Below are 1,153,433 nucleotides of genomic sequence, written 5' to 3' on the forward strand. Positions count from 1 at the left end.
TTTCACTTGCTGCCTCCTACCAGTCAGCAAATGCTCGAACCGTGCGTAACTTTCCTGTAGTACCATAGGCTCTTAACTTGGTAAACAGCCTCAAGGGTGGTATCTTGTCAAAGGCCTTCTGAAAGTCTAAATGTACAACATCCACTGCAGCCCCTTTTATCTATTTTACATGAAATCTCCTCAAGTAATTCCAACAGGCTCATTGGGCAACATTTCCCCTTGAGAAAACTATGCTAACTTTGTCCTATATAACCAAGTACTCCATAACTTCATCCTTAAGCAGTGACTCCAACATCTTTCCAAACACCGAGGACAGGCTAACTGGTCTATATATATTTTTTTCCGCTGCCTTCCTCCTTTCTTAAAGGGTGGTGTGATATTTGCAATTTTCCAGTCCTCTGGCACCATGCCAGAGTAAAATAATTTTTGAAAGATCATTACTAGTGCCTCCACAATCTTTATCACTAACTCTTTCAGAACCCTAGGGTGCAGTTCATCTGGTTCGGGTGACTTATGTACCGTTAGGTCTTTCAGCATTTTGAGTACCTTCTCCCTTGTAATAGTAACTGCACTCACTTCCCTTCCCTCATACCCTCAACATCTGGCACACTGCTAGTGTCTTTCACAGTGAAGACTGATGCAAAATACTCAATTAGCTCATCTGCTATCTCCTTGGCCCCTGTTATTATTTCTCTGGCCTCATTTTCAAGTGGTCCTATATCCACTTTCATCTCTTTTATTTTTAATATACTTGAAAAAGTTTTTACTATCCACTTTGATATTGTTTGCTAGCTGGGTTTCATATGCCATGTTTTCCTTCATAATGATTATTTTAATTACTCTCTGTAGGTTTTTAACAACTTCCCAATCCTTTGTCTTCCCACTAATTTTAGCTTTGTTGTGTAAGGGGTTTCTTCTTTTATGTTATTGCGTATGCTAATTAAAATGGCTTCTTTGTTATGTAAAATGTAACTTGTTTGGGTTATATTATTGATAATAGAGCAAAGGAACCAATTGGGATAGATGTTATTCTTTCTAGTGTGTCTGTAAGCTATTGTGATGCGCTGGTTTTTGGGCAGAAGGCGCGATCGAGAGAGAGAAGATGGACAAGGTGCTATGAGCCAGCTAACGGGGTCGGACCCTAAGCAGGAGTCTGAGGTCCAGGGTCTTCGGCAAGGAGAGGAGATGGAGACAGACATGTGTGGAGTGTCTGGTCGACCACCGTGGTTGGTCCCAGGCGGCAGGTCGAGGTGATCAAAGGGGATTGAATGGTGAAGAGAGGATCGTTACTAGAGCTCCAACTGTTTGTGCACGAAGAGATTGAACTTTTATATAGAACTTTTTTCCTTTTATATTTTATCTCTATTAATTATATAGTTCTAGTAATATCTATAAACTGTAATTCATTTAATCATATATGGTGTATTGTCTGTTATTTGGCAGGGTGGGGTACATCACACAGCATCCACACAAACTAATTACCCAGTTTGGGAGGGCCGAGGGCTGTTTCCCTAGACGACAGCGAGTTGAACGACCCTGGGGCTTGCCGGGGGGCTACAGTTGTATGCCCTCTCTTTTGCTTTTACATTGACTTTCACTTCCCTTGTCAGCCATGGTTGTTCTATTTTGCCATTTGAGTAGAGTACATCTATCATGCATCTCCCTCATTTTTGCCAGAAACTCATGCAGTTGCTACTCTGCTGTCATCCCTATCAGCATCTCCTTCCAGTTTATTTATGCTAACTCCTCTGTCATACCACTGCAATTTCCTTTACCCCACTGAAATACTACTACGTCAGACTTTACTTTCTCCCTATCAAATTTCAAGTTGAGCTCAGTTACATTATGATCACTGGCTCTTAAGCGTTTTTGTTTTAACCTTAGGCTCCCTAAACTCCTCCGGTTCATTACATAACACCCAATCCAGTATAGCTGATACCCAGTAGGTTCATTGGCAAACTGCTCAAAAAAGCCATCTCATAGACATTCAGCAAACTCACTCTCTTGAGATCCATTACCAGCCAAATTTTCCCAGTTGGCCTGCATGTTGACATCTCCCAATGACTATCATAACATTGCCCCTTTTGACATGCCTTTTCTATTTCCTGTTGTCATCTGTTGTCCACATTCCAGTTACTGTTAGGAAGCCTGTATATTATTGCCATCAGGGTCCTTCTAACCTTGCAGTTCCTTAACTCAACCCATAAGGATTCAACATCTTCTGATTCTATGTCACATCTTGCTACTAATTTGATGTCATTCTTTACCAGCAGAGCCACGCCACCCCCTCTGCCTACCTTCCTATCCCTCCGATACAACGTGCAACTTTGGACATTGTATCCCAACGATAACCATCCTTCAGCCACGATTCAGTGATGGCCACATCAGCATTCCTGACGATCTGTAATAGTGCAACAAGATCACCCACCTTATTTCTTCTGCCCCATGCATTGAGATATAACACACTGTGTGCTGTATTTTCTACCCTTTCTGATTCTGCATCCCTGTACCCTGCCGGCTGCAATTATGTCCTATCATCTGCCTGTCCTTCCTGACAGTCTGACTGTATGCTGCGTCGCTTTTTTACTATCTGTCCTATCCTGAGTCCCTTCACTCTGGTTCCCACCCCCCTGCCAAATTAGTTTAAACCCTCCCCAACTTCTCTAACAAATCTGCCTGCAAGAATATTGGTTCCCTTTGGGTCCAGGTGCAACCCGTCACTTTTAACAAGTCATACATCCCCTAGAAGAGATCCCAATGATCCAAGAACTGAAGCCCTGCCCCCTGCACCAGCTTCTCAACCGTGCATTTATCTGCCACATCATCCTGCTTCTACCCACACTGGCACGTGGCACAGGTAGCAACCCAGAAATTACTACCTGAGAGGTCCTGCTTTTCAACTTTCTACCTAGCTCTCTAAGTTCTCTTCTTGGGACCTCTTTGCTTTCCCTTCCTGTTATTGGTACCAATATGCACAAAGGCATCTGACTACTCTCCCTCCCTCTCAAAGTGTTGATGCAATCCTAGATGTCCCTGACCCTGGCGCCTGGGAGGCAACACACCACCTGGGTGTTCCATTCATGTCCACAGAATCTCCTGTTTCCCTGACTATTGAGTCCCCTATCACTACCACTCCCCTCTTCTCCCTCTTTCTCTTCTATATCATGGACCTGTGCTCAGTGCCAGTAACCCGGCCTCCATGGCATTTCCCTGGGAAAAGTATCCAAAACTGTCTACTTATTTTTGAGGGGAATGGCCACAGGGGTGCTCTTTGCTAACTGGGTATTCACATTTCCATTTCTCCTGACAGTCACCTAGCTAGTTGCCTCCTGCAACTTCGGGGTAACTACTTCCCTGTAACTCTGATCGATGATCTCCTCACTCTCCCGTTCAACCTGTAAGTCATCCAGCTGCTGCTCCAGATCGCAGTCTTCAAGGTGCGGCAGCTGGATGCACTTCACGCCAATGTAGCTCCCTGGGAGACTCTGGGTCTCCCAGAACTCCAACGTCCAGCATGAAGAGCACACAACAGCCATTTACTACGCGAAGAAGGGAAAAAATGGACCCATAACAGAAGCTTACCCAGAGTCAATGCCTCTTCTGAGTCACAGCCTGATACTCCCACTCTCACCACTGGCCTACTCCCAACAATGGACTCCCTGATTGTTCCCTCTATACTTTTAAAAAAGCATCATTGACCTGCGAGAAATCTTGTGGCTGTGGCCTGCTCCTGCTGCTGATTGGACTGTTGGAATCCAGGGCGAACTAGAAGCAGGGAATGACAGAATGGAACTAAATAGTAGAGAACTAAGTAACAACAGTTATCGGCCACAGGGAGAACAGGATGACAGGAAGTGGACTACAGAAATTGGAGAGTTGCTAGGTGAGGAGCCAGCACACCGGTGGTGTGAAAGATTTGAAGTCTGAGAAGACGGGGTGAAGCAAGAGTGAATTTCAAGAGTGCTAATGTAGCGGCAGTAAGGGAAACTGCAGACACAGTGAGATGATCTGGACTGGAAGTAACAATCTGCATGTAGACCTCGCATGGAGGAGCTAAGCTGGACATGAAGGTGTGAGGTCAGCATTTGGTTCAGGTGGGCCTGGAAGGGAGAGGTGAGGTGTGAGCCAAGGGGACCATGTAGGGTGAATCGGGAGTAGGGCTGTACAGAGTGAAGGGCAACTACATAAGGATTAACGACAGCAATTGGTCAAAGGGTGATTGGAAGAGGACTGAGCAACATGAAAAAAATGCAGGCCTGAATGGGTGAAACACACATCTGTGAGCTGGGAGTGTAAATTGAATTAGTGTAGAGAGGTCAGCATAGATATAAAGCATCCGTTAGTCTTGCGAGACCATGGATCTGTGCCTGGAAAGTCTTCACTCTCCAGGGTGCAGGCCTGGGCAAGATTGTATGGAAGACTGGCAGTTGCCTATGCTGCAAGTCTCCCCTCTCCACGGCACCGATGTTGTCCAAGGGAAGGGCAAGGGCCAATACAGCTTGGCACCAGTGTCGTCTGAGAGCAATGTGTGGTTACGTGTCTTGCTCAAGGACACAACATGCTGCCTCGGCTGGGGCTCAAACTCGTGACCTTCAGGCCACTAGTCGAATGCCTTAACCACTTGGACACGTGCCCACACTTCAGCATAGATATAGTGGGCTCAAGGGCCTAATTCTGTGCTGTACAACACAATATTGAATTTTGCATGTTAATCCAGGTCCAAATCTCATTTGTAGATGCCTGAGAAAATTGATTCCTTAAGTGTCTAAATCAATAGCAATATTGATTAATATTGAGTTCTTAGATCTCACCAGTTGGGAGGACATGTAACTGTGACCTCAGGTTCTTCCTATTTGGCAAGGTGCAGCTAACCGATGTCCTGCTGGCTGCTCAGTTCCAATGATGAAGCAAATAGAATGAAACTTATCTAAGCTTGGTGCTGGCTTTAGTTGGTAACACTGAAGAAAAAGTCATTTCATATTTCTGAACCAATGAATCTCATCTCCAACTAAAATAAAGTTTCTTTGCATGCATCTCTGTTCTAAAGCCTGAGAGAAGACAGCAGCAAAATGAATTGTAGATACACAATTTCTCTGCTGTCTGGTTTGGGAATTTTGGAGCTGAATAGCAGGCTTCTGCATATGCCTTGCATCTTACTGTGTGTACTAATTCTCAATAGTCTTGAAAAGAATCCAAAGAATTTAGTTATTACAGACATTTGTGTGGTATCAACAGCTTTATTTAAATTAAAAACATGCAGCATACTTGTTCCATAATGCAATAAACCTGATCATATCCATACTATGTTTGAAAGCAGAAGCAATTATCCAGGAACAGTGAAACAGGGCACAATTAATTGAAATTCTAAAACAGACGAACACTCCTAACCTCTCTGAGACTGGAGCAATAGCAACAACCCACTAACTTATAGAAAGTAAGCCAGGGTTGCTCTGTGTCTCGCGTTAGGAGTAAGGCAGAAATTCTTTGCTGTACTGTCTTTTGCCAAAAGAGTCTGGACCCACATCTGTTGGTCTGTCATCAGGTCTTGGGAGTTTAGACAAAAGGTGGTTCAGACGTGCCAGATAACAGGTGCTAATCTTGCACGCTGATGGGATCCCAAAGCTGCTGCAAGAATATATTAAGAAAATAAGTGCCCTTGATTAGACTAACTATAGAACATAATACAGGAACAGGCCCCTTGGACCAAAATGGTCTGCCGTATTGAGACATGTTCATAGGTTATATTCGGTTATATCAGAGTGCTTATTCAAGAACTAATCACACACACACCACACACTAATATGAATTTACAGCACTAGAGGAAATTTAGCAAAAGGAAGAGGCCAGAATTGGTTATTAGTATCACTGTCTTATATAATGTGTAGTTTGTTGCTTAGTGCCACAGTACATTGCAAACACATAAAATTAATATATACTATGTAAATAATGCAAAGGAAAAGAGCAAAGTAGTGTTCATAAGTTCATGGGCCATTTAGAAATCTGATGGCTGGGGTTGGGGGAGATGGGGCAAATCTGTTTGGATCACTGAGTGTGGGTCTTCAGGCTCCTGTACCTCTGCTTTTCTGGTAGTAATGAGCACGGGGCTTGCCCCAGCTGGTGAGGATCCTTATTGAGAGATGCCGCAGTCTTCATGCACTACCCCTTGAAGATGCTGTTGATGATGAGGAGGGTTGTCTCTGTAATGGACTGGCTGAGTGTACAATCTTTTGAAAGCTCTTGCAATCCTGTACAATGGAGCCACCATACCAGACTGTGATGCAACCAGTTGGAATTCTCTCCATTTTACATCTATAGAAATTTTCAAGAGGCTTTGCAAAATGATTCTTCTTCCCACACTTACTGCAGGACTTTCCATAAGCAGGACACTTCCTTGGGATGTGCCTACCTCCACCTTTGTTGTTTGAGCCTATCTCTTTGCTATGCTGTTGCTTTGAGAAATGCCTTGTGCATCTTTGAGAGATGCACCGAACTGTCACTTCTGTTCGGTGCATCTCTTTAGCTTGTACTTGTGTGGTCTCTGCACATATTCACAGCCTTTTTTAACATTAAATCTTTTTCCCAGAGCAATCCTTCTCGGAGCCCATCATGTAGGATTCCACAGACTATTTTGTCTCTGACCAGTGAGTCTCTCAAGTCTCCAAATCACAGGATATTCAGTATGTGAAGCTTAGCTAAGTATTGGTCAAAGCTGACACATTCCTTCTGTTCACAGGAAAAGAACTTGCATCTCTCAAATGTGACATTTTTACTTGGAACAAAATGCTCCGCAAATCTTGTCATCAGAGTGTCCAAAGTAAAGGCCGTCTCATCAACTTGAAAGCTGTTGTAGATGTCCAAAGCATCTTTGCCAATTACGTGTAAACATATAGATGCTTTCAATTTTTACTCCAATCCACCAGATCTGGTCACTGCTAAATCATCATCATCATCATCATCAGGTGCCATGTCCAGTTTGAGCTTTGACTGCCATGGCCCACACACTCCTGTTTCGGGTCAAATGGATCAATTCATTGGTATTTGTTTCCAGTTCTCTGGCTGCTGTCTCCATCATCATTTGCCTTTGCCTTCCTCTTGCTTTCTTCCCTTCAATCTTTCCCATAATTACCGTGCATTCTAACTCCTATTTCCTAATCACATGTCCAATGAAGACACGTTGCCTTTTCATGATCTCATACATTATTTCTCTTTTTGTGCTTGCTCTGTTCATGACATCTTCATTATATATTCGTTTTGTCCATGATATTCTTTGCATCCTCCTCAAAAACCACATCTCTGCTGCTTCAATTCGTTTCGTCATGTTACTAGATATTGTCCAGCATTCTGAGCCATATAACATAACTGGATAAACGTAACACTTCAGTACTCTGAGGCGGGTTGTTATGCCTAGATTGGTATTGGTCAATATACTCTTCATTGTCATAAAGGTTTCTTTTGCCATCCCTATTCTTCTTTTGATGTCCATGTCGCACCTGCCATCTGATGTCACCCGGCTTCCTAAGTAGCAAAAGTTCTGTATGTCGTCCCCATTTATTCTCAGCCTGCAGATAGGATTCTCCTTCTTTTTGGATATCACCATACATTGTCTTTTTGCAATTGATAGCTAGACCCATTTTTGCACTTTCTTCAACAACTATATCAATTAGGTTTTGTAGTTCTTCCTCCGTACTTGCAAGTAACGGAGTGTCATCAGCATATCTAAAGTTATTGCTGTTTTCACCGCCAACTTTGATACCCAAGATGTCTCGTATTTTCTGTAATATTGTTTCACTGTACATATTAAACAAATCAGGGGAGAAAACATACCCTTGTCTAAAGCCTCTCTTGATTTTGGTAAACTGACTCACTTCTCCATCTATTCTTACAGCAGCAGTTTGTTCCTAGTATAGATTTCTGATTAGGCGGAGGCCTTTCGAATCTAGATCTAGAGTTTCCTGTAATATTTCGAATAACTTATTGCGTTTCACTTTATCAAATGCTTTTGTGTAGTCGATAAAACAAACAAACAAATCGTTTTGCACTTGAATAGTTCATTCTGATAGTATCCTTAACATCAATATCACGTTTCTTGTTCCTTTGTCTTTCACAAAACCACATTGTTCTTTACCTATTTTAGCTTGTATCTTACTTTTAGCTCTCGTCATCAAAATTCTTAGAAGTATCTTGGTGATATGACTCATTAAACTTAAGGTCCTATGTAATTCACATTCTATTGCTTCAGGTTTCTTAGGAAGAGTGATAAATACTGATTTTTTTCATCTCTTCAGGTATTATTCCAGTCTCATAAATGTCATTGATTAAATCAGTAAGTTTTTCAATTCCATAATCTTCAAGGGTGATAATTTGTTCTATTACTAATTCATCAGGACCTGCTGCCTTTCCTTTCGCCATCTTATTTATTGCATTACGAACTTCAGATTTTAAAATACTTGGACCTTCAATGTTCTTCTTAATTTCTGGTTTTTCGCCTCGATCACCTTCAAACAATTCCTGAATATACTCAGTCCATCTGTTCATAATCTCATCTTTTTCCATGATAATGGTACCCCCTTTTGCTTTCAAACATCCACCTGAAGAACAGAGGAGCTTTTTACCAGTGATATTCTTGATTTGTTGGTGTAGCCATTTTGGATCAGTAATAGGGATTCTTTCTAATAGCTCACATTCCTGGTTTAACCATTCTTCTTTGGCTTTTTGACATAAGCTTTTAACTTTTTTATCTAAGGATTTATATTCTATAGGATTTGCTTTCTTCCGTCTCTTTTATTCCATTAGATTTTTGATTTCATCTGTCATCCATTTATTCTTTGTGCTTTTTTCTTTTTTAGCAATCGCTGACTTTGCTGTTTCTACCAAGGCATCCTTTAGAGAGTTAAACTTCATTTCTACATGATTGCTATCACTTTCAACAGATTCTATTTCTAGACTTTGAAATCTATTCCTTACTTCAATTGTAAATTTTTGTTTTAAATTTTCTTCTTTAATTAATTGCAAGTAGTCAAGGGATTTTTCAGGTTTTTGCTTCTTCAGTTTTTTAAGTTGTACTTTTACATGACATATTACTGGGTTATACTCACTATAACAGTCTGCACCTGGATATGTTTTGCATTGAGTCACTGAGTTTCTAAATCTTTGGTTATAGTAATAAAGTCAATTTGATTTCTAGTGTTATCGCCTGGACTTTTCCAGGTCCATAAGTGTCTTGAATGGCTTTTAACGTAGCTATTCATAATGACCTGATTATTCATCTTGCACCATTCCACCCATTTCTCACCTCTTTCATTTCTTTCCCCTAGTTCAAATTTTCCTATGGTATTTCCATCAGCACCTTGTCCTACTTTAGCATTTAGATCTCCCATGACAATAACAATATCTTGAGATTTGCATCCATTCTTTGCTTGTTCAAGCTCTTCATAGAATTTATCTATATCCTCATTTGTTCCATCTGTTGTTGGTGCATATACCTGTATAATTGCTAAATCAAATGGTTAGATTCAGAGGACAACAAGAGGCACTCTTTCTGATATTGCCCAATATCCTAAAAAAAATTTTGCCTTGTTTTCAACCATAAGAATTCCTACTCCATTAGTATGGGATGTTCCACAAGAATAAATTAGTGTTTCATTTTTATTCTGACATGTTCCAGCACCTGTCCAACGAACTTCACTAATTCCCATGATGTTAATCTTTAGTCTTTCCATTTCATTTATCACATTGTCCAATCTTCCTGCTTGATATAGAGTTCTTACATTCCAAGTGGCAATAATTTTCTTTTGTGTTACTTGAATTTTATGAGCAGTAGCTTGATGACGGTTGGGGATCCCCTGCTGACCAGAATCAACCCTACCGAGTGAAGCATCTTCGGAATTGTTTTGAAGATCCTCTTTGCGCTGTTGTTGTGCAATACATTTTGTGAGTTTGACCATGTTTTTCTTAGTAAATAGATTCTAGGAAACCTAGTATCTAGCAATGGTGGTTTGCTATTGCCTTCCATTGGGAGAACTAAAGAAATCACCATTTCTCTTCCCAAATATTCATCCGCCTGTACTACAGCCTTTGATATTTGAGGTCCTAGCTCATCAGCCTTCTCCATCATGAGTTCAGTTACTGAAACTGCCAGATCCGCTGTTGGCCTTATATATACTGCTGTATACTGTGTCTATTGAATCACTGTTTGAAGCATTTCTAGTTATCAGTTAAATTCTTGGTAAACTGCATAGGAGTGGGAGGACTTAGGTCACCTATTACCTAATTTTCGGGCTTTCACCTGATAGGCTCTCGTTGAATCCTGTGACCTTTGGCAGCTTCAAAGGGAGACCTCTTCCTCAGCATTCGGATCTGCCAAGAGTACCACTCAGGAAGCACAGCAGCTAAGTCACTGGGAACAAGAGTAACTCATATGAAGAGAAACAATATGGAAAATTATTAAAGGTGGCATGGTCATGTCAGGGTTAGCACAACACAAATACAGTGCCAGTAACCTAGATTTAATTCCACCACTGTCTTTCCATGAATGCTTGTGTTTCATCTGGGTGCCACAGTTTCCTCTCATATTTCAAAGACATATGTGTTTGTAGGTTAACTGGTGACATGGATGTAATTGGGCTGTGCAGGCACATTGGGCTGGTAGCACCAGTTACCACACTCTAGGCCTAAGTTGTCACAAGGGGGCGCTGGTAGCAGGCCCAAATGCAAGACACAGACACTGAAGTACAAAGAACAGGACTTGACTAGAGTAGGGACATAACAGGTTACAGACAAGGAGCAGGGACAAGAACGCAGACTTGGGCTAGGACATGGACAACACAGGGAACCTGGATAAGGAACTATGCACTAGGAGCCTGGACTTGAGCTCCGAGCCAGAGACTGGACAAGGACCTAGAACCTGGGTCTTGCCTTGGGCTTGGGCCCCAGAACCAGGCGAGGACATGACATGACTACAGGACAGGACGTGGCTGCAGTCTTGGGTCTTGGGGTTTTAGGGTCTTGAGGCTCCAGGCTGGGGTCTTGGGGTCTTGGAATGCAGAAGCTGATAACTCAGAGGCTGGAGCTCTGAGACAGACTGGGAACTGTACATCAACAGAGCCAGGACTTATCCTTCGAAAAGTTGAGACTCGTCTTTAACACAACACCAACATAAGAAAGGACATTACATAGACATAGAGCCAGGACTTATGCTTAGACAAGCCAGGACTCAGCTTCTTCTCAACACCAAGGTGGGACAGGACCATCCATGGGGTAACAGCAGAACAGCTGGACTTGCCCAACAGAGGCCAAGACAAGACAAGACAGGTCCCCCCTGCAGGGCAACAGCAGAACAACCTGATTTACCCCATGGAGGCAAGGACAAGAAGAAACAAAAACCAAAGAACAACAGACAGTTCCATCTCTGCATTGGGGTTCCTCCAAGTCACAGTTCAGCCAGCAAACTCAGCTGGCTACAGAAACAGGCTGGATCCCTACCTAGCTCAGAGTGGCTGGCAGCCACTCAGCTGGTCCAGGATAGAACTGAATCCATACGCAAAGACAGCTCCAACTATCAACAGCAAGACTCCATGAAGCGATGGTTCTCTAATACAGCCTAAAGATGGCAAGTGACCACTCCAGCCTTCCACCAGCAGGTTGCTCCCAGGGGATCTTGACAAGACAAACCAGCAGCTCACACTCAACCCCAAGGCTACTTATATTCCAAGCCCCAAGATGGGAATCAGGTGCCTATGATTAACTCAACCAAAACAAGGGACAGCTGGAAGACCCGGAGTCCTGAGTCCACGGACTGGACCATGAACCAGAATGCAGACTTCACGGACTGGACCATGACATAATTAAATAATAAAAAGGAAAACGAAAAGCAGGAAAATCTTTGGGGGCTGCTCAGAAGGCAATAATATTTTTTGGCTTCCATTCCTGTCAAGTTGGATCTGGTTTATCATCCACTGCCTCCCCCCATGAAGCTTAACAAATCCAGACTGCCCAGATGAAGGGTCTCAGTCTGAAATGTTGACTCTTCATTCTCCTACATAGATGATGCCTGACCTGATGAGTTCCTCTTGTATTTTGTGTGTGTGGCTATCCTGAGGTAACAAAGAGCTGTGCATATGTTTCTTAACACTCTTATTCAAATCCTTTGATGATCTTCACCTCTCTTGTTGCTGTAATCTGCTTCAACCCCACCGTTCACAGAGAAGTTTTGCTTCCTCCATCTCTTGTGTCTGGTCCTTTCTTTCATCACCATGTCTTGAACCAGTTAGGCTCGAAGCATTGTTAAGCCATCCAGTAAATCTGTCTCCTTATCGTTCTCCCTCCCCTGTCATGGTCCGGATCGGGGTCCCTTTAAATTTAGCTTGTTTATGTTACGATCCGGACCATTGATTCCCTGTTTTCCCGTGTCCCTCGACTTTGGTGATTAGAGGCAATTAACACTAGGCTGAACCGGTAGTTTATAATCTCCGGCTTTCAGCCGTTCAGTGCAGGAGCGTCTGCAAAGTCACGGCGTGCCAATGTCATCTGGCTGGAGCAAGCCTAGTCTCTGCCAAGCGAGTGCCAGTAATTCACCCTTCCTCACCGGAGCAACCCAGTTCAGTCACCTCGCTGAAGCGAGCCTGCAAAGTTTCCTCTTCAAGGTGGGTCTGTCAGTTAACCCGCCGGAGGGAATCAAAAACCACTGTCTTCTGTTCCCGGGCCGAGTCGAGAGCTCGCCACTACCCAGAGGTTCCAGGTCAAGTCCTGGCTCTGGGTGGCGTTCAAGTACCATGTCAAGTCCTGGCCCTGGCGGCTTCCCAGTTCTGAGTCTAGTCCTGGCCCTGGCAGTCAGGGATTCCTGTCCTACCCCCTTGTCTGAATCCCTTCTCTGCCCCTCTTGCCTCTAGCCCTCGTCTGCAGCCCACGCCTGCACTTCGGTCTAGTTCCATCACCAGAGCTAGATAGGTACTGTCTGGTGTTCATTCGTGTTGGTCTTGTCTTGTCTTGTCCTCGCCTCTGTGGGGTAAGTCAGGCCGTCTTGCCGTTGCCCCGCGGAGGGTCATGAGTCTCGCCCCTATGTCCTGTGCCCAAGGAGGGGTCCCGGCTCTCTGATCTGTGTGCGAGACCCGGCCCTATGTCCTGTACCCAAGGAGGGGTCCCAGCTCTCTGATCTGTGTACGTGACCCGACCCTATGTCCTGTACCCAAGGAGGGGTCCCGGCTCTCTGTTCTGTGTGCGAGTCCCGGCCCTATGTCCTGTACCCAAGGAGGGGTCCCAACTCTGTGTTCTGTGTATGTGTCCATGGTTCCATGTACCTGCTCTCCCAAGACCGAGGCTCGGTGTTCCCATGTTCCTCCTCTCCCTAGCCCATGTCATGTCCATGCCTGGTTCTGGGGTCCGAGCCCGAGGCAAGATCCAGGTACTGGGTCCTTGCCCAGTCTTGGGCTCGGAGTCCATATCCTAGCCTCTTAATGTCTCCTCTAGTTCTGGGAGCTGATTCCGAGTCCTAGCTCAGACCTTTGGTCCCAGCCTAGTCGTAGTCCTCAGTCCTTGTCCAGTTCGCTACTCCTGCTCCTGCCTAGCTCTCCTGATATGGTACAATAGACTAAAGCTAAGTAACCTCACAAGATGTGTCTTGCATTTGGGTCCGCCCTTGCTCCCAATGCCCCCGCCACTGTGACATCCCTTTAATATTATGTTTAAATCACACCCATTTGATCACGTATATGGCTCCCAATACTCATAATTCATTTGTTGGCTCAGAACCAGAACCAGGCTTATTTTCAATGTCACACATGATGTGAAATTTGTTGTTCTGCAGCAGCAACACATTGCTAAATTATTATAACTTACAGAATTAATAAATATAAACTTCAGCCTAATTTTAGCCCTGTGGCATAGTGTGGAACAGTTTATCTTGTCAAAGGCACCATATAACTACCGATGTTAAACTAACTGGCCGATAGTTATCTGCCTTTTGCCTAAATCCTTTTTTGAACAGTGGCGTGACGTTCGCCTTCTTCCAGTCTGCTGGGACCCAGTTTTCACCCATTTGTCATGACTTCTGTCAGTGAATTTCTTACCAGTACGATATTCAACATGGGGTACGGCTTAATCATTGTGGCAGAGGCAAGAGATTAGACACAATTGGAATGTTTTCTCTTGAGTTTCGGAGGCTGAGAGGCAAAAGGATAGAAGTGTATAAAATTAAAAGAAACATTGATAAGTTAAGCAGTCAGAGTCTTTTTCCCAGGGTAGGAATGGCAAACACTAGAGGGCAAATACTAGATTTAACTTAGACGGAGGAAAGTTTGCAAGACTTATCTTTTTTTCTGCAGTGATAGGTGCCACAGCAATTGTTGGAAGCTGATAGGACAGCCATGTCATAGACTCGAAGCAACACATTTCTGGTCTTTTGGGGTGCTAACACTGAGAGAAAGCTGGCATAGATCCAAGGAGAAAGCTGGATACAATGGCATTGTAAATGAAGAGGAAATTTCGGAGCAATCACTGTCTAGGTCCCCAACTCAGTACCAGGAAGCATCTCCATGAAAACGTTCATCTTTGCAGTACTTGTAACCCCTCATTTATTTTAAACCAGTAACCAAACTCATTTCCCTGGAAATGTCCATAAAGCTTTTATTCAAATTTAAGTGCAGTAATAATTCCAGTCAACCAAAGCAGAAAGTAAGACAGTTACAGGCAGTTAATGACTTGTAATAGAGGTGGTAAGAAAAAATAAGACATAGGTTCCCCTATATCCCTGCCCGATGTTGGATTAATTGATATTATTAAGATCCTCGCTAACACTTCCACTTCTCTGAAGACCTTTCCACCAAATTAAAAGAAACAAACCCGTAAGAACAATGGAGCTATAATCTCACAATATAATTACTATATTGTGTGTGACGGACATTCCCAGGATTCTGTCCTGGAGTGATCACAGAAAGTACAATTAATTTGCTGCTAAATTCTTGCAATTCTTTGTTGGCTACCAGTACTCACACTGCTAACAAGAAAATGACTTATTGATAATTTGTATCGGCAATGGCCAAGTATTTACATCATTGAAGACATCGATAGCATATATTAATATAGCATCCTAGCTATTCCGCATTTGGCCTCCTGTATCATTTAAAGTTGATTTTAAAGTTCCTTTACTTCTTATGAAAGCTGTCAATGCAACCGGACTGTATCACTGAATCGTTTTTGTTTTATAATGTGCTCCAGTTCTTGAGTCTTCTTCTGCCTGTCTCTTATATTTAAACAATCTCTCTCAAAAGATGATTGACAGGTCAACTTTTTTGAACTACATCCCTTAACTATGGAATTCAATACCTAAGACTATAAGGGGTGCAGTCATAGTTGACACCTATAAATGCCAACTCAAAACTTATTTATATAAACTTGCTTTTAACTAACATCTTTTTGTCTGTTATTTCCGCTTTTATTTTTATTTTCATGTCAGGACTTTATCTCATTGTAAAGTATTTTGAACTACATCACCTGTATGAAAAGCATTCTATAAATAAATCACCATTACTATGTGATTATCAATACCTGCATTGTATTCATGTTAAACATCATTGATTAGTACATAATCCAGACAAAGTGGTAATGATACACAGACCTGCTTGGGACAGCCCGTACTCCGTCCAGCGAGCTGAGGTGGAACACAAAGGCGACAAGGAGGACGGTGAAGAGCTTCAGACAGTTCATTACTTTTAAATGTGGAGTTACAAGCAAGCAGGACGATGTTGGGAGAAACTTTTAGCGACAACCTGTGAACCTCCTTATCTTGCGTTGGAACAGGAACAACTCCTACCGCACTCGGGTTACTGTTAAAGGTGAAGAAGCGGGTTACAATTCAGATTCTAGATTCAAACATTAATTCTTCCAGACCGCTGCATTATACAATATTCAATTAAACATATTTACATTAACATTCACTAATACATGTCCACAAGCAAAATTAATATCGCCAATGTTCTAATTGTAGACACGGTTATGAGCTAGGGTGTGGGACGCAATTCATTCGGGGAAACCTGAGATAGGAGCTGGACGCGAATTAAAATAGACATGGGCATTTTGAGGGAGAGTTCAGTTTGAAGGGCGATGTGTTCGTTGCTTACGGGGAGTAGCGCCAACACCTCAGCTGGAAATCAAACACTCCCGAAGCGCTCCCGCTTTCCCGACAGGATGCCGGTTTCTGATCTCTTGTCTTGTTTCCCATCGCTGGCGATTCCTTCTGGTCTTTTAAAGCCCGGCACCTCTGGTTGTTATTTTGACGTCAGCTGGCTGAAGAGACACTCAGTGAGGGAATTTGATAAATCCCCTGTGGTTCAAAGCAGCAGTCAGTGCCCTGGCTACAGTCCAGGCGTCAGCTTACCCGTCAGTCTAACCCAGAGTGATTTAGCAGTTGTTGCAACGGCAGAGCTCGGTACATCTTTCATTGTCAACACCCACTTTGTAGTCATAGTCATAGTCATAATCATGGTCATACTTTATTGATCCCGGAAGAAATTAGTTTTCGTTACAGTTGCACCATAAATAATAAATAGTAATAGGACCATAAATAGTTAAATAGTCATATGTAAATTACGCCAGTAAATTATGAAATAAGTCCAGGACCAGCCTATTGGCTCAGGGTGTCTGACCCTCCAAGGGAGGAGTTGTAAAGTTTGATGGCCACAAGCAGGAATGACTTCCTATGACGCTCTGTGTTGCATCTTGGAGGAATGAGTCTCTGGCTGAATGTACTCCTGTGCCCACCCAGTACATTATGTAGGGATGGGAGACATTGACCAAGATGGCATGCAACTTGGACAGCATCCTCTTTTCAGACACTGCCATGAGAGAGTCCAGTTCCATCCCCGCAACATCACTGGCCTTACGAATGAGTTTGTTGATTCTGTTGGTGTCTGCTACCCTCAGTCTACTGCCCCAGCACACAACAGCAAACATGATAGCACTGGCCACCACAGACTCATAGAACATCCTCAGCATTGTCCGACAGATGTTAAAGGACCTCAGTCTCCTCAGGAAATAGAGACGGCTCTGACCCTTCTTGTAGACAGCCTCAGTGTTCTTTGACCAATCCAGTTTATTGTCAATTCGTATCCCCAGGTACTTGTAATCCTCCACCATATCCACACTGACCCCCTGGATGGAAACAGGGGTCACCGGTGCCTTAGACCTCCTCAGGTCTACCTCCAGCTCCTTAGTCTTTTTCACATTAAGCTGCAGATAATTCTGCCCACACTATGTGACAAAGTTTCCTACCGTAGCCCTGTACTCAGCCTCATCTCCCCAGCTGATGCATCCAACTATGGCAGAGTCATCAGGAAACTTCTGAAGATGGCAAGACTCTGTGCAGTAGTTGAAGTCCGAGGTGTAAACGGTGAAGAGAAAGGGAGACCAGACAGTCCCCTGTGGAGCCCCAGTGCTGCTGATCACTCTGTCTGACACACAGTGTTGCAAGCACACGTACTGTGGTCTGCCAGTCAGGTAGTCAAGAATCCATGACACCAGGAAAGCATCCACCTGCATCGCTGTCAGCTTTTCCCCCAGCAGAGCAGGGCGGACAGTGTTGAATGCACTGGAGAAGTAAAAAAGCATGACCCTCACAGTGCTCACAGTGCAATGCCAACGCAAGTCAGACTGAAAGAAGCTTACGAGAGCAAAATAAAAGCATGGTTTAAAAGTTTAAAAGTTTCCTACCATAGGACTGTACTCAGCCTCATCTCCCTTGCTGATGCATCCAACTATGGCAGAGATCACAACTGAAGTTAAGAGGATGATACTACGTAAAGCGAACCCTCGAGGGATAATGCGAACAAATGGACAAACTCAGGTCTCCCATCCCTGACCTCATTAAGTTACGGATCCACTGCTGCCATTGTCTGGTTTCGAGACGTCGGACGGAAGACAGATGAATAATTTAAAACGTCATGTTCTGCTTCTCAATTTCATGAAGCCATTGAGTATGCGACATGGAAACAGGACTGTCTCGGCCCATCTTGTCCATGCACACCCGCCTCGCTCAGAACGATAATGCTGGTCAGGGAGGAAACCTCATCGAAACCAAAGATTGATGCATCAGGATAGAGTGGAAATGGAGAGGATTTTTCCTTTTGGTAGGACAGTCTAGGATCAGAAGGCACAGCTTCAGAACAAAGAGGTGTCTCTTTAAAAGTGGCTCAAGGATGGTGGTGTTGGTTGGAATTTCATTGCCATAGGGCTCACAAAACAAAAACCACGCCATCTTCCCACCAGCTGTTAATCCGACACACCATTCTACTAACCGCCCCCAACCCCGAGTATCTACTACCCCAGTCACTGCACTGCAAACATTATAAACCTCTTTTCATAATGTGTTTACATTATAAATACATGCCAGTATTTATGTACATTTTATTCCATATCTTTAATATAATTCTTTATTCTTGATAATTGTTGAATGTTGCTGTTTTACGTTGAATGTGGTGCCAACACACCACAGCAAATACCCAATACATATACAGTAAATGTTTATGGTGAATAAACGTGAAACTTGAGTTGATCCTTGTTCCTTGAGAAGGTGGAAAAATGAGGCTCGGATAAGAAATACTTAACAGAGCAGACGCCATTTTTCCAAATGGCTTAAATTGACTCTAACAGTGTATTTTGTGGTATTATTGTCTTACGTCAACCATAATGCTTAGCTGAGCTAGTCCCATTGGCCTGCATTTGGCACATATCCTGCTAAAACTTAAATATCCCTGTACCTGTCAAAATGTCTTTTAAACATTGTAATTGTTTCCGCCAATACAAATTCCACTGGCACCTCGTTCCACATGCCCACCACACTCTGAGTGAAAGAGTTGCCGTTCAGCTCCTCTATAAATTTTCAAACATTGGGCTTCCCTCCCGAAAGGGCAGCAATGCACAGAAGGTGTCCAGAGTGAGGCCAACCTTATTGTCCCTCACCAAGAAAACCTCCTGCGAGTTGGATGGCAGACGTCCCAGATCTTCAACAATAACCCAAACAAGCTGAGAACAGGACCGACTGCTCTTACAGAACTGCCAAGATGAAATCCATACAGCATAACAGTAAAAATATGAACCAGGGCATTACACGTACTTTGGCTGCAGCATGGATTCTCGACTAGACAAAACGCAATCTGAATATTTGACTCTTTACTCTATTTGAAAATGAATGAACTTCCTTTGACAATGTGTAAATGAATGCAGTCTAAACAATAAGAATAACTGCATTGCTCCCCAGAATGCTTAGCTATGGAATGAAAATAGCCTTATTCCTGTCAGTTTGTCAAAATTATTTGACATCAACAAAGGTCTCTACAAATTGGTCAGTGCCATTTGACAAGGCTTGGACTTGAATTCCTGTCTGAATACACTGGCCTTCTGATGCCGTGAGGTAGGGTCTTTCCCAAAGATTAAAAGTGAGTTTCTTTTCATCCTTTGCCTACTTACTGACACTTAATATTGATAAAACTTTAATATACATTGATAGAGCAAAATTAATACAATGGAAATATTTATTTGAAAATTCCAATCAGTAAAATACTGTAGTGTGTTCAAGTTCTTCTTAGTTATGTAGAAATATCATTCATGATCACTGACAAATATCACAAATAGTTGATAAAAAATACCATGGATACAGCTGAGGTTACCTTGTGTTCCTGGTTGAGTTTTGGAATTACCTTTGATCACCTGCATATATTTCTGATGTTTGAAATAGGAGGATAATCTGGAATTCTATTCATTGCCAGAGTGCTGACAATCGACTGTCTCTGATAGAATTTAAGAAATGTCAAAATGCTTAGCTCAATTTTCCTCTTGCACCATCACAACATCTCCTGCATTTGAAAGAAACACCTCTCTTCTTTATTAGAGAGCAGATAAACAACTTTCTTGGTAAACAATGAAGGGAATTGATGTGATCAAAGAGGACATCTGAAAATTAGTAATTTATTCATTAACTCTAAAAACTGAAACACTTAAATGCTACATTTATTTATCACATATAAATTGAAATGAAACTTTTAGCATCTATGACCAACACAGTCTGAGGATTACGCTGGGAGCAGCCCACAAAAGTCGCCTCACTTCTGATGGCAACATAGCAGGCCCACAACTCACTACCCCTAACCATAAATATTTAGAATGTGGGAGGAAATCAGAGCACAGGGAGGAAATTCGGGGAGTGTGTACAAACTCCTTAAGGACAATGGCAGGAATTGAACCCTGATCAGTGATCACTGGCACTGTAGAGAGTTGCAGTGGCGGTCACACAGTCATGCCACTATAGTTTTCTATCTGAGTAAAAATTTTCAGTGTATGCACATGAATTCAATTAATTAACCTTTTATGATATTCAAAACAAGGTAATTCAAGTGTAATTAGGAAGAATTCTTCACTGACCTCTGATAAAGTTGGTGAGGTTAATGAAAAATGTGGACCTGCAGTACCCTGTATTGCCATAAATTGTAAGAGTGCTACCCTCTTGGAATTAACAGCCTCATCCCCAATTACAAACATCGGTGAAGAGAAGCAATGGAAATTGTGGACACTGTACCTATTGCAACATTGCAAATAGCATGACATTTTTACACAAAGGATAGCTTCCTGACTTTAACAGCCAAATACCCCAATGTTTATCCAATGTCATTAACAAAATGCTCTAAACTTAACCTTGAGATATTCTGGCCTGATGTTCTTAATCGTTTCAGCACCAACCTCCTCTCCCTTTGCAATATTTCATCACACTCTTGAAATAAAGATGAAAAAATGCATTGAAAGTAAATAACATCTGCTTTTATTTTTGTTAAATATGAAAGACACAATTAAAAACAGATCTTGCCTGTTTGGAATGCTACAGCTTGTATTTTAAGAACATTTGTTTAAACTCTAAGATTAATTGGCATTGTACATTTCTTACAATTCAGATACATGTACTGTAAAGAATCACAACTTCAACAATGTCATATGAATGCTGGGAATATGAAACATCTGCATTTATTTAAAACAGAATACATGTTAGAAGACTGAACAGTATAACACAGGAATAATTCCTTTGGCAAATGATGTCTGTACTGGTCATGATGCCAGATTAAACTCAACCTCTCCGCCTGCATATGATTCATATCTATCCATTCCCTCTGTGTTCAGGTGCCTGTCGGAATGCCCCTGAAATATCTGCTTCCACCACTATGCCTCACAGTGAATTCTAGGAAGTGAGTCCTCTCAGTGTGAAAAAGTCTTACCAAGCACGTTTCCCTTCTCACCTTCTCTTCACCCTTTAATGTTACGCCCTCCAGTATTTGAATTTCCATTTTTGGAAATGGACTCTAGCCTTTGCCTCTTAAAATTATCTTTGCCTCTCATAATTCTATGTTCCTCTGTCAGGTTGAAAACAATTTTATCCAATCTCTCATTATTTCTCATACTCTTATCCAGGCAACATTCTGGTGAATCTCTTCTGCATCCTCTCCGAAACCTCCACATCCTTGCCGAAATGAGGTGACCAGAAATGCACGCAATTCTTGTTCATGTCATGACTTTACCTATGTTAATCAAAGCAAATATTGCAAGTAGAATTTAGCTGGTACATTATTTGGACCAGTCGGTTACACAAATAACATTCTCCTGTTTTAATTTCCATTCTCTCTTGATGTGGCTTATGAGGGCACTCAATGCTGGTTAAACCAAATTACATTTTTAAACATATTGTTCTCACTCCTGGTTGCAACCCCTCTTGTTATCCCTTAACAATGGAAATAGATCAGTATCAATAAAATAATGTCAGTGGGGAATACAGTTTAAAAAAAGTGTCAGGAAAAGCAGATCAGGATTACAGTATTTAGTTGCATTAAACACAATATGTATAATCAATGATGTATGCTTTGCCAAAAATATTATATTAATACCCTTAATGTTGGATGGCAAAGCCTTGCTTCTTATATTGATTAGCAGACTCAAGCTACTTATACAAGCTAATGATGAACCGATTGGCATCAAGCTGTTGTGTTAGAGGTGTGAGGGCTAAAGTGTCAAGACAAGGTAGAATTGACTCAGGAACCTCTGGACTCACTTTCAATGACTCATGTTCTCATATTTTTTTTTAATTTGCAGTTTGTCTGCTTCCAAGCTCAAAAAGAACCCTTAAGATCCTTAAGGATGGTTCTGGTCTATCTGCCATTCCAAGGAGTGGAAATTGGTGCTTGCAATGAAATCCTTTGGCTGCTCACCTCCACTGATGAAGCTTTGGGCAGCAGTGGACTTGCAAATTGCAGGATCATATCTTGCACTGTAAGAATCAGAATCAGATTTATTATCACTGACAAATGTCAATGCATTTGTTGCTTGGAGCAGCAGTACAGCATAATACGTAAAATAATTGCTATAGGTTTCAATAAGACATACATAATAAATAAATAAGAAGTGCTAAAAGACAGCAAAATGGTGATATAATGTTCATGTGTTCATGGACCATTAAGACATCTGATAGCCAAGAGGAGGAAGCTGTTACTAAAATGTTGAGTGCATAACTTCGGGTCTTGTACCTCCTCCTTCATGATAGCAATGAGAAGAGGGTATGTTCTGGGTGGTGGTGCTCTATAATGACTGATGCTGCCTTTTTGAGGCATCACCCTTTGAAAATTTCCTTGATGGTGGGAAGGCTAATGCCCACAATGGATCTGGCTGAGTTTACATCTCTCTGCAATTTTATTTGATCCTATCCATTTGCACCTCCACAGCAGGTGATGCTGTAACCTGGCAGAAGGCTCTCCATTGCACATCTGCAGGAATTTGCTCGAGTCTTCAGTCACTTACCAAATCTTCTCAAACTCCTGATGAAATACAACTGCTGGCATGCCTTCTTTGTAATTGCATCAATTTGTTGGACCTAGGATAGATCTTCATAGATGTTGCCCTCTTAATTTTGTCCTCAATGAGTTACTAGACTGGAACAGTGTTCTGTATCTTGGCTTAAAGTGACATCTTTTCTCTAAATTCTTGGCGAGTAGAATGCCAGAAAGGCCGGGTAAAAGGATCATTGTTGATGGGGAAAGATATCCAGTAATGCATCCAATGATGATGTCAATTTTATGAGGAAACCTGGAAATGGTCAGCATATTTATTTACATCTGATAAGGGATTCAGTGTCTTCCCAGCGCTGACCTGAGTTGCAGGGAGCTAGAAGATGACATAGCCCTCCTTGCACTAACTATCTGCCAGGTCAAAATGCACAAGTTTCAAACAACGTGGAAGGTACTGCTCCTTGCTCTCCAATGGAGGTCCTGAGCGAGGAGATGTGATTCTGAATATCATTGACACTTGCAGTCTGTGGCAACCTTCGTACAGTTTACTCCATCTGAGGGAAGCCAACAATCATGTTGACGTTCTCCCATTTGGTGCCGTGTTACCCAATAGAACAGCAGGTAGAGCGATCCCAGACCAATTATAGTTTGCTTCCAGAAGTGAATGCTTCCTTATTTTTGTTTCACCATCAAATTTCTAATAAGACATAAGAGCAGAATTTGACTATTTGATCCATTGGGTCTGCTCCACCATTTGTTGATAGTTAATTTATTTTTCCTGTCAATCCCATTCTCCTGCCTTCTCCCTGTAATCTTTGTCATCACTGCAAATAAAGAACCTGTCAAACACTGATATATAAATATACCCAATAACTTGGCTTCCACAGCTATCTGTGGTAATGAATTCTTCCGATTCACAAACCTCTGGCTAAGGAAAGTCCTCATCTCATTCCAAAGGGATATTCTGGTATTCAGAGGCTGTGCCCTCTGTGTCATGAGCCGGCCAGCCTCTGCAACTTGCCAGAGAGCTTTGGGCTTCTGGATTGCTCAAACATCTGTATTTACTAATTGTTAAAGCCATTAAGACCACGTGCTTTCTGTTTGATTTTGTCAAGTTAATTTCGACTTGCATGTGTTTCCCACATTCTATGATTATTTCAAGGGGCCTCTCATTGTGCTCCGTAAGTGGAAACCTACTGTGTGTTGGTGGAGAATTATTTTTCTCGTGGTGCCTCAAGGCTCTGCCTCCTATGCTCTGTTGGTATTCCTCTGTCTAGCTTTTTGTTTCCATCTCTTCGTGGCAAGTCCACTGTTCCTCCACACCTGGGTGGAGTCATTGTCAGAGCTTATCATGGAGAGCAGTCCTCCACTCCTGAGCAGTCTCATGTTCACCTGCACTTGGGTCCATTCCTTCAAGTGCGCACCGAGACTGAAGAATTCCACTTCCAATGGCCCCAGAAGAGGTTCTACAGCAGCTTGGACATCAGTCAATTCGAGGAGAGAATGCCTTCTTTACTTAGTCCATGTCCCAAAGGGTTCATTTTGAGGGTTCTGAAGGCATCATACTGAGGGTTCCCAAGCTTGGTTCTGAGCTTCTCTTCCAGATGTTCAAGATTTTTTTGTGAAGTTCCGTGGGTCAGCACCATTTGCAAGGACTCTCATGTTGTGCTGTGTTTCTGAGCTGTACGAAACGCAGAGTTTCTGGGTTTTAAACAGACTCTTCCCAGGTTGTTTGCGGATTGTTCTGAAGTTGTATTAGGATTTTTCCTGAGTTCTATGCATACTCTTCCCAGGTTTTCCAGTCCTGTCCAGAGAGCATTAGATCTCTCCTGGGTTTTCCCAGCCCTGTCTTGAGAGGATCAGGTCGGCCCCATGGTTTTCGAGCCCTGACTCAGGAGCATTAGATCTTTCCTGGGTTTTCCCAGCCCTGTCTTGAGAGCATCAAGTCTGCCCCATGGTTTTCGAGCCCTGACTCAGGAGCATTAGATCTTTCCTGGGTTTTCCCAGACCTGTCTTGAGAGCATCAAGTCTGCCACGGGTTTTTCAGATCTAGCTCAAGAGCAACAGGTCTGACCTGAGTTTTTGCAACCCTGTCTCTAGTTCCCCAGGGCTCCCTGTTTTTCAAGGTTTGTGCTGGGTCGGCTTCTTTTTACATTGTATGTCAATGAATTGGATGACAGAATTGATGGCTTTGTTGCAAAGTTGGCATATGATACAAAGATAGGTGAAGGAATAGGTAGTTTTGAGGAAGAAGAGAGACTACAGAAAGACTTATACAGATTAGGAGAATGGAGAAAGAAGTGGCAGATGGAATACAGTGTCAGAAAGTGTATGGTCATGCACTTTGGTAGAAGAAATGAAAGGGTTGACTATTTTCTAAATGTTAGAAAATTCAAAAATCTGAGACACAAAGAGACTTTGGAGTCCTTGTGCAGGATTCCCTAAAGGTTAATTTGTAGGTTGAGTCAGTGGTGAGGAAGGCAAATGCAATGTTAGCATACATTTCAAGGGGACTAGAATATAAAAGCAAGGATGTAATGTTGAAACATTATAAAGCACTGGTGAGACCTCACCTGTAGTATTGTGAGCAGTTTTGTGCTCCTTATCTTAGAAAGGATGTGCTGACACTGGAGAGGGTTCCAAAGAATTTTCACACACAAGTCTCTGGAGTTTGCAGAGAATGTGCAAAAAACAAAGAACATCCAGCAAGTGGCAGTTCTGAGGGCAAAACTGTGTTGTTAATGAGAAAGATCAGAGGAGAATGGCCAGGCTGATTCAGGTGACAGTAACTTTACAACAGTAGCATGCAGAAGAAGACCTCTGAACGCACAAAGTGCTGAAGCTCCAGGTAGATGGACTACGGCAGCAAAAGACCATGGACATACAATCACTGGCCTCATTATTACCATAAGACCAGAAGACCATAAGACAAAGGAGCAGAAGTCGGCCATTTGGCCCATCGAGTCTGCTCCGCCATTTTATCATGAGCTGATCCATTCTCCCATTTAGTCCCACTCCCCCGCCTTCTCACCATAACTTTTGATGCCCTGGCTACTCAGATACCTAGCAATCTCTGCCTTAAATACACCCAATGACTTGGCCTCCACTGCTGCCCGTGGCAACAAATTCCATAGATTCACCACCCTCTGACTAAAAAATTTCTTCGCATTTCTGTTCTGATTGGGCGCCCTTCAATCCTTAAGTCATGCCCTCTCCTATTAGACTCCCCCATCATGGGAAACAACTTTGCCACATCCACTCTGTCCATGCCTTTCAACATTCGAAATGTTTCTATGAGGTCTCCCCTCATTCTTCTAAACGCCAAGGAATACAGTCCAAGAGCCGACAAGCGTTCCTCATATGTTAACCCTCTCGTTCCCGGAATCATTCTAGTGAATCTTCTCTGCACCTTCTCCAACGTTAGCACATCCTTTCTTAAATAAGGAGACCAAAACTGCCCACAGTACTCCAAGTGAGGTCTCACCAGCGCCTTATAGATCCTCAACATCACATCCCTGCTCCTATACTCTATTCCTCTAGAAATGAATGCCAACATTGCATTCGCCTTCTTCACTACTGACTCAACCTGGAGGTTAACCTTAAGAGTATCCTGTACAAGGACTCCCAAGTCCCGTTGCATCTCAGAACTTTGAATTCTTTCCCCATTTAAATAATAGTCTGCCCATTTATTTCTTCTGCCAAAGTGCATAACCATACACTTTCCAGCATTGTACTTCATTTGCCACTTCTCTGCCCATTCTTCCAATATATCCAAGTCTCTCTGCAGACTCTCCGTTTCCTCAGCACTACCGGCCCCTCCACCTATCTTCGTATCGTCAGCAAACTTAGCCACAAAGCCATCTATTCCATAATCCAAATCATTGATGTATAATGTAAAAAGAAGCGGCCCCAACACGGACCCCTGTGGAACACCACTGGTAACCAGCAGCCAACCGGAATAGGATCCCTTTAACCCCGCTCTCTGTTTCCTGCCAATCAGCCAACGCTCTAACCACATATGTAACTTTCCCGTAATTCCATGGGCTCTTATCTTGTTAAGTAGCTTCATGTGTGGCACCTTGTCAAAGGCCTTCTGAAAATCCAAATATACAACATCCACTGCATCTCCCTTGTCTAGCCTACTGGTAATTTCCTCAAAAAATTGTAATAGGTTTGTCAGGCAGGATTTTCCTTTAAAGAATCGGTGCTGAATTCTGCCTATCTTGTCATATGCCTCCAGGTACTCTGTAACCTCATCCTTGATAATTGACTCCAACAACTTTCCAACCACCAATGTCAAGCTAATAGGTCTATAATTTCCTTTTTGCTTCCTTGCCCCATTTTTAAATAGCAGAGTGACATTTGCAATCTTCCATTCCTCCGGAACCATGCCAGAATCTATCGACTTTCGAAAGATCATCGCTAATGCCTCTGCAATCTCCACAGCTACTTCCTTCAGAACACGCGGGTGCATTCCATCTGGTCCGGTAGATTTATCTACCTTTAGACTATTCAGCTTCCTGAGTACTTTCTCTGTCGTAATTGTGACTGTGCACACTTCTCTTCCCTGCCACCCTTGAGTGTCCGGTATACTGCTGATGTCTTCCTCAGTGAAGACTGATGCAAAATACTCGTTCAGTTCCTCCGCCATCTCCTTATCTCCCATTACAATTTCTCCAGTATCATTTTCTATCGGTCCTATATCTACTCTCACCTGTCTTTTACTCTTTATATACTTGAAAAAGCTTTTAGTATCCTCTTCGATATTATTTGCTAGCTTCCTTTCATAGTTAATCTTTTCCCTCTTAATGACCTTCTTGGTTTCCTTTTGTAAGCTTTTAAAACTTCCCAATCCTCTGTCTTCCCACTAATTTTTGCTTCCTTGTATGCCCTCTCCTTTGCTTTAACTTTGGCTTTGACTTCTCTTGTCAACCACGGTTGCATCCTATTTCCATTCGAAAATTTCTTCTTTTTTGGAATATACCTGTCTTGCACCTTCCTCACTTCTCGCAGAAACTCCAGCCACTGCTGCTCTGCCGTCTTTCCCGCCAGTGTCCGTTTCCAGTCAACTTTGGCCAGTTCCTCTCTCATGCCACTGTAATTTCCTTTGCTCCACTGAAATACCAACACATCAGATTTCAGCTTCTCTTTTTCAAATTTCACAGTGAACTCAATCATGTTATGATCACTGCCTCCTAAGAGTTCCTTCACCTCAATCTCTCTAATCACCTCTGTTCATTACACAATACCCAATCCAGTACAGCCGATCCCCTAGTGGGCTCAACAACAAGCTGTTCTAAAAAGCCATCTTGCAGACATTCTACAAATTCCCTCTCTTGAGATCCAGTGCCGACCTGATTTTCCCAATCCACTCGCATGTTAAAATCACCCACAACTATCATAACACTGCCCTTCTGACAAGCCTTATGTACGGGAGGTACATAATAATGCCCCACTGAGTGTATGAGTTGACACTTAATGTTTTCATGTTAACTGAGGCTGGTAAATGTATAGTGGTTCTGATGGTCTTGCTGACATTGAAAGGAATAAATATTCATTATAAATAATTCTCACTGCTCTTCATGTTTGGTTATTTCTCTTTTTCTTCGACTGTCAGATCTTTAGATATTTTGGTAATCTCCCTAATCTCAGTTTAGACCTGAATTTTTGTTCACACTTCATTGTCTACCTTAAACCATGCTTTTATTTTGCTCTCGTAAGCTTCTTTCAGTCTGACTTGCGTTGGCATTGCACTGTGAGCACTGTGAGGGTCATGCTTTTTTACTTCTCCAGTGCATTCAACACTGTCCGCCCTGCTCTGCTGGGGGAAAAGCTGACAGCGATGCAGGTGGATGCTTTCCTGGTGTCATGGATTCTTGACTACCTGACTGGCAGACCACAGTACGTGTGCTTGCAACACTGTGTGTCAGACAGAGTGATCAGCAGCACTTGGGCTCCACAGGGGACTGTCTGGTCTCCCTTTCTCTTCACCGTTTACACCTCGGACTTCAACTACTGCACAGAGTCTTGCCATCTTCAGAAGTTTCCTGATGACTCTGCCATAGTTGGATGCATCAGCTGGGGAGATGAGGCTGAGTACAGGGCTACGGTAGGAAACTTTGTCACATAGTGTGGGCAGAATTATCTGCAGCTTAATGTGAAAAAGACTAAGGAGCTGGAGGTAGACCTGAGGAGGTCTAAGGCACCGGTGACCCCTGTTTCCATCCAGGGGGTCAGTGTGGATATGGTGGAGGATTACAAGTACCTGGGGATACGAATTGACAATAAACTGGATTGGTCAAAGAACACTGAGGCTGTCTACAAGAAGGGTCAGAGCCGTCTCTATTTCCTGAGGAGACTGAGGTCCTTTAACATCTGTCGGACAATGCTGAGGATGTTCTATGAGTCTGTGGTGGCCAGTGCTATCATGTTTGCTGTTGTGTGCTGGGGCAGTAGACTGAGGGTAGCAGACACCAACAGAATCAACAAACTCATTCGTAAGGCCAGTGATGTTGCGGGGATGGAACTGGACTCTCTCATGGCAGTGTCTGAAAAGAGGATGCTGTCCAAGTTGCATGCCATCTTGGACAATGTCTCCCATCCATTACATAATGTACTGGTTGGGCACAGGAGTACATTCAGCCAGAGACTCATTCCACCAAGATGCAGCACTGAGCATCATAGGAAGTCATTCCTGCCTGTGGCCATCAAGCTTTACAACTCCTCCCTTGGAGGGTCAGACACTCTGAGCCAATAGGCTGGTCCTGGACTTATTTCCATCTGGCATAATTTACATATTATTATGCAATGATTTATGGTTTTATATTGCTATATATTTATACTCTATTCTTGGTTGGTGCAAGTGTAACGAAACCCAATTTCCCTCGGGATCAATAAAGTATGTCTGTCTATCTATCTTCTTTCAGTCTGACTTGTGTTGGCATTGCTTGGTTATTTCAGCATCACCAGTTGTTCTATTAAATCTACCACAGCCATTCTGTTCATTTGTGTATGTGTACTTGTCTTCTGTTATCCTGTTCCATTCTCTCACCGATTATTCTGTTCTAACCATAGTAAGGTGTTGTTAATTATTCTCTCCTATTTACTTTGGGTTTATCAAAGGAAAATAGGAAGAGTCCATGAAACAAAAGATAAAGCCTTGCACGTCCATGAGTGAAGCAGAGGAACAGGCCATTTTCACCTGTGATGTCCACACTAACCATGAACCACTTATCAACATTCACCCAACTTTCCAGCTCTTAATTCATGTCTTAGAGAGCGAGTTTGAATGATTGAGGGGCCAAGCAAGAGAGGAAGTTCTAAGGAGGAGAAGATCTGGAGGGAGAATGAGGGAAGTAGGAAGCTGAGGGGGAGGATCTGAGGGAGCAGAGAAAGAGTTTAAGCGAGGTATCTAATAAAGTGGCCACTGAATGTTGTTCCAAGTAATGATGGAGGGAACCTGCGGTTGTTGTTCCCAACGCACCTGCTGCTTTTATCCTTCTTGGTGACAGGGGTTTCAAACTTGGTGTTAGCTTTAGTTGGTAACACTCAAGAAAATGCCATTTTATACTTCTGAAGCAAGGAATCTCATCTAAAGCTCAAAGTTCAAAGTAACATTTATTGTCAGGGTACATAATTATCATCGCACACAACCCTGACATTCTTTTTTCCTGTGGGCATATGTAGCTCTAAGCAGAATCAATAAATGACAAACTGTGCAAATACAAATACAAATACAAATAAATAGCCATAAGTAACGAGTATGAAAATGGGACATAAAGAACATGGGATCTCCTGCTGTCCCCTCCACCAATTGCCCAAAGCACACACCCTCCTGCCCACGAAGCCTTCTCCCTCCACCCCTCCCTCGCCTCTGGTGAGTACTTGTGCTTCAAATCCCCCAACTCTGGAGTACCCTGATTCCATAGGGATGAGTACCCTCCCTCATCTCACTGTGACTGCAGGTGAGGTGAAGAGACAGTGGGAGAGGTTACATCAAGGCAAGGCTGCTGGGCCAGATGGTATCAGCCCCTCAGAGATGGGTAGGAGGCAGAGTGGAGAGTTTGGTGGGCAAGTTTGTGGAATAGTGCAGGAGGAATCACCTGCTCCTGAATGTGGCCAAAACCAGGCAGATGGTGATTGATTTTAGGATAAAGAGGACTGTGACGAGCCCTGTATACATTCTGGGAGAAGAAATTGTGGTGGAGGAGTACAAATACCTGGGTGTTCATCTCGACAACAGACTTGACTGCAAAACCAACACCAAGGCTGTTTACAAGAAGGGGATGAAGAGACTCTATTTTCTAAAGAAGCTGAGATCCTTCCATGTGTGCAGCAGGATGTTGGAGATCTTTTACCAGTCTGTTGTAGCGAGTGCAGTCTTCTTTGTGGCTTCATGTTGGGGGAGCAGCATTGGCGCCGGTGATGCAAAAATAGTAAATAAATTCATCAAAAAGGCTGGATCCTTCTTTGGCTACAACACGGGCTCTTTTGAGTTAGTGGTGGAGAGGAAGTCGCTATGCAAACTGTTATTCATTATGGACAATCAGGCACATCCTCTCCGTGACCGACTGAATAAGCAGTGGAACACCCTTTTGAACAGGTTCATTCAGCTCTGCTGTCACAAGGATTGTTAAGAGAAAATCTGTCCTACTAAATGCAATACGCATATACGACAGTTCATTTCTGTGCAACAGGAGAACACACATCATAGTACAAGAGTCTCTGTTCATTATTTTGTACATTATTATTGCACAGTATTGCACATTGGTAAATTATTATTGTGTATATTATTATTCTGTAGTTTATTAGTTATTATTATCGCTATTATTTTTATTATTTTTACTGTGTTTTTAAGTGTTGCTGCTGTAATGAAATAATAAAGTACTTATTATTATTATTTCTTATTATTTTGAAATCACATGAAATCAAAGAGCATGAAATAACAAAGTAAAGAGTCCTTAAAGTGAGGCCATCAGTTGTGGGAACACCAGAAGTAGAATGGGTGTAGTTATCCCCTTTTGTTCAAGAGCCTGATGGTTGGGGGTAGTAACTGTTCTTGAATCTGGTGGTGTGAGTCCTGAGGCAGCTGGTGAAGATCCTTGATGATGAATGCAGCTTTTCTATGGCAACGTTTCACGTAGATGTGCTCAATGGTTGGGAGGGTTTTACCTGTGATGTACTGGGCTGAATCCATTTCCTTTTGTAGGATTTTCCATTCAAAGGCATTGGTGTTCCCATACCAGACTGGAATGCAGCCACTCAGCACACTTTCCACCACATATCTATAGAAGTTTGCTAAGGTTTTTTGATGACATGCAGAACCTCTGCAGACTCCTGAGGAAGTGGAGGCACTGTTGTGCTACATTTGCAATTATGTTTATATGGTGGGTCCAGGACAGGTCTTCTGTGTGTTATCTGTGTACGTAATATATAATTTCAGTTCCCAGTGAACAGTGAGGGTGGTTGACCAGAAACTGTAGTTGACATTGATGAACTAAAGTGTGGAGCTAGAAGCCATTACTGCCTGCTGTTAATAAATGTGTTAGCGTTTGAAAACCCACACAAAGTTCGTCTTTTATCAAAGCAAACGTAACATTCTGAGACAGTGACACCCAGGAATTTAAAGTTACGGATCTTCTCCATCGTCCTCAGATCCGTCAAACTGTCCGGAGAGCCCATCGGTCTTTGTATTCTTGCTTCCGGGACAATAAGTGAGGATTAAAATGAACCGTGTGAAGAACAGAGCCCATCAGGCTTGACGAGAGTTGAGTCTCTTAGCATCCTGAATACCGAGGAGGTTCTCGTGATCTGTCCAGACCAAGAATGGATGCTCTGCCCCCTCCAACCAGTGTTGCCATTCCTCCAGGGCCTCCTTGATGGCCAGAAGCTCCCAGTTCCCAAAATCGTAATTCCTCTCGTCTAGAGTCAAGCAACGAGAAAGAAAGGCACAAGGGTGCAGCCGGCTATCTGCAGATGAGCGCTGAGAGAGGAGAGTTCCAATGCCTACATTGGATGCATCCACCTCGACAATGACGGGGCAGTGGTGAAACGTTGCTTCAGCTCGGCAAATGCTTGGTCGGCATCGTCCGTCCAGTGGAATCCTGTCGAGGTCTTCTTGGTGAGTGCATGATTGGAGCCGCGATAGAGCTGAAATTCTGGAGGATGAAACAGCGATAAAAACTCGCAAACCCCATGAAGCACTGTACCTGTTTGACTGTAGACGGTTTGGGCCACTCTATGACTGCCTGAACTTTACTAGGGTCCATTTGAACACTGGATGGTGTAAGCATATAGCCCAAAAACGACACCTGGACTTTATGGAATTCACATTTTTCAGGCTTGGCGTACAGATCGTTTTCAAGAAGGTGACTGAGTACTCTCCAGACATGCTGGACGTGCTCCTGATGAGAGTGGGAATAGATGAGGATGTCATCTAAATACACAAATACAAACTGGTTCAACAGGTCCCTGAGCACATCATTAACCAAGGCCTGGAATACAGTTGGCCAGACCAAAAGGCATCACCAGGTATTCATGGTGGCCATTAGAGGTACTGAATGCAGTTTTCCGCTCATCCCCTTCTCTTATGCGAATCAGACTGTAAGCATTGCACAGATCAATTTTGGAAAATATGGTTGCTCCCTGGAGATGTTCAAACGCAGACGCCAGCAAGGGAAGAGGGTATCTGTTCTTCACAGTGATGTTGTTCAGGGACCGATAATCGATGCAGGGACGGAGCTTGCTATCTTTCTTGCTCACAAAAAAGAAGCCCGCTCCTGCCGGCGAGGTTGACGGATGGATAAACCCCATGGCCAATGCCTCCTTGATGTATTCCTCCATGGCCACCGTTTCAGGACGAGAGGGGGAAAAGAGCCGGCCCCGGGGAGGACTAGTGCCAGGTAGGAGGTCTATGGCACAGTCGTATGGCCGGTGTGGGGGCAGGGTGGTGGCCTTTCTTTTCCTGAAAACCTCAAGGATATCCGCATATTCAGCCCGAATCCCAGACAGGTCCACATTCTCAACTGACACAGGAGGGGATTCATGGGACAGAGCTTGAGCTGGACCCAGGCAGGTAGACAGGCACGCTATGTCTACCCCCCATTCTTGGAGTACCTTCAGAGACCAATCGATCCATGGGCTATGTCAGAATAACCAGGGGAGACCAAGTACCAGTGGCAGTTCAGGTGAATTAACCAGGTAGAAAGATATTTCTTCATGATGGTTGCTTTCCAGCACCAGTTGAAGGGGTTGGATGGAAAGGTGGATCTGGCCGGTTCCCAGAGGTCGACCATCCAGCGCCTTGATGTTGATCTTTTCTCTTATTTCCTGAGTTGGAACTCCCCATATTTGAGCGAGAGAGATGTCCATGATGTTCCCAGATGCACCAGTCGATAAACACCTTAAATTCATGGGTCTGAGACCTCCTTGACAAGGAAGCTGCGAGCATTACAGAATCAGGGGAAGCTGACTGAAGAGAGAACCGAGCCGTCAGGATTCCCCTCCCTGCTGACGAGTACTCTCTTTTACTGGACACTTGGAACATGCCGCCCGGAAGTGTCCTGGATCACCATAGTAGAGGCAGGAACCTGTTCTCCGGCGCCGCTCTCATTCCTCCCGAGACAGGAGCAAGCGCTGCATTTGCATAGACTGCTCCGTGGGCTGGGTGCTGGGTGGTGGGGGGGGGGGAGGGCAAGGAAAGACGGTGATCAGGCGGCACGTAGGAAGTTTGAAACATTCTTTCCCTGCGCCACTCAGTTACCCGGTCGTCAACTCGAATAGCCAGATTAATCAGGTCATCCAGACAATCCTGCTCGTCCTGGATGGCGATCTCATGCCGGATTCCTGTGTTCAGTCCATGCTGGAAGGCAGTGATGAGAGATCTCTCATTCCAACCCATCTCTACTGCAAGGGTATGGAATTTAACTGCATAGGCTCTCACCATTCCTCTGCCTTGGCGCAGGTCCAACAGTCAGTGGGCAGCCTCCTGACCCCGTACTGGAAGATCAAAAGCCCTCCTTAACTCCACCACAAAATGTCAAAACGACTGGGCTGCGGGGTATCCTTGCTCCCGTAAAGTGTTGAACAAGTTGAGTGGAGGTCCATCAAGAAGATTGACCATGTACGCCAGTTTTCGTGCATCATCACCAAAATGACTAGCCTGGGCTTGGAATGTCAGCCTGCATTGGGTAATAAAATTCCTGCAGCCATCGGGATCACCAGAATGTCTGCCTGGAGGTGGAATACTCAGTTCCTGTATGGACGCGGGTGTTCTGTGGGGGTCCGAATGCTGGAGCCGGCTCTGGTCTGGGAACGGGAACATTATTAGCAGAGATTGTTGGGGCAGCAGTAAATGAGGACCTGCGAGATGCTGGGAGTGGGACTGAGGCTGCTGAATTGAGCTGGCGAGAACGTTAATGGCTGTCAGCTGATGCTGGCTTTTCACAGTAAGTTCGTGGACGGTGACCTTGAGTGCAGAAATCACAGACTCCTGAGTCCGATTGTCTGTGGTGAGCTGTTGAACAGATGCAACTAGAGACGATACCTGTTCCTCCAAGTGAGACTGAGCTTGTCGGCATGAGATTACCTGCCTCATTGCCTCCGTAACTTGACTGAGAACAGATTCCATTGATTCTAGCTTGCCTCCTACCCGACAAATGAATCTCATGGCCAAGGTCAGCTGCTCTCTCTCTCTCTGCTGGGTCCATCATTGTGTATGGTCGAGACTTGCTGTCACCATGGTTTGGATATGACCCAAGTACAGAGTGAGAGGCACCATAGTTGGTTGATAGTTCACAAAACTTTTATGAGAACTGTGTTCAAATGAAAACAAAACAATAAATGCTAAGCCAAACAGGGCCGTTAACTAAAACTCTCAAACGGAAAACGAAGTCTACACTGCAGCTGAAAGAACATCTAATTATGAAACGAACACTGCGGGTCCTCAGAGTCAGTTGACTCCACAGTCCAAGTTTTCAAGCAAGGCCGATGCAAAACAAAAGCGAAGTGTTGCTGTGCTCTGTCCAGATCTCAACAAGCACTACGATGACAAGTATGGAGTTAAATACCATCATTATTAAATAATATAAACACGAGGAATTCTGCAGATGCTGGAAATTCAAGCAACGCACATCAGAGTTGCTGGTGAATGCAGCAGGCCAGGCAGCATCTCTAGGAAGAGATACAGTCGATGTTTCGGGCCGAGACCCTTCGTCAGGACTAACTGAAGAAAGAGCTAGTAAGAGATTTGAAAGTGGGAGGGGGAGGGGCAGGGGGAGATCCAAAATGATAGGAGAAGACAGGAGAGGGAGGGATGGAGCCAAGAGCTGGACAGGTGATTGGCAAAAGGGATATGAGAGGATCATGGGACAGGAGGCCCAGGGAGAAGGAAAAGGGGGAGGGGGGGAAAACCCAGAGGATGGGCAAGGGGTATAGTCAGAGAGACAGAGGGAGAAAAAGGAGGAAAGGAGAGAACATTGACTTCTCTAACTTCCGCTAATGTTCCACCTCCCCCTCGTACCCCATCCGTTATTTATTTATATACACACATTCTTTCTCTCTCTCTCCTTCTCTGGTGTCCTCCTACATTCTCTTCTACTGTGGTCCACTCTCCTCTGCTATCAGATCCCTTCTTGTTCAGTCATTTATCTTTTCAAATGATCATGTCCTAGCTCCTCACTTCACCCCCTCCCCCTCCAACCTCCTTCTCCCTCACCTGGCTTCACCTATCACCTGCCAGTTTGTACTCCTTCCCCTCGCCCCACCTTCTTATTCTGGCTTCTTCGCCCTTCCTTTCCAGTCCTGATGATGGGTCTCAGCCTGGGCCATCAACTTTTTATTCATCTCCACGGATGCTGCCCGACCTGCTGAGTTCCGCCAGCATTTTCTGATAGCTGATTGAACTATTTGTACCCGGAATCTGAGAGTGAATGCAGATACGTGACGATGAGTGCATCACTATTATAGCTCAGGGCATCGGAGTTCAATTCCAGCACCAGGGTCACGTACATTCACTCCGTGACCGCCTGGCTTTCCTCCGGGTGCTCTGGTTTCCACCCACAGTCCAAAGACATACTGGATGTAAATATGTGAGCTGCTGTGTGGCGTGATTTGTTGGGCATTCCATGCTCTGTCTCTAAATAAAACAAAGCAGCTATGCATATATATTTTTACACAGAAAGTAAAACAGGCTTATGGAATTCACACAATGAGTGCATTTATCACTAAGTGAAAATTCCAATAAAATCTTCCAAGTCCATTCTGCCCATTTTGCTGTTGTTGCTTCTGACCGGGGAATCTCATTAACAATATGTTCTTTTGAAGGCCTGTATATCAACTTTCATGATCAAAGCCTCACCAAACAGCAGTAGATAATTGATGATGCCCTTCAGTAATTTTACAAACAGACCTGATATTATAATAGCTGAATACTGATGAGCCTCATGTCAGGCTTGGAGATTGTCGTCCATTCCTGTTCAGGATCCTGATGTCCAAAGGTCTGTCCAGCCCAAGAAATGGAACTCATTCATTCCACACAGTCCCAACACAAACACCTTCCCTAATGTGTGCTGCATAAACCCGGCTCCATAGTAACATTGTCAGCACAGTTAATAAACTTCAGACATTAATCAGAGAGCCATTATTCTCTCATTTATGACAAGCAGTGTGAAATAATAAAAAACACTGAAGAGTAGTTAACCTAATGCCCCTGTCTAGGAATGTCAGAATTAGATTTGCTGCCCAATTTACATGCTCTTATGTGCGTGGAATTGGTTGTTTTTTTTATGTTTTTGATAAGATATTTGTTGAATTAATGATTTTTATCAATTGCATTTTACTAACATTTCTTCTCATATTTTTCACAATATGTTGTGCTCGTCTCCACATGCTGGTGGCTGTAGTAGTTACATATTAGTTTATCACCTCTTCATTTTCATTGGCTAAGCTAGCACATGATCCACACACTGCGTTGGTGTATGGTTTTAATTGGCCTTCGCTTATCTCAGGAATGTGACCTTAACCTGTATAAAAGTGTTGGTCTCTGCAAAATCGCCATCTTGCCTTTCTCTTTGCCTTAGTTCAAAATACTCTGTATCTATTCTTTTGTTTAAACTTCAAATAAACAATTGTAAAGCAACAAGTTTTCATTCATTCTTGGAATCCTAAAAGAACGCACGGATTGGAAAATCACCAACTCCCACAATTTTGACATCACAAACAAGATGGTTTGTGATGTCAAAATAGAGTTAAAAATATAAAAATAGAGTTAAAAAATTCTTCGGACAAAGAAGGAACTTTTAGTGCACACCTGACAAGAGATAAAAGCATCCTCTGTTCCTGAATTGTCAGAGAAATCGTCTGATTCTGCTTCGGTACACCATCTAAATGAAGTTTCAGAGTGAGAAGAAAACTATCTTTCACTTGGTTATTTATGGTGGATCCTTGCTAAATAAGCTGGGCCGAAATCTATTTTGGGCACAGTTTTATTAAAAAACAAGCTGTAGGCTCTATTTGGGTTAAAACTCTACAGTTACATTTTCTAATAACTGTGATTGATGTCTAAAGTGAAGAGTGCTCCTTAAGATCAAACTTAAAACAATTTCCAAAGTTGAGAAGATATGGACTACGATTCAGAAAATTCTGCTGGAAATTAAAAACCTGGCTGGACACTAGCAGTGTTATCAAAACTAAGCAATAGTAACCATGTCAATCTACATGGTCTAAGAAATAAATCTAAACATGAACATAGTGAGTTGTTTGAACCGAGCACTAAGTTGGTAAACAATTTAATTAATTGACTGGGGGAAAAAGAAGGAATATGTAACGTGCTGAAGAAACAGTTTGATAGAGGCAGTAAAAAGTCTACTGAGCAAATCTCTCTGTTAACTGAGCGAGTGGAAAGATAGCATGATGGCCTTGATGAACATGACTATCATGTTACAGGTCAGTCTGCGATAAAGTTGTGATGCACAGCAATGACCTTCAGTGGGCGGTTCTGTCAGCCTAACGGGCGGTGTTAACAGTGATGCCACTTATGTTGGAATACGGCCAAAACTGAATAGACCCCAGAAAGAGTGGCACCTTGGAAACTCCAAGGAACTGCAAAATAGGTATAAATCTGGCTCAACAGAGACCCAGGTGGCTTGAGTGATGATGACAGTGATTAAGTGATTGGTCTGACAGCCATGTCATGACTTGCCCCAATAAAAATTAAGAAGTGGAAACACACAAGAATTAAATGGAAAATAGGAAAGGAGACAAGAAGTTTAACATCAACCACTAGAACCAGAAAACAATTCCAAAGAAATTCCACATCCTAAAAAAGGAAGATTAACTCCTCAACTTTCAAGATAGCTATGCTAAAGGGTAGGAATGGTCCTTGCTGGAGAGTCTTACATTGGAGTAGGGCAAATTACGAGAGTATTAGGCAGGAACTAAGAAGAGTTAACTAGGAACACCTTCTCTCTGGCAAGTTCACATCAAACACGTGGAGGGTGTTTAAAGATCAATTGCACAGAGTACAGGAAAGGTATGTTCCTGTTAGAAGGAAGGACGGGGATAGAAAAACAAAAGAATCTTGGATGTCCAGAGATGTGATGAATTTAGTCAAAAAGAAAAAGTATGTAAAGCTTCAGAAGTTAGGATCAAGTGAAGCACATGAGGAGTATAAAGAAGCAAGAAGAGAAATAAAGTAGGGAATTAGGAAAGCTAGGGAGGGCCATGAAAAGTCCTTGGCAAGGAGGATCAAGGTAAATCCCAAGGCATTCTATGCATACATCAAGGGCAAGAGGATAACTAGGGAGAGGCTGGGACCACTCAAGGATAAAGGGGGGAAAATTTGCTTGAATGCGCAGAATGTGAATGAGGTACTTAGTGAGTACCTTGCTTCTGTATTTACAAAGAGAAAGGATAAGGATGACCAGGAGATCTGTGCTGAGTGAATAAATACATTAGGGCATTTAGAGGTCATGGAGGAAGAAGTGTTGGGCCTCCTAATGAGTACTAAGGCAAGTAAGTCCCCAGAACCTGATTGGATTTACCCTAGGTTATTGAAGGAGGTTGCTGGAACATTGACCATTATCCTCATGTCCTCTCTAGGCACAGATGAGGTCCTGGAGTTCAGGCAAGTGGCTAATGTTATACCTCTAATTAAGAAAGGAACAGGGGAAAATCCTGATAACTATAGACTAGTGAGTCTCATGTTAGTTGTGGGAAATTGCTGGAGAAATTTTCTTAGCTATTAGATATACGAGCATTTGGAAACCCATGGCCTAATTGGGAAGAGCCAGCATGACTTCATGCGGGATAGGTTGTGTCTTACCAACTTATTTGAGCTTTTCGATAAGGTGATGAGAGAGGTTGATGAGGATGGATGTTGTCTACATGGATTTTAGTAAGGCATTTGACAAAGCCCCTCATGAGAAGTTAATCCAGAAGATTAAGATGCATAGGATCCACAGAAAATTGCTGTTTGGATTCAGAGTTGGCTTGCACATGGAAGACAGCGGGTAGTGGTCCAAGGGACTTGTTTGAGCTGGAGGTTTGTAAATAGTTGTGTTCCGCAAGAATCCGTGCTGGGCCCTCTGCTGCTTACGATGTATATAAATGACCTGGATGAAAATGAAGATGAGTGGGTTAGTAAGATGATATTAACATTGGTAGAGATGTCGATAGTGTAGAAGACTGGCAAAAAAACACAGTGTGATATGGGCAGAGAAATGGCAGATGCAGTTTAACCTAAATAACTGTGAGGGAATAAACAAAATTTACCACATAGTTGGGATGTAACTAAGAAACGGTTGGGAAAACAATCCCCAGTACAGATTGACTGGTGGAAAATGGTTCATTGCAAGCAAAAGGCTTTAGAGGAAGTTTCTGAATATGAAGACAATTATAGGACAGTTTGGCTCAGCTAATTCAAAGTTCAAGGTAAAATTTATTATCAGAGCACGTACATGTCACCACATATAACACTAAGATTCTTTTTCTGCAGGCATACTTAGTAAATTTGTAGAACAGTAACTGTGAGCTACAAACATCAGGAACTGTAAACTAAAAACAAGCCTTGCAAATGTAGATATAAATAACGAGCATGAAATGACAAGATAAAAAAGTCTTTAAATGAGTGTAGCTATCCCCATATCCCCTGATGGTTGAGGGGTAGTAACTGTTCTTGAAGCTGGTGGTGCGAGTCCTGAGGCTCTCGTACCTTCTACCTGATGGAAGAAGCGAGAAAAGGGCATGGCCTGGGTGGTGAGGATCTTTGATGGATGCTGCTTTCCTACACCAGCGTTTCATGTAGATATGCTCAATGATTGGGAGGGTTTTACCTGTGATTTACTGGGCCGAATGCTACCTTTAGTAGGATTTTCTGCTCAAAGGCATTGATTTTCTCATACTAGGCTGTAATGCAGTCAGTCAGTACACTTTCCACCACACATTTATAGAAGGTTTTTGATGACGAGGCGGATCTCTGCCAGCTCCTGAGGAAGTGGAAGAACTTTCGTGTGTTGGAGCTCTACTTAGCCCAGAGTCATTCATAGGTGTAAAGCGAGTAGAGCAGGGGGCTAAGCACACAGCCCTGTGGTGCACTTTGCTGTTGGAGATGGTGGAGGAGATGTTTTTGCCAATCCAAACTGACTGGAGTCTACAAGTGAGGAAATCTAGGAGCCAATTGCACGAGGGGGTATTGAGGCACAGGTCTTGGAGTTTACTGATTAGTTTTGAGAGGATGGTGGTATTAAATGCTGAGTAATTGGTAAAGAGTATTCTGATGTATGTCCAGATTTTCCAGGGTTGCATGAATGGCCAATAAGATATCATCTGTTGTGGACCTGTTGCTTCAGTAGGAAAACTGAAGTAGATCCAAATTGCCCCTCAGACAGGAGCCTCTCAAAACACTTCTTCACTGTGGATGTAACTGCATTTCATGTAGATGTGCTCAATGGTTCAGAGGGCTTTACTGTGATGTATTGGACCAAATCCATTACCTTTCGAAAGGTTTTCCCTTCAAGGGAATTGATGTTCCCATTGACTGTAATTCTTTGGTCTTGCTGATCTTGAGTGCAAGGTTGTCGCTGTGACAGCATTGACTAGCTGGTATATCTCGCTCCTGTACATCCCCTCGTCACCATTTGGATATATCATAAGCAAATTTATAGATGGCATTTGAGCTGTGTCTGGACACACAATCATGAGTGTAGAGAGAGTAGAGTGGTGGGCAAGGCACACATCCCTGAGGTGAGCCAGTGTTCATTGTCTCCAAGGTGGAGATGTTGTTTCCAATCCTCACAGTTTGTGGTCTTCTGGTTAGGAAGTCTAGGATCCAGTTGCAGAAGGAGGTGCAGAGGCCCATGTTCTGGAGCCTTACAATCAAAACTGTAGGAATAATGGTGTGAAATGCTGAGCTCCAGTCATTAAACAGCATCCAGGTGATCCAAGGCTGCGTGGAGAGCCAGTGTGTACTCTAGCCATGACCAACCTGTCAAAGCACTTCATCACTGTAGATGTGAGTGCTACTGGATGATAGTTGTTAAGGCAGTTCACCCTGCTCTTCTTGGACACTGGTATAATTGTTGCCATTTTGAAGCAGGTAGGAACATCTGACTGTAGCAATGAGAGACTGAAAATATCTTTGAACACCTCTTCCAGTTGGTTGGCACAGTTTTTCACTGCCTTACCAGGTACTCCATCAAGGCCTGTTGGCTTGCAAGGGTTCAGCTGTTTGAAAGACAGCCTGACATCGGCCTCCGAAGCAGAGATCACAGGGTCACCGTATACTGCAGGGATCATCATAGCTGTAGTTTTATTCTACCCTTCAAAGTGTGCATAAAAGGTGTCGAAATTGTTTGGGAGAGAAGCATCACTACCATTCATGATGTTGGGTTTTGCTTTCTGGGAAGTAATGTCCTGCAATTCCTGCCAGAGTTGACGTGCATCTGATGTTGCTCCCAACCTCATTCGGAATTGTTTCTTGGCTCTTGAAATAGACCTCCATAAGTCATACATAGTTTTCTTCTACAGACCTTGGTTGCCAGACTTGTGTAAGGGGGTTTCGTCTCTTATGTTACTGTGTAGGCTAATTAAAATGGCTTCTTTGTTATGTTAAATGCTGAGGAAGTCTCTAGTTAGACATTTGCTTGGGTTAATACAGACAGCAGGGTGCTATTAGCCAATGGGTATTCAAGTTATCATTTTTTCGGGTGATAATGCTGTCTCATATGACTGGGAATGGGGGTTTTTGGGGAGAAGGCGGGAGAGAGAGAGACAGAGGATGGACCAGGTGCTGGGAGTCCGCTAACGGGGTCGGACCCACAGCGGGGCGTTCGGTGAGGAGGAGAGACGGAGATGGACTCGTGTGGAGCGTCTGGTCGACCACCATTGTTGGTCCCAGGGGTCGCAGGGTGAAGAAGAAGGGTCCTGAGCTCCAACTGTTTGTGCACAAAGAGATTGAACTTTGATAAGTGTGGCGCCTTTTATTTCCCTTTTATGTTTTATTCTCTATTAATTATATAGTTCCAGTAATATCTGTAAACTGTAAATCATTTAATCGTAACTGGTGTATTATCTGTTATTGGGCGGGGTGGGGTACATCACACAGCATCCACACAAACTAATTACCCAGTTTGCCGGGGCTGAGGGCTGTTTCCCTAGACGACAGCAAGCCGAGAGACCCTGAGGGTGGCCGGGGGGACTACACTTGAATACCACAGTTCTAGCCCTCAGAAGACAATGAACCTTCTGGTTCTTCCATGGTTTTTGATTTGGACATATACAGTAAATTCTCCTATGCACACACTCAACCAGCAGATTTTAATGAAGAAAGTGACAGCTGTGGTGTACTCATTCAGACTCGAAAAATAATCCCTGAATACAGTCCAGTCACCAATTCAAAGCAGTCCCGTAAGCGCTCTTGCACCTCCCTTGTCCATACATTCTTGGTCTTGAGTACTAGTGTTGCAGTCTTCAGTCTCTGCCTGCACTCAGAGTGTAGAAGTACAGCTGGGAGATCAGACTTTCAAAAGTGTGAGGTAGCACAGTGGGCACTCTTGACAGTGTAACAGTGGTCTAGTGTGTTGGTTCCTCTGGTACTACAAGCAATTTGCCAGTAATTATTATTTAGAAAATTTTTCAAGCTGATTTTTTCAAGATGAATCAATTCTCCACACCTGCTAACCAATTAAACAAGTGGAACTGGAATTCACAGCAATATGACAACTTACTAGTTGCAAATGAATGTGATGTACTATATTTGCTTAATTATCTAGCATTCACAGGACACAACATAAATTTGGACAAGGCACAATTGCAACAAGAGAAAGTGGAACAGACAATTTCCTGAGGCAAATATTCAAATCACTGAATATCATGCAAAGGCCATTATATCAGCAAAATCACCTGAACAATCCAGCAATTTCAATCATTTCTGGGATTGGGGAACTACAACTGAGAATGGGTCGATTCACATCTGAAATTATTCAGCTCCTCACTAGACTGCTGAAAGGCAACAGACACTCTGATGACCCTGTGACTTAATGAAAAACAGATGAAACCATTCCAAACATTAAAGTAAATATTAAGTACTACACCTGCATTGGTGACCCCTGATACAGCAAGACCATTTGCCCTGTAGGTCAATGAGAAACAAGGCTACAGGACAGAAGTTTTAACTCAAGAACACAGAAACATAGAAACATAGAAAATAGGTGCAGGAGTAGGCCATTCGGCCCTTCGAGCCTGCACCGCCATTTATTATGATCATGGCTGATCATCCAACTCAGAACCCCGCCCCAGCCTTCCCTCCATACCCCCTGACCCCCGTAGCCACAAGGGCCATATCTAACTCCCTCTTAAAAATAGCCAATGAACTGGCCTCAACTGTTTCCTGTGGCAGAGAATTCCACAGATTCACCACTCTCTGTGTGAAGAAGTTTTTCCTAATCTCGGTCCTAAAAGGCTTCCCTTCTATCCTCAAACTGTGGCCCCTCGTTCTGGACTTCCCTAACATCGGGAACAATCTTCCTGCATCTAGCCTGTCCAATCCCTTTAGGATCTTATACGTTTCAATCAGATCCCCCCTCAATCTTCTAAATTCCAACGAGTACAAGCCCAGTTCATCCAGTCTTTCTTCATATGAAAGTCCTGCCATCCCAGGAATCAATCTGGTGAACCTTCTTTGTACTCCTTCTATGGCAAGGATGTCTTTCCTCAGATTAGGGGACCAAAACTGCACACAATACTCCAGGTGTGGTCTCACCAAGGCCTTGTACAACTGCAGTAGTACCTCCCTGCTCCTATACTCGAATCCTCTCGCTATAAATGCCAGCATACCATTCGCCTTTTTCACCGCCTGCTGTACCTGCATGCCCACTTTCAATGACTGGTGTATAATGACACCCAGGTCTCGTTGCACCTCCCCTTTTCCTAATCGGCCATCATTCAGATAATAATCTGTTTTCCTATTTTTGCCACCAAAGTGGATAACTTCACAATTATCCACATTAAATTGCATCTGCCATGAATTTGCCCACTCACCCGACCTATCCAAATCACCCTGCATCCTCTTAGCATCCTCCTCACAGCTAACACTGCCACCCAGCTTCGTGTCATCCGCAAACTTGGAGATGCTGCATTTAATTCCCTCATCCAAGTCATTAATATATATTGTAAACAACTGGGGTCCAAGCACTGAGCCTTGCGGTACCCCACTAGTTACCGCCTGCCATTCTGAAAAGGTCCCGTTTATTCCCACTCTTTGCTTCCTGTCTGGTAACCAATTCTCCACCCACACCAATACCTTACCCCCAATACAGTGTGCTCTGTCAAATAGGATAATGTAGCATTAGAATGGGTTTCATGTCAACAAGCAATGCAGGCAACCTACCCACCAGTCATAGTTGTTTCTATCATTGTGGTGGCCAGTTTTTAAATGTTCGACGTCCACATTCAGTGATTACCCTATTGACTATGACAGAGTCTCTCAAGTGACAGAGGCTCAATGGTCCAAGTTATCCACTGTTTTTGTAGCACCTCATATTATCAAGAACAGCCAACTAGTATGAGAACTGATGGAATTCATACAACTACCATCAGAAGTCACTGTATTGAAATGTAAATGTCACACTGAAACAACTCCAAACAAGAAAACAAACCTGAGTCCATTTGAAGTGGTAATGGGTGAATTATTTCACTACTGGAAGCTCTCGATCTCAGAGAGGCATATATGTACATTATGGCAGCGAGTTTAGTTAATTATTGAGAGAAACTAACCCAAGTTGTTCAGTCTGTTCCTCAACAGGTTTTTGCTGCTTTGAGTGGTCCATTGGAAGGAGAACACATCCTAATTCCTGGTGAGAGAGTCCTGGTCAAGAAACCACAATCAGGAACCACGGGTACCTCGATGGGAAGGTCCTTACCAGGTACTGTTAAATACCAATTCAGCAGTCAAGATAGAAGGTAAAAGTAAGTGGGTACAAGCTAGTCACTGCAAACGAGCTAAAGTGACACCAGATTAAGATAAATGTGAGAAGACTTCAAGCATTAATATAATTATTGGACATTATAGATTTATTATGATATTTGTTGTTGTTTTATGTTTACCTACTTCCCCTAGTCATGACTTGCCGGTCTAAATGACTCATAATATATACTTCTGGGTATCATGCGAATACGTAGATGTTGCTAATGATTCAAGTTGTAGGGTATGTCAATATATACCACATACTTCAAAGTACTCACCAATGTTAGACATTCCTACATATCCAGGGCAAGTATGTTCCTTTTCATTAAACATTCCACTGATGGTGATGCAGGTACCTTACCTGTAGTTCATTAAGGGACACGAGTACGCAATGGTCATAACCCCACATATCATTTTTAACTGAGTCATTTATGTGAATATGAGCAATATGATCTGAGAAATGACTCATCTGACCTTATCCTTAAAAGCTGCTTTTTTTTACCTGATTTCAGAAGGTACCATTCCAGTAGGCCATAGCTCTTCTCCATAAGTCCATAAGATACTGGAGCAGAATTAAATCATTCAACCCACTGAGTCTCCTTTGCCATTCTATCATGATTAATCCCAGATGCCACTCAACCCTATACACCTGCCTTCTTGCCATATCCTTTGATGCCCTGACCGATCAGGAAATGATCAGCTTCCACCTTAAATATATGCACGGACTTGGCCTCTGCCACAGTCTGTGGCAGAGCATTCCACAGATTTACTACTCTCTGGCTAAAAAATTCCTTCTACTGGCTGTTCCCTCTATGTTTGGATACCCCCACCATAGGAAACATCCTCTCCACATCCACCCTATCAAGTCTTTGCAACATTTGGTAGGTTTCAATGAGATTCCCTTCCCCGCATTCTTCTAAATTCCAGTGACTGCAGGCCCAAAGCTGTTAAATGCTCCTCATATGTTAACCCCTTCAATCCCGGAATCATCCCTTGTGAATCTCCACTGGACTCTCTCTAATGACAACACATCCTTTCTGAGATATGGAGCCCAAAACTGTTGACAGTACTCCAAATGCAGCCTGACTAGTGTCATATAAAGCCTCAACACTATCTCCTTGCTTTTATATTTTATTCCTCTTGAGTTCTCCTAGCAGCTAAGGGGAGAATAGATGCAGTTATAGGTAGGAAAGTTACACCTACAGACTTGACAACTCTGAAGACATATCTAATTTGGCTGACTACATTTGTAAAGAAGTTGCTAAATTACATCCAACTGATAGATGGGGTTTCTTTAACTGGATTCATTTCAGTCTTGGAAGCTTGTCAAAATATTCATATTAATATGGAAAATCATAATCTACATTTTTTGTATGTGTTTAAAGGTGATCATCACTAGAATAATCCAAGCTTGTATAATTGAAGTAGTTATTGATTACACTGTAAAGTAGACACTTTATGTTTTTCTACTTCTGAACTTTCAGATTTAATGATTCTAAATATGTGAATGTGATTTAGAGTCGGGAGGGGGGGCGAGATTGTTGGAATCGGTTGTTTTTTATGCTTCCAATAAGATATTAGTTGAATTACTGTTTTTTTTAGTAATTGCAGTTGACTAACATTTTAAACATTGATATTTTGCACAGGATGTGGTGTTTGTCTCCATCTATTGGTGCAACATGGCATGGCAATAACATAGCAGTTTATCACCTTCTCCTTTTCCATTGGCTAAGTATTACCACATGAGCACATGCTGTGTTGGTGTATCCTTTGACTGGCCCTTCACTTATCTCAGGAATGTGGCCTTAACTCACTATATATGGTCAGTGTCTGCAAATATAGCCATCTTCTTTGTCTTCACTTTCATTCTCAGCTTTAGTTTCACATGTTCTTCTTTTCTCTGTTCCTTTAAAATAAACAATCATAAAGCAACACGTTTTTGCTCATTCTTGTACTCCTAAAAGAAACCGTGGATCATAAAATCACCAGATCCCACAGAGGACATTACTTTGCAGTGATTCAAAGTTTCCAATAGGCAATTATTTGAAAATGAAACACAGAGAGGGAATGCATCACCAGGGAGAGTGTGAGTGTTAGTCAGAAACAGAGTGAACTAACAGCGTCAGCTTATAGATCATTCCTGAGAGTTTCGGGATAATTCATATGTGAGTAAGATGGTAAATAACATGGATTTGATATTGTTTTGCTGGGAATTTCTAGGAAACAGAGGGATTTTGTTGGAGTCGATTCATTCGTATGTTTCATGCAAAATAAATATGACAATTGATGAGAATAATTTGCCAACACATGACAACATAGAACATAGATAGGACTCTTGTGGCCCACAGTGTTATGTCGACCTTTTAACCTTCTCTCGCATCAATCTAACTCTAACCTCCTACATAGTTCTCCATGTTTCTATCATTGATGTGCTTTGCTGAGTGTTTCTTAAATGTGTTTGTTCATTCTACACATCCACCATTCCCTATGTAAAAAATTTACCTCTGAATTCTCCCCTGTGCTTTCCTCCAATCACCTGAAGATTTTGACCCCTGATATTAGCCATTTCTGGCTGGGAAAAGGTCCCTTGATATCCATTCTCTTTATGCCTCTTATCATCTTGTACACCTCTGTTGAGTCACCTCTCATCCTCTTTCACTGCAAAGTAAAAAGCTCCAGCTCACACAACCTATCTTCATAAGACATGCTCTCTAGTCCAGGCAGTATCCTGGTAAATCTCCTCTGCACTGTCTAGAAAGTTTTCACATCCTTTCTACAATGAGATGACCAGAAGTGAACACAGTATTCCAAGTGTGGTCTAACCAGGGTTTTATAGAGCTGCAACATTACCTCACAGCTGTTGAACTCAGTCCCCCGACTAATGAAGGCCAGGATAAATTATGTCTTCTTAACAACCATATCAACTTGTCCGACAACTTTGAGGAATCTATGGGCATGGACCCCAAGATCCCTCTGTTCCTCCACACAGCCCAGAATCCTGCCATTAACCCTGTATCCTGCCTTCAAGTTCGACCTTCCAAAATGAACCATTTCACACTTCACACTTTGGTTGAACTCCATCTGCCACTAATGGATCAATAGTTTCTTATGATATGCAAGAGGTTGGAGTGTTATCTGCGAGTCACACTGTTGCTTATTTAGCATTCGGACAGGAAAGGGAGATCGTGTTTCATAACCAACTGCTGGTCCAATGATCCCGAGGCTGATTAAACACCAGAGAATAATTCCAAATCAAAGTTCAAAGTAAATTTATTATTAAAGTACATATATGAATACGGCACTGAAGCTGTTATATTTGAGTGCGCACAGAATGTGAGTGTGTCTGCCCATTACGCCGCTGGTGTTTAGGGCAGGAAAGAAGGTCCTCCATCTCTGATAGTGTGCAGGGGTTCCATCATCATGTCAATTGTTTCCTCTCAGTTATCACTACTGTCAGTCGTGCAGGTCCCGTATGGAGACTCAGGAATACCATCGCACTCAGATGTAGAAGGATTCTTCATTGCTGTTTCCGTAACAATTTTGTTTTACTACTCAGGGTTGTTAGTCCTGTGCTGAACCCACAAACCTAGAGGACAGGAGGACCACTCTCTGGCCTCTACCCTTTGACCTGTTTGGCATGGGTGACACTACCAAGAGCCAAAGCATAATGACTTGACTCCAGTCAACATAGCTCACCGGTTCATTGAGGAACGCAAACCTCCAAAGCACAACAAGGTTGTGGTCCTCAGGGAGGAGTATATGGAATAAGGTAGAAGAACTGGGAGCACAGTCACAGATTGGCCTGTGTGGTGTTGTGAGCATCAGTGAGTCAATGCTGAAAGATTACAGCTCGCAGCTTAATGTCCAAGATTACAGATTGAATCGAGAGGACAGGCAGGTTGGCAGAGGGGGTGGCATGGCTCTGTTGGTAAAAAATGAAATTGAATCATTAGAAAGAGGTGACATACAATTCCAGCATCAGACCATAAGATGTAAGAGTTGAATTAGAGCAATTGCCCCATCGAGTCTTCTGTGCCATTTCATCATGGATGATCCATTCTCCCTCACAACCCAAATCTCCTGCCTTCTCCCTATATCCCATCGTAGGCTGACTAGTCAAGAATCTATCAACCTCTGCCTTAAATATACCCAATGATTTTGCCTCCATGGCTGTTAGTGGCAATAAATTCCACAGATTCACCACTCTCTGGTGAAAGAGATTGCTCCTCATATTCTTCCTAAAAGGATACCCCTCTGTTCTGAGACTGTGTCCTCTGGTCTTAGACTCTCACACCATAGAAAACATCCTCTTCACATACACTCTACTGAGGCTTTTCAACATTTGATAGGTTTCAATGAGGTCTCTCTTCATTCTTCCAAATTCCAATGAGTAGAGGCTCAGAGTCATCAAATGTCTCTCATACGGCAAGCCTTTCAATCTTGAAATTGTTTTCATGAACCTCCTTTGAACCCACTGTGATGTCAGCACATCCATTCTTAGATAAAGTGTCTAAAACTGCTCATGATACTCCGTGAGGCCTCACCTGTGCTTTATAAGGCCTCAGCATTACTTCTATGTTTTTATATTCTAGTCCTCTTGAAATGAATGTGAACATCACACTTGCCTTTCTCACCACCAACTCAGCCTGCAAATTAACCTCTAGGAAATCCTGCACAAGGACATCCAAGTCCTTTCGCAGCTCAGATCTTTGAATTTTCTCTCCATTTAGAAAATAGTCTACACTTTTATTTTTTCTACCAAAGTGCATGACCATACACTTCCCATTTATAATCTTCTTTTTGCCATGATTCCGTGATGCCCATAAATCATAGATGCCAATCTGAAACTATGCTACAAGTTCTTCTACCTTATTCTGTTTACTGTGCACATTTAAATATAAGACCTTAAGTCCTGTATTCACCATTTTTAATTGTGTCTGCCTTTTGCATTGCAACTCATCCTATTGACTGCAATTTTGTTCGACCATCAGCCTCAGTCTCATAACACACCGCCTCTGTTTGTAAACCAACTACCTTGTCCTTAGCACTATCACCCCAGTTGCCATCCCACCTGCCAACTTAGTTTAAACCTACCAAATAGCTCTAGAAAACCTGCCCTCAAGAATACTGGTTCCCCTTGGGTTAGGGTGTAAACCATCCCTTTTGTACAGGTCATACCTTCTTCAGAAGAGATCCCAATAGTCCATAAATATGAACTCCTGCCCCTTTTCCAGTTCCTCAGCCACACATTTACCTGCCAAATTATCATATTCTTACCATCACTGGCACATGGCATGGATAGCAATCCAGAGATTACTATTCTGGAGGTCCAGTTTTCCAGCTTTCTACCCAACTCCCTAAAATTTCTCCTCAGGACTTCCTCACCTTTCTTACCTGTGCCATTTGTGCCAATATGTACCAAGAATACTAGTTGCTCACCCTCCCCTTTTAGAATACTATCGACCTGATCCGAAACACCCCTGACCCTGGCACCTGGGAGCCACCATGCCATCCAGGTGTCTCTATCACACCCTCAGAATCTCATCTCTGTTCTTCTTACTATGGAACCTCCTATCACCGCTGAAGCCCTCTTCACCTCTCTTCCCTTCTGAGCCAAAGCACCAGACTCAGTGCGAGAGACCCAGTCACTGCGCCTCCCCCGATAGGTCATCCCCCCCAACAGCATCCAAAGTGGTGCACTTATTATTGAGGGGAACAGCCATGGGGGTACTTTGCACTGGCAGTGCATTTCTCTTCCTTCTCCTGACAGTCACTCAGTTACCTGCCTCCTGAAACCTGGGGTGACTACCTGCCTGTAGCTCCTACCTATCACTTCCCTTAAGAGCAGATGGTCATTGAGCTGTTCCTTAATATGTTCTCTGAGGAGCTGCAGCTGGATACACCTGGTGCAGATGTGCTTATTGGGAGACTGGAGGTCTCCCAGAATTCCCACATCCCACAGACAGTACAAAACCCTGCCCTGGAGCCATTCTCTCTGCTGTGCTATGCCCAGACAGATGAATAATGAAGAATTATGAAGAAAAAGAGAAACCTAGCTTGTCCAAGCTTGATTTCCCGGAATCCTGATGATCCAAAGCCACTCCAAACACTAACCCACTCACAATAATGGCTGCTGCAAGAATGATGGCTGTGCTGGCGCTTGTATTATTTGAACTTTCTAATGGATCCCATTCAGTGATCGGTGCAGTTCAACTCCTAAAATCTTCCGTAAAGTTCTCCCTTTTTAACTTTGAGTGCAAACCTGATTGAAAAGGTAGATCTTTACATACTCCGATTCAGTGATTGGTCACAGTCCAACTCCGGAAAACTGCCATGAAGGTCTGGAAACGTTGTGGGTAGAGTTACAAGGTTAAAAAGGCTCTGATGGGAGTTATAGGCAGATCCCCAATCAGTAGTAAAGATGTAGGCTACAAAGTACAAGGGAGATAATGCATTTCAAAAGGGCAACATTACAATAGACATGGGGGATTTCAAATGTAGGTTGAATAGGAAAATCAAGTTGGTGCTGAATCTCAAGAGGAGGAATTACTAGAATGCCTACAAGATGTATTTTTAGAGCAGCTCATGGTTGATCTTACAAGAAGATCAGCTGTTCTGGATTGGGTGCTGTGCAATGAACCGGATTTGATTAGAGAGCTTAAGATAAAGGAATCCATGGCAACAAGTGACCATAATGTGATAGAGTTCACCCTGTTATTTGAGATGTAGAAGCTAAAATCATATGTATCAGTATTGTAGTGGAGTAAAGGGAATTATAGAGGCATGAGAGAGAAGCTGGCCAAAATTGATTTGAAAAGAACACTGGCAGGGATGATGGCAGAGTTGCAATGGCTGGAATTTCTGGGAGCAGTTCCGAAGGTACATAATATATCCATCCCAAAGAGGAAGAAGTAGTCTAAAGTCAGGATAACACAATTGTGACTGATAGGAGAAGTCAAAACCAACATAAAAGTCAGAGGGTGAGGTGTCTAAGAGCAGAGGACACAGCCTCAGAGTAGCAGAGTGTTGTTTTAGACCAGACATGAGGAAGAATTTATTTAGCCAGAGAGTGGTGAATCTGTGGAATTCAATGCCACAGGCATCTGTGGAGGCCATCATTGGGAATATTTCAGAAAAAGTTTGATAAATTCTTGATTAGTCAGGGCATGGAGGGATACTGGAAGAAGGCAGGAGATTGGGGCTGAGAGGGAAAATGGATCCATTATGATGAAATGGTAGAGCAGACTCAATGGGACAAATTGCCTAATACTGTTCCTAGGTCTTATGGTTTTATATATGAGGGGTGATTGATAAGTTCATGGCCTAAGGTAGAAGGAGTCAATTTTAGGAAACCTAGCACATTTATTTTTCAACATAGTCCCCTCCTACATTTGCACACTTAGTCCAGTGGTCATGAAGCATACAGATCCCTTCTCTGTAGAAGTCAGCATCTTGGACCTCCAGAAAGTGGTCCACAGCAGGGGTGATTGATAAGTTTGTGGCCTAAGGTAGAAGGAGATGGGTTATTAACTTTGAACTTTTTGCATAATCACTTAAAGAGTTGAACTGCAGGTGCATGTAACGAGAGCTGTATAACTGAGTGCATAAGCTGTGAGAACATTTTCAATGATGGAGCAAATGAAGTTATCCCTTTGGTTCAAGGGCCTGATGGTTAAAGGGTAATAGCTTCCTGAACCTGGTGATGTGAGTCCTGTGGCTCCTGTAACTTCTTCCTGGTAGGAGCAGTGAGAAGAGAGCTTGGCTTCAACACTTCCTTGTACAATTGATTCTTCGATTTCCTCACTTGCAGACACCCTTTAGTTTGGATTACCATTATCTCCTCCATAACCTCCATCAGTATGGGTGCACCACAAGGTCGTGTGCTTAGCCCCCTGCTCTACTCACTTTACATTATCACTGTGTGTGTAAGCACAGCTCTAATGCAATGTTCAGAGCGGTGGGGGTCCCTGTTGATGGATACTGCTTTCTTGCAACAGAGTTACATGGTGGATGTGCTCAGTATGGAGAAGGATATAACTGGGATGGATTCAGCCACATCCACGACTTTTTGTGCGATTTTCCATTTAAGGGCTTTGGTGTTTCCATATCAAGCTGTGATGCAGCCAGTCAATATACTCTCCACTACACATTTATACCTCCAAGGGGACCATAATCTTGTCATGGTTTGGAGGCTTGCATGCTTACTTTGGCTGGAGTCAGGTCATCTTGCTTTGTCTCTTTGTAAGGTCAACCATGCTAAACAGGTCAAAGGGTAGAGGACAGAGTAAGAGTGGTCCACCAGTCCTCCAGGTTGGGGGTTTGGCTCAGGGCTTACCCCGACTGGTAAAACAAAATTGTTATGGAAACAGCAATGAAGAATTCTTTTACATCTGAATGCAATGGTATTCCTGAGTCTCTAGCTGGGGCTTGCATGCTTGGCATAGTGGAAACCGAGAAGAAGCTACTGACATGATGAAGGAAGCCCTGAAGACCAACAGAGATGGAGGACCTTCATTGCTGCACTGAATGCCAGCAGAGTAACAGGCAGTAAGAAGACACATCTTTACACATTTGTCAAAGTTTCAGATGCTATGCCGAATTATTGCAAAATCCGAAGAAAGGAGGCTGCTACTGTGCTTTCCTTGTAATTATACTTACAAACTGTGTCCAGGACAGGTCCTCCAAAATAGCAGACCAAGGAATTTAAAGTGCTGACCCTCTCCAATTCTGATCCCCGATGAGGACTGGCTCATGGACATCTGGTTTCCTTCTCCTGTAGTCCACAATCAGCTCCTTGGTCTTGCTGATATTGAGTAAACTGTTGTTGTTATGGCACCACTCGCCCGGATTTTTAATCTGTCCCCAAATGCTGATCCATCACCACCTTTGATTTGGCCTATGACAGTGGTGTTGTCGGCAAACGAACACGGCATTGTAGCTGTGCTTACGCACACAGTCATAAGTGTAAAGGGAGTACAGCAGGGGGCTAGACATACAGCCTTATGGTGCACCTGTGCTGATGAAGATTGTGGAGGAGATGTTGTTGTCAATCTGAACTGCAAGTGAGGAAATCAAGGATCCAATCAAGGAGGTATCTAGGCCAAGCTCCTAGAGCTTATTTAGAAGTTTTGAGGGACGTTGGTATTGAATGCTGAGCTGTAGTCGATAAAGAGCATCATGATGCATGCAATCTTTGCTGTCTAGATTAAGTGACAAGCCAGTAAGATGGCATCTGCTTTGGATCTGCTGCTCCAGTAGGCAAATTGGATTTGATCTAAGTCATTTCTCAGGCAGAAGTTGATAGGTTACACCACCAATCTCTCAAACATTTCATCACCATAGATGTAACTGCTACTGGACAGTAAGTATTGAGATAGACCCCATATTCTTCTTAGGCACCGGTATAACTGAAACCTGTGGGAACCTCAGACTGCTGAAGCAAGAGACTAAAGATCTCAGTGCTGTGGTTCCCGACAGATTGTAGCCGTCATGGTTCATCCAAGTCTTCTGACTGGGGAAGATCCTGAATGACTTTGTGGGGACACAGTCGTCTACAACTGTTTTAATCAAGTCCAAGTCATCCAGAATGTTTTCATTCAGATCCACAGATGAGTCCAGGAGCACGGCACAGTCCACTGACTCAAAGTAATCCTTTAGCTGCTCCTCTGCCTCCTGCGACCAGTTCTTTGTTGTGCTAATCTCTGACGTTTCGTTCTTTAGCTTCTGCCCGTATGAAGTTAGGAGAAAGAAAAGGAGAATCAGGACCTGGAGAATCTCCTCCACTCTGGTGCAGGCGGTGGAGAATATACCGAGCCCAATGCTGCTGGTTATGCAGCCGATTTAGACCATAAGACATAGGATCATAGTTAGGCCATTCAGCCCATCAATCTGTCCCGCCATTTTATGACAGAAGGTTTATTATCTCTCTGAACTCCATTCTCTCCTTCTCCTCATGGCCTTTGCTGGCCTAAGCTTTGCATTTGGCCCACATCCCTCTACATTTCATTAAAATGGATCAGGATAAACTCCTGCAGTGGGCTGAATCCATTGTCAGGAAATATGAGCAACTGCAGATCTGGTTTTATAGCTACAGTAAATGTTCCCTATTTCTGTATATTTCTATATTCCTAAATATAGAGAAGGAGAGCATTCAATCCATACTGCTGAAGTTGGCTCACAGGACAATCTCATTCCATTACATTAGCTTCCTTGTAACCTGCTCTCCCCATATTCCCTTTAATAACCCCATCCCCACCATTTCCAGAACCAGATTCATCGCTGAGACATGCCATGATTTTTTTTTGTTTTGAGGCAGCAGTACGGTTCTAGGCTCAAACATTACCGTGTAACAATAAAAAAAAGTAGTGCAAAAAGAGGAATACTGAGTTCGTGGGTTCGTGAGCCATTCAGCAATCTGATGGTGGGGTTGGAAAAGATGTTCCTAAAATCTTGAGTGTGTGTTTTCAAATTCCTGACCCTTTTCCTTGAAAAGTGCATGTCAAGCTGCCATATAATTCTAAGCTGCTTCCACCAATAAAATGCAGGATGAAAGATGTAGGGAGCCAAGTAGGCAGGTCTGTGTCTGCTCTGGTTATGGGTGCCCCCTGCCTTTTTTTGGAACGGGGAGTAGAATTGTTATTGTTCCTGTAGTTTAATTTTCCTATGCTTTTTTGTATTTTATAATATAATTGCACATATATATGTAATTGTTTAGTGAATTTTCCAGTAATTATGGTACAATTCCTTCTGTATTTGTGGAAAAACTTAATAGTTTTCAGTAGCAGGTGTCATATGGCTTGCATATGGCTATTTTATTGGTTAATTGTTACCAGTGAATTTTTGTTATTTCTAGTTTTGTTATCTCTGGCTTCTTTCTTTCCAGTACTGAAGTGGGCCTTGACCTGATCTATTGTCTGCTTATTCCTTTCCATAGATGCTGCCTGCTCTTCTGAGTTCCTCCTGCATTTTGTGTGTGTTACTATGGATTTGCAGCAGAATCTCTGTGTTTATTATCTCTAGTCTGAATATGAGAAGACCATATCTACTTTTTACCCTGGTCTTTTCTTTGTTCTCTCAGCGCTTCTTCTTGTTCTTCTTTGTTCCTGTAACATTTAATAAAACAGCTGTGAACAAGTTTTAGTCAAGTCAGGTTTATTGTCATTTAACTATATACATGTATATAATGTATATAACCATGTAATGTATATAGAAATGAGACGTTTCTCTGAACCAGGGTGCAGTAGTACAAATAACACATGATAACTTATTGTCAGAGAATTTTTAAAATTAAGGTTGATACTAGACTTCAAGTGGCAAATCTTTTATCTTAGCATGATATCATGGAGAAATCACAAGTGGAACTCTAAGATTCAGTGGAGAAGTTTGTGTTTATATGTAGTAGCAGACAAAATTGATTTGTGGTTCATCCCTCTGCCCTTATCCTGTGCAGCTCTGTTATTGTTGTATCAATACCTGGTCCAAATGATCTTAGTTATGTAGACTGGCAACTTAATTAAAAGGAAACTCAGAATGTCCATAAGGTCATTTTAGCAATACACAGAGCTTTTAACCCTATTTTTGAAATTTTCTTTGACATTTCACTCCTTTTTGATCATAAGTTCAACTCTATAAATTGGTGTCTCCAAAAGGGCTTCACACCCTGGGGGTAGTGGTTGCATTTTTAATCATTATTGATTATTATAACTATCCTCTTCCTCACTGTTTCCATATTTGGGGACCTCGCATAAAATAAAGTGACAGTCTCTTTTGTCTTTGACTGGGAAGGGGTACATTTCAGATATATACAAGATGCAGTGAATAACTACTGCCAAGCAAATCATGGCAATAAGTCCTTTAAAGAGGAGCTATAACCAGGCAAACACCTCTTCCCCAAGTGCTGATTTAATCTAGCTGAATAAATCCCAAACCTTAGAAGAAGCCTAAGAATTTAGTCTTTGTATTTCATCTTGTAGTTCAGTCATATGTTCCAATACATGAGTCATGTTTTTTGAAGCATCTGGTATATAAGTGCAATATTCTTTCCCAACTAGTGCACAAACCCCATCTTCTTTTGCTAAGACATATTCCAAGGCCACCCTATTCTGCAAAGTGACTATTTGGAGATTTTGCAATTTCTGATTCATAATAAAGGATTCTTCTATAGTTCCATTATCTAGACTTCCTAATTCTAAACTTACACTATCTATAGTATGGGCATTATTTACAATACCCCCTAAGGGAGTCCAATACTTCCTATTGTTCATGTTCTTAGATTGATTGGGCCACTGTGTCAAGGGTGCAAAAGAAATAACACATGGGGAAAAGGCTAACCAATTTCCCTTAGACTCTGGTCCTGAGCACAAACACATTAGGGCTGGAGCAACATAGGCTTTCACATACACTACCCTTGGCACTGTAGTAGTATTGGAGCTATTAACTAGGCCCCGAGTTTGGAAACAATATGAAGAGCATAGCTTTATAAAATCAGTGGGGGTATTTTCCCAGAACTTAGAGCTACTCAAAGCAAGATAGTTTACAAGATGGGATGTGGAATTAAAATGTGTGGCCACTGGGAGATCCTGCTTTCTCTGGTGGAGAGAGCATAGGTGTTCAGCAAAACGATCTACGCTCTGTCCGCCAGAGAAGATTGTTTTGCTTCTTTCTTGTTTTCTTCTTTATCTTTACAGTGAACTCTCTCCCCGCATTCCTTTTATCAATTTTACTATTACTACTTCAGTCTACTTACCTGATCCTGCAAAGAAAAGGCAGTCCATTGCAAGCGCAAGCACGAATGAAACTTTGTCCCTTGTATTCTTATTTGAATGATTTATTTCGAACGTACGAATCACGAATTGGAGAACATATCATGGATGCAAGTAGGATCGGACCCTTACTTTCTTACTTCCTTACTTCACATAATGCTACTTGGTCTTGCCTGGCCCGTCTTTCTCACCCAATCATGGGCCGGGATTGAGGGGGCTCAAAGCGGATCACAGAGTAGGTGCGCTAACTTGAAGTTGCCGTTGCGACCCTCAGTTACTTCATCGTCCGATGCCGTTTTGTAGCGATCCCGCTCGACCACGCCAATTTTTCCAGGAAATTTTTAAAATAAAGCTCGACACCGGACGTCAAGTAGCGAATCTTTTATTTAAGTATGATATCATGGAGATTTCACAAGTGGAATTCTGCAATTCAAGGAACAAGCTTGTCTTTATATGTTAGTGATACACAAGTGAGAAAAACCAGGACACCCCGAAGCTGTCAAAGACTTGACAGTCCATAGAGTCTTTTCATGGATGGTGACACCTTTGTCTACACTTAACTTGTTTACGCAGCTGTGTTATAGCCCTTAATATTAGGAGCTAGTGATGTAGATTTACAACTTAATTAAAGGAAGATACAGGATGATCGCAGGGCTATTTTAGCAACACAAATCTTTTAAACCTATGTTCAAACTTTTCTTCCACAGTTTCTAAACATTGATTTTGCTGCTGGGATGTGGTACATCGGAAGAAGGACACACCCTGATGCCTGGCAAATGGATCCTGGTCAAGAAATCACATTAGGAATGACTGGGAGTTCGGTGGGAAGGCCCTTGTCAATTACCGTTAATTAGCAATTCAGTAGTCAAGGTAGAAGGTAAAAGTAAGCAGATGCAGGCAAACGAGCTAAACTTACACCAGATTAAGATAAATGCTGTGAGAAGACTCCAAGCAGAAATATAAATATTGATTATTATTGATTTTATTTTCAACTTTGTTGTTGTTATATGTTTACTTCCCTCCCCTACTCATGATGTGCCAGTTAAAATGACTCATACTATATGCTTATGAATATCACACGAATATGCAGATTCTGTTAATAATACAAGTTGTAGGGTATGTCAATACATACCACATACTTCAAAGTACTCACCAGTGTGAAGCATTTCCACAGATCCAGAGCAAGTATGTTCCCTTTTCATTAAACATTCCAGGGATGGCAATGTAGGTACTTTACCTGTGGCTCATCATTCTGACAAGAGGCATGAGTACATAATGGCCATACTCCCATATGTTGCCTTTAACTGAGTCATTTATGTGAATATGACCAACACATTTTGAGAAATGATGTAGTTGACCCTGTTCATGTTATAGCCCCGGACATAACCATTTCTGTTCATGACAAAGCTATCCAACCTTATCATGTATTTCCCATAAAGGCTGCTTTTTGCCTGAGTTCATAAGGAACCATCCAGAAGGGCACAGCTCTTCTCCTCGCAGCTACGGGGGAGTAGATGCAGTTATAGGTAGGGAATGTTGCACCTACATACCTGACAAATCTGAAGACGTACCTGATTTGGCTGACCACATTTGTAAAAAAGTTGCGAAATTACATCAAATTGATAGATGGGAATTGTTTAATTGGATTCATTTCAATCTGGATTACTCAATATTAAAAGTCAAAATATTCAAAACAACAATACATTATGACAATCTGCTTTTTTACGTTGGTGTAAAGGCAATTATCACCAGAATAATCCAAACTCGTATGTGTTCCTGATTCATCCAAACATGAGGTAATCCTATAAATGTTTTGAAGATATGTTAATTGATATCATACAACTTAAGATTTTAATTACTCTATAATATAGATTCTTCAAGATTTTCTGTCACTAAATTTTCAGATGTAATGATTCTAAATGTGTGATTTAGAATCCAAGGTAGGATTATTTTAAATTGTTTGTTTTTTAATGCTTCTAATAAGATTTTGGTTGAGTTAATGTTTTTTTTAGCAATTGCTGTTTCCAAACATTTCTAATTTGTATATATTTCACAATATTTGCTTCTGTCTCCACCAGCTGGTGGCAAAGAGGTATAGCAATTCCGATATGGTTGATCACTTCTTCATTTTTCATTGGCTAAGTATTAGCAATTGACACATGTTGTGTTGGTGGGTCTTTTGATTAGCCCTTCACTTATCTCAGGAATGTGGCCTTAACACAGCATAAAGGTGGCAGTCTCTGCAAAAGAATGCCACCTTGTGGTTATCTTTGCTTCCGTCTTCACTCTAGCTTCATATGCTCTGTGTCTGTTCCTTTGTTTAAGCTTAAAATAAACGATCATAAAGCAACAGGTTCTCACTCATTCTTGGATTCCAAAACGAACTCATGGATTGGAAAATCACCAGATCCTACACATGAGATTACTTAGCAGTGGTTTAAATTTCCTAAAAAGCAATTAAATTAAAAAGAACAGTGAAAGAGAATCCACCGCCAGGGAGAGTGTGAGTGTTAATCAGAAACAAAGTGAACCAATACAGCGTCAGCTTATAGATCATTCCTGAGAATTTATGGATAATTCATTTGCAGATAAGATGGTAAATCGTATGTATTTGATATTGTTTTTCTGGGAATTTCTAGGAAGCAGAGGAATTTTATGGATCAATTCATTCATACGTTTCAAGCAAAATAAATATAACAATAGATGAGAATAATTTGGTAACACATGTGAACATAGAACATAGATCATTACAGCATAGTACAGGAATCTCTGCCCATGAAGTTGTGTCAACCTTTTATGCTACTCTAGGATCAATCAAATCTGAACCTCCAACATAGCCCACCATGTTTCTATCATCTATGTGCTTATCTAAGTGCTTCTTAAATGTGTCTGTTCATTCCACACACCCATCACTCTCTGTGTAATGAATTTATGTCTGACATTTCCCCTACACTTTCCTCCAATCACCTTAAAATTATGTCCCCTGGTTTTAGCCATTTCTGCCCTGAGAAAATGTCCCTGGCTATCCATCACATCAATACCATTTATCATCTTGTACGCATTTACCAAGTTACCTCTCATCTCCTTCACTTCAAAGAGAAAAGCTGATTTATTGTCTTTCTGAACTTCTTCCTCTTGCCTTCTCCCCATGGCCTTTGGTGTCCTAAGTTTTGCATTTGGCCCAAATCCCTCCAAGGTCATTAAAATGGATCAAGATAAACTCCTGCTGTTTTATAGCTTGTTTTATAGCTACAGTATAAATATAAGTATAGAGAAGGAGAGCATCTAATCCATAATGCTGAAGATGGCTCGCAGAACAATCTCATTCCATTACATTAGTTTCATTGCAACCTGTTCTCCCCATATTCCCTTCAATAACCCCATCCCCACCATTTCTAGAATCAGATTCATCTCTGAGACATGTCGTGAAATTTGTTGTTTTGTTCCAGTGTTAAATTGCAAGACGTAAACATTATGGTCCATCTGTGTACATACATCTATTGATGCTTCTGGACACATCTTCAGTGATGTTCCTGGAATCATCGGGTGTTTCGGGTCTTTCAACATCATACAACCTCCTCCAGGTGACCCAGCTGGGACTGATCAGACCCCAGCTTGTGTCCAGATGGCTAGCTACTTATGACTCCATGGCTCCCCTCTTTTGAGCCACAGCCATCTTGAGGCCCTCTCTGCCGCATCGGTGGTACTGCAGATGGCTCTCCTCTTCCTCTCTCCCTCGATGCCCAAAGTGCTGAGGGCTCTAACCAAAGAATGGGCTACGAATCCCCTACAACCAACCTCCACTGGGAGACACCTTGCTCTCCATCCAGCCTGCTGACAGTTGCTGACCAGTCCTGCGTACTTGGAGATCTTATAATAATTGTTGTCATGGCTTGCAGCTTCCTATCGACCCCTCCCTTCGCCGTTGCCTCCAGAATTTGGTTAACATCTTCATCAAACTGCTTCCACAGTGAAGTCATGTTAGCTGCAGGCCATTTGATCCACCTCCTGTTAGACTTCATGTTCGAGGGATTAGTTTGCAACACTTGGAGGTTCCGGGCACTATGGGGTGACTCCGGGCCTGGCCCCTCCTTCGTCTCACCAGGCTGGACACCTGCGCGTTGTGTTGCTCCTGCTCCCGCCAAACACTTCATCCTCGCTTGGTGGATCTTCAAGCCACAATCAGCAATAGATTAATAAAACACTAAATACCTAAATAATGCAAAAAGAGGATAGTGAGATAGTGTTCATTCATTCATATACCGTTCAGAAATCTGGTGGCAGAGGGGGAAATGCTGTTCCTAAAATGTTGAGTGTGTCTTTTCAGGTTCCTATACTTCTCCCTGATGGTAGCAATCAGAAAAAGGGCATGTCAACCTGCCAGGTAATCAACTCCCAAATCTCAGCTCCCTACAAAAAAAAACAAACTAAAATGGAACAGGCACATCAATCCCCAAATCCCATCTGCTGCACAAAAAACAAGCAAAATGGATCAGAGCACATTGACCAGCAAATGCCCCTTCCTGCACAAAAAACTACTCCTGGCAGGAGTAAAAACCTCATAGCAGGCAGGAGGCAGGCACTCCACTGAACTTGTATCTGCATACCTCGACTCTATTTTATCCTCCCTGGTCAGTCCCCTCCTACCTACATCTGCAACACTTCATATGCACTTGATTTTTTCAATTCCCTTAAGTTCCCTGAACCTGATCATCTCATTTTCACTATGCTGTCCAGTCCCTATATGCGTCCATCCCCCATCAGGATGGCCTCAAAGCTCTCCGCTTCTTTCTGAACAGGCCCATCCATTTCCCCTCCACTATCACTCTCCCCCGTCTGGCGGAACTGGTCCTCACCCTCAACAGTTTCTCCTTCAGCTCCTCCCACTTCCTTCAAACCAAAGGTGTAGCCATGGGGTACATAGATGGATCTCAGCTATATCTGCATTTTTGTCAGCTACATGAAACAGTCTATTTTCCAAGCCTACTCTGGCATTGCTTCCCAACCCTTCCTATGCTACATTGATGGCAGCATTGGTGCTGCTTCCTGCTCCCATGCTGAGCTTGTCGATTTCATCAACTTTGCCCCCAACTTTCACTCGGCCCTCAAACTTAGTTGGTCTATTTCCTATACCACTCTTCCCGTTCTCAACCTCTCTGTCTCTGTCTTTGGAGACAGGCTATCTACTGATGTCTTTTATAAATCCACTGACTCTCAGTTAACCAGACTACACCTCTTCCGATCCTGTCACTTGTAAAAATGCCATTCCCTTCTCTCAATTCCTCCGTCTCCACCACATCTGCTTTCAAGATGAGGCTTTTCATTCCAGAACAACTGAAATGTCACTGGGCGGCACGAGAGGTCGTTCCTGCCTGTGGCCATCGAACTTGCAGCTCCTCCCGTGGAGGGTCAGACACCCTGAGCCAATAGACTGGTCCTGAACTTATTTTCCATCTGGCATAATTTACATTTTGTTGTTTGATTGTTTGTGGTTTTTGTATTGCTATATTTACGCTCTATTCTTCGTTGGTGCGGCTGTAATGAAACCCAATTTCCCTCGGGATCAATAAAGTATATCTATCTATCTACCTATCTATGTTCTCCATCTCCTCCTCCCCACTGATATCCTTCCTGGTACTTATCCTTCCAAGCAGAACAAGCCCAACACCTGCCCCTACACCTCTTCCCTCACTACCATTCTGGGCCTCAAACAGTCCATGCAGGTGAAGCAACACTTTACCCAAGAGTCTTTTAGGGTCATCTACTGTATCCAGTGCTCCCGGTGTGGCCTCCTGTATTACGGTGAGTCTCAACATAGATTTGGAGACCACTTCTTTGAGCGCCGTTGCTCCTCTGCCACAAAAATCGGGATCTGCCACAAGCCACCCATTTCAATTCTACTTCCCATTCCCATTCTAACATATGTATCCATGGCCACCTCAACTGCCACTATGAGGTGGAAAGAACAATACCTTATATACCATCTGGGTAGCCTTCACATTGATTTCTTGAACTTCTGGTAATTGCTGCTTCCATCTCTCTTTCACCATTCCCCATTCCTGTTTCCCTCTCTCACCTCATCTCCCTTACCTGCCCATCACCTCCCTCTGGTGTTCCACCCACTTCTCTTTCTTCCATGGTCTTCGACACTCTCCTATTAGATCCCCCCTCCTCCAGCCCTTTACCTCTTTCACTGATCAACTTCCCAGCTTTTTACTTCACACCCTCACCCTCTCCCTCTCCCAGCTTCACCTATCACCTTGTAATACTTCCTCCCCCACTCCCACCTTGTTACGCTGTCTTCTTCCCTTCCCTTCCAGTCCTGATGAAGGGCCTCAGGCCGAAACATTGACTGTTACACTTTTCCATAGATGCTGCCTGGCCTGCTGAGTTCCTCCAGCAATCTGTGTGCGCTGCTAGTGAGGCAGGTTTGTGTCTGCTCCGGCTATGGTTGCCCCCTGTTGGAATGGGGTGTAAAATTGTTATTTTCCTTGGAGTTTAACTTTCCTATGCATGTTTGTATTTTTATAGCATAATTGTCTATACATATGTAATTGTTCAGTGAACTTTACAGTAATTATGGTACAATTGCTTCTATCTTTCAAAAAACCTCTTAATTTGCAGGAGCGGGTGTCACACTACTTGCAAATGGCTATTTTATTGGTTAATTCTTACCAATGAATTTTTGTTATTTCTAGTTTTGTTATCGCTGGCTTCCTCGCTTCTTTCCAGTCCTGAAGCAGGTCTTGGCCTGATGCAGTGACTGTTTATTCCTTTCCATAGATGCTGCCTGACCCGCTGAGTTCCTCCAGCATTTTATGTGTGTTACTCTGGATTTTCAGCATCTACAGAATCTCTGTGTTTATTATCTCTAGCCTGGGTATGAGAAGACCACAGTCACTTTTTAGTTTGTTTCAGTTTTTTTTTCCTTCTTTTTCTCTTAGTGCTTCTTCTTCTTTGTTCCTTCAACATTTAATCAATCATCTGTGAGCAGCAAGTTTTATTCCTCATCTTCACTTCTGGAGAACCTTTGGATCCCGAAAGAATCAGGATCCAACATCTCCAATGGTTCAGGTGCAGCGTCCAACCCTGGTGATGTAAAAGGTACAAATAAACACTGACTGGATCTGGATGTTTGTGGATCAGTAGACCCACAGTGAGGCAGAGAAGTTGGTGGGATGGGATCACGGTTCTGATGTGGAGAGGGAGGAGGGAGAACAGATCAGTGAGGAGGCAGAGAGAGGTGGGTAGGTAAGGCAAGAACATACGTCATGAAGAAATGACTAGGAAGAGTGAAAGATGAATGAAAAAGAGAATGGGAGAGAGATTTCCATCAGTCTCAGACCTCATGTTGTCCTCAGCAGTGTTTAGAGCAGAGAGCAAATTAGAACTGGAATTGGTTTATTATTACCAAATGTACTGAGGTACAGTTAAAAACTTTTCTCAAATTCTGTTCGTATAGATCAAATGATTACTCGATGCATTGAAAGAGTACAAGGTAAAATAATAGCAGAATATAAGACAAAGTTTTCAATGTACCTTGTTACAGAGAAAGCACAGTGCAAAATGGACGTTGCCGTCTGCAGATGTACCCATTATAAATCACACTGAACCTCAGCTGGAGATCAACGGGGTTGAGGCAGGGTGTCTGACCTGGGACAGGTTGTATCTTTGCTTTATTTCCTCTTCTCTAGGCACATCTTTTGTCTATTCTCACGATCTCTCTCTCCCCTAAAAGGAAGTTAGGTTTAAAGGGACGGGCCATTATGGGAGCAGCCAATGGGAGTGGATGGAGTTCCAGTGGAGATCTGAAGCTTTGGCTCAAGAGGCTTCAGCGAGAAGAGGTGGAGGCCAAGATCCCAGAGGCCATTTTGGAGCAGGAACTGTATGAGTGTGCCAGTGTAGGAGTCAGAGGGCTGAAGCTTCAGATCAAGAGGCTTCGAGAGGGAGGCACAGGTGAGTAGCAGGTAAGAACAGGTACAGCTTTTTTTTATAGTTGTTGACTAAAAAGGTATCACATTACAACTAATTCGATTACAACTAACATAATGGAGCTAGTATTCATGTAAACATGAGGAGTCAGGGTTTGGCTGAGGCAGACCTGGAAGAAATACGGCAGGGCAGAGTTCAGGTGGACTGAAAGGGAAGGACAGAGTGCTTGACTCAGGCGGACCTGGAAGGAATGCAGCAGGGCGGAGTTCATGGGTATCAGAAGGGGAGAGGCAATGTGTGACTCAGGTGGACCACGTAGGGTGAATCAGGAGTTGGGCTGTACGGAGTGAAGGAACAATTACACAAAGAATTAAGAACAGGAATCAGGCAAAGGGTGATTGGAAGTGAACTGGGCAACATGAAAAGGGTGCAGACATGACGGGGTGAGGCACAAATCCAAGAGTGTAATTGGAATTAGTGTAGAGAGGTGTAAGGTCTGTATAGATATAGGGCCTCTTTCTATGCTGTATGACACAATGTTGAATTATGCATGTTAATCGAGGTTGGACATGCTGAGAAGTTATTGATTTCTTAAATTTCCAAATCAATAGTAATATTAATCTTAAGGATGCTACCAAGTAAAATGGAGTGAAGACCAAAACGGGAAGAGTGAAATGCCTGAATTCTGAAGAACATGCCTGCTGATAACCTAGCCAGAGCTCAGATCCATGCTCACTAATGGGCTTATAACCTATTCACTGGCCGTCTTCAGGATTAGATGGCTGAAAACTCACACTCCTGGAGAAAGGAATGAAGCAGTCCTTTACAAGTAATTTAATAATTCAATACTTAGATGAGCAATGTAGGTCTGTGAAATTTAAGAGTACTATAGATTAATGGTGAGTTCTCAAATCTCATCAGTGGGGAGACATGTAATTGTGGCCTCAGGTTCCTCTTGTTTGGCAAGGCGCAGCCAACCAGTGTCCTGCTGGTTGGTTAGTTCCTATCATAAAGGAAATAGAATGTAGATTATCTAAACTCAGTTCTGCCGTTAGTTGGCAACGTTCAAGTAAATGTACGTTCATACTTCTGGAACTAAGGAATCACATCTAAAGTTTAAAGTTCAAAGTAAAATTTCAAATCAAATCAAATCAAAAAACTTTATTGTCATTCTAACCGTACATCAGCTCTGCAGGGCAGAATGAGACAGCGTTTCTCAGGAGCAGTGCAATCATAATTATTATCAGAGTACATATATGTCACCACACAACCCTGAGATTCTTTTTCCTGCAGGCATACTTAGCAAATCTATAGAATAGTAATTGTAAGCACAATGAAAGAGCAAGAAGATAAGAGACAACACACTGCAAATGCAAATATAAATAAACAGCAATAAATAACGAGAGCATAAAATAAAAAGATAGAGTCCTTAAAGTGAGATCGTTGGTTGTGGGAACATTTCAATGGATGGGTGTAGTTGTCCTCTTTTGTTCAAGAGCCTGATGGTTGAAAGGTGGTATCTGTTCTTGAACCAGATGGTGCGAGTTCTGCGGCTCTTGTACCTTCCATCTGAGGGCAGCGGTGAGAAAAGAGCATAGCCTGGGCGGTGAGGATCTTTGGTGATGGATGCTGCTTTCCTATGACAGCATTTCATGTATATGTGCTCAATGGTTCGGAAGGCTTTACCTGTGATGTACTGGGCTGAATGCACTAACTTTTGAAGGATTTTCCCTTCAAAGGCATTGGTGTTCCCATACCAGGCTGCAATGCAGCCAGTCAGCACACTTTCCACCATACATCTATTGAAGTTTGTCAAGCTTTTTGATGTCATACTGAATCTCCACAGACTCCTGAGGAAGTAGAGGTGCTGTCGTGCTTTCTTTACAATTACATTTATATGATAGGTCCAGGACAGGTCCTATGAGGTAGTGACACCCAAGAATTTAAAGTTACTGATCCTCGCCACCTCTGATCCACTGATGAGGATTGGCTCAAGGACCTATGGTTTCCCTCTCCTGAAGTCTACAATCAGTTCCCTGGTCTTTTTGAGATCGAGTGAGAGGTTGTTCTTATGACACCACTCAGCCAAATTTTCAATCTCGCTCCTGTATGCTAATTCATCACCACCTTTGATACAGTCCACAGCAGTGTTGTCATCAGCAAACTTGTATATGGTGTTGGAGCTGTAGTTAGCCTACAGTCATAGGTGTAAAGCTAGTAGAGCAGGGGACTAAGCACACAGCCCTGTGGTGCACCCGTGCTGATGTAGATTGTGGAGGAGATGTTTTTGCCAACCCGAACTGACTGGGGTCGACAAGTGAGGAAATCCAGTTGCACAAGGCGGCATTAAGGCCTGGGTCTTGGTGTTTACTGATTAGCTTTGAGGGGATGATGATATTAAATGCTGAGTAATTGATAAAGAGTATCCTGATGTATGTATCTTTGCTGTCCAGATTTTCCTGTTGCTTTGGCAGGCAAACCTGAGCGGATCCAAGTTGCCACTCAGACAGGAGCCTCTCAAAACACTTCATCACTGTGGATGTAAGTGCCGCTGGGTGATGGTTATGAGGCAGGTTGCCGCGTTCTTCTTGGATATTGGTACGATTGAAGCCTGCTTGAAGCAGGTGGGTACCACACACTGCTGAAGTGAGAGGTTGAAGATATCCATGAACACACCAGCCAGTTGGTCAGCACAGGACCTCAGTACTCGGCCACGCACTCCATCCGGACTGGATGCTTTCCTTGGATTCGCCCCCTTGAAAGCAGCCTACACGTCATCTTCAGATACTGAGACCAAAGGATCATCAGGAGATGTAGGGGTGCACAGTGGTTCCCCCAAGTTTTGATGGTCAAAGCGAACATGGAAGGCATTGAGCTTATCTGGAAGAAGTGAAGATCTGCCATCCACCGTGTTGCTTGATTTAATTTTGTAGGAGGTTATGGCATTTGAAGTCTGCCACAACTGTTGAGCGTTCCTTGTTGATTCCAGTCTAGACCAGAATTTCCACTTCGCCTGCGAAATGGCTTTCCTGAAATCATACCTGCACCTCCTGTAGCATTCTTGACCTCCACACTTGAATGCCTCTGATCTAGACCTCAGTAAAGTCTGGATTTCATGGTTCATCCAGGGCTTCTGATTGCGGAAGACCCCAAATGATTCTGTGGGGCCACACTCATCTACAGCTGTTTTAATGAAGTCTATTACAACCCTGGTATAGTCATTCAGATACTCAGATAAGTGCTTGAACACGGCCTTTAATCACTCCCACGACCACCTCGTGGTTGTCTTGATCTCTGGAGACTTGCTCTTTAAGCTCTCTCTGTCTGTAACCAGGTAGCAGGAGTACAGACAAACAGTCTGATTTGCCAAAATGTGGTCTCGGGAAGGAACGATAGGCATTCCTTATCGTAAAGTAGCAGTGGTCTAGTGTGGTGCGACCACTGGTGCTGTAGGTTATATACTGGTAATAATTGGGCAGGGTTTCTTCAAACAGGCCTGGTTAAAGTCATTGACTAAAATTTGACATGCATTGGGATGGGCTGTTTCATCGTGCAGTGTCGCGAGTGCTTTCTTATAGTCAGCCGCTGGTGGTATATGAACTATGGTTAGGATCACAGATGAGAACTCTTGAGGTAAATTTAATTTCTTAAAGTTTCCCTGCATAAATCTCTGTTTTAAAGACTGAGACATTGCATACTACAGCAACACAGGAATAGCAGGTACACAATTTCTCTGCTGTCTGGGTTGGGAAGTTTGGAGCTGAATAGCAGGCTTCTGCACATGCTATGCATCTTACAGTGTGCCAAGTGGGTAGTTTTTCCTTGTGCAACAAGGTTATCCACACAGAAATACAAATATTGTCCAGTCTTTAAAAAAAATTCTCAATATTAGTCTTTAATAGAATTCAATTAAGTTATTACAGATATTTGAGTGGTACCAGCAGCTATATTTAAATTAAAAACATGCAGGGAACTTACATAACACAATATAACTGATCATATCCATGCAATGTTCCAATGCAGAAGAAAATTCAGGAATAGTGAAACAGGGCACAACTGCTTGAAATCCTAAAATAGACAAACACTTTAAACCTCTACCGAGACTGGAGCTATAGTGACAACCAACTACGTTTAGAAAAGATTGCTCTGCATTTTAGCGTTCGAGGTAACTGAAAAATTCTCTGCTGTACAGTCCCATGCTGTCTCTCTTGCCATAAGAGTTTGGACCCACATTTGTTGGTTTGTATTTGGTGGGGGTTCGACTCAAAAATTCTGCGAGACGTGATGTTACACAAGAGGCAGTGTTGCACTTCCCCCTTTTCACAAAGACGCTGCAAGAATAAATTAAATAAATAAATGCCCTGGAATAGACTAATTATAGAACATAGAACATCACAGCACAGAAACTGGCCCCTTCACCCAAAATAGGTTATATTCAGTTATATCAGAGTGCTTTTTCAAGAAATACCCCATAATAATACAAGAAGTTTCATAATATGGACATTGTAAAATGAACCTATCACATAAGAGGAAACTTAGAAAAAGGAAGAGGTGATTTATAAGAACCAGAATCAGGTGTTCGTATCGCTGTCTTACATAACGTGAAGTTTGTGGTTTAGTGCAGCGGTACATTGCAAGCACATAAAATGACTATAAATTACTAAGTAAACAGTGCAAAACAAAAGAGTAACAAAGTAGTGCTCACGGGTTCTTAGGCCATTTAGAAATCTAATGGCCGGTGGGGGTGGGGGGGGTGGATTGAGATTGGGGGAAGCTGTTTGTGAACAATGAGAGTGGGTCTTTAGGCTCCTGCGTCTCTGCCCTGATAGTAGTAACGAGAAGAGGCATGTCCTGAATGGTGAGGATCCCTAATGATAGATGCTGCTGCCTTGTTCATATACCAGCACTTGAAGATGTTTATGATGATGGAGAGGGTAGTGCCTGCAATGGAACTGGCTGAGTCTACAATCTTCTGAAAGCTCTTGCAGCCCTGTATAATAGAGCCACCATACCAGGCTGTGATAACAAGTCAGAATGCTCTCCATTCTACATCTATAGAAATTTGCAAGAGTCTTTGGTGTCAAACCAAATTTCCTCAAACTCCTAATGAAGTATAGCCATGGGCTGTTTTCTTCGTGATTGCATCAATAAGTTGGGCCCAGGATTGACCTTCAGAGATGTTGGTACCCAGGAACTTGAAGCTGCTATCCTTTTCCATCACAGACCTCTCAATGAGGACCAATGTGTTCCTCTCACTTTCTCTTCCTGAAATCGACGATCAATTCTTTGGTCCTGCTAAAGGCGAGGGCAAGGATTTTATTGCTAACAACTTCTGAACCAAATCCCCCAAGTAGGCCAGTGCACCTTACACCTTTTTAACCACCATATCAATTTGCATTGCAAGCTTCAGGGATCTATGAATGTGGTTCCAAGACTCCCTTGTTCCTCCACACTATTACAAATGCTGCCATTAACTTTGTATTCTGCCTTGAAGCTCAAACTTCCAAAGTGAATCACTTCATACTTTTCCAGATTGAACTCCATCTTGCCACTTCTCTGCCCAGTTCTGCATGCTGACTAATACCAACTCTTAATACCAACCGCAAATCTTCTCACTATCCACAACACCACCAACCTTCCTGTCATCTGCAAACTTACTAATCCATCCTTCCACTTTCTCTTCAAAGCTATTTATAAAAATCACAAAGAGCAAGGGTCCCAGAAGAGACTTCTGCATAACATCACAAGTCATGGACCTCCCCACGGAATATGTCCAACTATTACCACCCTCTGCCATCTATGGACAAGCTAATTCTGAATCTACACAGCCAAGTATCTCTGGATCTCATGCCTCCTGACTTTCCGATTGAGCCTATAAGTTTGAGCCTTAACCATGACATATGGTAGATGTGAGTGCTACCGGTTGATTGCTGTTGAGACACCTCACCCTGTTCTTCTTGGTCATCAGTACGGCTGCCACCCTTATGAACAAGAGGGAAGCTCCAACCACAGCAGTGAGATGTCTTGAACCTTGATATGCTGATCAAACTAAAATGTAAATAATTATTTTATTTTAAGAGATACAGCGTGGAACAGGCAATTCTTGCCCACCGAGCCATGCCGCTTAGTAGCCAGCTGGTTTAAGCCTTACCTAATCACAGATTGTGTTGGGCACGTGGCCAAGTGGTTAAGACGTTCGTCTAGTGATCTGAAGGTCACTAGTTCGAGCCTCAGCTGTGGCAGCGTGTTTGTGTCCTGGAACAAGGCACTTAACCACACATTGCTCTAGTGTCTGTGTGAGGAGTGGCGCCCCACACAGACTTCCAATCTGCACCATGTAAGGCATGAAAATGCCTGACGCAGGCCTCTCATGGTCTGAGTCGATGTTCCCTCCCTCCCTCCCTCCTAATCACAGATAATTTACAATGACCAAATATCCTCTTAACTGGTATGTTTTGGACGGTGGGAGGAAATCAGAGCACCTGGAGGAAATTCATGTGACACAAACACTTTGCAGATGGCAGTGGAATTGAACTTCTGAACTCCAGTGCCCCAAGCAGTAATAGCATTGCACTAACCACTATGCTATCTTAAACTAAGGTGTCATATGTTCCAACATCCATAGCCCTTAGGAAGGGTGAGTTGCACATTTTTTACTTTCCCTCCAAGATGCAGGAACATTTCTCTTTCCACAGATGCTGCCTGACCTGCTGAATGTTTCCAATATTTTCTTGTCTCAGTTCCAACTATAGAACTTCTGTATGACTAATTTGGCAACCTACTGTTAACTTGTGCAAACTCATTATTGAACTGTAAATACAACAGAGCAGTTATATCGCAACATTGTCCAAATGTTACCTCAACTACTTCTGGGAGGTGCTGTCAGAAGCAATATTAGATGAAAGATTGTTGACATCAGAACAGCCACTTCAGTTGTTGAAAATAATATTAGATTTTCCTTTCAGCCAGAGATCTGAGATTCAAGGCAACTAGATAAATGACTACCCAGCCTTACTCAATATGGGTTTTTAGCCAACTGCTCTGCTCTCTCTACACTCATGACTGTGCACCCAAGCACAGCTCAAATGCTATCTACAAATTTGCTGACGACACAGTTGTTGTTGGTAGAAGCTCAGGTGATGATATGCAGATGTACAGGAGTGAAAGAGATCCACTGATTGAGTGGTGTTGCAATAACAACCACACACTGAACATCAGCAAGAGCAAAAAATTGATTGTGGACATCAGGAAATGGAAGTCGAGGGAACACGCACCAGTCCTCATTGAGGGATTGGCAGTGGAAAGAGTGAACAATTTCAAGTTTCTGGGTGTCAGCATCTCAGCGGATTTATCCTGGGCTCAGCAATCATGAAGACATCTCATCAGAATCTCTACTTCATCAGGAGTTTGAGGAGACTTGGGATGTTACTAAAGACACTTGCAAATTTCTATAGATAGATATAGAGCGCATTCTGACTGGTTACATCAGAGCCTGGTATGGAGCCTCCATTTCACAGGATTGCAAGAGGCTGCAGAATGATACATCACAGGCACAACACTCCCATCATCAAAGACATCTTAACAAGAGGCAGTATCTCAGGAAGACGTCATCTATCAAGAAGCACCTTCGCCATCGGGGACATACCCTCTTCTCGTTACTATCGCCAGTGAGGGGACACAGAAGCATGAGGACCCACATTAATGATGATGATGATTGCACGTTCTAGTATCAATTGTTTGGCGACATTAAAGTATAAAGTATAAATGATTCAGAAACAGCATCTTCCCTTCTGCTATCTGATTTCTAACGGCCCATGAATCCCTGAACAATACCTTGTTAATCCTCTTTATCGAACTATTTATTTAGTTCTGTAATTGATACATTTTTAAGTCTTTGCAGTGTATTGCTGCCGCACGACAATGCACTTCATGTCATATGTCAGTGACAATAAAGCTGGCTCCGAATCTGATCTGAAGGGGTAGGTACAGTACGTCACTGAGAGCTTCAAACAGCTCTGGAAATTAATGCCCAGTTATCTGTTAAGCTGTTCCTAACTGCTAATCAAGTATCACAATATGAAAGCAATATTAAAATAATACATAAAATAATTTTATATCATTGCAATCATTCTAAATTATAAATATTCTTTATGCCTTATACATAGAAATATTTTTAAATCACTCTTTCTTCCATTCTCTCAGACACCAATTAATATTACTTCAGCTGAGAGAGAGAATCTAAACTGCAGATTTTACGTTAAGCCTATAATTACTAAATATTATTACGTAATATTAAATCGGAGACATCCCAGAATTGATTAATGTAATTAGAAGAATCTCTTCACCATTTCCTGTTGAGACATGTCCACTTTATTTAATAACGCAGTTCATGAATACACTGAGGTATGACAAGCAGGCTCCAACCTGAATAACCCCTTTTTATGAATGCTTAGTTTCCAGCTAGACATATGGAGGTCAAACCCTGAGATAATCAGTGGCCCAAGAACATCCCATTCAAAAAGCTAGACATGCCAGATCAGTGGATTATTATCTGCCCCTTTATACTATTCTAGCTTTGTGTCCCTAAACAGGTCAAATTTCCAGATATCTAAACTTCAGGCATTCCTTTTTGTCCACCTTAAATTTGATATTTAGAAAGGCATCATTGCTTCCAATATTATAATACAATTAGCTTTTAACAACATCTTGGGTTTTTGCCTATTTGGCTAGTATTAGTCATGTTGTCTGACTAGAGCCACTATTCCTTATTCTAGATGGAGTACTTGCCTTCTTGTCCTTGTCTCGAATTAAAATCTTGAATTTCATTTTTTTTAAAGTATTTACCTTTGTATTTCATAATGATGTCAACTAACAAGTTTTCTTGTTTTTTTAGCTTATTAATTGAACTTCCAACAATAGGGATCTAATTTAAAAAGTGTGTCTACTCACTTGAGTAATTATCTCCCTGGCATTTTCTATCTGTGATCTAACCACAGCACCTCACAGTTTAAATGCAACTTTCTCTAGATAATCCATTTTGACTTCCTAGTTCTGCACTCAACTGCTTGTTTGGTTATTAATTTAATTACTTAGTTTCATGCATAGTTCACAATGCGCTGTGAGAAGGCTACATTCACGCTTCTCATTACCACCAACAGGGACGAGGCATAGGAGACTGAAAACCCACTCGATGTTTCAGAAACAGCTTCTTCCCCCCTCCAACCAACAATTTCTGAATAGCCCATGAACCCATAAACACGATCTCACTATTTTAGCTCTCTTTATCACATTACTTATTCTCTCTGTATATATTGGATAGTGTAGAAGACTGGCAAAGTATACAGTGTGATATAGATCAGTTGCAGATATGGACAGAGAAATGGTAGATGAAGTTTAGACCAGAGAAATTTGCTTTTGGCATAATGTCCTTCATAAATCAATCTATTGAATACAGAAGATGGGGTGTTCTGCTGAAGTTGTATAAGACATTGGTGAGGTCCAGTTTGGAGTATTGTGAGCAGATTTGGTCACCTACCTACAAGAATGATGTAAATAAAGTTGAGAATTGGTGGGGATATATTGTGGTGAGATCAGGAGACAACGATGGGACTGGTGAGATCACACCATCGGGAACTGACGTGGACTCTGCAGGCTCCGTAGCCTCTTCCTGTCCTATAGTATATAAATCCTGTATTTGTTTTCTCTGCGGAAATTTGCAAATCAGAACTTGCACAATACAGGCCTACATGTATTCATGATCTCTCCCCTGCCCTATATTGTTAATGTGCAAGCGTATATTTCATCATTTCAGCTATGAAGTAGAGCGTAGAACTGAATTGTTAACCCATCCCTCCTGGTACTGCATGTTTTGGTTGTAATCTCAGTTTCTGATTTTACAGGTCCTTCACATCAGGATGCCGTAGAGCAAAGCGAAACCAACTAATTGAGAAGGTTATTCAGGATCGTGCAGGATGTGGTGAAGGTACCTCTTTGACTTAAAAGGCTCTTGCACGGGGAATGCAGCTGACCCGCCAGTGGGAGATCTCTTCCTCAGCACTGGGATCTGCCAGGAGTACCACTCAGGGAGCATGGTGTCTGACTCACGGGGAACAGCAGAGTACCTGATTTGACGAGAAACAATAAGCAAAGTTATTAAGGATGGCATGGTCATGTAGGGGTTAACATAACACCAATACAGTGCCGGTGACCTGGATTTTGTATGTTCTCCCCATGAATGCCTGTGTTTCCTCTGGGTGCTCTGCTTTCCTCTCATATTCCAAAGGTGTATGAGTTTTAGGTTAATTGCTCACATGGACGTAATTGGCCAGTGCAGACTCGTTGGGCTGGAGGAACCTTTACCACTTTGTATCCCTAAATAAATAAAAAATAGGAAAACAGAAAGCAGTAAACCATTTGGAGAGCAGTAATATTTTTTGGCTTCTGTCCCTGCCAAATTGGATCTGAATTGCCTCTACTGCCCGTCCATATAAAGATTAGCACATACAGACTTCCCGAGGACAGCCCTGACGAAGGGGCTCAGACTGAAATGTCAACTATTCATTTCCCTCCATAGATATTGCCTGACTTACTGAGTTCCTCCTGTAGTTTGTGTGTGACTGTCCTGAGGATAACCAAGATCCGTGCATACGTTGCTTCTGTATAAGCCTCTATTGCCTCAATCTTAACGATTCTTAACACTCTTGTTCAAATCCTTCAATGACCTCACCTCTCTCATTGCTGTAATCGTCTTTAAACCCCCTGTTCACAGTGCGATTATTGTTCTTCCACCTCTTGTGTCTCCTCCTTTCTTTAATCACCAGGCCTTTAACCATATAGGCTCCATTTAAACCATCCAGTAAACCCGTCTCCCTATCGTTCTCTCTTCCCTTAATATGATGTTTAAACCCCACTCACTTGATCACGTACATGATTCCCATTACTCACAATTCATTCATTGGCTCAGTGTTAGCCTCAGAATCAGGTTTACTTTCAATGTCACACATGATGTGAAATTTGTTGTTCTGCAGCAGCAACACATTGCTAAATTACTATAACTTACAGAATTAAAAAATATAAACTTTAGCCCAATTTTAGCCCTGTGGCATAGCTTGGAACTTTTTATCTTGTCAAAGGCACCATATAAATGCAAGATGTTCATTTTTTGGAGTGTGACACACCAACACAGTATCATATTCATAAACAGTCACTGTTTTGTGAAACATTCTACCATGATCTTTTTTGACACTCCCCCGGATTACACAAGTAATCTAAATTGCCCAGTATAGTTCAATAGAAAATTATAAATTCTATTTAAAACTTAATATAAAAGATATATTTTTTCTATATATTTTAATGAACATTTTAAATATCTTTTTTCTCTGATTGAAATATTCACAGCTCTGAAAGTATTCTCTTTAAAACATTCATTATTCTACCTCAAATACAGCAAAGAGAAATCTCCTACAAGATACAGAAAATTCTTCAGTAAGTTTAAGGAAAGTGAGATTTCAGGAGATACTCTGTTTACTCCCACAAGGTGACAGAGACTGACATCACTGTCTTGGTTTACTGTCTTGTTCCTGTTATCGGAGCCCACTTGGGAACATGGCTAGCTCATTTTGTCAGTTTGCCATGAACCTACTCCCTCTCTCAACTCAATATCAGTGCCTCAGAACATAGAACATTACAGCTTAGTACAAGACCTTCAGACTACAATATTATGCCAACCCTTTAACCTTTTCGAAAATCTATGTTATCCTTTCCTCCTACATAACCCTTCATTTTCTATCATCCATGAGCCTATCTAAAAGTTCTTTTTAAGTGGCTCTGCTCAATTTTAAAGCAATCCTTAAGTTTGATTTACTTGGTATGTAAAGTAAAAAAAATGCAGTGGAACACCCTGATATAGAAACATAGAAAACCTACAGCACAATACAGACCCTTTGGCCCACAACGCTGTGCCAAACGTGTACTTACTTTAGAAACTACCGAGGGATACCCATAGCCCTCTATTTTTCTAAGCTCCATATACCTGTCCAGGATTCTCTTAAAAGACTCTATTGTATCTGTTTCCACCACCATTGCTGGCAGCCCATTCCCTGCATAAAAAACTTACCCCTGACGTCTCCTTTGTACCTACTTCCAAGCACCTTAAAGCTGTGCCCACTCTTGTTAGCCATATATCCTAGTGACTATGGCATCACTTGTGTTTCAGAGAATCAGAGGATTGCTGGTTAAAGTCCTACTCTGAAGAATGAAGCCCATAACCCAGGCTGTATTTCTGCCTAGGGAGTACTGTATTGACGGGTCTGGTGTCACATGAGTGAGACTTTAAACCACGGCTGCAACACTTTTGCAACTTCTTCCTATAAAATATAGCTGCTCTGAGCTACTTCACTGCTTAAGGGAGACAATAGATTAGGCAACAGGAAAGAGCAATTTGCAGTTATCATGAAAATCAAAAACTACTGATGTTGGAAGTCTAAAATAACAGCAGAAAGATGCTGGAAACACTCATCAAGTCAAGTGGCATCTATGAAAGGAGAGACAGAAAAATTACTTCCTTTCAATGTTTTCTAAATCTCTGCAGGACTAAAACACAAAAGATTCTGTCGATGCTGGAAATCCAGAACAACACATGCACAATGCTGGTGGTACACAGCAGGTCAGGCAGCATCTATGGAGAGGAATAAGCAGTTGTCCTCTCAGGCTGACCCTTCATCAAGACCGGAAATGAAGGGGGAGGAAGCCACATTTAAGAAAGTGGAGGGAGAGAAAGTCATACAAGGTGATAGGCGACACATACAAAATACCGGAGGATTCTGCAGACCAGGGAGAATATATGGAAAAGAGTAAACAGTCGTCATTTCAGGCTAAGACCATTCATCAGGATTCTTTTCCGTAGATGCCGCTTGGACTGCTGAGTTCCTCTAGCATTTTGCGTGTGTTGCTTTGATCTCCAGCATCTGCAGATTTTTTCGTGTAGGTGATAGATGAAGCTGGGTGAGGTAGTGTGGAGGAGGGATAATGTAAGAAGGGGGGAGGTGATAGGTGGAAAAGGTAAAGGGCTAATGAAAAAGGAATCTGATAGGAGAGGAGAGTGGACTATGGAAAACGGGAAGGAGGAGGGCTACCGGTAGAGAATAGAGTCAGAATGTGGAAGGGAAAATGGAAGAAAGGGGAGGGGGGATATATTTACAAAATTTAGAGAAATCATTGTTCATGCTGGAGGCTACACAGTTGGAATATGAGGCTCCATCCTGAAAGTGGTCTCATCGAGGCAGTAGAAGAGGTATGGACTAATATGTCGGATTGGGAATGTGAAGTAGAATTAAAATGGGTGGCCAATGAATTGCAGGATTGATAAAGAATCTTCCATCTGAAGCATTAAATCTGTTCCTTTCTCCACAGATGCTGTCTGACCTGCTGTGAGTTTCCATTATGCTTTGTTTGCATTTGACATTTATTTTGATCTCAGTGTTTCTCAGCTAATGAAATAGTTTATAAAGAGAACAAACAATTTAAAGTTCCTCCAATGACAATAAGATTTAATAGCCTGATAAAATGGTGCCAGGTTTGATTATGCCTTGGAGTCTTTTACAGACAGCCAAGAGAGCAGCAAGTGTTTAAAGCCTCGCCCAGTTATCATGACTTCTGTCAGTAAAGTACTCACTTAGTGCGATATTGAACATGGGGTACATCGTGAGAGAGACAAGAGATTAGACACAATTGGAATGTTTTCTCTTGAGCTTTGGGGGGTGAGAGGCAAAATGATATAACTGTATAAAATTAAGAGAAACATTAATAAGACGAGCAGTCGGAGTCTTTTTCCCCAGGGTAGAAATGACAAATACTAGATTTAAATTAGAGGGAGGAAGTTTAAAGGAGATTTGCAAGATTTTTTTTTAAACGGATAGGTGCCACAGCAATTGTTGGATAGGGCAGACGTTTCGACATTTAAACCAGCACATCGAAAACGTATATTAATATAGCGTCCTAGCTACTCCGCATTTGGCTTCCTGTATCATTTAGAATTAATTTTAAAGTTCTTTTACTTCTTTTTAAAGCTGTCATTGCGATCAGAGTGCATCACAGAATCGTTTTCGATTTTAAATCCTGCTCCTGTTCTCAAGTCTTTTTCCGCCGGTCTCTTTTTTTTTGAACTACGTTCCTAAACTGTGAAGTCCAATACAGTAGCTAAAACTGAAAGGGACGAAGACACACTTGACACATTTAAATGCCAGCTCAAAACTTATTTATTTAACCTTGCTTTTAACTAACATCTTTTTGTCTTTCATTTTCATCTTTATTTTCAGTCGTTTGCACTTTATCTCATTGTAAAACACTTTGAACTACATCGTCTGTATGAAAAGCACTCTATAAATAAATTACCATTACTATGTGATTATCAATACCTGCATTGTATTCATAAAAAACATCATTGATTAGTACATAATCCAGGGAAAGTGGTAATGATACACAGACCTGCTTGGGACAGCCCGTACTCCTTCCAGCGAGCTGAGGTGGAACACAAAGGCGACAAGGAGGACGGGGAAGAGTTTCAGACAGTCCATGATTAAAATGCGGAGTTACAAACAAGCAGGAAGACGTTGAGAGAAACTTTCAGAGGCAGACTGCAACCTTCCTTAACTTGCGCTGGAACAACTCCTACCGCACCCAGGTTACTGTTAAAGGCGAAGAAGCGGGTTATAATTCGGATTCTAGCCGTATGCATTGAATGTTATAGAGTTTGCGATATTTCCCATCTGCAAAATTAGATTCGACGTTCATTTCAAATACTACATCTTTAGACCGCTGCATTATAAAGTATACAATGAAACGCATTTTCATTGACATTCACTAACACACAACAAACAAAAAAAGCATCGCCAACGGTCTAATTGTAGACATGGTTACGAGCTAGGGTGTGGGACATCAGTCAGGGTACCCGGGGTTTAAAGCAGGGTGATGGGAACTGGAGGCAGATCAGATTCGAGGTGGGAATTGTGAGACGGAGTTCATTTTGGAGTAAGATATGTTCGTTACTTACAGGAAGAAGCGCTAAGACCTCTGCTGGAATTCAGACACCCCCCGAAGCCCCCTTTTCTCGACAGCACGCTGGGGGTTCCCGCTCTCTCGTCTTGTTTCTCATTGCTGGCGAGTGCCTCTGGTCTTTTAAAGCCCGGCACCTCTCGGCTTTATTTTGACGTCAGCCGGTTGAAGAGACACCCAGTGAAGGAACTTGATAAATCGCCCGTGGATAAAAGCAGGAGTCAGTGCCCTAGTTAGTATCCAGGCGTCAGCTCATTAATAGCAGATGGGCTGTACTACATCATTCTAATCCAGAGAGATACAGTATAACAGTTGTTGCAACTGCTGAGTTCGATACTTGATTCACAACCAACACCCACTTTGTGGAGTTTACAACTGAAGTTCGATGACGGCGCGGCCGTAAAACGAACCCTCGAAGGGTAGTGAAAACAAATGGACAAACTCAAGTCTCCCACGTCCGATCTTATTGAGTTACGGACCCACTGTTACCATTGTCTGGTTACGGGAAGATTTGAAACGTCAAGTTCTCCTCAGTTTCATGATGCCATAGAGAATGCGACATGGAAACAGGATCTTCGGCCCGTCTCGTCCATGCACGCCCACCTCGTTCAAACGATGCTGCGGGTCGGAGAGAGAACCTCATTAAAAACTAAGTCTGAAGTACCAGGATAGAGTGGAGATGGAGAGGAATTTTCCGTTTGGTAAACCAGCCTAGGATTAGAAAGCACAATCTCAGAATAAAACGACTCAAGGAGGGTGGTGAGTCCAGTATATTTAAGGCAGAGATTGATAAATTCTGAATTGGTGTAGGGTTAAAGGTTATAGTACATTGGATTGTACAGCACAGGACCAGGCTATCAGGCCCACAATGTTGTGCTAAATCAGCTAAAAAATAAATCAAAAACACCCAAACTCTAATCCCTCCTACCTACGCAATTTCCATATCCCTCCATCTTCCTTACATCCATGTGCCTATCCAAATGTCTTCTAAATGCCTCCAATGTATTTGCCTCTACCACCATACCTGGCAGCACATTCCAGGGATCCACCACTCTGAAAAACGTATCTCTGTCATCCGTTTTGAACCTACCCCCTCTCACCTTCAATGTATGCCCTCTGGTATTAGACATTTCAACCCTGGGAAACAGATGTTCCCTGTCTACTCTGTCCACGTCTCTCATAATCTTATAAATCTCTGTCAGATCTTCCCTCAGCTGCCGCTGCTCCAGAGAAAACAACCCAAGTGCATTCAGACTCTGATGATAGCACATCCCCTCTAAACCAGGTAGCAACCTGTTAACCCCTTCTACACCCTCTCCAAAGCTTTAACCTCCTTCCTATAGTGGGGCAATGAGAACTGTATGCAATATCCAGATGTGGTCTAACCCGAGTTTTATAAAGTTGCAACATACCCTCTTGCCTTCTGAGCTCAATGCTTCGACTAATCGAAGCAAGAATTCCATAAACCACTTAACCACCTTATTGTGTAGTTAATTTCAAGGAGCTATAAACTCGGATCTCAAGATCTCTGCGTTCAGCAACCCTGTTAAGGACCTTGCCCTAGGCAGTGTACTGTCTCCTTGCATTTGCCCTACCAAGGTGCAACACCTCACGTTTATCTGGTTTAAACTCCATCTGCCATTTCTCTGCCAATATCTGCAACTGATCTATAGCGTGCTGTATTCTTTGCCAGTCTTCTACATTTTCCACAACTCCACCAATCCTGGTATCCTTCTCAAACTCACTAACCCACTTATTTACGTTTTCATCCAGATCACTTATTTGTACATTACAAATAGCAGAGGTCCCAGTACAGATGGGCTGTGGTACACCACTAATTACCTCCAGATTGATTAAAACACTTCAACCACTACCCTCTGTTTTCTGTGCACAATTCAGTTCTGAATCCAATCAGCCAATTCACTGTGGACCACATGTATCTTAACCCTCTGGGTTAGCCTCCCATGAGGGACTTTGTCAAATGCCTTACTAAAATCCATGTAGACAACATCCACTGAATCAATCTCTCCCATCACCTTCTCAAAAAACTCAGTTAGGTTGGTAAGACATGACCTGCCCCTCACAAAGCGATGTTGACTCTCCCTAATTAGGCCATGGGTTTCCAAATGCTCATATATCCAATCAATCACTATGAATTTTCTCCAAAAATTTCCCTACAATTGACATGAAACTCACCGGTCTATAGTTCCCAGAATTTCCCCTTGCTCCCTTCTTAGATAGAAGTACATTAGCCACTCAGCAGTCCTCCAGGACCTCGACTGTAGCTAGAGAGAAAAGTATTGGTCAAGGGCCCAGCGATCTGGGCTCTTGCCTCCTTCAATAACCTGGGGCAAATCCCATCAGGCCCTGGGCACATTGACCTTAATTCTAATTAGGAGGCCCAACACCTCCGCTTTCTTGACCAATAAGTGCCTTAATGTATTTATACTCTCAGCAAAAAATTTCCTGGCCCTCCATATCCTTTTCCTAGGTAAACATTGAAGTAAATTGCTCATTAAATACCTCACTCATATTCTCCGCATTCAAGCAAATGCTCCCCCCCCCCTTTGTTCGTGAGTGGTCCCACTTTCGCCCTAGTTATTCCTTTTGTCTTGATACATATATAGAATGCCTTGGGATTCACCTTGATCCTATTTACCAAGGACTTTTCATGGCCCCTGCTGGCTTTCTTAATTCCCTTCTTTAGTTCTTTTCTGGCTTCTTTATTCTCTTCATGTACTTTTCCTTTTCCTTCTTGACTAAATTCATTAGCTCTCTGGATATCCAAGATTCTCTTATTTTTCCATCCCCATCCTTCCTTCTGACAGGAGCACACCTTTTCTGTACTCTGTGCAATTGATCTTTAAACACCGTCCATATGTCTGATGTGGATTTGCCAGAGCAAAAGGTGTTCCCAAATAACTCTACTTACATCCTGCTTAATACCCTCATAATTGGCCCTACCCCAATTTAAAATTCTCCCGCAAGGACCTTACCTATCCTTATCTATAGCTATCCTAAAAGTTAAGGAGCTGTAGTCACTGCTCCCTAACTACTCACTCACTGAATGGTCAGAAACCTGACCAGGCTCATTACACAGCACCAGGTCCAGTACAGCTGCACCTCTCACTGGGCTGTCCACAGGCTGATTTAAGAAACCTTCCTGGATACACTTAATAAATTCTGTCCCATCTAAACCCTTGCACTAGGAGGTCCCAGTTTATTCTGGGGAAGTTGAAATCCCCCATGACAACAACCCTATTATTTTAACACATTTTCTCAATCTGATTACATATTGTTCCTCAATGTCCCAATAGCAATGGGGAAAGTGAGGAAGGTGGTGGGGGGGGGGTGAATGGTGTATCTGTATTATAATCCCATAAATGTGATTGCACCCTTCCTAATCCTGAGTTCCACCCAAATGGACTCAGTGTCTGACCCCTCCATTATGTCTCCTCTTAGCACAGCTGTGATATCTTCCCTGACTAGTAGTATAACTCCCCCCACTCTTTTACCTCCTTCTCTATCTTTTCTAAAACTTCGAAAAACCTGGTACATTAATCACCCATTCCTGCCCCTCTCTCACCGAAGTTTCAGTAATGGCTACGACATTATAGTTCCATGTACTGATCCATGCTCTAAGTTCATCACCCTTACCCATAGTACTCCAAGCATTAAAATATAAACACTTCAAACTGTCCGATCATCATACCTGTTATTTTGATTTTGCCTTTCAATACTTCCCCTCACATCTACCTTCCAGTCTGATCCTTCCCTTATTGACCTGGTGCTGTGGTTCCCAGCCCCCTGCAAATCTCCCGGCCAGGACATTAGTTCTCCTCCAGTTTAGGTGCAACCCTTCCCTCTTGTTCAGGGCACCCCTTCCCCAAAAGTGGTCCCAATTACCTAAGAACTTGAAACCCTGCCCCTTGTATCATCTCCTCAGCCACTCATTCATCCATGCTATCACCCCATTCCTACCTAGCCCGTGGCACCAGAAGTAACCCAGAGATTACTACCTTGGAGATCCTCTTCAGTCTCTTTCCTAACTCTGTATATTGACTGTGTAGGATCTCTTTCCCTTTTCTTCTAAGGTCATTGGAGTCACTATACACCACAGCCTATGGCTATTCACCCTCCCCCTTGAGAATATAATATCCTGCAGCCACTCCCGGATCTTAGCACCTGGGAGGCAACACGCCATCCTGGTGACTCTTTTGTGGTCTCCCTTCTGTTCCCTAACCGTCGAGTCCCTTATAACCACCGCACTGCCTGATTTGACCCTTCCCCGTCGAGCCTCAGAGCCGGCCACAGTACCACCAGCCTGGCAGCTGTTGCCATGCCCCAATGGGTCACACACACCCCACACCCCACTCCCCTGCAGTATCCAAAAAGGTATACTTGTTGCAGTAGGGAATGGCCACAGGGGAACCCTGCACTGACGTCCTAATCCACTTACCTCTCCAGGTGGTCACCCATCTTCTGTCTGAAGCCTGAACTCTGGGTGTGACCACCTCTTCAAAAGTCTCATCTATAATATCTCCAGCCACTTGAATGATCCCAAATACGTCCAACTCCAACTCCTACACCTAGGCATAGTGTGTTGTGGGGAGAAAACTGCCTTTTTTAAAATCTCCCTTCTGGAAAGTGCCAAAGGGCTACCTAAACAAAAACTTCACACTCAAAGTTCCTTCCCCCGACAGTTAATCGGACCAACCAGTCTACTTAGCCTCTTCTCCCCCCACTTGGTATCTATTACCCTGTCACTGCACTGCACACACTTTAAATCATTTTTATAATGGTTACATTGTAAATATGTGCCATTATTTATGCATATTTTATTCCATGTAAATGTATATGACGAATAGAGATGATCCCTGAGTTAATCTTGATCCTTCTGAAGGTAGGAAATGGGGCTTAGAGAAGAAATAATCAGCAGAACTGATTACATTGGGTAAAATGGCTTAAATATACTCTTACATGTTTCTTATTGTCTTATGTCAACTGTGATGCTTACCTGAGTTAGTCCCGTTTGCCTGCATTTGGCACATATCCTTTAATATCCCTATACCTGCTCAAATGTCTTTTGAACATTGTAATTGTACCCACCTATACAAATTCCACTGGCAACTTGTACCACATGCCCACCACACTCAGAGTGAAAGAGCTGCCCTGCGGGACCCCTTTAAACCTTTCCCTCCTGAAGGGGTAGCAATGCAAAGAAGGTTTCCAGAGTGAGGCAGATGTTAGAACTGCTCCTTTGCAGCTCCAGTGACCTGAGTTCATTCCTGGCCTCTGCTGCTCCCTATTTGCAGTTTGCATATTCTTTCCAGTGCTGTGATCTCCTCCAATACCCCAAGGACAGAAGGCTTGGTAGGGTGAAAGGACACTGTAAATTGCCCCAAGAATTGAAGGGAATGGGAGGAGAATAGAAACATGGGATTAATGACGATGACTATTTGATGGTCAGTATGGTCTCAGTGGATTGAAGGGTTTGTTTCCATGCTGCTTGACCCTGTGACAAATGGTCCTAGCTGGAAACTCATTTCAGGTCTCAGGGGATAAGCAATGGAGATGCACACAAAAGAAACAGCATTTTGCAAAACTGTTTGGCCTTTTGCTGCATTCAGCCACACATTAAACACACAGAACAGCCAAATACTTCCCCCACACCGATCTTACTTCCACTAGTCCTGGTCTTAGGCCATATGTGAGCATTCAATTGTAATCCAAATTTTCCCATTTATTCTTGCTATCACAATGCAACTATATGTGCATCTTCAGAACTCCCTCACATCACCCAGTTTTGCTGATGAGAAACATAGAACAGGATTATAAATAGTATTCAATGCCTTCTCCATAGGACTTTCAACCCCTTTATCTCAGCCCCAGGAGGAGGAGAAGATGGCGGCGCGATGCAGCGTGCAGCAGCCACTCTGGTGAATGATATCTGTTATCTGTTAAGTAGGGTGCCATGCACAATCCTGATTTGACGGAGATGGACGTGAGAGTATGGAGGAACATCTGGTGAAACTTCTGAAATGCTTTCTTCGCTGCCGCTGCTACTGTGTGATCCAGAATCTCCTGAGGAGAAGTTCCTGAGTCCTCGGCTTTGCTTGTTACTCGGCGGCCGGGGCGGGGTCGAAGCGCTCAGCAAAGATGGTGCTCGGTGCTCGGTGTCAGAGGGCTGGTCGGAGGCACGAAGTTTTCGGACGGACTCAGAGTCGGCTGTGGTCGGGTGCTTCCAATGCATCGCCAGTTGTTGGCGCCTGTAGGTTTATGACAGGGAGAGTTTCTCCCTTCTGTTGCCTACCTTAGATGATGAGTTGATCAGGTCTTGAGGCTTTTTTTTACCATGCCCATGGTCTGTTCTTTATCAAATTGTGGTATTGCTTTGCACTGCTGTAACTATATGTTATAATTATGTGGTCTTGTCAGTGTTAGTCTTTGGTTTGTCCTGTTTCTTTTGTGATATCACTCTGGAGGAACATTGTATCATTTCTTAATGCATGCATTTCTAAATGACAATAAACGAGGACTGAGTGTCCTGATAATCTAATCTAATCTATTACAGACCATCCCAGATTATGATCCCCTAACAAATGGACAAACATATATTACATACAGCAATGCTCAGGAATGGAAAAACCTATGGAAAGTGGTGGAATTTGCCCAGTTCATCACAGGCAACACCCTCCTCACCACTGAGTACATTTACAAGAAGTGCTGCCACAAGAAAGCAGCATCCATCATTAAGACTCTATAGCTCATGTGCTCTATATCTTGGACCAAAGTGGCATCTTGTCTCTAAATACTTGACCAGTGGAATTCCTGAAAGGGCAGGTAAAGGGTTCACTGCTGCTGGGGAAAGATATCCAGTAATGGTCCCAATGAAGATGTCAATTTCATCCTTTCTCAGATAAGTGACCCAAGTGTGGTCTGACCAATGCTTTATAAAGCCTCAAATATCAAAGGAAGCAATGTTGTTAAACTTTATATGATGGAGCCAAACTGCTATTGATTTTGAGTCATCCCACTGCAAGATTTCAGTCCGTTGTTAAGGCCTGCAGCAATGTTCTGGTCAAGCGATTGATGATAGGACATCTGGTCAGATTCAGTGTGAGAAAGTAGTGTAGTATCAACACAGTTCTGTAAGCTGGCATTGAGGACAGAACCAGGAGGTAAGGACGTTCTGGGGACAAACATCTTGTGCAAAAGAGTAAAGGTGACGAAAGACATCTGATAATCATAGAGCTTCCAGTTAAACTAATTATGGAATGGTGGTAGCTGGAAATTGTAGAAACACTGTGTGTGGAAAAGAATCATATCCATGCAAGTGGCGATAAAGAACCAGGCTCTGTCTTGGAGACAATGTGTGATGAGGTGCTTCATGGATAACTGACAGCACGGACTCTACAGACTGTACAGACTGCCCATTGCGGAAATCCCAGCGTCAGGGACTCACAGAAGAATTTGCTGCATTAAGTGCTGGCTAGGTTCATCAGAGCAGGTAGTGCTTGAACACACACAGTAATTCTTTGAATTGCTTGAAAGTTCAGAGATCTGAATTGTTTGAAACTAATCACAGTTAATAAAAATGCTGTTCTCAAGGAAAATCATCGTCTGGTGTGCTTATTGTGTCACATTGAATTCACAACAGTCTAAATGTGGATCAAAAAGTGCTGACTTGAGATGCTAACACAATTTCTCTCTCTACAGACACTGCCTGATCTGCTGGGTATTTCAGCACTTTCTGTTTTTATTTACATTTCCAACATCTACATTTTTTTCTTTGACTTGTAAATCACCTATATTCATGTGAAGTCAAAACTGGTCAGGAACCTGGAGTTTTTAAGCTGATGGATTAACTGACAGATCTGCACCATTCGTCCCTCTGTTCACTGCCGCTTTTCGATTAGACTGCAAACCTCATACCTACACTGTCAGACACTGTCCTATGTTTTCATATGGCCTGCCGCTACCTACGATAGAAGAGTTCCTCCTGTCAAGAGTCACTTGTCACTTTATCACCTCCTGTCAGAGTCACCTTATGTACAGGTACTCCTGCACTTAATCACTTTATGTACTGTACATATGCATGCAGCCTATGTAGATTAGCTAATCTTCTGTATATAAGGCCATACTCAACAGTTACTTGTACATTGTGTTTTATAGGATTGCTTTTATATTTATATTTATTGTGTTTTTATGTTCATTGGGTTTTTTATGCTGCATTTGATTTGGAGTAACAATCATTTTGATCTTCTTTACTCTTGTGTTCTGAAGAATGACAATAAACATTTTTGAATCTTGAATGGTGATCACTGTTGAGGAGAGTGTTCATAGTTTATTCGGCCTGAAAGGATCAGCACAATAATGCATTGTAATTGGCTTCTACAGTGAGGAAAATGGTTGAGGTTAACCATCCAATCTAGCTGCTTCTTCCTTTTGAACAAGGCTGTGTATTCAGGAGCTGAAAGTCAATGATGAGTTCTAGACATGGAAGGGCTTCAGGAGAAATCCTTCGCCCTTGCCCTTTGGAAAATGTACAGACTAAAGTGGTTCATGATGCATAGTTTCAGCTCAACTGATATTATTGTTATTACAGAAGGAGGCTTCAGCCATGAGTGAATCGAGTACAGTAACACTTTATTGTATGGTACTTACAAATCACTCAGGCAGTATACAGATGTGTATATGTGCATTTTAGTTACATATCTATTTTTATCTAAGGAGAATCATTTGTTTGAAGTGATTAATATAATTGAATTCTATATTTGTTTGCATAAGCTGGGTACTTGACATTAACTACATTATTTATGTGATTGAAGATCAGAATAATACTGGTTCCCATTAGGTTTAATCTACCCTGGTCACTTCTTTCACATACTTCAGTATGCTGAAAGCCATTCATTTAATGATTGACACTTACATGTCCTGAAATTCTGGAGTCTCTTGTAGACATCTTCTCCCTCCAAGCCCCAAGCAGGCAATACTGTAACACCCACAAAATATGCTGGTGAACACAGCAGGCCAGGCAGCATCTATAGGAAGAGGTACAGTTGACGTTTCAGGCCGAGACCCTTCGTCAGGACTAACTGAAAGAAAAGATAGTAAGAGATTTGGAAGTGGGAGGGGGAGGGGTAGATTCAAAATGATAGGAGAAAACAAGAGGGGGAGGGATGGAGTTAAGAGCTGGACAGTTGATTGGCAAAAGGGATACGAGGCTGGGAGAAGGGAGAGGATCATGTGACAGGAGGCCTAGGGAGAAAGAAAGGGGGAGGGGAGCCCAGAGGATGGGCAAGGAGTTACAGTGAGAGGGACAGAGGGAGAAAAGAGAGAGAGAGAGAGAGAGAGAAAAAATGAATAAATAAATAAATAAGGGATGGGGTACAAAGGGGAGGTGGGGCATTAACAGAAGTTAGAGAAGTCAATGTTCACCCCATTAGGTTGGAGGAATATAAGGTGTTGTTCCTCCAACCTAAGTGTGGCTTCATCTTGACGGTAGAGGAAGCCGTAGATAGACATATCAGAATGGGAATGGGACATTGAATTAAAACGTGTGGCCACTGGGAGATCCTGCTTTCTCTGGCGGACAGAGCGTAGGTGTTCAGCGAAATGGTCTCCCAGCCTGCACCAGGTCTTGCCAATATACAGGAGGTTGCATCGGGAGCACCGGACGCACTATATCACCCCAGCCGACTCACAGGTGAAGTGTCGTCTCACCTGGAAGGACTGTCTGTGGCCCTGAATGGTGGTAAGGGAAGAAGTATAAGGACATGTGTAGCACTTGTTCCGCTTACAAGGATAAGAGCCGGGAGGGAGATCAGTGGGAAGGGATGGGGGGGACAAATGGACAAGGGAGTCGCGTAGAGAGCGATCCCTGCGGAAAGCGGGGGGGGGGAGGGTGCGAGGGAAAGATGTGCTTAGTGGTGGGATCCTGTTGGAGGTTGCGGAAGTTACAGAGAATTATATGTTGTCCTGGAGGCTGGTGGGGTGGTAGGTGAGGACAAGGGGAACCCTATTCTTAGTGGAGTGGCGGGGGGATGGGGTGAGAACAGATGTGTGTGAAATAGGAGAGATGTGTTTGAGAGCAGAGTTGATGCTGGAGGAAGGGAAGCCCCTTTCTTTAAAAAAGGACAGCTCCTTCGTCCTGGAATGAAAGGCCTCATCCTGAGAGCAGATGCGATGGAGACGGAGGAATTGCGAGAGGGGGATGGCATTTTTGCAAGTGACAGGGTGGGAAGAGGAATAGTCCAGGTAGCTGTGAGAGTCTGTAGGCTTATAGTAGATATCAGTAAATAAGCTGCCTCCAGAGATAGAGACAGAAAGATCAAGAAAGGGGAGGGAGTTGTCGGAAATCGACCAGGTAAACTTGAGGGCAGGGTGAAAGTTGGAGGCAATGTTAATGAAGTCAACAAGCTCAGCATGCGTGCAGGAAACAGCGCCAATGCAGTTGTCGATGTAGCAAAGGAAAAGTGGGGGACAGATACCAGTATAGGCTTAGAACATGGATTGTTCCACAAAGCCAACAAAAAGGCAGGCAAGCTGGGACCCATACGGGTGCCCATGGCTACACCTTTAGTTTGGAGGAAGTGGAAGGAGCCAAAGGAGAAATTAATAACAGTAAGGACTAATTCCGCTAGATGGAGGAGAGCGGTCGTAGGGGGTAACTGGTTAGGTCTGGAACCCAAAAAGAAGTGGAGAGCTTTGAGACCTTCCTGGTGGGGGATGGAGGTATATAGGGACTGGACATCCATGGTGAAAATAAATTCATATGACAAGCCACTCAATCCTGGAATCATTTTCATGAACCTCCTTTGAAACCTCTCTAGCTTCAACACATCCTATCTAAGACAAGGGGCCCAAAGCTCCTCACAATACTTCAAGTGATGCCTCACCAGTGCTTTGTAAAGTCTCAACATTACATCCTTACTTTTATATTCTAGTCCTCTTGAAATGAATGTTACCATTCACATTGCAGGCTCAATCTGCAAATTAATTTTTAGGAAATCTTGCACAAGGACTCCCAAGTCTCTTTGTGCCTCAGTTTTTTGTATTTTCTCTCTATTTAGAAAATAGTCAATCCTTTCATTTTTTCTATCAAAGTGCATGACCATACACTACCCAACACTGTATTCCATCTGCCATTTCTTCCCCCATTCTCCTAATCTGTCTAAGTCCTTCTGTAGCCCCTCTAATCCTCAAAACAACCTGTCCCTCCACCTATCTTCATATCGTCTGATAAACTTTGCAACAAAGCCTTTGATTCCATCATCCAAATCACTGACAAATTACATAAAAATAATTGGTCCCAACACAGACCCCTGTGGAACACCACTCGTCACTGGCAGTCAACCAGAAAAGGCAACCAACCAGAAAAGCCTCATGTGTGGCACCTTGTCAAAGGCCTTCTTAAAATCTGAGTACACAACAACAAACAATTATCCTTTGTCTATCCTGCTTGTTATTTCTTAAAGAATTCCAACAGATTTGTCAGGCAAGGTTTTCCCTTGAGGCAACCATGCTGACTACAGCCCGTTTTATCACAGGCTTCCACATACCCTGTGACCTGATCCTTCATAGTCGACTCCAACATCTTCCTAATCACTGATGGTCAGACTAACTGGCCAATAGTTTCCTTTCTTCTACCTCTCTCCCTTCTTGAAGAGTGGAGTGACATGCAATTTTCTAATCTTCTGGAGCCATTCCAGAATCTACTGATTCTTGAAAGGTCATTACTTATGCCTCCACAATGTCTTCAGCCACCACTTTCAGAACCCTGGGGTTAACACCATCTGGTCCAGGTGACTTATCTACCTTCAGACCTTTAGGTTTCCCAAGTACCTTCTCTCTAGCTATAGTAACTTCACACACTTCTTGATCCCTGACACCTGGAGCTTCCACCATACTGCTGGTGTTTTCCACAGCGAGGGCTGATTCAAAATACTTATTCAGTTCATCCACCATTTCATTGTTCCCCATTACTACCTCCCCAGCATCATTTTGCAGTAGTCAGATATCCACTGTCACCTCCCTTTTAAACTTTATGTATCTGAAGGAACTTTTGATATCATCTTTAATATTATTGGCTAGCTTTATTTAACATCTTTACCTTCTTAATGACTTTTTAGTTGCCTTCTGTTGGTTTTTAAAAGCTTCCTAATACTCTAACTTCCCACTATTTTTTGCTCTATTATATGCCTTCTCTCTGGCTTTGATATTAGCTTTGATTCCTCTTGTTAGCCAGGATTGTGTCATCTTGCCTTTAGAATACTTCTTCCTCTTTGGGGTGTATATATCATGTGTCTTCCGAATTGCTTCCCAAAATTCCAGTTATTGCTGCCCTGCCAACATCCCAGCCAATGTTCTTTTCCAAGCAATTTTGGCCAACTCCTCTCTCATGCCTCTATAATTCCCTTTACTCCACTGATATACTGATACATCTGACCTTAGCTTCTCATCAAATTTCAGAGTGAATTCGATCATATTATGATCACTTGCCTCTCAGGGCTCTTTTACCTTCAGGGTCTACTATCAATTCTGGTTCATTGCACAACACACAATCCAGAATTGCTGATCTCCTAGTGGTCTCAACCATGAACTGCTCAAAAAAACCACCTCATAGGCTTTCTGGAAATTCCCCCTCCTGGAATCCAGCACCAGCCTGATTTCCCTAATCTACCTGCATATTGAAATCCCCCATGACTATTGTAACACTGCTCTTTAGGCATACATTTTCTATCTCCCATTGCAACTTGTAGACCGCATCCTTACTACCGTTTGGGGGTCTGTATACAACTCCCATTAGGGTCTTTTTACTCTTGCGGTTCCTTAGCTCTATCCACAATGATTCAATACTTTTTGACCCTGTGTTGCTTCTTCCTCATGATTTGATTTCTTTTTTTACCAACAGAGCAGTGCCGCCCCCTCTGCCTTCCTGCCTGTCCTTTCGATACATTGTGTATCCTTGGACATTAAGCTCTCAGCCATAATCTTCTTTCAGCCATAGTTCAGTGATGCCTACAACATCATGCCTGCCAATCTGCAACTATGCTGCAAATTCGTCGACCTTATTCTGTATACTGTGTGCATTTAAACCTATCACCTTCAGTCCTGTATTCACTCTTTTCAGTCTTGTCTGCCTTTCACATTGCAACTGATCCCATGAACTATAATTCTGCCCTGTCAACAGCCTGTCCTCACTACACATTGTGTCTCTTCGTAAACCAGTTATCTCATCTTCAGCACTACCATCCTCCAATACTTCTTGCATTGAAATATACGCAGCTCGGGACATGCCTACCTTTGTCTGAGGTCTTGCTAACATCTGTCTGCAAAACCTCTCCACTAATTATTCTGGCAGTCTGGTTCACATCCCCCTGTAGCTCTAGTTTAAACCCCACCGTGCAGCATCAACAAACTTTCCAGTTAGGATTTTAGTCCCCCTCCAGTTCAGGCGCAAACTGTCCCTTCTGTACAGATCCCACCTTCCCTGGAAGAGAGCAAAATGATCCAAAAATAGAACTCCCTCCCTCCTATGCCATTTCCTTGGCCACATAGTAAACTGTATTATCTTCCTAGTCCTGGCCTGATTAGCACATGGCACATGTAGCAATCCTGAGATCACAACCCCGCGAGAAATGTATCCAGTTGCAGCTTCTAATAATTTGCGTTAAGGAGTCGGAGCTGGGACTGGATGAACTCCAGATCATTTGGGAGGCTGAGAAAGTAATAGATAGGACATATCGAGAGATAATTACACCAAGGTGCAGGATAAAGGAAACTGGATGACAGTCAGGAAGGGGAAAGAGGTTAAGGAGCCAGTTTGGTCCCCACTGGACACTTGGCTCTCACCTCTGGCTCCAAGTAGCTGTTTGCACATGACAGCGGCCACACCCTGGTACACAGATTCAATAGGTGGACTAAACCAGGTGAGGGTAGCTGGTGGTCTCATACCCCGGTGGGATGGGGACCTGCCTGTACTAGTGTGCGAAGTCAGTTCCAGAGGACTGGGAAGATGAGATCTATAGTAAGATTCAATGGCTCGGAAGGTGGTACTGCAACACTCTGTGGAGAGTGAAGTCCATGACACGGCAGAGAAGACGTCATGATCATCCATTATAACCAAGGAAGATCCCAGTCTGTGATGCTTGTTTGTACCACTGGACCCGCACTCCTGACGTCAAGAGACTGGACCTGCCCCAGTGCAACAGCTTTTCCATTTCAAAACTCTCCCACACAGGTTGCCTGTCATCACTGGACACAGTGGACAACCACTATAATTAGCTGATTTGGATCTGAGGTGATGTTTCTGAATTGGCTGCAGATAATCGATTTTTCACATTGTGGGGTCTGTGCTGGTGGAGTAACTCTACTGGAAACCTTGGCTCATTCTGCAGTGTAACTCTTCAGTACTGCAGTGGGAACTTAGCTGAGTGTCACAGCCTACAAGCCACTTGTATCCCTTTTGAGATTTTGTTCCCAAATGTGAACCTTTCTCTGTCACCTTACTATTGTTCCCTGCCCCAAATTCCACACATCGGGCAAATAAAGGCCAACAATCCATTCACCATTTTGGTAGGTACCTTAAACATGTGACAGTCAAAGGTACCATATTTTACTAGTTGAGTCTGAGGTTCATCAGTATGCACTTGCTCTAGTCTACAATGTGCAAATATAACCGGGTAACCCCAGGTCTCTTAGTCTTCAAAGACGGTTATTTTTCATTAAGACATGAATAATAGAAGAGGGCCTTAAATTAATTTACTAATTAACATTCCAGATCACTATGGCAACCTGTTTAATTTTAAATGCCTGCATGTTTGTTGAGAAAATGATGGACTTCCAAGAAGAATTTGTAAACATGAGAAATTCTGCCGATGCTGGAAATCCAAAGCAACACACACATAAAGCAGGATAAACAAAGGAGAATCAGTTGATGTTGGGTACTTGGATTTTCAGGTCTTTGACAAGTTGCCACACATGAGGCTGCTTAACAAGCTATGAGCTCATGGTATTACAGGAAAGATTCGAGCATGGATAAAGCAGTGGCTGATTAGCAGGAGGCAAAGAGTGAGAATAAAGGGAGCCTTTTCTGACTGGCTGCTGGAGACTAGTGGTGTTCCACAGAATTCTGTGTTGGGACTGATTTTTTTACATCATGCGTCAATTATTTAGATGATGGAATTGATGGCTTTGTTGCAAAGTTTGCAGATGATATGAAGATAGGTGGTAGAGCCGGTAATTTTGAGGAAGTAGGGAGGCTATAGAGGGACTTAGACAGATTAGGAGGAAGGGCAAAGAAATGACAGATGGAATACAGTGTCGGGAAGTGTATAGTCATGCAATTTGGTAGAAGAAACGAAAGAGTTGACTATTTTCTAAATGGAGAGAATATACAAAAAACTAAGATGGAAAGGGACTTGTGAGTCCTTGTGCAGGATTCCCTAAAGGTTAATTTGCAGGTTGAGACTGTAATGTTAGCTTTCATTTCAAAGACAAATGAGATGTTGGCTTTCATTTCAAGAGGACTAGAATATAAAAACAAGGATGTAATGTTGAAACTTTATAAAGCACTGGTAAGGCCTCACTTGGAATATTGTGAGCAGGTATGGGCCCCTTATCTTAGAAAGGATGAGCTGAAACTGGAGAGGATTCAAAGGAGGATCACGAAAATTATTCCAGGATTGAACAGCTTTTCATATGAAGAGCGTCTGATAGCTCTGGGCCTGTATTCACTAGAATTCAGAAGAATAAGGGGTGACCTAATTGAAACATATTCAATGGTGTAAGGCCTTGATAGAGTGAATATGGAGAGGATGTTTCCTGTAGTGGGAGAGTCTAAGACCAGATGATACAGCCTCAGAGTAGAGGGGTGTCCTTTTAGAACAGAAATGAGGAGGCATTTCATTAGTCAGAGAGTGGTAAATCTGTGGAATTCTTTGCCAGAGGAAGCTTTGGAGGCCAGGTCTTTTTTATGTATATTTAAGGCAGATGTTGACAGACTCTTGATTGGTCAGGACATGAAGGAAGGCAGGGAGAAGGCAGGAGATTGGGGGTGAGGGGAAAATTGGATCAGCCATCATGAAATCATGGAGCAGACATGATGGGTCAAATGACCTAATCCTGCTCATATATCTTATGGCCTTATGGTCTTAAAATGCTGGAGGAATTCAGCAGGTCACACAGCATCCATGGAAATGAGTAAACAATTGATGTTTTGGGCCAAGATTCTTCTTCTGGACTGGAAAGGAAGAGAGAAAATGCCAGAATAAAAAGGTGGGGGGAGAGGAAGGAGGCTAGTTGAAAGGCGATACTTGAAGCTGGGTGGGTGGGAAAGGTAAAGGACCGGATAAGAAAAGAGTGGACTATTGAAGAAAGAGAAGTGGGGGCGACGCAATGGGAAGTGATACGCTGGTGAGAAGAGGCCAGACTGGGGAAGAGAGAAAGAGAGAAAGCGGGGGGGGGATTTCTTTTCCCTCTGGAAGGAGAAGTCATTGTTCATGCCATCAGGTTGGAGGCTACCCGGACAGAATATAAGGTGTTGCTCCTCCACCCTGAGGGTGTCCTCATCTTGACATAAGCGGAGGCCATGGACCGACATGTTGGAATGGGAATGGGAATCTGAATTAAACCATTTGGCCACTGGAAAGTTCAGCTTTTAGTGGATGGAGCAAAGGTGCTCGATGAAGCAGCCCCCCCCCCCCGCCCAGTTTACCATGGATCTTACATGTAGAGGAGGTTGCATCAGGAGCACTGGACACAAAAGAAATCCCTAGCAGAATTGCAGGTGAAGTGATGCCTCACCTTGAAGAACTGTTTGGGACCCTGAATGGAGGTAAATGAGGAGGTGAATGGGCGGTAAATAACCTTTACTGAGTGCGCAGAAAGCATAGGCTTAAACACAAGGGAATCTGCAGATGCTGGTAATCCAGAGCAAAACACAAAATGCTGGAAGAACTCAACAGGTCAGGCAGCATCTATGGAAATGAATAAACAGTCAACATTGCGGGCTGAGGTCATCAGGATTGGAAAGGAAGAGAGAAGTTTCCAGAATAAAAAGGTGGGGGAAGGGAAGGAGGACAAGATAGAAGGTGATAGGTGAAGCCAGGTAGGTGGGAAAGGTAAAGGGCTGGAGAAGAAGGAACATGATAGGAGAGGAGAGCGGACCATGGAGAAAAGGAAGAAGGTGGGGCACCAGGGTGAAGAGAACAGATAAGAGGCTAGATTGAGGAATAGAAGAAGAAGGAAGAGGGAGAGAAAAGAAAAGGAAGGTAAAATCAATGTTCATGCCATCATACTGGAGGCTACGTAGATGGAATATGAAGTGAGGCTTCTTCACCCTCAGAGTGGCCTCATCGTGGCAGAAGAGGAGGCAATGGACAGACATGTCAGAACGGGAATGGAGGTAGGAGTTGAAATTGTTGCCACTGGGAAATTCTGCTTTTTGCGGATGAAGTGGAGGTGCTTGACAAAGTGATCCCCCAGCTTACATCGGGTCTTATCACTGCATAACAGGCTATATTGGGTGCATCAGATACAATAGACTACCCCAACAAATTCACAGATGAAGTGTTGCCTCACTGGAAGGACTGTTTGGGGCCCTGAATGAAGTGAGGAAGGAGATGAATGGGCAGTTGTAGCATTTTTGTTACTGGCAGGGATGTGTACTCGGTGGGAGATTAGTCGGGAGGGTCAAATCAACAAAGGAGTCATGGAGGGAGTGATGCCTGTGGAAAGTGGAGAGTGGGGGGTGGGGTGTAAAGATGTGTTTGGTGGTAGGATCCTGATAAAGGTGGCAGGAGTTGTGAAGAATGATATGATGGATGCGGAGGCTCATGAGATGGTAGGTGAGAATAAGAGGAAATCTAACCTTGTTAAAGTTGTGGGAAGATGGAGTGAGTGTGGATGTCCGGGAAATGGAGGAGATGTGAGTGAGGACAGCATCAATGGTGGAGGAACACCATTTTTTGAAGAATATTCTCTGACGACCTGGAAAGGAAAGCCTCATCCTGGGAACAGATGCAGTGGAGATAAAGAAACTGAAAAAAGGGAATAGCATTTGTACAGGAGACAGGGTGGGAAGAGACATAGTCAAGTTAACCGTGGGAATTGGTAGGTTTCTAAAGGATGTTAGTTGAGAGTTTGCCTCCAGAGATGGACTCAAGAGAGATCGAGAAAGAGGAAGGAGATGCCAGAAATGGACCAAGTGAATATAAGGGTGTGGTAGAAGCTAAAGGCAAAGTTGATGAAATTGAGGAGCTCAGCATTTGTGCATGAAGTGGCACCAAAGCAGTTGTCGATGTAGCCAAGGAAAAATTGGGGAGCATTACTGGGGACGGCTTGGAACATTGACTGTAGTGTGTAGGCATTGAAGAGACAGACATAGCTAGGGTCCATGCAGGTGACCATGGCTACCCCTCGAGTCTGGAGAAAGTGGCAGGAGCTGAGCAAAAACTGTTGAGGGGGGAGGACTAGTTCTGCTAGAATGGAGGAGGATGGTGGTGGATGGGAATTGGTTGGTTCTTTTGTCAAGAAAAGAAGCGGAGAGCTTTGACGTCTTCGTGATGGGGGATAGAAGTGTATTGGGACTGAACATCCGCAGTGAAAATGAGGTTACTGAGAAGATCAAGTAATTGAAAGTTACTGAGAAGATCAAGAGCATGAGAAATGTTGCGGATGTAGGTGGGAAGGGACTGGACAAAGGGGGACAGAATGGAATTAGGATATGAGGAAGAGTTCAGTGGGGCAGGAGCAGGCAGAGACAATAGACCAACCCAGACAGTTAGGTTTGTGGATCTTGTGTAGGAGGTAGAAGCGAGCAGTGCGGGGTAAGGAGTTTGGTGGCAGTGGATCGGAGTTCTCCAGAGTTGATAAAGTAAACAATAGTGTCAGAAAAAGTTCTCTGATGGACTGAAGTGGTGTCCTCTTCAAGGGGTAGGTATGAGGAGGTGTCTGTGAGTTGCCACCCAGTCAGTCTGCCACACTACAACAGATCCTGCTTTGTCTGCGGGTTTGATGGCAAGGTTGGGATTGGTGTAGAGGGAATGGAGGGCAGTGCGTTCTGAGGGGATATGGTTTGAGGAGGAGAGAGGAATGATGAAGTTGAGGTAATTTATCTCGCCAGCAACTTGAGATGAAAAGATCCAGAGCTCGATGCCATGGCGGACTTGGAACTCACTGAGGTGAGAGCAAAGATAAGGCTCTTACAGGACAGAATGTTCTGCCTCGGAGAGGGGAAGTTTGGATGTAATGGTGAAGACACGGCAAGGATTAGATGTGGAATCAGAGGGGAAGAGATTTGTCGGTGCCAGAAGAGAGGGGGATATTGTGATGTTCAGGGAAGGTGGAGTGGGAGGAAGTTGGAGATTCCAAGGTCCCAATAGTGACAGTGGTGCCTGAGAAACATGGGAATGGAGAATGGTGGTGGGGGCAGGGGAGACTGGGGGCTCACCGGCAGCAAGGAAACTCTCAGTCTGGAGGTGCTTACGCTTAAGGTCCAGACTGGAGCTGGGGCTAGAGGCCATGCTATTTGCAGTCTGAAGATTCGGGGCTGTAGGAACCAGCAATGGAATCCGGGGTCTTTGGAACTGGTGATGCTCTGGACAACTCCCGAGACGTCCAGAGCTGTTGGAGCCGGGGATGAAGTTGGCAAGACCCCTGATCTAGGGGCGTCCAATCGAACTGAGGTCTAAGCAGGAGGCAGCAGGGATCACAATCTGAGGGGTCCAGGGCCAATGGAGCAGGAGACAGTGGGATCTGCAGTCTGGGAGCAGGCGATCTTCCAATCCATGCTGGATGTGAGGAAGGCGAAGAACCGACGGTTGAAGGCATGGATTTGGCAGAGAATGAAATGTCGGAGAGGTCCATGACAGATGAAGGAGAGAGTGTCCCCAATACTGAGACAGAGCCACCAGGTGTCTCTGCATAGAGGAAAGGGTGGCGCATAAAACTCAGGGGGAGAAGCTGCAGAAGAAGCAGTCAGTTGAATGTGGGTCAATCACAAACAAGAGAAAATCTGCAGATGCCGGAAATCCAAGCTACACACATAAAATGCTAGAGGAACTCAGCAGGCCAGGCAGCATCTATGGAAAAGAGCACAGCTGACGTTTCGGGCCCAGACACTTCGAAGGATCTTGGCCTGAGACGTCAACTGTACTCTTTTCCATAGATGCTGCCTTTCCTGCTGAGTTCCTCCAACATTTTGTGTGTGCTGGTTGAACGTGAGTACCTGGAATCTTCCCTGGGTTAACACTGGAGACCCGAAAACGGATCTGGAAGCCATGTGGAACAAGATGGCGGCAAAGATACGCTCCCAGGAAGGTAGTAGTAGCAGGTTTACCCCCAGATAGAGTTAACAAATACAAGAAGGCATAGTTTTAAGATCAGGGGTTGGGGATGTAAAGGGGACCTTAGAGGTGTTTCTTACACCTAAGGAGTGTGTGATATCTGGAACACTTTGTGCTAGAGGAAATGGTGGAATCAGATATAAGCACTACTTTGTAAAGATGTGTAGACAGACACATGAATGGACAAGGCATAGAAGAGTATGGACATAATGCAGACAAATAGGACTAATGCAGACTGGCAAAAAGGCCACCATCAGTCATGGTGGACAAATGTGCTGACAACTCTATGGCTTGAAAGAATCTCAAAGCATGAAACTGAGAAGGGTAAATTTTCATCCATTATTTTATCTATTCGTTCTATTTGCTGAAATTGAGCTCGTTCTGGTGGTGGAAAAAAGCCTCCACACTGGCCTGTGAATCTGTCTACCATGATAGACTATTTTCAGAGGGAGGAATGTGAAGAATTAAAGGTAGCAACCTTGCTGATGATTAAAGACTGAGTGAACTGCATATCAATAATTTCCCTTGCTTTAGTGATTTATTTTTTCTTTCACCATTTTCTTCTTTGTTTTCTTCATCTGTATAGCACAATGGCCCTTCAGATATGCTAAAGAATACAAAATGAGATACAAACTGTTTTACAAAGTTACTAGCTTGTAACTTTGTAAAGCAATTACCATCTGACTTGCAAAAATTTGCAACCTCTACTGTTTTTATTTCAAATTTCTGCTGCTTGCCATTTAAAAAATATTTTATTTTGTCTTTCTCATATACCAACAGATCTGTGTACACAAAGTGTTTTAGCTTTGTTTCTGATGACATTCACTTCAGTGCATGATGATAGTGTCATTAAATGATCCCACCTCTTAATTTTGACATTTTTTTCTTGACACTAATGTGTTTTGGTGTTTGTGCTACAGTAACGTTAGCATTCTGTGGTGAGTTAAGTACTTCAACTGTTATTAGTCACTAGCTTCTCATTTTCAAAGATAATCATCTTACAAGATCTGAAGGGAGTGCAGATATTTATAAAAAATAATCAACAGGATTTTGTTGTATAAAATTGATAGCTATTCTGCACAATGTTTTAATGTGTGTACCCAAAGGCCATGTTTTGTCACTCCCCATATGTTCTCCAAACAGATTTGATTTTCTTAAACAAGTGTAGTTCTTCATAAAGCAGAAACCTTGAGCAGTTTTGTAACATATTCCCCAAACAAGTTATACTTGATCAAAATCTGCCCCATACTCCACTCATTGTGGTCTGTCACATTTTGAAAGAGTTAGTTTCCATAAACATTGAATTGTAGATATGAATTTATAGAGTGGTACAGCATGAAAATGAGCCCTGTGCCCGTACTGACTAACAAGCTCTCATTTTCACCAATTCGACACCAGTCCCATTTTATTCTTCCCAAATTTCCATCAGCATCTCCCAGATCCTGCCACTCTCCTTCGACCAGGGGCACTCTACCACAGCCGATAAACCAATGAACTTCCATGTCTTCGGAATGCGGAATCAAACTGGGCCAGCCAGGACAAGCCCACACAATAATAGAGAGAACATGCAAACTCTACACATGCTGCACTGGACGTCAGGACTGAAACCAGGTTGCTAAAGCTATGAGTTGTGGCCATTCCTTCAACCTTATTCCAAGTCTCATCCCACAACTGACCTTCTTAAACAGGAATTTTCATTTATCAGAAACAGAATCAGAACCACTGGCATGTGAAATTTGTTGTTATGCAGCAATAGTACATTGCAATACATAATAATTAGAATGCAAATTACAGTAAGGTGTATATATATTTCAGAGGAGTGCCTTCATTCTCTCCCTGTGATGCTGAAAAACCCCACAGATCTCAACATAAAATATTGCAAATGCATTGCCACGCTAAAATCAAGCGTCGTCTTCCCTTCAGCACAACTGATGAACGGTCCTGGCCCGAAACGCCGACTGTTTACACTTTTCCTAGATGATCGCAGGCCTGCTGAGTTCCTCCAGCATTTTGTGTGTATTGCTTGGACTTCCAGCATCTGTAGATACTCTCTTGTTTGAAAATCAAGTGTCAAGTCTTCTGTTGTGAGATCCAGATTCAGATTCGTTTATTTACGCTTGTGCACTGACACATTCAGTGGAAAGCATCATTTGCGTTAACAACCAACATGGCCTAACAATGTCTAGGGGGCAGGCCACAAGTAGAACACAGAACAGTACAGCACAAGAAAAGGCCCTTCAGCCCAAAATGTTGCAGCAAACCAGCCATAAAGTACATGAAAAAACCCTCAAAAACTAATTCCTCTTACCTGTACAATGTTCATATTTCTCCATCTTAGACCATAAGACTACAAGACATAGAGGCAGCAGCTATAGGCCATTCAGCCCATCAAGTCTGCTCCGCCATTCCATCATGGCTGATCCCGGATCCCACTCAATCCCATACACCTGCCTTCTCGCCATATCCTTTGATGCCTAGACCCATCATGAAACGATCAAATTCTGCTATAAATATATGCATGGACTTGGCTTCCACCACAGTCTGTGGCACAGCATCCAACAGATTCACTACTCTCTGGCAAAAAAAAATTCCTCCTTACCTCTATTTTAAAAGGTCACCCCTCAATTTTGAGCCTGTATTCTCTAATTTTGGATACCCGAACCACAGGAAACATCCTCCCGCATCCACCTTATCAAGACCTTTCAACATTCGGTAGATCTCAATGAGATCCCCACGCATCCTTCTAATTTCCAGTGAGTACAGGCCCAAAGATGCCAAACCCCTTCATTCATATAATCATCCTCGTGCATCTCCTGTGGACTCTCTCCAATGATTTACATCCTTTCTGAGATATGGGGCACCAAACTGCTGACGATACTCCAAGTGTGGCCTGACTAGTCTCTTTTAAATCCCCAGTATTATCTTCTTGCTTTTATATTCTATTCCCTTTGAAATAAATGCCAACATTACATTTGCCATCTTTACCACTGACTCAACCCATAAACTAACCTTCTGGGAGTCTTGCATATGGACTCCAAATCCCTCTGCATTCCTGACGTTTGATCCTTTTCCCCATTTAGATGATGGTCCGCACTATTTTTCCTTTTACCAAAATGTATTATCATACATTTCACAACACTGTATTCCATCTGCAACAGTTTTTTGCTCATTCTTCCAAATTGTCTAAGTCCTGCTGATCGCATTGCTTCCTCAGCACTACCTACCCCTCCAACAATCTTCGTATCATCTGTAAACTTTGCCACAAAGCCATCAATTCTATTATCCAAATTACTGACAAACAATGTGAAAAGCAGCAGTCTCAATACTGAAGCCTGAGGAAAACCACTAGTCACCGGCAGCCAACCAGAAAAGGCCTCCTTTATTCCCACTCGCCACCTCCTGTCTGTCAGTCATTCCTCTACCCATGCCAGTATCTTTCCTGTAATGCCACAAGATTTTTTCTTGTTAGGCAGCCTCCTGTGTGGCACCTTATCAAATGCCTTCTGAAACTCCAAGTATATACCATCCACTGCTTCTCCTTTGTCCACCCTGCTTGTTACTTCCTCAAAGAACTCTAACAGATTTGTCAGGAAAGACTTTCCTTTAAAGAAACTATGCTGACTTCGACTTATGTTATCATTAGTCTCCAAGTACTCCGAAACCTCATCCTTAATAACAGACCCCAACACTTTCCCAACCATTGAGGTTAGGCTAACTGGCCTATAATTTCCTTTCTTTTGCCTTCCTCCCTTCTTAAAGAGTGGAGTGACACTTGCAGTGTTCTAGTCCTCCCACACCATGCCAGGATCAAGTGATTCTTTAAAGATCATGACCAATGCATCTGTTATCTCATCAGCAACCTCTCTCAGGACTCTGGGATGTAGTCTATCTGGTCCAGGTGACTTATCCACCTTAAGAGCTTTGAGATTGCCTAGGAGTTTTTCCTTTGTAATAGCAATGGGTCTCCCTTCTGCTCCCTGACACTCATGGACCTCTGGCACACTACTAGTGTCTTCCACCATGAAGACTGATGCAAAGTACTCATTAAGTTTATCTGCCATTTCTTTGTCCCCCATTACTACCTCACCAGCATCATTTTCCAGTGGTCCAATATCAACTCTCACCTCCCTTTTACTCTTTATATAACTGAAAAAACTTTTAGTATATTGCTTTATATTATTGGCTAGTTTGCCCTCATATTTCATCTTTTCCTTTCTTATAGCTTTTTTTAGTTGCCTTTTGTTGGATTTTAAAACTTTCCAATCATCCAACTTCCCACTCACTTTTGCTACCTTAGATGTCTTTTCCTTGGCTTTTATGCAATCCTTAACTTCCCTGGCCGCCACGGTTGCCTACCCCTGCCATTTGAGAACTTCTTCTTATGTGGGACAATATCTATTTTGTGACTTGTGAACTATTCCTATAAACTTCAGCCACCTATGCTCAGCTGTCATCCGCACCAGTATCCTCTTCCAATCCACCTGGGCAAGTTCCTCTCTCATGTCTCTGTAATTCCCTTTATTCCATTGCGATAGTAATACATGTGACTTATGATTCTCCCTCTCAAATTGCATTATGAATTCAATCATATTATGATCACTGCCTCCTATGGGTTCCTTTGCATTAAGCTCCCTAATAAGATCTGGGTTATTACACAACACCCAGTCTAAGATGGCCTTTCCCCTGGCAGAATCAAGCACAAGCTGCCCTATAAAGCCATCTTGTAGGCATTCAACTAACTCCCTCTCTTGTGATCTGACACTAACCTGATTTTCCCAATCCCCTTGCATATTGATATCCCCCATTACAATTGTGATATTACCTTTATTACATGCCTTTTCCAGGTCCGTTTCTAATTTCAGCCCCACATCTTGGCTACTACTTGGAGGCCTATATATGATTCCCATAATGGTTTCTTTTACCCTTGCAGTTTCTTAACTCCACGCTCAAAGATTGAACATTCTCTGACCCTATGTCACCTCTTTCTAAAGATTTAGTCCCATCTTTTACCAACAAAGCCATACTACCACCTCGGCCTTCCTGCTTGTCCTTTCAATACAAAGTATATCCTTTGATGTTAACCTCCCCATCTTCCTCACGTCTCTTAAAAACCTCTAATGTATTTGCCTCTACCACCATACCAGAAAGCACATTCTAGGCATACACCACTCTCTGAGTAAAAAACGTATCTCTTACATCCCCTTTGAACTGACACATTCTCACCTTCAATGCATGCCCTCTGGTATTTGACATTCCTATGCAGGGATAAAAGATACTCTTTGCCTACTCTATCTATGCCTTTTATAACCTTATAAACATCTATTAGATCTCCCCTCAGTATCTGCGGCTCCACAGAAAATAACCAAAGTTTGTCCAGCCTGTCAGTATAGCATATGCTCTCTAAACCATGCAGCATCCCGGTAAACCTTTTTATGCATCCGTTCCAAAGTCTCAGCATCCTTCCTATAGAGGAGTGACTGGAACTGTATGCAATACTCCAGATGTGGCTGCACTAAAGTTCTATAAGATTAGATTAGATTATGAGGACACGCAGCCCTCTTTTATTGTCATTTAGAAATGCATGCATTAAGAAATGATACAATGTTCCTCCAGAATGATATCACAGAAACACAAGACAAACCAAGACTGAAAAACTGACAAAAACCACATCATTATAACATATAGTTACAACAGTACAAAGCAATACCGAAATTTGATAAATAACAGACCATGGACACGGTAAAAAAAAGTCTCAAAGTCTCTCGAAAGTCCCATCATCTCATGCAGACGGTAGAAGGAAGAAAAACTCTCTCTGCCATGAACCTCCAGCGCCGCAAACTTGCTGATGCAGCACCTTGGAAGCAACCGACCACAGCCGACTCTTGAGTCCGTCCGAAAACTTCAAGCCTCCGACCAGCCCTCCGACACCGAGCACCGAGAACCACCAAGCGCTTCGACCCCGGCCCCGGCAACAGGCAATAGGCAAAGCCGAGGATTTGGGGCCTTCCCCTCTGGAGTTTCTCGATCGCACAGTAGCAGCGGCAGCGAAGCGGGCAGTTCAGAAGTTTCTCCAGATGTTCCTCCGTGCTTCTTCACGTCTGTCTCCATCAAATCAGGATTGTGCACGGTACCTACTTACAAATACGATATCATTTCGGAGCGGCCGCACGCGCTGCGTCGCACCACCATCTTCTCCCCCCCTCCAAGTTGCAACATAACCTCTTGATTTGAACTCAATGCTTCATCAATAAAAGCAAGCATTTCATGAGCCTTCTCAACTACCCTATTGAGGTGTGTAACCGCTTTCAAGAAGCTATGAACTTGCACCCCAAGATTTCTCTGCTCAGCAACACTGTTAAAGGTCTTGCCCTTAACAGTGTACTATCTTCTTGATTTGCCTTACCAAGGTGCAACACCTCACATTTATCTGTGTTAAACTCTGTCTGTTATTTCTTTGCCCATATCTGTAACTGATCTATATCGTGCTGCATTTTTGCCAATCTTCTACACTATCCACAACTCCACCAATCTTGGTATCATCCACAAATGTACTAAACGCCCCCCCTCCACACCACCCCCACATCTACATATTCATCCAGATCATTTATATACAGCATATCACAAACAGCAGAAATCCCAACACAGATTCCTGTGGAACACTACTAATAACAGACACCCAGCTTGAATAAGTCCCTTTGACCTCTACCCTCAGTAATCTATGCGCAAGCCAGTTCTGTATCCAAACAGCCAATTCAATAGACAATAGACAATAGGTGCAGGAGTAGGCCATTCAGCCCTTCGAAATTCACCATGGACCCTATGCAATCTAATATTCTGGATTAGCCTCCCACAAGGGGCTTTGTTAAATGACTTATTAAGATCTATGTAGACAAAATTCACTGCTCTACCTTCATCAATCTCTCTCATCACCTTGTCAAAAAACTCATTCAAGTTGCTAAGACATGATTTGCCCTGCACAAAGCCAAGCTGGCCCTCCCTAATTGGCCATGGGCTTCCAAATGCTCATATATCTTATCCTTAAGAATTTTCTTCAGCAATCTTCCAGCAACTAATGTGAGACTCACTGGTCTATAGTTCCCATGATTTTCCCTTGTTCCTTTCCTGAATAGAGGTACAACATTAGTCACTTGCTAGAACTCCGGGACCTAACCTGTTCCTAGAGAGGACATGAAGATACTGCTTAAGGCCCCAGCTATTTTGTCTCGTGCCTCCCTCAATAACCTGGGGTAAATCCCATCAGGCCCTGGGGACTTATCCACCTTAATACTCATTCGGAGTCTTCTTCCTCCTTCACCTCCAAATTCCTTAACGTATTTTGTACACAGAACTTAACTCCTGGTTCTCCATGTCCTTCTCTTTGGTAAATACTCAAGCAAATTATTAAATACCTTACGCACATTCTCCGCATCAAAGCAAATGTTTCCCTTGTTATCCTTGAGTGGTCCGACCCTCTCCCTAGTTTTCCTCTTGCTCTTGACGTATGTATAGAATGCCTTGGGATTTACCTTGATCCTGCTTGCCAAGGAGTTTTCATGGCCCCTTCTGGCTTTCCTTATTCCCTTCTTTAGTTCTTTTCTGGCTTCTTTATACTTGTTGTGTGTCTGTTGTTCCTAACTTCAGAAGCTTTACATACTTTTACATAAATTCATCACCTCTTTGGACATTCAAGGTTCTCCTATCTTTCCATCCCCATCTTTTCTTCTTTGCACCCTCCACAAGCCAGAGCAAAGGTGTTCCCAGTTAATTCTTCTTCTAAACTTGCCTTACTCCAATTTAGAGCTCTCCCACAAGGACCATGTTGTTCAGTCATTAAGTCAAGTCTGACTCTTCATGACCTCATGCACCATAGGGTCCATAGGGTTTTCATGGCAAGATACGGAAGTGGATTGCCAGGCTTTTTTTCTGCGCAGATACTGCTGCTGCCCAGGTTGGGACCCGGCTGGGTTTGAACTCAGGACCATCTGCCTTGAAGTCTGGTGCTGATGCCACTACACCACCAGCCAGCCATACCTATCTTTATCTATAGTTATCCTGAAAGTTGAGGAGTTGTAGTCACTGTTCCCTAACTATTCTCACACTGATATACCAGTCACCTAGCTAGGCTCATTACCCAACACAGGTCCAGCACAACCCCCTCCCCTTGCTGGACTATCTACATATTGATTATTAGAAACCCTCTTAGACACACGTAACAAATTATGCCCCATCTAAACCCCTTACAATAAGAGGGTCCCCATTTATATTAAGGAAGCTGAAACCCTCCATTATTATTTTTACACATTTCCTTAATTTGAATACATATCTGTTCCTCAATGTCCCAGTGGCTACTGGGGGGCGGGAATGGGTATCTGTACTATAATCTCATCAGTGTGATTGCATCTTTCCTATTCCTGAGTTCTACCCAAATGGAATCATTGTCTGACCCCTCCACTACGTCTTCCCTGAGTGTAGCTGTGATATTGTCCCTGAATAGTAATGCAACTGCAGCCCTCCACCCCTCACCTACTTCCTCTCTATCTTTTCTAAAACTTAGAAAATCTGGTATATTAATCTAATCCATGCTCTAACTTCATCACCTTTACCCATAAATCTCCAAGCACTAAAATACACACACTTCAAACTATCCATCCCATCATACCTGTTATTTCAATTTGGCCTTTCAATACTTTCCCTGACATCTACCTTCCTGACCAATTCTTCACTTACTGGCCTGGTGCTCTGGTTCCCAGCCCTTTCAAATCTAGCTCAACCCCTCCTGAGTAGAATTAGCAAATCTCCTGGCCAGATCATTGATTCCCCTCCAGTTTAGGTGCAACCCCTCCCTCTTGTTCAGGTCACTCCCTTCCCTAGAAAAGGTCCCAATGATCCAAGAAATTGAGACCCTGTCCCCTGGAGTATCCCCTCAACCACTCATTCATCTGTGCTATCATCCCTTTTCTACCTTCACTAGCCCATAGCACTGGGAGGAATCGAGCTATTACTACCTTGGAAGTCCTTCTCTTCAGCTTCTTTTCTAACTTTACATATTCACTGCATAAGACCTCGTCCCCTTTTTGTCTATGCTATTGGTGCCAATATGAACCATGACCTCTGCCTGTTCACCCTCCCGCTTGGGAATATCCTGCAGCCACTCTGATACATCCTCGGCACTAACACCTGCGAGGCTACACACCATCCTGGAAGTGTTGCTACATATTCTGGTGCCAAAATAGTGTGTCCATGATGCTCGGCAGAACAACAACGAACTCAACAAAACAGGACAGAACAACCAACTAAACAACAACAGCAAAAAAAAAGTTTCATTCCTCCCTGCTGAATGATGCTTTCCCTTTCTTTTTCCTTCATGATGAATGTTCCATAATTGGATAATTGAAGAATCATTACTAGAACTAGATGTTTCATTTTAAAGTCAAAGTCAAACTAAACTTATTAAAGTACATATTCTTCACCATATACTACCTTGACACTCATTTTCTTGCATGCATTTACAGGAAAATAAAGAAGCACAAAAAACTATACAGAGACCAAGACGAACAATGTGCAAAAGAAGGCAAACTATGCAAATAAAAATTATATAATGCTGAAAATATAATGCTTTAAACGTGAGTCTGTAGGTTGTGGAATCAATTCAGAGTAATGGTTAGTTGAAGTTATCCTCGTCATGTTCAGGTTCAGGAGCCTGATGGTTGTAGTTATATATGGAATAAGTAATGGCCCCATAACATGTTGAAGTTTCATGTTTTCACCTAATTATGGTGCAATAAAAAAATCAGTAATGATGTTCACAGATGCCTATATTTTTTCCTATGAAGATCGATAAGTATCCAAAGTACCTGTGAATATTTCTCTCCAGTGAATGGATAAGTTAACAAAAACAAACTCATCCAAAATTGCAAATATTAGTAAAAATATTTTACTTTTTAGTTTTACTTGAAGGTATACTTATAAAGTTGCTTGTGAAATTATTTTGCTTAATTTCGTACATTATTGTCTGATAGATTGGAGTTGGGTATGGATTTTCATTCATTTTAATGGGTCAGTTCATAATTGTGGTCTGTCTGAAGGACTGCTGGTACTGTTAAACAAAATACCATTAATATCATAAGACTCACCAACCATTCTTACAAGACTATGCATGCCAATTGCCAATAGTTTCAGCGTTGGTTTGAAGGACCTGGTAGAAGCAACAAGTTGGTTTTATCAAGGTGTTAAAGTAATGCTCAGCACTGCTGTGGTTTCGTAAACTTAGTATGCTGAGAGAATGGATAAATTAAGGTGTGTTGTGTTCAATATGAACACAAATGCTGTATTGGATTGCATAAGCAGTTTCTGTGCTGTAAAATCTACTGTATATAATTCTCTCTGTACTTCTATGACATCCCCTCTTCCAGCAGAGACATATTTTTATTATAATGGGAAACATGAGTAATTTCACATTTTCAACTTAGTCTCAATACAATAGCAATTTCTCAGACCAGACAAACATTACGTTCTCTAGTGTGGGTTTAGGGTAAGAGGTTAAAAAATATAAAGGGAATCTCAGGAAGAACACCCTAAACATGAATTCCCTTCACCACTGGTGCACAGAGGCTGCTAAATGAGCCATACAAAATGCACCGCAGCTTCTCACTCAGTCTGCTTTGACTCAGGCTACTCACTCAGGCTCCCAAACCTTCAACTTCTACCACCAAGAATTACAAGGGTCTGAGGTGCGGTGAACATTATACCCAAATGTTCCTTCCACAACATACACCTCCTGACTTGGAAATCCATCGACATTCCTTTAGTATCATAGCCTCTAAAGCTGAAACTCCCTACGAAATGGGTCTGAGGATCACCATCATGAGAATACTTGTAGCAATTCAAGATGGAGGTATACCATCACCTTCTGAAGAGCAATTAGCATTCGGAAATGAATGCCTTGTGCTCACGTCCTGCAAATGATGCAAAACCAAAAGCATACTGTTTTCTTACTGGATCTTAAACCAGGCCATGTAGGTGTCTGTGAAGCTTTCATGACATTGAGGTAACTGAAAAAGTTCCTAAACAGAACAAAAGTAAGTTAAATTCTACCTGTTCTGCTGACTTTCCTGGCTATATGGGTGTAGGTTGTTCCCAGGAATTCACAATATCAGCACCTTCAAAGAAAATGTCTGTGATTTGGGGTTGGGTTGATGGGGAGGTCATACTTCAGTGAGTTCGAACCAGTGGGATATTCAGTCAAAAAGTTGGTAACCAGTACTTCATTCAGTTAAGTAACCTTTAGTGAGGAACATCAAGACTGTGAAGTTATTATGCATTTACAAGAATTCCTTTATCAGTAATTGCACAATTTCAAATTTCTACCTGACAAATTATGAAGAGTTGCAATCATTTCTCTTTTTAAATTCTTGTCAAAGAGTAAAACTTAATTTGTGTAAACTACATAGTTAATTTTTATAACAATGTACTGCTCCCATAACCCTTGACGTCTGTTCAAGTACACAGCTTTAAAACATAAATCACCTCTATGTAATTATTGTCAAAGACAAAACAGATAAAAATGTTTCTTCCTTCCACTTCTGTTCTTTAGCAACCCACATCAATGTATGCACACATCATCATATAAACATATTGATATTTATACATTCAACAAATACTCACCATGTATTATTTTGCCATCTCATCAGTCAAGCATTCATATTTCTATAAATATCATACTTCAGAATTCCTATCTTACCCCACACCACCCTCTGAATACAATTACAGAGCAGCAGTTTATATGTAAAATTATATTTTTTTCAAGAGTATCAAATTTGAGTTTTTAATTCAGTTTAGATCAGAAATAATAGTACTACAAACAATAGAATTACAACAGTTTCACAGATAAACACAGTTATATTTAAAGTTAGACGTCATTGGCAGAACAATTATAGTTGTTTCTTTTATAACTACTTCAATGTCAATTTACATAAAAAAGGTACTTCATTATTTTATGCAAGGAATTATATTGCAGCACATGGATATATTTGCATATATTTATCAGTAACGATACCATACTCTGAATTGGAATGAATTAGTCAAATTGGAATATAGATGATGTTAGCTCATTCTGTTCAAGAGTGTTATTGTGCTTATTTAGATAGACGTTTATGTTGTCTCTTAGTGGGCCAGAACAAAGTGTATGTTTCAAATCAAGGCAAAAATAAAACCACTTAATAGAACAGCTTAAGTAACCGTGTATGCATGTTATGAAAATGATTAATAGACCAGTATTAAAGTGTTCAATTTTTTTTATCTATACAAATACCATCAATTTGGTTTATTGTTAAAATGAATTCAAGGAGATTTCAAGACTTTCTGGCATCTTCTCCAAAGCCAACTATTGTTTGAAAAAAAATGCTGTAAATTGAGCAAGCTAATGTGAGACTAGATTGATTAATACATTCAAAACTCAACTAGATGCATTAGACTGATAGAGTTTCTTCAATCTCTGATAAATGAAGAACTAAATAGAACCTTTGTCTATTTCCATTTACAAGCATTATCAACTGGTAGGTCAGTTTATCCTCCGAGTGATGCGTCTGTAGAGAATGGAATGAGTACTGTACTTTACAAGTAAACTCCTCTCGGGTTTCCAGCCAGGTGCAGTAATCGACTTTACAGTTGGAGAAGGCAAGCCAAGCATTGATGGGACCTGAAACCATGGACCTAACTAGGCTCACAGAAAAATCCCATGACTTTGAACACCTCTAGGCAAGTTCACTATGATATCCTGACCAATGATTCTCCCAGAATCATCAGTCAAATACAGATTATTTGTTCATCATTCCCTTGCTGCTCGTGGGAACTTGCTGAGGGCAAAAGTGCTAAGCTTACATTCAATACTGACTACATTTCAAAGCGACTCTGCCAATTACAAAGGGTTTCTGCAAATCCTGTTGTTATGAATACATCGTCGTTTAGTCTATCCAATCAATATCAGAAATTCCATCTGGTTACATACGATAACAAAAAGTTACCTGATAAGTATCTCAACCTCAGACAAAGCCCCAAACTAACAGGAGAAGGATTTAATCACCATCACCAGCAAGAAATCCATGGAACAACTTGTAGCAGACATCATTTTTTGTGCACTGCCCCAGAATTGTGGTTGAGTTGATGGATTTCTGGTGGCAAGTACGACTGCAGTTGTGGAACTCATACAGAAAGAGGCCAAAGTGAGGATATTAAAGAGACAAAAATGAATGAGAAATAAAAATATATAACTTGAGAAATACTCAGCAGGTCAGGCTGCAAGTGTGACAAAAGAAACATAGTTAATGGTTCAGGTTGGAAGAAGGGTATTCAACCTCAAACATTAATTCTGTTTTTCTTCCCACAGATGCAGCTTGATCTGCTGAGTATTTTGAGCATTTTCTGCTTTTATTTTAGATTTCCAGTATCTGTTGTTTTATTGATATTTCAATGGATAAAATTCTTTCATTGGACTGTGATCACTGTTATAAAAGCTATTTCTGCTTCTACAATAGAGGGGCTGATTGATCTGTGGTAGGTAACTTGAAGGAAAAATAATGAACATTGGTCTTTGTAGATCAACTCACATTGGGTTCACTTCTTAAGTGTAATTAATTATTCTGTTGTATATTTCCATTTGTAGGAGAGTTGAGGGTCTGGGGATACAGCCTCAGAATAAAGGGGCAGTCCTATAAAACTGAGATGAGGTGGAAGATCTTCAATCAAATCTGTGGAACTTACTGTCATAGAGGGCTTTGGAGATAAAGTTATTGGGTGTATTTAAGGCAGATATTGATAGGTCCTTGATAGTTAAAGGGGTTAAGAGTTATATGGAAAGTGCTGAAGAATGCCATTGATAAAGTAAACAGCTAAGACGGAATGGAGAAGAAAACTAAACAGGCCGAATGGTATAATTAGACCATAAGAAATAGGGGCAAAATTAAATCAATTGTCCCATCGAGTCTGTTCTGTAATTCAATCCTAGCTGATTTATTAACCCTCACAAGCCCAATCTCCTGTCTTCTCCATGTAACCTTTAGCACCCTTACGAACCAAGAACCTATCATTCTTTAACTTTAAATATACCCAATGACTTGGAGTCCACGACCTTCTGAGACAATAAATTCCACAGATTCACCGCCCTCTGACTAAACAAATCCTTCCTCGTTTCTGTTCTAAAGGGACATTTCTACTCTGAGGCCGTGTGCTCTGGTGCTAGATTCCCTCACTAAAGAAAACATCCTCTCCATGTCCACTTTTTCTAGGCCTTTCAATATTTGATGTTTCAGTAAGATCCCCCTCATTCTTATGAATTCCAGTGTATGAAGTCCCAGAGCCATCAAACATGCCTCATACTTTAACCCTTTCATTCCCAGGATCATTCTCGTGAATCTCCTCTGGATCATCTCTAATGCCAGCACATCCTTTCTTAGGTTAGAGGCCCAAAACTGCCCACAATACTCCAAGTACAGTCTGACCAATGCCTTATAAAGCCTCAGCATTACATCCTTACTTTTTATATTCTAGTTCTCTCAAAATGAATGCTAACATTGCATTTGCCTTTCTTACCACTGACTCCACCTGCAAATGAACCTTTCGAGAATCCTGCACAAGGACTCCCAAGTCCCTTTTCACTTCTGATTTCTGAACTTTCTCCCCATGTTTAAAATAGTCTGCACTTATATTCCTTCCACCAAAATGAATGACCATACACTTCCCTACACTATATTTCAAGTGCCACTTGAATGGAATTACATTAATCAATCAAAGTCCTTCTGTAGAGTCCCTGATTCCTCAACACTATCTGCCCCTCCACTTATCTTGGTATTGTTCACAACTTTGGACACAAAACCATATATTCCAAATCATCGAAATATAATATGAAAAGAATTGGACCCAACACCAATCACTAATCAGTGGCAGGAAACCAGAAAAGGCTCCCTTCATTTCCACTCTTCACCCCTTGTCAGCTAGCCAATCTTCTGTCTATGCTAGTGTCTTTCCTTTTAACACCATGGGCTCTAATCTTGTTAAGCAGCCTCATGTATGGCAGCACATCAAAGGCTTTATGAAAATCCCAACAGAACAACATCCACTGACTCTCTTTTGTGTATCTTGCCTGTTATTTCTTCAATGAATTGCAACAAATTTGTTAGGCAAGATTTCCCATGACGATAACCATGCTGACTTCAGCCTATTTTATCATGTAACTTCAAGTACTGTGAAAGCTCATCCTTAATGCATTCTAACATCTTCCATGCCACTGAAGTCAGGCTAACTGACATATATTTTCCTACTTTTTACATCCCTCCAACTATGACCTTCAACTAGGAATTCTGCTCCTATGGACATGATCTCTCAGCAGCCCTGTATATTCACTTGGTTGTATTAAAGATGGCAATCAGAAGATTGCAAAGAACAAGTGCATAAACTAAAAATGATTATTTAATGTTCGGATCTTGAGAATGAATGCATTAGAATTTAATTAGATGGACTGCTTTCTGAACCCCAAGGAGTACAGTGGTGATATTGGCGTTACCGTATCCGTGAACAAAGCTAAGTTTATTTGTGTTAATTAGTATATAACTTTGTTGTGGTTACCTAACTGGGCTAATAATGCAAAGATGCTGACTGATGATCTGAAATCCCAGAAATAATAAAAATACAACAGTTAGGTCTGTTCAGTTTAGGGATCAAGTTAAGAGATCCTGCCGTACCAGTCAGTAGCGCCGACTCACCAGAGGCTGGGGCACAGTGATAACAACCATGGGAAAGTTTGGCTCTGGGAGCCCTCAATGTTGATTTAAGACCTTGTGGTATCTCAAGTAGACCCCCTGCTGATAAACACCCTTCAGCTGATTACTTTGCACTCCTTCATACCAAACACTACACAGAGGCAACGATGAGGTCATGGACTGTCTGCTGGTAAGATAGACCAACATCCATGAGCTAACATGTGATTGAGCTGGGACCAAGTCCAATTGAAATTGTCCGATTTGGATCAGAATCTGATGTAAGACAACTAACATCTGTGATCCTGATTCAGAGTACATCCTCCTCAATTTATTGGAGGTGGGCTCGTTTGTTATGTGTCGTGTCGTATGACGTGGGCGATCATGGTCTTTCTGAGATCATGACTGTTCTTGGCAAATTTTTCTACAGAAGTGGTTTGCCATTGCCTTCTTCTGGGTGGTGCCTTTACAAGACGGGTGACTCCAGCCATGATCAATACTCTTCTGAGATTGTCTGCCTTGTATCAGTGGTCACATATCCAGGACTTGTGATATGTACCAGCTGCCCATACAACCATTCACCGCCTGCTCCCATGGCTTCCCATGACTCTGATCAGGCACTAACTAGGTGCTACACTTTGCCCAAAGGTGACCTGCAGGCTAGTGGAGGTAAGATGCACCTTACACCTCCTTTGGAAGAGATGTTTCGCCACTCTGCCACCCATTGGAGATGGAGGTCACCTACTCATTGTTGCATGGAAGACTTTCCATTGAGCAGTGTCACACTACCAATGCTGTTAGGAAAAGACTAATAGGGACTTCATCATCTCCTCACTGGCCTTCATGAGTCACAGTGAGCTGTCAACCGCAGAAGCAGAAATGAATTGATTCATTCTCTGAAACAGGCGTCTTTCTCAATTCTCTGTCACTACTGTGTGGGTGGCCAGCTCGTGGTATAAACATCAGAAAGTGGTGTGAGAATGATACAAAAAGGTATCATCCAGCTGAGTGTGACATCAAGAAGCCATGAATGGACTGAATTCATTAAAGTTTTAACATAAGACACTTGCGTTCTTGTAATCATTCCTGACACAAAGAGAGGTGGAAGTGTTCATTGGAGGTCCACCATACCAACCTCAAAGTATCATTGCAGAATTTCCTCATAGTATAGCGAAAGTACTCAGCTTTATTGATCTGAACTACATCATTCTGCCTGCAGTGGGAAAATGTGTGATGATTGTACGGCAGTTACATTCCCTCAGTTTATGAGTTCCATGCCTCTAGGCACCCAATCCAGCATCCAAGCTTGAACCACTAAGTCCCAATTGACGTGTGCTCCAGTTAAGAACAGCAAGAGAGAGGTAAAGCACCGTGTCTTGATGCTTAATACTGTCATCATCATTATTGAAATTTTTGACAATAAACTTCCTGGGAATAACATTGACCAGAAAAGCGATTGCACCAGTCACATGGATCACAGTCATAAAGTACAAAGCACAGAAACCGGCCCTTTGGCCCATGTAGTTTATGCTGAACTATTATTCTCCCTACTCCCATTGATCTGCACCCAGATCATAGACCTCCACACCCCTCCCATATATTTTCTTCCCTAAACTTCTCTTAAATGTTGAAATTGAACCTACATGCACAACTTCTACTGCGAGCATATTTCACACTCTCACCACCCTCTGAGTGAAGAGGTTCCCCCTCATAGAAATATAGAAACATAGAAAATAGGTGCAGGAGTAGGCCATTTGGCCCTTCGAGCCTGCACCGCCATTTATTATGATCATGACCCCGCCCCAGCCTTCCCTCCATACCCCCTGACTCCCGTAGCCACAAGGGCCATATCTAACTCCCTCTTAAATATAGCCAATGAACTGGCCTCAACTGTTTCCTGTGGCAGAGAATTCCACAGATTCACCACTCTCTGTGTGAAGAAGTTTTTCCTAATCTCGGTCCTAAAAGACTTCCCCTCTATCCTCAAACTGTGGCCCCTCCTTTTGGACTTCCCCAACATCGGGAACAATCTTCCTGCATCTAGCCTGTCCAATCCCTTTAGGATCTTATACGTTTCAATCAGATCCCCCCTCAATCTTCTAAATTCCAACGAGTCCAAGCCCAGTTCATCCAGTCTTTCTTCATATGAAAGTCCTGCCATCCCAGGAATCAATCTGGTGAACCTTCTTTGTACTCCCTCTATGGCAAGGATGTCTTTCCTCAGATTAGGGGACCAAAACTGCACACAATACTCCAGGTGTGGTCTCACCAAGGCCTTGTACAACTGCAGTAGTACCTCCCTGCTCCTGTACTCGAATCCTCTCGCTATAAATGCCAGCATACCATTCGCCTTTTTCACCACCTGCTGTACCTGCATGCCCACTTTCAATGACTGGTGTATAATGACACCCAGGTCTCGTTGCACCTCCCCTCTTCCTAATCGGCCACGAGTCAGATAATAATCTGTTTTCCTATTTTTGCCACCAAAGTGGATAACTTCACATTTATCCACATTAAATTGCATCTGCCATGAATTTTCCCACTCACCCAACCTATCCAAGTCACTCTGCATCCTCTCAGCATCCTCCTCACAGCTAACACTGCCACCCAGCTTCGTGTCATCCGCAAACTTGGAGATGCTGCATTTAATTCCCTCATCCAAGTCATTAATATATATTGTAAACAACTGGGGTCCCAGCACTGAGCCTTGCGGTACCCCACTAGTCACCGCCTGCCATTCTGAAAAGGTCCCATTTATTCCCACTCTTTGCTTCCTGTCTGCTAACCAATTCTCCACCCACACCAATATCTTACCCCCAATACCGTGTGCTTTAAATTTGCACACTAATCTCCAGTGTAGGACCTTGTCAAAAGCCTTTTGAAAATCCAAATATACCACATCCACTGGTTCTCCCCTATCCACTCTACTAGTTACATCCTTCAAAAATTCTATGAGATTTGTCAGACATGATTTTCCTTTCACAAATCCATGCTGACTTTGTCCGATCATTTCACCGCTTTCCAAATGTGCTGTTATCACATCTTTGATAACTGACTCCAGCAGTTTCCCCACCACCGAGGTTAGGCTAACCGGTCTATAATTCCCTGGTTTCTCTCTCACTCCTTTTTTAAAAAGTGGAGTTACATTAGCCACCCTCCAATCCTCAGGAACTAGTCCAGAATCTAACGAGTTTTGAAAAATTATCACTAATGCATCCACTATTTCTTGGGCTACTTCCTTAAGCACTCTAGGATGCAGACCATCTGGCCCTGGGGATTTATCTGCCTTCAATCCCTTCAATTTACCTAACACCACTTCCCTACTAACATGTATTTCGCTCAGTTCATCCATCTCACTGGACCCTCTGTCCCCTACTATTTCTGGAAGATTATTTATGTCCTCCTTAGTGAAGACAGAACCAAAGTAATTATTCAATTGGTCTGCCATGTCCTTGCTCCCCATAATCAATTCACCTGCTTCTGTCTGCAGGGGACCTACATTTGTCTTTACCAGTCTTTTCCTTTTTACATATCTATAAAAGCTTTTACAGTCCGTTTTTATGTTCCCTGCCAGTTTTCTCTCATAATCTTTTTTCCCCTTCCTAATTAAGCCCTTTGTCCTCCTCTGCTGAACTCTGAATTTCTCCCAGTCCTCAGGTGAGCCACTTTCTCTGGCTAATTTGTATGCTTCTTCTTTGGAATTGATACTATCCCTAATTTCCCTTGTCAGCCGCGGGTGCACTACCTTCCTTGATTTATTCTTTTGCCAAACTGGGATGAACAATTGTTGTAGTTCATCCATGCAACCTTTAAATGCTTGCCATTGCATATCCACCGTCAATCCTTTAAGTGTCAATTGCCAGTCTATCTTAGCTAATTCATGTCTCATACCTTCAAAGTTACCCCTCTTTAAGTTCAGAACCTTTGTTTCTGAATTAACTATGTCACTCTCCATCTTAATGAAGAATTGCACCATATTATGGTCACTCTTACCCAAGGGGCCTCTCACGACAAGATCGCTAATTAACCCTTCCTCATTGCTCAAAACCCAGTCCAGAATAGCCTGCTCTCTAGTTGGTTCCTCGACATGTTGGTTCAAAAAACCATCCCGCATACATTCCAAGAAATCCTTTTCCTCAGCACCTTTACCAATTTGGTTCACCCAATCTACATTTAGATTGAAGTCACCTATTATAACTGCTGTTCCTTTATTGCACACATTTCTAATTTCCTGTTTAATACCATCTCCGACCTCACTACTACTGTTAGGTGGCCTGTACACAACTCCCACCAGCGTCTTCTGCCCCTTAGTGTTACGCAGCTCTACCCATATCGATTCCACATCTTCCCGGCTTATGTCCTTCCTTTCTATTGCGTGATCCCCTTAAACATTTCAACTTTCATCCTTAACCTGAGATTCATTTTCTTGAGGGCATACTCAATACGTCCAATAACCATAATAGAATCAATGAAAGACCACACCAACTGGGCATACAACTATTGTGCAAAAGACAACAAACTGAAAATACAAGAAGAAATAATAATAAAAATAAATATATAAGCAATAAATATCAAGGACATGACCTGAAGGGTCCTTGAGAGTGAGTTCATAGATGTGGGAACATTCATTGATGGGGCAAGTGAAGTTGAGTGAAGTTATCCCCTTTGGTTCAAGAGCCCAAAGGCTGAGAGGTAATAACTGTTCTTGAACCTGACAGTGTGAGTCTTGAGGCTCTTGTATCTTCTTCCTACTGGCAGCAGCACAAAGAGCACATGACCTGGGCGATGGGGTCCCTGATGATGGATGCTGCTTTCTTGCGACAACTCTCCGTGTAGATGTGCTCAATGATGGGGAGGGATTTACTTGTAATTGACCGGACTGTATCCACTAACTCTTTGTAAGATTTTCCATTCAAGACAAGCCAATGGCTTTGAAGGACAATGCAAGCGGATGATAGAAACAACATTGATGACCGTAATCCAGGAAATATTTTTCAAATATTCATCTGTTCTAATCCATTCTATTCCTTGTAAGATAATTTAATTGTTTCTAATGATGATCCTTTACCATTATTTTCCTGGATAAATTAAGATGGAAAATGGCAACACAAAACAACCTAAACTAATATGTATGAAAGAAATCTAACACTTTCCTCACATACCAACATTGTAGCAGCATAACATTATTGACAGTAATTTACGGTGTGGTGTGGCATTTCTCTTCATTTCAGAGGGACTTTTAGAATCATATGTCTACATACAGTGCTTGTTAACACTATGCTTCATCCTAGAGAGTCACCACACCATCCTGACCATGACTCCCCACAGCTACAGAAGCCTTGTCCAACAACATCATGTTCAAGAACAGCTACTTCCTTTCAACCATTTGGGTCCGGAACCAACTGGCACAACTTTAATCACTATTGCACAAAAGCAACACTGAACACTTTGCCCACTATGTGCTACAGAAGACTTCGTGGGTTTTTTTTGGTTATCATTTTGTTTTCTTGTGAAATTTATATTTTTCTTGTACACAGTGTGTGTGATGCAGATGAAGTAAGATTTTCACTCGCACCTGGGCATACATCGACTTGTGCATACGACAATAAACTCAACTTTACTGTCGAAGGCAGAGTGGCACACATCCATGCTACTGTCGGTGCTGTCACCAAGTGTTCACTCGGCAGAAGACAAGCCGTATTATGTTCACAAATTGCAGGCTGTTTTGCACCTTTGCCTCTGGAGTAATGCTGTTTTGTTTGGCTTTTTTCATCGGTATTCATGTATGGTTGAATGACAATTAAACTTTGATCCTGACTTTTACTCCAGGCCTGCTGACCCTTATTGTTTATCTTCTGCTCTTCCTATTCCTTCACCATAATCCCAAAGGACTTGCCTGTAAGTTTCTCACGAGCTTCAGTATGCATCTTCCCCTAAATATTCCTTATGTTGATTATTCACATGTTTAGGTTGCCACTATTACTAAAAGGAACAGCAATCTGCTGATGATAAAACACTTACAGCATTCAGTTGCAAGTGTGAGGAAGTTTGTGAAAGTAAAAAAAATAGTTGCAAATGCTGAATATTTGAAATAAAAACAGAAAATGCTGGAAAAACTCAGCAGGTCAGGCAGTATCTGTGGAAAGAGGCTGAAGATTTTTTATCATTACATTTCAGAATCAGAATCAGGTTTATTATCACCAGCATGTGACGTGAAATTTGTTAACTTAGCAGCAGCCGTTCAATGCAATACATAATCTAGCAGAGAGAGAGAGAGAAAATAATAAATAAAATAAAACATAATAATAAATAAACAAGTAAATAAATGATGTATATTGAATAGATTTTTAAAAATGTGCAAAAACAGAAATACTGTATACTAATAAACGTGAGGTAGTGTCCAAAGCTTCAATGTCTATTTAGGAATCGGATGGCAGAGAGAAAGCGTAGCTAAATTATACAGAAATTTAGCTATAGTATATAGTAAGTCTATGTTTACCAAATGTTAATCACTGCTTTTACCTGATACACATTATCTAAAAGATAAGGACCTGAAATGATAATGTTTTACTTTGTTTTGACAATTGACAAGTTCTCATATCAACCTTTTAGAATCCAGTCACAAACACTTTCCAACACTTCATAAGCTATTTTTCTGGAATAACTGCACAGTTATCTTCTCAAGTAGCCAGCCGGTGGTGTAGTGTGCATCTCAGGGGTGGTGCTAAGGTGGTGCTAGCTGGGGCTATAGCCCCAGCAGAAGTTGCAATAGCACCACCATTAATTAACTGCAGCTGCTTTGCTTTCTCTGTATAGTTTTGAATACAGCTTATTTCTCCAGTTGATGTAGTGAAACAGCGCCTCCATTACCATAGCACCCACGCAGCAAAATAGTTATAAACTCTGTAAGATCCACTCTACACTTCTGCTTATTCGTTCGTTGTCAATGTCTTGGCGTTGCTGTCCTCAGATCAGTTAAGCTGATCTAAGATCACTTAAGGTGGTGATGTCACTCACCCTCACTCACGCGAGAGATTGATAGTGTACATCCAGGCGCAGATCCGTGGTCTCGCGAGACTAACGGATGCCACACACACACATTGTGCTTTTACAAGCTAGCGTCGACCTGGCACGTGCATTATTTTGGCGGGCGTGAAAAATGGATCGATTTATAGTCAGAAAATGACCTCATTCTAGAGGAATCAGTGGTGTCTCAGCCTGAGCCTGTCTTAGTTGAAAGTGACATGCAGAAAGAAGTAAGTGGGGATGAGGACGACAGCAGTTCATCGAAGGAGTGTGAGGGCGAAATAGAGGAACAAGAAATGGAGCGGGATTCGGAAGAGAATGTGGATGAAGCTGCTCTTAGTGCTAGTTGAAATACTGTTAGCGATGTTAGCCAGCAGCCTGAGGAAGGACCCCATCAGCCAGCATTGAAAAAGTACCCTTCGCAACGGTTTGGCAATCAGCAAAAGAGTATTCGTGGCTAGTTTGACCTGTACTCCTGGCTGGAATATTCAATCACAAAAGATGCTACATTCTGCTTCGCATGCAGGCATTTCCTGTGTGGAGGACATGGGTTCCATTCTGCGTCTACCTTCACTGTCACCGGTTACCGCAACTGGTGGAAAGCTACAACAGCTTTCAAAACCCACCATGTAAGTGCAGCTCATAAGTTTGCGATGGAGGCACGGGCCGAATTCAGATTGAGAAAACAAGACGGTTCAAGATTGGGAAATATGCTTGATAAAGGACATGCAAAGATTGTCCAAGAAAATCGTGAGTATATGAGAGCAGTGGTCGAGTCTCTACGTTATACTATGTGCCAAGGCATTGCCCAGTGAGGACACCGGGAGAATGATGGATCTGGCAATAGGGGAAACTTCGTTGAGTTGCTCAGTGTAATTGGAAAGTTTGATAAGACTGTAGCTAAAAAAATAGAGGACAATCCTGGAAATACAAAAAACACCCATCACGATATCCAAAAGGAAGTTATGGGTATTATGGCAGATATGGTCAGACATCAAATAAGTGCAGAAATCAAGGAGGCTGGATATTTTGCCATCATGGTGGATGAAAGTAAAGACTTGAGTAAAAAGGAGAAAATACCAGTGGTGGTGCGGTATTTGAATAACGAAACAGTGCTTGAAGAATTCTTGCACTTCACTCCAGCAAAGGGTTGGATGCAGAGTCGCGTCTTAAAAACATTGATCAGACACTCGCCCAGTGTGTTACTGATAAGAACGTGTGTACAGTATAGGTCAATGTTATGACGGGGCGGCAGTGATGTCCGGGTGCAATAACAGGGTACAAGAGAGGTTCAGGAAAGAGGTCCCGCAGGCATTATATATACACTGCCATGCTCACAGACTTAACCTTGTTTTAGTGGATGTTGTGAGCAATGTACCACAAGCGGGTGAGTTTTTTGAAACTGTGCAGCTACTTTACAACTTCTTTTCAAACTCTGTTGCCCACGATCTTTTCATGAAGAAACAGAGAGAACTGGAATCAACTGCATAGTCTGTGGAGTTGAAGAAATTGTCAGATGCACACTGGGCATGGCAGTATACAGCTTTGTGGGCTATAAGGAAATCACTCCCTGCCATTCTAGCTACACTACAGGATATTATGGGTCAACCAAATGCACGGAGGAAAACGGAGGTCAGAGCTGTAAATGGACTGATTGATGAGCAGTTTGCTTTACTTCTCACTCTGAGGATTTATACCGAGTCACCAAGTTCATGTCAGACTAGCTACAATCTCCCAGTTTGGAGCTTTCATCCGCTGTAGACCTGGCTCAGTCTGTTATCGATGCACTCTCAGCAAAACGGGGAGAGGAATCATGGAGTGAAATTCAGACAAGAGCTAGGGACCTGTCCGTCAAGGCCGGTATACTGAGCAGACCACATGAAAGGAGACAGGCCCAGCCACCCCGCCGCCTACATGATTTTGTTGCTGAGGCCCAAAATGAACGCACACCTGTCACATCCTCTGATGACCTTCGAAACCACTGTTTCTATCCAGTTATAGACAGACTTCTGACTGAAATGAAAAGACTGTTCTCAATTGAGACTGGGAATGTTCTGACTGGAGTCTCAGCATTGAGTCCCAAACACAAGTTCTTCGTAGACAAGAATTGTCTTTGGCCAATGGCCCAATACTATGGAGTGACTGAAGTGAACCTGACTGCAGAGCTACATCAGGTTCGGCGTCTGCTGGAAATAAAACAAAAGTAAGGACAGACAGTGAATGACACAGTGGAATTTCTAGCTCTAATGAGACCCTACCGCGATGCATTTATAGATTTATACAAACTAATCTGCATATCATTGACTCTGCCTTTTACATCTGCCTCATGCGAACGGAGTTTCTCTTGCCTCAGACGCATCAAAAACTACCTAAGGAATAGCAGCGGCGATGCTCGGAACAGCAACTTGGCCCTGTTGGCCATAAACAGCCGGAGGACCAAAGCACTTGACATCCAGAAAATCATTGATGCTTTCGCCACCAATCACAACAACAGATGGATTGTGCTTCTCTGAAAACATTAATGGTAAGTGCAGTTGATTTTTTAAAAACTTGGGCCAAGACTAATGCTGATTATTATTATTACTTTGTGGTGGATACCCCATAGTCCTTATGTTTCCTGCAAATCCCAAAATATTACATTTACTGCTATTAAGCCTACTGGTTTTGCTTAGACTTCCAGGCGGTGATTCTGTTGTTTTTTGTTTTAAATTCAATAGCCGAATTAATTGTGGTATTGCATGGTCAGAGTACAATTTGTCCAACTCCTGGTAAAGCCTTGGATCTGTTGTTTGCCTTATTTGACTATAATAACGGTGTATATTTTGGCATTGCTGTCTATGTAATGCGAATAGCAGTGGGTTCGTTTTGTGTTTTTCCGTTGAAAAGCACGCATTTGACGCTGATTGCGGGATTGCTGCGTGATTCACGTTGTCCGTTGTTGCTCGGATGCTCTGTTTGTTTTTCTGTTTATGCTCCGTGTAGCCCAGGTTGTCTCCGATGCCGTTGACACTGTAACAGTTCACTTCTATATTAGACCTATCAATTGCTGTTGCTTGTGAATCAACAGAGGCATTTATAGTAGGCACATAATGCTTGAAACTGACTTTTTAACGCCATGCATCTGGCCTTGCGAATACATATCACCATACAGTGCATCCTTCAGCACCATCACTGAATCATTCAGCCCCACTGTAGCACCAGCAAGAAAAAATCTCTGGCGCCACCACTGGTGCATCTGCAGTAGACTTGGAGGCGCGTGGTCCTGGGTTAGAATGCGGCTGACTCCTTGCACACTTTCCAATTGTGCTGGTTTGAGTGCCGAGCTAACATCTTGGCCTTGTAAAAAACAAACAAAAATACTAAAGAAACACACTCAAAATGCTGGAAGAACTCAGTAGACCAGGGAAACAGTAAACAGTCGACATTTCAGGCCAAGGCCTTTCATCAGGACTGGAGAAAAAAAGATGAGAGGTCAGAGTAAGAAAGTGGGGGAGAGGAAGAAGTCGGACAAGGTAGTAGGTGCTAAGGGAAACCGAGTGAGGGGGAGGGGTGAAGTAAAGAGTTGGGAAGTGAATTGGTGGAAGAGATAAAGGGCTGGAGAAGGGAGAATCTGATAGGAAAGGACAGAAGGCCATGGAAGAAAGGGAAGGGGGATGAGCACCAGAAGGAGGTGATGGGTAAGTAATCACATAAGGTGAGAGAGGGAAATGGGAATGGGGAATGGTGAAGGAGAGAAGAAGGGGGCAGCATTTACCAGAAGTTTGAGAAATCCATGTTCATGCCATTAGGTTGGAGGCTACCCAGGCGGAATTTAGTGTGTTGCTCCTTCAACTTGAGTGTGGTCTCATCACAGCAGTAGAGGAGGCCATATACTGACATGTCGGAATGGGAATAGGAAGTAGAACTAAAATGGGTGGCCGCCAGGAAACTCCACTTTTTCTGGAGGACAGAGAGTAGGTGCTCAGCAAAGTGGTCTCCCAGTCTACATCAGGTCTCACCAATGTACAGCAGGCCACACCAGGAGCACCGGATGCAGTAGATGACCCCAACAGACTCACAGGGGAAGTGCTGCATCACCTGGAAGGACTGTTTGGGGCCCTGAATGGTCGTGAGGGAGTAAGTGTAGGGGCAAGTGTAGCACTTGTTCTGCTTGCAAGGATAAGTACCAGGAGAGAGATCAGTGGGAAGGGACGAATGGACAAGGGAGAGATGTAGGGAACAATCCCTGCGGAAAGTGGAAAGTAGGAGAGAGGGAAAGATATGCTTGGTAGTGGGATCCTGTTGGAGATGGCGGAAGTTGTGGAGAATTATATGCTGGAGTCTAGTGGGGTGGTAGGAGATGCTGGACACGAAAACACCAAGGTTGCTGCCCGATGCACCACAAAGCATGGAAAGGAACAACATATCTTCTCAAATAACAAATGAAGTTCGAGACACCTAGAGAAAATCTGCGGATGCTGGAAATCTGAGGACCCTGACGAAGGGTCTTGGCCCGAAACTTTGACAATTTACTCTTTTCCTTAAATGCTGCCTGATCTTCTGACTTCCTCCAGCATTTTGTAAGAAAAAATTTAAAAGGGAACTGAGGTCAAGTTTTTCAGACAGAGTGTGATTGGCATGTGGAATGAGCCGCCAGAGAAAGGTATATAGCATATTTGGACACAGATAGGAAAGGTTTAGAGAGATTTGGATTTTGACCAAACATAGGTAAATTGTATTAACTCAGCAAGGCAACTTGATTAGATCAGATGACTTGGTTCAAAGTAACTGTGCTATGACTCTATTGCCCAAAAGTCTGAAGATGTTTCACAGGAATATTATCAAACAAATGAAAAAGTAAAATTTCATCCTTTCAACTTAACTCCTGTTCCATTTAATGGTTTACAGCCAGCAAGACACAGTGTAACATACATTATCCCATTTTTACCACAGATAGGTTTCCACTTTGTCCTCGAACACACGTAGGCAGCATTACAGCTGGAGAATAACTGCTCTTTATATGAACTCTGCTGATCTGAAATATAGTTGCAAAGCACTATGCTATTATGTGATTAAATAATAATGGTTGTTCTAAACTGTATGAGGAAAGAAATTGATAGTCTTACTGATCATAACATTAAACACAAAATCTCTCGTGGGATTTCAGCACGAATGGGCAGATTTAATATTCAAACCACTCATGAGGGCTGCTTATGGGTAACTTGCTTTAATCAAACACAGCCAGGGATTCAGTCAAACCACAAAAGCAAACCTTCTCAATGTTTTCTCGCCAGGACTAATTGTGTACCATTGGGATGCAGAAACAAGGATTGTCATTCAGTCATTTCCTTAATTGGTCGCCATAATTCATTCCTTAATGGCCCCAAGTCTGTGAGTCTCAGCAAGTCCACTGGGGAAGTCAAAAGCCCAGTGTCTGCGATTCTGAGCCCTCTGGAGGCAGGTGGTTGAAGATGGCCTGTCCTGGGGTTGGAAGACTGTGTGTGTGTGTGTGTGTGTGTGTGTGTGTGTGAATGGGTGGATGGGGATGGGAGGAACTGTTGTTATTTTGTCACCTTTTGTGTTCTGTTTTGTTGTGTTGTGTGTTGTTCTGCCGAGCATCGGGGACATGCTGTGTTAGTGCCAGAATGTGTGTTAACACATGCGAGCTTCCCTCAGGACATCCTTGGGTGTGTTGTTTGCCAATACAAATGACACATTTCACTGTATGTTCTGATGTACATGTGAAAAATAAAATCTGAATCGGATATATCCTCATTTGGTGTTTGAATTTAGAGAATATTGGTTTAGAATGAAGGGCAAGAGGTTTAGAGGGAATATGAGGAACATCTATTTCTCCCAAAGAGTGGTGGAGTCAATTGCTCTCACAACATTTGAAAAATAACAAGCAAATGAACTGACAAAATTGAGAAGGCTATGGAAGTGTTAGTAAATGAGATTCATGTAGACATGTTCTTGATGCTCAGCATGGCATGGTGGGCTGAAAGGCTTGCTTTTGTGATGCATGATTTGATGAGTCTATGATTATATATCATGAATAATATACTTATCTCTATTTACTCCACTTGATTCTATAATCCTGAGTTTTCTTGTCCAGAAAACTGTATTAAGCTCGGTTCCGATTCCTGTTGAAGAGTCTCAGTCCAAATCATTAACTGTTTATTCCTCTCCATAGATTTTTGCTGAGTTCCTCCAAAAGTTTATGTATATTACTCTGGATTTCCAGCATCTGCTGAATCTCTTGTGTTTATATTAAGCTCAGTTCTCTTGTGTTTATACTAACCTCAGCGAGTCTCAGATTTCAGTGACAATCTGCTCCAGATTTCTGTTCTTTCCTGTGAAGGAGTACTGCCTTACATTCTTGCTGAATGTATCAGTCCTTAATTTAGGATGTAACCTTTTGTCATGGACTCCCCGAATGGAAAAATTAATGGGACTGAAGGAAAATATTTAAAGTTTTGAACGAGGCAGCTATGGAGAAAATAGATATGCAGCTTATCATCCTAAAGGATTCCCAAAGTTCTGCAATGGTTTCACAGACTGGAAACTAGCAAATGTGATGATATTATTTTAAGGATTAGTGAGAGGAAAATTGGGAATGATAGACTAATAGTAGGGAAAATGATGAAATCAATTATTAAGAAAGTAGCTGTAGAACATTTGGAGAGTTATATCAGATCAGGCAGAGTCAATATGGATGGATGGAATGGAAATCCTAATTGACAAATCTATTCAAGTTCCTTTGATGGTTGTAAGTGGCAGGATAGACAGCAGAACTATCAATGTGGTGTGCATGGATATTCAAAAACATGAAGAGTTCATTGCATTAGAGGTTAAATAGTGAGGGCCTCTATTGGTCACAGTTGACCATAGATATTGCATCCTGGCAGTCTAAATATGCAAGCCTGGGCAGTACGATATGGAGAGCAAGCTGTTGCCCATATAGCAAGCTCCTACTCTCCATGCATCTGATGAACCCAAAGGAACAGAAGAGACCGACACAGTTTGGTACCAGCAGCGTCACAGAAATTGCCAGTCACCATTGAAGCCAATGTAGGACTGTCTTAGAGAACCCAACTCTGGATTTTTCCCTTGGAGTTTACTCCCAAAGTCTTCTGCATGAGTGAGTATAGCCACAAAGCAGCTAATGAGCCCCATCTGCTGAAGCGACTGGTTTTAACGCGCCTGTGTGCCTTTGTCCCTTCTCCTGTCAGTAGAAACAGTTCCGGCGGATTTAGTAGCTAAGCCATACGTGAAGGCCAGGAGCTGGACTTGGTTGTCAGAGGCTGTTTGGGGTACACACCATTGGGAGCATTTAATAGGGAGTGGGAGCTTAAACCCATGACCACTTCTGGCTATAACAACCTTAAGGAACCAGAGATAATATATTAAATTGAAAAATCATCAGAATTCAAGAAGTAGGAACAAATGGGTCATTTTCAGGATGGGAGTATCACAACTACGAACTCTGCCATGAAGTCTGGGTACCCTCGCAGGCAGGCAGCAGAACAGGGTCAGCAATTACGCTTCTGAGTATGTATATTCCAGCCAATGTTTCATTGTGGTTGAAGTTAACTCCCTTCCTCTTGATTCAGTATTGACCAAAGCACAGAGACATCAATCCTCCTTGCCTACCTTGATCCTTGTTCCAGGAGAGAAAATGACAGTTTAGATTGGCGCTGCAAAGAGCCAGAATTATTTAGTATTAAGTTACTGCTTCCAAGCCACAGTGTCAGCATTAGTTTTCAGATTGAGAGTTTTAGTTAGTTAATGGTCCTGTTGGCCTAGCATTTATTATTTTCCTTTTGTTCTGCACAATTCTTACTAATATTCAGTGAGCTGTTCAATCTGCTTCAGTGTCTTTCCCCCTGCACTTGGGCTGGAACCACACATCCTATTAGCAAGATTTGACCACCAAAATGGACCCAGTGGATAGAGAGCAGCTGACCATAGCTGTGACATTCATTGGTGTGGTAGGGGAGAAGTTAAAGTGGGTGGAGGCTGCATCAGCAATGGTGGCTCACGCAGTGCGACAGTTACTTGCAGAACGACAGCTCAGCCCAAACCAAGGTTGATGGAGGAGAAGCAGTTCTCAGTTGGGACAGAGTTGGCAGAAGAGCCTCATGCAGTGGAACAACTATTCTCAGAGCAGCAAGCTGAATCCAAGCGGAAAAAACAAATGTTAGACCTTGCAGCGTCAGTTCAGTAACTCATCACAGACAACCAGAATCAAGTGGCGGCCATTACTCTCATTGCTGCAATTTAGAAGCTGTCAGCTAGGTCAGTCTCAAACCCAGCATCTCCCACACCCTCCTCAATAACATTCTCATTAACCCCAGCACTAATGACCCGACTCCTGTGACAGAGTCCAGACTAGAATTGCATATTCCTCCATCAGCCAGATACTCCAGTGACTCTGATGGCTGTAGAAATTCTATTACATCATGTGAGTTGACTTTCCCAACCCAGCCAGGTTGGGTCAGTGATGATGTGCATAAACTGACTTACGTGCCAAATCTATTAGACAGACCCCACTCAGTCTGTTCAACACTCTACCTGCAGCCCAATCTTTCCAGCAATTTGTAGTCAAGTTCAAGAGAGCTTTTGATCTTCCAGTACAGGCTCAGGAGGATGCCCACATACACCTGTATTGCACATAGGAACGGTACGGTAGGGGACTATGCAGAAAAATTCTGCATGCTTGCAGTTGAGGCCGGGTGGAACAAGAGATCCCTCATCACCGTATTCCAGTGGGGACTCAGCACAAGGACTTGGCATGAGATTGCTGTGTGTGACTAACAGGGCAGCCTGGATGACCTGGTAAATCTAGCCCTTTGAATTGACAACCGAGTAACTGAGCGGTGCAGAAAAAGGATATCCCAAGCTTCCTACACTTCAGATCATCGTCTGCCTTCACTCTCTCCCTCACCACCTGGTACACAGTCTGTGGAGGAGCCTATGCAGGCAGGGTGCATGTGCCCATCTCAAGAGGAACAAGATTAGTGCAGGAGAAAAGAACTACCGAACACCGTGTCTCTAGCATCCAGTAAAAGAGAAAACCCGTCATCAACCAGGGAAATTCTGAAGAGTCAATTCTGAAGCATCTTGCCCTCATTGTGTAAGGCTTGCAGTTCCCTTGTCGTGAGGTCCCAGACCTATGAACTTCAGGCATTTATTGACTCCGGGGCAGTTGAGAACATCATGGATGACTCTCTGGCTCAAAGATGGAGAGTTCTGACTCAGCAATTGTGAGAGAATATCGCTGTCGATACTCACGATGGTTGGCCTCTTTCTATCTTTCCCCAGATCCCATCCAGCTTATGCTCAATGGCAACCAGAGGGAAAAGATCTCTTTCTATCTTGCTGATTCACCTGAACTGCTGTTCGTACTTGGCCTTCCCCAGCTATCTCGACTCAACCCATGGATCAACTGGTCCTGAGTGGAGACTGGCTTGCCTGTCTACCTTGTCTGGGTCCAAACAAGCCCCTGTCAGTGTACCCCCTCCTGGGCAAACTGTTAGTGTGAAGCTGTCTGGTGTCCACACTAAGGGACGAATGAAAGACAGCATTCAAAACCTCCAATGACAACTGTGAGTACCTTGTGATGCCATTTGGTCTGGCCAATGACACCTGCTGTCTGCTGTTTTTCATGCCTTGCTCAATGATGTGCTCTGGGACATGTTGAATCAGTTTGTTTTTGTGTATTTGCATGTCATTCTCACCTATTCCCGGTCTCACCAGAACACAGTCAGCATATCTGGAGGATTCTCAGATGACTCCTCAAGAACAAGCTTTATGCTAAGCCACAGAAGTGTGAATCCCACAAAGAGCAAGTATCATTCTTGGGCTATATCCCAATGTTCAAATGGACCCATGTAAAGTTCAGGCAGTCACAGAGTGGCTTAAAACATCTGCAGTCAAACAGGTGATGTGCTTCATGCGGTTTGCAAACTTCTATCTTCGCTTCATCACAACGTCAGTTCCATCGTGGCTCCCATAAATACACTCATAAGAGGACCTTTGCCAGATCCCTATGGACAAATAATGCAGATGGAGCATTCTCGGAGCTAAAGTGATGCTTCACCACTGCCCCGGTGCTGCAAAATCCAGACCCATCCCATCCATTCTTCATCGAGGTTGATGCATCAGGTGTTGGCATCAGAGCTGTACTTATCCAACACTCTTCTGTGGATAACCAGCCATACCCTTGAGCTTTTCTTTCTCATCACCTGACTCCTGCAGATAATAATTATGATGTTGCGAACCAAGAACTTCTAGGTGTTAAGGAGGCCCTGGAAGCATGGTGACACTGGCTGGAGGGGGCAGAGCATCCCTTTCTGAGATGAACAGATGACAAAAATTTCTCCTATATTTGGAACACCAAGAGACTCAACTCTCATCAAGCCTGTTGGGCTCTTTTCTTCATCTGCCTGAATTTTACCCGCAGCTACCACCCTAGCAGCAGGAATACTAAGACCAATGTTGTCTGCCATCATCATGACACCTCTGAGGACAACACCAATCCAGGGCCCATCCAGTGCTCCGGTGATTTGGAGAATAGAGACTGAGGCAAGGGCTGCCCAACAGTTGGATCCAGGCCCAGGTAGGGGAGCCAACAACTGGCTGCTCGTCACTTCAGCTGTGCACCCCAGAGTGTTTCTGTCTGGTTGGTCATTTGGGAATTCAATTAACCCTGGAATTTATAAAGAGATGATGCTGGAGGTCGTCTATGTCCCAAGATGTCCATGACTTCAACTTTGTCTGTTCCATTTGGGTCCAGAACAAGATATGGCATCAGTGCCCTGCAGGCCTGCTCTACCTGCTGCCTTTGCCTCACCACCCTGGTCCCACGTTTTGGTGGATTTCAACATTGGTCTGCCTCCATTAGATGGGAACACTACCATTCTGGTGGTTGAGGACAGGTTCTCTAAAGCAGCCCACTTTATTGCTCTCCACAAGCTCCTGTCAACTTGTAAGGTTGCCACCTTCGTCATTCAGTATGTGCTCAAACTGCATGGCTTCCCACAGGTCATAACATCTGATCAAGGACCACATTTCATATCCCATTTTTGAAAGGCCTTCTGTTCTCCTTTGGGAGCCACAGGCATCCTCTCATCTGGTTTCTACCCCCAATCTAACAGCCAGACTGAGAGTATGAATCAGGAGCTGAAGACCACCCTGCACTGCCTTGTCTCTTCTAACCCCATAACCTGGAGCTCCCAACTGGCTTGGACAGGGATTGTCCACAATAATCTCTAGTCATCCTCCACCAGCACATGTCCCTTTGAATGCCAGAAGGGATTCCAGCCTCCCTTCCCTGACTAAGAGTTTGATGTGGGAATTCCTGCTGCTTAGTAGTTGGTCCAGTGCTGCAAGTGCACGTGAGGACAGGCCAGGCATCTCTGCTGCACGCTGAGAAACAATATGACTGGCAGGTTGATAGGTTTGATTGAAAGCCAGGGTGAAGAGAGTTTGGTTGGCATTTACAGATTTTTCTTTTCTTGTTTTGTAATTTATTTTTTATTGAGTTTCATCATCAAACAAACATTTCCATAAGATGTATTTCAGATACTGTACATATATATCATATAATCATATTTGTCACAAATCTCCACATAATATTTATCTGAAGTATACACTTATAGAAAGAAGAGGAAAGTACAATCGAAAGAAGAAAACTCTGTACAGAGTGGGGAGTGATTTTTATTTACAACATAATCATTGATTGTGAGAATAAAATCAGGCCTATGAGGTGTTATGTAGTTAAACCATTTTTCCAGTATGAATAAAATTGTTCCAACTTATGATCAACAGATGTTGTTGCCTTCTCCATTTTGTAAATGTCCATTGTAATTTCCATCCATACATTTAAAGTTGGGGGTTGTCCTGAGATAACCATTTCCTGGTCAGGGTCTTTTTACCAGCCACCAGCAGTACATTCATTAAATAATTATATTTGAGGTATATACTCAAAATATATGGTCTTACTCTCTGTGTATTTATCTGTTAGTATATCATTGAAATTTGCAGAATATAACTTAATCGATCTACTCCCTGAACAAATAAGAACCAAGAAAAGTGAATAATTAAAAAAAAGGTAAGGAAGGTGTGGTTCCAAGGCTGGGGTCTCTAGATGACCCTGGGTTGGGATAGAAGAAAAGTCTAGCCGTGGGGGATAGCCACTCCTACCCGTGGGTTGAGGGCCCCTGCTGCAGTACCTGTAAAAGTAAGAAAAAAAACTGTCCTTTACACAGAAATGATTTCCTTGTGTATTTTTCCCATGTATATATTCTTATTTAGGTGGGGAAAAAGGAATGAATAAATGATTTTTAAAAAATTAATATAAAATCCACATTATAACATTTATTTCTCGAGATAGGTACATCACCGTCTATTTTTGCTTCTGTTTAGTTTATCAGCACTTTTAAAGTTGGCTAAACCTTATGGCTCTTCTGGAGGAGGTGAGGGCTGCCCTCAGAGAACTGACAGTCTCTTCCTAAAATCCTTCTCTCGTCCTGTTCCTGTTCCCTGCTTTCTAGGTTCTTTCACTATTTCCCAAGCAGATCGGGATAACTGCTCAGCCAGACTTTCCCTTGGTTTGACCACGCTAATGGGCATTCTTCTGTTGTTCATGTCTGTAGTCGCCTCCTCCACCATCTGGTACGGTCGCATCCCCTGTTGGTAAAATACCCTCAGTTTAGCAGGGTATGGGGCTTGGAATTTAATCTTTTCTTGCTTTAATATTCGTTTCACTTCGGAATATTCCTTCCGTTTCTGTAGGACCGCCGGGGGATAATCATGATTGAAGTATATTAACTTCCCGTTCCAAAAAACCCTCTTCTTACCCCAAGCCCTTTGTAGAATCTCTGCCTTGCTCTTGAATCGAAGGAATTTAAGTGCTATTGAGCGCGGTTTACCTTCTCTGTCTCCGGGAGGCTGCTGGACGAGCGAACGATGTGCCCTCTCAATTTCAATCTCCGTAGTCTGAGGAATCTCCAGCGCTTCCCGCAGCAGCTTGTCTACAAAGTCCATCATCGACAATCCCTCTGCTCCTTCGGGAACATTATAAATCCTGATGTTTTTCCGTCGCGATCTTCCCTCCTGGTCAAGCAATTTACTTTCCTGTTGGTTTAATATTTTTATCATCTTACTTAGTATCTGTTCCATGTTTTGCACGCGATCTTCCATCTTCTCAATTCGAGTCTCTGCCACCGCTATTTTCTGATTGACGTTGGCGAGCTCTGACTTTATATCACTGAGTTGCAGCTTTATATCTTTTTGGACTTCCCTAATCTCTTCCAGAATCTTCATCTTATTTGCCGCTTTGTCTGCACGAGGCCCCGCGTCAGCCTCGCTGCCATGCGCACGTGCAGGAGAGCCGCCGGCACGAGGCCCCGCGTCAGCCTCGCCGCCACGCGCACGTGCAGGAGAGCCGCCGGCACGAGGCCCCGCGTCAGCCTCGCTGCCATGCGGACATGCAGGAGAGCCACGCGTTGTACCTCTCTCTTCCATAGGCTCCGCAGTGGTGCTTTTTTATCTCCATTCTTTCTACCCATTCTTGCCCCCTTATCAATTCAGATTTTTTCAAAAGATCTTATATTTGATGGATTAATGGGGCAAGATATCCGTTTTTCCGGAGGAGCTGTTGATTTAAGCTGCCATTCTGAACCCTAGAGATTTTTCTTTGAAAGTTGAGAACCACATGCTGGCTCCACACTTATGTGGGACCATTTGTAGTGGAGAAGGCTATCAACAGAGCCACCTACCATAATTTATGAAGATTCACCCAGTGTCCTATGTTTCCCAGCTTAAGCCGGTGACTTCCTCCCCCTCATCCCCCCACCACATCCTCACCACTTGATGGATGGATCCCTGGTCTTTTCTGTGAAGTACCTCCTGCCATCTTGCCAGGTGTGGGGCAGGGTCCAATGTCTCATGGACTGGGAAGGGTTTGGCGCTGAGGAAATTCCTTGGGTTCCAGCATGTGACAGCCTGGACAAGACTCTCATCTTGGACTTTCAGTGGGCTCAGGTCCTTGGTGCTTCTGGAGCTGCACCGGGTGGGGGCCTGTCACAACCATGGGCTCTACTGCCAAGTCTGGGCACCCTTGCAGGCAGGCAACTCAGTTTAAGAGCTGTAGTCGTTTAATGACACTGTTGTCTTAGCATTTATTATTCTCCCTTTGTTCTGCACAGTTCCTATTAAAATTCAGTTAAATGCTCATTCTGCGTTAGTGTCTGTCCCTCTGCACTTGGGCCATAACTGTGCATCCCATCAGGGAGATTACATTCAACAAGCTGCTGCTCACAGTGACATCAATGATTTGGATCATTGTCCAAATGTTCAAAGAGGCTTCAAGGTGACAATCCAGGTTCAGAGAAAGGGCATGGATGTGACAAAAGGAACATGATATGGAAGAGTATGAGATCTTCAACACTGCTAGAGGAAAAAGTAAAACCGGAACTATTTTTAAATGACGGGAGATTGAATAGTCTTGCTGATAAGAGACATCTTATGTCCTTGTGTATATATACTGAAAGCTGACCTACAGCTATAGAGAAACGGCAGAGTGGCCAGTACAGGTACCCTGTAGTCAAAGGAAAGTGAACCATGGAGATCGGCTCACCATGGGTAAGAGACTATTTTAAATAGAAACATAGAAAATAGGTGCAGGAGTAGGCCATTCGGCCCTTCGAGCCTGCACCGCCATTTATTATGATCATGGCTGATCATCCAACTCAGAACCCCGCCCCAGTCTTCCCTCCATACCCCCTGATTCCCGTAGCCACAAGGGCCATATCTAACTCCCTCTTAAATATAGCCAATGAACTGGCCTCAACTGTTTCCTGTGGCAGAGAATTCCACAGATTCACCACTCTCTGTGTGAAGAAGTTTTTCCTAATCTCGGTCCTAAAAGGCTTCCCCTTTATCCTCAAACTGTGACCCCTTGTTCTGGACTTCCCCAACATCGGGAACAATCTTCCTGCATCTGGCCTGTCCAATCCCTTTAGGATTTTATACGTTTCAATCAGATCCCCCCTCAATCTTCTAAATTCCAACGAGTACAAGCCCAGTTCATCCAGTCTTTCTTCATATGAAAGTCCTGCCATCCCAGGAATTAATCTGGTGAACCTTCTTTGTACTCCCTCTATGGCAAGGATGTCTTTCCTCAGATTAGGGGACCAAAACTGCACACAATACTCCAGGTGTGGTCTCACCAAGGCCTTGTACAACTGCAGTAGTACCTCCCTGCTCCTGTACTCGAATCCTCTCGCTATAAATGCCAGCATACCATTCGCCTTTTTCACCGCCTGCTGTACCTGCATGCCCACTTTCAATGACTGGTGTATAATGACACCCAGGTCTCGTTGCACCTCCCCTTTTCCTAATCGGCCACCATTCAGATAATAATCTGTTTTCCTATTTTTGCCACCAAAGTGGATAACTTCACATTTATCCACATTAAATTGCATCTGCCATGAATTTGCCCACTCACCCAACCTATCCAAGTCACTCTGCATCCTCTTAGCATCCTCCTCACAGCTAACACTGCCACCCAGCTTCGTGTCATCCGCAAACTTGGAGATGCTGCATTTAATTCCCTCATCCAAGTCATTAATATATATTGTAAACAACTGGGGTCCCAGCACTGAGCCTTGCGGTACCCCACTAGTCACCGCCTGCCATTCTGAAAAGGTCCTGTTTATTCCCACTCTTTGCTTCCTGTCTGCCAACCAATTCTCCATCCACATCAATACCATACCCCCAATACTGTGTGCTTTAAGTTTGCACACTAATCTCCTGTGTGGGACCTTGTCAAAAGCCTTTTGAAAATCCAAATATACCACATCCACTGGTTCTCCCCTATCCACTCTACTAGTTACATCCTCAAAAAATTCTGAGATTCGTCAGACATGATTTTCCTTTCACAAATCCATGCTGAACTAGAAAGACAAATGATACGATGGCCTTTGTAACAACTTTCAGTTTATACTTTTCTTTTGAATGCTACTTACATGATACACTGTGCTGCTGCAAGTAAGTTCTTTTTACTGCACCTGCAGGTGCATGGGTTTGTACCTTCTCCACGTGACCGTGTGAGTTTTATCCCGGTGCTCGGGTCTCCACCCACATCCCAAAGATGCACGGATCAGTAGGTTTATTGGTTTATTGGTCACATGGTGACGCAGGCCTGTTTGGCCGGAAGTCCTGTTACTGTGCTGTATCTCTAAGAATAGAAAAAATTAAAAACTCAATTTCAACTTTGCAGAGGGATTTGAGTAAGTGATTAGAAATACATTAATGAAATTATATAGGGTCGTGGCAATACCTTACTGTAATTCTGCGAGTGGGTCCTCCTGCATAAGGAACAATAAGACAGAGTGCAATAAAGGTTCTTGAGATTCATTCCAAAAATGAGTTAGACAATAATGTCATAGAATCATAGAAAAGTACAGCTGAGAAACAGGCCTTTTGGCCCATTTAATCCATGCCAAACCATTTAAACTGCTGACTCCCATCGACCTGCACCTGGACCATAACCCTCCATATTCCTGCCATTCATGTATCTATCCAAACTTCTCTTAAATGTTGAGATCAAGCTCACGTGCACCACTTGCACTGGGACTTTGTTTTGCACTCTCACTCTCTGAGTGGAGATGTTTCCCCTCATGTGGTCCCCTTAAACTTCGTACCTTTCACCCTTAACCTATAACCTCTAGTTGTAGTCCCACCCTACTTCAGTAGAAAAAGCCAGCTTGCATTTACCCAAATTATACTTCTCATAATTTTGTATACCTCTATCCAATCTCCCCTCTATCTTTTATCTTTCCAAGGAATAAAGTCCTAGCCTATTCAATCTTTCCTTATACCTCAGGTCCTCCAGTCCTGACAACATCCTTGTAATTTTCTCTGTACTTTTTCAACCTCATTTATATTTTTCCTGTAGGTAGGTGACCAAAAAAGCATACAATACTTCAAATTAGGACTCACCAAAGTCTTATATAACTTCAACTTCAACATATAACTTCCCACCTCCTGTACCCAATACTTTGATTTATGAAGGCCAATGTGCGAAAAGCTTTCTTTACAACTCTATCTAACACTGCCACCACTTTCAATGAATTATGGACCTATATTGCCAGAGTCATTTGTTCTACTGTACTCCTTAGTACCCACCCATTCACTGTGCAAGACCTACCCTGGTTGGTCCTACTGAAGTGCAGCACCTCGCACTTGTCTGCATTAAGTTTGATCTGCTGTTTATCAGCCCATTTTTTTCCCAGTTTGTATAGATCCTGCTGCAAGCTCTGATAGCCTTCCTTACTGTCCACTACACCCCCATCCTTGGTGTCATTTGCAAAATGGTGATCCAGTTAACCACATTATCATCCAGATCATTGATATAGATAACGAACAACAAGGGACCCAGCATTGATCTCTGCAACACTCCACTGGTCACAGGCCTCCAGTCAGAGAGGCAACCTTCTACCACCACTCTCTGGCTTCTCCCACAAAGCCAATGTCTAGTCTAGTTTACTATCTCATCTTGAATGCCAAGCAACTGAACCCTCTTGACCAACCTCCCACGTGGGACCTTGTCAAGTACCTTCCCAAAGTCCATGTACGAGGTAGGTAACATCCACTGCCTTGCCTTCATCAATTTTCCTGGTAACTTCCGCAAAGCACTCTATAGTTTGGGTAGACATGCATGAAGTCATGATGACTATCCCTAATCAGTCCCTGTCTCCCAAATACTCATATATCCACTCCCTTAGAATACCTTCCAATAACTTTCCCACAACTGATGTCCGGCTCACCAGCCTGTAATTTCCTGGTTTACTTTTAGTGCCTTTCTTAAACAGCAGAAAATGAACTATCCTCCAATATCTCACCTACTGCCAAGCATAACTTAAAGATCTCTACTAGGACCTCTGCAATTTTTGCACTTGCCTCCCACAGGGTCTGAGAGAACACCTTGTCAGTCCCTGGAGATTAATCCACCCTAATTTGCCTCAAGGTAGCAAGCACCTCCTCCTCGGTAATCTGTATAGGGTCCACAACCTCACTGCTGCTTTCCCTCGTTTCTATAGATGCTACATCCATCACCTGAGTATATAGTTGAAGAGACATTAGATGAATGAAAGGTAAAGCAAATGTAGCTGGGCAGAATAGATGCAGGGATAATTTTCCCCTTGACAGAGATTACAGCCTTAAAGTAAATATTAAGAGAAAGCTCTTCACGCAGAAGGCATAGAATGTTTGGATTTCTTGACCTGGAAGGGCTGTGGGTGCTTTGTTACTTAGTAAAGGCAGATCAATAGCCATGATCTTATCAAATGGCAGAGCAGGCATAATGAGCTGAAGAGCCTGTTCCTACTTCTCTTTCTAATGTTCCCATTTTCAGTAATATTTACTATGGATTTTACCAGACCTTGGCAAATTTGGCTGTGCAGCTCTCCATTCCTTTGTCTAAGCCATTTATAAACGTAATGGAAAACCGCTGTTCAATTACTCAATATGTTACTAAAGAATGCAATGGGAACACACGTTTAAATGTCACAGTGGGTGGACCATTAATCAGTAGACAATTTGCTGATGATGCAGACAATGTTGCTTTACTGCATGACATGACTGCAATGATACTGAAGAACATTAGTCATGCCGTGAAGTGTGACCATAAAAAAGGGAACTAAATTAAATATCTACATTTATACAGTTCTTCAAAGCTTTCCAGGGCTGAAATGCTAACTTGACTGTCTCTCTCGTTGACTCAAAGTTTCAGTCGTTTCTTGGTCAGAATTCAACCTTCTACCCTCTGGTCAAGCTCAGTCAAACCCTACCAACCCTAACCTGCATCAGGTGTCCTAAATTCTGGTACACATTTTCCACCTCCATCCAGTACTAGAGGCTGTATAGTTAAAGACCACCCCACCCACTATTATACACCACTCTACCCTGTGTTAAAGAGTAGATGGCTACTGCTCACTCACCCCACTGTTAGAGAGTGTGTGGCTATATACCACTCCACATAGAGTTAGAGAGTGTGAAATAAAAAACCTTTTGTTCTACTCTGATAATGTTTCTTTCTTTGTTTCATCAGTATTTGACTGGTTATTATTACGCAAAGCGCCTTGAGTCGTTTTCTTACATTCAAGCCGTTCCATTAAGTACAAAGTGAGCAATAAAGATGGAAAAAAAATGTAAGACTGTATCTTGCAATTGGATACATTAACCAGTGATTCTGAGAAAATATATTTCTCATCATAGAATTTCAATATAAATTCTTCATTGCAAAGTGAATGGTTGCAGCAATTTCTACCTTTGCTTGAACAAATCATAACTTGAATTATTGGCATAACTAGTGTGGAACTATGTATTGAACTTTGTTGCAATATATATACGTGACTACAAGAAATGTGCTTACTAAAGGAATGCGTGACTGCAGGCATGCAATATACTAAACATTGTGCAAAAGATATGGATTAGCAGAGGCAAGTCAACTGCATGTGGCATACTATAACAAATGTATCGGAAGGACTGAGCTCACTGGAAAATGTAACCTCCTTTCGTTTTCATCTATAAAAAGAATGCTTTATAAACAGGGATGTCTACTGCCATCCCTGACCCTGGTGGGAGTGGAGGTGAACTTTCCCCATGCAAGCAATAAGAGCATGTGATAAAGATCCACTCAGTGTTGGTACTGTGTTTTTGTGAGACTTGGTGGAGAAACCCGTGACAGATTTTGGAGGTTCCACCAAGATCGCTTGGTTAGGTGTGGTAGTGACGCTGGGAATTCCCTATGACTCAGCTGCTGCAAGGAAATTCTTCAGGAGTTGCAATCACCTAAAAGACAGTTTCCTTTTGCTCCTTAAGACATTCCCTCCTGGAGTTGGACTTCGTGTTTACATTTCACTGCAATTAATGCTAAGTCCTTGAGTGGATCAGATGGTTTCTTCAACGTTCTGACGCTTTTGGAATGCTGACTGGAACCACGTACCAAGAGAAGGATAGAGTCAGGGACACTTATAGGTGAAAAGGGTTGACGCAACATCTGGACGCTGGGTTCTGAGAGAAGTGTCGGGAAAACTTGTGACTTGGTCCTGCATCTGAGATGTATAAAGTGCTGATAGTTAAAATAGGAGAAATTAGACTAAAGAAACAGGCAAGTAAGGTAGTATGTGTGGCCAGTTACCCTATAGGACACTGTAGTGATTCAGGAACAGACTGCATTGATTGTTTAATACATAAAGTGAAGCCTCTCTAATTACTATCATCAAGCAGGGCAGAGTCAGCATAAGAAATCAAAAACAGAATATAACATACGCTACCCTGTTCAGGCCGAAGGATATTGCTAAGGATATCAGGACATATGTGCCTGGGAATGAGTCTACAGAGTTGTTGCAAGTAATTAGTTACCAGAGAGCAATACATGGTCTAGATGATGCCAAACAAAGGAAATTGATTATAATGTGCTTGCATCTGAACATACACTCTGCTTTGCGAGAAGCATATTGACATGCTAGGGGATTAAATGAGGAATTAAAGAATGCAACATTGATTATTGTGGGTGGTAACAGACTGGAGACTGGATAGATGTACTAGCCAACAGTTACCAGAGGAAAAGAGAACACACTGCTGCATTTGCATCCCATCGGTGGATGGTGTACCAAGAGGTGTATGGATCAACATTAGATCATGATCATTTAGAGCCAGAATCCACAAATAGGTGGTTAAGAACTGTAAAAATGGGAACTGCACAGCAAACAGTTCATATGATCTGAATCATAAAAAAGATCAGAAATTGGAGTTATAGAAGGGTAAGAATGTGATAGAATTTTGGTTAATGTGAGCATGTCATACTTTAAACTTACTAAATGTTTACTTGTGCATAATTACCAACTTCCAACATTTCTTTGTTGAAAGGATTTAAATAAATTGTTTCCTCAATTTTGTCTGATTGTAAGTGGATAATTTGGTAACAGTTTAACCCTCAGGAACAAGAGATTTTCTGAAATGGTTTACAGTGTGAGTGGTTTGCATTTTTAGGGGGAGGAGGGGGAAGGGGAGGGAGAGAGGGGAAAATGTTGTTTCGTGTTGGCTGAATTGATATTGGAAAGTATGAATGAATCTTATGTTTTAGACAAAAGTGAAAATTTACTCTGGAGTAAATTCACTTTTATGTTTTAAAATGTGTGCATGTGTCAGGGTCCCACATAGCAGTCTTTCCCCCCTTCCTTGGTACTTTATAAAATGTTTGAAAGTTTTCATGCTGAGAATAAACTGTTTATTGTAAGTTTTGCATTTACTTGCAAGGAAGAACAGTACAAACGTGTATTTTTGTTTTGTCTTGTCTGTGTTTTTTGATTTATGTTACTTTATTTTTTTCCATGGAAATTATTTTAGAAACTCTGGTTCCACGCTGGCCAAGTGAAATCCAGGTTAAGTACACTGGAAGCTTGGGCATCTGTATTCCAGGTATGAGATGCCCACATTTCTGCGGGAAATGGGCATTTAGGGGAATTATTCATTGGTAGATAATTAAATTGGGAATTTGAAATTAACAATTTTGGAAAGAATGGAGTATTTTGGGAGGAATTCTAAAACATGCTTTACTATTAAAACTGCTTTCTTTTATAGAACATAAAAAATCTTGCTCAAAAACTTTGACATATTGATTTAGAATTTGAGATTCCTTGGAAAATAGTTTTGATGCAATCAGTGTTCAATTTGCAAATAGAAAAAGATAAAGTATGCCGCTGGGGGGGAGTGGGGTGTCTACTTTAATATAGTACGTGGATGACTGCCTGTTGACCTTCCCAAGCAAGGAAACCTATGAACAGGACTCCCTTTATCAACTGCACAAATTAGCTGCAAAAGGACCTGAGGTCTCAAAACAGAAGCTGTAAGTTATGCAGTCAGAGCATGTGCAAACGTAGCATTGGATGAGAAAAGAAAAAGGGAAAAGATGGGTTGTCAGCAACATAAAGACTTGTAGGCAATATATGATTATCAGCCTTGTAAAATCCTGGAACATTGGTGAAGGTTACTGGAGCCCATACCCCACCGGCTGATGGGCGATTTGTGCATTTACAAATGGACTTTATTGAAGTACTGCCATGTGAAAGATATATAGATATATATTGATTATTATTGATGTAGTTTCACGGTAGGTTGAAGCATTTCCTTGTTAAAAAAATAATGCAGTTACAGTGACAAAGTGCTTATTAAAGGAAATAATCCCACAATTTGGGATTCCTTGGGAACTATCCAGTGACAAGGGTAGCCATTCTACTGGTAAGATAACTAAAGAAATATATGAAGCTTCGTAGAAAGAGTGAAAAGAACAATTGCGAATAAACTTGAGAAAATTATGTAAGGAAACAGAGTTAAGATGGAAGCAAGTATTACCTCCAGTTCTAATAACTATTCAAGCTGCTGCCAGTAGAGCCACGGGACTGTCCCCACATGAAACTATAATGGTCAGAACTTTGCACTTGCCATCTAATGCATTCTTAGGGATTAAGCTGTAGGATGTACATAATCTGGTCGACAATACGCTGAATTATTGTATAGCCATAACAATGAGTCTTACTAGACATCATCAGCAGGTGAAAGAAGCCCGGCAACCTATGGCAGACATTAAATGCCACGGTACTGAGCCTGGAGACCACATAGTGGTGTGGACATTTAAAAGAAAGGACTGTCTGGAACCCCACATTGAGGGGCCATTTGAGGTGTTGTTGGTCACCAATGCTGCCATCAAGGTAAGAGAGAGGCTGACCTAGATCCATGCCTCTCATCGTAGGATGGTGTCTGATGACAAAACACCACGATGAAGCAGTTAACTATATTGGTGATGGTGGACACCCTCTTCCTGACAGAGGGAAATACCCAAAGGACTCCTTGCATCCTCCCCCTTCACCTGAATATACAAAAGAGCCAGAGATGGATCTGCTCGCGGTAAGCCAGCTATGTTTGTGGGGACCTGCCATCGATCTGTGGTGAGGTTTGTGGTGTTAGGTGGGTGGTCAGATGTACCCAATGTCTTCTCCAGGCGGAGCTTCTGATTTGATTTACGTGGGCCTTTCTTTCCCCCCTCGAATAGGTTATCAGACACTTCTGTCAGTGGCTGCACCCCAGCTTTGGTTTGAGACCATGTCAACACAGAGCATGAGAAGATGGCAGTGGAGCCAACATTACCCAATAAATCTACTAGAACCAGTAAATCTCTACCAATTACCACACCGTTGGCAAATCATTAAGCACACTCACCTGCAGCAGGTATATACTTTCCACCACCAAGAGTTACATCAGCAGTAGGATACCCTTTAACATCCCCAAGTACACATTGAAGCTTAGAATGTTTGCATGAATCAACAAGATTAGATGGTACAGATTTCTCTTTTGACCAAGGCAACCGTGCTTCCTGTATCCGAGAGAGCGTGCACCTCTGCCCATTCACTAAGATTAGTATTTCGTCAGAACATTTTACCTGGTTCTCCCCTCCCCATCCCATCTGCAAGGTTAACAGTCACCCCTGACTCTAAAATGAGACATTCCCTCCCTTGGGACATAACAATAGCTGGACAGTTTAGGTTGTTTTTAAAAAAAGCTTTGTGACCAACTTGTTGACAGTAATAGCAAGTCAGGAGAGTTTTAAGTTTTGCATTATCTCTAGTGAGTTTGATTTGTGGACCAGGGTTACCCCCAAGTGGTCGTCGCTCCCGTGACTGCACAGGAGATGATAGGGGTGCTCCTATCATCCGGGTGTTGATGTACCGCTGGGCCAGCTGCGCCACGACCAGTCCATTGGAGGGCTCCTGTTCTTGGACCCAGGTACAAACACATTCCCCGGCAAGACTTGCAGCAGCTGCTCGAGGATTATGAATTCCCCGACCTCTTCCTTGCTATTGACCTCTGGCCTCATCCAGCGCCGGTAGAGCCCTGCCAGGTGGTGGTAGGTCTCCAACTGGCACAGACCTCCCCCAGAATCTCTCCAGCGCTCTGTTGAATTTTGCCAGGAGCGCCCCCTTCAGGTTGGGGTAACAGTTGGACCTTGCCTCATTCATGGCTGATTAGACTTCCAACGCTCTACCAGTCAGGAGAGCGATGAGTCGACACGCTCACGCTTCATGGGCCGCCCTAACGTCTTGGCCAGCTGTTTGAGCCGCAGGAGATAATTCTCGCTTTCCTCTCCCTCTTGGAAGACTGGTGTCCTGAGTTCTGACCGCTGGGCAAAGTCTCCGCTTTTTGGCTTGTGTGCAGGCCCTGGTGGCTGGGAGGGCTGGTTCGGCACACCTGGAGGCCCAGATAACCGAGAGTGCCGGGGTGCTGGTGGTGGAAGCAGCACTCTTGGGCTTCTGCTCTCCGAGAGGACAGGAGACGCTATGAACCTTAGAGTCCCTGATGCGGTGGGTGCTCCCAGGTCAACACTTATCTCTGGTGTTGCTCACCATAGCTCACCATAACATAGTGTTCATAGCTCTCGGAACTCCTGCAGAAGTATTTCTTCCTGGGCCTGCTGCATGGAGATGAACTGACCCAGAAGAGCTTGACAGCTCCGACATCCCCACACACATCCCCCAGCTCCTCAGAAGGTCACCAGTTGAAAAAAAGATGGTAAGACAAAAGAGCTCGTTAGTGCAAAGGGGGTTTATTTAGTGCCAGGTGTATATAAAAAAAAGCAAAAGCTGCCCAAAAATTGTGAAGAAAAATGTACTTACAAATAGACAAATTAAAACAAATGTACATAAAAAATTACAAATATACAGAGGCTTTCTCCATGACACACGCTGCTGTTAAATTTCCAATATTATTATTCGCCAACTATCAAATTCAACCTCCACACCCCTCAGTAAAGCCAGACTGAGTCTTTATATTTGTCTCTGTATGGTGCAGTGTGCCTGCTCCCACTAACCCAGGCATTATTTTAGGACAACCTAAACTGTCCCCCGGGTCTTTTGGGGCCGTTCTGCTGTCTACAAAATGATGTAACGGCATAAGTGAAAATAAATGGAACTGTTTGGAATGCCCGTGTCTAGAATCCTTGTTTTTATGGGTTATAAACCTGCTGAGCACATTAACTGAAGGGATTGTTTTGATTAGTCAAGCTGGTGATTGTTTTACTGCTGGGGTGTGTAAATGGTGAGCTCCCAAGAACTGTAGAAGGGGAGGGCGAAGTGTGTGAACTACCGGGGAAACTAGACCATGAAGCGGAGTGACTAACCGGGCAAAGGGGCAAGGTTAGTGGGAGGATTAGCGTTGCCAACCTGTTCTGTTATATCATCCCCCACCTTTCTCTGGATTGCTCAGTCGGGAGAGATGGTCTGCCATGACGCCGAGCTGTCCTGCCTTGTAACGGATGTTGAAGTGGAACGGTTGTAGAACCAGGTACCATCTCATGATGCGTGCATTGTGCTCTTTCATGGACTGGATCCAGCCGACTGCTTTGTGGTCGGTCTCCAGAACGAATTCTCTGCCTAGCAGGTAATACCGGAGGCTCTCCAAGGCCCATTTTATGGGAAGAGCTTCCTTCTCAATAGTGGAATACCTTGTCTCCCGTGGTAGCAGCTTCTGACAAAGGTACAATACTGGCTGTTCTTCTCCCTCTTTCCCCTAGTGAAATCCCAAGAACTGCAGAACGGAGGGTAAAGTGTGTGAACTACTGGGGAAATTAGACCAGGGAGAGAACGAGGAGGAGTGACTAACCGAAGCAAGGTTGCCGGGAGAGTTTACATTGCCAACCTGTTCGATCACATGCCATTAGATTTTATAAAAACAAACATATTTCCTTTATTCTAAAGGGGAATGGGGCAGAAGGTAGGAATTAACAGCGCCATTTTGCTGACATCTGTAATGGTGGAAAACGTAGAAGCTATTTTAAAAGATGTTACAACAGGACACAGAAAAAAATATCAAGATAGTCATGTAGAATCAGCCAGATTTTATGAAACTGAAAACATCTTGGACCAATTTGTTGGAGTACTTTGATTAAACCAGTATCTTGCATCAGTCTTTGCTATAGAGGATTCAAATAATATCCCTGAAGTTAATGCAAATCAGGAATTACATAGCGTGGAACCAGTGAATGCACTACAACAGACTTCAGGGAAGCTTTGAGAATATACAGGATCAAAATAAATGCTCACGCTACTGGAGATAACATCACTGTAGTTAGAAGGTTGGCTGACTAACAGGAAAGTGAGATCAGGCAAAAATGGATTTTTTTTCTGTTTGGCAAGATGTGTGGTCTGGTACGGGATCAGTCCTAGGATGTCAGCATTTAACATTTGTGCAAATGATTTGCATGAATGTATGATCGCCAGAATTGGAGATAGCATAAACCTTTGAAGGGGAATAAGTTATGGAGAGGTCACGGGTCTATATAAGAGGACATAAGGGTAAGTGAGTGGACAAAGACCTGACTAATAAAAAAAAACATGTGTGCTATCTGAGACTGCAGAGATGCAGAAAGATTTGGGTGTTACAGTCCATTAATTCACAAAAAGACTCTCATGCAGACATCAGAATCAGAATCAGGTTTATTATCACCGGCATGTGCGGTGAAATTTGTTAACTTAGCAGCAGCAGTTCAATGCAATATATAAAATCGACGAAGAAGAAAAAATAATTGATAAATAAGTAAATCAATTTACAGTTACATATATTAAATAGATTAAAAATCATGCAAAAACAGAAATAATATATATTCAAAAAGTGAGATTGTGTTCATGGGTTCAATGCCCATTTAGGAATTGGATGGCAGAGGGGAAGAAGCTGTTCCTGAATCGCTGAGTGTGTGCCTTCAGGCTTCTGTACCTCCTACCTGATGGTAACAGTGAGACAAGGGCATGTGCTGGGTGCTGGGGATCATTAATGGACACTGCCTTTCTGAGACACCGCTCCTTGAAGATGCCCTGGGTACTTTGTAAGCAAGTACCCAAGATGGGGCCGACTGAATTTACTACCGTCTGCAGCTTCTTTTGGTCCTGTGCAGTAGCCCCACCATACCGGACGGTGATGCAACCTGTCAGAATGCTCTCCATGGTACATCTATAGTAGGTTTTGAGTGTTTTTGTTGACATACCAAATCTCTTCAAACTCCTAATGAAATATAGATGCTGTCTTGCATTCTTTATAACTGCATCGATATGTTGGGACCAGGTTAGGCCCTCAGAGATCCTGATACCCAGGAACTTGAAACTGCTCACTCTCTCCACTTTTGATCCCTCTGTGAAGATCGTTATGTGTTCCTTCGTCTTACCCTTCCTGAAGTCCACAATCAGCTCTTTCATCTTATTAACGTTGAGTGCTGGGTTTTTGCTGTGACACATTCCACTAGTTGGTATATCTCAGTCCTGTAAGCCCTCTCATCACCACCTGAGATTCTATCAACAATGGTTGTATCATCAGCAAATTTATAGATGGTATTTCAGCTACACCTAGCCACACAGTCATGCATATATAGAGAGTAAAGCAGTGGGCTAAGCACACACTCCTGAGGTGTACCAGTGTTGATCATCAGCGAGGAGGAGATATTATCACCAATCTGCACAGATTGTGGTCTTCCGGTTAGGAAGTAGTGGATCCAGTTGCAGTGGGAGGTACAGAGCCCCAAGTTCTGTAACATTTCAATCAAGATTGTGGGAATGCTGAGCTATAGTCGATGAACAACATCCTGACATAGTACAATATTAATTTAAGAGAGTCCATGACGTGCCTATTCTGTGAATATTAAGTACCACAGATAAATGAAAAGATGTGCAGATAGGTTGGATGAGTAGGAGGAGACCTAAATGAAATATAGTTGCCATTATAGACCAGTAAGTCAGAATGGCTGGATGATCAGTACTTGAGGTTATAGTATATTATTTCTAAGCACATGTAGAGTGCATGATTTGAGATTCAGATTTCAATGATGTTGAGATAAATCCAGGTGGGTCGGCGGTGGAGCGTGGAGTCCAAGCTTGCTTTGGAGCTGGCTTCTCCCATTGGTGCTGCCCTCCAGTGTTCAACCAGTGGAATGACAGGCTGGATTGCTGGGAGCTGTACCATCAATTTGCATGTCACTTAGGGACTTAGACTATACATGTTTTTTTACATAACGATGTGTGTGTTGTTTCTTCTCTTACTATTTTGAATGTATGTTGACCCCAGAGGAAGGCTGTCTCATTTGACTGTATCGATGTATGGTTTAAATGATGATTAAACTTGATTTGAATTGATTCTCTGCTTTCCTCACCATAAATGCATACCAGGCTACAATGTTAATCAAATCCCCAATTGTGCAGAACCAAATATCATATTTTACCCTTGATCTATTAAGAAATATTAACCTCCAAATTTATAAGGGAATGACTCCCACCAAGGGAGTGTTTTACCTTCTGTGACCATTGACTTCTCCAAAGAAGTTCTCCAACGATGTTGAGATACTAGGATGCACCCCAGGACGCATCATTAGTGATGTATCCTAAGGTCATTGGGTGCTTCAACATCAGATACCCTCACTCTGGTTACCCTGTCAGGGTTGATCAGTCCCTGGCTTGTGTCTCAGCAGTATTGGTCCATGGGTCACACCTCTTGATCTCTTGATCTGTAGCCATCTGAACACTCAGCAGTCCCAGTGACGGTCCTGATGGCTCTTTTCTTTGCGGCCCCCATAATGCCAGAGCGAGCAGCCAGCAAAACCTCTACAACCTATCTCTATAGGCTCACATCAAGCCCTCCATCTCTGTCTCTGGCACTGATTTGCCAGATCATAGTATTCGGCTTTCTTACGCTTGAATGTTATCTGAATCCGGTCTTCCCAATGCATTGTTACATCTACCATGACAAAATCATAACGCTGGATTTCTGGCTGTGATTCTCATGCAATGGAACAGTGGAGTAGTAGACATGAGAGTCAGTATTGGTTTAGCTATTGTACACCAAGTGAAGTCATTGGTTCTAGTATTGCCAAAGGAATATAACCAGACTGAAGTTTCAGTGAGGGAGGGTTACAGTTTTGTCAAAATAATGTCCTTTGGACAGTACATTAAGCTTTTCTTGTGTTTTCAGGTTTCAAAACATAACAGAAAGAAATGTTGTGTTGGCCATTATTAATTCCTGCATTGACTGATTGTCCTTAAGACTATGCTTGGTGTAAATAGGCTCCAAGACAAGACACTGAAGATGCTGGTTATTTGGACTTGTAGATAAGTTCAGTAAGTGGGCAAAGGTCTAGCATTTCAAGTACAACATTTATAAATGTGAAATTATCCACTTTAGAAGGAAAAATGGAAATTCAGCTTATTATTTAAATGGTGAAAGTTGGTGCAGAGGGACTTGGGAATTCTGCAAGAATTGCAAAAGGTTGTTTTTTTGGTGCATCAGGATATCTAGAAAGCAAATGGAACTAGAGGGGTTGAATTTAAGAGCAGGGAGGTTATGCTGCAAATTTAGAGAGCTACGGTTGAGGCTGCATCTTGCATACTGTGTGCAGTTCTGGTCTCTTTACTTGAGGAAAGATGTACTGGCTTTGGAGGCGGTGCAGAGGGGGTTCAGCAGATTGATTTTGGAGATGAGAAGTTAGCCTATGAGGAGAGACTGAGTTGCCTGGGGCCTATACCTCTGGAATTCAGAAGAAGGAGAGGAAAACATATAAAATTATCAAAGGGATAGATAAGATAGAGGCAACAAAGTTGTTTCCACTGGCAAATGAGACTAGAACTAGGGGACATAGCCTCAAGATTCAGGGGAATAGATTTAGAATGGAGATGAGGAGAACTGCTTTCCCCAGAGAATAAGTGAATCTTTGGGGAACTTTCTGCAGAGGGAACTTCACTCTATGTTTGGACACACATGTGAAAAGTAAATCTGAATCTGAGTCTGAATTGATGTGTGTCTTGAGTCACATATAGGCTTAGCCAGGGAAGAATGGAAGAATTCCTTTCCTGAAGGACAACAATGAACTAGATGGAGTTTTAATGGCAGAGTTTTGCTATTTTCCTTTTATTCCAGATTATGAAACAAATTTAAATTCTGTGGCTGCTCTGTGGGATTTGAATGCTGGCCTCTCCAGTTATAAATTCAGTGACTCAGTCACTACACCTCCAGTGTACCCATATCATGTGTAAGTGGGAAAGGAGAAGAGGCTGATGAAGTAGATTTTCAGAAATTAGTCCAAAGTAGGACAGCAGATGCCGGAGAGGCAAGGTCTGTTTTCCCCAAATGAAGAAGGTTGTTGGTGTTGATGGGGGAGGGGTGAGCATGCAAAATAATGAAGGATATAGAGAGAGTGGCGAATGAGAAGCTTTTCCCCATGATGGAGATGTCTAAGACATGTCTTTAAGGTGAGGGTTAGAGGTAATCTGAGAAAAAGATATGTTTATATACACCATGGTTGCAACCTGGGACACAGTGAGACATAATCTCAACAGCTGCAAATTATCTGGCTGAGCATTTGAGTTGCTAAGGCATGAAAGGCTGTAATAAAATGCTGGTGAAACTGATTGGTATTTTTTGCCTGCTTGATGGTCGTCATGGATATAAAGGATCAAAGGCCTGTTTCTGTGCGGTGTTATAAAGTAAACGAAGCCCAGGTGTTTTGGAGAGGAGGTGGGGGTGGAGACATGAGCTGAAACAAAGGTTGCTCAGAAACCTGGCACACAGAACCAGAACCAGGTGCCGCGTGTTAAAAAGGCACACTTAAAAACATTTTTTTGTAAACTTTTCCAATCCAGGAGATGTGGTAAAATGTGTATAATCACAGCAAAGTAACTTAACCCTAACTTATTATCATAAAAATAGAAAGCACAAATAAACCACACAACATACTGCATGGTAAGTCACAAAGATTTCAGGGCTCACAATTCTTTGTCACCACTCTTCTGTCGCTGTTGTCAGGAAAACTCTGCATTCCAACTTAGTGGTGAAATCACACTGGGTCCTATGCACCTATTGTGATTCCCCAGTTTAGGCAAAGTCGAGAGAACCCAGAGAAAGGTACCCAAAAATATTTTCCACAAGTTCAGAGGGACAGACTTTGACCTTTTGTTCTCATGCCATTAACTCAGCCTAGTTTCTTTCATTCAACAACTCATGTGTTCATTAACACAGTGTTCAGCATGCCCTTATAAATTAATTAGACACTTTAATGGTCCACCTATGTTTTGAACTTAACATTCCTTTACGTACAAAAGAACATTAATATTACATGCAAGTGATAAGCTTGGATCCAAAAAAGAATCTGTCAAGCCAATTTGACAGACTGTAAGATATAATCCATCAATCTCAAAGTGACCAACAGACATTTACTCCTTCCAGAAATCCTCATAGTAATGGTGCCTGAGACTAAGAAAGGATCCAGCTGATATCAGCAAACTTTAGAAATTAACACACTTACAGTGTTTACCTTGTATAGTCATGCTACACGCTGCGAGCCCTCAATGAGTTAAGTAGATTTATAGTTAACTATATTCATATACTAAATTATATTTAATTACAATAAATCCTATATTTTACATAAACAGTATTTATTTTAATATATCTACTATATATTAGATATATAACCATAAGAATATAAATTTATGTACATATATAATATACAGTACTTTGCAAAAGACTTAGACACCATAGATGTTTTATATGGTTTCAGACGGTATGGCTGCTACATAGCCCTGATCTCAACATCATCAAGGCTGTCTGGGACTATCTGGAAAGACATAAACAAGTGAGACAGCCGAAGTCTGCAGAAGAACTACGGCAAATTTTCCAAGATGCTTGAAATAATCTACCAACCAATTTTCTTTCAAAATTGCACAACAGTGTACCTAAGAGAATTGATGGCAAAGGGTTGCAAATCAAATATTAATTTTGATTTAGTTTTTGACTACTCAAACGTTTCATTTCTTTATTTTTGAAAGCATTGTTGCTTTATAGGACTTTTACATGTGCCAAAGACTTTTGCACAGTACTGCATGTTAATATATTATTTAAATACACAATTATAATAAATCGTATAACTGCTGCAGGCTTGAGGCATAAGAAAATGGCCTGATGTGGTGGGGGGGGGGTCGGGTAAATGAATGTGTATGTATGTGGGTGGAAGAGAGGAGTGGGGCTTGCTTTGCTGTTGTTGTTTTGTCCGTGGTTGTGTTCTGTGTTGTTCTGCCTAACATTATGGGAAACTATGCTGGTGCAGAAATGCATGGTCACACTTGTGGGCAGCCCCTAGCGTATGCTCGGGTGTGCTGGCTGTTAACTCAAATAACACATTTCACTGTATCTTTTGATGTGCTCATGACAAATAAGCTTGAATCTTGAATTTTACCGACTTTTCTTATCAAACATGAGGTCCAGAATGTTATGATCAGAGCAAGTTACTAAACCTGCTGCTGTCAGCCATGAGTGAGGGCCACTTGATGTTTCTCGTTGCTGCAAAGGTAGACGACTCAAAAGATGCTTGGCCACCTTTACTGTGGTTCTAGTCCATTTGCCCTTCTTCCTCTTCTTCCTTCACCCTCTCTTGGCACGGAAAGATGCAAATTGGCATACAGCAAGAATTGATGTCACTCTGGTTAGTAAAAAAGCCAAGTTAGCAGGTACCAACGCATCAACTACCATTGGGAGACTTGTCACACTGTGTGGAAAGGCAGCTGCACATCTGCAGTGAAATTCTATACAGAATGATCGAAAGTAGTTAATTTCCTTCCATGCTGAAGAAGAATAAAATGATTAAATAAGCTACTCAATCCAACTTCAAAAATGCATTTCTACTCTTCATCAACTTGAAGTGTTTTTAATTATAAATCAAAATATTTCATTCTGAAGACTTTATAATTTAATCCAGAAGGTTTTTGAAGTAAATAATTTGAACTGTCTGACAGCATTCCTGGAGCGATGTCAAATTCCATTTACGATTTTGGTTCCGTTTTCTTTGAGTTTTACATCAATGATTGGCATTTGAATGAACAGCACATACACATGAATAGAATAGTTATGCTGCCTCTCTTCACTAAATTGTCTGACATCAGCAGCATCTGTTCTGACGTTGACAAGTACTTCAAACTCCCCACGTTGCCATTTGCAAAGATTGAGCGGTGTGGAGTTCTTATTTTGGACAGAAAGGAGGTGCAGGTTGTATTTTCAATTTTTTTTCTAAATGTTAAACTTTGCTCTGAAAACAATAATTCACTTGATACTTTTAGTACAATGTACTGTTTGTTATTTCTGCTCGGTAACAGAGCAAGCTCAATTAATTCCAAATGGCTTCTATAGTGCTGGTACTATATCCAACCAGCATTAAAGTGATTGGTTACTTCTCCTGTCAGTCAGGCTTGGACTTCTGTTCATGGCTGAGATTACTTTCAAATTATGTAGATAAAATTAATTATCCCCCATTCTACTGGAGAACAAATTGGAGAAATTACCCTGTTTCAATTAGGAGAAAATGTTGTCTTTTCTGCTTCCACCCAATTTCTTCCATTGCTTAAATAAACACTCTTTTCTAAGTAAATCAACTTTAATTGCTATAATGTACTGTAGTTGTCTGTTTTTATCTCCACCCAATACTACCAATAATTACAGTGATTCCATATAGAACATACGCTTCAACAAATAGTAGGACATATATTCTCAATGGCCACTTCATTAGGTACCGAAGTGGAGCCCCGTGCGGTCTTCTACCCTGTGTGCCTATCCACTTCAAGGTTCCATGCGTTATCTATTCAGAGATGCCCTTAAGCACACTGCTATTGTAACAGGGGGCTTTTGAGTTACTGTCACCTTCCTGTCAGCTTGAGCCATCTGGCTATTCTCTGAACACTCTTATTAATAAGATCCATTCACCCACTGAACAGCTGCTCCCTGGCTGTTGAGTGTGAAATCCCAGGAGGTCAGCGGTTTCTGAGATCACCCCATCTGACACCGACATTCACTCCACAGCCAAAGTCACTTTGATTACATTTCTTCTCCAGTCTGATGTTTGGTCCGAACAACAACTGAACCTGTTGACGATGCATGCTTTTAGGCTTTGAGTTGCGGCCACATGATTGGCTGATTAAAATGTTTGTATTGATGAGCAAGTGTTCAGATGTACCTAATAAAATGGCTACTGAGCGTATATTTCTGGCTCCTGTGAAGAAGTCGCTCAGTCAGGTGGGCTGCATCCAGCTTTGTGACTTTGGTAGCTCCATTTTGATTCAAGAAGTATTGTATTGTTAGGTGTTGATTGACAATCCCATGATGTGCCGTATAGAGTGATTGGGAGCTGCCTTTTTGAGCTGTCTCATGGCCAGTGGTGAATGGCTCCAGCGGTCGTGTTAGAATACGAGTTCCAAGGTTTGAAAAATCCTTTGCTGCTATTCTTATCACATGGACAAATGAAGAGATGAAAAGATACTGGTTTTTAAGAAAGATTAGCTTCATTTGTCACATGTATATTGTAACATCGAAACATACAGTGAAATGCATCATTTGATGTCAAATCAAATCAGTAGGGATTTTGCTGGTCAGACCACAAGTGTTACCATGCTTCTGGTGGCAAAATCGCCAGAACTCACTAACCCTAACTCGTAGGTCCTTGGAATGTGGGAGGAAGCTGCAGCACCCAGAGGAAACTCACAGGATCACAGACAGGCAGTGGTAGGAATTTGAACCCCAATCAGTGATAGCTGGCTGACAATGTAAAACGATTGTGTTAAGCGCTATGCCACCCATGCCTGTGTTTAGTTCAATGTAACAAATGATAATGATGTGGAATATGCTGCTGTGCAAAATTCCGAGGCTCATATATAAAGCTAGAGAGCCTTAAACTTTTGCACAGTACTGTAGTAATTTTATGTATTGTAATGTACTGCTGCCACAAGAAAAAGCAGATTTCATGACATATGTGAGTGATGATAAACCTGTAGATGTGCGGGTCTCTGCTGTGGACTGAGACTGGGAAGGGAGCAGGGAGAAGGGAATCATTGCTGGGAAAAGGGAAAGGAAGAGGGGAGGGATCAGGAAGCACGAGGAAGTCATTCTGCAATGATCAATAAACTAATTGTCTGGAATCAAATTACCTTACCTTATGCCTCAAGAATGGACGTGTTTGCTCCTGTGCCACCCCGCTCCCCCCCCCCCACCCCCGGCCCTTGGCAGTCCTCTTCTACCACCCGTCCCACACCACTCCCACGGCACCATTCCCTCAGCTTTCTCAACATCCTTTTCTCCTGCCAGATTTACAACCTCAATTTGTGCTCCACGTTGACCAATACAGTACTGTGCAAAAGTCTTAGGCACCTCTCCCCTGCAGACAGAAACAGGTGAATTGATTATGGGGAGCAAGGACATGGCAGACCAATTGAATAATTACTTTGGTTCTGTCTTCACTAAGGAGGACGTAAATAATCTTCCAGAAATAGTAAGGGACAGAGGGTCCAGTGAGATGGAGGAACTGAGTGAAATACATGTTAGTAGGGAAGTGGTGTTAGGTAAATTGAAGGGATTGAAGGCAGATAAATCCCCAGGGCCAGATGGTCTGCATCCTAGAGTGCTTAAGGAAGTAGCCCAAGAAATAGTGGATGCATTAGTGATAATTTTTCAAAACTCATTAGATTCTGGACTAGTTCCTGAGGATTGGAGGGTGGCTAATGTAACCCCACTTTTTAAAAAAGGAAGGAGAGAGAAACCGGGGAATTATAGACCGGTTAGCCTAACGTCGGTGGTGGGGAAACTGCTGGAGTCAGTTATCAAGGATGTGATAACAGCACATTTGGAAAGCGGTGAAATGATCGGACAAAGTCAGCATGGATTTGTGAAAGGAAAATCATGTCTGACGAATCTCATAGAATTTTTTGAGGATGTAACTAGTAGAGTGGATAGGGGAGAACCAGTGGATGTGGTATATTTGGATTTTCAAAAGGCTTTTGACAAGGTCCCACACAGGAGATTAGTGTGCAAACTTAAAGCACACGGTATTGGGGGTAAGGTATTGGTGTGGGTGGAGAATTGGTTAGCAGACAGGAAGCAAAGAGTGGGAATAAATGGGACCTTTTCAGAATGGCAGGCAGTGACTAGTGGGGTACCGCAAGGCTCAGTGCTGTGATCCCAGTTGTTTACAATATATATTAATGACTTGGATGAGGGAATTAAATGCAGCATCTCCAAGTTTGCGGATGACACGAAGCTGGGTGGCAGTGTTAGCAGTGAGGAGGATGCTAAGAGGATGCAGGGTGACTTGGATAGGTTGGGTGAGTGGGCAAACTCATGGCAGATGCAATTTAATGTGGATAAATGTGAAGTTATCCACTTTGGTGGCAAAAATAGGAAAACAGATTATTATCTGAATGGTGGCCGATTAGGAAAAGGGGAGGTGCAACGAGACCTGGGTGTCATTATACACCAGTCATTGAAAGTGGGCATGCAGGTACAGCAGGCGGTGAAAAAGGCGAATGGTATGCTGACATTTATAGCGAGAGGATTCGAGTACAGGAGCAGGGAGGTACTACTGCAGTTGTACAAGGCCTTGGTGAGACCACACCTGGAGTATTGTGTGCAGTTTTGGTCCCCTAATCTGAGGAAAGACATCTTTGCCATAGAGGGAGTACAAAGAAGGTTCACCAGATTGATTCCTGGGATGGCAGGACTTTCATATGAAGAAAGACTGGATGAACTGGGCTTGTACTCGTTGGAATTTAGAAGATTGAGGGGGGATCTTATTGAAACGTATAAGATCCTAAAGGGATTGGACAGGCTCGATGCAGGAAGATTGTTCCTGATGTTGGGGAAGTCCAGAACGAGGGGTCACAGTTTGCGGATAGAGGGGAAGCCTTTTAGGACCGAGATTAGGAAAAACTTCTTCACACAGAGAGTGGTGAATCTGTGGAATTCTCTGCCACAGCAAACAGTTGAGGCCCGTTCATTGGCTATGTTTAAGAGGGAGTTAGATATGGCCCTTGTGGCTACGGGGGTCAGGGGGTATGGAGGGAAGGCTGGGGCGGGGTTCTGAGTTGGATGATCAGCCATGATCATAATAAATGGCGGTGCAGGCTCGAAGGGCCGAATGGCCTACTCCTGCACCTATTTTCTATGTTTCTATGTTTCTTATCTATATATAAGGCTTGCGAGACCATGGATCTGGCCTAGAAAGTCTTCACTCTCCAGGGCACAGGCCTGGGCAAGGTTGTATGGAAGACCAGCAGTTGCCCATGCTGCAAGTCTCCTCTCTCCACGACACTGATGTTGTCCAAGGGAAGAGCATTAGGACCCATACAGCTTGGCACCAGTGTCGTCGCAGAGCACTGTGTTAATAAGTGCCTTGCTCAAGGACACAACACGTTGCCTCAGCTGGGGCTCGAACTCTCGACCTTCAGATCGTTAGTTGAATTTCTTAACCATTTGGCCACGTGCCCACACTACCTATATATATGTGCCTAAAAAAGCAAATCTAATAATAACATTCTCCGTTGGCATTGCTTGGATACTCAAGCAGAAAAATAATCTCAAGGGAAATGAAAGAGCAAAGGAGTAGAGCTAATAACTTTATTCGACTGTCTTTTTCCTTGTAATATGATTCTACAATTCCAGGACAGGAAAACTAATTTTCCAAAGCAGGAAAAAAGAATTATTGAAGATGTGTAGCTGTGTGACTCATTCCCTCCGCCATTCTAACTAGTTTCAGGAGAAATCAGAGGATTTATGTTGACAGATTTAGAGGCTTCCCACATGATGGCCACCTTTAAATGGCTTCCCTGGGCCTTTCAAGGACAGAAGTTTGCAGAATGTTTGAATTTTGGTGAAAAATGGTAAATAGCCACAGGAAAACTGGAAAAACTGCAGCTTGTTCTTTCTAACTTGCACAACTCATTCGTGTATGCACACAGAGCACTAATGTGTCAACTGCACTTCAGATTCAGATTTATCTCTCACAGGGACATGGAAACATACAATGAAATGTGTCATTTGCATTAACAACCAATACATCTAAAGATGTGCTGGGGGCCACCGCGCATTCCAGCATCAGCATAGCTCATCACAATGTTCATCAGGACCACATAGAACACAAGAGGTAACCAACAACAGCAAAACAAGTCCATTTTCTCCTTCCCTTTCACCCATACGGATGGCCCTAAAAAGTTCAAAGTAAAGTATATTATCAGAGTACATACATGTCACCACATACAACCCTGAGGTTCTTTATCTGCGGGCATACTTAGCAAATCTATAGAACAGTCACTGTAAACAGGATCAATGGACAACAGACTGAGCAGATGCAGATATAAAGCAACAAACAACAAGCATGAAATAACAAGATAACAAGAGACCTTAAATGAGGGTAGCTATCCCCTTTTGCTCAGGAGCTTGATGGTTGAGGGGTAGTAACTGTTCTTGAACCTGGTGGTGTGAGTCCTGAGGCTCCTGTACCTTCTACCTGATGGCAGCAGCAAAAAAAGAACATGGCCTGGTGGTGAGGATCTTTGATGATGGATGCTGCTTTTCTCTGGCAAGTTTCATGTAGACGTGCTCAGTGTTTGGGAGGGTTTTATCCATGATGTACTGAGCCAAATCCACTACCTTTTGTAGGGTTTTCCCCTCAAAGGCATTGGTGTTCCCAAACCAGACCATAATACAGCCCATCAGCACACTTTCCGCCACACATCTATAGAAGTTTGCCAAGGTTCTTGATGACATGCGAATCTCCAACCTGATGGCATGAACATCGATTTCTCGAACTCCTTCCCCGCACCCTCACTCTCCTTCACCGTTCGCCAATCCCATTTCCATTTCCCTCACTCACCTTATCTCCTTACCTGCCCATCACCTCCCTCTGGTGCTTCTTCCCAATTTTCTTTCTTTCATTGCCTTCTGTCCTCCCCTGCCGGATACCCCTACTTCAGCTCTTTGTCTCTTTCACCAATTGAGTTCCCAGCTCTTCACATCGCCCCTCCCCGCCCCCCCTCCCAGTTTCACCTATCACCTTGTGTTTCTTCCTCCTCCCCCTCCCCCTTACACTGACTCCTCATCTCTTATTCTCCAGTCCGGATGAAGGGTCTGGGCCTGAAACGTCGACTGTACTCTTTTCCATAGATGCTGCCTGACCTGCTGAGTTCCTCCAGCATTTTGTGTATAATTTGCTTAGATTTCCAGCATGTGCAGATGTTCTCTTGATTATGAGATGAACTTGTAACAGATTGTCATGTACAATGTTGTAGGCTACACGTTGTATCAAAAGGACAGGCAGGTGGGCAGAGCGGACGGTATGTCTCTGTTGGTAAACATTGAAAGTGGTGACATAGGTTGGAAGGTGTTCAATCACTGTGGATAGAGCTAAAGAACTGCAAGGGTAAAAAGACCCTGATGGGAATTGTTTATGGACTCCCAAACAACAGCAAGAACATGGTCTACAAATTAAAAAAGCAGGTAATAGAAAATGAATACCAAAAGGGCAATATTACAATAGTCATGGGGGATTTCAATATGCAGGTAGATTGGCAAAATCAGGTTGGTGATGGATCCCAAGAGGGGGAATTTCTTGAGATGGCTTTTTAGAGCAGCTCACAATCTAGCCCACTAGAGGTTATACTGGATTGGGCGTTGTGCAATGAACTGGAATAGTTTTGAGAGCTTAGGGTAAAAGAACCCTTAGGAGAAGTGATTATAATATGATCGAATTCACCCTGAAATTTGTGAAGGAGAAGCTAAAGTCTGATGTATCAGTATTACAATGGAGTAAAGGGATTACAGAGGCATGAGAAACAGAGGAGTTGGCCAAAGTTGATTAGAAAAAAGCACTGGCAGTGGCTGGAATTTCTGGAAGCAATTTGGAAGGCACAGGATATATACACTCCAAAGAGGAAGAAGTATTCTACAGGTAAGATGATGCAACTGTGGCTAACGAGAGAAGTCAAAGCTTATATAAAAGCCAAAGAGAGGGCATATAATAGAGCAAAAATTAGTGGGAAATTAGAGAATTGGGAAGCTTTTAAGAACCAATGGAAGGCAACTAAAATAGTCATTAAGAAGGTAAAGATGAGTTTGAAAGTAAGCTAGTCAATAATATTTACGAGGATACCAAAAGTTTCTTCAGATACATGAAGTGTAAAAGAGAAGTGAGAGTGGACATTGAACGACTGGAAAATGATGCTGGGGAGATAGAAATGGGGGAGAAGGAAATGGCAGATGAACTGAATGAGTATTTTGCATCAGTCTTCACTGTGGAAGACAGTGGAAGAATGCTGGAAGTTCCAGGTGTCATGGGTCATGAAGTGTGTGAAGTTACCATTGCTAGGGAGAAGGTTCTTGGGAAACTGAAAGGTCTGAAGGCAGTTAAGTCATCTGTTCCAGATGGTGTACACCCCATGATTCTGAAACAGGTGGCTGAAGAGATTGTGGAGGCATTAGTAATGATCTTCCAAGAATCACTAGATACTGGAATGGGTCCAGAAGATAGGAAGACTGCAAATGTCACTCCACTGTTCAAAAATGGAGAGAGGCAGAAGGAAGGAAATTATAGGTCAGTTAGTCTGACCTCAGCAGATGGGAGAATGTTGGAGTTGATTGTTAAGGATGTAGTTTCCTGGTACCTGGAGGCACATGATAAAATAGGCTGAACTCAGCATAATTTCCTCAAGGGAAAATATTGCCTGACAAATCTGTTGGAATTGTTTGAAGAAATAACAAGCAGGATAGACAAAGGAGAATTGGTTGATATTGTGTACCTGGATTTTCAGAAGGCCTTTGACAAGGTGCCACACATAAGGCTGCTTAACAAGTTACAAGCCCATGGTATTACAGGAAGGATTCTTGCATGGATAAAGCAGTGGCTGATTGACATGAGGCAAAGAGCGGGAATAAAGGGAGCCTTTTCTGGTTGGCGACCAGTGATCACTAGTGTTCCACAGGGATCTGTGTTGGGATCCCTTCGTTTAATGTTATTTATCAATGACTTGGATGACGGAATTGATGGATTTGTGGCAAAGTTTGCAGATGGTACGAAGATAGGTGGAGGAGCAGGTAGTTTTGAGGAAGTAGAGAGGCTACAGAAGAATTTAGATAGATTAGGAGAATGGGCAATTAAGTGGAAAATGGAATACAGTCTCGGGAAGTGTATGGTCATGCACTTTGATAAAAGAAATTAAAGTTTAGACCATTTTCTGAATGGAGAGAAAATTCCAAAATCAGAGGTGTAAAGGAACTTGGGAGTCTTTGTGCAGGATTCCCTAAAAGTTAATTTGCAGGTTGAGTCTCTGGTGAGGAAGGCAAATGTGATGTTAGCATTAATTTTAAAAGCAAGGATATAATGCTGAGGCTTTATAAAACATTGATGAGTCCTCACTTGGAGTATTGTGAGGAGTTTTGGGCTTTTTATTTTAGAAAGGATGTGTTGAAACTGAGGAGTGTTCAAGGGAGTTTCATGAAAATGATTCCAGGATTGAATGGCTTCTCATATGAAGTGTGTTTGATGGCTCTGGACCTGTATTCACTAGAGATCAGATGAATGAGGAGTGACCTCATTGAAACCTATTGAGTGGTGAAAGGCCTTAATAGAGTGGATGTGGAAAAGATGTTTTCAATGGTGAGAATGTCTACGAGCAGAGGACACAGCCTCAGAATAGAGTGACGTCCTTTTAGAATGATGAGGAGGAATTTCTTTAGCCAGATGGTGGTGAATCTGTGGAACTTGTTGCCACTAGCAGCTGTGGATGCCAAGTCTTTAAGCGTATCTAAGGTTGATAGGTTCTTCATTGGTCAGGGCATGAAGGGATATGGGGAGAAGGCAGGAGATTGGGGTGGAGAGGAAAAATGGATCAGCCATGATGAAATGGCGAAGCAGACTTGATTGGCTAAATAGTCTAATTCTGTTCCTATATCTTATGGTCTTATGGTCCTTGCTTGTTCAAATTGTTGGATAAGTTATTTGGCCCTTCAATTTCCATCTTTCCTCCAATATCCCTTTGTTGTCTTCTTGTTGGTAAGCATATCCAGCCTCCTCTTAAATGTAGAAGAAATTATTCTTCTCATAGTTTGAGCAGCTAGGGATGTTTGGAATTGGAAACCAATTCAACTGTCAAACATCAGACAACCTTCATAGCACTTATCTGAGCTAATAAATCCAACATCCACAGTCTGACACAAAAGGATGACAGCACAAAGTGAAGTATTGGTCCCCAAAACCCAATTATGTACAAACGTTTGTATATACATCCTAAAATAGCATGTTTTTGTTTAGTTGTAAGCTGATCTATGCAACATTAAAATCAAATTGTGAAATACTGTACTTGTCAATTCATTCTGAAAACCTGCAGATATCCAGATAGAGGGCAAAGTTCTCCTCTTTGGTATGGCCATCAAAATAAGAGACACTCCAAAAGTATGATTGGTGCTTCATCAATTCCATGCAAAAGATTTCCAAATCATACATATATCCACAGTGAGGATTCATCTTTGTTTTCACAGCCTGAGACAATAATATACATTTTTGTTGAGATAAAATACATGTGAAAAAATATAGAATTAAAAAAATAAACTCTTCAAAATCTGACAATGCTACTTTCTCAACTTTGGTATCAATGAGGATTCATCTATGAATTTTGATTTCAGCTTGATATAAGGATCCATTGAGCACAAAAACATAGTTGATGTCAAACTGTGTAAAGGTCTAAATGCTAATTTACACTCATCCTTGTGCAAAAGTCAACATTGTTATTAATGTGTTAGGCTTAACATTTTGTAACAGCAATTTGGAATATTTGTTTTGGGAACTTACATTCCCATGGTGAACTAGAGGGAAGCTACTTAAAAATGTCCCAACAACTGGAAGTATCATACCGCTGATTTTGGTCTGTGGAATTTTGCTCTGAAGTAGCTCACAAAGGCAATAACCAACAGATTCCCTTTAATCATAAACAATAGAGACTAAAGCCATGGATTTATACAGTTTGGAAATAAGACCTTTCATCCACTGAGTTTGAACCATATACAGTACTAAGTTCTCTTATTAAGTGTATACTAATCCCATTTTATTCTCCCTATGTTCCGATTATCTCCCCACAGATTCTGTCACTCACCAAGGACTGCTTAACCTACCTACTTACCTCCCTGTCTTGGGGTTGTGGGAGGAGACTGGAGTGAATCAGTGGGGGCGCAGGATGAATGGGCAAGCTCAATACAGATAGCTCTGGAAGTCAGGATTGAATCTGGACAACTGAGGCTGTGAGGCAGCAGTTCTACAACCCGTGCCGCTGTGCCACACCAAAGTTAATTCTCACCGAATTCCTGGATTGTTCAGAATGCAACACTTACCAATCTTGAAGCTTTCATCAGTTCCACCAATAAGTGAACCAGGTGTCTCAAATTGCCTCTCCACCTGCGTGTCTGCATAAAGCTCACAAATAATGCTATTTGCAAAGATAGCAATGGAAAGGGCTGCTGGAAGTAGCTTTGAAAATAAAACATATTTAAAAATGGATGTTGCCAACTGTATCAGAAGTTGTCATTGGTTCATTAATGGCTCTGGATCGTTCTGGACTGCGTGGGGTCCCCTCTGTCAGTGACCTACTGGACAATGTGAGATCTTCTTTGTCACTCGAGGTCCAATGTGTTGTGACCGGTTACTCACGTTGTTCCTTTTCCATCCTTGTCATTGTGATATCTGTCAACTACTTCAGTAACACATCAAAATTACAGGAAGCATGTTCTGCAGTGAGGAAACTGTTATATAGGAGAGATTGGAGTCTACCACCTCAGTGCTGCTGTTTTACAATAGAGCAGAAAACTGAATAGGACTTACTGTGAGGCCTTACAGTTCTGTTGGTGATTAACAAATACAGAATGGGTGTATTATTCACTTCCCTAGACGCTATGTGCATTTGGCCTGGATCACAAACATACAATAGCGACAGAATTCAGCAAAAAAGGAAAAGACAAGCTTCAAAATGCTGGAAGCCATGAGCATCAAAGATAAACACTTGTAACCTGTAAAGATGTAACTGAAGGAAATTATTTTGACCTGAGAATGGAGGAGATCCAGAAGAACTTGCCTAATGCTCATCTCTATTTCTCATGCCCTTGCATTCTTAGGAAATGCCTCGTTGATTTGGAATGGTGCATATTATACATCTAAACCACTAAATACTTTATTAATAGCACTTTTTCTGGTAAATGATCTCTGCAAACAATACCCTGTACTTACCTTTTGGAGTTGAGCTTTTGAACTGCCTGTGTGACCTGGTATTTTTGCAGTGTGAAATGAAGTCTCAAAGGCGCAGTACAGTTGTGGTGTGATGGGCTAAATCGAGGTGGTGGGATCTGAGCCACAGAGCAGGGAGTGAGCCAGTGTATGACTGTTGATGGAGCAGGCGATTTGAAGTGTCTGAACTGAGGTGAGGCAGTTGAGACGGAGCCCAAGCCTAGCCCCGAGAGCGAGGAAAGACCCGAGGTTTGATTGATTTAAGTGCGGGTCGAATTGGAAAGGTCATCTACGGGCCGGATCAAGGAGCAGTAGCCAAGCCCAAGAGCACATCGAAGTAGCAGAGCCCACATCCAAGAGTGAGGAACGACCTGGTGTTTGGGTGACTTAAGCGCTGGTCCAGATTGAAAAGGTCATGGTGACGGGATCAGAGGCAAGGGACAGGCCAGTTCAGTTCACTGCTCCATGCCGTTTACTTGGCTCTGTGCTAAACTGTGGCCTGCTCCTGAACGATAAGTGATGACTAGCTTTGTGTCTGTGCACATATTTCACTTCAGTAAACTACAGTTCCGAATGCTATTTGCTTCGTTTTATTGTTTGCACGGTATTTTTTTCTTTCTGCACAGTGGGTGTTTGATGGTTTTCTTGCTTTAATGGGTTCTGTCGGGTTTCTTCGCTTTGTGACTGCCTGTAAGGAGACGAATCTCGAGGTTGTATAAGGTATACATATTTTGATAATAAATGAACTTTGTACTTTGGAGTCTGTACTTGGTACACTCTGTGACGTTTGGTGAAGGAGATGGATGGTTAATGTAGCAGTGGCACAGATTTTGCGGACCACTTTATCTTGACATCAGTAAACCTTGAAATTTCTGCAGCCTCACTCATCCTGGTAATTCTTTCATTTGTATGTTATGAATGCTGAAGCATCTCTGAGGTCGCAGGATGGAAATTACTCATTGCCCAATTACTGACATGTTCTGTTGGCCAGCATAGCAGAGTTTACCAAAACAGCCCTTGATATATTTGACAATATATACCCTACAACCATCAGGCTCCTAAACCAGTGTGGATAACTTCACTCACCTCAACTCTGAACAGATTCCACGAACTACGGACTCACTTTCAAGAACTCTACAACTCATGTTCTCAGTTACTTAGTTATGTATTTACTGTTGTTGTTGTTCGTCCATCGTTGACGTCGAAGAGGACCTCGACACCATAATGATGGTGTCGAGACTAGCGCGTGATTTGGATTTAAGTGAGGGAGAGTTGCGCAGCGTCAGCCTCACTCTGTCTTCCCAATTCCCATCTGGATCCAGTGGCAAGACAGAGTCGAGACGGCTGGAGATGGGACTAGGCGCAGTGGATGACCAGGACGTCTTCTGTGTCCTGCCCTGCTCTACACGTTCCACGACGCTTGCAGAGACCGCCTTCTTGACCGTTGGACCTTCCGCTGGTCTCGTCCGCTCAATCCGCCGGAGTCTGACTTCACATGGTCTCAAACCCTCGGTGAGATAGGGATAGGGAGTTATGTATTTATTGATTGATTGATAGCACAGTTTGTCTTCTTTCACATATTGGTTGTTTATTGGTGTTTGTTTATATATTATTTTTCATTAATTCTATTGAATTTCTATCTTTTCCTGTGAATGCCTGCAAGAAAGTGAATCTCAAGGTAGTATATAATGATGTATACTCTATATCCTTTGATAATAAATTTACTTGAACTTATAAAAATCTGAAGAACAAAGGTGAGAGCAAGTCTGTTGATCACTCTACAAATTTGAAGTAATTTCTAACGTTATTAACCTCTGCTAAATGTTGATAAAAGCCTCCCGACAAGAATAAGTCTTCTTAAGAGCATGCAAACAATACTCTATGAGAAGCGGTCCTGTCCATTCGTCATCCATACTTTGGTGACTAATGCTGCCTCCATACAACATGCCAACCCCACGCAGACAGAATTGAACCCACATCTCCAGAGCTGTGAGTCAGTAGCCGTGCTACACTGCACCACCATGACCTTCTGGAGATGTTGATTTTGGAAGTTCAGCATAGCCACAGCCAAATGAGATGCGAGGCCAGGGCTAGGGGCAAGAATGGTCAACTCGCTTTGCTCGCATTTCTGAATAAAAAGCCCTGAATGACTGACATGATCACATTATCCTAGGAGTCACAATCCTGTACCAGAAACTCATCGAAGAATGGAATGCAGCCAGAAATCTGACCACACCTGGTTATAGATTGGACGGATTTCCTTAACTTGCCAATATGGAACAGAGTGTTTCCTGCTTTCCACGTTGCTAATCAGTATATTTACTTTTCATTTCCTTCATTCCTTGTTATCATCATGGAGTACCACCTTGTAGGTTTTCATAAATAACACGACAGAGGCTTTTAAAGTTTATGGGAAACTGTAACAATTCCTTTATTGTCAAGCAAACACAGAACATCAAGTACGGTAAAAAAAAACCACATCATTACATCATCACGTCAGACCAGCCTCTTAATACTCATGAAGGGGATCACCTTGTGTTTATAAACACGCACACGTGCACACACATGCTTCTGCCTCGCAATGATGCTACTGAACCTGCTGGGTTTCTCCAGTAGTATCTATTTTGCTCAGCATTCCAGTCTCCACCATACATAAACACAAGAGGTTATGCAGATGCCAGAAATTCAGAGCAACACACACAAGAGGAGAGTTGGGAGGGGAGCCAGAGTTGGGGATGGAAGAAGAGGGAAAAAATTACCTGAAGTTAGAGAAATTGATGTTCATGCTACCAGGTTGGGGGATACTCAAATGGAATATAAGGTTTTTCTCCTCCAGTCTGAGCGTGGCCGTAGAGAAGGCCATGGATCGACATGTCAGAATGGGAGTGGGGATTGGAATTAAAATGGTTGACCACTGAGAAATCTTGCTTTTTGCATATGTAGTGAAAGTGCTCGATAAAGTGCTTGCACAGTCTATGTCGGGTCTCACCAACGTAGAGGACGCCATACTGGGAGCACCAGGTACAATAGATGATCCCAATAGATTCACAGGCAAAGTGTTGCTTCACTTGGAAGGGCTGGTTGGGGCCCTGAATGAAGGTGAGAGAGGAGGTGAATGGGAAGGTGTAGCACTGGATAAATGCCAGGAGGGAGATTAGTGGAGGAGGGATGAATGGAAAGGGACTCACAGAGAGATCGAACACTGTGGAAAGTGGAGAGTGGGTGAGAGGTGAAGATGTGTTTGGTGGTAGGATCCAATTGAAGACGACAGAAGTTGTGGAGAGTGTTGGGCTGGATGCAGAGGCTCTTGGGGCTCTTGGGGGGGCGGGTTGGTGAGGAAAAGAGGATTTTGGTCATATGGCAGGAAACATTGTTGAATCTGAATCCTAGGACAGTGGTCACAAATACAAGACTGTAATGCAAGCAATTTGAACCTTAGTCTAAACAAGGGAGTAGGGTACAATATTTTCCAATAAATAGTTCAGAATTGTTTTTGTTGCTGTTGAGCCAAGGCAACAGATTCAATCTATTTTCAATTGATTTAGTTGGGTAAGAATCTGTCATTTGTGTATTTGAGGTCCATCTCTTGTTCTGCTCACCTGTTATCATCCGTAGAGTGATGTCACTATTATAAGAATTAATTTTCTAAGCCAAGTAATGAAGTAGCATTCAAAGGACACACTGAGTGTGTCAAAGCCTTTTCATTAATATGTGCCCTTGGATGCAAAGACTCAGAGAAATGTCTCACCATGAACCCATTTTCATCAGACATTAGAAACACAACATACACTTGAGAGATTGAAATTAATAGTCATGGGCAAAAGACTCAACATGAATTTGCTGAAAAAAACCTCTTGGCAAGGGATGCAACTAGTGTATCAGTCACCTTAAAACTGTTGGAGACGACCTGAGCCAAAATTAATGCATATTTGGAAACATATGGGTTAATCAAGGGGCATACTGAATGAAGCTACATCACATCTCACCGGCTTAATTGAGCTTTTTGATGAGGTAATTTAAAGTATTGACGAGAGGAGTGCAGATGATGTTATTTTTAAGGTACTTGATGAAGTATCAGGTAATAGACGTATTAACAGAATTAGAACCCTTGGGATTAAAGGGAACTTATCTGCATAGGAGAGACATAGAGAGCCAAGTGTTGTGATGAATGGTTGGTTTTCAAGCCAGAGAGAAATATACAGTAATATTTCTCAGAGAACATATCACAACAAGCTCTTTTGCACTAACTCTGGTGAGAAGGGCATAAATAATATAGTAACCAGTGAAGTAGAAGGTAACAAATAATCAGAATCGGATTTAATATCACCGACACATGTTGTGAAATTTGTTAACTTTACGGCAGCAGTACAATAAAATACATGATAAATAAATATAGAGAAAAAAACTGAGTTACATTATATATATATTAAATAGTTAACTTAAAGTAAGTAATGCAATAACACAGAAAGAAAAAAAAGTAGGGGTAGTGTTCATGGGTTCAATGTCCATTTAGAAATCGGATGGCAGAGGAGAAGAAGCTGTTCCTGAATTGCTGGGTGAGTTCCTTCAGCCTTCTGTACCTCCTACCTGATGGTAACAGTGTGAAGAGGGCATATCTTGGGTGGTGGTGATCCTTAATGATGGATGCTGAAGTCACTGATCCTTGAAGATGCCTTGGATACTAAAAAAGGCTGGTACCCATGATGGAACACTCTAATTTTACAAGTTTCTGCAAATTATTTTGATCTTGTGCAGTACCTGCCTGCCCATCCCCCCCCCCGCCCCACCACCACCCAGCCAGTCAGAATGCTCTCCACGGTACATTTGTAGAAGTTTTTGAGTGTTTCAGTTGACAAACCAAATCTTCTCACACTCCTAATGAAATATAGTCACTGCCTTGCCTTCTTTACAACTGCATCAATATGTTGCTTCTCTTTACAGAATAGTAACTGGCCCTTCAGGCCCAAGTACACTCATGTAATCCATTAATCTACTAACCCTTACGTCTTTGGAATGTAGGAGGAGATCCATGCAGTCACAGGGAAAACATACAAACTCCTTACAGAGAGTGACAGGAATGAACACCAGCCATCTGGGTTCAAGAGTTTGTGTGTTCTCCCTGTAACCACATAAGCTTCCTCAGTTTCCTCTCACATCCCAGTGACTTCTGGGTTGGTAGGTTACTGAGCCATTAAAAGCTGCTGCAAGTGTGTAGGTAAGTGTTGGAATCCGAGGAAAGTTGATAGGAATGTGGGGAGAATTAGGTAAATAAGAGGTTGACAGTCAGTGCAGACTCAGTAGACTATTCCCATGCTAGCTGACTCTATAATTGTACAAGGTTCACGAGAGCAGTTAAATATCTTGACAGATTTTGACAAACATGAGGGTTGATAAGGAGAATGCAGATGGAAGAAAATTAGCTGAAAATGTTAACGCCTAAAGAGAATGCTAATTAGTTGTTAAACTACCTTTGATACATAAAATTGTACGGGGTATGTACCATCTTTGCAGAAAAGAATTTACAGAGAGTTGAGGAAGGGATCAAATCAAAAATAATCAATCCCTGCCAGCATTAAGGCTAAAGGCAGAAACACCAGTAACTGGGGGAGAAATTATTCCCTACTCTTTGAGTTTTGAAATTGTGAGCAGCATTTCATATCCATTAAGATGTAGTAAGATGGTGGTGCGTTCAAACACTGTGGCTTCTCGGGGACCATCCAAAGGGGCACTTTGCTTTTTAAGATGTGTTTTTTGTGAGTGTAAGACTATACTGGACTCCAAGCAAATTGCGATTTGCTTGTTGTTGGGAGCAGCTGACCTGGGTGTTGAAGGAGCCAGTGGATGGGTCGGAGAAGGAGAAGCCAGTGGTCAGGTTAGAGAAGGAGAAGCTAGAGGTTGAGCTGGAGAAGGAGAAGCCAGCAGATGGGCTGGAGAGTACTCTAAGGAGAAGACCTTGGTGCAGAGTGTGGTGATGCCTGCTAACCAAAGGCATCAGAGTTGATGTGTGAAAGCAGCGTTCAGTGTAACCATGAGTGACTGTCTCGGATGTTTCTCTTGTGATTGTTGGACATTGATAATGTAAGGTGCCACCAGTCTGTTTCCCTTGTATGCTGGATAGACAGGTGACGAGGGAGCAGTGTGGCCTCAGCTGTAGCAAGGACTAGGACTCAAGTTGTGGGCTTGCCTGCTGTTGCAGTCCAGGTGAGGAGACGCCAGAGGTGGTGTAGTGTGGTGTCCATTCTTGGTTGGGGGTCTTGTCAGTGCTGCCCTCCAGTGCTTAACTAGTGGAAAGACAGGCTGGATTGCTGGGAGTTGCACCATCAATTTGCATGTTGCTCAGAGATTTGGACTATATATGTTTTCTTGCATAACGATGTGTGTGTTCTTTCTCTTGCTATTTTAAATTTATGCTGTGCACCTTGGCTCCTTAGCAATGCTGTCTCATTCAACTGTATGGTTTGAATAATAATTAAACTTGATTTGATTTCATTAGCCTGGTATCACTTTTCACCAGTAATTATATTTTTAAAAAAACACAGAAACTTCTACCAGAAATATCCAGTACAGAGCTTGTTAAGTACTCAATGACAGATCAGCGTTGCTCATCACTCCGGACGGACCACTGTGGGTGTTGGAAAAATAAGTTATCCATTTCATCATTTAGACTCATTTGGGAAGACATAATCTGACTCGTATATACCAGCCCTTGTCCACTGGCTCATGACAGCACACTGAGCTGTCTTCCACTGAAGATGCAATTTTCCAGTGCGGCTTCATTCACATTGATTGCTAACGTCATCAATTCACTGTGTGCCACCATATTGATACTGGTGGAGAAAGGAGCAGAAGATAATGATGTTAATATGCATTTATATCATGTTCTTTAAATATGGTGGGAATGTATTTACATCCTTCTCTGAAGGGATGTTATATAGAGTAACAGCAGTTTTTATCCGTTACCAGTTTTTGCAACATATTAGTTCAGTTTTACTCTTTATAGTAGCACTGGCAGAGCAGCTGGGCATTTCCTACAGCTTTGCATTTCACTGCTTCTACATCCCTTTGTTCATGTCCTCCCTCTAACTTCCTTCATTAATCTATCCACTGACTTCATCTCATCCACATGCTAACCTTGGCCTCACATAATCAGAAAAATTCCCCTTTGTACTGCTCTTTGTACTTCAATGTCATTTTTGTTTTGTTATCTTTCCTGGTTTTGATAATGCATGTATACCCAAAATATTAACTGATTTGTTGCTGCAAATACTGCACAAATTGCTGAGTGTTTCCAGCATATTTGTTTTTATCATACTCATTTTCAACACTGGGCCAGAATGGGCTTCACTGTGAAATCAGTGTACATGGACACATATCCAATCTCATGTCTCATTTGTAATTGACTTTTAACATGAACAGTTCCCTTAGTTTTCTTTAGTTAGGCAAACTGCTCCAAAAACCACAAACATGTGAAAGTCTGCCGATGCTGGGAATCCAAAGCAAGACACACAAAACATTGCAGGAACTCAGCAGGTCAGGCAGCAACTATGGAAAAGTCTTGAAACATCAACTGTTTATTCTTTTCCGTAGATGCTGCCTGGCCTGCTGAGTGAAGGGTCTCGACCTGAAACGTCAACCGTTTACTGTTTTTCATAGATGCTGCCTCACCTGCTGAGTTCCTCCAGCATTTTGCATTGTGTTGCTCCAAATACCATTTCCCCACCATTTCCCCATAAATTCTCTCATATATTCCCAGATTCTCTTTTTTTTTGATTCGACTACTGTAAATTTAAACATTGACATGGTGGCACAGTAGCATAGTGGTTAGCACAACATCTTACAGTGCCAGCTGTAAGATCGACATTTGATTACTGCCACTATCTGCAAGGAGTTTGTACATTCTCCCTATGATTGCATGAGATTCCACTGGGTGCTCTGCTTTCCTCCATAACTCCAAAGTCTTATGGTTGGGATTAGTAAGTTGTAAGCGTGTTACATTGGCACCAGAAGTATGGTGACACTTGTGGGCTGCCCAGCACAGTCCTCGTTGAGATTATAGAAACATAGAAACATAGAAAATAGGTGCAGGAGTAGGCCATTCAGCCCTTCGAGCCTGCACCGCCATTTATTATGATCATGGCTGATCATCCAACTCAGAACCCCGCCCCAGCCTTCCCTCCATACCCCCTGATCCCCGTAGCCACAAGGGCCATATCTAACTCCTTCTTAAATATAGCCAATGAACTGGCCTCAACTGTTTCCTGTGGCAGAAAATTCCACAGATTCACCACTCTCTGTGTGAAGAAGTTTTTCCTAATCTCGGTCCTAAAAGGCTTCCCCTTTATCCTCAAACTGTGACCCCTTGTTCTGGACTTCCCCAACATCGGGAAAAATCTTCCTGCATCTAGCCTGTCCAATCCCTTTAGGATTTTATACGTTTCAATCAGATCCCCCCTCAATCTTCTAAATTCCAACGAGTACAAGCCCAGTTCATCCAGTCTTTCTTCATATGAAAGTCCTGCCATCCCAGGAATCAATCTGGTGAACCTTCTTTGTACTCCCTCTATGGCAAGGATGTCTTTCCTCAGATTAGGGGACCAAAACTGCACACAATACTCCAAGTGTGGTCTCACCAAGGCCTTGTACAACTGCAGTAGTACCTCCCTGCTCCTGTACTCGAATCCTCTCGCTATAAATGCCAGCATACCATTCGCATTTTTCACTGCCTGCTGTACCTGCATGCCCACTTTCAATGACTGGTGTATAATGACACCCAGGTCTCGTTGCACCTCCCCTTTTCCTAATCGGCCACCATTCAGATAATAATCTGTTTTCCTATTTTTGCCACCAAAGTGGATAACTTCACATTTATCCACATTAAATTGCATCTGCCATGAATTTGCCCACTCACCCAACCTATCCAAGTCACTCTGCATCCTCTTAGCATCCTCCTCACAGCTAACACTGCCACCCAGCTTCGTGTCATCCGCAAACTTGGAGATGCTGCATTTAATTCCCTCATCCAAGTCATTAATATATATTGTAAACAACTGGGGTCCCAGCACTGAGCCTTGCGGTACCCCACTAGTCACCGCCTGCCATTCTGAAAAGGTCCCGTTTATTCCCACTCTTTGCTTCCTGTCTGCTAACCAATTCTCCATCCACATCAATACCTTACCCCCAATACCGTGTGCTTTAAGTTTGCACACTAATCTCCTGTGTGGGACCTTGTCAAAAGCCTTTTGAAAATCCAAATATACCACATCCACTGGTTCTCCCCTATCCACTCGACTAGTTACATCCTCAAAAAATTCTATGAGATTCGTCAGACATGATTTTCCTTTCACAAATCCATACTGACTTTGTCCGATCATTTCACCGCTTTCCAAATGTGCTGTTATCACATCTTTGATAACTGACTCCAGCAGTTTCCCCACCACCGACGTTATGCTAACCGGTCTATAATTCCCCGGTTTCTCTCTCCCTCCTTTTTTAAAAAGTGGGGTTACATTAGCCACCCTCCAATCCTCAGGAACTAGTCCAGAATCTAACGAGTTTTGAAAAATTATCACTAATGCATCCACTATTTCTTGGGCTACTTCCTTAAGCACTCTAGGATGCAGACCATCTGGCCCTGGGGATTTATCTGCCTTCAATCCCATCAATTTACCTAACACCACTTCCCTACTAACAAGTATTTCGCTCAGTTCCTCCATCTCACTGGACCCTCTGTCCCCTACTATTTCTGGAAGATTATTTATGTCCTCCTTAGTGAAGACAGAACTAAAGTAATTATTCAATTGGTCTGCCATGTCCTTGCTCCCCATAATCAATTTACCTGTGTCTGTCTGTAGGGGACCTACATTTGTCTTTACCAGTCTTTTCCTTTTTACATATCTATAAAAGCTTTTACAGTCAGTTTTTATGTTCCCTGCCAGTTTTCTCTCATAATCTTTTTTCCCCTTCCTAATTAAGCCCTTTGTCCTCCTCTGCTGAATTCTGAATACCTCCCAGTCCTCAGGTGAGCCACTTTCTCTGGCTAATTTATATGCTTCTTCTTTGGAATTGATACTATCCCTAATTTCTCTTGTCAGCCACGGGTGCACTACCTTCCTTGATTTATTCTTTTGCCAAACTGGGATGAACAATTGTTGTAGTTCATCCATGCAACCTTTAAATGCTTGCCATTGCATATTTGATGTAAACAATGCATTCCACTGTATGTATCGACGTACATGTGACAAATAAACTAATCTTTATCTTTAAGAGTCAACAATTGCTATGTAACATGTCCTTTCAATAAGAAAAAGGTTTGCTTCGACATTTAAGAGAAACAACTGAAAAACCCTGCAAACACTTGGCATCAGGCATCGTGCTGCAGCAAGACAAATAGCTCAAAGGGATATTATTTTATCAGAATCATCCAGCATGGAGACAGGTTCTTTGGCCCCACAAATTCACACCAACCATCAAGCACTCCTTTACACTAATGCACAGAAGTCTAATTCGTTCTTCTCCCATACATTCTCCCCAGATCTGACCATTCACTCACACATTAGACCAGTAACCTCCAGGCCTGCACATCCTTGAAATGTGGAAGGGAAACCATCGTGCCCAGAGGAACCCAAGTAGTCATGAGATAGGACACAGAACATAACAGCACAGCAGTAGTGTGGTCACTCTAGTTGAGGGTGATGTCCTCCTAAAGGGTTGTCTATTGGTGGGTCCACAGGTGGCTGTAGATGCCAATCTGGGATCCCCATATTCTGTGCAATCTGGGCAAGGGTACCTGCGGTTAGATGTTCAGTCTTTCTGATTGTTCAATCTCTCCTTTTGCAGCTGCCACTTGTTCTCTGTGGCATGGTGGAGGTCGTTCTCATGTAGTGCAGCTCCCTCTAGAACAGATTTCCTCCAGGAGTATCTATTGAGTGCAATGTCTTCCCAGTTTTATCCTTACTCTCTAAGGATATTTCACATTTAAAGATATCTTGTAGGGCATTATGTATCCCACTCCAATAGTCTTTGATAACAGGGCATTCCCAGAAAATATAATAATGGTTTGCATTTTGATTTCTACAATTTCTCCAGCAAGCAGGGGGGTTACTATCATAATGGGATATCTGAGAGGGTGTAATAAAATATCTTATCAAGTTTTTCCACCCGAACTCCCTCCATTTCTGTGAACTGGTACACTTCCATTGATACCTCCATATTATTGTCCAGTCTTCCTCAGATATTATCCCTCCTTCCTTCTCCCATTTTTTTTAATGTATGAAGTCGAATGTGTTTTAAGATTTGACAAACCCTTGTACACGCTTGAAATTATTCTACTACCATTGCCTGAATTATATGCTTTTTTAAATAGCTCTATCAGACATGTACTTGCCTTGGTTACATTTTTAACCGTCCTGTTAACATGCTGTCGCATCTGTAAATACCAGTAAAAGTCTTGTTTTTCTAATACGTGTTTCTCTTTGAGCATTTCAAAACTGAAAATTGTTCCTTTCATTATACTGCAAATAGCTGTTATTCCTTTAGCTGTCCAGTTCTTAAATCTAGCATCCAGTTTATTCGGTGTAAAATCCGAGTCATATGCACACCACTTAAGAAATGTAATGTCTCGCTCTAGTTTATATTCTTTTATAATAGTTTTCCATATTTTAAGAGTTCATTTCACCCACGGGTTGTCAGTATTATTTATCTAACTTTGTAGGTTGTTATCAGCAAAAATTGCCTGTATGGGGATGGAACGTATTCTCTCGTCAGTGTTTTTCCATTGAGCGCCATATAATGGGTTGCACCAGCATATCACAGCTCTCATCTGTGCTGCAAAATAATAATCTCTAAGAGAAGGTAGATCCCATACCCTCTTTTCCTTGGCTAATTGCAAAGTTTTGAGATGAACCCTAGGCCTTTTACCTTGCCGTATATATCTTGATAGCATCTTGTTCCATTCATTGAATTGATTTTGGTTAATCTCTATTGGTAGGGTCTGAAAGAGATATAGTAGTCTGGGCAGTATATTCATTTTAATAGATTCAATCCTTGAACTGAGACCAAGAAAAGGAATTAGGTTCCATCTTGTTACATCTTCCTTAATTTTTTTATATATAGGCTGATAATTGCATTCTGATAATTTTGCCAAATCTTTTGGCATAATGATGCCCAAATATTTGATGGATTCTGTTTGCCATGCCCAAGGATATCTACTTTCAATTTCTCTTGGTGGGCTATAGTTATATGAAAGTAGTTGGGTTTTATCTATGTTGACCTTGTATCCTGATAATTGGCCATATTGTTCAAAGGATTGCATCAATTTAGGTAAAGAGTATGTTGGTTGCCCCAGATAGATCAAAATGTCATCTGCGTTAAGGGCCAATTTATGCTCTGCCCCTTTAATAGTAATTCCCCTGATATCTTCATTTTGTCTGATTTTGTATTGAGCTAATGGTTCTAGATATGATGTGAAGAGTAGTGGTGACCATGCACAACCCCATCTCATGCCCCTTCTAGGGTAAAACTATTAGATAAATATCCATTGATTTTAATCCTGGCAGTAGGATTGTCGTAAAGCGCCTGTATAGTTTTAATAATTGTGTCATGTAGACCAAATCTATGTAAAATTCTGTAAAGAAAATTCCAATTAACCGAATCAAGTGCCTTTTCAGTGTCCACACTTATCACTATTGCTTCAATTTCTTTTTTATATATGAGGAGGAGAAGATGGTGGCACGATGCAGCACACGTGGCCTCTCCGGTGAATGATATCAGTAACCTGTCAAGTAGGGTACCGTGCACAATTCTGATTTGATGGAGACAGACGTGAGAGCATGGAAGAACATCTGGAGAAACTTCTGAAATGCCTGCTTCGCTGCCACTGCTACTGTGTGATCCAGAATCTCCGGAGCAGAAGGCCCCGAATCCTCGGCTTTGCTTGTTTCGGTGGCCGGGGCGAGGTTGAAGGTGCTTAGCAGAGGATGACGCTCGGGAGGCTGTATCGGAGGGGCTGGACGGAGGCTGGAAGTTTTCGGATGGACGGACTCGGTATCGGCTGTGGTCGGCTGCTTCCAATGTATCGGCAGTTGTCGGTGCCTGAAGGTTTATGTAGGGAGTTTCTCCCTTTTGCTACCTGCTACCAGGGACTCGGGAGTCAATCGGGACTTGAGACTTTTTTTTAACCGTGCCCATGGTCTGTTCTTCATCAAATTATGGTATTGCTTTGCACTGCTGTAACTATATGTTATAATTATGTGGTTCTGTCAGTGTTAGTCTTTGGTTTGTCCTGTTTATCTGTGATATCACACTGGAGGAACATTGTATCATTTCTTAATGCATGTATGCATTTCTAAATGGCAATAAAGGAGGACTGAGTGTTCTCATAATCTAATCTAATCTAATTCATAATGTGAAGTGTCCTTCGTATATTGTCTTGTGTTTGGCGTTGTTGTATAAAACCTGTCTGATCATTATGTATCAGTATGGGTAGAAACTCTTCTAATCGCTTGGCCATGATAGAGGTAAGTATTTACCTCCATCACTGCCTGGGCAGGGTGAAAAGCATTATCAGGGATGCATCTCACCCTAGCCATGGACGTTTTACTCTCCTCCCATCCGGTAGGCGCTACAGGAGCTTCCACTCCCGTACTAGCAGGCACAGGAAGAGCTTCTTCCCTGAGGCTGTGACACTGCTGAACCTCTCATCACGGCGTTAAGCAGTATTGCACCCATATTGTACTGTCTCAGTACTTTTATATTTGTGTGCTGCAGCACTTTTTTTATTTGCAATTATTTTGTAAATCAGTGGTCCCCAACCACCGGGCCGCGGACTGGTACCGGGACGCAAAGCATGTGCTACCGGGCCGCAAGGAAACGATATGATTTGGTGATATGAGTCAGCTGCACCCTTCCTCATTCCCTGTCACGGGCAGCACCTTTCCTCATTCCCTACCGGTCCATGAGGAAACGATATGATTTGGCAATATGAGTCAGCTGCACCTTTCCTCATTCCCCGTCACGTCCACTGTTGAGTCATTACGCACGCGAGGTCATTACCCGCACGTCATCCATGTCAGCGCGGGAAGGAGATCAACTCCTCGAGCTTGCAAATGACGGCGGGCTGAAAAGTATGTTTGAGATAACATCTGTACTGGCATTCCGGATCAAAGTCAAGGCTAAATATCCTGAGGTAGTCACGAAAGCACTGAAAATGTTGCTTCCATTTCCAACATTTTTCTGTGAAGTGGAGTTTTCTGCAATGAATGCAATGAAAACTAAATTGCGGAATAGACTGGACATAAGGAACCCCCTTCGAGTATCGCTGTCTCCCATCACCCTTCGATGGGATCGTCTTGTTGCAGGAAAACAAGCCCAGGGCTCCCACTGATTCAGCGATATTGGTGTGTTGCAATGATTTTATATGTTCATACAGGGAAAATATAGTCATAGTCATAGTCATACTTTATTGATCCCGAGGGAAATTAGTTTTCGTTACAGTTGCACCATAAATAATTAAATAGTAATATGTAAATTATGCCAGGAAATAAATCCAGGACCAGCCTATTGGCTCAGGGTGTCTGACCCTCCAGCGGAGGAGTTGTAAAGTTCGATGGCCACAGGCAGGAATGACTTCCAATGACGCTCAGTATTGCATCTCGGTGGAATGAGTCTGTGTGTTTAATATCCAAATGTTACTTAAAATGTTATGATGCTATTGACTTACTTATATAACCATATAACAATTACAGCACGGAAACAGGCCATATTGGCGCTTCTAATCCGTGCCGAACGCTTACTCTCACCGAGTCCTACCAACCTGCACTCAGACCATAACCCTCCATTCCTTTCCTGTCCATATACCTATCCAATTTTTCTTTAAATGATAATATTGAATCTGCTTCTGCCACTTCTACTGGAAGTTCGTTCAACACTTACTTCAAGTTCCCCTGTCCTCCCCTGAAAATTGACTTATCACTATATTCATGCGAGGAAAATATGCGCTGTGTGTTTAATATTAAATTCGTTAGATAAACCCTTTTAGAAACGAAATTGAGTGTATAGCCACTTATCACCTATATTCCGGTCGTGATAAACAACTCCCCCCCACCCCCCAACAGAATTGCCAAAAACGATTTGCAGGGAAAAAAATCGGCAGGTACGTGCATAGGCAGGTCACGCATGCGCACTGGTGCCCACGCAAGGCTTCATGGTCATTGTAGTCTTTTTCTCTGGGTAAACACAACATATTTGACTGCTACTCTAACACGAGGAATTCTGCAGATGCTGGAAATTCAAGCATCACATATCAAAGTTGCTGGTGAATGCAGCAGGCCGGGCAGCATCTCTAGGAAGAGGTACAGTCGACGTTTCGGGCAGAGACCCTTCGTCAGGACTAACAGAAGGAAGCGGTAGTAAGAGATCAGAGTAAGAGATCTCTTACTAGCTCTTCCTTTGGCAACCCTACACCCCCCCACCCCGGGTCGGCCGGTCCGCAAGAATATTGTCAATATTAAACCGGTCCGCAGTGCAAAAAAGGTTGGGGACCCCTGTTGTAAATAACACTGTTCTTTGCATTTCTGGTCAGATGCTAAATGCATTTCATTGGCTTTGTACCTGTACTTGACACAATGACAACAAAGTTGAATCTAATCTAATCTAATAATCCACATTAAGAACAGATATTGGTCTAAATGACCCACATTCCATTTTATCCTTGCCTTCTTTCGGTGTAGCTGAGATTATCGCCTCCTTCCAGCTGGGTGGCATTTGCCCCTTTCTTAGGGCCCGGTTCAGTGTGGGGAGTAAAACAGGAATTGACTCACTTCTAAACTCTTTATACCACTCTGCCGTATATCCATCTGATCCTGGCGACTTGTTTAATTTAAACCTACTAATTGCAGTTTTTAGTTCAGCTTCAGTTATGTCAGCAGTCATCGTTCTATTTTGTTCTTTGCTTAAAGTGGGTAACTAAAGGATTCAGGAAGGTGTCAATTTGGGTTTTGCTTCCCCCTGGAACTTTGGAATATAGAGTTTTGTAAAACATTTCAAAAGCTTCTTGAATTTCACTTAGCTTATTTTTTTTTTATCACTTTTGTTCTCGGATCCCTAATTCCATGAATTGTATTTTCTGCTATCTTTTTTTAGTTTCCACGCCAGTATTTTCATAGATTTAGATCCACTTTCATAGTGTCTCTGTTTCAGAAACATTACATTTTTTCTATTTTCTTGTGTAGCCAAACTATTAATTTCATTCCTAATTTTTAAAATTTTCTCTAGTGTATCCTGTGCCAAACTTAATTTGTGTTTTTTCTAGTTCCTTCAGCTTATTTTGTAATTCCCCTAATGTCTTATTCCTTATTTTTTTCTTATATAAATATATCAATATAATTTTCCCTCTTAAGTCAGCCTTCAGAGTATCCCATAGAATGGGAGGAGAAACCTCTCCATTATCATTGAATTCTAAGTAAAGACCAATTTCTTTTTTAATTTGTTCCTTAAAATAGGGATCATTGAGTAGACTTGAATTTAGTTTCCAAATAGTATTCTTTGGTTGTAGGTCAAAATCAACAGATAAATATATAGGTGCATGATCACTTACATCTATTGTCCCAATTCCACAGGTGATTATTTTGTCTCTGTCTTTTCCAAATGTTATGAAATAGTCTATTCTTGTATATACGGAATCGGGGGGGGGGGTGCAGAATAATGAGTATAATCCCTTCTGTTGGGGAAAAGGTCCCTCCATATATCAGTTCGACCAACATCCTCAAAAAGAGTGTTAACTTTCTTATGTAAGGACTTAGTTTGATAAGTTTTTTGATTGGAAGAGTCTAACTTTGGTTGTAATTGTAAATTTAAATCTTCCCCACATATCAAGAGACCTTCTGTTTCCGTTACCATAATATTAGTAATTTTCTGGAAGAAACTAATATCACTTCTTCGGGGTGCATATATATTCAATAAAGTAACTGGATTTCCATCTATATTCCCCCTTACAAGAATGTATCTATCCTCCTTATCTCCCATTTCGAATACTTTTTCAAAATTTAACTTGCTTGAGATGAGCATAGCAACTCCTCTTCTATGTCCTGATTTATATGAGGAGAAAAACCCATTCTCTTTAATATTTCATGCTCATTATCAGTTAAATGAGTTTCCTGTAAATATACTACATGGGCTTGTTCTTTTTTCATTTTTGATAGAATTTTACTACGCTTGACTGGATTCAACAGCAATGGACATTAAAAGAAATTAATTTTACTTTGTCCTTAGACATATGTATTTATTTGTTAGTATATCATTGAAATTTGCAGAATATAACTTTATCGATCTACTCCCTGAACAAATAAGAGCCAAGAAATGCGAATAATTGAAAAAAAAGGAAGGTGTGTTTCCAAGGCTGAGGTCTCTAGATGACCCTGGGTTGAACTAGAAGAAAAGTCTAGCCATGGGGGATAGCCACTCCTACCTGTGAGTTGAGGGCCCCCATTGCAGTACCTGTAAAAGTAAGTGAAAAAAGCTATGTCCATTACACAGAAATGATTTCCCTGTGTATTCCTCCCATGTATATATTCTCATTTTGGTGGGGAAAAAGGAATGAATAAATGAATTTTTAAAAATTGAGTAATATAAAATCCACATTATAATATGTATTTCTTGAGGTAGGTACAGTATATCATCATCTATTTTTGCTTCCATTTAGTTTATCAGCACTTTTAAAGTTAGCCAAACCTTGTGGCTCTTCTGGAGGAGGTGAGGGCTGCCCTCAGAGAACTGACAGTCTCTTCCTAATATCCTCTCTCGTCCTGCTCCCGTTCCCTGCTTTCTAGGTTCTCTTACTATTTCCCAAGCAGCCCGGGATAACTGCTCAGCCAGACTTTCCCTTGGTTTGACCACGCTAATGGGCAGTCCTCTGTTCTTCATGTCTGTAGTCGCCTCTTCCACCGTCTGATATAGTCGTATCCCTTCTTGGTAAAGTACACTCAGTTTAGCAGGGTACGGGGTTTGGAATTTAATCTCTTCTTCCTTTAATATTTGTTTCGCTTCGGAATATTCCTTCCGTTTCTGTAGGATCACCGGGGGGTAATCATGATCGAAGTATATTAACTTCCCGTTCCAAAAAACCCTCTTCTTACCACAGACCCTTCATAGAATCTCCGCCTCGCTTTTGAATTGGAGAAATTTAAGTACAATGGATCGCGGTTTACTTTGCCTGTCTCCAGCAGGCCGCTGGGCGAGAGAACGGTGCACCCTTTCTATTTCCATCTCCATATTCGGGGGAATCTCCAGCACTTCCCGCAGCAGCTTGTCTACAAAGTCCATCATCGACAATCCCTTCACTCCTTCGGGAACATTATAAATCCTGATGTTTTTCCGTCGTGATCTTCCCTCCTGGTCAAGCAATTTACTTTCCTCTTGATTTAATATTTTTATCTTCTTACTTAGTATCTGTTCCACGTTTTGCACGCGATCTTCCATCTTCGCAACTCGAGTCTCTGCCACCGCTATTTTCTGATTGATGTTGGCGAGCTCTGACTTTATATCATTGAGTTGCTGTTTTATATCTTTTTGGACTTCCCGTATCTCTTCCAAAATCTTTATCATATTTGCCGCTTCATCTGCACGAGGCCCCGCGTCAGCCTCACCGCCGCGTGCACGAGGCCCCGCGTCAGCCTCGCCGCCACGCGCACGTGTAGGAGAGCTGCCTGCACAAGGCCCCGCGTCAGCCTCGCCACCACGCGCACGTGTAGGAGAGCCGCGTGCACAAGGCCCCGCGTCAGCCTCACCGCCGTGTGCACGAGGCCCCGCGTCAGCCTCGCTGCCACGCGCACGTGTAGGAGAGCCGCCTGCACAAGGCCCCGCGTCAGCCTCGCCGCCCCGCGCAATTGTAGCAGAGCCGCGCGTTGTACCTCTCTCTTCCATAGGCTCCACAATGACGCTTTTTTATTTCCATTCTTTTTCCCCATTCTTGCTCCCCTTATCAATTCAGATATTTTCAAAAGATCTTATATTTGATGGATTAATGCGGCAAAATATCCGTTTTTCCAGAGGAGCTATTGATTTAAGCTGCCATTCTGAACGATGACGTCACTGGAACCCAAATAAATGCAAATTTAAAGGTGAAACTTGCAGAAAATGCAACAAAATAGGACACATACAAAGAGTATGTTGGGCAGACAAAAATAAAAATAAATGGACTGCACAGAGAAGAGAAAATGTTAAAAAGTCAAGTTACAGTTTAAAAAGGAGCACTAATTTTCATGCTCTTGATGAAGAATCTAGGAATTATGAGATTGTGTAGCCTTAAGATTTACAGTGTGAAAATTACAATAGAATAGCAATATAGCTTACACCAGAAGTGAATGGCAAATTAATTAAAATGGAATTAGACACTGGTTCAGCTGTTTCAGTCATTCCACAAAACGGAATTACAATAATCACCAACCCATGTGGCTTGGTTTTAAGGGGGAAGAGAGTTCGAGAAGCTTCCGGAAACTTGCAAGCATTCAGCTTTTGTGACTATAAAGACCAGAATCTACTGTGCATGCATTCAGGTTATTGCATGAACTTCAAATGGGAGACAAAAATCTGCTTGTAAAAGCAGATGAAAAGCCAGAGTCCAGCTGGATGAATGGAAGCCCAAAAAGAAAAGTGTCATGGAGATTCAAAAACAGACGATTCATCAGATGATGTAGTGGATGAGGAAACCAAGAGGAGAGATCAGATCATAAAGGGAGCAGTAGAAGGATTAATAAGAGAATACTCCAGTGAACTAAATGGATTTTCTCAAGACCAAGATACACAAACTATAAGAAGAAAAAGGAGGGAAGAGACGGAAAGAACGTGGTTGTGAAAGAGAGAAGGAATGTAAGAAAAAAAAAAGGATCAAAGTAGATACAGAGAGAGAAAAGGAGAAGAAAGATGTCCAGAAGGGTCAGAACCACTTCCCGCATTCTCAGAGTCAAATCCAACAACCCCAAGGAGAAGGTCTCAGAACCTGCGATTGTTTTCACAGCCACAAGTCTCACCTGCTAAGCAGAGTGATCTGCTTGTCAGCAAAGACATTATCAAATAAGAATAAGAAAGCTCCTGCGGTAATGTAATCTTTAGGCTTGAATGGGGCAATTATGAAATTTACTATGCTGTGGATGTTTGTTTATAATAGCTGTATTATATGGTATGTTGTATATGCAGTTGAGATGCATTCTATATTGAGTAGCAGTTTATAGCTTAGCTACAAGAGTGCTGTGTATTTAATATTTGTTATATTTGAGTTATCTTATATACATGTTGGTTGATTAAGCTTTATTCATTTAAATAATTAATTACAGGTTATATGTAAAAATACGTTAACTTCGTATGTCATTATGCCACCACATGATATGCATGTGTCTCACTAGAGGTAAAGATGAAGTTACACCCCCATTTCAAACTCTCATGTCTTCTTCGAATTACGAATGAATTCTTCTCAGGCTTCCAGCCAGGTACAGGTATTGATTTTTAACCGACATTTTGATGACAAACTCCGCCATCTTCATCAAGGATGATGCCTGTGCACATCTAATCCAATGGTATTTATAGCCCTGTCTTCCATCCCTCATGCTTGGTTAGTCCTCACCCAATCAGGTTTCCACAGTCCCACTTTGTTTACAATTGAATTCCAGTTTTTACTTAGAATGAACGAGATCTTCATCTTTGTTAAAATTATTTTCCTCTAGTTTGATTTCAATGGCTTCCTTCACTGTTGTGTGCCATGAAAGTCAATGCTATGGCCACTGCGAATGCAATGTTCTGCTTCCGCCGATTTCTTTGGGTAACCCAAACGGATACACTTTCTGTGCTCCTTGTTGCGGGTTTCCACCGTATATCCTGTTTGGTTGGTCAGATGAAGGTCTCGGTATGAAATTATTGTTGTGGGAGGGATTAAAGGTGGATGTGTAGCAGTACTGGTCAGGGAAAATATCATGACTGATTCAAGAACTCGTCTTCTGTGGCTATATGGGTGGAATTGAGCAATAAGAAAGGGATGATCACATTAATGGGATTATATTATAGACCACCCAATGGTCAGTGGGATTTAGAGGAGCAAATTTGTAGAGAGATTGCAGACTGTTGCAAGAAACATAATGTTGTAATAGTATTGACTGGGACTTCCATCCTCTGAAAGGGCTGGATGGAATAATGTTTGTCACGTGTTCAGGAAAGTTTCCTTAATCAGTGCATAGAGGTCCCAATTAGAGAGAGTGTGATATTGGATCTCCAATTGGGAAACATAACAGGGCAGGTGATTGAAGTGCTTGTACGGGAACACTTTGCATTTCGTGATCATAATTCCATTAGCTCCAATAATATTATGGAGAAGGATTGCCCTGGTTGATATTCTGAAATGGAAAACGGTTGACTTTGATAGTAATAGAAAAGAGCTGACAAGTGTGGATTGGGACAAGTTGTTTTCTGGCAAAACCATTCTTGGTAAGTGGGAGGCCTTCAAAAGTGAATTTTTAAGAGTAAAGTAAAAATAATAATAAATAAATAAGCAATAGATAGTGAACATGGGATGAAGAGTCCTCGAAGGTGAGTCAATAGATTGTGGGAATAGCTCAGAGATGGAGCAAGTGAAGTTGAGTGAGCTTATCCCCTCTGGTTCAAGAACTTTATGGAGGGGTAATAACTGTTTCTGAGTCTGCTTGTGCAAACTCAAAGGTCTTGAGGCTGATTTATACTTCTGCGTAGACTCTACGTCGTAGCCTGCACAAGTGGCCTATGTCGTTGTGAGCATTTATACATGCGTTGGTGTGTCTGCGTCACTCTGCAATTCACTGCCAAAACGCTAGTTGGCGGTGGGGTTTCTATGCCACTGTGTTGAGTTTCTTTGTGTACTTCAAACAATGGCGACTGAAACTGAGCGCATCATGTTGGAGTTGGAACTAATAATGTTGAACAAGAGTTACTTTTATTGAAATTATTGCAATGCAGAAAAGAGAGAAGACGTCGGAGGAGATGGTGTGTACGACCATTGAACGGATTGAGGCAGATGGAAGGTGAATTTTCTGTGCTTGTCCAACCACTGAGAGACATGGACAACGAAATGCATTTCAAATATTTTCGGATGTCAGCAGGTAGATTTGACTATTTGATGAGAAGAAGCAACTGGAAATGTGTAGCAGGAAATGCGATACTACCAAGTGGACCAATCACAGTTGTTGCGGTCTGCATCGCCGCGACACGTAGTTACATTTTTGGGGAGGTGCGCATCAGGCTATGGCATAGGGTACAGTGTAGGGTACGCGGCTACGCCGGGCCTACGGCATAGGTTTGATGCAGAAGTATAAATTGGCCTTTAAGGTAGATATTTCACCTAGGCCAGATGAATTACATCCCAGAGTCCTGAGAGAAGTTGCTGAAGAGATAACGGATGTAATGGTCATGATCTTTCAAGAATCACTTGATTCTGGCATAGTCCCAGAGGACTGGAAGATTGCAAATTTCACTCTACTCTTTGAGAAAGGAGGAAGGCAAAAGAAAGGAAATTATAGGTCGTTTAGCCTAACCTCAGTGGTTGGGAAAGAGTTAGAGTCTATTATTAAGGGTGAGATTTTGGGGTACAGGGAAAGTAATGATAAAATAAGTCAAAGTCAACATGGTTTCTATAAAGGGAAATCTTGCCTGAAAAATCTGTTAGAGTTCTTCGAGGAAGTAACAAGGAGGATAGACAAAGGAAAGGCAGTGGATGTTATTTACTTGGATTTTCAGAGGTTTTTGATGAGATGCCACACATGAGGCTGCTTAATAAGACAAAATCCTATGGTGTTACAGGAAAGATACTGGCATGGATAGCTCAATGGACTGCAGTAAGGCCTTTGACAAGGTCCTCATGGTCAAGAAATTTCAGTCACTTGCCACTTAAGATGAAGTGGTATATTGGATTTGACATTGACTTTGTGGGAGAAGCTAGAGAATGGTAGAGAATTGCTTCTTCATGATAAAATGGCAGAGCAGACTCGATGGGCTGAATGGCCGACTTCTACTCCTTTGTCTTATGGTCTTCCCTGACAGGAGGCCCGTGATTAGTGGTGTGCTTGCAGGTATCAGTGCAGGGTCTGTCGTTGTTTGTAATCTGTATCAATGATCTGGATGTTAATGTGGTAAACTGGATCAGCAAATTTGCAGATGATGCCAAGACTGGAGGGGGGGGGGGGTGGGAGTGGCGTAGTGGACAGTGAGGAAACCTATCAAAGCTTGCAGCACACCAGCTAGAAAAATGGGCTGAAAAATAACGATGGAATTAAAAGCAGGCAAGTGTGATGTATTGCACACTGGGAGGACTAACTAGTGTAGGACTTACACAGTGGATGGTAGGGTACTGACGAGTATGGTAAAATAGAGGGATCTGACGATAGAGATCCATCATTCCTCAAAAGTAGGGTCTTACAGAGAGATTTTGGCACATTGTCCAAATGAGTACAGGAGATGGGATGTCGTGTTGAAATTGTTTAAAACGCTGGTGAGGCCTAGTTTGGAGCATTTCATGTACTTCTGGTCACCTACTTACAGGAATGATGTCAGTAAGATCAGAGTACAGAGAAAATTTGCAAGAATGTTGCCAGAACTAGAGGATCTCAGTTAAAGGAAAAAGCTGATACGTTTTGACTTTATTCCCTGTAGTGTAGGGGGGATTTGAAAGAGGTAGATAAAATTATGAGTGATATAGATAGGTTAACTGCAAGCAGGAATTTCCACTAAGTTCAGGCAAGACTACAACCAGAGGTCACAGTTAATGATGAAAGGTGTAATGTTTAAAAGGGAACATAAAAGGGAACATGAAGGGGAACCTCCTCACTTAGAGAGTGGTGAGAATATGAAAGGAGTTACCAATGGAAGTGATATGTATAGGTTCAATCCTAAACAGTTCAGATTCCAGTTGCACATTCCAAGGAATGACACCCTTTCCAATGGTTGTGCTGACCTATTACAAGTCATTAATGGGATATTTGCACAAGAAACCAGTTTCACTAGTGGGGAAACCAAAACAAAGTGTTGGTCTCAGATTCAGGATCAAACTCAAGAAGCGATTTTTCTGTAAAGGTACTGGAACACAGGAAGAACCATAGCTTTGCAGGCAGTGAGCACGCACCATCTCAAGACCTCTGAAACCAGGTTGCCCAGCAGGTCCACTTGACTCACAGCACAGAACAAGTTCATGCAATTTAACAGTTGGTAAGTCAAGCTCACCCTCTCAACTTTCTCCACAGATCTACGGAAAACAGGTCGCGCAACGATACAGCGCTGGCCAGAACCAAATGGTGAAATAGAGCCAATCAGTGAACCTGCCAACCCTGAGGATTCCTCTTGAAGTGTTCAAAGCAACTTCTGCTTGATATGTGCAGTCAAGAACTGTCTTTGGGGATTATGAGATTTTGTGTTAGCGCTAACTGAAATAATATAAGGGTACCTTGCTGAACACTTGCTCTAACCCAACTAACATTCAGATTACAATCTAAATCCTTGTCAACGTAATTGCAGCCGTTGCGATCGCCTTCATCTTCACCTCGCCGTTCCTTTGCGTGCTGCTACCATCGTTCCGTGTCAACTTGCTGCTGTTCTCAACATGCGATAGGCATTTCCAGTTTGTGTGGTTTTTTTAAAATTTTAATTTATCCCCGTTAATGATGGATAAATATGTATGGCATGATCTCTGAGTCTGAAGGTGGTGAGGCCTTGAATTCTAATCCTGCTACGAAACAGAAGCTACAAAATGTGCATCAACACAATGTTACATACCTGGAGTGTGGTTTTATTCCATTTCCGTCAGATCAGCGACACCCCATGTGTCTTATTTGTAATTCTGTACTGTCTAATGAAGCCATGAAACCATCAAGATGGCAGGAACACATCCGTAAAAGACACCCTCGAAAGGATGCTTATGGTATTACTCAGGTCCAGAAGATGAAAGAAGCATTTGAAAAGTATTGCGCACGAGCAAGCTACAAATGACCTTGATAGCGGTCATTATCACATAATAAGTGCTTCTCAAAATGATAGAAAAGTATGGAAAATCTCATACAATTGGTGAAGGATTAATAATGCCTGCTGTATTGGAAGTGCTCACCACTGTTCTCAAAATGGAACCCAGTATTTCAAAATCAATTCCTCTGAATGATAATTCTACTCTATAGCTTGTCACATTGATGAAATGAGTGAAGACATTGCGTACCACCTATGCACAGAGCTACAAAAACAGAATTTGGGATACAACTGGATGAGTCAACTGTATGAAACAATGAGGCATTGCTAATGGCATATGTATGGTTTATTAAAAATGGAAAAGTTTATGAAGAGGGTCTTTTATAAAAAGTTAAAAAACAAATATCAATTTACAATGAGCTCAAACTGTATATTGAGGATAAAAGCATTCCAATTAAGAACATGATTTCTTGTGTAACAGATGGAACAGCATATATGACAGGTTGCCATGCTGGTTTAGTGGCATTTATGATAAAAGAAGTTCCAAGTCTGTTTACAATCCATTGTGTAGTTCATCATCAACATCTCGCAGTCAAAAATGTCAGCCAGTGACTTTTTCAAGCATGACTCTTGTAATATCTGCTATCAACAAATTTAAAGCTCATCCATTAAATAGCACATTTCACCAGTTATGCCAAGATAAAGATGAAGAATTTGAATGCTTGCTTCTTCACACTAAAGTGCATTGGCTTCAAAAGGCCATTGGCTTAAAACAGTTCTTTGATCTTTCTGACACTGTGGTTAAATTTTTGCCGAAAGTTGACAAGAGTTTGGGAAACAAGATTAAACTTCTACATGGAGATGTGGTATACCTAGCCGATCTGTATGACAAAATGAACATTCTTAAATATGAACCTGCGGGGTGAGAATATCAATTTAATCCAGGTAAAAAGTGCAGTATTCACTTTTATCTGAAAATTAGAAATTTGATGATTGCGTTCTCCAAATCTTCATTTTCATCATACATTCAAGATGATTGTCAATACCTTCAAATTTGTCATAGTTCCTAACTTGTTAAACTAGTGGATTTGTTTAATTTTCATTCCCAGCTGTTTCTGGAATCTCCAACCTTGAATGCACAAAACCACGGTGAGCAAAAATTGTCGTGCTGCTTATTTGTCACCAACTATCAGTAATAAAAGTCTCTGCTTTTACAGCACGAATACTCACAACTGATGCTATTTAAAAACTGTTGCCGCTAAGCACGGTGTAGTGTTTAATGGCCACACAAGTGCACTCAACTGATGCTATTTAGAAGCTGCTTGGCAACAGTCTCTAGCCCTAATTAAGCAGTATAATATTCCAAATAAACAAAAGGAATCCTGGCTATTTTCTCAATTAGTTTTTTGTTTTTTTAAAAGAGTTGCTCCAAATAAGCAGCTGCTCCAACTAACTAATTGTCCAATTAACTGGAATCTACTGTAAATACTCAGAACACGAGTTGCAGAGTCCAAAAAAGTGAGTCTGTAGTTTGTGGAATCAGCTCAGGGTGGTGATGAGCAAAGTTATCCACACTTGTTTGGGAGTCTGATAATTATAGGGTAATAACTGTGCCTGAACCTGGTGGCGTGGGACCTAATGTTCCCGTACCCCCGCTATACGATCCACTACCTATATGCACTAGGGGAAATTTACAATAATCCACAAATCAGCCTTTTGGATTTGGGAGGAAACCAGCTAACCTGGGGGCTGTCCATGCAGCCACAGGGAGAATGGGCAAACTTCTGGTCAGCACCAGAGGTCCGATTCAAATCCCATCTCTTGAGCTGTGAGGATTTAACCACTGCTCCATTCTGTCATTACTGTGTTTCTAAACTACAAGGATTGAAGATTTTGTACTGAAAATAATGATAAAGAAGCAGCACTTTAAAGATTTTTATTTTTGGAATTAAGAACAATGCAAAGATAAATACTTAAAACAACCGGTTGAAAACGATGCTACCATTTTTTCCTTCTTATTCTATCCAGAAAAAGACAGAATGTATCACAAACCTGGCAATAAATGTTGTCGAGGATAGAGTTAGATGCAGAGAAGTCAAAGACTAAAAGCACCTAAGCAATCCAATAAACTGGATTTAGTGCACAATAAACTGCCATTATTGAATCGATGGAAAACAGATGAACAAGCACTCAAGGTGTGAACAACACAACCTCATAGCGAAGGCTCACGGTCATAAGGAAAGGCATTAAATATTCTTATTTTTGATCTACCCAGCAGCCTGTGGCCAACAACTGAAATATTAGAACAAAATAAGATAGTGTTGAATACGTGTACAGAAACAGGCTGTGCCAAAATAAGAACAAAATTGCTGAGATTTCTCAGGCAGTATCTGAGCAAAGAGTAATTCAGTTAAGGTTTCAGGGAATACCCTTCAGTTGAAAGTTGCCACAAAACAGGCTTGTCGCGAATCCTTGTCCTATTTTCTACCAAGTTCATTGCAGTACAAGGGGTGGCAAGAGTCACCTTAATGTGGCTGAAGAGGGGATAGACTCCGTTTTCAATCAATGCTCAGGCTAAAAGAATATTTAAAATTCACTTAATAGTTATTGTTCCATAGATACAATAAATCTTCTTTGAAAATAAATTTCGTCCAAATATCTTACTTGATATGGACAACTTTCTGACTACCACATATTTAAAGCTGAGTTAATGTATTATTTCATGTAATTCTTCAAATCTTAAAACATAATATACTTCAATTCTATAATTAACAAAGATGAAAACAAAACATTTTGCTTCTAAAATGTTTAACTTGAAAACTTATCATTTCATTTTGCACCAAGGAATGAAGTTCATTTTAGAAATGCGATTCCTTTTCTGTGTCACTGATGTCTACTCTAGCTGGAAGATCTCCATTACCAGGCCCACTACTCTTGTCCTGAAAAGGCATGACTTCTGTATTACATTTTGGTGCTGTATGTTGGTCCTTGGCTTGAAATCGTTTCTTTACTAGCACCAGAATGCCAAAAAACAGAATTATACCGAATCCACGCAAAGCTACCTGCAATCCCAAGTAGACGTTCCTGTATGGAATGAGATGAGAATCAATGCATTAAAAATCTGGCTGTTCCTCTCATTTAGGACAACAGCTAACACACAAAGAAATAACACTTGCTGCTTCTGTCTATGATCTGGCCTCAATAACTAGTTTTAGCTAGTGTCCTAGAATCAGAGATATAGGACCTTCAACCCATTGAGTCTGCACTAATCAACCAACCATTTTACTCTAATCCTACATCTGTCCCACATTTAATTTTCCTCAGATTCTCATCAAATCCACCAGTTTTCACAACTAAACAGGAGCAATTTAGTGGCACATAGGACAGAGGATTTCCACTTCCTACAAAACCAGTATCAAACCTGGGACAAGGAGAGCTTAATCATTACTGCAGTAGCCATTACAACACTTGCATACAAGTGGTTACTTTTGTGCCAAAATACTCTTGTCATACAATGCATTCATACAAAATACAGTCTGAATGAATCACAGACAGAAGTTCAGCTGGGACAGGAGGAGCACAGACTGGAAGCCATACTATAAGATCATTGGTATTAAACACCTAAGTGTATCAGGTTGCAAGATCTACAGGAAAGATATGGGAAAAGATAGAGTGCATTGCAATTTTTGGATTTGGTTTATTATTAGCACATGTACAGAGGTGGCGTGTAAGTGCTTAAGGCGTTCGTCTAGTGATCTGGCAGGTCGCTAGTTCGAACCTTGGCTGAGGCAGTGTGTTGTGTCCTTGAGCGAGGCATTTAACCACACATTGCTCTGCGATGACACCGGTACCAAGCTGTTTGGGTCCTAATGCCCTTCCCTTGGGCAACATTGGAGGCATGGAGAGGGGAGACTTGCAGCATGGGCAACCGCCGGTCTTCCATACAACCTTGCCAGGCTTGTGCCTGGAAACCTTCCAAGGTGCAAATCCACGGTCTCACGAGACTAACGGATGGCTATTATATTCTAACAGAGGCACAGTGAAAAGCATATCTTGTATACTGTTCATACATAAATTTATTACAGTGCTTTGGGGTAGAACAAGATAAAACAATAGCAATTTGGATAGCAGTGGTAGGATAGGACGGAGTCAGCATGGATTTACGAAGGGGAAATCATGCTTGACTAATCTTCTAGAATTTTTTGAGAATGTGACTATGAAAGTGGACATGGGAAAGCCAGTGGATGTAGTGTACCTGGACTTTCAGAAGGCCCTTGACAAGGCCCCACATAAGAGGTTAGTGTGCAAAATTAGAACAAATGGTATTGGGGGTAGGGTACTGACATGGATAGAAAATTAGTTGGCAGACAGGAAACAAAGAGTAGGGATTAATGGGTCCTTTTCTGAATGGCAGGTAGTGACTAGTGGGGTACCGCAAGGCTCGGTGCTGGGACCACAGCTATTTACAATATACATTAATGATTTAGATGAAGGGATTAAAAGTAACATTAGCAAATTTGCAGATGACACAAAGCTGGGTGGCAGTGTGAAATGTGAGGAGGATGTTATAAGAATGCAGGGTGACTTGGACAGGTTGGGTGAGTGGGCAGATGCATGGCAGATGCAGTTTAATGTGGATAAATGTGAGGTTACCCACTTTGGTGGCAAGAACAGGAAGGCAGATTACTATCTGAATGGTTTCAAGTTAGGAAAAGGGGAAGTACAATGAGATCTAGGTGTCTTTGTTCATCAGTCACTGAAAGTAAGCAAGCAGGTACAGCAGGCGGTGAAGAAAACTAATGGCCTGTTGGCCTTCATAACAATCGGAGTTGAGTATAGGAGCAAAGAGGTCCTTCTGCAGTTGTACAGGGCCCTGGTGAGACCACACCTGGAGTATTGTGTACAGTTTTGGTCTCCAAATTTGAGGAAGGACATCCTAGCTATTGAGGGAGTGCAGCGTAGTGGTAATTCCCCGGATGGCAGGACTATCATATGTTGAAGGATTGGAGCGACTGGGGTTGTATACATTGGAACTTGGAAGGATGAGAAGGGATCTGATTGAAACATATAAGATTATTAAGTGATTGGACAGGCTAGAAGCAGGAAACATGTTCCCGACATTGGGAGAGTCCAGAACCAGAGGCCACAGTTTAAGAATAAGGGGTAGACAATTTAGAACGGAGTTGAGGAAAAACTTTTTCACACAGAGGATTGTGGTTCTGTGGAATGCTCTGCCTCGGAAAGCAGTGGAGGCCAATCCTCTGGATTCTTTCAGAAAAGAGTTAGATAGAGCTCTTAAAGATAGCAGCGTGAAGGGATATGGGGAGAAGGCAGGAAAAGGATGATCAGCCATGATCACAGTGAATGGTGGTACTGGCTCGAAGGGCTGAATGGCCTACTCCTGCACCTATTGTCTAAGCATGTAACAGATACAGAGAAAGTGCAGGTGGACAATAAAGTGCACGTTCATAATGAGGTAGATTGTGAGATCAGGAGTCCATTATTGTTGTACTAGGGAACCATTCAATACTCCTATAATGATGGAGTAGAAGTTGTCCTTGAGCCTGGTGGTACATGCTTTCAGGCTTTTCTATCTGCCCAATGAGAGAAGGCAGAAGAGGGAACATCCAGGTGAGTGAAGTGTTTGATTATGCTGGCTGCTTTACTGAGGCGGTGAGGGGTATAGACAGAGTCCATGGAGAGGAGGCTGGTTTTTGCGATGTGCTGAACTGAGTTGACAAGTTTCTATAGTTTCTTGCCATCTTGGGCAGAGCAGTTGCCATACCAAGCCATGATAGAATGTTTTATATGGTCATTATCATCATCATGTGTCGTAGGCAATCATGGTCTATGACCACGACTGTTCGTGGCAAACTTTTCTACAGAAGAGGTTCGCTACTTCCTGGGCTTTGATAGGGGTAAGCAGGTAATGGGTATGTCTATTAAATTAATTCCAAGCCTATAGTGGGAGTTATGTAAAAGGATTCTAGATAAAAGCATAAAGGGGCAAAATATATACAAGTGGAAATTAAAATGTAAAGATAGGGTGACTTTACTAGGGTTTTTAACCTGCTATTCAGATTGAGATAAACGGACTGACCTGTACAACACTGCAAATGCATTACTTGTGAACACTTTTCTGCACCAAAAGGCTCCAGAGTAATAAACTCCATTAGGTTCAACACAGAATGAACATTATTTGGTGGGCTGTGTTCAGGTTCAATTAGAACAAAAAAAAAATGAAATAACCAAAGCTCTAAATTTTGGGCAGGCTGATCCTAACTAATGACACAGACTAGGCAACTCTATTGATAGTCACAGTCGAGTTTATTTCAAATGCACACGTACGTACTCTATAAGCACAGATGCAAAGAAAAACTGGCAGCAGCATCCATAAGGAAAAGATATTAAACAAACTATATGCAATATTTACAAGAAAGAGCACATTGAAACAAAGCCCATTTTAGTGCTAAGTGTTCATACCGTTGCTAATCTGTAGTTAAGAGTTTGGCTGGTTGGTTCAAGAACTGAACAGTTGAAGGGAAATAGGATTTTTTGAGCTCATCATATCAAATCAAAAGAAGAATTTCAAAGCTTGTCAACAATTTACTAAAACTTAAGAACCTAAATTGTGAAGCTGATAAAGTATTCATCCCCTTTGTAATTACAACACTAACTTCCATCAGGTGCAATATTGTATATTACCTTACCAACTCACCCAATTTGTTGCTGTGAAAAATTGGAGGATCACCCAATATTCCCTCTCTCTGTATGGTCCAACAGTCTGGTAGAATTTCAACAAACTAAACCATAATGAAGACACAGAGCATTCAAGACAAGTCTGGGAAATAATAATAGATAAGTATAAAGCTGGGAAAGGGTACAAGACTATCCTGAGGCACTGAACATGCTTCAGAGCTCAGTGCAGACCATTGTGAAAAAGTGGGAAAAATATGAAACCACAGGCACACTGCCTAGATTAGGTCACCCCCCCCCCCGCCCCAAACTTAGTTGCTGGAGAGGAATGGCACTTGCAAGAGAGGTTACTGTGACACCAACAATCACTCTGAATGAGCTGTAGAAGTCAGTGACTGCAATTGGACATAAAGTTCATGGCTCCCACAATCGCTAAGGCCTTGTATAAAAAGTGTATTTATGGAAGAGTGGCAAGGAAGCAGCCCTCGCACTAAAAAAAAAACATATCCTTGCCCATAAAGATTTGCAAAACATCACAAAAGATCCTGTTAAGATGGGAAAGACTGCCTTGTGGTCAGATGAGATTAAAGTGGAGCTTTTTGGCCTCAACAATTAAGCGGTACGTGTAGCGTAAATCTAATGCTGTGCATCAGCCAGGCAACACCATCCTTACTGTAAAGCACGGTGGAGGTAGCATCATGAAATGGAGATGCTTTTCAGGTCGGGATTGTTGGGAAGATGAATGCTGTTGAATGCAGAGATCCTGGATAAAAACCAGCTCGCCTCTGTCAGTAAGCTTACACTGGAAAGGAAGTCTGTCTTTCAGCAGGACAATGACTCAAGACACACTGGCAGGGAAACCATGGAGTGGCTTCAAATGAAGAAAGTTGACATCCTTGAGCAGCCCAGTCAGAGTCCTGACCTTAACCCAGTTGACAATCTCTGGCAAGACCTCAAGACTGCTGTCCACTGGCACTCCTCAACTAACCTGGCAGAGCTTGAGCAATTTTGCAAGGAGAAATGAATAAATCTTGCTCTATTACGTTGCGCAACGCCTTATCCAAAAAGACTTCTCTGCGAGAGTTGGTTCAACTAAATGCTGAGCAAAGTGGAAAGAATACTTTTGAATTCTAAAGCCATGTTGGCCCTTTATGTGATAGAGCAACAAAAGAATCAAAAAGGCAGTTGATGAGCAAGTGACAGATATTAAATTACAAAGATTTAGGAAAATAAGGAAGGGAGGATGGATCTAATAGAATTTTTCTTCTTGTAGAAGCTTCCAGAAGAAGTTTCAGAGATTAGTGGATGCAGCCCAATACATCACAAGAAAATCCCTTCCCATCATCAGTGGTAACTACACAAGGCACCACCTCAAGGAGGAATTATCCGAAGATCAGCACCATCCAGACCATGCCAACTTCTGACAGTTACCATTAGGCAGGAGATATAGAAGCAGGAAGTCCTACAACACCAGATTCAAGAACAGCTCTTTCCCTTCAACCATTCAGTTCTCAGACTGGTACAAGCCAAATCACTACAGTGTAGCAACACTATGACCATTTTTCAGTACAATGGACTTTTTCTAACTCTTTCTTATAAGAATTAAATTTATAATATTCTCTTGTGAATTATACCTTTCTGACGTTATGTTCCAGTGATGCTACTGCAAGTAAGTCCTTATTGCATCTGTGCATATGATCATAAACTCAACTTTGACTTAGGTACGGATCAGATCTGATGGGCTCCCTGCATTTTACAATAAATAACCCAGTTGAAGGCCAGTTTATCTTACCTGATTGAAATTCCTTTCCCTTAATATTGATTCCTTTATAAAGACTTGTGTCAACTCAGAGCAGGCAAAAATAAACTTACCTGAAAGCAACAGAGTCATAAATTCTGCAGGCCCCTCGCCCCCCGCATTTCTTTGCCCCCCACTTCAGACATGTTCTGTCCATCAAAGCTCCAAAGTAAACTGGAGCTGGGATTCCAGCTGGAAGAGGGGAGAAGTAGTTGCTCATCAATAGTTAATCTTGCAACCACTTACACAATTATGTTAAATTGCTTCAATTTCACGACCACAGATCCACATTATCCCTACACACATCTTGTTCTGTTGGGTTCGCGTTATTTTTAAAAGCATATTTAAATGCATTATGCACAAGATGCCAGAGACTTGAAATCTTTTTTACATGGCTTGTTTGTGTTTACCTAATGGAATATAGTGCGGTTGAACACAAATTGTTTCACACATCACGGGAAATGGGAACATTCAGCCGTGCAACTTTTAGTCAGCACCTCTTTATCCTCCCACTCTAATGATCTTGTGAGAGCATAGCCTCAGATTTAATCATTCCCTTTACTACCCGTGGGTTACTTTGTTGAGAAATAATGTTAGCTATGCTCTGGGGCTACCTGGAGTCTTAATCAATATGTGGATAAAAGGAAGGGAACATGGCCTATGAGGAGCAAACACCAGTCAAGGCCAACTGAGCTTACTCATCTCTTGCACTTCTATGGAGTGGCTATGGTTATACTGTTGACTCTGCAACTTTAAACAAAGGAAATCTATACTCTGGAAATGACTTCAATTTGGCATCATTTTAAGGTGAGAAGGGGGAAGTTTAAAGTGTATTTTGAAAGAGTTTAGAAGAATGAGAGGTGATCTCATGGAAACCTATTGAATATTGGAAGGAATAGATGGAGTGGACATGCAGAGGATGTTTCCAATAGTGGGGCAATCTAGTACCTGGAGGGCACAGCCTCAGAATAGTTGAATGTCCCATAGCAGAGAGATAAGGAGGAATTTCTTTAACCTGGTAACAAATTCAGAGCAAGAAGGCTGCAAGTAAATGGCTGATTTTCGGAGCCAAGGCAGTTATTACCACTTGGGTTAAAAGAGGGGCAAAACTGTGCAGGCGCTTGACATCAGCCAGTAGAGTGCGAAAGGTTTAAAAAGAAGACCGCTATATCCAGCGGGCAGTGGAGTGAGAGGCAGCAGAGTGAAAGGGCTTTGGGTCAATGGGCTTAGGCGGTAACGGGATGAGGCGAGGTAGGTTTACCGGTGTTAATTGCGGAAAGGAAGAAGTATGTGTGTGAGGCTGGTTTTCTGTGCTCGGTGTCAGATGTGGGAGGTCCTGGAGTCTCCCAGCCTCCTGGACGGCCATATCTGCACCAGGTGTATCGAGCTACAGCTCCTAAGGGACTGAGTTAGGGAACTGGAGATGCAGCTCAATGACGTTCGCCTGATCAGTGAGAGCGAGGAGGTGATAGAAGGGAGTTATAGGCAGGTGGTCACACAGGGGCCACCGGAGACAGACAAATTGGTCACAGTCAGGAGGGGGAAGGGGAAGAGTCGGGCACTAGAGAGTACCCCTTTGGCTGTACCCCTTGACAATAAGTACTCCTGTTTGAGTACTGTTGAGGGGGACAGCCTACCTGGGGGAAGCGACAATGGCCGTGCCTCTGGCACAGAGTCTGGCCCTGTGGCTCAGAAGGGTAGGGAAAGGAAGAGGATGGCAGTAGTGATAGGGGACTCTATAGTTAGGGGGTCAGACAGGCAATTCTGCAGACGCAGGAAAGAAACTCGGATGGTAGTTTGCCTCCCAGGTGCCAGGGTCCGGGATGTTTCAGGTCACGTCCAAGATATCCTGCAGTGGGAGGGAGAACAGCCAGAGGTCGTGGTACATGTTGATTCTAGTGACATAGGCAGGAAAAGGGAAGAGGTCCTGAAAAAAGAGTACAGAGAGTTAGGAAGGAAGTTGAGGAGCAGGACCGCAAAGGTAGTAATCTTGGGATTACTGCCTGTGCCACGCGACAGTGAGAATACGAATAGAAGGAGGTGGAGGATAAATGCGTGGCTGAGGATTGGAGCAGGGGGCAGGGATTCAGATTTCTGGATCATTGGGACCTCTTTTGGGGCAGGAGTGACCTGTACAAAAAGGACGAGTTGCGCTTGAATCCCAAGGGTCCAATATTCTGGCAGGGAGGTTTGCTAAGGCTACTGGGGAGAGTTTAAACTAGAATTATTGGGGGGTGGGAACTGAACTGAAGAGACTGGGGAAGAAGAGGTTGGCTCACAAATAGAGAAAGCTTGTAGACAGTGCGAGATGGAGGATAGGCAAGTGATAGGGAAGGGATGTGCTCAGACCGAAGGTTTGAGATGCGTCTATTTTAACGCAAGGAGTGTTGTGAACAAAGTGGATGAGCTTAGAGCGTGGATCAGTACTTGGAGATATGATGTTGTGGCCATTACAGAGACTTGGATGGCTCAGGGACAGGATTGGTTACTTCAAGTGCCGGGTTTTAGATGTTTCAGAAAGGACAGGGAGGGAGGCAAAAGAGGTGGCACTGTTGATCAGATATAGTGTCATGGCTGCAGAAAGGGTGGATGCCATGGAGGGTTTGTCTATGGAGTCTCTGTGGGTGGAGGTTAGGAACAGGGAGGGGTCAATAATTTTACTGGGTGTTTTTTATAGGCCACCCAATAGTAACGAGGATATAGAGGAGCAGATAGGGAAATAGATCCTGGAAAGGTGTAATAATAACAGAGTTGTCGTGATGGGAGATTTTAATTTCCAAAATATCGATTGGCATCTCCCTAGAGCAAGGGGTTTAGATGGGATAGAATTTGTTAGGTGTGTTCAGGAAGGTTTCTTGACACAATATGTAGATAAGCCTACAAGAGGAGAGGCTGTATTTGATTTGGTATTGAGAAATGAACCTGGTCAGGTGTCAGATCTCTCAGTGGGAGAGCATTTTGGAGATAGTGATCATAATTCTATCTCCTTTACAATAGCAATGGAGAGAGATAGGAACAGACAAGTTAGAAAAGCGTTTAATTGGAGTAAGGGGAATTATGAGGCTATCAAGCAGGAAATTGGAAGCTTAAACTGAAAACAGATGTTCTCAGGGAAAAGTATGGAAGAAATGTGGCAAATATTCAGGGGATATTTGTGTGGAGTTCTGCATAGGTACAGTCCCACGAGACAGGGAAGTTATGGTAGGGTACAGGAACCGTGGTGTACAAAGGCTATAATAAATCTAGTCAAGAAGAAAAGAAAAGCTTACAAAACGTTCAGAGAGCTTGGTAATATTAGAGAATGTTAGGAAGGAGTTTAAGGAGGAAATTAGGAGAGCCAGAAGGGTCCATGAGATGGCCTTGGTGGGCAGGATTAAGGAAAACCCTAAGGCATTCTACAAGTATGTGAAGAGCAAGAGGATAAGATGTGAAAGAATAGAACCTATCAAGTGTGACAGTGGGAAAGTATGTATGGAACCAGAAGAAAGAGCAGAGGTACTTAATGAATATTTTACTTCAGTATTCACTATGGAAAAGGATCTTGGTGATTGTAGTGATGACTTGTAGCAGACTGAAAAGCTTGAGCATGTAGATATTAAGAAAGAGGATGTGTTGGAGCTTTTGGAAAGCATCAAGTTGGATAAGTTGCCGGGACCGGATGAGACGTACCCCAGGCTACTGTGGGAGGCGAGGGATGAGATCGCTGAGCCTCTGGCGTTGATCTTTAATCATCAATGGGGACGGAAGAGGTTCCGGAGGATTGGAGGGTTGCGGATGTTGTTCCCTTATTCAAGAAAGGGAGTAGAGATAGCCCAGGAAATTATAGACCAGTGAGTCTTACCTCAAGTGGTTGGTAAGTTGATGGAGAAGATCTTGAGAGGCAGGATTTATGAACATTTGGAGAGGTATAATATGATTAGGAATAGTCAGCATGGCTTTGTCAAGGGCGGTCATGCCTTACAAGCCTGATTGAATTTTTTGAGGATGTGACTAAACACATTGATGAAGGAAGAGCAGTAGATGTAGTGTATATGGATTTCAGCAAGGCATCTGGTAAGGTATCCCATGCAAGGCTTATTGAGAAAGTCAGGAGGCATGGGATCCAAGGGGACATTGCTTTATGGATACAGAACTGGCTTGCCCACAGAAGGCAAAGTGGATACAGTGGCATGCAGTGGAGTGCCTCAGGGATCTGTTCTGGGATCCTTACTCTTCATGATTTTTATAAATGACCTGGATGAGGAAGTGGAGGGATGGGTTAGTAAGTTTGCTGATGACACACAGGTTGGAGGTGTTGTGGATAGTGTGGAGGGCTGTCAGAGGTTACAGCGGAACTGGGCTGAGAAGTGGCAGATGGAATTCAACCCAGATAAGTGTGAAGTGGTTCATTTTGGTAGGTCAAATATGATGGTGGAATATAGTATTAATGGTAAGACTCTCAAAGGACACTCCATAGGACACTCAAAGCTGCTATGCAGGTTGATTCTGTGGTTAAGAAGGCATACGGTGCATTGGCCTTCATCAATCATGGAACTGAATTTAGGAGCTGAGAGGTAATGGTGCAGCTATAGAGGACCCTGGTCAGACCCCACTTGGAGTACTGTGCTCAGTTCTGGTCGCCTCACTACAGGAAGGATGTGGAAGCCATAGAAAGGGTGCAGAGGAGATTTACAAGGATGTTGCCTGGATTGGGGAGCATGCCTTATGAGAATAGGTTGTACGAACTCGGCCTTTTCTCCTTAGAGCGACGGAGGATGAGAGGTGACCTGATAGAGGTGTATAAGATGATGAGAGGCATTGATCGTGTGGATAGTCAGAGGCTTTTTCCCAGGGCTGAGATGGTTGCCACAAGAGGACACAGGTTTAAGGTGCTGGGGAGTAGGTACAGAGGAGATGCCAGGAGTAAGTTTTTTACTCAGAGAGTGGTGAGTGTGTGGAATGGGCTGCCGGCAACGGTGGTGGAGGCGGATACGATAGGGTCTTTTAAGCGACTTTTAGATAGGTACATGGAGCTTAACAAAATAGAGGGCTATAGGTAAGCCTAGTAATTTCTAAGGTAGGGACATGTTCGGCACAACTTTGTGGGCCGAAGGGCCTGTATTGTGCTGTAGGTTTTCTATGTTTCCAGATCTGTGGAATTCAATGTTACAGATGGCTGTGAAGGCAAAGTGAGTGGGTATATTTAAAGCACAAGTTGTTAGCTATTTAATTAATAAAGGCATCAAAAGTGATCGGGAGAAAGCAAGAGAATCGAGTTGAGAAGGAAAATAAAACAGCCATGATGGAATGCCAGAGCAGAGTTGATGGGTTGAATGGCATAAATCTGCTCCTATGTCTTATGGTATATGTAAGCCACACACTAACGCAGAGCAGTATATGGCTGGAACTTGCTGCAGGTGTGCTAGTGGCAGCAGGGATACAGTGGTATGCAAAAGTTTGGGCACCCCTGGTCAAAATTTCTGTTACTGTGAATAGCGAAGCAAGTAAAAGATGAACTGATTTCCAAAAGGCATAAAGTTAAAGATGACACATTTCCTTAATATCTTAAGCAAGAAAACTTTTTTATTTCCGTCTTTTACAGTTTCAAAATAACAAAAAAGGAAAAGGGCCTGAAGTAAAAGTTTGGGCACCCTGCATGGCAGTACTTAGTAACACCCCCTTTGGCAAGTATCACAGCTTGTAAACGCTTTTTGTAGCCAGCTAAGAGTGTTTCAATTCTTGTTTGGGGGATTTTGGGGGAAATCAGTTCATCTTTTATTCGCTTGGCTATTCACTGTAACAGAAATTTTAACCGGGGTGCCCAAACTTTTGCATGCCACTGTATGTAGAGCAGATATGGACAGGCAGAAGGGATGAGCCTAATTTGGCATCATGCCCGGCACAATATTGCAGGCCAAAAGGCCTGTTCTTGTGCTGTCAGGTGTGATGCAACATGGATAGATCTCTGTTCACCCTGCACTCAAATTCTGTGCTATATTTTTGCTAAGGAGAGAGAAAAAAAAGATAATAAAGTTGCCTGGACACTATTGGATGATGAGGCCTAGCACAGGTCGGCCATGATCAAACTGGATGAGAGGGCAGACCTGAGGGTCCTGTTGACTTACCCATGCTCCTGTTTCCTTATAGTATGTCACTGCACCTCTGCAATGGTTTGCACACCATCCCTCAAATTATATCAGGTATTTCATCAAACCTTTTTTTGTCTTTGTGGAAGTGGAGAGTGAGGTTCTAAATCTGGCAGGAGCAAGGGATGTTGGAAATGGAGAGGGTGGAGCACTGTGGGGAGGGATGTGGGACAGATAGCAGAGTGATGGTGGGGGTGGGGGTGACATTGCTGTAGACACAGACAGCCTGAAGTACCAGACAAGGTCATTTCATTCCAAACAATTGGTTTATTTTTCATTACAACATGTCTCTCTGGTACTTCCCTCTCCCTTCCCTCTGCCTTTTCCTTTTCCCAACTACGTGACACCTCTCTCCATGCTCCCTTCCAACTCTCAGTCCACAGTAGTGACGCACATCAGTATCAAGTTTGAATCACTCACATATGTCATAAAATTTGTTTTTTTTGTATCAGCAGTACAGTGCAATACATAAAATTACTACAGTTCTGTGCAAAGGTCTTTGGCACCCTAGCTAGATATAAATACCCTCAATGATCTAACAACCCCCTCCACCAGACTTCTGGGATAGAGAGTGCCAGAGATTCACCATTCTGTGAGAAGTTGTTCCCGTGCAGTACAGTTTTAATCTTTTAACTATGTCTCCTTGTTCCAATATTCTCCCATTGAAATTGACATTTCATTTCAAGCTGCATCTTTTGTAGACAGTAAAGAATTTTATGGAGGGAGGAAATTACTGCATTATAGTTCCATTCCGCACATGCCCCATTCTTGAAAAATTAATAATCTTAAGAAAGGAAAATAAAGTGACTCACCAAGTAATCTAACTATCAAGGTTTGTATACCTATTGCCAATGGTTTTAGCTCTGGTTCAGTGCATCTAGTGACAAAAGTAAACATTGTTGTCAACATAAAAAAAATGCAGAGAAACAAAACAACTGCATATTATCTTAACTAACCAAGCCTCCTCACCTTGTGGGCAGAAGTGCAGGCTTGGATACAGGAATATTATCCACACTCAAATAACAAAAATGTTAGACTCTATTCAATTGAGAGGAAATGCAATCTACGAAAGACATAATTGAAGGGGAACACGAATGATAGTAAGATCTGTCAGCTGTGCGAAAAGATCTTACAGTCAGCAAGATAGACTTTACTGATAGAAAATAGAACAATAAAATACAGGCTTAGGCTTTTTGGCCTACAATGTGGTGCTAAACTAATTAAGTTAATAATGCCTGATTATACTAATCTCCTGCCTATCTAAGAGCAATTTAAATACCTCTATTATATCTGCTCTACCACCACCCCAACAGTGCATTCCAGGCACCGGACCACTCTGCGCTGTCTCACACATCCCTTTTGAACATTCAGCTCTCACCTTAAATAGTACTAAGCATTTCTACCACTCAACTATCTATACCTCTCAGAATTTTCTATACTTCCAACAGGTCTCCCTTCAGTCTCTGCTGCTCCAGAGGAGAAAACCCTAGTTTGTCCAACCTCTCCTTAGAGACCATGTCCTCTAATCCAGGCAGTATCCTGATAAACTTTTTCTGAAAGACAGGCAAGATTTTCCAATATATCCCATACGCTATGTACCTCCAGGGAGACAAGGAGCTATTTTATCAAGCAAACTTTCTGTAATGTAGGCAGTTTACACAGAAGCATGGATCACAAAAATGGCTCTCCACACTTATAGCAAATGTATGATGTCCTCATCTACACAGACTCCTAAATTTTCCTCAGAATGTTAATTGTGACCAAAGACCGCAAGAGATGAATTTACAGCAGTAAGGATCAAATTACGCGAAGGACAGTTTAATCATAAATGTTCATAATTATTGTTATTAACAGAAGCTGTTGCCTGAATCTTTGTTGGGTTTGTTGCATGGGGTTTGTACACCTTAAGAACATAATTAGAGTTTATTCCACGATTCAATAAGATCACTGCTAATCTGATCATTGGCCCAATTCCCTTTTTCAAAAATCTAGTAATCTTAGCATTGGGTATGGTTAGTGACCTCATTTTTAAACTTGTAACAACGCACCCTTGCTTCAGATTTTCCACTAGTAGAATCTATATTTCAAGGACCTCTTTATGCACAGTTACAAGGTTAAAATTGAGGTCATTAGCTATACTCAGGGCCGAGATTTCTAGATATTTTAATGATAAAAGAATTAGGCCAATGACCAGTTTGGCCATTTCAAGATCATCTTCAGATCTCTGGTGTATAGAATTCTAAAAACTTGCAACTCTCATCATCTCTGACTTAAATACAAACCCCTTTATTACAAAACCACACCCTTGTATTGTAGGTTCTGCTGTTGGAAGAAACATCCTCAAGACTTCTGCTTTGTGAAGCTCCCTCAGCAAGGTGGGCCTAAGGACCTGTTTTTACACTATATGTCTCCATAACACTCACTAAGTTGAAATTCAGTGGTCTTTTTTCACTTCTTCCATTTGTGCTTTCCCTCTCCCCAGCCAGCCATCATGTCAGGGAGCTGCAGAGAACAATTGACTTACTGAGTCAAAGTGAACAATAAAATGTCAAACTCTTTCTTCTATAATTTGTCACCAAGCACTGTATGATTTCCACAGGAGGCTTGCGCTGAGCCGTCGCTGTAGATTGCCTGATTAAATTAGGTTTAAAGCTATTTGTTACAGCGATGGCTCATATCAATTGTCCTCTACGATGGCCGTGTTATTCTGAGTAATGATAACATTTTAAAAAATTAACAAGTCATTTAAGCTGTTCAATTCATCTGGCCTCGTTGCATGCTGAAATCATTATGCCTCCACTGTAGTCACATTACTCAGCTCAGATCTCTACATTTTGCTATCTTCTCTCTCTTCCCTATTCCAATATAGATCTTCATTAAAATTATAACATTTAAAAGACACAGTAGGAAAGGTTTAGAATATGCACCAAATGGGACAAAGTTAAATGGGAATCTTGGATCATTTGGGCAGAAAGGCCTGTTTTCAGCTGGTATGATTCTAATCAAATATTGGAGCATTCTTCCAATACCTGGGAAGAATTGTATCTAATTACCGCAGCATCTACCAACCGCGTATATCAAGGAATGAGATGGATTGGCAATAGCTCAGAGCATGGGACCATTGAAGATTATTGTTAGAAGCATAAAAGTGAGTGATCTAGACAAAATAAATGGGAAGAACTTGCTTTTTTCAGCCATGGTCTCAGAAACCAAGAGGTACAGATTTCGACCAGAAGGAATAACAAGGGGGGAAGCCTGAAAGGGGAAATGAGGGGTAGAAAGCTACTCAGTCTGAAGTTCACTGCCTGTAAGGATGATAGATGCAAAACCTGTCTCCACAAGATTCAGAGGAGGGCACATCTGAAAGGATAATTAACATTTCAGCAAGATGGCCTTGTCTAAAGAACACTTTCAACAGGTGCTTCTTGACCCATTGAATTCCTCCAGCAGCTTGTTTTTGTTTCCGTAAACTGGAGAAAACAGTCTGCCTTCTTCAGCTTACACAGTAGCTTATAAAGCTGAAGTTAATATTCACTGCCTGTAACCAGTGATTTTACTTTGCAATCATTGCTTGGACCAAATAAGTATTATGTATCCGATAACAGGAGTCAGCATGCAGTATGGAGAATATTTGCACAGGAGTTGGTGCTGATACCTTCCAGCTTTTGTGTAATGCTAGGCTCCTTTGTGTAAATCCAATTAGTCCTGCAACATTGCTCCACTTTCTAAACTTTGCAAACATTGATATTAAACTCCTGAATTACTGACCCAAAAAAATCTAATGAATTTAGTGTTCTTGAAATTAGTGAAGGTACCAAGGCATGAGGATAATATATTGCCATTTGGAAATGGGAGGAAAAAATAAAATCTTTTTAAAGTCGAGGTTGAAGTTTTCTTTATTAGCAAGGGGCTCAAAGGCTATGGGGAGAAGGCAATAGAATGGGGTTGAGAGGGATAATATATCAACCACAATCAAGTGGCAGAGGAGACCTGATGGGCCAAATATCCTAATGCTACTGCTATGTCTTATGGATTTATTATATGATGAACTGCTATCGACACAAAAGGTTAACAGTGTTTACCTCCAAAAACTTAGTGAGCATTTCCAGTTCCCCAGCACCCAAAGTATTTTGCTTAGGGATTCAAAGTTACTACAGCAAGGTACAACAAGCTCTCGTGTGGGGGTGAGGCTTATCTGCTGGTCCAAAGCCACTTCTGCCATTTGATTGTGATTGGTGCGTTAGAAATCTGTAGCGGCTCTTCCCATTGGTTACCTTGTGTGCCACGTGTCTGGTTTCAAACATCCCGGGTACAAAGAGTAGCCCGGGTGGGAGGTTTGCTCTTTTTTTTGCCCCTTTGTGTCTTTGGGGCACACTGTCCTTGGGAAGGCATGCTCAATGTGGACTTATAACTTAAAGTATCTGTTTGTTGAATATTTAGTTTTGTAGTTTGTGTTACTTGGGGGAAATTAAATGCTTGGTCAAATTTTTTATTGTTTGTAAATAAATGACTAATATATTTATTTGCAGTCAGTGTTTTCTGTCTCACTTGCCAGACGTGTGAACCTGCTTCAACATTACACAATCTTAATGAATTTCCCAAAAATAACTGGGACATATAATAGACTGTTAGTGGAATTTTAACACTGACATCAACAGTTTCATAGGTTGGCAAGCCTGGATCCATTACAAACACAAAAGATTCTGCAGATGCTGAGAATCTACAGCAGCACACAAAATAGCAGAGTACCTCAGCAGGTCAGGTAGCACCTATGCAGAGGAATAAACAGTAGGTGTTTTTGGGACAAGACCCTTCATCAGGTGTCAGCCCGAAACGCCAACTCTTTATTCCCTTCCATAGATGCTGCCTGACCTGCTGAGCTCCTCCAGCCTTTTGCGTGCAGCCTTTATCTATTATATTCATGGGTGTAGATGTAAACTGTCAAGTATAAATAAAGTCTTCACCTGAGTAAGATCATGTATCCGGGAACAGAGCCAAAGGAGGAACTAAAAGCACTCAGAACACTAAATGCCACGTAGTAGAAGAAATATTTTTCACAATCGGCTGATTTAGGACATTGTCCTAGACGGGCTGAAGAATTTGTGGCCATCAGAGCAGAAATACAGCTGCAGTTGTGGAACTCCTAAATAAAAAGACAAACCACAATATTTCAACTCCAGCCAGACATGAGGGACTGTAACATTTCCAGCCACGCTATGGAATTAAAGAGCAAAGGAGACATACATGAATATTTTTGTTCTGTGCTGAGTTCAGGGTGGGGTGGGGGGGGGGTCACAAGAATGCTATAAAATGGTAACAGCAATATAATGGCCCTGTTTATTTCTTCAGATTTTATTTCCAGTGAGTTAAATGATGTGAGCAAAGGTGTTAATTAAATATTACTTCATTACACTCGGAGCAGAGTTAACCCATTATTGAGAATTGCCAGATTCGTTACAAAGAGCAAGACGAAGAACTATTGCAACAAAGAAGTTGGGAAAAAATTGTTCTAGAAGACAAAGAACATAATATACAGTGGTTTCAGTACAAGCTTATCCCTATTACAATGCAATCAGTGCCAACGTACACTCAGTGACCACTTTGCTAGGTACACCTGTACACCTACTAATGCAAATATCTAACCAGCCAATCATGTGGCAGCAACTCAATGCGTAAAAGCAGGCAGACATGGTCAAGAGGTTCAGTTGTTGATCAGACCAAGCACTAGTAATGGAAAGAAATGTGATCTAAATGATCTTGACTGTGGAATGATTGTTTGTGCCAGATGGAGTGGTTTGGGTATTTCGAAAATGATCTTCATGGACATAGTCTCTTGAATTTATAGAGAATGGAGTAAAAAAAACAAAACTACATCCAATGAGTGGCAGTTCTGAGGGTGAAGATGCCTTGTTGATGACAGAGGTCAGAGGAATACGGCCAGACTGGTACAAGCTGACAGGAAGGCGACAGTAATTCAAATATCCACACGTTTATCTGAATGCACAGCTTCAAGTGAATGGGTTGCTGCAGCAGAAGATCACAAATATACATTCTGTGGCCTTTATTTTAGGTGGAAAGGGTACCTAATAAAGTGGCCTCTGAGTGTATTTTCCTTTTTGTACTCCTCTCCTCTCTGTGATCCACCCTCAGCCTTCTCCACTCCAAAGTAAACAAACCCAATCTATTTCCTCTCCCTTTTTCACAAACAGTCCATTCGATACAGCATCCTGGTGAATCTCCTCCGCATCCTCTCCAGAGCAATCATGTCCATATCAGTTCTTTGAGAGTGAATCTGAATGTGTTCTGTGCACACTATCACTGAGCAATCACATCTGTACTTAATATAGATGTGACATAGAATATGCTCCTCCTCTTCACTTTCCAAGCTGCTGACTTTATAAGAACTCCATTTTATGTCCAATATATTCTTGCAATCAACCAAACCTGTAGCCACTTGAATCTGAGCTTTTAGTGATGCGTTTCTCAAAATTATTTGTTTTCTCTGCTGGATATCATGTTGCATGACCTTTTTAGAATAGCTGAACTCATTTGTAGTTTTCAATTATCTTTAACATGCACGTGTCCTGCATCAGGTGCATATTTTGCTTTATATTTTGATATACCTGTTGCACTTGTTTGACTTGCATACGTTAAATTCTAACTGAGGTTGAAATGAATGTTCTGTTCTGTCAGCTGGCACAATTTGTGATGTGCAAATTAAATTCCAGGTGTAGACATTGTGATGGCTACTACCAGCTGTGACAATGTTGAAGTCCAGCCCCATAACCCTTGATGCCCTGACTAATCAAGTGCTCATCAACCTCTACTTTAAATATACCCAAGTACTTGGCCTCCACTGCTGTCTGTGACAATGAATTCCACAGATTCACCACGCTCTAGCTAAAGAAATTCCTTCTCATCTCTGTTCTAAAGGGTGACCTTCTATTCTGAGACTGTACCAATCGGTCCTAGAATTCCCTCCTATAGGAAACATCCACTCCACGTCCACTCAATCTCCTCATGTAAACATTTGATAGGTTTCACTGAAGGACCCACTCATTCTTCAAAACTCCAACAAGTAGAAGCCCAAAGTCATCAAATATTCCTCATACATTAACCCTTTCATTCCCGGGATCATTCTCATGAACCTCCTCTGGCCCCTCTCCAATGCCAGCAGATCCTTTCTTAGATAAGGGGCCCAAATATTCCAAGTGCAATATGACCAATGCCTTATAAAACCTCAGCTGTATTGCTAGCAGCAATAGCCTCCCCCATAGGAAGAGGCAAGCCATTTGGTCTCTCAAGCCTGTTATGTCATTCAACAAGTTCACAGTTAGGTAAGAATGAACTTCTCCATCCTCTACCTCACTGACTCATGTGACATGTTCACTTTCTGATGGGAACATGACCAAATTGCTTTAAATAGCCACCAGTCTCCTCATCCTGATTAGTCTTGGATTACATTTCTATTGATTAATACAAAGCATCAATTTTCATATTCAAAGATAGCTTATCAATCAACAATTGGCATTTCATTGCATACCTTACTGCAGACTATTTTCATTCAATGAGTAATATTTACAAAGATGAAAATACTAGCACAACTATCTCTGCACTTTGAGGCATTTTCAATAAAACTAGTGCAAATTATTGAATGGTTTCTCAGAATTGTTTAATAAAGGTGAGTATAGAACACCAAAGCTGCAAGAAGATAGTTTCGGAGTAATCAAGATGACAATAATAAGAAGCCATGGTTAAAAGAATAAAGATATAAAAATAAAGAGTCGAAAAGTCAGGAGAATGGCTTTGAGGTGGATAATAAATCAGCCATGACAGAATGGCAGAGTAGACATGATGGCTGAATGGCCTAATTCTGCTCCCATGTCTTATAGTCTCAATGTCATCCATCTGCAGTATTGATATGATATAAAACTCACTCGCAGAAAGAAAAAAAGCTAATATTGAAGATTTAACTGGACATTTAGATGTAAAATAGGAGTTGGAGGAATTTGGGACAAAGGCAATTGAGTGGAATTAGGACAAGTTACCTCGCAAAGGGTGAACATCAACAAACCTATTCAACCTAATGCTCTGATTTGGATTTCTGAAGATGAGTTGTTAGTCACAACAATACAATCAAAAGCTCTTACTGTATTCTTCCCCACTCCAGAAGATGTCTTGCACCCAGCGAGACATGGTGTTACATATGTCATCTCATTTCCAGCACAAATGGGCTCCCACTGTGTTTGTGAGCAAGAGCATCCAATGTTACAGTCCTGGTACAGGCCATCTCCCTCAAAGGAGATATGGGGCTTGCTAGGAAACAATGCAAAGGTTCAATAAATCAATCAAGAAGAGGTGACTTGGCACTGTTAAAGAGTAAACAAGAAACATTTTATTCTTGGAGCCTATGGCAGACATCGACCCCCTCCACACTGATTTGCTCTGTCACTGGCTCTCCTGTAGGATCCTAGGTACACAGTGCCTTGGCGGCAGATGAGGCAGTGATGTTACCTTGCTCACTCATAAAGGTTTGATGACGTCAGGAACATGAAAAGAAAATACACAACAAGAGTTTTACATCTTTTCTTCCCCCGCTTGATACTACTTTGAAACTGAGCATTTGGGCATTTTTGGATCATTGTCCAAATTGGAAAAATTACCTTAGAGAAGGAATGGTGCAAGAGGGATCTCACGCATTGTTACAAGTGCCTGACAGCAGAAAGGATTCTAAACAATTGGATCAACACACAGGACTGAACTGGAGTGGACTAAATTTTCAGCAAAACATATTGTGTAAAATTAGACAATAAAATTGCAAGTACAGGTCGACCTTCACTAATCCAGCACCATTGAGACCGGAGGAATGCTGGATTAGTGAAAATGCCGAACTACAGAAGGATCTCATTAAGCAATAGCTAACCTTCACTAATCAGGCACCATTGGGACCTGAGGAGTGCCGGATTAGTGAAAATGCCGAATTATAGAAGGATCATATTAAGCATAATCAGTGCCGTATTATCGAAGGAACTGGATTACAGGTAGTCGGATTAGTGAAGGTCGACCTGTAGTCCAGTAAATTAGGACTCACCCTTCATAGGAGACGGTTAAACCAGCCACGTGAGAATTCTCACAGCCCATTCCAAAGTAGGTGAGTGACAGTAACCAACCCAAGGTACCGCAGCAAATGCACATCTTTACAGCTTGAATAATATTCATTTTGAATCTTTTCATCACCAAACCACCAAAGAAAATTCCAAGGCACACTGCAGGGATGTTTATGAGTCCTGAAAGAATAAAAATAGTGAAATGTACAAAATTTCTCAGACTACTTGACTCAACTTACACCATAGGAAGTTGTCTCTTGGCTCATTGTGAAAGAGTTCTCACTATCATTCTTGCATTCCTTTCTATAGTGGGAGAATTTTTTAATGTCAATAAACCTTAATAAGAATTATTTTGTGAAATCACCACTGAATCTCCTACTACTTGTTCATTGCGTACAAGATCTGTGTGTAATAAAAAAATTCTAATCAAATTCCTCCTGCAACACAACACACCTCTTGCCCACTTTCAAGGAGAAATTTCACATCACATGGTCCCTAGTGACTGGAGTATGACCCGATCCAATCCAAGATCTGCTTTAAAAGGTACTGTGCATATCAAATGGGTGTATGATCCTTAAGTTAGCAATCAAAGGTTGCCAGAGAATTAATTTATCAACATGCTTGTAATGTTAGGAGGAGAATTATCAAACCAAATCTGAATATATTCTTGTTATCTGGAAGCTGCTAATGTGAGACAATACTACATCAAATCGCAGGACCCCTAGGGCATTAGGACGTGAGGAACCAAAGCAATCCAGCTCCTTGCACTTGCTCTACTATTTGACAAGATTCCAAGCACTTTCATCGCACCCCTTTGCCACAGCAACTCCACATCCTTCAATACCTTCAATGTTTGTTGATTCCTACTTTGAACATATTCAGTGACTGGGTCACATATATCAGACATTCTACCTCTCCCGGAAGTTCTGGGAGTCTCCCGCAGATGAATAGTGGCTCCCTGATGCCCGCAAATTATATACAATATCACGGAAATCAATTTTTTTGAGAGCGAACGAGTGAAAGAAAGCAAGAGAGAGCGCGGGAGCGACCACAAGAGAGCACACGCACGCGAGAGAAAGCAAGCGAGAGCGCAAGAGAGCAAGCAAGCGAGAGCGCGCGAGCGGGAGAGAGAGAGCGCGAGAGAGCAAGCAAGTGAGAGCACGCAAGCGGGAGAGAGAGAGAGCGCGAGAGAAAGCAAGCGAGAGCGCGCCATGGCGGAGTGTTCCAAAAAAATATAAAACGTACGTCACCCCAGACTACACTAAAGTGTACTCCTGCCTAATATGGGTCAAAATAATGACAGTGTTGCTCACTGCACTGTTTGCAACAGTGACTATTCTATTGCCCATGGTGGGTTAAGACTGTAAAAGACGTGTTGTGGTGAGTTTAACAGGTGTCATTCGTTCATTAGCATAGCTAACATTATTTAAACTAGCTGGTTAGCTGCTAAGTTGCTACTCTGTTGCAGACATCCCACCTCTCCCGGAAGTCTCCCGCAAATTGATGGTGCTGCCTCCCTGAAATGAGATTTTGCAGGGTGGGATGTCTGCATGTATTATCTCTTTTGCAGTATACAAGACAATATGCACACTCCACCTATGGTTCATGCCTCACATTCTGGCCTGCACTCACTTCCAGTGTCAATGAGTGGAAGGAAGGGCAGGGAGAAGAGGCGTAAATGGGAGATCAAGAAGATGCATGTGGATTGATACATCTTCTGTTTGCTTCCTTAAAGCCACATGGAAAAATCATTTTAATGAATTCTTACAAGATTATGTCAAGAAAAATTAAAACTTGCAAGTATAAAAGTCTTTGCTGGCGAATACTGAACAAGCCCTATATTAAAGCTCTATCTTTTGGTTGAGATATTAAATATTAAGGCCATGTGTGAGGTCTGGGTGGATGCAAAAAAGATCCTATAGCACTTCAAAACTTCCATTATCTTGGGAAATGTTATTTATACACATACACACAAATTACATATTATAGCCTCAGATACACAACATTCACAAGAGGAACAAGTTACACAAAATTTTACAAGAGGAAAAAAAAACAATTAGAACAAAAAAAATGTCCATTGTGGAGCAAACTGGGAACAGTGTTGCTATACTGTGTGCGGCATGGTGGGACAGTGTTCGGTGCAGTGCTTTACTGTGGCAGCTGTAAGATCAGGGCTCGGTTCCCGCCGCAGTCTGTAAGGAATTTGTCCATTTTCCCGTGTGACTGTGTGAGCCCTCCAGGTACTCTGGATTTTTCCCCACATTCCAAAAAAAAAACAACACATGGTTAAGGTTAGTGAGTTGTGCACATGCACACCAGAAGTATGGTGACATGTGTGGGTTCAAAACAAATACTTGCTGATTTGATTGACGCAGACAACACATTCCACTGTACGTTTTGATGAATATATGGCAAATAAAGCTAATCATTTGCTCTGTAGATGGCTGAAGGGACGTAGCTATGTTTGACCTTGGTGGTGTAGGGTTTTGGCTGCGTACCTCCTCCCTGATGGCGGCTGTGAGAAGGTGGCATGGAATGAATTTGCGGCAATCTTTGATGATACTTGTTGCCTTCTGGAGGCAGCACCTCATGTAGATGCTGTGGATGGTCTGAAGGAATGTGTCTGTGATGTACTGGGCTGAGTGTTCGTCACTTGGTAAGCTCCTAGATTGCTGAACTGGACCATGACTCTTTCATTTGCCTCTTACCTCATTTACGTGGATTGCTTAGTGATGATCTCAGGAGGTATTTTTTCCCCTCATTCACAGCTGCACCCCTTCTTTTTCACTGCTCTAGTGCAGGGATGGAAAGATATTAACCCTGATTCTATGCACCATTCAGTTCCCAGGCCTACATCCTCAGACAGCTGTTATAAATCTTCACTCCTCTCTAATTCTAGCCAACCTCATACTGCTCGCTACGCTGTCCCTCCTGCATGGGAGCACTTGGCCAGATCATCCTGAATTCAGCCCACTGACTGGACTATCCAACCCAGTCCTGGTCTAGGTCGCTCCAAAAGACTGAATGAGTTGAGCAGTCCTCACCCTCCCTCCCCACTTTCATCCTCACCAACCAAGGAGCATCACCTAGAGCAAAGCAGGCTCCAAATACCGCAGAGAGAGGTATTTAAAAACTACATGAATATATTGAAGCAAGCAAGCAAAAATGCTTTGTATTCAGTACTGAGCTCTGAAGTAATCAGCAAGGAGTGCATTTATTGTCTGTCACCAACTGCCCTTGGGAAGGCAGCGATGAGCTGTTTTCTTGCTCAGTTACAATATCCCAACACTGTTAGACAAAGATCCCCAGGATTTCGATTCAGTGATGGAGCACCAGTGATACATTCCCAAGCCAGAATGACACACTACCTGGAGGTGAACCTGCAGGCTGTGATGCCTGACTGTTTATTCTTTCCCATACAAGGTGCCTGAGCTGCTGAGTTCCTCCAGCATTTTGTGTGTTATTTTGGATTTCCAGCAAGTGCGGACTTTCTTGTGTTTGTGATCATCTCTAAACCTCTTTATCTTTATCTCCGGTTATAGGGACTTCTGTTATGAGGAAAAGTTTACAACTGTATACTTTATTAGATGGAGAGGAGAATAGGGAACATCAGAATAGGGAAAAAATGCAATCTAAGTAAATTTGTCTGTGAAATGATTGTTGGTGCTAGACAGCATAGTTTGAGTACCTCAGAAACTACTGATCTCATGGGATCTTCACACAGAATGATGAACGGGTCTGTGGGTGAAAATGCCTTGTTAATGAGAGGAGAATGGTCAGACTGGTTCAAGCCGACGGGAAGGCGACCACACCTTACAGCAGTAGTGTGCGGAAGAGCATCTCCAAATACACAACACATTGAGCATTGATGTGGATGGGCTGCAGCAGCAGAAGTCCATGAACAAACACTCAGGGACCACTTTATCAGGGGGAAGGAGGTACCGAATGAAGTGGCCACTGGGTATATTTGCACTTATTCCACTTCTGTAAGGTACATCCTCAGCCTTCTCCACTCCCACTCCAAGGAAAACACACCTAAATCGATCGATACTCTTTATAACACAATCCATTCAAGACAACATCCTGGTGAATCTACTCTGCACCCTCTCCGTAGCAATCATGTCCTCACTATACAGAGGCAACCAAAACTGCATCCAATACTCTAACTGGAAGCAATTAATGAAGGCAAATTTTAAAAAAACTTCCTTGGGCGACACAGATAGCACTGGTCCCTCCATGCATCACTCCCACAGCTCTGGCTGGTACAACACGCACTTATTTCAGCTGTATGCTTTCCGCTTTATTTGTCTTTATAACAGCCCCAGATTTTATTGCTCACGTCCAAAGCACAAAACCCAGCCAGTCACATTTATGTTACTGCACTGTCATCTACTGTTCAACACTGGTACCTATCTGTACAGATGGCCTTCTGTCTTTCTTGTTCGAGTACCGTATTACAGAAATTAATGTGTAGGAATTGAAAAGTCAAAATTGATTTACAACCATAGATTTAAAACTCCAAAATCCAATTAAAAATACATTTCACTTAACAGTAATTTATTATTAAGCATTCCGACAGGCTGCATCACTGTATGGGGGTGGGGGGGGGGAAAGGGGCTATTGCACAGGACTGAAAGAAGCTGCAGGAGGTTGTAAATCTAGTCAGCGCCATCTTGGGCACTAGCCTACAAATTATCCAGGACATCATCAGGGAGCGGGGTCTCAGAAAGCCAGCGTCCATTATTAAGGACCTCCAGCACCCAGGGCATGCCCTTTTCTCACTGTTAGCATCAGGTAGGAGGTACAGAAGCCTGAAGGTACACACTCAGCGATTCAGGAACAGCTTCTTCCCCTCTCTCATCCGATTCCTGAATGGAAATTGAACCCATGAACACTACCTCACTTTTTAAGTATATATTATTTCTGTTTTTGCACCATTTTAATCTATTCAATACACATATACTGTAAATGATTTTCTTTTTCTTTTTTTTCTTCATGGAACTGCTACTGCTAAGTTAACAAATTTCACGACACGTGCTGGTGATAATAAGTCTGATACTGACAATAGCTGCAGCACATTAGTCCTTGGGAAATTCAAGCTACACCACTATATTTAACTGTTAAGGATATGGATTTGATTAAATATTCTTACTTTCCCAAAATTGTTTATTCAAGTTTATTGTCATTCAACCGTATACATCCATACCACCAAATGACTAAGGTAAACAACAGTTCATACAACTCACAAACAACACAAAGTAATGTTACCACAAAAACTTAACAAATAAAAAAATATATTCCATAAGATTAACATTTGGCATAAGGTGCATTTACAATACAAGTCAGAAAGTAAACCGTATAACAGCTACTGATGCTTCATATGTGATGAGACCCGGGTGGTGGCCCGGCACTCAGTAGTCTCACAGCCTGGAGGAAGAAGCTGGTTCCCATCCTAGCAGACCTTGTCCTAGTGGTATGTTATATCTTGCCTGATGGTAGGGGGTCAAAGAGATTGTGGGACAGATGGGAGAGAGCCTCGAGATCCTCCTGATACATCTCGGATGTGTGGAGGAGAGACCCCAATTATCCTCTCAGCAGTCCGCACAATGCTTTGTAGGGTCTTGCATTCAGACTAGGATTAGTTGGGCTCATCTCTAATAATGATGTGATCTGCTGTCAAAGTAGACCGTCTTGCAGCATGGAGTGCTCGTAACAACTTGGAGCATAATGCTATTAAGATGGTGGAAATGAGGATTGGCTTCTGCTGACAACCCCTACCTGCCTCCCCTTGGAAATTAATGGTGAGGCTGTCTGTGGTCAAGTAATTTAAATTCTTGGGGACTACCATTGCCAATACATTGAAGTGGGACAAGCACATTATGCTCATTACTAGGAAGGCCCAGCAGAGGTCGTCCTTCCTATACCAACTTAGAAAACTTAACATCTCAGGGTGTACCCTGATGAATTATTACACAGCCACCAGTGGGAGTGTTGTGAACACCTTTATCACCGTTTGGTTTCCCACCACCTCCTCCCTCCAAAAGTTAGGTTGCAGAAAGTGGTTCACTCAGCGGAGAGGATCATTGGCTGTCAGCAACCAGAATTAAAAGACCTGCTCTTCACCAAAGCGAGAAAGAGAGTTGGAAAAATGGCTGCTAGCTCCACCCACCCTAGCAGTCACCTATTCGTCAAACTGTGATCAGGGAGCCACTACAATTCCATCATCACCAGAGCTACACGTCCTCTTCGCAGTGTCTTTCCCGTAGCTATCCAGCTTCTCAACAAAACTCAGGGGTAATACCCTAACTATCCCTGTACAATATCTGTTAAATGGCCTTTCCTGCTCTCCTTATTCTGTTGGTAATCATGTGGTCTGTTCATATATGTTAACATTGATTTTAAGTTTTATTTATTGGTATTTGTGCTAATTGATGTTTACTCATGGCTGTCTGCATTACTGTCCTGTAAATTATTGGTTGCCATTGTGTTGTCTGCTATGGTATTGTCCTTGTGTTTTTATGCTCAGCACTGAACCACAATCAATTCTGGTACGTTTTACATAAAGGCAATAAGGGATTCTAATTCCGAATTCCCATACCAGTCAGTGATGCATCTGGTTCAGGACACTCTCACTAGTGCTGCTATAAAAATTGTCGGGGGGCTTGCGTGCTTCAATCGCTCTGTCACTTTGCTTTCTTTCAAGCCACAGCTCCTCATGTTATTTTGTGAAATAAAGCAAATACTTGTGTCAGGTACCATTTTTGATGGTGTGGAAGCAAGGAAGTGGAGTATCTGGAAAACAGTATTACTTTAAAATTAGTAGCTGTGTCTCATTTTACCGGCCACTGAGAATGCGTAAAGCATTCATCAGCATCTTGATATTGTGAAATTACAGCAGTATTGTTTAATTTACAATTTTCTAGCAGTAGAGCAACATATACTATGTGATAAAATTACTGCAAGTATTCATAGGAGGTAGCACAGAGCTGGTTCAGAGATGTTTATTGAGAGCACAGAATAACCGTGTACTGACAAGCTTGAAGCACTGTTATGAGGCCATAAGATATAGGAGCAGAATTAGGCCATTTGGTTCATTGAGTATGTTCTGCTATTTCATCAAGGTTGATCCAATTTTCCTCTTAGCCTGTGGTAAACCATGTATATATGTTGTGACTGGGTTACCTGTCTGGACACACCCCTCTGCTGACTGCCCCCGTGGTTCCTCCCACAGAGTCCTTTATAAAGGTGTTCGCCTTGCCCCTCCACCTCAGTCTGGGGGCAGACACTCACTGTGGAGGTCGTATTGTACAGCGAATGAAAGCCTTTCAGTATTTTACCAAACCTCAGTCTTTTGGAGTAATTGAAGGTGCTTCAATTTTATTCGCTGTACGTTTTAAACCATGGAACAGGCTCTGAGACCAGAAAAATTAGACCTCCATCCGCAAATGCCTGGCGCTGGAAAAGCTTTCGAACTCTGGCTGACCTGCTTCGAAGCGTATCTAGAGGAGATTAAAGCGACCGACCCCGTAGCGAAGCGCAGAGTTCTACTCTCCAGGGTCAGTCCACGGGTTTATTCGCTGATCAGAGACCAGCCGAACTACGATGGCGCGATGAACGCACTCAAAAGACAATACCTGCGGCCGATAAACAGCGTCTATGCTCGGCATCGCTTAGCGACACGGTAACAACGGTCCGGGGAATCGAGTGCTGAGTTTGTCCGGGCTCTACAGACACTCGTGCGGGTCTGCAATTTCCAGGAGCTGACGGCGGCGCAGCATGCAGAACTCCTAGTGAGAGACGCCTTCGTCACGGGGACCAGGTCAGTGTACGTGCGCCAGCGGCTGCTGGAAAAAGCTGATCTTACCCTAAGTTCGGCGATGGAGCTGGCTGATACGTTGGAGGCCGCTCTGCATAACTCCGAGGCTCTCCAGGCATGCGATCCCCCGATGGCCTTGTGGGCGCCGCAGACCCCGCAACCCGCCGGCGAATCGACCTCGGCTGCAGCCAGTCATGAGTCCGCGAAGTGCTACTTCTACGGACTGGAGAAGCACCCCCGGAAACGCTGCGCAGCCCGACAAGCTACCTGTTCCAGCTGCGGAAAGAAGGGCCACTTCGCCAAGGTCTGTAAGTCAAAACGGCGAGCGGGATCAAGCAGCGCCGCGTGCGAGACGTGGGGGTCGCCATCTTCCCTGCACACTGCCACCACGTGCGAGACATGGGGGCCGCCATCTTCCCTGCACGCCGCCACCACGTGCGAGACGTGGGGGTCGCCATCTTGCCTGCCGCCATCTTCCCTGCACGCCACCACCATGTGCGAGGCATTGGGGCCGCCATCTTCCCTGCATGCCGCCACCACGTGCGAGACATGGGGGTGGCCATCTTGTTCGGCGCCACCTCCCACCGCCTACGACCAATGGGTGCTCACGGGCCATCCCACCGCGTCGGACCAAGACAGCGACCCCACCCTGGCTTCCGTGACCCTCGACCGAAGCGCTCCCCACCAGCTCGCAAGGTCAATGATGGACATCCTGGTGGAGGGGCACAGGACAAGCTGCCTGTTTGACACAGGCAGCACGGAGAGTTTTATTCACCCGGCCACGGTGCAGCATTGTGGACTCGTGATACGGCCGGTAAGTCGGAGGGTCACCATGGCCTCCGGGTCGCATACAACAGACATCCGGGGGGGTTGTACAGCGACGCTAGTGGTGCAGGGCACAGAATATCGGGACTTTACGTTACTGGTCTTGCCTCAACAGTGTGCCCCTGTGCTTTTGGGGTTGGACTTCCAGAGCCACCTGAAAAGCGTGACAATGAAGTATGATGGGCCCCTCCCGACAATTACTGACATAAATCCCGTTTTGTAGAGATATGTCACGTACCCTGCTACTGATCACACACACACACACACCGACCCGCGCATCCCACCCAACACCATGCCAACTGCCACACTACCGACACTTGTGGCCTCTCCACCCTCAGGATCCCTCCCCCACCGCTGTTCACCAACCTGACCCCCGACTGTAAACCCGTGACAACTAAAAGCAGGAGGTACAGCGCGGGGGACAGAGCTTTCATTAAGTCGGAGGTGCAGCGGTTGCTCAGGGAGGGGGTCATTGAGGCAAGCACAAGTCCTTGGAGGGCGCAGGTGGTGGTTGTTCGGAACGGGGAGAAGAATAGGATGGTCGTGGACTATAGCCAGACCATCAATAGGTTCACGCAGCTCGACGCGTACCCTCTACCCCGCATCGCGGATATGGTCAATCAGATAGCACGGTACAAGGTGTACTCGACCATAGACCTAAAATCCGCTTACCATCAGCTCCCCATCCGCCGGGAGGACCGCCCTTACACTGCCTTCGAGGCAGACGGCAGGCTTTATCAATTCCTGCGCGTCCCCTTTGGTGTCACGAATGGTGTATCTGTCTTCCAGAGGGCAATGGACCGGGTGGTGGACCAATGCCAACTGAGGGCCATGTTCCCATATCTGGATAACATCACCATCTGCGGTCATGACCAGCAGGATCACGACAACAACCTCCAAAAATTTCTCCAAGCAGTCAAATCTTTCAACCTCACCTATAACAAGGACAAGTGTGTATTTGGGACCACCCGACTTGCTCTCCTTCGGTGTGTCGTGGAGAATGGAGTCATTGGCCCTGACCCCGACCGTATGCGCCCCTTGTTGGAACTCCCTCTTCCCAATACCCTCAGGGCCCTCAAAAGGTGCCTGGGCTTCTTTTCATATTACGCCCAATGGGTCTCTAACTATGTAGACAAGGCCTGCCCCCTGGTCAAGTCCACCACATTCCCCCTCTCTGCCCAGGCCCACGCGGCCTTCAACCGCATAAAAGGGGACATTGCCAAAGCAGCAATGCATGCGGTGGATGAGGCCATTCCCTTCCAAGTAGAGAGTGACGCCGCCGACTTTGCGCTGGCTGCTACCCTCAACCAGGCAGGAAGACCAGTGGCGTTCTTCTCCCGTACCCTTCAAGGCCCTGAAATTCGGCACTCTGCGGTAGAGAAAGAGGCCCAGGCCATAGTGGAAGCTATAAGGCACTGGAGGCAGTATCTCGCCTGCAAAAGGTTCACCCTGCTAACTGACCAGCGCTCAGTCGCGTTCATGTTTAATAATCAGCAGCGGAGCAAAATCAAAAATGATGAAATTCTGAGGTGGAGAATCGAACTCTCCACCTACAACTATGACATCATGTACAGGCCTGGGAAGCTCAACGAGCCCTCCGATGCCCTATCCCGGGGAACATGCGCCAGCGCGCAGATCGACCGGCTATACGCCCTACATGTAGACCTTTGCCACCCGGGAGTCATCCGGCTTTTCCACCGTGAAAGCCCAGAACCTGCCTTACTCCCTTGAGGAGATCAGGATGATGACCAGGGACTGCCAAGTCTGCGCAGAGTGCAAACCGCACTTCTACCGACCCGAAAAGGCACCACTCATCAAGTCCACCCGCCCCTTTGAGCGACTGAGTGTTGACTTTAAGGGCTCCCTTCCCTCCACCGACCGCAATGTGTACTTTCTTAACGTAATTGACGAGTACTCGCGGTTCCCCTTCGCCATCCCCTGCCCCGACACCACTACCACGTCAGTTATAAAAGCCCTGCGCAAGCTCTTCACTCTGTTCGGATACCCATGCTATATCCACAGTGACAGAGGGTCCTCATTTATGAGTGACGAGCTGTGCCAATATCTACTGGCTAGGGGAATTGCAACCAGTAGGACCACGAGCTATAATCCCCGGGGGAATGGACAGGTAGAGAAGGAGAATGGCACAGTGTGGAAAGCCACACTCTTAGCCCTCAGGTCAAAGGGACTGCCGGTCTCCCGCTGGCAGGAGGTCCTTCCCGAGGCACTCCACTCCATCCGCTCCCTGTTATGCACAGCCACCAATGCCACCCCTCATGAGCGGCTCTTTCCTTTTCCCAGAAAATCGACCACTGGAACCACCCTACCAACTTGGCTGACGTCCCCGGGGCCAGTGCTGCTCCGGAAACATGCGAGGAGCAATAAATACTCCCCGATGGTCGAGAGGGTTCACTTACTTCATGCGAACCCCCAGTATGCCCAAGTGGTTTTACCTGATGGGCGGGAGGACACGGTCTCCATCCGCGACCTGGCACCCGCAGGAGCACCGGGCCCCTACCCTGAACACTCCGTGGTGACTATTAACCCCGTACCCACCAATGTATGTACCTACAAGACACCGTGCACCCCAAACCCTATACAGACACCACACGACACTCCCATACCGGGCGCGACGCACACGCACGAGGGATTACCGACGTCTAACGTGCTGACACGTCAAGTCAGGCCGGAGCCAGCACAACCGCCATCGCCGGTGCAATCACCGCCGGTGCTACGTCGATCACAGCGACGGACTCGACCGCCTGATAGACTTAACCTGTAAATATACTTCTTGTAAATATTGTCGGTCACTTCACCCCGCGGGACTCTTTTTGGAAAAAAAGGAGGGGTGAATGTGGTAAACCATGTATATATGTTGTAACTTGGTTACCTGTCTGGACACACCCCTCTGCTGGCTGCGCCTGTGGCTCCTCCCACAGGGTCCCGTATAAAGGTGTTCGCCTTGCCCCTCTCCCTCAGTCCGGGGGCAGACACTCACTGTGGAGGTCGCATTGTACAGCGAATAAAAGCCTTTCAGTATTTTACCAAACCTCAGTCTTTTGGAGTAATTGAAGGTGCTTCATAGCCCCAATCTCTTGCCTTCTCATGCCTGGACCAATCAAGAATCCATCAACCTCTGCCTTAAATATACATAAATACTTGGCCTCCACAACAGCCTGTAGCAAAGAATTCCACAGATTTACCACTCTGGCTAAAGACATTCCTCCTCATTTCCGTTCTAAAAGGACACCACTATTCTGTCCTCTGGTTGCAGACTTTCCCATCAGAAGAAACATCCCCTCCACATCCACTCTATCAAGGCCTTTCACCATCTTTAAAAAATTTATTCATTTACAGGATGGGGGCATCACCAGCTAAGCCAGCAATTATTGCCCATCCCTAGTTGCCCTTGAGAAGGTGGTGACGAGCTGCCTTCTTGAACCACTGCAGTCCCAGAGGTGTAGGTACACCCACAGCGCTGTCGGGGAGGGAATTCCATGATTTTGACCCAGCGACAATGAAAGAATGGCAATATGTTTCCAAGTTAGGATGGTGAGTGACTTGGAGGGGCATTTCCAAGTGGTGGTGTTCCCAGGTATCTGCTGTTCTCGTCCTTCTAGATGGTAGTAGTCATGGGTCTGGAAGGTGCTGCCTTAAGAACTTGCAGTGCATCTTGTAGATAGTACACACTGCTGCAACTGTTCATAGATGGTGGAGGGATTGGATGCTTGTGGAAGGGGCTTCCTTGTACTGGATGGTGCCAGGCTTCTTAAGTGTTGATAGAGCTACACTCATCCAGACGAGTATTCCATTACACTCCTGACCTGAGCTTTGTAGACGGTGGACAGGCTTGGGGAGTCAGGAGGCGAGTTACACGCCACAGGATTCCTAGCCTTTGACCTGTTCTGGTAGCCACAGCGTTTATAGGTCTAGACCAGTTCAGTTTCCTGTCAATGTTAACCCCCAGGATGTTGATAGTAGGGAATTCGGTGATGGTGATGCCACTGAATATCAAGAGACGATGGTCAGAGCCTCTCTTGTCAGAGATGGTCATTGCCTAGCATTTGCATGGCTTGAATATTGCTTTCCACTTGTCAGCCCAAGCCGGGATATTGTCCAGGTCCTGCTGCAGTTGGGTATGAACTGCTTCACTATCTGAGGAGGCATGAATGGAGCAGAACAGTGTGCAGTCATCTGTGAACACCACACTTCTGACCTGATGATGGAAGAAAGGTCATTGCAATAGCAGCTGAAGATGGTTGGTCCTAGGACACTTCCCTGAGGAACTCCTGCAGTGATGCCCTGAGAAGGAGATGATTGACCTCCAACCACCACAACCATCGTCGTTTGTGTCAGGTAAGACTCCAACCAGAGGAGGGTTTTCCCCCTAATTCCCATTGACTCCATTTTAGCTAGGGCACCTTGAGGCCATATTCAGTCAAATGCTGCCTTGATGTCGAGGATCATCACTCTCACCTCACCTCTGGTATTTAGCTCTTTGGTCCATGTTTGGGCCAAGGAGGTGATGAGGTCAGGAGCCGAAAGGCCTTGACAGAACCCAAACTGGGCATTTGTAAGCAATTTATTGCCGAGTAGGTGCTGCATAATAGCACTGTGATGACCCTTTCCATTATCTTGCTGATGATTGAGAGTAGGCTGATAGGGAAGTAATTAGCTGGGTTGGACTTGTCCTGTTTCCTGTGTACAGGACATACCTGGGCAATTTTCCACATTGCCGGGTAGATGCCGGTGCTGTAGCTGTACTGGAGCAGCTTAGCTAGTGGCATAGCAAGTTCTAAATCTTCAGGACTATTGTCGAGATTTGGTCTGGGCCCATAGCCTTCGCAGTATCCAGTGCTTTTGGCCATTTCCTGATATCATGCGGAGTGAATTGGATTGGCTGCATACTGACATCTGGGATGCTGGGGACTTCTGCAGGAGGCTGAGCTGGATCATCTACTCCGAATTTCTGACTGAAAGTTGTTGTAAATGTCTCAGCCTTATCTTTTGCACAGGTGTGCTGGGCTCCTCTATCACCGAGGATGGGGATATTTGTGGAGTCTCCTCCTCCAGTGAGTTGTTTGATTGTCCACCACCACTCATGACGGAATGTGGCAGGACCACAGAGCTTAGATCTGATCTGCTGGTTATGGGACTCCTTAGCTCTGTCTATTACTTGCTGCTTATGGAGTTTGGCATGCAAGCAGTCCTGTATTGTGGCTTCACCAGGGTGACGCCTCATATTGAGGTATGCCTGGCGTTGTTCTCGGCATGACTTCCTGCACTCTTCATTAAACCAGGGTTGATCCCCTGCCTGGTGGTAACGTTAGAGTGGGGGATATGCCGGGCCATGAGGTTACAGATTATAGTGGAGTACAAGTCTGCTGCTGCTGATGGCCCACAGCACCTCATAGATGCCCAGACTTGGGCTGCTAGATCTGTTCGATATCTATCCCATTTATCATGGTGGTGGTGCCACACAACGCAGTGGAGGGCTTCTTCAATGTGGAGACAGGATTTAGTCTCCACAAGTACTGTGTGGGGGTCACTTCTACCAATGCTGTCGTGGACAGCTGCTTCCATGGCAGGCAGGTTGGTGAGAATGAGGTCAAGTGTGGTTTTCCCTTTTGTTGGCTCCCTCACCATCTGCTGTAGTCCCAGACTAGTAGCTCTGTCCAGTAGGGCCTGACCAGCTCAGTCTGTGGTGGTACTATCAAGCCATTCTTGGTGATGGACATTGAAGTCCCCCACCCAGAGTACATTCTGTACTCTTGCCACCCTCAACGCCTCCTCCAAGTGCTGCTCAACATGGAGAAGTTCTACACAGTGAAAAGCAAACTAATTTTTCATTAGCCATGAAAAAAAGATACAAACCGATTACGAAGTTGGACTTTGATGCCGACTGTCCATAGTGTTGCTCAATAAACTTGGCTTTATAGGTTATCAAGCCAACTATGGAGTTGCTTTGCAGGACCATCGACAACAAATACAGGGCAAAGATATGGTTGGTAATCAGTGATTTTATTGATGAAATAAAACCTGGCAAAAAGACAAAATATAAATGTCAGTATAATGATGCTTAGTTTTAACATATTCTATGCATTTCAGAAACAAATGCTCTAAATATTATTTGCCTATGCCCATTTTTAAACTTGCTGACAAACATGTCAGTTCAGACAAGAAGGGAAGTTATCCTGTGCCTAAATCCCATTTCCTGAGTTGCATCTGTTCTGGAGCAGTACTTTCCTTAAACATTCATTATTATTGGGAAACACTGAGGAAACTAGGTTGGAAATCTTTTGAGCTTAGAAAAATGAGAAGCAAAGAAACAAACATAGGGAATTTTCGATGGGCTCAATGGGGTTAATGCAGAGTTGATGACTGGGCTGTTTAGAATCAGTGATCACAAAATAAAGGGGTCAGCCACTCAAGATGGGGATGTGAACAAACTTCTTCATGTAATGGAGGCAATTCTCCTTCCACAATGAACATGAAGGCTCAGTCACTGAGAATATTTAAGACAGATTAATAGGTTAGTATTTTGTGAAAGGTTATTAATCTGTGAACCCTGGAGACTGAAGACAGCTGTCCTGGGATTGGAAGCCTGTGTACGAGCACAGGTGGGTGGGAGGAAGGGGCTTGGTTTGCTGCTGTGGCTTTGTTAATAGTTCTGTTTTGGTTTGTTTTACTGAGCAATGGGGGTATGCTACATTGGTGTCTGCACACTTGCTGGCTGTCCCCATTAGGTTGTGTTGGGTGTTAATGCAAACAATGCATTTCACTATATGTGTCGATGGTACATGTGATAAGCAAATGAATCTGTATTTAAAAAGGCTTTGGTCAGAAATGGGGTCAATAGGTATGGAGTTATTGGAGAAACGTGGTATTGAGGTAAAAGATCAGCTATGACAGCATAGAAAGGCAGTGGGAGGCATGAGAAATCCTTTACTCTTTGAACCTTTCGGCAGGAAACAAAGGCATTTTGTTTTCTTTTGTAGAACACCCATTTAGGAATTTTTCTTTGAAGTAAAAGAACCTTACCTTAAATGGGTTGGACCTCCACACTAAACTTGAAAGTTCAGATGTGGAGAGGATGTTCCCTTCCGCAGGATAATCTGGAATTAGGGGCCACTATTTAAATACAAGGGTTCATCTGGTTAAGGGTGAAATTAGTAGGTCATTGGAAGTCTTAAAAGGCAGTGGAAACAGGACCATCATTTTTACAGCAAAATTGGAGAGATTATTGATATGTAAAATTTACAGTGGGTTAGCAACAATATGGAGTTAAGATTATCATCATATTGGTGACGATTCTATTAAATGTTGGAGCAGGATTGATGAGCCAAGTGGTAGGTGTGTGAGTATATATTTTTAATATATAATTATATATATATTTATACACACACACACATATATATACATACACATATATACATATATACATACACATACACACAAATTTTCCTTTAAGGGACAGTGTGATGGAGGAACGGTTGCAGCAGGAGGAGGAGCGAGAGCCTCTGGAGAGCGCCGAGTGCTGGGAAGCAGCTCAGGTGACTGTGCTTTAAAAAAAGAGCATGTGGAGGGCAACTGAAGGGTTAAACAGAGTGTTGATTAGTTGATTAGAGGGAATGAGTACTTGAGATAATTGGCAGGGACAAATAAAAGGAGGGGTAACTAAAACAGAGTGGCCAGGCTGCATGGGAGGGGGAAGAGGGAGGGGGAAGAGGGAGGGGGGGAGGGGGAAGAGGGAGGGAGGGGGGGAGGGGGAAGAGGGAGGGGGGAGGGGGAAGAGGGAGGGGGAGGGGGAAGAGGGAGGGGGAGTGGGATGGACGGACGGACTTGGGTTGGAGTGGAGTGGTTTGGTGTGGGGTGGGAGTGGAGTGGTTTGGTGTGGAGTGGGAGTGGAGAGGATTGGGAGTGGAGTTGGTTGGAGGGGGTTGGAGTGGGAGTGGGTTGGGGTGAAGTTGGGGCGGGGTGGAGTTGGGGCGGGGTGGGTCAGGAGTGGAGTGGGTCGGGATTGCCTCTTATGAGGTGGAGTGGGTCGGGTCAGAGTGGGGCGGAGTTGGAGTATGATGGAGTGTGATGGAGTGGGAGGGGGTCGGGGTGGGTTTGGGTCGGAGTGGGGTTGGGGGTGGGTCGGAGTGGGAGTGGGTCGGAGTGGGAGGGAGAGGGGTTGGCTTGGGGTGGGGATGACTTGGAGTGGAGTGGGGTGGGGTTGGATTGGATTGGAGAGGGAGAGGAGTGGGGTGGGATGGAGAGGAGTGGGAGTGGGTTGGAGCGGAGTGGGAGTGGGTTGGAGCGGGAGTGGGAGTGGGTTGGAGCGGGAGTGGGAGTGGGATGGAGCGGGAGTGGGAGAGGGTCGGAGCGGGAGTGGGAGAGGGTCGGGATGGAGCGGGAGTGGGAGAGGGTCGGGATGGAGCGGGAGTGGGAGAGGGTTGGAGTGGGAGTGGGAGTGAGAGTGAGAGTGGGTTGGCGTGGGAGTGAGAGTGGGTTGGCGTGGGAGTGAGAGTGGGTTGGCGTGGGAGTGAGAGTGGGTTGGAGTGGGGAGGACTGGGAGTGGGGAGGAGTGGTGGTGAGAGTGGGACAGAGCGGAGTGGGAGAGGGTCGGAGCGGAGTGGGAGAGGGTCGGGATGGAGCGGAGTGGGAGAGGGTCGGAGCGGAGTGGGAGAGGGTCGGAGCGGAGTGGGAGAGGGTCGGGATGGAGCGGGTCGGAGCGGAGTGGGAGAGGGTCGGGATGGAGCGGGTCGGAGCGGAGTGGGAGAGGGTCGGGATGGAGCGGGTCGGAGCGGAGTGGGAGAGGGTCGGGATGGAGCGGGTCGGAGCGGAGTGGGAGAGGGTCGGGATGGAGCGGGTCGGAGCGGAGTGGGAGAGGGTCGGGATGGAGCGGGTCGGAGCGGAGAGGAGTGGGGTGGGAGATGTGGGAGTGGCGTGGAGTGGAGAGGAGTGAGTTGGCCTGGGGTGGGGGAGGGGTGGGGGAGGGGTTGGAGCGGGGCTGGAGCGGGGCTGGAGCGGCGTGGAGTGGGGGAGGGGTCGGAGCTGGTCGGGATTGTCTTGGAGTGGTGTGGGTCGGGGTCAGAGAGGGGCGGAGTGGGGCGGGGTTGGAGTGTGATGGAGTGGGAGTGGGTTGGGGTTTAGTGGGTCGGAGTGGGGATGGGGGTGGGTTGGAGTGGGAGTGGGTCGGAGTGGGAGGGAGTGGGGTTGGCTTGGGGTGGGGTTGACTTGGAGAGGAGTGTGTTGGAGAGGAGTAGGTTGGCGTGGTTTGGACTGGGAGTGGGGTGGTTTGGAGTGGGAGTGGGTTGGAGAAGTGTGGTGGTGAGAGCGGGATGGAGCGGAGTGGGAGAGGGTTGGGATGGAGCAGGTCGGGATCGCGTGGGTCAGAGCGGCGTGGGGTGGCAGCGGGTTGGAGTGGGAGCGGGTCGGAGTGGAGTGGTGGTGAGAGTGGGATGGAGTGGAATGGGTTGGAGTGGGTTGGAGCGGAGTGGGAGAGGGTTGGGGTGGAGCGGGTTGGAGTGGGTTGCAGTGGCGTGGCGTGGGTTGGAGTGGTGTGGAGTGGGTTGGGTTGGCGTGGAGAGGAGTGGGTTGGCGTGGTGTCAGAGTTGGGTGGGAGGTGTGAGAGTGGCGTGGAGTGGGTTGGAGTGGAGTGGGGTGGGTGGGAGCGGGAGGGAGCGGGTCAGGAGTGGAGTGGGTCGGGAGTGGAGTTGGTGCGGTGTGGGTCGGGGTGGGGTGGAGTGGGGCGGGGTTGGAGTGTGATGGAGTGGGAGTGGGTTGCGGTTTAGTGGGTCGGAGTGGGGGTGGGGGTGGGTCAGAGTGTGAGTGGGAGGGAGTGGAGAGGGGTGGAGAGGAGTGGGGTGGGTTGGAGCGGGGTGGGTTGGAGCGGAGTGGGAGAGAGTCGGGATGGAGCGGGTCAGGATGGCGTGGGTCAGAGCGGCGTGGGGTGGCAGTGGGTCGGAGTGGAGTGGTGGTGAGAGTGGGATGGAGCGGGAGCGGGTCGGAGCGGGAGAGGGTTGGGATGGAGCGGGTTGGAGCGTAGAGGAGTGGGGTGGGAGGTGTGGGAGTGGAGTGGAGTGGGCTGGAGTGGAGAGAAGTGAGTTGGCGTGGGGTGGGAGTTGGGGGAGGGGTGGGAGTGGAGTGGGGGAGGGGTGGGAGTGGAGTTGGAGCGGGGTTGGAGCGGCGTGGAGTGGGTTGCACTGGAGAGGAGCGGGAGTGGGCTGGAGTGGCGTGGGGGAGGGGTCGGAGCGGGGTCGGAAGTGGAGTGGGTCGGGATTGTCTTGGAGTGGTGTGGGTCGGGGTGGGTTGGGGTGGAGTGGGTCGGGTCAGAGAGGGGCGGAGTGGGGCGGGGTTGGAGTGTGATGGAGTGGGAGTGGGTGGGGTTTAGTGGGTCGGAGTGGGGTTGGGTCGGAGTGGGAGGGAGTAGGGTTGGCTTGGGGTGGGGTTGGGTTGGGTTGGAGAGGAGTAGGTTGGCATGGTTTGGAGTGGGAGTGGGAGTGGGTTGGAGAAGTGTGGTGGTGAGAGTGGGATGGAGTGGAGTCGGATGGAGCGGGATGGAGCGGAGAGGGAGAGGGTCGGGATGGAGCAGGTCGGGATGGAGCTGGTCGGGATGGCGTGGGTCGGAGCGGTGTGGGGTGGCAGCGGGTCAGAGTGGAGTGGTGGTGAGAGTGGGATGGAGCGGCGTGGAGCGGAGAGGAGCGGCGAGGAGCTGAGAGGAGCAGGTTGGCGTGGTGTGGGAGTTGGGTGGGAGGTGTGAGAGTGGTGTGGAGTGGGTTGGAGTGGCGTGGAGAGAGTTGGGGTGGAGTTGGTTGGGGTGGGAGCGGAGCGGGAGTGGAGTGTAGTTTGTCGAGATTGTCTTGGTGCGGTGTGGGTTGGGGTGGGGTGGAGTGCGTCGGGTCAGAGAGGGGTGGAGTGGGGCGGGGTTGGAGTGTGATGGAGTGGGTTGCGGTTTAGTGGGTCGGAGCGGGAGTCGGATGGAGCGGAGTCGGATGGAGCGGATCAGAACGGCGTGGGGTGGCAGCGGGTCGGAGTGGAGTGGTGGTGAGAGTGGGATGGAGCGGGTTGGGATGGAGCAGAAAGGAGTGGGTTGCAGTGGCGTGGCGTGGAGTGGAGAGGAGTGGCGTGGCGTGAAGAGAGGAGTGGGTTGGCGTGGCGTAGGTTGACTTGGCATGGGGTGGGAGTGGAGTGGGTTGGGGTTGGAGCTGGAGTGTGTTGGAGCTGGAGTGTGTTGGTGTGGTTGGCTTGGAGAGGAGTTGGTCGAAGTGGGAGTGGGTGGGAGCGGAGTGGGAATGGTTCAGAGCGGAGTGGAGTCGGTTGGGGTTGGGGTTGGAGCTGGAGCTGGAGCTGGAGCGGGGTGGGTCGGAGTGGAGCGGAGTGGGTGTGGGTCGGAGCAGAGTAGAGTTGGTCGGGGTGGGAGGGAGTGAGGTTGGCTCGGGGTGGGGTTGACTTGGAGAGGCGTGGAGTGGGTTGGAGAGGCGTAGGAGTTGGGTGGGAGGTGTGAGAGTGGCATGGAGTGGCATTGGTTGAAGTGGCGTGGCGTAGAGAGGAGTGGGTTGGCGTAGTGTGGGAGTGGGGTGGGAGTGGCATGGGTTGGAGTGGGAGTGGGAGTGGGAGTGGGAGTGGAGCAGGTTGGAGCGGGAGTGGGTTGGAGTTGGAGCTGGAGTGGGGTGCAGCTGGAGTGGGGTTGGCTTGGAGAGGAGTGGGGTTGGAGTGGGGTGGGTCGAAGTGGGAGTGGGTGGGAGCCGAGTGGGAGTCGGTCGGAGCGGAGTGGGAGTCGGTCGGAGCGGAGTGGGAGTGGGGGTGGAGTCGGAGCGGAGTGGGCGTGGGTCAGGGTGGGAGGGAGTGGGGTTGGCTTGAAGTGGAGTAGGTTGGAGAGGGGTGGGTTGGAGAGGGGTTGCAGTGGGGTTGGAGCGGCGTGGCGTGGGAGTTGGGTGGAGTGTGGTGGAGTGGGTCGGGAGTGGAGTTTGTCGGGATTGTCTTGGAGTGGTGTGGGTCGGGGTGGGGTGTGGTGGAGTGGGTCGGGTCAGAGAGGGGTGGGGTTGGAGTGTGATGGAGTGGGAGTGGGGGTAGGGGTGGGTTGGAGTGTGAGTGGGTCGGAGTGGGAGGGGGTGAGATTGACTTGGAGAGGAGTGGGTTGGCGCGGAGAGGGTTGGCGCGGAGAGGAGTGGGTCGGTGCGGGAGTTGGGTGGGAGGTGTGAGAGTGGCGTGGAGTGGGTTGGAGTGGAGTTGGAGTGGCGTGGAGTGGGTTGGAGTAGAATTGGAAAGGAGTGGGTTGGTGAGGGGTGGGAGTGGGGTGGCTAGGAGTGGTGTGGAGTGGGTTGGTGAGGGGTAGGAGTGGGGTGGCGTGGAGCGGCATGGAGTGGAGGGGTTGGAGCGGGTCGGGAGTGGAGTGTCGGGATTGTCTTGGAGTGGTGTGGGTCGGGTCAGAGAGCTGTGGAATGGGGTGGGGTTGGATTGTGATGGAGTGTGATGGAGTGGGAGTGGGTTGCGGTTTAGTGGGTCGGAGTGGGGGTGGGGGTGGGTCGGAGTGGAGTGGGTCGGAGCGGAGTGGAGTCGGTCGGGGTGGGGTGGCTAGGTGTGGTTTGGAGTGGGGTGGGGTGCGGTGGAGTGGAGTGGGATGCAGTGGCGTGGCGTGGAGTGGGTTGGAGTGGAGAGGAGCGGAGTTGGAGCGGGTTGGTGGGAGCGGGTTGGTGGGAGCGGGTTGGTGGGAGCGGGTTGGTGGGAGCGGGTTTGGCTTGGAGAGGAGTGGGGTCGGAGTGGGAGTGGCTGGGAGCGGAGTGGGAGGGAGCCGAGTGGGAGGGAGCCAAGTGGGAGTGGTTCAGAGCGGAGCGGAGTGGGTCGGAGCGGAGTGGGAGAGGGTTGGGATGGAGCGGGTTGCAGTGGCGTGGTGTGGAGTGGGTTGGAGTGGAGAGGAGCGGAGTTGGAGCGGGTTGGTGGGAGTGGGTTTGGCTTGGAGAGGAGTGGGGTCGGAGTGGGAGTGGCTGGGAGCAGAGTGGGAGGGAGCCGAGTGGGAGTGGTTCAGAGCGGAGTGGAGTCGGTCGGAAGTGGAGCGGGTCGGGATTGTCTTGGAGTGGTGTGGGTCGGGGTCAGAGAGGGGCAGAGTGGGGCGGGGTTGGAGTGTGATGGAGTGTGATGGAGTGGGAGTGGGTTGGGGTTTAGTGGGTCGGAGTGGGGATGGGGGTGGGTTGGAGTGGGAGTGGGTCGGAGTGGGAGGGAGTGGGGTTGGCTTGGGGTGGGGTTGACTTAGAGAGGAGTGTGTTGGAGAGGAGTAGGTTGGCGTGGTTTGGACTGGGAGTGGGGTGGTTTGGAGTGGGAGTGGGTTGGAGAAGTGTGGTGGTGAGAGCGGGATGGAGCGGAGTGGGAGAGGGTTGGGATGGAGCAGGTCGGGATCGCGTGGGTCAGAGCGGCGTCGGGTGGCAGCGGGTTGGAGTGGGAGCGGGTCGGAGTGGAGTGGTGGTGAGAGTGGGATGGAGTGGAATGGGTTGGAGTGGGTTGCAGTGGCGTGGCGTGGAGTGGGTTGGGTTGGCGTGGAGAGGAGTGGGTTGGCGTGGTGTCAGAGTTGGGTGGGAGGTGTGAGAGTGGCGTGGAGTGGGTTGGAGTGGAGTGGGTGGGAGCGGGAGCGGGTGGGAGCGGGAGGGAGCGGGAGCGGGATGGAGCGGGTCAGAGCGGCGTGGGGTGGCAGCGGGTCGGAGTGGAGTGGTGGTGAGAGTGGGATGGAGCGGGAGCGGGTCGGAGTGGGAGAGGGTTGGGATGGAGCGGGTTGGAGCGTAGAGGAGTGGGGTGGGAGGTGTGGGAGTGGAGAGGAGTGGCGTGGCATGGGTTGGAGTGGGCTGGAGTGGAGAGAAGTGAGTTGGCGTGGGGTGGGAGTGGAGTGGGGGAGGGGAGGGAGTGGATTTGGGGGAGGGGTGGGAGTGGATTTGGGGGAGGGGTGGGAGTGGATTTGGGGGAGGGGTGGGAGTGGAGTGGGCTGGAGCGGCGTGGAGTGGAGTGGCGTAGAGTGAGTTGGCGTGGGGTGGGAGTTGGGGGAGGGGTGGGAGTGGAGTGGGGGAGGGGTGGGAGTGGAGTGGGGGAGGGGTGGGAGTGGAGTGGGGGAGCGGGCTGGGAGTGGAGTTGGAGCGGGGTTGCAGCGGCGTGGAGTGGGTTGCACTGGAGAGGAGCGGGAGTGGGCTGGAGTGGCGTGGGGGAGGGGTCGGAGCGGGGTCGGAAGTGGAGTGGGTCGGGATCGTCTTGGAGTGGTGTGGGTCGGGGTGGGTTGGGGTGGAGTGGGTCAGGTCAGAGAGGGGCGGAGTGAGGCGGGGTTGGAGTGTGATGGAGTGGGAGTGGGTGGGGTTTAGTGGGTCGGAGTGGGGTTGGGTCAGAGTGGGAGGGAGTAGGGTTGGCTTGGGGTGGGGTTGGGTTGGGTTGGAGAGGAGTAGGTTGGCGTGGTTTGGAGTGGGAGTGGGAGTGGGTTGGAGAAGTGTGGTGGTGAGAGTGGGATGGTTGGAGTCGGATGGAGCGGGATGGAGCGGAGAGGGAGAGGGTCGGGATGGAGCAGGTCGGGATGGAGCTGGTCGGAGCGGTGTGGGGTGGCAGCGGGTCGGAGTGGAGTGGTGGTGAGAGTGGGATGGAGCGGCGTCGAGCGGAGAGGAGCGGGTTGGCGTGGTGTGGGAGTTGGGTGGGAGGTGTGAGAGTGGTGTGGAGTGGGTTGGAGTGGCGTGGAGAGAGTTGGGGTGGAGTTGGTTGGGGTGGGAGCGGAGCGGGAGTGGAGCGGAGCGGGAATGGAGTGTAGTTTGTCGAGATTGTCTTGGTGCGGTGTGGGTTGGGGTGGGGTGGAGTGGGTCGGGTCAGAGAGGGGTGGAGTGGGGCGGGGTTGGAGTGTGATGGAGTGGGAGTGGGTTGCGGTTTAGTGGGTCGGAGTGGGGTGGTGGGGAGCGGGAGTCGGATGGAGCGGAGTCGGATGGGGTGGGAGCGGGTCGGAGTGGAGTGGCAGTGGGTCGGAGTGGAGTGGTGGTGAGAGTGGGATGGAGCGGGTTGGGATGGAGCAGAAAGGAGTGGGTTGCAGTGGCGTGGCGTGGAGTGGAGAGGAGTGGCGTGGCGTGAAGAGAGGAGTGGGTTGGCGTGGCGTAGGTTGACTTGGCGTGGGGTGGGAGTGGAGTGGGTTGGGGTTGGAGCTGGAGTGTGTTGGAGCTGGAGTGTGTTGGTGTGGTTGGCTTGGAGAGGAGTTGGTCGAAGTGGGAGTGGGTGGGAGCGGAGTGGGAATGGTTCAGAGCGGAGTGGAGTCGGTTGGGGTTGGGGTTGGAGCTGGAGCTGGAGCTGGAGCTGGAGCTGGAGCGGGGTGGGTCAGAGCGGGGTGGGTCGGAGTGGAGCGGAGTGGGTGTGGGTCGGAGCAGAGTAGAGTTGGTCGGGGTGGGAGGGAGTGAGGTTGGCTAGGGGTGGGGTTGACTTGGAGAGGCGTGGAGTGGGTTGGAGAGGCGTGGGAGTTGGGTGGGAGGTGTGAGAGTGGCATGGAGTGGCATTGGTTGAAGTGGCGTGGCGTGGAGTTGGTTGGAGTGGCGTGGAGTGGAGAGGAGTGGGTTGGCGTAGTGTGGGAGTGGAGCAGGTTGGAGCGGGAGTGGGTTGGAGCGGAGTTGGTTGGAGTTGGAGCTGGAGTGGGGTGCAGCTGGAGTGGGGTTGGCTTGGAGAGGAGTGGGGTCGGAGTGGGGTGGGTCGAAGTGGGAGTGGGTGGGAGCCGAGTGGGAGTCGGTCGGGGTGGGAGGAAGTGGGGGTGGAGTCGGAGCGGAGTGGGCGTGGGTCGGGGTGGGGGGGAGTGGGTCGGGGTGGGAGGGAGTGGGGTTGGCTTGAAGTGGAGTAGGTTGGAGAGGGGTGGGTTGGAGAGGGGTTGCAGTGGGGTGGCGTGGGAGTTGGGTGGAGTGTGGTGGGGTGGGTCGGGAGTGGAGTTTGTCGGGATTGTCTTGGAGTGGTGTGGGTCGGGGTGGGGTGTGGTGGAGTGGGTCGGGTCAGAGAGGGGTGGGGTTGGAGTGTGATGGAGTGGGAGTGGGTCGGGGTTTAGTTGGTCGGAGTGGGGGTAGGGATGGGTTGGAGTGGGAGGGGGTGAGATTGACTTGGAGAGGAGTGGGTTGGCGCGGAGAGGAGTGGGTCGGTGCGGGAGTTGGGTGGGAGGTGTGAGAGTGGCGTGGAGTGGGTTGGAGTGGAGTTGGAGTGGCGTGGAGTGGGTTGGAGTAGAGTTGGAAAGGAGTGGGTTGGTGAGGGGTGGGAGTGGGGTGGCTAGGAGTGGTGTGGAGTGGGTTGGTGAGGGGTAGGAGTGGGGTGGCGTGGAGCGGGGTGGGCTGGAGCGGCGTGGAGTGGAGGGGTTGGAGCGGTTCGGGAGTGGAGTGTCGGGATTGTCTTGGAGTGGTGTGGGGTGGGGTGGGGTGGAGTGGGTCGGGGTGGGGTGGGGTGGAGTGGGTCGGGTCAGAGAGCGGTGGAATGGGGTGGGGTTGGATTGTGATGGAGTCTGATGGAGTGGGAGTGGGTTGCGGTTTAGTGGGTCGGAGTGGGGGTGGGGGTGGGTCGGAGCGGAGTGGAGTGGGTCGGAGCGGAGTGGAGTCGGTCGCAGTGGAGTGGGTTGGGTTGGAGCGGGTTGGAGTGGGTTGCAGTGGCGTGGAGAGGAGTGGGTTGGCGTGGAGAGGAGTGGGTTGGCGTGGTGTGGGAGTTGGGTGGGAGGCGTGAGAGTGGTGTGGAGTGGGCTGGAGCTGGAGTGGGCTTGGCTCGGAGAGGAGTGGGGTCGGAGCGGGAGTGGGGTCGGAGCGGGAGTGGGGTCGGAGCGGGAGTGGGGTCGGAGCGGAGTGGAGTCGGTTGGGGTGGGAGGAAGTTGGGTTGGCTTGGGGTGGGGTTGACTTGGAGTTGGGTGGAGTGGGAGTGGGGTTGGGTGGAGTGGGAGTGGGGTTTACTTCGAGTGGGAGTGGGGTTGACTTGGAGTGGGGCTGGGTCGGAGTGGAGTGGGAGCGGAGTGGGTTGGTGGGAGTGGGGTTGGCTTGGAGAGCAGTGGGGTCAGAGTGGGGTGGGTCGGAGTGGGAGTGGGTGGGAGTGGAGTGGAGTTGGTCGGAGCGGAGTGGAGTCGGTTGGGGTGGGAGGAAGTGGGGTTGACTTGGAGTTGGGTGGAGTGGGAGTGGGGTTGGGTGGAGTGGGAGTGGGGTTGACTTGGGGTGGGGTGGGGTTGGAGTGGGGTGGGGTGGGGTTGGAGTGGGGTGGGGTGGGGTTGGAGTGGGTCGGAGCGGGAGGGAGTGGGTCGGAGCGGGAGGGAGTGGGGTTGGGTTGGAGTAGGTTGGAGTGGGGTGGGTCGGAGCGGAGTGGGAGCGGGTCGGAGCGGAGTGGGAGCGGGTTGGTGGGAGTGGGGTTGGCTTGGAGAGCAGTGGGGTCAGAGTGGGGTGGGTCGGAGTGGGAGTGGGTGGGAGTGGAGTGGAGTTGGTCGGAGCGGAGTGGAGTCGGTTGGGGTGGGAGGAAGTGGGGTTGACGTGGAGTGGGGTTGGAGTTGGGTGGAGTGGGGTTGGAGTTGGGTGGAGTGGGAGTGGGGTTGACTTGGAGTGGAGTGGGGCTGGGTCGGAGTGGAGTGAGAGTGGAGTGGGAGTGGGTCGGAGCGGAGTGGGAGTGGGTCGGAGCGGGAGGGAGTGGGTCGGAGCGGGAGGGAGTGGGTCGGAGCGGGAGGGAGTGGGTCGGAGCGGGAGGGAGTGGGTTTGGGTTGGAGTGGAGTGGGAGTGGAGTGGGAGCGGGTCGGAGCGGAGTGGGTTGGTGGGAGTGGGGTTGGCTTGGAGAGCAGTGGGGTCAGAGTGGGGTGGGTCGGAGTGGGAGTGGGTGGGAGTGGAGTGGAGTTGGTCGGAGCGGAGTGGAGTCGGTTGGGGTGGGAGGAAGTGGGGTTGACTTGGAGAGGGGTTGTCTTGGAGTGGAGTGGGGTTGGAGTTGGAGTGAAGGTGGGTCAGAGTGGCGTGGGAGTGGGTCGGAGCGGAGTGGAGTCGGTTGGGGTGGGAGGAAGTGGGGTTGACTTGGAGAGGGGTTGTCTTGGAGTGGAGTGGGGTTGGAGTTGGAGTGGGGGTGGGTCGGAGTGGAGTGGGAGTGGGTCAGAGCAGAGTGGAGTCGGTCGGGGTGGGAGGGAGTGGGGTTGGCTTGGGTTGGAGTAGGTTGGAGAGGGGTGGGTTGGAGAGGGATGGGGTGGGAGTGGGGTGGAAGAGGGATGGGGTTGGAGTGGAGAGGGAGAGGGATGGGGTCGGAGTGGAGAGGGTTGGAGTGGGTCGGTGGGAGTGGGGTTGGCTTGGAGAGCAGTGGGGTCAGAGTGGGGTGGGTCGGAGTGGGAGTGGGTGGGAGTGGAGTGGAGTTGGTCGGAGCGGAGTGGAGTCAGTTGGGGTGGGAGGAAGTGGGGTTGACTTGGAGAGGGGTTGTCTTGGAGTGGAGTGGGGTTGGAGTTGGAGTGGGGGTGGGTCGGAGTGGAGTGGGAGTGGGTCAGAGCAGAGTGGAGTCGGTCGGGGTGGGAGGGAGTGGGGTTGGCTTGGGTTGGAGTAGGTTGGAGAGGGGTGGGTTGGAGAGGGATGGGGTGGGAGTGGGGTGGAAGAGGGATGGGGTTGGAGTGGAGAGGGAGAGGGATGGGGTCGGAGTGGAGAGGGTTGGAGTGGGTCGGTGGGAGTGGGGTTGGCTTGGAGAGCAGTGGGGTCAGAGTGGGGTGGGTCGGAGTGGGAGTGGGTGGGAGCGGAGTGGAGTTGGTCGGAGCGGAGCGCAGTCGGTTGGGGTGGGAGGAAGTGGGGTTGACTTGGAGTGGAGTGGGGTTGGAGTTGGAGTGGGGGTGGGTCGGAGCGGAGTGGAGTCGGTCGGTGTGGGAGGGAGTGGGGTTGGCGTGGGCTGGCGTGGCGTGGAGCGGGCTGGAGTGGAGCGGGAGTGGAGCGGGTCGGGAGCGCAGTTTGTCGGGATTGTCTTGGTGCGGTGTGGGTCGGGTTGGGGTGGAGTGGGTCGGAGTGGGAGTGGGAGTGGGTCGGAGTGGGAGTGGGTCGGAGTGGGAGTGGGTCGGAGTGGGAGTGGGTTGGGGTTTAGTGGGTCGGAGTGGGAGTGGGAGTGGGTTGGCGTTTAGTGGGTCGGAGTGGGAGTGGGTCGGAGTGGGAGTGGGAGTGGGTTGGGGTTTAGTGGGTCGGAGCAGGAGTGGGTCGGAGTGGGAGTGGGTTGGGGTTTAGTGGGTCGGAGTGGGAGTGGGAGTGGGTTGGGGTTTAGTGGGTCGCAGTGGGAGTGGGTCGGAGTGGGAGTGGGTTGGAGAAGTGTGGTGGTGAGACTGGGATGGAGTGGAGTCGGATGGAGCGGCGTGGGAGAGGGTCGGGATGGCGTGGGTCAGAGCGGTGTGGGGTGGCAGCGGGTCGGAGTGGGAGCGTGTCGGAGTGGAGGGGTGGTGAGAGTGGAGGGGTGGTGAGAGTGGGATGGAGCGGAGTGGGGTGGGGTAGGGTGAAGTGGGGTAGGGTGAAGTGGGGTAGGGTGGGAGCGGAGTGGAGTGGGGTTGGAGCAGATTGGAGCGGGAGCGAAGCGGAGTGGGTCGGGAGTGGAGTGGGTCGGGATTGTCTTGGTGCGGTGTGGGTCGGGTCAGGGAGGGGTGGAGTGGGGCGGGGTTGCAGTGTGATGGAGTGGGAGTGGGTTGCGGTTTAGTGGAGAGGGGTGGGTTGGCGTGGAGAGGGAGTTGGGTGGGAGGTGTGAGTGGCGTGGAGTTGGAGTGGAGTTGGTTGGAGTGGCGTGGCGAGAGGATGGAGTGGAGTTGGCGTGGAGAGGAGTGGAGTTGGAGAGGGGTTGGAGCAGGGTGGAGTTGGAGTGTGGTGGCTCAGAGTGGGAGTGGGTCGGAGCAGAGTGGGAGTGGGTCGGAGCGGAGTGGAGACGGTTGGGGTGGGAGGAAGTGGGGTTGACTTGGAGAGGGGTTGACTTGGAGAGGGGTTGACTTGGAGAGGGGTTGACTTGGAGAGGGGTGGGTTTGGAGAGGGGTCGGGTGGGGTTGGAGTGGGAGCGGGTCGGAGCGGAGTGGGAGCGGGTCGGAGCAGAATGGGTCGGTGGGAGTGGGGTTGGCTTGGAGAGCAGTGGGGTCAGAGTGGGGTGGGTCGGAGTGGGAGTGGGTCGGAGCGGAGTGGAGTCGGTCGGGGTGGGTGGGAGTGGGGTTGGCTTGGAGTGGAGTGGGTTGGAGTAGGTTGGAGAGGTGGAGTGGGAACGGACTGGGAGCGGGTCGGAGCGGAGTGGAGTCGGTCGGGGTGGGTGGGAGTGGGGTTTGCTTGGAGTGGAGTGGGTTGGAGTAGGCTGGAGTAGGTTGGAGAGGGGTGGGTTGGAGAGAGTCGGAGCGGGTCGGTGGGAGTGGGGTTGGCTTGGAGATCAGTGGGGTCAGAGTGGGGTGGGTCGGAGTGGGAGTGGGTGGGAGCGGAGTGGAGTTGTTCGGAGCAGAGTGGAGTCAGTTGGGGTGGGAGGAGGTGGGGTTGACTTGGAGTGGAGTGGGGTTGGGTCGGAGCGGAGTGGAGTTGGTCGGAGTGGGAGGGAGTGGAGTGGAAAGGAGTGGGACGGAGCAGGTCGGGACGGAGCGGGTCAGAGCGGCGTGGGGTGGTAGCGGGTCAGATTGGGAGTGGGTCGGAGTGGAGTGGGATGGAGTGGAGTGGGTTGGAGCAGGATGGAGCGGAGTGGGAGAGGGTTGGGATGGAGTGGGTTGGTGTGGGAGTTTGGTGGGAGGTGTGAGAGTGGCGCGGAGTGGGTGGAGGTGTGAGAGTGGCTTGGTGTGAGAGTGACTTGGTGTGGGAGGTCGGAGAGGGGCGCGGAGAGGGGTGCGGAGTGGGTGGGAGTGGCGCGGAGTGGGAGAGGGTTGGGATGGAGCGGGTTGGTGTGGGAGTTGGGTGGGAGGTGAGAGAGTGGCGCGGAGTGGGTGGGAGTTGGGTGGGAGTTGGGTGGGAGTGGCTTGGTGTGGGAGGTCGGAGAGGGGCGCGGAGAGGGTTGGAGTGGCGCGGAGTGGGAGAGGGTTGGGATGAAGCGGGTTGGTGTGGGAGTTGGGTGGGAGGTGTGGAGTGGGAGGTGTGGAGTGGGAGGTGTGGAGTGGGAGGTGTGGAGTGGGAGGTGTGGAGTGGGGAGAGGGGTCGGAGAGGGGTGGGTCGGCGTGGAGAGGGGTGGGTCGGCGTGGTGTGGGAGTTGGTTGGGAGGTGTGAGTGGCGTGGAGTTGGTTGGAGTGGCGTGGCGAGAGGATGGAGTGGAGTTGGCGTGGAGAGGAGTGGAGTTGGAGCGGGATTGGAGCTGGAGTGTGGTGGCTCAGAGTGGGAGTGGGTCGGAGCGGGGTGGGAGTGGGAAGGAGCGGGGTGGAGTCGGTTGGGGTGGGAGGAAGTGGGGTTGACTTGGAGTGGAGTGGGTTTGGAGTGGAGTCGAGTAGGGTTGGAGTCGGAGCTGGTCGGAGCGGAGTCGGAGCGGGTCGGGAGCGGGAACGGGTCGGAGCGGAGTGGGAGCGGGTCGGAGCGGAGTGGGTTGGTGGGAGTGGGGTTGGGTTGGAGAGCAGTGGGGTCAGAGTGGGGTGGGTCGGAGTGGGAGTGGGTGGGAGCGGAGTGGAGTCGGTCGGAGCGGAGTGGAGTTGGTTGGGGTGAGAGGAAGTTTGGTTGACTTGGAGTGGAGTGGGGTCGGAGCGGAGTGGGAGCGGGTCGGAGCGGAGTGGGTTGGTGGGAGTGGGGTTGGGTTGGAGAGCAGTGGGGTCGGAGTGGGAGTGGGTGGGAGCGGAGTGGAGTTGGTTGGGGTGAGAGGAAGTGGGGTTGACTTGGAGTGGAGTGGGGTCGAGTGGGGTCGGATCGGAGTGGGAGCGGGTCGGAGCAGAGTGGAGTCGGTCAGGGTGGGAGGGAGTGGGGTTGGAGTCGGGTGGGTTGGAGTGGGAGCGGGTCGGAGCGGGGTTGGCTTGGAGAGCAGTGGGGTCAGAGTGGGGTGGGTCGGAGTGGGAGTGGGTGGGAGCGGAGTGGAGTCGGTCGGAGCGGAGTGGAGTCGGTTGGGGTGGGAGGAAGTGGGGTTGACTTGGAGTGGAGTGGGGTTGGATCGGAGCGGAGTGCGGGTGGATCGGAGCGGAGTGCGGGTGGGTCGGAGCGGAGTGGAGTGGGTTGGAGAGGGGTGGGTCGGAGTGGGAGCGGGTCAGAGCGGGAGCGGGTCGGTGGGAGTGGGGTTGGCTTGGAGAGGAGTGGGGTCAGAGTGGGGTGGGTCGGAGTGGGAGTGGGTAGGAGCGGAGTGGAGTTGGTCGGAGCGGAGTGGAGTCGGTTGGGGTGGGAGGAAGTGGGGTTGACTTGGAGTGGACTGGGGTTGGAGTTGGAGTGGGGGTGGGTCGGAGCGGAGTGGGGGTGGGTCGGAGCGGAGTGGAGCGGGGTGGGAGCGGGGTTGACGTGGGGTGGGAGTGGTGGTGAGAGTGGGACGGAGCGGGTCGGGACGGAGCGGTGTGGGGTGGTAGCGGGTCGGATTGGGAGTGGGATGGAGTGGAGTGGGTTGTAGTGGAGTGGGGTGGAGTGGGTTGTAGTGGAGTGGGTTGGAGCGGGATGGAGTGGAGCGGGATGGAGTGGAGCGGGATGGAGTGGAGCGGGATGGAGTGGAGCGGGAGAGGGTTGGGTTGGAGTGGGTTGGGTTGGAGTGGGTTGGGTTGGCGTGGGTTGGGTTGGAGTGGGTTGGGTTGGAGTGGGTTGGTGAGGGAGTTGGGTAGGAGGTGTGAGAGTGGCGTGGAGTTGGGTGGGAGTGGCATGGGAGTGGGTTGGCGAGGGGTGGGGGTGGCGCGGAGTGGGAGATGGTTGGGATGGAACGGGTTGGAGTGGGAGTTGGGTGGGAGGTGTGAGAGTGGCGTCGAGTGGGAGTGGGAGTGGGAGTGGGAGTGGGAGTGGTTGGTGTGGGGGGCGGAGAGGGGGGCGGAGAGGGGGGGCGGAGAGGAGTTGGAGAGGCGCGGAGTGGGAGTGGGTTGGCGTTGGAGCGGGGCGGGCGAGCGGGGCTGGAGAGCGGGGCTGGAGTGGGGGGGCGAGTGTGGGAGCGGAGCAGCGTTGGAGTGGGTTGGAGAGGGCTGGAGAGGGAGTGGGTTGGAGTGGGAGTGGGTTGGAGAAGTGTGGTGGTGAGAGTGGAATGGAGTGGAGTCGGATGAAGCGGGATGGAGCGGAGTGGGAGAGGGTCGGGATGGCGTGGGTGGCAGCAGGTCGGAGTGGGAGTGGGTCGGAGTGGAGTGGTGGTGAGAGTGGGATGGAGTGGAGTGGGTCGGAGTGGAGTGGTGGTGAGAGTGGGATGGAGTGGAGTGGTGGTGAGAGTGGGATGGAGTGGAGTGGTGGTGAGAGTGGGATGGAGTGGAGTGGGTCGGAGCAGAGTGGGAAAGGGTTGGGATGGAGCGGGTTGGAGTGGGAGTTGGGTGGGAGGTGTGAGAGTGGCGCAGAGTGGGAGCGGGTTGGTGTGGGACCGGGAGAGGGAGAGGGAGAGGGAGAGGATTGGTGTGGGAGATGGAGAGGGGGGATGGAGAGGGGGGATGGAGAGGGGGGATGGAGAGGGGGGATGGAGAGGGGGGATGGAGAGGGGGGATGGAGAGGGGGGATGGAGAGGGGGGATGGAGAGGGGGGATGGAGAGGCGCGGAGTGGGAGTGGTTTGGTGTTGGAGCGGGGCAGGAGGGGGGGAGAGGGGGGGAGGGGGGGAGGGGGAGAGAGGGAGTGGGTTGGAGTGGGAGTGCGTTGGAGTGGGAGTGGGTTGGAGAAGTGTGGTGGTGAGAGTGGAATGGAGTGGAGTCGGATGAAGCGGGATGGAGCGGAGTGGGAGAGGGTCGGGATGGCGTGGGGTGGCAGCAGGTCGGAGTGGAAGCGGGTCGGAGTGGAGTGGTGGTGAGAGTGGGATGGAGTGGAGTGGGTCGGAGCGGAGTGGGAGAGGGTTGGGATGGAGCGGGTTGCAGTGGAGTGGCGTGGCGTGGAGAGGCGGGGCGGAGTTGAGGCGGGGCGGAGTTGGTTGGAGTTAGTTGGAGTTGAGTTTGAAAGCGGCTGAATTTGACTCAGGTGGGACAAAGTTGAGTGTGTTAGTTGGTAAATGAGAGGTGAATTGAACGAATAGAGCTGAATTGTGGAGTACTGAGCCTGCATGTTGTGGGCAGTGAGGAACGGAGGGCAATAATGTTGCTTGTTTTCATCACCGATTTGAGCCCAACCGGAGTACCGATTGTGGCTGGAACTGCTGAAGAGGAGACGAGTAGAGAGGCCACATCTGCTGAGTTGATAAACAGAATATCCCGCAGGATGAGCTGCTGGTTGACGGATAGTGGAAGTGAGTTAGAGATGGACGTGGGTGTGAAAAAGGATTGGGTGGAAATAGTAAGAAAAGAAAACAGGTATGAAATGTCAAACTCAGGAGTCAGGAGACAAACAAAATAGGATAGCAAAACAACAAAGAAGATGAGATTAAAGCAATTATAAAACTGAGCAAAGACAGAGTGTCTTTTGGTGAATGGAACCTGATTCATTTGATGAAGATAATCAACAAATTTATAGGTGAAGTCAAAAGAGCAAAGATTTTATGATATGGATCGCTATTATTGATTTTTTTGGGATAGTGCTCAACAAGGCAAAGTGATAAGATTAAATGAAATAAATGGCAAAAATGTATAATGCTCAATACCCAACAATAGCAAGTGGACTGGAGGTGTTATTTCGGGAATACTAACAAAAGTTACCATGGATGAGATTAAATAGAACATAAAAGGAGAAAAAATTGAGGCCAAACATTTGAAAGCTACAAGAAACAGGAAAAAGTGTGATAGGTTATTGGTTATGATTAACTTTGAGGAAGAGAGATTGCTGACTAAAGTTTATTTAGGGTATATGTGTTATGAGGTCAAAATATATATACCACTGCCTTTAAGACGCTTTAAATGTCAGAAATTTGGACATATTGTGACGGTCTGCAGAGGCAAACAAAGATGTGGAAAATGTGCTGAAGAACAGGAATACAGGAAATGTGAGGCGGGAGCTAGGCGGAAATACTGCAATTGTGGCGAGGAACAGTGCAGCTTATAAAGGGTGCGTTATTAGCAAGAAAGAAACTGAGATACAATATGTAAAAGTAACTCAAGGGATCAGTTACGTAGAGGCAGTGAAAACACTTGCTGGAAAAAAGGCCATCAAGCAAACAAATACAGGGAATAATAAACTGATGAACTGTGAGGGCTGTAATATGATAAATAAGGATACATTAATTATGAGTAAGGAGGATTTCATACTGTTTATGGTAGATGCAATTAACTGTTCAGCACAAACAGACAAAAGAACCAAAAAAATTATAATTATAGTCAAGTCTGCAGAAAAATATCTTGGTATTACAGGGCTTAGGTGGGAAGCAGTCAAAGATACGCTGAATGGGGAACTTATTCCAAAGTTACAAAAGGAAAAAGGAATTTGTTGCAAAGTAAATTATCTACATTTGGATTATAAAATGGAAACAACTGAGGAAGAACTTCAAGACCTCAATAAATAACTACAGGCTTTGATTCAAGAAAAGGAAAACTTGGAAATAGCAAATAGACTTGGAAAACAGCAATTTTAAATGTTAAGATGCGATAACGAATATGCTCAAACAAGAAGCTTTTAGTTTTACAAATGATTCAAATGAAATTAATGTGATTTGAGGCAATGCAATTATTTGGAAACCATGTGACAGTTTATACGTGAGACTAGGTCATATTTGAGAATTTGAGTTCCTTGAATTTCTATAATTATACGTCCTGGAGAGGGCAGTAATACACCTAGATGCGTCTAAACTGCCGCAAATAGAGGAAGGGGAGTGGCCAGTGAGGAGCAGTCAGTGTAAGAGTGGTTCAGGGTAGAAGTGGAGCTTTGAGGCTTCGGTGAACAGAGGCCAAGGATGAGCCTGCTCCCAGTGAGGTAAGGCTGGGTAAGTTCCTTTAATTAATTTAATTAACTTAGGAGTAGGTAATGGAGGCAGCAGTTAGGGCAGTTGAGTGCTCTGTATGCAGTATGTGGGAAGTCAGGGACAGCACAATTGTCCCTGATGACTACACCTGTGAAAGGTGCATCCAGCTGCAGCTCCTGACAAACCGAGGTAGGGAACTGGAGCTGGAGCTGGATGAACTTTGGATCATTTGTGAGGCAGAGGCAGAAATAGACAGGAGATTCAGGGAGATAGTCACCCCTAAAAGTCAGGAGGCAGGAAGCTGGGTGACTTGTCAGGAGAGGGAAGGGGAGTAGACAGAATGAGCAGAGCACCTCTGTGGCCATTCCCATCAATGTATACTGTTTTGGATACTGTTGGTGGGGATGACCTACCAGGGACAAGTTGTAGTGGTCATGTCTCTGGCACTGAGACTAAACCCTCAGCTCAGAAAGGAAGGAGGGAAAAGAGGAGAGCTGTAGTGATAGGGGATTTGATATTTACGGGGACAGATAAGAGGTTCTGGGGGAGAGATCGAGAATCCTGGATGGTCTGTTGCCTCCTTAGTGCCAGGGTCCACGATATCTCGGATCAAGTTCTCAGTTTCTCAGGAGGGAGGGTGAGCAGCCAGATGTCGTGGTCCATGTAGGGACCAATGACGTGGATAGGAAGGAGGAGGAGGTCGTCCTGCAAAAAGAGTATAGGGAGTTAGGTGCAAAGTTGAAGGACAGGACCTCCAGGGATGCAGTCTCAGGACTGCTACCTGTGCCACGTGCTAGTGAGGCTGGAAATAGGATGATAATGCAGCTAAATATGTGGCTAAGGAGATGGTGCAGGAGGGAGGGCTTCATGTTTCTAGACAATTGGGCTTTGTTCCAGGGAAGGTGGGACCTGTTCCAACAGGACAGTTTGCACCTGAACTGGAGGGGGACTAACATCCTTGCGGGTAGGTTTGCTAGTTCTGCTCGGGGGGCGGGTTTAAACTAGATTTGCAGGGGGAGGGGAATCAGAGTGTTGGAGCAGATAGTGAGGTGGAGGAGGATTAAGGTTATGCGAGGACTGCATGTATGGACAGTAATCAAAGGTGTGTACATGATAGAAATGTTCTCAGGTGCATCTATTTCAATGCAAGGAGTATTGTAGGTAAGGCAGATGAGTTTAGGGCGTGGATTGACACATGGGATTACGACATTGTTGCTATTAGTGAGACTTGGTTACAGGAGGGGCAGGACTGGCAGTTTAATATTCCCGGGGTCCGTTGTTTCAGACGTGACAGAGGGGGAGGGATGAAAGGGGGAGGAGTGGCATTACTAGTCGGAGAATATTACAGCTGTGCGTAGACAGGACAGCCTGGAGGGCTTGTCTACAGAGGCCATATGGGTGGAGCTGAGGAACGGGAAAGTTGTGACCATACTAATAGGGTTGTATTATAGACCACTAATACTCAGAGAGAATGGGAGGAGCAAATCTGTGGAGAGGTAGCAGACCGATGTAAGAAACAGAAAGTTGTAATAGTAGGGGATTTTAACTTTCCACATATTGACTGGGACACCCACACTGTGAAAGGGTTAGATGGCGTGGAGTTTGTCAAATGTGTTCAGGAAACTTTTCTAAATCAATATATAGAGGTACCATTGAGAGAGGAGGCAATACTTGATCTCCTATTAGGGAACCAGACAGGTCAGGTGACAGAAGTATGTGTAAGCGAACATTTTAGGTCCAGCGACCATAATGTCATTAGTTTTAAGTTAATTATGGATAAGCATATGTCTGGTCCTCGAGTTAAAGTTCCAAATTGGAGAAGGGCCAATTTTGAGGAAATGAGAAAGGATCTAGGAAGGGTGGATTGGGATAAGTTGTTTCCTGGCAAGGATGTGTTCAGTATGTGGAAGGCATTCAAAGGCGAAATTTTGAGAGTGCAGAGTTTGCATGTTCCTGCCAGGATTAAAGGCAAAGTTAACAGGCATAGGGAACCTTGGTTTTCAAGGGATATTGGCAATCTAGTTAAGAAAAAGAGAGAGGTGCATAGCAGGTATAGGCAACAAGGAACAAATGAGGTACTTGAAGAGTATAGAAAATGTAAGAAAGTACTAAATACTTGCACGTGGCCAAGTGGTTAAGGCATTCGACTAGTGACCTGAAGGTCATGAGTTTGGGCCCCAGCCAAGGCAGCGTGTTGTGTCCTTGAGCAAGGCACTTTAACACACAGTGCTCTGCAATGACACTGGTGCCAAGCTGTATCGGCCCTTGCCCTTCCCTTAGACAACATCAGTGTCGTGGAGAGGGGAGACTTGCAGCATGGGCAACTGCCGGTCTTCCATACAACCTTGCCCAGGCCTGCGCCCTGGAGAGTGAAGACTTTCCAGGCGCAGATCCATGGTCTCGCAAGACTAACAGATGCCTTACTTACTAAAGAAGGAAATCAAGAATGCAAAAAGACATGAGGTTGCTTTGGCAGATAATGTGAAGGTAAACCCGAAGGGTTTCTACAAGTATATTAAGAGTAAAAGGATAATAAGGGACAAAATTGGTCCCCTAGAAGATCAAAGTGGTCGTCTATGTGTGGAGCCTCATGAGATGGGGGAGATCTTAAACAATTTTTTGCATCAGTGTTTACTCAGGAAACTGCATAGCGTATATGGAAGGAAGGGAAACAAGCAGTAGTGTCATGGAACATATAGAGATTAAAGAGGAGGAGGTGCTTTCTGCCTTACAGCGAATAAAGGTAGACAGACTAATGTAGAAATTGCAGGGGCCCTGGCAGAAATATTTAAAATGTCCTTAGCCACGGGTATGGTGCCGGAGGATTGGAGGGTAGCTCATGTTGTTCTGTTGTTTAAAGGCTCCAAAAGTAAACCAGGTAATTACAGGCCGGTGAGCCTGACATCAGTAGTAGGTAAATTATTGGAAGGTGTTCTGAGAGATCGGATATACAAATATTTGGACAGCCAAGGGCTGATTAAGGATAGTTAGCATAGCTTTGCGCATGGTAAATCGTATTTAACGGATCTTGTAGAGTTTTTCAAGGAGTTTACCAAGAAAGTAGATGAAGGAAAGGCTGTGAATGTTATCTACATGGACTTTAGTAAAGCCTTTGACAAGGTCCCACATGGGAGGTTAGTTCAGAAGGTTCAGACACTAGGTATCCATAGAGAGGTTGTAAACTGGATTTGAAATTGGCTGTGTGGGAGAAGACAGAGAGTGGTAGTGGATGATTGCTTATCAGACTGGAGGCCTGTGACTAGTGGTGTGCCTCAAGGATCTGTGCTGGGACCATTGTTGTTTGTTGTCTATATCAATGATCTAGATGATAATGTGATAAATTGGATCAGCAAGTTTGCTGATGACACTAAGATTGGAGGCGTTGTGGACAGCGAGGAAGGCTTTCAAAGCTTGCAGAGGGATCTGGACCAACTGGAGGGGTGGGCCAAAAAATGGCAGATGGAATTTAATGCAGACAACTATGAAGTGTTGCATTTTGGAAGGACAAATCAAGGTAGGACATGCACAGTAAATGGTAGGGCACTGAGGAGTGGGGAGGAAAAAAGATCTGGGAGTTCAGATGCATAATTCCCTGAAAGTGACGGCACAGGTAGACGGGGTTGTACAGAAGGCTTTTGGCATCCTGGCATTCATAAATCAAAGTATTGGTTACCCTGTATAGGAGTTGGGATGTTATGGGGAGGTTGTGTAAGCCATTGGTGAGGCCAAATTTGGAGTATTGTGTACGGTTCTGGTCACCTAACTTTAGGAAGGATATCAGTAAGATTGAAAGACTGCAGAGAAGATTTACTAGGATGTTGCTGGGTCTTCAGGAGTTGAGTTACAGGGAAAGATTGAACAGGTTAGGACTTTATTCCTTGGAGCATAGAAGAATGAGGGGAGATTTGATAAGTTTACAAAATTGAGGGATATAAACAGTAAATGTGAATCAGCTCTTTCCACTTAGGTTAGGAGAGATAAATATGAGAGGACATGGCTTTAGGGCGAAAGGGGAAAGGTTTAGGGGGAACATTAGGGGGAACTTCACTCAGAGTGGTGGGAGTGTGGAACGAGCTGCTATCTGATGTAGTAAATGCGGGCTCACTCTTAAGTTTTAAGAATAAATTGGATAGGTACATGGATGGGAGAGGTCTGGAGGGTTATGGACTGGATGCAGGTCAAAGGGACTAGCGGAATAATGTTTTGGCACAGACTAGGATGGCTGAATGGCCTGTTTTCTGTGCTGTAGTGTTCTATGGTTCTACATCTAAAAGATAACTTACTGATTTCACCCATAACAGGCTTTTCTCTAAGAGGGCAGGTACCAAATCCTTTTGCAATTCACATTCCTCACTGGATCAATTCTTAATCTTCTAAACTCAGAATGCATGTGGTCAATGTGCCCTTGTCTTTTAACCTTATTTAGTCATTGTCAGAGCCTTGGTGCCCAGAATCCACCAGATGGGGTCTGACCCAAGCTAGGCAGAAACAAAGCAAAATTTGTTTCTACTATCTCCAATCCCACTGCATCCTTGGTAATAAGGGTCTATGCATATTTTGTACACCAATTTCTAGAGCTGGATCTGAAGATCTTAACAGATCAATATTTCTTCTATCTACAAAGAGATGATTTGCTGACTTCTATGACTGCTGTTTGCACTACAACTTAAAATACAAGGTGTCTGCTGAATTCCTCTGCTTATAATAGTGATTGCACTGCACAAGACCACAAGCCATAGGAGCAGATTTCAGTCAGTTCTGCATTCCATCATGGCTGATTCATTTTCCCTCTCCAACCTATTCTCCTGCCTTTGCCCCATATCCTTTGGCACACTCACTAATTAAGAACCTCCACTTTAAATATACCAAATGACTTGGCCTTCACAGCCATCTGAGGAAATGAACTCCACACCCTCAGGTTTAAGAAATTCCTCCATCTGTTCTGAAGAGGCATCTTTGTTCTGAGGTTGTGCCCTCTTCAAAACAACTTCATTAGCTGTAGGAATCTACTGAGTGTCCCAAACTGATGGAAAACTTTGCCTAAGTGGAAGTGCATTCATTTGAAAAACTAAACATCTCAAAGATCCTATGTGTAGATTCACTAGTTAATGGATTTTGTCATAGCAACATAAAACGATACCTCGTTTGCACTTGTTGTTACTTGTTGTAGTAACCGTTGGGTTAGTATCACTTCCTGCAACTTCGCTCTGATCCTCTTTGATAAATTCCATCTTTTCACAGGTATTGCTCGGTTCATTCTTTCTCAACTCCTTGGTTAGAGATCTTGGAAAGAACAAGAGGGGGGTGGCAGCAAGAATGGCAACTCCTCCAGAAATTAAAAATCCAAGCCACCAAGCACCAACCCATCTTGCATCCTTTGGGGTAATTGTAACCCTCCCTGTAAAAGAGATGCCCAAGAACACGTCACGTTTGAGGTCAATTCATATGAAACTAATATATAACTACTAGGCAGAATAATAGTTTGGCATGGACTAGATGGGCCAAAGAGCCTGTTTCTGTGATGTTGTGTCCTATGATGCTATTTAATCAGTGAATAATTAGAACAGAAGGTTGATGTCATTGGACAAGTCCTCACATTCTCACGCTGTGGCCAGAATTAGTTAAGATCAGGTGCCACGGTAGCGTAGTGGTTACCGTAACGCTATTACAGCTCGGGCATCCCGGAGTTTGGAGCTCAGTTCTGGCACTGTTCTATACGGAGTCCCTGTACATCCATCCCGTGGAATGTGTGGGCTTTCCACGGGTGCACCAGTTGCCTCTCACAGTCCAAAAACGTACGGGGTAGGTAAATTGGTTATTGTAAAGTGTCCCATGAGTAGGTTAGGGTTAATTGGGATCATGGGGTCGCTGGGACAGTGTGGCTCGAAGGGCTGGAAGGAAATACTCCACGCTGCAACTTGAAACAAAAAAAAACAATTGGATAACGGTGGTGATCCCTCTTCACCTGCTTGGCTCCTTGTAAATTGGCATACTGGAGACAAAACTCAATTGCTAATTATGATCAAAGGTAATAATTATATCTTTAAATTGCCATCCACATCACTGGGAAAGATTCTACATTTCCTGTGTACAATTAAACTATACCAACTAAAATGGACTAGTTTCGGACTTGGAACCATTGAGCTAGACTTGCAAGGGTTCCAATCTGGGGTCTATAGACACTTTGGTTAATGGTAAGGCTCCATGGCATTAAAAAAAAAAGTAGGGAACTCCTGACACCTGAAGTCAATAGAACTGGCCAAAGACTTGTTTCAAATATTAGATTCAATCATACACAATATGCAATTACCATTAGAACACAGGCACCATAGAGAACTTGATCTTCATCTTTGTACGGGGACTGGCCAGATTTGACTGTCATTATTCCTTTTGCTCTTACATTTGTGTACTCTTGTCTGCTAAGCATGTCACAGTGGGCAAGAGCACAGGACATTACCTTGACTTAAACACAAGAAATTCTGCAAAGGCTTGTAATCCAAAGCAACACCCTCAAAATGCTCAATGAACTCTGCTAGCCAAGCAACATCTAAGGAAGTGAATAAGGCCCTTAATCAGGACTGAAAAGTAAGGGGAAAGAAGCCAGAATAAGGTGGTAGGAGTGGGGAAGGAATAACATTTATAGGTGAAACCAGGTGAAGGGGAAGGAGAATGCAGTGAGAAGCTGGGAGGTGATGGGTGTTAAAGATAAAGGGCTGAAGAAGCAGTAATCTGATTGAGGAGAGTGGATAATGGGAGAAAGTGATGGAGGATGGGCACCGGGGGGGGAGGGGGTGTATTTATTATTTACTTTATTGTTTTTTCCCCCTTTGTGTATTTGCAGAGTTTGTAGCCTTTTGCACATTATTTGTCCATTCTTGTTTTGTTAATTTCTTTGTTAAATGTCTTTTTTACAATCACAATACAATGCTGGGCTCCAAGAACTTTGGATACTGTAGGTTTACCCGATCAGACAGCCACTCATTGCTAGAGGTGCTGGACAAGGTGCAGACTGCGTTGCTGCCTGCTACAAGAAGGCATCAGAGCTGGTGCGCTATGGTAGTATGCAGTGTAACCATGGGTGATTGTCTTGGACCTTTCTCCTGCTATCACAAGACCCTGTTGAACATTGATAAATTAGGCTACCACAGGCCCATTTCCCTTGTTTGGGAGCATGACAGATGGAGGAGCTGTGTGGCTTCAGTAGTAGTGAGGAGTAGGCCTTGGGCCACAGGCTTGCCTGCTGCTGCAATCCTGATGAGGAGACACCAGAGGCAGTGTAGCGTGGCATCTGTGCTCAGTTGGGGACTGGCCTCTCCTGTCGGTACTGCCGTCCACTGTTCGATCAGTGGAATACCAGGCTGGATTACTTGCATGTTTGTCTGCGCACTGCCAAGAGCTGTGCCATCAATTTGCAGGACATGTTGCTCAGGTACTTGAAATGCTGTTTTGTTCCACTGTATTCATGTATGGTTGAAGGATAATTACACTTGAATTTGATTGGAAATTGAACTTTATTTTCTGTATGGTCTTCCATTGATTCCATTGCGTTTCTTGTATCTACTGTGAATACCCACAAGAAATTGAATCTCAGGGTTGTATAAGCTGACATATGTACTTTAATAATAAGTTTATTTTGAACTTTGATGGCACGAGAGGAGACTTTACCTTGACATTACAACATTAGCAGCACATTACACAGACAAAAGGAGCTTAACAGCTACCGTACACTGTTCCATCCCGTCACAGAAATTCCATTCTTTCCACCTACTGCCCTCCCCGCTACCTAAACTGACCAGTTATCTCTTTCCCATTTCGGGAGAGCTTGAAGCATTAACTGTTTCTCTTGCAGCTGAGCTATCTGACTTGCTGAGTGATTCCCGCATTTTGCAGGCAGGCTCCCCTTTTTCAACATGGTAACAGTTCCTCTGAACTGTTCATAACCCATACTATCTGCAAGTCATATAGTGCACATACAGGCCCTGCCTTCCAATGGGTCCATGTCAATTAAGTTGTCCACCTAGCAGCCTCACCAATGACTTAAATAACTACAACAATGTCCCAATTGCTGTGCTCAGTGCCCTTACTGAAGGTAGTGTGCCAAAAATGCCTTTTTGAACACCATCAACCTGTGACACCACTTTTCTCTCTGTTGTATTACACACCTTAGTGCCCTACCATCCATAATACAAGCCCCACTCTGGCCTGAAGGCACAAAGGGAAAGAAGCAACTCTGATTGGAGAGCAGCCATGGGTAGAGTTGTGGAGAGCCAGCCTCACTGAATCAGTGAGCGAGTCTGCTCAGCTCGACTCAGAACCTGGTGTGGGGAGAGAGGGCAGGTGAAAATGTTCTGTTCCCTGCCTCCTCGCAGCAGTCAGTATATCCACCCAGCCGTTCTCCCCCAGTCCTTGTGTGTACGTGCACGCGGTCCATGGGTCATTCAGAGGATGTGTAAAATAAATAGCACTGGGCAAGATTAAAAGTAACATGGAATCATCAGAAACAATTGTAGTTTAATGCAGCTGTGAGAGAACTGAGCTCTGACTGGTTCAAACTGAACACTAATTCTGTTTTTCCCATCCATGAAGTAGCCAATGATAAAGAATATATTGAAGGCTCTAGCCAGAAAGTAAGTGCCTTCATACAGGCAGCATGACAGTGCCTTTACTTAGAAGTTTGTGTAGATTTGGTAGGTCAGCTAAAACTTTGATAAATTTCTACAGATGCACAGTGAAGACTATACTAACTGGTTGCATCATGCCCTGGTATGGAAACTCCAATGGACAGGAATAGAAAATTTACAGAAAGAGTGGGATACAGTCCAGTCCATTACAAGCAAAGTCCTTCCCAACACTGAGCACCTTTACAAGCAGTGCTGCCACCAGCAGGCAACACCAAGGACCCCAGCCATCCAGTCCATGCTCATTCTTCACTATCACCATCAGTTACAAGCTACAGGAGCGTCAGGTCCCACACCACCTGATTCAGGATCATCAGGCTCCTGAAACTACATGGGGAACTTCACTCACCTCATCTCTGAGCCAATTCTACAAGCTACAGCCTGAATTTCAAAGACGATACAACTCGTGTTCTCAATTTTTTTTGATCTGCATAATTTGTCATCTTTTGTGCACTGGTTGTTTATTAGTCTTTAATGTATAGTTTATCATAAATTCTACTGTACACTTTATTTTCCTATAGGTGCCTACAGGAAAATGAAATCTCAACATAGTATATAGTAACACATACTGTACACTCTTTGACAATACACTGCCCTCCTGTACCTAATAAACTGGTCAACGAATACTTTATACTTCATTGTCACCAAACAATTGGTACTAGAATGTATAATCATCAGTGTTATTTGATTCTGCACTTCACTCTCCCTGGATTACAAATATTAAATATTGAAAATACTAAAAATAGTTAAAATTAGTAAATATTAAAAATTTAAATTATAAATCATAGAAAGAAAAATGGGAAGTAAGGTAGTGCAAAAAAACCGAGAGGCAGGTCTGGATATTTGGAGGGTACAGCCCAGATCCGGGTCAGGATCCATTCAGCAGTCTTATCACAGTTGGAAAGCAGCTGTTCCTAAATCTGGCCGTACGAGTCTTCAAGCTCCTGAACCTTCTCCCGGAGGGAAGAGGGACAAAGAGTCAGTTGGCTGGGTGGGTTGTGTCCTTGATTATCCTGGCAGCACTGCTCCAACAGTGTGTGGTGTAAAGTGAGTCCACAGACAGAAGATTGGTTTGTGTGATGTGCTGCGCCATGCCGTGTTCACGATCTTCTGCAGCTTCTTTCGGTCTTGGACAGAATGTATGTTTGTCATCTTTTCCTACTGTAGCCCATCCACTTTGGGGTTCAAATTGGTGTGCATTCAGAGATGCTCTTCTGCACATAACTCTTTTAACACTTGGCTATTTGAGTTGCTGTCACCTTCCTGTCATTCTCCACTGACCTTTTATTAAGAAGGCATTTTTGCCTACAGAACTGCTGCCTATTAGATGCTTTTTTTTGGAAATTCACCATTGCCTGTAAACTCTAGAGACTGCGTGCGAAAACCCCAGGAGATCAGCAGTTTCTGAGATACTCAAACTACCCCATCTGGCACCAACAATCATTTCACAGTCATAGTCACTTAGATCACATTTCTTTCCCAGTCTGATGTTTGGTCCAAACAACAACTAATCTGCATGCTTTTATGCAGTTTGTTGCTGCTACATGAATGGCTGATTAGATGTTTGCATTAACAAACAGGTTTACCTAATAAAGTGGCCATTGGGTGGAAATTTACTTTGATATTGAAGATCAAGCAACATTCTGGGATAGATCTGCTTTATGTTCCAGATTGAAACAGATCACATCTTGCACCCTAGCAAAGTAATTTGGTTTTAACCACAATGCTTGCAGAATTAGCACAAATGTGAATTTGGATTTTTAAGTTTAAATGGCTGATATTCATTGCTCTGCCCTCTAGATACAACTTCAAATATAACATGTAAGCAATCACTTCTATGCTCTGTTAGAAGCTATATCTTGAGGACAGGACAATACCTTCATAGATAGACAATCATAGTGATTCCCAGGGGGCTCTTCACAAAATCATTTTTACATCTATAGACTTTATTCACTGATGTCCATACATTCAAAGGAAGGAGACCCTCTGATCTTTTACATAACTGTAATTATTCTACAAGTGGGCTTCATCCTTAGAAATCAGTGTCTTCACTTCCTAGTTGGGTGGTCATGTGGGACCCAATTACAAATGTTCTAATTAAAATTAAATGAGTTTTTTTTTTTACAGTGTCCAAGTTTTGCACAGTATTGTAGTCAGTTTATGTATTGTACTGTACTGCTGCAAAAAAAAAAATCATGACATGTGCGCGGTGATAAACCCAATTCTGACATGGGTCTCCTTTGTGGACTGAGAATGGGGAAGAGGGGAACCATGGATGGGAAAAGGGGAAGAGAGAGGGGAGGGAGTGGGAAGCGCCAGAGGGACATTCTGTGATGATCAATACTCCAATTGTTTGGAACCAAATGACCTTTCCTGGTGTCTCAGGGTTGGTCACGTCTGTACCTGCACCATCCCCCTCCGCTCAGTCTCACACCATTCGCAACACCTTTGCTCCTGCCAGATTTACAATCTCACTCTTTGCTCCATGGTGACAGATACAGTACTGTGCAAAAGTCTTAGACACTAGCTATAAATGTGCCTAAGTTTTGCATAGTACTGTATTTTTTACAAACTTAATTATGGTAATATTTTGGTTTAGGTGCTGTATGTGATACATATTTTGTGAGTGCCCTGTGGTCTGGTGAAACGTTGTTTTGTTTGGTTTTTACACACGTACAGTCAGATGACAATAAATGAACTTGAAGACTTGGCAAGATAATGACCTGAGAACATGCACTGGCATTACTCCAATCCACCAGACCCTCTGTATAAAGAGTGGACTAAAATCCTTTGACATTAATTCCTTTCTGGAATGCCCATGCAACTGGCATGCTGCGTTGCACAAACCTTAACTTGAGTGGTCAGAATTTCTTTATAAAGATGCCTACTGCTGTGTTGAAAGGACATAGCACTTACTAATCAGAATCTTCACCAGCCATTAATTATTCAGAGGCATGGACCAAATATTTTAGCTCTTTCTTTCACTTCCATTCAGAAATACCAATAGTAATGAGCAGCATAGAGCCATCATTCAGAACCATCCTTCACTCATACTTGAATGAGGAATAGTGCCTCATTCCTTTACACTACCAGAAATAAACGCTCCAAGACATTTCCCTGCATTTGCTGCTAACAACTAAGGACACTGGCATCCAGGGTTGGTACACTCAGATTCATCAAATTTACATTGAAACAAAGCGACATTTGTCGGCTGCCAACAACCAACACAACCTTGGGATGTGCTGGGGGCAATCCACAAGTGTTGCCTCGCATTCTGTGCCAAGACAACCGTGCCCACAATGCTTAGCAGAACAACGCAGAACACAACAAGCAACGTCAACAAACCAAGGCCCTTTCCTTCCTCCCATCCATCTACATAGACAGACCTGCAGCTCTAGCACGGGCATTTGAGCTCCAGGCTTCTGATCCATTTAAACCTTGTTGTACTATGCCTGTTGGTGTACAAGGAGGGAGTCATGATGAGACACACCCACGCTCACCAGCATTTCCTGTCACTGGGTAAGACAACAGCAAAATAACCATGGAGTTTGTAGGCTGGTTGAGGTGCCATATGGTGTGTTGGCCTTCATTAATCAGGGGGCTGAGTTCGATAGTCACAAGTAATGCCGCAGCTCTCTAAAACTCTTGTTAGAACACACCTGGAATATTGTGCAACATATGCAAAATGCTGGAGGAACTCAGCAGGCTAGGCAGCATCTATGGAAAAGAGTAACAGTCAATGTTTTAGCCAGAGACCCTTCAACAGAATTGGATAAGAACGGTCTGTTCTCAATATAGGAAGAACGTGAAAGCTTTAGATAAGGTGCGGAGGAGATTTCTCAGGATGCTGTCTGAATAAGAGAATGTCTTGTGAAGAAAGGATGAGTGAGCTAGAACTTTTCTCTTTGGAACAAATGGGAATGAGAGATAACATAGATAAATTTAAGAGGCACAGATGGAGTGTATAGTCTGCACCTTTTCAGCAGGGCACCAATGGCTAATGCCATAGGATATCCTTTCAATGTGAGTGGAGGAAAGTTAGAGGTACACATTTTACATGAAGTTCTAAGTGCATAGAATGTACTGCTGGGTATGATGGTAGGGGCTGATGCAAAAATGACAAAGACTCTTGGGTAGGCAATGTGGAGGGAGGGAAGGAGTCACAGAGTAAATTAAAAGTTGCGCACAATATTGTGTGCCAACGAGCCCACATTGTGCAGTACTGTTCTATGTTCTAAATTTTAGAGAACTGACAAGACCTAAAATTAGCTTTGTCACATGTACATGGAAACCTACAGTGAAATGCGTCATATCAAATCAGTGAGTATTACGTTGGGCAGCCCACTTCTGGTGCCAACATTGCATACCTACAACTCACTAACACTAACCGTACAGCTTTGGGATGTGGGAGGAAACCAGAGCATCTGGAGGAAACCCAAGCAATCACTGGGAGAAAGTACAACCCCTTATAGACAGTTTCAGGAATAAAACATGAACTTACTGCTGGTGCTGTAATAGTGTTACATCAGATTTTGGTATCACATGTAGCCTTTGTTAACACTGAATGGCCAATTCCTTGCAAGCTGCCTAGTTGAGCTCTGTTGAAGTTCTTTGAACAAGGGCAGGTGTGTGTTATGCACATAAGCATACTTCATAGAAATCATGCCATCATACATTAGCAACCAAGGAAATTCTTCAAACATATCAACTGTACACCTAGTTGCAAAAGTTAGAAAGACATAGAAAAAAAAATTGCTCCTTACCCAAATCAACAAATCCAATGTCAACAAAAAGCTTGGCACAATATGATCCTAGTAAAAATCCAAACACTGGGCCCACGAGGGTAATCGTGTGTAAAATTCCTAAAACACAAGGAAATATTTCTGAAGATCTAATCAACGCATTACAGATCAATCAAGTAAATTGTTCTCATGTTATACCAATTAAGTTACCAATGTAAAAAGATGCATTTTCCTCTATGGCATGATCATCAAGATAAGATATCCCCAGTGGTCCAGTTGGAGCTTCACCTATTCCTCGCAAAGTATTACCAAGGAATAGAAATATCCACATTGGCGAGCCTCCCTCTTTCTCACAACCTAAACAAAATATTTTGTTAGAAATTGGATATTTCTGATTTTACATTTATTGAGGTAGAAGACAGTCACCATTATTGGTGCACTTACCGGGAAGGGGCACAGATGAAGTCTCCACAGATTCTGTGCTTCTGGAGTCATTTGAACATTGGGAGGCTCCTGTGGTTGAATTGCCCGAAAATTTAAGTGCTGTTTCATAGTTGTAGCTGAAGAAAACAATTACCAACAGCTTATTCCAAGATATAAGAAAATACACACACAAAATTGAGGTAAATGATCACTGCATCAATGAAGAGATGAGTGAAGGGGAGGTTGATTTGAGGGTTGGGGCATGTGGATAAAATACAAAGTTGGAGCGAGGCATATTCAAGGAGAAGTGGTCAAAGCAAGATTGGAATTTTCAGTAAAATTTCAGAAAATTTAAGTTTTCAGTTGCAGGTGTTACACCACTTCAATCTAGCCATTTTATTAGTTCTAACGGAAATTTTTGTATCTCATCTGAGTATGATATGACCACAACTGCATTGTCTTTTTTTGTGCTCGTTCTCTTTACTCCTTTTTCTTTTTTACTTTACAACTCTTGACTCTTAATAAAACAATCATGAGCAATAACTTTCATGCCACATTCCTGACTTTCGAAGAACTTTCGGATCACAAAAGCCTCCAGACCTATCAAGTCTATGTTGCATCTTAGATCACTTCCACCAATCACATTCCCCCACGCATTTCCCTATAACATAGCATTCCTTACATGCCAACCATTTTGGATTCAATATTGCTGCCACCCACCTTTATTTTCTTGGGAGGTTAAGGAGGTTTAACCTGTCACCAGGCACTAACAAACTTCCACAGATATACCATTGAAAACACCCTGGTTGATTTCAATGTGATCCGGTACTGCCATTCAAATGCACAGCAAGGAAAGAAGCTGCAAGCAAGCGTCAACTTGGCCCAACACATCATGGGCATGTCTCTCCGGGGATGATACATCTACAGGAGGCACTGCTTCAAGGCAGCAACATTGATCAAAGATCACCACCATCCAGACCACCTCACCTGTCTGCATCTGCCATCGGAAAGGAGGAACAGAACCTGAAGTTCCAAACAAGATTCAAGAGTCCTTTCAGCCATCTCATTTTGGAACCACGCAGCACAAACATAATCTCTACCTCACTACAGCAACACTATGACCACTTTGCACTGCAATATGCTGAGTTTTGTTGTAGTTGCGTCCTTTCTTTTAAAAATTGTGCTCGTGTTCTTCTTGTGAATGCTGCTTTGCTGACACTATGCATGTCCCTGTGATGGGGCTGCAAGTACCTTTTCTTTGCAAATATTCATGCATGTACATGTACTACAACTCCACAATTTACAGTGACCAATTAACCCACCAAAAGTTCATGTTTGTGATAGAAACAGAACGTAGAAAACCTACAGCACAATACAGGCCCTTGGGCCCACAAAGCTGTGCCAAATATGTCCTTACTTTAGAACTACTTAGGCTTACCCATAGCCCTTTGTTTTTCTAATCTCCATGTATCCATCCAGGAGTCTCTTAAAAGACAGGTAGTTTCTGCCTCCACCACCACCGGCAGCCCATTCCACGCACTCACCACTCTGAGTAAAAAAACTTACCCCTGACATCTCCACTATACCCACTTCCAAGCACCTTAAAACTGTGCCATCTCATTCTAGCCATTTCAGCCCTGGGAAAAAGCCTCTGACTATCCACATGATCAATGCCTCTCATTATCTTGTACACCTCTATCAGGTCACCTCTCATCCTCTGTCGCTCCAAGGAGAAAAGGCCGAGTTCACTCAACCTATTCTCATAAGGCATACTCCCCAATCCGGGCAACATCCTTGTAAATCTCCTCTGCACCCTTTCTATGGTTTCTACATCCTTCCTGTAGTGAGGTGACCAGAACTGAGCACAATACTCCAAGTGGGGTCTGACCAGGGTCCTATGTAGCTGCAACGTTACCTCTCAGCTCCTAAACTCAATCCCATGGTAAATGAAGGCCAATGCACAGAGTCAACCCGTGCAGTAGCTTTGAGTGTCCTATGGACTTGGACCCCAAGATCCCTCTGATCCTCCGCACTGCCAAGAGTCTTGACATTAATGCTATATTCTGCCATCATATTTGACCTACCAAAATGAACCACCTCACACTTATCTGGGTTGAACTGCATCTGCCACTTCTCAGCCCAGTTTTGCATCCTATCAATGTCTCGTTGTCTCTGACAGCCCTCCACACTATCCACAACACCCTCAACCTTTGTGTCATCAGCAAATTTACTAACCTATCCCTCCACTTCCTCATCCAGGTCATTTATAAAAATCACAAAGAGTAGGGGTCCCAGAACAGATCCCTGAGGCACACCGCTGGTTTCCTGCCTCCATGAAGAATACGACCCGTCTACAATCACTCTTTGCCTTCTGTGGGCAAGCCGTTCTGGATCCACAAAGCAATGTCCCCTTGGATCCCATGCTTCCTTACTTTCTCAATAAGCGTTGCATGGGCTACCTTGTCAAATGTTGGAGGAAACCCAAGCATTTGCAGGTAGAAAGAACAAACTCCACATATCCAGCACTGAAGGTCAGGATTTATACTAAAGGCAAGAGATTCTGCAGATGCCGGAAATACAGAGCAATGCACACAAAACTCAGCATGCCAAGAAGCATCTTATGGTGAGGAAAAGGCTTAAAAAGTGTTGGGCCATAACCCTGCATCAGGACTGGTAAGGAAAGAGGAAGAAGCCAAAATAAGAAGGGTGGGGAAGATGGGAACAAGTACAAATTGGTAAGTTAAAGGTGAGGGGAAAGGCCAGTCGTGGAGGAGGTGGAGGGATGAAGAGAGAAGCTGAATTGTGATACATGGAAGAGGTAAAGGGCTGAAGAAGGAGCCTGACAGAGGAGAGAGGGCCACGGATGAAAAGGAAGGATGAGGGGCACCAGAGGAAGGTGATGAGAGGCAAGGGGTAGAGGAGAGCCAGAAATGGGGAAATGGAAAGGGAGAGAAGAAAAAAAAATACCAGAAGTTAGAGAAATCAATGTTCATTCCATTGGGTTGGAGGCTATCCAGCCAGAAATTGGGCTGTTGCTCCTCTAACCCGAGAATGGCCTCATTGTGCCAGTACAGGAGGCCTTGGATTGACATGTCGGAATGGAAATTATCCTGCTCAGTGGTCCCATGTAAACATGGGAATTCTGATCTTGCTGGCTGCTCTTCAATGAGGACTGCAAGATCACACACATGGATGGTGATTTGCAATGCACAGTATCTACAGCACCAAGTTTGGCAACTAGCCAGATCTGGAGCGCAAACAGCATCTCCATTCATATGAATATAGAGAACACCTAGGATGTAGTATTGAGAAAATTCAAATACCTGAATTTAGGTAAATGTTTAAATAATTGTTTTGTTTCTATTTGCTTTTAAAATAGTTCTCAATTCAAACCATTTGAAAAGTTTACACAGTGTGACCAAAGCAGTATAGCCTCATCATTATGGAACAAGTAACAGTATAAAGAGGGAGAGTGGTGAGACAGGGGCCAGAGGTGACCAGCGGACTGAGGAGGTTTGTGAAGGACAACCAGCAGATTGAGCCAGGTATGGGAGCATATGTGGAGTTGGGAGCCAGAGGCAGGTGGAGGCCGAAAAATAAATGGAGCACCAAGGCAAGAGGATGAAGTAAAAGGCAACTTCTAGAGCATGTCAAACAGGAACACAAAAACTATCATTGCTGGAATCTGATAAGGAAAGTGATCATGGCAATTATTAGGGGAGAGATGAAAGGCAATGGAACTCGGACTAGATTTTGGTTGGGGGAGGGGTGGAAATAGAAAGTGCCAATGGTCAAAATGTGTAAAATAGTAGATGGATGAAACCAGGAGACCATATTGACTGTGGTATCCTGATGAAGTTGAGGATGCAGAAAGAGGTCTGGAGACCGGGTTGAGAAGATTCTTGTTGATGACATTAGGAGATGATGGTATCGTACGGTAAGCTGAAATCAATAAACAGTAGTCAGATGCATGTTTTGATGTTGTCCAGGTGCCCTAGAGCCGAGTGGGGAGCTTGAGAGATTGCATCCACTGTAGACAAGTTGCAGTGGTAGGCGAACTCCAGTGGATCCAGATCCTTGCTCAGGCAGGAGTTAATTTTAGCCATACTTGAAGCATTTCATCACAGTAGATGTGAGAGTTACAAGTCAGTAGACATTGAGTCAGCTCACCCTACTCTTCTTTGGCACTCGTATGATTGATGCCCTTTTGAAGCAGGTGGGAACTTCAGACCACAGCAGTGAGAAGCTGAAGATACCCTTGAACACCTCAGACAGTTGGTTGGCAGAGGTTTTCAGTACCCAGCCAGGTTCACTGGCAGGCCTGATGCTTTGCGAGGGTTCCCCTCAAAGAATGCTCTGACATTGACTCCTGAGATAGATCACAGGGTTACCATAGGCTGTGGGGACTCACATAGGTATAGTGTCGTTTTCTCTTTCAAAGCATGTATAACAGACATTAAGCTCATTGGAAGGTGAAGCATCACCGCTATTTATGCCATTAAGTTTTGCCTTACAAGAAGTAAAGGCATGTAAATCCTGCCACAGCTGTTGGGTATCCAACTGTGTCTCTAATTTCACATGGAATAGTCTTTTCAAATGATGACTTCCATTGGTTGTACCTGGTCTTCTTGTCAGCATCTGGATCGCCAATCTCAAGTGACACATATCCAGCCCTCAGCAGACTGGGAACTTCTGAGTTCATCCAGGGCTTTTCATTTGGGAAGACTCAGTTATGTTCTCAAAGGTACATACTGATTCACACAGGTCTTCATGAAGCTGATAACAAGCATATTTATTCAGAGAAGCTGAATCAGTGAATATGGTCCAGACACCGGTTCAAAGCAGTCTTGCACAGGCTTCTTTCCTCCTTTGACTAAACGATTGTGGTTCACACCACTGATGTTGTGATCCTCAGTCTGTCTCTATGCAGTACACCCAGATGATCAGAATTGTCCATGTGAGAGTGCAGGATAATGGCATAAGATAGAGGAGCAGAATTTGGCCATTTGGCCCATTGCGTCTGCTCTGTCATTTCATCAATTTTCTTCTCAGCCCCGATCTTCTGCCTTCTCCTTATATCCCTTCATGCCTTGACTAATCAAGGACCTATCAAGCTTTTCCTAAAATATGCATAAAGATTTGGCTTGCACAGCTGCCTGTGGTAAAACATTCCACAGATTCACCACTCTGTGGCTAAAGAAATTCCTCATTTCCATTCTAACAAGATGCCCCTCTGCTCTGAGGCCGTTTCCTCTTGTAATCTCTCCCAGCATAGGAAACGTCCTCTCCATATCCACTCTATCAAAGCCTTACACCATTTGATAGGTTTCAATGAGGTCACCCCTCATTCTTCTGAATTCTAATGAAGACAGGCCCAGAGCTATCAAACACTCTTTGTATGATAAACCTTTCAATACTGGAATCACTTTCATGAACCTCCTTTGAACCCTTGTCAACCCTTTCATTTCTGCTACCAAAGTGCAAGACTATAACCTTCTGATACTGTATTCCATCTGCCATTTCTTTGCTCATTCTCCCAATATATCCAAGTCCTTCTGTAGCCTCTCTAATCTCTCAAAACTGCCTACCCCACAATCTTCATATCGTCTGCAAACTTTGCAACAAAGCCATCAAGTCCATCATCCAAATCACTGACATCTAACGTGAAAAGAATCGGTCCCAACACAGAACCCCATGGAACACCACAAGTCACCGGCAGCCAGCCAGAAAAGGTTCCCTTCTTTCCCACTCTTTGCTTCTTCCAGTCAGCTACTGCTTTATCCATGCTCGAATCTTTCCTGTAATACCATGGGCTTGTAGATTGTTAAGCAGCCTCATGTGTGCCATCTTGTCAAAGGCCTTCTGAAAATCCAAATGCACAACATTACCCAGTTCTCCTTTGTCTATCCTGCTTGTTATTTCTTCAAAGAATTCCAACAAATTTGTCAGGCAATATTTCCCCTTGAAGAAACCATGCTAACTATGGCCTATTTCATCATATGCCTCCTTCAAGGATCCCAAGACCTCATCCTTAATAATTAACTCGAAAATCTTCCTAACCACTGAGGTCAGACTAACTGGCCTATAGTTTCCTCTCTTCTGTCTCTTTCCCTTCTTGAAGAGTGGAGTGACATTTACAATTTTCTCGTCTTCCAGAACCATTCCAGAATCTAGTGATTCTTGGAAGATCATTACTAATGCCTCCATAATCTCTTCAGCCACCTCTTTCAGAACTATGGTCCAGGCAACTTATCTAACTTCAGACCTTTTAGTTTCCCAAGAACCTTCTGTCTAGTTATACTAAGTTCACACACTTCATGCCTCCTGACAGTTGGAACTTCCACCTATACTGCTAGTGCCTTCCACAGTGAAGACTGATGCTAAATACTTATTCAGTTCGTCCATCATTTTGTTGTCCCCCATTACTACCCGTCCAGCAGCGTTTTCCAGTTGTCCGAAATCCATGCTCACCTCTCTTTTACACTTTAGGTATCTGAAGAAACTTTTGTATCCTCTTTAATATCATTGGCTAGCTTACTTTTGCATTCCATCTTTACCTTAATTACTTTTTTTAGTGGCCTTCTGCTGGTTTTTAAAAGCTTCCTAATTCTCTAACACGCCAGCAATTTTTGCTCTTTCTTTGACTTTTATGTTGGCTTTGACTTCTCTTGCTAACCACAAATGGCATAGTTAAGCATTCTTGATAGTGGTGTAATAGTGATCGACTGTGCTGCTCCTCTGGTTCTGCAGGTGACATGTTGGTGGAAGTTAGTCAGAGACTTCAGCTGGCCTGGTTGAAGTCACCTACAATGATCAGGGAGGCACTATTTCTTGATGGTTATCAGTGTGCTTTGCTCCTCCAATGACAGCTCGACGTTTGCTTGGGGGAGGGGGGGGAAAAAAAGAGGGAAATATACTTCAGGATGACGGAGAAGAATTCCCCTGGCAGATAGAACAAACAACACTTGACTGCCAGATGTTCCTGGTTGGGGGGGGGGGGGGCGCAAAGGAAGGGTGTTGAGGAGACCAGAACTGAAACAGAACTGCTGTATCTGTGCACAATAAGTTAATCATGAAGCGAATGGTTGGCCCATACAGTGGAAGGTGAAGCATTCAGGCTTGAGCGCTGTGTCCAGAGTGTTGTGAGGTGAGCCATGTCTCTATGAAGCAAAGTACACAGCAGTCTCTGATGACCCTCCAGTACTGCAGCCTTGCTCTGAGGTCTTCAATGTTATTTTCCAGGGCATCTATGGCCGCAGATTTCAACTGTAGTAGTTTGTGAATAGGAATACTCGATTTCCTTGGGAGCTGCACATGAAAAGTCACCCCCCTCTCCAGTGCCATTTTCTTCTTGAGCACCATAGGCAAGTGTGGTCCAACCAACAATTCGTATAGTTGTAACATGATGTCCCAACTCCTATACCCAGTGCCAATGAAGGAAAGCATGCCAGATGTCTTTTTTGCCACACCTTGTCTACCTGTGTCACCACTTTCAGGTAACTATGTACCCTAACCCATACTTCTCTGTTCTACAGCACTCTCTAGGGCCCAGCCATTTACTGTGCAATTTGAATCTCCTCTGAGATCCCTCAAATAATTGATGTGTGGAAGGTCCTGGGTTATGTTACTTAGGTACTGCAGCAGAGACCCAAAAAGGAGAGATTGAAGTCGGGATGTGGGGCCCCAAATATATAATATTGACCCTTCCACTATAAGCACTGCAGTTATTAATAGGGAAAAGGGTACCATCGACGAAAGGGTAGCCCTGGGATCGAGTTCAACAGCAAGCTACAGCCTGTGTAAACATTGTATCATAGAGAACTGAGATAAGAGGAACAGAAGCACAGTCAAGGCAGTTGGATCTCCATGGAAACTCTTCATTCACTGGAAGCATATCTAGACTTATTCTGAAAGAGTGTACAAAATACAAAGCATTTACAAACATGCTTACTAGTACGATTAATATTTAGCAAACTTGAATTTCATTGCCTAATTTTTAAGTCCAGTGAAAACAAAAAAGGGAGGCACTTCTAAATTCAGTTTATTCAGATTTAATCCAGATTATGATAAAACTTCCATTCACTAGTTAAAGGGTTCTGAAATCTGGTGGATTAATTATTACGAAAATGTTCCTAAAAAGTAAAGCCTCGTAGAAAGTCTTACAATGATTAAAATAAAAATGTAGAGACTCACCGCCCCATGAAGAAATGAGGCATAGCTATTAATAAGGTTCCAAGGCCCATGGTGAGGCTTCCAAATGCGATTAACTTAGGACGATGAAATTTTGCTCCAAAGTAGCTCACAAATGAAATCACTAGCAAATTCCCTTAACCAAAAATAGAGGAGAGGAAGAAGATACAAGTTAAGGGCTCTTAATTTAGGCTTCTATTTGATTTAGCAATTCAGAGATCAGTTCTTACCAATTTCAAAGCTTCCATCAACGATACCAACCAGGGAGCTAGGCAAGTCAAAACGTCTCTCCAGTTGTGTGATAGTACTTTTCATATAGCTCCCAGCCAATGCTTTTGCAAGATACAAGAAGGACAAGGCTGCAAGAAATAGCTTTGAAAATACAAAATATTTGTCAACAAATGTTCACTGGTGGGATTAATATTTTTGAAAAAAAAGTTTAAGCCTGGCAATGAAATTCACACTGAGAAAGGAAATGAGACCTTTCCCAATTCAGTCTTGCTTACTTCAATAGAGGTACGATAAGCCTTGCACTTCACTCAACAGCTTACAGCACAGAAAGTGCACAAAATCCCATTTAAATCACCATTAGCACAACATCTAATTTAAAAATAAATTCCTATTAATAGTAAGCAATGAGCTGTTTTAACATTACGCAAGTTTGCTCTGAAAGAGCAAAGTCATTTCCCCATCAAAACAAAAGAAAATAATGCTGGCTCCCACATTTGGTGTAAATTGTACATTCATATGAAAGTGCATGGACACTTGGAGGCCCTGACTCACAGTCTTTCCCCCTCGTCATTTATCCAGCTACTTTCTGGTAGAGATCTTGATGCCCAAGTGTCCTGGCATGACTATCAGTTTCAGGGGATTTGCAATGAAAGGCCTTTAAGAAATGCCAACATAATTGTGAAGTTTTGTTTGCTGTTGAACAATATCAGATCATGCTGCGTCAAACGATGCCACCTTGCTAAAGCCATTGTGTTTAAGTCAGGTACTTAGAGAGAAGAGACATAGACAGATATGGGCCTAATTGAGGCAAATGGATGAGGTGGGTTAAAAGGCACAATTTCTCTTCTGTATGTTTCTATTCATGGTACAGCACTGAAATGGCCTTTTGACCCAATTCACCCATGCCATCTATTACGCCCATCTATGCTAATCCCATTGGTTCATTAGGTCTTTCTGTCTCTCTCTTAGTCAAGTACCTGAACAAAAGCCATTTAAACATTGTATTACTGTAGTATATTTCTCAAGCTTTTGAAATGTAAAGCCAGTTAAACATTGTATTAGTACATTCCTCCACCATCTCCTCTGGCTTCCCGTGCCAATTCATATGGAGGAATTTAAGGTAGGGGGGTTATATGTGAGGCAGGGTTTGAAGGTCGGCACAACAATGTGGGCTGAAGGGCCTGTACTGTGCTGTACTATTCTATGTTCTAATTAATTGCTATCTTCTGTATGGAAAAAATATACCCCTCAGATGTCCTTCAAAATTTCTCTCCTCTCAACTTGAAGCTATGCCTTCTAATTCTATACTCCCCCGTCCTGCAAAAAACAGACAGCTATCCATCATGATATTTAGATTGCCTTAACTGAAGAGAACTAGTTAACACAATGTGAAACGTACAGTTCATATGGAGTCCAGGAGCAGCTGATGAGTGGAGGATCTCACGACCATCACACTTGGTTCTGGAGGTGCCCCAACAGAAATCAGTAAGAAAGGAAAAGGGGCTGGACCCTCATTTTAAGATTTAATAATACTAACTATATCAGGGGTTCTCTACCTTTTTTATGCGATGGACCCCAGATTGGGAAACCCTGAACTTCATAAAGATGAGCATGATGGTTGAGACTCAGTCTAATAGGAGACTTGAGCAGGTGTGCTGAGAAGATTTATCTTAACAAGATTTAAGACCTGGTATTTAACTCTCACATACTCAGTCCCCTTTGTCCTTCCTAGATAAAGTGTGGCCAAAAGAAATCAAGAGACCACTAACAACAGGCTCTCCTAAAATCTGTGCCTGGACAGCTGAGGTTTAAAACAAACCCAGGTTCAATGTGGGTGGTAGATAAAAGGGCAGAAATTGGATAGCAATCCCACAATATGCAGACACCCACGTACACAAGCTTCTATAGTGTTCATTTGGAATGAGTGCTGACAGACAGACAGCATAGGGGAAGAAATTAATTCAATAGCAACTTCATCTTTCATCAGGAATTCAATTCTTGTATAAGTAACAGCATACATTAGCAGTGATTGTACACTGATACTCTGCTGATCCCAGCTCAGGAGAATTAACTATCTACTGCACTGAGATCTTCATGCTCAAAAACATGGTGTTAGTTGATGGTTAATTAATACCAGCTGGGAAACTCCAAGTAAAACCTTTCACTCTGGGCAGAGTGAGACTGGGAGTTGAGGTAGTGTGTATATATGATGGTAGAGATATATATATCTAGATGAGAGATTAGAGTCAAATGAGGCTAGACAACTAAAAAGTTGCAGCCATGGTGGTGAGTCATAGCCAGAACCACATCTCATGAGTAAATATCTTACCAGTATTGGGCATGAAAAAAAAGAGGGCCAATTAACTAATATTCAAAACTTCTTGATGAATCAAACTTCTCAAGATGAACTAACTATTCCAAAGCAAGCATGATAAAATGATAGATAAGAAATGCCTTCAACCTTGGGGTACTTAAGTTTGAGACACAAAGCTAAATGCTTATAAAGGCTAAAGGTTAATTTCATTAGATGGTAGCACCAGATCAACTCTGTCTCACTCTGTCCACAAGTTATTGAACACAGACATAGATACAGACACAATAGAATGGTGGATGGCCAGAAATTTCCTCCAGCAAAGCTGGGAGAAAGCTATCACCTCTGATCAGAGCCCTGTATTCTATTCCATCACTACCAACCCCAACTATCAGCCCTAGATGCAAAACTGAACTAAACTGCTGGTGATACCCAACCACAGGTCATCACTGTGACTGTACCACCACCATAGCCCAATATGACACTGATACCAACTTGCACTCATCTATTCCTGCAACCTTCTTCTGTCTGTGTTCAACTAACATTCCTGATTCCATTCCCAGCCAAACTCCCTCATTCTACCCACTTCAAACTCAAGATGATCGAAGTTTCTTGCCTTCTCTGAACTCTGGTCGAGATTGTTCAGCCATCCCATTGACCACCATCTCATTAAAAAAATCTCTATCCCCATTGGTTTATATCTCCAAGCATCCCAATCTGGAACATTTTCTTGCCTCCACATACCCCAGAAAGTGATCGGAGTGGGGCTAGGTCTTCTTCCACCCACACCCAACCCCCCCCCCACAGAGCAAAGGGGGGCAATAGGTGATTTAATAGAAACATACTAATGAGATGCATAGAAACTGCAAATGGTTTGTTAGCTTCCCATGGGAGGGGTATTTAAGCTAGAAGCACACATGGAAAGTGAAAAGGAGATGGTTTAACAAAGACAGGAGGGATAAATTTTTCAACACAAAGTGTAATAGTATTTGAGATGAGTGGCCAGAAATAGTATATTTAAGAGGCGTTGTGACTGATACTTAAGCAAGGTATATAGGAAAATGGAATTAATGCAGACAAGTGGGATTAGTATAGGCAGACACAATAGTTGGCATAGAAACAGGCTTTTCTGCTCATTATATATATGCTGTGCAACTCCAAGACCTTACGACATTCATGTTACAACAGCCATATTCATTGTTCCACATCTCAGAATCACAAAGGACACTCTGTCCGTTCTGTCCAAGAACAGACCAGATGATCTATTTCCCTGCCGTCCTCATCAAACCTTAGTACTAAACGGGCTTTTGAACATGGTGGTTAAAACATTACCACCTCTGGCATTGAATTCTACGCCACAACCGCTCGCTGCGTAAACCAGTTCTTTCAGGTCAGTTTTGGTTCTTTTGCATTCTGTGCTCGCTCCATCAACTGCAAGATACAATTGCAATGTCCATAACTCTCATGGAGTGGACGTGTTTTTGTGGGTGTGTGGTCATCGGGGAACCATCATGACAGGTTTTTTTTATGCTCATCGTCTTGGGCATCTGAAACCTGGCAGAGCCCATCCCTCTCCAGGTCTTTCTTTCTTTTTATATATAAATACACGAGGTTGAGTTGTTAGCTGGACACTCAACCCAGGCACAGATGGAGAGCACGCAAGGGAGCCGGCCGGATTCGAACTCAGGACCTCTTGCCCCGAAGTCCAGCGCTGATGCCACTATGCCACCAGCCTACCATAGACAAGACTAAGGGGCAAAATTGAGTAGGCTTTAAGACCATAAGCTACAAGAGCAGAACTAGGCCATCAGCTCATTGAGCCTGCTCTGCCACTTGATCATGAATGACTTATTTTTCCTCCCAACTCTATTCTGCTGTCTTCTCCCTGTAACCTTTGATGCCCTTACTAATCAAGAACCTAACATAAATGGGGTTCTCGTCTGCGATTTTGAACGCTAAATTTGGGACGGAGTAAATTGATTGGGTTAAAATTCCCGAAAGAAAGAAAAGACAAACAGCAGAAATGGAGGCTGAGGAATTTATAAAGGCGCCGACCTTGGAGGCATTAGAGGATGCCAGGAAATCAGAATTGATAGCTGTGGCCAAACGGTTGAATCTTGCTAAGGTGAAGTCGACAATGAGGAGAGAGGAGATACACAGAGCTATTGTAGAGCACTATGTATCTAAAGGTGTGTTTCCCCAAGGTGAGCTGGGGGTGGTGTCTATTGAAAAACCTGCTGGAGACGCGGTACAGGTACAGCTTGAAAAACTGAGACTCGAGCACGAGTTCCGGGTACGGCAGTTAGAACACGAAGAGAAGGAGAGAGAGTTAAAAAGGCAAGAGAGAGAAAGACAGTTGGAGAGAGAAGAGAAAGAGAGGGACAGACAGTTGGAGAGAGAGGAGAAACAGAGGGAAAGGGAATTTGAGCTGGAGAAGTTAAAGATACGGGCCGAGCAGGGGCTCGTGCCGAACCAAGGTGGAGGGTTCCGGGCGACCCAGGAGGTTAGGCTGGTTCCCCCATTTGACGATACCGACATGGATCGGTACTTTCTCCACTTCGAAAAAGTGGCTATAAGTCAGGACTGGCCGAGGGATAAGTGGGTTGTTTTACTTCAGAGTGTACTGAAAGGGAAGGCCCAAGAAGCTTACTCAGCTTTGTCTGTGGAAGATGCCCAGAGGTATGAAGTGGTGAAAGAGGCCATCCTCAGGATTTATGAGTTGGTCCCGGAGGCATACCGGCAGAGGTTCCGGAATGTGAGGAAACAGTGGGACCGCACGTATTTGGAGTTTGCCCGTGAGATGCAGATATATTGTGAGCGTTGGTGCGCCTCGAAGGGGGTAGAGGGGGAAGTGTGACGAGAATACACATAAAATTAAGATGTTTGCTGGCCTGGGTTAGCATCAGTGACATCAGCAAGTGGTCTGCCACCTGCCCTCAGGGGAAGGAGAGATAAGGAACAATGGAGCAGCGTCTGGAGATGTGTAATGAAGGGACGGGGGAAGAGAGAGCTGTCTGGAGCGGCTCCCCCCTTTGAACCTTGAACTGTTTGAAGTGATGGACAGGCGATACCCCAGCAGGGGGATAAAAAGGGACCGGTTCGCTAAGGCAGGACACACACGCCACCCGAGGTAACAAGACCCTGGAAGCAGTACGCCTCTCACGAGTCGGTGGGAAGTATCAGACAACGGCCAGGGTGGAAAGGTACGATCAGCGGGAACCCGGTGTGTGTCCGCCCTTGCCTAGGTGCCGGGTTCACTGCAGAGGATCGACCGCATCTGGAGGAGGGGTCACAGTCGGTGACCTCAGGTGACATCACCAAGGACCTGCCCAAAAGCTGCTTGTGAGCCATATCGCCGGTCTGTGAGTGAAGCCATGTCTGAATGATCAGTTGTTCCTGTTCCCTCTCTCTCTCCCCCCACGTTGTCCATCGCCATGGCAACGATTACTGCGAACTGAACTACTAAACTGGACTGAACTTTGAGTCACTTTGAAATTTGGTCATTTGCCCCGAGACAACGATAGAGCTTGATTGATGCTGTTGTCTTGGTTCTGTGCACGTGTGTTTATAATCGCTGAACTGTTGCATTTATTATCCTTTCGATTACTGTGTTGCTTGTTTCTTTAATAAAACTTTCTTAGTTCTAGTACTCCAGACTCCAACTGAGTGATCCATTTCTGCTCGTTTGGCAACCCAGTTACGGGGTACGTATCAACCTCCACATGACATATACCTAATGACATGGCCTCCATAGCTGTCTTTGGCAAGGAATTCCACAGATTCACCACCTGCTTAGGAAGGCTAACTATAATGCGAAAGACTGGAAACCAAAACTTCTGTGGAACAAATGGAGCCCTCTGAGTAGGAAGTATGTTGAGTGTAGGCTAGGCATAGTCTTATCAGGCAAAAGAATGCTAGCAGATCTCTGTGGATGGCAATATGAACTAAGATTATGATGGAAGGAAGAGAGGCTGTTGCAGGATGCTTGTTATGTAACTAATTGTTATAGGCCAAATATAATTTTTTGAAAAATGTGGAAGAAAATGTAAAATTTTATTTAATATTAAAAATAACACCAAAAGTTTTCTACGGGTAGGTGAGCAGCAAGCAAGGATGGCAAGGGATTAATGTGGAATCATGAGGCAGATCTATGCATGGAGTGATAAGGGCAGGGTTAGAATATTTAGAAGAAGGTAATTAGCCTTTACTAAACAGGCAGCAGTGCCTAAATTTCAGTGGAAGAGAGAATAGAGGATGGATGAGGTGAAAACTGATGAGACTTAGAAAGCGAATACATCACCTGGTCCAGGTGGGGAGCACACGAGGTAAATACATCAACTGCTACTTTACCATTTCAAGGTGGTGAAGGCACAGGCTGCAGCAAGGGCTGGCCATGATTTTTCAAACTTCCCTAAATATAGAGAGGTGCCAGAAAACTAGAGAATAGCAAGTGAAAGAAGATTTGCAATGACATGCAAGGTCAAACCAATTCAGCCAGTTTATTATTAGCTGTTGAGAGGATTTTGGAAACAAGTATTATTTCCAATTATTAATATTAAAGTCAACAAATATGAACTAGTATGGATTTGTTCATGTTAAATCATATTTGCCTTGTACTTCTATGAATTAAATGAACCCATATACTTCACTACCACACTTCAACACATCATTCGATTTGCAAAGATATATGTACTTTTATACATGTAGCATCCTTTGTTCCTGCATGTGCTTCAGAATAGTGAAACTCAGCACACATCATAGAAACATAGAAAATAGGTGCAGGAGTAGGCCATTCGGCCCTTCGAGCCTGCACCTCCATTTATTATGATCATGGCTGATCATCCAACTCAGAACCCCGCCCCAGCCTTCCCTCCATACCCCCTGACCCCCGTAGCCACAAGGGCCATATCTAACTCCCTCTTAAACATAGCCAATGAACTGGCCTCAACAGTTTCCTGTGGCAGAGAATTCCACAGATTCACCACTCTCTGTGTGAAGAAGTTTTTCCTAATCTCGGTCCTAAAAGACTTCCCCTCTATCCTCAAACTGTGGTCCCTCGTTCTGGACTTCCCCAACATCGGGAACAATCTTCCTGCATCTAGCCTGTCCAATCCCTTTAGGATTTTATACGTTTCAATCAGATCCCCCCTCAATCTTCTAAATTCCAACGAGTACAAGCCCAGTTCATCCAGTCTTTCTTCATATGAAAGTCCTGCCATCCCAGGAATCAATCTGGTGAACCTTCTTTGTACTCCCTCTATGGCAAGGATGTCTTTCCTCAGATTAGGGGACCAAAACTGCACACAATACTCCAGGTGTGGTCTCACCAAGGCCTTGTACAACTGCAGTAGTACCTCCCTGCTCCTGTACTCGAATCCTCTCGCTATAAGTGCCAGCATACCATTCGCCTTTTTCACCGCCTGCTGTACCTGCATGCCCACTTTCAATGACTGGTGTATAATGACACCCAGGTCTCGTTGCACCTTCCCTTTTCCTAATCGGCCACCATTCAGATAATAATCTGTTTTCCTATTTTTGCCACCAAAGTGGATAACTTCACATTTATCCACATTAAATTGCATCTGCCATGAATTAGCCCACTCACCCAACCTATCCAAGTCACTCTGCATCCTCTTACCATCCTCCTCACAGCTAACACTGCCACCCAGCTTCGTGTCATCCGCAAACTTGGAGATGCTGCATTTAATTCCCTCATCCAAGTCATTAATATATATTGTAAACAACTGGGGTCCCAGCACTGAGCATTGCGGTACCCCACTAGTCACTGCCTGCCATTCTGAAAAGGTCCCGTTTATTCCCACTCTTTGCTTCCTGTCTGCTAACCAATTCTCCACCCACATCAATACCTTACCCCCAATACCGTGTGCTTTAAGTTTGCACACTAATCTCCTGTGTGGGACCTTGTCAAAAGCCTTTTGAAAATCCAAATATACCACATCCACTGGTTCTCCCCATCCACTCTACTAGTTACATCCTCAAAAAATTCTATGAGATTCGTCAGACATGATTTTCCTTTCACAAATCCATGCTGACTTTGTCCGATGATTTCACCGCTTTCCAAATGCGCTGTTATCACATCCTTGATAACTGACTCCAGTAGTTTCCCCACAACCGACGTTAGGCTAACCGGTCTATAATTCCCCGGTTTCTCTCTCCCTCCTTTTTTAAAAAGTGGGGTTAGATTAGCCACCCTCCAATCCTCAGGAACTAGTCCAGAATCTAACGAGTTTTGAAAAATTATCACTAATGCATCCACTATTTCTTGGGCTACTTCCTTAAGCACTCTAGGATGCAGATCATCTGGCCCTGGGGATTTATCTGCCTTCAATTCCTTCAATTTACCTAACACCACTTCCCTACTAACATCTATTTCCCTCAGTTCCTCCATCTCACTGGACCCTCTGTCCCCTACTATTTCTGGAAGATTATTTATGTCCTCCTTAGTGAAGACAGAACCAAAGTAATTATTCAATTGGTCTGCCATGTCCTTGCTCCCCATAATCAAGCATCTATTAACAAGCAACACACATAAAAATTGCCGGTGAACACAGCAGGCCAAGTAGCATCTATAGGATGGGGTACAGTCGACGTTTCGGGCCGAGACCATTCTCGGCCTGAAACATCGACTGTACCTCTTCTTATAGATGCTGCCTGGCCTGCTGTGTTCACCAGCAATTTTTATGTGTGCTGCTTGAAATTCCAGCATCTGCAGATTTCCTCATGTTTGCGTTTTTAAACACATCATCTATTTGTCATTCCTTCTGCTAAAATTGATTTACCTTATTAAATAACTTTTCCTGTGAGGTACCAGAAAAAAAACTGATGAAAGAAATGCAATGATGCTTTCTATATTGACTAAAAAAAATCCTGTAGTTATTCAGTTACAAAATGGAAAGTTGATGCCTTCTTGAATTAAAAATTAACTCAAGCACTGAAGGCAGAGAATTATGGTAAATAATTTTCTGATGGAAGGATAGCACACAGTGCTACTCCGCAGGGTTGCTTCTCAAATCACTGCACCTTCTTACTCAGGCAACACCAAGTTTAAAATGAAGGCAAACTGTGGAGAAAGTGGTAATTTACTGCAGGACATAGATAGCTGGCAGAATGAGACAAGTGGAAGATAACATGTAATAAAAATGGAGCATTTTGATGAGATGAATGAGATGAGACAAGGTTGCTAAATTAAATTTCCCGAAAGGGAACCTGAAGGGGCTCTTCTTCACTCAGATGGCAGTGCAAACGTGGAGTGAGCTGCCAGCAGAAGTTTGGATGAGTGTGGTATGGAGGGCTATGGTCAAGCTACTGGTTGAGTGGACTAGGCAGAATAACAGATGGGCAAAGGACCTATTTCTATGCATAGTGCCTTAGGACTCCAAATTGAACATTACTAAATCATGTATAGGAATTTATAGACCTAAGAGATGAAAGTGAAAAATCTGAAAACAGAAAAACATGTTGATGGAGGAAGCATATGGAATCCTGAATTTTATAGATGCATCAAATATAATAACATACATATCATAGTAACTTAAAAATAAGTTGAGTACAACCTACACTTGAGAACTTTCCACTATAGAAAGGATGTGAAGTCCCAAACATGGGCAAGAATGGATCCAAGGATAAGGAATTTGAGCTCCAAGTTTAGACTAAAGAAGCCAGGATTTTCTTACAGCAAGAACAATTTTGATGTTCAAGATCATGACTTGTTTGGACAAGATATAGCTCAATGACTAGGGGACGCTGATTTAAAATTATGGGTGTAAGGTGCAGTAAGATGGGAGGGAAAGCAATGTCTCTCAAAACTGAATGGTTATTGCTAGGGCATACTCTGAAGTTAGGGTATTCAGAAAATATTAACTTCAGCAGCAAATCTTTAAACCTGACTGTGGATTGTAGATTAAATTTAAGATGCAGCCAAGGACAATAGTTTCCTGGTATAATGGACACCAGACAACGCTGATTAACATTCACTTTGGGTGTCTGGAGTGTGGGTGCAAAGAAGGAGGTGTGAAAATTATATGTAATTCAAAGGAACCACTGTAGATACATTGCAACTATAGATGTGTCCTATAGCTATCTTTGATCTTTAGCAAACAAAATGCCATATAATATTGGGTCAAACAGGCCTTTTCCTCTGAGAGTGTCTCATTTTGTTGAATAAAAGCACTTCTGTATCCACCAGCTTCAGTGTCCTTCCAGTGACTTTGTTCACATTACAATTGGGTGCTCATCCAGGATGCCTTCATGACCCATTGTTTGCCCAGCAATCTCAGCAGTCTAAGTGGTGAGTAGTTTTAAAAGTAGCTCACACACTTAGATTTGTTCACGTCGGTGACTACGGGATCACAAACACAGCAGAGAGCCGGCCTGGTGGATATAGGGCACATTTAATAGAGCTGTTAGGGAGGGTTTAAACTAATCTGGCAGGGAGATGGGAACCGGAGTGATAGGGCTGAGGAAGGGGGAAACAGAAATAAATCAAAGATGGCATGCAACAAAAATGATAGAAAGAACAGGCAGGAGATGAGGTATAATCAAAGTCAATGGCATGAGTTACAGGGCAATAGAGGCGTGGTGCAATTAAAACAGAAAGCAACAAATACTGGATTGAGGAGTGTTGTATTTGAATGCATGCATCATAAGGAATAAAATAGATGATCTTGAAATTCAGATACAGGTTGGCAAATATGACGCTGTGACCATCTCTGAAACTTGGCTAAAGGATGGCTGCCATTGGGAGCTGAATGCCCAAGGATATACGGTGTATCAGAAAGATAGATTAGTAGGCAGAGGGGATGGTGTAGCTGTGTGTGTAAGAAATAATATTAAATCATTGGAAAGAGATGACATAGGATTGGAAGGTGTACAGTCTCTATGGGTTGAGTTAAGAAATGGCAAGGGTAAAAGAACCCTGATGGCAGTCGTATACAGGCCTCCAAACAGCAGCTGGGATATGGATTACAAATTACAACAGGCGATAGAAAAGGCATCTCAGAAAGGCAATGACATGATAATCGTTGGGGATTTTAACATGAAAGTGGATTGGGAAAACTAGGTCAGTACTGGACACCTCAAGAAAGAGAATTTGTAGAATGTCTAAAGGGATAGCTTTTTAAGAACAGCTGGTTGTTGAGCCCACTAGGGGATCAGCTGTTCTGGATTTGGTATTGTGCAATGATCCAGAGGTGATGAGAGAGTTTAAGATTAACGAACCCTTAGGGAACAGTGATCACAATATGATCGAGTTCACATTGAAATTTGAGGAGGGAAAAATAAAATCCAATATGTTGGTATTTCAGTGGAATCAAGGAAATTACAATGGCATGAGAGGGGAACTGGCTGAAGTTAACTGGAAAGGGACATTTGCAGGAAAGACAGCACGGCAGAAATGGCTGGAGTTTCTGCAAAAAATGAGGGGTGTGCAAGACAGGTAAATTCCAAATAAGAAGAAATTTTCAAAGGGAAAAAGGATACTACCATGGCTGACAAGTGAAATCAGAGCCAAAGTAAAGGCTAAAGAGAGGGCATACAAGGAAACCAGAGCAAGTGGGAAGGTAGAGAATTGGGGAGCTTTGAAAAACTTGCAGAAGGAAACTAAGAAGGTCATTCGGAAGGAAAAGATGAATAATGAGAGGAAGCTGGTGACTAATATTAAAGAAGATACTAGGTTTTTTTTTAAAAAGGTATATAAAGGATAAAAGAGAGTTGAGGGTAGATATAGGACAAGCACATGACGCTAGGGACATTATAAATGAGAGATGCAGAGATGGCAGAGGAACTGAATGCATATTTTGCATCAGTCTTCACAGTGGAAGATGTCTGCAGTATACCGGACATTCAAGAGTGTCGGGGAAGTAAAGTTTATGCATAGAAAATTACGACTGAGAAGGTGCTCAGGAAGCTTAATGGCCTGAGGGTGGATAACTCTCCTGGACCTGATGGAATGCTCCCTCGGGTTCTAAAGGAAGTGGCTGGAGAGATTGCAGAGGCATTAACAATGATCTTTCAAGAATCAATAGATTCTGGCATTGTACCGGATGACTGGAAAACGACAAATATTACTCCGCTATTTAAGAAGGGTGGGAGGCAGCAGACAAGAAACTATAGACCTATTAGCTTGACATCAGTCATTGGGAATCAATTGTTAGGGATGAGATTATGGAGTACCTGGAGATACATGACAGAATAGGCCAAAGTCAGCACGGTTTCCTAAAGGAAAATCCTGCCTGACAAACCTACTGCAATTCTTTGAGGAAATTACAAGCAGGGTAGGCAAAGGAAATGCAGTAGACATGGTGTTCTTGGATTTTCAGAAGGCTTTTGACAAAGTGCCGCACATGAGGCTGCTTAGCAAGATAAGAGTCCATGGAATTACAGGGAAGTTACTCGCATGGGGGGAGCTTTGGCTGGTCAGCAGGAAACAGAGTGGGAATAAAGGGATCCTATTCTGGCTGGCTGCTAGTTACCAGTGGAGTTCCACAGGGGTCAATGTTGGGACTGCTGCTTTTTATGACATATGAGCGGTGATTGATAAGTTTGTGGCCTAAGGTAGGAGGAGTCAATTTTAGAAAACCTAGCACATTTATTTTTCAACATAGTCCTCTCCTATGTTTACACACTTAGTCTAGCGGTCGTGGAGCATATGGATCTTGGACCTCCAGAAAGTGTCCACAGCACGGGTGATTGATAAGTTCGTGGCCTACGGTGAAAGGTGATGAGTTATACAGCTCTCGTTGCGTGCATATGCAGTTCAACTCTGGGTGATTATGCAGAAAGTTTGAAGTTAATAACTCATCGGGGTGATTGATAAGTTCATGGACAAAGATAGAATGAGATCAGTTATTAACTTCAAACTTTCTGCATAATCACTCAGAGTTGAACTGCATGTGCACGTAACGAGAGCTGTATAACTCATCACCTTTCAGCTTAGGCCACGAACTTATCAATCACCCCTGCGGTGGACACTTTCTGGAGGTCTAAGATCCGTATGCTCCACGACCACTGGACTAAGTGTGTAAATGTAGGAGGGGACTATGTTGAAAAATAAATGTGTTTTCTAAAATTGATTCCTTCTACCTTAGGCCTCAACTTATCAATCACCCCTCATATGTCAATGATTTGGAGTTGGACTACGGTATTAGTGGATTTGTGGCTAAACTTGCCAATGATACAAAGATAGGTGGAGGAGCAGGTAGTGTTGAAGAAACAGAGAGCCTGCAGAGAGACTTAGATAGTTTGGGGAATGGGCAAAGAAATGCAAATGAAATACAATGTTGGAAAGTCTATGGTCATGCACTTTGGTGGAAGAAATAAATGGGCAGACTATTAATTAGATGGGGAGAGAATTCAAAATGCAGAGATACAAAGGGAATTTGGAGTCCTTGTGCAAGAAACCCTAAAGGTTAACCTCCAGATTGGGTCGGTGGTGCAGAAGGCGAATGCAATGTTGGCATTCATTTCTAGAGGTATAGATTATAAGAGAAGGGATGTGATGTAGCTCTGTGAGACCAGAGATAAATAAGGCAGAGATAGACAGGTTCTTGATTAGCCAGGGCATCAAAGGGTATGGAGTGAAAGCAGGGGAGTGGGGATGACTAGAAGAATTGGATCAGCCCATGATTGAATGGTGGAGCAGACTTGATGGGCTGAATGGCCTACTTCTGCTCCTATATCTTATGATCTTATAAAAGTCATGACGCATGTGTGCGTATACAAGAGAATAAACATTTGTATGGTAATTTGCTGAAACCAAGCCACCAAATGGTTGGTTACCAACGGTTTGGGATGCCAGTGGAGCGCATGCATTCTCATTCCCAGAACTGTATTTTGGCAGATACATTTGCACGCTCAGTTTAAATACAAAGGAATACAGTGGGCATCATGAGTTCAGTTGCACACAAGTGGCAGATTGCGGAGTACATAGTCTGTGGTTTTAAGTCTGTGCTGTTTATCCATCATTTATAGTTTGTGCAATATGAAAACTAGTGTGAAGATATTTGAAGGAGAGATTATGCCTGGATATACCTGTTGGGATGGCACTGATGGAGGTCAGGCAAAATGAGGTCGAAAACCAGATGCACCCCAAAAATATACACGCGTTGGTAAAAGTGCAGTGCCCGAAGAATATGTAGGACAGTATGGCCCAGGGGTGCCTGATAGTACATGGGCAGCTGCCGGGAATGCCAGCAATGAAGAGAGATATCACGGGGGAGGGGTGGGAGAAGTCCCAGTAACTGGGGAATGATAAATTCATTAGTTCAGAGAACCGGTGAGCCTGCCATGAATTATACAGAATGGAAATATCGAACATTGAGAGAGAAGACCCAGACTTCCTGAAAATGGTGAAGGAAGGCCTGAGCTCAGCCTGTCAAGTTTTAGACTTGGGGATGGAGGGGGGAAATTGATCTACTCCATGATAGTATCATGGGCTGTTGAGATAGACCAGACTGGAGAAGGGGAAGATGCTGTACAGTGGCTGTAGTGGAGGTAGCTGCTGTGATGTCACAGGGGACTGTTTTGTGTGCCAGCAACCAGGGCACATAGCAAGAAACTGTTGGAACATACATGGGAGGGTAAAAGAGATGATTTGTCAGAGCTGTAACCCCTCAGGCCATGCTTGGAGGCAGTGTCCTGAAAAGAGAGGAAGTGGGAGAGTCAGTCACCAAGCAGGCAGAATCTACAGCATCACCCTCTCTTTTTGATTTTACTGCTGACCAGATTATAGAGCTGGTCAGGTCAGACAAATAGCTGACGGCAGCCTCTATCGCCAGTGGTGGCGGTCATCCTCGGATATACACAAGACGTTTATTCAGGGGCCGGCAACGTGCAGTGTTAGTGGACACGGAGTCTTCAGTATCAATTACTGATCTACCCTTGCCTATGACTACAGAGGCGATCTACATTACCAGTGCAGGAGGTAAAACCATGAGAGCAGGGAAAAGTCAGCCCCAGGTACTTGAGATTGAGGAAAATAGAGAAACTACATGGACAAGACAGGAAGAGCAAACATTTGTGACCCACAGAGCAGTTAACGTGGCCCACAGAGAGACAACAGCTCCAAGCAGGGAGGAGAGACAGGGAATCATGTCAGGAGATCCGAAGGGAAGGTGCCAAGCACAGTAAGGAGCTTTTATATGTAGAGCAGCTGCCTGGGAAGATAGCGGTGATTACAGTCAAGGCTCAGCAGAAAGGGGATTGTAAGGAGCAGAAAGGGAACAAGTGAGCAGACATCAGTGTGACGAGGGTAGCAGAGGCACAAGCGGCAACAGAAATTACAAGAGTGCAGAAAGAAACTACAGCTGCCAATTTAGAAAAAAAAATTGCATGGAGATGTGAAAGAGAACTATAACCAGGGAAACATGTTGAACAATCGAGCAAAGCAGCAGTGACAGAGACAGACAGAGAGAATGGTCCTCTCACAACCAGGCACCCAGTCATGGTAAGGGAGCTGGTTGAAAAGAGATGTTTCACTCCCAAGTGGATAGAACCACAGGTGATACTCTGGACGAGTAACTCCTGTGTTGGTGTAGTCTCACTGAGGCAGCCAGTGGAAACACTAACTCAGGCTAAACTTTATGAGCCACCCTTCTTGGTGCCCTCACAGACAGAGCAGGAGATTCATTGTAACAGTGTCACTGCAGAGGACCCAACTGATGAACACCAGCGGGCCACATCAGACCCGATCACAGCTGATGGAAACAGACCCACGGCCAACGTGAAGGCAGAGGACACTGAACGCAAAGCGTGAAGGCAAGCACGAACAGCATGTTAAAGTATACCAGTAATGGTACTCTGTAATGAAGGCAGATGATTAGTTGTATAGCTCAGTTAAGAAAAAACATTTGGCTAAAAGAGATGGAAAGGAATCCGAGTTACAGAAGAGATGTCAAATTCCACAACATTGATGGTGGGGCTGACTGAGAAAGAAAATACATGCAGCATCTGAAGGCAGTCAGCCCTGCCTGAGTGGGGATTGAGTACAAATGAGCTGGGCCCTTTCAGTGGTTGGGCCAGCAATCAATTGGACAGTCCAGAAGGAGGTGCCACTGGGGTGAAGTCATTCAGATAGAGAGTACCCCAACCCCTCCTGTGCACTGATGAGTGTGCCTGTGAGCCTAATACATTTAACTAGCTGATGCCACTGACCAGATAGTAGCTCTGATAGCCACTGCAGAGTGTTAGCCATCAGAAAATGACAGGGTGTAGATAAAGAATGTGATTAAACTGCAATTGGCCAGCAGGGAAGGAGGCAGCAGGCATACGAATGGCAAAGCTGCATTTGAGAGATTGCTGGCCATATTTGTGGACCAATCTCTGTTTTTGAGTGTTGCAGGTAGACATTAGTAACAATAGTTGAGATGTAAATGTACACAGGTTATTGGGGAAGGGGTTCCAACGTACAAGGCATTTTTGCTGCCCTATTTGATAGGATTCTCCTTAAGGTTTGGCCTTTGCTGAAATAAACTTATTTTTGTCCAGAAGGGCCAAGAGGAGGGACTGTCAGGACATATTCTGGAGTTACAGAGTATGTAGCAAATATTAACTTCAGCAAACAATCTTTAGACCTGAACGTGGATTGTAAATCAAATTTAAAATTCAGTGCTGGACAATAGTTTCCTACAGCTGCAGACTACAATGAATTGAGAACCAGACAATACTGATTAACAAACTGTGTGTGTCTGGACTGTGGCGCAAAGGAGGTGTGAAAGTTCTGTACAATTCAAAGGAAGCATTGTAGATAATTGTAACTATTTAATTGTCATGCTGCTATCTTTGTCCTTTAGCATATAAAAATGTCATGTGATATTGGGTCAAACAGGCCTCTTCCTCCAAGAGGGTCTCATTTTGTTGAATAAAAGATTTCTGCATCCAGTAGCTTCATCGCCTCTCTGGTGACTGTTGAAATTACAACAGTTATCACCCAGAACACATTGCTTGAAAGAGTAATAGAAACTTCAATCAGTACTTTTAGATGTGAGTTAGTTAATTATTACAACAGGAACCCATTCACCACATATCTATGCTAGCTCCCAGAAGACCAAGCCAAACAGTCCCATCACCTCTCTTATTTTCCCCCAGCACTTTCTGTCCCATATGCCCTTCACTTCCCCTTTGGATGAGTGTTCAGTTAGCTGCCTCAAGGGGAATGTACAGAGGCCGACTAACCACTATCTTCAGGTGGTGGGAGGAAACCGCAGCACCTGGAGGAAACCTATGCAGTCACTGGTGAGAACCTGCAAACTCCACACGGATAGCAATCAAGGTCAGAATTGTACCCTGGTCCCTGGAGCACTGAGACAGCAGTATTATGCCAACCATTTGGAAGTGCGCATTAGATAAAATCAGAAAAGTGGGCAATTGGGACTGAAGAGACTGCAAGGGCTGGCTGGCATGGAGTGGATGCATTGAATGTTTTCTGACGTTACAATAATTCCATGTAATTTTGCTAATCCGCTCTGATTTGGCAAATGAATTAAGACATCACATTTGAACTAAACTTGGACAACCATAGAGGTCATGACAAAAGGTCATTTTGAAAACTTTGCCACAGATATATTGGCTTACCCTCACTGTCAACGTTATTTTGGCAAATAGCTCTCAATGCAAACATGGTGTTGCAAGAACTGAACTTCGACACTAAGCAAATCAAAAAAGATATAAATTACCCATCCAGAAAGAAACAAAACATTTCAAGTCTTTGCTACCAACCACAATTTTAAAAGGTATATTGCTGTAGTGTTTTATTGATACACCTGTTTAAATGTTTTCATCTGGCATTGAACCTTATGAACCCTTAAAACAGGCAAGGTTTGTACCCCCAAAACACATCTTAATATTTCCATACCTTCAAGTTGTTAAAACAGGAGCGTTTCTCTTTTGCAGGTGGGGAATAAATCGTTTTATCTAACTTCTCTTTGAGCGGATTTTCCATCGCGGCGCTTATTACGGTGGATAGGTTATGTGAAAGTTTGTGCGAAAATCCGGGACTACAAGATTAATAAGAGAACATCTAAAAGAGATTTCTACATAAATACAAAACATGAACAAGTTTCTGTTTCACTGACGGGTAAAAAAAATTGGCATAAGATTGAGAGCAATTATTCAGTCACGCGTAAAGCAAATCAAAACTCACCTTTCCCGTAACGTGTGGATGAATCTTTTGAGCATCCGACTTTGTAGTGAACCCTAGCCAGCTCCGTTAATGATCAACACAGTGAAATGCCTCTTAGATTTAACCCTCGAAATCCAGCCTTTGCTGCTTCCCTTAATCAAGGGAAATCCAGCCTTCCTCGCCTTTAATTGGGAACCATTCTCAAGATCGGCCACACCCGTGTTCTCTGATCGTTGGGATAAATGCATTCCGGTAGCTCTCCGGTAAGACTAAAATACCTCTAGATGTGTTAAAACCTCACGAGATCTCTTAGAGAACAACGTTGAGCAGTCTCCAGCAGTACTTAGAAATGTGGACACGTCTTAAGGATTTATAGACGGTGATCTCCTTGTACAAACGTGCCTCGGTTCAAATTATTTGGGATGAATTAAGACAATTTAACTATGTAAGTAATTAGATGGATTATCTCAAGATACTTATTCAACTTTGAAGCTCTAAAATGTTTTAACTACTTTTCCTACAGAATTGTTGCATTTGATTATCTCAAAAAAAGAATTATCTTCCCCCCCCCCCACCCCACCCCATTATATGTTCTCTTGCAAAACGTGAACATGAGGCAGCAAGAAGCCGGCTGGACAGTATGATGTCATTCGGGTACATGTTCCACCACCTTCACCTTCCCCTCCCCACCTCACCTCGAACTCCCAGTGTCCTCACTCGTGTTTGAGCTGGGTGAGTTTTCCTTTCAACAGCCTTCAGGAGGTTTACATGCCGAGCACAAGTGACCCATATTCTATCTGCGCGTTACAAAAGGAAGCGGCGAAGTTCACAGCCAAAATCTAAGTTACTAAATAATGTAAAAAGGAAGAATTTTCTTTTCGGTGGGACAGAGAAGGGTGTTGATAGGGAGCCTGCATAAAAATGCAATTTATTAATCCGATTTTTGACACTCACCCAAAACTCTTTATTTCTGCACGTACAATAATCCGAGGGAGTCAATGGTGATCAACGCTAAATCTTGTACGTTTTCTGGAGATTTAGGAAACAAACAGTTGGTACTTGCCGTGCTAATTCTTGAAAATACTTTCTACACTCTTCAGTTGTTTCGTTCTCCAAGTGATTGCAGATCAAATGTTAACCATCCAATTTTAAAAAAATGCAAAGTACTGCGAGTAAATCTTTTAAATTACATAGCTTCCTCTTGTGAGCAGATCTTCACTTAAATACGCGGCCTGCGCAGTGCCGTGGACAAGAAGCGGCAACGAGGAAGATTTGAAACTAAATTGGATTGAAACCGGTTCATTCATACCGCCAGCCACTCAAACCTTGGATGCCGACTTCCAATTAAATGCCAGAAAACTCTCAAATTTACTCTAGAAAAAAATGCTCGGACCTAGTAAAAACAAAGTAGATGTAGAAAACATTGGTTTGTTACGGTATGGAGAGCGAGAGAACATGGAATAAGATTGGACACCTGAGTTAATACCAAAGAGTTCCTGTTTCACAAAGCTGACAAGTGTTTGAAGTTATATAAAAAGTCACTAAATCTTGATCGTCATGGAGGGAGTTAGAAAATAAACAGTTTGACCTTGTCCTTGTAACTTTTGCAAATTCTTCTATGCCTTTAACTACAAAATAGATAAAAAGTTTCAGAAGTTATTTGGATAGATAGAGTAACTAATGAGGCAGCTGCTTCATAGTAAGAGACTTCACTTTACTCCTGACTTTTGATGTTGTCTGTCTGGTGTTTACACATCCTCCTTGTGACTGTAGAGTCATCCAGTTGCTCCCATTTCCTCCCATATCCCAAAGATAGCAATAAAACGAACTGCTGGAGAAACTTGGCCATTCACGCAGCACCGGTGGGGGAAAATGGAGAGTTGGGATTTCAGAGTGTGCCCCTTCACATGAACTGCAAGATTGAAGGGAGATTGCTGGTATAAATTGGTCAGTTTAGATTTATACTAGCTGTTGTGTCTGTACAACTACATAACAAGTTAATAAAGGGACACACTTGGAAGTGAAGTTAACTTGTATATTCACGTTGCAGAAAGAGCAACAAATCAACGTAAGTAATCAGTCAATAATTAGTGCTAAGGAGAGTCATGCTGAAAGAAACACTACACTTCCCCCCCCCCTTTAGATCAATGTAACATAAAACTGTATGCAAACCAATCCCCTTAGAGGGATCAGAAGTGGAGAAAGTGAACAATTTCCAAGTTCCTGGGTGTCAAGATCTCTGAGGATCTAACCTGGTCCCAACATTATCGATGCAGCAATAAAGAAGCAAGACAATGGCTATATTTCATTGGGAGTTTGAGGAGACTTGGTTTGTCAACTAAAACACTCTACAACCTTTACAAATGTACTGTGGGGAGTATTCTGACAGGCTGCATCATTGCCTCGTAACAGGGGTGCTACTGCACAGAACTGAAAGAATCTATAGAAACTTGTAAATATATAGTCAGCTCTATCTGGGGTACTAGCCTCCATAGTATCGAAGACATCTTCAAGGAGCAGTGCCTCAGAAAGGTGATATCCATTATTAAAGACCCCCATCACGCAGGGCATGCCTTCTTCTCATTTACACTAGGAAGGGGGTACAGAATCCCTGAGTGAAGGCACACACTCAAAAATTCAGGAACAGCTTCTTCCCCTCTACCATATGATTTCTAAATGGACGTTGATCCCCTGAACACACCACCTCATTTTTTTAAAATATATATATTCCTGTGTAATTAAATTACTTATTTTTTCTTTCTTTATTATCGTATGTTGCATTGTACTGCTGCTGTTAAGCTAACAAATTTCTTGATACATGCTGGTGATAATAAACCTGTTCTGATTATAAGTAACAAAACTTTCAATTTCCCTTTACAGACCATGTTCAAATAAATATACTCTCACAATAACAGTGTTTGCTTGATTTAAAAAAAATAACAGTCCATAACTAACTTCACTATACCAGTCTTGGGTGGCGCTCTGTTTCTTTTAGTATAGTGCCTAGGGACCTGTGGAGTGGTATCAGGTTTGGGAGATGTCTTGTCAAAGACAACGCACTCTGTTGCAGGTGTCATATTGCTGTTAATGTCATGATCATCACTGACAGACAAGGCTGGTGGATGTAATGTGTCTGTCTTGTGACCCAGGTGCGTTCTTCAGCTGAGCATCTAGTATCTGGTCCACATGATGTCTCCATGTATGATCTCCAGCATCCACTATGCACATCAGTAGTCTGGTTCTTGCAGCTATACTACTGGTTGTCCACTTGTCTTCTCAGTAATCATACACAAAGACTTCCTGCCCAACCTCAAAGCTCCTTGCTGATTCATTTGGCAACTGGCTAAGCTCTTTATTCTGTAGATCTGGTTTCAGGAGGTCTATGTGAGATCTCAGACTCATGCTCATAAGCAGCATTGCGGGTGTTTGATTTGCATCGCATGAGCAGAGTTCCAATACACAAAAAGGAAGTTATCCAATCTGTGCTGTAGAGAAATGTTCCCCTTGTCCATTGCTTTAATGGACTTCTTGAAGGTTTGGACAAGCCTTTCAGCTAACACATTCATTGTTGGGTGGAGAGGAACTGACTTGAAATGTTTGATGCTATTCTTCTTCATGAATAGTCTGAACTCTTCTGACATGTATTGTAGTCTGCTTTGCTCACAATTCATTCAGGTAAGCAATTTCTGGAGAAGGTAGTCCTCAGAGCAAGAACAGACTTGGTTGAGGTGGTTGACTTCATTGTTATGACTTCAGGTCATTTCAAATGAACATCCACAGCAATCAGAAACGTGGAGTCCATGAATGGTCCAGTGAAGTCAATATGTACTCTTTGCCATGGTGAAGAAGGCCACTTCCACAGCTGTAAAGAGGCCTGTGGAGGTGCATTTTGAACCTTGTGGCATCCCAAACAGCTTTTGGCCAAGTCTTCAATCTGTCTATCAATTCGCAGGCGCCACAAGTAGCTCCGGGCGGGATGCTACACCTTGACTATACCCAGGTGTCCTTCATGGGGATTCTCTAACACTCTGGTGTGCAGTTTTAGAGGGAACCACAATACGTGATCCACACAACAGGTTCTTTGACATCCAGCAGTTGGTCTTAGCTCACTGAGAGGTCTGGAAACACAGGGTTACCATGAGCTGGCCATCCTTACATGGTGATGTCTTAGACCTTTTGACAATGTTGGGTCATTCCTTGTTTCTAGTATTTCAGAATTTGTTACTGGCACCAATTTTGTGTGGTACACTGCTGCTGGGTAGAGGATGAAGACTTCTTCATCTGTCAACATGACAAGCCATCAGCATTGCTATGTTGTTTAGTACCTTTAAGCTCTATGTCATGAGAGTGGGCTCCTAGGAAAAGTGCCCAACGTTGCAACCGAGTGGCAATCATCACTGGAATTCCCTTCCTGGGATTGAGAATGAACACAAGGAGCAGGTGATCTGTCACTAGTGTAAACTTTTGTCCATAGAATTAGTGGTGGAACTTCTTTACTGCCCATACTAGACTAAGGGTCTCAATCGATCTGTATGTAGTTACGTTCCGCTCTCACTAGTGATCTTGAAATAAATGCTATCGAATGTTTGGATCCATCTTTCATAGTGTGTGACAAAATAACATCAATGTAATAAGGGGACACATGCCAGTCTGATGGGCAGAGATGGGTCATAATGGGTGAGCAGTTCATCTGATGCCATTGGACTCTTTGTTTCCTTGAATGCTCTTCCACATATGTCTGACCGTTCCTACTTTGCTCCAGTCCACAACAGTGCACTCAATGGGTGTAGTTTACAAAGGCCAAGTACAACCTGAATTGTGACACATTTTCTAGTTTGGATGCTTGCAACACTAATTTATTCTTCTCTTGTGATTCATGTAAGCTGCGCTTGTCAATGACATGTCCACAATATGAGATTTCATTCTCGAAACATTCACATTTATCCCTCTTTGTGCACAGTCAAAACTCATTGGAGCTGATGTGATGCCAATGATGAAGCAATTATACTGGAACAGTTCCTTTTGAGTGTTGATCGTATGGAACTTTATGCTTGACTCCTCAATCTCCAGTTGTAAGTAGGTTTGTGACAAGTCAGTCTTTGAAAACCTCTCCCTGCCTGCCAAAAACTATTCATGGCAGGGTCGGTGCTCACTTTGAAGTTCCTGCATATGTGAAAGCTCCAGCCTTTCCTTTCTTGATCACTGGGACAATGGGCATGGCCCAATTACTCCACTCAACCTTGGACAGAATGCCAGACGCCTTCATGCTCTGCAAATCAGTATCTACTTTAGGAGATAGTGTGTAGGGCACTGGAAACACTTTATGGAATCTTAGTGTTGCTGCTTCATCGGTTCAGTTCTGGCCTTCATGCCTTTGAGTTTACTAATAGCCTTCCCAAACACCTTCTCACTAGCATTGTGCAGCTGTGACAGTTTCTGGTTAGTGCTACCATACACGCTGTGGCTGTCTGTTGATGACACATTGAGAGCTTTGATTGTGTGCCAGTCTAGTTGGATTTTTCTCAACCATTCACATCTGAAAACTGGCCCTCCACTTTTCAACACATAAAGCTCTAATGCTGTGTTTAGCCTTCATACATGACATTCACTTTCTATATGCCTTTGGGAGACACTCTTTCACCTGTGCAGGTCTTTAGCATCACTGAGGTCTTTTCTAGTGGTAGCTTAGAAAACATTCTGTAGTAGTCAGCCTCTGAAATTACAGACAATATCCTGTATCCAGGACCATTTTCAGTTTTACACCAGACGCCGCTGTTGTGATCCATATGATTTAGCGATCTACTTGGGCATGACAGTTCACCTTTGTCAGACTCTGTGTCTGATTCAGATTCACATTCAGTTACTTTATGCATTTGTCTAGTTTTGTGTTTGAAACTTTTCACTCTGTTTGCCTTTTCTCTTTGGTTGTTCTTTTTGTTGGACTTGCACACTCTCTCCATGTTGCCTTGTCTGTGACATTTTCTGCAAGCTTTTTCCAACAATCATTTGCATCATGGGAGGATTTGCCACATTGATACCATTTGTGACTTTTTGACCATTCAGGGACATTCTGAACTCCTTTTCCATAGTTCTAACATATCCTTTGCTGCAGTCTCCATTAATATTACAATGGCCAATGCCTCTAAGGTTAGGTCGCTATCTGACAGTAGCCTCTGTTGAGTGCCTTGACTATGTATGCCACATACAAGCCTGTCCATTAACACATCAGAAAGTCCATCTCCAAAGTCACAGTACTGGGAATGTTCTACAATGTATTCAGAAATGCTTCCATCCTTTGGTTCATTTTGTAAAATCTATACCTCTCAGCTATTACTAGTGGTTTTGGGCTCAAGTAATTTTGTAACATTCCAACAATTTCATTGAACGTCTTGCTTGCTGGCTTTAGAAGGGTTACCAAGTTGTGTAAGAGACTATATGTTTTAGCACCCATTAAGCTAAGAAGTGTGGAGACTTTCTTCATCCTCATCGTTCATGTTACAATACAGTTCAACCCTTTTGCTATATGATTCCTCATTAGGACTATCAAATTTGTCAACTTTCCTGACTAAGGCCATCGTCATGTTATTTTCACTTTTGCTTTGCTAGTTGTGCGTCTCTCACTGCAAACTGTCACTCACGCATCCCTGTGTTAGCATCCATGACTGCCTTCTCTGTACTGATTCACTCTTTCCTCTAACTGTCTCTCTCTCTCTTCCTCTGAGTTCTTTCATGTCATAACAATCAGTGCAGTTGAAATATTCGCTAAAATTCAGGTTTGTACACATTGCCAATTTTTGTATATGTACAACTACATATCAAGTAAATAAAGCCATGCACTAGGAGGTGAAGTTAATTTGTATATTCTCCTTGCAGAGAGAGCAACAAATCAGAGTGCATGGGTAAGTTATCGGTAAGTAAGTAGTGCTAAATGGAGTCATTGCGTTAAGATGAATAGATCTGCATACTACACTGGCTCGCTCTCTTGGGTGGAAAAGGGTTTGACCCAAAATGTCCACTATCACTCTTTCTCCAGAGGTGGTGCTTAACTGCTTAATCCTTTGGGTTCTCCAGTAGTTTGATTTTTTTTTTAACTTTTGCTTCATATTCGTCTATCTGCAGTCTCTTGTGTCTCTGAAAGATAGTTAATTGGCCACCATGAATTGCCTGTTAGACACAGGAAATTCTGTAGATGCTGGAAATCTTGACCAACATACACAATGCTGGAGGAACTCAGCAGGTCAGACAACACCTGTGGAGGAGAATAAACAGTTCATTTTTCAGGCCTAGAGTGAAGAGTCTCAACCTGAAAAATTAATTGTTTATTTCCCTGAACAGATGCTGCCCAACCTGCTGAGTTCCTCTAGCATTTTTTTTAATAAATTGGCTCTAATGTAAAAAAAACTGAGGGAAATGAGTTGTTCACTGGAAACTTTGAGTCAGTTTCTCACCATTTAAAAGCAGCTCTACTTTTCTAATATTCTCTACAACAATGGGAGGTTGACGTGAGAGCGGACAGAATGAAATGAGTTTGTCATAAAATGTGTGCTTGACGGTTGTTGCTGTCATTGTGAGCTAAAGGTTGTGTTGCCCTGTGATGTGACTCCATGCCATTGCAAGAGGTTATCAAATAAATTTTCAAAGCTGTGGAACTCAGAGATAACATATTGACGTTGTCTAAGGACTGAAAGTGTAGCTGGGAAAATGTGTAGCTTGGGTGGTTGATGGTTGGGTTGAGTTGTTGTCCGATCTTGGCAATTTACTTGCAAATATTTTGTCACCATATGAGGAGACATCATCAGTGCGCTGCTGATTGTGGTGTGTCCTCCAAATGCTTGGCATTTATATACTTATCAATCAGCTCATTAAACATCATTTCAGAAAATAAATTGTGACCTGGGGAGGAAACCTCATCACTGTTTATGTAACAAACTTTGTGTGCTGTCATCTGGAATTTTGCCTACATTGGCTCATAAATAGGATTGAAGTATGCATGTTTGCTTACAAAATTGTTCATGCGTGACAAACAATCCTGTAAACAAACATGTAGACCTTGATCCTATTTATGAACCAATGCGGGCAACATTCCAGAGCACAACACACAAAGTTCACCACCCAACCAGTCAGTGTTCAAGTTTCCTCCTTACATCACATTGGTCATCATTTTGGAAACTCAGTTGAGATTTGGGGAGGAAACATCTTCGTTGATTGAATGTATGGGAAAGTTAGTGTGTTGTGGTCTGGAATTTTGCCTGCATTGGCTCATAAATAGGATTGAGGTGTACATGTTTGTTTACAGAATTGTTTGCACATGACCAAGAATGATGTAAACAAACCAGAACACCGCAATCCTATTTAAGTTCTGATGCAGGCAAAATTCCAGACCACAATGCACAAAGATCACCACTTAGCTAATCAGTGATGAGATTTCCTCACCACATCACAATTGACTTTCTGAAGTGTTGTCCAATGAGCTGATTGGTAAGTATATAAAGGACAATCATTCAGGGGGCACACCACAGCCAACAGCGCACTGATGATGTCTCCTGGTATGGTGGCGAAACTTTTGCAAGTAAGTTGCCAAGATCGGAGAACAGCTCAACCCAACTAGCCTAAGGGCTGGTTAAAGGACAGAAAACAGAGCAGAAGCTGAAGTGGGTCATTTTCAGTTTAGAGACAGCATAGTAACAGACTCTTCCTGCCCAATGAAACCACACAATCCAATTACATCTATGTGACCAATTAACCTACTAAGCCAAACGTCTTTGGAATGTGGGAGAAAACTGAAGCCCCCGATGGAAACGCACGTGGTCTTTGGTGCTGTCTTTGCATTAGGCTTTACACTTTACACTTTTCCAGCTGGAAGGTTGTAATTAGTGAGATGCCACAGGAATCCAAGTATCCATGTTTGCTGATGAAGTAAAGATATAGAAACTATAGAAAAGCAAAGAAATGATTTTAAATGGTGATAAATTGAAAAGTGTTGTTGTTCAGGGAGGGTTGGATTCCCTTGCACACAAACCACTAGAAGCTAACGCACAGTTGAAGCAACTAATTAGGACATCTGGTACATTAACTTTTATTGCAAGAGGATTTAAGTACAAGAGTGATAAAATCTTACTTGCAATTATCGAGGGAGGGGTCGCGCCTCTGGTGAAGGGAGCTTGTTTTGTCCATTCCCGGCAGGTCACTCACCTTTGGCCCCCACCAATACTTGGCTGTCACCTGACAGTGGCCACACCCTGGTACACTGCTTCGACAGGTTGGCCAAACCAGACGACGGTAGCCTGCAGCCTCATATCCCAGTTAGATAGGGAGGTGCTTGTTCTAGCACGCAAAGTCAGTTCTAGCAGGCAAAGTCAGCTCCACCGGACTGGTGGATGAGAGCTACAGTGAGGTCCAACAGTCAGGAAGGTGGTTCTGCAATGCTCGGTCGTGAGCAAAGGGCATGACAAAGCAGAGAAGATGTCGTGTTCATCCACGGCAACTGAGGAAGACCCAGCTTATGACACTTGTTCATACCACTGGACCTAGTCTTTTGAGGTCCCGAGAGTGGAACTGATGCAGTGCAACCTTTAAAAACTCTCCCACCCAGATTTTCTGTCGTCATCAGGCATAATGAACAACTTCCACCAATCAGGCAGTCATGTGGCAGCAACTCAATGCGTAAAAGCACGCAGACATGGTCAGGAGGTTCAGTTGTTGTTCAGACCAAACATCAGAATGGGGAAGAAAAGTGATCTAAGTGACTTTGACCATAGAATGGTGCTAGACAGGGTGGCCAGAGTACCTCAGAGAGAGCTGATGTCCTGGGATTTTTACGCACAACAGTCTCTAGAGTTTACAAAGAATGGTGTGAGAAACAAAAAAAACATCCAGTGAGCAGCAGTTCTGAGGGGAGAAAAATGCCTTGGTAATGAGAGAGGTCAGAGGGGAATAGCCAGCCTGGTTCAAACTGACAGGAAGGTGACAGTAACTCAGATAACCATGCGTTACAACAGTGGCGTGCAGAAAGGTATCTCTGAATGTATACGGTGACCACTGGGTTCCTCTACTGTTCCTGATAAAGTGGCCATTGAGTGTATATGGCTAAAACTGGACTACATCTATAATATTGTGTACGGATCTGTTCTCCCTACCTAAGAAAGGAGATAATTTGCTATAGAAGGAGTGAGTGTAGTTCACCAGATTGATTCCTGGATTGGAGGACTTCCTAATGAAAAGACAAACAAACTAGCCATCTACTCACTTGACTACAGAAATATTGGGAGGTTATCTTACTGAAACTACAAAATCCATTTGGGGTTTCACAGGGTAGGTGCAGAGGGAATGCTTCTCCTGCCTGCAGTCTCTAAACTCAGGAAAATGACTAACATGAGAACAAATTTCCATGCTTACAATTTAAAACCTTAAAATCTTCTGAAAGATAATTACAGAGATTCTGAAATAGACATCAATTGATTTATGAAGTTAATCTGTTGAAGTCATTGACTTGATCAAAGTTATGAAGTTAAGAATATCAAGGGCTTGTTCAAGTGTTTATGGTGTTGAGAGGAAAGGTTGACCATAATTTGAATGGCAGAGCAGACAAGACATTGAACGGCTTCCTCCACTTTTATACTTCCTGATTATTGAGAGCAAAATGGTAAGGAAGTGACTTTTCACTGGCAGAGAGCTGAATTGCAAATGAGGATAGTGGTAGTGATAAAGATATTGAATGCTTTCAAAAATGTCCATGAAATGAATTAAAACACAGTCACAGGAGATTCTGCGGTTGCTAGAAATCTTGAGTGATATGAACAAAATGCTGGGTGAGCTCAGAAGCCCAGGCGACATTTACGGAGGGAAATACTGATGGGAGGTCTTAACCCAAAATGTCTATAGATGTTGAGTTCCTCCAGCCTTTTGTGTGTGTTGCTTAGGAACTAAAACATATCAACATGCAAGTTGAAATAATCCAAATGATCAACATGTCCTTTTATCAAAAGTTTCTGTATGAGAAATGCAGGACCATAAGACATAGGAGCAGAATTAGGCCATTTGGTCTATCGAGTCTGCTCTGCCATTTCACTATGACTGATCCACTCCCCTCTCAAACCCATTCTCCTGCCTTCTCCCCATAACCTTTTATTCCCTGACTAATCAAGAACCTATCTACCTTTACCCTAAATGCACCCAGTGACCTCACATTTAAGACGTGCTGATATCAATCATCTGCAAATAATTAACACAGGTCATTACCGTGAACCTAAACAGTACACTGGAAGAGACTGTGTACCATAGCTACATGGAGTGTGCGTGGCTGCAGCCTGTATTTGCATATCTGAAGGGGCTACTCCTGATCTTCTGGCTGCATTTTAGCCCCACCCTCTTCATCTTTGGCCATTCTGTATCATTTGTGGCGGGGGAGGGGGGTTGCAGGGACAGAGGAGGATGACCTAATTAACGTGCTCCTAGTGCTGGCTAAGATAACGGCCCATGGGTCCAGGAGACAGGCAGTGGCGTGTTCCACCCGTGTTGACCGCATGGCAATCTTCAGGGGTAATTTTTGTGCCCAGGTAGCTGTGGAAACAGAATATGGATAACATAGAGGTGTTTCGAGACTGTTGGGCACCACAGGGTAAATGCCATTCTCAAAGAGGTTGAGAATGTGTTAATTTAGTCTGTGTTAGTCATAATTTGTCAGGTGTTTGTTCTGATAATGAAGTAGATTGTGAGTCCAACTTATCATACTAGGGAGCTATTTAATAGTCTTATAACAGTAAGGCAGAAGTTGTCCTTGAGCCTGGTTGTACATGCTTACAGGCTTCGTACCTTCTGCCCGATGAAAGAGGGAGAAAGGAGATTGTCTGGGGTAGTTGTGGCGTCTTTGATTATGCTGGCTGCTTCACTGATGCAGCAAGGATTATACACAGAGTCCAGGGAGGGGAGATTTGTTTCCATGTTGAGCTGAGCTATGTCCACAACTCTGTGCAGTTTCTTGTGGTCATGGGCAGAGCTATTGCCATCCCAAGCCATTATGTATCGAGCTAAGATGCTTTCTATGGTGCACCGATTAAAATTGGTAAGGGTAGACAGCGATATGTCAAATTTCTTGAGCTTGCTGAGGAAGTAGAAGCGTTGATGAATTTTCTTGACCATGACGTCTATGTGGTTGGATCAGGTTAGGCTATTGGTGATGTTCACTCCTAGAAACGTGAAGCTCTCAGCCTGCTCAACATTAACGCTGTTGATGTAGATAGGAATACCGGGTATAATGTCTGTGGTAGGGTGAGGCAGCAGCATAGTCATGGTCAGTCCCCCATGGCCATGCCAACCTTTGTGCCCATGTGCAGTCAATCCATTAGGACTATACCCTTATATTTGTGCCTATTTAAGTGTCTGTCTAGATATCTGTTAAACAAAGCAGTTGTTTCTGATTCCACCACCTTCTCTGGCAACAAATCTGGGATATCAACCATCCTCCATGTAAAAAAAATACTTACCAGTGAGCAACACACATCAAAGTTGCTGGTGAACGCAGCAGGCCAGGCAGCATCCTAGTAAGAGGTACAGTCGACGTTTCAGGCCGAGACCCTTCGTCAGGACTAACTGAAGGCTTCTTACTAACTCTTCCTTCAGTTAGTCCTGACGAAGGGTCTCGGCCTGAAACGTCGACTGCACCTCTTCCTAGAGATGCTGCCTGGCCTGCTGCGTTCACCAGCAACTTTGATGTGTGTTGCTTGAACTTCCAGCATCTGCAGAATTCCTGTTGTTTGTGTTTTAAAACTTACCAGTGAGATCCCTTTTAAAATTCTATGTCTCACCTTAAACCTCTGCCCTGTTATTTCCCACCTAAGTGGGAAAACTATCTTGACAAGCTTTGTCTCATATATAGTTCTGTCACGGCATCTCTCGGCCCCATTCAGTACCGTCCAGGCAACATCTTGTTGAATCTCTTCTGTAATTTCTCCAGCACAACCACATTTTTCTTATAGTCAGATATTGCATAATGCTCCAAGTGCATCAATAATAACTTCCATAGATAAAGCAGAATTAGTTGCTTGAAGCTAACGAATAAACTGCAAATTATCAATGCTATTTCATTCTTAGGGCTTTTCAAATTCCAGTTGAAATAGGCCTGGCTTGTAGCCAATGCTGTATTACGTTCTAATAACTTTAGCAGATTCAATGTTATTGAAGTCTTTGAGCTCTACAATATAGAAACGGACCCACACACAATCTGCTGCAAGAATTCAGCAGGTTGAGGAGCATGTATAGGGGGTCAAGAGAGAGTGTGGCTTTCAGATGCTCCCCTCAGTACCATTTCCTGTCCTCTTCATTCAGTTAAGATCTCACTGAAGCTCTGCTACTTTAACAGTTGGATATGCATTCTGCTCCCAGTGACATCACTGTGACTCAAGGTAAGAAGAGACCATAAGCTGTAGGAGTGGAATTCCCAATCTACTTGTATATTGAAATCCCCCATAACTAAAACATTGCCCGTTGTACTTGCCTTTTCTATGTTCCATTCCAATTTATACCCCAGATCCTGGCTGCTGTTCAGAGGGTCTTTTTATCCTTGCAGATTCTTAACTCTACCAACAGCAGAGACAGAGTTATGGGAACTTCAAATTGTAAAAATATCAATTGGGTTCAAAATGAGCACCATTACCATTGTAAATTTATAACACACTGAACATATTAGAAAATAAATACACATACTATTCTACAATATTCACAGAAGTTTAAAAAACATATAAAGCTGAACCTTGTATCTTGCTGTGCTGCTTTTAGCCCAGAGCATCCAGAAATGCAGTGCCTGACAAACGAAAATTTATCTGTGACTATGAAGCCTAAGAAAAATCCATTCATCCGATTACCGCACCAGCACGAGGACAAAAAAAATGTTTGGTGGAGCCATAATGAAACATGCAGATAATTCCTCATTAATGATTTGGCCAAAGTACACAAAAATCTTTCAAAATCACTTTATATAATGGATCCTTTGAATGACCTAACAACCATAGCTTGTGGAGGCATAGGGGAATGTTACGACAACATTGCACAATTTGGAAATATTTTCTCGCAATTACAGTCAAGGAAATAGAAATACAAAAGGGCCCATGCTGTGTTAAAGATTACTGCTCTGCTCAAACTCAACATCAATTATTACATATTAATCTCCTCATTTTTTAATGTATAGGGCTTTCCAATATTTTGAAGGTAAGGTTTATGCATTCAATTAAATAACAATGTTCTTCGTACTCAGATAACTTCCAGTTTGGTTCAAATAATTAAAAAAGAAGCAAAAAAAAATACTGAAGGATTGTTTGGAAAAATCTTTTTTCCTCAGTAAAACTCTACAAATTATAAATGGCAACCATACAAAATTTACAAATGCTTTCAATTTTCTTTATGAATGTTGCACATGGTTACAGAACAGCCATAGACCATTGACTGGCTTGTTTGCTTATGGTTTGTGCTGGTGTGAACGTGACAATAGTAATTGAGCAGAGAGTGATAAATTCTAATAAGTTGATTTTACTTTGAATGTGTGCTTATTGTTAGTCTTGCCAGTGCATATTTAACCACAATATATGAAGGGCAAAACTGAAGTAATTGATGGCTGAAGATCTTTCAGTCATTGAAAATGTCCCAAATTTTCAAACTCTGGGGATAAAACTTCACAGCAATTGAATAAAAATAACTGCGGATCTAAACTGTGGATCCTACCTATTACAAGTTTGTGGGAGCTGCAATGTTTCTGCAGTTGAGCTTAGAGTTAAATGTATAATCTAGAAACTGGAGAGCAAGTACAATTGGGTTCTCAGGCATTTCGCCCAAAGTCTAGTGGAGAGAAGACCAGGTGACCAAAAGAATCAATGCAAAAATGTGTCTTTTCTCAGTGACAAGATTTAATGGGTGGTATGCCATAAGGATTAATGCGGGAGACTCAACTATTTTTTTAAATATATATGGGAGACTTGGATTTGTGTATCAAAGTTATGCCTGCTAAATTTACAAATTGCATAATAGTAGACAATGAAGGATGTTGGTGGCTTAAGTAACTGGACAAATAGAGTTTAAAATAGCAAATTGTGTCATGTCCAATTTGGCAAGGCCTATAAAGAACTACTTTATTCTCTAACTGGTGAATGATTACAGAGTTCTGGGACACAGGGACCTGGGATTCTTTGTGCAATATTTGCACAAGTAAGCACGCAGTACAAGTGATTGAAAAAGCTAACAGAATCTGATTATTTATTTCTTGAGCATTAAATAAAGAAGTTAATAGGTTGTGTTTCAATGATATTGTTGTGAGCATTTGGTCCATGGTGACAGATGAGAAAAGCTTGTTTGACTCAACAACCATTTTTATTTCAGCAAGTGCAAAACAGACCAGGTGCTATGACCTGGGGAGAGAACCCACTGAGTCACATACAGACTGCGGAGGTGATTATGACAAACACACAAGCGACCCACAAACACACGAGTGAATAACGGTATAACCCAAGCTGAAATGTCACAATAAATGAAATTGCACATCCCACAAAAACATTTTAACACAAGAATAGTAAATAGCACTGATCATTAGGAATGCCGGGATGGACAGTTGACCACGTCCCTCCTGGGCCGCCACAGTATCTTCCTTTTGGCAGTTCCTTGCTTCCTTGACTTGCATCTACTCTCGTTTTCGAAGTTTATGAGATGGGAGTGTTTTTTCAAAAGCACTAAAACATGCACCAACAGGGCAGCTTTTATCTCACTGTAATCGCACTGGACCTCTTACACGCTAAAAATAAACTCTTGACTTCACAATCTACCGTTCATAGCATTTGGACCTCGCTGTCTATCTGCATTGTTCGTTCTCTATGATTTTTAGCTGTAACACCATATTCTTTATTCTGTTGTTGCTTTTTTCTTGAATTACACCGCTGTACTTGCACATTGGAATGATCTGCATGGATAACATGCAAAGCTAAATTTTTCGCTACATCTCCGTGCATGTGACAATTCCAATTCCAATGACTTGTGTGGAAGCAGTTGTATATAATATATTGTATATAATTGTCTTCTTCCAAACTTACTGGAGTTGTGTTTTTGGGGTTTCTGTCGTTCTTCAGTAGGTAGCAGTTTGCCTGATCTCTGTAAGGATTCTGTACATATGCACGCTCAGAAGAATTGAAGGAAGCAAAACCAATGTCGGATGAAACCTACCCCTCACCTTCTCCATATGTTAAGATATAGCATACACTTGACGACAGAAATGGTTCCTGAAACCAGACTTTACAAAAGTGAAACTCCTTCTTAGGCAAAAAAGGATAGGAATGTTTAACAACCACTTGCTTTTGAAAGAAAATACTAAGGACAGGGACATGACTACAGCAATAAATTTGATTGCAGCATTTGATTCTCAAATCAGTTGGTTGTACATCTGCTCACTGCCTTCTTCCTTGCAGCTGGGCAGAATGATACACTTCCTTCTGTTCTTTGTGAAATGTTTTACACAAGCATACTAGCAAAATGAAAGAATGTAGAATTTGGCATGCTGGATTATTGCTCCAATATGTCTAGTGTAAAGGGACTGGATCTACAGAATATAGAGTATAGAATTATTTGTCCATAATGTTGGACTGTGGCACTTCGAGTGATGCTCAGCAACATGGTGCTGGAGTGACAAAGTTAAAACTGCATTGCCTCCTCTTGTGATACACAGAAGGCACCAAATCATTCCTTATAGGAGTAAATCAAGTTTATCTTCTGTCCAGATAAATCATAAATGATTTTAACCATTCAGCTAACCTTCTCCTTTAATCATTGAAACTCTAATGCAATTAAAATCTATTGATTAAAACCTTGAAAGGTTCAATTGTCCCAGCACCTACGGATTATCATTTAGTGAAAGACGTCTATCGCAAGAGTAACTTGTTAACTCTTCATGGACAAATATTCTCATGATGATTGGTGTATAACATGTATGAGTAAACCTTGCATTCATTTTGGGACCTGTGAAATTTTTGGTAGAATTTGCCGGAATAAAAACTGTCTCTGAGCTTCTCTGAGTGGAACTATACATTTTAATTAGAATAAAGACCTCACTTGTTCTGAGCAGTTTTGGGCCCCTTATCTCTGAAGGATATGCTGACATTGGAGAACCTCCAGAGAAGGTTTATGAGGATGAACCTACTATATCACTGTATTATATCTTTTAGAGATGCAGTGATACATGTTGCATAATATACTGTACTCCTGAATTGTGCTCATTTGGAATTGTTCAGATTCTTTCCTGGAAGTACAGAATGTGTTCCTAGAGTGAGCATTTAATGAACTTATAAGAAAATGTAAGACCATAAGACAATGGAGCAGAATTAGGCGGTTCGACTCAATGCGTCTGCTGCTACTATGTGAGCATGGCTGATCAATGTCCCTCTCAAGTCAGATGATATTGACTGTGGAACTGTACACTTTAATTAGTAGTAAGACCTCACTTTGAGTATTGTGAGCAGTCTTGGCCCCTTTATCTAGGAAAGGATATGCTGGCATTGGAGAGGCTCCAGAGGAGGTTTATCAGAATGAATTCTGCAATGAAAGGGTTAATGTACGAGGAGCATTTGATGGCACTGGGCCCATACTCATTGGAGTTTAGAAGACTGAAGGGGGATCTCATTGAAAACTATTGAAAGTGCTAGATAGCGTTGACATGGGGAGGATATTTCCTATAGTGGGTGAGTTTCAGACTAGAGGGCAGAGCCTCAGAGTATAAGGACATTCCTCTAAAACAGAGATGAACAGGAATTCCTCGAGCCAGAGGGTAATTGCCACAGATGGTTATGGAGGCCAAGTCATTGGGTGTATTTAAAGAAGGGGATGATAGATTCTTAATTAGTAAATTTATGGGGGAAGGCAGAAATGAGACAGCAGACTCAAATAGCCTAATCCTGCTCCATGTCTTATGATCAGACATGGCAGTTTATATAACACACATAAAAAATGCTGGTGAACGCAGCAGGCCAGGCAGCATCTATACTATCCTGACGAAGGGTCTCGGCCCGAAACGTCGACTGTACCTCTTCCTATAGATGCTGTCTGGCCTGCTGCATTCACCAGCATTTTTTATGTGTGTTGCTTGAATTTCCAGCATCTGCAGATTTCCTCGTGTTTACGACAGTTTATGTTATTGTTTTCAGATTGTAATTTACTGAAGGACTCCATTCAGCTGGTCTACAGATCACATTGGATTCTCAGTTACTCAGTAACATGAATGCTCTAGTCATAATTTCTAAATCTTACCACTCACAATTTACTGATATAGGAATATCTCTTTGTTCATATAAATAGCTTGCCTTTCTTTTTAATTACAATAATACTATCAGAAAATGTGTTCCAAAGCAACACACACAAAATGCTGGAGGAACTCAACAGATCAGGCAGCATCAATGGAAATGAATAAACAGTCAACATTTCAGACTAAGACACTTTTCATGACTAAAGGAAGAGGGAAAATGCTGGAATAAAAAGGTGGGAGGAGGGGAAGGAGGAGAGCTAGAATGTGATAGGGGAACCCAGGTGGGTAGGAAAGATAAAGGGCTGGAGAGGAAGGAATACGATAAGAGAGGAGAGTGGACTATAGGCTAAAGGGACCGAGGGGGAGGTGATAGGCAGGTGAGGAAAGGTAAGAGGCCAGAAGGGAGGGAAGGGAAATTTTTTGCTGGAAGGAGAAAACGATATTCAAGCCATCATGTTGGAAGCTACCCAAACAGAGTATAGAGGGTTGCTTCTCTACCCTAAGGGTGGCTTCATCTTGGACGTGTCAGGATTAAAATGTTTGGCCACCGGGGAGTTCTGCTTTTGGCAGATGGGGCAAAGGTGCTCAACGAAATAGTCCCCCAATTTACAACGGGTCTTACATCGGGAGCACCAGCCACAATAGACAGCCCCAGCGGACTCACGAGTGAAGTGTTGCCTCTCCTGGAAGGACAGTTTGGGGCCCTGAATGAGGGTGAGGGAGGAGGTGTCTGGGCAGCTGCAGCACCTTGGCTACTTGCAGAGATGAGTGTTGGAATACAGACTAGTGGGGAGGGATGAATGGACAAGGGAATCTCCGAGGGAGTGATCCTTGCGGAAAGCTGAGGGGAGGGGGAATGGAAAGATATGTTTGGTGGTAGGATCCTGTTGAAGATAGTGAAAATTGTGTTGGATGAGAACAGTTATGGGGTGTGTAGGTAGGGACAAGAGAAACTCTATCTCTGTTAAGGCAGCGGGAAGATGAGGTGAACATCAATGTCTGGGAAATGGAGATGTGGGTGAGGGCAACCTCAATGGAGGAGGAAGGGAAACTCCAGTCTTTGAAGAAGGAGGGCATCTCTGAATGTCCTGGAAAGGAACGTTGCACCTTGGGAATAGATGTGGTGAGACAAAGGAACTGAGAAAAGTTTTTTACAGAAGAGAGGGTGAGAAGAGGTATAGTCAAGAAAACCATGGGAATCGATAAGTTTATGAAAGATGTTGATCGGCAGTTTATCTCCAGAGATGGAGACAAAGAGGTTGAGAAAGTGGAGGGAGGTGTCAGAAATGGACCAAAAGGGCAGGGTGGAAGTTAAAGGCAAAGTTGATGGAATTGAAGGGCTCAAAATGGGTACATTAAGCAGCACCAATGTAGTCATCAATGTAGCAGAGGAAAAGTTGGGGAGTATTACTGGGAAAGGCTTTGCAACACAGACTCTCTGTGTAGCCAACAAAGAGGCAGGCGTATCTGGGGTTCATGTGGGTACCTATGGCTACCTCTCAAGTGGGAGGAGCCAAAAGAAAAATTGTAGAGAGTGAGAACCAGTTCTGTCAGACAGAAGAGGGTGGTGCTGGAGGGGAGCTGGTTGCTTCTTTTATTGAGAAGGGAACAGAGAACTTTAAAAAATGCAAATACCTGTGTCAGGATGGTGTTTATTGACTATAGCTCAGCATTTAACACCATCGTTCTTACAGTCCTGGCTCGAAAGCTGCAGAACCTAGACCTCTTTACTTGCCACTGCAACTGGATCCTTGACTTCCTAACTGGAAGACCACAGTCTGTGTGGATTGGAAATAACATCTCCACCTCGCTGACAATCAACTTTGGCGCACCACAGGGACATGTGCTTATCCCACTGCTCTACTCTCTCCACACCCACAGCTGTATGGATAGGCACAGCTCAAATGCCATCTATAAATTTGCTGATTTCACAACCATTGTTGGCAGAATTTCAGATTGTGACAAAAGGGCGTACAGGAGTGAGACATACCAGTTAGTGGTGTTACAGCAAAAACCTTGCACTCAACGTCAGCGAGACCAAAGAGCTGGTTGTGGACTTCAGAAAGGGTAAAACAAGGGAGCACAAACCAATCCTCATTGAGGGATCAGAAGTGGGGTGGGGGGGAGGAGAGAGAGAGAGAGAGAAAAAGAGAAATTTCAAGTTCCTGGGTGTCAATATCTCTGAGAACCTAACCCAGATGCAACATATGGATGCAGCTATGAAGAAGAAAAGACAGCTATATTTCATTAGGAGTTTAAGGAGATTTGGTTGGTCAACTAAAACACTCAAACTTCTACAGATGTACCATGGAGAGCATTCTGACTGGCTGCATCACTGTCTGGTATTGGGGGACAGCAGGGTGTAGGGATGGCTACAGCATGAAATCGAAGGAGGTTGCAGAAACGTGTAAAATTAGTCAACTCCATCATGGGTACTGGCCTCCGTAGTATTCAAGACATCTTCAAGGAACAGTGCCTGAGGAAAGCAGCGTCCATCATTAAGGACACACACCATCCAGGACATGCCCTCTTCATGCTGTTACCATCAGGTAGGAGGTACAGAAACCTGAAGGCACACACTCGGTGATTCAGGAACAGTTTCTTCCCCTCCGCCATCTGATTTCTAAATGGACATTAAACCCATGAACACTACTTCACTACTTTCTATTTCTGTTTTTTTGCACTAGTTATTTTAACTTAAACACGGGGAAACCTGCAGGTGCTGGAAATTCAAGCAGCACACACAAAATGCTGGTGGAACGCAGCAGGTCGGGCAGCAGCTATTGGAAGAGGTACAGTCGACGTTTCGGGCCGAGACCTTTCGTCCTAGGGTCTCGGCCCGAAACGTCGACTGTACCTCTTCCAATAGATGCTGCCTGACCTGCTGCGTTCCACCAGCAATTTGTGTGTTATTTTAATTTAACTATTTAATAGATACATAGATACTTAATGTAACACTTTTTTTCTCTATATTTATTTATCATGTATTTCATTGTACTGCTGCCGTAAAATTAACAAATTCAACAACATGTGTTGGTGATATTAAACCTGATACTGAAAATATATAAAAGCATGAAAGGTTGCCTGTAAACTCATCCTTAAAGTGTTCAAATGATTGATCTTTGTGACTGAATGATTAGGAAACAATGCCCAATGATTGGATCATGTGAATTAACCAATTAGATGGATTTGAGTTGATTACTGGATTTTTTTATAATTGTACTATTGTTAACCTTGTCTGAAAACCCATTGACAGGTTTACTGAATAAATTTCACGTGTTATTGAGTCAATATTTACTCATTTAACAAGAGAAACAATGGGTTCTCTGGAGTGAATAGGTTAAAACAATTGTATGTTTTCAGTGCAAAAGTTTACATCTCCATTGAGATTTCGACAAATGGAAATACGACTGGACTTTTGTCACACATTGCATAAATCAAATCTATGGACACCAAGATCAAAGAGGGTTGAATATGTTATGGATTTGAGAGAAAGGAGCAATATCAATTCATTTTTATATTCGTGCATTCAATGTGGGTTTGCAGGCTGACCCAGCTTTTAGTTGCCTATCCTTTGCTCGTGAAAAGGTGATGAGCTGCATCCTGGAACTGCTTCTAGTCTTGATGCAACACACATCAAAGTTGCTGGTGAACACAGCAGGGCAGGCAGCATCTCTAGGAAGAGGTACAGTCGACGTTTCGGGCCGAGATTCTTCGTCAGGACGGTCAGGACGAAGAGTCTCGGCCCGAAACGTCGACTGTACCTCTTCCTAGAGATGCTGCCTGGCCTGTTGTGTTCACCAGCAACTTTGATGTGTGTTGCTTGAATTTCCAGCATCTGCAGAATTCCTCGTGTTTGCGTTCTATTCTTGAAGTGTGGGTACACCCACAATGTCATAGACAGAGAGTTCCAGTCTTTTGACCCAGAGATATTCAAGGGACACTGTTCTGACATGAATATCAAGGAGGTGGTCAAGTAAATTCTCAAAGTTCAAATTCAATTTAATATATATCAACTTATACAAATCTGAGATGCAGTTTCATGAGGGCATTCACAGTAACTACGAAGAAACAATAATAATAATAATTAAGGAACAAAAACAAGAACATGTGATGAAGGGTCTTTGAAAATGAGTTGTGGGAACAACTTAGAGAAGGGGTAAGTGAAGTTATCCCCTCTGGTTCAAGAACCTGATGGTTGAGGGGTAATACCAGTTCCTGAACCTGGTGTGGTATAGGTCCTGAGGTTCCTGCACCACCCTCCTGATGGTAGCAGTGAGAAGAGAGCCTGACTTGGATGGTGGGCGTCCTTGATGGATGCACAGTGCTCTGTGTAGCTCTTTTGCCGCTCTTGTCTTTCTAGCTGGTAGAGGTCATAGGTTTGAAAGGCTTGGTGAGTTGCTCAAGCTACTGTGCATCAGTGGTGGAGTGAGTGAATGCTTGTGAAAGGGATGCCTTTCAAGCTGCCTGCCATATCTTGTGTGGTTTGGAAGCTGAGTGTCGTTGAAGCTGCGCTCACCCAGTTGAGTGCAGAGTATTTGGTCACACTCCTGCAGATGCTGGATGGCTTTGATGTGAGTTACTTGCCATGAGGTTCCTATCCTTGGACTTGCTCTTAAGAGTCATAGAGGACTATAGCACAGAAACCAGCCCTTTGGCCCAACCCTTGTAGATACTCCGGTTTGCTTTCTGGTCAATGAACTTGGAATTTTCGCCTTTTGTACAATATCAACGCTAATTCCCAATGCTTTTCATAATTAAAATTTTGATCTTTGTAAATTACACTGGACAACATATTTTTGCAAAAGTGTTGCTTCAGAATTTTTTTATGATTATGATAAACCACTTGAAGCTGGACAAAATAATAACTTCAGACTACTTGTATCATGTAAGAATTTGGAGAAACAAGAAATTAATTGAATATAATGCATTTAATTGCACAAAAGTCCTGACACTTTGCAGTAGTTCAATTAAGCTAAAAATGTTTCGTTGATGTCTGAGGCTTCTTGCTTAAGTGTTCAACAATAATCAGCCAGCATTGATGGATTCCAGTTGCCCTGATACCGTTTCTCCATGACTGCAAAGTCCTGGTGAAACCTTTCACTGTGCTCATCACTGACAGTACCAAGATTTTCAGGGAAGAAGTCTAAATGGGAATGCTACAAATGTGAGGAGCCCAGGCTTTATATTCGTCACCAATTTTACACCCGAAGAAGAGCTCAATCACTATCTTAATAAGAGGAGTCATGCTCCACCTTTGAAATTTAAGTGCACACTTGCCACAAATATAACAGAGAGTTTTGCGGTTGTTACAACATTGACAAGACATTTTGCTATCATGAGCATTCTTGAAAATACAATTATTTTATTATATTGAGCACACACAATATACTATGTGTATGGACACATGCACAAACCAATAGACGTGTAAATGCAGTGCATAGAACAATGTGTGTGTGATGCTTTTAAAATCTAAAATCTGTCCTGCCAAGCAGCATCCACTCTGCCTAAGCACGCCCAGGCATGTCTGGACAAAACAGAAAACATTTCAGCTTACATTGTGGGCAAGAATTTAATTAGAAACATAGAAAACCTACAGCATAATACAAAGCTGTGCCAAACATGTCCCTACGTTAGAAATTACCTAGGGTTACCCATAGCCCTCTATTTTTCTGAGCTCCATGTACCTGTCCAGCAGTCTCTTAGAAGACCCTATTGTATCCGCCTCCACCACCATCGTCGGCAGCCCATTCCACACACTCACCACTCTCTGCGTTCAAAAAAACAACAACTTTTCCCTGACATCTCCTCTGTACCTGCTTCCAAGCACCTTAAAACTTTGCTCTCTCGTGTTAGACATTTCTGCCCTGGGAAAAAGCCTCGGACTATCCACATGATCAATACCTCTCATCATCTTATACACCTCTATCAGGTCACCTCTCATCCTCCGTCACTCCAAGGAGAAAAGGCCGAGTTCACTCAACCTATTCTCATAAGGCATGCTCCCCAATCCAGGCAATATCCTTGTAAATCTCCTCTGCACCCTTTCTATGGTAGCCACATTCTTCCTATAGTGAGGCGACCAGAACTGAGCACAGTACTCCAAGTGGGGTCTGACCAGGGTCCTATATAGCTGAAATATTACCTCTTGGCTCCTAAACTCAATTCCACAATTGATGAATGCCCATGCACTGTATGATTTCTTAACCACAGAGTCAACCTGCGCAGCAGCTTTGAGTGTCCTATGGACTCATACCCCAAGATCCCTCTGATCCTCCACACTGCCAAGAACTTAACATTCATATTATATTTGACCTACCAAAATGAACCACCTCACACTTATCTGGGTGGAACTCCATCTGCCACTTCTCAGCCCAGTTTTGCATCCTATCAATGTCTCGTTGTAACCTCTGACAGCTCTCCATACTATCCACAACACCCTCAACCTTTGTGTCATCAATAAATTTACTAACCCATCCCTCCACTTCCTCATCCAGGTCATTTATAAAAATCACGAAGGGGGTCCCAGGACAGATCCCTGAGGCACACCACTGGTCACTGACCTCCATGCAGAATATGACCCATCTACAACCACTCTTTGCCTTCTCTGGGCAAGCTAGTTCTGGATCCACAAAGCAATGTCCCCTTGGATCCCATGCCTCCTTATTTTCTCAATAAGCCTTGCATGGGGTATCTTGTCAAATGCCTTGCTGAAATCCATATACACTACATCTACTGCTCTTCCTTCATCAATGTGTTTAGTCACATCCTCAAAAAATTCAATCAGGTTCGTAAGGCACAACCCGCCTTTGACAAACCCATGCTGACTATTCCTATTCATATTATGCCTCTCCAAATATTCATAGATCCTGCTTCTCAGGATCTTCTCCATCAACTTACCAACCACTGAGGTAGGACTCGCTGGTCTATAATTTCCTGGGCTATCTCTACTCCCTTTCTTGAATAATAGAACAACATCCGCAACCCTCCAATCCTCCGGAATCTCTCCCATCCTCTTTTATGAAGCAAAGAGCATTGCCAGAGGCTCAGTAATCTCCTCCCTCACCTCCCACAGTAGCCTGGGGTACATCTCGTCTAGTCCTGGTGACTTATCCAACTTGATGCTTTCCAAAAGCTCCAGCACATCTTCTTTCTTAATATCTGCATGCTCAAGCTTTTCAGTCTGCTGCAAGTCATCCCTACAATCACCAAGATCCTTTTGCGTGGTGAGTACTGAAGCAAAGTATTCATTAGGTACCCCTGCTATCTCCTCCAGTTCCATACACACCTTTCCACTGTCACACTTGATTGTTCCTATTCTCTCACATCTTATCCTCTTCCTCTTCACACACTTGTAGAATGCCTTGGAGTTTTCCTTAATTCTGTCCACCAAAGCCTTCTCATGGCCCCTTCTGGCTCTCCTAATTTCATTCTTAAGTTCCTTCCTGCTAGCCTTATAATCCTCTAGATCTCTATCATTACCTAGTTTTTTTGAAGCTTTCATAAGCTCTTTTCTTCTTGACTAGATTTACAACAGCCTTTGTACACCATGGTTCCCGTACGCTACCATCCTTTCCCTGTCTCATTAGAATGTACCTATGCAGAACGCCACATAAATATCCCTTGAACGTTTGCCACATTTCTTCCATGCATTTCCCTGAGAACCTCTGTTCCCAATTTATGCTTCCAAGTTCTTGCCTGATAGCCTCATATTTCCCCTTACTCCAATTAAATGCTTTCCTAACTTACCTGTTCCTGTCCCTCTCCAATGCTATGGTAAAGGAGATTAAATTGTGCTCACTATCTCCAAAATGCTCTCCCACTGAGAGGCCCGACACCGGACCAAGCTCATTTCCCAATACCAGATCAAGTACTGCCTCTCCTCATGTAGGCTTATCTACATAAGTATTGTGTCAAGAAACCATCTTGAACACACCTAACAAATTCCACCCTATCTAAACCCCTTGCTCTAGGGAATTACCAATCAATATTTGGGAAATATCTAAGAAAGGATGTGCTGGCATTCGAAAGGTTTCAGATGAGGCTCATGAGAATGATCCTGGGAAAGAAAGGCTTAATGTATGAGAATTGTTTGATGGCTCTTTCCCTCTACTTGCTGGAGATTAGAAGAATGAGGGGGGGATTTCATTGAAACCTAGTGAATATTGAAAGACCTAGACAGAGTGGACGTGGAGAGGATGATTCCTATAGTGGGAGAGTCTAAGACCAGAGGACACAAACTCAGAATAGAGGGAGATCCTTTCAGAACAACGATGAAGAGGAATTTCTTTAGCCAGAGAGTGATAAATCTGTGGAATTTATTGCCACAGATGGCTGTGGAGGCCAAATTATTGGGTATATTTAAAACAGAGGTTGATAGTTTTGATGACTAAGGGTGTCAAAGGTTATGGGGAGAAAGCAGGAGAATGAGGTTGAGAGGGAAAATAAATCAGCCATGAGCAGACTTAATGGGCCAAATGGCCTAATTCTGCTCCTATGTCCTATGTTCGTATGATCATACAAACTCCACAAAGACAGCAGCCAAAGTTGGGATTAAACCCAGGTCACTGGTGCTATGGAGCAGTGTCGTTGTTTTCTCACTTACCTACCTGTTTATTTTACTACTCATGGAACATTGTAATATAAAAATCCATGGTATCTTTTTATTTTGGATATGTCACTGATGTATTTTTAAATACATCCAGTCTAATTCACAAGACTGGATTTGTCCTTTGTTATTTGTTAGCTGTTCTCCCTTCATACTACACTGTTGGTGATCGCTGTAGCCTTGTATTCAGAATAGATATTATCCTATTTAGTAATCACAGTTCCCCTTGGAAATAGTAACTTCAAGTTAAAGCATTTGAAAAGCCTAAAAAGATAAATTATTATAAATATCCACAAGTTATCCACAGAATTGCTGTTCTTTTGAATTCATATGGCACCCCATTTATACATTGACAAAAATGTAATTTGCTTTGACCCCAGATATAGCTGCAAAGCTTTTTAATGTGTTATTGTTGTCAAAAAGAATATTGCCTTATAAAATCTAGTTCTATTTAATGGCATTATTGTTTAACAAGTAAAGCTAGAAATCGGTTTACCACTGTAAAGTGGAAATTTTTATTTCAGGCAGACCACAACAATATAAATGAAGAAATGAATTAAAAATAAAATATTCAGGATTATTTTTTGGTTGCGTTGGGACTCCTTTTCTAAACGGAAAGGAAAAAGAAATCAAAAGTCACTCGAAATGCTCCTGTTAGGTTCTTTGCTCCAAAAGAGCTAGTTTAATTGTGAGAATGCCCAGGGTCCAATTAGTGAGTGATTTATTTATCCTGAAAACTGTGATCAGACGTGGAATAAATTCCAAAGTAATGCTTGTGAAAGTGGAAATTACTCAAAGGAACCGAGTTATGGTCACTTTAACATGCAGTTAAAATTCTATGACTTTCAATGGCACTGATGGGGAAGATGCTGGAATCAATTATAAAAGATGAAATCGCAGCATATTTGGATAGCAGTGGCAGGATAGGTCTGAGTCAGCATGGATTTACGAAGGGGAAATCATGCTTGACTAATCTTCTGGAATTTTTTGAGAATGTAACTATGAAAATGGACATGGGAAAGCCAGTGGATGTAGTGCACCTGGACTTTCAGAAAGCCTTTGATAAGGGACCGCAGCTATTTACAATATACATTAATGATTTAGATGAAGAGACTATAAGTAACATTAGCAAATTTGCAGATGACACAAAACTGGGTGGCAGTGTGAAATGTGAGGACGATGTTATGAGAATGCAGGGTGACTTGGACAGGTTGGGTGAGTGGGCAAATGCATGGCAGATGCAGTTTAATGTGGATAAATGTGAGATTATCCACTTTGGTGGCAAAAACAGGAAGGCAGATTACTATCTGAATGGTGTCAAGTTAGAAAAAGGGGAAGTACAATGAGATCTGGGTGTCCTTGTTCAACAGTCACAAAAAGTAAGCATGCAGGTACAGCAGGCAATGAAGAAAACTAATGGCATGTTGGCCATCATAACAAGGGGAGTTGAGTACAGGGGCAAAGAGGTCCTTCTGCAGTTGTACAGGGCCCTGGTGAGACCACACCTGGAGTATTGTGTACAGGTTCGGTCTCCAAATTTGAGGAAGGACATTCTAGCTATTGAGGGAGTGCAGCGTAGGTTCATGAGGTTAATTCCCTGGATGGCAGGACTATCATATGTTGAAGGATTGAAGTGAATGGTGTTGTATACACTGGAATTTAGAAGGATGAGAGGGGATCTGATTGAAACATATAAGATTATTAAGGGATTGAACACGCTAGAGGCAGGAAACATGTTCCCGACGTTGGGAGAGTCCAGAACCAGAGGCCACAGTTTAAGAATAAGGGGTAGACAATTTAGAACGGAGTTGAGGAAAAACTTTTTCACAGAGGGTTGTGGTTCTGTGGAATGCTCTGCCTCAGAAGGCAGTGGAGGCCAGTTCTCTGGATTCTTTCAAGAAAGAATTAGACAGAGCTCTTAAAGATAGCGGAGTAAAGGGATATGGGGAGAAGGCAGGAAAAGGGTACTGATTGTGGATGATCAGCCATGATCACAGTGAATGGTGGTGCTGGCTCGAAGGGCTGAATGGCCTACTCCTGCACCTATTGTCTATTGAAGATGATAAATTTGATCAAATTGTGCTGTGTCCAGCACAACTGAATGGAAACTGTAAGCCGCAAGTTACTCATGACTTTGATACCAGGGATTAAGTATGACAGTGTGACATCAGCTATGCAGGTTTCATGATGTATTTCCATATTAATTTGTAGTAGAAAGGAAATGATTCTGGTACACATCATCAGACTGGATGTGCACTAAACTGTAATATGAAGTGTAATGTGAGTGCTTGAATAAGTTCAGATATTAATTTCATTGAAGGTTTAAATTGAAAATTTCAATATAAAGAGCTAGACAATTTGAATTGTTTAAAATTAAAAGAGTTGCGAAACTAAAACCAAATCCATAAGGACTGTTTAATAACAGGGTAGAGATTTAAATTTGGAATTTTAGCAAGTTGTAAAGGCAATGGAGCTCCTAATAATGAGGTTAAATTAAATTGTTTGATAGTTTTTAATTCCAAATCAATCTAAGCTGGTTTTTGGCTCTTATCCAGCCAATATAGCCAGAAGCATAATTGTTGAATATTAACAGCCCAATAATTCTATCTTAAATTAGGTAGTGCAAGTCCACCATCTTTTTCAGATTTTTGTAAATGATACTTATTAATTCTTGGTTTTTATTATTCCAAATAAAGGATGAAATAATATATGGAGAAATAAGGCAATCTGTTTTTTTTGCAGCTTTATTTTGTGATGGTCGATTGATGACTTTTGAAGAGCTAATTAGCAAATATTCTCTCTCTCAGACACACTTCCTGCAATATCTTCAGGTTAGAAATTTTTTACAAAAATACTTATGTAAGTTTCCATATATGCAAGAATCTGATTTGTTGGATACTATTTTGAATAGGAATCCTTTAGTGAGAGGTTCCATTAGTAGAATGTATAATTTATTTTTACTATATAAAGATAAACTCACACTAAAGATTAAACAAGATTGGGAGAGAGAAATCAATATGACCTTCATTAATGAAGATTGGTTGCGAGTTCTGAAAATGGTCAGTTCTTCTTCGATATGTGCCAATTACTGTTTAATTCAACTTAAAATTGTTCACCATTATGGTTAACCCTTTACACACCAAAGGGTTAATGTTAAAATATGGCTCCCATAATTAATTTTGTCTCTTGGAATACAAATGGTTGAAACCATCCAATAAAATGGAAGAAGATTTTCAAAGTATTCCAAAGACTGAATGCTCATATTATTTTTGCACAAGAAACTCATGTAAGGAAAGAGGATAATCAACGCTTCCTTAAGTTCTGGAAGGAGTAAAAATACCATTTGAACTCCCAAGCCAAAGTTAAAGGTGTTTCAATTTTTATAGATTCCTCAATTACATTTATTCATCAAGACATTATCTCAGATCCATGGTAGATTCTTGCTAATTACTGGGTTACATTTTAATAAAAAGGTTGCTATGGTTAATGTTTATGCTCCGAATGTGGATTATCCTGAATTTTTAAGCACATATTCACTTCTTTTGCTTACCTAAATGAGTATATGTTGATAATGGGCAGTGACTTTAATTTATGTTTAAATCCCATGTTGGACAGATCCATAGGTAGTCCGGCTCTACCGAATAAGTCGGCTACTCTTATTAACTCTTTTATGATTGATTCTGGGATTTCAGAAATTTGGAGATTTCTACACCCAAAGGACAAAGAATTCTCATTCTTTTCACATGTTTATCATTCTTATTCTCGAATTGACTATTTTTTATTGACTCTCGATTAATCCCATCTATAATTGATTGTAATTATGACATTATCACCATTTCAGATCATGCTCCAATGAAACTTTCTATTAAGTTAATGGATACTTCTTCTACAAATGTATTAATAGACAATGGTGATTTAACCCTATTTTGCTTCAAGACTTGGACTTTGTTAAGTTTATGAAGGGACAGATTGATTTCTTTTTTTCAACTAATACTACGGAAGAAGTTTCCAATGGAACAGTATGGGATGCTTTTAAAGCTTATATCCATGGTCAGATTATTTCCTATTCAGCTGGTTTGAAAAAACGTACTAAGAATGAAATGCTCTTGTTGGTTGATAAAATTAAAGAAATTGATAAAAAAAAATATGCTATTGCTCCTAGTAAGGAGCTGTATAAACAGGGAGTTGAACTTCAATTGGAACGTAGTTTACTATTAACATCCTCGATCGAAAATCAGTTAATGAGACATAAAAGTGAGTTTTATATTCATAGTGATAAATCAGGTAAATTATTAGCTAATCAACTGAAATTTGCTTCGGTTAAACATCAAATTACTATAATTCATAAACATGATGATACTTTGACAGTTGATCATGACGAGATAAACAAAACCTTTCAAGAATTTTATACCTCTTTTTATCACTCTGACTTTCCTCATGATTTTAATATCATGCGTGATTTTTTAAGTAAACTAAATTTTCCAAAATTATCACCCGAAGACTGCTTATCATTAGAAACTCCTATTACAGAGGAAGAAATAACAACTGCAATCTCATCAATGAATTCTGGTAAAGCACCTGGTCCAGATGGGTTTACAGTGGAATTTTTAAAATCCTTTTCCTCTATTCTCTCTCCTTGGTTGTCTAGAATATTCAAAGAAGCAATCAGTTTAGGTAAATTACCACAATTGTTTTATGAAGCCTCTATTTCCTTAATTCTTAAAAAGAATAAAGATCCTACTGATTGTGCATCATCTACACCGATATCTCTTTTGAATGTAGATTTAAAATTTTTTTCAAAACTTTTAGCAACTAGGTTAGAGAAGGTATTACCTCAAATTATATCTATGGACCAAACAGGATTTATTAAAAACCGTTATTCATCTTCTAATATTAGGAGGTTAATGAATATTGTTTATACTCCTTCATTTAATACTCCGGAATGTATTATCTCATTAGATGCTGAGAAAGCCTTTGAAGAGTTGAATGGCCTTATTTATTTAGTGTGCTCGAGAAATTTAATTTTAGTTTGATATTTATATCTTGGATTAAATTGTTATATCATACCCCGGTAGCATCAGTTTGCACTAATAATCAAAGATCTCCCTTTTACGTCTATTTCGCGGTACTAGGCAAGGATGCCCTCTTAGTCCTTTACTATTTAATATTGCCCTTGAACCTTTAGCAATTACTATCCGTGACTCGCCCAATATTTTTGGTATTACCCGTGGAAATAATATACATAAATTATCACTATATGCAGATGATTTATTATTATATATCTCTAATCCGGAGAAGTCAATTCCTGTTATTCTAGCTTTGTTAGCTCAATTTAGTAATTTTTCTGGCTACAAATTAAACCTTAATAAGAGCGAATTATTTCCCCTAAATAAGCAGGTACCTATTTATGGATGTTTACCATTTAAATTGGTTACTGACTCGTTTATATATTTAGGGATTATAATTACAAAGAAGTATAAAGGTTTATTTAAAGCTAATTTTTTACCTTTAATTGATCAGATTAAACTTTTGTTTACTAAATGGTCACCAATATCTTTGTCTTTGATTGGTCGGATTAATACTATTAAGATGATTATTTTGCCTTAATTCCTATATGTATTTCAATCTGTTCCAATTTTTATTCCAAAATCTTTTTTTGATAATGTTGACTCAAAAATTTCTCCACATTAATGGCAGAACAAAAATCCTAGGCTAGGTAAAAGGCATTTACAGAAATCTAAAAAAGGGGGAGGGGGTGGTTAGCGCTCCCGAATTTTAGATTTTATTATTGGGCAATTAATATCCAATACTTAAAATTTTGGTTACGAGACTTGGATGCAACTTCAAGTCCACATTGGGTAAATCTTGAATGTAATTCATTACAAGGGTTGTTTTTGGGTTCGGTTTTAGAGACTTCGCTTCCTTTCACTTTTTCTAAACTGTATAAACAAATGAATAATCCAATAGTTAAGCTTGCTTTACGTATATGGTTTCAATTTTGAGAATTTTTTGGGTTGAACCAATTTATTTTAGCAAGTCCTATTATATCTAATTTCCTTTTTCAACCTTCCACTATGGATCAAGCTTACTTTGATTGGAAAATCAAAGGTATAGTATGATTTCATGATTTATTTTTGGATAATTGTTTTATGTCCTTTGATCAACTTTCTAATAAATATAATTTACCCAGATCTCACTTTTTTAGATACCCTCAGGTTAGAACCTTTTTAATTACTGTTTCTCCTAATTTTCCACACTTACATCTAATGGATATTTTGAAAAAAAATTTAGATTTAAATCTCTCTCAGAAAGGTGTTGTAGCAATTATTTATAATATAATTATGAATTCATGTCCTGATGTATCTAATAAAATTAAAACTGATTGGGAAAGAGAACTTAAGATTCTCTTCAATTGGTTAATTTATCCTCTATATGTGCTAAACATGTGTTGATACAGTTTAAAGTAGTGCACAGGACTCATATGTCCAAAGATAAACTATCTCGTTATTACTCTTATATTAATCCAATATGTGATAGATGTCACTCCGAGATAGCTTCTTTAACCCACATGTTTTGGTAATGTCCTTTGTTGAAAAAATATTGGAAAGATATTTTTGATATTATTTCAACGGTTTTGAATATAGACTCACAACCTCACCCAATTACTGTTGTTTTTGGGTTACCAATGATAGAATCAAGCCATTTAACCTCTTCAGCTCGTCGGATGATTGCATTTCTTACTTTAATGGCTAGAAGATCCATTTTGCTGAATTGGAAAGAGATTAACCCACCTACTATATTTCACTGGTTTTCACAAACTATGTTGTGTTTAAATTTGGAAAAAAATTAGAAGTGTGGTTTATGACCCTTCCATTAAATTTGAAAAACTTGGAGGCCATTTATTCAGCATTTTCATATGATGTAATTTGAACATTTCCAAACTTATTTTACTTCTCTGTAGTGTTGGTTGAGAGGAACGGAGTCGTCGACACTACGGTTTTCTTTTCTCCCATTTTTTACGATGTTAAAACAGACCAGGTCTTTTTTTTAGTTTAGCTAACTAATTCTGTTTAGATTAGTTTTTTTTTGAGGGGGTTATTATTTTTTTTTTCCTTTTTCATGATTTTTGTCTAGATATTTCTTTTTGTTCTGTATTATTCATTGGTATCCTGTATGATTGGGAGTTTTGTCAATCAAGTATTATTTGGTTTTATAATTACTCATGTTAATTATAACAATGTATTCCCAATAACTTTGTATTATTATGTCATGTTTATATTTTATGAAACTAATAAAAAGATTGAAAAAGAAAGAAATAAATTGTTCACTGTTATTATTTAACAAAGGAGAGACTATCCAAAATATTTCCTAACATAGACAACTATTGTGATAGGTGTAAAACTGAAGCGACCATTTTGTCACATATGTTCTGGTCATGTTTTTCACTAAAATCTTTTTGGAAATCTTTATTTTCTATCATTTATAACGCTCTGAAAGTTAATTTACAACCTAATACACTGATTTTCCTATTTGGAATAGTTTCATCTTCAGACCAACATGTAATTGCATTTGTTACATTGTTGGCAAGAAGGGCTATTTTATTGAAATGGAAAGATACCTCTGTCCCTACATTAATTCAAGGGTTTTCTCAAATAATGTTATGTCTTAGCTCGGAAAAAATTAGAAGAGAACTTTTGATCCTCGATTCGATTTTGAGAGAAGATGGGGCTCTTTTGCCAAATATTATAATTTAATTTAAATTAATTTATATGGTTTCCTTCCAATCTTATTTTATACAATTGTGAATTGGTGGTTGATGATTTTTCTTCTTTATACAGTATTTGATTGTAAGACGTATTGCTCCAGGAGTTGGTTCCTAATGTTTTTTTTTCTTTTTTTTTTCTTTTAGTTAGTTGGGGTTCTCTTTTTTCCTTCTTTTCTTTATAAAAAATATTTTGTTTTCATTATCATATATTATTTTTGATAAGTTTTTTTCTTCAGCTTTATTAACTGTGTGTGTGTATCAATTTGTCGAAGTCTTGTATCATGTTATAGCTGTAGATGATTATGTATCAATAAAAAGATTTTAAAAATGAGATATTAATTTCATGAAATATTTTGTATTATAGAATCTACAGTTCATTCCATCAAACAGCTCTTGCTGCATCGGCCTCCTGGTATTTTTTTAGTATTGTTCAAATATTTGAAGAGATGAAATGACAAGATGATCAGTGCAATTGCTTTGCCTTGTCATTTAATTTTCAAGTTCCATTCATCTGTGAAGTCAAGTCAATTATTATTTTGTCACCATCTGGCGACTATACAAATGAATTAAGTTAAAGTTGATCAAAGAGGTAGATTTTTCTACTCATGATTTTCTTTCCGGAAAACTAAAGCATAAAGTCCACTGTAACAATAAGTCCTTCATTACATAGAAGCTGTTCCTCCAAACTATAGTGTTGGACGTCTCTGTGGGTCACTGCTCCGTCGTATTCACGATTAATCATGGTCCCGTACAGTACTGTATGAAAGTCTTAAGCACATATAGATACAATAGTTAGGGTGCCTTAGACTTTTTCACAGCACTGTATTTCTCAGCAGAGAGTATAGAGGAAGTTCATACATCTGGCGGGAGTAAAGGATGTTGGGAATGACAGGGGAGCAGTGCTGCAGGAGGGTTGTGGGACGGGCAGCACTGAAGGAATGCTGGAGCGGGTGTGCAGGTGCAGACACACGCAGCCCTGAGGCACCAGGCAAGGTCATTTGATTCCATATAATTGGTTTATTGATCACTACAGAATGTCACTCTGTTGCTTCCCACTCTAACACTCTCCCTTCCCCATTTCCCATCATGATTCCTCTCACCCGGCCCCCTTCCCACTCTCAGTCCACAATAGAGACCCAGATCAGAATCAGGTTTGTCATCACTCACATATGCCATGATTTTTTTTTTGTGGCAGCAATACAGTGCAATAAATAAAATTACTCAGTACTGTGCAAAAGTCTTAGGCTTCCTAGCTATCTATATGTACCAGAGACTTTTTGCACAATGCTGTCTAATAATCCCAGTTCTCTTTGGAAATATTAACTTCAAGGTAAGGCATCTGAAAGACCTAAAAAGATAACACTGGACAACAAAAACTTTGCATCCTGAATACCTTTGGGTGCATATTATGGATTTTGGGCTGATGATCATGAAAATCGCCATGAAATTTCTCCATCATGCACCATTTTTTGTAATCACCTGTGTTTGTTATTTCACTTCATAATTCAAGCGGTTGGCTCACAAATAGAGAAAGCTTGGAGACAGTGCGAAAGGGAGGATAGGCAGGTGATAGAGAAAGGACGCACTCAGAACAATGGTTTGAGATGTGTCTGTTTTAATGCGAGTAGCATCATGAACAAAGCAGATGAGCTTAGAGCGTGGATCAGTACTTGGAGCTATGATGTTGTGGCCATTACAGAGACTCAGATGGCTCAGGGGCAGGAATGGTTACTTCGAGTGCCAGGCTTTAGATGTTTCAGAAAGGACAGGGAGGGAGGCAAAAGAGGTGGGAGCATGGCACTGTCAATCAGGGATAGTGTCACGGCTGCAGAAAAGGAGGAAGTCATGGAGGAATTGTCTACGGAGTCTCTGTGGGTGGAAGTTAGGAGCAAGAAGGGGTAAATAACTCTACTGGGTGGTTTTTATAGACCACCCAATAGTAACAGGGATATCGAGAAGCAGATAGGGAGACAGATTCTGGAATGGTGTAATAATAACAGGATTATTGTGGTGGGAGATTTTAACGGGAAAGCATCAAGTTGGATAAGTCACCAGGACCAGACGAGATATACCCTGGGCTACTGTGGGAGGCAAGAGAGGAGATTGCTGAGCCTCTGGTGATGATCTTTGCATCATCAATGGGGACAGGAGAGGTTCTGGAGGATTGGAGGGTAGTGGATGTTGTTCCCTTATTCAAGAAAGGGAGTAGAGATAGCCCAGGAAATTATAAACCAGTGAGTCTTACTTCAGTGGTTGGTAAGTTGATGAAAAAGATCTTGAGAGGTAGGATTTATGAACATTTGGAGAGGCATAATATGATTAGGAATAGTCAGCAGGGCTTTGTCACAGGCAAGTCGTGCCTTATGAGCCTGATTGAATTTTTTGAGGATATGACTAAGCACATTAATGAAAATAGATGTAGTGTATATGGATTTCAGCAAGGCATTTGATAAGGTACCCCATGCAAGGCTTATTGAGAAAGTAAGGAGGCATGGGATCCAAAGGGGCATTGCTTTGTGGATCCAGAACTGGCTTGCCCACAGAAGGCAAAGAGTGGTTGTAGATGGGTTATATTCTGCATGGAGGTCGGTGACCAGTGGTGTGCCTCAGGGATCTGTTCCTACTCTTCATGATTTTTATAAATGAGCTGGATGAGGAAGTGGAGGGATGGGTTAGTAAATTTGCTGATGACACAAAGCTTGGGGGTGTTGTGGATAGTGTGAAGGGCCGTCAGACATTGATAGGATGCAAAACTGGGCTGAGAAGTGGCAGATGGAGTTTAACCCAGATAAGTGTGAGGTGAACAACAAGAATTCTGCAGATGCTGGAGGTGGTTTATTTTGGTAGGTCAAATACGATGGCAGAATATAGTATTAATGGTAAGACCGTTGGTAGTGCGGAGGATCAGGGGGATCTTGGGGTCTGAGTCCACAGGACACTCAAAGCTGCTGTGCGGTTGACTCTGTGGTTAAGAAGGCATACGGTGCATTGGCTTTCATCAATCGTGGGATTGCGTTTAGGAGCCGAGTGGTAATGTTGTAGCTATATAGGACCCTGGTCAGACCCCACTTGGAGTGCTGAGCTCAGTTCTGGTCGCCTCACTACAGGAAGGATGTGGAAACCATAGAAAGGGTGAAGAGGAGATTTACAAGGGTGTTGCCTGGATTGGGGAGCATGCCTTATGAGAATAGGTTGAGTGAACTCGGCCTTTTCTCCTTTGAGCGACAGAGGATGAGAGGTGACCTGATAGAGGTGTATAAGATGATGAGAGGCATTGATCATGTGGATAGTCAGAGGCTTTTTCCCAGGGTTGAAATGGCTAGCACGAGAGGGCAATTTTAAGATGCTTGGAACTGGGTACAGAGGAGATGTCAGGGTTAAGTTTTTTACATAGAGAGTGGTGAGTGACGGATACAATAGGGTCCTTTAAGAGACTCCTGAACAAGTACATGGAGCTCAGAAAAATAGAGGGCTATGGGTAACCCTCGGTAATTTCTAAGGTAAGGACATGTTTGGCACTGCTTTGTGGGCCGAAGGGCCTGTATTGTGCTGTAGGTTTTCTATGTTTCTATAAGGGACCCAAAACTGTTTACCATATTCCAAGTGCGGTCCAACTAGTGCCTTATAAAACCTCAATATTACATATTGCTTTTATATTCTAGTCCTCTTGAAAGGAATGCTGACAAGGCTACCAACTGAACTTGCAAGTTAAACTTTAGGGACTGCAGCAAGAGGACTCCCGAGTAACTTCGCACCGCTGTTTTCTGAATTTACTCCACATTTAGAAAATACAATTGTCTACACATTTATTCCTTCTACTAAAGTTCCTGACAATACATTTCCCTTCATATTCCATCTGCCGTTTCTCTAAATCTGTCTTGGACCTTCTGTAGAATTACTGCTGCCCCTCCATCCATCTTTGTATCTTCTGCCAGCTTGGCCACAAAGCCATCAGTTCCTACATCCAAATCGTTGACATGTTACTTGCAAAGAAGTGGACCCAACACTGACCCTTGTGAAACTAGTCTCCAGTACTCACGTTTGCTTCCTCTAGTTTCTTTCCACATCGCAAAGATGTTTTGGTTTTTGAGGCTGCTGTAACTTGCAACAAGTGTATACAGGTGAGTGAGAGTCCAGTGGGGTGGGGGGGGGGGGGAGGGTGAGTGGAAGTTGAGGAGGATAAAAAACAGTGTTAACACAGGATTGGTGTGAATAGGTGGTCTGTGGTTTGTGCAGACTGTAGGCTAAAGGGTCTCTTTCCTTGCTGTATCTCTGCAAAACCTACATCAGTTCCTCTGATTGCAAGGACAGCAGATATTAAGATTCTAGGTGCATGTGTTATCAAATTATGTATGCAGTATACAACCCTGAGATTCGCCTTCCACAGACAGCCACGAAACGAAGAAAACTGTGGAAGCCGTTCAAAGAAAAACATCAACCCCCCACCATGCACAAAAAAACACACAAGTGGCAACAACAACAAAAAAAAACAAGAAACACAATGTAAAACACAAAAACAAAAGAGTCCAGGCATAATTCAGTTCAGCTCAGTGTTCATTATTTTCAGACCCCTCGATTCAAAGTCACCCAAAATTGCAGCAGGGAAAGGAGTGACCATAAACCAGAAACATATCATAATGTGAACCACAGTCCAATCCACAAACTGCAGCTCAGAACTTTGGCACCCTCCTCTTCATGGAAGAGAGGGACCATTTGAATGCAAGGACCTTCCCTTGAAGGTGAGCGAGAGGGAGGGAGAGACCATCACTCACAGAAAAAATACTATCAAACTGTAGATCACAGGCTCCAACAGTACCCGAACCACACTTGAAAGGAAAAGAAGATGTAAAAGAAGTGAAATAAGTCGTTTCGTGGATCATCTGGGGGATGTCGGCCGTGGTCGTGTTGCTCGCAGGTCCATTCTTCTTCTGTATATTAGTCTATTGCTGTGCAATATGTTTTCTTTGAGTAAGAGTTTTCTCCTCTAATTTTCCCTCTAATCGTTACCTCACAATGCCCACATCAAGATACATAGGTATTCAGCACTATCAGTGTGGGATTGTGAGATGGATGCAGGGGCTTCAAAGTGACTTGGACAATTTGTGAAAGTGGGTGTACACAAGGCAGATGAAGTATAAGATCGATAAATCTGAAGTGATCCATTTTAGTAGGGTAAACAGTAAAACAGTAGCTCCTACCAATTGTGTTAGACTGGGAAATACCGCTGTACAGAAATTTGAATGTCCCCATAGAAGAGTCACTGGAAGCAATTATAACCATATAACCATTACAGCACGGAAACAGGCCACCTCCGCCTTTCTAGTCCGTGCCGAACTCTTACTCTCACCTAATCCCACTGACCTGCACTCAGCCCATAACCCTCCATTCCTTTCCTGTCCATATAGCTGTCCAATTTAACTTTAAACGACAACATCGAACCTGCCTCAACCACTTCTGCTGGAAGCTCATTCCACACAGCTACCACTCTCTGAGTAAAGAAGTTCCCCCTTGTGTTACCCCTAAACTTTTGCCCTTTAACTCTCAACTCATGTCCTCTTGTTTGAATCTCCCCCACTCTCAATGGAAAAAGCCTATCCACGTCAACTCTATCTATCCCCCTCATAATTTTAAATGCCTCTATCACATCCCCCCTCAACCTTCTACGTTCCAGAGAATAAAGACCCAACTTGTTCAACCTTTCTCTGTAACTCAGGTGATGAAATCCAGGTAACAATTATGCAGGTGAAATGGGTGGTTAAAACAGCAACTGGTTTGTTCAACTTCAGAGCAAGAGGACTTGAGTGCAGGAGCTAGATTCCTTGCCCCAGGTATACAGGATCTTGGTGAAACCACCCCCAGAATACTATATGAGGTTTCGGTCCCCTGACCTAATAAAGGACATCTTTGCCAGAAAGGGACTATGGCAAAGGTTCACCAGACTGCTTCCTGGGTTAGTAGGACTGCGCCATGAGGAGAATTTAAGTTTATTGGGTTTGTATTTACTGGAGCCGAGAAGATTGAGAGAGGATCCAACTGAAATGTTTACTCAACGTCAGCAAAATCAAAGAGCTGATTATTAACTAAAGTAGGAAGAAACCAAATGCCCATGAGCCAGTTCTCATTAGGGGATTGAAAATGGAGAGGGTCAATAAATTTAAGTTCTTTGTAGATTTGGCGTATCATCTCAAACTTTGAGAAACTTCTATAGTTGCACAGTGGAGAGTATCCTGACTGGTTGTAGCATGGTTTGGTATGGAAACACCAAAGCCCAAAGAACTGAAAAGCCTATAAATAGTGGTGAGTACAACCCAGTCCATCACAAGAAAAGCCTTCCCCACCATTGAGCACATCTGTAAGGAGGGCAACCACAAGAAAGCAGCATCCATCCTCAAGGAACCCACCATCCAGGGCATGCTCTCTTCTTGCTGATGCCATCGGGAAGGAGGCACAGGAGCCTCAGGTCCCACACTACCAGGTTCAGGAACAGTTATTACCCTTCAACCATCACGTTCCTGAACTAGTGTGGATAGCTGCACTCACCCCAACAATGAACAGATAGCACAACATATAAACTCACTTTCAAGACTAATTTCTCAGTATTATAGATTGATTTATCTGTATTTGCAGTTTGTCTTTTTTTGCATATTGGCTGTTTTGTGTGTAGTTTTTCATTGATTCGATTATATTTCTTTGTTCTACTATGAATGCCCACAGAAGTGAGTCTCAGGGTGATATATGATGACATATATGTACTTTGATAATATACTTACAGGGCAAGTTAAATTGAATTTGGAGAAGATGCTTCTGCTGGGGCATCTGAAATGATGACAGTCAGGTTACAGTGAAAGAAATTTAGCACTGAGAACGAGGAGACATTGTTTCACTCTGGGACTGGTGAACCTGTGGAACTCTATACCAGAACAGCTGTAGAAGTGAACTTGAAGATAAAATCTTTCGAAGCCAGGGGTATAGGGACAGAACAAGAACATAGTATTAGGATAGATGATCAGGAATAATTATTTTTATTGGTGGAACAGGAATGATGAGCTCAATGCTTTACTCCTTCTCCTGTTTCTATGTTACTTTTATTCACTGTCTTCCCATCTGGAATTTGAATTTTGTGGCTCCCTATCAATGATACAATGTCCTTCTTCAGTTCTGGCACATACCACTAGGTGGAGTGCTGACATCAGGAACTGAAGGGCAAGGAAACAATCTGATTAACACAAAAAATATTGGAAGAACTCAGCAGGTCAGGCAGCATTTATTGAAGTGAATAAACAATCAAAGTCTCGGCTGAGACCCTCCTTCAGGACTCTGTATTTTATGTAATTACATATAATCGCAGTAATAGGACACTGGGTGCCACAGTCAGTGGTGGAAGGGTGAGCTTGTCTTTTCTGTGGAGTTGCTTGGAGTGTTCTTTTGTCTTCATGGTCTAGTTTTTGTCAGGATACTGTCTCCCCAGCAGCTGAATCTTCCAGATACAGGTGTATTTTTACTATAATCAGTTGAAGAGGGTCAGAGCCGTCTCTATTTCCTGAGGAGACTGAGGTCCTTTAACATCTGTCGGACGATGCTGAGGATGTTCTACGAGTCTGTGGTGGCCAGTGCGATCATGTTTGCTGTTGTGTGCTGGGGCAGCAGGCTGAGGGTAGCAGACACCAACAGAATCAACAAACTCATCCGTAAGGTCAGTGATGTTGTGGGGATGGAATTGGACTCTCTGATGGTGGTGTCTGAAAAGAGGATGCTGTCTAAGTTGCATGCCATCTTGGACAATGTCTCCCATCCACTACATAATGTACTGGGTGGGCACAGGAGTACATTCAGCCAGAGACTCATTCCACTGAGATGCAGCACAGAGCGTCATAGGAAGTCATTCCTGCCTGTAGCCAACAAACTTTACCACTTCTCCCTTGGAGGGTCAGACACCCTGAGCCAATAGGCTGGTCCTGGACTTATTTCATAATTTACATATTACTATTTAACTATTTATGGTTCTATTACTATTTATTATTTATGAAGCAACTGTAACGAAAACCAATTTTCCCCGGGATTAATAAAGTATGACTATGACTATAAACATTTTGACTCAATGCTGGTCTCCAAAAACAGATCTCCATTTAACTAACTATGTGATGAATACTTTGAGAGGTTGGTCATAGTCATAGTCGTCGTCATAGTCATAGTCATACTTTATTGATCCCGGGGGAAATTGGTTTTCGTTACAGTTGCACCATAAATAATAAATAGTAAAAGAACCATAATATGCATGTCTAGAATTAAATCCTGTTTAATCAAGGACCTGGACCCACTGCAATTTGCCCACTGCCACAAGAGGTCTACAGCCGATGCAATCTCACTCGGCCTGGGTGTCAACATTTATGAGGATCTATGGTCTGATGAAACCAAAATCAAGCTTTTTGGCCACCAGACTAAACGCTATGTACACCACACATCATCAAAGACATACCATCCCTTCTATGAAGCATGGTGGTGGCTGCATTAAGCTGTGGGGATGCTTCACCGCAGCAGGCCCTGGAAGGCTTGTAAAGGTAGAGGGTAAAATGAATGCAGCAAAATACAGGGAAATCCTGGAGGAAAACCTGATACAGTCTGCTAGAAGACTGTGACTTGGAGAAGATTTGCTATCCAGCAAGTTAATGACCCCAAGCATAAAGCCAAAGCTACACAGGAATGGTTTAAAACAACAAAGTTAATGGTCTGGCGTCACCTCAATCCAATAGGGAATTTGTGGTTTGACTTGAAAAGGGCTGTTTACTTGCAATCACCAAGGAATGTGACAGAGCTTGAGCAGTTTTGTAAAGAAGAATGGGGAAAAATTGCTGTGTCCAGATGTGCAAAGCTGATCGAGACCTATCCACACAGACTCAAGGGTGTAATTGCTGCCAAAGGTGCATCTACTTGAAGGGGGTGAGTAATTATGCAATCAATTATTTTATGTTTTCTATTTGCAGCTAATTTAGATCATTTTGTGGAGATCTGTTTTCACTTTAAAATGAAAGAGTTTTTTTGTTGATCTGTCAAAAAAAAAGCAAAATTAAATCCACTGTGATTCAATGTTGTAAAACAATAAAACATGAAAATTTCCAATGGGGATGAATTATTTTCTTAGGCACAGTATTTTTATATATTATTATATTTCTTATTGTAATTTGTAGTCTATTTTATGTATTGCACTGTACTGTTGTCACAAAACAACAAATTTCTTAACATTATGTCAGTGATAATAATCCCAATTCGGGTTTTAGAGTATCTGTTTAGAAATCTTGGAGTTAGTTGGTATCTATGGTGTTGGACTTCCACACTTCTAAGCATCCAGCAGAATAACTTGACAGAGTTCAAATTTCACACTCAGAAATGTACTGATTATTACTTATCTAACTTTGCTAATTCCAAAGAGCAATGTTCTTGTTTATAATGCTGTCATGGACAGGTGTTGTGAGTTCAAATTCGAGACCAAATTCAATCACTCTGCTCCTTTACCAGAGTTCATAAGAGTTTATAAGAGTTAAATTGCTTCACTAAACATTCTGGAGGGAGGGGGCCCTCCCCATGGCTGTCCTGACCTGTTTGTGACTCCAGCCATCCGGATAATATTGTTCTTTAAAGCCCTTCAAAATATTCCAGAAAGCTAGTCAGTTGTCAGAACTATTGCTAAGAGATTTATTTTGGCATGGTACAACTAACATTTTGACACCAAATTAAAGAAAATGTCAGGCAAAGCATTCTTTAATAACCGTATGTTGTATGCTTGAAGCAAATTGTTTTGAGTTTGAGAGAAATATTGCTGCTTTGCTCTGTACTGGGTTTTAGGAACTGGCGAGTAATGCACCTTCTCAATGAACTACTGGAGACTTGGTTCTGGGATTAATTTGCATGACTTTATCACATAAGACCATGAGACGTAGGACCAGAATAAGGACATCCAGCCCATCGAGTCTGCTTCATCATTCCATCAAGGCTGATCGCAGATTCCACTCAACCCCATACACCTGACCTCTTGCCATATCCTTTGGTGCCCTGATCGATCAGCAAACGATCAACTTCTGCCTTAAATATTCCCACAGACTTGGTCTCCACCGCAGTCTGTGGCAGAGCATTCCACAGATTTACTACTCTTTAGCTAAAAAGAAAATCCTCCTTACCTCCGTTCTGAAAGGTAGCCTCTCAATTTTGAGGCTGTGCCCTCTAGTTCTGGATACTTCCACCAGAGGAAACATCCTCTCCACATCCACCTTATCTAGTCCTTTCAACGTTTGGTAGGTTTCAAGGAGATCACTATGCATTCTTCTAAATTCCAGTGTGTACAGGCCCAAAGCTGTCAAACGCTCCTCATATGTTAATCCCTTCATTCCTGGAATCATCCTCATGAACCTCCTCTGGACTCTCTCCATGACAACACATCCTTTCTGAGATATGGAGCCCAAAACTGTTGACAATACTCCAAGTGCAGCCTGACTAGTCTCTTACAAGGCTCAGCATTATCTCCTTGCTTTTATATTCAATTCCCCTTGAAATAAATATCAACATTGCATTTGTTTTCTTTATCACAGACTCAACCTGTAAATTAACCTTCTGGGAGTCTTGCACAAGGACTCCTAAGTCCCTCTATACCTCTGATGTTTAAACCTTCTCCCCATTTAGACAAGAGTCCACACTATTGTTCCTTTTACTAAAATGCTTGTTTATACATTTCCCTACACTGTATTCCATCTGCCTCTTTTTTGCCCATACTTCCAATTTATCTAAGTCCTGCTGCAATCGCATTGCTTCATCAGCACTATCTACCTCTCTACCTAACTTCATATCATCCGCAAACTTCGCCACAAACCCATCATTTCTATAATCTAAATCATTGATTGACAATGTGAAAAGCACTGGTCTCAAAACTGTCCCCTGAGGTATGCCATTAGTCACTGGCAGCCAACCAGAAAAGGGCCCTTTTATTCTCACTTGCCTGTCATGTGAAGCATCTTATCAAATGCCTTCTGAAAATTCAAGTAAATGATATTCACTGCCTCTCTTTTGTCCACCCTGTTCGTTACTTCCTCTAGGGATTCTAACAGATTTGTCAGGCAAGTTTTCCCTTTACAAAAACCATGCTGACTTTGAGTTATTTTATCACCAATCTCCAAGTATCCTGAAACTTCATCCTTAATAATAGACTCCAACACTTTTTCAACCGCTGGGGTTAGGCTAACTTGCTTATAAGTTCCTTTCTTTTGCCTTCCTCTCTTCTTAAAGACTGACGTGACAATTGCAACCTTACAGTCCTTTGGGACCATGTAAGAATCAAGTGATTCTTGAAAGGCCATGACCAATGCACCCATTATCTCTTCAGCAACTTCTCTCATTATCCTGGCATGTAGTCCATCTGGTCCAGGTGACCTATCCACCTTAAGACCTTTGAGTTTGTCTATCACTTCTTCCTGTGTAATAGCAATGGCACTCACTTCTGCTTCCTGACTCTCATGGAACTCTGGCATACTGCTAGTGTCTTCCATAGTGAACACAGATGCAAAGTACCCATTAAGTTCATCTGCTATTCTTTGTCCCCCATTACTACCTCATCAGCATCATTTTTCCAGTGGTCTCACCTCCCCTTTACTCTTTATATCATTGAAAAAAGTTTTGGTATCCTGCTTTATATTATTGGCTAGTTTGTCATCATATTTCATCTTTTTCTTTCTTGTAGCTTTTTAAGTTGCCTTTTGTTGGATTTTAAAAGCTTGCCAATCATTGAACTTCCCATTCACTTTTGCTGCCTTATATGCCCTTTCCTTGGCTTTTATGCAGTCCTTATCTTCCCTTGTCAGCCACGGTTGCCTACCCCTGCCATTTGAGAACCCCTTCTGTGGGATCTTGCACCTCGTGAACTATTCCTGGAAACTTCAGCCATCTCTGCTCTGCCATCATCCCCACCAGAATCCTCCTCCAATCCAACTGGGCAAGCTCCTCTCTCATGCCTCTGGAATTCCCTTTATTCCATTGCAATACCGATACATGTGACTCACGCTTCTCCCTCTCAAATTGCAGTACGAATTCAATCATATTATGATCACTGCCTCCTAAGAGTTCCTTTACATTAAGCTCCCTCATAAGATCTGGTTTATTACATAACACCCAATCTCGGATAGCTTTTCCCCAAGAAGATTCAAGCACAGCTGCTCTAAAAAGCCATCTCATAGGCATTCAACAACGACCCATTCTTGCAATCTGACACCAACCTGATTTTCCCAGTCCCCTTGTATACTGAAGTCCACCATTAAAAATGTGTCATTACCCTTATTACATGCCTTTTCCAGTCCCCTTTGCAATCTCAACTCCATATTTTGGCTACTAATTGAAGGCCATATATATGATTCTCATAATGTTTATTTCATACCTTTGTAGTTTCTTAACTCCATCCACAAAGATTCAACATTCTCTAAGCCTAAGTTACCCTCTTTCTAAAGATGTAATTCCATCTCTTGCCAACAGAGCCGCGTCACTGCCTATGCCTTTCTGCCTGTTTTTCCGGTACAAAGTATATCCTTTGATGTTTAGCTCGTCTTCTTTTAGCCACAATTCTGTGATCTCTTTATGGAGTTCTGCATATTCTCTCTTTCTCTGACTTCTGAGTGTTCCAGTAGCTGCCCACATACTAAAAATTGTGATCTGGGAGGTAAACTGTTTAGTATGTAGGCGAGGAATACAATTGGAAACTCGATGAGGATGTAGAGAGCATAAAATAAAGAGGATTAATGTAGAATTAGTATAAAAGGATGACTGATACTAACCCATTGAGTTGAGGGGACTGTTTCTGTACTCTATGACTCTGAATCCATAAAGGAATGAAACTTCCCATTACGTGCCTCGTAAACTAAAGCTAGTTTTGACTCCGTGGTTGTCTCCACGACAGTTTTAAACAGGAGAGGCAGATCAGTGAGCAATTTTATGAAAATAGGAATAAACCGCTACAGTGGTGGATAAAAATGGAACTTAGAGCTTGGCATAAGATCAGAATTAGATTTATTCTTGCTGACATAATACTGTTCATGAGTTCACTGTCCGGTCAGAAGTCTGACGGTGGATTCCATGAAATGATAAGCTCGCATACCCATCTGATCAGCCTGTTTTTCTTTCTCATTAATAGGCTGTGAATTATTCACGAGGCCAACATTTACAGCACACACAGGGTATGTGGATGGGTGGGTGGGGGCAAAGGAAGGGATGGGGCTCGTACTGCTTGTGCTGCTTTGTTACCTGATACATTCCATTTTGCTGTGTTCTGAATTCTCTGCCGAGCATCGTGATGCTGAGCACACAGTGGCCCAATCGGACACACAGGTCAGGGTGAGAGATTTAGAAAGAAGCATTGGCAGGCTTTCAGCTTTTTCTGGTGGCACAGTGGAATCATGATTCATTATCAAGTGCAAATCAAAATCAAGTAGGGACAAGCAGAGGGACTATTGTTGGAGTGAACCTCCATGTTTTTAGTAAATTTACTATCAAAACTTGGTCCTGGTTTGATGACGTTGAATGGAATGTCTTCCATGATGAGGATGTCTCCGTGTTCGTGGATGGGGTCACGAGTTTCATCCAGAAGTCCATCGAGGAGATTGTCGTCCAGATTGGTCAGGGTCTATCCAAACCAGAAACCCTAGATCAACAGTTCCGTGCGAGATGACCAAACTGCAGGTCACACCAGCAGCTCTCTTCGGTGTTGGTGACATCGAATCAAGCTTAAAAAAGATTTAGCTCGTCTGGGAGAGAGGCAGTGATGTTGGAAACTCCACTGTGTTTAGCTTTGAGGTCTGTGATGGTGTGCAGACCTTGCCATAAGCTGTGTGTGATGTTGGTGTAAAGTTGTGTCTGGATCTTGTCCCTGTACTGTTGTTTCACTGCCTTGATGACTTTGTACAGATCGTGGCTGCATTTCTTGAGTTCCTGTTGGTTACCAGCAACGTAAGCTCAGTGTCACACTTACCTCAATAATAAGCAACTGCTTTGAGAGGCTGGTCAAGGACTACATCTGCAGCTTGCTACCACCCACACTGGACCCCCTACAATTTCCCTACCGACACAACTGATCAACAGATGATGCCACAGCTCTACACACCATCATTACACATCTGGAGAAGAAGGATGCTATGTGAGAATGCTGTTCTTGGACTACAGTTCAGCATTCAACACCATAATTCCATCCAGGCTCAATAGGAAGTTTTTTATGTTTCTATGTACATGGAGCTTAGAAAAATAGAGGGCTATAGGTAAGCCTAGTAATTTCTAAGGTAGGGACATGTTCGGCACAATTTTGTGGGCCGAAGGGCCTGTATTGTGCTGTAGGTTTTCTATGTTTCTATGAAGCTCAGAGACATCGGCCTTCATCCTGCCTTGTGTAGCTGGACTTCCTGTCAGATCGCCAGCAGGTGGTAAGAGTGGGCTCCCTCACCTCTGTCCCTCTGACCCTCAATACAGGTTCTCCTCAGAGCTGTGTGCTGAGCCTCCCCCTTTACTCCCTGTATACCCATGACCGTGTCGCCACCCACAGCTCCAATCTACTAACTAAAATTGCTGATGACACTACACTGATTGGCCTAATCTCAAATAATAATGAGGCAGCCTGCAGAGAAGAAGTCATCACCCTGACACAGTGGTGTCAAGAAAACAACCTCTTCCTCAATGTTGCAAAAACAAAGGAGCTGGTTGTAGACTATAGGAGAAATGGAGACAGACTAACCCCTATTGACAGCAATGGATCCGGGGTTGAGAGGTTGTATAGCTTTAAGTTCCTTGGCATAAACATCACCAAGGATCTCACGTGGTCTGTACATACCGGCTGTGTGGTGAAAATGGCATAACAGTGCTTCTTTCACCTCAGACGGTTGAAGAAGTTTGGTGTGGGCCTCCAGATCCTAAGAACTTTCTACAGGGGCACAATTGAGAGCATCCTGACTGGCTGCATCACTGCCTGGTATGGGAACTGTACCTCCCTTAATCACAGGACTCTGCAGACAGTGATGCGGACAGCCCAGTGTATCTGTAGAAATTAACTTCCCACTATTCAGGACATTTACAAAGCCAGGTGTGTAAAAAGGATCACTGGGGACCCGAGTCACCCCAACCACAAACTGTTCCAGCTGCTACCATCTGGGAAACGGTACCGCAGCATAAAAGCCAGGACCAACAACTTCCAGGACAGTTTCTTCCACCAGGACATCAGACTGCTTAATTCATGCTGTCGCAACTGTATTTCTATGTTATATTGACTATCCTGTTGTACATACTATTTATTAAAAATTACTATAAATTGCACATTGCGTATTTAGATGGAGACATAACGTAAATATTTTTACTCCTCGCGTGTATGAAGGATGTAAGTAATAAAGTCAATTCAATTCAATTTGTATCTCGTACTGAGGCAAATGCTTTATGTTTGCAATTGGAAGAGGAAGAAAGCTTGCACTTCAATGGTGCCTTTAACAACCTCAGGACATCTTTACAGCTGCAGTATCTCAAGTATAGTTGTAATGCAAAAAATGTGACTGTTAATTTACAATCACCAAAGTCCAAGAGAAAACAACGAGGCGACACTTCACCTGTGAGTCGGTTGGGGTGATATACTGCGTCCGGTGCTCCCGATGCAGCCTTCTATATATTGGCTAGACCTGACGCAGACTGGGATACCACTTCGCTGAACACCTACGCTCTGTCTGCCAGAGAAAGCAGGATCTCCCAGTGGCCACACATTTTAATTCCACGTCCCATTCCCATTCTGATATGTCTATCCACGGCCTCCTCTACGGTAAAGATGAAGCCACACTCAGGTTGGAGGAACAACACCTTATATTCTGTCTGGGTAGTCTCCAACCTGATGGCATGAACATTGACTTCTCAAACTTCCGCTAATGCCCCACCTCCCGCTCGTACCCCATCTGTTATTTATTTATTTATATACACACACATTCTTTTTCCCTCTCTCCTTTTTCTCCCTCTGTCCCTCTCACTATTCCCCTTGCACATCCTCTGGGTTTCCCCCCCCCTCACCCTTTTCCTTCTTCCTGGGCCTCCTGTCCCATGATCCTCTCATATCCCTTTTGCCAATCACCTGTCCAGCTCTTGGCTCCATCCCTCCCCCTCCTGTCTTCTCCTATCATTTTGGATCTCCCCCTCCCCCTCCCACTTTCAAATCTCTTACTAGCTCTTCTTTCAGTTAGTCCTGACTAAGGGTCTCAGCCCAAAACGTCGACTGTACCTCTTTCTAGAGATGCTGCCTGGCCTGCTGCGTTCACCAGCAACTTTTATGTGTGTTGCTTGAAATTACAGCAACTGCAGAATTCCTTGTGTTTGCAGAAATAAACGACTGGATCATCAAATACAGCAGATGCTGGAATTCTGAAGTAATTTCTGGGTTCAGATTCCTGGATTATTGGGATCTCTTCTAGGGAAGTTATGACCTGTACAGGTTACACCTGAACCCAAGGGAGACCAATATCCTTGTGGACAGGTTTACTAGAACTTTTAGGGAGGGATGGAACTAATTTGGAAGGGGGATTGGAACCAGAGTGATGATGGCTGAGGATGGGACAGATGGTATGCAACTAGATGCAGTGTACAGTGAGACTGTCAGGAAGGGCAGGCAGATAATAGGGCAAATTTTCAGAAAGTGGGATGAGTTGCAGTGTAACATGGGGACAAAATCAAAAATGGGTGATGAATACAGGACTGAAGGTGTTATACTTGAATGCATGCAGTATATGGAATAGGGCAGGTGATCTTGTAGCGCAGTTACAGATTGGTAGATAGGATGTGGGCGTTACTGAGTCATGTCTGAAACAAATCATGGTTGGGAGCTTAACATCTGAGGGATACACCTTGTATCAAAAGGGCAGGCAGGAAGGCAGAGGGGGCTGCATAGTTCTGTTGGTAAAAAATGAAATCAAATCCTTAGATTGAAGTGACATTGGATCAGAAGATGTAGAATCCTTGTTAAGAAACTGTAAGGGTAAAATGACTGATGGGACCGCTATATACAGACCGCTGAACAGTAGCCAGGATATGGACTACAAAATTACAATGAGAGATAGTAAACACATGTCAAGAGGGCAATGTTACAATAGTCTGAGGGAATTTAAATATACAGGTAGATTGGGAAAATCAGGTTGGTGATGGATCCCAAGGGAGAGAACTTCTAGAATGCCTACAAAATGCCTTTTTAGAATTGCTTGTGGTTGAACCCTCTAAGGGAAAGGATTGGACTGGATGTTGTATTATGAGCTGGATATGATTAAGGAGCTTAAGGTAAAGGAACCCTGAGGAGACAGTGACTTTACCCTGCAATATGAGAGGGAGAAACTAAAATCTGATATCATCATCATCATCATCAGGTGCCGTGACCAGTTTGAGCTTTGACTGCCATGGCCCAAACACTCCTGTTTCAGATCAAGTGGATCAATTCATTGGTATTCATTTCCAGTTCTCTGGCTGCTGTCTCCATCATCATTTGTCTTTGTCTTCCTCTTGCTTTCTTCCCTTCAATCTTTCCCATAATTACTGTGCATTCTAACTCCTCTTTCCTAATCACATGTCCAATGTGATTAGGTTGCCTTTTCATGATCTCATACATTATTTCTCTTTTTGTGTTTGCTCTGTTCATGACATCCTCATTAGATATTTGTTTTGTCCATGATATTCTTTGCATCCTCTTCAAAAACCACATCTCTGCTGCTTCAATTCATTTCTTCATGTTACTAGATATTGTCCAACATTCTGAGCCATATAACATAACTGGATAAACATAACATTTCAATACTCTGAGGCGGGTTGTCATGCCTAGTTTAGTATTGATCAGTATACTCTTCATTCTCGTAAAGGTGTCTTTTGCCATCCCTATTCTTCTTTCGATGTCCATGTCGCACCTGCCATGTGAGGTACAGTTTTGGTCTGCAGCATAGGTTCACGAGGTTAATTCCTGGGATGGCGGGACTGTCATATGTTGAAAGATTGGAGCAACTGGGGTTGTATACACTGGAATTTAGAAGGATGAGAGGGGATCTGATTGAAACATATAAGATTATTAAGGGATTGGACACGCTAGAGGCAGGAAACATGCTCCCGATGTTGGGGAGTCCAGAACCAGAGGCCACAGTTTAAGAATAAGGGGTAGACAATTTAGAATGGAGTTGGGGAAAACTTTTTCACACAGAGGGCTGTGGTTCTGTGGAATGCTCCGCCTCAGAAGGCAGTGGAGGCCAATTCTCTGGATTCCTTCAAGAAAGAGTTAGATAGAGCTCTTAAAGATAGCGGAGTGAAGGGATATGGGGAGAAGGCAGGAAAAGGGTACTGATTGTGGATGATCAGCCATTATCACAGTGAATGGTGGTGCTGGCTCAAAGGGCTGAATGGCCTACTCCTGCACCTATTGTCTATTGATGTCATTCAGCTTCCTAAGTCGGAAAAGTTCTGCACTTGTTTTATGTCTTCCCCGTTTATTCTCAGCCTGCAGATAGGATTCGCCTTCTTTTTGGATATCACCATACATTCTGTCTTTTTGCAATTGATAGATAAACCCATTTTTGCACTTTTTTCAAAAACTATCTCAATTAAGTTTTGTAGTTCTTCCTCTGTACTTGCAATTAACACAGTGTCACCTGCATATCTGAAATTATTGATGTTTTCACGGCCAACTTTGATTCCCAAGATGTCTCTTATTTTTTGTAATATTCTTTCACTGTACACATTAAATAAATCAGGGGAGAAAACACACCCTTGTCTAACGCCTCTCTTGATTTTTGTAAACTGACTCACTTCTCCATTTACTCTTACAGCGGCAGTCTGTTCCCAGGACAGATTTCTGATTAGGTGGAGGTCTTTCGAATCTAGATCTAGAGTTTTCTGGAACATTTCAAATAACTTATTGTGCTTCACTTTATCAAATGCTTTTATGTAGTCGATAAAACAAGCAAACAAATCTTTTTGCACTTGAATAGCTCGTTCTGATAGTATCCTTAACATCAATATTGTGTTTTTTGTACCTTTGTCTTTCACAAAACCATATTGTTCTTTACCTATTTCAGCTTGTATCTTACCTCTAGCTCTTGCCATCAAAATTCTTAGAAGTATCTTGGTGATATGACTCATTAAACTTATGGTCCTATGTAATTCATATGCTCCAGGTTTCTTAGGAAGAGTGATAAATACTGATTTTTTTCATCTCTTCTGGTATTATTCCAGTCACATAAATGTCATTGTTTAAATCAGCAAGTTTTTCAATTCCATAATCTTCAAGCACGATAATTTGTTCTATTACTAATTCATCAGGACCTGCTGCCTTTCCTTTCTTCATCTTATGATATATCAGTATTAAAGTGGAGTAAAGGGAATTATAGAGGCATGAGAGAGAAGCTGGCCAAAGTTGATTGGAAGGGGACACTAGCAGGGATGATGACAGAATAGCAATGGCTGGAGTTTCTGGGGGCAATTTAGGAGGCAAAAGAAGGATACATCCCAAAGAGGAAGAAGTGTTTTAAAAGCAGGATGACACAATTTTGGCAGACAAGTGAAGTCAAAAACAAGATAAAAGTAAAAGAGAGGCATATAATAGAGCAAATATTAGTGGGAACTTGGAGGATTGGGAAACTGTTAAAAACCAGCAGAAGGCAACCAAAAGGAAGGAAAAGATCTTACTCTTAATAATTTCTCCTTTGGCTCCTCCCACTTTCTCCAAACTAAAGGTGTAGCCATGGGCACCCGTATGGGTTCCAGCTATGCCTGCCTTTTTGTCGGCTTTGTGGAACAATCCATGTTCCAAGCTTATACTGGTATCTGTCAACATACATCAAAGTTGCTGGTGAACGCAGCAGGCCAAGCAGCATCTATAGGAAGAGGCGCAGTCGACGTTTCAGGCCGAGACCCTTCGTCAGGACTAACTGAAGGAAGAGTGAGTAAGGGATTTGAAAGCTGGAGGGGGAGGGGGAGATGCAAAATGATAGGAGAAGACAGGAGGGGGAGGGATAGAGCTGGGAGCTGGACAGGTGATAGGCAAAAGGGGATACGAGAGGATCACGGGACAGGAGGTCCGGGAAGAAAGACAAGGGGGGAGGTGACCCAGAGGATGGGCAAGAGGTATATTCAGAGGGACAGAGGGAGAAAAAGGAGAGTGAGAGAAAGAATGTGTGCATAAAAATGAGTAACAGATGGGGTACGAGGGGGAGGTGGGGCCTTAGCGGAAGTTAGAGAAGTCAATGTTCATGCCATCAGGTTGGAGGCTACCCAGACAGAATATAAGGTGTTGTTCCTCCAACCTGAGTGTGGCTTCATCTTTACAGTAGAGGAGGCCATGGATAGACATGTCAGAATGGGAATGGGATGTGGAATTAAAATGTGTGGCCACTGGGAGATCCTGCTTTCTCTGGCAGACAGAGCGTAGATGTTCAGCAAAGCGGTCTCCCAGTCTGCGTCGGGTCTCACCAATATATAAAAGGCCACATCGGGAGCACTGGACGCAGTATATCACCCCAGTCGACTCACAGGTGAAGTGATGCCTCACCTGGAAGGACTGTTTGGGGCCCTGAATGGTGGTAAGGGAGGAAGTGTAAGGGCATGTGTAGCACTTGTTCCGCTTACACGGATAAGTGCCAGGAGGGAGATCAGTGGGGAGGGATGGGGGGGACGAATGGACAAGGGAGTCGTGTAGGGAGCGATCCCTGCGGAATGCAGGGGGGGGGAGGGAAAGATGTGCTTAGTGGTGGGATCCCGTTGGAGGTGGCGGAAGTTACGGAGAATAATATGTTGGACCCGGAGGCTATCTGGTATCTTGATTAATCAGGACATCAAGGGTTAAGGGGAGAAGTCATGTAAAGGGGGTTGAGAGGGAAAATGTATCAGCGGATTCAATGGGCCAAATGACCTATTTCTGCATCCGGTGCTCCCGGTGCGGCCTTCTCTACATCGGTGAAACCTGACGCAGATTGGGGGACCGCTTCGTCGAGCACCTCCGCTCCATCCGCCACAACAGACAGGATCTCCCGGTAGCCACCTACTTCAACTCTGCTTCCCATTCTCATTCAGATATTTCCATACATGGCCTCCTCTACTGCCATGATGAGGCTAAACTCAGGTTGGAGGAGCAACACCTCATATACCGTCTAGGTAGTCTCCAGCCCCTTGGTATGAACATAGAATTCTCCAACTTCCGGTAATTCCCTCCCCCTCCCTTCCCCTATCCCTATGTCACTCTACCCCCTCCCTCAGCTGCCTATCACCTCCCTCATGATTCCACCTCCTTCTACTACCCATTGTGTTTTCCCCTATTCTTTCTTCACCTTTCCTGCCTATCACCTCCCTGCTTCCCCCCCCCCACCTCCTTTATCTTTCCTCTTACTGGTTTTTCACCTGGAACCTACCAGCCTTCTCCTTCCCACCCTCCCCCACGTTCTTTATAGGGCCTTTGCCCCTTTCCTCTTCAGTCCTGACGAAGGGTTCCGGCCCGAAACGTCGACTGATCATTTCCACGGATGCTGCCCAACCTGCTGAGTTCCTCCAGCGTGTTGTGAGTGTTGCTTTGACCATTCTGTTCCTGCTTCTCATGGTCTTATGAAATGTTATGGTGTGTTAGTTGTTAATGTGAATGCTTTGATGTCCATGTGATAAATCTGAACCTGATTTCTTGTTTCAAGAGCCCTTTTTCAGAGTAAATTTTTTGGGCAGGCTAGGGACTTGCCTTTCTGGTACCACAAGACTACATCTACTCCATCTCTGGTATAGGTAGAGGACAGCATTTTACCTGCAATTAATAAAGGTCCCCATATGCCTTTTGAGACAGTTTAATGATCTAACACCAATCTCACCTGGTCCCTCAACACCAGCTCCATAGCAAAGAAAGCCCAGCAGCGTCTCCACTTTCTGCAGAAGCTGAGAAAAGTCCATCTCCCACCCCCCCCCCCCATCCTCACCACATTCTACAGAGGTTGTATTGAGAGCATCCTGAGCAGCTGCATCACTGTCTGATTTGGGAATTGCCCCATCTTGGATCGCAAGACCCTGCAGCGGATAGTGAGGTCAGCTGAGAAGATCATCGGGGTCTCTCTTCCTGCCATTACACGCACTCCCCATATGAACTCTTCTCCCTCCTGCCATCTGGCAAAAGGCACCGAAGAATTCGGGCTCTCACGACCAGACTATGCAACAGTTTCTTCCCCCAAGCTATCAGACTCCTCAATACCCAGAGCCTGGCTTGACACCAACCTACTGCCCTCTACTGTGCCTATTGTCTTGTTTATTATTTATTGTAATGCATGCACTGTTTTGTGCACTTTATGCAGTCCTGGGTAGGCCTGTAGTCTGGTGTAGTTTTTGTGTTGTTTTACGTAGTTCAGTGTAGCTTTTGTATTGTTTCATGTAGCACCATGGTTCTGAAAAACATCGTCTCGTTTTTACTGTGTACTGTACCAGCAGTTATGGTCGAAATGACAATAAAAAGTGACTTGACTTTGATGTGTATTTGAGAGAGAATGCCTCTCAGAATTAATCTACTGGTTAGTGAAGCACCTTGAATACTGATTTCTCTTTCCTAATTCAAGTATATGCGCTCGTCTTAAAAATTGCAAAATCATAGGGCTCCTCTTGGAGGAGATCAATCCAAGGTGCTCAGCTGGCAGCACAGACTTCTGCAACTGAAGGAGGACATGGAAAAGTAACTCCAAGCCAAGCATTACGTGTGTAGACAAAGAAGTGACGCACAATACCACAGAATTAATTTCATGTTGTACAACTGTCTTTGCATTAAAACATCTACATTTTTCAGTTAGCAACAGATGTTTCTAAAATATTGAATAAGTATTTATATATTCTGTACTATACAGTTTACCAAGAGGCACTTTCCGATTATTCTGGCCATTAGAGATACAGTATAGTGTCTAACTTACAAAACAGTAAAAATAAATAACACCTATCTGAAAGATTTATTCTGTACATAATCTACTGTATAAAATAGGATATTTAATCAGATATATGGAATCCTTGACTTAAAGAATTGTGAATGAAACATTAGCTATTGCTTTGTGTGTTGAGTGCAAATCACGTGAGGAGTTACATTGAATTTGTGATTTGATATAACAAATAGCAAGGGCTCATTCTTAAGCTAAATGAAGGGATAATGGGCAATTATGTGGAGAAGGTTGACTGTAGTGACAGAAACAATAAAAACACTCTAATAAAATGACATTTTGTATTTCTTAAAAAATAATTATCTATGTTGGTCCTGTCAAGGCAAAAGCGTATCAAATTTTATTCAATATTATTCCCATGAAGTGCCTAGGAGTATTTTACTATAGTGAAAGCTCTATTGAAATTCAAATTGTTGTTGATGTTAGACAAGGATGAAATTTTTATTTTAAGCAACAGCACCAACAGATGAATTCAACCCTCACTCTCTTCATATGGTACACCTGTTACATATAACTAAACAATGTTGAGATACCCCTTTCAATTGATGCGTAATTTTTCTGTGAAAAGATTAATGCTACAGAGGCACATAAGCAGTGGCAGGTGAGAGATGATATTAAAATTTTTACCGGTAGATTACTCTCAACCGAAGACAGAAGTCTGCTTTATGTCATCTGTCAGTACTGCCACACTTAGACAAATCTTTAATTGGATTTCATAATGGGTGAGGGAGAGTTTCCCACATATGTTCTGCAACTCTCTGTAGGGTTCCTTTTTCATATAAAATGTCTTGTAATTCAACAAATTAAAATGATAAATATACATTGATAACTTTTCTGATCAAATTATGACACTGAACATAAGAAGTTGCCAAGGCACAAACCTCAAACGTGTAAAGATTGTATCAACTGTTAGGCAGTGTATGATACGTTATTTAATTTACACTTGGAATAATGACACACCATTCTTGTGCTCTTCATAATTAACAAAACTAATGCGTAAACACAATAGACGATTCTATCTTAATGATTTCACCATCATGGGAACTACATTATACAAAAGAACAAAATTGAATTTACATATTTACGGCACACTGAAAAATAAAAAAGAAAATCACAATATCACAAACACGTGTGAAATAAACAGAATTAACAACTGACAGTTGAAAGGACTGCTAATTATTTTAATGCCTCTAATAAATGTACATCTACAGCTAATTATATCTACTTACGTTTCTCTTATTTGAATCCTCTAACAAACCATTTATATAAATGTAGAAAGCCTTGGTGAATATAAATACTGTGCATTATACCTTGAAGTGAATTTTTACATTTAACTCATTCAATTATTTAAAAAAGAATTGGAATGTATGGAACACTATTGTCCTTAAAACTACATCTTATTATATAATTAAAATACACTCTGCTGTTCTTTCCAGTGTCTTTTCACATCCTGGTAGGTAGTCAGACACCTACATAAGGCGAACATTATTAACCCTTAAAGTGCTAGTCACAGATTCTGTGGTCAACTGACTGCAAGGAGTTCCTGGCACCTTGGCAAATTTAAACTATACCAGTCTTTCATTAGAAACAGGCTTAGAAATACTCTGGCCTTCACTTGAAAAGTTGGTGCACCTCAGTTAAATTTTTGGGTACTGTTTCATTGGCTTTACAAAATACCGTGCATTTGCATTGCTTGACTATAAGAAACCAACGCCAGATTTGCTGATGTTCTCCATAGATATAAGAATTACAGAATCAAATTACTGCTTGTAAGTTCTTTGCAAAAAACACTATCCATAAAATTCAAAAACTGACCCACTAGTAGCCTGGCTTATTTATGGTGCATACCCTATTAATCACCTTTATACCTCAATCCACTGCTGTCCAGAATTCTTTTGTTTGCTAAGTTTTGCAACAGGGTTATTGACACTTTTAAAGTAAGCATTTTACAATTGGCCAATAGTTACCACTCCCTGCTTCAAGAGGTAAACACAAGTTATGCTCACAGGAGCAAGAAGGTGAATACCAGAAAGCATTTTATAAACAGAACAAGCTTAGAAGATGCCTGAATGAATAAGCTCAAGAACTCTTATCACCAGTATTAATTTGCTTTGGAAATCAGGCTAATTATGCCTCCAATTTTTCTTCAGGTAAATGTACTTTGATTGTGAAAGAATTCTTTGCCCTGAGTAGTATAGATAATCTGAATTCTTTTTCTGTTTTGCTTTCATGTACAACAGCTTGAAAAGGGACCTATTGAGCAACTATGGAAGAGGGTCTATGACGTTCATGGGAATGATCCCAAGAATGGAAATGTTAACATAGCAGGGGCATTAGATGGCTTTAGGTGTGTACTTGCTGGAGTTTAGAAGAATGGCGGGGGGGGGGGGCCGCGAATCTCATTGAAAGCTATTGAATATTGAAAGGCCTAGATAGAGTGTATGTGAAGAGGATGTTTCCAATTGTGGGAGAGCTTAGGACCAGAGGGCACAGCCTGTGACTAAAAGGATGTCCATTTAAAACAGAGGCCAAGGGGAATTACTTTAGCCAGGGGATGGTGAATCTGTGGCATTCATTGCCACAGACAGCTGTGGAGTCCAAATAATTGGGTATATTTAAACAGAGGTTGATAGGTTCTTAATTAGCAAGGGTTGAGAGGGATAATGAATAAGCCATGATTGAATAGTGGAGCAGACTCGATGAGCCAAATGGCCTAATTCTGTTCCTATGTCTTATGGTCTTATTGTATCATCTGGTAGATGAGCCTCCTTAAGAAGATTATATCCATTTTCTTTTCTCCATTCTGGCTATTATTAAACTTGGGTGTTGTGATCAGGCTAGTTGTGAATTTTACGAAGCTACATTGCAGCCTTCCAGACTCAATGTTGAATTCTGCATTAGTAGTTAACTCATTTTCTCTGTTTCTATCAAAATGGGCTATTTCCATTGTAAGTCACCCATCTGTGAAATTAGCTCAATTTTGCTCTCTACTAGTATATCCTCACTTGCTGATTCTGTCTCACAGACTTACAGTCAGCAATGCATGGTTCAGACAAAGAATAGCAACCTCGATCGAACCTTTTGACCAAGCTTCACCATATAACAGATATTCCCTTCATGACGATCATTCCACCAGCCACCCTGCACACCCCCACCAATTCTCTTCTATGCAAAGCTAACTATTTTCACTCTCTCGCTGAAGAAGTAAATTAAATTGGAAACATTAACTGTTTCTGTTTCCACAGATGCTACCAGACCTTCTGAGCATTTCCTGTTTAAATTACAATACAGCCTTTCAGTAATGACTGCACTGGTATAATAACAGAGATTTCAATTAACACCAACAGAGAATTGCAGAAGTACATTTGTTCTCTAATAGCCACTAACAAATTTATTTTTATTCACTTTAATTCCTCTGATGTTCTGAATTGCAACTTGGTGCCATGTAGACTGCAATGATTTGAGAGACTTGGCTTAAACTAGACCTACCATGCATAAGTGTAGAAAACCAAGTTAATTTAGGTGAGTTTAATTATTAGGATAAGAATAAGAGAAGGCATGGATGTTGTCACATACTCTGAAGTGACTGTTTTCCTTCAGTGTTAAATCATTCAATGAGTACCTTCATATTTATGATTCATTTATGACTTTGTGTGAAATTGCACCAATTTTCAAAGTTTTTGTAGTTCCCCTTTCATTATCCTTTGCTGGAACATTTGCACTTATGTAAAATCCCTAAAATAATGAGCACCGCAGAAAATAACTTTGAAAGCAGAAGGCTTTTGATATTTGAAAGGTTATTCAGTACTGAAATGAGTGTTGGTGAAGATTCAAACAACTTTTCCAGAATTTTAAACTTCTGCTCTCAAAATGCTTTTAAAGAAATCCAGGTTTTGTGCAAAAACAAAATTATTGTTTAATCATTTTGTTTGGTCAACAAAACATAAAAAATGAGTAGATTGGTGATGTGGGATTGTAACCGATGTTGAAATGATCTGTAAGCTGCAACTTTCTGATGACGTTATATGTTAACTAATCTTTCTGCAGTCCTTGAACATTAGGGAAGGTATACAGTATAATAAATGAACACAGAACCTGTGCTCTTGAAATATATCCAATATTCCTTTCTTTTAATCACGCAATAACAATTAAAAAGTGTGAAGCTTTATTAAGGAAAAAATATGCACAGATGAAAAGTCCTATGTTAGAATCAGTCAGAGTGCAAAGATTTCAAGGAGCTGGCATAGGATTTGGAGCAGAGCACTAGTTACAGTGGGAGGCTGTATCATTAACCTGGAGACTGTAGAGATTTAGCCAGGGTTCTGTATTTGTTTTAACACTATCCTAGGAGTGGTGCAAATCTATGGGCCATGGATGATACTTTCAGTTATGCTAATAATTTTAGAAATTGTAAGGATTGACTTCCCTTTTATCATCCTGGGCAACTGTCAAGCACTGCAGCTCACATTTAGAACAATGCTAACTGTACTTACAAACACTAACCCTTAAAGATTAAATTAGTACGTAACATCCTATGGCTCAGGTACAAAAGAACAGGGAGAGACCATTTTTCCCCATGAACCTTTTCTATCATTCGGTTATACCTTGACTAATCCATACCTCCATTCATTTCATTTGCCTCAGTTGTCACCAAGAGTCAAAGTGTATCAGTCTTGGCATTGAATTGCAATTGACCTCAACCCCTGAGGGTGAGATGTGGGCAGCTGGAGAAGATTAGATTCCTTTTATATTTATTTAAATTCCTTCACATTTAAAATGATTTTGATCTCAAAATAAAAAAAAATGTTAAACAAAGTTATTTTTAACAGGGAAAAAAAAGGAGCTCTTGCACATTAAAGAAAAACAAATTTTGGGGATTAAAAGGCATATTCAGCATCTGTTGCTCATTCCTGACAGTCTTTGCTGGGATATTTCACAGCACAGCTGTGGATAAACCATCCTGCTGCACGTGAGAGTTGTACATGGCCCGACCATGAAAGGATGTCAGATTTTCTTCCCAAAAGGAAATTAGGGAACACAAAACTCCGTAATTTACCAGCCTCCATTACCAGCATTAAGATCTGATTTAAGAGCTGTTTAGTTGACTGAAGTCAATCCCCCTGTAATGAGACTCCAATTAATGTCTGGAGATCCTTGCTTCATGTGACTGGATTGTTGGGCTCGAAACATAACCACCATGATGACGTGGCCATTGACCCAAGGTGTAGAGTTAGATCAAGTCATAGAAGATGAGACTGTCTGGTTGATTGTCCAATGCTTCAGTCTTATATGACGCAAGGTGTAGAAGGAAAGATGCTATGATTCACTGTAGTCCTTATCACCACCAACTCTCACACAATGTCTAAAATGTGCAGATACATGGGCCTCAGAAAATCTGAGGTGGTACTGTCTAATTTTCTTGTCAATCACCTCAGTCCTATCAGTAGTAAACGATTTCTTAAGGATTAACCTTGCAGCAAAAATAATCCAAAGAATGATCATCTTTTAAAATTAACTATTTGCCGCAACTTGCATCTACTTTATCGTGTTGTGTTATATAAGAATGTACTAAGTTCTGTCAATATCATAAGAATGTCTTTTTAAGTGTGAAGTTTTCATAGCCATCTTTACAAAATCACAAAAAAACTGGGTTAAGAGCTTGCTATTTACAAAAGCCAATAGAAAATGTTCTTTGTATCTACAATAAACTGTTGTTTTCTGCAAATAATTATCATTGAATGTAAAATAAACAATAAAAATATTCAAAATGGATATAAATTCTTGACTAGAAGTTTGGCTTGTAGCAGGTGCTTTTTTATAAAGTGAAATGGCCCATCATGGATCTGTTAGGCTTTTCCTAAAACATTTGTTCATGGTGGTGTTTGCAATGTACAAGAACTACAGCTATGCTTCAAGAGATTGCTTATACAGAGCTGGTGAGCCACAAGGTTATATACACAAAAGGTATTATCGGGCTGTATCAGAATTCTGATAAAGCTATCAACTTTCACTCAAAAGTGGAGCAAAAGTTAGGGATAGAGTACCGCAGCATTTTCTGTAAAGCCTATGCTTTAGAAATATGTCCTCCTTCATTTGATACTCACTGCTGTTGCATAGCAAGTGAGTGCATTTCTTTTTACAGACGTGTGTATCAAGCAATATTAAACAAGACATGTCAATGAAAAAGTGCACCATAATCGTATTGGTAGCAATTGTGTGTTGAAAGTCTAAGTCAGCCAGTGGTGCGTTATAGAGGCTTCCTCATTCATGGTGTTCATTTATTTCTGGCTGCAGCTCATGGCAATATTATACCATCTCAGCTGTAGGCACATTGCTCTATACATCTACAGTATTGTGTCAAAATGTGCTGGGAACAAAGAAAAGGTCAGTACACATTCAGTCACTTTTATCTTCTAAAGTCTCCTGGGTTAGGTTTGTGACTGAACTGGTTTTCACAGACTTCCCCTCTGATTCTTCAAGATTCTTCTCTTCCTTGTCCTCCTCCTCCTCAGTGATTGCCTGGATTGTCTCTGAGCTTTGAAGCAGGGAGGACTGCTCTTGCTTCTCGAGGTCTGCTTTCCTACGCTCCTCCTGTTCCTCTTCGATGACCTTCTTCCACATTTCATGATTTTCCATTAGGTGCTGCATGATCTGACAGAAGACCTTCCTTTGCTTCCTGCGCCGTTCCCGTTCTGTTCAATTGGACAAGAAATGAAGCATTAAATTAAATGTTTTTATTCATAATGTTATGAATCTTTATGTACTTGATTATATTAGAGGAGATAGAGTTCTGTGGATCAACACTGTTACTTTGTAACAGTAACACCCTAATCATACTAATACTCCATTTCTCGTAGCACCCAGTAATAGAACAATTGACAAATGATTCCTTCTTCATGTACCTACCCACCCATTCATTCTCATCACACTCAACACTGGAATGCATAAATGCATCATTAACATGAGTGTCAATGAAAGAACTTCTGATGCTGTCTATAAACGCAAGAGATTCTGCAGATGTTGGAAATCCAGAGCAACACATACAAAATGCAACATTTTGTGTCTGCTGCTGTCTATTTCAGGCAATCTAAGTAACATCTACTTAGTTAAGGACGAAAAATAGAAATGTTGGAAGAACTTATTGTGAAAACAGAAACCAGATAATGTTTTAAGTCGACAACCCTTGCTTAGAAGTTAAGGACGTTCTGAGGAAGGGTCTTTGATCCCCAAATGTTGACCAGTTTCTCTTTCCAAGGATGCTCTTTTCCTGGCTGAGATCTTCCAGCACTTTTTTTGTTTCAAATTACAGTTTTTGCAATTGTATTTGTTCTCCATTTCAGACCCTCAGGCAATTTCATTTACAGCCTCATGAAGTACAATAAGCTGAGTGAACAGAATCCTACAGCCCATGAGCAAGACAGAGACACTGCCAAATGAGGCTGCCTTAGGGAGGTTAGTCATGATCATATTGAACCTCGGGGCTGACTAGCCTCTTCCTGCTCCTTATGCGTATGTTTTGTAGGAGAACTGCTACAGTGGTCCCTATGATTTTAGAGTTATTGTGCAAACAAATCACACTATCAGTATGTAGTGGGGTCGGGAGATCAAATATTTTTGGAGTGCAACCCAAAAAATGAAATCTGCCAATCATATAATACATTTGTGGTTATAGTATCTTAATGGCAAACAATAAAAATGATTCTCATTTGTAATGGGATTCAGCATACATTCAAACTTTAGAACAATATCCAGCTTTTAAGACAACTTTGACATCTTTGTTAATGGGATTATTAGTAGAGTAAAGCTCTATAACCAGGCATCTGATTGTTCAGAAATCCCAACAGTTTGGCATCTGGCTCACTGATTAATACATTAAACCATTATTATCCATGGATCTTCTATCTGCAGATCTTGTGAAGATACCCAAGCTGTGATGTGTGGCTTGTGTTCTGATGACGGAAACTTACAGGCTGAAATGCGCTGGGACTCAGTTTACTGAGTTATTTATTCAGAGATACTACATGGAACAGGCCCTTCCAGTCCAATGAACCGAGCTGCCTATCAACCCACCTATTAAACTCTAGCCTAACCACAGGAATTGTCCTTTGAGACAGATGAATAACAACCAATCACAGGAAAAATTACAATGACCAATTAACCTACTAACTGTACATCTCTGCACTGGGGGAGGAAACCGGAGCACCCGGAGGAAGCCCACACAGTCCTGGGGAGAACAGAGAAACTCCTTACAGAGGGTGTTGGAATTGACCTCTGAACTCCAATGCCCGAGTTATAATAGCATCGTGTTAACTGCTATGCTACTGTTGCTCCCTTTAAACTCACTGGGTTCACTGAAAGAAAAAGTCATGGCACTAATGTTGAACATGTGATATAAAATTGTGTTGATGTAAGAAAAATAACACCACAAAACCCCATTCACCAGGAAATCAGATATCCCAGCACCGCAAATACCCAAGGCAGGCGATCATCCCAGTGTAGTTAATATCAGGTCATAGTTCGAATTAGATAATTAGTATAGATCTATACTATAGATTCAAAGCATGTCAGACTATGGGAGCCGGACCAAAGAATGTCAGACTAGACTGTTTCAATCTGCAATAGCACTGGATGCAGTTAGGGAAGATTTCACTCAACTAATTCCTGATATGAGAGATCTCTTCGATCATTTACAGTTAGATCTATATTATTTGGAGATCAGATGATCTTACTGAAAATTTAAAATCTGAGGGGGTGTTGACAGGGTAGATGTGGAGATGTTTCCACTAATGGCAGGATCTCTAACAAGGCAACATGTGAAAGATTTAAGGTAGTTATTATTTAAAACTGGATGTGTCCTCTTGTGGGAAAACTAGATCTGAGGATACATTTTCAGATTAACAGTGTAACATGCAGAGGAGGATGAATTTCTTTATGCGTTGTTATGAAGCTTTCGGATTCTCTCCCCCTGAGAAATTTGGGGGCTGAACTATTATTTATAGACAGACAGTCCCAGAGGTTTGCTGATTTTTATTCTATAGGGGCATCAAGGTTTCAGGGAACTGTCAGGAAGGTGGAATATACACAGTATAAAGTAAAATAAAATGCAAATACTGGAAACCTGAAATAATGACAATGATTGCAGGAAACACTCAATAGGTCAGGCAGCATCTGAGGAGAGAAAAACAGTCAACATTTCTTTTGAAAGAACACTGACATGATTGATAGCTCTCCATCTACAGATGTTGTTTGACCTGTTGAGTTTCTCCAGTAGTTTCTGCTATTATTTTTCCACCCGTCATGTCAATTCAATGCCAATGAGAAAAGTGTAGCAGTTGTTCTGATAAACGATGTGATCCAGTTTATTCAGAATTCCCAGCTGATAATGGTTGTTCAAAAGATTTAAATATACTAATTTCTGTAAGCCAGTATAAAGAGAACAGCTGGGACTTATGTTAAGATGTTTCCATTCTTGGGAGAGACACAACGGAAGGTTATAGTTGCAAGGTAAGGTGGGGGGGGGGTGGGTAGCCATTTAAAACAGAGGTCTGTGAACGTTTCTTCTGGGTAGATTTCTGGGATTCTCTACCCTGAATTATTATGGAGGCTAGATTATTGGAGGTTCTTTAAAAAAAAAGAGGAATACAAGTTTGAAAGGTTGGAGGAATTCTCTGCTACTTTGAGCTGAAACAGAAGAGGAATTGAGGCAATGATCTCATTGAATGGATGGGAGGCTTGAGGGACCAGGTAGCCGACTGCTGTTCTTATTTTCTTGTGCAATTGTGTTCCACATTTTAGTGCAGTGCATCCGAACACTTACTCCACCCAAGACCAGGTCTGCTCCCAGTTCATCCTAAACTGAAGGGCACTTTGCACCTGACCCCTCAGTTCTACATTATTCATGGCTGGCACACCTAATGCCGAGGTATTCATGTGGATGAGATGGCTGATCTGTAAAATTAAGGGTGAGGAGGGAATGTCTGTATTTCAATGAATGTAATTGTTTACGTGATATAAATGCAAACTTCATTAATTTGCTATATTGTTCAAGAAAATATGTTTTTATTTATTTAAATATTTTCAGAAGCTTAATCATCTCTGACGGGCACCACCTTCATCTGTGGCTTGCTCTTGGCTCATGGGATAACAAGTACAAGGTGTTACTGAGGGTGATTGGAGTGGAGAAGCCATAAATAGCCAGTCTGGTTGTGGGAATGGTGTGGGAGGTGAACTTTAGGATCAAGCAGGATCCATCTCTATAAAATCTCAGAAGGAATAATTCATGAGCCAGCATTAAATTCGAGCATTGGGCAGACGTGGAACTTAATGCTCCACCGTGAAATTTAGTGCTGGTAGAATGATTAAAGACTTGATTTAAGCTTGTAATTTTGCAATAACAAAGCCTATTGATTAACTATATTCACCTGACTGCAATATGGACCACTGACTCTATATAAATTCTAAGAGGTATGCACTCAGTGGCCACTTTATTAGGTACATCAGCAGACCTGCTCGTGAAGGCAAGTATCTGGCCATCCAATCACGTGGTCGAAACTCAATGCATAAAAGCATGCTGACATGGTCAAGAGGTTCAGTTATTGTTCAGACCAAACATCGGAACAGGGGAAGAAATGTAATCCAAGTGGCTTTGATTGTGGAATGATTGTTGGAGCCAGATGGAGTGATTTGAGTATCTCACAGCCACTAATCTCTAGAGGTTTTCACGCACAACAGTTTATGGACTTTATAGAGAATGGTGTAAAAACAAAAATAAAATCTGTGATTAGCAGTTCTGTGGGCAAAAACATCTTGCTAATGAGAGAAGTTAGAGGAGAATAGCCAGACTTGTTCAAGCTGACAGGAAAGTGGCAGTAACCAAATAACAATGTGTTACACCACTGGTGTGCAGATGAGCATCACTGAATGCACAACATGTTGAACCTGGAAGTGGATGGGCTACAGCAATAGAACGCTACACAGAGGCCACTTCATGAGGCCACTGAGTGTCTACGTCAATTCAATAATCTTTATTTAAAAATCTTGTTAGATGAACTGATACAGTAGGATAAGGTATTTATGACACAGTGATTGCATCAATATATGTTGCACATAAGGTCATGGAATGAAAGGTTAACATTGTTATGACTGTAACAGATTTAGAACTTATTTCACCTAAGAACTGTGGAGCTTGGCACAAATCAGCCACAATGCCTATATTTGTGATTCCCATTTGTATGAAAGGCTTGCTCCTCAGATCCTATTTAAATCATTCCCCTTTCACCTTATGCCTTCTGGTTTTAGACTCCCCTCCATGAAGAAAAAAGATGGCAACCATCTATCTGACCTATGACCCTCATAACTTTTATAAGGTCACCTCGCAGCCTTCTTCATTTTTGGCAAAACAGTCCCAACTTACCATTTATTGTCTCTGAAAATTATCCTCTCTTTCCCTCCCCATTTCTTTCCGTCCTTCTCCCTCTCTCCCTCTTGTTGAAAGTTGACAACCTTGATTAAAACTGTCACAACACAATATGGAGAGCAGAAGTCAAACAGCTTTAGTGCACACCAGGATCTCCATAACAATTTTCTGTTGAGTTAAGAGTTCTCCCAATGGACTGTCAATTGCCTGAGGTATAATGGTTGTAGTCCAGGCTGAGGTTTCATACTTATGGAGACAAAAATGAAGAAAGAAAAATGATCCAATAAAAATAAGGCAGCAGAGTGGTATTTCTGCACATAGATTTACCAGTTCATCACCAAAGAAAATGTAGTGTGATACTGATGGAGGTCAGCAACAGGGAAAATTTTCAGTCATATCTCTCTATAATAATTATCATTGTATCTGCCAAAGTTTTTCACTTGATACAGTAAATAATTCATAGGATAGGCAAAGAATATTTGGCTCAAATATGTAAGGGGTTTCTTCTTTTATGTTACTGCGTAGGCTAATTAAAATGGCTTCTTTGTTATGTTATAATTGAACTAGCTTCTTTGTTATGTTAACTGCTGAGAAAGTCCTCCCGCTGGCAGTTTGTTTGGATTATGTTACTGATAAGCAGATGAACGAACCAATTGGGATAGATGTTATTCTTTCTGTGTGTCTGTAAGTTATTGTGATGTGTGGGTTTTTGGGCAGAAGGCACAAGAGAGAGAGTGAGGATGGACAAGGTGCTGTGAGTCGGCTAACGGGGTCGGACCCCGATCAGGAGTCTGAGGTCCAGGGTGTTCGGCGAGGAGAGAAAGCGGAGACGGACTCGTGTGGATTGTCTGGTCGACCACCGTTGTTGGTCCCAGGCGGCAGGTCAAGGTGGTCCGAGGGGATAGCAGGGTGAAGAAGGAGGGTCCCGAGCTCCAACCGTTTGTGCACGAAGAGATTGAACTTTGATAAGTGTGGTGCCCCTTATTTTCCTTTTATATTTTATTATCTATTAATTATATACTTCCAGTAATATCTATAAATTGTAATTCATTTAACCGTATCTGGTGTATTGTCTGTTATTTGGGCGGGGTGGGGTACATCACACAGCATACACACAAACTAATTACTCAGTTTGGCGGGGCCGAGGGCTGTTTTCCTAGACGACAGCGAGACGAGCGACCCTGAGGCTGGCCATGGGGGCTACAAATATTTTAGGTGTGTTTCTTAATCTTTTCACAAACCTTAGCCATCATATCCTTACATCCCTTTCTGCACCATGCAAATGGCAGCTTCCCCTTAAATCCATTGGTGTTCTTTGTCTTAATTATTTGATAATGAGTGCTGAGGTTTCTCCATTCTCAAGGTGTGTCTCTGATGAGGGACCATCAGCTGGAATCAATGATAGATTACTGGGTAATACACACAAAATGGTGGAGAAACTCGGCAGGTCAGGTAGCGTCTATGGAGATCCGTAAAGTTGACTCTTTATTCCACTCCAAAGTTGCTGTTTGGCATGCTGAGTTCCTGTAGCATTTTGTGTGTGCAACTCTCTCAAGTAGTTGAATACCATGTGTGAGAAATGCATCTTACCAACCAAAACATTCACCTTCGGCTTACTATGTGTGTTGTTTTCACCATGTGTAAAATGTACTGAAACAACTCAAGAAGGCTGCTCTGATGTGGTTTTCCAGAAGGCCAGTGGCGGCAGACACATGAGGATAACATCATCTGTACATTCCTCTCCAAGTAGCACACAGCCCCATTTTGGATATATATTGCTTCAATAACTATTGAACACCGTCACTGAGTTTAAATACTTAAAAAGCTACCCAACAGCATATTGGGAGCATCTTCACCAGAAGCACTACAGTTGTTCTGGAAGATGGTTCAATACCTCCTTATCAAGGACAATTAATAATAGCTGTTTAAGTTCAAAGTTAATCTATTATTAAAGTATGTATTTGTAAGGGGTCTCTTCTTTTATGTTACTGTGTAGGCTAAGCAAAATGGCTTCTTTGTTATGTTATAATTAAATTGGCTTCTCTGTGATGTTAACTGCTGAGACAGTGGTTCTTTTTCTAGCAGCTTGTTTGGGTTATATTATTGATAAGGGAGAGAATGAACCAGTGGGTGTTCACGTTATCCTTTTTGTGGGTGATATTCTGTCTCATATGGCTGGGAACCGCGTGGTTTGGTGGGCTTTCCAGGAGGAGACCCGGAGAAGAAGGACGTGCTGGAAGCGCTCTGGTCGACCACCATGGTTGGTCCCGAGCGGCGAGTCGAGGGGGTCGGAGGGGATCGCAGGGTGAAGAGGAGGCCCTGTTATTTGAGTTCCAACTTGTGTGCACAAAGAAGTTGAACTTTGATAAGCCTAGCACCTTTTCTTTCTCTTTTATATTGTACCTCTATTAATCTCATAGTCTCAGTAAGATTTATAAAGTGTAATCTGTAAAGTGTACATTGTGTGCTGTCTGATAGTTGATGTGTGAGGTTGTACCAGGTGGCATTACACAGCAACAACGTAACCGTGAGACACAGTTTGGCGGGTGGACGGGGTTTCCCCTAGATAAACACGAGCCGACAGACCTGAGCGTTACGTTTGTGGGGCCTCGTCCAGGATTGAATTCGGGGTAAGCTGTATAAATCGCCACGTTAAGTAGTGTGGAGATGGATCGAGATAAGATTGTAAGCTGGTTTGAGTTAGAGGACGTACCGGTTAATCATGCGTGCGTGTTAAGTGGGGTGGATTTCCACGCTTCGAGAGAAGTACTAGTGCGAGGGTTGAGTTTGATCAAAGGTATCGGCCAGGTAGAACTGGTAGCTAGAAGGTGTGGTGAAGAAGTGGAATCTAGCTGGGCGTTGGTTCGTACGAGTGCTGATGTCATGACGTTGGAACTGCCAGCGACGGTCAGTGTCCTGGGGGAGGAGAGGCCGTGGGGTCTCCACACCCTCCCAGAGGAAGAAAGTGAGGAGATCCCGGAGGAGGAGTTAGATGAGACCCCAGGGGAGGGGCCAATAGCCAGTGGTGGAGGGTCAGAGAGGGAAGTCTTGGCCAGGCCCCGTCCCCCAGCCAGAGGTGAGACCTCCGAGTTAGCAGCCGCCATTACCTCCCCGGTGAGGAGGGCCGAGGGGCCCCGCCTAAAGCTGAGAATGTTCTCATTTTTTGGCTGGAGAGAATGCTTAATGTGTTGCAGCGCCGAGGGGTAGTGAAGGCGGACGAGGTGGTGAGGTTGAGGATGAATCAGATATTTAGTGGTTTCCTGGGGGAGGACAAGGTGGCTTGGAGTTTCTGGCAGTCCTATAAAAGGAGCCCCCTTCCGTCATTCGGGCAGCTGATTAGGGAGGTGCGGGAGGATGAGAGCGCGTTGGACGGGAAAGAGGGCTCTAGCCACCAGGAACGATCCTCAGCGGTACAGGAGGTGGTGGCCAGTTTGAGAACTGAGAAACCCAAGGAGTCCCAGATGGGTAGGGACACCTCGCTTGAGGGGATGGACAGGGAGAGTGCCCCCTTCAGGGGACAGCCCACGCAGAGGGCTGGGTGTGGCGGGCGTTTTGGGAGAAGAGGGGTGGCGGGTAGCGTGTGCTATAACTGTGGGAAAAAGGGGCATTTCCAGCGGGAATGTAAGCGGCAGGAGGTGTGCTACAGCTGTGGGGAAGAGGGACACTTTCGGAGGGATTGTGAGAAACAAGGCACCCCACGGAGGGCAAGCCCCCCGGGCAACTAAGAAGGGAGAGCTGTCGGGAAACTTAGGAGAGACTCAGTGAGGGAACGGACTGGAGTCTCTAGAGGAACACGTTCCCAGAAATCAGCCATGGGACCCCCGAAAGCCCAAGCCCTTATTCCGGATGGATCAGTGGGACCCCGTTCCAGCGTGTCCCTATGGATAGAGGGAATCTTTGCAAGAGCCATCCTTGACACAGGGTCGCAGGTTACCTTATTGTACCGGTCGTTCTACAACAGATGTCTAAAGCATTTGCCAGTAACCCCGTTTATTGCGCTGGAGATTTGGGGTATAAGTGATGGTGATTACCCGTACGATGGGTACCTGTCAGTGAGACTGGAATTCTCGTAGGGCGATCTGGGAGTGTCAGAAGCCCTTGAGACGTTGGTGTTGGTTTGTCCGGATCCAGTGGAAACAGGTGGCGCTGCCCTTCTGGTGGGGACTAACTCCCCTCTTGTGCGACGACTCCTGGGAGCCTGTAAGGAGAAGGCGGGGGAGAACTTTCTGGAGACCCTCTCGGTACACCCTGTGTTCCGAGCGGTGTTCGAAGAAGCAGATGACCCCCAGCGGCTGGATCCTGAGTTCAAACGAGGGAAGATGTGGTGTACTCAGGCGAGGCCTAAAGTGATACGGCCAGGGGAGGTGGTACTAGTGATGGTGACCCCCAGATTCTCCGGAGTACCGGCGGGCAAGACCCTGTTAGTAGATGCCCCGGAAGACCTTGAAGGGGAGTCCCGGTTCCCGGTTGGGGTACTGGTGAGACCTGAATTGCAGAGGCCCTCAGTTCTACAGGCACGCTGGATGGGGGAGATTGTAAGGAACACAATGGAGAGGGAGATCACCTTTAATTTTGAGGACTCCCCTGTGCCGCCGGAGTATAAGAGCAGGCTGGTGGAGAAGATGTTGAAGCTAGGGGATGTCTTTTCTCAGGGCGAGTTTAATGTGGGATGTTCCAAGAGCTCTCGGCACACTATCTGGATGACAAATGACACCCTGTTTACAGAAGAGTCGCGGTGGTTGGCCCCGGCAGATGTGGAAGATGTGTGGCAGCATTTGCGGCAGTTGAAGGATGCAGGGATTATCGCGGAGTCCCGGAACCCCAATACGTCCCCCATAGTAGTGGCTAGGAAGAAAAATGGGAAGATACACATGTATGTGGACTATAGGACCCTGAACCGGCGCACTGTCCCTGACCAGTATACGGCCCCGAGGGTTGAAGACGCGTTGGCCTGTTGGAGTGGGCTGCAGTGGTTTAGCGTATTGGATTTGCGGAGTGGGTATTACCAGATTCCGATGAGTGAGGTCAATAAAGAGAAGACGGCCTTCATCTGTCCCCTGGGATTCTTTCAGTTCGAACAAATGACCCAGGGCATATTGGGGGCCCCAGCCACCTTCCAGGGGCTCATGGAGAGGACGGTGGGGGATATGAATTTGCTCGATGTGTTGGTGTATCTGGATGACCTGATAGTGTTTGGATCTACGTTGGAGGAACATGAGGAGCGGCTGCTGAAGGTGCTGAGTCGGCTGAAGGAGGAAGGATTAAAACTTTCCCTGGATAAATGCCAGTTCTGCAAGACGTCGGTCGGTTACGTCGGGCACATAATTTCGCGAGATGGAGTGGCTACTGCTCTGGCTAAGATAGCCACGGTGACCACCTGGCCGAGACCCCAGAAGGTGAGCGCCTTACGCTCATTTTTGGGGTTTTGTGGATATTACCGGTGATTCGTGAAAGAATATGCTAAAATGAGTCATCCATTGAACCAGCTTTTGTGTGGTTATCCACCTGTGGGGAAGGAAATGAAGGGAGACTGAGGGCAGGAGGTAGGAGGATACTTGAACCGGTCGGAGCCCTTTGGATTGAGGTGGGATGCTCAATGTGAGGAGGCGTTCCGATCGCTGAAAAGGGCGCTGACACAGGCCCTGGTGTTGGCTTTTGCTGACCCCCGGAAGCAGTATGTGCTACACACTGATGCCAGCTGAGAGGGTCTGGGGGCTGTCCTGTACCAGGAGCAAGGCAACGAATTGAGGCTGATGGTGTTTGTCAGCTGAAGTTTGTCGCCATCTGAGAGAAACTATCCCACTCACAAGTTGGAGTTCCTGGCGCTGAAATGGGCGGTGGTGGACAAGTTGAGCAACTATCCATACAGGGCCAAGTTTGAGGTGAGAATGGACAACAATTCTCTCACTTGTATTCTGACCTCAGCAAAACTGGATGCTACTGGGTATCGGTGGTTGGTGGCCTTGTCTGCCTGTAAGTTCAGCCTGAAGTACTGGCCAGGGAGCCGGAACATCGATGCAGATGTTTTATCTCATCGGGTGCATGAGGGATCGGGCATGGACAAGGCGTGGGAGAGCGTCCCCGCCCCAGGAGTGAAGGCCATGTGTCAATTTGCGAGCAACACTAAAGCAGGAGACTCGATGGGGCCAGATCGGGCAGTGGATCAACTGGGGGTTGATGATGATGCACTACCCACTGTTTACTGTAATTTGACTGCTCTGAAGAACCAGCAGTTGCTGGAGTTGAGCCCCGAGGAAGTGGGGTGGCCCAGCGGGCATTGGCACTATCTGGTACGCGGCTAAAAAGGGGGATCTGGCTCAGGCGGAGAAGGCAAAACACGCCTCAGTGCCCTTACTACTTAAGGAGTGGCCTCGGTTGAAGCTGAAGAACCAAATCTTGTACTGGGTCATGTCGCCCCTGGACCACCCCCGGCGTTGCCAGCTGGACCTGCTTGAGAAGTATCAGAAGACTGTGCTCAAGTCACTATATGATGATTCCGGGCATTTGCGTGCAGAAAAGACCTATGGATTACTCAAGGACCAGTTTTACTAGCCCCGGATGAGGGGGGAGGTTGAAGAATACTGTAAGGTATGCAGTCGCTGCATCCGGAGGGAGACCCTGCCTGCACAGGCGGCTCCGTTATCCCACTTGCAGAGTTCGGGACCCATGGACCTGGTGTGTATGGATTTCCTGTCTATTGAGCCAGACACCAGCAACACCGTCAATGTCTTAGTCCTCACGGATCACTACACTAGATATGCGCAGGCTTTTCCTACTGAGGACCAGAAAGTGACTACAGTGGCGAAGGTGTTATGGGAGAAGTACTTTGTTCATTATGGCCTTCCCAAGCGGATCCATAGTGATCAGGGACAGGACTTCGAGAACAGGCTTATCCATGAATTACTGGATATGCTTGGGGTCGAGAAATCCAGGACCACACCCTATCACCCGCAGGGTGATCCTTAGCCCGAGAGGTTTAACCGGACCCTGTTGGACATGCTCAGGACTCTGGAGATCGGTCAGAAGAGTGAGTAGAGTCAGCACATCGGGCACTTGGTTCACTGTTACAATTGTACTCGCAATGACGCTACGGGGTTCTCGCCCTATTGTCTGATGTTCGGGCGGGAAGCGAGGTTGCCCATTGACCTTTGTTTTGGGACTGAAGCGGGTGAATTACCTTCAAAGCCCTATCTGAAATATGTGTCTGATATGAGGAGAGAGTTGAAAAGGGTGTACGAGTTGGCTGAGGCGGCGGCCACCAAGCAGAACCAGAGGAATAAGAGGAGGTATGATCAGAAAGTGAAGTTCGCCCAACTATTGCTGGGAGACCGGGTCCTCATACGGAATTTAGGACTACCTGGTTAACATAAGTTGGTGGATCGCTGGGCGGCCAACCCCTATGTGGTAGAGAGCCAGATGCCGAACCCACCTGTTTACCAGGTGAGACCCGAGGATGGGAAGGGGCCTGTCAAGGTACTCCATCGGAACCACCTGTTGCCTCTGGGTCAAAAGGTGCAGGTAGACCAAGAGCCCGAATGGGAGTTTACGCCTAGTACGAGGACTCTGCGGGGGCGCAGGGTGAGGGAAGAACTCGCTGCGAAAGAGACGGGGCCGGGCCCCACCCTGGAAAGGGATACTGCTTTGGAAGATGATGATTTGGATGTGTGGCACCTACTTCGTTAATTCCCCGGTACCGGAAGAAGAGGAGGGAGAGTGTTGGGGGGCAGCCTGGGATACAGCTGGCCTTGGAGGGAGAGAGGGTGGAACCAGAACCCAAGACAGGGGGCTCCAAGTTGATGAGGGGTCCCAGTGAGGGAGTGGGCGAGGGTTCGACAGGTAGACCCGGGGTGTCTCCCAGTGGTGTCTGAGTCGGAAGGGTCACCAGAGGAGATATCGAGGTCTCAGAGGAGTAGGCACCCCCTGGAGAGGTTGAGCTATGTAGTGCCGGGAGAACAGGGTGTGATCTCTACTGCCCTGGGAAGTTATGTCACTGCTTTATGCACCTGGGTTGGGTTTTGTGTTTTGCAAGGAGCATTGGTGAACTCCTTTACTGTCATGAGGACCTGACTTTTATTTGGTGGGGGGAGAGTGTAAGAGGTTTCTTCTTTTATGTTACTACGTAGGCTAATCAAAATGGCTTCTTTGTTATGCTATAATTAAAATGGTTTCTCTGTGATGTTAACTGCTGAGACAGTGGTTCTTTTTCTAGCAGCTTGTTTGGGTTATATTATTGATAAGGGAGAGAATGAACCAGTGGGTGTTCACGTTATCCTTTTTGTGGGTGATATTCTGTCTCATATGGCTGGGAACCACGTGGTTTGGTGGGCTTTCCAGGAGGAGACCCGGAGAAGAAGGACATGCTAGAAGCGCTCTGGTCGACCACCATGGTTGGTCCCGAGCGGCGAGTCGAGGGGGTTGGAGGGGATCGCAGGGTGAAGAGGAGGCCCTGTTATTTGAGTTCCAACTTGTGTGCACAAAGAAGTTGAACTTTGATAAGCCTGGCACCTTTTCTTTCTCTTTTATATTGTACCTCTATTAATCTCATAGTCTCAGTAAGATTTATAAAGTGTAATCTGTAAAGTGTACATTGTGTGGTCTGATAATTGATGTGTGAGGTTGTACCAGGTGGCATTACACAGCAACGATGCAAACCGTGAGACACGGTCGGGCGGGCGGACGGACAGGGTTTCCCCTAGATAAACACGAGCCAATAGACCTGAGCGTTGCATATTCATCACCATGTACTACCTTGAGATTCATGTTCTTTGCTGGCATTTAGAGGAAAACAGAAATACAACAGAATTTATTAAAAACTATAAATAACAAAGACTAACAAACAACCAATATGTAAATAATCATACAAATAAATTTTTAAAAGTAGCCTAATAATACTGAGTTGTAAAATCCTTGAAAGTGAGTCCATTGATTGTGGAGTCTGTTCAGCGTTGAGGTGAGTGAAGTTATTCACATTGGTTCAGCAGCCTGGGGGATGAGGGGTAATAACTGCTCCTGAACCTGGCAGTGTGGGACCAAAGGCTCCTGGTCCCAAAATGAAGACCATATCACACTGAGTGAAAATAAGCTTAAGTGTAACTACAAAAAAAAAGAACTTACTTGTAGTTGTTTCCAATGCACCCTCCTCTTCTGTTGTTTCTGCTTCTTCCTCATCCTCCTCTTCTTCCTCGTTATCCTCCACCCATCTACCTGGTATTAAGCCTGCTGAGTTGTAGGAGTTGCACAGTGGTCCCACTATATGGGTGATGAATGATTCCTGAAGTTTAGCCAGCTGTGGGGCTGAGCGGTCCATGAATGGACTGATGGGAAGTCCGAGACTCGTTTCCTCATCCCCCTGTGCAAGAGAGATCACTCAGCAAATTCCTAAATGTGTCTGCTATGTCCCCTGTCTATAGAATAGATACCAATACCTCCCAAACCCAGAATCTCTTGGGGGCTAAAACATGGAAACCATTGCACTCCAAGTTGCTGGCCATTCACAAGTGGATATACTTCACCATTCCATTATGTTGGATAAATCAACATTCCAGAATTCCCTATCTAAAGCACTATGGAATTCAAAATATTGTTCAAGAAGATTGCTCACCACCATCCTCTGAAGGAGAATAAGGTTGGGGAAAATGTAGAATAATATTGAGAAAAACACACAAAATGCTGGAGAAACTCATCTTTAGAGGGACTTAGCCTGAAATGTTGACTGTTTTTTCCTCTCCATAGATACTGCCTGTCCTGTTGAGTTCCTCCAGCATTTTGGGTGTATCTCTGGATTTTCAGCTTCTGCAGAGTTTCTTGTGAATCATATTGGTTTGACTTTTTCTCAGATTTATTGCCTCGTACCGGAGAAACATACTTAATGGGTCCTGTGCATGCTAGAATCCATTAGTCAAAAGCCACAAAGATACCCCTGTAAAAATAATTAAGGGAAATAAACTAATTTCAGACCCAGTAACATCCTTGGGCTGCCAGGGTGTCAGGAAAGTCACATCTTCATGTTTTCCCGGAGGACCCTTGATTTAGGTCCCCTACACGAGAATGAGCAGGAGATGTCGGAGTGGTCCATACCAACTTTATTGAACAGCTCAAGTTAGGGATTGGGGCACGGTGTGGGCAAGAACTTCGCCCTCTTATACTTGACTTTTGCACACGTGTACATTAGCTGTGATATTTTAGGGCATGTGTCAGCAAGGAATGTAGTAAGATTGTATGAATGCCAACAAACCAAACTAGGTTAGCTTAAAATTAATGGATAGTATATCAAAGGTCTGTGATATCCTATCCTGAGGGGGTGACTCCCTGCTAGACATGGGGACACCGAGAGGTATGGTACAATGAGTCTGAGAACACCCCATCTGCCTATTTACACTAATCCTACACGAATCCCACTTTTCAATTTCCTCACATCCTGATTAACTTTCCCCAGATTCCATGGCTTTATTTAATCCCCAGGGGCAATTTCACAGTGGTCGATTACCCTACCAATCCACATAGCTTTGAGATGTGGGAGGAATCCAGAGCACCTGGAGGAAAGCCACACAGTCACAGGTAGAACATGAAAACTCCATGCAGACAGCAATCGAGGTCAAGGTTGTGAGCAGCTGTTCTACCAACTTTGCCACGTATTTTGTGTCAATCTTCAAAATGGAAAACTCCTCACTGGGATCTGAATTGGTGAAACCCAGGTAAAAGCAATTCATCATTTAATGACACATGACTAACCTGCTCATAAAACTCATTAACAATCCCTTCTGTCCATCTTAAATGAAGCTCCTTGCACTTGGCAGGCCCATTGATGTCAGCGAGCTTAATGCACATTTGACAAACCAGCAAGCGATCATTTTCATTTGCCCAGTCAATACCCGGTCCCACCTCCTCGTTCACCTGCAACACAGGGAATTCAATTACAAATTCAATATGCAATAGGTTGTCACAGCAGGTTATCAGTAGTACACAAAACGTCTGGAAAACAGCTTAGAAAATTTTCTCTCTAAGGAAAGAACTTGAATGAAGAATAAAGCAATCATTCTATCAGTTTGTGTATTTCTCTGAAGCTGTGCGATTATTCTGTAAAGCCTCACTAGAAAATACACATCAACAAGTGTTATGCAATACCAATATACATTCGGTGGCCGTTTTATTAGGTACACATATACATCTGCTCATTAATCAAATATCTAATCAGCCAATCGTGACACCAACTCAATGAGCAATAGCATGCAGACATGGTTAAGAGGCTCATTTGTTATTCAACCTAAACATCAGAGTGGGGAAGAAACGTGATTTAAGCGACTTTGACAGTGGAATGATTGGTGGCGCCAGACAGGGTGGTTTGAGTATCTCAGAAACTGCTGATCTACTGGGATTTTCACGCACTACAGTCTCTAGAGTTCACAGAAAATGATGCAGAAAAACCCCAAAAATATATTCAGTGAGTGGCAGTTCTGTGGGTGAAAATGCCCTTGCTAAAGGGAGAGGTCAGACTGCTTCAAGCTGACAGGAAGGTGACAGTAACTCAAGTAACCATGCGTTACAACAGTGGTGTGCAGAGGAGCATCTCTGAATGCACAGTACATCAAACGTTAAAGTGGACAGACTACAGTAGCAGTAAACCATGAACATACACTCAGTGGCCACTTTATTAGGTATGGAGGATACCTAACAAAGTAACCACTGAGTGTACTGTACGTATTAACATCCACTGCTCACTTACAGCTTAATGCAACATATAATAATATAATAATAGTATGAATTAACTTGCACAATGTGTTTACGCTGTATTATATTCCATGTACTAAAGCATGCACTATATACCAAGAGCGAAAAATGAACTGGTTGAGGGACAGGTGAAGTTCTGCATTTTCACTATGTTAAGAACTGATGTCAATTAAAAGCATCTGTGCATGAACATGTGGTGTGCATTAACAACATATAATGTATATTAATATCAGCATGCAGTGCACATTACCAAGTTGTATTGGGCATTAACACTATGAGTAGTGTACTGATATTAATTTGTTTATTGATATATACATAGTATATCATTTGTTCTGCATGTTAACAACATGTCCTGTGCAGAGAGAGGACAACTATTCTCCTTTCACTTCACTATCAAAGACTGATATTTGCTGGCAACCAGCCACAGTAAGTCAATTGAAGTGTATATAACCTATATTAAAATGTACAGGAATCTAGATTAGTACATGAATCTCATGAACACATGGTCCACTGAAATTCCCCTAAATTATTTCTCACTGTACTAAGAGAAATTAAAATTCTAATTCAATCATATTTGTAAGCATTTATAACCCTTGTCAAAGTGTCAAACTGTTGTTCAACTTTCAACCAGGTTGGGCACTGATTCAGCTGAGCATCACATTCACATTCACTTGAGAATCAATGAGATAACACAGGCATAAAACATCTTTTAAGTAGATGGTATAAAAGCTCAGCCTTTGAGTTAACAATAACTGTTGCCTTTAAGGCCATATGACCATAAGACATAGGAGCAAAATTCAGCCATTCAGCCCATCGAGTCCGCCCTGCGATTCAATCTTGGCTGATTTAATAATCCTCTCAATCCTCCTGCTTTCTCCCTGTCACCTTTAACACACTTACTAAATAAGAAACTACCAACCTCTGCTTTAAATATACCTGATGACTTGGCCTCCACAGACCACTGTGCCATGGAGTTCAACAGATTCACCACCCTTTGCCTGAGGAAATTCCTCCAAATGTCTGTTCTAAAGGAATGTTCTTGTATTCTGAGGCTGTGCCATCTGGCCCTCGATTCATCCATTATAGGAAAAATCTTCTCCACACCTATTCTATGTAGGTCTTTCAATATTTAATAGGTTTCAATGAGATCCCTCCTGCCACTATTCTTCTAAACTCCAGTGAGTACAAGCCCAGAGTCATCAAACGCTCCTCATATGTTTTCTAATTTAGGGTTATAATTGCTTGCATGGCTTGCAAAGGTTGCACAATGGAGTGTTGAAGGAGAGGTAGCTGAGTTTTTCCAATAGTCAGCTTTGATTAACTACATGTAAAATCAGGCACGTAAGTATTTGAATCTGACCTGTACATGAAGGAAGTCAGGAGGAGTGGCACTCAGTTTGTCTTGGTATTTCTTAATCCAGAAGTGGAAACTGTGGTACGCTTAGATCAATGTAATATTAACAAGTTAAAAGGACCTGAGATCTGGGGGTTGAGGTATAGCAGCTAGAGATATGTAATTTTAAATAAAGGACTCATTGATGTAAGCAAACCGAAAACAAAAAATTCTGAGGAAAGTTAAGTAGCAATAACAGGTTCATACCTTAATTTTTGGCTGTGCCTGTATGCTCCTGTTGTAATTGCTGGGAAAAGAACTCTGCATGTTTGCACCCACTAAAACACATGCAAAGATGAAACAAGCCACCTGCCTAAACTAAAACTAATGATTTCTGTATAAATAAGTTGAACATAGAGCACAGAACACTACAGCATAGTACAGGCTCTTTAGCTCTTGATATTATACTGACCTCTTAACCTGCTCTAAGATCAATCAAATCCTTCCCTCCTACATAGCTGCCCATTTTTCTATCATCTATATGTCCATCTAAGAGTCTCTTAAATGCCCCTAATATATCTGCATCTACTACTACCCTTGGCAGAGGCATTCCTCGCGCCGACCACTGTCTGTGTAAATAAACTTACCTCAGACCCCTATACTTTTTTCTAATCCTCTTAAAATTATGCCCCCTTGTATTAGCCAGTTTTACCCTGCGAGAAAGTCTCTGGCTATCCACTCAATCTATGCCTCTTATTGTCTTGTACATTTCTATCAGGTCACCTTTCATCCTCCTTTCCTCCAAAGAGAAAAGCCCTAGCTTGTGAAACTTTTCTTCATAAGACATGCTCTCTGAACTAGGCGTAATCCTGGTAAATCTCTTCTGCACCATCTAAAGCTTTTACTTGCTTCCTATAATGAGGCGACCAGAACTGAGCACAATATTCCAAGTGTAGTCTTATCAGGGTTTTATAGAGTGCAACGTCACCTCACGGCTCTTGAACTCCATGTTGATCATAAGGGCTCAAAGGCAACAGTTTTTTACTAGTACTTTGAATGACCAGTCTCCTCATCCATAAAGGGTAGTCTTAAGGAGGTACACCTGTAGATTCAACTTTAAACTGTTAAAGTGATAGCATTGCTGGGTAGAATAGTGGAACAAACTTTCAGGACTTTTAAGATGTATTTGATGCCTCATGGCAGTATTTTATATTCTCCTTGGATGAACTGTCTCCTTCTCCTGTAAATACTGTATATTGCAATTTGTCACCAACAGATTTCTGAAGGATACCAGAACCATTCTATCAAAAGATTAGAACATAATAAATTCAGTTGAAGCTGGTTACCTTTGCATTGAACTCTGCAAGAAAATCAAAGTGTTTCTTGAGATCTGTGGCCAATATGGCCTCGATGACAAGAAATCGGAATCGCTTGAATTCAACGTGATCCAAGTTGACCAGAAAGTTGTACTCCTGCTGCGACATGAACAGGTTCCATGCTGAGGCAGCATGATGGTTCTCCAACACTGAACGGTCATTGTAGAGAACAGCCTGCAATGAAGCACAAGTGAAGTCAGCCTGCTGACTCTGTATGTGTGTGGTGTGGGTTAGGTTTAAATTTAGCTCTGGGTCAGGGCTTCAGACCATCATCTTGGCCAGTACTGAAGATGTCAAGAATGAAGTAATGCAGTACAATATTAAAAAGCAACAACATATTATTGTAGATTCTCCTACAGTTTGGGGGGGGTGGGTAGTCATACTTGGAACATTTACATATTTGATAAATCTGACTACAGAAAACCTTCCGGGTGAACCATGGGTTGTAGGTTAAGTGATCCCTACATCAAATGAAATGCTTTTCATAATCTAAGGTAGACACACTACGCTTCAATACTAGTAAAGTACATTTACTACAAATGTGGCAACCAAATTGCAAATGGAAAGGTCCTTCAACGGCAAGTAAAATGACAAGAATCATATGTTTTGTTTGTTGGATGAGGGATTACTATTAGCAAGACACTGGGAGAACTCTGCTCTTTTCTAATCGGCTTTGTGGGATCCTCCAATTCTACATCACAGAGTAAGTGGGACTTTGGCATAATGTTTTTGGACAGTACAATACTCTTTCAATAATGTACTAAAGTGACAAGCTTGCTGAATTCTCCAAAGTAAATCAAATCAGTAACATTTAGATGATGGTTTCATTAAAACATGTCAGCTGTATTATCTTGGGTTAGCACAGGCTTCTAGTCCCAACTTGAACCCTTTCCTGACAAAATTGGGTTGAGTCATGATGTCACGGCATGCTAACTCTTAAGTCATGGTCTATATCCGGCCACACAAAGGGTTTTTCTAATTGTTTTCCTTTTCTGAAGGATAGGGAGAAGTTGGCTGCATGGCCCTTCGTTTATACCAACAGATCTATAAGTTGCTAAGCTTTTAGCAACCGTTGTAATATTTCCTTACAGTGCTTAATTGCAAAATGTACTTTAAGATTACTACAAATACGAGAAAATCGGCAGATGCATGAAGTCCAAAGCAACAGCCACAGAATGCTGGAGGAACAGCAGGTCAGGCAGCATCTATGGAAAAGAGTAAACAGTCGATGTTTCGGGCCAAAGTCCTGATGAATAGTCTTAGCCTGAAATGTTGACTGTTCACACTTTTCCATAAATGCTGCCTGACTGCTGAGTTCCTCCAGCAGTCTGTGGCTGCTGCTTTAAGATTATTGTTGTTTCACAGCTTTAACGTTGTGATATTAACACAGGTTGCTGTTGCTATTGAAAGAAATAATACATTTCTTACCAAAGAAATAGAGGAAGAAGCAGGCCAATTGGTTGATTTGATTTTGACCCAAACAACATTTATGTGTTTAATTATTATAATGCTCCACTCCCTTGTAGTGCAGATATCTACGTATCTCAGCCTTATTTGAATGTAAAATGGCCTAGCGTTATTGCTTCTCTGGGACAGAGAATTCTGAAGGTTCACATCTCTTTGGGAGAAGACATTTATTTTCCTTTTAGCCTTATTCTAAAAAAAATACTTCCAAATCTAGACTCTCCCAACAGAAGTGCTCTCACAGCCTGTACCCTGACAAGCCCCGTCACATCCTTACTATTTTTAAAGTTTAGCTAGCATTGGCACATGAAGCAAAGCAGTAAATTTCCACACCAAGATTCCGTCGTTTCTGACTTAATATAATTTCAGTGGTTAAGAGATAGATGGATAGTAGATCTCTGACATTTTGTCAAAAAGTGTCCTGGACCTTTTGATGTTTTATTCAAGAAAAGAAACTCCTTCAACCTGTATAATAGGGTTAATCTATGCACTGTGCACAGGACCTGAAACCTCATGAGGAACCTCATAGTGTGTGCATTTCGTTTTTTCCCAAGGATTTTATCCAGATGTATGGCTCATTTATGATATATATTAATAACCCAATGGAAGACTGTAGTCTAAAGGTCTCTGAGTTCCATAAATATTAAATTAGCATTACGTTAGTGTTATAATTATAACCATACCCTATACACTTCAGCAACTCTAGAAAGAATTAAATACTTTAGCAGTTGAATTTAATCAGCAACTGATCTCCAAATAATTGAAGTACTGCAAATGAACTAGAGGGTAGTCCCCATTGTAGAATTCACATTCACCTGAATGGTTTAATTTGATGAATAGAAATTCAATGACATGAATTTATATTGGGGCCTGAGTACCAATCCCATTAGTCACAACTTCCCTGACAAAAAAAAGAGCCTTTTAATCACGCTGTCTCATTTCTATCTTTAGTCAATCTTTAATCCATGTCAGTATACTGTATACTCACACCAAGAGGGCAGAGGGGGCTTACAAAACTCCTGATGAAATGTTGACTGTTTATTTCACTCTGTAGAATGATGCTGCCTGAACTGCTGAGTTTCTCCAGTAGTTTATGAGTATTGCTCGGACTTTCCAAAAGAACTGTGCAGGACTCTCTCAGCAATCCCAGCACTGGTTCTTATGCATACATCCCTGGAGTAAATTTAAATCTATTAACCATAAGAAACCACTAGACAGAGGAGCAGAATTAGGCCATTCAGTCCATCAAGTCTGTTCCCTATTCCATCACGGCTAAGTGATTATCCCTCTTAACCCCATTTTCCTGCCTTCTCCCTGTAATCTTTGATACCTTTACTAATCAAGAGCATATCAAACTCCACTTTAAATATATCCAGTGACTTGGCCTCACAGCTGTCTGTGCATTGAATTCCACGTAATCACCACCCTCTATTCGGAGGCTCTGCCATGTGGTCCTGGACTCCTGCACTATAGGAAACATACTCTCCACATCCACTCTATCTCGGCCTTTCAATATTTGATAGGTTAGAATGAGATTCCGCCTCCTTCTTCTAAACTCCAGTGAGTGCAGGTCCAGATCCATCACACTTTCCTCAGTTACACATTCATTCCCAGGAACCACCTCTGAACCCTCTCCAGTATCAGCACATCCTAGATAAGGGCCCCAAGATTGCTCACAATACTACAAATGGAGTCTGACCAATGCGACGTAAAGCCTCTGAGGCAAGGGTGTTCCCACAGACTCTGACCCTTCAACTAGGGCATGACAAGACACTTTGGAATAGGGTCCTTGCAAGGTTTCTGTTCTTCACTTGCATCTCGTTAATAAATGCCAATAAATTCTTATATTGGTGCCAGCTGAAGGGTAGAGTGCATATTAGGAATGAGATCTTTCCAGCCACCATGCAGAGAGGATTTTCAAACAGTGGGTCTGATCCGAGTTGTGTGAGGGTCAGTTTCTATTTCAGTGAACCATCTGACTCCCTTATCTGTGAGTTAAAGAAGAAAATTCTTGACCAGACTCAGAGATAGTTACTTCCCCCACTGTCAGGTTGATCAACAACTCTATCCATTAACTCACCCCACCAAAGCTCCCCCATCACCACTACTTGATCATTTCCTGTCAGTCACCTTATGCATAGATACTCCTGTACCTAGCGTTACTTTATGTATATACAATCAGTCTATGCATATGTTGATCTTAAATATTTATATTTATTGTAATTCTTTATTGTGTTCTTTATGCTCATTGTGTTTTTGTGATGCTGCATCGGATCCAGAGTAATAATCATTTTGTTCTCCTTTACACTTCTGTACTGACGAATGACAATAGACCAGCTTTAATCTTGAATCTTCAGTTGCTCTTGCTAAATGCTTATGATATTGTGAGCACACGATATATATTCACGCCTATTAAAGTCAATGAGATTGTGCAGAGGTGAGTTCAAGTGCCTCCAATACTCTCCCATCCCTGTTTAGCACTATTGCCCAAAGATGAATTTCTCCCCGTGATATGAAGTCACTAGGAACAAGGGAACATCTCCTCAGGGGCACCACAGAGAGAGCAGTGGTATAATAAATACCTGTGGTGCACTGGTTGCCACCAGAAAGGCGTTGGTTCTTCCTGGGTGATCATAATCATGCATGGCTGCAGCAACGTAAAGGGCCATCAACTCCAAGGCTGGGACATTGGCAATAACACAGCCATATCTGTCCTCTGTCACACTGTATGTTTTTGATATGGCGAATCCCATGTGTCCATGAGTGATTCCACTGTCTGAATCTGAACAAGTATTTGATAAAGAAATTTAGTGTTAGACTGTAGAAATACAACATCAGATGCTATGATTTATTGATTTCCTGTATGTTCTGGAATCCTCAGCCTAAATCTCTCTTTCTTCTATTTAACCAACCTCATTTATTGATTAGTTTTCCAAATACATGGTTTGAGACCAAATGTCACCTGATTACCCAAGCACCTTGTGATGTTCTTACATTGTTAAATGACTACATAAGTTCAACTTATTTTATGCTGGCCTCTTCTCACTGTTCATCAGGTTAAATCCTTCCTGATCCTGTAAAATAATTTCAAAGTGTAAGAAATCCCAAGCATTAATGCTAACTATACTATTTCATACAGTATTAATCACCATAATCCTAAATTCAAAGAAATTGTACCACCTGCTCCTAGTCAACGGGAAGTGGAGGGGATATAACAGATTGCAGAACATAGTGCTAGAAAGGGTGAGAGCAAAGTACAAGGGAGAATTTTTTCCACCCATTTGGGGAGTGTTAATCTCTGCTCTGGATCAAAAACATTGAGGTTAGATGTCTAACTAGGAGTATAGCCGGGAAAGTAATTTGCTTTATTCTTTTATCCCTTGGTCCTTGTTTTGAATCCAAGTCCAGATCAATGAAACAAAACACAGTCCCTTCTCCTTGTTGACTGCAAGGGTCAGAAGCAAAGTGATTTTGACTTCTTTTAGATTATGAAAATAGGACAAAGACCACAACCTAAATTGATTAAGCTCAATAAAGAAGCAAGAGCTCGTGAGAGAAAGCGCCTGGTCCTTGAAGACTGTAACAAGAGATGGAGGCTGCAAGGCATAGCGCTGGCAAGGGTGAGAGCCGAGTAGAAGGGAAGAAGTTTTCTACCCATTTCTTCTCGGGAAAGTGATCTAACTGAGCAAAGCATCTGACAGATTTGAGACCCTGTGTGGAAGAAGTTAAAGGAGAAGGCAGTGGTTTGCCTTCTGTGGGAAGAGACAGAGACACGTACCAGAAGGAGAATGACAAAAAAGCTACTAAGGAAGGGGACAATTGGCCACATTAATATTGGCAAAATAGAATAACTGAATAAAGATACACTGTTGATCAGAAGAGCTATAAAGAACTTACCTGCTTTGATATTCTTTGCATCCTACCCTGTAGTATGTCAACGATGCTAAAAGAATTGTCTGAATCGGGGGAACACCATTCAATTCTTAGTATGGGCTTTACAAACTTGAATTATTGAGGGAAAAAACCTGCTTCAGATTTAAAAAGAAACAAAGCTTGGTCCTCACTTGAACATTTAACAAGATGTATGAGATTGGAGGGATTATTTAATTGACTTGTTCCAATGATTGTTATAAAGCTGACTCAAGGTAGAAGATGGGAGAACATCAATTGTGTGTGTGAGAGAACACACCTTCTACTGAACTGATTTGTGATGAATGTAATGCAAATAAGCTAGAAACGAGAACGATAGAAGAGGCCCAGTGGTTGATCTATTCAAAATGGGAGGTGGAATTTGTTTGTAAGGCTTGCATGGAATTGTGAAGAACCTGTGGATCTGTAGGATAAAAGAATTTTAATTGTCAGATTAAGGTCTCAAAAATCAAGTTGTGGTAAAACCTTCATAATCTGCTATGCTGTGGAAATTGCTATCTGATAAATCTTCCATTCCAGTCACCAGGATTTGCATCAGATATATGTATATATGACATCGGCTTCTGTGGGAAGCTTACTGAGCAGAGATTTGAATCCTGCTGCTGGGTGCTCACGGTGACATGACCAACGTTCTGCTGTTTTCTTTTATCCATAATCTGTTGTGATTGCATAAGTATACTTTTACATTGAAATCTATTTATTGAATAATATATCCCTTGATTAACTTGGTATGTGACTTGAAGAAACTGGTTCAAGGATCAAGGATTAAGGATCGACTTAATTTGCCATATACATTTACATGTATTAGGAATTTGCTGTGGTGAGTTAGTGCGACGTGTAACAAAGAACAGCAACATTGAACTATTATGAAGAATCAAGAATAATATAAAATATAAAGTTAGAGTTAAAGTTTGAGGCATCAGATCACCACAGCCACATCTTGGGCATCAACCTTGACCAGTATATTTTGCCCAAGACAGATTGGGAAAAAGAATGGATAGGTTTTGCTGATATACAAAGGAAGTGATTAATAATGAAAAGTGGGTGACTGGGCACAGATCTGCCATATCCTTTAATTCACAGGAGAGTTATAACTGCAGTTATTAACAACACCACACACCGAGAAACATAAAGGTTTTAATATGCCAGACATAAAATTCAAATGCCTGACATAAATTAAGTGTTCTTGTAACTTCTGCTCGGTCTAATTTGTAAGTTTGTAGAGATGGAATCAATTGTAAATAATTTCTCATTTCTCAAGGAAATTGTAAAGCAGACTAAGAGTTACTAAAATATAACACAGATGAGGGATAAATTCAAGTATAGACAGCTTGTGAAATTTGGTAAAAGAACCAAAAAAATCCATTCCCACAGCATCTACAGCATCTGATGTATCTGGTAGTGACCGTGATGATATAAGAAGGAAATTTTTCACAGGATGAGAACTGAAAGAGAAAAAATGAATTAAAATGATCCAAGACCAAGTCCATGGGTATATCTAAGGTGGAAGTCGACGGTTTCCTGATTGGACAGGGCATCCAAGGATATGGTGAGAAAGAGAGTGAGTGGGATCCAGGATCAGCGATTATGGAATGGCGGAGCAGACTTGATGAGCCGAATGTCCTAATTTTGCTCCTATGGCCTTTTGATCATGTTCCTTTGCAGGAGATATGCAGACAACATCTTCAGGATGGAAGATGTTCATGACAGTGGATTTATAGAAGTGACAAGAAAAAGCTTTGGCGGGGGCCAGGAAATGTGACTGTCAAGGAAGAAGATAGGCAGCAGTGGATACTTCCTAATAAAGCACCGCATTAAGCAGTATAGGTACAAATATTATGAGTTTGAAATGGTTCAGTCTCTGGTGAGTGTAATGGACAGCATTTTTATTGGCCAGAAAGGACAAGCATGATTGATCATTTACACCACATCATCTCCAACAGAATGTCAGATAAGAGATAGATGTTCAATTAAAATTGTTTACCATAAATTACTTTATCGGCTCAGAGAAAAGGGTCAGGTGAGCAGAATAATGACAAACATTAACAAAGGCCCTGCAATGGCATTAGAAACTGATTTACTAAAGTAACATTGGTATTCCTTTAATTCTTTTCTTGAGCTCCAAAGTCATTTTCAGAAAAAGAAAGAGTTGAAGTTATGGTCATTAGTGTTTTGTAGTAGCACATTTTGTGCATAGCAAACTCCTGTAAACTGCAATACAACAACAAATGAAGAATCCGTTTTTGGTGACCTTGAGAGAAAAAAGAGAACAATCTTCCAAACCTCAAGCCCAACTAAAAGTTGAAAGGTGCCAACGTAACAAGCACTTGCCTAACACAACATTGCTTGATATTGACGCACAGTCTGAATCAAAAATGATTCTTTATCTTCAAGTGTGACAGCTGAATACATAAATGCTGAAGAGATATTTTGGTTTCATTGCTGGGATTAGTAAAAAGCAGACTGGGTCATTAAACTTTTAGAGTCATAGAGTACTACAGCACAGAAACAGGCCCTTCAGCTCATCTAGACTGTGCTGAACTATTAGTCTGCCTAATTCCATCGAACTGCACCCGGACCATAGCCCTCCGTACCCCTCCCATCCAGTTACCTATCCAAATTTCTCTTAGATGTTCACATTGAACCTATATCTACCACTTTTGCTTTCTCCACACTCTCACCATCCTCTGAGTGAAGAAATTCCCCTCATGTTCCCCTTAAATATTTTACCTTTCACCCTTAACTCATAACCTCTAGTTATAGTCTTACTCAACCTCAGTGGAAAAACCCTGCTTGCATTTACCCTATCCATAACCCTCATAATTTTGTACACCCCTATTGAATCTCTGCTCAATCTTCTATGTCCTAGGGAATAAAGTCCGAACCTCTTCAACCTTTCCCTATAACTCAAGTTGTCAAGTTCTGGCAATATCCTTGTAAATTTTCTCTGCACTTTTTCAATCTTATTGACATCTTTCCTGTAGGTAGGTGATCAAAACTGCACATAATACTCCAAATTAGGCCTCACCAAAATCTTACACAACTTCAAGCTAACATCTCAACCCCTGTACTATTTTGATTTATGAAGGCCAATATGCCAAATGCTTTCTTTATGACCCTATCGACCTGTGATGCCACTTTCAAGGAATTATGGTCCTGCATTCCCAAATCCCTCTGTTCTAGCACACTCCTCAGTGCCCTACCGTTCAACGTGCAAGTCTTACTGTGGTTTGTTCTCCCAAGTGCACTAAATTCCATCTGCAACTTTTCTAGCCCTTTTTCCAGCTGTTCCAGATCTGCTGCAAACTTTGACTGTCTTTCTCAGTGTCAACTGCAAATTTACTGATCCAGTTTACCACATTATCATCCAGATCATTGATATAGATGACAAACGATGACAGATCTAGTCCTGATCCCTTTGGCACACCAATAGTTACAGGCCTCCAGTCAGGAAAACAACAATCCACTACCACTCCCTGGCTTTTCCTGTGAAGCCAATGTCTAATCCAATTTGCTACCTCGTCTTGAATGCCAGGCAACTGAACCTTCTTGACCAACCGCCCATGTGGGACCTTGTCAAATGCTTTCTTAAGGCCCATGTGGCAACATCAGCAGTCTTGCCTTCATCAACAGTCTTGGTAACTTCCTCGGAAAACCCTGTAAGATTGCTTAGATACAATCTACCATGCACAAAGCCATGTTGATTGTTCCTGTCTACCCAAATACTGGTCCTTTAGACTACGCTCCAATCTCTCTCTGTCTGGCTATCCATCCCATAGGATGATGATGGTTCCTTTCAGTCAGTTACTGGGGTGGTACCCCACTCCTCAGAAAGGAACAGCGTGCGCGTGAGTAGGGGGTTGCACAGGTCCAGACCCACCCTCTCGACATCCCCTCCCGGATCCAGCGGCATGGTGGGGTCCAAGACGGCTGGGGGAAGTTCTGTTGCAATGAATGGCCAGACCAAGCTTTGATGCAAGGGATGCCCTTTCTGCGTTTCATGGCACGTGTTTGCTAGGTGGCCGTTGGCCCTACGAGAGGGTTCATCCGCCCTTTGACAGGTCTCGTTTTTCATCCTGCAGGGTGTCTAGCCACCCTCCTCACCAGGCAAGCCTGGTGGGGGAGCTGGTTTAGTCGCCGACCACCCGACCATGCGACAGGTAGTACTGGGTTACATGGTACCAGTAGCACTCAGACGAGTGACCTGACCTGACCACCAATAAGTTACCCACTAATGATGTCAGGCTCACTGACCTTTAATTTCCTGGCTTATTCTTAGAGCCTTTCTTAAACAATCGAACAAATTAGCAATCCATGAATCCTCCAGCACCTTCTTATAGCAGACAACTTAATGTAAAATAAAGTTAAATGAAACAAGTCTTTCAACTGTGGGCTATTAGAAACAATATTTTACTATTTATCTTATTAGAACACTTTAGGTCTTGAAGGGCTCTGTCAAGTTAAGCTCTAAAGTTTCCTGTTGAAGAGACCTCAGGTTTCACTAGACTTTCTTAACCACAACCACATGGCCCCACTACCAGTCAGTCAATTACTTTTAATTTTCTCAAAGGGATCATTTAAAGTGCATCCTGAAATATTATACACTTTCACTGACCATGTTCTTTGATTAATAACAAGACAGGTACTAATTACATAGCAACTCTGAGAGCAGTTTCAGCTGTGGCATTTTAACCCAGTGATTGGAAGTGCTTGCATTAAAACCTTATCCTTGTTATTTTAAACTGTGCATTGACGCATTACAAATAAAGTTAGCTCCCAGAAAAAAAATAAGTACTTGGGATTAAAATGCCAAAAGTTAAATTTTATATCTGTGATACAAGAGATCCTGCAGATGCTGAAAATCTTGTGCAGCTCACACAAAATTCTGGAGGAACTCAGTATGTCAGTCAAACATTCAGGCCAAGATTCTTCATCATGACCAAAAGGGAAGGGGGCAGAATCCGGGATAAGAAAGTGTTGGGGGGAGAGGTGGGAGGAGAACATGCTGGCAGGCGATAGGCGAGACCAGCAAGGGGGGAAGATGGGTAGGTGGGGGAGACAGGTGATAATGTAAGAAGCTAGGAGCTGATTGTTGGAGGACGTAAAGGATTGTAGAAGAAGGAATTTGATAGGAGAGGACAGTGGACAATGGAATAAAGGAAGGAGGTGGGGAACCAGAGGGAGGTGAAGGGCGGGGGACGAGAAGAGTGAGAGCACCACACGAAGGAGGGAAAACAAAAAGATTTATTGGGGAAAAACGAAGGGGAGTGGTTCCTGGTAGCCAGAGAAGCCAGTTTATGTCATCGGGTTGGAGCCTTCCCAGATGGAATATGAACTGTTGATCCTCAAATTTGTGTTTGGCCTCATTGTGGCAATAGAGGAGACTTGTTGTTGTGGGAGTTAGAAGCTAAATTGAAATGGGCGGCCACTGGGATATCCTGTTTGTTGCAGCAAACAGAGTGAAGGTGCTCGATGAAGCTTTCCCCCCAAGCTGCATTGGGGCTCAGAGATGTAGAAGCTCTATCAGGAGCACCTGATGCAATAAATGACCCCAACAGACTCACAGGTGAGGTGCTGCCTCACTTAGAGGATGGTTTAGGGCCTTGAATGGTGGTGAAGGAGGAGGTATAGGGCAGGTGTAGCATTTGCAGGGATATCTTTGGGGAGCAGCGAGTAAACAAGGGAGTCACGTAGATAGTGATCCCTGTGAAAAGCTGAGAAAGGGCTGGGGGGGAGAAGAAAGATGTGTTTAGTGGTAGAAAACCATTAGTGATACGACCAGCTGCAGAGGTGATACGTTAGATACAGAGGCTTTGGTGCGATGGGTGAGAATGAGAGAAAACCTATCTCTGATATGACGGGGGTTTGAAGGCAGATATCTGGGAAATGGTGGAGATGCAGGTGAGGGCAGAGTCATCCCAACTTCTCTTGGAAGAGAGACTCCATTTTCTGGAAAAAAAAAAGGGGGACATTGTAAATGTTCTAGAGTGAAAATCCCCATCCTGAGAAGAGATGTGGCGGTGGAAGAAGGGAAATGCATTCTTACAATTGGCAGGAAGTGAGAAAAATTGTTGAGGTTAACTATCAGTTCTGCCAGACAGAGAAGGGTGGCCTGTTGTCCAGAAAGAAGCGAAGAGCCTTAAGGCCTTTCTGATGGGTTTCTATATTCTTCTGGCACCTTGTTCCACATGGACACCAGCTTCTTGTGTGAAGAACTTGCCCCTCAGGTTCCTTTTAGATCCTTCCCCTCTCATTTTAAATCTACACCTTTTAGTTCTTGATTCCTTTTCCCTGGGAGGAAGACTGAGTGCATTTTCCCTGACTACGCCCCTCAAAGATTTTACAAGTCAATAGAAGTCTATAAGTCAATAGGAAAAAAGCATTCACTTTGGAAAGGTCTACCTGAATCGCTCATTGAGCCATGATCACCGATTATCGTCTGCAGTCCTGGGACAGGTTGTGTGGTGAGGTACCAGACGGCATGCATCACGTCTGTGGCATGTATGCGATTGTGATCTGTTGGTTTAAACAAAACAAGGAATATCCTTTTACATCTTTCTGCAGCTTTCCAGTCTCAGTCAATTCATACTTCCATTCATGGTGATTATTGTCCTTGATCAGGCTCAATTCTGAATTCACACTGATAGGTTGGCCCAGTTTGCTGCAGTAGAGTAATTAAATAGAAATTAATTAAACATTGTTTTATATGTTTATTTCTTAAATAGCATGCTTGGTAAACTTCTGGGCACACAGGCTGACAATGGCACACAAAGATCACCTGGAAGTTGAGGGCAAACTGTCATGTATCTCTTTAACCCAACAGACTGAAAATTAGGCAATGCAAGAGCTGAAAAGGAAGTGGATATAAGAGTGGATAAATTCAACGTGAAATCACATACAAAGAGAGGAATGGAAAGGAAAGATAAAAGAGGGAGAAAAGGAAGGCAAGATTTTATTTCGAATCTTTAAAATGACATTTTTGTATCTCCAACAAGCAAGAGGTGTGGGAATGAGACTTAGTTAATTCTGTGCCGAAGAGTTTGCGCAGCAGTAATTTAAACATTTATCTCGCCATTGAAGGGATTCTTGAACATGAAGAAAAATTGTTGATATGCCTTTGGCAACCAAAGACATAAAGCAACTGATTATGATTTTGATGATAGAGACTGAGCTGCCCATGAATAGAAACAGCAAAACGAAAGTGGCTAGGTAGCTACTGTACTGGAACAAAGCTTAGTTTTCACAGTATCTACCACACATCTGTACACATTCAATGCATTTCAAAGTGAGCAACTGAGATGTTATTTTCAAAAAGCTAGTCACTTAGTAGCACAACTGAAGAGAAATTTTCGGTTATACGAGGCTCACATTTTGTATCTCTCAAATGTGTAGCTTTACAAATGTTTCATTTACCGCATTAGAGTATTGACAGCAAAATCGGAATTCTGCCTTTCAGTTCAGAAATACTGACAATGGTTTGGTTGATTACACCATTTTATCTGTCCACAGTGAGTGACAGGTATAAGATCATAAGATATAGGAGCACAATTTGGCCATTTGGCCCATGAGTCTACTCTTCTATTTTATCATGGCTGATCCAATATTCCTCTCAGCCCCAATCTTCGGCCTTCTCCCCATATCCATACATGCCCTGACTGATCAAGAATCCATCAACCTCTGCCTCAAATATATATAAAGACTTGGCCTCCACAGCTGCTTGTGGCAAAGAATTCATATCCCTATATGCCCTGATCAATCAAGAATCTATCAACCTCTACCTCAAATATACATAAAGACTTGACCTCCAGAGCTGCTTGTGGCAAAGAATTCCACAGATTCACCACTCTCTGACTAAAGAAATTTCTCCTCATCTATGTTCTAAAAGGACGCCCCTGTATTCTGAGACTGTGTCCTCTGGTCTTAGACTCTCCCACATCTTCTCTGTAAGAAACGTCCTCTCCACATCCGCTTTATGAAGGCCTTTCATCATTCCATAGATTTCAATGAGGTCACCCCTCGTTCTTCTTCTGAAATATAAAAGCATGTAATATAATAAATGGTCTTTACAAAACAGAGTTACACCTGGAGAGATGATCAAACACACGATCCAAAGGCATTGAAGGATGAGAGACTGCTTAGGACACCATTAAAGAATGAGAAGCTTTAGGAAGAGAAATCCTAGAAGATACCAGCCAGCTAAGCCACATCACAGAGGTGGAGCGATTAACATCAGGTTCAAATTTTGATGACTATAAGACCGTAAGACGTAGGAGCAGAATTAGGCTATTTGGCCCATCATGTCCGTTCTGCTATTCGATCACCGCTGATTTATTTTTCTTTTTTCAACCCCATTCTCCTGTCCTGTCCACATAATCTTTGACTCCCTGATTAATTAAGTACCTATCAGCCTTAAATATAAGGCTTACATATATATGTTTTAAATATACCCAATGACTTGGCCTTCACAGCTGTCTGTGGCAATGAATTCCACAGATTCACCACTCTCTGGTGAAAGAAATGCCTCCTCATCTCTGTTTTAAAAGATGTCCTCCTATTCTGAGGCTGAGGTCCTTGTATTAACATCCCAAGGTACCATTCAATAGTCTTATAACAGCAGGTAGAAGCTGTCCTTATGCCTTGGACAATAAGATGGACTTATGACCTCACAATCTACCTCATTATGATCCTGCACTTGACTGCTTACCTACACTGCACCTTCTCTATAGCTGTTACACTTTATTCTGCATCTGAGCATGAGGGGTTTAGATAGTCTCCAGTACACATGATGCTAGAAGATGGGAGGCCAGTCGGAAATGTATTCGAATAGCTGAGATTAGACATAACCAGGCTTCCAGCAGCTACGAGATGAGACAAGGAATATTCACACCATGTTATGGAGATGGAACCGGGCAGTCTTTATGATAAAGCATTCGTGAAGTTGGGTAGCTCAGCTTAGTGTCTGAGGCAACATCAGGCAGAAGTTCATAATTAAAGGTTATGGAACGGAGTAAAATCTGTCACGATATGTGGAGGAGGCTTGACCCAAAAGCAGAGAAGTGGAGTCAATAGGAAAGAAATATATTTAAAGCATGAACTTTATTTTTATAAAGTGATAATAATCACTATCATTAAAGTGATAGAAATGAATGATTACTTCAAAAATAAACTGCAAAATAAAGAGCCACGAGGCTCCAAAAAACAAGAGAGAATGGGTATGTAATCTGACAAGGCAACAAGGTAACTGAAGGCTAGGAGCAACTGGCTGAGGCTGGCTGGTTTGAAGGGTGAACAAGGATGGTGGATGAGAGCTGGGCTTAAATTGGCTGCAGGCAATGAGTGGCAGTTGACTCCTGTTAACTGGGAGGTGCCTGTCCATGCAAGCCTGGATCAATCTAAGAGCTTCTGGTTTTTCTTGTGCTTAATTAGTGAATATTGTTCGCCACCGAATGGCAAGCGATAGATACATCAGAGGCAGTTAAGAAGCAAGAGTCATCTGGCTCCTTAGCCCTGGACACAATTTTGTGAATTCTATGATTCATGTTCTGTATATTATTTGTTTCTTTTTTTACTGTTTTCACAATTTGTTTATGTTTTTTGCACATTGGATGTTTGTCGGTCTTTGTAGTGCGGAGTTTTCATGGACTCTATTGAGTTTCTTTGTGGCTGCCTGCAAGAAGATAAATATCAAAGTTTGTTTATGGTATACATACAATGATAAAAAATGTTCTTTGAACTTTGTATCGAGTACAGGAGTTGGGATGTTATGTTGAAATTACATAAGATATTGGTGAGGCCAAATTTGGAGTATTGTGAACAGTTCTGGTCACCTACCTACAGGAAAGATATCAATACGGTTGAAAATTTACAAGGATATTGCTGGGATATGAGGACCTGGGTGTCAGGGAAAGATCAAAGTCAAAGTACATTTATTATCAAGGAATGTATAAATTATACAACTTTGAGATTTGTTTGCTTACAGGCCGTTGCAAAGCAAGGAACTTGAAAGAGCTGAAAGAGCCCAGTTTTTAAAAAAAGGAAAAGAGAAACCCCAAATGTGCATAGAGAAAAAGAAAAAAACAAATCATGCGAACAATAGAAGTGAGCAACAGCAACAGCATTCCAAATCAAAATGAGTCCTTAGATCCAGCTCCTTGGAGCAGCCCAGACTAGGCCCAAACCTTTGGTATTCAGTTCATCGTATTACTGGGGCAAATTACCGTAAACTTCCCAGACGGAAAGCACAGCAGCTGGGGGCAGTCTCACATCATGAAGGAAGGAGCAGTCATTAGGACCTGTGGCAAATCGCTTCAGCACTAGATTCTGCCGCCAAAGAAGTCATTCTTTACCTCTCCAAGTTGGCTCAGCACCCAGAGTGATCCAACCTCACCCTGTCTTTCCAGTCTATGTATCCGGGCCAGCGTTTAGATTTTCCAAACAGTGGATAGTACCATGCATTAGCACCCAGGCCTCACTGTGGCAAATCACTCCCAGCCTAGAACTCACCACCCAGCAATTCACTTTGGGCCTGGATTTCACTGCAGAAGAAGCCATTTTTGACCTCTGCAAATTGGCTCAGGACTTAAGAGTGATCCACTCTCACACCCAGGTTAGTTGGACAGGCATTGAAACTCTGCTGTCTTGTCTTCTCCTCTCTGAATTATTCACTCCAACCAGCATGGCTCCAACTCCAAGTGTGTCGATTTTGCAGTGCACTAGCAGGGCACATCTCGTAAACTCACTTTGCCTTCGCTTGCCTCTTCATTGTTTAACGTGATAGTTTACCGTAATTTACTTTAAAAAAAATGTTACGAGCAATGTTTCTAATCAAATTCCTTTGCTTTCAAACAACCAGTAAGGTGTTGCATGTATTCGGCTGTGACATCTTAAACCAATGAACAGGCTAGGACTTGATTCCCTGGAGCACAGGAAAATGAGAGGACATTTGATAGAGATATATAAAATTATGATGGTATAGATAAAGTAAATGCAAGCAGGCTCTTTCCACTGGGGTTGGATGAGACTAGAAGTAGAGGTCATGGATTAAGGGTGAAAGTGAGATGTTTAAGGGAAACATGAGGGGGGAGCTTCTTTACTCAGAAGGTGGTGAGGGTGTTGTATGAGCTGCCTCTGGAAGTGGTGATGAGGGTTCAGTTTCAACATTTAAGACAAATTTGGTTAAGTACATGGATGGGAGAGATATGGAGGTCTATGTTCCAGGTGCAGGTAGATGGGACTAGGCAGAATAATAGTTCAGCATGGACTTGATGGGCTGAAGGGCCTGTTTCTGTGCTGTAGAGTTCTATAACTATGATTTTATAAGAACTGCAGAGTGAGAACAGTGTAGGTGTGTACCTAAAGTTTATAGATGATACTGCAGACAGTTGGTAGAGTGCATCAATTGAAAGTGAAAGACAAACTTTGGGGGTTCTACAGCAAATGTTGCAGGAACGAGAGGAGGCCCATTGTAGGTGATTTTCAGGGAGAAGAGCACTGAACGAACTGGTGCCACGTAGGTGAACAACAGACAAGAGACAACGGATGAAGATTGCATTGAAGGTTAACAACATTTCTAGAGAGGCAGGGAAGGACAATTTACCAACACCAGAGTTCCATAAGACCATTTATCATTTTAGCCTGTATTGCGGTAGAGTCAAATGTTATTATTCAAGACCCATAATTGTATCTGCTGTACCCATCCTCTCAGATGAATTTTTGGCAGTTCTGCTAGTACTTATTCCTCACCCAGTGTCATTAAAACTGGTGCTGTTGCATATGGCACAAAGACAGCTGTGAGGAGAGGACCCGAAGGATCACTGGGGACCCGAGTCACCCCAACCACAAACTATTCCAGCTGCTACCACAGCATAAAAGCCAGGACCAACAGGCTCTGGGACAACTTCTTCCACCAGGGCCATCAGACTGATTAACTCACGCTGATCTGAGTATATTTCTATGTTACATTGACTGTTCTATTTATTATAAGTTATAATAAATTACTTTGATTGCACATTGCATATTTGGGCGGAGACATAACATAAAGATTTTTACTCCTCATGTATGTGAAGGATGTAAGAAGAAATAAAATCAACTCAATTCAATTCCTTAACAGGTTCTAGGATTGTGAAATGCTAGAATTGAGAAGGAAGTCAAAATAAGAGTGAACATTGAACATAGAACACGGCAGCACAGGACAGTACAGGTTTTTTGACAGATGGTGTTACGTCGGCCTTTAATCTACTCTAAAGATCAATCTAATCCATTCCTTCTACATAGCCCTCCATTTTCTATCATCCATGTGCCTATCAAAGAGTTTCTTAAATGCCCTTAAGGTATTTGCCTCTATCACCACCTCTGGCAGGGCATTCCATGCGTTCACCACTCTCCATGTAAAAAAATTTCCCCCAGTCATTTTAAAATTATGCCCTCTGGTATTAGCCACTTCACCCTAGGAGAAACGTCTCTGGCTATCAACTCAGTCTATGCATCTTATCATCTTACACACCTCTATTAAGTCACCTTTCATCCTCCTTCACTCCAAAGAGAAAAGCCCTAGCTCGCCCAACCTATGCTCCAGTCCAGGGGGCAACCTGTTAAATCTTCTCTGCACCCTCTCCAAAACTTCCATATCCTTTAAATAATGAGGCAACCAGAACTGAATACAATATTCTAACTGTGTCCTAACCAAGGTTTTATAGAGCTGCAGCATTACCATGTAGCTCTTGACCAATGAAGGCTAACACACCATACACCTTCTTAACCACCCTTTCAACTTGCACTGCAACAGTAAGGGATCAATGGATATGGACCTTAAGTTCTCACTGTTCCTTCACCATATGTGGATGATCTTAAACCTAAATCAGCAAATAAAAAGTAGAGAAAAGGTGTATTTTATTAAAATAGTGAGAAAAGGAGGAAGGGAATGTTTTATTTCTAATCTTAACATTTTACATTTTAATATACCTATAATACCTATAGGAATGAAACTCTACAAATTTATTACTTAATTTTCATTGTAAGTGAAGTTAGCCAGTAGCATTTGTCCTGCTGTTAAAAGGCCTCATTACTTAAAAAGGCTAATAAGAGGCGGGAAAAGGGATCTACAAATTAGCTGGCGTGCTTCTTGCATGTCAATAGTAGTCACTCTGTAAGGATGCTGAGGAACTGAAGATTGTCCTTAAGGCTTGCTGATGGGAAAAAAATGGATGCTTTAAAAAGGAGAAGCTGTGACTAAAGTTTGGGCAAAGAGTTGGATTTTCAGAGTCAGAAGGAAGGAAAGAGGAGGGGTTTGGGTGATGAGATTCCAGATGGAGCCCGGCCTAGTTTCAGAATCAAAATCAGGTTTATTATCACTGACATAAATAGTGAAATTTGTTACTTTGTGGCAGCAGTACATTGCACTACATAAAATATCCCAGGAATTATAGCAAGAAATATAGAACAATAAATAAAGAGTGCAAAAAGAGAGCAAAAATAGTGAGGTGTTATTCGTGGGATCATGGACAGTTCAGAAATCTGATAGCGGAAAGGAAGGAACTGTTGCTGAAATGTTGAACGTTTGTCTTCAGGCTCCTGTAGCTCCTTCCTGATGGTTGTAATAAGAGGGCATGTCCTGGCTGGTACAAGTCCTTCATGATGATGCTTTTGAAGATGTCATTGATGCTGGGGAGGCTAGTGCTAATGTCGGAGCTGGCTCCGATCCCATACAGAGGCTTCTCCGTACCAGACGGTGATGCAATCAGTCAGAATGTTCTCCACAGTGCATTTGCAGACATTTGTATTGAGTGATGAGTAATTTTACTTTAACCATCAGAATGGCTAATTGATAAGGTTGCACTGCTGTATCAGAAGCTGACTGACCTGTCATGAAGCTGCAGCAGTTAAATCCAGGGATCAGAGTGCCTTGATGTTAAGAGGGTGATAAGCCAGCTCTCTCACCAACTCATTGAAATTTCAGAAGTGCAGAATTTTCCCAATGGCTAAATGGGAAAATGTAAATTTGTTTCCAGCAAAGATCCAGTTTGCCAATAACAATCCTAAGCGTTTCCAAAATAGCTAATGAGTTACTTGATCCTGACGTATGTTGATGTGTTAGAGTGCAGCTGGGGAATGTGTAATGGGACAGGAAATGGCCTAGCAGCATTACTGTTCAAATATAGCCTGCTAGCTCACTTTGCCTAGTTCTTGGCTCTTCAGATCCAATGAAAATTCACGGCATCTAACTTTCCCATTGGATATTCTTGCAGTTACACTACTCTGTTCGCTCCCTTGAAAACAAATTGGATTACCTTCATCTGTAAATGATCTAGCACGAGATGAGGAACTGCTGTATACTTATTTTTACAAAAACGTGGTTCCAGGACATTTCATGCACCATCAATCTTCAGGCCTTGCCTCTCTGGGTCTTATACTAACATTGTTTTGTGACTGTATTGTAACTTTATGTGCTGAATGTGACTATACATACTGTACTTAGCACTTTGGCCCTAGATGAACCATGTTTCGTTTAGCTGTATACATGTGTTTGGTTGAATGATAATAAACTTGAACTAAATTCTAATGATGGCATCTCCGTACAAAATACCTGCATGAGTATTTGTGTTCATACGTGTTCCATGCTGACTTCAGGGAAAAGATTAGCTTCATTTGTTGCAGGTATATCCAAACACTGAAACGTAAAGTGAAACTTATCGTTTGCATCAAATCAAATCAGCGAGGTGAGTTGGGGGCAGGCCGCAAGTGTCACTACACTTCTGCTGCCAACATAACATGCCCACAAATTACTAACCCTAACTATATGCCTTTAGATTGTGCGAGGAACCCATAACGTCTTTACAAAACCGGGACAGGTGCATCAAAGCAGGAAGTCAGCTCTGGCCTCCACAGCGACAGCACTCATGCATGAACCTTAGCATTGTGGAGGAGGCAGAAAGACCTCAAACACTCAAACACTGATAAAACACTTGGCCAGCTGACAAAGTCACTAAAAGATTCTGAATTGCTGGAATTTCTTACATGCAGAAACATTCACAAACATTTTGAGACAATTATGAGGTTTGGACTAAGAACAAAGTTTAAACACTGCTAACTGAAAAACAGTAAAAAGATAGGATACTTGGAATTCAAAACTCAGTTTTAAAAACTCTTGGTCCTTTGCAGCTGTTCCCCTCCATTTGAATGAATGAATGGAGGATTTACAGGTGGCTTCAGTAGAGGAAGTGCTGGGAACTTGGGTATCTTGCCATCCCGGTGAATTCCTTGAGGAGTCAAGATACAAATAAAAAAAAATTGCTGGGGAACCTCTGCCAGAATGTTTAGGACTTTTACATTCACACAGAACTTGGCGGCAAATGATAAACACAAGAGATTCTGTTGCTGCTGGAAATCTAGAGCAACCCCCACTAAGCACTGGAGGCTTTTGTATGCTTCGTATGTTAATGCTTAAGAGTTTGTATGTTCTCCCCGTGACAGCGCAGGTTTCCTCCGGGTGTTCTGGTTTCCTCCCACAGTCCAAAGGTGTACCAGTTAGTAGGGTAATTGGTCATTGTAAATTGTCCTGTGATTAGGCTAGGGTTAAATCTGGGTTTGGTGGGTTGCACAGGTCGAAGTGCTGGAAAGGCCTAGGCCATGCTGTATCTCAATAAACAAGTAAATAAATTAAAACTCTGGAGGTCAGGCAGCAGCAATGGAGGGAACTAAACAGTCGACGTTTCGGACCAAGACCCTTCATCAAGACAGGAAAGGAAAGAGGGACAAGACACAATAGGAAAATGGGATGGGGGGGAAGGGAAGGAGTTCAAGCTGGCAGATGATACGTGAAAACAGGTGAAAGGACAAGTGAGTGGGTGGGGGAGGGGATGAAATGAGAAGCTGGGAGATAATAGATGGAAAAAGGGCTGAAGAAGCAGGAATCAGACAGCAGAGGAGAGTGGACCATGGGAGAAAGGGAAAGAGGAGGGGCACCAGATGGACAGGTGAGAAAAGAGAAGTAAGAGGGGAGCAGAAACTTGGTGGTACTTGTTTTCTTTACATTTATTCAGTTTTTTATTCAGAATTCAGATGATGCGAGCAGGGTCGGGCACTTAGTTCCCATCCCTTAGGTACTTTTGAGAAGGAGGTGGTGAGATGTCTTCTCGAACTGCTGCTGTCATTTTGTTGAACGTGCTTCCATAGCCTTGCTGGGCAGGGAATTATAGGACTTAGCCCTAACAATGATGAAGGTGATATAGTAGGATGGACTGAGACTTGGCAGAAAACCAAAAGATGCTGGTGCTCCTTGTCCTTGCTTTGTGGGAGGCGTTGCAGGCTTGAAAGATGTTGTTCGCATAGTCTAGTTGGGTGATCATGGTGTGTTTTGTAAACTGCGACCACCATGTGCTGGTGCTGCAGAGGATGAATGTCCAGAGTATGTAGACAAAGCTCCAATCAAGTGAGAAACTTTTCCCTAGACATTATCAAGCTTCTTGGAAGTTGATGAAGTTGCACTCATCCAGACAAGTGGAGATCATTACAATAACTAAAGGGCTGCTAACTTATTTATTTGTAGATGGTGGAAAAGCTCTGTGGTATCAGGAAGTAAGTCCTGTGCAACCTTTTCCTCTAATCTGTTTTCATTTGGCGAGTCCAGTTAAGCATCTGGTCAATAGCATCCTTCAGGATATTGAGGGTAGGACACTCAATGCACTAAACTTGGCCTACAAAACTGCTGGCACTTCATTGCAAAATGCAGTTCTTCACACTCATCAGTCCAGCGACTTATAAGATTTTAACATGGAACTCCTGGCAAGAACTTTGCAACTATGCCATAAGCTGTAACTTGCTTATGCAAATTACTGGGTGCAGATCATAGAAAGAAGGAGCATGTACAGAATGAAGAAATATTCATGGCTTTGGTATTGGCACCATCATAGTCTGTGATCCAGAAGGTAAAGGCAACAGAATATAATGATAAACATAAAAGATCCTGCATTTGCTGGAAATCCAGAGTAACACAGACAAAGTGCTGGAAGAACTCAACAGGTCAGGCAGCATCTATGGAGAGGAATAAACAGTAAATGTCTCCAGAGTCTTCGCCAGGAGAGGAAAAAAAGGAGGAAAAAGTCAGATTAAGTAGGCGGAGGGAGGGGATGGAGTACAAGCTGGCAGGTGATAGGTGAAGCTGGATGAATGAGGAGCTGAGTGGGTAGGGATAAGAGGCTGAAGCAAAAAGCTGGAAGGTGATCGGTGGAAAAGATAAAGGGCTGATGAAGAAGGAATTTGATAGGAGAGGAGAGTGGACCATGGGAGAATGGGAAGGAGGAAGGGTGCCATACAGAGGTGATCGGCAATTGAGGAGAACAGAAGGGGTAAGAGGGGAGCCAGAATGGGTAATAGGAAAAGAGGAAAGGGAGCTGGGGAGAAATTACTGGAAGTTAGAGAATTCAGTGTTCATGCCATCAGGTTGAAGGCTATCCAGATGGAACATGGTATGTTGTTCCTCCAACCTGAGAGTGACCTGACCAAAGGGCATTAACCATTGGTGCAAGAGGCTGCTTGCAGAAAAGATTAGGTAAGTAGAGGTTGAGAAAGTCAATAGAATCTGCGCAATATATCATCTTCGTTATGTGCAGTGTATAATTATTGTATCTTTAATAATTAAGTACCCCAAACGAAAGGTTGGACCAATGGTTACTGTTGTGTTCATAGTATAAAGGTTGATTGATAAAGGGAGTGACCAAAAATCCTCAGCCACTTGAGGCAAACACCACCAGAACAAATGAAAAGGTGAACAGGAGCTCAGTGTGATGTTCAGTAAAGATCCACATCTGACACCGAGGTAATGTCAAAGTTCAAAAGTTCAAAGTATACAGTATACAACTCTGAGATCCGTCTTCTCTTGACAGCCATGAAATGAAGAAAACTGTGGCAGTCATTCAAAGAAAAACATCAGCTTCCTCCCCCACACAGAAAGAAAAAACAAATCGCGCAACTGGCAACAAGAACATCACTCTCTCCCGACGCACAAACAAAGAAATCACGCAAACGGCAAGAAGAAAGAACAAGCAAAAACACAGGATATTAAACACAAGATCAAAAGAGACCAATCTAACTACACTCCAATCCATAAACTGCAGACCCAAAATTTCGGTACCATCCTTTGACAGCATCGAGGGAGAGGAACCTTTGGAAGCAGTGAATGAGAGGGAGACAGAGACTGTCACACACAGACACCTTCCTCTGGCAGCAGCAAGTGAGAGGCTAGTAAACAGCCCCAAACACTCACTTGCCTTCCGCACTTGTCTCGACGTTTCAATCTTCCTTAATGCTTTAACTAGTGAGATCAGCAAGAAATGGAGTCGAGCATGGGCTCACGCCATGGGAGGTAAGTTTCTTGGGTCCAGAATGCTTGTCTCTTGGAACCTTTTTGGAGACAGCAAATTGCCAGGTCACACAACCTGCCTGAAAATATACTGTCAAACTGTAGATCACAAGCTCCAACGGCACCTGAACCACATTAAGAAGAAAAAGAAGATGAAAAAGATGTGAAAAAAACAAATGTGTGGACTGTCTGGAAAACATCACTTGAGGTAATGTTGTTCACTAGTGCCACCTTGAATGGATACCTGCAGTACCATTGAATGGTGGCCTGAAGTTGAACAGTCATGCTTTAAGTAAAGTTGAGGTCCATAGCTTTCTGATCAAGAGGGAAGAGGACATGTGAGCCAAATGTAACGCATTGAATTAGACATGTGGATTCAATTACAAATGCTGCTTGTACAGTAGTAACTCTTCTTCTGTATGACAGACAGAAAAAACTTAAAAGTCCACTGTGCATAAAATCTAGAACTGAGAGGTATTCCATTGTTGGATATGATATTTTCCAGATGAGATATTAATATCAAAGTCACACCTGTTTGTTTAGGTCAAGCTAAAGCATCCTATATCTTTATACAAATCCATGTTGGGAAACGTAGCCTAGATAAGTATTGCAACAATTACAAATCAAAAATAAGAATTTATTTGGTGGGTGTAAATGTGATCCTGTTCTATGAAAATGACTTGCCTCATTTTTCCACAGAACCACAGTGACTCAGCAATGAAAATCCACTTTCTATAAAGTGCCCCAGGTCATTCCGAGGAGCCAGAAGAGAACAAGCATTACAAGTTCTTTGTTTTCAGCCATCATACTTCACACACTACAACCAACTCCAAGTTAAAGGAGGCTTTTAAACCATTACCACACCTTGCCAATGCTCTTTCAGTCCAATTTTCTTGACTTCCAAAATACTAAGAATTGCTTTCAACCCTCAAGAAATAGTTATGAATTTAAAAACAAATTTAGAAATGTATCAGTAATGACAAAACTAACAAAAATGGAACCAGTTGATTAGCTGAAATCTCCATTAGAAAACTTCCAACATTTGCAACGTTCATGAACATAATTGATTTTATTACAAGGTGTTGCGAAAAACATTCTCCTAACATACCACACTCAACCCTTAATAGGGTTGAGTACTTAATATTCCAGGTTGCACGAAGCTCCAAATGGACAGGCGAAAAGATAATGGAGGTGGAGTAGTGTTGTTAATCAAGGATAGTGCCAGAGTAGGGTTGAGTTGTTTTATAGAGGCAGTGGATAATGATTAAGAATCAGTTTGAGATGACATTATGAATAACTGGAGAAAGAAACCATGGGTGAGTGCAGCCTGTAGACTTCTAAAATGTGACCTCTTGATAGGATGGAGCATAAATCAGGAAATGTGCATGGCATGCCTGAAGAGAACTGAGATTGTCATGCGGGATTTTAATTTACTTAGGATTGGATGATTAGAATTGGCAAAGGTACTACCGAAGAAGAATTTATGGAATGCATTGTGGATTGCTTCTTAGAACAGTATGATCCAGAGCGAAACAAGTGAGTGTAGAAGCATTATTAAGATATCTTGTGGTTATAGATCCCCTGGGAGGTAGAATTTTAGATGCCCTTTGTGGGTGAACAAAACAGAATCAAATCCAGTATCTTCAACTTAAATATGAGTACTTAATAATGGTTTGAAAGTGGAGTTGTCCAAGGAGGACTGGAACAACAAGCTCCAAATGAAGTCGGTAGATGAGGGGTGGCAGATAGTTAAACACTGGCCCAAACACTCAGTAGGAAATCATGCTAATTAGAAAGCAGTATTCTATTTGAAAGTAGCACAATTTGTGGTTAACAAGAGGTCAAGGATAATAGTAAATTGAAAAGTAGTCAAAATAACAAGGACTGGTAGCAGCCCAAAGCATTGGGAGGCTTTTAGAATCCAGTTGTAAGAGGCTTAAAAGTTTATCAGGAAGGGAGAAAACTGATTCTGAGAGAAAACTTGTGCATGATATCAAAACAGAGTTTCTGTGGATATATGAATGGGAGGAAGGTGGCTAACTTAGGTTTTAGACCTCCAGAGGATGAGGCTGGTAATTTATAATGAAACAAAGCAATAGCATATATGTTAAATCAACTCTTTGCATCAGTTTTCACCATGTTTTCACCATGTCTTCACACTGCGAATATCCCTAACAAACGGGCTAATTTCAAATAACAGGGAGCAACTTGTAATAATCCCATTTACGAAGAATGAAGTTTAAGTGAAACTCACAAGGTTGAAGATGGGCAGACCCAATTGCTGGCACTCAAGCAAGTGGCTGCAGGGACAATGGGCCCATTGTCTGTAACATTTCAAAACTTGCTATATTCCAAGAGGATCCAAAAAAGATGAAGGTACGAGAATGTTGCTAGTTATATGGGCCACCCATACCCAGGCACACATATGTACACACTAAGTCACACATGCACACTCTCATTCATAGACCACCCACTCACTCAGACATAAATACAAACACACTTAGAAACATAAAGGCACCCATGTTCACACTCATACACAGACACATACATACACACACGCACTACACACACACATCTGTTGCTATACATTATGCCTAAAATGTGCTGCATAACAATGTCATTTTTTCAAGGTTTTCACTTCACACTACAAAACCTAGAGAATCACAGTCAAAAATATGGACAAACCATACACTTTGCTCTGCATTAAATCTCTTGTAACCAGGTTCTGGAAGCTTGGAGATTTTCAGTGCTTTGTGTTTGCTACCTAATTGGCAGCTCGACAGCTGAATTGGAATCATGGAAAATTACAGGATGGAATCAAACCGTTCAGCCCCAAGTCTCTGTGCTGGTCAGCAAGGAACTTTCCAGATTAATACCACTTCCCAGCTATTGTAGGTCATGCAAGTCACAGAACATCTAATATTCATCCACGTAGTTTTGAAAGCAATGAGGGAATCACCCTCTTGGTCTCAGATCCTAGACTTCACATTATGTTTTAGTGAAAGAAATAAAAAATTGATTATTCCTATCTATTCCCTCAAATTCTTATGCTATGTGACTAATAAGTTTTCTAAGGAGTAAGGAATACTAGCAGTGATGTCTGTTGGAGAGTTTAGCATAATTATGCTGAAGAATGAATGACTGAGTAACTTCGAACGTTATTGGAGGTACAAAGTGGGGGTTGCTCTACACAGTGTGATAAAACCTCTCCTTATTCTTCTGTTCACAAACTAAAATTACAAATGTAACTAAATGCATAAACAAAAATTCCCTAGCCCTGGAATTATCTTAGAACCATAGAGTCATCAAATAATACAGCGTGGATACAGGTAATTCAGCCCATCGAGTCCATGCTGACCATAGTGCCCACTCAGCTAGTACCAAATTCCTGCATTCTGCTCACTTCGCTCTAAGTCCGCCCCTCAATGTATCTGTCCAAGTGCTTCCCAAATGGCATTATTGTACCTGCCTCAACCATTTCTTCTGGCAGATTTTTCCATGTACTCATCACGTGTTGCATGAAAAAGATGACTCTCATGTCCCTTTTAAGTCTTTTCATTCTTACCCTAAATCTCAGACACACCCCTGCCTTGTGCTTCTCTATGCTAGGGGAAAGACTGTTAGTGTCTACTTTATCTATGTCACTTAGAATTTTAAACATTTCTCCCCTCATTCTTCTACATTTTGAGGTCATTGTCCGGCCAACCTCTCTGTATAACTGGCAACATTCTCATAAACCCCATCTACATTCTTTCCAGTTTATCCACATCTTTTTTATAACAGGGGAACCAAAACTGTAAACAATATTCCAAATGTGGCCTCATCAATGACTTGTACAACTACACATGATGTCCCAACTGCTAAACTCAATGTCTTGACTGATGAAAGCCAGCATACAACGCACCTTTTTCACCATCCTATCCATCTGTGATGCCGCTTTCAATGAAGTATGCACTTGTACTCTTAGATTCCTCTGTTTCCATTACACTCCCTTATGCCAAACCAGTCATAGTGTAAGTCCCATGCTGGTTTGACTTTCCACAAGACATCACCTCACGCTTATCTGTTTTGAAATCCATTTGCCACCTCTCTTTGGCGTCTGTTTTGCAATCATCCTCACTGTGGTGTGGTAACTGGAACTGTACAGAGCACATATCTCTAGACTGTTCACTGCATTCTGTCAGTAAAAGTTGTTGGATGACATGTGAAGGGTGCTAGCTTTCGGAAGGTTGCAAAACTCCATCATTGAGGTCAAATAAAAAAGCTATGAAGCAAGAATAGTTAATATATATAATGTCACATTAAAGTGCAAAGGGAAGGTTACCTGGCCTCACATATTGAATGAGACGTGCTGCTCAGGGAAGGGCAGAGATGGGGGTGATAGACTAAGAGCCTGTACCCTGTCGTGCTTGAATACAATTCACCAGCTGAAGTTTGGGAGCAGGTTGTTAGCATTATATTCCTCATTCATAGAATATACATTCCCAATTATCACCAAACATTTTCTGTGAATGACGGATGAAACAGTATGATGTTTTCCCAAAAGAGGTAAAATACAGGAATACTTACAGGGTATATCTCTGTACCCATTTTCTAATGCGTGAAAGTAGTTCATGAACTCTTTTAATGGGATTTTAAATATTTGAAAAAGCCCAGTGTCTTCAAACAGTCTGAATGCTACCTGTACAAAGAAAGAAGTTGAATAATTAGTATATGGAAAAAATAAACATTCTGTGGAAGGAAAAAAAAATACACACACTTAGTGAAGTTCACCAAAACTCAGGTATACCAGTCATCTTTCGCTTTATTCCTGAGATTATCCCTGGCAATGTCAATCAGGTAACCCCAGCTCAGTGTTCTTGGTTTCCCTCTACTCATATTCCAGACTTGGATGTTAAAGCTCACAGGAACAAATATAAGTCATTGACCTCAAATTAAAATGTACTTATGTTTCACTTCAAATATGATATCAAATCTTTAAGCAATTTTAATGGGTCTTACTGAAATTGACAGCTAAGCACTATTTCTATTCGGATTGTGAAAATCTTCCACTTTTTATGATATTACACCAGGAGATGATGCAGCAGAATTCAAGCCCAATATACTTAGTCCAATGAAATTTCTTTAGGAGTTCTGTAGCCATGAAGAATATCTATATAACCTACAGTGGCATGAAGCTATGTTATTTTAACACTGCATTGTTTGGTAGTTACAGGAACTGTTTTTTCATGACTACCAGTACTGGGCAGAGCTCTTCTGGTTACAGAATTATATCATAGTTATAGCAGAAAGGATGCATTTCAGAACACCTAACTTTGTACACTCAATATGGAAACACGATTAAAAATAAACTGATTGAATCCTTTTAAATCTCTCAATAACAGCTCAAACCATGCATATCCTGGTCATATCATTTGATAAATACACAGATATATACAACATATAATGTGCATATACACATGAATGCACTCACTGATGTGCAGTTTGACAGAGGTAAGCTTGTGTATGATGCACGTATCTCTATGAATGACCACTATTCTAGAACCTAGGCGAGTTATGTCTTGACATAAATACGGGATTGTCTCTTGTTGATCAAAGGAGTTGTACTCATGTTACCAATAACAATTTAACTGTGATACTATTGAGCATTATCAGTGTAACACAATGTGATAATTTAATTTAAACAACACGCATAAAATGCTGGAGGAACTCAGCAGGCCAGGGAGCGTCTATGGAAAAAGAGTATAGTTGACATTTTGGGCTGAGATTCTTCATCAAGATGAGTAGTCAGAGTTAGATTCTACTGTCAGATTCCCCTTCTCTAGCCCTGCATCTCTTTCCCTAATGTAATTTATTTATTCAGAGATATTGCACAGAGCAGTCCCTTCTGGACCTTTGAACCACACCGTCAACAACTCCTGATTTAACCCTTGCTTAATCACAGAACAACTTACAATCACCAATTAACTGACTAACGAGTATATCTTTGGACTGTGGGAGGAAACCGGAGCACCCGGAGGAAATCCACACATTCCACGGGGAGGATATACAAATTATAGAGGGTGCCGGGACTTGAACTCTGAATTCCAATGCCTCAAACTGTAATAACATTGCGCTAACCACTATACGTGGGAATGTTATCAGACTCCTGAGTCAAAGTAGACTGGCAAATAGTATTGCCAGGCAACTACAGATAGTAAGTCTCTGTTTAAATTCCCCAACCAGGATGGACCGCTGTGAGTTATTTCACATTCCTGGGTATCACAGTAAAACCCTTTTGGCTGGCTAAATGGTTATCACCGCCATCTGGAAGAATGCTGATCCTTGAAGTAAACCTCTCTGTCACAACTACATGAAGTAATCAATATCTAGCAACACACACAAAATGCTGCTTGGCTGACTGAGTTCCTCCAGCATTTTGAGTGTGCTGTTTGGATTTCCAGCATCTGCAGATTTTCTCTCGTTTGCGATTGGACGTAATCAATACATAGTGTATCTACAATACTCAAATTAATAGAAAAGTAAATAGCATTTGGGCAAAGCTCATGTTAAACCATCACCAAAAAATTGTGATGAATATCCACTATATTGTTTCAAGCACGTGGTTGGTGAGATAATTAATCAAATAGTGTTTCTCATAATGTTACTAATGAAAAATGAAGCAAGAACATCACTCTCATGACATCTGTACACAGAACCACATTCTCCACCACAAACTGCCAACACAAGCAACTTCCCATGTTTCACCTAATTGACAAACATAATAGTTGGAAGAAGAATTTTCAAACTTATTCCTGTTAGTAAAAGTACTAATCCAAATTAATTCAAATTACACAACCAGTTGATATTAAGCTCATAATTCAGCCTTTTAAATTTTGCCTGCTTTTTCTATCAATAAGAAAAATGTACACCACAAGACTATAAGACATATAAGCAGAATTAGGCCATTCAGCCCATCAAGTCTGCTCCACCATTTGATCATGACTGATGAATTACCTTCTCAACCCCATTCTCCTGTCTGCCCATAACCTTTAACACTCCTTCTAATCAAGAACCTATCAACCACTGCTTTCAATATACCCAAGGCTTAGCCTCCACAGCCATCATTGGCAATGAATTCCACTGACTATCATCCTCTGGCTAAAGAAATCTCTCTTCATCTCCTTTCTAAAGAGATGTCCTTGCATTGTGAGGGTGCCCTCTGGTCCAAAACTCCCTCATTATTGGAAACACTCTGTCTAGGCCTTTCAATATTTGGTAGGTTTCAATGAGATTCCCCCTCATTCTTCTAAACTCCGGTGAATACAAGCCCAGTGCATCAGAGACTGTACTCCTCATTCCCAACGTCATTCCCATGAACCTCCTCTGGAGCATCTGCAAAGCCAGCACATTCTTCATTAGATGAGGAGCCCAAAAATGCTCACAATATTCCAAGTGCGGTCTGACTAATGCCCTATAAAGCTTTAGCATTATATCCTTGTTTTTATATTCTAGTATTATGGAAATCAATGCTAATGTCGCATTCACCTTTCTGACTCGCTGATGTCCATAATATCATACCTGCCAATTCCTAACTGCGCTACAAGATTATCTGTCCTATTTGGTATACAACGTGCATTCAGATATAACAACTTCAGTCCTGTATTCACCACCCTTCTTTCAATTTTGTCTCAAAGTTAGCTGAAACTTTTTAAAACTTATTTATTTTGACCATACGACATAGGAGCCGAACTAGGCCATTCATCCCATCAAGTCTGCTCTTCTATTCCTTCAAGACTGATTTACTACCCCTCTCAACCCCATTCTCCCACCTTCTCCTCGTAACCATTGACACCCTGACTAATCAAGAACCTATCAACCTGCTTTTTATATATACTCAATGACTTGGTCTCAACAGTTAGCTGTGGCAATGAATTCCACAGATTCACCACCTTCTGGCCAAAATATTCCTCCTCTGTTCTGATGTTGTGCCCTCTGGTCCTAGACTCCCCACTATAGGAAACATCCTTTCCACATTCACTCCATCGAAATCTTTCAATATTTGTTAGGCTTCAATGAGATACAACTCATTCTTCTAAACTCCAGAGAGTACAGGTCCAGAGCAATCAAATGCTTCACATAAGTTAACCCTTTCATTCCTGGAGTCATTCTTGGGAACCTCTTCTGGACCCTCTCCAATGCCAGCACATCTTTTCTTAGATAGGGGGCCCAAAACTGCTCACAATCTCCAAGCGTGGTCTGAACAACACCTTATAAAGCCTTACACTTACATCCTTGCTTTTATATTCTAGTTCTCTCAAAATGAATGCTAACATTGCATTTGTCTTCCTTTTCACCAACTCAACTTGCAAGTTAACCCTTAGGGAATCTCGCATGAGGACTTCCAGGTATGCTTGCACCTCTGCTTTTTGAATTTCCTCGTTTAGAAAATAAATTTAATTTAGAGTTACATCATAGTAAGCGGCCTTTTCAGCCCACACTACCCAATTGCATCCACGTGACTATTTCACCTACTAACCTGTGCGTCTTTGAAATGTGGGAGGAAACTGGAGCACCTGGAGGAGACCCACATGGTCGTGGGGAGAAACGTACAGTACTTATTCTTTATTCAGAAACCCTCAGTGACTTCTCCTGCACTCCTCTTCTCTTTTACTTTATCAATACTTTTCCATGCTGTTGAACGCAGCCCCCTGCTATTTCATTCAAAGTCCTACCTACCCTAGTTACGTGTTTCACCAGGTCCCTGGTCAAGGCATGGCTCAAGCAGAGCCTGTCCCATTGGAAGAGCACACTCCTTCCCCAATAATGGTACCAATGGCCCACGAATGCAAACCCACTGTTCCCACACAAATCTTTCAGCCACACATTTAGCTGTCTGATATTATTAACCCTGTGCCAATTTGTATATGACTCAGAGATTATTACCTTTCTGGTGCTGCATTTTAATTTAGTCATTAGCTACTCAAATTCATTCAGCAGAACCTCTTTCCTTGTTCTTCCTAAGACGTTGATACCTAAGTGGGCCATGGTAACTGAATCTTTCCCCTCCCACTCCAAATTCCTTTGCAGATCCTGAACCCAGACATTGCAACAGACTGAACAAAAAAAAATTAAAGACTAGATTCCTGGCTAAAAGCAATATATATACAGTACTGTGCAAAAGTCTCAGGCACAGATATATAGCTAGGGTGCTTTAGACTTTTGCACAGTACTTTAGTAATTATATGTCTTGCACTGTACTGCTGCCGCAAAGAAAAACAAAGTTCATGACATACAGTATGTGAGTGATAATGAGCCTGATTTTGATATGGGTCTCTATTGTGGACTAAGAGTGGGAAAGGGGGCAGGGAGGGGGAATCCTGGTTGGGAAAAGGGGAATGGAGAGGGGAATGGAGAGGAGAAGGGGCACGAAGCACCAGACAAACATTCTGTAATGATCAATAAACTAATTGTTTGAAATCAAATGACCTTGCCTGGCGTCTCAGAGCTGGGTGTGTCTGCACCCCCACCACCCTCTACCCTGGCACTCCTTCTCTGCCACCTGACCCACACCCCTCCTGTGGAGCTCTACCTTTGCCAATTCCCAAAATTCTTTGCCCCTGCTGGATTTAAAAACTCGCTCTCTGCTCCGTCGACAAATACAGTACTGTGTAAAAGTGTAAGGCACTCTAGCTATATATATGTGCCCAAGACTTTTGCAAAGTACTATATAAAATTGTCTCTGCACAAGCAGAAGAGGAAAGCTTTTACATCTGTATAGAATTAGCAATAAGGTGACATCTTCTCTCCATTCTTTTCTAGTCAATGACTCACATATAACAAAATCAGAGTGAAGTAACCTTGGGAACATACGTCATGTTTGCTTAGTAACAAATAGTCAGCAAATCTAAGATACTGCACATAAAAAGGGCTTGATAATAAAGGGAGCAAAGACATTTGAACATCTTAAATAAATACAGTGCTGCCATTAGCCTCACTTTGAAATTAAAAAGCTTAGACTGCAAGTAGAGCATCAAACCCTCTGAGCAATTCCTGTCAGTTTCCCTTGTTCCACCTCACTAGTTTCAATTGCTGAATTGGATGCCTCGAACAAAATCCGAGCCAAACATGAAAATTTTTCCCTTCATGAATGGGAGACAATATTTCGGGTAATCAAGCGGTCTAAACAGATGAATAGATACTTCATTATCCTGTTGGTTAAATACCCAAGCAACATGGAGGATGCTGGAGGAACTCAGGTAGTCGGGCAGGATTTTTGGAGGGAAACGGACAGTTGACATTTTAGGTTGAGACTCTTCACCTGGATTGGTCCAGATTTGAGCATCTGCAGTCTTTTATTGCTTCTAGTTAAAGCGTCGGGGTCCTGATCTCTTTGGATCAAGAACAAGGCATAAAATTTATTGCTAAACTATTTTATTATACGTTACAGAATGAGGAATGAACAAAGAAAGAGTAGCTGAGAGAACAAAGAAAAGACAAGGAAAGAAGCAGTCGTGATCATTACCTACACAAACAAAGATAACACAGTAACACAAATCTCAGTGGTAACAATTAACTTATAAAATAGCTGAATCAAAGTGGTGTGTCATCTGTACTGAAAACTAAAAATTTTCTAGAAAAATGCAGAAGTAACTATAACATAATTACTGGAAAATTCATATTGATGCATATATATATATATATATATATATAGATGTGTGTGTATGTGTGTGTGTGTGTATATGTATATATATACACACACACACACACACACACACACACACACACACACACACATACACACACAGTACTGTGCAAAACTCCTCAGCACATACTGGATATATATACTAGATCCTTTTTCAATACTCTATTTGTCAACGTGGAGTGGAGAGTGAGTTAGTAAATAAGGCGGGAGCACAGGATGTTGGGAATGGTGAGGGTGAATGCTGCTGGAGAGGTGTGGGACCGGTGGCAGAGAAGGAGTGCTGGGGTGGGGTTGGCACAGGTACAGCATTGAGGCACCAGGCAATGTCATTTCATTCCAAGCAATTGCTTTATTAATCTTTACAGAATGTTTCTCATATGATTCCCTCTCCTTTCCCTCTCCCTTCCCCTTTCCCCAGCCACGATTCCCTTCTCCCTGTCCCCTTCCCATTCTCAGTGCACAATACAGGCCCATATCAGAATCAGGCTTACCATCATCCACATGTGTCATCATTTTTCTCTCTCTCTCTCTATTTTTATATATATATGCGACTATTTCTACACGGATGTTTTCTCCGGTTTTAAAGTTTCTTCAAACATCCCAAAGGCGTGCTGGTTGATTAATGGACTACTGTAAATTCCTTTGAGTATAGGCGAGATGCCAGGAGTCTGAGGAAGGGAAGGGGGGAGGGGTGACATTGATGGGCCTGTGAGGGAGAACGGATCACAGGGAAATAAGTGGGAGAATGACAGGTCACATTGCCTTCTTCTATGATGTAAGAAAAATATGAGAATTAAAAACAGGAAAATAACCAATCCATGAAAAAATAGTAAAGCTGAACTGAAGCCAGCTCTATGAACTGGTCTTGGGATCTCACCCATGAACTATGTTTCTTTTAATTATAATTCATTCATCAGCAGGATGAGAATATCACTGGCAAGGTTAACTTTTCAGATTTGCCCCTACTTTGTCCCCAGGCCATTTCAGTATCAGGGTCAGCTGCGTTCATGAACTTGGAGTCACCTACAGCTCTGAACAGAATTCCCCTCCCTTTTGGGTCTATCATCAAGCCAACATTTCATGGATCACAGTTTCAGGTTTTATGTAAATTTCCCCACCTTCCTTGGTTGGTCTCAAAGAACATTGGTTGCCTACACGAATAAACGACTGCTCTGACACCAATCTTGTAAGTTAATCATTACACCGTGGGACTACATCTTTGGGAAGGCAAATTAATGGAAATGCACAAATTCATAGAATCATAGACGCCTACGGTAGAGAAATGGGGCTGTCAGCCAATCACATCCTTGCCAAGCCTGGCACTTGTTCATGTTAATCCTATTTATGGATATTTGGCCCAGAACTTTCTTCTCCATGACCTGCTCAAATTGTATCTGTTTCTACCACATCTCTGGCAGCTCATTCAAGACAATCACCTCCCTCTCAGATTTCCCTTAAATTTCTCTCCGTCACCTTAAACCTGTACTCTCAATTTCATTTCGCAACTGTGGAAAAAACTCTCTATCTATCTTATCTATGGCACTCATAATTTTGTATATCTTTATATGGTCATCTCACAGCCTTCTATATTGCAGTGAGGTTAAGGCTAGCCTACATAATCCCTCTTTACAACACAGACCTTCATTCCAGCCAACATCCTTGTAAATCTCTTCTGTGCTCTCTTTATTGGCACTAATTCATTAAGTTTTCGTCGAAAAGACTTGCCCGTAAAGGGAACCAATTGTACAGAAGGACACCTTCTGATACCTGTCAGATGTAGTTCAGAAACCAGTGCAGCAAGAACATGTCACGTGTGTTTACACAACACAATGCACCAGCATGAAGAAAGGACTTTCTCACCTGGCTAAGTATCCGGCCACATTTTGAGCCCGTCATCTCCATGAGGTCAAAGATGGGAAAATTCCAGTTGTTGAGTTGTGTAAATATCAGCTCCAGATCTTCCATTAGAAGAGGCTCTGGAGCAAGGATTGCTTTTTCCTAGAAAATTAAAGGAAAGGCTTAGCTGGAATCATGTACAACTTTATTCAGAAACTTAGGGGATAAATCAAACCCAATACCTCCATCAGGAAGCAGAGGACATCTGTGCAATGCTGGTCTTGGTTTTATCACCAGCTGAGGACTGAAAGTAACATGAAGCAAAGTGTAAAAACTGCACTGCATACAATTTCATGGGTTTTTTAACTGGCAAATTTGGTCAATTCTGGTAGTTCTGAAGGCACACATTTAGTGATTCAGGAACAGCTTCTTCACCTGTGCCATTCAATTGCTAAATGGACATTAAACCCATGAACATTACCTCACTACTTTTTTAATTTCTGTTTTATTAGCACTAGTTATTTTAACTGTAATTCAGTTTTTTCTCTATATTTATTTATCATGTAATTCATTGTACTGCCGCCATAAAGTTAACAAGTTTCACAACATAAGCTAGTGATATTAAACCTGATTCTGATACTGACTACTTCTTTTAAATATACTTTTCCTACTAATCTCTGTGCAATTGGAGCCTGTAATTTGCACTTTTATTACATTTTATAACGAGTTTTTGGGCCGACTGAGTGATCTGGCTCTTTTGCTGTCTCTGAGGGAATTTGGCATGGTTGAGAGCGAGACTGAGAATGAAGTATGTGGCTTATTGGTAGAAGGTGAACCCATGATCAGCTCTAGTACTCAACAATCTAGCTGATTAAAGCGTCAAGCAAAATTAAGAAAACAATGAGGATGAGAGCAAAAGACAAACGGGTATTCAGCACCGTCTGCCTGCATTTGATTGATCTGCCTCTCCCTTGTTGCTGCCGGAGGAAGGTGCAGGAGCCTTGGGTCTTGGGCAAGATTTGATCTGCGGGACTTGTGCATTGGACTTGTTTTTAGAGGATTCTTCTGTTCCTGTTAAATATGGTTCTGATTTCTGGTTACGACCTTTATATTGCTATTTTGCGTGATTTTGTTGGGCCACTTCCACACGACTGGCTCTGCAGCCAATGAATGAAGCAGTGCTAAATTAAACTGAATGGAACTAAAGTGAACATTCCCAGACTGTTGCAAGGACTCTGCAATTTGATGTTTAATATTCTGTGTGTTATTTGCTTGTTTTTTTTGCCATTTGCGTGATTTGTTCTTTTTTTGCACATTGGATGCTTGATGTTTTCTTTGAGTAGGGTCAAGGGTTTTCTTTGCTTTGTGGCTGCCTGTGGAAAGTGAATCTTAGGGTGGTATGCTGCATACATGCTAGATAATAAACGTGCTTCGAATCTGAAAAAAGTCTTGACATGAAGTCAACATGTAATGGCAAACACTGGCCACTTGAGGGCACGGTGAAACTGGTTGATATCCTGTCTCATCTCCAGTGTATTAACACAACACATTCTGCAGATGCTGGAAATCGAGAGCAAGGGACACAAAATGCTGGAGGAACTCAGCTGGTCAGGCAGTATCTATGGAAATGAATTTCCATTTTGAAATGAGCTTCGGGCTCATCATCATCATCATCATCAGAACTGGAAAGGAAGGGGAGAGATGCCAAAATAAGATGGGTGGAGGGGAAGGAGGACAAGCTGGAAGGTGAAAGGTGAAGCCAGTTGGGAGGGGGATGGGTGATGAAGTTAAAAAGCTGGGAGATAATAGGTTGAAAAGGTAAGGGGCTGGTGAAGAATGAATCTGAAAGGAGTAAAGGGAAGGAAGAGGGTCACCACAGAGAGGTGATAGGCAGGTGAGAAGAATCAGAATTAATATCACTGGCTTATGTCATGATATTTGTTGTGTTGTGGCAGCAGTACATTACAAGACATAATAAAAAACTTTAAATTACAATAATAAGAGTATAAGAATAAATTAAATAAGTAGTGCAAAAAGATAGAAAGGAAATAGTAAGATAAAGTTCATGGGTTTATTCTCCATTCAGAAATCTGATGGCAGATGGGAATAAGCTGTTCCTGAAGTGCTGAATGCGTGTCTCCTCCTTGATAATAATAATGAGAAGAGGGCATATCCTGGATGATGGGGAGGCTAGTGCCCATCAGGCATTAAAAGATAGCATGGACCTTTACACCACACTTCATGTGTCCAATTTGTGTCTCTCTATTTACAGGTTGATTGAAATGCAGAAGCATAAGATCATACGAAAATAAGGAAGGGCCGAGCTCGAAGAAGCGGCCGTGGCTGGAGGCCGACAAGGCCTCCGGCTCGAGTTCGGCGGCGGGCGGTGCCAAGGCAGCTAGTGAGAACAAACTGGAGGAGAGGCTGTACTCGGTGCTGTCGCGAGATCGAAGAAGATGGAGGTGCATAGTCGCCAACCCCGGATTTGGAACGGCACCCACTGACTGACTGATACACGTATATACGTCACCATATACAACCCTGAGATTCATTTTCTTGTGGGCATACTCAAGAAATCCATAGAATAATAACTATAATAGGATCAATGGAAGACTTCCCAACTAGGGTGTTCAACCAGACTGCAGAAGACAGCAAACTGTGCAAGGCAAAAAAGAAGAAACAATAATAATGTGAATTAATAAGCAATAAACATTGTGAGATGAAGAGTCCGTGAAAGTGATTCCATAGGTTGTGGGAGCATTTCAATGATGGGGCAAGTGAAGTTATCCATTTTGGTTTAAAAGCCTGATGGTTGAGGGGTGATAATTGCTCCTGAACCTGGTGCTGAGAATCCTGAGGCTCCTGTACCTTCTTGCTGATGGTAGCACTGAGGAGAGAGCATGTCCTGGGTGATGGGGGTCCCTGATAATGGATGTTACTTTCCTGTAACAGCGTTTCATGTAGATATGTTCAATGGCTGGCAGGGTTTTACTTGTGTTGTGGGCCGAATCCACTACTTTTTCTAGGATTTTCCGTTCAAGGGCATTGGTGTTTCCATACCAGGCTGTGATGCAACCAGTTACTAGACTCTCTACTACACATCTACAGAAGATTATCAATGTTTTGGATGTCATGCTAAATCTTTGCAAACTCCTGAGGAAGTAGAGGCACTACAGTGCTTTCTTTGTAATTGGCCCTACATGCTTGCCCAGGACAGGTCTTCTGAAATAATAACACCTAGGAATTTAGATTTGCTAACCCTCCTCACCTCTGATCCTCCAAAGAGGCCTGGCTGATGGACCTCTGGTTTCCTTCTCCTGTAGTCCACAATCAGTTCCTTGGTCTTGCTGACATTGACTGAGAGGTTGCTGTTACGACACCACTCAGCCAGATTTTTAATCTCCCTCCTATAGGCTGATTCATCACGACCCTTGATTCAGCTTACGATAGTGGCATCATCTGCAAACTTGAATATGGCATTAGGGCTGTGCTTACCCATACCACTCCAGATCAAGTGTAAAGCAGGTAGAGCAGGGGGCTCAGTACACAGCCTTGTGCTGCACCTGTGCTGATAGAGATCACGAAGGAGATGTTGTTGCCAATCTGACGTGACTGGGGTCTGCAAGTGTGGAAGTCGAGGATCCAACTGCACAAAGAGGTATTGAGCCCAGGTCTTGGTGCTTATTGATTAGATTTGAGGGGATGATGGTATTGAATGCTGAGCTGTAGTCGATAAAGAGCATCCTGGTGTATGCACCTTTGCTTCCAGATGTTCCAGGGTTGAGTGAAGAGCCAATGAAATGGTATCTGCTGTGGACATGTTGCTCCAGTAGGCAGATTGGAGTGGATCTAAGTCACTACTAAGGCAGGAGTTGATATGGTTTATCACCAACCTCTCAAAACACTTCCTCACAGTGGATGTAAATGCTACTGGGCCGTAGTCATTGAGGGAGGTCACCAAGCTCTTCGTGGGCACTGGTATAACAGAAGCCTGCATGAGGCAGAGGGGTACCTCACACTGCCGATGCGAGAGGTTGAAGATCTCAGTGAACACACCACTGTTGTGAAACTTGTTGTTTTATGACAGCGGTACTGCGTATGACAGGGGTCCCCAACCTTTTTTGCGCTGCGGACCGGCTTAATATTGACAATATTCTTGCAGACCGCCTGACCCGGCAGGGAGGGGTGGGGGGTAGGGTTGCCAACACACAAGAGTAGCAGTCAAATACGTTGGGTTTACCCCGAGAAAGACTACCATGACCATGAAGCCTTGCGCGGGCACCAGTGCGCATGCGTGTTCATGCTGATTTTTTTCCAGAAATCGTTTTTGGCGATTCTGTTGGGGAGTTGGGGGGGCAGTGTTAATCACGACCAGAACATAGGTGGTAAGTGGCTAATACACTCAATTTTGTTCCTAAAAGGGTTTATCTAACAAATTTAATATTAAACACACAGCGCATATTTTCCTCGCATGAATATAGTGATAAGTCAATTATCAGAGGAGGACAGGGGAGCTTGAAGTAAGTGTTGAACAAACTTCCAGTAGAAGTGGTAGAGGCAGGTTCGATATTATCATTTAACGAAAAATTGGATAGGTATATGGACAGGAAAGGAATGGAGGGTTGTGGGCTGAGTGCAGGTCGGTGGGACTAGGTGAGAGTAGCGTTTGGCACGGACTAGAAGGGCAGAGATCGCCTGTTTCCGTGCTGTAATTATTATGCAGTTATATGGTTATATAAGTCACATATAAGTCAATAGCATCATAACATTTTAAGTAACGTTTGGATATTAAACACACTGCGCATATTTTCCTTGTATGAACATATAAAATCATTGCAACACATCAATATCACTGAATCAGTGGGAGCCCTGGGCTTGTTTCCCTGCAACAAGACGGTCCTATCAAGGGGTGATGGGAGACAGCGATACTCGAAGGGGGTTCCTTATGTCCAGTCTATTCCGCAATTTGGTTTTCATTGCATTCATTGCAGAAAACTCCGCTTTGCAGCAATATGATGTTGGAAATGGAAGCAATGTTTTCAGTGCTTTCGTGGCTATCTCAGGATATTTAGCCTTGACTTTGATCCAGAATGCCGGCAGAGATGTTATGTTAAACGTACTTTTTAGCCCGCCGTCATTTGCAAGCTCGAGGAGTTGATCTTCTTCCCGCGCTGACATGGATGACGCGCAGGTAATGACCTCAAGCTCAACAGAGGGCATGACAGGGAATGAGGAAAGGTGCCGCTGACTCATATCGCAAATCATAACATTTCCTCGTGGCCCGGTAGTGCACGCTTTGCGGCCCGGTGGTTGGGGACCACTGGTGTATGACATAAAAATCACTATAAGTTACAATAAATAAATAGTGCAAAGGGGAATAAGTGAGGTAGTGTTCATAGATTCATGGACCATTCAGAAATACTATGGCAGAGGGGAAGAAGTTGTTGCTAAAACATTGATTTTTGATCTTTAAGTTCAGTTCAGGTTCAGGTACAGAAGCCTAAAATCCCACACTGGCAGGTTGAAGAAGAGCTTCTTCTCTTCAACCATTCAGTTCTTCAAGGTCAAGGTGTTCCCTTTATACTAACCTCGAGATTCATTTTCTTCAGACATTTACAAAAAAAAAACAAAGAAATACAATAGAATTTACAAAAAACTATACATCAGCAAAGACTGACAGGCAACCGATGTGAATAAAAAGACAGACTGTGCAAATTAAAAAATTAATGCTGAGAATATCTGTTGATAGTCCTTAAAAGTGTATCAGTTGGAGGTGGAAAAAAACCAGAGCACCAGAGGAAACCCACGTGGTTACGAGGAGAACGTACCAACTGCTAACAGACGGCGGTGGGAATTGTACTGTGACTGGTGATCACTGGTTCTGTAAAACAATCTGCTAGCTCCTATACTACTGCCCTACCTCAGTATCTTAGTACGGTAACGCTATAACCACTTTAAACTACAATGGATTTTGTCTTTTCTGTTCCAATTGTGTTCTTCATTGTAAAACTTGTGTATAATTTATGCTTTTCTGTGTAAGCTGCTTATCTGATGCTGTGTGCCTGTGATCCTAATGCAAGTACATTTTTCACTGTACTTGTGCATTGACAATAATCTTGACTTTGACTGTAACAAGATCACTGCCTAAAGCTTCTGCAGCATTAGACAGACAAAACATAGTTCCCATAAGCATACCTGGGCTGGAATCAAGTGGTGTAATGTGATGTCCTCTGGTCTGTAGAGTCTGCAGTCAGATTCTTTGAGAGATTGTTCTAAGCCTTTTGCAGAGGAGTCCTGATCGTCATCGTTCTGTGCAATGTCACTACTGTCACTGTTATTTGTCTCGTGGGTGCTGTCATAGTCAGAGGTGGCTTGAGCAGGGTCATCTGCAAGATACAAGCGTTTAAATAGCCATCACTACATTGTGTCTCAATGCAGGACCTGCTGGCCCACAGACTGGAAGTCTTGAAATGTCCTGTCTATAGCAACACAACTCTGACTCCCTTAGGGTCTGCTCATCAGGGCCTCACCTTTGAGGTTAGTAAGCTTGCAGATGACACTAAAATAGATCGTGTCCTGCACAATGAAGACGGTTCTCAAGAACTACAGAGAGAACTTGATCAGCTCAGTAAATGGGCAGGAGAATGGCAAGTGCAGTTCAATTCTGAGAAGTGCAAGGTGTTACAATTTGGGAAGACAAATCAAAGTGGGACTTTCACAGTGAACAGGTCCCTTTGGAATGTTGTAGAAAAGAGGTACCCAAGAGTACAGGTACATACATGGTTCACTTGAGAACTGGTTAAATATAATACACAACAGAGTGGATTGCAGGGAGTCTGAATCTGGCACTAGAAAGATTCAGACTGCCGACAAGGAGGGACACTGAGATTGTGTGAGGAGCAGTGATACAGACTGAGTGGGAAACAGTGAGAGAGACTGTGTGGGGAACAGTGAGAGAGACTCTGTGGGGAACAGTGAGAGAGACTGTGTGAGAAACAGTGAGAGAGAGTGTGTGGGGAACAGTGAGAGAGAGTGTGTGGAGAACAGTGAGAGAGTGTGTGGGAACAGTGAGAGAGACTGTGGGGTACAGTGAGAGAGACTGTGTGGGGAACAGTGAGAGAGACTGTGTGGGGAACAGTGAGAGACTGTGTGGGGAACAGTGAGAGAGAGTGTGTGGGGACAGTGAGAGAGACTGTGTGGGGAACAGTGAGAGAGACTCTGTGGGGAACAGTGAGAGAGAGTGTGTGGAACAGTGAGAGAGACTGTGGGGAACAGTGAGAGAGAGTGTGTCAAGAACAGTGAGAGAGACTGTATGGGGAACAGTGAGAGAGTGTGGGGAACAGTGAGAGAGAGTGTGTGGGGAAAAGTGAGAGACTGTGTGGGGAACAGTGAGAGAGAGACTCTGTGGGGAACAGTGAGAGAGAGTGTGTCGAGAACAGTGAGAGAGACTGTGTGGGGAACAGTGAGAGAGAGTGTGGGGAACAGTGAGAGAGAGTGTGGGGAACAGTGAGAGAGAGTGTGTGGGGAAAAGTGGGAGACTGTGTGGGGAACAGTGAGAGACTGTGTGGGGAACAGTGAGAGAGAGTGTGGGGAACAGTGAGAGAGAGTGTGTGGGGACAGTGAGAGAGACTGTGTGGGTAACAGTGAGAGAGAGTGTGTGGGGACAGTGAGAGAGACTGTGTGGGGAACAGTGAGAGACTCTGTGGGGAACAGTGAGAGAGAGTGTGTGGAACAGTGAGAGAGACTGTGGGGAACAGTGAGAGAGAGTGTGTCAAGAACAGTGAGAGAGACTGTATGGGGAACAGTGAGAGAGAGTGTGTGGGGAAAAGTGAGAGACTGTGTGGGGAACAGTGAGAGAGAGTGTGGGGAACAGTGAGAGAGAGTGTGTGGGGAAAAGTGGGAGACTGTGTGGGGAACAGTGAGAGACTGTGTGGGGAACAGTGAGAGAGAGTGTGGGGAACAGTGAGAGAGAGTGTGTGGGGAAAAGTGAGAGAGAGTGTGTGGGGAAAAGTGAGAGACTGTGTGGGGAACAGTGAGAGAGACTGTGTGGGGAACAGTGAGACAGAGTGTGGGGAACAGTGAGAGACTGTGTCGAGAACAGTGAGAGAGACTGTGTGGGGAACAGTGAGAGAGAGTGTGGGGAACAGTGAGAGACTGTGTCGAGAACAGTGAGAGAGACTGTGTGGGGAACAGTGAGAGAGAGTGTGTGGGGAAAAGTGAGAGACTGTGTAGGGAACAGTGAGAGACTGTGTGGGGAACAGTGAGAGAAAGTGTGGGGAACAGTGAGAGAGAGTGTGTGGGGAACAGTGAAAGAGAGACTCTGTGGGGAACAGTGAGAGAGAGTGTGTGGGGATCAATGAGAGAGAGTGTGTGGGGATCAATGAGAGAGACTGTGTGGGGAACAGTGAGAGACTGTGTGGGGAACAATGAGAGAGACTCTGTGGGGAACAGTGAGAGAGAGACTCTGTGGGGAACAGTGAGAGAGACTGTGAGGGGAACAGTGAGAGACTCTGTGGGGAACAGTGAGAGGGAGACTGTGGGGAACAGTGAGAGAGAGTGTGTGGGGAACATTGAGAGAGAATGTGTGGGAACAGTGAGAGAAAGACTGTGGGGAACAGTGAGAGAGACTGTGGGGAGCAGTGAGAGAGACTGTGAAGGAACAGCAAGAGTAACTGTGAGGGGGAGACTGACAGAATCGATGTGCAGTAATATTGACAGAGTGTGACTCTTTACCATCTGCTATGGAGGGAGATTTGGAACACAAGTGGAAATGGGAGGAAATGACTTATTGCTATTATGAGTTTTATGTTGATGATAAATAATATTCAAACAAATTCCAAACATTCTCTGTAAACTAACTCAATACATTTGACTGGGTCAATGCTAAGTACACAAAAGCAAGCAAGCCCTTCTACATCAATCAGCCCAGCATCCTGTCTCAGAATGCTCCCGATTTAACGACAACTTCCACTGTCAAGTAAATGAACACTAACTCTTAATTAAGTTTAGACTGATACTGGTTTGAAGAATTACCTGTCCGGTGCAGTGAGTGCACTGTTGTCTCCACTCTTCCCCCCATGCTTTCCGAGTGCGTCAGCTTGCTGAATGGCCGACCACAACTGCAACATCAAATAGACAGAAGTAGGCATTTTTAAATAATGAGTGGACCTAGGTGCCATTTTGCGCTTTCTGCTTCTGGGTCTGCAATCAGTTCCCTATGTAAGGGTACAGCCTTATTCCGCTGCTGCTCAGAGGCCACTCATCTCCACAATTCTGCAGAGCCTGTGGCTGTAAGGTTTTCACCACTGTCATCTCCTCAAAAGGTGAGAGTAGGAGGCCTTCTCCTTCTCCTCAACGTGACCAGTGACCTGATGCACCACTGATAATCTCTGGTTTGTGCTGTAATAGTGTTACACTGGTACTAAATAGATTCACAGGCACAAATTCACACCTTCATATACATTGCTATCAACACCCTGGCTTTAAAATCCTTTTCTGGACCCTTCCAAGGCTCACTCCTTTCTCCCTCTGATGCCCCGTCCCCTTCCCTCTCTCCTATTGTCTACTCTCTTCTCCTATCAGATTCCTCCTTCTGCAGCCTTTAACTCTTCTACCTATCACCTCCCAGCTTCTTACTTCATCCGCCCCTCCCCTACTCAACTACCTTCCCCCTCACCTGCCTTCAACTATCACCTGCCACCTTGTACTCCTCCCCCCTGCTCCCACCTTCTTATTCTGGCTTCTTCCCCCACCCCACCCTTCCTTTCCCGATGAAGGGTCTTGATTTGAAAGGTCCACTGTTTATTCCTCTCCCTAGGTGCCGTCTGACTGCTGAGTTCCTCCAGCGTTTTGTGTGTGTTGCTCTGGATTTCCAGCACCTTCAGAATCTCTTGTACTTACAATTTGCTTTTTATCTATGCAATCTTTTCTTGACAACCCCTCTGAGGTTTTGTTCATTACTCAACTGTTCCCTTCATCACACCATGAAGTACCAAGCCTTCAGTGACCTAGATCTCAGACTCTGAACTTGAATTTCCTTTCAAGTGCTCCCTCTGCCCCTTCAGAAACATTATTCCTACACTTCACTCCCAACTCCCAGATCAAATGCAACACATTCATTTTTTCCTTCGTTTTGAAGTAAGTGGATCCTTATTTGTAAGATGACAATGTACATCACATAAATGCAAGTTGATACTGCAACAACTTGAATCCATTCCACTAAATGCATTTGGGAAATAGCTTTGAAAGTCAAGGTAATCATATCAAATTTCTCAGTAACGATTAGAATGAGTGAACAGTCTGCAGTTTATTCTTTAATCCCAAAAAGCAAAGCCTGAGAAGTTTTGGAACATTTCAATAGTGACAGAAAAGGTGTTTCAATAGTGGACAGAGTGTGAAGCAAAGGGGTGGAAAAAAAAATCACCAATAAAATCAGATCAGGAGATGCTGCTTTAACCCAAGCATGTGAGAATGGAGAACTTGGTAGATGATTGCTCTGGTGACAGGCTGGATTAGGAAGGAGTTAGCTGGATGAAACTATTGGATGGAGTGCAGATTTGGATTATGGTTGGCTGAAAAAGGGTGGAAGAATGGTTATATCAGTTAGGTTTAACAATCTGGTTCCATGTAAATCTATGCTTTAAATCTGTGTGCCTTTGGATGGTCAACATTGACCTGATAGTCAATTTTAGACATGATAAATTAGAAACAAGGCTTAGTCTAAACTTTGCTTTATCACTAAAACCACTGTTCCATTCTGAAGTACCCTGACAATAACTTTTAAGTGTTCTGATGTACTTTGGCTGATATTGAGTTCCCTGTGACTGCAACAAATTTAAAGATTCATTTGTTTTCCCAGATCAGTGTCTGCCTACACTCACATTAACTCATTTCATTCACTTTTTCAAAGCATATTCAAAAATACCCTAGATTTTTTCTTGATCCCAATCAACTAATTGAGAACTACAAAACATGTTCGATTTAAGTTGCACCAAATATGAAGAACAAAAAGGAAAAGACATTTACAGGTATGAGCAATGTGAAATAAAACAGAAAATGCTGCTGACACTGAGGCTAACTACCATCTGTGCAAGGAGAACTGCAGATCGAAGAAGGGCCATTGATCTGAATGCAGTCACAGATGCTGCCTGACCTGCTGAGTACTTCCAGGACTTTCCACTCTTAGTTATGTTCTTGTGATAAATAGAAGCAACTTTCCAGCAAGATCTGTAAAATCACCCACTCCAGAGGTGAGTTGCTCTAAGAATATCATCTCCTGTCCAAGTGGACAACTGTTCTACAATGCATATCAAATAATTTTATATAGACAATATCATATGACTAATATCAATATCATTTGACAAAATATACATATAGCGGCCACTTTATTAAGTATACCTGTTCACATCCTCACTGATGCAAATATCTAACCAGTTAATCATGTGAAAGGATCTCAATGCAGAAAAACATGCAGACATGGTCAAGGAGCTCAGTCGTTGTTCAGACCAAACATCAGAATGGAGAAGAAACTTGAACAGAGTGACAGATCGTGGAATGATTTTTGGTGCCATACAGAGTGATTGAGTATCTCAGAAACTACTGATCTCCTGGGATTTCTAGAGTTTATGGAGAATGGTGTGAAAAAGAAAAAAAAATCTATTAAGCAGAGATTCTGTGGGTGAAAATGCCTTGTTAATAAGAGAGGTCAGGGGAGAATGGCCAGCCTGGTTCAAGCTGACAGGAAGCTGAGAATTACTGAAATCATCATCAGTGATAACTTGTTGTCGAGTATGATTCTTCTCCTGGTGGATGATCTGATCACTTGGGGGTCTTGAGATGACAGAAGGGTACATTGCCCACAAGTCCTATTGCAGTGTTGGTAGGTGTAGGTGCTGAAATGGTGGTGGATGTAGCTGGCTGGGCCGTTCCCACTCTCTCCTTACATTGAAGCCGCTTAGTCTCAGGTATTCTTCGAGCTGTGCAGTCCCCTCATGGACAGTTAAATAACCACACATTACAACAGCAGAGTGCAGAACAGCATCTCTGAATGCACAGCACATTGAACTTTGAAGTGGATGGGCTACAGCAGCAGAGGATCACAAACACTAGGCACCTCCTGTACCTGATAAAGAGGCCACTGAGTTTAAAAACAGCATTTGAACACTGTTGGAAAGTGCCCATTTACTCTTAACGAGCAGAAATTATTCGCCAAAAATAGCAGGAACAATTTTGAAGGTTGGCGTAATGAACCAGTAACATTGCTAAACTTAATTACTTCGACTGACACAGCAGGAAACAGGCCCTTCAGCCCACTGAATTCATGCTGACCATCATCCACATAACACACACAGATTCTAAACTAGTCCCATTCTATTGCCTCCATATCCTCACCACCCCACCCCCCAGATTCTACCACTCACCTACAGACCAGGGGCAATTCACAGCAGTAGATTACCCTGTCGACTGAAATGTCCTGGGGACATGGGAGGAATCTGGAGCACTTGGAAGAAACCCATGCAGTTACAAGAAAAGCGTACAAACTCCACATGGGCAGTGCTTGAGGTCAGGTTTGAATCTGGGATATTGGTGCGGTGAGGCAATGGCTCTATCTGCTGCAAATCTCTTTTGTAGCAGGAAGATGGCAAGGGATTCTTCAATATCCTTTTTTTTCCACTTTAAAAAAATTGGTGGGAATCCTTAATTGAGTAAAGTAAAAATGGATGTCTTATTGGTGACTGGTGAGTTGCCAACACTCTTGTCACCCATGCTGCTGTTGAGTAAATACAAGTTCAGGTTCAGATTCATTTACTTATCACATGCACTTTGAAACATACAGCGAAATGTATCGTTTGCGATAATAACCAACATACAACATACCAAAGGATGTGCTGGGGGCAGCCCAAAAGGTGTCTAATGTGGACAGCCCAGCATGTCCACATTAATCAGCAGAATAAAACAGAACACAACAAGCAACAAAACAGCAACTACAAAACAAGCCCGTTTCCTCCCTCCCACACTCACAAGGACAGCCCTCCAAACCCAGGCCTCTGGGCTTCTACTCTCCAGGCTTCAACTTTTGGATTCGCAATCATTCTTTGGGCTTCGACCTTCTGCAAGTGTTCTCAATGCAGCCCATTTTCCTTCCACAAGCCCAACCGCCAGGTGATAGACCAATAAATATGCCTTCCACTCTTCAGGGTACAGAGAAAGAGCAGTGGGTGGATTACTTTCCATATCTTATGGCTGTCTCACAATTCCTCTGGTCTGTTGGGACACCTGTCTCCAGATGGCCAATGGAACAAGAAAGACAAGGCGAACTTGGAGTCTAAGAAACTCGTCCTGCTTCCTTAACAAAGCAAAACAGACTCAAGTCAGGTGTGGAGACCATTAAGTATTCAAGGAAAGAGCATCTGGAGGTAAATGTCTTATGGAATGAAGGTTTCCATCCCCGTTATTTTGCTGAAACAGCGTATTGGAGAACCCATTATGTTGCACCTCCAGTGATTCAAGTTATCAATAAACTTGAATGTTACCAGCTTTTCCTTTCCTTCCAACAGAGTTATACTACAAGGAAAATTATCAAGTGGCATTGCGCCAATGCTGATCCCATTTGAGCTTACTTTCTGTTAATCTCACTTTCATTATTTGCCCAGCGCACCTCACTTTACACATAACAGCACAGGGAAGATGTTTTTAAAGCACCTCAGTTATCAGATTGGCTCTATGATAGGAAAAATAATTACAACACTTTGAAGTATGTCCACTACTTTACCCAAATGACTAGTGAAGACCTGAGTATTTAACAACGTTAACAGTTTACCTATTATCAGCTTCTGTGGTCTATGAACGACAGGAAGGAAATCTGGAGTTGAACCTGACCAGTGGGTTTAAAAAGAGGATTTTCATAGCAGTCACAGAGTCCATTCTCACGTACGGATGCGAGACATGGACACTCACCAAGGCAATGCAGAAGTCTCTAGATGGTTGCTATACACGAATGCTCCGGATGGCTCTTGACATGAGTTGGCAACAGCACATGACGAACGTTGAGCTCTATAACAACCTACTGATGCTCACCACTAAAAACGAGGTGAGAAGACTGCAACTAGCGGGGCACTGTCTACGCCACCCCGAGCTACCTGCCAGCCTAGTCATCATATGGGAGCCCAAGCATGGGAGGATGAACCCTGGGCGCCCTCCCAAGACTATGGTCAACACACTCCTAGAAGACAGCGGTGCGGCTAATGTAGATGAACTGAACACACTGATGAGGGAGACGGAGAAGTGTAGAGTCCGTCATCGTGCCCGATGCCGGCCCCCTAGGCCTGAGTCGACGTAGTAGTAGTAGTAGTAGCCTCTGTGACTGATTTATCATTAAGGCAGAGAATGGAATCCTCACTGATTTGGTTTGATGCAAACAACACACTTCACTCTATGTTTCGATGTACATGTGATAAATAGAGTTAGTCTGATCTTTACCAGATATATTCTCTGTCTCACACACACACACACACACACACACACACACACACACACACACACACACATCTACTTATGATATAGGAAGAGGCCCGTTGTGATGCTGACCATCCTTAAACCACTTATTATAAAATTAACACCAGCCAGTGATTGGAAAATTTTAAGACTCGCCTAAACAGCGAATCACAAACCAATCTTCCGTCCTTGGACTCACTTTATACCGCACGCTGTTGGAGCAGTGTTGCCAGGATAATCAAGGACAGGACCCACCCAGCCAACACACTTTTCGTCCCTCTTCCCTCCGGGCGAAGGCTCAGGATCTTGAAGACTCGTACGGCCAGATTTGGGAACAGCTACTTTCCAACTGTGATAAGACTGCTGAACGGATCCTGACCCGGATCTGGGCCATACCCTCCATATATCCGGACCTGCATCTCGGTTTTTTTGCACTACCTTACTTTCCATTTTTCTATTTTCTATTTATGATTTATAATTTAGATTTTTAATATTTGCTATCAATTTGTAATCCATGGAGCGGGAAGTGCAGAATCAAACATCGCTGTGATGATTGTACGTTCTAGTATCAATTGTTTGGCAACAATAAAGTATGAAGTATAAAGTATAACTGACATGATACTTGTTCAGGTTCCTGTATGACCTGCTCTGATCAGAATGCATGAAATTACTTTGTGTTTTACAATCCCTTTTAAATAAATATCCATTCGAACTATTTATATAATAGCTGTCAGGCAACATTAGATTGATATTAATATTAAACAGGTTCTCCTAAATTTTATTGTAGCAGAGCAATTGATATTCTGCAGGTTCCACATCTTTTTGGAATCCGAATATACAGCATATTGAGGTCTTGTTACTCTCCTTTTGCAACTCGTAGCCTAATATCTCGAGCTTTTTTGTAGACACTAACATGAGCTGGGGGGATTAAGGGCATTGCTGCCAAGAGCAACGTTTATTGTCCTGGAAGTGTTGTTCTAATAGAATGTTGCTCTTTGTGAGATGTGGTTAATCCCCCCACTATTTAAGGAGTTCTAATGACCAACTAAGTGTGAAGGCCCAATAACACATCTTCAAATTGGGGTACAGAGGTGCACTGCATCCTGGCGGGGGACGTGAACACAATGGCGATTTCCACCACAACGTTTGACTTCCTATCTATGCAGCAAGAGACCACAAGAAAATAGGATCGAGATTTGGTCACCAGGCCCCTCAAGCCTGCTCCATTATTTACTATGGTTCCATGCTGGCCTCAACTTCTCTTCGATGCCAGTTCCTCGATCTCTTTCTTTCTTTTTAAATCTTTTTATTGAATAAGTATACAAAAAGGTAAGCCATATAAACATTAATACAAGTTAAAATATAATAAAATTACAGAAGGTATCAATACCAAAAAAATACTACAAACAATGTAATTTAAACATAAGAAACCAAGATAACATAATAGTATACTAAATTTTATATATATATCAATGGAAAAAAAGAAAAAAAAACCCCCAAAAAAAACCCACCGTGCAACTAACTAAAAGCAAAGCAAAGCAATGGGCTAACTTGAAACCAAACAGAGTTAAACTTAAAATCACGTCCTCAATCCCGACCTCCATTAAAAACAGTGAAAAAAAACAAGAAGGGTATATATTACATTAAATGAAAATATCGAATAAAAGATCCCCAAGTCTGTTCAAATTTAAATGAAGAATCATAAAGGTTACTTCTAATTTTCTCCAGATTCAAACATAATATCGTCTGAGAGAACCAAAAAAAGGTAGTTGGAGCATTAAGCTCTTTCCAATCCACAGAAATGGTAAGCCCCAATTCCTGTTCCCAATCTACCCTAATCTTATCAAATGGAGCTTTCCTAAGTTTCATAATAATATTATAAATCATAGCCGATGCACCTTTCTGACATGGATTAAGGTTAATTATCGAATCTAAAATATATGTAGGAGGAAGCATTGGAAAGGAAGAAAGTATAGTACTTAGGAAATTTCTAACTTGTAAATATCTAAAAAAATGTATTCTTGATAAGTTATATTTATTAGATAATTGTTCAAAAGACATAAGGGAACCATCTAAAAATAAATCCAAAAACCGTAAAATACCCTTAGTCTTCCAAGTTTGAAAAGCGCGATCCGTAAAAGAGGGAGGAAAAAATATGTTACCTAAAATAGGAATCGCTAACCCGAATTGATTAAGATCAAAAAATTTTCTGAATTGAAACCAAATACGCAAAGCATATTTAACTATCGGGTTAGACACCTGCTTAAGGCGTTTCGAATCAAAAGGGAGAGAGGAACCTAAAATAGAGCCAAGTGTATAGCCCTGAACAGATTGTAGTTCCAATGCTACCCATTTAGGAATAGATAGTATATCCTGGTCAAGTAACCAAAATTTCATATGTCGAATATTAATTGCCCAATAATAGAATCTAAAGTTAGGTAATGCTAAACCTCCATCTCTCTTAGCTTTCTGTAAATGTATCTTACCCAGTCTCGGATTTTTATTCTGCCAAATAAATGAAGAAATTTTAGAGTCAACTTTATCAAAGAAAGATTTTGGAACAAAAATTGGTAATGCCTGAAACACATATAAATATTTTGGCAAAAAAAACAACTTAACTGCATTAATACGACCAATCAAAGTTAAATATAAAGGAAACCATTTAGATGAAAGTTGAGTAATATGGTCTATTAATGGTAAAAAGTTAATCTTAAATAAATCTTTATATTTACAAGTACTCGATCTCATAAATACAAATGTATTTCTCTCTGTCCACATTAAATATCTTCTAAGCTCTGGCCTCCACCATCTCCAGGAGCAAAGATTTCCAGAGATTCACCATGTTCTGAGAGAAGAAATTTCTAGGCACCTGAGTTTTAAATGACTGTGCCTTTTTTGTAGCTATGTCTCCTCATTAATGACTGTCCCAATATCTCAGGCCCTACCCTGTCGAACCCCTGCGGATCTTATGTCTCTGAATAAGGTCACCCCATTCTTCTAAACTCCAAGGAATACAGACACAAATTATCTTGCCTTTCTTGATAGGGCACCTCAAATGCTTCGACTTTTATTTTGCACGTACAGGCTTTGTTGAGAATGGGGATTTTATTGTGATGCACCTAAGAAATATCTAGATAAGCAGTTGGATCACCAAGGCATTGAAAGCTATAGGCCATGTGCTTGTAAATGAGATAAGTATAGGTAGGTGCCTGATAGCTAATATGAATGGGCATTGTAGAATGTGCCGCAACACGTGCAGGCTGCCCCTAGCACAACCTTGGGTATGTTGGTTACTAACATAAAAAGCACACTTCACTGTATGTTTCAAAGTGTAGTGAATTCCAGTTAATTTGAGCACATCAGGACCAGTATATTTTGGCCCAAAAAAAGCAGCTGCCCAATCAGCCGAAGTTTCATGGAAGTAGTTCAAAAGATATTTTAAAAAAGCACACTGTTTATCTGAGTAGCAAATTGTGTACTTAAATAAAATAAAGAACAAGTTAGAGCACTATCAATATTATCACAGTATTATAGAACTGTGCATTAGTTCCAAGAGTTATAGTCCAGTATATGCTGCTGTCTTCTTTTGATTGAATGTAAAACAGTGTTTCCAACTTTTGTTATGTGATGGATGAATACCAATAGGTTGGGAACCCTTGCTGTAAATGAACAAATTTGGATAATGGACTACCTTCATGCAATGCATCCTACAAATTTTAATTTTCATTGTAACATTCAAGATGATTGTTGATACCTTCAAATTCCACTTGTCTATGAAGTGAAATTGTTTCATTTTAACTCTTGGCCATTTCTGGTATCTCCAAGCCTAAATGCTTGAAACCACAGTCAGCAAAACAATTCTAAGTTGTCTTACTGCTTATTTCTCGGCAATTATCAGTGAGAAAAACCACTGCTTTTTGAACACAAGCGCACACAACTGATGCTACTTAAAAACCGTTTGCTCTAAGCAAGGTGTAGTGTCTAATGACCACACAAGTGCACTCATCTGATGGTAGTTAGAAACTGTTTGGCAAATATCTCCTGCCTCAAGTAAATGGCATTGTGTCCCAAAAAACAAACAAGGCAATCCCAGCTATTTTCTCAATTAATTTTTGTACTTTAAGAGTTTGCCCCAAATAAGCAGCTGCCTTGATTAACCGATGGCCTAATTAACTGAAAGGCACTGTAGATGTGATAAATAAATCTCAATCTGAATCTGAATGCTGTTGATCTTAAGCCCGGCGATTCAAAACAGCAGCTTTTAAATGAGCCAAGCACCAGAAAACTGCTTCAAGATCATAAAGACTATGAGATTTGTTGCTAGGTTTGTTTGAGCACCATGTCTGCTCTCTGACCTCAGACAAGGCTTTAGCTGAGACCTCTGAGTTTTTTTTCCCCAGGTGTTCTGCTTTTCTTACAAAGTCCAAAGACATAAAGTCATGCTGATTGGTAGTTACTGTAAATTGCCCCTGGTGTGGTGGATGGCAAGAAACTCAGGTGATGGCCTCATGTGGAAACACCAAAGCCCAAGAACAGTCTACAGTGGTGGGTACAGCCTAGTCCATCACAGGCAGAGCTCTCCCCACCACTGAGCACATTTATACGGAGCTGCCACAAGTAAACAGCATCCATAATCAAGACCCCATCATCCAGGCCATGCTCCCTTCTTGCTACTATCTTCACACAGTTGATACAGAAGCCTTAGGTCCTACACCCCCAGGTTCAGGAACAGTTATTACCTTACAACCAACAGGGCCCTGAACCAGAGTGAGTAACTTTCACTCTCCACAACTCTGAACTGATCCCACCACCTAAAGACTCTACAACTTATATTTTCAGTATTATTTATTGTTTCTATTTGCACAGTTTGTCTTCTTTTGCACACTGGCTGTTTAGGTTTTTGTAAGTTCTATTGTATTTCCTTATTTGACTCCAAATGCTAGCAAGAAAATGAGGGGAAAGATGGGCAGGTGGGGGAGGAGGAGGGATGAAATGAGAAGCTGGTAGGTGATAGGTCAGAAAGGTAAAGGGCTAAAGAAGAGGAATCTGAAAGGAGAGGAGAGTGGACCATGGGAGAAAGTGAAAGTGGGGGGAGAAGCTCTTCTCTCCTCCTGGTTCCCCTTCTTTTTCCCTATCCCTCATGCTCCACTCTCCCCTCCTATCAGATTCCTTCTTCTTCAGCCCTTCAGAAAATGAACCTGAAGCTAGTATACGGTAACATAGAGATACTTTGATAATAAATCTACTTTGGCTGTGATGAACGTATGAGTGAAGGGAAGAGTGAGAGGGTGGGATGCAATCAGTAAAATTACTCTGAGAACCAGGATAGATTTGATCGACCAAACAACCTTCTTTGACATCATTAGAAAATGTAATATGAAATATGAAGATCATGCACTAGTTTCGACTTTCTCAGGAACAGGTGGGGAATATTGATGCTCAGTTTCATGACAGGAGCACCCCAGCTAATTCCATCTGTTCAGTTCATTAATAGACCTTATTAGTAAGCGGCCATTATTGTGAATGTCCTGCTATGCAATGTTTAAGAGAAGCCAAAGGAGTATAGGTCAAAGGGCACACATGGTGTCCAAAAATCAAGCATCAAATTTCACATACAATGTGATCTTGAAGTAGTTTTCTTTAAATGTTTACTTTTTAAACCGAAAGAAACCCATACTCAAACAGAATTAAACAATATCCATCCTCTTCATCACTGTTACAACTTTAGCCTGTATTTATATGATACTCTTAATGTAATAAAATGCTCCAAGGCATGTTACATGGTTATCACCAAAAACACAAGTGAACATTATACTTCAAAGGGCAATATCAGAACACCCTGGTAGGGTATTCCATGCATTCACCACACTCTGTGTAAAAAAAAGATTATCTCTGGTATCCCCCCCTCTTACTTTCCACCAATCATCTTAACATTATGCCCTCTGTAAGTAACCACTTCCACCCTAGGAAAATGTCTTTGGCTGTCCACTTAATCTATGCCTCTTATCATTTTATATACCTCCAAAGAGAAAAGCCCCAGCTCACTCAATTTATACTCATTTGATATGCTCTCTAATTCAGGCAACATCCTGGTAAATCTCCACTGCACCCACTCTAAAGCTTCCACATCCTTCCTAAAATTAGGTGACCAGAACTGAACACAATATTCTAATGTGGTCTAATCAGAGTTCTTTAGAGCTGCAACATTACCTCACAGCTCTTGAACTCAATCCCCCCACGAATGAATGCCAACTAACTAGCAGGAAGAGCAGAAGTACAAGACAGTAAACCGAAATGCAAGAGGCAGTTACAGCTTGCCGTTTCTTCCACTCTCACAGATTCTGGGGAGCCTGTACTGCCTCAGTTCCAGCCCCTTTTGCAGACCCTGATTTCATTGACTCCCTTTCGGTGTTAAAAACGCTATATAAACAAACGTCTTTGTTGTTGGTAACCTGTTGAATTTAAAAGGGATCATTCTTTTTACATTATCTATCCTGTTCCCCACACCAATAAAGTAGCTGTCAGTGCTTCTCCAAATATTTAGTGAGGAGGAGTATCACACTCGTGAAAAAGTCAGTAAAGGCACCACACAATCTGGATTTGACTTTAAACACCACATTAAATTGTTATTGGACATTTTTTCAGTTACGTTACATGATAATACCTTACTATTTTACCGTATTTGACTTTACTAGTCTAAATATTTATCTCATTTTCACCCACCAAGGGGCTTTCCTTGGTCATGTTATCTCAGCTGACAAATTTGGAGACACTTACAGCAGCTGCACAGAAAGTAGAACTTGCTGCTGTATTAGGTATTGCAAAAGGGAGAGATGTTTATATAACATGCAAAGCTACATTACAGTTTTAATCTAAATGAATGCTGATACATGGTAAAGTTATGATGTATGTGTCTGTAAGACGTAGCCATGAATGCAGCGATATTATGTCAAACAGTAATAGCAAAATAGGTGCAAACATACAACAGACTCTAAAATGCCCTTGCAGCCCATGATTTCCAACACTTTGAAGGTAAGGGCAGGCACTAATTGCTGTTTTACCCCCCTAAGTTGTAGATCATTGTAGCTTGGAAATATACCACTGTTCCTTCACTTGCATGTTGCATACTCCCTTCTCAGCAACACTGGGGAATATATCTTTTTTATTTTAAAAATATATAAATCTAGGGTCTTTTTTTTAATATGGTTTTAGATGGAATGGGCTCCACAGAGCCCTGATCTCAACAACATTGAAACTGTCTGGGAGAGACAGAAGCAGGCGAGACAGCCAAAGTCTGCAAAAGAACTGTGGCAAGTCCTCCAAGATGCTTGGAACAACCTACCAGCCGATTTTCTTAAAAAAACTGCTCGGCAGTGAACCTAAGAGAAGTGATGTTGTTTTAAAGGCAAATGGTAGTCACATCAAATATTGATTTCATTTAAATTTTTACTGTTTACTGCTCATTATATTAATTTTTTGATGCTTGGAAACTTCTCATTTCATTATTTTTGAAAGCTTCTTTGCTTTATAGATTTTTTTTTACATGGGCCTAAGACATTTGCACAGAACTGTACTTTATGCATAAAAAAACACATACAAGAATTACAATCAGTACACGTCTTCCTTTATATTCATTTGTGTGATCAAATCAATACACATTCTTAAATTACATCAAGGCGACTCATGTTTCCCCTATAAACACTGCACCCATGAAGTATTTTTGGGAGGTTGTTGCACAGGACCCAGCTCCTTAGTGTGCAGTGGTGATAGGAGTTAGAATGTGGCCCTTCTCCATGGCTGCAGTTTGCTTCATTGCATCTCTCAGCGTGTCCTCCTTCACCTAGTAATTGTCAGCTGGCAGCAGCATTCACATGAGGACATTTCAACGCACCGGAAGATCGACTGGTTTTAGGTAACACACAGAAAATGGTGGAGGAATTCAGCAGCTGAAGCAGCATCTATGGAAGGGCATAAACAGTCAGTGTTTTGGGCCGAGGCCCTTCGTCAGAACTGGAAAGGAAGGGGGATGAAGCCAGAATAAGAATGCGGGAGGGAGGACAAGCTGACGGACGATAGGTGAAGCCAGGTGAGGAGGAAAGTGGGTGAATGACAGAGGGAGGATGAAGTTCAAAGTTGGGAGGTGATAGGTGGAAAAGGCAAAGGGCTGAAGAAGAAAGACTCTAATAGAAGAGGAGAGTGGTCAATGGGAGAAAGGGAAGGAGGAGAGGCAGCTGATGGAGAAGATGAACAAGTGAGAAGAGAAGGGGTGCCCCCCCGCCCCGATCTTCAGCCAAAAGCGTTGACTATTTCCCTCCACAAATGTTGCCTGACCTGCTGATTTCCTCCAGCATTTTGTGTGTATTGTACTGGATTTCCAGCATCTGCAGAATCTCTTGTGTAGAACCTTTAGGTAATCTTTCACTGAGTTGATGAGTAGCAGTTGAAGCTAGTCTCAGTGTGCATTACTGGGGACAGCTTTGACACTTATGAGTCCTTAGTTACACTTGGAACAAACCTCGACCCAGAACATCCTGGTAAATACACAGTTTGGGAGGAAGGTGATTGATTACCTCATTCACAACACAGACACCTTAAGGGCAGTGTACGTTGGAATGACAACAGCAACTCACCCGTATGTGAACAACTGAAGGTTGGCAATAAATGGCGGGCCTGCCAGAAATGGCCAAATCTAGTAAATGATTTTAAAATCTGCTGCAGTGTTCTATCCGCCACTGCACACTGTGAGGATTCTGCCTAAAGCACAACATTATATTTAACAGCAACTGCTCTTGCAGGACCATCAGCTCGGTGAACATGCCTACTGGTCTGCCCAAAACTCACTGACCTTCCAGACAGTTGCAAATACTGTAGATACGTTCTAGGATCCAGGAATTTGTGATGTGGGATATATTGAAATCTGGAGTGGGAAGACCACAGTTTCACACCAGTCCCCCAGTCTCCTACTCCCCATTGTGTACTGAAGGACTAGACCCTGTGTAAATAAAAGCTCTCAGCTTGTTTCCACTGGATATAATGTGGTGCTGGCGTAAAATGGGTTTTCGTGGAAATCTTGCTCATAACCAAAATGATCTACAGTGCACTAAACAAGGTATATATTTTAAAGCTTTATGAGTATATTTTTGGGGGGAGGGAAACGCAGCTGCATGTCCAATGATGGCAAGCACTAACAGAATAGAACACTAGTTGTACGGTTCGGTGGTGCATTGGGTTGGTGCAGGTACTCTGCTCTCAGTCTGTGCAGGAGGGAGCACAATGAACAGTGGCACTAACACGACTGGAAGCAGAAGCCTGTTGATAGGACTCTAGCCCTGCATCAGCCATCTATTGAAGATCTGGCAGTAGCTGACTGACACATTATAAACAAGATAGGATGATAGTTTGCATGGTTTAGGGCATCGAACATGTTGTATGTTCTACAGCACAGTACAAGCCCTTCGGCCCACGATGTTGTGCTGACTTTACAGCCTACTCTAAGACCCGTCTAAGCCTTCCCTCCCATGTAGCTCTTCATTCTTCTTTCATCCATGGGCCTACCTAAGAACTTTGTATATGCCCATAATGTATCTGTCTCAAAGACTACCCCTGGCAGAACGCTCCACGCACAAACCACACTGTATGTGAAAAAACAACTTACTTCTGACATCCCTTCTCTATTTTCCACCAATCATTTTGAAATTATACCCTCTCGTATTAGCCTTTTCTGCCCTGGGAAAACGTCTCTGGCTATCCATACAACATACAGTATGCCTTTCATCATCTTGTACACCTTTATCAACCTCCTACACTCCAAAGAATAAAGTCCTACCTCACCCAACCTATACTCATAAGATATGCTCTCTAGTCCAGGCAGCATCCCGGTAAATCTCTTCTTATCCTCTCCAAAACTTCCATATACCTCCTGTAGTGCGGTGAGCAGAACTTCTTTTACAATCACAATGATGTGGTCCTGTTAAATGTCCGAGAGATATGGGAGAACCTGTTGTGAAACTGCTGACTAACCATACCCTGGTGAAACTTAAAATACCTGTAGACCCTGAGCTGTGGTTGTCTGGTCCTATGGACAGTAGGATAATGGAACAAGTTCATTTCTTTTCAAGTAGGTCTCCTGTAATGCAAATGAAGCAATTAACATATGGCAGCCTAGTAGATTTGCCACCAATGCCTGCTGATTTGGAATTCATAATCAACACAACAATTGCATTATACTTTCTCCAAAAAGAACAGGCTAACATGGTATATCCTCAGGTCTACGGAGTACCAACTGAACCACCAACCTAGCTGCAAGTTTTGAAGGATTCCTTTAAACGACTTAGGTGATATATTAGTTTGGAGCAGTTCTGCACAAGGACTGGCATTATCAACTACCTACTCTGCCTATCCATGTACCCTCCAGCACCACGTCATCGAGCTTGTGAAGTAGCTTGTGTATTGCTTTCAACTGTGCACTGCAAATTGACAATTGAAATCGGAAGTAAGTCAGTGTAACATAAACAACACTTTACTGCCAAGGAAGTTCAGAGCAATTGTTGACGTCCAGACTAAAATCACTGAAGTAGCCAAAGTTTTCATCTTGGGTTCTGGGTTGAGGAACATATTAGTCTTTTCCAGACAAATGTTTCTCAAACAAAAAGCAAACAGTACAACTGTCCTTTGTGTAACGCCTCTGTAGTTGGTACATACTCTTTCCAATAATTTAGTTTAACTCCATTTCAAGAAAATCGAGAGACTGGTTAAATTTTGTTACCATAGCTATCCAAAGTCCTGTAGTTCTAAAACATCAGCTGGGAGTGTTGGGAGAGCTTTGTGATCAGGTTTGAAGGCTGCCCTTTCAGTAGTGCTGCTTACCCCAGTGTTATTTTTTCTGCCAGTCCGAACCTATTTTCACAACAATGGGCAAATTTGTTATTGCTCTTCAATAATGGTTATGACCAAACTCTCAGAGGGCGAGCTGTAATCTGTTGTTCTCAGATAACTTGTTGTCAAGATAGAAAAGAGCTGTTGCAGGGGAAGGAACCTAAACAAGCTAGAATATAGTGAAGGCAATCACAGAATATTGTGGGAGGGAAAAGAGACAAATAAATAATGCCACCTCACTGTTACACAGTACGAATTTGTTCACTGTTAAAAAATGAGAAGTACATCCCAGATACAACAAATAAGCCTCAGTCTAGTGAAGGCTCTTGCCCGGCTTCTGTAACTGCTATAAGTGACATGGCGGCATTGTGGTTAGCACAATGCTTTACAGTACCAGCGACCCAGGTTCATTTCCTGCCACCGTCTGCAGGGAGTTTATAACATTCTCCCCGTGACCGCGTGGGTTTCCTCCCAGAGTTCAGAGACGTAGTGGTTGGTAGTTTAACTGCTCATTGTAAATTGTCCAGTGATTCGGTTAGGGTTAAATCAGGGATTGCTGGGCTGCGTGGCTCAAAGGGCCAGAAAGGCCGATTCCACACCGTATCTCAATAATTACACAAATGAAAAGTGCTATAACATCTGTCATCAAGGAGCTTCACCCTCAGGGCTATGCACTATTCACACTGCTGCCCTCGGGAAGGACTTGCAGGAGCCTTCGGTCTGTGGTAGCGGGTCTAGGTGAGTACATAGCTAAGAGCTGAAGTGCAGCACAGATCACGGAGGGGGAGCAGTGAGAGAGGGTTGCTACAAAGTCTCTTTGAGGGATGCCTACCCTGAAGAAGTTTAAAGCTTCCCTTTGACAGGAGTTCAGTGAGACCCTCTCTCACTGCTCCCCCGCTATGATTTCCGCTGTCCTCTGACTCTTCGACCATGGGCTCACCCAGACCCGCGACCGCAGACTTCTTCTCACCTGCCTATTACTTCCCCCCTGGGTTCCTTCCTCCTTCCATTTCTCCTATTGTCCACTCTCCTTTCCTATCTGATTCTTTCTTCTCCAGCGCGTGACCTTTCTCACCCACCTGGCTTCACTTATCACCTTCCAGCTAGTCCACTTCTCCTACCCCCACCTTTTAATTAAGGCGTCTCTCCCCTTTCCCTCTCAGTCCTGAAGAAGGGTCTTGACACGAAACATCAACTGTTAACTCTTTCTCCACTGATGCTACCTGATCTGCTGAGTTCCTCCAACATCTTGTGTGTGTTGATATACAGACATGTCTTTTCATTGCTCTAAGTTGTATTTTCAATAAGATCCTCTCTTTGCAGACCTGCCTTTTTTGGAACTAACAGAATCATTCTGTGAAACAGATAATCAGCAGACCCTTCTGATTGTCTTTGCCATGTCTCCATTGGTCTCAGGGTCAGAGTCTTAAATGTAAAATGGATGGTGGTGCTGGCTTGACTTACACCTTCCATTTGCAACACTTTGCCAATCATTTTAAACTCCCATTTTACCCCTAGATCTCACCTGTTTTGACATCTGGATTCAAGTTACAAAATGTAATCTTTCAATATGTGACTGGTGTTAAAATTGGGTTTTTGTGGTGATTCCTTGACATCAAGTCATAGTGGGTTCATTAATATCTGTGCTGACATGAGATTTGAGTACAAAGCCCATGCTTTTAGAACAGTGTACTCCTGCGGGGATGCCTCACCAACCCTGCACGGAACAATAAACCGTAATTTGAAATAGAAGGACCAACGTCTGTGAATCCATGTGTCCGCTGAAGGCCAAGGCTGGAGACGGCTTGTCGTGGGGTTAGAGGACTGTGCGTGCATTCTGCAAGGGAGGAATGGGGCTTGCTTTGCTGTTCTCACTCATGTGCTTTTCATTGCTCTGCCGAACATGGTCCATATGCGAGGGTGGAACTTGCGGGCTGCCCCCAGCACACCCTTGCATGTGTTGGTTGTTAAACAAATGAAGTATTTCACTGTATGTTTCGATGTACATGTGATAAGTAAATCTAAACCTGAAATCTTATTCGTCTTAGATGAATGGGAGAGATACTATTACAGTATTCATAAGATGAACAGGAGTGTAGGTCGCTACTTATCTTTCAGCCAACTATCCGCTCACCTGGTTATCTGGTTATTCACTGAGTTGTTGTTTGAGGAACTTATTGTGTGTGAAGTTGCATATCTGCAGTAACTTGAGGACAGTTGATAATGAAAACTAAACTGCAAATGACCTTGGTGCATCTTCAAATTCTAAATTTATACCGCTTAATCATGAAAACGTCTTGAAATGGAAAATTAGACATATTCTCAGTGAATTTAATTTTAAACAAAACTGCATACGTACACATTCTGAGCAAAATTAGATTCAAGAAATGTAAACAACAGTTACTGAGAGTTTGCAGTAGCATCTATTAATCATTCAAATTGACGACGAAACCTGAACGTTATTTCAAGTGCGGAGAATTCTCCTAAATTCCTGGCCATCAGTCACCACTCAGTAAATGCCATCGGAAAAATAGGATGAGCCAGTCACTCTAATTAAGGATTCAATTCTAATGTCTTATCTAACAATGCACACTTCTGATGATGCATTCTCCGTAGGTGTAATTGGTGATGGGTCTTAGAATTCAGATTTAAAAGAGTAGAATGATTACTTTAGAAATAATGAATAGATTCAAGAGAGCAGTTTGCAATGAGTGCTATGTTGCCCTTTTGACTGATATGCCAGTTTCCTGGAGTAGGTGTTAAGGTCCAATGGTACTATTAACAAAGGAATGGATATTCCTTATCTTAGTCCTCTCACCAAGAAAAATATCTATTAATTGACACCTCACTTCATTTATTGTTTTGAGATTTTAGTGCATGCTGAACAAACAGAAGCTGACGTCCAAAACGAATTCATTTAAAAAAATACATTATGCTCGGCATTATAAAATGATCCTGAGGCATTATAAGGCATTGGTCAGGCCGTATTGTGAGCAAATTTCAGCCCCTTATCTAAGAAAGGATGTGTTGGCATTGGAGGGGGCCCAGAGGAGGTTCACAAGAATGATTCCAGAAATGAAGGGTTAACCTATGAGGGGCGTTTGATTGCTCTGGGCATGTAGTCGCTGGAGTGTGGAAGAATGAGGGGAATCTCATTGCAAACTATCAAATATTGAAAGGCCTGTAGAGTGGATATGGAGATTGGATGGGAGTCTGGGATCAGAGGGCACAGCCTCAGTATACAAGTATACCTTTAGAACGGAGATGAGGAGGAATTTCTTTAGTCAGGGGTTGGTGAATTGGTGGATTTCATTGCCACAAACAGCTGCGGAGGCCAAGTCATTAGATATATTTAAAGCGGAGGTTCATAGGTTCTTGATTAGTAAGGGTGTCAAAGGTTATAGGGAAGAGTAAGAAGAATGGGGTTGAAAGGATAATAAATCAGCCATGGTGGAATGGTGGAGTAGACTCCATGGGTTAAATGGTCTAATTCTGCTCCTATGTCTTATGGTCTTATATTTTCATTGCTACTTTACTGTGTGAGAGAATGTGATAAGTTGTCTTTTCAATATTCTTCCTCAGAATGTGTCAATATATTTTTATGTCAAAACTTTTCTGGGTATACATAACGATAATATGCAAGAGAACTAAAGCAAATTTGAAAGTTTGTTTTGCTGTAGGTCCAGGGAAAATCATTTCCCTAAATTACATTCATGCCAAGTTTAGATGAACTTTGCAAAAATAAATACAGGTCAATATATACAAGACAGGTGCTTTAAAATTAGGATTTAAAGGGACAGAATGCTTTCAACTTATACATAAACCAATCCACCAGCACCTGCCTTCTGGAAATAAAAAACTGCTTGAAAAAAACATATCAAAGCTTTCCTCCACCCCCCCACCGCCAAATTGCCATTGGTTGTCATTAATTGTGGTTTTAAGTCCATATGATGTTACTTTATAATTCCTTAAGTTTGTTTTAGCAGGGGTGGTAATGGGGACAAGCTCCCACTACCAATTAAATGCTCCCAATGGCATGCGCCTCAAATAGCCTCTGACAACCAAGGGCAGCTCCAGGCCTTCACGTGTGGTTTAGCTACTAAGCCCAGCGGAACCGTTTCTACTGACAGGCGAAAGGGAAAAGGTGGGTTACTGGCGCCTTCAAACCAGTTGCTTTGGGCAGATGGGGCTCATCAGTCGTGGTTGACAGCTCATCTAGGAGAAGGAAAGCACTGTTTTGAGGACAGTACACACTCATGGGGAAGACTTCGAGAGTAAACCTTGAGGGAAAAATCTGGAGCTGGAAATCCTAAGGCAGTCCTATATTGAATACAATGCTGACCGGCAATTCCTGCGCTACTGCTGGTACCAAACTGTATTAGTCTCTGCCGTTCCTCTGGGTTCATCAGATGTATGTAGAGGGGGAGCTTGCTCTCCATATCATACTGCCCAGGCTTGCATATCTAGACAATATCCAGGGCCAACCCTGATCGATGGAAAGCAACATTCCATTGACTTTGGAGAGTAAAATCAGGCAGGTGGTAAAGCCAACTTTGAATCCAATCTTATTGATTTTGCAGCAAGTGTGCCAGTGAATTATCCTTATGGTTTTCCAGTTTATTCAAGTTTCAGGATTACCTACATCAATTACACTCACATCATTCTACAGATGTCCATTTGAGAGTATCCTAACAAGCTGCATCACCGCATGGTACAAAACTGCACTGCAGGAGACAAGAAGGCCCTACAACGCCCAATGCATCACTGGCACCAGCCTAGCAGCCATCAAGGACATTGATACAGAAGAGTGCTGGAAAAGGGCCAGTGACATCATGAAGGATTCCACCCACTCTGCTCACGGTTTGTCCCACTGCGGTCAAGCAGGAGGCTATGTAGCATCCACATCTGGACCACCAGACTCAAAAACAATTACTTTCCCCAAACAGAAAGGCTGAACAACACCTTCAATCACTAACCCACCCCTCCACACTCCCAACCACCACTACTTTACCATTTCCTGTCAGTCACCTTATGTACAGACACTACTGTGCCTAGCGTCACTTTATAGACATACAATCAATGTGTATAAGCTATCTTATATAGTTATATTAATTGCGTATTTTTAAAAATTATTATTGTGTTCTTTATCTTATTCTGTTTTTTTTTGTGCTGCATCAAATCCGGAGTAACAATCATTTCTTTCTCCTTTACACGTGTGTATTGGAAAGGAAATTAAATAATTTTGAATCTTGAATCTTGGAGAAGTTACTATTAAAGGAGTTAAGGTACTCAATGCAAGCAGTTTGAGACTTAAGTTCACTGGACGTAATTTTGACTTTGGTCAATATAAAATTCGTGATGACAAGTTGCCAGACCTTCACAAATCTCTTCCAATTTTTACTTCCACTGTATAATCATCACTTACTATCACAGTGTTTCATCACCCCAGAGAGGGACACAAAATCTATCAAAGTCACGCATCTCAAGAGGTGCAGTACATGGAATAGCAAAGAATGGCCAAATGCTTACCTACTGCAAACAATGCAGTTGCTCCTGAACTGTCCTGCAACATCTGGTGCGCTCTGAGTGTACGTTAAAGGCTTATGCGGATTGCGGCCTGGTTTGGTGATTATATCTGCAGTGTCTGGAAATTCAAGGGCAGAAGTTTTGCTGGTGGGACTACCAGCAGGAGTCCCCTGGATTGGTGAATGGCATGGGGAAGTGAGAGGTGTGATGTTTGAAGAATAACCTAAAAAAGAACATCATTGTTAGTGGAACCATCAAGTCATAATATTTGAACCAAATACCTAACCAAATATTTACAATTACAAATATAAAAAATACACATCCCATTTAAAAAAGCATTTAAGTTCATAGCAAGTGAAAATAAAAATAAAACTACAATTGTTGGAAATCTGAAATAAAATCAAAATTTGCTGAGTATATTGAACTGGTGTGGCAGCATCTGTAGAAAGAGAAGCAATTTGAGTCTCAGCTAGAAGATGCTTTGCAGAACAGGGAAAGAGAGAAATGAAACTACATCGTATTCTCTTTCTCCCCTGTTCTGACAAAGGTTCTTTGGCACAAAATGTTAACTCTCTTTTTCAGTCCAAGAGCGCTGCCTGACTTGCTGAATGCTTTCATCATTTTCTGTTCTAATGACGGTTACTATCCAGACATCCTTTTAAAAAAAATATATGTAGGCTCAGAAAATGGAACAGTTTGCTCACCTTGTCGCATTTGCCTTTTGGCATTCATATGGTTAGGTGTAGCAATAGCATGGGAGGCCGAGAAGGATCTGCTTTTGGAAATAGTCAGCAATACTGAGGAGGAACAGTTGTAAGATTCTGGACTACAAGAACTGAGAAAAAAGAAACAGAGATATAAACCATTGTGGTTAAGTAGCACACAAGTTAATCTATACTCTAAGATTCACAAGGAAAAGAGGTTCATATCACTTATGTTTATGACAAAACATTGCCCACTCCATAAACTGAATTAAACTAACAATTCATGTGTGTGTGAATTTGCTATCTCATATCACCATCTGCATTTGTGTTACTACTCTGCAATTCAATATGAAGAACCAGGGCAAAAATATATAAGGTGCAAGCTGACATCTTGTTTCACTTGACAACATGCCAATTGAGTTTAAAATCACAAATATTAAGCTAACTGCTTCTTGGATACATCCTCTAAAATTTGAAATGGCCATGGAAAGTAAAAAAAATCTCCAACCATCATTTTTAAATTATTAACAAGATAACTTTGTAAACTGGGCAATCCTGGCTTCATCCGGTCTAAATTCATTCCTTTGACCTGTTGGTGTGTCTCTCGATACTCTCCGCAACTTAAAACTGGCTTATTTTCTCTCTTTCTCAGTGCTCCTTCAGTCCAAAATATTAACTCTTTCTCTTTCCACAGATGTTGCCTGACCTGTTGAGAGCTTATAAATATTAACCTTGCCAGTGATGCCCATATCATAAAAAAATGAACTGAAAACAATCCCCCTCAGAGTAATTAAGACCATAAGATCATAAGACATAGGAACAGAATTAGGCCATTTGGCCCATCAAGTCTGTGCTACCAGTTCATCATAACAAATTTATTATCCCTCTCAACACTATTCTCTGGTCTTCTCCTGTAACTTTTTTGATGCCTTTTCTAATCTAGAACCTATCAATCTCTGCTTTAAATATAACCAATGATTCGGCCTCCACAGTGATCTATAGCAATGAATTACACAGGTTCACCCCACCATCTGGCTAAAGAAATTCCTTCTCATCTCTGTTCTAAAATGACAGCCTTGTATTCTGTGCTGTGCCCTCTGATCCTAGGCTCCCCCATTATAGGAAACATCCTTCCCACGTCGACTCTATCTAGGCCTTTCAATATTCGATAGGTTTCAATGAGATTCCCCCCTCATTCTTCTACACTTCAGCAACTACAAGCCCAGAGACATCAAATGCTCCTCATACATTAACCCTTTCATTCCTGGGGAGAAGCTGTTCCTAAATCACTGAGTGGGTGCCTTCAGGCTTCTGTACCTTAGGCTAAAGAGCCTAATATTCACCCAGTGATGTGCTTGATACAATGATATTAATCTTTATGCAAAACAAGAAGCAGCCTGCAGCAAAATAAAGTCCCAAGCTCCACAGAGTGACCTTCCTGAAACAGTCTCTGGAAATGCAGTACCACACCATGTTAGTTTCTTGATCTCTAAGGATGTCTCACCAGCCACGTTCAAAAGTTACTGCTGACTGCTCAAATTGACAGTGCTTCCTGGAGATTGTAACTAAGGGCAAAATAGTGACCAAGCTAGTAGAGGTGCTGTCTCACAGTTCAAGTGACCAGAATCTAATCTTGACCTCTGATATCATCTGTGTAAAACATAGAACAGGAATGGGCCCTTTGGGCACAATATGGAGCTAAACTAATTAAATGCCTAACTAAGCTAGTTCTTTCTGCATACACAGTTCTTGTACATTCACATGTCTATCTGAAAGTCTCTTAAACATCTCTGTTGTATTTAACTCCATCACCACCCCTAGAAGTGCATTGCAGGCACCCACCTTTCACTGTGTAAAAATCTTGCTGCACACTTCTCCTTTGAACTTGCCCCCTCTCATCTCAAATGCATGAGGTTTCAACCCTGAGAGAAACAAATACCGACTACAGTACGTATCTATGTGTATCTAATGAGCTTATAAATTTCTGTCAGGTCTCTCTTCAGGCTCTGTTACACCAAAGGAAACAGCACAGGTTTGTCCATCCTCTCCTCAGAGCACATGCCCTCTAATCCAGGCAGCATCCTGGTGAACCTCATCTGCACCCGCTTCAAAGCCTCCACATCTTTCCTCTAATGGGAAGACCAGAATTGAATACAATACTCCAGAAGCAGCCTGACCAGTGTTTTATAAAACTGCAATATAAATTTCTCACTCACACATGCACACACACACACACACACACACTCTCTCCTTCTCTCTCCCTCTCTCTGACACTATATTGCATCATTGATATTTAGTTTAATGTCTTGAGTTTCACATTTATTTTGTAATTTATTGGTCAAAATGGCCTCTGTGAGACAACTAGTCAGTATTCCTGAAAGAGTGGGAAAATATAGCAAAAATCTGAAATTAATCATGATTATTACTATGTGAAACAAATGTAAAATCCTTAGGGTCATCCATGGGAAAATGTCTACAAAACATTAGAATCAGTGCTTTCTTGCAAGAGAAACTAACAGAAATAGCTTATTATTTAAAAATAAAACCATCTCCTTGCCCTGTTCCTCAAGAAGCTGCATTTCTGTAGTTTCTACAACAGTGCAAAGACATTTTAAGATGCCTTACAGAGAAATAATCAAACAATAATTGATGTTAAGCCAGAGGAGATTTCAAAAATCCTGGGAGAATAAAAAAAAACTTGGTCAGAATAGCGGTGGTGGGAGGAAGCTGCTGTACTAACGAATAAAAGGAGTGGGAGATGGAATAACACACAAATCCCATAAATCAGATGCTGATCTGCAGAAAACAACTGATAAGTTCTGGATTGCTACGACTACAAATTGGCAGAGAAATGAAGGGCTCCTTTTGTGCTTATAAATTCCCAAGATTCAAATGGCACTGATTTTATGGAAAATGTAATCTGTAAATTCATAATATTCTCCTAAGTGTTCAATAAAAACCCATGTTCCTGAATTGGATGCGCAAGTTTTCACCCTATCAGCATGACTAACTTATTAAATAAACTTGTAAAACTTAAAGCTCTTAAATACTAAAGGCATTACAGAATATGCAAAAAGGTGAGAAGTAAAGTCCATAATGGGTTATGCTCACTGACAAATATCAACCTTAAATATGGGCAAGCACAATCTATAAAAGAGAGAGAGCTCTCTTTGATAGCTTGGCATTTGCTTTGGGTTGGCATTAGGGAGAAGCTGATCCAAATCCACATTGTTCACGTTCTTTCAACAAGAATATTTATTGCAGTGGAACATTCAACATTTTCCACTAAAATCAGACTTCTAATTTCCTCTTCTAGGAACAGTGTTGCGGAAAGAGAGATAGTCAAAACCAGGCTGTTTGAATCTGAGATGTTGGTTGAAATTGAAGTAGTAAGAACAACAGATATGGGAGCAGAATTGGGCCATTCAGCCCAATGAGTTTGCTCAATCATGACTAACTTTTCCATTGGCTTCATTCTCCTGCCTTCTCCTTGAAACCTTTGATGCCGTTACTAAACAAGAACCTATCAACCTCTGTTTTAAATATTTCCAATGACTTGGCCTGCATAGTTATCTGTTGCAATGAATTCCACAGATCTACCACCCTCTGGCTAATGAAATGCCTCATCTCTGTTCTGAAGGGACGTCTTTCAATTTTGAGGCTGTGCCCTCAGTCCTAGACTCTTCCACTAGTGGAAATAACCTTTCCAAATACACACTATCTAGGCCATTCAATATTCAGTATGTTTCAATGAGATCCACCCTCATTCTTCTAAACATCAGCAGGTACAGAACCATCAAATGCTCCTCATATGATAATCTTTTAATTCCTGGCATCATTCTCTTCCACCTCCTCCAGACCTACTCCAATACTAGAACATCCTTTCTTAGATATGGGGCCCAAAACTGCTCACAATATTTCAAATATGGTCTAATCAACATCTTATAATGTTTCAGCATTACATCTCTGTTTTCACATTCTAGTTATCTCAAAATGAATTCTAACATTGCATACATTTTTCTTACTACCGACTCAACCTGCAAGTCAATCTTTAGATAACACTACACGAAAACTCTCGAGCCCCTTTGCACCTCCGAATTCTGAATTTGCTCCGAGTTTAGAAAATAGTCTATGCCTAAATTCTTTTTACCTAACTGCATGAACATACACTTCTCTACACTGTTTTTCATTTCCCACTTCTTTGTCATTCTCCTAATCTATCTAAGTCCCTCTTCAGACTTTCTTCTTCCTTAACACTACCTGCTCCTCTACTTCTCTTTGTATCCTGGCCACAAAGATCGTTAACATACAGTCTTAGGCAATTGTCTTAGGCACATAAACTGAATATAGCTAGTGTACCTAAGATTTTGCACAGTACTGTATAATGTGTAATGTAGCGGACCCAACACCTATCCTTGCAGAACACCACTGGTCACCAGCAACCAGCCAGGAAAGGCCCCATTTATTCTTATTCTTTGCCTTCTGCCTTCTGCCAGTCGGCCAATCTTCTATCCATGCTAATATGTTTCCTGTAATACCATGGGCTCTTATCTTGTTCAGCAGCCTCACATGTGGCACCTTGTCAAAGGCCTTCTGAAAATCCAAGTAAAAAACATCCACTGACTCTCCTTTGTCTATTCTGCCTGTTACATCCTCAACAGATTTGTCAGGCAAGATTTCCCCTTGAGGAAGCCACGCTGACTTTGGCCAATTTTATCATGTATATACAAGTACTCCAAAACTGTACTGTACCATCTTACCGATCACTGAATTTGAGCCTATAATTTCCTATAGCAAACAAGAGAAAATCCGCATATACTGGAAATCTAAAGCAACACCAAAATGCCGGAGGAACTCAGCAGGCCAGGCAGCATCTATGGAAAAGAGTAAACAGTCGATGTTTCGGGCCGAGAGCCTTCATCAGGACTCCAGCATTTTCTGTGTGGTGCTATAACTTCTGATCTTTTGCCTTGCTCCCTACTTGAAGGGTGGAGTGACATTTGAAAATTTTCGGTCCTCTGAAATCATTCCAGAATCTAGTGATTCTTGAAAGATTGCTACTAATGCCTCCACAGTCTCTGCAGCTACCTCTTTCTCAACCCTAGCTTGCAGCCTATCAGGTCCAGGTGACTTTCTACCTTCAGATCTTTCAGCTGACCATTCGCTTTAGTAATAGTGACTACATTCACTTTTACCCCTGACTCTCGAATTTCTGGCATGCTGTGGGTCTCTCCCACAGCAAAATAGCTTTTTTTTAGAACTATCTTTTCAGTGTTATTTTCCAGTAGTCTGATGTCCAATCTTGCCTCTCTTTTACTTTATACATATCTGGAAAAAAATATTTAGTCATTTATATTATTAGCTAGCTTACATTCATATTTCATTTTTTCTCTCCTGATTTCTCTTTTAGTTGTCTCTATACCATTTAAACATTTCCAACTAACCTTTGCTGTGTTATATGCCCACACTTCTGCTTTTATGCTGTCTTTGACTTCCCTTGTCAGCCACGGCTGCCTCATCCTCCCTTTAGAACTTCTGAATTACTCCCAGAAACTCCAGACTTTATTCAAAGTAAAGCAGCTATTTTCAATAAAATTACAGTATTATCAGACTTTAGTTTCTTCATCTACTTGGAAAAACTGTAAAACTCAAACTTAATAAGTTCTTAGCAAGGTTGATTTTATCTCATATCTGATGCTTGTTATTTACATGAGGTCTCAATCTCTGTTGAATATGAAGACTTGTAACTGCCACATCTCTATTTCCATTGCATTCCGGTTTACATCCTGATTAAAGCTTTGATACATGATGCATTGATCACTTACAGGAGAAACTCATGTGACCTCTTCATATCTTACATGGACAAATACGAGGCATATTACAGCTGGAAAGATTAATAGTTCTAGAGATGTGATTTTAAAAATCCAGTTATCTATTTACTGTAAAAAATGTGCAAGTTTATTTTGCAATTGCTTGCAGCTCCTTCTCTGTCTTGAACCCCATTGACGTTAAAGCAATAGGAAAAGAATAAGCTTATGTTCATGTTGTAATTTGTATGACCTCAGAACTTCCCACAAGTTTTGCCTGAATACTTCTGGTTTAATCACAGGAGAAGCAGCAACCAGCTTATGCTCAGCCCTGATGAGGTCATGATTTCATAACCTGTGTTCAGAGACTTTGTCTGAGTGATACACGTCAGATAGAACACCAGGTCATCTCCTCTTAATGTTGCTGTGGGTGCTTAGACACTCTGCTGGAGGGCAGACAAGGGACTTACTTTAACACCTCCTCAAAAAACAACAGCTCAGCAGGGGCAGCACTGCTTTACAAGTGCAGAACAGTCTCAGTCTGGTCTTATACTCAGTGCTCTGGCATAGGACTTGAAGCTGCAGTACTTGGACAACTAAGCAAGGGTTTTATAACTACGACTGGGAAGAGACCGGACAAATGCTACTAGCAAATCTAAGCAATTTCAGCGTGATCTTGATTCCTACTGTTCAAGTTCATTACATTTTTAAAGCACAGAAATTTTAAAGATTTTATTATTAATGCTGTCAGTTGAAACAAAAAGGCAGGTAAAAATAATGATCAAAGAAACAGAATATTAATTATTTCCTGCTTGGAGTTTTATAAGCTAAGAGCGAAAGCATCTAAAATGCTGTTTGGGTGTTTAAATTTGTCATTGATAATTAAACTTACCGATGTTGGAAAGTACACAACATCAACCTCTCAGCATCAGCAAAATCAAAGGGCTGATTATTAACTCCTGGAGGAGGAAGCCAAAGGGATCAGGGGGCCCCTCATTAGGGAATCAGAAGTGGAAGGGGGGGGTCAATAACTTTAAATTCCTTGGTGCTGCTAATTCCGAGACGTGTCCGGGGACGAGAATGTCAATGCCATCACAAAGAAGTCGGAAAAGTGCCTCTACTCTCTTAGAAGTGGATTCAGCTTGTCATCTAAAATTCTGACAAACTTCTATAGATACGCAATGGAGGATATCCTGACTGGTGGCAACACTTCCAGGTTTGGAAACACCAATGCCCAGAATGGAAAAATTTACAAAAAAGTGGTGGATACTGCTCAGTCCATCACAGGCAAAACCCTCCCCATAATTGAACACATTTACAAGGAGGACTGTCACAAAATTGAGGCATCCGTCATCAAGGACCCACATCATCAAGGCCATGCTCTCTTCTCATTACTACCATTGGACAAGAGATAAAGGAGCCATAGGTCCCAGACTACCAGGTCCAGGAACAGTCATTGCCCTACAATCATCAGTCTCCTGAACCAGTGTGTATAGCTTTGGTCACCTCAGTGCTGAACAAGCTACACAATCTATTCTCACTTTTGAGAACCGTACAGTTCATGTTCTCAGAATTATTCGTTTACTCTTTTTGCTTATTACTGGCATGTCTTGTCCTCTTTTGCACATTAGTTGTTTGTCAGATTTTGCGATGTATGGCTTTTCATAAACACTATTGCATTTCTTTATTTTCCTGTCAATGCCTGCAAGAAAATGTACTTTGATAATAAATTTACTTTGAACTTTACAACTGTGATGTACAGATTGAATGATGGCAAGTATAACTGTTTAAAATAACTGGCAAACTTTGGAACTGGATCCAGCGAAACTGTCAACGTTGTTCCTAAATGAGTAAGCTGTAAAAAACTGAAATAACTCATAAACATCCTTCAGGGAAGTTAACTCACTACCCTTACAATCTCACACCATGCAGAATGATTCTAACTGCCCTTGGGACAACTGGAGTTTGGCATTATCCTTCTTTTCGAAGGAGCAATAATGATAAATAACATATCCAGTTTTAATCAAACAGGGAGAACAGAAATTCCCATTTGCTAATTTCAGATGATTGTTTATTACACTTGCCACCATCAGCATGTGTCTCTAATTAGTATTTTTCAATGAAGCAGGTTCAGGAAAGCAAAAAACATCTGTTTTACAGGCAGTTGCAACAACTTCCATTTTTACAGTGCCTTCAATACAGCTAAATCCCTGAATGTTTCAAAAAAGTGTTGCGCACAACTACTTGACAAAACAAGTTATGCGATCAAAAAGTTAATCGAGAAGGCATTATACAAATAGTGCCTTTGGGAGGAAATTCCGGAGCTGAGGACATGAGCAACTAAAATCACGGGCATTGAGCATAGAGGGTGGGGAAAATAAGGATTTAATGAATGCATTGGTTATAAGATTCCGTGGGACTGAAGAAGATTACATGCTATTCTTTAAACATTCTCATATCACCACTATTACTTCAATACTTATTGATTAGAAATGCTCCCACACGCAAATATTATACATTGAACTATCACAGTTATTGTTAAGTAGCATTTTCTTCATTTGACATTGACTTTGGTAAAATAACTTGTTTTCTTTTACTAGTTATGGTTAACTTCTCTTACTGTGCTATTATGGCAAAATTGATAGGCATCATAGAGTCATATGGCACAGAAGCAGGCCATTCGGCCCACAGAGTGTCTGCCAACTATTAGACACTAATTTACATTAATCCCACATTATTCTGTACACATTCATGTTAATTACTCCCTTTTTCTACTATCCACTCCTACACTGGGAACAATTTACCCTGACCAATTTAGCTGCAAACCTGCATATTTTGATGTGGGAGGAAACTAGAGCATTCTGAGGATACCTATGCGGTCATAATGACACTGTTCAAACTCCGCACGGAGATCAGGAATTCACCCAGGCTGCCGGGGCTATGAGGAGCAGCTCCCCTGGAAGCACCATTGTGCACTATTTCCTTTTTTCATTCTTGTTTCACTCGCTTTCTTCCCTTATCTATCTATTTATCTCAAGCCTTCTTACTTATCGATCTATGGCATGTCATTGCTGGCAAAATCATATATTCTCCCTCATTACAAGTAAGAGGTGGGGCCAATCAGTTACCATGGGTGGGCGGGAGTGCAGCATTTAAAGCAACACTTTACAACACGGGGAATCAGGCTTCAATTACCACCACTGCCTATAAGTAGTTCATACACACTCCTTGTGATCACGTTGGTTTCCTCCGGGTGCTCTACTTCCCTCCCGCTTTCCAAAGACGTACGGGTTAGCGTTAGTAAGTTGTGGCATGCTATAGTGATGCCAGGAGCATGGCCACACTTGCAGGCTGCCCCCATCATATCCTCAGACTGTGTAGGTTGTTGATGCTAATGACACATTTCACTGTAAGTAGGAGAAATAAAGCTAATCTTTAACATTGATGTGATCTACATAAGGAATCGAATGTGATGCGGGTTTCAATTGGTACTCTATGAAATGCAAGTATATTACTTATAAAGACTTTCTTAAAACGTGTTCCTACTCCTGGGTTCCATGGTTTAGGACTTGCACCGGCAACAAGGAAATGGGTCTCACAAACATAATTCCATATGAATACACCTACGTCACCTGCGGACAATGCATACAGTGACCAAAATCATCTGAGCCACACGTTGTTGCATGGCTCAGGCCAGTGCTGCTCTTGCCAGAAGCAAAATTGCATACTACACTGAACTTGCGTTAACTCCACAATTTTCTTTTGTGATTACTACTTGTATTGAATTGAATCCATTTCTTCGCTCAGTGCCTTTGAAATGGTCTTAAGGTATACGCTCTGTCTGCCAGAGAAAGCAGGTTCTCCCAGTGGCCACAGATTTCAATTCCACGTCTCATTCCCATTCTGACATGTCTATCCACGGCCCCCTCTACTGTCAAGATGAAGCCACACTCAGGTTGGAGGAACAACACCTTATATTCCATCTGGGTAGCTTCCGACCTGATGGCATGAACATTGACTTCTCTAACTTCCGTTAATGCCTCTCCTCACCTTCTTACCCCATCCCTAATTTATTTATTTATTTTTTAAATTTTTTTTTGTCTCCCTCTGTCCCTCTCACTATATCTTCCTCTGATGCTCCCCTCCCCCTTTCTTTCTCCCTAGGCCTCCCATCCCATGATCCTCTCCCTTCTCCAGCCTTGTATCTTCTTGCTAATCAACTTTCTAGCTCTTAGCTCTATCCCTCCCCCTCCTGTCTTCTCCTATCATTTTGGATCTTCCCCCTCTACCTCCCACTTTCAAATCTCTTACTATCCCTTCTTTCAGTTAGTCCTGATTAAGGGTCTTGGCCCGAAACGTCAACTGTACCACTTCCTATAGATGCTGCCTGGGCTGCTGCGTTTCATCAGCATTTTGTGTGTGTTGTTTGAATTTCCAGCATCTGCAGATTTCCTCGTGTCAAGGTATAGTCAGGTGTTTTAGATATTTTGCTAGTTTCGTATCTATTGGAAACTCTAAATGAATCATCAATGTCGACAATATTTTTGTTTTTCCTTATGTAAGGGATTTCTTTAGTTATGTTAGAATAAAATGGCTTCTTTGTTATGTTAACTGCTGAGAAAGTGATTCTCTCTAGCAGCTTGTTTGGGTTATAATTACTGATAATGAGAATTGTATTCATTTGTTAACCAATTGGGATTGATGTTATTCTTTCTTGTGTGTCTGTAAGCTATTGTTTTCGTGGGCTTTGGGGCAGAAGGCGCGATGGGGACAGAGAGACGAGACGCGATGCTGTAAGCTGGGCGACGGAACGGACCCCGAGCAGGAGTCCGAGGCCCAGGGTCTTCGGCAAGGAGAGGAGATGAAGACAGACTCATGTGGAGCGTCCGGTTGACCACCGTGGTTGGTCCCAGGCAATGGGTCGAGGAGGTCGGAGGGGATCGAATGGTGGAAAGAAGACTCCATTAATTGAGCTCCACGGTTGTGCACGAAGTGGTTGAACTCTGATAAATTTGGCGCCTTTTACTTTCCCTTTTATATTGTATCTCTATTAATTACACAGTTCCAGTAAGATTTATAAAGTGTAATCATTTAATCGCATATGGTGTATTGTCTGTTATTTGGCGGGGTGGGGTACATCACACAGCATCTACACAAACTGATTACCCAGTTTGGCGGGGCCGAAGGCTGCTCCCCTTGGACGAAAGCGAGCTGAGCGAGCCTGAGGCCAACCAGGGGGCTACACTTAGACCATTCAGCCCAGTGAGTCCCCGCTAGCTGTGCAGAGTAATTCCACCAGTTGCATTCCTCCACTTATTTCCCTGTAACCTGTTACCTCCGCATTCCCATTAATCCAACCTGATCCTGCTATCACTACACTGAGGGCAATTTTCAGTGGCCAATTAACACAAACTCAGGACATGGAAACCGGATCACCTGGAGGAAGTCCTCGCAGCCAGATGGAGAACAAACCAAACCAGGGTTCAAAACCCAACTTGGGCTAACATGCCACTTCATTTGCCAGCCCATCACAGTGCACCACATGGTATTTCCAGGCCCCAGGACCCTGCAGTGTTCTTCCATATAAAATCCATGGCTCATAAAAAAATGTAGAAACAATCCACTTAACTTTTGTCACACTTTGAGCTTTCCTTTCAATGATTAAGTTAGGGGCAGCAGCTTAGAATTTTACAACTAGCTCTGAGTTTAATTATTTTCTGGTGTCAATGCAAATTTTAAATATATAGCATCCAAGATTAGCAGGTAGGGCATACCTGCCCAGTGAAGCCTCATGAGTGGGTTTGATGCTTGAACTGCGGTCTCTCCTGACAGGTCCTGGCTCCACAGTAGGTAGACCGGTGGCAGAGGTGGTCGTTGTCCAAGTAGATGAAATCCGTCTTAGCAGTCCTGGGGGCAGACTTCTCCTCAGTCGCTAAAGGAAATGAAATGATTAACTATGTTTCAAAGATCCAACTTCAATCATCAACAAGCACAAATGAAAATAAAGAACTTTACAGATTAAAGTTAATTCAAGTGTCAAGGCACGGACGGATATGGAGTTAATGCAGGCAAATTGGATTAGTGCTGATAGGAAAAGTGGTCAGCATGGATTTAGCGGGCCAAAGGCCCAGTTCTTAAGTTGCATAACTCTACAAGTCTGAGTGAGCCCTGAAAGTAGATAATCATACACTACAGAAATGGGCCCTTCTGCCCAACTCGTCAATGCTGATCAATGTGTCTTCCTGAGATATTCCATCTGCTGGCATTTGGCCCATACCCCTCTGAGAGTTTAAAGCTTTCTGAGAGGTGAAAATTTCAGTGGTTTGTCAATAGGATTATTTCTAAAGGTCAATTCAAACTGGCTGACTCCAATGGTCTTTTGTTATAGAACAATATACACACAAAAATATCAAAATAAACTAACAGAAGGAAGCAGTTTAAATCATTAGCATGAACTAATATAACATCAGGAAGGGAAATGGCAAGGCCTTCAACCAAATAAACACAGGTAAATGAAGCAATTTTAGATAGAAAGCACACAGTTAATTAAATCAAGTTGCATTAGGTGCACTTTGTTTGGTCATTATAAGGCCTTGACAAAGAAATTTTCGTAGCAAGCACCTGATTGTAATCAAGAGAGCAACCAAATGGTTCAAATCAGAATCAGGTTTATTACCACTGACGCGGAATGTTATGGAATTTGTTGCTTCATGGCAGCAACACAATGCAAGTTATAAAAAATTTACTATGAGCTACAATAAAAAAATAAACAGAGCCAAAAGAGGAACAGTGAGGTAGTACAAAACACACACGCGAGGCAGTGTTCGTTGGCCATTCAGAAATCTGATAGCAGAAGGGAAGAAGCTGTTCCTAAAATGTTGAGTGTGTGTCTTCTGGTTACTGTACTTACACTTTGATGACAGTAACAAGCAAATGTGAGGGTCCTTAGTGATGGACGCCAGAATCTCAAGGCACCCCCTGTTGAAGATGTTCTCAGTGGTGGGGAGTGTTGTGTCTGTGATCTTTCAGACTAAGTCCACAACCCTCTGCAGCTACTTACAACCCTGTGCAATGGAGGGTCCATATTAGGCTGTGATATAAACAGTCAGAATGCTCTCTATATCGATCAAGAGAAATTTGTAAGTCCTTGGTGACATACCAAATCTCCTAAAACCCCTAATGAAGTATAGCCGCTGGCTACTTCTTCCTGATTGCATCAGTGTGTGTGGCCCATTGCAGGTCTTCTGGGTACTGATACCCAGGAAGTTGAAGCTGCTCACCCTTTCCATTGCTGATCCCCAATGAGGACTGGTGTGTGTTCCCTGACTTCTCTTTCTTGAAGTCCACAATCAATTCTTTGGTCTTGCTGAGCTTGGTACAAGTTTGTTGATACTGCTGGTTAATTTTAAATAACTTTCACTGGAATACTAGCGTAGTTAGGAATGGTATATCCTGTTGGTTGACTGCTCTGGGAATAGTTTAGGCCCAAGTTAATGACCCATGTAATGCATGTACAGAACTGTACAGAAGCTGAAGCACCCTAGATATTTTATGTGGTTTCAGATAGTGTGACCTCCTCAGAGCCCTGATCTCAACATCATCAAGGCTGTCTGGGATTAGCTGGATAGACAGAAGCAAGCAAGACAGCCAAAATCTTCAGAAGAACTATGGCAAGCCTTCCAGAGCAAACTACCAGACAATTTTCTTATAAAACTGCACTAGAGGGTACCTAACAGAATTAATACAGTCTGAAAACAAAGGGTGATCACAGCAAATATTGAATTGATCCAGTTGTTTACTGTTTACTGCTCTTAACAGTAATTTTTTGTTATTTGGAAACTTTTATTTCATTATTTTTGAAAGCATCTTTGATTTACAGGAATTTTTCTACATATGCACAGTACTGTACTTTTACCACAAATCACTCTAGTTTTTTGCAGGAGAGGGCAATACCAGGAGCAAAACAGACAACTAATAGGGATCAGATCACAATGTCAGTTCGCAGGCAAGAACAAGTTATGCCAACACCACCATTTCCCAGCTTGATACTCCAGTCTACACCCTCCTTTAACTTAGCACTTTGATAAGACTGGTCTTGCCATGAATTTTTGGATACACTGTGGGTATTAACAAGTTTGAATAATCTCTCTCTCTCTCTCCCTCAATACTGTCAGAGCAAGGTTTAATCAACGCAGTTTGGAAATTGGGCTCTAATTCACATTATGATGTTGTTCTAGTTCTGATTGCTTCTTTTTTGTTGCTACTTATGGGTGACTTTTGAATGGGGTAGTCTGCTGATAATGAACACTGAATTGAACTGAAACATGGCTTTTGATTTTGTGCTTTTGATCTTTTCTTTGTGCCGTTTGTGCGATTTATTTTTTCTTGTATATTGGGTGGGAGGGGCGGTAGTTTGATGTTTTTCTTTGAAATGGGTTCCATTGTTCTTTGTTTCATGGCTGTCAGTGGGAAGATGAATCTCAGGGTTGTATACTGCATACATAACTTTGATAATAAATATTCTTTGAATTCTTTGAATGTTCCTCAAGAAGGAAATTTATTAGATGTTAATTTCATTTGTAACGTGCATAGATTAGAATATGGGTTGCTCATAATGTGAGTTTTAAATTAGTTCCCTGACACCTTACATTGTGGTTGTGCTGCATTAAAACCTCAGGAAAGAGACCAAATAAAGGGATTGCCATCAAATAGTATGAACCTGTTTCTGTCTAATTTCTTCTCTGAGTACAGTGCTACAATTGTTTCGTGCTTTCCACACTTGGTTCATGTTTGTAGGGTGTTGTGTGGAAAGTGCTGAAGCAAATTTTAGTTGGTGCCAGTTACAGATGCTTTAGTCAGTATTCCCCTTGGACTGCAGTGTGACTGAGCAATGTGTAGAGGGCAAGGACAGACACGCTAACACCAGCATACTGGAGGAGGCCAACATGAACAGCACCTCTACCACGATAAAGAAATACCAATTCCAGTGGATAGGTCACATCAATCGGATGCCTAACTCTTATCTCTCCTAACAGATCCTTTACTCCTAGTTGAAGGAAAATCAGCGAGCCTTGGGTGGGCAAAGGAAATGCTTCAAAGATAACATCAGATTCAGCCTGAAGAAGCTCAACATTTCATCTAAAAACTGGGAAGACATTGCACTCAAAAGATCAACTGGTGGAAGTCTGTTCAAGGAGGAGTTGTGTTAACTCCGTTGTGCAATAAAAAACAAGAGGCAGCTGTGAAAGGGGAGACTAAAGGGGACACAAGCAGTAACCACAGCGACCACTAATGCACTAGAATATATAAATCCCGATTGGCCTCTACAGCCACCTGAGGACCCACCAATAGACAACCCCTGAGGAGAACATCATACTCAACTCAAATGACTTCACTACTAGAGGGTAAGCAGAAGTGGCAGAGGGGAAATATTGTAGGGGGAGGCAACCTCCCAACATGATCCCAATGAGTAAAAATGTTAGAAATTTTACTGCTTCAGTTGATAATGCCACACTGACTTCCACCCATTGTAGTCATTGATGCACAAAGATGGCACTGCCAGTCGACATGAGGGTTTCAATCAAGTTTTATGCGGCTGACTCTTCCAGGCTGGAGGTGAAGAAATTAGATACATCTTGCAATTCATCATTTTATTCACTCTGGAGATCTCTTGCCACCAACCACATAGTTCTCTTAACCCGCACTGCTCGTTGCTACCTCCTGTTCAAGATCTACAAACCTAATGTCTGGTAGGCCCATTGTTTCTGTCTGTTCCATCCCCAGTGAACTTCTATCCGTGTACCTCAACTCTAGTTAGTCCCCCTTGGTACAGTCCCTTCCCACCTACATTGCAACACTTCACCTGTTCTTGAACTCTTCAACAACTTCCTAATTTTCACTATGGATGACCAAACACCAAACACTTCTGAAAGAAATGATCTTCCTCTTCTAGCTTCACCCCCACCCCCCAGTCCTGATGAAAGTTGTTAGCTCGTTTCTTTAGCCAGAGCCTGGTGAATCTGGGGAATTCTTTGCCACAGGCAGCTGTGGAGAGCAAGTCTTTATTCATATTTAAGGCAGAGGTTGATAGATTCTTGACTTACCAGGGAATGAAGGGATATGGGGGGGAAAGCAGAAGATTGGGGCTAAGAGGAAAAATGGATCAGCCAAGAAGAAATGGCCATATGGCCTAATTCTGCACCTGTATCTTATGGACTTATGGATGCTGCCCAGCCTATTGAGTTCCTCCAGCATTTTGTGTGTGTTACTCTAGACTTCCATCATCTGTGGAATCTTTTGTCATTTTATCCATTCACTGGAATTGGCCAACTCTGACAAGGTCAACATTTAAAGGCAAACTCCTAGGAAAATGGTAGTGATATGCCTTCATGATTCCTTGGTTAAGTAACTTTCACAGTGGTGGTGGAAAGGGAGTGCCAAGATTTAGTCCCAGCATCATTGAAACACTGACCAACTATTTCCAAGTGAGGAAGGTGCCAGACTTGGAGGAAAATCTTGAATTACCAGGATTCCCTTGCATCCTGTTATTAGTGGTGAAGGAGAAGATGGCGACACGACGCAGCGCGCGCGGCCTTTCCGGTGAATGATATCTGTAATCTATCAACTAGGGTACCGTGCACAATTCTGATTTGATGGAGACAGATGTGAGAGTACAGAGGAACATCTGGAGAAACTTCTGAAATGCCCACTTCGCTGCCGCTGCTACTGTGTGGTCCGGAATCTCCAGAGCAGAAGGCCCCGAATCCTCAGCTTCGCTTGTTTCAGTGGCCGGGGCGAGATCGAAGGTGCTCGGCAGAGGATGGTGCTTGGGAGGCTGTATTGGAGGGGCTGGTCGGAAGCTCGAAGTTTTCGGATGGACAGACTCAGTGTTGGCTATGGTCGGGTGCTTCCAATGCATCAGCAGTTGTCGGTCCCTGGAGGTTTATGGCAGGGAGTTTCTCCATTTTGCTGCCTGCTATTGGGGACTCGGGAGTGGATCGGGACTTGAGACTTTTTTTTTACTGTGTCCATGGTCTGTTCTTTATCAAATTATGGTATCGCTTTGCACTGCTGTAACTATGTGTTAGAATTATGTGGTACTGTCAGTTTTAGTCTTGGTTTGTCCTGTTTTTCTTTGATATCACTCTGGAGGAACATTGTATTATTTCTTAATGCATGTATGCATTTTTAAATGACAATAAACGAGGACTGAGTGTTCTCATAATCTAATCTTCTGTGCTTGTAAATCTGGGATGCAGACTGAGGAAGTGCCACTGAAGAAGCTTTGATGAGTTGACCCAGTACATATTAAAGGGGTCATGCACCACAGGAGGTAGAGTGTTTAGGGTGGCAGATAAGGTGTCCATCAAGCAGGCTATTTTGAAGCATTGGTTGCTCTTTCTTGTTCGAGCACATAAGAAATAAATGTAGAAGAAATCCATTCTGCCACACAAGTGGTTTCTATCTTTTTATAGCAAATCTTTTCCTGAAGCCACATGCCATCAAATCTTGACTCGGTATCATGGGTGGCCACTCCCTTCCATGATTCAGGTCACCAGTTCGAGTCTGAACCAAGGCTGTAATGAGATCTGACATGGTATAGCATTGGTGGAAACCAATCTCAGCCTTACTAAGTAGGTGATCAAATGCCATTTTGTAAGATTGTTGATGACACTTTACCATACTAATCCTATCTCTCTTGGTTCCTCTCATACCTTTATCTTCAGTATACGGAGTGACTGAGTCTCTGCAGGCCATTTGGGCAAAACAAACGTTTATAATCCTCCAGGTGAAGAACTCTCATCTCTGTGCTGAGTAGTGTTGGGAGAGTGATACATGATACCATGATATATACCATGATAGACCTGATAAATAGATGGAATACAAAGACTTTGATGTGTCAGCTTGTGCATCATTCTCCAGAAGATACCTAGTTTTTAACCATGATATTTATATGGCTTCTTTATTCAAGTTTCTGGTCAATATGGCAACCAGTGTGTATCTGGTTGGAAACTCTCTTCCTGGAGAAGGTGATTATCTGGAACTTGTGTGGCACGGATGTACTGTAATTTGCCAAATACAAGGAATGTGGTCAAATTCTTGTTGTACATAGGCCAAACAGCTTCATTATCCAGGGGGGAGTGAATAGGAATGAACACAAATAATCAGCAGTCATCTCCCTCCCCTGATGGAAGATGGCCTCAGCACACTGACCAAAGGAGTTCATGCAGTGATGACTTATGGCTAAATAATTGGCATCTAAGGCCTTTGTGCTCAGAATGACTCCAGGTTGTGGAGAGGTATCTACTGATTCTCACTGAGGTCCAACTTTACCAAGGATTCTTGAGGCTACACATAATCAAATATTACCTTGACGTCATGGGGAAATTCCCTTTACTCTGCTTCTATACTTCAAATCCCGGGCAGATGGGGCTCGTTAGCCTTGTCAGGTCATCAGCCTAGGAGAAGGACACTCTGACATAACTCCTACGACCCGAGATCCTCGCTGTCGCTGTCCCAGCTTGCTAGGCTATGGCAGATGAACCCTGGGTGGAAAGGGTGGGGCCAGAACAGCGCACACTGCACTCCACCTAAAATACCACTGCGCAGGCTGAAGGACACGCCTACATCTACAATCATCCTATAGCACTTCCCTCGCAGCCGCTGGGCCTGCCTATCCCGTATTGGCCTCATCAGCCACCAGCAAGCCTGCAGCAGACATGGGCAGCCCCCTTCTTAAATCTTCATTCGCAAATCCAAGCCATGATGATGAATCTAGTGTTGAATTGGCTGATGATCTCCTGTCTGCTTGCCATCAAGCTCACCATTGGCAAGATGTAAGTCGATACCTATGATTGAAGTCTGACGATCGATCAGAACTCCAGAAGTAGAGGCCCAATGGCTGGATCCCTGAGTCTGCGGCTCTCTGTGAGTTCGCTGGGGAAGTTGAAGGCCCAGTGTCTGCAAAACCACAAGTGTGCTGGAGGCTGCCAATGGCCAGTACTGGGGTTAGAGGATTATGTATGTGCATGGAAGGGAAGAACAGAGCTTGTTTTGCTCTTATTGCTTTGCGTTTGGTGTGATCTATTTCCTTGTGTTCTATGTTGTTCTGCTGAACATTGTGTGCTGGAATGTCTGCCAGCACTTGTGGTCTGCATCAGCATATCACTGGGTGTTTTGGTTGTTAATGTAAACAACACATTTCAATGTAATGTGATAAAAAAAAACACTTGAATCCGAATCTGAACCAGAAGCTTTACACCCTGTACCACCAGATAAACACTGAGTATCCAAGAAGCACAGACAGGAGGTGGTGCACGGGTGGGAGAAGAAGCTGAAGCAAGGAAAGGGAGAATGTAATGAACACACCCTCATCTGTCACAGTTGTGAACAAGTTGAGCAATACACACAAAACATTGGAGGAACTCAGCAGGTCAGGCAGCATCTATGCAGGGGAATAAACATGTTTCAATAGACAATAGACAATAGGTTCAGGAGTAGGCTATTCGGCCCTTCGAGCCAGCACCGCCATTCACTATGATTATGGCTGATCATCCATAATCAGTATCCAGTTCCTGCCTTCTCCCCATAACCTTTGATTCCACTATCTTTAAGAGCTCTATCCATCTGTTTCTTGAAAGCATCCAGAGACTTGGCCTCCACTGCCTTCTGGGGCAGAGCATTCCACATATCCACCTCTCTCTGGGTGAAGAAGTTTTTTCCTCAACTCCGTTCTAAATGGCCTACCCCTTATTCTGAAACTGTGGCCTCTGGTTCTGGACTCACCCATCAGTGGGAACATGCTTCTTGCCTCCAGGGTGTCCAATCCCTTCATAATCTTACATATTTCAATCAGATTCCCTCTCATCCTTCTAAATTCCAGTGTATACAAGCCCAGTCGCTCCAATCTTTCGACATATGACAGTCCCGCCATCCCGGGAATTATCCTTGTGAACCTACGCTGCACTCCCTCAACAGCAAGAATGTCCTTCCTCAAATTTGGACACAAAAACTGCACACAATACTCCAGGTGTGGTCTCACCAGGGTCCTGTACAGTTCCAGAAGGACCTCTTTGCCCTTATGCTCAGTTCCCCTTGTCATGATGGCCAGCATACCCTTAGCTTTCTTCACTGCCTGCTGTACCTGCATGCTTGCTTTCAGTGACTGATGTACAAGAACACCTAGATCTCGTTGTACTTCCCCTTTTCCTAACTTGACTCCATTTAAATAATAATCTGCCTTCCTGTTCTTGCCACCAAAGTGGATAACCTTACATTTATCCACATTAAACTGCATCTGCCATGCATCTGCCCACTCACCCAGCCTGTCCAAGTCACCTTGCATTCTCATAACATCCTCCTCACATTTCACACTGCCACCCAGCTTTGTGTCATCTGCAAATTTGCTACTGTTACTTTTAATCCCTTCATCTAAATCATTAATGAATATTGTAAACAGCTGCTGTCCCAGCACTGAACCCTGCGGTACCCCACTGGTCACCGCCTGCCATTCCGAAAGGGACACCCGTTAATCGCTACTCTTTGTTTCCTGTCAGCCAGCCAATTTTCAATCCATGTCAGTACTCTGCCACCAATATCATGTGCCCTAATATTGTCCACTAATCTCCTATGTGGGACTTTATCAATGGCTTTCTGAAAGTCCAGGTACACTATATCCACTGGCTCTCCCTTGTTCATTTTCATAGTTACATCCTCAAAAAATTCCAGAAGATTAGTCAAACAACAGGAATTCTGCAGATGCTGGAAATTCAAGCAACATACATCAAAGTTGCTGGTGAACGCAGCAGGCCAAGCAGCATCTATAGGAAGAGGCGCAGTCGACGTTTCAGGCCGAGACCCTTCGTCAGGACTAACTGAAGGAAGAGTGAGTAAGGGATTTGAAAGCTGGAGGGGAAGGGGGAGATGCAAAATGATAGGAGAAGACAGGAGGGGGAGGGATAGATCCGAGAGCTGGACAGGTGATAGGCAAAAGGGGATACGAGAGGATCATGGGACAGGAGGTCCGGGAAGAACGACGGGGGTGGGGGGGGGACCCAGAGGATGGGCAAGAGGTATATTCAGAGGGACAGAGGGAGAAAAAGGAGAGTGAGAGAAAGAATGTGTGCATAAAAATGAGTAACAGATGGGGTACGAGGGGGAGGTGGGGCCTTAGCGGAAGTTAGAGAAGTCGATGTTCATGCCATCAGGTTGGAGGCTACCCAGACGGAATATAAGGTGTTGTTCCTCCAACCTGAGTGTGGCTTCACCTTACAGTCGAGGAGGCCGTGGATAGACATGTCAGAATGGCAATGGGATGTGGAATTAAAATGTGTGGCCACTGGGAGATCCTGCTTTCTCTGGCGGACAGAGCGTAGATGTTCAGCAAAGCGGTCTGCCAGTCTGCGTCGGGTCTCACCAATCTATAAAAGGCCACATCGGGAGCACCGGACGCAGTATATCACCCCAGTCGACTCACAGGTGAAGTGATGCCTCACCTGGAAGGACTGTTTGGGGCCCTGAATGGTGGTGAGGGAGGAAGTGTAAGGGCATGTGTAGCACTTGTTCTGCTTACACGGATAAGTGCCAGGAGGGAGATCAGTGGGGAGGGATGGGGGGGACGAATGGACAAGGGAGTTGTGTAGGGAGCGATCCCTGCGGAATGCGGGGGGGGGAGGGAAAGATGTGCTTAGTGGTGGGATCCCGTTGGAGGTGGCGGAAGTTACGGAGAATAATATGTTGGACCCGGAGGCTGGTGGGGTGGTAGGTGAGGACCAGGGGAACCCTATTCCTAGTGGAGTGGTGGGAGGATGGAGTGAGAGCAGATGTACGTGAAATGGGGGAGATGTGTTTAAGAGCAGAGTTGATAGTGGAGGAAGGGAAGCCCCTTTCTTTAAAAAATGAAGACATCTCCCTCGTCCTAGAATGAAAAGCCTCATCCTGAGAGCAGATGCGGCGGAGACGGAGGAATTGCGAGAAGGAGATGGCGTTTTTGCAAGAGACAGGGTGAGAAGAGGAATAGTCCAGATAGCTGTGAGAGTCAGTAGGCTTATAGTAGACATCAGTGGATAAGCTGTCTCCAGAGACAGAGACAGAAAGATCTGGAAAGGGGAGGGAGGTGTCGGAAATGGACCAGGTAAACTTGAGGGCAGGGTGAAAGTTGGAGGCAAAGTTAATAAAGTCAACGAGTTCTGCATGCGTGCAGGAAGCAGCGCCAATGCAGTCGTCGATGTAGCGAAGGAAAAGTGGGGGACAGATACCAGAATAGGCACGGAACATAGATTGTTCCACAAACCCAACAAAAAGGCAGGCATAGCTAGGACCCATACGGGTGCCCATAGCTACACCTTTAGTTTGGAGGAAATGGGAGGAGCAAAAGGAGAAATTATTAAGAGTAAGGACTAATTCCGCTAGACGGAGCAGAGTGGTGGTAGAGGGGAACTGATTAGGTCTGGAATCCAAAAAGAAGCGTAGAGCTTTGAGACCTTCCTGATGGGGGATGGAAGTATATAAGGACTGGACATCCATGGTGAAAATAAAGCGGTGGGGGCCAGGGAACTTAAAATCATCGAAAAGTTTAAGAGCGTGAGAAGTGTCACGAACATAGGTCGGAAGGGATTGAACAAGGGGTGATAAAACAGTGTCGAGGTATGCAGAAACGAGTTCGGTGGGGCAGGAGCAAGCTGAGACAATAGGTCGGCCAGGACAGGCAGGTTTGTGGATCTTGGGTAGGAGGTAGAAACGGGAAGTGCGGGGTGTGGGAACTATAAGGTTGGTAGCAGTGGATGGGAGATCCCCTGAGCGGATAAAGTCGGTGATAGTGTGGGAGACAATGGCCTGGTGCTCCTTAGTGGGGTCACGATCGAGGGGTAAATAAGAGGAGGTATCGGCGAGAAGATTAGTCAAGCACGATTTTCCCTTCATAGATCCATGCTGACTTGGACCTATCCTGTTACTGCCATCCAAATGTGTCGTAATTTCATCTTTTATAATTGACTCCAGCATCTTTCCCACCACTGACATCAGGCTAACCAGTCTATAATTCCCTGTTTTCTCTCTCCCTCCTTTCTTGAAAAGTGGGACAACATTAGCCACCATCCAATCCATGGGAACTGGTCCTGAATCTATAGAACATTGGAAAATGATTACCAATGCGTCCACAATTTCTAAAGCCACGTCCTTAAGTACCCTGGGATGCAGGCCATCAGGTCCCGGGGACTTATCAGCCTTCAGAACCAACAGTCTATCCAACACCATTTCCTGCCTAATATAAATTTTCTTCAGTTCATCCATTACCCTAGGTCCTTTGGCCACTATTATATCTGGGAGATTGTTTCTGTCTTCCCTAGTGAGGACAGATCCAAAGTACCTGTTCAACTCGTCTGCCATTTCCTTGTTCCCCATAATGAATTCACCCCTTTCTGTCTTCAAGGGCCCAATTTTGGTCTTAACTATTTATTTCCTTTTCACATACCTAAAGAAGCTTTTACTATCCTCCTTTATATTCTTAGCTTGTTTATATTCGTACCTCATTTTTTTCTCCACGTATTACCTTTTTAGTTATCTTCTGTTGCTCTTTAAAAGTTTTCCAATCCTCTGGCTTCCCACTCATCTTTGCTATGTTATACTTCTTCTCTTTTATTTTTATACTGTCCCTTACTTCTCTTGTCAGCCACGGCCTCCCCTTACTCCCCTTAGGATCTTTCTTCCTCTTTGGAATGAACTGATCCTGCACCTTCTGCATTATTCCCAGAAATACCTGCCATTGTTGTTCCACTGACATCCCTGCTAGGGTATTGTTCCATTGATCTTTGGCCAGCTCCTCCCTCATAGCTCCATAGTTCCCTTTGTTCAACTGTAATACCGACACTTCCGATTTTCCCTTCTCCCTCTCAATTTGTAGATTAAAACTTATCATATTATGGTCACTACCTCCTAATGGCTCCTTTACCTCGAGGTCCCTGATCAAATCCGGTTCATTACACAACACTAAATCTAGAATTGCCTTCTCCCTGGTAGGCTCCAGTACAAGCTGTTCTAAGAATTCATCCCAGAGGCACTCCATAAACTCCCTTTCTTGGGGTCCAGTACCAACCTGATTCTTCCAGTCTACCTGCATGTTGAAATCCCCCATAACAACTGTAGCATTACCTTTGCTACATGCCAATTTTAACTCTTGATTCACCTTATACCCTACATCCAGACTACTGTTTGGGGGCCTGTAGATAACTCCCATTAGGGTCTTTCTACCCTTACATTTTCTCAGTTCTATCCATACTGACTCTACGTCTCCTGATTCTATATCCCCCCTCGCAAGGGACTGAATATCATTCCTCACCAACAGAGGCACCCCACCCCCTCTGCTCATCAGTCTGTCCTTTCGATAGGACGTATACCCTTGAATACTCATTTCCCAGGCCCTGTCCACTTGAAGCCATGTCTCTGTTATTCTTACAACATCATACTGACCAATTTCCAACTGTGCCTCAAGCCCATCCACTTTATTTCTTATACTTCGTGCATTCATATACAATACTTTTAATTCATTACTCCCCTCACCTCCCATATCAATTCCTATATCACTTGGCCATACTGTACGATCCCTTCTTGAGCTTTCTGCTCTGTTGATTCTGTTGTCTTTCTTAATTTTCTTATCCTCACTTTCCGTTTATCTACATCCTTATATTTCCAGTTCGTTCCCCCCCCCCACGACTTAGTTTAATCACACCCATGTTGCAGTGGCAAACCTGCCTGCCAGAATGCTGGTCCCCCGCCTATTAAGGTGCAACCTGTCCCTTTTGTACAATTCATCCTTACCCCAAAACATACCCCAGTGGTCCAAGAATGTAAATCCTTGCTTCCTGCACCAGTTCCTCAGCCACACATTCAGATCCATTATCTCCCTGTTCCTGCCCTCTCCAGCACGAGGAACTGGAAACAAACCGGAGATAACCACCTTGAAAGTCCCGCTTTTCAGCCTTCTTCCAAGTTTTCTGAATTCACTCTGTAGAATGTCTTTCCTCTTCTTCCCCACGTCATTTGTGCCGACATGACCCTTCAAACCATAACCCTTCACCAGGACTGGAAAGGAAGGGGGCAAAAGCCAGAATAAGATGGTGGGAGGAAGGCAAGGAGCACCCTCTTTGGTGTAATGGGGAAATAAATTCGTCTTTGCTTCTACAATTCAAGTGTTGGATAAGTCTGAACAAACTCCTTATCCTTCAGTGTTCAGTACAGTTCTAGTGATCCTACATAAAGCAGAATGGTGGTGAAAGTCTGCCAATTTTCAAGGAGCCACACAGTATGGAAACAAGCTTTTTGCCCCGTTGAGTCTGCACTAACCACTTACACTAAATTTATACTAATCCCATTTGTTCTATGGATTGTCCTACATTCCCAACAATCACCTCCAGATTCTACCATTCACCTACACATTCGGGGCAGTTTGCATACCTTTGCACTGTGGGAAGAAACCATAGCACCCAGAGGAAAGCCACGGGGTCACAGAGAGAATGTGAAAACTCTCCTCAGACAGGTGGTAGAGGAGGCCACAACTATATCCCCTCCATTTCCTAACCACTTCCGCAATAAACTATTTTCTGATTTGTTAATACATGTCAGCAGATGCATCACTGCTGGGTCTGAATTCTAGACTCACCAACATCACAGTGGCAATACCTTGATGAGACAGATTGCAATGGTTCAAAAGTGGCTTATCAACGAGTAATTTGAGATTGGCAATATGTGCTGATTTTGGCATCAATGCCCGATGCCAAAAAAATAAGTAGAAGAAAATTAGTAAAGTCTTGAAGAACTGTTTATTCCTCTCCAAAGATGCTGCCTGACCTGTTGACTTCTTCCAGCATTTTGTGTGTTACTCTGGATTGGCAGCATCTGCAGAATTTCTTGTGTTTAAGTAGAGGAAAAGCTGTGCATTTGTGTAATGTATCTCCTGTGATTTTGAGGTTATTGGAGGGATAAAAGCATAAATAGGACTGAAAATATAAAGAGGCTGCTAGGCAACCAAAAAAAAACAATTAACAATGGAAGCGACCATTATTCATTGTACCTTTGGGATAGCAAGTTTCTCTCCTTGGCATTCTTCACCATCAGAACAAACTGAGGACTCGCTGAATGACACCAGTGGATTTATTCTTGGCTTGTGGATGGGCTGGAAGGTCAGCTGGGTGCTGAGCAGATTGCTGACAGCTCTCAAGGAGGTACTGACATTGGGAGGCAAGGAAGGTTCAGCCAACAGGTCTGTAATTAGTCCATGAGCTTCACCCATCACAGCTATATCGACGGTGACACTAGTGCCTGAAGACTGAAAGAAAATTAAAAACTCTCAATATGTTATTTCAATAATCAAGGTCTGACAAGACACAGCAATTTTTATTCTTCATTCTGCACCTTATACATACATACTCAGGTTATAATTCAGATTATTTTTCCATACTATGGAACTTCAACCAGTCTGACAGATGCTTGTTGCAAAGTTAACTCCATAAATCACAATGAGTGTTCTCTGCTCTTTTGTGGTCAAACTTTCTTTATTCCTCATTGATCCATAAATATTCAAGTACATTCTAAGGTGAAGAAGTAGTGAAAATAATGATTCCACGTGGAATATTTTCACTGACTACCAATATCCTCTTTCAGCAATGATACCACTTTTAATGTCAAGCATAATTTAAATTAACTAATGCTCATTAACACACCTTGAATTTGCCATTTGCATTCTAATCCTAATTTTAAAGCCTTATAACTTTGTTACTTAGCATTAATAATCTATATGTGTTCAATATAGATGTGACCCAGAATTGGTTAAAGATAATTGACCTGAAGCATAAACTCTGTTTCTCTTTCAAGATGATGTTTGGCCTGCTGTTTATCTCCACCATATTCAGTTCTTATTCCAGAATTTAAGCATTTGCAGTTATATTTTATATTTGAAGATTGAATATTGTTTATTGTCTCCCTTAATAATAATACATCCATTTCTAACAGAGATGAGGAGGAATTTCTTTAGCCACAGGGTAGTGAATATGTGGAATTTACAGATGACTGGGGCAACCACTCATATTTAAAGCTGAGGTTGGTAGGCTCTTGATTAGTCAAGGTGTCAAATGTTATGGGGAGAAGGCAGGAGAATGGGGTTGAGAGGATAATAAATCAGCCATGATGGAATGGCAGAGCAGACTCTGAAAGTTGAATTGCCTAATTCTGCTCCTATGTCTTATGGAGATATAAAACATCACTTTCCAGTTAGGCATGCTGCATATCTCCTGAGTCAGTAACAAATACTTCAACTTTAGGTAATTTGCACTTTTTGTTCTGTTTGTATCAGAACTGAACATCTTGGCTCATTTTTTCTTTTCTATAAGTATAGTCTGGGCTGTTAGACACGTCCCAAACCCTTATCATTAGCAATACAGTACACAGACAGCAAAACATAATTTGATTCCAAATGATCTCCAACTGTCATATTAAACAACATGATCTCATCCTTCCATAGATATTTTCCTTGTTGTATCCATTCCCTCCACCACCAAACCTGCAACTGAAAACTGACAAAGAGCCTGGGGTCACAAACCTGAATTATTTCCCTTTCCACATTTGCTTCTTGATTTTTGTCAGTGCATTTTCCCATTTTTATTACAAATTTAGTACTTAGCAAATCCTACGCAAATTAGAATTTGGTACCCTTGACAATTGCCTCATTGAAAATTATCTTCTTGTTTCTTCTATAGTATAGTATAGTAAATACTGTTGCTATGGAAGAATAATAAAGTCATTAAAAATGAAGAAATCCAGTTTAGTATGTATTAGTATTAGTCTCTTAAAATGTAATCAGTCAATGGCATCTCTAAGATATTAAAAATGAATCAATAATTTATTTAGTTAGTTGATAGATTGCTGATTAACTTTGCTTACTGCAGTGTAAGTTCAGAATATTTTAAGCCTCTGACTGAATCTTCCACCAATTAAATCCATTAGCTGTGACTTTAAGATCTGATTCATTGTGACTGGGTGAGCTGTTGAATGCTTTACACTGCTCTTTTATATTACATTCTATGAGCTTCCCATTTGTGAGTTGTCTCCAGGATTTAAAACGTTGATTAGACATTTCATTAGCACTTTGATATCAAACTTTCCTGAGATGCCTGAGAAAAATGTTTTTTTGTTTCTTTGTATCAATCCATTGGGTAAGGGTTTAATATCTGCTATTCGGGGGGGGGGGGGGGAGAAAAAGAAATAAATAATGTTCAATGTGGATCTCAATAGGAAACCCATCTTTGGTTGTCTTTATCGCAGATTAGCAATAGCGTATTTGATGGGTGCATATGGAGTAAAATAACACTGCCTGGTTTGTCCCATTGCCCGAGATGAGCTTCTACCATACTGTTTCTCATGAAGCTACAATAAGACAGAATCAATGCATACCTTATCTATCAATCAATGGGAGACAAATCTATCAAAGGAATTGGATAAACTGTTGCAATTGGACTTCCCGAGATCAACTTAAAACACAGAATAAAACTCTGTTTCTTCAATGGTAGTTTGTTTATGTTGTAATGAAGGTAGACATCAACATGCATAACGTAATTGATTGAAGAAAGTTGTTGATTGATTTCAAGCCAGTCAGGCCAATGAGCCAGCATTATCTGTTGTATTTTTGTAATTGGTGATATTGTTAAATTGGGTGATTGAAATAACATATGGTTCATGAATTGATTCCCTAGCTCGTTCTAAGAATTCATTCTCCCTTACAGAAGGGAAAAATTTGCTTTCAATAAGGCAGCAAACAGAATTCAATTTTCAAAGAGTTGACCTACCTAAAATTTTATGGTCTGCAGCAATAAGTGACATTGCAGTATCTCAGTAAATTGCTTCTACACAGGAGCCAGACAGTAGAAGCTGGAGCCTTGTCCTGTGCCAGTTTTGGGAACTTTTTACACTAATGTGGAGATTTTATTCTCGATGCTTCATCCAAAAAAAATCTTCGCAAGAATAAAAATGCAAATATATAAGAGTGTGTCAATTTTAATTAATGCACTTTTGTTATAAGCGTAAATAAACACTTGAGGAACCAACTTCGGAAAGTGAGATATCCTTTTTCAAAACAAAAAAAACAAATGAGAGACATGCATAAGTCCTTCCTTGCTTTGTGTTACTGTGAACACACATGCTCACTTCAGGCCACAATGGCTACGCCACACTGACAGTGTACAACTTTCCATAAAAAGGCACTCTTTATAAAGCCTCAGCTGTAAAAAAGAGAAATTACGCAGGCTTAGGTGGAAAACTTCGGACCCTGTCATTCAAATTGAAATAACTATTCCTTTTGAAAAGCTGCACAGAGCTAAGTGCTGCGGCAAATGATAAAATCTGATTAATTTGCTGTAATTTTAAGCTGGTCAATGAATTTCAGATGGAGCCCTGGTTTTCTGTAAACATTTTTTTGCTAAGTTTAAAAAAGATATGAGATTACACCCAAATCTGATTAGAGGTAGCAACAGGTTTTCAATAGGAGGTGTCTTGCAATTTCCCAATTGCGCTGTTGACTGCCTATACATGTAAAACCTCACGGTGCTTATACATACTGGCATGGATTCTCAATTACTTGTGACCAGTCAAAGCAATAGACAACGAAAGATAAGTATACCCCACCACAATGTTAAGTGGATAGCTTATGGAGACTTGATTGGCAAAATTAACATGGCCCTCTGCCTTCTTGGAAAGAACTATTTTGGATCACAAGGTCCAAAATAAAAAAAAAATATCAGCTTTGAGTTTACAAGTTATTGCAGAATTTCCCTAATTTACAGAGTCTTTAAAATTCTACTGTTGCTTCCAAGCTGTGGGAGTAGGATTGATGTGCGAAGATTCCTCAGTTACTTGTATAAAAGTCTCAGTTAACAGGATCAGAAAAGGACTGAAGGTAGTAGGCAGTATTATTTTCAGAAAGTTACGGATATTGACTATGACGAGGTCTGTAAGATTATTTCATGCGTACCATTTACTTGTGCAACTTTGAATCTTGAAAATTGACCCTGTCTATTATTTGCCTCTCTTATCCTCAGACTACAGACAATGGTGCTTGCCAATTTTGGATTTGCTTTTGGATGACAGGCAGTGATGGCTGAAGACAGAAATCCATCTCATACCATGGGGTATACCAAACAATATTATTTCACTGTTTCATATTCCCATCCAACATTCTATTCCAAGTCTCCACTATAGACGACCAAATATGCTACTGATGTTCCTGATGACTTTCGACACAGGTGTGAGCTCATAGGTTAAAAGTAATGATAATATTCCTCTGGATTTCCAACATCTGGATAATCACTTGTGTTTATGTGGGATTTAAATTTGGTGCCATTGGATTACACTAATGACATTTGCAGCCCTTATGTTACAGTGTTATGCTAAAGGCAGTGATGTTTCTGCCTTTTGAGTGTAGGTAGAAATCTTGGATGCTTTTGAATTATAGGCAGTATTGCTCACTTTCTTTGGTATTTGGTTTGCCTGGTTTACAAACAGTGACGTTTGCGCTGCCTGGTTCATAAACGGGATGTTTGCAAACTCTGGATTATAGACAGCACACTCCAATAGCTGTGAAGTTTACTGCCATTGGAGTGCAGACTACACAATCTGCTGTGTGAACAATCAAGGGAAAAAGAGTAATCTACTTAGTCCATTAAATCCACATACAAGGTAGTTGTCATGTGCAGTTTCAAAGAGCTGTAGGGCTATTGAAAAAAAATTCACAGCATCTTAAAAGTTAAAAGATCAACCATTTTAGTTAGACCTCCCCCAAACCTCCCTATTACCCCCATTACTGCACTGCTGTGTAAATATTTTAAATCATCTTTTACACATGGAGGCATTAATGTATTTATGCTCATTTTAGTCCACATCTGTACTTTAACTGCTAACTTTATATTTTATATAATTCTTTTCAATTTCTGAAAATTGCTGCTTCTTGCTGCATGCCATGTAACACAATGCAGCAAATTGCTAATATATGTAACAGTATATATGGTGAATGAAGTTGACCCCTCAACCAAAGGAAAATTTTGAAAAATAACCTGTAAGCTCTTCAGCATTTTAATGTAAATTATGCTAATTAAATGGGGTTACCTTTTGATTATCTGGTAATTATTTCCTGAGTTAAGTTTACCACCTGCAGGAAGGGGATTGGACACTCGGTGGCAAAGAGTTAAAAAGAGACAATGTGAATGGTGTGTCAATACTGCACATATCTACATAAAGGACACAAAAATGGGACCAATATCAGCTTTCACTTTCCTCACTTCCTCAATTCTGGGCAGTTGTATTCAGTACTTCCAAGTCTTAACATAGGGTTGTCATGGAAACCAATGAAGGACATTACATTTCACATCATTATTTTTTAAAGTGTCGCTTTTGATTGTAAGATACACATTGGTGAGCAACACAATTTGGGAATGACGTAAAGAACACTGCAGCAAAGCCTAATCAGGTGTCAAAAGCCATTGATTTACTGCTTATATTATTAAGCAAAATAAAACATTATGACTAAACCCACATTCTGGGCAAGGTGAAGTAAAAAACTGAGAATTTTGAAAGCCATAGTACTCTACATTTCTTAGCAGGTAGAATAACACCTACCTGTTGTGAAGTCATCACAGTCGGGGTCTAATGCACAACAACAATAACCTATATTTGAATACCATTTCTCTTCAGGTTTCACTGGTGTGTAAAACCGAAATTTGGCACCCAGTCACATTAAAGGTGATTAGAACTTTATCCACATTTAAAAAGATGTTTTAAATGCAAAACTTAGTGTTAATGACTTATAGAAATAGTATTCTGGAGCGTGCGGGCTGGCGGGTTAAAAGTTTTAGCTACGACTAAAAATATGTGATAGGGACCAACATGGAGATAACAGCACTTTGGGCCTCTGAGTTCATGTTGACCATCCATCATCCATCCCACTTATCCTACACTAGTCTGAATTTTTAATCTCTGCACATTTCCATCAATTTCCCCCAAATCTTACCACTCAACTGCACGAGAACAGTTGAACAATTAACCTACCAAACTGCACATTTTAAGAATTGACAGAAGGCTAGTAAACCTCAAAGGTCATAAATGACTGAGGTTCTGAAAGAAACCTCAGAATCAGGACAGGTAACATTGTGAAATAATTACTAAAATGAGGCCCAGTAGATTTTTCAGTGATTTCCTCCACATACTCTGGTTTCCTCCCACATGCCAGAGAAGTGTAGATTGGGAGGTTAACTGCCCACTGTAAATTGCCCTGCATGTGTTAATGAGTGGAAAAATCTGATGAGCTGACACAAATGCAGGGGAAATAAACTGGGAATAGGGAAGATCAGTGTAAATGGTTATTTGATGTTTGATACAGACTCAGGTTGGAAGATTTCCTTCTGTGCTGTGTAACTAACATGGGTGATGAGTGAATGAATCAGAAGTCAGACTACGAACAGCAACATTTGGGATGAACTCAGAGGATCCAGGGTGTTATGTTTTGTAACCCCAAAACAAAAAAAAAATTGAAAAAAAAGTGGAGCTGGGAGATGTGTGTTTACTTCAATTTTACTTTAAGCGAGGCATGCCCCTATGATGTGTTGGCGTAATGACGCATGACATTCACATACTTTTATACATAACCCATAATGAATTATGTTAACAACTGTAGCGCTTTGTAAGCCGTCACTGCTAATATAATGGCCTCTCTGTAATGTTTCACTGCTAAGGTAATGGTTTCTCTGTAGCATTAATGTTTGGGTTATGACTAGAGATAATGGGGCCTTTGAAATGTATGTTAGCCAATGAGAGGCATGTTGTTCTTTCTTGTGGGTCTGGCAGCAGGGATTTTGTGGTCTTTTGTCGGCGAGAGATGAAAAGAGAAGGTGCAAGTGGGAAGAGTTGGTAGACAGCTGGACAGAGAGGACTCACAGCGAGGGTCCAAGAGTCAGCGACGCTCGGAGGAGGTCGATGGGGGTCGAATGGACGAATCCATGAGCTCCAACGTGCACTTTAGACTGGTTCATTAAAATGGGCCCTTTTTCTTTTTATTTTCTTTACTAACCCTACAGTCAGATTAAGATTTATAAAGTTCAATCATTTAATTGCATACGGTGTACTGTCTGATATTTTGCGGTTCAGATTTGTAACCGGGCAACACATCAAGCAGCATCTACACAAACGAGATTTCTCAGTTTGGCTGGGCCAGAGGCCATTTTACCCTAGACAAACGTATGCTGGCTGAACCCCAGGGTTACACAATGAAGAATGCTTAATCAAGCAAGATATTTTCAGTATTATTCAAATAAAACTGAAAGATTAAATACACATCACTACTCCCCACTTAGCTATAAACTCCAACTCAATATAGAATGCATCGCAACTTACATACACACACATACATATATATATGTACGTAAAAACACACACACACATACCTATGTATATATGCTATACATGCTATATAATACAACTACTATATAGACATCCATAGCATAGTAAATTCTAAAATTGTCCCATTCAGGTCTAAAGATTTAATCGCTGTGGAGGATTTCTTGCTCTTATAGGATAATGTCTTTCCTGGCAAGAAGGAATCACTCTGCTTGGCAGATGTGACCTGTGGCGATGAAAAGAATCTCAGATTCTGGGGCGCCCTCCATAGTGGTTGTAGGATTTGACGCTGGGACTGCAGGAAGTTGTTCTAACAGCTCCGGACACCTTTCTTCTGGATGTGTTGGCATCTCAAACAGTGCATGGCAAGCTGCTTGATCTGCTGATCCATCTCAGGCTACCAGACAAAAATTTGAGCCAACACATTTATCTGACATGTCTTGATGACCAGCATGTAGCTCCTCTAGTACTTTAACTCTCAGCTTGGATGGTACAATAACTCTCAATCTGCACTTAAGGCAACCACCGTCAATGGCAAGTTCATCTTGGTGCTGATTAAAATGGGGAAGCAGAAATTTCTGATGCATATTCCAGCCATTTTGAGTTGACACATAGAGTCCAGATAGTGTGAGGTCTTTTCTGGTTTCCCTTTGAATCATCTCTGCCGTCATGGGAAGGCTTTGGATTTGTTTCAAGAGGAATGTCCTGTTTTGTTAATTATTCAGGTATTTTCTTTTCCAAGGAAAAATGGGACAATCCATCAGCATTTCTGTGATTAGTAGTCCTCTTGAATTCAATTTTGTAATCGTGTCCTCCAAGAAACAGAACCTATCTCAACATTCATGCTGCTGCTGTTGGTAGAACACTTTTCTATGGATTGAAAATGGATACCAGTGGCTAATGATCAGTAATGAGGGTAAACTCTCTCCCATACAAGTATTAGTTGAAACATTTTACACCCAAATCAGACACAAGGCCTGTCTATCAATGTGTGCATAATTTCTCTCTGCAATGGTACAGGAACCTGATTCAAAGGCAATGGGGCGTTCACTTCCATCACTCATAATATGTGACATGACTGCACCTATACCACAAGGTGAGGCATCACAGGCAAGCTTCGCTGGATAACGTGGATCATAACGTTGGAGTACAGTGTCTGATGTCACCATTTCCTTTGACATTTGGACAGCCACTTTACACTTCTCGATTTGTAGTACTGTAATGAGTTCAAGGGGTGGAGCACAGTAGCCAGGGTTGGCAGAAAACTGTTATAGCAATTGACAAATTCTAAAAAAGACCACAACTGTCACACAACCTTCAGCCTTGGAACATCCACAACTGCTTCAATTTTCTCAGCACACTTGGGTAAATCTTTTGCATCAATGGTGTGACCAATGTAAGTGATGCTTGGCTTAGTGAATTCACACTTGTCATGTCATGCTCTGAGACCATGATCTTCTAACTTTTTTAACATCATCTTGAGATTTTGGAGATGTTCCTTGTCATCCTCACTGGTAACAACAATGCAGCACCTGGTCCAGAGATTTCAGCCAGAATGCAGGTGTTGTTGCTACTCCAAAAATAAGACTATTTATGGTGATAAAGCCCTTTGTGAGTGTTTATGGTGAGAAACACTTTGGACTCTTCTTCCATCTCCATCTGTAGGTAGGCCTCAGCTAAGTCCACTTTGCTGAGTGTTTCCCTCCAGAAAGGATTGCATAGGTATTCTTTATTCTGGGCAGGGGATATTGATCTACATTCAGTACTGTGGTGATGGTGACCTTAAAATCACCACAGATCTTGACAGACCCATTCTTCTTGACTACTAGGACCACAGGCATTGCAAATGGGCTCCAATTAACCTCAGAAAAAATTCTTTCAGCCTCTATTCAATCTAGCTCACTGGCTACTTTATCATCAATGGTATAATGAACCAGGCGGGCTTTGCAAAACCTGGGGCCGGCATTTTCACTTAACATTATCTTACCCTTGAGTTTTCCAATGCCATCCTTGAACACTAGTGTAGCATCATCCAGTACCTTTCTTAATTTGCTTTCTGTTGACCCTTTGCAGGGGATGTGGCATGCAAATGGTGGATGGATCTCACATCAAGCTGTAGCTGTCTCAGCTAATCATGCTCCCATAATGCTAGCCCTCCTGTTTTTACCACAAACAAGCCCAATATGGCCTGTTAATTGTTGTATTTCACTGTCACGAATGTTATTCCCACAGTAGTTATCTTTTCTCCAGTATAAGTTCTTAGTTGGATATCTGCAGGCTTTAGTTCAGTATCTTTAAAATACTGTTCAAACTCATCTTGTGGAATGACTGAAACAGCCAAGCCAGTGTCCAATTCCATTTTAGTTAATTTCCTGTCAACTTATGGTGTAAATCAGATTGCTTTTCTATTGTTAGTTTTCACATTGTAAATGTCAAAGCTATGCAGTCCTGTGTCACTCTCGTCATTATCAGATTTCTTATCAACATCATGCAGATTAGTACTCTTTTTGAAACTGCAACTTAAATTTTTATCTTTATTTCTTTCCAGTGCAACAGCTTTATTTTGATCTGCCCGACATACTCATTTTCTGCAAGTTTCACCTTTAAATCTACGTTGGTTTGGTGTATGTGAGCCCCTGATACATCAGTAGCACAATTTGTTTTGGCCAGGCAGGTTTCTGTTTAGATGTTGCAATTTTGTTTATGCTCGCTTTCTTTCCTGACTGCAACTCAATTGTGTCTCAGGCTGCTGTTTCCATTGATACAGCAATTTCAACTGCTCTTTTAAATGTGAGTTGTGCTTCAGCTAGGAGCATTTTTGAATACTTTCTTGCAAGATTCCACAAACAGAGAACGAGGAAACTTGATAGATTTAAGTGCTCAGCTGAATTGGAAAAGTTGGGTATGGGTTGAATTGAGCTGGTGGAGCACCGGTCTGAGAGCATATTAAAGTGGCAGGGTCTGGACGATTTAAGCACCGGGCTAGATTGAAATAGACGGGGTGTTGGTGACGGAGCCGGGGCATGGGCTGGTTCAAATCACTACTCCGCGAGGTTTACTCATCTCACGACTGAACTCCAACTCGTTAGTCCGTGAGATTTACTCACCTTTGCTCTGAACCATGACTGTGACCTGCAACTATCACAGCGTGAACTCACTTTTGTGAACCTCAGTTCTGAATGCTATTTGCTAACTTTCGTGTTTTGCACAGTTTTTCTCTTTTTTTCCCTCTGCACATTGGGTGTTTTACAGGTCTTCTTTTGTTTTAATGGTTTCTATTGGGTTTCTTTGTTTTGTGGCTGCCTGTAAGAAGAGGAATCTCAAGATTGTATAAAGTATACATACTTTGATAAGAAGTGTACTTTGACATTGACTAAATGATCTCTCAGTGCATCAGTAAGCTGATTACTGAACTGACAATGCTCAGACAATCTCTTCAGTTCAGCTACGAATCCTAAAATATACTGCCCTTCCTTATGATTCTGCTTATGAAACCTAAAACGTTCTGCAATCAACAATGGTTTTGGCTCTAAATGTTTCTGCATTACTTTCACAATATCAGCAAAGATCATTTTGCCTGGTTGGGTTGGAGCTGTCAAACTTTGAAGCAAACTGTATGTCCTTAAACCCAATACATCTAGCAAATCTAGCACTTGCATCTCATTGGCTATATATTTCATTTGCTTCAAAATACTGCTCAATTCATTTAATATATGGCAGCCAGTTATCTTTTTTATGCAATTGAATGTCTTTCTTTCTGATGCAGCCAACTATTTCTGCTTTTTTTAAAATGTATTATTATTAGCACCCAGTACTTACTATTTATGAACCTGTGAATTTGTCCTTTTTTTTGCCTTTTTTTTAACTTGACTGTCTCTGTCACTTCCCAAGGAGTACTGTTGTTTACGTGACTTTTTTTCTGCGCTTTTCTAGCTCATACTTCTCAACTACACTTCAACAGGTAGGTGGTCACCTCAGGTTTGTTTAAAACTTCTTAATCGCCACTGTTTTGAAATGCTAAACCATAAAACTAATTGAAAGGAAAACTTGGAGCTGGGATAGTTCTTGTATGTTCTTAGTTTTACCTTTAGTGAGACATGCACAGATGACATGGAGACGTAATGACATATGCCATTCATATCTCATAATGAATTATGTAAATAACAATTGATTAAAATATATTTACAATATTATGCAAATATTTCTGAAATATTTAAATAAAAACCCATGACAGCAAAAATTGCGGCTCAAATGCGTAGGACATGAAGGAGCTAAATGGATTTCTGCATCTGAACATGTATAACAGCCTGATATAATTATGTACTGAATTTGATATTGATCGTCAGAGCCAAAGGAGAGAATCAGATTTCAGACCACCAGGAGAGGAGATTCTTTGAAAGGACTGATTATGATAAAGGATTGAAGAAACTTGCCTTCAAATGTGAATGCTGCAAAAGTTACTTTTTCATATTATTCAATATTATGTGGATATGTAGACATGCCCTGGTGCTTGTGAACCAAATCCCCAACTATTAGTAAATAGCTCCACTGCCTTGTGGGCAGCCTTGGGAGATACAAAGGCTACGGGGAGTAAACCCAGACAACATATCTGGAGTGGAGCCCCTAAGGCAGCTGGACATCCTTGAACATCCTTCTGGCAGCTCCTGCAGTTAAGCTGGTGCCAAATGTATTGCTTTATAAGCTTTCCATTGGACTACACTGGTGAGTCCGAGTGGGGGATCTTGTCAACTGGGTACCTCAGGATTTCCATACCTTCTGCCCAAGCTTGTGACGATGATCGTCATCACCAATTGCCCTTCAAGACAGACAGGTGCCAACTTGAACCTGATTATATGGGTGAAGAGTATCTGGAAACTTCACTCAAATGAAACGAAGACCCCAGAATACAACAATGTAACATCAAATTTATACCTTTTGAACATTCTTATTTTACAAAAGCAGTGTAACACAAGGGACAAACTGCCCGATGCGGCATGATAGTGTAGAAGTTAGCACAATGCTTTACAGTGCCAGATATAAAACCAGTTTTCCTCCCACATTCCAAAGATGAACAACTAGGGTTAATGAGTTGCTGTATTGAGGATGGAAACGTGGCCCAGCACAATCCCTGCTGAGTTGATTTGACACAAATAATGCATATCATCCGATGTTTCAACTTAAATGTGACAAATAAAGCTAATCTTTTTTTCTGGAGAGGGACATCCCACACGCCTCAAAAAACAATTAAAAACCACCGATATGTTGCAAAAATATAGATTAGCATTTGTTTAGATGAGTGCACTAGATTGGCCAATTAGTCTTCCTCATATGCATTTAAATTGTGGTTAGTTGAAAATTAAACACTGCTTTTCATTTAGAAAACAGACCAAATCCTCCACTAAATTAGTCACCACTGGCTAGTGAGCAGATATACAAACATTTCAAGTGCTGCATTGAACTATATTCATGAAGATCAGACGGAATGAGAATCTGAATGTTTAATCAGGCCAGTTGCGGGGGTCTAATTTTCTGCTAGCTGTGGAATGCAACTCCCTCATTATTTTCCGGAGCAACAAATTACAGGATATTTCTTCAGACCTGGCACTGATACACTGCTCCAGCAGCCCTTGAGGGTCACCTCCACCATTTCAGTAACTTCAACTGGTTTCCAGCCACTGAGCTCTTTTGATGGTTTTGCTCCCACCTATTCTCCCCTTTAGTGCAAGGAGCAATTACAGAACCCACACTGCCACTGTAAAATGCATTTGCTTGATTGAGAGGTTTAGGACTGATGATGAAAGAGAGCTTTCCAACCTATTCCATCTCATTAAAAGCTATCCAAATAGTTTCATACTGCTTCTTTCTCCTATACTTGGTTTTAAAGACTTGAATTACGGAAATTCAACCTTGTACAATTTTCCCTGAATTTTTCAAGATAGAAAAAAAAATTACAGGAATGCAAGCAGGTTCAGGAGTTACGTAATAGGGGAAGCAACCAGTTAATTCAGAAAACAACTAGTCTTGAAAAGAAATCTGTTCATATGTAACCTTCTCCTGGTAGTCAGACATCATTGTCTTTAAGAACACAGGCTCCCATTTCACCATGTGAGGCCACTTAAGAGATTTGTTTTGGAAACTGACAAGTCAATCTCTTCTATTGACACTTATAAGTGCATTTATTAAATAATCTAACATCCATTAATACTTTAAAGCTAGGTGTGCAACATTCTAGTTCTCTGCCATTGTAACTATATAGACAAAACAAGAAATAAATATTGATGTTAATTGACCTTCAGTGAAATTGTAGGAAAAGTCAGTTCACGGACAGCTCTCAGGAACAGAAACTGTGCACAATCTTACTGTTCAGACATGTGACAGTATAGAAGTTTCTATTTGATCTATCTTCAGCAAATTTTCATGCAGCAGAAACCAATGCATAGTAAATCGTTGCATTAAAAGTTTCCTGATATCCCTTTCATAACTTTCTTTAATCTATTCCCTTTGATTTTATGTTTCCTTGTTGAAAACAGTTTCTTATTCACACCATCAAATATCCTTCATAATTTTTGATACTATTTTTAAATCTTCCCTTAACCTTCTACTTCATGGAAAACAAACCTACTTTCTCCTTGACACAGGTATATCTAATTCCTTATACCAGTCTGGTATTATTTCTGGGGCCTTGATATCCTGGTGCAAAACACATTTACGAGTTACTCTGCATCTGATTTACATCAATGTCAAAGCTTTACAAACAAAATCACTAGTCAATTATTTTTCTGATTACAATCAGAACTGCATGATGTGTCTAAAAAAATAAATCTCCAGCCAAAGGAGATTAAAATAAGGAAGTGAGCCCAAATACTTTTGCTGTTATTAGGGCTTTTGTGGTCACATATGTCAGCTCTGAAAGATATTGCACCCCAAGGTTCTCTGCTCTGCAACATTACAGCAAGGTATGGGTAGAAGTCAGTGCAGACCAGAGCTGTTATTACACTTTCAAACTTGGCCAGCAACCTTTGGAGAAAAGCCATGTGAAAAGACAAACTCTGGTTGAAAGCACATGTTCCATACTCTTCTCTTCATGTTGAGACTGCCTTCTGAGATTTGGAGCAGACAATGATTTATAAAGACAAACAGTGAATGTACCTTCAATTCTATTGTTTCTTCCAACTTTTTAAGAAAAATGAAACACAGGAAATGGAACATCTCTCTCTTCATGCCAATACAGAAAACATTGATTTTAAAATGATTTATGGTCAGTGAGAGAATAAATGTAGATTTGCATCCAAATGTACGGGATTTTTTTTTCTGATTAATGATTCATATAAACTATTTTCAATTGAACTAAGCCTCCAGGAACAATGTAAATTCTTAATTGAACAAACATCAGCTATGCAATGAAATGCCTATATCCCATCTGTTTGTGAAATTATTAGATTCCTTTTCTGACACGCACTTTGACAGAAATGACAAAACGTAAGTAGTTTGTTGCAGCCAGGTTCTGTACGTTGCTGTTGCTGCAACACCCCGTCCACTATGTTCCACTCATATATTCCTTTTAATTTTCTGGATTATATTGGATATTCAGTTTGCATCATCTGGATTTGCTTATTGCAAATTCTTAACCTCTCGATAAACTTTGCAACTTCTCCCTTCCACTGAGACTTGCCACTTCTTTAAGAATCTACTTTTCCACCCATGGGGTGAAAACATTTCCAGTTATGTAACAAGCTGCCAGAAGAAGTGATGGAGGCAGGTATATTAACAACATTTAAACAATATTTGGACAGATACATGGATAGGAAAGGTTGAGAGAAATGTGGGTGGGCCAAATTCAGGGAAATGCGACTAGCATTTGGGAATCTTGGTCGGCATGGGCCAGTTGGGCCAAGTATCCTGTTTCCATACTGTGTGACTCCATGATTCTATGCACTTCATCCATCTTTTCCCTCATCAGAGTTGTAGAACATTAAAGTTCTTTGGCCCACCAAGTCTACTCCAAGCAGCAAGCACCTACTCACAATAATCTTATTCTTCCCGTATCCAATAGGTTCCCTCAGATTCTACCTCTCACCTTCTCACTTGGGGCAACTCATACTGACCAATGCACCTACATGTGTTTGGGATGTGGGGGGAAACTGGCACACTCAGAGAATACAAACATGATCACCAGGAAAACATGCAAACTCCACATAGACAGCATCTGAGGAGAGGATTGAACCTGAATCACTGGAGCTGTGAGGCAGCAGTTCTGCAAGCTATGCATTGTGGATGATAGAAAATATAGAATGCAATATAATGGCATGAGCAATGGATCATAGCAAATAATTTGTGGTCCTATCACATCCAGTTGTAACTGGTGGTACACAATTATACATCCACACTCCGTGACGGCAGACCTCAATAAACAAGTCTCAAAAGGCAAAGCTGAAAATGTTTCAACCGTCTTCAACCAGAACTGCCAAATGGAATTCATCTCTGTTTTCAGTTGAAATCTTTGGCCAAGTTCATTTGCTTTGTCATAGGAACTGCCAACAGCAGTGAATACCAAAAAGACCATGGTATTCGTAATGGTTCATTATTGTCAACATATACCAAGATACAGTAAACAGCTTGTATTTCATACTGTTTATACAGATCAAATCATTACATGGTGCATTGAGTTAGAATAAGGTAAAATAATAACAACTCAGAATAAAGTGTAAAAGGTACCAAAAAAAATGCAGTGCAGGCAAACGATAAAACGCAAGATCATAACAAGGCATTGTACAAGACGTTCATTCAAGAGTTTGATAACTGTGGGATAGAAGCTGTCCCTGATCCTGATGGCACATACTTTCAGGGTTTTGTATCTTCAGAACCATGGGAGAGAGGAGAAGAAAAAACGTCTGGAGTGAGTGAGGTGATTGATTATGCTGGTGGCATTATTGAGACAATGAGAAGTGTAGACAGAGTCCATAGAGGGGAGCTTGTTTCTGCAATCTGCTGTCCCAGCCAACATTCCAGCTGTAGTGCTGAAGGTTTATACTCTACAACTAACCACACTCTGAGTTAAGAGGTGACAGTACAGTTACCGCAATAGGATCGGGAAGAAGACATGGAAAATTTCCCAGGTACATCTGGTCTACAAGCAGCAAGACAAATCCAATCCAACTAATGGCTGGTCCACCAGTTTTCTTTCAATCATCGGCAACCTGATGGATGGGGCTATCAACAGTGTTACCAGATGGCATTTACTCACCTGTAACCACATCACTGATGATAATTGATGACAATTCCCAAATATAATCTTAAAATAAACCTTGATAAAGGGCTATTTAAACTAGGGGTTGGTTCACATCCAGTTGTTCCCAGCCTGGGGTTCATGGACCCCTACCATTAGATGGCATAAAAAAGGTTGGCAACCCCTGCTTTAAACACAACTATAAAAGTTACCTTCAAGCAGAATTGCCAAGCTGAAGTGAGTAAACAACTCATTACATCAATAAGTCCAGAAAGGGAGGTGCAGCATTTGGTTATTGGTGGTCCTGGGGTTCATGCTGATTATCGCGGCCCAAAGTCAAAAATGAAGTCAGGAAGTCGGGGTTCATTGGCTGGAGCCAGAGTTGTGAATTTCTGCAAGTCCACTAGGGAAGTTGAAGGTCCAATATCTACGAGCCCGGGTCCAAGGCCACTGGATGCTGAAGATAGCCTGTGCTGGAGTTGGAGGACCGTGTATGTGTGATTTATCTGCTGTTGCTGCTTTGTTGTTTGATGTGTTCTGTGTTGGTCAATGCACATTATAGCCATGCTATGCTGACACTGGAATGTGTGGCAACACTTGCAGGCTGCCCCTAGCACACCTTTACTGTGTGTTTCGATGTACATATGATAAATATATTTGAATAAAACTGAATCTTGAATGTTGGATAGTATCTGACCCAGTGTGGTGTCCACACACTCTGATATAATCAAAATCAAGGGGAAGTGCATTCCATTTGTTAGGGTCACAGGTCAAATGGCATTAGCCTCCAAAAACCACAACCACCTCAACCTAAACAGTTCCCTATGGCAATACCTTTAATCTAACCATCTTCAGCCATTTTCTTTCATCATTAAGTTTGAAGTGTGGGTGTTTGCTAGTGATTTGTTTAACACCATTTGTAACCAGAAAAATGAAGCAGTCCATGCCTGCATGAAGCAACACCTAGACTACAGTGAGTTATGGGCTGTTCGGTGATAAACAACATTCATGCTCCACGCGTGTCAGGCAGTGACCATCTTCAATAAGTGAGAATTTAACTACATACCCTTGAAACTCAATGGTTATTTCCATAAACCTCAGCATCCAGCATTGTTTAGTGGCTATAATAAAAAGATTGGGTACTGGGTATCCTGCAGCAAATTACTTACCTCCAGAGATCTTCTACAGCCTATACTAGTCAAGAATTTGATGGATTACTCTCTACTCTTTGAATTAAATTCAACTTTAAGAACTGGCAAAAAGATACATTAGATAGACTAGATAGATTAGGTTAGATTTGATTCAACTTTATTGTCATTGTGCCAAGTACAGATACAAAGCCAATGAAATGCAATTAGCATTTACAATAACCAATTAACCTACCTGCTACGTCTTTGGACTGTGGGAGAAAACTGAAGCACCCTCGGAGGATGAACAGACTCCTTACAGAATGGAACTGGAATTAAACTCCAAACTCCAGAACATCCTGAGCTGTAGTAGCTTTGGGCTAGCCACTACACTACCACAGTGCTGAGAAGTGACCTCACTTAAGTACTGAATGGAAGTTAATGAAAAATAGAAAAGTGCTGCATAAAGCAAGAAAGTGAAGATCTTGATTGTGTATTGAATGAGTGGATTCATCAGCATCGGAGTGAACATATGCCACTTAACAGGATGCTGATTGTGAAACAAGCAAACTGATGATGACGAACTGATTATTGAAGGTGTTTGTGAATATTCAGCAGTCCTTGTCTTACACTTGGTCATAACACATAGGTACTGACGCAACCGTTCAGTGTGTTAAATTTTTCATCCAGCATTGTACAGTGGCTATAATAAAAGATTGGGTACTGGGAAAATTACCTACCTCCAGAGATCTTCTACAACCTATACTAGTCAAGAATTTGATGGATTACTCTCTACTCTTCAAATTGAGTTTAACTTTAAGAACTGGCAAAAAGATCAGAAACACACAAGAGAAAGCAGCTTATCAATTAGTACCTCATTCCCTTCACCAGGGAGACCACAGAGCGTTTCATCTACTAAATGCACTGCAGTTACTTGACAAGATTATGCCAACAGCACCTCCAAAATGTACAAGAAATTTTACGAAGCAGCAAGTGCATAGAAACAGTATCTCTTTCAGACTCCCTTTCAAGTCACATATCCTTCTTACCATGAATCCTGTAGTTAGTCCTTCACTGTCACTTGGTTTAATTTTGGAACTCTTTTCCTAACAGCATTGAGGAAGTACCTGTGTCAGAAGGACAGCCATCATTCAAAAGGATGGTTCACCATATCCTTCTAAAGAACAGTCACGGAGGGCCAATACATGCTGAGCTTCCAGCCAGCATTGTCCTAATGACTTAAATAAAAATCACTGACTCTGGTCATGCAATCCATCACTCCGGATCTTCCTTGTTAACTTATAGTTATACAATAATGCAGCATGGAAGTTAGCTATTCAGCCCAACAGAAGAATAGAAATCATCAAGATAAGCCATATGCATGTCTTTGGCCCATATCCTAAGCCCCTCCATGTACATATCCAAATACCATGAGAACAAACAACAATGTCATAGGCAAAGGGAGAGCTCTAACACAGAAACAAATCCTTCATAAAAAATCAGCCTCCTCTCCACTAACTCTTTCTATAGTTCCTATTACTTTGGCAAAGCAGCCAACATTATCAAAGACCCTTCCCACCTGTCATTCTTTCTTCTCCCTACATTCCATTAGGCAGAAGAATTAAAAACTTGAAAACACACACCGTCAAAGTCAAGGACAACTTCTACGTTGTTGTTACAAGACTCTTGAATGGACCCCTTGCATCTTATTTGTCTAGCTCGACAGTATACCTCTTTAATGGCAACGGTAATACCAAACAGCTTTCTGCATTCTATTCTACAAATTTCTATCTACAGAAACTGATACTTAACTTCAAATTTAGACTCCATCCTAATGCAATCGTCAAATAAAAAATGAATTTTTACAAAATCTAAAGTTTAAACTGCATGAATTAGAATACTATATGCAATATTCCTATAACCAAACATCATCTATTGATGGTAAGTACTATTAAGCAATATTGGCAGATCTCCATAACACTGACTGAGTTCAGTCCAAGCATATATTGTTAAACAACAAGAGGAACATTAGCCAGCATATTGTGCAAGAGTAAGTTAAAAGATTATTAGATGTAGAAGGAAAATAAAATTCTAAATATGCTGCAAAATAAACTCAGCTCAGCCATTGAAAGTCAGATGAACTTCAGTCATTTACTAAAGAGTTATAAGAGTTGCTCACATAAAAAAAGATGGTAAGTGAAAACCTCTAACAATATAAATTGGCTGAATTTTCTCTTATATGATAATTGTTGACTGCTAAATGAATAGTTGTTTTTGATTAATAAGAGTTTACTCCATCTTTGCTGAAAAGGAAATTTAAGCTAATTACTAAAATGTGTTCACACTGAATTTCACCCTAATTAAAGATCAAATAAAACAAAGATAATATGTTGCACATTACTGCTGCATTTACTACAGGTTGAGTATCCCTTATCCGAAATGCATAGGGCTGGAGGTGTTTCGGATCTTGGATTTTTCCGCTTTTGGAATACATAATGAGGATAGCTTGCGATCATCATAATTTCTGACTCTAAACCTGTGTGCTACAAGGAAGCAGTCTTTGTCTTACACTTGGTCATACCACAGAGGTACTGATGCAACCATTCAGTGTGATAAATTTTCACCCGTGATGATCTTGGCAAACTCATCAATGCATTTCTCTGCTGCTTCATGCCTAGCAGATACTTTATCACCAAAAACTTTTTAAAAAATCATGTCTTTTCTTAAATTTTTGTAACCAGCATGTTTAATATTCATAATCACCTTCAATGATCAGTTTGTCGTGATAGATCTTTGCTTGTTTAACGGTCAGCATCCTGTTAAGTGGCATATGTTCACTCCGATGCTGATGAATCCACTCATTCAATACAAATTCAAGATCTTCACTTTCTTGCTTTATGCAGCTCTTTTCTATTTTTCATTAACTTCTATTCAGTACTTATGTGAGGTCACTTCTCAGTACTGTGGTAGTGTAGTGTCTAGCCCAACACTATTACAGCTCAGGGTGTTCTGGAGTTTGGAGTTTAATTCCAGTTCCATTCTGTAAGGAGTCTGTTCATCCTCCGAGGGTGCTTCAGTTTTTTCCCACAGTCCAAAGACGTAGCAGGTAGGTTAATTGGTTATTGTAAATGCTAATTGCATTTCATTGGCTTTGTATCTGTACTCGGCACAATGACAATAAAGTTGAATCTAATCTAACCTAATCTCTCTAATCTAAATTGTTCTGTGATTCGGTTTAGCTTAATCAGGTTTGCTGCGAGTTGCTGTGGTGGCACAGTTCAAAGGCCTACCCCACACTGTATTGTTAAATCAATAAACTGTCTGTGGTGCACAGAGGCCTGCACATTGTCTGGGAACATTCCCAGTGCCTAGTGGAATTTTCCATTTGTGATGTGGTGTCAGCACTTAAAAAATTTTTGGATTTTGGAGGTTTTTGTATTTTGGAATTTTGGATAAGGGGTACTCAACCTGTATTTGATCATAACTGTGCATTAACCCATCATAGAAATTTGTTTTGTTAAATCCATCTCCCTCCTCCAGCTTCTCTGCTATCAATACTAACTAGTTTATTTCTTCCCCAATTCTTGATCAAGTGTCCCAGAACTGAGCATCCATGGCTTCTCCCTCCACAGGTGTCACCTAATCTGCTCAGTGTTTTCAGCATTTTCTGTTTTTATTTCAGGTTTCCAGCATCTGTGCTTTAGTTTGGAAACTCAGTTTCTGCTCTAATTTCCATTGCAGAGGCAGAGATGTTTGCATGCACATTTTGGCATCGTCATGTATTTGAAAGAGACTGGAGATGTCAGCTGTGCTAACGGCAAATCCCACATGAATGTTATTTCCCAAAGGACAAGAATTCCACCGGATATGTAACTAAACAAAGACATAATCTCCACACTCCAAATTCCAGGCTCCCATATGTGATATTTTAAGTAACCTCGGCTCTTCATTTCTCACCATAATTCAAACATAACCTATTACTTGCCTCTTACTAAATGCCCTTGCCTCCATGGAGCTTAGCTTCATCATATTGACATTTGAGTTTCACTAGATACAATTTTGATGTACAAACAAAAGAAATTAGGGAAGTCTGCAGTGAGGCAGTCAAAACAAAACTCAGCAAATGTTACACTTACAGATAATTGTAAATGCAATTGTTGGAGCCCAATTCCATTTCAAAATGAACAAACTGACTGAATTACTGCCTTAATTCCACATCCTGCACAAATCAGTTGTAGACACCTGCAACATGTAAGTGAGTGAGAGTAAAGACCTGGGGGAATCTGGCTGCCTACTTGTAAATCTTACTGACTTAAAGAAAGAATTTATAGTTATTCAGAACCTTTTACAATCCTGGGATACCGCACATTGACTCCCAGCCAATGAAGCACTTTCAAAAGTTTGTCAGTGCTAAAATACAAGACAAAATTGACAGCTACTTTGGTCATTGCACAGGGTCTCAAAGGACATGTTAATATTGATCAGGCAATCTGGTTATGTGATTTATAGGGTAAATATGGCACAAAATCCATTAAAGAGCCATTATCATGTTAGCTGTTTTAGGCCAGTCAAGTCCAGTGCTCTAAAGATTTAAAAAGACCTTAAGGGGTAAATTTCTCACATAGAGGTTGGTGAGTATATAGAAACATAGAAACATAGAAAATAGGTGCAGGAGTAGGCCATTCGGCCCTTCGAGCCTGCACCGCCATTTATTATGATCATGGCTGATCATCCAACTCAGAACCCCGCCCCAGCCTTCCCTCCATACCCCCTGATCCCCGTAGCCACAAAGGTCATATCTAACTCCCTCTTAAATATAGCCAATGAACTGGCCTCAACCGTTTCCTGTGGCAGAGAATTCCACAGATTCACCACTCTCTGTGTGAAGAAGTTTTTCCTAATCTCGGTCCTAAAAGGCTTCCCCTCTATCCTCAAACTGTGACCCCTCGTTCTGGACTTCCCCAACATCGGGAACAATCTTCCTGCATCTAGCCTGTCCAATCCCTTTAGGATCTTATACGTTTCAATCAGATCCCACCTCAATCTTCTAAATTCCAACGAGTACAAGCCCAGTTCATCCAGTCTTTCTTCATATGAAAGTCCTGCCATCCCAGGAATCAATCTGGTGAACCTTCTTTGTACTCCCTCTATGGCAAAGATGTCTTTCCTCAGATTAGGGGACCAAAACTGCACACAATACTCCAGGTGTGGTCTCACCAAGGCCTTGTACAACTGCAGTAGTACCTTCCTGCTCCTGTACTCGAATCCTCTCGCTATAAATGCCAGCATACCATTCGCCTTTTTCACCGCCTGCTGTACCTGCATGCCCACTTTCAATGACTGGTGTATAATGACACCCAGGTCTCATTGCACCTCCCCTTTTCCTAATCGGCCACCATTCAGATAATAACCTGTTTTCCTATTTTTGCCACCAAAGTGGATAACTTCACATTTATCCACATTAAATTGCATCTGCCATGAATTTGCCCACTCACCAAACCTATCCAAGTCACCCTGCATCCTCTTAGCATCCTCCTCACTGCTAACACTGCCACCCAGCTTCGTGTCATCCGCAAACTTGGAGATGCTGCATTTAATTCCCTCATCCAAGTCATTAATATATATTGTAAACAACTGGGGTCCCAGCACTGAGCCACTGGAAATGGCTGAGACTGGTACAATATCATTGTTTAAGAAGCACTTGGATATGGACACAGAGAGGTAGGCCTTAGAGGGATATCAGCCGAATGCAGAAAATTGGGACTAACTGAGAGGACACTATGGTCGACATGGACTCCTTGGGCCGAGAGGGCTGTATCCATGCTTTACTGCTCAATGACTCTAAGACCAGAGGGAGCAGAAAGAAGGGAACTTCAGGTAATTGAACTTCATGCCTATCACTGCAAAAATGCTTATCTAGGAAGTAAGCGAGGGACATTTAGATGATCATAAAGTAATCGAACAAAATCAAGAAAATAATTTTTAACAAATTTGAGTCTTTTGTGTATGTAACAAATCAGATGAAAAAGATGAAATTTATTTGGATTTGCAGAAAGATTTTGATAAAGTAGCACGTGTGTGGTTACAGCTCAGGGTTAGGGGAAACACATTGGTAAGGATAGGGGATTAATCAACTAAAAGAAAATACACAATGTCAAGTCATCTCTGGATCTGTAATTAGTAGCATTACAGCTATACTGTTCTCAATTTTTTTCACTGTAATACTGCACCCTAACTCCGATAAAATCTCGTCTACAATATGAGCAGGTAATAGTCTTCTTTGATACCTTCCCACCACCTATAGAACCAAGGTTCTGGAGATGTAGTGAGGGTAGTACAGCAGTTAGAGCTGCGGCCTTCACAGCTCTGGGGACGCAGGTTCGATCCTGATTTCTGCTGCTGTCTGTATGTGGATCTTGCATCTCCGTTTCATGATCATATCGGTTTCTCCCGGGTGCTCTGGTTTCCACCAAAGTCCTAAAGATACATCAATAGGTTAAGTGGCCACTGTAAACTACACCCAGTGTAGATACGTGGGAAAAGAATCAAAGATTGTTGATGGGCATGTGTGAGAGTGATTACGCAAGTTACAGGAGTACGGAGAAATAAGGAGAGGGGGATAATGAGGCTAATAAGACAGGTACAGGAGGAAACTTGAGTGGAAACACCAGCAGAACAACATGAGACAGGTCTGGAGGGGGATGGGGACCATCACTGGGTTCCGGCAAACTTGAAACAGAGGAGCGGAAGGCAGTGTGGACAGGGCCAATGAACTTAACCTGTTCTTTAACAGATTTGACATTGTCGCCCCTGCCCATCCCCTACATGAGCCATCTGTTGTCGGCCCCCAACCAACACATGTTCCACTGTCCTCTCCTACCCCACCCTCCTCACAGACCCCCACCCTGCTCTCATGACTATACCCCTTCCCCACACGAAACCACTACTGTGGGCTTCACAGCTGAACAGGGGAAAAGACAGCTGAAACGTTTCAACCCAAGCAAGGCTGCAGGACCGGATGGTGTCAGTACCAGGGTGCTCAAAGCCAGTGCCCCTCAGCTATGTGGAGTACTTCGCCATGTATTCAACCCGAGCCTGAGGCTTCGGAGGGTTCCTGTGCTGTGGAAGATGTCCTGCCTCGTCCCTGTGCTGAAGACGCCGCGCCCCAGCGGCCTCAATGACTACAGACTGGTGGCATTGACCTCCTACATCATGAAGACCCTGGAGAGACTTGTTCTGGAGCTGCTCCAGCCTATGGTCAGGCCACACTTAGATCCCCTCCAGTTCACCTACCAGCCCCGAATAGGAGTTGAGGATGTCATCGTCTACCTGCTGAACCGTGTCTACGCCCACCTGGACAAGCCAGCAAGCACTGTGAGGGTCATGTTTTTTGACTTCTCCAGTGTGTTCAACACCATCTGCCCTGCTCTGCTGGGAGAGAAGCTGACAGCGATGCAGGTGGATGCTTCCCTGGTATCATGGATTCTTGATTACCTGACTGGCAGACCACAGTACGTGTGTTTGCAACACGGTGTGTCCGACAGAGTGATCAGCAGCACTGCGGCTCCACAGGGGACTGTCTTGTCTCCATTTCTCTTCACCATTTACACCTCGGACTTCAACTACTGCACAGAGTCTTGTCATCTTCAGAAGTTTTTGGATGACTCTGCCATAGTTGGATGCATCAGCAAGGGAGATGAGGCTGAGTACAGGGCTACGGTAGGAAACTTTGTCACATGGTGTGAGCAGGATTATCTGCAGCTTAATGTGAAAAAGACTAAGGAGCTGGTGGTAGACCTGAGGAGAGCTAAGATACCGGTGACCCCTGTTTCCATCCAGGGGGTCAGTGTGGACATGGTGGAGGATTACAAATACCTGGGGATACGAATTGACAATAAACTGGACTGGTCAAAGAACACTGAGGCTGTCTACAAGAAGGGTCAGATCCGTCTCTATTTCCTGAGGAGACTGAGGTCCTTTAACATCTGCCGGACGATGCTGAGGATGTTCTACGAGTCTGTGGTGGCCAGTACTATCATGTTTGCTGTTGTGTGCTGGGCAGCAGGCTGAGGGTAGCAGACACCAACAGAATCAACAAACTCATTCGTAAGGCCAGTGATGTTGTGGGGATGGAACTGGACTCTCTGATGGTGGTGTCTGAAAAGAGGATGCTGTCTAAGTTGCATGCCATCTTGGTCAATGTCTCCCATCCACTACATAATGTACTGGGTGGCCACAGGAGTACATTCAGCCAGAGACTCATTCCACCAAGATGCAGCACCACGCGTCATAGGAAGTAATTCCTGCCTGTGGCCATCAATCTTTACAACTCCTCCCTTGGAGGGTCAGACACCCTGAGCCAATAGGCTGGTCCTGGACTTATTTCAAAATTTACTGGCATAATTTACATATTACTATTTAACTATTTATGGTTCTATTACTATTTATTATTTATGGTGCAACTGTAACGAAAACCAATTTCCCCAGGGATCAATAAAGTATGACTATGACTATGACTATCCCTGTGAAATAGCATAGACCAACAGTAACCTATTTCAATACATAATGGCTTGGTATGGCAACTTTTCTGCACCCACTGGAAGAAACTACAGAGAGTTATGGGCACATCTCAGCACATCATGGAAATCAGCCTTCCTTCTGTGGACTCTGTTTTTACTTCTCACTGCCTTGGTAAAGCACCCAACATAATCAAAGAGTCAACCCACCTTGGGCATTCTCTCTTCTCCCCTCTTCGCATAAGCAGAAGATACAGAAGCCTGAAAGACTCAAGGACAGCCTCTACTCCACAGTCATAAGAGTATTGAATGTCTCCCTCGTGCAATAAGATGGATTTTTGATCTCACAGTCTACCTCATTATGACCTTACATACTTTTACTTGCACTACACTTTCTCTGTAGCTACGACACTTTATTATGCATTCTGCTATTATTTTTCCTCTATTCTGCATATTCGCGCAGCTTAGAAAAATAAAGGGCTATGCGTTAGGGAAATTCTAGGGAATTTCTAGAGCGGGTTACATGGTCAGCACAATACTGTTGGCCAAGGGGTCTGTAATGAGCTGTAGATTTCTATGTTATATGTTCTATGTTCTGCATTGTTATTGTTTTCCTTTGTTCTACCTCAATGCACTGTTTAATAATTTGATCTACATGAATAACATACAAGACAAGCTTTTCAGTATATTTTTGTAAATGTGACGATAATAAACCACTTCCAACCGGATGGTGAACTGCCTTCTTCTGTGACATTTAAAGCATAAAAATGGGAGTGAAAACCTGTTATTAAGTTACAGTAAGTCATAAACACAAGATATCCTGCAGATGCTGGAAATCCAAAGCAACATGTGCAAAATGCTCGAGGAACTCAGCGGGCCAGGCAGCATCTATGGAAATGAATAAACAGTCAACGTTTTGGGCTGAGACCGTTCTTCAGGACTGGAAAGGAAGGAAGAAGACACCAGAATAAAAAGATGGGGGGAGGTGAAGGAGGATAGCTAGAAGTTGACAGGTGAAGTCAGGTGAGCGGGAGAGGTAAAGGGCTGCAGAGGAAGGAAATTGTTAAGAGAGAAGAGTGGACCATCGGAGAAAGGGAAGGAGGAGGGGCACCGGGGGAGGTGACAGGTGAGAAAACGTAAGAGGCCAGAGTGGGGAATAGAAGAAGAGGGGGAGGGGGAGGGAATATTATTTTAAACCGGAAGAAGATATTGATATTTAAGCTATTGTGATGGAGGCTACCCAGACAGAATATAAGGAGTTGCTCCTTCAACCTGAGGGAGGCCTCATAATGGCACAAGAGCAGGCCATGGACTGACATGTCAGAATGGGAATGGGAAAGGGAATTAAAATGCTTGGACACTAGGAAGTTCCACTTTTGGTGGCTGGAGCAGAGGTGCTCGATGATGCACTCCAATTTACCATGGGTAAAATATGTAGACAATACATCGGGGCTCACCTGGAGGATGAGTGGCAAATCGTTTTAAGTTCCTTCATTGAAATGCACAACGGATAGGCGTTACCATATGAAAAACCAACTCTGAGCTTATGGTCTACTGAGCAGCAATATCCATTGCATTCCAGTGAGAATTAGGGTCATAAACAACTTAAAGAATGCACACCCAATAACTGGGAAAATGCTACCAACACTGTCTCCACTAAATGTACTGACGGGAGAGAAGAAACCTGTTGTGTATCTAATATTTCAGTAATACTTGAGTAATATTGTAAATATAATCTCTGAGTAAGTATTCTTGTTCTTTGAATAATTCATTACGGGTTATATGTATATATATATATGCTAATTGCATATGCCATCGTGCTACCACATGATATGAGTGCACCTCGCTTGAAGTAAACCCGAAACTAGACTCAGATATTGGACTCCCGTTTCTTTCTTTGTATTAGTTTAATGTTTTCATGTTACAAAACATAACGGTGGCAACGAGGTACTTCTAAAGTGAACCTAAGACAGCTAACAAACTGTTGAAATATAGTGAGGCATTCAAACCAAAAAAAACACAACTTAAGAAACACAGCACAGCATGTGCAGAGACTGCTGAGTAAAAAAAAGTCAGTAAATAGAAGAATTCGTGGGTTCATAAAGAGAGAGTACCGGGTGATAATAATCACTACAAAAAAAAAGAGTAGAAATGGCTAGCTACATCAGAAAGATTGGTATGTTTGATTCCACAAGAGATACTGGCTCATGTTTACTGAGGTAATTGAATCGTATTTTAAGGCAAATGAAAGAGCCAATGAGAAATAAGTACCAATTTTACCGAGTGCATTCAGTTTAAAGGCATACAATTTACTTTGAAGCTCCAACTACACCAGCAGAAGTGAGCGCTGATATTGTGAAAGTAATGCATGAACATTTAGAACCAAAGCCTTTGTAGACTGCAGAACACTTTAGGTTTCATAAGTGGAATCAAAAGGAAGGGGAGTCCATTTCAGCATATGTGGCTGAATTGAAGAGATTATTTGAGCATTGTCAGAACAATTATGCTCAATTATGAGCATTGTAGAAATGTGATCGTCTGAGACAATTACAATTTAATTGGAGATCCATGTTGGTCCTCCCGTTTTTACCACATACAAGCTCAATGTGGCTTGTTTGTTGCCGTATTTCACTGTTACAAATGTCATTCCCACGAGAGTTATCTTTTCTCCTGTATAAGTTCTTAGTTGGATATCTGCAGGCTTCAGTTCATAATCTTTATAATGCCATTCAAACTCATCTTGTGGAATGACTGAAACAGCGGAGGCACTGTCCAATTTCATTTTAATTAATTTGCATAGCTTTTGCAGGCAACATATCTGAGAAAGCTTCTGATATATTAATCAATATGTTACTTGCAAAATGTGGCTTGTTCTTAAGCTGGAAGAGAATTCAAGGAACTTCAGGAAAGTTGCAAGCATTCAGCTTTGGTGAGTAAAATGAACTAGAATCTATTCTGTGTGCATTAAGGTTATCGCATGAACTTCAAGTAGGAGACCAAAAAGCTTCTTGTAAAAGTAGGTGCAAAGACAAAAGCCCAGTTGGATGGATGGAAGGGTAAAAAGAAAGGACTCAATGGAGATACGAAAACAGATGCTTCGTCAGATGATGCTGTAGATAAGGAAACCAAAAGGGGAGATCGGATCATAAAGGGAGCAATAGAAGGATTAATAAGAGAATACTCCAGTGAACTAAACGTACCTTCCCAAGATCAAGATGCATAAACTAGAAGAAGAAGAAAGTCAGAACCTCTTCCTGCTTTCCCATAGTGGACTCTTACAACCACCACGGAAGAAGCCCCAGAACCTGACATTATTTTACAGCCACAGGTCTCATCTTGATCCCCTTTTCAGGAAAAGACATTTTCCCACAAGAATAAGAAATACTCCACAGCCATTAAATCTTTCAACCTGAATAGGACAACTTATAAATTGACTATGTTGTGGATGTCTGTATAGTAATTGTACTATACAGTATATTTCTGCAAAAAGTTGAGATGCGTTCTATATTAAGTTGGAGTTCATAGCTAAACAGGGAGGAATGTTGTGTATTTAATATTTCAGTAATATTTGAGTAATGTAAATATATTGTTTGAATAAGCATTCTTGTTCTTTAAATAATTAATTATGGGTTATATGTATAAATATGTGAAGTGCATACCTCATTATGCTACCACGTGAAATGAACAGTCCTCGCTTGATGTAAACCCAAAATTAGACTCACATTTTGGACTCCTGTGTTTAATGTTTTGAAGTTACAAAACATAACAAACCCGACTCTCCCAGGCCAAGGTTAGAGTCAATAGCAAGTCTCATCCCCCAGTGACTGAGCGCTGACATGTGAAGCAAACACACTACTCCACGCTCCTTCGCAACAACAGATTTCCAGAAGCACTGAGTAATCAAAACCTCCCAATGTTCTAGGAACAGCTTCTTCCCCTTCGCCGTCACATTCCTGAACTGTCAATGAACCTATGTTTTTGTTTTTTGCACAATTTTTTAAATTTTGTAGTTTGTAGAAATTTTCATATCTTGCACTATACTGCCAACTGAAAAAAAACCAACACATTTCACGACAACTCAGAAGGAATTTGTCTTTACTTCTGTTTTAAATGAGCAATCTCTTATTCTGAAATTGTATCATGAGAGAAAGCCTCTCCTCAGTATACACTATGTGAAATCTCCTCAGAATATTTGATTCAGTTATTTATCACATCTATATGAAAACATAGAGTGAAATGGGTCATTTGCTTTAGCAACCAAAACACCCAAGGATGTGCTGAGGGTAGCTCACAAGTGTAGCCTTGTGCTCGGCAGAACAACACAGAACACAGCAAAACAGAACATATCAGGTGACTAAACAACAAGAGCAAAACAAGCCCCATTCCTCTCTCCCACCCACCCACGCAAATACAGTCCTCTAACCCCAGGTCAGGCTGCCAACTTGCAGACATTTCCCCAGCGGACTCACAGAGATTCTCACACTTGGGGCTCTGGCCACCTGTCAGTAATAATAATCCTGATTCTGATTCAAGTTTCACTTGGTTCGTGTAGTGGGAAACCATCCAGAGAAGCGCTTGGGATTTGAGTCACTCCAACAGGAGCTAGGGGACATAGCCTCAGGATTCGGGGGAGTAGATTTAGAATGGAGATTAGGAAGAAGTGCTTTTCCCACAGAGTAGTGAATCTGTGGAATTCTCAGCCCAATGAAGCGGTGGAGGCTACCTCAGTGAGTATATTTAAGACAAAGTTGGATAGATTTTTCCATAGTAGGGGAATTAAGGGTGATGGGGAAAAGGCAGGTTGGTGGAGATGAGTCCATGGCCAGATCTGCCATGATCTTATTGAATGGTGGAGCAGGCTTGATGGGCCAGATGGCCTACTCCTGCTTCTGTTCCTTATGTTCTTATAAGAATGTGTTTACCTCATGCAGATGGTTAAAGAGGCGTGCAAGAACCCAATTGTCCCATCCAATCTTGCCCCTCAAATTCCACCTGTGCCACTGGTGTTGGAATCTGAAAACCCCACCTAGAAGCCTTAGCAGGACTCAGGAACCCGCAATGGTAGCCAGTCATCCACAGTCCAAGACACCATCAACAAAATTTGATTTTGATTGGATGGTGGTGGTTAAATTACTGTACTAGGATCAAGATGATCTGGAATCCCAATGTGCCAACTGAAAAATATAAATCCCATTAATTGAATAAACCTAGGGTTTAGTACTGGTTTCCCAGTTTTACAAGAGAGATATTTATAATGTAGACTTTAGTTAAGATAGTTAAGATATTTAGCCATAATGACAATATTAGGCAGGGTGGTCAATTGTGAGGAAGAAAATTTGAGGTAGTTGGGAGGTTCAATAATTCGTTTAGGTGGCCACAATAGAGGCAAATGTAAATTTTTTGGAGAAGTGAGAAGACAGAGCACTTAGACTGGAGAAATGAACAAAGAGATTACATGATAAACCTCAGGATACTGAAAACTACTGGGGAACAGAGGGATTTTGGATATGCTAAGGAATTGGATGATAATCAGATTGTTTGTTCTTATAGTATGAGCTAAATAGACAGAATACAGAAGCATATTAATACCAGTTTAACCAGAAGATAAAAACGTACCATTCACATTATAGGAATGTTATCATTGTATTAGGGAACGATTAGAGTAGGTACGTGAATATGTTACTAGCAGTGGAAAGCGTTAACTATGAGGAGGGATTGTATAGACTGAGAATGAAGACAAAAGAGACCAAAGGTGTTGAAACAAAAACTAGAATACAGAAAGATTAACAGATCAAACAGCATTTGTGGAGGCAAATGGTGTAAATTAATGTCATGGATCACGACCCTGATCAGGCTGAGGTTGTTGCCTCTGAAACAGAGGGGAAATTTAATTCAGGTGGATAACATCATGAAATGCCTATACTGGTGAGTGGGTGAGGTTTATTACTTTTGGCTAGAGTCATAGAGTACTACAGCACAGAAACAGGACCTCTGGCCCATCTAGTCTGTGCTGTAAACTTGAGGTACATTAATTGCTAGAAGGATTAGAGGAAAGTTGAGGAAACGCTCGGATAGTCATGGAGATCTGCAGTGCAATGTCTGAAAGGGTGCTCAAGGCAGAAAAGCTTGTTACATTTACAAACTACCAGGTATTGAAAAGATGCGATATATAAATCTATAGATCGAGAGTATCTAAAGTAGCTACAATTTTGGTCAACACAGTGCTATGAATTTCCCAGATTTGATACTTGCGTTATTTTGCATGCAGGATTCGCCCACTTATATGTACAAAATCAATCTCATTATGATGAAGCCATTCTATCTTATAGCACATCAGAAGGATGAGGTTTTTCCTGTGTAAATCAATGATTTGGAGCTTGCAATTTTTACTGGTCACAGAGGTATTTCAGAAAATGGAAACTGATGCACCAGCAGCAACATTTTAGTCTTAAGCTTTCAGTATTTGCTATATTGTCATTTATTTTCTTTGATTTGATAAATGAATAGAAGTTGTCATGTTTTTATGTAAACTTTCATGATATTCCTAAATGAAAAATGAATTTTTAGAAGTAGTGGTGTTTAGTCTGCCAACAGGATCGTTAATTCTGCTAGGCGCGTCTTTGAGAACGTCCTTCTTCTGAACCCCTGTTTAAAGATCCCCCTCTCCATTCTCCTGTCATCCACAAGGCACAACGTTCTGATTCCAAATGAAAGTAATCTAAACAGCTAGTAAAAGTGAAATTTTATCCTCATCTGCACTATTTATACAACTAATAAATGGAAGTATTCAAACAAAATTACATTATGAAATACTTCACGACTTTTCTATTCGTTTCCTTATAACAGTGTCTTGGAAAATGAATCCTGAATTCCTGGAGACTCCAGGCCAATCATGGAAATCCTTTCTGGCACTTTCATAAACAATATCTTATCCCTGAAAATTAACCTTTGCAGTGCTTGTCATTCAACACAGCTTTGGATTCAAACTTGAAACCTTTCCTTCTCTAAGCAGTTCATTTAGTTGTTGCATAAATCCCCTCTTCACCCAAGTTTAAAGACCTTCAAATTTAAGTAACATTTTTATTCTACAGCCTTTTAAACTGATGAGGCATGACATCAGTATGTCTTGAATACAAAGCAATTCATGGGCTCCCATTGTTTATTAATTATTTGATGGAGAGAGGCTAATCATCATAGAAGAGAACCTGTCAGCCTCTGTTTTCATTCTATTTCTTCATTTTTACCTCAGCTATTAAGCAAAGTGAAGGAAGGTCTTAAGGCCATTATAGAAGGAGTTGATAAACTACCAGTGCTGACATATCACCAACAGATACTCCAAATTGTAGTGATATTAGTCCAATTTGTCTCCATCAATCACTGACTCTGTAAATATCATCTCACGGGCAACTTTCAGCAATGCTTACTTCTACGCCTCATTGCTGCATACCCATTTCTCCTCACATGTACCCTGAAATTTTACCCACACAATAGCCTGCAAAGAGCTGCCTGTGTCATGCACTAGAAAGCTACTGCGCTTTGCATGTGAAGAAAAGCAGATGCCAGCAAAAAAATTGCAGCATTTTTAAAAGATATAAATAATGAGCACTAGATGTATTCAAGCTTCACACCAGCTGTACTCATCTGTCGTTGACAACCCCTTCTGCATATTCTCTACTTTTTACAGCTTTCATAAGATGCAGGGACCCTTGCTTTTATGAATAATGAACTATTCACTGGAAAATAGGGATGTAATGCTGTGGCTTTATATGGCATTAGTCAGCCTGCACTCAGAACATGGTGAGCAATTTTGGGCCCCTTATCTAAGAAAGGACATGCTGGATTTGAGAGGGTCCAGAGAATGATCCCAGGAATGAAAGGGATAATGTATGAGGAGCATTTGATGACTTTAGGCCAGTATTTGCTGGAGTTTAGAAGAATGGGAGGAGATCTCAATAAAACCTGTTGAATGTTGAAAAGTGTAGATACAGCGGACATAGTGAGGATATTTCCTGTAAAGGGGGTGTTTCGGACCAGAGGGCACAACCTTAGAGTGCAAGGAACTCCCTTTACAACAGAGAGGGGAGGAATTTCTTCAGCCATAGAGTGGTGAGTATGCCTGAAGCTGAGGTTGATAGGGTCTTGATCACCAAACGCATCAAAGATTATGGGGAGAAGGCAGGAGAGTGGGTTGAGAGGAATAGTAAATCTGCCGTGATGGAACAGTGGAGAAGACCTGGTGTACCGAATTGCCTAATTCTGATCCTACTCTTATGGTCTAAAACCTGGGCTTTCAGAGCAAAACTCCGAACTGAAAGAGACCTGATTGCAGTTAAATGCTTCCACAACTACTGGTTCTACTGCACTTCCAAGAGGGGCAATGTGGTCACACACAGCAGACAAGGTTCAGTGTGTAGTTCTAGGATAAAGAGGTAACTCAGAAGCCATTTTTCAGCTGAGGAAAGGAACATTTTATGAGCAGTTTGTGTAGCTTAGCAATTATTCCCTCTGCAGAGAAGTGACTTGAAATTATAAAGGGATACAATACAGTGACTATTTACTGGCAATTGAGTCCAGGTCTTCAACATAGATTTAGGACATTTAGTAGTGAAATCAGAAATTGAAAGTAACCTTGACATTAGTGGGCTTTTAGTTCGTTATTACTGACACAAAGGATGGCAGAAATTGGAGATATGGATGGGCAATCACTTTAAGTTTTAATAATTAATAATATTTTGTTGAGGAAGATTAAGAGATATGGAGATCAATGATAAGGAAACTGGAGTTAAGGTCAAGACTAATTAAAGTATGATAATGATTAACAACAATCTACTGTTTATTGTCATTGGGTTATGGGACCAGATGGCATCCTCCTGTTTTTCTATGAATCATGGGAAAAAACACATTGAAACTTGGACTATGAAATGGCAAAGAAAAATCATTTGAGATCTGTATTAAATTCAGGCACAAATACCTTCTCCTTCTATCATTTGGAAGAGGGGCATCAGATTTTTTTACTGGCTATTGACTGGACTGGAGATGATGATGATGACATCCTTACAGTAATTCAACCCAAATGTGTCTTGCCTGAATTTCAGCAACACGGTTCTCTAGAAGGACTCAAAGCATTACAAAGAACAGGTCGCAAAACAAAGCAATTGTGGAATAAATTGGTTCAAAATGAACCAAAGCATTGGTTTTGATTACTATATAAATGGGCTTCTCTCCAGTTTGTGAGATTACTTGCAAACAAGCTCCAGCATTTCAGAACAAATTAATTATGTCTGATGAGTTATTTTGTAGACAAGCACAGCAGCTACTTGGTACATGACATGATCCAAAAAATTGGAAAAGTGTAACTACTTGATTTGTAGATTGAGGAATCTGTTGGTACAAGTACTGGGGAACATCTCTCATGATATTTTGAATAGGGATATTGGTATTACACTGCAGACCAAAAGGGTGTTCCTTTGACAATGCAGCAGCCCCTCTCTTGTCAGTTATGCTGTATATGGGCAAGTTGTGAAGTGAGATTTAAGGCCACACATACAGTTCAAGACACAGAGTATGATAACATTATGAAGTCATTATCAAACTTGGCATTTCTGAATGGAATCCATGCAGCTGTTTCATTATCATGGTGGAATTAACCATATTTACACAGGTCTTACACCGCACGCTGTCGGAGCAGTGCTGCCAGGATAATCAAGGACACGACCCACCCAGCCATCACACTTTTCGTCCCTCTTCCCTCCGGGAGAAGGCTCAGGAGCTTGAAGACTCGTACGGCCAGATTTGGGAACAGCTTCTTTCCAACTGTGATAAGACTGCTGAACGGATCCTGACCCGGATCTGGGCCGTACCCTCCAAATATCCAGACCTCCCTCTCGGTTTTTTTGCACTAGCTTATTTTCCATTTTCTATTTTTCTATTTATGATTTATAATTTTAATTTTTAATATTTGCTATCAATGTGTACTCCAGGGAGCGGGAAGTGCAGAAGCAAATATCGCTGTGATGATTGTATACGCTAGTATCAATTGTTTGGCGACAATAAAGTATAAAGTATCTGAAAATAAATTAAAATAAAAATCATATGAATGGGCCCAATGCATTTAATAAGCAATTGAAGTAGCATTGGCATCTTTTAAAAGTGGTTGGTAAACTTGCTTTTTTAAAACCCTCACTCCCTGTAGGAGTGAACCATATGATGTAATTTTTGGAGTGTAGTCACTTGAAAAATGCAAGAAATGTTTTTGATAGGAACTTCCACAATCAACAGTAGCAGAAGGATTGGGTAACCTGTATTTTTGGTGATCAGATTATAAGTGTGCATTGAATATTGATCCAGAAGAAAGGGGTTCCCTGCTGTTCTTAAAAATAATGGCAGAACGTCTACATTATTTGGTCAATCTCATCAGCCACCAATATGGTGTAAGGAACACTCAGTAATGCTCATTGTGACCTGAAGGATACACAGTGAACCTGTGACTAAACTTACTCAGGTCTCTCGAGTAGGTCTTGGAACTACAGCCTTATAACTTTGAGAGGAGAGTTCAGCCTTGAGAGGGGCAGTTTCTGGCAAAAGCCTACAATTTGCAACACCATTCCAATTGCAATTCAGGAGTGAAATCATTGACATCAATAGCACTGTTGTGTACACCAAATGATACCAATTCTCTTTGCTCCCAGTCCAAAATAGAAGTAGTAGCAATGGGAGATCTGGAATTTGGGATTTGACAGATGAAGAACAACAGAAATGTAAAACTAAAGAGATGTTTTCATCATTTATGACAGTCCTGAGAAGAACCTTGGACATTCTACCATTTTACATCAATGCACACAGTTGTTATCAGGTCACTAATGTGAAATATTAATTCTGTTTCTCTCTCCATGTAGAGATCCTGACCTGCTGAATATCTCCAGCAATTTCTCTTACAGTGCCTTGAAAAAGTATTCAGTCTCCACAACTATTGTCTCTTTTTCTAAATTTAAAAGAAATTGAAGTATGATTTTGAACTAATCTACAAAACAATGTACATCATATCAAATCAAAAGTAAAATTCCTAAGTCTGTCAACAATTAGCTGAAAATTAAAAACAAAAATTGTGAGGCTGCAAATGTATTTATCCCCTTTGTAGCTATCCTCAGATGCAATACTATGTATTATTTTTATCAACTGAATCAATTTGTTGATGTAGAAAATTAGAAGATGGCCTGTTTTCAATGAATTGATAAGAATAAATACCACTCCTCTCTGTAAGATCCAACAGGATGGCAGATTTTCAATAGGCCAAACCAAAATGAAGACAAAAGAGCATTCAAGACAAGTCAGGGAAATGATAACAGAGAAGCACAATTCTGGGGAAGGGTACAAGAACATCTCAAAGACATTGGACCTCAGTGCAGTCCATCATGAAAAAGTGGAAAAATATGAAACCACAGTGAAGCTCCCTAGGACAGGTCACCCCTCTAAAACTTGGTAGCCAGAGAAGAAGGGTACTCATAGGAGAGAGTACTGTGATGCCAACTGTCACTCTAAGTGAACTGCAGAAGTTAGTGGCTGCAACTGGAGATGCAGTTCATTCTCCACAATCTCTACAGCCTTGGACAAAAAGGGTATTATGGAAGAGTGGCAAGGAAGAAAACCAGGGTTAAAAAAAAAGCATATCCTTGCCCATAAAGACTTTGCAAAGCATCACTTAAGATAGGGAAGAAAGTCTTGTGGTCAGATGAGACTGAAGTGGAAAATTTTGGCTTCAACACTAAGCGGTACATGTAGCATAAATCTAATGCTACGCATCAGCCAGGTAATACCATCCTTACTGTAAAGTATGGTGGAGGTAGCATCATGCAACATGGATGTTTTTCAGCAGCACGGACAAGAAATATGGGAGATGAATGCTGCTAAATACAGAGAGATCCTGGATAAAAACCTACTAGCCTCTGCCAGAAAGCTTAAACTGGGGAGAAATTTCATCTTTCAGCATGACAACGACCCAAAACACACTGCCAGAGCAATCATGGAGTGGCTTCAAAGGAAGAAAACTGATGTCCTTGACTGACCCAGTTTGAGACCTGACCTTAATCCAATTGAACAACGCTGGCAAAACCTCAAGAAGGCTGCACTGCTGCTCTCCAACTAACCCAGAACAGCTTGAGCAATTTTACAAGGAACAACGGGCAAATCTAGCTCCATCATATTGTGCAAAGCTAATAGACACTTAAGCAAAAAGACTACTGGCTGTAATGTCTATGAGAGATGGTTCAACTAAGTACTGAACAAAGGGGAAGGAACACTTTGGAACTGCTAACATTTCAATTTTTGAGGTTTTAGTATTTGATGCTTTACAATCTTCCATGTTTTTAGGGTTCTACTGTGGAAAAAAGAGGAACTTGTGGTTCACAAATAAAAATTCTCTGTTAAACCGATCAAAATCCCTGGCTGTAATATTCATTTATGTGTACAAAGGGTTGGGGGCTGAATACTTTTACAAGGCATAGTACATCAGATTCGCAACAGCTGTGGTTAGTTTTATTTTTTTACTTTAGTTAGTTTTATTACTGTAGCTTTCATTGTCTCCTTGGTCGGGAGAAATTTCAAAGCATTATTTAGGTTAACTGTCAACCTTCCCCAACAGTAGAAGATTCCTCTGAACATATAATTTGTTTTCATGTATTCTGAGAAAGAGGACCATAAATGAACTAAGGCTCCGCCAACATTTTTATCTTCTTGGCATCAAACCTATATCCCTCTACCCTAAGTTAAAAACTCCTTCTCCTCTCAGTCATTTTTATCACACTAGGTGGCACTCTGTTCCACACATTAAGATTTTAAAATAAGAAGGAATTGCTTACTTGCATTTAGTTTCCAGTTTGTTTAGCTTATAATCATCTGAGATTCTAATTACCTTTATGGTGAAAACTGCAGTTCAGAGTAGTAGTTCAGTTACGTCATTTGGGAGGTGGTGAGGTAAATGAGAGCTCATTCTGCTTCTTCAAGTGAAGTTTTCCAAATTATTCTTGTTAAAACTCTTCTTGTTTTTCTTCCAGTGGGAACAGATGTTAATCGTTTAGGCACTTGTCGCTCATTGGTTTAAGATCTTGGTACAAAATCATAGAAGAGCAGTTGGTGATACTCTTCCTCCCTCAGTGATCATATTGATGTTTCCCTTGACCATATCACTGCTTCCTGGGCAGTTAAAATGCTCATGGGCTGTTTAGCTCACCATATAGGCCTCTGCATCTCATCTTAGCAGGCTTCAAAGACAGGAATGCTCAGGCCCTTCCCAAGGTATACTAATGGCTCAGCATGGTTTAGCTCAGGCTTTAGCTGGAAAGCTATTGTGGATTTCTTGAAGAAAGTCCAGGAAGAATTGGGTTGCAAAGAGGTAACATGCAGTCAACCTAATTTCTGGTATTTTCCTTTCTGAGGCCAAGTGGGTAAAGAGGGCACTTGTGCCTTCACTATAAATATTTAGCTTCCCTCTTAATGGACTTTCTCTTCATTTCTTACCATGTTCCACACCAGCATATGTTGTTCTTCCCTATCTCTAACTTAGTTAGGATGTAAAAGGAAGCCATTCAGTTCATTTGTCTCTGCTGGCTCTCAGCAATCCCATCAATCGCTTTCCCCCCATTATTTCCCTTGAACCTGTTCACTCCCACAATCCCATCAACATCCTTCTGATTCTGCTATTCCCCCATTAACACCCACACCATGGTTAATTTACAACCAACTAACAACACTTCCCTAATTAACAGTAGCCATGTAATTTACCAGCCAGCACATCTGTAATTGCCTATAAGAAGATGGTGGTGATAAATCACCTCCTTGAACCATTCAACTCTTTCTAATTGAAATATACCTGGTGTGTATGGGATAGACATCCAAGAGGACCACAGCCTTGATGTAGGGTTTGGAGACATGTGTACCTCTGTGACCCTGAGAGCTATGTTGACTGGAGTCAGGGCCTTGCGCTTTGGCTCTTGGTATGTTCACCCATGTCAAACAGGTCAAAGGGTAGAGGTAAGAGTAAGAGTGGTCCACCAGTCCTCCAGGTTCAGGAGTTCAGCTTAGGGCTAACAACTCTAACAGGCCAAAAACAATTGTTATGGAAACAGCAGTGAAGCATCCTTCTATAAAGACAGAGATGGAGGACCTTCATTGCTGCCCTAAAGTAAGTAAGTATGGGCTCGACTTCAAGGATATGGACCTAACAATAATAAAGGACTAACAAAATATTTGCATGCCCATATGATATGTTAATCAGAGGGAAATTTTCAGGTGGTGCTGCTCCCTGCTGACAGCTAGCCTTGCCCATCCTCGTGGAAGGGTTAAGAATTGTTCATAGAAGGTACTGGACCACAACCTGCATGGGATTTTATGGACATTGCAGCCACCATATACTGGTAGAAAAGGGTGTGAATATTGAAGAAGGTGGGTCAGTTGCTAATTAAGCCAAATGCTTAATTATGGTAGCGTTGAGCTTCTTAAGTGCAGTAGGTGCTGCGTTCAGACGGATAAGTATATTGCTCATCATTCTAATGTATGCCATGTATGGCAGAAGGACTTTGGAGATTAAGGACATGAGCCATTTGCCAGTGGATCCATACCCTCTAATCTGCTCTTATGCTGACTGTACCATACTTACATTTCTTTTCTGACCAATAGTGACACCAAAAATGCCAATGATCACAATACCATTGAATGTTAAGGGTGACTGATTCATCTATATTGTGTCAGAAATGATCATTATCTGGCAAACGTGTGCTCTGAGTATTTTCTGCAGTGCTTGTTGGCTTGCAGTGATGTTGAACATCAAAACTACCCAGTCTCTGCTGTCCTGAGGTTAGGACATTTAAGCTTCAACAACCACTTCCTATATAGGAAATATGAATTTCCTATATATAAGGTGTAAACAGTAAGAGAAATATTAGAATCATATAACAGAGAAACATGTCCTTTGATACACTAACTCCTCGCCCCCCCATCCCATTCTTTTCTGTACAAACCATCAAAGCACCCATCTACACCAATCTTACTCTAATCCCATCTTAGTCTCTCCATATTCACACACCTCCTGCCAAGATTCCACCACTTACTTACTCTCAAGAGGAAAGTTACAGTAACCAATTAACCTGCCAACCCATATGCAATGTGGGGGGGCCTGAGAGAAGCCCATACAATCATAAGGAGAATGTGCAAATGCCGCAGATAGCACCCGTGGCCTGGTTGAACCCATGTCACTGCAGCTCAATTATCTGCACCACTGTGTTGCAGAGTGGTCTGTCGAGTACAGACAAGTGTGAGCGTTCCTCTTTATGCCCATTGACTTTAGTTTTACAAAGGCACTTGGATGCCATATGTTGCTAAATGATGCCTTGATGCCAGGGACAATCATTCTCACTTCACCCATAGAATTTGGCTCCTTATTCTGCAGACTCCAATATCCCGCACTGTAACAGGGACAACTAACCATGTCATTATAAAACCCAGGCATGCAGGGACTTCAGTACCTCACAGCCCGACTACTGAAGAGAAAATTACACAGTTCAACCCATTCTACTCCTCTCCTTTTCAAATGCCGACTAGTTTAACTAGAAAGAAATAAGGAAAAAAAATTCAAGTCCATGACTAAATATGACTTTTACAAGTGAATTAAATTACAGCCCAGGACTGATTCCTTCTGTCTAGTAGAGCAGAGTTAAGATGGCGCCAAATGGCTGCCTCTTTAAGGCCATCTGCAGAAGCAACTTAAATTTTTCTCTTAAATTCTCCTCTTTTCCTTATCAAAGTGGCTGGGGTTCTATCGAGGTCCTGACTTGCAACAGCGCTCAAACTGCATTTTTTTTTACAGTGGGTGTGGTCCTCCTCCTGGAGCTTGCTGGCCGACCATTATCCAACCATCTCCAGGCATGGCTTGGAAGATGGCATCTCCAGGGTGCGGTCCTGTGAATGACCAATTCCAGGTTGGTGTTGCTGACTGAGGCATCACAGGAGAAGGAACATCAAGATTGTGCTTTGGCAGATGTACAGAGGGAGGTCTCTGTAGTTATCATACTGTGTCTCTTTCTTCCGATGGAGAGGAGAATTTACTGCTAATTCTCAGGTCAGACAATCCTGGATTAAAAAGTGACACAGCAGACTGTGATATCACAACAGTGTCTGTTAGTCTCCCCTCTGCTGTGAAATGGATGACTTCTCTCTGTCCTTTGTTAACGAGAAAGAGAACCTGTGGCATGTCGAACTGGCGGCTAAACACTAGTTTTTTTTAAAAATTGCAGATCATGGTCTCTCCTTGAGTGCTTTGCTATTGCTTGGTGGGTGGGAGGTTCTGATGTTTTTTTGCTGAAACAGGTGGGGGGGGTGGGGTTGATGCTTTGCTGGGCTTGCATGGGGGAGGGGGAGAGGGGGCTTTGGGGTTCTAATGTTTTTCTGTTGTTCATTCTATTGGGGCTCTTCTGTTTTTCGTGGATGTCTGCGAAGATTAAGTATTTCAGGTTGTGTACCGTATACATTCTCTGATAATAAACAGAACCATTTGAACCACGAATGTAAAAAACGACTATCACCCCAATAATAACGTATTCAAGTTTCAACAACTTAACTATCAGTGCATGTCACTTCATGCAACTGAATGGCTTTTCAAAGAACTCTGAAGCATCTCCAACCATTTCACTCACCTCCTTGAGAACCGATTCTATACTGTGAAACCTGCTCCTGAACAAAGATGAGTTGAACGCTCTGCCTTCAGAATGAGCTCTTGTGCTATGCCACTGCCTTTGTTCTTGTAGAGTCCTTTGTCTTTCTTATTACTTCACATAGGAATACAACATTCAAAGATTGTCTTCACATATAGAACAAGGTACAGAGGACACACCATCCAATTTTCTACTTTCACTCCTGATTGAAATTTTGAGATAATTAACTTGGCTACTGCACATTTTTCAATCAATAGCCCCTCAAATTTTATGAATTGTTTACAGCAGCTCTTCAGTTATGCTTATTCTGGAATCTTTAACAACCTATGATCAGCACTGAACTGGTCACTGAACATAACCTATTGACACTCACTTTCAAAGTCTCTACAACTCATGTTCTCAGTGTTATTTATAAATTTATTTATTTATTTATTTTTGAGTTTGCACACTGGTTGCTTGTCAGTCTTTGTGTGTAGTTTTTCATTGATTCCATTGTGTTTCTTTGTTCTACTGTGAATGACTGCAAGAAAATGAAGCTCAGGATAGAACAAGATGACATAGATATGCTTTGATAATAAATTTACTTTGAACTATAGAGCTCCCTATTGCCCTCTCAGTTATATCTATAAACAGCCTACTTACTGAGTGTTTCTCTTCCACATCCATTTTACACTGGCTCAGATACAGGTCTTTTAGCTTAAATGCTCCATGCCAGAGTTACATTCAACTCACACTTCCCCCCCACCAACCTTTCTCAGTGACACATTTTTCATATCTTAGTCCGATCTCTCCTTAAATGTATCTGTATTGTTCACTTCAACCACCCTCTGTGCTAATTTCTTCTGAATTTCTAATGGATCTCTCAGTAACCGTGATATCTTCAAGATATGATCTTCCCTTCATAGAAAATTTCTCTCTACACCCATGCTATAGGAACCCTTCACAATTTTAACAACCTGTATTCGGTCAACCATAAATTTTCTTTTCTCAAGTGAAACAAGATATTCTCGGTCTTTTCACCCAAAGTCAGCATCACAAAGTAAAAGATGTTCATATGATGGAAAGAGACAAGGAGACTACATGCACTTTGTCGTTCGTCCGTTAGCAATGGAATGGACATTTGACATTTTGGGTTGAAACCCATAACACTCTAGGATAGAGAAATTCAGAAATTTATCAGCCCTGTGAAAATAAAACTCTTTGCACCTCTGGGCAAACAACAGAAAACAAAACTGCCCAAGAGGCTAAAGTAGGAGAAACGTGGACACCTTTGATTGTTTCTGAGCTACAGGGAGGTTCTGAAAAAGAAAGCCCTTTCCAGAGTTCTACTAGTATGATGACAGCAGTTTGACACCATTCCTAGATCTATATTTTACTTGTTTAAAACTTTCCTTAAGTTTTAGTTAATAAACATTTTCAAGATTAGCATTTCTTTAATGCTTTGCTATCTTTTGCAACAATCATTCACCCTTTAGTGAAACTCAATATCATGCATTTTTCTACACTCCCTATCTGGATCCTCTGATATGCTTATGGTGCCTTCTCTAAGTTAAACCAGCTCCACCATTCCTTTGGGTCTCATGGGCTAGAAATGGGCACCACTCTCAAGAGGTAGTGAGGTCAGAGTTGGGTATGGTTTGAATAAGGCCCGATCTTATGTGTGATATACTGCTTTGGTTATGTAGTCCTTAATTTGATTTGCACTATTGACTGATCCATTGTGGCATCAAATCACTGAGACATGAATAAACAAAAACCTTATGTCCTTCATCATTTGGAGAAGGGAATGGATGGGGACTGTGCCAGCGCTCATTGCCCGAGGAGTATGAGGGTCAGAGGTAAAGTTAGTGTGACAGCTTAAAAAGAACTTCAGGACCATAAAGATAGCAATAGGGAGTGCCACTGTCTGGACTACTCTTCCCTGTGTCAACATGGATTTAATAGCTGTATAGCCTCCTAAGCTGTAATATTTCTGTAAGGGTAAGTGTCCAGAAATACTAACAAATAAGTGTTGGAGCTCAATTTTAGTCAATACTCCCTCATCTGTAAAGTACTTCCTTTAGCTGGGAAAAACTCCTGGAAGAACAAAGTGATCCCCTTTAGCTGTTGTTAATTGTTGTTGAATTTGAACTGTTTGTTGTATTTCTCTCCCTTTAACTTTCCTCTCCCCCCTCTGTACTCCTCTCTCACTCCTCACGCTCTCTCCCTCTCTCCTTTCAAATCTCGTCTGAAATTCACATCAGTTAGACAAAAGAATTGGTGTGAATCAACTGACACTCTGACAACTAAATTTTGCCGGATGCCCCTTGAGAATGTGGGAAGAGTTTACAAGGAATATTTATGAGACAGTAGAATTACCCTGTGAGCTGGAATGGACATGATGGGTCAGAATGGCTTCTTTTATGGTGAAAGGGGATTTTGAAAAAAATCATTAAATGGCACAGGATTACACATGATAACTGGAGCAAGAGTGCTTCAAACATGGTTTGCCATTCAGTACAGACATGGCTGATCTACGCCAGTTTTTATCTCCTCTTCTGTGCCAGTTCCTCACCACCCTCAATTTTTCAAATTTTAATAATTTAACTGCTTCCTCTTTAACCATCTCCAGCGATCTAACCTCCACAATCCTCCAGAGCAGCAATTTCCAGAGAGTCACCATACTCTGCAAGGAGACAATATAAATTAGGAAGTAATATTTTTCTTGTTTGACTTTCTATTTCCACAATGGGACTTTGGTAAACATCTCTGTTAAGATGAGCATGTTATTGACACTCCTCCTCTGCAAGAAAACGAGGGCGAATAAAAATGTGAGACTTCTGTCCTTTTTCTCATAAGGGAGCTCCCTTGCTCCCCGAACAAGCAAAGTCATATGTTTGCAATGATTCCAGTATAAAGCTGAATTATGTCTGCTAATACTTTAACATGAATGAATCAGTGATGCACACTGCTATTGAGTAGTGTGGAGCAGATAATTCTACTAGCTTAATCTCAAAGTTCATAAAGCCCTAGTTAAAAAGAATGCTAAGGTTTTCAGGGAAGAGGGACATTACAAAAATTAATCAGCAATCTTTGGTGTGCAGTTTTCATGTTTGCTGTTGTGTGCTGGGGCAGCAGGCTGAGGGTAGCAGACACCAACAGAATCAACAAACTCATCCATAAGGCCAGTGATGTTGTGGGGATGGAACTGGACTCTCTGACGGTGGTGTCTGAAAAGAGGATGCTGTCCAAGTTGCATGCCATCTTGGACAATGTCTCTCATCCACAACATAATGTACTGGGTGGGCACAGGAGTACATTCAGCCAGAGACTCATTCCACAGAGATGCAACACTGAGCGTCATAGGAAGTCATTCCTGCCTGTGGCCATCAAACTTTTCAACTCCTCCCTTGGAGGGTCAAATACCCTGAGCCAATAGGCTGGTCCTGGACTTATTTCATAATTTCCTGGCATAATTTACACATCACTATTTAACTATTTATGGTTCTATTACTATTTATTATTTATGGTGCAACTGTAACGAAAACCAATTTCCCCCGGGATCAATAAAGTACGACTATGACTATGTCTATGACATGTTTATGACAGCACACAAACAAGAAGGAATGCCAATAAATTCACAGGAATTACATTAAATCTTAGAGACAAGTATCATGCCAGTTTATATGCTGAGCGTTCCATTAGATCAGTAGTTTTAACACAGAAAGAGAGTTTCAAGTTAAGTTCTAAATTGCAATCCCATACAGCCATATGGAACTTATTTTCACAATAAAAGATTTATTTTAGTTCTTAGGGATATTCTGAATGCCCAAATCTCTATAAAGAGTGAACAGATACGAATGACCGTTACTGCTTGTGAGTAGAATTGTAGTGTATATGTTTTTTATGTTAGTGATCAGCTTGGAGAATCAACTTCATTTGATTATAGAATATAGAACAGTACAGCGCAGTACAAGCCATTTGGCCCACAATATTGTGCTGACCTTATACCTATTCTAAGGTCAATGGAACCCTTCCCTTCCACATAGCCCTCCATTTTTCTATCGTCCATGTGCCTATCTGAGACTACATAAACGTTCCAAATGTATTTGCCTTTACCATCACCCAGGACATTCCTGCATCCACCACTCTCTGTGTGGAAAAAAATTACCTCTGACATCACCCCCGCATACTTTACTCTAATCAACTTAAAATTATGCCCCTAAGCTGAAGAGATAGCATAGGCACAGTGATTGTGAATACACAACAAAATAAAGAGCGGAGAAGCAATTATTCCAGTTGAAACATTATCTGAGTGGGTGGATGGATGGTGGAGCCAGGTTATCAGGGTCAGTGTTTGGGATGATGGCGTTGGGTTATTAGGGGCTGTATGGATTGTGGAGTTGGGGTATCGGGGGGTGGATGGGTGGTGGAGTTGGGTTAATGGGGGGTAGATGGGTTGTGGAGTTGGGTTATCGGAGGGTGGTGTTGGGTTATCGGGGGGGATGGATGGGTGGATAGATGGGTTGTGGAGTTGTGTTATCAAGGGGGTGGATGGGTTGTGGAGTTGGGTTATCGGGGGTGGAAGGGTGGTGATATTGGGTTATTAGGAGGATGGATGGATTGTAGAGTTGTGTTATCGGGGGGTGCATGGGTGATGGAATTGGGCTATCAGGGTGAGTGTTTGGGATGGTGCTGTTGGGTTATAGGAGGGTGGATGAGTGGTGGAGTTGGATTACCGGGGAGTAGATGGGTGATAGAGTTGGGTTATCAGGAGGAGTGGATTGGTGATGGAGTTGGGTTATCGGGAGATGGATGGGTGATAGAGTTGGATTATCAGGGTGGGTGGATGGGTGGTGGAATTGGGTTATCAGAGGGTGGTGTTGGGTTATTAGGGGGTGGATGGATTGTAGAGTTGGGTTATTGGGGGGGTGGATGGGTGATGGAGTTGGGTTATCGGAGGGTGGATGGGTGGTGCAGTTGTGTTATCGGGGGGGGTGGATGGTTGGGTAGACGGTTTGTGGAGTTGTGTTATTGGGGGGGGTGGATGGGTGGTGGAATTGGACTATCCGGGTGAGTGTTTGGGATGGTGGCGTTGGGTTATAGGAGGGTGGATGATTGGTGGATTTGGATTACCAGAGAGTAGATGGGTGGTGGAGTTGAGTTATCGGGAGGAATGGATGGGTGATAGAGTTTGGTTATCAGGAGGAGTGGATCGGTGATAGAGTTGGGGTATCAGGGGGTGAATGGGTGATGGAGTTGGGTTATCAGAAGGAATGGATGGGTGGTAGAGTTGGGTTGTCGGGGAGGGGTAATTGGTTGGTGGAGTTGGGTTATCGGGGGGTTGATGTGTTGTGGAGTTGGGTTGTCGGGGGGGTGGATGGGTTTTGGAGTTGGGTTATCGGGAGATAGGTGGGTGATAGAGTTGGATTATCAGGGTGGGTGGATGGGTGATAGAGATGGGTTATTGGGGTGGATGGCTAATAGATTTGGGTTATCAGAAGGAATGGATGGGTGGTAGAGTTGGGTTATCGGGGGGGTGAATGGTTGTTGGAGTTGGGTTATCAGGGAGGGGTGATTGGTTGGTGGAGTTGGGTTGTCTGGGTAGATGAATGGGTGATGGAGTTGGGTTATTGGGGGGTTGGATGAGTGACGGATTTGGTTGGATTCATGAGCAATGAAGTGTAAATGAATCAAATGTCAATGCAAATACTCTAAGAGGCACCTACAGCAAGAGAATTCTCGCCTTGAACATCATGGTAGCGGAGTAGATTAGAACATAGAACAGTATAGCGCAGGTGAGGCTCTTTGGCCCATGATATTGTGTCAAACTAATTAAACCAATAACTCCTAATTAATCTAATCCCTCTTCCCCAGACTTTGATCATATCTTTCCTTCTTTCCTCTTATCCCCCATGAGTTAACACTTAGGATAGGCAACTCCAGTGAGGTGAGTGGCCTATCCCATTGCATGGATCTTAGCCATGTGCTCATGCTTCAGACACTCCTGTATGGAGGCACACACAGTGTCTGATCACATTGTGATCTTACTATGATGACTGCAGCACACAAAATCATTGTGTTCCATGAATCGTACCTAGTGGTTTGGGTTTTTTAGAGAAAGTTGGCCATCACAAGTCAGTAGCATGCCTAGAGCCAATAAAATCACTCAATATTTTTTCCATTATGAACTAGAAAGCGAAAGACAATTAAATAAGCAAAGAATAATTTCCTAAGAATATTAAACCATCATCATTTTTTTTCTGAAAAAAACAAATACATGCAGTTATCAGTGACTACAAAATGGAAAAGCTTGAACTTGGTTACGAAAAGTAGTGATGAGGTATAAGTTTATTTAAGCTAAAGGAAAGTGTCAAAATGCCAATGTGCCATCAAGTGTCAGTACAATGGCCAAGGTAAAATCTCTGCCACAAATGTGCTATTACCAAGCAGGGGCAATTAGGTATCAGGAGTGACCAGCTCCATCCTGTACAGCCCTGACTGCCTTGTGAAAACATACTTCTGTACAATGGTTGTCAATAACCTGGCAGCTATAAATTCTCAATCTCTCAGAGAGGAGGCAATTTTGGAAAGGGAATAAAAACGGGAGTCAAGACTGAAACTTTGCAACCATACACTAATGAGCATTGAGACTGGTTTCTTGGTGGAAGCTCAATGTTGGTACCTTCTGAAAGGATTCCATATACATACCAATACTCCAGCTATGAACAGCTGCAAATACTCTCATTGATCCCAGTAATCAACACTCCCTGAGACTTTTGCTTTGAATAATTGAACCTCTCTAGCAGTTTGGTCTGGGACAGCATGGTTTTGGTGATGGGCGACTCACTTGAGCAACACCATTCTTAATTCAAGTCTTTGACCCTTGGCCTAACGATCAGTTGTAGAATTAGCACAGCACATTTAGGTTTGAGCAAATAATCCACCCACAGGCCTAAGAGCTTAAATGTATTGGCAAATTTTTCCTTGACTTCGCCTACTCATAGTTAAAAAAACAAAGAGGATGAGAAACAAAGAAATACACACAAGCCTGGACTGAAACACAGTAATGACAACAGTAACATTAAGCCCTTCTTTATCTTAGAGCAGCTTTATCAAATTTGTACTTGGGATCCACTGTCTTTAATTCAAATGTATGAATAGTCTCTCCAGTACAGGCTCTTTGGCCCACCATGTTGTCCCAAACTCTCAATCTAACCCTTCCCTGCCACCTAGTCCCATATTTTGCTTTCAGACATGTATATATCTAATTGTCTCTTAAGTCTCTTTATCCGCCACTTGGCAGGGCATTTGATGCACCCACCACCCTCTCTGTGAAAAGCCAGTCTCTGACATTTCCCCTATACTTTCTTCCAATTGACATAAAATTATATCTCCTTGTATTAGCGATTTCCATCTTGGGAGTAAGGTGTTGGCTATCCACTCTATTTACACCTCTTATCATCTTATATTTGGGAAGATTTTAATCACCCAAGACCCTGCAGCAGAGTTAGGCTACGAGGCGAACACTGCATATATTTAAAAATACATTGTGAACATTACAAGTACATCTAACTCTAGTGCCACAAAGAAGGAAAATAAATTGGGCAGCTGTGGCCTCAAGGTCAACTCAGAAGCACTCATGCCTCAGTGAATCCAATCCTGGGGACAAAACTGTGGTTGGGTAGAAGGTGGGGTGGGGTGGGGTGGAGAGGGGCAGGAATATTATTTTGGTTTCGATAGCAAGAGGCCCACAGCTGATATCAAAGAGGTGCAGGGCTGTAGCCCTGGCAGGCCTCTCATTGACAGTAAAGCATACTCCACCCTTTTGGTTTAGACTTGTCTCTCACAGGTCGTGTGGGATTTTCCACAAGTTCAACAAACATCTTACGTAACACACACACACACACACAATGCTGGAGGAACTCAGCAGGTCAGGCAACATCTATGGAGAGGAGTAAACAGTCTCTGTTTCAGGCCAAGCCCTTCATCTTATGCCACTTTTTATTATTGTGTTAATGTGTGAAGCCTGGGAAATATTGGCTATGGTTTTCTGTTCCAACTTCCAAACAACTCTCCAAGAAAGTTTTGCTTCTCTCTGTATCATTTTTTCAACCTACTTATTGTTTAGATCGATTTAACCCCATGATTGCACTCCTTCTACTCTCAGTGGTAAAATTCTCCCTCTCTCCCCAACCCAATATGTCCAAAAAACATACACCTTATGAGTCATAAATAACATTTGTCATAGAAATTATATTCAGTAGCTGGAGCACATTCTGTAGTCCCCTGCCTTCTGATTACTATGGCTTGGTTTTTTGAATATGTGCTGTAAGGGAAGATCAGTGTAAGCTGGGAGTCTGGGCCCATGCTAGATTTGGGTGGTGGCTGTGACTGTGCATGCAAGGTTAATGTCAACTGTGACAGGCCTGACAGTAGCAGAGACATGAGCAAGACCAACAGAAGATGTAGCCATAACAAGTCAACACTTATTTACATTACCACTTAAAAGAATGCAAAGGCTCTGTATTACATCCTCTGCCACTATTCACACTCTCCTCCAGAACAAAGCTCCCAACAAGCGACTGCAAGGTTTTGACCAAATGGAAACATGGACAGACGCCAAATAAGTAACAAGCGCAGACTTTGAAAATGATAAAGTCTGCACTTAACTCTACCCATTCTGTACTTAATTGAGGGCAACTTTCATTGATAACATGCTCTCGATTTGAAGTATTTCCTCAGCTTGCCCATTCTGTGCTTCTGGACTATTGTGAATTACTGTGTTTAAGGGTGGTAGACATTATTTCATGGTCACTGCCAATTGACTATTCCTCTGCGTCATGTCAATGTACTATAGGAGGTCTGAAGCCTATTGAGCATTTAATTGAACCGCCTTTCAATTAACCTTTACTTAACAAAAGACTGACCTCTAACTCAATGAACACAGATGAGGCAAGCCTGATTTTCTTTTAGACAATGTAGCAGTAGGCCTCAACTGCTTCTTATATCTCCTCATGATGCTGAAGGAGACCATTCAGCCCATTATGTCTCTGACGACGTGTCCTAGGGAAACAAGTAAGGGAATGGGACTAATGAGGATATTCCCCTGTTTCTCCATAGTCCACACCATCCTCACATTCCCAATAAACCCCTGTCTGAATCTCAAAATATTCACCTACTGTGGAGGTAAATCACCAACAGACACCTAACCTACCAACCCACCATGTTCTTGAGGTCTGTGTGAGTTGTTCAAGCCGGCAATGTGAATAGTCCACAAATGCAAGTCCCTGAAGCACAAGTGTGTGTTTGCATCAAAGACATACAGGACTACAGTCATTATTCTACATAGTTACTCACTAAGGACCCAATCACCATTGACAATCTAGATTATACTGTATAATGGTTCAATAGCTCCATTTAATATCAGAGAATGTTTCCAGTATAAAACGAAATTCTTACTCTCTGCAAACATCTTCGAAACAGAAGAAAACCCCAAAAGAATGAATGACAGAAAAAAGTAAGATCCCCAAACAAAGCCCCTTACCTCCCTCCCATGCACAAGCAGAAGTAAGCAGCATCAACCCTCCCCTTCCTCCACCCCCACTTATTCCAGCAGAAAGAATCAGCATTCCCACCACCCACCATGCAAGCAACAGCAAAACCCCAAAGAGAGACAAACCATCAAAAACTACTGTTCATCTCAACAGTTTGACATCCCACAGGCACTCTCTCTCTCTCTCTGTCACTAACAAGGGAGAGAGATATCACTCTTTCCACGATGAGAGAGGAGACAAACAGCCTGCTGTTTCAATGTGACAGTCTTTAGTGCTGCTTTTATTCCAAGTTTTCCCCTACTCGAGAATAGCTGAATAAATAGCAGCACTGACCACTATTTTTGTTCTAATTGTGATACTTCTTGCATAATTTTTGTATAATTTATGATTAATTCATGGTTTTCTTCTGCATGTTGTGTATCAGATGCTGCTGTAAAATGTTTTTTTTATTCCGCTTGTGCAAACATGTATTTACACATACAACAATAAACTTGACTTTGACTTTGAAATTTCTCAGTCAATGTCTTTAGCTAAAGGTTTAACATTGTCTTGTTCATGCCCTTAGGACACGGTGAAGTGTGTCTTTGGCATGCAAGATCTTTTGTAGTCTTGACATTGTTTCAATGCAGGAAACAGGGCACCTAATTTAAACAGTGGCTGGGAGGTGGACCACAGATTACAACAGGAAATAGAAAAGGTGTGTCAAAAGGGCAATGTTATGGTAGTCATGGGAGATTTTAACATGCAGGTCGATTGGGAAAATCAAGTTGGTAATGGATCTCAAGAGAGTGAGTTTGTTGAATGCTTAAGAGATGGCTTTTTAGAGCAGTGTGTCGTTGAGCCTACTAGTGGATCGGCTATACTGGATTGGGTGTTATGTAATGATCCGGAGGCAATTAGGGAGCTTAAGGTAAAATAGCCCTTAGGAACCAGTAATCAAAATATGATTGAGTTCAACTTGAAATCTGATAGGGAGAAAGTAAAGTCTGACATAGCAGTATTTCAGTGGAGTAAGGGAAATTACAGTGGTATGAGAAAGGAGTTGGCCAAAGTAAATTGGAAGGAGCTGCTGGCAGGGATGTCAGCAGAGCAGCATGATGTGCGTTTCTGGGAAAAATGAGGATGGCGCAGGACAACGTATTCCAAAAATGAAGAAATACTCAAATGGTAAAATAGTACAAAGAAGGCTGACAAGGGAAGTCAAAGCTAGTGTAAAGGCAAAAGAAAGGGCATACAACAAAGCAAAAAATTAGTGGGAAGATAGAAGATTGGGAAGTTTTTAAAAACCTGCAGAGAGCAACTAAAAAAATCATTAGAAAGGAAAAGATGAAATATGAGAGCAAGCTAGCAAAGTTTTTTCCAGTATGTTAAAAATAAAAGAGAAATGAGAGTGGATATAGGACCACGAGAAAATGAGGTAGGAGAAATAATAACCTGGGGAACAAGGAGATGGCTGATAATCTAAATGAGTATTTTGCATCAGTCTTCATTGCGGTAGACACTAGCAGTATGCCACTGTTGTAGTTTGTGAAGGAAGAGAAGTGGGTCAGTTACTATTACAAGAGAGAAGGCGCTCAAAAAGCTGAAAGACCTAAAGGTACATAAGTCACCCGGACCAGATGAACCCGGGGGAAGCAACAGTGGCCGTGCCTCCGGCACAGAGTCCGGCCCTGTAGCTCAGAAGGGTAGGGAAAGGAAGAGGAGGGCAGTTGTGATAGGGGACTTGATAGTAAAGGGGTCAGATAGGCGATTCTGTGGATGCAGTCCAGAGACCCGGATGGTAGTTTGCCTCCCTGGTGCCAGGGTCCGGGATATTTCTGATCGTGTTCAAGATACCCTGAAGTGGGAGGGTGAGGAGCCAGAGGTCGTGGTACATATAGGTACCAATGACATAGGTGAGAAAAGGGAAGAGGTCCTGAAAGGACAATATAGGGAGCTAGGAAGGGAGTTGAGAAAAAGGACCGCAAAGGTAGTAATCTCGGGATTACTGCCTGTGCCACGCGACAGTGAGAGTAGGAATGCGATGAGGTGGAGGATAAATGCGTGGCTGAGGGATTGGAGCAGGAGGCAGGGATTCAAGTTTTTGGATCATTGGGCCCTCTTTTGGCGCAGGCATGACCTGTACAAAAAGGACAGGTTACACTTGAATTCTAGGGGGACCAATATCCTGGCAGGGAGATTAGCGAGGGCTACTGAGGTGACTTCAAACTAGAATGGTTGGGGGGTGGGAATCAAATTAAAGAGGCTAGGCGAGAGGAGGTTAGTTCACAACAGGGTGATGGGAACCAGTGCAAAGAGACAGAGGGGTGTAAAGTGAGGGTAGAAGCAAAAAGTAGTAAGGAGAATAGTAAAAGTGGCAGGCCAACAAATCCAGGGCAAACATCAAAAAGGGCCACTTTTCAACATAATTGTATAAGGGCTAAGAGAGTTGTAAAAGAGTGCCTGAAGGCTTTGTGTGTCAATGCAAGGAGCATTCGTAACAAGGTGGATGAATTGAAAGTGCAGATTGTTATTAATGATTATGATATAGTTGGGATCACAGAGACATGGCTCCAGGGTGACCAAGGATGGGAGCTCAATGTTCAGGGATATTCAATATTCAGGAGGGATAGACATGAAGGAAGGGGAGGTGGGGTGGGGTGGCGTTGCTGGTTAATGAGGAGATTAACGCAATAGAAAGGAAGGACATAAGCCGGGAAGATGTGGAATCGATATGGGTAGAGCTGCGTAACACTAAGGGGCAGAAAACGCTGGTGGGAGTTGTGTACAGGCCACCTAACAGTAGTAGTGAGGTCGGAGATGGTATTAAACAGGAAATTAGAAATGTGTGCAATAAAGGAACAACAGTTATAATGGGTGACTTCAATCTACATGTAGATTGGGTGAACCAAATTGGTAAAGGTGCTGAGGAAGAGGATTTCTTGGAATGTATGCGGGATGGTTTTTTGAACCAACATGTCGAGGAACCAACCAGAGAGCAGGCTATTCTGGACTGGGTTTTGAGCAATGAGGAAGGGTTAATTAGCAATCTTGTCGTGAAAGGCCCCTTGGGTAAGAGTGACCATAATATGGTGGAATTCTTCATTAAGATGGAGAGTGACATGGTTAATTCAGAAACAAAGGTTCTGAACTTAAAGAGGGGTAACTTTGAAGGTATGAGATGTGAATTAGCTAAGATAGACTGGCAAATGACACTTAAAGGGTTGACAGTGGATATGCAATGGCAAGCATTTAAAGATTGCATGGATGAACTACAACAATTGTTCATCCCAGTTTGGCAAAAGAATAAATCAGGGAAGGTAGTGCACCCGTGGCTGACAAGAGAAATTAGGGATAGTATCAATTCCAAAGACGAAGCATACAAATTAGCCAGAAAAAGTGGCTCACCTGAGGACTGGGAGAAATTCAGAGTTCAGCAGAGGAGGACAAAGGGCTTAATTAGGAAGGGGAAAAAAGATTATGAGAGAAAACTGGCAGGGAACATAAAAACTGACTGTAAAAGCTTTTATAGTTATGTAAAAAGGAAAAGACTGATAAAGACAAATGTAGGTCCCCTACAGACAGAAACAGGTGAATTGATTATGGGGAGCAAGGACATGGCAGACCAATTGAATAATTACTTTGGTTCTGTCTTCACTAGGGAGGACATAAATAATCTTCCAGAAATAGTAGGGGACAGAGGGTCCAGTGAGATGGAGGAACTGAGCGAAATACATGTTAGTAGGGAAGTGGTGTTAGGTAAATTGAAGGGATTAAAGGCAGATAAATCCCCAGGGCCAGATGGTCTGCATCCCAGAGTGCTTAAGGAAGTAGCCCAAGTAATAGTGGATGCATTAGTGATAATTTTTCAAAACTCGTTAGATTCTGGACTAGTTCCTGAGGATTGGAGGGTGGCTAATGTAACCCCACTTTTTTAAAAAGGAGGGAGAGAGAAACCGGGGAATTATAGACCGAATAGCCTAACGTCGGTGGTGGGGAAACTGCTGGAGTCAGTTATCAAAGATGTGATAACAGCACATTTGGAAAGTGGTGAAATGATCGGACAAAGTCAGCATGGATTTGTGAAAGGAAAATCATGTCTGACGAATCTCATAGAATTTTTTGAGGATGTAACTAGTAGAGTGGATAGGGGAGAACCAGTGGATGTGGTATATTTGGATTTTCAAAAGGCTTTTGACAAGGTCCCACACAGGAGATTAGTGTGCAAACTTAAAGCACACGGTATTGGGGGTAGGGTATTGATGTGGATGGAGAATTGGTTAGCAGACAGGAAGCAAAGAGTGGGAATAAACGGGACCTTTTCAGAATGGCAGGCGGTGACTAATGGGGTACCGCAAGGCTCAGTGCTGGGACCCCAGTTGTTTACAATATATATTAATGACTTGGATGAAGGAATTAAATGCAGCATCTCCAAGTTTGCGGATGACACGAAGCTGGGCGGCAGTGTTAGCTGTGAGGAGGATGCTAAGAGGATGCAGGGTGACTTGGATAGGTTGGGTGAGTGGGCAAATTCATGGCAGATGCAATTTAATGTGGATAAATGTGAAGTTATCCACTTTGGTGGCAAAAATAGGAAAACAGATTATTATCTGAATGGTGGCCGATTAGGAAAAGGGGAGGTGCAACGAGACCTGGGTGTCATTATACACCAGTCATTGAAAGTGGGCATGCAGGTGCAGCAGGCAGTGAAAAAGGCAAATGGTATGCTGGCATTTATAGCGAGAGGCTTCGAGTACAGGAGCGGGGAGGTACCACTGCAGTTGTACAAGGCCTTGGTGAGACCACACCTGGAGTGTTGTGTGCAATTTTGGTCCCCTAATCTGAGGAAAGACATCCCTGCCATAGAGGGAGTACAAAGAAGTTTCACCAGATTGATTCCTGGGATGGCAGGACTTTCATATGAAGAAAGACTGGATGAACTGGGCTTGTACTCGTTGGAATTTAGAAGATTGAGGGGGGATCTGATTGAAACGTATAAAATCCTAAAGGGATTGGACAGGATAGATGCAGGAAGATTGTTCCCGATGTTGGGGAAGTCCAGAATGAGGGGTCACAGTTTGAGGATAAAGGGGAAGCCTTTTAGGACTGAGATTAGGAAAAACTTCTTCACACAGAGAGTGGTGAATCTGTGGAATTCTCTGCCACAGGAAACAGTTGAGGCCAGTTCATTGGCTATATTTAAGAGGGAGTTAGATATGGCCCTTGTGGCTACGGGGATCAGGGGGTATGGAGGGAAGGCTGGTGCAGGGTTCTGAGTTGGATGATCAGCCATGATCATAATAAATGGCGGTGCAGGCACGAAGGGCCGAATGGCCTACTCCTGCACCTATTTTCTATGTTTCTATGTTAACTGCACCCTAGAGTTCTGAAAGAAGTAGCGTGAGAGATTATGGTGGCATTAGAAATGATCTTTCAAAAAAATCATTGGACTCTGGCATGGTGCCAGAGGACTGGAAAATTGCAAATGTCACTCCGCTCTTTAAGAAAGGAGGGAGGCTGCAGAGTGTAAATTATAGACCAGTTAGCCTGACCTCAGTGATTGGGAAGATGTTAGATTCAATTGTTAAGGAAGAAGTGATGGAGTACTAGGTGACACAGGACAGGATATTACAAAGTCAGCATGGTTTCCTTCAGGGAAAATCTTGCCTGATGAACCTGCAGCAGATGTTGTATATTTGGACTTTAAGAAAGCCTTTGACAAGGTGCCACACATGAGGCTGCTTACCAAGTTAAGAGCCCATGGTATTACAGGAAAGTTACTAACGTGGTTAGAGCATTGGCTGATTGGTAGAAGGAGTCTACCAATTTAGGATATAGGAATAAAAGGATTCTTTTCTGGTTGGCTGCCAGTGATTAGTGATGTTCTGCAGCGGTCAGTGTTAGGACTACTTTAGGGTCTCGGTCCGAAGCGTCGACTGTACCTCTTCCTATAGATGCTGCCTGGCCTGCTGTGTTCCACCAGCATTTTGTGTGTGCTACTTTTTATGCTGTATATTAATGATTTAGATGATGGAATAAATGGCTTTGTAGACAAGTTTGCAGATGATTTGAAGGTTGGTGAAGGAGCAGGTAGTGTTGAGGAAACAGGTAGGATACAGAAGGAGTTAGATAGATTAGGAGAATGGGCAAGAAAGTTGCAAATGAAATACAATGCTGGAAAATGCATGGTCATGCACTTTGGTACTAGAAATAAATGTGTGGACTATTTTCTAAACAAGGAGAAAATCCAAAAATCTGAGATGCAAAGAGACTTGGGAATTCTTGTGCAAAACACCCTAAAGGTTAACCTGCAGGTCGAGTCAGGAAGGCAAATGCCATGTTAGCATTCATTTCAAGAGATCTAGAATACAAGAGCAAGGATGTGATGCTGAGGCTTTATAAGGCATTGGTGAGGCCTCACCTTGAGTATTGTGAACAGTTTTGGGCCCATCATCTTAATAAAGATGTGCTGGCATTGGAGAGGGTCCAGATGGAGAGGGTTCACAAGGATGATTCCAGGAATGAAAGGGTTATCATATGAGGAACGCTTGATGGCTCTGAGTCTGTAATTACTGGAATTCAGAAGGAAGAGGGGGGATCTCATTGAAACCTTTTGAATGTTGAAAGGCCTAGACAGCGCTGATGTGGAAAGGAAGTTTCCCATGGTGGAGAGTCTAGGACAAGAGGGCACAACTTCAGGACAGAGGGGTCCCAAAATTTCTTTATCCAGAGGGTGGTGAATTTAGGGAATTTGTTGCCACATGCAGCTGTGAAGGCCAAGTTGTTGGGTGTATTTAAGGCAGAGATTGATAGGTTCTTGATTGAACATGGCATCAAAGGTTACAGGGAGAAGGCCGGGAGCTAGCGTTGAGGAGGAGAAAAAAAAGGATCAGCCATGACTGAATGGCGGAGCAGACTCAATGGGCCAGATGGCCTAATTCTGCTCCTATGTCTTATGGTCTAATTAATCTGGACCAACAGGATTTTGATAAAGACCAGATATTTTACTGAGGCTGATAAAAGGAATAATTTTTGGCCAAGTCATAGAACACAGGATGAACATTCAAGAACGAGTTCCTTTTGCTACCGAGATATATTCTTCTGGATGCTCCCTGAGATCATGCTTCAGCTAAGATACAATTACATGCATGCTCTCAGTCTTGATCTCAGGCAAGACTGACTAAATCTGTTTCAAAACCATGCAGATCTGCATTATCACTTATTTCCCTCACCTGAACAAAAGAAAACCTTTGCTTCTTCTTTTCAGGTGCTGTGGGCTACAGAAGTGCCTAGCAACCAATGTTCCTCTGGATTATTGTCTCCTTTCAGTCATACTCTTTGCTCCTGATAGAAGGTCATTAACTTGGAAGGTTAATTTTCTTCCCTGCTCCACATATGTTGGATGTGTCCAGCATTTCCTTTCATAATCTCATCCCTTCACCTCTGGAAATATTTTATATCACCACATCCTGGGAGAACTGGTCAAACACAAAGGAATAACCCACAAGACCTACCACCCTATGCAAAAACAACACAGATGTAAACAACCATACATCAGCAAGCTCACCTTACACTGAGCTTTGTCAATTCTGAGTGAAAGTGCATCAATTTTAAACAGTGAGTTTTGAGCATGATGCGTAAAGATGAATACACAGTTCATTTGGCTATTATTGTCAAATAGCAGTCAGCAGGTTATAGGTTCATTGAGTTCTAATGCAGCGGAATGTAGAGAGAGGACCAGAGGGACTGGAGAGCACAGAGAAAAGAAATCTAAAGAATATACACAATTGTGTGCATAGTGCTTAACAGTGAATAATAGTTTCACAATTTCACAGCACACAATACCATAAAAGTAAGCCTAATACTTGTCAACAACTGTTGCTAATCAGACTGACTTAATTTTTTTGACATGCCATTACATTTTCCTTTTCTTCTCTTTGTTGTTGTGACTTGAAAGGCTTTGAAAAAATATAATTTTTTCATTTGTCAAACAGCAATGCCAGTCAGCCAGGGTCGAGCCAGCTCCCGGAGGCTTGGTTTTATTCCCTCGATTGTATGTTGCTGCCAGACTAACAAAAAATGTAAATTGTTGAAGGAACAAAATTGTTCTTTCATAAGTCTTCACATTCTTACCACCCTGCTGGGATCCTGCAGTGTGACTGGAGTGACTTTTCAAAGAACAAGGAAAGGAAGACAGCCAGATTTTGCACTGACTTCACTGCAAACTCTGTACAATTCTGGAAGCCCTCACTTAGCAGCATCGCACCAAAGAACAAAGCTTAACTACTAGATCCAGCAAAGGTCTCCACTAACATACCATCAATCACAACATTACTGATACAATAATTTACATGCTGTAGAACTTTAACTAGAATGTAGGATATTTAGAAGCCAAATTACACAGAGCAAGCTCCTCTAAACAAGATAATTTGTGAGCAGATAAGTACATATTTTAAAGATTTTTTTTTTAGATTCACATCTGCATACTCCACTTTCCCTATTTGATTCCACGGTCCACCTTCCTTTCTATCAGTTTCTAACATCTACAGCTCTTTGTCTCTTCAACCTGTCACCTCCCAACCTGCCACTATTTCCACTCTTCCCTCCTTTAACTGCCTGTCACCTCTCATTTTGATCCACATATCACTTGCTAGCTCTTGATTTATGTCTTTCCTCTACCTCTTTATACTGGCTCTCTCTCCTCAACTTTCAGTCCAGATGAAGGGTCTTGACCGAAATCTTTGACTGTCTGTTTTCCTCCGCAGATGTCACCTGCCTTGATCTGTAAAAGTTCCTCCAGAACTTAGTTTTATTTCTCTCTCTCCAGTGTCTGGTATCTGTTGTGTCAACATGGATCCACGCATGTTGCAAAAGGAAACATAATACTGAGATTCTCAGAAAATGCTGGAAGAACTCAACAAGCCAGCCAGCTTCCATGGAGCATGTTGCTCCAGATTCAAACATTTGCCATCTCTTCTGTCTCCACATCATTGATATGGTTCCACGGTGAAATTATTGCATTTAAAGCAATGTTAAGGCTGATATGGCAAATGTATTCTGCTGTGAATATTGAGGCATGTATGAAAATGCGCTTTTCCTGTGCCAGTTTCACTACTCGGTGCTAACTCGAGAAGTCCGAAGCTCATGGGATGTGAGTTTTATGTTGTGGAGAAGGGATGTAACTAGTAAAGTGGAGGAGGGCTGGAGCTTTGTTCAAGGGAAGAGGAGCAAAAGATCTTGAAGTTGGGGGTAGGGTACAAGTAGCACACTGAATATTAGTGGAGAGTTGGTAAAGTAATTGGTCTAAGTTCCGGTGGTGGGGGAGCTGAAGGACATCCACAATTAGGGGTGGGGTAGCAGGGATGAGGAATGAATGGGAGAGGGGTGTCACTTACTGGACTCCTTAGAGTTGATCAGGCTGGCTCCTTACAGTCACACTAATACAGAACCTACATACTCTACCTCAAGAAGACTTACAAATCCAGAACACTCACAAACCACACTTTGCACAAGTAGCATCGGAATGTACATGCCATTTGGTGCCACTGCATGTCTGGTAGCTCATTATGTATGCATGCCTTTTATTTGGGAAATTTAGTAACCAAACTGTGATAATCAGGGGTGGTATGGTGGTATAGACGTTTGCACAATGCTTCATAGCATGCCAGCTATAAGACTGGGGTTCAATTCCCACCACATGCAGTAAGGAGTTTGTACGTTCTACCAATGACCACGTGGATTTCCTCCAGGTACTCTGGTTTCCTCTCAAATTCCAAAGACAGACGAGTTAGTGTCACATAACGTGGGCAGGCTATATTGATGCTGCAGGTGTGGCAACACTTGCAGGCTGCCCCCAGCACATCCCCAACATAAGTGATGCATTTCATTGTATGTTTTGATGTCTTGATGTACATTTGACAAATAAAGCTCATCTTTCTTTAGACCCATCTGACTTGTCTTTTATTAAAGTTAATGCTGGGCACCACCAACAAACGTCCAGGTTCTTGTACTAATATTTTCAAACTTTAGTTAGGCATTGATAAGGTTAAGTTGAGCGTGCAAGGGTATTCAGAAGCATGGTACTGTCCTCCATCTCCAATATCACCAACCACAATTAAGTCCAATGACTTGATACCAAGATCTTTGGTACGATGTGAGCCCCGGGCCACCTCCAGCTTGCGATGGATATTAAAGGCGCCCAAGTGCTATCTATATTCTTGTAGTCATGCAGCTTCTGAAAAAGCTTAATATCAGCTTTCATACTGCAGGACACTGCACACAAGGCTAGAAAGGCTTTAAATGTGACACACATACTGTACTGTCGTTCTCCTGTCAATGGAGCAGTCAATAGTGGTAGTAATATCTACTTCCACTGCCTTCACAGGCAGTCTGTTTATGTGTTTAGCACAGCATGTAAAATAGTTAACTATAAACTGTCTGTTCACCCTCCCTCAGCTGAGCTCAAGTCTGTACTTCTTTGTTACAGAGCTTATGAATTCCAAATATCCGAATAAGCTCTCCATTGAACCTGCTTTTCTCCTCTGTACACACTGCCAGTTTCTGTAGCCTCTCCTCAGTGCTCAGATGCCTAATTCAAGGTATTAGATGAATTGCCTTTTGCTCGGCTCTGTCCTGCATCTGGTAAGACTGAGTCAGCACTTTGTACAAGCTCACTATTAAGGCTGTGATAAAAATCTTATTTGCTTCCTTGGTTTCAGCCACTCATTGTGTTGATGGGCATGCTATGCATGAATTAGGTCAGATAACCCACCTCTGTTGAGTCCTGTGTTGCTTCCAAACCTTTTTTTTAAAATGCTGGAAAAAAATTATTGGACTGTGGAGTAATTACCCAAGCATCATGGTGGACAGGAGTGTAAGGGTAAAATACTGGGATTGATAGTTTTATTGGCTGGTAACTTTATGGGCTGAATTAATAATCAAGGCATTCAAGTCCAGCATTCAAATCTTTCATTCTAATCTGATTGCAGTTTATTCTTCAAACAAGATCTGCAAATAATACAGCGGTATTAGTTTAAAAAGAGAAGATACTGAATTGTTAGGTTCAGTGATGTCCTTAAGGGAAGGAAAGCCCCCTACCTCACTCAGATTGTGCCATGAGTGATTTTGGTGTCAACACAGTTGACTCTCTTAATGGATGAGCGAGATCAAGGTAAACAAGTAAGATTAACTAAGAATGGGGAGTAATATCAGCCCTGTTAATGACACCTACCCTGCAAATGAATAAGGGGGAAAAAAACCATATCTTTTAAAGTGAGCAAACTAATAATTGAAGTAGAAAAACAGATAATAAGGTTTGGGAGAGAGTTTGGTCACAATAAAGAGCCAGTGTACTGTAGAACAGGAATTTAAATGATTTGCTTTAGTACTGAGAATATCTATAGTTATCTTGTAATGTCAATTGAATTTCGCCATATTAAACATCATCTCCACCTTTAAAGCTTAATTTCTGAATCAATTGAAATTGGTCCATTGACCACTTGACCAAAGTATTTGCGATAGCCTATTTTTACCACCACCTCACTTGTTATGATCAGCATTTATGCTATGACCACACACTCAATTTATTCTCATACATAATAATCAATAATAATGGACAAGTACTGATTCTATCTGCTTGGAGACTCCCCTCCATACTGTTGCCAACCCACATATGGATACTTATCATCTCTTCTTAGTGAACCAATACGTCAAACCACATCAGAAGATTCCTTCCATTCCAGTTCTATTCCTTTAGAAGCTATGGTCTAAATGCCCAAGCAAAATTAAACAGACAGCTTAATCCAGAGTCACATCTCAGTGCAACTGGCTTTTATTTCTCTGAAGAGAATCCAAGGTCAGAAGAAAACAACATAGGAAAATAAAAATACTCATTAATAGTCAATATGAAGCAGTATTGAACCCCAGTTATTTGCTATTTCTTAGATTATTTCAGCATTCTCTTCTCTGAAGAACAATGACATATAACAGACTCACCAGCCTACAAATACAAAGTTAGCCTTTGGCCAGGTTTCTGATGCTGGCATTCATTCACCTTAGACTCATTAAAACCTCCTGAATATTGAAAGGCCTAGATAGAGGAGGTGAGAATATATTCTGTAACAGGGGTCTAGGAGCAGAGGATAAAGGCACTAGAATAGGAGGATGTCCATTTAGAACAGGGATGAGGAAGACTTTCTTCAGCCAGAGGGTAGTGAATGTGTGGAATTCATTGCCACAGACAGCTGTGGAGGCCAATTGGGTACATTTAAAGCATAAATTGATAGTTCTTGATTACTAAGGGTGTCAAAGGTTACAGGGAGAAGGCAAGAGAATGGGGTTGAGAGGGATAGAAGATCAGCCATGGTTGAATAGTGCAGCAGACTCGATAGGTCAACTAGCCTAATTTTGCTCCTACATATGTCTTATGTTGCCTAACAATCCAGTGACCACACTCACATTAATAAGGGACCAATTTGATGCTCATGATTTTAAATATTCTAGCAGGCACTTCACCCAGCTCCCACCCTATCTCTACTTTGTCGATCTTAGCTTGTCCATGTTCTTTTTCATTAACTCTGTACTATAATTACTTTAATTTCTCCATTTGAAGAAAGGCTGTCCCTGGTTTCCTCTACAACTAAATACACAAAGGCTTCTTTCATGGTATCTGCCATCCTCAGAGAGGAAGGGCTTTACACTAACCTTATGATGAGTTACTTAAATATTATGTGTTATTAATTTGAATGGACAGTGTGTGGGTTGTGTTGACTAAGCATCTTCTTTTCACTACAAGTTACTTTGTAATTGGGATTAAAATTTTCTAACATTTTTTCTAAAAGGAAATGATAGTTTGAGCAAAGTAATTGTGGCAGAAGATACGACCACTTCTTTAAATTAAATACCATCCCTCAAGGCATATGTTTAACCACAGACTCTCTGTAGCAGCGCCCCTCCTAAAAATAATGCATTTTACTCAGCTATTTCCTTCAGTGCTTTGCCGACAATGAATTCACCCCGTGCCAATTTCATTTGAATTATCTCTTAACATGAATTTGTTTCTTTTCATTTGGAAGAGGGAGTACAAACTATCTTAATGCACACATCCTTTAACTCCATAATAAAGTATAAAATGAGACTCTACTATTAGTCAGTCCTGTGGCAAAACTCAGGTCCATTCAAAGCAACAATGTCCAAATATGGGACAAAGGGTCAGCTGAAAGGCTCCCTTGGCTGCTCAGTATGAGCGCTCATTGACAGCTGTAAAGCTGCCTCTCTCTCTATGAATGTAAGTGAAAGGAGCCACGTGGACCTCTAATAAAAGGCTCCTGTCTCAGAAAGTCATTGAAATGCCATCTGGTGATTTCTTTGACGTAAGCAGATGTGAAAAAAACCTCAAGTGCGCGGTTCGGTGGGTGAAGCTGCCTTTTGTGGTGATTCTGGGTTGGTGAATGACTAAATATGATCTGCTGTCAGCTGGGACCTTGAGCAGAGAGAAAGAAAGAGAGAGAGAGAGAGAGAGAGAGAGAGAGAGATGGGGAAGAGAAGAGACAGAGAAAGGTAGAGCTGGAGGGCAGAGAAGGGAAGGAGGGGGAGGAGGAGAGAGGGGGAGGGGAGAGAGAGAGAGAGAGAAGGATGAAGGAAGGGTGAGAGGAATGAATGTTATTGAGTTAATAACTGAATTCATCACGAACAGCTTCTAAACTCCTTGGCTATGGAAATTATCAAAAAATCTTTCTCTTTATACTCCAGTTGTTCAAAATTAAATGTAGGTTGTCATTTAATTCACCAAGAAGATCAGTTTCTAACAAATTTAGTCATTGAAATTAAAACAATTTTATATAACCAATACATATATTCACAAATATGCATATACTCAGGGACACACACATATTCACACATACTGTACAAATTACAATAATACACACATACATTTATATGCCATGCACACAATCACATACACATGCATATAATGTACTCCTACTCAATACACACACACACACACACAAATAATGAATCTGACTGGAAAGCCACACTGATTGTGCTTACTTGCAACAAAACCAGTAAGAGTAGGTGGGGATTAGCCACCCTATATGCAATTTGCACACAACTCCTTTCCAAAGTCTTAATTTCATTTTTTTAATATTTAAAAACAAAGTCTTTCTGATGGTCATAAAGGAAACAGAAGTAATCAGCTATTCAGGTCTTGTACCTCCCTTTCGCAGTATTCAGTTTTACGACTCCCTGCTCTTTTAGTACTTCAGGTTTCTATATCTTCTCTGTAACACCTCCTCCAGACATCACCACTTGCATCATTCAATCTCACCCGATCTCCACTCTGCCATAAACTTGCCCTTTTGTTCTCTCCATCCCTTCCCGCCCATTGTTGTTGTAAGGTTATCTTTGTCGCTCGGTCTCCGCAGATGCTACCTGATTTGCACAGAGTTTCCTGCATTTTCTGCTTTCACATTCTTGTATGCAAAGATGCTGGCTTCGTAACAAGACCATGGAAGACCATCTTAACTCCAGTCCATCTCTTGGGGAAAGATGTGATTGTGTGTATTGTTGGTTTTATGCTCCATTGTTGTGAACAATAGAAAGTAATCCTGGGCCGGACTTTGGAATCCATTCCCATTGCAACTACCAATGTGCTTCCCATCTGGGGTGTTAATTTAAAGCTTAACCCATGTTATTTAATCTGCTAAATTACTCATCCTGATTTCAGCAGTATTTGGAAAGTTGTAATTGGCATCTGCATAACATAGCTAAGAAATGCACAAGATAAAATAGCAAGCCACCAACCACCAGGTCTTGCTGTCACACGTATGGGTTTACGCAGATGTGAGTGAGTTTTCATTCCTATACCTGTGTGCATTTGTTGACTGCCAGGATGATTGAGGTTAGCTGTGATAGCCCTCATTAACTTGCTGCCACACATTACTTGGGCTCACAAATGAAGTTTGGGACTTGGCTCAGATAGCTGAGGTGCCTGGGACAATACAGAGACTTTTTCCTTTCATGCTTCCCATATAGAAGCAGTGAATATTAAAACAGGATAACAGGACACTTCCCGCCATTTATCCTTGTCATTATAATAACTGGATAAAGAACATCAACGCTTTGAAGCTACTACCTTTATTACTCAACTTCTCCATGGCCTTCTCTTTTCCACCTTTGCTTTTCCTCCAGTACTTTGAGCCCTCTCTGTACTCCTTTAATTTCATGTTCTTTTTCAGCCCTATATTTAATCATTCCAACACCAGCAGTTGTAACTCCAGCTGCAAGAACCCTAAGCTGTTGATTTTTAATAGAGTCGTAAAACACTACAGCTCAGAAACAGACCCTTTGCCTAGTCCTATCAACCTGACCATAGCTCTCCATAACACTCCCATTCATGTACCTATCCAAATTTCTCTTAAATGTTGAAATCAAACCCACATCCGCCACTTGCACTGGCAGCTCATTTCATCCTCTCACCACCCACTGAGTGAAGAAGCTCTCCCTCATGTTCCCCTTAAACATTCCGCCTTTCAGCCTTAACCCATGCCCTCTGGTTGTCGTCTCACCCAACCTCAGCAGAAAAATCCTGCTTGCATTTACCCTATCCATAACCCTCATAATTTTGTACACCTCTATCGAATCTCCCCTCAATCTTCTATGTTCTAGCGAATAAAGTCCGAATCTCTTCAACCTTTCTCTATAACTCAGGTCCTCAAGTTCCGGCAACATCCTTGTCAATTTTCTCTACCCTCTTTCAATCTTATTGATATCTTTCCTGTAGGTAGGTGACCAGATATGCACACAATACTCCAAATTCAGCCTCAACGATGTCTAACACAACTTCAACATAACATCCCAATTCCTGTACTCAATACATTGAGCTTTGGCTGAGGCAGTGTGTGTGTCCTTGAGCAAGCCACACATTGCTCTGTGATGACACTGATGCCAAGCTGTATGGGTCTTAATGCCCTTCCCTTGGACAACATCGGTGGCGTGGAGAGGGAAGACTTGCAGCATGGGCAACTGCTGGCCTTCCATACAACCTTGCCCAGACCTGCGCCCTGGGAACCTTCCAAGGCGCAAATCCACGGTCTCATGAGACTAACAGATACCTATATAAAAAACTTCATCTTGAATGCCAAGTGACTGAGCCTTCTTGACCAACCTCCCACGCTGAACCTTATCAAGGGCCTTGCTAAAGTCCATGTGGACAACATCTACTAACTTTACCTTTATCAACCGTCCTGGTAACCACCTCAACAATCTCTATAAGATTGGTTTGACGTGACCTAAGACACACAATTCCATGTTGACTATCCCTAATCAGTCTCTGTCTATCCAAAAACTTAGAAATCTGGTCCCTTAGAGTATCTTCCAATAACTTTCCCAATACTGATGTCAGGCACACTGGCCTGTAATTTCCTGGTTTATTCTTCGAGCCTTTCTTAAACAACGGAACAACATTAGCTTTGCTTCAAACCTCTGGCACTTCAGCCATGTCCATGACCTCGCTGCTGCTTTCCCTTACTTCTATAGACCCTGTATCCTTCCCCCGAGTAAATGACGATGCAAAAAATCCATTTAAGATCTCCCGCATTTCCTTAGGCTCCACCCATATATTACCACTCTGATGTTCCAGAGAACTAAATCTGTCCTTCGCTATCCCTTTGCTCGAAATATATTGCAGAAGCCCTTGAGATTCTCCTTCACCTTGTCCGTTGGAGCAAACTTATGCCTTTTTTTAGCTCTCTTGATTTCCTTCTCCTCCTGCATTTCTTTTATTCCTCAAGTACCTCATTTGCTCCTGTCTGACTATACCTGCTATGGAACACCTACTTTTTCTAAATCAGAACCTCAATATGTCTTGAAAATGAAGGTCTGGTAGAACTGTTATCCTTGCCTTTTTTTCTCACAGGAGCATGCACATACTGTAATCTCAAAATTTCATTTCTGAAGGGCTTCCACTTCCCAAATACAACTTTTCCAAAAAACAACCCATCCCAATCCACACTTGCGGGCCCTTTCTGATACTATTAAAATTAGCTTTTCTCCAATTTAGAATCTCAACCCGAGGATGAGACCTATTCTTTTCCAAATTAAATTACCTTGACATCAATGGCATTATGATCACTCGATGCAAAGTTTTCCCCTACTCAAACTTTTTCAGCTGCCCTCTCTCATTCCCTAATAGGAGATCTAGTATCACACTCTATTTAGTTAGGACTTCTATGCACTGATTAAGGAAACTTTCTTGAACACGTTTGACCAACTTTTTCCCAACCAGTCCTTTTACAGTATGGGAGTCTGAGTCAATATGTGGCAAGTTTATTGAAAGAGAACAGGGAGCCCAGGACAAAGAAGTTTCCTCACTAGATATCAACATGCTAATTCAAATTTACACTTAATAGATTGTTAGAGTATTTAGAATCACTTGAAATTCCTGCTAATGAGAGAGAAAAAAATACAGTCAGTTACGGATCACTGATTCAGCCCACTTGAGATGTTACATCATTTCTGAATGCCACATATCTCAGAAAGGACTTGAAAGCCCAAGAAGAAGTTTACCATAATCATACTGAGACCTCGAGGTACAGAGTCAGAACAGTTGAAATACATTTTTTTAACAATAAAGCAGATTAATAAATGATTTCATAGAGAGATCAAAAAGCATGAAATGACAGGAAAGAGCAGCACGCTGGCACAGCAATTAGTGCTGCTTCCTCTTCGCTCCAGAAACCCAGGTTCAATCCTGGCCCCAGGTGTTGTCCGTGTGGAGTTTTGCATCCCCTTCCTGGTTATCTGAGTTTTTTACCCGGTGCTCTGCTTTCCTCCCTCATCCCAAATATGTCGCTAATTAATAAATAATAAAAAAAACTAAATTACATTTTAGTGTAGATAAGTGCCAAAATGATTCGAAGGTAAGAATATGTTATGATTGCACTGCTCCTGGGAAACGCTGTCTCATTCTGTCCTGCAGAGCTGATGTACGGTTAGAATGACAATAAAGTTTTTTGAATCTTGAATCTTGAATTTTCATGAGACAGAATAGATTGTTGAACTGCAGAGAAATAAGGAAGTGGGGGGGGGGACAGGGTACTGGGACTGATGGGATTGATAACTTGCTGGGTTGTGGGAAGAATCTAATGGGTTGAATGCCATATTCGGTACCATAATAAGTCAGGAAAATTAAATTGGGAGAATAGATTTTCAGGTTATTGTGACAGATTACAGCAAAAGAACTATGTGTAATAGTGAAAGGAGATTCTTGAGAACATAATATATGGAAGTATGAGATGACCACTTTGGCCCTCTTGTGCCTGCCCTGTCATCCAACATGATCAGAGTTGATGTTTTAGCTCAATGCTAACATGCAGAAAGCTCACATCCTTTTACTCGCTTTAGATCTAAAAACCTGGCTTGAATGCACTCAGCTACCGAATCTCCACAGTGCCCTGAGGGGGAGTATCCTGAAAGTCAGCTGTGGGGTTGTCAGGGAGTCAGTGGGATCCACAGGCTGATGCAAGTGGAAGAGGAGCACTGACAGTGAGCAATCACAGACAGAGCAGAGTTGGCGCAATTCATTTGCATTGGTCCATACTCTCTAAAAAGAGCAATCTCTTCTCTAAGCTTCTACATGCATGTGGGTGTGGTTTCCATTTCTGTCTCCCTGGGTTTTATCGGTGCCCTCTGATATTGTTGATGAGCAGCCTGAGACCTGAGGAGTTGTTCAAAATTGTTTAGGTCGTTCAAGCTCCAAGATTGCTTGATGTTTAATGTGACGAGAGTCCATGACAAGGGTGGTTTGGATCCAGATGATGGGGCATCCAAAGCTGGGTTCAAGACACGGTGTCAAACTGGATCTGAGCACAAAACAAACGCTAGACGATATCACTAGGCTTATGATTGAGCACTGAATCGCAGTTTAGGTATTCCTTAAATACTCAATTGTTGGTGCCCAAAACATGATTACCAATGAGAGGGACTGTCCTGAACCCTTAGAGGGGACACACCAATGATCCGTACTTCAGGGAGTTAGAGCATCTAAATCCCAGAGGCTGGTACAGTTGGAAGCATCTCGTAACAGTTTAATATCATTTCCAGTACAATAGTGTAAAGAAAAATGAAATAGTTGCGTTACTCCAGATCCAATGCAGAACAAAAGAACATTCAATAATTTAAAAGAAACATATTAAATATAAGTACTTAAGATAGCTTATCTACATAGATTGATTGTATGTCTGTAAATTGATGCTAGGAACAGGAGTGTCAGTACATAATGTGACAGACAGGAAATGATGAAGTAGTGATGGGGAGTATGGTGCGTTGGGTTAGTGGGTGGAGATGTTGATCAGCCTTACTGCCTGGAGAAAGTAATTGTTTTTGACTCTGGTGTTCCTGGTGTGGATGTTATGTAGCTTCCTACCTGATGTGAGTGGGACAAACAGTCCTTGAGCAAGATGGGTGGGATACTTTCCATTATCCACCACTAATACAGTGGAAGAGACAATAGGTCAATCTACTGACATCTATTAACATGCACAATCCAAAAATATTGCATCCTTTATTGATATTGACAAATGCAATCAGTCAACTTATGAAACTTCCAATCTTGTTCACCAATGCTCTGAACATGCTTTTTAAGTTCCTCCCACAGCTGTTTAAATTTTGCAATTTATTTTCAACCATCTTAGTTCTAGGTTTATTTCAGATGCAGGAATTCTCACTATTTTTACCTGCCCTTTTCAAACATTAATTTGCAAAACATTTACCCTTCTTCCTCCTTGCTATGATGGGTTTGCAGAACTTGTCAAAACCATTGTTGTTCTATTACTGTGCCAGCTGTTCATTGTTCCCTAAGGTCTTGAGTTACCTAAATGATTATAGCTGCAACTTTCGAACTCAATAGTAAAACACCTCATAAATGTTCTCTCCCAGCTGTGGAAAACATTAGTCTTCTTCTGCAACACATTAAAAAAAACCTCATAAAAGATAATTAATACTTGAAAACTTACATTTAAGATTTAGCTTGCAAAAGCAAAATGCCTGAAAAACAAGTAACTTTTTGTGAACTAATCTCTTTCTCTTGTGAATTAACTTTGTGATTTTTGTTTCCATTTTGACTGTTTTTTGAAGGATAAATACAAGACCGGCCAATGAAAGTAACTCCCACACTGTACTTTGAGTAACATTTGGGGACTATAACATCCACCTGTGAATGCAGAAGATGACTTGCTTTAACATACAATGACCAACTTTCATGTGGAAGAGTCCCTGAGTTAAATTATTCTACCTGGTGCCCCTGTAGCATGGTCCAACTCTTTTTTTTACCTGTGTTAGAAATAATTAACATGGCTCCCTGTCTATTTTATGTCCTGCAGTGTGGGATTCAAAAATACAGATGGATGGCTAACGAGAAATATCTTACATTTAAGGAATTTTTGTTACCCAACTAAAAATGCTGCATATACCACAGGTGATTGAAACAAGCTACAGCAAGGATTTCTGTGGTGTTATCCTTGGCTGATTCTATTTCCTATGCTTTCAGTGGAATGTTATACTTCTGTCAGTCCTATTTTAAATAGTTTGCGCTCACTTGGAATTAGAAAAAGCCTACAAGTATTTGCTGCGGTTGGCGTATATTTGGATATCACTCTGGGCCTCATTCTCACCCTCAAGACTCGGGTTACTTCCTCTTGCCCAAACATAGGGCATCAGTTCCGATGGGAGTTACTGGGACACGCTGCGACATTGCACCTTCTCTTGTGTTGTGACTGAACCACTTTCAGAAATCTAGACCATGAATCAGCTCTGTGGCAGTAATCACCTTCTTTATTGGCTAGCGTGAAGATAGAGATTCGCTAAGCCCAGCCAAAAACCTGTAAGAATCTAGATGTGGTATAAATTTTGGAATACAGTCAGGGATTTTTTTTTTACCAATTTCGGCTCAGATTTGTATATAAAAATAAGAACACCTCATATTCTGTCTGGGAAGTCTCCAACCTGATGGCATGAATATCGATTTCTCTAATATCCGGTAATTTCTCCCCCCTCTCGCTACTTCCCTTTTTATCATTCCCCATTCCAGGTTCCTTCTTACTCCTTCTCTTCTCCTTACCTGACCATCACGTGGCAGGTATGATGTTGTAGACATCACTGATTCATGACTGAAAGAAGATTATAGCTGGGAGCTTAATGTCCAAAGATACACAATGTATTGAAAGGACAGGCAGGAAGGCAGAGGGGGTGGCGTAACTCTGTTGGTAGAAAATGAAATCAAATCATTAGAAAGAGGTGACATGGGGTCAGAAGGTGTTGAATCATTGTGGAGAGAGCGAAGGAACTACAAGGATAAAGTTACCTTGATGGGAGTTGTATACAGACCCCCAAGCAGTAGTAAGGATGTGGTCCACAAATTACAAAGGGAAGTAGAAAAGGGCAATGTTACAATAGTCATGGGAGATTTCTATATACAGGTAGATTGAGAAAATTGGGTTGGTGCTGGATTCCAGGAGGGGGAATTTCTAGAGTGCCTATGAGATGGCTTTTCAGAGCAGCTCATAGTTGAGCCTACTAGGGGATGAGCTATTTTGGATTGGGTGTTGTGCAATGAACCAGAATTGATTAGAGAGTTTAAGAAAAAAGAACCCTTAGGGGCAAATGATCATAATATGATCAAATTCGCCCTGAAATTTGAGAAGGAGATGCTAAAGTCAGATGTATCAGTATTAAAGTGGGGTAAAGGAAATTACAGAGGCTTGAGGGAGGAGTTGGCCAGAATTGAGTGTATAAGAAGACTGACAACAGAGCAGCAATAGCTGAAATTTCTGGTAGAAATTCGGAAGGTACAGGATATACACTTCCTAAAGAGCAAGAAGTGTTCTACAGGCAAGATGACACAACTGTGGCTACCAAGAGAAATCAAAGCCAACGAAAAAGCCAAAGGGAGGGCAAATAATAGAGCAAAAATTAGTGGGAAGTTAGATTAGGGAGCTTTTATAAACCAACCGGGTAACTAAAAAAGTCATTAAGAAGGTAAAGATGGAATACAAAAGTAAGTTAGCCTGTAGTACTAAAGGGATACCAAAAGTTTCCTCAGATACATAAACTGTAAAAGAGAGGCGAGAGTGGCTATCGGACCATTGGAAAACGATGCTGGAGAGGTAGCAATGGGGTACAAAGAAATGGTGGATGAACTGAATAACTGTTTTGCATCAGTCTTCACTGTAGAAGACACTAGCAGTATGGTGGAAGTTCTAGGTGTCAGAGGTCATGAAGAGTGTGAAGTTACCATAACTAGAAAGAAGGTTCTTGAGAAAGTGAAAGGTCTGAAGGTAGATAAGTAACCTGGACCATATGGGGTACACACCAGGGTTCTGAAAGAAGTGGTTGAAGAGATTATTGAGACAATAGTAATGATCTTTCAAGAATCACTAGATTCTAGAATTGTTCTGGAAGACTGGTAAGTTGTAAAAGTCACTCTATTCTTCAAAAAGGAAGGGATGCAGAAGAAAGGAAACTATAGGCCAATTAGTCTCACCTCAGTCATTGAGCAGGCATTGGAGTTGATTATTAAGGATAAGGTCTCAGGGTACTGGGAGGTACATGATAAAATAGGTTCCAGTCAGCGTGGTTTCCTCAAGGGAAAGTCTTGCCTGACAAATCTTTTGGAATTTCTTGAAGAAATAACCATCAGGATAGACAAAGGAGAATTGGTTGACATTGTGCACTTGGATTTTCAGAAGGCCTTTGACAAGGTGCCACACATGAAGCTGCTTAACAAACAATGAGCTCGTGGTATTACAGGAAAAATTCTAGTATGGATAAAAGCAGTGGCTGATTGACAGGAGGCAAGGAGTGGGAATGAAGGGAGCCTTTTCTGGTTGGCTGTTGGTGATTAGTGGTGTTCCTGAGTGTGTCTGTGTTGGGACCAATTCTTTTAAAGTTATATGTCAATGATTTGGATGATGGAGTTGATGACTTTACAGATGATACGAAGTTAGGTAAAAGAGCAGATAGTTTTGAGGAAGTACAGAAGGCCCAGAAGGACTTAGACAGAGTAGAAGAATGGACAAAGAAATGGCAGATGGAATACAGTGTCAGGAAGTGTATGGTCACGCACTTTGGTAGAAGAAATGAAAGGGTTGATTATTTTTGAGTGGATGTGGAAAGGATGTTTCTGATGGTGGGAGAATGTAAGACCAGAGGACACAGCCTCAGAATAGAGAGTGCCTTTTAGAATATTGAAGAGGAATTTCCTCAGCTAGAGAGTGGTGAATCTGCAGAACTCTTTGCCACGGGTAGCTGTTGAGGCCAAATCTTCATGTATATTTAAGGCTGAGGTTGATAGGTTCTTGATTGGTCAGGGCATGAAGGGATACGGGGAGAAGGCAGTAGATGAGGGCTGAGAGGAAAATTGGATCAGTCATGATGAAATGGCGGAGTAGACTCAACTGGCCAAATGGCCCAATTCTGCTCCTATATCTTGTGATCTTATCACCTCCCCTGTAGTGCCCTCCTCCTTCCCTTTCTCTAAAGGTCCGTTGTCTTCTCTTATCAGATTCCTTTTCTTCAGTCCTTTACCTCTTCCACCACTCACATCCCAGCTGCTCACCATAGCCCCACCTTGTCTCCCCATACACCTCTGGTTTCACTTACCACCTGCCAGTTGTACTCCTTATTGTCCTCCATCTTCTTATTCTGGCCTCTTCCCCCTACCTTTCCAGTCCTGATGAAGGGTCCCAGCCCAAAATGTTGACTGTTAATTCCTTTCCATAGAGGCCACCTGATCTGCTGAGTTCCTACAGCATTTTGTGTGTATTGCACAAGAACAATTTGCATATTTTCTGTTTCTTTCTCAGGATGTGGGCAATGCTGGAAAGATTACGTTTATTACCCTTCCCTGGTTAGTCGGCTTAAATGCCAGGCAGCCTGATTCCTGGACTGTTGCACTATTCGTGGTGATGGTGCTCCCACAGTGGAATTTCGTGGCAAATTTCTGAGAGCTGAATGAGTACATATCGTCTTGTTTATCAAGATCAGCAGCAGTGGTTCACCCATTCACAAGCCCTGGTAGCAATCCCAACCAGGACAGTGATAGGCCCTCCCCTCCAACCTCTAATCTGCTATGTACATATCATTATCCTAATTGGCACCCTTCTCTCAAAACAAGGTATGTTAATGAGGAACAGATTACACCTGTTCTACAATATAAAATGGGTTTCTGTGTAAATCGAAATGAATGGAAAAGTCCCAGTGCATTTTCATCCTCCTGAAACACTCAGTGGCCACTTTATTAGGTACACTCATACACCTGCTCGTTATCTGATAGCTAATCAGCCAATCATGTGGCAGCAACTCAATGCATGCAGACATGGTAAAGAGGTTCAGTTGTTCAGACTAAATATCAGAATGGGGAAGAAATGGGATCTTGGTAACTTTGACCACAGAATAATTTTTGGTGCCAGGCGGGGTGGTTTGAAACTATTGAGCTCCAGGTATTCTCATACAGGGCAGTCTCTAGAGTTTACAGGGAATGGTGCGAAAAAACAATCAGTGAGCAGCAGTCCTGTGGGCGAAAATGCCTTGTTAATACGAGAGGTCAAATAATGGCCAGACTGGTTCAAGCGGACAGGAAGGCGACAGAAACTCAAATAACTACACGTTAAAACAGTGGTGTGCAGAAGGGCATCTCTGAATGCACAACACATCAAACCTTGAAGTGGATGGGCTACAGCAGCAGAAGACCACAAACCCACACTCAGTTGCCACTTTATTAAGTACAAGAGATACCACATAAAGTGGCCACTAAGTATGTACACACAGTGTGTAATAAAAAAGACAAAATAGATACAACAGAATTTTCACAATGATTTGAAAAAACATAAAGTACCATTTGAAATAAAAAAGCCCCTAGCTAATGATTTGCGTCACCAGAGCCTACGTTCTAATTGCAAATGGCTCTACGCTATATTATCACAGTGGGGTTTACGCATGAACACTAATGGTTTCTGTGATATGTAAAGGCTGTGTTAAGTAACGATAATGAACTTTCCTGTGTAATCATAAGTTTCTATTTTGACATAACAGCATCAATTCTGCTATATATAGTGCCAACAAACTCAGTGGTATACCAACTACATAAAAGTAGATATATAATAATTCAGAGGTAAACCATTCAGCCTCTTGCAACCCCTCTGCCATTCAATGAAATTATAGCTGATTTTTTAACCTTAATGCCATTCTCCTTTACTAACCCTACATCAGTTGACTCCCTCAATTTCAATCAAATCTAATTCTGTCTTAAATATACTCAGGGACAGAATCTCCACAGTCCTCTTGGGTATAGAATTATGAAGATTTGTTCCCTTCAAGGATTCTCATCCCAGTTCCGAACAGCCAATCTCCTACTCTATGACTGTGACCTCTAATTCTAAGCACCTCGGCCAGGTAAAACACCTTTACTAAATCTATCCTGTGAAACTCATTAAAAATTTTACTTTCTGCAATAAGATCACCTCCCATCATCCAGACTAAGGAGAGTACAGGCCTAGTCTGCTTAGTCCTTCAATGCAAAATAAACCCAGCATTCCAGGAATCAGTCAGGTAAACCCCTGCTGAATTACCTTGATTATCTTTCATTGTCGAGGAGACCAGAACTGTACACTATATTCCAGATGCAGTTTCACTGCAGCTACATATAAATTGAGCAAGACAATTTTATTCTTACTTTACTACCTTTCTTTCTGGTCTTGATAAGGTGTCTTGATCTAAAGCATCAACTGTTCATTTCCCTCCATAAAAGCTGCCTGACCTGCTGAGTTTCTCCGGGGGGGGGGGTGTGTGTGTGTGTGTGTTGCTCAAGACATTTTTATTCTTGTCCTAAAATCCTCTTTATTAAAGGCCAATGGTCCATTTGCCTTCCTAATTGCTTGCACTTGCTATACCTGTCTATGAATGATCAGCGATTTGCATAAATTTTTCTGAATACCAACTCCTTTCAATTTCTCACTATTGAAAAAAAAATCCATCTTCCTTCTACCAGTGGCTTCTGTATTACTTAAAAGCAACTGGCTCTGCGCCAAGCAGAAGCAGTGGTCTCTGTGCATTCTAATAGGAATAGGTTTCCTGCTTTGCAATATCATTGGGCAGTATGCTATATAATTGGAACAATTCAGTAGGCCAGGCCGCATCTATGGAAAAGAGTAAATAGTCGATGTTTCGGGCTGAGACCCTTCATCAGCACTGGAAAAGAAAAAGATTAGAAGTCAGATTAAGAATGTGAGGGCAGGAGAGGAAGAAGTACAAGTGGTAGGTGATAGGTGAAACTAGGAGAGTGGGAGGGATGAAGTAGAGAGCTGGGAAGCTGTTTGGTGAAAGAGATAAAAGGTTGGAGAAGGGGGAATCTGATAGGAGAGGGTAGAAAACTATGGACGAAAGGGAAGGGGTGAAGCACTAAAGCCTGGCCTACTGAGTTCCTCCAGCATTTTGCGTATATTGCTTGGATTTCCATTATCTGCAGATTTTCTCGTGTTTGGATTGGATTCTGTGCCTATTTAGTAATGGTCTGTGTGCTGTATTAACAGGTTTATGCAAGGTAAAGACAATACACACTATGCTTTCAGAATACTCATGAGCTCTGTGTTTACTAAATCACAGTAATAACCTAAATTATAAATTTGCAATGAGATCTGTCCTATAAAATGAAAGTACTTGCAACACCCTGGCTTTGTATTCACAAAAAAACGTTTTTGTATGTTCTCAATAAACGAAGAGTGAAACACTTTCAACAATTTGGTTTATTTGACCAATTCTACAACTATTGCTATTAGACATGCACAGTGCTGCATCTGTTTGGGAAAATGGGATCAGTTTAAATACTGGAATGTCCTCAGTAGATAGTGCTGAGAATATGCCAATTATTTAAAGAACCCTTCAAGAGTTTGCAACAGTCTGAACAGAGAGCAGCGAATAAATGCAATTTGTGTTCAATCTTTATACAAAAACATCACAGGTGACATTTTTACAAGTAATGTGCTGACTTCTTTTCAATAATGGAGTAACAGTTAATTACAATTCCCATCTCTACTGCTCTTTTTAACTTTGCACATTGTTTTATTTGAAGTTTATTGCAGATTCATGAAGTGTTAATTAACTAATTTGCGTTTCTTAGCAGCAGACAGCCTGGCACTGCAGTTTATTAGTTGTAGCATTAGTCACAACAAATACTTTGTGACACTATATGTTATTAGTCCCCCCATGATCTGAAGAGATTAAAAGAAACAGGACTCATCACAGGCACCGACATGTGTGGTGATTTAATGTGATTATGATTTTCCTAACAACAGTGCCGCCCCCCCACCCCCAGATGAAGACACAAGTTTGTACTTTCCTTACACGAGGGCGCCACCAATTAATTCTTTTCTCATCTTTCTTTTAATAACATCTTGCTTTGGCAAGATATATAAATGGTTGTACAAAACGCAAAATGGTGTGGTTTTTGACATCACAAAGCACTTTATATTAAAAGGAGTGTTTAGGTGGTGTTGTCAGTTTGTTATGTGGGATGCTCTGCAGCTTATTTGCACACCTAAATGTTGTTTTAGTTACAGGTCAACCTTCACTAATCCGACTACCTGTAGTCCGGTTCCTTCGCTAATCCGGCACTGATTATGTTTAATGTGATCCTTCTGTAATTTGGCATTTTCACTAATCCGGCACTCCTCAGGTCCGAATGGTGCCTGATTAGTGAAGGTTGACCTGTACATTGATTGAGGGTTAACTATTGGAAAGAACATAAAGGATGAGACCCCCATGATCTATGGAGAGATACAGCACAGAAACAGGCAAGTCTCAACAAGTCTGTCCCAAGCATCAAACACTTATTTTACACTAATCTTACATTAATCCCATTTTTTATTCTCCCCACACATCCTTTGAGCTTCCCAGACTGTTATTTTTATTTTACTTTGCGATACTTTACAGAAAATGCCCTACCAGCCCTTGGAGCCGCATCAACCAGCAACTCACGGTTCAACCCTAGCCTCATCATGGGACAATTTACCTTCTCACAGGTACATCTTTGGACTGTGGGAGGAGACCTGAACAGCAGGAGGAAAACTACGCACTTCATGGGGGAGGGCATATGGGGTCCTTACAGATGACATCAAAATTGAGCTCTGAACCCTGACTCTTCAAGCTGTGGTAGTGTCACACTACCCGCTACTCTACTGTGCTTTCCCATCCAGATTCTACAACTTATTTACACACTAATGGCAATTTGTAGCAGCCAGCTGACCAACCATCCCATGTCTTTGCTGTGTGGGAGAACCCTGGAGTACCTGGTGGCAGGGAAAATGTTTAAACTCCACACAGACAGCACCTGACATCAGTGTATTGAATTCAGGACTCTGATGCTGGAAGACAGCAGTTCTACCGGTTGTATCTCAGACAGCTGATGGGATTTCAATCTGATAATTCTTCTAATAGTCTAACAAAGTAGTTGTCCTTTACTGATGCATTGGAGTGCTAGCAAAAACATTCATGTCATGCCTGCCTGCAATGTTTGTGTTTGCTCATTAAATGTGCAACCCAGTTAATCACACTCACCCACTGACCTTTCCTGATTCTTAACCCAGAGTTCTGCAACGGTATTTATTCAATTCTGTTTTGAAAAGAACTGCAGAATCTACTTTCATCAGCTATTTCATAAGATCAAAAGCCCATAGTAGGTTAGCATGACAATATTACAGCTCAGGGCATCAAAGTTCGGAGTTCAATTCTGACGCTGTCTGGAAGAAATTTCTATGTCCTTTCCGTGAGCACATAGGTTTCCACTGTGTGCTCCAGTTCTCTCCTGCATTCCAAAATCGTACTGCTTAGTAGGTTAATCGGTCTATCCAAATTGTCCTGTGATTAGGCTAAGGCGAAATAGATGGCTTGCTGGGCAGTGTGACTCATTGTGCAGAAGGGCCTGTTTCATGCTGTATCTCTAAATACTTTGTCAAAATAAAATAAGAAATTGGAGCAGAATTAGGCCATTCAGCCCATCCAGTCTGCTCTGCTATTCCATCATGGCTAATTTGGTATCCTCATTCTCCCACATTCTCCCTGTAACCTTTCACATTCTGACTAATCAAGAACATATGAATATACCCAATAACTTAGCTTCCACAGCTGTCTGTAGCGATGAATTCCACAGATTCACCCACCTCTGAATGAAGAAATTCCTCCACATCTCTGCTTGAAAAGGACATCCCTCAATTCTGAGGCTGTGCCCTGTGGTCTTGGACTCGCTCACTGCAGGAACTATCCTCTGCATATTCATTTTATCTAGTCTTTCAATATTCAATAGGTGTCAATGAGATCTTCCCCTCATTCTTCTAAACTCCAGCAAGTACAGACCCAGAACCATCAAATACCCTTCATACATTAACCCCTTTGTACCTGGAATCATTTTCGTGACTCTCTTCTGGACTCTCTCTAATTCCAGCACATCTTGCCTTAGATAAGGGGCTCTAAACTGCTCACAATACTCCAAGTGTGGTCTGATTCATACCTTATAAAGCCTCAGCATTGCATCCTTGCTCTTATATTCTAGTCCTCTTGAAATAAATGTTAACATTGCATTTGCTTTCCTTACCACCAACTCAACCTGCAAGATAACCTTAAGGGAATTCTGCATGAGAACTCCCAATTCCGTTTGCACCTCTGAATTTTCTCCATGTTTAGAAAATAGTACATGTCTTTATTGCTTCTACCAAAGTATATTACCATACACTTCCCTACACTAAATTCCATCTGCTACTTCTTTGCTTATTCTCCCAATTTGTATAAGTCCTTCTGCAGATAGCCTGCTTCCTCAACACTACCTGCCCGACCACCTATCTTCATATCATCTACAAAGCTATCAACTCCATCATCTAACTCATTGACATATAACATAAAAAAAAGTGGTCCTAACACTGAACCCTGTGGAATACCACTAGACCAGAAGCCACTAAAAAAGGCACCATTTATTCCCACTCTTGGCCTCCCGTCAGTTAGCCAATCTTCTATCCATGCTAGTATCTTTCCTTTAATACCATTGGCTTTTAACTTGCTTGGCAGCCTCATGTATGGCCTCTTGTCAAAGACCTTCTGAGAATCCAAGTAAACACATCCACTGACCCTCCTTGGTCCAACAGATTTGTCAACCAAGGTTTCCCCTTAAGGAAATTATGCCGACTTTAGTCTACTTTATCATGTGTCTCCAAGTACACCAAAATCTCATCCTTAATAATGGATTCCAACATCTTCCTAACCACTGAGGTCTGGCTAACTGGCCTAAAATTTCCTTTCTTTTGCCTCCCTCTTTTCTAAAGGAGTGGAGTGGCATTTGCAATTTTTCAGTCCTTCAAAGCCATTCCAGAATGTACTGATTCTTGTAAGATCACTACTGTGCCTCCACAATCACTTCAGCTACCACTTTCAAAACCTCTGTGTGCCATCCATCTGGTTCTGGTGACTTATCTACCTTCAGACCTTTTAGCGTTCCAAGCACCTTCTCCTTAGTAATAGTGACTACACTCACTTCTGTCTCTGACCTCTTGAATGTCTAACATGCTGCTGGTGTCTTCCATGATGAAGACTGATGCAAAGTACTTATTAAGTTCATCTGCCATTTCTTTGACTCCCATTACTACCTCTCCAGCACTCCAATATAGCTGAAAAAATACTTTTGGTGTCCTCTTTCACATTATTGGCCTGCTTACCTTCATCTTTTCTCTCCTTATTGCTTTTTTTCGTTGCATTCAGTTGATTTCTAAAAGCTTTCCAATCCTCTAACTTCCCCTCTAAACCTTGCTATATTATATATACTCTCTTTAGCTTTTATGCTGACTTTGGCTTACCTTATCAGCCACACTTGCCTCATCCTCCTTTAGAATACTTCTTTGTACGGTATCTACAAATTTATTTTGCAGCTTCCGAATTGCCCCCAGAATCTCCAGCTATTGCCATCATCCCTGCCAGTGTCCCCTTCCTATCAACCATTCAAGCAATGGTTTCAGATGATTGCAACTCACTATGTAGAACATAATGTGCTCCACCTCAGTTCACTCTGTTGCCTTAGCTTGATCGCAGCAGAAATTATTTCTTTTCAATTCATTTATCACTTTTGTTTAATACAGGGGTCCCCAACCTTTTTTGCACTGCGGACCGGTTTAATATTGACAATATTCTTGCGGACTGGCCGACCGGGGGAGGGGGGGGCGGTGTAGGGTTTCCAATGAACAAGTGTAGCAGTCAAATGCATTGTTTACCCAAAAGACTACAATGACCATGAAGCCTTGCGCGGCACCAATGCGCATGCGCGTCGTGACCTGCCCATTCCTCCTCCACCCTCCCCCGCCATAAGCAAATCCTTTTTGGTGATTCTGTTCGTTGGGGTGGGTGTTAATCACTACCAGAGTATAGGTGATAAGTGGGTAATACACTCGTTTGTTTCTAAATGGGATTATCTAACGAATTTAATATTAAACACACAGCGCATAGTTTCCTCGCATGGATATAGTGATAAGTCAATTATCAGAGGAGCTTGAAGTGTTGAACAAACTTCCAGTAGAAGTGGCAGAAGCAGGTTCGATATGATTATTTAAAGAAAAATTGGATAGGTATATGGACGGGAAAGGAATGGAGGGTTATGGGCTGAGTGCAGGTCGGCACGACTAGGTGAGAGTAGCGTTCGGCACGGACTAGAAGGGCCGAGAAGGCCTGTTTCCGTGCTGTAATTGTTATATGGTTATATAGGTCACTTATAAGTCAATAGCATCATAACATTTTAAGTATTATTTGGATATTAAACGCACAGCACATATTTTCCCCATATGAATATATGAGATCATTGCAACACACCAATATTGCTGAATCAGTGGGAGCCCTGGGCTTGTTTCCCTGCAACAAGACGGTGCCATCGAGGGGTGATGGGAAACAGCGATACTCGAAGGGGGTTCCTGATGTCCAGTCTATTCCGCAGTTTAGTTTTCATTGCATTCATTGCAGAAAACTCCGCTTCGCAGAAAAATGTTGGAAATGAAAGCAACGTTTTCAGTGCTTTCGTGGCCATCTCAGGATATTTAGCCTTGACTTTGATCCAGAATGCCGACAGAGATGTTATGTCAAACAAACTTTTCAGCCTGTCGTCATTTGCAAGCTCGAGGAGTTGATCGCCTTCCCGCCCTGACACAGATGATGCACGGGTCATCACCTCGCATGCGTAATGGCTGATCAGTGGCCGTGACAGGGAATGAGGAAAGGTGCAGCTGACCAAATCATATCGCTTCCTCGCGGCCCGGTACCGGTCCGCGGCTTGGTGGTTGGGGACCGCTGGTTTAATATATTTCTGGAATTTTGTAGTTTAGTTCTGGTTTCTGACTACAGATGAGCTATATAATTATTACAAGGAATCAGGTAAACGGAATGAGATAATTTTCTGACCCAGTGAATCCAGTTCATGCCGTAGCTCATCCTACAACTTCTAAAGAATATTTTGCATCATCAAGGAGATTTACTGCCTTAAACATAAAAAAATCAAGGGAATATAACGGGGAATTGTATAAACTCTTTCCACATGTTGAAAATTTCATATCAGAGGACATAGATATAATACAACTGCAAGGCAAGTAGACTAATCAGATTGGGTCTCTTCAAGCTGAAATATTGACTCTTTCTCTTTTCTCATTATCATGGGTTAGATATTGTTGGGTTAGATATTGTCAGCTTATTTCTGAATAGAAGTGCTGCATTTGGTTTTTGCTGTAGGACTCTTGTCTTTCACTGCCTATGCACAACAGTCTAATAGGGTGAACAGAAGTGCTGATTAGCTGTTCCACTGTGCTACCTCTCCTGGTACCTGAGATATCACCCCAATCTTTTAAACCATAGCAAATCTAGAACTTCAGCCTAACTTCAATTGAATATCATAGTCCCAGATATTCAGACTCAAGTTTATTGGATTATAATGGGAAAACCCCACCTCTCCTGCAATATCCAGTCTTCTTGCTTCGGATTTATGTGGAAAAGAGGATACAAAATTCTCAAATATAAATTACTCATCATACAGGTACATGGAGGAATTTAAGGTGGTGGGTTATATGGGAGGCAGGGTTTGAGGGTAGGCACAACATTCTGAGCCGAAGGGCCTGTACTCTGCTGTACTATTCTATGCTCTATGTTGAGAGTTTTCATAAAATATGGAAGCAGTAAAGCTCTTTCTGGGGAATATGAGTTTGACAATAGCTAAATACTTTCCAAGGAATGGAAGCTAAGTTTTACAAAAAAGCAAAAGGATGAGTAGTGATTCATTTGATCATTTGAGGAGAACAGCTCAGAATCCAGGGTCAGCAAGAAGAACCAACCATTCAAACCTGAGCTAAATAACACACAGGTTCAAATAACTTGGATGTATGAATGCAGGCAAACAATGGACTGTGGAAGATGGTCACACCCAACGTGGCAGAAAACAAAAAGAAATTTGAATGAATGGGAGCAGCGAATGCATATTGTTGTCTTGGAGTCAATCAGGGCTAGGGAATCAATACCAACTCAATGTTACTCAGCTGATTGGGGTTCAAGAACTACAAAATTTGGTAAAATGGTAAATGAGTTTATTATTGTCACATGTACCAAGATACAGTGAAGAATTTGTCTTGCATATTACTTACAAATGTAATTTCATTGCATCAATACATTGAGGTAGTACAAGAGAAAAACAAACATAGAATACAATGCCAGTGTAAAATGGGCCTTATTGTTCAAAACCAAAATGACCTGCAATGCACTGAACCTAATACATATTTCAAAGTTTATTGAATATATTCTCAGGAGAAAGTATGCAGCTACAGTTCATTGTACACTCAATGGCCACTTTATAAAGTACAGCCATACACATGTTTGTAAAAGCAAATATCTAAGCAGTCAATCATGTGGCAGCAACTCAATGCATAGAAACATGTTGCAAGTTCCTCAATGTGTTTTCTGTTTTAGAAACATAGAAAACCTACAGCACAATACAGACCCTTCAGCCCACAAAGTTGTGCCGAACATGTCCCTACCTTAGAAATTACTAGGGTTACCCATAGCCCTCTATTTTTCTAAGCTCCATGTACCTATCCAAAAGTCTCTTAAAAGACCATATCGTATCCGCCTCCACCACAGTTGCCGGCAGCCCATTCTACGCACTCACTACTCTCTGTGTAAAAAAACTTACCCCTGACATCTCCTCTGTACCTACTCCCAAGCACCTTAAACCTGTGCCCTCTTTTGGCAGCCATTTCAGCCCTGGGAAGAAGCCTCCGACTATCCACACAATCAATGCCTCTCATCATCTTATACACCGCTATCAGTCCTTCGTCGCTCCAAGGAGAAAAGGCCAAGTTCTCTCAACCTGTTTTCATAAGGCATGGTCCCCAATCCAGGCAACATCCTTGTAAATCTCCTCTGCACCCTTTCTATGGTTTCCACATCCTTCCTGTAGTGAGGCGACCAAAACTGAGCACAGTACTCCAAGTGGGGACTGACCAGGGTCCTATATAGCTGCAACATTACCTCTTGGCTCCTAAATTCAATTCCACGATTGATGAAGGCCAATACAGCGTATGCCTTCTTAACCACAGAGTCAACCTGCGCAGCTGCTTTGAGTGTGCTATGGACTCGGACCCCAAGATCCCTCTGATCCTCCATACTGCCAAGAGTCTTAAACATGTAGACATAGTTAAGAGGTTTAGTTGTTGTTCAGAATAAATGTCAGAATGGGGAAGAAATACGATCTAAGTGACTTTGACTGTGGAATGATTGTTGTCACCAGACAAGATGGTTTGAGTATCTCAGAACCTGCAGATCTCCCGGGATTTTCACCCTCAACGGTCTCTAGAGTTTACAGAGAATGGTGCGAAAAACAACAAAAAAAAATCTAGTGAGTCACAATACTGTGGATGAGAATTCCTTGTTAATGAGAGGTCAGTGGAGACTAGTTTAAGCTGACAGGAAGGCGACAATAACTCAAGTAACCACGCGTGACAACAGAGGTGTGAGGAAGATCATCTCTGAATGCACAACGTGTTGAGCCTTGAAGTGGATGGGCTACAGCAACAGAAGACCACAAACATACGCTCAGTGGCCACTTTATCAGGTACACTGAGTGTACAGTATGTTGCAGTTACATGCAGGCGGAAGGAACAGGAGCTGGTGACCCCTTAGGTACATGAATCAGTGAGAGCAGAGTTCAAAACCTAGTTTTTTGAAGTCCCATGATCAGTGAGTCCGGAGTTTGAAACGTATTGTTCAGTGATTGGTGAGTCCTTGTATTGATACTGGAGATCAAAGCCTGAAGTTCAATCGGAAAGATGGAGGTTGAACCCCAATGGTCATTGAATCGAATCTGCAGATCTCTGCCAGTCTACTGGAGGCTGGAGGCTGAAGAAGATAGACTGGGCAGTGGTTGGAGGGCTGTGTATGTGCTTGGGTAGGTGGAAGGGAAGAACGGGTCGTGTTGTTGTTTTCTCTTGTTGTGCTCAATTTTGTGGTGACATTTGCAGGCTGTCCCCAAGCACATCTTTGGGTGTGTTGTTGTTAATACAAAAGATGCATTTCAGTGTAAGTTTAAATGCATTTGTGGTAAAAAAAAAATCTGAATCCTGAAAGTCATGGTGGAATAAATAGTAGAGAACCAAAAAAATGCTGAAATCCTTCAAATTAGATTGCTAGCATAATTTCACTCTTTTTCTCCATGTTCTTGGTTCTCCTATTTATTGTGATCTTGGGGATGAAGCATGAATTACAGATAAATCACCAATAAGAGGCTTCAGTGTTCAATTACCTCCAATCATCAAGGCTTTAACAACGAGGAGGAACCCATTGCTACCGCCTGTCTCCCCTATATTTCCACGGTTTCTGGAAGGATTGCCAGGATACTGAAGAAATGCTGGAATAGTACCATCCATAAACCCACAAGGAAGCTCAAATCACAATTTATGTGGGTCAAGGATGACCTGGGACTTGGGTCGGCTGGCGTTTACAGAATTCCCTGTGAATGCGGAGCAATTTATATCAGCCAGACGGAATGCACAGTGGAAACCCACATCAAAGAGCACAGAGGAGTGTATCTATTTGGGTTACCCAGAGAAATCAGTTTGCAATGGCCATAGGATTGACTTCGATGGCACAAAATTATTGTGCTGCGCCAATGGCTTTTGGGACCACCTGGTGAAGGAAACCATTGAAATAAAACTAGAGGAAAAGAATTTTAAGAAAGATGAAGGTCTCACTCTACGTAAGAACTGCAATTCAATTGTAAGCAAAATGGGACAGTGCAAACCTGATTGGATGAGGACTAATCAACCAGGAGGTAACAGATGATGAGGGTGTACATACCACCAGACTAGACATGCCCAGGCATCATCCCTGATGAAGATGGCAGAGTTTGTCTTGAAAACGTCAGTTTAGATCAATACCTATATCTGGCTGGAAGCCCGTGAAGAATTTATTCATCAAGGCACTGTTTATGAGGGACGAGCAACTTTGATGTAAAACTGATCAAAATTCTTCTCATCTGTTTTCTCACTATATTTGTACATTGCACAAAAAATATGGCACTTAAGTTTCTCTCATCTAGATGGGATCCCCAAACTAGCCTACTAAAAGAAAATGTTAGAGAGTATGTGAACACTATTTTGTGTAAGGTATTATCCCATACAGACCAATAACATAAATGATCTGACCAAGAGTGGGATATTGCCTGTGTGGTTGGTGAACAAGTTATTCTTTGCATGGCAAGGTCAAAAAAGTTAATATCCAACTGACCTAATATTTTAGGAAAACCTTGGAAATATTTAGGCCTCAGCTGAGCCCCAAAGATTCAAATTCCTCTTTTGTTCAAGATGCTGATAGCAGAAAGTATTGTTACAGAACAATTTTCAAACAGATTTCGTCTTCATGGTTAGCTGATCGCATTTCTAAGAGAATTCACACACTTAGTCAAGTAAAAATTGAATCTTACATTAGAACATAAGAAATAATAGCAGGAGTAGGCCATCCAGCCCATCGAGCCTGCCCCGCCATTCAATAAGATCATGGCTGATCTGTCCGTAAACTCAGCTCCATCTACCTGCCTTTTCTCCATAACTATTAATTCCCTTATTATGTAAAAACCTAACAAACTGTTTCTTAAATGTATTTAGTGAAGAAGCTTCAACTGCTTCCCTGGGCAGAGAATTCCACAGATTCACCACCCTCTGGGAAAAACAGTTTCTCCTCATTGCCATCCTAAATCTTCTCCCTCGAATCTTGAGGTGATATCCCCTAGTTCTAGTCTCACCCACCAATGGAAACAACTTTCCTACTTCTATCTTATCTATCCTTTTCACTCCCAAGTCCCTCAGCACAAAAGCATTCTGAAAACTTTCATCATTTAGATAATAATCTGCTCTTCTATTATTTCTTCCAAAGTGGATTCGCATTTACCAATGTTGTATTCCATCTGCCAGACCTTGTCCCACTCACTTAACCTATCTATATCCCTCTGCAGACTCTCCACATCCTCATCCTTGGGTATTTTAATCTTAGATATTCATGCTGTATTAAACTCACTGGATCTCTGACACTTGGTACAGCCACCAATTATCACACCCAACGACGATGATTAACTAGGTTTTTGGGTGCACCATCTTGGTAAATTTATAATTGCAGTTCAAATCATTCATTTGGTTTCTTTGCAATTTTCTTCAAATCTGGAAGTGTGTGGGTGGGGGGGGATTTTTAGGACAATTTATAGGACAAGTTTCATAATTCCACAAATGGTTAAATGGTTATGTCAGTGCATCACCTATCTCACCAGTCACTGAAAGCACTTTACAATTCCCTGTCTACTTCATAAGAAAACTTTCTGTCACTTTGTTTGCTTCAACACTTAAGCATAGGGACTGTATATCTGTGAACTTCCCAGATAAACAGATTTCATCAGTGGCAACCTTCTCTGGTTTTATAACATTCTTGAAAGTTAATTTCTAACCCAAAGCAAAATTTTAATGTTTATTTGGCATAGTGTTTATTACTCTCAGAATCAACCCTCTCAAGGCTCTTCCTGTTGATCTTCCATCTTCCACAGCTCAAGAATTACACTCCAACACTCTACAAACTGCATCCTAATCCACTTCAGACAATCATCATCCATCTCCAGGTCTACCAATTCTAATTTTTAAATTTTTACCCTCACCTTCAAATCTCTCTTTATCTGTTGACTCACCCAATCTTCCATCTTTTCTGAACCATATCTCCATTGTCTCCTTATTCACCCTGGTTCCCTATGATAGGTTCCCTATCATACCCCATGCTGCACAGAACATCGCATATCATTTGTGAAAGAAGACTCCAAATCAAGGGTGTACAGCGCAGGCCCACGATCAAGCATACTTTCTTCAGCCAATGATTGGTGTGTCAAGGCCAACCAGGATGGGAAAGGCAGTTTCCCGGAGCAAACAACTTTCACCACATTGCGTCCAGATATAATCGTGGTTATTGGTGAACTCACAGTCCCCTGGGAAGACAACATCGATGAAGCCCATGAGTGCAAGTTAACCAAGTACACAGAATTAAGATCAGAGTGCAGAGACAGAGGGTGGAAGGTCTCATGCTATCCATTCGAAGTAGGCTGCAGTGGGTTTATTGCATTCACTTTCCAGAAGTGGCTGCATGGCCTTGGCTTCACTAGAAGAGAGACCAAGTCAACCAGCTGGGCTGTAGCTGAGGCAGCAGAGAAAGGATTAGCATGGGTGTGGACCAAGTATGTCCAGAGGGGCAGATAATCAGACAGTATATACATCTTTTACTAACCCTTCAGTAATTGCATAGACACCTGAAGAGCAGACTATCTGTTGGATGGAAGTGACCAACAACTCTGATAGAGGCAGATGCCAAGTTTTTAAGCTCACCAGTGGGAGGTGGTGCTTTAGCACTGCTGGCCCACCACCTCGTGGGAGTCTTGATTATAAGCGGGCCGAAACTCCTGAAGACAGGTGGCAGATCAACTGATGATCCCACTGGTGATAGCACAGGAAAGTTAACATCTTAGTCCACGTGTATTTTCAATTCTTGAATTACCACTGGCATGTGTGACTTCCGGTGCTTTTTCTGTCATTTCTATCAAAATTTTCTATACTTATCTCTGTTCTCTATGAATAAACCTATGAACATCTTTTCTGATAACCATTTCTTTGTCTTAGTATTACTTATTATGAAGAACATGCCCGTGTTGGGAGCTAATGTTGCATTGAAAGTGAGGTATAAATGCAAGTTGCTGCTGTTAGTTCAGCTATGGACCAATGTATATTGACTTCTCTTGAACCCAATAGCCCATAATATTCTGTAGCTATCTATCAGGGGTAGATAAGACCTTGTATCTTAAGGTTGTTAAATATTTGAGTAATAAATTATTAAAATTCTGAGGTGATAATTTCACAGCAAGAGGTGCAAGGCAGAGGGCACCTCAACAAGCAAATGGATATGATCTTGATCAATCAGACCGGAGAATTGTGACTGAAGGATTGCACTTCCTAAATTGGGAAGGAAATGTAAATTAGCATGTGTGAATTAAACACCAGATTTTGCACGCCAGGAAAATCCCTCCCCAACATTGACACATTCACATGAAGCACTGCCACAAGAAAGCAGCATCCATCATCAAGGACCCCCACCATCCAGTCCGTGTTCTCTTCTCACTACTACCATCAGGTTGAAGGTACAGGAGTCTTAGATTCCCTCCCACCAGGTTCAGTAGGATTTATTACCCTACAACCATAAGCCTCCTGAACTGGCATGGATAACTTCACTCACCACAACTCTGAACAGAACCACAACTTACAGACTCACTTTCAAGGACTCTACAGTTCATGTTCTCAGCATTATTTATTTTTTTACTTGCACAATTTGTCATCTTTTGCATGTTGGCTGTTTGTCAGTCTTTGCTTATATTCAGTTTTTCATAAATTATATTTTATTTTCCCGTAAATGAATGCAAGAAAACAAAACTCGAGATAGCATATGGTAACATATATGCAATTTGATAATAAATTTACTTTTATTTTGAAATGTATTGTAGAAATCTGTAAATCTTACATTTATAAAATTACCAACAAATAAAAGCAGAATGAATGAGACTCTACATTTGCAACAGCTAATTTCCTTTGTCAGATTTTGATTATCAACTAATACGTATTCTCAATATGACACAACTTTCCATTGACATTTTGTATAATTCAGCATTTTATAGGCATCCGTTAGTCTCGTGAGACCATGGATTTGCGCCTTGGAAGCTTTCCAGGGCGCAGGCCTGGGCAAGGTTGTATGGAAGACCATGCTGCAAGTCTCCCCTCTCTGCGCCACCGATGTGGTGTCGTCACAGAGCAATGTGTGGTTAAGTGCCTTGCTCAAGGACACAACACGCTGCCTCAGCTCAGGCTCGAACTAGCGACCTTCAGATCACTAGACCAACGCCTTAACCACTTGGCCACGCCAAGTATACAATTCAGTATACATGATAGTGAAAAAGATGTGAGGTGTAGAGGGGCAGCATAATTTGCAGTGGAGTGCACAACTTGGGTACGTTTAAACATGCATCTGCCTAATTTGTTCCTACTTACTTAGGAGTTGTAGCAAAGATATTACATTTACCACATTGATGAAGACAACAAAAAGTAGTTTCCCTGGCATTGATACCCCAGTTGCATGAATATACTCCAACCTCAGTGCAGTTGCCTGATCTCTCCTTAACATGCCAACAACTTCTTGCAGAGGGAAGTGAATCTCTGGAATTCTATTCTACAGCTCAGAGAGTTATGGAAGCTGACTGGATCATTAAGAAATATTTAAAGCAGAAGCAGATGAACTGTTGAATGATCAGGGGAACTTGTGGGGCCAGATGGCCTATTTTCCTCTCAGATATTATTTAAGGTTTTTTTTCCCCCCTAGACATCTAAAAGGTATACACTCTGAATATCCTGCTCTGGAAAAAGATTCTCACTACTCTACGTACAATCTCTCTTACATACGTACTGTGCCTCCATCAGGTCTCATTTCAGCCTCCATTCCTCCATGATAAACAAGTCCAGCCTGTCTAGTCATTCCTATTTTCTTATACTTGTTGACACAGATTTTACCTTTAAGTAAAACATTTCCCAAACATACTTCCTGCAATGTGGCACCTTTTAATATTCCGCTTCTGATCTATTCCATCTCTCTTTGTTATATTTTAACAGCAGTGTGATAAATGCCTCATCTTCCCTAAAGGAAGGAGTGAATTGACTCTTAGAAATTCACTCTCTAGATCTTTGATTGAGTCCTTACATTCTTTCCTTTTAACTTCAAAGTGACTATAGGTTCACATCAAGTCTACATATATTCCAATCACACGTTTTCCCTAATGAATGAAAATATGAATATCTTTGAAGTACTGTGATGGGTATCGACTTTCCAGGGCTTAAGAGGCTTATTGCTCATCGCAGGTTTCTAGCACAGCGATATGACCTTTCCAAAGGGTCAGCATTCTTTGTGACAAAGTTAAGCTTCTAACCAATCTTACTTGCTATTATTCTTGTTGTAAGCAAGTAAGAAATAAGGTCTCCAGGCCCATGTTTAATAAATGTAAAGCAATGGGGTTATCACAAACAAGAGAAAATCTGCAGATGCTGGAAATCCAAGGAACACACTCAAAATGTTGGAGGAACTCAGCAGGCCAGACAGCATGTATGGAAGAGAGTACAGTCAACATTTCAGGCTGAGACCCTTTGGCAGGATGGGATTATTTTAATAAGCCTGCACCAAGCCAAACAACACTGAATAAGTTATTTGTACCATTGTGACTGAGTTCAAGGAAGTCTGCAGACCAGACTGATTTTGGGTATCTGAGATCTCTATCCCCAGAAACCTTTAGACAATCTGGGAGAATTCTTTGTCTCAGCAAAGGTATCTAAAAAACATCAAATGTAGGCAATATCAAGCAGTAGCAAAACAATATAAATGTTAAAAAGTATTGGGGATTTTTAGGAATGACAAGGAGAATTACAGAAAGACAGTATTACAGAAAGAAGAACTGGAATTCATTCCGCAATCTTCAGTTTCTGCAATGGATGAATTGCTTGTCTGAAACTCATTGATATGTTCAATTTTTGTAAGAATTGTACTTGTATTTGGAACGCCTTTGTAGTTTATATCTCTTTCCCAAATCTGGAAATTTTTTATAAATCAGAAATCTGATGTAAGTTGTAAATCTGTGTTAAGAAATTTTTGTCTAAAATAAAACATGTATCATTAAAAATCAAATAGACTGTGTTTAAACCACTTTGCTCCTTGAAAGTACCTCCTTGGTAGGAAGGGGGAACCACCACTCAAGCTGTGGGTATTAGCAGCTAAAACTCACTGCAGAAGCTAGAAAGGGAAGTAAACTAATCCTTGAAGAGTACAGTATAACCTCCTTATTGTGAGACTACCCATAGATATCTATATTCAAGATTCAAGATTCAAAAAACTTTATTGTCATTCTAACCGTACATCAGCTCTGCAGGGCAGAGTGAGACAGTGTTTCCCAGGAGGAGTGCAATCATAACATAACAAACGCAACACTAAATAATAAACATAACAATAACTAGTAAAACACAACAGCCACATGTCAGTTAAAATCAAGTTATAAGTGTCCAGTGCAAGTTAAAAGTGTCCAAAGCAGAGTCAGGTGGAGCAGCTATTTAGCAGTCTGACTGCCTGTGGGAGGAAGCTGTTTGGTAGCCTTGTGGTTTTAGTTTTGATGCTCCTGTAATGTTTGTCTGATGGCAGAAGAACAAACAGTTCATGGAGAGGGTGTGAGAGGTCTTTAATGATGTATCGTGTCTTCTGGAGGCATCGACTCTGAAAGAGGTCTTGGACAGAAGGTAGGGAGACCCCAATAACCTTCTCTGCTCCCCTAACCACGTTCTGCAAGGCTTTTTTGTCGACAGCACTGCAGCTGGAGTACCAGGTTGTGATACTAAAGGTCAGCACACTCTCAACCACGCCTCTGTAGAATGTAGTTAAGATGTTAGTGGGGAGTGATGCTTGTTTAAGCTTCCTCAGAAAGTGCAATCTCTGCTGGGCCTGTTTCACAATCCCAGTGGTGTTCCTGGACCAGGTGAGATTGCCCGAGATCTGCACCCCAAGGAACTTGATGTTTTCCACTCTCTCCACTGTGGAGCCGCTGATAGGCTTAAAATCTCTACTTGAGATCAGGTCTTTGCAGACAGTAAACCCAATATCACGCCAGCACCAACTTCCACCATATGCAGTTTGAAAGGCATAGTCTTCACAGACATTTCATTGACAACTAAATGACATGTTTTCTAATTCCTCATGTTCTTCTAATCAAGGAAGTTTAATTTGGCATAAAAATTCTCAGACATGAAATGACTGAACCTGAAAAACAATGGGGAATATTATAATCCCAAAGCACCATAGTTAGCAAAGGTTTATTCCTGCGACCATATGCAAAGTTGAGGAAGGGTCAGCGTCCACTCAGGTTCTCACTGGAAAACTTCCACAGTCCTGCACAGAACTGACTTAGCTCCTCACTGAAAGCAGCCTAAAACTGAAGGATCCTGCGCAGACATACACACAGTCGCCACTTAAATAGGTACACCTGAAACACCTGCTCGTTAATGCAATATCTAATCAACCAATCACGTGGCAGGAACTCAGTGCATAAAATCATGCAGACACGGTCCATATGTTCAGTTGTTGTTACTACCAAGCATAAGAATGGGGAAGAAATGTAATTGAAGTGACTTTGATCGTCAAATGTTTGTTGGTGCCAGATGGTTTGGGGGTGGTTTGAGTATCTCAGAAACTCTCCTGGGACTTTAGAGTTTACAGAAAATGGTGTGAAAACCAAAAAACGTCCAGCGAGTGGCAGTTCTGTGGATATAAACACCTTGATAATGAAAGAGGTCAAGGGGAATATGGCAAGACTGGTTCAAGCTAATGGGAAAGTGACAGTAGCTCAAATAACCACACAATAACATCATACACCAGCAAGTTGTTTGTTATGTCTTCCCGCTTGCTGGTGAAAAACGGAGACAACTTTTTCTCCCTTATTAGGGAGAGACAGAATCTGCGGTATGTCGTATGCCGGATGAAATGCTAAGTCTTTGGGGTAACTGCAAGCCTGTGTCTTTGCTGTTGCTTTGTTCACACTGAGTGCTTGGTGGCAGTACCGATGCTTGTTTTTTTTTGCCGGTGGAGGGAGGGAGGGGGGATTGTTGCTCGTTGTCACGCGCAGGAGGGAGGGGAGCTGGGGCGGGGGGAAATTTGGGGTCCTTCCATTTATCTGTCATTCATTCCTTGGGGCAAGTCTCCGTTTCCGTGGACGTTTGCGAAGAAAAAGCATTTCAGAATGTATATTGCATACATTTCTCTGACATTAAATTGAACCTTTGAACCCATACAGCAGCGATGTGTAGAAGAGCATACCTGAATACATAACACATTGAACTTTAAAGTGATAAGCCACAGCATCAGAAGACCCCAGACATGGTCTCAGTGGCCTCTTTATTAGGACAAGGAGATACCGAATGAAGTAACTACTGAGGGTACCTCCTGTATCTAATAAAGAGGCCACGGAGTACATAAGCCCCAAACTTGCCGGCTGAACCTCCTGGCCATTTCACAACCTCTTCCTATAGATGCTGCTTGGCCTGCTGCGTTCACCAGCAACTTTGATGTATGTTGCTTGAATTTCCAGCATCTGCAGAATTCCTGTTGTTTGCTTTTAAACTTCAATGGTGCTTTTTTCATGATGTTAGGTGATTGAGCACACATCTACACCAACTTACAGGTACCTGACACAGTGAATGCACCTGCTGATCAGAACAATATCTCCAGAAAGGAAATAGATTGCGACATGCAAGGTAGTTTATCCATCATTTACATTTATGAATTAACTGGGCTTAGTTAAATAGTCTTATTTGAAATTTTTACTAAGTTAAGTCACAGGATTTACCTATAAAAGTTTTTTTTTAAATATTTTAAGTTTTTCGGATGCCTGAAACATTTAAAATTTTTGGTGTTTGCCAGCTAGTTAAGCCAAAGAATGTCTCCCAGCTGGCAGACTTTTTCCAGATGTTTTCTGACCTCTCAAATCTGTCAGGCCCACAGTGCAATAGGTCCTGTTGCCGTGCTGTGGCTCACTTTGAACATTGAGCCAGCTTGTGAGCATTAGTCAACAACAGCAGATTCACTGAATGTAATTCAGTATTTGCCAGATGGGACAGTGAGGAGGACAGGCTGGTCACCACTGGTAAGTATTCTGGGTAAATAGTAATACCCATCAAAAAAAAAACAACTTGAGGTTTGACAGCATTCTATAGAAAACAGTACAGTTGACTGCAGTCCTGATGAAGGGTCTTCTTGGCATAAAACGTCAGCTGTACTCTTTTCCATAGTTGCTGCCTGGCCTGCTGAGTTCCTCCAGCATTTTGTGTATATTGCTTGGATTTCCATCATCTGCAGATTTTCCCTTGTTTGACGTTTGACTTTGCTTCTTGCCCCAACCTCCTCAATACCAAAAGTTTTTGATAGAGTTTACTCCCAGCTGCTGTGAATGCTTTTCTGAATTTGAATTTGAAAAACCTGCCTCATAAATGACTTTCGTTCATGTACACATTAGGCTTTTGTTTGTAACCTCTGTGATGAGATGAGTGGGAATGCGTTGGAGGATGGATTAAATGAGAGAGACTATGTTCGGAAGCCTTCCTTCCAATTTTCCACTCAGTACACGAGGCTAGATTTGGAGAGTTCAGTAGTCAAGCAGACACAGTGGGTAGAGCTGTTTCTTCACTGCTCCAGTGACCCTGGTTTTCCCTGACCTCCAGTGCTGCCTTTATGACATTTACATGATCTCCCTGTGACCTCATTGGTTTCTCTAGGAGATTCACCAGGATTTTACCTGGATTGCAGTATCTGATAGTAATATATAAAATTACGAGTGGAATACACAGCATAGATGGTCAGAAGTAGTGCACACAAAGTCAATACGAATATCCCATTCTCATTCAAATACGTCAGTTCATGGCCTCCCCTACTGCCAGGATGCAGCCACTCTCAAGTTGGAGGAGCAACACCTTATATTCTATCTGTGTAGCCTTCAACCTGATGGCATGAACATTCTAGTAACTTTCTGCACTCCCCCTTCCCCCTTCTTCCATTCCCCATTCTGGCTGCCTCTTATCTCCACCTGGCGCCCCTCTTCCTTCAATTTCTCCCATGGTCCACTGTCCTCTCCTATCAGATTCCTCCTTCTGCAGCCCTTTACCTTTTCTACATATCACCGCCCAGCTTCTCACTTCATCCCACCCCCTCCCCCATCCACTGGGCTTCACCTATCACTTGCCAGCTTGTTCTCCTTCCCCTCCCCGCACCTTCTTATTCTGGCTTCTTCCCCCCTTTCTTTCCAGCCCTGGTGATGGGTCCCGGCCTGAAATGCCAACATTTTAACTCCTCTCCATAGATGCCGCCTGACCTGTTGGGTTCCTCCAGCATTTTGTATGTGTTACTCTGGATTTCCAACAACTGCAGAATCTGTTGTATAGATCGTCAGAATCTTCTTCCCATAGTAGGGGTATCATAAATTAGACAGCATATTTTTGAGGTGAAGAAGTTTGAAGGGGATCTGAGTGGAGATTTATTTTTTTTTAACACAGAGGATGGATTATTATCTGGAATGCTACCAGAAGTGATGGAATCAGGTACACTTACTATATTTAAGGGACATTTTGATGGACACTAAATTCAGCAAGCTGTTGAAGGATATGGTCCTAACTGGATTAGTGTAGATGGGCTAAAAGGTCAGCATGGCCCTAGTGGGCTGAAGGGCCTGTTTCTGTCTTATACGACTTCATGATTCTATTTCACCTTACCTTGTTTGTCCCCAAAGCCCTCTTTAAATCTGAGCAAGTCCTTAGCTCTGCAGCCATTTTTCCTCTACTCTTCCTTGAAGATATATGGAAATATGCTTGCATTTTGAGATGCTTCATGAGTAAAAGTTCCTGATTTTAGACTGGATTCCCTTTTCCTCAGGGTTGGCTTTCTTTCTTTGAAAATACATTCACCAGCTGAAGGTGAAGCCATCATTCTGATCTACCTTGTTCAACTAAGCATTAACATTGTTCGCTTCATAAAGCATCTAAATTAATAGTCTTTTTACCCTGAGCTTCAATTCTTATTTTCCAGATGGCAATTACTTAATCTGAATTCCTGAGGGAAACTTGGTGAAAATATCCGGAAGCTATCACAGAAACACAAACCCAAGCTGTCGGAATTATTCCCTGGAGTCAGCTCGAAATTAGTTAAATGTCTTAAAATAACATACCAATATTAATCCAGGTTATTGAGGACAAAATATAACATAGCACACATCAGATACAAACACTTAATCAGACAGATCTAAATTTCCAAATTCTTTTCAATTTGCTTGAAAGTCAGAAATGACACTGTTTATTCTCTTCCTTCCTGTAAAAAGCATTGTAGATTTATTAACTAAATGTAGTCCTCGTACCCCTCTAGCTGGTCCAGGTATCCAACATGATAATAAAGCAAACAAGATGCATGTGATAGTGTGTTTAAAATAGTGGAAGAATTTGTAATTAAATACTTTATGACGTGCCAACTGTCTTACAATCGATGAGGCTCTCGTTGACCTGGAGACCACAGTGAGGGTTAATAGAGGGAACGGGAGCATAAAGGCACCTATGAGGATGCAACTCTTCAAAGCCCAAACTGACAAACCTATCTCAGTGTTTGCACTTGTACAACTGGCAATTGTTTATGACATTGAATATTTATGACCAGGCTCAAGGACAGCTTCTATCTGCTGTTATAAGACTCCTGAACCGACCTCCTGCCTGCTAAAAGTGAAGGCTTAATCTTGCAACCTATCTTTCCATGGGCCTTGCATTTTATTTCTCTGTGACAATATATTCTGAATTCTGTTTCTTTTTTTTCTTTTATGCTACCTCATTGCTCTAGTGTATGGAATGATAGGTCTGGATGGCAAGCAAACAGAAGTTTTATCTGTATCTTGGTATATAGGACTTAGAATCATACAGCACAGGAACAGGACCTTTGGCCCACAATGTTGTGGTGAACCAATTAAATTTGTAACCACATGGCCAACTAAACTAATCCCTTCTACCTACACAATTTCCATATCCTTCCTTTTCCCTCATATTCATGTAAATATCTAAACATCTCTTACAAGTCCTTAATGTATCTGTCTCTACCACCAAATAGAGAACACATTCCAGACACCCACCACTCTCTGTGTAAAAAAAAACCTGCCCCTCACATGTCCTTTCAACTCTCCTCTTCTTGGTACCGGTATTGATTATAACCGACATTTCAATGACAAACTCTGCCATCTTCTTTAGGGATGATGCCTGAGCATATTTAGTCCTATATTCTGTCCCTCCTGATTGGTTAGTCCTTATCCAATCAGGTTTCTGTTCTCCCACCTTGTTTACAATCGTAATCTGATTGGAGAGCGGAAAACTGATTGGATGAAGGGTAACCAATCATGAGGGACTAGACATGCCCTGACATCATCCCTGAAGGAGATGGCAGAGTTTGTCATCAAAATGTTGGTTATAATCAATACCTGTACCTGGCCTGAAGCCCGAGAAGAGTTTATCCGTCATGTATGCCAGGAAAGCACTAGATCTTTTTTTTCACTTACCCCTTCTTACCTACATGTGTCAACAATAAACAAATAACCATTAAAAATACACCTAAAACACTTAAGGCCTGTAACATTGATTTCTACTTTTCAAAGAAGATTTGCAGTCAGGATCTACACAAATATGTGATTTGAGGTTCATATCATCACTAAGTGGTTAATTAGAATGAAGCATCATAGAAACAGCAAATGAAGGAGTAACAAAAGTAACAGAGTGGTGAAGTTTATCACATTTTCTAGAAAGCAAGATAAAATTTAGGGGGCATGGGGTTAAATAGAAGCTGAAATATTATGAACATGTTTCAAAGAAAAGGTTTAAAAATAAAGCAAATATTATTAATGGAATTTTCAAATATTATTTTGACGGAATGACATGTCAAACTTAAGAGTTAATTCCCAGGGTCAAAAAGGTTGTTTGATAGTGATTTCAATTTAGTACATCTCTTTCAACATGGGTTAATAGTTTTCAATGGTTTTCACAGTAACACCTGTTACCTCTGTGAGCAAGCCACGTAGCCAAGTTTCTCTGGATCCCAGCCCCCAGACTTTTTGAATGAGCCTGTCAGAAAGGCAGGGATGGCAGCTGGATGCTCCAGGGTTAAGATGTTTTGAAAGGAACAGGGAGGGGGGGAGGGAGGTAAGAGAGGTGGGAAGTGGCATTGCTAAATAGGAACAGTATCACAGATGCAGAAAGGGGTGATGTCGCAGAGAAATCATCTACTGAGTCAGTGTGGGTGGAAGTCAGAAACAGGAAGGGAGCAATCTTGTACTTGGATTAATCTATAGGCCTCCAGGTAGCAACAGGCACATTGAGGAGCAAACCGGAAAGCAGATTAGAGAAAGATGCAAAGGGAACAGCGTCATGGGTGACTTCAACTTCCCCGATAGTGATTGGCATCTCCTTAGTGCAAGTGGTTTAGATGGGGCAGAATGTGTTAGAGTGTGTCCAAGAAGGATGGCACAATGTGTAGACAGGCCAACCAAGGATGAAACCATACTGGATCTAGTACCAGGCAAGATCTCTGAGTGGGAGAACGTTTCAGTGCAGTGACCACAACTCCCTGACGTTAATCATAGCTGTATTGTTTTGTAACTCCAAAGCATAAAAGTAATTTCAAGTAAAACAAGGGAGTCCGAGGGATGTACGTCTTAGTTTCATTTTTTCTTTAAGTGGCACATAAAACCTGTAAGTCTTTATGTACATTTAAGGCAGAGGTTGATAGATTCTTGACTGGATAGGGCCTGAAGGGATATGGGGGGGGAAGGCAGGAGATTGGGATTGAAAGGAAAAATGGATCAGCCATGATGAAATGGTGGAGCCGACTCAATGAGCCAATTGGCCTAATTCTGCTCCTATGTCTTATGGTCTTACAGTGTAATGAATTATGTAAACAACAAAGAGTGCTTAATCAAACAATGTATTTACAATATTATTCAAACATTACTGAAATATTAAATACACAATAAAAGCCTTGGACTAGGATAGGAGCAGGTGCTATGGGAACATATTCTATTGAGCGAGGGCTAATTATTATGTTATTAGGCAGGAACTTGGGAGTGTAAATAGGGATTGGATGTTCTTGGGGAAATATGCAACAGAAATGTGGAAGTTATTTCGGGAGAACTTGCATGGGTTTCTGAATAGGCTTGACCCATGGAAGCAGAGATGGTAGGGTGAAGGAAATTGGAGAAGTATATTCTAATTAGAGATAGTCAGCATGGCATTGTGAGGTAAGCCTGATTGAATTCTTTGAGGAAGTGACAAATCAAGATGATGAAGGTAGAGCAGTGGATATAGTGCATATGGATTTTAGTAAGGCATTCAACAAAGTTCCCCGGGTATGCTTATTCAAAAGTCAGGAGGTATGTCATCCTGGGAAACATCCCTGTGTGGATTCAGAATGGGTTTGTTCACAGAAGGCAATGGTGGTAGTAGATAGAGTATATTCTCTCTGGAGGTCTGTGACTAGTGGTGTCCCACAGGGATTTGTGTTGGAGCCATGCTCTTTGCGATTTTTATAATGACTTAGATGAGGAAGTGGAAAGGTGCCTTAGTAACTTTGCAGATGATATGAAGGTTGGTAGAGTTGTGGATCGTGTACAAAGTCAGCAACGGCTAACACGAGAGGACATAATTTTAAGCTGATTGGAGGAAATTATAGGGGGACTTTCAGAGATAGACATTTTACACAGAGAGTACATGAACCACACTGCCAGGGCTAGTGGTAGAGGCAAATACATTAGGGGCATTTAAGATATTCTTAGATAAGCACGTGGATCTAAGAAAAGTGGAGGGCTATGCGGGCGGAAGAGTTAGATTGATCTTGGAGTAGGTTAAAAGGTCAGCACATCATCATGGGCTGTGCTGTAGTGTTCTATGTTCTCTGCTCTAAATCACAGACCTTATGCTGATGTTATTGGTGGACACTGCTGACCCTTCCGAGGATTATTCATCACAGAGAGTAACTTTTGGATTTCTGTTTCAGAATGGCCCACAGATTGTTATCAGAAGTTGCTGTCAGTTGTACAAAGTAATATGTCAATGACGCCAACTGTTTTGCTATCATCACAAACACAAATGCCAGACCATTACTGTTAACACCAGAGGTTCCAAAAGAGCTGACCAGATGTCCAGCTAATGTCAATTAATGGATCTCATTATTTGTATTTCCAAGGGAACTGACTGATGGTTCATAACCTCACTTCCCTCAGATCCCATAAGTAATGAAAAACAATCTTGTTCTGAGTTGGGTTTGGACTGTGTTCCCCAGCGATGGAATGAAACTGATTAGGCTAAAATGAAACAGAAACTCTATTGTATTCAACAGCATCAATAGAGTGATAAGTGTAACTGTGATATTTTATATTTGTCGAGGTTTTTTGTGCATCCTAACATAAAAATACTGCTGCCCAAGAACAAGTTTCATGACATATGCCAGTTATACTAAACCTGATTCTGACTTTGATTCTTATTCTGGTGTTAGTTTGGGTCTGTGGCCAGAGTGACTCAATCAACATACAGAATAAAAATACTTGATTAGCCCAGAGCAGCACTGGTGGGAGTGATCAGTGATATTATAGAGGCGGGAGGAGAAGATGGCAGCGCGACGCAGCTCTCTGGTGAAATGATATCGTTTCTGTTAAATAGGGGCCGTGGACAATTCTGATTTGATGAAGACAGACGTGAGAAGCAAAGGAACATCTGGAGAAATTTCTGAAATGCCTGGTTCGCAGCTGTTGTTACTGTGTGAGCAAGAATCTCCAAAGGGTAGGCCCCAAAATCCACGGCTTTGCCTGCTGCTGGCGACCGAGGCTGATGTTGAAGCATTCGGATAGAGATGGTGCTCGGGTACTCGGTGTCGGAGGGGTGATCAGAGCTCGAAGTTTTCGGACGACTCAGAGCCGGACTGTGGTCAGGCATGGCAGGGAGAGTTTTCTTCCTTCTCCCGTCTACATGAGATGTGGGACTTTCGAGAAACTTTGAACTTTTTTACTGTGCCATGGACTGTTCTTCATCAGGTTATGGTATTGTTGCACTGTTGTAACTATATGCTATAATTATGTGGTTTTGTTAGTTTTTCAGCCTTGGTCTGTCCTGTGGTTCTGTGATATCACACCAGAGGAATATTGTATCATTTCTTAACGCACGCATTACTAAATGACAATAAAAGAGGACTGCGTGTCCTCATAATCTAATCTAATTTTATATTATATTGCTTTGAGGCGGCAACATTCTGATTTCATAGCATGGTCAGTCTTTGTTGCGTCGTTTGGTAGTTCATCATCAGGACAAACATATAACATGTGCCTCATGGTCCAGTATAACCCTCACTCTACCTTTACAAGCAAGCTGGTGGTCGACTTTGGCTCAAAGAGGACTGCAGAGAGGCATGCTGAGTGCACCAACAAGCATAATAAGAGAGGATAATGTGTGGTAGGGAGCAGGGAGATTTGGGGGAACACGCAAAGATTACCAGAAGGGGAGGGAAGCCGAGAGGGAAGTGAAAGGTTCAGACAGATCATGGCAGAGTTTACAGTGTTCGCTGGTGAAACATCTCTGATTTGCTGATCCGCTTAGTTCTTTTCACCAACTGACTTCCCCAAAGCATGCAAACCCAGCCAAAGTTGGTTAAAAATAAGAACCTTGTTATCACACCATCTCCTTCTGCAACCATCCTCCTGAGAATTGTTATTTTTGTAAATTTAGAGTTACAGCATGGTCACATTCCCTTCCAATCCATGAACCCATGTTCCCTAATTACACACGAGACCAATGAACCTACTAACCCATATGTCTTAGGAATGTGGGAGGAAGCAGGAGCGCGAGGAGGAATCCCACGCAGTACATAGAACATAGAATAGTACAGCACAGAACAGGCCCTTCGGGCCACAATGTTGTGCCGACCCTCAAACCCCACCTCCCATATAACCCCCAACCATAAATTCCTCCACTAGTAGTCTCTTAAATTTCACTAGTGTATCTGCCTAACTCAGGCAGTGCATTCCACACACCAACCACTCTGAGTGAAAAACCTTCCTCTAGTATCCCCCTTGAAATTCCCACCCCTTATCTTAAAGCCATGTCCTCTTGTATTGAGCAGTGGTGCCCTGGGGAAGAGGCGCTGGCTATCCATTCTATTATCAACTCTTATTATCTTGTACACCTCTATCATGTCTCCTCTCATCCTCCCTCTCTCCAAAGAGTAAAGCCCTAGCTCCCTTAATCTCTGATCATAATCCATACTCTCTAAACCAGACAGCATCCTGGTATATCTCCTCTGGATGGACCCTTTCCAATGCTTCCACATCCCTCCTATAGTGAGGCGACCAGACCTGGACACAGTACTCCAAGTGTGGCCTAACCAGAGTTTTATAGAGCTGCATCATTACCTCGCGACTCTTAAACTCTATCCCTCGTCTTATGAAAGCTAACACCCCATAAGCTTTCTTAACTACCCTATCCACCTGTGAGGCAACTTTCAGGGACCTGTGGACATGTACCCCGAGATCCCTCTGCTCCTCCACACTACCAAGTATCCTGCCATTTACTTTGTACTCTGCCTTGGAGTTTGTCCTTCCAAAGTGTACCACCTCACACTTCTCCGGGTGGAACTCCATCTGCCACTTCTCAGCCCACTTCTGCATTCTATCAATGTCTCTCTGCAATCTTTGACAATCCTCTACACTATCTACGACACCACCAACTTTTGTCTCGTCTGCAAACTTGCCAACCCACCCTTCTAACCCCATATCCAGGTCGTTAATAAAAATCACGAAAAGTAGAGGTCCCAGAACTGATCCTTGTGGGACACCACTAGTCACAACCCTCCAATCCTAATGTACTCCCTCCACCATGACCCTTTGCCTTCTGCAGGCAAGCCAATTCTGAATCCACCTGGCCAAACTTCCCGGGATGCCATGCCTTCTGATTTTCTGAACAAGCCTACTGTGTGGAACCTTGTCAAATGCCTTACTAAAATCCATGCTCCCTTCCTGTTCCTGACTTCCACCCATACTGACTCAAAAGAGGATCCTGCTACATTACCCACCCTTTCTGTAGCTGTAATAGTATCCCTGACAAGTAATGCCATCCCTCCCCCCCCGCCCCCCCCATCCCTTTTAAAGCACTGAAATCCAAGAATATTGAGAATCCATTCCTGCCCTGGTGCCAGCCAAATCTCTGTAATGGCCACGACATCTTAATTCCATGTATGTATCCAAGCTCTCAGTTCATCTCCTTTGTTCCTGATACTTCTTGCTTTGAAGTACACGCACTTTAGCCCTTCTACCTTACCACCTTTACACCCTTTATTCTGTTTCTTTTTCCTCAAAGCCTCTCTATATGTTAGATCTGGCTTTACTCCATGCACTTCTTTCACTGCTCTATCGCTCTGGGTCCCAACCCCCTTGTAAATTAGTTTAAACCCTCCTGAACCATGCTAGCAAACCTACCTGCAAGGATATTGCTCCCCCTCGAGTTCAGGTGCAACCCATCCAATCTGTACAGGTCCCACCTTCCCCAGAAGAGATCCCAATGATCCAAAAATCTAAAACCCTGCTCCCTGCACCAACTCCTCACCAAGCATTCAACTGCCATCTCCTCCAATTCTTACCATCACTGTCACGTAGCACTGGCAGCAATCCTGAGTACGCCACCCTTGAACTCCTGTTCTTCAGCCTTCTGCCTAGTTCCCGAAACTCACACTTCAAGACCTCATCCCTCTTCCTGCCTATGTCGTTGGTGCCAATATGTATCACGACTTCTGGTTGCTTTCCCTGTTGTACCAGGATGTTGTGCACCCAGTCAGAGACATCCGGGACCCTGGCACCCGGGAGGCAGCAAACCATGCGGATGTCCTTCTCACGTCCACAAAATCTCCTGTCTGCTCCCCTGACTGTAGAGTCTCCAATGACGACAGCTCTCCTCTTCTCTGTCCCACCCTTCTGCATCACATGGTCAGACTCAGTGCCTGAGGCCCTGCCACCATGGCTCACTCCTGGTCGGTCGTCCCTGCCAACAGTATCCAGGATGGTAAACTTATTATTTAGGAGAATGGCTACAGGAGTGCTCTGCATTACCTATCTACTCACCTTTGCTCTCCCCCCTCTGACTGTCACCCAACGACCTGCTTCCGGCAGCCTAGGTGTGACTACCTCCCTGTAGCTCTCATCTATGACTGCCTCATTCTCCCTTACGGGTCGAAGGTCATCCAGCTGCTGCTCCAGATTCCTTACACGGTCTTCCAGATCGCCCAACCGCATGCACTTCTGGCAGATGTGACTCTGCGGGAAAGGGGAGTTCCCCCAAGACTGCCACATCTCACATGAGAGGCACATCACCGTCTCAGAAGGCATTGTAAAGACTAACAGGGAATAAGCTTGTCCTCCGCCTCTTCTCGTCGAAGCCTCTCAAGTCAAAGCCTCAAAGCACCACTCCTTCACTGGCCCACTCACTCACTGGCCACTTTCCACAGCTCACTGGCCGCTTTCCACAAGGAGAATATACAAACTCCTTACAGGCTCTGGTTAGAATTAAACCCAGGTCAGTGGCTCTGTAATGGCATTTTATTAACCGCTATGCTGCCATGGCATCCCCAGAGATATTTACCATCTTTTGTTTTTCATCCTTCTCTTTCAATATTTTTATTAGTTTCTACATATAAGAATACAGAGTACAAGAAGATACATATTATAAATCAAAAAAAGATAAAATAATACCAAATACATTAAAATCACACTTGCAATCACAAAACCTTATATTCATGTAAATTAAAATCGTGATATTGAAATGTAATAATTTTATTATACAGAAAAATAATCTAAACCCACTACCAAGATCAAAGCTGTTTGGTAAAGAAAGAAAAGAGGGAAAAAATCCTTATCATAAAGTGAAATATGTTATTAGCCACCATCTGTACATTAACAGCAAGTCAAAGGTTTCGAAAATAGTTCAAAAATGGTCCCCACAATGTTTGAAAGTTTTGGCTAGATTCAGAAATTGAACAATGGATCTTCTCTAAATTTAAGCATGACATAACATCACGTAACCATTGAGCGTGGGTAGGCAGAACGACATCCTTCCATTTAAACAAGATTACCCTCCTAGCTATAAGAGAAGTAAATGCCAAAATGTGCAAATCAGACATCTCCAAAATAATATCTTTTCCTCCAAAAATACAGAATAGGGCAGTCAAAGGGTTAGGCTTAAAATATAGGTTTCATTTGAGCAACTGTCGGTTAAATATAGCTTACCAAAAACCCACTTTTTGCGATATCCACAAATTAGAGACTTCCTGCGTTCTCAATTATATACATGTCCTAAATAGTCCCGATAAGGACTTATTAGATGTAATTTCTAATTTGAAACCCTTTCTTATTGGTTCAATATCCAATATTTATGCTATGTTGTTGGGAATGAGAAATGCTCCTTTAGACAAAATTAAAAATCTCTGGGAGCAAGATTTACAGACTTCAATTTCTGAGGAAACTTGGAATGAAACTTTAAAATTGGTTAACACTTCTTCGTTACATGCCTGCCACTCCCTCCTACAAATTAAAGTGGTCCATAGGGCTTATATGACTAACGATAAGCTATCTCGTTTTTATTCTGATATATCTCCCTTTTGTGATAGATGTAACAATGGAGAAGCTTCATTAATTCACATGTTTTGGACATGTCCGAGTCTTGAAAGATATTGGGAGGAATTATTCCAAACTTTCTTGGTACTTTTTAAGGTAAATTTTAAGCCTAACCCTTTGTTTTTCATCCCAAAATCCTTATCCAGTCAAGGTCTGGATTTGATACTTTAACATTTTCACCTCTTGTCAGACTCAGATCATCTGCACTGGGGACTTAAGTTGGCTCAGGACCTTCATGGTTTCTTCTTTAATACTGGAAATATGGTAGCCATGTAATTAAACTATTGGCTGAGGAGGTATTAAGATGGGTGTATTAAAACACTCTATGTGTCTAATACTGAGAGAGGCACTTCAGAAATACCTGTGGATTAAAAATGAAGTCTCCTGGCATTATGTCAGAAACAATGAGCACTTTCCATTCATACCTCCTCCAACCAATGTTGTAAACAAGGTCTTTATATTCTCTGCTTTAAAATGCATGCTAAAGTAGCATGGCCCAGAGGACAAGATCTGGATTCTGTGTGCTTGGTCTACTTACTGAGATCTCCCTGTTCAATTAAGTGAACAGACCACCCACAGGCTGCAAAATTGCAGGAAAGAACGGGATTTGAGAGGAACTGTTCTTTCAAGTTGTGTGACCACCTAAGAGGCAAGTTTACCCCTGGGTGGCAGATAGGTGGACAACAGGGACAATATTGAAATATTATGCCATATGAAATGGACACTTGGGGCTGGGATCATTCTTAATGAGACCACCTACTAAGTAAGAAGAGCTAACCTTGGAGACAGCAAATATCACGGCTATCCTTGAACATTCTGAGCCTTACTTTACTGATGGTCTCCCCGAATGCAGTGCTGCTAGAGATTGTCCTCTAAATTACATTGTAGCATTGTGGTGAAGGATCTTTCTGATCTTTAAGGATGGCACTGGCTAACATGGGTAGTTGTGCTGGAATACTGCAATGTATCAAACGCACAAACTCAGTGTTTTAGGAACAGGTTCTTCCCCCCACCCCGCATCAGATATTTAAACAGACCATGAACGCTACCATACTTCTTACACTATTTAAAAAAAATACATATTTCTTATTTCTTGTTTCTCCTTGGAGCGACGGAGGATGAGAGGTGACTTGATAGAGGTGTACAAGATAATGAGAGGCATTGATCGTGTGGATAGTCAGAAGCTTTTGCCCAGGGCTGAAATGACTAGCATGAGAGAGCATAGTTTTAAAGTGCTTTGAAGTAGGTACAGAGGAGATGTCGGGGGTAAGTTCTTTATGCAGAGAGTGGTGAGTGCGTGGAATGGGCTGCTAGCGGCAGCGGTGGAGGTGGAAACGATAGGGTATTTTAAGAGATTTGTGGATGGTTACATGGAGCTTAGAAAAACAGAGGGCTATGGGTGTAGCCTAGGTAGTTCTAAGACAGGGACATGTTCGACACAGCTCTGTGGGCTGAAGGGCCTGTATTGTGCTGAAGGTTTTCTAAGTTTCTATGTTTCTGTTTTTTTATTGCAACTTATAGTTTTTTTACGTTCAAATTCAAGTTTATTGTCAGCTGATTGTACATATATACAACCAAAAATGAAACACCGCATCCTGTTCTAATTTCAAACTAAAAATCTGGGGAGAATGAGATTCTTTTACTCTTTAAACTGGGTCATAGAGTTGTACTGTACATCACACAAACAAGCCCTTCAGCCCTTCACCATTATGCTGACTCTTTTGATCTTTTACACTAATCATATTTGCTGTCCTCAGGATCATACTTCAACATCTTCCTATTTAATTGTCTGATCAAGTGCCTTTTAAACTTAGTCTGACTCCAGGAAATTCAGGAAAATTAAGCTATTTCAGGAGACACGTTCTTTGCAGAGCACGCTACAACCACTGGCCATCTCTTGCAACATTTTGAAGCCAACAACTTTATTTAAAATATTCTGTCTTGGGTTTGAATGTGATCACCTCCTACAAAGTGAAACCAAACAACGTAAGTGACAACAAGTCTTTGCTCTCAGATGAGCTCAACGTCCTTTATGCTTGCTTTGAGCATCAAAACATGGAGGCATTTCATAAACTCCCAAAGCGCCCAACAACCCTGTGATTTCAGTCCTGAGGCCAACGTGAGAGCATCTTTTAGGAGAGTGAACTGACAGAAAATATCCCGCCCAGATGGGGTGCCTGGCCAAGTACTAAATACATTCGCTGATCAACTGGCTATTGTGTTCACTAGCCTTAACCCTTGCTTTGGCACTCTGAGGTACCCATCTGACCCGCTTCAAGCAGGCTTCAATTATACTGGTGCCTAAGAAGAACATGGTAAGTACTTCAATTACTATTGTCTTGCAGCACTTACATCCACTGCGATGAAGCGCTTTGAGAAGTTGGTGATGAAACATAACAACACCTGCCTGATGAGCGACTTGGATCCATTCCAATTTGCTTACCTAATTTGATCAGCAGCAGATGTCATTTCATCAGCTCTTCACTCAACCCTGCAACATCTGGACAGTGATGATGAATACATCAGGATGCGCTTCATTAACTCCGGTATGGCATTCAATATACTATCATCCCCTCAAAACTAATCAATAAAAGAACTGGACCTCAGTACTTTCTTGAGCAATTGGATCCTCAATTTATTCACTCACAGATCCCAGTCAGTCTGGATTGGCAAAGCACTTCCTCCAGAATCACCATCAGCACAGGTACACCGCAAGGCTATGTTCTTAGCCCCTGTCCTACTCGCTTTACTTATGACTGTGAGGCTAAGTACAGCTCCAAAGTCATACTTAAGTTTGCTCACGACCTCACTGTCATTGGCCGAATCAAAGGTAGTGACAAGTCAGCACGTAGGAGGGAGATGGAAAATCTAGCTGAGTGGTGCGACACCAATAGCCCCTCACTCAACGTTAGCAAGACCAAGGAGCTGATTATTGAGTACAGGAGGAGGAAACCAGACGTCCATGAGCCAGACCTCAATGGTGGATCAGAGGTGGAAAGGGTCAACAACTTTAAATTCCTCGGTGTTATCATTTCAGAGGATCTGTCCTGGACCTCGCACATCAGCGCAATTACAAAGAAAGCATGGCAGTGCCTTTACTTTGTTAGAAAGTAGAGGATCAGTTTATCATCTAAAACTTTGATAAACTTCTAAAGATATGTGGTGGAGAGTATATTGACTGGGTGTATTATGGCCTTGTATGGCAATACCAATGCTCTTGAATGGAAAAGCCTGCAAAAAGCAATGGATACAGCCTTGTTCATCACAGGTAAAGCCCTTCCTACCATTCAGCATATCTACAAAGACTGCTGTCGCAGAACAGCAGCATCCATCATCAATGACCCTCACCATACAGGCCATGCTCTCTTCTCACTGCTGCCATTAGGAAGGAAGTACAGGAGCCTCAGGACTCACACCATCAGGTTCTGGAGCAGTTATTACCCCTCAACCATCAGGCTCTCGAACTGGAGTGGATACCTTTACTCAACTTCACTCACCCCAGCAGTGAACTCTCACAACCCATGGACTCACTTCAAGGACTCTTCAGATCATGTTCCCTATATTTATTGCTTATTTATTTATTTATTACTATTATTTTGTTTATTTTTTTCTTTGTATTTACTGAGATTGCCTGCAAGAAAGGGTTGTATATGGTGACATATATGAACTTTGATGATAAATGTACTTTGAACTTTAAGCACAGCCAACACTAGAGGTTTTCTAGTGCTCTGTTCATATACTGGAGAAAGATAGGACATCTGGTTGAGTGATCCCACAACAACTTCTTGCTGAATATCTATAAAGAGCCGATTATTGACTTCAGGAATGGGAAGGGGGATGAACATGTACTAGTCTACATTGGCGAACCAGCAGTGGAAACAATCAGCAGCTTTAAATTCCTGGATGGTAACATAATTGTTGACCTACCCTGTGCCCAACATATAGATGCAATCACCAGGAAGATGTGCTTGCAGCTTTACATTCTTGGAAGGTTAGGGGTGTTTGGCATGTCACTGAACAATATAGCAAACTTCAACTGAAAGTGTCCTGACAGGTTGCATTATGATCTGGTACAGTAATTCAAATAACGGAACTAGCTGCAGAAAGAAGCAGACTCAGCTCAAAGACACATTCCTCCTCACCATCAGTATTCTCTACATGAGAAGGCAACATCCATTATGAAAGATCCCCACAGTCCAGGCCATGCCATCTTCTCTTAGCCATGAGGTACAGAAGCCTGACATCAGACAGTACTGGGTTCAAGAACACAGGCGTCTTTTCAATTGCTTGGTTCTTGAACTACCCAGCATAACCCTTACTCTAACACTTTGACAACTTTGACGACTTTGCATTAGATTGTATTTTTTTTGTTCCAATTCTGATATTTCTTGTAAAAATTGTATCTAACTTCTGTTTATGTTTCTCTTGTGAATGCTACTTGTATGATGATATGTGCCAGCAGGTAAGGTTTTCAGTACACCTGTGAATACCAGTACTTGTTCATATGACATTGTAAACTGGACTTTGATGGTTCCATTCTCAGCTTTCATTACCTGACTGGCCAATCCCATCAACCTTCAGTGCCTGTATGGAGAATGCTGACATTCTTTTGCAAAGTACTGATGATAGACTTTGATCACATTGCTTTCTCAATCTGTTACCTCTCCATAAACATGCATACTTCTCTTTTTGAATTGTATTGAAAACCCTTACATACACTAACAAATAGGTTAAATAGTTCTTGTTCTTCCAGTCAATTCTGGGCATCTGTAATGCTATCTTTCACAAGACCTAAATAACTCATCCTACCCAATAAATCCTTTTATATTCTTTGATTCATTGGCTTTCATGATATGTTATTCCCAACTGTGTTTAAAACTCCAACGTCCTTTCCTAATTCTAAATTTGGAACTTTTAAATTGGTAAATAAATCATTCATCAGAGTTCACAATTGCTAGTATCAACTGGGAGTTCTCATGACACAAGAATAGAACTCAAATGTTGATACTACAAAGGCCTTAAAATACAACAAATAGCTAGAGTGGGAACAAATGACTCATACCCGTCCATTGGATTTCCTGGGAACCAGTGAAGCCACAGTGCATCAGAGTAATCCTGGGGGTTTGATTCCCTCTCTGGAGGTTTAAGCACATTATGTAGTTTGATGCTTTACTGTAGTACTTGAGGAAGTGTTGCAATATGGAAGATTGTGGCTCTTGGACAATACCTGCAACAAAGACTTCAATTTCCTCTTCTGGTGGATATAAGAAGTCTTGAAGTACTACTTTGAAACTGTTCCCCATTGTCTTTGCCAACAACAATCCCTCAGCTAATGTCACTGGAACATGAACATCAATATTTATTATCCATACTGATAGTTATTATACAGGTCTTCACGGGAGCTTCCAGGAATAAATTAGATACCATAGTTGCATAAACTACAATTCTATTTGTGAAAATGGGTCTAAGCTGGCATAATGTACAGAGAACCAAATGATTACATTTTGGTCAACTATAATAAAAATACGATGACTCAAGTTATCCTATTTATTGAATGATAGTGTGACCTGATATGTCTGCATCAGCAACAGGTATTAAAAATAATTTCAGAAGACTTACAAAGCTGTAAAAATGATAGAGCTATTGTATAGGATGACAAAGACCTAGTGGATTCTCAGAATCTAATGGCTGTTCGAGAAAACCACCGGAGCAATTGATTTTCCCTATAATGCTTTGAACCCAACAAAATATTATTAACAGTGTTGATAGTAAGAAAGAACAAGAGCTGTATTAACGAAAAGTTCTTAAGTCAGCACATGCCCAATGTTGCAACACTTTCTGGGAAATTCAGTGAAGCTGGTCTTTGTAGTTGAGTGGCAGGCATGTACACAGCTGGCTGGCATATTGCAGATAACATAAGGAAGTGCGTTGAGACTGGGTCAACATCCCAACAATTTTTCTGGCATATTCATTTATTTTTAGAGGCTGTAGTTCATTTGTCAACCACAATTACAGTAAATGCTGATTATTATTAAAAGTGAAAACACATTGCAAGACAAATATTTGCTGTAAGTACTGCCATGTTACAGTACAGGTCTCTTCAACATCATCATGAAATCACACTGCTGTTTAAATTCAACCCTGTATGGGAAACGTTGCACACAAAATATGCTGTGCAGAATGTACTGAACAGCTGTGTTTCTTTCCAGAGCATCCCTGTTTGTCCTTATTGTTTTAACTCTATTACACGATTAAACTGTGATGGTGTTCGCAATTGCGAAGAATGATTGATTTCTACTTGCATATGATCTCGATTTGCTACATCTAGAGTTACCCATTCTTTTTAAAGGAATAACTCACTGATAGAGCATGGCATCAAGTTTTCAAAATGCTTCATACACAAACTTACTTTTTTATCTTAGTGATTACTGATATATGAATAAATACAACATTAAGAAATGATTTGGTGGTATTGGAACCAGGAGAAGCACAAACACCTTTGACTTTTGATTTCTATGTGACCAGGGCAATAGAGCTGTTATCAAATCAGTTTGTGACAATGGAACATTCAGATACATAATGGAGCAGAACCTTTATCACACAGGCAGACTTTGTTTTAATACATCAGTTTACACCAGTCTAAACCACATACAGATGTTACTATATAATTTGTAAAGGTCATTTCATTGTCTTTATACCATTAAAATAAAGCAGAAATTGATGGAAACATTCAGCAGACAAGGCAGCATCTGAGAACCTTTATTTCTTTCTCTCCCCCCTTCGGATGCTGCCTGACCTCCTGAGTATGTCCATTGTTTCATGTTTTACTTTAGATTTCCAGCAAGTGTGGTATTTTGCTTTAGCACTTCTCTCGTACTCTGGACTCTATGTCACCAATAAAATGTAAAATGAGCAGACAAAAGCAACAAATGCACAAAATACTCAGCAAATCAGGTAGCATTTGGGGGGAGAATGTCTTTTCTGAGTCTCTTCAATCTCTGTCTTTTCAGATGCTGCATGATCTGCTGGGTACTTCCAGAATTTTCTATTTCTCTTCAGGTTTCCAGAACTTGAAGTATTTTGCTTTTGTGCTTCTGACACATTATCTCTCCTCGTGAACTACAATTGCATTACATGAATAGCAGAGAACAGCAGATGCAGGGAATACTCAACTGGTCAAACAGCATTTGTGAAGAGAGAAAGAGTATCTGCATTTCAAGCTGCTAACCTGGGCTAATTAAGGGGCCTTGACTTTTTTCCATAGGTGCTGCCTGGCCTACTGAGTTCCTCCAGCATTTTGTGTGTGTTGTTCGGATTTCCAGCAGCTGCAGATTTTCTCTTGTTTGTGAGCTCCAAAGGGGGTTAAGGATCATGGGGAGAATGTGGGAGAATAGTGCTGCAGTTGAATAATTGAATGACAGGGAGGACTGAATGGGCTGAATGGCCCATTTCTGCTCCAATATCTTACAGTCTTAAGGGCCTGGTCGTGAACCTCCTTTATAGGTCTCTCAGTGTTGGTAATGAAGCATCACACCAGAATGGGCAAGCACTTGATTTAAATACCCTTTTGGGAGAGAAAGGAAAGACTTGGCAAAACCTTTCATTAAGTGGAGTTTATCAGAAATGTCAGTCTTTGTCAGGACTGGGAGGCACAAATGGCTGCTTCCTACACATTGTTTCACATCATGACACTACCTTATAGTTACCAATTAAAATATCGGGCTGAATTCTGCTGTGGAAACAATGGTGAAGTTAACACTGCTCACTTTTATCTACGTGTAAACTTAACGGCATCTTCCAGCAACCACATACACGCAGCTGAAGGGTGAACTTTGGAAATAACCCATCATTCTCTGCTGCACCATCGCACCATCTGATGTCAGAAAAGCAGGAAAAAACCTGTGCACGCCTCAGAAAGGTAGAGCAAACTCATCCACAAAGCCAAATCTAGCCACATCCTTTCTCACTCTTCAAACATTTTTTCAATTGCTTTTATATAAGATTTACCTAGTTGTCAATTCCTAGCTTGTACTCTATTGTTCACTGATAATTCTTCAGGGTCAGGCAATAAGTTGCTTGTCCTGTTACCCGTGGGCAAATACTACGATATTTGGATGGTGAGCTGACAGCAAGTGCCAACAGGATCTAAAGGCAGGAAATACGAGCAAGGGCAGTCTCTCACTATGCTCCTCATACTTTTATACAAAAAAATGAACAATTTAAACAGAGCATAAAGAAGAATGGAGAATTCCATTAATAAGAAAAAGTTTCATTTCCAGAGAATTAGTTACAAAAGTTTTCTCTTACTTTTTGTCTGAACGAAATGCTCCATATTTACTGATGACACTGGAGGCTATTCAGCCATCATCCATGCCAGCTTGCAGAGAAAGTTCATTCCCCACTATTTTTTTCCCCATAACCTTTACTTCCTGCAGTAAACAAAAGACTAGGCATGCGTTACAGTAAGTCGAAAGTTTGTGACTATGTTGATTCAATTCAATTGCAATAAGAAGCAAAGTTTAGCTTCCTTAACAGCCTGATAACAAATGATGTTGCCCAGCAGGTGACAGAACACAGCAAGCTGTATTGTCAATCCCAAGTCATTTGCAACAAGGGAGTTCTGGACTGCTGAACAATTTGGAATGGAGAGATGAGGAACTGATGGCACGAAATACTCTACTGTTCAGATTGGCACCCGGATGTCATTAACTGGAACTGCTTACCTAGCATGTTACCCAGTGAAAGAAATGGCAAGACAGCCTGCAGCACCTGGAACAAGGCAGCACACTCAGTACTGGTTAGCAACAATGGCTCATGTTTCATTACATCCAATGGTCTTTTCTAGCAACTCCGCCTGCACTGCAAGTCAACTGACTGTAAGGCAAACTCCCGCCTTGTCATGAGAAGATAGATACTTTACTGACCCCCAAATGAAATTATCATGTCATAGTAACATTTCAAGTGCACAGATATACAAATATTAGAAGAGAAGTAGGATAGAATACAAGTTACCTCAGTCTAACAGGAGGGGGTCATCACTTCCTCGGCTATAGGTTGAGACATTATAGAGCCTAATGGCTGAAGGTAAGAATGACCTCATATAACGCACTTTTGATCAGCACAGTTGTCTTAGTTTATTACTAAAAGTGCCTCTCTGTTCAGCCAAAGTAACATGCAGAGGGTGAGAAACATTGTCCAGAATTGCCAGGACTTTCTGTGGGGTCCTTGGTTCTACCACAGCCTCCAGTGTGTCCAGTTTGACTCTGATAACAGAGCCAGCCTAACAATAATAGCTCAACAATTAATCCACAATACACTGAACTGATGCCATAACCTATGAACTCACTTTCAGGGACTCTTCTGATCTCAGCATTTATTTGTTGTTTGTATATTTGTTTATTTATTTATTGTATTTGCACATTTTGTCTTCTTTTGACATTGTTTATCAATCATTGTGTGCGCTTTTTCATTGATTCTGATATATTTCTTTGTTCTACTGTGAATGCCTGCAAGAAAATGAATTTCATGTTGGTATATGGCATATATGTACTTCGATAATAAATTTATTTTCAACTTTGTATTTTAATATTGAGGGGTGTGGAAATTGCCAATATACCATCTTTTTTCTCCTTCAAGTCCTCCCTTACCTGTAATTACATAACATCAAAAATAGTGGCAAAGCATATCTCTTTTACTTCAGAGAGATGATCAATGTGTGTTACTTACAGAGGGCAGTTTTAAACAAATTCATTGTTGCTTATAATCTGGAGGTTATTTCAGAACACAATACAGGTGCATATTCCTTTATCCGAAATTCTGAAATCCAAAAAGCTCCGAAAACTGAAGTTTTTTCACCAACAGGTGTGACGTGGCAGCACTAGCAGAGGCCGCCAGACATCAGTTGTGGCTCAATGCTCATACTGGTTACACATGCATTTGCTGTTTGCTGATATTTTGTGTTCACTGTTGACTTTGTGTTTAATTTCACTGTGAAAATGTCATAAAGAGCTGCAGATACCCCTATGGGTAACAATGAGAAAAAGAGGAGGAAGCAGCTATCATTATCAATAATGCAGAAAGTGGAGTTATCGCAGAAGCTTGATCGTGGTGTGTCTGTGCGGCGTCTTATTGAAGAAAATAGTGTCAGAACTACCACTGTACATGATTTAAATAAACAGAAAGACAAGTTACTGAAGTTTTATAGCGACAGTGACAATGACGTTCTACATTAATTCCAATAGGTCATTTACCATGTGTTTGATTCAGTTCGTTTGATGCTATATATTTTTATGCTTTATTGGATGTTTTTGTTGGAAATAAAATTTCTTCTTGTCATTATTCCACAAACAATACAGTATAACAATTATTTACATAGCATTTACATAGTATTAGGTATTATAAGTAATCTAGAGATGATTTAAAGTATACAGGAGGATGTGCGTAGGTTTGGTGCGCTGCCAGGTCCTATAGTCCACTGCACTTAGACAGGTAACATAAGGGACTTGAGCATACGTGTTTTTTGGTATTGGTGGGGTGGGGGTCTGAAATCCAAAAAATTCTGAATTCCAAAATGCAACTGGCCCCAAGGATTTCGGATAAGGGATTGTGGACCTGTATATAGATTATAGAAAAGATTTTTTAAAAGGTTTCATTTGAAGCAACAAAATTCTTCTAGTCATTTGAAAGGCAATTATGAAAACAACGCAGTCTTGCTACTTACAGATTCTGTAAATGTAGTTGGATATTATGTCATGTAGGACAATTTTATATCTAAGTAATTCAAAATTTGAAAATAATATTGTGAGTCCACAAGACATATTATCAAAGCAGCACTTATAAATCTAGAAATCTAAGCTAGCTAAAACATGTGTGCTGAAAAGTAAGTGCTGAGAGAACCAAGTCAGTTGGTCCAAGATTCAAAGGTATGGTGGATGAATATATCAATGGCATTGCGTGAAGAGGGAACGGTCAGCCATAATCTTATTGAATGGCAGAGCAGACACAAGGTGCAGAATGGAATGTGGGACAGAATAGCTTGAGGGGCAGAGTGGCACAGGAAGCTTCTACTTCATATACGTTTCTCACACTCTCACTGGAGTGATCAACCTGAAACCAACCTGTGCAAATTCGTATCACAGCTGGGACTTGTTTCACTGGAGCAGAGGAGAATAAGGAGTGATCTTACACAAGTACATAAAATATTGAGGGATCTCTTTCTCTCTAGTCCTATTCTACATAATCATCTTTTTCAGCCTTCTATGCAGGATTTCACATTTCAAGACTGGCACAGAAAGGGCATTAGGTGCTTTGAAGATCTTTTCATAGACAATCGTTTTGCAACTTTTGAACAACTGTCTGTAAAGATCAATCTACCCAACACTCATTTCTTCAGATATCTCCAAATTAGACATTTTATCAACCCTTTAATACCCAACTTTCCAGAGGTACCTGATAAAAATGTTGTGGACTTGTTCCTTCATATGAACATATTGGGTAAAGGTTTAATATCCACTATTTGAGATAGGTTAGTGATTTTGAGGCGAGCACCCTTTGACAAAATTAAAACTGCCTGGGAGCATGATTTAAATCTTTCTTTGTCCAACGAGGTTTGGGATTCAATTCTCAAGTCAGTTAATTCAACTTCTTTATGTGCTCGCCACTGTCTTTTACAGTTTAAGGTTGTACACAGGGCTTATACGTCTAAAAGTAAATTATCGTGGTTCTATCCTGATAATAGTCCCTGTTGTGACAAGCATAAAGGGGGTGAGGCTTCCCTTATTCATATGTACTGGGCTTGTCCTAGCTTGGAGAAATTTTGGAGAGATGTCTTTCTAACTTTATCCCATATACTTAATTGTTATCTGGAACCTAACCCTCTGATTGCTCTTTTCGGCACCTTGGGAGAGGTTGACACGCATCCGAGTCCAGCTAAACATCGTACATTGTCTTTTGCCTCTCCTTTGGCCAAACGTGCAGACCTTCTTAGGTGGAGAGATGTTGCCCCACCCACTCATGCTCAATGGCTCAGAGACATTATGTCCTGCTTAGACCTTGAAAAGATTCATTATTCACTTCTTAATTCGGATATAAAGTTCCAACAGGTGTGGGGACTTTTTCTTGAATATTTTCATAATTCCCATTTAGATTAAGGGTTTATCCCTCCTTTTTTTCCTTTTGCATTTAAATCCCTTACTTCCAGCTTCTTTCGGTTAAGACTTATGGTTTTTTTTTGATCTTATAGCTCAGGTAGTAGGCAATATTCATTCTTTTTATAGATACAGCTCTGTGGTGATAGAAGTTCTGATTAACTTCTCTATATATTGTAAGGTCGGCTTGGAGTTGGGTAGTGGGAGGGTGGGGTGGTAACTAGCTTTATACGATACTATTATGGGTCCTTTTCCTTAACTGTTACGAACTGTACATTTGATATGTCTGTTCTGCACTGTATAAACCTGTTCTTTTTACTGTTTTTTGCTGCATTGTAGAAACTTATAAAAAATTAATAAAATAAAATATTGAGGGATCTATGCATATATTCTTTTCCCCAAGGGTTGATGAAGCAGGATTTAAGGTGAGAGGGGAGAGATTTAATAGAAACCTGAGGGACAACTTTTTCACCCAGAGAGTGGTCCGTATGTAAAATGAGTTGCCAGAGGAAGTGGTTAAGGCGGGTACATTAACACCACTTGAAAAGTACTTAGATAGGTACATGGGTTGGAAATGTTTAGGGGGATAGGGATCACAGATGGGCAAATGTAATGAGTTTAGATGGGAATATTGGTCAGCATGGGCCCTTTGGGCCAAAGGACCTGCTTCCATGTTGTATGACTCTATGATTCTACCTGCACCTCTACAGGGGATGGAAGCTCTGAAGCAAACCACCAGGAATGGGTAGCTCTTGGCTGTACAGACCTCCTTCACGGATAAGGCCTTGTCATTTGTATCAATGAGATGGACACGTGGTGAGAGGTTTTGCTTGGTTAGAGTCAGATCAGATTAGTTATTGTCAAATACCGTATGCTAGGGTGCAATGAAATCCCTTGTTCATGTGAAGCTCATAGAGTCATAAGTAGCCACTGAAGTCCAAGATAATGCTAGGGTCGGAGTTTTTTTTTACAGGAGAAGGTGATAAACACTGTCAGTAGCAGTAGAACAAGTGAATGCAGAGAGGCCCAGCAGGTTACTTTGCCATGATAAGAGGTTGCTGGTGAAGATATGGTCCAGCAGCCAATATTTTCAGGTAATATACAATGAAGCTTCTTCTTGACACTTAATATGTTGGATGCTATATGTTGCAGATATTGCATCACTGATGCAGTGCAGGGTAAGTCCAAAGTATTCACAAGGGTGCTGGCATAGTAGGTTAAAATACAGGTTCTGGGATGAATCCATTGATATTCTTGAGGTGATTCTATGGGGGCGGGGAGAGAGGACAAGATGATTTTAAGTGGCATGGCTGTATCAAATCAAAGCTTTCAAGAGCTAGAAGGCAAATGGAAGCTATTTTACTGATAGCCTTACAACTTGCCTAATATAATTCCAGTCTACTGTAAAGCCAAGTTTGAAAAGTTAAAGGGTGAGTGCATTCTCTCTTTAATACTGGTTTGAATTGACTGGAAACCCTACATATGCACACAGGCAAACATCCACTTGTCATTCCTGTTCATGAGAGTGTAATATAGAGAAGCAGAAGTCTGATTTGTTTACTCAGCATTGCATTACATATCTTTGTTATTAGTGCAGCATTTATGACATAATACAATGTTTTGCATTCTTTATTATATTAACTTGAAGTATTTTCTTAATCTTTTGATTGCCAAATCTACCACAGAACTAAATAACCCTGTTTATTTTTCTTAATTAATTGATTTTTCAAGATCTGGGGGGCATTACTAGAAAGTGGCCTAAATGCCCCTGAGGTGAGCAGTATAAAAGCAGCAGAAAAGCTAGCTAGAAAGTGAGTGTCAGGCTTGTATAGGGTGACACATGTCTACTTTAATAGTAAGTTTACTTTGAACTTTGATATAAACCTTGGAGTCAGATCCAAGGCTGTGGTGTCCATTCATCCCATTGGCTGAAGAAGCATTTGAATCTGACACTTGTTGACATAAGAGATGGAAACATCATAGCCAAACAAAAGATTCATCCATCTTCAGTGCACTGACATGTTTGTTTTTTTTAAAGCATATTTTCCAGTCGTATTGCCAGAGCCCTCCACACCCATTCCATCCTCTGTATTGCCTCCTAGAACTACTCCATGATTACCATGTGTTAGGCAGGCACCTTCCAATCCCTAGCCAGCTATCAGGAATCACCTACCATTAGTTTCCAACTCATCACCTGCAGCCTATTTAAACCCAGCTCTCATCCACAGTCCCTGATCACTCATACAAACCGGCCAGCTTCAACCAGTTGTTGCTAGCCTTTGGTTACTTTGTTGGGTTAAGTATCTGTTGAGTCTTATTTTGTGCCTCCACCCCTCCCCCATGGCTTGTTATTTTGTAGTTTATTAGTAAAATATAGTTTACTGCTAAATTTCTCCACTACTTTGCAGTTGGACCAAGCCTTCTCCACATTTCTTGACAGATAACAATTTCTCTTTTCCCACTCACTTTCCCGAAAGTGGGAGCTGATAGTTTGTGATCCTTTTTTCAAATCACGTTTGAGTTTAAAACAGTGTGTGATTCACTGACCAAAGGGCTTACACATTTCATCTCTAATTGCTAAAATTAAAGAGCTCTGAAAGTCACTCACTTTCAACTAATGTGAACTGAGTGAACATATCTGAACAATTCATCCAAAGGATTCTCTAGGCAACACACAAAGGAAGTGGGGGATTTAGTGGGTCAGGCAGCATCGGTGGAGGGAAATGGACAGTCAGGTTTTGGGCCAAGACACTTCATCAGGCCTAGCTGTCAAATTTTACAGTCAGTTGCACATCAATAATTTATCAGCAGTGTGTAACTACAAAGGAGATGTTTGCTTCCTTTAATTCATAAAGTTCATACAGATGATGATTGTTGATGCTACAAACAGAAGGGGAGGAAAATTCACTTTAATTATCTGGTCATCACTTATCACTCAACCCTAATGTTATATTTTATTCTATAGGCACAGGAAGAGCTTCTTCCCTGAGGCTGTGACCCTGCTGAACCTCACATCACAGCGCTAAGCAGTATTGCACCCATATTGTACTGTCTCAGTACTTTTATATTTGTGTGCTGTAGCACTTACTTTTTATTCGCAGTTATTTTGTAAATAACACTATTCTTTGCATTTCTGGTCAGATGTTAACTACATTTCATTGGCTTTGTATCTGTACTCGGCACAATGACAATAAAGTTGAATCTAATCTAATCTAATCTAATAAAAACCTAGTTATATGATTTTCACTTTATTTCTGTTTGTGGGACCTTCATGTGCAGAAATTGGCAGTCATGTTACCTTCATTAAACTAGTGCCTTCACTTCAAAATACTTCAAAAGACAACAAACTGTGCACATTCAAAATGAAATAATAATATCAATAAATAATTTAACAATAGTTATCAAGAACATGAGATGAAGAGTCCTTGAAAGTGAGGCCATAGGTTTGGGAATAGTACAGTGATGGGGAAAGTGTAGTGGAAGAGGAAGCCATCTACTAACACTTTCTGGCTTCTCCTCTGATGTCAATATTGAATCCAATTTACTACCTCATCCTGAATGCCAAGCAACTGAACCTTCTTGATCAGCCCACCCCGTGAAGTCTTATCAATGTTGTTGATGTAAAGTCATAAGTCTATAAAACATTGGAGTGGAATTAGGCTGTTTGGCCCATGGTGTCTGCTCTGCTGTTTAATCATTTGTGGTTTTTTTATCCCTCTCAATCCCATTCTCCCACTTGTTCCCCCCATCACCTTTGACATCCTCACTAATCAAGAATCTATGAACCTCCACTTTAAATGTACCCAACCACTTCGCTTCCACAATGAATTTTACAGATTCACCACACTTGGCTCAAGAAATTCCTCCTTATTTCTGTTCTAAAGGGATATCCCTGTATCATTTGTACTCTGAGGATGTGCCCTCTTATCCTAGACTCTCCTACTATACAGGTAAAGGCCTCCCCACCATTGAGAACATTTACATGAAACACTTTTGCAGGAAAGCAGCATACATCACCAAGGGCCCCGACCACCCAGAACATGCTCTCATCTCGCTGCTGCCATCAGGAAGAAGGTACAGGAGCCTCAGGACGCATACCACCATGTTCAGGAACAGTTAGTAACCCTCAGCTATCAGACTCTTGAACCAAAGGGGATAGCTTCACTCAACTTCATTTCCCCCATCATTGAAGTGTTTCCAGAACCAATGAACTCACTTCCAATGACTCTTTGTCTCATGTTCTTGATAGTTCTTGCTTATTTATTTCTCATTATTATACCTTTCTTTTCTGTATTTGCAGTTTTCTGGCTTCTGCACTCTGATTGAACACCCAAGTCGAGCCTTCTTTCATTGATTCTGTTATCATTATTTTTCTGTAGATTTATTGAGTATGCCCACAAGAAAATTAATCTCAGGGTTGTATATGGTGGCATATATGTACTTTGATAATAATTTACTTTGTACAAGTTAATGTATCATCCTGAGGATGTGGATGTTTACAAACAAACAAGGTGATTGGATTTATAAAAGTCCATGGTAGGTACTAGGAGGAGGTCATAGTTTTTACATCCTTTGATACACTGCAAGTCACAGTATTTTATTACTTAGTCATGACTGTGACTGTGCAGAAATAAGAAGAACAGAAGGTCAATATCAACAACTGAGATACAAGTCTCCCATATCCGACAGCTACAACGCAAACTTGGACAAACACAGACAACTTCCTCCAGTATTGAACACAGAGCATTTAGGCAGAACTCAGCGTTATCACAGAATGAGGATAGATTCAAGACTGGGTGATGCCAAACTGCCACAAACTGCAATACTCTTCAGAAGATAACAATATTCACATTGTCAACTGCAGTACTTTCACACATTGCTTATTCTTGAGATTTGAGAAGTTTACTACTGCTGCTGTCTGCTCATTTGAAGGACTTCAAACTTCTCATCTCTACTCCAAGGCAACAGCTGCATGCTTTTGCACAAAAATATCAACAGGAAAATTGAGGACTGGCTGTACAATGCTGGCTTCCAGCAACAGAATGCCCAGCTCATATTCCCTTCTGTAATATGTTAGTAGAAGTTTGGAAGTACTTCTTACACCCAAAGTATTTTCCTGTAAACATTTTAGCCTCTGCAGTCATCAGCTCTCTTTTATATGCTCTCATCCAGAGAATGTTCAAAATTGTTTGTTTCACCGTATAGCTGCCCACTGCACTTTATCCCCAACTGCATTCAAAGACAGATAAATGCATCCATATAGCGTTGTTAACATCGTAAAACCTTTGAACACACTTCAAAGTAGCATTATCACGTAAATTCCAACAGTAAACCAAAGTGAAACACATTTAGTCATGTGATATAAACTCATTCAACGGGTATTTTAAAGGATTATAGAAAAGTGAAAGATTCGAAGTATATTTATTATCAAAGAATGTATAAATTTCACTCCGAGGCGTGTTTGCTCACAGGCAGTTGCAAAGCAAATCTCCAAAAGAAACTAATCAAAACAAAATTAAAGAGAGATGTACCAATTTAGAGCAGCAGTTCCAGAGATTTGAGTGGCAGTATCTGAATGCTCACTAGTTAATGAGGTAGTGGGTGGCAGTGGGGCGGGGGGGGGGGGGAGTTGCGAGAAAAGAAAGAAAGCAGAGAGATAGAGGAATTCAGAAGGTGCAATATGTCCTCATTTACTTTAAGTCATTATAGCAGAATCAGATTAAAAATGAAGCTTAGTCCCACTTTCTGATACTCTGACAAACTTAAGCAGAGATTTACAGATTGAAGACATTCGCAACGTGGAGCAAAATAGGTAAATGAAGATATAGCAAAGTTAAGCTTAGATTCCAGAAAGCTGTATTATGAAGTGGATAGGTTAAGTTACAAAATATAAAAGAGATTTTGGAAACACTGTATGGTAAACCAGCTCCAATAGATGGATCACATTGTCTATATTGTTGACATCAAACACCTGGAGCCAGTTTTAGTCCAACCTCTGTTACAGCAAGCGATTTTCAGAAGGACAGCGAAGACATTTCAAAGAATGTTTTTAGAATTGGCTAGAAAAGATGTAACATCCTAACTAGTTCATTTTAGTCCATACAAAATGGAGAAGGAGCACCAGAGGAGGCAATAGACATCTTGAATCTCTACGTTAAATGGGCTGCCTATTTTCTCCAACAATGTGGTCTCCACCATGGGCACATCAGAACCGAAAGAGCAGGAGTCATTATTGATCCTGAGGACATGTCTAAGATGTAAAAATGAATAGTGATTCATGAAAATAACTCACCACCATCTTCTCAAAGGCATGTAGGGATGGGCAATGAAAGATGGCCTTGCCCGTGATGTCCAGATCCTGAGAAATGAATAAAAATAATTCCAATGCATTTAATTACATGAATGTAAGTAACCAAGCTTCTGAGATTGAAGACAAACCAAAGTTGTCAGATCAATTATCCAGGCTGTTTTATAATAGCTTCTAGGCCACTCTTTGTTGATGTAAGGTTTTCTATAGAGTGATTATCATCCTGGGTTCTGCTGCATGCCAATCAGAATCTACTTGAACATTGTGTAACATTATATGTTTATGAACTGCCAAGCATTTCCATGCATATCAGGTTCTGTCTGGCCCCAGGTTCATTACTGGGACAGTGCTTTGACACTAAACAATTGCGTTGGACTGTACCTGAAAACATGGTGCACTGAAGGAGGGATGTGGGACAGGTGGTAAAGGAGGAGCACTGGGGTGGGGAACAAAGGATGATACAGGTGTAGACACACCCAGCACTTCAACACCAGGCAAGGTTATTTGATCCCAAAAAAAATGGACTTATTTATCATTACAGAATGTTTCTCCGGTGTTTCCCACTCCGTCCCTTCTTCCCAACCATAATACCCCTCTCCCTGCTCCCTTCCCATTCTCAGTTCCCAACAGAGGCAAGGTGGAGATACATCTCTGCCAAAGGAGGTATAAGGCACTCTTTCTCTCCACCAGCCCCCAGGCCATCCTTGGGCAATGTGTAGCACCTGCTTAGCCCCCGATCAGGGGGCATGTGAAGTTAGAGAAGCAGATGGTGGATGGTCGTTTGAGCAGCTGAGCATATTACAAGTTCTGATTTTGCGACCACTGATGCCAGGCAGGTAATCCCTGAAGAGTATCGATAATAACTGGGGTCACCCACCTTGTAAAGACAAGGCCCAGAAGAGGGCAGTGGCAAACAATTTCTGGAGAAAAAATTGCCAAGAATTTGTAGACCATGATTGTCCACATCATAAAACATGACACATAATGACAATGATGATCAAAATCAGGTTTATCATTATTCACATATGTCATGACATCTGTTTTTTTGCGGCAGCAGTGCAGTGCAATACAAAAAATTACTATAGTACTTTGCAAAAATGTTAGGCAGCCTAGCTATATACATATGCCTAAGATTTTTGCACAGTACTGTACCGTATGTAGCAATCAAACTTGGAACTGTTTTACCATCTTTGCCAGGGGATTATCTGGATAATACTCATGTCACAAAATTAAGCTTTTTGCTATCCAAAAGAACATGATAATTCCCTCCCAACTAGAAAGTCATTCCTTGACACTAAACACACTATGCAGAATTCTGATTTTGTGATGAACACACTATATAGATGCAAACCCTTCTTCCTTGGGACATTGAAGCATAGAGGTTTAGACACAAGCACACAACCATTGCAGCCATTGCCCGGGTGTTAAGTTGCCTGATTGTGCAAGGGTGCCCTCTTGAGCCATATGGTTTGTATAGGAAGATAAAATCCACATACCCATAATTTGAATATTCTTAATGAAATGCTAATATGAGGAGGAATTTCTTTAGCCAGAAATGGTGAATCTGTGCAATTCATTCCTATACATGGCTGTGGAGGCCATGTCATTTGGTATATTTAAATTGGAGGTTGATAGGTTCTTGATTAGTAAGGGTATCAAACGTTATGGGGAGGTGGCAAGAGAATAAGGTTAACTGGGATAACAAATCAACCATAATGGAATGGTGCAGCAGGGTCAATGGGCTGAATGGCCTAATTCTGTTCCTATGTCAGATGGTCTATGGTCATTTGTATTTGGTTTTTCTTGTGGTTGTGTCATTTACCTGAGAATAATACCAGAGGACATCTATTTAAGGTGAGTAGAGAACGTTTTAGGGGAGATGTTATAAGAGGGTTTTAAACATGAAGAGTGCAATTGTCTGGAATGCATTGCTGGAGGTAGTGGTTGAGTTGATATATTAGAGACATTTAAGAGACTTTTAGGTAAGCATATGGGTGAAAGAAAATGGATGGATATGGGCTATGTAGAAGGGAAGGGTTAAAATGATCATGGATAAGGTTAAAAAAACAGTACAACATCAGGGACAGAAGGGACTGTATTTTGCTGTACTGTCCTATATTTCTTTAACACTAAGAACTTCTTTTCCACTGGAACAGTAAGTAAAAGGACAAAGAAATTGGATATCTAAATCTGAGGGGCTGTATAGAATAGAGTCACATATGACCCACAGCCATTAGTTTGGCCACCTCAACATAAAGCTTCATCTTCCCTACTTGGGTGGTAAAATGGTGGAACAAACTTCTGCTGTTTACAGAACCTAACCGATTTCCATTCCTTGGAATATCAACCTCCACCCCTCTGGTTTAGGAATGTTGATCAGGAAAGCCCATGTTTTGATTCCAGTGATCCCACAGGGCTTGGTCAGGCAGAGTCTTGCTTCTCTACAATTTCATAGTTTTAATATTAATTTATATCACAATACTGAGCCAAGACCAGAAGGGAAAGTTAGCACGATTGAGTCGGTTACATCCAGTAATATGGCTCAAGCCTTCCCTTTCATATTGTATTGGGTGTAATGCATTGACATTGGTTACCTGCCAGCAATCTTTAAAACTAAATCAACTGCAAATTATACTTGACAGAACCTTAAACCTAGACACCAAATAAAACATTCCATGCAAGGGGGGAGAAACAGACCCTCCCATTCTTGTGAAATTTAACTTGGCTCTTGACCGAGTCTGTTTATTTACTCATAGATGGAATGTCCTTGTGAAATAAAGATGCTTAGACTTATTCATATAAGTTAGGGTTTCGCCATTCAAGAAATAAACAATTACAGACAAGCAAGAGGTGCTCTTCCATCAGGATGTAGAAGTAAATTTTCACAGGCGTGATGGAGGGCCACTTCTTGCTTGTCTGTAATTGTCTGATTATGCTGCAGTAAATACAGAAACCATTCAGGTGCTCATATTTACACATGCACTGCTCTGTAACTGAAGCAGTGAGAGAGGAAAAAAAATCACAGAGGATTATTCATTTTTAACTTCCACAGTGTTAGCGAAATGATCTGCTAACATTTGTAATCTATGGCCACACCAAACAGCAAAACGTAAATCTGAACAGTGCAGAAAGGATTAAAATGTTAAGCTTCATAATTCCATCATTGCCGAATTGCAAACGTAGAGTTAATATTGTTAACTATATTCACATTGCTTTTGCCTTCCTCTCTCCGATCTGTTGGTGAAATGGGAAGCCTCCGCACACATTCTTTCTCTCACTCTCCTTTTTCTCCCTCTGTCCCTCTGAATATACCTCTTGCCCATCCTCTGGGTCCCCCCACCCCCGTCTTTCTTCCCGGACCTCCTGTCCCATGATCCTCTCTTATCCCCTTTTGCCTATCACCTGTCCAGCTCTCGGCTCTATCCCTCCCCCTCCTGTCTTCTCCTATCATTTTGGATCTCCCCCTCCCCCTCCAACTTTCAAATCCCTTACTCACTCTTCCTTCAGTTAGTCCTGACGAAGGGTCTCGGCCTGAAACGTCGACTGCACCTCTTTCTATAGATGCTGCCTGGCCTGCTGCATTCACCAGCAACTTTGATGTATGTAGCCTCCACTTTAACTGGATTCAAGATGATTCTCTAATTCTATAAGGTATTGTTAATCTACAGTGTTTTGCAATTTTACTGGGTTCTGTAAATCTATAAGGCGGTGCCATTCAATAAGGTAATGCAATGACAGTTTAGAAGCAGAAGCTGTACCTCTGGGTTTCCTTAATGATTTTTGATCTCTAAAACATTTTTATATTTAACCTGGTGCCTCAAAAAAGTCAGTAAAGTGATTTCTAGGCAGCAATTCCTTGTATCTGATGTTCTACTCGATGTGGAAGGCAATGGTGAAGATGATATTGCATTGTATTGTATTGTGTTGGCTTATTATTGTCACATATATCAAGATACGGTGAAAAGCTTGTTTTGCATACTGTTTATTCAGACCAAATTGTTACATGGTGTATTGAGATAGAACAAGGTAAAACAATAACATTGCAAAATAAAATGTAAAAGCTCTAGAGAAAGTGCAGTACAGATAAACAATAAAGTGCCAGATCATAGTGAGGTGGATTGTGAGGTCAAGAGTCCATCTCATCCTACAAGAAATCTGTGCTCCAGGCTTCATGATGCAGTGAACAGTTCTGAGCAGATCCATCTATCTCTAATGTCCATCCACCCTTCTGCCCTGTATCTTTCACATAAGTTCTCTCTCAGAAAAGTGTGCTCTGCCTAGGATCTCGCTTATACTACTCCAGACCAAAATATCTTTCTGTTTTGAAAGTAGATGAAAGCTGCAAATATCTGCCGTATTCCCCAAGGACAGAAATTCCACAGTTTGGTCAGCACAATAATTCATCTGCACAAATTATTAACCATATTAAAACTAAGCATGGGCAATTCTTCTGAAGCTGCTATTGCTCAGAAGTAAATATATTAATGAATGAAGCACACATGAAGTCTGACAGAGTCCCAAAAGTATGGATTCAAGAAGATGATTCCTTTGCTGGAAGAATATAGAAGTTGCTAATCAGTTTTTAAAGATAAGGGGTCATCCATTTAAGCCAGCAATGAAATTAAAGTGTTTCTCTAACAGAATCGAGATTATTTGCAACTCTTTTCCCTGGAAGAGGAATTTTGTTCAGGTGGAGGTCAATAGATTCTAAATATGCAAAGCAAACCAGGGTGACTTAGAAGTAGGAGGGAATGTGAGCCTGAAGGTATAAGAATATCAGCCATAGTTTTACTGACTAGTACAATAGATTCGAGGGACTGAATGGCTTACTCTTACCCTCAGTTTTTATGTTTGTAATTGTGTCAAATATGGGGCTTGCCTTAATTTTGCAGAATATGTTCACAACCAGCACAAAACCATGAAATGTGCTCATAATCTACCCTTAGCAGGAATGTTACTTATTCTAATGTTTTGTTTCATGCAAAAAATATGCTCCAAAATGTTTTTCCCTTACACAGTTGCCAATGTGTGGAATGGTCATAAGATAAAGTTGTGCTGATTAAAAAGAAAGTATTAGATCTTTGGCTAGGAACAGACTATGGTTTATTGGTATAGCTGAATAATTATTAAAATATAACATATTGTTGCTTGTAATTTGGGTGTTGAATTATGTTATGGAGAGAACGCAACCTACTGAGGACATAGATACTCACCTGTGCTAGGATCTGACTACATCACCACCAAAACCACCAACTTTGAAGAAAGTAGGTTAACTTGCCTTTTGTTGCAAATGAAAAAGGAGAAAAATTCTCAAAACTTCAGAACTGCAATTATCTTAGTTCAAAGATCTTTCATCATCGTAACTCAAAGAAGCAGAATACAAAGTTGGGACATGCAGGGGTGCACACATCTGAAGGAAGAAAATCGACATAAAGCATTTACTCTGTTTCTCTCTACATAAATGTTTTCTGATTTGATGACTATTTCCAGCATCGTCTGTTTTTAAATCAGGGATAACTCTGCTGCTCTCTTTCAAGATGATGCCATTGAATCTTTTGTATGACCCAACAAGAAGGACTTTACTTGGTTTAATACTTTATCTAGAAACCGTGCAGCATCTCCTCTGACTGCTACGCAGTCTATCATCAAACTTCAGATCTCCATCCTGACATGAACTACAACCTTCTGAGTCAGAAGGTCTGTCTAATGTACTTGTACACTACAACATATTGCATTCTTGACCCCATTGAGGCCTATCAAAGATTATTTATTGGAGAATCTTAAGACCTTAAGACCGACTGGAAGAAAATGAGGGCATTCAGCTTGCAAATCCGAACTCTACGGCTGAAACTTTCTTCAAATAAATTTCAACATCACTTGTTGCTTTTATTTCCTTCAGTTTTAGGATGAGGCTGCCAAGGTTCAGACATTTGCTCCTGGAAATTCTGTCGCCTGGTTGCAGTTGATTTCACTGTTTTGTGGCTGGTAATTAGTAATTTGCTGCCACATGTATCAAATTACAGTGAAGATCTTTGCTTTTCATTCAGATCATTTCATCACATCGGTTCATCGAGGTAGTATGGGGAAATGTATTAACATAATGCAGAATAAAGTTTCACAGTCACAGACAACGTGCTGTTCAAGAAGACAATAACGTGCAAGACTATGATGAGGTAAATTGTGAGGACAAGAGTCAATCTTATCACACAAGAGGTCTATTCAATAATCTTTTGATAGTTGAATAAGACAGTTGGACTGTAAATGCATGTTGGACAGAGTAAAATGTGATGAACAATTTCTAGGTTGTTTTGCATTTTGTGCAAATTATTTACACATTTTACCAGGTATTTTCAGGATTCAGCCATGTTAAGTGTTTGCACACACCATAGCAATCACTCCTTATATGACAATACTTTTGGAGCGTTATGGGGGGAAGTTTTGGCTCCCTTGTTCTAGTGGTAACTAGCATTGGTCACTTGTGTGATGAACATGTTTTCATAGCTCAGCATTAGACGTACCTAATGAGTTAAGTCATAGACTCTACCTCTATCCTTATGTAACCATTTTGTCTCCCATCCATCACAATACTGCACTATGCCCTACTCTTACTCCTGTCTATCTTGCCTGTACAACCCAGATACCACAAATCTGTTGAAATCCTTAGAGGAACTTATGGGCGGGATAGACAAAGGAAAGTCAGTGGTTGTCGTTCACTTGGATTTTCACCTTTGACAAGGTGCCACACATGAGGCTGTTAAACAAGATAAGTGGCAGATGTCTTACTATGTAAGAAAGCATATGGACATGTACTTTGGTAGAAGGAATAAGGGCATGGACTATTTTCTAAATAGTCTATGAATTCAGAATTCAGAGGTGCAAAGGGATTTGGGAGTCCTTGTACAGGATTCTCCGAAGGTTAACTTGCAGGTTGAGTAAGGTAGGCAAAAGCAATATTCACATTAATTTTGAAAGGAATAGAATATAAAATCAAGGATGTTATGCTGAGGCTTTAAAGGTATTGATCAACCCTCATTTGGAAGATTTTAAGCTGGTTAGGGCCCAACATCTATGAAAGGATGTGCTAGTATTGGAGGGGTCCAGAGGAGATCCTAAGAATGAAAAGGTTTGTCTCCTTTTGCACTTTGGTTGTTTGTTGTGTACATACATCTATTGATGCTTCTGGACACATCTTCAGTGATGTTCCTGGAATCATTAGGTGTTTCGGGTCTTTCAACATCATACAACCTCCTCCAGGTGACCCAGCCGGGGCTGATCAGACCCCAGCTTGTGTCCAGATGGCTAGCTACTTATGACTCTTTGCTCCCCTCTTTTGAGCCACAGCCATCTTGAGGCCCTCTCTGCCGCATCGGTGGTACTGCGGATGGCTCTCCTCTTCCTCTCTCCCTCGATGCCCAAAATGCAGGAGGCTCTAACTAAAGAATGGGCTACGAATTCCCTACAACCAACCTCCACTGGGAGACACCTCGCCCTCCATCCAGCCTGCTGACAGTTGCTGACCAGTTCTGCGTACTTGGAGAGCTCCCTTTCAAAGGCCTCTTCCAAGCTATCTTCCCATGGGACTGTCAGCTCCAGCAGCACCACTTGCTTAGTCATTGTTTATGTACAGTTTTTTTTATAAATTCTGTTGTATTTCTTTATGTTTTTATAATGCCTGCAAGAAAATTAATCTCAAGGTAGAATATGGTGACAGACAGAACATAAACTTTGATAATAAATTTGCTTTGACTTTGAGTATTTGATGGCTCTGGGTCTGTACTTGTAGTTTAGAAATTCATTGAACCTACTTAATATTGAAAGGCCCGGATAGAATGGATATGGAGAGGATATTCCTAATAACAGGATGATCTAGGATCTGAGGAAACAGCCTCAGAACACAGAGACATCCCTTTAGAACAGGAATAAGGAGGAATTTCTTTAGCCAGAGGGTAGTAAATCTGTGTAAGTTATTACCACAGCTGACTATGGAGGCCAAGTCATTGAGTATATATAAAACAAAGTTTAATAGGTTCTTGATTAGTAAGGGCTCAAAGGTTATGGGGAGAAGACAGGAGGATGTGGTTGAGAGGGAAAATAAATCAGCTATGATGGAATGGCAGAATGGACTCGATGTGCTGAATGGTCTAATTCTGCTGCTATGTTTTATGGTGTTAGATGTAAACTCCAGTCACATAAGGCACTAATTCCCTGAGGCTCACTCAGCAGGTTCATTCAACAACTTGAGGCGATGCCTAATTATGTCCAATATTAGCCAAGTTTTCTGATAAACCTGAAAGTATTTGACAAAGTGCGAGTTGACATGTCTAACCACCGACTGGTCTGCATCCAAGCAACATTTCATTGGCAACTTGAAGTGAATACCAAACAGGAGTCTTGGCTTTACAGCAGAAGACTGTTTGGAAGAGGCTCAAACAGGAAATTGCTTGCTCAGGTTGCCATTCATTTACTGGTGAATAGCCTCAGATCTCATATGGAACTAGATCATGCAGATTACATCTCATGTGTTATATCCCATCCAACATAGCAATGCCTTCCAGTCTGACTTAACATTGGCTAAAAATGTAGTAATACGTCAGCAACTGTTAATGACATTGCCACTAGTAGGGATGAAATGGCAGCCCTGCGCTAAATCCTGAGAAGATCAGATCCAATTTCCAATAGTTACCTATGCGTGAAGCAAAAATGACAATGGAGTAGTATAAGACCAAAAGACCGTAAGATAGAGTATATTTAAATGATTTCATGGAGTCATGTAAATAATGGTACACACAGAGCAACTTACAGTATGGGAGCTGTGAACCGGGCCCACTGAGACAAAAACATGCGCACTTGAAAGCCCACTCCCAAAAGAAAGTACCTCCTTGAGTAGGAGGCCCAATCACCATGCAGTCAATAGGCCACATGCGCATCTACCTCACTCTCAATCAATCTGATACGGTACAATTTTCACATCAGTTCCAAACCTGTGCAAATGAAATGGAGCTAAAGGACATTACTGATCTGCAATAGTTTGAGGGAAAGAGGGAAAATTATTTGTGAGTGGGACAGGGAGCTTCTGTAATAGGATACGGATAGGTTAAGTAAGTGGGAAAACTCTTGGCACATAGAATATAACTTGCAGAAACATGAGATTAGTCACTTTGATAGAAAGAGTATCAGTTAACGGCTAGAAGCTACAAAATGCTGACAAATATGGAGATTTTGGAACCCTGTTACATAATGCAAAAAATGTTAATATGCAAGTACACTGAGTAATTCGGAAGACTAATTGTGTGTTGGCATTGATTACAAAAAGGATGGACCATAAATTGAATGTCTTACCATAACTTTTTTTGTGTATTGGTGAGAACACAACAGGATACTACATATATATTTGACCTCAATTTAAATAGAAATTATGAAAAACTATACATAAACAAAGAGTGATAAACAACAGAAGACAAATTGTGCAAATAAAAGATAAATAATACTTAGAACATGAGTTATAGAGTGCTTAAAAGTGAGTCTGTAGGTTTTGGAATTGGTTCAGAGTTGAGGTGAGTGAAGTTTTCCATGCTGGTTCAGGACCACAAGACCCTACCAAGGATAGTTAAAACCGCTGAGATGATCACTGGCGTCTGTCTACCTCCGGGTCGAAGAGATTGTGGGATGGGTGGTGGAGATCCTCCAAAATGCTTTGTACCTTCTTCTGCAACACTCCTGGTAAATGTCACAACTTCCCCTTACATGCTGCTGACCAACTTATGGCAGTGAACAAACTCTACCTGTGTAATATAAAATTGGAGGGAAATTTTTATTCTAAAGACGGTCCAGTGTGGCAATTTTTGAGTGGAAGAGGAGGATCCTAGACCGAGACCTAAGGACAATGCTGATAAGGTTAATGATGAAGAATTGCAATCTTCTGAGTCATTTCACTGCACAAGTGCAATAATGGACACAGAAAAGTCTGTCTTTTTTTTAAAACAAAACTATAAAAGTTTATTTACACAACAAATACGCAAAGTACAAATGTTAAGTATTTACAAGACAGTGAATAAATTCAAATTAAAATACGATTACTACTGTCTATAAAACAGTCAATTTTCTGGGGGGCCTACTGCTCCAAGAAGTCCCCAACTGTACCCATTATAATCCCACTCTGAGGACAGCCGGGCATGAACATATCCTTGGAAGTGGGGCGGACCTGGTAGACCCCTCAATCTTCCGCTGCCTAGACCTGTGAATGGCTATTTTGGACAGACCTAGGAGCAAGTCCATCAGGAGATCCTCCTCACCACCCGTCCTCTTCCCTACTGGGTACCTGCTGTATATCAGGGGTCTCCAACCTCTTTTGCATCGCGGACCGGTTTAATATTGACAATATTCTTGCAGACCGGCCGACCGGGGCGGGGAAGGGGTGTTCAAGTAGAGTTAAACTCAACTCAACATGTCTTTTACAGTTAGGGTTGCCAACTTTCTCACTCCCAAATAAGGGACAAAAGTAGCAGTCAAATCCTGAAGAAGGGTCCCAGCCCGAAACGTCGACTGTACCTCTTCCTATAGATGCTGCCTGGCCTGCTGCGTTCACCAGCATTTTTTGTGTGTGTTGACGAGACACTTGTGTTTACCCTGAGAAAGACTACCGTGTCCATGAAGACTTGCGGAGGCACCTGTGTGCGCATGCGTAACGTTTGCATATATGACGTGCACATGCGCGTATGTGTGGATTTTTTCCCACAAATCGGTTTTGGCTTAATCTTCCCGACTACACTGTACATATATTATTTCTAATTTATATAGGCTGTGTATTCATCATATCATTAATGCTTTTACTATATGTTAGAATTATTTTAGGTTTTATATGTTATTTGGTATGATTTGGTAGGTTATATTTTGCGTCTGGGAATGCTCAAAAATTTTTCCCATATAAATTAATGGTAATTGCTTCTTCGCTTTACACCATTTCAGCACAAAAGGTTTCATCGGAATGCTCTACATTAGCGGGGGAAATACGGGACAAGGGCGGTCCCGTATGGGACAAACCAATTTAGCCCAATATACGAGATGTCCCGGCAAATGTGAGACAGTTGGCAATCCTATGTTCAAGTTCAACAGTGCGTGACAGGGAATGAGGCAATGTGCAGCTGACTCATATCGTTTCCGCGCAGCCCGGTAGCACATGTTTTGCGGCCTGGTACCAGTCCCCGACCCGGTGGTTGGGGACCACTGTTGTATATAAGGAATGCTGGGCTGAAGTGCAAACAGGGGCTGCGACCTCTCACACTCTGTATAAGTGTGGTACACTGACTCTTCCTGGCCACAGAATGGACAGGTGAATGGGGTGTCAGTGAACGTGCTTAAGAACCCGTTGTAGATGGTAAAACAGATCGCCAAGGTGAGTCTGGTTGGCAGATGAAGGGAAGGGAGTGGAAGATGTGCAAGAGCAGCCTGTACAAGAAACGCTTTGGAGTGTCACAGAAGGGGACAATGGGCATCCTCGTGAGATGGACCACATTATGTGAGACCCTCTCCCACATGGTATCCTGACACCTGGGTCTGATGATCACTTCCGGCCCATCAGGTAGTGGTGCAGCCGGAACCCCTCCATTTCCCCAAGACCCCTTGCAGCTACAGCACCACCCCCCACCAGCGCAGGAGCTCAGTCCGGATAAGACTAAACCCTATGCCCATAAAAGCTCCTGGTAAAAGTGAGGCAGTCCCTTCGAAGCAGTGCGGCTGATGCTGTCTGCTGGAAGCCGCATGCCCTCCTGCAGGCAGTGTCCCTGGTAGAGGATGCGCGTCACCAGTGCATGCCATCTCTGAGGGTAGTTGCTATACAGATATCTCTGCAGGGTCCTGAGGCAGAGAACCGCAGGCTGGGTGCATGCACACACCAATGACTGGACTGCCCTCCACAATTGGAAGACTCAGGACTGCAGCAGAGACCCAATGTCTTCCATTGCCCCAGAAGAAGTTCACTTGCCCCTTCTGGGATCTGGAGACAAAAGAAGTGCTTGGGACTAAAGTAATCAGCCGGTACAATATCTTTACAATGAAAACTACTTGTCAATGGGTTTTACATGGACTGGTGATCCAAGTTGTCCTGCTCCATTATGCCTAGCCTGTGGCAAACAACTTACAAATGTAGCAATGGCTCCAGCAAAATTGAAAAGACACTAAACTACAAATCACAGCCATATGACACGTATAAGTGTTAATTATTTTAAAGTACTTTTGGAATCTCAAAACAAACAGATTAAAGCTTTTGAAAATAAAGTCAGAGTCAGGAAAAAGCTTCAGGAAGCAAGTTATTTAGTAGCTTTAAGACCAGTCACTCAAGAATGTTTAAAAAACTGCATGAAAATTTGGACAAAGAGCACACCAATCTCCTGCTACATATAAAAATCCAGTGGCTTAGCAGTGGAAGAGTTCTCATTAGGGTGTTTGAGTTGAAAGCTGAATTGCAGGAGTACTTTCAAGAAAATAGTAGGCCAGATTTTGTTCAGTGCTCTGAAGATGAAGAATGGCTGCATAAATTAGCCAACTTAACAGACATTTTTCCTCATATGAACCAGTCAAACAAGTCTCTGCAAAGCCCTGGAGAAAACGTTTTGACTTCAAGTGATAAGATTCTTGGATTTAAAATGAAACTGGACCTTTGGAAAAATCATACTGCAAAAGGAAATCCTGAAATGTTTCCACTACTGCCTGGGTTTGAGAATGAGGAAGGATATCAGAAAATCTCAATTTTTATTGAAAACCACCTGGAAGAACTGCAGAACAAAATTGAACAGTATTTTTCCTTCCTTTCATCACAAGTAAAAGTCCATTGGGTGGATGACCCTTCCCCTGAATCTTCTGCTCAGCCTGAGAACTTGACTTTGAGAGAAGAGGAAGAACTTTGTGAGCTGCACTCTGATCATACACTCAAGATGACATTTGCTGACCTGCCCCTGGACAAGTTCTGGATTTCTGTGAAAGAAGAGTATTCTGCCATTCATAGAAAAGCAATGAACATTTTGCCGCAGTTTTCAACTTCTTACATGTGTGAACAAGCTTTTACTTATTTAACAAGCATCAAGAGCAAGGATAGAAATTGCCTCATTTCAGTTGAAGGTGAAATCCATGTGTGCTTATCTCAAGTTCGACCGAGAGTTGAGAAATTTATTATGTTTTTAAAATTTATGAAGAGAAAGAAAGAGTAATTTCTAGAAAGGTAAGCTAATTATCTTTTTTTCAAGAAAGGTTGGCTAAAAATTCATTCTCTACTCAAAAGAGCTTTGATAATTATTTTTGGATTATTATATCTACAATTTATTGATCATAGTAATGTACCATGAGCTCTAGATATAATCATTTTTATGCAGGTGTTCCCTGCAATGTGAAAATTATTTCAAGTGTTCCTCCAGGGCAAAATGGTTGAGAAAGAGTGACTAGACCATGAGGAGACGTCTGTTTTTTGTAGCAGTCTACCTCAGCAAGTATCACCCAGGCTTTCTTGATCTAAGCTTAGCATATCAAAATGTTAATTTGTTGTTAAAAATACCAAAAATATAAATGAAACAGCACCCAATTTTTAAAATGTTTAAGGTTTTAATGTACATGTATTTATAAATGCCTGTTAATGATTTTCAAACATATTAGGTTATATTTACATTTATTTTTGATTGTATTGGGTACATAGGAAAGGGAATAAGTGGTGTTCAATTTTTTTTGCTATCCATGGGCAGCTTGTATTCCTATCCCTCGAAGATAATGAAGGTCAACTGTATCAATATTAACCCAATGTTAACACCCATTCTCAACTTCTGACACCCAAATGATCAGCAACAAACTGCAAATTTTACATCACCATGCCATTCATCCCTCGTCACCAGAATGCAAAGCCATTCTATAAGTGCGTAATCATGCAACACTCACTATCACTCATTCAGCAATGATTGCTGCAAGGAATTGATTTGGAATTCAGGAAGGGAAGTTGAGGGAACACACACCAGCCTCATTAAGGGTTCAGCAGTGGAAAGGGTGAGCGGCTTCAAGTTCTTGGGTGTCAAAATTGCTGAAGATCTATCCTGGACCCAACATAGTAATGCAATTATGATGGCACACCAGCAGCTATATCTTGTTAGGAGTTGGAGAAGATTTGGTATTTCACCAACGACTCTAGTAAAGTTCTACTGATGTACTGAGGAGTGCATACTAATTGGTTGCATCACTGCTACGGAGAGGCCACTGCACAGGGTAAGGAAAAGCTGCAGAGGTTGTAAATTCTTCTGCCTTCTCCTCGTAACCTTTGATGTCTTTTCTAGTCAAGAACCTTTCAACCTCCACTTTAAATATGCCCATGGGCATTAACCTCCCCAGTATCAAGGACATCTTCGAAAGGCAATAACTGAAAAAGGCAGCATTAATGATTAAAGAGTCCTATCATCCAGGACGTGCTGGCTTCTTAGTACTACCATTGGAGAGGAGGTACAGAAGTCTAAAGACACACACTTTATATTTTAGGAACAGCTTCTTCCCCTCCACCATCTGATTTCTGTATGGACCATGAACCAGCCTATCAATACTACTTCACTATTTTTGCTCTCTTTTTGCACTTCTTGCTCAATTTAATTATATATATTAAAACTGTTTCTGATTTTGTAGCATACAATAGGCTCGACCAAAAACAAATGCTCTGGGATTTCTCAGCTAGCAATATAATAGGAAACTTGTGTATCTCATGGGTCCATCATCTGTCAAAGGTTTACATGCTGCTGTTTCTTAGTTAATGCAAACAACAGAATGTAATCAGAATTGTGCTGGTATCAGTAGTTCACTTGAATGGAACAGAAGCTACAACACTATTATTAAAATCAGCTCACTTTGCAATCAAATTCGGGGGTTTAAAAGCCTCCAATTAAAATCTAATCACAATAAAAACATTCTTTTTCTCCCTATGTTTCAAATGCTTTAATTTCTGAACTTGTTCAGAAGCCATTAACTGAGGTAGAACTTTCTCCTTCAATCAGATTTACAGAGAACCTACAATATTAAAAGCACAACAGGAAGTTCTCCTAATGTTCTGGCCAATCCTCCTTCATTATTCAATCCCTTCAAAATAGATGAATAGCCAATTAGATAACAAGATCATAAGAGCAGAATGAGGCCACTGTTCCTCTCAACTCCATTCTTCTGCCTTCTCCCCGTAACTTTTGATGACTTATTTAATCAAGAACCTATCAACCTCCACTTTAAATATACCAAATGACTTGGACTCCACACCATCTGTGGAAATGAATTCCATAGATTCACCACTTCTGGCTAAATAAATTCATCTTCATCTCTGTTCCATAGGGGCACCCTTGTACTTTGAAGCTGTTCCTTCTGGGTTCTAGGCTCATCCATGATGGGAAGCTTCCTCTCCATGTCCACTCTACCTAGGTATTTCAATATTTGATAGGTTTCAATATGATCCCCCCTTCATTCTTCTAAGGTCCAGTGACTACACGTCCAGAGACATCAAGCTCTCCTCCTACTTTAACCCTTTCATTCCCAGGATAATTATTGTGAATGTGATTAAATTCATTTCATATTTGTTTGTGCAGCATGCCTAGCTGAGAATGGCCAAGCACTGATTCACTATGTGGCATATTTTAAAATATTTAAATATGATAGTATGTTTTACAGAATGAACTAAGAAGATCAACCTAACAGAGAACTTAAGAGTGCAATAACAGCACTTGGTCGCAAATGTTTGTGCTCGGGCAACAGTAAGTGCTCTTGCCACTCAGCTCCGGAAACCCAATTCCAATCCAGAGCATGGTATTGGAACTGATTTATTCTTGTCACAAGTCACATACACAGTGAAAACTTCTCTTGCTTACTCTTCATACAGATCAAATCATTACATGGTGCATTGAGGTAGAACAAGAGAACATATCAGCAATGCAGAATACAGTCTAAAGGCCACAGAAAATAATGGGATGCAGGTATATAATAAAGGGCAAGATTATAATGAGGTAGATTGTGAGGTCAAGAGTCTATCTTATTGAACAAAAGGTCTCTTCAAGAATACAGTAACAGTGGGGTAGAAGCTGTGCTTGAACCTGGTGGTACATGCTTTCTGGCTTTTATATCTTCTACCTGACAGGAGAGGGGGAAAGGGGGAAAGAGGGAAAGTTCAGGAAGGGTGTTGGGTTGTTCAATTATGCCAGGTGTTTTACTGAGGCAGCGAGAAGTATAACCGGAGTCCACGGAAGGGTGGTTGGTTTCTACAATGTGCTGAGCAGTGGGTGCAACTCTCTGCAGTTTCTTGCCACCACAGGCAGAGCAGCTGCCATACAAATCAAATCTGCTGGTATAGCCCATGCATCCAAACAGAATACTTCCTATGTCGCAGTGATAAAAATCAGTAAGGGTTGACGGGAACATGCCAAATTTCTTTAGCCTCCTGAAGAAGTTGGGGCATTGATGAGCTTTCTAGGCAGTGACACAAATGTGGCAGCTGTCTGAATGAAGTTTGCTCATGCTCCCTGTACCCATGTGGAAATCTGTCATATTCCCAGAACTGTTGCAGTTGGGAGTTTAATAGGCTGATGTAAATTGTTCCTTGATGTAGGTGTATGGCAGTAGAAGTAGAAGGTATTGATAAACATGAAAGGGAAGATTACAGGGAACTAATTGGGGGAATGGGATTGACAGAATTGCTCAAAAAAACTGACACAGACTCAACTGGCAAAATAACCTCTTTCTGTGTCATAAAATAAAGTTGCCATGGTCTGTGCATCACTTCCTTTCTTCCTCATGTTTACTTAGCTCTTCCATTAATGTAAAATCTACATTCTCACTACTGGGGCTAAATACCTTCAATAGTAACTTCAATGTGAATGAACCATCACTTGCATTTTCAGGAAGTTTTAATGAACAATATTGATATGCATTGTGTTCATTCTTTATTCACACTGTCTACTATCTTCTCCCTCAGGTTTCCTGCCTAATGCAGCTATACTACTCCAGTTGACTGCTCCACATGGAAATCTGATTTCATTTGCTTGATATTGAAACCAGAAAACTCTCCCTCAATATCAATTTATCATATGTCATTGATTTGGAATGAAGATCTCCACAGCAGAGGAATTACCAAAATTGCTGTGAGTTTCATGTTGAAAGGATTAAAAACTTGAATAAATATGAAGATATCTCCCAAGTGGCTGAGAAATAATCTCTGTTAGACCCAACTGCTGCACACTGATCATTTTCAGGATCACAATTAGTTCAGAAACAGAAATCCAACACAATGTGTAACTATTAGTAAAGGACTCCATTTATAGCTTCTTTAATAAGTTTCCATATTTCACAGCTTTTGTTGTTCATGTACTTAATTACTTCACATAAAAACTCAGTAGTTTTTGCAGAAAAATTCCTTTGGGGGATAATTAAACATTCGATAGCAGTCAGAGAATGTTAAGGAAGCAGGAAACAATGTACAGTACTGTAAGGAGTGTTACTGTTGAATTCTGTATCTTTAATGAGGTTGTAGTATCAAAAAAGCATGACTCCCCTTCATAGCAATAAAATCAATTTCAACAACATTTTCTCCATGTCAAAAAAACTGAAAAGCTGGTCATTGACTTCAGGAAAAACGTAGAGCACACACTCTTATGTATATCAATGATTCTGAGCTGGAAATGGTTGAGAGCTTTAGCTACCTGGATATAAAGTTCCTCGACAGATAGCCTGTACTGGTTCAACCACTTTGACCTTATGATCAAGAAAGCACTCCAATGCCTTGATTGGCATAACTGAATATTTGATAGCAGTCACAGAACCTAAAGATCTCTTTGTTACCATGGGGTATATTGCTTCTGACTAAGATATAAAATTATCACCTCACAGATCAGATTAAATCTTTTCAATTCTACACAGTATTTTGCTCTACTGCAGATAGGCACACCTCAGACATCAATGCACAATGTACCAAACTGTTGGAAAAACGTCATCAAATGTTCAAGTGTTCACTTCATTGAGCAGTAAAATTGTTTAGCCCGTATTTCAGCACACCATAAATTTAATCTTCTTTGTGAATGCTTTGTAATTATGATGGAGCCTAACTGTTGTTACAAGAAGACTGATGGTGCAGACATTGGCACAGAATAAGAATCTCCATTAGGCCCAATTCGACATGTAAACATTTCAGTTCTACTTAAATCAGAATTGAATCTTGGCTGACTTGTTTTTTCTTACTTTGGAATAAATAAGAAACACCTACATTTTTTAAAAAAAATGTCTTTCGTGATCTCAATATCCTAAAGTCATCAAAGTCAATTTTTGAAATGTAATCTTTGGTGTAATGTAAAGAAAAGCTAATACTCATTGTTTTCCTTCAGCACGTTGGCTAAATACTCAGCATCAGATATCCTGGATTAAAGTTTCTATACCACTTTACTAGATACAAGCTATGTTCTTCTATGGAACTGTTCTATATTTACTGCAAGTACTCTAATATGCAAAAGAAAGTGAAGTTTAAACTACATAATTTAAACACTCCTCAAATTACAGAAAAGGTACAAGACACCTTTTGTTTATCTATATTAGAGGTTCCCATCTTGGGTCCACGGACCCTGTGCTTAATGGTTTAGGTCCATTGCATACAAAACGTTGGGAACCTCTAATATTGTTGATGGTTTTGTGGTCAAATTTGCAGATGATACCAAGACAGGTGGAGGGGCAGATAGTATTGAGGAAGCCAGGAGTCTGTAGAACAGATTAGCAGAATGGGCAAAGAAGCAGCAGATGGAATGCAGTACAGGCAAGTGTATAGTCATGCACCTTGGTAAAAGGAATAAAGGCTGAGCAAATTCAGAAATCAGAGGTGCAAATGGATTTGGGAGCCCCCATGCAGGTTCCCCAAAGGTTAACTCGCAGATTGTGTCACTGGTAAGAAAGGCAAATGCAATGTTAGCATTCATTTCAAAATGACTAATATATAAAAGCAAGGGTGTACCTGTAAATCTGAAGCTTTATAAGGCATTGGTCATATCACATTTGGGAGTATTGTGAGTAATATTGGGATCCTTATCTAAGAAAGAATGTGCTGGCATTGTAGAGGGTCCAGAGGATTCATAGTCATAGAACACTACAACACAGAAACAGGCCATTTGGACCATCCAATCTGTGAGGGAGTCTAATTGACCTGCAGCCAGACCATAGTCCTCCACACCCTTCCCATCTATGTACCTATCCAAATTTCTCTTAAGTGTTGAATTGACTCCATATCCACCACAATTGCTGGCAGCTTGTTCTGCACAATTACCACTATCTGAGTGAAGATGTTACCCCTCATGTACCCCTTAAACATTTCACCTTTCACTATTAACTGATGACTTCTAGTTCTCAACCAACCTCAGTAGAAAAAGCCTGCTTGCATTTACCCTATCTATATCCCTCATATTTTTGTATACTTCTATCAAATCTACCCTCAATTTTCTATGATCTAAGGAATAAAGTCCTAAGCTATTCAACTTACCCTAGAACTTAGGTCCTCAAGTCCCAGCAAAATCATTGAAATCATTTTCTGTACTCTTTCAATCTTATTTACATCTTTCCTGTAGGTAGATGACCAAACAGCACACAATACTCCAAATTAGGCCTCACCAATATCTCATACAATTTCAACATAACATCTCAACTCCTATACTCAGTACATTGATTTATGAAAACCTACATGCCAAAAGCTTTTTTTATGACCCCATCTGCCAGTGATGCCACTTTCAAGGAATTATGGACCTCAATTGCCAGATCCCACTGTTCTACCACACTTCTCCGTGCCCAATTACTCACCATGTGGGATCTATCCACTTGTTCAGGTTGGTCCTCCCAATGTAAAACACCTCACACTTGTTCACATTAAATTCCATTAGGCGTTTTTCAGCACGTTTTCCCATCTGGTCCAGATCCCGCTGCAAGCTTTGATTGTCTTCCTCACCGTCCACTACACCCTAAATCTTGGTGTCATCCACAAATTTGCTGATACAGGTGTCCCCTGCTTTTCGAACGTTCGCTTTACGAAACCTCACTGTTAGGAAAGACCTACATTAGTACCTTGTTTTCGCTAACAGAAGGTGTTTTCACTGTGATGAAAAAAGCAGCGCGCGATAAAAGGCAACGCAGGAAAAAAATCAGCGCTTGATAAAAAGCAGTGCGTGCCCCGAGAAGCCGCTCTCCCCTGGATTCGGAATGGTATTCTCGCCGGCATTGCTTAAGCACGTGCCTGTGAGCTGCCATTTGCAAGATGAGTTCTAAGGTATCGGAAAAGCCTGAAAGAGCTCGTAAGGGTGTTACGCTTAGCTTAAAACTAGACATAATTAAGCGTTTTGATCGTGGTGAACGAAGTAAGGACTAAGTGAGTTTGGCTTGTGGAAGCTGATGAAGACGATGTTGAAGAGGTTTTGGCATCCCATGACCAAGAACTGATGCAATTGGAAGAGGAAAGGATAACAATCGAAACCGAATGAGTAATGATAAAGTACGACTTTAATTTTGAAAGGGTACGTAGGTCCAGGGGATACTTGCAGGATGGTTTGAGTGCTTACAAAGAACTGTATGATAGAAAAATGCGCGAGGCTCAGCAGTCAACCAAGCCTTCCACATCAGCCACAGCAGACGACCAACCTCGACCTTCGACATCGAGGCGGGCAGAGATAGGAGAAGATGAGCTGCCTGCTCTAATGGAAACAGACGACAATGAGATGACACACCAGTGTCCCACCACCCCAACACCCAGGCTGCGGACAGATACTGATTCGCGGAGAATGCAGCGGTAGCCGGGAGACACATAGCACATCTTTAAGAAAAAAGCCGAAATAAACATGATAATTAATTAGGCACCACACGGCACGTAATTGTCGGCCCAGATCAGAGGCGATTGCCGATTGCATCGCCTCTGATCTGTGTCGACAATTACGTGCCGGGCGAGACCTAATTAATTAGCATGTTTATTTTGGTTTTTTTCTTAAAGATGTACTGTATGCCTCCCGGCTACCACTGTACCCCTGCATGCTTCGCGGATCGGTATCGGTTGGCGGCCTGGAGGGTGGGGGCCACTGCACCATCCAAACTCTGATGACTCAGCCTAACACACCATCATCAGTGTGCTCTGCGCTGTCCCAATTCCGGTAAGTGATACTACACTATACATACATTATTTCTACTTTATATCGGCTGTGTATTTTTACGTGTTGTTTGGTATGATTTGGCAGCTTCATAGCTTAAAGGTTACTGGAGAGCGCTTGCGCCGTGTTTTTGCCAACGGCGCGTGCATGAGATTTTTGCTACGGAGAACAGTGCAGTAATGATTGTGGAAAAGTATTTCTACTTTATATAAGCTGTGTATTTATCATATCATTCCTACTTTTACCATATGTTACTGTTATTTTAGGTTTTATATGTTATTTGGCATGATTTGGTAGGTTATTTTTGGGTCTGCGAACACTCACAAAATTTTCCCATATTAATAAATGGTAATTGCTTCTTCGCTTTACGACATTCCGGCTTACGAACCATTTCATAGGAACGCTCTACCTTCGGATAGCAGGGGAAACATGTACAGTTTATCAAATTTTCATCTAGATCATTGATATAGATGACAAATAACAATGGACCCAGCAGCGATCCCTGCAGCACATCAGTACTCTCAGGCCTCCAGGCAGAGAGGCAAGAATCTATTACCACTCCCTGGCTTATTCTGCAAAGACAATGTCTAATCCAATTTACTACCTTATTCTGAATACCAAGTGATTGAACCTTCTTGATGAAACTCCTATGTGCGATCTTGTAAAAGGCCTTGCTAAAGTCCATGTAGACAACATTATCTGCCTTGCCTTCATCAACTTTCCTGGTAACTTCCTCAAAAAAACTTTATAAGATTGGTTAGACATGACTTACCACGCACAAAGCCATGTTGACTTTCCTTAATCATTTCTTGTCTAATCAATACCTTCACATAACTTTCCCATGTTAGGCTCACTGGCCTATAATTTCCTGCCTTATTTTTAGAGCCTTTCTAAACCACAGAACAACATTAGCTATTCTCCAGTCCTCTAGCACTTCACCTGTGGCTGAGGATGTTTTAAATATCTCTGCTAGGGCCCCTGCAATTCCTGCACTAGTCTCACACAGGGTCCTGGAAAACACATTGTCAAGCCTTGGGACTTTATTCACCCTAATATGTTTCAAGACAGCAAACACCACCTCTTCTGTAAACAGTATAGGATCCAGGACCTCACTGCTGCATTGCTACACATCTGTAGACTCTCTGTCCATCTCCTGAGTAAATACAGATGCAAAAAATCAATTTGAGATTTCCCCCATCTCTTTTGGCCCCATACATAGATTAGCACTCTGATCTTCCAGAGGATCAATTTTATCCCTTGCTATCCTTTTGCTCTTAATATATCTGTAGAAGCTCTTGGGATTCTCCTTCACCTTGTCTGCTAGAGCAACCTCATGCCTTCTTTTAGCCCTCCTGGTTCCTTCTTCAGTGTTCTCTTGCATTTCTTATACTCCTCAATTACCTCATTAGTTCCTACCTGCGAAAACCTGCTATGCACCTCCTTCTTTTCCTTAACCAGGGTCTCAATATCTCTTGAAAACAAATTTCCCTAAACCTGTCATCCTTTTCTTTTATTCTGACAGGGACATACAAACTCTGTACTCTCAAATTTTCACTTGTGAAGGCCTCCCACTTACCAAGTACACCTTTGCCAGAAAACAACCTGACCCAGTCAACACTTGTCAGATCCTTTCTGATATCATCAGAATTGGTCTTTCTCCAATTTAGAACCTCAATCCAAGGTCAAGACCTATCCTTTTCCATTACTTTGAAAATAATGGCATTATGATTACCAGATGCAAAGTGTTCACGTATACAAAACTTCATCACCTGCCCTGTCTCATTCCTTAACAGGAGATCTAGTATCACACCCTCTCTATTTGGGACTTCTATGTACTGACTAAGGAAACCTTCCTGAACACAGTTGACAATCTCTTTCCCATCCAGCCTTTTAACAGTATAGGAGCCCCAGTCAATATATGGACAATTGAAATCACTTACTATCACAACCTAATTTTTTTTGCAACTGTTCTCAGTCTTTCTGTAAATGTGCTCCTCTAAATCCCATGGACTGTTTGCTGGTCTATAATATAATCCCATTAACGTGGTCATACTTTTCTTCTTCCTCAGGTCTACACATAAAGCCTCATTGGACGAGCTCTCCAGTCTGTCCTGACTGAGCTCAGCTGTGACATTTTCCCTGAATAGTAATGCCAGCCTTCTCCCTTTAATCCCTCCTGTTCTATCAAGTATAACAACGGTACCCCAAAACATTGAGCTGCTAGTCCTGCCCCTCCTACAATCAAGTCTCACTAATGGCTACAATATCATAATTCCACATACTGATCTATGCCCTAAGCTGTCTTTCCTACAATACTCCTGGCATTGACATAAATGCGTCACAGAGCATTAGTCTCACCGTGCTCGACCTTTTGATTCCTGACTGTGTCTGTACCACCCCATGCAGCACTATCAAGCATACCCAATAGGAGATTAGTTACCCCTCCAGCACCCCCCCAAGTTCAGGTGCAAACTGTCCCTCTGTACAGGTTCCTCTCTCCCTGGAAGAGGCCTAACGATTTAAAAATCTGAAGCCCTCCCTCCTACATCAACTCCTTAGCCACATGTTAAACTGTCTGCTCTCCCTATTTCTGGCCTCACTAGTATGTGACACAGTTAGCAATCCTGAGATCACAACTCTGGAGGTCCTGTCTTTTAACTTAGCACCTAACTCCCTGAACTCACTTTGCATGACCTCATCACTCTTCCTACTTATGTCATTGGCACCAATGTGGACCAGAGCCTCTAAATGCTCACCCTCACACTTAAGAATGCTGTAGGCCCTATCTAAAATGTCTCTGACCCTGGCACCCAGGAGGCAAAAAACCATGCGGGAACCTCACTCACTTCCACAGAAGCTTCTTTCTGTACCCCTAACCAACAAATCCCCTATCACTACAGTTCACCTCTTTTTACCCCTTCCCTGTTGAGCCACAGAGCCAGACTCAGTGCCAGAGACCTCACCACTGTGAATGTCCTCTGTTGGGTCATTCCCTCTCCTGCACCCCCTCCGCAACAGTATCCAAAGCGGTATATCTGTTGTTGAGAGGAACAGCCACAAGGTAACACTGCACTAGCTGCCTATCCCCTTTCTTCCTCCTGACAGTCACCCAGTTACCTGTGTCCTGTACCTTGGGTGTAACTACCACCCTGTATGTCCTGTCAATCAACCCCTCAGCCTGCCAGATGACCTGGAGTTCAGTCAGTTCCAGCACCAGCTCCTTAACACAGTCTGTTAGAAGCTGCAACTGGATGTACTTCGTACAGGACTAGTCATCAGGGACACTGGACATCACCCTGCCTTCCCACATCCCACAAGAGGAGCATTCTACTATCCTGCCTGGCATCTGCACTGCTCTAAATGCGCATTAAGAAAGAAAGAAAGAAGGAATAAATAATGAAAAAAATCTACTTAAGGCCTATGACTCTCAGAGGGGTTTCACAAGAATGATCCCAGGAATGAAAGGGTTAGCGTATGAGCAGTGCTTATTTATTTGTTTATTTATTTTATTTAGAGATACAGTGCGGAAAAGACACTGCTGGCCCTTCGAGCAACCCGATTTTACCCTAGCCAAATCACTGGACAATTTACAATGACCAATTAACCTACTAACTGGTATGTCTGGACTGTGGGACAAAAAAGGAGGATCCGGTTAAAACCCATGGATTCTACAGAACAAAGAACAGACACCTTACTGATGACACTGGAATTGAACTCTGAACTCTGAACTCTAAACTCCAATGTCCCAAGTTTTAATAGCATCACGCTAACTGCTATGTGTTTGATGGCTCTGGGCCTGTATTCACTGGAGCTCAGAAGAATGGGTGGGGGGGGGCGCGAAATCTCATTGAACCTTATCGAATATTGAAAAGCCTACATAGAGTGGAAGTGGTGAGGATGTTTCCTTTATTGAGGAAGTCTAGGACCGGAGGGCAAAACATCAGCATAGAACGATGTACGTTTAGAACAGTGGTGAGGAGGAATTTCTTTAGCCGGATGGTGGTGAATATGTGGAATTCATTCCTACAGATGGCCACGAGGCCAAGTCATTGGGTGAATTTAAAGCATAGGTTGATATGTTGGTTCTTATAGACAATAGACAATCGACAATAGGTGCAGGAGTAGGCCATTCAGCCCTTCGAGCCAGCACCACCATTCACTGTGATCATGGCTGATCTTCCACAATCAGTATCCAGTTCCTGCCTTATCCCCATAAACCTTTGATTCCGCTATCTTTAAGAGCTCGATCCATCTCTTTCTTGAAAGTATCCAGAGACTTGGCCTCCACAGCCTTCTGGGGCGGAGCATTTCATATATCCACCACTCTCTGGGTTATTAAGAGCATCAACTATTGATTACTAAGAGCATCAACTATTACGGGGAGAGGGCAGGAGAATGGGGTTGAGAAGGATTTGAGAAGGATAATAAATCAGCCATGATTGCATGGCGGAGCAGACTAGATGGGCTGAATAGCCTAATTCTGCTCCTATGTCTTATGGTCTTACATTTAAAATATAAACATCTACTTTCCCTTATTTTTCAAATTTTTATTCTCTATAAAAACATTTAATTGTTGATGCTGTGTACAGGACGCTGGTGAGGTTGATCTTGGAGTATTGTGTTTAACTGAAGTCATCCTGCTCTGGAAAAGATGTTATTAAACTGGAAAGAGAACAGAAAATATCTACAACGATATTAGCTGGACTTGAGGAATGGTATGCAAACGTTGGGCTAGCTATAACTTTATTCCTTAGAGAGTAGGATCTGAAAGGTGATCTTATAGAACGTTCTTGCTCCACTCTCAATACTTGAACACATAATCCTGGCCAGATCTCCATGTGCCAGTCCCACTGTAGTTGGATGAGTGACAGCTGCTGATGAGTCAGTGCACAGAACACCTGGTTCGAGTACCACAACGACAACTTCTCACTAACTAAAGAGCTGATTGTTGACTTCAGGAAGGGGAAGAGGGCAAATATATGCTGGTCTACACTGGAAGACTGGCAATGAAGAGACTCACAGATCAGAGAAAACCTGCAGATGCAGTCCTGCTGAAGGGTCTCGGCCAGAAACATCGACTGTACTCCTTTCCACAGATCCTGCCTGGCCGGCTGAATGAAGAGAGTTAGCAGTTTTAAATTCATAAAATAAACATATCAGACAACCTGTCTAGGCTCAGCATATAAGTGTGTCAATTTATGTATTTTCTTAGAAAATTAAGTTGCTTCAGCATGTTACCAAACACTCTCACAAACTTCCACATGTGTCCTGTTAGAAGTAATCTGACAGTTTGCTTCTTGGTCTGCTACAGCAATTCCAATGTGCAGGAAGGTGAGAAGTTGCAGAGAGTAGTGAACACAACCCAGTATATCAAGGGCATATCTCTCCTCAGCATTGGTTATATCTACACGAGGTGGTGCATCAAGAAGGCAACATCAATTATCAAATGTCCCCACCATTCAGGCTGTGTTAATATCTCACAACCTGTGATGCTGCTGCATTTCATCTGTACATACGACAATAAGTTTGACTTCTGACTTTCAAAATACTACACTCAGAGAGAGCTGCCCTTCAAATGAGAGGTAAAACCATGGTCTCTTACGCCTTGTAAAATGGATCAAAGAGATCTTACAATGTTATTTGAAGAAGAGTTGCAGAAATCTTGTCATCAATTTATGGATCACGATAACCTGCATACCACTTTCTATGGAAATACACAACCAAATGCCCATATGACACTTTTCCCAATCATTTTAACTTGGGAAACATTCGTTTAGGGACACATCCATGTCTTAAATAGAACAATGACTGCAGGCTAGACTGAGACAGCATGGCGGAATTACTACCCTCAAGAGCATTTGTAAACCAACAATCTAAGAATTTTGTGGCTACACTTCCCACTGACCAATTTTATTTTTAGTTCTTGACTATCAATTTAATTGAAACTCAAAGCTACTTGTGGAGGGATTTGAACTCCAGTCCCTTGGATTACCGGTCCCCAAAGTTGCGAAATACGTAAAGGAAAGGCAAGTTCTATTTATTCATTTGCATATTCTGGTGAACATTTCTTGACGTGGGAGCATTAGTTCATTTCAATATAATTCTTTGTGTCGCTAGCTCACAATAATGGTCAGAAAGTACTTGGCTCCATCAAAGCTTTGCACCGTGCTGCGTTTGCTGATGACAGGATAGTATTGAGCACATCTTGCCAAATGCTTATGGCACTCTCCCCCGTCACCATCAGTATGTGTCCTTGTTTCACTCCGAGCACTAGCCAATATTTCCTCATGTAAGTAAAGTAATGCTTAACAAGCATTGTGACTTGGTGACTGAAATTGGACTTTTATAGCCGTTAGGTTACAATGAAATCCGAGACAAGAGAGAAAAAGTTCTTGAGGACGCTCTATAGGATACTGGAGGTGAGAGGGGAAAGGCTTAAAGTTGATGTGCAGAGCGAGTTATTTTTATACACAGTGAGCGTTAAGTGTCTGTATCAAGGTACTATGGATAATGGTGAAAACAGATATTTAAGAGGCTTTTAAGTAGACATGTGATTATTCAGGAAGTGGAGGTATATGGGCCATGTACAGTCAGAAGAGACTTAGTTAACTTCGGCATAATTTTCAGTCCAAACATTGTGGGCTGCAAGGCCTGTTTCTGTTCCGTACTGTTCTATATTCTCTGAATACTTCTGTGAAACTTGTAATTGGATGCCAATTTTCACACTGATTATGAGCGTGTTGGTTGAAAATGTTCATTTCTCTCCAGTTTGTTGTGAAGCATCAGGGACCTAAGACCCCAAGATAGTCAAATTACTGCTGTGAACTTTGGGGAAACAAAGGTCCAAGCTAAACACTTATTCTTGCCATAATTATTGCTTCAATTGACAGCTGCTCCATAACATGTGAAACCTGGGATGGGGGTGGGGGCGCGGAATAGAACACGAAGCTGTGATACACAAGAGCTTTTTAATGAATAGCTCTTTTCACAACTCACTTTCAGTGAAATCCTTTCTTTGCCTTCTGGTGTGAGACTCAAAAGTACAAAATGTGCTAGGTTCATCTGGAATGTACCTTCTGGGAGTGTGAATGGTCACTCTCTAATTTACATTCATCGTCAGACTCATGCGCAATATTATATCTCACCTCTGCCATGGCCAGCTGAGTCAGTCAACAATGGCACATACTCCTTTCCATCTGAATTTAATACATGGATAACAGCATAGAGTCAGAGAACACAGAAACAGGCCCTTTGTCCCATCTAGTCCATGCCGAACTGTTGTACCGCCTAGTCCTATTGATCAGCACCTGGACTATAGTCCTCCATAACCTTCCCCGAAATGTACTTATCAAAACTTCTCTAAAATGTTGAAGTCGAACCTGCATCCATTGCTTCTGCTGGCAGCTCATTCCCCATTCGCCTTACTCTCTGAGTGAAGATATGGCCTCTTAGGTTTGATTTAAATATTTCACTCTTCATCCTTAACCTTTGACCTCTTGTTCTAGTCTGACCCAACATCAGTGTTTACATTTACCCTATCTTTACCCCTCATAATTTTGTATATCTCTATCAAATTTCTCCCCATTCTCCTATGCTCCAGGGAATGAAGCTCCTAACTTTTTAAACCTTTTCCTATAACTCAGGTCCTGGCAATGTCCTTGTAAATTTTTGCTGTATTCTTTCAAAGTTATTGGTGTATTTCCTGTAGGTAGGTGACTAGAACTGCACACAATACTCCAAATTGTCCTCACCAATGTCTTATACAACTTCAACATAACATCCCAACTCCTGATTTACAAAGGCCAATGTGCCAAAGCTCTCTTTATATATCTATTTATCTGTGATGACAATTTCAAGGAATTATGGATCTGTTTTCCCAGATCCCTTTGTTCTGCTGCAATCCTCAGTGCTCTACCATTCACCGTACAAGTCCTACCCTGGTTCATCCTCTCAAAGTGCAATACCTCATGCTTGTCTGTATTAAATCCCATCTGCCATTTTTCAGTTCATTTTTCCAGCTGGACCAGTCCTCCTGCAAGTTTTGATAGCTTCCTCATTGTCTAATAAGACCCATCTGCAAATTTACTGATGCAGTTTACAACATCATCATCCAGATCCTTAATAGGGATGGCAAACTACAATTGACCCAGCATCAAACCCTGAGGCCCACTACTAGTCACAGGTCTCCAGTCAGAGAGGCAACCATCTACAAACACTCTCTGGCTTCTCCCACTAAGCTAATGTTGAATCCGAGTTACTACTTCATCCTCGATGCCAAGCAACTGAAACTTCTGGACCAGCCTCCCATGTGGGATTTTGTCAAAGGCCTTGCTAATGTCCACTGCTATTCTTTCTTCAACAGGTAACCTTCTCCAAAAACCCTATAAGATTAGTTAGACACAACCTGATATGCACAAGGTCACGTCCCTATTTAGGCCCTGTCTATCCAAATATTTAGGTATCCTTTCCCTGAGAATACCTTCCAATAACTTACCCACTACCGACAACAAATTTAACCGTCTATAATTTCCCAGCTTAACCTTAAAGCCTTCTCCGATAATGGAACATTTCTGATCTTCCAGTCCTCTGGCACCTCACCTGTGGTTGAGGACATTTTAAATACCCCTGCCAGGGTCCCTGCAATTCTTGCAACAAGGTTTCCACAAGGTGCAAGGAGACACCTTGTCATGCCTTGAGAACCTAGCCACTTTAACACTCACAACACGCTGGAGGAACTCAGCAGGTCAGGCAGCATCCGTGAAAACGATGAGTCGACGTTTTGGGCCAGAACCCTTCGTCAGGACTGTAGAGGGAAGGGGCAGAGGCCCTATAAAGAAGGTGAGGGAAGGGTGGCAAGGAGAAGGCTGGTAGGTGCCAGGTGAAAAACCAGTAAGGGGAAAGATAAAGCAGTGGGGGAGGGGAAACAGGGAGGGGATAGGCAGGGAAGGTGAAGAAGGAATAGGGGAAAGCACAATGGGTAGCAGAAGGAGACGGAACAATGAGGGAGGTGATAGGCAGCGGGGGGAGGGGCAGAGTGAAACTGGGATGGGAGAAGGGAGGGGGAGAGAATTACCAGAAGTTGGAGAATTCAATGTTCATACTAAGGGACTGGAGGCATCCCAGAAGGTATATGAGGTGTTGGCCACTTTAATTTGTCTCAGGACAGCAAGCACCACCTCTACTGTAATCCGGATACAGTCTATGACCTCATTACAGTTTAACCTCAGTTTTATAGACTTGACTGTTTCTCGAGTACAGGCAGGTGCAAAAAATCTATTTTAGTTCTTCTCCATATGTTTTCGGTCTGTGAATAATTTGACAACACTGACCTACAAGTGGATTAATTTGTTCCTTGATATCCTTTTACTCCTCATATATATGTAGAAGCCCTTGGGATTCCCCTTCACCTCGTTTGCCAGAGCTATCTTGAGCTTTCTTTTAGCTCTCCTGATTTCCTTCTTAAGTGTTCACTTGCATTTCTTAAATTCCTCAAGCGCCTCATTTGGCCCTTGCTGCCTGTACCTGCTATGCACCTACTTCTTCTTATCCAAGGTCTTAACACTCCTTGAAATCCAAGCTATCCTAAACCTTGCCTGTTGGTCTGACAAGAACCTGCAAACGCTGTACTCCCAAAATTTCATTATTGAAGACGTCCACTTACCAAGCATCCTTTTGCCAGAAAATAACCTATCCCAAATGCACACCTGCCAGATCTTACCTGATGCAATCAAAACTGACTTTTCTCCCATTTAGAATTGTAACACAAGGAGTGGTCCTACCCTTCTCCATAATTATCTTGAAACCAATTGAATCATGATAACTAAATCCAAAGTGTTCCCCTACATACACTTGCATCACTGAGTTGTCTCATTCCCAATTAGGATATCCAGTATCACACTCTCTCTTGCTGGGACCTCTATATATTGATGAAAGAAATGTTGCTGAAAAACATTGACAAACTCTGTCCTATCCAGTCCTTTACAGTATGGGAGTCCTATCTGATATGTGGAAAGTTAAAATCATCTAATATCACAGCCTTATTTTTCCTGCAGCTGTATGCTACCTCTCTACAAATTTGCTCCTCTAAGTCCCACTGGCTATTAGGTGCTCTATAATATAATCCCGGTGATACAAATACTGCCTATAATGTTTCTGCATGTACAGTACTTGGTGCACAGAATGGGCTTTTCTGTGGTCTCAACTGAATATTACATAGCATTTACTTCAGTGCATCTCCAGACAGCGATGGCAATCTTGGCACAGGTCTGAAGCATGCCCAGCAGATGTTGAAAGTAACTGAGGCAGAATGTGTCCTACTGTGCTCTTGCATCAGTGCCAGAGCTGCTTTGTGACTCACATACTGCTCATGTTCTGTGATCATTCAACCATTAATGCTGCTTTTGATGATGTTTATCACCATTTTTAATTGCAAGAATACAGCAAGGTCATCTTGTAGGTCAAAGTAAGATGTCCAGATCTTCCCGCCCATGTTCAGAGTGGAGAGGTATTCCACACTTTACCGAGTTTCTGAAGCGTGTTTGCAGAAAAGTTTTGAACAGTGATGTGGTCCTAACTTGCAGTGTCACAGAGTCATACAGCATGGAGACATGCCGTTCGGCCCAACTCATCCGTGCAACATTTTTCTTCTGCGAGCTGGTCCCATCTTTGGCCCATGGCCCGCTCCTATCCATGTCCTATCTAAATGGCTTTGAAATGTTGCTGATCTGCCTGCCTCAACTACTAGTTCTGGCAGCTCATTCCAAATACACACTGCCCACTGTGTGGAGAAGCTGCCCTGGTGTCCATTTTAAATCTCTCAATCTTATGCCCTCTTGTGTTAGCACCTCCTCCCTCGGGAAAGGACTATGTGCTTTCACCCTGACTATCCCCCTCATGATCTATACAGTTCTCCTATCAGATAACTCTCAATCTCCTTCATCCCAGGGAGCAAACTCCTAGTCTGTGCAACTTCTCCTTGCAGCTCAGGCCCCCAGTTCTAGGCAACATCTTGGTCGTTTCTTTCAGTACGCATTCTAATTCAATAACATCCTACTTACATCAGGTTGACCAAAACTGTACACAAGATTCCAAGTGCAGCCTCATCAATGTCTTGCGTAACAGCAACGAAATTTCCTAACTCCGATACTCAATGCCCTGACTGATGAAGACCAGCATGCCAAACATCTTCCCCACCTAGCTGCCTGTGACACTGCTTTCAGTGAACTATGCATTTGGACATCTCAATCTTCTTTTGGGAATACTCCCCAGGGCCTTAACTTTCACTGTATTTTTCCTATACTGGTATGATCTCCAAAAATGCAACACCCACATTTATCTCAACCTAGGTACCTAGCTGTTGCAAATTCATATTGACCTTTCACTGACTTGGGTCAATTGCCATGGAGGTCTAATAGCAAATATGATAAATGAGACTAATATAGATAAGAACACTTATTGGCATGGAGGTAGCAGAGTAACAGACATTTTTATGCCGTAAGACTCAATTACTCTATAAAAATGAGAGCAAATATGGCAGTGATACAGATCAGACACAAGATCTTGAGATGGATATTCACTTTCTAGGGCCCAAAGGACTTATTACTGACCTCAGCTTTCTAGCACATACAGCATAACCTTTCCAAAGGGTCAGAGCTGTTTGTAACAAAGTTAAACTTCTAACCAATATCCCTTGCTTGACCTCCTGTTGTAAACAAGAACCAGTCTTCAGTTCTCAATGTAAATTGAAAGCAATGATCAGCCTGAAGTTAAAAGGAGAGCTTTGCAAGCAACCAGTGCTACCTGCAGAGCACAGGTTTCCGACCCACAGCAGTAGATTGGCTGCACAAGAAAAATAGGTTTGCAAAGTGATGTAACCATGAGACATTCTCATCTGCATCAGCAAAACGTGAGGCAATAGGGTTATGTTAATTGGCCTGCAGCAAACAAGACAACACAGGCTAAATTATTTAGTTCAAGAAAGACTGCTGGCCAGACTAATTTTGTCACTTATCACATCAAAGTTAGTCATAGGTATAGCTGATTAATCAATAGTTGGGATATTTGTGTACTCAGAGAATGTGTTATAGAATGAATTTTGGGTATCTGGGATCTCTGTGCGAACTAACTTTTCCTATCTGAAAAGCACCACATACAAATAATGTCAACTCGTAGCAAATGTTAAGAAGAATTGAGGATTGTTAGGAATGACAAGGAGAATGAAAGAAAGATGGGGTTTCGGAAGGAAGAACTAGAATGCATTATTCAAGCTTCAATTGCTGTGACAGATAACTCATTTGTCTGAAACTTGATGGTATGTTCTTTTAGTTCGTAGGGATGAAACCTGTGTTTCAAAATCATTTAGGTTTATAAATCTTTTAGAATTCAGAAACATTGCATAGATCAGAAATCCTCTGTGTTTTAAATGTCTGTTAAGAATTATTTGTCTAAATTCAAACATATAGCATTAAAAATAAAATAAACTATTTTTGAACTACTTTGTTTTCTGGAAGTATCTCCTCCTTGGTAGGGAGTAGAGACCGACCACTCAAGCAGTGGATTTTAGCAGCTAGGCCTTGCTGCAGAGAGTAGACAGGAAAGTAAGTTAGCCTTTGAAGAGTAGGTTGATACAGTATAACCTCTTATAATGAGGTTATCTGTAGATACCTATATTAGCTAGAGCTTAAAACCTCCCTTTGAGTTTAGGGCTTTGCATACTATGAACCCCATACCATCACAACTTGTCACTTAGAAATTGGAAGACATTAATCTCATTTTACTCTGAGCCAGGAAAACACATTCCAATTTTTGCTTCTGAGTATGCATATTTATTTTTACTTGATGCAATACCATTGTCAGGATATTGGATAAGGACCACCATGCAAAGTGACTTTGACACCCTTAATTCATATAAAGACTGATATTCTTATCAAGTGCAAGGTAGAAAAAGGTAAGCATTCAGTAAATTATACGGTTCGACTCCAAATGGGGAGTTGTCTTTGACCTGCGGCCAAAGCATCAGACTGGCATATTCCTCAACTTTTTCCCAATTGCTAGCATACTAGTGAGTCAGGAAGGCTGATCTCCATAACCAAATGGCTATTCTACCTCACTGAGGTGCACAGTTTCATACCAGAAACAGCCACTATATGGGAATAGCTGAGAAATCTGCCAGTCATATGCATTGACCACAAGTCAAATATAACACCCTACTGGGATTTCAATCCATATAACTTATTCTATTCTTGCCTTTTCTACCTTGTAGATGGTAGGAATCTTTCTCTTCATATAAGTGCAGGGTTATGACACTTAAATCCCATCACATTTATTATATAATTTACAGTCAAAATGCCATCTAGCACAGAAACAGGCGCTTTGACCTGCAGAGTCCATGCTGACCATCAAGGACCCCTTTATAATAATTCTACGCTAACCTTGTTTTATTTTCCTCACAGTCCCCTTTATTCCTCCAAGATACAATCATGCATCTATGCAATAGAAGCAATTTATCATGACCAATTCATCTACCAGACTTTGGGACACGGGAAGAACCTGGAGCACCTCGAAGAAGATCATGCTGTCATAAGGAAAATACAAATTCCACAGGGACAACATGTATATACAGAAATGTGCCAGAGAAGGTCAGCAAAATCATGAAGGATCCCTCCCACCCTGCTTATGGACTGTTTGTCCCACTCCCATCAGGGAAGAGGTTATGTAGCATCCACACCAGAACCACTAGACTTAAAAACAGCTACTTCCGTAAGCCGTCAGGCTGATCAACATCCCCACCCATTAACCCACCCACCACTGCTATATAAGTGTCACTCTATGTACATACAATCAGTCTATGCATAAAACAGTTACTTGTACATTGTGATTTATAGATTTGCTTTTATATTTATATTTATTGTATTTTAATTGTGTCCTTTATGCTTATTGTGTTTCTTATGCTGCATCAGATCCGGAGTAACAATCATTTTGTTCTCCTTTACACTCATGTCCAGAAGAATAACAGTAAAGAATATTGAATCTTGAACCAAAGGTTAGGACTGAGCACAGATTCCTGAGGCTGTAAACAGTGGCTTCATGAGCAGCACCAGGCTGCTGGACTTCTTCATAAGGAAGTAACATCTTTATGCAGGAGGGTTTTTAAATTATTGCAAATAGTAAATTTAAGAAATGAAAACTTTACCATAACGTTAAGTGAAATCAATGTTTATAGTGGTAGAAGCGACCCTTCACAGGTCATGGGAAGCATCAACAATCCTTAAATAATCAGAAGCCTTTTGCCAAAAACGGTAGAAACATCGAGTTCCAGCTAATGTTGCCATTGCTGTGTTTTGAAAGAGTGGTTTTTTAATACTATAATGAAGAGTGGAATATCTGAAACACACTTATCAACAGTATTCTTCATTAACAATATAGAATGGAAGTGGGAGCAGTTAATAAATGTGGCTGAATGTAAAAATAAAGGTAATGGGATGCAAATCTCACTGGTAAAAATATACTATTTAATCACCCATGAGAAAGTGATGATGAGCTAGATGTTTGAAATACCGAAGTCCTTCTGCTCAAGGTACTCTGAATAATATCAAGGAATAATACGTGCTGAAAATGAAAGGGTTAAGCATGAAGAGCATTTGCGACTTCTATAATTCTGAAAGCCAAACAGATGTTATGCAGAAAACAAAAGAAGTCCCTTTCATGTTAATGAACCTCCAAGAAGACCGCTACATTGTTGTGGTTTGGAGGTTTGCGTGACTCAATGACCCAGAGAGCTGTGCTGGCTGGACTCGGGGGCTTTCTGCTTCGGGGTACCCATGCCAAACAGGTCAAAAGGGTAGAGGACAGATGAAGAGTGGTCCATCAGTCCTCCAGGTTCTGGAGTTCAGCTCAGGGCTAACAAAACTGACTGGTAAAAAAAAATCTATTGCAAAAAGAGCAATGACGAATCCTATATCTGAGTGCAACAGTATTCCCGAGTCTCCATCCGGGACTTGCATGGCTGACAGTAGTGAAGACCAACAGGAAGCTACTAACACGATAAAGGAAGCCCTGAACACTGCCAGAGACAGAGGACCGTCATTGCTGCCCTAAATGCCAGTGGCTCAACAGGCAGTAAGCAAGTAAGTCATGTTAATAAAGAGGAAAGTTAACAACACTCCTCTACTTATTTGAGATTCTGTATCACCTTGATTGGACTGGTCTCAGTCAAACCTCTTCCACTGAGTGGAAGATTAGTTATTATAGCTGCAGCCAAGCGATCTTATTAGAGAGACAAAGAAAATGGGAATGAAAAATAGATACATGGGTGCACTGCAGAAGCAGAAAATCATGAGAACCTCACATCCATGACATCTCTCATGCCCAAAGCATTTCATGAAAATCAACTACAATTGAAGTAATTGACACGGACAAAAGCAGCAGCTAATTTTGCACACAGCAAAATCCTAACAGCACTGAGATGAAAGGCTAATTAAGGTGATGGTGCAGATTGAGTAGAGGTTATTGCCCTGGACAAAATGACTGCCTGCTCCATTTTGGACACGGCCAGGGGGTCTTTTGCACTTCCCTTGCTGGCAAACATGTTATTAGCTTGGATTTTAGTGTTCAGCAACTACTAAAGCTCAATACAATACGTGAATGTAGAAGTATCCAGTTTCATAGCAAAAACATTCCACCTTTTCCTTCCCAACCTACGAAAAATACAAAAAAAATGTAGTGCTAGGGGACGTGAACCTATTAAAACAAAACTGCAAAACTGCATTAAACAAACAGTGGAAGGGTATTCTGAATAAGATTTCATTATGTCTTAACATACTTTACAGTGAATAGTTAAAATGCTGAGCACTTTTGCAATAATTTCCACAAACAATTCAAGAAATAAAAACAGGTTTGAGTTTGTGAGCTTAGGTTGTGGACAAATTTTGACAAGACGTTCTTCTTTGTAGTATTATTTCTATCAGCTGAAAGGTTAAGTGAGCCTTTCTTTTATGTATCATCCAAAACAGGGTAACTAAGATTGTGCAGCACTCCCTCAGTATTGCATTTAAAATATTTGTTTCCTCTGTGGGAGCTCATCGTCATTAAGCCAAGGAGGATGTCTAAGACAAGGCTCGAGTGACTATACCAATGCATGATTCAACTACTTGTTCAATATATGTTCTCTCATGACAAGGGAGGAGGCCCTTTTGCCCACTGTGAGTCATTGCTGGCTTACAGAGCAAACTCATCAGTTCCATTCTCTATTTATTTCCTCTATTGGATATCATTCTGGTTGATTATATTTTGTTCACTTGCATGCAGATAGCAAGAGTGTCCAAAAGCGGGATTCACAAATTATATCACTTCTCCCATCTTCTGCTATCTTATTGTCCTCCTTCAACTAAAAAAAACTACAATTGAAACCCTTGTACAAGCTCGTTGAAAAAGAAAAGCAATTTTTCTTTATCTCCCACCGCACCCCACATTGATTCTCCTGCCACCCACTGACACAAGGGACAATTTACAGGAGGCAACTAACCGACCAACCAAGGCATCTTTTGAACGTGGGAGGAAGCCCATGGGGTCATAGGAAGGACATGTAAACTCCACTCAGGCAGCACCAGAGGTCAGGGTTGAACCTGGACAGCTAGAGCGGTGAGCAGCAGCACTACCCGCTGTACTACTACAAAATGTTATGCTAATACATGTGAGGCAAAGCTAACATATTCTGATTATTGCAGTGTGAGCATCTCACCAAACTACTGAACAAAGTAAATAGAGGTCTTGCATATTAACAAATACTTAACAACTCTGGTGGGTGAATGGTGAGCATTTATATATAAAATGGTAAACAGGGTATAGAATAATGTCAGTGGTCCAGATGGTTCTGCTAAATGACAATCCAAGTAGGACATCGTATCTGGTGTACATATTGGTCATAGAACAAGTTGGCAAAATGTTGATGGCATTGAAGACTTGGTGTTTTGCTTTGTAAATAATTTTGTCCAATAATGAATACTCTCTGTGGCTTTATTATTTGCAAGAAAGGGACTTCCTTGATTGTTGGTGTCTTACTGTGGAAAGATGATCAATCAACTCTGTCGTTAATATTACAAGGTCAATTTGTGAAATGAGCATCGAGGCTGCCCTCACATGGAGTGGCCTTCCAATCCCATTTCCATGTGAAGGCAGCCACGATGTTTAGATATTTGGTCAGCTGATGTCTGCACATAAAACTGCTATTATTTATAAAATTTCTTGTGTTGACAAGAATGAGATTAAGAGCACAGAATAGGACAGCACGGTACAGGCCCTTTGGTCCACGATGTTGTGCCAAACTTTTAACCAACTCAAAGATCAGCCTAACCCTTCCTTCTCACATAGTCTTCCACTTTTCTTTCATCTACGTAACATATCCAAGAGTGTCTTAAATGTCCCTATTGTATCTGCCTCAACCACCATCTCCGGCAGTGCATTCCATGCAGTCACCACTCTCTGTGTAGAAAAACTATCCATGACATCCCTCCCTATGCTTTCCTCCAATTAACTTAAAGTCATGACTTCTCACATTAGCAATTGCTGCTTTGGGATAATGGTGTTGGCTGTCCATTCTGTCTATGAATCTTATTATATTATACACCTCTATCAAATCATCTCTCATCATCCTTCAGTCTAAACAGAAAAACATGAGTTTACTCAAACTTTTCTAATAAGAAATGGTCTCTAATCTAGGCAGCATCCTGGTAACTCTCCTCTGCAGCCTCTCTAAAGTTATCACTCCCTTCCTATAATGAGGTGAACAGAACTAAGCTCAATACTCCAAGTGTGGTCTAACCAGAGATTTATAAAGGTGCAACATTTCCTCACAGTTCTTGAACTCAATCCCCAGACAAATAAAGACTATGGGTCTTCTTTATCACCCTATCAACTAGCATGGCAACTTTGAGGGATCTAGGGACATGGACCTCAAGAAACCTCTTTTCTCCACACTGCTAAGAATCCTGCCATTAATCTTGCATTTCACCTTCAAGTTCGACCTTCTAAAGTGTATCATTTCATACTTTTCTGGATTAAACCCCATTTGCCACTTCTCAGCCCAGCTCTGCATCCTATCAGTGTCCTGTTGTAACCTACAACGACCTTCGTGTCATCTGCAAATTTACTCACCCACCTTTCCATTTCCTCATCAAAGTTATTTATAATAATCACTCAGATCAGGGGGCCCAGAACTGATCGCTATGGAACACCACTAGTCACAGATGTCCAGGCAGAATAAGCTCCATCTATTATCACCCCCTGCCTTCTGTAGGGAAGCCTATTCTGGATGCACACAGGCAAGTTTCTCTGGATCCTATGCCTCCTGACTTTCTGAATCAGCGCACCATGGGAAACCTTGTCGAACACCTTAATAAAATCCATATACACCACATCCACTATTCTGCCTTCATCAATTTGTTTTGTCAATTCCTCAAACATTTCAATCAGGCTCATGAGGCACGGCCCTAAGCCTCACACCACCATGTTTACTTACTACCCCTGGTCACTGTCTTTGAAATGCTCAGTCACCAAGAAATCTGTCAGCTGACCAGATTCATTGTCTACTACTAGATTCAGTATGGACATTCATCTGGTCGGCCTGTCTATATACTGTGTCAGGAATCTTTCATGAACACACTTAACACTTCTTGGACTAAGTAGGTGCCAATCAATATCAGGGAAATTTAAGTCACCTATAACAAAAACTGTTATTTTTTTTTGCACCTTTCCAATATCTTGATCCTGATTTACTCCTCAGTATCTCTGTTGCTAGTGGGGAATCTATAGAATATTCTTAATAGAATGATTGTTCTTTTCCTGTTTCCGACTTGCATCCACACAGACACAGTAGACGATCCCTTCTCAATGTCCTCAATTTTTGCAGCTGTGATACTATCCCTGATTAGCAATACCACTTCCCAACCTCTTTTAACTTCATCCCTGTCCTTTCTGAAACATCTAAACCTCAAAAAATCCTGCAGTCATTTCTGCCCTTGTGACAGACAAGCCTCTGTCATGGCCACATGACGTAGTTCCATAAACTGATCCATGCTACAAGTTTTATCACCTTTGTTCATGCAGAGCATGGTTGGATGGATTGGAAGTGCTGGTGTTCTTATGTACTTCTAAACTAATCCTTCTAGATGGTGGAGGCTATGGCTTGCAAACAAATGGCCAGCACTGTAATTTTGCTGCTGTTTTCTGATGTGTAGGAGACTTAGCATTAAATCATTTGGGTATGCATGGCTAGAAGGTTAGTGGAGCTCATACAGAGCATGACTAGCCAAAGTGCATACAAAAGGCACATTGCTGAATAATTCTATTGGGGCTATGACTGTATCTGTTTGGCAGAGAGTCATGGGGTGGGGTAGTGTTGGAAAGTATGTCCAATATAGGAGATTATGGACTGATTGCTGTTCATTGGCCAGTGATTAGAAGGTTGAGGGCTGGCAGATTGCTTAGGGATTCAGGGAGTCATTGGTAGGGTCAGGAAATAGGATAGTGGGCAAAAATGGAAGCTATTTTGGTCAGGAAATCAGTTTTTGGGGGAAGGACTAAAATCAAGCTGGGATCACATTGTGTGTTAGTGATTGTCATGGGTGGAGGCTGCTCCTGAAGAGAAAGAGGGAGATATCAGTGGCAGAATCTTTGGGCTGGCACCTGCCCACAAGAACCATGCTGACATGCTTCTGCACGTATGGCTCAATTCTTTAGCAGACCATGAATAAAAGCTGAAAATAGTACTCCACAGTAATGGACATGCTCCAGCTCCTCTCTGCTTTAATGTATTGAATGTAGACATTTCAGAAGAAAAATTGTAGTTTGTAAAGCTCACAGTAAGTCCCTGATTTTCCCTTAAGTATTAGTTTACTTTATGATTGAATAGGGAGACACAAAAAATATAGGACACCGTAGTACAATTTCGAGGCACCACTCTCTTCATTTAGTAAAAAGATTGAAGGAAAACCACTTTTATTAAGAGCTTGTGCAAGAGTTTTGACTGTTCTTTTCGAGTTGAAGGGGGTGGTGAGATAGTTGGTGGGTAGTGAGATGGTCGAGGAGAATGGTGAGATGGTCGAAGGGGGTGGTGAGATGGATGAAGGGGGTGGTGACATGGTCAAAACGAGGGTTGAGTTGGGTGAAGGGGGTGGTGAGGTGGTTAAAGATGGTAGTGAGATAGTCAAAGGGGGTGATGAGTTGGGTGAAGGGAGCGATGAGATGGTCGAAGGGGGTGGTGAAATGGTTGAAGGGGTGGTGAGATGGTTAAAAGGGGTAATAATATGGTTGAACGGGGTACTGAGATGGTCGAAGGGGGTGCTGAAATGGGTGAAGGGGTGGTGAGATGGCCGAAAGGGATGGTAAGATGGGTGAAGGGGGTGGTGAGATGGGTGAAGGGGGTGGTGAGATGGTCGAAGGGGGTGATGAGATGGGTGAAGGGGGGGGTTGAGATGGGTGAAGCGGTGATGAGATGGGTGAAGGGGGTTGAGATGGGTGAAGGGGTAGTGAGATGGGTGAAGGGGTAGTGAGATGGGTGAAGGAGGTGATGAGATGGGTGAAGGGGGGTTGAGATGGGTGAAGGGGTAGTGAGATGGGTGAAGGAGGTGGTGAGATGGGTGAAGGTGTGGTGAGATGGGTGAAGGGTAGTGAGATGGGTGAGGGATGTAGTGAGATGGGTAAAGGGGGTGGTGAGATGGGTGAAGGAGGTAGTGAGATGGATGAAGGGGTGGTGAGATGGGTGAAGGGGGTGGTGAGATGGGTGAAGGGGGTGGTGAGATGGGTGAAGGGGTGGTGAGATGGGTGAAGGAGGTAGTGAGATGGGTGAAGGGGTGGTGAGATGGGTGAAGGGGTGGTGAGATGGGTGAAGGAGGTGGTGAGATGGGTGAAGGGGTGGTGAGATGGGTGAAGGAGGTGGTGAGATGGGTGAAGGGATGGTGAGATGGGTGAAGGGGTGATGAGATGGGTGAAGGGTAGTGAGATGGGTGAAGGAGGTAGTGAGATGGGTGAAGGGGTGGTGAGATGGGTGAAGGGGGTGGTGAGATGGGTGAAGGGGTGGTGAGATGGGTGAAGGGTAGTGAGATGGGTGAAGAAGGTAGTGAGATGGGTGAAGGGGTCGTGAGATGGGTGAAGGGGTGGTAAGATGGTTGAAAGGGGTAATAATATGGTCGAAGAGGGTAGTGAGATGGTCGAAGAGGAGGGAGGGTGAGATGGAGGTGAAGGTGGGGGTGAGATGCAAAAGAGGTGGTGAGATGGTTGAAGAGGGGAGAAGTCACATAATTTGTGCATCCAGCTTTTGGATATTCTTGCTGATTGCACGCAAGTGAATAATGTGCGTCAGTGAGAACAATGCCCTCTAAAGTCAAAAGCACAAAATATTGAATGCGACAACTCTCAGGACTTAATCACAATGCAATGAGCTGAAACAAGCTTGACATATTAAGATAGCTCTGTAAGGGGAAGAGATTAGTAGGCAGATAGAGGAAAAGGTCAACGCTGTGCTCAAAGCTACTTTGAAGGAATGCAACATCCACTTCATCTCCTGGGAATCCATTACTACTCAAATTGGAGAAGGGGCATTCACAATTGTGTCAAGAACATCTTGGCAGAGAACACAGAAGCCGCAAGTAAGTAACAAAAGGAGTGCACCTTCTCACAAAACTCCATCCTCACTAGATAGATCATGCCCTTATCAGCAGAAGAGTCTTAATTTCTCAGAAGCCAGGACATGATGCACAAAACTATAGTGGAAGCAAATCACTTTTGATCCCAAGAATTAATGAACTAATGAATTAATTAAGCTGAGACAATGATATTCCTAATGAGTTCCAGTTCATGTGTATAGACATACGAGTAACCACAGAGAGAGACATGCTAGGCTCAGGACCTAAGATGCTTTCTATTTCAGTCCGAAGTCATCCCTCAATGACAATACCAGTCCCAGATAACGCAACTGTACAAACAGGTTTATTGCAAGCACTTAGTCTCCATGGACTGAGGACCGGAAAATCCTGGAAGACTCATTGCAGCTGTTATTGAGCAGCATTAAGTCCAGGGCAACATTCCATATAAAAATATTTAAGATAATTAGTGGTGCCACTAAGACTAGAAAAAAAACACACACATTTAATTATTTTTCACTGGAACACATTCAATCATAATAGCCAAAACAGCACTGCTTTGGAGTGTAATAGTTACTATTGCTTTTGTTATAATTCAGATCAACCATTGCATCTTTGCCAACACATCAGAACAAAGAACAAGAGGGTAAAAATAATTAGAAGTTTGTCATTTTAATCAGACTAAAAATGCTCCGGTTATTACATAGAAAACAAAAGAAAAATAAGCCATGTGACTTGAACCAGTATCTGCAAGCATTTGTGACAGCTCCCTCCCCTTTCTCGATCTCTCTATCGCCATGTCAGGAAGAAACTATTGACAGACATCTTTTCTAAACCTACCAATTCACACCTTTATTTTGACTGTACTTCTTCGCACCCTGTCTCCTCTAAAACTGATATTCCCTTTTCTCAGTTCCTTTGCCTCTACTGCATCTGTCCCTAGGATGAGGCTCTCCTTTCCAGGACATCTGATATGTCCTCCTTCTTCAGAGAACAGTCTTTCCTTCCTCCACCATTGATGCTGCCCTCACTCACATCTCCTCCACTTCCCAAACATCCACACTCACATCTTCCCATCGCTTTAACAGTGTTAGAGTTCCTTTTGTCCTCACCCCATGAGATTCCACATCCAACACATCATTACCTGCAACTTTTGCCTTTTCCAAAGGGACCCTGGCACCCAACATATCTTTACCTCCCCTGCACCCAGCTCTCTGCACTTTCTGCAGGGATTCCCTTGTCCATTAGTCCCTCCCAACTAATCACCCTCCAGGCCTTTATCCCTGCAAGGGGTCAAAGGGCTACAGCTGCCCATTTACCTCCATTCAGGGTCTCAAACAGTCCTTCCAGGTGAGGCAACACTTCACCTGTGAATCTGCTGGGGACATCTATTATGTCCAGTGCATCCAAATTGGCTTCCTATACATTGGTGAAACCCATCATAAATTGGGGAACTGCTTCGGTGCGCACCTCTGATCCAGCTGCCAAAAGCAGGAATTCCCAGTGGCCCAATTCCCAGTACGTATTAATTCTGCTTCCCACTCCCATTCTGACATTTGGTCCACAGCTTCCTCTTGTGCCACAGTGAGGTCACCCTCTGGGTGGAGGAGCAACACCTTATATTCTGTCTGGGTAGCCTTCAACCTGATGGCATGATTTCTCCTTCTGATAAAAAAAATCCCTGCCCTTCCCCTCTTCTCTGTTCTGGCCCTTTACCTCTTCTCACCTGCCTATCTCCTCCACTGGGTCCTCTCCTCCTTCCCTTTCTCCAATGGTCCACTCTCCTCTCCAGCACTTTTCCTTTCCTACCTGCCTGGCTTCACCAATCACCTTCACCTTCTTCTCCTTTTTATTCTGTCATCTTCCCCTTTCCTTTCTAATCCTGAAGGAGGATCTCTGCCCGAAACATTGACTGTTCATTCATTTCCATAGATGCTGCCTGACCTGCTGAGTTCCTCCAGCATTTTGCATGCGTTACTTTGGATTTCCAGCATCAGCAGAATTTCTTCTGTTTATGATCTGCTACTATTTATGTTTTCCTCAAACAACCTCTGATTATTCCTGATCCAAATTTATCTGTACAGTCATCTGTATAGTTCATTATTCATCTGTCCCATTCATGTATCCACATAGTTTGCCTTAGCTACTCCCTGAGGAAGCTAGTCCACATTCACACCACACTCTGGATATAGAAGTATCTTCTGAATTGTAAACTTGATTCCCAGTTTCCTGATTGTCCTATTCTACAATTTTGTTCTCCAAACCAGAAACAATTTCTCCTTTAAAGACTTCCTATAGAGCAAGATTTCCCAACCTGGCATCCACAGACCTCTCAATTAAAGAAATTGGTCCAGGGCATTAGAAAGGTTGGAAGCCCTAGCTGCAGAGCATCCCTCAGATGACAATGTAGAGAGCCAGCCTATTTATTTTTACTGCAACACGCACAGAATAGTGGCCGGCAGTGTAGTCGCATACACACCGAAATTTGAGGCAAGTGGTCCTGGGTTCGAATCCAGCCCGCTCCTTGCACATTCTCCATCCGTGCTGGGTAAACGAACGATCACTAAAGAAACAGCGAGGTTGCCGCCTGATCCGCCACCAGACACAGAAAGGAACAACAACACGCAGAATGGAAGCATTTGCGGAGAGATATGAAGTCGATATTTCAGGCCAAGTTCCTTCAACGGGACCTGCTGAGTTCCTCCAGAGTTGTTCTAGAATTCCAGTATCTGCATAATCCCTTGTGTCTTTATTTACTTTTGCTTGCTGGGCATAATTATCTGGTTAATTTATTTGACTTGCAAATCGTTATTTAAACAGTTTTTCTTGTGTCACAACAACAATTACAGAGGGGTTCCCAAAATGATATACATTCACAACTATCTAAGATCATCTCACTGAAGATCCTCAATAGCTAACACAGACAACGATAAAATTCCTCTGTATACTCATTTCCTTAGAGAGACTGAGGGACAAGTGAGATGACAGGAGCATCACTAAGGAAGGCTGAGAAGAGAAAGTGCTTCAGAATCACTGTGAGGGGTTCAGTGAGAGGATTTCACTGGAGTTAGAGGATGAATTGTAGCTGGGTTTTAAAGAAAATTTTGGGTGGATCAAAGGACGGGTTTGTGGTAGGGGCACTGGAGGGAAATTACAAAGGGACACACAGGGATGTGATTGGTCATTGGATGGAGTGGATGATAAACTGGCCAGATCGATAAAGAGGTTTGAGTCCAGGCAAGTGGAGAACATTCAGGCTAGTCAATGACTTGGCGCTAGGCAGATAGTGTGGAGGTGATCTTGCTGATGTCTTATGTGGCTGGTTACAGGTCTCAATGAGGAGAGACGATGTAAGACAGAAATCATGTTGGGTTCACAGGAACTTGGCAGGCAATGGGAAGGAGATAGTTTAATTTGTAATTGTGAGAATTTAAGGAATTAAGTCTGGATGAAGAAGACACCTTGGACTCTAGGGCAGCAGGCTTGTGGGATGCAGCTCATTACTTTCGGCTAAAGGAGGCATATTACCCTGAAATTAAGAACTGTCACAGCATTTGCCAATGCCCAGTACGCATGGTTTGATGGGTGACATCAAACAAACCTTATATTTGAATTGAAATCATTGTGCATAGCCAACAGCCCCAGAAAGCAAACTGACTCTTCCTCCAATTTAGAATGGCTCACAAGCCCCAAAATGTGGACATCCAACTTCATGTCTTTTGTATAACGTAGTAACTAGAATTGCACAAGGACTCAATGCAGTGTAAATATGTTTATAACAAATATAGCTTAACCACTCTACTTTTCAATGTTATCCTTTGAAAAATAACCCCTGGTTTGCTTTTGTCCTTGACCTTACTGAACTGGTCTACAAGTTATATTGACTTGTGCATTAACACTCCCAAAGCTGTTGTTTCTCCACACCATTAAGAAACTTAATTTCTGTGTAATATGGTACCTCCATGTTCTGACCCAAATACTTTAAACAACGTTTGTCCATGCTCATATGAGAAGTACAGTCTATGTCTATTCCCCTGATATGTTTCATTAATCTATTAGGGGGCATCTTATCAAAGGCTTTTTGAAGCTTCAAATACATTTTCATTGTCTATTCTTTACCACACAGTGGCCAAAATCTCCAGAAGTTTGCTTAAGCAAGACTTTCCCCTTTGGCTCCCCATCATTTTGTTGATAACTTCCAAATGACTCTCTATTTTCTCTTAACAAAGGTCCGTTTACATTTCTTGCTACCAGGGTAAAGCTGACTAACCTGGGGTCCTTGTATGGATCTCATCGCCTTTGTCAAAGGTAGACAATGTCAGCTTTGCACCAGTCTTCTCTTAGTATCTCAGTTTAGCTTATGGTTGGTTAACTATAAATCCACGGCTTTAGTATTGCAACATTATGTAGAAGTTGAAAAAAACATCAATCAAAAATAGTTTATGTAAACACTTGCAAAAATTAAAAAAAATAAAAAAAAACAAATATACTCAATTGTAGATTTGTCTAGGATTTGTTTTTTTTTACTAGTATGGATTAACTGAACAAAAAGGGTGTGGTATATCTCCCCTGCTGGTACAAAGGTTGTTCTGAACACTGACCTGTGATCCTCGGTAAGCACGCTTATGATCCCATTCAGAGTGCGAAAGGATCTGAAAGAAACAAAAGTGGTGCTTAGCAGAGTGTTAATGGCAGCAGTGTACACACAAATGAATAAGTACCATATTGCTGCTATTTATTAACTACAAAGACATAAAACATTTTAACAGGCCCTTCAGCCCACAATGTTACACCAACCTTTTAATGTACTCTAACAGCAATCTAATCATACCTCCTACATAGCTCTCCATTCTTAAAAAAATCACCCACATGCCTATATAGAACACCTCTAATTTAGACAAGGACTACAAAATATGACACATTTCTGCATTTTCTCATAATAGCAATGCTTTCATGGATATTTCAGTAAGATTCTGCAATTTATTGCTTTATTGGCGATGTTAGCCTATTTGAAGCAAGTAAGAGGAACTACATTAATGTGGTAGACAGGAGAAATCATAAGAGGTATTCATTCAACTACAAAAATGGGAGATAAGTTTATTATAAAGTGCTTATAAAATAAGAAGTGTTTTTATTACATATATATTGTCAAATAGGATATAAAACATCATAAAATACACTCAATGCCACTTTATTAGGTACACATTTATAACTGCTCATTAATGCAAATATCTAATCAGCCAATCACATGGTAGCAAGTCAATGCATAAAAGCTTGCAGACATGGTCAAAAGATTCAGATTTGTTCAGACTAAACACCAGAATGGAGAAAACATTTTATCCAAGTGGCTTTGACCGTGAAATGATTGTTGGTGCCAGACAGGGTGGTTTGAGTATCTCAGAGGCTGTCTCTAGAGTTTTCAGAAAACGATGTGAAAAATATCATCTGGTGAATGGCAGTTCTATGGGTGAAACCACTTTGCTAATGAGAGAGGTCAGAGGAGAATGTCCAGACTAGTTCAAGCTGACAGGAAGGTGACAGTAACTCAAATAACCACACGTTACAACGGTGGTGTGCAGAAGAGCATCTCTAACAGACAACACACAGAATCTTGACGTGGATGGGCTACAGCAGCAGCAGACCACAACAGGTTCCACTCCTGAGGCCACTTTGCTATGTACACACCTACACTGAGACTAAGTTACGTGTTTATTAAATGTTTATTAGATGATGCACCCGGTGTAGGAATAATGGAAAATAAAAACATGCTTGTTGCATAGAATTGACAATGGAGCACTGGATCTTCCATGTGCTGAATTGAGTTAATATTTAAATACAGTAAAAGGAATAATTGCCCTTTGATGGTTTGTCAGCTGAACTTGTAATCATAATTTGGTAACGCAACAGTGATCAAGCCAGAATTGCTAAATTGTTCAATTTAGATGGCATTACACTCCACTTGAGTGCACCAGATAACCGCGCGGCTTATTTGAGCCATTGCGTGAACAAGGTGTGCTGTCGCCTTGTGCATTCAGTCTGTGGGAAATCTGAGGGTAGAATCATTCTGTGCTGCATAAACAAACCCTGAACTTTGCTGTACAAATCATATAAAAATAATATCCTGCAGTGATGTCAGGCTGTAATTTTATTTCAGAGTTTAAGGTCAGATAACGGTTACTTACAACATCATCATCTAAATGCTTTGATGAGATTACAGCTTTGCAATCACGATTACTGTCAGTTAGCCATTATTCTCAACATAAATCTTTTCATTCCAGCCTAACCTGTCCCTGAAACAGTGTCATAAAACACCTACCCTTTTGGAGATCTTTTTGATAGGAGGATAAATGCTTTTGTCAAACAGGTTGCACACTAACTTGGAGCTAATTGCAAGTCCTCATCAAATTCAATTTAGTGAGCCTGCCAATGGCCTCTAGATTAAATCACCAGCAATAGCAAAGGAGAGCCTGAAGAGAACAAAGAAAGTGAGAAGGCATTTGTATACTGTCCCATACTTGTCTCCCTCCCTCCCTCTATGCATGTAGTTTGGTCAAAGATGTGCCTTTAGACCAGATGAGGAGGAGTTTCTTTAGCCAATGGTGGTGAATCTGTGGAATTCATTTCCTTAGATGGCTGTGGAGACCAAGTCATTGGGTATATTTAAAGCAGAGATTGATAGGTCCTTGATGGTGTCAAAGGTTACAGGGAGAAGTCAGGAGAGTTGGTTGAGAGAAATAATAAATTAGTTATGATCAAATGGCGATGCAGACTCGATGGGCTGAATGGTCTCATTCTGCTTCAATGCCTTATGGTCATAACCTTCAGACATCCCAAAGAACCTTAGGAACTTTGAATCTTACAAATTCAGGAGAATGTTACAACACTCACAAATACCTCACAAACACTGAAGTGTTCAAAGCCCAAATAGTATTGTCTTAAAATAAATTAATTCAGAAATAAATACTGCCCAGTACAAAATTTCTTGAAAAAGTACAAAACAGTCTTCTATCTGCACCCTTGGTGATCAGACCAATATCTCTTCTGAAAAGGTAGTGTTCTGGACAAGAGTCATCCCTACATTTGTGCTCCAGCTCTGGACTGAACCCACACAGTTAAGGCAGAGGAAGATTCCTAGCACTATTGCAGGAATTTGTTCTGAGATCCTTTCACTACAGTCTATCGGTGTAACGACACACATCAAAGTTGCTGGTGAATGCAGCAGGCCAGGCAGCATCTCTAGGAAGAGGTACAGTTGACGTTTCAGGCCGAGACCCTTCGTCAGGACTAACTGAAGGAAGAGTGAGTAAGAGATTCTATCGGTGTCATTGCTTTGAAAGTAAAATTTGATAACTTAAACTGATTAGTTTACATCTGTTCCATGAAATTAATTTTGCCTTTGCTAAACATAGCAGAAGAGGAATTCCTTCCTTCAGGAAAAATGAAAAACAGGTTTAATTGGTTTTGCCAAATTGTGAACACTATGGAATAAACATGACATACATGTGCAATTAGACAGGCTAAAATTCAAGGGATTTATTTATTTATTTGTTTGTTTGTTTGTTGATTCATGTAGAGATACAGCATGGTAACAGGCCCTTCTGGCACATGAGCATATGCTGCCTAATTATACCTGTGTTACCAATCAACCTACTAATCTCTATGTCTTTGGAACATAGGAGGAAACCAGAACACCCAGAGGAAACACATGCAGTCATAGAAAGTACTCACAAACTCATTATAGACAACAGTGGAATTCAACCCGGGTCACTGGTACTCTAATAGCATTACGCTAACCATTGTGCTACTGTGCGGCACACGATAAGAGAGTTTCTTTTATCCTGAGTGGCTGAGAAAATTAGATCCATTTCCTATTGGTTTTAGAAGAACAAAGGGACTGAGCAAAGGAACAATGGAAAACAGTTCTGGAACATTTGAAAAGCAAAACAATTGCTGATCTTGGAAACCTGAAATAGAAATAGAAGAGGCCAAGAATGCTCTGCTGGTCAGACAGATAGAAACAGAACTGATGAGCTTTCAACAGGTACAGTTAACGTCAGAGAAATGTATACAATATACATCCTGAAATACTTCTTCATCAGAGCAGTGGAATCTGAAATAATAATTTAAAAAACAACAATAGGAATTTCAGCACCAATAAGGCTTGCTGAGAAGGAATATTATGGACGTAGAAGAAGGCAGTCATGAGAAGGATGTGGGATCATGAGCTCAGTGCAGCTTCAAACTGTCGGTTCAAAATGCACGGTTGGTTCATTCAGATGGAGAATGGCCAAAGAAGGGGAATGGATCATGTCTTGGAAATGGAGTCTGTGACAGGAACAAAAGAGACAGTGATTTTAGTTTTCCGCAATACTTGACTCGACAATATATCCAGTCGTGAATGTGGAATGGGCAGACTGAGAAAGTAGAGACAGAGGAGATGTCAAAACGAAGCGTAGGAAACATGATCTGAAGGTGTCATTCTCCATGAGTTAGATGAGCTGACTGAAGAGAGGGACTTGAAGAAGAATTCAAAATGAAAGTTTTCATCATACTGTGAAGTAGTAGCAGTGGACACTCAGCGCAGTATGATATAAAAGTAAACATGTTAGCAAAAAAAAGGCACACACCGTTGTGGGAAAGCATCTTGATGGTTTCTTTGGTCAAATGATTTTATATGAACAAAAGAAACAGAAGCAGGAGAAGGACATTTGGTCCATTGTGTCTACTCTATCACTCAACACCAATACCTTTCAATTTCTCACCAATACACTGAGTGGCCACTTTATTAGGTACATCTGTACACTTGCTTGTTAATTCAAATAGCTAATCAGTCAATCATGTGGCAGCAACTCAATGCATGAAAGCATGCAGCTGTTCAGGCCAAACATTAGAATGGGGAAGAAATGTGATGTAAGTGACCCTGCCCGTGGAATGTTTGTGGGTGCCAGATGGGGTGGTTTGATAATCTCAGAAACTGCTGATCTCCTGGGACTAACACTCACAGCAGTCTCCAGAGTTTACAGCGAGTCATGTGAAAAACGGAAATCATCCAATGAGCAGCAGTTCTGTGGGTGAAAATGCCTCGTTAATGAGAGAAACCAGAAAAGAATGGCCAGACTGTTTCAAACTGACAGGAAGGTAAAATAACTCAAAAAAGCACTTCTGCTTCCTTCTTCAAAGATGTTAGTCAGGTACACCATGAGAAGATTGCTCACTGGTAAACGTTCATTTTTGCCTTGCAAAGTCTGAAAGCTGATAAACCTGGATGATACTGGCTTCAATAATGTTTGATTGTATATAGGCAAGGATGGCCCATGCTTTTGGAAAGTCAGTAATATGGAAAGCCGATTATTGCCATCTCCATTGCTCCTCACTTAGATGTAGCTGTGATTGTAAAGGATATTTGATGCTGCCCATGAATCAAAATTATCAGCAGGGGTGGCTGGTAAGAGAATTGTTCCAGCAACTCAGTATTTTCTCTCCCCTGAGACATATGAAGTCCAGGAAGCTGTCACCATGTCATAGGACACTCATTGCTTTAGAAACTTTGTGCATCATTTGTGTGACTGTGTTCCAGCACCATCAATCAAAGCTCACCCTTGGCCATTCCATGCACAGCCACAAGGGAAAGAGGTAGAAGGCATACTAACTACCCAGAGTTGCCACAAATAGAGTCAGAAGCCAAAACAATCTAGAACTACACAAATGCATGATGGTAAAGCAAAACATTCCTTTCATAATGTGCAAATCTGGGACAGAGTGGGGGCAGCAATGACCATGGGAAGGAAAACAAGGAGAGGTAATTGGCTATATGAATTCCTGCTTGATCCATCACAGGAAAAGCCCTTGCCACCACTGAGCACATCTACAAGGAGCATTGCCACACTCAGCATCCAGGCCATGCTCTCTTCTCGCTGCTGCCATCAGGCAGGACATACGGGAACTTTAGGTCCCAAACCACCAGGTCAGGAATAGTTATTACCCTTCAATGATCAGGCTCCTGAACCATTGTGGTTAACCTAACACGCCTCAACTTTAAACTGATTCCACAACCTATGGACTAACTTTCAAGGACTCTACAACTCACATTCCCAGTATTATTTATTATTATTATTATTATTTGTATTTGCACAGATTGTCTTCTTCAGCACATTGGTTTTTGTGTGTAGTTTCTCATTGATTCTATTGTATTTCTTTGTTCTACAAGAAAATAAATCTCAGAATAGCATATAGTGACATCTATGTACTTTGAAATAAAGTTACTTTGACGCTGCATTCATTAAATTACAGAGAAAAAGGCTGATGGACAACGAGCTTCATATTCCCTTCTGTTTCCTGATTGCCCTCAGTTGTGTGGCCAGCTGATCCAATACACATCGCCTTATATTTTACAATCAGTGAGAAAGGAAAGTGCTTGCTGTTGATCTGAAAGAAAGATTCCCAGAAAGACCTAGAAACTTTCGAGGCCATCAATCACCTCTTTTCTGATGTGAGGCATTGAGGCATTAGCTACAACTAGGACTTGGCACTGGCAGATATGATATCATCATGCAGGCTGAGTAGTCAATCAAATTGCTGAATTCTTGCAATCAGAAAGCTATGAGGTAAAACACACCAAGCATGAGAAATAACTCTTCATCTTGCACCAGGCCATATTGCGATCTTCTGGACTCAATATTGATTTTTTTTTACTTCAGTTAACTTGCTCGTTCATTCTGTCTAAAGCAGACCTGGCCGCTTTTGGCTGTCATCATTTTGACTCACCTTTTCTTATTTTACTTTTTGTGGACTGGCCTGCTGGTCATGGCACACGGCTTCACAACACATTACATGGACAAAGAAGCTTAAAGCGTTGTTAATTACACCATTAACTCACTTTGGTCTCACCTTTTCAGAAATATTCCCTTTTGTTTTGTCCATCCTCCCCCAAGTCCACCAACACACTCACTCTTCCACAGAAAGCTGACTTGTTTTTCTCTTTCACTTTGTGCTTCTGGAAGATTAACTGTTTCCCCTCCACCGATGTTGCCTCACTTGTTGAATGTTTACAGCACTTTCTGTCTTTATTTCAGATTTCCAGCAACCTTTTTATTATTTTCACAACAAAAAACAAAATTTTTTGAAAGAATTCGCAGGAATTAAGATTAACATGTGGAAAATTACAGTAGAAGTACAACTGCAAATAATCAATAATGATTTTGAAATATTTACTCGAGAAAATTCCAATAGACACAAAAAAAATTTTGTATGACCGAACAAGTCACGGTAACGTAGTGGTTAGCACAATGTTATTAAGGCTCAGGGCATTCCAGAGTTCTGAGCTTAATTCCGGCACGGGTCTGTAAGGAGTCTGAATGTCCTCCCCTTGGAATGTTTGGGTCTTCCCCTGGTGCGTACAGGTTAGAAGGTTAATTGTTCATTGTAAATTGTGCGTGATTAGGTTAGGGTTAATCTGGTTTCTCAGGGCTGCATGGCATGGTTCGGCTCGAAGGGCGGGAAGGACCTACTCAATGTTGTATTGCTAAATAAAATAAGTTGCTAATTATTTCCCAGTCCAACATTAAATACCCACAAACACCTTGTGGATCAAACACAAAGCATAACATTTTAAAGGCTCCTTTACCATCAAAAGTTCAGAAATCAGAAATATTTCCTTTTCTCTCCCATCCCTCTCCCAACTTCCCTTTACTGACAATTAACTCACTCCTGTATTTTGCACTGTTCTGATAAAAGTCCTTTGATCTGAAACATTGCCCCCTTCTATTTCCACAGATGCTACCTGACCTGTTGAATTTTTCCAGCTTGTTCTGTTTCTAGTTTGTTTCAGGAATACCTTAATTTCTCACCAGTTCACTAGACAACAGTGAAAAGCAGGTCTCCCTGCCTGGAATCAAAGAGACTTGGGCATTAGATTCTGGATTTCCACATTATATGTGCAATTACATCAGTCGCTGTCACATTTCTTCCCTCTCAGTAATCAGAGCACCGACAATCTTGCAAAATACTCACTGGAAATTCTGGATCATTACAATGCCAGAACATCCCCTTCTCTACCATTTCTTAAGGAAACTGCATCCCTCTTTGGCACAGACAGGAACTCCAGACCCAGCTTCTTCCAGTTGCTTCCAATCCAAAGATTATTACCTTGATGTGGAGGCAATTATTACAACAAAAAGCTGTGTTCTTTTTAACATTGGAGTTTTAAGGAAGGCAGTCCAGAGAATCATGGGAACAGTCTGTTCCAATTCTCTGCTGTCACTTTGCCACATTATCCACTTGGGACATTCTACACTGTGGCTGCTGCAAACACGATCTGCCAATTCTTTTGTAATATGGCTTTGCTTTCCTGTCCAATGCTTTATGCTTCATTATTTCCAACTGAAACTTTATCCTTTCTTGTAGAGATATTTGCTGATGCATCTGTGTCCTTAGGCTGCCAGTCACCTCGTGTAGACAACTTCTAGGTACTGGATCCACCTCCATCTTGACCTTCTCACACTTGTAACTCCATCCTTCATTTTTACCATCTTGGTCTCCCTATTCCCACCCTTAAACTAGACAGCACAAGTTCAAACATCAAAATCCAGCTGGCAACCATCATCTTGCGCAGCAATAGTTTGATTTGGACAAAAGGCAATTGGAAAATCTTCAAGGTGGTAAAGAAACTAATCCACCCGACCCTCTGACAAAATAAGTTCAGTCTTCCTGGACTGAACGCTAAAAAAACTCAGAACATTAATTGCTAACCACAAGGACTAGTCTGGTCTGGGAAGTAAATACACATGCACTCAATAGAGTGTCAGTCCCAAAGGAAAGAGGCATGCCTTATGTGAAGTGTGAGGTGGAGATTAGGATGTAACATTGTACTCCCAATACTCTGACTCATTGTCCTTTTAGTCCCATGCTGTGACTGATGGGATGTGAGGAAGTCAAGCCCTTTCCCTGCACTCTCAATTGTCTCCTGTTAAAACTTACAGAAGAGAATATGTAGAATTTCAGGGAACTGTTTTAAGGAAGAAAGAGGGGAAAAAGCATTTTTGAAGTTTGTTTGCTGTTGTTGTCTTGGGAAGGCAGCATTCTATTTGTTCTTAGCAAGGTCCCATAAACAGCAATTTGGCAACATCCAGATAATCTACAACTGAAACCATTGCATTCTTTCACTGCCATCTTCAATGCCAAGTCACAAACTTCAATGCTTTGCCTTTACTATCTCCCTCTGGTCTAGAGTTAAACATTCTCAATCTGGATTTCAATTAAACTCATCCCTCCCTCTCTTGGCCTTTCAATCATCCCTCAAATTTAGCTGTTCTACCGTTGGCTGTCAAGGCTCTGTGCTCTATAATTCCCTTCTTTTGCATCAACCTTACTGCATTTTCTTTCCTCTCCAGGATACTCCCTAAAAACTGCCTCTTTGGCTTAGCCCTTTGCTTACTAAATGTCAGATTTTGTTTGAGAAAGTGTCCACAAAACATCTTGAAACGCTTTGCTTTGTTACGGGTGCTACTTCAGTACAAATTTATGTTGTTGCCTTGGGAGCAAATGCAACTCTTTCAATGTTCCACAATTTATAGAAGTGCTTATTCTATTCATGCGTTAATATAAAGTCTTGCTGTACTTTCATCTTCTCCAGGACACAGAAGAAGTCAACACGTATGCAAAGATTCAAAGCCAATGAGCTGCCTCCCACTAGTAATATAAATTACCAACAATCAGACTCTTCCTCTGGTAAACGGCGCAAAGTGGAGACAACTTTCCAGTTAAATAACTGAATGTTTTCACTTACAAGCAACATCAGCTTTACATGGTCAAACCTTTTATTCTTGGATCAGCTTCCTGTAGGATTGGGACAGTTTGGAATAAATAATATCTAACCACTGCCTGTCCTAAGCACACTTCACAATGTATGTGGAAGGTCACGAACAAAAGGATTGTTGGAATTTGAGTCAGTAGTTAAAAAATAAACTCTCCAAATACAATAGATAAACATCAAAAAGTGCCTTGTTATGAAAAAAAACAGTGGTTTCTTAACTAGTATTCAGGGAAGCTAAATGTGATTTTGGTTCCAGCATGCATGAGACTCCTGTCCTACACCGATATGGCTGTTGCCTCAAGTCACCAAACAAGCCAGTCCCCAATCAGTTCTATTGAAGAACTGCAACTAAAAGCCAACCACCAAATTAAGGATGGGCAATATATGCTGACTTTACACTCTGAAGATCAAAGTATAAACAAAAAATGAAGTGGGACTTCTAACGTTTGAAGAGTTACAGTGAGCCTGCACATTCCCAAGCATGGTCAGAAATTTGCGTTTGCCCTAGGCACCCTTGGCCATAACTAAAACATCTGTTGTCAAGAACATCTATAATTTGTGTGAGGGTAAAGGGCGCCTTTCGGCAGATGGTGATATTGCACGGAGGAGAGAATATTTGGCTCTGTATATATCTTAGCTGGGAGATCACGATACTGATATAAAATCAAGGGCCTTCATGTCCTTCACCTCCTCCAGACAGCACAATGTGCTTGAGTGTCTTTTTAAAGCAGCTGCCATATCTCAGGAACAGCAGGAACCTCTGTGCACTCTGCTGTCCCCTAGTGCTCGGGCAACAGTCTCCACTGTATGTCTACCATCTGCGGTCCACCCAGAGGAACAGAAATCCTTTTCTGTTGACACTCCTGCTATGGAAACCAATTGCTATATACCACAACACTCCATTTAACTCACACCTCGTTCTTACCTGAAACTGGGCTGGAGATTCTGTCCATAGTCAACAGAAGCTGGAGTAATCTAAAATTACTGCAACATGGTATCCTTGCTCCAGTGCTCTTGCATTTGCAACAGCACTTACACTGTTTTTAGGTGGGTTTTATCAAGAGAAAACACGTCATTAGCCCAGAAGCAAGATGATTGCTGTCGTACCTGACCTGCTGTTGTATTATCCGTTTTATTCTGTAACTCACCACTGTAGGTTGTATTGAACCAGGAGCAGTAGAGTACAGTACAGGTCCTTCAGCCTATGATGTTGTGCAATAGATGACTGCTCTATACACCGTCCTTACACATCTGGAGAAGAAGGATGCTTACGTGAGAATGCTGTTCTTGGACTACAGTTCAGCATTCAACACTATAGTTCTATCCAGACTCGACAAGAAGCTCAGAGACCTCGGCCTTGACTCTTGCAGCTGGATCCTGGACTTCCTGTCAGATCGCCAGCAGGTTGTAAGAGTGGGTACCCTCACCTTCAACCCTCTGACTCTCAATACAGGAGCCCCTCAGGGCTGCGTACTGAGTCCCCTCCTTTACTCCCAGTATACCCATATCTGTATCGTCACCCACAGCTCCAATCTGCTAATTAAGTTTGCCGATGACACTACATTGATTGGCCTTATCTCAAATAATAACGAGGTGGCCTACAGGGAAGAATTCATTTCTCTGACACAGTGGTGTCAAGAAAACAACTTCTTCCTCAATAACGCAAAAACAAAGGAGCTGGTTATGGATTACAGGAGGAATGGAGATGGGCTAACCCCTATTTACATCAATGGATCTGGGGTTAAGAGAGTAAACAGCTTTAAGTTCCTCGGCATCCACATCACCAAGGATCTCACATAATCTGTACACACCAGCTGTGTGGTGAAAAAGGTACAACGGAGCCTCTTTCACCTCAGGTGGTTGAAGAAATTTGGTATGGGCCCCCAAATCCTAAGAACTTTCTACGGGGGCACAATTGAGAGCATCCTGACTGGCTGCATCACTGCCTGGTATGGTAACTATACCTCCCTTAATCACAGGACTCTGCAGAGAGTGGTGCGGACAGCCCAGCACATCTGTAGTTGTAAACTTCCCATGATTCAGGACACTTACAAAGACAGGTGTGTAAAAAAGGGCCTGAAGGATCAATGGGGACCCAAGTCACCCCAACCACAATCTATTCCAGATGCTACCATCCAGGAAACAGTACCACAGTGTAAAAGCCAGGACCAACAGGCTCCTGGACAGCTTCTTCCACCAGGCCATCGGACTGATTAACTCACGCTGATTTGAATGTACTCTATATTACATTAACTGTGCTATTTATTATAAATTACTATGATTGCACATTTAGATGGGGATGTAACCTAAAGATTTTTACTCATATATGCGAACGATGTAAGAAATAAAGTCAATTTAATTCAATTCAACCCTTTAATCTACCCTAAAATGAATCTAACCCATCCCTGCTACATACTCCTCCATTTCTTCATCATCCACGTGTCTCCCTAAGAGTTTATTAAATGCCCCTAATGCATCTGCTTCTACCACCATGATTGGCAGCACATTCTATGCACCCATATTCTCTGTGTATAAAACCTACATCTAACATTCCCCCTATACTTTCCTCAAATCACTTTAAAATTATGTCCCTCATGTTAACCATTTCTACCATGGGAAAAAGCCGCTATCTATTTACTTAATTTCTTGTCATCTATCAAGTCACCTCTTGTCCTCCTTCACTTCAGAGAGAAATGTCCTAGTCTTCCTCAGAAGACTTGCTCTTTAATCAAGATCAAGTTTATTGCCATCTGATTGCACATATATACAAACAAACAAAGCAACGTTCCTCCTGACCACGGTCTACCCACAAAACATATCAGACACAGCACCTAGAAGAAAATATTAAATAAATACTGTATGTTAATAATATATAATTCAAAATGAATGTAGTCTGCAGCACAGGTAAACAGTGAACAGTACAGTAAACAGCTCACTGTCCTCGTGATGAGACCTTGGTGCTGACAGGGTTTGCATTAGTCTCACAGCCTGAAGGAAGAAGCTGTTTCCCAGTCCTAGCAGTGATGCTCCTGTATCTCGTTCTTGATAGTAGTGGGTCAAAGAGATTGTGAGATGGTCGGGTTGTGGGATGCCTTCCAGTTTCCATACCATGCAGCCAGACAGGGCACTCTCAATGGTGCTCTTGTAGAAAGTTCAGGCAGCATCCAGGTAAATCTCCTTTGTATCTTCCTCATCCTTCCTATAATGAGGTAGCCAGAATTTATTGTTCAAGTCTTTCCTAAGACACTAATAACCTAAAAGCTTTGTTTTAATGCTTCAATTTTATTTTAACCACTTTATTGGTGGGTGTGACACAATGCAGAAGATAGTGCTTAGTATGCCCATTGAGGAATGGTATAAATCTGGCAACTGCAAAATGAGCTAACCCTTGCAAGAGACTATTATTTGTGGACACAAGGATCAACAGTCTGAGGCAGTTCCTCCTCCACCTACTGCTTTTGTTGGACATAATGACTTGCTGTGTTCAGTAAAACATAAAAATCTCCACAGGCAATGAGACCCAAAAAAAGGTCCGGGTGCTGGCTCGTGCTACCAATCAGTTTAACTGACCTCCCCAAGGTAAAGCCGGGCCGCGTTCCAAGGTCACACAGCAGCAGTGGCTCGGGAGGGAGATTAGAGATGCCAAGAGAAAAGTAGAAAATGGCATAAGCAGCAGCAGGTGCAGGACACAATGCAGAAGATATTGCTCAGTGTGCCAGTACTACAAAGGAGACAAAGTTCAAGCCACATCACACATCACTGTTACATCGACCCTTCGTGACTGCTTATTATCTGCTAAGCAGATGAGGCATTAAACTGAGATCATTTTTTCTTTTCCTAGTGGAGAAGAAAGAGCAAAATACAGTGAGGCATATCGGGGCGAAAAAGAAGAGATGGAATTTGGAGAAGGGTTTTTTTTAGGAACAAGAAGACCCAGCCAATAATTGGGCAAGAAACACTGTGTTCAGGATTAGTTTACAAGAAGGTTGAATTCATGTCCATTAAGCTTTAAACTATAATTGCACACAACATGCTTTTTAAGACAAGTTGCAGAGGAGGGAGGCCATTCAGCCCATTTAGGCTATCCTTGGACAAGTCCTGCTGCACCACTGTGTTCAAGTGTTTGGGAAAAGACTCATGACATTTAATTCCGCTCTCCTACCCTTCCCATAACTTGATTACAGGATGTGTATGCTGCATCTGCTGGCATTGACAGTGGTGTTAACAGTGTCGGAGAATTTTTGACAACTGGCGACTCCTGAGAGGATAAGAAGTATCAGTATCTGAATCAGAATCAGGTCTAATATCACCAGCATATGCCATGAAATTTGTTGTTTTGCGGCAGCAGTACATTGCAATACATAATAATAAAGAATAAATTACAATAAGAAGTATATATGTAAGAAAACTTAAATAAGCAGTGTAAAAAGAGAAAAAATAGTGAGGTAGTGTTCATGGGTTCATTGTGCATTCAGAAATCTGATGTCGGAGGGAAAGAAACTGTTCCTGAAATGTTGAGTTTGTGTGTTCAGGCTCCTGTACCTCTTCTTTGATGGTAGCAATGGGAAAAGGGGACATGCTGGATCCTTCAGGATGGACGCTCCCTTTTTGAGGCATCACCTCTCGAAGGTGTCACAAGGTCACAAGGTCACCAGATGCTGCAGGGATTTGCACAGGGGTAGTTTCATTCTCTCTTACAAATCATCCATAAAAGGCATTGAGCATCACAACTGAATGAAGCATCACAGTCATCCATGATGTTATGTTTTGCTTTGTAGGAAGTTAATGGCCAGCAAACTCTGCCAGAGCTGATGTTCAACCAATTCCGTCTCTCACTTCAATTGGAATTATTTTCTCGCTCTTAAAATAGCCTCCCTTAGGGCATATCTGGACTTGTATAGTTCTGGATCACTGGTCATGAATTCCTATTCAGCAGAGTCTGAATTGCCTGGTTCATCCATCGTTTTTTGGTTTGGTATGTCCAGTATGTTCTAGAAGGCACACATACATCTGCACAGATCTTGATGAAGTCAGTGAATATTCATTCAAATTCACAGATGGAACCCTAACTATTGTCCAGTCCGCCAACTCAAAGCAGTCCTGGAAATGCACCTCTGCCTCCCTTGGCCATACTCTCTTGGTCTTCACCACTGGTACTGCAGTCTTTAGTCTCTGTCTATATGCTGGGAGCAGAAGTACAGCTAAGTGACTGGATTTTCCAAAGCACGGGTGTGGAATGGCACGGTAAGCCTTCTTGCTGGTGGTAATAACAGCAGTCAAATGTGTTGGCTCCACTGGCACTAAAATTATAAAGGGCAAGAGGCTCTGTGTTGGCAGCAGGATTTCCCAGCTGCATCTTCTTTCTCGAACAGCACGGACACAATCACAAGTACACATAGTGTCCTTAAAATATTTTATACCTAATTCCACAGGATTTCATCAGGGTCCTTCTGCGCTGTTTGTGTAGTTTCAGCACACTGAATGTTGTTGCCTGGGATACTCTTGGCTGAGGTGGCTGTTTACAGAAATGGGCTGAAAGTCACGCAAGAGGAAACTGGTTAAGTGCATGAAGGGGGGAGGAATACGAGCTACACTGGTGGGTTGGGAAGGCTGAGGGAAAATCCATGTGATATATATCACTCACATGGACCAGATGGCTAAACAGCTCTAAATTCTTTATAGATTTGTGCAAGGAGACAAAGTCTGCTGTGGCCTTTCACTGAGCCTGCCGGGGTTACTTTGGTCACAACATCAATTAAAAGGAAACACAAGAAATTCTGAAGATGCTGGAAATCATGAGCAACTGACACAAAATGCTAGAAGAACTCAGCAGGTCAGGCTGTATCTATGGAGGGAAATGAACAGTTGATGTTTAAGGCCAACATCTTTTTTTAGGACTTAAGAAATGGGTGGAAAGGAGAATTCCACCAACCAGGATGTAAGGCAGGCAATTGCGGAAGCTGTATAATCTCAGGAGGTGGATCTTGGAACAGTACATGGAACAATAAACATTACATTAGAAGTTTTCCGAAACTGCTGAGCTGTGGAGATGGACTGACAAACCAACAAATGAGGGAGGTTCAAGCCACATCACTGTCATGACTATCCTTTGTGATTGCTTATTATCTGCTAGTCAGATGACACATTAAACTGAGACTGTATTTTCTTTCCCCAGGTAGAGAAATTAGAAACAAAGGATAGATATAAAGTAGTGAATGGATAGAAGAATCAACAAAGGGCTGAAAGTATAAATTTTCACTGAGAATCTTCACTTACGGAGAAGGTAGAATAAATCCTTATTGCAATGAAAGGAAATTAAGGTCAGAGATGTAGGATTTCAGGACCTACGGGGACAGAAACTGTAAACTAAGAACCTTAGCAGTTCCTATATTGGTTATCTTAGGACCAAATGACCATATATTATGCCTTTGTGTTTCTGTGGTCACCACAGAAACAGGGACTCTGGCCTAACTAGTGACACTGTCCATGATTCCCACCTAAGCTAGTCCCATTTCCATATCTCTCTAAACCTTTCCTACCCTGTCCTGCAACTCACTTTCTCTGACAGCTCATTCCATATTCCACGCTCTGAGGAATAAAAGTTGCCCCTCAATTTCCCATTAAATCTCTTCCCTCTCATCCTAAGCCCACGCCCTCTAGTTCTCATTCTGTGCTAGTCAATTTACTTTGGGATTGTTCAGGCTGACAAAAAATACTCAATGTGCAGGGTTTGGGCAAGAGTTTAATGATGAAGTGAAATTGGAAAACAAAAATCTGAAACAGCAGGGAGATGAAGGGCAAAATTTGTTTAGTCAGAGTGATAGCGGCAAAAGCTAAAACTGACAAGAAAATATGATGCTGAATTCACAATTTCATTATCATACGTATACTACTTATTGTTTCACATCAGTCAAGGCAGCATTGTAATGCTGCTCATAACTCTGCTCACTGCAGCATTAAGTATATGGTTATATGGTTATAACTAATCATAAAGGGCAGTGTAGTGTAAGGGGGTGCAAAAGGGCTGGATTGCCTTGCTATGCTTTGGAAGATGCAATTGTCAGGCTCCTGATCCCAGATAAAGGAGAGCTGTGTGCATAAATTACCAGAGCCAGCTGAATCCTGCAGGTATCCGGAATGAGTGGCTTTCATTGCAAAGGAAAGATGGAAATAAGTGAAAATAACTGTAGCAATTTCAGGTTTGGTTAAAAAGTGGTGATGATTTTGAAAGGATGAGTTTCTTGGATGTCTGTTGTATTTGGGTCATTGAGTCAAAGTGCACTACATTATAGAAATAGGCCCTTCAGCCCATCTAATCCATGGCAAACTACATTTCAGTCTAGGCCCATTAACCTGAACTTGGCCAAAGCCCACCTTACCCCTCCCACACGTGTATTTATCCAAACTTCCCTTAAATGTTGAAATCAAACCCAAAACTACCACTTTCGCTGGCAACTCATCCTGCCCTCTGAGTGAAGGTGTTTCCCCTCATGCTCCCCTTAAATATTTCACATTTCAACTACTCGTCATGGAGAGAACATAATAACTCCTTACAGATGGCGGTGGAATTATTCCCGGTCGCTGGTGCTGTAGTAGCGTTACGCTACCATGCCGCAGAAAATGTGGTGCCAATGTGGGGATTGAACCCACAACCCTGAGATATGGAAAATCAACCAGTGAAATATTCTGAAACATTTTTTAGCCCTTGTGGGTCAACTATTTGTGCAGGTTTTTCTCTGAATGTAAGGCATTATTGGAACTCTGAGGCTCGGTGATCTGAAGAAAGGACAACACAAATATGGACTAAAGAGAACACCAGTCTCGATATATTTGGTTTTGCCTACATATACATTTTGCTCCCTCAGATCTAGATTAAAAACATTTATATATTTCATCACAAAGTAATAAATAGGCATATTAGATAACATCTGTGTTTTAGAGTTTTAAACTGTTTGTGTAAAATTAGTTATTAAATTTGGGGAACATATCAAGGCATAAATAAAGGGCAGCATTGTTATTGTTTTGAATGTATGATCTGGAAGAGAATCAGAGTAGATTCCATGGAAATCTTTGAAAAATTGCAACATGCCATTATATCTGATAATGGAAAAGAGTGGGAGAATGGGATCAGCTTTTCAAGGAGCTAGTATAAACATTATAGGCAGAAAGGCCTCATTCTATGGTTTTATGATCTGCTAACATGACCAACATTTCAACATGATAGCCATTGTTGCTCAGAATACCTTCAATTCACCAGTACCTACAGTAGCATTCACCTTCTGAAGCCCATTCTGATCACTACCAGCATTAGAGTTCAGTTTAATATTGCCAGATGATTGCATTAATGACATAACTTCTTTAAGTAAATTATTGTCACTAAACCATCCAGTGATTTCTACTTGTTTTGTTGTAAAGCCTGGAAAAGTTTGATCAATCTGAAGAACTAAATAAAGTGATGCTCTTTCTTCACTGTGATCAAAATCACTGATTGGTTCATATTCTAAGTTGAGCACTGCCTTTAAGATGAATGCCTTCCCCCTTCCCCCTACCCCCTTCCCACTCTACCTCTCCACCGACCCCATTTTCCCCACAGGTGGAGTCATTGCATCAGTGAGCATGGACTGCATGGCTTGTTGTTCATTTTCTGAAACGGTTCTTGTGGACTACTGGTCATGTTGCAGCTGTAAGAACAAACAGGGTTTACTTGTGTTACAAAACTCTACTTACTTGTCACAGATAACCCTGTAGCATCTGGAGCTTTGCCTAATCAGATAATGAAAGGGTGATATCAGATTCTGAATGTAATTGTGAAGTACACAACATAATAAAATGGAAATATTGACAGAACTCCTAATGTGCAATTATCTTCCACACTAAATTTACATTTATTACCAAGCCAAAACCCTGCAACTAGAGAAACCAATTGTTTTTTTTTATGCATGGATAAGCTTCAGCATTTGCCACAAGCCTTTAGTACCAGATGAAAAGAGAACTTATGGGCCTTTTTTACATTGGGCAAAAATACTGATTCTAAAGCTCCATATTCTAACTTCCATCCAATGGCCACTGAAGTGCTCTGTAAGCACATTAAATCTGTTATTCCCTACCTGTATTGAAGTGACTGATAGGCAGTGCATAACAACTGTCAACTTTGTGATGTTCTATTTTACCACAGAATAAGAATTTACTAATGCAGTACTAAAGAGCCTATACTCTGATGGGGAGTCTGGCAGTGAAGATTATTCTCTGATGGGTCTTTTCTTGATCCAACAAACTCATGCCCGGGTATCTGCAGCTTTGGTCCAAAATGTTCAAGTATTCTATAGCCTTGACAGAACATGGCAGGGGCAAAATCATACTCCAAGTGTTTTGCATGCATCAAGCCCAGCATTGCCTGCTCAAATGTGAAACCAGGTTGATCACAGGGAAGTATTAAGGTTCTAGAGGAGCAGAGGGGGTTAGGAAGTATCGATAGAATGAAATGAAGTCAGTAACTTGGCTCGTCCCTTCATCAAGACACTGTTCCTTTCCCTGCGTGGATGCTGCCCGACCTGCTGAATTCCTTCAGCTCCTTTATGTATTCCTCCAGATTTCCAGTATCTGCAGTTTTTCACGTACTATAGTTTAAAATATTGCATTCCTTTTGTCACTCTTGAAACCTCAATTCTAGATCTTATTTCCTGTTATGCAAGATTAGAAGTGATCACTTTCTTCTTACATATATATTATTTATTAGTATTTATATTTATTAGTAACAATTTTCAGATTTTGAATTGAGTGTGAATGATTACCAATACTGAAAGCATCCACCGGATAGCAATCAAGGATCGTCAGATGAGCACCCATTGTTATCAGTCCAGCCAGAGGAAAGTCAATCATAAGAAATGACTCATTAGTTACTTTTAAAAGCTGGTCAGTGTGGGGATTAGTGAAATTGAGGTGTGAAATGGTCTCTTTACTACTACTGTTCCAAAGATTTTGCAGTTTAGAGGAGTAAGACAAAGTTTTGGCAGCAAACCTAAATATTGCAGGAAAACAATACTGTGTATATGTTATTACTGTGCTGTTGACTGCAAAACAGCTGGACTGACATTTATAGATATTTTCACATATTGAATTAGTTCATTGTTTAATCCTGTACAAATGTACATTCTTAAATGTCATTAAATCCGTTTAGTGGCCTTCAGATTTGGTGGGAAAAACAATTAGACATTCCTTTCTATAAACACAGTCAAAATGCTGGTGGAACTCAGCAGGTCAGGTGGTATCTATGGAGAGAAATAAAGAGCCAACATTACGGCCAAAGACCCCTCATCAGTCACAAACACGAGAAAATCTGCGGATGCTGGAAATCCTGGAGTCCTAAAGAAGGATCTCGGCCCGAAACACCGACTGTTTTACTCTTTTCCGTAGATCCTGCCTGGCCTGTTGAGTTCCTCCAGCATTTGGAGTGTGTTGCCCTTCATCAGTCAGTCTTGGCCTGAAATGCTGGCTCTTTGTTCCTCTCAATAGCTGCTGCCTGACCTGCTGAGTTCCTCTGGATTTCCAGCATCTGCAGAATCTCTTGCATTTACAATTAGCATTTTTATATGGTAATATGGGATGCAGAGCAAACAAACCAAACTATGTTTTTGTAAATACAAGAGGACAATATGCCCATGTTAAATTTCCACAGTTAAATGGAGAGCCTATTCGAACTCAATGATGGTTGCAAGTAGGATGTTGGCCAACACGTTGGATGATGTTCTTTAATAAATATCCAGGAAGTTGCACCACCCACCAGGACCAGCAGATGGTGACCTCGGTTCAACATCCTATTCACTGAATGGTGTTCCAGCCAATCGAGGCCTTCCTCATTGGGGTACTGAGGTGTCAGGCTGAATATGGAGTTGAACTTAAGAATCAAACACTTTTGCTCTCAATCAGGTCAACCCGGCATTTGGAGACATCTAGAGTTCATCATGGAGTAAGACCTTCTGATGCAAACAACCCATACTTATTCAACACAAGAATACTTGTGTTGAATCACAAGAATCTGTTTTATCATTCAATAAGACCATGATCCAGTCTTGGCCTCAGTCCTACTCCAGGGTCTAGTAATTAGAACAAAGAACAGTAAAGCCCAGGAACAGGCACATCAGCCCACAACATTGTTATTGTTACTTTCTGTGCCTTGTGGCGCATCAGGTAGCAACCCTGCCATTTCTTTAATACCACTGGCTGGCTAAGCCCACAATGTTGTGCCAACCTTATTAAACTAGTAATTAAGCACTTAGCTAAACGAATCCCCTCTGCTCACACAATGTCCACATCTCTCCCTTCTCTGCGTATTCATTAAGCTAAGAGCCGCTTAAACGCGTCTATCGTATTTGCCTCCCCTTCCACTCCTGGCAACGAATTCCTGGCAAATTCTAGGCACTTGCCACTCTCTGTGTAAAATACCTTTCCTTTGAACTTACCCTTTCTCACCCTAAATGCATGCCCTCCAGTATTAGACATGTCACCCTGAGGAGAAAAGATACCAGCTATTCATCGATGCCCCTCATAATCTTAGGAACTTCTATCAGTTCTCCCCTCTGTGTCTGCCGCTCCAGAGAAAACAATTTAAGCTTGTCCAGCCTCTCTTCATGGTACGTGCCCTCTAATCCAGACAGCATCCTGGTGAACCTCTTCCACATCCTCTTACAAAGGGGCGACTAGAATGCAGCAGAACATTTTTCCAGTTGGACAGTATAGATATCTGGTCTCACTTACTGAACTTAGTTACAACAGATCCCTGTTTTAGTTGCTTCTAAAAGTTCACAATTTTTGTGTCTCTTTACACAACTTCAGGAATCCTGACTTTCAGTCTGATGACCCTTGGACTTTTCCCCTTTCCCACTGTCACATTGGAAGTCACAGATTTATTTGTTCTGATCTTCCCTATCTGGATCATGTCTCATGCTTGTAGTTCTGACTTATGTATTGTCAGTCTGTCTTGTCGCACTGACTATGCTGTCATTGGCAATAACCTAATATAATATTCCGCAGAAGAATCTCAGTTTTGGAACTCACTTCTGAATACATTGCGATCTACTTTCCATGCACACAATACATAACTGTGGATATAACAAGAGCCTTGCAGACATAGAATGCCTCCCTGTTGCACACACAGCATTGACTTGTCTGAGTTGTCTTTTTTGAACTCGGTCTGCATCCCATTGCAGCACATTACATTACACTGAGCCTTTAGCTTCTTATCTTATTATTGGACTTTGTAATGACCTTTAACGTTCCTTAAGGTTGTTATAGCCAGGGATGGTAATGGGGACAAGCTCCCGTTGCCTATTAAATGCTCCCAATGGCATGCACCTCAAGTAGCCTTTGACAACCAAGTCCAGCTCCTGGCATTCACATTTGGATTAGCTACTAAGCCTGGTGGAACCGTTTCTACTGACAGGAGAAGGGGCAAAGACAGGATACTGGCACCTTAAAACCAGTCGCTCAGGCTGATGGGGTTCATCAGCCGTGGCTGGCAGCTCATCTAGCTCGAGGAAACCTCCACTGCCTTGCAGCTATATCCACTGGAAATGCTTCAGGAGTAAACCCCAAGGGAAAACTCCAGAGCTGGAGACCCTAAGGCAGTCCTACACTGAGGTCAATGCTGACTGGCAACTCCTGCGACACTGCTGGTACCAAACGGTGTCAGTCTCTGCCGTTCCTTTGGGTTCATCAGATGTGTGGAGAGGGGGAGCTTGATACATGGGCAACAACTTGCTCTCCATATTGTTCTGCCCAGGCTTGTGTATCTGGACAGCTAGGAGACAATTTACATGGTCAACTCTGACTGACAGAGTCCTCACACTGTAATGACCCTGCCGTTTTAGTAAAGTTCCAGACGGAAGAATATCCACCCCTCTGGGACACCAAACTCCATTTTAAGTCGCTAACTGGCTTATGCATTACCTTAAAGATGTGTTTCTCAGCTTCATGCCTGCATTCAGTGGCTTCTAGTATTGATGCATTTTGTAGTCACCATCACCATATAATGTCTGCCACACTCGTTGGTGTGCAGCAAAAGATACACATGTCCAAACCCTGGCACTCATATTGAAAGTACAGTACTCTGAATCCATGACTCTCGAAGAATGGCTTCAGTACACATTTCATTTTACTGTAGGTATACCCTGCAATTATCTCACACCCTAGTGCCCACACACTGAGCAATCCTACAATTCCTGATATGAAACGGTCTACAGATTTAACTGTTTGCCGGTACCTTTATCCTGACCCTGTATTTGCTGATAACTTCCTTTAGTTCCTCTACACATGCCAAGATGAAACCTCCAGAAAATCTCTCACAGCACCCCAGTTTAGCATATCTTTCAGTGTGTTCACTGTGTTCCTGTATGAGACACTGTTCATTGTTTGTAGAACTGGTAGGCTCACTGAAATCTCATATGTCTACAACCCTGCTACCTTGTTGCCTTCCCCTTCTTGTGAATCACCATGCTTCTGTTCTGTGCTCTCCTTTGAACCTTGATAAAATTGTTTCCCTCCTGGGGCACTGCTACTTATTTGATGTACAATTTGATGAATGGCTGAATCTTCCATGTCTCTCAAATTCCCTGATGTACCAGCCTGTTCTCCTGTTTGCCATGATCAAAATTCCACTTAAATGGATTCCATCCTCCATTTTCGCTGACCAGCTGTTCACTTAGGCAGCAAGTTGCCAAACCTGAAGCCAATACAGAGTCTGGAAGTTCAATAGAGTGTTGCTCGCATAAGCAAAAAAAAACAGAAATAGTGTACTTAACAAAATACTCTTTTATTGAAAGCTGTAACCCTCAGCTAAACTGAATACACACATATGTATATATTGCTTTCTCCATTGTACTGACTTTTACGTTCTTCCAGCTTTCTTTCTTGCTTAGTTTCTTCTTAATTACTCTTTTAGTTGTTTTAAACTGACTGCTAGAGATTTTTCATCTCTTGTTCTGCCCTGTTGAAGCCATTCATAGCCTCCTCCTTTTCAAGAGGAAAGAGGTTTAATCTATTTATTTTTATCCTAACCTTGCAGGTATAACCTTGTAACTCTGGTATTATCCTTGAAAATCGCTATTTTGGAATCTTTCAAGTACCTTCTAAAACTGGTTAAACATGTGGCAACCAGGACTGTACACAGTTCACAACGTAATCCCTGAGTACTGCCCTCTGTGTATCCCAGATATTTGTTGGAACTGCCATGGTAATATCATCAGCTTGTTCACAGCATAAACCAGATCCCTCTGCTAAATTTTGACATGCATGCAAGCATTCTTATGAACATAAGGTGGCAGATAATCAGTACATTGAACACAAGGTTCATGCTCAGATTCCAATATGCTTGCTCAATGCAGAGAGGATGAGTTCACACCTCAGGACAGCCTATAGTCAGTCAATTGCCACTTAATCAATGTGAGCAACTAGCTCTCTTTGTCACCATCTATGTGGTGGTGCTGCAGATATATGCTAGGCTGTAACACCAAACATCTTTACCTCTTCCTTACCACTAATTACATCTTTATCTCAACCCCTCCATCCCTCCCTCTGCTTTCCGCAGGGATCGCACTCTCTGAGATTCCTTGTCCATTCATTTCATGCCACTGTAGAATCTCTTGTGTTTATGCCAGGGATTCCAATTGATGGAATGGCAGTTTAGATTCCAAAAGAAAAACATTGAAAATCTGGCATAAAGGTTCAAAATTCTGAATGCACTCTGCAGATCAGGCAGCATCTGTGGAGGGAGAAATAATTGGATGATCTTTCATTCTTGCTGGGAAAAGTTCAAAATGAAATAGTAGCAGGGAAGGGGAGAGGGTGTACATAGAGAATAAAGAGGAAGGGCTAGGTGAGAATAGAGACCAGTAAAGATCAAGTCTTACCTCCTTTAGGCAAGCTTTTACTACCCTCCTTCAGCTGTACAGACGCTGCCTGATCTGCTGAGTGTTGCAAGCTCCTGCTTTTATGTCCACCTTGTCTGCCATCCATCATCCTCTTCCTTTCACTTTACCACAGCTCAAACATCTTCCCCTGCATGTCATCCAGAATAACTTCAATTCTCCTTTAGCATTACGACAAGGGATCAAGAAATCTTTATTTTGCTAAGAACCAGAATTAAGCAACTTTGTCTAACACCACACTTCAAATGTGTTGCCTTTCTTATACTTTCATGTGCTGTAACTATCTATCCATGCAGTGCTTCTGGAAAAACCAATGTTCGCACAGATCTTAGTTCACTTTTACTAAGGTGTCTTGTCTTTTCTTGAGCAGGTCCTTTATTAATGTAAAGAAGAACATCGACTTCTGGATTTGTCCATGTATCACCACTGTTCCAGACTTCAATACTCAATCCTTCTCCACTTATCACCCCACTACCCCATCGTTATCATTACTCTGGCTGGGAAGAATTCAGTCATAAGGTTTGAATGCTTTTCACATTCCAGTAATGTAACCTGTTATCACACTCTCTCCATCACCCATCATGAGTTGCTTAGTCTTACTTCACGTTCAACCAGTTGAAGTATAGTTGTTTTACGAAAGGAAATGTAATCCAGAAATGCTTTACAATCATGTTAACTTTGAATGAACTCAATGCAATCAAGGGGAATAATTAAAATTTCAGATATATATTTTTGTTGCAACACTAATGTTTAGTATAAGGTACAGTATAAAGAATTTTCAGTCTTTGGAACTGATCAAAGCTCAGCAAAACTTTGATCTCTAAATCGATGTGAAATGTTGTATTGATTCATCTTCGATCTAAAACATGAACTATTCTTCTTTGACTGATCTATTAACTATTACCTCAGTTCCCTAATGCTGTACACCCCTAGTAACCTGTCATCCTTTGGTTGATTAAGGGTGTACAACTTTTGTCTGAAAAATATTCAAAGAAGCTGCGTCTATTGCCTTTTTAGGAAGAGATTTCTGACATCACTAAATATTACTGAGGAAAATTCATAGAACATAGAATAGTACAGTGCAGTACAGGCCCTTCGGCCCACAATGTTGTGCCGACCCTCAAACCCTGCCTCCCATGTAAGCCCCCACCTTAAATTCCTCCATATACCTGTCTAGTATTCTCTTAAACTTCACTAGTGTATCTGCCTCCACCACTGACTCAGGCAGTGCATTCCACGCACCAACCACTCTCTGAGTTAAAAATATTCCTCTAATATCCCCCTTGAACTTCACACCCCTTACCTTAAAGCCATGAAACTTTTCTTGAAATGGTGACACTTCTTAAAAAAATTATGACTATTCTCATTTTGCCACAAGAGAAAACATCTTCTGTACATCTACTTTGTCAAGACCTTACAAGATCTTTGGGAAACTTCTATATATGCACAGTGGAGAGTTTACTGACTGGTGGCATCATGACCTAGTATGGAAACACCAATGCCTAGGAATGGAAAAATCTAGAAAAAGTGGTTGATGCAGTCCAGTCCATCACATGCAAAACCCTTCCGACCATTAAGCACATTTACAAGGAATGCCGCCATAAAAAAGCGTCATCAAAAACCCTACCATCCAAGGTATGCTGTCACCTCTTTACGATCATCGGGCAGGAGGTACACGAGCCTTAGATTTCACAACATCAGGTTCAGGAGCAGTCATCAATCATCAAGCTCCTTACACTCACCTCAATCCTGAACTGGTGCCATAGCCTGTAGACTCACTTTCAAGGACTCTACAACTCATGTTCTTGGTATATTTATTTAATTTTTATTATTTGTTGTGTATCTTTTGCACATTGGGTATTTGTCAGTCTTTATTATTTATAGTTTTTCATAAATGTTATTGTATTCCTTTATTTTTCTGTAAATCCCTGCAAGAAAATGAATCTCAAGGTACTATATATGGTACTGTATATGTACTTAGATAATAAATTTACTTTGAACTTTGAGATCAAACATGCCAATCAAATCCACTCTAACTGTTCTAAACGTCACCAGATGCAAAGTTAGCCCATCTGACCTTTCCTGAGAAGACAACATGTCTATTCCAAATATTGGGCCTGCAATTTTAGATCTTTGATATACAATTGCCTCCTGTCCGACTAGTTGCCTGAAAAGAAAACACAAATGCAAAAGAGAGCCTCTAATCTTCTACAGCTGGATTGAGTGACTCAGAAAGGCACAATGGATTTCCACATCAATATGTTCTGAAACAAAGATCACACAACATTCTTTATTGCTTCACATGACTGGCAGCTCATCACAGAATGGAACTGAATGAAAGGCGTACACCTCACACCTAATGAGTACGATCATTATTATAAGCAAAAGGTCCAAGTGCAGCAAAAAAACTGATTGAATAGGACAATATTTAATATTTCTTTCTGATTTCATGTATTTTCCTTTGACTTAAAGCAGTGATTAAAATTAGCACCTTGCTGCCTTGTCAACATACTCCCCTCATTAAATTAGTTCAAACAAATGAACTTTGCTTCAATAAAATGGTGAAAATGAGATAAACTCAGCATGGAATTTTACTTGTGGGATGAGATGTTATGGTGCATATCTTCTCTTCATCATAACTTGCAGACAAACAAGGGGGCCTCAAAATCAATGCATGAAATTGGTACAGGAGAATTGGTAAAGGATTCTGACTGGTTGCATCATGGCCTGGTATGGGAAACTCAAAGCCCAGGAATGCAAGAGGCTCCAAAGGGTGGTGGACACTGCTGGTCCCATCATGGTGCAGCTCTCCCCCACCATCGACAATAGGTAATGTCTCGGGAAGATGACATCCATACTTAAGGACCTGCACTATGCCCTATTCTCATTGTTACCATCAGTCAAGCAGTAGAGGAGCCTGAAGATCTACCCTTCAATGTTCAACAACAGCCCACTACCAACAGGTTCTTGAACCAAACCGAAAAACCCTAATTCTACCTCAGATAATACTTCCCTCAATTTGCATAAATGACATTATATTATTTTTGGTTATTTTGACATTTAAGTTCTGTATAATTTATGTTAATTTAAGTTTAGTTAATTCATGTTTATAAAATACTGTGCTGACGTCACAAAGAAAGCTCACTTTCATAGCTTTTACACCCTGTGTATGTATGCCCATGACAATAACCTTGAACTTCAGCTGGTAGACTGTAATAGGTCAATGAACAGTTTTCTTGAGGTCATGGTGCTGCTAAATTGCACAAAACAAGAGTTAGATCTGAGATGTCTTGTGCCACAGGTTGGGCCTTGCCCAGCAAAGGGCCTCCCCTCCATGTGCTCCATCCCTAGATCACGTGACTGTATCTGGATTTATGGGAGTGACGTGGGCAGGTGGGAGATGGCTTCAGTTCAGGTGGAATTGGGATCGAATGGGTTGAGGAGATAACTTGCTGGTGAGGGAAAGCATGCAAAGCCACTGGTTCATACTCGCTGCCCTCTTGCTCCTCCTCAGCAAGCTAACGTTAATAGTTCCTGTTACATGCCCATTCTGCTGTGTCACAAGATTTTAGCATGCTCAGCCTTCCGACATAATGATGCGACTAGTAACGCTGTTGCCTCATGGCTCCCCAGTGTTTTCTGCGCGGAGTTGGCACGTTCCCTGTGACAGTGCATGTTTTCTCCAACATACTAACACCATGTGGGTTGAGAGATTAATAGTAAAATGTCCCTAGTATGGAGGTGAGTGTTAAAATCTGGGGGAGATGATCAGAATATGGGAAGATAAAAAAGGGGATGAATGTAGAATTGGGGAAATGGGCCAATGGACCAGTTTCTGTGCTATATCTCTCTGCTGCATTGACCAGGATTAAATTAAAACTACATAATTCAGCACTAATTTGGAAGTGCAGTCAGGACACTACCTGATTCATTCATGTAGTCAGATCAGACTAGTATCTTGGATACACAGAGAAAGGTTCAGGAAAATAACTGAGCAAGGAAGACCCATAAACCATACTTTAGCTCTACTTTTGACCCATTATATATCAAATGGTAAGCTTTAAGACCTCCCTACCTCAAGAGTGCAGCTAAAAGCAAATAAGGGATGTTATGCATCAAGATGTTGACACTATATATGAAAGCAACATTGGATTTATTTACAGCAGACAACATGAAAGCTGAAAATTGCCTTTTGCAAAAGCTCCCTCCTGGAAATTGCGATAGGGCTATTAAAACAAAAACCTAACAACATCCTAAAACTGTCTTCTCCCGGGCAGTTAATCTGTTTGAGTTAGCACCACCCACACCCACTATCACCCCCAACTTAAACTACCTTAAAACCACATTTTTAATGCTGTTTACATTGTAAATACATGCTGGTATTTATTTATTTATGCACATTTTATTCCATATTCATCCTTTAATCTCTAACTTTATTAGTCTTTTATACATTTTTTTATTTTTAAGTAATTCTTCATTTTTTACAATTGTTGAATATTTTTGTTTGTTGCATGTCTCCGACAAACACACTATAGCAAATTTCTAATGCATGTGAATGTATGTGGTGAATAAAGTTGATCCTTGAAATAACTGGGTATTCAGGGTCAGTGGTTTTATGCATGAGTGTTTAAGTCCCAATTTCCATAACATCTGCTCACTGAGAATCTCCAACAACACCCCAGTGTCCAGATCAAAAGGCTGCAGAACATTCTCAGCATTGAACAAAGCTAAATTAGACACAGATAATGTTGCTGTATTCATTTGAATGGAAAGGAAGAACTCCAGGACAGCCCTCGCTTGCCTAGTCTTTCCTCATAAGATATGCACTCCAATCCGGCAGCATCCTGGTAAATCTCCTCTGCACCCTCTCCCTAAAGCATCTGCAGAACGGAACAGAATATTCCAATATCCACCCAGCACTTCCATGGTAACCTTTTTGCTCAATGGGCAAGACTTTAGGAGATTGGTTAATTTACATATATTTTTAAAAATTATTTTAGTTATTTTAAATGGTTCAAGTGATTTTATGTATTCGAGTGGCTGGTACTTTGACTTTTAAACATTTTAACCATTTAAAGTTTGAATATTTTTAATAGTTTTGGAATACTTTTGTATGATTGTGAATAACAAAAACAATCAAAATCTTTTGATAGTTGTCTAAACAAGGGTGTGTGTCTTGGCAGTCTAACCAAATGTTCTTTTAAATAGGATTTCGAGCACGGATCTTCTGTCTGCTCTTCTTCCATCTACCCACAAGAAAGCACTATGAATCCATTGTTCCTTAAAATATGAAAGTCAGCCATTTTACTCACTGTTCTCCAATGTTTGTTAATGCATTTATTGGATAGGAAGCAATCATACTAACAGCATTTAGCACAGACAACCAGTCCATTAGCTCCCAACACTACACCGCTATTTAAACACATTCATTCTTTTCTGCTAATATTAGCAATTCTCCGGTGCTAGTTAGGGAGAGATCATTTTCATTTGTGTCTTTACTTAACACCAGACCTGTTGTCAGCACATTGATCAATTATTTCTTGGGGTGTTTTGACTGAGTTTGCAGCCATTTTACCTGGTGACTAGTGCATAAAATAGCAACTGGAAGTGACACTTTATGGTAACTTTAGGTACCTCAGAGTGTTCTCTTATACATTGCACTTAGTATGATGGCTGTGACTACTACAAACACCACTCAGCCTCATTCATTTGTCCAGGATCTCCAACTCCAATGAGAGATTTAGATCCCTGAGCTTCAAGGAGTAAAGCTCAAAGTAAATTTATTATCAAAGTACATATGGCGACTGAGGCTGAGGTCACAGCGTTCGGCAGAGATGGTGCTCGGTACTCGGTGTCGGAGGGCTGGTCGGAGGCTCGCAGTTTTCGGATGTCTCAAGAGTCAGACTGTGGTCAGGCATGGCAGGGAGAGTTTTCTTCCTTCTCCCGTCTGCGCGAGATGTGGGACTTTTGAGAGACTTTGAACTTTTTTACTGTGCCTTGGCCTGTTCTTCATCAAGTTATGGTATTGTTGCACTGTTTTAACTATATGTTATAATTATGTGGTTTATGATAGTTTTTCAGTCTTGATCTGTCCTGTGTTTCTGTGATATCACACCAGAGGGATATTGTATCATTTCTTAGTGCATGCATTACTAAATGACAATAAAAGAGGACTGCGTGTCCACATAATCTAATAATCTATATGTAACAATACACTACTCTGAGATTGATTTCCTGCTAGCATTCACAGTAGAACAAAGAATACAACACAAACAATGAAAAGTACTCACAAAGACTGACAATCAATGTGCAAAAAAAAGATAAACTGCAGAAATGCAAAACAATAAATAAACAAACAAACAGGTAAATAAAATATACTGAGAGTGTGAGTTATAGAGTCCATTAGAGTGCGGAATCGGTTTGGAGTTGAGCAAAGTTATCCATACTGATTCAGGAGCCCAGTGGTTGAAGGGCAATAGCCGTTTCTGAACCTGGTAATATGGAATCTGAGGTTCCTTTCCAATGGCATCAGCAAGAAGAGAGCATTGCCTGGCAGAGGGGGTTCTTGATAAGGACGCTCTTTCTTGTGGAAGCACTCCTTGCAGATGTGTTCAATAATGGGCGGGTTTTTTCCTGTGATAGACTGGGCAGTATCCACAATTTATTGTCGGCTTCTCTGCTCTTGGGTATTAGTATTTCCATATCAGGCCGTGATACAACCAGTCAGAATACTCTCCACTGTGTATCTATGGATCACTGTGGTTTTCAAACATTCAAAGCTTATCCATTTATTTAACTTTTATATCATCTGTTTTTTCCTTAAACACTTTCCTTGAACCACTTCCAATGCTGCAGTCTTTTGGTAAGTGTGAGAGCCAGAATAAAACAAGCAGTGAAGATCTGTTTCCTCATACTGCCTTACTCAGAGCAGGGTAAGCTTTGGAAAAAAGATTGTATGACACACTTGGTAAACTATTTCCCCTTTAATTCAGTTGTTCAAGTGGAAAGGCCCTTATAACTGAATCACTCAATGACATTTCTGAATACAGTTCAGTTTGAGGGGCCAGAACAGAGATGACTTGAGCAGCTGATCCAGATCTGCTCTGTACAAAGTATTATATACAGAAATGGTACTGTGTCCACCAAACAGATCCTGGAAACTGGAGGAATGAGTCCAAGTACAATTTCGACAGGAACTTCTAAAGAACATAACTCCTGGACTGAAGCCATATTTATCTACTCTTATTACTTCTGATATTCAAAGTTCAAAGTTAAAAGTAAACTTATTATCAAAGTACACATATGCCCCATTTACAACCCTGAGATTAATTTTCTTGTGGGCATATTCAATAAATCGATAATAGAATAATAATCATAATAGAAACAATGAAAGACTGCACCAACTTGAACATTCAACCACTGTGCAAAAGACAACAAACTGTGCAAATACAAAAAGAAAGAAACAATAATAAATAAATAAATATAAAGAACATGAGTGAAGAGTCCTTGAAAGTGAGTCCATAGGTTGTGAGAACAGTTCAGTGACGGGACAAGTGAAGTTGAATGAAGTTAGCCCAAACGGTTCCTGAACCTGGTGGTGGGAGTCCCGAGCCTGCTGTACCTTCTTCCTGATGGCAGTAATGAGAAGAGAGAATGTTCTGTGTGGTGGGGGTTCCTGATGATGGATGCTGCTTTGCATAGATGTACTCAATGGTTGGGAGAACTTTACCTGTGATGGACTGGGCCATATCCACTATTCAGTATCCACATTTTAAATTAAATAAGTTAAATCACCCAGCTTTACTGTAATCAGGGTTCAAAGTAAACTCTATGTCAAAACTATAATTAATACAACATAAGTAAATCAGCAAAAAGGGTCAATTTGTACAGAATATTTGTTTGAAAATTATTCCACACATTGACATACTTTATAAAGTAATTGTTACAGTAAACTTCTCAGGTCAGTATAATGGTGGTCACAGTCCTGGCATTGGAAAGAACTTGTCTTGTGCAACAGAGAATATTAGTGAGAATTAGAAACCGTGCAAACTGCACTGGAAGCGGACGCTGGTAAAATAAGATGCAGAATCACACTCATATAGTACAATCAGGCTCTTCAGAGAACATCAAACATAGAACACTACAGCATAGAATGGACTTTCAGCCCGTAATGTTTTGCTGACCTTTTAATTTCTACTAAGATCAACCCAACCCTTACCTCCAACATAGTCCTCCATATTTCTATCATCCATGTGCCTACCTAAGAGTTTCTTAAATGCCCCTAATGTATTTGTATATACCATCTCCTCGGTAAGGAGTTCCTCGCACCCACCACTTATTTCTGACATTCCCCCCACTATACTTTCCTCCAATCATCTAAAAGTTATGCCTCTTGGTATTAGCCATTTCCACCTTAGGGAAAAGCCTCTGATTATCCAATTGATCCATGCCTTTTATCATCTTTTACACCTCTATCGTCACCCCTCACCCTCCTTCATTCCAAAGAGGAAAGCCCTAACTCACTCAACATATTCTCAACAAATGATGCTTTCTAATCAAGGCAGCATCCTATTATATCTCTTCTGCACCATCTCTAAAGCTGCTACATTCTTCCTATGATGAGACCACCAAAACTGAACACAATAACCACCCAGAACTTCCATGCCAACTTTTTTGCTCAATGAGAAAGATTTGGAGAAATTTGTATCAATTATTCTTTACTTCTCCATTCACTAAAATCCATGACTCTGAAAATTGGATCAAATCTCAATGCCACTGATATGTTTTCCTTCCTGACGTTCAACCCTGCTGCTGTGTGTAATATATTTTCCAAGAAAATCTATTCAGCCACCCACAATTCAATACTATGGGGGATGGAAAAGAATTATGCTGTGGAATTCAATCCTTGGATTAGGATCATGGTTGGATAAATTACTTGATGTTACTGAATGAAAGAAAATACTTCAATTGTGCCTTTCATGACCTCAGCATTTCACAGCTAATTAAGTCCTTCTAAGATGAAGACATTAGTTAGGGAAAAGTGGCAGTCAAATTAGGTAGTGCTGGAAAACAGCAAGACTGATTTTAACTACAGCATACAGTGGCAGGACAGGAGGAAAACTCCGCAGTTCCTTTATTCAAATCGCTCCGTGGAATCTGTTACATCCACCTACTGGGGCCTTGGTTTAACTTTATCTCACAAAGATCACAAAGTTAAAGTCAAAGTAAATTTATTATCAAACCATTTATTATATGTCACCATATACTATCTTGAGATCCATTTTCTTACAAGCATTTACATAAGAATAGAGAAATGCAATATAATTTATGAAAAACTACACATAAGTAATGACTGACAAGCAAGCAATGTGCAAAAGAAGACAAACTGTGTAAATAAAAATAATAATGAGAACATGAGTTGCAAAGAGTCCTGGAAAGTGAGTCAGTAGTATAATCAGTTCAGAGTGGTAGTGATTGAAGTTATCCACAGCGGCTCAGGAGCCTGATACTTGTAAGATAATAACTGTTTCTGAATGTAGTGGTGTGGGCCCTAAGGCTCTGGTACTTCTTCCTGATGGTAATAACGAGAAGAGAGCATGACCTGGATGGTAAGGATTCTTGATGCTGGATGCTGCTTTCTTGCGGCTGCTCTCATAGATGTGCTCCATGGTGGAGAGGGCTTTGACATATCCATCACTTTCTGTAGACTTTTCTGTTCCTGGGTATTGGTGCTTCCACACCAGGCCATGATGCAACGAGTTAGAATACTCTCCACTGTGTACCTATGGAAGTTTGGATAAGTTTTGGTGACATGCTGAATTTACGCAAACTTCTAAGAGAATAGATGACTATTGTGCCTTCTTTGAAATAGCACTTATGAGCTGGTCCTAGGACAGATCCTCTGATATACATGTATCGCGCTGTAAGGTTTCACTGCTAACGTAATGGCTTCTTCGTAATGTTTCAATGCTAAGGCTAATGTAATGGCTCTCCATAACGTTTCACTGCTGAGGTAATGGTTTCTCTGTAGCAGCAATGTTTGGGTTTGGCTGCAGATAACAGGGCTTTGGAATGCAGGGGTTAGCCAATGAGGAAATGTTGTTCTTTCTTGTGTGTCTGGGAGCCGGGTTTTTCACGGTCTTTTGTCGAGGAGAGATGAAGAGGGAAGACGCGTGTGGAGAGAGCTGGTAGACCACCGGACGGAGTGGACTGAGATTTGAGGGTTCGAAGGTCAGCGACATTTGGAGGAGACCGATGGCGGAAGAATGCTACTGAGTGAGCTCCAACAAACTTTTGACTTTTCCTTGAACTGGGCCCTTTCTTAATTTTCATTATTAACCCTATATTCATATTAAGATTTATAAAGTTCAATCATTTAATTGCATATGGTGTACTGTCTGATATTTTACATTGTGGGTTTGTAACTGGGGGTACACTACACAGCATCCACACAAACGTGATTACCCAGTCTGGCGGGGCCGAAGGCTGTTTCCCCGAGACGAACATGAGCTGGGCAAGCCTGAGGGTTACATACAGTATGGATGCCAAAGAATTTAATGCTACTGACCCTTTCCACCTCCATTTCTCTAATGAGGACAGGCTCCTGGATGTCTGGCTTCTTCCTCCTGTAGTCAGTAATCTGCTGTTTGGTTTTGCTGATGTTAAGTGAGGGAGGTTGTTGTGGCACCATTGAACTAGAATGCTGATAGTGGGACGCTCCTTCACAGTGGTGCTAGAGCACCAGCGAAGATTGGGCTAGGTTCCTTCCACTAATACATATGGAGGGGCTGAGTCGGGTGGGGATGCCACTCAAACAACGACCAAGTGTACGTATCTCTTCAGAGGGCCACATGTGAAGCAATGGCACTATGGTTTTAAGAAATAAATTAGCACTACTGAGTGTACTGATCGTGAATGTAAAAGATTTACACTTTCTTCTTTTGCATCTATTTTTGGGAAAAGTTTATTGTCAAAATGTAAAAAAAAATCTGAGAGTATTTGCTTAAGTAGCTCAAATAAATCTAGAATCCTCAATGTTCGGACTCAGGCTTTACTGTCTTACCACAGAGTTGAGAGTGTCACTTCATGCACTTAGGGTTTTGTTAGAGATGCGCATCACCAAGCTAATGGTTTTGTTAGCAATTTGCATTAGTGAACTAAGACAGGCAGAAGACTGCTGTGTGTTTCTTAATAAAATAAAATGCCACTGTGGCATCATTCACACATGAACATTTTCGAGGATCAAAATCTATACTGCCCTCTCTTCTACCACACTGTTTTACCCGAGCTGTTGAGTCTGTGATGGGATATTTCCAAGTAACTGCTGACCACTCCACTGAAACTAAATTGCCAATACTCAACAACTGAATATCTGCAAGTCAATTAGTTTCTAATTAAAATAGTTAGAGCATTAAATGGGTTTTGATGGGCCAAATTGCCTTTTTACTTTTCATGTTTTCCTGTGTTTAAGTAGTATGCTGTTTTAAAGTAGCCAAATCTACAAAATAAGTAAAACTTCAAAGGTTTTCTGAAGTAAAATAATTGATTTCCTTCAAATCTAAATATAATGAATACTACTTTTCTGGAGTACTTAATTAAGTCATCTCCTCTGAACTTAGTGCAGTCTAATCCTATAGTCATTACTATGTTCCCGTATCCCTTTGCACCTGCTTCTTTCTCCAATCAAACTAACTGCTGGAAGTACTCAATAATTCAGCAACTGTACAAGGAAATGGATGGTTGACATTTTGAATTGGTGGTTGACTTTTTGTCTTGACTCTTGCAGATTTCCTTCTGCAGATTAACCCACACAAAATGCAGGAGGAACTCAGCACGTCAGGCAGCATCTATGGAGATGAATAAACAGTCAAGACCTTCATTAGGATCGGACCAAAACGTCAACTGTTTATTCCTCTCTGTAGGTGCTATCTGACTTACTGAGTTCTCCTGCATTATATGTGTGTTCCTCTGCAGATGCACTTGACCTGCTGAGTTCCTCCATCATGTTTTTTTTTTGCTCCAGATCTCAGCATCCGTAATGACTCGTGTCTTCTTTCTTTATCCACTTTGCCCTTGAAAACAGGTAAAGCTTCTGCCTTAATGACTAACCCTGGCAGCGCACATCAGCACATCTTCATAGGAGGAAGTTCCCCTTGCTCCCATTTAAATGATGCTTAACATCTTCCATCATCTCTGCAGTTTTATTGCCCTTGAATCTCAACAGTGAGATAAAGAGGCAGATAAACACTCTTTGGTCATCAGGAAACCGGAAGTAGGAAAAAATAATCCATGTTGGCTGTAATGGGATCTTTCACAGGCAGGTAAGGGAGTGGAGAAGCCCTTGGCTTAATTTCTCCAAGAGGTAGTCCTTCCAACCATGCAGCACTGCCTCAGCATTGTGCTAACACACTGTTGGAAGTTACTCATATTTATGCTTCTATCACTGGACCTCGTTCTGGACCCCTGAACCACAAGGAACAGCATGTTTCCATCCAGTGTGAACAGAAATAAATATTGATTTATAATCAGTGAAAAAACACTTCAAAAATAGCAAAACTTTAGTAGCATGTTACGGAGAAGGATGCAAAGTAACTTGAGTTCGCTTTGCTCGATCCTGCACAGTTATTACACGATTCCACAACGAGCCACTGAAATCCCTTTATGGGATGCAGAAGCCTTGTGATTTACGATCTGATGTCACCCTGGTTTCCTTTGCTACAAAGTCGGCCAAGGCAGACTTGGACTCAGCCTTTCTTCAACAAGGAGTATTTTTTTCTGGGGGAATATAGTTTCAAGAGTAAGCAGAATGGAACAATATAAAATTAGTTTTAGGTTGATTAACTTGGTTGAGTAGTTTCCTCAAAGGAAATGAAAAATAAAGTAATTAGAGTAAATATCATGTCAAAGTAAATATCTGGTTGAAGGCAATAGTCGAAATATCACTGTACATATCTTCTTAAAGGTCAGGAGTTATATTCAGGCAGATCCATCATTGTGTTGCATACAATGCTGATCTTTGCACAAGTAACTAAACGTTTGTTTTGAATAAAAGATGGCTTCCATCACCAATTTAACACTTACTTTCAGACAGAGGAAAACAAGAATGTTCAAAATACTGACGGCTGCATAAAAGAAGTTGCAAGGAAGAAATAACTTTCCTTCAGATTCAGCTCCTGCATTAAGTGTTTGAAAAATGAAGGAACATAACTTGTGAGTTTTAGTTTAAGTCACTTGGCAGAGTATTCTCTACAAAATAACAGGGCTGAAAAAAAGTTACTCATGGAAAAGGGAGGGTAAAAATATATTATAGAATGAATCATCAAAAAGTATTGGCAGTCAGAATTGCGTTCTACCAAGTCACAAATAACCAATAGCACAAATTTTGCACAGAGCTGTTGGCAGATAGTCATCTAAGCCCTGACGTTTTTTTCCCCCACGTGACTGGCGGTGACTTTGGGATCTGAGTGTGCATATGGAAGGCTAGAAACTACTGTTGGCTTGCTTGTGTTGCTTTTACAGCTGCACTTCAGTGTTTCCTGCCACTTATAATGGAGACTTCACTCAAGCAACCTCCATCTGGCTTGATCTGGAGAGGAACAGCACCCAGTCCAAAGCTGGAAAAAATGCATCAGTGCCTCCCTCCCCCACAACCCCCCAGCTGATCTCCATTTTTTGTATCAGTGCATCCCTCCCTCACCCCCACCCCCCAGCTGATCTCCAGTTTTTGTGTTTCACTGTGCAGAGGTGGAAACTGGAGATGAGTCGAGCAGTGAGTGGCCAGTCGCTGGTTGTTCCCTATGGAACAATTTTCTATTGCCAGATCTAAACCATTCCAATGATTAATGAATATTTATGACTGTCAGGAACATTTAGAGATTTTTGATACTTTTAACAGTCGACTAAACAAGAAGTAAAGGCTTTTCCAATAGTTTATGAGGGACCATTTCTGCTCTACCACATTTTTTGATATTTTGAAATATTCTTTATTCTTTTGAGATTCAAGTGTAAATTACATAAGATACTCAAGCAATCACAAGTCAAGTTATTCTGATCATTTGAAATTTAAATACCATCGCTTATTGCTTATATACAATCCTTGAGCATATAGTTCAGAATCTGAATTATTATCATTGACACATGATTACAACCAATTAATATGCAATAGTGGAGAGCATTAGCTGTGGCTTTCCCTACATCTTCTCAATGATTACACCAGCTTCAACGTGTGCCTTAGCCGAAAGTGGTGAAATGTGTAATGAATTAGCAACAATAATTATAGGCTTCCTTGAAGTAAAAAAGGATGAGTCCTGTTGCATATATGTATTCATTATTTTACTATTAATAAAGGCATAACATAGACAGCTTGAAACAGATGAAGCACTTTAGAAAACCTGTTCAAAATTATTAATATTAATCTTTTAAAAAGACAATTCAAAAATAACATAATTTCAAAATAATATTGTAACTGTTACTCATATGTGACATAAGAAATGTGAATGCAAAATTATAAGCTTTGAGGATATTCATAAAAGATTAAGAAAAGTAAGCTAAACTCACTTTACTCTCAATGAGATTTTTGTTGCTGCACTAATGATGCAAAATATTTAATATCCTGTTTGTATTTGGTTGCTTTGCGAGCTCTGCACACTGCACTAGTTTCATTGGTAAGTTTACTCCTATAATTAGACTTGAATACCTTCTTCACTGAAAACAATGACTGACATAAATATTCATGCTGGCGCAATACTACCCGCAGACCATACCGTTATTATCATTTTTAACTGTTCACTCACAAACAGTAAAAAAAATTATAAGCAGAGTGAAACCAATGCCAATTGGCCCAGCTGCTTACTATCCAAATGCAGATGTGTTTACCAGGATTGTGAGGATTTCAAAACATATCATCCAATGTCATGTGTTCTCGCAACTACTGAGCTGGCGCCAAGCTGGTGTGAGCCATTTCCTGTAAAAAAAATCTCACTGCTATCAGGTTGTAAAAAAAGTCATTCGCTGCTTCATTTGGTGGTAAAGGTAATTGTGTATTTTTATTTATTATGGGTGGGGTTGAATGCCTGCTGCGTGGCCATATCATTTTTTCACAGGCCGTCCTGAGCACTCATTGCATAGGTTCATCACCCCGGATACAACTTTGAATATGCCAGCTTGTTATATTTGTTTGTGGAGAACACCTTCCTCCGGAAGGCCAGTGAGTTTCGAGGAAAACGGAAGGATTGTTCATTTCACTGAGTGTTCGTGTGTAGCAGTTTAAATTTGTCTCAGTGCGTTCAGGTTCACGAGAATGATCCCGGGAATGAAAGAGTTAATATGTCAGGAGCATTTGACGGTTCTGGGCCTGTATTCACTGGAGTTTAGAAGAATATGAGGAGAGATCTCATTGAAACTTATCAAATACTGAAATGCCTAGATAGAGCAGATATGGAGGGGATGTTTCCTACAGTGGGGGAATCTAGGACTAGAGGGCACAGCCTCAGAATAGAACGTCGCCCCTTTAGAACAGAGATGAGGTGGAATTTCTTTAGCCAGAGGATGGTGAATCTGTTGAATTCATTGCCACAGGCAGGTGTGGAGGCCAAGTTATTGGGTATATTTAAAGCAGAAGATCTTAATTAATAAGGGTGCAAAGGTTATGGGGAATAAGGCAGGAAAATGAGATTGAGAGGGATTAATACATCAACCAAAATGAAATGGTGAATGGATTACAAATGTATGTCACTAAAGACCCCAGTAAATTTCATCACTGCCTTGTATGTTGGCATGACTGTCCGGTATTGAGGCATTAACACATAACATCAAAAGAGATTGCAGAGGGGTGTAGGCTCGGCTATGGGCACAAGCCTCCCCACTGTTGAGGGCATCTTCAAACACAGTGCCTCAGAGAGGCAGCATTCATCACTAAAGGACCCTCACCAACCAGGACATGCCCTCTTCTCATTGCTACAATCATGGAGGAGGCACAGGAGCCTGAAAACTCACAATCAATGTTTTAGCACCAGTTTCTTCCCCCTCTGCCATCAGATTTCTCAACGGTCCTTGAACACATAAACACTCTTTCGCTAATCCTCTTTGGCGCTATTTATTTATTTATTATAATTTATAGTACTTTGTTATTCATGCTCTGTGCTGCTGTCAAAAAACAACAGATTTCACAATTTATGTCAGTAACAATAAACCAGTTTCTGATTCTGACATGGATATTCAGTGACACCCATCTGAGAGGCCAGCTTCATCCTGGTTGAAAAGGAAGTAAATGAAATATTATTATCCTTAGATGGCGTTAAAAGGGGCAGGATAATTCTCTGCTTTTGGTTGTTCTTTTAAAATTAAAAATAGAATACATTCATGGCACAGTGAGAATAATTTTTTAAAAATCTGTCATGATGGAAGTTCTTCATTTAATTAACTGGGGAAAAGTGATGTTCAATCATTAGAAATTTAGTTACCTTTGCTGCTCATCCAGACCCTTAACAGATGCAATCTAGGAACCAGAACAATGCAAAGACAGGCCTGTGATTTTGTTCCCTGATAAATTAGCTTTCATTAAAGCCCTTTTTTAATAAATGCACTCCTGGAGATTTTCTCCTGAAGAGGCTTTGTTCACGCGCAATATGCTGTAGAGGTTTCCACATGGGTCATTTCAATGTAGGTCATTGACGTCATCAGGGTAGAAAAATGGAGTTTAAGTCAGCAAGCACAGGGGAAAAAAAAATCCCACAGCATGTCAATTATAATGCACACTGCATCATGCACAGCCCGTGTTGTATTCAACCTACATCAGTGCCAACTGCAAAGCTGCTTGCTCACTCTCTCCCCTTTGTCAAGTTTCTGCAATCAAAGCTAGTGGCTCCCTATCCAATTCCATTCAGCACAGAAGGGCCGTCAGTGAAGAAATACATGCTCAAATGTTGGTAGGACTGCTGACTGAAATGTTGCCATTAGCAGTGAAATCTGAAACTTTACATATTATTCTCTTCAATTAAAATGCATGGCTCATCTCACAAAATTTGGTGCATTTTTTTCTCAGATCGTTACAACATTTGATCTGCCCTGCAAATTTCCAAGATATGGTGCAAAGCTGAATTAATCAACTTCAATCAAGGATTAAAATGACAATCAGCCAACAATTCAAAATTACTGCGATGAATGTATTTAATTAAAATAATCAAGCCACCAAGGATAATGAAATCTCCTTTCTCAGTTTTTCTTTTACACGTTTCTTTTTAGTTCTGTGTACCACACATTTCGCTTCAGTAGTGATTAAAACCATAGCTCCAGATCTCAGACCAGGTGTGAACGTATAGGGCTGATTGCAAACATCAGGAATCATCAACCATTTAACAAGTCCTGTCAGAGCACACCAAAGGGGAAAGAGAAAAAAATGTGCATTTAGAAAGTACCTTTCATGGTCTTAGGAGCATCCTAAAGACAATGTGTATGTTTAAAACATAGTTAGTTGGAATATCGTAACTATTACACTGCACTCAAATTGGAAAATACCTCTTTGCCATAAAGTCGCTTTGACATTCATTTCAATCTTAAAATTCCCTCCAAGATTCTTAGACTTCTGAACACATATTATCAAAAACAATAGCAGTACTATGACCAACTTGTCATGAATGAAGATTCCAACTGAATGCAAATTATCACATTACTTTTACATCATTTTAATTCTCCCTTCTGCTGGGCTTCCGGGAGTTATTAGTCTATTTGTACAAGTACCTCCCTCCCTCCCACCAAACCACCCCAGGACTGCTTATAAGTTGTCTTGCTTCTTTCTACACCTATTAGAAACAGCAGAGAGGGTGAAAATGATCAAAAGGAGTTATTTTGGATTCAATTGAAAAGAAATTCAAGTTCAGGAAACAGATTTTTCAATGTTGCCCAAGATTAACTTCAGCCTAACAGAGTTTCATAAATGGAATGCTCTCCTCATACACGTTCATTCTAATATATCTTTCCTTGAATATGCATGGTCAAAAAGGGTTTCTGTCAGCTCTTAAATCCCCAAGTTACAGTGAAGATGTGGACTTAAATTCTGGGTGATTCTGACATCACCGTCATTCTCTGCAGGTAGTTAGATCCTTATTCTTTAGTGATCCCAAGGCTCTTCAAAAGTTAAAAATGAGGTATGAAACTTATCGCCTACAATGATTTTATTAAGTGTTATAGGAGCAGAAAATGGACAAGAAAGAGGAGCCAAAAGAACAAAGAAAAGAGAAGAAAAAGTAGTGAGGGGCATCTCATGTACAGAATAGAGAAAACAAAATTATAGTGATAATATGAAACAGTCAGATTCAAGTGACATGACACCTGCTACAGAAAACTAAGAAGTTTCTAGAAAAAAAATAGAAGCAACTGAATCACAGTTGCCAGAAAAATTACTAAGCAATTACATGCATATAGGTGATTATATAAAAATACAAGCAAGCACAAGAAAACTATAGGAAACATAACAATTCTACACCCCGATCCAGAATGTTCCTCTATTTATAAATAAACAGTTTACAATCTGTACTGTAATTCCTTTGGCTGTTTGGAGCAAACACAAAAGATGAAATATTAACTCTGTTTCTTTTACAACAGATTCTGCCTGACCTGCTGGGTGTTTCAGAATTTTAGTTCAGATTTCCAGCATCTGTGGCATTTATTGTCACTCTCCCTGGTGTATGTGAGCCTTTGCTCTGCCATGTACCTGGGATGCTGCTGTGAGTTTTGCATTCCACCTGTACATACATGTACTTGTGCAAATGACAAAAACTTTGACATTTGAAGTTGCGAGGGAAGGGAAAGGATGTGCACAGGATACACAAGAGCAGCTTCTTCCCCTCCATCATCAGATTTCTGAATGGTCCATTAACCCATGAATAGTACCTCATTATTCCTTTTTTTTTGCAATTATATGTAAATTTATGTCTTTGTACCGTAATACTGCTCGAAAAACAAATTTCACATCATATAAGACAGTGATAACGAACCTGCCCCTGAGGAATTAATGCTTGAAACTACTCACTACTATGTTCCACAGCAGCCCTAGGGATTACCAGCTCAGCTGCTTGATGGCCTTTGCTACACAGCCCATACTGAAGCCACTTAGATCCAGCAAGCCCAGTAGCCCAAGGTAAGGGGGCAGAGAGGAAGCAGACAGAAAAAGGCACCCAATCAAGAAGCAGTAAGCCCAGAAATGGCCGCATTATTTCTGGCAGTAGATCTGAGTTGTTTATTTGCACTACTTAACAGTTACAACAGTCGCCATTCTTATAGGAGCTCTTGTGGCAGTTTTAGGGGTTTTAGTCTGATATGTCAGTTGGGGTATTAAGTATTAAAGTTGAAAACTCATGCTGCAATTGTATAATCTTAGTTCGGTTACAATCGGAGTAGTGTGTCTAATTCACACCACCCCATTACAGGAAGGACGTGGAGACTTTGGAGAGGGTGTAGAGCAGTGTCATCAGGATGCTACAAGGTCAGTCAAACTTGGGTTGTTTTCTCCTGGGCAGAAGCTGAGGGCAGACCTGACAGAAGTATATAAAATTATGCAGGGTAAGGATAGCCAGACTCTTTTTCACCAGGTGGAAATACCAAAAAAGGTGAGAGGAGGGAAAAGCTTAAAGTAGGTCTGTGAGGCAAGGTTTGTTTTTAGACAGAGTGGTAGGTGCGTGAAAGGTGCTCAAGAGGCACGTGGACACACACATGAATAGACAGAGAGATATAGACCATGTGTAGGAGGATGCAATTAGCTTAAATTGGCATTATGATCAGCACAGACATTGGGAGTCTGTGGACCTGTTCCTGTAGCGTAGTATTCTGTGTTCTATATTCTATCTGTAGAAGGACATATCCATAAAATCAGATCTTCGTTAAGCTACATTTACAATTTCTGATCTTATAGGTATGTCTTAATACAGGTAGTTTGGGTGGAAGCCTCATCTGAAATTTGAGGCCTGGTGTCTGGTGATTGCTGGGTACCACTGAAGCAGCTGCCCTCATGCCTTACCTTTGGCTCCACTGAAATTAATGGAGCCAGATGTGTGGAGGCGAGTACAATAAGCGGCCACAACTCCTGCGTGCATTTGGCACTAGGGACTGAAGATTAATTTCTCCCATTGTTCCGAGAAGCCTTCCCCACCACCCACATTCAATATCTGCGAAGATTCTGTGTTAAATCTCTGGAGTTTACAACCTTCTGACGTGAGTGTGCAAAAACCTGCTGCCCATAAAGTTAGGTTGAAGTCCCACTGTACTATCACATAATCTGGTCTTCCACTAACATAAAACTTCTGTCAGAGCGGTTTTTAAGGTGTAGTCTATTCCTTATCAGTGATGAATTATCCTTTGTAAACATTGCATTGGGAGAACAACAAGTTTTCCAAAAGGCTGAAATATTATCACTAATGGCAGCTGACTGCCTACATTCCAGACACAATATGCAGCATGGATTGCATTCACCCAGTTTTATTGCCAACGTATTCTGATTCTGACGTAGCAGGTGGGTGATAATTGCGTTTCCGCTATGCCCTGTGCCAAGTGTTCTATCTGCAGAAAAGGGACTGCCACCAGTGGACAGGGCAGTCTGTCAGTGCGATGAGTTCAGATTCTTGCAAAGGGAAATCCCTTTGAGGCTTATTCACTTGCAGGTTAAAAAAAAGGGAGACACTAACTCCGGTCTGTTGGACATGTCCCACAGTCTAGCCTTTAGCAACACATTCTACAGAAAAAAGAAACACAACCTGATTCTGATTGCTACATTTCACCTCGCCCATCAGGGATATTCTCTCTGATCTACCCCATCTTCACCACTATTGTAATTTCCCACTATGCCAGTTCTGGCAAAGGATCTCGGACTGACATGCTGAGGGTTTGCAGCATTTTCTGGTTTTAGTTAACATTTAAATTCTGATGCACATAGCTTGTGTTACATGGAAGTGAAGCAAGGATTATGATTAAACTTCTGTGCTGTTCAGATTCGAATTTATTTATCATACATACATGAAAACATAAAATGAAATGTGTCCTTTGCTTTTACAACCAAAACGTCCAACGATGGCTGCAGTTATCACCACATATTCTGGGGCCCCAATCTTCAACAGATCAACACAGAACACAACAAACTGGCACATACCAAGCAACAATGCAAAAACAGCAAAACAAGTCCCACTCCTCCCTTCAACCCACCGTTGCCCATACAGAGATCTCTAACCCCAGGACAAGCCATCTTTATCTATGCTATGTGAGGATATAATGCCAAGCAATTGCACATTGGTAGAATTGCTAAAGATCTGGTCGGTATCAGGAAATTCATATCCTAACCAACAGGTTAACAAATATAATGGAGCACAGTCTGATAACAAGGGTGGCTGTTTTAACACTCGAATATTTTTTTCAACCATTCTCACTGCAAATCTGCCCTTCACTTTCAACAGGCTACCTACAGAAATAGAATGAAACTACAGATCTAATGGAAAACTAGTCAATCTACAACAACTCTTTTCTTTGGAGCCAAGGTCAACAGAAATTCAATATTCGAGGTACTGTATGTAGGCAATGATTTGAATTTTGTATGAGTTGAATCTACAATCCAAACCAATGTTTGCTGGAGCTTATAAGAGGACCCTGCATCTCACACCCTCTAAACAAAGGTTCCCTCCCAACGTTCTCCTACTGTACAATGCTACCTACAGCAAAGTTTCACAGTGAAACCCTGAAACACTTTCTGTGCCCCAGGATCCACCTCTTGCTGAAAGCAGATAGATGTTGAAATTCATCATTGTGTCTGTTGTGCCAGGACAGCCTTCAAAAGACTGAGGAAAAGATCTCAAAACCATCACAAAGCTTATGATTTCTACATCCTTTATGCCTCTGAGACCTGGATTATCCCCAAATGCACTGGAAACATATCACCAGTTCAACTACTACAGAACCTTTCTAATCTACTTGGAAGAGTGTCTCCTGTCAAACCAGTATTCCCTGCAATGAGACCCTACTTATATTCAGCCACATTGGGCAAGTCCCATCTCTCTTATGGTCAATGCCGGGTTCGACATTTTATTCTGAGCTCTGTACCTGAAAGAGATCCTTTACGAGTCAATTTGCCAGCAATGGTCCAGGACCTGCTCAGCGAGGTGTCATACATGCTTCATCTTGACAGGACATTTCTCTTCAGAAGTAACTCTGAAATAGCATTGTTTCTATTAATTACAAGTAGCAAGCAGAAATCCTTAGAGTGTATCAGGGATACACAGTCTGTTGTCTCCAGTACGATCTTCTATGCAGTGGTGTGCTGGGGCAATGGCATCAACACAGGTGATGCCAACAGTCTCAGTAAACTAATTAGAAAGGCTGGCTCTGTTACAGGAGTCAAACCGGACACACTGGAGGTTGTGGTAAAACAAAGGACCCATTGGAAAATCATGTCAGTTCTGGACAATGTTCCTCACCCCCTGCATGGCACCTTAGCTGAACAGAGCAACACTTTCAGTAATAGACTCAGACAACAACATTGCTCCAAAGAGCACAAAGTGAGGTCATTCTTACCCTCGGCCATTAGGCTCTAGAATGAGTCACCCTATAGCTGGGGATCTTGCACTCTTTGACTTGTAAATCTTGTACATCTTATTATTTTTTATTGTTTCAAATATTTTTATTGTTTTTTTAAATAAAGAGAGCATAATATAAAGAAGGTTTGTGCAGTTCATAACAAATGTATCAAATGTACAAATCAGATCTATGAAAGAGATGCACCCGTAGAACAATCATGCTTTAGTTGCCTCCCTGCCACAACCCACACCTCCCAATCCCCATCTCCAAGCCAGCACTACATCAGCAAAAAGGGTTAAACAGCACCTTTGTTCCCACAGAGCTGCATTGGTATAGAGAAAGTGTATTTTCCTAATGATAAACTGTTATATGTTTACAAGTCTGGGTCCATAGATTTTTACCAGGAAATGCTGGAAGTCAGGGATTTATGTGCAAAGGAAAGGAAGAAAGGATGGACCTGTAGTTTGGCTGTGCACTTGAAATGCTGCTGTAACATTGTAATTTCCTTTGGGATCAATAAAGTATTTATCTATCATTAATTGCATTCAGACAGAGAAAAATGCAGTTCTAAATGGAGCATCATACCACTGAACTCAGTCATGTTAACAATTATGACTTGAACCTATTCCACTACCTCACCTGTTAGAGGAAAGGTCTAACAATAAGAGTTTTGTTGTAAAGTCCATTTAATTTGGCTTTCTGTGGATGCTTTTGCCTGAAGGAAGAAAATGAGGGAAAGTAGGTATGGAAGTCTGGAGTCCCACACCACCAGGTTCAGAGCCAGCTATTTCCCTGCTACATTCAGGTTCTTGAACTGACCTACATAACCCTAACCCTACCTCAGCAGTGGAATACTACAGATTGCACCTTTGCACTACCATGGACTTGCCTTCAATTGCATCTTTGTTTCTTTACACACGGAAGTCCTGTGATTGCTCAGTCTTTTTGCCATATTGTACTGTCCCTCAGTCTACTTCTGCACATGACAATAAACACCACTTGACAAAACCAGATGAGGTTAAACTTGACAGAGATTTTTGACACTTAATTAGACCTGATATATAATGTGTCAAAGCAAGGCGGATAGCTTGCAACTTCAGATTCAGATTCCTATTTATTTATCACATGTATTTATTGATTTTATTTTACTTACTTTGCAATACAGCACAGAGTTGGCCTTTCTGGACCTTTGAGCCGCACAGTGCAACCCCCAACAAACCCGGTTAACCCTAACCTAATCATGGGACAATTTACAATGACCAATTAACCTACCTGATATATCTTCGGACTGTGGGAGGAAACTAAGATACCTGGGGAAAACCCATGCACTCCACGGGGAGGATGCACAGTCCTCCTAACCGAACGGTGCTGGAGTTGAACCCTGAAACACCCCAAGCTGTAATAGTGTCACATTAACCACTACGCTACAGTAACATGAATCAGATCGAGAACCTTCATTAGGAAAGGGTACTGATGAAGGGTCACGGCTCGAAACATTGACATTTTACTCTCCTCCATTGATGATATCTGACCTGCTGGGTCCCTCCAACATTAAGTGTGTTTTACGCTGGATTTCCAACATCTACAGCTTCTCTTGTGTTTAAAAATGTGCTGTCTGCATTAACAACCAACAGATGCAAGGATGCACTGGTGGCAGCTTGCATTTGAGGCACTTGAGGGATTTGATGTGGAAGTACATGAGTTTTACCCTATGGAAGGAGAATCTAGAAAACTATGAGCTGCTGTAGATGCACACCAGAGAGTGCCCGAGACTGAATGCTACGATAAGAGAAACTGTGACATTAGTTTTTGGTCTTGGCAACGGAGAGGGACTAAAAGTGATTTTTAGTACCCAGATCTCTGGGTAATACCTTGAGCTAAAAATGGGGATTCGTTCAGAGGAAAGAATTTTGCCTGTCGAAAAAGGAAAGTCAGTGTCACTATACAATGTGGATTGTAATTGCAGGAAGCTGATTGTGACAGGAAATATTGCAACTCTGGAAAAGGTCAGTTTGGGGGTAAATGGTGAAATGTAAAAAATTTAGGTATGTCATATGAATGCACAAGGCGCTTAGAGGAAAGACAAATCAAGGGTTCTAACAGAGATGCTTTACATGGATTTAATGGCCATAATGGAGTCATGGCTATTTGATGACTAAGGCTACTACTACCACTACCACTACTACTACCACTACTACCACTACTACTACCACTACTACCACTACCACGTCGACTCAGGCCTAGGTGGCCGGCTCGGAACCCAACATTCCAGGATACGTAGAGTTTATAAAAGACAGACAAAATAAGGAAGGATAAGGAGTGTTCTCTTGGTAATTGATGACATAAAACCAGCGGAGAGAATGATCTTGTGTCAGAGAGTCAGGATGTTTATTTTGCGTATTTATTTTGAAATACAGCAGAGTAGGCCCTTCCAGCCCTTTGAGCCAGCCTCTCCAGCAACGCTGATATAACATATGACCAATTAACTTACCCCAGTACGTCTTTAGATTGTGGGAGGAAACAGGAGCACCCAGAGAAAGCCCATGCATTCCACGGGGAGGATGCACAGAGTCTCCCTACAGAGGGCGCTGGAATTGAACTCCGAACCCTGACGCCCTGGGTTGTAATAACATGGTGCTAACTGCTACGCTACCGTGGAGCCCAAGTGAAGGTGAAATGGCGAGGCCCAAAATCTCTGGAGGCAACAGCCTGTAGGTCACTCTGCTGATGGATAGAGCATAAATCAAGAAGAAAGACAAGGCTTTAGCAAAGAAAATGCAATAATTGTGCTGGACATTAACCTTCACATAGATTGTGAAAAGTAAACAACCAGAAGGAACTCACAGGCAATACAACCAGAAAATGATGGAAGCTCGGGAGGTCAGCCAGGAATTGTGGAAACAGAAACAGTGAATTAACTGTTTCTCTTTCTATAGATGCTGCCTGATTGATCTGTTGAGTGTTTCCAACATTTTCTGCTTTTACTTTAGATTTCCAACATCTACATTTCTTTTGATTTTGAAGAGCAAAAGGAACACTCAGTTCAGTATGCATATGAGTATTCTGTACTGAAATGTGGTGTTTTGGTTAGTGTGACCTTTCAGTACAGTCACAGGAGAGAAAGCCAAGCAATGGATCCACGACAGATAAAATCAGGAGACTGAATGCTAAGTAGAGAAGAGAAATTGTGGCTCTCTCATGAGAGTAACAGAGAAATAATGTGAGGGAGGTAACTGGGATATGGGTAGGACTTAAAATGTGAAAAGGAATTTGAAAAACTTCCCTGAAATAGTGCATCAGGAGCCCAAATGGAAAGCAAACTAGGTTAGGTATCTAAGTCTGGGGTAGGGATATATGTTAACTCTCAAGCAACTCTTAATGTCTGCATTCAAGGAGGAGAGGGTGATACAGAAAGTAATATTAGATTAGATTAGATTAGATTATGAGGACACGTAGTCCTCTTTTATTGTCATTTAGTAATGCATGCATTAAAAAATGATACAATATTCCTCCAGTGTGATATCACAGAAACACAGGACGGACCAAGACTGAAAAACTAACAAAAACCACATAATTATAACATATAGTTACAACAGTGCAAACAATACCATAACTTGATGAAGAACAGGCCATGGGCACAGAAAAAAAGTTCAAAGTCTCTCGAAAGTCCCACATCTCACACAGACGGAAGAAGGAAGAAAACTCTTCCTGCCATACCCGACCACAGTCCGACTCTGAGTCATCCGAAAACTTCGAGCCTCCGACCAGCCCTCCGACACTGAGTACTGAGCACCATCTTTGCCGAACACTTCGACCCCAGCCCCGGTCACCAGCAGCAGGCAAAGCCGGGGACTTTGGGGCCTTCCCCTCTGGAGATTCTCGATCGCACAGTAGCAGCGGCAGCGAACCAGGCATTTCAGAAGTTTTCTCCAGGTGTTCCTCTGTGCTTCTCATGTCTGTCTCCATCAAATCAGAATTGTGCACGGCATCCTACTTAATATTGAGGGGAAATTATCTATTCTAATCCATTTAATCTATTGGAAACAATTATAGAGAGAGCAGACACACACTGTACATCTAACACCTTTAACAGTGGATAAATCACCAGGTCCAGATAAGATGCATTGCAGATGCTTAGAAGTAGTAAGGGAGGAAAAGCCCACACTCTGGTCATATTTTCCAATCCTCGTTGAGCACAAGTGTGGTGCCGTAGGATGAAAGTCAATGCGTATCATTGTTTAAAAGAAGAGGAAGATTGGAACTATGTAACTAAGGGCAAGTCAGGCCGACAGACCAGACAAATTGTTGCGAGCGAGCTCAAGTCCCCTGAGTTGGCTCAGCTGCAGGCACTCACCATCTGCATTTCCCAAATTTCAAAATTTATTTAATATAGATCAATATGGACAGCTCTACTGGTGAGACAGTCATGGAAAAGGGACATTTGGGAAGGGCAAACAAGGCATGAAAAGACATGGTAAATGACAAATTCTTATGAATGATCTTAACCATATAACCATATAACAATTACAACATGGAAACAGGCCATATCGGCCCTTCTAGTCCGTGCCAAACTCTTACTCTCACCTAGTCCCACCGACCTGCACTCAGCCTATAACCCTCCATTCCTTTCTTGTCCATACAGCTGTTCAATTTAACTTTGAATGACAACATCAAACCTGCCTCAGCTACTTCTGCTGGAAGCTCATTCCACACAGCTACCACTCTCTGAGTAAAGAAGTTCCCCCTCAGGTTACCCCTAAACTTGTGCCCTTTAACTCTCAACTCATGCTCTCTTGTTTGAATCTCCCCCACTCTCAATGGAAAAAGCCTATCCACATCATCTCTATCTATCCCCCTCATAATTTTAAATACCTCTTTCAAGTCCCCCCTCAACTTTCTACGTCCCAAAGAATAAAGACCCAATAAAGATCTTCGAATAGATATCCATAGATCCATTGATTCCCTGAAAGGTACAGTCACAGAACTTACGGAGATTGGTTATTGGTTGAGGTTTAAAATTATAAACCATGCTAGAACTGTATAAAACATGTTAGACCACGGTAAGAGTACTGCATAAACCCCTGGTCATTGCAACACAGGATAGCATAAGAGAGGATGGAGAGCAGGTCCCTGCTCAGGGTAAAGTACTATAGTGACTAAAAAAGGACTAGATTGGCTGGGATTGATTTCTTTGGAATAAAGTATACTGTGATGCGATTAAAATGAAGCAAATAAAATGAAGAGAGGCTTAGGCAGATGAACACCATGGATGTTGCTTGAGAGGTATTGTAGATAAAAATCTTATATTACAGGGCACCTGAAACAGCACTTGTAGCATCAAACCCTGCAGACCAATAGCTGGAAAATGGTAATAACCAAAATAGCCCCTTATTTGTCCAACATAGATATGAGGACCTCAGTGCCCTCCTTTCCGTTACTTACATTTCTATAAGCCAATGTTTAGAGCTTGAGCCCTTGAATGTCAGATTCTTTCTGGCAGTATCACTGGCTCAGGCAAGATAGAAGAGTAGACTGTTGTGAGAAGCTATGTAACAATCCCTCATACCCCGCCCCATCCCCACGCGCTGAGCAATGATGGACTGAGGATATTCCAAATTCAAAGAATTATGCCTGATCTCGATCATAAATTTCATGTTAACTTGCCTCTCCATTTGATATTTTCAATGAAGAGCTTTGAAAAAGATCAGGAAAACCAGCCGTCATCCCTAGCATACCAATGTAATAAGAATTGGTTTCTTTTGTTCTATGAAGCCACGTTAACAGATGAGAAAAAGTAGCATTCTGTCTTGTCACTCAATGTAGTGGAAAGTCAACATACACTAATTTAGTCAGCCACTGCTGACTCTAGCAAGCAATAAAATAATTTTCCTTCGGTCCTATGTATCCTAGTTGAAATCACGCACACAGTAAACATATTAATGAGGATGCTACAGCTTAAAATGCAATCCTTTATCTGCCATGACTTATTAATAACAATGCATAGCTTGCCAGATGAATAAAAATATCACTATAACTTTCCTCTGCAGTATGCTTTTCCTTTCTCTGACACAAGGCTTAAAACTTTGCTCGCTCACTCCACTCACCTCCTAAATTATGTTAATTAAATGGGAGTTATCACACATTGTGGGTCCGTCTACCTAACAATAATCATCTCAACGTAAGTGTGAGGACCATTGAATGTGCCAGGACATGGGAAACCAGTCTCCAGCTCCCCTGAGAAGTAGTTGATAAGATAGTGTAAGACAGACAAATCACACTCCATTACCAGGTTGGTGTTGTTCCACTAAAATTACTGCACATGCACTGGACTAATAGTAAAGACAGTTGTTTTTAACTTAAATTTGATGGATGTTGGGTGGAATATGCATTTTTTTTTTACCTTCATTTAGTCTGTAGCAGTTGAGGCCAAAGACCATATGTCCAGAAGATACAGAAGCAGAATTAGGACATTCAGCTAATCAAGCCTGCTTCACCTTTCCAGCTTGGCTGGTTTATTATCCCTCTCAAATTCATTCTCCTGCCTTCTTCCATAACCTTTAACAGCTTCACTAATCAAAAAACTATCAATCTCCACCATAACTATACATAATGACTTCACCTCCACAGCCATCTGTGGCAATGAATTCCACAGATTCACCACCCTCTGGTTTCCCATCTGTTCTACCTTTGGTTAAAGAAACCCCTCCTCATCTCTGCTCTTAAGGTAGTAGTAGGTACGTTGCATCTGGAGTTTCTCAGGTTAGCGGACGATTTCCCTCCACGCCTCTCTGACGTAGTGGGGAACCGCGTGCGAGACAAGTTACAGCAGTGGTTTGTCATTGCCTTAAGGTATTTCTTTGTATTCTGAGGCTATGTCCCCTGATCATAGACTCTCCCAATATTGTAAATATCCATTCTATGCCCACTGTATCTAAGCCTTTCAATATTCTAAAGGTCTTCATAGATCATAAGTCCATAAGACATAGGAACAGAATTAGGACTTTTGGCCTATTGAGTCTACTCTGCCATTTCATCATGGCTCATTTATTATCTCTCACAACCATGTTCAATGAAATCCACCCCCCTCATTCTTCTAAACTCCACACAGGCCGAGAGCAATCAAGCACTCAAAGTTCATCAAACTACTGACTGCCAAGGTCTTTCTGGCACCATCAGACATTAGCACATGTGTTCAGCTCCCTTTCAGTAAAATACTAAACGTGCCCTGCATCCATTAGAGTAACTGAGAAGAGGAGCAATTAAACCCATTGGCCCAGAATTATGGCAAAACTCCCTGCCCTTTTGTTCCTCAAAGCTGACAACTACTTGGGGATTTCTGCTTGGGTTGTTGAATTCAGAAATCACAAGACTGGAGCAAATGATTCACAGTCTCCTCTAAGAGAATCGCAGAAAACACAAGAATTGTTGAATTTCAGCTCCTCAGAACATTACTTCTTCTATAAAACACTCTGAAAATTATAAGCTTTCTTACTTGAAATCTGAGTCAATATTTAATGTCTCACTGGACAGTAAGTAGTACTCAACAAGATAAATAACTCTGAAATTTAATGTTATGCATGAATGCATCTCCCCCCTCCCCCACTTCAAAATATAAAGGATTTAAAAAATCAGAGCAATTACATTGTAAGCACAAGGGATTCTGCAGATGCTGGTACTCCAGAGCAACAGATACAAGCTGCTGGAAAAACTCAATTATATTAAAGGCTTTGAGTTAAATATATGTCTAAATTTTGGAACTTTTAGCAGCATTGCAGGAGCAATTTAAGCAGGAGGACCGTCGTGGTTCATGAAGATGTCTCACCACAACTTCCTTAAGGGCATCTAGGGTATAAGTAGTAGATCCCGGATTTGTCAAGAACAGCAACTTCCCATTAATTAAGAAACAACAAACATGTAGTTCCAATCTTTATTTGGCAATCTGTAAAAGGTTTAATAACAAAACTGAAAAAAGTCTTCTTGCCCTGATATTAGGGCGGGACTAATTCTTTCCAGATTTGTTTAGTGTCAACTTTTAAACTGAGTCCTAGTCAATATACATGACAGCTCAGCTCATGGATACCGGAGGTTCATCTAACTGGCAGGCATTGGGAAATGGGAAGTTCTCAACACAGAAGCAACTTGCTCTTTGTTGGAGCTCTCTTCAAGATCAGTGGCAAAGACCATTGCTTCATCAAAGGTCTTGAAGTCTCTGCTAATTCTTGCTTAACAGACTGGTTGAAAAATTTTATTAAATCCTTTTCTGGCTAAATGAATCATCTTTTTTCCTTCGCTCAACCCAAACTGATTTCAACTGGTAATTTCACATTTTCACAATGATTTCTTTTTCCACAAATCCTACTCTCCTTCAAGAACACTGATTGTGCTACAACCAAGTTAATCAGAGTCATAAACTAAGATATTTAATGAAAGTGAAGTCTTAAAAGACTAGGAATTTTAAAAAATTCCATCAGTTTACCAGCTAAAACTAGGACATGAATGCATAACCAGTAATATATTCCTCTAGTGGAGGAGTTAGTCACTGAACAACAATCCAAAGACTAATCTTTTTCTTCTTTATCAGGAGTTCCTCAACTTGTGACATACATTCCTCTGTTGAAGGTCAGTGTGAATAAATTAAGTGCTGCGTTTTATGAAAGAAAACATTTTTTCTCTCTTGTATTCTTTCACATAATCTCCTGCTGCCCTCCACCCGCAATTCCACCTTCTAGCCCACTTCCTTTATCCATTTTACTTTATTTTTCTACTTCACTCACACTGTTGCACTCATCCCTCACCAACCCAACAGTCTCCATCTCTCCCAAACTCACACTTCATTGGATTCCAGCTGGAATGCTGTTGCCAAGAATCATAAGAAACTTTGAACCAACTTTTATCGACAGAACCTCAGATGGTGATGAGGAGGCATACAGGAGCGGCTGAGTGACAACAAACTTGCACTCAACATCAGTAAAACCAAGGAATTAATTTGGACTTTAGGAAGCAGAAGTCAGGAGAATAGACACCAGTCCTCATTATGGGTTTTGCAGTGGAAAAAGTGAACAGTTTCAAGTTCTTGGGTGTCAACATTTCTGAAGATCTAGCCTGGGCACAACATAGTGATGTAATTACAAAGAAAACACTCCAGCAGCTACATTTCATTAGTTTAAGGAGATATGGCATGCAACCAAGGCCTCTAGAGAACTTCTACAGATATACTGTGGAAAGCATTCTAACTGGTTGCAAAGAAAGGACTTATCTTTTTGCTTTATTGACGTATTCTGGTGCTTTTGTTTCTGGTGTTCTGTGAACATAATGCATGTTTATCCTTTAGTTGTATTGATTGTAATGTAAATGCTGCATTCCACTGTGTGTTTCTATGCACATCTGATAAATAAGTGAATGAATGAAGGAAAAACCTTGGATTACTGGGTTGCAGTAAAGAGTTCCACAGTACAGATAAAAACTCTTAAGCCCACCAAGTCCATGATGGCCACCAACTACCCATTTCCATTTCATTATGCACCAAACCCATTTTATTCTCCTCAAATGCCCTCCAGACTCACCTACTCAATTTTCAGTGGCCAATGAAATTACCAACCAACACTTCTTTGGAATGTGAGAGGGAACTCGTGTGATCACAGGGAGAAGGTGCAAACTTCATATAAATGGCACCTGGGGTCAGGATTGAACACACTGCTGGATCTTTGAGGCAAAGGCTCTACCAGCTTCACCACTGTACCACCCAATTGTCAGGATGATCTGACATTTCAAAGGGCTGAATGCCTAACATCAGCAATAGACAGCTTTGATATACAAAATGTACATTTCTGCTGGGAAGCTCAAATAACTCTGCAGCCCTTCATTCTCAATCCCTATGTTTAACGACTCTTGCCCATCTGGCAATTTCATGCCTGCTTGATCCTAACTAACAGGTCTGTAACCAATCTCCATTAACACCATTATAAAACCAGGCCATGATATTGCACATCACTTTTCCCAGTCCATCTCACCACAACAGAACATATCAACTCCAACACAACTATCACAGGAGCTGAGCTAAACCTCAGATTAGATTGAAAATAATTCAACTTCTAGGTCACTCCACTCTAAGATCAAGACCAACTCAACCTCAGTAGTCAACCCATAGGATGCAAGTGACATTGTTAGTTATGGTGCTTAGAAGCTATGCTCCAATCATCTATGCCTTATTCACCAAGGTGTACAATGAAATGTGCCTTCCATTCAACATTCGCAAGGCAAACGTTCTCTGTCGACCTGTTCCCATTGCTCAGTATGCTGTTACAACAGAAAAGTTCATGGAAAATGAAGACCACTTTCCATAATACAGGGTTTTCTCTCGGCAAAGGCATGGATTGATGATGAAATGTGCCTTTATATTTTGTTTGCTGACGAATATTGCTGAAGTCCAGCATAGGTTGTGGAATCAGTTCAGTGTTGAGGTGAGTGCAGTTATCCATGCTGGGTCAGGAGCCTGATGGTTGAAGGGTAATTACTGATTCTGAACCTGGTGGTGTGGGAACGAAGGACTCTGCACCTCCTTCCTAATGGCAGCAGCGAGAAGTGATGCTGCAAAGAGTAATTGAAGAGAGGAGCAATTAAACTCATTGGTCCAGAATTACGTTAAAACTATCAGTCCCTTTTGTTCCACAAAGCTGTTAGCCACTTGGTGGACTCCATATTGAGAGCTGAATACAGAAATTCCAGGGCTAGAGTAAATGATTCGGCTATCTTCCACAGGGAATGCCATTTTCTGCCTCCTCCAACAGAATCACAGAAAACAAAAGAATTGACTTGACTACATCACAAAATACCTGGCCACCTGCCACGTCCAGATAGCTCCTTCCCCTGGTCTGGAGGAGTCTGTAGGTCCCACAATGGCGTCATCATTCACCTCAGATCTCTCTAATGCAGAACGAACACAAGTTGCTCTTGATCATAATAGACAGGCTAAGAAGAATATTCTTCCTAACACGGCTCATTCCCATCACTGACCATTCCTATTATTCCATGTTCTCATTACCTCTCTATTCCTGGTGTTTCCTTCTCTCAATGGCTACCTGTCCCCTTTACTCTTCCATTCCCACCTCCAGCCCCTTGTCCCAATTTCACTTTCCTTCCTTATGAATTGTGAGAATGCTCTGAGGAAATACTGAATAGAATGGGCCACTTGTGATTTGAAGAATGAGAGGTGATCTTATTGGAACACAAAATCTAAGAGGACTTGACTGGATGGATGTTGTGGGCATTTTTCCCTCGTATTGAGGAATTTAGTAGAATTTATTGAGGAATTTCATAAGATACTGCCTCAGCCATGGAAGACTGAGATGAGGAAGAATTTCTTCTCTTTGAGGATTGTGAGCCTTTGGAATTGACTGCTGAATACATTTGAAACTGAGAACAAATTGCAGGTGAACCAATCAAAATTGACATCAGAGAGGAATACCGAGTGGAATCTAAAGAATAAATCAGCCATTGCCTATTCCTGCTATGTTTGTCTGTCTGTATTAGCCATTTCCAATCACAATTGTTTAACAATTCCTCCCCACTGCCATATGAACATTGCCAAAGGAATCTGCCAGCAGGTCTACTGCTGATATTTTCTTTCAGTTCCCTTATTCGTACTGAGAGATAAGAGGAATTTTCTTGCTACACTTGGTTGATAGTGAATGAAATTACTGAGCTTGGAATGCCATGGGTCAGATGCAAGGTTAATCTTTCTCCCAGTATCACTGTGGGTGATAATCTAACTCCATCCATCTTCCTCCCACCACCACTCACTGCCTAATTACCCTAACCTGCAGACATTAAAACCTGACATTGAACCTCAAGAGTGTCAGAAAAAAAGCAGCTGATGTCAATATTCGTACCAATATACAACAGAGTTTCAGTAAAATGTTTGTATATTTTTAACACAGCACAATAGTATTAATTGTGAAAAAATACTCTTTGAGGTAAAGCCTGTAGAAATAGGGAATTATAGTCTTACATTAATAAAAATGTTGTTAGTTAATAGGATTCTATTCTTCAAGTTTAAAAGAAGATTAGCTTTACTTATCACATGTACATCAAAACATCGGCACAGTGAAATTAAAAACGCAAACATGAGGAAATCTGCAGATGCTGGAATTTCAAGCAACACACATAAAAATGCTGGTGAACTCAGCAGGCCAGGCAGCACCTATAGGAAGAGGTACAGTCGACGTTTCGGGCCGAGACCCTTCGTCAGGAACTGTGTTGTTTCCATCAATGACAGCACAATCCGAGGATGTGCTGGGAGCAGCCTGCAAGTGTTGTCGTGCTTCCAGCACCAAGAAAGCACGCCCACAATTTAATAATTCCAACCTGTATGTGTTTAGAATATGACAGAAACTAAAGAACCCAGAGGAAACACACACAGTCACGGGGAAAACTTACAAACTCCTTACAGGGAACAGTGGGAACCGAACCCGGATCATTGGCGCCCTAAATTGCGACACTATAGTGCTGTCCTGATGGAATCAGAATTGCAACAAGTGGAAAGCAGTTTATGTCTTGCATAATTCCAGTGTAATAATATTCGGTACGATGTTTAAAATGCTTAATATTTACAGCATAAAATATGATCAAAATCTTGTGTGTTTGCATTTTTACATTGGCGCTATACTAGTCATTAGAAGTCTTTGATTAAATTGTTATAGATTTCTGATACTACTATTAACATTTAATCCTCTGTTTTACTTGCACAGTGGGTTGAACACTTTTGCTAGGGAGGGTGTATCAACACTGAATAACTTTTGCAATCACCAGTGTATTTATATTTGATCAACCATTATATCAACAGATCATCAAGCCTGCATGACTTTAATCTCAGTTACTTTGTATCTCCCTACCATTGAGGACATCTTCAATAGGGGGTGCCTCAAGAAGGCAGCATCCGTCATTAAATACCCACATCATCCAGAACATAGCCTTTCCTCATTACTGTCTTCAGGGAAGAGGTACAGGGGCTTGAAGACACATACTCAGTGTTCTAGAAACAGTTTCTTCCCCTCCAGCATCGATTTCTGAATGATCTATCAACACTACCCATGAACACTATTCCTCTTTTGCGCTATTTATTTATTTATTGTAATTCATAGTAATACTTTATGCATCTTGCACTGTATTGCTGTCAGAAAACAACAAGTTTCATTACATATGTCAGTGATAATAAACCTGATTCTGATTCCTGCCATTGGTGCCCAGGACAGCAATTCTTAGTTCCCTCAAGCGGAGTCTTGGAGGGGCTGGTAACCCACTTGTATCCTTACAATTACATCTTCATAAGCAGTTTACATTTGCAGACAGAAAAAAATCTATCAACCTGCAAGATTAATGCAAGAAATTAATGGAATGGAAAATGACCAATTATAAATGGTGTCCTGTACAAATAAACGACTTCAGCTTTCAAACATTCCTTTTAATACATGACTCATTAACTCTTCCTATTAAACCTACAAATATATAGCCACGAAGAATCTTTACACAATGATAGTGAATGCTGCTTGCCTTGAACTGTCCATGGAAATCTCTGATAAAAAAAGGTACCCGAATGCTTGCAATCTTCCTCTGTATTTCCCAATCACATAATTTATTTCTTTCTGTGTTGAAAACTGACAGCAGAGATCAATGCCAACACAGAATCCTACTTTGCCACTGTTTTTTATACCCTTGTTCATTCAGCTCTCTATTTAAAATTGTTACCATCACCCTTTCATGCAATTGCAGGTACCTAATAAAGTGGACACTGAGAGTACGTTCATGGTCTTTGGCTGCTGTAGCCCATCCACTTCAAAGTTCAACGTGTTGTGCATTCAGAGATGTTCCTCTACACACCACTGTTGAAATGAGTGGTTGTTTGAGTTACTGTTGCCTTCTTGTCAGCTTGAACAAGTCTGGCCAATCTCCTCTGAGACCTCTCTCATTAATTAACAAGATGTTTTTGCCCAAAGAACTGCCACTCACTGGATGCTTTATGTTTTTTTCACCATTCTCTGTAAACCCTAGAGACTGTTGTGTATGAAAATCCCACAAGATCTGCAGTTTCTGACATACTCAATCCACCCCGTCTGGTACTAATGATCAGTCCACAGTCAAAGTCACTTAGATTACATTTCCTCCCCATTCTGATGTTTTGTTTGAACAACTGAACCTCTTGACTATGTCTGTATGTTTTATACATTGAGTTGTTGCCACATGATTGGCTGATTAGATATTTGCATGAACGAGCAGGTGTGCAGGTATACCTAATAAAATGGCCACTGAGTGTATATCAAGTTAGGCACAGTCAAAATAAATGCAACATCATAACACTACCAATTGTCAATACTGACAGGTGCCATGCACGCCCGTGCCTTTTGGAGAATAAGTCCTCCAAAAAGGCATTTCAACTTTTGCACATCAATGGAAATAGGAAGAAATTTTCCTTTATAATTCCTCACAACCCAGGACTTAATATCTAATAGAGTGTTTTTTTTTATGTATAGGAATTGAAAACATGTACCACCAGGCTCAAAATGAGTTTCTATCCCACTGTTATAAAATGACCAAATAGTTCCCTCTTATGAGAAGCTGACCTCTTGATCTCACAATCTACTCTACCTTGTTATGATCCTGCACATCATTGCTTACCTGCACTGCGCATCCTCTGTACCTGTTGCACACTATTCTTTTACTCTGTAATTGTTTTACCTAGAGGTATCTCAATGCACTGTGCAGTGGTCTGACCTGTATAAGCAGTATGCAAGACCAGCTTTTCGCTGCATACTACATGAGACAGTAATAAACTAATTCCAATTCCAAATGTAGCAGTTGATTGAAGCATACAAGAACTTCCACCAAATGAACCATGGTAATGATGGACTGTACATATAAAGGGATAATAATTGGCCAGAACACTTATTCTTCTTGATGCACCAGTAGACCTGTTACATCCATCTACATTGTCAGATGAAAACCTTATCTGGCAAACAGCAGCTTCAAAAGTACAGCACTTCATGCCCATTTTCCTTTGTCCATCGGATTCAAGCAATGACAGACTTGTGCTAAGGTCCTTCACTGTTACAGTATGTTGAACACTGTTTAGATGTTTATGGCATTACTCTCAGCTCTCCGTCACTCACTCTAACATCTTGGAGCAAAGCTTTGATAAAAGACAAGCCATTAAATATTCTGCTAAAACCTGGCCTGAACATAAGTAGTGATTTCTTCTTTTTGATGGGTTCCTTAAGGTTGTTGTAGCCAAGGGTGGTGGTGGGAATAAACTCCCACTACTTATTAAGTGCTTCTAATGAGTGCGCCTCAAACAGCCTCTGACAACCAAGTCCAGCTCCTGGGCTTCACGTGTGGCTTAGCTACTAAGCCTAGTGGAACTGTTTCTATTGACAGAAGAAAGGGCAAAGACAGGTTAATGGCACCTCAAATTCAATTGCTTTGAGCAGATGGGGCTTGTCAGCTGTAGTTGGCAGCTCATCTAGCTGAAGGAAATCTCTGATCTCAAAACTCCGCTGCCTTGCAGATATACCCACTCACATAGAAGGCTTTGGGAGTAAAACCCAAGGAAAAATCTAGTTTCTAAGGCAGTCCTATGTTGAGTTCAACACTGACCGGCAACTCCTGCGATGCCACCCTGCTGTTCCTTTGGATTCATCAGCTGCATGGAGAGGCATATCCTGCTATATGGGCAACAACGTGCCCTCCATATCATACTGGCCTGACTTGTGTACCACGTAGACAGCTAGGACACAACATCCATTGTTGACCACTCTCTCTGGTGGGTGAGAATGGGTCAGTTTACATTTTTTCATTTTTCTGGCCATTCTCCACCATGTTAATGGATTACTGATGGTAATTAATTAGTTAAACACCTTAACAACAATTTGACATTTGATCCGACAGAGATCCCAGTTAAAAATGACTATAAGACATAGATCCTACAGGCACACTGGATAGAACTTAAGATGTATGAAGGCTCTTGCTCTGAAATTCCATCACAATTACAGAGCAAAGTCTGGTTTCCATTGATTACTGCAGTACCCCACCAGGCACACACAAGCTGAGCCACAGGACAACTCTGAACCATAACGGAATCAAGAAGTAACGGTGCTTTCTAAATGCAAGATCTACGTTCTAACCAGTACCAAATGCTGAATTGCAGAATCATTGTAAATGAGAGTTCTTGAGTACAAATGTACACAGATGATTTGCTTTCGTCAGTGATCTAAAATGGCTAATGCAGCACTGCATATTTAACCTCTGCATTTTCCGCAGCCTGTTTTCAAAAACAGTGCATGTTTTGAGAGCATGTTGTTAGTAGACTGCATATATATCTTTTAAAATTGCAATTAATTACCATTAGTTGAATGTGAAGCAGCTTCTACTAAAGATACTTTACGAGACACAAGTGGAATCAGGACATGTATGACTTTGAAAATATCATTTTGATTGTCACAATGCATTTAAATCTCTGCACCAGACCTCATTACAGACCTCTTACAGCTCAAATTAAATGAAGCCTAATCTCAAGGCACTGGGCCACGCACGTAGCAAGCTTGTTAATTGCAAGTGTGACGTCATTGGGGATGATTTATGAACAACACAGTTTGTGTTTAGATAAAGGCGCATTTATTAAAAGACATGTGGAATTCATTTAAGGGACTGCAGGTTTACGGAGCTGTCATTTTTCACTCAGATAAAGTAAACGCAGAGAGAGAGAAGATGTTGCTTTAGAATAGATGAAGCTCTGGCTGTCTTATGTAGGTGGTTGTTCTGCTTGGCTACAGCCAAGCTTTCCAATGTTATTTTCTAAGTCTTTAGCATGGCAATCATTTGCAGTGTCTTCGATACTTCAAGTCAGGTTTAGGGCCTGCTTATGACTAAGATTTAGCGCAAAGTGCCGATTAACCATGGGTGCTGTGATTCATACAACCCTGGCCCATTGCAAGTATTTTTCTTCCCTGCTTTCCTCCAGCTTGACAAATGCACAGTTAAGTCCCCTCTTATGATTTTATTAATGTTGATGAGAGATTCTTTTATTTCAGCACATTTTGTTTCTGTTTCTCCATCAGAAATGAACACAGTACTGAAATAAGCTGCTGTAATGAGAGCCTTAAACGGATCCCAAAGTTAGTTTGCTGAAGGCCGCTGACTGCAGCCTAAGTTCTCCCTCAGCTTTAGACATTGGTGTTGACGGATGTTATTTTTGTATGACAAAATATAATTTTGGCAAGTCACAATGTGTCCACAATTGCTAAGATGGTCCGTTTTTTCCTTCAGTTTTGATTATTATGACTTCCACTTTCCTCATTGCTTTTCTTGCACCCCCCCCCCAATTGACCAAGACAGGTAGGAAATGACATCTTTTCACTTCATACCCATGGAACTCATTTAGAGACTCAAGTTACTGAGCCAGGTTAAAGTTCAAGATAGCGGACCTATGTGGAGCTTTACGTTTACTATAAATCCATGCTGATTACTTTATAGGAGCCTAGATTTATTGCTTTTGCTATCTTTTCTTCTAAATATTAAAGTTAATGCTATAATTGAATGTCTTATAATCTAGGACAACACTTCACCAATGAAAAATAAAGTTAAATAGTGTTTCAGTTCAGCTGATTGGTATAATATTATCTGATAAGTTACTTGCACTTCTATGAAGAATAGGGTCACCAGCAAATTGAGAATGTATCTGTCATATCTTGAGAAGTCAGTGGTGAGCTGCCTCCTTAACTCACTGCAGTTAGTGTGATGAAGTAATGACGGTGTATGTCATGGTGGGAAGCAGGGAAATGTGTTTTCTACTTCCCCTTCCTTGCCACTTTCCCCAGCTCTCCACGCTGTGGCTTTCTAGCATGCAATCAAAAATATGTGGAGTGGCTGATCGTGAGAAATTACCCATCTCTCATTGGAAAGGAAAATCCAAAGTAATGTTCCTCGCAGCAATATTTCATAGACAAAATACAAATAATGAAACAAAAAGAGCACTCTTCTTTAAATAAATGTTCGTGTTATGTATACGACATCAAGGATTAAGGATCAACTTTATTTGCCATACACATTTACACATGTGGTGTATTGGTCAGAGTGCAATATGCAACAAAAATAACATTTAACAATTATACAAAATAAAAGTATGTAAAGACAAAGGATTGGACATAAATAAAAAAAGCTAATAAAGTTGGTGGGTAAAGTACAGATATGGAACAAAATGTGCATAAATAAATACCAGTATGTATTTACTGTGTAAAAAACATTACTATAACGTTTAAAGTGTCTACAGTTCATAGCAGTGACAGGCATATAGAGAGGGTGGGGTGGGGGGGGTAACTAGAATGTTTGATCATATTAATGCCTTGGGGGGAAAAAACAATGAAGATGGCGTGATACTTTTGTTTTAATAGCCCTATAGTGTTTTCCAGAAGAGAGCTTTTTGAAAAGGCAGTCTCCAGGGTATGTAATATCTGCAATTATATTTTATGTCCATATATAACGTATTGTAAATTATGGTAACAATGAAGTTCAGTCAGTCAGAGTAACAGAGTTATCTCATAGAAACAGGCCCATTTGGCTTACTGAGTCCATGCCCATTTACACTCAGCCCATATTATTTTCACTAGATTCTCATTAGTCCCTTCTAGATTCTACCACTCACCTACCGTAATGTCTACTGGTCCTGGAGAAATTTCTGAAATGCCCGCTTCGTTGCCGCTACTACTGTGCGATCAAGAATCTCCGGAGGGGAAGGCCCCAAATCCTCGGCTTTGCCTATTGCCTGTTGCCGGGGCCGGGGTCGAAGTGCTCGGCAGAGATGGTGTTCAGTGCTTGGTGTTGGAGAGCTGGTTAGAGACTCGGAGTTTTCGGACGGACTCGAAGTCGGAATGTAGTCCGATGCTTCCAGGATGCTGCATCGGCAAGTTTGCGGCGCTGGAGGTTTACCGTCTGCGTGAGATGATGGGACTTTGGAGAGACTTTGAGACTTTTACTGTGCCCATGGTTTGTTCTTATCAAATTACGGTATTGCTTTGCACTGTTGTAACTATATGTTATAGTTATGTGGTTTTTGTCAGTTTTTAAGTCGGTTTGTCACGTGTTTCTGTGATATCATTCTGGAAAAACATTGTTTCATTTCTTAATGCATGCATTACTAAATGACAATAAAAGAGAACTGCGTGTCCTCATAATCTAATCCAAAAAAATTAATCACTTAGCCTGTGCATTTTACAGATTTAGGAGGAAAATTGTCACCTAGGAGAAATCAGAAATGGTCTTTGGAAGAAAGTGAAAAGACACATACCAGGTGTGTTAGGTTTCAACCCAAGCTCCTGGAGTTGTGAGATGGCAGCTCGATTAGACGTGTCACTGTGGCACTATTCTGAATTCTACCTAAATGATTCATTTTTGATTTGAAGAATAGATGAGGCAAAATCTACTGTCATTTTTTCCTGTTTCTTACTGCTCTCTAGTGCTTGAGATTTCCATAAGGGGATTTATGGAAATTATACACAAAGTGACTTGACCAGACTAGATGCAGCATTCACACATGGTGCTGGACAATAGGAGTGAGGCTATCATTACAGAGTCATAGAGTTATATAAGTAAGAATTCTTTGGTCAAGTCATCCATGTTGGTCAAGTTGCATATCCAAGTTAGTCCTATTTGTCTGCTTTTGTCCCATATCCCTTGAAACAACTGAACCTATATGGGTAGAACACAAAAATAGGAAGGTTGGTATTGTACTACTGACTTCTGCTCCCCACTCCCCCCCATTAGCCACCACGACATTGAGGAACAAATATGCAGGCAGATTAGGGAAAGGTGTAAAAACATTATATTATATTCTCTAATATCAATTGCGATCTTCCTATTTCAATTGGTTTAGATGGTGCAGAAATTGTTAGGTGCATCCAAAAGAGTTTCTTAAATCAATATGTAAATAGCCCAACAAGAGGAGAGGCTGTACTGGAGGCTGCAGTAGGATAATAAGTCTGAACAGATGACTCACCTTTCAGTGATTGAGCAGTTAGGAAATAGCGACCACAAGTCCTGAAGTTTTAGGATTGTTGCAGATAAGGAAAATATTAAATTGGAGCAGGGCAAATTACAAGAGCATTAGGCAGGAACTAGGAAGAGTTCATTGGGGACAGCTGTTTTTGGGCAAGTCTACATCTGACATGTGAAGGATGTTGAAAGATCAACTACACAAAATACGGGACTGGCATGTCCCAGACAGAAGGAAGGACAAGGATGAGAGAATTTTGGATGTCAAAAGAGATGAATTTAGTTAAGAAGAAAAAGGAAGAGTATGTAAAGCTTAGGAAACTAGAATCAAACAGAGCCCTTGAGGATTATAAAGAAGTTAGAAAAGAACCCAAGAGAGAATTTGGAAAACTAGGAGGGGCAATGAAAAGTCATTGGCATGTATGATTAAAGGGAATCCCAAGGCATTCTATACATGTATCAAGAGCAAGAGAATAACTGGGGAGAGGGCAAAACACTCAAGGAAAAAGGGGGGGAATATTTTCTTGGATGCAAAAGATGTGGGTGAGGTCCTTAATGACTACTTTTCATCATATTTACCAAGAAGAAGGAAGTGGAGGATAGGGAGATTAGTGCCGAGAGTATTAATATTCTAGGGCATTTTGAGGTAAAGGAGGAGGTAGTGTTGGATCTCTTAAAAAGCATCAAGGTGGATAAGTCTCCTGAGCCTGATGGGACATACCCCAGGCTATTGAGAGAAGAGAATGAAGAGATTCTTGGGGCCTTGACCAATATCTTCATGTCATCTCTAGCCAAGTGTGAAGCCCTGTAAGCCTGGCGAGTAGCTAATGTTGTTCCATTATTCAACAAGGGAACTAGATATAATCCTGGAAACTATAGACCAAGTGAGTCTCATATCAGTTGTAGGGAAGTTACTAGAGAGAATTCTTAGGGATAGGATTTATGAGTATTTGTAAAATTATGGCCTAATTAGCATAGCCAGCATGATTTTCTGTGGGGCAAGTTGTGTCTTACTACGAGGGGTGGTTGATAAGTTGGTGACCTAAGGTAGAAGGAGATGAGTTATACAGCTCTCGTTACATGCTCTTTGAGTGATTATGCATAAAGTTTGAAGTTAATAACACATCTCCGTCTACCTTAGGCCACAAAATTATCAATCACCCCTACTGTGGACCATTTTCTGGAGGTCCAAGACGCCAACTTCTACAAAGAAGGGATCCGTATACTCCACGACCACTGGACTAAGTGTGTAAATGTAGGAGGGGACTATGTTGAAAATAAATGTGCTAGGTTTTCTAAAATTGACTCCTTCTACCATAGGCCACCAATTTATCAATCGCCCCTCGTAACTTGACTGAGATTTTTGATGAGCTGACAAGGAAGATTGATCAAGGCAGAGCTCTGGATGTTGTTTACATGAATTTTGGTGAGGCGTTTGACAAGGTGCCTCATGGGAGGATCATCCAGATAATGAAGAGGCATGGGATCCATGGTGAATTGGCCATTTGGATTCAGAACTGGCTTGTCCATAGAAGATAGAGGGTAGTGGTCAAACAAACTTGTTCCAGCTGGAGGTCTCTGACTGATTTTGTTCTATAGTAATCTGTACTGGGACCTCTGCTGTTTGTGAGGTATATAAATAACCTGGATGAAAATGTAGATGGGTGAGTTTGTAAGTTTGTAGGTGATATGAAGATTGGTGGTGTTGTAAAGAGCATAGAAAGCTGGCAAAAAATACAGCGAGATATAGACGAGTTGCAGATATGGGCAGAGAAATAGCAGATAGAGTTTCACCTGGCCATATGAAAAGACTTACACGTTGGTAGGTCAAAAGTAAAGAGACAATATACGGCTACAAAGGCAAGACCCTTAACTGCGTTGATAAGCAGAGGGATCTTGGGATCCAAGTTCATAGTTCCTTGAAAGTGGCTACACAGGTTGATAGGGTGGTCATGAAGGCTTTTGGCATGCTCGTTTATATTAGTCAAAGCACTGAGTTCAAAAGTCAGGAGGTTATATTGCAATTTTATAAAACTCTAGTTTGGCCACATCTGGAATATTGAATACAGTTCTGTTTGTGCCACAATAGAAAGGATGTTGAGGCTTTAGATTGGGTGCAGAAGAAGTTTACCTGGATGCTGCTTGGATTGAAGGGCACGTGCTATAATGAGAAGTTGTACGAACTTGGGTTGTTTTTTCTGGAACTCTGTAGGCTGAGGAGACATCTGATAAAGGTTCTTAAGATTATAAGAGACACAGATAGAGCAGACAGACAGCATCTTTTCCACAGGGTTGAAATGCCTAATACCAGAGGGCTTGCATTTAAGGTGAGAAGGGCTAACTTCAAAGGAAATCTGAGGGGCAATTTTTTTTACACAGAGAGTGGTAGGTGCTTGGAATGTGATGCCAAAGGTGGTGGATACATTAGAGATTTTTAAGAGATGTTTAGATAGCACATTAATGTGAGGAAATGGAAGGATATGGACATGGTGGAGGCAAAGAGGATTAATTTAGTTGGCCGGTTGATTACTAATTAAATTGGTTCAGGACACATTATGGGCCGAGGGGCCTGTTCCTGTGCTGTACTGTTCTATGTTCTAAGCTCTGTAATCTTGTCTTTCCTACCTATGTACCAGTCGAGATTTCTTTTAAACTTTGTAATCTTATGTGCCTCTCCCATTTCCTCTGGCAGTCTGGGATCACCCCTCAGACTCCTTTGCTCCAGAGAAAGCAATCCTAACCTATCTAACCTCTCCTTACTCGGACCCTCCTGTCATGGCAACGTCCTAGTGATTCTTTTCTGTACCCTATCTAGCATAATCACATCTTTCTAGTAGCCTCTAAGTATGGTTACTAGAACTGCACACAATACTCTGAGTATGATCAAACCAACAGTTTGTACAATGTTACATACCCCGTAACTGGGTTGCCAAACCAGCAGAAATGGACCACTTAGTTGGAGTCTGGATTAACAGAAACTAATAAAGTTTTATTAAAGGAATAAGTAATACAGTACTCTAATCGTGAGGATATAAATGCAACAGGTTACCAATGATAAAAACACACATGTACACAGAACTAGGGTAATAGGAATCAACCAAGCTCTATCGCAGTCTAGGGGTAAAATGATCAATCTCAAGTGACACAGAGTTCAGTTCAGCTTAGTACAGTTCGCAGTAATCGCTGTTGTGCCGTTGAAGAGAGAGAGAGAGAGAGAGAGAATGCAAATTTTGATTCAAACAGACCTTTGATGTTCTTCGAAGTTAGCTTTCTGGCGAACCCTTTTATGTCTTCTGTGGTCACCAACTGTGACCCCTCCATTCCGGATACAACCATTCTTCCACGGTGAACCCGGCACCCAGGCAAGGGCGGACACACACACCAGGTTCCCGCCGATCGCCCCTTTACACCCTGTCAGTCTATGGACGCTTCCCTCAAACCAGACCTCCAACTCGCACCAACTTGTGGGGGCACACTGCTCTTCCAGGGTCTCGTTATCTCGTGATCTCGTGGTGTGTGTCGTGCCTTAGCGAACCTGTTCTTTTTATCCTCCTGCTGGGATATCGCCTGTCCATCAAACTTCAAACAGTTCAGGTTCAAAGCAACCGGTCTGTCAATATTCTGAAATGTGTTTCTTGCTTGTTAATCTCTCTCTTCTCTCTTATTAGCATTTTGAATGTTTCTCCATTGTCTTACTTATCTCTCTCTCATTAGCATCAATCTTCTGATAACTTGGTTTTTCATCTCAACAACCAATGACCAATAACTGACTTGTTTAAATGTGAAAATATTTAGAACCAGTATTCCAACACAGCTGCTGGCAGAAGTGGTAGATGGGGGTTCAATTGTTTGAGGGGCATGGAGGGTTATGGTCTGGTTGCAAGTATATGAGACTAGGTAGTAGACCAGGCTGGCACAGATTATATGGACTAAGGGCCCTGCTTCTGCACTAGAACATTCTATGATTCTGATAATCTGCTGTAACTAAGCTGTCTGATCTAAAGGCTTACGAGTTAAGTTTGATGAGTGCCACTTTGTAAGAATGAAAAGTAATTTAGCTTTAAGCAACGTTAGAAAAAGTGCTGACTACTGTTTTCTGAGGGGGTTGTCATACACCTGATAAATGGGAGTGAAAATTAATTAAGTCATGGAATTTAATAAAAGGGAAATGTATACAGTTTACCAATGGTGTAGCATTGGGAAAGGTGGTGCAAGTACTGGGATACAGGAACATACTTCTCTAATATTGTTGAACATATCAGATTATATGGAGGTAACCTCTGGAGCCAGAGTGGTTAAGAGAACAGGAGATTCATGTTTCTCAGTGTGGGAGCACAGAAAGACTTCTGATCCTTGGTGATCTTCACAGGGAGGATGTCACCCTCGGATGATGAGTCTAGATCTAAGGCTTAAAAGTGTAGGCTATTTAAGAATGCAACAAAGGGTTATTTCTTCACTGTGAAGAGGGGGAGTGAATCTTTGAAATTCTCTCCCCCGCAGGCTGAGAAATCTCATTTACTGCATTCAAAACAGAAATCAATTGATTCCAGGATATTAGAGAAATCTAAGAAATTGAAGCTAAGAAAAGAAAATGATGTTGAGGCAAAAGATGAGCCATGATCTTACTTAAGTGACCAATGCCCACTCCTAATCCAGTTTCATAGGTTCTTGTTCCCACTGCTAAATGGAAGCTGGCCATGAGAGAGACAGAGGGATCTGAATGGGGAAGAAAAGCCCAGGAGAACAATGAGAAATGTTTAGAGCACCAAGTGCTAGAATGCAGACTGGATGAAGTAGTCTTTGTCTAATTATTTCCTACAATAAGTAGATGCACGAGACTGCATTGATCACTATCTTCTCTCTGGGGAACAGCTGCAATGGGGTGGAACTAAGCACTCTTACAGTGATAACCCAAGTGCTACACGTTCATCAATATTGGCATGCAAAATGTGCCAGACTGTAGGACTGCAGGCAGAATTGTTATCAATTGATTTTAATGTACTTTGTGTATAACTGTCTGTTGTGGCAAAAATATCATGCAGAGACGCAGCACAGACACAGATTCTCTAGCCCACTTTCAGTATATACAGAATATTAACTGGCCTTTACACTAACCTGATATTAATATATTATTTAATGTGCATATGCTCCAAATGCATTATCAAAATACACACAGTGGCCATTTTGTTAGGTACCTCCTGTAACCACTGTTGTAACACATGGTTATTTGAGTTACTGTCAGCTTGAACCAGTCTGGCCATTCTCCTCTAACCACTCATATTAAGAAAATGGTTCTGCCCATTGAACTGTAACTCACTACATGTTTCTTTTTAGTTGTTCACACCAATTTCTGCAAATTCTAGAGACTCTAGAGACTCCAGAGACTGTCATCAGCCCTAAGACGCTCAAACCACCCCATCTGGCACCAATAATTATTCCACAGTCGAAGTCACTTAGATCAAATTTCTTCCCCCATTCTGATTTTTGGGCGGAATAACAAATGAACCTCTTGACCATGTTTGCATGCTTTTAGCATTGAGTTACTGCGACATGTTTGGCTGATTAGATATTGGCATTAATGAGCAGGAGTACCAAACAAAGCTGCCACTGAGTGTAAGAGCAATCAATCTTCAACCTCAAGATGGGACCTTTGTCTTGTCCTACTGGATAAAAAAATGGCTTGAATTACAAACTTCTTCAGAAAATGAGATTTACTTTAAATGAATGATTATGAGAACAAATGTGATTACAGAGAGAAGATGAGTTGACCCACAGAGAATATCCATGAAATAAATACTCACAGACACGCACCACAATTATTGTAAAACCTGAGAGAAGTATGGTACTATTGGCTGCAAACTTATCTCTATCTCACAGAGACAGAAGCTCTTGGACACCTCCTCCAATCTCCCTCTGTAACATCAGTTAATCACCTAGTCAATAACTTAACTTAATCTGCCTCTTCCAGAACTGAACTGTCCATTCTTCCTCATGATCCACATGAAGAACTATCCTGGTGGATCCATTGCATCAGTATATAGGTGTCCCACAGAACTTATTTCTTCTTGCTTGGCTCTATTCTTTCTCCTCCCATACTGATTCTGCAATATTAAATCTGTGACATCTTTGATGCCCTCCATTATTTGAAGTGATAGCAGTTTTTGGGCCCCAACTTCTCACTTTGGCACTGGACATCCAATGTCAACATCTCCACCCCTAATCAGAGAGACCTTTGCTTCTTCTGGGAACAAAGATTCAAACACCACTACCACCTTCCCCAGCTGAATTTGTTCCCAAAGGAACAACCTCTCCTTTAATAGATTGTGGCACTGGAACCATTAACCTTATTCCACTTCCCACAGGACCTACTTAGTTTTCCAGCATTTTCTGCTTATATGGTGCGCGCGGCCTCTCCGGTGATGAATATCTGTTATCTGTCAAGTAGGGGACTGTGCACAATTCTGATTTGATGGAGACAGATATGAGAGTACGGAGGAACATCTGGAAAACTTCTGAAATGCCTGCTTCGCTGTCACTGCTACTGTGTGGTAACCAGAATCTACGGAGCAGAAGGCCCCGAAATCCTCGGCTTTGCTTGTTTCAGCGGCCGGGGTGAGGTCGAAGGCGCTCGGCAGAGGATGGCGCTTGGGAGGCTGTATCGGAGGGGCTGGTCGGAGGCTCGAAGTTTTCAGACGGATGGACTCAGAGTCGGCTGTGGTCAGCTGCTTCCAAGGCATCGGCAAGCTGACGGTGCCTGGAAGCTTATGGCAGGGAGTTTCTCCCTTTTGTCGCCTGCTATTGGGGACTTGGGAGTCGATCGACTCGGGGACATGTGAGACTTTTTTTTACCGTGCCCATGGTTTGTTCTTCATCAAATTATGGTAATGCTTTGCACTGCTGTAACTATATGTTATAATTATGTGGTTCTGACAGTGTTAGTCTTTGGTTTGTCCTGTTTTCTGTGATATCACTCTGGAGAAACATTGTATCATTTCTTAATGGATGTATGCATTTCTAAATAACAATAAAAGAGGACTGAGTATTCTCATAATCTAATCAATCTCCGGGGCTGTCACACCCTTCCAGTAGAATGGTGATCAGAAATGCATGTATTCTTAAGCTGTAGCCTATCTAACATTCTCTGAAGTTGCACCATAATCTCTCTGTTCTTATATTCTGTGCCATAGTTAAATCAGGCAAATATCCCTTTTGCCCCCTTCCACCACCTCATCTACTTTGTTGCTACCTTAGATATTCTGTGACTTGTTCTCTGTTCCTCAAAAATAAAGGCCCTGCCATCTGACCAGAATATTGGGAAGCATGATTCCTTCCAAGAGAGGTCTTCTTTCTGTCTGGCGAGGGGGCACTCTAATTTGGTAGCGTTTCTCAGCACACTGACTGATATGAATTTCTCACAGACACAAAGGAAAGCATAGCTTAATGATATTGATAAGACTGGAAGAATTTAGAACGATCGATTGCACTAATGTTAATCAAAAACAAATGGTATTAGACCAGGAATATTTGCATATCTTGCAAAGGTCCATACAAACAAGAGCGCAATTACAGTCCTATTCAATGGGCTTTGAATTTCCATTTCAAAGTTTAATTTGACACTCACCAAAATGCAAAGCTGAGAGTGATGTGGCTGATCAAATATTACGATGATCCATTTCCCAGCTCATATAAAAAGCACGCTTTCTCTCATGTGGAAATCCAACAAATGCTGGGTAACAGACTTGGGATGCTCCCCTAGACTGCGGCAACTCAGGAAGGACTAGCTGTAACAGCAGCTTTTAGCAAGCAGAAAATATTGTTTTGTGCTTAAATTTAGCAAGGAATTCTCACTGCAATGGATGAGAATTCAGCCTCCTGCCCTGTTCCTGTGCTGTAATGGCACACTCTGCCATTTGTCACTTGTCCACAGCAGGAAATTTATTTGTGGATCACGAGGCTGATTCCCACTAGTGACTGTGAACAATGTCAATAAATGTAATAGGCTGCCGACTGGGTCATTTCAATTTCCTGCAGTTCAGTTTTTAGCTCTACCAGGAAGTTGGACAAAAGTGGCCACAAGTGTTTAAAGCCTTCTGGCTGCCCACTTGGAAAGATAACTTTTGAATGTCTGTACAAAGTCAATGCTTCACAGATGACAGCAGCAACAAAATATTACTTTCCTTAAAGGATACATGGGACACAAATTAGACATGCAGCAAGAAGCCCGCTACCATCTGCAAATTTGCTGCTCAAGTGCCCCAGAGAAGGTCAATATTTTACCAGTAGAGCTCACTGCTATTTGAATAAATGGAATATTAAAGTACAATATGCTCTATCAAATCATTAATTAACAGTGAACATTATTTTCACAATTATGTAACAGTGTTATTAATATATTAAAATGACAGGATTATTACTATAATAAGCATGACTGTAATGCCACTATAACTGTGTTGCATTGATTTAGTACTGAATAAACCCGACTAATGCTGCTGAGTTCCACAACAACCACCGATTGAATCATTATTGTATAATTACTATAATGCTACAGCTACAATATTGTGGTGCCAGTGTAATACAAGAGCAAATTTAGAATTTTAATTTTGCTACTTTATTAAGGTATCATTTCTGTTACTACTGGTTGTAAAATCTGATTGCAATATAGTTGCTATTAATAACAGTGACTCCAGTCATTAAGGATTGTTTTTGTAATTAATGACTAATCATATTACTGTAAGGACATTAAAAATACTTTTTTCGATGTTACAATTTTAAATATCTTGAAATATTATGCTGTTACTGGAATATTATGTTATTATAAGAACAATGACGGGCAAAGGCCATAGCAGTAACTGGCATCTGTGCCAAGTTTATCACCAGGCAGACTGCCTGATCTTTATTCCGTCCAGCAGGCCAGTTGCATCATTCTAAAAGTGTAATTGGAACAAATACAGTGTGTCAGAGAAGCATCTCTAAATCCGTTGATTTGTAAGCACTGGACAACAAGACAGAGATGACAAACAATGAACAGCTTGGAGGTGAACATTTCTGTTGCTTGACTGTGATGGGAGGAAGGAATGAGCTTCTTTGGTGGGTTTAATATTATGGAGTCAAACAGTACTACTGCACAGATGTAGGGCCACTGGCCCATCTGCAGAGAAGTTTCAGGGAGGACTCAAGGTTGGGTAAAGGTTAGTGAAGTATTTAGATTCTGCCATCTACTCACTAGCTTTAAAGACAGCAGTGAGAAAACTCTGATCAGCTAGGAAACATCTGCCATTATCATTATTTTGGCTACATCATCCTGTCTTTGAAAATCGTCAAGGTATATATTTCTAATATCCTTGCTTTAATATGAACAGCTCGATTATTGACTGGAATCACTGTTATTAATAGTAACTATATTGCAATCAGATTTTACAAACAGTAGTAATAGAACTTATAACTTAGTAATCCTACTAACATTAGTAACAGAATTAAAATTCCTGATGAAATTAATGCATACATGCCCCAACTCCAAGAGAGCGCTGAGGTAAAGAGAATGACATTTAATATTCTCTGTTATATTTGCATAGAGGTAAAATAATTCTTTTGTTCACAATTCAGGAATGAAATAATCAGTGCCAGTTACCTTGTAACAGGGCCAGCTATATTAACATCTAGACTCACCAGTAAACACTCATTTGGTCACATTGCAAATAAATAACATTTAATCAAAAATAATGCCATTGTTTTTCAATTTCATCCTCCTCATGAAAATTGTTACTGCTAAAATGGAGGGAGGAGTCCATCTTTTCGCAATTCATGTGCCTCAACTAAAGCTATTTTCAAAGATATATCTTTTGTATGAGATATCTGCATCATTGAAAAGGGGATTACAGGAGAACCTTTACTCTGACTGGTTGCATTACAGCCTGGCATGGAAACGTCCATTCCCAAGAACAGAAAGGTCTATAAAAAGTGGTGGACTTTACAATAAATGTTCTCAATGTTGTTCATTTACTTATTTGCACAGTTTGTTTTCTTTTGCATATACGTTGTTGGTCAGCCTTTGTGTGTAATTTTTCATTTCTTATTTTGTATTTATTTTTTTACTGTGAATACTTCAGCAATAAATTTACTTTGAACATGAGCAAGGTACCTCAAAAACAGTGTTCACATTTTGCCTCAGTATAATTTACTGTCAGGCACCAAAATATTAATAAATACAATCAAAAGTACATCACTTTGGTGCACAGAAAATAAGCTAAGTGCTATTTTACAAATTTGCACACCACAGGAACTTTGCCAAAGGCTCCCAGGGTTGACTCTTAAATACATGTATGGTAAAACCATAGAACAGAAATTCCCAAAATCTTGTCACAGTGTACTAAGTTTCTGCACAAGTAATGCAAATATGTTAATGACATTTTGGTTTCCAATTTAATGAGACAATCTCAAAACCAATTTTTCTTGAGATCTTCTCCCTTACATCCCTCCGGCACCAAAAGAGGAAACTCATGCAGATTCTTTATTCTGACATTCCTTTGGGATTTTTCTGAAGTGGTTGTTCAACTACGGTTTAAATTTAGAAGAGAAGACTTCCACAGAGAAGAGAGCTTTCACTGCAAGTTTTGAAAAAATAGCAAGATCTTGGAGGATTAAGCACAGCACCAAATATTTATACTCTCTGTATATGATCACAGATAGAAACTTGTAAGCTTATTCAGTCACAAGCAATACCTTTCTTGTAGGAGATAAAACCTTACTCCAGTTCAGCATGACTTAATCCAGAGTAATGCCTTGTGTTAAAATGGAGAATTCAATGCAAACAGAACATAGAAATCGTACCATTCTCCTTTTGTGCATTGATTGTCTGTCAACCTTTGTGTGTAATTTTCCAATTTTTTGTTCTACTGTGAATGTCTGCAAAAGCCATAGCAGAGTAGCAATTAGTGGAACACTTTTACAGCTCGGGGCATCAGAGCTTGGAGTTCAATTCAGATACTGTCTGCAAGAAATTTGTTCTTCCTTCCCGTGAGCACCTGGGTTTCCTCCTGTTCCTCCAGTCTCTTCCCACAGTCCAAAGATGTCCTGCTTAGTAGGTTAATTGGTGATTGCAAGTTCTCTTGTGATTAGGCTAGGGTTAAATAGGAGGGCTGCCAGGTGGTGTGGCCCATTCAGTCGGAAGGGCCTGTTCTGTGCTGTATTTCTAAATAAGTAAGTAAGTAAATAAATAAATAAATAAATAAATAAAAATCTCAGGATAATATATGGTGACATCTATGTATGTTGATAATAAATTTACTTTGAATTTTGAATTTTTTGCCTGCAATTAGCAAAATAGCCTTGATCTTCCTTTCATTTCCAAAGGAATGAAGTTTTGCCACTTTTTGACAGTGTAAGTGGCAGACACTTCAATCCAGTATTGATCAGGCTAAGCATTGGCAAATGTGCAGGGGTTTTGAATGAATCATTAAACCACAGTTTTGTAGTCTTCATGGTGATTTCAGAAGGCCCCCTGTAATATTTCCACTGCCTTGGGCAGTTATTATGCTTCCACCAGCTTCACTAAAATTATTTCTTTTTATATATATATATATATATATAACTGAAATTCATAGTTTTTTATGTATTTCACTGTTCTGCTGCCGCAAAAAAACAAATTTTATGACATATGTCAGTGATATTAAAATGATTCTGATTCTTACCCTGAATAATCTGGACATAATCTTGCTGATACACACTGGATTTTACTTTCGCTCATGATGCCAGTTGAGAACTACCCTACTGAGGGCTTCATTGGGCTGACTGATAATGAGGGATGTGTGTTCATGCAATGTAAGGGTATACAAAGTAAGAGATAAACCTGGTCACAACTTGCATGCGAGTGCATGCCTTCCAGCTCGGAAAACATTGTGCTCAAATTAGTTTTCATGGAACTGCTTAAATTTCCAGCTCCGCAACCTGATGGAGTGGTATATGTTACAGAATCTTAAATATCCTTTGACATTATAGTACTACCTGCTTCACTCATCAGTTCCAGATTCAACAGGTCAGGGAGGGAATCCAAGGACGGAACTGAGGCAGGAAAATGCGTCACTTTAGCACCACTTTGTAGGGAGGCAGGTTTGATAAAAATGTCCTCCTGCAATATTTATTAGTGAGTCATGGTGCTGGAAACTTGCGCCCTGATAATTTATTCAAGTGTTCTAATTTGGATGATAGAAGTCAATCAAGCTAATCATAGAACCACAGGCACGAGAAAATCCAAACAACACACACAAAATGTTGGAGGAGCTCAGCAGGCCAAGCAGCATCAATGGAAAGGAGTAAAACAGTCGATGTTTCAGGCCAAGACCCTTCATCAGGACTTCATCAGATGTGTGTTGCACAGAACCACAGATTGCTTACAGCGCAGAATGTAGCTATTTGTCCCTTCAAGTTTATATCCAGCTAACACACAAAAAATGCTGGAGGAACCCAGCTGCTCAGGCAGCATCTAGGGAAAGGATTAAACAGTCGACATTTCAGGCAGAGACCTTTCATCAGCACTGGAAAGGAAGGGGGGAGGAGTCAGAATAAGACGATTGGGAAGGGGAGGAAGAAATTCAAAGTGGCAATTGATAGGTGAAACCTCAAGAGGGGGTGGAGGTAAAGTAAAGAGCACTCCCGTCACAGGAAAATTTAAACTTCTTCAGGATAGGCATTCCTCGAAAAGACATCTCAGTGGAGTAGTAAATCACAAACGTATCCAAATAAAATTTTAGGAAACCAATCAGAATAAAATATACATATCGCATTAACCCTGGACATAAACTATACACTGAAATAAAATGTAACCCTGGTATGATATTAGCTCTTTCTGCTTGTGCTCCAACTAATATTAAAATGGGATATCAGGAGCTAAGTGTGAAGCAGGATCAAGAATTATTTTCCAAATTACGTCACTGCTGTGCTGCTGGGAGAATGAAACTGGAAAATATAAGTGCTGTGCTACTGGCCATGGGCTGGTTCATTCCACTCGCACTTCTCACCAGATACCTGGAAGTTTATTATCTCAGGCACTAAGATTTGAGCACAAAAATCTGGGCTGGTATTCCAGTGCTGAGGGAGTGTTATATTGTTAGGAAAGGTTAGACTGACGTCTGTCATGTCCAGCTGGGTGGACATAAAGATCCCATATCACAGTTTCAGTTAAGAACAGGTCAAGTCCCTTTGGTATTCTGGGTAATATTTAGCCCTCACGCAACAGCACAGAAAATGGAGAACTGTAAACGATCTCACATCTTGCAGTGATATTGGCGATGAGTATTCTACACAAGCAATACTCCAAAAGTCCTTAACATAAAATTCTGCAGATGCTAGAAACCCAGAGTAACAAAACAAAATGCTGGATGAACTCAGCAGATGAAACAGCATCTAAAGAGAGGAATAAAGATGTTTTGGGGCTGAGGCCCTTCTTCAGGACTCAGCCTGAAACGTCAAATGTTTTTTCCTCTCTATAGATGCTGATTGACCCACTGAGTTTCTCCAGCATTCTATGTGTGTTACTCCAAACATCACCATCATGAATATCTACAGGAGGTGCTGCCTCAAGAAGGCAATAACTGTCACCAAAGGTCCCAACCATGCCACCTTGTTGCAGCTACGACCGAGCACAAGGTACAGGAGCCTGAAGTCTCATCAAGCCCAGGAACGGTTACTTCTCTTTAATCAATCGTTTCTTGACCCAGCAGGCAAAACATTAATCACTACAGTTTAGTAATGTTATGACCAACATGATAACTTTGCACTGAAATGAACTTCTTTGTTTTTATTTCTAATTTTGTGTAATTTATGTCAGTGCTGTTCATCTGATGTTATATGCGTGTTCTTTAATTGTACTTGTTCATATGTGTACTGTGCATCTGAACAATAAATTTGACCTAGACTTGTAGCAGTGCTGAAAGAAAATAATAAAATCAATATTAGCAACATGACAAGTAAAGATCTGTGCAATTATCTAAATAATCCTTACAAAGTTGATCTTCATAAACTCTGTCACTGAAGGAAATGTGTAGCTAATGATATTCAAAAATATAATTAGATAATCAAAACTATGAGAAGCACAGACAATTTTGCATACTCTATCAATCTACAACTCCTTGGCTCTGACTAATAGCTTAACCAGCATGGTTTCTCTGTTCAGGAATTGAATTGAAGGAAGAAGCTGGAGTCTTTCACTCTAGAGAATAGAAGGCTGAAAGGAGATAGCATAGTTATTTTTACCAATCAGTACACAATTAAAAAAAACTGCTTCCCATTGTTGATAAACCATTTGCTTTATAGGATGGCGGAAGTCTAATTAGCCCATCAAATCCTGCTGGTCCCACCCTCCCCTTATAGCCTTGCAAATATGTATTCAGATGTTTATTCATCTCACCCTTGAACCCTAGAGCAGAATATTCCTCCTCCACCAATCCTAGTTGGTGCGTTTCAGACTTTTACTGTGTGTTACTTTTTGCTCTAATGTCAATCTTCTTCATTCTACTTTCCTAGTTCTTGACCACTCAGTCCATGGGAACAGTTTCTCTTTATCCACCCCCTATAAACATATCTGTTCAATCCCTTCACAATCTCCTCTATTCCAAGGAGAACAACATCAGATTTTTCCAGTCTGTAAAATTAATCGAAGTTCCTCGCCTCTGGAATCATATTGATAAATGGTTTCTGGACCCCCTTCAAAGCCTTCAAATCCTTTCAATCATGTGGTGCTCAGAAATGAGCACAATACCCCAGTTGCCAGATCATTGACAAAGGAGAAAAAGAATGTAAAGAAAGTCTTTTTGAAATGTGAGTAAGAGTTTTTGAATGCGCTGTCAGAAAGGGTGACAGATGGGGATGAAAAGATAGTTTCGAAAGGAATAGAGAAATAAAGTAGGGAAAAAGTGGGATAATGGGAATACATGTGCCACCCTTCCAGAAAGGTGCTATAATTCCAATGGCATCTTTATTTGTCATCCTATAGTAGAAAAACAATGAAGCATTACCAACAGAAACATTTATTCCTTTTCTGATCTTCAGTAGAGATGATTCTACAAGATAGGTAAGTCTGGTAGATAGTTCTACTTAGATTTTCAAAAGAAATTGAATGAAATTCCTCAGGTGGCAAGATTTAATATTGATTGAAGTGCTGGTAAGTGGTCTGGGTGCATCGAGAATTGAATTATTAAGATAGAATATGGTAATAAATGGATAATGAATAATCAATGGGTCTCAAATATATTCTGGCTACTTGCAATATTTATAAATGATATGGAATAGGGAGGCAGTAGTGGGTTTAAATTTGCTAAAGTTACAAAGTTACTTAATTACGTAATAATCCAGTACATCTAGATTCTTGAAAATTTCCATATTAAGGGAGATTTATTCAGCAAAGACCCTTTGAGACATGGTACAGTGCCTTTACTGGAATTATGTTGGAATTACCTAATCTAATCATTGCAGTTACTTGTGGCTAGTCTTCGTAACAATCCTTGATTACAAATCATTATTGTAACTGTTCGCTTATGCTGCTGCCATAAAACATAGCACAGCAGTTATGTCACAGGTTCACTAACAAATGAAAGTGACCTTTTACAAGATATCCATCCAAAATGTAGCTCCGTCCTTAATAGAAATGTAAAGTTGTGCTGGGAGTGAACATAACAGTGATTTAAATACATCTTTGGTATCCAACCCTTTGCATGGAAACAGAGAACTTGGAAGTCAAGGAATTGCAATCATTAGTAATAACCTGCCACCAATTAGCAAGAACAAGACGTGTTATCAACAATGCTACAGCGGAGGGGGTGCTATTACAAGCAAAACTGAGCATTTGGACTTGGACTGCAAATGTAGAAGGATGAAGCAGGATCTCACAGAAATCTATTGGATGTTGGATAAAGTGGATGTAGAAAGGGTGCTTCCATCAGTAGGATTGAGTGTTGCATCCTAGGGCAGTATCTCAGAATAAAGGAACATCTATTTAACACAGAGAAGAAGAGGAATATCTTCATCCTAATGGTGGAGATCTGAGGAATTCATTGCACTAAGCCATGGAGGCCAAGTCATTGGGTGTGTTTAAGGCAGAGATTGATAAATTCTTGATTGGTAAAGGGATTAAGGGTCACAGGAAGAAAGTGTGAGAATGGGATTGAAAAAGAATGATTTAACAGTGGAGCAGACTGGATGAGCCATATGGCCCAATTCTAGTCCTATAATTGGTTTTATCGTGTGTAATCAAGCTTTTTTTTTATAATGCGCAGATTACACTGACCAATTCCAGAGTTTTGGTCAGCAACACTCAGGAAAAGATTAAAATGCATGAGAAATGGCTCAGAAATGAGAAGCCAATATGAACACACTAGTTGGGCAATTCCATTCTAGAGAAAACCACAAGTGACTAATCTGTTTTCACTGAGGAAAAATAAGTGTGAGGTGAGTTACAACATGGATCTGTAAAACAATGAAAGGTAAGCATTAACGTGAGTCAAACCTAACAATGAATGTTGATTTGAAGGGCATAAGTAGAAGCATCAGGCAAACTAAGCAGTTGTAGAACACATTTCTCTCAGAACATTGGACCCAGGAGTAGATTCACACGGAAGATAGTTTTTGAGGAAGGGAATTGTGGTTCATGGAGATATTAGCTGTCCTGCTTGAATTGTTTATTGAGCTATTAAGGTTAGACAGTACTAATTAATAATTCTGTGTAGATGCATTTGCCTCTTCTTTCTGTGGGTTTTCTTAGATACTCCATGCATTAAGTGCAAAACTGCCCCCATGAGTATTTGTTATGGCGTTATAAAAGTAATCTTGAACGTAAGTTAGACAGAGTCCTTGGGTAGTGGAGAAAAACACAAGTGCAGCTTTAGAAGGCAAGCAACCAAAAAATTTAGTACACTACTCACAATTCTTAGCAAATACATTCATAACTAATTTCTCTTGATTATTACAACTCTATTATACAACTATAAGTTGGGTTTTGCATTCAAACATGTGGAATAAATTGTACTTATCTGAGGGAAGAAATCCTATTGACAAATTTTGCAGTCAGATACAATGTCTTTGTTCACTTCCACAGATATTAGGATAATCTATTTTTTATAGTGATCATAAGCCACACATGCTCTGGGAGGTTCTACGTCATATTGGGGCAAGGGCTCAGTGCTCAGGGAAGCAGAATGAGGCAAGGAATATCATGGGTACTAAGTCAATAACTAATACTTACAAAGATCAGAAATCTTGCCATTTAAAATATAAGCAGCCATATATGTCAGTGAAATAATTTTTACTGTGGACATAGTAACATGAAAATATGAAAGAGGTTATGCGATTAAGAAACTGACAAGTGCCAAAGCTTATAGAAATAGTTTACAGCATTACAATGGGGAGTAGGTTTAATGCAAGCTCATCTCTGAGGGACAACTCTTCCATCTTATGCCTTGAACTAATCTATTTCAGTTAGCTTAACTCGCCATTGCTTTGCCAAGTTAGACATGAGTTGCTGAGCCTTTGAACATCTGCTTCGGGAGTTCCTTTCTCATAACTTCCTCCTTTTCACTATGCATTCCTTTACACTAGTTTCTAGGGATTACAGTACATTATAGTCAGCATTTCAATAACTGGCAGGCAGAGTTCAGTTATTGTCATTTCCTCTCATAGTTTTGTGATCCAAGAGCATAGATACAAAGAGGGTAACTTAGGAAAAAAAACACCATTGAAATTTTAAAATTCAAAAATTAATTCCTCTGTGGCCATATCATCTGACTCCAGTGGGCAAACACAGTCCAGTTCCAAGTAAATGGGAGTTCAGGTGCCCACTGGTTGCCCAGCCTTGGAATATAATACAAGACTGGAGATCTGCTTCGTACACAAATACCTTTGTATTCCATAAACAGCTCTTACTCTACTTGACTGGGGAACTGGTTAACTGTCCAAAGTGCAACACCACATACTTCAACATTACAAAGGGAAGCAGCCCTTGCAAATTTCTGTTCAGTATCAAGCAATTTGATTCATCTTCATACCGACCTGTCTGCACACCACAGTATTAATACAATCACCACTAAACAACTTTAAGCTCTGAACAAATATCTTATGAAGTTAGATGGAGTGAGCTAAGGTGTTTCTCTTTGGAGCAAAGGAGGTTAAGAGATAACTTGATAGAGGTGTGCAAGATGATAAGAGGCGTAGATCGAAAGGATAGCCAGAGATTTTTTGTCAGGGTGGAAATGGCTCATTAAAGGGGGCAGAATTTTAAGATGATTGGAGGAAAGTATAGGGAGAAGGACAGTTGTAAGCTTTTTACAGAGAGAGTGCTGGGTGCATAGAACACCCTGCCAGTGGTGATGGTAGGAGTAGATACATTAGGGGTATTTAAAGGAACTCTTAGATAGGGATATAGATGATAGAAAAATAGAACTATATAGAAGGGAAGAGTTAAGTTGGTCTTGTGAGTAGATTAGAAGGTTAGCATAACATTGTGGGCCAAAGGGCCCGTACTATGTATGTTCTATGAATGTGCACATTAATATTATACAGCAGGTAATGGTGTTACCTGAGAGCTGTAGTGACGCAGGTTTAATTGTGGCCTCTGTATGTAAGCAGTTTACATGTTCTCTGTGTCCACATCGGTTACAACTAGATGCTCCAGTTGCCTGCCTTGTCCCAAAGCAGTGTAAGTTCATTAGTTAATTGGGCAATATAAATTGGTCCAATATCAGTAAGTGGTAGAATTCATGGAAAGTTGATGAAAATAGATCAGAGGGAAAGTGAATGAAGGAATGAAATTGGTCTGCAGCAACACAAAAGGGGTCAGGCAGCATCTATGGAGGAAAATAGAAAGTTGATGTTTTTTTCCTGAATCCTTCATTGGAAGATGTCTCCAATCAAATCAATTTGTCAGCCAGATGGAATCAGTGGGCCAAAAGGACACAGGGAAGCTTTAATTCTCCATTACACTCTCAAGTAGAAACCTCTAAAGCTGTTTCCACTTGTGAGGAAGATCAAATATGGCAGCCATTAGAATGAGATACTGTAGTTAATACTAAATTCAAGTTAAAATTCCAAAACTCTTTGCCTACCAGAGATATAGAGCGGTTGAGGTGAATGGTACTGATGCCTTAATGGAAGAGAGATGAGCATGAGGATAACAAGGGAAAAGGAGATAGGCTGATATAAAGAGTTCAAGAAGAAAAATGCAGAGGGTAAGCAACAAGGTGACCTGATTAAAGAAAGTGGCCTATTACTGGCTTCTGGACTTGGAAAAAAAGCTTGCGTTTCCCCCAGACATTGCAGTTACAACACTCCGGCCAGACATGGTCCTGTGGTCCACAACAGCCAAGCTGGCATATGTTGTGGAATTGACAGTACCATGGGAAGATGGTGTCGATGAAGCTTATGAGAGGTAAAAGACCAAGTACTCTGAACTGGCAACTGAAGCTGCCCAGAATGGCTGGAAGACCAAGATTTTCCCTATAGAAGTGGGATGCAGAGGATTCGTTGCTATATCTACGACCAGTCTATTGAAGAAGATGGGGGTAAGTGTCACTCCCTCCAACAAGCAATCAAGTCCTTGTCAAATGCAGCACAAGAAAGCAGCAATTGGATTTGGATTAAAAGGAAAGACATCAACTGGGCTGCAAGATGAAGACGGGAGGGTATGGAACTGAGGGGGTGTATCTGGGACGCCAGGTAGCACCGTTGAGCCCTCTGGAGATGTTGTGAGCTTATCAACGAAATGTCAAAGAAGGAGGGTGCCCACCTGATGACCCCGATGACATACCTACCCTCCCTCCTTGTCACCACTCCAAATCCACTGCCAACATCGAGAGTGCCAACTTACCATAGGGATTGAAACATCAAGTCCTAGTAGCTCTACTCTACTCAAGATAACTCAATAGAAAAGATACAACATACTCCCCCACAGTCACTGCTGATAGACAGAATCATAGCTTTTGCTGTTCCCACAATGGGACACAATTGAATTAACATATTTCAAAGCTGCCAGTCTTTCCTAATGTACCTTATTTCTTTCATGAATGTAAGATAATCGATAATAGAATGCCAAATTGAAACTTAGCACATCAGATTGCCATAAGAACACAAGATATAGGAACAGAATTAGGCCATTTGGCCCATCAAGTCTGTCCACCATTCCATCATGGCTGATTTATTATCCCTCTCAACTCCATTTTCCTGCCTTCTCACCATAACCTTTGACGCACTTACTTACCAAGAACCTATCAATCTTTACTTCAAATATACCCAATAACTTTGCCTCCAGAGCCATCTGTGCCAATGAATTTCACTGATTCACCCCCCTCTGCTGAAAGAATTTCCATCTCATCTCTGCTCTAAAGGATGTCCTTTTATTCTGAGGCTGTGTCCTCTGGTCCTAGACTCTCCTACTATTGGAAACATCCACTCCACATATACTTTAACTTGGCCTTTCAATATTCAATAGGTTTCAATGAAAACCCTTCTCATTCTTCCAGACTCCAGTGATTACAGGCCCAGAGGCATCAAATGCTCCTCATATGTTAACCCTTTCATTCCCGGGATCATTCTTGTGAACTTCCTCTGGCCCCTCTCCAATAGCAGCAGATCCTTTCTTAGATAAGGGGCCCGAAACTGCTCGCGGTGTTGCTCTCTTCTGCCTCCCTAAAATGGTAGTGCTGGCAATAGTTCTTGGATCTTGTAACTAACCCAGAGAAACCTTGGCTAACACACACCACTTCTTGAGCAACACACACAGGACTAACGAAGGATCTCGGTCTGAAATGTCGACTGTTTATTTCCCTCCATAGATGCTGCCTAACTTGCTGAGTTCCACCAGCTTTTTATGTGTGTTGCTGAAGATTTCCAGCATCTGCAGAACATGTTGTGTTTATGACAAGCCACTTCTTACCTGCTTCACCTGCCCAAAGGACAATGCTTAAAAATATGTACAGTAGTTAAACAAGTGCTGTGTGGCAGCACACCCTGATAAAATAACATTCAGTTTATCACCAGAATTCAATAAATAGAAGCTCACGAAAAAGAACAAGCGGAATTGAAAAGAAATAATGCAACAGGGAGAAGGACTGGAAAACCATCCAAGGGTACGCACTTTGCACTGCAAGAGATGCACAACAGGAGACTGCAAGTTTCAAGGATTCCATATTTAGATATGCCAGCAGCTACAATTAAATAATAAAACATACAATTATAAATCACTCAGTGCGACAAACTATTAACATAATTATTTGCCTATTTGATTCTACCTTCCCCAGTGTTAGGTTATAGAATATCTTAAAAAACTATCTTGAACAGATATATAATTATTTTACTGATACATATATTGATCTGTATACTTTATCCTTCATTGCTGATTCTCACACGTTCATTTTGTTTTGGTCATGCACCCTGATGTATAATATTAGACAAAGTACCACCCATTAAAAAATATCCAAAATATGTTTTTCCAACAAATAAAAAAAATGTATCAATAGGCTTTAAAAGCTAATTAACATGAGTAACTAGTTCTCAAGAGCATGGACATCTCTAATTACCTTCTATTAAAAGTTTTTCTTCCAGAGAACATTAAAGGTGTGACCTGTACAAAGAAGACGGGTTGCACTTGAATCCCAGGGGGACCAATATCCTGGCGGGGAGGTTTGCTAAGGCTACTGGGGAGAGTTTAAACTAGAATTGTTGGGGGGTGGGAACCAAACTGAAGAGACTGGGGAAGAGGAGGTTGGCTCACAAATAGAGAAGCTTATAGACAGTGTGAGTGGGAGGATAGGCAAGTGATAGAGAAGGGACGCGCTCAGACCAAAGGTTTGAGTTGTGTCTATTTTAACGCAAGGAGTGTTGTGAACAAACCAGATGAGCTTATGGCGTGGATCAGTACTTGTAGATCTGATGTGGTGGCCATTACAGAGACTTGGATGGTTCAGGGACAAGAATGGATACTTCAAGTGCCGGGTTTTAGATGTTTCAGAAAGGACAGGGAGGGAGGCAAAAGAGGTGGGGGCATCGCACTGTTGATCAGAGATAGTGTCATAGCTGCAGAGAAGGTGGATGCCATGGAGGGATTGTCTACAGAGTCTCTGTGGGTGGAGGTTAGGAAGAAGGGGGGGTCAATAACTTTACTGGGTGCTTTTCATAGGCTGCCCAATAGTAACAGGGATATCGAGGAGCAGATAGGGAAACAGATTCTGGAAAGGTGTAATAGTAAGTGTTGTCATGATGGGAGATTTTAATTTCCCAAATATCGATTGGAATCTCCCAAGACCAAGGGGTTTAGATGGGGTGGAGTTTGTTAGGTGTGTTCAGGAAGGTTTCTTGACACAATATGTCGATAAGCCTACAAGAGGAGAGGCTGTACTTGATTTGATATTGGGAAATGAACCCAGTCAGGTGTCAGATCTCTCCGTGGGAGAGCATTTTGGAGATAGTGATCATAATTCTATCTCCTTTATAATAGCATTGGAGAGAGATAGGTACAGACAAATTAGAAAAGCATTTAATTGGAGTAAGGGGAATTATGAGGCTATCAGGCAGGAAATTGGAGACATAAATTGGAAACAGATGTTCTCAGGGAAAAGTACGGAAGAAATGTGACAAACATTCAGGGGATATTTGTGTGGCGTTCTACATTGGTACATTCCAATGAGACAGGGAAGTTATGGTAGGGTACAGGAACTGTGGTGTACAAAGGCTGTAATAAATCTAGTCAAGAAGAAAAGAAAAGCTTACAAAAGGTTCAGAGAGCTAGGTAATGTTAGAGATCTAGAAGATTATAAGGCTAATAGGAAGGAGCTTAAGCAGGAAATTAGGAGAGCTAGAAGGGGCCATGAGAAGGCCTTGGTGGGCAGGATTAAGGAAAACCCCGAAGCATTCTACAAGTATGTGAAGAGCAAGAGGATAAAATGTGAAAGAATAGGACCTATCAAGTGTAACAGTGGGAAAGTGTGTATGGAACCGGAGGAAATGGCAGAGGTACTTAATGAATACTTTACTTCAGTATTCACTATGGAAAAGGATCTTGGCCATTGTAGTAAAGACTTGCAGCAGACTGAAAAGCTTGAGCATGTAGATATTAAGAAAGAGGATGTGCTGGAGCTTTTGGAAACCATCAAGTTGGATAAATCACCGGGACCAGATGAAATGTACCCCAGGCTACTGTGGGAGGCAAGGAAGGAGATTGCTGAGCCTCTGGTGATGATCTTTGCATCATCAATGAGGATGGGAGAGGTTCTGGAGGATTGGAGGTTTGCGGATGTTGTTCCTTTATTCAAGAAAGTGAGTAGAGATAGCCCACGAAATTATAGACCAGTGAGTCTTACCTCAGTGCTTAGTAAGTTGTTGGAGAAGATCCTGAGGGGAAGGATTTATGAATATTTGCTGAGGTATAATACGGTTAGGAGTAGTCAGCATGGCTTTGTCAAGGGCAGGATGTGCCTTACAAGCCTGATTGAATTTTTTGAGGATGTGACTAAACACATTGATGAAGGAAGAGCAGTAGATGTAGCGTATACAGATTTCAGCGAGGCATATGATAAGGTACCCCATGCAAGGTTTATTGAGAAAGTAAGGAGGCATGGGATCCAAGGGGACATTGCTTTGTGGATCCAGAACTGGCTTGCCCACAGAAGACAAAGAGTGGTTGTGGATGGGTCATATTCTGCATGGAGGTCGGTCACCAGTCGAGTGCCTCAGGGATCTGTTCTGGGACCCCTACTCTTTGTGATTTTTATAAATGACCTGGATGAGGAAGTGGAGGGATGGGTTAGTAAGTTTTCTGATGACACAAAGGTTGGAGGTGTTGTGGATAGTGTGGAGGGCTGTCAGAAATTACAGCGGGACATTGATAGGATGCAAAACTGGGCTGAGAAGTGGCAGATGGAGTTCAACCCAGATAAGTGTGAAGTGGTTCATCTTGGTAGGTCAAATATGATGGCAGGATATAGTACTAATGGTAAGACTCTTGGCATTGTGGAGGATCAGAAGGATCTTGGGGTCCGAGTCCATAGGATGCTCAAAGCAGCTGCGCAGGTTGACTCTGTGGTTAAGAAAGCATACGGTGTATTGGCCTTCATCAATCATGGAATTGAATTTAGGAGCCGAGAGGCAATGTTCCAGCTATATAGGACCCTGGTCAGACCACACTTCGAGTACTGTGCTCAGTTCTGGTCGTCTCACTACAGTGTTTCTGTGATATCATTCTGGAGGAATAAATTGTATCATTTCTTAATTCATGCAGTACTAAATGACAATAAAAGAGGACTGCGTGTCCTCATAATCTAATCTAATGAGTTATTAACTTCAAACTTTCTGCATAATCACTCAAAGAGTTGACCTGCATGTGCATGTAACAAGAGCTGTATAACTCATCGCTGTCTACCTAGGCCACAAACTTATCAATCACCCCTGCTGTGGACACTTTCTGGAGGTCCAAGATCCGTATGCTCCACGACCACTGGATTAAGTGTGTAAATATAGGAGGGGACTACGTTGAAAAATAAATGTGCTAGGCTTTCTAAAATTGACTCCTTCTACCTTAGGCCACAAACATATCAATCATCCCTCGTATATGAGATTGACAGTCAAGGTAAGGTTGATAGTTCATAAAACCATAAGAGCAGAATTAGGCCAATCAGCCCTTCACGTCCACTTTGCCATTCCATCATGGCTGATTTATTATTCCTCTCAACCCCATTCTCCTGCCTTCTCTCCCTAACCTTCGATGCCCTGACCAATCAAGAGCCTATCAATCTTCACTTTAAATATACTCAATGACTTGGTCTCCACAGCTGTCTATTTATATAAATTCCACAGATTTACTACCCTCTGGTAAAGAAACTCTTCCTCATCTCTGTTCTAAATGGATATCCCTCTATTCTAAGGCTGTGCTCTCTGGTCCTAGACTCACCCACTTTTGGAGATATCCTCTACAGAAGCCCAAAGCCATCTAACGCTCCTTATGCATTAACTCTTTCATTCCTGGAATCATTCTCATGAACCTCCTCTGAAGCCCCTCCAATGCCAGCATATCTATTCTTAAATCAGGGGCCCAAAACAATTCACAATACTCCAGATGCAGTCTAATCAATGCATTGTAAAGTTTCAGCATCACAGCCCTGCTCTTATATCCCAGTCCTCTTAACATGAATGCTAACATTGCATTTGCCTTCCTTACCACTAGCTCAATCTGCAAAGTTAGTAGTTGGAAGAAGGGACTAATAGCCAGAAAGCAAATTTGGTTGTGTTTTCACATATTTGTATAAGTCACCACCCTTAGCAAATGTAGGTTTGGTTATTTATTTAAATTGATTTAAAAAAAACAAACTTAATCAAACTTGCGATCTTGCTTGTCAGCAACCTGCTGCTAATGAACATTAAAGTTATGCGTTTTTAATGGCAAGGAATTAAATTGGAAATGATGAAAGGCATGCATTTTCTCCTGCCGAATATTTAATTAATACTTATTGTTGGGAATTGTAAGTCAAGTAAATGTATTTAAATTAACTATTTTAATGATATCATATAAATGGTGAAATTAAGTAGAAATACCTCTTCAGTACTTTGAACTGCATGAAAACTACTGACTGTAATCAATGCAATCATGGTAAAATGAGGCATGAATTGTTACAGTAGTGAGGCAGGAGCTTGCTTAATGCACAAAGAAGCCAGAAACAAATGACCTTTCGAGAAAAGAAGGCACATGTCATGTTTCATGTCAGTTCCGACAAGGAGTTCAAATTACCGGGACAACATAAAACACGTCCATTTCAATCCATTTAGTTCATTTGCTCAGCCATCAGATGCAATAAAGGAGAAGTTTTGCGACTACTCTCCCTGAAAATAACTGAGGCCAGTCAATCAGAGTGACGAGAAATTGCCACAGGGCAGCCTGACCACGGCTCATGTCAAAATATCATGGACACTTGTGAGCTGTTGTACAAGTTCATCATCTTGTTATAGTGTTACACAGGAGAATTTTAGTCAGCATTGTTTGTTGCCATTAAGAACTTAAAACCAATTTAGAAGATAGAAATTTCCTTGCTGTTATTTTCCAATCCGATACTTTAAAGTCCAAGCAGTTAAAACTCAGTTGTAAATGCCAATGAAATTATGCCAATGCATGAAATCTAATACTGACAGTGAAGTATTAAAGTGCTGAATGAAACTGAATCATTAAATTTAAGGATTTACTCAGGAATGAAACTTCCAGTTGAAGAATAAAAATCTTCAACAAATCTCTCTAAAACTCATAGCTAATCATTTGTTAGCTCTAACTCAAAACATCATGTCATAAAAACTTGAATATTTACATTCCTGGCAGTTTTCTGTTTCAAATGGATGCAGTTTGAGCTCCCTCTGTATCACTTGCCAATATGTGTGAGTGGAAATGAAGAAGACAGTTAAGAAAGTGCTTGCTGCTGGCATTTCAATTCTGCACCAACACGAGGTTTACTTTTAAAAGATAAGTATGGCGCAATTTTCTGTTGTGTTAATGAGGGAAAATACTGACCTGATCAATCTTCAAGGTTCAAAGTAAATTTGTTAGCTAAGTATACCTCCCTAAGAGTTATTTTCTTCCAGATATTTGGAGTTGAACAAAAAAATACAATAGAATCAATGAAAAAGTGCACACAAACAAAAACTGACAAACAACCAGTGTACAAATGACGGACTGTGCAAAATACAAAAAGATAAATAATAATGAATAAATAATACTGAATGAATAATACTGAGAACATGAGCTGTAGAGTCCTTAACAGTGAGTTCATAGGTTGTGTTCAGTGATCAGCTCACTGAAGAAGATACAGGAGTCTCAGGACCCACACCACCAGGTTCAGGAACAGTTATACCCCCTCAATCATCAGGAAGGAGGTACAGGAGCCTCAGGACCCACACTACCAGGTTCAGGAACAGTTATACCCCCTCAATCATCAGGAAGGAGGTACAGGAGCCTCAGGACCCACACTACCAGGTTCAGGAACAGTTATACCCCCTCAATCATCAGGAAGGAGGTACAGGAGCCTCAGGACCCACACTACCAGGTTCAGGAACAGTTATAACCCCTCAATCATCAGGCTCTTGAACCATGGGAATACCATCACTCATCTACACTTGCCCGATCACTGGACTGTTTCCACAACCTATTGACTCACTTTCAATGACTTCTCATCTCATATTCTTGATATTTATTGCTTATTTATTTTCATCGTTATTTCTTTTTTTCTTTTATACTTGCACTGTTTCTATAATGGTCTGTCCTATTGGTTCCAGTATTTCATGATTCTCCTGGATTTACTGTGTATGCCCACAAGAAAAGGAATCCCAGGGTTGTATAAGGTGATTTATATGCACTTTGATAATGAATGTACTTTGAACATCCTGTGAAATTTGCATCGATACAGCATTCACAAAAAACTTTGACAAACTTCTATAGGTGCATGTGGTTGCATCACAGCTTGGTATCTAAACACCAGTGTCCGGGAATGGGAAATGCTGCAGACAGTGGTGGACACAGCCCAGTCCATCACAAGCAAAGCCTTTCGCACCACTGATTACATTTCCAGGGAATGCTGCCACAAGAACGCAGTATCCATCATCAAAGGCCCCTACCATCCAGGCCATCAGGCAGGAAGTACAGAGGTCCCTCTCCATCTGGTTCAGGAACAGTTTTTACCCGCTGTGGATAATGTCAATCACCACTACTCTGAACTGATTCCACAAAGTACTGTCTCATTTGCAAGGACTCTTTACAACTCATGCTATGAGTCAGAATGGAACAGTAAATTAAATTTTAAAAAGCAAAAAAGTGTGAGTTATATATGCTGTGTTGTGCACCTTGGTCCAGAGGAACGTTGTTTCATTTGCATGTATATAGTTGAACGACTATCAACTTGACCTTGAACAGATACTGGAAACCTGAAGTAAAGACAAGGAGGTCATTCTGGGCTAATTGTTCATTGTGAAGTGTTAGCTAAAGCAAGGATTTTGAGGGAAAAACAGATAAACACTCAGTCACAAAAAAGCTGCACCTTCATAGAATGGATGGAACTGGGTCAAACGACCCCTCTCCCTCTTTAAATATTGGCTTCACTTTGACAATAAAGTGTTATGAAAGATTCTGAAAACATAATTGCTGCTATATAAATGCAAGCACTTTTTATAAAATAAACCAAGCATTAAATTTTAAAACAAATCCACATACATGTATGGTATGTATCCATTTCCTTTGAAATTGGTGTTTGACTGCATTAACCTTAAGCCACAATAATGTGAAAAGTAAACTCATGGATTGAAGCTAATCCTTGATGCAGCACACCCCTGTCTCCAGTCCCTGTGCCTTCTCAATGGACTAGGACTCACTCTGTCAAAGTTCAAAAGTTCAAAGTAATTTTATTATCAAAGTGCACATATGTCACCATATCTAACCCTGAGATTAATTTTCTTGTAGGCATACTCAAGAAATCCATAATAGGATAATAACCATAAAAGAACCAATGAAAGACCACACTAACTTGGGCATTCAAACAGTGTGCAAAAGACAATAAATGTGCAAATACAAAAAGAGGGAATAAATAATAAATAAGCAATAAATATCAAGAATATGAGATGAAGAGTCCTTGAAATTCAGTCCAAAGGTTGTGGGAACATGGGGCAGGTGAAGTTGAGTGAAGTTATCTCTTTTGGTTCAAGCGCCTGATGATTGAGGGATAGTGACTGTTCCTGAACCTGATGGTGTGAGTCCTGAGGCTCCTGTAGCTTCTTTTAGATGGCAGCAGTGAGAAGAGTGTATGACCTGGGTGGTTGGGGTCTCTGATGATGGATGCTCCTTTCCTGTGACAATGCTTCGTGTAGACGTGCTCAATGGTGGGGAGAGCTTTGCCCATGACAGACTGGGCCATATCCATTACTTTTAGCAAAGCAGTGTGATGAGTAGAGATGTTGCCTGATGAAGTCTGATAAAGGATCTTGGCGACAAACATTGATTGTTCATTGCCTCCATAGAGGGTGCCTAGTTTGCTGAGTTCCTCCAGCATTTTGTGTGTGTTGCTCAAGGTTCAAAGGTCCAATTTAATGTCAGAGAAATGTATACAATATACATCTTGAAATGCTTTTTTCTAGTATTTGCAGAATCTTGTGTATTTAAGAAATGCTGCCTCACGGTTTCAGAGACTCAGGTTCAATTCTGATCCAAAGTGTTAACAGTGTGGAGTTCGCATGTTTTATCTGTAACCATGTGAGTTTTCTTCTGGCCAAAGCCATAAGACATATGTAGGAGCAGAATTAGGCTATTTGGCCCATCAAGTCTGCTCTGTCATTCAATCATGGTAGTTTCATAATCCCTGTCAACCTCATTCTCCTGCCTACTCCCTGTAACCTTTGACACTCTATCAAGAACCTATCAGCCTGACTTTAAATAATTAATATAACAAATAGTTGGAGGGAACACTGGCTTTCACAATGTGCCAAACTATGTCTACAACTCTCTGCAGTTTCTTATAGTAATTATTCTAAAATACCTGGTGGCTGGTAGGTTAATTGGCCATTGTCAATAATCTATAGTGAGTAGTAGAATTTGGGATATGAAGGAGAATTTTTGGTGGGAATGTGTGAAGAATAAAATAAATTACAGTAAAATTAGGATAGAAATGAAAAATGGATGCTCGATAGTCATCATGACTCTGCGAGATGAAGGGCCTATTTCTTTGTTTTTTTTTGTATAACTCAAACTGAAACACATGCAGCATCCAAACCTCAGAACCAGAATGGAATCAAGTGATAATGAATTCCCATGGACTGCCTAAAATGAAATAGCTTGCTTCTTCGTTTCAGGTCTAGGCTCGTAACAGAGTTTGTGCAATTTCTGAGGATTTTTACAGTACAGACGGATGCATTAATAATCCGCCAAATTTGCAGTTTGACCTTTAGGTATATTTTCCGAATATTACTGCAGCTTTTCACAATTACTGGGAAATCTTGGGTGGGGAGGGGAACACACACACAATTTTACGAAGTGTTACTAAACAAAATGTTCCCTTGGGCCAAACCAAGTTATGTTGAGCCATGCCAAAACCAGTTACAAACACTTTGATTTACATTGTGACCTCAAGTTGCATAGATCCAAACATGAATGAAATGGAAGGTGTTCACGCAAGATGCAAAGGTTAGATCTCGATAAAAAGCTCTGCCAATATCTTGGCATAACATTGGAGGATAAGTAGTAATCCAGAAGACACTTCGGCATATTTTTCATTGAGTTCAAACCAGAAAGACCACTAGATATTGACCAACAATATCTATTTATATGGAAAGGTGGAAAACACATGTGGGAGGATGAGTTTTACACAGTTTGTCTGAGAATTTAAGAATGTTTGGTTTGGCTGAAATTTTTAACATGGTATAAATCTCAGTGGAAGTCTTGAGGGCATGGTCTGTAGCTCATCGTCAGGACAGGAATAGGAGGCAGCACTTGATTTCCAGATGTGCATGGATTTTCTTAAAATCATTGCCTCGAAAAGTCAATCCTCAAGGTGCCTCCAACAGGCAAGTAATTAGATCTTACTGCTTCAGTCTCTGTGTTACATTTACAGAGTGCCAGATGTACTTTGCTTGTTTCTTTCCTTGGCTGAAATTTGCAGCGTCTCAACTGAGCATTTGTTTATTTAAAGATGCTGGCTGTTCATCTTAGCCTCACAGAAGATAGAACACATATTCACCAAATTGACTGAAAAGCTAAAAGACTGAAGATGCTCAAAATAAAAAAAACAGAAAATGCTGAACAGGTCAGACAGCATCTGTGGAGAGAGAAATAGAGTCAGTAGAGCAAAGGGACCTAGAAATACAGATCCAGGTTGATAATTCCTTTAAATTGGCATCACAGGTATCTAGATTTGTAGAGCAGTGCAGGAGAATGAGGAGAGATCTTATTGAAGTACACAAAATGACGAGGGGTATAGATAAGGCAAATGCAAGCAGGTTTGTTCTGTTGAGCTTGGGTGAGACTAGAACAAGAAGTGATAGGTCTAAGGTTAAAGATGAAGTACTAAAGGGGAATCCAGAGGCGGGGTGGTAGCTGCTTCAGAAGTGGTGTGAGTGTGGAAAGAGCCACCAGCCCAAAGTGGTAGATGTGGGTTCACTTGTAACATTTAAGAGAAGTTTGAATAGGTACATGGATGGGAGGTGTTTTGAGGGATACGGTCTGAGTGCAGGTACTGTAGATGGTATGAGGTAGAAGATCAGGCCAGCCAGGAATAGATGGGCCAAAGGTCCTGTTTCTGTGCTGTAGTGCTCTGTCATTCTGACATTTTAGATCTCCAGAATGAGAAACGTAAGAATGGTGAATTAAATAAAGAGAATGCCTGTGAATGTGTGGTGATGAGCTGATCAATGTGAGGTAATTGCTTTTAGAGATGTACAGCCATAAAACACGGAAAGAGGCCTTCAGGACAATAATCAGCCACTCATTTACACCAGTGCCAGCACCCCAAAAACTATTTTGAGGCAACTACTTAACCCACCAACCTGAGAACCTGAGAACTTGGCGGTGGGGGGGGGGGGGCGCGGTGGAATCCCACACTGTTACAGAATGAATAAGTAACGTGCCCCCACACACACAGACCCAGACAGCACCCAGGGGTGAGGATTGAATCCAGATCTCTGGAGACGTGAGGCAACAGACCTACCAACCACACCAGTTACAGAATGAATAAGTAATGTGCTTCCACGCGCAGAGACCCAGACAGCACAGACAGCACCCAGGGGTGGGGATTGAACCCCGATCTCTGGAGATGTGAGGCAACAGACCTACCAACCACACCAGTGTGCCACAAACTCTTCGATGCCATCAAGTTAGTGATAAATGACCTGTCTAGAAAAAGTCAGGTTGAGGAAGACGGAAGTCAGAGAACAAGATAATGACATTCTGAGGTGAAGTTTCAGGAAATCTAAAAGACAATGCTGGAAGTAAGTAGCAGATCAGGTAGCATCTATGGAGAGTGAAAAATTCAGTAAATAATACAGATTTATCAGCTTTTGAGTGGGGAGTTTCCAGATTTAAATCTGTTACCGTGAAAGTATGGTCATATACTTCCTGGTCAAGTTGTGTATCACTTGGAAAGGAATCTGCAAGTGTAGGGCGATCCCATGAATTGTTCTCGTTAGCAATAGTTCCAGGTTCAGGAACAGCTATTACCCTTAAACCTTCAGGTTCCTGAAACAGCATGGATAGCTTCACTCACCTCAAATCTGAACTGATTCCACAACCTATGGACTCGACTTCAAGGACCCTACAACTCATGTTCTCAGTAGTACTGTTTCTATTTACATGTTTGTACTTACTGTTTGTTTATTTACTTTTTATTTGCATTTCCACAGTCTGTCTTCTTTTGGACATTGGTTGTTTGTCGATCTTTGTGTGTAGTTTTTCACTGATTCAATTGTATTTCTTTGTTCTACTGTGAATGTCCACAAGAAAATGGATGTCAAGGTCATATATGGTGACAGATATGTGCTTTGATAATAAACTTACTTTGAACTTTGAGGTTACTTTGAATGTTTGAGAGATGTTGTCAGAGAAGCCAAAGTGAGCAACTACTGTTCATTTTGTGGACGGTACGCACTGCAGTCACGGTGTGCCTGTATTGGAGGATGCAAATTAAATGTTCCAGTTAAAGGAGCTGATTTTTTTCTTGCCTGATTTGTTCAATCGATCATTATTTTCTGTCTCTCTATGGAAGTTCTCTTGTGAGTGAGAGTGTTAGTCAGATTCCTGTTACAACAGATGGCCTCCTCAGCATCGTAAAAAAAAATCAGCATATACTTGTAAGAGAATAATGATGCATCACACCTCATCAAATAGACTAATTTGAAGAGAAGATTATTAATGCTGATCATATGCCAGAACCATGCAGCCTGCAGGAAACATTAACACTCTGTGTGCTGGTTCCCCTTACCTGGTGCATGTAATTTGTTATCAGTGATTATGGTACATAAGGTGAGAGCAAATCAAATGTCTCTTAAAATACCATTTGAGGCCTACAGGCGATCAGGAAACAAACTGAGCAAGTGACAATATTCCATTACCAAGTTAAAGCTCAACACAATTTCTTTAGAAGTTTCTTCAACTGTGAACATTTGCTTCCAACTCCAATTACACACTCGCTGATTGAAATGAGTAGAACAGGACATCATGCAGAGCTGCATAACCACTTTATGTAAAAAGCTTGGCATTAGGCAGTGGCTAAATGGAAGCTCGCAGATCTTATTTACATTGAACTACTGGGCAGCTACTACTTTCCCTACAGAATGCTGAGTGCTTGGATCTTAATTATTCAGTGCAAGAGCACAGGGTGCTTTATCGGCCAGTGAGATTTGTCAGCATGTGCCAATAAACTGAAACGGCTGGTTATTAAATTAGTGAATAGATTTCTGTACAGACAGATTTACCAATCAACAGCCCAGCTCTCTGGCTTCATGCCGTTCTCCAAATGGAAGGGAAAGCTTTAAGGGGCAGTAATTAAGTCTGCAAACAACTAAATTCCAGTTCAGAATCAGGTTTATTGTCTCTGACATACGTCGTAAAATTTGTTGTTTTACAGCAACCATACAGTTCAATACATAAATATACAATAAATTACAATAAGAAACATATATGAAAAATAAGTAAGTAGTGAAAAAAGAGAGCAAAAATAGTCAGGTAGTGTTCAAGGCTTCATGCGCTGTTCAGAATTCTGATTGTGGAGGGGAAAAGCTGTTCCTAAGATATTGAGTGCGTGTTTTCAGGCTCCCGTTAGCTCCTGATGGTAGTAATAAGAAGAGGGCATGTCCCAAGTGGCGAGGAAGTGAGGGTCCTTAATGATGGATGTCACCGTTTTGAGGCCCGCATTCCTCAGTTCCAGGTAAGGGAGGGTCAGCCTGGTTACAGAGTCTTCAGAGAGAGGCAAGTTAGGGTTTTAAAATTAAACATATTCCTCACGTGAGCTGCTTTTAGTTGAAGTACTGAGTTAGTGTTTAGTGTCATTCCATTGATGCCCTGAGAATATCCAAAGTCCTGTCATGAGAGACTGGGTTCATGTGCTGGCCACTCCAGATCAAGATGACAACACACACAAAATGCTGGAAGAACTCAGCAGGCCACGCAGTAGCGATGGAAAAAAAAGCACAGTTGCCATTTCTGGCCGACACCCTTCAGATTTTTCTAGTCCTGCCAAAGGGTCTCGGCCCAAAACGTCGACTGTACTTCTCTCCATAGATGCTGCCTGGCCTGCTGAGTTCCTCCAGCATTTTATGTGTTTCGCTTGGATTTAGAGCATCTGCAGATTTTCTCTTGTTCCAGATCAAGATGATCAGCTTTCTTTGGAGGGGAATATACAGTTGGCACTTTAGACTGAGAACCTTCATCAGGACTGGAAAGGAAAGGGACAGAAGCCAGAATAATCACGTGGGAGAGGAAAAAGAGTACAAGCTGGGAGGTATAGATGAAACCAGGTGAGGGAGATGGTGGGTGGGTGGGGGAGAGTGAGTGAAGTGAGAATCTGGGAAATGATAAGGAACCTTATAGGAGAGCAAAGCGGACCATAGAAGAAAGGGGTGGAGAAGGGGCACCAGGTGGAGGGGATGGACGGATGAGGAGAAAAGAAGGGGTGAGAACTGCTCACCAGCTCTTCATCCACGTGCTCATCTAGACTCACTACCACAGCCATGTGTCCCTTCTTATCCCTTTTCTTCTCCTCACATGCGCATTGACAGAATTTTAGCTCAGAGGTCTGCTGGAGGTTAGCAAGGATTCCTGCAGTAAGGTGAAATGGTAGCCCGAATGAAGTCTATGAAGAGTTATGGTGTTGATTCCTATGGTATATGAAACATGATGAACAGTCCCATAATTTAAATAATTATTAAAAAGGTTTAAAGAGGGAGAGGGAATTAGTAAAAGATTATTTCCACAGAAGGTTAATGCTTGGATTTTGGAATACTACTGTCTGTTAACAGAGTTCCTAAGACGTTCTATAAAAGGGTATTTGCCACTTTCTTGAAAGCACACAATATTGAAGAAAAACTGTGGATGAAGCAGGAGACTGAGAATAGTTTAGATGGTACATGTGGAGAAGGGACCTTGCTATTTGATAATGCAAAAGATCCCCCTCAATGAATAACTGCACTGCATTGAGAAGCTCCAAAGCCAACAGCCTCCAGACCAATTCCTCCCTCCCTGTACTGGATTTGGTCATCTCAGAACAGGTCGTATACTGATACAAACATCAACCATTCTGAAGAAAATGCATTCACATTGGTGTTCTGCTGGAATATACTACTGTGTTTAGCTTTATTTGTCATATGTACATTGAAACATACAGTGAAATACATCATTTATGCCAAATCAAATCAGGGAGGATTATGTTAAGCCGGTTGTAAGTGCCACCATAGCATGCACATAATTTACTAAACCTAACCAGACATCTTTGGAATGTGGGAGGAAACTGGATAACCTGAAGAAAATACACATGGTAATGGAGAGAACTGCAAACTCCTTAAACACACACACACACACAGTGGGAATAAAATGCTGATCTTACAACTGGCACTGGTGAAGTGTCACACTTGCCACTACGTTACCATGTCACCTCATATCATGGCAACATTTACTACATCTAAAATCCATGGCCAGTAATAAATTGCTTAGGCAAAATATATGAAGAAACGGAATTTCAACTACTGAAGATATGTCATAGGAAGAATTGACTTTATATGGCTTCAAATCAATAGTCAAAATGACTTGATGTCTTTATTTCTCTCCTTTACGGTACTAGACAAAGTGAGGCAGAGTAAAACTGTATGTTGCCATGGCTTCTTGGATCAAGTGTGACAGTTTTTTTTTCTCACTCTCTCAAGATCTGGACCTCACATGGAATATGGAGGAATCAATACAAAGGGAATGAATCTTTCTAATGGTAGCAATCACACTTCAAAGCAGAAGGTGAAAAGCTGGACAGACAAAAGCCAATGGCATATTAAAACCTTCACAGAATTATTGTCTGAAGCAGATGCTGGCTTAAGATGCAAGGATGAATAACAGTGTAGCCTTGTCGGAAAAACACACAGTTGGAGAATAAATAAAAACGTCCAGAGATTTCTTCTTCTGTTCAACATGCATAAAAATATTGACTGGGATTACAATTATCATTGAATAAATTAGTCCCAGGCTGCTGTCTTGCTGAGTTGCAAACATGGTTACCAATTAACCCAGGAACAAGAGTCAATTATGTTACCCTTTAGGCTTTTGTGACCATTTTTTGAATCCTAGTCGGCCCCAAGAATGTTTTTTTGCTTTTTGTGTTAGTGACCTAACAACAGTCAATTATTTCAGCCGTGACCCCAGCATTGCATTCATACTACTTTACAAGGGTGGCAAGGGCAGGTTTGTAAACTATGAACACCCCCCACATACTGAACAGCATAGCTTTTAGATCAAATAGCCCTTTCCTTGTTCTAAAGATGCTCACCAAAGGTTCCTCACTTTATCTATCAATCCATATAATAAATCCATATTTCACTATCATATGCTCAAATGTCAAGAATATTTGATCTATTTCAATTTTGATGCGACAAAGCACTACCACTGAATTGCCGTCAGAAGGTGCACAGGATTTAGCCTGTCTCTTTTTAACGGATGCATAAAACTATGCATCCCAGGATCTATGTGGCTACTTTAATTTTAAAACCCAGTAACTTTCAGCTTACAATGCAATAAAAACCATCATAAACTCCATCTTTCTACGCACACACTTTTAATTGCTAACAACATGCTATAAATCTTTCTGACAATCTCAGTTTCATAAAAGTAAATGTAATATATCTTCTCCTCCATTTGAAGCACAACAAGGAATTGAAAAATGACTGGCTCTTCTTTCAGCAGTACCCTCAATCACCAAACCAATGGTTTATTTTGCCCTTTTATAGCTGCTGCGAGATTGCTATTTTGTACTAATTTACAGTTTCAAGAGGCACTCGCAGTCTAATCAGCGTTCAGGTTATTTTCTGCCATTCAAATAGACCATGCGTCATTTCTATATTGACTTCAGTTAGGCATCTTAATTCCATAGCACTTACCTAACAAAATTAAATTCTATATCATCAAATCCATCGGTTTCATCTGTTGTCATTTCCTGACATCAGCTCTGAATGGTCCCATTACGGGGCTCAATTGTTTCTGAAAATGGCTCGAGCACTATATGACGAATAAACTTTTCTCAGGCTTCCAGCCAAGTACAGGTATCGATTTTAACCGACGTTTTGATGACAAACTCTGCCACCTTCATCAGGGATGATGCCAGGGCATATCTAGTCCAGCCCTATCGTTCGTCCCTCCTGATTGGTTAGTCCTTATTCAATCAAATTTCTGCTCTCCCAGCTTGTTTACTATCAAAATCCAGTTCTTACTTAGAGCAAGACCTTCATCTTTGTTAAATTCTCGGCCCAAAATGTCGACTGTACTGTTTTCCATAGCTGTAGCCTGGCCTGCTGAGTTCCTCCTGTATTTTGTGTGATGCCACTACACAACCAGCTGGCCCATAAAAACATTAATTATCATAAATGCCTCATTTAGATCATTACTATTCTCTAGGAAATTCCAACTAACATGGACACCTGTACCTTAGATTTAAATCCTTCAATTAGATTTGTGCTACCATTATCACATGCACTGAAATGCAGGGGGAAGTTTTGTTCCCCAGCCACCCAAAAGATCATGTCATACATCAATCCATTGAGATGGCAAAAGGAATAACAACGCAAATTATAGTATTTCTGATAGAGAGAAAGTGCAGTGTAGGTAGACAAATAAAGTGAAAGGGACATGAGCAGGTAGATTGGGAGATTACAAGTTCAATCATTTAGCATTTTTAACTTTTTATTCATCATTCCAACAGATAACAACAGCATTTAGATAGGCAGTAGCTAAGTGCGTGACAGTCCAAGGGATTGGAAGTCATGGGGAAATGGAGCAGAAGAAGAGTCGAGACCCAGAGCAGACCAGCTGTAAAGTAGGCTCAAGGATTTGGTGGCTCTCTCACTTACTATTGTGTGAAAAACAGGACGCTCAGTGAGCATTCATTGCACATTGAAAACTGGCTCACAGTATGCATTAAAAAGCAAAATTGTCACTTTGATGAAACTATTACCTGTCTGCTGCTGACAATGGACAGAAAACTGTGCGTAAACATGTCTGACTCTCCACCACATGTAAACTATGTCAGATGTTTAAAATGCAGGAAATACAGTACCTTCAAAATAAAAGCTGGAAGTAATGACCAATATGAATAACTTTAAAAGAAGTGCTTCAAGTAAATTTAAGATGTTAGCGTTGACAAACTATTTAGAATCATTTAGTCATATCGCAGCATAGAAACAGACTCGTCTGCCCAACTCGTCTTCACTGACTACTCCCATGCTAGTCCCATTTGCCATATCTGTACAATATTGCCCTAAACCTCTACTCTTTATGTACTTGCTCAAACGCCTTTTAAAGTTTACCTTTGCACTTGCTTCATCAAATTTCTCTGGTGGTTTATTCCACATAAGCACCACCCTCTGCGTGAAGAAGTTGCCCCCCAGATCGCTTTTAAAACTTTTCCCTCTCACCTTAAACCTTGGTCCTCTAGATGTTAATTTCCCTTCTCTGGGGAAAAAAAAAGATTGTGTATTTTCCCTATCGATAGCCATCGTGATTTTGTACGCCTAAAATTAACATCTTATGTTAATTAACATTTCACAGGTCCAGAAAAATATGGCGTTAGTGAACAATGTGACTAACAGATGGTTCATGAAAGTACTCCTTTCATTTCTTTTACATCTTCTTTTTCTTACAAATAAGTCCTGCTACTGTTGGAGCCCGTTGTCTACATTTTGGTGGTGTGCTTCCGTGCTGATTGAGCAATCTGGCATTTTTCTGTCTCCAAGGGTGTTCACTGAGGTTTCCGGTGAAGCATGCAGCCTTGAGGCCAAGAAGCCTAGAGATGGGACACGAGTCCATGATCGACTCTATTTTGCACCAATCGTAACAATTAAAGTATTGAGGAAGAATGATATCATTGAAGCGTGAGTGGAAGGAGAATGGGTGTTCAGCACCATCTATCAGCCTCTTGCTCCTGCTCCCAGAGGAAGTTCGCTGCGTTTGAATGGTCTCCCTCTCCCTCTCGCTCGGTGCTGCCGGAGGATTGTACTGGAGTCCTGGGTCTTGGCCAAGGCTTAATTGATGCAGCTTGTGGACTGGAGTCTGTATACAAGTTACAATGCCTTTCTAATTTTGGGTTGTTCCTTTTTCTGTTACTATTTTGGGCAACTTTGATGGGGGCGGCCTGCAGATAATGAACAGCACAGAGCTAGATTGAAATGAACTGAACTGAATATGCCAGAACACATTCAATTTTATGTTTTATATTCTGTGTTGTTCATTCGTTTTGTTTTCATTTTTACTGTTTGCATGATTTGTGTCTTTTTTTTGCATGTGGGGAGTAGTGCCTGTCTGTGGGAAGGTGAATCTCAGAGTTGTATACTGCATACACACTTTGATAATAAATGTATTTTGAATCTTTGAACATTTAAATCAGATTGTAATTTATAAAAGTAGAGTCTTCTGTGATAGTTAAGAGAGAATTCAAGCACTTGACAATACCTTTTCAAAGATTAATAGCTATGGACAATGAATGCTGGACAATGAATGATGCCCAGAATGCTGAAAAGGAATAATTAAGAATAAATAATAACTTAATTACTCCACCTTGAAATTCCTTTAATCAATGTATTATTTCTATTCTAATGATCAAATCTAGCAAAGCTAGATCACCCATTCATTGCTCCATTCTGTTCACCCAAAACACAATGTATTCATTGATGGGTCAACCTCTGACTTACTACACTGACTCTCCTGGTATCTGTGGGCAGGACAGTTAAACTTGGAACAGCACTTACAGAGGCTGATTGCTCTTATACCAACGTCAGCAGCCAGCTTTGGACTGAATGCTTCTGGGTTCCAGCAGAGGCAACACAAGGTATTAACAGAGAATTAACTTCCTTCAAGAAGAACATACCTTTACTTTTAACAGGAAAATATAAAGCTCTTAGAAATGGACTATGTGGCATAAATGAGGTTAAAGGGTCCTTTAAAAAACAAAGTTTGTCTGGAATACATACACAATTCTGTGCATCCACTTTCTCCTAATTCTTAATTAATCCTGATTTTGTTGAAGATATTCTACAATATTGTAAACACTTGAAAGTTGTAATTCAAAAAGACATTGTATGAGTTTTTTTAAAAAGCGAACAACCAGGTTGCTTATAAATTTCTCATGGTTAAGCTAGGAACATGTTGTTCAATAATGAATACGGCACATAATGAATTATTCTGCCACGAAAATGGAGCTCAGTGCTTATAGCATGAAAATCTAGTTGTCCTAAATAAGCAACCATCTGAAGTCAATCAAAGTTCAACTGCAATTAGTAAGGGAAGTTTGTAGATAAACCAAGTGGTTGTATGTTTTCAGTTCTTGCTCAAATTGAAAATTTCTTACAGTGGCAGTAATTGAGCACAACAACATTTTTGGTAGAGGGGACATCCACTAACTTCACTACCCCTCACCATCCTGACTCATTGCATTTACCTCTCACTGAAAAAGGTCTATGGCTTCAGGTACCCAATGAAGGGGCTGTTGAGTATATGTCTGAGGTCTTCTGCTGCTGCAGTCCACTTCAAGTATCAACCATTGTGTGTTCAGAAATGCTCTTCTACATGCCACTGTTATAACATGTGGTTATGAGTCACTGTCACCTTCCTGTCAGTTTAAACCAGTCTCTGACCTCTCTCATTGACAAGGCATTTTCACCCACAGAACCGCCAACCACTGGATTTTTTTTTTGTTTTGTTTTTCACACTATGCTCTGTAAACTCTAGATATTGTGTGTGAAAATCCCAGGAGATTAGCATTTTCTGAGATACTCAAACCACACTGTCTGGCACCAACAGTAATTCCACAGCCAAAGTCACTGAGATCACATTTCTTCCCCATTTTGATGTTTGGTCAGCACAACAACTAAACCTCTTGACCATGTCTGTCTGCTTTGATGCATTGAGTTGCTGCCACACTGGCTTATTGGTTATTTGCATTAATGAGCAGGTGTACAGCTGTGCATAACAAAGTCACCACAGAGTGTATGTTAGACTATTGCTGAATGTCAAAGCTCTGCTTCAGTACTACAATTCTAAGCAAACACATCTCTAAACTCCCAGACCTAGGATTCAGCAGTTCCCTTTGCAAATGGATCCTTTACTGCCTTGAACAGACCACAATCAGACAGGGTAAGCAGCAACACCTTCACCATGATTATTGTCAATGCTGGTGCTCTGTGAGGCTGTGTCCTCAGCTCTCTGAACACTCACAACAGGAGAGATTCTGCTCTAATTCCGTCTACAAGTTTGCAGAGGATACCACCATAGTGGGCTTTATCTCAAATGCTGCTGAGTTGGGAAGAAAATACAGCCTAGTGACATGGATCATAGCAACAATCTTTCCTTCAATGTCTGCAGAACAAAAGAGCTGGTTATTGACTTCGGGAATGAGTGATGCCCATGCTCCTGTAATGCTGAGATTGAGAGAGTGTCAAGCTTCTGGGAGTGAACATCATCAATAATCTGTCCTAATCCAGCCATGTGGTTGACATGGCGAACCACATGCTCACCAGCACCTCTACATGGTTAGGAGGCTAAAGAAATTTGGCATGTCGTCAAATTCCACCTCATTATGACCTTGCAAATTACTGTTTACCTGCAGTGCAGTTTCTCTTTTCTGTAACACTTCATTCTGTACTCCGTTATTGTTGTACCTTGTACTCTCTCAATGCACTGTTGTAATGAATCGATCGGTATAGGCAATACACAGGACAAGTTTTTCATTGTACCTTCATGTATGTGACAGTATCATACCAACTTACCAATATACTGATTCACTTGCCATTTCTTGGCAATAGCTCCAAGGTGAATGATAGTCATAGTCGCAAATTTTATGCACTTTCAAATTTTACAGAGATAGATAAATAGATAGAATCAATCAGGGTTTGAACAGACATCTATCCAATTTACAATTGTTCTATTTACCAGGATGGCATTGCAGAGTGTTTACTGGCAAACCATTTGTGTCATTTTACACTCTGAATCTAATATTATCAACAAAGCAACTAAAAAGAGTGACCTGCCTAATACTTGTTACAAAGTAAAAACATAGTGCAGAGAAGTACCTTCAAATTAAGGTACTTTTCAATGACGAAGTACAAGTTGATTGAAAATTATTTAGTTCCAAATCATGTTTTACATCTCAATTTTCTCTTGCATCAACTGGTATTGCTGTGGGGGTATAAAAGAATGTTACTACTGGGAATTCTGGAGAAAGGCATTTAGAATTAATCCCAGCATCAATTGTGAGATGTCTGATTGCACTGTAGTACCAAACATGTTTCCCAGTATATCATTCATTTTAATTAATAGTTTATTTAACATTGCTCCAGAAATCACAAGCTTACGAGGATCATGTTACTGACTCCACCTTGTGAATGCTGACATTTTAGTAGCTCAGAAAATATCCTTTGTTATCTTTCCTCATCAAAACAGTGACTAGTTTGTTTAACAGTATATGATGTCATTCCACTCTGTACGATGGATATTGGAAAAAGAGGGAAAAGGTTTACTTTTAAATAAAATTAATAAAACAAGAAACTACACTTCTGTATTATGAGAGCAGAATAAAAAACTAAAACAAATGAACTGAAATAGTTAAAACAGGGACAAATTGAACACAACCAAATCTTTAGCCAGACTGTGATGGGAGTGGAACTCATGACTAAATAAAGCAGTTGAGTGTTTTGGTGTGGTGGGAGGGTGTGTGAGAGAAAACTGGAAGATGGGCTGACAAAGCAACTGAAGAGATCCAAGGAACATGCTCCTCCAACGTGAGAGTCACCATTGCAGATGAGAAGGCAATGGACCGACAGGTCAGAATGAGACTGGGCATTGGAACTAAAATGGTTGGTCACTGGGAAATTTGGCTTTTTGATGATGCAGTAGGGGTAATTGACAAAGTGTTTTCCTATGTCGGGTCTCACCAGCGTGTCTGAGGCCACTTTGGGAGCACCAGATACGGAAGACGATCCCAATAGATTCAGAGGTGAAGTGTTGCCTCACCTGAAAGGGCTGTTTGGGGTCCTGAATAGAGGCAAGGGTGGAAGTGAATGGGCAGGTGTATCATTTTTGTTGCTTGAAGGGATAAGTACCGAAAGGGAGATTAGTAGGGAGGGATAAACATAGAAACATAGAAACATAGAAACATAGAAAATAGGTGCAGGAGTAGGCCATTCGGCCCTTCGAGCCTACACCGCCATTTATTATGATCATGGCTGATCATCCAACTCAGAACCCAGCCTTCCCTCCATACCCCCTGACCCCTGTAGCCACAAGGGCCATATCTAACTTCCTTTTAAACATAGCTAATGAACTGGCCTCAACAGTTTGCTGTGGCAGAGAATTCCACAGATTCACCACTCTCTGTGTGAAGAAGTTTTTCCTAACCTCGGTCCTAAAAGGCTTCCCCTCTATCCTCAAACTGTGACCCCTCGTTCTAGACCTCCCCAACATCGGGAACAATCTTCCTGCATCTAGCCTGTCCAATCCCTTTAGGATCTTATACGTTTCAATCAGATCCCCCCTCAATCTTCTAAATTCCAACGAGTACAAGCCCAGTTCATCCAGTCTTTCTTCATATGAAAGACCTGCCATCCCAGGAATCAATCTGGTGAACCTTCTTTGTACTCCCTCTATGGCAAAGATGTCTTTCCTCAGATTAGGGGACCAAAACTGCACACAATACTCCAGGTGTGGTCTCACCAAGGCCTTGTACAACTGCAGTAGTACCTCCCTGCTCCTGTACTCGAATCCTCTCGCTATAAATGCCAGCATACCGTTCGCCTTTTTCACCGCCTGCTGTACCTGCATGCCCACTTTCAATGACTGGTGTATAATGACACCCAGGTCTCGTTGCACCTCCCCTTTTCCTAATCGGCCACCATTCAGATAATAATCTGTTTTCCTATTTTTGCCACCAAAGTGGATAACTTCACATTTATCCACATTAAATTGCATCTGCCATGAGTTTGCCCACTCACCCAACCTATCCAAGTCACCCTGCATCCTCTTAGCATCCTCCTCACTGCTAACACTGCCACCCAGCTTCGTGTCATCCGCAAACTTGGAGATGCTGCATTTAATTCCCTCATCCAAGTCATTAATATATATTGTAAACAACTGGGGTCCCAGCACTGAGCCTTGCGGTACCCCACTAGTCACCGCCTGCCATTCTGAAAAGGTCCCGTTTATTCCCACTCTTTGCTTCCTGTCTGCTAACCAATTCTCCACCCACACCAATACCTTACCCCCAATACCGTGTGCTTTAAGTTTGCACACTAATCTCCTATGTGGGACCTTGTCAAAAGCCTTTTGAAAATCCAAATATACCACATCCACTGGTTCTCCCCTATCCACTCTACTAGTTACATCCTCAAAAAATTCTATGAGATTCGTCAGACATGATTTTCCTTTCACAAATCCATGCTGACTTTGTCCGATCATTTCACCGCTTTCCAAATGTGCTGTTATCACATCCTTGATAACTGACTCCAGCAGTTTCCCCACCACCGACGTTAGGCTAACCGGCCTATAATTCCCCGGTTTCTCTCTCCCTCCTTTTTTAAAAAGTGGGGTTACATTAGCCACCCTCCAATCCTCAGGAACTAGTCCAGAATCTAACGAGTTTTGAAAAATTATCACTAATGCATCCACTATTTCTTGGGCCACTTCCTTAAGCACTCTGGGATGCAGACCATCTGGCCCTGGGGATTTATCTGCCTTCAATCCCTTCAATTTACCTAACACCACTTCCCTACTAACATGTATTTCGCTCAGTTCCTCCATCTCACTGGACCCTCTGTCCCTTACTATTTCTGGAAGATTATTTATGTCCTCCTTAGTGAAGACAGAACCAAAGTAATTATTCAATTGGTCTGCCATGTCCTTGCTCCCCATAATCAATTCACCTGTTTCTGTTTGCAGGGGACCTACATTTGTCTTTATCAGTCTTTTCCTTTTTACATATCTATAAAAGCTTTTACAGTCCGTTTTTATGTTCTCTGCCAGTTTTCTCTCATAATCTTTTTTCCCCTTCCTAATTAAGCCCTTTGTCCTCCTCTGCTGAACTCTGAATTTCTCCCAGTCCTCAGGTGAGCCACTTTCTCTGGCTAATTTGTATGCTACTTCTTTGGAATTGATACTATCCCTAATTTCTCTTGTCAGCCACGGGTGCACTACCTTCCTTGATTTATTCTTTTGCCAAACTGGGATGAACAATTGTTGTAGTTCATCCATGCAACCTTTAAATGCCTGCCATTGCATATCCACCGTCAATCCTTGAAGTGTCATTTGCCAGTCTATCTTAGCTAATTCATGTCTCATACCTTCAAAGTTACCCCTCTTTAAGTTCAGAACCTTTGTTTCTGAATTAACTACGTCACTCTCCATGGATAAATGGACAAGGGAATCACAGAGGGAGAAATCCCTGCACAAAGCGGAGAGTGGGGGGTGGGTGGCTGAGACAAAGAAGTCTCTGGATGTATGGTCCCACTGAAGATGCAGAAGTTGCAGAAGATAACGTGTTATATACAAAGGCTTATCGGGTTGTATGTGACGACAAGAGTAACTCTATCCTTGTTAAGTTGGTGGAGGTGGGCTGAGAGAAAATGCCCAGAAGAATGGAGGAGATGTGGGTGAGAGCAGCATCAATGGTGGAGGAAGGGAAACCCTGTTCTTTATAGAAGGAAGACGCTCGAATGCTCTGGAAAGCAAAGCCTCATTCCTGGTCACAGATGCAGTGATGATGAAGGAACATTTATAAAAGATATTGGTAGATAGTTTGTCTCCAGATAGGGAAACAGTGAGATTGAGAAAGGCAAGAAAAGTCACGAATGGACCAAGTGAATTTAGCGGCAGGGTGGAAGTTGGAGGCAAACTTGATGCGATTGATGCATTCACATGGGTGCATGAAGTAGCGCAAACACAGCCATCAGATAGCAGAGAAAGCATTGGGGAGCATTACCTGTAGGGAGACTTGGAACATGGATTTTTCCACATAACCAGTGAAAAAACTGGCATACCTGGAGCCCATGTAGGTGCCTATGGCTACAGCTTGATTTTGGAGAAAGTGGAAGGAGCTGAAAGAAAAATTGTTGAGGTTGAGGACCAGTACTACCAGACAGATGAGAGTGGTGGTGGATGGAAACTGGTCAAGTCTGTTGTCAAGAAAGAAGTGAAACACTTTAAGGCCTCGTATCTCAACTCCATTTATCTGCCTTCATTCAAGTCCCTTCCTATCTACAACTGCAACACTTCACAAGCTTTTAATCTCCTCAACAACTTTCAACTCCCTGGCCCTGATCACCTCATTTTCACTATAGATGTCCAGAATCTCTACACTTTTATCCCCCATCAAGAAGGCCTTAAAGCTCTCTGCTTTATCTGTGAATCTGTTGCGGTCATCTACTGTCCCCGGTACCGTGTTCTCTTTTACCCTGGTGAGACCCAATGCAGATTGGGTAATTGCTTTGTTGAGCATCTCCTCTCCAGCCGCAAAAAGCAGAATTTCCCAGTGGCCAATCATTTTAACTCACAAACAAGATAATTTTGTCCTGAATCACCTAAGTTTGGATTCTCTATGATACACCGATGGGTTTCAAAATATTTTTTAACCACATGTTTTCTTTTAAAATAACAGGAGTAGTGTTGTTCCTTTAGTGTACATTGGAATCAGGCAGGCTGGTGCAATGCTGCTTGGCTTGTGTTCTTGAGTTCCCCTTGCTCACAAAATGAACAACAATTCAGTACAACTGAGTGACCACAAAGGATGTCATTTTAGCCTAGATACAGTGAGGAGAGAAGCAGTAATGACAGCTTATCATGGCTGTGAGATAGCGCCTTGCCTCCAGCAGGATTCCAAAAATATATTTTATTCATAAATACACCCAGTTTATCAAGTCTTGGTGCTCATTGGGAGACTCTGATGCATTCTGCAGCAAACTTGTTGCCTTTCTACTGGAGAAAGAAGGCGTATCATTGTAGGAAGAGGTAAAGCTTCAAAGAGTCCATTCTCTAAATGGCAAGCCATAAAGTAAGACTAGGGGTTTAAACATTGGGGACCAAGTATCCAAGGCAGAAATAAGGTGGCCTCCCCCTCACCCAAAATGTCTTGAGTCTTTGGAACTCTCTTCCATAAAGGGGTGGTGGTAGCAAAAATTTAGTTATTTGCAGGCAAGGGTAGATAGTAAGTTGATAAGTCAAGGGTGGAAAGGTTATTGATGGGTAGACAGAATGTGGAGATAATAGTGCAGTCAGATCAGCTGTCATCTTCTCTGATGTTGTAGCAGGCTCAAAGGGGAGACTGGTCTAATCTGGTTCCTAACTTGTACATTGACTTGTTGCTACGTGATTAAAATTCTGTGATATTCCTTGAGTGGGGGTCATTTTGTATCCTCCACCCACAACTAGAAGCACGTTGCTTCCTGCAGGGTCAGAGATGTCCTGGTGACTTCCTTCAGCGCGAAGTCACTGTCTGCCAACCCTCGTTCCAGCGTGACCTTTCTCCAGTGCAGTCTCGGGCTGGGGACCTGCTATTTCAAAAGGTCCCACTCAGGTAGTTGACTGGATTCTGACAATGGCTTTGGCAGCAGATCAGACCTATCATTCTCTCGGTCCACACTCAGAATAATAGCCATTATAAGTGTCAGCATGAAAAAAGCTGGTGAATGTGATTGACAATCACCAACAAAAGGACTCATGATAAAATAAAAAATTTGGATTAAAACATCCTCTAATATCTTTTTGCATTTAAACTTCCACTTAAAATAATTGAAACTAACCTAAGCCAATATTAAAATTATAGCCATATATACTTATGAAACCAGATGCCCCTCTTTCACAGTGATTGGAGGGTCTGTGGTATTGGTTTACTACTGACACGTACCAAGGAGCAAAGCTCCCAATAGCTGGGAGGTCCACAGAAGCGTGGACTCCACTGGCTGGGTGGAAGGTCCAACTGACCAGCAATGCTGCTGGAGGCTGGGACCTGCATGAGGATAGTTGGCCAAGTCCCAACATCAGTTGCTGGTGCCAGGGCAGAAAATCTTCCATGCTAAGACGACACACCATCCACATTCTCAGGCAAACTCGTAACACTACATTAATGAAAGAGCACAATGTGCAGACTATCTGATCATGACTGTTTTGCTGCTTCTGGGAGCTTGCTGTGTGCAAACTGGGGGCCACATTTCCCACATTACTGAAAGGCCACTGTTCAAAAAAGATGATTTAGATTTTGTTTTTTGCGGGGGGGGGGAGGGTGCTAGTAAACATGACTTAAAACATTATAATTTACAAACATAGAAGGACATTCAGCCCATTGGATCCATCAAGACAATCTCAATAGTCCTGTTTCCTCTTGTTGTCCCTCACATATTCATCAACTCCATTTTGTTTTTTTTACCGATGTTGATTGCCAAATAGCCTTCAATACTAATTCCATTTCCCAGCACTTGATCCATTGCCTCCTATGCCTTGGTGATTCATGTACTCATTCAGGTAATAATTCCAAAATGTTCTGCGAGCTCCTGCCTCCAACACTCAAGTGAAGCATTCTAGATTCCAATCACTATCTTAATGCTAAAAAAAATCCTCCTCTGATAACCTCTAAATATCCTAGCCTTGCTTTAAACATATACCCACCAGTTTTAGACACATCTGCGATGAGGCAAAGTTTTCTATTAAACATAACACCTATGCCCCTCATTATTTTGTACATCTCTATCAAGTTCCACCTTAACCACCTGCTCCAAAGGCAGCAAACTCAGCCTATGCAAACTCTCCTCAAACTCTTTGAGATTTTCTGTTCATCAACAATTCGTAGACAGTTGGGACAAACCCTGCTGTTTCATTTCCTAGTTTACACCAATGATTCTGCTTTGCAAATACTTCACTGGCAATAAGGCGGCCAACAAGAAATCCATCATGTAGACGTGTATCGCGTCTCTCCTTCCCCTGGTCTGCATCCTTTCTGTGCCTTTACAAATACATAAAATGCTGATCCTGTGATAAAAAGGACAGTCAACAACTTTCAAGTTCAGATGGACTACTGCCTTTAACATATTTTCATTCCAAAGGGATTAAAAGTTTAGCTTTGATTACAAATAACCCATTTTGTTCTACAGGGAAAGGAGAACTAATTTAAGCCAGTTTTGAACATCCATATGAGGTCAGACCTATTAAATAGGCACATTCCTGAGAAAACCACAATGATTTTTTTTTCTATTTAGAGATACAGCATGATAAAAGACCCTTCCATCACAACAATCCCATGCGACCAATTACACCCATGTGACTAATTAACCTACTACAGGTCGACCTTCACTAATCTGGCACCATTGGGACCTGAGGAGTGCCAGATTAGTGAAAATGACAAATTACAGCAGGATCACATTAAGCATAATCGGTGCCGGATCATCGAAGGAACCGGATTACAGGTAGTCGGATTAGTGAAGGTCGACTGTAACTTGTATGCCATTGGAATGTTAGAAGAAACCACAGCACGTAGAGGAAGCCCAGAGTCACAGGGTGAACATATAAACTTCCTACAGACAATGGCAGGAATTGAACCCAGGTTACTGGTGCTGTAATAGCGTTAAGCTAACCAGAATGCCCCTATTTGGGTTTAAGAAAGAGATGGAGGTTCTCCCTGCACTAAAAATTCTACAAATAAGGATGTAGTTTGGAAAAACTATTAGCTATCTCACACACAAAGTGTCAGTATGATTCAGCAGTAGCCCTCTCAAGTATGTTTAAGTTTCAGGATTATGGTCATTAAATTATGGAGTTCATAATTTAACGATTCAGTCTTCAGCACACAATATAAAAACAAGTCACACAATATGCAAACAGGCCTTTTGACCTACTAGGTTTGTATCAGCTATCAAGCCCCTTTCATGTTAAATCTATTTTATACTCCTCATTTTCCATTAAATTTATCTCTCATCTACGCAAACACCAACTTGCAGTGGCCAGTTGTCCTACCAACCAGCACATCTTTTGAGAGAAGAAACCAGGGCACTCAGGGAGAACATGTAAGCTCAACACAGCCGGCACTGGAGGTTAGGATTGATCCTGGGTCTCTGAAGCAGAGGGAGAACAGCTCCGCTATGTCACTCTTTAGATCACCACGTGTAGGGTAAGTTCACAAAAAATGAACTCACTTAGATATTACGAAAATCAAAGACACAGCCTTACCTGTAGAAGCAGACATTAAAGAGCTGAGAAACACAATACTCTGGATATGAAGCAGGAATTTTCCTGCTATTCTCATTTGTTCCTGAAATGGCATCATTAAACTGAATGATCTGGTTATCTGACGCATTTTCTGTTTAAGGGACCATGCCTTGTTCAAATTGATTGGCATTTTTCCCTATAGGGACACATCAACTGCCATATCATTTCCACTGCCTTTTTTGCTGTCTAAGAATTCTCCTTATCTCTTGGTAACAAAAGTGTGCTGGAGGTTTCCTGATTAAAGACACATTGAATGAAATTTAAATAAATAATGCTCTCTTGAACAGAAAGTTTAGGGAAATCAAATCTGCCTTTCAACGTAGAAATTTCTAAATAAGCAAAGACAGTACTGAGTTTACAAAACTTTTCATTTACTTATACGATAACTATGTCTGTGCAAAGTCTATTCTGCCATTTAATGCAATGACCTCTAGCTCTATCATTAAATCAATAGCCATCCAGAATCAAGCAGCCCTGCTGACTGATAGCTCATCTACTCCTTTAAGCTGTCTCCACTCCATCCAACACCAGTGCAAAGTGTTTGCAGGGCATGTATGGATATAGAACATAGAATATAGAATATGGAGTATCTAACAGTAGAATACAGTACAGTCCTTTGTGCCCACGATGTTGTGCCGATCTTTCTATTTACTCTCAAATCATTCTAATCATTCCCTCCTACATAGCCCTTCATTTTCTATCATCCATGTGCTATCACTACTCCTGTTCTACGTCCAAAGCAAACATACCCATTCAGAACAAATTTCCAAGCCTTTGTTCCCAGTGTCTTCAACCGTGGAGAAACATGGAGAAACAGATGTGATTGACACCATTACATTCAACATTCTTTCCAAGATGTACACCATTTTGCTTGGACACGGTTTGCCATTCTTTCTTTACCTTCAAAGGCTAATCTTGGAGCTTCCTTTCCAACCCCCCCCAAAGTGTTCTTATGCCGCACTGCCTCAAAAAGTCAGCTCACCATCGCTTTTGTCATGGACAGTGAGGAGTGTGCAACATTTGCTATGTTTCTGCTTTTACTTCTTCACAACAAACCTCTTTAAACTGGTCAACAGATTAGGAGAGGTTTGATCTCATAATCTTCCCAACCCCTCCCTGGCCCATCCCCTTGGGGGGGGGCGAGTTCTCCCAGCCACTTTGGGTCATTTGCCACTGTTCCATTAATAGTCTGGGAAATACAGCTACAACATTTAAAAGATATTTAGACTGGTATATGGATAGGAAAAATTTAGAGGGATATGTAAGCCAATGAGACGAGCTCAGGAAGACAACACCAGCATTGACGAGTTTGCCCAATGAGCCTGTTTCTGTGCTCCTTGACTCGAAGTGATCACAATAAAGCAGGTAGATAGTGTCCAGCATAATGTCGACTAGTTGCTTTATTTTATTTCTGCCTAATAGTAACACAACCCAAATTCACACTGAGGGTGATCAGATATCATCTACACAAGACTGGAATTGATTATTTTTCTGTGTACACATACTCAAAGTGAATGATAACTGCATGAGATTCTGCAGATGCTGGAAATCCAGAGTAACATACACACAGGATGCTGAAGTAATTCAGCAAGTCAGGCAGCATCTATGGAGAGGAATAAACAGTCGATGTTTCGGGCTGAGACCCTTCATCAGGACTAGCACACACAAAATGTTGGAGGAACTCAGCAGGTCAGGCAGCAAAGAGATCAAGGTTTTCTCTGAACTAAAATTCTACAAATAAGGATGTAGTTTGAATAAAAACTATTAAACATCTGACACACAGATACTCTCTATAGTCACAGCTTGGCCTACTGAGTTCCTCCAGCATTTTATCTGTGCTTCTCTAAAAGTAAATGCATTTATTAAGAACTGAAGTGTCTGGTTGAATCGTTGACACACTTCCTAGCCCACACATCCCTGTACACTCTGAAATAAAGGAAGATATGAAGCAAGTGTCAAAAAAACAATGTATGGCCTCAGCTCATTACCCCCTCTAGTCCAAAAAGACTTTGCTTTAGAAGTGTCATATTTCCAAATCTCCTCATCTTTGTTACACTTCACCACACTGGAGCTGAATAGAAGAGTGGGCTGAATTCTGTTTAGAGAACATTTTTTTGAAGAACTGACAGCAAGGTTCAGTGAGTTAGATGGCTTTCTTCTGCTTTGTAATCGGAAATTTGAGATCCTGCAAAATAAATGACTCAAAACGCATTCTTACGAGAAGACTTCTTTGTAACTTCAGTATGAATTATTGGATGATTTGCTAGTGGCAAATTTTTGAGATTTATTTTAAAAGCAGTACACTGGTATCCTACATAAAACATTAATATCAGAAGATTAGTTTTATGATAAAGAAAGAATTAATTTAATTGCCACATATACATCGAAACATACAGTGAAATAGGCTGTCAATACAGTCAATTCAGTGACGATTGTGCTGAGCAGCCAAAAAGTATTGCCACGGTTCTGGCACCAACATAGCATGCCCACAATTTGCTAACCTTAAGCGTACATCTTCCAGCTTCTCTTTTCCTACCTTAACCTGTTCCCCGGTCAAATCCAATCATCAGTTTAATACAACAGTTTGTGCATTGTCTACTTCACTATATATTGTCTGCACACTGGGTGTATGACAGTCCTTTTCAATAGGCTCTTTTGGAGTTTTTAAGGCGACCAGTCTCAAGGTTGTATAATGTACTCATACTTCGATAATAAAAGTAATTTGAACTTGAACTTTGAACTTGGATATGTAGCAAGCATGTTCTTCTGTATAACATAGCAATAAGTTGGTTGGGCCTCATAACTAAGAAATGTTAGTTATGAGGTAGTGCTGAGCAAACTTGTGGGCCTGAAGATAGACAGGTCCCCTGGTCCTGATGGAATGCATCCCTGGATACTGAAAAAAATGGCAGAAGTTATAGTCGAGGCTTTGGTGATAATTTACCATAATTCTCTGCACTCTGGGCAGGTCACAGTGGACTGGAAGACGGTGAATGTCATGCCACTGTTCAAAAAAGGATGTAGGCAAAAGGCAGGTAACTATAGGCCAGCTAATGTAACATCTGTAACTGGGAAAATGCTTGAAACCATCAGTAAAGAAGAAATAGTGAGGCATCTAGAAAGAAATGGATCCATCAGGCAGATGCAGCATGGATTCAGCAAAAGCAGGTCCTGTTTGATAAACTTACTATAGTTCTTTGAGGATATAACAAGCACAGTGGTAGAGGGAAACAGATGGATGTTATTTACTTGGATTCCCAGAAGGCAATAGATAAGGTGCCGCATAAAAGACTTATCCACAAGATAAAGATGCACAGAGTTGTGGGTTGATGTATTAGCATGGTTAGAGGATTGGTTAACCAATAGAAAGCAGAGAGTTGGGATACATGGGTGTTACTCTAGTTGCCAATCAGTGGCAATCGGTGTACCGCAGGGTTCGGTGCTGGGCCCGCAACTATTCACACTGTATATTGACGATCTGAAAGAGGGGACCAAGTATAGTGTATCTAAGTTTGCTGATGATACTAAGTTGAGTGGAAAAGCAAATTTTGCAGAGGTTATGGACAGTCTGCAGAGAGATATAGCTAGGTTAAGTGAGTGGGCAAGGGTCTGGCAGATGGAGTACCATGTTGGTAAATGTCATCCAATTTGGAAGGAAAAATGAAAGAGCGGATTATTATTTAAATGGTAAAAAATTGCACCATGGTCTCCTCTACTGCCATCATGAGGCCACTCTCAGGTTGTAGGAGCAACAGCTCACATTCTGTCTGGATAGCCTCCAACCTAATGGCATGAGCATTGCTATCTCTAACTTCCAGAAATTTCTCCCCCACCCATCCTCTCTTCTTACATTCCCCATTCTGGGTCCCCTCTTAGCCCTCATCTTCTCCTCCTATCTACCTATCACCTCCCTATGGTGTCCCTCCTCCTTCCATCTCTCCCATGGTCCACTCTCCTCTCCTATCAGATTCCTCCTTCTCAGTCCTTTAGCTTTTCCACCGATCACCTCCCAGCTTCTTGTATCATCTTTCCTCCCCCACCCACCCATGTTTCTCCTCACCTGATTTCCCCTATCACCTGTTAGTTTGCACTCCACCCACCCAGCCCTCTATCACCACCTTCCTTTGCTGGCTTTTCCCCCTTCCTTTCTAATCCTGATGAAGGGTCTCAGCCTGAAACGGCAACTGTTTATTCCTTTCCATAGCTGCTACCTGATCTGCTGAGTTCCTCCAGCGTTTTGTATGTATTGCTTCATTCTTTCCCTGCTGGTTTTGCCACCGATTTTTAAAAGAAGGTTGCAAAAAGTCTTAGATACCAAGAGTTCCTAACCTGGGGTCCATGGACCACTCAGTTAATGGAAAGCTTCATAGCATAAGAAAGGTTGCGAAGCCCTGCCGTATATCATTGTTTTTCATAACACTCAAGTCCACTCTTGAGAAATGCATGTGTATCTCATATTGTTTTATTTGCAAATAACTGGTCTATTCTATTAACCTATCAATGAAGTTCACTGTCAAACATCCAAAAATTGTCACCTTGTGCCAAAATGCCATCATATTCCTTTAAGGCTTTAGTGTACTGACTACATGTTAATCCAGATTGGCAAGGAAAGGCGTACAGTGAAAAGACTCCATTTTCATTTGGTAGAGTGCATTCAGAGCTTGCAGTAGCTCTTAATTAAAAAATAACAAATCCCCTTTGTGCCTATTTCAAATGTGGACAGTTCTATCTGAACTCATCTACAAACAGACAATGCAGGACCCAACACAATAGCATTTTTATTCTTAAACAAGAGAAAATCTGCAGATGCTGGAAATCCAAGCATTTTTATTCTGCTGGTTGCAAACAAGGCAGGAGCTCAGGAATTACTAGTTATAAATGGTTACCCCACTCTGAACAGATGCTAAGGTCAGTCATATTTAATTTTTTTTTATTGAAATACAGCACAGAATAGGCCCTTCTGGCCCTTCAAGCCATGCTGTCCAGCAACTCCTGACTTAATCCTGGCCTATTTACAGGACAATTCAGAATGACCAATTAACCCACCAACTGATACATTTTTGGACTGTGGAAGGAAACCCATGCAGTCACGGGGAGAACGTCCAAACTCCTTACAGACATTGGCGGGAATTGCACCCCAGTCGCCAGTAAAGTAAAGCGTTCTGCTAACCACTACACTGCCATGCAGCCCCATGATACAGAAGTGACTCAAATCTGGGGATAATGCAAATCAGTGTGGAAAAGGAAATTTGATATTAACGGCATCAGTGTGTGGGATGCAGTGAAAGCTCAACTGAAAGCTTGTGATGAACTCCATGGAAATGACGACAGCAGCAGCTCCATTCTTCCCTGGATAGGTCACTAAACACACAATATAACAGGGTGGAGTACCCATCCCTTACTTCCATTATTCACTTGAACCCAGGGTGGGGTTTAGGCAAGAAAGCTTAAAAAAGACTAAATGTACAGTATAAGGTGTAGCAAAACAGTACCTACAGTTTCACCTATCACCCGCCAGCTTGTACTCCTTCCCCTGCCCGCACCTTCTTAGTCTGGTTCTTCCTCCTTCTTTTCCAGTCCTGATGAAGTGCCTCAGCCCGAAACATTGACCATCTATTCCTCACCACAGAAGCTGCCTGACCTGCTGAGGTCCTCCGGCATTTTGCTTGAGTTACTCTGGATTTCCAGCATCTGCAAAATCTCTTATGTTTATGAATATATAATGTTTGTTTTATAGATCAAGGAAACTTCAGAACACTGTTTTTTAAAGGAACAATTCCCGCTTGATAACTGAACTTTCTAAAGTGTATACATACACCTGATTTCGGGGTGTAGATTGTGAGTCAAAGCTAAGTGATCCACTCTGAAGGGCATTCATATTATTTGGAACATCTCGGGTAAAGTCTGTCCAATTTAGAAAGGAAAATTGCTGTTGGTTTCACATTGAAAGGATTAAAAGCTAGAACTTGGGCACTATGGTATGGGTCTCAGCCCAAAACATCAACTGTACTTTTTTTCCATAGATGCAGTCTGACCAGCTGAGTTCTTCCAGCATTTTGTGTGTGTTGCTTGGATTTCCAGCATCTGCAGAATTTCTCTTGTTCGTGATAAAAAGGACTGTGATACATGAGAGCCCAATGATTTAAGATGGAGATTGGAAATTTTGCTTGAAACAGAATGGTACTCAAGCTTCCTTCCATTCGGTCTGGTGTCAAGTGGGAGAATGGGATTGACGGAATGGCTTTGATGGGCTGAACAGCCTCCTTTTATGTCAAAAGGAAATATGACATTTTTAAACCAACAGCACCTGCTGCCCCATCCCATCCTAATACATACCAGGGAACTTGATCAATTGGACCAGCATCCCTCCAAAATTCTGAGTTGATGAATACAACCCACAAACCCATGATTGAGGCCATTCTTCAAATAGAGGCTATCACAATGAGCAAACATAGAACATAATAGTACGGTACAGAACCTTCGTCCCACTGAGATTAAATCTAACCCTTCCCTCGTACGTAACCCTTCACTTTTCGCTCATCCATGAGCCTATCTAAGATTTTCCTAAATTGTATTTGCCTCTGCTAACATCCCTGAAATACACCTTTCTGTGTAAAAAAAACTTGCCCCACACATCTCTTTGATCTTACCCTCTGTCACCTTAAATATATACCCTGTAGTATTTGATCTTTATACCCTGGGAGAAAGATACTAGCTGTCTATCTATGCCCCTCATAATCTTATCAACTTCTATCAGGTGTTCCTCAGCCTCCTCTACTCCAGAGAAAACTATCCAAGTTTGTCCAACTTCTCTTCATAGTACATGCCCCCGAATCCAGGCAGCATCCTGTTAAACCCCTCCTACACCCTTTCCCTCCACATCCTTCCTAGACTTGATGCTACCAGAAAAGAACTTTGACCTCTTGTTCTTAAATTCTTGCCCAAAAAAGACACATTGACATCATCATTGAAAATTCGCAACTGTTTGGAAATAAAGGATCTCATTAACTCCAGGATCCTTTAGATTGAAAAGTAGTTCTTCCTGTTTACAGATTGTGTGTGCCACCCTGCAGATTCTACCTAAAATTAAACAGTACTGATGTAATTAATCTGTTGATTCCTTGTGTCATTTTAAATGTCACAATAACATTTACTGATTAACTCTTTAAACTAAAGGAAAACAGGTCAAGTTTAGACAAACTGCCCTCAGAACTTAATCTTTTAACCCCATTAGCACTGTGACAGCAATAACTATTGGCAATAAAAGCCACCCAAGGTGTCTTCAATTGAACTGACTGTGAACTCAATAATACTCAACACAACAGTTTCAAATGACTAAGCCAAACTGAAGTCCTGATGAAGGGTCCTGGTCTGAAACATCGACTGCCTACTCTTTGCCATAGAAGCTGCCTGGCCTGCCGAGGTCTTCCGCATTTTGTGTTTGTTGCTTGGATTTCCAGCATCTGCAGATTTTCTCTTATTTGTCAAGTCAAAATAAATACATTTTTGTGGCATAAGTTTTGCTTTGCTGTAACTTATGTTGGTCCATTCATATTTACTATATATATAATGACTGAATTAATCAAGAGTCAAAAAAATTAACCTTACTTCCTCATGAAAGTTGTTTCAGCCTCGGTAGACACATATTAAAATGTTTCGTGTTCTAATATTGCTCCATTTGAAAACAATATTTTCTTCTATCATGTCAAGTACAAATTATCAAAATCATTAGTCAACACTTTAGCTCCCATCTCATCAACTTCTTTCTTCCTGGTGAAATTTCTCCTCCTGTCCCGAATGCAGAATTTATTCACGACCTAGCCTCTGGGAATCCATCGGCCAATTTAGTTCAATGAATACAACAAAATAAAATGCCATTTCATTCACAGTCTGTGTTGCTTCTGCCAAGCAGAGCATGCTAAACAGTCTGGATAGTCATTCATTGCCTCGATAGGAAACTAACAAATGTTTTGAACTTGATTATTTGGTATTAAGTAGGAATTCGGTAAAATTGATATTATCAATTAATTTGAGTGGATACCTTAAAGCTTTCTTTGAAACACATATTTAAATATGCAAGTTCAATTCTAGCTAAATAATTTGATAGAAAATTTACATATTACCATGTCACCTTGATATACCTAACCAAGGAAGTATCTCTATTTACATAAAAGAAAGGCCAACATATAGCTCACAACCATTTTGTTGGCCCTTTATGTTTAAGGGTAATAAGTTATAGATGGAATTCCTGATTATAATTACTATTTCATTTCAACTCCTGTGCCAAAACAATTTGCCCACTGAATCTTCCATGACATTTTTAATCAGCACTTCACCAGAAGAGAGGCAAACATGCTGGGACTGTGCTCCTTTCTTCATTCTGGTCTAAATGGTTTGTGATTGTAACCCCGTGCATAGGGTCAACCTCATTCTTTTCACAATATGTTCCTTGTGAGTGATGTCACTAAACCTCAGCACCCGCACAGTGTCACAGTGGGCTTCTGTAATGAAATGGCAAGGCTGATCTTAAACCATGCATGAGAGGAAGAGGTCATTTGAAGACCAACTTATACGTAAAACATTCAAAGTATTTAACAGTATTAAGTGTTTAACAAATATGAAATGCAAGATTAAACATCCATGTTCGGTGTCGTAAATCCATTTACTGTAATTCAAAGGTTAACTACGTTAACCTAAAAATGCTAATTTCTCAATAAAGACAACAAGTAATTTTAGATTGTTCTCATGTTACATTGCACATCACAACATTTACAAGTATGTGTCACATAGGAGGCAGAAAGATTGATTTTAGGTTTGTGCCTCAATTTCTACTCTGCTATCTGCATGTTAGTGCAGAGTATTAGGGCACATTCTGCAGTTATGGTATATAGCAAATAATAATTTCAACAGCAGCCAGTTTTCAGACCTGAATGTGGATTGCAGATTGAATTTAAAATGTAGCTTTGAACAATAGCCTTCCTGGAGCTGCAGACTTGGGTTGATTGCAAACCAGGAAACAGCCATTCACTTGGTGTGTATATGTGCATGAATGCAGCTGGAGGGAGATGATGCTGATTAACATTCATTTTGGGTGTCTGGAGCGTGGGTGTGAAGAAGGAGGTGTTGAAAAGTTACATGCAATTCAAAGGAAGCATTGCAGCTACATTATCCCACTGTTACCTTTGATCCCTAGCATATAAAAATGTCATGTGATATTTTGTCAGGCAGGCCTCTTCTTCCAAGAGTGTCTTGAATATGATGCCTGCTGCTCATTCTATATCCACTATCTTCAGTGTCTCTCCGGTGACTTTGTTCATAGTCACAACACAGAGTAGCTTCCAAAGAAAACTCATCACTGGCCCTCACAGACAGTTCCACAGGCATTGAGTTACTGGCCCTACAGACAGATTGTTAGACACTGAGTAACTGACCTCAGAGTTGGTTCCCCAGCGCCAACTGACTGCCCCCAGAGAAGGTTCCACGGGCACCAACTGTTTGGCCCGAGAGACCGTTTCGCAGACCCTGAGAGATGGTTCCCCAGACTCTAAGTGACTGGCCTCAGAGACAGTTCCCCCAGCACCGAGTGACAGCTAATAAAAAAAAGCTGCAGATACTGGAGATCTGAAATTAAAACAGAAACTGCTAGAAACTTCAGCATATCAAGCACTCTCTGGGGAAAGGAAATCAAATGTTTCAAGCCTGATCCCTTTTTCAGAACCAAATGACTAATCTCCAGCAAAGTCTAAAAAAGTGGCTTGACTTATGTGCAGTTCGATAGACACTGAATGTCTGGCCCCTGATATATGGTAGTTCCACAGACAGTGAGTGACTGGTCCAAGTGCAGTCCCACAGTTACTGAGTGAGTTGCCCCAGATATAGTCCCCACAGATACTGGGTGATCTGCCCCAGGTACAGTCCCACAGACACTGAGTGATCTGCCACAGATACAGATCCACAGTCACTGAGTGATCTGCCCCAGGTACAGTCCACACAGACACTGAGTGATCTGCCCCAGGTACAGTCCCCACAGATACTGAGTGATCTGCCACATGTACAGTCCCACAGACACTGAGTGGTCTGCCACAGATACAGATCCACAGTCACTGAGTGATCTGCCCCAGGTACAGTCCACACAGTCACTGAGTGATCTGCCCCAGGTACAGTCCCCACAGACACAGAGTGATCTGCCACATGTACAGTCCCCACAAGACACTGAGTGATCTGCCCCAGGTACATTCCTCACAGACACTGAGTGACTGGTCCAAATGCAGTTCCACAGACACTGAGTGATTCGTCCCAGGTACAGTCCCCACAGGCACAGAGTGACTGGCCCTGGGTACAATTTCACAAACCCTAAATGACTACCCTGTGATACTGTCCCTGAAATGTCTGGTCTCAAAGTACAGTTCCACAGGCTCCCAGTGTCTGGATTGACTTCAGTCTCTTTAGAACCCAATTATTTGCAGGTTTTCAGCACAGCAGGCAACTCGAATTCTTAATAACCCCTGTGCTTGTATTCTCAAAGGTAGTGCTACAGTCCACATGCCCTGAATAACTTTATCACAATAAGAAAATTGCATCACTGACTTTCTTTGTTCACTCTGGATAAGACTGAGAATTTATAGAAAGGAAGAAAATGCATTTTAAAAATTTGCACTTGTACAACCTTAAGTCATCACCATTCATTTTGTACTTAATGAAGTGTCTAATTTGAACACAGCAAGATCCCATTATCAGTAAAGTGAATCTGAATCAAGGTAGGAAGAATAATGTTTTTTGTAAAACTCATGTGGGCTCTTCAGTACCCAGGAAGAAGGCAGACAACATCTTCCTTTGCACTTTGCTGACCTCTGCCAATGTCAAAAATTTCACAACCCCAACCAACACAAAAAAAGTCCATTTGCTTTTGATAGGCCAGCACCATCCTATAACGTACTTTGTGGCATCTCAACAGACTTGGTGAAGTGTTACAGACTACTCCTTTCTAGTATCCAGCCAATGGCAATAGAGATTTGCAGAGTCAACTGAGAGCAACAATTCCTTATCCATTGTGTGGGCTGAGCAGAAGATAACCTAGTGATTGCTCCCTAAACCTGACTTCTGAATTTTGATTACTTTGAAATCAATCTCAGAAGTGGAGTTCAATCTAGCACCAACTACAGTGGACACTTTTCTACATTGCCTTAACATGGTTGTTTGTAATTTGGCCTCTCAGTTGGGGACAACTAGGGATGGATAATAAATGCAGGCATTCCCAAAAATATTCACATACCATGCACCTGAACAAAGGATGGCCTGACAGGACAGGTGGCCCGGTAGCATAGCAGTTACACAATGGCTTTACAGCAACAGAAATCAGCGACTGGGCTTCAATTCCTGCCACTGTCTTTAAGGAGTTGGTACATTCTCCCCATGACTGGGTGGGCTTCATTTCGGTGTTCTGGTTTCTTCACACATTTCAAAGACATATAGTTAGGTTAGGGTTAATAAGTTGTAGGCATGCTATGTTGGTGCCAGAAGTGTGGTGACCCCTGCAGGTTGCCCCCAGCACAATTCTTGCTGCTTTGATTTGACACAAATGACACATTTCACTGTATGTTTTATTGTTTTGATGTATGTGACAGATAAAACAAATTATTAAAATCTTTAAGATCTTTTCATAGAAAGATTTGCTATACTCTGAACAAGTGAATTCCTTTGACTTTAATAACATGACAACCCGCTAGTAATCTCTGGATAGCAATGATGAAACCCTCCCCTCCCTTACTTCTAAATTAAAGCCATACTATATAGTTGCATTTGGGTATATCTCCTAAATGACACGTGCATTTTATATTTGAGTGTGTATTGATAAAACTCACATAACTGAATTCTTTATGTAAACATTTTGCTATGTCTCATGAGCCAGAAATTCTTTTGGATGGACAAAGAGACAAAGAATCTATTATTTTCCTTGTGGATTTTACAACACACAGCCAGTGTGCCAACAAAAACATACACAATGATACATGTCATCAGCAACTTACCATCGACATAATCTTTTGATGAGCTTTAAAAGGATCTGCAGCATAAGACAAAGCTATGAGAGCTATAAAGACACCTATAAAGCTTCAATCCCATTCTCTTACTCTTTAAAAGCAAACTCTCCTTTTAAGCACTTCTAGCATTGTGTATGCTCTGACTGTTGTCTCAGGTAGTGAATTCCAGTACACAACATCTTGCTAGATTGAAAGAAATAATTTCTATCTTTTTTTACTTACCTTTATTTCCAAATATCTACATTTCTAGCCCTCGTTTCACCAACCTTTCTGCTATAGAAGCAGTTTTGCAAAAGTCATGTTACCTTTTATTGTGAACACATAAGCACAAGAGATTCTGCAGATTCTGGAAATCCAGAATAACACAAACAAAATGCTGGAGCAACCGGCAGGTCAGGTAGCAACTATGGGGAGCAATACAGAGTGGACATTTCTGTTGAGAGCCTTCATAAAGATGCATCATATGTGTGTTACTTAGAACACAAACTTTTTTTATTATCAATAATAAAGTGGAAGAGAGCTAATTAAATTTATGACTATTTACATTGGTGCTTCTAGGATCATTTGAGAAAGAACAAACAAGTATCTCAAAGTCTGCCAGAAATAGGCTTTAATTAAACTACTCTGCAGCTCTCTATGTCAGCACCAGAGACGACACTCATCAATGAAAATAAAATCTTGCCTTTGGTCAGACATTCCCAATCTGGGGTCCACAGCCCCTCAGTTAATGGTAGGGATGCATGACATAAAAAAGGTTGGGAACCCCTGCCCTAGATCTTAATGAAGCTATCTATCAGCACACTAACTTGGCAACACAATGTTGCTGCTACAGTATTGGGAAATAATCAGTGCATAACAAAACACTCCAGATTTCATATTGTTACCAGTAGAACTGTTGGGAGAAGTTAACAATTAATTTCTTCATGCAAAACCTCTTTTTTTATTATAAGCTATTAGAAGTCACGGAATTCTAATCTGCTTCCTCAAATCTTATTTTTCTAGATGCATTTCTAAAAGTTCATCATCATTCTTCATGGACACGGAATACAGAATATTACCTTTTAACAGGTAGATGAATAGTTTAAAATAAATTAGCAGCAGCTGAGGCATGGAAGCAAGTGGATATTGCATTGTGATATTATTTTCTTATTCTGATACAGAAGATCATTTGGCCCAATGGAACCATGCGAGCACTCAGCAAAGCAATCCCATCAGTTCAATTCACTTGTCTCCCAGCAACCTATTCTCTCTCACATGCCCATCCACTCCCTTTTGCTGCTTTTGTCCTTAGCAGAAACAAAGAAGTGTTTTACAGCTGCCCGTTCGACAACCAGCACATGTTTGGGATGTGAGCAGAAGCTGGAAGAAACCCCACACAGTCTCAGGAAGAACATATCCCCAAAGTCAGGATCTAACTCGAACAGATGAAGTTGAGGAAGCAACAATAACCATTGTGCTACTTTGCTTCTCCATCACATGATGGGTTAATTTGCCCCCATTTGCACATTAAAAATCTGCAATTCTCCCTTTTTGTATTTCCTAGATACTAGTGAATTCCTCCACTGAAGAAAGTTAATGTGATGCACCAGGAGTCTACAGTGAACACAATGAGAAACTGGCTCGTGAAAAATAGCAATATGTTTGCATAAAGATTTCAGATCCAGTTAAGTGGATTTCATCATGACACAATCCAATATAAAATGCACCTGGGGGTTACAGATAGAGCCAAATACAAATCTTTAGTATGATTTTAGTTGGGAAATAAGGCTGGAGAAGGTGTCATCAATGCTATCCAGAGTTCTCCAGTGAGTAACAGTGAGAAAGCCATGAACACCACCTCATTATTTAACTCTGTTTTGCTCTACTGATTTATCTTTATGCATTGCACTGTCCTGCTGCTGCAAAACAACAATTTTTACAACATGCCAGTGATCATTCTGAAAATCAAATCAAATAAAACAGGGCCAGTAAATCTGATTGAAGTCTGTCATCTGTTTCTTCCAACCATATTTACCTTTATGCACTTCTAGAAATTCATCATCATTCTTGTTACCACCACATGATAATCCGGCAGTTATCCTTTTCAACAAAAAGAATCTGCTTTCAAAGTTCAAAGTAAATCTACTGTCAAAGTATATACACTATATACAATTTGAGATTCATCTACTTGTAGGCACCCACCTAAAAAAGAAGCATGAAAAACCACACAGAACAAAGTCTAACCAACACCTAATGTGGCAAAGTGGACAAATTGAGTAAATAATTAAATAAAGTAAATAATACATCAAACATGAACTGCAGAGTCTGTTCAGTGTTGAGAGGAATGAAGGTCGAGGAGTCCAATGGCTGCAGGGCAACAACTGCTCCTGAACCTGGCAATGTGGGACCTAAGTATCCTGCCTGACAGAAAAGAGAGATGGGTCAAATGTTGGCAGACAGGATGGGCTTAGGTGGGCTTTGTTACTAGATCTCTCACTGAGTATGGTAGACTAGAGAGCGGGAAAGTCCCACTCTCTTGCTTCCCCTCTCAATGATTCTCACCTCAAACTTCAAAGAGAAGATAGCTTTACAGTAGTTGTAGTCTGTGTGAGAAGAGGTATTTTCTGTAGCATCTATTCCATAAGACCATAAGACTTAGAGCAGAATTAGGCCATTCAGCCCATCGAATATGCTCCACCATACAATCAAGGCTGATCCCAGATCCCACTCAACCCTATACACCTGCCTTCTCACCATATCCCTTGATGCCCTGACCGATCAGGAAATGATCAACTTCCGCCTTAAATATATGCATGGACTTAGCCTCCGCTGCAGTCTGTGGCAGAACATTCCACAGATTTATTACTCTCTGGCTAAAAAATTTCCTCCTTACCTCTGTTCTGAAGGGTCACCCCTCAATTCTGAGGCTGTGCCCTCCAGTTCTGGATACCCCCACCAGAGGAAATATCCTTTTCACATCCAGCCTATCTAGTCCTTTCAACGTTCCATCCCAATACATTGTATATACATCCAATTAAATGCTTTGAAGTGTTGTTGATGTTGAAAGGTGCTACCCAGTTTCAGCAAAGTCTCATAAACACAAGTGTAATGGTGCACAGATTATCTGTTTTCCCGACAATGGAGGGAAAATGAAAATTGGCCGGAACAATGGTAAGGCAGAGCCAAGGAATCTCCCCAAGGAATCTTTATGAACCACCTTAAAAGGTCGGATGGGGGTCTCGATACACCACAGCAAACTCCCAAGTTAAGCTTCTGATTCACAGCTTTAAGTTGCACTAATTAGCTGAAATTTGTACGCAAAATATAACACAGTGCTGTCATTGTCAGGTCATTTAGATCTGAAATAGTATTTTTTATCATAATGTCTGCTATTGTGAGGAGTTCACACCACAAATGAAAGTTATGTTCTTATTATTAAAAGTACCAACCATATTTATTAGTATATTTTGGAACAAGCTTGCTTTCAATAGCTGGAGGTCAGAAATGCAAACTTAATTTTCAATGAAAGTCCTTTAGGAATGTTCAATAAGACTAGAAGTTATTAGTCAACCATAACCAGCTCTCTGTTAGGGTCAAGCCATTGAACGTCAGTCAGAATTTAAAGAATTTTTGGTGTGGTGACCCGAACAGCCCACCCAAATAGCTCAGCTAAGAAACAAACACTAATACTGGAGCAGTGGGATTAGTGATGTGTTGATACTGTGGCTACTGACCAGACCAAGCATTAATTCCTGCTGGGCTGAACTCGATTGTAAACATCATCCAACTCAGAATGCGACCTCCAACGTCCTGCTCCACTCCCTCCTGTGAGCTACATACGTACAGAGCATTCACCGTCTCTCGATATCTCTTAGAAGAAGTTAGTCGTAAGCTGCAAAGAGCTCAAAGGTACCAGATTTAGAAAAAATATATATAAACAAACCGAATATGGAGTAGATGAAAAGAGACATTTGTGAAACAAGTCTCGTCACTACTGCCCCCTCTGTTCCTTAACCCCAGCTTTTATCTAATCTGTTCTTGACTGTTGACACAGGTTCTGCCTCAAGTTCAAGCATCAGTAAGTTCACAAACAGACTTCAAACTTTCTGGTGTAAAGAAATATCTCCTGCAATTGAACTGATATTTTCTATCTGTTTTGTTGACCCCTCAGCTTCTGGAAGCAGTCTACTCCTGATTTATCCTATCATCATTTTAAACAGATGCATCACAGCACATCATCATCTGCATGGTTAGAGCCTTAGAGTACTACAGCCCATCCAGTCTGTGCCAAACTATTATTCTGCCTAGACCCATCGACCTGCACCTGGGCCATTGCTCTCCATACCTCTACCTCTCCCATTCATCTACTTATCCAAACTTTACTTAAATGTTACAATCAAACCCACATTTACCACTTTCACTGGCAGCTCATTCCACACTCTTATCACCCTCTGATTGAAGAAGTTCCCCTCATGTTCCTTTGAAACAGTTTAACTTTCACCCTTAACCTATGACCTCTAGTTCTAGTCCCTCCCCACCTCAGTGGAAAAAGCCTGCTTGCATTTACCTTATTTATACTTATCATAATTTAGTACACCTCTATCAAATCTCTCTTCCCAATCACAACCTTTCTTTATAACTCAGGTCTTCAAGTCCTGGCAATGTCTTTATGCAGTGATGCTAGTAAGTTTGTGAACCCTGTGGAATTTCCTCTATTCCTGCATAAGTATGACCTAAAATGTAATCAGATCTTCATGCAAGTCGTGAAACTAGGTAAAGAGAGCCCAAGTAAATAAATAACACAAAAACATTATACTTGTTCATATATTTATTGGGAAAATGATCCAATATTATATGTAATTGTTGGAAAAAGTACGTGAACCTCTGGGGTAATGCCTTCTACAAAAGCTATTTGGAGTCAGGTGTTCCAATAAATAATACGAGACTGGAGGTGTGGGTTGTAGAGGTGCCCTGCCCTATAAAAAGGACACAAAAGTCAGGTTATTGACAGAGTCTGCACTTCTCAGGGAAGATCCGTTTATGTGTACCATGTCTCGATCAAAACAACTTTTAGAGGACCTTAGAAGAAGAATTGTAGAGAGGCATGAAGCTGGAAAAGGCTACAAAAGCATTTCTAAAGACCTAAGTGTTCATCAATCCACAGTAAGAGAAATTCTCTACAAATAGAGGAAATTCAGTACTGTTGCTACTCTCCTTAGGAATAGACATCCTGCAAAGACCACACCAAAAGCATACTGTGCAATGCTGAAAGAGGTGCAAAAGAATCCAAGGTTTGCAGCAAAAGATCTGCAGAAATCTGCAGAACTTTTTAAAGCCTCTGTTCACGTGTCCACTATAAGAAAAACACCGAACAAGAATGGTACAGTATTCATGGATGGACATCACAGAGAAAACCAACGTTTTCCAAAATACAAACATTACTGCACATCTCAACTTTTCAGAAGATCACCTGGATGTTCTACAATGCTTTTGGGACAATGTTCTGTGGACAGATGAGACAAAAGTTGAACGTTTTGGTGGAAATGCACATTGCTATGTTAGGAGGGAAAACGACACTGCACAACAACCCCAAAACCTGATCCCAACTGTGAATTATGGCTCATGGTTTGGGGCTGCTTTGCTGCCTCAGGATCTGGACAGCTTGCAATTGCTTGTAATGAATTCAAAATTGTATTGAGACATTTTATAGGATAATGTCAGGGTAGCAGTCCTTCACCTGAAGCTTAATAGCAGTTGGATGGTGCAATGATTGGCAATGATCCAAAAGACCAGAGTAAATCAACAACAGAATGGCTTAAAATGAAGAAAATTCATGTTTTGGAATGGTTGAGTCGAAGTCCTGACCTTAATCCTATAGAAATTTTGTAGAAGGACCTGAAGCAAGTAGTTCATGGAAGGAAGCCCACCAACATCCCAGAGTTGAAGCAGTTTTCTAAGGAGTAATGGCCTAAAATTCCTTCAAGCTGATGTGCAGGACTGATCAACAGTTACCAGAAACGTTTGGTTGAAGTTACAAGGGGGTTCACACCAGTTACTAAATGCAAAGGTTCACATACTTTTTCCAACAGATACATGTAATATTGGATCATTTTTCTCAATAAATAAATGAACAAGTATAATGCTTTTGGTGTTATTTATTTAATTGGGTGCTCTTTTTCTAGTTGTAGGACTTGCGTGAAGATCTGATCACATTTTAAGTCATTATTTATGCAGAAACAGAGGAATTTCTACAGGGTTCACAAACTTTCCAGCACCATTGTACAATTTCTCTGTACTCTTTCAGCCTTATTAATACTGATGTAGGCAGGTGACCAGAACTACACACAATGCTTCAAAGTAGGCCTTACGAACATCATATACAAATTTTACATAACATCCCAACTCCTGTACTTAATGCAATGATTTATGGAGTTCAATGTGTCAAAAGCTTTCTTTACGACCTGCCTGTGATGCTACTTCCAAGGAATTATGGATCTGTATTCTTAGATCCCTCTGCTCTACCACACTCCTCAGTGCCCTACAATGCACTGTGTAAATGAAACATATTCGATTTTTAGGGTTTTTTTAAATATATATTTCCTCAAACTGCACATTTCTTTCAGTCTGATAAAGAATAATGGTTCAATGTTTCACTGCTGGAATACGCACTAAGTGAAGCAGTAACCAGCCATACAAGAGTGAAAATTTAGATCAAGTGATTACCTGCTGCAGAGTTTGCATCACATTAGCGTTGTACCAAAAAGCCATGTGATATTACAAATGAGTCCAACTAACCACTGTCACAAAGGAACACTTAACATGTGTATTTTTGTCATGTGCTGCTCAGACAGAGCCTGCTTAATTTGAGGAAACAGAGAGCAAAAGAGACCTGACAGTTCTCAGATAGTATAACCACAAGGTTTAGGAACTTCAGAGAGACGAGAATATTCTGCAAACAGAGCCTCTACCATCATAAGATTTCCTGTATGCAATACAGAGAGTGGGAAAGAAACTAGCTCATTGTTTATGTTTTAGAATCAAATAGACGTACAGCACGGAAATAGGTCATTCGGCACATCAAGTTCAAGTTAATTATCAAGCACCTATTTACCAAGTAGCTAAACATGAAATAACTGAATTGTAAAAAATCACTGAAGAATTTAATTTTGAAGAATTTAAAATAAGAGGAAAATCTCTTAAAGCGATGACTATGAGATAATTTTCCCACAGAAAGGAAGAAATCCAAAATTCTCCCTTCCAAAGGTAAATTGATATCTTCAGACTGAGACTGCTGTTATGCTGGGCAGACAGACTTATTTGGCAAATGGTTTGTTTCACAGGCTGAAACTTAACGCGTATTTCCATATTACATTTTTCCACCTGTTTTACTAAATCTGGAACCTTCTGAGGACTTTGCAATCATCTGGACATCTTTACCCCACTCCAAAACTCCCTGTCACAGCCATTCACCTAAAATGGGCTTTCACCTTCCTTTGCTATGTTTTCTTAAAGTACTAAGTATGAATCTCCTTGTTCATTGACCTTAGAATAGTACCCGTAACACTGTGCCAAACTAATTAAAGTAGCAATTAACTAAATGAATCCCTTCAGCCTACATAATGTCCATATCTCTCCATTCTCTGACTATCTAAGAGCCTTTTCAAAGCCTCTATTATATTTGCCTCCACCACCATCCACCATCCCTGGCAGAACATTCCATGTACCTACCACTGTATATAAAAAAAACTTATCCCCTATGCCTTAAATGCATGACATCTAGTATTAGACATTTCAACCTACGGAAAAAGTTTCATAATCTATTGATGCCTCTCATAAAATTATAAACTTTGCCCAGTCCTCACCTCGGCCTCACCACTGCAGAGAAAACAACCTATGTTTGTCCCACCTTTCCTTTTAGCTCATACCCTCTAATCCAGGCAGCACCCTGGTAAACCTCTTCTGTATCCTTTCCAAAGCCTCCAGATCCATCCTGCAGTGGGACAACCAGAATTGAATGCAATACTGCAGTTAGAGCCATAAGACCATAAGATATAGGAGCAGAAGTAAGCCATTTGGCCCATCGAGTCTGCTCCACCATTCAATCATGGGCTGATCCGATTCTCCCAGTCATCCCCACTCCCCTGCTTTCACCCCATACCTTTTGGTACCCTGGCTAATCAAGAACCTATCTATCTCTGCCTTATATACACCCAATGACTTGGCCTCCACAGCCACTTGTGGCAACAAATTCCATAGATTTACCACCCTCTGACTAAAGTAATTTCTCTGCATCTCAGTTCTAAAAGGATGTCCTTCAATCCTGAAGTCGTATCCTCTTGTCCTAGAATCCCCTACCATGGGAAATAACTTTGCCATATCTAATCTGTTCAGGCCTTTTAACATTCAGAATGTTTCTATGAGAACCCCCTTATTCTCCTGAACTCCAGGGAATACAGCCTGTCTGTAGTTTTATAAAGCTGCAACATAACTTTCTGACTCTTGAACTCGATGCCTCGACTAATAAAGGCAAGAATGCCATACACTTGCTCCACTATGCAATCAACCTAAGCAGCCTCTTTCAAGGAGTTTGGACTACATTAGACTATAGACTACAATAGCATATCCTCTATCTTTTTATTCTGGTGTCTTCCCCCTTCCTCTCCAGTCCTGAAGAAGGGCCTTGGCCTGAAATGTTGACTGTTCATTTCCATGGATGCTGCCTGACATGCTGAGTTCATCCAGAATTTTGTGTGTGTAGCTTTGGATTTTCAGCATCTGAAGATCTTGTGATGATAACATTCTCCGTTATTATTCATGAGGTTCACGAAATGCTGGAGGAACTCAGGTCAGGCAGCATCTATGGAGAGGAATTAAGAGTTGACCTTTTAGGTTGAGACTCTTCTTCAGTCAGCGCATAGAGTATAAAAGTTGGAGTGCCATTGTGCAAATGTACCAGACACCACTGTTGAAGTGTTGTGTGCAATTCTTGTCACCTAGTCACAAGAAGGATGTCATTAAAGTGGGGAGAGTGCAGAAAGGATTGACAAAGATGTAACTGGGTCAAGAGGAAAGATTCTATAGCTTGGGCTATTTTCCCCTTGAGAAAAGGAGGCATAAGAGGCAAACATTCTACTGGAGGAACTCAGTGTGCTGAGCAACAACTGTTGGGGAGGGAATATTTTTATGTTGAAACCCTGCATCCGAGTCTCAAATTTTTTCCCATTTTTAAAGCTCAAAGTAAATTTATTATCAAAGTACATATAAAGCACCATATACAACCTGGATATTCATCTTCTTGCAGGCATACTCAAGAAAGCATAATAGAATCAATTAAAGACTGCACCCAACAGGATGTATAAATAACTAAGATGTAAAAGGCAAGGAACTGTGCAAGTACAAAAGAAGAAAAAAGAAGAAAGAATAATAATAATAATAATAAATAATGAGTACATGAAATGAAGACTCCTTGAAAGTGGGTTCATAGGTTGTTGGAACAGTTCAGTGATGGGGCGAGTGCAGTTGAGTGAAGTTATCCCCGCTGGATCAAAAGACCTCTGGCTGAGGGGTAATAACTGTTCCTGAACCAAGTGGTGAGGGTTCTGAGACGTCTGTGCCTTCTTCCTGATGGCAGCAGTGAGACAAGAGCGTTTTGGGTTACTGGGTCCTTTGGAAAAGAGTAGTAAAAGTGCAGTCTCTGAATATATTAAGGCAAAATTAGATACAAGCTTGATAAGCAAGGTGATGAAACTTCATCACGAGTCTATGGAATGCAAAGTCACCTTACAAATCAGTTCAGCCATGATCTTATTACATAGCAAGGCCAAGTAAAAGGAGCCATTGCTGAACTTATTGTTCAAATGCCTACACTTCAGAAGTAAATCTATTTATTGTGACTTGCTAAGTGAGGATAAGTCTGAAGTCTATCACCAACATCTGCCTGTAGTTTTGGCTAGTTTGGCCTTCTGGGCACATCCCACAGTTCGCTCATCAGCAACTGATTACACAGATAAAGCAGCAATACTTGCTCATAACATCTAGCCGTTTGATCTCACACCATCATTTTGTTCTTCCACTCCTTCCCTGCCATCTCGACTACTAAAAAAAAAACTACTTCATTTTTCTTTCCGGTTCTGACAAAGAGCCTTGATCCCAAACTGAAATCTCATTTTGCATAGACGCTGAGTATTTTTATGACCATATATTTAATAATCAATCAGCTTTAGATTACTATCTGATGACCTATATAACTGCCATCTCTACAGATTCATGTGTTGACTGTTAGGTACACAGACTGTGAGATTACTTTAGAGCATTGGACATTGAAATACCCAATTCTCCAATAAAATTGCATCAGTGCCAAATAAAATTAAATTCTTATCTTGACAAATGGCTACTCCACTTCTCATCCTCATCTCTCACAGTGCCTGGCTATGAAATATCATAAGATTGAATAGAAATGTCTTTGTGGGGTGCTGGACGATGGGGGTGTTACTTGCTAGTGGAGTGGGGAGAGATAGAGGGAATGGTGAGCAACTTCTATCCAATTGTAATTAGTAAAGCAACTGCTCCATTTGCTTCACAGGTTTGCTGGAATCACTATTTGGTGTGATAACTTTGCAAGAATGAACAGTTACACTGGGCAATGAGTACCAAGATGTGGTGCAAGAGGAACAGTCCAAATACAAGCAGAGGAAGAGGAACAGTCCAAATACAAGCAGAGGTTAAGCTTCACAATAAAACAAACAACTATTTGATTGCTAGATCCATAGTATGACTTGTCTTTCTGTGTGCCAACTCTGAGAATTGTTTAGCGAAATGTAAACAACTAATTTCAGTTCCACCCTCCATTCTCTCTGCAGACAACCTATTGGGCACCAGCATGTGGTAATTATCTGTGCGCAGGATTCTTTGAATTTCCTGAAATTGACCTTATGAACCAGGGACAGAACACTCCCTAATTGCAAATGCTGGAATCTGGAGCAAAAAACAATCTGATGGAGGGACTCGGTGGGTCATGCAGCAAGAGTTGGAGAAAAGGAATTGTCAGACAAGTTGATTCAAATCTCTGTATCAGGATGGATCCTTCAGCAGATTGCTTGTCGCTCCTTTGTTATAACTCTGGTTGACTAAAATTACAAGACAGTTACAGAGCTGTTTTGCAAAGAAATACCTTGATCTACACATTGGAGAGTCACCACAATGACAAGGTGGTATGTTCATTTCAGCTATGGGTAACAAAACCTTTATGAATAAAACCAATTATTTTTATGAGCACCTTGAAATGATTAAGTTTATTTTAAAACATTATACAAACAATTTTACAGAGAATTTGAACAAGGCCTCTATTGTTGGAGATCAACAAATAATTTAATTGAAAGCCAGTAGCAGGAGAATTCAGTACAGGAAAGGAACTAACGTATTGTGTATCAGTGAATCATCATACACTCGGGAAGATGGTTCCTTCATGTATTTGCTATTTTAAACTGTAGTCAGCATAAATGTTTATTTAAAACTTCCTGAAATGTTTAAAATTATGTTCATAAGTATCCTCACAAAGGTGCGGAGATGAAAATCACCAGTCAATTTGGTGTACAGGGAGAATTTGTGACCTTCAGAATAATATTTATTCCAAAACATTTACAATTCACTGAGCTACATGTCTTGTTTATTACAATTAGTTAACCAGTTGAAATCGGTTACCTTTCCTTGCCATTACTCCTACTGTGAAACGCTGCCATGGCTGATCACAAATCCCACAGGGAAAGGGAGAAGGCTGGGCATGGGGCTAGCAAACTTATCCTGTAAAAACGCAAAGCTACAGAGCCAACAGACACTCCAAAGACCTCATCCCTGGGAAAGGAAAGAACTTTGTTTAGGTGACGTATAAAGCCATGTGGTGAAAATCATGTCTGTGGAAGCCACAGGGCAGGCCAACCTTCTGGCATTCAGGACCACTATCAGACTGGCCCAGGTCAGAGGACTCCGTGGAGCTGCTGTCGGCATCCTATGCCTCAGAGGCGTGATAGGGCTTAAGCAGAAGAAGAATATCCATTGTACATCAGATATCACCCTTGTCAAATTTTAGGGGCATTCTTGAAGTTATGCAAGTTCCAAAAATGTAATGATAAATTGTTCATCAAAATTTATGGGATAATGATGGCTGGATGAAAAAGAAAATTCTGTGATCTTTCTAAAATTAAATAAACAGAGGGGCTTAACTGCAAATATTTACTGGAATGGTTCTTTCATAGGACGTGACGATTATTGGTTCTGTTTGCATAGATTGTGCATTCAAAATTACCCTGACCAGAGTGGCACACATAGCCAGTTCATTGGTTAGTTCATAATCAGCCTCCTTTGAGATTCAAGAGGCATACATCTGAAAATAAAGATAAAGGATGTATATGGAATAAAATGTGCATAAATACATCAATGCCGGCATGCATTTACAATGTAAACAGCAGTATAATAAGTAGTTTAAAGTGTTGACACTGCAATGCAGTGATGGGGGTAATAGATGGGGGGGGTTTGTGGTGTAACTAGAATAGTTGGTCAGATTGACTGCCTGGTGGAAGAAACTTTTAAGATGGCATAAAGTTTTTGTTTTAGTAGCTGTAAAGGTTGGGTTTCAGAAATTAATTCGATCAATGCTGAGATTTTCCGTTGTATATCAGAACCGGCTTGTGAAGGTAAACTCAGATTTTCTTCCTTCACCATTGCTGCTTGATTTGTTAAGTATTACCAACATTCTATTTATTTATTACACCTTTTCAGTATCTGCAGTATTCTATATCTCACAGCTCCAGCATTGCTTTTTCTTTGTTTTCTCTCTTCTGCCCTCATCTCCCTCCATCTGTCAGTCATTACAACCCTCTTTCAAGAAGCACACTACCATTTACAGTGCAGTCCTTTTCCTTCCACACCCTGACATTAAGTCCCCCTTACTCACCGTTATATGACTAATGAAATATTCCCTAGTGCGATAAGATGGACTCTTGACTCCACAATTCACATTATGACCTTGCACCTTATTGTCACTTTCTCTGTAGTTGTTACACTTTATTTTGCATTCTGTTATTGTTTTACCTTGCTCTACCTCAATGTGTTGTGCAATGAATTGACCTGCATGAACAGTGTGCAAGGCAAGTCTTCCACTGTATTTCCGTACGTTTGAGAATAATAAACTAATTCCAATTCCAATTCCTTAATTCTCTCCACTCCACCTCCTCCTTCCGCTCTGTGACTTACAGCATTCTGGTTTTCTTCCCTTTCTTGTTCCTGATGAATTGTCCCAACCTGCAGCATTCTTTTTCTCCCTCCACTGATCGCAACTGAACAACTGAACATTTCCAGCTCTCTCTGTTTCATTTCAGATATGCAGCAATGCAGTTTTTTTTACTATAAAAATTATAAAATACTGAGAACATTCAGCAGGTCGGGCTGAATATATAAAAGTCATGCCAGCTTGGACGTTGCCCAGATTAATAAGGTCAGCACCAATAGCTGGGGAACCGGACCAACCGGCTAGAAATTGGCTATTGTAAAAAACCATAAATGGACGAGACTGGACATATGGAATTAATGGAATGCTACTTTAACAATAACCCACAAGAAAGAGGATACATCAAGGGCATGTGGGTTGCCACTCTGGCAACAACGAAGACTATCATCCACATTCACGGAAAAACAACTGGTTACCCAGCGATCAAACATTGTCAACAGCAGATTGCTATCATATCTTGAATTGGAAGACATACAGTCACAATGCACCACCGCAACATCACCACAGAACCAAGCCAATCGGGAAACCCGAGTTCAAACCTCACCTCCACACCTCCACAACTCACAGATGATGCAAAGATGATAGTATCACCTTGTTTACAGGAAATGCAAATTCGAACCTCACCTCGGGGCATATCGGTGCTGGCTGCTGCAATCAGAGAGAAGATCATTGCTGAACTGGTGACCGTTAATCAACAAACTAGGCTCCCCAGATTTAGTGATAAAATTCCATCAGACAGCATGCTAGAAGCACCACTCAGCATTGCAACCTCCAACATGACTGAGACCAATAGCCTGATCTCTGCATTGGCAGCTGCAGTCTTAGAAATGCTGGGCTACAAACTGAAATACGGTGGAAAGTACTATGATAACACCACCACCACTGGAGATAGTGACTGGAAGCCAAGGTGAAAATCACAAGAGTGAAGGTACATACGTAAGCAGAGCTGCTGAAATGGGAGAAGACCGAGGACTCACCTCGACTACTAAGGAAATATGAAGATATGTCCGTAGCCGAAGCCCAGGAAACTACCAAGGGACTGTTCTGGCTACAATACTACAGAGGTACACTAAGGATGAAGTGACCAAACAAATAAAACAAATAAAAACAAATAAATCCAAAGAACCAGGAAAAGTATTCACACAGTTCCAGAGGAACAACATGGTGTCAGTACCTGACCCAAACAAAACAGCAACTGAGGAGTACTGGAAGAGTATATGGGAGAAAGAAGCATCATATAACACCAGTGCCCAATGGCTGAAAGACCTACAATCAAGCCTCTGCAATCTCCCTGTGGAAGAACTAGTCAACATCACAGCAGTAGATGTTCAGCAATGAGTAGCAAGCGTGAAGATGTGGACATCACCGGGGTCTGACATGATTTACGCCTATTGGCTGAAGAAACTAACAGCATTACATACACGGCTGGCAGCTCAAATGGACCAGCTGCTTGAAGCAGGCTCACACCAGCTAACTCAAGAAAGGACAGTACTGTACTTATGAAGGATCCTCACCAAGGAACAACACCATCAAGCTACTGCCCTAATCCTTCCTGTCAATAACATGGAAGCTCTTATCAGGCATCATAGCCACCAGCTGAAAGAGGAGGCGATGTGGAATAACGATGGCTCTAAACTGTAACTCCTTTGCTTACATCTTCAGAAACAGCTCTATTTCCATCTTTACTACCTTTATTTTTCCCTTTCAGGATTCCTTTGAAGACATTGACCTGGAGTTACAGGCTGACTTCGGTCCCTTGCGGGACTGGGACCCACTCTCAGGGTTTCATAACTGGCCGTTGTTCGGCACGCCAAGGGCTCGGACTAAGAATTACAGCTCAGATTTGGAAGCCTAGGATCTCGGGGCTCTGGAGATGGGCAGATCGAGGGTCGGTGTCATGGCAGGAGACCCATGTGTCATCGGGGGAGTCGAAATATCCACGGCTGTGTGCCCGGAGACCCGAGATCTTTGAGATCTTCAGGCACAGACCTCGAAAAATGTGACGTAATAGACTTCTAACATCATAAACCAGCAAGTTGTTTGTTACATCTCTCAGCTCGCTGGGAAAACGGAGATATCTCCTTCTCCCTTATCAGGGAGAGAGAGAGCCTGTGGTATGTCATGTACCGGGTAAAACGCAAAGTCTTTGGGGTAACTGCAAGTCACGCTTGAGTGCTTGGTGGTGGGTACGGATTTTTTTTTGTCAGTGGAGGGAAGGGGAATTGCTGCTTGGTGCCACTTATGCATGGGAGGGAGGGGAGCTGAGGGGGGGGATCTTTAGGGTTCTAACATTTAACTGTCGCTCATTCTTTGGGAAACTCCTCTGTTTTTGTGGATGGTTGCGAAGAAAAAGCATTTCAGGATGTATATTGTATACATTTCTCTGACATTAAATTGGATCTTTGAACCTTTAAATTCCTGAGACCTGCTCAGAGGGGGGCTGGGTGTTGGCAATGGAACCAGAGGCTCCAAGCATCAACTACTGGTAGACAAACCAGTCATGCGAGACTCCAAGACCAGGCAAAACAACCTAAGCACAGCCTGGATTGATTTCCAGAAAGCGTATGACTCAATGCCCCACACATGGTCTGTACAAGGTCAACAAGCCACTACTGATCTTCATCAAGGACTCAATGGGCCATTGGAGGACAATGCCAGAAGTTAACTCAAAGCCAATAGCACAAGTGACCATCAGGTGTGGAATATACCAGGATGATGAACTATCCCCACTGCTGTTCTGCACAGGCTTGACCTCCCTCAGCCAGATCATCTCAAAGGGGGGATATGGGTACAGGCTCAAGAGCAGAGTGACCATCAGCCACCTCCTATACATGGATGACATCAAGCTGTACACCAGAAATGAAAGAGACATTGACTCACTAATCCACATGACAAGGGTGTACAGCAGAGACATTGGGATGTTATTTGGACAGAAAAGCACAGCTGGATGGTAGTGAAAAGGGACAAGCTCATCAAAACTGAAGGAGTCGAGTTACCTGAAGACCACATACCAGATGTACAGGACAGCTACAAATACCTGGGCACCCTGCAGGTACATGGAAGCCATGATGAAGACAAAGGAAAGGCAGCAACATCCAAGTACCTACAAAGAGGTCCTAAAGAAGTCCAAACAGGTCCTAAAAAGCCAGTTGAACAGGAAGAACAAGACCAGAGCCATCAACAATTTCACCCTACCAGTCATCAGATACCCAGCCACAATAGTGTGCTAGCCAAGGAACAAACTGGAAGCCACTGACATCAAGACCCTGAAACTACTAACAGTACATGGAGGATTCCATCCAAAGTCCAACATCGAGTCACTGTACACCCAGCGGAATAAAGGAGAATGGGGACCTGGAAGTGTCAAGGCCACAGTCCTGGAAGAAATGCGAAACATCCATGAGTATGTCAGGAAGATAGCCCCAGAGGACGAACTGTCAGGAGAATAGCTCAGACCACAGGCAGGGGACATGGAAATGGAAGTGGGTGAAGCAGAGCCAGCGGACCAGAGGCCATGGCAGGACAAGCCCCTGCATGGGATGTACCATCGCCAGTTATCACAGATGGCTGACACAAGAAAGCCCAACCAATGGCTGGAAATGGCAGGACTGAGGGACAGCACAGAGCCGCTGATCATGGCGGCACAAGAACAGGCGCTGGGCACAAGAGCAATAGTAGCAGGAGTCTATCACACCAGACAAGCCCCAAGGTGCAAAACTGTGCGAGGAATCCGCTGAAAGCATTCAGTACATAGTAGCAGGGTGCAAGATGAAAGATGGAGCTGTGACACTTGGACTGGGAGAGAGGCTCCAACAAATCACTTGTGCATATGATAATAAACTCGACTTTGACTTTTATGCAAAACACAGACACAATTGGCACTGGGTAATATAAAGAATAATAGGAGAAGTAACCCTTCAGCTTAGGTGTCATGGTAACACAATACTTTACAGCAGCCACCTGTAAGATTGGTGTTCAATTCCCACCACTGTCTACAAAGAGTTTGTATGTTTTCCACATGACCACATATGCTTCCTTTAGGTGCTCTGGGTTCCTCCCACATTCCAAAGACATATGGTTAGGGTTAGCAAGCCGTGGCCCTGCTGTGTGGCAGCAATAGCCTGGCAGTACTCGTGTGTGGTGCTCAGAACAATCCTTGCTGATTTCACTTGATGAAAAATGACGCATTTCATCGTATGTTTATTTCACATGTAACAAGTAAAGCTAATCTTTATCCTAATCGCTTTAGCTCCTCAGGTCTTCTCTGTTATTCAAGAAGATCATGGCTGATCTTCTTCAATCACCATCATCCCACCCTATTCCTTGATTTTTTTAAGACCCAGTAATCAGTTGATCTCTGCTTTGAATGAACTCAATCTCTGCACTCCCTCTGAAGGAAATTCCAAAGACGCACCATCCTCTGAGAGAAGGACACCAGAAAACAGAGCAGGAGCAGCAACTCAGCTGTTGCAAGCATGCCCCAAGTTAGGAACCTACTTGTTTTTGGAGTGAACTGAATTTTTCCTGCAACCTACGGACTCACTTTCATGGACTCTACATCTCATGTTCTCAACATTTCGTTTTGTAATTACACAGTTTGTTGTCTTCTGCAGATTGGTTGTTTTCTTGACTTGTTGTGTGTGGTATTTTTAATTGACTCTATGGTGTTTCTTTGTATTTACTGTGAATGCCTTCACAGACATCCCACCCTGCAAGAACGCATTTCAGGGAGGTAGCAACCCCGCCTCCTGCAACTCCATATTCTGTGCACCCCCCCACCCCCCAGTCGACCTCCAAGGGTGTATGTAATACTTTGTTTAGTGATTTTGTCTAATCTGTAAACCAAGTTGGGTATATGCAGAAAATGTGACATTAAAATATGTACTTATATTATATTATATTATATTATATTATCATGCTTATTCTATTATAACTTTAAGCAAGTCTACAGGGAGTTTGGCATCATCACATAGGACATCAATAGAGTAGCTCCTTAGCAGCTAGCCAGCTAGTTTAAATAACGTTAGCTACGCTAATGAACGAATGACACCTGTTAAACTCACCTCAACATGTCTTTTACATTTTAACCCACCATGGCCAATAGAAAAGTCACTGTTGCAAACAGTGCAGCGAGCAACACTGTCATTATTTTTGAGGTCAACTATAAAGCCCACCCACAGAGAAAACTGATAGGTCTACCTAGCACGAAGAGCGACCAATCAGGATGCTTGCTTTCGCTCTCGCTCTCCCTCTCCCTCTCAAAAAAAAATCGATTTCTGGGGTATTGTATATAATTTCAGGCATCAGGGAGCCACTATCAATATGCGGGAGACTCCCGGTACTTCCGGGAAAGGTGGGATGTCTGCCTTCAAGAAAATGAATCTCAGGGTTGTATCTGATGACATATATGTACTTTAATAATAAATCTACCTTGAACTTTGAATTGCATATTTGAACATAGAACATCACAGCAAACACCAGCCCTTCACCCACAATGTTGTGCCAACCTTTTAACCTAATCTAATATCAATCCGACTCTTATTTCCTACATATCTCTCCATTTTTATGTCATCCATGTGCCTATCTAAGCCTATATTAAATGTCTCTAATGTATCTGTTCTACCACCAGCCCTGGCAAGTCATTTCATGCACCCACCAGTCTCTGTGTAAAAAATGCTGGCGCTGCTTTCAACATGTTAGAAAATGGAGTCAATGTTACTAATTCATTAAATATGAATACAGCAGTAAACATATCAGTGGAAAAGAGTAAACAGTCAATGTTTCAGGGCCAAGATCCTTCATCTGTCCTGATGAAGGGTCTCGGCCTGAAACATCAACTGTTTACTCTTTTCCATAGATGCTGACTTTCTCCAGCATCTTGTGTGTGTTGCTTGGATTTCCAGCATCTGCAGATTTTCTCTTGCTTGTGATGGAATATCAGTACTGAGTATTACGCAGGTTTTACAAAGTATATGGACCAGGTTCATCAGAATGTTATCAAGCCTGAACCGATTAGATGATGAGGTGAGATTACATTCACCAGCCTTGTACACTCAAGCAATACAGAAGACACAGATGGGCTAAGTCTTTAGACTTCCAGGAACTGAAAGGATAGGAAGTGAGAAACTCATTCCATCACTGGAGGAGCCTATGCTAAGCAGAGTCAAGTTCAAAATCACAGACACGTCACTCCGGGCAGTTCAAAATCAAAGTAAATTTATTATGGAAGTTCATATACTGTACACTACCATATTCTACCTTGAGATTCATTTACTTGCAGGCACTTCCAGGAAAATTAAGAAATACAGTAGAATTTATGAAAAACAAAGACTGACAATTTGAAGACAAATTATACAAATAATAAAAAAAGTAAATGAATTTTACTGACAGCCTGAGTTGTAGAGCCCTTAAAAGTGAGTCTATAGGTTGACGAGTCAGTTCAGTGTTGAGGTGAGTGAAGTTATTCATGCTGGTTCAGAAGCCTGAAAGTTGTAGGGTGATAACTGTTCAGGAACCTCGCAGTGTGGGACCGAAAGCTCCAATACCTCCTGTCCAATAATAGCAATGAGAAGACTGCATGGACTGGATGTGAGGGGGAGATGAGGGAGGGCTCCTTGATGATGGATGCTGCTTTCTTGTGGCAGTGCTTCATGTAAATGTGCTCAGTGATGGGAAGGACTTTTCCTGTGATGGACTGGTCTGTATCCACTACCTTTTATAGATTTTTCCATTCTTGGGCATTGACGTTTCCAGAATGTGATGCAACCGGTCAGGGTTTTTTCCACTCGTTCCACTTTGCATCTATCGAAGTTTGTCAAAGTTTTAGATGACAAATCTACACAAGCTTCTGAGAACGATTTCTTTGTAATGGCACTTGCATGTTGATACTAGGACAGATGCTCTGATATGGTAGAACCAAGGAATTTAAAGTTCTGATCCTCTCCCAGTTGTTGGGAAAGTTAACTTCACACGAAAAGAACAGAAGTATGGACATCATTCGAATGAAAAGCCGTGGATGCAGCATCCATCGATTATAACCTCCCAGTTGTGATAGTTGGAGGTACAGGTTGGTTATGACCTTAATGAACAGTAGATCAGATTGGAATGTGACTAAATGGGTTCTTTCTGATCCTAGGAATGACATCACTCTGAAACAATAAACTTTTTCTTCCACCGTAAACAATGCCTGCCAGGTGAGCATGTCTGGCACATTCTGTTATTTTAAAGTCAGCACTCGTTGTCTAAATTCTTAATAGTTTTACATATTGTTCGTTTCAAAGCTGAAAGTTGGAGAAGGTATACTGAATCACAGTGAGCGTCTGCTTTGTTACTAGACTGTGAAATCACCAGATGTCGCTGAAGTAGGCCTTCCAAATGCCATTAACCTTTAAAGGTTCACATATTGTTTTGAATTTCTGTTAGTTATTCCAGGAATCTGTGACATAGAAAGCTCTGCTTTGATTTATGGCCATATATTACATCATCACCAGTGGCACCGACTTTCGAAAGGCGAAGTCTGGGGCAATGATGCATGCCTTCTAGTTCCACTGTTCAATTGTGCTGCTGTTTGCTTATGCGAGTGAAGCACATGGAGTAACTGGTTGTATCAGGATCTGGTACAGCAATTCAAATGCACTGGAATACAAGAGGCTGCAGTGAGGAGTGGATTCTGCACAATACATCCAGGCACATCCCTCCCCGCCACCACAGAAGTTTGAAGCATGTTCAAGAAATGCTAGTTGCCTTCAACCATTCAATTATTGAATCAATGGTCACAGTCCAATCACTAGACGTTAGAACACTAAGCCTTGAACAGCATGCCTTTGATCACGTTGCCCTAAAATTGGCTTTCTTATTGTTCCAATTGCGTTCTTTCTTATAAAGATTGTGTTTATTTTCTTTTTCTTGCAAATGTTACACATTCATGATGCTAAGTGTCTGTGAAGCTACATCAGGTATGTTTTTCATTTCACCTGTGCATGCATGTACTTCTGCACATGGCGTCATGGGTTAAGGGTGAAAGGTGAAAGGTTTAAGGGAAACATAAGGGAAACTTCTTCACTCAGAGGGTCATGAGAGTGTGGAAGTAGCTGCCAGCACAAGTGAGCATATGAGCTCCATTTCAACATTTAAGCGAAGTTTTGATAGGTATACATATAGTAGGGGTATAGAGGCTATTGTCCCAGAGCAGTTCGATGGGAGTCGGCAGATTAAATGATTCAGCACAGGCTACTTGGGTCGAATGACCTGTTTTTGTGCTGTACTTTTCTATGACTCTTTGATTTCAATTTTGAAAACTGCAATGCTGAAATCTAATTTTGCCTGTACACTATGTAAATTCTCTTATAACGTAGTACATTCAAGGACTCTGTTAAAGTCCTGTTGAATTGTGGCCATTGGTGTTTGCACACCTGTCATATTGCATACCACAAGTTCGCAGTAAGACTAACAACGACGTTGATTGTGGGATATTGGCTGAGGCCATCCCATCTCTTAGAAATTCTGTCTTGCAGTCAGTTATGTCTATTCAAGAAGGCAGACATCATTCGTGTTTAACATTCTATCTGAATCATTTCACTTTCAACAGTGAAACACTCATCCATCACTGTTAGTCTTGGAGGTGTCTCAATGAGCAGTCAGAGGGCCAAAGCTCTGATGTACAAGAGATGCCTCATTGCACAGTAAGCATTAATCACAAGATGTGGCTCACTGTTAGTAAGCCATCTTCCATCACCCAAGGCCTTTGCACCAGCTCAAAGGCACAATCAGCAAAGTTACACACTCTCCACATGCCTGAGTGCGTGCAGCTCCAACAACATTCAAGAAGGTTGACATCATCCAGCAGTCCACTAGATTAGCTATCCATTGGCAATTCAAGGTACATTTATTATCAAAGTATGTATGCAGTATATGACGCTGAGATTTTTCAGACAGCCACGAAACAGAGAAAACCAGGGAACCCATACAAAGACAGGCATCAAATCCCCCCACGAGCAATAAAAACTGTGCAAATGGCAACAAAAAAAATACAATATAAAATACAAAATAAAAGGATTCCAGGCATATTCAGTTCAGCTCAGTGTTCATTAATTGCTGGCAGTCCTGGTTCAAAGTCGTCCAAAATAGCAGCTAAAAGGAGCGACCAGAAATTAAAAACACATCATCAGGTGAACTACAGAGTCCAATCTACAAACCATGTCAAGCAAAGCTTGCCCAGGACCTAGACCCCTGACTGCATTGAGGGAGAAGAGACAGAGACCATCTGAACACAGGGATGTTCCTTCAGGAGCAACAAGAAAGAGGGAGAAATAAAATTTCACACGTAATCACAATTCTCTGGCACCAACAAGTGATTATTCAATCGGCCCGATAACACACCAGCAAAATGTAGATCACAGGCTCCAACAGAAGCAGAAGAACATTTGAAAGAAAAAGACGCAAAAGAAATGAAAGAAGTGGTTTCGCGAACCGTCTGGAGGATGTCCCCCTTGGGTCATGTTGTTCACTGGTGCTATCTTCTTCTGGGGATTAATACTGCTCACCTCATGGTAGCAACACAACACACCTCAGCTAATCAACAGTGCCTCCTGAACTGGCAACCGCTTCCTACCAAGGTACAGGTGAACATCATCATCTGAAGATCTCCCTCCAAGTCGTAATTCTATTATCACTGCTGGCAATAAATAGTGGAGCTCGCTCCCCACAACGTGGTGGGAAAACTTCACCAGAAGGACTACAGCAGTTCAAACTGGTGGTAAGCCTCCATTTTCTCAAGATAATTAGGGATAAGCAATAAATGACAGCGCTGCCCACATTCCACAAAATAAAAGAATACTTTCATTGGTTTTCATCGCACTACATGCCAAGACCTGTAACCTTAACACAGCTCAATGTCCTATACCTATCTCACTACATTGATTGGCCTTATCTCAAACAATAACGTAGTGGCCTACAGGGAAGAAGCCATCTCTCTGACACAGTGGTGTCAGGGAAACAACCTCTCCCTCAATGTCACAAAAACAAAGGAGCTGGTTGTGGATTACAGGAGGAATGGAGAAGGGCTAACCCTTATTGAGATCAATGGATCTGGGGTTGAAAGGGTAAACAGCTTTAAGTTCCACGGTATCCACATCACTGAGGACCTCACATGCTCTGTACACACCAGCTGTGTGGTGAAAATGGCACAACAGCGCCTCTTTCACCTCAGACGGTTGAGGAAGTTTGGTATGGGCCCCCAAATCCTAAGAACTTTCTAGAGGCACAATTGAGAGCATTCTGACTGGCTGCATCACTGCCTGGTATGGGAACTGTACATCCCTCAATCGTAGGACTCTGCAGAGAGTGGTGCAGACAGCCCAGCGCATCTGTAGTTGTGAACTTCCCATGATCCAAGACATTTACAAGGACAGGTGTGTAAAAAGGGCCCATGGAATCATCAGGGATCCAAGTCACCCCAACCACAACCTATTGCAGCTGCTACCATCCGGGAAGCGGTACCGCAGCATAAAAGCCAGGACCAATGGGCTCCAGGACAGCTTCTTCCACCAAGTCATCAGACTGATGAATTCATGCTTATTTGAGTGTACTCTATAATACATTGACTGTTCTATTTATTACAAGTTATTATAAATTACTATGATTGCACATTGTACATTTAGATGGAGACATAACGTAAAGATTTTTACACCTCACGTATATGAAGGATGTAAGAAATAAAGTCAGTTCAATTCAATTCAATAGCCAGGTCGATAACTTACCACTGAGACATTTTCCATCAGCTTTGTGTTTGTTCTGCTTCACAAATCAGCTTGTGCAAACGCTAAATGATTTTGTGCAATGGGAACTACAGCCCATACAATATTTCAGATCTGCGTGATCCTTCAAACTCTGCTCAATAAAAATGCATTACTGCCCTTTACAACTTTGTTTCAGTGTCAGTATTTTTAGGGCTAAATTTGAAACAGTCTGCTTAAGACACAGGCTAAATGGCTTGTTCTGATTTGTTTTTTTTAAGAAGGCAGGAGCTTGATTGTGGAGCATTTGCTGCCCTTTCAATGTTAAAATGCAGATCAGCAAAAATATAATGAAATAACAGCCATGATTCATCGGACATGACACAGAGCCTCAGCTGTACACTTTGATGTCCCTTTGTTGCCATCTTTTTGTTTACTACTTAATCAATAAAACTGAAGTATGATGTACTTTCTCCTCACCTGGTTTCACCTATCACCTGCCATCTTGTACTCCTTCCCCTCCCTCCACTTTTTTACTCTGGCTTCTTCTCCCTTCCTTTCCAGTTCCAATGAAGTGTCTCAGCCCAAAATGTCGACTGTCTATTCCTCTCCATAGATGCTGCCTGACCTGCTGAGTCCCTCCAGCATTTTGCGTTTGTTGCAGTAAGAAGAAATTTATGAGGTATTTTCCTGGTTACTATATCTTGAAAGATGTACAAAGCTGACCATAGAGGAATTTGTTTGTTTAATCTTTTAAACACTGAAGTATGACAAGTGAAAAATGAGGAAGTGAGGAGGAAAGTGGAAGACAAAACACAAGCAAGAACTTAGGTAGGTGATTGGGCCTCTCAAGCCTACTTCGATATTCGCTACAATTATAGTTGATCTTTTGTTTCATCACCAGTTTCTGTCTTATCACCATATCTCTTGTTTTCCATAATATCCCAAATTTATCAAAGTTCAAAGTTCAAAGTAAATTTTTGTCAAAGTACAGCACTGTACAGAAGACTCAGGCACATATATATACCATGGGTGCCTATGATTTTTGCAGAGTACTTTATTTGTCAACATAAAGCAGAGAGTGAGTTTGTAAATCTGGCAGGTGCAAAGAATGTTGGGAATGGTGAAGGTGGACCACCATGGGAAGGGTGTGGAACAGGTGGCAGAGAAGGAGTACTGGGGGTGGGGGGCATTCACAGTAGAATAGAGAAATACAATAGGATCTGTGAAAAACTACACACAAAGACTGACAAGCAACCAATGTGCAAAGACAAACCCTGCAAATACAAAAATAATAATAATAATAAATAAATAATACTGAGAACATAAGTTGCAGAGTCCTTGAAAGTGAGGCTATTGGTTGCATTCAGTGATCAGTTCAGTGTTATGGTGAGTGAAATTATGCTCTCTAGTTCAGCAGTCTGATGCTTGAAGGGTAATAACTGTTCTTAAACCTGGTGATATGTACCTCCTTCCCTAAGGTAGCAGTGAGAAGAGAACATCACCTGGACGGTGGGAGTCCTTGATGATGGATGCTGCTTTTTTGGGGCAGTGCACTTTGTAGATGTGCTCGTCGTGGAGAGGGCTTTTTCTGTGATGGGCTGGGCTGTATCCACCACTTCTTATGAATGCAATCAATGACTGAGCCTCAGCAGCCCTCCAAAGATTCACCACTCTTTCAATAGATACATTTTTTTCCTGGTATTATTCAAAGAATGTTACCGCATCTGTTTTCAATGAGAATCTTCCTTTCTCCCCAACATTTCCAGACGTGATTCTCCCTGAGAAGCACAGTAGTTCAGAGGACTAGTGTTTAAAGCTTTCACTGGGTAGAGGGACAGAGAAAGAAAGAATCATTAGAAACCAAAGTCAATCTGTTGGTCAAAATGGCACCTGCGTACAACACTCCTTTAGTCAACATCATCTGGATAGATGATTAAACTATATACTTCACTTCTTTTATGTTTGTTTTTTTTGTCCTGAATGTGATTCTGGAACCGTTGGAGCCTGTGATTTGCAGTTTGGAGATCATTTGGGTATTTCAGCACTCTACAGTCTCTAAGGAAGTTCCAGGAGGCAGGGGCAGCATGTGGGAACTTCATGGCGAGAAGACTGCGAGTCGCTGCTTGACTCAATTTCACAGATTAAAGCTTCCATTGGTCGCTGATTAAAGCATTGAGGGAGATGGAAACACCGACTGCCTGCCTTTTTATCGCTGGGGGTTTGCTCTGCTGCCAGAGAGGGGAGACTGCCTTTTTATTGCTAGTGAGTTGGCTCTACTATGGAATGGGAGAATATTGCCCAGGTTTTCTGCATTTTCGATGTGGACTTGGACTGTGGACTTTTTCAGTCTTATGGGTTTTTTTTTGTATTCTGTGCTTTTTCACTCAATATTTCTTGTTTTTTCTTGTGTCTAAGGGAGGGGAATTTGGGGGTTGATGTGCCTGTCCTATCTTTGTTTTTTTGTGCGGGGAGGAGGAATTTGGGGGGTTGATGATTGTGCTGCCATCCTTTTCTTCCTTGGTTTTGTGGCTAGCTGGAGAAGAATTTCAAAGTTGTATACTTTGATAACAAATGAATCTTTGAACCTCTGGCCTAAAGCATTTTCCATACTTAGGCTCAGGCATCAAGTTCTAGTATTCAAATCAGTCACCATAAAACCTTCTCTTTTGTACTGTGTATGGGACCTTCTGCAAATGTTTACAGTATTTGAGCTGATTGCCCCACTACAGTGCTTATATTCATTAAAATTAAAACCGAGTGTACCCTGGAGTCCTTTCAGTAGAAGCACTATGATAGGTCATCTCTACCTTCTCACAGTAAGTATGGGTGGACAATAAAGTCTGGCCATACTAACAATGCTCTGATCTCAAAAACACATTCTTACAAATTGACACATGCAGTATGAGCACACCACATAAGGCAGTAAAATTGCAGAATGAGTCCATTTGAATTTGATCCAAGTGACAATTCGGAGCGCACTGGTCAATGGCTGAAGTGGTGAAAGATCAACCGCTTCTAATTCTTATCCAATGTCCACTGTTTGAAAATGTAGACGTAGCAAAATCATAATCAATTTTGGACAAGACCTGAACTTGACCAGAGTAGCTGAACAAGGCTTCGGCTGTGATAGGGGTGAAGCTCACATCACTGCTGTAAGTACTGTCAAGCCTCATTACTAAAATATCAGCAGATTATTACTGTTATGTCAAGTCAATCATGTAGGTTTCAATTCTGGGTCACGGGTCTTGCTCATAAAATGCATAGATAGCTGTTCTCTCAAGACTGACTAAGCAGCCCAGAGGGCAACAGCTTGAACCTTACGGGTACATTGTGTACAATCTCTTGTTAATAACGACCTTCGGGGACATTGCCAAATCAGAATGGCTTGTCACCACAATCCATCACAAAACTCTGAATACCTAGGGGGTACTATTTGCCTAAACAAATCACCTTGCTCCACCATCAAGGCCATGCTTTCTTCTCACTGCTGCTGTCAGAAAGGAGGTACAGGAGCCCCAAGTCCCACACCACCAGGTTCAGGAACTGTTAATACCCCTCATCCGTCAGGCTATTGAACCCCAACATTGAACTGATTCCACAACCTAAGGACTTATTTCTAAAGACTCTAAAACTCATGTTCTTGATATTTTTTGATTATTTTATAATTCTTTTTTATTTGTATTTGTAGAGTTTGTTGTCTTTTGCACATTGGTTGTTTGTCCATCTCTGTCGTGTGTGACTTTTCATTGATTCTGTTGTGTTTCTTTCTATATTCTGTGAATGCCCACAAGAAAATGAATCTCAGGGTTGTACATGGTGACATATCTGCACTTTGATAATAAATTTACTTTGAACTTTGAACCACAGTCTATCAGCCACCAAACAACACATATCCATTTTATAAAGCCCAGTACTTCCACCAATTAGGGAAAAATTTGGAACAAGAAATAAACAAAACGACTATCTTATGACATCGAAGAAGTGAAACACATTAATAACACCAACCCTTTAAATATCCAACTCTGAAGGTTTAACAATTTATTTGTAATTAACCCAATGACTCAACTCTCTGGCTGCTTTAGAAGTAAAGCAGTTTGCAAGCACGTTGGAAACAAAATGAAGTCAATATATTCAGTCAATAATGATTACGGTTAAAAGAACGTAGATTTAGCTCAGAATCTAGCCATTGGCTATGGGTGAAAAGTTTCCCTGGAAATATCTTACTTGATCAGTATGTTTTCCCATCTTTAAATGAATTATGAATAACAAATATGTTTTTCCTATGGCTTTTTCAATATTCTATAAATCCAACTGGTCTGAGCATAAATGGCTCATATTTATTTAGAGATACAGCAGGATAACAAGCCCATCTGGACAACAAGTCCATACCACCCAGTTACACCCATGTGACCAATGAACCTGCTAACACTGTAAGTCTTTGGGATGTTGGAGGACACTGGAGCACCTGGTCAAAGAGAGAATGTACAAACTCCTTACAGGTTATGGTGTGAATTGAACACGGGTTGCTGACATGCAATAGCTTCACGCTAACTGTTAAGGTACCGTGAAAAGATTTTTAAAACAATGAGATTCAAGAGCATGCTGACCCATTAAAATAAATAAATTAATAAATAAAAGATTTGAAAGGCATTTTCAATTTTGCCAGACAGGGGCCTGGATCCAATCTGAGAGAGAGCAGGTGAGACGTTATAAGAAGCATTGTACGGCTGAATTTACAAAGTGTTCACATTAGACTACAAGAGGTCACTGACTTGCTTGGATAGTTTTACCAGACAAGGAATCTGGAACATCTGCAATATAAACAGGATGGAGCATAAAGCAAATTCTCTTAGAAGGGCTCCATTATGTTCTTGGATCTGGATTGTTTGCAATTGCAAAATGATTTACAACCTATTTTATGTAATGATTTGTATTACTAAAGATCTTGGTTAATTTTGTGCATTAAATTGCAATATTTGTAAATAAAGTTAGTTCTAGAGTGCAGAAAGGCAGGCGATGAAAAGGCGTAAAGCATACAGATAAATTTCAGTGGTGGGGGGAACTATGATGTAATGCTTTTGCTTAGATAAAGAACAACAGCATACAAGTGATATAATTTCTTAACCCAGTTTATAAAAAAGTATAGGAGTTTTATCATTTTTAATCACTGGGCTCCTGAGGTACTATGGACAATTCCAGGATCATGCTGGAGAAGAGATGCCAAGGCCATTAGCTTAACAGAATATTGTGACATTGCCTTTAGGTTTTTTGGATTGTAAAAAGAATTACTTCACTGGAGCGTTAACATTGCTATTGCACCATGTCGACTTGCAAACTACCCATCATTCCAGCCAACATCCTCCGCTCATCGCTGACTCTGTTCAGCTCTATCTCAATCCTACATTGACTCACTAGCAGGAGAAAATCTGCAAATGCTGGAAATCCAAAGCATCGTGCACAAAATGCTGGAGGAACTCAGCAAGTCAGACAGTCTCTATGAAAAAGAGTTAACAATCAACATTTTGGACCGAGACCCTTCAATTCACTCGTTCACAATATACATCCTTCCAGTGCAAGCTGGGATCAAAACCGTAAGACACAGAAGCAGATTTAGGCCATTCCACCCAATGAGTCTTTGCCATTCTATTATGCCTGATCTATTATCCTTCTCAACCCCATCTCCTGCCTTCTCCCCATAACCTTACTAATCTAAAACCTATCAAACTCTACCTTAAAAAACACCTAATGATTTAGCCTGCACAGCCGACTGTGGCAATGAATGTCACAAATCCAGCAGCAACTCTGCTCTAAGGTGACATTTTTCTAATCTGAGGCTCAAACATTCCAAAACTCTTCTCAGTCCTACTCACTACCATACCATAATCTCACCACTGAGTATGTTTAATCTGCACGCTAATCAGTAGTTACTTTATCCGCCTATTTTCCCATTGGCACCCTTCAGATTCTGCACTCATTTATACACTCGGGGAAAATTTACAGTGGCCGATTAAATGACCAGCCTGTGCATTCCTGGGGTGTGAGAAGAAACCGGAGCACCCAAAACAAAAACCCATTGGTCACAGAGAGAGTGTTGAAACTACACGAAGAGAGCACAAGATGTTCGGATTCAATCCAGGCTAATGGTGGTGGGAAGCAGCAGCTGCACTGGCTGCAGCACTGTGCCACACAATAGTCGATCTTTTATATCCACATTAGGAGAGGACAGAACCTCAGTTTAATGTTATAACTGAAGGCAGCACCTTCACATGCAATGCTTCCACACTTGGAACGGCAGTCTGCATCGTGTGCCTTAGTCCCCTGAGTGCATCTGGAAAGGACAGCTCAGGAATCCGAATGGAACTGATGACATTTGCACACCTCATGCAAATACAGCTTAATTACAGCCACTTCATTCAAAATAAATTGTTTATGGCAGTAAAGCTCTCCAAATATACTCTCCTAGACACACAAAGCCCTGAGGCTAATTCAGCACAGGACTACTGTAAGGGTACTTGACGGTTGGCGCAGATTTAGAGGGCAAAGTGGCTTCTATGTGCTGCATGACTGATTCTCCTCCGAGAAAAAATGGATTCTATCCAATAGTTGTAAATACACATCACCAAGAGATTTTGTGTTAGCTAATAGTAAGAATTCCAAAATACTTCGGGAAGGAGGTGCCTGAGCCTTAGGTTCAGGAACAGTTATTACTTCTCAACCATCAGGCTGCTGAACCATTGTGGATAACTTCACTCATCTCGACTAAATCCACAACCTACACACTCCATTTCAAGGACTCTACAACTCGTGTTCTCTGATTAATTGATTGATTGATTCATTCATTCATTTAATTATCTATCTGTCTACCTATCTATCTATTTATTGGTTTGTCTTCTTTTGCACATTGGTTGCTTGCAGTAGTTTTGCATTGACTCCATTGTATTTCTGTTTATTTAATTTACTTATTTATTGAAATACAGCACAGAATCAGTCCTTCTGGCCCTTTGAGCTGCACAGCCCAGCAATCACCTGACTTAATCTGAGCCCAATTACGGGACAATTGACAAAGACCAATTAACCTGCCGACCGGTGTGTCTTTGGACTGTGAGAGGTAATGGGCGGAAACAGGAGCACCCAGAGGAAACCCACACGGTCAGAGGGAGAACATTGAATCTCCTTACACACAGCAGTGGGGATTAAACCCTGGTCACTGGTACTGTAAAATGTTGTGCTAACTATTACCCCACTGTTCTACTGTGAATGCCTGCAAGAAAATGAACCTCAAGATAGTATATGGTGAATCATATGTACCTCGCCTGGCTGGCGGTGAGAGGGGCCCTCCCAGTCAGAGCTCTCCTGTACGCCCGGAACGTCGTCTCCGCACCCCTCTGCCCACGGGAGGACTGCAGTGAGGAGGAGTCTGTGACCCACCTCTTTGCACACTGCCAGTTTGCAAAGAGGGTGTGGAGGAGGATGGACGGGCTAGTGTCACGTTTTATCCCCAGCAGCTGCGTAACAGAGGACTCTCTGATCTACGGGCTGTTCCCGGGGACGCACACGGAGACCAACATCCGGTGCTGCTGGCAGATCATCAACTTGGTGAAAGACGCTCTATGGTCGGCCCGAAACTTGATGATCTTCCAGCACATGGAGATGTCCGTGGGAGAATGCTGCCGACTGGCACATTCTCGGCTGCAGGAGTACGTGCTGAGGGACGCACTGAAACACGGTGCAGCCACCGCAAGGGCCCGGTGGGGAAGGACCACAGTATAGGTTTTTCCACCCGTGGGAGTGGGAGGGGTCGGTGGGCGGGGAGTATACCCCTCAACAATGATATGGTAAGCTGAACTACTGGAGTGCCACGTGGGTGGCTATAAATACGGATATGTACTGACTATAATGGAAACGTATGTAAAGGATGAAAAGTTATTGAATGGGTTATTCTATATATTTATTTTTGAATAAAGTATATTTTGAAATAAAAAAAATGTACTTTGAGAATAAACTTGAACTGATTTTAGGATGACCTGAAGTGCTCTGCTATAGAAGTTGATTTTCTTTATTATAACTATACTTGTAACTTGCCTCATCCACACTTAATGTTCTCAATGTGAACTTCAATCATTAATATAAGACCGTAAGATACAGGAGCAGAATTAGGCCATTTGTCCCATCGAGTCTGCTCCACCATTTCATCATGGCTGATGCAATTTTCCTCTCAGCCCCAATCTCCCACCTTGTCCCTGTATCCCTTCATGCCCTGACCATATAATTTACATGCATCCTGTAACAAATAATTAACTTTTCTCTCTCTGCATAGATTCAAATGTCAGCAACTGTCTCTGAACCAGAAACATGTTTATTACCACTGAGCTATGCAATGAAGTTTATCGTTTTGTGGTACCAGCACAGTGCATGGCAAAAAAAAATTCACTATAAGTTACAAAAATAAATTGTGCAAAAGACAAGTAACAGGGTAGTGTTCATGATCTTCTCTCCAAACAACCCACAATGCCTTGGCACTTTCTGCCTTTCCGGTCTCCCAGCTCTCTCAGATGTACTTTCATAGGCTAACACAACTGGGACTGACAGCTTGTAACAGCATGAGATGGGTAAGGCAGCACTGGGATGCCAAGTCTTAAAGGGATTCCGAGAGTGGGATGCTTCTAAAAAGTAAAGCTGTCTTGGGTGGCACAGTGGCACAGCTGGAAGATCCATTGCTTACAGTCCTGGAGATTCTGGTTCAATCCTGGTCTCAGATGCTGCCCTGAGTTTGTATGTGTACATGTGGGCTTCCTCTGAGTGCTCTAGCTCCTTCCAATATCTATAGGGATTGGTGTGTTAGTAGCCACTGTAAATTGTTCCTAGTGTACAGGTGAACCTTGTATCGTTGATGAGAATATAAGAAAAAAGATGAAATTAATGTATGTTTGGTGTAAGTTGGTGCCTGACGGTCAGCATGGTTAGGGGTGGCACAGTAGCATAGTGGTCAGCACAATGCTTTATAGTACAGGCCACCTGGGTTCAATTTCTGCTGCTGCCTGTAAGCAGTTTGTACATTCACCCTGTGACCACGTAGTTTTACTTCAGGTACTCCAGTTTCCTCCCACAGTCCAAACCCAAAGACATACCGGTTGAGAGGTTAATCGGTCATCGTAAATTGTCCCCTGATTAGGCTCAGATTCAATCGGGGACTGCTGGGCGGTGTGGCTCGAAGGGCCAGAAGGGACCTATTCCGTGTTGTATCTCAATAATAAATTAGTGCCTGATGGTCAGCATAGCAACGATGGGCAGAAAGGGTGTTTCCTTGTTCTGTTGCTCCATGTTTGCTGGCATTTGTCTTCTCAGAAGATCTACCCCTTTCAACCCTCTTAAAGGTCAGTGCTTGCCAGGGTAATGTTAACAATTCAACATGAATCCCTCTGTCGGTTTCCATGTAACCACAACTAAGTCCAGGAATCCCACAAAACACATCAATCTCAGACTAGTTGGGGATTGGCTAACGGGACTCAGACATTACATTCCACAGAGAATCCATAGAGGAGTGTAAACCTCTGACATTTCTTCAACACTTAGCCTGGGAAATCCGCTCAATGAAGCCTGCCAACAAATGCATCTCAGCGGCGAGGCATTAATCAGTTTACAGTTTTTAAGTGGTTTTCATTGTTAAGTATTTTAATATTTTCTGATTTTTAATTTCTACTTAAAATGTTTAATTGTTTCTTTGATTTTAATGGCCATCAACTCCTGTTCTCAGTATTATTCTTTTTTATTTTGCACATTGGTTGTTTGTTAGACTTTGTCTGTTTATGTATAGTTTGTTAGGAAAATCTATTGTATTGCTTTTTTTCTCTGTAATCACCTGCAAGAAAATGAATCTCAAGGTAGTATATGGTAACATAGGCATACTTTGACAATAAATTTTCTTTGAACTTCGAGCATTATTGAACATTTCCAGACCTTAGGGATTTAACTCGTACAAGGTCTTACCTCACAGGGAGACTTCCCATTTAGAAGCACAACAGTATAAGCCAGCAAGTCAATGCCAGCAGAGCTGTTGGTGAGGGCTCCACGGTTAGTGAGCTTTTGAGGAATAAAGCTGGACTGGGTGGCATACTGATGTAGTTTATGGAGCCGCTGCCTCACAGCCTGAGAAACGATGCTCATCCAGGGTGAACGTGCATGGTTCACTACTGTCTACGTTGGGAAAATCAGCGCTGGAGTGGGCCGGCTGTTTTAAACTCTTGGGTATTGACATATTGGATGTCCTATCCTTGGCCCAGCACATAGTTGCAATCACAAGGAAGGCCTGTCAGCATCTTGCCTTTCTCAGAAGGTTAAAGAGGCGTGGCATGCTATCACTCCAACAATCACCTACATATGTCCTGTTGGAAGTATCCTCCATGGTTGCATCATGGTCTGGTGCAGCAAATTAACTGTGCAGGAACACAAAGCTGCAGGGAAGCGCAGCCTCAGTCCAATACATAATGTTTACATCCCTCCCCACTGTCAGTAGTATCTACAGGAGGCGCTGCATCATCAAAGATTCCCAGCATGCCATTTTCTTACAGGTATAGAAATCTGAAGTCCCACATCACCAAGTTCAAGAATAGCAACTTCCCTTCATTCATTTGATTCTTGAACCAGCCTGCACAACACTAAACACTGTCTCAGTATATCAGTACTATGTTCACTTTGATCAGTTTGCACTATAATAGATGTTATAAGTTTGTTGTATTTTTCTATTATGTTCTTTCTTGTAAGAGTTGTGTATGATTTATGCTGTTGGTGTTTTCCTTGTGAACGTTGTATGCCTGATGCTACTAAAAGTAAGTTTTGCGATGCACCTGTGTATACATACTATTGTGCATTTGACAAAAACCGTGACTTTGATTTTGACGGTCATGGATCAGCCACTGGATCAGCACTTTACTCCTTCAAGATTGTGGCAGCTGATGTTCAATGGCGATTATGTACAACTTACACACCAGTCTGGAATCTGGAAGGACAACCCTGTCGGGGAGAGACCTGGTGTTATTAACAGGCCAGGGATTCAGGTACCTTGATGTTCTGAGTGATGGGAAGGAGAGGGTCAGGTCAAAGAACATGGCGATGGATACACCACCTTCTGGTGACTTGCATAAGAATTCAGATGTAGATTGGCAGAAAAACAAATAACAGTGGAACAAATTGCTGGAGAAGTGAAGATCAACAGTTTTCCATTCACCGGGATTGCTTGTCACAGTCATTAACACAGAACTAAGAGTGAACAGAAGGAGCCATTCAGCTTGTTAGGCCCATGCTGTTCTGTTTATTACAGTGCTGTTTTACGGTTATAAAAGAGAGGCTCAGACTGTAATAATGGGCCTGTGATAACATCATACAAAGAACAGTCACGCATGTGTCCGAAGAATCACATTTCCTCTCAGGCTGTTGACACTGGCCAAGTTTCAGTGCCATTGACAGGGAGAGCAAGGCTTGGTTATTATACGATCTGTCCTTTATGTTGAGGGAGATAGAGCAGTGTTTTTTCAAACGTTATCCTATCTATTAAAGCCAGCAACTGCCTGCCAACTTTAGCTGATAACTCTTCCAATTTTATTTCTGCTGCAGATTATATTTCCACAGTAGGGGAAGTAGCCAAGGTTCTGCACTGTCTCTTCCTTCAGATCGGGGACATCATCACTGTCACCAATTCCACCCTTCACAGTCATTGTTTTGGCGTCATTTCTTCACTCAGACTTATGACTTGGTTTCGCTGATAATGCTACATTAAGCTTTACCAACAGTATTATAACGATGGTGAACCCAAGACTTTCCACGTAAATTCTGATTTCAGTTGAACTTACGGTTCTTTGCCCTTTCACCCATTCATTCTTAATTCATCTAACGTTCAACTTCAAAACATAATTTGCTGTCCATCTAATCCTCACCGTTGTATCTTTTAGTGCTCCGCTGAGTGTAATTTTTCCTTGCATGAGAGAATTAATTAATGGCACCCTGGCTATTCCCCTTTCCCTCATCTATCTTCTGGGAGAAATAGACAGGAGCTAGACAGGCCAAATGATTAGACTTAAGAACTGCTTCTTCCCCACTGCTAACAGACATATGAACCACGTGAAGGGGTCTCGGCTTGAGATATCGACTGTTTATTCCTCTCCACAGCTGCTGCTTGACCTGCTGAGTTCCTCCAGCATATTGTGTGTGTTGCTGTGGATTTCCAGCATCCGCAGAATCTCCTCTGTATCCGAACCGCTGACCTCGTTCACATCCCTTCTCCCACTGATGATGCCATGGTCTTAATTCTACCTCAACACACATTCTGCTGGAGCCATTCAGCAGGTCAAGCAGCATCTGGAATAGGAAAGGAGTAGTCGATATTTCGGGTTGAACCTTTGCATCAGGACATCAGCTGCTCCTTTCCTGCCACGGACGATGTTCGTCTTGCCGAGGTCCTCCAGCAAACTGCTTTTTGCTCCAAATTCCAGCATCTGCTGCCTCTTGTGTCTCCCTAATCTGATCCCTTCTGCGACTGTCATTTCAGCATTTCTTTGTGCACTACTTCATTCTGGTGCTTTGTGCTCACCATTGCATTTATTATTACTATGTTCACTTATTACCCTGTGAGCTTAACACGAGAAAGGACAACAGATCAATCTGATCTGATCTGATGCCCGATTTAGGGCAAAGCAAGATTCAAGGCAAAAACTGTCACTCAGATCTAGATTTTGTTTTCACATACATGGAAACATACGGTGATGTGTGTCATTTGCGTTAACAACCAACACACCCGAGGGTGTGCTGAGGGCAGCCTGCAAGTGTTACCACACATTCTGGTGTCAACCATGCTCGAAAGGACAACAGAGAATATAAAAAACAGAACATGCCAAGCAACAAAACAGCAACAGTAAAACAATGCCCAGTTCCCCCCTCCCTACGGACATAGTCTTCTAATCCAAGATAGGCCACCTTTGGCTTCCCACTTCCAAAAGACTCATTGGCCCCGACTTCCCCGGTGGACTCGCAAAGATTCACAGGCTTGGGGCTCCAACCATCGTGCTTCAATCTAGAACTCCAATCAAACTTCAGGCATTGGTCTGGACATCCAATCAACCTCTGGGCTTTGATCTTCAGTAGCGGCCTAGGATGTATGGATGAAGATGAATGAGGACCCTGGATGAGGGCCAAACTCCAGGCTTCAAACAGTGGACTCACCAATGCCAGGGCCCAAGCACAGAGGTAGAATAAGCAGCTCGCTTCGATGGGGAAGGAGGAGGTTGAAGGTGGTGGGGGGGAGGAGGTATTGCTGAAGGATATATTTTAGAAAGAAACTTCCTGGACGTCATGCTGCCTTCTTCAGGCAGTTCCCATTTAAACATCACAGAAGAAAATGTACTATGACAGACTGTCCTAGCATTAGTGGCCCACAGACCCTGTATCCAACTCTTGCACCTCCAATCCACAAAAGGTCTATTTTTGAAGAATAACCTCATGTGTTACCTTGTCAAATGCTTTGTGAAAATTCAAACTTGATATATTCATTGGTCCCTTCTTACTTATCTACTAAATACAGCTTCAAGAAATCACATTTACAAAGTATAATTTCCCTATCAGAAAACACGACAATTCTTAATTTTATTACTGTACCCTGCTACATCATTCCCAATAATGGATTTTAGTGACTTTCCAACTAGTATCAAGCAAACTGGCCTTTCTCCCACTCTTACTTTTTCTTTAAACACACTCTCTTACTTTTTTTTAAGATAACAGATAATGCTTCCTATCCACTAATCCATGAGGACCATTCGGTAAGACAGGGAATACTGGACAATCACAATCGATGCATTCATTACTTCAATAGCCTCTTTGCTGTTTTATCAGCTGTTCAGTCCTATTAATTTCTCTGCTGATTTTTTTCTCAGCAATAGCTTTAAGCTCTTCACATACAACAACTTCTTCAAGGATCATCACCTCGCCGTAGAGAGGTTTGTGCGTCCCGGAGATCCCAAGAGCGATGCTGTCTAGAGTTTAGCCATCTCGTGCTTAGCTCCTGGTAGGGTCACCCATGGTGGTAAGGTCAACAGGGAGGTTCCAGTCAAAGAGCGATCCAACCAAAACTTCGACAGTGGAGGTGGTGTAACATGGTGACACGTCACGTTGGCGGTGAATGCGGATGAAGGCTATAGCAGTGAAGAGTCCTCAGTCACCTTGAACTCCGTGACACTGGGCCCCATACCCCCAAACTGTCAAGGGCCATGTGGTGGCTGCCTGTACGTCAGCCTCCCCGCCTTAAACAAAGTCACACACGTGTTCTCCATTAATGGAATTCACAATAAAATCCTTGTTATGTGGATCCTGGTTGGGTCTCTACAGCCACCTGAGTACCCACAAATAAACAACCCCTCTGGAGAATAGCATACACGACTCATGTGGTCACTCTACTATTACGCCATACAAACTTTAGGGTCACCACTGTCCCAGAGCAATTCTGTGACTTCTTCCATCAAGACAAATCGAAGTGTATTTGTGTCAGGTCTCTGCTAGGTCATTTATCCACATAGCATTTGCTCACAGACTTTGCCCATTAGGTCAAGTCAAAGTACATTTATTATAAAAGTATGCATACTTTATACAACCTTGAGAGTCGCCTCCTTACAGGCAGCTACAAAACAAAGAAACCCAATAGGACTCATTAAAACAAAAGATCATCAAACACCCAATGTGCAGAGAAAAGGAAGAAAGAAAAAAAAACGTGCAAAATATAAAAGTAAGCAAATAGCATTCAGAACTGAAGTTCACAAAAGTGAGTCCACTCTGTGATAATTGCAGACCACAGTCACAGTTCAGTGCAGAGATGAGTAAGCAGCTAGATTTACTTTTGCAAGTATTTTCTTTTTTCCTATATCAAACTGTTATGATCTATTTTAATAGCTTTTGTTAATTTTCTCTGATTTACATATGAAATATTCAGCCTTTGCTGAGGCTTGTTAAAAGTTTAACTACCCTGAAACAATTGGACAGTTCTAAAGGCTGGCACATTTTAAATACACTTAAAAATAACATCAACGAGCATCAAACTGTGAAATAACACCATTTTGAGATGCCCCATTTCAAGGAGGAGAGGAAGAATAAATAAGCCATAAGAAAGTACAATTACAACCCACATAATGAGAATTGAACCAACTGTGTCTCTCAGTTCTTTGAGTTGACATTCTAATAAAAGTCAATGGATACAAATAGATGTGTTAATATTATGACATAACAACAGGAGAACAGCAGTACCAGCACTCTCAAGGCACTCTCCTGCCTTGAGGTTATTCTTGTACACCTGTCAGAGGTGTACCTCAATTTTAAAGCTCTAAATTAAACTTTCCAGTACTAGGAATTAATAGCTGATAAAGTTACATTCCTAGAAATTACCATGCTCTTCTAATAGATACACATCCCAACACCTGACACAGAGCTAAAACAAAGTAAACTAATTTGAAAAATAAAGGAAAACAGAAATGAAGCAATGAGAGAGAACTTAATCTACATCAGTATTGCAAAACTCCATATAAATACAGTATAGATTTCCATGTGAACTTCCCAACCACAGACACAAGTCTAACACAAGATCATATTCTGCTTAGAATTGAGCGAAGGAAAGCAATAATAATTGCAAAAAGGACATTGGAACTGTGTAAACCTGCTATCTGTACCAAACTAAAGCAGGGTTTCAAATCCAGTATCTTCAGTTTCCCCTCAGCGCCCTGACCCAGACCAAACACCAGAGCTAATATCAGGCATGCTGCAGCAAATAGTTAGCCACTATTTCACAGTCCTTAAAGTCATCATCTGCATTTATTTCTGGTAAATTTGGTGCCAGGGATAATGTTTTTTCAGCAGCAAGTTTTGACCTAACTATACAAAGCTCTGAAGACTATCTGCTCAAAAATGACGTATTAACACAGAGTAGTACAAACAGCCCTTGTGTGGTTAATAACTTGTTTACACATAATCCTGGAAAACAATCATTGCTGCTGGGTTATAGAGGTACTGTAGATAGAAAAAAAGTAAAGTGCTTTTTCTAGGTAAGGATTAGGATGAGTGATCTTAGTAAACAGTAGTATATTGAACTTGCTACTGTTCACAACCAATTAAGCAAGATCTCCTTTTCCTAGCAAGATAAAGCTAACAGTAACAGTTCTTCCATTCATGGTTACAGGACAGATTATTGCCGTTATCTGATTTTTTTGGTATTTATTCGTTTTGGAAAATGGTCAATGCCAGCATTTATTCCCTATCCACTGCTGTCTATATTAGGACTAATTGGTGAGTAAGTTGAAATTTTGAGGGTTTGGAGTTACATATAGGAGAAAATGGGTAAGGATAGCAGAATTACTCTCTTCAAGGACATTATTGAACCAAATGGGCTTTTCTGACAATCCATTATTACAGCTGACTTGATTGAAATTCCACAGCAGCCATGACAGCATTTGAGCTCAGTCTCCATAAGACCATAAGACAGAGGAGCAGAATTAGGCCATTTGGCCCATCAAGTCTGCTCTGCCATTTACTGATGGCTGATCCATTTCCCCTGCCTCAGCCCCACTCCCCAGCCTTCTCTCCATAACCTTTGATACCGTCCAATCAAAAACCTATCAAGCTCTGCCATAAATGCACCCAATGACCTGGCTTCCACAGCTGCCTGTGGTAATAAGTTCCTAGATTTATAGTCCTGGTCCTTGAGTTACCAATCCACAAAGATAATCACTCCACGACCATCTTAACCCAACAGTTCTTTTTATATAAATGACAAATAATGGGATTAAATTAGTGAAAAGAATAATTTAACTGTTTCCATCAGCTTGGTTGGCCTAAAAGTTATTTTCAAGGGACAGGAAAAAAAGGAAATTCTGTTCTTTTTATTGGGGTGTATGGACGTGAACAGAAACAGTTACCAGTGAGATGAAGGGAGTACCACTGGTCTTTGAAACTTGGGTAGAAGGCTGAAAACCCATTTTCTATTATGTTCAATCTTCTTTTCTATCGAAGTCAAGAAAGCTGAAAAAAACATTGGTGTTTTGCTGCGGGGTTACATTTTCCAAAGTGCATGAAAATGCATCCACCAACTCTATACACTATAAAAAGCCCCTCACTTCCTACAATCCATCCACATGCATGAACTTCTTGATTACAGAATTGATGCAAATACCTAAACAGTGTCTGCTACTTGCTGATACACATAGTCAAAGTAAATTACAATCAAAGTACATGTATGTCACCATATACTATACTGAGTATGTGCCTTTTTACAGTACCTTTCATGAACTTTGCGTGTCCAATGGTCCTTTATAGTCAATGAAACAATTGTTTTTTTCTGAATTGAAGTCCCTGTTGTACAGAAGGAAATATGGTAGGTTTGTTACTCCTGAAGAAGGGCCTCAGGCCGAAATGTTAACTGCTTATTCATTTCCATAGATGCAGCCTGACCTGCTGAGTTCCTCCAACATTTTGTGTGTGTTGCTTTCCTACTCCTGTTCCTGGTTTCTCTACAGATTATTGCTAAGACAAGGGGCATGATTTTAAAGTGATTGGAGTTAAATATAAGGAGAATGTCAGAGGTTGGATTTTTTTTTACGTAGGAAGTGTTGGGTGCGTGGAACACCCTTACCAGAGGTGGTGGTAGAGGCAGTTACATTAGGAACATTTAAAAAGCTCTTAGGTGGGCACATGGATGATGGAAAAATGGAGGACTAAGTAAAAGAGAAGAGTCAGATTGATCTTAGAGTAGGTTAAAAGGCTGGTACAACATTGTGGAGCAAAGGGCCTGCAATGTGTTGTATTGTTTTATGTTCTATGTTCTAATAGCCAACAGAAATAAACGACAAGTTAATCTGTGTGTGTGGTGTTGGTTGAAAGATAAATATTAACTGCATTGCCAGGGAGAATCCTGGCTAAGTTTCTCTGAACAGACAGGGACCCAGTTCAGCCTTTCATCTGATGATGAAACAGTACCACAACATCAAAGAAACTTGAGTCAAAACATCAAGAGTGACTTGTCACTAATTGAGATGCAGATGACCGAGGTTGTCAGGGTAGTCTGGATCCATCATAAGTGGAGTGAATCCAGATCAACCTTCCTGGTCCTGAGTTAAAATGATGCAGCTGATAGAGCTGCTGCGTCATGGCCCAAAATACCCATACAATCCTAACTTCCGAGGCTGGAGTTTGCTCCTTTGCCGCATGTATACTTGGGTTTCCCCCAGGAGCCCCACATCCCAAGGACTAAATCTCAAAATAGATTCAGAAAAAATTAATTCCAAATGCAGTAATATCCTGTGTATTGTGTGGAAAGTTCTAGCCATGCCTTATAAACACAAGAGATTCTGCAGGTGCTAAAAATACAGAGCAACACACAACAGAAGTGCTGGAGGAGCCCAGGAAAGGAATAATCAGTCAGTGTTTTAGCCCAAAACACTTCATCAGATTCAGATCAGGTCCTGCATTTTGTATCCGTTTCTAACTATGCCTCATCTTTCTCCTGTGTTTGGAGTAAAGGGTACACACTGTGATGCATACACAAAAACCTTAAATAGAAACTGCTACCAACAAGGCAGCAAGACAAAGGTAGATCACTGCAAGAAAAATAGGCATAGATTCATGGTCATAGAGCATTACAGCAGAGAAACAGGCTCTTTGGATCAACTAGTCCATGCCATATTATTATTCTGCCTAGATCCAGCAACCTGCACCTGGACCATTGTCTTCCATACATCTCCCATCCACATAATTATCCAAACTTCTCTTAAATGTTGAAATAGAACCCACATCCGTCACTCCTGCTGGCTGCTCATTCCATACTAGCTCCACCTTCTGAGTGAAGGAGTCCCTCCTCACACTCCCTTTAAATATTTCACTTTTCACCCTTGACCTGTGATCTATTCTCACCCAACCTCAGTGGGAAAAGCCTGTTTACATTTACCCTTATCAATTTGTATACCTCTATCAAATCTCCCCTCATTCTCCTGTACTTTGGGGAATAAAATTCTAACCTACTAAACTTTCCCTATAACTCAGGTCCTCCAATATTTCAACAGTTAACAATGCATTTGCATCAAGCCCTAATCTTCAGTCATGACTAGCCCACTATTAATTGGGGGGGGGGAAAGAAATTCCATCCAGCATCACATGCAGGTCTCCAACATTAGAAATAGCACAGAACTCGATAAACACTCTACCAGAGTATATATAGAACTTCACGTCTCATTGGGAGCAGATATGACTGAGACAAACATGTTTGTATTTAAAATGAGACAATAAGAAAATAGTCTTGTAGAAAATCTATTTTGCATCTTTATTATAGATGAACTGTATGCATCTGCCCAATTGCTCGATGAAGTCCCACCCTATTTGCCACATAGATTATGTTACAGATATGTACAGTCTGCATCACTTATCATTTGGCAGAATTTGTACAAAGCTGCAAATTACAACTTGTATTATAAACATAAATGTATTTGTACACTCAGTGGCCACTTTATTAAGTACTCCTGTACATCTGCTTATTAATGCGAATATCCAGTCAGCCAATAATGTGGCAGCAACTCAATGCGTTAAAGCATGCAGATATGGTCAAGTGGGTCAGTTGTTGTTCAGACCAAACATCAGAATGAGGAAGAAATGTGATCTAAATAACTTTGACCTTTAAATAATTGATGGTGCCAGACGGGGTGGTTTGAGTATCTCAAACTACTGATCTCCTGGGATTTTCACATACAATAGTCTCCAGAGTTTACAGCAAGTCATGCCAAAGAAGTAAAAGCAACAAGTGAGCAGTAGTTCATGGGTGAAAATATCTTGTTAATGAGAGAGGTCAGAAAAGAATGTCCAGACCGATTCAGCCTGACAGGAATGTGACAGTAACTCAAATAACCACACCTTACAACAGTGGTGTGCAGAAGAGCATCTCTGAACACACAACACATCAAGTCCTGCTGAAGGGTTTCAACCCAAAACTTCAACTGTACCATAGGTGCTGCCTGGCCTGCTGAGTTCCTTCAGCATTTTGTATGTATTGCTTGGATTTCTAGCATCTGCAGATTTTTCTCCTGTTTGTGACATCAAACCTTGAAGCGGATGGTCTGAGCAGAAAAATAGACTGAGTGGCCACTTTATTAGGTACAGGAGATACCTAATAAATTGGCCACTGGGTGGACATACATATAGACAACATGGAACATAAGACAGCCTCTGTAATTAGAGTGTCATTCCTAGATTTCATTATTTTGTATTGAACACCATCCACTGTAATTTTTACTTCTATAAGTCCTCATTGTTGATGGCCCTCAGAACAAACTGAGGCTTTTGTGAAGTAGTAACTACAACTCACAGATCTCTCTATCTGCAGGGCAGATGTTACAAACGTATGCAGGAACCCGGGACCACCCACGGCCATGGGATGCAATCTGCCTGCCCCATGTGCTCTGAGGAGGGTTGATGGATGCCCCCCCTTCCCTGAAAGACGTGGTCCTTTACATTATCTTCCCAACGCCTCCCACCATATGCCTCCTGCTCCCATCTACCTCCTGCTAATCTGACCTCCATGGCTGTCTGTCAGATAAATAGCTGTGTGTGTGGGAGATGTGCAGGTCAAGCTGTAATAAGCTGAAAGCAAGTAAATGACAAATGCGCCTTTGTGAGACAAGGAGGTCCCAATTTTAAAATTGTTTTGGTGAGTTCCAACCTGAATTACTGCAAACTGTTGGAACCACTTAGTGCAATATAAATACTCAAATTCCACATTCCAAATAAATAGCTACACAAGAGGCAATGTGGTAGACAGACTTTCATGGATGCCGTCTGGATGATGCACAACCAAACTGGTCAGGTAATGTTTGTAGTAGTTATTAGATAATCATTCCACTGTACTCAGCAGTGAAGACAAACATTATCTCATGGGTGTTACTGAAATGATGCTTTCCTCACACTGTCTGCACACATGCTCAACCGGTGATCAGGGCTTTGATGAAAGTGAATGTGCAAAGGGTTCAGAAGAGTCATTAGAGGTGGTGGTGAATGAGCAGTTTAACCTGAGAGGGACCTGCTCAACGAGAGCTTCCCAATAACCTAACCTTTTCCACTGGGCTGACAAGAATCCCAAGTTCCTAGCATTTATACCAGGCAAAATATTTCTTGCTGTTAATGAACTGGGCCCCAGTGACTGCAAATAAAGTTTTAATATTAACATAAAAGAGTTACTCTGGAATTAAAAATGCTTTCCTGGCATGAATGATAAAAAGAATCATTTCAACACTGATTTTACAATGACTTGCATTTTATAAGCACTTCTCATAAGCTCAGGGTCCCCTACAGTGCCTTACAAAACAATGAAGTACTTCTGAAGTTTGTCGTAACAGAGAAAGTACCAGGAGCAATACTGAAGGAACTCAGCAGATCAGGCAGCATCCATGGAGGGGAATAAACAGTCGATATTTCATTGAAGTGTCAGAATACACTTAGAAACTATGTAGCATAGATCTGGCATGATAAACAAAGCTGCATTTGTGTCCTCACAAAGACTAAAATCACCATCAATGGGCTGCAGCTACACTCACTCACTGCACAAGGCAAACCATACGTCATTTTCTTGCCTGACATGTCACTCCCAAAATGAATACTTGATCTCAAAGAACTGCCTAAACAGTTGCAACTTTGCACCAAAGCTGAACTCACTTACTGAGGATTGGGAGTTGGCAGCCTCACTCCCTGTCTCTCTGTTTCAGAGTTAGGCCCTCTGATTTCAGACGGCATTTGTTCTGTGACTGAAGTTTCACCAAGAAACACCATTGCTAGGCTGTAAGCTAACTGCATTGTAATTGACATTGATGCGGTTTGTCGAGACAGACTTAAACACACTCTACGCATCACTGGTACACTGAGTGTAGTGAGGGGAGGAACAGAATTACCATCTGTCAACTGTCTGGAAAGGTCACTGAGAGAAGGCCTCATCAAGGCATTGTAAAAAGTGAATTAGCCTTTGAGGTTATATTGACTTTTATGGCTGTTCAGTCTTCTCGTTTTACAAGGAGTGCAAGCATCTTAAGGTCTTCAGCGTTATTTGCCAACAACAGCACTGTAGATTTTGAATTACACTGATTGTTATATCAACCAAAAGGCAATGAAATTCAGTACTCTTTCTGCCAAAACCTTCATTCAATTGAATGTGAGGATTTTATTTAGTGGTTTAATCCCCTCTGCCGTATAAATATTAATGGACTTTTGCTTTTTAGGAAGAGAAGATAATTACAAAATATTTCAGATGACTACTTTTCCTTATATAGTCTGTTTATTAAAATATTTGGATGTCTTATCCTATCTGTTTTATTTACGCATATCAAGGCACTCTGTTTGAAACATATTGTATGATGCAAGGAGCCACATACTGTCTGTAGCACTCACTGCCCGGGATGGTTTTACCCTTGTATTTCCTTCTCCAAGCATCGTCACCTTGTTGTGGTGGAGGGGTTTGTGAGTTCCTGAGATCCCAAGAGCAATACTGTCAGGAGTTTAGCCACTTGGAGCTTAGCTACTGGTAGGGTCACCCCATGGTAGTAAGGGCAGCAGGGGCTGTTCCCGACAGAGTGCTCCAACCAAGACCGCAATGGTGCAGCTGGTGGAAGATGATGTCACATCTCAATGGTAGTGAAGGCAGGGGAAGGCTGCAGCAGTGAAGGGTCTCCAGTCGTCTTGCACCAGCAGGCACAGGAAGAGCTTCTTCCCTGAGGCTGTGACACTGCTGAACCTCTCATCACAGCACTGAGCAGTATTACATCCGTGTTGTACTGTCTCAGTCCTTTTATATTTCTGCGCTGTAGCACTTTTTTTATTCGAAGTTATTTTGTAAGTAACACTATTCTTTGCATTTCTGGTCAGATGCTAAGTGCATTTCATTGGCTTTGTATTTGTACTCGGCACAATGACAATAAAGTTGAATCTAACCTAATCTAATCTAATTCCAAGCCACTGCATCCTGAGCCCGATCTGTCAAGGTCCCCATGCTTCAGCCTCCCCACTTTAAATCGAGTTACACACAAGCATTGTCTGTTATGGGGACTGTCATACCTGACTCGAGTGATCACACAACTATTATTTCTTCCAGTTCCATTAAAACTTTGTTCTAACACTGCGTTTGTTCTTTCAGATGATGGGAAGTTGAAAACAGGACAGTTCTTCCACTCAGGCACTCTGGCAGGATTGAAGAGCTTTACTGAATCTCCAGTTCAGTGTGCGCTGAGGTGGCAGACAAGGGGCGAGCACAGGCTCTTCGACAGATGGGGCAGGCAAGTATGTAGAGGTGATGCACTCCACCTACCACTTACGAAAGACTTCAGTACTTCCCTGATACGTGGTCTCGAGGTTCTCCATGCCATCTGGATTGTTCCTTCTCTGCCTTGAATGGTCACTGTCACAGGCTCCCAAGGGTCAGTGGGGAAGTGCATCCTTTCCACAAGGACATCCTTGAATTGCTTCTTCCCTCTAACTCAGAACTACCTCCCACGGCAACACTTAAAATGAGACAGCCCTAAATCTAGAAGTAGTTCTGCAAATTATTTCTCTCCCTCGCAAGGCAGAGCACTCTAATGCTCTTCAGTGACACAGAGCTTCCAAAGGGAATTGCAGGGGACATGTTGCTCTAAGTGGAAAGGACTGAGAAATAGCAGGTTAATTAAAGGGGTTAGCAGTACCCCTCACACTACTCGCTGAAGCATCAACACAGGTCCAGAGAAAACAGCTCCAGAGATTTTGTCAGAAACTTATAAGATTTGGGACAGAATTAGGACATTCGGCCCATCGAGTCTATGGATTCTCTAACTTTGGCTCAAGAGAAGGAGACTTCAACCAAGTGGGGCAGTGGTTAATTGACCTGAGCGATTGCACTTTGGGGGATGGGACCAGCTTGAAGTACATGTAAGCCATGATACTTTTTTTTGTTGTTCACAGCTCGAAGTGTTAAAAGCTGCAAGTGCTGCGAAATTCTGAAGCCAAATAAGGCAGAGATTTGAGTTGGAGCCCCTTAATCAAGAAACCGATGTTTACTCACTCCAGTTATTTGGGTATTTTAAGCTATACAAGTCGACAACAACAATTACACAAGGCAGTGTTAATCTAGGAAAATCAGAAAAAAGCAAGCATAAACTTTGTTAGTGCACCAGGCAAAATAAACAAGCACCGCTTGAGCTACTTTGCACCAACTAAAAAACAGTAAATAAAGGTCCCATCTGTTCTGTGCCTATGCAGCAGGAAAAATCTGTTTAGGATGATGAAAGACTTCCATGCACAACCACACTGGGCCCACAGTGTGACCTGGAAAAATAAACTGAGGAGCCTTCCATATTTCATCCCTGCAGCCTGCAAAAGGCAAATCCAATGCACATGTGGTACACATTACAGTGCTGAATATGTAACCAGGCCCTTGACACAATCCAACCCTCTCAAGACAGCCAGCTAAAATGTAAACACTTGTAAGCAAGTAGCCCTCTGCTGGTGATGAATGTGGTACTGTACCAAGACTGTGCTTCCCCACCAGAGTTCCTTCAAGTATGCATTCATCTCAACAGCAGGCATACGCATTTCTTCAGCAACTTTCATGGTTCAGATTGGGCTTACGAACCATCAGGCCGGAAGTACAGGAGCCTGAAGATGCACACTCAGCTTTTTAGGAACAGCTTCTTCCCCTCCACCATCAGATTTTTGAATGGTCCATGAACACTACCTCACTATTTCTCTTGTTTATTTTTTATTGTAACTTTAAGTAATTTTTTTGTCTTGCACTGTACTGGTGCCACACGTAAGCAACAAATTTTACGACATATGTCTGTGATAATGATTTTGATTTTAATTCAACTGTGCCACATGCCTGAAGGATAATGTGGAAATGTGCCCCCCCCCGCCCTTTAGCACTGAGCTCCATAGCGAGCCAACCTCCAGAACTGTGTAAATTTAGAACAAATTGATCAGTGTAACATCCATCAACTGCTACCCAGAACACAAAGCATTAAAAACAATTTTAGTAGTGTTTACTCAATCCACGGTTGCTTTATGATGGGAAATTATTGCTGTTAGTGCCCCAAAATCCAAACTTACATTATTACCTTTCTCAAACAAGGGGAAAAAACATGCAGATATAGTTCCATCCTCTGAATATGAAAAAAGATGTTAAAACTGTATGTTCAGATTATTATTATGGATGTAATGAGCCATATGCAGCAATGAAATAATGACCAGTATGTTTGGGTTGAGGAATAAATATTGGCCACGACTCCACGTTGTCAAACAGTGCACTACGATCTCTTCCATCCGCTTAAAAAAAAGCAGATGAAATCCTTAACGCAAGAGATTCTGCAGACACTGATAATCCAGAGTAACTAACACACACACACACACACACACACAAAATGCTGGAGGAACTCAGCAGGTCAGACGGCATTTATGGAGAGGAATAAACGGTCAACATTTCAGGCCAAGACCTCTCATCAAGGCTTCATGTGGTAGCAGTCCTATTGAAGAGCCTCAGGATGAAACTTTGACAGCTTATTTCTCTCCATTGATGCTGCCTGACCTACTGAGTTCCTCCAGCACTTTGTATGTATCGCTCTAGGTGAAATATTTACTTAACATCTCATTTGGCACAATGAAATGCCACTTTTGGAACTGCTTTCATGCATTTGTAGAAGTCTGAGAAGTGTCCTCTGCATGTTTATATCATGAGGGCCATGGACTGAATGAACACATGTAGTCTTTTCCCCTTTACCCTAGACTGGGAAATTAAACACAAGAGGGCATAGGTTTACAGTGAGTGAAAAGATTCTATGGGAATCTAAAGGACAACTTCTTCAGTCAGAAGGCAGTGCATATGTGGAATGAGCTGCCAGATAAGATAGACACAATAACATTTACGCTTGGAAGGTACATGCGAGGAAAAGGACAGAGAGAGGTGCAATTAGTTTAGAATGGCATCTTGGTCAGCAAGGGCAGGATGGGCCGAACAGCCTGTTTCAATTTTGAAAATGCAATTTACACTCAGATGTTTTCTGGCAGACATGCTGGAAGGAAATGCTCCACACCCGAATTGCACTCGATTACAATAAAGCTTCCTAGTGCTGCAATTCTAAAACACGTGACAGTGGTAATAATGGTGACCAATGAACATCTACATGTAAACTTTAACAATTAAAAAATAAAACTCTAAAAAGCAAGATGCTGTGAATAATATTGAATATCAATACCATTGTGATCTTGTCATCAAGCTTATTTTCATCACAGATTTCTCATTTTGGTTGGTTTATTTGTGCGTCTTTTAGTTTTCATTCTTAGCCAAAGTTGTGATGACAAGTTGCTTCTGGGAGGAGTAGCAAAAGAAACTGAAACTTTAATATGTTCCAAATACCCTATGGAAAGTAACCATTCCCTTCAGATGATGCAAATACAAAGGACCCTAAGACTCCAGACAGAAAGCAGTGAGGTGAAGGAGAAAATAGTTTAAAATTCAAAGTTTAAGGTAAATTTATTATCAAAGTACAGACTATATATGTCACCATATACTACCCTGAGATTCACTTTCTTGCAAGGGAGCAGACTAGAACAAAGAAATACAACACTTGATAGCTGAAGGGTAATAACAGTTCCTGAACCTAGTGTTGTGGGATTGAAGGCTACTGTACCTTCTAAACGAAGGCAGTGATAGCAGATAGAGTTTGTATATATTAAGAATTATGAGACTCAGTATTTCGCAAAAACTAAATTTTGTTACAGGTTGCTTCTACTTCCCTTAATGGAACCTCTAAATAAAGATACAGAATGGAAAAGGTTCCTGTGAACAAGGTGAAAATTATTGATACTTTTTGTGGTGTGGGATTCTAGCATGGTGCGTGTTTACTACCAATGTAAGAGTCCATTTACTTATAAATTACTTTCCATAAGACCGTAAGAGCAGAATGAGGCCATTCAGCCCACTGAGTCTGCTCTGCCATTCCATCATGGCTGATTTATTATCCCTCTCAATGCCATTTTCCTGCTTTTTCCTGTAACTATCTTGTGATTTATTTAATTTCAGACCTTTCAACTTCTCGAGCACCATTTCCTTTGTAATACCAACTACACTCATTTCTGCCCCTTGACACTCTCAAACTTTCAGTATACTTTTAGTGTCCTCCGCAGTGTTGACTGACATAAAACACTTATTAATTTTGTGTCTCCCATTACTATCTCTCCAGTGTAATTTTCCAGCAGCCCAATATCCATTCTTGACTCTCTTTACTCTTTATATACCTGAAAAAAGTTTTTGTATCCTCTTTTATATTATTGGCTACATTAACTTCATGATTTCTTTTTCTCTTCTTTTGGCTTTTTGAGTTGCGTTTTCTTACTTTTTTTTAAATCTCATCTCATTGACATTCTACAAATTCCTTCTCTTGAGATTCAGCACCAAACAGATTTTCACAATTTACCTGCACATTGAAATTTCCTGTGACTATCATAACATTGCCTTTTTACATTCCTCTTCTATCTCCCATTGTAATTTGTACCCTGCATTCTGGCTACTGTCCTGTACTTTGCTCCAGAAACTAATGGATAACATCTTTGCAAAGCATCTCATCTCAATAGAAAATGCTCCTTTTCTTGGAAAGCTTGTGGTCAGGAAATAGAAATAAAGAATTATCTACAAGATCTGTCAATGCAGGAAGCATTGGTCATGAGATACTATGGAAACATATGTGCTCTGAGGATTAATGTGCAAGAAGACCAACATTTCAGAGAAAGCAGAATTCAAAGTTCGAAGTAAATTGCATTATTAAAGTTCATACATGTCACCACATACAGCCCAGAGATTTATTTTCCTGCTGACGTACTCAGTAAATCTATAGAATAGTAACTATAATAGGATTAATGAAAGATCAGGTAGAGTGCAGAAGATAACAAACTGTGCAAAGCCAAATATAAATAAATACTGATAAATATGGAGAACATTAAATAACAAGATAAAGAGTCCTTAAAGTGAGATCATTGGTTGTGGGAACACCTCAATAATGGGGAAAGTGAGTGTAGTTATCCCCTTTTGTTCAAGAGCCTGATGGTTGAGGGGTAGTAACTGTTCTTGAACCTGGTTGTGCTAGTCCTGAGTCTCTTGCACCTTCTACCTGATGGCTGCAGTGAGAAAAGAACATGACCTGGGTGGTGAGGATCTCTAATGATGGATGCTGCTTTCCTACAACAGCATTTCATGTTGATGTGCTCAATAGTTGGGAGGGCTTTACTTATGATGTACTGGGCTGAATCCACTATCTTTTGTAGGATTTTCTGTTCAAAGACATTGGTGTTCCAATACCAGGTCATGATGCAGCCAGTCTATACACTCTCCAGCTAACTTCAGATTCCAGCCTTAATTCTGGATAGCCTCAATTAGGCCATAATTCAGAGTACTGATAGAATGGTGAAGCTTAAGTTAGGGAAAGTGGAGAGAAGTGATTCAAAAATAGAAGCATCCAGCCAATGCTATTGACTTCATCTGGATTTTCCGAATGGATTGCACAAATCAGAATCAGGTTTAATATCGCTGGCATAAGTTGTGAAATTTGTTATCTGAGCTGACATTTTCCCACCAGAATAAGCCTAAATAAGCAGACGCTGTACAACAACAAAAATGCTGGAAGCACTCAGCAGTGCAGGCAGCATCTGGGGAAAGAGAAACTGACTTAATGCGCTGATCAAAGACCCTTCAACAAACTCAGTGTCTGTTTCTGCAGATGCTGCCCAACCTGCCGAATGCTTCCAACATTTTCTGTTTTTATTTCAGATTTCCAACATCAGCAGTTTGTAATTTAGTTTCCATCCCAGCAAACTCTAGCTGAGGCAAAGGCGAGTTCGATATAAATAACTAATGATTACCATGAAGTTTCAATGTGGTACCAGAAAATTGATTTGGGCTGAACATGTGCTGTTTCTCCCCTAAGCTATTAATGGCAGCCAAAAGTCAAGAATTAATAGATTGGCCAAACCACAACTTCTCCTCAAATCCAGCAAACAAGCTGAAATTTCAACAGAAATTGGAAAAACCGCATCTTTCTACCTTTTGTAAACCTTTAACAGAAGTTGGACTTACAATTAGAATTTTCATTGATTGGAACTTTTGTGTTGGAAGTTTTTATCTGCCTGTTCTTCCATTCCTGAACACAGTATTGAGGCCCAGATGAAAATCACAAGGTTTTAAACGAATTAACTTTTGAACAGGAGACAAGAGACCAGAGATACTGAAATCTGGAACTCAAAAAAAAGCTGCTGAAAGAACTCAGGAGGTCAGGCAGCATCTATGGAGGTAAAAGGAATGTATTGATGTTTCCAGTCAAGACTATGTATCAGGAATGGAGCATGTGTTGTTATGAAAAGATGTCCAGTACATAGAAGTTTGGGGGAGGAGTGGGCAGAAGCTGGAGAGAGGTTGAGTGAACGCTAGGATTGATGAGCAAATGGAGTCAGATGGGGGAGGGGGGAGAAATAGAGAGGGTGAACAAAGGAAGAAAGAACCTGCATGTACTGGTGAGCAAGGAAAAAAATGGGAGGAATGGGTTCCCTGAAATTGGAAAATTCAAAGGGTTTTAGGCTACTTCACAAAGAACGTTCAGTGTTGCTTTTCCAGTTTCTGAATTTTAAACAGGCAGGGTCCAATTGCTATTTAAAAGCAATCCGTGGTGACCATTACAGCACAAAATTAGCAGATTAACACAAGCAAGCATTATCAAAGAAATAAATGACTCACTTTTAAATTTGGGGTGAGGCGGAATTAGGTTAAATTGAGCCATTGATGCACAGGAAAATGAGCTTTCATTTGCATTTTAGACCAGTTCAGCACCCAAACTTGTTGCTTCTTAGCTCATGTAAATGCATTCAGGTATCTTGTATGCAAAAGAGCCAATATTGTTCTAGTACAGTGTGCAACAAACAGAGAATTTGTTCAGTCTCCCCACAATGACGTCCTTTAGGTTTGCGTGCATTAAACTATGTTTGTTTTCTAAGAACTTCAGACTTGTGGTTTCTTTCAGTGTGAAATATATTCCAATGCGTTTTACAAATGGATCCTGAATAATACATTTTGTGACACAGCTAATGACCTGTGTACATCAAGTACACAGCTCTGGTTGCACTAAATGTAAGTTTCTTTCTTTTTACAAGCCTTTTTGCATGTTTTCAGTGTGCTTTTAAAGTGAAAACACAATCAAGGCATGGAAAGAACAACACTTCTACATCATGACACTAAAATAACCACAGCTTGTTGAAAGTACAAGCCAGTCATAACTTCATTTGTACAGTGCAAATACCACAATTCAGATTTCCCAATCACTCTGTGGACATTTTGCAGCTCTAAGTAAATCTTCACAGAACAAAGCAACTCACAGCCTTTATACTTCCCCTATGTGAAGCTGTGATAGATTTGGTGAATCAAACAAAAATTAGAATAATGTTGGAAATGGAAAGAAATGATGGGCAGTAAGTTTAGAGATGGATTATTCGTAGATTAAAGTTATAGATCATAGGGAAGTACAGCACAGAAACAAGCCCTTCAGCCCATCTAGTTCATTCTGAAATTATTTAAACTGCCTACTCCCATCAACCTGCACTGGGACCAGAGCCTTCAGTATCCCTACCATCCACGTACCTATCCAAACATCTCTTAAATACTGAAATTGAGCTGGTATGCACCGATTGCGCTGGCAGCTTATTCCACACTCTCACGACCCTCTCAGTGAAGAAGTTTCCCTTAAACTTCTCACCTTCCACCCTTAACCTATGGCCTCTGGTTGTTGTCACACCCAACCTCAGTGGAAAACACCTGCTTGCATTTACCTTATTTATACCCTTCAATTTTGCATCTCTCTATCCAATCTCCTCTCAATCTTCTACATTCGAAAGAATGCAGTCCTAACCTATTCAGTCTTTCCTTATAACTTAGGCCCCCCAAACCCAGCAACATCCTTTTATTTTTTTCTGTACTCTTTCAGTCTTGTTTACATCTTTCCTGTAGGTAGATGACCAAAACGGCACACAAACTCCAAATTAGGCCTCACTAACATCTTATACAACTTCACGATAAAATTACTCAAGATAAAAGTCAGTATAGATACGATGAACTGATGTCATTAATGATGTGTACAAAAATCTACATCATTGTTTATTTGCTTGCAACTGTTCTTATACAAGAGCTAAAATGTTGTACTGTTCTGTTAGACAAAATATATCCTAAAGTACAATTTAAAAAATATGAAGAATAATATTCTTTCTTCAAATTCCATCAAAACAACAATTTACCTGGATACTCATCTGCAACTCACATAACCTCAGTGTGTGATATTTGCTGACATCATTTCAGCAATTGTGCTACAAAAGAAAGTAATTATTTAGTCATGAATCACTTTGTGCTCTCCTGAGGATATGACAAATCATTTTATAAACACGCATCTTTCTTATGGCGCTAATACAGGAAGAGAAGAGTGTTTGAGCATTTGTACACTTCCATGTTAGATAGTTCCCAGGACTGGCATCAACTCTCCCTGTTACAGCTAGTTACTTAAAAAAAAAATTACTAATCTAATGACTTCCTCACATGCAAAACTTCCACTAAAGCCAGTTCAAAAACAACAAACTGGCATCACAGTACAACTGAAACCTCTTCACTCCCTCAATAGTAACTCCTTTGGAAACTCTTCACAGGATCCTAGCAAGGTAAATCAAGTGAGCAAATCCAGAATGGGGCAAAACTCCAGTTCCAGCCCAGTCCCCGACGCTACTGTATGCAAAGAACATGTGCAATCTTTCAAAACATTGACTCTCTAGGTTATACAGGGTACAGTGCGGGAGACAAAAATATTGGTGAGAAATACATTTGATTTGCATTGCATAATGGTGGAAATAAAGAAGCAAAGTGGAGAAAAACCTATTTTACCAAGTTGCAAGAGAGGAGACCTTCGGTATAAATTTCCTAGAAATTAGCTCTGCCATAGATGTGAGACTTTATAGCTCTTATGATTCCAGTTACTAACCCCAGTGCTCGACATAGACTTGCCTCAACATAGTGTTGAGTTACGAATCTGTGAAGTAAGTAGGAAGACAAGGTGGAGGAGGTTCTATACTTAAAGCTGACAGATTGCTTTGAAGTGAAAACAGGCTTCTGGCTAACTGAGATATACTCTCACATCACGTCAGAACAACAGTACATTCAATGCAATGGTAAGGTTGGAAACTTGGGGTACAGAATGACAGGTCAATTGTTCAATTCTTTGCTAATTGAACAATTGCTCTGTCACTCTGGACCCCACAACCAACTGACAGATCATTAACTTGTTTAAGATGAAATGGATGGAAAGCAGGCATTTTCTCAACAGCATCCCATTTAAAGGAAGCAACACACATTTTGCCTGCAATGCCAGTTACAAGAAGCAAACATTCTGCTTGTTGTGCTCATTACAGGCAATGGGCATTTTTTCTGCCACACCAATTGGTTTTCCATGGATGACTGGTTCTGCTACCATGGGAAGAGGTCTCGCATGAGAGGCTGTAGGTTCAAGTTCCACTAACAGAGTCATGGAGCAGCATAACACAGATACACTTCAGAAAGCTGAGTGCAAATTCTAACTGGCACGCTCATCAAAGTTCAAAGTAAATATATTATCAATGTATAGGCACATATATGTCACCATATAAAACCATGAAGCATCTTATCAACCAGTTGCACATAGTCTGGTGCTCTGTAGTCGTCAAGAAAATTTTCATCAACATCCTTGAATACCTTCCATGCAATTTTCTCCATTCCCACTAGAAGTTTTTCGAATTGCCTATCATTGATGAACTGTTTGATAGGTGGACAAACAAAATTGCCTCCCTTAATCTTGGCATCAGTTATTCTGACTTGAATTATGAATTAAAATAACAAATACAGGGAATTTGAAAAATTGTGCCTGATAGGGAAATTTCATGGTGAGCAGCTCATAATCCATAAGATACACCCAAAAGTATTCAGGAAGCAAAATCTTTGTTGTCCAATGTAACTGTTCCTGAACTTGGTGGTGTAGGTCCTGAAGCTCCTGTAACTTCTTCCTGTTCTCAGCAGTGAGAAGAGAGCTTGGCCTGGGTGCTGGGATGGGGGTTTCTTGATGATGGATATTGCTTTCCTGCAGCAGCGCTCTGTGTAGATGTGCTCAATGATGGGGAGGGCTTTGCCCGTAATGAGCTGGCCAGATCTATTACGTTTTGAAAGCCTTTCTGTTCAAGGGCATAGGTGTTTCCATACCAGGCCAACCAAAATATAGTTTTAGATGTCATGCCGAACCTTCGCAAACTTCTGGGAAGGTAGAGGCGCTGTTGTCGTTTCTTTGTGATGGAACTTAAATGCTGGACCCAGCACAGATCCTTTGAAATGATAACATTGAGGAATTTAAAGCTGGTGACCCTCTCAACCTCTGATCCCCTCATGAGGAATCTCACGTCATACTGATGAACTAGTCAGATGAAATGTTAAACATAGACCCTTACCCACCCTGGCAGGTGTATGTAAAAATCACTGCTAGTTCTTCAGTATTCAATTGGCTATGAATCACTTCTGGTCTTTCTGAAGCTCAAACAGAAATACAAAAGCATAGTTCCTTCCTGACTTTCCAAGCATATTCTCATCTAAACCAGGGAGGAAGAACTCTGTCCACCCAGGTACATAGGCTACAAAAACAATAGGGCCTGGTATCCCCTGAAAGCTTCACACAAAGAAATCTTAAGAGGGTTCTGTCAGTGAACAAACTATTCATTCATTTTATTTATGACAATCTAACTGCATATTAAATTAGATGAAAGTAAGGTGTTTTTCTGTCAATAGCAAAGGTTGTCTGGAGATACTTCTATACATAAATCCAATAAATCAAGTTGTGACATAGTGTTACATATTTTTAACCTACAGAGCCGATAAAAAGTATTCCCCCCCACCCCGAAACTTTCATGTGTTATTGTTTTAAAACATTGAACCACAGTGGATTTAATTTGGCTTTTTTTTTTACACTGATCAACAGAAAAGACCCTTTTGCATCAAAGTGAAAACAAATTTCTAGATATTGATTTAAATTTATTACAATTATTAAACACAAAATAATTGATTGCATAATTACTCACCCCTTCATCAGTATTTAGTAGCTGCACTTTTGGCAGCAGTTACAGTCTTGAGTCTATGTGGATAGGTCTCTTTCAGCTTTGCACATCTGCACACTGAAATTTTTTCCCATTCTTCACTACACAACTGCCTTCTGGCAAACTGTAGCCAAGATTTCATGTGAGCTGTTTTCCCAATAGTGACTTTCTCTTTGCCACTCTCCCACGAAGTTGTGACTGGTGAAAGACCCGGGCAACGGCTATATGCGCAGTCTCTCCCATCTCAGCCACTGAAGTATGTAACTCTTCCAGAGTTGTCATGGGTCTCTTGGTGGCTCCTCACTCGTCCTCTTCTTGCAAGGTCGCTCAATTTTTGAGGACAGCCTGCTCTAGGCGGATTTACAGTTGTGCCATATTCTTTCCATTTCTTGATGATTGATTTAACTGTACTCCGAGGGATATTCAGTGACTTGGAAATTTTCTTGTATCCATCTCCTGACTTGTACTTTTCAATTACCTTTTTTGTGGAGTTGCTTGGAGTGTTCTTTTGTCTTCATGGTGTAGTTTTTGCCAGGATACTGTCTCACCAGCAGCTGGACCTTCCAGATACAGGTGTATTTTTACTACAATCAATTGAAACACCTTGACTGCACACAGGTCTCCAAGAACAGATCTTCATTTAACTAATTATGTGATTTCTAAAACCAATTGGCTGCACAAGTGATAATTTGTTGTGTCATATTAAAGGGGCTGAGTTGTTATGCAATCAATTATTTTATGTTTTATATTTGTAATTAGTTCAGATCACTTTGTAGAGGTCTGTTTTCACTTTCAAATGAAAGATTCTTTTCCTGTTGATCAGTGTCAAAAATACAGATTATAGATTAAATCCACTGTGATTCAATGTTGTAAAATGATAAAACATGAAAACTTCTGGGGGCAGGTGGGGGAATACTCTTTATAGGCACTCTATTTGCATGAATCTCTTTGTAAATAGTACTCAATATATTTGGAATATTTTATTCACTGATTGTAAGAAACTATGTAATCTCACTAATCCCTCAATTTAAACAAAGTAGCTTTAATGTGGGCATCACTTAAAAGGAAAAGCAGCAAGAGGAACACAGTATCCTTTTAAACCACTCCACCCAATTCCCCAACTCTTATATACTGGCTTCTCCCCTCTTCCTTCACAGTCCTGAGGAAGGATCTCAGCCTGAAATGTTGACTGTTTATTCCCCTCCATAGAGACTAGCTGACCCACTGAATTCCTCCAGCATTTTGTGTGTTGCTTTAGATTTCCACCATCTGCAGTCATCCATGTGTCCACTGCTTAAGTTCATAATTTGCTTTCTTCTACGTTTCTTGACATATTTACCATGACAAATGTATCAGCCTCAGTCTTAGAATTATTACCTGCCAGCTCGTACTCTCTCCTTTCTCCGGAATTTCTTATTCTGGCTTTTTCCCGCTTCCTTTCCAGTGCAGACGAAAGGCCTCAGCCTAAAGCGTCCACTGGTTATTTCCCTCCATAGATGCTGCCTGACCTGCCGAGTTCCTCCAGCATTTTCTACATATTGCTCTTGTACCGTATAGCCTACATTATAATAAGGGACTACTTTATGCTTTAGTAACACGTCGTTGCATGCGCTATTATGCGCGTATTGAGTATGCGCTATTAGGTGTGTATTGATCTGTACGTGTGTGCCGAGTTAGGATTCTGCCAGTAAAGAACCATGAAACTTAGCTCCCATCTCCAGCGTTTTTATTAATAACATTGTTGTGTAAACAGGCCACATACACAACAAATTGGCAACAAGGTTAATGAACCTACATTGTTATCAGAATGCCATGTTTTAATTGATAACGACACTTGGAAGAAGAATGCAAGGAATGGCAATTTACATTGAAAGAGTGGAGTTACATTGTGAGGCTAACAGTGTTAAGGATGAAAAGAAAACCAACGTCTTACTCAGTATTACGAGAGCAAAAACATACGGCCTGCTATGGAGCTTGTTAACCCCGAAAAGCCAGCTGACAAAATGTTCAAACAAATAGTAGACACTCTCCAACAGCATTTAAACCCCAAACCACTGGTCATTGCAGAAAGATTTAAATTTCACAATCTGAATCAGAGCAAAAATGAAGACATTTCTGAATATTGTGCTGAATTGCGCAAATTATCAGAATATTGTCAATTTGGAGCTGGTCTATCGGACACATTGAGGGACAGGTAAGTGTGTGGCATGCACTGTGAAACCACACAGAAGAAGCTTCTGTGTGAAAGAGACCTTACATTCGAAAAAGCGCTAAACATTGCAATATCAACGGAAACAGAGGCACGGGGTGCTTCTGAGATACAACAAAAATCTCTGGAATATGCCACAAATAAAATGTCACTGAACAGAAATGAAGGAAAGAAATGTTACACTTGTGGGAACAGGTCACATGACCCGAATGACGTTGGTTTAAAGACAAAGAATGCAAAAATTGTGGTAAATAGGGCCACACTGGCAGAGTATGCAAAGCTAGCAAACAATGTTACCATTGTGGGAACATGTCACATGACCCTGATGACTGTTGGTTTAAAGACAAAGAATGCAGAAACTGTGGCAAACAGGGCCACACTGGCAGAGTTTGCAAAGCTAGTAAACTGCAGGAAAAGGACAAAATACAGAGAAACAAGAAACCCCAGAAAGGAAAACACAACAATGTACACAAAATGGAAGAAAGCAGTTCTGATGAAAATGACTCAGACGAAAGTGAATTGTCTTGTCTGCAACATCATAGCATGAAAGAGACAGGTGATCGAACAGTAATAACGATCACTCCACAAGTGGCAGGCGTGAGACTGAAAATTGAGTTGGACACAGGCTCAGTTTTAACAGTGATCCCTGTACACGACTACAAATGACTGTTTTCTCACATACCTCTGAAACAAACTAAACTACTGCTAAAGACTTACGCAGGACAGAAAGTGTGTCCCAAAGGTAAAATTAAAGTGACAGTGACCTATGGAGAGAAAACACAGCAGCTGAACCTCTATGCACTGAAAAATGGAGTACCACCTTGCTCGGATGTGAATGGCTCAGGAAAATCCAGTGGGATTGGCACATCATCAAGGCACTAGTTGTGTCAACAAAGGAGGGCAGCTCGGCGTGGAAGATGTCCGCAGCTCTCCTCTCACCCATTGTCGACTATTACAACAACAAGGAGGAGGTAGACAGCGTCAACAATGAGGACAAACGCAGTATCCGTGGCCGCGACTCAGATGAAGATACAGAGGATGCAAGGGAGACAGATATTGCCAATAAGCAGGATGATGAAGACTACCTGGAAGTGAAAGAACAGATGTACCAGGAGAAATTGACATCTCTCAAAAGTCAGCTACAGCATCTACAGGAAGGCACTTTGCAGGAGTATCAGAAAAGGATGAAGAAACTAGATCAACAATACAAGGAAAGAATATGAAATACAGAGCTTTTTCTGCAACTGGGGACAGAGCAAGTAGAAAAGAATTATATTAAAGAGAAGAAAGCAGCAGTGAAGGAACTTGAAGATAAAAAGATTGAGTTAGAAGAAAAGAAAAAGGTGATTGAAAAGAGAGGCTAACAATGAAACTCACAGGAGATTCTATGGAGGTAAAGCCAACAATGACTAGGAAACTAAGGAGGAGACCTAATGACCCTGTTCAAATGAAAACCTGCCCCTGCGCAGTTAAATTACTTGTTAACAGATGAACAGATAATGGAAGATCTGCGAACTCTCAATAAGCTTAAATCTCTGAAAAGACCGGCATCTCCGTCTTCTCCTGAACATCTTCCCAGCACTCCTGCTGAATCACCAGCACAAAGATATGAAGCATGAATAGAAGATGGAAAGTTATATTACAATAAGAGATGGTATCATAAAGGTCAGGCTATCTATTTGGAATCTAAGGAGAATACGAAGATTGACTGTGTAATTGGCTCAGTTGGAACAAATGAGATATGGGTAAGGAAGCCAAGTGATAGCACAAAGATGCATATATAGCTAGGACAGCTGCACAGAAGAGTCTTCATTATACGGAGCTGATCTGCTGCCTAGAACTCTTAGCAAGATGGAGGTGCACATCTTCTTAACTCCTTATGATCAGAGGTCAAATTTGCATGACTTTTATATGGAAATCTGTATTAAAACAAACAAGTTTATTGAACAGACTGAAGAACACGCTATTTGAAGACACTTTTCAAGGCCATCATAGTTTTGATGAGTGCACATATTTTTCAGAATAACAGTTGATACACTATTAAAATAAAAGGGGAGGAGTGTACTGTTTAGCCTACATTATAATAAGGGACTACTTTATGTTTTAGTAACACGTCATTGCATGCGCTATTAGGCGCGTATTGATCTGTATGTGTGCGCCAAGTTTGGATTCTGCCAGTAAAGAACCATGAAACATCGCTCTGGTCTCCAGTGTTTTTATTAATAATATTGTTGTGTAAACAGGCCACATACACAACAGCTCTCAATTAGGTCAGCTCGCAAGTCTTCCATGCTGCAAGGCAAAATTATGCAGCCTTCCTCATAATCTACTCCACCAAACTCTACCTGAAACTCAGGCAATTACAGAGCTATGGCGTGAGATAAAGATAAAAGAATTTGTTCTGCATTATAGCGGCATGAAAAACAAATAAACAAGGTGCTGAAATGTTTCTTAGAAAATGTCACAGAAAAATGGAACTTGATTTGCATTGATGGAGATTAAAGCATCTCGCCTATTGTTGATCTGCACTCACTTCTGATTAGTGGACAATATGCAGGAATCTTTCCTGTAAAAATATGTATAATTTATGCTTATTTTATGTTGTGAATGCTGCTTATAAGATGCCATGTGCCTGCAATGCTGCTGTAAGTGAGACTTTCACCGCACCAAGGCATACATGCACTTGAGCAATGATAATAAGTTCAACTCAGATTTTGACTCTATTATTAGGTGAGCGATAGGAGAACATTTCAAAAACTATCAGCTTGGTCAGAATCAAAGTTGATATATGAAAAGGAAATTATTTTTGACAAATTTATTGCAGCTTATTTTGAATTTGTAACTAGCAGAAGAGATAAGGGAAACATGATGTTGTATATTTGAGACTTTCAGAAGCCTTTGATAAAGTGCCACACGAGAAGTTGTTAAATAATTAGAGCTCATGGAACTTGGCATAGCACACTGGCATGGATTATGTATCGGATAGTGGACAGAAATATAAAATGTGGGAATATACACGTCATTTGGAGTGCAGCAGGGTTCAGAATGAGAGCCCCAACTCACCTCATTATAGGAAGGATGTGGAAGCTTTAGAGAGGGTGCAGGAGAGATTTGCCAGGATGCTGCCTGGGTTAGAGAGCATGTCTTATGAGGATAGGTTGAGCAAGCTAGGGCTTTTCTCTTTGGAGTGAAAGAGGATGAGAAGTGACTTGATAGAGGTATAGATTGAGTGGATAGTCGGAGACTTTTTCCCAGGGCGGAAATGGCTAATATGAGGGGAATAACTTTAAAGTGACTAGTAGAAAGTATAGGGGGAAATGTAACAGCTAATTTGTTTTTACAAAGAGAGAGAGACAGGTGCAGAAAATGCTCTGCCAGGGCTGGTAGTAAAGGCATTTAAGAAACTCTTTGAATTGCACATGGATGATAGAGAAATGGAAGGCTATGTAAGAGGGAAGGGTTAGATTGAACTTAAAGTGGTTTATAATTTTGGCACAACATCATGGGCTGTAGGGACTGTACTGTGCTGTATGTTCTATGTTGAATCACTCTTGTCAGCCTCGGAACTATTTCCCATGACAACCCTCAAAATGAGACAACACTAGACCCAAAAGCAGTTCTGCAAATTACTTCACCATCTCACAAGACAGAACACTCCAATGCTCTGCAGTGAGGCAAAGCTTCCAAAGGGAATTGGAGAGGGCATGTCACAGGCAGAAAGGACCGAGAAACAGAAGGGTATTTGAAGGCTTGAATGAGGGGATCAAATGTAATATATATGAGTACTAAACTGGTTGGCAGTGCAGATTGTAAGAAAGATGCACAGAAGCTTCAAGGATGAATTGTTAACAAGTTAGTAGATGGAGTATAATGTAGAAAATATTGAGGTCATCCACTTTGCTAGAAAAAGAAACAAAAAGGCAGAATATTTTCAAAATGAAAGCTGTCGGTACTTTGAGGAGCGGATGTCCTTGTAAGCTAATTACTTAAAATTAACATGAAGTTAAAGCAAACAATTAGAAAAGCAAATAATGTATTGGCCTTATTGCCACATTTGAGTGATTAGACAAATAAAAGGCACGTGACTGCAATTATGTTGGACTCTGGTGAGGGCAGATGTGGGATATTGTCTACAGGTCCCTCTCCAAAGGAAGGAGGGAATGCAATGAAGACATGCCAGGCTGGCTCCTGAAAAGAGGTGGGGAAAGTTACTATTCTTGAACCTCATGATGTGAAACTTCAGACTTCTGTACCGGCTTCCTCACAGCAGCTGCAAGAAGATGGCATAGCCAGGATGTTGTAATGGTCTGCATTTCATATCAGGAAACAAATGGAGGTTTGCAGGATAACCTGTGTTTTCAGTCCCACCATGACAACAACAATCACCACAAAGTAGATATCACTGGCACAAACACAAGGAATTCTGCAGATGCTGGAAATTCAAGCAACACACATCAAAGTTGCTGGTGAACGCAGCAGGCCTGGCAGCACCTATTGGAAGAGGTACAGTCGGCAGTTCAGGCCGAGACCCTTCGTCAGGACTAACTGAAGGAAGAGCTAGTAAGAGGTATCACTGGCACCTTGTTTGTTAGGTCCACATACATCAAAGATAAGCAACCACTCACCTGCGAGGCTTACAATCTTTGCTGCACAAACTTTAAACAAAAGCTAGGATTGGCTTTGACCGCAATTTTTATAACCAATGTTGTGAATTGTACTTTTTATTCAAATTAATTGCTGTTTAAGTATTCTTTGTTTGCATTTTGACCACAAAGCAGGTGACATCATTCTCCTTCACATCTTGACATGGCAAAAAGACAAGCTCAGAGCTAGATATTTTGTTTCTTCCACTTTTGCCAGGTCTCTGGTTAGTGTGCAGAACAGCTTGAGCCGGCAGTTTGAAACTATTCTTTTTAACTAAAGCCTCTTGTTGCGAGGCAGCATGATAAAAATGGAAAAATGTATGGAAAGGAGGAACCTTTCCTTTTTCTGCCCTCTTTTGGTGATCAAAGGCAAACTATTGGCAATGAAAGAGCATCCCACACATCCATCAAACACCACCTCAAAGCTATTGTGTAAGCACTCATTTGCCAGTCAGCACGTCCAGGTGCAACTTGTTCCTATTGAGCATTCCAAGTTTAAGGCTGCGCTCACCCAGAATGCTAATCAGGATCAAAGCCCTGGACTCTATTCAGAGAGGTGCATTGAATGCCGGATGCTGAGCCACAGAAAGAGGGGAAGAGCTGCTATAACACTGGTAAGATTGAGCAACACGTAGAATATTGGAGGATCTCAGTGGCATGTATTGGGGGAAATGGACAGTCGACGTTTCGGGGATAAACTGTGTCAGATCGATTGCTAGAATGTGACAGGTACACATGTGGCCGATTGATCAAGTGGTGAATCGATTGGGCCTTCAATGCATATAAGGCTTTCTCTCTTTTGTGTGGGCTTTCCAGTGGACATGTTTTCATCTTTGCAGGCCTGGTTCACCACAGATGCACTGTAAGTTGTCTAGCACACACTGTGGCTAAAATGACCCAGTAAAATTGCTTAATCTTACTACTGTGTTGCCGTTCTTGCTCTGTACATATGTAACAGGGTCAACTGGATACGATGAAACATATCAATCCAAAACATTGACTGTCCATTTCCTTCCACAGATGCTGCCTGACTCACTGAGATCTTCCAGATTTTTTTTATATATTGCTCCAGATTACAGCAGTCTCTAGTGTCTCCGTGTTAGTAAGATTAAAGTTTGTTTTAAGGGAGAAGATGGAGATGAACCAGAGGAGAAAGGTTTGAGTTGGACAGCATGGACATCAGCCCTCTGTTCTATGCCAAACATCAAATGCCCATCCCAGTTACCAGCAATTAATCTACAGCCTTCCATGCCTTAGCAATTCAAAGTTTATAAACTACCTAAATGATGCAAGATACTCTACTTCCACTAACCCAAGGGTCCCCAACCTGGGTTCTGTGGACTCCTGAGTCAATGGTAAGGCTCCAGAGCATAAAAAAAGCTTGAGATTCCTGCACCAACCCCTCAATGTATTCCAGACTCCAGTTCTCCCAAACTCTCTTCCCTGAACCCATTCTCTGTAGTTTTAGACACACTACCTTTGGGGAAAAAATACTTCCTACTCTCTACCTTAACTTTTCTCCTCATAATTTTATGTAGCTCTATCAGCTTCCTCCAGATGTAGGAAGGACTTTAAGATATGAGCAATTTAATTAGCTGATGATGCAGCCTCAAATTGGAGGCAACGTGGTAATGGATGCCAGTGTCATGGATCATTAAGAATAGAGTGATGATGAGGAAGGACTGGCTGCAGCATAGAATACATGTGGCTGTGCTTTATTTGAAGTAAACAGTTGGATTAGAGCTATTTTGGGGTCTACAACCATAGTTGTGCGACGGTATTGGGTTTGCTGACTGCAAAGTTCTAAACTCAAATGTAGAACTTAAGGTCTATCTGATATAAATAGCTATGGGTACCATCACTAAAAGGAGGTTATACTGTAACCACCCAACCTTCAAAGACTAGCTCACTTCTCTGTTTATCTTCCATGGTGAGCTTACCTGCCAGTATCCACTATTTGAGTGATATGTCCCTCTTCCTATCAAGGAGATATTTCCAGCTAAAAATGTACTTTCATCACAGTTCATTTATTTTTAGCAATACATAGTCACTGTATATCCAGGCAACATACTTGAAGCATTGTTTAAAACTCACAGAGGATTTCTATCTTTTAAAAGATTTCCAAATTACAGACTATTTCTAAAAGATTTCCAAAACACAGATACAGTTCCTATAAGCTAAAAAGACATACTCCCAAGTGGTTGATGAATAAATTGTCCATCGCAGAAATCAAAGGCAGAGAAATGGATTCTAATTCACCTCATGTTCCTGTCATTCTTCTTGATGTTTCTGGACCATTCTCAATAAGCTGGACTGCTTTTCTGAATTTATACTATTTCTCTGCCACTTGGGTGACTTCAGATACCTTTTATCACACAGTCTAAAATCTTCTGGAGACAGAGATTCAAGGTTGCCACAATTAATGTTGTGAAGCTTACTCCTTGAATACTCAAATGTTCCAAATATAAATGAATCAGCCATTGATTTGCTAAGTGATAATATCATTCTGGTCTGCAAGCTTCATTGAACTAAATGCCATAGCTTGTCTACTTTGAAACAAGCCAAATTAAATAACAAATGTCTTGCCTTATACTGCACCTCTTGATTAGTTAGCCCAGGTGCTATGGGCCAGCATCCTGGTTCTACAGACAGAGCTTGTTTGCAGACTTCAACTTCAAACTGATTACTGCTTTCCATTGACATTAAGAAATGAAAACTGGCTCCCATTTACAACAAGCAGCTAAACAAAGTATATTAGTTGGAAGTTTAACTAAGTCTAACACTTTGATCTTTAGAAGCTCACAGCTGTTAGTCTTTAGAAAGCTGTGCTTGAGAAAAAACTTGTCCCCCTTGGCCCTGGATAGTGAATATCCATCACAGTATATCGGGTTGTTAAGAACGTCTTCATTAGTTAGAAGATTGAGTTCAAGAGACACAAGGTAGTATTGCACCTGTATAAAACCCTAGTTCGAGATCACATGGAATACAGTGTTCAGTACCCTCTGCCGCATTATAAGAAAAATGTGGAGGCTTTAGAGAGGGTGCGGAAGAGATTTACCTGGATGCTGCCTGGATTAGAGAGTATGGCTTACGAGGATAGGTTGAGCATGCTAGCTAGGGCTTCTATCTTTAAAGTGAAGGAGGATGACAGGCAATTTGATTCAAGTGGTACAAGATGATAAGTAGATAGTCAAAAACTTTTTCCCAGGATAGAAAAGTTAATATAAAAGAGCATAATTTTACGATGATAGGAGAAAAATGTTGGGGCATTTCAGAGATGACCTTTTTTTAACCCCACACAGAGTGGTGGGTGCATGGAACACCCTGCCAAGGGTAGTGGTAGAGGCAGGTAGATTAGGGACATGTAAGAAACTCTTAGACACATGGATGGTAGAAAAATGGAGCGCTATGTAGGAGGGAAAGGTTAGGTTGATCTTAGAGTGGGTTAAAAGTTTGGCATAACATCATGGGCCAAAGGGCTTATACTTTGCCATGTGTGTTGCATGTCATGAATTTTATGGTCATTTCTAATAAGTCAGTGCAGCAGCAAATTTGTTCCTGGCAAGAAGCCAAGTAAAATAGCGCTGTTAAATCTGGCTATAAGCTACACACAGAGGTTTCAGAAACATAAGGACTGAGATAATATCGGACAGCTTCAAACATTGAGTTAGAAAGGATAAGGAGCAAAAATCTCACCCAGTCACACATAATGATGGAAACCACATGACTGGATTTAAAGTAAGACGGTGGCTAGCACAGGTATCATGCAGGTTTGAGAGCAATGGAGTCTGCACTTAATGCCATAAACACTGCCCTTGTCTTCTTTAAGTTTGTTTGGAAGAAACAAAAGATCTTTAAAAACTGAATAAGAACTTTTTGTATGAACTGGGACACCAGGTGGGAAAAATCACCTCTTAAAATTCCAAAATCACTGTAAAAGTTTAAAACTGTTTACTATATGGCTCTTAGTTAGTCTATCTAACAGATTGCACTGTTGAAATAGTGGATTCAATTCTTGGTACCAGTTTTCATTAAAACTAATACTGTTGAATTTTATTCTGGCAAATTTTATTTCCCATTTCAAGGTTCCTATAGTAACTTTTTGTTCCATCTATTAAAACATGAATTTTACTTACACCTTTCCTGCCCAGGCCCATAAAAAGCCTTGCAATGTTATCTATTAACCAAACAGAAATGTACTCACTGATAATGCCTTGTAATAGTGCCATGCCTTGCTTCTTATCATGTTGACAAAGCTCATTTGTGTAGTTATTCAGAGTAAACCCTGCTTCCCAAACTTTTAAACAGCTGATTTAGAGTCTCAATGAAGCACTGCTCTGTTAGGAAATAGTGAAAGTTACTTGGTCATTTGCTAGCTCCTTGGTAAACCCATTTTCATTTCAATCTCTGACAGAACTGCTATAATGAAAATAAAGTTCATTTATAATATCATATTTCATCACCTCTGCATTTTTCAAAGGCCTACAGAGCCAAGGAGAATTTGAAAATTGGCATCAGTAGATATGGGCCCTTATTGGTCAATGTAGTCTTTAATGAGCAGGAAAACTTCATTCTGTACTGTGTAGCTCTGTGACTTAAGCATATGCACACCGATGAGTGTGCAGCAAAACATAATTTCAAGTCAAATTCAGAATCAGGTTTTATACCACTGACATATGTTGTGAAATTAGTCATTTTGTGGCAGCAGAACAATAGAATAATAAAAAGCCAACAAAATACAATAATAAATATGTATTTTTAATCAAATAAGCAGTGTAAAAAGAGAGCACAAATAATGAGGTAGTTTGGTTCATTGCCCATTCAGAGATCTGATGGTGGGAGGGAAGAAGCTTTCCTAAAACACTGGAGTGAGTGTCTTCGGGCTCCTGTATCTCACCTCTGCTGGTAGTAATGAGAAGAGAGCACATCCCGAGTGATAGGGTTCCTTATTGGTGGATGATGCCTTTTCGAGGTATCATCTTTTGAAGGTGTCCTTGATAGTGTGGAGACTAGTGCCCATGAAGGAGCTGGCTGAGTTTACAACTTTCTGAAGCTTTTTCTGGTCCCGTGCAGTGCCCCCTCTATACCAGACAGTAATGCAACCAGTTAGAATGCTCTAGGATCCTCTTCACCACTGGACCAAGACCTCACCTGTCTGCATGGCCACAGGTGTGCAATACAATGTTATATCTAGGAACGAGAACTGAATTAAAACTGTTTTTGATTTAATTGGAATAACATCTAATAATCAAGAAAGCCTGCCAGTTCACAACCTTCAAATTCCCAAGTATGCTGAATTAACAGACTTTTACTGTTGTCTTCCTGCAAGTCATAGTGCTCTTGTTCACCTTAGCAAATGGCTCTTGCAGTTGATATCCACTAAACATTGATTCTTGGCTGAAACTACAGATTTCACTTTGGCCACATTGACCCTCTCACAACCCATGGAATCAGACTGGAAGCACGTCATCCTTAACCCTGAATGAGTGCCTAACCAAGAGTGTGGAACTAAGCTTCATGTAGCAAAATCTCAAAATAAAACATAATTGGACTCAATGGTTTTAATTGTTGGAGGAATGAAGTCGTGGTCAATGTGAGGGCTTTCCTGCACTTTGAGTAACACTACAGCAAAGGTAAATAAAAGTCTAGTGGATACAGCCCAGTCCATCATGGATAAAGCACTCCCCTCTATTGAGCACATCTGCAAGGAGCACTGTTGCAGGAAAGCAGTTCGTGTTCTATTCTCACTATTGCCATCAGGAGTCTCAGGTACCACATCACCAGATTCAGGAACAGTTATTATTCTTCTACTATTAGGTTCTTGAACCAGAGGGGATAACTTCACTCACGCCAACACTGAATGAACTGCACAACCTATGGACTCACTTTCAAGGATACTACTTTACACTTTATTGTCGCCAAACAATTAATACTAGAACGTACAATCATCACAGCGATATTTGATTCTTTGCTTCCCACTCCACGGATTACAAATATTAAATATTAAAAATAGTAAAAATGAGTAAATATTAAAAACTCATGTTCTCAATATTTATTGCTTAGTTACTTATTATTACTCTTTTCCTTTTTGGTATTTGTGCAGCTTGTTGCCTTTTGCTCATTGGGTGTTTTTCCATCTTTGTTTTGCGTGGTTTTTCATTTATTCTATTGTGTTTCTTTGTATTTATTGCAAGTGCCCACAAGAAAAAGAATCTCAGGGTAGTATATGGAGACATACATATAGTCTGAACTTTTAAAAAGCTTGATTTATGTCAAATATTCCCTCTAATTTGTAATGACCCATGTGTGCAAAAAAATCCTGCGCTATGCAATTTTTTGCCCAGGGGCAACAACATCTGCACGGTGAATTTTATATATAGAAGTATCCATTTTAACAGCTAGAAAAACTTTATCAACAAGAACTTTGATCTCTTCTGTTTTTGCTCACAAATCATACATAGCAGGTCTGTGTCAGGTAATGAAGGTTTTTCTTGCCAGAGCTTTTGAACACCATCCATATGTGATTTTCTTGCTAAATGACACTTTAAAAAGTCAAATTTCCTAATACCACTCCACTTCTTCCCACTTGCAAATTCTCCAGCAACTTTTGAATCTCAGCAATATACATAGGTCACTCCACAGTTTCTTTATTGTACATATATATTTCTCGTAGCTGCACGTTCCAGACCTCATGAGTTTTTGGTGTAGCAGTTTCTACCATTTCATTAAGTCATTCTGCTTTAAATGAACTAGCACTTCCTTTGCACTTCAAGCTCTTTGCTTCTTTGGAATTCGACATAGTGAATCAATAATTTCTTCAACAAAAATAGCATTAATAAGACAGTTTTAAAATCTGCAGACAAATCATCGCAAACGCCACGTTGTCAACACCATCTGCATCAGAAACCAAAAAAGTAAGTATGATTGCGTATGATCGTGAAATATACTTAACACGCCAACGAAGTAGAGGGTGGCAACCTTCTCAGCACAGTTTAAATTCCTTTGTGCGCTAGAAGCAAAAGATGTGAGCGCGCGCGCACACACACACACACACACACACACACACACACACACACACACACACACACACACCCCTACCCACCCACCTTAGAGGGAATAGCGTTTATGTCTCACTGTAAAGTTAACTGCAAGACAATGCAGTACTGAGCAAGCACTGACCAAATCCTATTGCTGGACAGGCAATAAGAGGGGCAAGTTATACAGCTTCCCTAATTCTCTCTATGGAAGTGAAATTGGTTTATTATTGTCCCGTGCTGAGATACAGTGAAAAGCTCGTCTTGCATACTGTTCATACAGATCAAGTTATTACTCAGCACATTGAGGTACAAGGTAAAACAATAACAATCCAAAATAAAGTCTAACAGCTACAGAGAAAGTGAAGTGCAGGTAAATAAAATGAAAGATCATAATGAGGTAGATAGTGAGGTCAAAAGTCCATTTATTGTACAAGGAAACCATTTAATAGTCTTCTAACAGTGGAGTAATAGCTGTCCTTGAGACTGGTGGTACATCATTTCGGGCCTTTGCATCTTCTGCTTGATAAGAGTTAAGAAGAGCGATTGTCTGGGGTGGGTGGGGTCCTTGATTATGCTGGCTGCTGCACTGAGACAGCGAGGTTTAAACTGAACCCATAAAGTGCAGCTGATTTCCTTGATGTGCTGAGCTAAGTCCACAGCTCTCTGCGGTTTCTTGTGGTCATGTGTAGTGCAGTTGCGGTTCCAATCTGCATCCAAATAGGATATTTTCTCTGGTGCATCAATAAAAAAATGGTAAGGGTCCTTGAGGACATTACAAATTTCTTTACCCTCCTGAGAAAATAGCAGAGTCAGTCAACTATCTTGACCATGAGGTCTGCGTAGTTGAACTGGGACAGATTTTGGTGACGTTTGCCCTAAGGAATTTGAAGCTGTCAACCCTCTCAGCCTCGGCACCGTCGATGTAGGCAGCAGCTTTTCACCAACCCCTTCGGAAGTCAATGACTAAGTTCGTTTGTTTTGCTGACATTGAGGGAAAGGTTAACATGAGAAACCAAGGTGTAGTTTCAAAAACTGAACCCAGTCCTCCAGAAGAGGTCTGATTAAAAGTCTAGACTAAAATACAATGATATAATACAGAATTTCTTGTGTTTAGCCCTTTCTGGGAACCTGTTTTTCCCCTGACCAGGTCACTAGCCCAACTAAATACAGGGTTGGGGGTGGGGGGTGAATGTGTGAAACAGGGTGGGCTACAGGTCATTGCTCATTACTACATTTAAATAAGAACTCCCAAGTATCTTAAATGGACAATGCCCCATGATTCAGATGGTGGGACTTCTAAACTCACTCACAGAAGCAAAGCCCCTCTTGATACCTAAAGAAAATTTGCATAGAGGTCTCATGGAGTAAGCAAGAAGTGTGCTGAGAGGTGGGTGTAGCAAGACTACCACAGGTACATTTCACTTTGAACATTCATTTGGGCACAGACAGAATCACAAACCAAAATGCTACTCGGTGACTCCCCCCCCCCACACACACACACGCCCGCCAACCCCACAATGACCATGTTGCCAGAAAGGTCCTCCTGCAGTTATCCCAATGACACTCCAACATAAGCTCCTCAAGCTCACATTTCTCCATACCACCAGAAATCTTGGCTTTATGGAGGAAAACGGCACTGAGGTGAACAATAGGTCATGATCTTGGTGAATAGTACACTGGGTATAAGGAGCCAAATGGCCAATTCATCCTTCTGTCTCTTATGTCCTTAGAAACTATGCAGAAACCTAGGCCCTCTGACACTGCATAAACCCAATGACACCTTGTATTTCAATGGAATAGTCCATGGGGGATGGATAAGCTTTACATTTACCCTGCAATTACATTTTTTGAATTATTACCTTACATTAAAATGTTGATGTATTAATTTAAATCTATTTATATTTATATAGTATTTGGTTTCGCTTAATATAACAAAAACTAGTTAGTACAGTTTTTTTTAATATTATGGTCACAAGTATTTTTTTTAAATGATTGTGAGAATGAAAGAGAAACATTGGCAGTCAAAGCCTTTAGATGGCCTTGACTGCTGCAAAGAGTACAGATGTGGCTTAACCATCTGTCAAAGCATTTCCCGGAAGAGACGGAACATATGATTTCCAGCTGACTAGGATCTGGCTTTGGAGACCAGCTCACCACTGCATGGAAGTTCCTATGGTAGAGTAACAAGTACAGACTGCTTGTTCCTCACTGAGATAGATTGTACAGAACCTTCTCACTGAGTACAGGAGCCATTGGGGTATTGGGAGGAGGGAGAGGTGGGGGGAATAAGTGGAAGGTTTCCTCTTTCCTTGCAGTAGGCCTTAAAATGTTGGTCAGTGGGTTTCTTGCACTGGGCTGCTAGTCCCACTGTTGGACTCTGTTGTATCCATTCAGAGCCCCTGTATCGAAACACAGGTCCAGAGCTGCATTTGGTAAAACAGTGAATGAAAGGTAGCAATTAAAAATCCCACAAAGGTCAACTTTTTGCTAAACAGTCATTTTATAGCTTCCATGGTAAGGCTAAATTGCTAATATGGTTTTCTTTCATCTCCTCTGCCACTTCTGATGTGTCTCCCATCTGTCCACCATATTGAAAAGAACCATCCTCAACAGTTTACAACAAGGGAGGCTTGTTTAAGGCTCCAAGTTAATGTGGTTACACAGCAGTCAGCATCCACGTAAGTTGCCAGTAAAGTTGCCTGATAAAGGTTAAAATAATAAAGTCTAATGATACATACATTTATGAAGAATCTGGTGCAATAAACAAAAAGCATGTGTGTTCATTCTTGGAAAAGCAAAGCATCACAGTGCAAAATCACAACCTTTCTTTCAATAATTATTAGACTTACACATACAATTGCAGTAGTGGCTCTGATACAGGTCGTGATCTTAGTATAACAGACTTGGTTTAGCTAAATGCACAGCTCTCATTAAAATCACTTTTTGCCTTTTTTAGCGCTGTTCTTTTACTTAACATGAATCTCTTTACAGCTGAATTATCTCTTGAAGCAGGTGCAATAAGGTAGACTCTCTTCAATTGAATTAACATCTGGGACAAACAAAATGGGCTGACCCTTTGCAGAAGCAAATGATCTTACTTTTGGACATCCCTTGCTCCATAGAGGACCCAACCCACTTCCTGATTCAGGATTCAAGTTTATTTGTCATATGTATACTCAAAATATACAGTGAAATGTGTCATTTGTGTTACAGCCAACACACCTGTGTATACTGAGGCCAGCCCGCAAGTGACTCCACACATTCCAGCACCAACATTGCATGTTTACAGTACTCAGCAGAACGCAGAACACAGCAAAACAACAACAGCAAAACGTGCTGCCTCGTTCCTCCCTCTGACCCACACATATGCACAGTCTTCTAACCACAAGACAGGCCATCTTCTTCAGCCTTCAGCCTCCTGAAGAAAATGGGATGGAATTTCCATCCATAGCACCTCAGGCAGAATAATCAGAGAACTCTGGAAAAAATTTCTACATGTGCCCAGAGAGATCTGCATCAAAACAGCTGAGGGTGACGTGGATAAGATTTGAAAGGCAAAGGCAGAGCAGTATCCTGGCACATCAGAAGCTTGCACCATCTTCCAGTTCCTTAACACATGGTACTTCAAGAAACACACACAAAAAGCTGCAGGAACTCAGCAGGTCAGGGAGGATTTATGGAGAAGAATAAACAGTTGGTATTTTGGGCCAGCACCCTTCATCGGGACTTTGAGTTTTCACTTTACCCCTTGCTGGAAGTGGGTTCCACTTGCTAAAAACACCAGTGAAATGCTCACATTTCGAAATTACAGCAGATCCTAGTCCATGGTATTTCACAACAAGATATTAAGTATAAACATATTGCTCTGAAATTCCTCTCGCTGCAATTTCAGCTGAGGTAGTAACTTAGACTTAATTTAAGAAAGGAAATTCCAATGGATTTTATGTATTCCTGTCCCTGATATCATGATTGAGTTAATACTGGGCATACGGAATTCAAATGCAATAAATAAGCAAAATAATTAAACGAGCTTAATAAAAAGTCATCCCACCATCATTACGATGTCACTGCGTGGCTTAATTATTTCCATCACCCCTCTCACTGTGACACTGTCATCTGGCATCCCACCTACAACATCATTACATCACAGCACGAGATGTCACCTGCCTTTGCCCTTAGTATGTAAATAGGAAATACAGCTCCACTGATAAAAGCTATTTTGGATACATTCTAATTCGAGTGATGTGGTGTATCACATGCTCATCTTGGTACGTTTTACACCCCACCTCCAATGCCATATCAAATTCAAAGTCAAGTTTACTGTCACTGGCACAAGTACACAGGTGCTTGCAGCAGTATCACAGGCACGTAGCACCATATAAGCGATATTCACTGGAAAAAGTAAATTAAGCATAAATTAAACACATTTTGCAAAAAAGAAAACAATTAGAACAAAAAAATGATGTCTGTTTTAGTGTGAAGTGTTCAAAATCATCATACTGTTGCTAGCCTGCAATAATGAGGGTTTGCTAGCTTCAAGCAGTATACCTCTAACCCTCCACCAATAATAATAACGTATTTATAGAGCATTTTTCATACAGACAATGTAGGTCAAAATGCTTTACAATGGATAAAGTGTAAACATGAAAATAAGCAAGGTTAAATAGGCTTTGAGTTCATGTTTAAAAATGTCAACTGAGTCTGCAGCCCTTGAAGTTTTAGGTATTGAATTCCACAGTTTAGGAGTGTAATTCAAAAAAGCTGACCTACCAATTATCTTTTAGGACGATTCTTTAAATTTCAGAGAGTGTTGGAAGAAGACCTGAGAGCTCGAGCAGGAATATAAAACGAAAACAATTTTGTGATGTTCTCCAGTCCAAGACCATTCAGGGCTTTAAAATCAAGTAAGAAAACTTTAAAATCAATTCTAAAAGCTGCAGGAAGCCAATGCGGAGTAGCTAGGATGGGTGTGATATCCTTCCCCACCCTGGTTTAAGATAAAACTCCAGCAGTGGCATTCTGAATGAGTTGAAGTTTGTTAATAGGTTGCTTTGGAAGGCCAGTAAAAGGTGCATTCAGTAAAGGAGTGAATTAGTTTTTGAACATCATTACATGATAATAAGCTTAAATGTACACCCTCTCTGTTTATTAATGCTCTGTGAAAGAAATTACTCCCTTGCCATCTACGCTTTCCAGGCCCCTCATAAATCTATACACCTCAATTAAATTACATCAATGAATTTTTCTCATGTCCTTTGCCTAAGAAGAAAAAAAATTGTAAAGTAAATGAGGTAATACTGCAATCTACATCATTGTCTCCTATATGCAGACGTTCTGGATGGGACATTAAATGCTGTTATCAAATGTGGCATTTAAGAGATAATTCTGGCCAGACTTAAACACAAGAATTAAATGAACCTGCTGAAGATATCAGTGAAAGGAAATTATGGGTCACCTAATTTACCTAACAACCAACCTTCATCAAGAAGTCTGTTGTAAAGTTGTGTTGATAATTTTCTGAACTATAGTAACTAAGTACTAAAGAGCCACACACTGTCTATTCTTGTGTTAGTCACATAGCCAGGAATGAAGCTAATCATATTCTTGAGGATCAAGAATCACCTTTATTCACCATATACTGTGGTGTGGTGCTGTGGTGTGTTGGCAACAAAAAGCAAAAAAATCAACAATTATAAAGAATTATATAAAAATAAAGTTAACATATGGATATGGAATAAAATGTGAATATATATAGATACCAGCATGCATTTACAATGTAAACAGCATTATATAGAGTGATTTAAAGTGTTTGCAGTGAAGAGCAGTGACTGAAATAATAAAGGGGACTGAACAGCATTCGAACTGGAATGGTTGATAAGATTAACTGCCTGGAGGAAGAAACTTTTAAAATGGCATTAAGTTTTTGTTTTAATAACCCAATAGGACATTGCAAAAATAGCCTTTGGAAAAGGCAGTTTGCAGGGTCTATAGTGTCCTCAATGATGTCTTTCTGTCCACTTCTTTGTCTTGGACACATTCAGTGACAGTGGACAGCAGCCTATGACCTTTCCTGCTGATCTTACAGTTTGACATAGTATGAAGTCCAAACCAGTAAAACCACATCATTTACAGATCTATTGGCCCTGTAGAGAAATTGAAGTAGATCTAGAAAATGTTGAGTTATGCATTTGACAAATGAAATGACAGCGTCAGGGCCAGCAGCCTTCTTGATATTTTGTTTTCTCATCTCCCTTTCCTTGATACATAAGGTATGATGTATAAGTGATAGTCTGCATTAACATACACACACACAGTAACTGTCCTCAGTAAACTACTGCAGCAACAACATTGCAATTGATGTATGCTTACTTCCAAAGGAAATGTTTATTCTAACACATTCACTTCTAAGCCCTTCTTGCAATGCACTTAGCAAATGAGAAGAAGATCATCATCACAGTCATAAGGTAATCTTAAGAAACACTGTGCAAGTTTATAGCAAAACTCTCTGGACTGAAAATTTTCATGAGGGACAAACATAGAAAATGGGGTTAAAACAAGTGTAATACATTAGGTATCTAGGAAATCACTTGTGAAAAGCCTGATTTTTTAAAATTATATTTGGAGCTACATTATGGTAACAGGCCCTTCCACCCCAACTACACTGATGACAAATTAACCTACTACCCATGGGTGTTTGGAATGTGGGAGGAAACTGGAGCACCCAGAGAAAACCCACTGCGGCCCAACTGAACCCAGGTTTCTGGCATTGTAATAGTGTTACACTAACCGCTATGCTACTGTGAAGCACTAAAATTAGAAAGTTAATTTAAGTGATCTTAAGTAAAATTTTTGCTGATTATTTGAAATTTTATTCAACTAAATTGGCTTTAAAATGCTTTACAAATGCTTAGTCAATAAAAGAGACAAGAGAGTGCAATGAAGTCAAATGGGAAGCATACATGGAACATCAATGCCAGGTTAACCAAATAGTCTGTTTCCATGCAAAAAATAGTGCTGTGTTCATAAAGGGTAGTTTCTTTAAAAAGAACAAATTATGACCTTAAGTTCCCACTGGTTTGTGCTGCTTTTACTAATGCAATCTGCGAAAAATTCATCCAAACCATCATAAAATATCAAGGAATTTTAATTATACGACATTGGAGTTTAAGTTGAGTTTCCGTGAGCTTTCAGCCTCAAAGATATGAAGTGCAACAAGTTGTTCCCAGTTCAAATCTGGCCATTCCACCGGGTGAAAATAATGGGCAAGATGATATGGCAGCATGGTAGTATAGCTTTACGGTGTCAGTGACCAAGATCAATTCCCACCACTGTCTGTAAGAAGTCTGTAACTGTGTTGGTTTCCTCCAAGTGCTCCAGTTTTCCCTACATCAGAATCAGAATCAGAATCAGGTTAAATATCACCGGCATATGTCATGAAATTCGTTGTCTTTGTGGTAGCACTACAATGCAATACATAATAATATTTAAAAAAACATGAGTTACAGTAAGTACAGTATGTATAGGTATTAAATAATTAAACAAGTAGTGCAAAATAGGAATTAAAGTGCAGTGAGGTAGTATTCATGGGTTCAATGTGCATTCGGAAATCGGATGGCAGAGGAGATGCAGGATCGTTGCTGGATCGTTGAGTGTATGCTCCAGGCTTCTGTACCTCCTTCCTGATGAGATCAATGAGAACAAGACATGGCCTGGGTGATGGGAATCCTTAAAGATGGAGGCATCGCTTCTTCAAGATGTCCTGGATACTTCGAAAGGTAGTGCCCAAGATGACTAATTTTAAACCCTCTGCAGCTTAGTTCGATCCTGTGCAGAAGCCACCCCCCCCAATCCCCATACCAGAACTTGATGCAGCCAGTTAGAATGCTCACGGTGCATCTGTAGAAATTTGCAAGTGTTTTTGGTGACATACTAAATCTCCTCAAACTCTTAATGAAATATAGCCTCTGTTGTGCTTTTCTTGTAGCTGTAGCGATGTGTTGGGTGCAGGTTATTGACACCCAAGAACTGAAACTTGCTCACACTTTCCAATTCTGATCCTTTCATGAGGACTGGTGTGTGTTCCCTCGTCTTACCCTTCCTGAAGTCCACAATCAGTTCTGAAGTTCTCATTCTAAAGATGTACATGTTAGTAAGTTAATAGTTTACAGGGGTGTAATTGGGTGCCGAGGGCTCATTGAACCAGATGGGCTGTTACCCTGCTGTATCTATAAATAAATAATAACTATAAATAAGACAAGTTTCTGCTCATTGTACTGCCCAAAGATATTCTTAAAGCTAGGCTTTAAATGGTAGGAAAGAAATTGCCAAACCAAATGAAGGAATTAATCAAGACAATGGAATTTGCAACTAATTCAGCAAAATTTTGCAGTTATTTTAGGTAAAGCAAAATCAAGTTCTTCACAAGTGATGTCCTAGATAACTTAATTAAATCACTTAAGCTTTGTGATAATCCTATTTTCTGATGAGTTAATGCAACATGGAAAATGTAAAAAGTAACTAGGTTACCATGTTTAAACACATTAAATATTATGTTTTAATGTATGAATTGAGGTGTCATTACAGTGCCCTGTTGAGCAAATTATTGAAAGAGGTGTGACTAGAAATTGGGGTATTTATATATGATTTTTATGTGCAAATCACACAGAGAATGTTTCTTCAGAATGCAGTAACTCTCTGCATGTAATAATTATGGGAAAATTGGCCAGGTACTTCTGAGCAATGAACTGTGCAGGGCGTCATATGTACGTTTGTATATCTAATGACATCATTCAATGTGCAAATGCCATTTCCATTTTGATCAACAATAATTAAATGTCAAAGGTGCAACCTATAACATGCGTTTATTACTCATAATAAACAAGAGACATATTCTGGAGCAGATTAGGCAGGGAGCCCAATTTAAATAGTCCCTATAATTCCAGTGATGTACTGCTGCTTGTATCGGCAACCTTAGTTTAACTGATCAGAATATTTCTCCCCATGTTATGGGTGCTTTATCATATAGCAGTCCTTCTCGATAGTTCCCTGCAGACACATGCTCCAACCTTCATCAATATGAAGGGCCTTCGACACACAGTGGTGTATGGGTCACACACACAGCATGAGACCTGATTCATGGAGTCTGCTCCAAAGTGGCAGTTGAGTGTCAAGACACACTGAAGGCATCTGTTGCCCCTCTACAATACACCTCATACCCTCCATCACAGAAGCTCCATAGGTAGGAGGTAAATGCTCTGACACCACAGTGTAAGGGCATAGCAACTACCATCCTGACAGGGAACTACCAGTCAGAACGATTTAATAGATGAGCCAGAGTAAAAGCCAACCTGGTTATTCTTTGACTGGATTTTTAGTCAGTTCCCTATCTTTCTGCTGGTCATCCTAACTGGTTGCCAACTTGCTTTAGCAAACCAAGAAATGGCAAACTTAAGCACAAAGTAATTCTGCAGATGTTGGAAATCCAGAGTAACATAGAGTCATAGAAAAGTACAGCACAGAAACAGGTCCTTTGGCCCCTCTAGTCCATGCCAAACCATTTAAACTGCCTACTACCATTGACTTGCTCTGGGACCATAGCTCTCCATACCCCTACCATCCATGTACCTATCCAAACTTCTGAACGTTGAAATCGAGCTCACATACACCACTTGCGCTGGCAGTTCATTCCCTTGACCCTCTAAGTGAAGAAAATTTCCCTTGTGTTCCACTTAAACTTTCTGTCTTTCACTCTTGACACATGATCTCTTTATGTAGTCCCACCCAACCTTAGTGCGAAAAGCCTGCTTGTATTTACCCTATCAATACCCTTCATTACTGTATTTTGTATTCCTCTCTCAAATCTCCTCTCAAGTCTTCTATGTTACAAGGGATACAGTACTAACTTAGTCAATCTTTCCTTATAACTCAGGTCCTCCAGACAGAGCAACATCCTTGTAAATTTTCTTTGTACTCTTTCAATCTTATTTATAACTTTCCAGTAGTTAGGTGACCAAAAATGCACACAGTACTACAAACTAAGCCTCACCAATGACTCATACAACTTAAATATAAAATCCCATCTCCTGTACTCAGTACTTATCTATGAAGGCCAATGTGCCTAAAGCTTTCTTTACAACCCTATCTGCCTGTTACACCATTTTCAAAGAATTACGGACCTGTATTCCCAGATGCCTTTGTTCTACCACACTCCTCAAAGCCCTTCCATTCACTGTGTAAGACCTACCCTGGTTGGTCCTACTGAAGTGCAACACCTCACAGCTATCCGCATTAAATTCCATCAACCATTTTTCAGCCCATTTTTCCAGCTGGTCCAAATCACACTGCGAGCCATTATAGCCTTCCTTGCTCTCCAATACTCCCTCAATCTTGATGTCATCTGCAAATTTCCTGATTAGTTAACCACATTATCACTCAGATCATTAATGCAGATGACAAGCAGCAAAGGACCCAACACCGATCCCCGCGGCACTCCACTAGTCACAGGCCTGTAGTCAAACAGACAACCATCTTCAACCACTCTCTGGCTTCTCCCTCAAAGCCAATGTCCAATCCAATTTACTACCTCAACTTGAATGCTGAGCGACTGAACCTTCTTGACCAGTTTCCCATGAGAGACCTTATCAGATGCCTTGCTAAAGTCCATGTGGACAACATCCACTGCCTTGCCTTCATCCACTTTCCTGGCAAATTCCTCAAAATGCTCTAATAAATGAAGCATGTTATGAATCCTAATAAAGGGTCTCGGCCTAAAACTTCAACGGTTTATAGTTGCTGCCTGACCTGTCAAGTTCCTCCAGCATTTTGTGTGCGTTGCTGAAGAAAGGGCAAACTTTAATTACTAGGCAATCGCATTTGCAATTATGCAAATAATCTGAATGGAAACATGATGTGAACCTTGCAAAAAAGCAGAAAAAAAAACTGAGCAATGTTTATAACTCTACCCATACTAGTGTCTTTACCACATGTGATGAAAACAAAGGTTGTACACCTGAACTATTACAAACAACAGGAATTCTGCAGATGCTGGAAATTCAAGCAACACACATCAAAGCTGCTGGTGAACGCAGCAGGCCAGGCAGCATCTATAGGAAGAGGTACAGTCGACGTTTCTCGGCCTGAAATGTCGACTGTACCTCCTCCTATAGGTGCTGCCTGGCCTGCAGTGTTCACCAGCAATTTTTACATGTGTTGCCTGAACAGGTGAATTTCAGCCAGCATATATCTGATGATGACTTGCTGGGATATTTGGTCACCAAGTCAGCCTGAGAAACAACCAGTATAATTATACTGGTGGATTTTTGTATTATTAGTAAGGGGTTGTTTCTGACCCAGATAATTAAGGTTCATAGTAATATTTGTGAGGGAATGAAAAAAAAAATCAGCCCTTCACAATTTGCTTTTGCTTATAATGTGGGGCTCATATTCCCCTTTCTCACCAAGATTGCCTCAACACATTTAATAGCAACAGTAGTTCAGGTGTAAAAGTTGCTGGTGAATGCAGCAGGCCAGGCAGCATCTCTAGGAAGAGGTGCAGTCGACGTTTCAGGCCGAGACCCTTCGTCAGGACTAACTGAAGGAAGAGTGAGTAAGGGATTTGAAAGTTGGAGGGGGAGGGAGAGATCCAAAATGATAGGAGAAGACAGGAGGGGGAGGGATGGAGCCAAGAGCTGGACAGGTGATTGGCAAAAGGGATACGAGAGGATCATGGGACAGGAGGTCCGGGAAGAAAGACAAGGGGGGGAAACCCAGAGGATGGGCAAGGGGTATAGTCAGAGGGACAGAGGGAGAAAAAGGAGAGTGAGAGAAAGAAAGTGTGTATAAAAATAAGTAACAGATGGGGTACAACACATCTGTTACTTATTTTTATACACACATTCTTTCTCTCACTCTCCTTTTTCTCCCTCTGTCCCTCTGAATATACCCCTTGCCCATCCTCTGGGTCCCCCCACCCCCATCTTTCTTCCCGGACCTCCTGTCCCATGATCCTCTCGTATCCCTTTTGCCTATCACCTGTCCAGCTCTTGGCTCCATCCCTCCCCCTCCTGTCTTCTCCTATCATTTTGGATCTCTCCCTCCCCCTCCAACTTTCAAATCCCTTACTCACTCTTCCTTCAGTTAGTCCTGACGAAGGGTCTCGGCCTGAAACGTCGACTGCACCTCTTCCTAGAGATGCTGCCTGGCCTGCTGCATTCACCAGCAACTTTTACACCTGAACTACTGTTGCTATTAAATGTGTTGAGGCAATCTTGGTGAGAAAGGGGATTATGAGCCCCACATTATAAGCAAAAGCAAATTGTGAAGGGCTGATTTTTTTTTCATTCCCTCACAAATATTACTATGAACCTTAATTATCTGGGTCAGAAACAACCCCTTACCAATAATACAAAAATCCACCAGTATAATTATACTGGTTGTTTCTCAGGCTGACTTGGTGACCAAATATCCCAGCAAGTCATCATCAGATATATGCTGGCTGAAATTCACCTGTTCAGGCAACACATGTAAAAATTGCTGGTGAACACAGCAGGCCAGGCAGCATCTATAGGAGGAGGTACAGTCGACATTTCAGGCCGAGAAACGTCGACTATACCTCTTCCTATAGATGCTGCCTGGCCTGCTGCGTTCACCAGCAATTTTTATGTGTGTTGCTTGAAATTCCAGCATCTGCGGATCTCCTCGTGTTTGTGTTCACCTGTTCAGATTTGTTTTTACATTTCAGATTTCAGATTCATTTATTTATCGCATATATATTGAAACATTCAATGCAATGGGTTATTCGTGTCAACAACAGACACAATCTAAGGGCAGCCCTCAAGTATCGGCATACATTCCAGAGCCAAAAAGTCACAAAAAGGTTCAGCAGAACAACACAAGCAATAACAACCATAACACAACAACAGCAAAACAAGCCCCTTTCCTCTCCCACCCACCCAGCCACTCACACCCATAGACAGGCTTCCAAACCACAGGACAGGCCTCCTCCGGGCCCTCCAGTGGACTCCTAGACATTGGGCCTCTGGTTGTACCAATGGACTTGCAGATTCACAGATCCACAGCTTCGTCCATCAGAACTTGATTTCCAGACTCACCAATATTTGTGCATTAGTTCCAATGGCAATGAGCGTGGCTCAGGATTACCCACATAGCAGCAAACAAGAGGAGGAAACTCCTGCTGTAGGGAATGCAGTGATGTAGGACTCTGTGTCATATGGCAGAGAGTTCAATTCCATCTTTTGTGTTATCTTGGAGCAAGAGGAAGAAGAATATAGTCCAACTTAATTTTGACATTCTCCATTCACTTCTGTATGTTACACCTGAGCCTTTGCTACAAAATTAGTTAACCTGCTATCCTATCAGTTGCCAAGGTGTTCAATTAATTGGTTGGTCTCTAAAATATCAGGTGCCATCCTTCCTTGCATCTTTTGAGGATGATGTGTTATGAGAGAGGACCTAATGAAAAGTCTTGGCCTGAAATGTCGACTGTTCAATCCTCTCCTGACCTCCTGAGTTCCTCCAACATTTGTGTTTGTTCCTCTGGATTTCCAATGTCTGCAGACTCTCATGTTTATGGAGTAGGTGATTTTCACTGAGCCAGCAGGATACATATAGAGATGGAATTCGGGTGTTTATACCAGATGGCTCTTAAATCCATAATCTCAGGCACCTTAATCTCTACAGTAACAATACTCTCACTGTCACTGCGTTTAGGAAGCTAATTGTGTCTGGGTCCTTTAGCAGAAACAATGTTGATTCAAATCACATAAACATTCAATAGAAACAGTGCAAAATTTGATTCTTGATGGTTCCTGGTAGGTATTTAAATGATAAGCAGTTAAATAGATGTATTTGCTAGGTGCAAAGCTCAGGTCTGATTTCCAACAGTGTCAATGCAAAGTGCATTAGTTCTGATGAAAATCAGAACTATTAACATGATTCTTCTCTTCCCAGATGCTGCCTGACCCTGCCAAGCATCTCCAGCAGGTTTTATTTCAGATTTCCAGCAACTGCAGATCTTTTCTTCCTTTGTTTTTGGTAGAAATCTTTATTTTCCCTCAAGCATGATTTTGGTTCTGTACATAGTATCTCACATGAAAGTCAGAAGGTTAAGGCTGCAATGTCTCATCACATGACTGAAGTACAGAATCTCAACTAATAGCTAGTACCAGGGGAATGCAACATTACAGGGAGTTACTGATTTCTAAATTACACCTTGTTCAAACCTGCAAAACACTTTGAAAACTTCATAACAGCCTAACAGACGTAATCTGATTTCCTGGCTCATATTGTTCCTTCAAAGAAAGTAATTGAGCACTCAAATCACTACTGTTTGTTGCATCACATAGTGTATAGAGTACATTTCATTATGATCTGTTAGAAGGGAATTACTCCTCAATGTTGTTGATGTTGAAAGATTCAGCAATACAACTTTCTTTCTTGGAATAAAAAGAAGGTAGTCTTGAACTTAAAACATTGTCGGTTGGTTCTGATGAAGATTCTTTAACCTGAAAAACATTATCTCTATTTTTTCTTCCACAGCTGCTGTCAGCAGTTTGACTGGCTCCAACATTTCCTGCTTTGTTTTTCCAATTTCCAGTATCTTTTTTAGATAACACACAAAGTTGCTGGTGAACGCAGCAGGCCAGGCAGCATCTCTAGGGAGAGGTACAGTCGACGTTTCGGGCCGAGACCCTTCGTCAGGACCCTTCGTCAAGCGATGCTCCCCATCTCTTTTAGATAATCAAGTTTCCTTCTTTCCACTCATGGATCTATTGAGAAATTAAACCGGTACATCTCAAACCAATGCACTATGAAGTACACAACCAGGATTATTGTCAGACTTCACCATGAAAGAAATCAGGTGATCACCTGCTTGCCTTGGTTCATGAAATGGACTGCTTTTGAAAAGGGGACAGATCTACATTCACATGGTAGGTGATGTTTTTGAGGTTTGGAACAGGTAGATCACTGAGCACACAAAACATTCAGTCTTACAGTGCTGCTTTATGCCTGACCAGGGGTTGTTCTGTGTCAACGGCAAGAAAAAGTGGGAAATGTCCGCTCCCTCAGAGGTGATTGTCCAAACAGTTGGAGCCAAGGTCTCTTGCCATGCCAAAGGCAACAAGCAAAGATATTTTTGTTATGTTTAGTTGCCCACCACAGCACCACCTGGTGCTGAAACTGGGTAAGTGATCAATGATCAATATCAAATGAAGGAGCAAAATTGACTAAGGTAGAAATGAAGAGTGCATTTGAAGACATCTTTAACTTTCTTAGTGAATCATTCAAGAAACAATAGTTTGGCCCCAAAATTAAGCACTGGATAACAGCAATGAAATTAAAACTGGATAATTTAATATAAATTATAATGGTAAAATTACCTTAAAATTAAAATCAAAGATGTACAAAAGTACAAAAAGAAAAATGAAGATTTTGTCTGCAATTAGTTTGCAAAGGGTCAGAATTAACATTACTTCTTTAACTGATAAGTTCATAAGACATTATCAGGCAATTTTACAGCCCAATTTTATCTTGTCTTCCTTGGTCCTCACATGAGCAGGTACTCAGTTGCAGTCTCTAAAGTTTCATTCAACAAAAAATATCATCAAGAGCCATAAGACCTTCTTCTCCATTACCCCTGCGAGCTCGCCTCAGAGGCAGATATACTTGATTTCAACGCATCTTGCGTTCAGCTCCTGGGAATGACTTGAAATGCGTTCCACATTAAAGGAGCTGTATGAATGCAATTTCTCGTTGATAAATGCACAAAATCTCTGGTATAAGGAGGGACTTGGGCTTACTGCTATTAGGTGATATAGCATACTTAACAGAATCAAAAGGTAAAACTGGAGTTAAAGCAAAACTAAATGAAAAGAAATGAAAATAATAGAATTATTCAATGGACTAGGGAAGAACTGTGGAAAAATTAAAAAAAAACAGGGCTAATATTTCAGGGTGATCGCTTTAAATCAGACAGAAGAAATTAAAGTTTTAATAGGTTTGAGTAACTACAAACTTGTAGAAAAGAAGCAATGGAATGAAAAATCAAGGGGCGGGCATGTGACCTGATGAAAGGCAAAAGGAATTAAATATAAACACAAGAGATTCTGCAGACGCTGGAAATCCAAGTGACATACACAAATGCTGGAGGAACTCAGGAGGTCAGGCAGTATTTATGGAAAGGAATAGGAGTCTACATTTTGGGCTGGAAAGGAAGGGGAAAGAAGTCAGAATAAGAATGTGGGGAGGGGAATTAAATGACAGAATGAATGAGATGCAATAGACTCCTTAATGCATAATGGCTGTCTGAGAAATTGGAGTTAATTGTTATATGCTAGAAAATACCATTCATTTAAATTGTAATGCTCAAGATTTGATTCGTATCAAGTACATAATATCGTAAGGAGTCCCTCTCATACAGAATGATATCCCTCTCGCACACAGAATGATGAATGTATGAAACACACAGTTGTTTCAAAATGCTGTGTTCACTTACACATAGTAGCCACTTTATTAGGTACAGGAGTGGAATCCATTGTGGTCTCCTGCTGCCCTTCATGGTTCAACCTATTGCGATACAGAGATGCTCTTCTACACGCTATTGCGGTAATGCATAGTTATTTGGTTTACTGTCGCCTTCCTGTTAGCTTGAACCAGTCTGGTCATTCTTCTCTGACCTCTCTCATTAGCAAGGCATTTTCATCCACAGAGCTGCCTGTCACTGTTTTTTTTAAATTTTTCACACCATTCTCTGTAAACTCTAGGGGCTGTTGTGTGTGGAAAATCCCAGGAGATCAGCAGTTTCTGAGATACTAAAGCAACTCCATCTGGCACCAGCAATCACTTACTGTAATTTATTTATTTTCTTTCTATATTATCATGTTTTGCATTGAACTACTGCTGCTGTTAACAAATTTCACAGCATATGCTGGTGATAATAAATCTGATTTTGATTCTGATGCAGTGACACTTAAGGAGCTTGATTTTCCAAAGTGATGCGCCTCCAATTACTCCAAAAGACTGGAAGTAGGGTAAATAACGAAAGGTTTTTATTCGCAGTAAAACGTGAACTTCATGCTGAGTGTCTGCCCCTGGACTGGGGAGGAGGAGCAATGGTGAAATCGCCTTTATTCAGGGGTCTTGGGAGGAGCCACAGGGGCAGTCAGCAGAGGGGCGTGTCCAGACAGGTAACCCAGTTACAACATATATATATGGTTTACCACACAAAGTGTCCAGGAATGGACCTAATCATCCCCAGTAATATGATCTCCTTTTGGATATTGAGTGTAAGGCCCTGTGTGCTTCAGTGAATAAGACAATGACATCTTCAAACTCAATGTTTAAGCATACACACACACACATGCAAGCAGGAAAATGGACCTCCAAATCAATAGTCCACTACCAGACTAAACACCACACCATCCTCTGATAGTAAGGCTCCACAATGAGAGTCTGTGTACACAGACTTCTCAGGAGCCAACTTCAGTCAAGGCAGGCATACATAATTAAGTTCATCCTTCAATATACTTACACAAACTTTGACAATCAGAGGAGGGAAGTGCTTAAAGATCAAGACCACAAACTTGACACAAAGGTCTACCAGGTATTAATCCCTGTGCTGCTATAATGCATCTGAGACATGAACTACCTACACTGGGTCCCTCAAAGCACTAAAGACACACCACTAATGCTGTCTCTGCAAAACCCTCCAAATCCGTTGAAGGGATAAGATCTTGGAGTTCTCTCCCATGCCGATTGAGCCAGTGTGGAGATCCCAGTCCCTCTGGCATTTATGAGACTGCTTTCACATCCCCAAAACATACACCTTACACAGAGCTCCATTTTGGAGAGAGATTAGTTTGAAGGGAGAGGTAAGAATTAAGGAAGTTCATAAAGCCTTCTTGAAACGTGTGATGTCCTCACTGACTTGTTCGAATCTCCGGAGGAAGATGGAGAATGACACTGAGAACCCTGAGCTCATGTACACAGAAACACAGCAGACTGAGGGGGTGCAGGTCTGCAAGTCTACTATTCAGGATTACAATTCCAGCCCAATGTAACTATTGCCAATTCAAACACAACCTGGGCACAATTACACCTAATGTTCCCGAACCAGCCTGAGCTGACATATCCATTCCTAGAAATGCAGGAATCGCAAATGTACTGTTTTCATGTGGTAATATTAAGGCGTTCAGCTCATTGAGCAAGATACACCTTTCCATCAGGCTTCGATTTACTATCCCTCCTAACTCCATTCTTCTGCCTTCTCCCAGTAATCGTGACAAATCAAGAACCTATCCACCTCCGCTTTAAATATACTCAATAGCTTGGCCTGCACAGCTGTCTCTGGCAGTGAATTCCACAGATTTACTACCCTCTGGCTAAAAAAAATCCTCCTCATCTCTGTTTGAATTGGACGTCCCTCTATTCTGAAGCTGTGCCCTCTGGTCCTAGACTCCCTCAATATAGGAAGCATTCCCTCAACAGCCACTCCAACTTGGGCTTTAAACATTCAATATGTTTCAATTATTCTTCTAAGCTACAGGCCCAGAGTCATCAAATGCTCCACATATGTTAAACTTTTCATTCCCAAAGTAATTCTTGTGAACATCCTCTTGACCCTCCCCAATGCCAGCACATCTTTTCTCAGAAAAGGGGACCAAAAATGCTCACATCACTCCATGTGCAATTTGACCAATGTCTTATAAAGTTTCAGCATTACATTCTTGTTCTTGTATTCCAGTCCTCTCAAAATGAATGCTAACATTGCACTTGCTTTCTTTACCACCTACATAACCTGCAAGTTGACCTTTCAGGAATGCTGCGCAAGAACTCCCATGTCCCTTTGCACTAATGATTTTTGAATTTTCTCCCCATTTACAAAATAGTCTACACCATTATTCTTTCCACCAGAGTGCATGACCAAACATTTCCCTACACTATATTTCATCTACCACTTCTTTTCCCATTTTCCCAATCTGTCTAAGTCCTTCCGCACACCCTCGCTCCTTCAAAACTATCCGCCTCTCCACAGATCTTTGTATCATCCACAGACTTGGCACAAAGCCATCAATTCCATCATCCAAATCATTGCCATATAACATGAAAAGAAGCGGTCCCAACACTGACCCATGCAAATACGAGTCACACGCAGCCAACCAGAAAAAGCCTCTTTTATTCCCACTCTTAGCCTCCTGCCAGTCAGCCAAATTTTTATCCATGCTAGTATCTTTTCTGTAATACCATGGGTTCTTATCTTGTTAAGTAGCCTCATTTGCGGCACCTTGACAAAGGTCTTCTGAAAGTATAAGTACACAACATCCACTGACTCTCCTTTGTCTTTCCTGCCTATTATTTCCTCAAAGCATTCCAAGGGATTTGTCAGGAAAGATTTCCCCTTCAGGAAACCATTCTGACTTTGGACTATTTTGTCATATGCCTCAAAGTAACCCAAAACCTCAAACCTAATAATGGACTCCAACATCTTCCCAACCACTGAATCAGGCTAGCTGGACTATAATTTTCTTCCTTATCCTTCCCTCCCTTCTGAAACAGTAGAGTGACATTGTATGTGTCTCTTTCTAAGGATTTGATTTTATTTTTTACCAAAAGAGGCACCCTGCACCCTCTGTCAACCTTCCTGCATCCTTGGATGTTAAGCTCTCAACTATGATCTTCTTTCAGCCATGACTCAGGTGATGCCCACAACATCATACTTGCCAATCTCTAACTGTGATACAAGATCATCTACCTTATTCCATTGCTGCATGTATTTGAATATAACAGCTTCAGTTCTGTGTTCATCACAATTTTTGATTTCTGTCCTGCCTTGCACTAGTCGGCACGGCAGAGCTCTGTGGCAACTTAAATCCAAATGATCTATCAGCATGTACACCCAACACAACTCCAAACTATCATTGTATTTCTTCAGGTGTGAATCAATAGCTGAGATTTATACTGCACTCAGAGATGCAAAGGCTCCCTCCTTCCTCATGGGTGAATGTCAGTCTCACTGCAAACTTTTACCAAAGTTATGAACTACTTGGGCGGGCACTTAAGGTATAGCAGCTGATGAGGCAAGTGAAGTTTTTATGCTATATAACTCTAAAACAAAGGTGCTCTCCTTCAGTGTTCTGACCAAAAATTGTTGCATAGCTGAACATCACTAAACAAAATCAAATTAATTACTTTTTATCACCTTCCAGTTTGTGCTACCTTTAATTGGCCGCCACGTTTCACACAGTGCATCAGTGACTATACTTCAAAAGTTCTTTGTTCACAGTAACACCCTTGAGATTTAAATGCAAGTTGTTCATGCTTTGGTTCATTCTGGTCTGTTTGCTTCAGTAAGACAATGTTTTGCAAGACCAAAATTATTCTCATGTGAAAATGCTGACATGATGCATCTGAGCAACCTCCCTTTTTTCCACATGCCAAAAATAAAGCGTTTTCCTCAAAATTCATTTGTGACAAATCCAACCTGTCAAGTTCACAGAATTTGAGAAGAGTACAAGTAAATTTGTAACTTGTGTGACTTTAATGGGATAGTCTGCAGTTCTCTGATGTAATATCAAAGTAAGACTAGTAGTAATAAATATAAAAGATTATTTCAGCGCAGCTGCTTCACTCAAATATAGTTGGCTCAAATATGTACACAAGGGTAAGAAACTAACAAGCTTAGCTCTAAAGGCTGGCCAAGAGTTTCAATCAAAGGGATCAAATTATGCTAACTGACAAACTAAGATTTATGGCGGAAAGTCTTATCAGAACCTCCCCCACCCTCCCCAAGTACATCATTAAAATATGAGTGTGTATGCAGTGTTTTAATACTAGCTCACTGTGTTTTTTCTTAAATTTTAAAAGAAATCCGATTTATATATTGTCAGACAACACAAATAAAAGTTGCTGGTGAACGCAGCAGGCCAGGCAGCATCTATAGGAAGAGGTACAGGCGACGTTTCCGGCCGAGACCCTTCGTCAGGACTAACTGAAAGAAGAGTGAGTAAGAGATTTGAAAGTGGGAGGGGGAGGGGGAGATCCAAAATGATAGGAGAAGACAGGAGGGGGAGGGATGGAGCCAAGAGCTGGACAGTTGATTGGCAAAAGGGATATGAGAGGATCACGGGACAGGAGGCCTAGGGATAAAGAAAAGGGGGAGGGGGGGAAGGCCAGAGGATGGGCAAGGGGAATAGTGAGAGGGACAGAGGGAGAAAAAGGAGAGAGAGTAAAAGAAAGTGTGTATATAAATAAATAAATAATGGATGGGGTACGAGGGGGAGGTGGGGCATTAGCAGAAGTTTGAGAAGTCAATGTTCATGCTATCAGGTTGGAGGATACTCAAACGGAATATAAGGTGGTGTTCCTCCAACCTGAGTGTGGCTTCATCTTTACAGTAGAGGTGTTCCTCCAACCTGAGTGTGGCTTCATCTTTACAGTAGAGGAGGCCGTGGATAGACATATCAGAATGGGAATGGGACGTGGAATTAAAATGTGTGGCCACTGGGAGATCCTGCTTTCTCTGGCGGACAGAGCGTAGGTGTTCAGCGAAATGGTCTCCCAGTCTGCATCGGGTCTCGCCAATGTATAGAAGGCCACATCGGGAGCACTGGACACAGTATATCACTCCAGCTGACTCACAGGTGAAGTGTTGCCTCACCTGGAAGGACTGTCTGGGGCCCTGAATGATAGTGAGGGAGGAAGTGTAAGGGCATGTATAGCAATTGTTCCGCTTACAAGGATAAGTGCCAGGAGGGAGATCGGTGGGGAGGGATGGGGGGGACGAATGGACAAGGGAGTTGTGTAGGGAGCGATCCCTGTGGAACACATTATATACACACCTTATATTCCGTCTGGGTAGCCTCCAACCTGATGGAAGGCATGAACATTGACTTCTCAAACTTCCGATAATGCCCCACCTCCCCCTCGTACCCCATCTGTTATTTATTTATATACACACTTACTTTTTTTCTCTCTTATTTTTCTCCCTCTGTCCCTCTGACTATACCCCTTGCCCATCCTCTGGGCTTCCCCCTCCCCCTTTTATTTATCCCTAGGTCTCCTGTCCCATGATCCTCCCATATCCCTTTTGCCAATCAACTGTCCAGCTCTTGGCTCCATCCCTCCCCCTCCTGTCTTCTCCTATCATTTTGGATCTCCCCCTCTCCCTACCACTTTCAAATCTCTTACTAGCTCTTCTTTCAGTTAGTCCTGATGAAGGGTCTCGGCCCGAAACGTCGACTGTACCTCTTCCTAGAGATGCTGCCTGGCCTGCTGCGTTCACCAGCAACTTTGATGTGTGTTGCTTGAATTTCCAGCATCTGCAGATTTCCTTGTGTTTGCGTATATATTGTCAGATCTCCTTTCGCACAGCTGTATTATTAGCCCAATCATGTTCTCCTCATAGATTGACTTCGCTGTGAGCTTCTTATACTACATTATACATATTCTCGAAGTTGAATTTATTGTCATATTCACAAGTACATATATTCAAAGGTGCACTGATAAAACTTACTTTCAGTCACATCAGATGCACAACATTCACAAGTATAAATTAAACACAATTATACAAGAAAGCACAGAATTAGAACACAAAAAAAGTGCAAAATAGTCAATGTTGCCATACAGAGGTAGTGATTGAGGTTGTGCAGTTTGGATCAAGAACTGAATGGCTGACGGGAGTAGCTGTTCTTGAATCTAGTGGTGTTGAACTTCAGGCTTCTCTGTCTCCTGCCTGATAGTGCGAGAAGATGGCATGGCCCGGATACTGCAGATCCTTGATGATAAAGATTGTCTTCGTGAGGTAACATGAAGCTTCTTACATCTCCTGCACAGCTGAACTGCACTGCCAGACCATGATGGAACTGGTTGGGATACCTTCTCATTTTGTGTAGAATTTGTAAAGATTAATATGATATAGTGCTCTATATATTATGAATTGTATGTGCTCTGATATTGATCCTCTGCACTAGATGAATGTTAATTCAAATCTCCATATGCCCTTTAGAAAACTGTGTTTTGTGATATCACACCGGAAGAAATATTGTATCATTTCTTAATGCACACATTACTAAATGACAATAAAAGAGGACTACATGTTTTCATAATCTAAACCTCTAAACTTGATTCTTGCTTCATTTGGACAGCTGAGCTCTCCAGAAGGATGGGCAAAAAAAATCCCAAGCATAATAGAAGTAAAAGTCTGCTGGAAATCTGAAATCAAATCTGAAGGCAGGGAGGTATCCATAGTCATAATAACAAAATTAGATCAGGTTGATGACTTTTCCAAAGAAATGGAGAAAAATAAAGAACATGAAGTAGGAGCAGGAATAGGCCATTGAGCCCTTCAAGCCTGCCTTGCCATACAGTACAACCTACACTACCCTGCCCTAGGTCTTATTTCCTCTTCTATTCTAGTTCCCCATTAGTCCCGATTTCTTGAACTTTCAAAACTGTACCTTCACTTTAAATACCTCCAATGCGAGGGCTTTTACAGTCCTCTAAGAGAGGATTCTAAACGTTCCACACAATCTGCAAGAAATTCCAACTCTCCTCAGTTTTAAATGAGAGCTACCTTCCCCCCACCACCAATTCATTCCCCATCCCCATCTTGTAATCATGTCCCCTCATTTGAGAGTCTCCCAAAGGTGTGTTTCAAGTTATGGGGAAGGGGAGCGAACACAGGCAATGCCTGTTATACAGTGGTGACCAAGAGAATCCAGGGTCCACATGCTGTTGGTGCTATCTAAGAGAGGCTGATTGATGCCTGTAGACCACAACCAATCTTTCTGGAGGAGAATAGACGGAGGAAGACGAACAAGGGACATAGAGAGAGAGAATAAAAACCTCACAACAACATGAGATGCAGAATAGAATAAATAAACCCAAAATAAAAGACAATGCTTGTAATCCTCTGCAAACCAGTCAGCATCTATGGAGGGAGAAGGAAATGGTTTAATGTTAAAGGTGAAGAACTTCTTATCAAGACAGGCCCATTCTGACACAACTGTAAAAGCGAGTTAACTAAAATTGTTGAGTTCAATAAACAGTCCCAATGGCAGCAACCTGTAAGAATCACAGGCAAATGGGCCAGTGACAGGAGGAATAATCCTGCTACTCTTGCCTTTCAATTCCATATGCAGTTTCTGAATGTATTCACTAGAATAGAAGTAAGGCCTGCAGGCAGCAAGATAGACTGTGCGGGCAGCAGAGCGCAGAACAAACTCCAAACACATTAAGGTTTTTGTCCCTCCAAAAACGAGGACGTTTTATGTTTCTGTCTCTCCCCTTATGCTCAACACAAAAGCACTTCACTGAGGCAAAGTTTCTGTGGAGATCCCTGGGGATCTTTGGCAGAGATGCCTAGAAACGCACAGCCTTTTCTGACAGAGCACTGGAGTGGAGTTTCCACACCATTCCTCCTGGACTCCTCAGGGCAACCAGAATCTCTCCAAATTTCCCCTTCTGAGGAAGTGGAAATGCACACATTGGCCTCTCTCAAATACTAATAGAATAGGAGAAATCAGCTGCTGGAGAAAGAAATGTGAAGCTTTATTTTTAATCTAACTCAATTCTATTCAAATGCATGTGTGTGTTTATTTACCCAGACATTTAACTTAGCAACTTTAATTTTAATTAATCATTTTTCATTATTTTTATTTGCTGTCTGCTCCAGGAAGAGGCTTCATTGGCTGCAAGGGCTGTTTTAGGAGAGTTGCCAGCTGCTCGTCCTGGGAGTAACTCAGTGATGCCCTGGGACTCTCCAAAAAACTGGGAGTCAAACAGCCTACAGAAAACAGCACACTGAACCACGTTGTTTCCAGGCAGGAACAATTCATGACTTACAGGGCAAATTATAAACAAATGTAGATGCTTGAAATCGGTGAAATAAAAATAGAGAATGCAGGGGAATCTCAGCAAATCAGCTGACATCTGTGGAAAGAGAAACAGTTAATGTTTCAGATCTGAGACCCTTCATCAGAGTCTCTCATCCGTTCTGATGAAAGGACTTTGATCAGAAACATCATCTCTATTTCTCCTCCCACAGATGCTGTCTGACTTGCTGGATGTTTCTAGTATTTGTTGGGCTTTTTTTTTGCAGAATATGGGTGGTGATCATTCCGCTCTAAACTACCATGGAACTTGCTGAAAATGATCAAACCGCTTCAGAATCAAAATCAGGTTTAATGTCATAGGCGTATGTCATAAAATATGTTGATTTGCAGCAGCAGTACATAATAAAAAACATAAATTAGAATATATTATATATATGTATATGCTGTATATAATAAATTAAATAGTTCAAAAAGAGGGCAAAAATAATGGTAGTAGAGTATGGGTTCATTATCCACTTAGACGTCAGATGGCGCTGGGGAAGAAGCTGCTCCTAGACTATTGAGTGTGCGTCTTCAGGTTCCTGTGCTTCCTTCTAGATGGTAGCAATGAAAAGGGGGCATGTCCTGGGTCTTTAATGACTGATGCTGCCTTTTCTGAGGTATTGCCTCTTGATCTTGATGAGTCTCGTGCCCTTAACAGAGCTGGCTAAGTTTGCAACTTTTGGCAGTTTTTTGTAATCATCTGTGGTGACCCCTCCATACCAGCAGTCAGAAGGCTCTCCACAGTCCTCCTCCAGAAGTTCTCTTCTTCGTAGCTGAAAACACTAATTTTACAGCCATTCATGTGATGATCTGTTTCAGAAGTGGACAAAGATTGTTTTTAGTTTATTTAGTTGGTCTTCTGTGGCACTGGTAATGCTTTGTGGGAGAAAGGACAGGGAACAGGATGGAGACAACAACCATGTTGTCAATACCCAACTAGCAGTGTTAAGCAGTTGTATCTTGAAGAAAGAAATTGCTCCAGAGATCTTAGCATTCAGATTAACTCCAGTGGCCAATTCACATAAGAAAACATAGTGTGCAATTTCATATCCAGCAGGCATAACAATCCCAAAGCAAGGACAAGTGACATGTAATCACTCAGTATCAAATTATTAGCAACATCACAAGTGCTCCAAAAGGGTCACAGCAATGAGTTTACCTCAGCTTATCTCACATGATTAGACTCCAGCATAAATATGCCTTCCCCACTCTAGCTCCCTTTCCACCCATTGATAAGGTGTATTTGAGACACCAGCAACAATTTCATGAACATCTTAGAAAATATAATTAGGTAGGACACAAGCTTAATTAAAATGGATTTACTTATAGGAGAAGTGCCTGTCCTCCAATGACTTCTAAACTTTATCAAATTTATCCATCATATACATTTATATGTACAAATGTTTGTACGAGAAATTTGCTGTGGTGTGTTGATGAGAGCTCTATATGCAACAAAGTTAACATGCACTAATTAAAAATAACAAAGAATTGTATTAAAATATAGTTGGAGGGGAAAGTACAGATATGAAATAAAATGTGCATAAATATATAAATACCAGCATGTATTTACAATGTAAACAGCAACATAAAAAGTGGTTTTAAGTGCTCACAGTGCAATGCAGTGATAAGGGTGTAATAGACAGAGGGATGGTGGGGGGGGGGACTACCTTGAGCACACCTACATGAAACATTGCCATAGGAAAGCAGCATCCATCATCAGAGATCCCCACCATCCAAGCCATGCTCTTTTCTCGCTGCTACCATCAGGTAGAAGGTACAAGAGCCTGAGGACTCGCACACCAGGTTCAAGAATAGTTCCCACCCCTCAACCATCAGGCTCTTGATCAAAAGGGGATAACTACATGCTCTTGCCCATCCATTGAGATGTTCCCACAACCAATGATATCACTTTAAGGACCGTATCCCATTATCTCGTGTTCTCGTTATTTATTGCTGTTCATTTATATTTGCATTTGAACAGTTCGTTATATTTTGTAGGGAGGGAGGAGAAGATGGCGACGCGATGCAGCACGTGCGGCCGCTAGAAAATGATATCATATCTGTGAAGTAGGATACCGTGCACAATCCTGATTTGATGGAGACAGACGTGAAGAAGCATGGAGGAACATCTGGAGAAACTTCTGAAATACCTGCTTCGCTGCCGCTGCTACTGCGCGATCGAGAATCTCCGGAGGGGAAGGCCCCAAATCCTCGGCTTTGCGTATCGCCTGTTGCCGGGGCCAGGGTTGAAGCGCTCGGCAGAGATGGTGCTCGGTGCACGGTATCGAAGAGCTGGTCGGAGGCTCGGAGTTTTCGGGTGGACTCGGAGTCGGACTGTGGTCGGATGCTTCTGGGATGCTGCATCGGCAAGTTTGCGGCACTGGAGGTTCACCGTCTGCATGAGATGATGGGACTTTCGAGAGGCTTTGAGACTTTTACCATGCCCATGGTCTGTTCTTATCAAATTATGGTACTGCTTTGCACTGTTGTAACTGTATGTTATAATTATGTGGTTTTTGACAGTTTTTCAGTCTTGGTTTGTCATGTGTTTCTGTGATATCATTCTGGAAAAACATTGTATCATTTCTTAATGCATGCATTACTAAATGACAATAAAAAAGGACTGCGTGTCCTCATAATCTAATCTAATCTAATCTAATATTTTGCACTCCGGCTGACCTTTCATTGATCCTGTTATATTTACTATTCTATAGAATTGCTGAGTATGTCCATAGGAAAATGAATCTCAGGGTTGTATATGGTGACATATAAGTACTTTGATAATAAAATTTACATTGAACTTTGTGAACTTTGAATGGTCGATCAGATGAACGGCCAGAGGGAAGGATCTTTTAAACTGGTGTGAAGTTTTTGTTTTAATAGCCCTGTAGTACTTATAAACTATAGGACACATAGCCCTAAAAGCCAGCTGGCTGGTTTTGAAGAATTGTAATTGGTACCTTTGAGAGAGCTGCATATTTGACTGCTATTGCACTGATAGGCACATCACAAATCAGAATAGTCCAATCTGTTAAGGTCAGCAATTTCAGATGTGTACAAACAGGATAACAACTAGAATTATGACTTGGCCCAAACTGGCAAAAAAATAGTGGGTATCTCTAATTTATTGCAATAAAATAAAAAAATTATTTGTTATCAACACAAAAAAGAAAATAGTTAAGATATTGGAGAACAACCATGAAAACTAACTAAAATTTTGTAATGTATCTCAATGTACTGGAAAATCTTGCTTTCCATGTTCATATGGAATATGAATGCCATCTCTTCCAAGCTATCACCATCCCTTTAGCTATGTTATGTGACTTGCATTTCAATCAACTACGTAAATAGATTTCTTCCGTCAGTTCATATTAAATTGAGGATAAAGTCACTGTACACAATGAACTGTGGATCATTTGATTTCCTGAACAATAAAAGTCAGTCTAGAGTATGCATAGTTACAATATAATTGTTTACCCAACGGCAGAGGAAAAATGTACTTTAAAATTAGAGTTGTGACATTTGAACTGACTTTGCAACTTTGGCATATCCTTGGACCATTCATACACCTATCTAGAATGGATCACTGGCTCTTCATGCCTACAGAGAGGTCAATTATTCCACCTTTCCTCTGTTTGCTATTTGGAAAAGCTATTGAATTGATCTACTCCCTTTATCTTTCCATGTTAATTCTCCATCCCTGGGTTTTGATACTTCTACTGTTGCAAGCATCCTGTCCAGATCTATTCCGTGATTTTCCAAACTCTCCTCCTGCTTAAGGCAGAGTTGAGACTCCTTGTCCCTGTTTGTCACATCCACAGTGCTCCACTCTCTCCTTTATCAAGTTCGTAAACACTCCAACATATATTGCCCTGTTTCACTTTGAAAAGGTCCTGTCTAAAGTGTTCTGCAGAACCATTATCTAAGTGATCCCACCTATACTAATTGGGCAATAATTATTTTTCTGACTTCCATCAATATGAATAGTATATACTTTTTATAATATGTACATACACAAAATGTACTCAGGCTGAGTAATTCTGAGCTCTTCCTTCTATATACCTACAAGTTAAGAGTCCCTGGAAAAGTCAAAGACACAAGAGATTCTGCAGACACTGGAAATCTTGAGCAATACACGTAAAATGGCTGGCGGAACTCAGCAGGTCAGGCTGCATCTATTTAGGGAAATGACCAGTCAACGATTCAGGCTGAGACCCTTGATTGGAACTTTATTTCACATTACAACAACATCCAAACATTCCTTTCAGAAAGTAGTTAACCTCCATTCCCCACGCACTGCACTAAGCAGTAGGTTGACAAGAAGAGCATCGCCATAGGGAATACAGAGAAATATCTGCACAGGTGGTAGTGCGCACACAGTTGCGCACAGAAATCACCTGCCAGCCTTTTATCTCAGTATTCTTTTCACATTGGAGGTTAGTGGAATACACCGATTAAAATCGATATTACCCTTGAGTTTCTTGAATGTACAACTATAGTATATTTGCATGGAACAAACATACAAGCTTGTATACTTACATACATACAAGCATACAACTGCCTACCCTTGGATCCATTCAACTGGTATCTCCCATTTAACCTAGGACACCGTTGCAATCATATTGATTTCCTATCAAATGGCCCATAAACACAATATGTTACAAAATGTATGTGCAAGCATATAAAAAAGTGACAAGAAGCCAGAACTAGCAAATGGTGTGCAAACTCAAAACAGCAGCCTTACAATAGGAGTTCCATCTCCCAAGTGATCAAGAAAAAAGCACAATTGAAATGTTAACTCCAGGTTAGACAGGTGATTTGAGAGTCTCTCCTCTCTGTTACTGTTGGAGGCCTATTCAAATGAGAAGTATGTGGAATCAAACCCACGCCCTCCGCATTTGAACACCCACAAATTGCACAGTACAATTCATTAAAGCACAAGACTATTGATGTGGAAAAAAGCAATAAAAAATTATATTGCCGCAAAAGGACCGAGCTTTTGCTTTTCCAGAAAATATCAAGATTGAGTAGATCCTTTGTCTCGTTTAGATAAGTTTATGGAAGAGTGTAATAATATGAACAATTTGAAATTTGGGCAGGGGCCATATAAAAAAAATGTTTATAGCTTGTAACGTACATCAGAAATGTTTTAATCACTATCAGAGCCGACATCTACTCTGAATCACATTCAGATGTTTTAGAATACATTTTAACTGATTAATGGCTCCTTTAAATATTACGTACAAAGGAATTGTTATAAATGTTAATAATCTGTACCATGGCACAGTCAGATATTAAGGCACAGAATTTCTGATGTCAACTCAATTCATTTGTAAGCTCAGGTCAAAGTGGCCGATCTCCAAAATTGGATGGTGTGTATAATGCTGATTCATGTTTGTCCTTCAACTACCCCAATCCACATGGTTCAATACAACTTTTCTGCCTCCTAAAGCTTCACCCAGCCATGAGTACTCTGCCCACATCTAGTAGCTTTTGGCTACCTGTGAATAGCTTCTTCCTCAGCCCATCACTCCTGCTGGTGTATATGCGGACAGCAGCAGCTCACCAGAGTCCTCCGTTCCGGGCTAGTCTTTCAAGCCCAGGTGCAGCCCTCTGTACACTTTCTAAGCAAAGATCTTTGGAGTTTCTGTTGGTGTTTCAGTAACTCTAGGTTGTGTACAGGATGAGGTTGCTAGATCCATGCCCAACCCTCCTCCTTTCACTGCTGGGCTGAGTTAGAAAAAGTTATCGCCTTGTTGCCAAATAGTTCCCCTCCCTTCTCATTTCTTACTTTTTTTTTGTCTTTTCTGTTTGTGACTGAAAACACATTTTTCAGTAATTTTCCTTTTGTTGTTATCAAAGCCCTCTTCATCTTCCTACTGCTCTCCTTATAAACACAGAATCTTGGCTTTGGGATTCATGTTGTTACTTAATTTTATTCTTTTTGTCCATTGAGCATAGTTTCTCTATTAAGTGTATCAAAGAAATTCCCATAAAGGCAGAGATTTATATTTGGAGGAAGAAGTGAAATAGCATTATGAAAAAAAATAAGATGGAGTCAGCACATAGGGACTATGGATCTGAACAGAACTGACTGAGTGCTGTTGGATGTTTGCGAATTAACTACATAGCAAAGATACAAGATTTGGATTTTCTGAATACTGCAAAACCAAATTTATATCTAATTTTTTAAGAAGTTTCATATAAATAGCCTTTTATACCCACAGGATACCAGGAGTATTTCATCAACACAAACTGTTTATTAAAGTACAGTCACATAGGCAGACTACATTAACAATAAATATTATACACAAAATTATGAGGCAGATTTGTGCCAACTCTGAAAGTTTGGGTCGATGGGAAGGAGAGCCATAATCTGGATCTAGTTACGACTGCTACGTTCTAAGCCAGGAAAAGTTGAAGGTGGTAGTAATTTGTAAAACGACCAAAATGGCAAAAATCTTCTAATGAGAATCGAGTGGTTTTATTAACATGAAGATTTTACTCCACTAATTTTAATATGCCGCTGAAACCCTACCTTTTAAGCAAGCTTTTGGTTACCTACCCTAATATTTCCATAGAAATCACAGAGCTTCATAACGTTCAGAGAATCATAGAGTCAAATAGTTGGGAAACAGGTCTATCAGCAACTTGGACATCAAGCACTTGCACTCTGAGATTTTGTGCCTCCTTCCCCCACACCACAACTTACCGCTCACTTACATATTCAAACTGTTTACAGTGGATATCTCATGGCTTTAGGATGTGAGAAGCCATGAGGTCCCAGGGAGAGCACACAGACGCAATATAGTTAGCACCAGAGGTCAGTATTGAAACTGAATCACCGGAGCTGTGAGATTGAAAGTCAAAGTTCAAAGTAGATTTCTTATCAATTTATGTATGTATATGTCACCATACACTACCTTGAGATCCATTTTCACCAAGTGCTTACAAAACTATACAATACAATTTATAAGAAACATGATATAAACAAAGACAAACAACAAATATGCAAAAAAAAGACAAATTTATGCAAATAAAAAATAACTGCATAATACTGAGAACATGAGTTATAGAATTCTTGAAAATGAATCTGTAGGTTTCGGATTTACTTCATAGCTGAGAAATGAAGTGATCCACACTAGTTCAGAAGCCCGATAGTTGAAGGTTAATAACTGTTCCTGACCTTGGTGGTATAAGACCAATAGCTCCTATATTTCCTGCCCAAAGGCAGCAACAAGAAGAGAGCATGGCCTGGATGGTGGTGCTCTTTGATAATGGATACCGTACAGCTTTCTTGTGGCAGTGCTCATCATAAATGGGCTCAGTAGTGGAGAGGGATTTGCCTGTGATGGACTGGGCTGTGTCCACCACATTCTGTAGACTTTTCTGACCCAGGTTCTGCTGTGCTGTTGCTATGAAGCCCACTGAGATGTTTTATTGACGTTAACTAATGAATGAATGTAAATGATTGTGCATTTATGATGGTGATAAAGGTTTGCTGAGAAGCACAAAATTAATTGTGTTACCTTTTTGCTGGTTTATGTTTATCGATATGAGCACAAGGCTATAAAAGTGACAGCTCAGTATTAATAAATAGTGTGCGGTTCTTTCTGGAGAGCACAGGGGTGCTTGGAAAGAAAAACCACTGGAATAATAGCATTTTAAACATTTTACGAAATAGCTACGTCCGCAGCAAGTCTCCAACAAGGCAAATTACTCACCGAGTTCCAGAAATAGTCCTTCTCATACAGGCTATTGAAAGTTAGCCACCACGTCATTATCCATCTGTTTGAGGATGGTGGATTCAGTAGCTGGGGCTTAAGAGGATGTAGACAATAAATTGCATAGTTTTGTTCAACACTACATTCCTAAAGCACCTCTCAGATTGTCCATACGTCCCAGAGTATTTTGCATTAGAAACAGAAGCATGAGTAGACCATTCAGCCCCTTGTGTCTGCCTTTATATTCATTAAGATCATTGGTGAAACACTGGCATAGCAAGTAGATATGCTGCTACATAGCTCCAGTGACACAAGTTCAACCCTGACCTCTGGTGCTGTCTGTGTGGAGTTTGCATGTTCTCCCGCTACTCACATGGGTTTCCCTTAATGGTGATATTGTTGTTGGATTATTATTGTTACATGTATTGAAATGCAGTGAAAAGCTTATTTTATGTAGTGTCTATAGAGATCAAATCAGTAAACACTGCATTGAGGTAGAACAGAGTAAAACAAGAGAAGAATGCAGAACAAAACGTAACAGTTACAGAGAAAATGAAACAAAAACGAAAAAAACAAATGAAACAGTTAACAAACTTCATGACACATGCCGGTGATCAAAAACCTGATTCTGATCCTAATTCTAAACTATAGATCATAACGAGATAGATTGTGAGACCAATTTAACCAATTTCCCCCGGGGTCAATAAAGTATGACTACTAAGAGTCCATCTTACTGTAGAAGGGAAACACTTAATAGTCTTATTTTAGTGGGGTGGATGTCGTCCTTGAGCTTGGTGGTATGTGCTTTCAAGTTTTTGTATCCTCTGCCCGATGAGAGAGGGGAGAAGTTCCTCACACACCCAAATGTGTAAGGGGTGGATGGCAACCGGCACTGTAATTTGCCTCCAGTATGCAAGGGAGTGGTAAAATCTGTGGGAACTTGGTGGTATGTGGGCAGACTAAAATGGGATTAGTGTAGAAATAGTGTAAATGTGTTCCTGATGGTCAGCACAGACTCTGTGAGTGAAAAGGCCTCCTTTTGCATGGTATGACTAGGACATAGTTAATCGTTTACCACTAACTGCATATTCCTCAATTCCTTTAATACCTAAAAGTCTATCTCCTGAAGCAATGTAGTCCTATGACACAACAATGTGCATTTTCATAAAGCAAAAAAGCATTTGACAGAAATAGCTTCCAATATATTCCAAAGCTAAGTCATGGAAAAAGGAATTGGATATGTGATTAACTAATGAGCACTGTTCAGTAATGAGTACTATCAGGAGAGCAGGGAAGTATAAATTTCCTGGCTACTTCTTTGATTAATAAAAGGCATCTGCAAACTTTGGTCAAAAGCATGGTAACAAAAGAACTTCTTATAAATAACACCCCTTTCCACTTTTCACTCTGCCCCCATTAAAACATGTCATATGAAGAGCAATTGATGGCTCAGGGCCTGTATTCACTACAATTCAGTAGAGTGAGGGGTGACCTAATTGGAACGTATCGAATGGTGAAAGGGCTTGATAGAGTGGATGTGCAGAGGATGTTTCCTACTGTGTGTGAGTCTAAGACCAGAGCAAACAGCCTCAGTGTAGAGAGGTGTCCTTCTAGAACAGAGATGAGGAGGAATTTCTTCAGCCAGAGAGGGGAGAATCTGTGGAATACTTTGCCACAGGCAGCTGAGGAGACCACATCTTTCTGAATATTTAAGGCAGAGGTTGTAAGATTCTGATTGGTCAGGGCATGAAGGGATACAGGGAGAAGGCAGGAGATTGGGGCTGAGAGGAATAATGGGTCATTGTTGAAAAATGGCCTAATTCTGCTCCTATATCTTATGGTCTTCTCATCTCACAAAACACCCTTTTGGGTGTATGTTAATGGTTTGAACAAATCTGCAAGAACCATAATCCCGACTGCTTGGAAATTTTCAGATTAGACCACAAGACACAGGAACAGAAACAGAGTTAGGCTCTTCAGCCCATTGAGTCTGCTCCACCATTCTATCATGACTGATTTATTATTCCTCTCAACACATTTTCCAGCCTTCTCCTGTAACCTTTGACACCCTTCGAATCAAGAACATATAAAACTCCACTTTAAATATACTCAATGATTTGTTCTGCAGAGCTGAATATGGCAGACTAACCACCCTCTGGCTAAAGAAATTTCTCCTCATCTGTTGTAAAAGTATATTCTAGACCATCGTGAGGACAACTACACACAGAGGGGGAGTGAAAGAGACGGGTACAGGTTCTACAGTCCCAGAAGCCAATGTTCCAAAGCTTTCAGCCCTCATTTCCCTGAAGCACCTCTATCGCCACATGATCCAATGATATTCACCTTTGATCAGCCATGGACTGTGCTCAAATCTGACAATGAAAACAAATGAACTTATTCACTTCATTGTTCTGACAGGAATAAAACACAGCAAACAGATACAGTATGTCGTACACTCGTTAAGACCAAAGTTGACTTCAAGATATATAACACAATGCAAAGTCCAAGTGAAGCACTGGGTACTGTACATAGACTAAACATAGCTTGCTATTCATTCCCAAAGAGTAGTTCAGTTTATAGTCAGATAATTCATATTTCTGAATACTGACAGTATTCCCATCCACATTTTCTTGAAAGCTCTGGCCTGGAGGAAACTTTTCCAGGGGAGGTTTACCCAGCAAGCTTCTTTGAAAGAAGCAGATGGGAAAAGAACAAGCAATGCCCATGGGCTGGAGACGAATTCTGCCATTTCTTTACTTCACACCTCTGGTAAACAGTCCAATTATTGTGGTGGTAGAGAGAGCTGGGTGAGCTAATGTTATTCTGCTTTAGAATGGGACAGCCTCAGTTTGATAGCTGAACCAAATCCGTCTGTTCTTTTTATAGATTTGTCCCTTCTCTCCTTGTGATGATTACGAATGCCCTATTGTCAAGCACGGGACTTTTAAGCAGTGATGGCAACGGCTTCATAAAACATTTCATGGCTCGCAAATCCTGTATGGGAGTGAAACACTTCTTTTATACTTGCTCATTTTTCAGATTCTGGCTGATGCCAGCAAGGCAAATGGAGCCATCTTCTAGAATCACTGCATTCCTATAGGTGAAGAAGCTCCAACTGCGCTATTCAAGATTCAAGTTTATTTATCATGTGTACTTCAAAACATCCAGTGAAAATGCACCATTTGCATGAACAACCAACATATCTGGGGGTGTGCGGGGGGGGGGACAGCTCACAAGTGTTGCCACACATTCCATTGCCAACACAGCAGGCCCACAATGCTCGGCAGAACAACACAGAACGTAACAAGCAACAAAACAACAATGGTAAACCTAGCTCCTACCCATGCACATACACAGTCTTCCAGACCCAGGACAGGCCACCTTCAGACTCCAGCGGACTCGCAGACATTGAGTTCCTGAGAGGACTCACAGAGATTTCCAGACCTGAGGAGCCTACCAGCAGGCCTTGGCCTCTGGACTTCTGATTCAGTCCTCTGGCCTCAGTCTCGACACTGACCACAAGACCCACCGATCACCAAACACCAGGCCTTGAACCAAGTCCTTTTTAGAGGAAAAATTGATAAGTGCGGTCAGAGTAACATGCCAGCACCTGCAGGGCACTTTGTAGATGGTACGGTACATCTGGCTGCCGAGGACATGAATGTTCAGCTTGTGCGATGGAATGCAAATCAATCAGGATACTTCAGCTGATACCGAGCCTCTTGAGGGCTTCTGGAACTGAACTAATTGAAGCAAGTGGAGGGAATTCTATCATACTCCTATCTTTTGTTGGTCTAATTGTGCTCCTCACTTTAGTTACTCCATGAAATATTTTAATTTTAAAATTGCCAGATCCACATTAAAAGTAATCGATTGGGCTTGGCTCTCAAAACTTGATCTTTACAAACTAAAGTTCGGCACTTCTCGTAAAGATTTTATAAACTTAAGAGTGCTGAAATAGTTAATTGCACCTCTCTACTCCAAAGCAACACAAAATACATCCTTCTAATTCGAGTTTGTATTTTTAAATACAAGAGACACTCACAAGTGTCATGATAAATACCTCTCAAAAGAAAAACCACCAATGATTCTGGCAAATGTACTGAGTTTTTGCATATTTTTTTTAGAATTAATTCATTTTTGATTGATGTTTTATACCTGGTAATGTCTAAAACTCAAAGAACATCACTCACTGTCTTTCAAGACAATTTCAGATTTCTCATTAGTTATCAAAATGATAAATTTGACAAGTTAGTATTTGCACTGCCTTAGTCTCTGCACACTCTGGGCACACTGCCTCCATCTCTTAACAGAATTTGTGCTCAAAGATAATGCATGGCTCTTTCACTCACAAATTACTTGGGTAGATTTCACATTACCCTGGCCAGTGTATTCACCTTGAGAGTCAGGATCTTGGCAGTGGAGATTGCCAGTAATTCTTTGACACCCAACTCAATTCTGATCAGAAAAATGGTGACACAAAGATTGCAAATACGAGAATATCTGAAGTAAAAAGGAATAAGCTGCTGGAGGAACTCAGCGTCCATGGAGAGAAAGGGATGGAGACCCTGACTCAGAGAAAGTTAATGAACGTTTTGTATCCACTCTTCACCAGCATTAACTTTAATGATGACAGCCTTGCTGAAACTAATGGATCGCCCCTCACTGCACTTCTGATTTTCCATTGGGAATATTTGTTTGCAAGATCCGCCATATCTGATCTGCTCCTGGTTAGATTTTATTTTCATACTCAATCAGGACCTACAGTTGCTCTGTGAAAAGCAGGTGGGCCAGTGTGCACTAAAGTCTAGAATGATATTTACAAGTTTCTTCTCAAAAATTATTTCAACTTGTGAAGTGCCTACTCTTCTGTCCACCTACATGCCCCATCCACCTACATTCACCAACCATCTACTCTCATGTCAGGACTAAAATATTCTATGCAGATACATTCAGTGGCCACTTTAGGTACCTCCTGTGCCTAACACAGTATCCACTGAGTGTACATTCATGGTCTTCTACTACTGTCCCCATCCACTTCAAGGTTCAGTGTTGTGCATTTCAAGATGCTCTTCTGCATGCCACTGTTGTAATAAGTGATTATTTCAGTTGCTGTTCCCTTCCCGTCCGTTTGGCCATTCTGCTCTAACTTCTACATTAACAACGTAAACACGAGGAAATCTGCAGAGGCTGGAAATTCAAGCAACACACATCAAAGTTGCTGGTGAATGCAGCAGGCCAGGCAGCATCTCCAGGAAGAGGTACAGTTGACGTTTCGGGCCGAGTCCCTTTGTCAGCCCAAATCGTCGACTGTACCTCTTCCTAGAGATGCTGACTGGCCTGCTGCGTTCACCAGCAACTTTGATGTGTGTTGTCTACATTAACAAGATGTTTTGCCCACAAAACTGCCACTCAGTGATGTTTTTTTTGTTTCTCACAGCTACATGGAGGAAATCTAACAGATTAGCGGTTTCTGATATATACTCAACCGCACCATCTAGCACAACCAATCATTCCACGATCGAAATCATTTAGACCACATTTCTTTCCCAGTCTGATGTTTGTTCTAAAGACAATTGAACCTTTTCACCATATCTGCATGTATTTATGCATTGACTTGACATGATTGGCTGATTAGATATTTGCATTAACGAGGAAAAAAGGTACTTGTGTTGTGGTATTAACTTATCAATGAAGTCATGCTTCAAAATAGATGCTTAATATAACACTCTGAAAGTTGTCCTCACCCTTCAATTTTAGATGCACACCACAGGACCAGCCAGCATTACCATTATATTTTTCCCGACCCTGCACTAATGTTACATATATATACGAGCATCCAACCACACAAATGTAGATCAATAGGATTCTCACAGATGTTCGCATTAGATCTTTTACCTAATCATTTTCCTTATTTTCTCAAAATTTACATAAATATTAGTCCTCACAGTGAGCAGGGCTTACAAAACTCAGATCTAAGTGATTGAAATGGACCTGGAATCAAACAGAACTGAGGTGAAGATTATGCTCCCCCTCAATAGCTTTATTTATGAGGATTCAAATGTGCAGTGGATAAGAGCAATATGGAGTGTTACAGAGAACAAAAGTACCAAACCATCTACAATTCATCATAAGCCTGTACAGAAGTAGAATCATTCTGTCAGGGAGACCACAAAGGTTCCTTTGTATAAAAATCAGAAGGGATCACTCTGTTACAATAGGGATAACCTTCCAACTGTTCACGTTAAGGTATGTAGATTAAGCAAGCTTATTCCGCACCTGGCCAACCCACACCCTGCAGAAAAAGATATAAGTTCTTATTAACAAAGCCTTTGTGCAAAGTCTGACAGGGTTGGTACCATTTTCCTCTCACCAGTATCTTGATGGAAATGGAGAGGCAGTGAACCTAACAATGCTAGCACGACAGAGACCATTCAGCCCCACGCATACATGCTGACTGCCCGCAGTAGTGGAGCGGCTACTCCTTAACCCTGCTCCTGTAGGCACAGGAGATCAGCAGTTTCTGAGATACTCAAACCACCCCACCTGGCAGCAAAAATCATTCCTCAGTCAAAGTCACTGAGATCACATTTGTTTCCCATTCTGTTGCTTGGTCTGAACAACAACTGAACCTCTTGACCATGTCTGCATGCTTTTATGCATTAAGCTGCTGCCACATGATTGGCTGATTGGATATTTGCATCAATGAGCAGGTGTACAAGTGTACCTCACTACGTGTATATTTTTTACATGTCAGACATAATAATTCAGCCTGTTTGGGTCAGTCTAAATTCGATATCACCTGTTCACTTTGGGCTTTAACTGCCACTTCGTCTGCTCAGGCACATGCAACAGCGAGTTCTTTGAAAGTAGTTTCAGCATGTCAAAGCTAAGCAAAACTGAAGGCAAAATGTTGAATGTGTTTGTTCCTACTATTATTGGTAAACTACACATAAAATACATCACAATTTCAATTCACACCATAATACTTACTTCCCAGCAATTGATTCCGGTTATTAAAGTTATGCGATGAACTGCATAAAGTACCAGTTTATCAGTCTAGTTTGGTTATCGCCCTCTCAGCTCTGAGCCACAGTATCAAAACAACTTTCTGGTGAACCTGGCAATTCTGAGCATGATTTACCTTCGGGTACATGTCATTTTAACCAGTGTCATTCAACCGTGTGATGATGTCATTAATGTGTCCACACTCATTTAAGCCTTTTAACAGTGCAACCTACTACCAGTGTTTCCCACTCACAAAATGAAAAGCAAAGGCATATTCTTCAACAACAACAACTATAGTACTCCTGATGGAGCACTGACATGATGCTTGCTGCTTGTGTTAGCCTGACTAGTAATTGTCCTGCTTGTATTAGAGATTGTTTCTCACTGCAAGTGATTACATGCTGTGATCCCTACCCAGACTATGAGCCTGTGCCTTGCGATCTGTGCGAGCGATCACTGGGAGACAGTCGGGGGAAAGAGTGGATTGTAGCTAAAGATATTAAAATAAATCATGTCCCCCACTTTCGCCCTCAGGCACTACTCGTTTTTCCCTCATCAAGATGGCAGCCTTATGCAGTGCACAATTATTGCCATAGAGAGCTTTAATGCCATGACTCACTGACCCAGCTGTCTGTTCAGGGTGACACCACAATCTGTCAGCAGACACCACCACGAAATGCACAAGATCGTTTAAAAAAAAGGAGCAGGGCACCCTAGTTATTCTTAAAGGTATATTTCTGCAAGTCATCTTATCTTTGTGGGTTTGCTGATTAGTCTAAACACAGTGCCTGTCGAGCATACCAAATATAAGTGAAATCATAGGCACATAATATAAAAGCTGCTTTACAAAACTGTGAACAAACCAGAATCTAAGCTTTGCTTTCAGAAAATTTCAACTTCCAACTCATGCCAACAATGTTTGTCTTACAGCCAAGTGCAATTAATTACTGTTATTAAAGTTACCCTATGGACTGTATAAAGTACCATTTGGACAATCTTGTTTGTTGACAGCACTTGGACCTCTGAGTCACAGATTCTGAGTTCAAGGCCTAAATTTGAGTTAAGAACATAACACAATATTCCTTAGTAACAGTGAAAGGGATCTGCCTTGCCAGAGGCGTCATACTTCAGTTGAGACCCTACTGACACCCTATTTTTCTGCATAGCTGCATGTTAACTAATGTTTACTAACAAGTGCAGGGATTTTCTCATTGGCATTCTCCCTTTACCAATGGCAACGTGAACTTGCACATTTCACATGCTGTTTTAGGAAATGACTGATGTATAAGTTGATTGACGGCAGTCAAATGTTGCTTTTTAATTACATTTGGCTTTTAATTATATTGGTGTATCCTTCGCGAAAGATCCGGTCTCAGAAATACTAGTTTCTCAGTTGCAAAGCTTAAAGATGTGGTTTTACCAGCTCCATCTGATGAGAAAATCTATTTATTAGATTCTATTAAATTTAGTCAGGGTGCCAGACAATCATATCTACATCAAAACAAATTAGTGAATGTGACAGATAGTTAATATAGCTTTGATGTTTGAAACTGTACAGTCCAATATTAGTACAGAAATGCTAACTGGATTGTTAGAAAATTATTTAGAACTCTTATTTAACAGTGACATATAGTTCTGAAAATGCTGTTTGGAAAAGAGATTGTGTTCCTTTGTAATTCATCAGTTGAAAGATGGAAGGATGTTGGAGAAGAAGGTGCAAGAGATGGAAATTCCCTCAATCAATCACTGCTGTTAGTGTTTCTGTGAAGAAGTATTTCTTGTCCATCCTTCTATTGGCTTGGATGGAAAAACAGAGAAGGGGATACATTGAAAAGGCTGCCACTTAAAAAAAACAAAGGAACTCTCTCCACTCTGTCTGAACTCTTATAGCTCCCTTGTTTCTATCTGAAACTCTGCAGATCGCACAACATATCAGAGTGTTGGAGTTCTCACTTTTTTTCATTTCATCAACTGTAAAAGTAAAGCAGCAATGGAAATTTGAAAAACAAACAATTTTTTCATTAGTATACCACAAGGCAGACGCAATAGAATAGCAGGTAGTGATCCAGAGAACTGGCTTGAATGGCAAGTGAATTATTTATTTGATTTCCTGACTTCTATCTTAGTACTTGTTATTCCACACAAAAAGAACCAGAACTGGCAATGTGACAATACAAATCATGGGACACTATAACTTTTTAGTTCCTGCGTCAAAGTCTGTTTTATTGGTCTGTCAGGTAGGGCAGGTCACCTGTTAACTGTTCATCAAACCCTCCCTAATACTGCTCCTATTGGAAATATAGAATAATGAATATTAAGTGTCTGATAGTCAAGTATGGCATAGGTTCTATCTTGATTCTACAAATGCGCAGATCCTTTTGTTTTGTTTTCATATTTATAAATGTCACTTAAATTGTTCCATTGAATGTCTGTATCCAATAGAATTGCCAGGTTAGATATAGAACCCCAAGTCCAATGCTTTAGTACCAGTATGTTAATGGCAGAACAATAAAGGTCAGACACAGCACACAGCGCTAAAGCTACAAGTAATGAGAAAATATCCACTAGCAAACAATACCATATTTGTTATAAACAGAGGAGCGGGTGGAATCAACATTATCAAACCAGTCTGCATTTCTATGCTGCCTTGTTATGCTCAAAAACATTTCTTTTGATTAACCTCCTGAAGTCTGAATGTAGATTACCCAGTATCATGCATAGTACAGCAGCGGGCTTCCCTTTAGTGACATTAAACATAGTTTTTCACGTATATTTTCTGCTTTAAATGACAAAATATTACAAAAACTAACCAAAGCATCACAACACTTCGACCACATTCAATAATATTCATAATTTGCCAAACTTTACAATAATATACAGTATATACTCATAGCTAACTTGAGTCTGCACAAGAATTTAATTGTTCAAACTTAAGGCTGTTCATTTTAGAAGCATTAAAAATCAAGGGACAATAAAAATATATGTTTGAATGTTCCAATATGCCAACTTAACCAACCTCTCCATGACCTGTAAAGACTTGGTAAACTTTTCCTATGTATTTCCAAATGCTGGTCACCTCATGTGATAAGAAAAATTAATGCATATTAAATCAAAACACTTTTCTAACCTATTTAGATAAAAATAGAATGAATACAAGTTGGCAAAACCTCCTGGCTAGTTATTTTGCCCAAGGTTAGTGTGTTTTATAGTGGTATTTCAGAGATAATCCCTTCGTAATAGAAACAGTAATTACTGATTTGATTCCTGTTCTGCTCTTCATTCTAAATGATATCTATCTTTTGATACAAGATATTTCCTTCCCAGTCTCCCAATATTCACAAAAGTCTTGCTTCAGGTATTCTTAAAAACGCATTTCAATCACATACTTAAATTATTATTTATCAGTTGAAAAAAAACTAGTTCCTTCCCATATCAAGGAACGTAGAAAGTAAATATGTAATTTATTATTTATTAAACCACGTTCTTTTAGATGTTTACGGGTCTCTGGGAAATGGTTTGTGGGTTTGCATACCATTCATTACTTAAAATTACGCTTTATAAAGAATTTCCTCTGCTGCCTAGGAAAATATTTATTTTCCCTGTCAGGTGTGCCACAGCTCTTTGATATCTCACAGCTGTAGATTTGGCTAATGTTTCTCTAATTGGTATTTCAGATGAAGGAGATTTTAGACCAAAACACAATAACATATTTCTATGATTTTCCTTTTTCGTTCTTGCAACTCCTGTGATTGTCGCAGCTAAAAAAAAACACAACCCCTAGTACGAAAATGTTGGACATAACTTAGGAAAAGAAGTGTGTAACGTGTCGGAGAAAGATCACTTTGCAAAAGGCAATTTTATATATCATAATGCCAGTCGACAAGTCTTGAACAGGTCTTGGTAGAAAAAATAGGGTCACTAAATCAGCAAAAGCCACAAGTCAGTTCAGCTGCGATAAGATCACACTTTCTAAATCCACGCTCCATCGGAAACATAGCGGCGACCAAACGATATTTACAAAGCGTCCTTTACAAAGCTCAGTAATGGTTGAAGTGAATGTTCCAACAGCAATTTTGTTAGCAGTTTGGCTTCTGAAGGAAATCAATCGGCGATCAAATGAAATATACAATACGTCCTACGCCTTGGTAGTGAATAGTCCAACACGAATGTTTATCAACAGTTTGGCTTGTCAACAGAGTGCCCTTACCTGGTCCCTTTGAATGCATGGTAGCGATGTCCTGCGGTGGGGCTTAGAGCCCAGTTGACTATTAGGCATCTCGGCAGCAATAACCGAACTGGATCTCCTCCTTCGCTTGATGACAGGAACTTTGTCCTCGGCGGCTGCCGGTGGCACTCCCTGGGGCAAGATGCGCACGGCGTACCTGGCCAGCATCACTCCCAGTATGCCCATCAAGTAAGCCAGGAAGGGTCTCCAACTGGCCCGCACTCGCTCCAGGGAGAGCAACGACACGGTCCTCAACAGGCTGGTGAAGAGGATGGTACACACACCCTGGCTCACCCGCAAGACCATGAGGGTGGCAGCGGCCAGGCAGCTCAGCAACACGGCGGTGGCTCCGAACGACAGCAGCTGCTCCTCGCCCACCAGCAGTGCCTGCAGCAGAGTCTCGGCCAGCGAGCAGGCGGCCAGCAGCCGGGGGGCGAGTTCACCCCTGCCGCAGCCGGTCAGGTAGAGGGCCAGCCAGAAGAAAGCGCTCATCAGGCTGAAGAGGGGCAGCGCGGAGTGCAACAGGGTCAGCAGCCCGCCGCCGGCATCCAGCCAGCGCAGCAGAGCGCCCAGCAGCACGGACAGCGAGGCGACCCCGGCGGCCGAAGACAGCAGACGGCCGCTGCCCGCCAGTCCACCCCAAGCCACCGGGCAGCCCCGGTCCCGGCGCAGAGGGCTCACACAGCCCCGCACGTAACCATTGCGTTCCCCTCCTCCCCTGTCGGGATCAGTGCTTGCTTTACTCCGGGGCGAAGCGGGCTGCAGCCGTGATGCCATCGTCTCCTCTAGTATGTTAGTAGAAAGTTTTTTTTTCTCTCTCTCTCTCTCTCTCTCTCCCTTCCCCCCCCCCCCACCCTCCTCTCTCCTCCACCCCTTCCTCTATTGAACACTTGGTCAAACAAACAGCTCTCTCCCCCTCTCTCTCTCTCGCTGTCTTTCCACACAGACACAAAGTTCCGAGGTGGGTGAGGGGAGTGTGGAGGATGCTTGGCCACTTTGGTGACGAAACCTCCCACCTCCCCCTCACACTTTCTCTCTAACCCCTCAGCGTGAAGCCGGCCCGCCGCTCGCTCCTGGCGCCAAAGCTCCCGAACGACATGACACCGGGAGCCGACTGACAAGCCGGGTCCTTGACGCTGGCCGATCTAGGCCGTGCTGAGCATTGCGAACGGCTCCCCTTCCCTACTCCACCTTCTCTCTCTCTCTCTCTCTCTCTCTCTCCCCCTTCACTCCTTGCCCCATGCAGAAAACACGAGGAGAGCTGCCGCTGCCTTCATCATCTTCTGTTGGACCACTAACCCCCTATCTCTATCCTTTCCTCCTCTTCCTCTCTTTCCCTCCCCCACTCTCCTCCCTCCCTCACTCTCTTGCACCCAGCCCACCTCAGTCCCCTTCTCTCTCCCGTGGTCCGGAAAGACCAGCGATACTAAACGAGGTAACACCGAGCAGGGCTTTCGGGCTCCAACTTAGAAGAGCGTTAACATGCTGGCGTTCATTTAGTACTGGGCGTCGCAGTCAACAGCGGAGGGCAGATTGAGCCGGGTCTCCAAACATCAGAGCAAACGTGGCCGTGGTAGCCTGTTCACCGCTGGCCACCTGTATAAACTCCACCAAGCAAACCCTCCCTCGCCGTGAGGAACTCCCAAAAAAATGCCATCCCACAGTACAGACTGCCGCCGAGTGTCAGAGGGCGAACGATCTAAAGTGAGGAAAAGATGCTCTTTCTCTTCACTGATCAGGGTGGTACAGTGCGTGCTGTCAGCTGTTTGTCAGGGAATGTTCTTGTGTTGGCAGTATCACCTTCTCTCAGGTGTTGAAGACAGAAGTCTCCGTCTTTTCGGACCATGATTTGTTGTAAAAGTATCAGCAGCACGTTCAAAGTGCTACTGTCCTAAAAGAAAATAAAGTCAGTAACTTTTTAAAAAGTGCAGTTTCTGATATAAGGCAAGGTCGTAGACTCAGCTATCTCCATTGTGGGCACAACCCTCCCCACCGCTGAGAACGCTTTCCAGAGGCGGTGCTTCAAGAAGGCAGCATCCATCATTAAGGACCATCACCATCCAGGACATGTCTTGTCGTCTTCTCATTATTCCCATCGGGGAGGAGACACAGGAGCTCAGAGAACCACACAGAGCAATTCTGAAACAGCTGCTTCCCGTCCACCATCAGATTTACTAACGTCCATGAACCCGATATTATTCCTTTTCTATGCACTATTAATTTATTTTGTAATTTATAGTAACTTTATATCTTTACACTGTATTGTTCCCACCAAACAACAAATTTCACATCATATAAGACAATGATAATAAATCTGATTCTTAAACCCTCAGTAGGGTGGGCAGCATGTGGAGGGAGAAATGATGAGTCAGCAGTTGAGGCTGGCAGCCCTTGGTCAAAATGTGAAAATGAAGCAAATGATAAAAGATAGAGCCTAGGGAAAGCAGGTGTATTCAAATGCAAAACTTGTTGAGGTTTTTTCATCGTTGATAAAATAATTCTTTCCTTGCAGCACTGAAAGCAGTGAAGGGTGTTAGAATGATGCAACGGGACAACTTTGAAATGGTGCAGCTCAGTGCTGTTGCACACAAAAGCCAAGAGCTGCATGTGCCAATGCACAGACCAGTCATGCCTTGCAAATGCATTTCACCTATCTGCCCCACAGTTGTTAGAGAAAAAAAAACATATGGCTACAAACTAAATCCACAGCAGATGTCCCATTCTGGCAAAATAAAACAAAAGAGAAGTGATTGAAAGTCTGAAACAAAATGCTGGAAATACTCAGTAGTTCAGCACAATCTGTGGAGAGAAAGAAATGGATTCAATATTACAGGCAAATGACCATTCTGACACAAACTGGAAAGGCTTGTTATCTGAAATTGATTAATTTGACATTGAGTCCTAAAGTTTGTACATACCTAATGGGAAGATGAAATGTTGTTTCACTGGAGCTGTTGGAGGAAGAGACAGAACGATCAGTGTTGGAATGGGAATAAAATTTAAAGTTGACTAGCACTTGGATGCTCAGAGATTCCCTTATGAATTGAATGAGGTTGTTCTGCAAAACAGCATGTCCAATCTGCATTTGGTTTCTGCATTGAAATGGAGAACCACGTTGTGAACACTAAATGCAGTACAATTGAATTCATCTGGAATAGATATTTGTTACTTTGGATGGTGGAATGGGAAGAGGTAAGTGGGAAGAGATAAAAATTAAGGTATTTCATTTCAGAGTTAGAGAGAGAGATGCAGCACAAAAACAGGCCCTCCAGCCCAATGAGTCTACACCAACTATCAACCACTCATGTACACAAATAATACTTCAAATTTATTTTTTAAAGAATTGTCCCCACATCTTCACCTCTCCCCTATATGAGGGGTGATTGATAAGTTTGTGGTCTAAGGTAGAAGGAGTTGAGTTATTAACTGCAAACTTTCTGCATAATCACTCTAAGCGTTGAACTGCATGTGCATGTAACGAGAGCTGTGCATGTAACTCACCTCCTTCTACCTTGGGCCACGAACTTATCAATCACCCCTGCTGTGGACACTTTCTGGGGGTCCAAGATCTGTATGCTCCACGACTGCTGGACTAAGTGTGTAAAAGTAGGAGGGAACTAGGTTGAAAAATAAATGTGCTAGGTTTTCTAAAATTGACTCCTCCTACCTTAGGCCACGAAGTTGTCAATCACCCCTCATACACTGTGGCTTCTCGTAGAGGCTACTTAACCTATTGACCTGCATGGCTTTGTGATTGGAAGGAAACTGCTGAACATAGAGGGAGTATGTGCAAACTCCACAAATACAGTACTGGATGTCACTATTAAACCTATATGGTACAGTTCTACCCATTGCACATGTGCCTACAGTTGTATGGTTTAGGTGGAGATGAACAAGTGAATCAGGGTGCCTCAGAGGGAATGATTTCTCATGGAACAATAACAGGGGAAGGAAGGTTGTAGACACTTTGGAGGAGAGAGATGAGGCAAAAATCTTTGCTCAAGAGAGGGAGAAGAAGGATTGTGGGTGGAAGAAGTTGATTACAATAGCTGGAATTGAAGTGATTATGGAGGAAAATCATAGTTGAAAAAAGGCAGCATCTGAGAAGCATTAGTGACATCATCATCAAAAGAGATATGAAGGAAGTGAAGAAATGAGCAAACAAGTGGAATTCAGACCGTAAGACATTGGAGTAGAATTCGGCCATTCAGCCTGTCGAGCCTGCTCCATGATTCCACCATGGCTTCATCTTCTTATGTCCTGCCTGTAACTTTTGATGCCCTTACTCATCAAGAACTATCAAACCTCTGCTTTAAATATACCCAATGACTTGGTCTCCATAGCTATCAGTGGCAACAAATTCCACAGATTCATCACCCCCTGGCTAAAAAAATTTTCAGTTCTAAGAGGATGTCCTGCTATTCTGAGGCTGTGCCCTCTGTTCCTAGGCTCCCACGCGATAAGAAACATCCTCTCCATATCCGCTCTACCTAGGGAAGTTATACAATGAAATGGAGTCCTCACAAAGCAGGATGGGAAGTGGTGTAGTCCGGACAGCAAAGGGAGCCTGTGAGCATAAAATGCACGTATTGGCCTCTGAACATCCTGATTCAAACCCCCACCCCCACCCCGACCCCGAGATGGAGATGGAGAAGCTGAGGAGAGGGAAGAGACAGAGATGGTCCAGGTGTAATTGAGAGCTTGATGGAAATTGGTAGCAAAAGCTGACACAAAAGTGATTTCTGTACTAGTGCGGGAAGCAGCAACAATGCTCGATAAACCAGTCAAGGGGTGAGGAATGGGGTCAGAAACAAGAAAGGTTCCATTAAACCACAGCTTCCCATAGCTGCTATATTTGCTTTTAAGGAAGAGAGTGGTGTTAAAAGAGAAGTTGTTCAATGTGAGAACAAGTTAAGGCAGCTGAATGAGGGTGATGGTGCTGAATGGGGAATGATTCTGAAATCAGTTTTGTGTGGAGTAGAGATGTAAAAGAATTGGATGTCCATGATGAAAGTGAGCAGGAAATTGGAGGAGATGTCATGAATGTAAGTAGGAAGAGGCTGAGCAATGGAAGAAAGAGTGGGAAGAGTTGAGTTCCATGGCACAAAAACAGTTTGAAATGATGGCCTAACCAGGACAGCCCTGCCTGTGGAACTTGGCAAGGAAGAAGTCCAGAATGGGGCATTTGGAGGCTGGGTACCATTCAGGAATGATCACCAGGGGAACCAATATCAAAATTCAGAAGTGTGATTGTGGCCCAGACAAGGAGGTGTAATAGAGCTGGTGTTCAGCCCCTTAAGATAGAGGTCAGCTCACAAAACCACACTGTCACAACCTTTATCAACTACTGGTATCAGTCCCTCATGAGAGGAATTCTGCAAGTTCAGAGGTAGGTAGGTTAGAATGACCAAGGGCGGGGAGGAATTGATAGGATAAGTGTCATAACAGCAATAAATACATCCATAAATGTCATTGGAGTGTCTAAATAGAGCGTAAATCTGAAGAACAGGGACAGGATCCATAGCAACACACATAAAGGTTGCTGGTGAATGCAGCAGGCCAGGCAGCATCTCTAGGAAGAGGTACAGTTGATGTTTCGGGCCGAGACCCTTCCTCAGGACTGATGAAGAGGATCCATAGTCTTGAGTGAAGATAGTCTGAGGTACTTTCACAGGGTGAAGGCAGCAGAAGAGCACTTGACCGAGCCCACAACCACTAGTGTTCCTGGGGCGTCACGTAGCGTAGCAGCTAGTATAACAATATTACAGTGCCAGTGACCAGCGTTCAATTCCGCTGCTGTCTTAAGGAGTCTTTATGTTCTCCCCCTGATGGTGTGGGTTTCCTCCCACATTCCAAAGACATATGGGTTAGTAGGTTAATTGGTCACACACACGTAATTGGGTGTCACGGGCTCGTTGAGCCAGAAGGACCTATTACCGTGCTGTATCTCTAAGTAAATAGATAAATAAATATTGAGGTGAACACAGGGATGAAGGTGAGGTTTGTTCTGTTTGCTTGGGATCACAGAGGGGAAGATTGGAGGAGCAGTGAAAACAAGGTGAAGAAATGGAGTCAGAGAAGAAAAATCCAGGGGATGATCAGAGTTCACGAATGATTGAAATTTGCAATCTTTAATATCTGAAAAGCAGAGGCTAGGGCAGTTTTGAAATTCAATTATTCCTTTTTGTTGGGTGAATCTACGATTTTACAATTGTCATGTTATATGTACGTTTGTATATTCCAATGGCCCTGCACTTCCTTGTGAGTGTTTTTAATAAAGCATTATTAACTTACAAAAGAAACTAACCACTTTTAACCTTCAGGATTTTTTTTTTCTTTTCCAGTTGTATTGAGTGAATCTAATTTTGGAGACAGATGTCAAGAGGGTGCATGAATTGTCATAAGGTATTACGCATGTTAAGCACCCCTCCTCTTCTCTGCATGCACTCCAATTCTGATGAAAGTACATTAGCTTGAAACATTAACTGTTTCTCTTTCCATCGATGCTGCCTGACCTGCTGAGATGTATAGAGTTAGTAATTATAAGGCAAAGAGTGAATGACAGATGGAGAAAATGAATTAAATTTAAGACTGTATTTGGTTTGCTTTGTGGATTGTTTTATGATGTTGGTTTACATTTTAATTTAGTTTTCTTTACTGTTTCTTAATCTAGGCTTTCTTTCCCTCTTTTTATTTCCTCTTCTGTACTTGATTTGGAATCAAGTCAACAACCTTCATGTTCATTCCTTCTCCAATCTTTCTCTTTATATTTCCTGATCTTTATATCTGCTGGTTTACATACGTTCCCTGTTCATCACTCCAGATTCCCTGGTTCTCTCTCATAATCAGCAGCTAAGTGGGAGCTGTTTTCCAACAGAAGTAATCTGGTTCAAAGCCCTGCTATAAGTAAATCTGGCCAGCCTCTTATTGCTAAGGTGTCAAATGGATTCAGCCGTCATTTTTTATTTTGGACTGAAATTAGCTTATAGGTTTGCTTGTGGCCTTTTAAATTGGCAGCTCCCAAAGGAGGATCTTTCTAAATTGATTTTTTTTTGCTCTTTCATTGTTCAAGACTTGTTAAAATAGTGAGACTTGAGGTTATTCAGGTAGTTGACAAAAAAAAGCTAGAGAAATGAGAATTTGTTAATGTAGCAAGTCATCATAATTCAGAATACCCTGCTTGAAAAGGTGGTGGAAGCAGGTTCAGTCAGAGTTTTAAAAAAAGATAATTGAATATCAACTTGAAAAGAAATTCAATTGCAGGGAACAGGACCGATCTTTCTAAAATCCAGACCACATATGATGGACCAAAAGCTTCCTTTTCTGCTATGTGAATGTGTGGTTCTACAACTGCAGTTTTATACATGTACTGCTAGATTTTAAAACAAAGTATTATTTAAAACATGCAGCAGGCTCTAACCATTCCAACCCCCAGAATGGGGGATTTCTATCGCAGATGTATTTAAGTGCAGCTGATCTGCAGTTATGAGAGTAACACACACAAAATTCTGGAGAAGCTCAGCAGCTCAGGCAGCAACTAAGGAAATGAATAAACAGTTGATGTTTCAGGCTGAGACACTTCTACACGACCCTCATTCAGTCCTGAAGAATGGTGTCAGCCCAAAAGATTGACTGTTTATTAATTTCCATAGATGCTGCCCCAGCTGCTGAGTTCTTCCAGCATTCTCTGTGTGTTGCTCTAGGTTTCCAGCATCTGCGGTGTCTCTTGTGTTTACGATCTACTGTTATTAGAACCACTGCAGTCAGTATTTCTCAGGTACGTATTCACTTAGAAATTTGCTAACAGAAACTCGTATCTAGCCCCAACTCTCATCTGTGACACAGTGTTTGATGTGTGAAGCATGTTAAGCCCCTCAAATGCAGCCTGAAGGCTTACTCTGCAAAGGTGAAACAGTTGATTGCAAACCTATACCAAAATAGATAAACGGAGAGATATTTGAAAATATATGTATATATTTTAAGTGGATATTACATTTTAACGAATATTACAGAAGAGAGAAGGATTAAAGAGCTCAGGGTAACTGACTGTGCTGAAGGTCTTCGCAAAGGAATATGATTCAAGAAGGCAGAATCTGCGAAGTACCTCCCATTATGCCAAAGTTCATACCACTTACTGCGCGCATCTGCATCTAACTGAAGCCACACAAATTAGAATGCTCTTTGACGTCATTGTTGCTGTACTGCTGAGAACCAGAGAGGAATTTTCCACAGATTTCCTGTGCTGGCCAATTCTTTTTCTCCAACATCCCCAGAGTTATTTAAGAAGATTTAAGTTGCATTAGCGGGAGGAGGGGTGGGGAATAGAAGTGTTTCGGGTCGGGAGATGGGGAGAGGGGCTATAAAATGGTACAAAACTGCGCCATCTACTGGCAATGTTGAGAATTCAGTCCCGGGGATCTTAAGCATATGGGTCAATTGCCCTGTTTGCACCACGTTGAGAAGCCCGTGTGTATTATGGGTGTTTGGCCAATTTCCACCTTTTCTTGCAGCTGGAGTACAAGGTTCTTTCCTCAAGGCACAGATTTGTTCTGCCCCACAAGCAGGAACTGAATGCAGATATGTTCAAAAACATGATACACTGCACATAATATTTTCTTATAAATTACCATTTATCTTTGGGAATGTTGTAGTGTCCAGATATAGTTGAGCAAAATGTACTAAACCGTTTGACAATCTTCCAAAATGTTTTCCCACCTCCCTGGCGCATACCATCCCTTTTGCATACTTTGGGCTCTGAAATCACAGCACAGACATTATCAATTGGAGGCTTAACTCGTTCATTCAAAGTCCTTCTCCTTGTCATTTTAGCACAAGAACTAATTTGTTTAAAATAATTCTAATACCTCCACTGCAAAGGCAGATGGAGGGCCTCGGACTAATTTGTCAAAATACCCACATACTGGTTTACCATAATATAATTTGATGGCCAATGCAATACAAGTACAAATGCTGTAAATTTCAATGCAGAAGATGCAGGAAAACATTCAGCAGGTCAGGCAGCTCCCGAGATGAAAGGAAACAGTTAACATTCCAAGTCAATTTGATTTCAGTATCTTAAATCCATGCAATATGGAAATAGGCCCTTTAGTCCATCGAGCCTATGCCAGCCATCAAACGCCTGTTTACACCAATCCACCAATGATTTGACTTATTCTCCCCACTTCCACATAAATCCCCCAGATTCTACTACTGGCCTATAAACTAGGGGACATTTATAGAGGCTATTTGACCTGCTGACTTACACGCCTTTGGAGGAAATGGCCACGTGGTCATAGACAGAACTTATGAACTCCACATAGACAGTGCCAGATCAAACTCAGGTCACTGGAGTTGTGAGGAAGCAGCATCACCAGCTGCACCAGTGTTCTGTTTTCTAGGAAGGGCTTAAAAAACAGAGGCAGCAAAATGGGATTAATTATGTTACGAACATAGACTTGATTTTGAATTAAGGAGAGTCAGGTTTTGGAAATGGAATCTTGGCTCCCTGCTTTAACTCGCAGTCAGGAAAAGGTATAACAAGGTAGATGAGGTTAAAGTGCACTCACTGACCTCCTGATGAAAGGGCTCAGTGCAAAACATCAACTGTTTTTTTTTCCTCTCCATTGACACTGCCTGACCTACTGAGTTCCTCCAGCACTTTATGTGCATTGCTCTGGATTTCCAGCATCTGTAGAATCTCTTGTGTTTATCACCACTGATCATGCTTGACTTCATTCAGACACCCTCTACTGGGCTAATGTGAAACTTCCTCTCAGAGTCTTCTTGGCCGTTTGGACTTGTGCAGCTGATCTACTGCCAACCAGTGCCAAATTAAACATAGATTTAAATGCCTTATGACACTCCTGGCTCAATTCATTATATAGATCTCCTCAGATTAAAAAGTCTCAACGTACATTCTCACTTCTGAAACAAATCCACGTCCCCATAACAAGGAATGAATAAATCATATAGCCTTTCAGACAGCCTGTCATCCAGTAGTCAATACAATAACAAACTATTATGTCTTGTGCAAAGTGACAGGTACAATTTTCAAGTCAAAAATAACTCAGAAAATGTGGATGACTATGGTACCTGACTGATCCAAGGGTTGAATAAAGCTTTCACAGCTAACGAAGTATTTTTGAAATGGATTTACAATTGCATTGTTGGAAAGAACAGAAGCCAATTTGAGGGCAGCTAAATTCCAGACACAGTAATGTGTTAATGGCCGGGAAGTCAGAGTTATGATGTTGTTTGTTATTTCTCCGTCAAGCATCTTACCATTTAGAGTATGGACAATCCCATTGCCCATGGCACTAATTAAGAATCCTCATTGTGTTAAGCTTCTATTGTGTGCAGTACAGTGTGGTTACAGGACCTTTGGCCCCATCAGTCCATGCCAACCATGGTGCCCGCCCAACTAGTCCCAATTTCCTGCGTTCAGCCCATATTCCTCTAGGTCTGACCGCTCCATGTATCTATACAAGTGCTTCCTAAATGATATTATTGTATCTGCCTCAACCACTTCCTCTGGCAGCTCATACCGTACACTTATCATTGTGTGAAAAAGTTGCCTCAGAACTGTCCACTTTAAATCTTACTCCTTTCACCCTAAATCGATGTCACCCAGTTTTGTTCTTCTCTACCCCGGAGGAAAGACTGTTACCACATTTTCTATGCCCCTCATAGTTTTAAACATTTCTATGAGGTTAAAACTTAGTTGCAAAAGCCAAGCCATAACTTTGGAGGGCTTCCAGCCATCAGAAAGAGGACACTTTCAATTATCTGACGGGCATTTCATCCATTGCCACTGAGCTGAGGACATCTAAGACACATTCTCTAACTGCTCCTGTCACTAATGCTGATAGGATTCAGCCACATGGGGACCATAAATGTCAGTGACATAATTAATCAAACAACTTGAGATTTCTGCCTACAGAGTTCTGTCTTCTCAAACTGAGAGAAAAAAAAACATTTGTTTTCTTATTGTGCACTCTCTTGGGATTGAAGGTAACCTGCTTTCAATCTGGTTCTGTGGTTTCTGAGCTGATTGATGCGGCCAAACGATATTCTTCCACAGAAGGCACAGGATGGTGCACACCTTCCAATATTTATGCCGGTCCCCTGTGTGTTCTCAGTGCTTAATTGTGCCTTTATAAAGGCAAAATCATGGCCTAGATCAAATAAATGTTGCCTTGTGCAATCAGCCATTGAAGGAAAGTAACAGATAAGGTATTTTAACTGAATTGTTGACAAGAATATTGGAACAACTCTTAGCCAAATTTAAATTGGAATGAATGTGAGTTAACAACTTATTCCATTAGTCACTCAAGTAAATCCATTTCTTGCCTGAAACAGCTCAGATCCACCTTTAAAAAAACTGAACAATTTGCAGGTAAGAAACTCTAACACATTACTAACAGTGTGAGATGATCATCTTCTAACACTGGTATGATCAACCCTTGGATGCAGAATTCTGGGCTTATAAATAGCACAAAGAAACTATTCACATTGAAAAATATGGCTCAAAACTGCATCCTGTTGTGCCAGAGTTTATCCCTCTTATCATCACCAATGTTTTGGGAATGCCTTTACCACATCACCAGCAGCAGTGAGGGTCGACCCTCTAGGTCAGGGGTTCCCACGGACCCCTTGCTTAATGGAATTGGTGCATGGCATAAAAAAGCTGGGAACCTCTGCTCTTAAATTCAGTTGTGGTCGTGTAGTAACTTTCAGCCTTTGCTCATGCTGCCTCAAGAACTTACAATAGTTACCTTGAAGGTAGCTCTGCTTTGATATTTTTGAACATATAACTTTACAGCTGAATCTGCTGTTCAGTGACTCTATTTTAAACTATACAATGTGAAAGGAGGTATGGCAGAAATCAGAGGGATTCAGTGGCAAGTTAATAATGCCCGGAGTCATTCAAGATTCAAGATTATTTATTGTCATTCGTGAATACATTGGTATAAAGAAGAACAAAGCGATCATTACTCTGGATCTGATGTAGCATATAAAACACAATAACATAAAGAACGCAATAATAAAACACAATAAATTTAAATACATAAGGTTAGTTTATATACATACTCTGAATGTGTGTATATACAGTAAGACCAAGTACAAAAGTATCTGTAATAGGTGACTGACAGGAAATGATAAAGTAGGGGTGATAGGGGGTGTAGAGGGGTGGGTTAAAAGGTGGAGGTGTTGATCCGCCTCATGGCTTGGGGGAAGTAATTGCTTTTGAGTTTCATGGTTCTGGTGATCCCGGTGAATGCCACATGGCCTCTTCCCTGAAGGAAGTGGACAAACAGTCCTTGAGCAGGAATGGGTGGATCTTTTATGATATTGCAGTCATGTAAATATATCTGTTGGAAACTTTCCGTCAAAACCACAAAGGATTTTAGTTCAGTGGAGGCTGATCGGCAGATGAAAACAAGAGAAAATCTGCAGATGCTGAATATTCAAACAACACATACAAAATGCTGGAGGAACTCAGCATTGCCAGGCAACATCTATGGAGAAGAGTACAGTCAACGTTTCAGGCCAAGACCCTTCATCAGAGTTGTTTCAGCTAATGCAAAACTAATTATAGACAATACTTTGAGGAATTTACTGATCATTCAAGTATTTTGGAACTTTATCATGGATTGCCTTAAGCGCAGTTGCGAAAGGAGGAGGGTTGGGCATACGGCTAGCAACCCTATTTTGTAAAAACCCACTGCTTCAACAACGCCCACAGGGTGTCCAAAGACCTGTGCAAATCTACCAAATCTATACCAAACATTGGTTACTTCATACAAGTGTAAAGGCTCCATGTTTCCCACTAATCCAAATTATGCACCCTAAAGCATAGTTGTTTTGTATTTTGCCAATGATGGAGCGCATTTATTTCTCTGATTTTAACTATATTCCCATTACTCACACAGGCTGAAGCCAAGATACCAAAAGCACCACATGTCAGAACAAACCTGCTTAACTAACTTGCTTAGGTAATATTCATGCAGCCTGCTGGCTCTATTTATGCAAACACTGTCATGTTAAATAAACTTCTTCTACTGAAAGGAAAACTTTAGAATCTTCTAAATCAACAAAGTTACCACCCTCCATCTGGGTTGTAAGTGGAAAATTAATAAGATTGGGGGAGGGGGGGTTACTTAAAACAAATACTTTCTACCAATAAAACAATCATAAATAATTCTGCTTCAAGCTATTGTTAATATGCAGTGCTTGAAAAACATTTTGAAATATTTAAACCTACAAAACTAGATGCATAGATCGTTCCATCCAGATACCTGCAATTTCAAATGAAAAAACTAATATGGTGTTAAGAGCACAATAATACGATCAGCAAGAGTAAGCCACCAACCCACCAAATCTGCATTGCATAAGATCATGGCTGATCTGGTTCAAATTTCGGCTCTTCTTCCCATAACCCTCAATTTCCCCGTTCTTTCAAAAATTTATCTTCTTCATTTTATAAGGACTCCTTATGATCTAACCTCCACAACCCTGTGAGAGAGCGAACAATCCTCAGTGGGAATCCAAGGACCGCCAGGCAGTTACAAGCTAGTGTCCTGGTGCAATGATAACAACTTGGAACTGAATGCCAACAAACTGTGAAGATGCATATCAGCTTCAGGAGAGACCTGTATCTTCTCCACCCATTCATCATCAACATCTCTAGATTTCAACATTCAGATTCCTGGGCATTATTATTATTTTGCAGGACCCCAAGTGTGAGAACCATATCTCCTTCATTATTAAAATGGCTCAGCACAGGATGTACTTCTTGTGGCAAATGGTAAAATTCTATATTCCCCAGAACATACTGGTACAATTCTACACTGTCATTACAGAGAGCAACCTTACTTCAGCTGTTACAGTCTACTTTGGTGCAGCATCCTCTCATAACAGATGAAAACTGCAGCAAACGGTCAAGTGAGCTGGAAAGGTCATTGTCTGTAGTCTCCCATCACTGTAGGACTTCTGTGAGTGCAGGACAGACAAGTGGGCAGGAAAAATTATTGCAAACACTATTCCTTCTCCTAGATGAGCTGCCAACCGCAGCTGATGAGCCCCATCTGCCCAAAATGACTGGTTTTAAGGCGCCAGTAACCCACCCCTTCCCCTGTCAGTAGAAATGGTTCCGCTGGGCTTAGTAGCTAAGCCACATGTGAAGGCCAGGAACTGGACTTGGTTGTCAGAGGCTATTTGAGCCGCACGCCGTTGGGAGCATTTAATGGGTAGTGGGAGCTTAACTTCACAACCAGCCCGCTATACCAACTTTAAGGAACCAACTTCCTCATCTTTCAATCTATAGAAACCCATAAAAGTTTTAAATTCAATAAGGCCAAAGACATGAGTTCTCTTCAGTAAAAAAGTAGTTATGATGTTCACACTGTGGCTCATCATTCTGTTTGTTATCCTGTTCATTGTATTCCCTGAGGAAAGAGTGAGCAGATGAAAGCAACAACTAAAATACAACAAATGGACATGAAAGAGTTAAGGAGATCAATTCAAAAAAAGTCCTGATGAAGGGTCTCAGCCTAAAACATCAACTGCTTTTTCCACTCTATAGACATTGCCTGACATTCTGAATTTCTCCAGCATTTTGTGTGTATTTCTCTGAATTTCCTGCATTTGCAGAAGCTCTTGTGTTTATCAATTAGAGGAATATTTGCTTGTATTTATTTTGGAATATATATTTCTCAACTGATTCACTGCCTCAAGGGAAACAAGTGCTGGTATCAATTTGTTTTTGGAATTTAAGTTTTGTTAATATGGCCTTCCTTGTTTATTATCCCTTCCTTGTTTTCCTTGAGGAGAAAGTACTGAGCTAGCTTCATGAAGATACTTAATGTGTCTAAATGGGATTCGTGTAGGAAAGTAGTCTTGAGGTAAAACATCAGCAATGATATTAAACTGCAGAGAAGGCACATGGAGCTAATTGCTCTACACCCATTTCTACTTCATATATCCTTATGTTAACTTGTTAAACCAAATTGATTTACCTGATGGAAATACTCACTGAGTTATAAGAGAGAATTCCAGTCATTCTGTGATAATGAAGGAAAATACTTCTCCATATTCGCACTTGGAGTTAATGGTGTTCTGATGTAATTCCGAACCAAATTCTAGGTGATGGTAACTGCAGGATGAGGATTATCAAAGATACCTTGGCAAATTGCCACAGTGCATTTCACAGAGTGTAAATATTGAAGCCCTGGAAAGCTGTGAAGATAAGAGTGTGTTTCAGAGGTGAATGGGCTGAATCATAAGTCACAGTTTGTTGTTACTGCATTGGCTACATGGCTCTATTTCCAGTCAAGTCATTCTTACGAGATTAGTCACCAAATGTTAGACAGCCGAAACAAAAAGCAAAATGTTGGAAACACGCAGAGGGTCAAACAGTGTCTGTGGAGGTAAAATCAGAATCTGAGTGAGAAACATAAGCTGGCTTTAAGTCACAAAGGAGGTAGGGGGAGGAATTGATAGCCATTGGGGATATCTGTGATAGGGTGAAGCTGGGCAAAATGGGTTAATTGTGGAAGTTAAATGGTAATTATGCTTCTTTGTCTACATTATATGTTACTAATAGATGTGGGATATGTCCAGCAGTTCATATTGTACCAACTAAGACAGCAAGACTGAGCCAATGTCACAGATGGATGAATGGCAGAGTGAACAATTCCAGTATTGTCAAGAAAAGCAAGTTACCTAATGTTGCAGGATTTAGTACTGAGTCCAGGGGACTGCAACATGTCCAAATAAGGCATTGTTACTCAAACTTGTATTGGCCCTTATTGTAACAGTGCAAAAGGCCACAGATCGATAGGCCAGAGCGAGACTGAAAGAGAATTAAAGTGTCAGATAACCAAAAGGTTCACATTTGTCCCTATGGAGTGAACACAGATGCTCCTCAAAGGATGAGTGAGTTGTTTCTTCAATGTAAAGAAATCCACACCGTGAACATTGAATCCCGTACACTCGACAGGAAGCAGTGCAACTGCTTCAGTTAAGGACTCTCTGGGTCTCTGGAGGTTAGGAAGGGAAGAGTTGAAAAGATGGGTTCAGTTCTCCTCTGGTTACATGGAGACGAGACGTAAGGGAGTGGCTGGAGAGGACAGAAGAGCAAATCAGAGAGTGATGAGGAGAGCAATCCTTTTGAAATGATGAAAGGGAAGGTAAGAAGATTGTGTGTCTGTTGGCAAAATCTTGGAATTGGCAGAAACTGCAAAGGATGAAATAATGAACCTCATGTGGGAGAACCATCTCTCCTGCATTAACAAAGTATATCCTCAGCAGACGATATACTTTTAGTGGCAGTTGGTGAAATTACATCTTCCCCAGAAGGCTGTACAACAGGTAGTCAGTACTGCCTAACACTTCACTGGCTCCAACCTACCCACCATCAAGATCGTATATACAGAAAGGCCAGCAATATCACCCACCCTGCTTATGGACTGTGTGTCCCACTTCCATCAGAGCACAGGTGACATAGCATCTACACCCAGGACCACTAGACTCAAAAACAGATACTTTCCCCGAGCAGTAAGTCTGATCTACACCTCCACACACTAACCCACCCCACCGCCACCACTACTTTATCATTTCCTGACAGAGTCACCTTGTGTACAGACACTCCTGTGTCTAGCATCACTTTATGTACATGCAAACAATCTATGTATATCAGCTATCTTATGTATTTATATTTATTGTGTTTTTATTATGGTGTTCTTTATCTTATTATGATTTTTTTTGTGCTGCATCAGATATGGAGAAACAATTATTTTGTTCTCATTTACTCTTGTGTATCTGAAATGATATAAAGCAACCTTGAAATCTTGAAACGTACTTGTACAATTAATTTTACATTGCCATCATAGAGAGTGTCCACATCAGCCATCACTGTCTGGTTTGGTACAGCATCCTCTCACAACATATGGAAATTCAAGCAAGCTATTGAGTCAGCAGGAAAGGTCATTGGCAACAGTCTACCATCACTGCAGGGCTTGTATGAGTCCAGGACGAAGAAGCTGGCAGGAAAATCATTGCTGACCCTACCTACCCTGCAAACTGCCTTTTCCCAAAAGCTCCCTTCTGAAAGGTGCTATAGAGCTACTAAAATAAAAAAGATGACATCAAAAAACTTTCTTCCCACAGGCGGTTAATTTGATAAACTTTAGTTAGCTCTCACCCCCTCTGTCTATTAACCCCATCACTGTACTACACTGCAGACACTTACAACCACCTTTAATCATGCTGTTTACATTGTAAGTACATGCCGGTATTTACTGTATGTTATGCATATTTTATTCTATATCCATATCTTAACCTCTAACTTTTTATATAATTCTCTATTCTTAATAATTCTGAGTTTTGTTGCTTTCTGTTGCATGCCATTCTCTGACCAACACACCACAGTGAATAAAGTTGACCCTTGATCCTTGAATGTAAATGCTAGAGTAATGGGAGGCAAAGACAAGGAGAACTCTCTCCATGAGGAGCAGGGTTGAAAGAGGAGATGCAGGAAATGGATGAGATGCATTCACCGACTCTGTCCACTCTGATAAAAGAGAAACCACAGTTCAGGAAGGAAGGAGAACTGTTAGACTAGAATAGAACCATGACAGCAGGCAGGTTAGAAGGAAGTATATTCCTGATAGCTAGAAGGGTCTCTAGTCTTAACGGATGTTTGCAGCTGGCCTATCCCCTGAGATAGAAACAGAGAGATCTAGAAAGGGAAAGAAAAGGAAACATTAAACAGCTTTTGGTCATGGAGATCTAGATTTCTTCATTCCTGAATAGTCTTATTCAGAAGGAGGAGGATATCAGTTAATTGTTAATCTAACTTTATTTGGCACAGTGAACGAGGAAACAGTTACTTGACGTCTCTGTTTTTGATGGATGTGGTTACTGTATACAACTTACAACTTATTCACTAATTAATGCTTCTCAGAAAAATAACAATGAAAAAGTTACAGAACAAGTCCTTGCAATTATTGAATTACGTTGAGCTCTTTGGCTACTAATATTTTGATGCTCCCAAAATCTGAAGGAGTATTCCTCTTGTAAAGAGAAAGCAGCAAATGTGTGATGGTGGGCTTTGATTCACCTCACTCTATCAAAACTACCAGCTTATCATAAAGCGCCTCCACATTTACTTTATGGAGGATTGTAGTTACCTTTTCTAATACACAGTATGTTAGCTTTATCAACACTATGATCTATCTGCTGGTCCTCAGCATATTTGCTCATGTAGTTGTACTGTTTCTTTTTGACTGAAGTGAATCTAACCTTGGGGCTCCATTACACAATACAAGCACCAAGCGTCAACAATCCCTTTTCTCCAACTGACACTGCTTGACCCAACAAGTTCTTCCAGCACTGTATGTCGCACCACTCTTTTAGTTCATTTTCTGGATCAGGCGAATGCTGACAAGACCAACATTAATTGCCTGTCCTTAATTGTCCTTGAGAAGGTGGGGGTGAGCCACCTTCTTCTACCACTACAGCCCTTCTGGTGAAGTTGCTCCCACAGAGTTGGTGGGAAGGGAGTTCTGGTATTCTATAGACACACAGTGGAGAGTGTCCTAATTGGCTGCATTGCAGTCTGGTACGGAACGGAAAAGTCTACAGAAACTGGTGGATAAAGCCCAGTCCATCATAGACAAAGCCCACCCCCCACCACCAGGGACATAAATAAATGACTTTGTCTTAGACACAAAATACTCTGCAGATGCTGGGGTCAAAGCAACACTCACAACACGCTGGAGGAACTCAGCAGGTCGGGCGGCATCGGTGGAAACGATCAGTCAACGTTTTGGGCCGGAACCCTTCGTCAGGACTAAAGATGGAAGGGGCAGAGGCCCTATAAAGAAGGTGGGGGAAGGGTGGGAAGGAGAAGGCTGGTAGGTGCCAGGTGAAAAACCAGTAAGGGGAAAGATAAAGTGGTGGGGGAGGGGAAGCAGGGAGGTGATAGGCAGGAAAAGTGGAGAAGGAATAGGGGAAAACAATGGGTAGTAGAAGGAGGCGGGACCATGAGGGAGGTGATAGGCAGCTGGGGGAGGGGCAGAGTGAAATAGGGATAGGGGTTGGAGAATTCAATGTTCATACCAAGGGGCTGGAGACTACCTAGACGGTATATGAGGTGTTGCTCCTCCAACCTGAGTTTGGCCTCATCATGGCAGTAGAGGAGACCATGTATGGACATATCCGAATGGGACTGGGAAGCAGAGTTGAAGTGGGTGGCATCCAGGAGATCCTGTCTGTTGTGGCAGACGGAGCGGAGGTGCTCGACGAAGCGGTCCCCCAATCTGCGTTGGGTTTCACCGATGTAGAGGAGGCCGCACCGCTATCCCTATTTCACTCTGCCCCCTCCCTCAGCTGCCTATCACCTCCCTCATAGTTCCGCCTCCTTCTACTACCCATTGTGTTTTCCCCTATTCCTTCTTCACCTTTCCTGCCTATCCCCTCCCTGCTACCCCTCCCCCACCCCTTTATCTTTCCCCTTACTGGTTTTTCACCTGGAACCTACCAGCCTTCTCCTTCCCACCCTCCCCCCACCTTCTTTATAGGGTCTCTGCCCCTTCCTTCTTCAGTCCTGACGAAGGGTTCCGGCCCGAAACGTTGACTGATCGTTTCCACGGATGCTGACTTTACCTTAGGTTTTAAGTGTCTGCAGTTGTATATTTTAGATTTTCATTTACTGTAACGTTGTCCATGACTACATCTTCCAGCCACTCACATGCTCATGGATATGTAACAGGCGCCCCAGCAGATAAAGATCACAGGGAAGGGCTGACTGAGTGCCACATTTGCAATGAGCACTGCCATAGGAAAGGAGCATTCATTATCAAGGGCCCCCACCACCCAGGCTATACTCTCTTTTCTCCACTACACCAGGTTCAGGAACAGTTATTACTTTACAACCATCAGGCTCTTGAACTGGCTCCTCAACTCTGAGCTGATTCCACAACCTACGGACTCACTTTTCAAGGACTCCACAGCTCATGCTCTCAGTGTTAATTATTCATTTTCATTTACACAGTTTGTCTTATCTGCACATTGGTTGTTTGTCAGTCTTTATTTATGTATAGCTTTTCAAAAATTCAGTTGTATTTATTTATTTTCCTGTAAATGTCTGCAAGAAAATGAATCTCAAGGTAATATATCTTGACATATACTGTATGTACTTTGATAATAAATTTACTTTGACTTTGACTTTGATTCAGACATAGTTATGTTGAAGAACCAGCAATCTATTTCCAAGTCAGGATTATGTGTGCAATTTGGTTGGACACCTACAGGTTGTCCACTGTCTTTGTCCTGAATGGTAGGGGTTGGTTTCAGAGTCCCCTCAAAGTTCAATTGCAGTTCGGTTTTATGGGTGGTACACACTTCATCCATTGTGCAATGCTGATAGAAGGAATGAAGGTCTCATGTAGGTACCTGGAGGCAAATCACATGGGCTGCTTGTTGTTTCTTGAGAGGTGTTGGCACTTATTTCCATAAGACATAAGGCATAGGAGCATAATTAGGCCAGTCAGCCCATTGAATGCTCTGCCATTCAATTATTTCATTCAGGATGGTGGAAAGTACTCAGTCACAATTGTCCAATGCACCTTATTAATGATAAGGTGCCAGGTAATAAGGAGGGAGTCACTCACTGCAGGATGTTGCTTCTTCCCCTTCTTATGGCCATGTTATTTGTGGCTGCTCCAGCTGAGTTTTAGGTCTTTTGAGATTCTCAGAACATTGATGGCATGCTGCTGAATGAAGCTCATGTTGTTGAATATCAAGGTGAGTATTTAGGCACACTCTGATTGTAGATGGTAAACAAAAGAGATTCTGCAGATGCTGGAAAGCCAGAGCAACACACACAAAATGCTGGAGGAACTCTGCAGGATAAGCAGCAGCTATGGAAATGAATAAACATTCATTTTTAGGCCGAGACCCTCTTTCAGGACTGGAAGGGAAGGATTAAGACACCAGAATAAAAAGGTGGGCGGAGGGGAGAAGGGAAGGAGACATCCTCTGTGCTACACATCATTAGGAGACATTGGAGTATGCATAATTAGGCACTTGACAAGGTCCAATAAAAAGAAGTTAGTTTTAAATGCAGCAGCCATTGTAGGAGTGGCCATTGTGTGAGTGGGTCGGCATTAGAGTGGGAAATTTAGGCTTTGGCTCATAGAAACTTTGGTGAAGAGAGGTAAAGGCTGAAGGAAGATTCTTTAAATTTAAGTTTTCTTTCTTTATTTCTTTTTACCAGATACAGCAGTGGGGATGCCCAGCAAGATAGTGGAATGCTCATTTTATGGGATGTGGGAAGGCAGGGAGACCTCCAGTGCCTCTGATGACTACAACTGCAAGAAGTGCATCCAGCTGAAGCTTCTTAAATACCATATTGAAGAATTGGAACTGGAACTGGATGAGGGCTTGATTGACAAGTCATTTAGGGAGGAAGTTACACCTAAGGTGCAGGACACAGTTAACTGGGTGACTGTTAGGAGGTGGAAAGGGGATAGGCAACCAATGCAGAGTACCCCTGTGGCCATTCCCCTCAATAACAGGTATACCATTTTGGATGCTGTTGGGGGATGACCTAGCAGTGGTCAAGTTTACGGCACTGAGTCTGGCTCTGTAGGTCAGATGCGAAGGGAAGAGAAGAGGCGAGCTGTGGTGATTGGGGGACAGACAGGAGGTTCTGTGAATGACAATGAGATTCCTGGATGGTATGTTGCCTCTCAGAAACCAGAGTCCGGGACATCTCGGATTGAGTCCATAGCATTCTTAAGTAGGAGTGTGAGTAGCCAGAGGTCCACGTCAATACCAAAGACATGGGTAGAAATGGTGATAAGGTCCTACAAAGTAAGTTCAGGGAGATAGGGGCTAAGTTAACAGTTCTGATCTCAGGATTGCTACCATGCCACATGCTAATGAGGCGAGAAATAAAAAGATAATACAGTTTAACACATGGATAAGAAGATGGTGCAGGAGGGAGGGCTTCAGATTATTGGATCATTGGGATCTCTTCTAGGGAAGATGGGATCTGTACAGGCAGATGGGTTGAACCTGAGATGGAATGGGACTAATATTATTGCGTGAAGGTTTATTAGTGCTGCTTGGGGGGGAGGGGAATGGGAGTTAATCTGGAGTTACTGGGGGATGGAAACCAGAGCGCTAGAGCAGATAGTGGTGTGGTTGTGGGAAAGATGTTTTTGAGCCTACATATAAAGTCAGGAATTGAAAGATTGAGATTGCTGGCACTGATGTTCTGCGGTGTGTATATTTCAATGCAAGGAGAATTGTAGGAAAGGCAGATAATAGGGTATAGATGACACATGGAATTATGACATTAGTAGCCATTAATGAGTATTGGTTGCAGGAGGGGCAGGACTGGCAGTTCATCGTTCATTGTGCTAGACATGGTAGAACATGAGGGATTAACGGGGGAGCCATGGAGCCTAGTCAGGGAAAATGACATGGTAGTATACAGTTAGGACAGACTGGAAAACTCCTATACTGAGGGAACATGGGTGGAACTGAGGAATAAAAAAGGGTTGACCAAGTTAATGGGATTATATTAGTCAGCAGGATAAATGCCAGCAATCTTCTTTTCCCTTTGAGGTTGGGGTGAAACTAGAACTAGAGGTCATGGCTTAAGGGTGAAAGGTGAACTATTGAAGGGGGACATGAAGGGGAACCTCTTCACTCAGAGGGTAGTGAGAGTGTGGAATGAGCTGCCAATGCAAGTGGTGGATTCGGGTTCAATTTTCAACGTTGAAGAAAAATTTGGATAGGTACGTGGGTGGGAGGGGTATGGAGGGCTATGGTCTGGGTGCGGGTTGATGGGACCAGGCAGATTAATGGTTCAACATGGACTAGATGAGCCAAAGGGCCTGTTTCTGTGCTGCAGTGTTCTCTGATGCCATGACTCCAAGCTTTCAGAAACATTCAGAATCCATTGTATTACAATTATTGGAAATTCATTGAACTGTAGATGATTACAGAAAAAATACAAAAGAAGCATAGAAAAAGTTAAACTACAAGAAAAATAATAATTTTACACTCTAATCCAACAACATCAAGGCCAGTTACTCTCATCTAACCTCTAGAAATTAGCCATGTCTAGAACAAAGCTGAGATGTCTGGGGATGAATTGCGCCAGGCAGTGATGAGTAGATTATTGATGAGTAAGTATTGCTTAACAGCAGTGCTGTTGTCAGCTACTTCCATCACTTTGTGGAGAATTGGATACTGATGAGACACATTGGAGCTAACCCACTTTTTGTGATCAGAACGTTTTCAATATTGATCCTGTTTTCGATGTGATTTGTGCTCCTCCTTCAGTAATTAACTCAGCACCTTATTTATTAGTTAGTCTTTGCTTTCCTCTCCTTTTTTGCTACATTTACACATCATGCTGTGCAGCATACTGCTGTATCATACCAACCATTTTAAAAGGGCACTTGAGAGATTTGGCCTTCAGCACCGAAGTCATGACACACATCAACACACACCACTTTGTCCCACACTAAACAAAACCATTTCAAGCTTATTTCCATCACTGTACTGCCCAATATTTAAAGTCCCATCTCCACATGGAACTAATCCTTCATTATACTGATAACGGGTATCCATTTAAATATACCTGGACCAAAAACTATGAATTAAAAGCACATATTTTCAAAGAGAAATTTCTGACGTTCAAAACACAAGGCCCTGTGATGTATCGTTTTGCTTATCACAAGCATGTCATAAAGATTGAATAGTCTAAAACACACTTGATCAAAAGACCTTTTGTTTAGAATAGTCTGGTTTTAAACCTAATTGTTGAAACGTTGAAATCCCACCACATTCATCATACATATGACACTTTTTAAAAAAAAAGTTTTCACTCTCACTGATTTCATCTGAAAAAGCAATCCAATGTGTTAAGCAGACACTGTTAGTAACACCAAAGACAATAATGATTTACAGGCTATTTCAATTTCTCTGTGCATGTGTTTCTGTAGCAGACCAGATTATGAATAGTACTTGAATGAACCTAAGCATGAGAGAATTATTAACCAACAGTTACCAAGACATAAAAAATATCCCACACTTGTTTCTTCTGTGTAAAATGTGTCAGTATTAGCATGTGGTTTTGATAGACGCACAACATTTTAACTGTTGCCTTTTCTCTTTGCTGTCAAGTAATGAAGTAAATACTATAGTTAAACTTTTAAAAGTAGTCTTTTTAAATTCAGTTTTTTGTAGTTTTCTTCAATAAGAACTAATCAAAATAATCAATGTGGAATACAGCAGTGGCCACTTTATTAGTCACAGTACATCCTGTACTAATGAAGTGGCTACTGAGTATATGTTCATGTTCTTCCCCTGCTGCGTCCATCCACTGCAAAGTTGCAACGTGTTGTGCATTTAGAGATGCTCTTCTGTACACCACTGTTGTAATGCATGGTTATTTGAGTTACTGTCTCCTTCCTATTAGCTTGAACCAGTCTAGCCATTCTCCTTAGACCTCTTTCATTAACAAGGTGTTTTCACTTACAAAACTGCCACTTTCTGGACTTTTATTTGCTTTTTGCACTGTTCTCTGTAAACTCTTCAGACTGTTGTGCATGAAAATTCCAAGAGATTTGCATACTCAAACCACCCCATCTGGCACCAACAATCATTCCATGATCAATGTCACTTAGATCACATTTCTTCCCTATTCTGAAGTTTGATCTGAACTTCTAGACCACGTCTGCATGCTTTTCTGCATTGAGTCACTGCCACATAATTAACTGATTAGATATTTGCATTAATGAGCAGGTGTACAAGTATTTCTAATAAAGTGGCCACTTTGTGTACTATGAATGATTAGTTGCAATGGAGAATTGAGAGTCAGTTCAAATACTAATATTTCAGAAATAATATTTGCATTTAAAATAAAAAAAGGAAATGCAGACAAAACACAATCAGCATCGGTGCAAAGAGAAGCAGAATTAACTTTTCAGGTCCAAGACCTTTCCTCAAAACTGGGGAAGTAGAAGACACATTTCAGGTAGGGAAAGGATGGGCAGAGCAAAGGGAACCTCTTTGGCAGGGAGACTAAATGAGTAAATGACAGTTAGAGGCAGATTCCGCTTCTTTTTTGTATTGTTAATATAACTGGGTGGTAGGATATGCCTAGCAGCACGGGTAATACAAATAGACAGAGAACAACTGAGCAAAAGCAGACCTGAATGGCAAGAAGAAATTCTGATGCAGAAGTGAGCAATATGGTACATGAATATGGAAGGTGTCAAAATACCCAGATGGAAGATGAAGTGTTCGTGGAGCCTGCTTGACCTTTGTTGTAGCACTTAGAGGCATAAACGGTTGAATCAGAGTGAGAATGGATGGTGCATTCAAAGTGACAGGCAACACCAAGCTCATTGTCCCTCCTGTGAACAGAGCATAGATGCTCCATGAATTGATAGTTAGATAGATAGATACTTTATTGATCCCTAAAGAAAATTACATTGTCATAGTAGCATTACAAGTGCACAGTTATACAAATATATAAATATTAGAAGAGAAGTAAGAAAGAATAAAAAATAAGTTACCTCAGACAGTCTAGCGGGGGGAGGGGGGGATCATCACTCCCCTGGCTATCGGTTGACTCATTATAGAGCTTAATGGCCAGGGGTAAGAATGACCTCATATAGTACTCTTCGGAGCTGCACAGCTGTCTTAGATTCTTACTAAAAGTGCTCCTCTGACTAGCCTAGGTGGCATGCAGAGGGTGAGATATATTGTCCAGAATTGCCAGGATCTCCTTTGCTCTCCCACAGCCTCCGTCGTGTCCAGTTTGACTTCTATAACAGAGCCAGCCTTTCTAATCAGTTTATTGAGCCATCTCTGATTAGTTTCTCCAATGTCGAGGGGACCATATTGTGAACACTGAATGCAGTGCACTAGATAGAAAGTGCAAGTGAATGGCTACTTCACCTACAAAGGTTATGGGTGCCTTGTATGGTGGGATGGGTAAAGGGGAAAGGATATGTGTTGCATCTCCTGTGGTTGGTTAGGAACCTGATTACTGTTTTCATATTATTCTGTATCCCACAAATGAGAAGAGGAGAATTTTGGATAAATGAAGCTAACTCAATATTTATAACAGCAGATTTGTTTGTTTGACCCATTAGGTAGCACAACATGCTCTTCATATTTTTTTCTTCATTCATTATACACTTGTATCTAGGCTCAGTTAAAGCATTTATACCAATATATTTTAAATTGATCAGGTCATAATTTTACAAGTTTAATCACTGAAAATCTGTTCAATTGCCTTTCATGAATATCATCTTCTGAGTTTTAGAAAACTATGTTCAAGTTTTCTCATCATATGACAATCAAAAAAATTGCAAAAGCTGGAAAATTCAGGATTCAAGTTCATTTATTTATTTGTGACATTATGAAGGTGTTCTGGGGGCCGCCCACTAATGTCACCACATATTCTGGTGTCACCATAACACGCGCACAATATTTGTCAGAACAACACAGAACACAATAAACAAAAAAAAAACAACAACAGCAAAGCAAGCCCTGTTCCTCCCTCCCACCCAGGCACATACACAATCCCTGAACAGGCTCCACTCTCCAGTCTCCAAAGGACTTGGGTCCGCAGACACTGGACTTCAGTCTCCCCTGTAGACTTGCAGAGATTTGTATACTCGACTCTGACAGGTCTCAACATCCAGACTTTGGATTCGCCCTCTCAGGCCTAGATCCTCAGCATCAAACTCTGAAATTCAACACAAACTGCTGGAAACACAATGGGCAACATTGCATTTACCACTTGTATGTGCAGACTTTGGTCTGTGTTGCAGTGCTGATCACCACTGAAGTAACAAGTGGTTGGCGAGTGGATTTTGGTGTAATTAGGGAATGCACAACTCATGTTTGCAGAACACTTTAAGGCGAACCTTGAAGCAGTCAAGGCAAAGCCAACAATGAGCATTGTAGAAAGCAATGCACAGTAAGGAGGAAGTTGGTTATAATCATGATGGAGCAAAGGATCTGAATCTCATCCTAGTGTCAGAAGGATCCAAGGTTGCAAACAATCTTGGCCAGTGGCCAGAGCAAGGGATGGATTCAGTGGCTAGTTCCTATTAGAGGTAGGGCCTTGAGATAAAGATAACATTCCTCTTAATATTTAACTGCAATGTCATGATAGCTGTGTGACAAATGATAGTCAGTTGAGGAATTATGCTATTGATGGTTTATATATCTGTAGAATCATATGTGTCTTCTGATAAGTTTGCCAAGGGTGAAAATGTAGATGAGGAATAGGAAAAAGCCAATGGTAGTCAAATTTAAGGACAGCAGAAGAAAATCACATCCCAACTATGACTTCGTATACCACTTCATACACAAAGACCTCAGGACTAGGATTGCTAGATTGGGTAATAGCTTCTTCCCTCAGGCTGTGAGATTAATGGATTTCCTGCTACTACTGAGGTCTCATCACTAGGATAATGTCATTTATTGTTTACCTGTGCTGCACACTATTTGCATTTTGAAATATATTTTATTAACTTATTTATGGTAATATTGTGTGTGATATATGTTTTGTGGTGCACCATGGTCTGGAGGAATGTTGTTTCATTTACTTTCCTAAAGGTACAGTCAAATAAGAGTAAACTTGAATTTGAATTCGATCTTTAAGCCACTTTGATAGAACTAATTTGCTGTCTATTGGGACTATAACAATAGAGATGTTATGATACCAAACAGATAAAGAAAGACACAAATGATTCTTAAATGGATGTCCAGCAGATCAGGCAGCATTAATGGGGAGAGAAACAGTTAATAATCCAAATAAACAGAACACTGAGTTTGATACTGCACGTCAGTTTCAGAGCAACAAACATGCGGAAGATCATTGACCAAATTTTATCAGGAGATCAAGGCATGTATTTTTTATGTATTTATCTTTTTTTTATAACAATTACTTCACAGCAGCCTGGGTAGGCTTGGAGTAGTTTGTTGTATGATTCCATTGTGACAAGAATATAATAGGCTTTATGGCAGTCCATTTGTAAGTACGAGTTGTCCGTAAGTCGGACATTCGTAACCTGGGGACTGCCTGTACTTAACTCTCAGTACCGAAAACATGATTGCAAGTTAGTGGGACAGTCCTGAAATGCTTAAAGGGGCCATGCCAGCTAGCCAGTCTCAGATGAATTAGAGCACCTAAACCCCAGGGGCTGGCATGGTTGGGTACATCTCGTAACAGGACCCCTCCGTTATGGCCCTTGGTGCTCAGAGAGACAGTGATGGAAGTCATGGATAAAAACCGCATCCAAGGTAACTTTTTCAGGCATCCAGCACCTTTCCTCGGGCCCAAATCCCTCCCAGTCTGGAATAGATAAAGGATGGAGGAGTACTTGAGTTTGGGTACGGGCTTCTTGTTCTGGGTGCACATCCCGCATGCTTACACGTATTGTCAAACCTATTTCGCCATTCCGAGCCACCAATGTCTTCTCTTGATGAAGTCAGTGGTCTTGGAAATTCCTGGGTGAGCGGTCATTCTCAATGAATGTCCCCACTGGAGTACGTGTGACGCAATGGAGCTTGGGACAAACAGTCGAACCTGAGGACCATACTTTGGAGTCTCCCCTTATACCTGGGCCTTGCGAACAAACTCGTCTATTTCCCAACAGATTTGTGTTATCACCTTCACTCAGGGCAAAATAGTGGCAAGCTGCTCCTTTCCTTAGGGTTTGTCAAACTGACAAGAAAAGGCACCTGGTTTGTAATTGCTGGACCCCGGTCGATAGGTCAGAACAAAGCTAAAATGGTTAAAGAAAAGAGACCACCTGGCATGCCTAGAATTGAGTCTCTTGATCTCCTGAATATTAGCCAGGTTCTTGTGATCTGTCCAGACTAAGAGGGTTCTTGGCCCCCACAAGCCAGTTGTGCTGTTGTTTCAATGCCTATTTAACTGCCAGTAACTCCTGATTCCCGATGTTGAGGTTTCTCTCTGCCGGGGGTTGCTGCCTACACAGGTGCAGTTTACTGTCCGAAGGTGACTGTTGAGACAACACTGCACCCACTCTGATGTCCAAGGCTCCCACTTCTATGATGAAAGGAAGGTCCGGTTTAAGAGAAATTAAGATGGAAGCTGATGTGAACCATTGTTTAAGCTCTGAAAAAGCAGCCTCTGCTTTGGTAGCCCTGACAAAAAGGCCCGCGGATTTCTTAGCATCGTCAGCAGAGCTACCACCAAGTTGAAACTGCTGATGAACTTCCAGTAAAAGTTTGCAAACCCCAGGAAACATTAGACTTGTTTGACATTGGATATGGTGCTGGCCAGTCTTTAACTGCCTGCTTCGTGGTAGGGTCCATCTTGAGATTGTCTTTGGAGATGATGAAACCCAAAAATGAAATGGTCATCAAGTAAAATTTGGACTTGTCCATCTTGACATAAAGTCCATGGTCTAGAAGCCTCTTTAAGATATTCTTGACATGAGTGATGTGCTCCTCCATGGACTTTGAGAAGATTAGGATATTATCTAGGTAGACAAAGGCATACTTATGAAGAGTATCCTGGAGCACGTAATATATAAAAGCCTGAAAATAAGGGCCTTCTTTATATACTCTTCCATTGCTCTTCTCTCTGGCTCTGAGAGCACATGTAATTGACCATATGGAGGATAGTGCCAGGAAGATGATCTATAGCTTAGTCCAATTGTCGGTGTGGTGGAAGAGTCAAGGCCTTTCCCTTGCTGAGGACCTCCTCCAAGTACTTGTATATGGAAGGAACTTAAACCAGCCTGGGTGTTGAAAGTTCTTCTGAACCCTCTTTCACGGATGACTCCTGAGGCTTCTTAGATAACAGGAGTGGTTCGACTGACCTCTGAGTCTCCTCCCTATGTTCACTAGGCTCTGTGTATCCTCAGGTGATGGCAACGAGGTGTTACAGATGGTCCTTGCATCCCTGGGAGCAAGCTCCAAGCATCTGTGTTCAGGAGTCTTCCCTGTAGTTGGGACCTTGCAACTGTATCCTCTAAGCTCGCACTGAAGTCTGTCCCCTTGTTGGTCTTTGGTCTCGGGAGAGTCTGAGGGGGAGGGGTCAGAACCCCATGCCACAAACATATCCTCTTACAATAATTGGACCAAGCAACAGTCATAGTCATACTTTATTGATCCCGATGGAAATTGGTTTTCGTTACAGTTGCACCATAAATAATTAAATAGTAATATGTAAATTATGCCAGGAAATAAGTCCAGGACCAGCCTATTGGCTCAGGGTGTCTGACCTTCCAAGGGAGGAGTTGTAAAGTTTGATGGCCACAGGCAGGAATGACTTCCTATGACGCTTAGTGTTGCATCTTGGTGGAATGAGTCTCTGGCTGAATGTACTCCTGTGCCCACCCAGTACATTATGTAGTGGATGGAAGACATTGTCCAAGATGGCATGCAACTTGGACAGCATCCTCTTTTCAGACACCACTGTCAGAGAGTCCAGTTCCATCCCCACAACATCACTGGCAGTACAAGTGAGTTTGTTGATTCTGTTGGTGTCTGCTACCCTCAGCCTGCTGCCCCACCACACAACAGCAAACATGATAGCACTGGCCACCACAGACTCGTAGAACATCCTCAGCATCATCTGACAGATGTTAAAGGACCTCAGTCTCCTCAGGAAATAGAGACGGTTCTGACCCTTCTTGTAGACAGCCTCAGTGTTCAGTCCAGTTTATTGTCAATTCGTATCCCCAGGTATTTGTAATCCTCCACCATGTCCACACTGACCCCCTGGATGGAATCAGGGGTCACCGGTGTCTTAGCCCTCCTCAGGTCTACCACCAGCTCTCACACCATGTGACAAAGTTTTCAACCATAGCCCTGTACTCAGCCTCATCTCCCTTGCTGATGCATCCAACTATGGCAGAGTCATCAGAAAACTTCTGGAAAAGCAATGGGCTGAGGTTGGGCTTGGGCTAGCCCTCTTCGGTCTCATAATGTAGTCCCTCTTATGCTCTGCCAGACAATTGTCAAGGCGGATGGACTGGTCGATGATGACCTCTAAGTCCCCTGTTGGCTCTCCTAAGGTGAGGACATCCTTTAGTTTATCCTGGAGAACATGGCAGTACAGAGTGGCCAAGGCTTCCCCATTCCAACTACTCTCCTGCACCAAACTTCAGAACTCAATTACATAGTTGGCCGCTGACCGTCTGCGCGCCCCCCCCCGGCCGCCTCAAATCTTCATCAGGCGGTCCAAGGCTCGACTGGCTCTGGAGGACTACTGAAACATCTTCCTCACGGCAAACATGAATTCTTCCGAATCCAAGCAAATCTCTTACTATGTTCCCAGTGCGTAGTTGTCCTGGCCAGGGCTCTTCCCGGCAGGAAAGAGATAATGAAGGCCACTTTTCCACGCTCTGAAGGAACCGGGATGGCTGGAGATCAAACACTAATGAGCATTGGGGAGGAAGCTGCGGCAAGAGCCCGGGTTACTGTCAAATCTCTCAGGTGCCGGAAGATGTGCTGGCTCTACAAAGTGGCCGACAGGCTCTCCTGAGCAATTCTGGCTTCCTCCTCACAAAAGCTGATGAAAGGTTACCTGGAGGTCATGAATCTCCAGGCTTTGTCTGGAAAATCTCTCACGATGGCTGGCCACAGCGGAGAAAAGATTTTGATACCCCGCTGGGTCCATGTTGGCTCAATCGTACTGTGACGAGAATCCTTGACACAAGTGGTTTGGACCCAAATGCTGGAGTATCTGAAGCAAGATTTGAGACATGGTATCAAACTGGATCAAGGACTGAGCAGAGCAAAACGCTAGATAACATAACTAGTATAGTTTACGATTGAACACCGAGGCTCCGTTCAGGTGGTCTTTAAATACTCAATTCTAGGCACCCAAAATATGATTGCCAATTAGCAGGACAGTCCTAAATCCTTAAAGGGGCCATGCCAGCTATCCATACTCCGGAGAGTTAGAGCATCTAAACCCCAGAAGCTGGCACGGTTGGGCGTATCTTGTAACATCCATAAGTAGAGATGTATCTCCACACACTCCACAATCTTTTCTTATGCCTCCCTTCAGAACTCACAGCAAACTCCAAAATGATCAAAACATACAGTCACAAGCCTCCTCTCCTTGATGTTCTTTAGGATGACTTTCCACTACAGCTGAGAATCCCATGCACTTGTGTATAAACATCATCCCAATGATAACTGGAGCAGAAAACCAAAATAAGATCAGGTCCGCAATTGTAAACTAATTGCCAGTCAGATTTCATTTTGGCCCAAAGACAGGTACAGGGAAAGACAAGGGCAGCACAAGCATCTTAATTTGTGAAATACTGCATTTCGGAAAATCAAATCCAGGTAGGACCTTCATGATGAACAGCAGAGCCCTAAGGAATGTTGTAGAACAGAGGGGACGATGGAGTACATGTATAGGTGATGTCATAGGTGGACAGGGTGATGAGAGCAGCTTTTGGCATATTGACTTCATAAGTCAAGGCACTGAATGTAAACACTGGGAGGTCATATTGTGGTTGTTTAAGGCACTGGTGTCTAATGCTGCAAAGAAAATTTATTATCAAACTATAAAGAATGCAGGAAAGATTTACAAGGATGTTGCCAGGACTTAAGACACTAAGTTATAAGGAGAGGTTGGACAGGCTAGAACTTTATTCTTTGGAGCATTGAAGACTGAGAGCTGATCCTATAAAGGTGTAAGTTTAAATTGGTTCATTATAGTCACATGCCCTGAGGTACTGTGAAAAATCTTGTGAAACCCCATTGGTTTCCTTAGCTACACACTCCAGTCCTCAACAAACCCGAGAGATTGAGATGGGTCTCCAACAACAAACTACAGTTTGTGTGGATGCTGTGTAAATTGCTTCCCTGTTACAACTCAGTGCCAAGAAACAACAGACTGCACACTGCATACGATTAAAGGAATTATATTTATGAATCTTAACTTAACTAAAGGGTTAGTAAAGAAAAGAAAGAAGAAAACAAAGAGTGCCCATTATAATTAAACAGTCAAATGTGCACAAGTTGGATCTCAACTCTTCCCAAAATTCATATTCACTGATCCTCAGTCGATCTCGGCGCCTGACTCCATCGAATTACGGTCTCCAAACAGGTCAAATCCTACAACTGGTTCTCTCCAGCTCTTTTCTCTCCATCTCCTGCCAAACAAAAAAAAACAAAGACCAACCTTAGCGTCCCTTACAAAACCTCTCCCCCCCCCAGTGTTCTCTCAAACCTTCTCCCAGTTCCACCATCCTAATTGGATGACACACATTCCTCAGCATCCCTTATCTTCAACAGGCTGAAAGCAGAACAGACTGCTCTTGCAAATCTGCTAAAATGAAATACCTGCCGAATGGCAGTAAAGATGTGAACCAGGTTGTTACACTTGTCTTGCACATTGTCCTTATAGATGAATACATTCCAACAGTGCATTGAGGTAATACAAGGTAGAACAATAACAGAGTGCAGAATAAAGTGTTATGGTACAGAGAAAGTGCAGAGCAGGTGGACAGTAAGGTGTAACATCACAACAAGGTAGATTGTGAGGTCAAGAGTCCATTGAATAACAAATGTCCCAGTCTTTTCTCCAGGGGTGGGGAATCAAGCATTAGAGGTCATGAGTTTACGGTGAGTGGGAATGATTTAATAGGAAATTGAGGAGCAATTCTTTCCACCAACTCAGAGGGTGGTCAATACATGGAATGACCTGCCAGAGGAAGTGGTTGAGGAAGGTACAATAACACATTTTAAAAGACAGTTGGACATGTACATAGATTGGAAAGTTTTAGAACATTATGGCTGAAATACTGGCAAACGAGACAAGCTTTGTTGGAACATTATTGTCAGCAAGGACCAGTGAGCCAAAGTACCAGTTTCCATGCCGTATGACTCTATGACAAAGGTTCACTGGCAGCAACAACGGAAGCATTCAACAACTGCCCTTCAGACTGAGATGGAGTGTTCACTCAGCAGTATAACAGGGATCATGTTGCCGAGGTTGAACATGGTGTGCCTGGCATGGACGAAGATTTTACAAACTCCAAGATCAAGTTGAAAATGAACTCGACCAATATCATAGAAAGTCCCCCACAGGAACCTCTGCCAAGAACCAATAACACACATCAAAGTTGCTGGTGAACGCAGCAGGCCAAGCAGCATCTATAGGAAGAGGCGCAGTCGACGTTTCAGGCCGAGACCCTTCGTCAGGACTTAGTCGACTGCGCCTCTTCCTATAGATGCTGCTTGGCCTGCTGCGTTCACCAGCAACTTTGATGTGTGTTGCTTGAATTTCCAGCATCTGCAGAATTCCTGTTGTTTCCAAGAACCAATAAGTCAGTTTACATGTAGTAATATAATTTGATTTGTTCTTCAGGAAAGATAAATGAACAAAAGAAAATTTATCGTAACCTGTGCAACATTTAAAACAAACAGCAAAGTTTAAAATTGTGAAAGTTAATATGCAACAAAAATCACCATAACAACATAGAAGAAGCCAAAAACATTCTGAGCCCATAAAAGACCTAAAGTATTAATAGGTCCAGTAAGTGCAGATCTCATGACAACAGGCAATAGAACCTTCTTTTTTTGAAGCTGCCAGATTCATTCCTGAACACGTCTGGCGTTCAATTGCAGATTGGAAATCTAGCTAGGGATAAAACACCTGGAGTGAATAGAACTATTGATCATGGATGGCAAAGTCCACTTGCCATTTTGCTGCTGGAAGTGTTGTCCCACTTTGTCCCTCCCCTAAATACACTTCTCCAACCCTTAAACTTCCTCCAGCTTCCACTACCCCCATCACTTTGGGGTTCTGCACTTCTTACACCATCAACATTCCTCACACCACCTCCACCTCTCACATCCTCTCAATTCCTTAAATTCCTTTGTATTTCAAGCCCTTAAACTCCACCCTTGCTTTTTGCTTAATCTTCTCCCTCCTCCATCGCCATGGCCTTCCAGGACTCCCAATTCATCCCGCACATGCTGCATCTGTTACATCACCTCCCCCACCTACATGCCCACCCCTTTATAGAGTCAGCATTCTCTTCACTTCAACCCCTTCATCCCTTTTAATCCTTATCTTATCAGATTCCAATACCATTACTATTGTTTACATCCCAGAATGCACGCCACACTCCCCTGTCCATCATCTCATCCTTTTTGCCCCTCAATTCTTCAACTACCATACCAATTACATTAAACACTCATTTCATACCTATCTCCTCTCCCACCCTCCATTCACCACCCTCACCTTCACCACCCCTGACATATCCCACACTTGCATCACAAGCCATCCATATATCCTGAACTGTTCCATCTCTTCCATTCTCATCACACAACTCTCCCAAGACTTGAACCTCCTAATCCTCATATCCTAGCTCAAACCTCCTACTATCCCCCACCTTTGTACTAATACATCTCTATCACCTTCAGCACCCTCACAACCATCGTACCCTTTTAGAATCAGCTTTCCCCAAACTCTTACTGTACACAGTGACCTTATACCCATTATCCCCTCTTTCCCTCTGATATTCTTCTGCACATGATCCTGTTTCCATCAAAGATGCTAGGTCAAGAGGGTTGAGAGCTTCAAGTTCATAATAGTGAATCTCCTGGTCCAAGCACATACAGTAAATGCCACGGCCAAGAGAGCTTAGCAATGCCCTTATTCCTCATGATACTAAAGAACCTTGGCTTGTCCTCTTTGACCCTCGCTAATTTTTAATAGATTCACCATAGACACAGCTCAGCACATCACAAAACCAGCCTCTTCTCCAGGGACTCCGTTTACACTTCTCGCCACCTCAGTAAAACAGCCGGCACAATCAAAGACCCTATCTGTCCCAGTTATTCTTCCATATCCTCACTGCCTTTGGGCAGGAGATTCAAAAGCCTGAAAGCACGTAGCATCAGGCTAAAGAACAGCTTCTATCCCACTGTTATTCAATCCAAGTTTAACCATATATGAATACTCATGAATGTATCCAAACTAGACAGCGTTACTGCGGGGTTAGAGTGCAAAGACACATTACCAACAGTCACACACAGTAAGCACACACAAGATCACAATCACGTAATAGGAGTCCCGAGGCTCACTTTCCCCGCATCTCCACCCCCAACAAGACGCCTTGGCTTGATACAGGTCAACAAACCCATATAGAGTATCAGTAAAAATACAACATGGGTTTGAAGCCCAATGCCCAACTCCCGCGAGACGAATCCATGGCTCTGTGGCCCAGTCCTATACATGCAGTTATGGAATATTAGTTAAAAACACAACCAGACAAGTATATACAGTATGTATATAGTCCAGACATGCCAGTCCATTTCAAATCTTTTGTCGCCTCAACTGCGCTATGCCGCCCCAGGTAAAGCGCGATAGCTATGACTCCTGACCGCCAGGAGTTGAAAAGCAAGTGACCTTGCAGCTTGAGGTCCGAGTTCATTGAGTGCCACTACAAGAATCTGCAGTCGGCCACATTATAAGACTATGGAATGCTCACCTGGTACAAAAAGATCTCAGAACCTAGCTTGTGATGACCTTACCCCTTCATGTCCATCTACACTGCACTTTCACTGTAACTGTAACACTTTATTCAGACTGTTATTGTTTTAACTTTTCCTACCTCAAAGCACTGTTGTAATGAATTTATGGATGCTGTGCGGGATACTGCACCTCGGTACATGTGACGATAATGAACTAATTTTCTACTTTAATCCTCCCACCTATACCTCATCTCTTATGATATCTGTCCACTTATCGCAGCCAGATACCTTAAATATTTGCTTTGTTGATTATGTCAGTTACTGCACATTAAACACAAACTATTTCTGAATGCTCAATAAATGATGTCACTCTGATTCTAATTTGCAATGACAGAAGGAGGCTCTACAGGCAACTTCATCCTTAGCAGCTCATGGAGTGCTCTTATCAGCCCTACGCCCCACCTCTCCACTCCCCAACTTATTACTCTGCAACCTATTTTCTCTCACATACCTGTGAGGGAGTATCTAGAATTGTGTGAATATAGTAGATGTTAATTCAGACAAGAACCAGTCTTCAGTTTTTAATGTAGATTGCAAATTGCAAGCTGTAAATTGAAGTTAAAAACAAATGTTTGCAAAATGGTGGCCATGAATCACGTTTGAACATGCACTAAATGCTAAGACAATGAGGCTGTGTTAATTGCCCTGCATCAACTATGGGTTTAAGGAATTCACACAAGTGAAACATTGTGAACATTGTGTAAGTTCAGGGAATTTTGCCATTAGTTTTGCCTCAGCCAAGGTATTTGAACATTCAGAAGTAAATAAAAAGACTGTTAAACACCCAAGCAGAGAAAGAAAAAAAATCATGCAAATAATGAAAGTGGCAAATAGCATTCAGTACAAGAGTGAGTCCATAGACATGAAACCCAGAGCAGGCCGCAGCCTCATCTTCAGTTCAGAGCAGAGCCAGGTAAATGTCACGGAGTCCTCAGACACGGAGGCCGGGGCATTGTAACTATTGAAACTGTATTGAATTACCTACTGTTATGTTTGATCTTAAGGATATAAGAATATCATGTACTTTTGGATCTGTGAGCCTCTGCCAAGAGTACCTCCAAGAGATTATCTGTCTGTTGTGATGAATAAAAACTGTCATAGCCACAACTCCAGTATCTTTCCTTTGGCCTTGCTCACAGTCACAACAATGCCTATCAACTTCACCTCAATTTTCTTACCATTCACCTTCACGAGGAGTAATTTACAGTGACAAATTAGCCTTCCAGTTCATATGTCTTTTGGGATATAGGAGGAGACCCATGCAACAACAGAGCTCAGGAGCCAAGACACAGATACACTATGTACGATACAACTTGGCCACACTTTGAGCAAGGTTTTTTTGCCCCTGTTCCTCACTGCCAGATCAATTTTGGGGAGTTTGGTGCCTAACTGATAGGATTCACACACATTGCATTAATCAGAATGTCAGTGTCTTTCTGCTGCATGGCAACCATTTTAACTGCCCTCCTCTTCAGGAAGAACTGAGCATCAAAGATTGCCCAGAGGACAGTGCAAAGAATAAATGTCCCTTATAGGAATACTAATGAACGCCAGGTCCTGCTTTGTGGTTGACCTGTTTCAAGTTAACTGCCAAGAGCTATGTCTTTTAAACTTGTGGCCTGGCAAAGCTAAGAACCTGGACTTGATTTAGGTACAGGAAGTAAACATGTTTTAAGAGATGTATAGAGAAAGTACTGTTAAATATTTGCCTGTGTTTGTCCAAGCCATTGCTCATCTACAGCCCATTTCATATAGTGGGAAAATTGTTTTGGTTCTATCATGGCACTGAGGGCTGCAGAGGTTCTGCCCATAGAGAGACAGATGATTTTTATTGCCCTCCCATCCCAGTTATAGGCATTATGGACTGTCAACATTCGCCACTATATGAAAACACTTGGATCAGGTACGGTGAGGTAGTTTCATATCCACAGAATTGTCAATAAGACAAGAGGTATGGAGAGCTAGTGTGTAAAAATTAGAAAGGTCTGCACAAAACCAGGTTTGTAAAACTTCCTTAGCTAATGAACAGAATGTTGTCATATAGATAGAAGAGATAGAATTGACATCCTATATCTTTGACAACTTGCTAGTTGGCACGGAAGAAAACTTCAGAGAAGAGCATAAATATGATTTTATCAACTGCATCAATTAAGTTGCAGCTTGAATTTCTTTTTGAAACAATCAGTGGCAATAATTTTAACAATAGTTGGAATGTTACTAACCATTGCTCTGGCTTACAATGCCTTAAAAGTTGAAAGCAAAGTGCAAGCAAATAATTTTTTTATGTTTGTCGTTCTTGTCTTTTAGTGGTTAAACACTACATTGACAAAAACTCAATTATAGACTAAATTCTATGAACTGAGTGTTTCGGTATAAATAAACACAATTAAAAATACATCCATGTCAGCTAATAGCTTGAGCAAAATAAAACTCTGTATTTTAAAAACGTGGCTGCTTTACGTAAGAACTGAATAAAAATAATTCTCTTGGCACTGGGAATGAAAAAAAGAAAAAATATTTACACAATCACTATGGAAATGACAGTGAAAACATCGGGACCCTGACAGAGTGTCTCTCACAGAAGCACTATTGTTCCTCACTCGCCTGTGCTCTGAATTCCCTGCCGTAGTAACAACATTTTACTGGTCAATGTCTTGACCAGAGGATCCACCATTTTCTTTGAGGTAAAATACCTGAGCATTTGTTTTTATGGTGGCAATTAACAGTGAGATCTAATCCCAGTATCAGAACATTGTTGGCACACAATGACATAGTCATCTGTTAAAGATGATGGATGGAAGCTGTAGATAGTGTCTTCCAACTTCGCTATACATTGGTGAGGGACTCAGAAATAGAGGCAATTTAAAAAAACGCTCCCTTTATCCAGGATAGCATAAATTGTCCACAAATACAACGGCAAATCCAAATATCATTCCAGATCTACAGTATATATATCACATTCAGAAATACGAAGCAAAGGCACTTCTGCAACTCTACTCATACAACACCTGGAATGAGTAATGGGAATAAGAATCCAGATTGATATACTATATTCACCAAGGACGCGGCCCAGCTGAAGCTAAATAGAGCCGAGGAATAAGTGGCCAAATAGAGAAAGGGAGAGGCAAAGCATGGAAGAGACATCCATATTTTTCATCGGATAGCAAAGAATTTATGTAACTGTAAGAAAGAAATGAAACCACATTAATTATTTTGTCTATTCCAGAACATAAGAAATACAAGCAACATGCTATCTGGCCCTTCAAGCCTGCTCTGACATTCAACAAAAGCATGGATAACCTGACTGTGGACTCAGCTCCACTTATCTGTCTCAGCTATGGACTCTGCTGTGGAGTTTGGGCACCCTTGCAAGCGAGCAGCTGAAAGAGATCAGTAGTCATGTTTGTGAGTATGGGCGTTCCAGACAATTGGGGTCTCTTTGTGGTTGTATTTAACTCCTTTCCTTCTGTTTCAGACTTGTCAAGTCTTGACTGACACATAGTGACAGCAATGCTCCCTGCTTACCTAGTCCATATTCTGCAAAAGAAGATTACAAATTAGATTGACACTGCAAAGGAGTGGTATTATTTTTGTGTTTATTTACTGTTTCTCAGCCACTGTGATGTCATTTGTTTGTAGTTTGAGAGTTTAGTTAGTGGCCCTGCTGGTCTGCCATTTATTTTTTTTCCCTTGTGTTCTGTACAGTTCTTATTAAAACTCTGTGAACTGTTCATTCTACGGTTGTGTCTCTCCTTCAGTCCTTGGGCCATCATCAATTAGAGTGTCAGCAAGACTCGACCATTAAAGAGGACCTAGCAGAGATAGAACAGCTCACTTTGGCCCTGTATTTCGTGGGGCAGGTGGGAAAGAAGTTAAAGTCAGTGGAGGCTTCTTTGGCAATAGTGGCTCAAGCAGTGCGACTACAACTGCAGAGCTGCAAGCCCAGCCCAACCTAAAGATCTTTAGTCAGACGGAGGAGAAGTTGAAGTCGGTGGAGTCTGGGTTGGCAAAAATGGCTCTGGCCATTTATTACAATTGCTTTCACAGAGGCAAGCCCAGTCCAAACTAGAACAGGTGTCAGCTACTCACAGCCACAGTTCAGCACTCACCACAGATAGTCAGAATCAGGTGGCAGCCATTACTGCTCTCACCACAGTTCAGCAGCTTTCCGCGAGGATAGTCCCACTCCCAGCATCTCCCGCTCCCTCCTCAATAACAACTTCATCAGCCTCAACCATTAATGCCCCAATTCCCTTGCCAGTTTCTAGATTAGAACTGAGTTTTTCTGACACCCTCCAACTTGAGCTGGAAGGCAACCATAGGATTAACAGATCTCCTTCTATCTTGTTGATTCACCTGAACTGTTACTGGAGCTCGGATTTCCTTGGCTATTTTGACACAACCCATGGATCAATTGGTCCCTAAAGGTGTTCCAAGAATGGGGACTGGCAAGCCTGTCTACCTGTCTGGGTCCAGCCCCTCTCAGCATATCTCCTCCTATGCCATCTGCAGTGTGGACATAACTGGTCTTACAGCTGAACCTGCTGACCTTCTTGGGGTCTTCTTTTAAAAGGCGGCCACCTCCCTGCCTCCATACCAGCCATATGACTGAACAATTGAACTCTTATCTGGTACCATAGAAGAGTACAACTAGGAGGCATTGGGCATAGAGTTTATCCACCTGTCAACCTCATCAGCAGGGGAAGGCTTCCATCTTGTGAGCAAGTTCCATCCCAGCATTGATTATCAGCCCCTGAACAACATCGTGCTGAAGAACTGCTACCCTCTTCCCCTGCTTGCATCTGCATTTCAACATCACCAGGCAGCAACCATATTCTCCAAGATAGATCAGTGCAATGCTTATGACCTGGTTCTCATGCAAGAAGGGGACGAGGGGAAGACAGCATTCAGTACCTCCACTGGCCACAATGAGCATCTCATGATGCCATTTTCGTCTGGCCAATGCCCCCTACAGTTTCTCAGGCCCTGTTCACTGATGTGCTCTAGGACGTGTTGAGTCAGCTAGTTTTTGTGTATTTGGATGATATTCTACCTATTCTCACTCTCACCGGGAACATCTCCAACATGTCCAGAGGGTTCTCAGACAGCTCCCCAAGAACAACCTTTACGCCAAGCCAGAGAAGAGTGAGTCCATAAAGAGCAGGTGTCATCTTGTGCTACATCCTCACCCTTTTCAATGTTCAAATGAACCCATGTAAAGTACAGGCAGTCACAGCATAGCTCAAAACATCTACAGTCAAATGTGAGGTGTTTCATGGGGTTTGCAGATTTTTATCACTGTTCCATCAGATCCTCAGTCCCATTGCGGCTCCCATAAATGCATGCATAAGAAGACCTCTGCAGAATTCTTACAGAAAAATAAAGCAGGTCAAGCATTCTGAAAGCTAAAGAGACATTTCACTACTGCCCCGTGCTGCAATATCAAGACCCATACTGTCCATTCATAATAGAAGCCGATCCATTGGAGCTGTAGTCTCCCCGCGCTTGGACATCGAGGACCACGGTTCCTGTTCCATCTGGTTTGGGGTAGGGATTGTCTACATTAGCCTCCAGTCATCCTTCATGGCACAGCCCCCTTTGAATACCAAAAAGGATTCCAGCTACTACTCTTCCCTCACCAAGAGGTTGTTGTGGGAGTTCCCACTGCTGAACAGTTGCTACAAGTGCACTTGGAGACAGGCCAGGACTCCTCGGCTGAGCACTCTGAAACGGGATGTCCAGCAGGCTGATCAGGTGAACCAACAGATGAGGCTCTCAAGCCCAGGGAGAAAGTCTGGCAGGCACCTCGAGAACTTCCTTTGAAAGTTGAGAGTGGGAAGTGGGCCTCATGCTATGTCAGACTATTTATAGCAGAGAAGACTATCAACAGATCTTCCCTGAGACTATGCCTACCATCAACGATGAAGATTCAATCAGTGTTTCATGCCTCCCAGCTCAAGCTGCTGACATACTCCCCTCTTGCTCCAGTCCTCCTCCCACCCCCTCCTCCGTGCTTGGTGGATGGGTCACCGGTGTATTGTGTGGTACCTCGTGGCATTTTGCAGGGTGCGGGGTAGGGTCCAGTACCTTGTGGATTGGAGGGGTAAGGCTCCAGCTCATGAGTTCCTGGGCAAGTCTCTCATCTAGGACTTCCAGTGGGCATGGGTCTCTGGCACTTTGGGAGCTCTGCCTAAGGAGAGGGTCACAACCACAAACTTTAGTCAATAAACTAGGCGCACTCACAGGTGGGCAGCCGAAAGGTAAACACAAAATAATCTGCAGATGCTGGAGTCGAAGCAACACTCACAACATGCTGGAGGAACTCAGCAAGTCTTGCAGCATCCGTGGAAAAGATCGGTCAACATTCTGGGCCGGAACCCTTCTTCAGGACTGGAAAGGTGCTGGCCATCATGCTCGTGAGTATGCATTTTCCATCCAATTAGAGTTTCTTTATGGCTGTACTGTATTTAATACCCTTCCTTTCAATTCAGTCTTGTCCTTGAAGCACAGACCGTAAGACAATAAGATATTGGAGCAGAGTTAGGCCATTTGGCCCATCGAATCTGATCCACCATTTCATCATGGTTGATTCAATTTTCCTATCAGACCCAAATTCCTGCCTTCTCCCCATATCCCTTCATGCCCTGGCCATTCAAGAATCTAACAACCTTTCCTTAGACTTGTAAGCAAGCTCCATCCCAGCATCCAATCCTAATGACAAAGAATTCCACAAATTCACCAATCTCTGGCTAAGGAAATTCCTCCTCACCTCTGTTCTAAAAGGAAGTTCCTCTATTCTGGGCTGTATCCTCTGGTCTTAGACTTTCCACATCCACTCTATGAATACCTTTCATCATTCGATATGTTTCAATGAGGTCACCCCTTATTCTTCTGAATTCTAGTGAATACAGGCCCAGAGCCATCAAACAGTCTTCATATGACAAGCCATAGAGTCTTGGAATCATTTTTGTGAACCTCCTTTGAACCCACTTCAGTTTCAGCACATCCTTTCTTAGATAAGGGACCCAAAACTGTTCTCAATACTCCAAATGAGGCTTCACCATTGCTTTATAAAGCATTAAACATTCCATCCTAACTTTTATATTCTTGTCCTCTGGAAATGAATGTTAACATTGCATTTGCCTTCCTCACCAAAGACTCAACCTGCAAATTAATCTTTAAGGAATCTTGCAGAAGGATTCCTAAGTTCATCCATGCTTCAGTTTTTTGTATTTTGTCTCCATTTAGAAAACAGTCTACCCTCTCATTTCTTCTACTAAAGTGCATGGCCATAATTTTCCTGTCATTTCTTTGTCCATTCTGTCTAAGTCCTTCTGTAGCCTCCCTACTTCCTCAAATCTACCTGTCCCTCCACCTATCTTCATGTCATCTGCAAGTTTGCAACAAAGATGTCAATTCCATCATCCAAATCATTAACATATAATGTAAAAACAATCAGTCCCAACACAGACTCCTGTGGAAAACTACTATTCACTGGCAGCCAACCAGAAAAGGCTCCTTTTATTCCCATTCTTTGCCTCCTGCCAATCAGCCATTGCTTTATTCATGCTAGAATCTTTCCTGTAATACCATGGGCTAGAAGCTTGTTAAACACCCTCATGTGAAGCATTTTGTCGAAGGCCTTCTGAAAATCCAAGTACACAACATCAGCCAATTCTCCTTTGTCTATCCTGTTTGTTACTTCTTCAAATAATTCCAACAGATTTGTCAGGCAAGGTTTTCCCTTGAGGAAACCATACGGACTATAGCCTATTTAATCATGTGCCTCCAAGGACCCTGAGACCTCATTCTTAATAATCAACTCCAAAAGCTTCCCAGCCACTGAGGTCAGATAAACTGGCCTATCATTTCCTTTCTTCTGCCTTTCTCCCTTCTTGAGGAGTGGAGTGACATTTTCAATTTTCCAGTCTGCTGGAACCATTCCAGAATCTAGTGACTCTTGAAAGATTATTACTAATGCCTCCACGATCTCTTCAGCCCCTCTTTCAGAACCCTGGAGGGTAGACCATCTGGTCCAGGTGTCTTATCTGCCTTCAGATCTTTCCGTTTCTCAAGCACCTTCTCCCTAGTAATGGTAACTTCCCAAACTTCATGACCCCTGACACCTAGAACTTCCACCACACTGCTAGTGTCTTCCATAGTGAAGATATGATGCAAAATACTTATTTCAGTTTATCTGTCATTTTGTTGTCCCCAATTACCACCTCTCCAGCATCATTTTCCAGTGGACCGATATCCACTTTCGCCTCTCTTTTACACTTCATGTATCTGAAGAAACGTTTGGTATCCTCTTTAATATTATTGGCTAGCTTACATTTATATTCTATCTTTACCTTCTTAATGATTTATTTAGATTAGATTAGATTATGAGGACACACAGTCCTCTTTTATTGTCATTTAGTAATGCATGCATTAAGAAATGATACAATATTCCTCCGTTGTCTTCTGTTGGTTTTTAAAAGCTTCCTAATCCTTTAACTTCCCATTAGTTTTTTTCTCAATTATATGCCCTCTCTTTGGCTTGTATGTTGGCTTTTACTTCGCTTGTTAGCCACAATTGCATCATCTTTCCTTTAGAAGACTTCTTCCTCTTTGGAATGAATAAATCCTGTGTCTTCCAGATTGCTTCCAGAAATTCCAGCCATTGATGCTCTGCCATCATCCCTACCAGTGTTCTTTTCCAATCAATTCTGGCCAACTCCTCTCTCATGCCTCTGTAATTTCCGTTACTCCACTCTAATACTGATACATCTCACTTTATTTTCTCCCTCTCAAATTTCAGGGTAAGTTCAATCACATTATGATCACTTATCTCTGGGTTCTTTTACTTTAAGGTCTCTTAATCAATTCTGTTTCATTGCACAACACCCAATCCAGAATAGCTGAATCCTCTCATGGGCTCAACCATGAGCTGCTCTAAAAAAGCCATCTTGTAGGCACTCTGGACACTTCCCCTCGCGGAATCCAGCACCAACCTGATTTTCCCAATCTACCTGCATATTCAAATCCCCCATTGACTATTGTAACATTGCCCTTTTGGCATGCATTTTCTATCTCCCGCTGTAATTTGTAATTTGTAGACCACATCCTTACTACTGCTTGGGGGGTCTGTATACAACCCTCATTAGGTTCTTTTTACGCTTATAGCTCCTTAGCTCTATCCACAATGATTCAACACCTTCTGACCCTATGTCACCTCTTTCTAATGATTTGATTTCATTTCTTACCAGCAGAAGAAGGCAGCCCCCTCTGCCTTCCTGCCTATCCTTTCAATACAATTTATATCCTTGGATCAATTAATCTCTCAGCCATGATTCAGTGATGCCTACAACATCACACCTGCCATTCTGCATCTGTGCTGCAAGTTCATCTACCTTATTCCATATACTGTGTGCATTCAAATACAATACTTTCAGACCTATATTCATCTGTTTCGATTTTGTCTGCCTTTTAAGTTGTAACTCACCCTGTTGACTGCAATTACCCCCTTCAACAGTCTCTCCTGTCTACACGTTGCCTCTGTTTGTAAACTTGCGACCTTATCTTCAGCACTACCATCCGCCTTTCCTACGATACTTCTTGCATTGAGATATATTCAGCTGAGGACACTAGTTGCACCGTGCTCAACCTTTTGATTTCTAGCTTCATCTGAGGTTTTACCAATATCTGCCTCCGCAACCTCTCCACTAACTGTTCACGCACTCCGGTTCCCACCCCCTTGCAACTCCACCGTGCAGCATTAACAAACATTCACGCTAGGATATTAGTCACCCTCCAGTTCAGGTGCAAACCGTCCCTTCTGTACAGGTCCCACCTTCCCTGGAAGAGAGCCCAATCATCCAAAAATCTTGTGCTCTTCCTCCTACACCAACCATGTTTTAAACTGTATAATCTTCCTAGTTCTGGCCTCACTAGCATGTGGCACAGTTAGCAATCCTGAGATCACAGCCCTAAAGGTTCTGACTTTTAACTTAGCACCTAACTCCCTGAACCCCCTATGCAGAATCTTGTCACTTGTTCTACCCATGTCATTGGTATTTACAAGGACCAAAACTTCTGGCTGTTTACCATTCCAATTAAGAATGTTGAGGACTAGATCCGAAATATCCCAGACCCTAGCACTCAGAAGGCAACACATCATCCAGGAGTCTCATTCTCGACCACAGAACCTCCTGTCCTCTCCCCAAAATAACAAATCCCATATCTCCACAGCATGCCTCTTCTCCTCCCTTTCCTTCAGAGTTACTGAGGCAGAATCAATGCCAGAGACCTGACCATTGTGACTTTCCTCTGTTAAGACATCCACCATACAGTATCCAAAGAGATATACCTGTTGTGAGAGGGATAGTCACAGCGGTATCTGCACTGGCTCCTTAACCCCTTTCCCCTTCCTGACTGTCACCCAGTTTCCTGTGTCCTGCTCCATTTGATGTAACTACCTCTCCATGTGTCCTAATCATCACCTCCTCACAGTTGTAGTCATCAGGGACACGGAAGGTGTCCCTGCCTTCCCACATCCCACAAGAGGAGCATTCAGCTATCTTGTCTGGCGCCTTTACTTTCCTAGCTGAGCAGATATAAGGAGGGGAAGAAAAAAATAATCTAGAGCTTTCCTTTTCTTTGATTTCTCTGACTGAAGCCTCAAAGAGCTAAAACCTCAAGATCACCACTTTGACTCTATCCACTCAGATGTTGGCTGCTCGCTTGCCCCTGCCTTCCTTTAATATTCTCTTGCTAATCAAGCCCATACGCCAATTGCTTGCTGGTCAAAGCTCTGTCTCGCTGCAGCGATGGCAACACTCCCTGCTTACCTAATCGTCGTGGCTACCCTTGACGTCGAGGATGATGGTCTTCATTCCGTTGATCTATTTATGGGCTCGGAAGTGGCTTATGAGTCCAATCTTGGCTTTGAAAGTTCTTCCGCATTCAGGACAGGTAGTTCCAGATGGCAGATCGGGCTTTGGTTGTTGCTGCCTCTATTTCCATTTTCTTCTCTTTTCTTCTAATTCTGCACATCTGTTGGCTTCGAAAGTTGCTGTTCCTTCCCAGATGACGGTTTGCCAGAGTTTCCTGTCCTTGGCATTGTTTTCCCAATTGTTGATGTCGATGTTACATTTCTCTTAAGACATCTTTGAATCTCTTCTGTTGTCCACCTCTTTTATGTTTGCCTTCTTTAAGCTGGGAGCAGAAGATCTGTTGTGGCAGACATTCATCTTTCATCCGAACAACATGACCACTCCATCTTAGTTGGCTCTTGATGATGTAGGCTTCAATGTTTGCTGTTTTTGCTTTATTTAGCACGCTGATGTTGGTTCTTCTATCTTCCCAGCTGATATTTAAGGCACTTTGAAGACAGCGTTGATGGAACTTTTCAAGTGCCTTCAGATGTCATCGGTATGTTGTCCAGGTTTCTGATGCATACAGGAGCTTTGGGATCACCACTGCTTTGTACACTAACATTTTGGTGTCTGTTTGGATGTCACAATCATGAAAGACTCTTGTTTGAAGACATACAAAAGCTGTTCCAGCGCATTTAAGACGATGTTGGATCTCGTCATTAAGGTTGACATTGGAAGAGAGGTGACTTCCAAGGTACGGAAAGTGGTCCACGTTTTCCAGGGCTATTTCGCCAAGTTGAATTGATGGTTCTATCCAATTTGTCTCAGTTTGTGACAGTTGGTAGATGATCTGAGTCTTATTGGAATTGATGGTAAGTCCAAGTTTCGTGTATGCATGGTTGAAGGCAGTCAGCATCTGTTGTAAGTGGTTATCTGAGAGAGCTGCAAAACTGTTGTCATCTGCATATGGGAACTCGATGAGGGATCTCGCAGATGTCTTGTTTTTGGACTTGAGACTGGCAAGATTGAAAAGTCTGCCATCTGTTCTGTAGACAATTTCAAGTTCTGGGGGTAGGTCGTCCTTGACGGAGTGGATGATTGTCGCAATGAAGATGGTGAACAAAGTTGGGGCAATCACGCATCCCTGTTTTACTCCTGATTTGACTTGAAAAGGCTCACAGTTACTGTTGCTGACCATGACTGTGGCAAGCATGCCATCGTGGAGGAGTCTCAGGATTCGAATGTACTTTTCAGGGCATCCATAGGTGGATAGGACATCCCATAGGAGTTCCCTTGATACCGAGTCAAAGGCTTTGGTGAGGTTGATGAATGCCATGTACAAAGGGTGAAGTTGTTCACAACATTTTTCTTATAGCTGTCGCATTGTGAAGATCATGTCGATTGCTCCACATGATGGTTTAAAACTGGCTTGCGTCTCCGGAAGGATTTTCTTGGCTAAAGGCTTGAGCTGGTTGTTCATGATGCAGGTGAGGATCTTTCCTGCTGTTGCTAACAGGGAAATTCCACGACAGTTTCTGCACTCGGATCATTCACCTTTCCTTTTGTAGATGGTAATGATTGCTGAGTCTCTAAAGTCTGCTGGTAGGTCTTCGTTTATCCAGATCTTGATGAGAAGTTGATGCAGTTGATAATGAAGCGGGTTACCTCCAATTTTGTAGACCTCGGCTGGTATTCCATCAAGTCCAGCGGCCTTGTTGTTTTTTAAGGTTTTGAAAATCTTCTCTGTGGATTGTTACCTTGTTGTGGTGGAGAAGCTTGTGTGGTCCTGCGATCCCGAGAGCTTACCTAATCCACTTTCCAGGAAAGAAGATCACAATTTATATTATGCTGCAAAAGAGCAGAGTTGGTTTAGTGTTAAGTTACTGCTTCTGAGCTGCAGGGATGGCATTAGATTTTAGTTTGAAAGTTTAGTTAACGGTCCTGTTGGCCTAGCATTTATTATTTTTCCTTCTGTTCTGTACAGTTCTTATTAAAGCTCCATGAACTATTCATTCTGTGGCTTTGTTTCTCCCTCAGCACTTGCACCATCACTGAACAACATATCACTACCTGCTTTTTCCTCAGTAACCCTTAATATCTCTGCTATGCAAAAATTTATCTAACCGTTTCTTAAATATATTTAGTGAAATAGGCTTTACTGCTTCTCTGGGCAGAGAAATCCATAGATTCACTACTCTCTGGGAAAAACTGTTTCTCCTCATTCATGTCATAACTCTATTCACCAAAATCCTGAGACTATGTTTCCTGGTTCTAGTGTCCCTTACCAGTGGAAACAACTTTCCTACCTTTATCTTATCTATCCCTTTCATAATTTTATATGTGGTCTATCACATCCCCTCTTATTCTTCTGAAGTCCAGCAGGCATAGTCCCAGATGACTCAATATCTCCTCATTGGCTACCTCCCTCATCTCCAGAATCAACCTAGTGAACCTCCTCTGCATCACCTCCAAAGCCAGTATTTCTTTCCTCTAGTAAGGAGAACACAACCACTGTAGGACCATAAGACATAGGAGCAGAATTAGGTAGTTTGGCCCTTTGAGCCTGCTCCAGCATTCCATTATGAGTGATTTATTATCCCTCTCAACCCCATTCTCCTGCCTTCTCCCCACGACCTTTGATGCCCTGCCTAATCAAGAACCTATCAACCTCCGCTTTAAATATACTCAATGACTTGGCGTCCACAGCTGTCTGCGGCAATGAATTCCACAGATTCACTAACCTTTGGCTAAAGAAATTCCTTCTCAAGTCTATTCTAAATGGATGTCCTTCTATTCTAAGTCTGTGCTCTTTGTTCCTAGATTCCCCCACTAGAGAAAGCATCCTCCCATTTCCACTCTATCTAGGCCTTTCAGTAGCATTTAATAAGATCCCCCCTCAGATAGCACTCCAGGTGCAGCCTCATCGGCACCCTGTGCAATTGCAGCATTACCTTCCGACTCTTAAATCCAATCTCGAAGGCAATGACGGCCAACATTCTATTTGTCTTCTTGATAACCTGTCACCTGTAAACTAATCTTTTGCAATTCACACACAAGCACTCCCAAGTCCCTTTCCACAACAGAATGCTATAGTCTTTCCCCACTTCACTAATAATCTGATCTTCTATTTTTTTCTTCCAAAGAGCATGATCTCACAGTTACCAAAACTGAAGTCCATCTGCCAGACCCTTTCCCACTCACTTAACCCATTTATATCTCTCTGCAGCCTCTCTACATCCACTGCACAATTTGCTTTTCTAATCAATTCAGTGTCATCAGCAAACTTAGATAAGCTACATTCAGTCCCCTCTTACAAATCATTAATACATCTTGTGAACAGTTGTGGGCTCAGCAGCAAGCCCTGTTGCATTCGCTCATCATGGATTACCAATAAGAGAAACACCCATTGTCTCTACTCTCTCCTTTAAATGGTTTAACCAATCCTCTATGAATACTAATATATTACCCCTAACTTCATGCATCCTTACCTTATGATTAAGTCTTTTATGTGGGACCTTGTAAAACACCTTCTGGAAATGAAATTATACAACATCCACCTGTTCCCCACTATCCACTACACATTATATCCTCAAGGAACTCCAGTAATTTGTCAGACAAGACCTGCCATTCATGAAATGATGTTGTGTCTGCCTATGGAATCAATTCGATCTAGATGTCTCACTATTTCTTCCTTAGTTATAGTTTCAAGCAGTTTCCTGATTCAGCATGCTGGTTGAAGCAATTTAAGAACAGGCACAGCATTGAATTTTAAAATATATTTAAAGCATCCGCTAATTATGAAGCAAGCAAAGAAATTCATCGATGAGTTTGCCAAGATCATCGCTGATGAAAATCTAACATGCTGAACAATTGCATCAGTACATATGTATAATAAACAAGTGTATGACAGAGACTGCTTACCGGTAACACATAAATTCAGAGTCAGAAATGATGGCAATGCCAAGCAGTTCACTGACTGGCAGAGGCAGCGATAGCTTGCCCTTCTGATGGTTCAATGTACACTTTATTGTTTCATGCACAAAATTATTAAAATATAATATAAAACTACCTTCAGGGTATATGTATAAGCTGTATATGTAATGTAAGTGGATTTCATGTTTAGACTTGGGTCCCATCCCCAAGGTATCTAATTATATAGATGCAAATATTCCAAAATCCAGCAAAAACTCTGACATCTGAAGCTTTTCCAGCCCCAAGCATTTTGAATAAGGGGTGCTTAACCTGTATCACCTATGGAAAAAATTTACAAAGCCTTTCTGATACAGAGAAAACAAAGTGCCTGAAATTGTTGAATTTATTGTGGGGTCCTGAAGGCTTCAATTTTCCTTGCCTCCTGTGAAGTCTCTATTCCATTTTCCCAGCTCCTCTGACTTTAGCTTTTACTGTACCGTAATGATGTTTTCTATTCAGCTGACAGTGAGATGTATTCCTTGTTCCTGGATCATTCCTTCACCTCTACCATTCTTGGCAGAGCATCTGTTCCCCGTAGCTCTGTTCTTGCTTCTACTCTTCTTGGATAAGGCAAGGACAGACTCCCTCTAGTCCTTGTTTTCCACCTTACTGAGATCATCCTTTGCGATCTCAGCCAACCTCAATGAGATTCCACAGCCAGTCTCACCTTTCCCTCCCCTCCCCTTTCAGTATTGTAAACAATTCCATGCACCGCTCCCTGGATCCCACCAACTATTGCCCATCCCCTGTCACTTTCCTATGAAACTGCAGGAAATAAGACCATAAGACCATAAGACAATGGAGCAGAAGTCAGCCATTCGACCCATCGAGTCTGCTCCACCATTTTATCATGAACTGATCCATTCTCCCATTTAGTCCCACTCCCCCGCCTTCTCACCATAACCTTTGATGCCCTGGCTACTCAGATACCTATCAATATCTGCCTTAAATAAACCTAATGACTTGGCCTCCACTGCTGCCCGTGGCAACAAATTCCATAGATTCACCACCCTCTGACTCAAAAAATTTCTTAGCATTTCTGTTCTGAATGGGTGCCCTTCAATCCTTAAGTCATGCCCTCTCGTACTAGACTCCCCCATCATGGGAAACAACGTTGCCACATCCACTCTGTTCATGCCTTTCAACATTCAAAATGTTTCTATAAGGTCTCCGCTCATTCTTCTAAACTCCAAGGAATACAGTCCAAGAGCGGACAAACGTTCCTCATATGTTAACCCTCTGATTCCCGGAATCATTCTAGTGAATCTTCTCTGTACCCTCTCCATTGCCTATCCTTTTGCCTCTTCCCTTTCTCCCATCCAAGGAGCCAATCAGTCCATCGTGGTGAAGCAGCAATGCCCATGCAGATCTTCCAATCCAGTGTACAACATTTGCTGTGCACAATACAGTCTCCCTGACACTGGAGAAAGCAAATGCACATTGGTGACATCTTTGTGGATTTCAGTTCATCAAGGTGCCTGTTATTTTAATTCTCCATCCTACTCCCAGTCTGACCTACTTGTCTGTGGCTTCCTGCACCGATAAAATGAGGACCAATGCAAATTTGACTTACAACATGTCATCCACCATCTCAGCACTTTTGAAGATACTGTATTCAACAATTTTAGGTTCCTGCTTTCTCCATTTGACTCTTAACTGGTCAGTTTTGCTGTAAGGTTTTCCATCTATGAATATGAACTTCTCTCTCTGTCTCTCCAGACACTGCCTAATTTACTGGGCATCTCCTCCCTTCTCATTTTGATTTCAGGTTTAACAATTAGCTCTTCCCTGTGTTCTATAGGTCCCTCTGTTTGCTTTCTCTCTCTCCTAACTACCCTGGTTAGTTATCAACCAAGCAGCTTCGTTAACAGCATGGCTACTATGGAATCACCCCATGAGATATATTTCTTCTGCTCGCTCTCTGAAGCTTAAAACCAATTTATCTTCTCATATCTTCATTTCTGATGAACTGAAAGATTAACTCTGTTTCTCTCCCTAACCCATCGAGTGTTTCCAGCATTTTCAGTTATTCAGAAGCTTCTGCATTGCTCTAACATGATATACTATCTAACTATCTAACACTATCCCTTCCCTTTTGGCCTGAGGAAACTGAAATTCAACTCTCTTCCTTTTTCGTGGTTTCAACTGTGTCAGTAATTCGATAACATTTGTTATAAATTCATAACTTTAATTTTCACTCCAGATGTTTAAACACAATTTCAGTTGCTACAATGATACACACTTCATTTCATTAATATTTCAGATAATTAAGGCAATTCAGGGGAATTATGCGTTCACATGAAGATTTATTTTAGTTCCTGCTTTCTGTTAGTCACAGAGAAATACAACACAGAAACAGGCCCATTAGCCCAGCTAACCTCTCAATGGCAACTCTTGATGTCACCTTAGGAGACACGGAATTTCCTTTTTGCTACAACATTGCCAATCTACAGACCACAGCTACAGCATTCACAACCCGTAGGTGATCAGACATGATTCTCTCTTGCTCTCTTTAGTTCTGTTTCTGTTCTCACAAATTCAAGACTTGAATCACCTTAGTCCATTCAAAGCATCCTGAGATACTACCACCCCTTGGGTCATTTCCTGGAATTATGGGTCATTCTTCTTGTACAACTGCCCGTGTAGTGCTTTGTTAATTTAGGTACAGTTAGACTATAATTATATTGTTTTATTAACAGTAGGAAAATCTTGCCGCATTTAATTTAATCTTTATTGTTGTTTGTTCTAGAAGCTCAAACCTCAGACAGATGGATACTAAAGATAAGCAGATTGTGGCCCTTGTTGCAAGCAATTATGGGATATATTTCTTTTTCTCTTGAAGGAAAATAATATTTACTTACTTTGCCTCAACTCTGAATGCAACAATTCATAAATGTCACTCAGTATGTTTCAGTGGCGATGTGTGCAACAACTGTGCATCAGTCCCCTTTCCATGAGCATTTACCTGTGTCAAAGTCAAAGTAAATTTATTATCACATTACATATATATTTCCATATCCTACCTTGAGACTAACTTCCTTGCAGGCATCTACAAAGAAATAAAGAAATTGTTTAAAACGATACATAAATAAAGACTGACAAATAGCCAATGTGCAAAAAAAGGCAAATTCTACAAATGAAAATTAATAATACTGATAGCATGAGTTGTGGAGTCCTTGAAAGTGAGTCTGTAGGTTGTGAGATCATTTCAGCGATGTGGTGAGTGAAGTTATCCGTGCTGGTTAGGGAGTCCAATGGTTGTAGGGTAATAACTATTCACGAACATGGTAGTGTAGGACCCAAGGCAAGAGCACCTGTAGCACCTGTACCTCCTGTAGTATTGAAAAGAGAGCACAGCCTGGATAGTAGAAGTCCTTATGCTGCTTTCTTGTGGCAGTGCTCCATGTAAATGTGCTCAATGGTCGAGAGGGCTTTTCTTGTGATGCACTGGGCTGTATCCATCATTTTCTGTAAACTTTTCTGTTCCTGGGCATAGGTGTTTCCACATGGTGTCATACTGTTATAGAAGGGACAAGAAAGCAGGCTGACTGGTAGGATACTTGGCCCCTCAACATGCTTGGCCATTCAATATGGTGGATCTACCACATGCTCAACTTGTACCAGTCTCCCATGGCCCTTAACTCCCTGAGCTTTCAAAATTTACTGACCTCCACCTTGAATACTAACGATCTAGCCTTCACAATTGCTTGGTATAGGGAAGGGTTATGGAAGTCTAAGTTCCAGAAAGAGGCCTATTCCAGTGTGTTTAAAAACTCAGCCCCACTGCCCATCTCTTACTCCATAGCCCTACAAATCTTTCCTAAACTTGCTTCTGATTATTTTGCCAATGATATTAAACCCATTTCCTTCCATTAATGATCCAATTGCAAGTCAAACTGGTTTCTGGAAACCACTTCAATAGATTCCAGGCAGTTATGAAAATGTCTATGAGAAAACACTAGCTGATCTTCAGCCCTTTGGTGCCAACAGTCGTACACAGTGTCCAACCAATGCTTTAAAAGTGTCTGATAGCACTCAACCACTACTTTTAGAAGGGAGAGAAGCAGACAGAATCCTGTGAAGATTTGCAGATGTATCTTGGGAAGATATACTGCACTAGGCTGGATGAAAACTTGTCTGCTGCAACTGACCATCCAACTAGGGTTTAGCCATTGAAGCTGCAATAATAGCCAGCTGCCTAAAAATACGCTGTCAAACATGGGGGTCCTGAACTTTCTGATAAGACAAACTTGTCCAAAATGGTGTCCAGTATTGCTGAGATTTCACTGCGTCGCAGTGGGAATTGTCACCATGACCTCAGTCCAGGTTCACCCTGCAGAAGGGGATGAATCTCCACTGAGCTCCTTGGCGATTACCGGCAGAGATGGTGCACCAGTGGCAAATTCTCTCAGATCAAATGATAGAAAACATCACTGTTAATGATATGACTGTACTGGTAAGAAATTAAGATGATTTCACCCCCTGATTCTGGGAGCAAAGACTCGAGAGACAAAAAGCAGCAAGTCATTTATTTTTTTCTTTATTTTAATGATTTCAATTAGCAATGAGTTTTATGAGCTGGATTGTGTTGGACGGTTACAGCCACTCCACTGCCAACTTCCTCTTGGCCTCTGTGCTGTGACTGTCCAAGAAGGCTGGGTGGGCTGTAAGCAGTCACTAGCCTCCAGGCATTAGAACCTGAGGCACCTCCCTCAGCCACCCCCGAAGACCACCCTGATGGAAGGCCAGGCAGCTCCTGCCACTGACGCCTTCCTTCTAGTTCCTAATTCATTAGCCAGAAACATTTTGAAATAAAGGAGGACAAAAACAGCAACAAAACAAATATATTGATAAGAAATAAAATTACTGAAAAGCACATTCACCTTATATAAATTAGTTAAAAGATTAAGTTAATTAAAAGAGTAACAGCTAAGGCTTTTTTTCATATCAGTACAGCGAGGGTTGGCTATGACCTCCAATGAGCGGGTTTGTGCTGGATGTGTCATTCGAGGTCAAATTAGGGCCGAAGAGCCACAGAGGTTACCTAATCACAACCACAAGAAAGTCTGCAGAGGCCGGAAATCCAAAAACAACATAAAAAGAAGTGCTGGAGGAACATAGCAGGCCAGACAGCATCTATGGAAAAGAATAACCGGTTGATGTTTCAGGCCGAGACTCTCCCTCAAGACTGAGCCCTTCCTCAGTCCTGAAGGAGGGTGACAACCCGAAATTTTGACTGTTCATTCTTTTCCATAGATGCTGCCTGACCTGCTTGGTTCGCCCAGCGTTTTGGATATCTAATCATTTGGCCCAGCTCACTGCAGAACCACAGTTCAATTCAGTGCAGAGTCTTCAGCACAGGAGGCCAGATGTGCAGGCTGGACGTTCACAACTTACTCACGCGCCCTCCTCTACTAGTGTGAGCTCCTGCAGGGAATCTGGCTCAGTGGGAAACAAACCCCCACTGGAGGAACTCAGCGAGTCTGTGAGAGGAAAGGAATCATCAACGTATTGGGTTGAACCCCTATAGTAGCAAATCTTGGTAAGAATGTAGTTGAAGAGACAGAGAGTATTTGAAATGACAAAGGGGAAGCAATGAGAGATGCCTCACAGAACGCTAGGGAGTTTCCAAACTGAACTGTCCACCATTCCTTCCCTGTCACAAATACTGTTTGACCCTCTGAGCTCTTCGACCAGATTGTTTGTTGCTCCAGATTGCAGGATCTACAATCACTTCTATCTCTGGCCAAATGAATATTTGTTTTTTTTCCTGTCCCCTCTCCATTTTAAAATTTTTAATGACCTTCCATTAGTAAGATCGAGGTTTGACTCCTGTTGCTGTCTGTAAGGAGTTTCTGTATTCTAGCCGTGACCGTGTATCTTTCTTCTGCGTGCTCTAGTTCCTTCCCACATTCCAAAGGCGTATGGTTAGGGTTAGTGAGTTGTGAGCATGGTATGATGGTTTCAGAAATGTGGCAATACTTACAGGCTGTTCAGTACAATCTTTGCTGTTTTGACACAAAACAATGCATTTCATTGTATGTATTGATGTGACAAATAAAGTTATTCTCAATTGTAATAGCTTTCAGATAAATGTCAGAAACACTAAAAGTGAGGACAGCTTTTTGCAGCTGATGAAGTCCCACCTACCGTTTTGTTACGTTCAAACAAAGGCTGTAAGAGGACAAAGCAGGTATGGAAAGAGGCAATTCCAAACAGATGAGGAACATTGACAAGTATACCTGCTTTCATTGATGTCCGCTTTATGTCCCAAGTATTTGTCTGAATAATAACAATGGAAACACTGTGGAATAGATTGTGAGGCACAAGTTAATAGAGCAGTTAAGAAGTCGTATGGTGTGCTGACCTTCAATATTTGGGGGGCTGAGTTCAAGGGCCATGCAGTAATGCTGCAGCTGTGTAAATCCATGGTTAGAGCACAGCTGGGGAATTGCGTTCAGTTCTGGTTGCCTCATTGTAAGAAGGACGTGGAAGCTATAGTGGGGGTGCACAGGATATTTACCAGGATAAAGCATGTCTTCTGACTTGAATGAGCTGGGGGGCGTTTCTCTTTGGAGAGGAGGATGATGAGAGTTGACTTGGTGTGAGATTGCAAGATGATAAGAGGCATAAATTGAGTAGATAGCCAGAGACATGTTCCTAAGGCAAAGTTGGCTAAGATTCGGGAGCATAGTTATAAGGTGATTGAAGGAAATTGTGAAGGGATATCAGAGGTGATTTTTTTTTACACAGAGAGTGATAGCGGCTGGTGAAATACCCTGCCAGGGATTTGGTAGGGGCCGATATATGGGACATTAGACCATAAGATTTAGGAGCAGAATTAGACCATTTGGTCCATCGAGTCTGCTCCACCATTTCATCATGGCTCAGCCTAGTCCCTGCCTTCTCCTCATATCTCTTCATCCCCTGACCAATCAAGAATCTATTAACCTCTGCCTTAAATATACATACAGACTTGGCCTCCACAGCTGTCTGTAGCAACAAATTCCACAGATTTTCCACTTTCTGGCTGAAGAAATTGCTCTTCATCTCCATTCTAAGAGGACACCTCTTTATTCTGAGGCTGTCCCCTCTGGTCTTAGATTCCCCCACTATAGGAAACATCCTCTCCACATCCACCCTGTCAAGACCTTTCACCGTTTGATAGGTTTCAATGATTTCACTCCTCATTCTTCTGAATTCCAATGAATACAGTCCAAGAGCCATCAGATGCTCTTCATATGACAAGCCATTCAATCCTGGAATCATTTTCATGAACCTCTTTTGAACCCTCTCCAGTTACAACACATCCTTTCTAAAATGAGGGGCCCAAAACTGTTCACAATACTCCATGAGCCCTCACTAGTGCTTTATAAAGTCTCAACATTACATCTTTGTTTTTATATACTAGTCCTCTTGAAATGAATGTTAGCATTGCATTTGCCTTCCTCACCACTGACTCAATATTAGGCACGTGAATGATAGAAAAAATATGGAGGTCTAGGATGGAGAAAAATAAGTTTCATTGATCTTAGCATAGTTTAAAAGGTTGGTACAACATCACGGGCCAATGAGCCTACACTGTGCTGTAATGTTTTATGCTCTCTTGCTTTGGCACTCCTCAGAAGGTTCCTTGTGAATTGGAATTTTAAAATAATTAGTCAGATCACTCCTCCTGATGTAAACGATATATTTCCTCTGGCACAAACTGCAAGTGCACCATTTCCAGCAGTGAATTTTAAATCTGAGGACACCTTAATAATCTTTCTGAAAGACCAGATTTGACCTAAGTGATGAACTGAGTTAGAAGACCAAAACTGCTGCACAAGATGTTGCTGGATTACCGGGAGTCAGCCATTTTGGAACTACTTGATCCAAAAATGGGATTGTCAGAAAAAAGTTGGTGAAAATTTTCAAATGTACCGAGTACTTAGTGATGTCCCAGAAAGGCTCATGTCTAAGCTGCTAATTTTAACCTTCTCATTGCAAAATGAAATTGCTGGTCAAACATTGAATTAGTAACAAAATTACAGTAATTACCTCTACTGCTTTTAGCCACTGTCTGTTATGTTTTGTAACTTCAAAACATTAAACTAATTGGAAGAAAAACAAAGAGCCGAGAGATACAGGTCCAACTTTATCATTTACTTCAAGCAAATGAATCCCAGCCAAGCACACCCCAACTCTGCTGACCCTCCTGCTTTATCCACATCTAAGCCCACCATGGCTTGTTGGTTGTTGTATTTCACTATCATACAAAAGTCATTTCCCCGGGAGCTATCTTTTCTAAGCTAACTTATTCGGATACCTGCAGACTTTAGTTTAGTATCTTTGAAATGCTGTTCAAACTCATATTGTGGAATGATTGAAACAGCTGAGCCAGTGCCCAATTCCATTTTAATTCATTTGCCACACCACAAAAGCCATATTGCTTGTTTATTGTTAGTTTTCACATTGTAAATCTCAAGACTACACTTCATTAATGCTTCATTCTCATCATTATCAGCGTTTCCATCATTGGTATATAGATTAGTAATCTTTGTGAAAGTGCAACTTGACTTTTTATCAGTTTATCATTTTTTTCCCTTCTGCTCAACATGCTCTTTGTATGAGTCCTACTTTTTTGCATTTTCGACAAGTTTTGCCTTTAAATCGGCATTAGTCTTCTGAATTTGAGCCGCTGCTATGACGGTAACACAATTTGTTTGGCCAGGCTGGTTTCTGTTTAGACATTGCATTTTGTTCATGCTCACTTTCACTCCTGACTGCAACTCAATTGTGTGTTTGTCTGCACTTTCCATTGATACAGCTATTTCAACTGCTCTTTTAAAAGAAAGTTGTGCTTCAGTAAGGAACAATTTTAAATGCTTTCTTGTAAGATTCCACAAAGTAAACAATCTTTCTGTGTATCATTAAGACTATCATTGAATTGACAATACTCGGACAATTTCTTCAATTCATCCATATAAGATAAAGTAGACTCCCCTTCTGTTTGATTCTACTCATGAAGCCTAAAGCGTTCTGCAATAAACAATGGTTTTGGTTCTAAATGATCCTGCTTACATTCTTAATATCAGCAAAACTCATTTCAGCTGCTTTGGTTGGAGCAGTCAAACTTTGAAATACACTGTATACCTTTAAACTCAATGCATTCAGCAAAACTTGTACTTGTTTCTCATCAACTGTTTCATTTACTTCAAAATACTGTTCAATTAGCTTAGTGTATAAGAGCCACTTATCTGTTGAACAATCAAACACATCTATATTTCTGATGTAGTCAATCATTTCTGCTCTTTTTATTTATGATTATTATATCCAGTACTCCCTGCTTGTGAACCCGTGAATGTTACTGTTTTCTGTCTTTTTTTAACTTGACTGTCTCTGCAAGTGCCGCATTGCTTTATGCTCAGCTGTATCTTGCTGCGCTTGATTTATACTCGAAGATCTCAGTGTACTTCAACAGGTTAATAGCCATCTTGGCTTTGTTTTAAAAATACGTCATTTTTATGTTTTGTATCTTTAAAACATTAAAGCATTTAGAAGAAAAATAAGGAACCATGAGATGCAAACCTAACTTCATCTTATACTTTAGGCAAGGCATGCACATATCCTTTAGTAGCATCATGATATATATGATTCATTTATCTTTACATATAGCCCATAATGAATTATTTAAACAAAGAATTCTTAATCAATAATATATTTACAAGATTACTCCAATGTTACTGAAATATTAAATGCACAACCGTCTCCAGTTAGACAAAACAAGTAATTTGTTATGAACACACACTCAATATCTTTAAAAAATACAAAGTGGTTGAAAATTAATCAGAAACCTCGAAGGTTTGTTCTCTTACTATCCTCCAGAAGTTTATCAGATTGGTTAATTAAACTAAAAGTTGGCTTAGAGATTCCTATGGACAATGTGACATTGAGATCATTTTATAACACAAATTAAAGACTAATAGAGGTAAGATGATTTCATTTCTTTCTACAAGCTTGGTCATGATATTAAATCTGTGTCATTGCTAGTTAACAAGGTATTTCTTGGTAGCACAGCTTCTTAATGGCTCCAGTAATTTCACCATTTAAATAAGAATATTGGTTTGCCAAATGATGTATATAACTATAATAATGCTTGGGCTGTAAGATAATAACCATGGCTTCAAATTAGAGGAAAAATAACTGAATTCACAACTCCTTCTGGGCACAAAGTGACTTCCTCCCACTCTCATGGAAATTTCACCTGCTTGTTTGGTACAGCAGCAGAAATCCCAAGCTTACTGAATACCAATCACCCAAAAGCAGCTCATAAAATTTAAAACTAACCAATCTCAGTCAGCAGAGGAAATTAATTAGACACATGGCAGAAATCGCAAATCCCACCCCATCATTAATATGGTTCGGTGAAAAGAACTGGTCACTCTCAGTGGTCTGGGCTATAATGCTTCAAAGCCCATATATCAGCTTACCTCTTCATCCTATCAGGATGCCACTGACATTCTCAGGAACAATCGGTGGCCACTGACTTCAAGAAAGGGTGGATTTTACTGTGATGGTCTTTCATGATTATCCGGCCCAGAAGCCCAAAAATCTAGCCTCATCTATGTAGAATGGGCATGGAGGATGACCCATAGGGTATCTCTACATGGAGACTAATCACAAGGGAGACAGGTTCTTGACTAAGTTTACTTTCAAGTTATTGCTGCAATTATTAGTACCTATCAAGTGATTTATTGATAAGCGGCAGCCAATTAATTGTCACATGGAACAAGAGTCAAAAATCAACAAAAAAAAACACTTCAGATGCTGGAAGTCTGCACCGATAATGGAAAACTCTGGAAACAATTGGCAGATTTGTTTTTCTTTTTAGATTCCCAGAATCCGCTGTTCTAAAGAGAACCAATGTTAACTCAGTGAACGACACCTCAATTTAACTAATTAAATAGAGTTTCTCTTGTCTTAACCTATTACCCCATGATAGAATTCCTCTTGTTCTGACCTATCATTCCATGAGCCTCCACTTCCAACATGTTATTTTCTGCATCATCTGCCTTTTCCAAAGGGTTCCCACCACCAAATTCATCTTTTTTTACCCCCCCCCCCACTCTCCAATTTTCACAGAGAGATCGCTCCCTCTGTGATTCCTCTGTCCTTTCCATTCTCCCCACTAATCTCCCTCCCGGCACTTATCCCTGCAAGTGGCCAAAGTGCTACACCTGCCCATTCACCTCCTCCCTCACCTCCATTCAAGACCCCAAACAGTCCTCCCAGGTGGGGTCACTTCACCTGCGAATCTGTTGATATCCTCTATTGTATCCGGTGCCTCTAATGCAGCCTCCTCTACATTGGTGAGCTTCATTAGGGAACTGCTTCATCCGCAATCAAAGAAATTTCCAGGTGGTCATTCCTATTCCCATTTCCCTTCCAACATGTCGGTCCATGGCCTCCTCTTGTGCCACGATGAGGCCACCCTTGGGGTGGAGGAGCAATACCTCATTTTCCATCTGGACAGCCTCCAACCTGATGGCATGAACATCAATTTCTCAAAATATTTTCCTTCTGCCTTGCCCCTTTTATTCCACTCTGGCTTCTTACTTCTTCTCACCTGCCTGTCACTTTCCGCTGGTGTCCCTCTTTCATCTCTTTCTCCCATGCCCGCTCTCCTCTCCTGACGGATTTCTTCCTCTTCAGCCCTTCACCTTTCTCATCCACCTGGCTTCACCTATTGCCACTTGTACTCCTTCCTCCCCTCCCCCCACCTTTTTATTTTGGCATCTTCCCCTTTTTTTTCCAGTCCTGATGAAGGGCCTCAGCCCAAAACATGAACTGTTTATTCATTTCCATGCATGTTGCCTGACCGGCTGAGTTCCTCCAGCATTTTATGTGTGTTGCTTGGGATACGTAGTTAGTGTCTGTGTTATGTTGTATATGCTGACCTACTGAGGCTTTCCCAAAAAGAAGGAAAAAGGCACAGTGGGATGGCAGACAAAAATGTCCAGGCAGAATTAGAATCAGAATTAAAATTAATATCACTGGTAAGTGTCATGAAATTTGTTGTTTTGTGGCAGCAGTACATTGTAATACATAATAACAAAAACTATAAATTACAATAAGACACACGTATGTAAATTAAATTAAGTAATGCATGCTATGTGGGTGCTGGAAATGTGGTGACACTTGTTGGTTGCTCAGTACAATCCTCGCTGATTTGATTTGATGCAAACAATGTATTTTGCCGTAATTTTCGATGTACATGTGTTAAATAAAGCTAATCATTCATCTGTCTTTTCCAGCAATTACTGTATTTGGTTTGGACTTTCAGAACCTGCAATTTTTTTTTGAATTTCAAAGTGAAGAGGCTTTCTTACTTGAGAAAACTGGAAAGTTTTGCCTAATCCTCCTGACAGCATTTGTCAAATGGGAATACAACCAGTCTCAAACCCGTGTTTGAGGGCCTGATGATGTCATTACTTTATATTTTTATATTGAACAGGACCACAACAGTGCCATCTAAAATACTTTTGGATCTAATTAGAGTGGGCAAAACCTTCCTTTCCATTTTGCTTGTTTTCTTCCTCATCTCATAATCCAGAGCTTGGTTTTTGCCAGTTAGCACTCAGGCTAAAGTTGAAAAATATTTGTTGGCTGCAACACTTTTTAGAAGTGAGATGATTTGATAGGAACTTAAAATTGGGGAGATGGAAACAAAGTACTGACTATGGTTTCCGGAATTTACACCACAACATAGTTAAAAATTGCCTGTAGGTTTTTAACCTACAAGTAAAAACCTATTCAACAAAAAATGAAGATATAGCAAAGGCCATTTTCCCTGTTCCTCTTCAGATGCTACCTGACCTGCTGAATATTTTTGCACGTTCTGTTTTTAATTCTAAATATTCAGCATCTGCAGTTTTTAAAAATTGTTCTGTTAAAGTCTATTCCATTTTGCGAAGAACCCTGCCTTATCTGAAGAGATACAAGTTGATCCACATTAGTTCTATAGAATGGCTTTAACACTTAAGGGATGTAAATCAAAGCAAGCCTTTTGGAGAAAATACTTATGTGTACTGAGATTGAAAATGAGAAATTATAAATTTGCAGCTTGCATTCAAAACTTGTTTCTTATACTAATAATTCACGAGTGTTAAATCAAGCCATAAATAACATCTTGACAATAGATAGAATGGCAAGACTAATAAACATCAACAGTGCTGTGTAAATCCTAAAGTTCAGGCATTAGGTGAACCTGCACAAAGTTGTAGGTGCTGGAAGTATAGCACACGTGAAAGATTCACCTTTTGGAAGTAGCCTTTTAAAGATCTTTACCATTTGAAGGTACAGGCTGAGGTGTACCAGAGGCAAGAGAAAACGCAGTTGTATATGAAATTATGCTGAAAGGACAAGCTAATCAAAGGTAAAATCTCACGCTTGTATCCAAGTAACGGCAGTGACATAAAAACCAAACCACAGGATATTGCTTCTAAAATATCAAAGTGCGCTATATCTGGCCCATGTTGAAAGAAGGTTGAATAACACTCACAGTTTGTGCAATTCATTTAGAAATCAAGAATTACCATAAGTTATTGCATTTTCTTTATAATGTTTATATATTCCGGTGCAAGGGTATTAGCGCAAGGAGATAGAATGGGAGTATATTAAGCACAAGACTATGGTGTACTCTCATAGAATCTGAGATGCTAATGAACTATTGGTTAATCAGCTGTGGGCTTCACCAGACTCCACTACCTGTTTTGCCAAGGAGTTATTTGCCAGATTGAGATGCGGCAGCCAAGCTGCTTGTCTTCAGCCAAAGCTCTCTCCTCCAAAACAACATAAACATGACTAGTAAGTACGTTTAATTGGAATTAGCAATGGTCCTTTCCCTCAATTTCTGGCAGCTGATAACTGCATTGTCCTTATAAAACCTTCTTGGGCTTCCAGCCAGGTACAAATATCGATTTTAACTGACAGCTTGATGGAAAAACTCTGCCATCCTCATTAGGGATGATGCCTGGGCATGTCTAGTTCGGTGGTATTAATACCTACCCCCGTCATCCATTCCCTCTTGATTGATTAGTCCTCATCCAATCAGGTTTTCACTGCCCTACCCTGTTTACAATCGAATTCCAGTTCTCACATAGAGTGAGACCTCCATCTTTGTTAATATTCTTTTCCTCTTGTTTTATTTCAATGGCTTCCTTCACCAGTTGGTCCCAAAAGCCATTGGCGCAGCACAATAATTTTATGCCATTGAAGTCAATCCTATGGCCATTGCGAATGCAATGTTCTGCTCCTGCCGATTTCTCTGTGTCACCTAAACAGATACACTTCCTGTGCTTCTTGATGTGGGTTTCTACCATGCCCATATACCCTGCTCTGCATTCACAGGGAATCCTGTAAACGCCAGCCATCCTGAGTCTCAGGTCATCTCTGACCCTCATAAGCTGTGATTTGAGCTTCCTTACGGGTTTTTGGACGGTATTACTCCAGTATTTATTCAGGATCCTGGTGATCCTTCCAGAAACCATGAAAATATTGGGAAGACAGGCGATGGCAATGGGTTCCTCCCCGTTGTTACGCTTCCTGGTTGTTCTGTTGGCCATTTTGAGGGCTCGATTGATTTCCTTCACCGTGTAGCCATTCTGTAGGTGTTATGAGAGTCCTTGACAAGGATGGCTTTGACCCAAATGCTGGCATCTCTGAGGCTGGGATCTAGAAACTGATCATATAACAAACGCTAGACAAATCACTGGTAGCCTCACGACTGAGCACTGAACCTATGTTCAGGTGTTCTTTAAATACTCAATTCTTGGCACCCAAAATGTGATTATCTATTAATGGGAACATCCTAAACGCTTAAAGAAGCCATGCCAGCCATCTATTCTCCAGAGAACTAGAGCTTTTAAATCTTGGAAGCTGGCATTGTTGAGAGTGCCCCGTAACAGTTGGTCCCAGGATGCCTCTTTCCGGCACCCAGAACCTCTCCTCTGATCCGAATCCCTCCCGGTCAACTAGTTATTGCCGAACACCTCAAGCAGCATGCGAGTCCAAAAGTCTTTTTCACCATGAAGACCTGTTCCCCTTCAATAAACCTTGGTGGCAACGGGGCCGATGGTGGTGGAGCTAAGGTGCTGGTGCAGACAGAATTAAATTTAGAGATATGGAAGGTGGGGTTGACCTTTAGGGTCTTGTGGAGCTGCAAGGTGTAAGCCATTGAGTTTACTTTCCTCAGGATCTTTATGGGACTAAGGAACTTGGGCGCCAACTTTCCTGATTCCGCTCGGAGAGGGAATTCATGAATGAACAGCCAAGTCTGTTGCCCAGGCTGTAACACAGGTCCCAGACTTCTTGAGTTTGCCTTGGTCTCCGCTCTCCGGGTAGAGGCCAGCAAAATCTCTCCTGACCTCATCCATTTATCCAACAGCACTGGACAAGATCTTCTGACGCAAGGACTCCAATCTCAGCTTCTTGTTCGGCAAAGAGAGGCAGAGGATAACCAAACTGGCACTCAAGTGGTGACATCTCATGTTGTAAGATGTTGTGGGTGATCTGTGCCCACACCATTCATCAGGTCTTTCCGAGGCCAGGCATCTCTGTGTATGTTCTAAACTTTTGTCGGTCTGCTCCGTCCATGGAGAGAACTAAACAGTCAACGATTTGAGCTGAGCCCTGATGAAGCAGCGACTGTTTATTCCTCTCCATAGGTACTCCCTGAGCTGCTGGGTTCCTCCAGCATTCGTGTGTATTGCTCTGGATTTCTAGCATCTGCAGAATCTTGTGTTTGTGATCATAAATAAATGCCATCCACCATTGCTCTCCCAACATACCAGCTGAACAATATCTTCCTGTAGCCCAGCAAGCCCCTCTCTCCGCAAAAATGCTAACAAAATGTGTCAAGTGGCAACAGAAACATCAGCCCCCTTTTACTAAGCCAAATTTGCCAATTTGCCATTGATCTTATGGGCACTAATCTTCTGGACCACCTTCCATGTGGAGTCTCATTAAATGCCTTACTGAAGTTAGATCTTTGAGATTTTTAGCCCCTACAGGTTTTGATTTTCATTTACTATAAGTGATAGATTTTGTTAAGAAATTATGTTAAGACCTACAGTCTAAAAGCTGTGACCAAACAGAATTGAAAGGGTTAAAATAGTTTATTGAAATCAAGCCATGGAACATGAATTCATATTAAGGTTTGATCTTGGATCCAATAAATGTAGATTTTCAGATTATAGTAAAAATCCTGACATATTAATTAACGTACGTACTTTAGGGAGAGACCAGCATCCCTGCGAAGGCTTGGCTTAAACAAGAATCCTTTACACAACAGGAGCAGACAGCAATATGGCCTTAATGTTACTCACACCACAAGGACATATATTTTGGAAATTTGCTGCTCAAATCAAAAAATAAAAAGTGTGAGGAAAGAATATTTTGGATCAGTGCATAAGAAACAGGAAGAAGTAAAGGCCTGCAATGCTAATCAACAATCATGGCTGATCTTATCTTGGCATCAACTCCATGGTCATGGCTGTTGGTTGTTACCTTCTACTCTGCAACACTCAAGATCTGGCTCAGCTGTGAACATTTTCAATTTCTCTGCCCCAGGACAGAAAATTCCAAAACTCATGATCCTCTGCAAGAAAAAAATTCTTCTTTGCCACAAAAGATAGCACTTTATTCTAGAACTGTCAGGAAGTATTGAGGAGGTTTGACCCAAAAGCAGAGCAGCAGAGATGATTAGCTGTTAGCGATTATTTTAATAATAAATAGCAAAATAACAAGCCATGAGGGGCAACAAAACAAGTGAGAACAGGTATGAAACCCTATAGGCAGCAAGGTAACTGAAGGCTAGGGCCAACTGGTGGAGGGTGGGTGGTTCAATGAGCAAACAAAGTTTGTGAATGCAAGCTGGGTTTAAATAGGCTGCATGTGATAAGTTGGAAGTGGGGAAACTGGGAGGTGCATGTCTGCGCAGCCTGATAGGAATCCGCCTCTTATGGCAGGCACATGACGGCCCAGGATGATCCAGATAGTTCCAATGGTACACCTCAAAGAATGATGAATCCAGCATGAAACTGGGCAGCACCCAAGACCTTTCTTCTGGGTCATACCCTTCACAGATGACCAGGTAATTGCTCACCCCATCCACAATGACATGAATCAATCATCCAGCAAACTGTGTACACTGGACCACCTTTCACCATCCTATGTTCTGTGGGTTCCAAGGCTTAGATAGGTTGAGTAGTCTAAGGGGTTTGAGGGAGGATACATGGAAGGTAGGTGTGATCCTGAGGGACAGTGGTAGCTGGAGGCAGTTGATGCGATGGGTAGTCTGAAAGGGACTAATGAACTGCGGCAAGAGCTTGTGGGAGTCGGTGTGCAGGGTAAGATCTCGGAGGGACAACCAGATACAGTCCACAGCAATAGTTTGGGTGGGCGCTGCCAGTGGTTGGCAGCTAGGGTCCAGGGCCTAGGATGATCTGGATGAAGTTCTTCCAAGCATTCTGACAGCAGTGAACTAGGGCCCAGGTAGACAGGGCCTCCACTGTTAGCTCCTCTGCAGGGAACAACAGGGGTTGGTAGCCATGAAGTACTTCAAAGGGTGAATGGTGATTGTTAAGTCCACGGTCGTCGATGTAGGGACGGAGACATTCATCTTTCTTTGTTGGCGAAAGATAACCCTTCACCGGCTGGGGACTGGGATTGTCATATGAAGCCATGCTGTAGCTCTTTGGTGAAATAGTCACTCATGGATTGGGTCTCAGGAGGGGAGAGAGAAAACAGATGACTGCGGGTAGGCGTAGTTCCATGATGAGGTCACGCAATCAAGTGGTCTGTTAAATGGCAGGCTGCTGTCTTCCCTCTCATTGAAGGTGATGGCAAGGTCATGATATTCATGTGAAACTTTGGTGAGGTTGAGGCTTTCCTCGTCTCCTTGGATTTACGGGGTGAAGTCAATTGAGGTAGCAGGCGGGTGGGTCCCCAACACAGCCGTGAAACAGATGACCAGATGAAGTGAGGGTCTTGAGTGGAGAGCCAGGTATAACCCAAGATGAGAGATATTGGGTGGGTCAATAAGGAGGAATTGGATGGACCGTCTCAGACCCCAAGGGATGCCCTTCAATGGCTGTGATACAGACAGGGTGAGAGATGGGCTCAGTAGGGAGTCCGAGCCACACACATGGAATGTGGTCCAGAAGGCGGTCTGCTGCGCCAGAATCTAACAGAGCCTCATGTGTGCATAGAGTCATTGAAGTGTGGAGAAGGACAGAGAGAAAGAGTTAAGGGAGCTTTCCTTAACTGCATGTGTTCTGGAGGCTGGATTTCTGCCTGATGAGGGGCCTGCACTTGAAATGTTTCTGGGAATGGAACTGGATTTCGGGCTGATGATCGGGAGGGCCATTCCAAAAGATGCTTGCCAATACGGAGGGCCAAAGTAATGAGGCTTTTGAGGTCAGTAGGCATCTCCTAGGTAGACAACTGATCTTTAAAGTGCTCTGAGAGGCCGTAATGGTGGTGGGCTAGCTGCCCGTCCACATTCCAACCACAATCCACCACGAGGGTCCTAAATTCCTCTGTGTAATCCAGCATCAAGCGTGAGCCTTGGTGTATGTAGAGTATCTGATCCACTGCCTTCCTTCCAGTTCCTGGATGGTTGAAAGCCTGGCGCATCTCAGCAGTGAAATCCTCGTATCTGTTGCAAATGGGGTTTTATTGTCCCAATTAGCAACGTTCCAGGTCAGAGCACACCCAGAAAGGAGAGAGATGAGGAAGGGAATCTTGGCTCGGTCAGTAACATAGAGAAATGGCTGGAGCTGAAAGTGCAAGATGCACTGGGCAGGAGGCTATCGCATTGGGATGGGGATCCTTTGAAGCATTTGGGCACGGGAATCTGGGGCTCCGCGGAAAAAGGTTGACTGATGCGGAGTTGCTACATTGAGACAGCAAGTTGATTGAGGGTGGTGCGCAGATGGTCAATGGTTTTCTGCTGCTTTCAGATCATGTGTTCATGTCATCAGAGGAGTTCCTTTAGGCACGCAAACTCTGCTGGGTCAATCGGTGGTTCACTCATCCTGGCTGGAAATATAGAAGAGGTTTTACCCAAAAGCAGAGCAGCAGCAACTATTCAACACCACAGGCAACAAGTAGCTGAAGGTTAGGAGCAACTGATTGAGGCTGGCTGAGTGAATACGGATTGAGAATGAGAGCTGGGTTTAAATAGGCTGCAGGTGATGAGTCGTGATGAGTCAGAATCGTGTGACAGGGGACTCCTGTTAGCTGGGTAGAAACTGAGAGGTGCCTGCCTGTGCAGGCCTGACACCAACTATGCCTTCTAATTCTAGAATTCCAAAGATGAAGCATCCACCCTGTTAAGACCCTGCAGGATATTATTCTTCCAGACCTCAGCGAGCATAGTTTCAACTTGCTTATTTGTTCCTCATAATGCAATTTTCTACTTTCCAGAAATCAACCATGTGAACTTTGTCTGAACTGCTTCCAGTCCCAGCGTATCCCTCCATTAATAAGGACCCAAGTGTGTTGCAATCCAGGTGTGATCACTTCAAAGGCTTGCCTCATTGCCTTTCCAATGCGTTAAGGTTCAAGTAACAAATTGCTGGTGTTATCTGCATAAATAGGCTGATATCAGCAAAGGGTCAGAGAGTAAATTAGACTGGAAAAGTATCCTGTTGTCCAATCTCACTTTATCCCAAATTTAACAGCATTGTGTTATAATGTCTTAGTGGCAGACTTCGCTGAACATTAATCTTAATTTATGTTAATTTTAGAACAATAAAATTGATTACAAATTCCTTTTCTGCACAATGACATCTTGCACTTTCTTTGAAAAGTTTTCAACATAAACTAAACTGAATTATGAAGTATTTAACAGACACCAAAAACAGCAATATTTTCATTCCACTTCACATCTTCAGTCCTTTTTAATGGGTAATTGTACCAGACAGGAAATAAGCGAGAACAACTATTCAACAAATATGCCTCAAGATTAATTGCTTGTGAATGCCTAAATATGTATCAGTTCGGCAGGGCTCAGAATAGAACCGATACTTTTAGTAGACTATACTTAGGCAAAAAACAGTTATGATATAAAGTATACATTGTGGTATACTCTCAAACCATCACATTTATCTTCAGTAAGATTATGGGTTCATTTATCTCAACAAGAAGAACTTCGTAAAAATGTTTACTTTTAATTATGATAGATACCTCACTAATGGTAGATTGAAGAATTCTTGTACAGAGTTCTGCTAAGACAGCTATTCTTAAAGACTCCAGTTTCAGCAGTTCCAAGAACAACTTTATTATGCAACATTTGTAGATTTAATTCTCCCACTTTAGATTTATAGGATCATAAGACATGAGAGCAGAATGATGCCAGTTGGCCCATCATCTGCTCTGCCATTCAATCATGGCTGATTTATTTTCACTTTCTCCTTCCTCCTCCCCATAGTTTTTGACACACTTACCAATCAAGAACCCATCAAACTCTGCTTTAAATAGACTCAGTGACTTGGTTCCACAGCCATCTGTGGCTATGAGTTCCACAGATTCACTGGCTAAAGAAATTCTTCCTCACCTCTGTTTTAAAGGAATGCCCTTGCCTTCTGAGTGTGCTGTCTGGTTCTAGACTCCCCAATATAGGAAATATCCTCTCCACATCCATTCTATCTAGGCCTTTAAATATTCAATTGGTTTCAATGAGACACCCCCTCATTCTTCTCAAGTTCAGTGAGTACAGGCCCCGAGCCATCAAACGCTTCTCATACATTCATCCTTCCATTCTCATAAACCTCCTCTGGACTCATTCCAATGACAGCACATCCTTTCTTTGACATGGGGCTGAAAACTACTTACAGTACACCCAATGTGGTCTGACCAATGCCTTATAAAATCTCAGTATTACATCCTTTCTTTTATATACTAGATCCCTTGAAATGAATGCTAACGTTGCGCTTGCCTTCCTTACTACTGACTCAATTTGTCCCACAAAAAATGATCAAAGTGCATATTTTCCTGAGTTATGGTGCTTGTTTGATAGCGCATGACTAGAGTTTAAGAGGGGAACCGAAATCTCTCTCATAAATAACAGCTTAGATTTAGAATGTCCTCTATTTGCTTATCAAATGCCAACAATCATTAACCACTTCACAAGGATTTTATTATATTTGAAATATTTCAACTAAAGTCAAGCTTTGGAAGGGCAATGTTCAGGTCATTTGAAATTAAAGAGGAAAGTACATTTTCAAAAAGAGCAAATTATTAATCAGCGTCAAATCTCCAGTCAGAATAAAGAGATCTTGAGGAACCTACTTCAGTTCAATATGACTAGGATATGTATGTATATAAATGAATTGAGATGATCTTGAATACATTTCCTGAAGCAATATCTGAAGAAGTGGGACTACAATAAATCTATGAAAGCACTTTATTAAAAAATAAGAATGCAGTTCTTTACCTAGGTATATCTGTTCTTTATTTAGAAGTACAGAACATAATAAGCTCCTCCAGCCGGTGACCCTGTGCTGCTCAATAATATCCATTTGACCAGTACTACTACGTCGACTCAGGCCTTGGGGGCCGGCGTTGGGCAAAATTTTACCAATTAACCTATTAACCCATATATATTTGGAATGTGGCAGGAAAGTGGAGAGGAAATCCTCACAGTTTCGGGGAGCACGGACAAACTCCTTAGAGACAGTTGAAGGAAACGAACCTCAATAGCAAGCCCTGTAGTAGTGTTACTCTAACCATTATGCTACCGGTCTGCCCAGACAAAGACACTGATGCAGGGGGATAGGAGGAGGACCAGATTCCAATGCCTTCACCAAGTGAGGACATCAATCTGTAAAAGTGCAATGGTAAGCAATGAATTTCTTAAACAAAATTGCTAGAGTTGAGGAAAAAAAACAGAGTACACCATGTAAGAGATTGTTTAATATTTGCCTTTCACGTCAAAAAGTGAATTTAAATCCAATACAAGTTGCTAGAGTCTTTCCATCTGATGCTCTTGGCTCACCCGACTCTAACAAGCCTCTGAAATATCAATGCATTCTGCATCAGTCATGGGCTCCCTACAGAAAACATCTATCACAAGGCAACAAGTTCACAAGCTGACTGGGAAAGAGACAGGGAGCAGTTGTTGCTGTGTCGCCAAAGATGCTGTCATGACACTGAGATGGAACACATCTTAAGATAGCTTAATCATGTGCTTGGAAAGAAAACTGATTCCCAGAAATGGTGTTCCCCCAATTGGGAAATAAAGATTGATTCAGGGTACTTTGTGATAATTGGTGGGTCTCTTCTCTCCACTGTTCTCATTTGCCATCCCATCTCTCTTATTTGATTTCATGTTCTATTTTCCTTTCCCCATTATCTGTAGCTCCCTGTTACCTCTACCTATCATCCCTTCACACCTGGATCCACTTCTCATTTGCCTGCCCTTGCAACACCTCTTCCCCTCACCTCTTTATACAAGCTGTCGTCCATCTACCTTTCAGTCCAGAGGAAGGGTCTCAGCTCAAAATGTCGACTGTTCATTTCCCTCTATGGATGCTCCATGGAAGTTCCACCAGCTTCTTGTTTGTTGCTCCAGATTCCAGTCTTGTCTCCAAAAATACCAATTCTGCAGTAACACACAGTAGTATTTCATGTAACTAAATGAAGTATCTACTAGAAAAGTGTTGGATCATTGACTAAATTCTCAGCTTTTTATCAGACCATTGTTTTTAAAAAACTGCAGATCAAGTTCTCTTGTGATTTACACACATTGACATCTCTTAGCGCATAAACGGAAGTGATGGCAGCCCAGTGATTCCCTGTTCTCATTGACAGTCATCCACGCGTTTTCTTTCTGGCTCTGCAGAAGTGAAATTTGCTAGTGTCAGCTAACATAGAATACTACACTTTCGCAAAAGCATTGATTTGCTGACTACATACACCACTAAAGGAAAGAGCAGAGAAAAGGAACAAAGGGAGAAATGTGATTTTACTTTGCACTTTTTTAAGCAATGAAGTACTCAATGTTGATAATTTACTATTATCAAACTACATATACGTCACCATATGCTACCCATAGATTCATTCTTTGCAGGCACTTACAGGAAAATAAAGAAATACGATAGAGTTTACAAAAACCTATACACAGACTGACTGACAAAACACTAATGTGCAAAAGAAGACAAACAGTGCAAATTAAAAAATACTGAGAACATGAACTGTGGAGTCCTTGAAAGTGAGTCTGTAGATTGTGAGATCACTTCAGAGTTGTGGTGAGTGAAGTTATCCACACCAGTTCAGGAGCCGAATGGTTGTAGGGCAATAACTATTCCTGGTGGTGTGGGACCAAGGGATTCTGTACCTCCTTCCCGATGATAGTAGCAAGAAGGGAGCACGGCCTGGATGGTGGGACCCTTGATGACAGATGTTGCTTTCTTGTGGCAGCACCCCTTGTAAAAGCTCTTAATGAATGGTATTGTTTTTTCCTGTGCTGCACCAGATTCACCACTTTTTGTAGTTTTTTCTGTAGTGACATCCTTCTGCTGCTCCTTCATTATCTAGAAATGAATACCATGAAGTTGGTCCAAATTCATCACCGAACAACCAGCAGTCTGCCAAAGTTCAAAGGAAATTTATTACCCAAGTAGGTATATAGCAACTTATACAGGTACGACCCTGATATTCATTTTCTTGCAGAGCATTTACAATGGAGCAAAGAAATACAATCGATTCAATGGAAAAGCGCTCGCGCGCGCGCACACACACACACCCACACACACACACAAAGAATGTCAAACAACCAATGAGCAAAAGAAGAAAAACTGTGCAAATAATAAGAAGAAAAAGAAAAAGTTAACCAATGCAAGAGCATGGCCCTCCATGAAAGACATCCTCGCAATCTGATCAGACTAAATGTTGACGAGGAAGCATTAAATGCCTGGGTCAGAATTGGAGACCTCTTCTCAGGAACAGATGTTCTTTGTGGCAATACAGGACCAGACAGATAACAAAATTATCAAAAATACATAATAAAAGACCAACAAGTACAAGACAATAAATGCAGAACATTCCAAGAAAACCAGAAACAATTGAACACGTTACAGGACTCCATGGCAGTTTAACTCAATCTGATTACTTACACAGGCACAATCAGGTGGTAAAGATAATTTGCCAAAATCTTGTTTTGAAATTCAAACTCATAAAAAATACCATACCTTACTATAAATACAAGCCTGATCCAGTTTTAGTCAGAGTCCTACAAATGGTATTACAACTGATCTGTTATCACAGATAGGACAATCCATAATAACCATCCAGATATAATATAGGATAAACCAGCAAGAATACCTTACTGAATTGATATAGCCATTCCACATAGCATATGTTAATCAGTAAGTGAAAAATACCAAAAATATGCTGAATTAAAAGAGGAAATTGAAAGACTATGGAATATGAACAGGGTATACATTGTCCCAATAGTGATATCTACAACTGGTATCATTCCACACTGGTGTCATCATAACACAATAGAATTAAACTGTCACAATGGGGTGCTGGGAATGGACACAAATGTGAGACACAGACACCGAAGTACAAGGAACAGGGCTTGACTGGAGAAGGGATGTGACAGGATACAGGCAAGGAGCAGGGACAAGGATGCAGACTAGGGCTAGGGAAAGCTGGACCAGGACTAGAAACCATGGACTAGGAGACAAGGCTTGGACTCAGAGTCCGAGACTGTACAAGGACCCAGAACCTGGGTCTTGCATCAGGCTCGGACCCCAGAACCAGGCAAGGACATGACATGGCTTCAGGACAGGACGTGGCTGGGGTCTCAGGGCTTGAGCTTGGCTTGAGGCTGGGGTCTCGGGGCTTGAGCTTGGCTTGAGGCTGGGGTCTCGGGCCTTGAGCTTGGCTTGAGGCTGGGGTCGCGGGCCTTGAGCTTGGCTTGGGATCCTCGAGGCTTGCGTGTCTTGGAGCTTGGCTGCAGGATCGTCGAGGCTTGGGTTCTTGGAGCTTGGCTGCAGGATCGTCGAGGCTTGGGTTCTTGGAGCTCAGAGACAGACTGGGAACTGAACATCAACATAGACCTGGGACTTATCCTTCGACAAGCCGGGACTCATCTTTAACACGACACCAACATGAGACAGGACAGAACATAGACATAGAGCCGGGACTTATCCTAAGACAAGCCGGGACTCAACTTCATCTCCACACCAAGGTAGGACAGGTCCCTCGTCAGGTAATGGCAGAACAGCCGGACTTACCCAACAGAGGTGAGGACAAGACAAGACAGATCCCCCTGCAGGGCAATGGAAAAATGGCCTAGCTTACGCCACAGAGGTGAGGACAAGAAGAGACAACCCCAAAGAACGACAGACGGTTCCATCTCTGCTCCAGGGTAGCTCCGAGTCTCAGTTTGGCTAGCAACCTCAGCTGGCTACGGAAACAGCCGGATCCCTGCCTAGCTCAGAGTAGCTGGCAGCCACTCAGCTGGCCCGGGAAACAGCCAAATCCATACCGCAAAGACAGCTCCAACTACTGACAGCAAGGCTCCATGAGGGGATGGTTCCCCAACGTGGCCTAAAGATGTCAATTGGCTGCTCTAGCCTTCCACCAGCAGGTTACTCACAGGAGATCTTGTGAAAACAAACCGGCAGCTCACACTCAACCCCAAGGCTACTTATATTCCAAGCCCCAAGATGGGAATCAGGTGCCTGTGACAGCTGGAAAACCCGGAGTCCTGAGTCCATGGACCAGACCATGAACCAGAATGTGGACTTCACAGATCGGACCATGACATAAACAATTAGACCTACACAGCAATATTTATGTAAATCTCCAGAAAACCACAATACTAAATACCACTCAGATAGTTTGAAAGTTCCTAGCAATTGAGAAATAAATATACTTGGCTATGCCCCATACCTTAGGGTTTGCCAGCATGAGCTAAGAAAAATTAAAATACAACAATGATAATAATAAATATGAAAATATATATTATCTGACAATATAAGTTGTACAGTCTGCTGTGTATTTACAATTTCAGTAATATTTGAGTAATAATATAAATATATATAAATATACCGTGCAAAGAACTTGGGCACATGTCTAGGGTGTCTAAGACCTTTGCACAGTACTGTGTATTGGTTAAAATAGTAAGGTGGTTAGGAAACAGAAATAAGAGTACTTTGTACTAGCTCAATAGTATTGTGTTATTTGGAAAGTGAAAAATCACAATATACAGTATTATGCAAAAGTTATACTCACCAAACAGCCAGCAGTCTGTTGTGTATTTAAAATTTCAGTAATATTTGAGTATATTGTAAATATATTGCTTGCTTAAGCATTCTTTGTTTGTCTACATAATTTATTTTGGGTTATATAAGGAAGTATGTGAATGACCTATGTCATTACTCTATCACATCATGTGTGAGAGCTTCACTAAGAAAAAGGGGAAGAAACTAAGTAGACACAATCCCAGCTCCTATGTTTCTCTTTCGATTAGTTTCTGGAGTTGCAAAGCATAACAGGGTGAGCGTGCAATGATTTTTTCCAGGAAAGTGGGACTAAAAACTAAAGGGCATAGGTTTAGGGTGAAAGTGAAAATTTTCAAAGGGAGTTGAGGGGACAACATCCACACGTAGAAGGTGGTGCATGTAGGGAATGAACTGCCAGCAAAAGGCTGAGGCAGGTACAGTAAAATCTTAAAAGCAATTTGATTAAGTACTTGTATTACAGGGATTCAGAGCAATATGATTCAAATGTTAGCCACTTGGAAAGTTTGATGGGCACTGTGGTTGGTACAGATGAGCAGAGCTGTAGGGCCTGTCATGCTGTATTACCCTATAACACCATGTGCAAGGGGCAGTGGTGTAGTTGCAGGTATTTTTATCCAGAGGGGGATGTACTTAATGCTTCATGGAGCCACTGACTCTCCTGGGGATTCAAATGCTTTGGTCAAGTGATGAACATTGGACAGCACAGTTCCAGTCACTGGCTGTGGTCTGTAGCAGATCTGTGTTGGCTGTTGTTTGCTCCTGAAGGCAGTAGGAACTGTGAACATGAGCAGGCTAAGCTTATGCTGGGGAACGTAGACTTGGGATGGCTCCACCTGGGCTCTGACGAAATCTCAGTCTGACTGGTCTGAGTAGTTAAGTCTGTGATGTGTGGCTGTCCGCCTTTTCCTGAATTGGCAACGGTGGGCTCTGGTTCTTACAGAGATGAGAGAAAGATTTCTCCATCACTGTCCTCTTTACCCTGTCTCTCTGGCCATCTGCTGCTGATGTGTTTATACCAGGCTTCCATCATAGTCTACGTCTATATCCTAGGGAGCAGAGCAAACATGTGAGCTCATCCATCGGGTAACTAGCACATTGATTTTGTCAGCCCACCGCCCTGAACTCGCTCTGCTAGTGACATACACTGAGTAGCACTTCACTAGGTACACCTGCACACCTGCTCGTTAATGTAATTATCTAATCAGCTAATTATGTGGCAGCAACTCAATGCATAAAAATGTGCAGACATGGTCAAGAGGTTCAGTTATTGTTCAGACTAAACATCAGAATGGGGAAGAAATTGAGCTGTGACTTTGATGGTGGAATGATTGTTGGTGCCAGAAAGGGTGGTTTGAGTATCTCAGAAACTTCTGACCTCCTGGGATATTCACGCATAACAGTCTCTCAAGTTTACAGGGAATAATAAAAGGAAATGTACGTCGCATCCGGAGATTCTCCAGTTAGCAGATGATTTCCCTCTACGCCTCTCTGATGTAGTGGGGAACCATGTACGAGGCAAGTTACAACAGTGGTTTGCCATTGCCTTCTGCCGGCTGAGTTTCCAAAGCGATCATCAACTCGTAACCCAGCATGGATGGGAAGTGTGCAGGGGAGCCGGCTGGATTCGAACTTGGGACCTTTCTGTCAGAAAAGTGGGCATTGGTGGTGGACCCAAATGCAAGACACTGACACTGAGGTACTAGGAACAGGACTCGGAGTGTCAAGAAAGCAAGGGAAGTGGGGAAGAAAGGACGCTGGACATTGACACAGGCCCTGGACGAGACTAGGATGCAGATCCTGGGCTAGGACATGGACAGGAAACACAGACAAGGAACTAGGAACATGGAGCCTAGACTAGTGACATGGAACTCCAGAACCAGAGCCTGGACAAGGACCCAGAACCTGGGTCTTGGTTGGGACTCGGAACCTGATCTTGACTCGGAACTGGAACCCGGCTCTAGGCTAGACTTGGGACTAGGATTTTGCCAAGGACAGGACGTGGCTACAGAACAGGACGTGGAACTCCAGCACAGGACGAGGCACATGGACAGGACAAGGTACATGGACAGGACAAGGTACATGGACAGGACAAGAACGCAAAGCCTTGGCTTGGGCATGATGAGGTTCTTGGACGTAGCTTGCACAGGACGTGGCTTGGACAGGACGAGGGAACCCCAGCAACGGGCTGGGCGAGGCACATGACAGGATGAGAACACAAAGCCTTGACTTGGTCAAGGGAGACTGGAACATAGATCCTTGGTCGAGGGAGAACAGGAACATGGAACACAGAGCTAGGACCCCTCCTTGGGAACAGGACGTAGGGCCCTGACTCATACACAGAATGCTGAAAATTGATGAGACAGTTCCCAACACATGCTAGTGGCAAACGGCCGGACTTACCTAGCGAAGGCATGGACACAGACGGCTCCCAACACACGGTAGCGGCAAATGGCTAGAGCCACCTAGCAAAGGCGTGGACACAGAGACAGTTCCAAACAACGAAAGACAGTTCCTTATCTAGGCGCAGAAAGGTTCTGGTCTTGCTCCAGCGGTAGAACTTGACAGGGGAAGGGGGCAAAGGGAAATTCCAGCAACTGAAGCTGAACTCAGGAGCTGTTTATGTAGCCAGCCCAAGATGAGAATCATGTGCTTCAATTTAGGCACTGAACAGAACAAGGGAAAACTGGAAAACCTGGAATAGGGATCAATGGACTGGACCGTGAACCGGAATGCAAACTTATATCCCAAAGTCCGGCACTGATACCACTACGCCACCAGCCAGGTCACAGGGAATAATACAAAAATCAAAATTAAAAAATATCCGGTAGGCAAAGCCCACTGTGGGTGAAAATGCCTTGTTAATGAGAGAAGTCAGAGAAGAATGGCCAGATGGGTTCAAGCTGACAAGAAGGTGACAGTAACTCAAATAACCACACATTCCAACAGTGGTGTGCAGAGGAGCATCTCTGAATGCACAGCATGTTGATCTTTGAAGTGGATGAGCTACAGCATCAGAAGACCACAAACGCACACTCCTGTACCTAATAAAGTGTCCACTGAATGTATCCCTCTCAACGTCAAACATGTGGCTTTAGCTTGTCTTCTATTATCTGTAACTAATCAAAAGCTGATTTGGTGTTTGGAAGTGCCTCGTACTGTAAACCAATACTCACTTCCCCTTCCTCTCTAGATCTTCTTCCACATTGGAGCTGATGAGCTGTCATTGTTGGATTAGGGTGTAGAATTGCTATTTCTCATGTAGTTTAGCTTTCCTATGCTTACTTGTATTTTTAGGCAATCATCTATATTTTATACATGTAATTTTTCAATTATTTATTATACAATTGCCTTTGTATTTTTCTAAAAAACTCAGTTTTCTGTAGAATATTTCACACTATTGAATTTGGCTATTTTATAGATTAATTGTTATCGCCAGAATTTGATTACTCTAGGCTGTGTATGAGACGACCACAACTGTATTTTTTTCTTTGCCTTTTCTTTGTTCTCTCAGTACCTCTTTCTTGTTTGTTTTCAGCTCTTGCAGCACTTAATAAAATAATGATAAGTAATACGTTTATGCTTCATTCTTGATTTCTGAAGAAACTTTGGATCACAAAAGCCATCAAGATCCAACATGATGACGCAGACGGAACCTCTCATGAGTTTGCAGATAACAAGGAGGGAGTTCATTGATGGGAAGAATGCCCAGAAGCCATGTGCTTGGACGAGACAAAATCTTCAGCAGCATGAGGGGGAAAGTGCAGTTGCCATGCACTCATCTCCTGCAGACTCCATGCTCACTTGCATTGTGCAATGCTCAGCAATTTTATATGCATTGACATGGTAGAAGTAATGTTTTATACTGCTCAACCTTTGGAATAAGGTCATGATATTTCTGGTATTGCTTTGAATCTAGTTCCTGGTAATATCCCCAGAACAGCTTCCTTCCAACGCTGAGTCCATTTAGCCTTGTGTCACCCCAGTTCACCAAGCCCTCATCCACTAAGATACTGTCAGCATATGCTCTGTTCCTCATACAGTTCTACATCCACACAGCTATCAACATAGCCATCCAAACCACAGCTCGTAAGCTCGGTTCCTCTGACGTCAATTGGCAAAGGCTCAATTCCACAGGCGTGTGGTCAGTGTGCTTACTGTGCAATCTGTGGAAAACTAGTGTTCACAAGGCTTGAATGGGAATCCAGTTGGACTTATGAGACCAGCAGAAAATAGCCTGCATTTCTATCTAGTAACTATATTTGATCAGAACTTCAAGGCCAGTGGGTTCAGAATGATCTCCACAGAGCAAAATGGCTTTTTCTGCAGCTGAGGCCAAAGGGATATGGCAGCTGAGGGGATCTAGTGTCATAGAGGGGGACGTTGGGAATGAACCCAAAGGCAAGACACAGACACTGAAGTACTAGGAACAGGAACAGACAATACTAAATGACGGGACAGGATGCGGACTAGGAGTAGGGACAGGAACACAGACTAGGCTAGGGGAGCAGGACCAGGAAGAGGGACTGGGAACAAGCATGGACTCTGAGCCAGACACTGGACAAGGACCCAGAACCTGGGTCTTGACTCGGGCGCAGACCCCAAAACTAGGCAAAGACGTGACCAGGCTTGGGTTCTTGGAGACCAGGCGAAAACGTGACCAGGCTTGGGTTCTTGGAAACCAGGCGAAAACGTGACCAGACTTGGGTTCTTGGAAACCAGGCGAAAACGTGACCAGGCTTGGGTTCTTGACCAGGCAAAAATGTGACCAGGCTTGGGTTCTTGGAGACCAGCTGATGACGTGACCAGGCTTGGGTTCTTGGAGACCAGGAGATGACGTGATGGGGCAAGGGTACTTCAAGTTGACTCCTGGGCAGGACGCAGGATTCCACCCCACAGAGGCAAGACAGGGAGGGATAGACCCAACCACAGGGTAACGGCAAAAGGCTTGGCTTACTTAATGGAGGCAAGGGACAAGAAGGGACAGAACCAACCACAGGAGTAAAGGCAATTGGCCTGGCTTACCCAATGGAGGCAAGGGACAGGAAGGGACAGAACCAACTGCAGGGTAACGGCAATTGGCCTGGCTCACCTGATGAAGGCAAGGGACAGGAAGGGACAGAACCAACCGCAGGGTAACAGCAATTGGCCTGGCTTACCCGACAGAGGCAAGGTACAGGAAGGGAGCTAGGCCTGGGGTGGCTCCAAAACTCGAGGTGGCCGGTAACCTCGGTGGGCTACGGAACAGCCAAATCCATATCTCCATGACTGCACTAGCCTTCCACCGGTGGGTGGCTCTAAGGGGAGACTGACAAGACGACCCAACAACCACACTCAATGCCGGGGCTACTTATATTCCGAGCCCCAGGATGAGCATCAGGTGCTTATGGTTACGTCCAACCGAAACAAGGGACAGCCGGAAGACCCGGAGTCAAGAGTACGCGGACCGGACCGTGAACTGGAATGCAGACTTCAGACCAGACCATGATATCTGGAAAAGTTAGTGAGGAGTTTGGAAATCTTCTCTAAATGTGGGAACAATAGTTCTGTGCTGGATAGGCTCAGACTTTAGAGTGAATATTGAGATGTGGAGATAAAAGGAAAGTGTTTGACACAACAAAGAATATAATGTGTTAACTTTGGAAGAACAGACTGTTAAATTTTAATTTCTTAAATAATTTGATGAATTAAAATATATTAATGATCTGGAATTTTAAGTCATAATTTCGGCTGGTCCATCAATGATGCACGTGGGTTTCAGATGAATGCCATCATGTTTCCACTTTGTGGTGGTGAACATTTGTTTGCTGCGCCTCTGAAGATATGCTATGGTTAAGTAAAAAGAATTTGATGGGCTATCTTTTGGATGTGGTGTTAAATGGAATGTCCTCTTAAAAGGTCTAAATTCTCATGATGAAAGTTGATATTGGCGTTCTCTAGTGTCCAACCTGTTATCTATTTCTTAAGAAACACACCAAGCGATGAACTGGACATTTTATGATATCATTATTAGGGAATTGTGGTTCTGCTTCTTTGCAGTGACTGTACATTTAAAATTGTTTGCTGGCTGGGAAATGCTTTCTGGATATCCTGACAGACTTTTATTTCCTTGGGTTGTTTGAAATACAACCTAGCATTGTTGCTTTACAGTGCCAGTTGTAAGATTGGGGTTCGATTCCCTGTGCTGTCTATAAGGAGTTTGTGCACTCTCCTCTGGAGGGGTTTCATCCAGAGTTCGGCTTTCTCCAACATTCAAAATATGTACTGTATGGGTTAGGGTTAGTGAGTTGCGGGCATGCTATGTTGTCACTGGTAGCTTAGCAGCACTTGTGGGCTGTCCAGCATAATCCTTGCTGCTTTAATTTGATGCAAATGATGCATTTCACAATATGTTTTGTTGCGCAGAAGATGTGACATAAAAGCTAATCTTTATATTTCTTTATTAATTTTGATGGTATTAGTTTTGCTCAGTGTGAAGCTTTAAACTTAAACTAAGACCTTAAAGACCTATTGAATATAAATAGTCATAAGACTCTCACTAAAGAGAGATAATAACTGTAACTACCCAATATGCAAAAGCTAGTTCACTTCCCTGTTTATTCTCCATAGTAAGTTTAGGTGCCAATACTTGCTATTTGAGTGGTAGCTCCTCTCTCCCTATCTAGAATCAGATACTTCCAGCTGACAAAGTAGTTTGAAACACAATTCATTTATTTTCAGAGACACTTGTTTAAATCCAAACAACGTTCTTAAAACACATTTAAAACTCACAGAAGATTTCTATCTTAAACATTTCCAAATTGCAAACCATTTCTAAAACAATAAAAGGATGAAGGATTTCCAAAACACAGGTACGATTCCATAATTCCTATAAATAAAAAAATACCAATGATACAGAGGAACAAATTGTCCATCACAAAAATTGAAGCAAGAGGAATGGATTCTAGTTCAGTCTGTGTTTCTTTCATAGCTTCTTGATGTTCTTCACCCTATGCTCAATAAGCCTGAATTGCTCCCTTCATTTATACTGTTTCTCTGCCACTTAGCTGACCATACACATGTGATATTTCCTCAGAAGCACTTTTTACACAAAAGGTCTAAAAGTATCTTGGAGACCCAGTTCCATAATTAATGCTGCAAAGCTAACTTCCTTGAGTACAGAAAACTCCCAATATTAATAGATCAGTTATTTGATATGCTAGATGTTATTATCCGTCTATTATACAAGCTTATTTTGAACTAAGTCAACTTGGTTAGCTTGAAGCAAACCAAATAAAACAACCCTTTGTCTTATACTGCACTTTTGAGCAATAATAAACCAGGTGTAATGAGCTACATCTGCTTCTATGTACAGAGTTTGTTTACAAAGCTGTATTTTAACTTCAAACTGACTAATGCTTTCCATTTAAGAGCTGAAGACTAGCTGCTATTTATGAACAAAAGTTAAACAACGAAATATTAATTAGAAGTTACTTATAACTGTTTGTCATCTTATGCATCCGCTGTGTTTAGAAAGCAAGCTTTGCAAAAGATAACTAAGTGGCCCACTGGTCAGGTAGTGAATTTCCATCACACAATAATTTTTATACTTAATCTTGAGATATGGGCACATTGATGCATCTGCCATTTATTGTTCATCTGTTTTTACAATGGAATGTTCTGACAAAGGACTTCAGTTGTTAGGCAAGTGTCAAACAGATTGATATGGAAGGGGAATTGCAGGCAGACTAGAATAAAAGACTTCTCATTCTGAAGAATATGAGTAAATCAGCTGTGAATTTCAATCCAACAGCTTTTGTCACTTATTGAGACAATTTAAACTGGATCAAGATAGTCAAATCATGCACGGAAATTGAGGTTACATTCGCTAGATTACTAATCCAGGAACATAATCTCAACATTACCAATTCTTTGTGTAGGTGGCCAAGGATTTGAAAATGGAATTTTGAAGTATAAGCATCAGCAAAGTTCATCTTTCATCTTTTTAAGGAGCAGATGTAATTCATTATTTATTTGCTTTGAACATAATATGTAATCTGGAACAGCTTTAGCTCTTGCAGTAACATGCAAAATAACATACTGAATTTTCACACATGTTGAGCAACAGACCTTTCTGATAATAAAGCTACCATTTCAGGTCTATCAAATATTCTTATTGACTTCTGTAAGCAGATGCAGTACCAAATTCAATGTACTGACATTAATGAACTCTAATAGCATCTTCTGTTATACTGGATGTTTTATGTACCTGCTGCACATTAGCTTAATGTGAGAATGCAGCTCCAGGTTGTCAGTAGACCTGAGTTCAATCCTGACTTTAAGTTCTGTGGCATGTTCTCCCAGTGAAATATGGGTTTTGGCTTGCTTCCCAAAGATGCGCTGATAGATTAGACAGCTAGTGTGAATTACCTTTTGGTGCAGGTGAGTGGCAGAAAGAATGAAAGGAAAGTTGATGGATGTGTGAGGGAATGGCAAAGTTGCAGAAATAATAGTAAGACTCTTGGCAGTGTGGAGGATCAGAGGGATCTTTGGGTCCGAGTCCATATGCCGCTCAAAACAGCTGCGCGGGTTGACTCTGTGGTTAAGAAGGCATATGGTGATTGGCCTTCATCAATCGTGGAATTGAACTTAGGAGCCGAGAAGTAATGTTGCAGCTATATAGAACCCTGATCAGACCCCACTTGGAGTACTGTGCTCAGTTCTGTTCGCCTCACTACAGAAAGGATGTGGAAACCATAGAAAGGGTGCAGAGGAGATTTACAAGGATGTTGCCTGGATTGGGGAACATGCCTTATGAAAGCAGGTTGAGCAAACTCGGTTTTTTCTCCTTGGAGCAACAGAGGATGAGAGGTGACCTGATAGAGGTGTATAAGATGATGAGAGGCATTGATCGTGTGGATAGACAGAGGATTTTTCCCAGGGCTGAAAGGGCTAACATGAGAGGGCACAGTTTTAAGGTGCTTGGAAGTAAATACAGAGGAGATGTCAGACTTAAGTGTTTTACGCAGAGAGTAGTGAGTGTGTGGAATGGGCTGCCGGCAACAGTGGTGGAGGCGGATACAATAGGGTCTTTTAAGAGACTCCTGGATAGGTACATGGAGCTCAGAAAAATAGAGGGCTATGGGTAACCCTAGGTAATTTCTAAAGTAAGGACATGTTTGGCACAGCATTGTGGGCTGAAGGGCCTGTATTGTGCTATAGGCTTTCTATATTTCTAAGTTTCTAAATACAGGGAAATCAAAATGGGATTAATATGTTGGAAGCTAGCATGGACTTGATGTGCCTCTTCTTTTGTAATAAGCAAGTTTGCAATGTGAGAATTGTTCATTATACATTAATGTGCAAGGTTGATTTGGAAGATTTAACTTTGTTGCCTTAAGTGGGAGTTAAAACTTCTGTGCAATAATTGAAAGTGCCAGAATGGTTTAAAAAAAGTTCTGGTCTTCTGATGGAACTTGCTGAAGACAATGAATAGACGTTGAGGCGGTAAAGTGAAGGTGATTGAGGGGAAATGAGGGAGAGAAAGAGAGATGAAGAACTGTTGCTGCAAAGTTCACACTGTAATTTTCATCACTGTTGGTCAGAGAAAAACTCTGGTAAACTTATCTCATGGTCTCCAAATTACAATTGCTTAAATTATTTTATTGAGCACCAATTGCAAACTCAAATCCCATGTCAATTAAATATTAGATTATGGAACATAGAACAGTTCAACACAATACAGGCTCTTCAGCCCATGATGTTGAACCAGCCCTTTTAACCTCCTCCAAAATCAATCTAACCCTTCCCCCCCACATAGCCCTGCATTTTTCCCTCATACATGTGCCTATCTAAATCTCATATATGTCCTTAATATCCTAATGTATCTGCCTGTATCAACACTCCTGGCAATGTACTCCACACACACACCACTCACTGTATTAATAAACAAACCTGACTCTAATATCACCCATTTAACATTCCCCCAATCACCTTAAAGTTTTGCCCCCTTATATTAGTTATTTCCACATTTGGAAATAATCTCTGGCTGTACCTTTGATCTGTACATCTTTTCATCTTTTGCATCTCCAGCAAGTCACATTTCATTCTCCTCTCCAAAGTGAAAAGCCCTACCTTGCTCAACCTATCATCATAACACATGCTTTCTAATTCAGGCATCATCTCTGCACCCACTCTAGAGCTTCCACATCCTTCCTATAATGAGGTGATCAGAACACCTCTGTTTCTGCACACTTTTAAGAATTATGCCATTAACCCTGTTTTCTGCCTTCAAGGTGACTTCCTGACTGCCATGACAACTGCTCTAAAAGTGCAAAACAAGGAAAGAAACTTACCAGAAATTATACCTTAGCTTCTTCCTCTTTGGGCTGAAGCCTCTTGAACCAAAGCCTCAGATCCCCACTCTAGCACTGCCTACTCCAACAATTTCTGCTCTTACTATGGCTGCTCTGCTTAATCCTAACTTCTCATTGGCCCTTGCCAAGTGCCTAATTATCCATTAATCTTCAGCCTGCCAAAAAGTCCCAAACAGGCCCCTCTTGCTTTTTAAATCTCACACTCAATCACCACAAGCAATGGCTCACATGATCTCAAACCCACCGTTACTGTTGTACCAAAACAAAGCATTTGCCTTACCTCTACCAAATTCCTGAAAGGAGTGATGGAATAATTGGCAACCAAAAAAAAAAATGGTGGATCATAGAAATCAAAGCATACACACAAATTGCTGGAGGAACCCTACAGGCTGGGCATATCTGTGGAAATGTCATGGTCCGGTCCGTGAAGTCTGTATTCCGGTTCACAGTCCGGTCCATCGACCCTTGCTCCAGGTTTTCCTGCCTACCCTGTTTCTGTTCCTGTTAAGCACTAATTAAGGCAGCTGATACTTGTTGGGGCTGGCTGCATAAATACCTTCAGAGACCAGGGCGTGGTTGCTACATTGTTCTTGTCCTACTCCTTGTATTCCTTCCCCTGCCTTCTGTTTCCTCGCCTGAAGCCCTGCCCTGTCTTGCTGGTAACTCTCGCCTCGGCTGAAGTTTTCATCTCACCTTGCTTTGCCAGAAGCCTTGCCTTGTCTTGCTGGTAACTCTCGCCTCGTCTCGCCTGAAGTCTTTTCCTGGAGCCTCCCTGTATCTAGCTCCCTTCCTGTTCCTTGCCTCCGTCGAGTAAGCCAGGCCGTCTCGCCGTTACCTGTGGTTGATTCTGTCCCTTCCTGTCCCATGCCTCCGTCGGGTGGTGAACCGCACCCTGCCCAGGTGAACCGCACCCTGCCCCAGAGGAGCCTGCCTAGCCTCAAGCCTGAAGACTACAGCCTCGCCTCGCCTCGCCTCAAGTCTCCTGCCTTCAGCTTCCAGCCCAATCTCCCCTCAAGTCTCCTGCCTCCAGCCTTGCCTCACCTCATGTCTCCTGCCTCCAGCCTCCAGCCTCACCTCCCCTCAAGACTGCAACGTCCTGCCTAGCCTCAGGCCTGAAGACTCCAGCCTCTAGCTTCTAGCCTCTTGCTAAGCCAAGTCTCTAGACTCTAGCCCCTTGCCAAGCCAAGCCAAGTCTCTAGCCTCTAGCTTCAAGCCTCAAACCTGAGGACTCCAGCTTCCTGCCTCCTGCCAAGTCTCGCCTCTAGCCTCAAGCCTGAAGACTCCAGCCTCGTTCTGCCTTCCTGCCAAGCCTTGTCCTTGCCTGGTTCTGGGATCCAAGCCAGAGGCAAGACCCAGGTACCGGGTCCTTGTCCGGTCTTTGGCTCGGAGTCCCAGCCCGGGCTCCTAGCTCTCTTGTCCAGTCCTGTTCCAGGTTCCCGGTTTTTGTGTCCATGTCCTTGCCCTCAGCCTGTATCCTAGTCCTGTCCCTAGTACTTCAGTGTCTGTGTCTTGCACTTGGGTCCATCCCCAGCCACCGCCTTATGACAGGAAAAGAGTAAACAGTCAACGTTTTGGGCGGGTGAAGGGTCTGGGCCCAAAATATTGACTGTTTACTCTTTTCCATAGATGCTGTCTGGCCTGCTGAGTTCCTCCAGAAATTTGTGTGTATTGCTGGAATAATTGGCAAGATCATTTGCTTTTTATGTGTGTTAAGGTGTAAATCTGTCTCGAAGCACAATCCAAAGATAAGGAGTAAAATACACCTGGTGTTACGAGGTGCTTTATGTGCCGGAGAGGTTTAACATCTCCAAAATATAGCACTGCAGATGATGAAGTACCTTCTCCAACACTGCTCATCAAAACCAAACTGGATGATCTACGGTGTATTTTGTACAGTATATAAAAAGGGTTGGATATGGATGGTGATGACATCATGTGTATACGTTGACTAAGGACCATGTGTTTCTCTGCCTAGAATAAAGCAAATGCTGTTGCCTTGAAACTCCTAATGCCTTAAGGAAAAATATTATTATGGTTGGATCTTAATCAAACACATGACAATTTTAGCAACGAGTTATCTTCAGCAACAGTACGGTTTGCCACTGTGAGAAAAATTGACAAGAGAAAATTTATCATTGGACACCAAATGGACTAACCATGCATTATCACAGTGTTCTGGAGAAGACAACAAGGTGGTAGACACATTTCCACACATTATAGCTCTTAACTGTCACAGAAGTGGTGAATCTTGGTGTACAAGTAGATTTTTATAGAGTGTAATATATTGAAGACCAGGCTGATGTTATCATGAAAGCCAAGTGTTTAGAAAATGATACAGCTTCATTCTTGCCAGGGAATGACTCAATATTATTGCAAATTTTTGTTAGGTCAGGTAATGTTATCCTGTTTAAAAATAATGAGAAATGGAAAGCTTTTGATCCATGTAAGTGCATTTAGGTTAGCAAATCTCTGTTGCTTCACCATGATGTGATGAGGGTTGTAACCGTAATATTTTCAACTACATATCATCAGCAATGTAATGCAGACATCCCATCTCTCCCAGAAGCTCCGGGAGTCTCCCGCATATCGATAGTGGCTCCCTGATGCCTGGAAATTATATACAATATCAGGGAAATCGAATTTTTTCAGAAGGAGAGGGAGAGGAAGAGAGAGAGTGAGCATCCTGATTGGTCTTGCTTCGTGCTAAGAGTGGTCCCCAACCACCAGGCCACAAGGAAACGATATAAGTCAGCTGCACCTTTCCTCATTCCTTGTCACGCGCACTGTTGAACTTGAACGCATACGTGGTCATTACGCACGCTTCATCCATATCAGCACGGGAAGATCAACTCCTCGAGCTTGCAAATGACGGCGGGCTGAAAAGTATGTTTGACATAATATCTCTGCCGGCATTCCGGATCAAAGTCAAGGCTGAATATCCTGAGATAGCCATGGAAGCACTGAAAACATTGCTTCCATTTCCAACATATCTCTGCAAAGCGGAGTTTTCAGCAATGAATGCAACGAAAACTAAATTGCAGAATAGACTGGACATAAGGAACCCACTTCGAGTATCGCTGTCTCCCATCACACCTCGATGGCACCGTATTGTTGCGGGAAAACAAGTCCAGGGCTCCCACTGATTCAGCGATATTGGTCTGTTGCAATGATTTTATATGTTCATACAAGGAAAATATGTGCTGTGTTTAATATCCAAACGTTACTTAAAATATTATGATGCTATTGACTTATAAGTGACTTATCACTACATTCATGTGAGGAAAATACGTGCAATACTCACAACACGCTGGAGGAACTCAGCAGGTTGGGCAGCATCCGTGGAAACGATCAGTCAACGTTTCGGGCCGGAACCCTTCGTCAGGACTGAAGGAGGAAGGAGCAGGGGCCCTATAAAAAAGGTGGGGGGAGGGTGGGAAGGAGAAAGCTGGTAGATTCCAGGTGAAAAACCAGTAAGGGGAAAGATAAAGGGGTGGGGGAGGGGAAGCAGGGAGGGGATAGGCAGGAAAGGTGAAGAAGGAATAGGGGAAAACACAATGGGTAGTAGAAGGAGGTGGAACCATGAGAGAGGTGATAGGCAGCTGGGGGAGGGGGAAGAGTGAAATAGGGATGGGAGAGGGAATTACCAGAAGTTGGAGAATTCTATGTTCATATCAAGGGGCTGGAGACTACCTAGACGGTATATAAGGTTTTGCTCCTCCAACCTGAGTTTAGCCTCATCATGGCAGTAGAGGAGACCATGTATGGGCATATCTGAATGGGAATGTGAAGCAGAGTTGAAGTGGGTGGCAACTGGGAGATCCTGTCTGTTGTGGTAGACGCTCAAGGAGGTGCTCGACGAAGCGGTCCCCCAATCTGCGTCTGGTCTCACTGATGTAGAGGAGGCCGCACCAGGAGCACCGGATGCAATAGATGACCCCAACAAACTCACAAGTGAAGTGTTGCCTCACTTGGAAGGACTGTTTGGGGCCCTGAATGGTGGCGCTGTGAAAAATATACACTGTGTGTTTAATATTAAATTTGTTAGATAAACCCTTTTAGAAATGAAGTTGAGTGTATTAGCCACTTATAAGTGACTTATAGTTGACTAATCACGTATATTCCGGTTGTGATTAACACTCCACCCCCCCGCCCCCCGCACCGTTCAGCCGGTCCGCAAGAATATTGTCAATATTAAACTGGTCCGCGGTGCAAAAAAGGTTGGGGACCCCTGCTAGGTAGACCTATCAGTTTTCTCTGTGGGCGGGCTTTACAGTCGACCGCAAAAATAATGACAGTGTTGCTCGCTGCACTGTTTGCAACGGCGACTTTTCTATTGCCCATGGTGGGTGAAAATGTAAAAGACATGTTGAGGTGAGTTTAACAGGTGTCATTCGTTCATTAGCCTAGCTAACGTTATTTAAACTAGCTGGCTGGCTGCTAAGGAGCTACTCTATTGATGTCCTATGTGATGAAGCCAAACTCCCTGTAGACTTGTTTAAAGTTGTAATAGAATAACCATGATAATATAATATAAGTACATATTTTAATGTCACATTTTCTGTACATACCCAACTTGGTTTACAGATTAGACAAAATCACTAAACAAAGTATTACATACACTATTCGAGGTTGATGGTGGGGGGGGATATGGGGCTGCGGGGGAAGGGGAGCTACCTCCCTGAAATGAGTTTTTGCAGGGTGGGATGTCTGGTAATGGATAATAGGCAAGAACAACCTATAGACTTTGCAATTCAAGAAAGTGAACATTATAGCATTAAGATTATAAAAAGAAATTATAATAACCATCTTCAGTGTGAAGAAATGCTATAATTTCTGAATTGCAAAGCATTCTCTCAATCGCAGTCACCAGCCTTTATTGGTGGACTGGGTCTGAAAGCAGAAGTTCAAACAGTTGTTGTTTCCATGTTGCAAAGGTGGCCGTTTTGCTGATTAAGTGGTTAATTATTATTCACAGCAAATTGTGAGTACTGATGCTCTATCCAGATTACCGTGTGAGTCTTCTGACACTGGAAGTGAAGGTCCTATTTTCACACTGTAATCTGTAGATGAGGATTTCACTATCACAGCCACTTGAACCGTAAGACCATAAGACATAGGAGCCAAATTAGGCCATTCAGCCCATTGAGTCTGCTCCACCATTTCGTCATGGCTGATCCTGGATGCCATTCAACCCCATACACCTGTCCTCTCACCATATCCCTTGATGCCCCGACCAATCAGGAATCTATCAACTTAAGCTTTGAATATATCTATGGTCTTGTTCTCCACCGCAGTTTGTGGTAGAGCATTCCACAGATGCACCACTCTTTGGCGGCACGGTAGCGTAGTAGTTAGCATAACGCTTTACAATACAGGCAATCGCGGTTCAATTCCCGTCGCTGCCTGTAAGGATATTGTACATTCTCCCCATGACTGTGTGGCTTTCCTCCATGTTCTCCAGTTTGCTCCCAGAGTCCAAAGATGTACCAGTTGGTAGGTTAATTGGTCATTGTAAATTGTCCCATGATTAAATTGCTGGGTGACGTGGCTCAAAGGACAAGATGGATGTGCTCTGTGCTGTATCTCAATAAAAAAAATTAAATTCCTCCTCAGAATCAGAAACAGTTTATTATCACTGGCGTGTGTCATGAAATTCGTTAACTTAGCAGCAGCAGTTCAATGCAATACATAACCTAGCAGAGAAAAATTAAATAAATAAATAAATTGCAGTATATGTATATTGAATAGATTAAAAATTGTGCAAAAACAGAAATGGTACATATTAAATAAGTGAGGTAATGTTCACAGGTTCAATGTCCATTTAGGAATCAGATGGCAGAGGGGAAGAAGCTGTTCCTGAATCACTGAGTGTGTGCCTTCAGGCTTCTGCACCTCCTACCCGATGGTAACAGTGAGAAAAGGGCATGTCCTGGGTGCTGGAGGATGATAATGATGATGATGATGATGATGTTGACTCAGGCCAGAGGCCAGCGTCAGGCATTTTCATGCCTCACGAGGTGCGGAACGAGAGACTGTGTAACGCGCCACTCCTCACACACATTTTGCAGTATAGAATGTTTCTTTTATTTTACGAGGTCGAGTTGCGAGTTCAACACTCAACCTGGCACGAATGGAAAGTGTACTCAGACACGGCCCGACTGGATTCGAACCCAGGAACCTCCGTTCCGGAGTTCAGCACTGATGTCACTACGTTAGCAGCCGACCTGGGTGCTGGAGGTCCTTAATAATAGACGCTGTGTTTCTGAGGCAACGCTCCTTGAAGGTGTCCTGGGTACTTTGTAGGCTAGTACCTGAGACGGAGCCAACTAAATTTCCAACCCTCTACAGCTTCTTTTGGTCCTGTGCATAGAACACCCCCATACCAGACAGTGATGCAGCTTGTCAGAGTGCTCTCCATGGTACATCTATAGAAGTTTTTGAGTATTTGTGATGGCATAACAAATCTCTTCAAACTCCTAATGAAGTATAGTCACTGTCTTGCCTTCTTCATAGCTCCATCGATATGTTGGGATCAGGTTAGGTCCTCAGAGATCTTGACACCCAGGAACTTGAAACCGCTCACTCTCTCCACTTCTGATCCCTCTATGAGGATTGGTATGTGTTTCTTCGTCTTACCCTTCCTGAAGACCACAATCAGCTCTTTCGTCTTACTGACGTTGAGTGGCAGATTGTTGCTGCGGCACTATTCCACTAGTTAGCATATCTCACTCCTGTACGCCCTCTCGTCACCTCCTAAGATTCTACCAACAATGTTGGTATCCTTAGCAAATTTATAGATGGTATTTGAGCTATGCCTAGCCACAGAGTCATGGGTATAGAGACAGTCGAACACTTCTATTCTAAAAGGTCACCCTTGAATTTTGAGGTTGTGCCCTTTAGTTCTGGATACCCCCACCAGAGGAAACATCCTCTCCACATCCACCTTATCTAGTCCTTTCAACATTTGGTAGGTTTCAATGAGATTCCACCCCCTCCACCATTCTTCTAAATTCCAATGAGTACAGGCCCAAATCTGCTAAACGCCTCTCATATATTAACCTTTTTGTTTCAGGAAACATCCTTGTAAACCTCATCTGGACTCTTTCCAACGATAATACATCCTTTCTGAGATAAGGGGGCCAAAACTGTTGACAATACTCCAAGCGCGGCCTGACTAGTCTCTTATAAAGCTTCAGTATTATCTTCTTGTTTCTATATTATATTCCCCATGAAATAAATGCCAACATTGCATTTGCCTATTTTACCACAGACTCAACCTGTGAATTAACCTTCTGGGAGTCTTGCACAAGGTCTCCAAAGTCCCTTTGCACCTCTGATGTTTGAAGACTGCTCAGGTGACTCAGCAACTCGCTACCAAAGCAAATGCTCAAACACGCTCTGTAAGGATCGACCAGCTTGGGGAAGTATGCAAATGTTTGATTTACAGCCTCACTTTGGAGGTCATGGAAAGGCAGCAAGGGAAGCAAAAGACAAGGGCCTGACATAATGATAAGTAAGTTCAGCTGATGGAAAGCGCTAAGGTCAACGTGACCTCAGTCTAGTCATCCATCCCTGTCGTTCATTAAGGCAGTTGTGGTGCTTCAGGAATATAGTCAGAAATATCCTGATATAATAAACACAGGAGGTAACCTAGCTAAAGATGATGAAAATATGTATGTTGATGAATCTATTCCTGGTGCTGATAGAGTTACTGCTATGGGGACAGATATAAGTCAAGTCAAGAGGATCTAAGTTTTTTGGCTCAAAGACTTAATCCTTTGTCTTAATACATACATTGTCAGAAACTGAGGAAGTCAAACCAATTAAGAAAGCTATTTCATTAGGAATCCTTAATAGCTGGGTATATCCGGAAAATGAGGCATTTATGTATAATGCGTAAATATTTATGGGCATGGAACACAATAACATCCCATCTTGGTTTGCTTTTCGAATCTACCAAAGTACACTTTATGGATGGAATCTAGTCTGGTGGTGGGGAAGTTGATGCCACCAACTTACAACAACAGGGACCTGGCTTTTATCTTCACCTGCAATGTTGGCTGTGTGGAGCTTACATGCTTTCTTTCTGACTTCCTGGGTTCCCTTTGGGTGACTTGGTTTCCCCCTGCATCTCAGAAATGTTTCTGGTTGGTTGATTGTTTGTTGTAAATTGCCAGAGTTTGGGTAAGTGGTAAGAAAAAGCAATGACAAGTTGGTGGGCATATGAAAGAGAATAAGTTCCAGGAGTACAGGGGGGAAAGAACAGGGAATGAAGCTAATGAGATTGCTTGGCTGACAATGGATTAAACAGTCTCATTCTATGCTGTATTGAGTAAGCACAAATAATCCCAGCATAGGATGAATTCCACCCAAAATACATTAGCCTTTCAAATATCATCCATCCGCATTAATAGTGTTATCCAGATGGCGTAGGTGGATATGGAATGGTGTGTGTTGATGCAAAGGTTGGTAGAGGAAGGTGCTCTAATACTTCTCCAGAGTTGGATAGATGTAGCTAATGCATTATAATGAATTAGTAGTATCACACCTTCATATTCTATCCTTGCCCCATACTGTAACTCAATGTTCACAGGCATAGTTTCAGAAGAGAGAACAATAATGGCTTTTCCCTTCTGCTACTGCCACTGATTTGTCTAGAGCTATCGTTCGCCTTAGATGGAGTATGACAGTAGAGGGATTCAGAGAGTGCTTGTGGCACTCACTTACTGTCATCAATGCCAAAATGCCTGCATGCTCAGACAGGGGAGCCAGACCCACATTTAGCTAAACTAAAACATGAAGAAGATTGGCTTCACTAATGAAGTCCCAGGAATGTAACGCTGCATTCTTCACGGGTTCAGTGTTGGGATGATGGTGACCTTAACATCACTACTGATCCAGCCAGCCATTCTTCTTTGCTACTTGGGCCACTGGCATTGCCCATGGGCTCCACTCAACCTTGGAACGATTTCCTTCAGGCTCTATGCAATCTGGCTCACTTGTTACTTTATTTCAGGTGGAAGAAAGGAACCGGATGGGATTTACAAAACTGGGTGGTGGCATTTTCATTTAATGTTAACGTGCTTGAGCTTTCCAATGCCGTCCTTGGTAGGAGCAGACAAACTTCTAAGCAAACTGTATCCTTCAGACGCTTCACAAAACTACTTCTTTCACTTCTTTTACGTCTTCTTCTTTCCAATATTGGTTCTACTCTTGTTGGAAACTGTTATCTACATGCTGGTTGTGTGTGTTCAGGCCAACTGAGTGACCCGGCACTTTGCCATCTCCAAAGGGATTCAGTGAGGTATCGACCGAAGTGTGTGGCCTCAAGGCCAAGAAGACTGGTGACATGGCATGATCCCATGATCGACTTCATTTCTCGCTGCTCCTGGAGGAAGTCTCTCTCTTCCTCTCGCTCGATGTCTCCAGAGTATGGTGCTGAAGCCCTGGGTCTTTAGCAAGGTTTAGTTGATGCAGTTTGTGGATTGGACTATGTAGTTCACCGTATTGCTCTTTTGTGTGATTTTATTTGAGGTGGCCTGCAAATGACAAAAGGCATAGGGTTAAATTGAACTGAACTGAGCTGCACTGAATATGCCTGGACTCTTCCAATGACTTTGTGGGTTGGTGTTTTATATTCTGTGTTTCTAGCTCAGTTTGTTATGACATTTGTGCGATTCGTTTTTTTTTCCCTTCACGTTGGGGGTGTGATGATTTTCTCTGAATGGGATTTCTTTGTTTTGTGGTTGTCTGTGGGAAAATGAATTTCAGGCTTGTATATTGTATACATACTTTGATAAGATTTCAAAGATCCAAAGCACATTTATTATCAAAGAATGTATAAATTATATACCTTGAGATTTGTTTGGTTACAGGCAGCCACAAAGCAAGAAACCCAATAACCCAATTAACAGACCAAAAATCACTATGCAGAGAAAGAGAGAGAAAAATAACACATCAGGCAGACAATAGAAGCAAGCCAACAGCATTCCAAACCAGACTGAGTCCCTGATCCACTCCCAGGGCAGCCAATGGAGGCCCTAGCCTTGGATTTCAGTTCATCACACCAGCGGGGTAGAAAAGCACAGAAGCTTGATCACTTCACAGCCTTGGTGCCACAGAGAAAGGAATAAATGTTTGCAGGAGAGCGAGCAAAATCAGCCCAACCCTCGCCTCGGGCTTCCAGCTATCTGGGCCGACGTTCAAGTTGTCCAAGCACCAAGTAGTGCCATGCTCCAGCACCCGGATCCAGGCAGAGCCGCACACCCGGGACCCCCAGCCCAAAGTGGTTTTCAATCTCAACGAATTGGATTGGTGCTTGGAGCAATCAAACCTTGCACCTGGGTTAGGTGGTTGAGCATCAGAACTCTTCCTCATCGACTCCACTCCAAATTTCTCACTCCATCTCTAACAGTGATACGAACTCCATCTGCAACACATTGTGCCTCGCTATTACCCTAGCATGGCTCATCCTCCGAACCAGCCTCGACTTGTCCGGCCTTCTCACTTTCTATGGCACCACAACTTGCTTCAGAAAAGGTGTTACAAGAAATGTTTTTAGTCGAATGCTTTGCCTTATCTTCTTTGGTAGCAAGACAGAATCTTTCAAAGTAATTCACAGTAATAAATGTATGTTGTATCTTTGAATCTTTGTTTGTCTTTAAACCAACGCACTCAGCAAATTGGCACTCACTTCTCATCGACTATTCCACTTACTCTGCCCAATTTGCTCCATACTGTATACAATACCTACTTATCTGTTGTGTAATCAAATGCATCAATCTTTCTGATGTAGCCAGCCACTTCTGCTCTTTTTTAAAATGATTATTATCACCTGGAACACTTTATGAACCAGTGAATTTTTCCATTTTATGTATTTTTTAAATTCAATTATCTTTCCTTTTGCAAAGGAAACACGATGCTCCACAGAAAAGAAAATGCAGCGATTTTTTAAAAAACTCAATCATTTCTCACTACGCATTTTTTTAACTTGCACCTCGCCGAGCACTTCAACAGGTTGTTCCGGGTTCGTGGATTCGTTTAAAACTTCCTTTTCATCACTATCATGTTTTGTAACTCCAAAACAAAAAAAAAACTAATTGAAAGGAAACATGGAACCAGGAATGAGAACCCAAGTTCATTTTTACTTAAAGTAAGGCGCATGCATATCATGTGGTAGCTTTGGGACATCTATAATTCATGTATTTTTACATATAACCTGTGATTAATTATTTGAATGAGCAAGAATGCTTAATCAAACAACTAGGTGCATATATATACAGCATAGTACATTTTAAATTGTCTTGTGGGTAATGTCATTGGAATAACGTCCTTCCTGACAAGCAGGGTCAATTTGCTTGGCAGGTGAGACCTGTGGCTGTGAAACAATTTCAGGTTCTGGGTCCTCCTCTGTGGTGGTTATGGGAGTTGACTCTGGGACAGCAGGAAGTGGCTCTGACAGCTCTGGACAGCTTTCATCTCTAAAAATTGACTCTGATCTCTTCAACTGATCGAAGTGTCATCACCAAATGATATCAGAAGCAATGTCCACAGTGTAGGACAGTGATTCAGTTCTCTCCTTCATCTTTCCAATGACCCACTTTTGATCCTTCTGAAGTCCCTTGCCAGAACTGCTTTTCCAGGAGTGAAACATTGAACCTCCCTGTTTGAGGAGCCTTCAATTGTTTTAGCTGTTTGTTTTGCATACACTTTCTGAGATTGGGTTTGAGGAGATCCAGGCACGAACACAAGAGATGACCCAGTAAGAGCATAGCTGGTGAACTGTTGGATGTAGAGTATGCTTCGCTGTAATATGTAAGGAGGAAATTGGCGAGTTTCTGATTCAGTGTAGTGTATTCTGCTGACATTGCTTGCAATGCATTCTATAGACGCTGGATAATCCTTTCTGGCAAGACATTTGTTGCTGGGTGATATGATGCAGATGTAATATGTTGCATTCCATTCATTAAAATATGTCTTATTTCATTCATTATCAGGAATGACCTAAAGCAGTTCTGCAACAAACTGTGGTCCATTGTCATTGACTAAGTGTTCTGGAACACCTGTCCTAGAGAAGAGGTTTCTCAACATATCAACAGTGTACGAGGCTGTAGTGGAAGCTAATGGCAACACTTCTGGCCACTCTCTAGCTCCATTCACTACTATTAGGAAACTTGTGCCCATGAATGGTCTGGCAAAATCCACGTGAGCCCTCTGCATGGGCAATGCAGTCCATTCCTAGGAATGGAGAGGCACTGCTTTTGACGTCTTCTGATGTGTTGGCACCCCAAACAGCGCATGACAAGCTGCTCAATTTGCTGATCTATCCCAGGTCACCAGACAAAGCTTTGAGCCAACATTTTAATTTTGATCATGCCTAACTATCTGGCACATAGCTCCTGCAACACTTTAGCTCTCAGCTTGGAGGAAAATGAGGGACCTGGAAATTCTGTTGCACATTCCAGCCACTTTTGGTTGCCATATAGACCTGAGACAATGAGGGGTCTTTTCTGATATCCCTTTCAGTTATCTCTGTCATAACAGGAAGACAATTAGAGAAAATACATTAAGAGGATTGTCTTCTTTTGTAAATTCTTCAGGAATTTCCTTTTCCAAGGGTAAGCAGAACAATCCATCAGCATTTCCATGATTAGTTGTCCTCTTGAATTTAATTTTGTAATTGTGTCCTCCAAGAAATGGAGCCCATCGCTGTATTTGCTCTGCTGCTATTTGTGGAACTCCCTTCTGTGGGCACTAGTGGTTGATGACTAGTAATGAGAGTAAGCTGTCTCCCACACAAGTACTGGTTAAAGCGTTTTACGCCCCAGAGCAGACTCAGGGCCTCTCTGTCAATCTGTGCGTGTTTTTTCTTGGAAGCGGTAAGGGAGTGTGATGCAAAGACTATGGAGCGTTTACCTCCATCACCCATAACATATGACATAACTGCAGTATGAAACACTTTGAACTCTTCCTCCATCTCCATTAGTAGGGAGGCCTTGGCTAAGTCCACTTTGTTGAAGCTTTTCTCTCTAGAAAGGTTTACAAAGATATCCTCTATTCTGGACTGAGGGCATTGATCGACTTTCAGTACTGGGTTGATGGTGACATCAAAGTCACCACAGATGCTGTCAGACCCATCCTTTCTAGCTACAGGTACCTCTGGCATTGTCCATGGGCTCCACACAGCCTTGGGAAGAACTCCTTCAAACTCCATGCAATCTACATCACTGGCGACTTTGTTGTGGAGTGTAAAAAGAACCAGATTTTCAAACCTTGTGTGTGGCATTTTCATTTTTCTTTGATATGTTTGAGTTTCCAATGCCATCTTTGAACACTGCTGTGGCATCATTCAATGCCTTTCTTAATTTACTTTCAGTTGATTCTATTCCGGGGGATGTGGCGTGCAAATGTTGGTTGGATCTCCAATCAAGTTATAGTTGCTTCAGCCAATCATGGCCTCATGACGCTGGTCCTCCTGTTTTTACCACATACAAATTCAATGTGGCTTGTTCGTTGTTGTACTTTACTGTTGTGATTGTTATTCCCAAAGGATTAACCTTTTCTCCAGTAAAAGTTCTTAGCTCGAGACCTGAAGGCTTCAGTTCAGTATCTCTGAAATGCTGTTCAACGTCATTTTGTGGAATGCCTGAAGCAGCCAAGTTAGTGTCCAATTCCATTTTAATTAATTTGCTGATCACTTCTGATGTAAGCCATATTACTTGCGTCTTGTTAGTTTTCACATTGTAGATCTCAAGGTAATGTGTGTCACTCTCGTCAATATCAAATTGTTCATCAACAGCATACAGATTAGTGCTCACTTTGAAATTGTAATTTGACTTTTTATCATTTTTTCTTCCCTGTACGGTCTATTTATTTTTTGCTGCCTGACATGCTCTTTGTATGTGTCCTACTTTGTTGCATTTTCTGCAAGTTTCACCTTTAAACCCGTATTGTTCTAGTTTATGTGACTCCCTGCCACTTTGGTAACACAATTAGTTTGCCCAGGCAGGTTTTTGTTTAAATATTACAATTTTGTTCATGCTCACTTTTATTCCTGACTATGTCTTTGTGTCATTGTGTCTCTGGCTGCTGTTTCCCTTGATACAGTGATAGCAACTGTTCTTTTAAATGTGAATTTTGCTTCAATTAGGAGCTGTTTTTGAATGCTTTCTTGAGCCTATTAACATTACCTCTCAGCTCCTAAATTCAATTCCACGATTGATGAAGGCCAATACTCATGTACTTAATATCCATTAACACTCATGTGTCAACTGGGCTTATATTTAACTATGTTAACTATAACAATGTATTCCCAATAACTTTGTATCAATATTATGGTATGTATATTATTATGAAACTAATAAAAAGATTGAAAAAGGAAAAAAAATGAAGGCCAATACACCATATGCCTTCTTAACCACAGAGTCAACCTGCGCAGCTGCTTTGGGCATCCTATGGACTCGGACCCCAAGATCCCTCTGATCCTCCACACTGCCAAGAGTCTTACCATTAATACTATATTCTGCCATCATATTTGACCTACCAAAATGAACCACTTCACACTTATCTGAGTTGAACTCCATCTGCCACTTTTCAGCCCAGTTTTGTACCTATCAATGTCCCGTTGTAACCTCTGACAGCCTTCCACACTATCCACAGCACCTCCAACCTTTGTGTCATCAGAAAACTTATTAACCCACCCCTCCACTTCCACAACCAGGTCATTTATAAAAATCACGAAGAGTAGGGGTCCCAGAACAGATCCCTGAGGCATTCCACTGGTCACTGACCTCCATACAGAATATGACTCGTCTACAACCACTCTTTGCCTTCTGTGGGCAAGCCAGTTCTGGATCCACAAAGCAATGTCCCCTTGGATCCCATGCCTCCTTACTTTCTCGATAAGCCTTGCATGGTGTACCTTATCAACTGCCTTGATAATCCATAAACGCTACATCTACTGCTCTTCCTTCATCAATGTGTTTAGTCACATCCTCAAAAAATTCAATCAGGCTCGTAAGGCACAACCTGCCCTTGACAAAGCCATGCTGACTATTCCTAATCATATTATACCTCTCCAAATGTTCATAAATCCTGCCTCTCAGGATCTTCTCCATCAACTTACCAACCACTGAAGTAAGATTCGCTGGTCTATAATTTCCTGGGCTATCTCTACTCCCTTTCTTGAATGAAGGAACAACATCTGCAACCCTCCAATCCTCCGGAACATCTCATTGATGATGCAAAGATCATTGAGGAGGTGACCAGGCATACAGATGAGGGTAGTGCAGTGGATGTGATCTATATGGATTTTAGTAAGGCGTTTGACAAGGTTCCACACAGTAGGCTTATTCAGAAAGTTAGGAGGCATGGGATCCAGGGAAGTTTGGCCAGGTGGATTCAGAATTGGCTTGCCTGCAGAAGGCAGAGGGTGGTGGTGGAGGGAGTACATTCAGATTGGAGGATTGTGACTAGTGGTGTCCCACAAGGATCTGTTCTGGGACCTCTACTTTTCGTGATTTTTATTAACAACCTGGATGTGGGGGTAGAAGGGTGGGTTGGCAAGTTTGCAGACGACACAAAGGTTGGTGGTGTTGTAGATAGTGTAGAGGATTGTCAAAGATTGCAGAGAGACATTGATAGGATGCAGAAATGGGCTGAGAAGTGGCAGATGGAGTTCAACCCTGAGAAGTGTGAGGTGGTACACTTTGGAAGGACAAACTCCAAGGCTGAGTACAAAGTAAATGGCAGGATACTTGGTGGTGTGGAGGAGCAGAGGGATCTCGGGGTACATGTCCACAGATCCCTGAAAGTTGCCTCACAGGTGGATAGGGTAGTTAAGAAAGCTTATGGGGTGTTAGCTTTCATAAGTCGAGGGATAGAGTTTAAGAGTCGCGATGTAATGATGCAGCCCTATAAAACTCTGGTTAGGCCACACTTGGAGTATTGTGTCCAGTTCTGATCACCTCACTATAGGAAGGATGTGGAAGCATTGAACAGGGTACAGAGGAGATTTGCCAGGATGCTGCCTGGTTTAGAAAGTATGCATTATGATCAGAGATTAAGGGAGCTAGGGCTTTACTCTTTGGAGAGAAGGAGGATGAGAGGAGACATGATAGAGGTGTACAAGATAATAAGAGGAATAGATAGAGTGGATAGCCAGTGCCTCTTCCCCAGGGCACCACTGCTCAATACAAGAGGACATGGCTTTAAGGTAAGGGGTGGGAAGTTCAAGGGGGATATTAGAGGAAGGTTTTTTACTCAGAGAGTGGTTGGTACATGGAATGCACTGCCTGAGTCAGTGGTGGAGGCAGATACACTAGTGAAGTTTAAGAGACTACTAGAGAGGTATATGGAGGAATCTAAGGTGTTGGCTTATATGGGAGGCAGGGTTTGAGGGTCGGCACAACATTGTGGGCCAAAGGGCCTGTACTGTGCTGTACTATTCTATGTTCTATGTTCTATCATTTCCAGAGGCTCAGCAATCTCCTCCCTTGCCTCCCACAGTAGCCTGGGGTACATCTCATCCGGTCCCGGCGACTTATCCAACTTGATGCTTTCCAAAAGCTCCAGCACATTCTCTTTCTTAATACCTACATGCTCAAGATTTTCAGTCCACTACAATCACCAAGATCCTTTTCCATAGTGAATACTGAAGTAAAGTATTCATTAAGTACTTCTCCTATTTCCTCCAGTTCCTTACACGCCTTTCCACTGACACACTTGATAGGTCCTATTCTTTCAAGTCTTATCCTCTTTATCCTCTATATATATCCTCTTTATCCTCTATACATATATCCTCTTATCCTCAATATGTTAGAAGTAATTGAATAGCATATGTCAATATGCCGCCAGGTCATATGTGACCACCTCTCTAAGAGAAAGGAAAAGAAACTAAGTAGACACCATCCTGACTCTTGTATTTTTTATTGATTAGTTTCTGAAGTTACAAAACATAATAATGGCAATGAGTAAGTTTTAAAATGAACCTGCAATGATTACCTGCTTGTTGAAGAGCAGTACCTTTTTCTTTGGAAGGGGAGAGAGAGAAATTCCAATTTTAAAAAACAGCCAAAACTTTTTTTTGGGTAGGGGTGAGCGATGTTCAAGTTAAACAAAAAAGCACAGCATGTTTTTTTTTGGGAGGGGTGAGAGATGTTCAAATTTTTTAAAAAGTGCATTTTTCTTTGGAAAGGGAAAGACATTCGAGTTAAAAAAGCAGAAATGCTTGGCTACATTGGAAATATAGATGCATTCAATTGTACAAAGGATAACTGGTTGATGTGTACTGAATGAGTTGAGCAGTATTTTGAAGCAAATGAAATCGCCAATGAAAAACATGTGCCAAAGTTGCTGAGTGCAATTAATAGAAGAGTATACAGTTTCCTTAGAAGTTTAACTGCTCCAACCAATCCAGTTGAAATGATCTTGGCTGTTATTGTGAACCTAATACAGGAACATTTAGAACAAACAAACACAAGAAAATCTGCAGATGCTGGAGATCCAAAGCAACACACACAAAATGCTGGAAGAACTCAGTAGGTCAAGCAGCATCCATGGACAAGAGTAAACAGTCAACATTTAGAACCGAAATCATTGTTGATCGCAGAATGCTTTTGGTTTCATAAGCTGAATCTAAAGGAATGGCAATGCATTTCAGCTTACATGGCTGAATTAAAGAAATTGTCTGAGCATTGTCAGTTCAATAATAGGCTTAATGATACAATAGGTTACAGCTCTATAGGACCCTGGTCAGACCCCACTTGGAGTACTGTGCTCAGTTCTGGTTGCCTCACCACAGGAAGGATGTGGAAACCATAGAAAGGGTGCAGAGGAGATTTACAAATATGTTGCCTGGATTGGGGAACATGCCTTATGCAAACAGGTTGAGTGAACTCGGCCTTTTCTCGGAGCGACGGAGGATGAAAGGTGACCTCATAGAGGTGTATAAGATGATGAGAGGCATTGATCATTTGGATAGTCAGAGGCTTTTTCCCAGGGCTGAAATGGCTGCCACGAGAGGGCACAGTTTTAAGGTGCTTGGGAGTAGATACAGAGGAGATGTCGGGGTAAGTTTTTTACGCAGAGAGTTGTGAGTGAGTGGAATGGCCTGCCAGCAACAGTGGTGGAGGCGGATACGATATGGTCTTTTAAGAGAATTTTGGATAGGTACATAAAGCTTAGAAAAATAGAGGGCTATGGGTAAGCCTGATAATTTCTAAGGTAGGGACATGTTCAGCATGACTTTGTGGGCCGAAGGGCCTGTATTGTGTTGTAGGTTTTCTATGTTTCTATATAACCCATAATGAATTATGTGAACAAAGAATGGTTAATCAAACAATATTTTATCATATTACTCAAAATATTACTGAAATATAAAATACACTACACACCTCATCTACAATCTGATGATTTTACACACCTCTGTAAGGTCATCCCCTCTGTCTCCTATGTCCTCAGAAATACAGTCCTAGCCTAACCAAACTCTCCATGTAAATCAGGCCTTGAGTCCTGGCAGAATCCTCATAAATATGCTGCACAGATACCTTTTGCGGTTCTTGGTTCAGCCCTCATTTGCCTCAGAAGAGCAGATGGCGAAAGAGGACATGCCCTCAATGGGCTGCCAAGGCTTGGAGTGGCTTGTGACTAACCCCACTAGCAACTAGGATATTAGTTCCTATTATGCGAAGAAAGTATGATCAGGAGTAAGTCACTTGGTTCCTTAAACCGGCCCTGCTATTAAATATGGTCATGGCTGATCTGTCCCAAGTCTCTTTCCTCTTCTTTGTCACTTCCCACACCTCCTCAATTTCTGAATCTGTAAAAATACTTATCACTTCCTCTTTAAATGCTCACAAAGTTTCAGTCTCCACAGCCCTCTGGGCTAGAAATTTCTAGATATTCACCACCTTCTGTGAACGTTTCCTGCATACGTCTCTACAAGTGACAAGACATCGTTCAAGATTCTCGCACTAAATCTTGACATCGACCCTTTGGCATTCCTTCAGGACCATAAGCCATAAGACCATAAAACCATAAGAGATAAGAGCAGAAGTAGGCCATTCAGTGTATCACATCTATTCCTCATTCCATAATGGCTGATATATTATCCCTTTCAAACGCATTCTCCTGTCTTCTCACCGTAAACTTTGATGCCTTTACTAATCAAGAACCTATCAACCTCCACTGTAAATATACTCAATGACTTAGCCTCCTCAGCTGTTGGTGACAATAAATTTCACAGATTCACCACCCTCTGGCTAAAGAAATTCCATCTCATCTCTGTCCTAGGAGATGTTCTTCTATTCTGAGGCTGCACTCGTTGGTCATAGAGCCCCCCGCCCCCCCCCCCCACCCCCACTACAGGAAACTGGCATTGAAAGAGACATCCAGCTCTCGGAGAATGTGAGCTGAAGAAATTTAGTTTCATGACCATGGAATAGTCCTCGTGATTCATATAGAAATCATGGCAATTAAAAACTGCCATGAGATTGTCACCTATTACTTTCCAAACATTGGGAATGCCATAGTTCCTAGAAATTCATGTATTTTCTTCAGCTGCTGGTCCTGTTCAAGTAGAGAGAGACAAATATTTTAATACAGTAGTGAGCTGCAGACTGTAACAAATGGCAGAGACCACAGATAACTTGGAAGCTCATGAAGACAGAGGTCATTATGAAGAAGTTCAGGTGTAGATGTGTGGGCTGGTCTTTGCCCATTGGCAGTTTCACAACTTTGTGACCACTGCCCTTCAAAAACTTATTTTCTTATAAGCTGGCATGTAGTGCAGTGCCATGAATGCCCTTTAGTGATTGGATTTGCAGAAATGATTCTTCCTTAAACTATAAGACAGAAGAGCAGAATTGGCTCATCAAGTCTGCTCCATCATTTCATCATGTCTGATTTATTATCCCTTTCTGCTGGCTTTTCCACATAACCTCTAACTGCTTTAATAATCAAAAAAAAATTAACCCATGCTTTAAATATACCCAATGACTTGTCATCCATAGCCATCTATGTCAGTGAATTCTACAGATTCAGCATCCTCTGGGTGAAGAAATTCCTCCTCACCAACGTTCCCTCTAAGGTGTGTACGTGTGTGCGCACACTTACCTTTTGTTATTCGCGCACAAAGGGTTATCACCCTATACCTCATTGGCATGTTAAGTTTATTTTACGATCATACACAATCACGTTTCCTTTTCTGGTTTACACTTATGTGCCTGCAAATTTTAGCCCTTCCGTATTTCTTTCCTCCAGCAGTCCACGCATGATACTCTCCCTACGCCATCAAAGCAGGGTCACTGGCCCACATGCTGTTAGGATGCAAAACAGCTTTAACACAAGGATGGGTTAGATGCCGACACGACACGGTCCTGCTGTCCCTTGCTGACACACTGGAGTAGGAGAGGTGTAAAAAGAGACCAGCTGGCAGAGAGACAAACAGGGCAGTCATATTTATGAAGGAAAGGGCCTCGGCAGTCATATCAAAGAGGCCTAAATTCAATCTGCCAAATCATGGGAGATGAGGGTCGATGTGGGCAGGAAGCTGCAGTTCCTGGACGTGGTGCTAACGACACTTTGTCCAGACATTGTACAGTGGTCCACGAAGACAAGAAAATCATCCTGGTAGAGCTCACAGTACCATGGCAGGAAAGATGTGAGGAGGCTCACGAGAGGAAGGCCTTGAAGTACCAGTCCTCGGACCAGGTGTGTAGGGACAAAGGATGGCAGACGTGGCTATTCCCCGTGGAGACTGGCTATAGAGGGTTCCTGGCAAGGGTGGCATGGAGGTTGCTGTCTGTGCTGGGCCTTGATGAAAAGAGTGAGATCCAAGCAGCTCTCTGGATGGGGGAGGAAGCAGAAACAGCCTTTTGCTCGATATGGAGCAGGCGAGGGGAGTTGAGCTGGAAGTCAGGAACAGAAAGGCAGTGACTTGGCCACCACAGCTACCCTGCCAGCTGGAGAGTGTAGTGGTTAAGGGTCAAAACACTCTATGATGGTTGGGCACCACCTGACGACATCTGCTCCTGGCCAAAGGTTACAGTTACCTCATCAGGTAAATGTAGAGAGCATCCATGATACTAGAACTGGCTTACTTATACTGTTTTTATTGAAGAAATTATTGATTCGCTGTGTTAAATTCTAAAGAAGAAAAGGGCATGAAGCACAAAAGAACTGTTAGTTCATTTAAAGCAGAATGGCTTAATGAAACAGTAGAAACTGTTAAGTGAAAGCTCATGAGGTCAGGGACATGCAGCTATGAGAAATATTTATGTACAATTCAGAAACTGGTGTTACCTGTGTATATTGTCATAATGCAAAAGTTGCTGGAGAACTTGCAAGTGGAAAGAAATGGAGTGATATTTGTAAACTTGACTTTTTAAAGCGTCATTTAGCAAGAAAATCACATATGAACAGTGAGTAAAAGCTCTTAACGTCTTATTGACAGTGTTTTGCTAGTTGTTAAAATGAATACTTCTATATATAAAATTCAGTACACAAATGTTGTTGTCACAAGGCAAAAAAATTGCACAGAACAAGATTTTGGGGCACACTGGTCATTACAAATTAGAGGGAACCTTGCTCCTCAATCTCTGTTCTAAAGCGATGTCCTTAGGCTGTGCCCTCTTGACTTAGACCACTCGATTATTACCCCTCCTCTTCTGTGTTCCCTTTCCTCTAGCTCCCAGCTCCCAATGATGTGCACATTGCAAAGTCAGTACTTGGGGAAGTGACTATGCAGCACAATAACAAGTGCAACTTGAATCTACTCCTGTAGATCTGCTCAGCTACTATACATTATGCTGTAGAGAGGAACCTCTGAGAAACTTCATCTCTGAAGATAACCTAGCATGTTTCAGAACTAGACAATGTGCAATGCAAACAAGCATTAATGTTCATCATGCTGCCTTTGCAACCAAAAGGTTCTTGGAAAGTCAAGAATGAGGCATTAAACTTATTGCTTACAATTGTTTTATTAAGTGTTATCAATGTGGGAAATGATCAATAAAGGGGAGCCAAAAGAGCAAAGAAAAGACAAAAGAAAATGTAGTTCTGGGCATCTCATACTCAGGCTAGAGATAAACAAATATATTAACTCATAAAATACACAGATTCTTTCTTTTTCAATCTTTTTATTAGTTTCATAAAATATAAACATAACATAGCAATAATACAAAATTGTTGGAAATACGTTGTTATACTTAAGATGAGTAATTATAAAACCAAATAGTATAAATTGACAAAACTCCCAATCATGTAGGATAGCAATGAAGATACACAGATTCTAGTGTGACACTTGCTACAGAAAACTAAGAAGCTTCGAGAAAGATACCGAAGAAACTGTAATTCCTGGAAAATTCACTGAACAATTACACATATATAGGTGATTATATAACACTACAAGCAAAGGAAAGTTGAACTACAAAATAAATAATAATTCTACATTCTTTCAAAAATTTTGTGCAAACTGCTGCTTCAACATCTCGCGAGTACCAGTGCATGGTCCACTTCAAGTTGCTGGACAAATTTAAACAATCCATGAGTATTAGCATTTCACCTAAGTAGTGCACAAAATCCAATGACTTGAATAATTTATCTGTAACAGATAAATTTCCAGCAACTTCATTTTGCTTCTCTGTAACTTTGCCTTTACGTTCTTTATTGTTCCTTCATGATTAGTTGAAACCAAAGCTCATTATACAATTTGTTTTTCTCCCTCTATCTCATGACCTCAAAAGTATGGAACTCCTTTATATGTTTTTTTGCGGTTTTGTTTCTTTTGAATGTCTCTTAACCACAGCCATAGCTTCCCGAGGCAGAGCAGCTAACAGCAGCTGCAGCCAGTTAAATTTCCCCACGCACATTTAGTTAATTTTTTTTTTGTAAGTCATGCTGCTCAAATGAAAGCTGATAAAGGCAGAGCAAGAGAAAAACAGCTGGAAGATGAGGAAACAGAGCAAGCACCCTCCAGTTCAGTTAATTCAAGGACATAGGACTTAAAATTACAAGGATTCAGAAGGAAGTGCAAGTCAAATTGATTGAATTATATGCTACACATTATACATTATACTGCAAGAGAAAAAGAAGTGTGGAAAATATTTTGGAATTTAACGTGGAGAAAGGAAAGAAAATATAAACTCTCCCTCTATACATACAAATGCTGGATGAACTCAGCAAGCCAGGCAATATCTGCAGGGGGCAATAAACAGTTGAAGTTTCGGGTTTCATTGGGACTGGAAAAGGTAATCCCCTCCATAGATTCTGCATCACTGGTGGAGTTCCTTCAGCACTTTACATGTATTGTTCAAGACTTCCAGCATCTGTAGAATCTCGGTTCTTACTCCCACAATATTCATCCTACATTATTCAAGTCAATGGAACTGTATTTCAAAGGCAGAACATAAAGAGCCAACGCTACTATACAGCATATACCATTAAGCTGGAAATTCTCCAATGATAATCAAACTTTAAGGAATGAAGCACTACATAAAGTAACTTCACATTACTGTAGTCCATCTGTTTCTACAATGATGCAGGCAAAGAGATGGCCTTTTTTGTAGAGTTTTTGGGGTGAAGACTGTCACAAACCAAGGTGCAATTAAAAGCAGATTGTTAGCTATTCAAATAATGTAACCAATAACACGCTGTAGATTCCTATCATGGAGGGATTCAAGGAACTTGCAGCAATGCGACAATCTTGGCTTGCTGACATTATTAAACATTATGAGAGCTCCAATAGTGCACACACAGGGAGATAGGAGTGAGGGGATAAGATGCTAATCACCCCAGTACTTCATGAACTCTCATTTCCCTGAAGGTGATCTTTTATCGACAGACAGCAATCATTTTAGACCATAGAACATACCAGCACAGTGTCCGACCATCAGTCCAACAATGTACTGACTTTTTAACCTACTCTAAGATCAATCTAACTTTTCCCTCCCATATAGCCCTCCAGTTTTCTATCATTTGCTTGTCTATTTAAGAATCTCTTAGATACCCTTAATATATCTACCTCTACCACCACCCCTGGCAGTTCATTCCATACACTCACCACTCTCTGTGTAAAAAAACTTCCCTTTGACATCCCCCCTATACTTTCAATCACCTTAAAATTATAGGCAGCCCCCACCTTATGGGAGGAGTTGTGTCCCCAGAAAACTGGGAATCAACATTTTCTGTAACGAAAAACCCCATCATCTGCCCTTGTACCAAGAAATGAGGGCTTAAAATAAAGTTTAACTCAACACTCCGATTTCATGAAATCAAATTTATATTTCTTAGCTCAGATTCTTTGGGAGTGATTTGTTGATTCTGTAAAGACAAATTTCCTTTTCCCCATCTGGTGTGATGTGGAGTAATTCAGTTACCCCATCACTAAACTGTTCCCACAGCTATGGGCTGACTTTCAAGGATACTCATTTCATGTTCTTGATATCTATTGCTTGCTTCCTTATTTATTTATTTTTTAATTGATTATATTCACAGTTTGTTGTGCTTTGTACGTTAGTTGTTAGTCCTTCTTGCTGTGTCTGGTCCTTCATTGATTCTATTGTGTTCCTTTGTATTTATAGTAAATGCCCAGAAGAAAATGAATCTCAGGGTTGTATATAGTGACACATATGTACTTTAATAATAAATTTACTTCAAACTTTGAAATTTGTGTGTAAATACCCTATAGGGATGAGCTAAGTGAGTGGCCAGGAGTTTAGTACAATCTCAAATAGTGCTGTTATTTTTGGAAGAATATAATAAGTTTGTGCATCTGCTTTGAAGGAAGCATGTTAATTAATGTTAACAGGCTAAAAATCATTTTGCAGACTACAGATCACCCAAAAACAACCAATACTGAACATCTGGTATCTGTGTCTAAATTCTCTCCCAAAACTTCCACAAGCTCCATCTTTTCATTTATCACTAGTCAGAAAACCACAAGTCTGACCTCTGCTCTTCTCTGTTCAGCATGTTGGAAGCTTAAACAGTAGAACTGCAAAAACAATTTTTTTAACCAGGAGAAGTTTTCTAATACTTAATTGAAGCTTTAAAAGTGCACAGTTATGAAAAATTATTACAATGCAACTAACTTCTATTATTCCAACTTACTCTGCTCTGCAAATCCAACATCACTGTTTCATTAACATCATGTTGTAAATTTAACCCTGTGTGAGCTGGTTTTATTAGTGCTTTGAAGCTGTCCCAAATCAAATGTTGTAAACTCTCATTTATCCTGCATTTCAAACATTTGCAATTCTCATGCAACTAGGTAGCTGAAATTTCTAAGAACATGAAGCACTTAAAATTTTATAGGTGTCATTATTTCCAGTGTTATGCAACATAAGCATGAAAAGACATTATTGATGTTTAACATTTATACATTAGGGCAGTGCTGTGAAATGCTGATTAGCAACAACTTCTTTGAAAATTTGGCATTTCATGTGACTTATGAGATTTGTTTTCGCTAATTGCATATAAACCTCCAGTTTACAGTCCAGATAGTGAATAATTCACCTTTATGGCATTCACAAATCACTAGTAAAATATCTGAGACATGGAATAAAAATTCGCTCTCAAGGAATTTGTGTGCCTATCCTTATTTAATTTTCCACTTGAATTTTTAGAGCATGTGCAAATGAAAGTCATGAAGTGTACAGTTACTGGGATACACTCATCCCCGCTCTCAATTTCCTATAATGCCTACATTACATTAATATCATTTAACCTTAAGATAAGGAATTGCAGAGTAAAACTTCGTTATCTAAAAAGACAAGAAGATATGATGGAGGTCAAAGAGGCTGGAAACATGTCCTGGAGTTGGAGGACTATGCACGTGTATGTGGGTGGTTGGAAGGGTGCAGATGGGGGAGGAGGGAATGGAAGTACGGGGCTTGATCTGCTATTGTTGATTTGTTGCTTGTTGTGTTCTGTTTTGTTGTATTCTGTGTTGTTCTCCCGAGTACTATGGGCATGCTATGTTGGCACTGAAAGTGTGGCAACACTTATGGGCTGACCTCAGCACATCCCTGGGAGTGTTGGTTGTTAATGCGAACAATGCATTTTACCGGGTGCTTCAATGTCCATGTGATAAATAAATCAGAATCTGAATCTGAAGTAATTTGACAACTTATGGAAAAATTTATGAATGGAATAACAGTGTGTGATGTACAGTAAAGTTTTTGTGAGCAATTGTAGTCGTGCACCATTTATTCTGGATGGCTGAGAGCATATTGCCATCAAAAATTCTAAGGCAGGGCATTTTGACCTTAATAATTGAGGAAATAGATACAATAGAGGATTCACAATAGTCCTTGGAGGAAACAGTAAGAATAGAAACAAGGGATGAGCAAGGAATGTACTGGATGTGCATTATACCTGTTTTAGAAACTTATTGAAAATGTCTATTTTGAAGGTAATTTGAACTCAGTTGTATCACACTGGAGAAGTGGCATTTAGTGTAATCATAATTTTACATTCAAGCCAAGTCTCATTGCGACCTATCTTGCACCTTTTGGTTTAACTGCACTGCACTTTTTCCATAGGTTTACACTTTATCCTAAATGTCCGTGTTTTACTTTGTTCTACCTCGCTGCACTGTGTAATGATCTGATCTGTAAGAACAATATGCAAGACAAGTTTTGCACTGTATCTTGGTACATGTGACAATAACAACCCAATTCTAAATCCAATTCCAAATCATCAAGTTGAGTTTATTGTCAAATGCACAAAGAAGAAGTGGTACATGCACAATGAAAAGATTGCAGTTCTGGTCTCCTTATTTGTGAAAAGATAGACTAGCTTTGCAGGTGCTGTAGAGGAGGTTCATCAGGACTACACTCACTGGAATTCAGAAGAATGAGAAGAGATCTTATAGAAACATAGAAAGATATGAAAGGCAGGAAAATTGTTTCCACTGATATGTGAGACTAGAACCAAGGTCCTAGCCTCAAAATTTGTGCAGAGGATTTATGATAGAGATGAGGAAGAATGGCTTGTTCCCAGAAATTAGTGAATCTGTCAAATTCCCTTCCAAGGGATGTAGTAGAGGCTACTTCATTAAATCTACTTGAGACACAGTTAGATTTTTGTATAGTAGAGGGATTGAAGGTTATGGGGAAAAGGCAGGTAGCTGCACCTGAGTCCACAGCTGGATCAGTCATGATCTTAATTCATGGTGGAGCAGACCCTATGGGCCAGATGATCTACTCTTGCTCCTATTTCTTATGTTCTGAAGTTTTGACCCAAAACATCAATAATTTCTTACCTGTCACCAATGCTGCTTGACCTGTTAAGTTCCTCTAGCAGACTGTGTGTTTTCCTTGGAGTTCTGTAGCTGAATTAGTGACTGGGGTTGTCCAGATCAGTTCAACAACCCGATAGTTGTAAGAAAGCAGATGTTCCTGAACCTGCCGGTGGTTCACATTGGAATTGACACATCATTGTTCTGTCATCCGGACTATGTAGAGAGAAGGTTATACTCAATAAAACAGCTGTTATTTTGCCAGTGATACATACACCATGATCTGTAGAATATTTTCATAATCCTAAGATATAAAATTGCAAGGACGAAGCCTGTAACTGTGTTAGTGACATGAGTGAGTCAAAAGGGTTGTCAGATCTACAAGGAGCATAGAGCATACAGCACAGAAACAGGCCATTTGGCCCACCATGTTTCTGATGGTCTGTGCCCGGTCCATTTCACTCCATTCCCTGCCTGTTCATCTATCTGTTTAAATGCCTCTTTAGATTTGTTATTGTATCTGTCTCCACTGCTTCCATTGACAAATACATTACAGGAACTTACCACTCTTTGCGTAAAAAAAATTTGCCTTGTACATGGCTTTTAAACTATCACCCTCTCATCTTAAAGCTAGTCATGGCTCCGTCTGTCTAAGTAGACAATGGATGCGCCCGAACCGGGGCCCAGACCTAGGCGATGAATATGGAGATCCTGGGCTGCCCCCTCTCGGCCTCGCGGATGTGGTCCAAAGGAACGCGAAGCAGTACATTTGGCATCAGCTTGGCTGCAGGAGCTGCCAGGAGGTGATGTGATACGTCATCCAACCACCTTAGGGGCTCCACTCCGGATTTGTGTAGGGTTTGCTCCTTAGCCTTCTCTTCTCCTGAAGATACCCACGAGGCAGTGGGATCCGTAACCCTGGATAGGGACCCATACCGGGTACTATCAGCCGGAGCCAGCTGAGCCCGGGACTCGTGTAAGGCAGGGTCATCACACCCCGTAGTAGTGACATATGGAGCCACTACCCACTACCAAAATCTTAAAGCTATGCCCTTGGTATTTGACATTTCAACCCTGGCATTAAAGCTTCTGATGATCTACCCTATCTATGCATCTCATAAACTTCCAGCATTCTCTTAGATATCACCCCCCCCCCCACCGCACCTACTTCCAAGCTCCTGAGAAAACAACCCAAGCTTTTCTGCCTCTCCTTGTAGCTAACATTCTCCAATCCAAGCTTCTGCAACCTCACCAAAGCTTCCACATCCTCCCTGTAAGTGATGGCCAAAACTGCACACAATACAAAAGTGACTTAACCCAAGTTTAACACAGCTGCACACGACTTCCTGACTTTCTATGCAGCACCCCAAATGATGAACACAAGCATACGGTATCCCTTAGTTACCACCTTCACCTTGGTGTTGCGACTTTCAGGGAGCTACAGAGGTTCCTCTGTACATCATTACACTAAGGGTCCTGCCATTTACTGCATGCCTTCATCTTGACCTCCCAAGGTGCAACACCTCACACTTATCTGGAATAAACTCTCTTCGCAATTCCTCTGCCCGTCCTTTCAATTTATCTATATCCTGCTTAATCCTTTGACAACTTTCATCACAGTCCACAAATCGGCTCATTTTTGAGTCACCTGCAAACTTTTTCATTTTTTTTAATACTATTATCGCAGGAGGGTATTCAACCTGTACTGGTGCACTGAACCGGCCCATTCCTCAACAACTTTTACCTGTAACCATCCTCCTGTCAAGTCCCAGGGTCCTACCACTCATGTGCATTGTAGGGACAATTTACAGAGGCTAATCAACCTACAAGTGTTTGGGAAGTGGATGGAAGCCAGCGTATTTGACGGTCACAGGGATAACATGCAAACTCCACACAACAGCAGAGGTCCAGACTGAACCTGAGCCACTTGGACTGTGAGGCAGTCGCCCTACAAGGCAAACCACTCCGCTACCACAAGAAGGGAACAGGCTTTCCCCTCACTGCTACTTGCAAACTGATACGAGTTAGCAAGGTCATTTTCTTGAATGGAGTGATCTTGAAAAGTGGTGTAAGCAGCACTGGATTTCAGAAGGATATGCTGTGTTTGCAGTGGAGATGAGTCAGGGCTGCTGTAATTTCAATAGCTCATTGGAAGGATGCAATCTCAGACAGGAACATTTTGCACAGTTTAAGCTATAACATCAATAGAGTTATTGTGGCTGTGTGATCCATGGAAACCAGTAACATAATCATATGATAAAGGAAAAGAAATCACCATATTTAGAGTCAACTCAAAAACTCTCTTTTCCATCAGGATATATGTTTCTAGAGTCAAACAGCATACCAGCTAGACATGAGCTCATTAGAACCTGTTAAAATGGAGCTCCATGCCTTCCTGAGAATGGACAACTTCTCAAGTTATAAAAGCAAGGAGTTATCACTTCGTTATGGAGCTTGCTTGATTGCACTCAAGGGAAGGAATCTATGATTTCTTTTTTCGAAATTGATGTTCAAAGTTCAAAGCAAATTTATTATCTAAGTATACATACCATATACAACCTTGAAATTCATTTTCTTGAAGGCATCCACAGGAATACTAGGAAATTTGATAAAATCCATGAAAAAGCTACACATAACAATGACTAATGTTCAAAAGAGGATAAATCACGTAAATAATTAACAAGTACTGAGATCATGAGCTACAGGTTCCCCAAAAGTGAGTCCACAGGCTGTGGGATAGGTCCATACCGTTCCAGGACCTAATGGTTGTTGGGCTACGACTGTTCCTGAACATAGTGGTGTAGGAGAAGATTGTCGGGAGGTGAAGATGGCAGCGTGACGCAGCGCGCGCAGCTCTCCAGTGAAATGAAATCATATCTGTTACATAGGGGTCGTGGACAATTCTGATTTGATGAAGACAGACGTGAGAAGCAGAGGAACATCTGGAGAAATTTCTGGAATGCCTGGTTCACTGCTGTTGTTACTGTGCGATCGAGAATCTCCAAAGGGTAGGCCCGAAAATCCCTCGCTTTGCCTGCTGCTGGCAACCGAGGCTGAGGTCAAAACGTTCGGAGAGAGATGGTGCTCGGTACTCGGTGTCAGAGGGCTGATCAGAGCTCGAAGGTTTCGGACGACTCAGAGTCGGACTGTGGTCGGGCATGGCAGGGAGAGTTTTCTTCCTTCTCCCGTCTGCGTGAGACGTGGGACTTTTGAGAGACTTTGAACTTTTTACTGTGCCATGGACTGTTCTTCATCAAGTTATGGTATTGTTGCACTTTTGTAACTATATGTTATAATTATGTGGTTTTGTTAGTTTTTCAGTCTTGGTCTGTCCTGTGTTTTTGTGATATCTCACCAGAGGAATATTGTATCATTTCTTAATGCATGCATTACTAAATGACAATAAAAGAGGACTGAGTGTCCTCATAATCTATCTATCTATCTATCTGTAGAACCTAAGAGTCCTGTGCCTGCTGACCGATGGTAGTAGCAAGAAGAGAGGGCAATAGGTCAAACATAGGCAGGTGCTATGGGCTCAGGTGGAGTATTGTTTTCTGCTTGCAGGCCTCAGGTCTTTCATCTGGATTGAACTCTACCTTGCTGATGGCTGACCTCCGTCCGCTTCAAAGTCCTATAGTGCCTATATTCACCTCCCTGCCCTTGGAAGTTTTTATGTTTTATTGTTTTACAACATTGAATCACATTGGATTTAATTTGGCTTTTTTGACACTGATCAACAGAAAGAAAAACTCTTTTGTGTCAAATTAGAAACTGATCTCTACGAAGTGATCTAAATTAAAGAGAAATATTAATCACAAAATAATTGATTGCATAAGTATTCACACTCCTTTAATAATATGACACACCAAATCATCACTGCTGCAGCCAGTTGGTTTTAGATGTCACAAAATTAGTTAAATGGAGATTTGTTTTTGGAGACCAGTGTGCAGTCAACGTGTTTCAATTGACTATGGTAAAAATACACCTGTATCTGGAAGGTCCAACTGCTGGTGAGTCAGTATCCTGGCAAAAATTACACCATGAAGACAAAAGAACACTCCAAACAACTCCACAAAAAGAATATTGACAAGCACAAGTCAGGAGAAAGATTCAAGAAAATCTCTGAGTCACTGAATATCCCCTGGAGTATAGTTAAGCCAATTATCAAGAAATGAAAGAATATGGCACAGTTGTAAATCTGCCTAGAGCAGGCCGTCCTCAAAAACTGAGTGACCGTGCAAGAAGGGAACTAGTGAGAGAGGCCACCAAGAGATCTATGATAACTCTGGAGAAGCTACAAGCTTCAGTGGCTGAGATGGGAGAGATTACGCATACAACAGCTGTTGCCTTCACCAGTCGCAGCTTTATGGGAGAGTGGTAAAGAGAAAGCCACTGTTGAAAAAAAATCACATGAAATCTTAGCTAGAGTTTGCCAGGAGGCATGTGAGAGATTCTGACATCAGATGAAAGAAGGTTCTATGGTCTAATGAAACTAAAATATAGCTTTTTGGCCATCAAACAAAATGCTATGTTTGGCATAAGCCAAAATCTGCACATCATCAAAAACACACCATCCCTACTTTGAAGCATGGGGGAGGCTGAATCATGCTGTGGGGATGCTTCACTGCAGCAGGCCCCGGAAGGCTTGTGAAGGTAGAGGGTAAAATGAATGCAGCAAAATACAGTGAAATCCTGGAGGAAAACCTGATGAAGTCTGCAAGAGAACTGCATCTTGGTAGAAGATTTGTTTTCCAGCAAGACAATGACCCCAAGCATAAACCCAAAGCTACACAGGAATGGTTTTAAAACAACAAAGTTAATAACCTGGAGTGGCTAATCCAACTGAGCATTTGTGGCTGGACTTGAAAAGGGCTGTTCACACACAATCCCTGTGCAATCCTACACAGCTTGAGCACTTTTGTAAAGAACAATGGGGAAAATTTGCAGTATCCAGATGTGCAAAGCTGATAGAGACCTATCCACACAGACTCAAGGGTGTACTTGCTGCCAAAGGTGCATCTACTAAATACTGATTTGAAGGGAGTGAATATTTATGCAATCAATTATTTTGTGTTTTATATACGTAATTAATTTAGATCATTTTGCAGAGGTTTGTTTTCCCTTTGACATGAAAAGTCCTGTTCTGTTGATCAGTGTCAAAAAAATGCCAAATTAAATCCACTGTGACTCTATGTTATAAAGCAATAAAACATGAAAACTTCTGGGGGGGGGCAGTGGTGAATACTTTTTATAGGCATTGTATACTTTATTCCTGAATGTCAAGTCTGCTGAATCCTTCAGGAGATTTTAAAACCACAAGTTTATTTTGATGGTTCCAAAGTATATTTCTTAAAAAGAAATTACAAACCACTGATTTCAGTGATCATAGTTCAGAAGTCTACCTCATAGTTTTATCAGCTGCCCACAAAACATCACTGTATATCACCAGAATCATCTTGGTAGGTTTTTAGGACAAGTTTCTTACACTAAGAACAGCAGCTGCCAGGGGATGTTCTGAGGGCATATATGATAGATGTGTTTAAGAGGTTCTTAGATAGGCACATGAATATTGAATTGAATTGAATTGACTTTATTTCTTACGTCTTTCACATACATGAGGTGTAAAAATCTTTACGTTACAAATGTACAATCATAATAATTTATAATAAATAGAACAGTCAATGTAACATAGAAATACACTCAAATCAGTGTGGGTTAATCAGTCTGATGGCCTGGTGGAAGAAGCTGTCCCGGAGCCTGTTGGTGTTGTGGTACCATTTCCCAGATGGTAGCAGCTGGAATAGATTGTGGTTGGGGTGACTCGGGTCCCCAGTGATCCTTTGGGCCCTTTTTTCACACTTGCCTTTGAAATTGTCCTAAATCCTGGGAAGTTTACAACTACTGATGCGCTGGGCCGTTTGCACCACTCTCTCAGAATCCTGCGATTGAGGGAAGTACAGTTCCCATACCACGCAGTGATGCAGCCAGTCAGGATGCTCTCAATTGCACCCCTGTAAAAAGTTCTTACGATTTGAGGGCCTATACCAAACTTCCTCAACTGTCTGAAGTGAAAGAGGCACTGCTGTGCCTTTTTCACCACACAGCTGGAGTGTACAGACCACGTGAAATCTTCAGTGATATGGATGACGAGGAACTTAAAGCTGTTTACCCTCTCAACCACTGGTCCATTGATGTCAAGGGGGGGTTAGCCCGTCTCCATTCCTCCTGTAATCCACAACCAGCTCCTTTGTTTTTGCGACATTGAGGGAGAGGTTGTTTTCTTGACACCATTGTATCAGAGAGATGACTTCTTCCTGTAGGCCACCTCCTTATTGTTTGAGATTAAGCCAATTAACGTAGTGTCATCAGCAAATTTAATTAGCAGATTAGAGCTGTGAGTGGTGACACAGACGTGGGTATACAGGGAGTAAAGGGGGGGACTCAGTACACAACCCTGAGGGACTCTTCTGTTGAGAGTCAGATGGTTGGAGGTGAGGGAGCCCTGTCTTACCACCTGCCGGCATTCTGACAGGAAGTCCAGGATCCAACTGCACAAGGCAGGGTCAAGGCTAAGGTCTCTGAGCTTCCTGGCGAGCCTGGAAGGAATTATGATGTTGAATGCTGAACTGTAGTCCAAGAACAGCATTCACACATAAGCATCCTTCTTCTCCAGATGTGTAAGGATGGTGTGTAGAGCTGTGGCTGTTGCGTTGTCTGTTGACTGTTGGGTCGGTAGGTGAATTGTAGGGGGTCCAGTTTGGGTGGTAGCATGCTGCAGATGTGGTCCTTGGCCAGCCTTTCAAAGCTTTTGCTTATTATTGAGGTGAGTGCAGCAGGAATTGCAGGGAATTGTGTGATATTGTCATTGTACAACTGGGCTCATTAACCTTATTAGTTTGCTACAACAACAAAGGCCAAGAGGCCTGTCTCTGTGCTATTCTGTTCTATATTCAGTGTTATTCCAGGAGTCTTCAATGCCAGAGTGGAAAAGGTCTCAGCCCTCTTGCAAATAATGGTTGGTAAAGAAGAAGTCGGGAAGGCTAAACCCAATGTTGTTCTTCTCCTAAATAAAGTGCTTGGAGAAAGGTCCTGTCATAACAAACAATCTTTGAGAGATCATTAATAATCATCTCCCCCTCAACCAAATTTACCTAGAATTAAACTACAATATCTCGCCATGTAAAAAGGTTGGAGGCTGTGTTTCACCCTTTCTTCAAACCTGGTGAGTGCACATGCCTGGAAGCACAGTCCTTAAGGAGCTCAGCTAACATGGCCAGCAACCAGAATCAGAATCACGTTTAATATCACTGGCAAATACTGCAGAATTGCTGTACAGAATAATTAAAATCTATAATTTACAATAAGAAATATAATTAGAACCTAAGTGAGTAATGCAGAAAGAAAGATTTTAAAAAGTGAGGTCATGTTCATGGGTTCATTGTCCATTCATAATTCTGATGGCGGAAGGGAAGATGTTGTTCCTGAAACGTTGTATGTACATCTTCAGGCTCCTTGATGGTAACAATAAGAAGAGGGTATATCCTGGGTGATTGAGGCCTTAGTGACCCAATCAAGTCATTGTCTTCTTGAGTTATTGGCAATTGAAGATGTCCTCCATGCTGGGGAGGCTCGTCCCATGATAGAGCTGGCTGAGTTTGCAATTTCCTGCCGCTTTTTCCAGTCCTGTGCGGTGGCATCTCAATGCTAGATGGTGTTGCAACTAGTTAGAAAGCTCTCCATGGCACCGCTGTAGAAATCTGCAAGTGTATTTTGTGACATATCAACATTCCTCAAACTCCAAATGAAATATAGCTACTGTCATGCCTCCTCAGGATAGATCTTCAGAGAGGTTAATACCCAGGAACTTAGAAGTGCTTACTCTTTCCTTTACTGATCTCTTCATAAGGACTGCTGTGTTCCCCTGACTTCGCCTTCCTGAAATCCACAGTCAATTCTTTGGTCTTATTGACACAGAGTGCAAGGTTATAGTTGCCACACCACTCAACCAGCTGATCTATTTCTTCCTCCACACCTCTTCCCCAGAATCAGTGAGACAGGATAAAAGATATTCTTTTGCTGGTCTGACCTTCCTCTGACTTCAGTACAAGATCTTCAGTTAGCCAGTGATTTGCACACTACTCACAAATATCCATCATCAGCACTTGACCTTATATTCATCATTGGTTGTCTCTGGCACCAGAACGCAGCTGTGCTCATCAGCATTTCCATGGTAATGACCTGCTTTGGAAACAATATCTTCATAAGCTCTCAAGGTCAAAGTGCATCTTTAAACTCTTGGTGAAACTATTTGAACCACTGGCCTCATCTCTTGGAAACTGGGAATCAGGGGCTTGTGATCTGTGCAGATGGAGAAGTGATATCCATAAATGTACTTATGGAATCCCTACATTTCAACTATGATGGCAAAATATCCATTGTCCAGTTAAGAGAGGTTCCTCTCTACTGCCATTAGTGTTCTGGATATAAACCTTCTTGAGTTTTCCATCCAGTGGGACAATTCAGCACCAACAATGTATGGTGATGTGTCCCAAAATAAGTCTAACTCTCTCTCTCTGTTGAATGGTGGGCTAGCATATCCAGACATTCTTTTGTGATCCAAAGTTTCTTTGTAAGTCAAGAATGAGACATCAAATATTTTGCTTAAGGCCATTTTATTAAATGTTCCAAGAACAAAAAATAAACAAGCGAGAACTGAGAGGACAAGGAAACGAAAAAGAAAAAGTAGTCAAAGTCAGACTAGTAATAACATTTAACCTATACAATAGCTAGATTCAAGTAGAGCAACACCTGCTACTAAAAAAAATTAGAAGTTTCTGAAAAATACATTAATAACTGTACTGTAATTACTGAAAAATTCACTGAACAATTACATGTATATGGGTAATTCTATAACAATGCAGGCAAGCATAGAATAGTTAAACTACAAGAAAATGACAATTCTACAGCTGAATCCAACAATATGTACAAAAGCATCTCCTTGAGCTTCTTTCCATCTCCACCCATCCTCTGATGCAATGGATGTAAGTCTCACTGAGATTCACCAAGTGGGCTGTAGCAGGGCGAATATAATGTGGATGATAACAGTCTCTTCCCCAGGGACAGGGGAGTCCATTACTAGGGGGCATAGATCTAGGGCGAGAGGATAAAGATTTCAAAGGGAGCTGAGAGGTAACTTTTTCATGTTTTTACATTCCATATGTGTATGGAATGAGCTGCCAGAAGAAGTGGTTGAGGTATGTACAACAGCATCAGATCAGATGAACTTAGATAGGTACATGAAGGGATAGGGCTTGGTGGGAGGTGGGCCAAACATAGGAAATTGGGACTAGCTGGATAGGCAGCAGGGATAGCATGGACTCATTAGACCGATTCTCAGGAACAGAGTGGGTGCATACAAAACTCTGAAGGGTAGTCAATGAATAAGTTCCTTTTTCATGTTACCATCAAAAAATTCCTCGCCTGATCCCCTAACATCATCTGTCAGTGTGCAGCGCTCATTTACAAATCAGTGATCTGCTGACTTCTAAATTAAACTGCAAATAAAATGAAGATGCAATTGAGAGGTAGGGTCTCAATCTAAGGTGTTGACTGTCCACTTCCGGCTGAAGATGCTGTCTGACCCACTGAGTTCCTACAGCAGTTTGCTTTAAACTACAAATAAGTTCTACTTTTCTAGCAATGGTCTAATATTCCAGTGATGAGACTTGGTTCATACGAATTTGTAATCCCCTGATGTATCTATTATGTTTTAACATTGGCGTGTTGGTGCAACTCATTCAGGGCTTTTCACAGGTTCCAATACTTTCTCCCTGAGAATCCTGCATTCAATTTTGGTTTGGAGGCACATGAGACTGCTGGGATCTGCTGGAGGAACTCTGCAGTTTGAGAAGCATCTGCAGAGGGGTGATACTTTTATGCATAGGGGGGAGATAATATGTCTAGTCCTTGATGCAGGGTGTTGATTTTAAATAGTTGATGTTTGTGGTCAAAGTCCTGCATCAAATACTAAGGGTGGAGTGGGGAATCCTCTGCTGGCCCTACTGGCTGTCTCTCCCACTCAACTCCAAATGTGTTTTTATTGCATAAAACATTGACCCCAGCTTGGTCACCATGGTGGAGTTCTGGGTTTTAGCTTGGGTCATTTGCAACATGTTCCATTCAGCTTAGAAAAACTCGTCATGTCTCACTCATAGCTCATCCATCTAAATGCGATAAAGCTTCCTTAAAACCAGTAGAATTTCTACTGGGGACGTGCTACCAGAAGATTCATCCAACAATTAGGCTTTAGAAGATCAGATTTCTCCAGGTATTTCAGAAAAAAAAAGATGATGAAAAAGAACATCCCATTAATCAGACTCCTCTAAGTAGCTTTTCGTTCATATTTTATCAGTTATGATAGATTCCTCGGTGGCTAATTTTATGAGAGGCATTAAAATGACTAATTTAAAGTAAAGGAGCTGTTATCTGTCCAGAATTAACATTTGAATTCCTTACAAAATTTTTCAAGCAAAACATTTCTATCCTTTTGTATCCAACATCAAAATTTTAAAAGGGTCATTCACACATGAAGAAAGTTAATCCATAACTCTGCTTTGTTTGTCTATCCTGCCTGTCCAACATTTCCAAAAATTTTACTGAGATAAGCTTGCCTCAAGAATTTGAATTGCAGTTGGCTTTAAAAGTTATTCTGGTATGATAAAAGGATTTAAAGGACCAGTCATTAGCCATAACAAAAAAGAAAAGCATTTAAGTACAAGGAGCATGACGCTGGGTAAGTAATATCAACAAGGGAAATAAACAATAAATGTATTCTACACATCTGTATAAATTGTGTCCTCTCTACTACATATATTTTCAATGAGGCATAGATGCCTGTTGGTGCTATGGATAAAACAGCAAAACAAGTCTGCTTACTTTCAATGAATTATTCTGTCCTGTGGTCAAATCTAGTTTATGTTTCTTATAGTAACTGGGCTGCTATTGTCAAGTTTGACTGGTTTATTAACAGCCAACCACGATTAAAGAGGAGATTAAGATCAGCTTTATTTGTCACATGTACATCAAAACATACAGTGAACTGGTCATATCAGCGAGATTTGTGCTAGGCAGCTCAGAAGTGCCCATAAGACCATAAGATAGGGGCGCAGGATAAGGACATTTGGCCCATCAAGTCTGCTCCGCCATTTCATCATGGCTGATCCATTTTCCTCTCAGCTGCAATCTCCTGATCTCTCCTCGTACCCTTCATGCCCTCACTAATCTAGAATCTATCAACCTCTGCCTTAAACCTACCTAATGACTTCGCCTCCACAGCCTCCTGTGGCAACAGACTCCACAGATTCATCATCCTCTGGCTAAAGAAATTCCTCCTCATTTCCCATCTAAAAGGACACCCTCTATTCTGAGCCTGTGTCCTCTGGTCCTACACTCTCCCACCATAGGAAACATTCTCCCACATGCACTCTGTCAAGATCTTTTAGCATTTGATAGGTTTCAGTTAGGTCACCCTCATTCTTCTGAATTCTAGTGAATATAGGCCCAGAGCCATCGAACACTCTTCATATGACAAGCCATTCAATCCTGGAATCAGTTTTCTGAACCTCCTCTGAATCCTCTCCTATATAAGCATATTCTTTCTTAGATAAGGGGCACAAAACTGTTCACAATACTCCGTGTAAGGCTTCACCAGTGCTTTACAAAGCCTCAATATTACACCCTTGTTTTTATATTCTAGTCCTCTTGAAATGAATACTACCATTGTATTTTCCTTTCCTCACCACCGACTCAACCTGAAAATTAACATTTTGGAATCTTGCACAAGAAGTCCCAAGTCCTTTCCACCTCATATCCTTGAATTTTCTCTCCATTTAGAAAATAGTCCATGCTTTTATATCTTCTACCAAAATGTATGACCCTACACTTCCCAAAAGTGTATTCCATCAACCACTTCTTTGTCCATTCTCCAAATCTGTCTCCATCCTTTCATAGCCTCTCTGCTTCCTCAATGCTACCTGCCCTTCCACCTATCTTTGTATTGTCTGCAAACTTCGCCACAAAACCATGAATTCTGTTATCCAAATAACTGACATATAACATAAAAAGCAGTCCCAACACAGACCCTTATGGAACATCATTAGTCACCGGCAGCCAGTCAGAAAAGGATCCCTTTATTTCCACTCTCTGCCTCCTGCCATTCAGACAATGCTCTATCCATGCTAGAATATTTCCTGTAATACCATGGGCTCTTAATTTGTTAAGCAGCTTCATGTGCAGCACCTTGTCAAAAGCCTTCTGGAAGTCTAAGTACACAACGTCCACTAATTCTCTTCTGTTTATCCTGCTGGTTATTTTTTCCAAAAAAATTCTAACAGATTTGTCAGGCAAGGTTATCCCTTAAGGAAACCATACTGACTGTAGCCTATCTTCTCACGCACCTACAAGTATCCTGAAATCACATCCTTAACAATTAACTTCATCATCTTCCCAACCACTGAAATCAGACTAACTGTCCTATCATTTCCTTTCTTCTGCCTCTCTCCCTTCTTGATGAGTGGAATGACATTTGCAATGTTCTAGTCATCAGGAACCATGTCAGAATCTATTGATTCTTGAAAGATCATTACTAATACCTCCATAATCTCTTCAGCCACCTCTTTCAGAACCCTGGGCTGGAGACCATCTGGTCCAGGTAACATATCTACCTTCACACCTTTCACTTACTCAAGAACCTTCTCCCTAATAATGGCAACTTCACCCACTTCTGACATACTGCTAGTGTATTCTGCAGTGATGACTGATTCAAACTAGCTATTCAGTTCATCCACCATTTCAATGTCCACATTACTACCTCTCAAGCATCACTTTCCAGCAGTCTGAGATCTACTCTTGCCTCTCTTTTACACTTTAATGTAGCTGAAGAAACTTTTGGTATCCTCTTTAATACTATTGGCTAGCTTACCTTCATATTCCATCTTTTCCTTCTTTATGACTTTTTACTTGTCTTCTATTGGTTTTTAAGAATTTCCCAATCCTCTAACTTCCCACTAATTTTTGCTCAATTATATGCCTCTACTTTGGCTTTTATGTTGGATTTGACTTCTCTTTTCAGTCATGGTTGCATCATCCTGCCTTTAGAATACCTCTTCTTCTTTTGGATTTATATATCCTTCACCTTATGAAATGATCTGAAAAACTCCAGCTATTGCTGCTCTGTCATCACCCTGCTAGGGTTCCTTTCCAATCAGTTTTGGCTAGCTCCTCTCATGCCTCTGTAATTCCTTTTTCTCCGTTGTAATACTGATACATTTGACCTTAGGTTCTCAAATTGCAGGATAAATTCTATCATATTATGATCACTGGTCCCTAAGGGTTCCTTTACCTTAATATCTCTAATCAATTGCAGTTCATTGCCCAGCACCCCATCCAGACTAGCTGATATCCTAGTGGACTCAACCACAAGCTGCTCTTAAAAGCCATCTTATAGACATTCTCGAAATTCCCTCTCTTGGGGTCCAACACCAACCTGATTTTCCCAATCTACTGTACATACATGTTGAAATCCCCCATGACTATCGCAACATTGCCCTTTTGGCATGCATTTTCTATCTCCCATTTTCGTTTGTGGACCACATCTTTACTACTAATCTGAGATCGGTATATAACTCCCATCAGGGTCTTTTTACCCTTGCAGTTCCTTAGCTATATCCACAATGATTCTACACATTCTGAACCTTTGTCACCTCTTTCTAATGATTTAATTTCATTTTAAGCCAACAGAGCCATGCCACCCCTTCTGCAACCTGCCTGTCCTTTCAATACAATGTGTATCCTTGGACATTAAGCTCCCAGCTATAATATTTCAGCCACAATTCATTGATACCTGCAACATCATATTTACCAATCTGTAATTGTGTTACAAGTTAATCTACCATTTTTGTACAGCTAATTAATTAGCCCAATTAGCTGAATGAGACAAGCTTCTGGCATCAACAAAGCATACCTACAACTCAGTAACCATAACCATACATCTTTGGAATGTGGGATGAAATTGGAGCACCTGGAAGAAATCTATACATTAATGGGATAATGTATAAACTCATAACAGGCATTGGCGAGAATTAAATCCCAATCATTGACCGCTGGCTGGAGCTGTAAACCAATTGCATTAACCTCTACTTATAGTGCTGCCTGTGAAATCTACCTAATCCATTGCATCCAACTACTGTATGTCAATATTTTGGACTATAATTGAGTTCTATAGATAATGATAAGAGAAAAACAATTAAAGGCATTGGGCTAGGTCACATGTTTAAACCATCTGCTTACCATCCTGAGAACTGGTATTATCTACTTCCATGATACCTACAAGTTACCAGCAGCAGATTTTACAAAACTGTAATTTTACAGAATGAATGCCCAAAGGAGAGGGCAGGCTGTGAGGTATCATTTCACATTAGCGTTAAAGGTATTGTTATGTAAATAGCAGAACTTGAGACTGCTTACTTAGGATGATATAAGGAACTGAAACTGCCAGCCAGTGATGCACTAGTATCCGCACTGGACTTCAAGGCGGTCCCAGGTTCGAATCCGGCTGGCTCCTTGAGCACTTTCTATCCATGTTAGATTGAGTGTCGAGCTAGCAACTTAGCCTCATAAAAAAGCAGACAAAGGTAATGCTAAAGAAATGGCAAGGTTCAACAATAGGATTGAAAGAAAATTCTATTGTACTTTAAAATGAATGCTGAATTTATCATTTATTAATTGTAGGGAAAGTGGAGAATGATAAGCTTGACACGTGCTATGTTACTTTGTTTCTCGCTTTTTAATACAAAATAAATACTCTCCATTCCATGTGTTAAAGATCTCTCAAAGGTTGCTTTAAATTCATTTAATGATCAAGCTTCCAAGTGCATGGCAAGTGGAGGAGGCTTCAGTGACTGAAGCTTTAAAAATAATTTTTAAAGATAAAAGCGAATCTACATTTTAAGAGGAAGATTATTCTTTCTTTTGTCTGCAAGAATCTAGGCTAATTAATTAGTTGTGCAAAAATGGTGAAAGCAAAATTAATGAATAAGAAGATTAACTGAGATGCGCAGTACGCTGAGAATTTGCAGTTGTCTGTTTTATGTGTTATCCCAGGAATAATCTCAGTGGCCAATGTGGCAGCCCAGCTGATGGTGAATATTGTATTGTGCTGCTAGACTCTTATTGTCGAGCATTACGTCTGACAGATTGAACTCACTGTTATGTGGTGTCTGTGCTGCTCTAATACACCGAGTATTCAGACATCTGCTGTGGTGATGACAGCAGATAGTTGCTTTGTAATAACACTGGAATAATCACATTCAGCATCAATTACAACAATTTAACAGCAAACCTAACTCGGATGGGGTCCTTTGGGGAAATCCGCTGAGGTAATGTACAACTAATATCTTAGCTTCTTTGAATGCTCCAGGTGTATGGAGTTCATCCACCCTTCACTATTCTGATCCACTGACGATCATGTGCAAGCTATCTGAAAGGGTGGCAGGGTGGAGCTGACTGTAGTATTGCTGCCTCATGGCTCCAGCAACCATGGCCTGTGCTGCCATGCATATAGAGCTTGCATAGTACGGGTTTCCTCTGGGTGTTCCGGTATCCTCCCATATCCTAAAGTATTGGTAAGTTAATTGGCCACTATGTGTAGGTAAGTGAGAATGTGGGGAGAACATTGGATTCGTATGGAGTTGGGAGTTGGAGAGTTGACGTTCTTGGTTGCCAGGCCGGTTTATATGCTATATCACATTCTGACCTATGAACCTACACTGTACTTTCTCAAATCAGTGCCCTCTTCACAGCCCAAAATGTGTATTTACTAATCTTACAGTTCCAAGCTGTTATTTTCATTTTTCATTACCTATCCTTATTCAGTTAAGAAATAGCTCTGAAAAATGTTAACACCAGGACAACCTTGATCTCCATCCTATCACAAACATTCCCTTTCTTTCATCCATCCTTCTAACCCTTTACAACCTAAAACACACTTAATCACCCCTTTCCGATTCAGGTGTCTCCCCACTTCCCTCTCGGTCCTGAAGGAGGGTCTTGGCCCAAAACATTGACTGTTTACTCTTTTCCATAGATATAGCCTGACCTGTGGAGTTCCTCCAGCACTATGTGTGTGTGTGTTGCTTAGTCACCCTGGATAAGTTTGGTCAAAGGGCCCATTTCTCTGCTGTATGACTATATACACTTACCTTCTCACTTTTCCAGTTCGAATAAAGGGTCACCAATCTAAAACATGAACTCTGTTCTTTCAGTAACATTTCCTGTGCTTTATGCTTTATTCCCAACCCACTCAGTACAAATCCTTGTGATAGAATCACATCATTCCAGTGAATTACTTTGCAGTGCCACTCATTGCTTCAAGGTGCACAGTTATTGTTGAACACTGTTTAGTTTGCATGCAAAGCTTTCCAAATTACAGCTAAGTACAACTTTTATCTGTTACATGAATATAAGTGCCAACAAATACTGTGAAGAATAATTTTATTTAAACTCAGGTATTAAATTATTGATAAATACATAAGCTTCTTATGTGTGCTGAGACCTTTGAGAAACATATTGTGTTTCGATCTCTTCTGAATGCCAGTGTGGTAATTGTCTGCATTTTTTTTTGGCACAGACTAGATGAAGTTCTTCCTGCCAACTTCCAACTTCATTCCGTGTCACAGTACTTTAGAAGTAGCAACTAAAATCACAGCACTTGTATGGCTGAATGAAGGATACTGAAAAGTGACATGGGGACCAGTCACTCTTCAGTGTGAATCTTGTAGATGGACTGTCCTGGGGCAAGTCATGTCAATAGTCAAAATGGATTTCAAATTCAGTTGGTCTGATTGCAAAATTACACTTTTGCAAGAAGCAGATTTAAATTAAGTTTCTAAGCGTCATAGAGCTCGCAGTTTGCTACTGTAGATGCAAGTGACACTAATTTTCTATTTTGTCTATGCTAACTTTTGCTTGTGTATTTTCAGCAATGAATTGGGGTAAATTTTATGGTGAGCACAGTTGAGGGAGTCCCTGCTGCAACTCACGGACAAGTTGCTGTTCAAACACTCTAAAAAAATCTTCTCTACTGATAAACATGCACAAAATGTTCCAATCATTGTTATGATAGTGTTTCGACCCAAAACATTAACAATTCCTATCACTCCCAGAGAGGATGTTTGACCTGCAGACTTCCCCCAACAGACTGTTTGTCGCTCCAGATTCCAGCATTTATACTCTTGTGTGTTCAGTTTCTAATTAAGTTAGCCTGTCAGAACCAAAATGTGTAGTAATCCAATTCCTCTGGCTATTTTGGAAGCTCTATATAATAGTGACTCAAACAACAATCTGGTCAAAAAGACCTCAGTGAATGCAACAAAGATTTAATGCAGGTTAAGCTGATGTCATAAAACACAGCAAGCAACTGCTCACTGCAGTCCTTGGACTTTCTGAAAAAAAGTTATCAATGGCTCACACAAAATGCTGGAGGAACTCAGTAGGCCAGCCAGTAGCTATGGAAAAAAGCGCAGTCGACATTTCGCACTGAGACCCTTGAGTCCTGTCGAAGAATCTCAGCCCAAAACATCAACTGTACTTTTTTCCTTAGATGCTGCCTCGCCTGCTGAGTTCCTCCAGCATTTTGTGTGTGTTGCTCGGATTTCCAGCATCTGCAGATTTTCTCTTGTTTATCAGTAGCTCATTTGGTTGGATCAAATTTACTTTTAGTCACAGGTTCCATAGTTGCATTGTCCTCATGGGTTAGCATGTCTCAGATTTTAGTTCCTGTGCTCTGGAGTGCAGAAGTCATAGATAAGGTCAGCACATCAGACCTCCCAGGTCTGCAGACCTTTGTGAGTGCACTGGGTGGTTGAAGGTCTAACATCTGCGTGTCCAAATCTGAGTCCGCTGGAGGCTGGAGGCCAAAAACGGTGACCTGTCTTGGGGTTAGAGGACTGTATATGTGTGTGTGGATGGGTGGGAGGGTGGGAGGAATGGGGTTTGTTTTGCTGTTGCTGTTTCCCGTTTCCTTGTGTTCTACAGTATGTTGCTCAGGCAAGCATTGTGTCCATGCTATGTTGGCGCTGGAATGCGTGGTGACATTCACGGGCTGCCCAGTACATCATCAGACTGTTGTTTGTTAACTTAAATGGTGCATTTTACTGTATGTTTTGATATACACATGATAAATGAATCTTAAATCTTGAAGCTCCTGCTCTGCTGCTGGGCTCAGCACTGAACCAAAAGGCCAGATACATTAACCACTTCGTAATTAATGCCAGCCGTGGCTTTTCGAACATGTGCATTCCCATTCACTTGGGAGCTGCTGCCTCCCCATACCAGAGACCTCAGGTTCAATCCTAACTTCAGGTGCTGTCTATTAGGAGTTTGATCATTCTCCCTGTGATCACGTGGGTTTCCTCTGGGTAGTCTCTGTTATGGTCCAGTCCATGAAGTCCGCATTCTGGTTCGTCCGTCGATTCCTTATTCTGGGTTTTCCTGTTTTCCCTTGTTCCATTGGGTGCCTTAATTGAGGCACCTGATTCTCATTTTGCGCTGGACTGTTCCCTTCCCTTTCCTTCTGAAGCCTTGCCTGCATCCCCGTCAAGTTCAACCGCCGGAGTGAGACTGGAGCCTTGCCACGCCAACAAAAGGAGCTATCTGTCGTTGAGTTTGGAACTATCTCTTTGTGTCCCCGTGTTTAGTGTCCGTCTCAAAGAAGAGTCCCGGCCTTAAGTCCTGTTCCCAAGGAGGGGTCCTGATTCTGTGTTCTGTGTTCCTGTGTTCCTGTGTTCAAAGACCAAGTGCAAGCACATTGTTCCAGCCCTGTCCAAGTCTGAGCTTCGTGTCCTCTTCCAATCCATGTGCCTCTTCCAGTCCAGGAGTTCCTCGCCCAGCCCAGGAGTTCCTCACCCAGCCCAGGAGTTCCTCACCCAGCCCAAGAGATGCTTGTCCAGCCCAGGAGTTCCTCGCCCAGCCCGGTGCTGGAGATTCCTCATCCTGTGTTGGAGATTCCTAGTCCTGCACTGGAGATTCCTAGTCCTGCACTGGAGATTCTTCGTCCTGTGCTGGAGATTCCTAGTCCTGCACTGGAGATTCCTCGTCCCGCACTTCATTTCCTTGTCCTGCACTGGATCGTCCCCATCCGAATCCTCAGCAGTCATCCTGGCCCTGCGTCCTAGAAAGCATCCCAGCCTTGTGCTCCAAGGAGGATTCCCAGCACCGTACCCAAGAGCCTAACCAAGCCGAGTCCAAGAGCCAAGCCATACCTAGTCTAAGAGCCACGACCTGCCCTGGAGTACCTCGTCCAGTCCATGTCCAAGGCTCTGAATGTCCAGTAAAAGTCCAAGGCTCTGTGTTCCTGTGTTCCAAGACCAATTCCAGACACCGTGTTCCATCCCTGTCCAAATCTGAGCTTCGTGTCCTCATCTAGTTCTGGTGCCTCACCCAGCCTGGTGCTGGAGATTCCTTGTCCTGTGCTGAGTTACCTCATCCTATGCTGGAGTACCTCATCCTGTCCTGTAGCCACGTCCTGTCCTTGCCAAAATCCTATTCCTGATTCCTTGCCAAGATCCTAGTCCCAAGTCCTAGCCTAGACCCAGGTTCCGAGTCCCAGCCAAGACCCAGGTTCCAGGTCCTTGTCCAGGCTCTGGTTCTGGAGTTCCGTGTTCCTAGTCCAGGCTCCTTGTTCCTAGTTCCCCGTCTGGGTCCTGTGCTTCTAGCCCAAGTCCTAGCCCAGGGCCTGTGTCAATGTCCAGAGTCGTTTCTTCCCTTTATTTCTTGACAAACCTAGTCCTGTTCCTAGTACCTCAGTGTCTGTGTCTTGCATTTGGGTCCGCCATCAACACCCACCTATGACAGTATCGTCTACAGGGACATGTGGATGTTATATTATTTGGTCACATATACATTTGCTCCAGCTTATAAACGAATGGTAGAATCTGGAGGGGAAATGACAAAAATGTGGGCAGAGCAAAATTAAAAAGGATTCACGTAGGATTAGTGTAAAAGAGAGTTTGATGGTCAGTGTGGACTTACTCGTGAGAAGCATAGTAGTGTAGCAGTTAGCATTACACTTTACAACTCCAGCAGTAGGATCAGTTCCTACCACTACCACAGTCTGTAAGGAGTTTGTATGTTCTTCCTATGACGGAATAGGATTCTTCTGGGTGCTCCAGTTTCCTCACACATTCCAAAGACATACGGGTTATGGTTAGTAAGTTGTGGCACTGGAACATAGTGGCACTTGTGGGCACATCCTCAGACTGTGTTGATTGTTGACACAAACAACGTATTTCATTATATGTTTTGAGTTTCAGTGTACATGTGACCAATGAAACTAATCTGAAATCTCTTTATGTCTCAATGACACACTTGAAGCCAGTTCATCAGATTGGGATAAAAGAATGCAGGTTAATGGTTGATTTATTTTTCTTTACAGTCTCTTAACTTCTCAGACTTTAAATTGTTCTTAATTATATTAATTATCCTTAAGATTCTTTTTCCAATCATTCAAGACTATTTGAACTTGCTTATGTCTTGAATAATCTCCTATTGAAAAACATTTCACAGGACCGAACTATCAAGAGGCCATTTATACTGTGATGGGCAGGGCCTTAGGACACACCACTTGAGGACCAGCTCATGCTATGACTGCTTCTTGGGTGAGAGAGTCATCTTGGACAGTCTCTCTATCCTAGCCAGGTTAGTCCCGGTTGAAGGAAATCCTAATTATATCGGTATTTCAATTCTAATCACTGCTGTAATCCATGAAATCCATGTAATCCATTATATCTATGGTATTCTTTGGGACTGCTATTCAGATTTGAAAAAGAAGATGTAACTGGGAGTAATTGTGTCATAATCATGGTCATGGCCATAGTCAGATAGAACCATAGGACCATAGAACATTACAGCACAGAAACAGGCCTTTTGGCCCTTCTTGTCTGTGCCGAATCATTTTTCTGCCTGGTCCCACTAACCTGCACACGGACCATATCCCTCCATACACCTCTCGTCCATGTACCTGTCCAAGTTTTTCTTAAATGTTAAAAGTGAGCCCGCATTTACCACTTCATCTGGCAGCTCATTCCACATTCCTACCACTCTCTGTGTGAAGAAGCCCTTCCTAATGTTCCCTTTAAACTTTTCCTCCTTCACCCTTAACTCACGTCCTCTGGTGTTTTTCTCCCCCAGCCTCAGTGGAAAAAGCCTGCTTGCATTCACTCTATCTATACCCATCATAATTTTATATATCTCTATCAGATCTCCCCTCATTCTTCTACGCTCCAGGGAATAAAGTCCTAACCTATTTAACCTTTTTCTGTAACTCAGTTTCTCAAATCCCGGCAACATCCTTGTAAACCTTCTCTGCACTCTTCCAACCTTATTAATATTCTTCCTGTAATTTGGTGACCAAAACTGCACACAATACTCCAAATTTGGCCCCACCAATGCCTTATACAATTTCATCATAACATTCCAACTCTTAAACTCAATACTTTGATTTATAAAGGCCAATGTACTAAATGCTCTCTTTATGACCCTATCTACCTGTGACGCCACTTTTAGGGAATTTTGTATCTGTATTCCCAGATCCCTCTGTTCCACTGCACTCCTCAGTGCCTTACCATTTACCTTGTATATTCTACCTTGGCCTGTCCTTCCAAAGTGCAATACCTCACATTTGTCCCTATTAACCTCCATTTGCCATTTTTCAGCCCATTTTTTCAGCTGGTCCAAATCCCTCTGCAAGCTTTGAAAACCTTCCTCACTGTCCACTACACCTCCAATCTTTGTATCATCAGCAAATTTGCTGATCCAATTTACCACATTATCATTCAGATCATTGATATAGATGACAAATAACAATGGACCCAGCACTGATCCCTGTGGCACACCACTAGTCACAGGCCTTAAAGAAATTTGGAAATTTGTTTTGCATGAAATATTCTGGAGACAAAGATAGCAGAAAACAAATTTAAAGAGGGAGAATAAATATTGAAGATGTTGTTTGTATATAAAGAGAGCAAACCAGAAGAATATGAAGGGAAGATGATTGTATCTAGGAATAAGGGAATCTGGAGCAATATAAAAGGTGTTGAGGAACTCAGCAGGTAAAGCAACATCTATAGAGAGAAATGGACAATTGATATTTCAGGCCAAGACCCTTCATTCAAGCGTTCATTATTTATTTCAAGGGGAATAGAATATAAAACCAAGAAAATAATGCTGAAGCTTTATAAGATACTTGTCAAGCTGCATTTGGAGTATTGTCAACAGTTTTGGGCCCCTTATTTCAGAAAGGATGTATTGTTATTGGAGAGAGTCCAGAAGAGGTTTATGAGGATGATTCTGGGAATAAGGGAGTTAACATATGAGTAGAATTTGGCAGCTTTGGGCTTGTACTCACTGGAATTTTGAAGAATGCATGGGATCTCATTGAAACCTACCAAATGTAGAAAGGACTAGCTAAGGTGGATGTGGAGAGGATGTTTCCTCTGGTGGAGGTATCCAGAACTAGAGGGAACAGTCTCAAAACTGAGGGGCAACCTTTTAGAACAGAAGTGAGAAAGACCTTTTTTTGGGGAAAGAATGGTGAATCTGTGGAATGCTGTGGAGACCAAGCCTGTGGGTATATTCAAAGCAGAAGTTGATAGGTTCCTGATTGGTTGGGGCATCAAGAGATATGGTGAAAGGGCAGGTGTATGGGGTTCAATGGGATCCGGGATCAGCCATGATGAAATGGCAGAGTGGACTCGATGGGCTGAATGGCCTAATTCTGCTCGTCTGTCTTGTGGTCTTATGGTCTTAAGAAACTTCAACTGTTCCTTTCCCTGAATATGAAAAGTTCCAAAATAATTAAAGAAAAAAAAACTTCTTTTCAAGTACAGTGTTTGGCAAAGAGGCAAAAATTATTCAATATATCACTAGACATTTATTAAATTTACTTAGAAATCAGTAAACTCATTCAGCGTATCTAATGCATTTTTAATGTATCTGTTCTCTTTAAAATTTGCATGATTAGCAAGTTGTGGTTTTCCATTTTCCATGAACATTACCATCTTTGTGATACCGATAATCTTCCATCTGATCCTTTGCAGTCTTGTTTGTACAGATGATTTTCTGCATGGCCATTTCATTCCATAAGGTTTTGCTGATCTTCAAACTGATCCATTGCCACACACAAGGTTCTGCTGAACTTCTTCCTGATTCCCGTTAGCCCAACAAACAATATGCTGGAAAGACACAGCTAGCTGAACAGCATCGGTGGGAGGAAAGGAACTATTTACATTTCTAGTCAAAACCCTGCTGACGTGATGCGTCAACGTTTTTCTTTTCTCTCACAATTTCTGCTTGATTTTCTGATTTCTTCCAGCAATTGGTTGTTGCTTCAGGTACCAGCATCAGCTGTCTCTGATGTCTCCTCTGGGCTTCCTATAAGACCATAAGACCATAAGACCATAAGACCATAAGACAAAGGAGAAGAATTAGACTCTCTGGCCCATTGAGTCTACTCCGCCATTCTATGGGTGATTTATTATTCCTTTCAACCCCACTCTCTGGCTTTCTCCCTGTAACCTTTGACACTCTTACTAATCAGAATCTACCTCCATCTTAAATATACCCAATGAATTAGCCTCCACAGCCGTCTGTGGCAATGAATTCCACAGATTCACCACCCCCTGGATAAAGAGCTTCCTCATCATCTCTGTTCCAAATTCTCCCACTGTAGGAAACATTCTTTCTATCTATACCAAACACTATAGTCCATGAGGTTCTGGTGACCTTCTCCTCCATTCACTGCTGTCCATGAGGTTCTGGTGACCTTCTCCTCCATTCACTGCTGTCCACGAGGTTCTGGTGATCTGCTTCCTGACACTCTGTAATCTGTGTGATGCTTAATCCATTTCAGTTATTGTGTTAAAAACAGAGCAGGCTTCTGACACCTGGTGATCTATTCTCGCTCATATTCTCTTTCTGTTCTTTTGTAGTAATTGGTAATTGGGTTATTATTGTCACAAGCACCTGAGCTAAAACATTTGCATAGACCATAAGACTACAAGATATAAAAGCAGAATTAGGCCATTTTGTCCATTAAGTCTGCTCCACCATTTCATCATGGCTGATCTATTTCCCTTTCAACCCCATTCTCCTCATAAACTTTCACGTCCTGAATACTCAAGAGCCAATCAAACTTTGTCTTAAATGCATCCAGTGACCCGGCCTTCACAGCTGCCAGTGGCAATAAATTCCACAGACTCGCCAACCTCTGGGTAAAGAAATTCTTCCTCAACTCCGTTCTAAATTGACGTTCCTCCGTTTTGAGCCTGTGCCCTCTGGTCCTAGACTCACCCACCAAAGGAAACATTTACTCTATCTAGGCCATTCAACATTCAACCGGGTTCAATGAGAACCACCCCCCCCCACCCCATTCTTCTAAATTCCAGTGAGTACGGGCTCAGACCCTTCAATCGCTGCTCATATGTTAATTTTCATTCCCGGAGTCATTCTCGTGGAATTCCTCTAAATCCTCTCCAATGTCAGCATATTTTGCAGACCATCCAGCTCGATCATTCCATATTTAAGTACATTGAAGTAATACAAAAGGAAAAAAGAAGAGAGAATGCAGAACATGATATAACAGTCACAGAGAATGTGAAGTGCAAGTAGACAAATAAGGTAAAATAAACATGATGAGGTAGATTGAGAAATCATGAGTTTATCTTTATCACTTAAGAGTCCAAGAATCCAAGAAAACAATCGTCTTATAACAGTGGGGTTGAAGCTGTTCGTGAGCCTGATGGTATATGTCTCAAACTTCTCTATCTTCTGCCCAGTGAGAGGGGGAGAAGAAAGAATGTCCTAGTTAGGAGATGTCCTTGATTGTCTTAGTTGCTTTCACAAGGGAACAGGATGTTTGGACAGAGGTGGTTAGTGGTCTAGAGAATATTCATGTAGTCTAATAAAATTTTTATTCTTTCTGGAGAGATAAATTCTATCCTTAATTACTCCAAGACAACATTTTCTCTCTGCGAGTAATAACATTATGCTCCATAAACTATTGTACCACTGACTGAGAATCTGATTCTGCATAGAGCCTAATTTTGGTGTTGATTGTTTGAGAATATGTACGGCATTTAATTCAACTATTTAATTCCAACACTGGGGAGTGAAATGTAGGAACAAGGTAGAGGAAGGTTTGAGCGTGATTTCAAAATACTGGCACCCAGCTGAGAAGTGAAAGGAGTGGAGAAGAATCACTAAAACAATAAGATAATTCACAAGCATATTATTTGGAAACATTAATGAAGAGTTTGGGAACATTCTGTGAGAGAACAGAAGTAGCAAATTGAGGATGAATTGGAGATAATCATGAGCAATAGAGCATAACTAAAACTAGGAATTTACTTGCCAAGGCCCAAATTCTCAGGATCACTGCAAGGCTGATGGGCTATTTTGTCAATGAAATGGAGAAGTAATCTTAAAAAGAAACTTGCACTGGGCTAGACAAAATGAAGACAGCATTTTTTCTGAAAGACAGGATGCAGGCTGAAGGATATGTCAGCTGTGGTAGCTGCCTTCTGTAAAGTATTTCTCAAACACATGGATATCAACACTTTTAGACATGGATTGTTTGACCTAAAATATAAAATAATAGAATTTCTTCGTCATTCTGTGAGAAAGGATAGTTTACTTAGCAGGGTTGAATTTCGGGCCAGTCATGAGTTTTCCCTAGTTGTTCTTTGTACTTCAAATGGTCATGGATTAAAATGCTCAAATGTTTGCCTTGCTGAAAACAATGGTCTTAGAGTGCAATGCTATCTTCATTCTTCTTAAATCCTGACAACTCTGCCTTGGTTTCAATCTGTATAGAGTTCAACTGCCCATAACAGATGGTTCTAAAAGGATTCAATGCCCTATTTGGAAGTGGCTTTGTGAAGATGGTTTGGATGGAAAGATATTTGTAGAGTTTGTTCTCAGGCCATGATCCTGGTTGCCAAACTACTGAAGACTTTATATCCTCTGATGAATTATTAACCTTGCCTGATTTTTCTGTGGGTACATGTGACCAACCTTTTCCAGTCCCAGGAATCTTGGGGCCATTTGAGAAAAATGAAGGCTAAATTCTTTAAGAGAAAATAAATAGAAATGTAGTTAAGCTGAATGACGTTAACAAACAGAAGGTCAAAGCTGGAAATAATAACTGCCACTGGTTATCTTCATAATTTTCAACTCCTTTCCCATGCAGATCTCACGTCTGCCTCCCCATCTCCTTATTTGTCTCCTGTCTCCCAAACTACATCCTCCCCTTCCTTTCCCCCACCACTGGTATCATTATCTTCAACCATCTAGCTCATTTGTATGCTCCAGGATCCAGTCCCTGAATCTTTCTATCTCTTCACCTTCATGATTTCCTTTAAAAACAACTTTGATCAAGTGGCAATTCATTTCCTCTTGTAACCTTTATTTTTATTACATCTCTATGAAATGTACTGAAGCATATCCACTGAAAGAGTTGGTCATTGATTTCAAGAAGTGGGGGGGGGGCGGATTCATATTCTTCTGTCTATATCAGTGGTGTAATGTTTGAGAGGGTTGAGAGCTTCAATCTCCCATGAGTGTACACCACCCATAGCCTCTTCTGGCCCAACCAGGTAGACACCATGGTCAAGAAAGCTCACCAATGCTTCCACTTCCTCAGGAGGCAAAATAAATTTGGCATGTTTCCTTCAACCCTTAATTTTTTATCAACGTACCATAAAAGCATCCTATCTGGGTTTTAACAACTTGATTTGGTGACTGCTTTGCGCGTGACTGCAAGAAAATACACAGAGTGGTGGACACAACTCAGCACATCCCTGAAAAAAGCCTCCCCTCCATGGACTCTGTCTGTAATTCCTGCTGCCTCAGTAAAACAGCCAACATAATTAAAGAGCCCATGTAGCCTGGATATTTTCTCTTCTCCCTTCTCCCATCAGGCAGAAGATACAAAAGCCTGAAAGCATACCACCAGGCTGAAGGACAGGTTCGATCCTGCTGTTATGACGCTATTAAACTGTTATTTAGTATAAAATATAGACTCCTGACCTCAAAATCTACCTTCTTATGATCTTGCAGTTTACCGTTTACCTATATTTTACTTGCTCTGTAGCTGTAACACTTTATTCCACATTGTTATTATTTTACCTTGTTCTACCTTGATGCACTGTGTAATGATCTGATCAGTATAAAGAGTGTGCAAGACAAGCTTTTCACTGTACCTGGGGACATTTGACAGTAGTAAACCAGTTCCAATTGTAATTCCAATATAAACATTCCTTGATGTTACACAGACAAGTGTGAGGTGTTGCATTTTGGAAGGACAAATCAAGGTAGGACATACACAGTAAATGGTAGGGCACTGAGGAGTGTAGAGGAACAAAGGGATCTGGGAGTTCAGATACATAATTCCCTGAAAGTGGCATCACCAGTAGACAGGGTTGTAAAGAAAGCTTTTGGCATCCTGGCATTCATAAACTGAAGTATTGAGTATAGGATTTGGGATGTTATGGTAAGATTGTATAAGACATTGGTGAGGCCAAATTTGGAGCATTGTGTGCAGTCTGGTCACCTAATTTTAGGAAGGATATCAGTAAGATTGAAAGAGTACGGAGAAGATTTACTAGGATGTTGCCAGGTCTTCAGGAGTTGAGTTACAGGGAAAGATTGAACAGGTTAGGACTTTATTGCTTGGAGCATAGAAGAATGAGGGGGGATTTGATAGAGGTTTACAAAATTATGAGGGGTATAGATAGAGTAAATGCGAGTAGGCTCTTTCCATTTAGATGAGGAGAGATAAATACGAGAGGACATGGCTTTAGGGTGAAAGGGGAAAGGTTTAGGGGGAACACTGGGGAAACTTCTTACTTCTTCACTCAGAGAGTCGTGGGAGTGTGGAACGAGCTGCCATCTGATGTGATAAATGTGGGCTCATTCTTAAGTTTTAAGAGTAAATTGAATAGGTACATGGATGGGAGAGGTCTGGAGGGTTATGGACTGGGTGCAGGTCAATGGGACTAGTGGAATAAAGTTTCGGCACAGACTAGAAGGGCCAAATGGCCTCTTTTCTGTGCTGTAGTGTTCTATGGTTCTATGTGATTAAAGTGCCAGGTCAGAATAAAGCAGGCTGTACCCCAGAAACAAAATCATGCATTTTTCATTACATGTTCAACCTTCGCTATAAAACTGTGTGTCACCTGACTTACTGGAAGAGACGAAGTAACATCATTTAATAATGTGATGAACACAGAGATATAAACCTAGGCTTAGATGTTTGTCATAAACCATTTGAGTTTCTGTTTTCATCTCAGCTCCATAGTGGTTATTATCTTGTAATCATTGCCAGGTACTCCTGTGTTTCTATAGTATTGCTTTGTATTTCTAGATGTGCTAACAGTTCTTGCAGATCAATTATTGATATACTTTAAACACACTTCAAATAATAGACACAAAATGCTGGAGGAACTCAGAAGGCCAGGCAGCATCTATGGAAAAAGGTACAGTTGACGTTTTGGGCCGAAACTTCCACTGCACTATTTTCCACAGAAGCTGCCTGGCCTGCTGAGTTCCTCCAGCATTTTGTGTGGGTTGCTCGGATTTCCAGCATCTGCAAATTTTCTCTTTGCGATTTAAATAATAGAAGCAGTTTCCTAATACAACCAAGAAATCTTTCCTGATGTTTTCTTCCTATAACTAACTTATGCTGTCTGTGGACATTGATGCCTTGGATGTGTCAGCTAAGTGGATGCACTTCATTATGAGCCTGGGGATGTCCGTTCAGTTGCTGTTATGTCACTTGGCTCAGAAGGTCACCTGCAGACCAGAATGGAAATGAAAAACCCAAGCCTGAGGGATAATACGCTTTCACACATGACTCATCAGGTACACTGTGCATCAGGGAGTAACTGAGTGAAAAGGATTACATTTTGCAACACCCTAACTGAAGCAAAATGAGGATAATTTACACAGAATTTTACCACAAGGCGCTAAGCTTAGCAAGACAATGTCAATGTTTGCTCCCCATCCATCTCCAACTCATTTATTACAGCACTTTCAACATAACCTTCCATTCCTTTCTCCTTCTTGTCTCATTTTCCATTTAATATACCTATGGAATTCACCTGCCACTTAACACTAAATTCCACATTCTAACCACTCCTAACATATTCACCCTGAACTTCCCAAAGGATTATTTCATACCTATTGTACCAAACAGTTTGGAGTTAATCCTCAAAAATGGTGTCTGATAATATAGAACTTAATCTGTAAACTTTGATTCCATATGCAGTTGCTGATTTTACTCAACCAGCTTTCACAGGAGTCCAAAGTCTAATTAAATAGATCTAGACAATAGCTGAACTGCATTTCCTTCCTCGTTCTCCAATTGGGACAGGTTATGCTCTCTGTAACTGCCAGAGAGCAGTACAGCACTGATTCACTGGGTTGGTTCTGGTCTAGAGAGATATGAAGAGGGATTCAATGGATAGGGATGACATTCTTTTGGAGTATGAGGGAAGATCTCATAAAAATTTACCAAGTTGTTAATGGAACTGAAGGACTAGATATAGAGCAGTGCCGGAAGTCCATAGCTACACACAAAATACTGGAGGAACTACAGATCAGGCAGCATCTACAGAGGAGAGTAAAAAGTCAACGTCACTGGCCAACACCCATCTTAGGATCATTCTTTCACTGTGGAGTGTGGGACCTGAAGGCACAGTTTGTGGATAAGTGATAGATCAATTTAGACTGAACTGAAGAAAAGTTCCTTCCAGTAATTGATGACGATCCTTTGAGATACCAGTGCAAGCTCAGACATTGAGCTTTTCCAAAATACAGATCGATGGACTTCTGTATGTTAAATAAATTAAAATATACAGGGGTAGTGTAGGAAATTATGCTGAGGAGAATGATTATCAATGATAAATGGTTCAAAAGGATAGATAGCTTTTGCCTGATTTTCTTCATTAAGCTGTTATGTCTCCAGTTGCAATCTTAGTGCCACCTTCAATGCGCTCACAGAGTTTGAGGAGGAATGGTTGTGGTTTTACTAGTCAATCAAGGTAAGTGTTAACAACTAAATTCCCATTAGTAAGAGTTGTTCACCAACAGTTTACCATTGAGATTCAACTAATTCAATAACCAACGTGATGAAAACAATCCTCTTGTTATTGACTAGATTTCACACTGTAATGTCAGAATCCAAGTGCAGAAGAAAGACAGACTCCAATGTAGAGATGGTGTTCAGAGTTTATTCATAAGAATTACAACAGAACATTGGTGGTTCAGCCAATCGACACTGCAAGACGTAACATTCTCAAAACTAAGACCCCACAATAAGCTCTAATCAGGCATCTGCACAAGTAATATAAGTAACATGGAATTCTTGAGGCTATCAAAATAAACCTAAGTTAAACAGAGGCTGCATTACAAAGACCAAGTCGCTCGTGAAAAAAAAACACAAGGAACTCTAAAAGGTTAATAATTCTCATTCAACAACAATTAACCAATTCAAGTGCTCTAAACATCCCAGAACTCAACCCTCTCCGGCTACCCGTCCAAGCCTGAAGAGCTCATTATAGTAGATTTCCACTGATTGCCAGGGACATGTGGCTTTTGGGTTGTATGCGGAATTCTGTGGCATGATGTTACATGGACCACAGAATCAGAAGCTGTGTATTATTGATTTGGTTAAAAACTAAAATCCAAGCAATGAGCCAGCAATATGCATCACTAACCTCTTTTTCAATTTTCACCAGAACTGTTACATCGAATTTTTGTATTGGATTTGGAGGAAAATCCCACTTCATTAATTGTTACTACTGGAAAATAGATAGTAGAAACCTAGCACCCAACATGACTCCAATACTATGGTTGTAGCGTACTTTCAGGGTTCTATAAAGTTTATCCTTATAGCTCATACTTGTACTCAGTCAGGTTGAAAATATATCAGTTTATCATGTGGAAGAGCTGTAATAATATCTCTTCCTCTCTTGTCCCTTGTGGTCTCCCTGTTCTATTTTGGTGGACTACATTCACACACGACACTGTCGTTGACGTCAATACAGCACTGAGTTTTCATTTTCTAGGATGTTACTGGCAGGTTCAATCAGTCTCACTGGTAATCGAAGAAGGCAAATCAGTTTGAAATATTCATCCCAACTTACCTCCGGGTCCAGACAGCAACATAACATAATGGCTGAAAGTATGGGTGTTGAATGCATAACCAGTGCAGTCACCTTCACTTTCGTGAATTACAACACATAATAGATTAGTGGAATTTTGCATTTATACAACTAACAGGAATATGACACTTTTGGCTACCATGGCTAATGGCAGAAATGTGCACAAATTGCAAAAGTAAGCAGAGTTTATGATGCCAAATTCCTTCTTTAGTTAAAAGACAACATTTACACAAACAGATCTATGAAGCCTCGATCACAGAAGCCAAAATGCTGTACACGCTCCACAATGTAGCACACTACCAATTCTTATAACTTTGAAAGGATGCTGATCTGGTAGTTCTATATATAGCTGAGTGAGAATCAGGTTGCGAGAAACGAAAGATATCCAAAGCAGGCCAAAGTTTATCCCTACAACAATTTGAGTTAAATACATTGCCTTATGTTGCCTCTCCTTGCGACATTACTTGTGAGCGCTTAGGTTACTCCATCTCTTGTTTTTCTGCTGTAATTTTACATCTAAAGTGTTGCCTCACACGTTATGTGACATCCTTAAACTGTAAAATGTACTTTATAAATAAGTGTTCTTCTTTAGCTGAATTGTATTTTGGTACCAATTAAAGATCTTTACATTGCAACATTTCAGGATACACCATTCAAAAATTTTGTATTTCCTACAAGTTTCAACATTGAGTTCAAACAGTTTGTAAACAGATAAGTAATCAGAATAATAAAGTGTATATTGCATCCCTTGGAACAAATAAGAAATCTTCTACAAAAGACAAAAGCCATTTCAATGACATTAACCTATACATTTCACCTCAAATGAGTCTTGTGTCTGCACTGAGGAAAGCAATTGAAACTAGATCGTACATTTCAAGAAAACATGGCTCATGTCCTAATTTATTGATCTTGTGTTGATTCTGAGAAAGACCATCTTTAGGGCATTATTTGAGTCTTGAAACTTGGCCATGGACCCTTCAATACTAGGAGTCATATTGGTCAGGAACATCTATCCCATAGCAATTACTGAGCTCCGTTATGCACACGCATATTCCATTCTGACGAATCAAAGAAACAGAGCAAGTATTAATACCTTCAAAAGACAAGAAACTGCTATATCCAAAGAGCTGTAGAAAGAGCCAAAAGAAGGCCAAGAATTTATTTACCTTGCTATTGTCAAATTGTACAACAGTTCTTGGCGCCAGTACAATAAATCACATCATTAATTCATTTATTGAAATAATAATATGAGTCCTTGAATAAAAGCTTTGATTCAGAGGCCATAAATTCCTGGATACAGTTAACAGACCTATAGCTTATGTGAGAAATCTGCTTTGTGGAAATATATTCACTAGAGACCAGGCTTAATGTTGCCAGTAAACATATCTTATGTGACCTCTGACCCAAATTAATGAGAGTTGCCAAATAACTGATGACTTCCAGAGATCTTAAAGACTTGGTTAAAATTGCAGAATTTACCAGAGCAGTGAGACACTGGTAAACAAGACATTAATAAAACAGTTAAAAATGTTGCCCCATCTTGAATGGCTTCACATTGAAAAATATTAAATAATCTTGTTTCAATGTACTTCATTGATCATAAAACTGAGATGCAACTGCTTATGGTGAAGTAACATATTTGTTATGATTTGAGAGCATAGTGCCTATAACCTTTTAATTATTTGCACCTGGAAATCCAGGAGTTTCAGTGTTTATAATGTCAATTGGCTGACTGTTTCTCATTGCAATGTGACAGCAAGGAATGATACAAATAACTGCCCCATCTTAGGCCTCCCAGTGAGATAGATAACAGGGAAAAACAATGTTAGACACTGAGTATGCTTTTTTAATGTTTCATAATATGCCTGGTCTTAGAAGCAAAATTACTGTGTCAACATTATTGCTTCCATGTTAGCTGCACAAAAGCAGGGCAAGAATGTATTTAACTCTTAAATACATGGAAATGAAAAAGCATTGTGTGGGGAAAGGCACAATTTGCCTCTGTTCAACTCCTTTTGCATGTTTAAACTGCAGAGCCTTGAGTTTCTCAATATTTCAATGCTGAAGTACTTGTCATCCAATCAGCAGGAAATGCGATCAGCAATCAGCTCTTAAAGGAGAGCTGGCCACTAATTGACAGTAATTTTTGGACTCTTTAAGAAGCAAAGAGGGCACACAGTCTACAGTACAGATGTAGGTGAGTTTGCATAGGATGCACAGCCACGCATTTGGAGGCAACAAACTTCATGAACCGTCCTACTCACCCTGCATATCGACTGGTCATCCCACTCCCATCGGGGAAGAGGCTATATGGCATCTACGCCAGAACCATTGGCCTCAAAAACAGTTAAGTCCCCCAAACCATTGCCTCCACCCATTAACCCAACAAAACACCACTACATGCAATATATTTCACCTCATCTCACTAAATGTACACATAATCAGTCCATGTACTGTATATGACAGCTGTTTGTACATTGTATTAATTAGGATTGCTTTTATATTTATTATGTCCTTTGTGCTTACTGTATTTTTATGTTGCATCAGATCCAGAGTAACAAGCATTCCCTTCTTCCTTACACTTGCGTACTGAAGAATGACAATAAGCAATTTTGAATCTTGAATCTTGAATCTTCAAATTCCTATTGTTGATTTAGGAGCTGGACCAGGCTTTCAGAAGAGTCCACATGCTGAATTGAAGTGGCACTGCCATGAGAGCCAGGGTCAGTTAACATGGATCTAACCCCAGTGCAACCAAAGTTTAATAAACCTCACTCAACAGTTTAAAGTTTGTTGAGTAACTCACGAAAGACGGTGCCAGTATCTATTCTCCACTGCTACAATTCTCATAAGAAACACACACAGTTCTCACACACCCATGGCAACCATCCCCTACAAGCATATTGAGTTATGGCTTTCTTTCAGAAGGTACTCGTTGATGCATCCTGGAGAAAACTCGTTCCTTCCGACTCAGCAGTCGGTATGTCAGATATAACTTAGCTTCAGTGCCCCCAATCTTCCAAAACAAGTTTTCTCCTCGCCAAACTATTATATTAAGAAATTTCCAGCAGGACAGAGCAAAGACTTCAAGGAAGTCCTCAGATGCCTTTAGACGCAAAGGACTACATGGCCTAGGACCACCCATGTGCAAAAAAAGATTCCAAGCACTTCCCAAGTGTAAGTAACAAAAAAAATGTGCAAGCATCCAGTCAGTCCATGGTGCACCTCCTGCTCCACCTGTGGCAAGGAGAGTAGATTCCACAGTAGCCCCTTCAGACAGCTCAGAGCCTAAAGAACTGCAGTCATTTTTGATCTGGAGTGATTTCCTAAGAAGGTAATTGGGGCAGGACAAAAGATCTCCTTCCTAAAAGGGCAACAATAAAACAAGTTAATTTTTACAATAATCCAAGTAATTTCATGCTTTAAATCCAGACTGGGAGCTACACTGGCAATTCACTGAGTGGCAACGTGTTATAGTGCTCTTGATCTTCCAGCCCAAATAGTCGGAGATATGTAACTCCATACATTAACAGGGAAATCTGCTTGAATTGTGCACCGCTCTGCTGGGGATTGAGTGTGAGGCCCTGTCCTTCCTGCCACTCCAGCAGAAACCTGGTACAAACACCTGCCCTCCACACTACTCTAGGGACAAATCCTTATCTCCACTGACTCCCCCTCTGCAGCGTGTGACCCTTCTGCTCTGCGTGTGGGTCAGCATTCCTTTTGCATGTTTTCTGATCAGTAATACCCATTCACAGGATCGCGTCAAGCTGCAAAATTGGCTCTTATGATTTTTTGAAACAGAAATAATCCATTTCATAAACAATTTATTGGACATCATCAGGAGATGATGAGGCCCTGTAAAAATGTAGGTTCTAGCCACTAGGCGTTCAACTGGAAAGAATGGGGCAATAAAAATAAACCTAAGTACTCTTCACTACAATTAATATGCATCAGATTAAATAGGCTCTTGAATGCATCATCAGAGTGATACTCTTCCAAGTATACACAGCACACTAGCCTCTAAATATAGACACTCCATAGAAAGAAAGGAAAGAGGGTACAAAATGAGCCAATACAAACATTTATGACCACACGTTCTACTTAATCAAAGCTTTAAATAGCTCTGTAACCAAAGGAGTAAATATAGATGTTCCAACATGATGTGCTGTCAGGTAACAAATAAGTATCAAAAGGATAATATGACAGATCACACTCACTATACAAAAGAACACTTTGTATTGTTGCTAGAACGGCTCATTTTACGATTGGTGTTACAGAAGAAAATGACCTGCTTAATATTATTTCATGTGGTTTGCTTTGCAAGTTTGGTGTAAACATTTTCCCTTGGATGGAACAGAGTAGTAAGATTGTGGAGAGAAATTGAAGGAAAATATTATTCAGCTGTTCCGCTTCACAATTCCATTTATCTGCTTTTACTCCATATCTCCTGATACCAGAACAGCAAGAATGTACTGATATTGGTCAAGAAAATTTCCATTGGCTCAGTATCTGCAGTCTCTAATGAGAGAGTTCCAACATTTTTATCAGCTTGCTCCTACTTTCCTGATTTCATTTGCTAATAACCAAGTTCCAACCTTAAAAGGCTTACACCACTGTCTGGAATAATCCAACAAAGGAAATATTTTCTCTGCACACGCCATTTTAAGGGTAAGTAATGTGTGTTTAGGGGGACAAAGGTAGAGGTTAATTTGTGCCTCTGGTAAGCCTACTTATGGTGCATTGAGCTCCGCTTCTGAAATTAGATTAGATTAGATTAGGTTCAACTTTATTGTCATTGTGCCGAGTACAGATACAAAGCCAGTGAAATGCAGTTAGCATCTGACCAGAAATGCAAAGAATAGTGATATTTACAAAATAACTGTGAATAAAAAGTAAGTGCTACAGCACACAAATATAAAAGTACTGAGACAGTACAATATGGGTGCAATACTACTTAGCGCTGTGATGTGAGGTTCAGCAGGGTCACAGCCTCAGAGAAGAAGCTCGTCCTGTGCCTACTGGTGAGGGAGCCTCTGCAGAGGCTCCTGTAGCGCCTACCGGATGGGAGGAGAGTAAAAAGTCCATGGTTAGGGTGAGATGCATCCTTGATTATGCTTTTTGCCCGTGTTTATGGTAGATGTTCTCAATGGTGGGCAATTGGTTGCTGATAAACATAGAAACATAGAAAATAGGTGCAGAAGCAGGCCATTTGGCCCTTCGAGCCTGCACCACCATTCAGTATGATCATGGCTGATCATCCAACTCAGAGCCCTGTACCAGCCTTCCCTCCATACCCCCTGATCCCTTTAGCCACAAGGGCCATATCTAACTCCCTCTTAAATATAGCCAATGAACTGGCCTTGACTGTTTCCTGTGGCAGAGAATTCCACAGATTCACCACTCTCTGTGTGAAGAAGTTTTTCCTAATCTCGGTCCTAAAAGGCTTCCCCTTTATCCTCAAACTGTGACCCCTCGTTCTGGACTTCCCCAATATCAGGAACAATCTTCCTGCATCTAGCCTGTCCAATCCCTTTAGGATTTTATATGTTTCAATAAGATCCCCCCTCAATCTTCTAAATTCCTACGAGTATAAGCCTAGTCGATCCAGACTTTCATTATATGAAAGTCCTGCCATCCCAGGAATAAATCTGGTGAACCTTCTTTGTACTCCCTCTATGGCAAGGATGTCTTTCAAGGGTGCTGTTGTAGTCTGGCGTACTGACCTCTACCTTGCCGAGGCACAGCGACAACTCGCGGATACCTCCTCTTATTTACCCCTCGATCGTGACCCCACTAAGGAGCACCAGGCCATTGTCTCCCACACCATCACCGACTTTATCCGCTCAGGGGATCTCCCATCCACTGCTACCAACCTTATAGTTCCCACATCCTGCACTTCCCGTTTCTACCTCCTACCCAAGATCCACAAACCTGCCTGTCCTGGCCGACCTATTGTCTCAGCTTGCTCCTTCCCCACTGAACTCGTTTCTGCATACCTCAACACAGTTTTATCCCCCCTTGTTCAATCCCTTCCGACCTATGTTCGTGACACTTCTCACGCTCTTAAACTTTTCGATGATTTTAAGTTCCCTGGCCCCCACCGCTTTATTTCCACCATGGATGTCCAGTCCTTATATACTTCCATCCCCCATCAGGAAGGTCTCAAAGCTCTACGCTTCTTTTTGGATTCCAGACCTAATCAGTTCCCCTCTACCATCACTCTGTTCCGTCTAGCGGAATTAGTCCTTACTCTAAATAATTTCTCCTTTGGCTCCTCCCACTTCCTCCAAACTAAAGGTGTAGCTATGGGCACCCATATGGGTCCTAGTTATGCCTGCCTTTTTGTTGGGTTTGTGGAACAATCTATGTTTCGTGCCTATTCTGGTATCTGTCCCCCACTCTTCCTTCGCTACATCGACTACTGCATTGGCGCTGCTTCCTGCACGCATGCAGAACTCGTTGACTTTATTAACTTTGCCTCCAACTTTCACCCTGCCCTCAAGTTTACCTGGTCCATTTCCGACACCTCCCTTCCCTTTCTAGATCTTTCTGTCTCTGTCTCTGGAGACAGCTTATCCACTGATGTCTACTATAAGTCTACTGACTCTCACAGCTATCTGGACTATTCCTCTTCTCACCCTGTCTCTTGCAAAAACGCCATCCCCTTCTCGCAATTCCTCCGTCTCCACCGCATCTGCTCTCAGGATGAGGCTTTTCATTCTAGGACGAGGGAGATATCTTCCTTTTTTAAAGAAAGGGGCTTCCCTTCCTCCACTATCAACTCTGCTCTTAAACGCATCTCCCCCATTTCACGTACATCTGCTCTCACTCCATCCTCCCGCCACCCCACTAGGAAAAGGGATCCCCTGGTCCTCACCTATCACCCCACCAGCCTCCAGGTCCAACATATTATTCTCCGTAACTTCCGCCACCTCCAACGGGATCCCACCACTAAGCACCTTTCCCTCCCCCCCCCATCTCTGCATTCCGCAGGGATCGCTCCCTACACAACTCCCTTGTCCATTCATCCCCCCCATCCCTCCCCACTGATCTCCCTCCTGGCCCTTATCCGTGTAAGCGAAACAAGTGCTACACATGCCCTTACACTTCCTCCCTTACCACCATTCAGGGCCCCAAACAGTCCTTCCAGGTGAGGCAACACTTCACCTGTGAGTCGACTGGGGTGATATACTGTGTCCGGTGCTCCCGATGTGGCCTTTTATATATTGGCGAGACCTGACGCAGACTGGGAGACCGCTTTGCTGAACATCTACGCTCTGTCTGCCAGAGAAAGCAGGATCTCCCAGTGGCCATACATTTTAATTCCACATCCCATTCCCATTCTGACATGTCTATCCACGGCCTCCTCTACTGTCAAGATGAAGCCACACTCAGGTTGGAGGAACAACACCTTATATTCCATCTGGGTAGCCTCCAACCTGATGGCATGAACATCGACTTCTCTAACTTCCGCTAGGCCCCACCTCCCCCTCGTACCCCATCTGTTATTTATTTTTATGCACACATTCTTTCTCTCACTCTCTTTTTTCTCCCTCTGTCCCTCTGAATATACCTCTTGCCCATCCTCTGGGTCCCCCCCCCGTCTTTCTTCCCGGACCTCCTGTCCCATGATCCTCTTGTATCCCCTTTTGCCTATCACCTGTCCAGCTCTTGGCTCTATCCCTCCCCCTCCTGTCTTCTCCTATCATTTTGGATCTCCCCCTCCCCCTCCAACTTTCAAATCCCTTACTCACTCTTCCTTCAGTTAGTCCTGACGAAGGGTCTCGGCCTGAAACGTCGACTGCACCTCTTCTTAAAGATGCTGCTTGGCCTGCTGCGTTCACCAGCAACTTTGATGTGTGTTGCTTGAATTTCCAGCATCTGCAGAATTCCTGTTGTTTATGTCTTTCCTCAGATTAGGGGACCAAAACTGCACACAATACTCCAGGTGTGGTCTCACCAAGGCCTTGTACAACTGCAGTAGTACCTCCCTGCTCCTGTACTCGAATCCGCTGGGCAGTTTTCACCACACGCTGGAGGGCTTTGCAGTCCGATGTGGGACAATTGCCATACCACACTGAGATGTAATTGGTGAGTATGCTGTCAGCGGTACAGCGGTAAAAGTTCGTCAGTGTCCTAGGACAGAGGTGAGCTTTCTTGATGCTCCGCGGGAAATAAGGTGTATCATCTCAATTACTAAACCACCTTTGATCATTTGTTGCTCTCCACTCATTTTTCTTTCCAATTCAAGTTCACCCATGGATACAGCTCTCTCCCAATTCACTCACTACTGGAGTCAGAGAATTTCAACCTTCCGTTCATCAGATTCCTGCACCTACTGACCTGCTTACCAACAAATCTGTCCCCAACACTGACACACTTGAAAACCATGTCTACGCTTTGGTACAGCCTATGATAGGTTAATTAGCTGCTGTGAATTGCCCCTAAGGTGGAGCTGAGTGGTAGAATCTACAGATACAGGGAGGATAAAATCTAATTAGCATAATTGGTTGTTGGTTAGTCAGCATGGACTGAGTGGAACAAGATGCTTGTTTCTTTGCTGTATGACTCTGTGACCATTGGGGACTCTCCCTTCTGTTGCCAAGACCCAAAGTTCAGCAATTCCCTCCCTAAACCTTTCTTCCTCCCCACTTTTCCACCTCCTTATGGTGTTCCTTAAGCATTAAACCTTTGGTGAAGCATCTGTTTCTCTGTCAATATCCCTTATGAGGCTTGGTATCAAAAGTCTGTTTACATTATTGTCTATAACCTAGGAACACTTACCTACTTGAGGAATGTTAGATAGATAGAATTAGCCATCGCATTACATTACATTGCATGCATTACTAAATGACAATAAAAGAGGACTGCGTGGCCTCATAATCTAATCTAATCTAATCCTGGATTCACCCTCTCCTAGGCCTATATCGTCTATGCTGAGGCTTCTAGTTGTATCGTTGGAGTCATTGAGTCATGCAGCACAGAAACAGGCATTTCAACTCAACTGATCCCCACAGACTACAGCATTGCCCCTGCTAGTCCCAGTTGCCTATGTTTGGCCCATAACACTGCATGACCCTCCTCTCCAAGTAATTATTCCGATTCAGATTCAGTTATCACACACACAGGGAAATGCATCATTTGCATTAACAACCAACACACCTAAAGATATCCTAGACACAGCCCACAGGTGTTGCTGCACATTCCAACACCAACATCCCATGCCCACAATGCTTGCCAAACAACACAGAACACAGCAAAATGGAACACAAAAGCAACAAAGCAAGTCCCTTCCCTCTCTCCCACGCACACAGATGGGTAGGCCTCCAGCCTCCAGTCTCCAGGCTTTAGCCATGGGGCTTCAACTTCCAGTCTTCTCATTGACTTAAAATGCCTCATAAATATTGCAATTGTACCCGTCTTGACCACTTCCTCTGGCTACAGTTGGGCGGGTCATATTATTCAATGGCTTACAGCAGATTGCTAAAGCACTTTAATTTAAGCTCTGCCAGGAGAGGACGTCGACACACAAAGAAGTTTGATAGTGGAATTGGATTATTATTGTCATGAGCTTTATCAATTACAATGTAGAATACAGTATAAAGTCTACTGAATGCATGCAGCTCAGGTAAGCAATAAAGTACAAGATTATAATGAGGCATATTTGAAAGTTTGAAAGATATTCTCAGATACTCTCTGAAAATATGTAACTATTATTACTGACTCCTGGGAATCTATGGTCCACAGCTGCTTAAACTGGAGAGGCAGCTTTTGGTATGTACTGAAAGCCTTGGATCTCTGTACCAAGAATCACATGGAGGCCCCACATAATCTTAGAAGGAGATCAGCACCTTCTGAACTACCCACTGCCTGTCCCATCAAGCACCTCCTCACCTGTTTGTGGAAGAGACACACACTCAACATTCTAGTAACAGCTTCTTCCCATCCCTCATCAGAATTCTGAATGGTCAATGAACACCACATCACTATTTTAGCTCTCTCTTGGCACTACTAATTAAATTTTATATATATATCTTATTATGAATTATGGTATATTTTATATATTTCAGTGCAAAACAACAAATTTCCCAACATATATCAATGACAGTAAACCTGATTCTCTGATTCTGATTTCTACATTGGCCTTACCAACCACCCTGGGAGGTACACAACCAGAAGCAAATCATCCATGATTGTAAGGGACCAACTAAGAAGAAAGCTACCTTTAAAAGAAGCATTTCATTGGCCGTTAACTACTTCAGGATATCCTGGAATTATTAATGTCAGAAGTATAAGCTTTTTTTTCTTTATTTTGGTATTACTTGACACACAGGATTCTTGAAATCATTGCTGCTTATGTGAAACATGTTAGAACATAGAATATAATCATAGAGCATAGAACACAGAAAAGTAAGCATATGTTCAGCTCACAGTGTTGAGCTGAACCAAATAAATTAGTCATCACATGGCTAACTAAACTAAGGCATTGCGCCTAGACACTACCCATATCCCTCCATTGCCCTCACATTCATGTGCATATCTAAACATCTTTTAGAAGTCCCTAATGTATCTGCCTCTGTGTTGGCATGTGGCCAAGTGGTTACAGCGTTCGTCTAGTGATTTGAAGGTTGCTAGTTCGAGCCTTGGCTGAGGCAGCGTGTGTGTCATTGAGCAAGGCACTTAATCACACATTGCTCTGTGATGACACCAGTGCCAAGCTGTATGGGTCCTAATGCCCTTCCGTTGGACAACATCAGTGGCGTGGAGCAGGGAGACTTGCAGCATGGGCAACTGCCGGTCTTCCATACAACCTTGCCCAGGCCTGCGCCCTGGAAACATTCCAAGGCGCAAATCCATAGTCTCATGAGACTAACGGATGCCTAAAAAAAAATGTATTTGCCTCTACCACCACCCTGGGCAGCGCATCTCAGTCACCCTCCATTCTCTGTGTAAAAAAAGACTTGCTGCTCACATCTCCGTTAAAATTATCCCCTCTCACTTCAATGCAAGCCCTCTGGTATTAGGCATTTCAACCCTGGCAAAAGATACTGTCTGTCTACTGTTAGAAGGTGCCTTTGAAAAGCAGCATCATTTTGATACACATGTGATCCCATTCATGAGGGGAAAATATACAAAGGCACTTCAGAAATGTATGATCAGATTAAAATTTGACAAAGAGCCATTGAAAAATATTAGTTTAGGAGGAGTGAAGTAAAGATTCTGAAAGCGGTAGGTTTTAAGGATGAAGTAATAGAGAGCCTGAGACTAATTGACTAAAGCATCCTAGCTGTTTGATGGAAGGTGATCACAAGAGATCACAAGGGATAGAGGAATGCAGAGTTCTGGAAGGACTGCTAATCCTGTGGGGGATGGGTGAAGTCATGGAGGAAGATGAAGACTCATGTGAAGTTTTGCAGCTTGAAGCTGTGGTGGGTGAAGGGCAGTTAGATAAACAGAGCCTGTTGGTTAATGGGACTTGTTCAAACCTAGATGCAATCAGCAGGGCATTGAATGACCTCAACTTACAGAACACAGAGGTTGGTTGTGAAAACAATGGACTAGTCTGGGTCTGAAGGCCTGAGAAATGGATGAGGATTTCAGCAACAGATGTATTAGACCATAATACCATAAGATCTTGGAGCAGAATTATGCCATTCAGCCCATAGACCTGCCTTCTCCTGTAAACCTTAACCCCCTAATTAATCAAGAACCTATCAACCTCTGCCTGAAGTGCACCCATTGACTTGGTCTCTTAAGGCAATTAAATCTGCAAATATCTGCTGAAGAAATTCATCCTCATCTCGGTTTAAAAGGAATTCTTTGGATCCTAGACTCATGTGTCAGCATACCCCGGTTTTTCATGTCTGGGACCAGAAACAACCGATGTTGTAGATGTTTTACATGTCGTGAAAAGGCTCAAATGTCAGCAGCTCAGCCCAGACTTCATTATCCAACTCTCCAATAGCCAAAACTAACTCATAAACTTCTTCCTGAAGAACTATGTCTACCAACCAGCAGACTATAGCTATTGCGTTCCCACTGCAATGCACTGAGTATTAGGACAAACTCTTGTGCTCCCTTCCTTACTGAGTGTGGGTCACTAACAGGAGGCTGTATCTGCCACATATGATTGTCATTTAGGATTTGGACAAATGAATCAGAATCGGAATTATCAATGCGAAGAAAAAGCATTTCCAGGTGTTTATTGTATACATTTCTCTGACATTAAATTCAACCTTTGAACATTTGAACCTTTGTATCTTTAGAATCACTGACTTATGTCATGAAATTTGGTATTTATGACAGCAGTACAGTCCAATACATATAAAATACTCCAAGAAAAATGATATATATAAGCATCAAGTTGGATAAATCGCCGGGACTGGATGAGATGTACCCTAGGTTACTGTGGGAGGTGAGGGAGGAGATTGCTGAGCCTCTGGCGATGATCTTTGCATCATCAATGGGGACAGGAGCGGTTCCGGAGGATTGGAAGGTTATGAATGTTGTTCCATTATTCAAGAAAGGGAGTAGAGATAGCCCAGGAAATTATAGACCAGTGTGTCTTACTTCAGTGGTTGGTAAGTTTATGGAGAAGATCCTGAGTGGCAGGATTTATGAACATTTGGAAAGGCATAATATGATTAGGAATACTTAGCATGGCTTTGTGAAAGACAGGTTGTGCCTTACGAGCCTGATTAATTTTTTGAAGATGTAACTAAACACATTGATGAAGGTAGAGCAGTAGATGTAGTGTATATAAATTTCAGCATGGTACCCCACACAAGGCTTATTGAGGAAGTAAGGAGGCATGGGATCCAAGGGGATCCGGAGCTGGCTTGCCCACAGAGGGCAAAGAATGGTTGTAGATGGGTCAAATTCTGCATGGAAGTCGGTCACCAGTGGTGTGCCTCAGGGATCTGTTCTGGGACCCCTGCTCTTTGTGATTTCTATAAGTGACCTGCATGAAGAAATGGAGGGATGGGTTAGTAAATTTGCTGGTGACATAAAGGTTGGAGGTGTTGTGGATAGTATGGAGGGCTGTCAGAGGTTGTAGCGGGACATTGACAGGGTGCAAAACCAGGTTAAGAAGTGGCAGATGGAGTTCAACCCAGACAAGTGTGAGGTGGTTCATTTTGGTAGATCAAATATGATGACAGAATATGGTATTAATGGTAAGACTCTTGGCAGTGTGGAGGATCAGAAGGATCTTGGGGTCCGAGTCCACAGGGCACTCAAAGCTGCTGCACAGGTTGACTCTGTTGTGGGATTGAGTTTAGGAGCTGAGAGGTAATGTTGCAGCTATATAGGACCCTGGTCAGACCCCTTTTGGAGTATTGTGCTCAGTTCTGGTCACCTCACTATAGGAAGGATGTGGAAACCATAGAAAGGATGCAGAGGAGATTTACAAGGTGTTGCCTGGATTGGGGAGCATGCCCTATGAGAATAGGTTGAGTGAACTCAGCCTTTTTCCTTGGAGTGACTGAGGATGAGGTGTGACCTGATAGAGGTGTATAAGATGATAAGAGGCATTGATCGTGTGGATAGCCAGAGGCTTTTCCCCAGAGCTGAAATGGCTAGCACAAGAGGGCACAGTTTTAAGGTGCTTGGAATTAGGTACAAAGGAGATATCGGGGTAAGTTTTTCACACAGAGAGTGGTGATTGCGTGGAATGGGCTGCAGGCGACAGTGGTAGAGGCGGATACGATAGGGTCTTTTAAGAGACTCCTGGACAGGTACATGGAGCTCAGAAAAACAGAGGGCTATGGGTAACCCTAGGAAATTTCTAAGGTAAGGACATGTTCGGCATAGCTTTGTGGACTGAAGGGCCCGTATTGTGCTGCAGGTGTTCTATGTTTCTATATAAATTTTAATTAAATAAGCTGTGTAAGAAGAGAGCAAAAATAGCGAGGTAGTACATATGGGTTCAATATTCATTCTGCAATCTGAAGTGACGAAGCAGAAACTGTTCTTAAATGTTGAATGTGTGTGTTTCAGGCTCCTGTACCTTCTCTCTGATGGTAGTAATGAGAAGAGAGCGTGGTTTGGATAGTAGTGGTCCTTAATGATCGATGCCACCTTTTTAAGAGATTGCCTTCTTGATGTTCTTGATGGTGGGAGACTACTGCCCATGATGGAGCTGGCTGCGTTTCCAACTCTCTGCAGCTTTTTCCATTCCTGTGCAGTGGCCTCTCCTTACCAGATAGTGACCCAACCAGTTAGAATGATCTCCGCAGAACATCTGTAGAAACTTGCTGGAGTCTTTGTCTTTGCTGAAACTCCTAATGAAATATAGTCGCTAGTATGACTTCTGCAGATTCTTTTGGTCCTGTGCACCCCGCATACCAGACAGTGATACAGCCTGTCAGAATACTCTCCATGGTACTTCTAGAGATGTTTTCGAGTGTTTTAGGTGACAAACCAAATCTCGTCAAACTCCTAATGAAACATAACCGCTACAGAAATAGAGAGAAATATATAAATATAGAATGTAGGAAATATACAACATAGAACATAGAATAGTACAGCACAGTACAGGCCCTTTGGCCCACAATGTTGTGCCAAACCCTGCCTCCCATATAAGCCCCCACCTTAAATTCCTCCATATACCTGCCTAGTAGTCTCTTAAACTTCACTAGTGTATCTGACTCCACGCACCAACCACTCTCTGAGTAAAAAACCTTCCTCTAATATCCCCCTTGAACTTCCCACCCCTTACCTTAAAGCCAAGTCCTCATGGCTTTGAGCAGTTGTGCCCTGGGGAAGAGGCACTGGCTATCCACTCTATCTATTCCTCTTATTATCTTGTACACATCTATCATGTCTCCTCTCATCCTCCTTCTCTCCAAAGAGTAAAGCCCTAGCTCCCTTAATCTCTGGTCATAATGCATACTGTCTAAACCAGGCAGCATCCTGGTATATCTCCTCTGTACCCTTTCCAATGCTTCTACATCCTTCCTATAGTGAGGTGACCAGAACTGGACACAGTACTCCAAGTGTGGCCTAACCAGAGTTTTATAGAGCTGCATCATTACATCGCGACTCTTAAACTCTATCCCTCGACTTATGAAAGCTAACACCCCAAAAGCTTTCTTAACTACCCTATCCACCTGTGAGGCAACTTTCACAGTACCCCCAGCTCCCTCTGCTCCTCCACACTACCAAGTATCCTGCCATTTACTTTGTACTCTGCCTTGGAGTTTGTCCTTCCAAAGTGTACCACCTCACACTTCTCTGGGTTGAACTCCATCTGCCACTTCTCAGCCCACTTCTGCATCCTATCAATGTCTTTCTGCAATCTTTGACAATCCTCTACACTATCTACAACACCACCAACCTTTGTGTCGTCTGCAAACTTGCCAACCCACCCTTCTACCCCCACATCCAGGTCGTTAATAAAAATCACAAAAAGTAGAGGTCCCAGAACAGATTCTTGTGGGACACCACTAGTCACAACCCTCCAGTCTGAATGTACTCCCTCCACCACCACCCTCTGCCTTCTGCAGGCAAGCCAATTCTGAATCCACCTGGCCAAACTTCCCTGAATCCCATGCCTTCTGACTTTCTGAATAAGCCTACCATGTGGAACCTTGTCAAATGCCTTACGAAAATCCATATAGATCACATCCACTGCCCTTCAGAAAAACATGCTGACTGTCCCTGATCAGACCATGATTCTCTAAATCCCCAGAGATCCTATCTCTAAGAATCTTTTCCAACAGCTTTCCCACCACAGACGTAAGACTCACTGATCTATAATTACCTGGACTATCTCTACTACCTTTTTTGAACAAGGGGACAACATTCGCCTCCCTCCAATCCAACAACACACATAAATTATAAATTGCTGGAGGAACTCAGCAGATCAGGCAGTATCTATGGTGTTTATGTTTTGTAACTCAAACACATAGAAATAATAGAAAGAAGAGCTGGGATAACTTGTGTGCATTCTTGGTTTGGTTTTTACATGCACATATAACATGGTGGTGTGATGATGCACACATATGATGTGGCGTAATGACGTATACCATTTATGTACTTTCACATATAACCCATAATCAATTATGTAAATAACAGAGAATGCTTAATCAAACAATATATTTACAATATTAATCAAATATTACTGAAATAACACTGATCTGCCCCAGGCCACCAGACAAAGCTTTGAGCCAACGCTTTCATTTTATCCACGTCTAGATGACCAGCGTGTAGCTCTTCCAACACTTTAGCTCTCAGCTTGGATGATACAACACCTCTCAATCCCCACAGAAGTCAACCATTGTCAAGAGCAAGTTCATACCAATACTGGTAAAAATGGAGGAACTGGAGTCTCTGCTGCACATTCCAGCCATTTTGGGTCCCCTTGTAGACCTGAGACAGTGTGAGGTCTTTTTTTGTTTCCCTTTGATCATCTCTCCACAATAGGGAGACTTTTGATTTGCATTTGGGAGAAGAGATCAAGAGGAGTATCCTCCTTTGTAAATTTTTCAGATAGTTCCTTTTCCAAGGGTAAGTGGGACAACCGATCAGTATTTCTCTATGATTAGTTGTCATCTTGAATTCGATCTTGTAATTGTATCCCATCTCTGCACTCATATTACTAGTGGAATACCCTTCCGTGGATTGAAAATGGACACCCGTGGTTGATGATCAGTAATAAGGGTAAACTCTCCCCCATACAACTACTGGTGGAAATGTTTCACACCCCAAACTAGACTTAAGTTCCCACTGTCAATCTGTGAGTAAATTTTCTCTGCAGCAGAAAGGGAACACGATACAAAGGGTGTCCATGTCCATTACTCACGTGTAACATGACTGCACCTGTACCACTGGGCGAGGTGTCAGGGACAAGCCTCATTGAACAACGCGGATTATAATGTATGAATACAGCGTCTCTCATCACCATTTCCTTTGTCTTTTGTAAAGCGACCTCACACTGCTTTGTCCATCACTATTTCTCCCCAATCTGTAGTAATGATTTCAAGGGGTGGAATACAGTAGCCAGGTTTAGCAGGAACCTGTTATAGTCAATTAGCAGAAATCTGTTATAGTACTTCTATAGAAGTTTTCGAGTGTTTTAGGTGACAAACCAAATCTTGTCAAACTCCTAATAAGACATAGCCGCTACAGAAATAGAGAGAAATATAGAATGTAGGAAATATAGAACAACACACATAAATTGAGAAATCCTAAAAAGGCTCACAACTGTGACACATCCTTTGGCCTTGGGGCATCCACTACTGCTTGAATTTTCTCAGTACACTTGTGTAACTCTTGTGCATCAATGGTGTGACCACACTAAGTGACAATTAATTTAAATGACTTTACATTTGTTGCATCGTGCTCGAACCCATAACCTTCTAATCGATTTAACATTGTCTCGAAATTTCCAAGATGTTCCTTGTCATCCTTACCGGTAATACTGAGTGTCTGGGTAGCCTTGCAGTCCCTGGTCCCTAGCTTTTTGTCAGAGTACAGGTGCAGATGCTGCTCCAAAATTAAGCCTATTATAGCGATAAAGCCCTTTGTCAGTGTTATGGAAAGGAACACTTTGGACTCTTCTTCCATCTTCATCTGTAGGTAGGCTTCAGTAAGTTCACTTTACTGTAGTATTTCCCTCCAGAAAGGTTTGCAAAAATATTCTGTATTCTGGACAGAGGGTATTGATTGACTTTCAGTACTGGGTTGATGTTGATCTTAAAATTACCACAGATCCTGACAGATCCATCCTTCCTGCTTACTGGGACAACTGGCATTGCCCAAGTGCTCCACTCAAGCTTGGAAAGGATTCCTTCAGCCTCTATGCAATCTAGTTTACTGGTTACTTTATCACGGATGATATAAAGAACCAGGTGGGCCGTGTAAAACTTGGATGTTGCATTTTCATTTAACACTTCATTACTGTTGATATGTTTGAGATTTCCAATGCCATCCTTGTACATCCAGTGCCGTTCTTATTCCGTCTCCAGTTGACTCTATTGCAGGGGATGCGGCATGCAAATGATGGATGGATCTGCAATCAAGTTGTAGTTATCTCAGCCAATCATTTCCCCACAATGCTGGCCCTCCTGTTTTTTTACCACATACAAGCTGCTTGTTGTATTTCAGTGTTACAAATGTTATTACCACAGGAGTTATCTTTTCTTCAGTGTAAGTTTTTTGGTTGGATATCTGCAGGCTTCAGTTCAGTATTTTTGAAATGCCTTTCAAACTCATTTCATGAAATGAATAAAAAAACCGAGCTACTGACTAATTCCATTTTAATTAATTTGCCATTCACTTCTGGTGTAAGCCACATTGCCTGTCTCTTGGTTAGTTTTCACATTTTAAATCTCAAGTCCACTCAGTACTGTATCACTCTCACCATTGTCAGATTTTTCATCAACTGCATGCATATTAGTGCTCTTTATGAAACTAGAACTTTACTTTTTATCATTTTGTCTTCCCCGTGCGGTCCATTTACTTTATTTTGCCTGACATGTTTTTTGTATGTGTCCTACTTGGTTCCATTTTCTATGAGGTTCACCTTTAAGCCTGCATTTGTTTGGTGTATCTGAGCCCCTGCCACAAAGGTAACACAATTTGATTGGCCAGGCACATTTATGTTTAAATGTTGCAATTTTGTTCACGCTTACTTTCATTCCTGACTGCAACTCAAATGTGTCTCTGGATGCTGTTTCCATTGATACAGTGATTTCAACTACACTTTCAAATGTGAGTTGAGTTTCAGACGGGAGCCATTTTCAACTGCATTCTTGTAAGATTCCACAAGCTCAGTGCATGTCAAACCGATCCCTGAATTCACAATGCTCAGACAATTTCTTCAATTCCACTATGTAATTTGAAATAGACTCCTCTTCCTTCTGATTCCACTTATGAAACCTAAAGTGTTCTACAATCAACACTGACTTTGGTTCTAAATGTACATGCATTACTTTCACAATATCAGCAAAGCTCATTTCAGGTGGTTTAGTTGGAGCAGTTAAACTTCTATGTAAACTGTATGCTCGTCCATCATTTGCACTCAGCAAAACTGGCACTCACTTTGCTTTGGCTATTTCACTTACTTCAAAATATTGTTCAATTCACTCAGTATTCATATTCCAGTTTTCTCTTGTAATTGAACGCATCTGTCATTCTAAGGTAGCCAGGCATTTCTGCTTTTTTTATTTATGATAATTATCAACCCATACTCACTGTTTATGAACCCATGGAATTGTGAGTGTTTTGCATTGCTTTTAACTCAACTGTCTTCTCCTTTTGTTCAAGAAATCATGCTGTGCTTTTATTTTAAGCTCAAACACCTCACTGCACTTCAACAGAGTGGTAGACTTTTTGATTCATTTAAATAATACTTTCGTGCCACTGTTAAGTTTTGTAAATTCAAACCATAAAACTAATTGAAAGAAAAACACAGCTTTGGGATAATAACGTTCTTAGTTTTGTTTTTACTTTTGCAGGACCCATACATATAACATGGTGGCATAATGGTGCACATTTATACCATTCATTTACTTTTACATATAACCTGTAGTTACTTATGTAAACAACAAAGAAAACTTAATCAAACATTATATTTCCATTATTATTCAGACATTACTAAAATTTTAAATAAGGAACTGTCTAGGTCCTAAACCGTCAACTGTTTATTCAGTTCTATAGAAGCTACCTGACCTGCTGAGTTCCTCCAGCATTCTGTTGTGTGTTGTCTAGGAAGGAGAAATCATGGGAACATACACCAGTCATCTTCGAGGGATCAACAGTGGAAAGGTTAAGCATTTCAAGTTTCTGGGTATCAACATCCCTAAAGCTCTACTGTATCCTGGGCTCTACATATTGATGTAATTACAGTGAAGGCATGACAGCAGCAATGTTTTATTAAGAGTTAGAGAAGACTTGGTAGGTCACCAAAGATGGTCGTAAATTTCTACAGATGTACTGTGGAGAGCATTTTGGTGGCTGCATCACTGGCTGCTATGGAGAGGATCGAAAAAAGTTGCAGAAAGTTGCAAACTCAGCCAATTCCATCATGGGCTCTAGTCTCCCCAGCATCAAGAAATCTTCAAAAGGTGATGCCTCAGAAAGACAGCATCTGTCATTAAGGTCCCCCAACACCCAGGACATGCTCTCTTCTCAGTGCTACCATCAAGGAAGAGGTACAGAAGCCTGAAGACACTCAAAGTTTTAGGAACACTTTCTTCCCACTGCCATCAAATTTCTGAATGGACAATGAACCCATATACACTACCTCATTATTTTCTTTCTTTTTGCTGTATTTTTGCACTAATGATTTAATTTAATTCTTTAATATATTTTTCATATTGCAAGTTTTGGATTTTTATTATGTATTGCAATGTATGACAACTACCAAACAACATATTTCATGACGTATGCCAGTTATTTGAAATCTGACTCTGACCACCCTTTGTCCTGACCTGGTGAGTTTCTCCAGCAGTTTCTTTAACAATGACACAGTTGTTGTACGTGCACCTCGGTTTGAAAGCTCCATGCCAAAGATAAATAACATAGTTCTTAACTATTCAAACTCTTTGGCCACCTTATCCTGATTCAGTAGTTTATCAGTGATGCATTGGGAACTATAGTAAAGAGACGAGAATGAAATCTTCCAAATGGCCTCACAGAGGCAGAAGTAACCAGGCATTCAGCAGCTGCATGAGGAGGCATTGCCTGAGACATGCTGGAAGTGTAAGGTTTCCAAAAAGAATTTGAATAAGTAATCAGAGGTATTGGGAGTCAGTCAGTGGGTGCCAGAGTGGAGCCCAGACTGGTTTGTAGATCTGCTACCAAAATTGATGTTGAAGGAGCAGAGATCTTGCATCATACTCTTAATCATAGAACAATGCCTGACTCTATGTGTGTGTGTGTGAGAGTGAGAGAGAGACAGAGAGAAAGAAGAAGTGAATGAGAGTGAAAGTGAGGAAGAGTGCGTGTTTGTGTTTGCATCTTTGTGTGAGAGAGAAAGTGGAAAAGAAAATGAGGAATTAGTATTTTATGGAAACTTGGCTGAAAAGTAAAAATTGAACACTGCCAGCCTTTTCAGTTAACATTCCCTGAGGCAATTCCTTTCATGAAATAGTTCTGAATGAGCGCAAGTGTAGGGAATTTAGGGCTTTATGCTACACTGGGAAGAATTGAACAATCAACCATTTACTAATACACTGAAAAACATTGACATCTAAAGCTGTCTGGCTGGGTCAGATTATTGGACATCATGATTTTTTAAAATACCATTAAGAGATCACGAGTACAGTTTTAACACTGGAAAAGAATGACTGAGGTGAACGTTTATCAAGATTCTAGATCTATCTCAATGATATTTTAATACTCTGCCCTTTGAGGAAGAGAGTTCTAAAGGCTCACAACAGAGAAAACATCCTATTTTTATCCTACATGGGTAATTCCTTACTTTTAAACATTGACTCCTAGTTCCATTTTTTCCCCACAGGAAGAAACATCAGCAACAACCCCTCCATATTCACCATGCCAAGCTCCTCGGGTTTTCAAATGTTTCAGTGGTTACCCTTCAATGAAACTCCAGTGGATACAAGCTTAGCATCTCCAACCTTACTAACTAGGACCATCTGCCCATTCCAGGTCACAAAATAGAACACCTGGGAATTTAGCTAATGATGCCAACGAGAAACAAGTAAACAACTTACAGTGAATTACTGCCATACCATGATTAAAAAAGAGAAAAAAAGAAACGAAGAAGAAATTAAGAGAACTGATCAAAACAAATGAAAAGGCATTGACATGATATGTTCATTTTTCCTCACTGCACAGATTGTCCCTTCACCTGCTGCATGTTTTGAACATTTTCTGTTCTGTTCTGTTCTAGGTTCTCGGTTCTGATTAAGACATGCCTTGAGCACTCTGTTCTGTTCAGGTCACTAGGACCTTCAACCTTGGAAGCGGTGAATTAAGGAACAGTGAGACTGTACTGTCAGAGAAAAAGTTTAGAAAAATACACATTTTTTGGACTATGATCATTGCAATCTGCAGCCTATAGTTTACCTTTGAGCTGTGCAATCTGGTATTTTTGAGGTATCCTTAAATATTCACCAAAATAGACTCTCGAGTATTCAGGTACAGGCACAGCGGCCATTGCTGGAGATGATTTTGGTTCAGATTGAAACGCTGGGCTGTATTGAAATGTCTGGCTGGATTGAAGCTGTGGGGTGCAGGTCTGTGAGTGAGAAACAGACCAACGCTTCGCTGAGTTGAGCACCGAGCCAGATTAAAAAAATTAAGGCATCAAATCCAACAGTGGAGGACAAACCGATGTTGAGATCATTGACCTGTGTCAGCCAGGATCTCCCACTTGAGCCTGTACTGTCTGCCTGCATTTGACCCAACGCCTCTTCTCTCTTTTACCATCAGGCAGGAGGTGCAGAAGTCTTTGGTCCACACCACCACGTTTGAGCACAGTTGTTGCCTTGCACCCATTGAGCTTCTGGACCAGTTGTACTTGGCTCAGCATTGAACTGACTCTGCTGTCGTGGCCTGCAGTCTTCAGGCTCTCGATCAGCTGAACTCAGCTCAGTGCTGAACTAGTACCGTGGCTATGGTCTCATTTAAAGCGGCTCTGCAGACCATGTTCTGTGTATTATTTGTTTACGTTTTTATTGTTTGCACAATTTGTTCTTTCTTTGCACATTGGATGTCTTGTGGTGTGAAGTTTTTCGTGTATCTTATTGTGGTTCTTTGTTTTGTGACTGCTTGCAAGAAGATGAATCTCAAGGTTGTATATGGTATACAACCATTCTTTAAACTTAGAAGTCTACAAAGAATAGAGTGAACGAGAACAAAAGTGTTCTATGCTCAAGCAGGTATTGAACAACAAGGGACATATGCAGAATACAGCAAATTAGAAAAGAGCCAACAAGCACAATTCCAAAAGTTACATTCCAAACAATACACAGCCCCTGTCCATCAAAGATCCCCACCATCCAGTTCACGCTCTCTGCTCAATGCTAGTGTCAGGCAGGAGGTATGGACCCTGAAGCCCAACACTACAGCTTCTTTCACACAACCATCAGGTTCTTGCACAACCTTAATCTTAACTCAGCAACAAAACTCTTGCTCTACCATTGACTTGTATCAGGTTGTGGTTGTTTGCACTAATGCCTAGTTTTGCAGTCTTATTCTTCACTGAATCTGACTTCTCCAGTGTGTTCAACACCATCCGCCCTGCTGCTGGGTGAGAAGCTGACAGCAATGCAGGTGGATGCTTTCCTGGTATCAGGGATTCTAGATTACCTGACTGGCAGACCACAGTACGTGTGTTTGCAACACTCTGTGTCCAACAGAGTGATCAGCAGCACTGGGGCTCCACGGGGGACTGTCTTGTCTCCTTTTCTCTTCACCACTTACACCTCGGACTTCAACTACTGCTCAGAGTGTTGTCATCTTCAGAAGTTTTCTGATGACTCTGCCATAGTTGGATGCATCAGCAAGGGAGATGAGGCTGAGTACAGGGCTATGGTAGGAAACTTTGTCACATGGTGTGAGCAGAATTATCTGTAGCTTAATGTGAAAATGACTAAGGAGCTGGTGGTAGACCTGAGGAGAGCTAAGGTACTGGTGACCCCTGTTTCCATCCAGGGGGTCAGTGTGGACATGGTGGAGGATTACAAATACCTGGGGATATGAATTGACAATAAACTGGACTGGTCAAAGAACACTGAGGCTGTCTACAAGAAGGGTCAGACCATCTCTATTTCCTGAGGAGACTGAGGTCCTTTAACATCTGCCAGACAATGCTGAGGATGTTCTACGAGTCTGTGGTGACCAGTGCTATCATGTTTGCTGTTGTGTGCTGGGGCAGCAGGCTGAGGGTAGCACACACCAACAGAATCAACAAACTCATTCGTAAGGCCAGTGATGTTGTAGGGATGGAACTGGACTCTCTCACAGTGGTGTCTGAAAAGAGAATGCTGTCCAAGTTGCATGCCATCTTGGTCAATGTCTCCCATCCACTACATAATGTACTGGTTGGGCACAGGAGTACATTCAGCCAGAGACTCATTCCACCGAGATGCAACACAGAGCGTCATAGGAAGTCATTCCTGCCTGTGGCCATCAAACTTTACAACTCCTCCCTTGGAGGGTCAGACACCCTGAGCCAATAGGCTGGTCCTGGACTTATTTCCTGGCATAATTTACATATTACTATTTAACTATTTATGATTTTATTACTATTTAATTATTTATGGTGCAACTGTAACAAAAACCAATTTCCCGCTAGATCAATGAAGTATGACTATGACTATGACTATGACTATGAATTGTAGAATTTATGAGTAATTTATATTCTATGTGTTGTCTGAGCTTACACGCTTGTGATGTGGCTGCAAGCAAATTTTCATTGCACCTGTATCTCACTGTATACAGCAATAAACTTGACTCGACTTTACTGAATCATCATTCTTTCATTGTGGCTGGGTAGCAGTGAGAGGCCTTAAGAGTGATGACTATCAGAGTACTTGGTGCAGCCAGTGCAAAGGCTTTGTGTGAAAGAGCTGCAATCCGATGTCCTGCGTCTGCTAGACTTTAGGGCTGGGTCAGGGATAAAAGACTCTCCCAGTAAATCGAAAGAAACCACCTCAGTGTCTTGTACTTAAAATGTGCTAACATTACAAATATGCAGATCACAAAAGACTATTAATGCATAGGCCGAACAACACAATGAACTTAAAGAACATAGAACATTGAACATTGCAGCACAGAACAGACCCTAATGTTATGCTGAACTCATAACCTACTCCAACATCGTACTCCTACCCCTTCCCTCTTAAATAACACTTTATTTTTCTATCCTCCATGTGGATATTGAAGTGTTTCTTAAATGTCCCTAATATCTGGCTCTTCTACCAAGCCTGGCAGTGTGTTCCATTCACCCACCACTCAGTGTAAGAAACCTACCACTCACATCCCCCCTCAATGCTTTCTTCCTATCACCTTAAAATTATGCAAACTTCCATTTCAGCCCTGGGGAAAACGTCTCTGGCTGTCCACTCAGTCTATGCCTCTCATTGTCTTGCACATCTCTTGAAGTCACCTCTCGTCCTCCTTTGCTCCGAAGGGAAAGGCCCTAGCTTGCTCAACCTATTTTCATAAGAAAATCGCTCTTTTTTATATTTCTTGTATATCCTTTTATGAATATTTTGATATTAATAAATATTGTTGTTGTCAGAGTGCTAAAATTATCATTTCAAATGCATCCTTACATTCTGCATGTAGCATTTGGCTCACAGAAAATCCATGCTACCATTCCACTGTCTCACAATTACAATCACACTTGTACTTGTGTGTAGATAATTTAAAAACAAATTTTGCCTCCAGGTTAAAATAGCAAACAGCAGTAAAATACACTGGGATGGGAGTCACATAGGACTTCACTTTGGAATCAACTTTGGCCTTAACACCGGATTCACGTGGACACCAGTTTGGAGTCAGGTCAATGCCAAAAGCATGCCTGCATGATGTACTCCAGCACTTGCAAAGATCACACCACTGATCTCCATAAACCGTGTTTCAATACTACTCAAACATCTAGTCAAAATAAATCAATTCCAGTCCACAGCAAGATTTTCTCATAGTTAATATTGCCCAGACACGATCAGAAGTTAAACTGGATTGAGAATATGCACCAGAAAGAATGACAAAGTCTCCACATTTCTGTTCCTGTCTGTAGAACTAGCCAGGCCTTTATATAGACTAATTAAATGATTTAGAACAGTAAGTATACAACATCAGCTCATGTTACAGTATAAAATTGCAGAAGGAAATAAAGTTGACGTTGAGATGAAAGCTGGTCAAGAGGTGTTAACAGATAGTTGCTCATAAGTGACAGGAACTAACATTTTAAGTTGTGCTTGTAAACCCCATATCCCTCCCCCTCCTGTCTTCTCCTATCATTTCAGATCTCCCGCTCCTCCTCCCACTTTCAGATCTCTTACTATCTCTTCCTTCAGTTAGTCCTGACGAAGGGTCTCGGCCCGAAACATTGACTGTACCTCTTCCTATAGATGCTGCGCTCACCAGCAATTTTTATGAGTGTGAATGAAGGGTTCTGCGGTCAGTTAAAGCCCAAGATAATCCATGTTCCTTATCAACCTAGTGTCTGCCCCCATCAATCAACTGCAATTATAAATTGACTTCAACATTTGAAGAGCTCCATTTCAATATTGACACAAAACCTGAAGGGCCACCAAAGAAGGGCAGGGAATGTTTCAGGAAAATATTTGATACAAAGAAATGGGAACCAGAGATGCTGTAAGATCTGCACCCAATTCTCTCTTATCTTCATCACAATTTCAGCATTGTCCCCAAGCCAACTTCTCCAGCATTGAGGCCCCAGCTATAATGAGTTACCTCTGTTGGACAGGCCATATCTTTCACATGCCTGACTCCAAAATCTTGAAGCATACACTGTACTCATAGTCCTGCCATTGGAAGAGATTACCAGGTGCACAGCAGAAAAGATTCAAGAATGTTCTCAAAGCCTCTGAGAAAAGGTGACATCCCCATTAACTTGGAATCTTTGCCCATGACTGCTCTAAGTAAAGAAGAAGCTGATGGGATAACGCTGAGAACCTTAGATACATTCGTCAGAAGTATGCTGGAAACTTAGCCTAAATAGCAGAAGGACCGCACCACCTCCCAAGCTAAACATCCATCATCTGATTAAGTACCTCCTGAACCACCCATGGCAAAGTCTGCTGGCCCCACATTGACCTCATCAGCCCTTCGGAACACACAGAGCACTGGAAAGTAAACAAGTCATCCTTGATCCCGAGGGATTGCCAAAGAAAGGTCAGAACTGATTGGAGAGAAACTATGACTGCAGGAAATTCAGCTCTTTGACACCAATCATTCCAATAGATCATGAGAATTTTCTATGGTTAGACCTGCCTTATAACTGACGCAAGCACGTTTTATCATTTACATGGTGTCCTAAAATGCCATTTGAGGGATTGCAAATGTTGTTTTAACACTGGAAAGTGGTTTAGACAAATTTCAAGGCTAATAATCCAAGCTCTCTTATAGAACATAAAACATAGAACATAACAGCACAGTACAGGCCTTTCCACCCATGATGTGGTACTGATATTTTGACTTACTCTAAGATCAATCTAACCCTTCCATCCTGCCTAGTCCTCCATTGTCCTATGATGCTTGTGCCTATAAATGTCCCTAATATATCTGCCTCTACCACCACCACCTCCAGGATGTTCCATGCAGCTACCACTCCCTGTGTAAAGAACCTATCTCTGATATCACTCCACTAATTTCCTCCAATCACCTTATCATTTTGCCACCTTGTATTAGCTACTTCTGCGCTGGGAGAAATATTCCTGGCTCTCCACTTGAGCTATGCCTCCTATCTATGGATTTTTAAAGAATTTTTTAGATTAGATTATGAGGACACACAGTCCTCTTTTATTGTCATTTGGTAATGCGTGCATGTTCCTCCAGAATGATATCACAGAAACACAAGACAAACCAAGACTAAAAACACTGACAAAAACCACATAGTTATAACATATAGTTACAACAGCGCAAAGCAATACTATAACTTGATAAAGAACAGACCATGGGCACGGTAAAAAATGTCTCGAAGTCTCTCGGAAGTCCCATTATCTCACGCAGACGGTAGAAGGAAGAGAAACTCTCTTCCTGCCATGAGCTTCCAGCGCCGCAAACTTGCCGATGCAGCACCCTGGAAGCACCCGACCACAGCCGACTCTTGAGTCCGTCTGAAAACTTCGAGCCTCCGACCAGCCCTCCGACACCGAGCACCGAGCACCATCTCTGCTGAGCACTTCAACCCCGGCCCCAGCAACAGGCAGTAGGCAAAGCCAAGGATTTGGGCCCTTCTCCTCTGGAGATTCTTGATCGCACAGTAGCAGCGGCAGCGAAGCAGGTATTTCAGAAGTTTCTCCAGATGTTCCTCTGTGCTTCTCACGTCTGCCTCCATCAAATCAGGATTGTGCATGGTACCTACTTACAGATATGATATCATTTCGGAGCGGCCGTGCGCGCTGCGTCGCGCCGCATCTTCTCCTCCCCTCCTCCCCACTTTGTTATGACCTACAGATTTGCACATTAGTTTCAACAGCAGCCATGGCATTCTAAATTGTTTTGAGTTTCTGAGCCAGGCTGATGTCTATTTTGATTCTGTTCCTGAAAAATCAGCTGCAGGTTGGATAAATTGTGTTCACAGGGTAATAACCAGCAACAATAAGGACCACTGATTCTTGACAAAGTATTTGCTTTGTCCTTTTAGTTCTCGATTATCATAATTATAGTGGGTGTAATGAACCTTGGCAATGGCCTTTATGATAGGATCTTAACAACTATTATAAAGTACATACTGTACCTTAATCTAAGTTACATAGAAGACCATATGCATTACAATATGTTAAATTTTAATTGAATATAAATGTTTATATTTAACAAACACTAGAATATGAACTTCAATCACCCACGTTTTTACATTCACACATATTTTCTATCGGCACACAACAGAATTTTTTTATCCTATTTACAAAGTTCTGAAAGGAATTAAAGTGAAGGTAGAATTTCAATACACTTCAGAGAAAGAGTGTAGTGTGCATGTGTGAAAGGTCAGCCATCGTCCACTAATCTCTGGAAACTTAGGTACAAAGTCCAACTCAGATTGATGTGATAAAACAGTCCTATTTTAGCTTATTGTGAATAGTGGGCACTTCAACGTTAAAAGCCCAAGATTAAGTCTTGGGTGCGCATGGAAATTATGTCTTGGAGACCTGATAAGCCAAGTAAGCAAGCCTAGTTTAATGCTATATTGTGAGTTGTCAGCACTTTATTGTGATGCACCATCTGAAGCTTGAAGAGGGGGGCTCTTACCCCCCTCAGCCTCTGGAATCTCTGTCTGTGGACCCTGCACACATGCATATCATTAATTTCCATGACCTGGGCACCGCTAGCAAGGATGGCGTTTATTGTCCATTCATAGTTGTCTATACGTTAATGTCATGGCCAAGAAACCTCACCAACACCTCTTCTTCCCCAGGAGGCTAGAGAAATTTAGCATGTCCCTGTCTACTCTGATCACTTTTTATCGATGCACCATAGAAAGCATTCTGTCTGAATGCTTAACAGCTTGGTATGCTAACGGCTTTGCACATGGCTGCAGGAAACTGCAGAGAGCTGTGGACACAGCTCAACACATCATGGAAACCAGCCGCCCCTCTATTAATTCTATCTATGCTTTTTGCTGCCTTAGTAAAGCAGCTAGCATAATCGGAGATCCCATCCCCCAGGCATTCTCTCTTCTCCTTTCTCCCATCAGCAAGAAGATACAAAAGCACATATCACCCAGCTCGAGGACAGCATCTATTCCACTGTTATCAGACTCTTGTACAATAAGATGGACTCTTGGACTCACAATCTACCTCATTATGGTCATTCACTTTATCAGTTACCTGCACTGCACCGTTTCAATAACTTTTACACTTTAATGTGCATTGCTATACTTTTGCCCTTTTCTAAATCAACGCACTGTGTAATGATTTGATCTGTATAAACAGCAATCAAGACAAGCTTTTCACTGTATCCCCACATGTGAAAATAATACTCCAATATATACCAATAATTATCCTACAGAAAGCGGCGGGGTGAACTACCTTTCTGATCTGCTTCAGTGCCTCTAGTGAACATGCTCCCATGGGTTCGGGAATTTGGTATAAGAAATGAGGAAAGACTGGTGACAAATACCAAGTCGGTTTGGTGCGCAACTTGGAAAGGAGCCTGCAAGCTACCCTTGTTCTTCTTGGTGGTATAGCTGGTGGGTTTGGGAGGCACTATCAGAGCAGCCTGGGCAAGTACAGTAACAATGGTACATCATATGGATGGTATACAATGTGGCCACTGTGCGCTGGTAGTGGAGGGAGAGAGTATATAAAGTAGTTTATTAGGCAGTTAATTAAGTGGTTATTTTGCCCTGGATGGTTTTGAGTTCCTTAAAAGTTGTTGACATTGTACTCCTGCACAACTGTACTAAAGTAGTATTAATTGTTTTCCAACATCCAGAAGCATTCTCCTTTAAACAAGGCCACCCATGGAGTGTTTACTTTTGATGCCCATTGACTTCAGTTTTGCCAAGGTGCCTTGAGGTACACCTGGTCAAATGGTGCCTTGATGTTAATAGCCATGACTCTTGACTCATCTCCTGAATTTAGCCCTTCAGTCTATGCTTGGACCAAAGCTACAATTAGGTCCAGAGTCCAGTGCTCCATGCAAGACACAAACTAAGCACCAGTGAGTAGATTGTTGGTGGGAAAGTGGCCTCATAAATGAGTAAACCAGAAAGAAATGTCTGAGGAAAATACTGAGCAAACAACTCTGTGACCAGAAGTTGTAGAGTTCAGTAATAAGTCCGGAAGACTGCGATGTGCTCAGAAGAACAATAAGGCACTGCTCCTCAGACTTGCATTAGGCATTGCTGTAACATTGCAGGAGGCTAAGGTGGAAGTAGAATGGAGGGACTAATTTTCAACATGTGACTTCTCTTTACAGCTTAATCAGATTCAGATTTATTTACCATGTGTATGTACATGGAAGCATATCGTGAAGTGCCTCATTTGAGTTAACAACCAACACAGACAAGGATGTGATGGGGGCAGCCCATAAGCATCATAACACGTTGCAGTGCCAACATAGCATGTTCACAATGTTGGCAGAACAACACAGATCACAACAAAACAGAACATGCCAAGTGATAAATTAACAACAGCAAAACAAGCCCTATCCCTCCCTCTCTCCCACCCAGCCACCCACCCATGCACAGGCACATTCCTCCAACACCAGAACAGGCCTTCTATGGCCTCCAGCCTCGAGGGGGCTCATAGATTTGCAAATGTTGGACCTTTGACTTCTCCAGCAGACTCAGGACTCCAGCTATCGGGCCTTGACTTCTGGACTTCTGATCGACCTTTGGAATTTAATCTTTGGTGTTAACTCAGGACTTGCCAATGATGAAGAGTGAGGACCCTGGATGAGGATCTGAAGTCCAGGTCCTGAGCTCAGACTTATCGATGACAAGACCCCAAGCACTAGTTGGTCTGCCAGCCCGCCTTTGACCACATCCATGTTGCTGGCCTTCAAACGCAGAGCAGAGGTTTAGACTCTGGACTGCTCTCTAATTTCCCCACGTCCCTGCTCATGGATCCTTAACCTGTCCCCTAACTCCCCTATCTATCCCCAAAACCATTTCCTACCAATCAAAAAATAACTGAAAAAACAAGTTAGTTTGAGCCTCGATCTCAACTGGGACTACAGCTCAGCACCATCTTGACATCTGAATCCAGCCTCTAAATGCTACAGAAACCCTTGTTGTACATAACCTCATAACCCCAGCATAGAATTCTTCTTAGCAACCACCTTCCGCTGACTGCATCAAATTCACCACTGGTTAACACCCTTAAAACTGTACCAGCAATAACTCGCTATGTTTGGATTAATTCTCACATTTGTGTTAATCTCTTTCACACTTCACACTGTGCATTCTATCTTCATCCAACCACATGCTGTTTTGCTTGTTCAAGCTGCTTTTTGCTATTCACATTATTCTAAGAGGCCTCTCACATTTCTCATAGGCCTTCACAAACTTTACAACAAGTAACTGGACATTCCTTACCAGGATAAAGTCATAAACAACAGAAACAGAGGTGAACGCACTTCTTTAAGCCCAGAGATTGAATACAAAATGGCTGCTAGGTGCATAAGAGACCTTTTATCGTCACATCCTGGGTTGGTCTGTGAGAATGGTGAATTACAGATGCAGGTTATACAATGCCAAAGGATTTTGTTACGCTTTGTGAGTGCACCACACTTCTCCATCAAGCCATTGACCAACAGGCTTGTGTTGGGGTAGTTGCCAATAACTGAACAACGGGGATGAAACCAGAAATAGATTACTTAAAAACACATTATGAGGCTACACCTCAGAAAAACATCAGCTTGTTGGCTTTTGATTAACTCAATTAAATTGTGAACCACATTTTGGGCAATAATGTAGATGGATGGTTTTGGATATGTTGCCTACAAAACATTTGGTTTACAGTTGTGCTGTTTAATGGCTGGCTGATCTGAGGAGATTTGTTTTCCATTGCAGCCCAAAGTCCAAATGTTGCGTCACATATCAACTAATTCTGCCGATGCTGCAATGTCAAAGGGCTTTGCTTCCTTGGGCAGGGGTAGGGTACTGGAAAACGTAATGAGTGGGTAAGGTATTTGTGACTACCAGTACTGCATCATATTACAGTGTTGCATTTTTGTTCCTGTTGACATTAATACAACCAGCACGGTGGCATTAACAAACACAATAAACCAATAACTGCAAGTATCGGAACTGATTGCCATAGGATCTTTATAATCAAAATCAGGTTTAATATCACTGTCATATGTCATGAAATTTGTTGTTTGGCAGCAGCTGTACAGTGCAATGCATTAAAAATCTATAAGTTACAAGACTATATATATAAATTAAATAAATAGTGCAAAAAGAGAAAAAAACAAGTGATGTAGTGTTCATGTATTGTTTTGTTGTCTATTCATAAATCTGATGGTGGAGGGGAAGAAGCTGTATCTAAGACATTGAGTGTGTGTCTTCAGGCTTCTTTTTTAAAATTTTTATATTTTTTTGGCGTGTGCGTGCGTGCGTGTGCGTGTGCGATGTTGAAGGGACGATGTCTTTTTCATGCCTTTACAAGGCGCAGAGCAAGAGAGAGAGACTGTGTGGTGCACCGCTCCTCACACTGATATTTCACAGTATTTTTCCCTTTATTTTACGAGGCCGAGTTGCGATCTCGACACTCAACCCGGCACGGATGGAAAGCGTACTCGGGAGCGGACCCGACTGGGTTCGAGCCTGGGAACCTCCGTTCCAGGGTCCGGTGCTGATGCCATTGCGCAACCAGCCGGCCCATTGTGTCTTCAAGCTTCTATACCTCCTCCCTGATGGTAAGTAATGAGCATAGGGAATGTCTTGGGTGATGGGGTTCCTTAATGATAGATGCCACCTTTTTGAGGCATTGCCTTCTGAAAATGTCCTCAGTGCTGGGGAGGCTAGTGCCCATGATGGAGCCATCTGAGTTTGCAACCTTCGACAGCCTTTTCTGATCCTGTGCAGTGGCCCCTCCATGCCAGACAGTGATGCAAGTTTGAATGCTTTTCACTCTACGTCTGTAGAAATTTGTGAGAGTCTTTGGTGATATACCAAATCCCTCAAACTTTATCTCAAAAAAGGTTTTTTTCCACAAAAGTGGGAAAGTGAGAGCCTAGAGTAAAAGTCTGTATCAGCATGGCTGAACTGTATCTCAATACCACATGTCTGTCTCCATTCTCTATCTCTTTTCACAAATAACATTCTGCTGATTTTCATCTCCAGCTTCCCATTGACTTCCAGCACCTGCATCCTTGGGAGCAGAAATTTCCATATTTATAGCATCCTTTGCTTGCGTGCTTTGTGATTTCATTCCCAACTGGACTTAATCTAACTATAAGATGTTTAACAGTAAAATTACATAATTTTTATCCCCACTTTCTTAACTCATAATCTCTAACCCAAGTGAATTTCAAATCATTTAATCATTCATAGCTGCTTCTGGTTGTCAAATGGTGCCAATGTAAACAAAGTCTCCCACACTTGCTGAAAGCTCTTATTTTGTTATAAAAGTAATAAAAATGATATAAAATTTGAACTGCTAGGGATCCAGCTGGAAAGCATGCACAGGAGATTTATGAGGATGTTGCCAAGACTTATGGGACTGAGTTGTGCAGAGAGGCTGAGCAGGTTGGGAGTTATTTTCTCCTTGGAGATCAAAAGGATGAGGGTGATCATATAAAGGTACAGAACGTAAAATTATTAGTAGCAGCAATAGGAAGAAAGCACACATTCTCTTTTTCTGGGGTTACAGAATCAAACACTAGAGATTATAGGTTTAAAGTGAGGGAGAAAAGAATTAACAGGAACCTGAGGGGCAACTTTTTCACCCAGATTGAGGATAGTATATGAAATGAATCAGAATCAGAATCAGGTTTAATATCAGTGACATATGTTGTGAAATTTGTTGTTTCACAGCAGCGTACATTGCAACACATAAGTTTTTTTTTATAAAACTATAAATTACAATAAGAACACATATAAAAAAATAAATAGGCATCCGTTAGTCTCGTGGGACCATAGATTTGCGCCTTGGAAGGTTTCCAGGGCGCAGGCCTGGGCAAGGTTGTATGGAAGACTGGCAGCTGCCCATACTGCAAGTCTCCCCTTTCCATGCCACCGATGTTGTCCAAGGGAAGGGCATTAGGACCCATACAACTTGGCACCGGTGTCATCACAGAGCAATGTGTGTTTAAGTGCCTTGCTCAAGGACACAACACGCTGCTTCAGCCAAGGCTCGAACTAGCGACCTTCAGATCACTAGACGAACGCCTTAACCACTTGACCACGTGCCAACACACACAAAAAAATAAATAAGTGCAGTGTAAAAAGAGAGCAAAAGAAGAAAAAAGCAGTGAGGTAGTATACATGGGTTCATTTTCCATTCAGAAATCTGATGGCGGAGGGGAAGAAGTTGTTCCTAAAATGTTGAGCTTGTGTCTTCAGGCTCCTGTACCTGCTCTCGTAACAATGAGATGCCTGAAGAAGTGGTTGACCAGGGTACAATATGGTTATGATGGTTGTCCATCACGTCTGATGATGACAGGAAACCTGTGCGGGAGAGTTTTTGAAGTGGAGTTGTATTTCTGGGCCAGTTACACTCTCTCGGGCCTTGTCATGCCCTTCACTCTCCATGGAGCTTTGCGGAGCCGCCTTCCTAGCCAACGGACCTCACTGTGGATCTCATCCAACCAGTCTGCTGGAGCTGACTTCGCGTGCTAGAACAGGCATGTCCCAATCTCACTGGGGTATGAGTCCGTCGGCTACCCTCACCTGGTTTAGCCCGCCTGTCATAGCAGAGTACTAAGGTGTGGCCGCTGTCACATGCGAACAACAACTTGAACCCGCTGAGAGCCCAGTGTTCAATGAGGATCAAAGGTAAGTGAGTTGCCCCAGAGTAGACATGACAAGCCCCTTCACCAGAGGTGCTGCCCCTCCCTGGACACCCCATGAACACCAGAGTGTACAATAACAACATTGAAAAGTCATTTGAACAGGTGCATGGATAGCAAAAGTTATGGATCAAACATAGACAAATAGGATAAGTTTAGATGGGCGTTGTTCGATTATGGTCTAAATTGTGATTTTTCTTGTAGTTTAATTATCTTTATGCAAGTTTCAGCTAGTTCTTAGTATAAAGCTTGACCACGAAGCAATGTTCTTTGTTACCTTCTTTGTTCTCTCTTTCCTCTGTACTTACTGTAGAGTAAATTGGTTACAATTAGAGTTAGTTACCTGCCGTTAGGACCCAGCTGGTGGCGTACTGGCATCAGTGCCGGACATCGAGACAAAAGGTCCCAGCTACTCCCCTGCACACTTTCCATTCATGCTGGGTTACGAGCCGGTGATCTCTTTGGAAACTCACCCAGCAGAAGGCAATGGCAAACCACTGCTGTAACTTGCCTCGTACACGGTTCCCCACTACGTCAGAGAAGCGTGGAGGGAAGTTGTCCGCTAACAGGAGAAACTCCAGATGTGACGTACCTTTCCTTACCTACCTACTGTTATGTTTTACTGTTCTTTTGCTAGGAACATCTAATAAAATGGCTTTAAGCCCAAGATTTGTGACTTATTCTTGACTTCCAAAGAACCTTCTGGACAAATTCATTTCCAGATCCAAGAGCATCTTTTCAGCGTGAACCAGTTGGGTTGGTACTTCATTCATCTCCCCATTTGGCAACTTTTACTTTTACCTCGATGTGTTTAAAATCTTAGAAATGGCTCCCTTCAAAGGAAATATTGATAGAGGAATGTTAATGGTCAGGGACAAAAGAAGTATTAGCCAAAGTGATAAAAACAAAAAGGTGGATCTATGACATGAAAAGTTCAGAAGCTCTTTATTGAGCCTAGTTAGAATGAAGAATTTGGAATTTAGTTTATAGCACAATTCCACTGATATAGTTATATAACTGCTACATTGCTTAATATGTATTTTGAAATGGGTAAACGTAAGATTTTAGATAAAGGTAATAAAGAAGCCTGCTTAGTGTCTGCTCCAAAGGTCAATTACTTTAGCGCTTTGTGATTAACATGAGCAAACATTTGGTTTAAGACTTAGGCAGCTGCTGGTCTAACCCGAATTCAAAGTTGCAGTAAGTATTATGATACAAATCGGACGACACAATGCAAATTGGAACTCCAAAGCATTGCAAGCACTGTACGAATTATCAAGGCAAATTAAAATCTTCCCATTTAAAAATTAATCAATATTTATAGTAACAGATGAAACATGAAAAGGCTATTTGGTCCCTCACACCCTGCTCTGCTGTTCAATAAGACAATGGATGATTTTTACCTCAGTGCTTTCCTGCATAAATCTAATAGCATTGGTTCCCTTAACATCTAAAAATGGATCCATTTCTATATTAAATATGTTCAGTAACTGAGCATGCATAGCTTGGCTAAAAAACGGCAAACATTTGCCACCTCCTGGTGAAGAAATTTCGGCTCACCTCTGTCCTGAATAGCTGATGCATTATTCTGAGACTGTGACACCTGTTTCAAAGCAACTCACTCAGCCAAGAGATAATAACCTCTACTTCTACCTCATCAAGTCCTATAATAATCTTGCATATTTCAGTGAGATCAGCATTCTGTTTCGTGAACCTGAGGAACTTGGTATTGAAGGGTAACTAAAAGTTGGAAGAGCAACACACACAAAACGCTGAAGGAACTTAGCACCAAAGGGAGGTGATGTGTAGTTAAGGAGATAAGGTGAGAGAGGGAAACAGGAATGGTGAAGGTAATTACCGGAAGTTGAAGGAATTGATCCCCATGCCTTCAGGGTGGAGTCTACCCTGATGGAATATAAGGTGTTGCTCCTCCAACCTGAGTGTGGTCTCACCATGGCAGTAGAGGAGGCCATGGACAGTTACGTCGGAATGGGAATGGGAAGTCGAAATGAAATGGATGGCTACTGGGAGATCACGCTTTTTCTGGCGACCAAGCGTAGGTATTAGGCGAAGCGGTCTCCCATTCTACATTGGGTCTCACCGATATACAGGAGGCCACACTAGGAGCACCAGACACATTAGATGACCCCAACAGACTCACAGGTGAAGTGTTGCCTCACCTGGAAAGACTGCTTGGGGCTCTGAGCGGTACCGATGGAGGAGGTGTAGGGGTAGGCGTGGCACTTGTTCTGCATGCAAGAGTAAGTACCAAGCAGGAGAACACTGGGGAGGGAAGACTGGACAAGGGAGTCATGTAGGGAGCGACTCCGCTGGAAAACAGAAAGTAGGGGGGGGAGCTGTGCTTGGTGGTGGGATTCCGTTGGAGATGGCAGAAGTTACGGAGAATTGTGTGCTGGATGTGGAGGTTAGTGGAGTGATAGGTGAGGAAAAGAGGAACCCTATCCCTGGTGTGGCAGTGGGAGGATGGGGTGAGGGCAGATGTGTGTGAAATGGAAGAGATGCAGGTGAGGGTAGTGTTGATGGTGGAGGAGAGGAAGCCGCTTTCTTTGAAGAAGGAAGACATCTCAGTAATTCTGGAATGAAAAGCCTGAGAGCAGATGCAGCAGAGACGGAGGAACTGAGTGAAGGGAATGGCGTTTTTACAAGTGACAGGGTGGGAAGAGGTATAGTCCAGGTAGCTGTGAGGATCAGTGGGTTTATAAAGGATATCAGTAGATAGACTGTCTCCAGGGATGGAGATAGAGAGATCGAGAAAGGGCGAGGTAGATAATAAATATAGTTTGAACATTGAACTTTGAAATATCTGGCATAGAAATGCACCAATTGGTTCATAGTGTAATCCATATTGTACACAAACCTTCTCATCAGCTTACTTAGTTTTCTTTAGTGACACAAAAAGGAGCTGGAAGAATTTAAAATGTCAGGTACCATCTATGGAGGGAAATGGACAGTCAATGCTTCGGGTCTCAACCCTTCACCAGGACTCTAATTTTCCTTTAGATTTTCTTTAAATGCATTATATTGGCCTATTGGAAATCTCTGAAAACCTGATAACCTAGGGAAGGTCTACTTTGACAACTGAGCAACATGAAATGCACTCTTGTAGATAAGGGGTCATCTACATGAGTAGATAGATGTCCAGAAGTTAAGTTATCAGGTGTAAAACAGAGAAGATTAAATGAAATAAATCCGGTACTAAGATAGAACCTGTTAATGAACCTATATTGGGTTCCAAAGTATGTTGAATGTTGCAAAAGAGGTTAATAGGCACCTGTGTAGTCTTAGCCATGTAAAGAGAACAGTGGAAATGCAGATCAATGGAAGAGATGCTCAAGGAAGCAAAAGAAGACCCAGAAACCATCCCACTGAAGGAAGTTTCCGTAGTAAAAAGAGCCCAATAGCAAACAGCCAAAATCAATGGAAATTCGGAGGAAAGAGAAACCAAAGTAAAAGATTTGGTTTGAATTCTGTAAACTTTCCGTCAGCGTAGAAAACCACAGTTATGGATAGTGAATCAAATGTTTTGGGACTAGATCACTCCAAACAAAACTATATAAATTTGTGCCTTATAGATAATGGTTAGATTAGATTAGATTAGATTATGAGGACATGCAGTCTTCTTTTATTGTCATTTAGTAATACATGCATTAAGAAATGATACAATTTATTCCTCCAGTAGAGATATCACAGAATCACAAGACAAACCAAGACTAAAAAATACTGACAAAAACCACGTAATTATAACATATAGCTACAACAGTGCAAAGCAATACCGTAATTTGATAGAAGAACAGACAATGGGCATGGTTAAAAAAAATCTCAAAGTCTCTCGAAAGTCCCATCATCTCACGCAGGTGGTAGAAGGAAGAAAATTCTTCCTGCCATGAGCCTCCAGCGCCGCAAACTTGCCGATGCAGCACCCTGGAAGCACCCGACCACAGCCAACTCTTGAGTCTGTCTGAAAACTTCGAGCCTCCAACCAGCCCTCCGCCACCAAGCACCGAGCGCCATCTCTGCCGATCGCTTCGACCCCGGCCCCGGCAACAGGCAATAGGCAAAGCCGAAGATTTGGGGCCTTCCCCTCTGGAGATTCTCGATCGCACAGTAGCAGCGGCAGCGAAGTGGGCATTTCAAAAGTTTCTCCAGATGTTCCTCCGTGCTGTCCCCATCAAATCGGGATTGTGCACAGCATCCTACTTCACAAATACGATATCATTTCCTAGCGGCCACGCGCGCTGTGTCGTGCCGCCATCTTCTCCTCCCTCCTTTATGTGATCTACTTGGAATTTCAGAAAGGTTTTGATAAAAGTTTAGTCTGAGGAGTGATATGTTGATAGGAATTGATAGCTGGTGGATGGACAAGAAACAGCAAGTAGGAGTGATGGGTCATTTTGGTGGGGAAAGGCAGGCAGTACTAATTGTGCTATCGACTGTTACGGCCTCAGCTATTCATATCATGTCAATGGCTTGTTTGAGGGAACAGAATGTAATATTTTGGAATCTGCAAACAGCACTAATCCAATATGGATTGTGAATTCTGAGGAAGATACAAAGAGGTTTCAAGGTGCCTTGGATTGAGTAAGTGGGCAAAGACATTCCAGATGCAATATAACACAGATAGATGTGAAGTTATCCCCTTGGGTAGAAAGTAACAAGGGTTGCAGGGGACATGTGGTGGAATATATTTGAGGAGAGAGGTTATTTTCTAAAAACAAAAGGCATCAAAGACAGGGAAGAAGTGGGGATCTGGTATTGAGATAAATGCTTGGCCATGATCACAATAACTTGCAGAGGAGTCTGGACGGGCCCCTTATTTTCTGTGTCTTTCCGTCATTAAATGAGAAGGGGAAGTAGGGGATTGCATTGCATCTGAAAATTAAATATTGTTCCGCCTATAACCGTCTGAAAGGAAAGAGAAAAACTGCTAGTCAAAGCAATCGGAGATGAAGGACACTGTAGACTGAAGTAAAGGCAGCTGCATTATGAATTGAGCTGACACTACTTGGGGGACAGAATGACATTATATATAATGATCCATACTGAGCAGTATTTATCATTGACAGCACAGGGCTAAAGCACATTAAATATTATGAGAAGTTTGCTGAGACCTACTCTTCCTTAATGGACTGGTGGATATTGTCAAAAGTGATGTTACTCATCAGTGACTTCACTCTTTGATATTGTTGATTACCTTTGAAAATGCTCCAGATAGATATAGATGAAATTAGAAACCTTCTCTTACAGAGTATCATCATCACTTCTGAGAATGCTGTGGCACTAAGTTGAGAAGATTGATTCAGTACAATCCATTCATCTCTCCCATAAGAGACAAGAATTCGTCATTCCAGCTTCATAAGCACATTTTAACTGCTTTATAAAAAAAAGAATTAACAAAGACAGTCAATCATTTCCATGTAAAATTAACTCTTTTTGTCTAGTCAGTGGCATCAGCCTTTAGCGAAAGTTCAGCAAAGTTTGAACACGAGCTTGATGTATAATGTTGATGTTTGGTTAGATTTTATTAATTTTCGTTTAGGCATACAGGACGGTAACGGTGGTTGCCAGCCCAGCGAGCCCGTGCTGCCCAACTACACCATGTGACCAATTATCCTTCTAACCCGTAGTCTTTGGAATATGGAGGAAACTCGCACGGTCACAGGGAGAACGTACAAATTCGTTACAGACAGTGGCGGAATTGAACCTGGGTCGCTAGTGCTGTAATAAAGTTATGCTCTTATTTCAGGTTTACTGACTGGTTACTTACTGCCCGCTATGCCACTGGCATTGAGGGAAGAGGTGAAGGTCCTCCATCTCTGTGGTGTTCAGAGTTTCCTTGATCATGACAGAAGGTTCCTCTCATTTTTCACTGCTGTCAGTCATGCGAGTCCTCGGTGGAGACTCATGTATTCTGTCACTCTCAGATGCAGAAGGATTTTTCATTGCTGTTTCCATAACAATTCTGTTTTACTGGTCCGAGTTGTTAGCCCTGACCTAAACCCGCCAACCAGGAGGACTGGTGGACAACTTAGTCTCGTCTCTACCCTTTGACCTGCTTGGTATGGGTGACCCTACCTAAAGCATAAAGCGCTGACTCCAACCAGCACAGTTCTCCAGGTAATCGAGGCATGGAAGCCTCCAAACCACAACAAGGCTGTGGTCTTCATGGAGGTATTGACTTGTATCCAGGGAGAACACACCACATTGGCTGAGATGCATAAGATATTCACATTAGCTTCCCTGGGGGTACAGAATGCCTGATCTGATAGATTGATTGAAGCCATGCTGTTGATAGCAGTGGCAGAAATAAGCAGGCTGTAAGCACAATAGTGGGTACTTAAAGTCGCTTATCAAGGCCTGTTTTCAAATTCACATTGGTTTCTTGACACAATATGTAGATAAGCCTACAAGAGGAGAGGCTGTACTTGATCTGGTATTGGAAAATGAACCTGGTCAGGTGCCAGGTCTCTCAGTGGGAGAGCATTTTGGAGGAAGTGATCACAATTCTATCTCCTTTACCATAACATTGGAGAGGGATAGGAACAGACAAGTTAGGGAAACGTTTAATTGGAGTAAGGGAAAATATGAGGCAATCAGGCAGGAACTTGGAAGCATAAATTGGAAACAGATGTTCTCAGGGAAATGTATGGAAGAAATGTGGCAAATGTTCAGGAGATATTTGGGTGGGGTTCCGAGTAGGTACATTCCAATGAGACATGGAAAGGATGGTAGCGTACAAGATCCGTGGTGTACAAAGGCTGTTGTAAATCTAGTCAAGAAGAAAAGAAGAGTTTACAAAAGGTTCAAAAAACTAGGTAATGATAGAAATCTAGAAGATTATAAGGCTAGCAGGAAGGAGCTTAAGAAGGAAGTTAGGAGAGCCAGAAGGGGCCATGAGAAGGCATTGGGGGACAGGATTAAGGAAAACCCCAAGGCATTCTACAGGTACGTGAAGACCAAGAGGATAAAATGTGAGAGAATAGGACCAATCAAGTGTGACAGTGGAAAAGTGTGTATGGAACTGGAGACATAGCGGAGGTACTTAATGAATACTTTACTTCAGTATTCACTATGGAAAAGGATCTTGGCGACTGTGGGGATGACTTACAGTGGACTGAAAAGCTTGAGAATGTAGCTATTAAGAAAGAGGATGTGCTGGAGCTTTTGGAAAGCATCAAGCTGGATAAGTCACCGGGACCAGACGGGATGTACCCCAGGCTACTGTGGGAGGCTAGGGAGGAAATTGTTGGACCTCTGACAATGATCTTTGCATCATCAGCGGGGATGGGAGAGGGTCCAGAGGATTGGAGGGTTGCAGATGTTGTTCCCTTATTCAAGAAAGGGAGTAGTGATAGCCCAGGAAATTATAGGCCAGTGAGTCTTTCTTCAGTGGTTGGTAAGCTCATGGAGAAGATCCTGAGAGGCAGGATTTATGAATATTTGGAGAGGCATAATATGATTAGGAATACTCAGCATGGCTTTGTCAAAGGCAGGTCGTGGATAACGAGCCTGACTGAATTTTTTGAGGATGTGACTGAACAGATTGATGAAGGTAGAGCAGTAGATGTAGTGTATATGGATTTCAGCAAGGCATTTAATAAGGTACCCCATGCGAGGCTTATTGAGAAAGTAAGGAGGCATGAGATCCAAGGGGACATTGCTTTGTGGATCCAGAACTGGCTTGCCCACAGAAGGCAAAGAGTGGTTGTAGACGGGTCATGGAGGCCGAAGACAAATGGTGCGCCTCAGGGATCTGTTCTGGGACCTCTACTCTTTGTGATTTTTATGAATGATATGGAAGAGGAAGTGGAGGAATGGTTAGTAAATTTGCTGATGACACAAAGGTTAGGGGTGTTGTGGATAGTGTGGAGGGCTGTCAGAGGTTACAGTGGGACATTGATAGAATGCAAAACTGGGCTGAGAAGTGGCAGATGGAGTTCAACCCAGATAAGTGTGAGGTGGTTCATTTTGGTAGGTCAAATATGATGTCAGAATATAGCATTAATGGTAAGACTCTTGGCAGTGTGGACGATCAGAGGGATCTTGGGGTCCGAGTCCATAGGACACTCAAAGCTGCTATGCAGGTTGACTCTGTGGTTAAGAAGGCATGTAGTGCATTGGCCTTCATCAACCGTGGAACTGAGTTTAAGAGCTGAGTGGTAATGTTGCGGCTATATAGGACCCTGGTCAGATCCCACTTGGAGTACTGTGCTCATTTCTAGTCGCCTCACTACAGGAAGGACGTCGAAACCATAACAAGGGTGCAGAGGAGATTTACAAGGATGTTGCCTGGATTGGGGAGCATGCCTTATGAGAATGGGTTGAGCAAACTTGGCTTTTTCTCCTTGGAGTGACGGAGGATGAGAGGTGACCTGATAGCGATATACAAGATAATGAGAGGCATTGATCGTGTGGCTATTCAGAGGCTTTTTAACCATGGCTGAAATGGCTGGCGCTAGAGGGCGTAGTTTTAAGGTGCTTGTAAGTAGGTACAGAGGAGACATCAGGGGTAAGTTTTTTACGCAGATAGTGTTGAGTGCATGGAATGGGCTGCTGGCAGCAGAAACAATATGGTCTTTTAAGAGACTCATGGATGGATACATGGAGTTTAGAAAAATAGAGGGCTATGGGTAAAGCCCAGGTAGTTCTAAGGTAGGGATATGTTCAGCACAGCTTTGTGGGGTGAAGGACCTGTATTGTGCTGTATGTTTTCTATATTTCTATGATGGAGACAAAAGATGGCTCGTTAGTGGAATGGTAATGGCATTTATGGATATTACTGGTCAGGAAGGTGTTGTGTACTTAATATTTCAGCAATATTTTTGTAAATATATTGTTTGAGCATTATTTGGTGTTTACATCATTCATTATGGGTTATATGTATGGAATAGGTGAATGGCATACCTTGTCGCCTCGTCATAAATTCGTGCCTCACTTAAAGGAAAACGAAGTTTACATGCATCTCTCAGGCATCCTTGACTTTGCTTCAGTCAGTTTTGGAGTTTTATGTTCCGGAGTTACAAAATGTAAGGCGACTACCTATGTTGAAGTGCAGCGAGATGTTTGAGTTTTTAAAAAGCACAGCGAGAAGTAGTCAAGTAAAACTGTAGTACAGCACATGCTTCATCAGGAAGGGACAGAGACAGTCAAGTTAAAAAAAGGAAGAAAACGGATGAATTCATGGGTTCATAAACAGTGAATAATAGGTGATAATAATCATAAATATGTAGCCTGGGGAAAAGTACACACTCAGGACAATAAAGACTTTTTCGGGTTTTAATTCCTTTATCGGTTTTCGATGTTTACGTGTCAGCAGGGGGTTGCGAAACAAAACGAACGAATTTATAACTAGTTCTTGCCGTTACAATCTCAGTTTAACTTTCAATCCACACCCTTGTGTATGAACAGAATTGCATATGCAGTATAAAAATACCAGAACTAATACGGTACAAATAAGGTAGTGGCAATCCTGAAGGAACACAATACAAACATTAGAATCCCACCCACCCTACATTTTATGCATAACAGCGAAAAAATGTAAGCAAATACATCTCATCTACGACGTACACCCGTGCTGAACTTCCGAACAGAGACTGAACATTCACATTACGCGGTTACATGCACAATCAGTCCTGACGCAATAAAGTTAGACGAAAGGTACACTTTGGCACAACTTTTACAAGGTATTTCCTGGTAGTTAAATTACAGGAAGACTGACCTACTTGGCTGGTGAGGAACTTTGCCCAAGCCGCGCAATCCAGCGTTGAGTCACTTACTCGAGAAAATCTAAAGCATCCACACATAAAACATGTCAAATTACCAATATTCTCGATCCGCCAACAAGCATAAACGAATTCACATGGATATTGTCAATTAATGCTCACCTTTCCTCACCATGCCCAGCACGCTCTGGGAAGAACCCAATCCCAACGCCTTACCACGTCTTCAGCAGAAAGCAAAATGGTCTCCCCACTATTCCGCATGTGCGTAATGACATCACCGTGTCCTTTAAAGGCACAGGCAACTATTCTAGCATTACCCGGATGGCTGCCTAAGTACAGTTTTAACGATGCTGAATAAGATCTGACAGTCAGCCGGTTACAAATAATTTTTTTAAATCTCATACATATCAAGGATAAAATAATGATAAATGAAAATGCCACACCCAACTTTTACAAAGTCCATCCTGTTCCTTATACCATCCATGATAAAGTACCACTTTAAGCTACCTTGGAAAAGGAAATACCTAAAAAATTTCCAAAAGAGGACACTCCTCTTGATATATTCTTCTTAACACAAATCGAAAGCCTCCTTACTCTGGCAGAGATGATCCAAAGGGAAACCAGAAATGGCCCCACACTGTCTCAGATCTACATGGCCACCTAAATGTGGAGTATAAACCCTAATGTGCAGCAGAAACTCCACTACCTCCATTTTTACCGGAGCCAGATGAACTTGCCCTTAAGGGAGGTTGCCTCATATGGAAATTGCCTCATGCGGAGATTGAGAGTTTTTGTACCATTAAAGCTAAGAGCTAAAGCTTTGGAGGAGCTACATTCCAGTCATCTAGATGTGGTCAAAATGAAAGTGTTGGCTCAAAGCTTTGCCTGATGGCCTCGGATAAATCAGCACAATGAGCGGCTCACTATGCACCATTCGGGATGCCAACACGTCCAGAAGATGCCAAGAGCAGAGCCTCCCCATCCCTGGGAATGGCCTGCATTGTCCTGGCAGAGGATTTATGTGGATTTTGTCGGACAGTTCACAGGCACAAATTTCTTGGTAGTACAGGATGCAGCTACAAAGTGACCAAAAGTGTTCCCAACAGCCTCCACCACGGCCTCACACACTGTTGATGGATTAGAAGCCTCTTCTCAAAGACTAATGGTCTAGAACACTTAGTCAGTCAAATTAGACCACAGTTTGTTCCGGAACAGTTTTCAGTCATTCCTGTGAAAATGAATGGAATAAGACATATTACATCTGCACCGTATCACCCAGCAACAAATGCCTTGGTGGAAAGCTCTGTCCAGAGTCTAAAGAGTGACTGTGAGCAATGTCAATAGAACGCATTACACCAACACTGAATCAGAAGCTCATCAATTTTTCCCTTAGATATCATTGTGCAGAACACTCCACAACCAACTACTCACCAGCAATGCTGACCCTGGGTCGTTCCTTGTGCTCACGCTTGGATCTCCTCAAACCCAATCTCAGAACACAAAGTTGAGAAACGAGAGGAAATCTATCGATGCTGGAAATCTGAGCAACACTCACAAAATGCTGGAGGAACTCAGCAGTCCCGGCAGCATCTATGGAAAAGAGTACAGTCGACATTTTGGGCCGAGACCCTTCAGTAGTACTCGACAGGACAGAATGAGGGCTCCTCGATCAAGGAGCTTCGATGTTTCACTCCTGGACAAGCAATCCTGGTGGGCACTACAAAGGTGATCAAAAGTGGGTACACGGAAAGATTAAGGACAGAATGGCACCTCTCTCCTTCACAAAGCAGATTACATCTGATGTCATCTGGGGACACCGCATTATTCAGCTGAGGAGGGCAGAGATAATTGTTAGAGAAGAAAGATGACTAGACCTGTCAGAACCATGTCCTGCAGTCCCAGAGTCAACTCCTACAACCACCATGGAGGAGGTCCCACAACCTGAGATTGTTTCACAGCCACAAGTCCCTACTGCCAGCAGAGTGACCCCCTTGTCAGGAAAGACGTTATCCCACAAGAGTAAGAAAATAGCGATTAAATCTTTAGGCTTGAATGGGACAATTTAAAATTTGCTATGCTGTGGATGTCAGTAAAGTAGTTGTAATATACTGTGTATATAGTTGAGATGCATTCTATATTGAGTTGGAGTTTATAGCTAAGTAGGGAAAAGTGTTCTGTATTTAATATTTAGTAATATTTGAGTAATATATTGCTTGATTAAGCATTCTTTGCTGTTTACATAAATTATGTACAAAATGCGTGAATGGCATATGTCATCACGCCACTCTATCATAAGTGCAAACAAAATTTACATGCATCTCTCGGCCTCCCATGTTTTTTCCTTTCAAATAGTTTCATGTTTTGGAGTTAAAGAACGTAACAGTAAAGACACACATAGTTTCTTTTTCAGGGCTGTGCCTAATCAGTTCATACATCAGGATAGTACACATGTCCATCGCCCATGGTTCTGTACTCTTTATTTGTAACATGAGTGCATGCCTCTCGGTAATATGCTCATCACAGTTGCCATTATAACATTTTGCATTGCAGACAATTAATTCTGATATAATAGTACAATCTTCTAGGCGGTGGTGTGCTGGGACAATGGCATCGACACCGGTGATTCCAACAGGTTCAATAAATGGATTAGAAAGACTGACTCTGTTATAGGAGTCAAACTGGACACACTGGAGGCTGTGGTAGAACAAAGGGCCCTACGGAAAATTCTGGTAATTCTGGACAATGTTTCTCACCCTCTGCATGCCACCTTAGCTGAACAGAGGAGCACTTTTAGTAATAGACTGAGACAAATGCACTGCTCCAAAGAGTGCTATATGAGGTCATTCTTATCCTCGGCCGTTAGGCTTTATTAGGAGTCAACCTATAGTCAAGGAAGTGATGACCCCCTCTTGTTAGATGGTTTGAGATAACTTATTTTTTATTCTTTCTTACTCTTCTTATAACATTTGTATATCTGTGCACTTGTAATGGTACTGTGATACTGTAGTTTCCTTTGGGATTTATCTATCTATCTATCTGGTAAATTATTCTAATTCAGTATGCATGGGACATTTATTGTTATGTCAAATAATCTAGAGCTAATAATGTGGCACACAAATAAACTGATACTGCTTCCTTCTGCTGTCAGCGCATTAGTTTAATGCTTCACATTTCACCGGAGGGGAGCAACCCAAACAAATGCTATGTGAATTGGTAGAGTGATGCTCACACTTGACTGGGTTGCTGAGATGAAATGTCACTGCCACTCTTTATACTGTTATCGCTGTAAGGTTAGCTCAACCTCACTAACCTTAAATCAACCTTAACTGCTCCTGACACATTTCCAGATCTAGCCAGCCACATTCTGTAAAATGTTTGCTTTTATCTGGCAGTCTGGCTTCAGAACTGTCTAATACAAGCAGTCTGCTAACCTTGCTGTCAACTACAACCAATGATCAGGTGGAGCAGCTTTGTTTATTCAACAAAAAAGATTGCCATTCCTAAAATTCTCATCCAGCAAAGAATACTACCTGTTTCTTTACAGCCACTGCCCACTCTCCAAATATTTCTTCATTAAGCTGAATTTCGTAAACAAAAACAACTGAGCAAAATGTGCTTAAGGGTGTCTTTCTACTCAAAGAGAGTGGCATGCTATTTGTAATAGTAAACAAATAAATACATAAATTGAAGGCACACCTTAATGGTGTTTAGCAGAAATTTGTATAACAGGGCTCTGTGCTTTGCAACCACTTGTTTGAGGACCTAGCAAGCTACTTGTACATTTCTGCTAATTTATAAAACACCAAGAAATCATTAAATTAGACACAAGGACCTGGGCATTTGTTCGCCCAGAATCAGTGCTGCACAGTTGAAAATGGTTTACCTTGATTAGAGTATTTGATCCTTCCTCTCTATCCCTTAGGTCCCGGCAGGATTTTTAACTAACCCAGTCACATTGACACTAGAAGTCTGGTTTTGGCATAAAACTCCCACAGGTGATATTAATGACTGTGCAAGGCACACTTTTTAATTCCAAAGAGATTTTCTGCAACACAGTTCTAAAAACAGACATACTAGAATAATCAAGTTTACCGACCCTGTTGCTCCTGACACTATGTAAGTTGAAAGGATAATACTCAAAATGCATTCCTCATGTGTTGTTCCCTAGAATACGGAAGTCTCACTATTCCCCCAACTCGCAGCCCATACTAAACATAAAGCTTCAACTGCATCTTTAGTGAGTCTCCTACAATCAAAGGATTAGACAGTACAGCAGTGCAGTGGGAACGCTGCTGCACATAGCTCCAGTCATTAGGTTTGAGCATTGTCTGTGGGAGTTTCCACATTTTCCCTGTGACTGCATGGGCCTCCTCCCAAAGCCCAAAGACATGGAATCTATTATTAATAATAAAGAAAATAGTACCAGGGCATTTAAAAAATTATAATATAATGAAGCATGGTCGATGTAACTTTATGAAAGGAAAATCATAGTTTATAAAACTATTAATACATTAATTAATAAATTAATTAACATATTAGTGTTGATTGTAGACAACCAGTAGGTAGGCACAATAACAGTCACTAATCCCATTTTTTCCCTCAACCAAGCAGAATAACTCATGATTTTCAGAGATGTTACACTATATTGCATTGGTCTGGATAGAGATTTGGTCACATCATTGAATGAAAAATATTAGTGGTCCTCAATCAGTGAAATCGGTTGAAAATGCGCCAAATTTATTGTTTTATAATTTTTTTTGTTTTTTTTTTACATATAGATACACTCACTTGGTGCAGCAAACTGTAATATATACTTCGTACAGCCCTTGAAATGACTCTGCAATCTTTGGAGCATCTTCTTGACTTATCAGAGAAGGTTAACCACGCCATTCTCCTCTGCACAGCGCTGCATTTCCTCGTTTCTGTTCTTGCACTCCCTTCTCCATTTTATCTCTCTTGCTCTCCATTCTATCACAGACCTTCCACCATCATTTTCTCTTTGATTTGGTCCTATTTCTCTGCGACTTGAAAAAATCATTGACCTGAATAAATCATGACGACAGTCCTTGACGAGAATGGCTTGGACCCAAACGCTGGGGTATCTGAGGCTAGGACTGAGACAAGGTATCAAACTGGATCGAGAATCTGAGCACAAAACAAACACTAGACAAAATCACAAGTAGGCTTATGACTGAGCACCAATCCTCACTTCAGGTGCTCCTTAAATGCTCAGTCCTCGGAGTCCAAAACATAATTGCCAATTAGAGGTTCCGCACCAGCTATCCATACTACAGGGAGTTAGAGCGTCTAAGCTTCAGAAGATGACGTGGAAGGCTGTGTGTGTCATGGTCCGGTCCGTGAAGTCCGCAGTCCGGTTCACGGTCCGGTCTGTCGATTCTTTATTCCAGATTTTCCTGTTTTCCCTTGTTCCATTGGGTGCCTTAATTGAGGCACCTGACTCTCGTTTTGGGCTGGCACATAAGTACCTCTCAAACCAAGGATTCCCTGCTGGACTGTTCCCTTCCCCTTTCTTCAAAAGCCTCGCCTGTATCCACGTCAAGTTCGACTGCCGGAGTGAGACTGGAGCCTTGCCACGCCAACAAAAGGAACTATCTATCGTTGAGTTTGGAACTACCTCTTTGTGTTCCTGTGTTTAGTGTCCGTGTCAAAGAAGAGTCCCGGCCCTAGGTCCTGTTCCGAAGGAGGAGTCCTGACTCTGTGTAAAGCCCCGGCCCTAAGTCCTGTTCCCAAGGAGGGGTCCTGGCTCTGTGTTCTGTGTTCCTGTATTCCAAATTCCAGGTGCCATGTTCCAGTCTGGTCCAACTCAAGGCTTTGTGTTCTTGTCCAATCCAGGAGTCCCTCAGCAGTTTACCTCGGCAGTCATCCCAGCCCTGCATCCTAGAAAGGATCCCAGCCCTGTGCTCCAAGGAGGAGTCCTGGCTGCATACCTGAGAGCCTAACCAAGCCAAGTCCAAGAGCTATGTCCTGCCCTGGAGTACCTTGTCCAGTCCACGTCCAAGGCTCTGTGTCCCTGTGTTCCAAGACCAAGTCCAGGTGCCGTGTTCCAGCCCTGTCCAAATCTGAGCTTCATGTCTTCATCCAGTTCCAGTTCCTCGCCCAGCCCTGTGCTGGATTACCTCGTCCGGTCCTGTCCTGTCCTTGCCAAGATCCTAGTCCCGAGGCCTAGCCTAGTCCTGGGTTCCAGTTCTGAGTCAAGACCCAAGTTCCGGGTCCCTGTCCAAGCTCTGGTTCTGGAGTTCCGTGTTCCTAGTCCAGGCTCCTTGTTCCTTGTTCCACGTCCGGGTCCCGTGCTTCTAGCCCAAGTCCTAGCCCAGGCCCTGAATCCTAGTTTCATCCTGGGCTTGTATCAATGTCCAGTGTCGTTTCTTCCCTTGCTTTCTTGACAATCTTAGTCCTGTTCCTAGTACTTTAGTGTCTGTGTCTTTCATCTGGGTCCGCCATCAATGCTCCCTTATAACAGTATGTTGTAACAGGACCTTCTCCCCTTTGGCTGGCTCCTGACGGCCCTGGCTGCTCAGAAACGTACTGTGGTCTGCCAGTCAGGTAGTCAAGAATCCATGACACCAGGGAAGCATCCACCTGCATCGCTGTCAGCTTCTCCCCCAGCAGAGCAGGGCAGATGGTGTTGAACGCACTGGAGAAGTCAAAAAACATGACCCTCACAGTGCTCGCTGGCTTGTCCAGGTGGGCGTAGACACGGTTCAGGTTCAGCAGGTAGATGATGGCATCCTCAACTCCTAGTTGGGGCTGGTAGGCGAACTGGAGGGGATCTAAGTGTGGCCTGACCATAAGCCGGAGCAGCTCCAGAACAAGTCTCTCCAGGGTCGCTGTTGAAACTCACTTTTAGACCTTTTAACATCCAGACCTGATTGTTTCAGTGCCTCACCTTATTCTTTGTAAACCCATCACGTACCTGTTTACTCTCATTTTGGTGTTCTAGCACACACCAGCTCTGTTCACCTTTCACCCCTACTCCACATTGGTTAAGTAATATTACAAATATAAAATTCTCACTACTGTTTTAAAATGCCTCTATCCCTTCACTATCTCTGTAGTCTCCTCCGGCCTCCAACCTTCTGAGATACATTACTCATTTAATCACTCCATAATTAGCAGGTATCCTGATGCTAGGCCCCAAAATTCCCTCAACAGGACTCTTCTTTTGAAACACTCACTAAACTATTAATCTTACCACAGATTTGGTCAGTGGTTCTAAGATATGATGTGCCAGTTTTTGTTGGTTTGTCAGTTTCTCAAGATATCCGGGCACTTCTCCAGTTTATATCAGTTGATATCACATCATCCAGCAAAAATTTGGCTAATTCTAATTTCCATTGAAAGTAAGGAGTGACCAGTCAGATCACTTTAGTTACCCACCAGACAATTTGATGGTTGATGGTGGAACACAGCTCTCATTGTCAGTCCTGCTAGGATTCAGATCAAAATCTGATTTTTTTTTTATATATCTCCTTTGATTCCGATTCAGAATCTGAATAGTTCTCTGTAGTTTATCATAGGCCCTTCAGCCCACTCCATTCGTGCTATACCAATCTCATTTATCAGTACTTCTTTCTTTGCATATTGGCTGTCTGTCAGTCTGTTTATGTATAGATTTCTTAAATTCTATTGGATTTCTTTATTTTCCTGTAAATGTCTGCAAAAAAATAAATCTCAAGGTATGACATGACAGCACATATATGATAATATATATTTGATAATATATATTTTTAAAGCAGCCAAGGAAGCAATGGTCTTGCTCAATAGGATGAAGCTGGGCAGTTATTTCATGTTTTTCTCATTATATTTCCGTAAACCAAAATTCTGTTCTGTTAAGAGTTTGCAGAGAAGTGGTTGTGTGAAGATGTCACTAATTTGATGGAAAGAAAGTTATCAGTCGCATTTGATAAGGCATTCCTCTGTTTGTTTAACAGCCAGCTACAGAAGTAACAGTGAAATTACTGTCAACATCCTGCAAAACAAAAATAATATTGTGCTATCATCTAACCTGCTTTGGCACATTAATATCGTTCGCCTTAATAATCAGTTGAGCGATCTGCAACTTGACAAGTGGAAAAAAATGAAGCCTGCATTCATAAGACTGTAAAAAGCAAGAAATATATTGAAAAACCCCAGCAAGCAACAATTAATTAGAAATGTCATCAGGCGTCCACAAGGCTCCACTGCCATTGTGGCGGTCTCTGAACGCAATGTACACTAGTAATGTAAAATTACCGCTAGTTCGTCCAACAATCAAGTGAAATACAAATGTAAATGTTAATAGAATTGCCATCTCATTTTGGATTGACACCTCCAAAACGATGAAGTGAGATGTATAAGATTCAAAATGGGTTGTCTACTCCTCTGTCTTATGGTGGGAAGCTTCTTTATATGATGGCTTCTCAGCATGGGAAGGCCTGCTAACATGCAAGGCTTTGCCAAAAGGAATCCAGTCTGATCATGAATGTAACTCTATGAATATTGATTTGTTTATCTCCATTCACAATTGATGAGGTGGAAATCAGCAAAATCACTGAATTTTTCATCTCCTCGCAGGCAACCCCTTGAGATCAAGGATGCCCAGCCTACTCTTTCATCCTGTGGCTCTTAAAGAGGCAGATGAGGCCACTGATTGGGCTAACAGGTGGCACTAGTAAGAGATTTGAGCGGTACAACTCTCCATCCACCATTTAACACTGGGCTTCTGCTGCTCCTGGTGCACAGACCGAGATTCCCAAAGTACCCTTTCCCCATTTTGAGCAGACACAGGAAAGGGACTCCCAGGAAAATGGTGACTTTGCAATTTTTTTTTAAGGCTTTCTGCACATTCCTGAATCTTTTTCTCTACAAGACTGGTCATATCCTCCATCTTGAAATAGCATGGCTGTTTTGAGAGTCGGTTGTCAGACAGGTGTATGACATACCCTGCCAGAATGAACTGACAGTTTACACAGTTTAAGTTAGTCCTGACGAAGGGTCTCGGCCTGAAACGTCGACTGCGCCTCTTCCTATAGATGCTGCTTGGCCTGCTGCATTCACCAGCAACTTTGATGTATGTTGCTTGACAGTTTACACAATTGTCCCTGATGACTACACCTGTAAAAGGTGCAACCAGCTGCAGCTCCTGACAGACCGAGTTAGGGAACTGGAGCTGGAGCTGGATGAACTTCGGATCATTCGGGAGGCAGAGGCAGAAATAGAGAGGAGTTACAGGGAGATAGTCACCCCTAAGAGTCAGGAGACAGGAAGCTGGGTGACTGTCAGGAGAGTGAAGGGGAATAGACGGAATGAGCAGAGCATCCCTGTGGCCATTCCCACCAATAATAAGTATATCATTTTGGATACTGTTGATGGGGACGACCTACCAGGGACAAGTTGCAGTGGTTGCTTCTCTGGCACCGAGACCAGATCCTCAGCTCAGGAGGGAAGAAGGGAAAAGAGGAGAGCAGTAGTGATAGGGGATTCGATAGTCAGGGGGACAGATAAGAGGTTCTGTGTAAGAGATCGAGAATCCCAGATAGTCTGTTGTCTCCCTGGTGCCAAGGTCCGTGATATCACGGATCGAGTTCTCAGTATTCTCAAGAGGGAGGGTGAGCAGCCAGATGTCATGGTCCATGTAGGGACCAATGATGTGAGTAGGAAGAGTGAGGAGGTTCTGAAAGGTGAGAATAGGGAGTTAGGCACCAAGTTAAAGGACAGGACCTCCAGGATAGCAATCTCAGGAATGCTACCAGTGCCACGTGCAGGCAGGTTTAGAAATAGTAAGATAGCGCAGATCAACACATGGCTGAAGACATGGTGCAGGAGGGAGGGCTTTAGAATTATAGATAATTGGGCAGTTTTCCAGGGAAAGTGGGACCTGTTCCGGCGGGACGGTTTACATCTGAACTGGAGGGGGACAAATATTCTTGCAGGTAGGTTTGCTAGAGAGGCTCCAGTGGATTTAAACTAGATACAAGGGGGAAGGGGAACTAGAGTGCAGATGTAGGGGAGAAAGAAGAAAAAGGAGATAGTAGAGTTGTTTGCACCATTAGTGATAAACAGAGAGTAAGAGGTGGAAAATTTCTTAAATGCATTTATTTTAATGCTAGGAGCTTTGTAAGAAAGGTGGATGAGCTTACAGCATGGATTGATACCTGGAAGTATGATGTTGTAGCTATTAGTGAAACATGGTTGCAGGAGGGGTGTGATTGGCAACTAAATATTCCTGGATTTCATTGCTTTAGGTGTGATAGAATCAGAGGGACAAAAGGGGAAGGTGTTGCATTGCTTGTCAGAGAAAATATTACAGCGATGCTCTGGCAGGATAGGTTAGAGGGCTTGTCTAGGGAGGCTATTTGGGTGGAATTGAGGAATGAGAAAGGTGTAGTAACACTTATCGGGGTGTACTGTAGACCACCTAATGGGGAGTGATATTTGGAGGAGCAAATTTGTAAGGAGATAGCAGATATTTGTAGTAAGCACAAGGTTGTGATTGTGGGAGATTTTAGTTTTCCACACATAGACTGGGAAGCCCATACTGCAAAAGGGCTGGATGGTTTGGAGTTTGTACAATGTGTGCAGGATAGTTTTTTGCAGCAATACATAGAGGTACCAACTAGAGAAGGGGCAGTGTTGGATCTCCTGTTAGGGAATGAGGTAGGTCAGGTGACGGAGGTATGTGTTGGGGAGCACTTCGGGTCTAGTGACCACAATGCCATTAGTTTCAATATACTTATGGAGAAGGATAGGTCTGGACCCAGGGTTGAGATTTTTGATTGGAGAAAGGCTAACTTTAAGGAGATGCGAAAGGATTTAGAAGGAGTGGATTGGGACAATTTGTTTTATGGGAAGGATGTAATAGAGAAATGGAGGTCATTTAAAGGTGAAATTTTGAGGATACAGAATCTTTATGTTCCTGTTAGGTTGATAGGAAAGGTTAAAAGATTGAGAGAGCCATGGTTTTCAAGGGATATTGGAAACTTGGTTCGGAAAAAGAGAGAGATCTACAATAAATATAGGCAGCATGGAGTAAATGAGGTGCTCGAGGAATATAAAGAATGTGAAAAGAATCTTAAGAAAGAAATTAGAAAAGCTAAAAGAAGGTACGAGGTTGTACAAGTAAGGTGAAAATAAATCCAAAGGATTTCTACAGTTATATTAATAGCAAAAGGATAGTGAGGGATAAAATTAGTCCCTTACAGAATCAGAGTGGACAGCTATGTGTGGAACCAAAAGAGATGGGGGAGATTTTGAACAATTTCTTTTCTTCGGTATTCACCAAGGAGAAGGATATTGAATTGTGTAAGGTAAGGGAAACAGGTAGGGAAGTTATGTAAACTATGATGATTAAAGAAGAGGAAGTATTGGCACTTTTAGGGAATATAAAAGTGCATAAGTCTCCGGGTCCTGACAGGATATTCCCTAGGAAGTTAGTGTAGAAATAGCAGGGGCTCTGACAGAAATATTTCAAATGTCATTAGAGACGTGGATGGTGCCAGAGGATTGGCGTATTGCTCATGTTGTTCCATTATTTAAAAAGGGTTCTAAGAGTAAACCTAGCAATTATCGGCCTGTAAGTTTGACGTCACTGGTGGATAAGTTAATGGGAAGTATTCTTAGAGATGGTATATATAAATATCTGGATAGACAGGGTCTGATTAAGAACAGTCAACATGCATTTGTGTGTGGAAAGTCATGTTTGACAAATCTTATTGAATTTTTTGAATAGGTTACTAGGAAAGTTGACGAGGGTAAAGCAGTGGATGTTGTCTATATGGACTTCAGTAAGGCCTTTGACAAGGTCCCACACAGAAGGTTGGTTAGGAAAGTTCAATCGTTAGGTATTAATATTGAAGTAGTAAAATGGATTCAATAGTGGCTGGATGGGAGACGCCAGAGAGTAGTGGTGGATAACTGTTTGTCAGGTTGGAGGCCGGTGGCTAGTGGTGTGCCTCAGGGATCTGTACTGGGTCCAATGTTATTTGTCATATACATTAATGATCTGGATGATGGGGTGGTAAATTGGATTAGTAAGTATACAGATGATACTAAGATAGGTGGCGTAGTGGACAATGAAGTAGGCTTTCAAAGCTTGCAGAGAGATTTAGGCCAGTTAGAAGAGTGGGCTAAAAGATGGCAGATGGAGTTTAATGCTGGTAAGTGTGAGGTGCTATATTTTGGTAGGACGAATCAAAATAGGACATACATGGTAAATGGTAGAGCATTGAAGAATGCAGTAGAACAGAGGGATCTAGGAATAACGGTGCATAGTTCCCTGAAGGTGGAATCTCATGTGGATAGGGTGGTGAAGAAAGCTTTTGGTATGCTGGCCTTCATAAATCAGAGCATTGAGTATAGGAGTTGGGATGTAATGTTAAAATTGTACAAGGCATTGATAAGGCCAAATTTGGAGTATTGTGTACAGTTCTGGTCACCAAATTATAGGAAAGATGTCAACAAAATAGAGAGAGTACAGAGAAGATTTACTAAAACGTTACCTGGGTTTCAGCACCTAAGTTACAGAGAAAGGTTGAACAAGTTGGGTCTTTATACTTTGGAGTGTAGAAGGTTGAGGGGAACTTGATAGAGGTATTTAAAATTATGAGGGGGATAGATAGAGTTGACGTGGATAGGCTTTTTCCATTGAGAGTAGGGGAGATTCAAACAAGAGGACATGAGTTGAGAGTTAGGGGGTAAAAGTTTAGGGGTTACACGAGGGGGAACTTCTTTACTCAGAGAGTGGTAGCTGTGTGGAACGAGCTTCCAGTAGAAGTGGTAGAGGCAGGTTAGATATTGTCATTTAAAGTAAAATTGGATATCTATATGGACAGGAAAGGAATGGAGGGTTATGGGCTGAGTGCAGGTCAGTGGGACTAGGTGAGAGTAAGCATTCGGCATGGACTAAAAGGGCCGAGATGGCCTTTTTCTGTGCTGTAATTGTTATATGGTCATATGGTTTATATGGTTATATAATTAAGGCTTCAATACTTGTGGATGGAGATATTGGGCAGACTGCAGACAGAGGTTTGCTTATCTTTCTAGAGGATTTGGAGTATTTTGTTGGTATATGTCTCCAGTATTTTGAGGTGCCTGATGTAGATCATCATGAAAAGTCTGTGAGGGCAGAAAGCTTTTCTGCCTGGCAGAACATGAATTTTGATCTTCAGAACCCCTTTGCCTCTGTGGTCCAAAGGCCATGCTGACATACTGGAGATGATGGTGAACTTCACCAATGGCCTTTGCCGAGTAGTAACTCCCAAGATAATGGGAAGTAGTCCACATTTTCCAGCTGAAGCATTCACATTCAAGCTCAAGTTCATTGTCATGGGTATATACACCCAAGGTATAAACACCATGAAAATGAGTTTTTTGCAGCATAACAAACATGACACACATAAATTGCATTAATTTAAATCAACATAAAGTATACATAATTTACCACACAATAAACAAAAACAAACATAACATTTGTGCAAGTTGAAGGAAATATATTCTGAGGTTTAGAATATATAACATGCAACACTACAGCTCAGTGCAGGCCCTATGGCCCACAATGTTTTCCCAAACTTTTAACCTACTCTAAGATTAATCTAACCTTTCTCTTCTCCACAGCATGCCTTTTTTCTAACATCCATAATGCTGCACAGTGGGGGTTCAATGAAAGCTGCAGGGGGATGGGAACCAGTGTGCCGGAATAGTTTATGGAGAGGCTGGCGAGGTTGGTAAGACCTCAGACAAAGTCAGGAATCAAAGGTTGAGCATGGTGCGACTAGTGTCCTGAGCTGCCTATACTTCAATGCAAGAAGTATTGTAGGAAATGCGGATGAGCCCAAGGCATGGATCAACACCTGGAATTATGTCGCTGTAGCCATTAGTGAAACTTGGTTGCAGGAAGGGCAGAACTGACAGCTCGATATTTGGGGTTCCATTGTTTTAGACATGACAGGACAGGACATGGGTGGTGTCACTAGTCAGGGAAAATGTCACAGCAGTGCTCCGTCAGGACAGACTGGAGAACTCATCTGGTGAGGCATTATGGATGAAACTGAGAAAAAGAAAGGTATGACCGTGTTACTGGGGCTATATTACAGACCACCCAATAGTCCTAAGGGTTTAGAGGAACAAATTTGTAAAGAAATCACAATCTGCAGCAAGAAACATAAAGTTGTTACAGTAGGTGATTTTAACTTTCCACATGTTGACTGGGAATTCCATACTGTAAAAGGACTAGATGGGATAGAATTTACCAAATGTGTTCAGGAAAGTTGCCTTCATCAGCACATAAAAATCCCAATAAGAGAGCATGTGATACTGGATCATCTACTAGGGAATGAGACAGGGCAGGTGACAGAAGCTTGTGTAGGGGAACATTTTGCACCCAGTGACCACAAAAACATTAGTTTCAAGGTAAATATACAAAGAGATTGGCCTGGTCGGTGGGTTGAGTTTCTAAAGTGGAGAAAGGCCAATTTTGATGGTATCAGAAAGGATCTGGCCAGTGTGTATGGGGACAGGCTGTATTCTGGCAAAAAGTGTACTTGGAAAGTGGGAGGCCTTCAAAAATGAAATTTGGAGAGTACAAAGCTTACAAGTCCCTGTCAGACTAAAAGGTAAAGATAACAAGTGTAGGGGACCTTGGTTTTCAAGAGATATTGAGGCCTTGGTTAAGAGATATAAGGAGATGCACAGCAGGTATAGACAGTTCGAAACAAATGAAGTGCTTATGGAGCACAATACATGCAAAAGACTTAAGAAAGAGATCAGGAAGGGTAAAAGAAGGCATGTAGTTGCTCTAGCAGACAAGGTGAAAGAGAATAATCCTATGGGATTCTACAGGTATGTTAAGAGCAAAGGGATTGCAAGGGTCAAAATTGGTCCTCTGGAAGATCAGAATGGTAATCCATGTGTGGAACCAAAACAGATAGTGCAGGTCTTAAATGTACTCTTTGCATCTGTATTTACTTGGGAGAAGGATACAGAGTCTATAGAAGTGAGGCAAAGCGACATCAACTTCATGGACCCTGTACGGAGGAGGAGGTGTTTCAGGGTGGATAAATCCCCAGGGCCTGACAAGGTGCTCCCTCAGACCCTATGGGAAGCAAGTGCAGAAGCTGCCGGGGCCCTCACAGAGATAATTAAAATACCTTTAGCAACAGGAGAGATACCAGAGGATTGGAGGATAGCAAATGTTTGTTCTGCTGTTTCAGAAAGACTCGAAACAGAAACAGGAAATTACAGGCAGTGAGCCTGACATCAGTCGTGGGAAAGACATTGGAATGTATTCTAAGGAACTAGGTATATAAATATTTGGATAGACATGGACTGATTGAAGATAGTCAGCATGGCTCCGTGCATGGCAGGCCATGTCTAACTAATCTTATAGTTTTTCAGGGAATTTACCAGGAAAGTGGATGAAGGCAAAACAGTGGATATTTGCTACATGGACATTAGTAAGGCATTTGACAAGGTCCTGCATGGGAGTCTGGTCTAGGAAGTTCAGTCGATCAGCATTCAGGATGAGGTTGTAAATTGGATTAGATATTCGCTTTGCGTATGAAGCCAGAGAGTGGTAGTAGAGGGTTGCCTCTCTGACTGAAGGCCTGTGACTAGTGGTGTGCCGCAGAAATCAGTGCTGGGTCCTTTGTGGTTTGTCATCGATATCAATGATCTGGATGATAATGTGGTTAACTGGATCAGCAAATTTGCTGATGATACAAAGATTGGAGGTGTAGTGGACAGTGAGGAAGGCTATCATAGATTGCAGGTGGATTTGCATCAGCTGGAAAAATGGGCTGAAAAATGGCGGATGGAATTTAATGCAGACAAGTGTGAGGTTTTGCACTTCAGTAGTACCAATCAGGGTAGGTCTTACTCAGTGAACAGTACGGCACTAAGGAGTGTGGTAGAACAAAGGGATCTGGGAATACAGGTACATACTTCGTTGAAAGTGGCACCACAGGTAGATAGGGACACAAAGAAGGCTGTTGGCACGTTGCCCTTCAAAAATCAAAGTTCTGAGTACAGAAGATGGGATGTTATGTTGAGGTTGTATAACACAGTAGTGAGGCCTAATTTGGTGTAATGTGTGCAGTACTGGTCATCTACCTACAGGAAAGATGTAAACAAGGTTGAAAGAGTGGAGAGAAAATCTACAAGGATGTTTCCAGATCTGGAGGACCAGAGTTATAGGGAAAGATTGAATAGATTAGGACTGCATTCTTTAGACCGTAGCAGATTGAGAGATTTGATAGAGATATACAAAATTATGAGGCGTATAGATAGGGTAAATGCAAGCAGGCTTTTTCCACTGAGGTTGGTTAGGACGACAACCAGAGGTCATGGCTTAAGGGTGAAAGGTGAGAAGTTTAAGAGGAACATGAGGGGAAACATCTTCACTCAGAGGGTCATGAGAGTGTGGGATGAGGGGCCAGCACAAGTGGTCCACATGAGCTCGACTTCAATGTTTAAGAGAAGTTTGGATAGGGATATGGAGGACTATAGCCCCAGTGATGGAAGTAGGCAGTTTGAATGGTTCAGCACGGACTAGATGGGCTGAGGGACCTTTTTCTGTGCTGTGCTACTCTATAACTCTGTGACTTTATCCATGTGCTTATGTAAGAATTCTTTAAATGTTTCTAACCCCTAACATCACCCCTAATAGGGCAGTCGATGCGTTCACCACTCTCTGCGCAAAAACTTACCTCTGATACTTCAAAATATCTGGGTTTGCATTCGTGATACCAAACTTACAAACTACAAGAATTAATTAATTTCCCTGGGGTATTTCTTGGTATTTATTTTGCACCACGTACTACTCTGTAGCGCCAATCCATGCGTAGTATAGAAGGTAGTCAATGCGTAATTAAGTGCCAGCTTGTCTCAGCAGTTGCACTTTTATGTGATGACTTGTGCTAACGATTTTTTATCAATGGTATGAACACAAAAATCAGGCTGACATATCAGCCAGTACTCTGAACGGGTGCTCTTCTTGCTGCAGGCATGGCCTTTTCAATGGGAAGCTAAATTGAAGTTCTGTCTTGCTGTTTAAGGGCAAGGAAATAATCCCACATGACATATCTGAACAAAAACAGGGACAATTATTTTGCTGTTGTGCCCACCTTTATTCATCAATGCCATCAAATTTTATTACATTACTTTCATAGAAAAATGGCAATTAGCTGTGTGAAGAGACTGTTCACCTTCACATCTACTTCACCTTTGAATGTAATCAAATTCCCACTCTATTCCCATTCCCCTTGATGCCTCTTGCACCTAGAAGCTTATCTGCAGTCAGACCCTGGCTATCAAGTGTGCTCAACAAATTAGCCAGGTGGTGAATCTATGGAATTCATTGCCACAGTTGGCTGTGGAGGCCAAGTCATTGGGTAAACTTGAAGTAGAGGTTTATAAGCTCTTGATTAGTAAGGGTGCCAAAGGTTACAAGAAAAAGGCAAATGAGGTTGAGAGGGATAGTAAATCAGCTGTGACAGAGTGGCAGAGCAGACTCAATGGGCCAAATGGCCTAGCTTTGCCACGATATCTTATAGGCTTATGGTCTTATGGTCATTTTTATAGATGTCTTAATATCAGTTTTGTCCATAGTCAGAAAGTACAAAGTTACAATATTCATTTAACAAGGTAACCATATCTCAAGCATGTTATAATGAATGACATCAAAAGTACGTAAGACTAATCTTAAAGAGCTATTACTAAAAGTGGAGAGGAAAAGAAACTATGTTGGTTGGTGTGCTGAATTTAATAATGTTATGGGAACTCTCTCCTATGTACAGGTGTCCATTGGTCAAGCATTCATAATCCAAGGATAGCTTGCATCTCTTCCTTAATTTCTTTCAGAAACTTGGCCTGTATGGTTCTCTGGCAGTGAATGGCATTGATTCACTAAAAGTTTGAAGTTCAAAGTAAATTTATGATTATCACCATATATTATTATTATTATGATTATGAGGACACGCAGCCCCCTTTTATTGTCATTTAGTAATACATGTATTAAGAAATGATACAATATATTTCCAGAATGATATCACGAAAACACATGACAAACCGACTTAAAAACTAACAAAAACCACATAATTATAATATAAAGTTACAACAGTGCAAAGCAATACCGTAATTTGCTAAGAACAGACCAGTAAAAGTCTCAAAGTCTCTCGAAAGTCCCATCATCTCACGTAGGTGGTAAACCTCCAGCGCCGCCAACTTGCCGGTGCAGCATCCTGGAAGCATCTGACCACAGTCTGACTCCAAGTCCATCTGAAAAACTCCGAGCCTCCGACCACCTCCCGACACGGATGCAGCAAGCACCATCTCTGCCGAGTGTTTCGACCCCGGCCCCAGCAACAGGCGATATGCAAAGCCGAGGATTTGGGGCCTTTGTCTCCGGAGATTCTCAATCACACAGTAGCAACAGCAGCGAAGCAGGCATTTCAGAAGTTACCCCAGATGTTCCTCTGCATTTCTCATGGCTGTCTCCATCAAATCCAGATTGTGCATGGCACCCCTAGTTACACATATCGATATCATTCGGAACGGCAGCGCGTGCTGCGTCGCGCTGCCATCTTCTCCTCCCTCCGTCCCTGATATAGAACCCTGAGATTCATTTTCTTGCAAGCATACACAATAAATCCAATAACCATAACAGAGTCAATGAAAGGCTACACTCAACAGGGCAGACAACCAATATGCAAAAGACAACAAACAGTGCAAATACAAAATAAAAAGACAGAAAGAATAATAAGAGAGAAAGAAATAATAAATATTGAGAATCTGAGTTGAAGAATCCTTAAAAGAGAGCCCATATGTTGTAAGAACAGTTCAGTGATGGGGCAAGTGAAGTTATCCCCTCTGGTTCAAGGGTCTCATGTTTGACAAGTAATAACTGTTCCTGAACATGGTGGTGTGAATCCTGAGGATCCTGTACCTACTTCCTGATGGCAGCAGAGAGAAGAGAGCATGACCTTGGTGGTGGGGGTCCCTGATGTTGTATGCTGCTTTCCTGCAACAATGCTCCCTGTAGATGTGCTCAATAATGGGGATGGCTTTACACATGACAGACTGGGCCATATTCACTACTTTTTGGAGGAATTTCCATCAAGGGCATCAGTGTTTCTATACCTGGCTGTGATGCATCCAGTCAATATACTCTCCACTATCACATCTATAGAACTTTGTCAAAGTTTTACATGTCATGCCAAATCTTCATGAACTTCTAAGGAAGCAGAGGCACTGCAGTGATTTCTTGTAATTCCAAACACGTACTGGGCCCAGGACAGGTCCTCTGAAAAGTTAACGCCAAGGAATTAGAGTTGCTAACTCACTCTTCCTCTGCTTCCCCACCACACCCCCAAAGGGACTGTTTCATTGACCTCTGGTTTTCTCCTCCTGAAGTCAATAACTAGCTCCATGGTCTTGCTAACACTGAGTCAGAGGTTCATTGTCTGAGTGAAGAAGTCTCTTCTCACCTCAGCCCAAAAATCAATTATCCTGTAACTTGAGACTTCAGCTCCTCATTCTAAATTCCCCCTTGCAGCTCTGTCAAAATCAAAGACAAAGTAAAACTTATTCATTTTCTGCAGGCATTTGCAGGAAAGTAATGAAAGAAAACTACTCATAAACAAATACTGAGAAACAACCAATGTCCAAAAGAAGACAAATTATGCAAATAAAGATAATGCTGAAAGTATGAGTTGTAAAGAGCCTTTGAAAATGAGTCTGTAGGTTGCAGAATCTGTTCAGAGCTGTGGTGAGTGATGTTATTCACGCTGGTTCAACAGCCTGTTTTAACTTCCTGAACTTGGCAGTGTGTTTCAGTGTGCTTCTGTGCCCCCTTGCAAATGGCATTGGTGAGAAAGGGGCATAACCTGAATGGTGGGGTCCTTGATGACAGGTGCTGATTTTTTGTGGCAGCTTTCCACATATGTAGTTAAGTGCACCAAGTTCCTGGGAGTTCACATCATGGATTACCTCAGATGGTCCCTTAACATCACCTCCCTCTGAACAAGAGGGAAAAGGCACCGAAATATTCGGGCTCTCACAACCAGACTATGTAACAGTTTCTTCCCCCAGGTCATCAGACTCCTCAATACCCAGAGCCTGGACTGACATCAACCTACTGCCCTCTACTGTGCCTATTGTCTTGTTTATTATTTATTGTAATGCCTGCACTGTTTTGTGCACTTTATGCAGTCCTGGGTAGGTCTGTAGTCTAGTGTATTTTACGTAGTTCAGTGTGTTTTTGTATTATTCATGTAGCACCATAGTCCTGAAAAACATTGTCTGGTTTTTACTGTGTACTGTACCAGCAGTTATGGTCGAAATGACAATAAAAAGTGACTTGACTTGACTTGAAGAGCACCTTCACTTTCTAAGAAGTTTAAGGCAAGAAAGGCTTCACCCATCTTAATTGTGTTTTACAGGAGCACCATTGAGAGCATCCTGACAAGTTGCATCTCCATTTGGTATGGGAGCAGGAGAGAATTGGACCTGAAGTCCCTACAAAGGACTGTGAGAATAGCTGAGAGGGACATAGAAGTCTCCCTACCATCCATTGGGGACATTTATCAGGAGCACTACATACACAGGGCCCTTAATACTATTCAGGATCCCACCTATCTATCCTGCATCCCCTTTGACTTTCAATCAACAGACAGAAGACTGCAATGCATACTGTATAAGCAAGAACAGTCAGGATGAGAAATAGCTTCTTACCCCAGCAATTAGGCTTCTGAAATTCCAGCTGCATCGTATTCAAAGTATTACTAGTTAATCTGTTCCACACCTTAATATTAATACAGTTTGTTGTTTACTGTATGTGTGATTCATCTGTAGATCTTATAGTTAACCTCATAAGTTATCATGTGTTATGTGTGTTATGTGCTTGACACCCTGGTTCGACAAAACATCTCGTTTCTAGATACATTATATGGTTATATATGTTATACACATGTATGTAGTTAAATGACAATAAAAAGTTCACCTGACTTGACACTTGAAATTTGCTCAATATTTGGGAAGGCTTTGCCTGGGATGGTCTGGGATACACCCACCACTTGCTATAGACTTTTACACTCCCGGGTAATGGTGTTTCTATACCAGGTCACTGTACATCTTTAGAAGTTCGTCAGCAATTTTTGTTGACATGACAAATCTCTGTAAACTTTCTAAGAAAGTGGAGGCACTGACGTGCCTTCTTTGTGATAGTACATACTTGCTGGTCCCAAGACAGATTCCCTGATATGATAACACCAAGGACCTTAAAACCACCGCCCTTCTCCACCTCCAATCCCCTAATGAGGACAGGCTCGTGATCCTCCAGCTTCTTCCTCCTTCGGTCGATAATCAGCTCTTTGCTTTTGGTGACCTTGAGTGGGAAGTTGTTGCTGTCGCACCATTCAGCCAGATTTTCAATCTCCCTCCTATATGCCAACTAAGATGGTGCTGGTGATATATGGCGTTATTTTGTGAGCTGCTGACAAATCTACTTGATATACCTACATCCTCTGAATTTCAATTAGATTTACTGTACACTTACTCTTCTAACCCACAATGAATGTGAACCCAGGCAACATAACTTTTCCTTAGACAACAGTTCTACCGTTCCAGAGATCAGCCTGGTGGACCTTCGCTACAGTCCCTGTAGCAAATCTAAACTTCCCTAGATAAGGGGAACAAAACTGCTCAACATACATAGATTAGATTATGAAGACACTCAGTCCTCGTTTACTGTCATTTAGAAATGCATGCTTTAAAAAATGATACAATGTTCCTCCAGAATGATATCACAAGAAAACACAGGACAAACCAAGACTAAAACTGACAAAACCACATAATTATAACATATAGTTACAACAGTGCAAAGCAATACCATAATTTGATAAAGAGCAGACCATGGGCATGGTAAAAAAAAGTCTCAAAGTCCCGATAGACTCATCATCTCACGCAGACGGCAGAAGGGAGAAACTCTCCCTGCCATGAACCTCCAAGCGCCGCCAACTTGCCGATTCAGCACCACTGGAAGCACCCGACCGCAGCGGACTCTGAGTCCGTCCAAAAACTTCGAGCCTCCGACCAGCCCCGCCGACACAGCCTCACTGAGCACCATCTTCTGCCAAGCACTTTGACCCCGCCGAGGCCACCGAGCAACAGGAAAAGTCGAGGACTCGGGGCCTTCTTCTCCAGAGATTCTGGGCCACACAGTTCTAGCAGCAGCGAAGTAGGCATTTCAGAAGTTTCACCAGATGTTCCTCCGTGCTCTCACGTCCGTCTCCATCAAATCAGGATTGTGCATGGCACCCTACTTGACAAATAACAGACATCACCACCAGAGTGGCCGTTGCGAGCTGCGTCGCGCCGCCATCTTTTAATTTAGATGAGACTTCAGCATGTCCCTGTACCCAAATCTTCTTTCTACGATGTCTAGCTTATCATTTGACCATAACACATAAGGTATAGGATAGAATCAGGCTATTCAGCCCATCAAGTCAGCTCCTGCCATTCTATCATGGCTGATTTATTATCCCTCTCAGCCCCATTCTCCTGCCTTCCTCCCATAACCTTCGATACCCAGACTAATCAAGAACCTATCAACCTCTGCTTTGAATATAGTAAGACTATAAGGAATAGGAATAACATCATTAGCCTTCTCTATTTATGACTGTGTTTTCAAGAGATTGGTGTACAAGAATACGCAACCTTTTGCTGCATCAGCAGTTTCCAGTCTAACACCAGTTAAATAACACAACCCTAATATATTATATTTATTGATTTATTGTCACAATGAAAGACATTTGTTTGTATTACACACAGGCAGACCATGCTATCCATAAGTACTCTGAGGTAGCAAAAGCAAACAGAATACCAAATAAAGTGCTGCAGTTACAGAAAAAGTGCAGTGCCAGTTCGATTTACGATTGTTTAAAGTCATTTCCAGTACACAAGTGTAAAGTGCAACATTAAATGAGAAAATGTAAATGCTACTCTGCATCTGATGCAGCATAAAAATATACAAGAAGATAAAGAACACAGTGAACACAATAAGCAAACTTAATAAATATAACCTGATGTTGGCAAACCTCAAAATATTACCTACTGTTCCCTTATCCAAATCATTGAAATATCTTATGAATACTGCACCTGCACATCCCTCCTTGTGACTTCAAGAGTGCCCACATGTTCTGGTGGGTTAATTGGCTACTGTTTTCTGTGGGTGGGTAACAGGACAATCAGTGAGTAGTTGGTGAGCTTTTGAGACGGAATAGACGATAGGGAGAATGAGAGTGAGGGAAATGCCAGTATAGACTGAATGATCTCCAACATGGTCATAATATATGAATTTTAAAACATAAATTCAAGCCCTTATTTTAACTCACTGAAGATTGTTTGGCATTGGAAGATAATTTAGCTATTTACAAATGAATATACAGTGGAGAGCATCCAGAGAGGTTGCATCACGGTCTGGAATGGAAACACCAATGGCCAAGAACGAAAAAGCCCACGAAAGGCAGTAGATACAGCCTAGTCCATCACAGTCAAAGCCCTCCCCACTATTGAGCTCACTTACAATGAGCCCTCCCACAGAAAGCAGCCCCCCTCCATCGTCAAGGATCACCATGATCCAGACCATGCTCTCGTCTTGTTGCTCTCATCAGGAAGGAGGAGCAGGGGCCTTTGGTTCCACACCATCAGATTTAGGAAGAGTTATTACCCTTCAACTATCGAGCTCATGAACCAATGTAGATGACTTCACATGCCTGTACAGTGAACTGATTCCAGCCTCTGGATTCACTTCAAAGGAGTCCATGATTTATGTTCTCAGTATTTATCTACCTATCTATTGATTTACTTATTTTGTATTTTCACAAATTGTCTCCTTTTGAACACTGGTGTTTGTCCATCTTTGTGTGTATCTTTTCATTGACTCTATTTTTTTGTTCTACTGTGATTACCTGCAAGAAAATGAATCTCAGGTTAGCATATGGTTGAGATATATGTACTTTGATAATACATTTACCTTGATCTTTGAACTTTTGAACTTTAAGATGCACAGAGGTATTGTGTCTGGAAAAATTAGTTGATAAGGCTAAAGTCAATTAAAAGGTTATAATCAAGATTTAGGGTGTGTGTAATGGAGAGAGTGTTAAAAAAACTGTAAGACTTCAGTTTGATACTAATGTAAGCTTAATATCCCCATCACATCAAATAATTAATTTAACCTTCTTTATTTTAGACAATTTATATGTGCTTCAGAAAATTCCGTGTAGTATAGAACAGCTGAAATACAATAGTGCTATACAATAGATTCTGGTTAATGTGGACACATCAGAACCAGTACTTTTTGGCCCAATTAAGCAGCTGCCCCAATGAGCCAAAGTTTCATGGAAAAGATATAAAACTGAGTAACAAATTATGTATTTAAATGAAATACAGAACAAATGAGAACACTCGCAAAACTATTACTGCACTATGAAACTGTGTATTAGTTCATAATAGTTATCGATGGAGGAATTCGTCAAGTGTCTGCTACACTGCTGTGTTCTTTTGATTGACTGTAAACGAACAAAATCAGTGCAGACACCTAGTGTAGATAGCATACTGCCTTCGTACAATTCCTTCAATAATTGCATCTCCAAATCTTCATTTTCATTGTAAATTTAAAGGTGATTGTCAATAGCTTCAAATTCTTTGTAGTTTCTAACTTGTTAAAGTAGTGAAATTGTTTTATTTTCACTCATGGCTGTTTCTGGTATCTCCGAGCCTGAACGCTTGAAACCGCAGTGAGCAAAACAATTCCAAATTGTCTTTCAGCCTATTACTCACCAGCTATCAGTCACAAAAATCACAGATATTTTAACATAAACATACAAGTGATGCTAACTAAAAAACCTTTCACTCTAAGCAGGAAGTAGTGTCGAACAATCATTTGACTGATGCTAGTTGGAACCTGTTCGGCAACCGTTTTCTGTCCCAATTAAGCAGCGTAGTGTCCCAAATAAAAGAAAGGAATCATAGAGTCATAGAGAAGTAGAGCACAGAAACAGGCCCTTCGGCCAATCTAGTCCAGGCCAAAACCATTTAACTTGCCCACTCCCTTTGATCTGCATGCGGACCATGGTCCTCCATACCCCTACTATCCATGTACCTATCTTAACTTCTCTTAAACATTGAAATCGAGCTCGCATGCACCACTTGCGCTGGCAGCTCATTCCAGATGCTCATGACCCTCTGAGTGAAGAAGATTCCCCTCATGTTTCCGTTAAATTTCTCTCCTTTCATGCTTAAGCTATGACATCTGGTTGTAGTCCCACCCAATCTCAGTAGAAATAGCCTGCTTAAATTTACCCGATCTATACCCCTCACAACCAAATCTCCTCTCAATCTTCTCCATTCTAAAGAATACAGTCCTAACCTATTCAATGATTCCTTATAACTCAGGTCCTCTAGACCCAGCAACATCCTTGTAAGCTTTCTCAGTACTCTTTCAACCTTGTTTATATCTTTCCTGTAGGTAGGTAACCAAAACTACGCACATTACTCCAAATTTCCAGCTATTTTTTCAATTAGTTTCTGTTCTTTAAGAGTTCTCCCAAATAAGTGGCTGTCCTGATTAACTAATTGGCTCCTTAACCGGACACCACTGTATCGATATTCTATTCCATAAAGTAGGTATAGTTCTCTTCACTGAAAGAACAAATTACTGGTGAGTGTCCTTTCGGACTGATCATCTATAGTGTAACACAAGGTGCATTTCAATTTATTTTCCGTTGTTTCCACATCATTTTTCTCAAATTCTATGGAAAATAGGGTAGTCAGACTAAATACAGAAACCTTGTGTGGATGGAATAGAGTGAAGTGCATCTCAGCTTTTGTATTGGATCATCACATAAAAATAGCAATAAAATCCCCGAGGGTGAGTGTATCCAAAGAATATTTATTACCAATTGTTATTATAACATCAAGCCACAAATTGCCTGCCTAGTGGAAATCATTGAGATTAATTCCAACACAGTGCTGTCCAGGTAAATCAAATTTACGTAAACAATATATAAGACTTTGGTGAGGGCTAATTTCAAGTATTGTGTGCAGTTCCGTTTACCTATCTACAGGAAAGATATGAATAAGATTGAAAGAGCGAAGAGTAAATTTACAACGATGTTGCTGCCACTTGGGAAGCTGGGAGCTATAGGGAAAGGTTAATAGTTTAAGACTTTATTCCCTGGAACATAGAAGGATAAGGGGAGATCTGATAATGGTATATGAAATTATGAAGATATAGAAAGGGTAAATGCAGTCAGGCTATTCCCACTCAGGTTGGGTGAGACTAGAACTAAAGGGTATGGGTCAAGGCTGAAAAGTGAAATGTTTAAGGACCACTTGAGGGAGAAATTCGTCACTCAGAGGATGGTGATAGTGTGGAATGTACTGCCAGTGGAAGTGGTGGAGACAGGTTTGACTTCAACACTTAAGAGAAATTTGGATAGTTACATGGATGGAGGGATATGGAAGGCTATGATCCAGGTGTACATTGATGGGACTAGGCAAAATAATAGTTCAGCATAGACTAAGTGGGCTGAAGTTCCTTTTTCAATGGTTCGATGAATATATTGTGCTCAAACATAAAACTATGTACCATGATTAAAATGTACTAAAAAAGTCGAGTTTGCTTTTTGCAAAGTCTTGTGAATTATTGCCTCCCAAAACTGAATTGGACATCAGACCCCACACTCACTATTGGACTGGTCTTCTCCCCACTTTCACTGTTGGATTTGTGCGTCAGACCGTGTGCTTCATTCTTTTTTGTAAAGTGAGCAGCCTTCGGTTTGAAGGGCAGAGAAAATCTGTGAAAAGTTGCAGCAGAATCCCAGAAGGGAGGAAACACAAGAACAACTTATACACTGGATTTTATGGTCTATGAAAACTTGAGTCATATTACTCTTGAGCCAAGGTAAAATAATGATGCAACACACATCAAAGTTGCTGGTGAACGCAGCAGGCCAAGCAGCATCTATAGGAAGAGGCGCCGTCGACGTTTCTGGCCGAGACCCTTCGTCAGGACTAACTGAAGGAAGAGTGAGTAAGAGATTTGAAAGTTGGAGGAGGAGGGGGAGATCCAAAATGATAGGAGAAGACAGGAGGGGGAGGGTTGGAGCCAAGAGCTGGACAGGTGATTGGCAAAAGGGATATGAGAGGATCATGGGACAGGAGGTCCGGGAAGAAAGAAAGACGGGGGGGGGCGAACCCAGAGGATGGGCAAGGGGTATATTCAGAGGGACAGAGGGAGAAAAAGGAGAGTGAGAGAAAGAATGTGTGAATAAAAGTAAGTAACAGATGGGGTACGAGGGGGAGGTGGGGCCTAGCGGAAGTTAGAGAAGTCAATGTTCATGCCATCAGGTTGGAGGCTACCCAGACGGAATATAAGGTGTTGTTCCTCCAACCTGAGTGTGGCTTCATCTTTACAGTAGAGGAGGCCGTGGATAGACATGTCAGAATGGGAATGGGATGTGGAATTAAAATGTGTGGCCACTGGGAGATCCTGCTTTCTCTGGCGGACAGAGCGTAGATGTTCATTTTTATGCACACATTCTTTCTCTCACTCTCCTTTTTCTCCCTCTGTCCCTCGGTATATACCTCTTGCCCATCCTCTGGGTCACCCCCCCCCCCGTCTTTCTTCCCGGACCTCCTGTCCCATGATCCTCTCGTATCCCCTTTTGCCTATCACCTGTCCAGCTCTCGGCTCTATCCCTCCCCCTCCTGTCTTCTCCTATCATTTTACATCTCCCCCTCCCCCTCCAGCTTTCAAATCCCTTACTCACTCTTCCTTCAGTTAGTCCTGACGAAGGGTCTCGGCCTGAAACGTCGACTGCGCCTCTTCCTATAGATGCTGCCTGGCCTGCTGCGTTCACCAGCAACTTTGATGTGTGTTGCTTGAATTTCCAGCATCTGCAGAATTCCTGTTGTTTGCGTAAAATAATGATGCTCACATTTATTTAACAATGTCCCTACCTTCAGGAGTGGCACAGTGGTGTAGCACTGAGCATTACGCTATTCCAGCATCAGCAACCAGGGTTCAATTTCTTCTGCTCTGTAAGGAGTATGCATGTTCTCCCCATGAACACATGGGTTTCCTCCAGGGTTCAATTTTCTCCCACAGTCCAAAGATGTATGCGTTAGTAGGTTAATTGGTCATGTGTGTAATTGGGCAACACAGCCTGGTTGGGTTACAAAGTCTGTATCTGTGTTGTATCTCTAAATAAATGAAAATAAATACAGATGCTCCAAACTGTGTTACCTCAATGAAATGAACTAATGGAAATTCAGTTCTAATGCACAGTGTCAAAGAATGCTGGAGTGGGATTGGCAGTTTTGAAAATTTTCTACAAGTAAGAAAGTTTTTGAGAAATAAATCAAAATGAAATGTCATGTGACTGTGTTTCTAGACTGCAGCTGATTTAAGGGAAGTTGGCTGCTTAGAAATCACTTTTAACCATGTTTATCTGGCATTGCAAGATTAATTACTCCTTAGAGTTCAATTAAAATGTGGAAATATATGCAGAAATGTGAGAACTATTGCAAAATAAATTCAAAACTTATAAAATGGATTTTATTGAGAATACTTGCAGAATACTGGATTACTTTAGGACAGTTGTTGAAAATGTTAAATGAATTCCAGCAGGACACATTCACTTTTCAGTCTTTTTCTTATTAGCCAGTCTCACAGGATGGAGGATAACTTGCTTCACCAGTTCTATACATCCCGAGGTGTTCAGTAAGGGTTCAGCAAACTCAACTGCAGATGTGGTGAGAGGTTCCTAACAGGGCAGACAGGTGAGCAATTCTGACGTGGTGCACTTCTTACACTGTACTTGAGTGTGCTTCTAGCACACACATAATCCTGAGCTTCTTTACTCCAACTCAGATGTTTTTCTGCTTTTTTAATGCAGGCTTTTTCCTCTTAAAATGGGTGAGGTTAGAACTAGAAGTTGTAGGTTTGGGTTGAAGGGTGAAACGTTCAAGGGGTATCTGAGGGGAATCTTCTTCACATAGAAGTAACAGATGTAAATTCAATTGTAACATTTAAGAGAAGTTTAGATAGGTACATGGATGAAAGAGGTTCGGAGAACTGTGGTCTGGGTGAAGGGAGATGAGACAAGGCGGAGGATGGGATCAACTTGGACTGGAAAGGCCTGTTTCTGTGTTGTACGACTCTATGACTATGACTTAAGTAGTTATGGGCCAGCAATTCCCAGAAATCAGTAGGGATACTACATATTTTTCAAGAAGGGTTGAAGAACATGCATCTGTTCGTCTGGTAAACTTTTCCCAAGACAGCGGGAGGAACAAACTATCTATTTCAGAAGTCTGGCATTGGGTAAGGGAACAATGTAACCAGAGGAATGAGAACTTCAGTACCGGGTATATTGATCTGATATTTCAACGAACTTAAATACACAGAGCAAAATCAATGACACTCTGGCCACAAAGAAAAAGAAAAGAAAACCTAAGTTCCTTTGCAAACAATGAAATACCTTTGAAATATAATTAACTCCTAAATCAACACACTGTTGGCAGCCAATGTTTGAAGGGCAAGTGGGTGCAACCAGCAATTTGACAACAATCATATTCATTGTTTCTAATGATGATGGTTAACTGATAAATGTTACCCAGGGAGCTACACCAAAGAGAACTGCATGACTGTTTGACAACATACACAATGTACAAATGCATGCCTGGGACCTTTATAATCTAGTTTGCATAACATCATATAAGATCCTAATTTTTAATTGACAATTACTGCTTTCTATTCAACTTCTATCTATTTATTCATACCAAAACACCAAGAATCCCACAGACACTGCATCGGGGTGAGATATTGAGTATTGATTCTTGAAGTTCAAAGTTCATTGTAAATTTATTATGAAAATACATATATGTCACCATAAAGCAGGTCAGTGGTGCACTGGACTTTGAGGCGAATGGTCCAGGATTTGAACCCGGTCAGCTCTTTGCATGTTTTCCATTTGTGCTGGGTTGAGCTTTGAGCTAGCAATTTGACCTCATAAACAAAAACAGACAAGTGCTAACGAAACTGCAAGGTTGCCACCTGATGCACCACAAGGCACGAAGAGGAGCAATATGTCACCATACACAACAGTGAGATTCATTTCCTTGCGGGCATACACAGTAAGTCCAAGAAAAATAACAGAACCGATGAACGACTGCACACAATAAGATGGACATACAACCAATGCGTGAAAGACAACAAAATGCGAAAATTACAAAAGAGAAAATAATAATAGTAATAATAATAATAATTAATATTTAAAGCAGAGGCTGATGGGCTCTTGATTAGGAGGGACGTCAAAGGTTATGGGAAGAAAGCAGGAGAATGGAGTTGAGAGGGAAAATAAATCAGCCATGATGGAATGAAAGAGCAGACTTGATAGGCCAAATAGCCTAATTCAGCTCCTGTGTCTTATAGTCTTATATATAACAGACAGCTTCACAGATATGAGAGGTTATTAGTTTTTCATTGTCACATGTACTGATCACAGTGAAAATCTATTTGCTTTTGACCGCTATCCAGGAAAATTATTCAATACCTAAGCACTACAAGGTCGTCCAAAAGGAAAAATCTGAATGCAAAATTTAGAGTTATGCTTACAAAGTGCAGTACAGGCAGACAAGTAAAGTGAAAGGGCCATGACAATGTAGATCAATTGATGAAGAGTTTATCATTATCAAAAGAGGCCCATTCACATGTTAGAGAAGCTGTCCTTATATCTGTTGGTATCATTCCCAAAGGCAAATGTTCTTTTTGAGGTACAACATTGGAGGAGGTGTTTTAGCCCATCAAGCCTATGCTAATTCTCCGATCAATCACATTAATCCCACTCCCACATTTATTTGTGTATCTATTATTTGGAGCAGTGGTCCCCAACCTCCAGGCCGCGGACCGATACGGGGCTGCAAAGAATGCAACGTTGCAGCGGTAGCCGGAACACACCCAGCACATCTTTAAGAAAAAGACAAAATAAACGAGCTAATTAATTAGGTGCCACCCGGCACGTAAATGTCGGCCCAGATTAGAGGCTTCTTAAGGATGTGCTGGGTGCGTTCCGGCTACCGCTGCAGCGCTGCATTCTTTGGCCTGGAGGTTGGGAACTACTGGTTTAGAGATACAGTACAGAACATGTCCTTCTGGTCCAGTGAGTCACACTCCCCAGCTACCCATCAATTTAATACGCGGCTAGCCACAGGACAGTTAATCTACTAAGCAGTGGGTCTTTGGGCTGTGGAAGGAAACTGGAGCATTCAGAGGGACCCCACGTGGTCACGGGGAGAATGTACAAACTCCTTTCAGACGCCGTGACTTGTAATAGCTTCCATGTAAGTTTCAATAGGTTTCAATAGGTACATTCAATGTCAGAGAAATGTATACACTACACATCCTGAAATTCTTTTTCTTCACAAACATCCACAAAAACAGAGGAGTGCCCCAAAGAATGAAGAACTGTTAAGTGTTAGATTCCTAAAGCCCCTCCCCAGCTCCTCCTCCCACGCATAAGCAGCAGCAAACCAACGACCCCCCACTCCCCCACCAGCAAAAATGCATTTGCACCCACCACCGAGCACTCAAGCATGCTGCAACGCATCAATAAAGACTCAAACTTGCAGTATCCCCAAAGACTACTCGTTCACCTGGTAATTCAACCTACCAGAGGTTCTTTCTCCCTGTTTCCCAGCAAGAGGGGAGACATAACAGAACAACTCATCAATTTATGGTGTTAAAAGGCTGCTGCGTCGCTTTTTCCAAGCTCTGCCCAAAGAACTTGGGTCTCTGGGCACACAACTAGCAGCCAGCTCACTGCTTTCGATCTTCCGTGTACTCCCACAGCACCTCAGGTGGTGGCACCAACCTTGAATCTACCCACCTCCAGAGCCATGAAAATCCGGTACCCTGAAGGCGCACTAATCTTCCAGGCCAGGTTCTTGGCATATTGAAAAGCAGCCAATCATGAGGCAGGTCCCATTTCCACAAAGAACTAAAGTCAGTGTGAAACTCCAGGTTAGTATCTACAAAAGAACCCTGAAAAGGAAAAAAAGAGATATTAAAGATAGAAATAAAGCAGTTTCTGAAGATGCAAGCAAATGGGACGCTGTTAGAGTATGAAGACACACAGTCCCCTTTTATTGTCATTTAGTAATGCATGCATTAAGAAATGATACAATATTCCTCCAGTGTGATATCACAAAACGCAGGACAGACCAAGACTGAAAAAAACTAACAAAACCACATAATTATAACATATAGTTACAACAGGGCAACAATACCATAACTTGATGAAGAAGTCTATGAGCACAGTAAAAGTTCAGTCTCTCAAATGTCCCACATCTCACGCAGACAGGAGAAGGAAGAAAAACTCTCCTTGCCATACCCGACCACGGTCCGACTCTGAGTCATCCGAAAATTTCGAGCTCTGATCAGCTCTCCGACACCGAGTACTGTGCGCCATCACTATCCGAACGATAGTCAGTCTCGGTCGCCAACAGCAGGCAAAGCCAGGGATTTTGAGGCCTACCCTCCGAAAGATTCTCGACTGCGCAGTAATGACAGCAGCAAACGAGTGTTTCAGAGATTTTTTCAGATGTTCCTCCGTGCTTTCACGTCCATCTTCATCAAATCAGAATTGTCCATGGCCCCTATTTAACAGATACGATATCATTTTTCATCGGAGGGCTGCGCACGTGCAGCGCACTGCTTCTCTTCCCCTCCCGCGGAGGCGCCATCATCCTAAGCTCCGCCCTCCGTGTATGTAGCCTACTCTCCTTCCAGTACCCCCCTCAATGCCCATTTCTTCCAACACCCAGCATCACTGAGGGCAACTCATAGTGGCCAGTTGGCGAAACAACATGCCTTTGGGATGTAGTAGGAAACAGAGCAACCGGACAAAAACCACAGGGTCACAGGAAGAACACACAAGCTCCATGCAGACAGCACCAGAGCTTAGGACTGAACTCAAGGCAGCAATCATGTCTGTGCCACATATTGTTGAGTCTACTGGTGTCACAAGTTACAAGTGAGGTCCTATTAACACCTGGGAAAGATCAGAGATTTTTGGAAACTGCAAGCTTGGTAGATGCAGGATCAGGTTAAAGATTCTGACATAAGGATTAGATCAGGCCTTGTACAATTGCTCAGTGTGTAAGAACTGGGCTATAAGAGCTTTCAGACAAACTTAAGGAAGTGGGCCTACCATCTGAAGGACCTTGTAGGCTGCACAAGAAAATGTGAGGCAGTTTGCAGTGGGTATAGTTCTGAGGTGCAAGTGTGGAACAAGCGCAGAGCAAATGGTAATGGATTTGAGACCCTCTTCTTCACAGCCAGGTGATGTGTACACAAGGATTGGTGGGTATCCAGTCCATTACCCCCAGAGACCAGGTCTCAGCCTTGAAATTATTTGAGAAAATTATTTGCTGACGATACAAAGATTGGAGGTGTAGTAAACAGTGAGGAAGGTTTTCAGAGCCTGCAGAGGGACTTGGACCAGCTGGAAAAATGGGCTGAGAAATGGCAGATGGAGTTTAATTCAGACAAGAGTGAGGTATTGCACGTTGGAAGAACAAACCAAGGTAGAACATACAGGGTTAATGGTAAGGCACTGAGGAGTGCAGTAGAACAGAGGGATCTGGGAATACAGATACATAATTCCCTAAAAGTGGCATCACAGGTAGATAGGGTGGTAAAGAGAGCTTTTGGTACATTGGCCTTTATTAATCAAAGTATTGAGTATAAGAACTGGAATGTTATGATGAGGTTGTATAAGGCATTGGTGAGGCAGAATCTGGAGTATTGTGTTCAGTTTTGGTCACCAAATTACAGGAAGGATATAAATAAGGTTGAAAGAGTGCAGAGAAGGTTTACAAGGATGTTGCCGGAACTTGAGAAACTCAGTTACAGAGAAAGTTTGAATAGGTCAGGAATTTATTCCCTGGAGCGTAGAAGAATGAGGGGAGATTTGATAGAGGTATATAAAATTATGATGGGTATAGATAGAGTGAATGCAAGCAGGCTTTTTCCACCGAGGCAAGGGGAGAAAAAAAAAACAGAGGACATGGGTTAAGGGTGAGGGGAGAAAAGTTTAAAGGGAACATTAGGGGGGGCTTCTTCACACAGAGAGTGGTGGGAGTATGGAATGAGCTGCCAGACGAGGTGGTAAATATGGGTCCTTTTTTAACATTTAAGAATAAATTGGACAGATACATGGATGGGAGGTGTATGAAGGGATATGGTCCGTGTGCAGGTCAGTGGGACTAGGCAGAAAATAGTTCGGCACAGCCAAGAAGGGCCAAAAGGCCCGTTTCTGGGCTGTAGTTTTTCTATGGTTTCTATGGTTTCTAAAAGCATATTGAAAAACTACCTGCCTGAAATATGGTGGGTGTTACAGCTGTACGGAATAGACAATATTAGTTGCAAATTATTGAAGGAGCTAACAGGCAGTAGAAATAACGGTCATGTTATAGGTTGGCCAGGTTTATGCAACAGTCCTACTACTACATAATACAAACTTAGGCATGTTACTGTATATTCAGCTTTGTCATCAAAATCTATGATACATAGATTCATAGAATACAGGTATCTTTTCAGCCCATCTTCTCCATACCATCCATGACACCCATCTAAGCTAATCCCATTTTCCTGCATTTCCCATTGAATTACCTGTCCAAAAGTTGTAAGTATATCTGCCTCTACCACCTTCCCTGGCAGCTGTTTCCAAATATTCACCACCCTCTATGCAAAATGCTTGCTGCTCAGATACTCTTTAAATTTCTCCCCTCTCAACATAAACCTACGGCCTCTCATTCTAGACTCCTGCACTTGGGAAAAGACACTATTTTACCAAATAATCCAAAAATAATTGCAGTCTTTTCTTGACATAGATTTCATTTTCCCCAAAGTCCAATTTAAAATTTGTAAACTTATTATTCCAAATCTACTATTTATATTTAATATGCTGAAAGATATTCTCTAATTTTGATAATTGGCCATCAAGCAATATTATTAAACCAGATGGACAAGTCTTTATTACAATTGCTGTCTGTGAGAGCTTGCTGTGTATGGATTGGTTGTTGTACTTCTATTTCATGTCAGTACTCACACGAAAATGACCTTATTGATTAGAGATCCCCAACAGATGTACATCTCCTATGTTTCAGTCTGAATGTTGGAGACAGGTTGCCACCATGGTGCTGCAGATAGCATAAGGCCAATGTTCAGCTTCATCATGTGGCAGTAAGGCCGCAGACAAAACCACACAGCCACAATAAAAGGTATTAGCTTTTCATTTCCATTTGCCCCAACAGTTTCATGGTTAAAGTGAAACTTACTCCCGTCTTTCAGAGCGTCAATTTGCCCATCTATAATCATCAAATGTCAGAGGCATTTTGGTCATTGAACCTGCACTGGTTCTTTGGAAAAGCCATCTAGAACATATGGAACACAAAACCTTACAGCACAGTACCAGCCCATTGGCCCTTCATGTTGTGCCAACCTTTTAACCTATTTTCAGATCAACGTAAACCTTCCCCCCCAAATAATCCTCCATTTTCTCTATCATCATGTGCCTATCTAAGAGTTTCTTAAATGCCCCTAATGTATCTGCCTCTACTCCCATTTTGGTAAGGTGTTCCATGCTTCCATCACTCTCTGTGTAAAAACTTACCTCTGGCATTGTATGAGGCCTATCAGCGACATCAACAGAGGGATTTCTCGCAGGTCGATGGTAGTTATTTAAAAAGGGAGCTTCGCGAGCGGTTGTCTATTGTACATGGCCTGTCAACGGCATCAACAGGGCTTTACCAGGAGGGATTTCTCGCAGGTCGGTGGCGGTTACTTAAAAAGGGAGCTTCACGAGCGTTTGTCCATTGTAGGTGGCCTATCAGCGGCTATAACCAGAGCAGCAGTTATGAGATAGACAGAAGGGAAGGTTCAGGCATAAAAGGGAGACACGGCCTAGTGGAGCATCATCAAAGGAGCGGTCATCGACAGAGTGGTCTGAGGCAGAGTGATAGGGCTTTGGCTCATTCGGGCTTCAGCGATATCGGGACAAGGCGATGTAAGTTATCCGTGAGGAATAGAAGCAGGAAGTATGTCTGTGGGCCAGTGTTCTGTACTAGGTGTCAGATGTAGAATGTCTGGGAGACTCCCAGCCTCCCGGATGGGCACATCTGCGCCAGGTGTGTCGAGCTGCTGCTCCTTAGAGACCAGGTTAGGGAACTGGAGATGCTGCTCGATGACATTCATCTGGTCAGGGAAAGTGAGGAGGTGACAGAGAGGAGCTATAGGCAAGTAGTCATACCGGGGCCTTGGGAGACACATAAGTGGGTAACAGTCTGGAGAGAGAAGGGCAAGATTCAGATACTAGCAAGTACTCCTGTGGCTGTCCCCCTTAGCAATAAGTACTCCTGCTTGAGTACTGTTGGGGGGTGGCTACCTGAGGGAAGCAACAATGTGCCTCAGAAGGGTAGGGAAAAGAAGAGGATGGCAGCAGTGATAGGGGACTCTACAGTTAGGGGGTCAGACAGGTGATTCTGTGGATGCAGGAAAGAAACACGGATGGTGGTTTGCCTCGCGGGTGCCAGGGTCTGGGATGTTTCAGATCGCGTCCATGATATCCTGAAGTGGGAAGGTGAACAGCCAGAGATTGTGGTACATGTTGGTACCAACAACATAGGTAGGAAAAGGGAGGAGGTCCTGAAAGCAGACTACAGGGAGTTATGAAAGAAGTTGAGAAGCAGGACCTCAAAGGTAGTAATCTCAGGATTACTGCCCATGCTACACGACAGTGAGGACAGGAATAGAATGAGGTGGACAATGAGGGATTGGAGTAGGGATCAGGGATTCATATTTCTGGATCATTGGGACCTCTTTTGGGGCAGGCATGACCTATACAAAAAGGACAGGTTGTACTTGAATTCCAGAGGAACCAATATCCTGGCAGGAAGGTTTGCTAAGGCTATTGGGGAGAGTTTAAACTAGAATTGCTGGTGGGTGAAAACTGAACTGAAGAGACAGAGGAAGGGGCGGTTGGCTCACAAATAGAGAAAGCTTGGAGAGAGTACGAGAGGGAGGATAGGCAGGTGATAGTGAAGGGATGTGCTCAGACTGATGTTTTGAGGTGTGTCTATTTTAATGCAAGAAACATCATGATCAAAGCAGATGAGTTTAAAGCCAGGATCAGTACTTGGGTGACTCCGGGGCAGGAATGGTTACTTAGAGTGCCAGTCTTTAGATGTTTCAGAAAGAACAGGGAAGGAGGCAAGCGCTGTTGGTCAGCAATAGTGTCACGGCTGCAGAAAAGGAGGAAGTCATGGAGGAGTTGTCTACTGAGTCTCTGTGGGTGGACATTAGAAACAGGAAGCGGTCAATAACTCTAGTAGATGTTTTTTATAGACCATCCAATAGTAACAGGGACATCAAGGAGCAGATAAGGAGACAGATTCTGGAATGGTGCAATAATAACAGGGTTGTCGTGAAAGACGATTTTAATTTCCCAAATATTGATTGGCAGCTCATTAAAGTAAGGGATTTAGATGGAGTAGAGTTTGTTAGGTATGTTCAAGAAGGATTCCTGACACAATATGTAGATAAGCCTACAAGAGGAGAGGCTGTACTTGATCCAGTACTGGGAAATGAACCTGGTCAGGTATCAGGTCTCTCAGTGGGAGAGCATTTTGGAAATAGTGATCACAATTCTATCTCCTTTACCATAGCATTGTAGAAGAATAGGAACAGACAAGTTAGGAAAGCGTTTAATTAGAGTAAAGGGAAATATGAAGTTATCAGGCAGGAAATTGGAAGCATGAATTGGGAACAGATGTTCTCAGGGAAATATATGGCATAAATGTGGCAAATGTTCAGAGGATATTTGAGTGGTGTTCTGCATAGGTACGTTCCAATGAGACAGGGAAAGAATGGTAGGGTACAGGAACCGTGCTGTACAAAGACTGTTGAAAATCTAGTCAAGAAGAAAAGAAAAGCTTACAAAAGGTTCAAAAAACTAGGTAATGATAGAGATCTAGAAGATTAAGGAATGAGGTGCATGATCTTGTTGTACAGCTACAGATTGGCAGGTATGATATTGTGGCCATCACGGAGACGTGGCTAAAGGATGCATGTCTCCGGGAGCTGAACATCCAAGGATACATGGTGTATCGGAAGAATAAGAAGGTAGGCAGGGGGGAGGCGTGGCTTTATTGGTAAGAAATTATAATAAATCATTAGAAAGAGTTGATATAGGATCAGAGGGGGCAGAATCTTTATGGGTTGAGCTCAGAAATTGCAGGGGTAAAAGGACCCTGATGGCAGTTATTTATAGGCCTCCAAACAGCTGCAGTGATGTGGACTACAAATTACAACAGGAAATAGAGAAGGCTTGTCAGAAGGACAGTGTTATGATAATTATGGGGGATTTTAACATGCAAGTGGATTGGGAAAATCAGGTCGACACTGGACCTCAAGAGAGAGAATTTGTAGAATGTCTGCGAGATGGCTTTTTAGAACAGCTTGTTGTTGAGCCCGCTAGGGGATCGGCTGTACTGGATTGGGTATTGTGTAATGAACCGGAGGTGATTAGAGAGATTGAGGTGAAGGAACCCTTAGGAGGCAGTGATCATAACATGATTGAGTTCACTGTGAAATTTGAAAAAGAGAAGCTGAAATCTGATGTGTGGTATTTCAGTGGAGTAAAGGAAATTACAGTGGCATGAGAGAGGAACTGGCCAAAGTTGACTGGAAAGGGACACTGGCGGGAAAGACGGCAGAGCAGCAGTGGCTGGAGTTTATGCGAGAAGTGAGGAAGGTGTAAGACAGATATATTCCAAAAAAGAAGAAATTTTCGAATGGAAAAAGGATGCAACCATGGTTGACAAGAGAAGTCAAAGCCAAAGTTAAAGCAAAGGAGAGGGCATACAAGGAAGCAAAAATTAGTGGGAAGACAGAGGATTGGGAAGTTTTTAAAACCTTACAAAAGGAAACTAAGAAGGTCATTAAGGGGGAAAAGATTAACTATGAAAGGAAGCTAGCAAATAATATCAAAGAGGATACTAAAAGCTTTTTCAAGTATATAAAGAGTAAAAGACAGGTGAGAGTAGATATAGGACCGATAGAAAATGATGCTGGAGAAATTGTAATGGGAGATAAGGAGATGGCGGAGGAACTGAACGAGTATTTTGCATCAGTCTTCACTGAGGAAGACATCAGCAGTATACCGGACACTCAAGGGTGGGAGGGAAGAAAAGTGTGCGCAGTCACAATTACGACAGAGAAAGTACTCAGGAAGCTGAATAGTCTAAAGGTAGATAGATTTCCCGGACCAGATGGAATGCACCTGCATGTTCTGAAGGAAGTAGCTGTGGAGATTGCGGAGGCATTAGCGATGATCTTTCAAAAGTTGATAGATTCTGGCATGGCTCCGGGAATATCACTCCGTTATTTAAGAAGGGGGCAAGGAAGCAAAAAGGAAATTATAGACCTGTTAGCTTGACATCGGTGGTTGGGAAGTTGTTGGCGTCGATTGTCAAGGATGAGGTTACTGAGTACCTGGAGGCATATGACAAGATAGGCAGAAATCAGCATGGATTCCTTAAAGGAAAATCCTGCCTGACAAACCTATTACATTTTTTGAGGAAATTACCAGTAGGCTAGACAAGGGAGATGCAGTGGATGTTGTGTATTTGGATTTTCAGAAGGCCTTTGACAAGGTGCCACACATGAGGCTGCTTAACAAGATAAGAGCCCATGGAATTACGGGAAAGTTATATACATGGATAGAACGTTGGCTGATTGGCAGGAAACAGAGAGTGGGAATAAAGAGATCCTATTCTGTTTGGCTGCCGGTTACCAGTGGTGTTCCACAGGGGTCCGTGTTGGGGCGGCTTCTTTTTACATTGTACATCAACGATTTGGATTATGGAATAGATGGCTTTGTGGCTAAGTTTGCTGACGATACGAAGATAGGTGGGGGGACCGGTAGTGCTGAGGAAACAGAGAGTCTGCAGGGAGACTTGGATAGATTGGAAGAATGGGCAAAGAAGTGGCAAATGAAGTACAATGTTGGAACGTGTATGGTTATGCACTTTGGCAGAAGAAATAAATGGGCAGTATTATTTAAATAGGGAAAGAATTCAAAGTTCTGAGATGCAACGGGACTTGGGAGTCCTCGTACAGGATACCCTTAAGGTTAACCTCCAGGTTGAGTAGGTAGTGAAGAAGGCGAATGCAATGTTGGCATTCATTTCTAGAGGAATAGAGTATAGGAGCAGGGATGTGATGTTCAGGCTCTATAAGGCACTGGTGAGACCTCACTTGGAGTACTGTGGGCAGTTTTGGTCTCCTTATTTAAGAAAGGATGTGCTGACTTTGGAGAGGGTACAGAGAAGATTCGCTAGAATGATTCCAGGAATGAGAGGGTTATCATATGAGGAACGTTTGTCCACTCTTTATTGTATTCCTTGGAGTTTAGAAGAATGAGGGGAGACATTATAGAAACATTTCGAATGTTGAAAGGCATGGACAGAGTGGACGTGGCAAAGTTGTTTCCCATGATGGGGGAGCCTAGTACGAGAGGGCATGACTTAAGGATTGAAGGGCGCCCATTCAGAACAGAAATGCGAAGAAATTTTTTTAGTCAGAGGGTGGTGAATCTATGGAATTTGTTGCCATGGGCAATAGTGGAGGCCAAGTCATTGGGTGTATTTAAGGCAGAGATTGCTAGGTATCTGAGTAGCCAGGGCATCAAAGGTTATGGTGAGAAGGCGGGGGAGTGGGACTAAATGGGAGAATGGATCAGCTCATGATAAAATGGTGGAGCAGACTTGTTGGGCCGAATGGCTGACTTCTGCTCCTTTGTCTTATGGCCTTATTATAAGGCTAGCAGGAAGGAGATTATGAATGAAATTCGGAGAGCCAGAAGGGGCCTTGAGAAGGCCTTGGCGAGCAGGATTAAGGAAAACCCCAAGGCATTCTACAAGTATGTGAAGTGCAAGAGGATAAAATGTGAGAGAATAGGACCAATCTAGTGTGACAGTGAAAAGTGTGTGGAACTGGAGGAGATAGCTAAGGTACTTAATGAATACTTTGCTTCAGTATTCACCACGGAAAAAGATCTTGGTGATTGTAGGGATGACTTACAGCAGATTGAAAAGCTTGAGCATATAGACATTCAGAAAGAGGATGTGCTGGAGCTTTTGGAAAGCATCGTTAGATAAATCTCTGGGACTGGATGATATGTACTCCAGGCTACTGTGAGAGGAGAGCAAGGCAATGATCTTTGCATCATCAATGGAGACGGGAGAGGTTCCAGAGGATTGGAGGGTTGCAGATGTTGTTCCCTTATTCAAGAAAGAGAGTAGAGCTAGCCCAAGAAATTATAGACCAGTGAGTCTTACTTCAGTGGTTGGTAAGTTGATGGAAAAGATCCTGAGAGTCAGGTCAGCATGGCTTTGTCAAAGGCAGGTCATGCCCTACAAGCCTGATTGAATTTTTTGAGCATGTGATTAAACACATTGATGAAGGTAGAGAAGTAGATGTAGTGTATATGGATTTCAGGAAAGCATTTGATAAGGTACCCCATGCAAGGCTTATTGAGAAAGTAAGAAGGTATGGGATCCAAAGGGACATTGCTTTGTGGATCCAGAACTGGCTTGCCCACAGAAGGCAAAGAGTGATTGTAGACAGGTCATATTGTGCATGGAGGTCGGTGACCAGTGGAGTGCCTCAGGGATTAGGTCTGGGACTCCTTCTCTTCATGACTTTTATAAATGACCTGGATGAGGAAGTGGAGAGATGGGTTAGTAAATTTTCTGATGGCACAAAGCTTGGAAGTGTTGTGGATAGTGTGGAGGGCTGACAGACTTTACAGCAGGACATCGATAGGATGCAAAACTGGGCTGAGAAGTGGCGGATGGAGTTCAACCCAGATAAGTGTGAGGTGGTTCATTTTGGTAGGTCAAATATGATGGCAGAATATAGTATTAATGGTAAGACTTTTGGCAGTGTAGAGGATCAGAGAGATCTTGAGGTCCAAGTTCATAGGACACTCAAAGCTGCGCAGGTTGACTCTGTGGTCAAGAAGGCATACGGCGCATTGGCCTTCATCAACCGTAGGATTGAGTTTAAAAGCCGAGAGGTAATGTTGCAGCTATATCAGACCCTGGTCAGACCCTACTTGGAGTACTATGCTCAGTTCTCGTCACCTCACTACAGGAAGGATGTGGAAAATATAGAAGGGTGCAAAGGAGATTTACAAGAATGTTTTCTGGATTGGGGAGCATGTCTTATTAGAATAAGTTGAGTAAACTCGGTCTTTTCTCCTTGGAGCGACAGAGGATGAGAGGTGACCTGATAGAGGTGTATAAGATGATGAGAGGCATTGATCGTGTGGATAGTCAGAGGCTTTTTCCCAGGGCTGAAATGGCTAACACAAGAGGGCACAGTTTTAAGGTGCTTGGAAGTAGGTACAGAGGAGATGTTAAGGGTGAGTTTTTTACACAGAGAATGGTCAGTGCGTGGAATAGGCTGCCGACGATGGTGGTGCAAGCGGATATGATAGGGTCTTTTAAGAGACTCCTGGGTAGGTACATGGAGCTTAGAAACATGAAGGGCTACGGTAACCCTAGGTAATTTATAAAGTAAATACATGTTTAGCACAGCATTGTGGTCCGAAAGGCCTGTATTGTGCTGTAGGCTTTCTATGTTTCTGTTTCTGTGTTTCTATGTTTCTAAAGTTCCACATCCTTCCTATAATGAGATAACCACATATAAACGCAGTATACCAATTGTGGTCGAACTGGGGTTTTATAGATCTGCAACATTTCCCTGACGCTCTTGAATTCAGCAACTGTAGAGAGCAGATAAGTTTAGAAGAATGGCAGGCAATCACATTGAAGCACATTATATTCTTACAGGCTTGGCAGGGTAGAAGCAAGAATGATATTTCTCCTGATCAAGGTGTCTAGAATCTGAGGTCAAAATAGCAAATGAAGGAGTCGGCCATTTTGGAAAGAGATGCAGAGATCCTTCTTTAAAGGTTGAGAAATCTATCAAATTCTCTACCAAGTAGGTCCTTCATAGGCTCAGTTACTGAGTATATTAAAGACAGAGATCATATGTTTTTAACTAGTGAGAGAATCAATTGACATGGGGCAAGAGCAATAAAGTGGTACTGAGGTAAAAGTCAACAACAACCTTAGTCGATGATGGAGCAGGCATGAGGGGCCAAATGGCTTAACCCTGCTTATATATCATGTTCTTAAGGGTGGACAGCTTGGAAAATAAAAAACAGTTTTGCTCAAGATTCTACAAGAGATAAGGGGCAAGAGGATGTTCAGGGAAGTGGAAATGTGACGGGCAAGCACAGTGGCAAGAAGAAAGTGGGTCATGTGTGAGGCAAGGGTGTTGCGAATTATGTGCTCGGAAAAGGAGAGAGATCTGGTTATGACAGTTATGGAAAGCTTTTTGTCTGAGAATTCTGGCTCAGAGTGGTAGAATAGAATACATCGTGCATTGCAGATCTCTGAGAAAGCCAACTGCCAATACTGACAGTCCTGGGGCAGTAATGTGCTTGCACATTACTATCTGGCACCATACTTTCTCTGTATTGTAGCACTTTATTCGACACCACAGTAATGAATCGATATGCTTGAACAGAATGCAACACAAGTTTTTCACTGCACCACATGAAAATAACAGAACGATTTAGCATTCAAGAAGTTGAAAAGTGAAGGGTTGGAGTTGGTTATGCTCCATTGAATTACTGCTCATCTGCAGATGGAGTTATTGACAATACATCGCCAATCTCCTTACCAGCTGAAGAGTGAATATATCAACATACATATATGTTGATACTGTTGCAAGCCAGTCCGTTCTAGGGCCAGATGTGTGCCAAAAATATCTCAAGCAGAATCACTGCAACAGAATAAACTGGTGCCAAACCCCATGCAGGCAGAACTTCCAAATTACAGAGATACCCACATGGTGTGTTGCCTCCCAGGTGCCGGGGTACGGGATGTCTCAGATCAGGTGCAGAGTATTTTGAAGGGAGAGGGTGAACAGCCAGAAGTCTTGGTAAATGTTGGTCATTGGTACCAACATGTACCAAGAAAAAGGGAGGAGGTTCTGAAGAGAGAATTCAGGGAGTTAGGTAGGAAGCTGAAAAGCAGGACCTCCAGGGTAGTAATCTCAGGATTGCTGCCTGTGCCACGTGCTAACGAGTGCAAGAATAGCATGATCAGGCACATTAATACGTAGCTGAGAGAGTGGTGTAGGGGCAGGTTTTCAGATCATTGGGGCATCTTCTGGGGGAGGGTACGACCTGTACATAAAGGACAGGTTACACCTGAACCCAAAGGGGTCCAATATCCTAGCGGGCACATTTAGTAGAGCTGTTAGGGAGGGTTTAAACTAATTTGGCAGGGGGATGGGAACCGGAGTGATAGGGCTGAGGAAGGGTAAAACAGAAATAAATCAAAGATAGCATGCAACAGAGATGATAGAAAGTACAGGCAGGAGATGAGACATAGTCACAGCTAGTGGGATGAGTTACAGGGCAATAGAGACATGGTGCAGTTAAAACAGAAAGCAACAAATACTGGATTGAAAGTGTTGTATTTGAATGCATGCAGCATAAGAAATTAAATGGACGATCTTGAAATTCAGTTACAGATTGGCAAGTATGACATGGTGGCCATCTCTGAAACTTGGCTAAAGGATGGCTGCCATTGGGAGTTGAATGCCCAAGAATATATGGTGTATTGGAAAGGTAGGTTAGTAGGCAGAGGCGGTGATGTGGCCCTGTGTATAAGAAATAATATTAAATCATTAGAAAGGGATGACATAGGATCAGAAGGTGCAGAGTCTCTATGGGTTGAGATAAGAAATGGCAAGGGTAAAAGGACCCTAATGGCAGTTGTATACAGGCCTCCAAACAGCAGCCGGGATGTGAATTACAAATTACAGCAGGAGATTGAAAAGGCGTGTCAGAAAGGCAATGTCATGATAATCATTGGGGATCTTAACATGCAAGTGGATTGGGAAAACCAGGCCAGCACTGGACCTCAAGAGACATAATTTGTAGTATGTCTAAGGGATGGCTTTTTAGAACAGCTTGTTGTTGAGCCCACTAGGGGATCGACTGTGCTGGATTGGGTGTTGTGCAATGATCCGGAGGTGATAAGAGAGCTGAAGGTTAAGGAACCCTTAGGGAACAGTGATCACAATATGATCAAGTTCACTTTGAAATTTGAGAAGGAGAAACTAAATTCCAATGTGTCATTATTTCAGTGGAATAAAGGAAATTACAATGGCAAGAGAGGGGAACTGGCCAAGGTTGACTGGAAAGGGACACTAGCAAGAAGGACAGCAGAGCAGCAATGGCTGGAGTTTCTGCAAAAATGAGGGAAGTGCAAGACAGATATATTCCAATTAAGAAGAAATTTTTGAATGGAAGAAGGATACTACCGTGGCTGACAAATGAAGCCAGAGCCAAAGTAAAATCAAGAGAGAGGGCATACAAGGAAGCCAAAGTTAGTGGGAAGATAGAGGATTCAGAAGCTTTTAAAAACTTGCAGAAGGAAACTAAGAAGGTCATTAGGAAAGGAAAGATGAATTATGAAAGGAAATTGGTGAATAATATCAAAGAAGATGCTCAAAGCTTTTTTTTAAGTATATAAAGGGTAAAAGAGAGTTGAGGGTAGATGTAGGACCAATAGAAAATGATGCTGGAGATGTTGTAATGAGAGATGCAGAGATGGCAGAGGAACTGAATGCATATATTGCATCAGTGTTCACAGTGGAAAACATCTGCAGTATACCAGACATTCAGGAGTGTCAGGGAAGTGAAGTATGTGCAGTGAAAATTATGACTGAGAAGGTGCTGAGGAAGCTTAATGGTCTGAGGGTGGATAAATCTCCTGGACCTGATGGAATGCACCCTTGGGTTCTGAAGGAAATAGCTGGAGAGATTGCAGAGGCATTAACAATGATCTTTCAAGAATCGATAGATTCTGGCATTGTATCGGATGACTGGAAAATTGCAAATGTTACTTCGCTATTTAAGAAGGTGGAAGACAGCAGAAAGGAAACTATAGACCTGGTCGCCTGACATCAGTGGTTGGGAAGTTGTTGGAATTGATTGTTAGGGATGAGATTATGGAGTACCTGGAGGCACATAACAAGATAAGCCAAAGCCAGCATGGTTTCCTGAAAGGAAAATCCTGCCTAACTAACCTACTGCATTTTTTTGAGGAAATTACAAGCAGGGTAGACAAAGGAGATGCAGTAGATTGGTGTACTTAGATCTTCAGAAGGCCTTTGACAAGGTGCCGCACATGAGGCTGCTTAGCAAGATAAGAGCCCATGGAATTATAAGGGAGTTACAAGCGTGGGTGGAGCATTGGCTGTTTGGCAGAAAACAGAGAGTGGGAATAAAGGGATCCTATTCTGGCTGGTTGCCAGTTACCAGTGGAGTTCCACAGGGGTCCGTGTTGGGACCACTGCTTCTTAAGATGTATGTCAATGGTTTGGACTATGGGATTAATGGATTTGTGGCTAAATTTGCCAATGATACAAAGATAGGTGGAGGAGCGGGTAGTGTTGAGAAAACAGAGAGCCTGCAGAAAGACTTAGATAGTTTAGGGGAATGGGCAAAGAAGTGGCAAATGAAATACAATGTTGGAAAGTGTATGGTCATGCACTTTGGTGGAAGAAATAAATGAGCAGTCTATTATTTAGATGGGGAGAGAATTCAAAATGTAGAGATGTAAAGGGTCTTGGGAGTCCTTGTGCAGGATGCCCTACATGTTAACCTCCAGATTGAGTCAGTGATGAAGAAGGCGAATGCAATGTTGGCATTCATTTCTAGAAGTATAGAATATAAGAGCAGGGATGTGATGTTGAGGCTCTATAAGGCACTTGTGAGACCAGACTTGGAGTATTGTGCGCAGTTTGGGGCTCCTTATTTTAGAAAGGATATACTAATATTGGAGAGGGTTCAGAGAAGATTCATGAGAATGGTTCCAGGAATAAAAGGTTTACTGTATGAGGAACGTCTGGCAGCTCTTGGGCTATATTCCCTGGAGTTCAGGAGAATGAGGGGGGATCTCGAAGAAACGTTCCAAATGTTAAAAGGCCTGAACAGATTAGATATAGCAAAGTTATTTTCCATGGTAGGGGAGTCTAGGACAAGAGGACACAACTTCAGGATTGAAGGATGTCCATTTAGATGCAGAGAAATTACTTCAGTCAAAGGGTGGTAAATCTGCGGAATTTGTTCCCACAAGTGGCTGTGGAGACCAAGTCATTGGGTCCATTTAAGGCAGAGATAGATAAGTTCTTGAATAGCAAGGGAATCAAAGGGTAAGTAGAGAAGGCAGGGGAGTGGGGATGACTGGAAGAATTGGATCAGCCCATGACTGAATGGTGGAGAAGGCTCAATGGGCCGAATGGCCTACTTCTGCTCCTATATCTTATGGTCTTATGTGGGAGGTAGACTGCTAGGTTGCCAGGGGATGCAGACAGGCTGCACTGTGGAGGATGTGGTACTGGGCCAAAACAGTGTACCTGCAATGATAAGAAAGCATTGAGACTGGGACTCTTCGGTAGTTGTGTGTTTTCAATGGTTGCGTCTTTGGCTGGAGCCACTCTGGATGTGCTTGAGATGTTGTCAGTGAGTCTGCATCCATCTCCATTTCAGATTGCAGTTTCTGAGTGAAAAACAGGTTCTCTTCACACTGAGGGAGAGATTAAGAAAGAAATGAAAAATGCACGGGAATCTATCTCGTATTTTTATTCACATAAATTTCATGCCCGGTAGCTGCCCTGGAGAGAGTGATGGCCAGGAAATTACTTCTATAATATACTCACAATTATCAGGGTAAACACAGTGCATACCAATATGCCTCTGATGAAATGCTGATCAGAAAACATTGTTGTGGTATTCTTCTTAAAGCAATAACTGTTGGCAGAGACCCCTGGAGGGTTCTACATTGTTTTTAATTTGTGCCACCAGGAAGCAGTTTTGCATCAGATCAGCCCCTCATTCAGCCTCTCATCCAAAGATGGGCCCATAACAATGGAGAGCTCTTGGGTATCACCTGGCATGGCAGCCTATTTTATTTACTTACGTTACTGTCTTTCAAATTTCCAGCTCGAACCCAGTAACTTCTGGCTTGGAAGCAAGAATGAATTGAAAAAAAAATAAGATCTATACGTAAATGACAAATACATCAGGTTGTGTCATACCTGAACTGTAAATGATTTTTGCTTTCCCTGCATGCTTTAATATTGTCTGAAGTAACACACACAAAATACTGGAGGAATTCAGCAAGTCAGGCATCATCTATGGAAAGGAATAAAGAGTCAACATTTCAGAGCTGAGAACATACTCTAGATTTTCAGTACCTGCAGAATCTCATGCATTTATAATATAGTCTGAAGATTCTTTCTGTTACTTTCCCTTTCATACTTAATAATTAGCTCTCTCATTGTGCTGGGCCACTGCATCATACAACTGAAGGTGATTTACTAACAAAGCACACATAATCGAAACATCTTTTAATTTTTCTTTTAAACTCCTGAGATTTCGTATTTTAATAAGCAACATTGAAATACATTACGAAAAGAAAAAAATGCAATGATGGGCTTTCAAAGTCACATCATGAATATCTAAAGGATACTGCATTAGAGCTGGGCACTAATGTGTTCAGTGACATGATCAATGATGTGAAAGTGTCATTGCTACAGAGATCAAATCGATCCACAATTATCCTATAAATAGAAAACTGAAGGGAGAGGAAACCAATATACACCAACAAAATTTCGAAATTGTGGATTTCTAGTTGGGATGTAGGATATTTGATTTCAGGCACATCGGCAGTTTTCTCTCGACTCAGTCTTTATCCTAGTGATTACGTGTCGTTACCTGACATCTCAAATTTCATTCTGGGGTTAATGGATGTTTTAAGAATGGCTCCGTCAGTGGTCTGGTGGTTAAATGTGGCTGAGTGGTTACGTAAACATACAAGGGACGTCAAAGCTGCAAAAAAATGGCTAATCATTTACATGATTTGGAATTTTTTTGTGATGGGTGTTGTTAGTTGCATCTGATCTCATTTTCTTGGTAATCTCCGCAGCATTCAGATCCCAACCGTGCAAAACCAACTGCATTCCCAAACTCCACAAATAAAATTGCTTGGATACAGTGCTTCCTGGATCGAGCAGTAACCAGTCAGGCACTGCTGGGATCAGTGTTTGGACAGCAGTACATATCAATGACTTGGATGATATAAACTTTCAAAATTTGTCAACAGCACTAAACCAAGTGGAACTGTACAAACGTTTGTAAATTGTTAGAAGATGCAAATATATACTAAGGAGATCCAGACAGATTGAACAAGTGGGACAGATGAAGTGAAGTTATCCAAAAGTAAGGAAAAAGAGAGGAATAGAGCATTGTTTTAATGGGTTTAGCTTGGGAAATGTTGTCATAAGAGGTTTGGGTGCTCTTATACACCAGACGTGGAAAGCAAACATCCAGGTATTGTCGTCATTTAAAAGGCAAATGTTTTCTTGGCCTTTGTAGCAAGAGGATTGCAGTACAGGAGCAAGGATGTCTTGCTGCAAATTATGCAGGGACTTTGTGAAACCACAATGGAGAATTGGTCTCCTTATCCACGGATATATTAGCTATAAAGGAGTAAAAGGGTAAAAGGAAACTGCCAGACTGATGCCTGGGATGGTGAGCTAGATAGACTGAATATAGATAGCACAATTCTCCAGACAGTGGAGATCTAGGACACAAAATCACCATCTTATATTACACAAAATGAGATTTAGGACTGAGATGAGAAGAAGCACAGACTAGAAGGGCCGAGATGGCTTGTTTCTGTGCTGTAATTGTTATACGGTTATATGAAATCCACTCCGGCAGAGGCCAACTCACTGATACAGTTTAGAAGGAGGGAGTGCAATTTCACTGGCACTCCATTTGGTCTTGGTTCATCTGAACATCAGTAATGCCTACATCAGGCTGCTGTTTATTGACCACAGCTCAGCATTCAACACAATCATAATCTCAGTTCTGATTAGTTGGCTGAGTGGTGTCACAGCAGCGACCTTGCACTCAACGTCAGTATGACATTGTGTGGATGAATGGCTCCAAGGTAGAAGGGCCTCTATTCCTGAGAGAGTCAATTCATTTGAGATGGTCATCAAGGGAAATTCAGACTGTGGTGGGTGATTTCAGACAGACCGTGGGCCCAGCATGTGAGTAAAGCTGTTAAAGGAATGAACTCCAACATTTATGTGCACACTTAGACTAGTTTAACTGTAATAGGCCCTTTGATTATTTTTTTCCATTCTCTGTAAACTGTTTGGTAAAGTTGAAAATTGGTAAATATACTTTCTTTATAATTTTATGCTGATGTACAATCTGTCATTTCTGGGCTACCTATAATTGTGTGTGGGCAGCATTTACACAGCATTCACTCAAATTGAGGTTCCTTTCATCAGCACATCACAACTTTCCTGTTTGGTTGAACCCCGAATCATACCGACCTTAGATGTATATTGTTTCTGAAAGGTGGCCTTCGCATCACTGAGTCATTGGGCTGTAAGCAGAGTTAGCTAACGAGCTAAGTTTGTGTATGAGCCCTGGTGAGAAGGTTACATATATACATAATCATCATTATGTGCTATGTTGTATTTGCTCTTGGCAAATTCTACAGAAGTGGTTTTCCATTGCCTTATATTAATATATATCTTAATGTAATTTATAGTTTTTATTGTTTTATATAGCAATCAACAAATTTCACAACATATGCCACTGATATTTAATCCAAAACTGATCTGATCGGACCTGAGATAAATTTTCAAACACAAAGGCATCATGGAAAATTGGGAAATGACTGGAATATAGTATTGAGATAGACGATCAGCAGGATCAGGCTCTAAGGGCTGAATAATCTACTCCTATTTCTATTTGTTATATTCCTATGCATGGTCTAGGATTGATTTTCCACGGGCCAGCGTATTGTAAAATAGAAATTCACAAGACAATATTTAACTTCAAGATTCAAGATTGTTTAATGTCATTTCCAGTACACAAGGGTAAAGGAGAACGAAATAGTTGTTACTCCAGATCTGATGCAGCAGAAAAAAACAGTAAGATAAAGAACACAACAATAATAAAAAAATCACAATAAATGTAAATTCATAAAATAGCTTATATACATAGATTAACTGTATTTCCATAACATGACACTAGGCACAGGGGTGTCTGTACATAAGATGGCTGACAAGAAATGTTAAAGTAGTGGTGGTTGGGACTGTGGCAGGGTGCGTTAGTGGGTGGAGGTGTTGACCAGTTTAACTGCTTGGGGAAAGTAACTGGCTTTGAGCCTGGTGGTCCTGGTGTGGATGCTACCCAGCTTCGTGCCTGATGGAGGTGGTACAAACAGTCCAGAAGCAAGTGGGTGTGATCGTTCAAGATGTTACTGGCCCTTAATGTCATAAGGGGGTAGCTGAGAATGGACCCAAGTGCAAGACACTGACACTTAAGTACTAGGGACAGGACTAGGATACAGGGTGAGGGCTAGGACATGGACACGAAAACCGGGAACCCAGAACAGGACAGGACAAGAGAGCTAGGAGCCGGGGCTTGAACTCCGAGCCAGAGACTGGACAAGGACCCAGAACCTGGGTCTTGCCTCTGGCTCGGACCCCAGAACTAGGCAAGGACGTGACTTGACTGGCAGGCAGGATGAGGCTGGACTCTTCAGGCTTGAGACTTGAGGCGAGGCTTGAGACTTGAGGTGAGGCTTGAGACCAGAGACTTGAGACCAGTGACTTGAGGCGAGGCTGGAGACCAGAGACTTGAGGCAAGGCTTAGGACTAGAGGCTTGAGGCTTGGGGTCTTGAAGCTTGGTTTGGGGCAAGGCAAGGCTAGAGTCTTGAGGCAAGGCTTGGCTAGAGGCTTGGGGTCTTGAAGCTCCTCCTGGGCAGGGCGCAGATCACCTGGGCAGGGTGCGGATCTCCACCCGACGGAGACAAGGGACAGGAAGGGACAGAACCCACCACAGGGTAACAACAATCTGGCCTGACTTACCCGACGGAGGCAAGGGACAGGAAGGGACGTAGATACGGGGTGGCTCCAAGGCAAGACTTCAGGCGAGGCGAGGTGAGAGTTACCAGCAAGACAACGCAAGGCTTCCAGCAATGCAAGGCCAGACAAGAACATCAGGCAAGGCAAGACGAGAATTACCAGCAAGACCAGGCAAGGCTTCAGGCAAGGAAACAGAAGGCAGGGGAAGGGATACAAGGAGTAAGGACAAGAACAATCCAGCCACCACGCCGTGGTCTCTGGAGGTAATTATGCAGCCAGCCCCAACGAGCATCAGCTGCCTCAATTAGTGCTCACCAGGAACAGAAACAGGGTAGACAGGAAAACCTGGAGCAAGGGTCGATGGACCAGACCGTGAACCGGAATGTGGACTTCACGGACCAGACCATGACATTTAACCGATAACGTTCTATATATATGTCCTTGGTGGACTGATGCCAGTGATACATTTGACCATCCATCATAGAGCCTTCCTGTCCACTGCAGTGCAGTTTCTGTACCACGCATTGATGCAGCTTGCTAGGATGCTCTCTACTGCGCATCTGTAGGATGACATGAGTATTGATGCGCATAGTCCAGCTCCCTTCAGCCTCCTCAGAAAGGAGAAGTGCTGATGAGCTTTCCCGATTGTGTATACTGTATTCTGGGACCATGAGAGGTTGTACAAGATGTGCATGCCCAGGAGTTTGAAACTATTCGCGGTTTCCACTGCTGTGCTACCGAGATAAAGAGGGTGAGAATAATACTAGTTCTCCTGAATTCAATAGTTGTCTCTTTTGGCTTGCTGATATTGAAGAAGACTTTATCTGCCTGACAGCAGTCCTCGATCTCTTCCATCTCCTCTCTGTAGGCCAATTCATCTCTGCTGGGGATGAAAACCACTACAGTTTTGTCATCGGGTGTCTGGCCATGCAATCATTGTGGTCAGAGTGTACATCAACGGGCTCAGCACACCACCATGTTGAGGAGGAGCAGTTGTGTCTCCTGACGACCTTAGGTCTGTTGGTTAGGAGTTCCAACACCCAATTGCACCGTGGTCTATTTAGACCAAGGAGTGGGAGTTTGTTCACCAGGCTCTGTGGTAAATGCTGAACTGAAATCCAGAAACAGCATTCTGACGTAAGTGTCCTTTTCATCCCTAGGTGTGTCGGGGCCAATGCTGTGGCATCTGCTGAGGAGCCGTTCTGCCAGTGAGCATGTTTGGTGAGTGTCCAGTGTGCTCAGAATAGGGTTTTTGATATCTGGCATTACCAGCCTTTCAAAGCATTTCATGATGATAGGCGTCAGGTGGTCATTGTTTAATTCTTATGGTGTAGGGAGGATGGTGGCTGATTCGAAGCATGTGGGGACAGCAGCTTGTATGAGTGATGTGTTGAAGATGTCCGTGAAGATCTCAGTGGGCCGGTGTACACACTCCCCGAGCACTCAGCTTGTAATGTTGTCCGACCTGGCCGCCTGACAGCGGTTGACTCTCTGCAAAGTCCTTCTCACATCTGCTGCTGTTACTAACAGTGGCTGTTCACCTGGGAAGGGGTAGCTTTTGTTGTGTTGTATGCCCTGAAAATCAATAAAATTTGTTTAGAGTATCAGGGAGGGAGGCGTCACTGGTACAGCCAACACTACCTTCCCTTGTGTTGTCAGTAATGTCTTTGATGCCCAGCCACATACGCCAGAGACTGTTAATGGACAGGTGTTCCTGAACTTTCTGAGTGTAGGTGGTCTTAGCCCTCTTGATGCTTAAGGTGAGATTTCTCTTTGCGGCTCTGAGAGCTGTTCTGTCACCATACTTGAAGGCAGTGTCCTGGGTTTTTAGTAGGGAGCACGCATCAGCATTTAGTCAGGGCTTTTGGTTGGGCCAAGAGATGCCCGTTCTTGAGGTACTGCTGTTGCCTACTGTTGCAAGGGGGCACTGGGAGTGGACCCAAATGCAAGACACAGACACTGAAGTACTAGGAACAGGACTAGGTTTATCGAGGTAGCAAGGTGAGTCAGGAAGAAACGATGCTGAACAATGACACAAGCGCTGGACGAGATGAGGATTCAGGGCCTGGGCTAGGACTTGGACTAGAAACACTGGACCCGGATGTGGAACTAGGAACAAGGAGCCTGGACTAGGAACACGGAACTCCAGAACCAGAGTTTGGACAAGGACCCGGAACCTGGGTCTTGATTGGGACTCGGAACCGGAACCCAGGTCGAGGCTAGGACTCAGGACTAGGATCTTGGCAAGGACAGGACGTGACTATAGGACAGGACGAGGAACCCATGGGCTGGGCGAGGCACCAGAAGTGAATGAGGACACGAAGCTCAGACTTGGACAGGGCTGGAACATGGCGCCTGGACTTGGTCTTGGAGCACAGGGACACAGAGCCTTGGACCTGAGCACAGGGACACAGAACACAGAGTCAGGAGCCCTCCTTGGGAACAGGACTTTGGGCTGGGTCTCCACACAGAGTCAGGACCCCTCCTTGGGAACAGGACCTAGGGCCGGGACTCTTCTTTGACACGGACACTAAACACAGGGACACAAAGAGATAGTTCCAAACTCAACGATAGATAGTTCCTTATCTTGGCATGGCAAGGCTCCAGTCTCACTCCGGCAGTTGAACTTGATGGGGATACTGACGAAGTTGCAGACGAAGGTTGCAGGCGAGGTTTCAGATGGGGGATTAGACAGGGATTCGAATGGGAGGGGAGATGGAGCAAGAGAGAAAGAACGTTCCAGTGCACAATCCCTGGCTGCAGAGATATTTATCTGCCGGCCCGAAAATGAGAATCAGGTGCCTCAATTAAGGCACCCAACAGAACTAGGGAGAAAACAGGAAAACCCGGAACAAGGATCAATGGACCGGAATACGGACTTCATGGACCAGACCATGACAGTACCCCGCTACCTCTATGGGAGCCTCCTGGCGATCCGAAAGGCTTCCCCAGACTATGAACTACATGGGTGGGTGGGTGGGTGCATTCAACAGGAGGGAACCCAGGATGGCAAGAGTAAAACAACAGTGTCTGTGTCGCTGGGTCCATGCTTGACAGGACTGTTCTGTTGCAAGGGGGCACTGTGGGCGGACGCAAATGCAAGACACAGGCACTGAAGTACTAGGAACAGAGCTAGCTTCATCAAGATAGCAAGGTGAGTCAGGAAGAAACGACGCTGGACAATGACACAGGCCCTGGACAAGACTAGGATTCAGGGCCTGGTCTAGGACTTGGACCAGAGACGCGGGACCCGGACGTGGAACTAGGAACAAGGAGCCTGGGCTAGAAACACGGAACTCTAGAACCAGAGACTGGACAAGGACCTAGAACCTGGGTCTTGGTTGGGACTCAGAACCTGGGTCTTGTCTCGGAACCGGGGTCTAGGCTAGGACTCGGGACTAGGCTCTTGGCAAGGACAGGATGAGGAACCCCTGGGCTGGGTGAGGCACCAGAACTGAATGAGGACACGAAGCTCAGACTTGGACAGGGCTGGAACATGGCACCTGGACTTGGTCTTGGAGTACAGGGACACAGAGCCTTGGACCTGAGCACAGGGACACAGGGCCTTGGGCCCGAGCATGGGGACACAGAGCCTTGGGCCCGAGCACGGGGACACAGAGCCTTGGACCTGAGCACAGGAACACAGAACACAGAGCCAGAACCCCTCCTTGGGAACAGGACTTTGGGCCAGCACTCCACACAGAGTCAGGACCCCTCCTTGGGAACGGGACGTAGGGCTGGGACTCTTCTTTGACACAGACACTAAACACAGGGACACAAAGAGATAGTTCCAAACTCAACGATAGATAGTTCCTTATCTTGGCATGGGAAGGCTCTGGTCTCACTCCGGCAGTTGAACTTGTCGGGGATACAGACGAAGGTTGCAGGCGAGGTTTCAGATAGGGTATCAAACAGGAGGGGAGGGGAGGGGAGGGGAGGGGGAGGGGGAAGGGAGAGGAGGGGAGAGGGAGGGAGGGAGCTAGAGAGAGAGAGAGAGAGAAAGAATAGCCCAGTGCACAATCCCTGGTTTGCAGAGGTATTTACGTGCCAGCCCAAAATGAGTCAGGTGCCTCAATTAAGGCAACCAACAGAACAAGGGAAAAAACAGGAAAACCCGGAACAAGGATCGATGGACCGGACTGTGAACTGGAATGCGGACTTCACGGACTGGACCACGACACCTACACACTTACAGAGTAGCCGTGAAAGATGAGGCAGATTTCTCAAGGTTTGTTGCTGTGGCAGCTTCCTTAAACGTCTGCCCATTAGTCCATTCAAAACAGTCCTGAAGCATAGAGATTGTCTCATTAGGTCATACAGTGATGGTCCTCCTGACTTGTTTCTCTATTTTCAGCAGCAATGCTGGGATTAACTTATGGAGATGTGGTCAGAGAGACCAAGATGAAGGCATGGATGACATTGTAGTACTTCTGTTTGTATGAACATGGGCGAGTCTATTTTTTCCCCTAGTGGCCATGGTGACATACTGGTGGAAGTTGGGTAACATGCTGTGCAGATTAAAATGATTTCTGGTTTGAAAAGGTAACAAATGTTATCCCAAATCCCTTTCTAACTTTAGACTGGTACACTTATCAGGAAGTGAAGAAAGCCAATTATTTCTGACATCAGCTTGATGCTTCTGTATTGTGTCCAGAAATTTGTCCGTTAGCACTGAGTCAGTATCCAACATCCTTAATCATCCGTTGAGTCATACTCTTAGTGACTAATACTGAATCACCATTCGTGGCGGCTCAGGGGCCATCAAAGCTGCTGCCTCCAGGGCTGTCTGGGCAGAGTTTGCACGTTCAACCTCTGCCCAGACTAAATTTCTTCCAGGTGTTAGAGTTCCACTTCACATCCCAAAGGTATCCGGGTTGGTAGGTTAGTTGGTCACCACAAGTTGCCCTAATTGTGTGGGTGAGCGGTAGAATCTAGGGGAGTTGATGAAAATGTGTGGCAAATAGAAACTGTAATTAACATCTGGTGAGTCTGGTTGATGGTCAATGAGGCTTAGTGGACCTCTTTCTATGCTGTCTGATTGAATGACTCTACAAAGCTGTGAACAGACACGGCATAGGATATAATCACAACACTATGTCTGATCACCTGAATTACATTGTTAGGGTTCAGGAATTTGCCATTTATGCATATAGAAGTCTTTTATGTGCAGTTTGATGCATGGATTGACGTATTGATGAGGAAGGTCCTCCTCCCTCTGTCTGGTTGCAGGTGATGTGAGGGAGGTACTAACCAGGGTCAACCCATGTAAAGCTGGGGGGGTCTGATAACATACTTAGCCTCTGCCTTCCACTCTGTCCTGTCCAAACTTGAAAATAGAACCATAGAACCATAGAACCAAAGAAACTACAGCACAGGAACAGGCCCTTTGGCCCTTCTTGGCTGTGCCGAACCATTTTCTGCCTAGTCCCACTGACCTGCACACAGACCATATCCCTCCATACACCTCCCATCCATGTATCTGTCCAATTTATTCTTAAATGTTAAAAAAGAACCCACATTTACCACCTCGTCTGGCAGCTCATTCCATACTCCCACCACTCTCTATGTGAAGAAGCCCCCCCTAATGTTCCCTTTAAACTTTTCCCCCCTCACCCTTAACCCATGTCCTCTGGTTTTTTTCTCCCCCAGCCTCAGTGGAAAAAGCCTGCTTGCATTCACTCTATCTATACCCATCATAATTTTATATACCTCTATCAAATCTCCCCTCATTCCTCTATGCTCCAGGGAATAAAGTCCTAACCTATTCAACCTTTCTCTGTAACTGAGTTTCTCAAGTCCCGGCAACATCCTTGTAAACCTTCTATGCACTCTTTCAACCTTATTTATATCCTTCCTGTAATTTGGTGACCAAAACTGAACACAATACTCCAGATTCGGCCTCACCAATGCCTTATACAACCTCATCATAACAATTCCAGCTCTTATACTCAGTACTTCGATTAATAAAGGCCAATGTACCAAAAGCTCTCTTTACGACCCTATCTACCTGTGACGCCACTTTTAGGGAATTTTGTATCTGTATTCCCAGATCCTTCCGTTCTACTGCACTCCTCAGTGCCTTACCATTAACCCTGTATGTTCTACCTTGGTTTGTCCTTCCAACGTGCAATACCTCACACTTGTCAGTATTAAACTCCATCTGCCATTTTTCAGCCCATTTTTCCAGCTGGTCCAAGTCCCTCTGCAGGCTCTGAAAACCTTCTTCACTGTCTACTACACCTCCAATCTTTGTATCATCAGCAAACTTGCTGATCCAATTTACCACATTATCATCCAGATCATTGATATAGATGACAAATAACAATGGACCCAGCACTGATCCCTGTGGCACACCACTAGTCACAGGCCTCCACTCAGAGAAGCAGTTCTGTACCACCACTCTCTGGTTTATTCCATCGAGCCAATGTCTAATCCAATTTACCAACTCTCCATGTATACCTAGCGACTGAATTTTCCTAACTGACCTCCCATGCGGGACCTTGTCAAAGGCCTTACTGAAGTCCATGTAGACAATATCCACTGCCTTCCCTTCATCCACTTTCCTGGTAACCTCCTCGAAAAACTCCAACAGATTGGTCAAACTTGACCTACCACGCACAAAGCCATGTTGACTCTCCCTAATAAGCCCCTGTTTATCCAAATGCTTGTAGATTCTGTCTCTTAGTACTTCCTCCAATAACTTACCTACTACCGACGTTAAACCCACCGGCCTATAATTTCCTGGATTACTTTTCGATCCTTTTTTAAACAACGGAACAACATGAGCCACTCTCCAATCCTCCGACACTTCACCCGTAGACAGCGACATTTTAAATATTTCTGCCAGGGCCCCCGCAATTTCAACACTAGTCTCCTTCAAGGTCCGAGGGAACGCTCTGTCAGGTCCCGGGGATTTATCCACTTTAATTTTCCTCAAGACAGCAAGCACCTCCTCCTTTTCAATCTGTACAGTTTCCATGGTCTCACTACTTGATTCCCTCAATTCCATAGATTTCATGCCAGCTTCCTTAGTAGATACAGACGCAAAAAACCTAATTAAGATCTCCCCCATTTCCTTTGGTTTCGCACAAAGCCGACCACTCTGATCTTCAAGAGGACCAATTTTATCCTTTACAATCCTTTTGCTCTTAATATACTTGTAAAAGCTCTTTGGATTATCCTTCACTTTGACTGCCAAGGCAACCTCATGTCTTCTTTTTGCCCTCCTGATTTCTTTCTTAAGTATTTTTTTGCACTTCTTATACTCCTCAAGCACCTGATTTACCCCATGTTTCCTATACATTTCATACAACTCCCTCTTCTTCTTTATCAAAATGGTCCCTCATAGCCAGTATTCTGTTTATCGACTTCAACTTGGTGTTGAATATGATTATCCCTCAGAAGCTAGTGGACAAACTGTCCTCGTTGGGTCTCAAAACGTCTCTCCGTAACTAGATCTTGAACTTCTTGAAACTAGTAGAGTGGATAGGGGAGAACCAGGGGATGTGGTATATTTGGATTTTCAAAAGGCTTTTGACAAGGTCCCACACAGGAGATTAGTGTGCAAACTTAAAGCACACGGTATTGGGGGTAAGGTATTGGTGTGGGTGGAGAATTGGTTAGCAGACAGGAAGCAAAGAGTGGGAATAAACGGGACCTTTTCAGAATGGCAGGCAGTGACTAGTGGGGTACCGCAAGGCTCAGTGCTGGGACCCCAGTTGTTTACAATATATATTAGTGACTTGGATGAGGGAATTAAATGCAGCATCTTCAAGTTTGCGGATGACACGAAGCTGGGTGGCAGTGTTAGCAGTGAGGAGGATGCTAAGAGGATGCAGGGTGACTTGGATAGGTTGGGTGAGTGGGCAAATTCATGGCAGATGCAATTTAATGTGGATAAATGTGAAGTTATCCACTTTGGTGGCAAAAATAGGAAAACAGATTATTATCTGAATGGTGGCCGATTAGGAAAAGGGGAGGTGCAACGAGACCTGGGTGTCATTATACACCAGTCATTGAAAGTGGGCATGCAGGTACAGCAGGCGGTGAAAAAGGCAAATGGTATGCTGGCATTTATAGCGAGAGGATTCGAGTACAGGAGCAGGGACGTACTATTGCAGTTGTACAAGGCCTTGGTGAGACCACACCTGGAGTATTGTGTGCAGTTTTGGTCCCCTAATCTGAGGAAAGACATCTTTGCCATAGAGGGAGTACAAAGAAGGTTCACCAGATTGATTCCTGGGATGGCGGGACTTTCATATGAAGAAAGACTAGATGAATTGGGCTTGTACTCGTTGGAATTTAGAAGATTGAGGGGGGATCTGATTGAAACGTATAAGATCCTAAAGGGGTTGGACAGGCTAGATGCAGGAAGATTGTTCCCGATGTTGGGGAAGTCCAGAACGAGGGGTCACAGATTGAGGATAGAGGGGAAGCCTTTTAGGACCGAGATTAGGAAAAACTTCTTCACACAGAGAGTGGTGAATCTGTGGAATTCTCTGCCACAGGAAACAGTTGAGGCCAGTTCATTGGCTATATTTAAGAGAGAGTTAGATATGGCCCTTGTGGCTACGGGGGTCAGGGGGTATGGAGGGAAGGCTGGGGCGGGGTTCTGAGTTGGATGATCAGCCATGATCATAATAAATGGCGGTGCAGGCTCGAAGGGCCGAATGGCCTACTCCTGCACCTATTTTCTATGTTTCTATGTTTCTATGAAAGATTACAGTCAGTCCATGTTGGCATCAACATCTCTAGCTCCATCATGCTGAACACCAGCACTCCCCAGGGATGTGTGCTCAGCCCGCTGCCGTTCACACTGCTGAGGCATGGCTGTACTGCTAGATCCTGCTCAAATCAAAGCATAAAGTTTGCCAATGACACGACAGTGGTTGGCTTCATCACCAACAATGATGAGATAAGACCATATGATATAGGAGCTGAATTAGGCCATTTGGCCTATTGAGTCTGCTCTGCCATTTCATCACAGCTGATCCAATTTTCCTCTCCGCACCAATCTCCTGCCTTCTCCCAGTATCCCTTTAAACCCTGGCCTCAACAGCTGCCTGTGACAAAGAATTTCACAGATTCATCACTCTCTGGATGAAGAAATTCCTCCTCATCTCTGTTCTAAAACTATGCCAGGATGCCCCTCTATTCTGAGGCTGTGTCCCTGGTCTTAGACTCACCCACCATAGGAAACATCCTCTCCACATCCACTACACCAAGGCCTATCACCATTCAATATGTTTCAATGAGGTCACCCCTCATTCTTCTGAACTCTAGTGAATACAGGCCCAGAGCCATCAAACGCTCTTCATATGACAAGCTGCTCAATCCTGGAATCATTTTCGTGAACAGAGAGAGGGCAGACTGGCTTGTAGAATGACGTGAGCACAATAACTGGAGTCTCAATGTGGACGAGCCTAAAGAGATGACGGAGGTCTTTAGGAAGGTGCAGGCTGACCACCGAAAAGAAACACACATAAGCTGCACATGAGGGGCTCTTCTGAGACTTAGGAGCACCAGGTTTCTGGGAGTTCATATAATGGAAGATCTCACCTGGTGTTTCAGCATCACTGCCTTAGTTAAGAAAGCACAACAGGCACTCCACTTCTTGAGAAGATAGAGGTGAGTGAGGCTCCCCTCCCCTATTGTAACCAATTTTTGCAAGAGCACCGTTGAGAGTGTGCTGACCAGCTGTATCACTGTCTGGTTTGGGAATTACAAGATATCCGAATGCAAGACCCTACAAATGTTGCCAGGACTGCTGAGACGATCACTGGGGTCTCTTTTCCACCCATCTGAGAGGGTTATCAGGGGCACTGCATATTTATGGCCCTTAGCATTGTCAAGAATCCCTCCCATCCATCCCACAATCTCGTTGACTCCCTACCATCAGGCATTTGTGCAAAGTTTATTAGGGTGGGAAACAGCTTCTCCCCCAAGCTGTGAGACTTCTGAACTCCTTACTACCATCTAGGTCTCGTCACTCTACCGTAGTGTTATACTGCTTATTTTTTTAACTTGTGTTGTAAATGCACTTTATGCTAAATATTATAATTATGATTATGAGGACACGCAGTCCCCTTTTATTGTCATTTAGCAATGCATGCATTAAGAAATGATAAATGTTTTTCCAGAATGACACCACGAAACACATGACAAACCGACTTAAAAACTAACAAAAACCACATAATTTTAACATATAGTTACGACAGTGCAAAGCAATACTGCAATTTGATAAGAACAGACCATGGCACAGTAAAAGTCTCAAAGTCTGTCGAAAGTCCCATCATCTCACACAGACAGTGAACCTCCAGCGCCGCCAACTTGCCGATGCAGCATCCTGGAAGCATCTGATTACAGTCCGACTCCAAGTCCGTCCAAAAACTCCGAGCCTCCGACCACCTCTCCGACACCGAGCACCGAGCGCCACCTCTGCCGAGTGCTTCGACCCCAGCCCCGGCAACAGGCGATACACAAAGCTGAGCATTTGGGGCCTTCCCCTCTGGAGATTCTCGATCGCACAGTAGCAGCGGCAGCAAAGCGGACATTTCAGAAGTTACTCCAGATGTTCCTCTGCGCTTCTCACGGCTGTCCCCATCAAATCCGGATTGTGCACGGCCCCCCAGTTACACATATCGACATTCATTTGGAATGGCCGCGCGCGCTGCATCACACCGCCATCTTCACCGCTCTCCCTGTCAATCTTCTTGAATATATTTTATTATTTGTTAATTTATTTGTAATTAATATTACATTATGTGCTGTGCGTGAGTTATATGTACTGTGTTGCTTATCTTGGTTTGGAGGAACATTGTTTTGTTTGGTGGTGTACACATATACAGCAGAATGGCAATAAACTTCAAGCTGAACTTGAAGTTAATATCTTGATAGTCTGCTTATTGCACTCTTACCTCTGACTCAGTTGCCTCATTCAATCTTTTGCATTTTCATCATGAAACTTCCAACCCTCTCCATCGCTTTTGGATTCCATTCTGCTGGCTACCTCCTTGTTATCATTGTTGTCCAATTTCGAGATACCTTCATTCCTCACCACTGTGCAACATCCTTGCAGGCTGGGTTGCTAGAGCTGTTGGTGAGGATTTAAATTAATCTGACAGAGGATGGGAGTTATAGTACTGAAAATGGGGCAGTTTGTATAGAATTAGATGCAGTGAGACTGTGAGGAAGGACAGGCAGCTGACAGGGAAAAATTGCAGTCAGTGGAATGAGTTGAATTGTAACATGGGGGCAAAATCAAAGAGGCTAATGAATACAGAACTGAACGTGTTATATTTGAATGCATGCAGTATACCGAATAAGGTAGATGATCTTCTAGCAGAGTTAGAGTTTGGCAAAATGACACTGGGGCCATCACTGAGTCATGGCTGAAAAAAGATCATAGTTGGCAGCTTAACATCCAAGAATACACATTATATCAAATGGCTAGGCTGGTAGGCAGAGGGGTGGGTGGGTCTGTTGGTGAAAAATGAAATTAAATCCTTAGAAAGAGTGATATATGATCAGAAGATGTAGAATCCTTGCAGGCTTAGTTAAGGCGCTGCAAAGGGAAAAAGACCCAGAAGGAAGTAATGTACAGGCCTCTTTGATATTGCCAGGAATGGTAGTGAGGATAAGTTCCCACTACCTGTTAAATGCTCCCAATGGTGTGCGTCTCAGAGAACCTCTGACAACCAGGTGTAGCCCCTGCCCTTTATGTGCAGCTCAGTGGAACTGTTTCTACTGACAGGAGAAGGGGCGAAGAAAGGTAACTGGCACCTTAAACCTTTGGGCAGATGGGGCTTAACAGCCGTGGTTGGCTGCTCATCTAGGAGAAGAAAAACTCTGATCTCAAACCTCTGGGGTATTGGAAAATTGCAAATGTCTCTCCACTCTTTAAGAAGGGAGGAAGACAGAGAAAGGAAATTATAGGCTTGTTGGCCTGACTTCAGTGGTTGGAAGTGTGTGGGACTCCATTATTAAGATGAGGTTTCGGGGTACTTAGAGGAACATGATAAAATATGTCAAAGTTGGTTTCCTTAAGGGGAAGTCTTGCCTGATAAATCTGTTGGAATTCCTTGAAGAAATAGCAGGCAGGTTAGACAAACGATAATTAATGGATATTAACACAAGGAAATCTGCAGATGCTGGAAATTCAAGCAACACACATAAAAATTGCTGGTGAACGCAGCAGGCCAGGCAGCATCTATAGGAAGAGGTACAGTCAACGTTTCAGGCCGAGACCCTTCGTCAGGACTAACTGAAAGAAGAGATAGTAAGAGATTTGGGAGGGGGAGGGGGAGATCCGACATGATAGGAGAAGACAGGAGGGGGATGGATGGAGCTAAGAGCTGGAACGTTGATTGGCAAAAGGGATATGAGGCTGGAGAAGGGAGAGGATCATGGGACGGGAGACCTAGGGAGAAAGAAAGGGAGAGGGGAGCCCAGAGGATGGGCAAGGAGTTATAGTGAGAGGGACAGAGGGAGAAAAAAAGAGAGAAAAAAATTAATAATAAATAAATAAACAAACAAGCTAACTAACTAACTAACTAACAAATAAGGGATGGGGTACGAAGGGAAGTTGGGGCATTAATGGAAGTTAGAGAAGTCAATGTTCATGCCATCAGGTTGGAGGCTACCCAGACAGAATATAAGGTGTTGTTCCTCCAACCTGAGTGTGTATTAGTGGATATTGTTTGTTTGGATTTTTAGAAGGCCCTTCACAAAATGCCATACATGAGGCTGCTTAACAAGGTAAGGGCCTGTGATATTACAGGAAAGATACAGGATAGAGGATTGGCTGACTGGCAGGAGGCAAAGAGAAGGGATAAAGGGGGCCTTTTCTGATTGGATGCAGGTGACTAGTGGTGTTCCGCAGGGTTCGGTATTGGGACCACTTCTTTTCATGTTACTTGTCAATGCTTTGGATTAATGGACCAAAATAAAGATGCATTCATTTAGAATAGAGATGAGGAGGAGTTTCTCTGCCAGAGGGTGATGGATCTGTAGAATTCATTGGCATGGACAGCTGTGAAGGCCAATTCATTGAGTATATTTAAAGCAGAGGTTGACGGGTACTTGATTACCTATCAAACAAAGGGAGCTAAGGAGCTAATAGTGCCTAATGGGACTTCTTCGCTTGCATCTTCAGAAACGGCTCTATTTCTATCTTTAATATCTCTATTTTTCCCTTTCAGGGTTCTTTTGAAGACCCTGACCTGGAGTTACATGCTGACTTCTGTTCTTTGAGGGAATGGGACCCACTCTAGGGGTCTCACGAATGGCCGTTAATATGCAAGGTACTAAGGATACAGCCTAGAAGATTAGATCGCCTTCAGATTTCCAGGATTTCGTGGCTCTAGAGGAGGAAGGACTTGTGGTCGGTGCCTCCACAGGGAATCAGTGTGTCGTGGTAGACAGAAGATCGAAAGCAGCAAGCTGGCTGCTGGCTGTGTGCCCAAAGACCTGAGTTCTTTGGGCACAGAGCTCGGAAAAAGTGATGTAACAGACTTTTAACATTGTAAACCAGCGAGTTGTTTACTATGTCTCTCCACTCACTGTGAAATGGAGAGACATCTTTTTCCCTTATTAGGGACAGAGAGAGCCTGTGGTATGTCAGGTTACTGGGTGAATGACTAGACTTTGGGGTACTGCAAGTCTGTGTCGTTATTGATGCTTTGCTGCACACAAGTGCTCGGTGGGGGGGCGTTGTTTTTTTTTGCTGGTGGGGGAGGGGGGATCATTGCTTGCTACTGCTTATGCATGGGAGGGGAGGCTGGGGGGAGCTTTGGGGTTATAACATTTGACTGTCATTCATTCTTTGGGGCACTCCTCTGTTTTCGGGGATGGTTACAAAGAAAAAGCATTTCAGGATGTATATTGTATACATTTCTCTGACATTAAATGTACCTTTGAAACCTTTGATTAGTATCAAGTAGAGGAGATTATATTGACTGGCTGCATTATAGTTTAATATGGAAACACCAATGCCCTTTATCAAAAAATCCTCCAAGAAGTAGTGGATACAGCCCAGTCCATCACAGGTAAAGCCCTCCCAAAAGCAGCATCCATCATCAGGGACCCCCACCACGCAGGTGATGCTCGTTTCTTACTGCTGCCACAGGAAGAAGGTACAGGAGTCTCAGGACTCAAGCCACCAGGTTCAGAAACAGTTACTATTCCTCAACCATCAGGTTCTTCAACCAAAGGAAATAACTTCGCTTGCCCTATCATTGAAGTGGTCCCACAATCATGGACTCACTTTCAAGGATTCTTCTCTCAAGTTCTTCAACCTTATTGTTTATTTGTTTATTATTATTATTTCTTCTTTTTGTATTTGCACAGTTTGTTGTCTTCTGCACTCTGGTTGAATGCCCTAGTTGGGTGGTCTTTCATTGATTCTGTATGGTATTATTCTATAGATTTATTCAGTATGCCCACAAGAAAATTAATCTCAGGGTTGTATACGGTGACATATATGTACCTTGATAATAAATTTACTTTAAACTTTGATTAGTCAGGGTGTCAAAGGTTACAGAAAGAAGGAAGGCGAATGGAGTTAACAGGGATAATAAATCAGCCATAATGGAATAGTGGAGCAGACTCAATGCGCCGAATGTCCTAACTTTGCTTCTATATCTTATGGATTTGGGGTCTTCTGTCGCCTGGCCCTTTTGCTTCCTCCTAAAGTTGAACACAACTAATCACTCTCCATTATCACCTTTCCCTGCCTGATTGAAAGTGAACAAATTCTGCTTTCGCTCCTCTCCCTTATTCCAGGTAAGAGTTGTGAGGGAAAAATATTTGAAAGAATTTATGCTCTATGGGAAGTAAATTCAGGCAACAATACTACAGACAGTAAAACAATCAGCAAATCAGCCTCTGTGGAAAGAGAAATAGAGTTAACTTCACAGGTAGAAGATCCTTACACATTTTTGATGTAAAGTCACCAGTGTGAAACATTAACTCTGTTTCTTTCAACAATTGCTGCCTGATTTGAGTATTCCCACCAATTTTGCACCTTGTTTCACATTTCTAGCATCTACAGTTTTGGGGTTTTCAATGCTGCATCCCTAACCTAACCAGCGCCTTGCCAAAACTTCTGGTGTGTTTATTGTTCCATTTCCCTATAGTTAGAATTAGACTTAAGTTTATAGAAATATTTTCATCTGTGCATCTCCTCACAGGAGAACGATTATAAAAATATGGAGCTACACACATAAAAAGTTGCTGGTGAACACAGCAGGCCAGGCAGCAAGCTTGAAATGGTTTTTATAAAGCTCTTAATTTTTCTTTTAAATGTCTAGCAAAACTCAATGTCTCAGAGAAGACATTGTTTCCCATGTTTTATAGATAATAAAATCCTGAAATAAAATATGATTGTGCCACATCTGTTATCTAATAAAAAATTAACAAAACTAATTGATCTTCAATGTAAATTATATCAAGATGTGGAATATTGTGTTTAAAAATAAGAAAAACATTTTGATTAGTTGGATTTATATCATATGTTTGTTAGTAACTTCTTGTATGACTAGCTAACCCATTGTAATTCAACAACTCAAGGACATCAACAGTAGAGATAGGTTATCAAGCCAATCTTACTAATCAGAAGCAGCAAACATAAGAAAATCTGTAGACGCTGGAAATATAAGCAACACACTCAAAATGCTGGAGGAACTCAGCGGGCCAGGTTCATCTATGGAAAAGAGTAAACAGTCGACATTTTGGGCCGAAACTCCTGATCAGACTGGGAAAAAGATGAGGTGGGTGGGAGCAGAGGAAGAAGTACAAGGTCGTAGGTGATAGGGGGAACTGGAGGGGCGGAGGGAAGTAAAGAGCTGGGAAGTTTATTGGTGAAAGAGATAAAAGGGAATCTGATAGTAGAGGCTAGAAGACCATGGAAGAAAGGGAAGGGGGAGGAGCAGCAGAGGGAGGAGATGGACAAGTAAGGAGAAAAGATGAGTGAGGGAAAAGGGAATGGGGAATGGCAAAAGATGGGAGAACAATTACTGGAAGTTTGAGAAATCGATGTTCACGTTATCAGGTTGGAGGCTACCTAGCTGGAATATAAGGTGTTGCTCCTCCAACCTGAGTGTGTCCTCATCGAGGCAGTAGAGGAGTCCCATACCAACATGTTGGAATGGGAATGGGAAATAGAATTGAAATGGATGGTCAGCAGGAGATCCCATTTTTTTTTGGTGTATGGAGCACAGGTGCTAGGCAAAGCGGTCTCCCAATTTATATCGAGTCTGTGTTTCAACTCTGTTTGTTAAATCTTTCCTCCGGATCATAAGATACGTAAACCTATTTACAAAATCTGTTCAAAATAGTTCAGAAAATTACAATTAATGGTTGCATATTGCATTTGACAATGACAGAGTCATGCAGTTCTTCTGTTTAGATGATGTGAACTGCATATTGAAATCTGTATGGCAGAGATTTAAAATGGGCTGTTCCATTCTATCAAGCTTAGAAATCTAAGCCTAGTGATATTAGTCATCACCACTGGGGTCTTGCTTGGTTGCAGCGGATATTCTACTGTGCCTTACCATGCCCTTCACTTTCCACGAATCTTCGCAGAATTACCTTTGTGGCCATTGGATCTCACTATTGATCTCAACAGACCAGTCCATTGGAAACACGAGGAAATCTGCAGATGCTGGAATTTCAAGCAACACACAGACAAAATGCTGGTGAACGCAGCAGGCCAGGCAGCATCTATAGGAAGAGGTACAGTCGGCGTTTCGGGCCGAGACCCTTCATCAGGACTAACTGAAAGAAGAGATAGTAAGAGATTTGAAAGTGGGAGGAGGAGGGGGAGGGGGGAGATCCGAAATGATAGGAGAAGACAGGAGGGGGAGGGATGGGGCTAAGAGCTGGAAAGTTGATTGGCAAAAGGGATATGAGGCTGGAGAAGGGAGAGGATCATGGGATGGGAGGCCTAGGGAGAAAGAAAGGGGGAGGGGGGAAGCCCAGAGGAGGGGCAAGGAGTATAATGAGAGGGACAGAGGGCATGTCTTTTTCTCACCAAAATATGAAGCTTGCTGGCTACACTTACCTGGTTTAGGCTGCTTGTTGAATCAGTGTACTGGGATGTGGCCGCTGTCACATGCAAGCAGCTACGTGGAGTCACAGGTGAGAGCCAAGTGTCCAGTGGGGAGCAAAGGTGAGAGAGCTGCCCCAGAATGGACATGACAAACTCCTCCACCAGAGATGAATGTGCTAACTAGTCCAGCATTACATTGAGAACGTTGCCTTTGTGCTTCAGCTCCATTTTATTGTAAATTCATTGTCACCGGGATATAAGCCTGGAATTCCCTACTTTACACCATGGTGGGAGCACCTTCAATACACTGACAGAGGCTGCGGAAGAGAGAAGGAGAGCTCCTACATTCACTCGAAGGGATATACAAGAGATACTCATTGTGATACAAGCCAGGAGGGCAGCCTTAGGTTTAAGGACCCAGAAAAGTTTTTTTTTCAATATGCCAAGCTACAGACTCCTTTGCAGCCTAAGGCCTACTTGTATTTTCAAGTTTGTAGGGATGGTTTTGGGGACAGAAAAGAGAGTTAGATACCAGCAACAGTGATGCAGAGAAGTTAGGTGCCAGATTAGGGTTTTGGGACAGGGATGAGGAGGAGATAGAAGTCAGACCTCCACTCCATGTTCTGCATTCAAAATCCAGTGATGTGGACACATGACAATGAATATACACAGCCCAGACCTCTGCTTCGCATTCAAAGGACAACAAGCAGGAGACCAATTAGTCAGTGCGCCTGGGGCTAGTCTGGGGGGGTCAACAGTGAAGGTCAGAACTGAAGGTCTAATGGTAGTCCAGAAGTCGAAGCACGATGGCGAAAATCTTAAGACTGGAAGCCTGTCCTGGAGCTGGAGGTCTGTCCACATGTGTAGGTGGGCCGAAGGGAAGAAAGGGGCTTGTATCACTGTTGCTTGTTGTGTTCTGCCAAGCATTGTGGGATGGCCTGGTGACATCGGAAAATGTTGTGACACTTGCGGCCTGCCCCAACCCAGCACATCCCTGGGTTGTTAACACAAATGACACATTTTATTGTACGTTCCAATATACGTTTGATAAATAAATCTAATGTTGAATCCAAAACCTACTAAGCCCATAATAAGAAGAGCTGGCAGGGGTCTTCTCCAAAGTGACATTTCCCACTAAGTAGGGTTAAGGTTAAAGAAATTTTGCATTCTTACAAACTATCTCACTATGATCTACACACTGCCGTTTACGTCCACAGGTTGGAGAGCAGCGTTCTTTAAGCAAGGTGACGCTCATCAGGAAAGTGTCAGCAAGCCGTTTATGTAATTGTGCCAAGGATTCTTTGACATACCTTACCCCCGAGGGATGCAAGTGATTTTCTACGTGTCATCCACGCCCTCCTTCTGACCATTGGTGTCGTGCTTTTGTGTAACAACTTGAGAGTGGACATTATCAATTGGCTTGCATTGAGAACTGTGATTTTGGAGCCTTTTTAGGAGAAGCAAATCTCTACAGTGGAGCCTCCTGCAGCCCTTATCGACAGTACCTCCCTCTTCTGCTTCACCGGCATTGCGTCTGCTGATGATGAGCGGGGAAGAATGGGGACCCTGAAGGGAAAACTAACAGAAAGCATTTTTCCCAGAATTTAGCTCCTGAGGTACTCATTCTATGGTGTCTCAGTGCTGGCAGTAATCTAGTCCCATGGCACAGTTATGGCAGTAATCCAGTACCACAGCAGAAGAGTCCTGGGTGACCACCAGCTCCCCTCCAGATCAACTCATCCCACCTGGACTGAGTGATGAACAACTTGTTTCCAGACTCATTTTTTCCAAGACTATCACCATTCTGCAGGAAGACTCCTGGCCATTATTTCAAGTCTGCAAAGTCCTCTTCAAAGAGTTCAAGCTCGTATTACGTTTGCTACGTAGCTGTGATAGTCATACTCCTGAACTAGCAGCTCACCGCTGCGTCACCAAGATCTACCCCATATTGCTTCGGTTAAGAAACTATTTCATTGACGGTGAGGCAAAGAGAATTGTCACCTTCTTTTCCCCAGTACTCTGGCTCCACCTGTCCTTCAGGTTCTGCCTCTTGGTCCTCAGGCTCAGTGTCTCCCCAATGGCCTTCCCC

General features: G+C 42.1%; 3 protein-coding genes and 2 long non-coding RNA genes across 12 annotated transcripts; 2 read left to right on the forward strand and 3 right to left on the reverse strand.

Annotated features, from left to right (window-relative positions):
* Positions 1 to 70,900: 70,900 nt before the first annotated feature.
* On the reverse strand, positions 70,901 to 82,135 carry LOC134359166 (calcitonin gene-related peptide 1-like). Its single transcript, XM_063072119.1, has 4 exons — positions 82,006 to 82,135; positions 81,441 to 81,640; positions 76,943 to 77,077; positions 70,901 to 71,287 (listed from the first exon to the last, which is right to left on the reverse strand). The coding sequence occupies exons 2-4, from the start codon at positions 81,527 to 81,529 to the stop codon at positions 71,110 to 71,112; spliced, it is 402 nt and encodes a 133-aa protein (XP_062928189.1). The 5' UTR covers positions 81,530 to 81,640; positions 82,006 to 82,135; the 3' UTR covers positions 70,901 to 71,109.
* Positions 82,136 to 183,781: 101,646 nt separating this feature from the next.
* LOC134359329 (solute carrier organic anion transporter family member 1C1-like) lies at positions 183,782 to 294,325 on the reverse strand. Of its 3 annotated transcripts, none has more exons than XM_063072398.1 (15): positions 293,169 to 293,348; positions 292,881 to 293,022; positions 274,701 to 274,842; positions 274,474 to 274,606; positions 266,302 to 266,417; positions 266,068 to 266,214; positions 265,879 to 265,977; positions 257,578 to 257,835; positions 232,481 to 232,645; positions 217,950 to 218,145; positions 217,009 to 217,174; positions 213,823 to 214,001; positions 209,671 to 209,735; positions 202,808 to 202,925; positions 183,782 to 183,944 (listed from the first exon to the last, which is right to left on the reverse strand). In XM_063072398.1, exons 1-15 carry the CDS (start codon positions 293,201 to 293,203, stop codon positions 183,836 to 183,838), a joined length of 2,070 nt encoding a protein of 689 aa, XP_062928468.1. In that variant the 5' UTR covers positions 293,204 to 293,348; the 3' UTR covers positions 183,782 to 183,835. The 3 variants fall into 3 exon arrangements, with proteins under 3 accessions (XP_062928468.1, XP_062928467.1, XP_062928465.1); XM_063072397.1 differs by lacking the exons at positions 183,782 to 183,944; positions 293,169 to 293,348 and adding exons at positions 196,162 to 197,323; positions 294,102 to 294,325; XM_063072395.1 differs by lacking the exon at positions 183,782 to 183,944 and adding an exon at positions 196,162 to 197,323.
* Positions 293,282 to 417,473, forward strand: LOC134359330 (uncharacterized). The gene is made up of 3 exons (XR_010021083.1): positions 293,282 to 293,410; positions 322,763 to 322,851; positions 415,134 to 417,473. It is a non-coding gene; the product is annotated as an uncharacterized LOC134359330 (long non-coding RNA).
* pde3a (phosphodiesterase 3A, cGMP-inhibited) lies at positions 350,139 to 897,182 on the reverse strand. 6 transcript variants are annotated; one of them, XM_063072389.1, is made up of 17 exons: positions 890,658 to 897,182; positions 645,529 to 645,579; positions 598,126 to 598,191; positions 470,332 to 470,586; positions 456,041 to 456,198; positions 444,460 to 444,590; positions 443,759 to 443,978; positions 421,895 to 421,980; positions 419,057 to 419,247; positions 412,886 to 413,023; positions 404,911 to 405,022; positions 388,389 to 388,502; positions 380,639 to 380,838; positions 376,563 to 376,766; positions 372,888 to 373,049; positions 371,271 to 371,505; positions 350,139 to 357,432 (listed from the first exon to the last, which is right to left on the reverse strand). In XM_063072389.1, exons 1-17 carry the CDS (start codon positions 891,450 to 891,452, stop codon positions 357,137 to 357,139), a joined length of 3,414 nt encoding a protein of 1,137 aa, XP_062928459.1. In that variant the 5' UTR covers positions 891,453 to 897,182; the 3' UTR covers positions 350,139 to 357,136. The 6 variants fall into 6 exon arrangements, with proteins under 6 accessions (XP_062928459.1, XP_062928460.1, XP_062928461.1 ...); XM_063072394.1 differs by lacking the exon at positions 890,658 to 897,182 and adding an exon at positions 762,666 to 762,986 and having other exon boundaries at positions 350,140 to 357,432; XM_063072392.1 differs by lacking the exon at positions 890,658 to 897,182 and adding an exon at positions 651,815 to 651,994 and having other exon boundaries at positions 350,140 to 357,432.
* Positions 897,183 to 1,041,892: 144,710 nt separating this feature from the next.
* LOC134359167 (uncharacterized) lies at positions 1,041,893 to 1,058,774 on the forward strand. The gene is made up of 3 exons (XR_010021054.1): positions 1,041,893 to 1,041,932; positions 1,045,180 to 1,045,355; positions 1,058,731 to 1,058,774. It is a non-coding gene; the product is annotated as an uncharacterized LOC134359167 (long non-coding RNA).
* Positions 1,058,775 to 1,153,433: the final 94,659 nt, after the last annotated feature.

The sequence above is a fragment of the Mobula hypostoma genome, chromosome 20 (assembly GCF_963921235.1).
Source record: "Mobula hypostoma chromosome 20, sMobHyp1.1, whole genome shotgun sequence".
Classification (NCBI taxonomy): Eukaryota; Metazoa; Chordata; class Chondrichthyes; order Myliobatiformes; family Myliobatidae; genus Mobula; species Mobula hypostoma.

What these genes read in the sequence shown, in the direction of transcription:
- LOC134359166 (XM_063072119.1), bottom strand. Translation starts at nt 81,529, where the DNA reads ATGGACTGTCTGAAACTCTTCCCCGTCCTCCTTGTCGCCTTTGTGTTC. An exon ending in GTACGGGCTGTCCCAAGCAG is followed by an intron (nt 77,078 to 81,440) that starts GTCTGTGTATCA and finishes TCGTCAAATCAG; the next exon opens with GTACTCTGCTGTTCCCCGTG. An exon ending in GAGCCTTTTAAGTCAAAGAG is followed by an intron (nt 71,288 to 76,942) that starts GTACCTTCACCA and finishes TTATTCTTGCAG; the next exon opens with CGTCTTTGTGAAAAGGGGGA.
- LOC134359329 (XM_063072395.1), bottom strand. Translation starts at nt 293,203, where the DNA reads ATGCTCAAAAGATTCATCCACACGTTACGGGAAAG. An exon ending in TTCATCTGTGCCCCTTCCCG is followed by an intron (nt 266,215 to 266,301) that starts GTAAGTGCACCA and finishes TATTTTGTTTAG; the next exon opens with GTTGTGAGAAAGAGGGAGGC. An exon ending in AAAGTCCAACTTCGTAATCG is followed by an intron (nt 218,146 to 232,480) that starts GTTTGTATCTTT and finishes TTATTCTTTCAG; the next exon opens with GACTCATAAACATCCCTGCA.
- pde3a (XM_063072389.1), bottom strand. Translation starts at nt 891,452, where the DNA reads ATGGCATCACGGCTGCAGCCCGCTTCGCCCCGGAGTAAAGCAAGCACT. An exon ending in ATGCCTTTGAGAAGATGGTG is followed by an intron (nt 470,587 to 598,125) that starts GTGAGTTATTTT and finishes ATTTTCTTTCAG; the next exon opens with TCTTCAGGCACTAGTGTCAC. An exon ending in ACCACTTGATTCCAGCCCAG is followed by an intron (nt 413,024 to 419,056) that starts GTATGCTTATGG and finishes TTAATTTTCTAG; the next exon opens with GAAAAAGCAATCCTTGCTCC.